The sequence below is a fragment of the Rhinatrema bivittatum genome, chromosome 4 (assembly GCF_901001135.1).
Source record: "Rhinatrema bivittatum chromosome 4, aRhiBiv1.1, whole genome shotgun sequence".
In the NCBI taxonomy this organism is placed as follows: Eukaryota; Metazoa; Chordata; class Amphibia; order Gymnophiona; family Rhinatrematidae; genus Rhinatrema; species Rhinatrema bivittatum.
The window spans coordinates 140,090,185-141,079,130 of NC_042618.1; the positions used below are offsets into that span (position 1 = coordinate 140,090,185).

At 44.9% G+C, this 988,946-nt stretch overlaps 2 protein-coding genes across 4 annotated transcripts; one reads left to right on the top strand and one right to left on the bottom strand.

Moving 5' to 3' along the window:
* Positions 1 to 34,900: 34,900 nt before the first annotated feature.
* Positions 34,901 to 867,641, bottom strand: TTC6 (tetratricopeptide repeat domain 6). Its single transcript, XM_029598902.1, has 32 exons — positions 867,421 to 867,641; positions 852,336 to 853,404; positions 850,061 to 850,150; positions 819,005 to 819,211; positions 791,909 to 792,048; positions 715,699 to 715,908; positions 661,434 to 661,593; positions 639,639 to 639,743; positions 601,061 to 601,165; positions 578,254 to 578,337; positions 554,491 to 554,897; positions 541,026 to 541,500; positions 538,951 to 539,080; positions 516,153 to 516,328; positions 460,153 to 460,289; positions 425,870 to 426,039; positions 373,602 to 373,722; positions 353,541 to 353,691; positions 350,110 to 350,192; positions 319,969 to 320,045; positions 316,757 to 316,908; positions 294,746 to 294,880; positions 277,038 to 277,187; positions 233,388 to 233,528; positions 195,794 to 195,907; positions 178,421 to 178,540; positions 165,334 to 165,407; positions 145,838 to 146,048; positions 144,739 to 144,891; positions 111,727 to 111,897; positions 79,390 to 79,615; positions 34,901 to 45,765 (listed from the first exon to the last, which is right to left on the bottom strand). The coding sequence occupies exons 2-32, from the start codon at positions 853,383 to 853,385 to the stop codon at positions 45,620 to 45,622; spliced, it is 5,871 nt and encodes a 1,956-aa protein (XP_029454762.1). The 5' UTR covers positions 853,386 to 853,404; positions 867,421 to 867,641; the 3' UTR covers positions 34,901 to 45,619.
* Positions 867,642 to 900,743: 33,102 nt separating this feature from the next.
* Positions 900,744 to 980,419, top strand: FOXA1 (forkhead box A1). 3 transcript variants are annotated; one of them, XM_029598906.1, is made up of 4 exons: positions 900,745 to 901,056; positions 903,859 to 905,071; positions 975,423 to 975,485; positions 980,387 to 980,419. In XM_029598906.1, the coding sequence occupies exons 1-3, from the start codon at positions 900,985 to 900,987 to the stop codon at positions 975,443 to 975,445; spliced, it is 1,308 nt and encodes a 435-aa protein (XP_029454766.1). In that variant the 5' UTR covers positions 900,745 to 900,984; the 3' UTR covers positions 975,446 to 975,485; positions 980,387 to 980,419. The 3 variants fall into 3 exon arrangements, with proteins under 3 accessions (XP_029454763.1, XP_029454766.1, XP_029454765.1); XM_029598903.1 differs by lacking the exons at positions 975,423 to 975,485; positions 980,387 to 980,419 and adding an exon at positions 928,997 to 929,115 and having other exon boundaries at positions 900,744 to 901,056; XM_029598905.1 differs by lacking the exons at positions 975,423 to 975,485; positions 980,387 to 980,419 and having other exon boundaries at positions 900,747 to 901,056; positions 903,859 to 906,341.
* Positions 980,420 to 988,946: the final 8,527 nt, after the last annotated feature.

Consider the following 988,946-nt stretch of genomic DNA (forward strand, 5'->3'; position numbering starts at 1 on the left):
AGGTAAGTAGTCAGCTCTGTGTCCCACCACAACTGTAGCATTGGGGAGCTGATGGACCTGTGGAGGCATGCCAAGTAGAAGCAGACCAGGAGGATTACAGAGGGCAAGGCAGCCACATCAGTTTCACCCCATCTGAGCAGATGGTGCTGAGCACCTTATCTGAAGCAACTGTGGGTGCAGTTGGGCAGCTAGACACCATGAACCATCTACGGCAGGAAGGTGAGCATTGTGTTTTGCTTTCTAAAACTAGACTATGTGAACAGATATCCATCAGGAACTTCTTATAAATGAGACAGTACAGTCTTATTAAGCATAATGATGCCATTGTAAATTTGCTCATGTATGCTATGCAAACTGTTATTGGTTACATCTCTACCTATCAGTATGTACACAGAATAGACTAAAGCAGTTTGTTTCAGCTCATTATTCACCACACAGGACACATACAGCTAGAAAGACAGCCTACACCTTTTGTCTGCTGCTGCTCTGTTGATTTAATTTATCATGTGAAAGGGTACTATGACCTGGATTGGCCACTGTTGGAAACAGGATGCTGAGCTTGATGGACCCTTGGTCTGACCCAGTATATGGCATATCTTATGTTCTTGTAGAGTTCAGGCCATTGTGGAGAAATAGTATTCCAGGTATAAATATAATACCATTCTCAACATTGCAATTGTAGTGAGATATTCCTACGTCTAGGTAGTGTAGGTTGCTGTATAATAAAAAATCTAAGATGATCCAGAGTATGTGCTGAATCCATCCAATGTTTGGGGCTTCAAGATTACACATGCGGATACAATTTTTATGCTGGATTATGTGTGTTTTAAATGGTAATTTAGAGTGGCCCATATATAGTTTTGAACAAGGACATAAAATTGCATAAATAACTTGAGATGAAAAGTAATCATAGAAAGCTCATGGTTCATGATGGATAGACATTTGGGGATGTTTGAATGCTTGTAGTTTGAGCACATTCTCACATACTGAGCATTGAGCAATGGCCACATTAAAATTGGCCAGGCTGGTCCAAATTCACTGGAGGTAAAATCCGGGGAAGCTAGGATGCCACTCTGTCCCTAAGGTTTTGACCCGTGAACAGGCAAATATTAGCTTTTGATTAAAAATGCTTTGTGCAATGCTAGAACATGCCAAATTTTCAAAATGATCTTTGTTATGCCATCTGATCTTGAAGAAAATGGGAAAACACATATTAAATGATCCAATGGAGGTTGTTTTTGTGCCTGGAGCAAAAAGTTGTGATTATCATATAAACTGCATTTAAAAGCCTGCTTAACTACCTTGGATGGGTATCCCCTGCCCATACATTTGGTATACATGCATTGAGCTTGTAGCTTATCCTCTGCTGTGGAGGCACAGATATGTCTCAGTCTTAAAAATTTTGATCTACTGGCATATTTACACGAAAGTTGCATGGATGGAAACTGTTGAAATGTAAAATTGTGTTCAATCTGTCAATTTAGTAAAAATAGTAGTTTCCACCAGTCTTCCTTCTTGCTTATGGATTACTATATCTAAAAAAGAAATCTGCTGGTTAAGATGTTGTATTGTGAAGTGTAAATTAATATCCTTTGAATTAAGCCATAATGAAAATGAACTCAAGGCCTCTTTAGAACCTTTCCATATAAAAAAGATGTCATCTATGAACCAAACCTATAATCTTATTTGAGACCAAAATGTGATGCATATATGTGCACCTCCTCAAATTTGCCATTGTGGCCCCCATCACTGGATCCTTAATTTTTTTGAAAAACTGTCATTAAAAATAAAAAAAAATTGTTAGCGCAATCACGTTTTGGATCAGACAAGGATAAAGAACTTGTTGGATTTTGGTTTATCAAAAAAATTAATCACTTCAAGATCCCAGTGCTCCTGTTTTTTATTTGGTGCCTAAATCCACAAATCTTTAACACCTCCCGGATGTCCCATTGTTTCAAATATGGGTTCTGTTCTTGAGCCCTTATCTCATTAAGTAAATTAATTTTTGTGTCTCCTAGTTTCAAAGAGCTTGTCTTATATATGCAATTCTTCGCATTTCATTCAAATACTGAACTCAAGTTCTTCCTGTGATGGATCATGGCTTTTAGTCACTGCGGATATTACATTGTACAACATCCACATGCTCATATTCTTTAGAACAGGAAAAGCCAAATATTTTTATCTAATGTCATACCTTTTTATAGAGCTTTAGGCAGTGCCCAGCCTTGAAAATAGGCTCTGTTATATCTGGTATATAATGCAGGTCCTCTCAACCTCTTAAATGACTTCAACATGCAAAGCTGTAGAATACAGTCTTGTTAGAAGCTATTTAACAGATCTAGTATAGTGGTAGGAGATTCAGGTGATGGCCAGGATTGGAGAATGCAGCTTAGAGCCAGGAGCCCTAGGACTTGTGAGCATGGTATAGAGACAACAGCAGGATGAAATGAGAAGTGACACTAGCAGGGTGAGATGAGAAGTTATACCAGCAGGATGAGATGAGAAATGACACCAGCATAGAGACAGCATCAGGATGAGACAAGAAGTGACACTAGCAGGACTGTGACTAGAAACCACATTAAGGAGGAAGGACTACAGGCAGTGAATAGAAGAGGGCATAACAAGTAAGCAGTAGGACAACATAGGCAGACAGAAGATCATCCACATCAGCAAGCTGGCATAAGTTCTCTGTAGTGAGGATGGGTCAGGCTTCTTGGACAAGTCTGACACTAGCAGAGTGACCTCCATAAACTTGACCTCCATAAACAATCTGACAATTGCACTCACACAAATCCTTGACAGATTGCCTGAGGCTCCACCTGTACCATCCGCATCCTCACAGGGGAAAAAAAAACTCAAATAAAATAAATAAGTCATCTTTGATTGCTTTTTTTCTCTTTACTATTGGGGAGCCTCATGGGCCTTTTCCACTGCGCCAATTTTGGGTTGAGGGTGGCATCTGTCTGGAGGGCTTACCCCTGGGACTGCTGCATGGAGGGGATTCCTGTGAGGATGCGGATGGTACAGGTGGAGCCTCAGGCAATCTGTCAAGGATTTGTGTGAGTGAAGTTGTCAGATTGTTTATGGAGGTCAAGTTGTATTTAGCACCTTCTTGCAATAAAATATAAGCTTTCCCCAGCAAAACCAATACTCACAATACCAGCATGTGCAGCTATTTTTAACCTAATCCGGTAGAATACTACGAGAAATATTCCAGATCCCCCCTACTGATTACAGCATCATCACACAATAGGAATCATTAATAATTTCTATCATACATTTACACAATACTATAATTCATTCTGTATTACAACATGTATATAATCCCATACAAAGAAAGCATGATTTATTCAAATTTTTATTATTAATTTATATTGCACTTCACCAAATCACACAATATGCATAAAATATACACTTTGGTCAAACATGATGAGAGACCTCATCCATCTTGTAACTGGAAATGTCATATTTACATAACATAGTATAATGCATATACACTATAATACTACACAGACATCTCCTATCCCTATCCCTTTAATATCCCGTATCCACATTCACACTCATTCATACACATAAAACCTAAACCCACCCCTAAAATCCAATTAATGTTTCAGTACTCACTCGTTATTTTAAACATCTAATATGTTACTCCATTTCATCCCCACAATTCTAACAATATTCACCATGATAGAAATTATTAATGACAGCTAATTTTATTTAACAGCACTCCTTCAGGACTGAGTTACTCAATTCTTGCCTTTCCCTATATTTGTGCTTTTAAGATAATTTCTTCAGATAAACTACTTCAAAAGAAACTCATCTGATGATTCTCTTTGCAAGTAATTTAACAGGAGACCCTCTCAGCGAATCTCACTTCCTGTCTCTAATAGAAATACTCAAACACGCTCACAAACACACTCATATTCAAACACACAACATCATGTTGAGATGAATTAAAATGATAGGTGTTAAATATTAATAAGGCAGAGTGTGGCCTTTAGATTTGTTCAGAAGACTGATACTTGATTATTTTTTATATTGGTTGGGGGTGTGTATGATGAATGAATGAGTATGTTTGTAGAAGGGGTGGGTTTTTAAAATTTTTTTATTTATACATTTCCATGATTATGACAATCATTCATTATTATATGTATACAGATATTCACAAAATACTCAGAAGTAACAAAAATTTTCCCCCAATATAATCAATTATCTGTAACTGTTATCAAGAAATCCAGATAGCTAATTCTAAACTAAGTGATTTCAAAGGAAATAAAAAAGAAAACAGGCAATCAGAATCAACAGCTTATTACATTTCTGCTCCTAAACCACTTCTGTGTTCACTGGGGGATGGGATTCCAAAAATACCCGGAGTTGGCTAACCTCATAAAACACATACTTATGTTCCAGATAGCTCACTTCACATCTGCAAGGAAATTTTAAAAGGAAAGTAGCTCCTCTAGCAATCACTTCTAGCCTCAATTTCAAGAACTCCTTTCTTCTAATTTGGGTTTCTCTTGCTAAATCTGGATATATCCATATTTGTTGACCATGAAACTTTTGTAACCTGTGTCTTAAAAACAATCGCAACACAGTATCTCTCTCAGTTGGAAATATAAAGGTAACTATAAGAGTTGCTCTAGTTTGTATATCTGTATCTATTGAGGCCTCTAGAACCCCAGTCAGGTTTATAGTACTCACAGGCTGCAAAATTCTCTCCTGATCAATTGTTCTAGCTTTTATAGGTAAATAATATTCTTTTGCAAAAGCTGGTAAAGCTTTCGCTGGCATATTTAATACATATTGGAGATACTCTTTAAACATATCTATTGCTGAATTGGTTTCTGAACTGGGAAGTTCAGAAACCTCAAATTTACATATTTCAGCGAGTTCTCTATAAATTCTAATTTCTTTTCATTTCCTATCTCAGATTTAACCAATGTTTTTTGAACAACTTCCACCTTTTCTAATCGTTTTTCTCATTTCTCAAATTATTTTTTCCCATTAATACAGATCTCTCTAAGATGAGAACTTTATATTCAGAACTTGTGATGTTTTCAGATATATTAATAATCGCTAACTCCAAAGATTTAATTGCAGTCCACAATAAATCCGTGGGCTTCTGAGGTAAAATTACCTCCAACCCCGTCTTGAAATTCCTTCTCCCCCCACAGCTAGGTCTCCACTCCTTGTTCCTTCCTTAGGTAAATTAATGATATCACCTAAACCCCCCTCAGTTGCAGGGGGAGTTACAGGATTCAAAGGATTTATGCGAGGTGGGGAGGGAGTTTTTGGAGCATCGGGACTTAAAGATATTCCTTCAGCCAGCGGTATCGCTATTCGCTCTATAGCGACCCCTGCAGTGGCTATGTCCTCCGTTTTTTCTTCAGCTGCAAGCCCAAAGAAGGAGGATATCTGCGGCTGTGATGTTATCGGCAAGGGGGATGAGGTCAACACCTCCCTCAACCGTGCCTTCCTCTTAGTATGAGGCTTCACATTAATAGGTATTCAAAATTAGGTAATATAGCAGAACTCCTTCTTGATCTTATGTCTCTTTCCAAGAAGGCGTGTTTTAGCATATTGATTCTGAATAGATATAATTTGTCTATGCTCTTTGGGATATCTGTTGCGATTAAAAAATTCTCTCTCAGGTTTGTCTATTTTGCACATGTTTGTACTGATCTTGCATTATTGATTATAAGTGTATTTTTGATACCATATTTATGCATAAAAAATATATGTAATATGATACTCTATGATGTTAGTTTATATCAGTGAAGAAAATATTTTTATGCTAGATTGAATATATATACAAAAGTGTTTAAAATCAGTATATATATATTCCCTATATATATTTTTATTTGGTAAAGAATTAGGGGATCTGTGTTCTCTCCATTCGTTATTACCATATCAAATGAGGCACAAACAACAGTTAAGATATAAGGTTTCTTACCTACAGGGAGATGCATCAAGAATAGGTAGTGCTCTAATGTGCATTATATCACGTATATCGCATGATATACATGATATTTTGCATCTCTCCACCCAGGTCATCTCCCCTATTATAATGACCTTCTTTACATGTGATTTGCATGTATGACTAATGCAAATGTATGCAAAGAAGGTCATGCATAGGTCATAATGTCTCTATATCGCTCCATGGTGAGACCACACCTTGAATACTGTGTACAATTCTGGTCACAGCATCTCAAAAAAGATATAGTTGCGATGGAGAAGGTACAGAGAAGGGCAACCAAAATGATAAAGGGGATGGAACAGCTCCCCTATGAGGAAAGGCTGAAGAGGTTAGGGCTGTTCAGCTTGGAGAAGAGACGGCTGAGGGGGGATATGATAAAGGTCTTTAAGATCATGAGAGGTTTTGAATGAGTAGAAGTGACTCGGTTATTTACACTTTCGAATAATAGAAGGACTAGGGGGCATTCCATGAAGTTAGCAAGTAGCACATTTAAGACTAATCGGAGAAAATTCTTTTTCACTCAATGCACAATAAAGCTCTGTAATTTGTTGCCAGAAGATGTAGTTAGTGCAGTTAGTGTAGCTGGGTTCAAAAAAGGTTTGGATAAGTTCTTGGAGGAGAAGTCCATTAACGGCTATTAATCAAGTTTACTTAGGGAATAGCCACTGCTATTAATTGCATCAGTAGCATGGGATCTTCTTAGTGTTTGGTTAATTGCCAGGTTCTTGTGGCCTGGTTTGGCCACTGTTGGAAACAGGATGCTGGGCTTGATGGACCCTTGGTCTGACCCAGCAGGGCAATTTCTTATGTTCTTAATCCTATGCAGATATTTTATCGCACCCAAGTGAAAAGGTGGTCAGCTGTGATAAAATAACTATACCTCTGGAAAAAGAGGAAATTGAGGTGGTAGGCCTGGGAAGATTGAGACGGGGTCAACCCTGACTCCTTCTCAACCTCCCCTCTTTGCCATGATATTTTAGTGGGGGGGGGGATCCACCGGCCCCTTAAGGTGATGGCAATCCCATGAGATTGGGGCCGCTATTGCGTTAAAGATCCGCTATTTGTGATCTTTTCCCTGTGGTATTTGGCCGCAAGACAAAAGAACATACTATAGAGCTGCAAAGTCTTTTGGGTGGAGGGGCCACACTATCATGGCAATATACTCCCCCATGATAGTGGGACCGCTTCCTGTGATAAAACATCATGGCTTAATGAATCTAAGGGTCAGGTCTCGAAATTCTAGCCTAATAGGTAAATTTTAAAAGCAAGACACCTGCCAAAACTTGAAGATATGCGGATGAATCGGGCCAGCGCAGGCCGAGCAGATTGTCAAAGCCGCCAGACTAGGCGCACACTAATAAAATGTTTACAAAAAGGGGCGAGGCATGGGTGTGGGCATGTCAGAGCCTGGCCAAGAGATGAGCGTGTAAATACTGGCGCACGCTGGGGTCCTCTGCCACGTAACTTTACTTCTGCTATGGATGACATGTATGTTTTCAAACAAAAAGAGGTAAGGCATGTCAGTAGGGTTTTAAGGCTCGGGGCTAACAGGGGAGAAGGGAGGCTGTTAAACTAAGGGGGTTTGAAGTCCTAGCCCTTAACTAGGTGAACTGGGAATGAACTGGATAAATGGCAAATGGTGTCAGTGCGCGTCCCTTGTAAAATTTCCCCAAGTACGCAGTAGATACAGGATTTGCGCGCACATGCATGCATCCATTTAAAGTTGAGCACACGTGTAAGCTCATCCAGGCTACTTTGTAAAATGTGCACATAACGCTCTTGGGGCCAGATTTTAAAAGTCCTATGCATGCCGGGCCGGGCCTATTTTAAAAAGGCCCGGCGATGCACGTAAAGCCCCGGGACGCGTGTAAGTCCTGGGGCTTGAAAAAAGGGGTGGTCCGGGGACGGGGCAGGGCCAGAGGCCTCCGACACAGCGGCCATTGCCGCTGTGTTGGAGGATCGCGTGCCAGCAGGCTGCCAGTGCATGCAACCTGCGCCTGCCTCCAGGCAGGCGCAAAAGATTAGATAACAATTTTTGGTGGAGTTAGATTAGGGCTGGGGGGGGGAAGGTTAGGGGAAGGGGTGGGAAGGTTAGGTTAGGGGGAAGGGAACGGGGGAAGGCAGCGCGGGTCAGCGCTAGCAAGGTGCACAATCGTGCACCCCCTTGCACGTGCCGACCTGATTTTATAACTTGTGTGCGCCTGCATGGGCAAGTTATAAAATCGGGCATACATGTGTGTGCGCCAGGTAGCGCACGCACATTTACGCCCACACGCTGCTTTGAAAATCTACCCCTTATGTTATTAAATGAATGCATCCCTGGGCATGGGATGACAAAGGCGCACACATGTGTGCCCATGCACTGCTTTCAAAGTTACCGTCCCTGACCTCACTGATAATAAAGTCCCATCAAAATAAAGTGTGGACAAGAAAGCGGTTTTAAGGCCTTTTTATCCATAGCACCTCTGTCTTGCTGGCATTAAGCATCAGCTCATTACAATTCGTCCAGTGTTGACTAAGTGTCAAGCAGGTATTACATTTCTCTAAAGTCTCTAATAAGGTTTTGTCCATTTCCAAATAGATATGAATGTCATCAGCATATATCAGGGTATTTCTGGGGCACTGCTCTTTCAAAATGAAAGCAGTAATAATCTTCTTAAATGGTAAGACTTTGAAGGCCTTATTGTTAATATGAAATTATTTAATTAAAAGAGGGTAAGGTTCAATATGGCCACAATGATGAAAAAAGCAAAAAAACAAAATGAAACATTCCGTCAGCATCTAGCATGTCCTGGTATCCTAGAGTTATCATGACTTGAGGTATGCTTTTGTCGATCTTCCTGCCAGGGCATCAGTTCTTTATTGCTGCTCACATGAAACGAAGGATAATGACGCGAGCTCAGACTATGCAGCATTATTAAAGCTCCAGACAGGGCACACTCTTTTATTTACTGGGTACCTGTGTGCGTCTCAGTCATTTATTGTGTCCTCATATTGATTTATTTATAGACATGTTGTATAATACCAAGCACCACATCAGCACTAACAAGCCCAAACAATGGTTCAATAGCAACATCAATCCGAGTTCCAATTTCATTACTGAACTTTAATAACGTTGCAAACTGTGTGAAAGGACCAACACACAAACTTTTATGTCAGGATTTAAAAAATGAACATGCTAGATAGGTTTAAACTTGTATTGCTTTCTCCTGCTTTAGTTGTTGATTGGGTACTCATTTAAACAGTTATAGGGTGCCTGTGTAGGCAGAGCCATGGGATTAAAACCTGAAGTAACTTGCGTGCACTGGGAGCCGGCCGGCGTTCGAGGCTCTGGGACAGCGATGAATGACGCTGTCCCGGACCGCCCCCCAGGCCGCCACGCTCCGCCCCCTGGACCGCTCATCCCCACCCCCTGGCCTGCCCATTTGCGAGGGCCCGGCATTAATGCGCGTATCGCCACTTACGTGCGTGGCCGGGCCCTTTTTACAATGCACGTAGCACGCACAGGGCCCGGTCACGCGCGTAAGTGGCGATTTCTATGCGCGAGGCCAATTTAAAATCCAGCCGTAAAGGGGGAAGGCTAACATAAACAAGAGGAACAGGAAGCAGAAGGCTGCTGGAAATGTAGTTTAGAGAACATTGACTGAGAATCAATTAAGAAAAAGTAGTCGCCACAGTAGAGGATGGTAATTGGGGAATGCAAATGTGGTTAGAGATTAAGAACTGCTGCAAGGAAAATGTGTCACTCTTAAGGATAGAGGGAATTACCAGAGGAGGTCTTACCTAGACACAGAGATGCTCAGAGCCTTTGGTTAGGAATTAGTAATCTGCTAAAGTACAGTTTAGGAGAAGGTTCTTTAGTATGGCCATGTAGGTTTGGACTGACTACCACTGTAAACAACAGAGATGTCTTGGTGGTTAGAACAGGAACAGGAAGTTGTAAGTGGGACATGAACACCTTCATGTAACCCCTTCTTCGTGAATATACTGTATTCTAAAGAGCCATAAAATAATGTATTTCTTGGGGCTATCTCCTCAGGCTCTTTTTCCCTCTTCTTGACCCAAAGTGAGGGTTCTTTCTGTTGAGGCGAAGGTTAACCTTGTAGGTCCAGGGCATAGGTGACATCCCTTGTGTGTGTATTATCACAGCTCTTTGGGGCAGGTACAGTGATTGTAAAAGAATCAATAGGAGCAAATAATAAAGTGTCCAGTTACATCCAGGTTCTTCAGCCATATAAGAGTACAGATTTTCTGTGTCTCTACCTTGGTGGATGTGTCCCTCAGGGTTGGGTCTTGAGACTTTCTTATCCTCCATAGGGTGGATTGAACAAGTGGATATCCCTGTTCCCCACAATTACTGAAATCCAGGAGTACTTCCAATCTCCAATCTGTCAGTGTCCTAGTCCCAGGGGTGGAAACTCCAGATGTCCTTCTCTTCTTCTCCTCCAGTTACATCCAGGTTCTTCAGCCATATAGGAGTACAGATTTCCAGTGTCTCTACCTTGGTGGAGAATAGAAACAGCCTTCCAGAAGGAAAGGCCAAATACAGAAAGCAGTCCTTAAAGCTTCTAGCTCTGGGTAAGGAAGGGTGACAGAACAATACTTCTTTCCCTCTCAGCTAAGCAAAACACATAATTAGGGGGGGTGGGGAGCCATCTCTCTTATTCTGGAATTGTCACTGTAACCTCCTCTTTGACTGGGCAAAGAAGCACACAGCACTTTCCTGTCCACCTGGGCAGGGGATACAGCCTGCCCAAACAGCCCAGGTAAAAAACAAACTGCTAAATTTGAGAGAAAACTGGCAAAAATCCTCCTATCATGCTCGAATCCCACCAGTCCACAACCTGGGAACTGGCAGGGCAGTGCTTCTCCCTTCCTTTTACTAGACAAGGGGCCTAACTTTGGAGAGCACACCAAACACGCCTGTCTCCTCCAAAACCAAATCTACACTGCCACACATTACCCTAGGCTAATGCCTCCACACACACACACATCATGCCTCAAGGACTTTCCGATCCAGCAGTCCTCTGGGGGAGGTGTTGTACAGAATGGTATACTCCTTTATAGCTGTCTAACCCAGGGGTTGGGAATTAGGGCCATCTAGTGGAGACAAGGGGGTCTCTACATTTGCACAGAGTTAAGGAACTCTTTGTTGCAAGTGGCTGGATTTGAGCTCCAAAAGCAACGTTTGTGTGACCCCCTTTGACAGGGTCCTCCTCGTAACAGGCAAGGGTCTACCTTCAGGCATTGAAGCGTATGGAAAATCTGGATGCAATCCTGAGATCAGGATTCTTTAATGGGAAGGTTGGTGGGGAGGAATCACAGCTCCAAAAGTCCAGGGATGGTTTAAGAAATTTTGGGGCTTGAAGCAACACCAAATTTGGAAGCCCTCATGTACACACAGCCCTAGAACAATGATGCAAATGGATTCCAGCAAACAAATGAGGTTAATTAAAACTACATAATCAAAAAGGAATAACCATAAAACCCGTGCTAAAAATCAAAGATGTATTTAGAAGAAATATATTGGTCACATAATCTGAATATGTATCATGATGATTCCTAGCTCTCTCAGCCACCCCCCACCCCCAATTCCCTCATTGTGGCAAATAAAATGAACATTTTATCCCTCCCCTAGCTGTTTCTGTCCTTCTCAGCCATTCCCTTTCCTCTTTTATACCCAAAAAACAGACAATCTCCTCCCTTCACCTTACAATGCATTTCAGCTCTCCTTGAGGAGTGGGGAAAGTTCTGGCATCCCACTGTTCTGTTCTTGCTGCGGGTCAGCAAAGAAAACTGCATTTTTAATTCCCGTAGTGTGGAAGTGAGGCGATACAACAAAAAATGTTTTTAGTCCCCGGCAAAGAAGAAATAGCAGCAAAGTGATGTGGGCAAAGGTGACATTGGGAGCTATATCTCACCACCACCCTGTGGTTGAGAAACACCATACAGTGGGGTCATTGAAGTTACATCAAATAAAAAAATCTTTACACCAGCAGCATTGTTCCAATAGCAAAAATTTACAGAAAAAATAGTAAAGTTAGGGAAATCAATAAAATAGACTTCCAGAATTACAATATTTCCAAAATATATAGCCCAGCAAAAAAATAAAATAAAATAAAATACATAATACAATACAGCAATACAAACCTCAGGTATTCCTTCTATCCTCCCTTGCTATCAAGACCTTTCCAGGATCAGTCTTCTCTTATTCTTGCAGGTTTTCCTCTGCACCTGAAAGTAGTGCAGGTCTTCGGACATGACCCCTCTCTCTACTCCTTGAGATGGACACCCTTCAGAGTTTTCACCCTCTGAGTTTCAGTGGCTTATCAACCACAAAATTAGAATGCAGCTAAGATTTCTAGGATGCCACAAGAGATCTTTGATCACAAAAAGGATTTATAGAGGGTTGAGCTTTCTTTTCTTTGCTGGAAAAACTGACAACTCTCCACTACCAAAATCTTCTAGAAAAAAGCATAGGGGTAAATTTCAGCTGGGGTTTTACACATGTAAATATACTTTGAGCATATAAGTGGGCTTTTGAAAATTGCTACAATATATGCCATTGAATTGTTAATTGGTTTTGCATGTACTTTAAGAGGTACATTTTAAAAGCCCGGTACATGCCAAAATCGGGAGATAGGCACATAAGTCAGGCTGCCCAAATGCGTGCGTATTTTCTGCTGTGTGCCCATCTCAAAAGTTTTCAAAAAGGGTCGAGGTGTGGGTGGTCTGGATGGGACGTGGACATTTCGGGGCATGGCCAAGAGATGTGCACATAAATACTTACATGCCTGAGCGTGCATCCAGATTCCCTGCCACATAATTTTATTTCTGCTAGGGATGAAGTGTACATTTAAAAAAAAACAAAAAACTACCCATACTTGAGGTGTTTCAAGGGTCTGGGGTAACTGGGGAGAGTATTAGCTATTCAGCCAGGGGTGTTTGGAGGACCTAGCTGTTAAGTGGATGAACTAGTGAATGAGCTGTTGAAACTGGCAATGGCGTGTACTCATGCCCCTTTTAAAATTCCCCGACATACGGGATAGAAGCTGGATTTATGGGGGTAATTTTCAAAGGAGTTACGCATGTAAATGTGACATACTATCGTAGCAATTTTCAAAAGCTATTTACTCGAGTAAAGTGCACTTACTTGAGTAAATCCCATGGACAATTCAATGGCATATATTGTAGCAATTTTGAAAAGTCCACTTACTTGAGTAAAGTGTATTTACTCGAGCAAAAACCAGTTTTGCTCGAGTAAATGCTTTTGAAAATCTGGCCCAATGCGCATAGACTTGCAGCCACTTAAGAATGGGTGCACATGTGCACAGAGTCAGACTATTTTATGACATGCTTGCATATATGCGAGCAAGTTATAAGGTGCCAAATTGAGCCTGTGCATCAGTTGGAAAGTTACCGTCTAAGCGCATAAATATGCTTTTGAAAATTGCTACGATAGTATGTTACATTTACACGCATAATTCCTCTGAAAATTACCTTTGTAGTTAAAATCTGTGTGGAAAGACAAGTGGCCTTCCCACGTTATAAAGCTGGAAAGTAAGAGAAACCTTGCCAGAGAACTGGCTAGCACCTTTGGTGAATTTTCTCCACTCTCCACAACACAGATGCCCTTTAGTCAGTGTCTCTTTGAAACATCTATAAAGATTAGCATAAAGGGACCCTCCCTGTAGGGACTGGCCGTGTCAATCACTAGAGATGTGAATCGGAACCGGAATCGGTTTCGATTCCGGTTCCGATTCACATCGTAAATTTTTTTTTCGTGCGGCCCGATCGCGGATTTGTTTATCGGCTGCGCCCGAGCCGATAAACAAAAAACCCACCCCAACCCTTTAAAACTGATCCCTTAGCTTCCCCCACCCTCCCATTGGCGCCATTTTGATTAGTGGCAGCCGACGGCCCGGGTGCCCGAGGACGGCCCGGAGTGGGAGATCGCGGGAGATCACTCCCGGGACCCCCACTGGACCACCAGGTACCTGTAAAACGGTTTTGTGGGGGTTCGGGAGGGTGGGGGAAGCTAAGGGGTTACTTTTAAAGGGTAGGGGTGGGTTTAGGGGTTATTTTTGTGTGCCGTTGTTCCTGCCCTCCCCCAAAACGATATCGTTTTGGGGGAGCCCCCGATTTCTGACGATTTTGAAAATATCAACAATATTTTCAATCGTCTGAAGCCCGATTCACATCCCTAGTGCAAAGTACATGTTTTAAAAAGATCCATGTAGTTTGCACGTACTATTTGTATAGGTGAACAAGCAAAGATCCTTCCCTGATCTAAACACACGTACAGGAATACATTAAGTGAAAAAATACTTTCTTCTACTGGTTTTAAATCTGCTCCCTGTTAGCTTAAAGAAGTGCCCCCCTAGTCCTAGTTTAATGTGAAAGGGAAAATAACCATTCCATATTTACCTGTCCTACTCCACTCATGATTTTGTTTACCTTATTACAATTTCCCCTCAATCTTCTCTTCTCCAAGCTGAAGAACCCTAACCTGTTTAGCCTTTCTTCAGAAGGGAGCTGTTTTAACTCCTTAACCATTTTTTTTGCCCTTCTCTATACCTTTTTTGTATCTCTGCTATATCCTTCTTTAAAATGGATTAATAGAATTGTTCACAATACTGAAGGTGTAGCTGCATCAATGATCAATGCAGAGGCATTTTAATGTTATCTGTTTTCTTCTCTATTCCTTTCTGAATAATTTCTTAGAGATGTGCATTCATTTGAAATGAATGGGCAAAACACAATAAATGAGTCCATGTTGGTTTCATTCATAGATCCCTGAAATGAATGGAGGGGATCCACAAATGAGATGAAGAATATTTGTCTCAATCATTTATGTTTCCCATTCAAGGTTATGGCTCATTAAAGTCTATGACTGTGTACTGTTGAGCATAAAAACAACTGGTAACTATAGCAAACAACTCTTGCCTGTATGACCTCACAGTCTTGTCAGAGCTAAGATAGGACAAATTGGCAAGGAAGCCACACAGAGAACAAATTATAGTGCAGCATCTTCTTAAATAGCCTATAAATGCTATCTGAGCCAAGTGACACTGAGCTACTCTCACTGTAAAATTTAAGCATGTGCAAGAAGTAATCTGTATTTATTTCTAGTTATTGGCAGAGAAAGATGTGTTTTTTTGAAGTTTTCACAGAGTTTAAAAAAAAAGCTTAGATAAGCTTAGTTTTAAAAAAGCACTGGTAAAGGACTGTTTCTGATCGTTTCTCTGCTACACTGTTATCACTCACTATACCAGAAAGAGATGGTGACAGCAAGCTTCTAAGAGGCAGAGCTCCTTTCCTCTTAATGTGGTGATAGCATTGTAATACCTTTTATGGTTCATAAGAGGAAAGGCAGGTTGGTAGCTTTCCCTGTGGCCCCCCTTGTCTCAATTCCAACTGGCCCAATAGACACTCATGTGCTCTATGATATGGCACCATTGATGGATGAGTCATTGGGAGCTCTGGAGGGGAAGATATGCCTCCATCCTCCCCTGGCTCGATGGTATCTTTGAGTCCTGTGGTGAGAATGCCTCCAGTTGATCCAGCAGTGGCCAGGCTTCTCTCTACATGGCCAAGACTATCGCTGTCAGATGACAACATCATGATTCTCTTGAGAGAATGCTAATAGCAGCAGACCAGCCATGAGTTCCAGGGAATCAGCTGATTTTCACTTCCAAAGGGTGGCAGTAGCATGGCAAAAGGAGGTTAATAGAGGTACTGTTTCTCGTGTTTCCTCGGCAAGAATTACTTTTTCATAGGAGATTTTTTTCCTTAATGAGGCCTATAACTTTTACTCTAGAGATCATCTAGGAAGCTATAGAAGGTCTAGGGAAATTGATCACTGCTCAGGTCAGGATTTTGCATAGCAATTTTTCAATCTTTGGAATCTCATATATTTACCTTGGAAAATTCTGAGGAAGATACAGTTTCACAAGCCTCTATAAGAAACATTGATTAAGGATAAAGTAATACTTTATAAAAAGCTTGAAAATTTGGAAAACTCTTTAAGGGACAAGAATTTAAGCTTTGTGAATTTTCCTTCTGTCCCTATGGTTTTTCCTGGAGACATGTTCATGGAGGTTCTGAACATTTCTGAAAATTCTTTTCCACCTACTGCTAGAATATATTATTACCCTCCATCTAAGAAAGAAATTGAGAGTAGAATACCTCAGGATCACTCTCTGTTATCAGATAATTCATTGGATATTACCACTTTATTGGAAACCTCTGATTCTGTATTGGCAATGCCTTCTATTTTGTTGGTTTCTTTGGTTTTGGATTCTGATAGAGACTGACTCTTTAGAATATATTTCAGGCATTGAGGCAATACTTTTCTGCATTGCCGGACTATGACATTCTCAGATGTGGCAAGATCAAATAAAAAGAAAAGGAATCAATTCCTTTTATTGAAATATAGGGTGATTTAAGTGGGGGCTCAATTTTTTCTCAAACTCCATTATAAATGCTGTGTTAAATATAGAAATACTCTTTATGTCTTTCTTGAACATAATCAATTTTCCTTTTTTTTTTGGCTGATAAGATTGTACCTTTACAACCCTCCTGTTACTGTACCTGAGGTCCCTGTGTAGATGTAATTGAGTGCTCTCCTCTATGAGATAAATCCTGGGGGGTAGCTGCTTCTCTGCTATTTCCTTTCTCTTATATTAGTTCATTTTCTTCAAGATAGAGACCTTGTATTCCTTCCATTATGGACTTGATCTATAGCTGAATAACGATATATTTTTCTTTATTATGTTTTTCTTTTTATTCTTTTGTATCAGCTTGTGATTTTCTTGTTCAGGATTATCTTGATGTATATATTTGAAAATTGCATAAATACAAAACAAAGAAAGAAAGACAGAGGCAGTGCACTGCAGCTGAAATTGATTGTTTTCTTTACTGGCAGAGGGGGTAATTTTCAAAAGGAGTTACGCATGTAAATGTAACTACTATTGTAGCAATTTCCAAAAACCATTTACTGGAGTAAAGTGCACTTACACAAGTAAATCCTATGGACAATTCAATGGCATATATTATAGCAATTTTCAAAAGCCCACTTACTCAAGTAAATGCTTTTTAAAATCAGGCCCAGAGTGTTGCAGCCCCAGTCGCCGCTAGCGACCGGGTCCTTACCTTTTCCGCGGTCCCCTCTGCCGCGCTGCGAGCCGCACGATCCAGGGCCGGCCTGGCCGCATGGCAGCGGCGTCTCCACGAGGGAGACGCCGTTGAGGCCCGACGATAGCTCCTCCCCCTGCAGGGGAACACGCGCGCGCGAGGGCAGGCCTTTTAGAGGTCCAGCACCCGGAAGTGCTGAACCGCCCTCTTCCTGATGTCAGCCCCGGCGGGGGATTTAAACTCGCAGCACTCCTTCCTGCTTTGCCTTGCAGCGCGGTCGCTCCGGGAGTGTTAGTTGCTGTTCCTGTGTTCCTGATCCTGCTTGCCGGTTCCAGCATTCCTGCTTCCGTCTTTCCTGATTGCTGCCTGCCTTGGCCTCGGTTCGTCTCCACGCTTCTGACTTCTGCTGCCTGCCTTGACCTCGGTCCGTCTCCTCTCATCTCTCTCCTGGCCAGTCCAGCTCCAGGTCCGCTTCGGGTCCTCTTCCATGCCAGCGTCTCTCCTAAGTCCCAGCAGTCCGGGTCCCTACGGGCTCCTCCTGGGGGGACCTCGGACTTCCAGGGCGAAGCCACCTAAGCCCTAGCGACCCGGGCCTCAACAGCTCCTCTGGTGGGGTCACGGGTTTCCAGGTGAAGATTCATCTTCAGCTGTGCGTGTCTGCCTCCCGACCATCTCTCTTCGCCGGTCAGCCTAAGGATCCACTTCCAGATGCTAACACAGAGTGTCAGGGTAGAGGACAGTGTAGGAATTTTAGCAATACTAGTGGCTTTTTTGCTCTGGACAGTGAAGTGAGTACAGCACACTGACAGACTGAATAGAAGAAGAGTCTTACCAGGTTGCCAGTCTTTATGGTTCTGTATAACTTTTTTCCAGTGTGGAGTCAGTCAGCAGTTAATACAGCACAACACTCATGCAATGTATATATATGTGTGCAGACTGTTCTCTATAAAATGAGTGTTTCTGTGAGTGGGAGAATAGTTACAGTATCAATAAATACATTTATTTGTAATATCTAAATCCCAAAAGGCAATTCACTTCAGCAACTTCCATCTTGTCAGGAAAAGTGAGAGGAGAGAATGGCAACCTTGACATGGGCAGAGGATTTTGTGCAGATGCAGCCCAGTCCAACAGCTGCGATAAAAAAGGCACAAATACCACCCTAAATTGAAAAAAATATCTTTCATACATAGCATAGCAAGAGTGGAAAGCACCGGCAGCTCAAGGCAGAAACAATTGAAATTTGGAGATCATATGCCAATGCAGCCTGTTCTTCTCCCTCTTGCTTTAGAGGAGAGGGAAAAAGTGGGAGAGCAGTCCAAAGTTGGCATTAGCAGGTTAGGGGCATCAGAAGTGTAATGCCCAAACCCAGCAGCATAAACATGCCCCTCTATGGGTACTACTTCTGAGGCAGTGAAGGCAGTATTTTCACCAATTGATTCTGAGGATGAATGGGATTCTCTTAATCAGAACTTACAGAGCTAGTAACTAAAGAAAATTTGGGAAGATTAGTCATTAGTGTCTTATATGTCAGTGCAATGATGGGGGAGATAGATGATACTATCAATGGTGAGGAAGAACAGACAGCACAGATAGAGAGTGTGAGTGATGCCACTGGTCTTTTTCCTCAGGACCACCTTTACCTTAACTCCAGTGCCAGTATCAGCCTCAAAGGATGTAAAGAAGAGATCATGGAAGATATCCCTGATCTGAAAGCAATTTAAAGTGAAAAAGGACCCACATTTTGCTCAGTTTGTTCACTGTAGTAAGGATATCAGTCAAGGGAAGCAAGTGGGTCATCTAACAAATGCTGGAATGCAGCATCACCTACAGAAGCAGCACACACCAGCAGTCAGGTACTAGTTAGGTAAAGTAGAAACCAGAGGAAAGGGGGCAAGAGGCAAGCAACATCTAAAGTACTAATGAGGTGCATTGGGGAAATGATTGCCCTGGATGACCAGCCCCTGAATGTATTGGAGAATGTGGACTTTAAGCACCTGCTGCATGTCCACATTCAATTATAAAGTCCAATCTAGTACTACATTTAGTAGGAAGGTCATCCTCACCCTATACAACCAGTGCCATAGCTGCATACATGCACAGCTGGTTAAGGCAGAGGGGAATAGCATGCATTTCACAAGTGATATCTGAACTAGCATGAATTCTACACAGGCTTAGCTCTCCCTGATGGCACAAGTGGGATATGGCTAAGGCAGGGGAAGGCAGTAGCTCTAGTGGGGAACAAGCATCAGGATGCAGGTGAGTTTTGCTGCAGACTCAGATAATGGATAGCCACCATACCTTATGCAGTATTTCATCATAAGAAAGATTCTGGAAGGTTGGCAGCTAGGCTAGAGAGGCAGAAGTCATCAGGCAAGTTTCTTTGTGACTGTCAAGGACCATAAAGGCAATAAAAGATGGGAGCTTTCAGGATATCCATTTGCTTTGTACACTTGCTGCACCTGGCAGTGAGGGATGTCCTAGTGTTGGTGTCCAAGTAATACTGGAACCTATTCCTAAAGGACCTGATAAAGAAGTGCAGGAAAATAGCAGGGCTTTTCCATTAAAATGTGAAGGGAGGACAGCTTTAACATGAGAAGCAGGAAGAATTTGGGATGTCTCACAAGTTTCTGATTCAAGTTGTTGGTACCCACTGAAATTCAACCCATCTAATGCTATAGTGGTTATTGGAACAACAGATACCCCTTCATGATCTGTCTCTGGAAACAGAAACAGGTGTGGATCACCCCCTGGGGCATCATGACTGTAGGTGGTAATTAGGGAGCTGATGGAAATCCTAAATCTCTTAATTATATATTTTGCAGCTGTATTTTGGCAATTTTAATGGAGTTGAGCTCCTGTTTAATACACCAAAACATAGATGATGTTGAGCACGCTGAGTTATCCTGCATTTAGTGCTTTATTTTGGTTCAGAAGTGAGAAACTGGACTCATTATTATTTTTTGGAATGCTTAGACGATAAAGTAAAGTTATATGCACTATTTGGAAAAATTTTTAAAAATCGTGACTGTTGAGACCAATGATTGCAATTGTTGTGAGAATGCAAAAGGAGGCATAATCAATATTAGTGTAATATTCCTGAATTATGCTCTTAGTTTATGAAGGTCTCAATTTTTCAATTCTATCTGTGGATGGTTAGTGATTTTTAGAGAGTGTTATTGTTCTTTATCACTAAATTGTTTATATATATATATATATATATATATAATGTATATATATTGTGTTGTTTCATGTCATTTGGGGACAAATCTCTGTGTCAGTTTTTTTTATTTTTTTAGGTTTTGGAAATAGTGGGGTGGATTTTAAAAGGGAAGGGTTACGTGCGTAACCCTTTTAAATCCCTCCTGCGCGTGTCGAGCCTATTTTGCATAGGCTTGGTGACGTGCACAAGCCCCGGGACACGCGTATGTCCAGGGGCTTGAAAAAGGGGGCAGGGAGTGGGAGGGGCTGGGGCGCTGCAGGGGCAGGTCCGAAGCCTCCAAGCACAGCAGCCATTTGCTGCTGTGCCCGGGATCGCAGGCCGGCCATCGGCCCAGTGCGCATAACCTACTCCTGCCCGGAGGCAGGTGCAACTTAGCAGGTAACGGTAAGTTTTTTATTTATTTATTTATTTTCAATATTTAACGTTTTTTATGTACCGACAATCGTTTTGAACATCTTATCGGTTTGCAGAGAAAGTAATGCAGCAACAGGCTTTACATTAAACATGGAACATTGAGTCAACATACGTAGTGGAGTAATACAGATTAATAAATGTGCATGTGTGGGGGGCAACACTGAAACATATTTACAGTTACAGGTAGAGAGGAAGTGAAGGTAAGTGGGACAAGGGGAGAGGGGAGCAGCGTGGAGAAGGGATAGGGGGGCAAAGGCTAGAGAGAAGGAAGCAAGTGTGGGTGGGTGGGGGGGGGGGGAAGGCTATCGGCGACAGAGAGGAAGAGGACCAGTGGGATTAAGGAAAATAAGATCATTTGAATGCTTGCTTGAAGAGCCAGGTCTTAAGATTCTGCTTGAATTTCTTAGGGCATTGTTCCTGGCGAAGATTGGGGGGCATTTTGTTCCAAAGAGTAGGACCTGCTAAGGAGAGAGCACGGTCAGCGATGTGTTTAAGCTTTGTAGCTTTGTGTGAGGGAGTGTGTAAGGTTGCCAGATGCTGGTTTCTGGTGGGTCTGTTAGGGGTGCGAAGTTGAAAGTGCTCATTAAACCAGGACAAGTTTTTGGTGTGAAGGGATTTATGGATGATATTTAGGGACTTGTAAAGTATTCTGGAAGAGATTGGCAGCCAGTGCATTTGTTGAGTACAGGCGTGATGTGGTCATTCCTATGGGCATTAGTGAGGATGCGGACGGCCGAGTTTTGGAGCATCTGGAGTGGATGGATAGCATTTTTGGGGAGGCCTAGTAGTAGGGAATTATAATAGTCCACTTTGGACAGGATAATAGCTTGTAGAATAGTGCGGAAGTCATTGAGATGCAGAAGGGGTTTGAGTCTTTTTAGGGTATGCAGTTTGAAGTAACAATCTTTCAGGGTGGTGTTGATGAACTTATTCAAGTTAAGTTGATTGTCTAGTATGACACCGAGGCTATGAGCGTGCGGTGTGAATGTGAAGGTGGGCGAGGGGGGGTTGATAATGGTATTGCAGGGTGAAATGACTAAGAGCTCCATTTTGGCGGAGCTAAGTGTCAGCTAGTTGTCAGAAAGTAGGGAACTGATTGAGTCGAGGGCAGATTCCCAGGTTTTCATGGCATTAGATAACGTGTCAGTAATAGGTATGAGGATCTGCACGTCGTCCGCATATATGAAATGCGGGAGACTAAGATCTGATAGGAGGCAGCAGAGGGGCAGGAGATATATATTGAACAGTGTGGACTAGAGGGAGGAGCCTTGAGGGATGCCTTGTGTCAGGTTGAAAGGTTTACAAATGGCGCGGGCCATCCATTGCTCCTACCATGTGACAGGGGCCGGCCAATGGCACCGATAGCCCCTGTCACATGGTAAGGGCAAAGGGCCATCGGTGCCATTTTGATTAGTGGCAGCTGACTGCCTGAGAACGGGAGATCGCTTCCAAGACTCCCACTGGACCACCAGGTACTTTAATAAAGTTTTGGGGGTTCGGGAGCGTGGGAGATATTAAATAATCAAATTTAAAGGGTCGGGGTGGGTTTAGGGGATGTTTTAGGTGCCCTTTCTCCCCCCCTTCCCCCCCCCCCACCAAAATGATAAGAGAACCCCCATGAAAAATTTTGTGGGGTTTTCCTATTGGTTTCGGGGACCCTTGATTTTTTGATGATTTTGAAAATATCGTCCGATATTTTCAATCGTCAAAAAAACGATTCACATCCCTAATATATATATTCCTAATTATTGAATCACCAATAACAATGGAAGTCCTATCCCTACCCTCATGGACACTCTGCTGTAAAGATGCATCCTTGGTGCAAAAGGATAACACTTCTTCAGCAGGGCATGCCCCAACTATAGCGAAACTTCCTGCTGCAAAAAGGTACTTTTCTCCCTTCTAGTGTCTTTGATTCTCCAAAGCAGCAGAAAAGCTGCCACAATGGATATGGAACAGCTCTACTATATCCCTGAAGGTCTAATCTATATACCACTCTGTTTCCCTCAGTATCTCATGACCTTGCTCCTCAAACAAAGCACAATGTGGAGGTGGATTGCTTTACAATTTCCATAAAGACATCCTCTATATACTGCTTTGACTATATCAGCTCCTCCAGGTCAGCCACTCTAGTTTCCAGAGACCAAACTTGTTCTCTGAGTGCTAGGGGCTCCTTGCAGTAAGTGCAAACATGCAATCTCTTCTCAATAGGGAGATAACCATATACTGTGTGCCACTCACTGCAAAAGACTGGCTAGCCTTTATTTTACTGCTGGACTTCTGCCTGCATGCTTTACTTACTTTTTTAACTCTGGGATAAGAAATTTCCAAGCAACAAAAACAAAGATTTGATGGAGTTCAGTCTAAATTCAAACACAATATATTAGTAAACTTTAAGAAAGGGAGAAGCAATTAACCACAGTTTGACTTCTGCCTCTGAGGATCCTTAAAGACAGGGAAGGCCTGCCCACAATGAGATTATATAGTGTATACATATATGAAGAAAGGCTAGAGAGGTTGGTGGGAGTTGGGTAAGGCGGGTGGGTTTAAGATTAAGATTAAAATTCCCAGAAGCAGTTTAAAAATAACCAGCCACCTCTGGCAAATTGAGAGAAAAAGGAAAAAAATGTTTTAACTCAGCAAGCTACAGAAACTCAGCAGAATTTTAACTATCAGAAAAGAAAATTATATGCAGTTAAATCAGCAAAGAATAAAATAAGAATATCTAACACAAGCATGCTAAAGAACTCAGAAAGGGAATTGTTGAGTAATTCAGATTCTAACAATCAGGCCGATACAGTAAGGACGCGTTAGAAAGAGTGCGGCAGTGCCGGGCGCACCCTCGTTTGCCACACGCACAGTTCGGATCACATACCGCTCGATACAGTATTTAAATTAGACGCAAATGCAAGCCGCGTCCATGAAGCGTCCATGAAGTGCATTCCATTTTACTGTATAGAGCGCTATACAGCGCCTATACAGTATCCTGGGTGTGCTGGTACCTGTCATTTGAAATGACAGGTACCAGGAAGTGGATGGTTCTCCTACGCTCGGGCATCAGGGATTGCCAGTCCTCTCTCCCGCCCTCCCGAAGCAAGGCGCAGGTCGAAAATCTACTCGACACGTTATTAAAGCAAATAGAAATTGCTTTAACAAAAGTAAACTTACTGCATGCTTCCAGCAGCCCCAGTCCTCTCTCCCCTCCTCCCGAGGCGCCCACCGCGGCTCCCCTGCCTCCCGGGGGCAACCGGCGGTGAAAGTGGCTTCCAGCAGCCCCGCCGGCGAAGTTGCATGAACGCACGTCCAATTTGGGCGCTCAAGCAGCGAAGGCGCATGAGCGCACGCCGTGACCTCGGACGTCCATCCAGGCGCTCAGGTCATGGCGTGCGCTCATGCGCCTTCGCTGCCTTCTTGCTATATAGGAACCTTCGTTTTCAGTGTTTATTTAATTTTTCCGGGGATTTTCAATGTTATAAAACAAATCAGTGGAAAAATAACTTTGTTATAACATACAGGAGAAAAATCAGTGAACAAGTCATTTCTCAACAGGTTTTTGTTATTTGAAATCACAGGAAAAAAATAAAAATTGAAAACAATGGCTATGACTAATAATACTTATTTATTTACTTAAAAGCATTTATATTCTGCCTCATCCTCTGTTTGAGGCGTGTAACAATAATATCTTCATAAAGTTTAATCACTAACAAAACAAAGCTAATAAGAATATAGACTAAAAATTTCAAAATATGATAAAATAACACAGCATAAAATCATAAAAGAACTCTCATCTGGCCAAGACAAGGATGTATCCCAAATATTTCTTTGGAGCATAAGAAGGGAACTGCCAGAGATCACTGAAGAAGGTTCAGAAAAGACTGTCTTTTATTAAGCTAAGTGTGAAGGGGATATACCCTCTATAAGGGCCTTAACCTCCACTTGGTCTGTAAAAGACCCATTGCTATGTTCCTTTTTGAAGTGGGCATATGCCTAAAAGGATTAAGGAGCCTAGCATCAAATTGCTCCCTTTGTAACAGTTTAACAAATGCAGGTACATGAAGTTGGCATGCACGTTTGCCTACCTGCATTATTTGCCTGCCTTAGGACACAGAAATCTAGCCATTACAGGATTAATATTGTCAGGGCTAATGATGCAATACAGATGACAAAACATGCTCCAATTCTGAAGGATATTGCTGACTCTGTTTGACCAATGGAAACTTGCACCAATAGCATTTTTACTTCCTGGTAGCCTTTTCTCGTGGAGATAGAGACTTTTTGGCAAGGATTTTGCACAGACAGAGAAGTCATTTGCAGAATGACACTGGGAGACCAGCTAGGTAGAAAGAATCAGAGATACAGAGAGAGAAGAACAGACAACCTGGAGATTTTCACTTCAGGAAGGTGCACTCAGTACTGCTTAAAGAAAGACTAAGGAAAATTGTATGGAGTCCAAAGCATTTGCAAACTTTTCCGGCTGGAGCTGTGCCAAGAGCATTTTACTTATCCTGCTGTTGTTTTATGGAGCAGAGTTGCTGTTACCTACTTAGTGCAAGATTTGGGAATTATTTTGGGAAGAAGCAAACAGAAAATTCAGACAATTTTATGCAAAGATTGGTAAATGCTAAAAAAAACTTGGAGAGGCAACACATGCAATATCAGAGGACTCAGTGTGAGATACCAAGTACAGTTCTCACCTCCCACCAGCAGGGGCCTCTGTGGACTTCTGGGACTATCTGGTCACTCCTCCCAATTTCTTAGCCCACATTTACTCTGGCGGCCACCTTGTTTTCTATCTGGACACATATAAGTTACAGGCTTCTAGAGTCAGCAGGTTGCTAAAGCTTGGTTCTCTTTCTCCAACCCTCTAATTGGAATCCTATTTCCAGAGTTCATCTCTCTGTGTTTCCAACTTATTCCGTGCTTCTTTAGATCTGCTCCTTTATCTCTCTCTATTCTTATTTCCAGTGTTCTCCTGTGCTTCCAACTGTGTTCCTGCTTTGTCCTGGTTAATGACCTCCTATCTAAACACTGCCAGCCATCACTAACCAAGAGCTTAAACCAAGAGGAAGGTAGCCATTGCAGGCAGAAGATGCCTACTGCCTTTTCAGTTGAAATCCTTCAGACTCACCTTTCCACTATACTGGCCACTGTTGGTTTCAGTGTCACATCTCTGGCTGACTACTCCATCACACTTCAGTAAGTACTGTCACATTGTTTTGCTTATTTTGATGGAGAGTTTTCTTTCAGAACTGAGCATTCACTGTACATTGGGGCTAGAAATAAGCATATTGCGGCAATGAAGACACATCAGGCAGGATTCATGGCAAGAAGGAAAAAAGAAGGGCTGACCACTCCCGTGGGTCCCTTTTTATTCTACATGCATCCATAGCATACAATGTGCCATCACATCATTGGCTCTCTTAGCCATAGCATACAGACGTGTCATTAGACCATTGGCTCAGGGCGTGTGTACAGATCATTTCATTGGCTGCTGAATCCTATACCATATGTGTGTCTGTCTTTTACCTGCATCTGACTACGTGGCAACTAGCTATCCTTTCAGGCATTCAGGGTTAATTATAAGCTAGAGAAATACGTGACAGCCAGGTATCCTCTCCTTAGGCAGAGAGGTTTAATTATAAGCTAGAGATTTAGATGCACTAGTGTTGCTGTATTCAGTGCAAAGGTCAGAGTTAGTATTAACCCCTGACATGGCCTGCTGGCAAGCTCATAATTCCCCACAAAGCAGTGTACCATCCTCATAATTTATAGGGTGGGCAGAAATTATAGGAGGCTTCCAACAATTTATTGCAGCATTGCACACCAGACTATACATTTTCCTCTTGTTATTTTTTCTTCCTTCTAAAAAGTCTTCCATGCATTAAGAGGCATTAGCTACCTAAGGAAAAAGAAACCATCTTTCAGGAGTAATGTTCATTATTTTCCTCTTTGTTTTACTTCTCCAGTGTGTCAGACTCTGAGTTGGTGGGGACAGTTTATCTCCACACAATTATTCTATTAGTGCTAAAGAATTATGGCAGTAGTCAATTTTGTGAATTTTCTGTTTAATATTTCATGTGTTTATTATGCTTGCCTGCTATTTTTCCATTCTATAAGTAAAACTGATTACCCTGAACCTTGTGGTTGTGTGCAATTTGGTGTATTTTGAATAGCAAGTGGGCGAGCCGGGGGGGGGGGGGGGGGGATTTGTTGGGCCTGGGGTATCTGACTCTTATGGAAAGAATAGTGAGGAGTCCCAAACATGGCACCAGGGTTTGCACACACACTCACACCCACAGCCACACATACACACACACATCCCCATTTACAGTCATAGAGGTATTGTGTGGTTTAATTTTTCAATGGTATTATTCCCTCCCTTGGTGCCTGGTACTTACAATATACATGGGTGGGGAGGGGAGTGACATAAGCTTTTTTTCTTCTTTTCAATCAGCAGTTTCCTCCTGCTTCTTTTTGTATTCCAAGTTCAATTCGTATCAGGATTGGAATCCGGCACCATGAGTCTTCATTTGTAAATTCATGGATATCTTTCAGCCTATTCTATATTTCCCCTGTCCTTAATATGCCTAATCTGGTTATTGCAGTGATAGTCCTAGGCCATAGCCCAGGACTCTTCTCAGAACCCTATAATCATGGGCCCTGAATCTGGCCATTAGGTATCCTTTTAATCAATGACCATAACTTCCTCCCCACTGGGGATTTTGATCTCTGCCTCAATAGCATTCCTAGCCTCAGCTGATCTAGGGAGCGAAAGACCTGACATACAGATTGAACTTAAAATCTTTTACATGCCAGTGCATAGCATTTGCCATCTGATCCACCAGGCTGGCTCCATTGATGGCTATTGTTGATGGCTATTGTTGATGAGGTGTTGTGTTGCAGGGATCATGGGAAGTCTGACTTTTTGGTCTAGTTAGATTCGTCTAGTGCATTTGATTTGGTGAATAGATCAGTGCAGCTAAGTGGGTTTAGGGGGGTGGTGATTGGATTGCCTCCTTCCTGTGGGCAAGTTCTTTCAAGGTGACAGGAGTCGGTTGACTATTGCATATGAGCTAGGTTATGGGGTTCCACTGGGTTCATCATTATTGCCACTATTGCTTAACATCTTTATGCCCTTGAGGGGGGCCTTATACACTATTTAGGCTTTATGGCTTATGTACATGAGAATGATGTTCAGCTGGACATGATCTTGCATCTAAGATAGAGTTTTTGAATAGAAGCTTTAATGTATTTTCAAATTGGCTTCTAGAAGTCACAGCCTTGAACACAGGTAAAAAAACAGAGATTCAGTTTGTAAGTTTCCCTGCCATCGCATCTTAAGATCAACTGTGTATTTGATCTAGAATCCTACATTTCAGTAATGGTCCAGAAAGCTTTTTTAAAGCTCAGTCAAAAGCTTTGCCCATTATTGAGTGAATCAGCCTTTAAAACAGTTATTCGGGTGTTGAATATGTCTTTGCTGGACTATTGTAACAGTCTCTTTGTGAGACTTTCAAGCAAAAGTATACAGCATCTGCAAGTATTCAGAATATGGCTACAAGGATAATTTTTAACTGTTACAAAGAGATAGCATAACATTTCCACTAAGCTGCTTGCACTGACTGCAATTGACAGCTTAAGTGGGATTTAAGATGTTAGCTATGATCTTTGGATTATGAGAGGTGCTGGGTCTATATATCTGCACAGATGACTAAATTGGTATACAATAGGATGTAGCTTATGCTTGCCTCAAGATGTCCTGCTGTAGAGTCCTGCCAGGCAGGAGGTGTGGGAAGTGATATACTGAAAGAGATCTTTTTAGATGGCGGGCCTTGAGTTATGGAATTCTGGCTCATTAGACATTAACTAAACTAAGAGACAGAAACTTTTAAACCAGTACATGGGCACACATGTGTGTGGTGTGCATTCATCGGCCCGCACCCAGGGACATAGCTATTTTATAACATACTCATGTATATGCATGCATGTTATAAAATAGCCTGCTCACATGCATGTGTGTGCAAATTTAAGTGGACATGTGCCTATGCGCTCAAATACTGCTTCTACCGCATAAGTGGGGGGATTTTAAAAGACACTCGCACCAACGCCATTTGCAGTTTGCCCAGTTTTCCCAGGTAAGGACTAGGACTTCTAAACCCCACCACTCTGTCTATTAATCTTTATTTTATAACTTACACATCATCCATGGCAGAAGTAAAGTTACGTGGCAAGAGAGCTCGGCACACACCTGTGTGCGTAAGTATTTCTGCATTAATTTCAAGTTAAATTGCAGGATCGCCCATGTCCCACCTAGCCCATACCCATACCCCACCCCTCTTTGTGAATTTTTCATTTGTGCGCGTAGCGGCAAGTACGTGTCTAGCCAAGCAGCTTTAAAATCCGCTCGGTGCGCACCAGCCCAACTTGTGCACATATCTCCCGGTTTTGGCATGCGCCAGGCTTTTAAAATTCACCTTACAGTCTTTAAGAAAAAAGGTAAAAACTCTGATTATTCCCAGCAGATAAATTAGTGATGGGATTAGCAGTTTAGCTGAGATTTGGTCTCTCTGTGTTATTATTTAGGAGAGTTGTGGGTGGATCCTTGGACCGGTGGCAGATGAACACGCCCCCGGGGGAAGATCCCGAGAAGGACCACCGGTCAGGCTCAGAGTTAGGAGACAGACACACACTAATTCTTTTATTAGACAGTATTCTGAACCACCAGAGGCGGCAGTAGTGAGCTGGAATGCCTGGCTGGGCTGTAGTCCCTCACATACTGGAACAGCGATCCCTGGAGGCTGAGCTGTAGAGAAACTGAAATATAGTGAGTAGGCAGGGTATGCAGGGTTCATGGACAGAACCTGATGGTAACACTCACACAATGTCTCATAGAAGCCCAGGAGCTGGAATGAAGTAGGCCCTCAAGGAGCGAGTACCTGGTTCCAGGGAAAGCTCTGAGAGAGAGATGGTAACTCACAGATGTGGTAGGCAGCGATGGCTTCCAGGCAGAAGTGAATTCCGAAGAAGTCCGGGAACGAAGGCCCTCGAGGAGCGAGTACCGGTTCCAGACTGCAATCTACAAAGTAAGAGAGAACGAGGCCCCCGAGGAGCGGGTACCCATGGTTAGTCCGAGGAGGCAAAGTAGCGTAGATAGAATGAATCCTTATCCTTGCTAACTCGAGTTGTTAGCAATTCAGAGACCTTTAAATATCTGAAGCGGATGACGTCATCTCAGGGGGATGCCCCTGAGGTTCGCGCCAATTCTGGTACTTGAGGTGGGACCACGCTGCGCGTGTGCCCCTGGGCATCAGGACAACATGGCGGATTGCAGCGTCAGGCCCGTCCGGGGACACCGAACAAGGATGGCCAAAAGACACCGTAGCAGCCAGCCTTCCATCAACCCCGGAGGGAGTCGCCAATGCGGTAAGATGGGTGGAGTGGAGACGTCGGGCAGTGAAGGTCGCAACACTCTGATAGAAAAGGTTTGGCAGCTAAATGATAATGTGACGCTGGGGGATTGTTGGTGTGGTCTTTTTGTCTAGGTTGGGTGAGGTGGGGTTGGGGTTGAGGGTGTGTATATGTTTCTGGATTGTGTAGGGGGGGATGGGATTGGAGGTTTATGCTTTTTTTTAGCTAGGATGGGAGGGTTGGGTGGGGTATTTTGGTGAATAGTTTCCATTTATTTCAATGACTTTGTAAGTATTGTATGCTTTTATAATGTTGTATAATGCTACGGGCAGGTCTGTGCCTGGTATACCTGTATATAAGTAATATATACAATGAAATTAAACTAAGCTTTAATGTTATATACATCATTTTACCAAAAAGGGACTTGGATGGAAGTAAATTTACTGCAGAAAATGAACAGCATCCTTAATTTTCATTTCATTGCTTGATGGCCACTGCTTAAACAATAGGCTCAAATTAGACACAGCATTTTAAGAAATTGCCAGCTCATGTTAGGCTAGTCAGTAAGGAGTCACCGCATAATTACAGTATTTGCCTTAATTTAAGCCCCGCTTTCAGGCACTATTTCTAGATGACATTAAGTACAATCTATCATCCCTTCTTTTCAGCATTTTAAGGAAGCTTTGAAAGCAATACTAAAAAAAATATGTAAAAATAATTAGCGAGGGTAATCTAATCCTTTATTGGGGGGATATGCTTTCTAGGCTAGTAGTGCTTTCTTCAGACAAAAATGGCTATATATAATGCCTGGACAATACAAATACAGTTAGAAAGTTTTTAAATTCAAAGGCATGTGTGGAATAGCTGAGCAAACTTTCTAGGCTAGAGATATATGCCAAACTGACTCCAGCCTTCTTTCTTAAAGATTACACTTTATTTATACACTTTATTTATAACAAAACCAACATTCACAACACGCAAACTGCTTACCTACACAAATATAATTTACATAGTATTCACTTTAGAACAGAAATGTGACAGGAGCTGCCTTCTCCTGGAGATGCAGGGCCTGTCTGTTCCCAGCTGGGCTCACACCCTTATACCTGTTTAGCAGCGACCTGCCCACAGAGCTCTCTCTCTCTCTGGCTTTTAAAGTAGACCAGGCTAGATATTTGGTCCCGCATAAGTTAAGGAGGGTTTATAGGGACACTCAGCTCGAATCTGTGGGGCGAGTATCCCTACTCACCCTGGATTTCTTCCAGGGAAGTAACTTTTCACTCCCATGTGCTTTTTCTGGCCTCTTGCCAGTTAAATTCAGGATAGGGGCTACAGGGTCATGATCTCCCTCTCTTACTAGGGTTATTCTTAACCAATGCCCAATTACCACAACCATCCACTGTACTCTTTACTCAGTATCCACACATAAAGGTGAATTTTAAAAGCCCAGAGCATACCAAAACTGGAAGATATGCACACAAGTCAGGCCAGCACACGTTGTGTGGATATTAAAAGGCACCCGTGTATGCGCATATCTTCTGCTACACGCACAAAAAATGTTCTCATAAAAAGGACAGGGCATCAGGGTCCCCTAGCACATAACTTTACTTCTGCTATGGATGGCGTGTAAGTCATAAAATTAAAAAAAATGCAAATATCAGCGGGATTTTAAGGGTCGGAGCTAACAGAGAAGAAGGAAGGCTATTTAAGTAGGGGGTTAGGAAGTCCTATCCCTTATCTGGGCAAACTGGGAATGAACTAGGATAACTGGTAATTGCCTTGGCACACGTGTCTATTAAAATCCCACCACTTATATGATGGAAGTGGCATTTGCACGCATAAGTGTGCATGAATGATATAAAATGACATGAGCTGGCAAATGCGTGCACATATGCGCCCATGTGTACCATTCCTGTCTTTATATGAGTCCATCTGCAGCTCTGAGCTGCAATCCTCCTTGCGAGGCACTTCGGTTCTGGCCCCCTTTCTGCAAGGACTCTTTTGTCTCTGCTTGAGTTCTCCAGTTGTGGTTTCCCTTCCCCTTGCTCTATAACCTGTATTTCCTCAACTCTCAATGTTGCAGGCTTCATATTTTTTCCAATTTTTACCATAGTGAATTTTGATTCCTCTGTGCCTTATTCATTTGCAGCACATCCCTCTGGTCATTCTGAAGCATCTCCATCTGGCCACTCTGCAGTGCCTTTATCTGGTTTCTCTATGTTGCTTTCCATAGGCCAGTCTGTGCTTCCTCCTTTAGGTCAGTTTACAAAGCTCCACCATGAGCTCCCTCGCTTATAAAGCACAGTCACTGCAGGTTCATTCACATGGATTTCATTCTCTTTTATTGTATTCAGATCTGCCTGTTCTTGCCATTTTGGCTCTTCTCCAGAATTTCTTGTAGCACTGTGCACAGGCTGCCTTCTGGCCCCAGCATATTTGCTATCATCTTTCTTTGAACTTATTTCTCTCTCTGGCCCCATCTCTGGCAGGCTTGTAGTTTTTAGCAATTCCTTCTTTAGCATAGTGTTCTTTCTGGCGAGTTGCCCCAGATCACTCTCCATTTGGGCAATCTCTACCGCAATCCCATGTATTTCAGGCACCAGCTGTAGCCATTTACTTCTCTGTTTGGCCTGGATTTCTGGGTTTGGGTTTTCCAGCTCCACTAGCTTGACTGGCTTTTCTGGCTGCATCATATCTTCACTTGTTTTTATAGCCTCTGGTTCTCTCTCAACTCCTGCTCTTGAGAGGGGGAAACTGCTGCCGTACAAAAGTACATGGCCATTCATTTCTTTCAAGCAAGCACTCTGACAGGAGAACTTTTCTTCAAAGGCCACATCCTATTCAAAAACACATATGAACAAACGGTTCCTTTTTCTTTCTCTGAGAGGAAAGGGAAAAAACCCTGCTTGTCCAGTACTGACTCACTTTACAGACCCTGTCTAGCCAGGCAGAGCTACTCTTCATCCCTGCAATAATGCTTTTAAAGCTACATTTTCCTTCAGCCTCCAGACCAAAATTATCTGTATAAAGCAAAGATTTTTCAGCTGTTTGGCTTCTGTGCTGTCCTTGAACCAGAGTATTTTAATCTTCTCAGTGCTCTTGCACACACTTAGCAGCACTGCTTCCTCTGGGCAGGAATCACACAACAAACTTAATTTTCTTCTCTAGTCTCGTTTCCTCTTTTTGGAGGCTTGGGTTTCTCCCTGCGCAGCTGCTTAGAGTAGAAATCCTTGAACTGACACCATTTGTGGAATAGTTGAATAAACTTTCCTGGCTGGAGACATATGCCACACTGACTCCAACCTTCTTTCTTAAATATTCTACTTTATTTATAACATACCCAGCATTCATAACATGCAACCTGCATACCTACATCAGTATAACTTACACAGCATTCACTTTAGGACAGAGATGTATCAGTAGCTGCCTTCTCTTGGAGATGCAAAGGACACTCCTTCACAGCGTGAAATGAATGTGTTGAAATAGTACATGTTTTGCCCAAGAATTTAATTTCCTGTAAATTCATAAAGGGAAATATTTTCTCAGGAAAAAAAATGTGCAAAAAAGCACTGTGGGATCTTTTTTCCAATTCTTTAATTAGGTATGTTTGGGCACCTACATCTTAAATATTTTATTTTACATACAGTATTAAGAAAGATTAAGGCAGGGAATTGGAATCCCTAATCTATGACCTATAGTCACATCCAGCCCCACAGCCAAATTTAATCCAGCTCATTGGAAAAGAAGGAGAAGTAGGTTAGATACAGCTCTTGGCAGTAGGAAGAGGAACCATGGGAATGCATTTTCTGTTCTGACACTAACTACCTATACTGGCACCTTGAGCATGTGCATAAAATCTCAGCATGACACTTCCTCTTGCGGATGATCTTGCAAAATATAAGATAACATCAAGAAAAAATTCTATTCCTCAATTTTTGCATATGTTCAAGATGCCAATATGGGTAGTCGATATCTGAGTGGGCGGAAGTGTTCCCAAACTGCACATGGTAGAAGAGGACCCCTGTGGTGGTGCCACGAATGCTGAAGTGCCAGTGGAGTTCCCAACCCTTGCAGGAAGAAGAGGAAGCCAGGAGAAGAGGTAAGAGGATAGGAGAAGGGGGGGGGGGGGGGGGAGAGAGGGGAAAGCTATGTGAGGGGAAGGGAAGGGGAAGGAAGAGAGAGAAAGGACAAGAAGGGAAAGGGAGGAGTGGAGAAAAGGGGTGAGAAAGGGGAGGGCATTAGATAGCAAGAGTATATGGAAGTGTGTAGAACTCTGCCCTATGGCCTCCCCTCTTCCCCAGCATTTCGAATCATCTAAAGACCAGGCTACAAGGGAGACCCCCTCCCCTCACTTATGAAAACTCCAAGGGAGACACACCCTCCCCCCTTTCAGTAATTTGAAGTGTTGCATGCATCTATTTGTTTAAAAGATCTGCAGGCTCCTGGATTAAGGACACCACTGAGCAGAGGTTAAGCAGATTCCTAAGGGAGATTGTATTTCTCAAGGTTGCAGCTGTACAGCTCTGGGCTCAAAACTCTAAAATGTACTTCAACTCCAGTTATGGAATCATTTTTTAAAGACATAAACCTTTGTATCCATTCTAAAAAAGAACCCCAACAGATGAAATGCAGTGAAGAGTGAATTGTTATAATTATATTTCTTGGTTCTGCTAGCAGACCAACTTGACAGAATCACGATTGCTGATCTATTGTTATCCTCTTTTTTAATGTGTTGCTTATCAGAATTTCTTAAGTCCTCAGATACACTGAAAACACGTTTATATTTACAGTATAACAAGCACTGCATTACTAAAGTAGGAGTGTAGAACAAAAAAAGAAAATTCCAGTCTGTTCTTACAATTTATTACACTGCTGCCTAAACACATTTACATTGTTACGACACGTTAGAATGAAAACAATAAATGACCAGTCAGCAGTAAGTTACAGCAACATATCAAGGATTCAGAACACAAAGAGCTTCAGCATAGTAGATAGTGACATTTTTATAGAGACCTCAACAGCGAAAATCTAAAATCTATTTGAAGCTGTCAATGAATGAAAAATGTAAATTGCATTAATAATTGGAACTGGATGATTCATTAAACTAATCAGTTCCAAGAAAGTCAAGGACCTCTTTTTTATTCTGAATATAAATGATTTTCTCACCAGCCTCTACATTGATTTATTTTATACAGAGTAGTAAATTACAAGCCATAAAATCTTGGCATCATCAAACAACAGTGGAGTGTGATTTTTTCTTTTTCGTTATACTTTGGGAAAGTAATCAAATTCAGGGATTGAAATAAACTTGCATGGCTCCTTTTCTTTTGTATGTAGGTTATAGTACTTCCAGTTAGTACAATTTGTCAAATATTTGTGAGTATAACCTGATCAACAGACTTATGTACTAAAGGTTTCTTCTATTTTGCTTGGTTCACAGGGTCCAATGCCTCCTAAAATTGCCTATCTTAGACAAGGTAACTAAAACTGACAAAGTTATTTCACCTATACTCATGGTTTGTATGGAAATCTTTATTTTTTAAAGGATCAGTCATATTTTATGTAGGGCCCCACTGAGATTCTCATGAACATATGGCCTAGTAGCAAGACTATATATTTAGAGAAGGATAAAGGAATATATATATATACTTATGCCACAGCACAACCATGTGAAGCTACTATAATAATTGCTTCCTGTGATTTTATAAGGCAATGACCTCTAGAGGAATTGTGGATTTTTGTGTTGAAAATCTAAGAGAGAGGAATGTTTCTCTTCAGTTCCCGTTTATTGGGAGAAATCCTAGGCCCAATTCAGTGGAACATGGATTTGTTTATTTATTTTTTATTGATTAATTGATTGATTTTAAAAGCTTATTGTCAGCAAATGTTGCGCTTGGACGTGGACCCTTGTCCTGGAGCAGTGTAGAACAGCTTCTGGTCGGACCCAGGAAGCACCTGCCACTAGGTGGAGCACAGGAGGAGATAGAGGCTAGCTGGAGCTTCACCACTGGAAGCCCGCGGTCCCTTCGCGTGGAGCCCTTGGGGAGAAGAATCACAAAAAGCTGAAAGTTTTGTATTTCATAAATATCGATTTTATAAAAATGGCAAAGTACCATAATGAAGAGATGGTGGGATGGGAGAATATAGCTGAAGTGGAAGAATAGTGGGCTAAATTTAAAAGGGCAACAAATCTAAGGAAATAAGAGCAGGAAGAAAAGGAAATCAATATGGTTTCCAATGTGATGAAAAAGTAAAGACCAAAAGATTAGCTTTCATAAAGTACAAAGGATTTCAAAAAGTTAAACACAGGGGAGAATATTTGGCAAAGCTGAGAGAGACAAAGAAAGAAATCAGGTTGTGATAAGCATGAGCAAAAGAAAAGATTGCTAAAGAGGTGAAACAAGGCGACAAACCTTTTCCAGGTATATCAGAGAAAGGAGGATGGCCAGAGGTAGAATTGTAAGATTAAAAGCCAAAGGGAAGCAAAGTTTGAAGGACAAAGAGAAACTAGAATACTAAACAAATACTTCAGTTCTGTATTCACTGAAAAAGACCTTGAAGAAGGATCGCTGATGATTCACAAGGGTATGAATAGGATAGATAGCATACTATTCACAGAAGAGGGTGTTTGGATGGAATTTCCAAACCTATAGGTGGACAAAGCTATGGGACCAGATGAGCTGCATCCAAGGATACTAAGGGATCTCAGAGAGGTTCTGGCAGACAAGCTGAAGATTGTGTTCAAAAGATCTCTGGAGACAGGTGTAGTGCCACAGGATTGGAGAAGGGCAGTTGGTGTCCCTCTTCATGAAAATGATGGCTGGAAGCTACAGACCAGTAAGTTTTACCACAGTGGTGGGAAAATTATTGTTGACACTTCTGAAGAAAAGTACAGTGAACTACCTACAATCTAATGGGTTGCAAGAACCCAGGTGGCATGGTTTTACCAGAGGCTTGTCACACAAATCTGATTGATTTTTTTTCATTTGGGTAACTAGAGAATTAGATCAAGGGCAGGTAATGGATGTGGTTTACTTGGTATTCAGCAAAGCTTTTGATACTGTCCCATGTAGGAGGCTCATGAATAAACTGAGCACTTGGAGATGGGTTCCAAAGAGGTAGACTGGATTAGAAACTGGCTGAATGATAGGTGACAGAGGGTAGTGGTAAATAGAATTCACTCAGAGGAATGTGAGCTGATTAGTGGGGTGCCTCAGATATCAGACTTGGAGCTGATTCTTTTCAAAATATTTATGAGCAATATTGCAGAAAGGTTAGAAGGAAAAGTTTGTTTTCATATGACACACAGATATGCAACAGAATGAACAAGCATGAGAGAGCAGTCAGAATGCAAAGTGGGGTAAAAAAAAGCTTGAGGACTGGTCAAAGGCTTGGAAGTTAAAATTCAATGCAAAAAAGTGCAGGGTCATGTATTTGGGAGGCAAAAATATATGATGGGGGAAGATGATGATGAATACTGATCAGGAAACAGACCTCAGTGTGATAGAGACTGATGATCTTAAGGTGGCAAACCATGTGAGAAAATGGTGGCTAGAACCAGAGGAATGCTTGGCTGCATAGAGGCATAACCAGTAGAAGAAAGAAGTTGAGGCTTCACTTAAGAGTTCTGAAGGTTGTATCTCAAAAAGAAGAGCTAGGCTAGAGGCAGTCCAGAGAAAGGCAACCAAAATGGGGGGGTCACAGTTTGAAGATGCAAGGAAGTAGATTCAGAAACAATATCAGAAAATATTTCTTTAACCCTAAACAGAAGGAACAGGGGTAACCTACATGAAGTGGCAGTTACAACTCTAAACAGAAGGTATGAGGTAACCTTTAAGGAGCAGTAGATACAACCCAAAACACATTGCTAGGCAGACTAGATGAACCATTTGAAGAGAGATACCACTAGTGGATCATCAGCACCAGCCACTGGAATCTCTCCATAATCTAAGTCCCTTCCATCTAGACTCCCATATCCTTACTACAGAAAATCTGACTCAGAAACCCCCAAAACACTCATCTTGCCCCAATTCAACTTCCCTCCTGTGCCTCTTAACCAGCCTAGAAGTTCTGAGATGTGGTTGCAGATACAATAGCTGGGAAGGCAGCTACCACTAAGGGAGACCCCTAATTCAGATGAAAAGGCTGATGAAGCAATAACATAACATGATTAGAAAAGATGGCATTGTTATTCCATTGCCCGTCTCCACAGGCGCCATCGACTCGATCCTCACCGAAGCATCAACATGAATCCGAGGCCGAAGACTCCCAATCACTGTCCCAGTCCTCAGCGTCTACATCATCGATGCCGGATTCTGGAAAAGTGAAGCGCCGAGAGAAGCACTGACACAAATATCGACGGCCGGTGCCTTCCGCTTCCGCTTCCGCTACATCGGTGGATCCATCAGCTGAACCACCGATGAAGAAGACCCAGGCCGAGCTGCGTCCCATGCCCTCGAAGCTGGATACACCGAAGCATTCCGCGCCTTCGGTAGAAGGGGCTACCGAGACTCTACCGGGACCGGTGGACCCTCCGGTACTGCCCATGATGCCTCCCACTCCGGACCTGGGGCTCACCACCCCAGTGCTCTGAGAGGAATTGCACTGGATGGTGCAAAAGGCTGTGGTCCAGGCAATCCAAGGCCTCCCGCGACCACCGACACCAGTGCCGGTGTCTGTGCAGGAACCGGCACCGATGCCTCCGATGCTGCTGCCTCTCCTAGACAAGCTAGATCTGCTCCTCGGTGCCCTGCCAGGGGCACCAAGAAAATCACCGTTACCGATGATTCCATCAATACCCATCCCGCTTTCATCAGGAGAAGAGGACATGTCGATGACGAAGCCTGTTCCAGGACTGTCGGGACTTTCACCATCGGGGCCACTGGTTAAGTCCCCGATGTCATCGGTGCCCATGCATCCGGTGCCAGATCTCAATTTTTCGATGCCGAGACCAGGTCCATTGATGCCAGCACTAATTCCATTCAAACCTCACCCTCGGGCTGAAGAACATCCACTTGGACCACTGAGGGATGCAGGAGATCAACCCTATGATCCCTGGATGGATGATTCGACAGATTCCCAGGATTCAACAGAAGTTCCGTCAGAACCGTCTCCTCCAGATGAAAGACTCAAGTCTCCACCGGAAGATCTTTCCTTTATTAGTTTTATAAAGGAGATGGCAGAGACTATCCCGTTCCAACTGCAAACAGAAGAGGATTCCAGGCATAAAATGCTAGAAGTACTGCAATTCCTGGATCCCCCAAAGACAATCATGTCCGTCCCGGTTCATGAGGTGCTGCAGGATCTAATGCATCGCAACTGGGAGCAACCTGGCTCGGTTCCTCCAGTGAACCGTAAGACGGACGCTATTTATCTGGTCCAGCCTTCCCCGGGGTTTCAGAAGATGCAGTTAGCTCATCAGTCGGTGGTGGTGAAGCCCGCCCAAAAGAAGGCCAAGCGTCCAAAACCCCATTCCTCGGCGCCACCTGGGAAGGAGCAGAAATTCCTCAATGCTTTAGGCCGCAGGATTTTTCATGGGGCCATACTTATCTCGCGTATTGTGTCATATCAATTATATATGACACAGTACAAGCGTAACCTGTTTAAACAACTACAGGATTTTGGGCAGTCCCTTCCAAAACAGCTTCAAGACCAGCTGAATTCCATACTATAGAAGGGATTTGACACGGGAAATCATGAGGTCTGCTCAGCATATGATGTCTTCGACACAGCATCCTGTTTATCTGCGGATGGCATTAGTGCCCGCAGTTGGGCTTGGCTGAAGTCCTCTGATTTCCGTCCTGAAGAACAGGATCATTTGGCTGACCTTCCATGCATAGGGGATAACCTGTTTGGAGATAAAATCCAAGAGATGGTGGCCCAGCTGAAGGACCATAGTGAAACGCTTTGGCAGCTCTCGGCAGCCCTGGCGGATCTTTCCACTCCATCCAAATGCCAATTCCGGCGTGACACTAAACGGACGGCTTACAGGACCCGTAAATATTATCCACTGGTGTCTCGGGCTTGCCCGTCCCGGCCTTTCCAGCCTCGAGCTCAGAAAGCTCAAGCTGCTTCCCAACCTGCTCCTTCAGCGGGATTTGACTTCAGACTTCAGAGCAAAGACCATCCTCCTTACCCAATTTACCTGTGTGCGGCCACCTATGCCGCTTCTCCACCAAGTGGCTAAACATCACCACCGACCACTGGGTGCAAGCAGTTGTCACTCAAGGCTACCATCTGAATTTCCTCTCCATCCCGTCAGATACTCCACCTCAGCCGGGGTGGCCCACTTCCGATAACTGTCACCAATTGCAGCAAGAAGTATCCTCCCTGCTGCAAGCAAATGCCATAGAACCAGTTCTTCTTGCCCAAAGAGGACACGGATTCTACTCCCAATACTTTTTAATTCCAAAAAAGACGGGAGGAATTCGCCCGATATAAGACCTACGGGCCTTAAACAAACATCTTCGGAAAGAGAAATTTCGGATGGTAAACTTGGGTTCTTTGCTTCCCCATCTTCAACAGGGGGATTGGCTTTGCTCTCTAGACCTAAAAGATATGTACATGCACATTGCAATTACCCCGTCTCACAGGAAATACCTCCGCTTCCTTGTCGGGAACCAACATTTCCAATACAAGGTCCTTCCATTCGGCCTAGCGTCAGCCCCTCAGGTTTTCACAAAGTGCCAAGCAGTAGTAACTGCATACTTAAGAAGACTGGGCACTCATGTCTATCCTTACCTGGACAACTGGTTGCTGAGGACTCAGTCGTCGGAAGGAGATCTTCACTCCCGCCACCTTACAGTGCAACTACTACTCTCATTGGGATTTCTAATCAATTATCAGAAATATCACCTGATTCCATCTCAGTTCCTCTCCTTTATTGGAGCGGATCTCGACACAATCCAAGCAAGAGCTTTTCTTCCCAAGGACCGAGCTCACACACTGGCGTTGTTGGCGCGGAACATAAGATCTCATCAAACCACGACGGCTCATCTACTAGTCTTGCTGGGGCATATGGCATCCTCAGTCCATGTTACCCCTATGACTCGTCTAGTCATGCGATTCACTCAGTGGACATTAAAGTCCCAGTGGTCACAGGCACATCATCCAATGTCTAACATTGTCCACATCACCAGGTGACTTCGTCTCTCACTGGCATGGTGGATCCTGGAGTCTCATCTACTTCAAGGTCTACCCTTTCAAACTCCAGAACCTCAAATAGTATTGATGACCGATGCTTCCACTCTAGGCTGTGGAGCGCATGTCAACCACCTACAGACTCAGGGAACCTGGTCAGTAGAGGAGTCACAACACCAAATAAATTTTCTGGAGCTCCGAGCGATCAGATTGTCTGTCCAACAAAACAATCCTGATCCAGACGGACAACCAGGTAGCATTGTGGTACATCAACAAACAGGGAGGAACCGGATCCTACCTCCTTTGTCAGGAGGTAGCACAGATTTGGGCTTTTGCTCTATCTCAGGCCATGCTTCTCAGAGCGACCTACCTGGCAGGTGTGGACAATGTTCTAGCGGACAATCTCAGTTGGGAATTTCAGCCCCAAGAGTGGTCCCTCAACCCTGTTGTTGCGGACAGTTTATTCCGGAAGTGGGGGCATCCAACCATCGCCCTATTCATGTCTCTGCAGAATCGCAAGGTGGACAACTTCTGCTCTCTCCATTGCAGTCGCAACATTCCACCTTGAGACACGTTCTCCCTCTCCTGGAGGGAAGGTCTCCTTTATGCCTACCCACCACTTCCTCTCATCAGCAAGACTCTTGTGAAGCTACGTATGGACAGGGGTCTAATGATTCTCATAGCCCCCTACTGGCCACGTCAGCCTTGGTTTCCCATCCTTCGGGATCTCTCTCTATGTCCACAGATTCCTCTAGGTTTGGACCCGTCCCTCATATCTCAGAGGAATGGCCAATTGCACCACCCCAACCTTCAGGCCTTCTCACTGACAGCTTGGATGTTGAAAGGTTGATTCTCCAGCCTCTCAATCTTTCGGAATCTGTATCTCAAGTCCTGGTAGCTTCACGAAAGCCTTCTACTAGAAGGTCTTAGTCGAAATGGAAAAGATTTTCATTATGGTGTACTTCAAAGGAGTTAGATCCTTTTACCTGCCCCACGAATCAGTTTTTAGACTACCTCTGGCAACTCTCGGAGTCGGGTTTACAAGCCTCCTCCATCAGAGTGCATGTCAGTGTGGTGGCCACCTTCCATAGGGGTACAGGGGATGTCTCTATCTCGACACAGCCCCTGGTAGTGCACTTTATGAAGGGCTTGCTTCACCTGAAGCCTCCTCTCCGTCCACCAGCCCCATCTTGGGACCTTAATGTGGTTTTAGCGCAGCTCATGAAACCTCTGTTTGAGCCTCTACATTCCTGCAAACTGAAACATATCACTTGGAAGATCCTTTTCCTTCTGGCATTAACGTCTGCTCGCAGGATCAGTGAGCTACAGGCGCTGGTTACATACCCCCCTTACACAAAATTTCTTCATGATCGGGTGGTCCTTCGCACTCATCCAAAATTTCTACCGAAAGTGGTATCTGAATTTCATTTATATCAATCCATAGTGCTGCCTACTTTCTTTCTGAAGTCCCACTCACTTTCTGCTGAGTGGGCTCTGCATTCCTTGGACTGTAAACATGCGCTTGCCTTTTATTTGGAACGCACTGCAGGCCACAGGAAATCCACCCAGCTCTTTGTGTCCTTTGATAACCTTAAGCTGGGAATGCCGGTTGGAAAGCAGACTCTGTTCTCCTGGTTAGCAGACTGTATCTCCTTCTGCTATCAGCAAGCAGGCCTTCCGCTTCAGGAACGATTTAAAGCACACTCCATTAGGGCTATGGCAATGTCGGTTGCACACCTTTGTTCTGTACTTCTCATTGATATCTGCAAAGCTGCAACCTGGAGTTCTCTTCATACCTTTGCAGCACACTATTGCATAGACAAGGCTGGTACACAAGATTCTATCTTTGGCCAGTCTGTTCTACGCAATCTATTCTGAGTGTAATATCCAACTTCCTTCTACACCCGCTAGGATATTCAGGCTGCCCGTATACCAAAGAATCGCCCCTGTTGTTGGGCCCGTTGCATGTCTTTGGGTGTTTTCGGTACATGCGCGAGTATCCTCAACATGTTATTCACCCACATGTTATTCACCCACATGTGTTATTCACCCACATGTAAGCAGAGTTGCTTACCTGTAACAGGTGTTCTTACAGGACAGCAGGATGTTAGTCCTCATGAAACCCACCCGCCACCCCGCGGAGTTGGGTACACTTGCGATTTATTATGTTATTTTTCGCACGCTCATTTTTGCTATACACAAGACTGAAGGGGAGACCCCCCTGCTGGATGCAGGGTTAATGCCATGCTGGGCATGCCCAGTAGGTGCCAGTCAAAGTTCTAGAAACTTTGACAAAAGTATTCCGTGATTGGCTCCATCAGATGATGTCACCCACATGTGAGGACTAACATCCTGCTGTCCTGGGAGAACACCTGTTACAGGTAAGCAACTCTACTATCTGTCTCTAACACTGGTAGGGAGGCAAAACCTATGTGTCTGAATTGGTCTGGTGGGATGAAAAGGAAATAGCTTTTAATGTAACCACTGGTTACATTTCTGATCATTTTCCCTGACCTTTCTGTAAAAGGCTTTTGTTTTCTCTTCAAATCGATTCTGTCTCTAAATTTCTGTTTTGTCTTTTCATTTTTCTTTACTTGAAAATCCTGCCTTTTTTCTTGTTTTACTTACTGTCCTCTCTTCCATACCCACTGCTTCTACTTTTCATCTTTCCCCTCTTCCCCCTCCCTCTATTTTTCTCTTTCAATTTTCACCACCTTTATTCTCTCTCTGCAAGTCTTCTTCTCCTTTCCTCTGTCTCCCTTCCTCCTGTGGCAAGAGTTCTCTGAGGACTGTTTCACATATGGGGTAGCATCATCCTAACAGCACCAGAAAACATTTTCAGGAGCTTTCCAGGAATTTCTTAGAGATCTCTCTGGGCATGCACAGTAGTTCTCCCACTCTGGCAGCCATGCAGTGTGCCTTAGTTCTGCAGGAGAATAGGAAGTGTTTGTGTAACTGAACTGCTGTCTTCTGAGAACATCTGTTACAGGTAAGCAATTTAATTTTCTCTGAAGACAAGCAGTTCAATGTAGTCCATCATGATCTTAGCTAAGGGCTGTCTTGAACAACAAATAAAATGGAAAGCAGTAAAAAGATCCATCAACAGGGCAGTATAACTATTTTAGGCAGGTACAAACTCCTTTTTTTAACAGGAAGATAGTCCTAAATTAAAGACAGAACGGTGTGGGTGGGGGTGGGGGTGGGGGGGTTGAATTCTAACCCTCAAAAAGACCCTGAAAAATCGACTGCTCAAGTCTGTTATTGTATCAGGAGACAGTATCTAAACAATAACAGGTTGTAAATATGGGGACTGAACTCTATCATAGCCTTGTAAATCTCTTCTGTAGAAGTTGATCTTATATGGACTACAGATACAGCCATGGCCATGGCATTATAGGCCTTCTATGGTCAAACCTGCTTGGGCATAAGTAAAAGATATCCAATCTGCTATCCAATCACTGTTCTTTTCAACAGCACAATTTCAGATTTTTGGGGGGCAACAAGAATCAAGAAGTTGGGTGAACTTTCTAAGGGCTTTAGACAGAAGGTGATGGCTCTCTTACAATCCAAAGTATGTAAGACTCATTTACCTTTCTTGAAATGTGGTCTTTAGAAAAAAGTTGGAAAGACAGTTGACTAATTAAGATGAAAATCCATCATGATCTTAGGCAGAAACTTAGGGTAAGTGCATAGCACTGTTGTATTGAAACAGTGGATAAGTTACTAGATTCTGAAGCTCTAAGATTTTATGGACTGAAGTTACTATCATTAAAAAAGTGATCTTCCAGTTCAGGTACTTTAGTTCAACAAAGGGTGACCATCAGCTGTGTTAAAAAAGATGCTGAGGTCTCATCACATAAGAAGAGGCATAATATCCTTCAAATGAAGCTTTCCACATGAATCTTATAAATAATATATAATTATAATTGGTCTTCTTTCTAGATTATGATAATATGCACCAGTTGCACTTAAATGTATCCTAATAGAGTTAGTTTTGAGTCCAGACTCTGAGACATATGGAAGGTTTTCAAGCAAATTCTGTATGGGATAAGAAAAGGGATATAGTGCCTTGGCTCTACACCAAATAGCAAATCTCTTCCATTTACAATCATATGATCTTCTAGTGGATTTCTTCCTAGAAGCCAGAAGTATATGATACACAAGTTTGGAGAGAGCATAGAAATATATTACATCCAAGCAATGAGGGCAAGGAATTGGAGATTGGGGGAAGCTGATGTTCTTTATAAACATGTGTAGTAACCGCTAGAATGGTTAGAACCAAATATATAATCTCAAATAAAATAGAAAATACTCTTCAAAATATAAGTTCATCTATTTTGCCATTTTGTCTCTATGGTTTGAATGTTTATTGCACATTCATAATCAGAAATAGCCTCTTCCATGGATCCCATCTTGCCACGAACATCTGCTCTGTATTTATATGTCAAAGCATCATTTGGTTGTAATGATAATGCTGTTGAAAAAGAACAAAACAAAAACATAATTCATCAGGGTGATTTAGCTTAGGATTCATTTGTGATTACACATGTATAACAATCTATCCCTGAAATCTGTCATTGAGGTAACATGTTATTGTAGAAAAAGAAACAATACAAACAACAAATTCACATTAATATGACATCAGGAGATACTGTGGGGGAAGCATTCTGAAGCACTGGAAGAGTTAACCAATCAAAATATTGACTGGATGATGTCTACCTTCTATGTATTTCTATGCAAAAGACATTGAAAGTCAAAGACACTAAGATACTTATCTATATTTATGCTGACAGATTTTAAGTTTTTTGGAAAAGGGATTATTTGATGTCTTATTCTTATGAGAAGCTGAGTTTCCATATCTTCATTACAATAAATAAACTAAGAGCGCTCTCAAGTGGCAAAATCAAAAGAAACACTATATGACAATAAAATTCTGAAGAGAATTCAGTAGCAACTATTGATATTTTAAAATAAAATATAATGAAAAAGATTAATTTCAGCTTCCAGAGGCAGAATTTACCTATATAGAGCTACTTCTAGAAACTCTTGATAGAAAAATATGTACGTTGTTTTCCATCATTTATTTCTGTATAACATGCACAGTGTTTCCCAATGAACAGTAAAAAAAAACAAAAAACAGAAATCTGTACAATTAAGCAGAAAGAGAGAATTCTGGTTCACTATGAAGTACTTTCATCTTGCATTTTTCCCTATAAGCCTCTTCTAGTAAGTGCTTATGAGGCCTAAGGAGCACGTGGACATTTTTAATGAAGCAAAACAATAGTTTTAACATAGAAACATAGAATATGATGGCAGATAAGGTCCATTAGGTCCATATAGTGTGTTCAATTTCACTCCAAGTGCAATCAAACACTTCCAGGTGATTTCTGACTCTCCCTTTTACTTTTTGCAATTGGCGATCCTCCCTCTAAACAACTCTTGAAAGGATTGCTGGACTGTCTGTTACGGCTATGGCTGCTGTGCAACCACCTCACCACCAGGGGTCCCTCAAGTGCAGGCTCTCCTGGCTGGCCCAATCCATCTGCTCTATGTCCTGGATGTTCCTTTATAGCCCTGCCTACCCTAGACTCCAGTGCTTCGGCATCAAGCTCGTTTAGGCTCCCTGCTCTAGCCTTCCTTGCCTTGCTGTGTGTGGCCTTCGGGCCTTCTGCCTTGCTTTGTCTTGTTGTGCGTGTGGCCTTCGGGCCTTCTGCCTTGCCTTGCTGTGGGTGTGTGGCCTTCAGGCCTTCTGCCTTGCCTTGCTGCTGTGTGTGGCCTTCAGGCCTTCTGCCTTGCCTTGCTGCTGTGTGTGGCCTTCGGGCCTTCTGCCTTGCCTTGCCTTGCTGTATGTGTGTGGCCTTCGGGCCTTCTGCCTTGCCTTGCTGTGTGTGTGTGTGTGTGCCCTTCGGGCCTTCTGCCCTGCCTTGCCTTGCTGTGTGCGTGTGGCCTTCGGGCCTTCTGCCCTGCCTTGCCTTGCTGTGTGTGTGTGGCCTTCGGGCCTTCTGCCTTGCCTTGCCTTGCTGTGTGTGTGTGGCCTTCGGGCCTTCTGCCTTGCCTTGCCTTGCCTTGCTGTCTGTGTGTGGCCTTCGGGCTCTCTGTCTTGCTATAAGGTTCTTGTGACCCTGCCTGGACATTGACTCTGTTTGCCTGCCGCCTGCCTTGACCCTGCCTGGACATTGACTCTGTTTGCCTGTCGCCTGCCTTGACCCTGCCTGGACATTGACTCTGTTTGCCTGCCACCTGCCTTGACCCTGCCTGAACTTTGACTTTGTTCCCTGCCAGTATGCTGCTCCATATTTCAGCCATCGCCCAGCTCCATTCACTCCTGCCTGCATCTCATTCCTTCCCAGCCATTCATCACAGACCTTCCAGCTGTCTCTGTCTCTCTCCACCTGGAGTCACTCCTGAAGGTGGTGTTCACAACACCGGACCACTGCCCAAACATAATACTGTCACTTTTCCTAAGATACTCTACAGCTGCTCTGGCATTAAACACCAGGAGCATAAATGCTGCAGTATATGAGGAATTGATTAGAAGATAATGTTTATGGACTGAAATTAAATTATCACATGATCCACAGTGAATCAGTACAGCATAGCTGCGGAGGGAAAATAGGGTGGGAGGAGGGGGCATGTGTGATCAGGAGAAGAGAAGGAAATAGGGAGCAAAGAGGGGTGATGGGAGGAGCAGGAGTATAGCCAGATAGAGGAGCAGTCTCGGGAGTCAGGTAGAGGGGAGAAGAAAAGTAAGCACATAGAGGTGTCAGAACAGGGGAGGGGATGGGGGAGGCTGGAAATAGGAATAGTGCACAGGGTGGTAGAGACCCTCACAAGCCTTCCAGGAGTAATGAGCAGGCAGAAAACAGCAGGAGAAGTAGCAGCACACATATGATGTGCACATCTCTGAGAAAGAAAAGGAGCTTCTCATCATGTAGGTTTGTGATAACCACATTGTGTTCTTTGGGTGCAAGTCAGCCAAGACATCAGCAGCAGAAATGAGGAAGATTTGGGATCCCATCACAAAAGACATCAGCCGTCTGGAAGTGGCAACCAGAGTAGTTCATCAACTGAAACCCCATCCTAAGTGTTCTTTTATTTATATGGATTTATTACCCACCTTCTGAATAAGAAATTCACCCAAGGTGGGGTACATTATATTCAAAAGGTATCATACAGTCTGAAGGAGGCTTAAACGTTCTTTTCAGAAGGAGACTTCAGTAAGGACTAGATTCGATATCCATCATAACAGGACTAAACTATATAAAATGTAGAAATGGACTAAAAATGAAATAAATCAACATCAGGACTAAAAATACAACAAATCTCAGTAAAATTAATTCAAGGCTAATTAGACAAGACATCTCAGCACAACAATAGGTTGTAGCAGCATTTTCAAGACACTCAAATAAATACAAATGTCTCAATAAAACATTTGTTTGCAGCAGAACATTTAAGGCACCCTTATATGATGCCAAACATTTATAGCACTCCCTTCTGCCCTCCATGCTCTTAAGGCTCATTCCAAGTGTGCAGTCTGCTCCCTGTGACCGCCTTCTCTACATTTTTCTGAGTATATATCCCAATATGGCCACTTCCCTCCTGCTTTCCTTTCCTCTGACCCTAACCATGGCCATATTACTCCCTCAGTGCAACTTTTCTTTCCTCACTCTTGGGCAAGCAGGACAACCAGAGCACGTGTAACAGTGGCCAGAAATGCTCCTCAGGGTCACCACCTTGCTTGCTGTCATTTCTGGTTCTGCGGAACAGCAGCTGTTGAAGGTGTTGGTGGCAGTGTGCTTCCTCCTCTTGGTGCAGCTGCAGACTCCTTAAGGTGGCAATCAGCTGGATTCTTTTCCTCCTTTGTGTGCCAGTTTGGGCTGCTTGAGGCCATAAACTTCCTTTCCTTTGGCAAGGGATCAGGCAGTGCGATTAGGCAGCAGAACCCTTACAGCAGAGCTCCTCAGAGGTAAGGTCAGCCTACTCTATTTACACTTTGATTGCCCCCCTACTGGCAGACTTCCTGTGATAGTCTTGTGGACCCATATGCTATTATAAAACATACGAGTCTGCCTAGATTCTGCCACTCAAACATCTGCTGTATTAGTCAGAAATCTGCACAGATAAGTGGTTTAATTCAGAACCTCACTGAAATAATTGTATTGTGCTTACAAAAAAGTAATGGGGGTAAGCTGCATGGAGTGACAGTTACAATCCTAAAAACCTTGCTGGGCAGACTGGATGGGCCATTTCAGTCTTTTTCTGCCACCATTTATTACGTTAATATGTAAATAGCATGAGCAGGCAAAACTGCACATGCTCAGTTTTCTTTTCTCCTTGCTTCCTCCTGCTGGCTTCCAAGCACAGAAACTTTTCTGCTCTATGGTTCACAAATACTTTAGTTATTCATAAACGTCAAGTACATCATGCTGAAGTTAAGTGGCATAAAGAGTCCTCAGCCGGTAATCTAAATTCTTATCAACAATGCCTGGATTCATATTGACAGGCTGTGCATACAGCCAAGTGTAAATATTACAATGATAAAATTCAAGCATCTGGAAACTAAACAAAACAATTGTTTAATACTATGAAATTTTCTCATTCTCAAGGTTTTTCTCATTCTCAAGGTTTCCCAATTTTCTCGATTTCTAACACACTCTGTGAATCTTTTGCCAGACATTTTGCTAATAAGATAGCCAATCTATCTTCCTTCTTTTATGGCATTGATATTGTTTTATCCTCCAAGTCAGATTCTTCCACCATCTGTGATTCTTTAGAAGAGATCTCAAAATTACAGATAACAAATATTATTCAGTCAATGAATAACACACCATGCACATTGGATCTTTGCTCTGTTGCCTTGCTTAAATATAGTAAGGACAGTGTTAGTCGCTACATCGCAGACATAGTTAATCTTTCTTTATCATCTGTTATTCTTCCTGATTGTCTTAAGAGAGCCTCAAGTTAAGGCACTTTTAAAGAAGCCATCACTGGATATCTCAGTTTTGGATAACTATCATCCTATTTCTTCTCACTCCAGGACTCCCGCTGGATCACCAGGGACTTTTGGCAAGTCTTGGGGGGATCAGGAGGGTGGGGGGTTGTAGTAAAATACATTTAAAGGATTGGGATGGGTTTTTTTTGTGAAGCGAATACATATGTAACTAATGAATGGATCGGGGTCTCCCGAGAACGGATGCAACGGATTTGGGTCCTGAAGAATACGAATACCGAATGGGACAAATCCGTCCCTGCTGCACATCCCTAGTGGTAGGCCTGATTGACAAACTGAAGAGTAGTAAATCATCTGGACCAGATGGTATACACCCCAGGGTTCTGAAGGAACTAAAAAATAAAATTTCAGAACTATTAGTAAACATTTGTAACCTATCATTAAAATCATCCATTGTTCCTGAAGACTGGAGGGTGGCTAATGTAACCCCAATATTTAAAAACGGCAACAGGGGTGATCCGGGAAACTACAGACCAGTTAGCCTGACTTCAGTGCCAGGAAAAGTAGTGGAAAGTGTTCTAAAGATCAAAATCACAGAACATATAGAAAGACATGGTTTAATGGAACAAAGTCAGCATGACTTTACCCAAGGCAAGTCTTGCCTCACAAATCTGCTTCAATTTTTTGAAGGAGTTAATAAACATGTGGATAAAGGTGAACCAGTAGATGTAGTGTACTTGGATTTTCAGAAGGCATTTGACAAAGTTCCTCATGAGAGGCTTCTAGGAAAAGTAAAAAGTCATGGGAGAGGAGGCAATGTTCTTTCGTGGATTACAAACTGGCTAAAAGACAGGAAACAGAGAGTAGGATTAAATGGACAATTTTCTCAGTGGAAGGGAGTGGGCAGTGGAGTGCCTCAGGGATCTGTATTGGGACCCTTACTTTTCAATATATTTATAAATGATCTGGAAAGAAATACGACAAATGAGGTAATCAAATTTGCAGATGATACAAAATTGTTCAGAATAGTTAAATCACAAGCAGATTGTGATAAATTGCAGGAAGACCTTCTGAGACTGGAAAATTGGGCATCCAAATGCCAGATGAAATTTAATGTGGATAAGTGCAAGGTGATGCATATAGGGAAAAATAACCCATGCTATAGTTACACAATGTTAGGTTCCATATTAGGTGCTACCACCCAAGAAAGAGATCTAGGCATCATAGTGGATAACACATTGAAATCATTGGTTCAGTGTGCTGCGGCAGTCAAAAAAGGAAACAGAATGTTGGGAATTATTAGAAAGGGAATGGTGAATAAAACGGAAAATGTCATAATGCCTCTGTATCGCTCCATGGTAAGACCACATCTTGAACACTGTGCTCAATTCTGGTCGCTGCATCTCAAAAAAGATATAATTGCGATGGAGAAGGTACAGAGAAGGGCGACCAAAATGATAAGGGGAATGGAACAGCTATATCTGGAAAGGAATTCGACGAGTGAGGTTATCAAATTTGCAGATTATACAAAATTATTCAGAGTAGTTAATTCACAAGCAGACCGTGATACATTGCAGGAGGACCTTGCAAGACTTGAAGATTGGGCATCCAAATGGCAGATGAAATTTAATGTGGACAAGTGCAAGGTGTTGCATATAGGGAAAAATAACCGTTGCTGTAGTTACATGATGTTAGGTTCCATATTAGGAGCTACTACTCAGGAAAAAGATCTAGGAATCATAGTGGATAATACTTTAAAATTGTCAGCTCAGTGTGCTGCAGCAGTCAAAAAAGCAAATAGAATGTTAGGAATTATTAGGAAGGGAATCTTAATAGAACAGAAAATGTCATAATGCCTCTATATCGCTCCATGGTGAGACCACACCTTGAATACTGTGTACAATTCTGGTCGCCACATCTCAAAAAAGATATAGTTGCGATGGAGAAGGTACAGAGAAGGGCAACCAAAATGATAAAGGGGATGGAACAGCTTCCCTATGAGGAAAGGCTGAAGAGGTTAGGGCTGTTCAGCTTGGAGATGAGACGGCTGAGGGGGGATATGATAGAGGTCTTTAAGATCATGAGAGGTCTTGAACGAGTAGATGTGACTCGGTTATTCTCACTTTCGAATAATAGAAGGACTAGGGGGCATTTCATGAAGTTAGCAAGTAGCACATTTAAGACTAATTGGAGAAAATTCTTTTTCACTCAATGCACAATAAAGCTCTGGAATTTGTTGCCAGAGGATGTGGTTAGTGCAGTTAGTGTAGCTGGGTTCAAAAAAGGTTTGGATAAGTTCTTGGAGGAGAAGTCCATTAATGGCTATTAATCAATTTTACCAGTAGCATGGGATCTTCTTAGTGTTTGTGTAATTGCCAGGTTCTTGTGGCCTGGTTTTGGCCTCTGTTGGAAACAGGATGCTGGGCTTGATGGACCCTTGGTCTGACCCAGCATGGCAATTTCTTATGTTCTTATGTTCCCCTATGAGGAAAGACTAAAGAGGTTAGGACTTTTCAGCTTGGAGAAGAGATGGCTGAGGGGGGATATGATAGAGGTGTTTAAAATCATGAGAGGTGTAGAATGGGTAGATGTGAATCGGTTATTTACTCTTTCAGATAATAGAAAGACTAGGGGGCACACCATGAAGTTAGCATGTGGCACATTTAAAACTAATCAGAAAAAGATCTTTTTCACTCAACACACAATTAAATTCTGGAATTTGTTGCCAGAGGATATGGTTAGTGCAGTTAGTATAGCTGTGTTCAAAAAAGGATTGGATAAGTTCTTGGAGGAGAAGTCCATTACCTGCTATTAATTAAGTTGACATCCACTGCTATTACTAGCAACAGTAACATGGAATCGACTTAATTTTTGGGTACTTGCCAGGTTCTTATGGCCTGGATTGGCCACTGTTGGAAACAGGATGCTGGCTTGATGGACACTTGGTCTGACCCAGTATGGCATGTTCTCATGTTCTTATGTTAACTTCTGAATTGTATCCAGGAAGGGAAAGAAAAAGGAAGCCTTGCATAGGGTAACCAAAATGGGGTCCTTTGTCTGCCCCCTCAAGGAGTCATTACGAATCACATCGAGTGTTTTCAAGGTCTGAGAGATAAAGCTCAGCAACTCATCTCTGTAAGTCACTTTACCCTCCATTGCTTCAGGTACAAAATTAGATTGTAAGCCCTGTGAGTATACGGAAATACCTATAGTACCTGAATGTAATCCGCTTTGATGTAAATTTTGAAGTGCCAAAAAGCAGAATATAAAAAAAAATAAAAAATAAAGAATTCAATATGGCTCCAATCTGAGGGAACCTCCCCTTTCTTACCAGGAGAGCCACTGCCATCATCATCGGTGTCATCATGATCCATGTGCATTTGAACCTTGTCAGGCCATGTTGCACCACGGCGTCTGACTGTGGTGGCTCACACAGGAGAACTCTGAGTGCACGGACCTAAACTAGCAGTTATTGTCAACTCAGCTGATCATCCCTTTAGAAATGTCAGAAGAATTCCACCCAGGAAAAAGGGGGTGGGTCCATTCTAGACCCCAGAAGCCTGAAGCTGACATCCTGAGAATGAGATTCCCCCGAGGACTCGGCCAGTGAATCAATCAATGGAGTGGACACCCGCGTCGTATCACCCTCGGTCCCACTCACCTCAGACAGAGGAGAAGGGCCATAGTCGGCCAAAATCAGAAGGAGTCAAATCCCCACGAGCATCCAGGCAGTGCTGACACAGGACTGTAGAAGGCTGTGTGGTATCGCCCTGATATGCATGCAGCGCAAATAGATAAACACTTATTTGCCACTGTCATCATGGTTGTAATGCTCTCAGACAGGAATAGGCATACCAGAGATGTGCAGAGCAAAATTTTATGTTCATATTTCTTATGTCCGAAAGGGGGTCCCACTTGCGGCCAATATGGACATAAAAAAAATCCAATGAGTTGGGTATAGGTACATATGTGCAAAAAAAAAATTTAAACCCCCTCACCCTCCTTAATCCCCCCCCCAGACTTACCACAACTCCCTGGTGATCGAGCGAGGAGTGAGGACGTCATTTCTGCAATCCTTGGCGAGAAGCATGTGACGTCGGCGGCACGTCGAGTGACGCCGGCGTCACGTGATTCCCGGCGAGTTCGCGCCGGACGGCTCGTTCGGCCCAAAAATAACTTTTGGCCAGCTTGGGGGGGTCAGGAGGCCCCCCCAAGCTGGCCAAAAGTTCTTTTTGGGCCGAACGAGCCGTCCGGCGCGAACTCGCCGGGAATCACGTGACGCCGGCGTCACTCGACGTGCCGCCGACGTCACATGCTTCTCGCCAAGGATTGCAGAAATGGCGTCCTCACTCCTCGCTCCATCACCAGGGAGTTGTGGTAAGTCGGGGGGGGGGGGGGATTAAGGAGGGTGAGGGGGTTTATATTTTTATTTTGGCTCAACAATTGCGATTTCCCACATATCCAACATATCTATGTTGGATATGTGGGAAATCCGATCGTTTATGTCGAATCAATTTTTTATAAAAAAAAAATATGAGTAGCGTTTTACTAATGCGGTCAATCCGAATGCACACCCCTAAGGCATACGCCCAGCTGGACACACAAAATGTGCAGCCAAAATCCCATGCATAACAAACACATCCAAAGTGGATCCATCCAGTCACACACATGTACCCAAAATGGAAACGTGGAAGTAGACGCACAATGAGAAGTGCAGGCATGTGCCGATGACACACAATGAAAATGCACGAACTGAAAGATGGACAAACCTGTTGACTGTATGTAAGGTAGCTCCAATTGGGCCTTGTTTTTTTTTTTTTGTTTCCTCAATGCCTTAATCTACAAGGAAACGGCGGGCAAAGGAGAGGGAAGCCCAGCCGAGATCCTCTACTGCAGTTTCTGGCCCGATAGACGCTCACATACTGTGGGGTATGCCAGAGCTGGGAATAGTCTCATCGGGTGGCATTCGGGAGAAAGTTGAACCCGACGCCTCCCTTAAGATGCACACCACCCTATCCCCAGAAGAGCAGATGGCCCAAGCAACCCAGTGGAGGGCAGGCCTCATACCCAAATCCCTGGAGTCCTAGAGCTTGATGGTGGTCAGACACTGAGTGAGCGGAGTAGAGTGGAGACATTTGAGGCAATTGTTGGTCCCCCTCTGCTGACATCGGGAGCAGGGGAATGAGCCAGAAGCACTGCGTTGGAGCTGGGAGTCAAAGAGAAGTTTGCATTATGGGACCTTTCAAAAGTAGATCTGGTAAGAACAGCTGTTGATCTTTGAACTCTATTTGGGAGGGTATACATAGAAACATAGAAATGACGGCAGAAGAAGACCAAACGGCCCATCCAGTCTGCCCAGCAACTACGCACTTTATCCTTTTTGTTTTTTTCCTTTTTCTCTCTCCCACCTGTTACTATTGGCTTCCAGTATCCTCCAGCCCTAATTCCCCTCCACCCCACCACCAATGTAGAGAGCAGCGCCGGATCTGCATCCAAGTGAACATCCAGATCAATTAGGGGTGGCAACCGCTGCAACAAGCAGGCCACACCCCTGCCCCATACACTTACCCACCCCTGTTTTTTTTTTGTTTGTTTTTGTTTGTTTTTGTTTTTTGTTTTTGGAGATGGCAGCCCTCCATCCTTCCGCTCCGTGAAGGTGGAACACCAACCACTGGCATCCCGCTCCGTGAATGCCTCTGTGGCTACTGCCGCTCCGTGCAGTGTTTTGCTGCCTCCTCTTTATTCACGCCCTCTAGACTTGATGGATCAACAGTGTTTATCCCACGCCCCTTTGAAGTCCTTCACAGTTTTAGACTTCACCACTTCCTCCGGAAGAGCATTCCAGGCATCCACCACCCTTTCTGTGAAGAAATACTTCCTGACATTGGTTCTTAGTCTTCCTCCCTGGAGCCTCAGCTCGTGACCTCTGGTTCTGCTGATTTCTTTCTGACGGAAAAGGTTTGTCGTTGTCTTTGGATCATTAAAGTTTTTCAAGTATCTGAAAGTCTGAATCATATCACCCCTGCTCCTCCTTTCCTCCAGGGAGTACATATTTAGATTCTTCAATCTCTCCTCGTATGTTATCCGATGAAGACCCTCCACCTTCCTGTTCGCCCTTCTCTGAACCGCTTCCATCTTGTCTTTGTCTCTTTGTAGATACGGTCTCCAGAACTGAACACAGTACTCCAGGTGAGGCCTCACCAAGGACCTGTACAAGGGGATAATCACTTCCCTTTTCTTACTTGATATTCCTCTCTCTATGCAGCCCAGCATTCTTCTGGCTTTTGCTATTGCCTTGTCGCATTGTTTCGCAGACTTCATATCATTAGACACTATCACCCCAAGGTCTCTCTCCTGCTCCATACACATGAGCCTCCCCCCCCCCCCCCCCCGAATACAGTTCATTCGGATTTTCACTCCCCATATGCATAACTTTGCACTTCTTGGCATTGAATCTCAGCTGCCATATCTTCGACCACTCTTCCAGTTTCCTTAAATCCCGTCTCATTCTCTCCACTCCTTCCGGCGTGTCCACTCTGTTGCAGATCTTAGTGTCATCCGCAAAAAGACAAACCTTACCTTCTATCCCATCCGCAATGTTGCTCACAAAGATATTAAACAGGACCGGTCCCAACACAGATCCTTGCGGTACACCACTTAAAACCGCTCTCTCTTCAGAGAAAGTTCCATTTACCATCACACATTGTCTTCTGTCCATCAACCAGTTTGCAATCCAGGTCACCACCTCGGCACTCACTCCTAAGCTTCTCGTTTTATTCACCAGTCTCCTGTGTGGAACCGTATCAAAAGCTTTGCTGAAATCCAAGTAGATGACATCGAGCGCTCTTCCTTGATCCAATTCCTTGGTTACCCAGTCAAAAAAGTCAATCAGATTTGTCTGACAGGACTTTTTATACAATTATTGAACACAAATATCTTCCACCAAGTGGCCCCAGTTTATGCCTACATGGGAAAATTAGACTCCTAAGTTGGAAATTTGGAAAAAGAATTTAACCTGAACAAGAATAATATTGTCCAACTACAGCAGGACCTATATAGCAAACTATCATTTCAAACACCCTTGATGAAGGATAACCAGCTGCTGTCTACTAGATTGGAAAATATGATTAAAGGGAAAAATCTTCGTTTTATAAATTTCCCCAGGAACCAGTTTACCTCACCAAAAGAAATGTGGAAGAAGTACATGTTGGAAGTTCTTAGAGTTTCAGAGCAAGCAATGCCTGTGAATTCAAGAATCTACTATATTCCTCCCTTTAAGAATAAGGCATCTTCGGATCAGAAAGGAGTTCACGTTTTAACATCTACTACTCCTCTGCAGTTACATTTAACAGAAATCTTGGAAACCTCCCAGAAGGACTGTATTGTTCCTGCTATATTGGTAGTATCATTTCTGCTTGAGGCAGAAAAGGAGTGAACGTTAAAAATGTTCTTTCGTTACCGTACAGAAACTTTTATGGGTTACAAAGTCAATATTTTTCCAGATATGTCTAGAATAACTCAAAAAGAAGGAAACAGTTTATTTTGTTAAGACCTAGACTCATTGAGATAGGTGCTCTGTTCTTGTTAAAGTTTCCTTGTAAGTGTCTCATAAAATATCATGGCCTCTCATATATTTTTTTCCAACCAAACCAGTTATCTGCTTTCCTCATAGATAAAACGCCTCCGGTGGTTAGCTGCTCTCCAATCTCAGTCGAATGAGTGATAAGTTTGGCATAGGTTTACTAGTAAAATGATCGTACCCTGTATAACAGCTTCTTTTTCCAATTTTGAATTGTTTGATACAATTGTTTCCTCAGGCTTACTCTTGGATTCAAATATTGTGGACTTTGGATGAGATACTAACAGCTTTAGACTCATGTCTTATATTTCCTTTGTATTTATCCTTTAATGTTTTGCTACTTTGTATGTCTGATTTCAAATCAAGATGTAAAATTTTCTTGAAAATAGTTTGTTAAAATCAATAAAAAAGAAATTACAAAAAAAAAAAAAAAAGAAAACGCATGGCCTACCACGCACCAAAAAGGTAAAGCATGAGAGCGGGACCGAGCCAAAAGGATGATCAACCCGCTGTGCCTGAACTGACTCTATATTTCACAGAACTCCCCAGAGACGTGAGCGAGAAGGCCAAATGCTGAGGGAAACAGACCAGGTAGGAAAACCCCTCACTAGCGAGTTCCTTCTCTTCTCTCTCCTGCTCTTTTTTTCTTTTCTTTTTTAATGTAAAATAAAAATGTTTACCTGAGCTTGGTCCTCCATGGTTGAGAGCAGGAATGGGTCCCAGCTATAGGGGGTGAGGGCTAAAACTTTCACCACTGAACCTCTCTCAGCCTGCAACTGCTAATTTTCCAAGACCCTGCCACTCAAGGCTACCGGACTGAAGGCTTTCTACTGAGGGAGGGACCACACAGTACTACCTCATGAGGTAAGCGGTGTTATATAAACTTCTTCTAATGTCTTCTTTTTCTTCTTTCTTTTTGTTTACTCACAGGCAGACCCCCAAAGGAAAATGCATGTCTACCATCTGCTGGAGATGGAGAATACTGGCTGGCTGATGTCTTGGTGGGACTATATATCTGTGAAATCAGTTTTTGCTTGTTTCTTTCTGCTGGCAGAGGTGCATAAGCCACTGGTGAGGACTGACCTGCCAGAATGCAGAGGAAGTGTAGGGAGGAGTAGTGTAGTGGTTAGAGCTGTGGGCTGTAACCCAGGGAAACCAGTGGTCAAATCCTGCTGTCGCTCCTTGTGACCTTGGGCAAGTCACTTTACCCTCCAATGCCTCGGGTACAAAATTAGACTCAAAGCCCCCCATGGGGATAGGGAAATGCCTATAGTACCTGAATGTAATCTGCTTTGATATACACTTTGAAGTGCTGAAAAGCAGAATATAAAAAATAAAATAAATTCAAGGAGATAAAGGAAATTAATAAGGAGGAGAAAATATTTAACCTCACAGATACTGCCTTAATATATTCTTAACTAAATCAAAATAGGACTACATGTGGACTATGGCAGAGCTCTGGTGTCCAAAAAGGCTTTCAATTTTTCTGGAGGAAAAAAAATATAACAATTATTCTTTTTTATGATGCATTTACAAGGGTACCTTAAAAGAAAAGTAGCACCCAAGGCAATAGTCTCATTAAAAGGAAACCCCTTCTTCTTTCCTGAGTAATTCTAGAGATATCAGGAAACAGTCTTACACATTTACCATAAAAGGAAGAATTTAAATATTTAAAGTAGAAGGGAATAATTTTACTAACATCTTGTTCGACAAGCAATGAGGAGTATTCTATCACCTCAAATCAGGCTGCTCTAAAAAGTTTGTAAGATTTTGAATGTCCAGAGAAGCCTGTCCTCAGAGGAAACTGGAAGAAAGAAAACTCTATTGATAGAGAAGGACACATCCTTCGGAATCAAAAGCACCTCATGAAGATATCTTTTCATTGTAATAAGAGGCAGTTCCCCCATTATTTTAGAAAAGTGAAGTAATCTGAAGTTCAACTATCAATTCCTAATATCAAGAAGTTCAGTTCTCATGGAGAGGGCATTTCTATCTTTAATCATGGCCGCTTTAAAATTTTGAATGCCCTGAATATCAGAAGCCATTTTTCTGAAGAAAGATTGTACACTATGAAACGTAGCATTATGAGCCTTGACTATAGGGTCCAAATTATTTGTAAGCAAATCAATTTTTTCATTGCAAGTCTTGATGGCTTGCTCTAGCCTGGCCATTAATTCTCCCAATGTGTCTAGTGTCACAAGCACAGGCTTAATAGGAGATAAGCAGAGCTCACTGAAGGTGAAATATTACCAGTAGAGAGAAAAGATGCAAGGGGATCTCCTCCAGTGGCCAAATTAATGGTTTCAAAAAAGTCTGCAAACGTTGTTTCAGTTGTAATGTCACCACTCGGGACTCTATCTAATATTGTCACCCATGTGTGAAGACTACCATCCTCTTGTCCACAGAGAAGAGAGAAACCTCATCCCCTGGTAAACGTGACACTCCACCATTGGCACTCACAGCGGGGGTCATCCCCTCTACAGAAACAGTTCCAGGAGCCATGAAAGATGTACATAAGAACATGCCATACTGGGTCAGACCAAGGGTCCATCAAGCTCAGCATCCTGTCTCCAACAGTGACCAATCCAGGCCATAAGAACCTGGCAAGTACCCAAAAACCAAGTCTATCCCATGTTACTGTTGCTAGTAATAGCAGTGGCTATTTTCTAAGTTAACTTAATTAATAGCAGGTAATGGACTTCTCCTCCAAGAACTTATCCAATCCTTTTTTAAACCCAGCTACACCAACTGCACTACCACATCCCCTAGCAACAAATTCCAGTTTAATTGTGCGTTGAGTGAAAAAGAACTTTCTCCGATTAGTTTTAAATGTGCCACATGCTAACTTCATGGCGTGCCCCCTAGTCCTTCTATTATTCGAAAGAGTAAATAACCGATTCACATTTACCCATTCTAGACCTCTCAAGATTTTAAAGACCTCTATCATACCCCCTTCAGCCATCTCTTCTCCAAGCTGAACAGTCCTAACCTCTTTAGTCTTTCCTCATAGGGGAGCTGTCCATCCCCTTTATCATTTTGGTCGCCCTTCTCTGTACCTTCTCCATCACAACTATATCTTTTTTGAGATGCGGCGACCAGAATTGTACACAGTATTCAAGGTGCAGTCTTACCATGGATCGATGCAGAGGCATTATGACATTTTCCGTTTTATTAACCATTCCCTTTCTGTGATTATTCCTTATTTATTATTTTAATTTATCATTAGGACTCTTTAGGCTGGTCTTTGATTTTAACTTATGATGTATTTGTTTTATTTATGCTATTTTTTTATCTTATTGTTTAAATGTTTCGTTTTAATTGATTTTTTGTTTTATTTTATTGTTTTACAGAAGGTAATTTTTTATTGTTCAAGACTGTAAAACTTTGTGACGGCTTTTTCCAAACTACGGTATATAGAATTTTATAAATAAATAAATAGATACATAAAATAATAATTCCCAACATTCTGGTTTGCTTTTTAGACTGCTGCAGCACACTGAACCGATGATTTCAATGTGTTATCCACTATGACGCCTAGAACTCTTTCTTGGAAGGTAGCTGCTAATATGGAACCTAACAATGTGTAACTATAGCATGGGTTATTTTTCCCTATGTGCATCACCTTACACTTATCTACATTAAATTTCATCTGCCATTTGGATGCCCAATTTTCCAGTCTCACAAGGTCTTCCTGCAATTTATCATAATCCGCTTGTGATTTAACTACTCTGAATAATTTTGTATCATCTGCAAATTTGATTACCTCACTTGTTGTATTCCTTTCCAGATCATTTATAAATAATTTGAAAAGCATGGGTCCCAATACAGATCCCTGAGGCACTCCACTGCCCACTCCCGTCCACTGAGAAAATTAGCCATTTAATCCTACTCTCTGTTTCCTGTTTTTTAGCCAGTTTGTAATCCACGAAAGGACATTGCCACCTATCCCATGACTTTTTACTTTTCCTAGAAGCCTCTCATGAGGAACTTTGTCAAATGCTTTCTGAAAATCCAAATATACTACATCTACCGGTTCACTTTTTTCTACATGTTTATTAACTTCTTCAAAAGGGTGAAGCAGATTTGAGAGACAAGACTTGCCTTGGGTAAAGCCATGCTGACTTTGTTCCATTAAACCATGCCTTTCTATATGTTCTGTGATTTTGATCTTTAGAACACTTTCCACTACTTTTCCTGGCACTGAAGTCAGGCTAACTGGTCTGTAGTTTCCTGGATCACCCCTTGAGCCCTTTTTAAATATTGGGGTTACATTAGCCACCCTCCAGTCTTCAGGAACAATGGATGATTTTAATGATAGATTACAAATGTTTACTAATATTACTGAAATTTCATTTTTTAGTTCCTTCAGAACCCTGGGGTAAAATCAGAGGCTGCTCAAGATGAGTGGAAATAGAGGGAAAAACCCTCACCTTGCCCTTTCTTTTAGGATGTATAAAGAATAAATTCCTAAGTCCAAAAGAAACCAGGCAGGAGCAGTAACAAATGTGGCTCTTCTCAGATTGCCATCTTGCCCCCTTAGGTACAATATTTAGCCACTCAGACTAGTCAATTTTCTGAGACTTTGAGCTAGCCAGCTAAGCCCTTTGAAAATTGATTCCCATAGTTTTTAATCTTGGGAAAAAAATATTAGGGTTAAATAGTACCGCAGTAATATGATGATATTGAATAGCAAACTGATAGCAAGAGTTGCTTACCTGTAACAGGTGTTCTCACAGGACAGCAGGATGTTAGTCCTCACATATAGGTGACATCACAGGATGGAGCCCAATCACGGAACACTTTTGTCAAAGTTTCTAGAACTTTGACTGGCACCTACTGGGCATGCCCAGGATGGCACTAACCCTGCAACCAGCAGGGGTCCCCCTTCAGTCTTGTTTAAAAGCTATAGTAAGTGCCAAAAAATAAAATAAGAAATCGAAATGAACCCAACACCGTGGGGTGGCGGGCGGGTTTTGTGAGGACTTACCTGTTACAGGTAAGCAACTCTTGCTTTCTCACAGGACAAGCAGGATGATAGTCCTCACATATGGGTGAGTACCGAGCTGAGGATGCCCGAGGAATGCACCAAATGTACCCAAAGACATGCAACAGGCACAACAACTGGGGTGGAATTTGGTAGAGTGCATCCTGAACCCTAACGGGCAGGCGGAAGGATGTTGTAATATCAAGTTGCAAAAAGATTGCGCAAGACAGACTGGCCAAAGATGGAATCTTGTCTTCCAGCCTTGTCTAAACAATAATGGGCTGTAAAGGTATGGAGAGAACTCCAGGTAGCAGCCCTACAAGTATCAGGAAGTGGCACCGATCGTAGGTTTGCTACTGAAGTTGCCATGGCCCTGACAGAGTGTGCTTTAACTCAGTCTTGAAGTGGAATGCCTACTTGTTGATAGCAAAAGGATATGCAGTCCACCAACCAGGAGGAAAGAGTCTGCTTTCCCACAGGTTGACCCAATCTGGTGGAATGGAAAGAGACAAACAGTTGAGTGCTTTGCCTGTGGGAGCTGTACGGTCTAGGTAGAATGCTAGAGCCCATTTGCAGTCAAGGGTATGCAGAGCCTGTTCTCCTGGATTGGAATGGGGCCTGGGAAAGAAGGTAGGTAGTATAATGGATTGATTAATGTGAAACTCTGATACTACCTTAGGCAAGAACGTAGGGTGAGTACGGAGTACCGCCCAGTCATGCAAAAGTTTCGTGTAAGGCGGATAGGTAACTAGGGCCTGTAACTCACTAACTCTGCGAGTGGATGTGATCGCCAAAAGAAAAATCACTTTCCATGTGAGATAGCGAAGATCACAGGATTGGAGAGGCTCAAATGGTGATTTCATGAGCCGACCCAAAACCAGATTGAGGTCCCAAGAAGAGGCAGGAGGGCGCAGTGGAGGCTTGAGGTGAAGCAAGCCCTTTAGAAAACGTTTGTCAAGGAGTTGTACTGAAATAGGAACATCCCCGACACCTTTATGGAAGGCCGCTACCGCACTGACATGCATTCTGATGGAAGAAGTTTTTAGATCTGATTCTGACAAGTGCCAGAGATAGTCTAGAAACTTTGTGGTGAAACAGGTAAAAGGATCAAGGGACAGGGAAGAACACCATGATTTAAACCTGTTCCAGTTGTAAAGATAAGATTTTCTCGTGGCAGTCTTCCGTGAAGCAATCAGGACATGGGAAACTGGCTCTGAAAGGTTGAAAGGCTGAAGAATTAACCTTTCAACATCCAGGCAGTCAGGGACAAGACTTGAAGATTGGGGTGGCATAGGCACCCTTCGTTCTGAGTGATCAGAAGTGGGTCCTTCCCCAGGGGAATGTGCCTGCAAATGGAGAGGTCCTGAAGAATCGGAAACCACACTTGGCGTGGCCAGTGAGGTGCTATCAGGATCATGCTTCCTTTGTTCTGACGTAGCTTCACGAGAGTCTTCGAGAGAAGTGGAAGTGGAGGGAAAGCATAGAGGAGACCGATTGCCCATGAAAGGGAGAACACATCTCTTGGTAGTGATTGTTGGCTGCAAGTGAGAGAGCAAAAGTTCTCTACTTTGCGGTTTTGAGGTGACGCAAAGAGGTCTATGTGGGGATAACCCCAACGATGGAATATTGAGTCCACCACTGTGGGATTGAGGGACCAGTCATGCGGCTGAAAGGTGCGACTCAGCTTGTCTGCCAACACATTGTCCACTTCCGGCAAGTAGGTGGCCTTGAGGTACATCGAGTGGGAGAGGGCCTCCGCCCATATCTGAGCAGCTTCCTGACACAGGAGGTGGGAGCCAGTTCCTCCTTGTTTGTTGATGTACCACATGGCCATCTGGTTGTCTGTCTGAATCAGGATGACCTGGTTGGAAAGGTGATCCTGAAACATTCTGAGAGCATATCTGATTGCTCGTAGCTCCAGGAAATTGAGTTGGTGTTTGGCTTCCTCTGGAGACCAAGACCCTTGAGTTTGTAGATTGGTGACATGTGCTCCCCAGCCAAGGTTGGAGGCATCTGTTGTAAAGGTTATTTGAGGATCTGGAGCTTGGAAAGGAAGGCCTTGGAGTAGATTGGCCTGATTTTTCCACCAAGCCAGCTATAGGCGAAGTGGGTTGGTGATGTGGACAACAGCTGACAGTGGTTGAGATGACTGAATCCACTGTGACCTTAGAGTCCACTGCATGACTCTCATGGCAAGATGAGCCATGGGAGTGACATGTACTGAGGATGCCATGTGTCCTAGCAGGACTAGAAAGTGACGTGCAGTTGAACGTTGTTGGGACTGCAGATGATGGGCGAGAGAGGAGATGGTGAGAGCTTGTTCTCGAAGAAGAAATGCTTTTGCTTTGAAGGTGTCCAAGTCTGCTCCTATGAATGACAGGGTTTGCGATAGGACAAAACTCGACTTTGGATAATTGATGAGAAACCCTAGGGAGATCAGGGTATGCAGGGTGAGACGTAGGGATGTCAGAGCAGCTTGCTGGATGGGAGCCTTGATCAACCAATCGTCGAGGTAGGGGTAGACGTGGACACCTTGAGTTCTGAGGAATACTGCTACTACTACGAGGCACTTGGTGAAGACTCGTGGTACAGACGCCAGGCCAAATGGTAGGACTCGGTATTGGTAGTGCTATGGGCCTACGAGGAATCGCAGAAATTTGCGATGAGACGGAGTTATTTCGATGTGTGTGTAGGCGTCCTGGAGGTCTAGAGCGCAGAGCCAGTCTCCCCTTGTCAGAAGGGGAAGGAGGGAACCCAAGGTTACCATCTTGAACTTTTCTCTTTGTAGGTACTTGTTTAAGGCCCGAAGATCTAGCATCGGGTGAATGCCACCTAACCTTTCTGGGATTAGAAAGTACCGAGAATAGAATCCGAGGCCCTGTTGGGAGTAAGGCACTGGTTCTATTGCTCTGGACTGGAGAAGGAGGGAAAATTCCTGTTCCAGTAGTGAGTGGTCGGATGTTCCCCACGTCAGTCGAGGTGGGGAGTCCGGCGGAATGGTAAGAAAGTTGAGATGATAACCTTGAGTGATTATGGCTAGAACCCACTGGTCTGTGGTGACTGTGTGCCAGATGTCGCTGAAGTGGCACAATCGACCTCCCACTGGTACATGCATTAGTGGAGGCTGAATGCTGCTCTCTAGAAAAGAGTCAAAAACCAGATGCTGGACCTGGTTGAGGAGTTGTTTGTGGCTTTTGCCTGCAAGGTTGTCTGGATTGGCATTTCTGGAAAGGCTTAGTAGAGCGACCTTGGGACGGAGGAGGATAAGATTTCCTTTGGCGGTAAAAGGACTTCTTGGGCTCCTTCCTGAATGTTTGCTTAGCGGGATAATCAGAAGGCAACAAGGAGAGTTGGTGAAGAGTCTCATGGTGATCCTTGAGCTGTGCCACTGCCTTTTGTATTTTCTCACCAAAAAGATTATCTCCAGTGCAAGGCAAGTCAGATAGTCTGTCCTGGACCTCAGGCCATAGGTCCGATGACTTTAGCCAGGCCCACCTCCTTGCAGAAATGGCTGTTGCTGATACCCTGGAAGCAGTGTAAAAAATGGAGGGAAGGAAGAATGAGGCTTGGATCTTCGGGCTTTCTTTTGGGCTGACTCAACAACCACGGAATGGTGATCCAATTGGGATTTCTGGAAACCTAGAGTTGACTGGACTAGGTATGTGGTGTCTGCCTTTCGATTTACTGGTGCCACAGAACCAGGATGTTTCCAATTTCTTTTCAGAAGATCCAGGAGGACATCATGGATGGGGGATAGATGTGATGTCTTTAGGAGCATCTAAAAATTGAAGAAGCTCTATCATCTGATGTCTATCATCTTGTTCTGTCTGAAGTTGAAAAGGAACTACTTCAGACATTTCCTTCACAAAATTAATGAAGGACAAGTCCTCTGGTGGGGAACACTTCCTGCTTTCAGCAGGAAAGGGTGGTGATGGTAAGTCATTGGTATTCTGGGATGAATCATCAGTCCATGTATCGTAGGGATCATCTCCAGCACCCCCAGTATCCTTAGAAGGACAGAAAGTTGGTATCCCTGAAGGTCCTGGGCAAGGCACCGAAGGCATCGAGGGTGGCACCGAGGGCATCAATGGATGGATCGGTGGCACCGATGGAAACAAAGACGCAATCGGTAAAACTGATGGTCTAGGCATCGGAAGGACTCCCGATGGAGGGAGGAACGGTGTTTCTCCTTCTATCGATGAAAGAGGAATCAGAGAGGAGGGCACCGGGTCCATCGGTGTCATCAGATCCAGTGGAGGAAAAGCAGCGATCAGCGCTTCCATTCTCGTGAGCAGCGGTGCCAGCGCTGCAGGAATTGGATCAGTTACCAGTTCAGGCATCGGAACCGGCATCAGCATTAAAGGAGTCTTGAAGCCTTGCATCGCTCTGCCGATGGCCTCCTGAATAATCTGATCCACTTCCTCCTGGAAACCTGGATCATGGAGCCCCGATGCCGAAGGAAGAGGAGGCAGAGGCATAGCCGGAGGGACCACCGTTGGAGGTGGAATTGCGGCTCCTATCACCAGTCCCGGTGAAGGTTGCCTCGGTGACCCTGAACCAGATAGGGACAGTGCCTTTTCTGGATGGACTTTCTTCGACGGCGGCTCAAACGATGATGAATTCGAGGCCTTGCCTGCATTGACAGTCTGAGATCTGAGGTGTTGATACCGATGCTTTTCTCAACGCTCTCCTTGGTCCTTTTCCTGAGGGGGAACAGAGGATATCGATGGCCATGGAATCGTCGATGCTGGTCGGACACCGGCCGGTGCTCGATGCTGGTACGACGTAGATGGTGTCGGCTCAGATGACATTGATGCTATAGGCGGCGTCGGGTTTTTTGACCGAAAGAGAAGTTCCATTTTCTCCATTCTAGCCTTGCGACCTTTAGGTGTCATAAGGGCACATTTGGTGCAGGTAAGGACATCATGCTCGCTACCCAGACACATTACACATACCTGGTGAGGGTCAGTAATGGACATTGTGCGAGTGCAGTCCGGGCATCGATGGAACCCCAACGCCATGGCCTCTGAAAAATTTAGCCGCGGTGCAGTCGATGGTCAGTAGGCCGCGAGGGCCGAACTCGATGGGAATCGACCGGAATTGGGTAAGAAATTTACCAGACCACCGCGGACGTAAAAATTAAATAGGGGACTCCTGTGGGGTAGTAAATTAAGTAGTAATTCTGTGAGGAAAATTCCTGTCAGGAATCTCTGTGGAGCTCCTTAACCTGTGTGGCTACTGCTGCACGGAAAAAAGAAGACTGAAGGGGACCCCTACTGGTTGCAGGGTTAGTGCCATCCTGGGCATGCCCAGTAGGTGCCAGTCAAAGTTCTAGAAACTTTGACAAAAGTGTTCCGTGATTGGGCTCCATCCTGTGATGTCACCCATATGTGAGGACTACCATCCTGCTTGTCCTATGAGAATGTATTTTACCTAACTTACGAACGCAAAATATTTCTTTTCCTGTTAAAGAATTTGAAATACATATATGGCAAACAGTTTCTGAGAAAGTTATTGAGTTTATTAATAAAACCATTTGTGATGTGCCAATGGTTCTATGGGAATCTGAATAAATGTGATGTACACATTATGTAAGATAAAATGCAAAAAAAAAAAGTAAATTAAATAAAGAAAAACAAACAGCATTATAATAAATTCCATCAATATACTGCAGTGATCTACTCTCCATATCCCAATGTTCGTCTAAGGTTAGTTAAATATAAGAACATAAGAATATAAGACATGCCATACTGGGTCAGACTAAGAGTCCATCAAGCCCAGCATCCTGTTTCCAATAGTAGCTAATCCAAGTCACAAGTACCTGGCACATACCCAAACATTAAACATATCCCAAGCAACTATTCCTTATTGATTAATAGCAGTTTATGGACTTCTCCTTTAGGAACTTATCCTTATTCAACTTAATATTTCATATACAATCTAATAGGACCCCAGTAATTTAAAATCTTTAATAATAATTCAAAATGTATTAGTGTTAACCAGTTTGACATTCTGAATAATTAAAAAACTGATGGAATCCACTACGGCTATAGATATAGCCTCTAGTTCACTTAATTCTGCAGCCATGAAAACTATCAAAGATTTTTGTCTTACTGCAGAATTTGTCACTACCTGTGAAAATATAAAACTCTCCAGAGCCAGCAGCTGCAGCAAGCCAGGTACAGTAGAATGGAGAAAAATCTGGTGCACACACACAGAGGGACCTCTTTCCCTCTCTCTCCTCCCCACTGCTGGTTCCTTATCCCCTCTAGTCCCAAGATGCCTGTTTCCTCTACACTCTAACCTGTCAATCCTCCCTACAGCATACTGACTAGATGGCAGAAAGACAGAATTGCTTCTGATTGCATCAGCCTACTTTGCAAGCCAGAGCCAGAATGGCAATTTGAACAGGCCACTGAGATCAATTTAATTTTTATTTATTTATTTATTTATCTGACTTTTATAATCTGCTTTTCGGCTCTTCAAAGTGGATTACATCCAGGTACTGTAGTTATTTCCTTGTCCCCAGAGGGCTCACAATCTAAGTTTGTACCTGAGGCAATGGAGGGTAAAGTGACTTGCACAGTATGGTTCAAACCATGAGATTGACCCTGGGTGGCAGGGGAGGCTGACATATATGAAGCAGTGCTCTCTTCTTGCCAGCCAGAGGGCTGGCCAGAGGGCCAGCAGATCAGAATGTCAAGGGAAAGTGGTAGGGGATTGAGAGGTGGGCAGAGAAGGAGAAAAGGGGTGAGAATAACTGAGGAAGTGGGGAAGGAATAACGGGTAGACAAAGAAGGGAAGGAGCAGAAAGGATTAGAGCTTGGTATAATGAAGCTGGAAGTTATGAGGGATTAGGTCTTGAGGGTATGTGAATAAGGCAGGAGAGATGAGTGGTTGAGTTGAGTAATGAGACTGGGATAAGCAAGGAAAATTGGAGAAAGTGAAAAGGATGAGAGGTTGGATGGTTAGTCTGAAGGAAACAGGGAAAAGGACATGTGGTATAGGAGGTAGGGGTGTGCATTCATTTTCGACGTATTGACAATCCGCAACGTATATGTCCCTATTCATTATATTCATGGGGAAGCGAAACGTATCACGACTCCCCACGAATATAACGTATCATCCGTTTGCCAGCGTGTGCTTTTCTTCGCTGCCATTTGCAATCGGAGGATGCCATTTGGGTGTATCCAGAGCAAAAAACCAGCCTTTTCCTGTGAGTCATCAGTGACCTCACAGCCCTGTCAGAGTGGGTCGGACAGGTTGGCATGGATACCGAAATGCAGTGTATCAGCGATAACATTTTGTGAAATGCACTGAATGCAGCCAATCACGCTGTCATTCAGTGCTCGGTGATGATTTTCCTGATGTCCCAGCACTAAATATACTTAAGCATGCGGCATGCCACGCACTTTCTTTGCAGGGGTGGTGTGGGTAGGTGGTCTCTGTGGAAGGAGGTGGTACTCAGAGCCAGTCTGAGTTCAGAAATCTGTATTGAATTGCTAGCTAGGCTAGTTAGAGAAAAAAAGATATTATTTCTTTATTTGGCTGCAGTGCCTATGCCAACTAGCCCTGTTTGTTTTTTAAGCAGTTTATTTGGGTGATCTGAGATGGGCTCTCTGTGCCAGGGAGAGAAGCTGCTAGCAGTGCCATTTTGTTTAATTCACCCACTGGGCTACGCTGCAAGCAAGCACCATTTGGGTGTTGTGGCTGGGAGAGATATATTAAATTTTTAGCTAGTTTGCAAGAATTTCCATTGGAAAATATATTTCATCGATTTTCCTGCTGTGCCAACAATTTTAGCTTTTTTAAACTGAGTTTGTTTAATTCAACTCAGTCTCTCTGTGCACTGGGCTTCAGTGGGTTGGCAGTTTAGCAGACTGAACTTTATTATTGGGACAGTCTGTGCAGTGAAATCCCCAGTCTGCCTCTTTTGTGCTTACAAGCAAGCTGTGTGTGTGTGTGCATACCACACATGTTACATTAGTGCATAGCAAGGCACTGTGACAGTGGGCAGTGGGTAGTTTAACAGACTGAACTTTATTATTGGGACAGTCTGTGCAGTGAAATCCCCAGTCTGCCTCTTTTGTGCTTACACGCAAGCTGTGTGTGTGTGTGCACACCACACATGTTACGTTAGTGCATAGCAAGGCACTGTGACAGAGGGCAGTAGGCAGTTTAACAGACTGAACTTTATTATTGGGACAGTCTGAGCAGTGAAATCCCCAGTCTGCCTCTTTTGTGCTTACAAGCAAGCTGTGTGTGTGTGTGTGTGTGTATATGTGTGTGTGTGTGTGTGTGCACACCACACATGTTACATTAGTGCATAGCAAGGCACTGTGACAGTGGGCAGCCAGTAGGCACTAGGCAGTGCCTACTGGCTAGTGCCTACTGGCACTAATGTCAGGGAAAGCTAGCACATAATGTCAGGGAAAGCTGGCACATAATGTCAGGGAAAGCTAGATGTGGTTGAGTGATTGGGACTGGCAGAGGAGGCAATTCAAAAGGCACTAGTGCCAGTCCCCCATTAAAGTTAAAAAGGGACCTGTTGCAATCTAAACTCTTTGGAGGGGCAGGCACTTCCATCCAGAAAAAAATGAAATCTGATCATGATGCATCGCCATCGCCACCACCTGTTTCTGACCCTGTAGTTTTGGAAGTGAGGGAAGGGAAGGCTGAGTCATGCCAGACAAAATGTCGACACCCAAAAGCAGCAGGGGGACAGAAGTCTCGACTAAGACTTAGCGTTGACAATGTAGCACAGTCACTGTTTGCTTCTGATTCAGATGAAGAATCATCTTGTGTGGGATTCTCATCAGAAACGGAAAAAGTAATAGCTGCCGAAGCTTTAGGAGGATCAGTTAGTCCTGTCTTAGCCTCCACTTCAGTGCAGCAGGGGAGAGATGAAACTGATGATGAGGAGGAAGAGCAGTCAGCGCAGGCACAGAGGGGGACTGAGGCCCTTGGCCTTGCTTCTCAGGGTGCACCCACTACTTCAGCTCCAGTGCTAGCATCCACCCCCAAGGCTTTAGAAAAGGGAGGATCATGAAAGACATCTGCGATCTGGAGCCACTTTAAAGTGACGGATGACATGCGTTTTACTTGGTGTAATTACTATGGCAGGGCTATTAGCAGATGCAAGCAAATGGGACATAGAAACATAGAAACATAGAAATGACGGCAGAAGAAGACCAAATGGCCCATCCAGTCTGCCCAGCAAGTTTTGCACTTTTTTTTTTCTCATTCTTATCTGTTACTCTTGGCTCTTAGTAACCTTTTGATTCTATTTCCCTTCCACCCCCACCATTAATGTAGAGAGCAGTGTTGGAACTGCCTCTAAGTGAAATATCTAGCTTAATTAGTTAGGGGTAGTAACCGCCGCAATAAGCAAGCTATACCCATGCTTATTTGTTTACCCAGACTAAATAATTCAGACCTTGTTGGTTATTGTCTGTATATAGATCTACTTTTCTTCATTCCCCCTGCCGTTGAAGCAGAGAGTTATGCTGGATATGCATTGAAAGTGAAGTATCTGACTTTCTCCCCTGCCGTAGAAGCAGAGAGTTATGCTGGATATGCATTGAAAGTGAACTATGAGACTAATTTTGGCATGACGCATCATATGAAGAGGCAACACCCAACAACGGTACTGCCATCTGGTGATGGTGGCAGTACCAGTCAGGGGATCCCTTCCAAGCAGCGTAAAGTGGTTCAAGAGCAGCAGGGTCAGCCCACGCCCTCATCACCTTCTAGCAGTCAGGTGGTAGGCCAGCAACCCCCTGACATGTGGCAGAAGCGACAACCCACCATGGAGGAAATGGGGTGGAGTGCGGTAACACTATCCCGGGGTAGGAGGCAGGCAGCCTCAAAAGTTGTAACCAGGAGCATTGGGGAAATGATTGCCCTTGATGACCAGCCCTTGCAGTTAGTGGAGAATGTGGGTTTCAAGCATTTTCTGACGATCGTAGTTCCAAATTACAAAGTCCCTTCCAGAACCACATTTAGCAGAAAGGTCATCCCCAGCCTGTACAAGCAGTGTCACAGTCGCATGCAAGTGCTGCTAGCTAAGGCAGAGGGGAGAATGCATTTCATGTGCAATATCTGGACTGCCATGAATGATGCACACTCTTACCTCTCCCTGACAGCACACTAGTGGGACCTGGCTGAGGCAGGGGTAGGCAGCAGCTCTATTACTGAACAAGTATCAGGGTGGAAGTGGGCTTTACTGCACACCCACCTGATGGACCAGGCCCATACCACAGCCAATATTCTAGCATGCATCAGACAGGTACTGGAGGGCTGGCAACTACACCAGCAACACAGGAATCCTCAGGCAGGGTTCTTTGTCACAGACAATGGTGCAAACATGGTTAAGGCAATAAACGACGGGCACTTTAAGAACATCCGATGTTTTTCACACACTCTGCACCTAGTAGTGAAGTCAGCTCTGGGGTTATATTCCAATAACAAAGAGAATGAATACCTGCATAGGTTAATACAGACGTGCAGGAACATAGCAGCGCACTTCCACAGAAGTGTGAAGGCGGGGCAGGTTCTCCGACAAAAGCAGACTGACTTATGGATGTCTCACAAGCGTCTCATTCAAGACATTGCCACCCAGTAGAATTCTACCTTTATGATGCTCGAGAGGTTAGTGGAGCTGCAGACACTCCTTCATGAACTTTCTGGTACAATGGACATAGGTGTGCAGAATCCCTTAGGGCATCATGATTGGTTAGTCATGAGTCAGCTGGTAAAAATCCTGCAGTCCTTCAAGGATGTTACGGAGGAGCTGAGTTCCAGAAGTGCCACCTTGGCTGACATCATCCCTATAGTTAATTTCCTGGATGAACATTTGGAGGCCTTTAAACAGGAAGAGGGAATGTCAGTTGAGGTGCTGCATTGTCTGGACATTTTGCAGCATCAAGTGGAAGAGAGATTAAGGCCTTTAACAGAACAGAACATCTACATGCTTGCCACTGTCTGTGATCCCCGTGTGAAAGGGAAACTCTCCCTACAGTACGATTGTTTCTTATTGGTGAAGGTCCTGCTGTTAGCAAAAGTCCATGAACAGGAGCGCCATAGGCAGAGACAGATTATGCGTGAAGCAGAGGTGGAAACAGCGGGCACTTCAGAGAGTTGTGCTGCTAGCCCAAGCAGGAGCAGCACTCTGTCAATGACAGATAGTACCTCCACCTCCTCCTCCACTTCAGAACGCCAAAGGCATGTTGCCCATAAAGATTCATCTGTTGTGCGACGGGTGAGAGAGAAAGCAGCTGGCATGAGTGACTCTCAGCCCACCCAAGCAAAGGAGACAACAACACAGCTGTCAGTGACACGGTATCTCTCAGAGCCGACAGAGAACATGCAGACAGATTCACTGGCATTTTGGGCACACAAGTCCACTGTCTGGCCACACCTAGCCAAAGTGGCTCAGCGATATCTATAATGTCCACCAACCAGTGTGCCCAGTGAATGTGTCTTTTCAATGACAGGGGATATCATGAGACCTCACCGCTCAAGGCTGGCACCAGAGTTGATGGAAATGCTAGTGTTTTTGAAAGTAAACCTGCCTTTGCTTGAGTTTCCAAATTTTCCCTGTGAATGGCAAGATGAATAAAAGCAATTGAAAGCCTTGCAGCAGCTCCAACTGCTTCCAATGCTGCAGATAATATAAGCACTGCAGCACATGTATCTGACCTGAAACGCTGTGCCTGTGCATCCACTGTCCAGGCCGTATGTCCCTACAAGGGCCTGACCTCCAATGCTGTGCCTGACCGTCCACTGTCCAGGCCGTACATCCCTACAAGGGCCTGACCTCAAAATCTGTGCCTGTCCGACCACATTTGGAATGTAAAAACATAAAACGTTGACTTAAGATGTTTGGATCTTGCATATTTCATATGCTCAATATTTCTCAAGATCTTGCCAACAGTAATGTTTCTAGTACTATTGAAAATTGGTGGTAGTTGTACTCTAGTTCATCCTCTCTGTTCCCATTGTTTACAGAGGCACTGTGTAAACCACAAAGTCAACATAAGTTGATATTGTAGATTCTGACTTGAGTAGCAGTTTCCTTATTTCTGAGAGTTCTTCCTGTTCCTTTGTCATCAGCTGAAGTGCATAAGTGCAGTTAATAGCTTCTGGGTATTCAAAAATAATCTCCAGCTCAGTTCTTGCTTCACAAATGGCAGTCTCTATTGCTCTAACAGCATCCTCTGTTGAATTATCTTTCAGAAATGAAAAAGATGCCATTTTCATCTGGCAGTGAACCAGTTCAGGAAGAAGTGACAGGTCAAACCACAACATACCTGCACAAAGGAAATCCTCTATTACTGTGCCTGTCCATCCAGGCCTTATGTACCTAGGTGGGATTGACTCTTTCCTGTTTTACTATGCCTGTTCGTCCAGGCCTTATGTCCCTACAAGGGTTTGACCTCTGTCCTCGACTGCTGTGCCTGTTCGTCCAGGCCTTATGTCCCTAGGTGGGCTTGACCTATGTCCTCGACTGCTTTGCCTGTCAGTCCAGGCCTTATGTTCCTAGGTGGACTTGACCTCTGTCCTGTATTGCTGTGCCTGTTCATCCAGGCCTTATGTCCCTCCCTCTCTGTTCTCGATTGCTGTGCCTGTTCGTCCAGGCCTTATGTCCCTAGAAGGGTTGGACCTCGATTGCTGTGCTTGTTCGTCCAGGCCTTATGTCCATATGTGGGCTTGACCTCTGTCCTCGACTGCTGTGCCTGTTCGTCCAGGCCTTATTTCCCTAGGTGGGCTTGACCTCTGTCCTCGATTGCTGTGCCTGTTCATCCAGGCCTTATGTCCCTAGGTGGGATTGACTCTGTCCTGTATTGCTGTGCCTGTTCATCCAGGCCTTATGTCCCTCCCTTGGATTGACTCTGTTCTCGATTGCTGTTCCTGTTCGTCCAGGCCTTATGTCCCTAGAAGGGTTGGACCTCGATTGCTGTGCTTGTTCGTCCAGGCCTTATGTCCATATGTGGGCTTGACCTCTGTCCTCGACTGCTGTGCCTGTTCGTCCAGGCCTTATGTCCCTAGGTGGGCTTGACCTCTGACCTCGAATGCTGTGCCTGTTCATCCAGGCCTTATATCCATAGGTGGGATTGACTCTGTCCTGTACTGCTGTGCCTGTTTATCCAGGCCTTATGTCCATATGTGGGCTTGACCTCTGACCTCGATTGTTGTGCCTGTTCGTCCAGGCCTTATATCCCTAGGTGGGATTGACTCTGTCCTGTATTGCTGTGCCTGTTTGTCCAGGCCTTATGTCCCTACAAGGGTTGGACCTCAATTGCTGTGCCTGTTCGTCCAGGCTTGTATCCCTACATGGGTTGGACCTCGATTGCTGTGCCTGTTCGTCCAGGCCTTATGTCCCTACAAGGGTTGGAGCTCTATTGCTGTGCCTGTTCATCCAGGCCTTATGTCCAGTCCTAACGGCTGAACCCTCGTTGCAAAGGGAAACCTCAGTCTCTGGCAATTAAAACTAATAATCCTTCACAGCATGGATTCTTAAATAAAACAAACAGTTTTCTTTAGTTTCAGGGCAGAGAAGAGAACTTCCTCTGTCTTGCTTATGAAGTCATGTTCTGTTTGCAAATGCTTAAATCCTAACAATTTGTACCATTATACAGTCTAGGGGCCAATCCATTCCAGGAAGCCCTTTCCTGCTCAAAGAAAGGGAACTCTCCCCGGTGTTGCAGCCTATCTCTTAGTACCTGTTGACCCATGTTCAGAATGAGAAAAGATCTCCAAGGTACTTAGACTGTGGCAAACACAGTGAGACCATGCTCACAGTAAGACCCTGCTCCACGTCACCATGCTTTGAAGGCTAATGCCCCACTCTGGGGGCCAACCCATTCCGCGGAGCCCTTTCCTGCTCAAAGAAAGGGAACTCTCCCCGATGTTGCAGCCTATCTCTTAGTACCTGTTGACCCATGTTGAACCGCTGTTCACATGGCACCCTGCTCCAGGTTGCCACGCTTTGAAGGCTCTTGCTCCACTCTAGGGGCCAACCCATTCCAAGGAAGCCCTTTCCTGCTCATAGGAAAGGAAACTCTCCCCGGTGTTGCAGCCTATGTCTTAGTACCTGTTGACCCATGTTGAACCGGTGTTCACATGGCACCCTGCTCCATGTCACCACGCTTTGAAGGCTCGTGCCCCACTCTAAGGGCCAATGCATTCCACGGAGCCCTTTCCTGCTCAAACAAAGGGAACTCTCCCCGGTGTTGCAGCCTATCTCTTAGTACCTGTTGACACATGTTGAACCGCTGTTCACATGGCACCCTGCTCCACGTTGCCACGCTTTGAAGGCTCATGCTCCACTCTAGGGGCCAACCCATTCCGGGGAGCCCTTCCTGGCTCAAAGGAAAGGGAACTCTCCCCAGGTGTAGCCAGCCTGTATCTACCCTCTGACCCATGTTGAACCGTTGTTCACATGCACCCTCCTCTGTCTCAGCCTTGAAAACTCTCGTTTGTATATCCGCTACATCCACCAGATTTTAAAAGACCAGCGAGAAAATTAAAAAATTAAAAAAAAATAAAAGACCAGCGAGAGCTCACTAGATGCCAATGGAAACACCCCACTCTAGGGGCGAACCCATTCTAGAGAGCCCTTTCCTGTAGAAAGGAAAGGGAACTCTCCCCGGGTGTAGCCAGCCTGTATCTACTCTCTGCCTCTGTGCCTTGCTGCCATGCACCAGATGACTCACTCAACTCCTTGCGGTGTTCTGGCCACTATCATAGTTGCTCAGTGTGTTGGTGCTAGTCTTTCTGCTTGCTATCTTGTCTTGACGCTTTGCCTGTCATGCTGCCTTCGAGGGTTCATGCATCTGTTATCGGTGCTCTCTTTTGAAGCTGTGGTGTGTTTTTGACACTCTCGCTATTATGCTTTGTGCCTCTGTTAAAGCACTCTTGCCACTTCTGGTACCCCTTTCCCCCTTTAAAGTGCCTTAGGCTATTCATGCCACTTTGGTGCCACTTTGCCACAGTCTAAGTACCTTGGAGCTGTTTTGTTGTTCTGATGATTGCTCCCCAGAAGTTTCATCAAAATTGATAAGAAAACCCCAATTCTGCAGCCAAAAATAGGCTGCAAATACTTCCCCCATCGACTTTAATGGGAACCGGAAAACGAATGCACTTATCAATGTATCGGGGACGCCATTGGACGAATGCAATGAATTTGCCCGCCGACGAATATGAATACCGAATCGGATGAATCCATACCCATATACGCATCCCTAATAGGAGGTTGAATGGTGAGGGTGAAAGAAGCAGGAGAAAAGACAAAAGATGAGTAATTGGTAGGATGAGGAAAGGGAAAGAGTGGGAGGGATGAGAGGTTGGATGGTAGGAGGGTAGGAAAAGCAGGGAGAATATTATTTAAATAAGTAACGAAACACAGTTGCCTCAAAGCATGTTTATTTCTAAGTGGAGAATGACAACTATGCAATACCATTTGGCATCAAAATTGATTTCATATTGGCTTTGGCTAGTAGCAAAAAAAGATTATGGATCATATTTCCAAAGATTTCCTATAGGCGTAGAATAGAAAGAATTACAACTCTTTCAAAAATACGGCTCTATAATACTTGTTCCATACTGAGCATTACAACATGCTGGGGATAATTTTGAGTAACCTGCCTAGTTGCAGAATTCACATAGATACGCATAGACTTTTGTATGAATATACTTGCCAGCCAAATTTCAATCTGAAAACTAGGATGCTGGGCTTGATGGATCCTTGGTCTGACCCAACATGGCAATTTCTTATGTTCTTAGCTATCTTAAACTATACACATACAAACAGTACACATACTTTGCAGCTGCTGTTTCTCCGGGCAATTGATTCGGGCGAAATAGCATGAACATGTTTGAAAATCAAATGAATATGCACTGTTTTTCCTTTCTCCTTTCTAAGCAGTCCTTCCCTCTCATCAACACCTCATCTAAAAATAGATATGCTTTTAGTGTGAGCTCAACTTTTAACCAGACCTATTTACCTAGGTTAATGGCTTTGAAAATTGTTTTCATTACCATTCACCTACACAAATCTATACTTTCAATTTGTTGGTTCATTTTTAGAGTAATTTTCAAATTGACTTCTGTGGGTAAAATAGTGCTTTACCCACAGAAATGACCATTAGGAAAATTTCCCGACTGAGATGCATATAATTTCAAGTGCATCAGAGAGAAGTATTCTGAGGGACAGAGCCAGGGTAGAACTTGCATACACGCATCCTTTTTGATTTTGAAAAGTATAAGCCTGATTTTCAAAAGCATTTACATGCTTAAAAATGGATTTTACATGTGTAAATGCACTTTACCTATGTAAGTAAGCTTTTGAAAATTGCTACAATATGTCATTGAATTGACAGTAGGTATTACATGCATTAAGTGCATTTAATGTAGATAAATGGCTTTTGAAAATTGCTATGATAGTATGTTACATTTACATGTGTAACTCTTTTGAAAATTCACCTGTAAGTGCAGAAATTTTCCTGATATAAATTATATTTATTAAAGTTGAAATTAAACAAATGCTGCATTTATTCCACATACTAGGACAAACATTTCATACCTTTAGAAAAGTCCTTCTCAGCCTGCTTATACTGATGTAACATGCTGTGCAGATTTGCCTTGTTGAAGTATATAATTGCAGAAAATGGAGAGATAGAAATCGCCTTCTCAAAATCTTTGAGTGCTTCCTGGACATTTTGTAATAAAGTATTAGTAATCGCTCGATTCAAGAGTGTGGATTCATTTCTTGGGTCAAGATTTAATGCCTTAGAATAGTAGTCTCTTGCCTGTAAAATATATATAATAAGGCAAGTTAGATAGAATGTTCAAGAAGATTTTTTTTCCCTATTTTCAACTTGCAGTGAACTTTGCTAATCCACAGCCTGTGTATTAAGAAAGTTACTTTATAAAGAACACAATTATGGGCTCCATCAATTTTTTTCTTTTTTTAATCTCTCTTTAGTCCAGAAAATATAGCAAGGGCACATGTTATTAACCCTGTACCACAAGTTAATGAGAAACAAATATCACAACATTCAGTTAAGAAATTGGGCATTGTATGACAAGGTGGATATTAGAGATGTGAATCGGAACCAGAATCGGTTCGGTTCCGGTTCCGATTCAAATCTTATAATTTTTATCGTCTGGCCCGATTGGTTTTTTGTTTATTGGCTGCGCCCGATCCGATAAACAAAAAACCCACCCTGACCCTTAAAAACTGACCCCTTAGCCTCCCCCACCCTCCCGACCCCCCCAAAAACATTTTTAAATTACCTGGTGGTCCACTGGGGGCGCCGGGAGTGATCTCCCACTCTCGGGCCATCGGCTGCCACTAATAAAAATGGCGCCGATGGCCCTTTGCCCTTACCATGTGTCAGGGTATCCATGCCATTGGCTGGCCCCTGTCACATGGTAGGAGCACTGGGTGGCCGGCGCCATCTTTAAAAATGGCGTGGGCATGGCCAGCGCCATCTTTAAAAATGGTGCCGGCCATCTAGTGCTCCTACCATGTGACAGGGGCCGGCCAATGGCATGGATACCCTGTCACATGGTAAGGGCAAAGGGCCATCGGCGCCATTTTTATTAGTGGCAGCCGATGGCCCGAGAGTGGGAGATCACTCCCGGCGCCCCCACTGGACCACCAGGTAATTTTAAAACATTTGGGGGGGGGGGGTCGGGAGGGTGGGGGAGGCTAAGGGGTCAGTTTTAAAGGGTCAGGGTGGGTTTTTTTTTATCGGGCCATCGGCACCATTTTTATTAGTGGCAGCCGACGGCCCGAGAGCAGGCGATCGGTCCCAGGGCTTCCACTGTACCACCAGGTGATTTTAAAACATTTTGGGGGGGTTTGGGAGGGTGGGGGAAGGTAAGGGATTATTTTAAAGGGTCGGGGTGGGTTTAGGGGTTGTTTTGGTGTGCCGGTTTTCCCGCCCTCCCCCCAAATAACTCCCGTTAGTGGACACAAACCCAATTAACGATTTTTCACGATAAATCGGGGGAATTTCTATTGTATCGCACTCTTTAATGATTTTTGACGATTTAAAAAATATCGGACGATATTTTAAATTGTCAAAAAACAATTCACATCCCTAGTGGATATATCCCACACCAAAAGAATGAAACACCATAATAGTTTAAACTATCGTGAGGCAAGTGCTTATGCAAGACTGAGACTCTCAGATTCTTCCTGCTGCTGTGCAGTATACAATGGGATAGATTTTTGTCTGGGGCAATACTGGATGAAAGCACCAGGGAAGCCTGTTGACTTTCTCAAGAGGCCTACATAAAGAGGGGGTACCCTACTGCAATCCCAATAATCTACCCCGCAACAGGGTTTCTTGCCAATTTAGGAAACACCAACTTGTCAGTGTTGCTCGTAGAAGTTAGGAGAAGGGACTAGGATGGGAAAATAAAAGAAACTTTTCTGTTCAAGGCAGGATGAGAGATTTCTGAAAAAAAAAAGAACAATATAAAGAACTACAGTGTACAAAGAATCAGACTTTAGATGAGTGCAACATTTTTTGTGTAACCGAGAGTCATTTTCAGTTACCAGTAAGCCCTGGGCATTGCCAGGTAATATAAGTTACCAAACAACTGGAATCAGGCCCAGCGCCACTGGGTGTGCAAACCATGCAATTGCACTGGGTGGGACAACCAGTGGGACGGTATCAGGAGAGGGAGAGGTCTGTGGTACCGCTGGTGGACACAATCCCACTGGTGGCAGAACAAGCAGGAGGCCACAGCAGAAGAGGAAGCCCATTGAGCAGCTCCTCTTCAGGTGCTGGCCCCACGGTATTCAACACTCCCGAGATGAGAATACGTGAGTGTTGAATTACCTCAGGGCCAGCACATGAAGAGGAGCTGCAGAACGGCTGCTCTCCCCAACAAAAAAGGAATAGGCTGACACCAGCAGCAGCAGAGGAAGAATGATCCATGGACCCTGACTGTCTGATCTGCATGTGTGTGTGAGTGAATGGGAAGCTGCCAGTGTTGAGTGTGTGTGTGTGAATGGGAAGCTGCCTGGAATGAGTGGATGTGTGAATGGGAGACTGCCTGGGATGGGTGTGTGTGTGTGTGTGTGTGTGTGTGTCAGAGAGAAAGAGAGAAAATGGGAGCTGCAAATGGAGTCCAACCTGGCATCATCTGAAATGAAGATGAGGGCCTGGGGCTGCTGGTAGATCCCAACCAAAGAAGAGCTGGAGATGCCTGCGGGTTTGTCTGAGAGGGAGCATATGTATGTATGAGCTTGTGTGTGTATAGAAGAAAGAGAAGAGAAAGTTTGTGCAACCCACTGCCACTACTCCTTGACAATCCCAGGGTGACTGGAAATCAAAAGTTCCTAGGTATGGAGAGCGTGAATTTTTAAAATCCTTTTAGTTTTATTTTTCAGGTGTTATTTGCTGTGTCTGCTGTTTTGAAATATTTATTGGTGTTTGGAACATTTAAAAAAACTTGTATATGAGTTTTTAATTATTTGATCTTTTATTCATCAGCTTTTTTTAAATATTATTAGTATGTTTTTAGTATTATGATTATGCATTTATTTTATTTCTTGATTTTATTGTTTGATGTTTGAAGAATGGTGATGGTTCTGTTTTTCATTGTTGCACTGCATAGAGTCTGGCTTCTTGCGGTTTCCAGTTCAGTTTTTTGTCTGCACATTTGTATTTCTGCTTTGTGATGGCTCTATTCTGTATTTGGTGAGGGTATGTTTATGTTCTACATGGGTGACTGAGGTGAGGCATTTTCCTAATAGGAAGTGTATTAATGTATTCAGGTTTTCACAGAGGGTCAAGCCCACACCCAACACACATCACAATAGGCCTAATATCATATGGGTTCCAAGTGTCTTTTCTGATTTCTGGTTGGCATCACAGTAGTGCATGTAAATATAATGTAAGTGAAATTTTTACCTCGGAATGCTATACTTTGATATTTTTCACGTAAAATATAAATTCATAATTCTTAACTGTGTTTGTAGAATGGGGAGGGGGGCATTATGCAAGGCTATAAGGTTCGCCTAGGCAGGGCCAGTGCAAGGGGATTTGGTGCCCTAGGCGAGCCTTCTCCCTTGCGCCCCCCCCCCCGGGGTCGCGCCGCCACCCCCCGGTCTCGGCCCTGACTCCTACCTCATTCTCGATCACACCCGCCGACTGTGTGGTTTTCTGGGTCACGAGAAGGTTGGGCACTGCTCATGGCCCGCCAAATCTCCACTCCTCTTTGCCACCGCTTGCGGCCCCATATGGCTCGCACCCAGTGGCGCACCAAGGGTCTCCGGCGCCTGGGGGCCAATGCATTTGTGTGCCTCTCCAGCATCCCCCCTTAATCCTTCTTGTATTAATGCTTAAGGTCATAGAAAATCAGTGGCGTCTCTAGACAGAAGAATTGTTGGGGGGGGGGGGGGGGAGCCAAAATGACATTTCTTCATCACACCATCTCTATAGCATGGATCCTGCTTTAAAATTGGTTATAAAAAAAAAAGTGTTAATAAAAAAGTCCATAGGGTCTTCTGCATAATTTTAAAAAGCTGGCCAATTTCACACTATAAAATTATTTGATAGCCTCATTCAACTAATTCTATATGGCTATGAGAGTGAAGTCTGGAAAATATAGGAAGGGACAGAATGTCAATACAAATCCAGCACCTCCAGTTCTGCAACTCTGGGCATCCACTGAAATTCCCCCAAACAATGGAGCTTGGATATTTCCCTTACAGCTCATCATACTAAAAGATATTTTCAAATTCTGGTGTCACCTCACAGTAACAATAGCACAAACACCTTCCACTGCCAGGCACATTGTGAACTAACACAAAACCCTGCAAAAAAGACACTCAAAATCTATACTGCAATCCCATCATAACATAACAGAAATAACACCAAGGACTCAAACAACAATAACCCTACCTGTGAAAAAGCAAGGGTAAATATTACACTGGGTCCTAGAATACCAATACACCACCTACTGAGGAAACAAAACAAACCCGATTGCTATAGATCCCTATACAGACACTATATGCTAGCAGAATCTCTCATCATGGTTACACACACAGAGCAGAGACAGACCCTCATCAAATACAGAATAAAGCCACATAAAGTATAAATAGAAATGTGCAGACAAAAACTGAACTGTAAAATGCATCACGCCAGACTCTATACAGAGTAACAATGGAAAAACAAAAATTTCACCATTCCTTGAGAAACAAATCAATAAAATCAAGATATATAAATCATTAATCATAATTATAAAATCATACAAATAAAATAATTTCAAAACAGCTGATGAATAGAATATCCAATAATTAAAGACTCATGCAAATTTTGAAAGCTTTACCAAACACCAATAAAATATTTCAAACAGCAGACACATCACATACTACCCAATAATTAAAATGGTAGTCAATCAAGAAAAATGAACTTAAAAAGCTACCTTTACTTACCCTCTCCAGCAGTTCTCCTACTCCTTTCCCTTGCAGGCCACACCAGAAGCAGCAGTAGCTGCTGAAGCTATCCTCACAGTCCTCTTCCTTAGGAACCACAAACCGTCTCTTCTCTCTCTCTCTCAAAAACACACACACACACACCAGTCACACCCTCAGGACCAGTTTCTGTCTCTCACACACCAATCATCTCCCCAACCAGTCTCTTTCTCTCTCTCTCTCTCACACACACACACACACACACACACATACCAGTCATCTCCCTGATCAGTCTCTCTCGCATATACACATGTCACCTCTCTCGCCAGTCTCTCTCAATCACACAAAGCTCTCGCTCTCTCTTACTTAAACACAGGTTTTCAATCACACACATGCTCTCTCTATTTCACCTACACACAAGCTCTCAATCACACACAGGTTCTATCTCACTTACAAACAGGCTCAATTACATACATGTCCTCTCTCACAGCCACAAGCCAGCCAAAAACATGCTCCATCTCTCTCGCACACACACATTGACACACACAAGAACCCTCCCTGACTCACATATACACCACATACATACAGAAGCACCCTCCCTGTCTCACATATACACCACACACATACAGAAGAACCCTCCCTGACTCACATACACATTATACTCTCACAGAAGCACCATGCTTTCAGACTTGCAGCATTTTTCACTTTTACTAAAAGTAAAAGTAATACTCCCAACTGTTATATAAGAAAACCACATTCCTATCAGAAGGCGAAATGACACCCTTCCTTCAGGTTCTGTCCTCCCAAGGGACAGCCACCCACACCATACAGTTTCTCTTGTTTTACGCTTTCAGGCAATAAAGCAAGTGTCTTTCTTCAAACTATCAGTCGTATGATTATTCATGTGGGAGATATGGAACAGAAAGACATCCTTAGTCAGCTTCCCTTTTAAATGGGAAGATTCCAGTCTTAGTCATTTAAAAATATACATTTTCTAAAGGCTTAAAAAAAAACCAAAACCGTTTCAGATTGGAACTATTCTAGTCTTCATGCTTAAATTATGCTTTAAAAAAAAAACACAAAAACAAACCCCTCCTGGCATCAGTATCTTAAATTTGTGATTTTGCTGAGATGAACATTTTAAATACTTTAATTTTTTTTTTTTTGCTTTAGTATTTGTCTCTACCCACTTTGTTAAATTTTATTTTCCAGAAGAGGGATGCTTAAAATTCAGAAATTTCATCTTTCATCCAACTTTTCTAAAGTTGCACTACCAGCACAATAGTTGAGGTATATGTACTATCACATTTCATTTTTTTAAACTGGCAGATTCCTTTCTCACATACATACCGCATACACATACACAGGAGCACCATTCCTTTCTCACATACACACACACACACAGAAGCACCATTCCTTTCTCACATACACATCACTTACACACACACACACAAAAGCTCCATTCCTTTTCCACATATACATCACTTACATACACCCACAAAAGCTCCATTCCTTTCTCACATATACATCACATACACACTCACAGAAAGAAGATCGGTGCAGCCAGTCTAGCTGATCACGTGGCCGAAGAAAGGAAAATCGGCACAGCCGGAGACCAGGCGCCGAGACTTAGGGGACGCCGCGGCAGGCAGCCAGCCCCCAACTCGCCCTGCCTCCCCCCCAGTGCCACCCTCCCGAAGCCTCCCTGGTGGTCCAGCGGAGGGCCCGGGAGCGATCTGTCGCTCTCGGGGCCTCGGCTGCCACTAAGCAAAATGGCGCCGGTGGCCTTCAGTTCCTACCATGTGATGGGGCTACCGGTGTCATTGGTTGGCCCCTGTCACATGGTAGGGGCTAAAGGTCACCGGCGCCATTTTGCTTAGTGGCAGCCGAGGCCCCAGGAGCGGCAGATCGCTCCCGGGCCCTCCGCTGGACCACCGGGGGAGGGGGGGGTGTCGGGAGCATGGCACTGGGGGGAGGCAGGGCAAGTCGGGGGCTGGCAGAATTTTGAAAGGGTACTTTCTGCCCTTTCAAAATTCTGCTGCCTGCCGCGGCACCCCCTAAGTCTCGGCGCCCTAGGCAAAGGCCTAGCTTGCCTAGTGGTTCCTCCAGCCCTGCGCCTAGGGCACCTACGTAATACCCTTGTACCAGCCATGGGTTCAGGGGGAAGGGTGGGGGTGTCTGTTTTTAAAGTTTGTATCACTGAATAGAGCTGAGCTTTATTTTGGTGGGCCCAGGACAGAGAATGAATGAACTGGGGGGGGGGGGGGGGGGGGGAGATTACAGTAACTGTTCACGTAGGGCAGCAAAAAAACTAACACCAGTCCTGACTGGAATTTCACTCTAAATGCTGTGACTATTTTCGAGGAAAAGACATATAAATGAAAATATTTTAAACAAATTTAGAATGACCATCATAATCACGTTAATGCAGTGCATTAATTACTTTCAATGACTAATGTCCACAATTACATCAACATGATTATTCAACTGAAATCGTGGTTCATGTAAATGAAATCCACCTTTTTTTGTTTGTTTTTTAGATATGCAAATAAAATAATATCATGAATACTCAATTAACTTATTTTTCATTTATCTGAAAAGGTAACAAAAATCCACTAATGGTTGTTAGTAACAGGGGTGGATTGCAGGAAAATATCTGCCTAGAGAATTTTTACAAAACCAGCCCATGGGGTATCTGATGCCCTCATGCACTTTCCCTGCGGTACATGTGTCAACAGCTCCCAAAAACACACCAAGTTAATCCTGGAACCCAGCAGAACTGAGCCAAAATATCTCCAAAATAAATTTCATCTTTACTAAATAAGAAGTTGAGCACATTCTAGACCAGGGGTGAGCAGAGCTGCCGCCCCTGTTGCATCCATGCAAATTGGTTGGGCCCCCTACACACCTGCTTATATCTCTTATAGAATATATCCTGGATTCCCAGTCTGGCTCTTGAACAGTTGCAAGTAATGACACTGCCAGCCAGTGTCACATATACACATACTCACAAACAGACTTTTAGATTGCAGAAACTTTATTGGCACATACACAAATACCTGGGATCCTGCCAGGTACTTGTGCACTGGATTGGCCACTGATGAAAACAGGATACAGGGCTTGAAGGACCTTTGGTCTGACCCAGTATGGCAAGTCTTATGTTCTTATGTTAAAACACATACTCTTTCTCAGACACAAAGACACACCCACACACTGAGAGTGTATGTATGTGTCAGAGAGAAAGATACCCACACACACACCCTCTCTCACAGACAAAGTGTGTATGGTGTGTGTGTGTCTCTCTCTCGCTGTTTAACACAGACACACAAACACTTTCTCTGACAAGCTAATGTTGTGCTGCTGCTTATGTGCTCACACAGTGAATACCCCCAGCTCAGCACTGCTGCTTCATGGTGTTAAGTTCTTGCTTGCTATTAGCCCTTCCCCATTCTGCAGGAACTCCCTCCCTTTCCCAATCCCATTCTCTAGGAGACTCACTGGTTCCACAGCCAGCTGCTTATCTTAGAACTCAATACGCTCACCTTAGACAGAAGCCTCCACAACACTGCATAGGCACTTCCTTCTGGTTTACCCCCATCTTTCTGGTTTACCCCCATCGTTCCTGTGCCTGTAGCTTGCCGCCACTTCTCCGCAACCCTGCCACTACTCTAGTGCATTCTCATTGACTGCAGGCTTTGCAGCCTGCTGCTATGATGGTTCCCCAGGCTCTGCTCTGCCTATCGACTTCAGGGGAGCGGGGACCAGAAGTGACCCATACTGTCCCCTGGGCTTATAAAAAGAGAATATTAAGCCCTAGCCGAGACTGGGGAGATCCACTAAGCCCAAGTAGCAAAGCACTAGATGGAATCCTGCTTTCTTTTGTGGAGTCAGTGCAGCTAGAGCTGGTACAAAGGTATTAGATGTCATAGCCTAATTTTACTGCCTTGCACACACTCCTGGCCTCACTTTTCCCACAAATAATCAAAAAAATTGTATTTATAGTAACTGATTTTACATGATAAAGAACAATCAGTGTTTTAAGGTAAAAATATCACTTACATTTATTTACATTCACTGTTGTGGTACCAACCAGAAAACTCTGCAAAAAAGACACCTGCAGCCATGTGGTATAAGGACATTGTAAAGCATGTCGGCCCTCAGCAAGCTTTAAGTAAACTGAATTACAATATAGTAAACCTCCCATACGAAAACAGCACTAACTGCCAGCACTCAAACAGAAACAACCCTACCTATGAAAAGGTAACACTCCATGCCCTAAAATACCAATACGCCTCCTAATAGGAAAACAGAACAAATCAAAATTCTATACATCCCTACACAGAAACTACATGCTACCAGAAAACCTCTCCTCATTCACATATGCAGAATAGAAACAAACTTTCACCAAACACAGAATAACGAGATCATAACATATTAACAGAAACATGCAGACAAAACTGATTTGAAAACCACAAGTCATAATTTGTATGCAGTGCATCAATAGAAAAACTGAAACATCACCACGCCATATAAAACATCAAACATCAAACATCAAGAAATATAAAGCATCATGATAGTAAAACTGTAATTATAGAACAAATATTTCAAAACAGCTGATAAGAAAATCAAATAATTAAAAATTCATTAAAAATTATTACAATTTCCCAAACACCAATAAAATATTTCAAAATAGCAAACAAATCAAATAACATACAATAATGAAAATAATTAAGGATTAAACACAATTGCCTACTCTCTATGCGTGGGAACGTTTGATTTCCAGTCATCCTGAGATTGTTTGCATAATAATGGGGGGAGTGGGAGTGAGGCATGTAGACTTTCTCCTCACATGCATTAATACACTCATCTACTCATACACATTCTCTCTCTTTCTCTCCCATATGTTCTCTCATGCTCACTCGCACATGCTCTCTTTCACACACACACACATACACACACACACACACACACACACACAAACACACACACATGAACAAACAGATGTTCTCTCTCTCTCCCTCTAACATAGAGGCAGCAGCAGTTTCTTCCTTGGGCCTCAGCAGCATCACTCACACTGTGGTGGAGGTGCTGCTGCCCCTACTCCACTACTGGGGCAAAGGCAAAGAGCTAGACAGAGACAGAGGAAACCTAGGAATTAGGAACAGCCCTTCAGTACTACAAGTCCCAGGTTCCCCGGCACTGAGGCAGGGGGGCAGGGAGGTGGGAGGGATCAAGCCAAAGGCCCTGGATTCCTAGGGAGCTGGCACGAAGGTACAAGGCAGCTCTAGATTGGAAAGACATGCTGCACGAAAGGCATGGGACTTCTCCTCAAACACGGGAAGCAGAGCGCTTCTTGAGATGGGAGGCAGCAGAGCTTTTGGATCCAGAACCTATGGAGACTAAAGAAAGAGAGGAGTCCCAAGACAACCCTGTACTCATGGATACCTCATAATATTTTTAGAGGAGGTAGGCCCCAGCTGGGGGATTAGTTCAAAGCTCTTTCATACGTTAAAAGAAAAGAAAACAAGTAGCAGAAGAATGCATACAAAATGGATTTCAGAAAAGGAGGGAGGTTGAAATCCCCAGCAGCATTATACTGCTGAAGGAGGGAACGGGTGTGCTAAAGAGACTAAACACATTTTGCTGCTAAGGAGAAGTTTACTGTGATTATTACGATGGGATGTTAAAAAGAAAAAGAAAAACTGCTGGCAATCTCACAACTTGGTGAGAAAGCCTTTGTATGGAGTTTTGTTTTTTTTTTCATTTGTTTGGACTCTGTTTTACCCATAGAGACTGAAAGGGACAGCACTCACCTGGGTTTGCTAATTACAACTGCTGCAAGTGAGCAGAGAACTGGCTACCAGCAGGGATTTTCTTTTTTTCGGACTGAAAGCTGTAGCAATGTTGTGGGAAGATGGAGACCTTAAGCATGGGAAAGCTCAAAGGCCTTCGCAATCTGTTAGGGAGCACTAGGAGAGCGGTCCCATTTCCAAGGAGATTGTGTGCCCTTGGACCTCGGCACAACCCCAGAGGACTCCAAGACAGAACCGAGGCTGGTGAGACATGTCCGAGACTGGGCTGAGACCAGGAAGCCAGGCCCCTGCCAACCTGCGCAACCTGAGTGAGACCAACCATGCAAGGTTGGTCTCTGAGTGGTCCTCTGACTACTCCAAGCCCTTTCAGACCTGCCACTGGGAAGGGCAAAGGCAGCAGGCCGGACAGGAGACGAGGGCAGATGAAGGCTCTGGAACATGAAGACTCAAGATAAAGAACTTGGAGACATGAAGACACAGACAAGAAGCTTGGGACGTGAAGACTCAGACGAGAGGCTTGAGCACGAAGACTCAGGATCAAGGTTCAGGAACAAAGTCTAGTACTGGATTGAGGCTACAACACAGCACACCCTACACAGCCCACCACAGGGTGGACCCACGGGACTGGTCACGGACCATGCTTGAGTGCGAGGTAGACTCCAGACGAATACGTGGAAGATGAAGTTGGAACATAGCAAAGATTCAGTAGAAGCCTGTACCGAGACACGCCCTACACAGCCGCCCATGGCTGGACATGGACCACGCTGGAATGGAGCAGGTTCAATCAGAGTCTTAGGCATGGATGGAGCAGCCACAAGAACATCCGAGGGCCGAGACAAGATTCAGGGTAAGGGACCAAGACAAAACTTGGCTTCAGGCATGAGACAGGGGACCAAGGCGAGATTTGGCTTCAGGCATGAGACACGGGACCAAGACGAGACTTGGCTTCAGGCGAGAATGACCCTCCAGAGGCTTGCGCTGCAGAAGAGAAGACAGTCTCATGTCACGAGGTGACGAGACATGATGTGGCACGCCAGAAGAGATAGCAATGAGGAACCAAGGGTCCAGGAAGCAGAAGCGGAGACGAGGCATCAGGAAAGAACATCAGGAAGAGCACGAAACATCAGGACAAGACGAGAGATAATCCAGAAGAGCCAGGAACATGAAGAACGATGAGGGATCCCATGAAGAACAGGAAATACCAGCAGGAGTGAAGACGAGTAGTCCATAGAAGAGACTAATTCCTTGCGAAGGCAACGAAGGACTGGAAACTGAGCCCTTAAATAGGGCTAAAGATCAGGAGACGCCCAGGGAGGAGTCCAGGAGGAGCCCAGGGCATTTCCGGCCATGGGCCCTTTAAATCTATGAAGGAGGCGCGGCCCGCGCCTGAGGAAACAGGAAGCAGGAAGTTCAGCACCGTGGAGAGTGGCCATACTGCCGCTGTGAGTGCAGGAAACGGAGCAGGCCACGATCAGGCCTGATGTTAGAACAGCAGCGTCCAGGCCGCGAGGGACAGCTGGGAGCGGCTCCTAGCCGCAAGTGAGGCCAGGGACTGTGGCCTCCGGACAGCGAGGCTGCAGAGGGCATCGGCGGCACTCCCTGCTGCAAGAGGATCACAGTGAAGGCGGCTCCATGCCGCACAGGAAGCTAACATCTGTGGCTCCTGTCGTGAAGGTCGACGACGGCTCTGTGCCACGAAGGTAAGTGTAGGAGTGTAACAAGCAATCATTGAAGTTTTGCCAATTGGTGCTGCAACGTTTACTCAGTTTTTTTTTCCCATTTCAGTCTATGGTGAGGGGGGAACCAGGGCTTGCCCCAGCTTCCTGGTTACCCCCCTGAACGATTGCTGGGGGGTTTTTCCCAGTGACTGGGGGTTGAAAATGGGGCATCCAAATGGCATGGGCAGCAGCTTACCTGCTGCAGTTTTGGGACAGTGTCCTCGCCTAAGTTTGGAAAGAATAGGCCAGAGCTCAGGCTTAGAGCAGGCATTGACACTGTTGGAAGTTTTTTTTTCCTTGAAGTGAGAGGCTAACGCCACTTTGGGAGACAAGAGGACAAGATGTTAAAGGTTGTTTCTTCGGGATATGCATTACAGGCGCTCAAGGCCAAGGCAATACCGGATTGCACCGCTCCTGCCCAGGAGACCAGAGAGGGGAGACTACTACACAAACATACATGCTGTCTTTCTCTCATACATACACAAGCTCTCAAATGCTCTGTCACACACACACATGCTCTCTCTCACACACACACACGCTCTCTCTCCCTGGAACGTGTAGTCAGCAGCAGCCTCCTTGGGCCCATACATCATCACTCACATACACATACAAGTTCTCACACATGATAATGTTCACACTCAAGCTCTCACACATGCTATTTCTCACACTCACATTCACACTAGCTCTATGTACTATTGCTCACACTCATACATGCTCTTGCTCACAAACACACACATAAGCTCTCATACATGCTATTGATTATACACACACTCACACACACACTCTCATCTTCTCACTCTGTCCCTGGAATGTGCATAGTGCAAGCAGCAGCCCGCAGCATTCATCGTCTCTTCAGCTGCGCAGCCCAATCCAATGCAATAGCCTTCTCCCTTAGGCAGTATGGCCCACACCAAAGCGGCAGCCTCTTCTCTTATGCATGGGGGTCGAGCCAACACCAGTCTCTCTCTCACTGAACCTCTTCATCGGCTGCCGGCGGCACAGTGGAGCCCCTTCTTCTGCCGCTGGCTTCAGGGGAAATGCTGACTGCACAGCAGAGCCTCCTCTTCAGCCCCCAGTGGCACCACTGGGCCTTCTCTTCTGCCTCTGGCTGCAGGGGAAATTCTGGTGGCCCCACTGGGTTTTCCTATTGCTGGTGGAAAGTGGTGAAACCAAACCAGCATGTCATTTCACAGCACCTCTGCGGGGGCCTTCTCTAGTGCTGGTGGGGAATGGGAACCTCGCTAGTACATCATTTCACAGGGCCTTCTCTAGTGCTGGTGGGGAGTGTGATCCCTGCCTCTGCTTAAGTCACTCTGTGGCTCTACATGCAATCAGCCAGATCCTAGTTTGAAGCCCACCAGAGAAATGTTTGCCTCGCAGTGCACCAGATAAGACAAAACACAACATTCTTCCAGAAATTAAAAGACATTTTGACAAATCCAAAATTGACTTTATTGGACAGCTTGGTAGGCCAGATTATATTCACTAAGCAGGAACAGTTGAGAAAGTAGAACAACCAGCAGTAAGGAAGGTCAAGACAAGGAACCTACAAATCATGCCAACATTGAAACAGCTTCATTTATTACATGTGCTGTGGCTGGAGTTCAGAATATGATTATTACAGACATTTTTCAAACAAAATGAAAGAACCATTGCACTTGTAGCAACATTTGTTTTTAGTGAAGTTCTAAAATGTATTTGTAGGGTGCTTTAACATTGTAGACATAAATAGATTAAACATAACTGATGTACTTGTAAGATAAGAGAGGAAGGTATCAGCAAAAGGACTCATTTGTCATTTGATTGGTTCAATTCAATCCTGCAAGCTATTCATACTGCCAGAGGTTCCAAAAAATTAATAGAGGGCAGACAATGGTGCATTAAACCATAAAAAAGGACTAGAAGGGAACAAATTTAATGTTCTGTCCCTTCTTTAATCACACATAAAGTGAATTTTCATTCATAAGCACAATTATATTTAGTCTCAGAAGCATAATTCTAAAAGGACTTCAGAATTCTGCAATCCAACAATTTCACATGTAAACTTGGTTTTTATGTTCCTTCCCTCTCTTCTCAAACAACATTAACTGTGAAATCTTACAATATTAGAAATCTTACAATATTAGAGGTGAATTTTGAAAGCTGGACAAGCGCCAAAATCAGGAGATGGGTATGGATTTAGCACTTGTGCATGTCCACCCTATTTTATAAAGTGGGCAGATGTGTGCACAAGTGCCAATATGTGCACATCTCGCATTGGAAGAAAAAAGGACGTGGTATGGGCGTTCAGGACGGAGCCAAAAGATGTGCTCGCAAGTACCTCCATGCCTGGATGCATGCCCAGGTCCAGTGTAATGTAACTTTACTTCTGCTATAGAAGAAGTATAAGTTAAAAAAAACAACAGGCATTTGAGAACGGTTTGAAGGGTCTGGGGTAACTGGAGTAAATGGGGGGAGTACAGGCTGTATAACTAGGGGGTTTTGAGAGGACCTAAGAGAATATTGGGCGAACTGGTGGATGATTTGGTGAAACTGGTCCTTGGCAAGACACACATCTGTTTTAAAATATAGGCAGTTATGCATTCATAAGCAACTTATTCTGCAAGATGCACACAAATTTAAAATTAGGTTCATACGCACACATGCCTAGACTTTTTTATAAAGTGTGTCGACGTGTGTCGACACACATGTGTGCCTGTTTGAAAGTTGTCATCTCAATCTTTAAAGGGATACTTTTTATGTGCATAAACCCTGATTTTATGTACAAATTGCCTTCTGAAATCAAATGGGATTTCACAATTTTGCATGTACTTTTCACCACATTCATGGTACACATTCCAGGGGGAGAAGGTGAGGCAGGAAAAGCATTTATGCACATGCTTTCAATTTTCAAAAGTATGCACATAAATATACATGCTCAGGAGCAGGTATAACGTCCTGTGCATATGTTCATGCATCTAATTGGCACAACCCAGGAATTTTCAAAGCAGGCTTATCCACATAAATCAGCTTTGAATATTCTGGCTAAAGTCCGTGGGTAGTTTGTATCCACTGACTTTAACTCTATACATTCTACTGACACTTGCTCTCTAAAATCTCTAAGGTACCTGTCATTTCTTTACTGCTCAATTGCTAGATCTCATCTCAAAGCTTTACTATTACAACATTTTCCTTTTGCTCTCAAACTTATGTAGCTCATTCAAAGTGCTGCAGTTTTCATATACTGTAGCCTATAAACTTCCCTGCTCTTCTTGGACAGTCCTCTTTTTGTTAACTTTTATTAACTCTGTGCCTATGTATTGTTCAATGGTTAGACCGCACCTTGAATACTGTGTACAATTCTGGTCGCTGCATCTCATTGATTTGGAGAAAGTACAGAGAAGGGGAACCATAATGATAAAGGGCATGGATTGGCTCCTCTATGAGGAAAGCCTAAAGAGGTTAGGGCTGTTCAGCTTGGAGAACAGACGGCTGAGGAAGGATATGATAAAGGGAGTAATTTTACATCTAAGTGGAGTGCAAGATTTGGTGAGAGAGGTAATGGTGATTGAATTAAAGACTGGAAGAGGGACAATAAGTAAATCCATGGCTGTAGCACTAAACTTTCAAAAGAGAAACTTTGAAAAATGAGAAAAATAGTGAAAAAAATTGAAAGGTGCAGCTACAAAGGTAAAAAGTGTGCAACAGGCGTGGACATTGTTAAAAAAATACCATCCTTGAAGCACAGTCCATATGTATTCCTCGCATTAAGAAAGGTGGAAGGAAGGTCAAATGTTTGCCAGCGTGGCTAAAAAGTGAGGTGAAAAAGGCTATTTTATCCAAAAGATCTTCACTGAAACTGGTTTGATTGTACTAGAATCCGGTATAGAAATAAAATAAAATAAATAAATACATTGGAAGAAGGACCCATCAGAAGAAAATAGGATAAAGCATAAACATTGGCATGTTAAATATAACACATTGTAAGGCAGGCTAAGAGAGAATTTGAAAAGAAATTGGCTGAAGAGGCAAACACTCACACGGTCGCCCGTATGACATAGTGAGGGCAAAGGTAGCGCCGGCGCCATTTTGAAGATTGGCAATACGGCCTGCGTGCAGGAGGTCGCTCCCGGACCCCCGCTGGACTTTTGGCAAGTCTTGTGGGGGTCAGGAGGCCCCCCCCCAAGCTGGCCAAAAGTCCCTGGGGGTCCAGCGGGGGTCCGGGGGCGATCTCCAGCAGGCGTGACGTCGGGAGCCAGGAAACAAAATGGCGCCGGCGCTACCTTTGCCCTGTCACATGATAAGGGCAAAGGGCCACCAGCGCCATTTCTCAATGCAGCCGTGGCCAGAGAGAGAGAGGGAGATCGCGTCGGGAACCCCCAATGGACCCCAGGTAATTTAAAACATTTTGGGGGGGTTCGGGAGGGTGGGGGATTTCTTTTAAAGGTTTGGGGTGGGTTTTAGGGTTTTTTTGGTGTGCCGGTTTTCTCGCGCCCTATTTAACGATACAATACAAATGCCCCTGACGATAAATCGGGGGCATTTGTATTGTATCTGCACTCTAACGATTTTGGACGATTTTAAAATTATCTGACGATAATTTTAATCGTTCAAAAACGATTCACATCCCTATTAATTAATAAGCAATAGTACTTGAGAATTATTTAATGTTTGGGTACTTGCCAGGTACTTGTGACTTGGATTGGCCACTCTTGGAAACAGAATACTGGGCTTGATGGACCTTTGGTCTGACCCAGTATGGCAATTCTTATGTTCTTAAAATCATGAAAGGACTTGAACAGGTAAAATGTGAAATAGTTATTTACCCTTTCGTATAATACGACTAGGAGGCACTCCATGAAGTTAGCAAGTAGTGTATTTAAAACAAATTGGAGACAATTATTTTTTATTCAATGCACAATTAAGCTCTCAAATTTGTTGCCAGAGGATGTGGTTAAGGCAGCTATTATAGCTGGGTTTAAAAAATGTTTGGATAAGTTCCTGGAGAAGAAGTCCATAAACTGCTGTTAATCAATAGGGAACAACTACTGCTTGTTGCCGGCATTAGTAGCCTGAGATTTATTTAATGTTTGGGAACTTGCCAAATACTTGTGATTTGGATTCACCACTGCTGGAGACAGAATACTGGGCTTCATGGACCCTTCTTTTGACGCAGTAAGGCATATCTTATGTTCTTATGACTGGCATTGAGCAGATATCTCCTCCTAGTCATCATGAGTTTTGCATGATCTGCAGGTCTGCAGCCTCCTGCACTGGACTGCTTGCCCTGTCTGGGATCTTTGACATGCATCTATAGTGCTTTCACATCCATAACATGGGTCCTCATGAAGGAAAGGAATACAGAGCTGACAAGTTGATACTTGTTACTAGTGCTGCTGTAGGGATGCTGCAGAAGCACAAAGATTGCTGATGGTGGGTGGGGAGGATGGTGATATTAAAGGGTGGAAGAGAGGCCTAGGCCCTGTCTTGACAGGTTTGAGAGATGTGAAAATATTATTTTTATTTTCTCATAACTAAGGTAAACATATATTCTGCCAAGATGAACCCAGACTTAAAAAGTCTTCAGGCCAAATTCAGATAAGTGGAGAAGGTAGTCTGGTAAATTTGGTGGAAGACAAGAAAATACATTTTCATTCTTGTCTGTGTATCACATGGTGAGCCTCTTTCATTTGAAAGCATAAAAGATCTGGTTGAAGGTTTTCTTGCTAAATGTAGCAGCTTAGAAACATTGCCTGAATGTACCAAATACTGTACAACAAAAATTGAGTGTGCACATCCCATATTCAGATGAAGCAAGGTGCCATCATTCTGTGTCATGAGCACTGGAAGAGGCTTCAGTTGAATTGGTTTCTTTATTAATAATTGAAAAGATGGGACAGAAAGGAACTATTAATATCATAGATCTCTGTTCTGCTTTCAACTTTACCAAGGCCTTGGCTATGAGGGTCAACAGGGAGTAGGCATAAAGGAGGCCTGTTTCTCACTTGATTGAGAAGACATATTGCACTAGTCTGGGTCAGGAATTCCTCCTGGAGGAAAATGTTTGGACTTTTTTTTGTGAGATTGATAGCAAACTAGTCTATGCTTCAGGTCCCACATCAGAGAAAGGTATCGTCTATCTGTTGGTACAGAGACACCTCATAAGGGTCAAAGACTTGGTTCAGTCTGTCCTCTATTACGCTGTCTTTCCCTGGTAAATATGTAGCTTGAATAATGGATGCATGTGCTATTCCCCATCTTCAAGTATTGATGGTTTCTAAACAAAGAGAAAGGGAATCTGTTCCCCCATTTATCGATGTAAAATATGACAACTTGATTGTACTTATTCAAATTGACAATCTTGTTGGCCATGTATGGAATGCTTAACATCTGAGAGAGCAAGTTAAGAACATAAGAACATAAGAACATGCCATACTGGGTCAGACCAAGGGTCCATCAAGCCCAGCATCCTGTTTCCAACAGTGGCCAATCCAGGCCATAAGAACCTGGCAAGTACCCAAAAACTAAGTCTATTCCATGTTACCGTTGCTAGTAATAGCAGTGGTTATTATTTAAGTCAACTTAATTAATAGCAGGTAATGGACTTCTCCTCCAAGAACTTATCCAATCCTTTTTTAAACACAGCTATACTAACTGCACTAACCACATCTTCTGGCAACAAATTCTAGAGTTGAATTGTGCGTTGAGTGAAAAAGAACTTTCGCCGATTAGTTTTAAATGTGCCACATGCTAACTTCATGGAGTGCCCCCTAGTCTTTCTATTATCCGAAAGAGTAAAAAACCAATTCACATCTACCCGTTCTAGATCTCTCAGGATTTTAAACACCTCTATCATATCACCCCTCAGCCGTCTCTTCTCCAAGCTGAAAAGTGCTAACCTGTTGATTAGTAGAAGCTATTCTGAAGAACAAAATTACTGACTGTGACCGTGGAAACCTTCCTTAACCAGTGCTGGACCAGGCATCTAACCTGGTCCACCTTAAAAGCTAGAGACATAGATTTTAAGGTGGCGGAACACCGGAGAACAGGAATAATAGTTTGGGCTAGCTGGGAACAGACAGGCTCCGGTTCTCCATAAGAAGGCAGTTGCTGTAAGAAGGTGAATACTGAAGGAAAAGAATGATTGTGAATACTGAAAGTGACTACTAAAGATAAATGCTGAGATTTGAATACTGGAAATAAATGCTGAGTGTGAATGTGGATGAACGTAAGCCACTTTTTAAAATAAAGTTTATATAAGAAAAGTCATAGCCCTTGTGTGTCTTTCCTCTGGAGAGTTACAGACCGCCTGTGCTATCACACAGTCAAGAGAAAGAAGTGTTGGTGAAAGTATTTGCAAAGGCAGAAACTCATACCAGAGAAAAAAAAAGGAGAGAGAACTTTTTTTCTGGGAAACCTGGTTTAACTCAAAAGCCTGGCATAGAGTAGAAGGTCTGTGAAGAGGAAGGATTGTGGCTAAATATTGCATAGGGCACAGGAGCATGTAATGAAGAAAAGTGTACTAAAGGGGTCTGGCTGCGGAAAAAAGACAACCATTAAAGTTAAAAAAAAATAACAGGCCAAGGAGAATAGCTTCATCTGTGAAAGGGGAAAAAAGTGAGTCAGAGCTAGACAAGCAGGATTTCGTTTTGAACGACAGTGTAGTCTAGGGAGCAACCAGCTTTTTCAACAGAGCACAAGAGAACTAGTATAGAATCTTTGCTTCAAACCTTCTTAAAGGAACAATGGCAGCAGCAGAAGCAGCTGGAACAGGGCTTTAAGGCTCAGCAGCAAACCTTTTAACAAAAGAAGCAAAGGCTGAGCCAGACCTTGAGAGAATTGCAACATCAGTCTCGACCCCTGATGCAGAGCCAGACATATTGCTACAAGCGCTGCTATAAGAACAACAATCACTGCAGTTACAGAAGCAGCTGGACACCACTGAGAATGAGGGGAGGCAGGAGGAGATAATGAAATCAGAGAAAGGCTTGGGACCTGTGGAAGCAGAGGAATGTGGAGATCAGAGTATACAGGAGGAGGACGTGGGGTGCACCAGATCCAGCACTACTGGGAGGCTCTTCCTTAAGGATACAGACATAGTTACAAATGAAAGCCAAACCCCAGCTCTGGCAGGACCAAAGGAGGAAGGCAGAGAGCCAAAGGAACCAGTGCGCACAGAACTGGAGCAGGCTGTGGAAGGAAAACCAGAGCTGCACAAACAATCACAACTGGTTGCAGGAGAAGAGTGTGGAAGCCAGGAGAATAAATGTAAGACCAGCCCTGAAGAGGCGCAACCCCAAGGCAAGGAGGTACAAACAATCCAACCTTGGCTGGTTCAGTAAGAACCAGCTCAAGATTTGGAACAGACACTGGACTTCCCTTACCCCATTAACCAGATTAGTTCTGGTACCCAGGAAAAAGAACTGCTTCAGTGTGAAGTTAAAACAGAAGCAGAAACACTAGTGAAGGCAGAGAGGCCTCATGGGAGCACTGCACAGAGGCCTGACAGAGGAGCTGCCAAAAGGCCTAATAAAGACTGCACAAAGAGGTTTGAAGAGGAGATGATAAAGACTGAGAAACAGGTGGAGAAAATTGTTGGTAATGAAGCAAAAAGATAAGAGAAAAATTCTTGTGACAGTGTAAAACCAAGGCCTGCTAAGCAGTAAAAGTAACCTAAAGAATACCAGGGAGTCCTGGCAGAAGGGGTTCCAGAAAGAATGTGCTTTGAGGAAGAGAACTGGAACTCAGCGCTTCTTATGGACTCATGTAAAATAGTATTAGTTAGATGGGCTATTAAGTTTAAATAACAGAAACAAAGTAGGATGTTTAAGTGACTGTTGTAAGTTTAATTATGTGGGAATATTGAAAAAAGGGCATAGTGGATAGTTTTGGCCATAAGGGCATGCTTAACGTGAATCTAGTGAAAATAGGAAATGGTGACCCTGGAGCCCTTACCCTGAGTTTATTTGGCAAAAATGGCGTAGGAATTGTATAGAAAATGTGTAAAATTGAAAGGGCCTTTAGAGTCGGGGGGGGGGGGGGGGGGGGGGAGGGTCAGCACAAATTCGGGCCAGAGTGGCATAATAAGGAAAGAAGTCATGTCCCTGGAAGCAGGACGTATGTGGCTAAATAGAGGCAGCTGAATATGCTCGTACATTCTGCGGCTGCCGGTTAGCCATACAAGTACCTTATATGGCTAAAATAAATTGGGCGTGCATTGAGCGGTTCGGTGGCAGAGTGAGTTAGACGTATAACTTATACACCTAACTACTGATATTTGGAGTTAGACATATAAGGGTACACCCCATACAGCAGGTCTAAGCTTAGCTGGGAAGATTTATCTGGCAAAGTGCACACATACACGCATATATTCAGTGGCTTCACGTGCCGCTGAATATACATCATAACCTAGCCGGATAAATTCTAACTGGCTACGTTACTTTCAAGGCCAGCTTTGAATATTGGGCCCAACATTTCTATACTGCTACTCGATGTACACAATGCTGTATAAATAACATGAGAGATATTCCCTGCTCAATAGAGCATACAATCTAATCAAGACAAACGTGCAGGTCAACAGACAATTGTTACAATTAGCTAATGTGGCTGAAGGTTTAAAAGCAACCTCAAAAAGGTTAGATTTTAGGTGGGATTTAAACAAGGTGAGAGAAAGAGAGATTGATACATCAGCTCAGGAAATCTATTCCAAGAACATGGTGTGGCCAAGGTGAATTTAATAAAAATCAGACACACTGGTGGCAGTCCATGACGGAGCCATCCATAAACCATGGCTTTCATATGACCCAACGTTTTCATGAAATTTTTAGCTGTGACTGTCAATTCGTTGGTCATCTTGTGAACTATATGATTCAAGTTGTTCATTCTCTGCAAAGGAAGAAATGCTTTGCTGGATTGATGTTTAGATATGCTCTTATGAATTCCAATTGAGATGAAGAAAAGAACTTAAGAAGTTGCCATACTGGGTCAGCACCATCAGTGGTGAACCAGGCACCTACAGGCACTGATGATCTGCAAACACCACAAACCGAAAATGTCTGAGGGTTGATGGCATTGATGGAGACCAATGCCCGAAGGCGTTGATAGTCCAGCAGTACCGATGATGTCTGTGGTGCTGGAAGGCAGAGGTCCTGCAGCACCGATGCACCAACGGGTGCCTCACGACACTGACATGTCCAAAGGCCCGATAACAGCTGGTGTCCTTGATGGTTCCCCTCGGCTGAGCTATGCACTCAGGGTGTTGATGCTGCAGGCTTGATGGTATCTATGCCAATGCCTTTGGCTGCCACTAGCCTTGACAGCAATTCCAGCATTTGGCAGCATCAATAGTGTTTGAAGCACTGTGGGGTCTACAATGCCCCATGACCCCAGTGCCCTTGTGGCTATATGGCGGTTCCAAGCACCCGAAAACATCAGTGCCTACGGCAACCAACAGTTTTATATATTCAATGGCACAGCTTGATACCCCTTGGTGTCCCTCCTGAATACCTCAAAGGGGCTCATTGGCACCCCCAATGCTCAAAAGCCTCGAGGACACTCAACCATAGTGCACCCTGGAGGCCTCGGTGCTCCAGGGTGCCTTGGTTTGATGGCAACCTCAGTGATCAATGGGCCGTGACCACCCCAGGCCCAAAGCCCCTGTCGGCCTAAGGCTTTCATGGAGCTTGAGGTCTCTCTCCCTGGAAATCTATGGCCTCAAGGGCAACCAGGTGCTTGATGACCATATTGGTACCCAATGACAGCAATTGTGCTCAAAATCGTTGAGAGCAGCCACAAATGGCATCACTGACAAATATGCCCTATAGCCTCCATGGCACTCAAATGGGCTCGAGGGTGGCTCTGCAGCTTGATGGCATCAAGGGCAGTCATGCATCTCAATTACATCAAGGGTGGTTCAGATTGCATTGAGGGTGACCATGGCGCTCGATGGCAGTCATGGTCCCTAACATGGTCCGGTCCACAATGCTTGAGTTTGGTGCCTCCACTCCACCACATCGAGGCCCAAGGTACTTGATGACACTTGGGTTGATGCCATTCATCTGGTGCATTGAGTGCCCATGGCGCTCGAATAAATACATGGTGCACGATGGTGGCCGCCTGTTATTGTTTGTAAGGTTTTGGGTGGACCCTTGGACACTGTGGCAGATGACCACGCCCATGGGGGGAAGTCCCATGAGGGGCCACAGGTCAGGCTCAGCTTTAGGACACAGAATTATCTTTTATTAAACAGAGTTGAGAAACCACCAGAGGTGGCAGTAGTGAGTAGAGATGAAGCCTGGCTGGGCTTGTAGTCCCTCAGGGCACTGGAACACTGATCCCTCAATAGCTGTGCTGTAGTGGAGAGAAACTGAGATAGTGAGTAGGGATGTGCAGACAAAAAGTTTATGTTCATAAGTCCATAAGTCGAAAGGGGGGGGTCAATTTCGGTCAATATGGACATATGTAGAATTCCATAAGTTGAGTCTATGTCCATACGTGCACCGATTCCCTAAATAAAAATTTAAACCCCTCACCCTCCTTAATCCCCCCCCAAGACTTACCAAAACTCCCTGGTGGTCCAGCGGAGAGTCAGGACGCCATTCCTGTATTCCTTTGCGAGGAGCACGTGACGTCGGCGTCACGTCGGAGTGACGCGGACGTCACGTGATTCACCGCGCGTCCGCTCCGGGACCCTCGTTGGACCCAAACGGAACTTTTGGCCAGCTTGGGGGGGCCTCCTGAAAATGTTGAATAAGTTGGAAATCCGATCGTTTTCGCCTCATCACTTTTTTAAGTTAAAAAAAAATAAGTTGCGTTTTACATATGCGGTCAAAACGAATGCACACCCCTAATAGAGAGTACAGTGGAGCATATTGTGATGTAGCGCAGCCCGGCCGCAGGCAGGAGCTGACAAGCTACCATAAGAGCAACAGGAATACCAGAGCCAGACAGCAGGGAGCGCAGGGGAAGAGGAGAAGTTCTACGAATCCCAGGTTCCCTGAAACACCACCAGATCTGGGAAGAGAGCCTGAAGGCGAACAGGTGGCAGGCATAGAGGTTAATGAGGTAGACACCGATGAGTCCATGGAAGTGGAGGAAGAGGGCGTGCCCCCTTGGTGGAACTGGCCACAAAAGCCCAGCTCTGCGGAGTCAGGGGAAGAAGAGATGGAGGTAGGTTCAAGGGGAGAGGAGTCCTCCAGTTCATATATGGATACTGAGTAATCTACGTGTAGTGCAGTATACTCTTTATCCTAAAGGGGAAGCCCGGGAGGAGGGCTCTAAAGGGGCCTGTTGTGTTGGGTCTTGTAATAGCGCTGAGCAGAGGGGGTAAAATGTTACTCTGTAATAGCACTGCTTGTAAGAGTACCGGAGGGCTGGAGGGGGAGGGGGCAACCCTCATGTAATGTATCCAGTTGTTACTTTATAAACTGCTTGGAAGGAACTAGTAGGGGTGTGCATTCGTTTTGAACGCATATGTAAAACGCAACGTAATTTTTTTTTTTAACTTAAAAAAGTGATGAGGCAAAAACGATCGTATTTCCAACTTATTCAACATAGCTATGTTGAATACGTTGGAAATCGCGATTGTTGATCCTAAATAAAAATTTAAACCCCTCACCCTCCTTAATCCCCCCCCCAAGACTTACCAAAACTCCCTGGTGGTCGAGCGGGGAGTCAGGACGCCATTTCTGTATTCCTTTGTGAGGCGCACGTGACGTTGGCGTCACGTCGGAGTGACGCGGACGTCACATGATTCCCCACGCGTTCGCTCCGGGACCCTCGTTGGACACAACCGGAACTTTTGGCCAGCTTGGGGGGGCCTCCTGACCCCCGAGAACATCAGTGCCTACGGCAACCAACAGTTTTATATATTCAATGGCACAGCTTGATACCCCTTGGTGTCCCTCCTGAATACCACAAAGGGGCTCATTGGCACCCCCAATGCTCAAAAGCCTCGAGGACACTCAACCATAGTGCACCCTGTGCACATCTGTATTCCTTTGCGAGGAGCACGTGACGTCGGCGTCGGCGTCAGGAGGCCCCCCCAAGCTGGCCAAAAGTTCCGGTTGTGTCCAACGAGGGTCCCGGAGCGAACGCGCGGGGAATCACGTGACGTCGGCGTCACTCCGACGTGACGCCAACGTCACGTGCTCCTCGCAAAGGAATACAGAAATGGCGTCCTGACTCCCCACTCGACCACCAGGGAGTTTTGGTAAGTCTTGGGGGGGGATTAAGGAGGGTGAGGGGTTTACATTTTTATTTAGGGAATCGGTGCACGTATGGACATAGACTCAACTTATAGAATTCTACATATGTCCATATTGACCGAAATTGACCCCCCCTTTCGACTTATGGACTTATGAACATAAACTTTTTGTCTGCACATCCCTAGGAACTATCTCTCTCCCTGTGTTGTCTTTGGGGATTAGGGGGGCTGCTTACCCCCAACCCTGCTCTAAGGGAACTTAGGAGCCCAGCAAAACCAGGGCCAGCGAAGGCACGGACCCAGGGAGTTAAGTGAGCCTGTCGAACTCCAGGGACCTTGGCAGCTGGTGGCAGCTCAGAACTGAAGACAGAAGAGCGGCACCCGAGGCCTCACGGACAATATACAGGGTTCTGATATAGAGCCTTGTTGGTTGATTACTCACACAGCGGTCTCTCCCAGAAGGTAACATAGAATCTGGAATAGAGGCAGGCCCTCGAGGAGCGACTACCTGGTTCCAGGGAACAGCTCTGAGAGAATATAGATGGTAACTCACTGATGGTGTAGGCAGCAGAAGTGAAGCTCAGGCAGTGAGTCCGGGAACATGGGCCCTTGAGGAGCGAGTACTGGTTCCAGAGGGCGACCTGAAAGACAAGAGAGAGGCCCCCGAGGAGCGGGTTCCCCGATAGAGTAAGTCCAATTAAGGAGAGGCAGAGTAGCTAGGTAAAGAGCGAATCCCATCCGTAAGGAGTCCCTTGCTAACTCGAATAGCTAGCAAACAGAGTAGGCTTTTGTATCCGGGATGTGTGACGTTATCACAGGGGGACGCCCCTGAGGTTCGCGCCAAAGAAGGAATAAGAAGCAGGGCCACGCAGCACGCGCGCCCTATGGTAGCTGAACAACATGACGGGATGCAGCACCCAAGCCGGACCGGGGACGCTGGAGAGGACGGCAGGCAGACGCCGCGGCAGCCAGACGTCCATTAACCGCGGGAGGTGTCGCCAAAGAGGTAAGGAGGGCGGAGTGGAGACGTCGGGCAGCGACAGTCATAACACCGCCGATGCCTATGGCATGGAAAGGCTCCCAGCCCCATCCAGGGCAATCGTCAACATGCATGGCATTTGTTGGCACCCACAGTCAATGGCCCTTATGGTGTTGAGAGCAGCCATACACCTTGATGGCATTGAGGGTGCCCTGGAACTTCGAAGATGTCAAAGATGAGCAAGACGCTTAATGGTAGTCCTGATATCAACATGTCAAACCACTGGTGCACTGGCACAGGTATACATTGGCAACTGTTAAGGGGCATGGCACCAAAGGTGCAGCAGCAACGCTGCTTCCCCAGGCCTCTTTCACCCTCTCTCACAAGGAGACTGCACTGCCATCACTGGCAAGCAGGAGGGAAGGCTACACATCAAAGATGTCTCCTGTATTGACTAGTTACTTAGAATGTGGGGAGGATGAGCTTACCCCAAACAGGAAAGGTCCGGTCCTCGGTCCCTTCACTGTACAAGCCTCCATTGATGCTGATTGATTGGTGAAACAACATGGAAATCTTGCCCGGGTAGAACTCAGGCAAGTCCAAGGCTCAGCAGCCTACACTGATCACAAATAGTCTGCATTCTGTCAGTCCTGTCAGCACCAGACAAAGGCACAAAAACTGACAGAGCAAAGAGAGAGCACAGAAACTAAATGGCAGTATTTATGTATTAATAAATAAAATTAAACTCTTCCAGATAGCACATGACTAAGGCCCACCATGCAACTGGCAGAAAGTTAAAAATAAAATAAAAAACTAAAAATATAAACTACCATAAGGAAAAGAAAAAGAAAAACATTTGCAGCTGCAGAAAAAATCACAACTAAAATTGTGAGGAGATAAGGAAGCTCCTCCCCCATCTTTTCTTTCCTTTCTGTTTTTCTTCCCCTCATACCAGTGGCTAAAATCTTCAATAAAGATTTGAACTAAAAAAAAACAAAACTGTGAGGATACAGCAAAGCTGAATACCATGACCACATGGCTCCTGTGACCACACGGTTCCATGGACAAAAAGAGACTGAGGGACTCTGTCTAGGGGGCAGGTTGATAACTATAACTGCACATTCTCAGTAGGGCATGTTTAAAAACTCTGGAATATTTGACATCAAAGTTCCAGGCTGGGCTCCATTTGATGATGTCACCCATGTGTGAGGAGTGCCATTCTGCTTGTCTTAGGAGAAACAACCAATTCAATTTTACCCATTCAAGTCCTTTCATGATTTTATAGATTTCTATCATATCTCTCCTCAGCTGTCTCTTCTCCAAACTGAAAAGCCCTAATCTCTTTAGCCTTTCCTTATAGGGGAGCCGTTCCTACCCCTCTATCATTTTGGTCCCCATTCTTTGTACCTTCTCCAAAATTTCACACATTATTCAAGGTGTGGTCTCACCATGGAGCGATTCAGCATTCTCTTCCTAATAATTTCTAACATTCTGTTTGCTTTTTGACTTCCATGGCACACTGAGTCGACAATTTCAATGACACCTAGATCTTTTTCCTGGATGGCAACATCTAATATGGAACCTATCATCGTGCAGCTACAGCATGGGTTATTTTTATCTATATGCATCACCTTGCACTTGTCCACATTAAATTGCATCTGCCATTTGGATGCTCAATCTTCCAGTCTCACAATGTCATCCTGCAATTTATCGCCATCTGCTTGTGATTTAACTACTCTGAATAATTTTGTGTCATCTGCAGTTTTGATCCTTACTCATCGTACTCCTTTCCAGATCATTTATAAATATATTAAAAAGCATTGGTTCAAATACAGATAGATCCCTGCGGCACTCCATTGTTTACCTTTTTCCACTGAGAAATCTGACCATTTAATCCTACTCTCTGTTTCCTGCCTTTTAACCAGCTTGCCTCCTATCCCATGACTTTTTAGTTTTCTTAGAAGCCTCTCATGAGGGAGTTCTAAAAATCCAAATATACTACATATACTGGTTCAGCTTTATCCACATGTTTATTAACCCCTTCAAAAAAATGTAGCAGATTTGTGAGAGAAGACTTCCTTTGAGTAAGCCTATGCTGGATGTGTTCCATTGAACCATGACTATCTATATGTTCTGTGATTTTGTTCTTTAGAATAGTTTCAAGACTTTTCTCCACACTGATGTCAGACCTAACCGGTGTATAGATTCCTGGATCATAGTTGGAGCTCTTTTTAAATATCAGGGTTACATTGGCCATGCTCCAGTTTTCAGGTACAATGGACAATTTTAATAATAGGTTACACATTTTTACTAATAGATCTGAAATTTCATTTTTGAGTTCTTTTAGAACCCTGGGGTTTATGCCATCTGGTCCAGGTGATTTGCTAGTTTGTCAATCTGACATACTACATTTTCCAGGTTCATCGTGATTTAATTCAGTTCATCCGAATCATCACCCATGAAATCCATCTCCAGAACCAGTATTTCCCCAACATTCTCATTAGTAAACATAGAAGTAAAGAATTCATTTAGTCTTTCTGCGATGGCCTTATCTTCCTTAAGAGTCCTCAATTATCTAATGGTTCAACTGACTCCCTCGCAGGTTTCCCGCTTCAAATATATTTTAAAAAGATTTTATTATGCGTTTTTGCCTCTATGGCCAACTTAATTTCAAATTCTCTCTTATCCTTTCTTATCAATGTTTTATCCTATTTTCTTCAGATAGATCCTTCTTCCAATTTTTAAAGGAAGTTCTTTTAGCTAACTAAGGGGGTCATTTATCAAAAAATGATAAGGCGTTAAGCCCCATATCGTAAGGTTTCATCACCATTTGCGATGTCTCCCATACATCCTATTTCAGCTGAATTGATGGCCCATAGGTAGGTATTTGTATCCCTATGGTAGACCCACCTAGTAACTCGAGGTGGGGTTTAGGTAAGAGTGTAGGGGGTTAGGGGCCGCCATGAAACAAACCCAAGGTAATGATTTAACTACACCCCTTCTTCCTCCTTTTCAAATACCTCTCCACCAATCAAAATGAACGCACTAATTTATATCTACGCCCCTTTCTACCACCCGCGAAAATTTAAAGAATCTATTGCCTTCATTCACCCTGCTCTAGACCGATCTTATTTTTAAAGGGGCAATCTCCAACAGCCATCCATGTACTGATTTATTAGAACCAAGCACACAAATCTAATAAATCAAAGGCACGCTACCAAATCAATTCTATCATTCAATCCATTTGGCCACAAAGTTCCCAAGGAAAAAATCCATCTTTGCTCCGACCATAACAATATCTTATTTAAATTGCCTCCTTGCCTACTCTTTACTTCCTGAATTACAAAAAACCGAAGATCCTCCACTGTATGATTGTATTCATGCCAATGTTTCACCAATGGGGCAGTATCTACCTCATTTCGGCAATAGATGGCTGTTGGATATTGCCCCTTTAAAAATAAGATTGGTCTAGAGCCGGGTGAATGAAGGCAATAGATTCTTTAAATTTTGGCGGGTGGTAGAAAGGGGCGTAGATATAAATTAGTGCATTCATTTTGATTGGTGGAGAGGTATTTGAAAAGGAGGAAGAAGGGGTGTAGTTAAATCATTACCTTGGGTTTGTTTCATGGCAGCGTTTGGACACCATGGAGGTGGCGGTGTTTTGGAGTATCGGTTAGGTGAGTTTCCTTCAATTTTTAGCATATTAATTTCACTTTTGGGGGGAGAATTATGGGATGTAATTTTCTAAATTTAAATGAAATTATTTTCTGTCTTGATCTGATTCGCTATAGGTAATATGTAAAGAAACGGTACGTTGTACTGAGAGAGTGGTGATTCATCTAAAAAGTGTTGGAGAGCAAGAGTTGAGACATATATCTGTGTATGCCAGTTTTCTGGATGCATAGGTAAAAAAAGATAATGTGGTTTAAAAGAGAAATTGTTATCTTGAAAGATTTGAAGTACTGTTTTAATTGAAACCAATTTGAATTTTTGTAGAGGAAACCTGTATGGGAATATGTTGGAAATGCCTAAGCAGTAGGATATTTTTTGAAATTCTCCTGAAGAAGCCTATGACAAGGCGAAACATGTTGAGAGGATGAAGAGGCAATAAAGAATTTCATTCTGGGAACGAGAAAAAATTGTGGAACAGTATTCTTTCTGCTTATGAATAAATTGATTCTGAAAAGATTAGTACAATATTGTAATGTAATGAGGATTTTCATCTGTATGTAAACAGTGTTTTGAATGTAGAGGACATTTTTTAAGGTTGGGGGATAATAGATAAAAATGAGTGTGAGTGTGTGGTATGAATGTGTGTGAGTAAATATGGGATTTTTAGATAAATATTCCTTGGGGTGATGTTGTGAATATTTAAGTTTTGAGTCATTGGGGATTTTGTGTTTGAAATAAATAAAGATTGTAATTTTACATATGTCACTATTTGTGATTTGATATTAATAATTTTGTGATATATATTTGAGTAGCCAAAACAGTTGTATCCCATCAAGAATGGAGCAGTCATCAATCTCTTCACTGTCCAATACTCCATTGATGCTCATCGATCAGTGAAATAACATGGAACTCTTACCTGGGCAGAACTCAGGTGAGTTCCCCAGCTCAGTGGCCCACACAAATCCTACACCTGGACTGTATTTTGTCAGTCCTGCCAGCACAAAGTCACAAAAAGAGACAGAGCATGGAGAGGACACAGAAACTAAACTGCAGGTGCAGTATCTATTTATTAAGGAATAGAATTAGACTGTTCCAGGCTGCACAGCAACTAGGGCCCACCATGCAGCTGGCAGAGAGTTGATAGGAAGAGAAAAATAAAAATAACTTAAGATAAAAGAATTAAAAAGAAAAGAGCTGCAGTTCCAGAAAAAATCACAACAAAAACTGTGAAGACAGAGCATTGCTGAATTCTGTGACCACATGGCTTCCGCAACCACATGCATCCATGTAAAAAAAAGAAACTGAGGGACTCTGCCTAGGGGTCAGGGTGATAACTATAACTGCACATGCTCAGTAGAGCATATTTGAAAACTCTAGAATCTTTGATATCAAAGTTCCGAATCGGGCTCCATCAGAGAATGTCATCTATGTGTGAGGACTTCCATCCTGTTTCTCCTCGGAGAAATATGATTTTTTTTTAAATTCCCAAAAATATTGCTTGTACATAAGATTTTCAGCCAACATAGCTCATATTTAACAAGGGATTTATTTAATATCAAAAGCTCCTGTATATAATCATCTTTTGAAAATTCTTACAATGGTCTACCAAAAAAAAATAAAACCTGCAAAAAAATCAGGAAGTTTTTTATTTTATTTATTTAAAGATTTTTATATACCATCATTCGGAAATGTCAAAATAACACCATCATAACGGTTTACAAAATAAGGTTACAGGGATAAGGGGAGTTAAACAAGGGATGCAAAGTACAAACTGTTATTAAGCATAGGGGATAACATGTAAGGATGTAATTCATTTTTTTGTTTCATTTCTTATTTATGAAAACCTAGATGTGATGAATTTCATTTATTTATTCATGAGGTTCGATTGGAGGGCGATGATGTTGTATTGTTCATTGGGTGAGTTGGTATGCTTTGTTGAATAACCATGTTAAGTTTAAGTTAAGTTGTACTTAAACTCATTATAGTTTATGATATCTGTTTTTAATTTACTACTGTGTGCATCCTATAGCAAAGAGCTCAGAAATAAATCCATTGAGAGGAATCAACAAAAAGTTGTACTTATCTCCCTATCATGAGATAACAGATATTTATGCATACCTGTGTGAACTGTCTGTTATGGAAGTACATATTTGCTGCATTGAAATAAGCCAAAGGGTAGCAAGGGTTAACCTTAATGGCTGCTTGATAGTCTTTCATAGCATTAGGTAAGTGTCCCATGAACTGGTTTATGATGCCACGATTTGTGAGCAGCTCTGCTGTGGTTATAATCTGAAAAGAAAAATAACAAATGCACAAATGATCAGGGAAAAAAATGCATATGTAAACAGGGAAGATAATTTACATAAGATCTTCTATTCTGTTAATTCTCCCTGCAGAGCTCTCTTCATATTGCCTTCTTTATCCCTCATTCCAATCCTTTCAATACATAGTCCCTATTCATCAGTGATCTCATATGGCTGACAGAACAGGACAAAACCACTTTAAAAGCTGCTTCCCTTATAACTCTGGTCTATCACGAGGTATCACCCCAATCGCCTCATTCAATAACAATCTATTCCATAGACAGAGAATAGAAAGTTTCCTTTTCAAATAATGCCCTTAGAGTAGTAATTGGATCTTTCTGACATCCAAACTGCTCTGGGAGCTTTTTCCCCATTCCAGTTTATCTATTTACTCAGATGCATCCTCCCCAAAGATCTTTCCTACTATAAATCTACTCTGCCCTGACTTATTTCTCCTGTCACATAAAATATATAAATATAATATTTTCTAATATGGTTCACTAACATTTTCGCTTATATCATATATAACATAACAGAGCCATAGTCCAATTGTAATTAAAACCCTATTTCGCCAATAGCAGCACATTCAATAATTTCAAAATTTATAACAATCTAAAGTAGTCATAAAAAAAACCCTTTCAATCCAACTAGCCAGATACCATGCTACTTAACTGGATATCTTTAAAAGATATCCAGCTAAGGGAGATCACTTGATGTGGTGAGCGAGGAAGGAGGTAGTCTAACCTTGCTCCGGGTCCTGCGCTCCCCAAAACCTAACTTTTGAGCTGAAAAAATACCGATCTTTGGATCACCTACCCTGGGGGAATATCGTACAAGCAGGCAGTAACCGCGGAGTCAACAGAAAGCAGATATGAGCGCCAAGCCGGTGCGGAAAGAAAAATTAAAAGCAGCCGAGCCGGAGCCTAAAATGGCGGACGCTACTGCTGGTCGGGACCCGTTAGCAGGAGACGAACAGACTGTAACAAAGATCACGGAAGCAGTCATATTGGGCTTAACGCCGAAATTTGAAGACCTTTCCGAGAGATTTGGGGCTCTAAGAGAGGCGCTGAGCGATGTGGGTCGGCGGATAGATATTGCAGAAGGCAGGGTGTCCGCGGCTGAGGAAGACATCATGGCGGCGACCACGAGGCTCACAGCGTTGGAGAGGAGTGCAAAATCTGCAGAACAAAAGCTTGAAGATCTGGAGAATAGGGCCAGAAGAAACAACCTAAAATTCATGGGATTCCCGGAAACAATCACGGAGATGGAACTAAAGAAAATACTAGAAGATTGGCTACCCAGAGCTCTAAATCTACCAGAGCTAGAGGGAAAGCTGACAATTGAAAGAGCACACCGTTTGGGACCCAGGCGTGACTCAGACAGGCGGCCCCGACTTGTTATAGCCCGGTTTCTTGATTGGGCCCAAAAAACCGCTTTACTAACAGCCTTTAAAAAATCGCGGGAGCTGCGGTATAAAGACGATAAAATTATCGTCTTTCAAGACTTCTCTGCTGCGGTTGCGGCCAAAAGGAAATTATTTTCGCCAACCTGCAGTACACTCTTTAACAAAAATATCCGTTTTGCTCTCCAGTTCCCGGCAGTCTTGAAAATCTGGAGCGAGGGGCAGATTATATCGTTTGACGCTCCTGAGAAAGCAGCGACCTGGCTTACAAATCTGGCGGCAGGTGACTGACATAGAGGGCAGGTTTGGACATTCATTTCTTTCTCTATGCAAGTGCATAGTGGCGAAAAGGAACGCAAGTTTGGAGGTCTTGCCTTGGACAAATCAGTTGGAAGTGATCCCAGTTTTGATACCCTGTTCCATGTTTCTTTATCGTATGTATTATGAACCTTATGGTTGCTGTTTCAGTGGATCTCTCCAGGGAAAGCTAGGGGATGGTTAAATGCTGAACGGGGAGGGCAGGACCTGGTCACATTGAAACGGATCTCAACACCCATAGAGAGTGGGAGGTTAATAAAACGATTGGTGGGGTATGTATTCAAAAGGAGTAATTCGGGAGGGGGTATATAAGGGGAAGGGAGGGAGGATGGGACAGGGAGGGGAAGGGACTGGGGGGTTGCTTATAGCTAGGAAGTGTGGAAGAAGGGTCTTGGAATGTCTAGATCTTGCACTGGAAATTGGAGTGGATACATGGTTATCAATATACATTACTGTATTAGGAGGGTATCCGGGAATGGTAAGCCGGTGGGCTCAGGCTGGGGGGCACACTGGTCTGGTTCAGTTTGATAGTGGGTTAAACAGTCTCCTACGAACTGGGATGCCATGAGTAACTTGAGGATTCACTCGTGGAATGTAGGGGGTCTTGGCTCCCCTGTTAAGCGGCAGAAAATCTTAAGCACACTACAACGCATGAAGGTTGACATAGTGGGGCTTCAAGAGACTCACTTGAAAGAGGCGGAGTGTTTAAAACTGAAAAGGGGATGGATTGGGCATTGCTTTTATAATCCAGCGATTAAAAAAAAAGCGGGTACAGTCATATTAATACACAAGAAGCTGCGGTTTGAATTGATACAGCAGTACACAGACACAGAAGGACGGGTGCAAATTGTTGTAGGAAGGCTGCAGGGCAGAGAAGTAACTATTTGTTCAGTTTATGCACCTAATCAATACTCCCATCCTTTCTTTCAAAGTCTGGTGGGGAAACTGCTACAATTTCAGAGAGGGCAGTTGTTCCTCCTGGGAGATTTCAACTGCGTACACGATGCTGCCTTGGATAGATCACAACCAGGGGCACAAGCAGGCTCCTCAGACAGGAAGGGGATTGCATATCTTTGCAAGGAACTTACACTGATAGACATTTGGAGAACTTTACATCCCTCCGAGAGGGATTATACGCATGTGTCTAGGGCTCACGCGACAATGTCCCGAATAGACTATATTTTGATCTCTGAAGCAATGTTTCCAAGGGTGCAAGAGGCGTCCATAGGAGACGTAGCTATATCGGACCATGCCTTGATCGGGGTGCTGGTGCGTGACGGGGCTGCTGCGGGTTACACTAAATTATGGAGATTCCCGACGCATTTGGCGGATGATTTGAAGTTTGGGCACTTTTTGGTCACTAAATGGAAGGAGTATGCCGCGCATAATGAGGAGCATGTGCAGAATCCAGAGCTATACTGGGAAACCAGCAAGGCGGTCATGCGTGGAGAGATTACGTCATATATGATAGCACAAGCAAAATGTTTGCACAGGAAGATCCTGGATTTGGAGCACAAATTAGCTAAGGCTAAGAAGGTCTTAAGTGGTCGCCGTAACAAAGAGAACCTGGACGCTTATCAAGAATGTCTTAAGACGCTGAATGATGCCTTACACCTTAGAGCGCAAAGAGCCTTACTAGCTGGGAAACATAAACTATTTCAATATGGGAATAAGGCAGGGCGACTATTGGCTAAACTAGTTAAGGTACAGAGGGGGAAAACGTTTATAGACAAACTTAAAGACAAGCGAGGGAAGCCTCTTACGACTGCTGACGGAATTGGTGCTGAATTTCGACGTTTTTATATGGAATTGTACCAAGAAGACAGAATGGGAGGCACTAGGGAAGAAAATCTTTTTTTCCGTGACTTAGTATTACCCCAAGTAACTGAAGAGCATTTGCGGAAACTAAATGAACCTATCACGTTGGAGGAACTACAAGGAGTTATTAGTGCCAGTAAACGGAATAAGGCGCCTGGTCCAGATGGCTTGAGCGCTGAGTATTATAAGCTTCTTAAGGATGTTGCTTCGGAAGCACTGCTGGCCTTCTTTCATGATGCCCAGCTGAAAGGGAGGTTCCCAGATGGCGTGACGAGAGCTTACATAACAGTACTGGAAAAGCCCGGGAAGGATCTGTCGAATCCTGCGGCTTATCGGCCTATTTCCCTGCTCAATTGCGAGGCGAAGCTGTTCGCCAAAATACTAGCAGATAGATTGAGTGTGGTTTTTCCTTATCTGATCATGGAACACCAAGCAGGTTTTGTTAAAGGTCGGGCCATAAGCACTAACATGACCAAACTGCTTGTGGCAATGGCTGAGTGCCAAAATGAGGGAATAGAGGCAATGTTGGTTACATTTGATTCAGAAAAAGCCTTCGACCGTGTGTCGTGGGCCTATCTTTTCTCTGTGTTACAGCGCTATGGCCTCAGAGGGGAAATTCTAAATAGCATATCTATGCTATACCATAATCCCATCTCGGCGATTTTGGCGAACGGTAAGCCCTCTGAAGACTTTAGATTATACCGAGGCACACGCCAGGGGTGCCCTTTGTCCCCCCTATTATATATTTTATCTATTGATCCTTTGCTGCGCAGGATTGCGGGGGACCCACGGGTCAGAGGCTATGGCGTGGGGGCCCAGAACTTTAACATCTCAGCATTCGCGGATGATGTATTGGTCTTCCTTACATCTCCACAACAGGACTTAGCAACCGTATTACAATACCAGACAGAATTTGGGGCCTTTGCAGGCTTGAAAATAAATACAGATAAATCTGAGGCCATGGCGTTGGGGCCTAACTTACGGAGGGAATGGGTTGGTGTATTCCCCTTAAAGTGGGTTGACAAAGATATGAGATACCTTGGGATACGTCTGACACGAGAGGTGCAGCATTTACATAAAGCCAATATTGAGCCCTTGTATAACAATATGGCCAACAAGTTGAGGGGATGGGGGAGCCTGCCGTTATCTCTTACAGGAAAGATTTTCTTGTTGAAAATGATGGAACTACCGAAATGGATATATGTACTCCAACAACTCCCCCTTTGGTTAAAAAAGGCAGAGGTTCTACGAATACATAGGCTAGTGAGGGAATTCTTATGGGGGACGCACAGACCGCGACTACCGTTATCCACCCTGATGCTGTCTAGGATGCAAGGTGGGCTGGCATGCCCGAACTGGAGAGACTATAATCTTGCGTGTATCCTCCGTCATATCTATGACTGGATTAATGGTACCAATATATACTCCCCGACTCGGTTTTTAACCGAGTGGATGGCACCCTATAGGCCTGTGAACCTCTTACAGATCCCGGGGAAGGTGGTCCCAGAAAGGTTAAAACAGACTTTGATTATACAATCCAGCAGAGGAGCCTGGAGATACCTGTGCAGAACAAAGTTGAAAATGAAGGGTATTGTCACTGAATACCTCTCATTTGTTGGAAACCCACAATTCCCTAGTGGGCTAATGTCTCGAGTATTCCAGGTATGGGAGGATAAGGGGCTAGATAATGTATACTGCTGTTTCGACCCTAGAACCCTAATTTTGAAAAGTTTTCAAGAGTTACGGGAGCAGTTTGGTTTAGTTTCACAAGATTTCTTTGCGTACCTGCAGATCCGGCACTATATACTTTCTCTCAAGCAAGTTACGGAGGATTTCAGTAAGAGTCTAGATCTTAGGGCGTACTTTGTAACACTAGGGCGGAAACCAAACTCAAGTGGGACATTTTCTAGACTATTAAAAGGGCGGGAGAATAACACAGCCATAGCGGACATACAAGCTAAATGGGAAAAAAGGGCGAGTATTACACTACATGAGGATGACATAAAAGAATGTATTCAAAATAGCCATACCATGATTGAAAATGTAATTCTACGGGAACTCAGGTATAAAGTGTTGCATTGTATGTACATGTCACGCACTCAGTTGTATGCTGCTAAAGTATGTGATTCTGCCAAGTGTTTAAAATGTGGAACATCTGATGGAACCCTAATTCATATGATATGGGAATGTGTGGGGATAGTACAATTTTGGAATCGGATATTATTGGAGGTGGGAGGGATTGTGGGGCTAGCTATTTCCAGGGACCTTACCTTATGTTTACTCGGATTGACGACTGGTGCTATGGAAGAACTGGATAATGCGAGTTGTTCTTTTGTAAAGAAGGCTGTGTTGATAGGCGTGCAGACCATTATGGCTAATTGGATAGCTGCGGAGGCACCGGACAAACCCCAGTGGCAATCTAGGATGATAAACTTAATGTGTTTTGAATATATGTCGGCGAGGCGATCAACCACAAAGAAGGTGGCCTTTTGGGAGGCGATCTGGCTGAGATACCGGAACAGTCTACCACCAATCCTGCAGGCATCCCTCAAGCTCCAACTGTGCATGGATTACAAGGAATCTACTAGGACATCGAGTGCGACATGATGCATCCCACACACCATTCTAAGATAGACTCTTAGTCTTTTGTGTTCTCTTGTATGGACTTTTAACTCTACACTTTCTAGCTGAGACTCAAAAACCTACAAAACAAAACAAGGTGTGGTGAGGGGGGGGGGAGAGGGGAGGGTGGGTGGGTTAAAGTGTTTTTCTGCAAAGTTCTTTGTGATTGTTCTTTATATGGTTATATTTAAACTGTTAATAAAGAAATTTTTTCAAAAAAAAAAAAAAAGATATCCAGCTAAGTAGGTCTGTCATGACCGTACAAAATAAAAGCAAGATTAGAGGATGTCCAGTCCCACCCTCCCTCCCCCCAAAGTGTAATAATAAAGTCTTTCTAGTCCATAGTCTCCTACCATCATTCCCCCTCTCTCCAAAACTTTTTAAAATTTGAAAGAGTGTACCCTGGTCCCAATTGTTAAACACTCCAGCTGCCTCCCCACCTTCCCCCTCACCCACCCACAATGAATATTCATGGTGCTTGTGCCTTCCTCCCCTCCCCGCCCCATCCCAGCCAATACCTTTTTTATCTGTATCAGGAGTGAGAGATCCTCTGCCCTGCTCCCAGCACTTCCAACTCTGCCATCGCACCAGGGCCTGTCTTTCTCTCCCTATGCTCAAGAGGCCTGCTAATCTTGTAAGGCCAAACAATACACTTGCTTTGTATGTTCTATGGGTTCACTTTAAACATTGGCCTTTTCTAATCCTCCCATTTGGAGCAGTTGAAATCTCACTGGTTATTCCCAACCTTTAAATATCCACACTGCTAGTTAGTAATGGGTCAGCCAGGTTGTCAAGCACAGGTTAACCAGAAGCAGTGGCCTTTGCATTTTTGGGCTGAGCATATTCCCTGTGTCAGGGATGACAAATTTGTATCTTGGAGGACATACTGCAGAGCAGAGCAGTATGTTCTCCAGAAATACAAATTTGTCATCATTCAATCCACAAGATAGAGGTTTTTTCCTGCTAGGGCAGGTATGGTAGCTCTGATGTACTGCTTCAGCGTATGATGACTACTATGAATGAGTATCCTTAACTTGGTTGTGAGGGACTGCCACACATTTGGTGGAATCCCCAGATGCAGTTTCCTAGTCTGGAAGTTCTGACCCAGATTCAGCTAATGCTTTAGTGTTCATAGAGTGTCACAGTAAAAAAGTGGCATGAATTTAGGATAGGAAAATAGGCTTTTAAGGCTCATGTTAAGCTAGAGGTTAGCTTCTATTGTCTTATAGCATGCTGTGGTTTGCCAGCCATATCTAAAAGTGACAGTGGTGTGAATGATGCTCCCAATCTGTCTTTGTCACAGGAGATGCGGGATATGGTTGCAGGACCTGGCTTCTAGGGATGTGAATCGTTTTTCTAATGAATTGGAATATTGTACGATATTTCTAAATTCATTAATATATCGGGTAAAAAAAGAAACGATCACTTTTCCCCCCGAATTTTCGTAAAAATAATTTTTCGGGTTAGTGCGCGCTAATGGGAGTTAGCGCGCGCTAACAAAAAAACATTTATTTTTGTTATTTTTTGTTACTTTTTGCTATTTTTATTAGCGTGCACTAACATGAGTTAGCACGTGCTAACTCCCGTTAGCGCGCACTAACCCAAAAAACGATTTTTCACCAAAAATAAACGGGGATCCATGGGAAAACGAGATTTTCCCACGTCCAGATGAACCCAAAAGTGGGAACGATCGGGCTCCCGATTCACATCCCTACTGGCTTCTCACCCCTGTTGCTATTCCCAATATGCTGACGGAGATAAGGTACAACAAGGCTTTATGTTCTATCCGCTATGTCATAGAACGCATCTTCGGAGTTGTCAAAAGTAGATTTCGCTGTTTGGATAAAATGGGGGGAGCTTTAATGTATGCTCCACCCAGAGTAGCAGATATAGTGCTGCTCTGCTGGATATTCCATAATCTCATTCTATGCCATACGATACCAATGAAGATACTTCCGGATCTACCCCTGGATCCCCCATGTGCACATGCAGAAGCTGAGCACACCATGCTGAGTGGCAGCCAGCTTCGGCAAACCCTCATAGAATGTTACTTTGCCTGTTAGGCTTCAATTATTCCTTCCCCTTCCATGGAAGGGAGGCCAGTAGAGTGCAGCTGCTCTCCTCACTATCATCTTTCTTTGACTCACTGTTCCTCTGTCTGGGTTAGTGTGTAACATAAATCATGTATGCCTAGTTATGTTTCTTTTGACAATGGAGTAGTAGACTGTAGTTTTTGCAATCAAAATAAAGATAACATCAAATACATGTGGCTGGCCTGTTTTCTGAATGCTAGTGAGTCTAAAAGAGGCATGTGTTGCAATAATTTTTGTGTAGGACTGCTAGCCCAGTGTACATAGCTTGGCCTAGCTTGCAGCGTTTTATTTGGTTGATCTGCCCCCTAGGACCCTGTCCTAGTCCTCACATGAGGGTGAGATAGTGCCATAGGTGTGATGGAACTCCAGCTGAACAAGGAGAACAACAGCTCTAGAAATCCTATAAATCGCAAGTAGCTCTGAAGCTGAAAGACACAGCCTAAAGCTACAGGTTGACAGTTTAAAGTATCAATCACAGAGTTGCCATTTTACAGTCTCATCCCATAGCTGACAATTATGTGCATCTGAAGTTATGCACCTATACTTGGGAGGCTTTGTGTCATATGGGCCTGCAAAGACACTGCTGACAGCACTGTCTCAGCTGTTTCAGAGTCAGTGCTCATTTCAGAGTGCTCATCTAGCAGGCCTTCAGTTATAAGCTTTAGTAAAGCACCTATCAAAGATTGTGGCATTCCAACAATGCTCATAGGTTACTGCAAGCTAGCATATCTCTTTGGGGTTGCATATACTCATACACAGATGCACTCTGCTACATCTACCTAGGCAAAATGTCAACTGTCATGTACAGATGGTGAGGCCCTTTGCCATTGGGCTGTCATTTTGGTTATGTTAGCTTTTTGGAGAGGCTAGATAAGGATGCTGGTCAGACTGTGTGAGGGCAGGATTGGGAATCAGATAGTGTCATGCCTTCACTTGTTTTTGAAAGTCAGCTCTGAAATGTCAAGGGTACAGTCTACTTTCTAATGACTCTAATAGCACCCACATGTCTCCTAAGAAAAAGTTCACATCAATGAATCCAACGCAAAGATGTGTTAGGAGCTATTTGCCTTGCCTGACACATCACAGGTAGCCTTTGTCAAATACGGAGATGTCACAGTGCTGCAAGGCCCTTGGCTGGTGCAGCTCAGAGATAATCATGTGGTGCTGTTGTATGTTTGTACCTAGAAAATATGCAGAGCAGTTTGTTTGTTGCAATAGCTAGTATCAGTTACACTCCTTAAACTATCTGTGGCCACCCTTAAAGCACAGGACTTAAAGCACCCTTAAAGCATAGGACTCTTGGGGTGAACAGCTTACAGAATAGTCAGTTTCCAAGGTAACTACCTTTCTGGTGTTTGATAGTTGGAGATCCTTGCTGATTCACATGGCTGCCGTGACTTGTGGCCAAGATGGAAGAGTTGCTGTCCTATAGGCTGTGTCTCATGTATTGTTTGTCAGTTTTACAGTTTGTAGTCAGCAAGGCAGATGTGCTGAGAGACTCTCAATCATCATTTCTATGTATAGCATAAAGGCTACAGAAAAGTTGTCAGCTGATGACTTCAGGAGCGTACATCCTGCCTCATTCTGAAACATGCCACTTTGCTGACAGCTGCTACCAAAGGTCTTGTGTTTGGCATGATGGCTTAGGAAATTTCTGTGTTGCTCTCTTGCAAGATAATCATTTAGTGCCACCAGAGGGCTTGAGGGGCTCATTTCAGTACCTTCGACAAAGTGCTTATCATATATGCTTCTCATAGATGTGTGGCTCAGATGTTGTTATCTTACATTAAATGGAGAATATGGATGACCATCATAAGTGTCTTGTCACTGGCTCATAATTAAAGCCTATAATGACACTAAGACCTGGTGTATATAGTGCAACAGGCTGACAATGTTCAATCAAGCCTTAAAGCACTATACCCTGTTTAATCATTGGTCATTCCTCACCAAACGTTTTTTATAGGCCCAAGGTCGCTTGGCTGTATATAGCATAGGATAGTGCACTAGCCAAAACATAAGGTGCACTTATCTGAGTCCTGAAGTTGATCCTCCAACTCTGCAGGGTTTCGGAGTGTACAGCACTCCTTCTTCAGGGAGCTTCAGGATAGCTTGAGTGGGTAGCTTAAGCTTTCATTAGCCTATATTATATTAGAAAAAAACAGAGCCTGTAAAAGCTTCACAAAGTTAGCGATTGATTTATGGCTAAAGATCAGTGGGACACTCATTGACTCTTGGAGAAACTCATAAGTAGTTATATTAATTGAAAACACCACATCTTAGGGCAGCAGCAGTATGTAAGGTACAGCAAGCTAACAAAAGACTTTTCAAAATGTGCATACGATCATCACTGAAAAGGCAGTACCTGGTTGTTGAAGACTCGCTAAGAGTCTCTTACATGCTTTGGCAGCCTAGATCTTCGCTGTATCTGTCTTTGCCGCTTCAAAGACAGTCCAGCCGCTGCTTCACATTCGGACACCTTACCAGATGCATCTATTGTAAGAAAGAAATCCAGATGGATTCCACCAGGGATAGTAGACAACCAAATCAAAGCATTTCAGACGTTAGTTTTACAGGAACTAACCTCCATAGAGACCACACCTCATCATACATATTTCAATATATCTAAAGCTGAGAATCAAGCATTGACAGCATTAGCAACCAATGAGGAGATTATCATCAAGCCGGCTGATAAAGGTGGGGCTATCGTCATCATGAATCAAAAAGATTACCGCGTAGAGATCCTGCATCAATTAGGCAATCAAGCATATTATCAACAGTTACAGGAAGACCCCACACCAACACTCCTATGCAAAATACAACGATTACTACAATCTGCACAAAAGAAGGATTCATCACAACTAATGAATATAATTATCTACACATAGTAGCTCCCCGCATACCGGTCATCTACGGAGTCCCAAAAATTCACAAAACATTAGAGAAACCCCCTTGCAGACCCATAGTCTCAGCAAATGGATCATTATTTGAACCATTGGCAAAATTCATAGACACTTTTCTACAACCGTACGTTCGTCAGTCTAAGTCCTATGTACAGGACACATCAGATATGCTCAATAAATTGACTGCCTTGACAGACTTACAAGACCAACATTTTTTAGTCAGCTTAGATGTAGAGGCATTGTATACCAACGTCCCCCAATGGGAAGCATTACAATTGGTTCGGGAAATTTTTGAGAATAGAGTGCGACCCCAACGCATTCCGGCAGAATTCCTCACAGACATCATGGAATTGATTTTGTTTCACAATTATTTTGTCTTTGAGCATCAATATTACTTGCAAACACACGGAGTAGCTATGGGGTCCCCCATAGCACCAGATGTCGCAAACCGTTTTATGACCAAATTTGAGGAACAGTTTGTTTATACATCTACATTTTTTCAACACGTCATATCGTGGGTGAGATATATAGATGACATTTTTTTCATCTGGACATCCACAGAAGATAGCCTGTTATCATTTCACCAGTGGCTCAATCAGAGCAGTTCCTGCTTGAAATTTTCCATCACTTATAATCGGACAAGTCTTCCTTTCCTAGATATACAATTACATAAAAACTCTGAATGTATTACTACGACACTGTTTAGGAAACCAACAGATAGAAACAACTATTTAAAATTTGATAGTCATCACCCGCGTCATTTCAAAGAAGGTCTTCCCACGAGCCAGTATTTCAGGATTCGACGGATATGTTCAGAAACAGATGAATTTCACCATCAAGCTGGGATACTACAGAAAAGATTTTGTGAAAGAGGTTATCCCATGAAGACCATTAGAAGGGCATACAAGAGGGCGTGTAATTCCGATAGAGAACAATTATTGAGGTACTGACAAAAGGAAGCGGTTCCAGCATTGATTTGCGTCTTAGAATATACTAATTTAACCACATCTGTGAAAAATATCATTCTCAAATATTGGCATGTATTGAGTCCTCATTCCATCTTCCAGAATCCACCCATGTTTGCCTATTCCAGGGGCAGAATATTAAACAATGGTTTATCAGAGCAGCACCAGGAGACCACACTCCCAGCAGTACAGTAGGACAGATTTCCTGTGGACAATGTTCCTTTTGTAGCACAGCGCAATTAGGTCCACCTGGCAAGATCCATCTTCAGGAGTTAAAGTATTAAGAAAACATACTGTTGATTGCAACTCCGACTGTGTAATATATGCTCTGATTTGCCCTTGCAAAAAGGTTTATGTGGGAAGGACAAAACAAAAGATACGTATCCGTCTCATTGAACATCGCAGCAGAATTAACAAACAAGATGTTAAGGCACCCATGGTAGCCCACTGCTTAACATTAGGTCATACGTTTGAGGAGTTTCTGTGGACCATCTTAGAACAAGTGCCTCCCCACTGGAGGGGGGGGGGGGGGGAGACCGTGCTGCTATTCTTAACCGTAAAGAGAACCAATGGATTTTTTGTTTAAAATCATCAGAGCCTTATGGATTAAATGAAAGAGTTGAATGGTTCTCACTGACATAAAGAATTTGGTCCAGGAGTCATTTACACCTCAAATTTTCACCATGCTTATACAAGGATTTGTTTTTATCAAACATCAACTCAGATCCCCTTTATTATTATTATAAAAATTTTTTATTTTTTTGTCCATATAGTGCAAACATTACAGAAATACTGATCATAATTTGTTTAGTTTCACTAAAGAGATTGCTATAATCCGCAACAAATTATATATTGTGTAACATTAACATCTCTATCACCGATGGGCATCATCAACACAGTCAATAACCCAACACCCATAAATTTCAAGGTGACCTGACACACACTCCGACAAATTTTAAGATGAGTTATATTCACATGTCATCCTTTTCCCGCGGTTTTAGCTATATTGAGAATTAAAATGTTCACTTCAGCATCCCCAGCATTATCAACAGATTATCGTTTCGATGCACACGGAACATTTTCAATCGAGTGAGATTTAAAATGGCCGGGAGGAAACACCAATAACGTCAATATCCTACTAAGGACAGATTTCAAGATGGCCCCCACACCTCCACGTCACTGCCCATATTTGGAGTTAACCAAATTAGGAATCTATACGTCTTTTCCTGTAGCTCTGACTTTACTTGATGGAATTCCCTTTAAAACAGCGTCCCGATAGCGGCCGGACTGTCTTTGACACGGCAAAGACAGATACAGCGAAGATCTAGGCTGCCAAAGCATGTAAGAGACTCTTAGCGAGTCCTCAACAACCAGGTACTGCCTTTTCAGCGATGACCGTATGCACATTTTGAAAAGTCTTTTGTTAGCTTGCTGTACCTTACATACTGCTGCTGCCCTAAGATGTGGTGTTTTCAATTAATATAACTACTTATGAGTTTCTCTAAGAGTCAATGAGTGTCCCACTGATCTTTAGCCATAAATCAATCGCTAACTTTGTGAAGCTTTTACAGGCTCTGTTTTTTTCTAATATAATATAGGCTAATGAAAGCTTAAGCTACCCATTCAAGCTATCCTGAAGCTCCCTGAAGAAGGAGTGCTGTACACTCCAAAACCCTGCAGAGTTGGAGGATCAACTTCAGGACTCAGATAAGTGCACCTTATGTTTTGGCTAGTGCACTATCCTATGCTATATACAGCCAAGCGACCTTGAGCCTATAAAAAACTTTTGGTAAGGAATGACCAATGATTAAACTGGGTATAGTGCTTTAAGGCTTGATTGAACATTGTCAGCCTGTTGCACTATATACACCAGGTCTTAGTGTCATTATAGGCTTTAATTATGAGCCAGTGACAAGACACTTATAATGGTCATCCATATCCTCCATTTAATGTAAGATAACAACATCTGAGCCACAGGTGCAGAATTGTTGGTTTATCGATTATTTTATATTTTCTGCTCCATATAGGGGTTTACTAATTCTCATAGATGTGTGTCATGTTGGCAGGGGTAGATAATCTTCTATGGTTAGTTAGGACTCTGACTCCCTCATTAACAGTTATGGACCAGGCTGCCACAGACATCAATGATGGTTGATTAGAAACAGGACAGGAACCTATACATTGGCCATGTATAAGTACACAAAGTACAGGAGGTAGTCTATACTCAACTATGAGCCAACAGATATGTGTCACAGTGAGTCAATGAGTGTCCCACTAATCTTTAGCCATAAATCAATCGCCAGTGAGCCAATAAATATGTGTCACAGTGTTTCTGGGTGAGTGATGTGATGTGTTAGCCTCTGTCTAGATATGTGTCTCGAGGTAAAGTTGGTCTCATTGGTCTCCATTACCATAGCTATGCATACCTCAGAACACGCAGTGTGTGTGCATCCGTTTTGCACAAACTGCCTTTGGACACCAGTGATCCTGTGCTTCTACTCTGTACAAGGGGTGTCTCAGAGATATCATTGTATCGGATGGGGACAAAAAGGCATGACGCATAGGCAAATACATTTCCACCTAGGGCTCACACAGTTTATTCCTTGCGTCGAGAGGGAGTGTTGTAAAACTTGCCAGCATCAGACCTCAGATATGGTGTGTCATATTTCTGGATGAGGAGATATCTGCCTGAATTATACACCTCCCCCCCCAGACTCTGAAGCTTTTCCACCTAGTCCCTGGAGTGGGCCTAATTGTCCTATTATTTAGGGGTGTGCATGGTTCCAAGAACTGCATCTGCCAGGGAGAGTTAGCTATTTTGGGGTGTGTGGGGCCCCTGTTGTTGTGCAAGTGGACCCTTGAGATGACGACTACCGAGGAGGTCTTCTCGGTGGGGCTTGACTCCGGAAGGTGGCGTGGATGAAGAGGAAGACTACTGGGCTGGTTCCGATGATTCGGCCAGACGACCCCCCGAGGAGCAGGTGACCTATGGACGTGAAGGACCCCCAAGGAGCGGTTACTCAAGAGTGTCCAGCCAGCCAAATGGGAACGAACCATCACAGGAGGCAGCTGGGAATCGAGGCAGAAGATCCGAGGCTGGAAGTGAAGAGTCAAAGCGAATGTACCATCCACTGGGCGGGTCGGACAGCCACCAGGAGCCGATGAAGAAGAACCAGGAACAAGCCAGGGATCCAGACGAGGGACTGCTGTAGGCGAAGAGACAGCACTGGAGGAGAGGCAGAGAGGAAAAAGACACCAACCACAGCACAACACTGGAGTAGGCATGGCCTGGGAGCAACAGGGAACTGTTGCAAAGGCAATTTCCTATTGCCTAAGTGGGGTTTAAATACCCCTGTCAGCTGATGTCCTCTTCCGGCCCTGAACAAAATTTCCCACGCTTGGCCCTTTAAGGGGGCGGGGCCTCCCATGCACGCGATTCTAGGGAGAGCCCCACTGAAGGGAGAAGGACGGCATTGCCGGCCATGTGGCAGGCTGCAGGCCTGCTGCGGCTCGGGGTGCGTCGGGCAGGACCACGGCGACCGGGGGCAGCGGTGGCGGAGGTAAGGGACCCACGGGCCGCAACAGTACCCCCTCTCTTATGCCCCCTCCGAGAAGGACCCGGTTTACCAGGTTGTGCCTGGTGGAAGTGCTGCAGTAAGGATTTGTAGAGGATGTTGGAGGATGGTTCCCATGAATTTTCTTCGGCCCCGAAGCCTTCCCAGGCAATTAGATATTCCCAACGTCTATGGTGTCAGCGGACGTCAAGAATCTCACGAACTTGGTAGATAGGATCTTCATCGGATTCAACGTCAGGGGTTTCGGGTGGAGCAGCATGGAAGCGAAAGAGGACCAAGGGCTTCAATAGGGATACATGGAAGGAATTATGTATCCAGAGGTTTGTAGGAAGCCGTAGGTGGTAGGTGACCGGTCCCAAGCGTTCGCTGATGGAGAATGATCCGATGTATCTGGGAGCAAGTCTCATGGACGAAACCCGTAGCCTAATGTGTCGAGTGCTGAGCCAGACTCTGTCTCCTATGTTGAATAAAGGGGCAGGCCAATGATGTTTATCTGCCACGAGTTTGGCTGAGTCTGTGGTGCGCAACAATTTGGAATTGGTTGACTCCCAGAGGTTATATAACTGTTCAGCAGAGAGCTGGGCAGGTAACTGTGAGCGGCAGCGGGAGAGGAGGTCTTGGGAGCTTGCCATACACAATTTGGAAAGGAGAACTCCCCGTGGCGGCATGAGTATGAGAATTATGTGAGAACTCGGCCCATGCTAGGAGTGAAGACCAGTCATCCTGGCTACAGTTTACAAAAGAGCAGATGAAGGTCTTATGACCTCTATTGACCTGTTCTGCTTGTCCATTTCCTTGGGGATGGAAGGCTGTGGTTAAATCCAGCTGTACTCCGAATCTTTTGCATAGTGCCTTCCAGTATTTGGCCGTAAATTGAGGGCCCCAATCCGAGGTGATGTGTCATGGCAGGCCATGTAATCGGAACACATGTAGGGTAAACAAACGTGCCAGTTCCAGGGCAGACGGCAGCTTAGGCAAAGGAATAAAGTGAGCCATCTTAGAGAACTGATCGACAACAACCCATATCACTTGGTTTCCTGATGACATGGGCAGGTCCACCACAAAGTCAGTGGAGATATGAGTCCATGGTTCTTGTGGTGGTGGTAGGGGTTGAAGGAGTCTCCACGGGCGGCCATTAAAGGGTTTCTGCTGAGCACAAGTTGGGCAGAAGTTGACGTAGGCCCGAACATCTTGTGACATGCGTGGCCACCAGTAATAGTGGGACAGAAGCGCTAGAGTTCGTGTCCTCCCCGGGTGTCCGGCAGTGAGGGAGTCATGTGCCCAAGAAAGTACCTCGGCCCGCAGGAGTAGAGGAACCACTGTCTTCCCTGGCGGCGCTGTATCCGCGACCGCAATTAGGACCTTGGTTGGATCCAAAATGTAACTAGGGGAATCTTGTGTGTCTTCAGATTCATACAGCCTAGATAACGCATCCACGTGGGTATTCTTTGCCGCGGGGCGGTATTGTAGACAAAAATCGAAGCAACTAAAGAACAAGGACCATCGAGCCTGATGTGGATTCAGTCATTGGGCTCTTGTGAGGTATTCCAAGTTCTTATGGTCAGTATACACTGTGATGGGATATTGCGCCCCTTCAAGCCATTGTGTCCATTCTTCAAAGGCCATCTTTATTCCTAGCAACTCCTTGCCCCCAATAGTGTAGTTCTTCTCTGACGGAGAGAATTTGTGAGAGAAAAAAGAACAGGGTAGTAGTGTTCCTCAATCGGAGTGCTGGCTGAGGACCGCCCCTACAGAAACAGCGGAGGCATCCACCTCCACAATAAAGAGCCTGGTGGGATCTGGATGATGGAGACAGGGTTCTCGCAGAAATGCTGCTTTGAGTTCTTGAAAGGCTTGGGTAGCCTCGGTGGACCAATGTCATGGATCTGCCCCTTTCGTGGTCATAGCTGTGATGGGCGCTACGATGTGGGAATAGTGTGAAATGAAGTTCCTATAAAAATTAGCGAAACCAAGAAAGCGTTGGAGCGAATGAAGTCCTGTCAGTTGCGGCCACACCCGGATGCTGGTTAGCTTATCCGGGTCCATTCGGAAGCCGGTGGTGAAGCGATAAAGCCCAAGACCACTGGATGGACAGACTTTGCTAGGACCAAGAAGGATATCCCTTCTTTATGGAGGACTCCTGTGTGGAGAGTCATGGGGGTTGGGCAGATGGTAACCCGACCTGGAAGTGGTTCTCCTTGAATGGAAGAGATGACTAGAGGTGGACTGCAATGGAGCACTGGCAGTTGCAGTTGCCGAACCAATTCCTCTAGGATAAAGTTGCCTCCAGCCCCTGAATCAATGAGGGCCAAAGTCGTAAATGACCCGCCGGACAACTGGAGAGTGACTGGGACTGTGCATTGGGGAGCAGGATTAATGCAGCCTAGGGTCAGCCCTCTGGAGTCACCTAGGCCCGATAGTTCCCGGACATTCAGGGCATTGAGCCAATAAATGCCCTTTAGCCACCGCAGTAGAGGCACAATCCCAAGGTTCGTCGGTGCTGTTTCTCTGCTGCAGTCAGTCAACTACGGCCAAGTTGCATGGGCTCCTCCCCGCGGTCGGGCAGGCCCACAGGGGGTAGCAGGAGAAACCATAGGACGTGTAAAGGATGGAGCTAATGGAACTGGATGGCAGGCTGGTTTGACTTCCCTAACCCGTTGCTGTATCCGTTGATCAACGCAGCCAGCCAGGTCAATGAGGGCTTCAAGATCATCTGGTAGGTCTCAGGCAACCAGTTCATCCTTGATGCGGGGCGCCAGACCTTCGAAGAAGATACCGCGTAGGCTGTCTTCACGCCACCCAAGTTCCGATGCTAGGGTGTGGAACTCCACCGCAAAGTCAGCCAGGGGGCGTCCCTAGTAAAGCTTAAGCAGTTCAGTTGCCGCAGTGGTCTGATGACCGGGCTTGTCAAAAACCTGGCGGAAGGTTTGAATGAAACGGGGCAAGTCTCCGAGGATAGAATCTCCCCTCTCTCAAAGGGGGGAAGCCCAGGCCAGGGCCTTACCATCTAAGAGAGATATAATAAAGGAGGTCTTGATTCGGTCTGTGGGGAACTGCTGTTCCAGTAGGGAGAACCTTATAAAACATTGGTTCAAGAATCCTCGACACTGTTTAGAATCCCCGGAGAAGTGAGAGCCGCTGGGATCGATGGGGGAGAAGCTGCGGCCCCAAGTACAGTGGCTGCATCAACACGAGTTACCAGGCGGTCCACGGTAGCAGACAATGTTTCCAATGATTGTTGTTTGTTGCAAAAGTCACTGAGCCAGGCCCGGGATGGCCTGGAGGCTAGACAAGTCCACCGGGTCCATGGCCTTTGCAATCTGTTGTGGGAGCGGACCCTTGAGCCGGAGCGAGAGGAGATGACGACTGCCGAGGAGGTCTTCTCGGTGGGACTCGTCTCCAGAAGGTGGCATGGATGAAGAGGACTACTGGGCTATTTCCGATGATTCGGCCGGATGACCCCCCAAGGAGCGGGTGACCTATGGACGCGAAGGAGCGGTTACTCAGAGCGTCCACCCAGCCGAATGGGAACGAACCATCACAGGAGGCAGCTGGGAGTCAAGGCAGAAGATTCGAGGCTGGAAGCGAAGAGGTGAAGAGACGAAGCGAAGGTACCATCCCCTGGGCGGGTCGGACAGCCGCCAGGAGCAGACGAAGAGGAACCAGGAACAAGTCGGGGATCCAGACAAGGGACTGCTGTAGGCGAAGAGACAGCGCTGGAGGAGAGGTAGAGAGGAAAAAGACACCAATCACAGCACGACACTGGAGTAGGCCCGGCCCAGAAGCAACAGGGAACTGTTGCAAAGGCAATTGCCTATTGCCTAAGTGGGGTTTAAATACCCTTGTCAGCTGACGTCATCTTCCGGCCCTGAGCAAGATTTCCCGCGCTTGTCCCTTTAAGGGGGTGGGGCCTCCCGCGTGCGTCTAGGGAGAGCCCCGCTGAAGGGAAAAGATCGGAACTGCCGGCCATGTGGCAGGCTGTAGGAGGCCCTCTGCGGCTCGGGGCGCGTCGGGCAGGACCACGGCGTCTGGGCAGCGGTGGCAGAGTTAAGGGACCCGCGGGCCGCAACACCTGTGGTATTATATAGATCCACATTCCAGTACAGTACAATGGGGGCAGCCAGGCTGTGGAGGGATGCCTGGTCCCAAGCAATGGCAGGCCTGCTATATGTCTGCTCTTGGACTGTGGGGATTCTCTAACCTACACAAATCCCTCACTCCTCCTCAGTTGTCAAACAGCTGTTGATACGGTGTTAGAGCAGCCTGCAAATAGAAGACATTTTGTTTAGTGTGAAACCTAAAAAGGGTTTTGTCCAGATTGCCTTTTAAGTGGAGTGAAGACCCAAGTAAGGGGCCCAATGTTAAGTCTTCTGGGGAGCTTAATGTAACTTCCCCTTAATACCACACAAGCTTTAGATCTGCACTATGTACTCTCTGGCTCTGGTCCTGCAGCTGCACATTTATGCTCCCTAGAGATGAAACACATCTAGGCCTTTATGTACTTTTCAAGTAGACCTCTGACTAAAGACATATATCATGATAGCATTCGGTGCCAGAGCCATAGAGAAGGTCCATTGTTTGCTCAGAGGTGATATATTTTCATAATGGAAGAGGCCAATGGTTTGTTATAGCTGCGGTATGACTATCACATAGCTGTATAACCTATTGGGCCGCAAACAGAGTGAAGACATAGCTACTGCACCTCTAATCAAGCATTTCTACACTTACTCCACCAGACTGCATATGGAGGTTAACACTACTGGCTAATACCTATCCCATATACAGTCCCATATACCCAAGAGTGTTCTAAAAATATGCTTTCTGGAGAAGGGAATGGTTAATAGAAAGGAAAATGTCATAATGCCTCTGTATCGCTCCATGGTGAGACCGCACCTTGAATACTGTGTACAATTCTGGTCGCCGCATCTCAAAAAAGATATAGTTGTGATGGAGAAGGTACAGAGAAGGGCAACCAAAATGATAAAGGGGATGGAACAGCTCCCCTATGAGGAAAGGCTGAAGAGGTTAGGGCTGTTCAGCTTGGAGAAGAGACGGCTGAGGGGGGATATGATAGAGGTCTAAGATCATGAGAGGTCTTGAACGAGTAGATGTGACTCGGTTATTTACACTTTCGAATAATAGAAGGACTAGGGGGCATTCCATGAAGTAGCAAAGTAACACATTTAAGACTAATCGGAGACAATTCTTTTTCACTCAACGCACAATAAAGCTCTGGAATTTGTTGCCAGAGGAGGTGGTTAGTGCAGTTAGTGTTGCTGGGTTCAAAAAAGGTTTGGATAAGTTCTTGGAGGAGAAGTCCATTAATGGATATTAATCAATTATACTTAGGGAATAGCTATTGCTATTAATTGTATCAGTAGCATGGGTTCTTCTTAGTGTTTGGGTATTTTGCCAGGTTCTTGTGGCCTGGTTTTGGCCTCTGTTGGAACAGGATGCTGGGCTTGATGGACCCTTGGTCTGACCCAGCATGGCAATTTCTTATGTTCTTATGTTCTTAAGGCAACTGGAACCAACAGTGAAGCTCCACAGTAAGGAGCTTCCTGTGTAGCTCTTGCTGTCTTTCTTGAGAGCATACAAAGAGCTTTTGGTTGTAGGATCTAGGCCATATGGTCTTGCCTGCCAGAAAAGCACCTAGTTTGGAATGGCCATTGGTACTTTAGTATGCAAGGTCATGTGGATCTCAGTCCTTTGACCTAGTCAATCCTTAAGACAAAAGCTGATGTTTACTGATATTGGTTATATGAAAATCAATAGCATGAAATAAGGACGTGTCCTAGTACAGCCAGATTCCTTGTCCATTTAAGCTGTGCAACCCCATGTGGAAGTGTCCCTTGATACTAGAGCTTTGAACGAGAAATTACTACTTACCTGATAGTTTCCTTTTCTTTAGGATGGTTAGATGAATCCAGAACCAGTGGGTTATACACCTCTAGCAGCAGATGGAGATGGAGGAAATTGATGTCACAGTATATATACTCCTGCCAGGACATCAGCCTGCCAGTATTCTCTTCAAAAGTAACTGTGAACAGACTAGCAAAAACTTGATTAAAAACAAGTAACCATTTCAATACTCAACCAACATGAAACACTGAGCTCAGACAAGAAATGTATTAACACTAGTCTAGGCACTAGATGAACACTTACCAGTAATCCCTGAAACACATAGTCCCGCTGGAGGACCATAATAGTATCTTTCGGCAGCCAAGGGTGGGAAGCTGGATTCATCTGACCATCCTAAAGAAAAGGAAATTATCAGGTAAGTAGTAATTTCTCCATTTCTTAGCGTCTTGTCAGATGAATCCAGAAACAGTGGGATGTACCCAAGTTACTCCTGAATAGGGTGGGAGGCTGCCCGCAGTCCTATCAAAAACTGGCACGTGCAAAGGCTGCATCTTCCCAGGCCTGCACATCCAGATGATAATACCTGGAAAAAGTGTGTAAGGAAGACCACATCGCAGCTCGGCAAATGATGAAGGGAGACAACAATATAATTGCTTCCCATGACACTGCCTGAGCCCTAGTAGAATGAGGCAACTGACTAGGCAGCAGCTTTCCAGCCTTCAACAGAGATTAAGGAGACTACCTCCTTAATCCGGTGAGCTATTGTAGCCCGCGAAGCTGGCTCTCCCTGTCTAATACTGCTGTGAAGGACAAGCAGGCGATCTGTCTTCTGTAAAAACTTAGTAACCTCCAGATACCTGATGATATGTCTCTTGACATCCAAGGGTCACAACAGACGATACTCCTCTACATCTCTCTCTCTATCCAGAGATGGCAGAGAGATGGACTGATTCATGTGAAATTCAGAGACCATTTATAGTAAAAAAGAAGAAACAGTATGCAGCTGTACCGCCCCTGGAGTCACCCAGAGGAATGGCTCCCAGCAAGACAAGGTGTGCAGCTCGGAAACTCTATGAGAACAGCAAAAGTGTCACAAGAAACACGTTTTCAAGGTCAGTAACCACAAGGAAAGCTTATACATTGGTCTAAACGTATGGCCCACAAAGAAATCCAACATCAATTTTAAGACTCCATAAGGATACCGGAAACCACAAAGGAGGAAGATATTTCACTCCTTTCAGGAAACAGGCCATATTAGAATGAGCAGACAAAGATCCACTATTCACCTGACCCCTGAATCAGGCGAGAGCCACTACTTGTACCTTTAAGGAATTCAGGGCCAAACCTTTATTCAAGCCATCCTTCAAAAATTCCAAAATCAGCGGGATCTGGACCAATCAAGGAAGAGTCCTTTGATCTTCACACTAGGCCTCAAACAGTCGCCAACCTGCACATAGGCCAAGGAAGTACAGAACTTTCTAGCTCTTAGCAAGGTAGAAATCACTGCCACAGAGTATCCACACTTCAGCAAGTAAGACAAAATCGAGTCAGATCTTCGTGAAGAACAGGTCCCTGCCACAACAGATTCCTGTGCGCTGGAAGTCAAAGGGGCGAGTCTACCAAGAGCCGCTGCAGATCCGCACACATGATCTCCTGGGCCAATCTAAAGTAACCAAGAGTACCATCCCTCTATTGGCGCTCAATATTTTGAATCAATATGCCCAACATGGGTCATGGAGGAAAGGCATACAGCAACTTGTTTTCTGGCCACTTCTGCCCCAGGGCATCGATCCCCATTGACTTTGGATCTCTCCCTCACTGAAGAATTGCTGAACTTTCACATTGCGAGAAATTTCCAGCAGGTCTAGAAACAGGAGACCCAAGTGATCCAGGATCAGCTGAAATGCCTTGTCCAACAATTCCCATTCTCCTGGGTCCAGACTCTCCCTGCTGAGAAAGTCTATTTTTGCATTGTCTTTTCTTGCTATGTGCGAGACTGAGATCATCTGGAGGTGCACTTCAGCCCATTCCATAAGTTGATTTATTTCCTATGACACTTGCTGGCTCTTGATGCCTCCCTACTGATTGTTATAAGCCACAGTCGTTGCATTATCTGACATTATCCAGACCACTTAATCCTGTAGCTTGCCGATGAACTACAAACATGCCAACCGGACCTCCCTGGCTTCCAGCTGATTGATGTTCCAGAGAGTCTCTTTTGCATTCCAGTGCCCTTGTGCTGTCAACTCTGACAAGTGAGCTCCCCAAGCATGGAGGCTTGTATCTATTGTGAGTACTAGCCAGGCCGGTGATGCTAGAGAAACTCCCTTTCTCAGATGATCCACATGTAGCCAACACTGCAGTTGGGAGGAGACCTCCATCGGCAGATGGAGTCAAATTGAATAGTCCTGAGACTGAGGGTTCCACTGAGACAGCAGAGCGCACTGGAGAGGACACATACGGCACTTGCCCATGGCACTACTTCCAGGGTTGCTGCCATTAAACCAAGTACTTGTAGGGTAGCACCATGCAGTCAGGTACAGAGAGTTCATCAACAGATGTAGCTGTGGCCATCAACTTCTGAATACCCGCTTCCTGCAGGAAAACCTTGCCCTGCTTCAATGTCGAACTGAACCCTGAGGTAATCCAATGACTGAGAAGGCTGAAGCTGCTTTTGGTCAAGTTCACAACCCAGCCTAGCTCCTGCAACAGGGACATAAGAACATAAGAACATAAGAAATTGCCATGCTGGGTCAGACCAAGGGTCCATCAAGCCCAGCAACCTGTTTCCAACAGAGGTCAAAACCAGGCCACAAGAACCTGCAATTACCCAAACACTAAGAAGAAACCCATGCTACTGATGCAATTAGTAGCAGTGGCTATTCCCCAAGTAAAATTGATTAATAGCCATTAATGGACCTCTCCTCCAAGAACTTATCCAAACCTTTTTTGAACCCAGCTATACTAACTGCACTAACCACTTCCTCTGGCAACACATTCCAGAGCTTTATTGTGCGTTGAGTGAAAAAGAATTTTCTCCGATTAGTCTTAAATGTGCTACTTGCTAACTTCATGGAATGCCCCCTAGTCCTTCTATTATTCAAAAGTGTAAATAACCGAGTCACATCTACTCATTCAAGACTTCTCATGATCTTAAAGACCTCTATCATATCCCCCCTCAGCCGTCCCTTCTCCAAGCTGAACATCCCTAACCTCTTCAGCCTTTCCTCATAGGGGAGCTGTTCCATCCGCTTTATCATTTTGGTTGCCCTGCCTCTGTACCTTCTCCATCGCAACTATATCTTTTTTGAGATGCGGCGACCAGAATTGTACACAGTATTCAAGGTGCGGTCTCACCATGGAGCGATACAGAGGCATTATGACATTTTCCGTTCTATTAACCATTCCTTCCTAATAATTCAAACTTATGCATCACCAGGCTGCTCTCTTCCAGCGACTTGACTCGAATCAGCCAGTTGTCCAAATACAGGTGCACCAGGATCCCATCCTTCCTCAATTCTTCTGCAACTACCACTATTATCTTAGAGAAGGTCCTGGGAGTGGTGGCCAGGCCAAAAAGGGCAGCACCCAAAACTGATAATGGTATCCCAGAACTGTGAATCACAGAAAATGATGCTCTAGTTGGATGGGAATGTGAAGATACACCTCAGATAGATCCAGAGAGGTCAGAAATTCCCCTGATTGCACAGCCATTATCACTGAACACAAAGTTTTCTATGTGAAAATGCATCACCCACAGTTGACCCCTTTGAGATCCAGGAAGGGATGAAAGGAGTCCTCCTTCTTGGGCACAATGAAATAAATGGACACTATAACCTCAGCCCTCAGACTGAGGAGCCCTTGCTATCGTGACCTCCACTTCCTGTTTCTTCTGCAGGGAATGCAGGGAGACACCATGAACATGTCCTAAGGAACACAGTGAAACTCTAGCACATATCCTTCTTGTATCGCCTCCAGGACCCATTGATCCGTTGTGATCTTGACTCACCTCTGATAAACATAGAAACATAGAAATGACGGCAGAAAGAAGAAGACCAAATCGCCCATCCAGTCTGCCCAGCAAGCTTTTACACTTTTTTTTTCTCATACTTATCTGTTACTCTTGGCCCTTAGTAACTTTTTGGTTCTATTTCACTTCCATCCTCACCATTAATGTAGAGAGCACTGTTGGAACTGCATCAAAGTGAAATATCTAGCTTAATTACAGCTCGATACAGTAAAGTGGGGCCGCGGTTACCCTGCTCCTAACCCGCTTTCTACTCACTTTCCGCCACGTTAGCCCTTCCTGCGATACACTATCCCCTTAACCCTTCCGCCCGCGGCATGTATATTCAGATGTAAACAATCCGAATTAGCTATTCCCTCCCATACAGTAACACGCGCCCCCGACTATCGCTATTTAACCCTGCCATTTTGCCCCACGTTTAACCTGCTAACTTACAGCCTACCCCTTACCCCTGCGTTAGAGGCAGGGGTTAATGGTAGACGGCAAACTTTCCCCCCAAAAGGAAACCTCTAAAAACCTAAAATCCCCTCCTCCCCTCCTCATGAAAGCGACTCGATATTATTTTCTGTTGTTTTCTTACCTTTTGTTGCTTTCTGCCCTCCCTTCTCTGCCGCCCTCCGGAGGGGCAGCCGGCGGCGAAAGCGGCTCGCAGCGGTCCCCCCCGCGCAGGTCCCGGTTCTCATGGCTTGGCAAAAGCAGTACAACAGCTAGGGCTCCAACGGCTTGCAGCGTTCCTCCCCCCCCCCCCCCTCCCCGCGCAGATACCGGTTCTCCTGGCTCGGCGTGAAGTGCCATCTTTGGCACAAGCGAAGCAAAGCCTTCTTTCGTTGGCCGGAGTGCCCGTCAATTTGGGCGCTCCGGCCAATGAAAGCACATAGACGGGCATGCTTTCATTGGCCGGAGCGCCCAAATTGACAGGCGCTCCGGCCAACGAAAGAACGCTTCGCTTCGCTCGTGCCGAAGAGGGCACTTCACGCCGAGCCAGGAGAACCGGGACCTGCGCGGGGGGGGGGGGGGGGGGGGAGGGAGGAACACTGCAAGCCGGATGGAGCCCTAGCTGTTGTACTGCTGTTGCCGAGCCAGGAGAACCGGGACCTGCGCGGCGGGGACAGCTGCGAGCCGCTTTCGCCGCCAGCTGCCCCCTCCGGAGGGAGGCAGAGAAGGGAAGGGGCTGAAAAGCAACAAAAGGTAAGTTGGCACATGTCGAGCCGCTTCGGGAGGAGGGGATTTTTGGTTTTTAGGTTTTCCTGGGTTAAAGTTGGGATCCACTTCCTGGTGCCTGTCATTTCAAATGTCATTTGAAATGACAGGTACCAGCGCACCCAGGATACTGTATAGGCGCTGTATTAAGCGCCTATACAGTAAAATGGGTTGCGCGGGCCTAATGCTTCCCCTAACGCTTTGCATACGCGGCTTGCATTTGCAAGCAATTTAAATAGAGTATCGAGCGGTATGTGATCAGAACAGTGCGTGGGGCAAACGAGGGTGCGCCCGGCACTGCCGCACTCTTTCTAACGCGGCCTTACTGTATCGACCCGTTAGTTAGGCGTATTAACCGCCGCAATAAGCAAGCTATACCCATGCTTATTTGTTTACTCAGACTAAGTAATTCAGTCCTTGTTGGTTGTTGTCTGTATATAGATCCACTTTTCTTAATTCCCCCTTGCCATTGAAGCAGAGAGCTATGCTGGATATGCTTAAAGTATCAGTCTTTCTCCCCTGCCGTTGAAGCAGAGAGCTATGCTGGATATGCGTGAAGTACCAGTCTTTCTCCCCTGCCATTGAAGCAGAGAGCTATGCTGGATATGCATCGAAAGTGAAGTATCAGGCTTATTTGGTTTGGGGTATGCTGGATATGCGTGAAGTATCAGTCTTTCTCCCCTGCTGTTGAAGCAGAGAGCTATGCTGTGCATTGAAAGTGAAGTATCAGGCTTATTTGGTTTGGGGTAGTAACTGCCATAACAAGTGAAGTATCAGGCTTCTCCCCTGCCGTTAAAGCAGCGAGCTCTGCTGGATATGCGTGAAGTATCAGTCTTTCTCCCCTGCTGTTGAAGCAGAGAGCTATGTTGTGCATTGAAAGTGAAGTATCAGGCTTATTTGGTTTGGGGTAGTAACTGCCATAACAAGTGAAGTATCAGGCTTCTCCCCTGCCGTTAAAGCAGAGAGCTTTGCTGGATATGCATTGAAAGTGAAGTATCAGGCTTATTTGGTTTGGGGTAGTAACTGCCGTAACAAGCAAGCTACTCCCTGCTTTTTTGTGAATGCAAATCCTTTTTTCCACATTACCTCTTGCCATTGAAGTTTAGAGCATTGTTGGAGTTGCATTAACCGTGTGTATGTTTATTGAATAAGGGTATTATCTCCAGGTAGTAGCCGTCATTCCCGCGAGCCACCCACTCTTCATTCACATCCTCTAGACTTTATGGATCCAAAGTGTTTATCCCACGCTCCTTTGAAGTTCTTCACAGTTTTGGTTTTCACCACTTCCTCCAGAAGGGCAATCCAGGCATCCACCACCCTCTCCGTGAAGAAATACTTCCTGACATTGGTTCTGAGTCTTCCTCCCTGGAGTTTTAAATTGGGACCTCTGGTTCTGCTTATTTTTTTCCAACGGAAAAGAAAGAGAGGCGTCCCCCTATCTCCTGTTCCCAGGGGTGTGTCAGCAAACATTTATAGAAACATAGAAACATAGAAATGATGGCAGAAAAAGGCCAAACGGCCCGTCCAGTCTGCCCAGCAAGCTCCCACACTTATTTTCCCATTCTTCTCTGTTTCACCGACCACCAAATTCAGGGCCCTTGTTGGTATGGTAACTGTTTGATTCAAATTTCCTGCCATCCCCTGCCATTAATGCAGAGTAATGGTGGAATTGAATCAAAGGTGAACCATAATGGTTAAGGGTAGTAACTGCCGCATCAAGCAAGTTACCCCAATGCTTGATTACCCAGACTGAACAGATCAATGCCTTGTTGGATGTTGTCTGAATGTAAATCCTCTTTTCCTCATTTCCTCCTGCCATTGAAGCAGAGAGCAACGCTGTATATGCATTCAAAGTGAAGTATCAGGCTTAATTGGTTTAGGGTAGTAACCGTCGAAATAAGCAAGCTACCCCCATTCTTATTTGTTTACCCAGACTGTGTAGTTCAGTTCTTGTTGGTTGTTGTCTGAATTCAAATCCTCTTTTCCACATTTCCCCTTGCCATTGAAGCAGAGAGCAATGTTGGAGTTGCATTAACCGTATGAAGGCTTATTGTGTAAGGGTAGTAATCACCAGGTAGTAAATGGCAACAAACACAAGTAGTTGAATCGGTATAAAAATGGACTTTATTGAATCTTGCCCGACTCTGGCCGAGTTTCGCTCATCCGAGCTGCCTCAGTGGCTTGAGAGCCACTTGAATTGGCTCAGATTAGCATGGATCTCTCATATCATACTTTAGAGAAGCATCAGCAAAAACTAACTATACAAACTGTAGAATCTGTTTTTATCAATGGAATCTCCTTTTTTAACCAGCCACTTTTAACAACACCGCTGTAAGCGCAATAGCGATTTAGTGCTACTCGCTGCTCAGCACTGAATGGTATAATGATGTTGTCTGAATGTAGTCACCAGGTAGTAGCCACAATTCCAGCAAGCCACCCCCATGGCTCTTCTCTTCATTCTCTTAGAGAATAGCCACTGCCATTAGCAATGGTTACATGGAATAGACTTAGTTTTTGGGTACTTGCCAGGTTCTTATGGCCTGGATTGGCCACTGTTGGAAACAGGATGCTGGGCTTGATGGACCCTTGGTCTGACCCAGTATGGCATTTTCTTATGTTCTTATGTTCCCATCCTCTATCCTTTATGGATCTACAGTGTTTATCCCATGCTCGCGAGTTTTCACTACCCAAGCCCACACCCCTTCTGGGTTGTCTGGGACGAAAGCACTGAGACCTACCAAAAGGCTGATTCCTTGAAAGGCCACTCCTCTATAGGGTCAAAAATGCTTAGATCCCATAATACTAAAGGAACGCGGTACCTGCTTCTTATCCTCTGGCAATCAAAGAAATGGTGATTCGCCCACTTGCTGGCCAATTTCTCCAACTTGCTCCTGAACAAAAGCGAGCCTGTACATGGCAATTTTGTGAAGTTAGCCTTGGAGGTTGCATCAGCTGATCAATTTCTCAGCCATAACTGTCACCTGGCTTCTATTACTGAAGGCCATCCTTCTGGCTGAGGTACGGACAAATCGTAGCCTGCATCTGCCAAGAAGGTGGCTGCTAGCTCCATAACTACCCTGAGGTTCAACCCCAGAGTCATCCACCTCCTGAGAGAGAAGCAAACAAGAGCAAGCCACCAGGGAACAGCAAGAAGCGATCTGCAAAGTAATTGCTACTGCTTCAAATGCTTGCTTAAGTATAGTCTCAATCCTCCTATCGTGTACATCCTTCAAGGCCGCTCCTCCCTCCACAGGAATAGTCATCCCCTGGGAGACTGCACATACAAATGCATCCACCTTCAGAAAACATAAACACTCTCTCTCCACTGGATTCAGAGGGTTCAGGCCTTCCAAAATCCTAACTCCTTTAAAATGATCCTCTGGGGCACCCCACTCAAGATGAATCAATTCTTGAATGGCTTTCATCACAGGGAAAAAACCAAAAGGCTTTATGTAAGGAAACCAAAATGGGATTTTTCTTTGGCTCAGACATAGAATCTGCCGCAGGTACACTCAGCATTTTCAAGGTCTGGGAAATCAGGGCTAGCAGTTCATCTCTATGAAAGATCCGTAGCATAGTTCTATATGGTTCTAATCCCGAGGAATTCCTCCATCCTCTAGAGAGTCAGGTTCAGCCTCATCATCCATTCCATTCGGATCCCTATTGGGCAGACCTGCTGCCAACTAGGTGTACTCTGGCGCTTAACAGTGGGACCAGGGCAGAAAGGTTCTGACCTGCAACTCTGCCCTGGGAGCATTGGACGGGGCTGAGGACTGCACCTGAAGAAAAGGATTGCAATTCCTGGAAAAATTCTACCCATGAAAATGTAGCAGGATCCATGCCAAAACCAGAAGGCACCTGAGGTGTATTCACTGAGCTACCTTCCTCCCAGTTAGGGGAGTTCCAAGATTCAAGGTGCCCCCTCCTGACCCATCTTTACCCAGACCTTCATCCAGCTAGGAAGAACCAGGTGTTGTGCCTCGTGGCCGCAGCCAACCTGTGACCGTGACCCCCTACTGAGTCGCAGTCAGGACCGCCGCAGCAGCACCAGGGAGCCCAGGCCGTTCGTTCCCACACCTCACCACGGGTCCCCATGGTTGATTCCAGCGGGGGAGGGCCCCCAGGCCTCCCCTCGCAGCGTCGGGCCGCTCTGCATTGCTTCTGAGATCCAAGATGGCCGCCCTGTCCTTAGGCGCGAGGCCCACACCACCTCTGCAGATTTAAAGGGACCTCGTCCTCCAAATTGCCTGCACCTGCTCCAATGGGCTAGGCACAGGGGGAGTATAAAGAGACTTCCTCCGCTCACTCCTCGACTTGGCAACGAACATAAAAACATAAGAACATGCCATACTGGGTCAGACCAAGGGTCCATCAAGCCCAGCATCCTGTTTCCAACAGTGGCCAATCCAGGCCATAAGAACCTGGCAAGTACCCAAAAAATAAGTCTATTCCATGTTACCGTTGCTGTAATAGCAGTGGCTTTTTTCTAAGTCAACTTAATTAATAGCAGGAATGGACTTCTCCTCCAAGAACTTATCCAATCCGTTTTTAAAACAGCTATACTAACTGCACTAACAACATCCTCTGGCAACAAATTCCAGAGTTTAATTGTGCGTTGAGTAAAAAAGAACTTTCTCCGATTAGTTTTAAATGTGCCACATGCTAACTTCATGGAGTGCCCCCTAGTCTTTCTATTATCCGAAAGAGTAAATAACTGATTCACATCTACCCGTTCTAGACCTCTCTTGATTTTAAACACCTCTATCATATCCCCCCTCAGTCTGCTCGCTTCGGTGAGTCTTCTGGTGCCTCTGGTTCCTGATTCCTGGTTCCTGCTTCTTCTCGGTGATTCCTCGGTGTGTGACTTCGGACTGGCAAACGGTGATTCCTCGGTGTGTGACCTCGGACTGGTAAGCAGCGATCCTCTAGTACTCGACCGCGGACTTCTTCTGAACCACCCGTCTTCAAGGGCCCACCTAAGTCCCAGCGGTCCAGGCTCCTCCCGGGGGGGCCGTGGACTTCCAGTGGTGAAGATCCAGTTGGCCCTTGCACCGACCTCACGCCTCCGCAACCTCTCAAAGGTCTACCTAAGTCCCAGTGGCCCGGGTCCCTACAGGCTCCTCCCGGGGGGCCGCGGGCTTCCAGTGGCAAAGATCCAGTTGGCTCTGCTCCGACGTCACGCCTCTTCGCCCCATCAACGGCCTTCTCAGTCTTCAGCGTCGAAGGGCCAGCCAGTCCCATCTTCTGTTCCACCTTGCCACCAGATGGGGGAATCTAAGGAACCATCTCCTAAGGTGAATTCAACCTCACGTCGGTCCAAGGGTTCACGATCCCTCCTGGTCATAACACCAGGCTTAGTGAAATCAGAGGAAGATAATTCTCCCTGAGCCTCCAAACAGCGCTGGCACAAGTTAGCGGGCACTCCAGGCTGAGATGCCCATATATGACAGGCAGCCTCCCAGAAGATACAGGTTAAAAACAGAAAAAATCCTAATTCTGTGACCAAAAGAAAAAATAGAAAAAACACAATCTATTTCCTCCAGCCTATCACCATAACTGGTGAGGCAGTGCCTCTCCTCTCTTGCTAGACTGAGGGCCTATCCTGGAGAGCACACTGAACATGTCTTTCCTTCATGGAAGCAAAGCTACACTGTCTCCTCATCACATGGGCTAACCACTACCTTGTGCCTAAAGGATTTCCAATTCCTGCCAGTCTCTTGGAGAGATGTAGTATTTAATGGCATGGTACTTCTGTAAATGTCTAACTCAGGACTGGGAGCTAGGACCAACTAGTGGAGATCAAGGTGTCTCTACATTTAAAATAATAAGTTTTGAATTTTTCCAGCTGTTAACATGTGTATACTGTACTGGAAGTTCTCAGGTGACTGAAATCATAAAAAGTGTGCACAACCAACCAGAAGAATAACAAAATTTACAGCAGAACACTGCCTTACAGTTTCTTAGTAATGAAGCATGAAATGGGGATATTGGAATAATGACAAAAATATTATTCAAATTGTTGAAGCCCTTTAAAAGTAATTTCACCTTTAATGCTGCTGTTATATCTTGAAATGCAGCAAATGTATCCCCCATCTGCAGATTAACCACAGCTCGTCCCTCATATCCAAGGTGACATTTTGGATTAATATCAAGGGCAATTGTAAACTGGGTCCAGGCTTTCTGAAAATGTCCTTGTATCTGCAGATTAATTGTAAACACATCTGATGAAATGTGTACCATATACAGTTAAAAACATTTGCACCATAACAGAACAAAAGCCTTTATATGTTTCTTGCTTTCTAATATTTTAGCAAATGTAGTATTTGTGACAGATGTTACAATTATTATGCACTTTGTCACACTGCCCCAAAGATCTGCCTCAACTTTGTCCTAGAGGGGTTGAATTCAGGTGTGAAAATTCTGTTTTCAAGCCCAATCAATCACTGTTTCTGCAGACTTCCAAATAGGATGCTTATTAGCATGCAATGTGATAGCAAGCATAAATATTGGAAAGTGAGAACTGAGTTATGACCAGCATCTCATTTTACACAGCGCACTATAACATTATTATGACTTTCAGTCACTATAACCAATTTGAGCTGGATTAGAATTAGAGATCTAACATTGTACACATTTATACATTACATTTGTTATACTATTTATATAGTTTGATATAGTTTGATTAGAAAAGACATCCAACTGTCAAGCTTAAATCTAGTTAAGCTAAGATTTTCATTTCCTATTATATGTATTTATTTGTAAAAGTCTTTTCAGGTACTTGCTTTAGATTTTGTACTTAACATAGTCATAAGCCCACATAATAGGGTCAACTGGATCCAGATTTTCAGAACAGGTAATCCAGTCCTGGTTTTAGCCCACTGTATGTGAGGACTTGTAGTTCTGATTCCATATTGCAGTTCCTAAATAAAGCAAGACTAAATTCCTGCATGCAGTGGAATTCAAACAGGGCTGGATGAATCTGACCTGAAAATCTGGAGCTAGTTAGCAACCCTACAAGTTCTGAATCACCAAACTATATCATGTTTCATCTGAACTATGGAAATTCTTCATTGAGCACAGCCAGCTTCAACTTCCTTTTAAGTTTCTATCTGCTGCAATATGTCATGTGATCTTCATAAATTACCTGCAAGTTATACCCCAGGCATATGCGGGCTTTTATAGACAGTGGATTTAGATGCAATGCTCTCTGGAAATCTTTCTGGGCAAGTTTAATCCCTCTTGTGTTACTATACTCCATGTAGGAATTGCCTCGGGCAATGTAGGAATCCAGGCACAAAGGGTCAAACTTCAGAACCTGGGTAAATTTATTTACCGCTTCTTCAAACCGCCAGAGTCTAAAAGCAAATAAATATTTTCAAGTTTAATTCTTCACTACACACTGAAGGAAAACTTTCAGGCTGGTTTGATAATTCAGTGAGAGTACTCTATGTCAGGGGTGGCCAACTCCAGTCTTCCAAAAATAGGCCTGGCTGTCAGGATATTCATAAAGAATATGCATGAGACATACTTGCATACAATGGAGGCAGTACATGCAAATATAACTCATGCATATTCATTGTCGATATCTGGAAAACCAGGCTTGTTTATGGCTCTTGAGGGCTGGAGTTGGCTATGCTATTAAATAGGCCTCCTATGTTCCGTTCCCACCACAAACTCCAGCAAAAAAGGTCTAAGTTGGGAAAGCTCCTGAAGTAGCACTCACTGCTGATGGAAAAAAGATCAGCCAAGCATTGATAAAACTGATCATATTTCCATCAGAACTCAAAATGTTAAAATAGCCTCTTGCAGTTAGTTGATACTGCCTTCAAATATCTATCTCAGTGTTTCCCATCCCTCTCTTGAAGGCATATCTAACCAATAATGTTTTTTAAGAGATCTGTAATGAATAAAAAGGAAAAACTTTAGGAAAGGTAAGAGTTTTCTGGATTGTGTCTATGATATCATCAATTTGGCTAAAAGGACTATCCTTGATTAATTGGGAGAGAGCATACAAATTGCCATAATATTGGAAAGGAAAAGAAAATAGAATTTATTATTTGGACTTTAAAATGAACCATCAATATAAATTTACTAAAAAGAAGAAAGGTCATAAATGTACTTAAAAACTAAATCTGTAACATTTCATATTGAAACAACTAAAACTGTAAAGAATTTTCATCAATTTTACCATTCATCGGTACAAGTTATGTTAGAAACCATGCTTGATTCCAGCAAGATTATTATTGCTATTTACAATGGGCTTTACCTTGGGACATATTAAATGCAATGCACAGGGTCTAGAAGATAATTCTTCTCCCCTCTCAGAAAATCATGGACATTCAGATAATATAACAGCTTGGTAAGATTTCAATTGAAAAGTTTGAGTGGGAGGTGTGGTTCCTAGAACCTTTATCCAGATCTATCTGCCCAGGGGTTAGATTTAATATCTGCCCTCAAACTTTCTATGTGGTATAGCTTGACCTTATTTATTTATGAAATTTATATTGTGCATAGTCCATGAGATCAGAGCAAATTCCATAAAAACATTCATAACTCAGTAATAACAAAACAAGTAATAAAACAAACAAAAGGAGCAAACAAAATAAAAGAACATAAAAATAATTTATTTGAGTGTTTTATATACCGTCATTCCATGTGTGAATCACTAGTTCACAATGGTGTACAGGTTTGACACTCATAGATGGAGTTATGGAGGGAGGCATACACACAGCAGTTAAAAAGGGAACACAGACTGTAACTACAGAGGTAGGTGTTTGCGCTCGGGGGTGGACCATTGTCCTGAAGCAGTGGAGAATGGCTTCCTGGTAGGGATCAGGAAGCACCTGCCCCCAGGGAGCGGAGCACTGGAGGAGACAGAGGCTAGGATAGGCTTGTTGCGTCCGTCGGTCCTAGAAGGCTTCGCCCCTTTTGCCTCACCTTGTTCACGGCTCCTCCCGCTTACCTTGGGAAAATGGCTACTGCCGTGTCTGCAAGCCGCCCTCTCCAGTGTCCCTGGAATGGCTATGGTGCTGCCTCCTGCCATGTTCCTCCCAAGGGCCTACTAGGGTGCGCGCGTGCGTGCTACCCAAGTCTTTATTCCAGCATTGGCTCGAACTTCTGGGGCGTCCCCCTCATGTGACGTCACGCCATCCGGGTTTATAGCCTGTACTTGTTTGCTAGCTCACTGAGTTAGCATGGAATGGATTCATCCGGTCTAAGCTACTCTGCAGCTTCCGTGCTGCCGCTGGAAGCTCTCTCTCTGCCCTTCGGGTTATTGACTAACCTGGGTACCCGCTCCTCGGAGGCCCTCTGCTTTATTTCAGGTGCCTTACAGGGATCAGGTACTCGCTCCTCAAGGGTCTGCTCTCCCTGCCTCGGAGCCAGTATCATCTACTTCAACCTGGTGGAATCGCATAACTACGGCTACCATCTAGTAAGTAATCTAACTTTCAGTCTGTCTCTTCCACAGCACTGCCTTGCTGGGAAACGTACACCGGAATTCCCCTATACCAACGGGGTGAGAAGGGTCCCCTCTGCCAAGGGTCCCGAGACTGCTACATCCAGACTACCTCACTACTGCCACCTCTGGTGGTATACATCAAGCTGTGCAATAAAAGATCTAATTCTGTGTTTGTGCATCCTGAGTCTAGCCCAGTACTGTGGCTCCCCACGGGGCTCCTCCCCGTGGGCATGGTCATCTGCCACAGTACCCAAGAATCCACCCAAACACCGCTTAACCATAACAAAGCTTCACCACTGGAAGCCCGCGGTCCCCCCAGGTGGAACCTGTAGGGACCTGGGCCGCTTGGACTTAGGTGGGCCTCGCAGGGTCTCCTGGAGAGGTGGTAGACAGGCGTGCCCATGGACAGCAAGGGAGCGCAGTCGGACTTGAGACTGAGGTTCCGATGGAGCAAGGAAGACCAGAACAGCATAGGTGATGACAAGTCAAGGGACAGAGCCAGAATCAGGAGATGTAGTCAATCAGGCAGAGGTCAGAATCCGAGGGTCAGTCCGAGGAGTAGTCAGGCAAGGCAGAGGTCGGGTTCCAGAAGTCAAACGAGGTCACGAGGCAGGCAGAGGTCAGGATGCAGGCAATAGACAGGAAGGTCGAGGAACAGGCCGAGATCAGTACCAAAGAGACAGTCCAAGGGTAATACCTGGGGAGACGGACAGACAGACGCAGGAACAGAAGGATGCTGGAACAAGGCTGGAACAGTAGGATGCAGGAACAAGGCTGGAACGAGACTGGAACAAGGCTAGAACGAGACTGGAACAAGGCTGGAATGAGACTGGAACAAGGCTTAGTATGCAGTGACAATCATGAGAGGTCTAGAACGGGTAGATGTGAATTGGTTATTTACTCTTTCAGATAATAGAAAGACTAGGGGGCACTCCATGAAGTTAGCAAGTGGCACATTTAAAAATAATCGGAGAAAGTTCTTTTTCACTCAACGCACAATTAAACTCTGGAATTTGTTGCCAGAGGATGTGGTTAGTGCAGTTAGTATAGCTGTGTTTAAAAAAGGATTGGATAAATTCTTGGAGGAGACGTCCATTACCTGCTATTAATTAAGTTGACTTAGAAAATAGCCACTGCTATTACTAGCAACAGTAACATGGAATAGAATTAGTTTTAGGGTACTTGCCAGGTTCTTATGGCTTGGATTGGCCACTGTTGGAAACAGAATGCTGGGCTTGATGGACCCTTGGTCTGACCAAGTATGGCATGTTCTTATGTTCTTAATCTAGCACACAATGCCGACTCGATTGCCAAGGCAAGGAAGTGCAGGCAGGGGCTTCCTTAAGTAATTCCTTCAATCAGGAGCGCCGCAGAGCTAGGACCCCCCCTGGCCCTACAAGAGGCCATGCACTCCGCACACGTGCACGTAGGGGCGTGGCCAACACCATGGGAGGCACCAAACTCCAGTGTGAGACCTGATGCACAGTGGAAGGCCCGGCGACTGCCACCGCGGAACGCCGAGGCCTGGAGGTGCTTGTGGCTGCCGCTGGAGAGGCCAACCCAGGACCTGCAGAGACGCCAGAGAGGTGAGCAGGCCCGTATGTGGGCCGGACACGGACGGGGTGAGCAACAGTACCCCCCCTTATAGGCCTCCCTGTACACGGCCGTGGTTTGTCAGGATAAGTCCTATGGAAGGTCTTCAGGAGCTCCTTATCAAGAATGTTGTGGGAAGGTTCCCACGAGTTCTCCTTGGCCCCATAACCCTCCCAGGCTAGAAGGTACTCCCCATTTCCCACAACTCCGACGGACATCGAGGCCCTCTCTTACCTGAAGAGATGTATCTGGTTCTGCAGAGACCTGTGGAGGAGAGGGAACTCTATGTGAGGGCCAGGAGAGATCCAAGGGCTTCAGCAGCGAAACATGGAATGTGTTATGGATGCCCATGGGACATGGCAGCTGGAGCTGATATGATACTGCTCCAACTCTTCAAATCACTGGAAACAGGCCGATGTATTTGGGAGCCAACCGGTGAGAGGGAAGCCTCAATCTTATGTATTGGGTGCTCAGCCATACCTTCTAGCCAGGGCGGATGAGTGGAGCGGGACATCTATGGGCATCAGAAGTACGCTTGGAACGTTCAGCGGCCTGGGTGAGGCATTCTTTGACCTGGTTCCACACCTGACGAATGGTGTGGGCCATGGATTCCGCAGCTGGAGAAGGAACAGAGGAACTGGGAGTGGCAGCTGAGGTTGTTGTCCGAATACCATGGAGAATGGAGATACAACAGTGACCACAGCGACGTGGGAATTGTGCGACAGCTCAGCCCAGGGGAGGAGATCAGACCAGTTGTCCTGCTGATCATTCACATAGGAATGGAGGCATGTCTTTAAGGTTCAGTTGGTCCTTTCAGCTTGACCATTGGCCTCTGGATAATAGGCCGACGTGAAACTCAAAACAATGTTAAACTTCTTACATAGGGAGCGCCAATACCTGGTGGCAAACTGTGGTCCTCGATCAGATATAATTTCCTTTGGGAGTCCATGGAGGCGGAAAATATGTTTCAGAAAGAACTTGGCTCATTCTGGGGCCGATGGGAGTCCCGGCAAGGGAATAAAGTGACCCATCTTCGAAAATCAGTTGATGATGACCCAGATTATGGTATTGTTGTGGGACGGAGGCAAGTCCATGATAAAGTCCGTTGAGATCCTAGACCATGGCTCGGTAGGTGCTGGCAGTGGTTGGCGTAGGCCCCAAGGCCATCTGGTAGGCGGCTTCTGTTGGGCAAAGACAGGGCATGAATCTACATAGTTATGAGAGTCTTGCACCATGTTGATCCACCAGAAGTGTCTTCGTAACATCTCTAGGGTCCTGGCACGACCCGGGTGTCCTGCCAACTTGGAATCATGAGCCCATTTCAGAACACGTTCACATAATCTACGTGGAACGAAGGTTTTCCCAGCTGGAACTGTAGTGGTCACGGCAAGGGATATGTAGGCAGGATCTATAATATATCTAGGAACGTCAGGGACATCTTCAAGTTCAATTAATCTTGAAAGTGCATCCGCACAGACGTTCTTGGAAGCTGGGTGATAACTGAGAATGAAGTTCAAAGAAGAGCTCCCATCGGGCTTGTCGAGGGTTCAGGAGATGAGCTTCTTTAAGGTGCTCAAGATTCTTATGGTCGGTGAAAATGGTAAACTTGTGTTGTGCCCCTTCCAACCCGGGGTGCCACTCTTGGAGCACTAACTTGATGGCGAGAAGTTCTCGGCCACCAACGGTATAGCGTTGTTCAATAGGAGAGAACTTATGTGAGTATAATGAACAGGTATCAATTACCCTTGGGAGAGAACTGGCTTAAGACGGCCCTTCTCCAATTGCAGAGGTATCGACTTCAACGATGAAAGGGATGCTTTGGATCTGGATGCTGGAGACAAGGACCAGAACAGAAAGCTTCTTTAAGTGTCTGAAAAGTGCTTGTGCTTTAGGAGTCACACACGAGTGTTAGCACCTTTCTTGTCATGGCATGTTAGTGGAGCAACTAGGGTAGAATAATTGACAGTGAAGCTCCGTAATAATTGGTAAAGCCAAGGAAACATTGCAAAGCTCGTTGACCTACTGGCTGGGCCAGTCTCTGATCCCCTGGACCTTTTCTGGATCCATGGAGAAACCTCGATCGGATATGATATACCCTAAGAAGGGTAAAACGACTTGCTCGAAGAGGCACTTTTCTAACTTGGCGTAAAGATGGTTTTCGTCTTAGATGCTGGAGAATAGTCCGAACATGATCTCGATGAGATTCAAGGGTCTTTGGAGAAAATCAGGATTCGTCAAGGTATAACGACTACAAAGGAGTATAAGAGGTCTCGAAGAATTTCATTCATAAGGCATTGAAACACTGATGGGGCATTGCATAGCTCAAAGGGCATCACAGTGTATTCATAGTGACCACTCCCGTGTGTGAATGCGGTCTTCCAGATGTCTTCAGGTTGGATGTGAACCAGATTGTACGCACCCCTTAGATCCAACTTGGTGAAGATCCATGCCCCTTATAGGTGATAAGGGGCAGGGGTATCAGTCTTTTGCAGGTTATGGCATTGAACTCTCTGTGTTCAAATACACTGGCGTAGACCGCTGTCCTTTTTCTTAACAAAGAAGAAACCCGCTCTGGCAGGAGAATTCAGAGGGATGAATTAATCCTTTTTCTAGGTTCTCTTTATATACTCAGACATGGCTAGGGTTTCTGGGTGAGACTGGATAAGTTCTTGCCCTTGGGAGGCATGATGCCTGGCAGACGTTATATGGGACAATTGAACTTCCGCAATGGAGGCAAGGTATCCACCTTCTGCTTCGAGAAGACATCTTCAAAGTCAGCATACTGAGTAGGCAAACCCAGGTAGGGTGGTGGACTTCAGAACAGGGACTACAGGAGTTATTTGGTGTAGACATGTCTTCTGGCATTTGGGTCCCCACTGCACCAACTACAGGGCATGCCAATCGAACTGGGGTTCGTGGGCCTGAATCCAAGGCAGCCCCAGGATCACTGGATGTGTACAATATTTCTCCACAAGGACATATCCTCCTTGTGGAGAGTGCCCATGGTAAGACGGACAGCCACTGTTCGATGGGTGATCAGCCCCGGAAGGGGTTCCCCTTGAATGGAGGTGATTCGTAGATTCACATCCAATGGCTGCAGAGGAATGTTCAGAAGCTTGACAATGTCATCCGTGAGGAAGCTTCCACTTGCTTCCGGTATCAACTAGAGCAGTGGGTGGTGAGGAGTGGGCCACAATGTCCAGAGAGACGGGAAGCAGGAGTTGAGGGGCCGGTGACTGTAGTGCCTAAGCTCGGGACCCCCCACCGGGCTCAGGCGTTGCAGTTTTCTGGACGTGCCGGACAGAACTGCCGAAGATGTCCAGATGTGCCACAGTAAAGGCAAAGACCCTCCTTACCTCCTCCGACGGAGATGTTCAGTCGGAGACAGTCGCCCACGGTTCACCTCCATAGGTTCCACCACGGAAGAGGGTGGTGGTGCTGGAGTCTTGGCTGGAGGACTCGGGACATGCGTGGGGCATGGTAATCAGAGAGCGGGAAGCTTTTACTTCTAGGCACCTTTGCCGGAGACGATGAATCAATTTTCCCAGTGAAGGAAATCAGATCCTCTAGATATGTGGAAGCCTCACGGACGGAGAGTTCATCTTTGAGAGCACTGGGGAGTCCATCTAGGAAGATGGCTTGCAGGACCATCTTCTTGCCACCACAGGTCAGTAGCCAGGGTCCTGAGCTCCAACCGTATACTCAGAGAGGGTCCGCGACCCTTGACAGAGGTGGGGCATATCATGGCTGGCTACAGCCTGGCGGCCTGGATCTCCGAAGGTTTGCTTGAAGAAAGCAACAAACTCGGATAACTTGGAAAGTATGTGATTAGAGCGTTCCCATAAGGGAGAGGCCCATGCAAGAGCCTTCCCTTCCAGGCGGGAAAGGATAAAAGTCACCATAGTGATCTCCTTCAGCAAAAGGAGGGTTGCAGTGCAAATTGCATGAAGCACTGGTTGTGGAAGCTATGACAGAAGCATGGGGACCCATTGTATCGAGGGGGTGCAGGGAGCTCCAATGATGCTTTGGGTAGCATAGAGGCCGATAGACCCATGGGGTTGGCCAGAACTGTATCTTGAAGCTGAGAATGGAGCTCTTCCACTGAAGAAGCTAGTGATTCTAAAGCTTGATGATGTTCCTTGACTGTGGTGGCCAAACCCGGTCGGGCCCTGGAGGCGAGAGACTCTGCCGAGTCCATGGCCTTGGCAACCTGTTGTGCTCAGGGGTGGACCCTTGTCCTGGAGCAGTGGAGAACGGTTCCCTGGTAGGGACCAGGAATCACCTGCCCCAGGGGGCGGAGCACTGGAGGAGACGAGGCTAGGATAAGCTTCACCACTGGAAGCCCGTAGGGACCTGGGCCGCTTGGACTTAGGTGGGCCTCACAGGGTCTCCTGGAGAGGTGGTAGACAGGCATGCCCACGGACAGCAAGGGAGCACAGTCGGACTTGAGACTGAGGTTCTGATGGAGCAAGGAAGACCAGAACAGCGTAGGCGATGACAAGGCAAGTGACAGAGCCAGAATCAGGAGACGTCAGAATCAGGCAGAGGTCAGAATCCAAGGGTCAATCCGAGGAGTAGTCAGGCAGGCAGAGGTCAGGTTCCGGTGGTCAGATGAGGTCACGAGGCAGGCAGAGGTCAGGATGCAGGCAGCAGACAGGAATGTCAAGGAACACGGCTGAAGTAAGTACCAAAGAGACAGTCCGAGGGTACTACCTGGGGAGACGGATGGTAGAGATGTGAATCGGAACCGGAATCGGTTCCGATTCTGGTTCCGATTCACATGTGGGATTTTTTCCATTGGGCCCGATCGCGGTTTTGTTTATCGGCTGCGCCCGAGCCGATAAACAAAAATCCACCCGACCCTTTAAAACTAATCCTTTTGCTTCCCCCACCCTCCTGACCCCCCCAAAAACATTTTACAGGTACCTGGTAGTCCAGTGGGGGTCCAGGGAGTGATCTCCCGCTCTCGAGCCGTCGGCTGCCACTAATAAAAATGGCGCCGATGGCCTTTGCCCTTACCACGTGACAGGGTATCCGTGCCATTGGCCGGCCCCTGTCACATGGAGGGAGCACTGGATGGCCGGCGCCATCTTTAAAAATGGCATGGGCCATCCAGTGCTCCTACCATATGACAGGGGCCGGCCAATTGCACGGATACCCTGTCACGTTGTAAGGGCAAAGGGGCCATCGGCGGCAATTTTGATTAGTGGCAGCCGACGGCCCGTGAGCAGGAGATCGCTCCCGGGACCTCCACTGGACCACCAGGTACCTATAAAATGTTTTTGGGGGGGGTCGGGAGGGTGGGGGAAGCAAAGGGATTAGTTTTAAAGGGTCGGGGTGGGTTTAGGGGTTATTTTTGTGTGCCGTTTTCCCCGCCATCCCCCAAAACAATAAGAGAACCCCCACAATATATATCATGGGGTTTTCCTATCGTTTCAGGGGAGCCCCCGATTTCTGATGACTTTGAAAATATCGATGATATTTTCAATCGTCCGAAGCCCGATTCACATCCCTAATGAACGGACAGACTCAGAAACAGAAGGATACTGGAACAAGGCTGGAGCAGTAGGATGCAGGAACAAGGCTGGAACAGTAGGTTCCTGGAATAAGGCTAGGACGAGACTGAAACAAGGCTGGAATGAGACTGGAACAAGACTGGAACAAGGCTTAGTACACAGTGACAATCTAGCACACAATGCCGACCCGATTGCCAAGACAAGGAAGTGCAGGCAGGGACTTTCTTAAGTAGTTCCTTCAATCAGGGCATGCCGCGGATCTAGGATCCTCATCTGGCCCTTCAAGAGGCTGGGCAGTCTGCATGCATGAGTGTAGGGGCGTGGCCAATCCCACGGGAGGCGCCAAACTCCGGCGTGAGGCCTGATGCGCAGTGGAAGGCCCAGCAACCGCCACTTTGGAACGCCAAGGTCTGGAGGTGCTCACGGCTGCCGCTGGGGAGGCCGACCTGGGACCTGCAAAGATGCCAGAGAGATGAGCAGGCCATTGCGCGAGCCGGATGCAGACGGGATGCGCAACAATAGACATACACTTTGGAGATAAAGCAAAATTGCTTACCTTGTAATAGGTATTATCCCAGGACAGCAGGATGTAGTCCTCACATATGGGTGACGTCACTGATGGAGCCCTATTGCGGGAAAACTTTATGTCAAAGTTTCTAGAAACTTTAGACTGGCCCTGGGAGGCCACTGAGCATGCCCAGCATGCCATGATATTCTCTGCCACAGGGGTCTCTCTTCAGTCTCGTATGTAGCAATATGCTTTAGCAAAAATAAAATAATAAAGGTATAAGGCCCAACTCCGCAGGGTGGCGGGTGGGTTTCGTGAGGACTACATCCTGCTGTCCTGGGATAACACCTATTACAAGGTAAGCAATTTTGCTTTATCCCAGGACAAACAGGATGCTAGTCCTCACATATGGGTGATTAGCAAGCTAGAGGCTGAGTCATTGTGTAGTGAAGCAACAGTGAAGTATTGTTGGTGAAAAAGAGTCAGCCGAAGATCACAGCAGGTTGGTTGTAGAAGGAGTTGGGATTAAACTAGAAACAAGTTCTTTAAGACAGATTGTCCATAGGCTGAATCTTGTCGTCCTTCTTTATCCAAACAGTAATGAGCTGCAAATGTATGAAGAGAACTCCATGTTGCTGGTTTACATATGTCAAGGATTGGCACTGAACGATAGTGTGCTACTGAGGTTGACATCGCTCTTACTGAATGCGCCTTTACTCGCCCTTGTAGAGGAAGGCCTGCTTTTTCATAGCAAAACTGTATGCAGTCTGCTAACCAGTTGGATAGAGTATGTTTACCCACTGCTTTACCCGGTTTGTTTGGATCATAAGATACAAAGAGTTGAGTGGATTTCCTGTGGACTGCAGTGTGGTTTAAGTAAAATGCCAGTGCATGTTTACAGTCCAAGGTGTGTAAGGCTCTTTCTCCTTGATGGCAATGAGGCCTTGGAAAGAATGTGGGTAAAACTATTGATTGGTTCAAGTGGAATTCCGTAACTACCTTGGGAAGGAATTTTGGATGTGCACGGAGAACCATTCTGTCATGTAGGAATTTTGTATAGGGTGAGTACATGACAAGTGCTTGTAACTCACTAACTCTTCTAGCTGATGTGATGGCTAGTTTTCCATGTGAGAAATTTAAGATCACAGGAATCTATGGGTCCAAAAGGAGAATGCAAAAGTCTTGTTAAAACCAAATTCAGGTCCTATTCCGTTATGGGTGGACGAATTGGTGGTTTAAGGTGAGTTAAACCTCTCATAAATCTACTGACGAGAGATTGCGTGGAAATAGGTGCATCTCCCATCTTGTTATGGTAAGCTGAGATTGCACTTAAATGTACTCTTACAGATGAAGTCTGGAGACCAGAGTCTCAAAGATGGTATAAGTATTCTAGTAGAGAAGTTGTGGAGCAGGAGAAAGGATCAATACTCTTTTGCCTGCACCACAAACTAAACCTTTTCCATTTCGAGGAATAGTTCTTTCGTGTTGAAGGTTTAATTGAAGCTAGAAGCACTGAGATACATTGGTGGAAAGATTGAGTGGTTGTAAGATCAAGCTTTCAACATCCATGCTGTCAGGGATAGGGATTGAAGGTTGGGATGGCGCAACTGACCCTGATTCTGAGTTATGAGATTGGGAGCTACACCCAGACGAATTGGATCCCTGACTTAGAGGTCTAGAAGTGTGGGAAACCATACTTGTCGAGGCCAATATGGGGCTATGAGTATCATGGACCCTTTGTCCTGTTGTAGCTTCACTAATGTTTTGGTTATGAGCGGTATCAGAGGATACGCGTATAGTAGGCCTGAGGTCCAAGCGCGAGCAAAGGCGTCCTTGGCAGGCTGGTTTTTCTGTTTGTGTAAAGAACAGAAGTTGTCCACTTTGTGATTCAGGTGTGATGCAAAGAGGTCTATTGTCGGTTGACCCCAACATTGAAAGATCCTGGTCGCTACTGAGGGATCCAGGGACCATTCGTGTGGTTGGAATTGACGACTGAGTCGATCCGCTAGTACGTTTTGAATGCCTGCCACATAAGTGGCCTGGAGAAACAATGAGTGTGTTAGGGCCCAGGCCCAAATCTGTGCAGCTTCTTGAAAAAAGAGATACGAGCCCGTACCTCCCTGTTTGTTGATGTACCACATGGCTACTGTGTTGTCTGTTTGGATTAGAACAGTCTTGTGTGAAAGGCAGTCCTTGAACGCATGCAGCGCATAACGTATAGCCCGAAGCTCCAGGAAATTGATTTGAAATGTTGCTTCAAGTTTTGTCCAAGTCCATGGGTTTGGAGATTGTCTATGTGAGCTCCCCAACCCAAGGTGGATGCATCTGTAGTTAAAGTTATCTGTGGGACTGGTTGCTGAAAAGGTAGGCCTTTGCGCAAGTTGTCCATGTTTGCCCACCAAAGTAGAGATAATCTTAGTTGGTGGGTTACTTGAATTAGATAATGTAGTGGTTGAATGGCTTGGATCCATTGTGATCTTAGAGTCCATTGGGTAAAGCTCATGGCGAGTCGTGCCATAGAAGTGACATGAACTGTGGAGGCCATGTGGCCCTAGTAAGGTTAGAAACTGATGAGCTGTCACTTGTTTCTGTGAGTAAATGGTTTTTGCCAGGATTGAAAGTGTCTTTGCCCGATTTTTGGGTAGAAATGATCTTGATAGGATAGTGTTCAAGTCTGCACCTATGAATTGAAGTAGGTGAGATGGAGTAAGGTGGGATTTTTGATAGTTGGTGAGAAAACCCATGGAGTGAAGTAGAGAAATCGTTCGACTGAGAGAAGTGAGAGCTCCTTGTTGAGATTGACTTCTGATGAGCCAGTCGTCTAGATATGGAAAGACATGGACACTTTGTTTGTGCAAGTGTCCTGCTATTACTGCCAGACATTTTGTGAATACTCTGGGAGCAAAGGCTAGTCCGAATGGCAGAACTCTGTACTGGAAGTGTTGATGGCCCACCATAAAGCGCAGGGTACTTGTGATGAGGAGGGAATATTGGAATGTGAGCATAAGCATCTTGAAGATCCTGGACCTTTGAACCAAAAAGGTTATCCCCAACACATGGCAAGTCAACAAGTTTATCTTGGACCTCAGGCCTAAGGTCAGAGGCCTTAAGCCATGCCCATCATCGAGCAGTGATACCAGCAGCTGCTGTTCTAGAAGCTGTCTCGAAATTATCGTAGGCCACTCTGACTTCATGTTTTCCGGCCTCTAGGCCTTTATGAATTATGGCCTGTGCTGCTTCCTGAAATTGTGATGGTAAAGATGTGGTAATTCCTCCATCTGCTTCCACAGATTCCTCTGATACCTTGTCATGTAGAGTTGGTAAGAGGAAATTCTGGCATTCAGGATAGCCCCTTGATACACCTTCCTACCCAGGGAATCGAGAAACTGTGATCTTTTCCTGGGGGGTTGAAGAATGTGGACGAATACGTTGGATTTCTTCTGGGCAGATTCCACTACCACGGATTGGTGTGTAACTGTGGTTTTTGATATCCAGGAGCAGCTTGTACTAAGTATGTGGTGTCTACTCTTTTGTTGACAGCAGAGACAGAACATGGGTGCTCCCAGTACCTCATGTATTGGGATAGCCAATACCTGTTTTGGTGGGTCAACAAATTGAAGTACTTCCAAAGTTTGTTGCCTTGTGTCTTCTTCCATCATCAGCTTAAAGGGTATGGTGTCCGTCATCTCTTGTATGAAGGTGGAAAAGGACAAATCCTCTGGTGGGGGACTTTTTTCTTTGGTCTGGATGTGAAGGCTCTGACATGAAGTCCTCAGAGGAGGTGTCAGTATGTTGATCATCCCAAGAGTCATCTTGATTGTCCCTATATGGAGATAGTGGGGAAGATCTGGGTGGATGATGAAGGCCCGAAGTTCCTGGCTGTGGATCATCAGAGAGTATTACTGGAGAAGTATCTTCTGATGTTTTTGGTGGAAGGGTATCGATGACATCTTGGTATCTTTTCAAAAGACGTTGAAAAAATGCCAAATCATGTTGTTCTGGATCTTCAGACAGCAGCTGCATTGATGGCATGGAAGTTGGTATCGATGCAGGTGTCGATGGAAGTGCCAGCAATGGTGGTTGAGATGTTAAAGGTGCTGGCACCGAGGTCGGTCCTCGATGAAGTCGTCGGTATCTGTGCATAAATCGATGTCGACGAAGTAATGAACCTCGGTGCGGGCATCGATTTCGAGCCTGGCACCGACATCGGCATCGACACCAGCATCAGTGTTACCACCAGCATCAGCAAGTTTACCGGCATCAGTGCTGTAGGCACCAGCATCGGCGGGAGCGCCAGAGTTGTTGTTGCTCCTGAAGAGCCTGTATGACGCTTGCCTGATAAGGACAGACAATTCCGGCATATTACAACTGATGGAATCATGAGCAGTTGTAGCGCGGTGGTGGAGGTTGTGGTGGCAGATCCTGCACAGAGCCCTGTGGAGGTTCTGGTGTCGACGTTCTGATGACCAGGCCCAGGCGTAGAAGAAACCAATGTATCCTGGCTTCCGTGGCCACTTTGCAGTTGATTCTTCCAGGGGAAGAGAAGACTCTGACGTCAATGGACGTCAGTTGCCGATGATGATGTTTTGTTTTGTGTTGATCGATGGACTTTAGCGATGCCGTTGATGACGCCGGGAAAGGATGGTCCCCTGATTCTCCCAGACGATGTTTTTTAAGTAAACACGTTAGTAGCTCCGGCCGGAGACAATTTCGATGACGTCGAGGGAGATGGAAGAAGTTGAAGGTGGAACAAATGTTCCATTTTCTCTTGACAAGCTTTCCTTCCTTTTGCCGTCATCTCTGCACATTTTGGGCAGGTATAGACATTGTGTTTTTTCACCAAGACACACTAACACACTCGAGGTGCAGGTCCGGTGATGGACATTGTCCGGTTACATATAGGGCATTTTTGAAGCCGGTGGACATTTTGAATCGACAAGGCCATTGAATGAGAGAAAAAAATGGGAATTTGTGAGAAAAATTTAATTTACTCTATCAGTAAAATATGAGACAGAGGTACTCACCAGCTGGTGGGAAAACCCCGAGAGATCCCAATGGGAGAAAAATATTTTGAAAAAATGTATGACTTTTCAGTCAGAAATTGTTGTGAGAGACTCGCAACGGCTCCTGCTTCCGCGATGCCTACAGTAGCGTGGGAAAAATGAAGACTGAAGAGAGACCCCTGTGGCAGAGAATATCATGGCATGGCTGAGCATGCTCAGTGGCCTCACAGGGCCAGTAAAAGTTTCTAGAAACTTTGACATAAAGTTTTCCCGCAATAGGGCTCCGTCAGTGACGTCACCCATATGTGAGGACTAGCATCCTGCTTGTCCTGGGATAAACTGGGTAACAAACTAAAACTAGGGAATTACTAAAGAAATAGCCACATATAGAGCAAATTTAATCAAATTATAGGAAGGATTGATAGTAATTGGGTAAAGTTTCATGACATATTTGGTCATCAGAGTCAAGGGGAATTGGGTGTCCCAGATTATGGGGAGGGTTGAGGTTGAGGGTAAGGGGGTAAAGTTCAGGACATATTTGGTCATCAGAGACAAGGTGGATTATTTGACCAGTTAAACAGTTAGGCACACTCAAATAGCCAAAGTTTTCAGGTCTTTCTATACCTTATGTATAATTTCTGAACCAATCTGCTCCTTCAGGGGTATGATCTCCAGATTATAGATATCAGGTCATGACCTGCAGGATCCTAAATTTGTAAGAGCTATCTAGTGGACTCAAGGGCTAAAATATTGGTCTGTTTCCCTTGCAGATCCCCGTTCAAGCCCTGCTGATGCCATGCCCTGATACTTGTTTTGATTTACAAATATGGAGGCTGATGTAATAAGCTGCGCTAAAGCTGCCATAGGCTTTTGTGCATATTTTTCCCGTGCTAGTCTTATGTGTGTATGTAATAACATTTTGAGCGTGGGAAAAAACGAGTGCATAAAACTTGTTTAAAAAACCCATGGCTTGGTTTTGCACAAGTGCATGCAAATGGCATACAAAGGAGGCAATTAACTATAACTAGAGCAATGCATCAGTTAGTACGGGTTTTTGTATGCAGTTTTTGGCACTTGGGTAAAGACAGGAGTTTAACTTAAAGTGAATGTCTGGAGGTCAGTATACCCTTTTGCTGGCATTAAAGTGGTTGTGTGTCCATGCAGCTCTGCGGGAATCATGGATTACTTTTTCTGGATGCTATGGTACATTTTGCAGGTTGGCTGAAGAAATCTCTGCTGCATTTTCCACACTTAAAGACATCCACTGGTACAGTTGCCATGCGATCAGAAAGGGAACATGCTCTACCCACCTTCAGTTCTACTTCTGGACCACTAACTTCTTATACTGTTTTATGAAAAGAGAAAGGCTTTCGCCCCAAGAATCACTCATGGGACACCACATTAATGAGGATTTCGGTGAAGATTTCTGCTTGGTCTATGACATAGGATCTTGACCATGCATATTTGTGCATATTTTCGCAAGTGTTTTACTTCTGCATGGATTTTCTGCATACATCTCATTCGCATATGTGTCCTTTACTACATACTACAGAGGCACCTGCTTTTGCCCCACATGCTAAAATAAATACATGCAGACAACTAGCACCCATTTAACTGCAGGTCTGATTACATCAGCACCTAATTTCTTAGATCCCCTGTCCCTGTGTCAAATTTGGGGAGTATTATTTGTCCCAGTTCTTAGGCCTATCCTTCAGCCAAGACATCTAAGTTGATAAGGACTGTTTTGATGAGGCCCAGCCACCAGAGCTATTATGATTGCTCTCTGGACATTCTCCTTAGGCTTCGAGGTCAACTTCAAGATAGTCTTACACATATCAAGCAAGTATACAAAGAGCTTTATCTGTTGGGCTGAACCATTCTGGCAACATTGTAGCACAGATACTGCATGAAGAGACATTGTGATCTGTACCCAGATATTTGTTGCTCTTAATGTAACAATCAATTTTAGACATCTTCTGTGAGAACATTGAGCACCTTCTGAACCCACTGGCTTGCTTCATGAACATGGTAAGAAAAACTGATGATGCAAAATCTAAAGTTGAAATTTTTAAGGAAAGACATGATGAAAAGAAAAACATATTTTCAGTAAGGTTGTTAACACAACGTGTGGTTTCATGTAGAAAAAAAGAAAAACACACAACTTGTCAGTGCAAGTATACAGTAGTTTTGAAGAAAATAAACTCAAAATATGGCAAAAAAATTTAAGTGGTCTATATTGAAAGAGGTTTGTCTGAGTAACTTTTGAGTTCTATTTGAGTTTCAATTTCTATCTTTCTAATGGGCTAAATTTTAGCTGGGTAAGTCATCACACAGATAAAATTTAGCCAAATAAATTAGGGGTCTTTTGGGGTGAGGCAATGTTATCCAGATAAGATATCCAGGGAACTCTATTCAGAATTATTCAGGTAAATTAGCCAGATAAATCTGGTCATACCTCAGAGCAGTTCTGAAGATATGCAGATACATGTTTAAGTTACATGGCAATATTAAGAATATATCTAGGTAACTTAAAAAGTTGTATTGGTCAGCATGCCTGATCCCCAAGATCCCCTCCCCATAAAATATTTTTAAATATGTCTGGTCACAGTGCCTCATTCAAACCCTGAAAATTTAAAAAAGAGCAATGCTAGAAGCAGTGGGGAGTACTGTAAGACTATACTGGCTCCTGGCTCTGGTTTAAGGGTTTGGGACAGTTCAAGTGGATCACGAGGGTTAGGGTAGAGGTTTTAGGTGGGTGGAAATAGAAGTGGGACCTATGGACTTTTATTTAAATATTGTTGTGGAGGGGACAGGCCTTGAGCTGCTATGGTCCGTGCCTTTTTATTTGGAGGGAGGGCTTGGAGGATCAGACCTGCTGGCCTGGAAGACGTTTTTTTTTTTTTTGGTTTTGTTTTTTTTTTTTTTTTAAATACCCAGCTATATTCTGAATATAGCCAGGTAGGGCTAAAGTTATCAGATTTCACATACCTGAATAACTTTAGGACTCCTCTGAAGCACGCTCAGACTTATCTGGATAACTTACCATTGACATCTAACTTGCCAGTGCTTATCCCCATCTCTATTTCCTCATGTGGGTCTGATTTCCATTTTTTGAAAGATGCCCTTTGGGCTTTAATTGCCCTTTTCACCTTATATTAAACCATGCTGGCAGTCATCCAGTCTTCCATCAATCTTTTTTAATGCACTGTGCTTCCAAGATGGTATTTTAAACAATGTACTGTCTGAAAAGATTTTTGCTCTCAATGTGAAATTCAGAATATAGCCAGTTACATTACCTAGAAACTTTTAGCCAAGTATATTCTGCAGGAGACTTGTCCCACTGAATATCCATGACAAGTTTTCCAGCTAACTTTAGCCGGCTAAATTGTCTGCTTAACCTCTTACTGAAAATTGACCTGTATGGCTTTATTGGAAAGAAGGAAAGCTTAGTCTCGCTAAGAAAACAACTGGAATATACCAAAAATAACAACTGACAAAGGTAAAATAAGCTGTGGATCAGTCCAAGGATATTCTCTTCCAACAACCGAAAAAGAAAAAAACTGAGCAGCTGTGGGTCTGGTGGTGCATCGGGAACCACCACACATGTCTTAAAAGCTTTTCTAGAAAGATCTGGAAGTGTTCTGTGTAATTAAAGTAGGGTTCCTGTTGTGGTAGCCGGCAGCGGGTTGCCGCAACCAGCCACACTTACCTCCCAGGCAGGTCCAAGTCCCCACTGCCGCTCCTGCTTAGTAAGGCCTCCTGCTTCCTTGGCGCAGTGGGGAGCCGGCCCCACCGGCCTGCACTGACAGCCGCGGCCACCTCTAGGCGTGCGTGCAGCACTTCCCCCTTCCAAAAGGGGCCGCAACGGGAAATACTTCCCGCAGGACCCGGATGTGCAACCCGCCTCGGGACCTATTTAAAGCAGCTCCTACTGCCTTACCTTTGCCTCAGCAACAGGTCTTGCTCTGCCTAGAGCTGCATGTTGCTCCTTGTCTTCCAGCCTACGTGTGTTTCTGATCTTTGTGCTCCTGGTCCTGCTCCGACTTCTCATCCCCCTGGCTTGCTCTTCCGATTCCTGACTTGGTTCGCCCCTGGATTTTGCCTACATCTGCTGCATGCCCCGACCATCTGCCTACTCACGGTTTCTGCTACCAGCCGCCTTACTCAACCTCTGGCCCATCTTCGGATTCTCCTACTCACCACCTGCCCTGACCATCAGACTGCCTGACCTGTCTACACCTCACGTGCTCAAGACCAGCCTCCAGGGAGACCTGCCGGCTCTGGCACCCAAGGGCTCAACCTGTGGGGAACGTGGGCTGGTAGAGGTGAAGGTCCGGTTAGGTCTTCACTGCCTACATCCACCTCCTGACAATGAGGGCCTATAGGTAGCCCCTTTAGGTAGCATCAACCTCGCCTCAGCCAAGGGTCCACTTTAAGATGCAACAGTTCCATTGCATTGCTTGTCTCAAAAAAATAGGCTACTCATTATTTACTTGTATCTTATGTTCTCTGGCTACTGTATGCACAGTTAATTAACAATAACTAACAAAATAACTGTACCCGTGATAGCAGACTGCAATCATCTGATGGATCTTCACATCATTTGGGTTTTCTACTGTGGCTTGTTTAAAGTCCTGAAAGAAAAGCTTGAATAATAAGAATTTTTTTAAGCATGCTGCCAGTAAGCCTTAACTTCTGTTGATTTTTTTTCTGTCAGTTGTCAATAGAAGCACTGAATCAAAAGCAGAAAAAATGTTGATAGCTTGCATGGCTACCTGATTCATAGACTGAAAATATGAAAATACATTTTAAAAAAAGGATGATAGTGGTAGAAAAAAAGCATATTAGAGCCTCTTGTAAAGTGTTATTAAATAGATCATATCTAATATCGAATAGGTGTATTTTATCCTGTTGGTAAAAACCTTCAAATTCACTATACACCAATTTGTGCAGTGTCTGGCGACCACCCAAAACTTGACATCCAAACTCCAATCGCTGGTTCATCTTCTTGTCTGCACTGTGCTAGTGGCTGCCCCAAACCTGAAAGAATATCAAATTTGTTAACATCTAAACCAAGCTTGGCCAGCACTACCCTGAAGACTGCAGAGAACTGGTATTTAGTGAGAGAAACTTGATTGGCATGTACCAGTAAATGGTCCCACCCACAGAACGTACAGCCAAAAATGTTTCCAAGTTCTTCACTGGGGAGGTGACCTGGGGATTGACATACCTCAGGAGAGTGTTGCCCACTGACCTGACTAATAGATTTTTGATTTGTGTATCAGTATGGTTAATATTTGACCTGAAATCTTCACGTTTTTCATAAGGATAACACTAAGACCTAGGTCGCTTTTGGCAGCAGCCATGAGGGAGAATTACAGTTGCAATAAGCAGGTTATGAATTCAGAACCACATATGGAAGATAATAAATGCCATACGTTTATTAGCAAGCCATGTTTTATGGGACATCTTGAATCCTGATAGGCCCTATTTTCTTGCCCAACCCTTCAACATCTTCCTTATCAAAAAGCCCTTTGTGGGATCCCACCAGCCTTGCGCCCCATTGAAGAAAGCAGCCCCGACAACTGTTTGGTCACCAGACCCCTCAACAGCCCTATGTCCTTTGACAACGTGATTTATTTAACAGTGAATTCATCTGGTGCAGGCCCTGTCTCCCAGCCATGCTGGATTAAAAACCCATGTATTTGGTCATATCCCCTGCAATATGCAGCCCAGGTGGCAGGGGCTATTGATCTCCACAGTAGGTCTCTAGTGGTTGGAGCCCAATCTTCCATAGGTGGTCTCGAACAGGGGTTCCTGTTTTGTCTGTCTCAGGTACCTGTCTACGAAATAATTCCCACTTAGCACTTGATAATGCATCAGCCACACAATTATGCACCCCCGGAATGTGATGCACTCTAACTGCTGTATTGATGCATAGGCTACAAAGTACCATCTGCCTTAATAACTCAATGACTCAAGGGCATTTCACTGACTGTTTGTTTGAAACATGCACTACTACTTAGATTATTGTTCCAAAAAAGTATCTGCTTGTTCCATAGACTGCCTGCCCATAGTATAAAGGCTACCAATATGGGGAATAATTCCAGAAATGTGATGTTCAGCGTTAACCCTGCCTCCACCCAGGTGACAGGCCATAGTGCAGCATACCATGCACCCTGACAAAATACACCAAATCCCCAGCCCCCCAAGGCATCAGATTGTATGTCCAAATCATGGCTGGATACAGGTGGCTCCAACCAGATAAACCATTGAATTCAGCTAAGAAAGATGCCCATATAGCTATGTCCTCCTTCATGAGTCTTGATATCCTGATGAAGTGATGCTGCCACCAAGGGCTGGTGCAAGGGGATTGGGCACCCTAGGCAATTTCAGCCTTGCACCGCCCCCCTCCCCCCACCCCGTCGTGCCACCCCCACCCCCGCCCCGGTCGCAGCCCCAACTCCTTCCCCACCTTCCCCACCCCCCAAAAAGAAAACTCACCTGGTGGTCCAGTGGGGGCCCGGGAGCGATCTGCCACTCCTGGGGCCTCGGCTGCCACTAATCAAAATGGCGCCGGTGACCTTCAGCCTCTACCATGTGACAGGGGCTACCAGTGCCATTGGTTGGCCCCTGTCACATGGTAGGGGCTAAAGGGCACCAGTGCCATTTTGGTTAGTAGCAGCCGAGAGCCTGGGAGCAGATCACTCCTGGGCCCTATGCTGGACCACCAGGGGGGCATCAGGAGGGTGCCAAGGGGGGGGGGGGAGGGGGGAGGTAGGGCACCACAGTAGGTGGCAGAACTTTGAAAGGGCACTTTTTGCCCTTTCAAAATTCTGCTGCCTACCACGGCGCCCCCTACCACTCGATGACCTGGGCACAGGCCTAGTTCGCCTAGTGGTTCCTCCGGCCCTGCTGCCACCAGACGTCTGCTGTCGCCACCACTGGCCTTCACAAGAAAACTCTCATTAGAGTTACTCTGCAGGCGAAATTCAGAATACCAACAATGGACTGAACATTACGTAGAATTAGTTTTTTAACCTGCAAAGCCTGATTTAACATGACTCACATCTTCTGCATCTTGTCAGCTGGAAATCTGGATATCATTTTGCCAGAATCCAGTTTGATGCTAGAAAATGGATGTTGGTAGATGGGTCCTCAGTTTTCTTGTGCGCCAAAGGTACACCAAAATCGCTGGCTACATCCTGGAACACATGCAGTAAGTAGGTCGCTGAATCAGTCCTTGCTGGGCCAATGAACAGAAAGTCATCATGGTAATGTATAATTGAGACCAGCCCACTGCAAGGTGACTGAAGAGCTTGAAATAGGCACAAAACCCCATTATCATGCACTTATTGAAATAATACTTTCTAAGGAATTTAAAGCCCAATAAAGGGAAACTGTAGCACTTCCTCTTTTGGGAGGGTCCCACGAGTGGCCTCACTTACCACGCCACCTTTGCCTCATGGCTGGAAGTCCTGCCGCCACCTGGCTATTGTTGTCATTACCGTGCAGCAGAGAATCACCCCATGCCCTCCTTCTGGCCTTGTGTCACCGCCGAGCTATTCTGCTACTTCCATGCGGCTAAGAGAGTCACAGGACCCTGCTTGAGCCTGACCACTGACTCCTACAGCAGTGAGGACCCACCCACACTGCTACTTCTTAATGCGGCCAAGAGTACCGCCGACACTGCCTTCTTTGCAGCCTGGGCTGCCGACTTCTCTGCCATGTCCTCATCCTCTAGGTGCATGCCTTTGCCTACAATTTAAAGGGACTGTGGTGGTAAATGCCCTGTGGCCCTTCCTGATAATGTCATCCAGCCAGCCCTCTAAAAGGGCTCTTCTCTCAGTTCCTTGTGGCCTTCACAATGGTTTGCTAGCATCTTCAAGGTCTTCCTGTTCCATGTTCTTCATTCCATGTTCCTGGTCTCTCATCAGTCCCTGGTTTCTGTCTTCAGCATCTTTGTTCCTGAATCCAAGTCATCATCTTGTTCCTGGGTCTTCATTGCTGGTTCAAGCCTTTGGAAGTCCATCCTTGTTTTAAAGCCTGAGTATGAGTCCGAGTTCCTGAATCCTGTCCCTGGTGTTTGGAGTCTTGTTCCAGCATCTGCCTTATTTCTGAGTCCAGAGCCTGTGCCATTATTGTCATGGTCCGCGACTAGCCTTTGGTGTGTGTAGGGCATGCTGCAGTGCCAGACCTCCTCAGAGCCTCTGTCATGTTCCAACTCCTGATGCCATGTCCTCATCAAGTTCCAAGTCCAGAGTCTGCGCTGCCATCATTGTGGACTTGCTGGGTCTCACGTCCTGTGCATGCAGGTTCAGCGAAGCCTTCAAATGTTCCAAGTTTAAGCCATGTTCCAAGTTCAAGTTCAAGAGTGTTCCTATCTCAGCCCAGACCATGTCTGGATGTGCTTGTCTGCCAGCAACGTGACTGTGGCCAGCCTCCAGGTTGCGCTGATCATGCCGCGGCACAGGGGCTCATACACCCATGCTGTGCTCCATTTGCTACAGAAACTGTGTGGATGTACTGTTAAAAGTTGGAATGCCAACTTGATATCCATTTTTGCCATTAGAACAGTCTTTCTGAACTTCTTCAGCAAAGCTATGGCACTGTTGAAAGATGCATACTGTATTGAGCACTCCTCCAGTGGTAAATAATCATTAACGGATGCCCCATAGGGATATGAAAGATGCTGGATAAGCCTAGATTTTCCAAGCTCCTTTTAGGGGACCACTGCCAGGGGTGAAAGTACCATCTCACTGAAGAGGGGAATGGAAAAATACATGCCATCCAGCTCATTTCAGTGTCCAACTTCCCTTGTGCAATGTTTGCATTTCAAACGATGAATGGAGTATTGTCTACAACAGCGATGCCAATGTGACCCTTGAGACCTCCTTATGCTTGGAGTACAGGTGGAGCCACTCCACCATTGCTGACTAGTTAATGGAAGACGGAGCTTTACAACAGGTGTGACAATAATTTTGATCTGGCAGAACTCTTTCCAATGGGCTTTTCTGAATACTTGTTTGCTGGGTGAGGAGCTGAACAGACTGAAAAGAGATGCTTGAACTTGCAATCTTGAAAAATACAAGAGGATTTGTTGTAGGGCCAGCAAACTTTGCTAGGTGTATGTGCAGGCCCAGAGGCTGGTGCTGCCAAACATGGATTTCTAGGGTAACCAGCTGTGGGCACCTGCATCGCTTGCTTTGTTGGTTATCTGTTTAAGCCATAGACTGATTGCTTGGGTTCCCAAGACATAAAACAGTTTTCTTCCATGTCTCTAAAACGTTCATTGTAATTTAGCCAAACCCAAGTATTGTATTTCCTGTAAGCCTCAAGAACAGTGACAGTGTTGCTAAGCATAGGACCATATTGTAAAGGATCCTCTTGTCCCATGATGCTTAGCATTCTCAGGAATGCTCAAATCCAATTAATTATATTCCTGCTGACCTTCTTGTCAATGCCTGGTGGCATGTCACCATTTTTTTCCATCTTCTTGTCAAACCCCTTCTAAGATTCTGAAAATGCAATGTATCTGAATTTTTTATCTTCTTGGAAGAAGAATCCAACAGAAGAAAATAGGATAAAGCATAAGCATTGGCAAGTTAAATGTAAGAGAGTGATAAGAAGGGCTAAGAGAGAATTTGAAAAGAAGTTGGCCGTAGAGGCAAAAACTCAAAGTAAAAACTTTAAAAAAATATATCCAAAGCAGAAAGCCTGCAAGGGAGTCAGTTGGACTGTTAGAAGATTGAGGGGTTAAAGGGGCATTTAGAGAATATAAAGCCATCGTGGAAAGATTAAATGATTTCTTTGCTTCAATGTTTAATGAGGAGGATTTTGGTGAGATTCCCATTCTGGAGAAGGTTTTCATTGGTAATGATTCAGATGTAATGAACCCAATCACGGTGAACCTAGAAGATGTGGTAGACCTGATTGACAAACTGAAGAGTGGTAAATCACCTGGACCAGATAGTATATACCCCAGGGTTCTGAAGGAACTAAAAAATGAAATTTCAGATCTATAAGTTAAAATTTGTAACCTAATCATTAAAATCATCCATTGTACCTGAAGACTGGAGGGTGGCTAATGTAACCCCAATATTTAAAAAGGGCTCCAGAGGAGATCCAGGAAACTACAGACCAGTTAGTCTGACTTCAGTGCCAGGAAAAATAGTGGAAAGTGTTCTAAAGATCAAAATCATAGAACATATACAAAGACATGGTTTAATGGAACAAAATCAGCATGGCTTTACCCAAGGCAAGTTTTGCCTCACAAATCTGCTTCACTTTTTGAATGGGTTAATAAACATGTAGATAAAGGTGAACTGGTAGATGTAGTGTATTTGGATTTTCAGAAGGCATTTGACAAAGTTTCTTATGAGAGATTTCAAAGAAAAGTAAAAATTCATGGAGTAGGTGGCGATGTCCTTTCGTGGATTACAAACTGGTTAAAAGACAGGAAACAGAGAGTAGGATTAAATGGACAATTTTCTCAGTGGAAAAGGGTAAGCAGTGGAGTGCCTCAAGGATCTATACTAGGACCTGTGCTTTGCAATACATTTCTAAATGATCTGAAAAGGAATACTACAAGTGAGGTAATCAAATTTGCAGATGATACAAAATTATTCATAGTAGTTAAAGCACAAGCAGATTGTGATAAATTGCAGGAGGACTTTGTAAGACTAGAAAATTGGGCATCCAAATGGCAGATGGAATTTAATATGGATAAGTGCAAGATAATAAGTACCATGGTCGGACCACATGCTTATCTCTACCTCTTTCACTTTGAAAGAAACCACCACTCCTAATATCCCTTCACCCTCATTCCAATACAGGAGGCGATGCTCCCCAGATGATCTCAACAACTTGTTAGAGTCACAGCTCCCTCTATTAGATCTCACCGACCCGAACACTGCCATTCGCTCCTGGAATAATATAACAGAAAATATAGCAAACAAGCTCTGCCCTTCAACTATAAAAAAATCTCACACCAATGCCTCCAACAGACAACCTTGGTTCACCAATGAACTCAGAAAACTAAAACAAAGTTTAAGAAAGAAAGAAGCGACTTGGCGTAAAACTCCTTGTGACTTCACCATTTCATCATACAAATCCACGCTATACCAATACAAAGCCCTCACTTCAAAATCAAAAAAAGATTACTTTGCATCTAAGATTCACAACTTGGTCTTTGATTCTAAAGCCCTCTTCGCTTATGTATCCAGCCTCACTCAAACTATACCACGAGAAATCCCCAGCGACTTGACACAATCCAAAGCTGAAGAACTCGCCCAGTTTTTCCAAAATAAAATCAACAATCTTTTAACTCAACTGCCTTCCAATACAGCTGATGCCCTCCCGACATATAATCACCCGACTTTCATAAACTCCAGCCTAAACACTTTTGAGCCCATCTCTTCCACTGAGATACAAACCATCCTGAGAAGAATGAAACCTTCGTCTCATCCTGCTGACCACATCCCCACCAAACTACTCCTATCTATTCCTGACTCAATAGCCACATCATTAACAAACATCATCAACTGCTCTCTAGCCCAAGGATCCTTCCCAGATGATCTCAAAATGGCCTCAATCTCACCACTCCTAAAGAAACCCAACCTTGACCCGAAGGACCCCAACAACTTCCGACCCATTGCTAACCTCCCATTCATCGCCAAGATCATGGAAAAACTAGTCAACTCTGAACTGTCAAACTACATCGAAGACAATAATCTCTTCTTTGCCCCACAACACGGATTCCGAAAAAACCGAGGCACAGAATCTCTCCTTATCTCTTTGACAGACCATCTCCTACTGGGCCTCGACAAAGGAAACTCATTCCTTTTGATCTTGCTAGACCTATCCGCAGCGTTCGACACGGTCAACCACGCTATCCTCCTAAACCAGTTGTCATCCATAGGAATCAGAGGCACCGTCCTTTCCTGGTTTAAAACCTTTCTCAACAATAGAGGTTACAAAGTCAAACTCCAAAACAAGGAATCCTCAAGATTTGACTCTACCATAGGAGTCCCACAAGGTTCTTCATTATCTCCGACTCTATTCAATATTTACCTTCTTCCTCTATGCCAACTTCTCACCGACCTCAATCTAAAGTTTTTTCTATACGCAGACGATATCCAAATCATCATCCCCATCAAAGACACATACTCTAATACTCTTGACTACTGGGAATCATGCCACCAAAAAATCAAACAACTACTCAACAGTCTACACCTCATCTTAAATTCCTCCAAGACTGAGATTCTTCTTATCTCACCTGAAAACAACACCAACAACAGTACTCTTCCCACCAATCTCCCTACCACACAAACTAGAGACCTAGGAGTGATAATAGATAACCGGCTAAACTTCAAAGCACACATCAACAAAACAACCAAAGACTGTTTCTATAAACTCCAGGTCCTGAAAAGGATAAGACCTCTTTTCCACGCTCAAGACTTCAGAACGATCATCCAAGCAGTCATATTTTCGAAACTGGACTACTGCAACTCCCTATTGCTAGGTCTACCTTCATCATACTCCAAACCACTACAGATGGTTCAAAATTCAGCTGCCCGTATTCTGACAGGCGCAAGGAAAAGAGACCACATTTCACCCATCCTGAAAGAGCTTCATTGGTTACCCGTATACTTCCGCATCATGTATAAAGCCTTAACTATCACCTATAAAACTATACATCAACTCACCACTCTCGATCTCCAATTCCCTCTCCAAGTACATAATTCCACTAGACCTACCAGAGATGCATATAGAGGTTCCCTCCTGGTTCCCCCAGCGAAAACGACCAAACACATTACCGTAAGAGATCGTGCCACCTCCACAGCTGGCCCTCTACTGTGGAATTCCATTCCTACAGACCTCAGACAGGAGCCTTGCCTCCCAAATTTTAGGAAAAAACTTAAGACTTGGTTATTCAAGCAAGCCTTTCCGGACACAACTCAATGACACAATCCAATAACTCCTAAATCACCTTGCCGTTTGTTTATAACATTTATCTATTTTGTATACTACATTTAAATTGTATATTGTTTAACCATTTTCTATCCTCTTTTCTATTTTTCCTACTCCAAGTTTGGCCACCTTGTTAAATGTAACTGTACCTTCTGTCACCACAGTTCTAGTTCTTTGTTCTTAAGTTCTATGTATTTTATTGCACCCCCATTCTATGTAAACCAGCAAGATATGTTTTCATGATTGCCGGTATATAAAAACTCTAAATAAATAAAATAAATAAATAATGTATATAAGGAAAAATAACCCATGCTATAGTTACACGATGTTAGATTCCATATAAGGAGCTACCACCAAAGAAAGACATCTAGGTATCATAGTGGATAATACATTGAAATCGTCTGCTCAGTGTACTGCAGCAGTCAAAAAAGCAAACAGAATGTTAGGAATTATTAGGAAGGGAATGGTAAATAAAACAGAAAATGTCATAATGCCTCTGTAACACTCTATGGTGAGACCACACCTTGAATACTGTGTACAATTCTGGTCACCGCATCTCAAAAAGATATAGTTGCAATGGAGAAGGTACAGAGAAGGGCGACCAAAATGATAAAGGGGATGGAACAGTTCCACTATGAGGAAAGACTAAAGAGGTTAGGGCTGTTCAGCTTGGAGAAGAGACGTCTGAGGAGGGATATGATAGAGATCTTTAAAATCATGAGAGGTCTAAAACGGGTAAATGTAAATCACTTATTTACTCTTTTGGATAATAGAAGGACTAGGGGGCACTCCATGAAGTTAGCATGTCGCACATTTAAAACTAATCAGAGAAAATTATTTTTCACTCAACGTACAATTAAACTCTGAAATTTGTTGCCAGGGAGTGTGGTTATTGTAGTTAGTGTAGCTGGGTTTAAAAAAGGTTTGGATTAGTTCTTAGAGGAGAAGTCCATTATGTTGCGCCAGAGGTGGACCCTAGGCCTGAGGTGGAGTTGACGCTATCCGTAGGGCAAGTCCCACGGGTCCCCACAGTTGGGAGGCAGAGCAGACTAGGAGATGGAGGCCAGCTGGAGCTTCTGCAATACCAGCCCACATTCCCTGCAGGTTGAGCCCTTGGGTGCCGGGGCCGGCTGATCTTAGGCGGGCCTCCAACAGATGATTCTCCGTAGATGTTGTAGCAGGTAGCCAGGGACCAGCAGAGGTATCGGAGGGACCGAAGCAGGTCCAGACGAGGCAGGGATCCACAGACCCGGGTGCCAAGGACAGGCCAGGAACAAGAACGGGTGATGCCCAAGTAGTAGAAGGCCGGAGCCTGAGAGGGCCAAGTCCAGGGAGATACAAAAGGTGTAATCAAGAACAGGCTGGAGTCAGGGCAGGCAGCAGAGCTAATCAAGATGCAGAGTTCCAACAAAGCAAGGGTCAAAGCCAGTAGTCAGTCCTGAGCATGGTCCAAACGTAGCAGGGGTCAAAGCTAGAATCAGTCCTGAGCGTGGTCCAAATGTAGCAAGGGTCAAAGCCAGAGATCAGTCCAAGCAGGGCTAGGTGGGAACCAGGAACGGAGTCAGCAACAGGAACCAGGAACGAACTTAGGAACAGGAACCAGGAATGAAGTCAGGAACTGGAACAAGCAACGAACACACGAGAAGACGGAGACCTATTGCCAAGGCAAGGAACAAGTGGCTGGTCCTGCCTTAAGTAGCAGGGCCCAATGATGTCATCATCCGGGGCCGCTGGTTAGTTTCCTGCCACGGCCCCTTTAAATGCTGGCAAGGACTGGATGGCAGCGTCTCCCCGTGGCTCACGTGGGGAGACCTGCTGGGAGCCAGGGAGGTCAGCAGAGGAGCCAGGGACGGCTGAGGAGGCAACGGGGTGCGGGGGTGCAGACGGCTGACTACTGCTGCCAGTAAGGATGGGCTGGGTCCATGAGCCAGGCACCAGAGGTAAGTGGGCCTGGTCATGGGCCTGCCCCGGGTGGGTCACGCAACAGTACCCCCCTTTATGCCCCCCTCTTGGAGGCCTGAGTTTGCCTGGATGGGCGTGATGACATCAGAGGAGGAGTCCCTTGTCCAAAATGTTACTGGTAGGCTCCCAGGAATTCTCCTTGGGACCGTAGCCTTCCCAGGAGAGAAGGTACTCCCAACGGCGGCTTCTTCTTCGTACATCAAGAACTTCACGAACTTGATACGTGGTATCAGTTTCAGACACAACCTGAGAGGGCTCAGGAATCTTGCGTGAAGGCCAAGAGAGTATTACTGGTTTGAGCAAGGAGACATGAAATAAACTGTGTATTCCTAAGGTTGGTGGCAGACAGAGCTAGTATGTGACTGGCCCAATATGCCAGGTGACTGGGAATGGACCAATAAATCTTGGCGCAAATCTCTGCGAGGGAAGCTTGAGTCAGATGAAGTGGGTGCTTAACCAGTCCTTTTGGCCTGGCTGGAACTCTGGAGCCAGTCAACAATGAGCATCCGTGGATTTCTTGGCTCATGCCACGGCCAGGCGCAGATGAAGATTGGTCTGGGTCCAAAGCACCTGAAGGGCATCTGCCATGGCTGGGGCTGCTGGGGAAGGTACCGAGAGAGGAATCAGTAATGGGAGCTGGGTTTGTCTGCCATATACAAGGGAGAATGGAGAGACTCCGGTAGCTGCTGCAGTGTGAGAGTTGTGGGAGAATTCCGTCCAAGGAAGTAATTCTGCCGCGTTGTCTTGCTGGTCATTGGAATAGGCGCGGAGGAAATTCTTGAGTGAGCGGTTCATCTGTTCAGCCTGGTCATTGGCCTGGGGAGGGTACGCTGTGGTCAAGCTAATGTGATCCCGAACTTTTTGCATAGGATGCACCAATAGCGGGCGACAAACTGAGGGCCCCTGTCAGAGGCAATATCCATGGGCAAGCCGTGCAAGTGGAAGAAGTGAAAAAAGAAGAGACGTGCTAGCTCGGGGCTGATGGTAAGGTATGCAACGGAACAAAATGAGCCATTTTAGAGAGTCGGTCCACGATGACCCAGATGAGGAATGAAGTCAGGACCAGGAACAAACAACGAACACACAACAAGCGTGGAGACCTGTTGCCAAGGCAAGGAATAAGTGGCAGGCCCTGCCTTAAGTTACAGGGCCCGATGATGTCATCATCCGGGGCTGTAGGTTAGTTTCCCTTTAAATGCCGGCAAGGCGCGCACACATGCGCCTAGGAGAGGCAGGTCGCTGGACGGCGTCTCCCCGTGGCACATAAGGAGAGACCTGCCAGGAGCCGGGGAGGTCCATAGAAGAGCCAGGGATGGCCGAGGAGGCAACAGGGGTATGGGAGCGCAGCCGGCTGCCTGCTGCTGCCAGTGAGGATGGGCCGGGTCCAGGAGCCTGGTGCCGGAGATAAGTGAGCCCAGTCACGGGCCTGCAGTGGGCGGGACACGCAACACATTACCTGTTATTAATCAAGTTGATTTAGATAATAGCCACTGCTATTACTAGCATCAGTAGCATGAGATATACTTAGTTTTTGGGTACTTGGCAGGTACTTGTAGCCTGGATTGGTCATTATTGGAAACAGGATGCTGGGCTTGATGGACCCTTGGTCTGACCCAGTATGGTAATTTCTTATGTTCTTATGATTGTGTGCTGAGTGAAAAAATACTTCCGATTTGTTTTCTGCTGATTGCTAGTTTCATGGAGTGTCCCCTAATTCTAATGTTGTTTGAAAGGGTAAGTAACCATTCCCTATTTACCTCATTCCATCCCACTCATGATTTTATAAATTTCAATCAAATTCCCTCTCAGTCGTCCCTTTTCTAAGCCAAAGAACGCTAATCTGTTTAGTCTTTCTCCATAAAGAAGCTTTTGCATTCGCTTTATCATTTTTGTTACCCTTCTCTGAACCTTTTCAATGTCTGCTATGTCTTTTTTGAGATGGGGCAACACAATATGCACAGTGTGGACACAACATGGAGGCTTTACAATATTCTCAGTTTTGATCTCTGTTCCTTTCAAAATAATTCTAATTCTATTTGCCCTGTTGACCACTGCTGCACACTGAACAGAAGATTTCATTTATGTACATTTATTGAAAAAGAGGATTGTTTGGGGTATTCTTCAGCCATTTTGGCAGTGTTCACTGTACCTTCTCCCTAAGTGACAAATGACCAGAATTTTTGCATTACACTTGAAGAGGACTGTTTTGCCTAAGTAATACTTATTATTGTATTCCAATGCTCTTTGACACAGGTCTCTATGACTGAAACTTGGTGGAATCAGTGTTTCTGATATGTATTTATGTGCCTTATGTTTATTTAATCCTATACATCATTTTCACATCCCAAGAATTTCCTTTCAGTCTTTATATTATTTACAGACTCTCTACCTGAAATGGGTTATCTTGTTTTTAGTGGAAATGTGCTTTCATGTGAGAATTTTTCTTCAGTTGGTTGCTGTTGGTATGCAATATTGGTGTACCCTTGTGACTTGAACCTCCCTTAGGCTTCTCTATGAAGAAGTTTTTTCTAAACTCAGGTGATTCAGATCACCCATTTGTTCTTGCAGATTTACTTTGATCTTGGAGTCTGTAAAATTACTTTTGACTTCATATATTTCTGAAAGCATATTAATAGCTTTATTTAAACATTCCAAATATATCTTGCAAAAGTCGGGTTTTTTAACAGTATCATATATGGTAAGAATCATATACCTGTAATGCATGATTGTATTCATGCATTTCCAAATAGAGCAGACCTCTGTTAATTAATACTTTGAATTCAATTTCTTTCCATATACCAAGAAGAAGAACAATCCCATAGTCTTTCAAAGCCTGAAAAATATTAGGGGTTGGGTAGGGAGAAAGGATACTGCCTTCAAATTCAAATATTGTAATTAGGCAATTTAAATATCATAAAAAAGAAATTGGAAATGAAAAGCCATGATTGGGAAGAAAAGACTGCACTTGTCATATGGTCATCCATGATCTTTTTGCTCAGTCTCTTTTAAAACCATAGCTTTATTCCAGGAAGCAGCATAAAATTATATGTAGATGGTACGTAACTCTCAACCAAATGTAATAAATACAACAAGATATCACAAATTTATGTTGTTGAAATTATGTTGGGAAATGAACATTCTTTCCCATCTGGTGGATGTTCTTATTATACACATTTTTAGTAAGGAGGTGATATTGTGAACTGATAACACTGCGAATGGAAGTCTGCATTAGAACCCTTAGTTTTACTCTTAGGGACTTCAAAAGTGTTAAATAATAACTACAATAGACTATTTGGACCTGAAGGGGGCAAGATGGCGACATGAGCAGGCACGAAAACGCTGAGCTCCATTACCTGCACAACTTTCAAGCAAATAAAATGCCTGCAAAGCGGAAAGGAAAGCTCCTTGTCTTTCCTTCAGAACCGGAGATTTCCATAACACAGCGATTGATAACATCTTTTGTGCCTGCAAGGACATTCTCAACGGGAGATGAAGTAACCGCTGTGGGAGTTAGCGAGGGAGAGCGGCTCTTACCTGGTGAAATCTCTTTGAGCCCCCCCCCCCCCCGATCCTCGCTTGCCCGAGATTGCTTTGATCCCCAGCTTCTCTCAGGCAGCTGCGTCGCAGAGCCATGACGAGCCAAGTGCGACAGCAGCAGGAGGAGGTCAGAGGGCAGAGGACACTGAAGTTCTGTTACAGCCCTCAGAGAGCTCTGGAGTATCAAGAGTAGAAGTTTTAACTTCTATGCCTCCCGTGTCGACTCCGACACGGGAGAGGGAGACTGAGTTTCTGGAAGGAGCGATGGTTGCCATCGGTGGAGAACTTCAGCTGACTGGAATATCTCCTGTGGTGAAAGCGGGTGAGTTTTTTCAGCGTCCCCACTTTCAAATGCCTGATAAGCCAGAAAAGATCACGCTGGAAGCGATATGGGACATTATGGCTGCATTAGTAAAGTCACTTGGCGAGTTTCAGGACAGATATGATATTGTTATTTGTAAGTTGGATGTACATGACACACAATTAGAAGAAATCAAGCCTAAACTGGAAACAGTGGAAGCTGAATTAAAGAAAACCAAAGAATGTAATGCTAAGGTCGTGAAGGAGATTAATGTGGTTTCAAGGAGACTGGAACATCTTGAGAACCATTCAAGACATTTAAATCTGAGGTTTTTAAATTTTCCAAAGATTATTGGCGAACTCCTTTATATCACTTTAAAAAAATATTTCATGGAAAATCTGAAATTCCAGGAGGATGAATGTCCCTCAGTGAATAAGTTATATTTCCCGTCGATAGCAGGGCTGAATTAGCCATGCTGTCATGGGATCTGTCAATCAGGCCCGGGAGGCGGAGCTTGTCAAAGCAGAGAACAGAGCTTTGCTCTCTGCAGCTGCGCGTGTGTTCCCGCGCAGGAAAGTAACGAAATCTCCTCAGTCTGTTTTTTCCGCGAACGGGAACGCACGCGGAGCTGTTTCTCTCCTCAGTTTTAAAAACAGAAAACAATTAAAATGTCAAAGTCGGGGTTTAAACCCTGCAGTTGCGGGAAAGTAATGTCGATCACGGATGGACATGATCGATGTTACAGATGTCTAGGACCAAATCACAATCAGGTAGATTGTGAATTTTTGCTCTAAAATGTCACCTAGAGCACTAAAACAAAGGTCCTATAGACTTCAAGAACTTTTTGCCTCAAGGGACCCGTTGGAAGCTCGCTCGTCGCCTGGCCCGCTAACTTCATTGGCTCCATCGAAAAAGAGAACCTTGTCATCCAATCCTCAATCCTCCACCCTAGGAGGTAAGGAGAATGTAAAGCGACGACGGCCAATGGATTCTAAGAAATCCTCAGTGCCTGCAGAGCCACAACGTCCCATATCAGCGCCAGAAACCTCGGCACCGACACCTCCTGCGCCTAATAGGGGATCGGCGCCGGGAGAGCGATTCTCGAACACCCCGACAAGACTGGCGTGCTCGGCGCAAAAGAACCCACCGCGCTGATCAATTATGCACACGGTGCCGAAGACTTCTGCGCGTACGGCGCCGTCTCCTGTAACATCAATGCGCACGGCGCCGAAGACATCGGTGCTGATAGCCCTGGCGTGCACAGATTCAGGAAAATATGCGCATAAACCTGTATCTGCGCACAAATCTACATCCGCGCACAAAGGTAAAACCGCGCATAAAGTTATGGTCACGCATAAAGTTATATCTGCGCATAAATCTGCATTTGCGCATACATCTGAATCTGTTTATATTAACTAGTATTATTTAAACAATTTATTATTTTATATTGACGAAAATTTTTGTAATTTTACATTTCCATATTTTTATGTTTTTTAAGTTCAATTTGTTTTATCTACCTTTTGTCTATTTTTATTTTATTTTATTTTAATACATCTAAACCGTTTTGACTAAACACTGTTTGTAAAGACGGTATAGAAATACTTTTAAATAAATAAATAAATCATCAACAGGGCTACCCCGCCATCTGGTAGCCAGAAAATATCTCGTTACCAAGCTGCAGCTCCCCGAATAAGATGCCCAAGTTCCTGGGGCTATGGATTTCCTAATCAACGTCCAAGCTTCTGAAGGTCCAAATGCCATAGGTGCTCCGGTAAAGGCTCTCCCACCGAATTTGCTTGTGGCGTCAACTCTCTGAAGACTTTCCATTTGAAATGAGAAAGGGCATCCGCAATCAGATTTTGCGTTCCCAGCACATGCTTAACCCTAATGTTAACATTCCATGTCAAACAAAGGAAAACGAGTTCACACAGTAGAGCTGATACAAGGTTACACTTGGCTGACTGCTTATTAATAACCTGAACTACTCCCAGGTTATTGCACCGGAACACTACATGTTTATTCGTGAGCTTTGTTGCGTCCATCGGCCTCAGATGGCTTTGATCTTTCTGTCTCACCTTTCTCTCTGCTCTCCCCGCTAGCCTTGGGAAGATGGCTACTGCCACGTCTGCAAGCCACTCTCCACGGCGTCCCTGGAACGGCTATGGCAAAGCCTCACACCATGTTTCTCCTAAGGGCCTCCTAGGGTGCACGTGTGCATGCCACCCACGTCTTTATCCACGTCATGGCGGGAACCTCGGGGGCGTACCCCTTGAGTGACGTCACGCCATCCGGGTATTTAGCCTGCCCTTGTTTGCTAGCTCATTGAGTTAGCAAGGATTGGACTTGTCCAGTCCAAGCTACTCTGCCGCTTCTGTGCTGCCGCTGGAAGCTCTCTCTGCCCTTTGGGGTAATTCTCTAACCTGGGTACCCGCTCCTCGGGGGCCCTTTGCTTTCTTTCAGGTGCTTTACTGGGATCAGGTACTCACGCTTCGAGAGCCTGCTCTCCTTGCCTCGGTGCCTGTAACCAACTACTTCTGGCTGCTGGAATCGCTACCACACAGCTACCAACTTCGTGAGTAATCTAAGTTGTCAGTCTGTCTCATCTACAGCTCTGCTGCACTGGGAACCTGCAGCCAGACTTCCCTAAAAACCATCTTTGTGAGACTGGTCTCCTCTACCGAGGATCCCTGGACTGCTATCTCTGGATTGCCTCACTACTGCCACCTCTGGTGGAACTCATCAGCTGTTTAATAAAAGACAATCTCTGAGTTTGTGCGTCCTAAGTCTAGCCTGGTACTGTGGCTCCTCTCAGGGCTCCTCCCTGTGCGGTGGTCACCTACACAGTAGGGATGTGAATTGTTTTTTGACGATTTAAAATATCGTCCGATATATTTTAAATCGTCAAAAATCGTTAGAGGCGCGATACAATAGGAATTCCCCCGATTTATCGTCAAAAATCGTAAATCGGGGGAGGGGAAGGGGGAGGGCGGGAAAACCGGCACACTAAAACAACCCTAAAACCCACCCCGACTCTTTAAAATAAATCCCCCACCCTCCCGAACCCTCCCAAAATGTTTTAAATTACCTGGGGTCCAGTGGGGGGGTCCCGGTGTGATCTTCCACTCTCGGGCCACGGCTGCATTAATAGAAATGGCGCCGGCGCCACCTTTGCCCTGTCATATGACAGGTCTAATAAAAAACTGTTTGAATATGATGTAATCTTAATGTAAATTTCAAAATACCATCATATGAGAACCGAAATTGTTTGCCGTTGCCATTGTAGTCTTACAGTTAATGAGACCTCATATACTGTGGCGGGCTTTCAATGCAATAGCCCCGTGAAGCCACTATGGAAGATATGCGGTGATTTAATGACTGTTACACCGTCTTTATGTTATAATCATTGGTCTCTCGGAAGGTTTTGTTTTTGTAATGACAACTTGGTCAGTTTACAGTTAAAGGCAGTGAAAGTTTGCACTTATCGTAGCGAGGTTTGCAGCTGGGATATCACGCTGGCGGTGGCCCGACACGGCTTGTGTTTCTGTGAACCTTCTTCAGGGGCCGCGCTATGCCAATGCTATAATACAATGAAAAAGACTTGAGAAAACCAATTGGGTAACAACATAGACAAAAACATTAAGCTGCATGATACATACGATTCCCGGTACTGCCAACAGGTTCTGCTACTAGGCTGCAGCTATTCTCGGGCAGCAGGATCCGCCATCTTAACGCTGCTGGTTATGTACCTACCGCAGTGGGCGGGATCAATCAGTGATGACGTCAAAGACATTAACTTGAATCATTTGGGAAACTAAATGAGCGACGACCACTCAACAGAATCATTGAGACCTAGAGGAGATTGTGAAGCTAGAGTGTAAATCCACCACTGTTCACGAAAGTTCAGGAATTGATTTGAATCACCTCCGCGAGAATTGGGGGATATCTGTTCTAAGATTGTCCATCGGAGTTGATCAAACGTGTGTCCAGATTGTACGCAATGATTCACCATGGGTGCCTCCATGGATTCGGCTCAGCTCGCCACATTGTAGGCATTCCAGGCCTGGTCCAGCAAATCACCGAACAACAGAACTCGCTGGATAATTTGACTGCTGTCTTTAACCAGCTACACGCACAGATGAATACACCAAACACCACTGGTAAAGAAGCTACACCGCCAGAAGTGACGGTCAAGACAATTGTACCTCTATCTGCTACAACATGCTTCTCAGGGGAAGTTTGGAAATGTAGAAGATTTATAAATCAGTGTTGCATGCCTTTTTCTCTGCAACCTAATCATTTTCCTATAGCCTATGCCAATACCACCTATATCTTGTCTTATCTGGACGGAAGAGCGTTGGCTTGGGCCTCCCTGCTGTGAGAGCATGATGACCCTCTCCTGCACAACCTTGATGGGTTCCTAGAATTGTTCAGATCAGTATCCGATGACCCTGCCAGGTACACGACTGCAGGATCCACGTTGGTTCACCTGAAGCAAGGTAATAAACCTTTACCAGACTTCACCATAGAATTCAAGACATTGGCATCAGAATTATGTTGGGACCCTAATTGCCTGAAGACCCTCTTCTTTGAAGGACTGAACTCTGGGTTGAAAGACGAGCTGGTGGCTCATGAGATGCCTGAAACCTTGGCTAAACTAATGAAGTTGGCAACAAGGATTGATCGCCGACTTCGTGAAAAGGTTCAAGAGACCAAGACTCCCAGAAAACCTCTTCAGGGAGAGGCTCGAGTGAAGTCCACACCCAGGCCTATTCCCTCAGGTCCAGTTGCTGGCGAAGAAGAACCAATGCAATTAGGCCGCAGTCATTTAACTTCAATAGAGAGAAGAATACGAAAGAGACTGGGACTATGCATGTATTGTGGTCAAGTTGGCCATGCTGTGCAAACATGCCCTATATGTCTGGGAAACTGGCAGACCTAAGTCCTGTGAGAGGACTCTTCTTAGGTCTAACTGCACCCTCTCCTCCACTCTCTCTCCCTGTATCTTTGATCTGCGGACCTCTTGAATAGTAGACTCTTGCACTAGTGAACTCTGGGGCAGGAGGAAATTTCATTTTGAAGCATCTAGTGGAACACTTGCGGATTCCCACCACTACCATGAAGTCTCCAGCCCTTACCAGGTGAAGTAACTCTGCTCACCGATCCAGTGATCTTACGAACTGGAGCTCTTCATACAGAGACTATTTCCTTCTTTGTGCTAGAAAAGGCCATGCATCCTTTAGTACTAGGGCTACCGTGGCTGCAGAAGCATATGCCTCAATTCAACTGGGCACTCTGGAGCTGTCACGATGAGGTCCAGATTGAACATAAGAACATAAGAAATTGCCATGCTGGGTCAGACCAAGGGTCCATGAAGCGCAGCATCCTATTTCCAACAGAGGCCAAACCAGGCCACAAGAACCTGGCAATTACGCAAATACTAAGAAGATCCCATACCACTGATGCAATTAATAGCAGTGGCTATTCCCTAAGTACATTTGATTAATAGCCATTAATGGACTTCTCCAAGAACTTATCCAAACCTTTTTTAACCCAGTTACACTAACTGCACTAACCAAATCCTCTGGCAACAAATTCCAGAGCTTTATTGTGTGTTGAGTGAAAAAGAATTTTCTCCGATTAGTCTTAAATGTGCTACTTGCTATCTTCATTTAATGCCCCCTAGTCCTTCTATTATTCGAAAGTGTAAATAACCGATTAACATCTACTCGTTCAAGACCTCTCATGATCTTAAAGACCTCTATTATATCGCTCCTCAGCCATCTCTTCTCCAAGCTGAACAGCCCTAACCTCTTCAGCCTTTCCTCATAGGGGAGCTGTTCCATCCCCTTTATCAATATGGTTGCCCTTCTCTGTACCTTCGTATATCTTTTTTGAGATGCGGTGACCAGAATTTTACACTGTATTCCAAGTGCAGTCTCACTATGGAGCGATATAGAGGCATTATGACATTTTCTGTTTTATTAACCATTCCCTTCCTAATAATTCCTAACATTCTGTTTGCTTTTTTGACTGCTGCAGCACACTGAGCCGACGATTTTTAAGTATTATCCACTATGATGTCTAGATCTTTTTCCTGGGTGGTAGCTCCTAATATGGAACCTAACATCATGTAACTATAGCAAGGGTTATTTTTCCCTATATGCAACACCTTGCACTTGTCCACATTAAATTTCATCTGCCATTTGGATGCCCAATTTTCAAGTCTTGCAAGGTCCTCCTGTAATGTATCACAGTCTGCTGGTGATTTAACTACTCTGAATAATTTTGTATCATCCACAAATCTGATACTCATCGTATTCCTTTCCAGATCTTTTATATATATATATATTGAAAAGCACCAGTCCAAGAACAGATCCCTGAGGCACTCCACTGTTTACCCTTTTCCACTGAGAAAATTGACCATTTAATCCTACTCTCTGTTTCCTGTCTTTTAACCAGTTTGTAATCCACGAAAGGACATCGCCTCCTATCTCATGACTTTTTAGTTTTCTTAGAAGCCTCTCATGAGGGACTTTGTCAAACGCCTTCTGAAAATCCAAATACACTACATCTACCGGTTCACCTTTATCCACATTTTTATTAACCCCTTCAAAAAAATGAAGCAGATTTGTTAGGCAAGACTTCCCTTGGGTAAATCCATGTTGATTGTGTTCCATTAAACCATGTCTTCTATATGCTCTACGATTTTGATCTTGAGAATAGTTTCCACTATTTTTCCTGGCACTGAAGTCAGGATCACTGGTCTATAGTTACCTGGATCGCCCCTGAGCCTTTTTTAAATATTGGAGTGACATTGGCCACCCTCCAGTCTTCAGGTACAATGGATGATTTTAATGATAGGTTACAAATTTTAACTAATAGATCAGAAATTTCATTTCTGAGTTCCTTCAGTACCCTAGGATGCATGCCATCTGGTCCAGGTGATTTGCTACTCTTTAGTTTGTCAATCTGGTCTACTACATCTTCCAGGTTCACAGTGATTTCGTTCAGTTCGTCTGACTCATCACCCCGAAAACCATCTCCAGAACTGAAATCTCTCCAACATCCTCATTAGTAAACATGGAAGCAAAGAATTCATTTAGTGTTTCTGCAATGGCCTTATCTTCCCTAAGAGCCCCTTTAACCCCTCTGTCATCTAATGCTCCAACCGACTCCCTCATAGGTTTCTTGCTTCAGATATATTTTAAAAAGTTTTTATTATGAGGTTTGCCTCTATGGCCAGCTTCAATTCAAATTCTCTCTTCGTCTGTCTTATCAATGTTTTACACTTAACCTGACAATGCTTATGTTTTATCCTATTTTCTTCAGATGGATCCTTCTTCCAATTTTTGAAGGATTTTTTTTGGCTAAAATAGCCTCTTTCACCTCACCTTTTAACCATGACAGTAATCATTTTACCTTCCTTCCACCTTTCTTAATGTGTGGAATACATATGGACTGCGCCTCTAGGATTGTATTTTTAAACAATGTCCATGCCTGTTGAACACTTTTAACCTTTGCAGCTGCACCTTTCAGTTTTTTTCTAACTATTTTCCTCATTTTATCAAAGTTTCCCTTTTGAAAGTTTAGTGTTAGAGCTGCAGATTTATTGTCCCCCTTCCAGTTATTAGTTTAAATTTGATTATGTTATGATCACTGTTGCCAAGTGGCCCCACCATCATTACCTCTCTCACCAAATCCTTGTTCCACTAAGAATTAAATCTAAAATAGCTCCCTCTTTTGTTGGTTCCTGAACCAATTGCTCCATGAAGCAGTCATTTATTACATCCAAGAACTTTATGTCTCTAGCAAGTGCTGATGTTACATTTACCCAGTCAATATTGGGGTAATTGAAATCTCCCATTATTATTGCACTGCCAAATTGGTTAGCTTCCCTGATTTCTCTAAGCATTTCATCATCTGTCTGACCATTTTGTCCAGGTGGATGGTAGTATACACCTATCATTATACTCTTACCCAACACACATGGGATTTCTACCAATATAGATTCTACTGAGCATTTAGTCTCTTGTATGATCTATTGCCATGGTAAATGTCTGATGGAGGTCTCTCCAATACCCTGCATGCCAGCTATCCCATTGATGCCTGGGTTGCCGCCTCAATATGCATCTTTCCAAGATGTATTTTCCAAAGAAGCCGCAGACATATTACCTCCACACAGATCCTACGACTGCGCCATCAATTTGAAGCCTAATATTGAACCACCCAAAGGAAAGATTGACCCTCTCTCCATAGTGGAAAATAAAGCTATGTCAGAGTACATACAGGAGAATCTTCAGAAAAGCTTCATAAGACCCTCCAAGTCTCCTGCCGGCACAGGCTTCTTCTTTGTGGGGAAGGACGGAACACTACGTCCATCCATTGATTACAGAAGTCTAAACGAGATCACTGTGAAGGACTGGTATCCCTTACTACTCATCTCAGAGCTATACGATAGACTACAGGGAGTCAAGATATTCTCCAAGCTTGATCTCAAAGGAGCCTATAACCTAGTTCGTATCCGCTCTGGCGATGAATGGAAGATGGATTTTAATACCTGGGATGGGCACTTTGAATACCTGGTGATGCCCTTTGGCTTGTGCAACGCCCCGGTTGTCTTCCAAAACATGATAAACAACATTCTGCGTGATCTACTCTACAAATGTGTCATTGTGTATCTAGACAACATCTTGATATTTTCCCAGGACTTGAACACCCACCTGGAAGATGTCAAAAGAATACTGCTAAGATTTCGCGAGAACCGCTTATACGCCAAGCTGTCTAAATGCGAATTTCACAAGGAATCTGTGTCTTCCTTAGGTACATTGTTTCCAACCAAGGCTTTCAGATGGAAAAAATGTGTGAAGCTTGCTGGGCAGACTGGATGGGCCATTTGGTCTTCTTCTGCCGTCATTTCTATGTTTCTGTTTCTATGTTTCTATGATCCACAGAAGCTTGAGAGCATTCAGAAATGGACACAGCCCACTGGTCTAAAAGCTCTTAGACGATTTCTGGGATTTACCAATTACTACAGAACATTCATCAAGAACTACTCTTCACTAACTGTTCCGTTAACAGCAATGACTAAGAAAGGTGCCAACATTGCCAATTGGTCTACAGAAGCTGTGACAGCATTTCAGAAACTGAAAGACGCCTTCTCGAGTAAGCCATGCCTTCACCATCCGGATCCGACTCGACCCTTCATCGTAGAGGTTGATGCTTCGGATGTAGGCATAGAGGCCATGCTAAGCTAGTCCAGTGACTCTAAGATCTTGCATCCATGTTCCTTTTTCTCCCGATGCTTCTCGCCTATGGAGAAGAACTATGGCATTGGGGATAAAGAACTATTGGTGATAAAGATGGCATTCAAAGAGTGGCACCCCTGGCTTGAAGGTGCCCAACATCAGATCACTGTTTTCACGGATCATAAAAATCTGGAGTACCTCCGTCACGCTCATCGCTTAAACCATAGACAGGCGAGATGGTCCCTGTTCTTTAACAGATTTGACTTTGTGCTGAAATATTGTCCTGGAGATAAGAACGTCAGAGCAGATGCCCTATCTCGCTCATTTATCTCTGAAGACATACCTGATGAACCTCAGCATATCATCGACCCGAAGAGAGTGATCCTGTCAGCTACTCATCCAGTACCTGCGGGTAAGACCACTGTACCCAGTAACCTGAGAAAGAAACTGTTAGCATGGGCTCATGATTCGAAACTGGCTGGACACCCTAGTCAACATAGAACTCTGGCTAAACTACAGAAGTACTGTTGGTGGCCCAGCATGAAGGAGGACACTTTCACCTATATGGCTTCTTGTTCAAATTGTGCCAGACAGAAACCTCTGCCCGGATGTCCTTGGGGTCTGATTCATCCCTTGCCAGTAACCAGATGAGCCCTGGACTCACATCGCTACAGACTTTGTGGTAGACTTACCACTCTTGGGAGGTAACAATACCATCTGGGTTACAGTGGATTGTTTCTCGAAGATGGCTCACTTCATGGCTCTCCCTGGGTTACCCACAGCCATGGAGCTTGCAAGACTTTTCATCACCCACATCTTTCGCCTACACGGCATGCCAAATCACATCATCTCCAACAGAGGAGCGCAGTTTACAGCAAAGTTCTGGAAAGCTTTGTGTAAGAAGTTTGACATCTCTCTCGACTTCACCTCTGCATACCATCTTCAGTAGAATGGCCAAATGGAGAGAATGAATAGAACACTCAAGCAGTTCCTCTGAGCCTATGTTGGCTCATGTCAAAATGACTGGGCTGAACTGTTGCCTTGGGCTGAATTCACCATCAACTCTCATCCAGCAACATCTACTGGATCAACACCATTTGAAGTGGTCTACGGACGACTACCTTTACCTCCATTACCACTTCCACTGCCACTGCCAAAGATATCCATCTACTATGGACTAAGACTAAAGAGATGCTACAGAAAGCAGGACAAAGAGCAAAGAAAGGCTATGATGCTCATCACTGCAAGGCTCCTGAATTCCAGCCTGGTGATAAAGTCTGGCTGTCAACAAAACACTTAAGACTCAAGATACCATCAGCTTGTTTTGCTCCTCACTTTGTTGGACCTTTTCCCATCTTCCGACGTCTGGGTACTCTTACATATAGTCTGAAACTTCCACCAGCTATGAAGATTCATAATGTGTTCCATGTCTCGCTATTGAAACCGCTCATTCTCAGCAAGTTTTTCTCTAAGACACTGGAACCTATACCTATTGATGCAGAAGAAGACATTGAGTACAAAGTAGAAGCCATCCTCGATGTGAGAAAGAGAGGCAGTGTTTTGGAGTACCTCCTGTCATGGGAGGGTTATGGACCTGAAGAAAACTCTTGGGAATCTTTGGCAAATATCATGGATAAAGAGATGCTTCAGCAATACCACAAAACGCATCCTCAGAAACAAAGACCAGGTAGGAGGTCTGGAGGGGGCCCTTTGAAGGGGGGTACTGTTGCATCTGTCGGCCTCAGACGGCTTTGACCTTTGTGCCTCACCTTTCTCTCTGCTCTCCCCGCTAGCCTTGGGAAGATGGCTATTGCCCGACTGCAAGCCACGCTCTCCAGCGTCCCCGGAACGGCTATGGCAAAGCCTCATGCCATGTTTCTCCTAAGGGCCTCCTAGGGTGCACGTGCGCATGCCACCTACATCTTTATCCATGTCATGGCAGGAACCTCGGGGGCGTCCCCCTTGAGTGACATCATGCCATCCGGGTATTTAGCCTGCCCTTGTTTGCTAGCTCATCAAGTTAGCAAGGATTGGACTTGTCTGGTCTAAGCTACTCTGCCGCTTCCGTGCTGCCGCTGGAAGCTCTCTCTGTCCTTCGGGGTAATTCTCTAACCTGGGTACCCACTCCTCAGGGGCCCTTTGCTTTCTTTCAGGTGCTTTACTGGGATAAGGTACTCGTACCTCAAGGGTTTGCTCTCCTTGCCTCAGTGCCTGTAACCAACTACTGCCTGCTGGAATCGCTACCACACAGCTACCAACTTAGTGAGTAATCTAACTTGTCAGTCTGTCTCATCTACAGCTCTGCTACCCTGGAAACCTGCAACCAGACTTCCCTAAAAACCATCTTTGTGAGACGGGTCTCCTCTACCGAGGATCCCTGGACTGCTATCTCTGGATTGCCTCACTACTGCCATATCTGGTGGAACTCATCAGCTGTTTAATAAAAGACAATCTCTGTGTTTGTGCGTCCTGAGTCTAGCCTGGTACTGTTGCTCCTCACAGGGCTCCTCCCTGTGGGCGTGGTCACCTACACAGTACCTCGAGAATCCACTCAAACACCTCACTCCATAACAAGCTTATCGCCCCAAATGAATAATGCCACCACTATGGGAAAGAGTTTCAAAAAAGTGATGTTCTTAGTGAGGCCTTCAGCCATTTGCCATTTGCCTTGGAAGTACACCCCAAAACCACAAGCTCCCGCATCTGAAAAAAGCCCTAGAGCATGATTCGTTACTTCTTCCTCCTGCATTATACACACACCATTCTGCAACTGACACAAACCTGACTCGGCCCTACAAACAGAAAGTCATCCCAATAGTGCAACATACTATCCCAGCCTGTATACTGTACCACCACCCATTGAGTAAAAGTACTAAAAGCCTTGAAAAAAGCGCAAGACACCGCGCATCCCATGTCTGCCTTAGCGAGTAACGCTCCTCTACCGGCTTTATGAACTAACTCTACTGCGGCATCAAAAGAAACATACCACACAAAACATACCTGTTTTGAGATAAAATCGTTCACCGACGCGCCTTTCGGATATGAAAGATTCAAAATCATTTGGAACTTACCCGGTGCCTTTTTTGGGATGATTGCTAACGGAGACAAATGCATGCTGTCAAATGGCAGAGAGGCGAATGGTCCTACTACCCACCCCAACTGGATCTCCGATTGTAATTTAGCCCAAGCAATATCTGCATGCTGATATGCTGATTGTGCATGCCTCCCACCACCCCCCGAACCCAGTCCCATGTATGGTATCGATAAACCCGCCCTAAAACCCATGTACAAAAAACATGCTGCAGCACTGTCTGGAAAACACCATAACCTCCTCTTCATCTCCAACAACACGATCAGTTAAACTGCTTTGCATAGTAGCACATCATGGCTTATCCCCTTTAAAGGGGGCTGCACCTTGGCCCTGGGTGCATTTCATGGCAGATTGTGCACCTCTGCAAGTGAAACAGGCATACCGGAACTTGTAATCTGGGAAGAGACAGGAGACTTTGTGAAATTGCCAAAATACATACATCAGACCCCCCTTGCCACAGCCTTGCTCCCTGAGATGGGCTTAGGGGTACTTCCGACAGCTCGAAAGGAACCAGCTGCACCACTCCTGCCGCCTGGGCTGGATGTGCTACCTGCCCCCCTCTTCCAAGCCCTAGGCCCTTGGAAGGGTGGGCCCCTTTGTTAGTTGTTTGGGTTAAACAAAGGTCAATGTCTTGGGAACCCCATGACATAAAACGATTCCCTGCCATTTTGACCCTGAGCTTCTCATCATAGTTGAGCCATGTCCAACCTTCATAGTCCCTAAAGGCACCCAATATGCTGTCCACATACACCAATAAGGAACCGTACTGAGAAGGATCAAAGTGCAGAAAACCTCGTACCCATGTAACTATGTTCTTTGAAACTTTAGGACCAGATGCCTTCTTACCCTTCTTTCTATCTCTCTTTTTACCTTTCTTACTACCTCGTCTGCCCTCTAACAACCTAAATATATTGACCTATTTGCGCTTGCATATATGCCTCCGGAGTCACCTGAGAATACCTTCCCACAATTCGGACAAAGACGCGAGAGCCGGGTACCCCAAATCATGCTTAGGCCCTTCTTCTAAAAATCGCATGGTAAACTAGCCCAGACTCAGTGGAGGAGGCCGAAGAACAAGACGAAAAACTTGAAGAAGAAGAAAGGGGGGAAGGGTCCCTCCTCTTTCTTTTGCCCTAACTGCGTGCCATTTTTTCCGACTCACGCCCACGCTTACCTGCGCCCGAACCCGCAACTCCTTTGCCGAAGACCTCTGCTGGGTGCCCTAAGGAAGGCGAATCTCTCCTGTCCCGTCCATCCGCATCTTGCCGGTAATCCCTGACTCTCCATGCCTCTTGCTGTGATGTACCCGGGAACACTGCATCCATCGGCTCTGGAAGAAAAGAAGCACCTCCCGCCCTCTTGCCCCGTAACTCCACGCCCTCAACACCTCGAGCTGACCTCTTCCTGGAAGAAAAGGCCGGGGCAGCTGTAGCAATCCCCTCACCCCTATCCACCCCCCATAAATCTTCAGGATCCGCACTAGGAACTTCCTAAATACTCATTTCGATACCAAAGTGGCCAGCCACCAAAACCACCCCAGCCAACCTGATCCCTGCCCTCACTAACTAAAGGGACCCCAAATCAAGCGTGAGAACCAGTCGGGGCTGAATGTGCCACAGCACCCCTATCACCTTGTAAAACACTGCCTGAGCCAGATGCTGAATGGAACTGCTGCTCACTGGTGCTGGCAACCATGCACTGTTTAACAGACTGTGCGCTAGCAACTGGTGGGTGAGGCAACGCCGGAATGGTCTTACCGCAAGCACGGTTACCCATGATCCGCTGGTGCTGTACCTTTGCAGGCTCCAAAAAAGCAGGAGCAGAAGGGCAGGGTGGGGGGACCACCCGCTGCCCTCCTACCTTCTGTCTGGGCAAAGGGGTCTTACCTTTGCCCCAAGTACCCAATGCACACCTGTTCTTGGTTCCCACACCAGGAACCACCCGCCCCTTTCTATAGGCAGCCCCAGCCAGAGGGGGGACATCCAGGGAGGGGAGAAAATGGGAGAAAAGGGGACCTGCAGGGGGGGTTTAATAACATGGGGGAGGGGCCCAAATACCTCGGGAGTAATAAATAGCTCTAATCCCAAGGCATTCAGGGAAATCTCAGCCTTCGGTCCGGAGGAAGATTCACTGGGCAGACCGGAGGCGAAGGGGGGGGGGGGGGGGCGCGAGGGGTTCCACATCTGCAGACTTGGGGCTGCTCTTGCCTGAGACAGCTAAGAGCAACGCGGGGGGACGGGAGCCCCGAGGAGCAGGTGGCAATGGGAGGGACAGGAAGTGAAAAGCCCGGTCGTGCCTGCATAGCGATGAGGGAAACAAGGGAACTACGTCTACCATGGGGGGTGGGGGACGCAGCAACAGCCACTACACGTGGCAAGGAGGCCTGCAAGGGGTCAGACTGCATGCTCACCTCAGCCGGCGGTGGACGCTCGCATGGCCCATGTTCTTAACGCGGCTACTCTTCCCTGCAAAAGCTTTTGATTTTATTTATTTATTTATCTATTTATTTATTTATTTTAATCCGAATCTGCCAACCACGATACAAAAGGAGGGCCGCAACAAAAATGGTTACCCGTCGCTGCCTCAGCCGTGCCCGTACCGACTGAGGCACGCAAACGGCCGCACGGATAGCACCCTCTCATGGCAGCCAATAGCGAGGTAGCGTTTCAAACTTGCTGCCTCGCCATTGGCCGCTGTCTCCAGGTCCTCCTTCACCCCCCCTCCCCCTCCCCTATGATGCATCCTCTCGCACCGCTTGCCTCCTGCTATTCTCGGCGGCAAGAGACAAGCCTGCGCCACCTTAACATATAAGATTTAGCTGGCTAAAACCATGTGTTAGCTGGGCAAACCTTGCTGATTCAAAATCCCCCCCCCCCCCTTTACCCAGCTAAATTTGAGCAGACAAAACTAAGCACTAGAATAGTAGGCCAATTTTTGCCCAGCTGCCTCTCAGCTTACCTACTTCTCAGCTCCTGATATTGAAACAAAGTGCCCCATCCCCCAACATGATCCCCACCACTCCCTCCCTCTCTGCCAGCACCCGATATTAAAAGAAACCAGTTCACCTATACATGAGCCCTATCCTGGCACCTAATATTTAAAAAGCCCATTGGAAACAAGGCCCCTCCTTCCTAACAACCAATATCAAAAAGCAAAAACAGTTTTCCCAGCCATGAGCCATTTCTTGGAACCTAACATAAATATTAACAACAGTTCCCTTAGCCACACTCCCCTCTGCCCACCACCTAAATTCTACCTCTTCCCCAACTCCAACTATCCAGAATCCTGCAAAGTTACTTCCAACTCATGCTAACAGGCTTACTCTTCCCAGTTGTTTGCAGTGGATCTGTGGTTGTGCAGGGAGCCAGGAGCCGAAGAGTTGGACATCAGCGTTTGCCAGGAGGAGAAGTAGCAAAGCAAAGGCAGCAGCTTTATGGGGGGTCTGATGCACTTACAAGCACCGCAGTGCACTCACTGAATCCTCCCACCTCCTGCAGCCAGCAGAAGAGCAGAGCTCCTGCTGGCTGCTATATGTCATTTCTGCTGCAATTGTCCACAGCTTCACAGCAGGCAGCAGCTGGAAGGAAGGAAATATGTTGCTCTATTCTCATCCTTCTGGCTGCAGGAGGTTGGAAAAAATCAGTAAGTGCATAGGAGTTCATGTGAGTGCTAGCTTATCTTGTCAAGAGATGTCTACTGCTGCTAGGTACATCCATTTTGTGTTGCAGCAGTTGCACAGTTAGGGAAAATGGGGGACATGTTGATATCATTGATTACTTTAACTTCTTGACCTACTTAGATATGATTTTGAAGTCATAGAGCAGATACAACCATCTCAAATGTTTAATTTTCAATATGTGACATTTATTTGTATGGAGAAATTTTAAGAAGTACCACTAAAATATTTTATACCTTATTATAAGCCTTCATTTGGTGGTAACAGACTGCTCGGTTGTAATACGCCAAGGCACACATTCCATCCATTTCGATTGTCTTAGTTAAGTCTTCGATTGCACTGTTATAAGCCTGTAATAACAGAAGGATATATTGCTGTGCATTATATCTTCAAATTTGGAAGCTTTTTACATTGTTGCATTACATTTTTCATTTCATTTATAAAAGCAAGTAGTCCTGCATTATTATTTAGGGATGTGCATCCGTTTTGAACTAATGCACATTCCGCAATGTATATGTCCCTATTCGTTGCATTCGTGGGTCTGCGAAATGCATGGTGAACCCCCACGAATGCAATGTATCATTAGTTTCATTCTTTAGAGACCAGGCCGGCGGGCAGCAGAAAAGAAGACTGGCGCAGCCAGCCACCAAGACCAGGCCAGCGGGCTGAAGAAAAGAAGATGGCCACTGCCAGTCGCTGCCCCACGGGTCAATGAGCGGATGCGAGCACGTTCGGGCATGCACGGTAGGGTGCGCCACCTGTGCCGGAGTTTCATTCTTACCTCACGCGTACCCTGCCCATTCCCGGGTCCCGCTCGGTAGCCTGGCGTGAGCACGTAATTATTTTCTCCGGCATACGCACATGTCCCCCCCCCCCCCCCCCCCCCCCCCCGGCTCATCCCTTTCCATCCCCCAGGTTTTCTCCTCGGCCCTCGACAATGCCCCGCAGCCCCTGCCGATCTCAACCCGCTCCGTGAATAGCGCCCCCCCCCCCCCCAGCCCTCCTGCATAAAAGCGATCTTTTAACGTAAGGAGATGATACATTGCAATACCTGGTATCTGTGTATGTGAGAAAGGAATGGTGCTTCTGTGTATGTGTATGTGGTGTGTATGTGAGAAAGGAATGTTGCTTCTGTATGTGTGTATTGTATATGTGAGTCAGGGAGGGTGCTTGTGTGTGTCAATGTGTGTGTGCGAGAGAGATGGAGCATGTTTTTGGCTGGCTTGTGGCTTTGAGAGAGGGCATGTGTGTGCTATAGATAGAACATGTGTGTGATTGAAAGCCTGTGTGTAAGAGAGAGCGAGAGCATTGTGTGATTGAGAGAGATGGAGCATGTTTTTGGCTGGCTTGTGGCTGTGAGAGAGGGCATGTGTGTGATTGAGCCTGTTACCAAAACTCCCTGGTGGTCCAGCGGGGAGTCAGGACGCCATTTCTGAACTCCTTTGCGAGGAGCACGTGACGTCGGCGTCACGTCGGAGTGACACGGCGTCACGTGATTCCCCGCGCGTTCGCTCCGGGACCCTCGTTGGACCCAAAAGGAACTTTTGGCCAGCTTGGGGGGGCCTCCTGACCCCCCAAATGGCATCCTGACTCCCCGCTGGACCACCAGGGAGTTTTGGTAAGTCTTGGGGGGGGATTAAGGAGGGTGAGGGGTTTAAATTTTTATTTAGGATCAACAATCGCGATTTCCAACGTATTCAACATAGCTATGTTGAATAAGTTGGAAATCTGATCGTTTTCGCTTCATCACTTTTTTAAGTTAAAAAAAAAAATAAGTTGCGTTTTACATTTAAGTTCAAAACGAATGCACACCCCTATTGCTTACTGTCCCCCTTCCAGTCATTAATTCAAATTTGATCATATTATGATCACTATTGCCAAGTGGCCCCACCACCGTTACCTCTCTCACCAAATCCTGTGCTCCACTGAGAATTAGGTCTAAAATTGCTCCCTCTCTCATCAGTTCCTGAACCAACTGCTCCATAAAGCTATCATTTATTCCATCCAGGAACTTTGTCTCTGTAGCATGTCCCGCTGATACCTTTACCCAGTCAATATTGGGGTAATTAAAGTCTGTAAAAAGCAAGGGCAACTGAATTAAATTTAAATTATAGCCTAAGTGATGGTGTCATCTAGCCAGACGTTGTGATTTTAACCCAAAACCCAACCGGTCTTCTAATCATTCACCATCACTGTAAAAATTATATTTATTAATTTAAAAAGTATATTTTTTGTTTTTTATATTTTTTGCTATGAAATTAAAAGTCTGTCATAAACTTTCAAAATCAGGAGGCCCCCCCAAGCTGGCCAAAAGTTCCTTTTGGGTCCAACGAGGGTCCCGGAGCGAAACCGCGGGGAATCACGTGACGCCGCGTCACTCCGACGTGACGCCGACGTCACGTGCTCCTCGCAAAGGAGTTCAGAAATGGCGTCCTGACTCCCCGCTGGACCACCAGGGAGTTTTGGTAAGTCTTGGGGGGGGATTAAGGAGGGTGAGGGGTTTAAATTTTTATTTGCACGTATGGACATAGACTCAACTTATGGAATTCTCCATATGTCCATATTGACCGAAATTGACCCCCCTTTTCGACTTATGGACTTATGAACATAAACTTTTGGTCTGCACACCTCTAGTAAGCAAATCCACGGCTCTCGTGCTAAACATTCAAAGGGGAAACTTTGATAAAATGAGAAAATTTTTTAGAAAAAAACTGAAAGGAGCAGCTACAAAAATAAAAAGTGTGCAAGAGGCATGGTCATTGTTAAAAAATACCATCCTAGCAGCACAATCCAGATGTATTCCACACAATAAGAAAGGTGGAAAGCAGGCAAAATGATTACCGGCATGGTTAAAAAGGGAGGTGAAAGAAGCTATTTTAGCCAAAAGATCTTCATTCAAAAATTGGAAGAAAGATCCAACAGAAGAAAATAGGATAATGCATAAATGTTGGCAAGTTAAATGTAAGACATTGATAAGACAGGCTAAGAGGGAATTTGAAAAGAAGTTGGCCATAGAGGCAAAAACTTAGAGTAAAAATTTTTTTAAAATATATCCGTAGCAGAAAGCCTGTGAGGGAGTCAGTTGGACCGTTAGATGATCGAGGGGTTAAAGGGGCACTTAGAGAAGATAAGGCCATCGCGGAACGATTGAATGATTTCTTTTCTCCAGTGTTTATTGAAGAGGATGTTGGGGTGGTACCCATACTGGAGAAGGTTTTTATGGGTAATGATTCAGATGGACTGAACCAAATCACGGTGAACCTAGAAGATATGGTAGACCTGATTGATAAACTGAAGAGTAGTAAATCACCTGGACCGGATGGCATACACCCCAGAGTTCTGAAGGAACTAAAAAATGAAATTTCAGACCTATTAGTAAAAATTTGTAACCTTTCATTAAAATCATACATTGTACCTGAAGACTGGAGGATAGCAAATGTAACTCCCATATTTAAAAAGGGCTCCAGGGGAGATCCGGGAAATTACAGACCGGTTAGCCTGACTTCAGTGCCAGGAAAAATAGTGGAAAATGTTCTAAACATCAAAATCACAGAACATATAGGAAGACATGGTTTAATGGAACAAAGTCAGCATGGCTTTACCCAAGGCAAGTCTTGCCTCACATAAGAACATAAGAAATTGCCATGCTGGGTCAGACCAAGGGTCCATCAAGCCCAGCATCCTGTTTCCAACAGAGGCCAAACCAGGCCACAAGAACCTGGCAATTACCCAAACACCAAGAAGATCCCATGCTACTGATGCAATTAATAGCAGTGGCTATTCCCTAAGTAAACTTGTTTAATAGCAGTTAATGGACTTCTCTTCCAAAAACTTATCCAAACCTTTTTTGAACCCAGCTACACTAACTGCACTAACCACATCCTCTGGCAACAAATTCCAGAGCTTTATTGTGCGTTGAGTGAAAAAGAATTTTCTCCGATTAGTCTTAAATGTGCTACTTGCTAACTTCATGGAATGCCCCCCTAGTCCTTCTATTATTCGAAAGTGTAAATAACCAAGTCACATCTACTCGTTCAAGACCTCTCATGATCTTAAAGACCTCTATTATATCCCCCATCAGCCGTCTCTTCTCCAAGCTGAAAAGCCCTAACCTCTTCAGCCTTTCCTCATAGGGGAGCTGTTTCATCCCCTTTATCATTTTGGTTGCCCTTCTCACAAATCTGCTTCACCTTTTTGAAGGGGTTAATAAACATGTGGATAAAGGTGAACCGGTAGATGTAGTGTACTTGGATTTTCAGAAGGCATTTGACAAAATTCCTCATGAGAGTCTTCTAGGAAAAGTAAAAAGTCATGGGAGAGGTGGCGATGTCCTTTCATGGATTACAAACTGGCTAAAAGATAGGAAACAGAGAGTAGGATTAAATGGACAATTTTCTCAGTGGACGGGAGTGGGCAGTGGAGTGCCTCAGGGATCTGTACTGGGACCCTTACTTTTCAATATATTTATAAATGATCTGGAAAAAAATATGACGAGTGAGGTAATCAAATTTGCAGATGATACAAAATTGTTCAGAGTAGTTAAATCACAAGCAGATTGTGATAAATTGCAGGAAGACCTTGTGAGGCTGGAAAACTGGGCATCTAAATGGCAGATGAAATTTAATGTGGACAAGTGCAAGGTGATGCATATAGGGAAAAATAACCCATGCTATAGTTACACAATGTTAGGTTCCATATTAGGTGCTACTACCCAAGAAAGAGATCTAGGCGTCATAGTGGATAACACATTGAAATTGTCAATTCAGTGTGCTGCGACATTCAAAAAAGCAAACAGAAGGTTGGGAATTATTAGAAAGGGAATGGTGAATAAAACGGAAAGGGGTAGATTTTCAGAGCCCTGCTCGCCTAAATCCGCCCAAAACCGGGCGGATTTAGGCGAGCAGGGCCCTGCGCGCCGGGAAGCCTATTTTACATAGGCCTCCCGGCGCGCGCAGAGCCCCGGGACTCGCGTAAGTCCCGGGGTTCTCGGAGGGGGGCGTGTCGGGGGGCGGGCCCGGTCGTCGCGGCGTTCCGGGGGCGTGTCGGCAGCGTTTTGGGGGCGGGTACGGGGCGTGGCTACGGCCCGGGGGCGTGGCCGCGCCCTCCGTACCCGCCCCCAGGTCGCGGCCCGGCGCGCAGCAGGCCCGCTGGCGCGCGGGGATTTACGTCTCCCTCCGGGAGGCGTAAATCCCCCGACAAAGGTAAGCGGGGGGTGTAGACAGGGCCGGGCGGGTGGGTTAGGTAGGGGAAGGGAGGGGAAGGTGAGGGGAGGGCAAAGGAAAGTTCCCTCCAAGGCCGCTCCGATTTCGGAGCGGCCTTGGAGGGAACGGGGGGAGGCAGCGCGGCTCGGCGCGCGCAGGCTATACAAAATCGATAGCCTTGCGCGCGCCGATCCAGGATTTTAGTGGATACGCGCGGCTCCGCGCGTATCTACTAAAATCCAGCGTACTTTTGCTTGAGTCTGATGCGCAAGCAAAAGTAGGCTGATCGCGCTTCTTTTAAAATCTACCCCAAAATGTCATAATGCCTCTGTATCGCTTCATGGTGAGACCGCACCTTGAATATTGTGTACAATTCTGGTCGCCACATCTCAAAAAAGATATAATTGCGATGGCGAAGGTACAGAGAAGGGCTACCAAAATGATAAAGGGAATGGAACAGCTCCCCTATGAGGAAAGACTAAACAGGTTAGAACTTTTCAGCTTGGAGAAGAGATGGCTGAGGGGGGTTATGATAGAGATGTTTAAAATCATGAGAGGTCTAGAACGGGTAGACGAGAATCGTTTTTTTACTCTTTCGGATAATAGAAAGACTAGGGGGCACTCCATGAAGTTAGCATGTGGCACATTTAAAACTAATCGGAGAAAGTTCTTTTTCACTCAACGCACAATTAAACTCTGGAATTTGTTGCCAGAGGATGTGGTTAGTGCAGTTAGTATAGCTGTGTTTAAAAAAGGATTGGATAAGTTCTTGGACGAGAAGTCCATTATCTGCTATTAATTAAGTTGACTTATATAATAACCACTGCTATTATTAGCAACGGTAACATGGACTAGACTTAGTTTTTGGGTACTTGCCAGGTTCTTATGGCCTGGATTGGCCACTGTTGGAAACAGGATGCTGGGCTTGATGGACCCTTGGTCTTTCCCAGTATGGCATATTCTTATGTTCTTATGTTCTTAACGGTGGCTTTTTAAGTTCATTTTTCTTGATTGACAACCATTTTAATTATTGGATAGTATGTGATGTGTCTGCTTTTTGAAATATTTTATTGGTGTTTGGTAAAGCTTTCAAAATCTGCATGAGTCTTTAATTATTAGATATTCTATTTAACAGTTGTTTTGAAATTATTTTATTAGTATGATTTTACTATTATGATTAATGATTTATATATCTTGATTTTTATTTATTTTATTTATTTATTTTTTAATTTTTATATACCAAAGTTCTTGTGAGAATTACAAATCACTCCGGTTTACATAAAACGATGAACTGCCCAACAGAGAGAGGGGCTTTACATAGAACCATAGAACAGATGAAACAATATAACCGGGTGACAATTTAACATAGTAATAGATAAATATAATATAATATAATATAATATATACAATTTAACTATTTAACGTCGAAAATTTTATTGATTGTTTCATGAGGAATGGTGAAATTTTTGTTTTTCCATTGTGCACTGTATAGAGTCTGGCGTGATGCGTTTTACAGTTCAGTTTTTGTCTGCACATTTCTATTTATACTTTATGTGGCTTTATTCTGTATTTGGTGAGGGTTTGTGTTCTGCATGCAAAGACTGAGATGAAGCATTCTTTTAATATGTGGTTTCTCTGTAGGGATCTGTAGTACTTTTAGCTTGGCCTGTTCTGTTTTCCTGATAGGAGGTGTATTGATATTTTAGATTCTGGTGTAATATTTGTGGTATTCTTTTTCATAGGTAGGGTTGTTATTCTTTGAGTGTTGGCAGATAGTACTGTGTTGATACGGGAGGACCCAGCTGAAATATATCACAATAGGTATGATGCCATATGCATTCCAAGATGCAAAGCATTCTTGTTGGCATCACAACAGTGCATGAAATTATCACAATAACGTATATATTAATTTTACCTCAGAATGTCACTTTTCATGTAAAATATGTGTTAAATGCCTAATTTAAAATTGTGTATCGGGTGGTGAGGGTAGGGCGCCAGGCTGTAAGGTTTGCCTAGGATGCCTAATACCCTTGCACTGGCCCTGTACACAGAAGTAATGCTCCACCCTACCCAGGCATAGCTCATCATGTTTCAGGTCCTAGCACGCGTGTTAGACTCCTTGGTCCATGTTTCAAAACGGGTCGGGTGGACAGTACGCCCCGGTTGACAGTAGTGTCGCATGCTGAGCCCCGTCTTGTCTTGCATCCTTGTCTTTCCCCTATCAAAATCACAGCGACCTGACTACCTCCGCTCTACCAGCCTGTTTTGCCCCTATGAAAACCACAGGGAGCAGACTACCTCCGCTCTGCCAGCCTGTCTTGCCCCTATCAACTTTCTGCCACTCTGCCTTGCTCCCATACACCAGATGACTCACTCAACTCCTTGTAGTGTTCTTGCCACCATCATGGTTCCTCAGTGTGTTGGTGCTAGTCTTTCTGCTTGCTATGTTCCCCCTTCATTGTACTGTAGGATGTTGATGCCACTTGTCTTGCCACTTTGCCTGTCGTGCTGCCTTCGAGGGTTCATGCATCTATCGGTGCTCTCTTTTGAAGCTGTGGTGTGTTTTTGACACTCTCACTGCTGCTTTGCACCTCTGTTAAAGCACTCTTGCCACTCCTGGTACCCCTTTGCCCCTTTTCAGTGCCTTGGGCTATTCATGCCACAGAGGTGCCACTTTGCCACAGTCTACGTACCTTGGAGCTCTTTTCTCATTCTGTTGATTGCTCCCCAGAAGTTTCATCAGAATTGATAATAAAACCCCAATTCTGCAGCTAAAAATAGCCTGCAAATACTTCCCCCATTGACTTTAATGGAAAATGAATCAAATGAATCTGGACTTTTCACCAGAAAACGAATGTAACGAATTTGGGTCCTGGCGAAACAATAAGAATCAAAACAATTTTTTTCTTTCTGCACATCCCTATTATTATTACAGAAAGTATGAATTTGCCATTGACGTCTGTAGTGAATTTCATGAATAAATTATTACTACAAAATATATGAAGTGGCAGTATCACTGAAGGACACTGAAGCAGGCTGCGGTAGGACAAGCTAGTACCCTCTTCCCCCAATTTTCTCCCCAAGATACTGAATATTCCCTCAGAAGTAGGGTCAGAAGATTGGTCTTTCTTTGCCCTGTCATGAGTTGGTTTTTTTTTTTTTTACTAAGGTCAAGAAGAGTAGGAAAAAAGTTCCTGCAGAAAAAGAATTTGCAAATCTCACTCTTCACCACGGAACTTCACTAAATTGTATTCAATATGTTGGCAAACTGGTCATCTTGCTCAGCATCCTGTCTCCAAGAGTAATATACATTGGAAATTTGATAGAAATATATAAGAAACTAGGAATATTGAGAATGATCCATTCCCTACTATAGTTTTCCAGTAGTCAAGAATGATGGATGCATTTAATTTGGAGTGACACTCCTGACTAATATATTAAATAGCCTATGGTTTATCTTTCTTATATATATTTGTCTAATCTCTCAAACAACACAGTGGCAATGTTATGTAAAGAAGCACTTTTTGTATGTTTTAAATTTGCTGCCTGATAATTTCACTGGGTGACCCCCCTAGCATTATGACCCAAATGGGGCAATTTTTAAAATTATCCACATATATGCAAAGTCTATGTGCACTATTATTGAAGGACTCTGCAATTATTCTCGAAGTGAAAATAGGAGCATTCTTTTGAAAATTGCTCCAAAAAAAAGCACCCGTAGAGATGTACACTTGCTTCTGTTTGGGATACTTTTTCCCTTCAAACCAACATGTATAGATTTGAAAATCTAATCTACATGCATCATTTTCCTCCTCCAACCAAACCATGCCCCCATGCCTGCCTGGGCATAAATATGGGTATTGTTGATCCCCATGCATATCTTTACCTGGTAAGAGGTGGACAATTTTTAAACAGCCAATTTACATAAATAAATGGCTTATGACAATTGCCCACATAGGGGTAGATTTTGAAAAACTGCGCGATCGCGTACTTTTGTTTGCGCAGCAGGCGCAAACAAAAGTACGCTGGATTTTATAAGATACGCGCGTAGCCGCGCGTATCTTCTAAAATCTTGGATCGGCGCGCGCAAGGCTGCCGATTTTGGGCAGCCGGCGTGCGCCGAGCCGCGCAGCCTGCCTCCGTTCCCTCCGAGGCCGCTCCGAAATCGGAGCGGCCTCGGAGGGAACTCTCTTTCGCCCTCCCCTCACCTTCCCCTCCCTTCCTCTACCTAACCCACCCCCCCAGCCCTATCTAAACCCCCCCTACCTTTATCCATGGATTTACGCCTCCCGGAGGGAGCCGTAAATCCACGCGCGCCAGCAGGCTGCTGGCGCGCCGAGACCCGACCCGGGGGCGGTTCCGGAGGGCGCGGTCACGCCCCCGGAACGCCCCCTGGGCCGGCGCCACGCCCTGGGCCCACCCCCCAAATGCTGTGCCACGCCCCCAAACGCGGCCACTCGGCAACACCCCCGACACGCCCCGACACGCCCCTTTTCAGAAACCCCGGGACTCACGCGAGTCCCGGGGTTCTGCGCGCGCCGGCGGCCTATGGAAAATAGGCGCGCCGGCGCGCAAGGCCCTGCTCGCGTAAATCCGGGCGGATTTACGCGAGCAGGGCTTTGAAAATCTGCCCGATAGTGAATAATTTAGTTCCTCATTTAATTTTTGCAATCTTTTCTTGATATAATAGAGTTGCTTATCTGTAAATGGTGTTTTCTGTGGACAGCAGGATTCAAAGTCACATATATATGGTGACATCACCAGTAAGGAGGGTGATCAGCTAGTGATTGGAATAGTCTAAAATGTTTTGCACACATACAGCAGACCTTCGCTAAACACCCTTAGACTATAAATAAGTTAATTGAAAGAAAAGAGGTGACAACTCTATGAGGTGAAAGGATATGTGACTGTTACCAGTTGCAGGTAAGCAACACTGTTATATACAGTGGACTCCCAAGTATAGGATGGTGTACTTCTCTATGCACAAAACAACCCATGACTCGGATGATTGCAGGAGGAGATCCATCACCTAACATTTAAAAATATTTCTGACTGACCAAACGTACTGTCCTGCGAGAGTCAAATTAGATGCAAATATGTGGCCTGAACTCCATGTTTGTGCCTTATAGATCTCATATGTGGTAGCAGATCCCACAAAAGCTGAGGAAGCAACCATTGCACTGACATTGTGTGCATATACCTCATTCTCCAGAGAGAGACCCACTTTGTTATAATATATAACTATACATACAGAGATCCAATTTGCAATTGTTCTGTTATTCACTGGTCTCCCTGATCTATTTAGATTATGAGAGACAGGATTGAGTAGAGAGTCTAACACCCTTCCGTTTATCCAGGTAGAAGTCTTGTGTACAAAGAGTTATCTCTGCCTGATTGGAGTTTTGTGGAGGAGAAAAGGTGGGTAGAGTGATCACTTGACTCAAGTGAAAGCAAAAACTTAGAATGTGTGCCTAGGAAATATTTAGTGTGAGAAGGATCGGTGACTAGCACTTAGAACTCACCTACACTACCTGCACAGGCGATAGCAATAAGGAATGCCATCTTTAGGGTAAGGTATTTCATGGAGCACCCATCTATTGGTTCAAAGAGATCCTCCATAACAGTGAGTACTACATTGAGGACCCATGATATAATTGATGGATTCAAGGGAGGCTTCAAATGAAGCAATCCCTTCATGAAGCGAGTAATTAAGGGATTGTTTGAGATCAGCTTTCCTGCATTCTGATCTTGGTAGGCTGACAACTCACTCAAATGCACTCTGAATTAGTCTTTAACCCAGCTTTTAAAGATGCAGCAGGTAGTCAAGTGACTCTGGAACTGTTCAGGAGAAGGGTGATATCCCCTTGTTTGCACTCCACCAAATAAATCTTGCTTATTTGCCCACAAATTCCTACTGACCTGCTTCTTAGCCATCATACTCTTGACACTCCCAAGAACAGCCAAAGGAAGAAACTATGGCGCTGTCAACATTCATGCTATTAGTGCTAAAGCTACTACATTTGGATATAAAAGTGATTAACTTTAATGCCAAACAAGTTGCCACCTAGGCAGCACATATGAGCAAACCTCTCAAGAACATCTTCTCTGAGGGACAAAATGGCTGCCAAGGAAGGTCGGTAAACACTGAGCTCCTGAGGTGAATTACTTGCTTTGCTGGATATTGCCTGAATTTTTCTATTTCTACGTGGAATAATGTCGCACATGAAACGTAAAGCAAAGCTTAAAGATATTACCTCAACTCCAGTTTCGTTATCGCGACAACCCCGGATTGAGGAAGCTTTTTCCGGGCTAGCGTTGTCGATGCCGGAGGGAGAGGCTGCTGGAGGAGTCAGTGATGAGCAGACGCTGAGCCCCCTGTCCATAGAAGCATCATTGAGCCCCGGCACACCAATTATTCCAGCTCCCCCGTTTGAGGGGAGAGAATTTGATCCGATTACATCTGCTCTGCTGGAAAGGAAATCATCAGCTTCGCTAGAGGTAGGATCTCAGAGAGGGAGTGAATGTTATGCACTACCCTCAGTGAGCCCTGGAACAATGGGCTCCAGAGGCCTACCCATTGAAGCACTGCAGCGAGCTATCATGGGAGCTGATCCCCTGAAGGAAGAGGGAGGAGAGGGAGAAATACACGTGATTTGTGGTGTCTCTAAATCTATGTCTTCTAATTCGACTTTGGAAGAAATTCTGAAGGCTATTTCTTCTATGGAAAAAGCAATAGTATCCTTAAAATGATGGTAAAAGAGAGTATTACCAAGAACCAACTTTTTGAAGGAAGAATTGAGAAAACTGAATCTTCTGTGGGAGTAATGGAAAAGAAAATAGTTGAAGTTGAAAAAATTCAAGTAAATTTGATAAAGTCAAAGAATATTCAAATGTTGAAGATGGAAAATCTTGAAAATCTAATAAGAAGAAATAATATAAGGATCCTTAACTTTCCTAAGATGGCGCCGGCAAGCCAGTGCTCCTACCATGTGACAGGGGCCGGCCAATGGCATGGATACCCTGTCATATGGTAAGGGCAAAGGGCCATCGGCGCCATCTTTATGAGTGGCAGCCGACGGCCCGAGAACGGGAGATCGCTCCCGGGACCACCACTAGACCACCATGTAAATTTAAAATGTTTTGGGGGGCTCGGGAGGGTGGGGGAAGCTAAGGGGTCATTTTTAAAGGGTTGGGTGGGGGGTTTTTTTATCGGGCCATCGGCGCCATTTTTGAGTGGCAGCCAAAATGGCGCCGATGGACCAAGAGCGGGAGATCGGTCCCCGCGCCCCCACTGGACCACCAGGTACTCGTAAAAAGTTTTCGGGGGGGGGGGGGTTCGGGAGGGTGGGGGAAGGTAAAGGATTCGTTTTATAGGGTCGGGGTGGGTTTAGGGTTTTTTTTGGTGTGCCGGTTTTCCCCGCCCTCCCCCTCCCCTGATTTATGATTTTTCACGATAAATCAGGGGAATTTATATTGTATCGTGACTCTTAACGATTTTTGATGATTTAAAATATATCTGACGATTGTTTTAAATCGTCAAAAACGATTCACATCCCTACTTCTTATGGGGCGGTTGGAAGTGCGGAAGTGAGGCATTTCTTCCATCCAGGTGTGATTGAGTTGGTATAATGAGCAGTGAAGAATGGTGAGTGTTTTGTATTGTGAACGGAAGGAGATAGGCAGCCAGTGCAGGTCTTTTAAAATTGGAGTGATGTGTTGTGTTTTGCGGGTGTTTGTTATGATTCTGGCCATGGAATTTTGGAGGAATTTTGGAGGATCTGGAGTGGCTTGATAGTGGTAACAGGGAGGCCGAGTAGGAGGGCGTTACAATAGTCCAGTTTTGACAGCATAGTGGTCTGGATTCAAGTTCAGAAATCGTTGGTGTGGAGCAGAGGTTTGAGTTTTCTGAGGATATTTAATTTGTAGAAGCCTCCCTTTCTGAGGGATTTGATGTAAGGTTTAAAGTTTAGTTGATGGTCGATAAGGACGCCCAAGTCTCTTACAGCCTGTAATTTGTCTTGAGGAGCAGTAGTGTTCTGAGGTGAGTCGTGGGGAGAGCAGTCAAGATGGGTGGAAATGATGAGTAGTTCTGTTTTTGCAGCGTTTAGAGCTAGGTGTAGGTTGGATAGCATTGACGTTATTGAAGAGAGGCAAGATTCCCAGAAGTGCATGGATTCCTCAATGGATTTTTGGATTGGGATAAGAATCTGCACATCGTCTGCGTAAAGGAAAAATTTGAGGCCTAAGTCAGATAGTAATTGGCAGAGAGGGTAGGAGGTATATATTGAAAAGGGTTGATGATAAAGATGAACCTTGGGGGACACCTTGTGTGATAGGGATGTGTGAGGATTGGTGTCTGTCAATTTTTACTACGTATTCTCTATGGTTAAGATAGGAGGAGAACCATGAAAGTGCGGTGTCAGCAATACCTATTTCAGCCAGGCGGGTCATTAGGATTTGATGATTGACAGTGTTGAACGCTGCCGAGATATCTAGGAGGGCGAGCAAGTATGAGGTTCCATGGTCCATACCTTTGAGGATGGTATCTGTCATTGATAGTAGTAGGGTTTCTGTATTGCGTGCTTTCCGGAATCCAAATTGTGAGGGGTGGAGGATGTTGTAGTCTTCTAGGAACTTGGAGAGTTGTTTGTTAATGACTCTTTCCAAAATTTTTGAAATGAAAGGCAGGTTGGAAATGGGTCTATAGTTAGCTAGGTCTAACGGGTCAAGGTTTGGTTTTTTAAGGAGGGGTCTTAATACAGCAAGTTTGAGTGGGTCTGGGATGCTACCATGTGTGATGGAGCAGTTGATGAGTTCAGCAATGAATTTTGCAATGGTGGATGGGATAGCGAGGAGAGTTTTTGAGGGAATAGTGTCTAGGAAGTGGGATGCAGGTTTCATTTTGTTTAGAATAGTTTCAATTTCAGCATTTGTTATGGGGTCAAAGTTTCTGAGTTTGCTCTTGTTGTCAATGCATGGCGGCAATACAGGGGAGGGGTTGGTGGGCAGGCGAGTGAGGATGTTGTCAATTTTGTTCTTGAAGAACGTTGCTAGTTCCTGGCATCTGTTACTCGAATTGTCCTCGTGAAGAGGGGTGGTAGCGGGGTTAGTGAGGTCAGTGACAAAAGTGAAAAGTGCGTTTGCATTGAATTTATAGGCATGGACTTTTTTGGAGTAGTAGTCCCGTTTGGCTTGGGTGATGGCTAGTCGGTAGGTATGTGCAGCGTTGATGTAAGTGGCTTTGAGAGTAGCAGATGGTTGTTTACGCCATGCACGTTCTTTGAATCGTAGGTCCAAAGAACGTTATCTAATAAAAATCTTCCCAGATATCACAAAGGCTACTCAAATCAAAAGGAAACAATTCTTAGAAATGAGGGAAGAAACTCAGGCGAAGGGAGTTAAGTATACATTACGATTTCCATGTTATTGTACTGTAATATTTAGAAATTCTAGATATATATTTAGAGAGCCTGAACAATTACGGTTGTTTCTCGACTCCCGCTCTAATTAACCTTTAGGGGGAAGTTGGTATAATGGAAAAAAGACACTAGTTATTCCGAAGCATATGTTGTATAATTTATATACATATATTTCCTGCTTTATCTGCTTATAGGACATTCCCCCCCCCCCCCCCCCCCCAATTACCTGTATTATTAGACATATATAGAATGGGGATTGTTTATTTCCTTTATTATAAATCCTAAATTTTTGTATGTAAGACCTCTACTATAATGTCATTATTTCTGAACTTTTTTGTTCTGTATATTTTGAAACATTCAATAAATAGATTAAAAAAAAAAAGAATATCTTCTCTTAGGCCTGAGGCTTTAAGCCAGGTCATTCTGCATGTTCCAATAGCTATAGTAGAGCCTGTGGAGACAGTGTCAAAATTGTCAAACGCTGTCCTGACGAGATGTTTGCTATAATCCATGCCATTTGAAATGGAAGTTATAATGCCAGTAGCTTTAGATTTGGAAGAAGGTCCAAATTTGTCCTTAACTCTGTCTTGTACAGTGTGCAAACAGTAGACCATGAGAAGATGGTAGGGTAAAATCCTGGACAACAACATGGTGGAATGAAATATCCTCTAAGATATGTGGCCTGTTTTGGCGTCTTTTGGAAACAGGATGCTGGGCTTGATGGACCCTTGGTCTGACCCAGCATGGCAATTTCTTATGTTCTAAAATTGGTCCAACAACTGTTGGGAATTCCTTTTAATGGAAGGTAAATTGTCAGATGAAAGACCAGGAGACCCAAACTCATGATCTGACTCATCAGAATTAGAGTTAGATCCTGTTTTCCATGGAGGATCCAAGCCTGATAATCGAACTCCAATTCTCCAAGCTCAGTAGGATTTTGTACCCAAGGAGGTAGTTCTGGGATGAGATTCACTGGCTAATTCAGTAGGCAGTCTCTGCCCTTCAGGGGATCTTGGCACAGTACCTGCAAATGACTTGTCACAATATCTTTAATTGTTTTGAGCAGGTTAGCTATATCAAGTGATGCTGCTACTGCTGCACTGGGGAATCAAATTATTGCTGACTCAGAAATAAAGAAGGAGGGAAAGAGGTTACAGGCAACAGCAAATGCTGTATCGGTACTGGCAAAATATTGCCCTAAAGTTGCCATTGCTCTGACTGTGGAGAATGTGTATTCATCATTGTTGAAACCTACTTTCTCCTCCTTGATGTTGACCCAAGAGGCTCCATTGACAATGAGTACAGCTGTAGCAGATCTGGAGTGAGACCTGTGGATGCTGATGTCGGAAATTCCCTAGATGTTGTGGGGCAACCTCTGCTTCCACAGGGGTTAGAATTGGAATGGGAAGGCTGGCTGCTGATAAAAAATCCCCTGGCACTAAAACTAAATGAATGGGACATGCTGATGAGGTAAGGCTCTGAGCATGTTCCCTGCAGTAAGTTTTGAAAGGAAGATTGAGCTGCAGAGAGAAGGGAAGTTCTGGGATTTCACAAAGTCTTGGTGGCTGTTTTAGCTGGAGTTTCTTAGGAGGTGGGAAACTGTGGGCTTCATTTTGAACAGCAGCTGACTGGGCCAAAGTGCTTTTGGGATGAGGCAATTTAGGATGTGGTGCCCTTTGAGCAGTGTTCTCATCTTTCACTCTGTCCTTGGTTTTCTTTGAAGCTGAGGGATGAGAGTGATTATCTTCCTTTGTAAATTCTGTTTTCCCTTATTCGAGCCTTTGGCCTCTGGGGACAAAAAAACAGGATTTGTGATAGTCTTTAATAAATCCTGTAATCTCTGCCTATGCTATTTTAACTTGTGAGACATAAGGGAACAAGAGGACAATTACTGTAGTATAATCATGGTTTAATCTCAAGCATTTTATGTAATCTGCAAGTGCATTCATAAGAGATATTTTACCACTGCAGGTTAAGCATCTCTTAAAACCAGAGGTCTTTATAATCTGACATGGTTAACAAGAGGGCTTCTAAAAGGATGAAAAACTTTAAAGATGGTATTTTCTTTTCCTATTTTTTTTTTAGTAAGAGGAAGAAATAAATAGAACCTGAGGGAACCAACAGAATGAGAAGCTATGCTGATCACTTGTTCTCTATAGAGCAGAAGAAAAAAGACTGAGGGCGCATATCTGAAGACTGCTGGGTGCAGGGCTATTGCATGTGTGCAAAACATTCTAGACTATTCCAGCTAAAATAGCTGATCACCCTCTGTGCTGGTTGATGAGTGTAGTGACATCACCATACATGTGTAACTGCTTATCTTGCTTGTCCAAGGAGAACATGCACTTCTAAGATATTTCCTAACGTCATTTTTTTTCCCAAACCAGAGAGTCCAAGTTGTTTGAGTCTCTTCTCATATAGAAGTTGTTCTATACCCTTAATCATCTTTTGTTCACTTCTCTGTGCCTTTAATTCATTGTATATGTCCCGACATTTGCACAGTAAACTATGTAAAAATACTTGTTTGGGAGAGGAACAGTGTAAAATTCACACATAAAATGGTTAAATATAACTTTGAAACCTGTGAGCAGTAGCACCAGTTTTCATGAATTTGGCGTTAGTTACTAACCATTCATATCTTTCTTAATCATAATTTGACTACCTTATAAAAATAAAATAATACAATTAATCATTTACTAGGGCTGGAAAAATTGACTGGGATATGTTACCTCTGCATTTTTAAGGGTACACTAGAAAATGTAAACAACAATAAAGAAGGGGAGATTGCAAGGGAATGAAAGTCAAGAAGAGAAGGGGAATGAGGATTGGAGAAAGGAATATTTTTAGTAGCTAGGAAACTGACAGGGAGTGATGCTAAAAACAAAAATATAGGAAGAATCGCTGCGGATGGAAGGGGGCACCAGGGGGCACTCCCCAGCACAGGACGAGATGTGTGCCCTTGCGGTAAAACGTCCTTACCCTGAGCCTCGACCAGACATGCAAACTTCCTTGAGACCACCAACACAATGGTGGTCTCTGAATGGTCCTCCGACCGTTCCAAGCCCTTTTGGACTGCTTCTAGGGAGCAGCAGGAAGCAGCAGGCTGGACAGAGGACAAAACCAGATGTAAACATGGAACAAGATGAGATAAGGCAGATGAAGACATCGGCGTGGCAAGGCAGACGAAGAAATCAGACATGGCAAGGCAGACAAAGACTCAAGGCATGGCAAGGTATGGACAAGCAAGGCAAGGCATGGCATGACAAGGCAAGACTAAAACCAATGGTTAAAAGTCCGGAACCTCCAGGCAGACAATGTCCATTCTTGTGCCCTACTCAGCCCAGCCAGGCAGAGTTGCGGACCACACAAGAAGGCATCAGAGCCACGGAAATCCAAGAACAGGAACGGGCAGGTGGCCAGATCCCTCAGGCACCCTACACAGTCCAGCCGGACTAGTCACGGACCACACCGAAGGACAGGACCTGTCCAGGGAAGGAAGACATCAGGCAAGAACATCAAGGCAAGGCAGACTTCAGGGTTACGGACATCAAGGCAGACTGACAAGGGAAGAGATGACTCCTCAGCGCCATCTGATAGAAAAGCCCACCAGCGCCCTACACACCCCAGCCGGGGTGGTCGCAGACCACTGGGCCACTACATGCCCTACCAGCTCAGCCGGGCTTGTCACGGACCACGAGGGATGGGTCAGATGGAGCTGAAGACATCTGGAACAGGCGGACATCTGGACATCAGGAACAGGTGGACATATAGACATCAGGAACGGATGGACAACTGGACATTAGGAACAGGCGGACAACTGGACATCAGGAACAACAAGGAAATGCAGAGACCGGAACATGGAACACAGACGAAGATCTGGGATCCCACACGGAACAGAGTGCCTAGGAGGAGAATCGGACAAGGAGTCCTAAGGATGACTTACTCCTTGCGAAGGCAAAGCTGGAATGACTGAAGAACCCTTTTATAGGGTGAAGCAGGAAACACCCAGGGAGAAGTCAGGAAAGAACCACACCTGCACTGGCCCTTTAAGAAGGGCAGAGAGGCACGGCTTTGCCCCTTAGGAAGAAGCAGGACACAGAGCAGGACCCTGGAAAGCGACTCTGCAATGATGCAGAGTGCAGGAGAAGAAGAACTAGGCCTCAAGGCAGGCCCCGGCATCAGGGATGGCTCCCTGCCACTGAAGGAGGATCACTGGCAGCTCCAGGCTCCGGGCGAGGTTGGGGATGCAGGCCTTCTCCCCACGGAGGACCCGAGGTAGGTCGGCAGCCTCCGGGCCACATGAGGGCAGCAGAGTGGTTCCGGATGCGCGAGGAGAGAGACGATGGCCTCCGGACCACATAGAGAGCAGCAACGTGGCTCCAGCCGCATAAGGAGCAGGGTGGCAGCCTCCGAGCCGCTCAGGAGGAAGCAGCATGGCACTGGCCATGGGAGAGAGCCCCGGCACGGCTCCTGCCACGTCGGCATGATGGCAGCCTCCAACCACTGCAGGGAACCCCGGCACGGTTCCTGCCGTGCCGGCAAAATGACCTCGGAAGTCGAGCCGGCTGGCCTGAAGAAGGGTAAGAGCCTGCTCGCGGCCCTGCCACTGATCCTGTCATGATCCTTATCTTCTTCCGATATAGAGGGCAATTTTGAAACATTGCAGAGAGGCTTATAGTACAGCAGTTGCATTATAATCTCAGAACTTCAAGCACATTTTCAAAGGGAAAATGTATATGGACTTTCCTTTTGAAAATGTGTCGATTGTGGGAATAGAGACAAACCTGCTTTGTAGCAGGAGTGAATATTACCCTCGCCCCCACCCCCACCCCCAGTGCTCTACAAATGTATGCACAGGGCTTTCAAAAGGAAAGCCTTGTGTTTTCTCTACTTCCCACAACCTCACAATGCCCTTTTTCAGCTTCAGGTAAAAGTACCTGTATTGGTTAGAACACGGATACTTTTACTCGCATGGGAGGGACAATTTGATGCCCCCCCACCAACACCACAACTGAACAAACTAGTACCAAATATCAAAGCAGAAAACTCTTGTTGGGAGACTCTATCATCAGAGGTAATAAAGCAAAATTGCTTACCTTGTAATAGGTGTTATCCCAGGACAGCAGGATGTAGTCCTCACATATAGCAAAATTGCTTACCTTGTAATAGGTGTTATCCCAGGACAGCAGGATGTAGTCCTCACATATGGGTGACATCAGTAATGGAGCCCTATGTACACATAGGGCTCCATTACTGATGTCACCCATATGTGAGGACTAGCATCCTGCTTGTCCTGGGATAACTTAGAATTCAGTTTGAGAGACATATAATAGTTAAAAGCCTTCTAGGATCCTCAGCTGGTAGTAATACAAAACAGATAGTCAGTGCGATCATCCATTTGGCGACAAATGACCTTACTAGAAACAGCTTTCAAGCAGTACAGATATATCCAAGGAAGAAGCTTATGCATATGGTGAAGATCACTGCATTTTCAGAAGTGTTACCTGTTCACAGAAAGGGAAAGGAAAAGCTAAGCCATACAGACAACTTTAATATGTTTTCAAAACATGGCGTAAAGAAGGTTTTAGATATATATGTGTTATGGGCATGGATCCTTGGACTGAGGTGGAGTTGACACAAATTGCAGAGTGGAGCCCTGCAGGAACCCATTGTCAGCTGGCAGAGTTGGATGAGGCAGAGGCCCAATTGGAGCTTCACCTATACCAGCCCATGTTCCCCTTAGGTTGAGCCCTTGGGGCCTGGGCTAGCAGCTCTTAGGTGGGGACCTCTTCCGAGGAACAGAAGATTCATGGATAAGGTTGAGGTGAGCAGGAACATTCAAAGACAGGATCGGGTCAAGGTAGGCAGAGTTCAAGGAGATCCAGTAACATACAGTGGTCAGTGGCAGGTGGCAATCAAGGAGAGTCCAGAAGACAGGCCAAGGTCAAAACTGGGAATCTGTCCAAGGGAAAGCGGGATGGATAGGCAGGACAGGAAAGCAAGGAAGAGCACAGGAGGGCAGATGAGACGAAGAAGAACACCAAGGAACTGAAGTCCAGACGAAGACCAGGAACTGAAGACAGGAACTTGGGAATGCACTGGTGTGGTCTAATTCAAACAGAGGAACTGGACAGAGATCTGGCTGAAGACATCCATAAGGTGGGAAAGAAAGGTGAAATGTTGCTTGATGATTTTTATCTGCTGGATATGGACTGGAGTATCCCTTCTGCAGAATCTTCAAGAAGTAAAGAAATTGTGGATGCCTTTTAAAGGGCTTTGCTTAGGCAAATGGTAATGGAACCTATGAGAGGAGAAGTGATACTGGACCTGGTATCAAACAAATGAAGACAATATCGTTAAAGTCTAGGTTTGATAAAACAGCCAAGACAAAGAAAATCCAAGACCATGATCAAGGTCTTGGATTTCAAACATACAGACTTTGGTAAAATGGGAATATACCCTGAAAAAGAAATAGAAAGCTGGGAGAAGATGGGTGATGTGAACCAAACTGAGAGGTGCTATAATAACAGCAAAAATTCTTGTAAGAAAATGAAATAAAAGAAAAAGTAAACAGGAGTGGTTTTCCAAGAAGATGGCTGAAAAATAAAGACTAAACTAAGCAGGCTAGACTTGTAGAAAAAAGGGATTGCTCTTTTTCTGTAGCAGCTTCTACTTTCTGTAACTCATTGCCAGAAAGTTTGTGCTAATCAAACTGTTTAAGTCATTCAAAGGGGGGGCTTAAAACCTTCCTATTTCAGCAAGCTTACTTGTCTTCTTAAAAATTGTGCATGTACAGATTTCCAGTTGATTCTTGTCAGTTTATATTTTTATTGATGAAGTGTGTTTTTATCTTAGTGTGTATTTTATATTATGAGTGTTTGTAATGTACATCACCTAGTTCCTTGTGTGTAGGCAATACATAAATCCTAATAAACAAAAACAGTATTCAAAAAGTAGAAAGAAACTCACAAAGAGGAGCACAGGGAAGAATATTTGGAGAAGCTATAAAAGACAAGGAAAGAAATCAGGTTAGCAAAATCTCAACTGGAAGAGAGGATTTCCAATGAGGTAAAGCAAAGTGACAAAACATTTTTCAGATATATCAGAGAAAGAAGAAAGGCCAGCAATGGTATTGTAAGATTGAAAAGGGATATGGAGCAATGGGTAGAGAAAGATGAAGGCATAGCACAAATATTAAACAAATACTTCAGCTCAGATTTCACTAGAGAAGACCTTGAAGAAGGACCATTGCTGGTTGGCAAGAGTACCGATGGGGGTGGGGTAGCTACCACCCCATTTACAGAGGAGAGTGTTTGGGAAGAACTAGCATAACTGAAAGAGGCCAAGACCATGGGGCCAGATGAGTTGAATCCCAGGATACTAGGAGGCTCTGAAATGTGCTTGCAGTTCTGCTGAAGGACCTTGTGAGGGAGTATATAAGAAACTCCCTCAGAACACATTAAGGACCAGCCACAGCTATCTGACCCAGTCCTTCTTAAGACCCAACCCAGCAAGGGATTCTGGCCAGGGAGGATCCCTGCAGCCTTGGATAAGGCGGCAGAGCCCAGAAGGCTGAAGAAGCCCCAGAGAGAAGGAAGGAAGCCAGCCTAAGTTAAAACTGCATATATTTGATTGTTGTGAGACTGTTGAGGTAAGTGGCCTTTGAACTGTAATTTTAGTTTTGCTTGTAAATAAAGAGTTTATTTGTGTGAAATCAGCCAGAGTTTGCCCTCCTTTTTATACTTCTGGCTATTTCCCAACTTGTGATTGCACCCGAGCGACCACAAACCTATTCAATTGGTCTTTGGAGACAGGAGTGGTGCCATAAGACTGGGGAAGGGTGATTGTGGACCCACTTCACAAAGTGATAGCAGAGAAGGGGCTGGAAATTATAGGCTGGTTAGCCCTACATCAGTGGTGGAAAGTTACTGGAGACACAGCTGAAGAATGGGATAGTAAACTATCTATAATCCTGTGAATTGCTGGATCCAAGGCAACATGGGTTTAACAAAGGAAGGGCCTGTCAAATGAATCTGATTGATTTTATTTGATTGGGTGATTAGAGAATTAGATGAAGAATGAGCTCTTGATGTGATTTACCTGGATTTCAGCAAAGCTTTTTCTATAATCTCGCATAGGAAGTACATGAACAAAAAGACAAGCTGGAGGGTGGGTCCTAAGATGGTAAAATGAATTACAAATTGGTTGCTGGACATGTGAAAGTGAGTAGTGGCAAATGAAATCTACTTTGAAGAGAGAAGTGTCATTACTTATCCTGTTTAATTTGTCCTGGTTTTTAACCTTTGTTTAATGGTTCTTTTAATAGTTCTTCTAGTTTGATGTCTGCATGTGTGTTTGATGTACATCGCTTTGAGAGATTTACTGTAATCTGTAAGGTGATTCATAAGTATTCCTAAATAAATAAATAAGTGGAGTCCCTCAAAGATCACTTTTGGGGACATTCTGTTTAATATCTGTATGAGCGATATTATAGAAAAATTAGAAAGAAAATGTTCTTTTTGTGGATGACACTAAGATGTGCACCAAAGTAGACACACCTGATGGAGTAGAGAGAATGAGAAGTGATCTAAGAATACTCGAGGAGAGGGTCAAAGGTTTGTCAGCCAGGATTTAATGCCAAGAAGTGCAGAGTCATACATTCGGGATACAGAAATCCAAAGGGCATTGCTGCCACGGGATTTGGCTGAGCGCCCAGATGACGAACAGTGGTGTTGACTGCGTGCCTCCTTGCCACCAGGTGGATGCAGGCTGGGTAGAGGCACTGCAGGAGGCTCCCTTGCTCCCTGTGCCCCTGCCTGCTCTTGTTGCAGCCAACACAGTATTGACTGAGCTCTCCCAATTCCCCACCACTATCAGTGAATGGAGAGAATTCCAGATAGGACTTAGGGGGGATCAATATGTAGTCAGGAAGTAGTGGGACCATCTCTCCCAGGCCTTTTGAGTCCCTTTTGAGACCTGCACCAAGGAGTGAGACTTTCGTGGAGATGTTCAGAAGATGAGCTTGAGGCAGGCTAGTTTGGCGACCTGTACCGCAGCTCCTCCCGTGGACTGCGCCCTCTCGTAACACTGGGCTTGCGAGGAGGTGCTGAAGCATGTTCCTTGTGGCCCACCGAGTTTTCTGCACCTTCTTCGAGTACCAGAGCGGGGGGTGAAGCAGGTGTGACCAATTCAGTTGAGAGACCCACTTGGTCTTTCTCCTCAGCTCAGGGTTGTGGCATCTCATGATGAGCACACCAGAACAGCCACTGCTGCTCACTTGCGCTTTTCTTCCTTGGCCATTTTTCTGCACAAAGCTACATGGATTCTGCTTGCCTTTCTGAGCCCATCCCATCTTTGAACCTCCTTTCCCAGACCTTACCCCACCCGCCATTGCTCCCTGAGGAGGCTCGGATGTCCTAACTCCTCCCCGTAGGCTTCTGGCTCCTCTCTGGTCAGAAATGCCAGTGGGAAGGAGGGCCATGGGTTAGGGACCTCAGTGATGGAGGTACCTAAAATCTCTGCAGTACACTGTGCTGAGGCCTGCTGAACTACATCTGAAGAGTTGGACCTCAAGGACATATGTCACAAACTTTGGCAGCACCTCTAACATGGAGTGCTGGATTTTGCTTAATTGATTATTCCTAGCCAATGGATTTTTTTTTTGAGCAATAAATGCTGAACCACCTTGGCTAGATCTGGCCAGACCGTGGCCTTGTGTGCCCAATATGCCAGTGAATCTGTGGCCAAGTCCTCAATGGGCTCTGTCAGATAACATGTCATAGAAATTTCTGCTGGGGTCTCCTTTGCTGCTACCAGCTACTCTAGCTATCACCTGTTCAAGAGAGACAGTTCTGAGGAGCAACATGGCTATATCATATTGAAGTGGGGAAGGAAGTTGTAGCCCACATTTTCCTGCATTACATCTCCACTGCACCTCTATCTCTGGGGTTCCTGCTCAGTATCTCCTTCATGTAAGTGACACACTGGGCCTGGAGGATGAGACTCCCTTCCACCCATATGTCACAAATCATGGCAAGCATGAAAGGTTTCAGACTCTTTTGCACCTGCTGATGCAAGGAGTCCACAGATTGAAAAACCTCTATTTTCATTCATTTTACACACAGAAACACTTTAATTTTTCCTCCAGAATATTTATTTTAGGGATGACCCCCAGGATGGTGCTTATTAGAGATGTGAATTGTGTTCCAGATCGTCTTAACGATCAGATTCGGCTGGGGGGGGGGGGGAATCTGATCGTTAAGATATGTGAATTGGAATCGTTTCCGATTCCAATTCACATCGCTAATTTTTTTTTTAGGGAGGCCCGCGCCGCTAAAAAAAACCAACCCACCCGACCCTTTAAATCAACCCCCCCTCCCGACCCCCCCAAAACCTTTTAAAATTACCTGGTGGTCCAGGGGGGCCTCGGGGGGCCTTGGGGAGAGACCCAGGGGAGCCTCGGGGAGAGGAGAGATCCAGGGGGGGCTCGGGAAGAGATTTCCCATTCCCAGGCATCAGCTGTTCTAAAAAAAAAATGGCGCCGATGCCCCTTTGCCCTTACCATGTGATAGGGTATCCGTGCCATTGGCCGGCCCCTGTCACATGGTAGGAGCACTGGATGGCCGGCGCCATCTTTACTCATCAGCCCCTATTATAGAGTATAGTATAATAGGGGCTGATGAGCACTGGATGGCCGGCGCCATCTTTAAAGATGACGCCGGCCATCCAGTGCTTCTACCATGTGACAGGGGCACTGGATGGCCGGCGCCATCTTTACTCATCAGCCCCTATTATAGAGTATAGTATAATAGGGGCTGATGAGCACTGGATGGCCGGCACCATCTTTAAAGATGGCGCCGGCCATCCAGTGCTTCTACCATGTGACAGGGGCACTGGATGGCCGGCGCCATCTTTACTCATCAGCCCCTATTATAGAGTATAGTATAATAGGGGCTGATGAGCACTGGATGGCCGGCGCCATCTTTAAAGATGGCGCCGGCCATCCAGTGCTTCTACCATGTGACAGGGGCTGGCCAATGGCACGGATACCCTGTCACATGGTAAGGGCAAAGGGGCATCGGCGCCATTTTTTTTTTTTTTAGAACAGCTGATGCCTGGGAACGGGAAATCTCTTCCCGAGGCCCCCCTGGATCTCTCCCTGAGGCCCCCCGAGGCCCCCCTGGACCACCAGGTAATTTTAAAAGGTTTTGGGGGGTCGGGGGGGGGGGTCAATTTAAAGAGTCGGGTGGTTTTTTTTTTTTAGCGGCACGGGCCTCCCTAAAAAAAAAGGGTCGGGAGGGTGGGAGAGGCTAAGGGGGTCGATTTAAAGGGTCGGGTGGTTTTTTTTTTTATCGGGCCATCGGCGCCATTTTAATTAGTGGCAGCCAAAATGGCGCCGATGGCCCGAGAGCGGGAGATCGCGCCGGGCCCCCCCCCCCCCCACTGGACCACCAGGTAACTTAACTTTTTTGGGGGGTTCGGGAGGTGGGGGAGGGTAAGGAATTGGTTTTAAAGGGTTGGGGTGGGTTTAGGGGTTGTTTTGGTGTGCCGGTTTTCCCGCCCTCCCCCAAATAATTCCCGTGCCCTATTTAACGATACAATACAAATGCCCCTGATGATAAATCGGGGGCATTTGTATTGTATCGTGCACTCTAACGATTTAGGACGATTTTAAAATTATCTGACGATAATTTTAATCATTCAAAAACGATTCACATCCCTAGTGCTTATGGAACTCCTCAGTGGCATCCTTCAACGGCTTCAGGATCTTGTATCATCTGTCTCATAACTACCTAATCATGATGCCCCGGGGGCCATACACATCTATCCCAGTTTACAGAGACAAGTCAAGAAGGGTGTCTCCTGCTCCACTAACTTCTCCAGCCTCAGATAGGTGGAATTCCAGCAGATGCCAACATCTTGAATCAACCACTTAGGAGGCATTCTAAATTCTTCCTGCTTCTCACAGAAAAGCTGACCAATGACAATCCTTCATGCTGTGATGAAAATCCCCACTATTTTCGTGCATCTCTCTATCAGGTCCTTCAGGTCTGGAATTCTATGTTCCTTTGGGCCCAGCCCCCGGACATTTCTTACTACCAGATGCAGCATATGTGCAAAGCAACAGATCCCCTGTTAGTTCACATATTACACTGCCTTTATCAAATTTGCACTACAGTCTGTCACAAAAAAGCCTGTAAGAACATTCCTGCCTCTCTGGACTAGCTGCTAGCCCTCCAGGATCTTTCTTATTGCTGTTAGGATATTGCATGCAGTATGGATGGTATCCAACACCTGGGAATCCAGCACAGCCCCCCTGCATCCTGATGCTCAGTCCCCACTTGAGATGTGGCCTCCCCTGCCTCAGCCAGCTCCCTCTCATGTGCTATCAGAGAAAGGCAGGCGTGCATAGCATTCACACTGATCCCAATGTTACTAGTGAAATGCATGCTACTCCCCCCTGCTTTGACTAGTTGCACCTGTATGTGACTACAGATCTGAATGTATAGGGTATGGATAACCTGACTACTGAATGTAGTTCTGGAGAGCACTTTATAATTGTGGGATAGATGCTTAAAATCCACTTTCTGCAGGGGCTGCTCAATCAGGGCAATCATTTCCTCAATGTACCTCATCAGTACTTTGTAGAGATGTGAATCGTGTCCTCGATCGTCTTAACGATCGATTTCGGCTGGGAGGGGGAGGGAATCGTATTGTTGCCGTTTGGGGGGGTAAAATATCGTGAAAAATCGTGAAAAAATCGTAAAAAATCGAAAAAAACGTAAAATCGCAAAACCGGCACATTAAAACCCCCTAAAACCCACCCCCGACCCTTTAAATTAAATCCCCCACCCTCCCGAACCCCCCCCAAATGACTTAAATAACCTGCGGGTCCAGCGGCGGTCCGGAACGGCAGCGGTCCGGAACGGGCTCCTGCTACTGAATCTTGTTGTCTTCAGCCGGCGCCATTTTCCAAAATGGCGCCGAAAAATGGCGGCGGCCATAGACGAACACGATTGGACGGCAGGAGGTCCTTCCGGACCCCCGCTGGACTTTTGGCAAGTCTTGTGGGGGTCAGGAGGCCCCCCCCCAAGCTGGCCAAAAGTTCCTGGAGGTCCAGCGGGGGTCAGGGAGCGATTTCCCGCCGCGAATCGTTTTCGTACGGAAAATGGCGCCGGCAGGAGATCGACTGCAGGAGGTCGTTCAGCGAGGGTTCCGGCGCCTCGCTGAACGACCTCCTGCAGTCGATCTCCTGCCGGCGCCATTTTCCGTACAAAAACGATTCGTGGCGGGAAATCGCTCCCTGACCCCCGCTGGACCTCCAGGAACTTTTGGCCAGCTTGGGGGGGGCCTCCTGACCCCCACAAGACTTGCCAAAAGTCCAGCGGGGGTCCGGAAGGACCTCCTGCCGTCCAATCGTGTTCGTCTATGGCCGCCGCCATTTTTCGGCGCCATTTTGGAAAATGGCGCTGGCTGAAGACAACAAGATTCAGTAGCAGGAGCCCGTTCCGGACCGCTGCCGTTCCGGACCGCCGCTGGATCCGCAGGTTATTTAAGTCATTTGGGGGGGGGGGTTCGGGAGGGTGGGGGATTTAATTTAAAGGGTCGGGGGTGGGTTTTAGGGGGTTTTAGTGTGCCGGCTCACGATTCTAACGATTTATAACGATAAATCGTTAGAATCTCTATTGTATTGTGTTCCATAACGGTTTAAGACGATATTAAAATTATCGGACGATAATTTTAATCGTCATAAAACGATTCACATCCCTAGTACTTTGGATGCTATCTAACTCTTTCCCAGGGACAGTTATATAGAACACCACCCCATCTGTTCTATGAATGGCTTGCCACTGAAAATGGGTGTCTGGAGGCTGTTGGTCTTCCACTTGACTGATGGAAATAGCCATGGGATCAGCTTGGGAAAGTTTCCCCCATTCAACACTTCTGCTAACTGCTTCTGCTTTGAGTAAATAGAGAGTTCCTAGGTTAGTACTGCCATCTTGCCCTGATGCCAATGCTAGCATTAAGTGTTTCTGTAGGCGATGCAGCATACCAGCTTGCCCGATTCCCCAGTAACTTCCTTTGACTGATGGCCTTAATACAGTGAACAAACTGAGCAAAACATGGGTCATCCTTTACATTTAAATGCCTCTGTATCAAAGATGTCTTCTACGATCTTCTTTCTGAATTTATAGGGGTTGCTGCTACTAGCTCTGTTGTTGAGATTAGAACATAAAAACATAAGATATGCCATACTGGGTCAGACCAAGGGTCCATCAAACCCAGTATCCTATCTCCAACAATAATCAATTTAAGTTTAGGAGGAGGGAATAGCCTAGTGGTTTGAGCAGTGGACTATGACCCAGGACACCAGCATTCAAGTCCCACTGTCACTCCTTGTGACCTTGGGCAAGTCACTTTACCCTCCATTGCCTCAGGTACAAAATCTTAGATTGTAAGCCCTCTGGGGATAGAGAAATACCTACAGTACCTGAATGTAAACTGATGTGATATCTCAATTGTGATTGAAATGTCAGTATATAAAAAAACAAAAAAAAAAGTTGCAAGTACCCAAACATTAAATAGATCCCATGCCACTAATGCTATTCCCTATTGATTAAAAGCAGTTTATAGACTTCCCAGGAACATATCCAAACCCAGCTACAATAACTGCCTTAACCACATCCTCTGGCAATGATTTCCAGAGCTCAATTGTGCATTGAGTGAAAAACAATTTTCTCCAATTAGTTTCAAATGTGCTACTTGTTAACTTCATGGAATTCGCCTTAGAGTAAAGCAAAATTGCTTACCTTGTAATAGGTGTTATCCCAGGACAGCAGGATGTAGTCCTCACATATGGGTGACATCAGTAATGGAGCCCTATGTACGGAAAACTTCTGTAAAAGTTTCTATAAAACTTTTAACTGGCACCAGAGTGCCTACTGAGCATGCCCAGCATGCCATGATATTCCCTGCCACAGGGGTCTCCCTTTAGTCTTGGTTTGTAGCAATAGCGTTAGCCAAAAATAAAATAATAAAACGTATCGGACCCAACTCCGCGGGGTGGCGGGTGGGTTTTGTGAGGACTACATCCTGCTGTCCTGGGATAACACCTATTACAAGGTAAGCAATTTTGCTTTATCCCAGGACAAGCAGGATGCTAGTCCTCACTTATGGGTGATTAGCAAGCTAGAGGCTGAGTCATTTTGTAGTGAAGCAACAGTGAAGTATTGTTGATGAAATGAATCAGCCGAAGATCACAGTATGTTGGATGCAGAAGGAGTTGGGATTATACTGGAAACAAGTTCTTTAAGACAGATTGTCCATATGCTGAATCTTGTCTTCCTTCTTTGTCTAAACAGTAGTGCGCTGCAAAGGTGTGAAGAGAACTCCATGTTGCTGCTTTACAAATGTCCAGAATAGGTACAGAGCGAAGGTGTGCCACTGAGGTTGACATTGCTCTGACTGAGTGTGCTTTTACTCGCCCTTGAAGAGTAAGGCCTGCTTTTTCATAACAAAATTGTATGCAATCTGCTAGCCAGTTGGACAGAGTATGCTTACCCACTGCTTTACCTGGTTTGTTTGGATCATAGGATACAAACAGCTGACTGGATTTCCTTTGGGCTGTTGTGCAGTTTAAATAGAAGGATAACGCACGTTTACAGTCCAAAGTGTGTAAGGCTCTTTCACCCTGATGGGAATGAGGCCTAGGAAAGAATGTTGGAAAAACTATTGATTGGTTCAAGTGAAATTCCGTGACAACCTTAGGAAGGAATTTTGGATGTGTACGGAGGACTACTCTGTCATGTAGGAACTTTGTAAAAGGCTCGTATGTGACTAGAGCTTGTAGTTCGCTGACCCTTCTAGCTGATGTAATGGCTATGAGAAATACCGTTTTCCAAGTAAGGTATTTAAGGTCACAGGTATTTATGGGTTCAAATGGAGAACGCATAAGCCTAGTTAATACTACGTTCAGATCCCATTGAATGCTCGGGGAATGAACTGGAGGTTTAATGTGAGTTAGGCCTCTCATGAATCTACTTACGAGAGGCTGTATAGAAATAGGTGCATCTCCCAGTTTGTTATGGTAAGCTGAGATTGCACTTAAGTGTACCCTTACAGATGATGTCTTAAGACCAGAGTCTGAGAGATGGTAAAGGTAATCTAGTAGTGAGGTAGTGGGGCAAGTGAAAGGATCTAAATCTTTGTTAGTGCACCACAATGTAAACCTTTTCCATTTGTAGGAATAATTCTTTCTAGTGGAAGGTTTACGTGAAGCTACAAGTACTTGAGATATAGTGGTTGGAAGGTTGAGTGGTTGTAAGATAAAGCTTGCAACATCCATGCTGTCAGGGACAGGGATTGAAGGTTGGGATGGCGCAACTGACCCTGTTCCTGAGTTATGAGATTGGGAGCTACTCCCAGGCGAATTGGTTCCCTGAATGAGAGATCTAGCAGTGTGGGAAACCATACCTGTCGAGGCCAATATGGGGCTATGAGTATCATTGTCCCCTTGTCCTGTTGTAGCTTCACTAGAGTCTTGGTTATGAGTGGTATCGGAGGATACGCGTATAACAGGCCTGAATTCCAATGGCGAGCAAAGGCGTCCCTTGGTAGGCTGTTGGACTGCCAGAGGAGAGAGCAGTAATTGTTCACTTTGTAGTTCAGGTGGGATGCAAAGAGATCTATTGTTGGTTGACCCCAGCGCTGAAATATTTTGGTTGCTAGCGTTGGGTCTAGAGACCACTCGTGTGGTTGGAAGTGACGGCTGAGGCGATCCGCTACTGTGTTGTGGATGCCCGCTAGGTAGGTGGCCCGTAGAAGAATTGAGTGTGCTAGGGCCCAGTCCCAAATTTGAGCTGCTTCTTGACAAAGGAGGTAGGAACCTGTTCCCCCTTGTTTGTTGATGTACCACATGGCTACTGTGTTGTCCGTTTGGATCAGAAAAGTCTTGTGTGAAAGGCAGTCCTTGAACGCATGTAGAGCATAGCGAATAGCTCGAAGCTCCAAAAAGTTTATTTGAAAGGAGGCTTCTTGCTTTGTCCTCGTGCCTTGCGTCTTTAGATGAGCAACGTGCGCTCCCCAACCCAAGGTGGATGCATCTGTAGATAAAGTTACTTGTGGAACTGGTTGCTGGAAAGGTAGGCCTTTTAGCAAGTTGGTCGTTGATGTCCACCAGAGAAGGGAAGATCTCAGATCTGGTGTTACCTGTATAGGAGTGGACAATGGTTGGATGGCTTGAATCCATTGAGATTTGAGTGTCCATTGCAGTAATCGCATGGTCAGTCTGGCCATGGGAGTGACATGAACTGTTGAGGCCATGTGTCCAAGTAGGGTGAGGCACTGATGAGCTGTAACTCGAGACTGATTGCGAATAGAGTGCGTTAGGAGAACGAGCGCTTGAGCACGGTCTCTTGGAAGAAAAGCTCTTGCTGTGATGGTGTTGAGATCTGCACCTATGAACTGCAATTGGTGAGATGGTGTGAGATGGGATTTCTCGTAGTTGATAAGAAACCCCAAGGAGTGAAGCAAGTTTATTGTGAGCTGGAGAGAAGTGAGAGCTCCGCTTTGTGTTTGACTCCTGATGAGCCAGTCGTCCAAGTAAGGAAAAACATGCACTCTTTGTTTGTGAAGATGTGCCACCGCTACTGCGAGACACTTGGTGAACACTCGAGGTGCTGAGGCTAGGCCGAATGGCAGTACTAGGTATTGGAAGTGTTGACCTTCCACCAGAAATCGCAGGTACTGTCGATGAGGAGGAAAAATGGGAATGTGAGCATAAGCGTCTTGAAGATCCAGAGAGCAGAGCCAATCCCCTTTTTTAAGAAGAGGTAGCATGGTGCCCAACGAAACCATCCTGAATTTTTCTTTCTTTAGAAATTTGTTGAGATTTCTGAGATCCAGGATAGGACGTAGGCCCCCGGTTTTCTTTGGAATGAGGAAATATCGGGAGTAGAATCCTCTGCCTCACTGAGGCCTGGGAACTCTTTCTATGGCCCTGGCAGTCAGAAGGGTGCATAATTCTGCTTGTAGAATTGTGGAGTGATGAGACACTGTCCAAGATGGAATAGGAGGATTTTCGTTTGGTACAGTGAGGAAATCCAAGCGGTACCCTTGAGTTGTAATTGAGAGTACCCATTGGTCTGTCGTGATGGAGGTCCAAGTTTGATGGTAATGAGATATTCTACCTCTGACAGGTAATTGTGGACAAGGATTTTGGGAAGGGCTCCTGCTCTCTGGCTGGTTTTCAAAACCCTGAAGTGGACGCCGTAGGCGCAGGCTGCTGAGGCCTAGCAGGTCTTTGTCGAGGTTGTGACCGTTGTGTAGGCCGTTGTTGTCTGGGCCTGGTTGCCGGAGGATAATATCGCCTAGGGCGATAGTATGGTTTCCTTGGTTCCCTTCTAGGAGGCCTCCTAGAAGGTTGGTGTAACTCTTGAGGTAGCTGAGATAGCTGTTTAAGGGTTTCCGTGTGGTCCTTAATGGTCGCCACTGCTTCTTTGACTTTGTCACCAAAGAGGTTTTCCCCTAGGCAAGGTAGGTCTGCCAACCGTTCTTGCACCTCTGGTCTAAGTTCCGATGATTTTAACCAGGCCCATTTTCTAGCTGTGATTCCTGACGCTGATAACCTGGAGGCTGTTTCAAAGGAATCATATGTGGCCCTTACCTCATGTTTGCCCGCTTCTAGGCCTTTATGCACGAGTCTTAGGAACCCGTCCTGAAGCTGATCAGGTAATTGGTGTGACAGTGTTTCAACCTGTTTCCACAGGTCTCGCTGGTACTGATTCATAAACAGCTGGTAAGAATTTATTCGCGATACCAGCATTGCTCCTTGGAAGATTTTCCTTCCTAAATTGTCCAGGAACCGACTATCCTTTCCAGGAGGTGTGGAGGCATGTTGTTTTAACCTCTTAGCCTTCTTCTGGGCCGACTCGACCACTACAGATTGATGTGGTAATTGAGTTTTTTGAAACCCTGGGATGGGCTGAACCAGATAAGTGGCAACAGCACGTTTATTGACTGCTGCCACAGAACCAGGGTGCTCCCACATCCTATACATTAATTCTTGCAAGACCTCATGCACTGGAATGGCAAGTATTTCCTTAGGAGGGTCTATGAACTGAAGGACCTCCAAGGTCTTTTGTCTGCTGTCTATTTCTGAGAGGAGGGAGAATGGAATTGTTTCAGACATTTCCTTTATAAAATTAGAAAATGAAAGATCCTCCGGTGGTGATTTTCTCCTGTCCTCTGGTGGTGAAGGCTCAGAGAGGATATCTTCTTCAGATGACAGATCTGAGTCACTAGCGGTATCAAGAGGATGTCCTGTTGGCCTAGGAGGCTTAAATGGGATCTCAGAGACTGGTGTATGTGGTCTGATGGGTGGTATGACACCTGATGGACCGGGTAATGGTTCCTGATGTTGATCAGAATCGTGATCCTGAGGTGAAGAGGAGAAGACTAGGATGAGGGAATCCAATTTGTCCATTAAAGGTTGAAATATGGATGAATCTTGAATTGGCATCGACGGTGCCATCGAGGTCGGTGGCCGAATTGGAACCGATGGCATTTGCGGTATATACGCCGGAATCTGTGGCATCGGCATCGACGACATTGATGGTTGCGGCATGGACGGCACCGGTGTTGGAATCGACGGCATCGTCAATTGCGGTGATTTTCCCGGAATCGGCATCGAGGGTACCGGTGTTGGAATCGGGGATATTCTCAGGACCGGTGTCGATGGCAGAACCGGCATAGAAGGTCGTGGCATCGCATCGATGAAAGCATTCCTGACCGCTTGACGTATGTAGACGTCAAGTTCCACCCGCATGGATGATGTGAACAGAGCACCCATGGGGGGAGGCAGTGGTGGCGACATCGGTACTTCCTCAGAGCCCTGAGGAGGCACGGTTCCTTCCGCTGGAATCGGCGAGGATCGCCTTGTCGATGGCTCGGAAGCCTTACCCTGGAGCCGAGGTTTCTTAGTCGGTGTACCGTCTTCCGTCGATGGCTCGCCGGGTATCGGGGTAGCGGATGCCGTATGCGGCCTACGATGCCGATGGCGATGCTTTTCTTTTTCGTGGGCTTTTTCACTGCCCGATGTTGACGCTCTGGACGATGGCGAGGGGGAGGAAAATGGAGCATCTCCCGACTCACCTGACTGTCGTTTTTTGAAGACGATTTTTCTAATCGACCCAGCCGGAGACGATTGAGTTGAAGTGGATGGAGCCGAAACAAGTTGTATTTTGAACAACTGCTCCATTTTGTCCAGTCGCAGACGTCGGCCCTTCGAGGTCATCGTAGCACATAAGGGACAAGTCTTAACATCATGCCCTTCACTGAGGCAGAGGACACAGTCCTGGTGAGGGTCTGTGATAGACATGTTCCTTGTGCATTTTGGGCATTTTTTGAAGCCTGAGGCCATTTTGGGGCCGGACAGCTGTTGACGGCCAATGACTCAGGACAAAAAATTTGGAAAAAAAGGCGGAACGGAACCGCGAAAATGGTAAAAACTTACCGCGATGGAAATACTAAGGGAGACCCTTTGCGGTTTGAAGTTTTTAAAAGTTTTCCATGAAGAAAAGTCGTGGAGAATTCCACAGAACTCCTAATAACTGCGAGGCTAACTGCTTCGCGGAAAAAAGAAGACTAAAGGGAGACCCCTGTGGCAGGGAATATCATGGCATGCTGGGCATGCTCAGTAGGCACTCTGGTGCCAGTTAAAAGTTTTATAGAAACTTTTACAGAAGATTTCCGTACATAGGGCTCCATTACTGATGTCACCCATATGTGAGGACTAGCATCCTGCTTGTCCTGGGATAAATAACTGTTTTACATTTACCCATTCAAGTCCTTTCATAATTTTGTAGACTTCTATAATATCCCTCCTCAGCCATCTCATCTCCAGACTGAACAGTCCTAATCTCTTTAGCTTTTTCTCATAGGAGAGCTGTTCCATGATCTTTATCTTTTTGGTTACCCTTCTCTGTACTTTCTCCAGTGCATCTATATCTTTTTTGAGATGCGTCGAGGTTGTTGGGTGAACTGTGAGGAAGAAAGCCAGGGGCATTTCTCATGCTTTTGAACTGCACTGCTTGCTCCTTCTGGAAGCACCATCAGTATCATCTACCTCTCCCACCTCCTCATTGGAACTTAAAACACTCTCTTTTAGCTCTTCGATATCCTCTGATTCAGGGAATCTGAGACATAATTCTTCCTCAGAAACAGTTTTGAAAATATTGACTCCATTATTTCAGAAGCAGAAATCATGGAGGAACATGCTGCAGTTTGGGGTGTTGCACCCCTGCAGCTCCTGTCCTTGCCACTGCCCTGTTAATGTCAGCCTCAGATGGCTCTCCCGCCTTTTGCCCCTGTTCCAGAAGAAGAAAAACAGGAACAGGTGGCAGTGGTATATCCTCTCCCAATTTTAATTTCTTATGGCTTGAGTCAACTTCCACTCTTGGCTTTCAGTGGCTAAAAAATTGTATTTTAAGTTTAGGGGCAGGACTCCCTTTTTTCTTATTATTGTTACTACTTGTACTTCTGACAGGCTGGGCTGGCACTGTAGCAATACCCAATCACCTGCCCCTGCCATTTTTCTGCTTGATGCCATTCCCTCCTTTCCCCTTTGCCCAAATGGCATGATGAAATTGGAAGTTACTACTGGGGGGGGGTTTGATATCACAATATACTTTATTGTGATATTGTATCAGCACTCACTGATATCACTCAAGTTGACAGACTGAGTTCACTTCAGTCTTTACCAAGAACTGCCAACTTGCCAAGCAGAGTTAGCAGCTTGCCAGTGGCACAAACTCTCTACCATCTGGCTACCTCCATAGTGTGTGCAAAATTGTCTTTCTCACAATCATAGTGTATATGTGTACACTGCTGACTGGTTCCTTTGGCGCACACAAATAAACTGACATGGCTGGCAAGGCTGCACCTCTGTTCACTGCTCTCTGTCTCTCTCTTCAGATAAGCAGTGCACTATGCAGAATCAGAATATTTCTATCTCCATTGCCCTGCCCCAGTGAACAGAAAGAAAGCAATGTCTTTGTCTCTGCCTCACTGTGGCAGCATTGTTATTGCAGCAGTGACAATAACAAAAAGCCCATTGCCAATGGCAAAATTCTTCTTTCTCCTTCTTTTTTAAACTTTTCTTCCAGTCTAACAGAGCTTCCAAAAGTACAACCTTCCCCTCTAAAATTCAACAGGGAAAATGGGGGGGGGGGGGGATTTGGCAAATGCTGAGATCTTTCAGTGGGAGGATGTCAGCATCATTTGATCAAGGTACCAGCTATAGGCTAGTTAAAAAAATACTTCACCTTGACCGGTCCTCTGTTCTGTCTACTTGCCTACTTCTTCTACCTCAGCTCCATTCAGACTACTATCTCATAGGTTGCTATAGTTACTGCAGCACTTTTATAGGGGCCATAAACTTGAATGGGAAACAAACTAATTTGTTTCAGGGACCACAAATGAAATGAACATTCTCTCATTAATTGCATTTTACTCATTCATTTCAAACAAATGCACAATACTAGAATATGCTTAACTATAATTACTCAGAAAAATGCACTTGCATATATTGGACAAATGGTAACAGACACCTAATAAAGCTGAATTAGTTCAAGTTTGAAACTTGTGAACAGTTGTGCCAATAGACATAGGGGCCTATTTTGGAAATAGCTGAATGCCTGACTTGGGACCTGATTAATCAAGACATTTTCCCATAGACACAGAATGGGAGAAATGCCTTAGTGAATCAAGCCCTTAACTGGCTAAGTTTAACAAAATTTTCAGTCAACCTAGCCTGTCCCTCCTGTTTTATTGCAGTGAGTCCCACTTCAGCTGCTACCCCCATTACATCTGTATCTCAATGCCTCTTTCCCTCACCCCCACCTCTTTTCCTGCACAGTTGGCATTACTCCCCCTCTCTCTGGTTTGACAGAAGCAGCGTAATTATTTTTCTGAGACTGGATTGGACCTGATTTCCAGAGGCCTGTGGCTGCCTCTTCACTCATGGGGAATGTAAGAACATTTTGAGACAAGTATCACACTGAAAGCATGGCCCTGAACTACAAAGGAGGGCAGGAAACCCCTTAAAGAAAACAAGCATAGGTTAATTTTTCCTATAACTAACCATTTAAATGTTGATGAATAGCAATTTTGTGCCCAAACATTAAATAGGAAAAAATAATAAAACTGCCTACCTTAATGTAGTATTTCAGTGCTCCCCGATACAGGTATGCTCTCACACTGTTAGGCTGGATTTTGATCACCTTGTTGCAGCTCAGAATTGCTTTGATGTATCTTCCTTTTGAACCATAAAAGGCAGCACGACTTAGATATGCCTTTAGAGAAGACAGCATTATTAGCAGAGAGCCCATTTAATGCAGAGACACTATGTAGAATCAGAGGTTCCAGAATAACATAAGAAAACATTTCTTCATAGAAAGGGTGTTAGATGCATGTTACAATCTTTTAGTATAAGCAGTGGAGGACAAAATCAATAACAGAGTTCCAGAAAGCACAAGACAATCACATCAGAGCCTAAGTTGCAGGTACTGAAGATAAAGACAGAGATGAAGTGGAGTCTACAGTATTGCAAGAGGAAGAAAACTGAATACACTAGATGGACTTATCTATTACCACATGGAGAGGCCAATTTTCAAAGCCGAGGTAAATATTATCTCAGATAAATTAGTCCATCTGAAAATTTCCATCCTTAGAGCAGCTAAAAAGTACATGTGAAGCTCAAAATGCATGTATTTTTAGCTGCATTAAAAAGGGGCTTTCATGGGGGCATGTTTAGGTCAGGAAAGTTAAGTATGTGAATACTTTCACCTTTCCTCCACCCACAGTAAAGAAGGTGCAAACTCTGTGGATACTTTAACATTGGCAGCTTGCACCCTTGTGTCCCCTCTCCCCACGGCCCCTCACCGAACTCCATAGATTAACACACATACTCCCAAGTTTTGGTGAAAAACAGGCCGCAGCTTTTATTAATTATTAACACAATACTAATTTTTCGGTACCCAAGTAGTTGTGCATCTATCAATATTACCGTCCCGGGCTTTGTGCCGTCATCCGCCATGGAAGCCAGTCCACCAAAACCTCTTACCGGCCCCCCGCCGTGTCCAAGCCACGGGGCCATTCCTCCAGGCAGCCCACGCCCACCTCTACGCACTCTTCTATCTCCTAGGACCCGGTGTGTCCACCGTGTCCTCCCGTCTCCTCCTGGCCTACCGACTTGGGTACCCCCGCCACCAGTCTGGGATAGATTTTTACTTGTCCCAGACCCCCCCAACACTCCTACTGCAGCCTAACTTCAGTAAATACATGCTCCAGCGCCTTCTGTATGGCATTGTTAAACAAATCATACCCCACATCCGATAGGTGTATCAAATCTGGCCGGTATAGGCCTAAGCATGGCTCATCTGCCCACTCGTGCCTGATCGGCAGTATGCCCATCCTCTGTGCCCATACCTCGATTTGCCTGTTTACCTTCTTCCGCCCCCTGCACCATAACTTGTCACCCTGCCATTTCATCCGGGGTATGATCTCCGACCATATTATGTTTGTCCCCGGGGTCATATCTCTTACCGCCTCCAAATCTCTTATTTTATCCCATCTATCAGTTGTTTGGCTGTGTTCTCCCCCAGATCGTTACCCCCTAAATGTATGACCATGACATCTGGCCTTTGCAGAGTGTGCAAACTGTTTTGTAACTCCGGGATCAGTTGCCCCCATTTCATTCCTCGTTTTCCCATCCATTTCAAGTTGACTCCCCGCGGTGCCAAGCTCAAGTGCGCACCGTATGGTCTCTTCCATGCCCTCCAGGCCGCCCCATGTACGAAGGAATGTCCTAATAACCATACTATCTTCCTTCTTAAGCACGGACCTGCGGGTGAAATGGAATTTCTTGGTTAGTGACCAATCTGTACAAATCCCGGCCTAACGTACCTATTGGCCACTGCCGACTGCCACCTGCCTATCTTTCGGATTGCTTCCATGGGCAGGCCTGCTTGCGCTGTGCTTGTGGCAGCCCCAATCCAAAAAGAATGCGTTCTGTATTCCTCCGGGTTCAGCCCTATGCTGTCTAATACCTTATGTAGCATCGCAGCAAACTGGAATTTTGTTAATGGCACCCCGTCCTTATGGACGAGCAAGTGGGTGCCCCCTTTGGGCCTTATTTGTAGGAAGTTCTCCATATTTTTAACAGGGCAAGTTACTTGCGATGCCACCTGTGCCAGCCATATTTCCACTCTTTTTGCCCTCTGATCCGTTTTAGATTTGTGGACCCTTATACTATTTATTTATTTATTTTTATTTAAGGCTTTTATATACCGACTTTCTTGATACAAATCAAATCAACTCGGTTTACATCGAACTAAACAGAACTATAACCAACCAATCAACAAGTGACAATTTAAAGGAGCATAAAGCTACATTATAACAAGGATGCCTTAACTGGGAGAAGGAAAAAAAGAGGGGGAGAATGAAGATAAATTACAATATACAGTGGAATATGGGAGGGAGGCAAGGAGCCGACCTCATGATGACTTGTGAGCATGATTAGCGTTTGTTTATTTACATAAGCGATATGATAGTTCTAAATCAGGCTGTTGGGCTAGTGGCGGGGAAGGCTCAGCAGAATAGCCATGTCTTTAGTTTCTTTTTGAAAGTTAGTAGACACGTTTCCAGCCTGAGATCCGGAGGCATGGAGTTCCAGATGGAGGGCCCTGTGATAGAGAATGTCTTGTCTCTGATATTTGAGTGGTGTACAATTTTGATAGGGGGAACATGTAAGGATCCCTTGTAGGCATCTCTTAAGGGTCTGGTCATCGTGTGTAGTTTGAGAGGGTGTGAAAGATCTAATGGGGTCTGATGGTGAATATTTTTGTGGATAATTGTCAGTGATTTATGAAGGATCCTGAAGTTTACTGGGAGCCAGTGAAGATCTTTTAGAATGGGGGAGATATGCGCTCTCCGATTAGTATTTGTTAAAATTCTCGCCGCTGCATTTTGGAGCAACTGGAGAGGTTTTATAGTAGAAGCCGGTAGACCTTGCAAGATGGAATTGCAGTAGTCTATCTTGGAGAAAAGAATGGCTTGAAGGACAGATCTGAAATCGTAATGGAATAGGAGCGGTTTGAGTTTTTTGAGTACTTGTAGCTTGTAGAAGCACTCCCTTGTGGTATGTTTTATAAATTGCTTTAAGTTCAAGTGACTATCTATTATGACTCCAAGATCTCAGGCATGGGATATTTGTATGTTAGAATGCAGTTGGTTATGAAAGGGACTACCTTCTGGGGTGATTAGCAATAGTTCAGTCTTAGAAGTGTTGAGCACCAGGTTAATGCTTGAAAGGTGATGGTTGATCGTTTGTAAATGAGAATTCCATAATTTGAGTGTTGAGTCCAGTGACTTGTATATGGGGATTAGAATTTGTACATTGTCTGCATATATATAGAACTTAAGCTTTACATTTGAGAGTACATGGCAGAGAGGGAGTATGTAGATGTTAAACAGGGTGGGCGATAAGGAAGAGCCTTGGGGAACTCCGAATGGGGCATTATTGTGTGAGGATTCCTTATTATTGATTTTAACCTTATAGCCTCTGTTGCTAAGGAAGGAATCGAACCATCTAAGAGCTGATCCTGAAATACCTATATCTGATAGCCGGTTTAGTAGAGTATTGTGATTTACAGTATCGAAAGCTGCAGAGATGTCAAGAAGGGCTAGGAGGAATGATTGTCCTTTGTCAAAACCAATGTAAATTTGATCAAGGAGTGAGATGATGAGGGTTTCGGTATTGTGTTCTTTTCGGAAACCGTATTGTGACGGGTGTAGAATATTATGGTCCTCCAGGTAATCTGAAAGCTGCTTATTTACAATTTTCTCCATGATTTTGGCTACTAATGAGAGATTTGAAATGGGAGGGTAGTTGTTGAGGTCATCCGGATCCAGGTTTGGTTTTTTGCGTATGGGTTTAAGGGTGGCCGATTTGAGAGCGTCTGGGAATATTCCTTGTGAAAAGGAACAGTTGATAATATCAGCTAGATATTTGGAGATGTATTCTGGTATGAGAATCTATATATACTATATATACTATATATATATATATATATATATATATATATATATATATATATATTGTAAATATATATATTTACTCATATATATATATATATATATATATATGAGTAAACTATATATACTATATAGTATATTATATAGTATTAGTACTAGTATACTATATAGTATACTAGTATAGTATAGTATTAGTATAGTATAGTATTAGTATAGTATAGCTCCTTTTCCCCGGCGTTCCTGTCCTGCACTTCCCCCCTGTCCCAGGTCGGCCCTCCCTGCGCGGTCGGCGTCGGTCCATCAGGGCCAAGGGAGTGGACTCGGGATAGACCACCCACGTGGTCACTGGGGAGGCCCGTCGCTTCACTTCGCTAAAAAAAAAAAGAGCAGCGCTGAAAAAAAGAAGGAACAGACAGAACTCAAACTAAGCAGGGAGCCGGTAAGCCCGCCCACCGACATCAATTCCGGCGATTCAGAGCCCTTTAAAGGGCCGAGACGGCTCCAGGCGGACTCCTTTTCCCCGGCGTTCCTGTCCTGCGCTTCCCCCTGTCCCGGGTTGGCCCTCCCTGCGCGGTCGGCGTCGGTCCATCGGGGCCAAGGGAGTTGGACTCGGGATAGACCACCCACGTGGTCACTGGGGAGGCCCGTCGCTTCGCTTCGCTCAAAAAAAAAAGAACAGCGCTGAAAAAAAGAAGGAACAGACAGAACTCAAACTAAGCAGGGAGCCGGTAAGCCTGCCCACCGAATCCCCGACATCAATTCCGGCGATTCAGAGCCCTTTAAAGGGCCAAGACGGCTCCAGGCTTCGCACGCCTAAGGGGCTAGCCCCTTTGTGCGCCCCTTCGTGCGCACCAGAACCTTGAAGTGGCAGCCACTCTATACTCTCCTTTTAGAAAATCCTACACACACCTAACACAGGTCCTCCTTAGCATTTATCCAACCACCCTTAGTATTCATCCAGGATCCTCAGCATTCTTCCAGCCACCATCAGCTTTTCATCCAGGATCCTCAGCTTTTCATCCAGCCACCTTCAGCATTCATCCAGCCACCCTCAGCATTCATCCAGCCACCCTCAGCATTCATCCAGCCACCTTCAGCACTCATCCAGGATCCTCAGCACTCATTCAGCCACCTTCAGCACTCATCCAGCCACCTTCAGCATTCACCCAGCCTCCTTCAGCACTCATCCAGCCACCTTCAGCATTCATCCAGGATCATCAGCATTCACCTAGACACCTCAACATTCACCCAACCACCTTCAGCATTCTTCCAGCCACCATCAGCTTTTCATCCAGGATCCTCAGCTTTTCATCCAGGATCCTCAGCATTCTTCCAGCCACCTTCAGCATTTTATTTATTTATTTATTTGAATTTCTTATATACCGGCATTCGCGATGGGAGTCGCATCATGCCGGTTTAAAATAAACAGGGTGTGACAAAAGGATAAATACTTAAAAACACTTAACATTAACATGTGATAGAATAGGAAAATAGCAGTTACAATAAAACAGGGACATAATGCAACTTGGATTGTAGAGAAGGTGAAAGATAAATTAACAATGAGCTAAAAAAGAAATAACCAAGGTAATAAAACCTGCCAAATTAGAAAAAGAAAAATAACATTAAGGAGTTGTCCAAGGTTGTTGATTACTCTGACGGAGTTGAGTTGCTTGAGTTGAAAGTAAGTTCAGTTGGTATCTGGAAAGGCTTTCATAAATAACCAGGTTTTAAGTCTTTTTCTAAATGTAGGAAGACAGGGTTCCTGTCTCAGTTCTGGTGGGATGGAGTTCCACAAAGTGGGTCCTGCAGTAGAGAAGGCCCTGTCTCTAAGAGTCATATGGTGAAAGGTTTTGGCAGGAGGAACCTGTAGTGAATCTCTGTAGGACTCTCTGATAGGTCTGGTGGAGGTATGTTTTTTAAATGGGATTTGGAGGTTAAGCGGAGAGAGTTGATGGAATGCTTTGTATATGGTGGTAATGGATTTATATAAGATTCTATAGTGCACTGGCAGCCAATGTAAGTCTTTGAGGATCGGAGATATGTGGTCTCTTCTTCTTGTGTTTGTCAAAATTCTGGCCGCCGTGTTCTGAACCATCTGAAGAGGTTTAGTATGGGAAGATGGGAGACCTAATAGAATAGAATTGCAATAATCTAACTTCGAGAAGATTATTGATTGCAAGACTGTTCTGTAATCGTGGAAGTGGAAAAGTGATTTAATTCTTTTTAAGACGTGCAGCTTATGAAAGCAGTCCTTCGTGGTTTGATTAATAAATGAATTTAGATTTAGTCGATTATCAATGATGGCTCCTACGTCTCTTACTTGTGAAGTTTGAAAGCCGGTTGGTGGATTTGAGGTGAGGTTACTGTTTTCGGGTGAAATTATGAGGAGTTCTGTTTTTGCGGAATTTAAGATTAGATTTAGACTGGAGAGGAGGTTGTCAATATTTTGAAGGCAGTTTTCCCAGATTTTGATAGTTTTAGCAAGGGATTCTTTGATAGGGATGACAATCTGGACGTCATCTGCATAAAGTATTTGAGGTTCAGATTGGTTAATAGTTGACAAAGGGGTAGGAGGTAAATGTTAAACAGCGTGGGGGAAAGAGAGGAGCCCTGTGGAACTCCTAGCGTGGAAGGATAGAACTGTGATTCTTTGTTGTGTATTTTGACTTTGTATCCTCTGTTTCCCAAAAATGATTTGAACCAGGCAAGAGCAGAGCCTGTAATTCCGATGTTCGCTAGTTGATTTAGGAGAAGGGAGTGATTCACGGTATCAAAGGTGGCCGATAGGTCGAGGAGTATCAGCAGATAGGCGTGACCTTTATCGAGGCCCATGATGAGGTAATCTGTCAGAGATATGAGAAGAGATTCTGTACTTAAGGATTTTCGGAAGCCGTATTGAGTGGGGAATAATATATTGTGGTCTTCGAGGTATTCTGATAATCTGGTGTTGACTAATTTTTCCGTAACCTTGGCTATAAAAGGGAGGTTGGATATTGGACGGAAGTTGGAGGGATCTTTAGGATTTAGATTAGGTTTTTTTAATAGAGGTTTGATAGAGGCAATTTTCAGGTCGTCTGGATAAATTCCTTGGGCTAAGGAACAGTTGATAATGTCAGTCAAGGTTTTGGAAATGGTATCTGGTATTAGTAGCAGTAGTTTGGAAGGGATTTGGTCAAATGGATGAGATGAAGGTTTCATTCTCTTCAATATTAACTTGGTCTCTGATGTAGCAATGGGTTTGAAGGCTTGTATAGCAGTGTTTTTGGAGTGATGGCAGTATGTGCTGAATGGAGCTAGGGTATTCGGTTTTAGTAATGATTGCAGGTTGGAAATTTTGTTACTGAAGAAGATGGCCAGCTCCTCAGCTTTTTCGTGCGCTTGGTTGAGTGGAATGTCCGGAGTATTGGGTTGAGTTAAATTCGAGACGTAAGTAAAGAGGGCTTTTGAATCGAAGATTAGGTGATGTATCTTGTGAGTGTAGTAGTCCCTTTTTGTTTTTAATGTTGTGCTCTTGTATATGTGAAGAGCGAGTTTGTAAGCTGAGAGGGAGGTCGGTGATGGGGCTTTACGCCATTTGTTTTCTTTTTGTCAAAGGGAATGTTTGAGTTTTTGCAGTTGTTCGTTAAACCAGGGTTGTCTTCTGGAGGCATTCAGTTTCGGTTTTTTTGTTGCCAGTGGGCAGAGTTTATTTGCTGCCGATCATGTGATGTTGGACCAAGAATGGAGAGCAGAGTTGGGAGTAGAGATGTCTATATGAGGGAGTTCTAGGACAAGGTGTTCGTGAAGTTCATCGGATGAACAAAGGTTTCTGTAAGTGAATTGAGGTTGAGGATCATGTTTGATGCTTGATTGTGCCAGCGAAAAGGTGGTAGAGATTAAAGCATGATCTGACCAGGGGACTGATTTGCATATTGGTGGTGCTGAGTGTGAGATGCCTGAGTTTACAAAAATGAGATCCAGAGTGTGTCCTGCTCTGTGGGTGGGATTGTTGATTATCTGCTTGAATCCCATGGCGGTCATGGCGTTTAGGAAAGTTTCACAGTTTGTGGAGGGATAGGGGTCGTCAACATGTAAGTTAAAATCTCCCAATATGATTGCTGGAGACTCAAGATTTAGGTTAGTAGCTATTATTTCTAGAATGGGGGAGGCGTCTGAATCCAGAAGTCCCGGAGGGGCGTAAACTAGAATGATTTGTAGCAGGTCAGATTTGAAAAAGCCAGCTTCAATTTTAGTAGGAGAATGTATTGGGATTTGAGTAAGTCTCAGCTCTTTTTTGGCTGCAAGGAGAATACCCCCACCCTTTTCTTTCTGTCTGGGAATAGAGAAGAAGTTGTGGGATTCAGTTGGAAGTTGGTTTATTAGAGCGGTATCCGAATGTTTAAGCCATGTTTCCGTTATTGCGCAGAGGTCAGGTTTGGTGTCAAGTAGCAGGTCATTGAGTATTAGTGTTTTTTTGGTAAGAGATTGAGCGTTGAATAAAATCAGAGAGAAAAGAGCTAGGCCTAGCGTCTGTGTAAGGGGGGAAATCATGATAGGAATGAGAGATTTATAGGTAGGTGGACGAGAAATCAATGAAGGATTTCTTATGAAAAAGGACCTTTGTTGGAGAATTGGAATAGGGAGACCCATATATATCGAGGCTTGTGGTCGCAGGAAACGCTGGATTAGTTAAATTAGTGAGGAGTTTAGGCTGTAAAGTTTGATGAATATTGAAGGAGTGCTGAATCCTCGAGTGTTAGATGTGGAAAAGATGGGCGCTGATCGCTGGATGACTGCTGGTGTGGAAGGATGAGCGCTGGATGACTGCTGGTGTGGAAGGATGACTGCTGGTGTGGAAGGATGAGCGCTGGTGTGGAAGGATGAGCGCTGGATGACTGCTGGTGTGGAAGGATGAGCGCTGGATGACTGCTGGTGTGGAAGGATGACTGCTGGTGTGGAAGGATGAGCGCTGGTGTGGAAGGATGAGCGCTGGATGACTGCTGGTGTGGAAGGATGACTGCTGGGTGGTTGCCTGTCAAGTACAGGTGTGGCGAGGCTGAGTATTTATGGTTAGAATTACTATTGTAGTCTCACCCTAAGCTCACTAGAGTCTCACCAAGGGGCTCACTAAGGGGCAGACCACTTAGATCGCGCCCCTTCGGACGCGCGACGCCCGGCACGCGACACCGTCTGTGAGCGTTTAAATTTAAAGGGCTTCCCGCTGCCCTCTAATAGGCCGGGTGCCTTTCAGGGGGAGTGGTTTGCACTCACCGCGAAGTCTTCTTCCTGTTCTTAGTTTTTGTTTTTAAGTTCTGTTGTCTCCCGCCCTTTTTTTTCTTTTGTGCCGGTCTCTGCCTTGCTTTTGGCCTCCTCTGCACGGCTCTCCTATCCTGCGTGGGAGAGCGGGCTCTCGTTCCAGTAATGGCGATCGAGCCCCGGCAGAGGAGGAGTAGGAGCTGGTTGAGGCTGGGTGCGGGAGTCGCGGAAAAGCGACTCCCGCGCCCAGCCTCCTTTAGCATTCATTCACCCAGCCTCCTTTAGCATTCATCCAGCCACCCTCAGCACTCATCCAGCCACCTTCAGCATTCATCCAGGATCCTCAGTACTCATTCAGCCACCTTCAGCATTCATCCAGCCACCTTCAGCATTCACCCAACCACCTTCAGCATTCATCCAGCCTCCTTCAGCATTCATCCAGCCACCCTCAGCACTCATCCAACCACCTTCAGCATTCATCCAGGATCCTCAGCACTCATTCAGCCACCTTCAACATTCATCCAGGATCCTCAGCACTCATTCAGCCACCTTCAGCATTCATCCAGCCACCTTCAGCATTCATCCAGCCATCCCACGCTTTCAATCAGCCAACTCAGCATGAATCTAGCCTCCCCACCATTCATTCAGCTAAGGATCAGCACCACCACACTACATTAATCATTTTTCCCTCAAAGAATACTTCCACAAGTCTTCACTTCCTTTACGTCTCAGAATATCATCTGCTGGCAAATCCCATCAAAGTGTTCTCTTTAGTCCCATCATGATGCTTGCATACCCGATACACACATTGCACCACAACATCTGCTTCAAGACTAAGCCTTTGCTACGATATCAACCCATAAGTCGCAGAAATCTAACTCCGGTGATGATCTCTCCCTTTACGCAATTACTGGAGCTGGCCCTCTTCACTTTAACACTTTTCAATGCCCAGTCAATTACCAACAAAACTCACATCCTTCACGACTATCTGCTCGATGCCAAACCAGACATCTGTGCCATCACGGAGACCTGGCTGAAGCCATCAGACACAGTCTTAATAAATCAACTTCCTACACAGATATATGATATCTTCTCCTTACCCAGAAAAAATAAAAAAGGGGGAGGTCTCCTCATAGCTGCCAAAAAATCTCTTAACCTCACTCTTCAATCTATCAATATAATTCCCAAACAGGAGATAGGGTTTTTCAAATCTAAGTTGCTCCAAATCCTCCTCGGACTTTTAGAACAAAACGCCTCTCCCATGGTGGAAATCATAGCCAAATACGTAAAACTAGATTCCCCAGCCATAATTCTTGGAGATTTTAATCTTCACATCGATGCCAATCCTCAATCCTCTAACTGCGAAGCCTTCCTATCAGCCCTTTCAGACATGGGCTTCAAACAACACATCAACCAACCCACACATAAAGCAGATCATACCCTTGACCTTATCTTCACAAATTCCAACCTCATTCCACTTTCACCCCCTCTATGCCTCCCGGTTCCATGGTCAGACCATTTCATGATCACCTCCACCATCAAGTCACTGACAGGATCTTCTGCTCCCCTTCAAGAGACCACCTTGTACTACAGGAAACCATGTCCTTCAGAAGACCTCGGCAACTCTCTAATCAAAGAACTTCCTAATCTGGATCTATCTAACCCCAATTCTGCTATTACCTCTTGGCAAACTATTACTGAAATGATAGCCAATAACTTATGCCCACTGTCTAAAAAAACTATTGATCTTTCTCGAAAAAATAAACAGCCATGGTTCTCTAAGGAGCTCCGTACCCTGAAGCAAAATCTAAGACGGAAAGAAAAAGAATGGAGGAAGAACCCCAACCCCCACTCTCTAACCATATACAAAGCCGCCTTCCACCATTACAGAACGACAACGCTTCGAACAAAAATAGATTTATATGCCCACCATATCCACGATATGATATTTGACGTGAAGGCTCTTTTCTCATACGTATCGGAACTCACCAAAACTGCTCCCTCTATTATTCCAGACGATACAGCCCAATTGAAAACCAATGATCTGGCCTTATTCTTTCAGAACAAAATCTCAAACACCCTAGCTAAATTACCTACCAGCCCAAACTCACTGTCTCTGGATACCCTCCACCGACCAAACACAGACATAAGCTTGGAATCCTTTGATCCTACCCACACTGCAGAGGTGGAAAATCTGATAAAAAGAATGAAACCTTCGACCCACCCTCTGGACCAAATTCCATCCAAATTTCTGATTCTCATACCAGAATACATCTCCAAATATCTAGCTGATATTATCAACTGGTATGAGTATTACTATATAATACTATATAGTATACTATATAGTATATATATATATTAGTATACTATATAGTATATAGTATACTAATACTATACTATATAGTATACTATATAGTATACTAGTACTAATACTATATAGTATACTATATAGTATACTAGTACTAACACTATATAGTATACTATATAGTATACTATGCTATACTATACTAATACTATACTATACTAATACTTATACTATACTAATGCTCTGCCCTTGCACTTTAACATTGCTATTGTTAAATAATATGCCGTCGCTTCCTTTGTCATTTTTGGATGCTGCCACTAATTCGCTAACCCTTAATGCTGCAAAAAATGCTGTGCAGAATGCGGCTCTAACAATACTACTTCGAAGCTCCCTGTACAGACCTGCACTGCCGCATACCATAAATGCACCAATATCTTATGGGTTATTGGCCGCCTCTTATCCCCTTTCCTTACCACCTTCCTAGCCCAACCTGCCAGAAGCTTCTTAACCATGAAGTTATCCAGTGGGTCGCCTAGCCTTGTGCTTTCGCAAAGAATGCAAAACCTGCTAGTTGGTTTGTTGTCACTCCTCTAGACATCCCCGCTTCCTTTGCCCATGCCACGTACCTTACTATGTACCTTCCCTCTATCTTTTCCCCTTTCCATCCCTGCTCTTGTAGGAATGCCTGCACTCTAGCAAAACCCTTGCAGTAGGCTTTCCATGTCGCAGGAGCAACAGATGCCCTCAGCATCCCCACTTCGGTTTCGTTCCAATCCACCATAATCGGTTCGGTATTGGGATTACTTCCTCATTGCCTCTGGTACCTGTTGATGAAAGAGATCCCACTTAGCCCTGGAGAGTGAGTCCGCTACCTGATTATGGATACCGGGTACATGCTTGGCTCTTATCGTCATGTTTGATCGCAAGTTCTGGAGTACCACTTCCCTCAGTAATTCCACTACTTTGAAGCAATGTGCCATCTGCCTATTAATAACCACCACTACTGCTTGATTATCGGACCAGAATATGATCTTTTTGTTGTATAACTTATGGGCCCAGAATGTAATAGCCACCAATATTGGGAATAGTTCTAAAAATGTTATATTTTTAACCAATCCATTCTTTATCCAATCATTTGGCCATGGGGCTGCACACCACATGCCTTGAGAGTATGCCCCGAATCCCAACCCTCCCGACGCGTCTGTGTATATGTCTAGATCATGATTTGAAACCGCCTCATCCTGCCACATTGATAACCATTAAAGCTGTCTAAGAATTCTAACCACATCAACATGTCTTTTTTCATCGGGCGGGAAATTCTAATATGATGTTGTGGGCGTCTCACTCCCTTAGTTGCATCCACTAAACGCCTCAAAAATGCCCTCCCCATTGGAATTACCTGGCATGCAAAATTCAAACTTCCAATTATCGATTGTATAGAAACCAATGTCATCTTTTTACTTGACAATGCCTGCCTGAGCATGTTCCGCAACTTGTGTAGTTTCTCGAGCGGTAACCTCGATATTATTGCCTGCGTATCCAGTTCAATTCCTAAAAAAGTTAGGGTAGTTGCTGGGCCCTCTGTTTTTTCCCCTGCCAACGGAACCCCAAATTCCTCTGCCATCTCCTGGAATGCCAACAATGTCTGTGCACATGTGTCTGCATGGGCCGGTCCCACAAATAAAAAATCATCAAGGTAATGAGCCACATTACCGTTCCCCGCCCTTTTTTGTAAGACCCAATGCAGGAATGTACTAAACATCTCGAAATATGCACAAGAAATGGAACACCCCATCGGCATACATTTGTCAAAGTAGTATGAGCCTCTAAAATGGAAACCTAAAATGGGAAAACTGTCAGGGTGTACCGGGAGCAATCTAAATGCCGATTTGATGTCTGCCTTCGCCATTAGCACCCCTTTTCCGCAGCGTCTAAGCAGTGCTACGGCCTCGTCAAAAGAGGCGTATTGCACCATACACACCTCCTCTGGCAGACCATCATTCACTGAGCACCCTGGTGGATAGGACAGGTTTTGTATTAATCTAAACTCCCCCTGTTCCTTCTTTGCCACTACTGACAAGGGTGACAGCATCATGCTCTTGAATGGGGGGTTTGCGAAAGTCCCCGCCATCCTGCCCATTTCGATCTCCCTGTCGATTTTTTGTTGTACTATATCCACATGTCTAACTGCGGAAGATGAATTCCTAGAACTTATGCCCTTAATCTTTCCCTGGAAAGGTATGATAAAACCTTGTTTGAAACCTTCACTCAGTTGTTTTGCCTCATCCTGCCTCGGGTATATTGCCAACCATTCCTTAATAACAGACAATCGCACTGGTGATGGTGCCTTGCCAAATGGTCTATTGTTTTTCTTTCCCATTACTCCCCGCCATATGTCCCTGACTTTTCCTTGTACATTTTGTTGCCGGGTGTGATGCCGCACATACTGTGAACATATGTGTCTAAACTTACATTCTTGGAACGTGCAGCCTGCCTTATTAAAACGCCAGCACACCCTGCTATTGCCATTTTCCCCCCATTGATTATTACCCGGCATTGCCAGGCCGCTAAATGACCTCCCTGCTTTGTGTGTTGGCCCCGAATCCATGACCTTGCTGGTCATTTGTCGCAACCAGAATCCCACATCCTGTGTTGCCCGGGACAAGTTCCTGTTCTCCTCCATCTTGTCCCTAAACTTTTCATCATAGTTTAGCCAACACCACCCCTGATACTCTTTATATGCTTCTATTATTGAATCTGCATAACTCAGCATGGGGCGTACTGGGATGGGTCCCCTCTCCCTATAACACTAATCATTCTCAAGAATGCCCTGGTCCAGTTGGTTATATTCTTGGGCACCTTTACCTCTACCCCTTTTTGTTCTTCCTTTTTCTTTCCTTTCTTTTTCTCCGCTGCCCCTTGCCTTCCCTCTAATATTGTGAATATGTCGATATATTCTCGCTTCCTTATTTTGCTCGGAATGCCTTAGGCACGCTCTCCCATAACTTGGCTAAATTGGGAAGAGCTGCCGCAGGCACATTGCCTTTCTCTATATCCCATGTGGTCTTAACAGGGGTGGCTGCCGACGGCCCACTCCCGGAGTCCCCCTCCGAGGAGCCCTCACTGGAATCACTGTCATTTCTTTTCCTTTTTGCACTCTTGCCTTTTGCATCTCCCGATGCTCTTGCTCTTTCTCAAAGATTTCCAGCAGTGTCTGCTCGCTCCACTAGTGTTTCTGCCACTCCTCGCGATGTCCCCGCCTCATTGCTTGCCTCACCAATGAAGGTTTCCATTTCCGGCATCACTTGCGTACTCGCCCGCTCCTCCGCATCGTGTGCTGGCTCCTTTCTTACTTCTGCGTCCGACGTCTTGCCGCCTCCCATAGCTGTGCCGCCTTCTGGTGCTGTATACCATGGCGGTGGTACCTGCCACCAAGGGGGGTACATCGCTGCTTGCAATGGGGCGGGAGTGTAAGGATTTCCTTCCTGCCCTCCCTGGGCAGTAATACCTTGGGCTGGTGCTGCTGTTCAATTCAGTCCCATCGTGGGCCACATGGGCCAACCCCATGGTGGCGTACTATATCGCCCAGTGTCTGGCTGTATTCCTGTCTGCTCTCTGCCACTGTTGCTCCCCGTCGCGCTCCCTTTGCCCACCGCTGGTTTCCGTCTGCTCGTGCTCCTTCCCGCCTGCACCTTCCTTCCCATTGCGGCCAGTCCTTCTCTTACTCATCCCTTTACATTCAATCCGTCTGGTCTGTGACTCCTTCCATGACCTCCTCCTCCCTCTTCCACATGCTCTCTTCGCCTGCATTACTCGGGGCTCCGCCTTCTTCTGCTTCCGGATCTATGTTGCGTCCGTCGGTTTCAGCAGCTTCGACCCTTGTGCCTCACCTTTTTCTATGTTCTCCCTGCTAGCCTTAGGAAGATGGCCACCACCGCATCTGCAAGCCGCTCTCTCCGGCGTCCCCAGAACGGCTATGGCATTGCCTCACGTCATGTTTCTCCTAAGGGCCTCCTAGGGTGCGCGCACATGCGCTACCCACGACTTTATTCCAGCTATGGCACGAACCTTGGGGGCGTCCCCCTCGAGTGATGGCTCACCATCCGGGTATTTAGCCTGCCCTTACTTGCTAGCTAATCAAGTTAGCAAGGACTCAGACTCAGATCGTGAATGGATGGAAAGCCTCCAGTCTATGCTACTCTGCCGCTTCCTAGCTGCCGCTGGAAGCCCTCTCTCTGCCCTTCGGGGTATTCTCTAACCTGGGTACCCGCTCCTTGGGGGCCCTCTACTTTCTTTTCAGGTGCCTTACTGGGATCAGGTACTCGCTCCTCGAGGGCCTGCTCTCCCTGCATCGGTGCCTGCTACCATCTACTTCTGCCTGGTGAAATCACCAACCTTACAGCTACCATCAGGTGAGTAATCTAATTCTCAGTCTGTCTCATTTACAGCTATGCCATGCTGGGAAACCTACACCCGGATATCCCTTTACCATCTTGGTAAGCTCCTTCGCGCAGCCCATTCAGCGCACCCCCTTCTTTCTACCACCTACTAGCTAAAATTAATACTGAATTTGTAAAAAAAAAAAAAATCTCACCCCCAAACAAACAATCCACACACCTACCAAGCATCCACTCAACACAAATGAATCCTACAACCAAACCCCCTAACAAAATGAAACCAATAAACAAAAACAACTCTAATATCAAACTCTCAAACTACTTACTATTCTCTTTCCTACTGGTCAACGCCAGGTCAATTATAAAAAAAATTCCTTTAATTAATAACCTAATCATTGACTCCAAACCCGATTTTATAGCAATAACTGAAACTTGGCTCAAAAAAACAGATACCATTCTAATTAACCAACTTTCCAACCCTGATTATATCACCTCCTCAATTCCCAGAAAAAACAAAAAAGGAGGTGGCTTAATGCTTATCTAAAAAAAAAAACCTTCAACTTAAACTTCGTCCATCTAACATTTCTCCACCTTTTGAAATTGCACTACCTAAACTACAAATCTGCCTTACCTACTGTCCTCCTGGAACCCTCGACAAAAACTGCTCCCCTTTCATAGAATTTATCATGAATAATATTTCTCTCAACAAACCCATCATAATCCTTGTAGACTTCAACATCCACTTCAATTCTCCATCTCAATCGAAAACCTGCCAAACTATCTCTGATGCCCTTTCAACTCTAAATCTAAACCAAATAATCCAATCACCATCTCATAAAGCTGGCCACACTATCGACCTCATCTTCATCAACACTGATTTCTGGCTATCAAACTCTATTCAAACCACAGAAATACCCTGGTCTGACCACCACCTGATTGAAGCTAACTTAGCCCTTAATTCCAGCTTTCAACCACCTAATACCACCCCCAGCAAGTTCTCCTACCGTCCACCTTTCAACACTGATCATCTTCAAAAAACCCTGCAAATAGAACTAAACAACATAAAACTAGAAGACTCAGAATCTGCAATTTCATCTTGGATAAATATTACAAAGAACGTAGCAGACTCAATCAACCCCATCATTACAAAAACTAAATAACATACCAAACACAATAACCAATGGTACAATGAATTGCCAAACATCTTCTAAGGAAAAAAGAAAGAGAATGGAGAAAAAATAAAAACACAACAACTCTAAACAACTATCGAAATAACTTAGTGGAATACAAAAACATCATCAACAATGCAAAAAAAGAATTCTTCTCCAGCAAAATCTCCAAATTTCATCATAACCCCAGAATGTTATTCACAATAGTTCAAAAACTTACCAAATCCAACAAAAAATCTACTTGTACTAATCATAAAAGTGATGACTTCGCTGATTTCTTCAGCAAAAAAATATCTCATCTAATTCAATCCAACATAACTGAAGACAACCAAATCCCCAAACTCTACGCCAATCTAACATCTTCATGGGCAAACTTTGAGACCACTTCTACACTGGAAATTCAATCTATTATAAACAAAATGAACCCCGCCAGCCATCCTTTAGACAGCATCCCAATAACAACCCTCAAAAATATTGAACCCACTATATCAAAAACCATCACCAAAATTGTCAACCTATCCCTAACCGAAGGTAATTACCCCAAATGCCTCAAATCTGCTATCATCAAACCAATCCTAAAAAAGAACAAACTTGATCCTGAACTCCTTACCAACTACCGCCCAATTTCAAACCTTTCGTTCATTGCCAAAACCATTGAAAAAATTGTACATACTCAACTTGACGATTATCTTGAATCTAACAAAATCCTACCCCCATCCCAATATGGATTTAGGAAAAATCTTAACACAGAATCTCTCCTTATCTCTCTAAATGACACTATTTTAAGAGGCTTTGACAAAGGAGAAAAATACCTCCTCATACTCCTTGACCTCTCAGCCGCCTTCGACACAGTAAACCACAAGATAATGTTAGAGCGTCTTTCACAAATTGGACTAACAAGCACCACATTACAATGGTTCTCTTCCTATCTTTCTGTTCGAACCTACCAAGTAATAATCAACAACAACCCATCAAAAATGATCAACCTCAACACTGGTGTCCCCCAGGGATCAGCGTTATCCGCCACCCTTTTCAACATATACCTTCTCCCCATCTGCCAACTACTCCAAGAAAACAAAATAACACACTTCCTATATGCTGATGACATACAGCTTCTGATTCCCATAAGAAAATCAATTGAAGACACCTACAGGAAAACCTCAGATCTACTGATTTCTATCAAACATTTTCTAAATTCCCTGAAATTCATAATCAATTTTGACAAAACCGAAATTATTCTGATGGATAAAAAACAGAATCCAGTTCCTCCACCCCTGATAATTCCAGCCAAACATATGACAGCTATAATTCCTACCACCCACACCAGGAACCTTGGAGTTATCATTGACAAAGATCTGTCGTTTAAGAACCACATATCAAATAAAACCAAAGAAGGATACCACAGACTCCTAACCCTAAGACATTTAAAACCATTTCTCAACACTGATGATTTCAGAACCATCCTTCAAATTCTTATCTTCTCCACCTTCAACTATTGTAACTCCCTACTAATGGGAATACCCTTCTCTTCCCTCAAACCACTCCAAATACTTCAGAACTGGAACAAAAAGAAATGACCATATTACACCCATTTTGACTTCTCTTCACTGGCTCTCTATTACTGCACGAATTGCATACAAATCCATGACTATCATCCACAAAATTCTTAACAATGATCATCAAGGGCTAAACACCCTTAACATAACTCTTCAAAACTCCTCAAGAAATCTACGATCCAATAACTCAAACTACTTATTAATCCCCACCATCAAAGATGCTCATCTAACATCTACAAGAGAGAGAGCCTTCTCCATCGCCTCCCCCAATCTTTGAAACACTCTACCTGAAGACCTGAGAACTCAACACAACATAAAAACCTTCAAAAAAGACCTAAAAACTTTACTGTTTCGCAAATCCTTCACGGATCCCCAATCATCTGCTCATAGCAACTCTCAAATGAACTAATAACTATAATCTACAATCTAACATATTTACCTCCTCATTCAACCTTATATTACTTCTAGAATGTTATATTATGTTTATTACTGTATTGTTCACTATGTTATAATAATAATTACTCAAACTTCCATGAAAAAAAATGTGTTCACTATGTAAACCGTTTGTTATGAGCCGCAGTCGCGGCGAGCTGCGACCGGAAACCGCCGCTTACCAGCGTGGCAGACCGCCGCGTTTTCATTAAAGATGTGCTGGGTCTTGGGTCCGGGGCCGCGGTCCGCAGCACAACATGGCCGCGGCGTTTCAGCTTCTCTTCCGGGTTGCTGGCTCCGCCCCCTTCAGGGGCTTACATTGCTGCCTAGGATTCGCTGCAGGAAGCCTCCTGTGACAGGATTGGCTCTCCCCTGGTGTGCCAGCTGGTGGGAGATATTTAAAGGCAAGTCCTGCACCTCAGACCTTGCCTTGACTTCCTCTCGGCTCCTGGTCTGTTCCTGTTCGTGGTTCCTGATCCTGATCTTTGGTGTTGACTCCTGACTGGCTGTGGCAAATTCTCTGGCTTCTGATCCCTGGACTGGCTGTGGTGTATTCTCTGGCTTCTGACCCCTGGACCGGCTGTGAGGTATTCTTTGGATCTCGACCCTTGGACTGGTTGCGGAGTTTCCTCAACTCCCATTATCTGAACTGTCCACCTTTGATTCCACGACCTGCTGGAGGCGCCAGCTCAGCTTTACTCTTCACGGCCTGCTGAGGACGTCCACCTTTGAGTCCATGACCTGCTGGAGGCGCCAGCTCAGCTTTACTCTCCACGGCCTGCTGAGGACATCTACCTTTGATTCCACGACCTGCTGGAGGCGCCAGCTCAGCTTTACTCTCCACGGCCTGCTGAGGACATCTACCTCTGATTCCACGACCTGCTGGAGACACCAGCCATCTGGACCATACGACCTGCAGGAGGCGCCTGCATCCGGATCTCCCTGCCGTCCATTCCCGTGAGAGTCCTGGTCTAGGCCTCGCCAACCAGCGATCGGACATTTGTTCTTCACTGGACCAAGGGTTCACACCCCAAAATCATAATAGTAAGTCAAGGCCATGGACCTGGCAGAGGCTTCGGCATTACGAGCAATTCCCGGCCTGGCACAGAGAGTATGTTAGAAGCCATGGCTGCCTCCATTGAACAACTTAATGCTCGATTAGACGCTGTGGTTGCTACGCACGCTAGTCCGCCCGCAGTGAGCCCACCAACTGCACCTGCTACACCTATGCTGCAAGGACTCCCTCGTCCGGTTATACCTTTACCGGTTCCACCTCGGTATGCTGGAGATCCACGCTTATGTTTAGGATTTCTGGACCAATGCAATATGCATTTTCGTCTACAATCCTCTCTCTTCCCGGACGATATAACCAGAACCACCTATATATTGTCTTTGTTAGATGGCAAAGCCCAAGCATGGGGATCGGCCCTGTGGCAGAACACTGATCCAGTACTACAGGATTTCTCTCGCTTTCTGGAATTGTTCCGGTTGGTGTTTGAAGCACCAGGGAAGAAGGCAGCCGCGGGGTCCACCCTCCTACACCTTCGTCAAGGAGGGCGAGCCCTCATGGACTACAATATTGAATTCCGAACTCTGGCGACGGAGCTTCAGTGGGAAGAGGCAACTCTCCGAACAATTTATTTGGAGGGTTTATCTACTAAAATCAAGGATGAACTGGCGGCCAGGGAACTTCCTACTTCTTTAAACTCACTCATCGAGTTAGCCACCAGAATTGACCGACGAATTCAAGAGAGAGCTCGGGAGAATCCGGGAGTTAGACGATGCCTGACCAGCTCCTACACTCAACCTCCGCCTCCCACAATTAACCAAGAAGTACATCCTAACGAGACCACTACTGAGGAACCCATGCAACTAGGCAGAGGTCCCCTGTCTCCAGCTGAACATCAGAGACGACGTAGAGAAGGACTTTGTTTGTATTGTGGAGGCTCCGGTCATCGGATTGCAGGCTGTCCTATCCGACCGGGAAACTCCAAAGCCTAGGGTCCATGGGGGGAGTAACCCTAGGTCTTACATCTCCAGCTCCCCCGCTTACGCTACCTGTCACCCTCACAGTTAATGGACATACATTTACCACCTTGGCCCTAGTGGATTCCGGTGCCGGCGGAGAATTTATCCTGCAAGAAATAATCGAACAACTACGGATTCCTACCCGACCTTGTCCTAAACCATTAGTCGTCTCATCTATTCACGGGGATCCTCTACCAGGGACCATTACACATCAGACTGAACCTCTGGATTGTCATATTGCACCTGACCACCGGGAACAAATTATGTTTTACGTACTCAAGAAAGACATTCATCCAGTGGTCCTTGGCATTCCGTGGCTACAGTGTCATAATCCCCAATTTGATTGGACTACTTTAAAACTGAAGCAGTGGGGATCCACTTGTCTGGGAACTTGTTTAAATACGACTTCTTGTACACAGAGTTTCATTTGTACCTCTGGCCTAGGGAAATTACCCTCTCAATATGAACAATTTGCGGATGTATTCTCCAAGGAGGCTGCGAACATCTTACCTCCTCACCGGGAGTTCGACTGTGCTATCAATTTGATTCTGGGATCTACACCGCCTCGAGGGAGAACATATCCTTTATCCGTTTCAGAGACTTTAGCCATGTCTGAATATATCCAGGATAACTTGCAAAAAGGCTTCATACGAAGATCTACCTCCCCTGCAGGAGCCGGATTTTTTTTTGTCAAGAAAAAAGATGGGACATTACGACCTTGCATTGATTTTAGGGGGCTCAATGCTATAACCATCAAGGACAGATATCCGCTACCCCTCATCGCAGAGTTATTTGACCAGTTACAAGGAGCCCGAATTTTTTCTAAACTGGACTTACGTGGAGCTTATAATCTAGTTCGGATTTGTGAGGGCGACGAGTGGAAGACGGCTTTTAATACCAGGGACGGATACTACGAATATTTAGTTATGCCGTTTGGCTTAACTAATGATCCAGCCGTCTTCCAACACTTCATCAACGAAATCTTCAGGGATCTACTCTACATCTGTGTGGTGGTTTATTTAGATGATATATTAGCATGGTATATTCCAGCTCAAGCCAAAAGACATCCGTGGTACACCCCAGAACTAAAAATCCTTAAACAAGATCTTCGGAATAAAGAAAAAAAATGGCGTAAGTCTCCTTCCACCGTCACAACATTAAACTACAAAACCCACCTCAATACATACAGAATGGCCATCCCTCAAAGCCAAAAGAGACTTCTTTGCAAAACAAATTCACAACTTCTCATTCGACTCCAAAGCCTTATTCTCATTTGTATCATCTCTAACAAAACCCTCCCCACCTATCATCCCTGACGAACAAGCATCCAATAAAGCCACGGAACCAGCTATCTACTTTGATAAGAAGATTACCAACCTCCTCAAGCCTCTCGCCACCCTACAGCCGACAACAACGCCCCCTAACACCTCATCACCCACTAAGAAATTCAGCTTAACATCTTTCGAGTCCCCATCAACATTGGAAATTGAAACCATACTCAAAAAGCTCAAACCATCCTCTCATCCATTGGACGCAATACCCTCCAACCTCCTGCTATCCATTCCAAACACCATTTCAAAAGCATTAGCAGACATCATCAACTGCTCCCTAACTCAAGGAAAAGTCCCAGAACAACTCAAAATAGCCATCCTGAAACCCTTACTAAAAAAACCTAACCTTTCGACGGCAGACCCTGCAAACTTTCGCCCTATCGCTAACCTTCCCTTGATCTCAAGAGTGATGGAAAGATGTGTAAACAAACAACTGTCTGAGTACCTGGAGGAGAACAACATACTCTCCCCTTTTCAGTTCGGTTTCAGAAAATCACAAAATACAGAAGCTTTACTAACATCATTATCCAACACCATCCTCATCAATCTTGAAAGAAAACAACCTTACCTTCTCGCCCTTCTCAACCTATCCGCCGCATTCGACACGGTTAATCATTCCATCCTTCTGGAACAGCTATCTGATATAGGAATTCAAGGAGAAGCACTTAGCTGGTTCCAATCGTTCCTAGAGAATAGATTCTATAAGGTCAAGATCAATAACAAAGAATCACTCCCTATCAAATCAAACCGAGGAGTCCCACAAGGATCATCCCTTTCCCCTACACTTTTTAACATTTATCTGCTACCACTCTGCCATCTACTTTCCAACCTCAAATTAAAGTATTACATCTTCGCTGACGACATTCAGATTCTTCTTCCGATCACGGACTCCCTGCAAAAAACTTGGGCACATTGGATCAACTGCTTTCAGTCTATCAATACCCTGCTATCCAGCCTGAACCTTATACTCAACTCAAATAAAACTGAAATCCTCATCATCTCGCCAGATGAAAACCACACCCTCATCAACTCCCACAGTGCAACACAATTCACAAAATCATCTATTAACCACTCTCCCTCCATCAGAGACTTAGGGGTGCGACTCGACAATCAATTCAACTTAAAATCCTTTGTCCTCAACACCACTAAAGAATGTTTTTTCAAACTTCAAGTGCTCAAAAATCTGAAACCTCTTCTGCATTTCAGCGACTTCCGTTTAGTGGTCAGGCTATAATTCTAATGAAGTTAGACTACTGTAACTCTCTTCTCCTAGGCCTTCCTGCCACAACTACCAAACCCCTTCAGATGGTCCAGAATGCTGCGGCGAGGATACTCACAAACTCTAATAAAAGAGCCCACGTCACTCCAATTCTTCACGGTCTACACTGGCTCCCTATAAAATCCAAGATCACTTTCAAAACGTTAATGATGATCCACAAAGACATCATGGGCATTACCCACCTCAATCTAAGCACACAACTCCGTCCTCACACATCACAAAGACCCATCAGATACCATTACAAAGGAACCCTTTATGCTCCTCCAGTCAAAACCTCATTAAGAAAACGAGCACTCTCTAGAGCCGGACCCACCCTCTGGAACTCATTGCCTCTGGAGCTTCGCCTAGAAACATGCCATCAAACTTTCAAGAAACACCTAAAAACATGGCCCTAATCGCAAGAACACTCTGACACCAGTCAAAAGGTAAAATAGACCATTACAAGACCCACGATCACTCTCACTCCCCTCAGGGCCCGCATACACCTGATCGGACAGCCCACATATTAAAAGTATCTTTCAATTTCTTTATTTATCTTGTTACGTTTATTAATGCTGTGCGATTCACTCAGGACTAGCTAATTTTTTTCATTTTAATGTTCTATTTATTTACGACTATCTAATTTACATTTCTTTACTTATGACTATCGAATTTACGTTTATTGTTCTATTTATTTATGATTATCCAATTTACGTTTTATGTTCAGACACCCTGATTAATGTTTAATGTTCAGACACCCTGTTTAATGTAACGCCTCAACCGCGACTGTTTTGTTTTATGTAAAGCGATCTGATTTGATACTTGTATCGAGAATGTCGGTATATAAAAATTCTAAATAAATAAATAGATACATAAATAAATAAATAAATATTAATTTTCTCTAAAGACTTACCAGCTCATCGTCAACATGTTATACAGATTTTGCAACGTTTACGAGAGAATCATTTATATGCTAAATTGGAAAAATGTGTTTTCGAGACTGAATCTGTACCCTTCTTAGGATATATCATCTCTAAACAAGGATTTCAGATGGATCCGGCTAAATTAAAATGTATACAGAACTGGCCTCAACCAACTGGTCTACGCGCACTGCAGAGGTTTCTTGGATTCGCCAACTATTACCGCAGTTTCATCAAGGATTTTTCTAAGCTCGCGGCACCCCTTACTGCACTCACTCGTAATGGAGCGAATACTAAATCCTGGCCAGTGGAAGCTATTGAGGCATTCCAAACCCTTAAATATTCCTTTTTACGACAACCCTGTCTGCATCACCCAGATCCCAGTCGTCCCTTCATTGTCGAGGTTGATGCATCCACTGTGGGAGTAGGTGCGGTATTGAGCCAAATATCTGTTTCTGGCAAGTCTCATCCCTGCTCTTACTTTTCGAAGAAATTCTCACCTGCTGAGCGCAATTATTCTATAGGCGACCAAGAGTTGCTTGCCATTAAATTTGCTTTCGAGGAATGGCGACAGTGGCTGGAGGGGTCTCAACATACGATCACGGTTTTTACGGACCATAAAAACCTAATCTATTTACAGCAAGCTCAAAGGCTCAATCCACGCCAAGCCCACTGGACACTTTTTTTTACCCGTTTCGATTTTGAAATTCGATATCGACCCGCCAGCAAGAACATTAAAGCTGATGCATTATCACGATCTTTTGTCAGCGAGGACATCTTAGAGCCCATTCAAAACATCATCGATCCTGCTCGCATCATTCTCTCTGCGACGTTCACAGTTCCTGTTGGCAAGACGGTGGTACCTCAAAGACTCCGCAACAAAGTATTGAAATGGGGACATGATTCCCAGGTAGCTGGGCATTCTGGGCAGAGACGAACTCTTGCCCTTCTGCAGAGTCACTATTGGTGGCCAGGAATGCGTAAGGACATTCGCGCTTACGTAAATTCCTGTCCTACATGCGCTCAACATAAGGATCCTACAGGGAAGACTTGGGGGCTATTACAACCTCTTCCGGTACCTACTAAACCTTGGTCTCACATCTCCACGGACTTTATTGTTGATCTGCCGCCTTCAGAAGGACATACGGTCATTTGGGTTGTGGTAGATCGATTCTCTAAGATGGCCAATTTTACACCTCTACCCGCCCTTCCATCTGCTCCACATCTGGCTTATCTCTTCATGTTACACATTTTTCGTCTCCATGGTATTCCACAGCACATTACCTATGACCGCAGATCACAGTTCACTGCGAAATACCGGCGGAGTCTTTGCACTAAATTTCACATTACTCTAGATTTCACCACGGCGTTCCACCCCCAGGCCAACGGGCAGTCAGAGAGGACCAACCGGTCCTTAAAACAATTTCTACGAACTTACGTTAATTCTCGACAAGATGACTGGTCGGCCTTGCTGCCCTGGGCAGAGTTCTCCCACAATTTTCACACTTGCACGTCTACGGGGGCTCTCCTTTTAAAATCGTTTATGGACAGCAACCCGCTCCACCGATACCATTACCCTTGCCAGTTGCCTCTCCAGCGGCCCAGTTTACGGCTCTACAACTAAAACAACTATGGAACCATACGCAACAAATGTTACGAAGGGCAGCCAATACTGCCAAGAAATTTGCGGATCGGCACAGATGGCCGGCACCATGATTCCTTCCAGGAGGCAAAGTGTGGCTAAGTACCAGACACATTCGTTTACGGGTTCCCTCCATGAGATTGGCTCCTCGATACATTGGTCCCTTTCCAGTGATAAGACAATTGGGTCCTGTGACTTATCAATTACGACTACCTTCCATACTTCGTATTCATAATTCATTTCACGTATCGCTTTTGAAGCCCGTACATCTCACCTGGCCCTCTCGTAAGACACCTGTTTCTCCGTTGGTAAGGGCTGAATAAGATACCATTTACCAAGTTCGAGAAGTCCTGGATGTGCGCAAACGAGGACGTAAATGGGAGTACCTTCTTGCCTGGGAGGGTTTCGGACCGGAGGAGAATTCCTGGGAACAAGCTACTAATATCTTGGATAAAGATCTTCTCAAGAACTTCCATACTTTTCATCCCGAGAAGCCCAAGCATTCTAGAGGGAGGCCTAAAGGAGGGGGTACAGTTATGAGCCGCGGTCGCGGCGAGCCGTGACCAGAAACTGCCGCTTAGCAGCGCGGCAGACCGCCACGTTTTCATTAAAGATGTGCTGGGTCTTGGGTCCGGGGCCGCGGCACAACATGGCCATGGCGTTTCAGCTTCTCTTCCGGGTTGCTGACTCCGCCCCCTTCAGGGGCTTACATTGCTGCCTAGGATTCACTGCAGGAAGCCTCCTGTGACGGGATTGGCTCTCCCCTGGTATGCCAGCTGGTGGGAGCTATTTAAAGGCAAGTCCTGCACCTAAGACCTTGCCTTGACTTCCTCTCGGCTCCTGGTCTGTTCCTGTTCGTGGTTCCTGATCCTGATCTTTGGTGTTGACTCCTGACTGGCTGTGGCGTATTCTCTGGCTTCTGACCCCTGGACCGGCTGTGAGGTATTCTTTGGATCTCGACCCTTGGACTGGTTGCAGAGTTTCCTCAACTCCCATTATCTGAACTGTCCACCTTTGATTCCATGACCTGCTGGAGGCGCCAGCTCAGCTTTACTCTCCACGGCCTGCTGAGGACATCCACCTTTGAGTCCATGACCTGCTGGAGGCGCCAGCTCAGCTTTACTCTCCACGGCCTGCTGAGGACATCTACCTCTAATTCCACGACCTGCTGGAGACACCAGCCATCTGGACCATACGACCTGCAGGAGGCGCCTGCATCCGGATCTCCCTGCCGTCCATTCCATGAGAGTCCTTGTCTAGGCCTCGCCAACCAGCAATCGGACATTTGTTCTTCACTGGACCAAGGATTCACACCCCGAAATCATAACACCGTTATGATGGCTTTACCGAATAACAGTATAAACTCTTCAAATAAATAAATAAATAAATTTAGCCAGATAACTACTTATCCGGCTAAATAGCTGGTTAAGTGGTGCGTAGAGTGAGGGCATTCCAGGGAAGAGCCAAGTTAGCTAGATAACCTATCCGGCTAAGTCTGGTTGGCCCATATCTGGCTATCTGTAAGATAACTGGATATGGATGTTATCCGGCTAATTTTAAGATAACCGAATATATTCAGTGGCTTGGCTGCATCACTGAATATACGGGCCAAGTTAACAGGATGTTTATCTGGATAACTATTCAAGCCACACAGCGGCTCAATATAGAAACATAGAAACATGATGGCAGAATAAGACCATATGGCCCATCCAGTCTTCCCATCCATCCAATTAATTTAGCATTATAATTCTCATCACTTCCTTAGAGATCCCCTGTATTTATCCCATGCTTTCTTGAATTCAGATACTGTTTTTGTCTCCACCACTTCCACTGGGAGGCTGTTCCACACATCAATCACCCTCTTTGTAAAGAAATATTTCCTAAGATAACTCCGGAGTCTACCCCTTTCAACCTCATGGCATGACCCTTGTTCTAGAGTCTCCTTTCCATTGAAAAAGGCTCACCTCCTGTGCATGGAAATCTTTGAAATATTTTAATGTTTACATCATATCTTCCCTATCTCACCTTTCCTGTAGGGAATACAATGTCTCTGATGTCCAGGTGGGCGCCCACCTCAGCACCAGTGATCATCAAATGGTATGGTTTAATATCACTAAAAAAATATGGAAAAAAAGCACAAAGACCCGAGTTTTACAGTTCAAAAACACGGACTTTGAAGAAATGGGGAAATACCTAGAGGAAGAACTAAAAGGCTGGGAGAACGAGAGAGATGTGGATCAGCAGTGGATTAATCTAAAAGGAGCAATTACCAAGGCAAGTACTCTATATGTTAGAAATGTAAAGAAAAGCAAAAGAAAAATGAAACCTATCTGGTTCTCAAAGGAGGTGGCTGACAAAATTAAGGCTAAAAGAACAGCGTTCAAGAAATATAAAAGATCCCAAAGGAATGAGCACAAAGAACAATATTTGAGTCAACTGAGGGAGACGAAGAAATTAATAAAGTCGGCAAAAAATCAAGCGGAAGAGATGATTGCCAAGGAGATAAAGAATGGTAACAAAACATTTTTCAGAATCATCAGTGAAAAAAGAAAAGTTCAAAGTGGTATAGTGAAATTGAAAGGTGGAAATGATCAAGGCGTGGAGAGTGACAAAGAAATGGCAGAAATATTAAACAAATACTTCAGTTCTGTGTTCACTAAAGAAGACCCTGGAGAAGGACCATCTCTACACAACAAGAAACTGGAAGGAAGTGGAATAGAAGAAAACCCTTTTACAGTAGAAAATGTATGGGAAGAGCTAAAGAAGCTGAAAGTGGACAAAGCCATGGGACCTGATGGGATTCATCCAAGGATACTGATGGAGCTCAGAGATGTGCTGGCGGGTCTGCTGTGTGACCTGTTCAATAGATCCCTAGAAACGTGAGTGGTGCTGAGTGATTGGAGAAGAGCGGTGGTGGTCCCGCTTCACAAGAGTGGGAACAGAGAGGAGGCTGGTAACTACAGAACGGTTAGCCTCACTTCGGTGGTGGGAAAAGTAATGGAATCATTGTTGAAAGAGAGAATAGTTCACTATCTATAGGCCAGAGAATTGCTGGACCAGAGGCAGCATGGATTCACCAGGGGAAGATCTTGTCAGACAAATCTGATTGACTTTTTTGACTGGGTAACCAGTGACATAGTGAGGGCAAAGGTAGCGCCGGCGCCATTTTGAAGATTGGCAATACGGCCCGCATGCAGGAGGTCGCTCCCGGACCCCCGCTGGACTTTTGGCAAGTCTTGTGGGGGTCAGGAGGCCCCCCCAAGCTGGCCAAAAGTCCCTGTGGGTCCAGCGGGGGTCCGGGGGCGATCTCCCGCACGTGTGACGTCGGGAGCCAGGAAACTAAATGGCGCCGGCGCTACCTTTGCCCTGTCACATGATAAGGGCAAAGGGCCACCGGCGCCATTTCTCAACGCAGCGGTGGCCAGAGAGCGGGAGGAGATCGCGTCGGGACCCCCCCACTGGACCCCAGGAAATTTAAAACATTTTGGGGGGGGGGGGTTCGGGAGGGTGGGGGATTTGTTTTAAAGGTTCAGGTGGGTTTTAGGGTTTTTTTGGTGTGCCGGTTTTCCCACGCCCTATTTAACGATACAATACAAATGCCCCTGACGATAAATCGGGGGCATTTGTATTGTATCGCGTATCTAACGATTTTGGACGATTTTAAAATTATCTGACGATAATTTTAATCGTTCAAAAACGATTCACATCCCTACTGAATAACATAGTCTGGGTAAAACAAATAAGCATGGGTGTAGCTTGCTTATTGCGGCGGTTACTACCCCTAACTAATCAAGCTTGATATTTCACTTGGATGCAGCTCCATCACTGCTCTCTGCATTAATGGTGGGTGTGAAAGGGAAATAGAACCAAAGGTTACTAGGAGCCAAGAGAAACAGATAAGTATGAGAAAAAAAGAAGTGTGAGGCTTGCTGGGCAGACTGGATGGGCCAATTGGTCTTCTTCTGCCGTCATTTCTATGTTTCTATGTTTCATGTTTAGATCTTTAAGTATATCCGCATATGCTTTAGAAAGAAGACAACTGACCATTTTAGTAGCCACCCTCTGTACCAACTCAATCCTACCTCTATCCTTTTGAAGGTGCAGTCCCCAGAATTGTACACAGCATTCTAAGTGAGGCCTTACCAGGGACCTATTCAGGGACAATATCACTTCCCTTTTTCTGCTGAACATCCTCTCACTTTGCAGCCAAGAATTTTTGTGGCTTTTACTAGATACTTTCCCGAATGTACCTCCAGGAGTGATCTGGGAAAGCAAGTGTTGCTTACCTGTAACAGGTGTTCTCACAGGACAGCAGGATGTTAGTTCTCACATATGGGTGACATCATCAGGATGGAGCCCAATCACGGAAAACTTCTATCAAAGTTTCCAGAACTTTGACTGGCCCCTACTGGGCATGCCCAGCATGGCACTAACCCTGCAGCCAGCAGGGGTCCCCCTTCAGTCTTATTTGATAGCTACAGGCAGTGCCGAAAAAATAAAACAACAAAACGTTACGAACCCAACACCGTGGGGCAGCAGGCGGGTTTCGTGAGGACTAACATCCTGCTGTCCTGTGAGAACACCTGTTACAGGTAAGCAACACTTGCTTTCTCACAGGGCAAGCAGGATGATAGTCCTCAAATATGGGTGAGTATCGAGCTGATGATGTCCGAACATGCACCAAATGTACCCAACGGCGTGCAACAGGCACAACAACTGGGGTGGAATTTGGTAGAGGGCATCCTGAACCCCACCGTGCAGGCGGAAGAGTGTTGGTACGTCATGTTTGAAATAGGTTACGCAGGACAGACTGGCCGAAGATGGAATCTTGTCTTCCTGCTTTGTCCAAGCAATAGTGGGCTGCGAAGGTATGGAGAGAGCTCCAGGTGGCAGCCCTGCAAATGTCAGGAAGCGGCACCAATCTTAGGTGTGCTACTGAAGTCGCCATGGCCCTCACAGAGTGTGCTTTAACACGGTCTTGAAAAGGAATGCCTGCTTGCTGGTAGCAAAAAGATATGCAGTCCGCGAACCAGGAGGAGAGAGTCTGCTTACCCACAGGTTGCCCTAATTTGTTAGGATGGAAAGAGACGAACAACTGAGTGCTCTTCCTGTGGGCAAGTGTATGGTCTAGATAGAAAGCTAGAGCCCGTTTACAGTCAACAGTATGCAGAGCCTGTTCCCCTGGATTGGAATGGGGCCTGGGAAAAAAGGTAGGCAGTATGATGGATTGATTAATGTAAAACTCCGAAACTACCTTGGGTAAAAACCTAGGGTGAGTGCGGAGTACCGCCCGGTCCTGCAGGAGTTTAGTGTAAGGCGGATAGGTAACTAGGCCCTGTAACTCACTATGGAGAAATTCTGTAGTATGGGAAACCACACTTGGCGTGGTCAGTGAGGTGCTATCAGGATCATGGTTCCCTTGTCCTGACGTAGCTTCACGAGAGTCTTCGAAAGAAGAGGAAGTGGAGGGAATGCATAGAGCAGACTGGCTGCCCACGTGAGGGAGAATGCATCTCTGGGCGGAGAGCACTCGCTCCGAATGAGGGAGCAATAATTGTCCACTTTGTGGTTCTGAGAGGACGCAAAGAGGTCTGTCTGGGGGTATCCCCATTGGCGAAAGTTTGAGGTCGCTACCGAGGGGTTGAGAGACCACTCGTGTGGCTGGAAGACGCGACTCAGTTTGTCTCCCAAGACATTGTCCACTCCCGGCAAGTAGGTGACCCTGATGTACATCGAGTCAGAGAGCACTTCCGCCCAAATCTGCGTAGCTTCCTGACACAGGAAGAAGGAGCCTGTGCCTCCCTGCTTGTTGATGTACCACATGGCCACCTGGTTGTCCGTCTGAATCAGGATGACGTGATTTGATAAACGTTCCTGAAAAGCCTTGAGAGCATATCGCATTGCTCGAAGCTCTAGAAGTTTATTTGATGTTTGGCTTCCTCTGGAGACCAAGATCCTTGTGACTGTAGATTGTCCACGTGGGCTCCCCACCCGAGGTTGGAAGCGTTGGTGGTGAGAATGAGTTGGAGATCTGGCACTTGAAAAGGCAGTCCCTGGAGGAGATTGGTCTGATCTTTCCACCAGGCAAGAGACAGACAGACTGAGTTGGTGATGTGGACAATGGTCGTCAGAGGCTGAACAGTTTGAATCCATTGTGACCTCAGAGTCCAATGCATGAGTCTCATGGCCAGGAGGACCATTGGTGTAACATGGACGGAGGACGCCATGTGTCCTAGCAGGACAAGGAATTGGCGAGCTGTTGCTGTATGTTGAGACTGCAACTGATGAGCGAGAACCACGAGTGTTAGCACTCGTTGTCAAGGTAGAAAGGCTTTTGCCTGTAAGGTGTCCAAGTCTGCCCCAATGAACGACAAGTTTTGAGATGGGATTAAATAGGATTTCCCGTAATTGACAAGAAATCCTAGAGAAATTAAAGTATGTAGGGTGAAATCGAGGGACGACCGAGCGGCTTGCGGGGTTGGAGCCCTGATTAACCAGTCGTCCAGATAGGGGTAGACGTGCACACCTTCTTTCCTGAGGAAAGCTGCTACAACTACGAGGCATTTGGTGAAGACTCGTGGTGCAGATGCTACGCCGAAGGGAAGCACTAGATATTGATAGTGCTTTGGGCCTACTAAAAGCCTGAGGTACTTGCGATGAGTTGGAGTGATCGCAATGTGTGTGTATGCGTCCTGGAGGTCCAGAGAGCAGAGCCAGTCTCCTTTTTGTAGAAAAGGTAGAAGCGAGCCCAAGGTTACCATCTTGAACTTTTCCCGCTGGAGGTACTTGTTGAGAGCACATAGGTCCAGAATTGGACGAAGGCCCCCGGATTTTTTGGGGATCAGAAAGTACCGAGAATATAACCCTAGCCCTTGCTGCGAGAGGGGGACGGGTTCTATTGCTCTTAACTGGAGAAGAAGGGAAACCTCCTGCTCCAGAAGGACAGAGTGGTCGGATACTCCCCATGCCTGCAGAGGTGGTGAGTTCAGTGGAAGAGCAAGAAAGTTTAGGTGGTAACCCTGAGCAATGATTGCTAGCACCCATTGGTCAGTTGTGATTGATTGGCACATGTTGTGAAAGTGGCACAATCAACCTCCCACTGGTATGCTTGGCAGAGGAATCAGGCTGCTGCTCTCCAAGTGAAAGTCAAAAACCTGAAGCAGGCCCCGGCTGGAGAGTTGCTTGTGGCTTTTGCTTTCAGGCCTGGTGAGGCTGAAGCTTTTGATAAGCTCTCGTAGTTCGGGACCTTGCTGGTGGAGGATAGTACTTCCTTGGACGGAAGAACGACTTCTTAGAGTCCTTACTGAAGGGCTGTCTTGAGGGGAAGTCGGAAGGTATCGATGAGAGCTGTTTAAGGATCTCATGATGGTCCTTTAATTCAGCCACCATTTGCTGGATCTGCTCACTGAACATTAGTTAATTCCGTGAGGAAAATTCCTATCAGGAATCTCTACAGAGCTCCTAAACCGTGCGGCTACTGCAGCACGGAAAAAAGAAGACTGAAGGGGGACCCCTGCTGGCTGCAGGGTTAGTGTCATGCTGGGCATGCCCAGTAGGGGCCAGTCAAAGTTCTGGAAACTTTGATAGAAGTTTTCCGTGATTGGGCTTCATCCTGATGATGTCACCCATATGTGAGGACTACCATCCTGCTTGTCCTGTGAGAAACTATAGACCAGTGAACCTGACATCATTCCCAGGCAAAACTGTAGAAGCTATTCTTAAAAACAAAATTACTGACCATATAAATTGATATGGTTTAATGGGGGAGAATCAGCATGGTTTTTGCAAAAGGAAGGCTTGCCTTACCAATTTTTTTAAAGGTATAAATAAACATGTGGATAAATGTGAGCCAGATGATACAGTGTATTTGGATATTCAGAAGGCATTTGATAAAGGCTCTCATGAAAGATTCCTCAGGAAATTGGGAAATCATGGAATCAGAGGCAGTATCCTATTGTGGATTGGTAACTGGAGAAAAAACAAACAGGGAAAGGCTAAATGGTGATTTTTTAAAATGGTCATTAGTGGAGTGCCCAAGGGTCTGTACTGGAACCTGTGCTATTTACCATATTCATAAATGATCTGGAGAGAGGAAAACGAGTGAGGTGAACAAATTTGCAGGTGACACAAAATTGTTTAGAATTGTTAAAACAGCAGTAGATTGTGAAGAACTAAAGAAGTATCTTGTGAAACTAGGAGGTCCATATTCAAAAGCCATTTAGATGGATAATGTAATAGTTATCCATCTAAATGTCTTACCCAGCTATATTTAACCCTTATCCAGCTAAATTCTGGTCGGATAACTAGTTACATAGCTAGGATTCAGTCGGATAACAGTCGGATAACAGGAGGGTTGAACCGTACACAGTACAATTCTGGTCGCCGCATACAGAGCATTATGACATTTTCCATTTTATTCACCATTCCCTTTCTAATAATAATACTTACATCACAGTATTTGTATTTAAATGTCATTAATATTAAAATTGTAATATTCATGCATAGATATCACATTTATAGATTAGGGACCTTCATAACATCCACGGTGCTGCAAGTTAATACTTGTGTTTTTGCACCTGTGTGGATCATTATTAATCATTGGTCCAATAGTCCATTGTTCATTCAGAAGAATTTAAAACTTTTTTCAACGTTTTTATATTTTTCTATTTATTGTAAAACACAGAGGATTACTTCGCGGTCCGCTGCTTCAGGGATATTTAAAGCTGACTCATATCGATCATCTAACGGTCTAACTGACTCCCTCACAGGCTTTCTGCTTCGGACCTCTGACTCCGGCTAAGCAAAAAACAGGGAAGTAATCCTCTGTGGTTTACAATAAATAGAAAAATATAAAAACGTTGAAAAAAGTCTAAAATTCTTCTGAATGAACAATGGACTATTGGACCAATGATTAAAAATGATCCACACAGGTGCAAAAACACAAGTATTAACTTGCAGCTCCGTGGATGTTATGAAGGTCCCTAATCTATAAATGTGATATCTATGCATGAATATTACAGTTTAAACATTGATGACATTTAAATACAAATACTGTGATACAACGTTTTTTTGAGGTTATACAATTCATTGTACAGTGGATAAAGAGTAACGTCTGTTTTGGTTTTCACTTATTTAATTGATCTCTTCACAATGGCATATCCACAGTGGGATAAAATCTATAGCTTTTCATCTGACCAATTAAGTGCTGCGTTAAAAAGCGAATCACTGTTTTCAAAAGAAACACCAGAGTCCTCTCCTACAAGTTGGACTGAACTTGTCATCCTTCAAAAATGTTTGATCCGCACAGAGCTTCAAAGCACGACTATGGTAGAATATTTAAAACATCAGCGCATTCCACTTGGTCTCCGAATGGTCAAAGAACCAAAAATTTATACAGAATATCCAGAATTTTTAGAAAAACAGTCATTCATCCTTAAAAAATGTTACATGGATCTCATGTTATTAATAGTCAGTCAAGCTCGCATAGTAGCTTCAGAGCTTCATGAACAAACACAAACAATGTTAGATTCTCTGAAGCAAGATGTAGCCTTGGACACATTTGATACCAGCCTACAGGAGTTCAAACAAAGCATGGAGAAATTCGAAGCTGAGATAAAAATCACCAAGATCAACAAATTTCGTCGAGATGAAGGGGACTACAAAAAGGGCCCTATTTACCATTGGCTGAATCAGGAACAGAAACCAAAACAGCTTATGTTTAATTTCTCTGATAGTTCATCAGGCAGTGATGATGAATGTAGTCTGGGGACTACACGTGACCAGCACAATACAGAGGACAGAATACGAGAGGCAGAAGAAGAGGAAACAGGAATTACCAGAACACAGAATGGAACCATCCCAGAACAAGATCCCAATATGCGACCAACAATTATTCCTCACAGGGAGGACAGAAAGATTGGACTTAAATTCAGCAGTCATCAACATATCAGGGTGCCCCTTAACAGACCTAGAACACAGGGTTCTGAATAAAGGGCTCAACTATGTTCCATCCCAAAAGCATGATCCATTTCAATTCAGATGCAATTTCATTAAATTCATCAGGCAGCTCCAATGAAAAATATACCTATCTCAGAGTCCATTTGAATCCACCCCTACTAATGAATCATTGGTCAAATTAAAATCCAAATGGAATCCTCCCCCACTGGGGGATTCTGCCATCAATACATTCCAATACATTCCAATACATTCCAATACATTCCAATACATTCCAGCGTGATGTTGAACATTTGGAGGCAACCAAAACACACATGTATTACAACATGACAAAAGAGGAATCACAAGCCTAACATCAATTACAGCACAGAAAAGACATTGTCATCAAGCCTGCCGACAAGGGGGGAGCAGTTGTGGTCATGAGTAAGACCTCATACTTACATGAGGTTTACCATCAACTGGCCAATGACACTTTTTACCTACTGTTAGGAGTGGATCCTACGAAGAAGATTTTAGTGGAAGTCAAAGAAGTGGTTGAAAGAGGCTTTGATTTGGGGTACCTTACTAGCTCTGAACAAAAGTTTTTGATTAATGAGAATCCGTGGAAACCCATTTTGTATATTGTACCCAAAATACATAAAACATTAATAAATCCCCCCGGGAGACCCATTGTGTCGGCCAACGAATCAGTTTTAGAACCCATCTCCATTTTTTTAGATAAAATCCTCCAGCTATATATTCCAAAAGTGGCTTCCTATATTAAGGACAGCTCGAGCATGCTAAAATTCCTTGACACAGTACAACTGACTTAAGATTGTCTTTTAGTCACCTTAGACATCAAATCTCTTTACACTGTCATCCCGCAGGATCAGGCATTATTGGCAGTCACTAAAATATTGGAAACCCACTTGCACCCAAAAAGGATCCCGATCAGCTACATAATTGAATTGCTTAAACTTGCACTAAGCAAAAACTACTTCATGTTTGAAGATACATTTTATCTCCAAACTCGGGGTACAGCGATGGGCGCAGCAATGGCCCTGGTCATGGCCAACATTTTTGTGGCCAGGTTCGAAGCACAACACATTCATGGATGTAAGTGGACAGCATACTTAAAATGCTGGAAAAGATATATTGACTATATCTTTGTCATCTGGGAAGGTTCCATATCAAGGGCCTCATTTACTAAGCTTTTTTCCCATAGACATAGAATGGGAGAAAACCTTTAGTAAATGACCTCCCAAGTCTACAAGAATTCCACGTCTGGTTAAACAATTTAGATTCCAGTTTAAAATTTACCATGAATTTTCACCATCATCAAATTTCATATTTGGACATACTGATCTCCAGGAATGGTCGGGGTATCAATACAAGTATCTTTCGGAAACCGAATGACCGTAACAATCTATTACAATTTGACAGCTTTCAACCAGCCAACTTTAAAACCAACTTACCAGTCGGACAATTTCTCCATCTGAGGAGGCTTTGTACCCATCATAATGAGTACAAAAATCAAGCCAAACATATGGCTAATCGTTTTCTACAACAAGGGTACCAGATACAATGTGTAAAAACAGCATATCGAAGAGCCTTGTACTCTAATAGAGATTATTTATTTTTACCAAAAATATCATCAGAACAAGATTTGAACCCACAGACCGTGGTGCTGAGATATACACTGATGTCAGCCCCAATCAGTAGAGCCATCAGGAAACATCAGGAAATCTTTCTACAAATTCATCCCTTATTTAACCAACCATTAAGGATTGCATATTCAAGAGGCAGGAGCATTAGGGACTATGTAGTCTGCACCAGCTGCTATAATCCCAGTGACAAGCCTGAGCCAGTGAAACATAAGAAAATGCCATACTGGGTCAGACCAAGGGTCCATCAAGCCCAGCACTAAGTGCATGTGTTGCCCCCTCAAAGCTACCCAGAATATCATCACTACAGCCATGGGCAAAGTGCTGACCTTGCCTAAGTTTACATGTCATTCCACCTTTGTGGTGTATGCTATCTTTTGTCCATGCCCGCTAACATATGTGGGCATGACCAAATGCCAAATTAGGATCCGTTTAACTGAGCACAAGTGCTGTCTAAACACAGGCAGGCTTGAGGAATCCTTGGTTGCCCACTTTAAAGAATACAATCACGAATTCAAGGACATCAAGTGGACATTCTTGGAGATAGTTAAACAACATTGGAGAGGAGGAGACAGAATAACGCAGCTTAGGCAATGTGAACAAAAGTGGATTTTCCTACTGCAATCAGTCACCCCGGGTGGACTCAATAAAGAAATTGAGTTGCACCATTTTGTGTGATTTCCCGGTAAAATCATGGCCAATTCTTCACATCAGGTGAGATCAGTAAATCAACCTATAAATCAGACTCGATTTCAGTCTCAGTTGCTGACATGCCGAAACTGAATATGGAGACAGGTCCGGTAAGTGCCAGCGTTTTTCCCCACTGAGTGAGATGTGCTTATTGTAGAATGCTTCGCGATTGAATTTTTAGAGGCTATACAATTTAAAGTGCTTCATTTTCAGAAATAACTGATGGGACCCCTGCGAAATTGCAAAGTGGAGCTTTTACCCGCAGCAGCACCGTGGTGAAGTGCGCCGGGCAATATGAGTCAGCTTTAAATATCCCTAAAGCTGCGGACCGCGAAACGCGCGCGTCGGACCTCTGACTCTGGCTAAGCAAAAAACAGGGAAGTAATCCTCTATGTTTTACAATAAATAGAAAATATAAAAACGTTGAAAAAAGTTTAAAATTTTTCTGAATGAACAATGGACTATTGGACCAATGATTAAAAATGATCCACACAGGTGCAAAAACACAAGTATTAACTTGCAGCTCCGTGGATGTTATGCAGGTCCCTAATCTATAAATGTGATATCTATGCATGAATATTACAGTTTAAACATTGATGACATTTAAATACAAATACTGTGATACAACGTTTTTTTGAGGTAATTGAAGTCTCCCATTATTACTGCACTACCAATTTGGTTAGCTTCCCTAATTTCTTTTAGCATTTCACTGTCAGTCTCACCATCTTGACCAGGTGGACGGTAGTATACTCATCTACAACTCCTATCACTATAGTCTTCCCCGACACACAAGGAATTTCTACCCATAAGGATTCAATTGTGCATTTAGTTCATGCAGGATGTTTATCCTGTTGAACTTTATGCCATCCCGCCTCCCGGGTGCTCCTCTCTGTCACTGCGATATAATTTGTACCCCGGTATAGCACTATCCCATTGGTTGTCCTCCTTCCACCATGTCTCTGAGATGCCAATTAAGTCTATGTCATCATTCACTGCTACTGATATCAATCTCCGCCAAGATGAGACCAAAAGATGTTTAATCTTATGTCCAAAAAATGTAATAATCTCACCCTATATTATTTTGTTTATTGCGATGTAGCAACAGTTTTTAAAAGTAATTGAAAATAATTAGATGCGACCAAGAGGTAGGAACAGACACTACGGACATTTCAATTGTACGCCCCAATTCACGTTGGGTGCCGCAGGGTCCGGTGGATCCTCATATCATTACATTTAAACACATGATCCTTAGAGATCTCTAAGTTATGGAGAAGAAGGAGACCCCTAGACATCACAACTTGACAAAGAATTTAAGGATAGCTCTCCAACATTTATCAAATGATCAGCAGCTAGTTATTAAACCAGCGGATAAAGGGGGTGCAATTGTGGTGCAAGACACCACCATTTACCAAGCAACTATGTTACAACATTTAGAAGATTCGAAATATTATCAGGTGTTAGACCACGACCCCACTAAAGAACTGGTAGGAAGAGTCAAAGATTTGACAGAAGAAGTCCCGTTTTTGACCTCGAAAGAGAAGAAATTTTTACAACGTAAACAACCTAAAGTACCCCTCATTTATTCAGTTCCCAAGGTGCATAAAAATATTATGCCCCCCCCCAATAAGACCCAAAGGGGTGGATTTTAAAAGCCCTGCTCGTCTAAATCCGCCCGGATTTACGCGAGCAGGGCCTTGCGCGCCGGCGCGCCTGTTTTCCATAGGCCTGCCGGCGCACGCAGAGCCCTGGGACTCGCGTAAGTCCCGGGGTTTTTTGTCGGGGGCGTGTCGGGGGCGGGGCCGATCGACGCGGCGTTTCGGGGGCGGGACGCAGTGTTTCGGGGGCGGGCCCGGGGCGATCCGGGGGCGTGGCCGCGCCCTCCGGAACCGCCCCTGGGTTGCGTCTCGGCGCGCCAGTGGGCCGCTGGCGCGCGGGAATTTACTTCTCCCTCCGGGAGGCGTAAATCCCCAGACAAAGGTAGGGGGGGTTTAGATAGGGCCGGGGGGGTGGGTTAGGTAGAGGAAGGGAGGGGAAGGTGAGGGGAGGGTGAAAGAGAGTTCCCTCCGAGGCCGCTCCGATTTTGGAGCGGCCTCGGAGGGAACGGAGGCAGGCTGCGCGGCCCGGCGAGCGCCGGCTGCCCAAAATCGGCAGCCTTGCGCGCGCCAATCCTGGATTTTAGCAGATACGCACAGCTACGCGCGTATCTACTAAAATCCAGCGTACTTTTGTTTGCGCCTGGAGCACAAACAAAAGTACGCGAACGAGCCGTTTTAAAAAATCTACCTTATAGTTTCTCTCTGGGACAGTGTTAGAACCTCCAGCAATTCTACTGGATAAAATATTACAGCCTATTGTTATTAGTGCGAAGTCCTATTTAAAAGACACAATTCAATTTTTGAGAGAAATCTTAGACATCCGGTTTGGACATGAAGAATGCTGGTTAGTAACCATGGACATTCAATCACTATATATGCAGATTCCGCAACAGCAAGCCATTCAAGCAGTCATGACTCGGTTGGTAAAAGAAAAAGGTCAACATCGGATACCCATACATTTTTTACATCAGCTTCTTGAATTAGTGCTCACTAACAATTACTTCAGATTTGGAGACAAGTTTTATCACCAATCCCATGGCATAGCCATGGGGTCATCGTTAGCCCCTTCGGTGGTTAATATTTATGTAGCCCAATTCGAAGAACAATATATTTATACTTCCCAATGGTGGTCTAACATCAGATATTGGCGCTGGTATATAGATGACATTTTTTTTAATATGGATGTCTACAAAAAATAAATTAGAAAGCTTTTTACAGTGGATTAATACGGTTGATATTAATCTTCAGTTCACTGCAGTGAGTGATCGAAAGCAAATAGCTTATTTAGATGTAGAAATACAAAAAAAGGGGCAGAAACTTGAAACGACTGTACATCATAAAAGTACTGAAAGAAATACTTTATTGAAATATAACAGCCATTATGCCCTATCACTCAAGCAGGGATTACCGGCAAGCCAATTCTTTAGATACAAGAGAATCTGTTCCACCAAGGAAAAATTTGAAAGACAGTCAGAGTTCTTGAAAAACAAATTCAAAGATAGAGGGTATCCGAAAAAGATCATCAATAAAGCTTACAAAAGAGCTAAATTTTCAGACCGTAATAAGCTTTTACAATATCAGAGCATGAAAGAGAAGGGTAGATTGACCTGTATTATACCTCAGAGCACAGCGACAGCATCCATCATAGCCTCTATATGTAGACATTGGCCCATATTGTCAGGGCATAATGCATTTGAGGAACAACCCCTGATAGCTACAACAAGAGGTTCAAATATCAGGGATAGGGTAGTCCATGCAGACATATTAAGGAACATCGAAGATGGACCCTATAGGGGACAACATAGAGCATGTCAACATTGTGACATGTGTGCCACTACTATTGAGGGCAACGAATGGGCAGATCTGATAACAGGATACTGTATAAAGAGGCGGAGGGACTCAGATTGCACTTCTAAAAATGTGGTTTATTTAATCCAATGTACTTGTCCAAAAAATTATGTTGGTAGGACTTCAAGAACCATCAGGACGAGGTTGATTAAACACAGATCGAAATTGAACACCAAAACTTTGGAAGCTCCAATAGTAGACCATTGCGTTAAACATGAACATCGATTTGACCAATTAAGATGGGCTATTATTGACATGGTGGACAGTAATCCACAAGGAGGAGATCTGAAAAGAAGTCTAAACTACATTGAACAACATTGGATATTTAAACTGAACACTGTAGTTCCGGGTGCACTAAATGAGGAAATAGAGTGGGCGACTTTACTTTAACTATATGGTGATTAGTTTTTTCACTTTAACATTCAGCGAATAGAAATGCGCTGGTGAATAGATTTTTCACTCTGACATTCAGGGAACAGAAATGCGCTGGGAACAGCCCTTCAAACGCGCTGGGAACAGAGATAAATTTTAAGCCAATAGTGAAAGAGAAACTCAAATATGACGTAATACGCAAGACGTTCCTCTATCCATTGGCGGATACACGATCTGCTGACCAATTTAAAAGCAAACTTAAAGTATTGAATAAAATCCAAAAAAATTGTATAAAATAAAGAGTGTGGGTGGGAGGTAAGTTAATGATTATACTGAAAATTATGAGGCAAGGCCGTGGAGGCATGCATCTAAATATATGAAACTTACCTCATCCCGCATCTAATTATTTTCAATTACTTTTAAAAAGTGTTGCTACATCGCAATAAACAAAATAATATAGGGTGTGATTATTACATTTTTTGGACATAAGATCATTCACTGCTATACATTCTAGTTCTCCCATCTTACTTCTTAGACTTCTGGCATTAGCATACAAACATTTCAAAGTTTGTTTTTTGTTTGTATTTTCATTCTGCTTTTTAATTGATAGGGATAAGTTAGAATTTTTTAGCTCAGGTGAGTTTTTAGTTACAGGCACTTGGACTACTTTTCTTATTATTGGAACCTCACTGTCGGGATGCCCTAATTCAAATGCATCATTAGTATCCTTTGAAGATACCTCTTTCTGAACCATGCGCTGCTGAGCAACTGTCGGCTTTCCCCTTTGTTCTAGTTTAAAGCTGCTCTATCTCCTTTTTAAAGGTTAGCGCCAGCAGTCTGGTTCCACCCTGGTTAAGGTGGAGCCCATCCCTTGTCTGGCCAAGTCTGAAACTTAATTGGATATATTATCTGAATATGGACCTCTTAAACTTTAGTGTTTTTGTGTGTTTCTGGGCATTTTGCATTATTTTTCATGCATAGCTCCCTTTTGCAAAATACTTTCCAGCTTAGTACATTAGCCTCTAAGATTTATATAGGTAAAAGCCAATTTTACTCACATAAATTTTCAGAATAATGACCTCTTAGAGTTTAAAAACAATGTAGGCCACTTCCAAGTGAATACAACAGCTGTTTTGTAACTATTGTCCAGACAAAAGAAACTAATAAAAGTTAAATATTAAGGAGGCTTAGATCAGGATACAGAAATAGGGAGCTTCAAATTTTTAGCACAATAAGATCTTCCATTTAGAAGTTAGTGGTAGAACAAATAAAACATACAAGAAAATGTCTATATTTCTCTATAAATGTATATTTAGGGAAAACATTTCTTTATAACCCCTTATAAACATAGATAAAACTCAATAATCTATAGCATATGCATGAATACTATACCTGGAAGAAATTGGGATTAATTTCAAGTGCTCGATTGAAGTCACAAATGCACACATCCAGCTGAAGGCGCATCCTACACAGTCCTCTTTGATAATATGCATCAGCAAAATCAGGAAGTACCTTAATAGCGCTGCTGAAAGTTACAAGGGCCTAAAAGAACAGATAGTATTAGAAAGATTTACTTATAGATATGCAGAATCAAGAATTTTAATTAAAATTGAAGCACTGGTTAGTTATGACCTTAAAGTCTGCAACCTACAAAAAGCTCTTTTATACAAAATATATGAAAAGAATATCTCTGAACTGTTCTCACATTCACAAATTCCTGTGTCTGCTCTAAAATGAATAAAAGCAGCTTGTAGTAGACAATAATATCTTGATTGGGTACTGTTTAGTATTGCACATATTTTGCCTCAAAGACAATTATAGTTTCATGATTGCATAAAATGTTTAATTCATTAAATTAGTAAAGTAAAGGCTAACACACAGATATCTCTGAAATGCTACCATCTACACATAGCCTAAACACAAATAAATTAAGATTCTGATATAAAATTTTCAAGGAGAAACTACCTAAATCAAGGGTGTCAAACGTATTTCAAAGCCAAGCCAAACTGGAAAAAAAATGTACTTGAAGTGGCCACTGCTGGGGGAGACCTCTCCAATGTTATAGTTGCCCCCCATCCTTCCTTCATTCAATGATCCTCAGTGTAACCTTCCTGTCCCCTCTCACATTTGGCTTGGGAGATAGTTGAAAGAGGAGTCAGGTTCACTCAGGGGACCTCTTTCTCCTATTTTCCTCCATGACTCCTTCTTAGATCTTCTGCCTCCTTCCCTCATGGCTGCTATCCTACTGCTCACTTTTAAGTAAACAACCAGGAAGCATTACAAACATTTGACAATGTTAGATATTGCATTAGACTTTGAAGACACTGAAGGGTCAATATTCAAAGGCATTTCGCAGATATTAGCCCTAGGGCCACAGCAGGCTCTTTATAAAGCATATCGGGGACATCAGGATACATATTAGCGTCTTGAGGCTCCCAGGATTAGTTAGCTACAACTTCTGATTTTTCGTTAAAATAACGCAGCTTGCTTTTTTGAGGCAAGGTACTTTGTTTTATTAGCATAGGATTACCTATGTATTAGCTGCTTTGCATGCATTTGGAAATTTTATGCATGCAAATATATGCAAATCAAACTGTAAAGAGCCACAAAGTGAGTGCAGGCAACTATGAATCAGAAGATGTATAAAAAAAAGCCCTCACTGCATTTAAGTTATACCCCTTGTTACATGTAAACCAATCTGATATGAAATTCTTTTCATGAAGGTCGGTATAGAAAAGTGTTAAATAAATAAATAAATAAATAAATAAATAAATAAATTAATTAATTAATTAATTAATTAATTAAGAAAGAATGTTCAAGAATCTTTTTTTTTTATTTTTAAAGGTGGATGGTGAGGATTTCATACAAATGTCACTCTTTAGAAAATAGCAACCAGGTAATCCAAGGACATATATAATCATTACCAACCTCCTCATAATCTGAGTGTTTCAAAACCCTGTGAATATTTTTCTCTTATTATTTTGTCACTAACCAATAAGTGCTCACATTTTCCCCCAAATAAATCCAATTGATGTCACATAAACGTGATACTTAGCTTGAAATATATGTCCAAACATTGTTGTCAGGATTCATCTATGAAACTCCCTTTCAAAAGATGTTCCCAGCGCTTCCAAAAGATGTTCACAATCCAATTATACTCCCGATGTGGCCAAGTTTTGGATATAGAATCCTTCTTCAGGTGACATATCATTAGAAAAGTGTTTTTTGAAGCTTAAATGTCGCTTAATAATCTTTCAAACAATATATTAATGGTATACAGGGAAACAAACTTCTTTTATGCCGCTTCAAAAATGGCTGAACTAATTGCCAGACTGAGTTCTCCTATATATTACTAACCATAGGAGTTGGAATCAACCAATCAGATTAAATTACGTCAAATCAATGAAATCCAATCACATTCTTCATTTAAGCCCATGGGATACATCGTACGTAAAGTGTATATCCAGAACTGTTCCTGATAGTTTATCCACTTGACAAAGTCGCCCCCCCCCCAATCATATGGTGGGGGCAATATGCTCATTGACTGTCCATTTCAACTGTTCAAAAGAATGATGTTTCTCAGCACAGTGTGGAACCCTAGGAGCTGTCATGGTCAGCGTATTAAGCCGAGATCTACGTTCCATCATTCCAACTTTAACCATATATTTGGTGTGTTCCATATATACCTTAGGACAAGGGCAAATGATGATATAAACAATGTGGGGTACATTTTATAAAAAAGTGCGAGCACGTACTTTTGTTCGCACACGAGGCGCAAACAAACGTACGCCGGATTTTATAAGATACGCGTGTAGCCGCACGTATCTTATAAAATCCGGGGTTGGCACGCGCAAAGGGGTGCACATTTGTGCACCTTGCTCACCCCGAGCCCTGCGTGCACTGCCCGTTCCCTCCGAGGCCGCTCCAAAATCAGAGCTACCTCAGAAATAACTTTCCTTCCGCCTTCCTTCACCTTCCAATCCCTTCCCCTACCTAACCCCCCCCCCCCCAGCCCTATCTACACCCCTCCCCTACCTTTATTCCCAAAGTTACGCCTGCTCGAGGCAGGCGTAACTCGCGCGCGCAGGCCGGCTGCCGGTGTGCCAGGTTCCGGTCCGGAGGCTGGTCCGGAGGCCATGGCCACGCACCCGGAATGCCCCTGAGCCTGAACCATGCTCACAGCCACGCCTCTGGAACGCCCCCGGATGACATGTCACCGCGACACGCCCCGACACGCCCCCAGGAAAGCCCTGGGATTTACTGGCGTCCCGGGACTTACTCACGTCCCGGGGTTTGTGTGCGCTGCCGAGCCTATGCAAAATAGGCTCGGCGAACGCAGAGGGGGGTTTGGGTAGGTTTTCGTGGGTTACGCACATAACCTACACGCGTATCCCTTTGAAAATCTACCCCTGTGTATTGACTCACAATTAGTGGCAGATTTGCAATAGCCTGTAATGGGATCTTGCCAAGTGTGGCCTTCAATAACATTATCATACACACTACAATGGTTGCATTTAGAATGTCTGCCACCTACAATAAACTTGTTGTCATTAATATATGAATGGACTACCCAGTCTTGTATATTAGAGCCCCATAAGGTAGCTATTAAAGGGGTCACAGAGTGCCAACACGTGCCAATGTTTTCTGATGGAAGAGGCTATTGCTGCAGAAGTTGTGTTTTGCTGTAAAACACAAACCAAACATTTGTTTTCCTTCTTTGTTTTATACATGAGCAATGATTCTCTATCAGAATATTTTGCACGTTTATATGCTCTTTTGATATCTCCAAGAGGATAACCTCTGTCTTTAAATCGGGCAACCTAAATTCTTGCGTAGTTGAACATATGCAGTGAATTTGGAAAAATTGACTAACTGGAAACCTTTATTTAAATGATTTTGCATGATGACTATGATACCTTAAGAGATTGTTTTTATCAGTTAGTTTGCGATAAACGGTTGTAGAGATAATATGTCCCTGAATGCTGACCCATACATCCAAATAGGCAATGGAATTTTTGTCATACTGAAAAGTAAACTTTAAATTGTCATCCAATGAATTGATTCATTGTTGAAAAGAAGCTATCTCAGTTTTAGAAGAAGTCCAAATCATAAAGTCATCATCTATATATCGATGCCATTTTAATATCTTATGCCGCCAATCTGAAGGATATATATGTTTCTGTTCAAAATTGAAAACATCTAAATTAGCCACTGACAGCACCAGAGAGGATCCCATGGGGATTCCATGAATTTGATGATAGAATTGACTTCCAAATCCGAAATAATTTTTAAATAAAACTAATTCAGACAATTGTAACAAAAAAGATGGAGGAATATGATGTGTGTCCTCATTACATGTCAAAAGCTTTTCAATAATGTCTCATGCCGTCTGTTGAGGTATCTGGGTATATAAAGATTGTAAGTCCATAGTGATTAGAAACACAGCATGACTAGGCAACTGAATTGATGCTAACATATTCAAAAAATGTAGTGTGTCTTTAAGATAAGAAGGACTACATGCAATGAATGATTGTAAAAAATGGTCCACTAATATTGCTAAAGGTTCCAAAACAGATCCTCGCAATAATAATGGGTCTGATCGGAGGAGATAACAAGCACCTCCTTTGTCAGCGAGCTTGATAATTAAAATGTGATGATTGTGATAACGAATCTAATGCAGTCTGCTAAGATCAGGTTAAATTATGGCTGAATGATCTCTTTTTAGATTCAATGATCTCAAGATTATGAAGAATCAATTGACTGAATGTAGCTATATGAGCATCTTGTTACGAATGGGCTCCGGTCAGGAGTTGTGAACACCACCCAGAAGGGTGGCTCCAGGCGGAGAGAGACAGGAATGGCTAGAAACAGTGTCTGGGTTCAGGCTGGGTCAGGGCAGGTGGCAAGTAGCAGTGTCTGGGTCCAGGCTGGGTCAGGGCAGGCGGCTAGTAGCAATGTCTGGGTCCAGGCTGGGTCAGGGCAGGCGGCAAGTAGCAATGTCTGGGTCCAGGCTGGGTCAGGGCAGGCGGCAGAGCAAGGCAGGTCAGAAGGCCCGTAGGCCACACACACACAGAAGGCCCGTAGGCCACACACACAGCAAGCAGGGCAAGGCAGGTCAGAAGGCCCGTAGGCCACACACACACAGAAGGCCCGTAGGCCACACACAGTAAGCAGGGCAAGGCAGGTCAGAAGGCCCGTAGGCCACACACACACAGAAGGCCCGTAGGCCACACACAGTAAGCAGGGCAAGGCAGGTCAGAAGGCCCTTAGGCCACACACACACAGAAGGCCCGTAGGCCACACACAGTAAGCAGGGCAAGGCAGGTCAGAAGGCCCGTAGGCCACGCAAGGCAAGGCAAGGAATAAGGCCCGAAGGCCGCGCAAGGCAAGGCAAGGCAAGGAATAAGGCCCGAAGGCCGCGCAAGGCAAGGCAAGGAATAAGGCCCGAAGGCCGCGCAAGGCAAGGCAAGGCAAGGAATAAGGCCTGAAGGCCGCGCAAGGCAAGGTTCAGGGACCAAACGCACAGCAAGCAAGGAAGGAAGGCTAGAGCAGGGAGCCCAGGCGAGCTCGATGCCGAAGCACCGAGGGAACTGTCAGGCAGGGTTATAAGGGACAGCCCAGAACATAGAGTGGACAGGGGAGATGGACTGGGCCTGTCAGGAGAGCCAGCACTAGAGGGACCCCTGATGGTGAGGCGGTTGCACTGCAGCCATAGCCGTAACAGTACCCCCTCCTCAAGGCCTCCCCCTCCTCCTGGGTCCCATCTTAGCAGGGGGTACTCAATAATGAAGTCAGACCCCTCCTGGGGCGATGCGGCAGGTTCAACTCCTTCCCGAGGTAGCAAAGCAGTCCATAACCCTTCCTGGAGTAATAAGGCAGACACAACCCCAACCTGGGGCAGCAACATAGTCCATAATCCCTCCTGGGACAAGGCAGCAGAGTTAGACCCCTCCTGGGGTAGCAGAGGCGGTGCGGATTTCCATAACCCCTCCTGGGGTGACAAGGGGAACATAAACCCCACCTGGGGCAGTGAAATAGTCCGTAATCCCTCCTGAGACGACAGCAGGACTGGTCCGGACCCCTCCAGGGTCGGCATCAGGACCAGCACAGACTCCAGGGTCGGCGACAGCAGGACCAGTACGGACCCCTCCAGGGTCGGCAGCTGGACCGGTACAGCAGGCTCAGATGGTTGAGTAACAAAGTCTGTTGGAAGGCCCGGTTCAGACCCCTCCGGGGACTGCAGCAGGACCGGTTCGGACCCCAAGGGCAGGGACCGACCCTGCAACATATACGCTGAATTGATGGCCTCTTTCAACCATTGTGCAATGGTAGTCTTGGACTCCGCATTGCCCCTTCGAGGACACTCCAGAGCACGAACAGATGATCGGAAACCTGAAACGCATTAGTTACCTCCAGATAACGTAACAGGACAAAATATCTTAACCTAAAACTCCAACCAGCCCAACCCCCCACAAACTAGAAAAAGGACTTTTCAAATCCACCACCCTACAGGTATGTCTCATCTATGCCCCCCCCCCCCCCCCCGGCATACTTGACCACGACCCATCCCCCCTCATAGAATTTATCGTTGACAACCTTAAACCCGATCACCCAGCCATCATACTTGGAGACTTCAATCTCCACGTAGACGCCAGCCCGATCACCTCCTCATGTGAAACCTTATTGATCACTCTCAAAGCCTTAGGTTATAGACAACTCATCACTACCCCCACACACAGAGCTGGTCATACCCTTGACCTCCTCTTCGTTAACTCCTACATCTCAGCATCCAACACCCCCTCCACCACCCCCATCCCTTGGTCAGACCATTTCATTATCAATGCCTCCCTCTCTACCAGCACTACTACCAACACATCACAATCACAGAACAAAACCATATCCTTTCGCAAAACATGGCCCTCAGAGGAGCTCGCCCTTGCACTTGAAAATGCAACCAAGAACCTTGACCTCTCCAATCCAGATACAGCCCTACAATCATGGAATAACATCACATCCACTATAGCTGATGAACTCTGTCCAACTGTACACAAAGAAATCCCCCTATCATCAAGAGAAAAACAACCCTGGTATACCAACCAGTTAAAGAAGGCAAAGCAGGACCTCAGATCCAAGGAACGCATCTGGCGCAGACAACCCTCTCCCACTCATAAAGCTATATACAAACAGACCCTGCACAACTACCACCAAACCACCCTCCAAGCCAAACGTGACTTCTATTCCTCCAAAATTCACTGCTACCAATTCAACCCCAAAGCCCTTTTCTCCTATGTTGCTGATCTTACTAAATCCCCCACCCCTATATCCCACGAAGGAAATACCGATACAAAATGTGAAGAAATCGCAAGGTATTTCCAGACCAATATCAACAGCATCCTTCAGCGCCTCCCCTCCAAACCCTCCCCCACACCTCCCACATCTCCCCCTACCAATAATACCAGGCACCTCCTCGATTCCCTTGAATACACCTCCACCCTAGAGATAGAATCTATTCTAAAAAAGATGAGACCGGCCTCTCACATTGCAGACTCAATCCCCTCTAAATTCCTCCTCTCCATACCCACTACCATTGCTAAACCCATAGCAAACATAATTAACTGCTCACTAACCTCCGGCAAAGTCCCAGACCCCCTTAAACTAGCTGTAGTCAAACCCCTCCTAAAAAAAACCCACCCTTGATCCCACGACCCCAACAAACTACAGACCCATTTCCAACCTCCCCCTCATATCCAAGATCCTTGAGAAGGTAGTCAACATCCAACTCACTGACTTCCTCGAGGACCACAATATCTTACACCCTTCGCAATTCGGCTTCCGTAAAGGTCGTAATACTGAAAATCTCCTTTTAGCTATCTCTGACACCCTCCTCATCGGCATGGACCAGGGGAAATCATACCTCCTGGCCATCCTAGACATTTCTGCCGCCTTTGACACTGTCAACCACCAAATCCTACTTTCCAGACTGGCAGAAATAGGCATCACTGGCACTGCTTTATCTTGGTTCTCCTCCTATCTTAACCACAGAGAATACGTTGTACAAATCGATAAAAGTACCTCTTCATATATCCCACTCACACAAAGCGTCCCCCAAGGTTCCTCCCTCTCTTCCACACTCTTCAACATCTATCTTCTCCCCCTCTGCCAACTTCTCTCCGACCTAGGGCTGACTTTCTTCCTGTATGCTGATGATGTCCAAATCATCATCCCCATTCAAACTACACTCAAGGCATCCCTTCAATTCTGGGAATCCTGCCTCTCCACCATAAACTCCCTTTTGGCCAATCTTCACCTGGCACTTAATGCAGATAAAACCGAAATCCTCGTCATCTCCAATCAACCAGAGCACACCTCCCGCCCCACTGCCCCCATCCCCACCATAACCCACTCACCCACATCTAATGTAAGAGACCTAGGAATCCTACTTGATCAACACCACAACTTCAAGACACATATCAAGTCCCTAATAAAAGGAGGCTTCTACAAACTCCACATTCTTAAAAAACTTAAACCACTCCTTCATGCACATGATTTCCGCTTAGTCCTGCAGTCCACTATCCTTGCCAAACTAGATTACTGCAACTCCCTCCTGTTAGGCCTCCCCACTTCCACGATCAAACCCCTACAAATCCTTCAAAATTTGATGGTAAGAATTATCACCAATACCCGTAAGACTGAACACATAACCCCCATACTAAAGGACCTGCACTGGCTTCCCATACCATACCGTATTAAATATAAAACCCTCACCATCCTGCACAACGCCCTTCATAAAAACAATCCCGCCTGGCTTAAAGACATGCCACACTTCCGCACCTCCAATCGACCCACTAGAAATGCCCTCGCAGGCACCCTACACACCCCACCTCTCAAAACCGCACACCTTTCCAACACCAGAGAAAGAGCATTTACCATAGCCGGCCCCACCCTTTGGAACTCACTTCCCCATCACCTACGACTTGAGCCCTCCTTACAGTCTTTCAAAAAAGGCATCAAGACCTGGCTTTTCAGGCAAGCCTACCCAGATACCAATCAAACCTAGTCTACTCCCTATCTCCTCCATCCCCGTCCCCCCCCCTTCTTTTCACCCCCTAGCCCCCCCCCAGCCACCCCTTACCCCCCTAGCCCACCCTCCCTGCCCCTTAATTTCCCCCCTCCTACCTCTTCCCCCACACCCTCCTCCCTCTCCCCTCCCCCTTAACAATTTATTCATGCAATTGACCTATTGTAAATGAGTACCTCACATTAACTTATATTTCTAAAACAGTTACTATTATGTTCTTCTTATTATATTTATCAAGTTGATTGTTCCTTTCTCTCCTTCTGCCCTATCCTTTCTTGCTGCTCTTCCCCTGCCCACCTCTCACCTTTATTCTCGCCTGCTCCCCTTCCCCCCCACCCCTGTTCATTGTATTTTCTACCTGCATCAGTTATTTGTAAACCGGCATGATATGCCCTATGAATGTCGGTATATTAAAAGTTAAATAAATAAATAAAATAAATAAGGACACGCCGCACATCCAATTTACGGAGGTCCTTAGCCAAAGGATCCGAATCATTGAGTTGCAAGAACGACGGTAACTCAACCGACTGGTTGACATGGAAAGAAGAAACCACCTTGGGTAAGAAGGATGGAACCGTACGCAAGGATACCCCTGACTCTGATATCCTCAAAAAGGGCTCCCTGCATGACAAAGCTTGAAGCTCGGAAATCTGACGCGCCGAAACAATGGTCACTAAGAACACTACCTTCAGTGTCAAATCCTTCATGGTGGTTTTGCGAATAGGCTCGAACGGAGCGCCACACAAGGCCCGAAGAACAAGATTCAAATTCCAGGACGGACAAGGCTGACGAATCGTAGGCCGCAGATGTTTCGCCCTTAGCAGGAAACGCGCTACATTAGGATGAGCCGCCACTGGTTTCCCCTGAATCAAACCACGTAAGGAACCCAGCGCCGCCACCTGAACCCTCAAGGAACTACATGAAAGACTCTTAGACAAACCGTCCTGCAGGAACAGAAGGATATCCGGCATGGTCGCTCGCGTAGGAACCACAACCCGGTCCAGACACCACGATTCAAACAACTTCCAGACCCTAACATAAGATAAGGAAGTAGACATCTTCCGGGAGCGTAATAGAGTAGCGACCACCGGTTCCACATAGCCCTTAGATAGAAACATAGAAACATAGAAATGATGGCAGAAGAAGACCAAATGGCCCATCCAGTCTGCCCAGCAAGCTTCACACATTTTTTCTCTCATACTTATCTGTTTCTCTTAGCTCTTGGTTCTATTTCCCTTCCACCCCCACCTTTAATGTAGAGAGCAGTGATGGAGCTGCATCCAAGTGAAATATCTAGCTTGATTAGTTAGGGGTAGTAGCCGCCGCAATAAGCAAGCTACACCCATGCTTATTTGTTTTACCCAGACTATGTTATACAGCCCTTATCGGTTGTTTTTCTTCTCCCCTGCCAATAAGCAAGCTTCTCCCCTGCCAATAAGCAAGCTACACCCATGCTTATTTGTTTTACCCAGACTATGTTATACAGCCCTTATTGGTTGTTTTTCTTCTCCCCTGCCGTTGAAGCAGGGAGCTATGCTGGATATGCGTGAAGTATCAGTTTTCTTTTTTTCTCCCCTGCCGTTGAAGCAGAGAGCCATGCTGGATATGCATCGAAAGTGAAGTATCAGGCACATTTGGTTTGGGGTAGTAACCGCCGTAACAAGCCAGCTACTCCCCGCTTTGTGAGTACGAACCCTCTTTTCTTCTCCCCTGCCGTTGAAGCAGAGAGCTCTGCTGGATGTGTGAAGTATCAGTTTTTCTTCTCCCCTGCCGTTGAAGCAGAGAACTATGCTGTATATGCATTGAAAGTGAAGTATCAGGCTTATTTGATTTGGGGTAGTAACCGCCGTAACAAGCCAGCTACTCCCCTCTTTGTGAGTGGGAATCCTTTTTTCCACATTTCCTCTTGCTGTTGAAGCTTAGAGCGATGTTGGAGTCACAGTAAGCATGTGTATGTTTATTTAATAAGGGTATTGTCTCCAGGCAGTAGCCATCATTCTGGCGAGTCACCCACTCTTCATTGGCGGCCTCTTGACTTTATGGATCCACAGTGTTTATCCCACGCCCCTTTGAAGTCCTTCACAGTTCTGGTCTTCACCACATCCTCTGGAAGGGCATTCCAGGCATCCACCACCCTCTCCGTGAAGAAATACTTCCTGACATTGGTTCTGAATCTTCCTCCCTGGAGCTTCAAATCGTGACCCCTGGTTCTGCTGATTTTTTTCCTACGGAAAAGGTTTGTCGTTGTCTTTGGATCATTAACACCTTTCAAGTATCTGAAAGTCTGTATCATATCACCTCTGCTCCTCCTTTCCTCCAGGGTGTACATATTTAGATTCTTCAATCTCTCCTCGTACGTCATCCGATGAAGATCCTCCACCTTCCTGGTCGCCCTTCTTTGTACCGCCTCCATCTTGTCTTTGAATTTTTGAAGATACGGTCTCCAGAACTGAACACAGTACTCCAGGTGAGGCCTCACCAAGGACCTGTACAAGGGAATAATCACTTCCCTTTTCTTACTCGATATTCCTCTCTCTATGCAGACCAGCATTCTTCTGGCTTTAGCTATCGCCTTGTCGCATTGTTTCGCCGACTTCAGATCATTAGACACTATCACCCCAAGGTCCCTCTCCTGCTCCATGCACATCAGCCTTTCCCCCCCCATTGAATACAGTTCATTCGGATTTCCACTCCCCATATGCATGACTTTGCACTTCTTGGCATTGAATCTCAGCTGCCATATCTTCGACCACTCTTCCAGTTTCCTTAGATCTCGTCTCATTCTCTCCACTCCTTCCGGCGTGTCCACTCTGTTGCAGATCTTAGTGTCATCCGCAAAAAGACAAACCTTACCTTCTATCCCGTCCGCAATGTCGCTCACAAAGATATTGAACAGGACCGGTCCCAACACCGATCCCTGCGGTACCCACTTAAAACCGCTCTCTCTTCAGAGAAGGTTCCATTTACCATCACACATTGTCTTCTGTCCGTCAACCAATTTGCAATCCAGGTCACCACCTCGGCACTCACTCCTAAGCTTCTCGTTTTATTCACCAGTCTCCTGTGCGGAACCGTATCAAAAGCTTTGCTGAAATCCAAGTATATGATATCGAGTGCTCTTCCTTGATCCAATTCCTTGGTTACCCAGTCAAAAAAGTCAATCAGATTTCAAAAAAGTCAATCAGATCTCAGCCTTTGCTTCTCAAAAGCCAGGCTGCTAGACAAAAGCGATCGACCTGGTCAAAACACATGGGTCCTTGGTGCAGAAGGTCTGGAACATACGGGAAATGGAGAGGTTCCTCTACCGCCAGGTTCAGGAGGTCTGCGAACCATGGGAGCCATGGTCACTCGGGCGCCACCAGAACAACGTCCGCCAAGTGTGCCTCGATCCGCCGCAACACCTTTCCTATGAGTGGCCACGGAGGAAACACAGAGTAGTATGTCCGTCGGCCATTGAAGAGCTAGAGCATCTACTCCCTCTGCTGCCATCTCCCGCCTTCGAGCAAAAAACTGAGGCGCTTTCGCATTGCGGAAGGTTGCCATCAAATCGATCGCAGGTGTGCCCCACCGAGCACAAATGAGCCAGAAGGCATCCTCCGCTAGCTCCCACTCTCCTGGATCCAGCTAATTTCGGCTCAAGAAATCGGCCTGAACATTGTCTACCCCTGCTATGTGGGAGACTGTGAGACAACTGAGTTGACGCTTCGCCCAGGCGAACATGAGATGAGCTTCGGACACTACAGTCTGACTCTTGGTTCCCCCTTGTCGGTTGATGTACGCCACCGTGGTCGCGTTGTCGGACAATACTCTGACTGCCCTGCTACGAATGAGTGGTAGGAACTCCAGAAGAGCCAGCCGAACCACTCTGGTTTCCAGACGATTTATGAACCCCGACGCTTCCTGAGGTGACCACTGCCCCTGTATTGAACGCCGTAAGCACACCGCTCCCCAGCCGAGCAGACTGGCATCCGTGGTAATGACCGTCCAAGACAGGATCTCTAAAGGAACCCCGCGACTCAAGTTGGCCGGACACAACCACCAATCCAAGCTGTCCCTGGCTGCCAGAGTCAGGGGAAGGGGGAGATGAAATTCTTCCGAGACCGGGTTCCATCGGGAGAGCAACGCTGACTGTAAGGGCCGCATATGAGCGAACGCCCAAGGTACCAATTCCAGTGTTGACGTCATGGACCCCAACACCTGCAAATAGTCCCAGACAATTGGCACCTGCTTGGATAACAATCTGCAAAAGCGCGCTTGCAATGTGAACATTCAGTCTTGTGTAAGAGAAACTGTTCCCTGACGCGTGTCGAACAACGCTCCCAAAAACTCCAGGGACTGCGACGGCGTCAACTGACTCTTGGAGACATTGACTATCCAACCGAGCTTGTCCAACAATTGGAGAACCCGCTGGATCGCTGCTCGGCAGAGCGTCTCCGACTTGGCATGGATTAGCCAATCGTCCAAATACGGGTGCACCAACAGACCTTCCCTCCGGAGGTGTGCTGCCAATACCACCATAATCTTGGTGAACGTTCAAGGCGCTGTGGCCAGACCGAACGGGAGAGCCTGGAATTGAAAATGCTGCCCCAGCACTGCAAACCAAAGGAACTGTTGATGCTCTGCCCGAATGCCGATGTGGAGATACGCCTCCGTGAGGTCCAGGGAGGCCAGAAACTCCCCCGTACGCACGGACGCGATCACCGACCGTAAAGTTTCCATTCGAAACCGAGGAACCCGCAGACATTTGTTGACCCCCTTCAGGTCCAGGATGGGCCGAAACGTTCCTTCCTTCTTTGGTACTATGAAGTAAATGGAATACCGGCCTCTGCGAAGTTCGTTGACCGGAACGGGAACGATCGCGCTGAGCTCCCTGAGACGATCTAGTGTGTCCCATATCACCCGTCGCTTCGCTGAGAAACCGCAAGGGGATACCAGAAAAAACGGAAACGGCCGGTGTAAAAAATCTAACTTGTAACCGTGTCTTATTACATCTAGGACCCACTGGTCCGACGTGATCCTGGTCCATTCCTCGTAAAAACTGCCGAGATGCTCCCCAATTCTGGGAACGGAGGAATGGACCGGCCGCCCATCATTGTGCAGGTTTGCCCCCCGCACAGGCTGACCGGCGCCCGAACGACCGAAACGGCGCCCGCGAAAGGACTGCGAATAAGATTGTTGACGCTGTGCACTGTGATGAAAAGAAGAAACGGATCCCCGGGAGCCTCGAGGCCGGCGACTACCGTGAAAACATGACCTGGAAGGGCCAGCCCCCCGAGACTGCGGCCTGTCCTCCGGTAAACGGTGAACCTTATTCTCCCCCAGGGATTCAATCAAATCTTCCAATTCTTTACCAAACAACAGTCTCCCCTTGAAGGGCAAGGAACCTAGCCGTGCTTTAGAAGTCACGTCCGCCGACCAATGTCGTAACCACAACAGCCTCCGCGCAGCCACCGCCAAAACCATCGTCCTGGCCGAAGTGCGAAGAAGATCATAGAAGGCAGCTGCACTATAAGTGATCACCGCCTCCAAGCGACTCACTTGGCGTGCTTCTTCCGGCGACAGAGACTCATTGGCCAAGAGCTACTGTGCCCAGCGGAGACCTGCCCGAAGGGAAAAATTACTACAAATCGCCGCACGAATTCACAATGTGGAGACTTCGAAGATCTTTTTTAGCTGCACCTCCAGCTTCCTGTCTTGCAAATCCTTAAGAGCAGTACCTCCGGTGACCGGAATGGTGGTTTTCTTTGTGACCGCCGCTACTGCCGAGTCTATCTTCGGCATGCGCAGCATGTCCAGGGCGTCCTCCGGTAAGGGATAGAGTTTATCCATCGCCTTTGCCACCTTCAGCCCCAAATCCGGAGTGTACCATTCCTTAAACAGCAAATCTGAGGCAGAAAAATGCAAAGGGAAGGCTGAAGGAGGCCCCCGGAGACCCAAAACTACCGGATCCATTACTCCGAGGCGGGACTCCTCCTGTGGCACCTGGATCCCTAAGTCCCCCAGAATTTCCGGGATAAGAGGTCCCAGCTCCTCCTTCCGAAACAAACGGATCACCTTTGGGTCATCCCCCTCGGTAGCATGGGCCCCTCGGGAATCCGAGGCCCCTTGGTCTCCGTCCCCATCAACCCCCCTCGGGGGCTGGGACGGAAGCTCTGTATCCCCGGACGGGTCCTCCGGCTCATCCGTGTCCGTGGTCGATTCCAGCTCCCCCTGGGAACCGAGGACCGGAGTGGTCGAGCCCTACTCTGGCCCTCCGACCCCAGACCTGGCTTGGACCTTTTCTCCGCCTGAGGCCCCGAATCCGGAGTGGAGGTCTCCCATGCCCTCTTCTTGGCCCGTCTACGGGCCTTGAAGGCCTTATGCATAAGCAAAACAAACGCGGACCCAAAGGACGAGTCCGAGTCCGAGGCCTCTTCTTCCTCACCCTCAGAGGGATGTGGAGAGAAAGCCCCTATGGCAGAAGCGCGACTGTCCCCCTTGGGATCCCCCCGCTGCGGGGATAACCTCGGCGGAGGGTCGTCCTCCCCCTTACGCGCCGGCAACGTGCCTGCCGCGGCTTCCCTCGGACCTAAAATGGCCACCGTTCCCGCCGAAAATGCCGGTGAAGAAAACAAAATGGTGCCCGGACCCGGCGTCCTCGAAGCCGGCCCCGCACTAATCGCCGGCCTGCCGACCTCGGGACCGGCGCGTACCTGCCTGCTGCCCTGGGACCCTGCCGGCGTCGCGGACCCTCCCTCCCCTCCGGAAACGCATGACGAACACAGGCTGTCCTTTGACAGCCGCGTGGCTGCGGACCCGCAGGCCTGACATGCAGCTCTCCGCGGCATCGCGGCCCTGACGAGGAAAAAAAAGCTAGGCACAGTACAAAAAAGAAAAGATCTCCCCTGCGACGGCAGTCCTCTACCTCCCCCCTCACAGGAACAGGACAGGAGAGACGAGGCACAGACAAAAGAAGAAAAAACAGGCAGTACTTTTTTTTTTTTTTTTTAAACACACAGACACAGTTTCCGGTAGATCAGGTCTGGGTCCAGCTGGGGGGTGGGAACCGGGCACCCCAATGTCACCCCCAGCCCTGATAGACGCTGACAGTGGAGCTCCCCCACGTAACAGCGGCCTCAACCAGAGGGGATGGTCCCCTCATTACCTCACTACCCTCTGGGAGGCAGGCTCGGTGACCAGCAGGCAAGCCTCTGCGGTCCGAACCCCAATCCGTCGGCTTCCTACTCTCAAACTGCTTTCTCTTCCTTTTTTTTTTTACACACTAACTACCACCTAAATCTAGGCCTCAGCACAGACTGTAGGTTTGGCACCCTCTCCACCTGCTAGGAGACAGAAGAATACTGCCGGACTGTAGGTGGCACCAGCCTAGATATAGGTGGAGTTTTTGTTTGTAAACTTCTGTCTCCATCTGCTAGAGGGGGGGCCAAACCCCAGTAGTCTGGACTGATCCGGGTACGTACCGGGAAAAGGCTTTACTTTTAAGAACTGAGGTGAATGTCACAAAACTCAAACTGCAGCACCACAGAAATCTCTCTTCAGTTCCTTTACAGCCTCTTCTCTCTATCTGTGAAGGACTCACTTATATCAGGGCATGGGAGGCACCCATTTTTCTTGGATTAAGGTAAAGTGTTACTCCCAGGTGGGCAGGGTCTTTAAGATGGCCAAAACCCCTTCCAGGCTGATAAAAATAGCAAAATCTATGTCACAAAGAGTAAATCCTCTCTTTCCCCAGGGTGGTGAACACCGGATGGATGTCCAAAGTGATGTTATTTTCCTTTACTTATGGTCAGCAGATCTTCGGGATCTCCTTGATCTTACACAGTCTCTTTAGTACTCTCTCTGGATCCTCAATGGAAAGGACACTCCTTGAAACAAGCAGTTCCCTTGCCTCTAGCAGGAAGGGAGGGGCAGCCAAAAACCTTCCTCCTGGATCTTCTAACAAAAGTGTTCTTTCCCCAAAAAGAAATAGTAACTAACAGCAGAGTCCCCTCCTACCAGCAGGTCACCACCACTTCAAGGGTGTATCTTCCCTATCCCTGGGCGGCTCACATACAGGTTTCCCCAATCCCAACGTGTAAGGCGCCAGTCATTAGGGGACAGCAAAGAGTAGCCATATGGGGCTATGAGTAGAGCCCATCCCACTCACAGCTGAGAGGAGTAGAAACTCGGTGGGCTGCGAGTGGCGCCTCTGTTTGTGTGTGTGTGTGTGTGTGTCTATGTGTGTGAGTGAAAGGGATTGTGTGTGTACGAGAGAGCAATGGTGTTAGTAAGAGAAAGGGAGGAAGCTTGTATAAGAGTGCGTGAGTGAATGAGACAAGGAATCTAATTGTGTGTAAAAGAGGGGGCCTGTCTGAGTAAATGAGGTTGGGGCTGGAGCTGGTGACTGGACTGGGGAGGGCGGGGGCGGGTGTAAGGCAGAAGGTTCACTTAGGGCGCCTAATACTCTTGCACTGGCCTTGAAGACAGGCCCAGGAGTCCAATGAGGCTCCTAACAAAAATCTCAAAAATCCCTAAACTTAGACTCAGAAGGAACTCAACCAGACAGATTGTGTGCTGGAAGAGGAAATCCCTCCTGACACTGGTCAGGATCAGCAGCTTGGGTTAGCCTGTCTTTACTGACTAAGGCTGTAAAACAACAAAAGTCAATGTCTCTCTAGCTCCTTACTCTCTGACAAATCTAAGGGACTGCCTCCCAAGCTGTAGCAATGGCTTGGTTATATATTGTTTCAAATGGGCTGGCCATTTAGACCCCGCAGAAGTAGGGGCTATATTTGAATAATCCTCCCTTCACTCTAACCTATTCTCTCCCTCTCTCTCTCTAGCTGAACAAAGAACTCAACCAGGTCTTACTAGTGATGCGACCAGAGGGTCCATCACATGTGTATTTTCTCTTTCTTAACTGGTGCAAAGTCCATAAGGAAAATTACTCATGGATTTTGCAACATTTTACAATGTTTGAAAATTGCCCCCAAATGGTGTAAAAAAAACACAGTGTAATGATGACTATAAAAATTAAGCTTACCGTTATCAAATTGTCTTGTTCCATATAACAAAGGCCCAGGTAATACAAATTTTCTGCTGCCTCTCCTGAAGAAGGTTGGTTGGAGTTCACAGGACTCAACATTTCCAGGGCTTTTTTAAAACTTATGATAGCTTCCTATAATTATAAGAAAAGATGTATACTTTCATCATTTATACACATGAAAGCAGGAGAATAGTGGGGAGATGAGAAGAGGTTGGATGCTAGATGGAGCACAAGGAGGGGCCAAATTCTGGGGGGAAGTGGGGAATGGGTGAATGCCTTCTCCCCTCTGTCTTCCTGAAGACAGCAATGAAATTTTGGGCACTCTAGATCCTTTTTCCTCCCCAGTTTCTTCCCTGCCACATGTTCTGCATGCAATGTGATACAGTGATCTAATAGCTGTATAGCTCCTAGAGTAAATAGGATTCACTGCAGAATGTGATGGCTTTTATTAGATTAATAAGTATTATCCAAAAATATTGTTCATGATCTATCGAGATGTGATATCTGAAGAAATCTATGTGATTTCAAACATTCATTTACAATATTTTTAGATAATTCTTATGCTTATCCAGTAAATTGTAGAGATGTGAATCGTGTCCTCGATCGTCTTAACGATCGATTTCGTCTGGGAGGGGGAGGGAATCGTATTGTTGCCGTTTGGGTGGGTAAAGTATCGTGAAAATCGTTAAAATCGTGAGCCGGCACACTAAAACCCCCTAAAACCCACCCCGACCCTTTAAATTAAATCCCCCACCCTCCCGAACCCCCCCCCCCCCCCAAATGCTTTAAATTACCTGGGGATCCAGCGGTGGTCCGGAACGGCAGCGGTCCGAAACGGCCTCCTGCTATTGAATCGTGTTGTCTTCAGCCGGCGCCATTTTGCAAAATGGCCGCCGCAAAATGCCGGCGGCCATAGACCAACACGATTCGACTGCAGGAGGTTGTTCCGGACCCCCGCTGGACTTTTGGCAAGTCTTGTGGGGGTCAGGAGGCCCCCCCAAGCTGGCCAAAAGTCCCTGGGGGTCCAGCGGGGGTCCGGGAGCGATTTCCTGCCGCGAATCGTTTTCCGTACGGAAAATGGCGCCGGCAGGAGATCGACTGCAGGAGGTCGTTCAGCGGGGGTCCGGAACCCATTTTGCGGTGGCCATTTTGCAAAATGGCGCCGGCTGAAGACAACACGATTCAATAGCAGGAGGCCGTTTCGGACCGCCGCTCTACCCCAGGGTAATTTAAGGCATTTGGGGGGGGGGTTCGGGAGGGTGGGGGATTTAATTTAAAGGGTCGGGGGTGGGTTTTAGGGGGTTTTAGTGTGCCGGTTTTCCTGCCCTCCCCCTTCCCCCGATTTAGCTACGGACCGCCGCTGGACCCCAGGGTAATTTAAGGCATTTGGGGGGGGGGGGGTTCGGGAGGGTGGGGGATTTAATTTAAAGGGTCGGGGTGGGTTTTAGGGGGTTTTAGTGTGCCGGTTTTCCTGCCCTCCCCCTTCCCCCGATTTACGATTTTTTGACGATAAATCGGGGGAATTGGTATTGTATCGTGGCCCTAACGTTTTTGACGATTTAAAATATATCGGACGATATTTTAAATCGTCAAAAAACGATTCACATCCCTAGTAAATTGTATGTCCCTCAGAGGAGATTATGATCTAGTCAAGGGGCACTAATGTGAGGTTTCTTGATTAGGGGCCAAGTCTTTTTGTCATTGCACCAACCTTATGGCATAAACTTCCTGTGGAAATTTGGTAGGAGATGAATTATCTTGCTTTGCAAAGGAAGATGAAAACATGGCTTTTTGAAAGAGTATGTTAGATTAGTGGAGGTATTGAGACTTTTATAAGATCAGTGGGGCAAGGGGTCAGATGACAGTTGGTGGGTTTGAGTTGTTTATTTTAATTTTAGGAGTTAGTTGATAACTAACTTAGCTGGGATATTCAGTAGTGCGGTAGTGCTGCTAAACATACCGAGCTATATTAAAGTTTATATGGATAAGTTTATACGGATAACTTTAGGACAGGTCTGTGGGGCAATCAGGGTTAGCCAGATAAGTTAAATGAATGTTAGATGGCTTTTTCAAATCTCTATGCATACTCTTTCAACAAAATCTATCAGCAGAACATGCAAGTGCAAGTGAGCATGCATACTTTGCAGCAAGTTTAAAGCAAAAGTACACATGAACTTTTGCTTTGACAACTGCTGAAAGCCAGTGGGCAAAACGTATGTGCAGTCTTTATCTCAATGCACACAGAATGGAAATTGCCTCTAATTATCTAGAAATGCCTCTGATCCGAGCCAGTTGAAAGAGGAAGAGAAGTGAAAGTGTATCAACTCCAGAGGTTAGAACACTTCCAGTTTCTTTCCATACTAAAGGAAATACTACAGAGAGTAGGGAGTGGGAGGTAAGCAAGGCCAGTGTGACTCGGTGTGTAACCAGTACATTCCACAGAGCAGCAAATTCTTGGGGGGGGGGAGGGTGGCAAAGAACAACAGCAGCAGAACAACAGGTCTTGACATCTACACATACTCAAAGAGCAATTAATGCTTAAGAAGGACAATTTTCAAAGCCATTTACACAGTAAATATTTAAATAACCATTATAGAGTGAAAACTGTCAGCCTGTTAACTCACTGCAGAAAACACAGCTAAAAGTAAGAGCATTGTGGCACAACTTATGTAGTTTTAGTCACATTTAGAAAAGGCATTTCCAATAGTGTGTTTAGGTTAGGATAGGAAAATAATGCACATAGGGGTAGATTTTCAAAGGGTTACACGCGTAAGAAACGTGCGTAACTCCCGGAAAGCTGCCCCCAAGTGCACCCTGCATGTGCCGAGCCTATCTTGCATAGGCTCGGTGGCACGCACAAGCCCCGGAACGCACGTATGTCCCGGGGCTTGCACAAAGGGGTGGGGCGTGGGCGGTCCTGGGCAGTCCGGGGGTGGGGCGGGGGCATGGCCGGAGCCTCCAGGCACAGTGGCCATTTGCCGCTGTGCTCGGGATCGCGGGCTGACCGTTGGCTGGTGCGCATAACTTCTTCAACATAGGTATGGAGGGTTTTTTAGATAGGGCTGGGGGAACAGGTTAGGGAGGGGAAGGGAGGAGAAAGTGGGGGGAAGCGGAAGGAAAATTCCCTCCGAGGCCGCTCCGATTTCGGGGCGCCTTGGAGGGAACGGAGGAAGGCTGCGCAGCTTGGCGCGCGCAAGTTGCACAATTGTGCACCGCCTTGCGCGCGCCAACCCTGAATTTTATAACATGCACGCGGCAGCACGCGCATGTTATAAAATCGGGCATAGATTTGTTCGCGCCAGGTTGCGCGAACAAATCTACGCCCGCGTGCACCTTTTAAAATTTAGCCCTTAGATTGCATTTTCAAATCTACATGTGTCATTTTCTATTTAAAAAGTTCCAGCATAAAACACAAGTGCAAATTTAATCACAATAAATTTCAAAGCAAAAGTTTGTGTGTTCTTTCTCTTTGAAAACCGGTACAAAATCTATGTGTAAAAAGTAACCTGCACTTTGTCCCAATATAGACAGTTTGAAAATTTCCCTCTGTATAAGGTTGCATGCCTGAAACTCTAGATTATTACTCCTGGGGGAATCCTGCGCAAAAAAATTTTAAAATTCTACGCACAAAAACATAAAATTTTGCCAAAGTAACACAATTTACATGACATTTTAATTTAATACAGAAAAAAGTTTTTAAAGATGCACAACTTTAAATATTTTGAGCAGAAGTTCCTAGAAATTCACTGTGGGGTAGATTTTCAGACCGCGCGAATAGGCGTACTTTTGCTGGCGCATCAGGCGCAAGCAAAAGTACGCGGGATTTTAGTAGATACGCGCGTAGCCGCGTGTATCCGCTAAAATCCTGGATCGGCGCGCGCAAGGCTATCGATTCTGTATAGCCGGCGCGCGCCGAGCCGCGCAGCCTACCCCCATTCCCTCCGAGGCTGCTCCGAAATCGGAGCGGCCTCGGAGGGAATCCTCTAATGCCCTCCCCTCACCTTCCCCTCCCTTCCTCTACCTAACCCACCCGCCCGGCCCTGTCTAAACCCCCTCCTTACCTTTGTCGGGGGATTTACGCCTCCCAGAGGGAGGCGTAAATCCCCGCGCACCAGCGGGCCGCTAGCGCGCCGGGACGCGACCTGGGGGCGGGTCCGGAGGGCGCGGCCACGCCCCCGGACCGCCCCGGGCCGTAACCACGCCCCCCGGGCCCGCCCCCGGAACGCTCCCGACACGCCCCGAAAACGCCGCGCGGTTCGGGCCCGCCCCCGACACGCCCCCCTCAGAAAACCCCGGGACTTACGCGAGTCCCGGGGCTCTGCGCGCGCCGGTAGGCCTATGTAAAATAGGCTCACTGGCGCGCAGGGCCCTGCTCGCCTAAATCCGCCCGGATTTGGGTGGATTTAGGCGAGCAGGGCTCTGAAAATCCGCCCCTGTAAGAGTATCCCTTCCACTGGCTTTCCCTACTCCCCTGGCCACTTTGCCCTCTCAGGCCCCAACTCCTCCACCTGCCATATCTCTCCCCTCCACCTCTAGGCTCAACCCCTTCCACTCTATCGCCACTCCCAGAGTTTTACCCCATTCTCAGTACTGCCCCTCACACAGGCTCCCTCTGTCCCTCTCTCTCTCACACACATGCTCCCTCTTTTCTAGTGCACATACAAACACCCTCATACAGGCTCCCTCACTCTCTCGAACACTAGGGGTGTGCATTTGTTTGCAACGTATTGGCAATCCACAATGTATATGTCCATATTCGTTGTATTCGTGGGGGTCGCAAAATGTATCGCGATCGACCACGAATAAAACATCATCCGTTCGGCGCCGCACCCTCGCAGTGATTTCTTAGCGGCCATTTGAAATAAGAGAACGCCATTTGGGTGTATCCATAGCCAAAAACCAGCCCTTTCCTGTGAGTCATCAGTGACCTCACAGCCCTGTCAGAATGGGTCGGACAGGTTGGCAAGGAGACCAGAATGCAACGTATCAGCGATAAGAATTTTTGCAATGCAGCCAATCACGCTCTCACTCAGTGCTCTGTGACACTTTTGCTGATGACCCAACACTATATATACTTAAGCACGTGGCGTTCCATGCACTTTCTTTGCAGGGGTAATCTGGGGAGGTGGTCTCTGCGGAAGGTGGCTGTACTCAGAGCTAGTCTGAGTTCTCAAATCTGTATTCAATTGCTAGCTAGGCTAGCTACTTAGAAAGATAAAGATATTAGTTCTGCATTTGGCTGCAGTGCCAGCTAGCCCTGTTTTTTATTAAGGAATTTTTTTAGTTGATCTGAGACAGTCTCTCTGTGCCATGGAGAGAAGTTGCTAGCAGTGGCATTTTGCTGCTTAATTCACCCCCTGGGGTAGGTTGCAAGCACCATTTGGGTGTTGTTGGTGGGAGAGATATATTCCATTTCTAGCTAGTTTGTTAGAATTTCCATTGAAAAATATATTTCATCAATTTTCCTGCTATGTCAATTCCACCTTTTTTTTTTTTGTTAACTGCATTTTTTTAATTGAACTCACTCAGTCTCTCTGTGCACTGGGCATCAGTGCCAGTGGGCAGTGGGTAGTTTTTCAGACTCAAGTATATTGAGACAATGGATGTCTGTGAAGCCAAATTCCCAGTGGGCCTCTTTTGTAGTTACAAGCTTGGTGTGTGCACACACATTACATTAGTGCACATCCAGGCACTGTGCCCATGGGCAGGCAGTTTATGTTAATAATCTGGATTAATGGAACAGTTTTGCACAAGAGAAAAGAATGTGTTTTGTTTTTATGAGCAGGCAAGGCAATGCTCCCCCTGCCTTTCCCCCTCCATCCTACACTACTGCATTTCCCGCTGTACAGACACAGACACAGATGAAACCTAGTGACCCGTCTTTAATGGCAGCTGGATATACTCCTAATTTTACTTCATAGCATCAACTCCCAACCCCCACTATCCCCCTGCTGAATCAACCTACAGGGAACTCCGCTTGGGTTGATATCATGGGGAGAGTTCAGTGTACTCCCGTTATGGAATCGAGCATAGAAACATAGAAATGACGGCAGAAGAAGACCAAACGGCCCATCCAGTCTGCCCAGCAAGTTTCTCACTTTTTTTTTTCTCATACTTATCTGTTAGTAACCTTTTGGCTCTATTTCCCTTCCACCTCCACCATTAATGTAGAGAGCAGTGTTGGAGCTGCATTAAGTAAAATATCTAGCTTAATTAGTTAGGGGTAGTAACCGCCGCAATAAGCAAGCTACACCCATGCTTATTTGTTTACCCAGACTATGTAATTCAGTCCTTGTTGGTTATTGTCTGTATATAGATCCACTTTTCTTCATTCCCCCTGCCGTTGAAGCAGAGAGCTGTGCTGGATAGAGATGTAAATCGTGTGATCGATCGTCTTAACGATCGATTTCGGCTGGGGGGGGGGAGGGAATCGGATCGTCGCGGTTTTGTTTTTGTAAATATCGTGTAAATCGTAAATCGGGGGAGGGCGGGAAAACCGGCACACTAAAACATCCCTAAAACCCACCCCGACCCTTTAAAATAAATCCCCAACCCTCCCGAACCCCCCCAAAATGCCTTAAATTACCTGGGGTCCAGAGCGGGGGTCCCGGTGTGATCTTTTACTCTCGGGCCTGCGGTGCATTGTAGAAATGGCGCCGGCGCTACCTTTGCCCTGTCATATGACAGGTCAAAGGTAGCGCCGGCGCCATTTTGTTTCTTCTCCCCCGACGTCAGGAGCGTAGGAGATCGCTCCCGGACCCCCGCTGGACCCCCAGGGACTTTTGGCCAGCTTGGGGGGGCCTCCTGACCCCCACAAGACTTGCCAAAAGTCCAGCGGGGGTCCGGGAGCGACCTCCTGCACTCGAATCGTTTTGACGTACGGCCGGCGCCATTTTGCGCAAAATGGCGCCGGCCGTACGGCAACACGATTCGACTGCAGGAGGTCGTTCCTGGACCCCCGCTGGACCCTCAGGGACTTTTGGCCAGCTTGGGGGGGCCTCCTGACCCCCACAAGACTTGCCAAAAGTCCAGCGGGGGTCCGGGAGCGACCTCCTGCACTCGAATCGTTTTGCCGTACGGCCGGCGCCATTTTGCGCAAAATGGCGCCGGCCGTACGGCAACACGATTCGACTGCAGGAGGTCGTTCCTGGACCCCCGCTGGACCCTCAGGGACTTTTGGCCAGCTTGGGGGGGCCTCCTGACCCCCACAAGACTTGCCAAAAGTCCAGCGGGGGTCCGGGAGCGACCTCCTGCACTCGAATCGTTTTGCCGTACGGCCGGCGCCATTTTGCACAAAATGGCGCCGGCCTCCCCCTCCCCCTTCCCCCGATTTACGATTTTTGACGATAAATCGGGGGAATTCCTATTGTATCGCGCTTCTAACGATTTTTGATGATTTAAAATATATCGGATGATATTTTAAATCGTCAAAAAACAATTCACATCCCTAGTGCTGGATATGCGTGAAGTATCAGTCTTTCTGTCTGCGCCAGACTCTGAATCATCATTATTATCATTAGATTCCCCAGCCTTGAACAGATTAATGAAACATTTGGAGCCTCTGGCTATCAGCATAATGACCCAGCCTCTTTAAAACCTTTAGACAAGTGTTTAAGAACAATTGAGGGACAGAATGAAAAGTGTTGTGAGACAACAGCAGATGGGATAGATGCCCCAGTGGCACATAATACCCCAGTATCACACAATACCAGGTTTAGGAAAAGGGGGGTGCCTGGCAACGCTCCATCACATCTTATTGCCCCTGTCATTGCTTTCTTTGCAGTAGTGGAACACTGCTTTGCTCTGCTGCCTTTACACAAATGTGTCACGATTATGTTTCCCATTCTGTGTTTTATGTCAAACTGCTATTTTTAGACGGGGTCCACAAGTAGAGCTAGGTCACATTTCCCTGAGAGATATGCCTCAGGTAATGAATATTACGTGATGAAATTGAGTAAGCAAAGACAGAGCACTTGCCATCATTTGAGTATATTTTTTTGGAAGTATTTTCATTTACTTTTTGCTGAATTTTTGTTTCATTACTGACTGTTACATAGTAGCTTAAAGTTGGTAATTTGTTTTTTCTAACGCATTCTACGTTTCAATTTATTATGTCACAAGGTACAGAATTCCCCTACACTTGTTTCCACATGGTTTAAAACATTAGTTTGTGAATTGAAAGTTACAAGCATTACTAAGTATCAGGCAGTTTTTTCTTTCCAGAGTTTCTCCCCTCCCCCTTACGAGAGCAAAGAATCAGAATTTAACCCTTGGACCTTACATTTACAGTTTATACAGAGATCTTACATTTTTTTACTTTTCTGCTTTAATATAATAAAAATCCCATGGTTGGAACAGATTAGGATTTCTTTCTTTAGGTAAATTATTCACAGTAGTCTCTTTAGTAAATAAAAGCGTCTTCCCAGGTGATTAGACTGAAAAAGAAAGCATTTTTATTATTTGCCTTTATTTTGGATATTATCTATCAGCATTCCTGCTTCCTGCTCTGCTCTATTGTAAGACGCATGTTTGTGCGAAATGTGCTCATCTGAAGCTATTGTCACATAATAATTAGATTTTGAAAGGCTATGAGTGTTTCAGAATTAAAAAGAATTCCCAGGAGAGTTAATAGTTGATTGTTTTCTGGAGTTATTATAACATGTTTGACTGGACGAGTTTAATGTTCTAGCACAGTTTCTGAACCAAAACTAAACACTGTAGATTTTAGGGGAACTTATAGCGTTAAGATAAAATACAATTTGATTGCTGAAGAAGCACTTACTAGTGTTAAAGTTTAAAACTTGAAAGGACACAGGCAGTTAAAGGGTTAGCAGCAGAGAGTGAGAATAGAGGGGGGGGGGGGTTAGTGTAGGAATGCAGAACAGCGTTTCTCAAGAGAAAACAAACAGAGGAGAAAACTCCATTTTAATGAATTGATCTGTTAGTTTAAAAACAGGAATTTGTGTGTTTAGTTTAAAAGCAGATTGGTGAAGAATTAAAAGATATTGAGAATAATAATAGTCTTGATTTAGCAAGAATGTTTAATTTCATTTACAGTGACAAAGCATTAAAGATTTGGTCATCACACCCATACACCTAAAACACCCCCTAAGCCTTTTTCTTGCAAATTGATTCTATCAAATTGCCTTTATGTCTAAATTACAAGCACGCACTAACAATGATTTACTGTTTAAAATCTAAAGCTGAGTATTAATCTATACCATGACTAGTGGTAGCGTCTCCTAGGGGCATAACAATAGAGACAGAAAGTAATTTCATGACTGCTATTTGCTGAATTAATGATATCAGAATGTTTATTTCACTGTAACCATTACTTTAATTTTGTCGTATGCCAGATTTTATATTTTCCAGATTGACAGCCTTCCTGCCATGAAAGATGTGAATCTGACATTTTTCCACATTTTTCCCAGTTTTGATTTCTTTTTATTTTTAAACAGATTTATTTTAAATCTAACTCCTGCTTTATTCTGAATCGATCCAAATATTTCCCAAATACTTTTTGATTTATTTTTTTAGCTCAAATATGTGTTAAGTGTTGTCTGTCTTGGTGTTATTTGTGAATGAATGAATTTATGTGTCAGTTCAGTGAAATATACATTTCTATGCAATGTCTGAACACTTAAGTTTTTTGTGGTTTAGACTATTGCAAATTACCTTATAATAAAGTGGGAACATTATACAGATTAATAATAGTAGAGTTATATCTATGATGGAATCTTCTCATTGATTAATTTGAATTTGTGTTGCTCTCATATTAGGTTTTTGATCCATAAACATACACATTTCACTTATGCCACAATGACAAAAGAAACAATACACCATACTGAGAGAACTGTAAATCATCACATCCTCTCCATGCCTTTACTACAGAAGACATCATGCAGCCTTCATTATATGAACTGAAGTGTTGCCACTTCTTGCCTGATTTTCTCTTTGTGTTTGTTTTGCTCTATGCCTTACTTAGATGTTGTTTCCCTTGCGTTTATGAGTCAATGTATTAAGATTACAATCAGTATTATCCTTGAATAGATGCACTTAGTTATACTTCATGGTTACACTTTGCTCAACCTGCAGTAGCTGCTGAATTAGGAATGGCTATTAGAAGATTGCAATCAGTGACATACGATTTAGGAATTGCATTGAAAGCTTTGCAACAAACTGTTGATGAACTTACTATTGTTTCTATGTATAACCGAAATGGCTTAGATTATATACTTTGTTGTGTGCACACATATTACATTAGTATACATCAAGGCACTGTGCCCGTGGGCAGTCAGTTTTGCAGACTCAAGTATATTGGAACAGCAGTGGTCTGTGAAACCAAATCTCCAGTGGGCCTCTTTTGTAGTTACAAGCTCGGTGTGTGCACATACATTACATTAGTGCACATCAAGGCACTGTGCCCAAGGGCAGCCAGTTTTGCAGACTCAAGTATATTGGGAGAGCAGTGGTCTGTGAAGCCAAATGCCCAGTGGGCCTCTTTTGTAGTTACCACTTTGTTGTGTGCACATACATTACATTAGTGCACATCAAGGCACTGTGCCCGTGGGCAGCCAGTTTTGCAGACTCAAGTATATTGGGACAGCTCAATTTTGCACTGGAAGGAAATAAGCCTTATTTATTACAGGAAATCGAGCTTCAAGTAAAAGAAGTACTTCAGCGAAATATCTTTTTAATGTGGTAATAGGCATTTCCCCATTATTCTGGGAAAGTTAATTAATCTTAAGTTTAGACGACGGTTCCAGTTCTCCAGCAATTCAAGCCTTCTAGAGATAGCAGCTCTGTCTTGTATTGTAGCAATATTAAATTCTTTAAGTTGTTATATTTCCGTTTCTACTTTTCCCATAGTTGTTTGAAGCTGAGTCAAGGTATTTTCTTGAGTAAGAATTTTCTTATTTACTTGTAAGGCAAAAGAGTCCAACTTAGTGTTGCAATCCTGAACTGCTAGTGTTAGCTCCGCAGACAGTTCCCATAGAGTTTCAAGGGTAATGACTGCTGGCCTTACCAGAGCTTCAGGTTTGGCACCCGATGTCAAAGGGGTCGATTCGGAGGTTGCTGTTGAAACTACTAGATCAGCGTGGGTTAGCGCTTCTCCACGCACTGAATCCTCTCCACTTCCTGGTTCCTCGAAACTCGCCGTTGATTCTCCCAGCAGACCTGCGGCTGTGACCTCATCGGTCCGCGCCGTCTGCTGTGCATCTGGGGTCGAAGTTCCTCTGGCTACCGGTGGACGTGTATCGGGGGGGGGGGGGGGGGGGGGGCTGAGAGAAACCTAGGTCCCTGGCGAAGTCACCTCTCCTCCAGGCATTTTCGCAACGGGATTCACCAACTCGTTTTGAGCAGCTCCCTGGGCGAGGAAGGTCGTTATAAGAGCCTGCTCCAACAATTGGGTAGATACTGAGGGGAATAACCTCACCTTCCCTTTTTGCTTTGTCAGCATATTTAGGAAACTTTTGCGAGGAAAGGAGCTGCTCTAATCCAAACACCCGGTCAGGACACCATCTTGCCTCCCTCATCATAATTATTTTAATTGAAATCCCTAGTAGGCAGTGATATTAAATCCATAATGTCAGGGAAAGCTAGATGTGGTCGAATGATTGGGACTGGCAGAGGAGGCACTTCAAAAGGCACTAGTGCCAGTCCCCCATTAAAGTTAAAAAGGGACCTGTTGAATTCTAAACTCTTAAGAGAGGCAGGCAGTTCCATCCGGAAAAAAAATGAAATCTAAACATGATGCATCGCCCCCACCTGTTTCTGGAAGTGAGGGAAGGGGAGGTTGAGTCATGCCAGACAAAATGTCGACACCCAAAAGCAGCAATGGGACAGCAGTCTCGACTTAGCATTGACAATGTAGCGCAGGCACTGTTTGCTTCTGATTCAGATGAAGAATCATCTTGTGTGGGATTCTCATCAGAAACGGAAGAAGTAATAGCTGATGAAGTTTTAGGAGAATTCGTTAGTCCTGACTTAGCCTCCACTTCAGTGCAGCAGGGGAGAGTTGGGTGTAGCTTGCTTATTGTGGCGGTTACTACCCCTAACTAATTAAGCTAGATATTTCATTTAGATGCAGCTCCAACACTGCTCTCTACATTAATGGTGGGGGTGGAAGGGTAATAGAACCAAAAGGTTACTAAGAGCCAAGAGAAACAGATAAGTATGAAAAAAAAGAGTGTGAAACTTGCTGGGCAGACTGGATGGGCCGTTTGGTCTTCTTCTGCCGTCATTTCTATGTTTCTATGTTTCTATGAAACTGCTGATGATGATGAGGAAGAGCAGTCAGTGCAGGCACAGAGTTTGACTGAGGCCCCTGGCATTGCTTCTCAGGGTGCACCCACTACTTCAGCTCCAGTGCCAGCATCCACCCCCAAGGCTATACAGAAGGGAGGATCACAAAAGACATCTGTGATCTAGAGCCACTATAAAGTGACTCAGGACCTGTGTTTTGCTCGGTGTAATTACTGTGGCAGGGGTGTTAGCAGAGGCAAGCAAATGGGACATCTATCTAATTTTGGCATGATGCATCATATGAAGAGGCAACACCCAACAACAGTACTGCCATCTGGGGATGGTGGCAGTACCAGTCAGGGGACCCCTTCCAAGCAGCGTAAAGTGGATGAAAAGAAGCAGAGTCACCCCCACGCCCTCAGCCCCTTCTAGCAGTCAGGTGGCAGGCCAGCAAACCCCTGACATGTGGCAAAAGCGACAACACACCATGGAGGAAATGGGGTGGAGTGCGGTAACACTATCCCGGGATAGGAGGCAGGCAGCCTCAAAAGTAGTAACCAGGAGCATTGGGGAAATTATTGCCCTCGATGACCAGCCCTTGCAGATAGTGGAGAATGTGGGTTTCAAGCATTTGCTGAAGGTCTTAGTTCCAAATTACAAAGTCCCTTCCAGAACCACATTTAGCAGAAAGGTCATCCCCAGTCTGTACAACCAGTGTCACAGTCGCATCCAAGCACTGTTAGCTAAGGCAGAGGGGAGTGTGCATTTCACCTGCAATATCTGGATGGCACTGAATGCTGCACACTCTTACCTCTCCCTGACAAGCACACTGGTGGGACCTGGCTGAGGCAGGCAGCAGCTCTATTAGTGAACAAGTATCAGGGTGGAGGTGGGCTTTACTGCACACCCACCTGACGGACCAGGCCCATACCGCAGCCAATATTTTAGCATGCATCAGACAGATGCTGGAGGACTGGCAACTACACCAGCGAAACAGGAATTCTCAGGCAGGGTTCTTTGTCACAGACAATGGTGCAAACATGGCTAAGGCAATAACCGACGGGCACTTTAAGAACATCCAATGTTTGGCACACACTCTACACCTGGTAGTGAAGTCAGATCTGGGGTTGGAGTCCAAGCACCAAGATAATGGATACCTGCAGGACTTAATACATAAGTGCAGGGACATAGCAGGGCACTTCCACAGAAGTGTGAAGGTGGGGCAGGTTCTCCAACAAAAGCAGACTTGATTTGGAGATGCCTCACAAGCATCTCATTCAAGACATTGCCACACGGTGGAATTCCACCTATATGATACTGCAGAGGTTAGTGGAGCTGCAGACACCTTCAAGAACTTTCTGGTTCAATGGACATAGGTGTGCAGAATCCCCTAGGGCATCATAATTGGTTAGTCATGAGTCAGCTGGTAAAAATCCTGCAGCCCTTCAAGGATGCCATGAAGGAACTGAGTTCCAGAAGTGCCACCTTGGCTGACATCATCCCTATTGTTAATTACTTGGATGAAAATTTGGAGGCCTTTAAACCGGAAGAGGGAATGATAGCTGAGGTGCTGCATTCTCTGGACGTTTTGCAGCAGCAGGTGCAAGAGAGATTAAGGCCTTTAACAGAAAACCACACATACATGCTCACCACAGTCTGTGATCCACGTGTGAAAGGGAAACTCGCCATACAGTACGATTGTCTCCTATTGGTGAAGGACCTGCTGTTAGCAAAGGTCCGTGAACAGGAGCGCCATAGGCATGTTGCCCATAAAGATTCATCTTTTGTGCTATGGGCTAGAGAGAAAGCAGCTGGCATGAGTGACTCTGAGGCCACTAAAGCAATGGAGACACCAGCACAACTGTCAGTGACACTGTATCTCTCAGATCCCACAGAGGACATGCAGACAGATCCGCTGGCATATTGGGCACACAAGTCCACTGTCTGGCTACACCTAGCCACAGTGGCTCAGCTATATCTGTCATGTTCACCAACCAGTGTGCCCAGTGAATGTGTCTTTTCAATGACAGGGGATATAATTTATTTATTTATTTATGTAGCATTTTTCTATACCGACCTTCATGGTTGAATACCATATCAGATCGGTTTACATCGAACAGGGATAGGTAACTGTAACAGATGGAACAACTTTTTTTATAATCAGAAGAAACAAAAGAAACAAAAGTTACATTTAGCAAGGACCGTAAACTTGGAAGCTTAAATAGCTGGAAGGAAGGGCCCGAGGTGGGCATTAAATTAAAATTAGGAACAAGAGAGTCATAACGGATTCTGGTCTCGTGCTAGTTAAACTATTAGAGGGAGTACTACTGTAAATGAAGTACTTAGAGGAGGAGCAAAATTCCATTGCTCGTGAGCAGATTCTTCATCTAATGTGTGTCCGAGGGATCCGGGAAGGCTCAAGGCTGGCACCAGAGTTGATGGAAATGCTAGTGTTTTTGAAAATAAACCTGCCTTTGCTTGGTTTTCCAAATTTTCCTTGTGAATGGCAAGATGAATAAAATGTTGTGCCTGTCCGTCCACTGTCCAGGCCATATGTCCCTATAAGGGCCTGACCTGAAATGCTGTGCCTGTCCGTCCACTGTCCAGGCCATACGTCCCTACAAGGACCTGACCTGAAACACTGTGCCTGTCCGTCCACTGTCCAGGCCGTACGTCCCTACAAGGGCCTGACCTGAAATGCTGTGCCTGTCAGTCCACTGTCCAGGCCATACATCCCTAAAAAGGCCTGATCTCAAATGCTGTGCCTGTCTGTCCACAGTCCAGGCTGTATGTCCCTACAAGGGCCTGCCCTGAAACGCTGTGCCTGTCCTTCCAGGCCTTATGTCCCTACGAAAGCCTGACTTCTATCCTCGAATGCTGTGCCTGTCCATCCAGGCTTTATGTCTCTACAAGGGTTTGACCTCGAATGCTGTGCCTGTCCGTCCAGGCTTTACGCCCCTACGAGGGCCTGACTTCTATCCTCAAATGCTGTGCCTGTCCATCCAGGCTTTATGTCCCTAAAAGGGCTTCTTTATCCTCGATTGCTGTGCCTGTCCATCCACATTTGGAATGTATGAACATAAAAAGCTGACTTAAGATGTTTGGAGCTTGCATATTTCATATGCTCAATAGTTTTCATGACCTTTATAATATGGGGGCCATGTTCCCTAAATCTTTCTTAGGTGCCTACATTAATGTTTCTTCTAGTACTTTAGAAAAGATGGTAGTTGCACTCTAGTTCATCCTCTGTCCCATAGTTTACAGAGGCACTGTAGGGTACAAAGTGAACATAGGTCGATATTGTAGATTTGGGCGGGAGATGACATCAGCGCTTCTTTTGGTCCTAACGCCTGAACCCTTGTTGCAAAGGGAAACCTCAGTCTCCGGCAATTCAAAATACTAATCCTTCACAGCATGCATCCTTAATTTTCTTTTAGTTTCAGGGCAGAGCAGAGAACCTCCTCCATCTTGCTCATGAAGTCATGATCTGTTTGCACATGCTTAAATCCTAACAGTTTGTACCATTATACACTCTAGTGGCAAACCCATTCCAGGAAGCCCTTCCCTGCTCAAAGGAAAGGGAACTCTCCCCAGTGTTCCAGCCTATCTCTTAGTACCTGTTGACCCATGTTAAACTGCTGTTCACATGGCACCCTGCTCCACGTCACCACGCTTTGAAGGCTCATGCTCCACTCTAGGGGCCAACCCATTCCAGGGAGCCCTTCCCTGCTAAAAGGAAAGGGAACTCTCCCCGGGTGTAGCCAGCCTGAATCTACCCTCTGGCCCATGTTGAACTGCTGTTCACATGCACCCTCCTCTGCCTCGGCCTTGAAAATTCTCGTTTGTATATCTGCTATGTCCACCAGATTTTAAAAGACCAGCGAGAGCTCACTAGATGCCAATGGAAATATCCCACTCTAGGGGTGAACCCATTCTAGGGAGCCCTTTCCTGCGCAAAGGATAGGGAACTCTCCCCGGGGCCAGCCTGTCTTGCCCCTATCAGCTTTCTGCCACTCTGCCTTGCTGCCATACACCAGATGACTCACTCAACTCCTTGTGGTGTTCTTGCCACTATCATGGTTCCTCAGTGTGTTGGTGTTAGTCTTTCTGCTTGCTATGTTCCCCCTTCATTGTGCTGTAGGATGTGGATGCCACTTGTCTTGCCGCTTTGCCTGTTGTGCTGCCTTCAAGGGTTCATGCATATGTTATTGGTGCTCTCTTTTGAAGCTGTGGTGTGTTTTTGACACTCTCGCTACTGCTTTGTGCCTCTGTTAAAGCACTCTTGCCACTTCTGGTACCACTTTCCCCCTTTACAGGCCACTTTGGTGCCACTCTGCCACAGTCTAAGTACCTTGGAGCTCTTTTCTTGTTCTGATGATTGCTCCCCAGAAGTTTCATCACAATTGATAAGAAAACCCCAATTCTGCAGCCAACAATAGGCTGCAAATACTTCCCCCATTGACTTTAATGGGAATCGGAAAATGAAGAAAACGTATCAACGGATTGGATGCCCCCCGTGAATGAATGCAATGTATTTGGGACCCGACGAATATGAATACCGAATTGGACAAATCCGTCCCTTCTGCACATCCCTATTGAACACACATACCCTCACACAGGGTCCCTCTCTCTTGCATAAACACTCACACAAGCTCCCTTTCTCTCTCACATATTTTTATTTTTATTTTTATTTTTTTTAATTTTTATATACCGCAATTCATGTAGCAAAGTTACATATCATTTCGGTTTACATTATAACAATAACAAGCATGTAAGAATGCGATTACATAAAACAGGGGAGTAAACTAGGATAAGAGTGAACAGGGTAATAAAACCATAACATATAGAATAATAGTAATACTGCGATTATTTTGAAAGATTGGCTATAGCTCTGGGTGTGAATTAGGTTAATATAGTATACGGACTTTAGAGTATACGGACTTTAGAGTAAAAGTGTTTATTGAAGTATCTTAGACTTCCTATTTTTCCCCAAATATAAATGGAGCTTCTAGGCTGTCATCTTCTCAGCACTAAAACATAAACATAGAAACATAGAACATGACAGCAGATAAAGACTATCCAGTCTACCCATTCATATCTCCCGCTTAACTTTACAATCCCTTCCTCTCTGTCAGAGATCCTCTGTGTCCGTCCCATGCTTTCCTGAACTCTGAAACCGTCCACCACGTCTACTGGGAGAACATTTTATCTGTCCACCACCCTCTCTGTAAATAAATATTTGCTTAGAATCGAGGAAAGATGGGGTAGGGGAGATATGATAGAGACATTTAAATACCTCCAAGGTTTTCATGCAAAAGAGGCGGGCCTTTTTCAACAGAAAGGAGGTAAAGGGGTAGGTTCAGGAGTAATCTAAGGAAATATTTCTTTATAGAGAAGGTAGTGTATGCATAGAATAACCTCCCTGTGATGATGGAGACAAGGACAGTATCTAAATTCAAGAAAGCATGGAACAAACACATAAAATCTCTGAGAGACTGGTAGGGATTGAAAAACTGGATAGTTGATTGCAAATTCCTCCTCTTCACCTCTGAGTTTTACAATCCTGCTTTTTTATTTTCACATATGCACCCTCACACAAGCTACCTATGTCCCTCTCTCAAGCACCCCTTCACACAGGCTCTCTCTCACACATACACAATCCCTTCACACAGGCTAGCACCCTCACATACGCACTATCCCTTTTTCATGCACACGATCCCTTTTTCATACGCACTAGCTCCCAATTTCTCACACTCATACTCCTTCACAATCTCCTCATATAGGTTCCCTTTTTCTGGCATCCACACTCAAGCAATCCTCCTGCTCTCTTTCACACCTCCCTGCTCTCTCTCACATGCTCCTGCTCACTCCTCTGCTCTTTCACCTCCTCTGCTCTCTCTCTCTCTCACCTCCTCCCCCTGCTCTCTCTTTCATAGCCACTCCCCCTGCTCTATCTCTCACACCTCCTCTCCCTCCTCTCTCACCCTCCCCCTTCCCCCTCTCTCACAACCCCTCTCTCCTCCCCTCCACCCACACCTCTTCCCCTCACACCTCCTCCCTCTCCTCCTCTCCTCTCCTCTTTCTCACCCTCCCCTCTCACAACCCTCCCTTCCCCTCTCCTCCCCTCTCACACACCCCCTCCTCTCTCTCACACCCCTCCCCTTCCCCCTCTCTCCACCCCCTCCCCCTCCCACACCTCCTCCCCCTCCTCTTACACCCCCCTCCCCCTCCTTTCACACACACACACACACACACACACACCCCTCTCTACATACATTCACTTTCACCGGGGCCTTCATCTTCGCTGAGAGTGGAGCACGTCCCGCGGCATGCAGGGGCCTACATCTTCACCGCAAACGGGGTATGCTCCATTCGCAGCATGCTGGGGCCTTCAGCTTCACTGCAAACAGCATGTCAGGGCCTTCATCTTCACTGCGAGCAGCGGGCTGGTGCCTTCATCTTTGCCGCGAATGGAGCACACGTTGTTCGTGGCATGCCAGGGTCTCCTCTGCCATTTTCTGCACAGAATTTGGCAATTCTGTGCAAGGGGGGTAATCCCCAAGCTTATGTTAATGGTAGTAATATTTACAATCAGACATGCTGCTTGAAAATGCTTTGCTTTCTGTCTTGGCTGTAGAAGCAGTCCTGCTTATCGATACCCAGACCGTAAAAGTCGGGGCCCAGTGTTGGCTGTCATCTGAATCCAATTCCTCTTCCCCTCCCTCCCCCAACATCGAAGCTGAGAGAGATGTTACAATTGCACCAAATGCATCAAGGCTAATCAGTTAATGATAGTAATCCCATACCTTCTGATTAAGGATAGAAACCGCCGCTCCATGCAGGTTATTCCCTTACACTTTGATCTTCATTTCCATCTTCTAACCTTTAGGGCTCCATAGTGTTTATCCCATGCCCTCTTGAATTCATTTACTATTTTCATCCTCACTACCTCACTACCTCCGCCAAAAGGGCATTCCAGGCATCTACCATCCTCTCCTTGAAGAAGTATGTCCTGACAATGGATCTGAGTTGTCTCCCTTCGAGTATCATTTCATGACCCCCAGTTCTATTGTTTCCTTTCCAACAGAAAAGGTTCGAAGTTCAGGCATCATTAAAACCTTTCAAGTATATGAAGGTCTGTATCATATCTCCCCTTCCCCTCCTCTCTTCCAGAGTATACATATTCAGATCCTTCAGCCTCTCCTCATAAGTCTTCCAATACAGACCCCACATCATTTTGGTCAGCCTTTTCTGGACCGCCTCCATCCTGTCTCTATCCATTTTGAGATACAGGCTCCAGAATGGAACACTGTACTTTAGGTGAGGCCTCACCAAAGATCTATACAGAGGCATCATCACCTCCTTTTTCTTGCTGTTTATTCCTCTCTCTATGCAGCCCAGCATTCCTCTGGCTTTAGCTATCACCTTGTCACATTGCTTCACTGCCTTCAGATCACCAGACACAATTACAATCACCTTAAGGTCCCTCTCCCAGTCTGTGCACATTAGTCTTTCACCCCCCTATCACATACAGCTCTTTTGGATGACCGCACCCCAGATGCATGACTTTGCACTTCTTGGAATGAATCCCAGTGGCTAAATCTTTGACCACTCTTCAAGTTTTTTAAAATCACTTTTCATTCTCACTACTTCTTCAGGCATATAAACACTGTGACAGATCTTAGTAACATCTACAAATAGACAAACTTTACATCCCTTCTGCAATGTTGCTCACGAAGACATTGAACAGAATTGGACCCAAAAACAACTCCTGAGGCACCCCACTTAACACCATTCTTTCTTCAGAGTAGGTCCTTGGCTGTCCACGTCCCAGCCAGCAGTCCTAACATGTAGCATGGTGGGAGAATGATTTATCAATGTTTTCTAAGAGACTAAACAAATATGTGATAAATCAGGTCTATTTTTGGATCCCAGTATTGGAACAAAAGCCAATGGCACGGATACCCTGTCACATGGTAAGGGCAAAGGGCCATCGGTGCCTTTTTGATTAGTGGCAGCCGACGGCCCAGGAGCGGGAGATCGCTCCAGGGACCCCCACTGGACCACTAGGTACCTGTAAAAAGTTTTTGGGGGGGTCGGGAGGGTGGGGGAAGCTAAGGGATTAGTTTTAAAGGGTCGGGGTGGGTTTAGGGGTTATTTTTGTTTGCCGTTTTTTCCCGTCCTCCCCCAAAACGATAAGAGAACCCCCACGATCAGTATTGTGGGGTTTTCCTATCATTTTGGGGGAGCCCCCGATTTCTGAAGATTTTGAAAATATCGTCCAATATTTTCAATCGTCCGAAGCCCGATTCACATCCCTACTCTGTTTTCTATTTTTTTTTTTTGCTAATGCTTGGGCACAGTTAATTGTGTTTTCTTGTGAAAAGTAGGTTGTATTTCTATTTTGATGAAAGATATTCAATAAGACGGTAACTTACAAACTGGCGCGTGGGAGCACATGTGCATGCATGTGTCGGACTGCACCCAGGGATGCAGTTATTTTATAACTTATGTGCATATATGCGTCCTTGTTATAAAATATCCTGGTCACATGCAAATGTGCATTGAATATTAAGTGGGCGCATGCCTGTGCATGCAAATCCCACTTCTCCCACATAAATCAGGGGATTTTAAAGAGGGCATGCACTGATGCTATTCTCAGTTTTACCAGTTTGTCACCAGTTTACCCAGTTATGAAAAAGATCCTGCAAAACCCTCTCCAGTTAACTTCAAACTTTAACACCCCACAGATCTCCCTATTTTTCTTTATAGTTTAACTTACATGTTATCCATAGCAGAAGTAAAATTACATGGCAGGGGGCCTCGGTGCATGCTGGATCATGTTAAACATTTACGTGCACATCTCTGGTTCAGCCCTGAAACACCCATGCCCCACCTAGATCATGCCCTCGCCCTGCCCCGTTTTGAAAACTTACGAGAATTGTGCACTCCGAGAGATGCATGCGTATCTCGGCAGTTTTTAAATTCTGCTCAGTGTGCACAAGTCTAACATATTCACATAGGGGTAGATTTTTAAAACAGCGTGCGTGGGGTACATTTGTGCGTGCTACCCGACGCGCACAAATGTACATCCGATTTTATAACATGTGCACGCTGCCACGCGCATGTTATAAAATCCAGGCTCAGCGCGCAAGAGGGTGCACACTTGTGCACCTTGTGCGTGCTGAGCCCTAGGGGAGCCCTGATGGCTTTCCCCGTTCCTTCCAAGGCCGCTTCAAAATCGGAACGGCCTTGGAGGGAACTTTATTTTCGCTCCCCCCTGCATTCCCCTCCCATCCCCTATCTAAACCGCTCCCCAGCCCTACCTAAATCCCCCCCTACCTTTGTTATCTTCTTTACGTCTGCCTGAGACAGGTGTAACTTGTGTGTGCCAGCCCGCTGCCGGCGCGCCATCCCCCGACAAGGCTGCTGTGCCGGAGGACTCGGGACTGCCCCCGGACTGCTCCTGGCCCCACCCCTTCCTACCCCTTTTCCAAAGCCCCGGGACATACGCGCATCCCCGGGCTTGCGCATGCCGCCAAGCCTATGTAAAATAGGCTCGGTGCACACAAGGGCAGGTTTTCAGGGTTACACATGTAACCCTTTGAAAATCTACCCCTTATCCCCTAATTAATGCACTTGCTGGGCTTTTAAAATTCACTTCTAAATGCATAATATTTATTTATTTATTTATTTGCATTTTATAGATCCCCTATCAACATTTCATTCTTAATTTGTAAATACTTAAAGAAATTTCCTCACCTGTATTTTCTTGGCTTTCATTTGAGTTTTCCCAAGAAGATTAAATTTAGAAGACGAAGGATTAATTTTAGTCTCAAAATTTAAAATATCAATGGATTTACTGTAGTCTTGCTTAAATGAATGTGCCAAAGCTTTGTGCATAGCAGTAGATCCTAGAGGTGATAACACAGGTACAATTAAGTGTCTTGAAAGAATCAGATTGTATAGTTAACATACTGAGGATAATTTTCAAAGCTTTTTCCTCAGCTAAGGGGAAAAGCATAGCTGAAAATTGCCCCTGTCCCCTTCACTGTGATTAAATGTATCCATGCTACTTTAATCCATGTCCAAAAAAGATTAGGGGAAGGAGCAGAGAGGGGTCAGGGGAAGCAAAGTCCACAGAGTTTTCATTTGGAAAGCCCTGCACAGACTTTTCATGGGTAAATTTGCACTCTTTAGACCCACTGTATCCCCTGAAGCTGGATTTTCAAAGGGAAACTCTGTGTAGGAGTTTGAAAATATGCTTGTAGGAACACTGTAGACTATATAAAAATAACCCCCATTAAGTACAACTTGTCTTTGAATTGATACAATCCATGAAAAACAGTACTACTGCTTTTGTCATTTAATAGCAATTAAATGGTATTAACTTTCAGGAACAGGAAAGTGCTGAACTACATAATTAGCTTTAATGCAATTGTAAGTCAGAAAATCCTGACTCCATGCCAAGGCTAAATTGAATGTTCATACAGGTTAGCAACTGGTACAAATGTCAGCAAAATATGTAAGCACAAAAATTAATCCTGCCTAGTAAGTGAATGAAAGAATCCCTTCAAAGAACAGAACTTTCCTGCCCATAATGCATATACAGTATATAGAGTGGGTAGCTCGTGGGAATGATGGCTACTACCTGGAGATAATACCCTTATTCAACAAATATACACACGGTTAATGCGACTCCAACATTGCTCTAAGACTCAAACATTGCTCTAAGCTTCAACGGCAAGAGGAAATGTGGAAAAAAGAATTTGCATTCACAAAAAAGCGGGAAGTAGCTTATTTGTTACGGCGGTTACTACCCCAAACCAAATAAGCCTGATACTTCACTTTCAATGCATATCCAGCATAGCTCTCTGCTTCAACGGCAGAGGAGAAAGACTGATAATTCACGCATATCCAGCATAGCTCTCTGCTTCAACGGCAGGGGAGAAAGTCTGATCCTTCACTTTCAGTGCATATCCAGCACAGCTCTCTGCTTCAATGGCAGGGGAGAAAGACTGATAATTCACCCATATCCAGCATAGCTCTCTGCTTCAACGGCAGGGGAGAAAGTCTGATACTTCACTTTCAATGCATATCCAGCATAACTCTCTGCTTCAACAGCAGGGGGAATGAAGAAAAGAGGATCTATATACAGACAACAATCAATAAGAACTGAATTACATAGTCTGGGTAAACAAATAAGCATGGGTGTAGCTTGTTTATTGTGGCGGTTACTACCCCTAACTAATTAAGAAAGATATTTCACTTAGATGCAGCTCCAATACTGCTCTCTACATTAATGGTGGGGGTGGAAGGGAAATAGAACCAAAAGGTTACTAAGAGCCAAGAGTAGCAGATAAGTATGAGATAAAAAAAACGTGAAGCTTGCTGGGCAGACTGGATGGGCCGTATGGTCTTCTTCTGCCGTCATTTCTATGTTTCTATGTATGTATGTTTCTTAGGGTTGTGAATCGTTTTTTGACGATTTAAAATATCGTCCGATATATTTTAAATCGTCAAAAACCGTTAGGGCCACGATACAATACCAATTCCCCCGATTTATCGTCAAAAAATCGTAAATCGGGGGAAGGGGGAGGGCAGGAAAACCGGCACACTAAAACTCCCTAAAACCCACCCCCAACCCTTTAAATTAAATCCCCCACCCTCCCGAACCCCCCCCCCAAATGCCTTAAATTACCCTGGGGTCCAGCGGCGGTCCGTAGCTAAATCGGGGGAAGGGGGAGGGCAGGAAAACCGGCACACTAAAACCCCCTAAAACCCACCCCCGACCCTTTAAATTAAATCCCCCCACCCTCCCGAACCCCCCCCCAAATGCCTTAAATTACCCTGGGGTAGAGCGGCCGTCCGAAATGGCCTCCTGCTATTGAATCGTGTTGTCTTCAGCCGGCGCCATTTTGCAAAATGGCCGCCGCAAAATGGCGGCGGCCATAGACCAACACGATTCGACTGCAGGAGGTCATTCCGGACCCCCGCTGGACTTTTGGCAAGTCTTGTGGGGGTCAGGAGGCCCCCCCAAGCTGGCCAAAAGTTCCTGGGGGTCCAGCGGGAGTCCGGGAGCGATTTCCTGCCGCGAATCGTTTTCCGTACGGAAAATGGCGCCGGCAGGAGATCGACTGCAGGAGGTCGTTCAGCGGGGGGAACCCTCGCTGAACGACCTCCTGCAGTCGATCTCCTGCCGGTGCCATTTTCCGTATGGAAAATGGCGCCGGCCATGTGTAGTGTGCCGGCAGGAGATCGACTGCAGGAGGTCGTTCAGCGGGAGCCCGGAACCCTCGCTGAACGACCTCCTGCAGTCGATCTCCTGCCGGCGCCATTTTCCGTACGGAAAACGATTCGCGGCAGGAAATCGCTCCCGGACCCCCGCTGGACCCCCAGGAACTTTTGGCCAGCTTGGGGGGGCCTCCTGACCCCCACAAGACTTGCCAAATGTCCAGCGGGGGTCCGGAATGACCTCCTGCAGTCGAATCGTGTTGGTCTATGGCCGCCGCCATTTTGCGGCGGCCATTTTGCAAAATGGCGCCGGCTGAAGACAACACGATTCAATAGCAGGAGGTCGTTTCGGACTGCCGCTCTACCCCAGGGTAATTTAAGGCATTTGGGGGGGGGTGTGGGGGATTTAATTTAAAGGGTCGGGGGTGGGTTTTAGGGGGTTTTAGTGTGCCGGTTTTCCTGCCCTCCCCTTTCCCCCGATTTAGCTACGGACCGCCGCTGGACCCCAGGATAATTTAAAGCATTTGGGGGGGTTCGGGAGGGTGAGGGATTTAATTTAAAGGGTCGGGGGTGGGTTTTAGGGGGTTTTAGTGTGCCGGCTCACGATTTTAAAGATTTTCACGATACTTTACACACCCAAACGGCAACAATACGATTCCCTCCCCCTCCCAGCCGAAATCGATCGTTAAGACGATTCACATCTCTAATGTTTCTATGCACAGAATAATTTAATATCATACCTTGATTCATTTCAGCTGCATAATGAATACAGAAGCTTGCAAGTTCAAATTTCTGCATCTCAAACAGATATTGTCCTCTGTAACAAAATAAATATATGTTGTAAAAATCTCCAATTTTTCTAATAATTAATAAATCAAGTATTATTTAGTCTAGATTTTAGTTATGATCTTTTGTCTTTAACATTTTGAAAACAGAACTCACCAAGGAAACCTATGGTTAGCCATAATGGCACACTTTTGACAACAATTGGCTGAGGGCTAAATCTGTGTGTATATGTGTGGGAAAGAGGAGAGAGAAAAGGGAATAGTATATCCTTTCTTATTATTACAGAAATAGTGTTAAACCTTTCAGCAACTCAAACAAGTATCTAATGCACCATGTGTCAGGGTTTGTAAACCTCTGGTGAATCAGGGATCTACAATAGCTGACTGCTTTACAAAATAAACCAACCAAACATGCACAAAGATTGTACAGTATATACAATTTTGCTTGGTTCAGATCCATTTGGGGGGGGGGGAGGGAGAATCCATGTAGTAAGCATTTTCCACATAGACAAAAATGGGAGAAAACCTTTAGTACATAGCCCCCCCCCCCCCCCCAAGTAACATTTAAATTGTGAATAGGGACTAGGTAAGACTCTAAAGGAAATGAGATTGTTTAAGAACACGCAATTACAACTCAAAAGAGGGGAAATCTGAAAAGAGTGTGGTTTATGGCTTAGTTTTCACCATTGTTTTGGTGTTAAAACAATTTTAGTTCAAAAACTCACTGCTTCTTGGTCTTTCCATAAAATCACAATAGCAAACTGTCAGTGGCTATGTTGAAAGGCTACTTAAACTGAATTCCTGGATCTGTGATTGATTATACAACTTAGAAATTCAGAGCTAGAAAAGATAAACATATGTGCTACCATCCTCATTTTATGCAATTATAGATCACCAAAGCTAAGATCATCATACATTTCCTCAGTCCAACCTCATTGATCATTAAGCCACTGGACATACCTTATTATTGATTCTAGAGAATGAAAACAAGTATTTTTAAAATATTTTATTTATTTAAAAAGATTTCTTACACACCCTCTTTCAAAGCACTCAGGGCATGGTACAACATTATGATAACATCTACAATTAAAACCAAATAATCCCTACCCTTGTCCCATCATTCCTCAATATATAGTCCCAATTCTACCATTTCTTATCGTACACCAATTCACCCTCCCTCCCATTGCTAACTCTGGATTTTCCCCATTTCCATTCCCACACATCCAGCTCCAATCCTCTCCAACCCCTTTCCCCCTTTCCACTCTCATGTTGTTGTGGTCTCCACCGCTTCCCCCCGCTTAGGGCTCAACTCTGCCTACCTCCGCTTCAGGAATCGGCGCGTTCCGCCCGCTCTGGACCCCGGGGGCTTCTCTCACTCCACGTGGCAGCCGCCATTACGTGCCTGCTTCTCCTCCGTCGCGCGTGAGGATGCCCGTCTTGAGCGCTCAACTCCCGGAAGCCTGGCCCCGCCCGTGCTGCTGACATCACGCCCAGGTCCCGATATAACCGGCGCTCAAACTCTCTCTCATTGCCTTGCAACGAGGTTCACAACTGCATAGTTGTTCTTAGTTGCGTTCCTGGTGATCTCCACATTTCCTGCTTCTGACTCCGGTTTGCTTTCGACTCCGCTTCAGCCTGCTGCCTGCCTCTGACCCCGGTTTGCTCCGACTCCGCTTCAGCCTGCAGCCAGCCCTTGACCACGGACTGCTTCCGCTTCAGCCTACAGCCTGCTTCAGCTCCGGTTTGCTACAGACCCCACTTCAGCCTACAGCCTGCTTCAGCTCCGGTTTGCTACAGACCCCACTTCAGCCTACAGCCTGCTTCAGCTCCGGTTTGCTACAGACTCCGCTTCAGCCCACAGTCTGCTTCAGCTCCGGTTTGCTACAGACTCCACTTCAGCCTACAGCCTGCTTCAGCTCCGGTTTCCTACAGACTCCGCTTCAGCTTACAGCCTGCTCCAGCCTCTGGTTTTGCTACAGATTCCGCTGCCGCCCACTGCCCTGTCATCAGCTGGCCCTCGGCCCTGTACAGCCGGTTCCCTGCTTCCCGGGTACCTTGGACTTCCTATCCTTCCTGTTTACTCTGTTCCCGGTTTAGCCCATCTCTGCCTCTGGACTCTCTGCCTCTACTCAAAGTCCTGAGGTCCTAGTGCCCTACGGGCTCCTCCCAGGGGGTTCCCGGTTCCCTGGTGAACACCTCCTGCCTGTGGCTCCGCCTCCCGTCCTACCCCATCACCCTAGGTAGGCCGGCCCAAGGGCTCACTACCTCGCCTGCAGTGTCCGACTGCAACAGTTTGCAAGGCCATGGACTCGGCGGAGGCCCCAAGCCTGCAGGCCATTCCAGGGATGGCACAACGCCTCCAGCAGCAACAGCACTGTATCGACACACTCACTGCTACCGTGGAACAGCTGGTCTCCTGCCTGGAGGCCTCTCCTCCGGAACCGCTTCCAGCCCCTCTCCCGGCACCAGCACCCAGTTCAGCTTCAGTGACTCAGTTACCCACGCCTACCCGGTATGCCGGAGATATCAAGACATGCCGTGGCTTTTTAAATCAGTGCTACGTGCGTTTTGCTCTCCTGCCTGCACAGTTCTCCTCAGACGCAGTTAAAGTAGCCTATATATTCTCGCTACTGGATGGTAAAGCCCTTGACTGGGCTTCACCCATGTGGGAGCGTCAGGATCCCTTGCTACAGAATCTACAGGAATTTGTTCTCAACTTCCGCCTCGCTTTTGATGATCCTGCACGCCAGACCACAGCGGCCTCGGAGCTCTTGCACCTCAGGCAAGGGACTCGCTCGGTGGCCGATTACACCATAGACTTTCGCACGCTGGCCATGGAAGTTGGTTGGCGAGATGACTGCCTTAGGGGAATCTTCCTGGAGGGGCTTGCTAGTCGCATTAAGGATGAGTTAGCAGGCCGGGACCTCCCGGAGGACTTAAATAACTTGATTGACATCGCTGGCAGGGTGGATCGTCGCCTTCAGCAGCGGGATAAAGAGACCCGTTCCTATCATAAGGCATCATCACAGTCGTCCACTGCCTTCAGAACCCCGGCTCCTAAGGTTCTCCCGGCCTCTGTCAGCAGTGGAGAATCCATGCAATTGGGTAGATCCCCACTGACCCCTGAGGAAAGGAGGAGACGCCGCTCGCTAGGCCTCTGTCTCTACTGCGGAGGTAAGGGGCACTTCCTGCCAATTGCCCGGAACGTCCGGGAAACGACCGTGCCTAGGTTATACCGAGGAGCTACACCTAGGCTCTACAGGATCCGCTCCTCTATGTACCTTGCCAGTAACTCTGAAATACCCCGGTGGGGAACTCCAGATCCGCGCTTTCATCGATTCTGGTGCTGAGGGGAATTTCATTGTGGCCGAGCTGGTGAATCAGCTATCTCTCCCCACGCTACAGAAGGTTCCTCCTCTGCAGATTTCTTCAATCCGGGGCACCCTGCTCCTTGGTCTCATCACCTGCTCCACAGCCCCCTTGACTCTCCAGACAGGCCTGTTCCATTCGGAGGAGATCTCCCTCCTAGTCCTGGAGCGAGCTGTGCATCCCTTGGTTCTTGGACTACCCTGGTTGCGACAACATTCGCCCGTAATACAGTGGGATAACTTTCAGCTGATCCGATGGAGTCCCTTTTGTTTTGAACATTGTTTGCGTCTCCCACGGCCACCGAAACCCTTGCACCTCTGCTCCTCGCTTCTGCTGCCCGAGCCACATCAAGGCTTTGCTGACATCTTTTCCAAAGAGATGGCTGAAATACTCCCTCAACACCGGCCTTTTGATTGCCCAATTGACTTGTTGCCGGGCACCACGCCCCCCCGTGGCCGAGTGTACCCTTTGTCTTTGCCCGAGACTACTGCTATGTCCCAATATGTGACTGAGAACCTTGCCAAGGGCTTCATTCGTCCTTCTCGCTCGCCTGCCGGAGCCGGTTTCTTTTTCGTGGCCAAGAAGGATGGCTCCCTCCGTCCATGTATAGACTATCGTAGCTTGAATGCCATCACTAAGCGAGACCAGTATCCGCTTCCTTTGATCCCTGAGCTCTTGGACTGCCTTCAGGGAGCACGCATCTTCACCAAGCTAGACCTCCGAGGGGCCTATAACCTCGTCCGCATTCGCCCCGGGGATTAGTGGAAGACGGCCTTTAATACCAGGGATGGGCATTACGAGTACCTGGTAATGCCCTTTGGACTCTGCAATGCCCCAGCCGTCTTCCAGAACCTCATGAACGAGGTTCTACGCGACATGCTCCACTCGCATGTCATCGTCTATCTCGATGACGTGCTCATCTTCTCCAAGGATCTGAAGACACACCGTCGCCACGTCGCACAAGTCCTGCAGGCTCTCCGAGACAACCACTTGTACGCCAAGCTTGAAAAGTGCGTTTTTGAGGCTGAGGCTCTACCCTTCCTCGGGTATATCATCTCCTCCACAGGATTCCGAATGGACCCCGAAAAAGTAGCGGCCATAACTAGATGGCCTCAACCCAAGGGTCTCAAGGCCCTCCAGAAATTCCTAGGCTTCGCTAACTTTAACAGACATTTTATTCCTCAATACTCGCACCGGGTCGCTCCTCTTACGGCCCTGACCCGCAAGGGAGCCGATGCCAAGAACTGGCCTGACGCTGCAGTTGCAGCCTTCACCGACTTGAAAAAAGCATTCCTCTCGGACATCTGTCTCCGTCACCCAGATCCCACCAGACCTTTTATTGTCGAGGTCGACGCCTCTAGCATTGCCGTCGGAGCGGTCCTCAGACAACACTCCGAATCCGGACAGCTCCTGCCATGTTCCTACTTCTCCAGGAAGTTTTCCCCCACCGAGATTAATTACTCCATTGGCGATAAGGAGCTGCTGGCGATCAAACTCGCCTTTGAAGACTGGAGGCAATGGCTCGAGGGGGCCCGACACACAAGCACCATGTATACAGACCACAAAAACTTGGAGTTTCTATCTCAGGCTCAACGACTAAACCCCCGCCAAGCCCGCTGGGCCCTATTTTTCAGTCGCTTTGATTTTGTCTTACAATACCGGCCGGCGGCCAAGAATCTCCGAGCTGATGCTCTCTCCCGGACCTCCTTTTCCGAGGAAGACCAAGAACCTCCACAGTATATCCTCGACCCTAGTAAGGTTCGCCTGTCCGCCCTGACGGTCCTCTCCCAAGATAGGACCGTGGTTCCTCGACGAGACCGCTTAAAGACACTACAATGGGCTCATGACTCCCTCACTGGAGGGCACGTAGGACGCGAGAGAACCCTGGAACTCCTCAACCGCTTTTACTGGTGGCACAACATCCGACAAGATGTGCGCACCTACGTTAGTTCTTGTCCCACCTGCGCCCGTCAAAAGCCCAGTCCTGGTCCCCCGTGCAGCCTGTGGGAACTCTGCCGGTTCCCACAGAGCCCTGGACCCATCTTGCTACAGACTTCATGGTGGACTTGCCCCGTCTCGCGGTCAAACGGTTATCTGGGTTACCGTCGACCGCTTCTCTAAGATGGTGCACCTAGTCCCGCTGACCAAGTTACCCTCTGCACCCGAACTAGCTCTCCTCTTTGCCCAGCATATTTTTAGGCTACATGGCCTCCCGCAGGACATTGTTTCCGACCGAGGACCCCAGTTTGTTGCACGCTATTGCAGGGCTCTCTGCAAGTGCTTCAAGGTAAAGCTCAGCTTCTCTACAGCTTTCCACCCACAGAGTTACGGACAGTCCGAGAGGATGAATCGGTCTCTGAAAACCTACCTTCGAGCCTTCACCAATGAAAAACAAGACAACTGGTCGGAGCTACTGCCCTGGGCTGAGTTTGCCTACAACAATCAATCTCATGCAGCCACCGGGCTCTCACCATTCCAGGTAGTCTATGGAAAACTGCTGAGACCTCCACTTCCTCTCGCTATCCCTAGCGCCTCACCAGCCGCCCAGTTGACGGCGCGCCAGCTACAGACATTGTGGCAGAAGACACAGAACAAGCTCCTCCGCTCAGCCTCTTCCGCCAAACAGGCGGCCGACCGCCACCGGCGACCAGCTCCTACCTACCAGCCAGGAGACCGGGTCTGGCTTAGCACCAAAAACATCCGTCTCCGCCTCCCCTCATGAAGATTTGCGCCCAGATTCTGTGGGCCATTTCAGGTCGCTGAGAGAGTAGGGTCCGTTTCATATCGGCTGAGGCTGCCATCCTCCCTTCGAGTCCACAATGTCTTCCACGTATCCCTGCTTAAGCCCGTAGTCCTCTCCCGCTATCACCGCAAACCTCCGGATCCTTCGTCTACCACCATTGACAATGACCCCACCTACCAAGTACGCAAAGTCTTGGACGTTCGCTTCTACAACCGCAGGTGGGAGTATCTACTCGCATGGGAAGGTTGCGGTGATGAGGACAACACCTGGGAGCCCAGCTGCAACATTTTGGATAAGTCATTGTTGCAGCAGTTCCATCAGGACCACCCAGAGAAACCCGGTCCTCTCAAGAGGGGCCGTAAAGGGGTGAGTACTGTTGCGGTCTCCACCGCTTCCCCCCGCTTAGGGCTCAACTCTGCCTACCTCCGCTTCAGGAATCGCCGCGTTCCGCCCGCTCTGGACCCCGGGGGCTTCTCTCACTCCACGTGGTGGCCGCCATTATGTGCCTGCTTCTCCTCCGTCTCGCGCTCGTGCGCGAGGACGCCCGTCTTGAGCGCTCAACTCCCGGAAGCCTGGCCCCACCCGTGCTGCTGACGTCACGCCCAAGTCCCGATATAACCGGCGCTTAAACTCTCTCTCATTGCCTTGCAACGAGGTTCACAACTGCATAGTTGTTCTTAGTTGCGTTCCTGGTGATCTCCACGTTTCCTGCTTCTGACTCCGGTTTGCTTTCGACTCCGCTTCAGCCTGCTGCCTGCCTCTGACCCCGGTTTGCTTTCGACTCTGCTTCAGCCTGCTGCCTGCCTCTGACCCCGGTTTGCTTTTGACTCTGCTTCAGCCTGCTGCCTGCCTCTGACCCTGGTTTGCTCCGACTCCGCTTCAGCCTGCAGCCAGCCCTTGACCACGGACTGCTTCCGCTTCAGCCTACAGCCTGCTTCAGCTCCGGTTTGCTACAGACCCCGCTTCAGCCTACAGCCTGCTTCAGCTCTGGTTTGCTACAGACTCCGCTTCAGCCCACAGCCTGCTTCAGCTCCGGTTTGCTACAGACTCCGCTTCAGCCTACAGCCTGCTTCAGCTCCAGTTTGCTACAGACTCCACTTCAGCTTACAGCCTGCTCCAGCCTCCGGTTTTGCTACAGATTCCGCTGCCGCCCGCTGCCCTGTCATCAGCTGGCCCTCGGCCCTGTACAGCCGGTTCCCTGCTTCCCGGGTACCTTGGACTTCCTATCTTTCCTGTTTACTCTGCTCCCGGTTTAGCCCATCTCTGCCTCTGGACTCTCTGCCTCTACTCCAAGTCCTGAGGTCCCAGTGTCCTACGGGCTCCTCCCGGGGAGTTCCTGGTTCCCTGGTGAACACCTCCTGCCTGTGGCTCCGCCTCCCGGCCTACCCCGTCACCCTAGGTAGGCCGGCCCAAGGGTCCACTACCTTGCCTGCAGTGTCCAACTGCAACACATGTGACAACTCCATCACCCTCTAGCTTATCATACCTCCTAGTGACTAACAAGACCCCTACTTTTCATTAAATGCAATATGGAACAAGCAGATTTTCATTTGTTTCCGGAATGCCAGATATTCCCTTTCTGCCTGGGTGTTCCATGGCAGTTTATTCCACAGGCAAGGGACAATGCAAGAAAATGCTTTCCTAAGTATTGCCTCATGACTGATTACCTATGCTGAGGAAACAACTAACATATGGTCCATTTGTGACTGGAGAGAACAATTTAGTATGTACAGACATAGATAAGATATCCTGGGGCCCTCCTGTCCAATGCCTTGAAGGATAACCATAATACCTTCAACTGCATCCAAAACGGAATCAGAATGCAATGTAGGCTTTCCAAATGCAGTAACATATGCTTTTGCAACCCACACTGCACTAACAAACGTGCTGCTGTATTTCAGATTAACTGCAAATGCTTTATACATTGAACCAGCAGAATGACATAAAGAGAGTAATCTTTAAAAGGATTTACATGTGTAACTATAACTACTACTGCAGCAATTTTCAAAAGCCATTTACCTTATATGAAGTGCATTTACACATGTAAAACCCAATTTTAAGTATGTAAATGCTTTTTAAAACTAGATTATTGTAATGCATTGTGGGGCTAAGCACAATATCACCGCCACATGGATTATAAAGGTAAGTGAACAAACTCTTACAAATTTCATATAAAAGTTTAAGAAAAACCGTATATATATATAATATATGTATGTATGTATCTATATGTATATATATGTATAAAAGGCATGTTTTGGTCAGTCAATTACTCTGTCGTGCCTGTCTGTGGCCACCAGGTGGCACCCCTTATAGTGGAAGGTGCACTGGATAAAGACAATACTCTCTATCTGCCAAGTCCTATCTATCAGGCTCCCACACACACAGGCTCTCATACACACACACAGGCTCTTTTTTTAATTTGCTAATACATTAAACAATATTATCTTTTGTACTTTTCTTTGGCTTTAAATGTTTACATGAGTTGTGAACCAGTTAATCCGATCAACGATGGGTACTTTCTGTCTGCAAAGCCCTGTCTATTACACTCCCACACATAGGGGCAGGCAGGGACACATGCACATAGGTACACACAGAAGTGCTCACACACACACACATACAAAGGCTTCCCCACATATGTACACACACACACACACACACATATACACATAAAGGCATACACAGAAGCTCTCTCCATAAATGTGTATACACACACACACAAACACGCACACATATACACATATTGTACATATATGCACACATACAAACATACACACATACACATATGCACACACACACACTCTCCTCCACACATATTGACACATACTGCCACCCACCCACACACAAACACACATGTGCATAAACATACACATGCTCCCCCACCTATGCATTCCCACATACTGGCACCCACACACATATACACACACACAGACTCCCCTCTAAATACATATATACACACAGGCTTCAAACACACATATAGACCCACAAGCTCACACACATACACAGGCTACCACTCATACATACACATACATACAGGGCATCTTCCTCAGCCACCACCAGACTCCTTCTTCAACCTACGTGGGATAGGGTCCATTGCAGCCCTCTCCTTTTTTGGCCACTGTGGACTGGTATCCACAGTGGCCATACCACAGGCCTTTTCAACTGCTGCGGGATGGAGGGTAGCTGGCAATGGAAGCTATGTAATATATTGTCAATGTAGTTTATAGAGAGGTTCTCTTAAGTTTCTACATGCTTTCTGTTAATTACTTAATAAAATACAATATATGTTGTCACTTTTGTGTGATTTTGTGGATTTGCAGAATATAAGATGTTAAAATAAATGAATAAAATTTGTAACGGTTATGGACCAGACAACTTGCACTGTTGCGATCCTATTCGAGGCAGGGCCGCGAGCAGGCTCTTACCTTCGGCCTGGAGGCCACAAAGCAGCGGCCTATCCTGCGGTAGGTGCCATCACTGTTACGTGGCCTGGAGGCCACATAAACCCCAGCCTTTCCTGCAACCTGGAGCCGCCAACATCCTCAGCGCTCCGCGGCCCAGGAGGCACTCATCCTTGAGCTTGTCTGTGGCTGGTGCCACCTTCAGATCCTTCTCCGGCGGCCGGACGCCGCCACTCCTCGTTGGGGCTTACCCTGAGGCCCAGCTTCCTCCGCTCCATCTCCTCTCTTCACAGCGGCAGCATGGCTGCTGTCCAGGGTCCTGCCCCTTCCTTCCTAAGGGGTGGACTCACAGCTTCCTTCTACATTTAAAGGGCTAGCCAGGTGTGGTCCATCTGAACTCCTCCCAGGGAGTTGCCTTCTTCCAGCCCTATAAAAGGGCTTTTCAGTCAGTTCCAACTTGCTTTGGCAAGGGGCTAGTCCTCCCTAGGACTTCTCGTCTCCAGCTCCTAACCAGGCATCCTGTTCTTCGTCCAAGGACTTCGTCTTGGTCTATGTCCTGTTGTTCCTGATGTTCCGTGATGACCTGATGTCCCAAGTTCCGTAATGTATCCCAGTCCTAATGCTCCAGGTTCTGTAGGACCCATACCTCTGGAGATTCCCTGCTTTTATCTGAGCTTCCAAGTTCCAAGTTTTATCTTCCAAGTTCCAAGTCCCGACTCTGGAGGATCCAAGGGGTAACTGCATCCTGCGCTAAGAGACTTCCTGAGCCTCCCCCGCTATTCCTCGTGGTCCGCGACCAGCCGTCCGGCTGTGTAGGCCGTGAAGAGGACAGTGTGGTCTGTGACCATCCCCATGAGCTGTGTAGGGCACCTGAGGGTCTTGCTCATCCCTCCTTGTTTCCTGTCTTCGTCCCAAGCTCCATGTCTATGTTCCAAGCTCCACGTCTACGTTCCAAGCTCCATGTCTACAATCCACGCTCCTGACTCCCAGACTTGGACTGTCCTCACCGCAAGGGCACATTTTCTCCTTCTTCCACGCTGGAAAGTTCCCGGTTGTGCTCCGTCCCATTGTCAGCGCAACTGAATTGCCAAGCCTTTTGTGTCCCGAGCTCAAGGCCGACGCAAGCTCCAACAGAATTGCCAAAGCCTTGTGCCCGGTGGGACTACCCTTGTCCTGGTTCCTGTTCTGGACTCCAAAAAAACTTTTTTGGACTTTCTCCACGACTGCTGGAGGCGCCAGCTCTTCTGATTCCACGACCTGCTAGAAGCGCCATCTCTTCTGATTCCACGACCTGCAGGAGGTGTCTGCTTCCAGACTTTCTTGATCATTCCCAGGTTGGGGTTCTACAACCTGCAGGAGGCGCCTGCGCCCCACCTGATGTTTGCTGCTCAGCCTGATCCCACCCTGGATTCCCACCCATGTCTTCCTTGTCTTGTTCCTTGTCTTGTTCTCTTGTTGTGTTTCTCTTCTTATTCTCTTGTGTATTTCTTGTTATTCTCTTGTTGTGTTTCTCTTGTTATTCTCTTATTCTCTTGTTGTGTTTCTTGTTGTTTCTTGTTCTTCGTTTCTTGTTCTCCGTTTCCTGTTCTCTTGCTGTTCCTTTGCTCTCCGTTGTTCTCTTGTTTCTTGCTTTCCGCTGGTTCTTGCTCTCTGCTACTTTTCTTGTCTTGTTTCTTGCTCCGCTGTTCTTCTGTTCTTGTGTTCTGCTGTTCTGTTCTTGTTCTCTTGTGCTCCGCTTGTTTCTTGTTCCATTTGCCTGTTCCTGCTCCGTGTTTCCTTGCTCTGTGTTCTCTTGTATATTCCCCTGTTCTGTGTCCTTTGTTCCGTCTCCTTGTTCCTTTGTGCGTTCCCTGGTTCTGTGGTCCCTTCCACGTTTTTCTTCCTATAACCTGCAGGAGGTGCCTGCAAATTGTTCTCTGTTCCAGTTGCCTGATCCTAGACCTCCCGAAGGAGGGAGGAGACCCCTTTGAGGGGAGATGCTGTTGCGATCCTGCTCGCGGCAGGGCTGCGAGCAGGCTCTAACCTTCGGCCCAGAGGCCTGGAGGCCGCAGAAACCCTGGCCTTTCCTGCAACTTGGAGCCATCGATGTCCTTGGCACTCCACAGCCCAGGAGGGCCTCATCCTCGACCTCGTCTGCGGCTGGTGCCACCTTCAGCTCCTTCTCCGGCAGCCGGAAGCCGCCACTCCTTGTTGGGGCATACCCTGAGGCCCAGCTTCTTCCGCTCTGACTCCTCTCTTCACAGCGGCAGCATGGCCGCTGTCCAGGGTCCTGCCCCTTCCTTCCTAAGGGGTGGGCTCACGGGTTCCTTCTAAATTTAAAGGGCCAGCCAGGTGTGGTCCATCTGAACTCCTCCCAGGGAGTTGCCTTCTTCCAGCCCTATAAAAGGGCTCTTCAGTCAGTTCCAACTTGCTTCGGCAAGGAGCTAGTCCTCCCTAGGACTTCTCATCTCCAGCTCCTAACCAGGCATCCTGATCTTCGTCCATGTACTTCCAGTATCTTCTTGGTCCATGTCCTGTTGTTCCTGATGTTCCGTGATGTCCTGATGTCCCAAATTCTGTAATGTATCCCGGTCCTAATGCTCCAGGTTCTGTAGGACCCGTACCTCTGGAGATTCCCTGCTTTTATCTGAGCTTCCAAGTTTTATCTTCCAAGTTCCAAGTCCTGACTCTGGAGGATCCAAGGGGTTACTGCATCCTGCGCTAAGAGACTTCCTGAGCCTGCCCCATTCTTCCTCGTGGTCCGCAACCAGCTGTCTGGCTGTGTAGGGCGCGAAGGGGACAGTGCAGTCCACGACCAGCCCCACGTACTGTGTAGGGCGCCTGAGGGTCTTGCTCATCCCTCCTTGTTTCCTGTCTACATTCCAAGCTCCACGTCTACGTTCCAAGCTGCATGTCTATGATCCACACTCTTGACTCCCAGACTTGGACTGTCCTCACCACAAGGGCACACATTCTCCTTGTTCCACGCTGGAGAGTTACCGGTTGCGCTCCGTCCCATCGTCAGCACAATTGAATTGCCAAGCCTTGAGCGTCCTGAGCTCAAGTTCTATCATTCCATGTGTCCTCAGAACTAGAAAAAAATTATGCATTTCATGGATCAGGCATTATTTAAGATACAGTGGGTTCCATCATTGTCCATCACCAACATTATCTTTAGATTTTGTCATTTGTATACAAGTATTGTGAAAAAAAAATGCTTGTCTACAAAACTTGAATTGATGAAAAATACTTTGAAATGGACAATATTTGCAGATTACATTTCTGTTAGGAACAATGTAAGACTAAAATTCTCCATATGATTATGCAATGCATGTAGCTATTATGCTGTTCTGACCTGGATGGTGGACCCTTGGTTTGGCGAGGGGGTGAGGTCCTCTCGTTGGTGGGCGAGGCTAATCCGAAGGTTGCTGGAGGTAATTGATGATAATCCGGATGCAGGCGCCTCCTGCGGGTCATTTAATCCAGATAGCTGGCGCCTCCAGCAGGTCATGAAAAGCAGAAGCTGGCGCCTCCAGCAGGTCGTGAAAAGCAGATGAAACGGAGACGGTCCGGAAAGCCAGAACCAACGTATACCACCGCCGGGCAAGGATCAAGAGCCAGTGTCTTCCGCAACCAGTCCAGGGGTCGAGAGCCAGAAGAATCCACAGCCAGTCCCAGGGTCGAGTGCCAGAAGAATCCAAAGCCAGTCCGAGGGTTGAGAGCCAGAAGAATCCAAAGGCAGTCCGAGGGTTGAGAGCCAGAAGAATCCGAAAGCCAGTCCGTGGGTCAGGAGCCAAGCAGGAACGACAGCCAGTCCAGGGATCACAAACAGAGAAGCAACACAGAAACCAAAACAGGAACACCACTAGAGCCAAAGCCAGGGCAAGGTCTGAAGGCTCAGACCTTGCCTTAAGTAGTAGACAGACGCTGGAGACAGGCAGGAAGGAACCCCCTACTTCCTGTAGGGGTTCCTTTAAGGCTGGGCTCTTGCCACCCGCACGGCCTTAGAAATCTTCAGGGGGTGTGGCCTAGGCTGCTCCACGGAGACGCCGCGGCCATCTTGCAGGGCAGGAGCCCTGCCGCCGACGCGGCTGTTGATGCCGGCCCTTACGTCCTGTGCCCGGCCCTGCCGTCCGGGTAAGTGGTCAGTCCCCGGCCGTGGTTTACCGCGGCTGGTGCTCATAACAGTACCCCCTCCTTTAGGTCTCCCCTTAGAAGGCTTGGGCTTCCCAGGATGGCTGTTATGAAAATTTTTGAGGAGATCTTTGTCCAAAATGTTCTTAGCAGGCTCCCATGAATTCTCTTCTGGGCCGAATCCCTCCCAGGCCAAAAGATACTCCCACTGACGACCTCGTCTGCGAATATCGAGAACTTCTCGAACTTGGTAAATGTCTTCTTCTGCCCTCAATGAAAGGGAAACAGGAACCTTCCGAGAGGGCCAGTTGAGAAGTAATGGCTTCAAAAGAGAAACATGAAAGGAATTGTGAATGCGTAAGGTGGCCGGGAGGCGTAACTAGTAAGTCACTGGACCTATTTGTTTGAGTATCGGGAAAGGCCCGATGTATCGAGGAGCCAGGCGCATCGAGGGTACTAGCAGACGAATATATCTGGTACTGAGCCAAACCTTATCTCCTGGGTGAAAGCATGGTGCAGATCTTCGATGTCGGTCGGCAACTTTTTTGGCAGTCAGTGCAGCTTTCTGTAACATACGTTGAGTACGTGTCCAAAGTCTTTTAAAGTGGGTGGCGGTGAGTTGGGCCGCCAGAGAGGAAACAGGCAGGGGTAGCGGTACCAGCGGGGCAGGTTGGTAATTGAAGACAACTTGAAAGGGGGAGGAGCCGGTTGAAGTACAGACATGGAAATTGTGGGAAAATTCTGCCCAGGGCAGCAGAGCCGCCCAGTCATCTTGTCGAGTGTTAACATAAGAGCGCAAGAATTGTTTCAGAGCTTGGTTGGTCCTCTCTGCCTGCCCGTTGGCCTGGGGGTGAAATGCTGTGGTGAAGTCCAGAGCGATCTGAAACTTAGTACATAAACTTCTCCAGTAACGAGCCGTGAATTGAGACCCACGATCAGACGTAATGTGCTGGGGTATTCCATGGAGACGAAAAATATGTGCCATAAATAGTTGTGCAAGTTGGGGAGTGGAGGGAAGGGCGGGCAATGGTGTAAAGTGGGCCATTTTCGAGAATCTGTCGACTACCACCCATATTACCGTATGACCTTTGGAAGCTGGAAGGTTGACAATAAAGTCAGTGGAGATGTGTGTCCATGGCCTCGTGGGTATAGGAAGTGGTTGCAACTGACCCCAGGGTTTCCCTGTAGCATTCTTGTGCTGCGCGCAAACAGGGCAGGAGTCAACATATGCTTGAATGTCCTTGCGCATCCCCGGCCACCAATAGTGTTGTTGAAGCAAATCCTGTGTACATTTACGTCCCTGATGCCCAGCTAGTTGACAGTCATGTCCTCATTTTAAAACTTTGTTACGGAGCGTCTTGGGTACCACGGTCTTACCAACGGGAACCGTGAAGGTTGCAGAAAGAATGACACGGGCTGGGTCAATGATGTACTGCAAAGGTTCTTCTACATCTTCAGAAAGGAAAGAACGTGATAACGCGTCAGCCTTGATGTTCTTACTTGCAGGTCGGTATCTTAATTCAAAGTTGAAACGTGTAAAAAACAATGCCCAGTGGGCTTGACGTGGGTTCAGGCATTGTGCTTGTTGTAAATATGTCAGATTTTCATGGTCCGTAAAGACCGTGATCCGGTGTTGAGCTCCCTCAAGCCAGTGACGCCACTCTTCAAATGCCAGCTTGATGGCTAACAGCTCTTTGTCTCCAATGGAATAGTTGCGTTCCGCCGGAGAAAATTTCTTGGAAAAATAAGAACAAGGATGGAATTTGCCACCAGCATCGTTTTGACTCAAAACTGCTCCAACCCCCTCGGTAGAAGCGTCTACCTCCACAGTGAATGGACGTCTGGGATCCGGGTGGCGGAGGCAGGGATGTCGCAGGAAAGCGTCTTTAAGAGTTTGGAATGCTACAGTTGCTTCTGTCGGCCAGATTTTGGCGTTGGCCCCTTTACGAGTTAGTGCAGATAATGGTGTGGTCAATTTGGAAAAATTCTTGATGAACTGACGATAATAATTGGCAAACCCCAGAAAACGTTGGAGTGCACGTAGCCCATTGGGTTGGGGTCATTCTTTTATACTTTTCACTTTGGTTGGATCCATTTCGAACCCTTGTTTGGAAACAATATATCCTAAAAATGGTAAGGATTCCGCTTCAAAGATGCATTTCTCCAGTTTAGCATATAATCAATGTTCTCTTAAACGTTGTAGAACTTGAGTCACGTGTTGACGATGCGACTGTAGATCCCTGGAAAAAATCAGAATATCATCGAGATAAATTATCACACAGATATATAATAAATCTCGAAAAATCTCATTGATAAAGTTTTGAAAAACCGCAGGGGCATTAGTTAACCCGAAGGGCATAAATAAATATTCATAGTGTCCATCCCTGGTGTTGAATGCAGTTTTCCACTCGTCTCCCTCCTGGATCCGAACAAGATTATATGCCCCCCGCAGGTCCAATTTGGAGAAAATTTGAGCTCCCTGCAGACGATCAAACAGTTCAGAAATAAGGGGTAGGGGATACCGGTCCTTAATGGTGATAGCGTTGAGACCCCGAAAGTCGATGCAGGGTCGTAAAGTCCCATCTTTCTTTTCCACAAAGAAAAATCCCGCCCCCGCAGGGGAGGTGGATGGATGGATAAACCCCTTCTGCAAATTGTCCTGTATGTATTCGGACATCGCCTGTGTCTCCATAACTGATAAAGGGTAAACTCTACCCCGCGGTGGAGTGGATCCTGGGACTAATTGAATACAGCAGTCGAAGTCCCGATGCGGAGGTAACATATCCGCGGCCTTTTTGGAAAAGACATCAGAGAATTGTGCGTATTGTGAGGGTACTTTCCGTAGTACAGAAGTACAGATGAAACTAGGGTCAGATGTTGGTCGTTGTATACAAGTCCCATGGCATCCAGATCCCCATTGAGTAAGTCTTAATGATGTCCAGTCGAATTGTGGGTTGTGACGTTGAAGCCAGGGAATCCCCAGAACAACTGGGTGGATAGCTTTGCTGAGGACGAAGAAGGTAATTAGTTCCGTGTGGTCAGGTGCAATGTGACAGCTTATCAGTTCTGTGTGATGCGTTATCCTCCCAGGTAAGGGTTCCCCGTGGATGGAGGAGATGATCAACGGTGTGGAGCAGGACTGAGTGGGAATCTGGAGCTGGTCCACAAGTTCTTGTAAAATGAAATCTCCCCCCGCACCAGAGTCTATCAAAGCCAACGTGTTAAATTCATGTCCACCGATATTAAGGGTGATTTGGACCGTGAGTGGGGGAGATGGGGAGACAAGACCTAGAGTGACTCCCCCTGAGCACCCTAGGTTTTGGAGTTTCCCGGACGAATAGGGCATGAGGCAATACGATGACCGGATCCCCCACAATACAGTCATAGGCCTGCTTTCCGACGTCTCAGACACTCCTCAGGTGTTAGGGGACCCCAACCTAATTGCATGGGTTCGGCCATGGGTCCCTCCGGAACGGAGGTTTCTCGCGATGCAGTGGGGGCAAAAGATGGAACATAAGGAGTGGTCAGGTGTCTCCGTGATCCTAGCGTCTCCCGGGCTCTTTCCTGCAACCGCCGATCAATCCGGGTTGCTGTTTCGATTTCCGCATTCAAGGAGGATGGGAGTTCACGAGCGGCTAGCTCGTCTTTGATTCTGGCAGATAATCCTTCCAAATAAATTGATCGTAGAACCGGTTCCTCCCAATGGAGTTCCATCGCTAAAGTCCGAAATTCAATATTGTAATCGGTGATGGATCGTCCTCCTTGTCAAAGATGTAACAGATCCGTACTGGCCGCAGCTTGCTTCCCAGGTTCCTCAATCGCAGTTCGAAACAATTCCAGAAACCGTGGTAGATCCTGTAATATTGGGTCCGAGCGCTGCCAGAGTGGAGAGGCCCAGGTCAGAGCTTTTCCTTCAAGTAACGAGAGAATATAGGTAGTCTTTGTTATATCATCCGGGAACAGAGTTTGTTGAAGGCGAAAATGCATGCTGCACTGATCCAGAAATCCTAGGCATAGGCGAGGATCCCCGCCATATCGAGGTGGCTTGGGTAAGGGAAGGACCGGTGGATGGTAGCTTTGAGTAACCGGTGGAGCTGGTACTGGCGGAGGAATGGGAGCCGAAGGATTAGCATGAATTGCGACCACAGCGTCAAGCCGAGCGTTGAGTCGTTCTATGGAAGCCGCCATGGATTCTAACATATTCTGTTGTTCCATGATTCTCTGGGCCAACCCAGGAACTGCTCTTAGGGTGGAAGCCTCAGCCGGGTCCATGGCCCTGGCTTACTGTTCTGACCTGGATGGTGGACCCTTGGTCCGGCAAGGGGGTGAGGTCCTCTCGTCGGTGGGCGAGGCTAATCCGAAGGTTGCTGGAGGTAATTGATGATAATCCGGATGCAGGCGCCTCCTGCGGGTCATTTAATCCAGATAGCTGGCGCCTTCAGCAGGTCATGAAAAGCAGAAGCTGGCACCTCCAGCAGGTCGTGAAAAGCAGAAGATGAAAAGGAGACGGTCCGGAAAGCCAGAACCAACGTATACCACCGCCAGGCAAGGATCAAGAGCCAGCGTCTTCCACAACCAGTCCAGGGGTCGAGAGCCAGAAGAATCCGCAGCCAGTCCCAGGGTCGAGCGCCAGAAGAATCCAAAGCCAGTCCGAGGGTTGAGAGCCAGAAGAATCCAAAGCCAGTCCGAGGGTTGAGAGCCAGAAGAATCCAAAAGCCAGTCCGCGGGTCAGGAGCCAAGCAGGAACGACAGCCAGTCCAGGGATCACAAACAGAGAAGCAACACAGGAACCAAAACAGGAACACCACTAGAGCCAAAGCCAGGGCAAGGTCTGAAGGCTCAGACCTTGCCTTAAGTAGTAGACAGACGCTGGAGACAGGCAGGAAGGAACCCCCTACTTCCTGGAGGGGTTCCTTTAAGGCTGGGCTCTTGCCGCCCGCGCGGCCTTAGAAATCTTCAGGGGGCGTGGCCTAGGCTGCTCCGCGGAGACGCCGCGGCCCTCTTGCAGGGCAGGAGCCCTGCCGCCGACGCGGCTGTTGATGCCGGCCCTTACGTCCTGTGCCCGGCCCTGCCGTCCGGGTAAGTGGTCAGTCCCCGGTCGCGGTTTGCCGCAGCCTGTCCCCGGTCGCGATTTACCGCGGCCGGTGCTCATAACATATGCTGACAGTTTGCTTTAACTTTGTAAAAACATCTGCCAATTTTAGGGTGCCTATCTACCTAAAATGCATCACTTTTCTACGTTTGCTTTAACTTCTGCTTGCAAGATTTAAATTATAAACTAAGAATCACTAATTTTGATAATAAATACAAAAAGAATATTAATTTTCATTTCAGCAAACTCAACTGAACTGAAACCAAAGTACCTGAGTTCTCACTGAACATAGTGTAGCGATCAGGTTGTGAACCCTTGGCCGACGGGAGGATGGTATACCTTTCCAAGGATCCGTAGGTTCTCTTGTCCACTTAGGTGGACCTTTGAGAGATCAGGTGTCGGTGCAAGGGCTGACTGGAGCTTCGTCCTGTAAGCCTGCAGTTCCCCTGGGAGGAGCCCATAGGAACCCGGGCCGCTGGGTCTTAGGTGGGCCCTTGGAGACGGTAGTCTTGAAGGAGTCCTAGGTCGAGTGCCAGAGGGTCATCGCTCACCAGTCTGAAGTCGTGCACCAGAGAATCACCGCTTGCCAATCCAAAGTTGTACACCAGAGAATCACCGTTTGCCAATCCGAAGTCGTACACCAGAGAATCACCGTAAGCCAATCCGAAATCAGGAACCGGGAACACCAAGAGGAAGAGAAACAGCAATCCAAGCTCAAGGAACTCACCAAAGCAAGCAGACTAGACAGCGCTGGAGGACGTTGCCAAGTCACTGGATGAGCAGAGGAAGCTGCCTTAAATACTTCCCCTGCTCTGGCTGATAGAGAACATGTGAGGCCATTTAAAGGGATTGGGTCCCTTTAAATCTGTGGAGGATGCGCGGCCTCGTGCCTAAGGATGGCGGTGGCCATCTTGGATTTCCCCCACGGAGGGGAGACGCCGCTGGACGCCGCGAGGGGGAGCAGGACGGCTTCCCCTGCAGCAAGCAGCACCGGAGGCCGCGTGGGCGCAACGGCCCGAATCGGAGCCCTCCCCCGGGGCTCCCGCGGCGAAGGAACGCTGCAAATCAGGTAGGGGGCCGCAGTCGTGGGGCGCCACAGCCGCGGAACACAACACATAGAAGCCAATATACAGTATTAAACTATGATAAAATCATCCAATAACACACATTGGTCAATTTTACTATACATGTTAAGCAAAAAAACCCAATATTAAATACCTAATATACTAACAGCATTAAACCTGGATGGTTATAGGAGCTAACACTTGCATCAGTAGTATGATCCTGCTGGTAATTCAAGGCAGTGATGTCTCCCACCCTCTCCAATGCAGAATGAAAGTTTCCACCCAGGCTGATAAACCCCAAGATCATCAAACTTTCTCTCCCATGAGAAAGTGTACTCCTCTTCCCAATCTAGCACCAGCTTCCATGTGGCCAATTACCCCCTCCCCTGGCTTATCCCTTGGAAGGGATCCAAGAAATATGGAGCAGGAGGGAGCAACCTCCATCTCATCCTGCTGGCACTGATAAATGGCATCCTATGTTCCAAATGCCATTTTGTTAGATGATGCCAGTGCAACAAAACTTAAAAGCATTCACTCTTCCTCCACTATACTTCCACTGCTGGATTCGGGGTGGTGGATGGTTCCTTTTCTTGGAGGGTTCCTTGACTTGAGAGGGGGCTGCTGGTCTCTGGAAGAGGGTCCTTTACTCAGAAGAGGGATGTTTTTACTTGAGGGGTTGCCTGCTGGACTTAGGTGGAGCCTTAACCTCAGAACTGCCTTGCCCTTAATATTAGGGATGTGAATCGTTTTTTGACGATTTAAAATATCGTCCGATATATTTTAAATCGTCAAAAATCATTAGGGCCACGATACAATACCAATTCCCCCGATTTATCGTCAAAAAATCGTAAATCGGGGGAAGGGGGAGGGCAGGAAAACCGGCACACTAAAACCCCCTAAAACCCACCCCCGACCCTTTAAATTAAATCCCCCACCCTCCCGAACCCCCCCCCCAAATGCCTTAAATTACCTGGGGGTCCAGCGGCACACTAAAACCCCCTAAAACCCACCCCGACCCTTTAAATTAAATCCCCCACCCCAAATGCCTTAAATTACCTGGGGGTCCGTAGCGGCGGTCCGTAGCTTAAATTACCCCCGGGTCCGTAGCTAAATCGGGGGAAGGGGGAGAGCAGGAAATCTGGCACACTAAATCGTGGTGTCTTCAGCCGGCGCCATTTTGCAAAATGGCCGCCGCAAAATGGCGGCGGCCATAGACCAATACGATTCGACGCAGGAGGTCGTTCCGGACCCCCGCTGGACTTTTGGCAAGTCTTGTGGGGGTCAGGAGGCCCCCCCAAGCTGGCCAAAAGTTCCTGGGGGTCCAGCGGGGGCCCTGGAGCGATCTCCTGCCGCGAATCGTTTCCGTACGGAAAATGGTGCCGGCAGGAGATCGACTGCAGGAGGTCATTCAGCGAGGGTTCCGGACTCCCGCTGAACGACCTCCTGCAGTCGATCTCCTGCCGGCGCCATTTTCCGTACGGAAACGATTCGCGGCAGGAGATCGCTCCAGGGCCCCCGCTGGACCCCCAGGAACTTTTGGCCAGCTTGGGGGGGCCTCCTGACCCCCACAAGACTTGCCAAAAGTCCAGCGGGGGTCCGGAACGACCTCCTGTGTCGAATCGTATTGCCGCCATTTTGCGGCGGCCATTTTGCAAAATGGCGCCGGCTGAAGACATCACGATTTAGTGTGCCGGATTTCCTGCTCTCCCCCTTTCCCCGATTTAGCTACGGATCCGGGGGTAATTTAAGCTACGGACCGCCGCTACGGACCCCCAGGTAATTTAAGGCATTTGGGGTGGGGGATTTAATTTAAAGGGTCGGGGTGGGTTTTAGTGTGCCGGGGGTGGGTTTTAGGGGGTTTTAGTGTGCCGCTGGACCCCCAGGTAATTTAAGGCATTTGGGGAGGGTGGGGGATTTAATTTAAAGGGTCGGGGGTGGGTTTTAGGGGGTTTTAGTGTGCCGGTTCACGATTTTAACGATTTTAACGATACTCTAAACACCCAAACGGCGACGATACGATTCCCTCCCCCTCCCAGCCGAAATCAATCGTTAAGACGATCGAGGACACGATTCACATCTCTACTTACTATACTTTAGTACTGCGGTTCTCAACTGGTGTGCTGCGACACACTAATGTGTGGCGAAGCACCAGGAAGTGTGTCACAGACCGCTGCAAGTTAAACCTGCTCTGCTGACAAAAATCTTCTCCGCCTGTGCGGGATGATGATGAGCTCCTCCTCTTCCAGCAGGGCAGGACACCAGCACTGCCAGAGAAAACATGCTGCTGGTACTGACCAGATCCCTGCTGCGTGTATAGCCTGAAATTTGAATTTTTGCTGCCTGCCACCACTGCCACCATTGGAATAGTTAGTGATTTAGGTAAAATGTTTGCTCCTTGCGCGAGAATGAAGATGGTTCTTGGGAGGGGAGGTGACTAGTAGGGGAGACCATTCCCAGGACGAGAGACGAGAGAGCCATGAGATGGCATATAGACCAGGAGCTGGGGGGAGGGAAGGAGAAGCAAAGGTCCAAAGAGACAGGCAAATGGATGCAGCATTGCAGCGCTTGAACCAGAGGTGGAGAAAAGAAGGTGCTGAGCAGACTCCATTTTGCCAGAAATGTCGCAGGGACAAAAGCCCATGCCTCTGACTCCTCCTCACCCCATGGTCTAGTTAAGAGGCCCTGAGAGTCACAGGAAGGCTAAAGAGGAGGGTACCAGCCGTAATAAATTTTTGCTCCAGAGTTATTGCTTGATTACAGATTCACAAGCTACTTATGTGACTACATTAATATTACAATCTGAAATGAACATTGGTGGCAAGGAGAGGGGCTAGGATAAGAGAGATTGGTTGGAGGGGGAGGTAACTGGTGTGTGTGTGTGTGTGTGTGTGTGTGTGTGTATGAAAGAGAGAGAGAGAGAGAGCGAGAGATACTGATCAGGGAGGTGACTGGTGTGTGAGAGAGAGACTGGTCATGGGTGACTGTTGTATGAGAGAGAAAGAGCCTGGATGGGGGTGAATGGTAAGTGACAGAGACACTGGTCGAGGGATGACTGGTGGGTTAGAGAGAGATGGTCGAAGTGGGTGACTGGTTTGTGAGAGACAGACTGTTTAGCAGAGAGGTGACTGGTGTGTGAAAGAGAGATAGCTTGGTCAAGGGATGACTGGTGTGTGTGAGAAAGACTGGTCATGGTGGGTGACTGGTTTGTGAGAGAGAGACTGTTCATGGGGTGACAGCTGTGTGAAAAAGAGGCTGTTCAGGGGGTGCCTGATATGTGAAAAAGAGGCTGTTCAGGGTGAGGTGACTGGTGTGTGAAACAGAGACTGGCCTGGGGTGACTGGTATGTGAAAGAGTGAGAGAGTGGTCATGTGACTGATGTATGAAAGGGAGAGAGACTGGTCGAGGGATGACTAGTGTGTGTGAGAGAGACAGACTGTTTGGGGGAGGTGACTGGTTTGTAAGAGCGAGAGAGACTGGTTGGGGGTGAAAGTTATATGACAGAGAGACTGGTCAAGGGGTGAATAGTATGTGAGAATGAGACTGGTCATGGGGGAACTGGTGTGTAAAAGAGAAGAGAGACTTGTTGGGAGGTGACTGATTTGAAAGAGAGACTGATCAGAGAATGACTGGTGTGTTAGAAGAAACTGTTCAGGGGGAGGTGACCAGTGTGAGAGAGAGAGATAGACAGGTCGTGGGTGACTGGTATGTGAAAGAGAAGACAGGCTCGAGGTTGGGATGGAGGGAGGAAGGAAGGTATGTCCCCCCTATAGCTACTTCACTCTCCATTGCCTCAAGTACAAACTTGAGGGCCTGATTTACTGCAGTTTTTCTCCGATTCTGTGTCTGTGGGAAAAAAAGCTTCATAAATGAGGCCCTTTGATTGTAAGCCTTCTGGGGGAAGGGACCTACCAAGTGTACCTAAATTTGTAATTCACCTAAGGCTCAGACCGCATTCTAAATTTGGATTAATATTTAAAAGCAGCTTCAGAAAGGTGGACTTTTAGACTGAATTTGAAGAAGGTCACTGAAGAAGCATGACACACCAACCCAGGAAGTCTATTCCAGACATACAGTGCAGGAAAGTGGAAAGCACAGAGTTAGAAACTGGCGATGGGATCAGGGCATGCACTAAAAATCTCCCTCTTAAAGATTGCTAAACATTGTCAGCTCTGCAGACTGGGTATGTTGCAGGGGGGAAAGATATAAATTAAGGGAAAAATCCTTATGTAGTTACAAATGGTTTATGTGGAGTGCTGGAAAGGAGGTTGGGGATGCCGGGCAGGGAAAGTGGAAGAGAGAGGGCTGCTGAGTAGGGAGGGGCATGGGAGAAAGAGGGCAGGGAGAGTTGAGCAAGGGAGAGAGCAAATACAGGAGAGGATGAGGGGAGATGGGAGAATGTTGGGCAGGTGTGTAACTGGTTATTCAGGCTGGCATTGGGTGAGTAAATATGAAATTTTAAGGTCCCATAGGTTATCAAGTTCTTTTCCCTTGGCCATTTATCTGTCTTATTTTATTAATTGATGCACATTTTAATGTGAATATGATTTATTTTCTTTACTTATTTTAGTGTTGTATTTTATGTATTCTTTTATTAAGTTCTGTATCTTAATTGTATTTGATATTGTATGAGGATATTTTTAATGAAATTGTTATTTATGTATCTTAAACTTTGTGAACCGGTATGATGTTTCAGGAATATTGGTATATAAAAACAAGCAAATAAATAAATAACTGTGAGAGGATGAAGGATGTTGGGGACATGCAGGAGGAGTGACAGAGTGAAAGATCCATCATATGGAGAGCTGAAAGATTTTGGGGATCAGGAGGTCTATTTCATGAGGGAGCCTTTCCAGAATAGCTCCAAGGTACACCTTAAGGTTTTCTCCCATCCAGGAGTCACCTTGATACCTGCTGAGCTCAATGGATCACTATGGCCAGTCATTCTTGTCTGTGGGACCCTACCTCAGTCAGGAAGGTTCTGGTCCATCTAATTGCTCTCAGTTTCAGTTGTTCCAAGCAGGCTGAGGCCTCTATCTCAGTGGGTAACTCCCTGCTGGAATTGGCAGTGAGTTATTCACTTGGGATTGAGAAATACAACCTAGCGATTTGTGCTTACTCCGGCAGTCCAACGGTCTGCCTCTTTGGTTTCTTGCTCCCTCTGGCTTCCAGTTAGAATGTCAGGGGGAGGGGAGGAAAAGCTAAGGCATTCCTGGTATATCTCAGTGTATACCTGCAGGGAAAGATTCACCATGTTTTTCCTATATTTTCACCAGGGTCTGGCCAATACTGCCTTTAGCTCTTCTCCCTTTACCAGGTTGCCCAATGTGCCTTCTTGCTCACCTGACTTATCCTGTAGACAGGATGGATAATCCTGCCCTTGACAGGGTGCAGTATGTGGTGAGCATCAGGCCTAACTTCTCCCGCTGCTTGAGAGTTTGGGCTAGCATCTGATTCAGGGATTGCCTTCATCCCCTGAAACTCTTGATGCTGTCCTTCATGGTCTGCTAGGTCTGGTGCTTTGGCACATAGGGTCTGTCCCAAGCCCTGCCATTTTGCTGATTATTCTCCAAGCGTTGCTTGGGCTTTCTGCCCATTATGCCTATCAGCCACACATGCCTATCACAAAATACTTGGTGTTATGTATTTCAATCTAATATTCACTGATAATCAATCCAAAATTTTAAATCCAAAAAGGATCTTTTTGTTATTTTTTATTTTTTTAAATTTTTGTAGAAGATGGGAATGGTTTCATACATTGTATCCGGCAACCCCCTTGGTGCCTTTGCTCCTTTAATCATCAACACATCCACCAACCTCCATATTTCTTTTATTTTAATTTATACCAATGATTAAAAACATTTTTTCTTCTTAATTTGATTTGAGTCTCAGTGAAAATCGGAACAGCCTGCAGGCTTAAATGATCAGTTAGATTGGTTCTCTTTAATTTAAGATTAAAAACTAATTGGTATCCGGAAAGGGTATTTAAATTGTGACCGGAAGTTGGAGAGCGTTGAACGCCGTCAGGAAGAGCGTTGAACGGAGGCTTGTTCAGAGCACCGAAGAACACAGTGGACGGAGAGTCTTTGAAGAAAGAAGAAAAGGATATGAATAGACCCTGATGAAGACATTTTTATGTCGAAACTTGCGCAAGTCGGGACTTATTCAGAAATTTGTCCAAAGCTAAGTATAAATTATTCACTCGCTGACGGCTCATAACAAAGATTCAGTAGTACGTGGTACAGAGAGAAGTCAATGGAAAATGTTATAAATAATGAACATATATAAGAAAAGCGATTTTCACTGAGACTCAAATCAAATTAAAAAGAAAAATTTTTTTAATCATTGGTATAAATTAAAATAAAAGAAATATGGAGGTTGGTGGATGTGTTGATGATTAAAGGAGCAAAGGCACCAAGGGGGTTGCCGGATACAATGTATGAAACCATTCCCATCTTCTACAAAAATTTTAAAAAAATAAAAAATAACAAAATGATCCTTTTTGGATTTAAAATTTTGGATTGATTATCAGTGAATATTAGATTGAAATACATAACACCAAGTATTTTGTGATAGGGTTGTAGTGTGCACTTGGTGTAATATCTCATTTTGAAATTTAGTGTCATATCAGCCACACATGGGCACACTTCTGCAGAAATATTCTGCCTTTTGAATGTCAGTGTACCATAGTTTCTTTCTGGGGAGTTTTTCAGATCCCAGTTGGGTTTTCGGTTGTTTTCTAACATTGAAGGAAACTCTGCAGTCTTCGTCCAAGAGTCCCTCTCTTGTTTACATCTCTAGGCTTTTCCTGTACTCAGGAGGTTCCAGACCTACTTTATTGTCAGGGTTTACTGATCCAAAATCCTGCTTGTAATGTTTTCTATGATGTGGAGTATGTATGCTTCTGCTCACACTCACATCACTCCTCTGCCTTAGGCGCCCCTGCTATGCATGAGGGTTTTGTGTTTCAGTCATTTATATGTTTTTTCTTTATAGAACCCAACTCTTCTCCAACCTGGACCCCTTGTGGGTTGGCTGCCTCACAGGCAAAAGGGAGAGTGGTAGTGCTTACAGCACTGTGCGGTTTCCCGCTTTGTCCTGCTTGGACAGCCTATAGCTAGGGATTCACCCATGTGTGAGGGCTACCATCCTGCTTATCCTCAGAGAAAGCAGAGTGGCTTACCTGTAACAGGTGTTCTCCAAGGACAGCAAGATGTTAGTCCTCCCGAAACCCACCCACCTCCCCTGGGATTTGGTTTCTCCATGTATTAGCTATATCATGGACTGAGGGACTCTGCCTGAGGGCAGGGTAATGACTACAAAGCCAGCACTGACTGGGAGGAAGGAAAGCTGGCCAGATCTTCCTCTGATCCCTGAGGTGGATTGGTGACTGGCACCAGGACCAGTGGAGACCATCGCGGACCCACGGATGGAGGATGGGTCTCCTCACTACAGGGTCTCTTCAGGGGCATCATGGCATGAACCGGTACATCCCCATGCCTGTCATGTGCATTGAAGGTGACCGGTGCCGATGCTTCCTTGGCTTCCCTCGGTGTTCAATCCACTTTTTCCCCACTGCTGAGGTCAAAGATGAGGAACCTGACCTCCTTAACCTAGAAGAGACCGAGCATGGCGAGTCTCAGGCACCCCTATCATCGGCAGCATCAACATTCCCACTGATGTCGATGGCGTGGTATCCATCAGTACGGTTCCAAGGTCCATTGGTGCCAACACCACCGATGCCGAAGTCAATGGCTTGGACTTCCCCATTCCTAAGAGTTTTCTCCATCTTATCGAGTCGGGCACAATGTCCCTTCAGGATCATTTGGGCTCACTTGCGGCAACCCCGGATGTCATGTGATACCCCAAGGCAGAGGTCACATATATCATGGGGTTCCATGACAGACATGGCCCTTGTGTACCGGGGCATTTACAAAAACTGTTTGAGGCCATGACAGAAGTGAAAAAAGGAATGCAAATCCTACAATGATGGTGATGGGCTACAATGACAGGCAGGCACCGAGGCACCGCCACCAAGGAGAAGGTCAATGTGAAAGAAAACTTACCCAAAATGCGGAGAAACCTAGCTGAGGTGGCTACAGGAGGGACAGAGAGGGACCCGGCATCGATGGAACACGAAAACCTAAAGATAAAATCGGGGGGGAAAGTTTTCCACAAGTTTTAGAGAAAAAAATTCAAGAGCTTATTCAAACTGCGATGCAAGCAGCTCCGTGGAAAAAATGGACATATGTTATAGGGCATACTGGGCATGCTCAGTATGCCAAGTCAAAGTTCTGGAAACTTTGACAGAGTTTTCTGTGCCGGGCTCCATCTGATGATGTCACCCATGTGAGAGAACTATTATCCTGCTTGTCCTTGGAGAAATGTATTTCTCTTTCCATTTCTCCAGGTTTGCACTGCTTGCAGAGTGGCTTTTTTGGGTTTTCATTCCAGTTTTTATCTCCACATTTGTAATTTGTGGTCTTTTATTGTGTATTTAGTGAAGGTTGGTTCTGTCTGTTTGACTGAGGTGAGGTATTTTACTACCATGTAGGCATTTGTATCGTCTTATTTGTTATGTTTTCTCAATAGGACATGCATTGGTGGTAAACTGCTCCCTTTTCAGAAGTAGGGGTATTAAGTCTAGTAGTTGAGGGAGTTTGTGTTGTTTTTACTGAGATGACATGTAGTATTCTACAACCATATATGCACAGTATCATAAAATATACTAAAGAAGGTACTGTCTTACAGTTACATACTTCAGAATTTCAATATTCAAAGCAATTTATATAAGTAAGCTAGTTGGATTAAACTTATCCAGCTAACTTACATGGCAGATTCAGCAGTGGGGCAATGCTGCTCAAAAACCCTGTATTTGGCGCTACCTAGCCGATTAAGTTATATCTGGCTAAGTTAGACCTGCTTTATGGCAGGTCAAACTTATCCAATTAACTTACCTGGATAAGTATGAATAATGCTACTGATCTGACTAAGGCCTGGATTTTCTAAGGTCGCAGACCTTAGAAAATCCGGCGGTAATGGGGGGCAGGGTGGCAAAGAGGGGGCAGGCCTGCGAAAGCCGGCAGCGATCTCACCTCTGTGGTGCGATCACTGCCGGCATTCGCACCCATAGCACCATCGTAAAAGGTGGTGCTATTGGGCGTGAAACTGGTGGCAAAAAGGGTCCTTACCTTTTCGCTGTCACCGGTGTCTTCACGGCTTCCGCCCTGGTGACACCCCGACTCTTCCCCTTCCGGTGTGGATGCCGCCCAGAACCCACTCCGATTTAGCTATCGCACACGAAAAGCCCCTTTTCGCGTGCGATCCGCATAGAAAATGACCCCCTAAGTTAGCCAGATAAGTAGCAGTGCCCCAATTCATCCACTACTCGCTCACAATTTATCTGGCTAAATGGTGACTGCTGAACATAGCCGGATATTCAGCAGCTGCCACTTAGCCAGATTAAGTCCAACATATATGGCTAAGGCCTGGATTTTCTAAGGTCGCAGACCTTAGAAAATCCGGTGATAACGGGGGGGCAGGGTGGCGAAGCGGGGGGCTTTTGCACCCAATAGCGCTATCTTAAAAGGTGGAGCTATTGGGCGCAAAACTGGCGGCGAAAAGGGCAGTTTGGAAATTGGCCCTATTGTGTTTTTTCTTTTAGAATGAGCCTCACTTGGGTTCAGAGATGCCAGAAGTTTTTCCCTATTTCTGATCATCATGTTTTGGCCAAACTTTGTAATAAATCAAGGGTGCCGTCATTATCACCATCTCTCCTCATGTTATATAATGCAGGAGGTAGAGCATGGTTAGAAACTGGTAATTATACTTAAAATGTTTGCACAAAATTATTTTACAATAATTTTCCATTCATTGTGAAAGTCATGTGAAAGAATTAACTGGATTACTTAGCTAAAGTGATAAAAGATGACAACAAGCTTTAGTCAAACTTAGCTCAGTTTACACAACCACAGTAGTACTATTTTCAATTATGTGACAAATAAAATGTGAAAATGGTACACATGAAATGGATTATTATTGTTATAAAAAAGAACTGAATAGTTAAAGTTCTGAAAATTCAAGCATTCTTTTAATAAAATTAATATCTATCCTTCTGTATCTTCAATAATTTACGTTTAATCTGCAACCAATGTGTCAAATCTGGTTCAATAGTTATTTCCATAAAAGTAGATATCAACATTAATAACACTCTTTTTTTCATTTTGAACTCAGTAGCAAAATGTTCTAAAACTAGGGTACTGTAATATTTTTTTCATTATACAAAAAAATGCTTTTGCAAAATAAAACTGATATTCCTACCTCAATACATTTATCTGCTGTGAATCAGGTTCAAGGTGGATGGCTCGAGTTGCATCTTTTAATGCATTTGGTAAGTCATGTACCTATGATTTTGAAAAGAAGACACTCTTTTGCAACACTACTTACAAGAATAAAGTCTGAACATGGCAAAATGTTTGAAGGCATCATCAAATCAATATCTCAGAACTTTTCACACAAATTTTTAAATCTCCCCGAAAAATTCACAACTTATATCAAGTATGGAATTAAGTGTAGCTGCTATTAATACTGTTTCATCACAATGGTTTACTTTAATGAAAACCAAAGTAAATCATTTTACTTAGAATACATTATGAAATATCATTGGATATCTTTTATTTTTTCTCCATTTCTTTGATCTCTAACTTAGCAGTTTAAAGGAAGTATCTAATTCATGTTTGGGCAAATGGTGATAATAAATACATCAGAGGAAATAATACAATATGTAAAATATTTGTTAACATTACATATTATCACAACTTCTTATTAATATTGTTTATTATAAAACACATACAAAATTATTTTGCTTAATCTTTTAATATGTTTTAGTAAACACATACACAATTGTTTTGCTTAAATTCACAAGATTCATAAATACAATTATGTTTATGATTATACTTTCATAAATATATATAAAAAACAGTGAACCCAAAAGACAAAATTCTAAAACATGTTAAAAGTCCCATAGCCAATTAGACACATATTCAAAATATTATAAATCCCTATACATATTGCTAAAACCTAATATTCATCCCTCCTCATGCTATTAAACTTCACTCATCACACTCATACCTTACTTACCATTCATACCACAACACCCATCCATACAATGCCCTATTATGCCCTTATGTTCAAATATTGTCCACATATATTATAATCCCAAAAATTCAATGTCCTTCATTTCTACTATGTTCTCAATGTTCAATATGTAATGCTGTTGCTATACTCCCGATGGGGACCCTCGTTTCACCCAATAAGGGCTTCTTTAGGGAATACAACTCTAAAACTACATTTCACTCCAATGCGTGAATGGAAGCATTGGTGGAGGCCATGTTGGAAGCAGTGATTGTTGGAGCGGTATGTGTAGGAGGTTCGGGAAATGAACATTTTTTAATGTGCACCCTCATGTTGGGATAGCAGGGAAATTGGATGTTGAAACAATATGTGGTATGGTATGGAACATGATTGGATGGTTGTTGACGAGGAGTTTATGGGAATATTTGGGTATTTCCCTTTCAGTTCATGCGATATGTGTTAGAACTATTGACCTCCATTAGAAGTTGCGTGTGGTGGAAGACATCAACAGATAATTAACGCATTGGAGTGAAATGTAGTTGTTATTATTTGTAAGGGTTTTGGGTGGATCCCTGGACCTGTGCCAGGTGACCACACCCACGGGGGGAAGTCCCGTGAGGGGCCACAGGTCAGGCTCAGCGTAGGAGACACACACACACTAGTTCTTTTATTAAACAGGATTGGTGAACTTCAGAGGTGGCAGTAGTGAGCTGGAAGTAGCCCAGTTGGGCTTGTAGTCCCTCAGGCTCTGGAACAGCAATCCCGATGGCTGTACTGTAATAGAGAGAACTGAGATTGTGAGTAGTAGCAGGATATGCAGAGTTCAGGAATAGAGCCTCGTTGGTAATGTACTCAAGCAGCGGTCTCTCAGTGTGGAGCACAGGAGCTGGAGTAAAGGCATGCCCTCGAGGAGCGAGTCCCTGGTTCCAGGGAATAGCTCTGAGAGGCAGAGATGGTAACTCACAGATGTTATAGGCAGCAATGTCTTCCTGGCAGAAGTGGAGTCCAAGTAGCGAGTCCAGGAACATGGGCCCTCGAGGAGCGAGTACCGGTTCCAGACTGAGACCTGAAAGATAAACAGAGAGAGGCGCCCCCGAGGAGCGGGTACCCCAAATAGAGTAGGTCCGAAGGAGGCAGAGTTGCAAGGTACGGAGAGCAAATCCCATCCGTTGGAATCCTGGAACGGAAACCTGTAGAAACCTAACCTTTGCTAACTCGATTAGCTAGCAATCGCGTAGGCCTTTTATATCCTGGATGCATGACGTCATCACAGGGTGACACCCCTGAGGTTCGCGCCACTGATGGTACTTGAAGCAGGGTCGCGCAGCATGTATGCCCCAAGGCAGCTGAACAGCATGGCGGGAGGCAGAGCCCAAGCCGGTCCGGGGACGCCGGAGAGGACGGCAGGCAGACGGCGCGGCAGCCTAACGTCCGTCAACCACAGGAGGAGTCGCCAGAGAGGTAAGGAGGGTGGAGTGGAGACGTCGGGCAGCAACAGTCGTAACAGTAGTTTTGGAGTAGTATCCCCTGAAGAAGTCCTTATCGGGTGAAACGAGGGTCCCCATCGGAAGTATAGCAACAACGTTAGATATTCAACTTTGAGAACATAGTAGAAATGAAGGACATTGAATTTTTGGGATTATAATATATGTATAGAATATTTGGACAATATATATATATATATATATATATGTTTTAAGGGCATAATAGGGCTTGTATGGAATGGTGTTGTGGTATGAATGGTAAGTAAGGTGTGAGTGTGATGAGTGATGTTTACTAGCATGAGGAGGGATGAATATTAGGTTTTAGCAATATGTATTGGGAGTTATAATATTTTGAATATGTGTCCAATTGGCTATGGGATTTTTAACATGTTTTAGAATTTTTGTCTTTTGGGGTGCACTGTTTTTGATATATATTTGTGAAAGTATACTTGTAAACATAATTGTGTTTATGAATCTTGTCAATATAAGCAAAACAATTGTGTATGTATTTACTAAAACATATTAAAAGATTAAGCTAAATAATTTTGTATGTGTTTCATAATAAACAATATTAATAAGAAGTAGTGATAACATATAATGTTTACAAATATTTTACATATTGTATAATTTCCTCTGATGTATTTATCACATTTGTAATAGATTCAGAGGTGTTGCACTTACATTATATGTACCTTAATGGGGTAAATGGTGAGGCATAAGAAAAGAGTGCATTGTCCCAGTAGTAAACCTTTACAGATCTAGTAAAGAGGTAGGCAAGTCCAATACTTGAGTGCTGCAAACAGATTTAGCTTTCAGGATATCCACAATGAATATACATGAGATACATTTGCATGCATTGCCTCCACTGTATGCAAATATATCTGATGCATATTCATTGTGGATATCTTAAAAACCAGTGTTATTTGTTGCACTTATGGACTGGAATTGTCTACCTCTGATCTAGCAGCTAAAAACTGAAACATGGATGAATACCAAAAAGTATTTAATAAGCCCAATATTTTGAAAGTCAAACTGCCATCTAACACTGAAAATGTTGTCCCCAGTATTAAAGCCAATATTATAATAACAACAAATTTCACAGAATAAATAGTATACATAATACAAATAAAGTACCGTATGATATGCATGAGCTCTGCATAAGTAAGCTCTTACATATATGGGGTTAGCTTGGATGGCACAGGAGAACTGTTTAATGGCTTTAAAATGTTGATTCATTTGTAACAGGAAAATCAGGCCAAGATTTACATAAGCCAGAGCACAGCTTCTAGAAAAAAAATCAAAGAAGTCCATTATATTTCTCAAATATAAGATTACTTTTATCAAATGAGTGCAATATATTTTTTCAAACAAATGTTATATGCAGTTTTGTTTTCATTTTTTGATGGGTCCTTATTTACTTCCACTGAGCTGAGTACTTTCAAGTATCTGTCAGACACTGAATTCACAGGTTTCAAATCAGGAATTTTATCAAGGAATAGAGAAGGTAATTTTAATAGCCATTTCTGTGGGTAAAACAGAACATTATTCATGGAAAAGGTCTTTAAGAAAACTGACCTCCAAGTGTAAGCAGACCTGTGTGCATAGCGCCACTATACCTATAACTTTATCCACATTGTGAAAAGTGTTCCCAGATGCAGGATTGAGGAAAGGTTTGCATTTACATATCTACTTTAGAATTTTTAATTTTTAAAAGTATTCACATATTTCTTCTCAGAAAAACTAGCTACATAAATTTTCATATGTAAATGTCTGTAGGTAGTTTTCCTAGATTATTTTCAAAGCAAAAATGTGTGCATATGTGTGTGTAATTTTGCTTTGAAAATTAGTGTTAGGTGCATAGGTAGAAGATACTCAAGGACTTTGCACCAATGTGGGTAGTTACAAAATTTCCCGCTAAAGAAGCAGTTCTCTTAGCTGAGGAATCTCTCAAAGTCATCTACATTTTGTTCTTTTTGCACAAGTGCTCAAACTTATTGCATCTCCTGTACATTGGATTAAATACATTGTTATCCCTTGTTAGTAGGGGGTACCTTAGAAGAACTGCTACTTTAGAGGGAAATTTAGTGTTTACAGTGGGTGGGGGGAGGGGGGCAGGAGATAGACAATATTTAAATTTAAAAATAATCAGCAAGAGGATGGATGGGATGGAGTATACCAACCTGAGCATTTTATGGTTTGTTTGTTTTTTTATATCAGAGAGGTTTGGGGGGGGGGGGGTGCAACCTGGCAGGGCCATATATGAGATCATGGGGAGGAGGGCAGAAATTAGGCTGTAGGTCAGAAAGGCACTTGTTTTTTCTTTAGCCAGTTATCCAGCTACATTCAGCTGAATAGCTTTAGACGAGTAGACTCAATAGTATTCTCAGTGGGACTTTAGCGGATAGCTTGTCCACTCACAGACATACTGAATATGAACCTCTAAATACATTTATTTTAGCCTGAATTTTCCAAATAATACTCAAGGAAGCTTATGGCATTTTTAAGAACAAGAAACAACGATTTATCTAAGGTCATAAGGAGCAACAGACTGTGAATCAGAGAAACTACAGTTCAAGTCTTGCTTCTTCCACTGTCACTCTTTGTGCCTCACGAACCCATATAGATTGTAAGCGTTGTGAGTGCGGGACGAACGCGGTTCCTTCCTCAAGAGGGCGTGAGACACTGGATCATGGCATAACTTCAGGGCGAGGCTCTAAGGTACACACCATGGGAGGTAAGCTTATCCAGGCACTGACTGGACTTGTAACGTTGCTTGGACTTGAAATGTAGCTTGGATTTGGAATATAGCTCACTCAGGCCTCCGCTGAACCTGCATGCACCAAAAGTAAGACCCAGCAAAGCAATGCTGGTCCCTGACATAGCCCTCCGGCCACTCAATAGCCCTTTTAGACCTGCCACTTAGGAAATGAATTGTGCATCAGAACAGACAAAGGTCAAGGTCAGAAGATGACTGGAACAAGGAACAAGATTTGGAATGAGGAAAATCACAAGGAACAAGGAGTATAGCTTGGAACAAGAAGCATGGCTTGACACAAGGAACATCACTAGGAACAAGGAACAAGGAGATCTGCTGGCTGGACAAGCTCCAAGAGATCAAACTGGGAACAAGACTAGGAAGTTGGAACTCGAGACTTGACTTGGAACTTTAAAACATGGATGGACTCTGAGGTCTTGATCCAGTGAAGACAGACTTGGAAGCAGGCCTTGTGCTACGAGGCACCCTCACAGCCTGCCGTGAACATGACATTGGCACAACTGCGGGAACTTCGAACTTGTGCTATGAGGCACCCTTCTCAGCCTGCCATGACCACTTCACAGGGACATTTAGAACTTGGAGAATTGGACAGACATTCTGGAGATGAAGGTACTGAAGACTCTAAAGATGAAGACAAAACAATGGCTGAAGACTCTGAAGATTCTTAGCAAGATTAAGCTCTAGGAGAGCCCTGCGCACAGCACACTCTACGCAGCCATGGGCTAGTCACAAACCATGCCAACAGCAGCACAGACTCTGGACCTGGAACCAGCTGAAGACAAGGGATCCAGGTAAGACGAGAGACCAGGTGAAGACTGAAGATAAGGATTCTCTGACTGGAACAAGCTCGCCAAAAATCAGGAACAGAAATTCTGGAACCAAGAACTCTGGAACAAGATTCAAGAACTCAGATCTAAAAGCTAGGATGAGGACTTGAACCACTGAAGACTTGGACTACAGACTGAAGAACTCAGATAATAAGGACATGAACACAAGACTTGGTCCTCAGGCGACAAAGACAGGAACACCAAACCAGGAATATGAAGACCAGAAGCATGGAAAGCAAGAAGTCCGGAACATAAAGCCTATCAAGACAGGAGCAAGACCACAGAACACCTAGAAGGACAAAGACACCATGGATGACCATGAAGATCCTTGTGAAGGCCAGGAGTGAAGACCGAAGAGCCTTTTTATAGGGCTTGCTGGATGATAAGGCAAGATGTCATCAGAAGGGGCTACAGGAATCTTCCCACCGCGGGCCCTTTAAATTACAAGCAGAGGTGTGCATGTGCGCATAGGAGGATGTTGGATGAAGTGGAATATTGGCGGCATCCAGGCTGTGAAGAAAGCAGTGTCAGCAGTGTTCCAGAACTGCAGGAAGCAAAGCAATGGTGGAGTTAGCTCCGCATGGGAGTGGGGGCACAGCAGCATCAGGGGATCCTTCCAGGCCGAGCCAAGATGGCAGAGGCAGTGGCTCCCTGCCGCACAGAAGCAGGCGTCAGAGGGACTCATTCCGCGACTTCACTGGTGGCATCAGAAGAGGTGAGTGGAGCTGTTCGTAGGCCTGTCTCATGAGTGAACACAACAGTACCTCTTCTCAAAGACCCCTCCTCAAGCATCCTTTCCTCGGCTTCAGAGGAGACAAAGGTATACCTTATACCAACAGGGGAATTGAGGGTCCAAACTCAGGATCTGAAAATGCTTGGTTTCAGGAACAGAAGCAAGGATTGGATGTAGGTACCTCCTATAGGTCATAGGCAGAAAAGGTGACAAGGAAAAGCAGAATTGCTTACCTGTAACAGGTGTTCTCCTAGGACAGCAAGATGTAGTTCTCACATATGGGTGACGTCACTGGACAGAGCCCTATCACGGAAAACTTTTCTGTCAAAGTTTCTAGAAAGCTTTGACTGGTACACTGAGCACACTGAGCATACCCAGCATGCCATGATCCCTGTGTCCACAGGGGTCTCCCTTCACTCTCGTTTGTAGCAAAAAAGTGCGAGCGAAAAATAAAATAACAAAAAGTAAGCGGACCCAACTCCGCAGGGTGGCAGGTGGGATTCATGAGGACTACATCCTGCTGTCCTGGGAGAACACCTGTTATAGATAAGCAACTCTGCTTTTTCTCAAGACAAGCAGGATGGTAGTCCTCACATATGGGTGATTAGCAAGCTATAGGCTGACTCATAATACAACAGGCCAATAGCAGACAACTCGTGCAGCAGGCACAATAATTGGGGTGCTATTGGCAAGGATGAGGCAGCCTGAAATCACAGCAGATGGTTGTGGAAGGAGTTGGGGATTATACTGGAACAAAGTTCTGCAAGACAGATTAGCCAAAGGCAGAGTCTTGACAGACTTCCTTATCTAAGCAGTAGAGGGCTGCGAATGTGTGAAGAGAGCTCCATGTCGCAGCCTAGCAGATGTCGGCAATTGGTACTGAACTATAGTGTGCCACCGATGTTGCCATGGCCCTTACAAAATGTGCCTGCACTCACTCCTGGAAAGGAAGGCCTGCTTCCTCGTAGCAGAATTTGATATAGTCTGCTAGCCAGTTGGAGAGAGTTTGTTTGCCCACTGGAACTCGCAGCTTGTCTTTGTCAAAGTAGCAAGGAGTTGGGTGGATTTCCTATGGCTTGCAGTGCGGTCTATATAGAATCCAAGTGCACGCTTACCATCCAAGGTGTGCAAAACCCTCTCGCCCTGGTGAGAGAGAGGTTTTGGGAACAGTGGGCAGACTATAGACTGAGTAAGGGGAGAGACTGTGTCAACCTTAAGAAGAAATTTAGGGTGAGTACGGAGGACCACTCAGTCACGGAGGAGCCTAGTGTCGGGTGAGTATGCAACAAGGGCTTGTAACTCACTGACCCTTTTAGCAGAGGTGATGGCTACGAGGAAAATAATTTTCCATGTTAGAATTTTAATGTTATAGGAATGCAAAGGCTTGAACGGGGAATGCATGAGCCTTGTAAGCATTACATTTAGGCCCTATTCCGTAACCAATGATCGTAGAGGAGGCTTAAGTTGTAGAAAACCCATGATAAGCCGACTCATAAAGGGTTGAGCCGTTAACAGGGCATCCCCTACTCCCTGGTGGTACGCTGAGATGGAACTGGTGTACCCGTGCAGAGGATGTCTGGGGACCAGAATCCGAAAGGTGTCCTAGATAGCCTAATAGAGATGAAGTGGGGCAGGAAAAAGGGGCCAATACCTTTTTGTGCACACCATTTGTTAAATTTTGCCCATTTCGAATGGCAAGACTTACGTGTTGAAGATTGTCGTGAAGCTACATGAGAATATCAGTGAGTCTGTGTTATGAGATTGGCCTGTGGGCAGGCGAATTGGTTCCTGGAGTGATAGGTTGAAAAGTATGGGGAGGCATACTTGTTGAGTTATGAGAATCATTGAAAACCTGTACTGCTGCAGCTTCACGAGAGTTTTGGCTATGAGCGGTATCGGAAGAGATGCCTATAGAAGGCCTCTGTTGCAGGGGTGCGCAAAGGCACCCTTGGCTAATGCATTTGTATGCCTGTGTAGGGAGCACAATCTGTCCACTCTGTGGTTCGATTCGGAAGCAAGAGTCCGATGGTTGGTTGACCTCAGCACTAGAAGATTTTGCTCGCAACACATGGATTCAGAGACTACTCGTGGGGATGGCGACATCGCTTGAGATGGTCTGTTAGTATGTTCAGTATGCCTGTTAGATAAGTGGCCCGGACATGCATGGAGTGTGTGAGGGCCCAGGCTCAGAACTGCGTGGCTGCCTGGCAGAGTAGATAAGATCCTGTGTGTCCCTGTTTGTTCAACTAACATATTGCTACTATGTTGTCTGTTTGAATCCACAAGGTTTTGTGTAGGGGTGTGAATCGGGCTTCGGACGATTGAAAATATCGTCGATATTTTCAAATTCATCAGAAATCGGGGGCTCCCCCGAAACGATAGGAAAACCCCACGATATTGATCGTGGGGGTTCTCTTATCGTTTTGGGGGAGGGCGGGAAAAACGGCACACAAAAATAACCCCTAAACCCACCCCGACCCTTTAAAACTAATCCCTTTGCTTCCCCCACCCTCCCGACCCACCCAAAAACATTTTACAGGTACCTGGTGGTCCAGTGGGGGTCCCGGGAGCAATCTCCCGCTCTCGGGCCGTCGGCTGCCACTAATAAAAATGGCGCCGATGGCCTTTGCCCTTACCATGTGACAGGGTATCCGTGCCATTGGCCGGCCCCTGTCACATGGAGGGAGCACTGGATGGCCGGCACCATCTTTAAAAATGGCGCGGGCCATCCATTTTTATTAGTGGCAGCCGACGGCCCGAGAGCGGGAGATCGCTCCCAGGAACCCCACTGGACCACCAGGTACCTGTAAAATGTTTTTGGGGGGGTCGGGAGGGTGAGGGAAGCAAAGGAATTAGTTTTAAAGGGTCGGGTGGGTTTTTTGTTTATCGGCTCGGGCGCAGCCGATAAACAAAACCGCAATCGGGCCCGATGAAAAAAAACCCACATGTGAATCGGAACCGGAATCCGAACCAATTCCAGTTCCAATTCACATCTCTAGTTTTGTGTGAGAGGCAGTGTTGGAAGGCATAAAGGGCATAACGCATGGCTCGAAGCTCCAGGAAGTTGATCTCAGACTTGTTATGGAGCAGAGTCAACGCATTTTGGGTTTGGAGGGTATTGATATGAGTTATCCAAGCCAAGCTGGATGCGACCATGGCCAAGATCATGTGAGGATTTGGTACAGGATCGGTGATATGGAGCAGGGACGAAAGCGATGGAACGGCTTAGAGCCACTGAAATTTGAAAAACCATTGAGTTCTTCTCATGACTAGACTGGCCATAGGACTGACATGGATCGTAGAATCATGTGGCCCAGCAATGAAAGATTTGATGGGCCGAAGCTATATTGCATGTGCGCAGAAATGTGGACAATTTGATAGGATGTCTGCGCAGTTGTTGGGCAGGAAGGCCATTGCGACAGTAGTGCCCAGATCTGCTCTAGATTTATAGTGAGTCTTAGAGAATTTAGAGCTGCTTGTTTGGATTGACTCCTTAGTAGGCAGTCGTCCAGGAAAGGAAACGCGTGAATGCTTTTGTTCTTTTTAGATGAACGGCAGTCACTGCTAGGTATTTGGTGAAAAACACAAGTTGTCGAAGCTAGTTTGAATGGCAGAACTTGGTATTGAAAATGTTACTGACTCACTATGAAGAGTATAGAAAGTCCAGAGAATAGAGGCAACCCCCTTTTTGTAGTAAGGGAAGCATGGTGCCGAGAGAGACACCATTCTGAACTTTTCTTTCTGAAGAAATTGGTATTTCTGAGGTCCAGGATGGGCGGAGGTTGCCTATTTTCTTTGAAAGTAGGAAATAGTGGGATCAAAAACCTCTGCCTTGTTGTGTCCAGGGAACAGTATCCTGAGCCCTGGTCCTCATTGGGGTGGACCATTCTGTTTTCTGGCAAGGTAGAAAACTCCAGGAGCCTGCCTGACTGGTGGAGCTGGTGTGATCTGGATACCCATTGGTCTCACGCGGGAGCGAGAGCAGTAAAAGGTCCTTCTAGCATTCCTCTTTGCTGGTTTTCTAGCCGAGGAGGGAGGATTTGCAAGAGTAGAGAACTATTACAGGGTCTCGTGGCGGTCTTGTAATTGAGCCTCTATCTGCTGAAGCTTGTGCACGAAGAGATTATCTGCGGTGCATGGCAGATCAGCTACATTATCTTGGACTTTGGGCTGTAAATCAGAGGTCATAAGCCAGGACACCATCTAGTACGGAGTCCTGTTGCTAGCAATGGGAGGAGGTTTCAAAGCAATCACATGTTGCTTGAATTTCATGTGGATGGCAGAGAGATTCCCTTGGTGTTGTGTGAAACATAGCTGTTAAATTGCAATATGTGACACCAATATGGTTCTTGGGAGATATTACGACCTAGAACCTCCTGAAACTTCTGGTCCTTTTTAGTGACCAGGTCAAAAGGGATGGTTTCAGGCACATCCTTAACTTAGGTCTCGATGGGATCGATGACGAACTGGGATTAGAGTACCCATCACCCCTCGAGGATCCCGGGATAGGTATAGGGGTCCATGGAGGCTTAGAAGGACGAGTCGGCATCGATGACTTAGGCTGTCATTGGTAGGTGCCACAACGAGGCGGTGCCACAATGGTGCGAACATCGATGGCTCCAGTGTTAGTAAATTCTGGACGGCATCGACAGCCTGACGGACAAGGACATCCAGCTCCTACCTGGAAGATGGTATAGGTAGCGCAGCTACAGGGGGAGACAGGCTAGGCGTTACTGGCACTTCCACATGAATTTGTGGTGGCTCAGTACCCGGCACCGGTGTCGGTGGGGAACGCCTCGGAGCCTCGGGTGCAGAGAAGCATGGAGACTCTTGTCCCCGGGCCCACTTCACAACTAGCTCAATGGACACTGATGTCGGTGCAGTATCAGTCCCGGCACTGAACGCGGAACCACGTCAGTGCTGGCGACGATGTTTCCCTCGGTGCTAGGCCCGGTCATTCTCCAGCACTGAGTAAACTGCCACTGATGTCCAAAATGGCAAAGGTAATGGATGGTTTCCATGGCAGTGATGATGTTTCCTTCGGTGCTCAGCCCAGTCAATCTCCAGCACCGAGGAAGTTGCCACTGATGTCCAGAATGTCATCGGCGACAGACAGTTACCGAGGCAGAAACGATGTTTCCCTCGGTGCTCGGCCTGGTCATTCTCCAGCATCGAGGAAGATGCCACCAATGTCATGGATGGCCTTGGTGATGGGCGGTTACTGTGCCGGTGACAATGATTCCCACGGTGCTTAGTCTGGTCAATCTCCAGCACCGAGGAAGATGCTCTCGCTGTCTTGGATGGCATTGGTGATGGATGGTCACTGTGTCTCTACTGCTCTTGGCATTGTTTGTTGCCCAAGGATTACAATGGCTCTGGTTTAGATCCCTAAGTATGGAGCGTTTTCTTTAGTCGAGGGCATCAATGGAGGTATCGATAGTGGCTTCAACAGTATCAACGGCATCGACGGTAGCATTGAAGTGATCGACGAAGGCATGGACAGAAGCATCAATGGCATCGACAGAAGCATTGATGGTATCGCCCGAGACATTGATTCAACAGGGACATCGATGGCATCGATGGGGCATGGACAGCATCAACGGTGGCACTGGTGGTAATGGGGACCGTGGATGTCCCAAACCCTCTAGCCCCGATGGACCTGGTGGAGGTTCACAGCAAGGACACTCGCGGGTATCGTGGGGCGGACCAAGGGTGAAAAGAAGGATGCAATTTGGTTGGTAACCCAGGGGAACCATTAGTGAAGGGACAGGAATCGACCAAAAAACAGGGCATAGTACTCACCAAGCGTTGATGAAATGTACGCGAAGGGAGACCCGTGTAGAGAAAATTATTTTTGAAGTAAAACTTCAAGTGTTTCCATGAGGAAAAGTTTTGAGAAAAATCTCACAGAGCTCCTAAACGCGAGGCAAACTGCATTGCAAAAAAAAAAAAGAGAGACTGAAGGGAGACCCCTGTAGACACAGGGATCATGGCATGCTGGGCATGCTCAGTATGCTCAGAGTGCCAGTCAAAGCTTTCTACAAACTTTGACAGAAAAGTTTTCCATGATAGGGTTCCATCTAGTGACAGCCCCCATATGTGAGGACTACTATCCTGCTTGTCCTGGGAGAACCAGAAGACTTGAACATGCTGAAAAACTTGAGCAAACCAGGGTGCAGGCACCTCCTGCAGGTCATAAGGAATCCAAGAACAAATGCAGGTGTCTCCTGCAGGTCATAAGAAAAAGTTCCAGGAAAGGATACAGGCACATCCTGTGGGTCATAGAAAAGTTCCAGGAATGGACTGAAGAACTTGAAATGAATCTTGGATGTAGGCATTTCCTGTAGGTTGTCAAAAAAAAATTTTCCGAAGCAAACATGGTTCACATGAAATTCTTGACTTGGAACAAGATGAAAAAAAAATCCATGAAACATAGGCTGTTATGACTGATATTGGGTGCTTTCAGTGGTTAAATATGGGATATCTCCCTACATTTCCCCCTTCTTAAGTGGGATGAGCCGCAAGGGAGCTTATCACTGCTTAAGCCTACCTGTTGCGGAAACGCGGGTAGCAGTTCCATCTCTGGTGTTTTTGTGTGCCCCTGGGCCCCAATACAGCCGCAGAGGAGCTCCGGCAAGCACCGAGGCAGGTGAGAGGTGCCCAGCATGGGCTGAAGATGGAGAACAATGACCTCAACCACGGCTACACCTGTACGCAGCAGAAAGAGACCCAAACAACGCAATGTTGGTCTCATGAGTGGTCCTCTGACTACTCCAAGCTAGAGATGTGAATCAGAACCGGAATCGGTTCAGTTCCGGTTCCGATTCAAATCTTATAATTTTTATCGTCCGGCCCGATTGGTTTTTTGTTTATCAGCTGCGCCTGATCCGATAAACAAAAAACCCACCCCGACCCTTTAAAACTGACCCCTTAGCCTCCCCCACCCTCCCGACCCCCCAAAAACGTTTTAAAATTACCTGGTGGTCCAATGGGGGTGACGGGAGCGATCTCCCGTTCTCGGGCCGTCGGTTGCCACTAATAAAAATGGCGCCGATGGCCCTTTGCCTTATCATGTGACAGGGTATCCGTACCATTGGCCGGCCCCTGTCACATGGTAGGAGCACTGGATGGCCGGCGCCATCATTAAAAATGGCGCTGGCCATCCAGTACTCCTACCATGTGACAGGGGCCGGCAAATGGCATGGATACCCTGTCACATGGTAAGGCAAAGGGCCATCAGCGCCATTTTTATTAGTGGCAGCCGACGGCCCGAGAGCGGGAGATCGCTCCTGGCGCCCCCACTGGACCACCAGGTAATTTTCAAACATTTTTGGGGGGGGGGGGGGGTCAGGAGGGTGGGGGAGTCTAAGGGGTCAGTTTTAAAGGGTCGGGTGGGGTTTTTTTTATCGGGCCATTGGCGCCATTTTTATTAGTGGCAGCCGATGGCCCGAGAGCGGGCGATCGGTCCCGGGGCTTCCACTGGACCACCAGGTGATTTTAAAACATTTTTTTGGGGGGGGGGTTTGGGAGGGTAGGGGAAGGTAAGGGATTAGTTTTAAAGGGTCGGGGTGGGTTTAGGGGTTGTTTTGCTGTGCCGGTTTTCCCACCACCCCCCCCCAAATAACTCCCGTTAGTGGACACAAACCCAATTAATGATTTTTCATGATAAATTGGGGGAATTTCTATTGTATCGCACTCTTTAACAATTTTTGACGATTTAAAAAATATCGGATGATATTTTAAATAGTCAAAAAATGATTCACATCCCTACTCCAAGCCCTTTCAGACCTGCCACATGGAGCAGCAACTGCGACAGGACAGTCAGTGGTCAGAGGATGACGACATCAAAGACGAAGACTTGAAGTGAGACAAGACCCAGGATACGTGAAGTGGATCATTACTCTGGATATGAGGTAAGACGAGACTTCGACACATAAAGAATGCAATCTGGATACATGGAGTGAAAAGGAACTCTGGTCACATATATGAAGAAACTCTGGAAGGCCATAAGTTGCTTGAAGAAGACTACACAACCTAGCCGGACTGGTCTCAGACCACGCAGGCGGTGCGCCCTACACAGCCGGGTAGGCTGGTCATGGACCATGCTAGTGGGTCCCCACACAAGTTGGCAGAGCTGAGTCGGTACAGCACATCATGCGCCCATATACTCAGCCAATGAAGACAGGTCACGATCACGCTGGTGATTCCCCACACAGAGAGGATAGGAGATGAAGTAAGACTCCGACGAAACCTGTTCCAATTGCACGCTACACAGCTTATAAAGGCCAGCCAGGGTCACGCCGGAACGGATCGGAAAAATAGAGTTCATTCGTGAAGTGGAGGCAGAATGCAGACTCCGAGGATACAGACAAAGTTGAAGATTCGAGGGGATGCCTCTACGATGCAGGTTAAAATAAGAAGCTGGAACCTTATGGAGACTTACGCTGCCAGGACGAAGTTCAACCGGATAAGGAAGACATCAGGATAAGACATCTGGAGACCTTGAGACGATAAGACAAAGACATAGTGTGAGGACATCACGAAGACACGGGATCCCGCATATAACGAAGTGCCTTGACAAGCAGATGACGAGAAGTCCTAAGGAGCACTGGCTCCTTGCGAAGGCAAGGAAGGAATGAAGACTGAAGCTTTTTATACTGCAGAAGAGGAAGATCCTTGATGACATCCCTGGTGGACCTCCTCCCTTGCTGTTCCTTTAAAAATGGAAAGAAGAGCCAGCCTCGCCCCCTAGGAGGAAGCAGGAAGCAGTACAGGACTCTGGACTGTGGCCCTGCTGCGACGCTAAAGGCTGCAGAAGGAGAAGCAGGCCTTAGGGCAGGCCCTGGGATAGACGATGACTTCCCTGCCACGAAGGATGAACCAAAGGCCGGGGATGCAGGCCCTCACTCCTGGAGGGGTGCAAGGTATGTCGGTGGCCTCCGGGCCCCATAGGAATGCAAAGGAAAGGGAACTCTCCCCGGGTGTCGCCTATCTCTTAGTACGCGCTGACACATGTTCAACTAGAACCGCTGTTCACTTGGAAACCTCCTCCATGTCATCACACTTTGAAGGCTCATGCCCCACTCTCGGGGTGAACCCATTTCAGGGAGCCCTTTCCTGTGCAAAGGAAAGGGAACTCTCTCCAGGTGTCGCCTATCTCTTAACACCCGCTGACACATGTTGAACTGCTGTTCATATGAAAACCTCCTCACGTCGCAACACTTTCCGAGTCTCGGGCCCCACTATGGGACAAACCCATTCCAGGGAGCCCTTTCCTTCGCAAAGGAAAGGGAACTCTCCCCGGGTGTCGCCTATCTCTTAACACCTGCTGAGACATGTTGAACCGCTGTTCACATGGAAACCTCCTCCACTTCGCCACACTTTGAAGGCTCGGGCCCCACTCTCGGGGTAAACCCATTTCAGGGAGCCCTTTCCTGCACAAAGGAAAGGGAACTCTCTCCAGGTGTCGCCTATCTCATAGTAACCGCTGACAGATGTTCAACCAGAACCGCTGTTCACATGGAAACCTCCTCCATGACACAACACTTTGAAAGCTCATGCCCCACTCTCGGGGCGAACCCATTTCAGGGAGCCCTTTCCTGCGCAAAGGAAAGGGAACTCTCTCCGGGTGTCGCCTATCTTTTAACACTCGCTGACACAAGTTGAACTGCTGTTCACATGGAAACCTCCTCCACTTCGCCACACTTTGAAGGCTCGTGCCCACTCTTGGGGCGAACCCATTTCAGGGAGCCCTTTCCTGTGCAAAGTAAAGGTAACTCTCCCTGATTGTTGCCTATCTCTTTACACCCGCTGACACATTTTGAACCGCTGTTCACATGGAAACCTCCTCCACGTCGCAACACTTTCCACATCTCGGGCCCCACTTTGGGGCGAACCCATTCCAGGAATCCCTTTCCTGCGCAAAGGAAAGGGAACTCTCCCCGGGTGTCACCTATCTCTTAACACTCACTGACACATGTTGAACTGCTGTTCACATGGAAACCTCCTCCATGTCGCAACACTTTCTGAGTCTCGGGCCTCACTCTGGGGTGAACCCATTCCAGGGAGCCCTTTCCTGAGCAAAGGAAAGGGAACTCTCCCTGGGTGTCGCCTATCTCTTAACACATGCTGACACAGGTTGAACCGCTTTTCACATGGAAACCTCCTCTGCCTCGGCCTTCAAAATTCTCGTTTGTATATCTGCTATGTCCACCAGATTTTAAAAGACCAGCGAGAGTTCACTAGACACCAACGGAACCACCACACTCTAGGGGCGAACCCATTCTAGGGAACCCTTTCCTGCACAAAGGAAAGGGAACTCTCCCCGGGGCTCTTGTTTGAATATTTGCTACTACCATCAAGAACTGCACCCGCAGCAGCTCCACCCCACCCAGGCATAGTTCATCATATTTCAGGTCCTAGCACGCATGTTAGACTCCTTGGTCCGTGCTTTAAGAAGGGTCGTGTGGACAGTTTGTCCCAATTGACAGTCGCACCGCATGCAGGGGGCCCCATTCCCCTTCACCCCTCTCCCCTCTCTTGGGTTCTATCTGAGAAGCTTGTTTGCTGTTTGAGCTCTCTCAAAGTGTCTCAAATCTTTATTCAATTGTTATTGCTAGTTTGCTACAATTAATTTTCTATTGCTGAAAAAGATATTTGTTCTTTTTTGCTGCTGTGCCTGCCAGGCAGCCAGGCTTTTTTTTACTGCACATTTTTTTTTATTGAACTACTTGTTGACTATTGGTCTCATGCCGGTATTTAGCCTTAGATGGAGTTTACCACTCACTTTTGGCTGCATTCACAAACAACCCGACTCCGAGAAGACCTGTTTCCGGCACGCCGGGGGCCACTACTAGGGATGTGAATCGTGTGCCCTATCGTCTTAACGATTGAAATCATCTGGCAGGAGAAGAAAATCGTGTTTGGCACGATTTTTTAGTTAAAAAATCGTTTTTTCCGATTAGTGCGCACTAATGGGAGCTAGTGCGCACTAACCATTGTTAGTGCGCACTAACAGAAAATGATACAATTTGACACTTTTCAGGTCAGTTAAGGTCAGTTTAGGAATGAATATGTATTCCTATTGGCTGCCATCTTATTTATTCATGTTACCAAGGTTCCCACTGACAATATATGGGGGATGGGAAATGGAATCAGTTGGTAGCTTGACAAAAAAAGTAATGTGATCAGTCAATGTGACTAGAACTTGTGCCCTAACCCTGACACCAGGGGTGTTGTGATCTTCCTGCACACAGTGCCCTAACCCTGACACCAGGGGTGTTGTGATCTTCCTGTACACAGTGCCCTATCCCTATTAATACCAGGAGTGTTGTGATCTTCCTGCACACAGTACCCTAACCCTGATACCAGGGGTGTTGTGATCTTCGTGCACACAGTGCCCTATCCCTATTAATACCAGGAGTGTTGTGATCTTCCTGCACACAGTGCCCTATCCCTATTAATACCAGGAGTGTTGTGATCTTCCTGCACACAGTGCCCTAACCCTGACACCAGGGGTGTTGTGATCTTCCTGCACACAGTGCCCTATCCCTTTTAATACCAGGAGTGTTGTGATCTTCCTGCACACAGTGCCCTAACCCTGATACCAGGGGTGTTGTGATCTTCCTGCACACAGTGCCCTTACCCTGACACCAGGGGTGTTTTGATCTTCCTGCACACAGTGCCCTATCCCTATTAATACCAGGAGTGTTGGGATCTTCCTGCACACAGTGCCCTAACCCTGATACCAGGGGTGTTGTGATCTTCCTGCACACAGTGCCCTATCCCTATTAATACCAGGAGTGTTGTGATCTTCCTGCACACAGTGCCCTAACCCTGACACCAGGGGTGTTGTGATCTTCCTGCATGCAGTGCCCTATACCGCCTGCATTACTAGTGAGAGGCTGGCTTCACAGACAGGGGGGAGCTTCCTGACTCTCACTCCTCCCCTCCCCCATGTCCCAGCCAGTGAATGGTGTGTGGGTGAGGGGGGGAGGAGGATGGTGAAGGGTGAGACAGCTCCCTCCCTGCATTACTAGTAAGAGGCTGGCTTCACAGAAAGGGGGGAGCTTCCTGACCCTCACTCCTCCCCTCCCCCATGTCCCAGTCACTGAATGGTGTGTGGGTGAGGGGGGGAGGATGGTGAGGCTGAAACAGCTCCTTCCCTGCATTACTAGTGAGAGGCTGGATTCACAGACAGGGGGGAGCTGCCTGACCCTCACTCCTCCCCTCCCCCATGTCACAGCCAGTGAATGGTGTGTGGGTGAGTGGGAGGGGGGGGAGGATGGTGAAGGCGGAGACAGCTCCCTCCCTGCATTATTAGTGAGAGGCTGACTTCACAGACAGGGGGGAGCTGCCTGACCCTCACTCCTCCATTCCCCCAAGTCCCAGCAAGTGAATGGTGTGTGGGTGAGGGGGGGGGGAGGATGGTGAAGGGTGAGACAGCTCCTTCCCTGCATTACTAGTGAGAGGCTGGCTTCACAGACAGGAGGGAGCTGCCTGACCCTCACGTCTCCCTTCCCCCATGTCCCAGCCAGTGAATGGTGTGTGGGTGAGGGGGGGGGGAGGATGGTGAAGGGTGAGACAGCTCTCTCCCTGCATTACTAGTGAGAGGCTGGCTTCACAGACAGGGGGGAGCTGCCTGACCCTCACTCCTCCGGGGTATTGTGTTCTTACTGCACACAGTGCCCTATCCCTATTAATACCAGGAGTGTTGTGATCTTCCTGCACACAGTGCCCTAACCCTGATACCAGGGGTGTTGTGATCTTCCTGCACACAGTGCCCTATCCCTATTAATACCAGGAGTATTGTGATCTTCCTGCACACAGTGCCCTAACCCTGACACCAGGGGTGTTGTGATCTTCCTGCATGCAGTGCCCTATACCGCCTGCATTACTAGTGAGAGGCTGGCTTCACAGACAGGGGGGAGCTGCCTGACCCTCACTCCTCCCCTCCCCCATGTCCCAGCCAGTGAATGGTGTGTGGGTGAGTGGGGGGTGGGAGGATGGTGAAGGCGGAGACAGCTCCCTCCCTGCATTATTAGTGAGAGGCTGGCTTCACAGACAGGGGGGAGCTGCCTGTCCCTCACTCCTCCCTTCCCCCAAGTCCCAGCAAGTGAATGGTGTGTGGGTGAGGGGGGGGGAGGATGGTGAAGGGTGAGACAGCTCCCTCCCTGCATTACTAGTGAGAGGTTGGCTTCACAGACAGGGGGGAGCTGCCTGACCCTCACTCCTCCGGGGTATTGTGATCTTCCTGCACACAGTGCCCTATCCCTGATACCAGGGGTGTTGTGATCTTCCTGCATGCAGTGCCCTATCCCTATTAATACCAGGAGTATTGTGATCTTCCTGCACACAGTGCCCTATCCCTAATACCAGGGGTGTTGTGATCTTCCTGCACACAGTGCCCTATTCCTGATACCGGGGGTGTTGTGATCTTCCTGCATGCAGTGCCCTATCCCGGTTACAGGGGGTGTTGTGATCTTCTTGCACACATCCCGGTATCAGGGATAGGGCACTGCGTGCAGGAAGATCACAACACTCCTGGAATCAGGAATAGGGCACTGTGTGCAGGAAGATCACAACATCCCTGGTATTAGGGATAGGGCACTGTGTGCAGGAAGATCACAACACTCCTGGTATTAATAGGGATAGGGCACTGCATGCAGGAAGATCACAACACCCCTGGTATCAGGGATAGGGCACTGTGTGCAGGAAGATCACAACACCCCGGAGGAGTGAGGGTCAGGCAGCTCCCCCCTGTCTGTGAAGCCAGCCTCTCACTAGTAATGCAGGGAGGGAGCTGTCTCAGCCTTCACCATCCTCCCCCCCCCCCCTCACCCACACACCATTCACTGGCTGGGACATGGGGGAGGGGAGGAGTGAGGGTCAGGCAGCTCCCCCCTGTCTGTAAAGCCAGCCTCTCACTAGTAATGCAGGCGGTATAGGGCACTGCATGCAGGAAGATCACAACACCCCTGGTGTCAGGGTTAGGGCACTGTGTGCAGGAAGATCACAACACTCTTGGTATTAATAGGGATAGGGCACTGTGTGCAGGAAGATCACAACACTCCTGGTATTAATAGGGATAGGGCACTGTGTGCAGGAAGATCACTACACCCCTGGTGTCAGGGTTAGGGCACTGTGTGCAGGAAGATCACAACACCCCTGGTATCAGGGATAGGGCACTGAGTGCAGGAAGATCACAACACCCCTGGTATCAGGAATAGGGCACAAGTTCTAGTCATATTGACTGATCACATTACTTTTTTTGTCAACTGCCAACAGTTTCCATTTCCCATCCCCCCAACCATCACCTCAGTTGGAACCTTGGTAACATCAATAGATAAGAGGGCAGCCAGCCAATAGGAATACATATTCATTCCTAACTGACCTTTACTGACCTGGAAAGTGTCAATAATTTGTATCATTTTCTGTTAATGTTCCTGAGTTTCCATTTCCATTTCCCATCCCCCCAACCATCATCTCAGTGGGAACCTTGATAACATCAATAGATAAGAGGGCAGCCAGCCAATAGGAATACATATTCATTCCTAACTGACCTTTACTGACCTGGAAAGTGTCAATTTGTATCATTTTCTGTTAGTGTGCACTAACACGATTTAACGATTTTTAACAATAAATCGTTAGAATTTCTATTGTATTGTGTTCTATAACAATTTAAGACGATATTGAAATTATCGGACGATAATTTTAATCGTTGAAAAATGATTCACATCCCTAGCCACTACTACCGGCCTAACACCATCCATGGGCTGAGCCTCATCTTGTCTTGCCTCCTTGTCTTTCCACTATCAACACCACAGCAACCTGACTACCTCAGCTCTGTCAGCCTGTCTTGCCCCTATCAAAACCACAGGGACCAGACTACCTCTGCTGTGCCAGCTTGTCTTGCCCCTATCAACTTTCTGCCACTCTGCCTTGCTGCCATACACCAGACGACTCACTCTACTCCTTGTGGTGTTCTTGCCACATTCATGGTTCCTCAGTGTGCTGGTGCTAGTCTTTCTTCTGCTTTGTCCCTTTATTGGCGTCTTGTGGTTTTCTCTGACACTCTTCCTGCTTGCTATGTTCCCCCTTCATTGTGCTATAGGATGTTGATGCCACTTGCTTGCCACTTTTCCTGTTGTGCTGCCTTCGAGGGTTCATGCAACTGTTATTGGTGCTCTCTTTTGAAGCTGTGGTGTGTTTTTGACACGCTCGCTGCTGCTTTGCACCTCTGTTAAAGTAATCTTGCCACTCCTGGTACCCCCTTTGCCCCTTTACAGTGCCTTAGGCTATTCATGCCACTTTGTTGCCACTTTGCCACAGTCTAAGTACCTTGGAGCTCTTTTCTCTTTCGGATGATTGCTCCCCAGAAGTTTCATCAGAATTGATAAGAAAACCCCAATTCTGCAGCCAAAAATGGCAAATGAAAAACAAATGAAACTAATAAATGAATTGGGTTTTCCCTATGAAACTATTGAATTGAATTTGGGTCCCAGCGAAACGAAAAACAAAATGAAACTAATTTTTTCCTTCTGCACATCCCTACTATCAAGTAAGGATGAGAGAACATTGTGCAAATCTCATTGTTGTGAGACTTTCCTCACTCCAAATGACATCAAATCTTCACTGGGAGGTACTATGCTGTTCGTATGACTCATTCTGATTGTAAAACTGGCCTCAAAAGCCTAAACTACCATCAACACCTCACTTACAGTTATTAGCTGGCCCTTCCATACTGATATAAAGAGCTGACTACTGTGAAGGCCTCTGCCGCTCTCTTTCTCTGTCTGTCTGTCTGTCTCTCTCTATTACAGCTGTTTTGTGTATTTATTTCCAGAATTAACAATGTGCAATAGCACCCCTCATTTTCATTTATCCTGCCCTTTTGAAAAATTTACATTCCCACTACAGTGACTATTGCATGCTTGCGAGCATTAACGCCATAACCCATTTTGATGAATGACCCTACAGGTCAGGTTTTCAGGATATCCACAATGAATTTGCATGAGATAGATTTGCATGTACTGCCTACACTGTATGGAAATATATCTCACGCATATTCATTGTGGATATCCTGAAAACCAGACCTATTTGTAACTCCTGAGGACCAGAGTTGGTCACCCCTAGTATAGTCCTTCATACATACACATACCACTCCAGCTCCCAAGATATCCAAATCGCTCAACTGATACCACATAAGAACTTCTGCTTGACATTGATAAGTAATGCATCTGAAAATACCACAATCCTTGCTCACTTCTTAAGACCCTTTCCTAGTTTCTTCAACTCTTCCTGTACTATGTTGGCTTGGATCCCAGCTAGGTTATTTGTCCCTATATAGACTATAATATCAATTTCTTTTCCAACACTGCCAAGTGTTGGAAAAGAAATTTTCTGTCACTATGCTTAGGTTCCTTTTTATGGTGGGATTCCTTCTTGAAGTCTCTTTCCACCTTGGAGGCCTTTGTAACCATCAAAATAAATAATACATAAGTATTCGTTTTTGAAACTTCATAGGTTCCTTCAACAGTTCACAAAACCTAGGTGACTCTGAAACCTAATATATAATATCTATGTATAATTTCTTTTGGTTGGTCTAGAAAAGAAATAGCCAATCTCCAACATTTCCTCACCTTCTTGGGACCAGTACAATAATAATCCTTTTAATCCAAATGTGCAGCCTGCCATGCTGCTCCATATTTATTCCAAAAAAATTGTAGCGATGTACTCATGATCCCCAATTTTAGATCTAAATCTGCTTCCACTTTAGTGGAAAACAATATACAAAATCCTTTTTATGTAAGCATTAGTTTTGTATTTAGTCACATGGTACAAATTATTCAAACATGTACCTGTCCAAAGCAATCGCATTTTCAAAGTCACAAACGGCTTCGGGCCATTTTTGTAAGTCTGTGTACAAGATCCCACGATGTATGAATGCATTCAAATTTTCAGGTCCATTATTGATCAGCACTGAAAAGTAGAAAAGCAGAGGTATAATCAATTTTTATTTAAGAGCACCCTTTCATTACAAATAAATCCCCACGCAAGTTTACAATAAATATGTTCAACAGTATTATAATAAAAACATTTTATAATAAACCAAAACAAAAAAACCCCCCAAATAAATAAATCCTCAACCTCAATCTCTAATGTTGTACAAGACATATTATTAACAATGCATAAAATAAAATTAAGCAAAAGCCTGCTGAAGCAACCAGATAGCAGAGTTGCTTACGTGTAACAGGTGTTCTCACAGGTTAGCAGGATGTTAGTCCTCACATATGGGTGACATCTTCAGGACGGAGCCCAATCACAGAACACTTTTGTCAAAGTTTCTAAAACTTTGACTGGCACCTACTGGGCATGCCCAGCAATGCACCAACCCTGTATCCAGCAGGGGTCCCCCCTCAGTCTCGTCATATAGCAAAAAGTACAAGCGAAAAATAAAACAAGAAAACGTAAACTAACCCAACTCCACGGTGTGGCGAGTGGGTTTCGTGAGGACTAACATCCTGCTGTCCTGTGAGAGAGCAAATGTTGCTTACCTGATGTAACAGGTGTTCTCACAGGACAGCAGGATGTTAGTCCTCACAAATGGGTGACATCGAGGATGGAGCCCAACCATGGAAAACTTCTGTCAAAGTTTCTGGAACATTGACTGGCCCCCACTGGGCATGCCCAGCATGGCACCAACCCTGCAGCCAGCAGGGGTCCCCCTTCAGTCTTGTTTAAAAGCTACAGGCAGTGCCGAAAAAGCAAAATAAAAAAACGAACCCAACACCGCGGGGCAGCGGGCGGGTTTCGTGAGGACTAACATCCTGCTGTCCTGTGAGAACACCTGTTACATCAGGTAAGCAACATTTGCTTTCTCACAGGACAAGCAGGATGGTTGTCCTCACAAATGGGTGAGTACCGAGCTGAGGATGTCCGAACATGAACCAAATGTACCCAACAACGTGCAACAGGCACAACAACTGGGGTAGAATTTGGTAGAGGGCATCCGCACCCCACCGGGCAGGCGGAAGGGTGTTGGTACGTCATGTTGGAAAAAGGTTACGCAGGACAGATTGGCCGAAGATGGAATCCTGTCTTCCGGCTTTGTCCAAGCAGTAGTGGGCTGCAAAGGTATGGAGAGAACTCCAGGTAGCAGCCCTGCAGATGTCAGGAAGCGGCACCGATCGAAGGTGTGCTACTGAAGTCGCCATGGCCCTCACAGAGTGTGCTTTAACACGGTCTTGAAAAGGAATGCCAGCTTGCTGATAGCAAAAAGAGATGCAGTCCGCCAACCAGGAGGAAAAAGCCTGCTTACCCACAGGTTGCCCTAATTTGTTGGGATGGAAAGAAATGAATAATTGAGTGCTCTTCCTGTGGGCAACTGTACGGTCTAGATAAAATGCTAGAGCCCGTTTACAGTCGAGGGTATATGCAGAGCCTGTTCCCCTGGGTTGGAGTGGGGCCTGGGAAAGAAAATAGGTAGTTTGATGGATTGATTAATATGAAACTCCGAAACTACCTTAGGTGAGAATTTAGGGTGAGTGCGGAGTACCGCCCGGTCCTGCAGGAGTTTAGTGTAAGGAGGATAGGTAACTAGGGCCTGTAACTCACTAACCCTGCGCGCTGAAGTGATAGCCAAAAGGAAAATCACTTTCCATGTGAGATATTTAAGGTCACAGGAGTGAAGAGGTTCGAAAGGTGGTTTCATAAGGCGACCAAGAACCATATTAAGGTCCCAAGATGGGGCCGGAGGATGCAAAGGTGGCTTCAAATGGAGCAAGCCTTTTAGAAAGCGTGTTACAAGGGGTTGTACTGAAATAGGACACCCCCGATACCTTTATGGAAGGTGGCTACCGCACTGACATGCATTCTAATGGAAGAGGTCTTTAGACCTGATTCAGATAAATGCCAAAGATAGTCCAAAAATTTAGGAATTGGACAGGAAAGGGGTTCAAGGGACTGAGAAGTGCACCATGATATGTACCTTTTCCATTTGTAGGAATAAGATTTTCTTGTGGAAGGCTTTCGTGAAGCAATCAGGACACGAGAAACTGAATCCAAAAGGTTAAGTGGTAGAAGGATTAACCTTTCAACATCCATGCCGTCAGGGACAAGGCTTGCAGGTTGGGATGGAAGAGGCATCCGTCATTCTGAGCAATCAGATGCAGGTCCTTCCCCAGGGGAATGTGTCTGCGTTTGGAGAGATCCTGGAGTATGGGAAACCACACTTGGTGTGGCCAGTGCAGTGCTATCAGGATCATGGTTCCCTTGTCCTGACGTAACTTCACGAGAGTCTTCGACAGAAGAGGAAGTGGAGGGAATGCATAAAGCAGACCGGTTGTCCAGGTGAGGGAAAAAGCATCCCTGGGCCGAGAGTGCTGACTCCGAATGAGAGAGCAGTAATTTTCCACTTTGTGGTTCTGAGGGGACGCAAAGAGGTCTATGTGGGGATAACCCCACTTCTGGAAGAGAGAGGTCGCTACCAAGGGATTGAGTGACCACTCGTGTGGTTGGAAGACACGGCTCAGCCGGTCTGCCAAGACATTGTCCACCCCCGGCAAGTAGGTGGCCCTGAGGTACATCGAACAGGAGAGGGCTTCTGCCCAAATCTGCGCAGTTTCCTGACAGAGAAGGAAGGAGCCTGTGCCTCCCTGCTTGTTGCTGTACCACATGGCCACCTGATTGTCCATCTGAATCAAGATTATGTGATTTGATAGGCAATCTTGAAAAGCCCAGAGAGCGTATCGGATTGCTCGAAGCTCTAGGAAATGTATCTGGTGTTTGGCTTCCTCTAGAGACCAGAATCCTTGGGTTTGTAAACTGTTTACATGGGCTCCCCAGCCGACGTTGGAAGCGTCGGTGGTGAGAATGATTTGAGGATCTGGTGGATGAAAAGGCAAGCCTTGTAGGAGGTTTGATTGATTCCTCCACCAGGCCAGAGACAGATGGAGTGCGTCGGTGATGCGGACAATGGTCGACAGAGGCTGAGTGGCTTGGATCCATTGTGATTTCAGAGTCCATTGCATGACTCTCATGGCCAGACAGGCCATTGGAGTCAGATAAACCGAGGAGGCCATGTGTCCCAAGAGAATAAGAAATTGACGAGCTGTTGCTGTACATTGAGACTGCAACTGGCAAGCTAGGGACACAAGGGTTTGGACACGCTGATGAGGAAGGAAGGCTTTTGCCTGTAAGGTGTCCAAGTCTGCTCCAATGAAGGATAAGGTTTGAGATGGGACTAAGTAGGATTTCTCGTATTGACAAGAAAGCCTAGAGATATTAGAGTTCGAATTGTCAGGGTCAGAGAAGACCGAGCGATTTGCTAGGTTGGGGCCCTGATTAACCAATCGTCCAAGTAGGGGTAGACGTGGACACCTTCCTTCCTGAGGAACGCTGCAACCACTACGAGACGTTTGGTGAATACGCGTGGTGCAGATGCTAGGCCAAATGGGAGCACTCGGTATTGATAGTGGTTTTCGCCTACTAGAAATCGGAGGTATTTGCGATGAGCCCGAGTTATCGCAATGTGAGTATAAGCATCTTTCAGGTCTAGAGAGCAGAGCCAGTCCTCTCTTTGCAGCAGAGTGAGAAGCGAGCCCAGGGTTACCATCTTGAACTTTTCTTTGTGAAGGTACTTGTTGAGGGCCCTTGGTCCAGGATTGGTCGAAATCCTCCTGACTTTTTTGGGATCAGAAAGTACCTGGAATAGAACCCTAGTCCTTGTTGCAAGAGAGGAACGGGTTCTATAGCGTTTGACTGGAGGAGAAGGGAAACTTCCTGCTCTAGAAGAACAGTAAGTCTCCAGGCTTGCAGAGGTGGAGAGTCCGAAGGAAGAGTTAGGAAGTTTAAATGGTAACCCTGTGCAATGATCGCTAGCACCCATTGATCTGTGGTGATGTGATGCCACTTTTCTGTAAAGTGGCTTAATCGACCTCCTACTGGTATGCTTGGTAGAGAGATTAAGCATCTGCTCTCTAAGTGAAAGTCAAAACCCCGATGCAGGGCCTGGTTGCGGGGCTGCTGTGGGCTTTTGCTTTCGAGGTTGGCGAGGCTGAGGTTTTTGATACGGCCTCGTGGACCTAGACTTGGTTTGTGGGGGATAGTACTTCTGTGGACGGAAGAATGACTTTTTAAGCTCCTTCTTAAATGGTTGTTTAGAAGGGAAGTCAGAAGGAATCGATGAGAGCTGTTTAAGGGTCTCATGATGATCCTTCAATTCAGCAACTATTTGTTGAATTTGCTCACCAAATAAATTATCCCCTAAACAGGGCAGGTCGGAGAGCCTGTCTTGAACCTCTGGGCGAAGGTCAGAAGATTTAAGCCAAGCCCAGCATCTTGCTGAGATGGCCGTAACAGAAAGTCTAGTGGAAGCATCGAAGATGTCATAAGATGTTCTTATCTCATGCTTCCCAGCTTCAAATCCCTTAGTTATGAGGGTTTGAAGGTGGTGTTGAAATTGTTCTGGTAAGGTATCTGAAAATTCTTGTATCTGCTTGAAAATGACCCTGTTGTATTGGGTCATATACAGCTGATAAGAAGCTATTCTGGAAATAAGCATGGCCCCTTGGTATACTCTTCTGCCTAGACTATCTAGGAATTTATTTTCCTTAGTAGGAAGTATGGATGAGTATGGCTTCATTCTTTTAGCTTTCTTTTGAGCTGACTCTACCACAACAGAGTGGTGGTCTAGCTGAGGTTTTTGAAAGCCAGGTGCTGACTGTACCAGGTAAGTAGAGTCAGCTTTTTTGTTTACTGGAGCAACAGATCCAGGAGTTTCCCAATTCTTTTTTAGAAGGTCCAGAAAAACCTGATGAATTGGAATGGAAGTGATGACTTTTGGGGCATCCAGAAATTGGAGTAACTCCATCATTTGGTGCCTGTCATCTTGCTCCGATTGAAGCTGAAAAGGGACCAATTCCGACATTTCCTTCACAAAATTGATGAAAGAGAGGTCCTCAGGAGGAGAACGCTTTCTGCTTTCAGCAGGAGAGGGTGGTGAAGGTAAATCATCGGTATCTGTGGAAGTATCATCACCCCAGGTGTCATAAGGATCAGGTTGCTGACCTGTAGGACCACGAGGAGGTTGAATACCTGAAGGCCCTGTGAGAGGCTCCGAGAAACCCGAAGGAATCACCGGAGGCATCAAAAATACCTTCGGAGGCATCGGTGCCGGCATCGAAGGCATCGATGGAGCCGATATGCGTATCGCCCAGGAGGAATGTATCGGTGGCGAGGGACGACACGGCATCGATGGAACCACTCCCGAAGGAGGAATTCGATACGGTGTTTCTCCACCAGATGAGATTGGCATCGGGGAGCGCACCGGTGCTGTCGGTGACCCAGGTATCACCGGTGGAAGGGCGGTCATGAGCGCTTCCATCCGGGCAAGCAGCGATGCCAGTGCTGCTGGAATCGGGTTGGTGACCAGTTCCAGTCTCGGTGCCGGAGTCGGTGCCGATGGAATCTTTAACAGTTGCATCGCCTTATCGATGGCCTCCTGGACCAGCCGGTCCAGTTCTTCCCGGAGACCTGGGGTAACAAGACCCGGCTCCGCGGAAGAGGGAGGCTGAGGCTGAGCCGGAGGGACCACCGTCACTGGTGGAATCGCGACTCCCAAACCCCGATGGGGTGAGGGTTGCCTCGGTGTCTCAGAAACAGGAGTGGACAGTGCCGCTTCTGATCGAGACTTCTTCGGTGGAGGCTCGGACGGTACCGAGGTCGATGACTTCGATTCCTCGACGGTCCGAGACTTGCGATGTCGATGACGATGCTTCTCCCTCCGATCCCCTCGATCCTCGGGGGAAGGGACGGGAGTCGATGGCCGTGGAGACGTCGATGGCAGACGGTCACCGGGAGGTTGTCAACGATGGTGTGACTTCAACGGTGCCGGTTCCAAGGACGTCGAAGCGATGGACGGCGTCGGAGTGTGAGCATGGAACAGGAGTCCCATCTTCTCCATTCTGGCTTTGCGACCTTTTGGTGTCATAAGGGCACATTTGGTGCAAGTCAGGACATCATGCTCACTCCCTAAACATAATACATTAGAGATGTGAATCGTGTCATCGATCGTCTTAATGATCGATTTCGGCTGGGAGGGGGAGGGAATCGTATTGTTGCCGTTTGGGTTTTTAAAATATCGTGAAAATCGTTAAAATCGTGAACCGGCACACTAAAACACCCTAAAACCCACCCCGACCCTTTAAAATAAATCCCCCACCCTCCCGAACCCCCCCAAAATGCCTTAAATTACCTGGAGTCCAGTGGGGGGGAGGGCGGGACAACCGGCACACTAAAAAAACCCTAAAACCCACCCCGACCCTTTAAAATAAATCCCCCACCCTCCCGAACCCCCCCAAAATGCCTTAAATTACCTGGGGTCCAGAGGAAGGGTCCCGCTGTGATCTTCCACTCTCGGACCTCCGGTGCTTGTAGAAATGGCGCCGGCGCTACCTTTGGTTTTTCCGTACGGAAAAACGATTCACGGCAGGAGATCGCTCCCGGACCCCCGATGGACCCCCAGGGACTTTTGGCCAGCTTGGGGGGGGCCTCCTGACCCCCACAAGACTTGCCAAAAGTCCAGCGGGGGTCCGGAACGATCTCCTGCCGCAAATCATTTTTCCGTACGGAAAAACCAAAGGTAGCGCCGGCACCATTTCTACAAGCACCGGAGGTCCGAGAGTGGAAGATCACAGCGGGACCCTTCCTCTGGACCCCAGGTAATTTAAGGCATTTTGGGGGGGTTCGGGAAGGTGGGGGATTTATTTTAAAGGGTCGGGGTGGGTTTTAGGGTTTTTTTAGTGTGCCGGTTTTTTCGCCCTCCCCCTTCCCCCGATTTACGATTTTTTGACGATAAATCGGGGGAATTGTTATTGTATCGCGGCTCTAACGATTTTTGACGATTTAAAATATATCGGACGATATTTTAAATCGTCAAAAAACGATTCACATCCCTATAATACATAGACTCTATGAGGGTCTGTGATAGACATGGTGCGGGTACAGTCTGGGCACCGACGGAACCCCGACGCCATGGCCATTGAACAAAAATTTAGCCGCGGGACTGTCGACGGCCAGCAGGCTGCGAGGGCCAAACTCGACGGTAAGCGGCGAAAAACAGCAAAAAACTTACCGAAGTACCGCGGGCTAAATTTAGGTAGAGGGGGACCCCTGTGGGGCAAATTTTACTTCAAAGAAGTCCGTGAAGAAATTCCTGTTAGGAATGTGGTAAGAGCTCCTTAACCGCGTGGCTAATGCTGCGTGGAAAAAAGAAGACTGAAGGGGGACCCCTGCTGGCTGCAGGGTTGGTGCCGTGCTGGGCATGCCCAGTGGGGGCCGGTCAAAGTTTCAGAAACTTTGACAGAAGTTTTCCGTGGTTGGGCTCCATCCTCGATGTCACCCATTTGTGAGGACAACCATCCTGCTTGTCCTGTGAGAACAACTGTTACAGGTAAGCAACTCTGCTTTCTCACAGGACAAGCAGGATGGTAGTCCTCACATATGGGTGAGTACTGAGCTGAGGATGCCCGAGCAATACACCAAATTCACCCAAAGACGTGCAACAGGCACAACAATAGGGGTGGATTTTGTCTAGGAGGCTATCCTGAACCCTGAATGGGTTGGTGGAAGGATATTGGGAAGGTAAATAGAAAACAAATTGCATAGAACAGACTGGCCAAAGATGGAATCCTGTGTGCCAGCCTTATCTAAGCAATAATGGGCTGCGAAAGTATGGAGAGAACTCCAGGTAGCAGCTTTACAAATATCAGCAAGCGGCACCAAACGGAGGTGCGCTACTGATGTCGCCATGCCCCTGACCAAGTGTGCTTTTACACGGTCTTGTAGCGGAATGCCTGCTTGCTGGTAGCAAAAAGCAATGCATTCCACCAACCAGGAGGAGAGGGACTGCTTTCCCACAGGATTTCCCAATTTGATAGTTTCAAAAGAAACAAACAATTGAGTGGATTTCCTGTGGGCCAATGTGCGGTCCAGATAGAAAGCTAGAGCACATTTGCAGTCCAAAGAATACAGTGCCTGTTCTCCTGGGTTCGAATGGGAAAAAAGGTAGGTAGGATAATAGATTGGTTAATATGAAATTCCAACACTACCTTCGGCAAAAATTTAGGGTGAGGGCAGAGCACTACCCTGTCATGCAGAATTTTAATGTAAGGCGGGTAGGTAACTAATGTCTGTAATTCACTAACTTTGCGAGTGGATGTGATCGCCAGAAGAAAAACTACCTTCCAGGTGAGATAGTGGAGATCACAGGAGTGGAGAGGCTCAAACGGAGGTTTCATGAGCCGTCCCAAAACCACATTAAGGTCCCAAGCAGGGGCAAGAGGGTGCAGTGGAAGTTTTAAATGGATCAAGCCTCTCATGAAATGTGACACCAAGGGTTGAGTTGAAATGGAGACATTTCCTACACCCTTATGGTATGAAGACACTGCACTAACATGCACACTGATGGGGAAGTTTTTAGGCCTAACTCTGACAGGTGCAATAGGTAGTCTAGGAACCTTGCAGTGGAACAAGTGAAGGGGTCTATGAACATGGAAGTACAGCAGACCGTAAACCTCTTCCATTTAGAGCGATAAGACCTTCTAGTTGAAGACTTTTGTGAAGCCACCAAAACTCGGGATACTGACTCTGAAAGATAAAGAGGTTGGAGTATTAACCTTTCAACATCTAGGCCATCAGAGACAGAGCTTAGAGGTTGGGGTGATGGAGATACCCTTTGTTTTGAGTGATTAGAAGGGGATTCTTCCCCAGAGGAATGTGTCAGCATACTGATAGGTCTTGGAGGATTGGAAACCACACCTGGTGTGGCCAATGGGGAGCTATCAGAATCATTAATCCTTTGTCCTGCCGGAGCTTCACGAGAGTCTTTGAAATGAGAGGAAGTGGAGGGTACGCATAAAGGAGACCTCTGGCCCAGGAGAGGGCGAAGGCATCTCTTGGCTGCGAGTGCTGACTGCGAGAGAGCAGAAGTTGTCTACTTTGTGGTTGTATACTGACGCAAAGAGGTCTATGCGAAGGTAACCCCCAACACTGGAATATCGCGTCCGCTACCATGGGGTTGAGGAACCACTCGTGTGGATGGAAAGTGCAGCTCAGCTTGTCCGCCAACATATTGTCCACTCCCGGCAAGTAGGTTGCTTTGAGGCACATCGAGCAGGAAAGAGCCCATGCCCATATCTGTGCAGCTTCCTTACACAAGAGGTAGGAGCCCATTCCCCCTTGTTTGTTGATGTACCACATCACAACCTGATTGTCGATTTGAATCAAGATAGCTTTGTTTTTTATAGCAATCCTGAAAGGCCTTGAGGGCATATCTGATCACCCATAGCTCCAGGAAATTTATCTGGTGTTTGGCTTCCTCTGCAGACCAGGTTCCCTGAGTCTGCAGGTCGCCTACATGTGCACCCCACCCAAGGTTGGATGCGACTGTTGTTAAGGTAATTTAAGGATCTGGAGCCTGAAATGCAAGGCCTTGAATGAGACTGGAGTGGTGCATCCACCAGGCTAGTGACAGACGGAGCTGTTTGGTAATGTGGATAATGCTGGACATTGGTTGACAAGCTTGAATCCACTGGCATTTTAAGGTCCACTGCATTACTCTCATAGCTAGGCAAGCCATCGGAGTGACATGCACCGAGGACGCCATGTGACCCAACAGTATGAGGAAGTGACGAGCAGTTAAGATACTCGAGATTGTAACTGATGCACCAGAGATATAAGGGTGAAAGCACGATCCTGGGGGAGGAAGGCTTTCGCCAACATAGTGTTTAGGTCATCCCCTATAAAGGATAAGGTTTGGGATGGAATCATCTTGGATTTGGGATAATTGATTAGAAACCCTAAGGAGATCAGAGTGTTGATAGTGAGATGCAGGGAGGTTAGCACGCCCTGCTGAGTCGGAGCCCTTATCAACCAATTGTCGAGATAAGGGTAGACATAGACACCATGATTCCAGAGGAAGGCTGCGACCACCACCAGGCACTTGGTGAATACTCGTGGAGCAGACTCCAGGCCAAATGGTAGTGCACAGTACTGGAAATGATGAGGGCTGACTAGGAATCACAGGAATTTGCGATGAGATGCTGTGATTGAGATGTGTGTGTATGCGTCCTGGAGATCTAGAGAGCATAGCCAATCTCCTCTTTGCAAAAGAGGAAGTAGAGAGCCCAAGGTTACCATCTTGAATTTTTCTTGTGTAGAAATTTGTTTAGTGCACAGAGGTCCAGTATCGGGTGTAGGCTACCTGACTTTTTTGGTATTAGAAAATACCGGGAATAAAATCCCTGCCCCTGCTGGGAGAGGGATACCAGTTCTATTGCTCAGGATAGGAAGAGGGATGAGACCTCCTGTTCAAGCAAGGGAGAGTGGTCGGACTTCCCCCACATCAGCCGAGATGGAGAGTCCGCTGGAATAGTCAGGAAATTTAGGTGGTAACCTTGGGTGACTATTGCAAGTACCCACTGGTCTGTGGTGACTGTGCATCAAGCGCTGTTGAAGTGGCAGAGTCAACCGCCGACTGGAATGGATGGAAGAGGAGGTTGGCTTACACTCTCTAGGAAGGAGTCAAAACCGACACTGGTCCAGGCTGAGAAGCTGGCTGAGACTTTTGAGGCTGAGTCTGCCTGGATTAACCTTTTTGGTAAGGTCTGGAAGGGCGTTCTCTAGAAGCCGGAGGATAAAATTTCCTTGGCTTGTAGGTTGGCCGCTTAAAGTCTCATCTGAAAGTTCTCATAGGGGCGGAAGGGAACTCAGACGGCACAGAAGAAAGCTGGTGCAGCATTTCATGGTGGTCCTTCAACTGCGAGGAAATAAAGCAAGGAGTAGCCGAAAGTCCTTAAAACATCTGTTTATTAAATGAACGAGTGCCCGACTCTAGGCCTGAGTTTCGCCCAATGGAGGGCTGCTTCAGGGGTTATAACAAAATAAATAATTTCAGTTAAAAACACACATACATAAATAATTAAACAGAAACCATAAAACATACCAAGAATTATAGTAATATAAAATAATAAAAAAAGTAATTATCCATTAAAATTACAAATATAGGGGGTACAGACATATTAAAAAGAGGAGGAAAAAAATTAAAAAGATTGCATGGTCAGGTCACTTGCCCACTGGACAATTTAGAGAAATATCAAGCCGTGCAACCTACAAAAGGGGATCACTTACTTATACATGCGGATGGGGCCCCCTTAATGTGATACCAGTTTTCAGCAATACTCAAACGAACCTTAAATGAGATAGGAGAGAATGCAGACAACTTTGGGACACACTCTTTCAGAACAGGAGCGGCCACTAGTGCGACCTAGGCAGGGTTTACAACGGAGGCCATATAACAGATAGGGAGAAGGCACTCTGCTGCGGTAAATTCCTATGTCAGGCTCAATCGAGCTGGCGCATTACAACAGGTCGATTAACTTGCTTATTTTATTGCAGAATCGGGCCCTAGGTTGCTGCAGGTGTGGATCGTGGGGCACTCATTTGTGCATTGGGCAGAACAGAGGGCAAAGCAGCGCAGATACGGCCCACATCTGGGCTTAGCATGTCGGGGGGTGCGCATTACTTGGATGAGAAAGCGTGGAATGCGCTGGGAGCAGTTACTTCCCATACTACGGGTCAAGAGGGATTTGTTGGCCAGACCGGACATCATAATAATACACCTAGGCGGAAACGATTTAGGGGCAATGTCATGTAGACAACTCTTACGCCAGATGATGAGGGCCCTACGGAAATACAATCAGGGTTCCCAGGAGTGCTTATTTGCTGATCCAACATAATATCTCGCATTAAATTTGCAAATCAAAAGTTATGGGGGAGAGCCCAGAAGAAGTTAAACAGACAGGTCGGAGGATGGTTGGTGGACATGGGGAGCTGTTAGATACGGCACGCATGGGCCGATGAACAGTGCAAAGGTTTTTACCGGCAGGACAGGGTACACCTATCTGATATTGAGTACGACCTTTTCAATAACGAAATACAAGAGGCACTCTAAAGGAACTACACATGGGTGTAAAATGGCCGCAGCTAGGGTTTGGTTTGGGGGGGCATCAGGCAAGAGTAAACACTATCTGGCGCTGGTGGCGGGCACCCGGGCCAACAGAGAATTATTAGACCTAGGTCAGCCGCGGGGATGACAAAAGGCAGGTTGTAAAAGGGGTGGGGACCATGCCAGGAGGCAGGGCCCCCTTGCTTGTAAACGCGGCGGGGGGCAGGAATGATGTCACCTTGCTAGAATCGTGGCGGGCTACAAAAGGGGGGCGTGGTTCTGGTAGCGGTGAGACTGTCCGATTGGCCCGGGTGGGTAAACTGTTATAATTTTGATCTCATATTAATTGTTAAGTTAATAAAAGCTGCGGCCAATTAATACCAAGATTAATGTGTACCATGCAATTGTTTAGGGAATGGAAAAGGGGCAGGATGCCGAAAGAAGCCCGAGAGGTGTCATGGCTCCCAGAGTCAATTGGTGGGCCCGTGGCGCATGCAAAGGGCCCACGGCTTACCTGGGACCGTGGGCCGAAGACAGGCGGGATTTTTCCAGCGCGGCGGCGCTGGCCAATGGGCTCGAGGTGCTCCGGCGCCCCGAGGGCGGCGTGGGCAGATGTCGCCTGGGGCCTCACATGCCTGGGGCCTCACATGCCTGCAGGCTGGCGTCATCGCGGACGGCCGCGGCCGGCCCTGATGCCATCGGCTCGGGTATTTAATTCGTGAGCCATGCCACAGCCAGTCTCTTTCACCTCTCCCAGGGGACCAGCATCCCACCCACCCACCCCAAGGAAGGGATCAAAGGTATCAAGGATTAGGGTGTGGACAGGGCGCCTACCTGCGCGTAAGCAATGTCGCAACTTGGTGGTGGGTACCCGGGCCAACAGAGAATTATTAGACCTAGGTTAGCTGCGGGGCTGACAAAAGGCAGGTTGTAAAAGGGGTGGGGACCACGCCCAGAGGCAGGACCCCTTGCTTGTAAACGCGGCAGGGGGCCGGAATGTTGTCGCCTTGCTAGAATTGTGGCGGGCTACAAAAGGGGGGCATGGTTCTGGTAGCAGTGAGACTGTCCGATTGGCCCCAGGCGGGTAAACTGTTATAATGTTGATTTCATATTAACTGTTATGTTAATAAAAGCTGCGGCCAATTAATACCAAGATTAATGTGTAACATGCAATAATTTCGGGAATGGAAAAGGGGCAGGATGCTGAAAGGAGCCAGAGAGGTATCACGGCTCCCAGAGTCAAATGTTACAAACAAACATACCAATGATTCTGACTCATATATTTAAACAAAACCAAAGAATAAAATAAAATTACCTTGCGCTCACCAACGGATATCTGGTCTCTACTCTCGAAAAGAAAATCTCTGAAGGTTGTCAGTCGTCCATTTTTAAAGTTTATTTTGGCGCCAAAACACTTGTCAAAAAAATGTTTTCTTACGGGATAAAACAGTATTTAGTATTTTTTAAATATCTTTATGAATGTATCTCATGACTCAAAAAAAATGTTTAAATCTTTGCTATTAAAAAACGCTTACATGGAGAAAATTTGATGGTGCTAAACTCAGTTGTCAATCATTTAAGGAGGCGTAGTTTGAACAAGACTGCCGGAATCAACATGTGTTCTTTAACAGTAGCAATTGATTGTATTCTGACAATGTCATACACATTCTCAACTTCACTCATATTTATATAGGAGAATTCATGGATGTGTCTTTTATTTCCAAAATGTAATGAAATTATATTGTACTACTGCAATATGGTTGAATGTGTTTTGTGCATAAAAATTTTAATTTGAACTATAGGCAGTATTGAAAAAATATGTACATGAAATTTTATAATACACGATATTGTGAAATAGTTCAAAATAAGAACTAGTAAATTACATTAAAATCAGGGTCCGACATCCAAGGATAAAAAATTATCAAATTACAAATTTTTTTTTTTAAAACTTTTAAATTAATCCCAAAGTTAAAAGAGTGTCAAATTAAAAATGTAAATATGGAACTGAATAAAATAAATAAATATGAAAATTAAATTAAAATTTCAAATAGATAAAAGTACGACTAGTGCAAAGTAATTTCACAGGCATAGCTGTAAGTCTATAAAAATACAGTGTAATCTAATTCCGCATTCAGACCATTTGGAGTCATAGTTTTAAATTCATATATATACTTTTGTTCTAATTGTAGTAAAAGGCAATCAAGACTACCCCCTCTCCAATTAAGAGTGGGTTGCTGAATTACACAAAATTTATATTCATTAAATTTGTGGTTATATTGTACAGAGTGTTCCACTAGTGGTTTACTTACTGCACACCGTTTTATATTACTTTTGTGTTCCATTATTCTTTGGTTAAATTCTCTGATTGTTTTGCCTATATAGAGTTTATTACATGGGCAAATAGCTGTATATATCACCCCTTTACTCTTACAATTGGTGAAAGAGTTAAGTTTGAAATATTTGTCTTCTCCAGGTATGTACAGCTTATCTGTTTTAATATTTACATTACAAACAGAACATCTCCCGCATGGGCGGTGGCCTGGTGGTCTGCTGTCATGAACTAGATTATAAAGTAATGCCGGCGGAGCTAATAAATCTTTCAGATTTTTATCTCTGTTGGCCAATGGCCACCATCAAGTCTCTATCATTAAAGGTGGGTAATACCTAGGGATGTGAATCGTTTTTTGATGATTTAAAACAATCGTCAGATATATTTTAAATCGTCAAAAATCGTTAGAGCCGCGATACAATAGCAATTCCCCCAATTTATCGTCAAAAAATCGTAAATCGGGGGGGGAGGGCAGGAAAACCAGCACACCAAAACAGCCCTACAACCCACTCCGACCCTTGAAAATAAATCCCCCACCCTCCCGAACCCCCCAAAATGTCGGCCCATATGACATAGTGAGGGCAAAGGTAGCGCCGGCGCCATTTTGAATATTGGCAATACGGCCCGCATGCAGGAGGTCGCTCCCGGACCCCCGCTGGACTTTTGGCAAGTCTTCTGGGGGTCAGGAGACCCCCCCCCCAAGCTGGCCAAAAGTCCCTTGGGGTCCAGCGGGGGTCCGGGAGCGATCTCCTGCACTTGTGACGTCGGGAGCCAGGAACCAAAATGGCGCCGGCGCTACCTTTGCCCTGTCATATGATAAGGGCAAAGGGCCACCGGCGCCATTTCTATTAACGCAGCCGTGGCCAGAGAGCGGGAGATCGCACCGGGACCCCCCCCCCCCCCACTGGATCCCAGGTGATTTAAAACATTTTGGGGGGGTTCAGGAGGGTGGGGGATTTATTTTATAGGGTCGGGGTGGGTTTTAGGGCTGTTTTGGTGTGCCGGTTTTCCCGCCCTCCCCCCTCCCCCGATAAAACGATTTTTTAACCAAAAAAACTAAGACGATCAGATTTCCCCCCCCCCCTCAGCCAAAATCGATCGTTAAGATGATCGATCACACAATTCACATCCCTAGTAATACCTGTATGATAGGCCAACATTTTTTAAGAAATGTGATGATATTGTGTGATGGGGTAAACTATGCGATTATTTGGTTTCTTATCTTTCTTTGTGAGCAGTTCTGATCTCTTGTTTAGATGCCTTTTCATAACCATTCTGTACATGTTTAAGTGAATAACCCTTTTCTAAGAATCTTTGTTTCATCTCTATTGATATTTTGTGAAAGGTGGACTCAGTGGTACATAAACGTCTTAATCTCAAAAATTGTAAGTATGGTAAGTTCTTCAATAGTGATTTGTTATGGCTACTCGTGTAATGCAGTAGTTTATTAGTATCAGTCAACTTCCCGTAGATGTCTGTAATAAACTGACCATTCACTTGACTAATTTGAATGTCTAGGAACGGGATGGATTCTTTATTGTGACTCATAGTAAATTTCAGATTAGGATCTAAGGAATTTAACCAATTGTGGAACCTGTTAAGAGTCTCTATGTTGCCTTTCCATAACAAAAAGATGTCATCGATGAATCTTTTCCAAAGTACGAAGTTCTCTTGGAATTCATGGACCACTAAAAAATCATTTTCGAACTTAGTGTTGCGGTCCCGGTCGCTAAGTTAGCGACCGGGTCCTTACCTTTCCTCCGGGCTCCCCGACCGCAACGCGAGCCGCGTGGTGAAAGGCCTTCCTGGCCGCATGGCAGCGGCGTCTCCCTCGTGGAGACGCCGTCGGGCTCTGAACTCGGCTCCTCCCCCTGCTGGGGAACACGCGCGCGCGAAGGGCCAGGCTTTGTAGGTCCAGCACCCGGAAGTGCTGAACCGCCCCTCTCTTGACGTCAGACGCCGGCAGACTATTTAAACCGGCATCTGGGTTCTCAGCTTTGCCTTGCAACGTGGTCGCTCTCTGAGTGTTAGTTGCAGTTCCAGCTTGATCCTTGCTCCGGTTCCTGCTTGATCCTTGCTCCGGTTCCAGCTTGATCCTTGCTCCGGTTCCTGCTTGATCCTTGCTCCGGTTCCAGCTTTTCCTGATCCGACTCTGCCTTGTTTGCTACCTGCCTCGACCTTCGGACTTCACCTCGACTCTGCCTTGTCTTCTGCCTGCCACGACCTTCGGACTTCACCTCGTCATCGCCTCGTCTTCTGCCTGCCACGACCTTCGGACTCCCCCTCGACTCTTCTCGCCTTCAGCCAGTCTCGACCGCTGCACCTCTCCTAAGTCCCAGCGACCCGGACCTCTACGGGCTCCTCCTGGGGGGGTCTCGGGTTTCCAGGGCGAAGACACCTCTTCAACTCCAGCTGTGCTCTGCCTCCCGGCCATCCTCCACCTTCGGCCGGCCCAAGGGTCCACTATCAGTCTCAATCCGTAACAGTTTGCAAGGCCATGGACCCGGCGGACACAGCCGGTTTACAAGCCATTCCCGGAATGGCCCAGAGAATCCAGCAGCAGCAGCACTGCCTAGAAGTGCTGGCTGCCACCGTCGACCGCCTCGCAACTCGTTTGGATGCCAGTCCGCCTGAAGTGGCTCCACCTCCACTTCCAGTACCTGCACCGCAGCCTCAGGCACAGACCCAGCTGCCAGCACCCACTCGTTATACCGGGGACGCCAAAACGTGCAGAGCTTTTTTGAACCAGTGTTTTATCCGCTTCTCCTTGCTTCCGGGACAGTTCCCCTCGGACGCTGTTAAAGTGGCCTATATCCTCTCCCTACTTGATGGGAGGGCCATGCTGTGGGCGTCACCCATGTGGGAGCATCAGGATCCTATGTTGCAGGATTTACCTCGCTTTGTAACCCATTTCAAAGAAACTTTTGACGAGCCTGCTTGTGTGAATACTGCCACCACCGAAATCCTACAGTTAAAACAGGGGTCCCGAACCCTGGCGGACTATGCCATCGAATTCCGCACTTTAGCCATGGAACTGGGTTGGCAGGATGACTGTCTGCGAGGTATTTTCCTTGAAGGCCTCACAGGTCGCATTAAAGACGAGCTGATGGCTCGGGACATTCCGCGCTCTTTGAATGAGGTTATAGACCTTGCTGGGAGAATCGACCGTCGCCTCCAGCAACGAGCCAAGGAGGGCCGAGTACTACGCCGTCCCGTCTCTTTGGCACCTACCTTCGCTAGGCCCTTGACTACCACTTCCAGGACGCAGTCTTCTCCTAGTAATCCTTCTACGGAAGAACCAATGCAGATAGGACGCACGCCTCTCTCCGAGGAGGAGAGAAGACGACGCCGTACTCAAGGCCTGTGTCTATACTGCGGGGGCAAGGGCCATCTCTTGGCTCAGTGTCCAGTGAGGCCGGAAAACGCCCGAGCCTAGGAGGGTGGGAGGAGCTCCCCCTAGGCTGTGTTAACGCCGCTCCTCAATGTACGGTTCCTATTACATTGGAGTACCCTGGTGGTTCCTTCCAGACTCTCGCTTTTCTGGAGCCGGGGGAAATTTCATCATGAAAGATTTGGCACACCAACTTGGACTCTCTTCTATACCCAGAGAACCTCCCCTGCAAGTTACCTCCATTCAGGGAACTCCTCTTCCTGGTGATATCACCGAGCTCAGGAAACCCCTGACTCTACGAACTGGCGTTCTTCATACCAAGAAAATCTCCTTTCTGTTGCTCGAAAAGACTGTGCATCCTGTAGTTTTAGGACTTCCCTGGCTACAGCTGCATGCTCCTGTGATACATTGGGACTCTCTCCAGATTGCTCAATGGAGTCCCTATTGTTTCCAAAACTGCCTTGAAGTCCCTCTGAAACCCAAAGTCACTCTCTGTCAAATTGCCCTCGGAATCCCGTCACCGTATCAAGATTATTCCGATGTGTTCTCTAAGCAAAAAGCGGAGATTCTCCCATGCCACCGTCCATTTGATTGTGCCATTGAACTTCTCCCTGGTACCACTCCTCCGCGTGGCCGTGTCTACCCACTATCACTACCAGAGACTCGAGCTATGTCCGATTATATTACGGAAAACCTCGCTAAAGGTTTCATTCGCCCTTCACACTCTCCTGCCGGGGCAGGGTTCTTTTTTGTAGCTAAGAAGGACGGCACCTTGAGACCCTGCATTGACTACAGAGGGTTGAACACCATCACCAAAAAGGATCGATATCCGCTTCCTTTGATACCAGAGTTACTCGACAGACTACAAGGAGCAAAGGTCTTTACTAAGCTTGACCTTCGTGGAGCTTACAACCTAGTTCGTATTCGCCCGGGAGATGAGTGGAAGACAGCGTTCAACACCCGTGACGGACATTATGAGTATTTGGTAATGCCGTTTGGTTTGTGCAATGCTCCGGCCGTCTTCCAAAATCTCATGAACGAGGTACTCCGGGAAATGCTCCATTCTTTCGTCATTGTATACTTGGACGATGTTTTGATTTATTCTCGAGATCTAGCCGCTCATCGACAACATGTCAGACTCGTTCTACAAGCCTTAAGAGAGAATCATCTATACGCTAAACTTGAGAAGTGCCAGTTCGACTGCGAATCTCTTCCCTTCTTGGGATACATTGTCTCCTCCTCGGGGTTTCAAATGGATCCCGAGAAGGTTTCGGCAATTACTAATTGGCCACGCCCCTCGGGCTTGAAGGCTCTTCAGCGATTCCTCGGATTCGCTAATTTCTACCGGCACTTCATTCATCATTACTCTCTGAAAGTTGCCCCACTCACTGCCCTCACTCGTAAGGGGGCCAACACTCAAGACTGGCCTGAAGACGCCTGCCTGGCTTTTGAAGATTTGAAGCAAGCGTTTTTAGAGGATTCCTGCTTGCGCCATCCGAACCCTCTGCGCCCATTCATTGTGGAAGTCGATGCTTCCAGCTTAGCCATCGGGGCTGTCCTCAGTCAACACGATGCTTCTGGCAAACTGATGCCATGCTCTTATTTCTCTAAGAAGTTTTCGCCATCCGAATACAACTACGGCATTGGGGACAAGGAACTCCTAGCAATTAAACTCGCCTTCGAAGAATGGAGGCAGTGGCTTGAGGGCGCCATTCACCCCATCACAGTATATACTGATCACAAGAACTTGGAGTTCCTAGCTCATGCTCAACGCTTAAACCCACGTCAAGCCAGATGGTCTCTTTTCTTCAGTCGCTTTGACTTCATTCTCAAATATCGGCCCGCAGAGAAAAATGTCCGAGCCGACGCTCTGTCCCGTACCGCTCAAGCTGAAGAAGACGAGGAACTACAACATATTCTGGATCCCGCACGTATCCACCTCGCTGTTTCCACACTAACTTCAACTACAAGAACCATCGTACCCAAGAATCTTCGGAAGAAAGTACTGTCTTGGGGACATGACTCCTTGTCAGGTGGACATGCCGGTAGGGAGAGAACGCTGGACCTCATAACTCGCTTCTACTGGTGGCCCGGCCTTCGTAGGGATGTCTCTCTCTATGTTAGCTCCTGTCCCACGTGCGCCAAGCAGAAACCCCTAGTTGGTTCCCCGAGAGGGCTGTTACAACCGTTGCCTGTACCTACGGAACCATGGACTCACATTGCCACGGATTTTGTAGTAGATTTACCTTCTTCTCAAGGCAAGACTGTCATATGGGTCACCGTGGACCGTTTCTCTAAGATGGCCCATTTCGTGCCATTAACCAAACTACCCTCTGCAACCGAACTAGCTTTATTATTTACTCATCACATATTCCGAATCCATGGCTTACCTCAAGACATAGTCTCGGACCGTGGTCCACAATTTACAGCCAGGTATTGGAGGGCTCTTTGCAAAAAGTTCGAAATACAACTCAGCTTCTCCACCGCCTTCCACCCTCAAAGTAACGGGCAAACTGAACGGATGAATCGTTCTTTAAAACTGATCTTAAGAGCTTTCATCAATCATAAACAAGACAATTGGGTAGAGTTGCTACCGTGGGCGGAGTTCGCCTACAACAATCAGGTACACGCAGCAACGGGTAGGTCACCCTTTCAGGTGGTATATGGGAAGCAACTCAAGCCACCATTGCCAGTACCTGTACCAGTCTCGTCACCAGCGGCACAGCTTACCACCCAACAGTTGAGTAAACTCTGGATGACTACCCAACGGAGGCTTCGCAGGACCGCACTCACCTCTAAACGCTACAGTGACCAACATCGAAAACCCGCACCCGTCTTCCTACCGGGAGATAGAGAGTGGCTCAGTACCAAGAACATCCATTTAAGACAACCCTTGAAGAAACTGGCACCTAAGTTCTGTGGTCCTTTTCGAGTGGCGGAGCGAGTAGGACTGGTGTCTTACCGTCTGCGTTTGCCTACCACCTTACGTATTCATAACGTCTTCCACGTTTCTCTCCTCAAACCAGTAGTCCTTTCTAAGTTTCATCGGAGACCTCCTGACGCTACCTCTGCTCCTACGGCCGAGGACTCTACCTTACAAGTACGGGAAGTTTTGGATTCCCGTTTCGCCAACAGACGTTGGGAATACTTGTTGGCTTGGGAGGGATGCGGGGATGAGGACAATACTTGGGAACCTGCTCGTAACATTTTGGACAAGTCCCTGTTACAACAGTTCCATGCTGAGCATCCTGACAAACTTGGGCCTTTGAAGAGGGGGCGTAAGGGAGGGGGTACTGTTGCGGTCCCGGTCGCTAAGTTAGCGACCGGGTCCTTACCTTTCCTCCGGGCTCCCCGACCGCACCGCGAGCCGCGTGGTGAAAGGCCTTCCTGGCCGCATGGCAGCGGCGTCTCCCTCGTGGAGACGCCGTCGGGCTCTGAACTCGGCTCCTCCCCCTGCTGGGGAACGCGCGCGCGCGAAGGGCCAGGCTTTGTAGGTCCAGCACCCGGAAGTGCTGAACCGCCCCTCTCTTGACGTCAGACGCCGGCAGACTATTTAAACCGGCATCTGGGTTCTCAGCTTTGCCTTGCAACGTGGTCGCTCTCTGAGTGTTAGTTGCAGTTCCAGCTTGATCCTTGCTCCGGTTCCTGCTTGATCCTTGCTCCGGTTCCAGCTTTTCCTGATCTGACTCTGCCTTGTTTGCTACCTGCCTCGACCTTCAGACTTCACCTCGACTCTGCCTTGTCTTCTGCCTGCCACGACCTTCGGACTTCACCTCGTCATCGCCTCGTCTTCTGCCTGCCACGACCTTCGGACTCCCCCTCGACTCTTCTCGCCTTCAGCCAGTCTCGACCGCTGCACCTCTCCTAAGTCCCAGCGACCCGGACCTCTACGGGCTCCTCCTGGGGGGGTCTCGGGTTTCCAGGGCGACACCTCTTCAACTCCAGCTGTGCTCTGCCTCCCGGCCATCCTCCACCTTCGGCCGGCCCAAGGGTCCACTATCAGTCTCAATCCGTAACACTTAGCTATATATAAATTCGCTACCAATGGGGCCATTGTAGACCCCATGGCTACTCCTTTGTTCTGTAGGAAAATATTTTTGTTAAAACTAAAGAAATTCTTTGTGAGTGCTATTTCAGCTAAATTAATTAAAAGCTCATTTGGTATGCATTTATGTGTTGTATGTTTCTCCAATTGATGGGAATAATTTCTAATGCTGCCAATTGAGGGATGTAAGTATATAGGGCTTCTATGTCTAGTGTCACCATTATAGTTTCTTCATGTAATTCATTTAATGTTCCTAATGTAGTTATAAAATGCGAAGAATCGCGTATGTAAGATGGTGCTCCTGAAACTTCTGTTTTAAGGAAGGTATCTAAAAATGTGGAGAGGGGTTCTAATAGAGACCCTATTGCTGAGACTATGGGTCTACTGGGCGGATTGGTCATGGATTTATGCACTTTTGGTAAGATATATAAAGTTGGCATGATTGGATTATCTACTTTAAGATAATTCAATTCTTTATTAGTAAGATATCCCCATCGCCTGCAATTTTTAGTAAATCATCTATTTCTTTTTTGATAGTGATGATTGGATTTTTGTTCAACTTAAGGTAAAAAGATTGATCATGGTGGGGCAAGATGGCTGCCAGATAGGACGCACAGGAAGTAAGCTCCTGCAGCGGCGTTTTTTCCTTTTCTAATTTCTTAAAGAAAATGCCTCACAGGAAACGTAAGGGGAAAGTCCGGGGGGTCCTAACAAGTTCCCCGGTAGCTGACCCTTACCAGCCGCGCATCGAGGGATTCCTGACCGGAGCAACTGCAACGCCTGAAAGACTGGTCGCTGGAGGGATGGTGGGAGAACGAACACTTTCCCCCCTGACCCCGAATGTCACCTTGAGTCCGGGCGAGCCGATGAGACCAGAGCGTCCAGCGCAGGGAGAGGAGTCTCTTCCCGTGTTCGAGCGAGGCAGTGAACAGCGGGAGCCTGCTGAGTCGGCGCGAGAGAGTGCTGGGTCAGACCGGGAGGAGACGGAAGCCACACGGGTTGTGGAGCCACAAAGGCAGCTGAGGACGGGTCCAGGAGAAGAACAAAGGACTTTAACTGCAGATAACATCGCAGGTAACATTCACACCCTGGAAGCACAATGGGACTTGGGAGGAATCAGAGAGGAATTACCAGCAGTTAAAGTAAATCTAGGATTGCCTGAGGATATAACTTTAGGGAAAGTCTGGTAAGCTCTTAAAGCCATTGATTCAGCTTTAAAATCTATTGCCCAGTCTATTACTGAAGTGAAAGTGCAAACTAAGGAAAATGAAAATATGATTGGTATAAATAAAGGGAAAATTCAGCAACATGAGGAAAGGCTGGTAAAAATGGAGTTGTTACAGCATAACTTTGCTAAATCAGAAACTATGGCAAAAAGAAGAATTGAAAGAATGGAGAATAATTTAAGAATGCTGAACTTGCGTGTGATAAACTTTCCAGTTATCAGGATGATTTCCCCTGTTGAATTATTCAAAACATATTTGAAAGAAGTTTTGAAAATACCAGAAACTGCTTTGCCTGTTTGCACTAGAGCTTATTACCTCTCACAAGCTGTCTCTGAGGTTGGAGGAGAAGACAGACCCTCTATGGATATCTCTGAATTATTAGAGCTATCGTTGGAAACAGAGATTAAAGAAAGGAAAGTGATGTTAATAACATTTGCATTTATTTCTGATTGCAATTATGTATTAAAAACGTTTCTGAGAAACAGATCGGCTCTATTTTATGGAGCCAAGATCTGGATATATCCTGACATAATAAAGGAAACGCAGCTGCGCAGGAAAGAATTCCTAACTATAAAACAAAGGGTTATCGAATTGGGTGCCCGTTATGTATTAAAATTTCCCTGCAAATGCTGCGTTAGGTACCAAGAGAATAATTATATTTTCTTTGATCCTAAACAACTGCAGGATTTCCTGGTAGGTCACTCCCAAGATGTTCCCGGAGTGTGATCGACTAAAAGTAATAGTTGCTCACCTATCTTTATGAAGTTTAAGAATATGTTTATTTCGTTCTGAATATTTCACTTGCCCCATAATTTCTTATATTTAAGTGCATAATCTGGAAATATTTGTAATTTCTATGTGGAATTATATGTTACTGGTACCTGGATGGTTGATGAGAAATATGTATGCCAGAATGATGTACTGTATTTCAACATATTTGTTTATGTAAGAAAAATTTGAAATATGAAAATTAAAAATTAAAAAAAAAAAAAGATTGATCAGAAAGTTGTCGCTCTACCTCTGTGATGTATTTAGTAGTGTCCATAACCACTATTGATTCACCTTTATCAACCGATTTGATTACATCGGCCTTTCCACCTACTTCTTCCCACAACAGAGTCATCAGCTGGTAGCCCTGCCTAGATCTCTCCTGCCTATTTATTTATTTATCGAGTTTTATATACCGTCGTTCGGTTTCGCCATCACAATGGTTTACAAAGTTTCGATGTTTAACAGAGTTTCCAAAGATTCAAGTGATTGTTAGCATGAATGTTGTAGGCTTTATAAACATAGCTCAGATTTCAAACTATACAGTTTCAGTTATGTGTTTTATTATGTGCTTGCATTGGTTCCACATGTTTAAATAGGGCCAGTAGGAGTGAAGTAATATCTGAAAGTCATTGGGTGTTTTGGTAGGCTTTGGTAAACATCCAGGTTTTTAGTTCTGTTTTGAAGGTTTTTAAATTTTGTTGTGTTCTAAGTTCGATTGGGAGGATGTTCCAGAGTTTGGGACTTCCTAGGGATATGGTTCTCTTCCGCATTGAGGTAAGTTGTTTGGAACGAGTAGGTGGAATCTTTAATAGACCTTTGTTAGCTGAGCGGAGGTTTCTGTTTGGGGAATGTAGTTTTATAGATGTACTTAACCAGTTTGTTTGTTTTTCGTATATTATTTTGTGTAATATGGATAGTATTTTGTATTCTATCCTAAATTTTATTGGGAGCCAGTGTAGTGAAATAAGGGTAAGAGTAATGTGATCGTGTTTTTTAATTCCAATGAGTATTCTGGCGGCTATATTTTGGAGGATTTGGAGTGGTCTGATGGTGGTGAGAGGTAAGTTGAATAGCAGGGAGTTACAGTAGTCCAGATTGGAGAAGATGAGTAGTAGAAGGACTGTTCTGAAGTCGTTGGGGGATAGGAAAGGTTTTAGACGGCATAGGGTTAAGAGTTTGTGGTATCCGACTTTGATTTTAGAAGTGATGTGGTTCTTGAAGGATAGTTCCTTGTCAATTATGACTCCTAGGTTGCGGGCATGAGTGACAGTGAGATTGCAGTTTTTTGGTTAATTAAGTTGAGAGGTGGTAGTTGAGGAGCATTGTTCTTTCTATCCAGTGTGATTATTTCTGTCTTATCGAAGTTTAGGATGAGTTTCATGTTGGTTAGTAGTTGTTTTATTTTGGTGAGGTAAGTAGCTGTTTTTTTGTAGGTGTCTTTCAGAGTGTTGTGTATTGGGACTACCAGTGTAAGACATTTTTTTTTTTTACATATTCAGAGGTGGTAGAGGAAAAGAGAGAGAGAGTGGGAGTGTGCGAGGGAGCATGTATGTGTGTGAGTTAGCGGGTGTGACTGAATGTGTGTCTCTATTTGAGCCAGTGGGTGTGACTAATGTGTGTCAATGGTGCGAGGAAGCATATGTGTGTGTGCTAGTGGGTGCAAGGGAGCATGTGTATATGTATGTGTGTGTCAGTGGGTGCGAAGAAGCGCATGTCAATGGCTAGGAGGGAGCATTGCTATGTGTGTGTCAGCATGCATGTGAGGGAATAGAAAGTTTGTGCACTCTCTCACCCCCACTAATCCAGAATAATTTCAGGGTGACTGGAAAGTATAGAAAGCAGGGGATTTTTAAAATATTTATTGGTTTTAATTATTGGGTGTTATCTGATGTGATTGCTGCTTTAAAATATTTTAGTTTTTTAGGAAATGTTTAAAAGTTTTATATGAAATTAATTATTGGAAGTTCATCTGTTTTGTAATATTTATTCTTTTTATTAGTATAACTTTAGTATTGCCGTTTTATATTTATTGATTTTATTATTTGATATTTTATGTGGAATGGTAATGTTTCTCTTTTTCCATTGTTGCACTATATACAGGATTTAGCTTGTTGCAGTTTCCAATTCAGTTTTTGTCTACACGTTTTTCTTTATATTTTATGGTCTTTTTATTCTGAATTTGATGAGGTATCTGTGCTCTGCATGCGTGACAGAGGTGAGGTATTCTGTTAGCATATAGTTTCTGTGTAGGAACCTTAGCTTAGCTTGTTCTAGTTTCCAAATTGGTGTTTTAGGTCCTGGTATAATATTTGTAGCCTTTCCTTTTCATAGGTAGAGTTGTCACTGTTTGAATGCTGGCTGTTATTGCTGTTTTGGTATTGGAGTTTTACAATATTTTAATTGTAAATCAATTTACCTAAGGCTTTCTGAGAGCTGAGCCCACACCCAATCTCTGTTACAATAGGTTTAATGCAATATGAGATCCAAATGTCTCTTTATTTCTTGTTTTGCAGGGTTTTCTGGTTGGCACTACAGCAGTGCATGCAAATACAATATACATGCTGTAAGTGATACTTTTACCTCATAAGACTATACTTTGAATATCCTAATGTAAAAACAGTTCTAAATGCATAAATTTTAATTGTTTGTGGGGAGGGAGGGGCTGGGGATACAAGGCTGTAAGATTTACCTATGATGTCTAATACCCTTGCACCAGGCTTGGCTGCACTGGATCCACATGAGAAAGCAGGATTCTAGAGCCGTAGAGCTTTGGGTCCTATGGCTCTCTCCAGTCTTGGCCAAGGCTTCATTTTTCTTTTTAAGCCCTGGAGGAGCAAACATATGTCTAGTTTCCCCGCCCCTCCCCTGGAGTAGACAGACACTACAGAGCCTGGGGAACTATTAAAGCAACAGACTCTGTAGCATTCAATCAATGGAAATACGCTGGAAAGGTGGTGGGGGCATGGAGATGTGGAGGCAAGCTACAGTCACAAAAAGGGATGGGGTGAATCAAAAAGACATTCTGGTGCAGTGTTGAGGAGGCTTCTGTCAGCTGGTCTTTCCTTCTGAAAGGGTTAGCTAGCTTTGGAACCAGCGAGTCTCCTGGAATTGGAGTGCCAAGAAGGGTGGGGGTGGGAATGGGAATGGGAGAGGGAGAGGGCTGCTGCAGGCTAGGAAAGGGCTGGCAATAAGGAAAAACTTTTTACATAATGCTGTGGCAGTACTGAAGTAGGGACACTCACTGTGTGAGCATATGAGCAGCAGCATAACAACAGAATGTGTCTGTCAGAGTGTGTGGTGGGGGGCGGGGGGGGGGGGTGTCTTTCTCCCTGACATAGAAAGACACCCAATCTTTCTCTATGACACACACCCATACACTGAGAATGAGAGTGTGTTTGGGTGGGTATCTTTGTGTCAGAGACACCCACACACACCCTCTCTCAGACATAAAATGGATATCTGAAAGAGTGTGTGGGGGTGTTTGTGTCTGAGAAACTGTGTGTCTGACACTGGCTGGCAGTGTGGCTGTCATATTACTTGGCAACTGGTTCAATACTGATTGGATGGCAAGAGATTTTAGTACCAGACCATGAATCCAAGATATATATATATATGTAACTAGATTTGGGGGCAGATTTGGGGGCAGATTGTAGACAATTACATGGCTGGAAGAGGTCCTGCAGCTCTGTTTGCTCATCCTGGTCCAGGATGTGTTCTACTACTTAGTTATTTAGGAAAAATGTGAAATTTATGTTGCAGATTTTTTGGCTCAATTCTAACAGGCTCCAGATTACATGATGTACCTCTGAAGGGTCAGTTTGGTCAGGTACTTTTGGGAACTGTTGAAATACATCCTGCATGGAAAGTAAACAAGGAAGTAGGACAGATACCACATGGGCTGGTTTGGAAAAAAATCCCCTGAGCTGATATTTTCCTGCAATCCACCCCTGAGTGTAAGTCTCTGTAGGTGGATTTCAAAATGAAAATGCTCACTTTAAAAACTGGTGCAAAGACAGCAGATAAAAGATATCCATGGACTTTTCTGTTATTTGGGTGGAAGGAATATTTATGTATTTATTTATTTATTTGTTTATTTGGTCTAATTTGACTCCTTGCCTTATTATCCAGGAACCCCAAAGTGAATTACAAATAAAATAAAATTACCAGTACATAATTATACAATTCCAAACACAAATATAATACAAAATACAAATAAAGTAAATTTACCAGTTCAAATAAAATATTTTTATGCACAAGTGCAAATATACTAATGCTTCATCCTGAAGCATATCATCTACAAAATATTACATAAAATAAAGTTGAAATCAAAGTGTTTTACACAATAAACAATTAAAGAGAAGCAGAGTAAAAGGTTTCATTCATCTTCTACAAAGTCTTATATTTATCTATTCAAAAAAAGTGGAGGAAACAAATTAAAAATAAAATAATAATAAGCTCCCTTGCAGGAAAAACAACATTCCTATCGCGAGTTTGGTTTGACCAGCTTTCAAGCAGGTATTACAAAAATGACTGTTGGTACAACCAAGATTTAAGTTGTTTCCTAAAGGAAAAATAGTTTTCTGCCTGACTGAAGTCCCAGGGGATGATAGTCCACAATGTGGGAGCTATGCAACTGAAGGATGATCATCAAATAGAAGTCACTTTTGCCTTTGAAAGCAAGGGGACAGACAATAGGCCTTGTGAAGAACATAGAATTCTATTCAATGCATAAAGGACTAATAATTCTGTCATATAAGTCAATTCCATCTGGTTGAGGCATTAAAGAAAAAAGATTTTTACATTGAATTCACCTCTGTATAGACAACCTGTGCATCTCCTCCAGAATAGGAATGATGTGTTTGATCATCCCCTTGATGTCCACTAGGGATGTGCAGAAGGAAAAAATTCATTTCGATTCAGTTTTCATTTCGCCAGGACCCAAATTCGTTTGGGTCCTGGTGATTGCATTAGTTTCATAGGGGGAAAAACCAATTCATTGTCCGTTTTCCCATTAAAGTCAATGGGGGAAGTATATGCAGCCTATTTTTGGCTGCAGAATTGGGGTTTTCTTATCAATTTTGATGAAACTTCTGGGGAGCAATCATCAGAATGAGAAAAGAGCTCCAAGATACTTAGACTGTGGCAAAGTGGCACCAAAATGGCATGAATAGCCTAAGGCACTGTAAAGGGGCAAAGGGGTACCAGAAGTGACAAGAGTGCTTTAACAGAGGTGCAAAGCAGCAGCGAGAGTGTGAAAAACACATCACAACTTCAAAAGAGAGCACCGATAACAGTTGCATGAACCCTCGAAGGCAGCACAACAAGCAAAGTGGCAAGACAAGTGGCATCAATATCCTACAGAACAACAAAGGGGGAACATAGCAAGCAGAAAGAGTGTCAGAAAAAACCACAAGGCGCCGATAATGGGACAAAGCAGAAGAAAGACTAGCAACAACACACTGAGGAACCATGACAGTGGCAAGAACACTACAAGGAGTAGAGTGAGTCGTCTGGTGTATGGCAGCAAGGCAGAGTGGCAGAAAGTTGATAGGGGCAAGACAGGCTGGCAGAGCGGAGGTAGTCTGGTCCCTGTGGTTTTGATAGGGGAAAATCAAACAACCACAAAGGCAAAACACCTCTCTAATATGATTCAAAATAGAACAAAGAGAGGGAAAAGGATCAAAGTCCAGTGGATACCATCAAACCCAAATAATGACAAATGACAATATCATAAAATGTTTGCTTTGGAGTTTCAATCTGCAGCCTCTCGCCTCGCAATGAGCCGCAAGCTTCAATCAGCTTTCAAAGCAGAATATGAAATTCAATCATTTATTTTTTTTAAGTTTAACCACTTTTATTGAATTTTCAAGCAGTACAATGGCAATACATAATACACAAAGCCAATTATAAACAGATACTATTACAACACCTTAGAAACATTTGGCATCAGAAAAAAGAAAATAAGCCACATTATAGTCCGTTAATTGCCATAAAAAAGAGAAAAGAAAAAGAAAGAAAGAAGAAGAAAAAGAAAACACAAGAGTAAAGAGAAAAGAGAGATATAACCAAATAATTAGATCGAGACATCCTTGGACCGGAAAGTGGCTTGGAAGAAAGAGAAAAGAAAAGAGAGAAGCGTAGAAGAAGAAGAGGGTACCCTGAAGGGAAGAGAAAAAAAGGATTACCAGAAATATTGTCAGAATTGAAGGAATAATGTACTACATACATGGTAAGGGGGTGAGGTTCACACGTAAGCAAGGTACAAATGAGCTTCATAGAGAATTAATGTAGATGTCTAGCGGTTTCCACACTTGGGACCATTTACCCAGTCTACCATATTTGAGAGCCATGGCCCGTTCATACTTGGTATATAAACTTACAGTGTTCCACCATAGTGGTTCTGATAGCAGATCGCTACGTTTCCAGTTTGACAAAATATTGTGTTGGCCGATTATTAACAAAAAATCTAAAAGTTTCCGGTGAGGCAAAGATAATTGGAGTGAAGGATGGGCTCCCCTTAATACTACAAGGGAGTAAGAAATAGGGATCTCCAACTTCAATATGGAAGAGATCTTCTCCCAAATCTGTTGCCAAAATGTGATAACAAAAGGACAAGCAAACAACATATGCGATAATGTAGCGTTAGGGGATGCACAGGACCAGCATTTGTGAGAATCTAGAAGGCCAGCCCGAAAGAGTTTCCAGGGGGTCCAGTTAACTCTGTGAAGAGTAAAAAAAGATGATTGTGTCAAACTGGAGGAGAGCGAAAAGCGGTTGGAAATCGACCAGATATAATTCCACATGGAAGGAGTTATGTCCACTCCCAGTTCAGAGGACCAGGTCGATCGTTAAGAAGCCTTTGCCAAAAAAGAGAGACGTATTATGGACTTATATAAACGAGATGCCAAGTGGCCTTGATCACCATATTTGCGATAAAAATCCCACCAATAAGATGGGATATCGGACCAAACAGATCGCAATATAGTATCATGTAGGGCTGCATGCAGCTGACGGTATGCAAAATGTTGGGTGTGTGGAAGCCCAAATTTGTCTCGTAGATAGGAAAAAGGCAGCGCTTTACCATCACGGACCACATCGGAAATTAACCAGATATCACACTGTTGCCATATGCACCAGTTAAGGGGTTTATCGGCTATCCTTAGAAGCGAGTTGCTCCATAAAGGAGTGTGGTGAGACAACTTCCATCCCACTGAAGCAGCCGGACGTTTGGCGTCTATTTCCAGAAAGGCCCTGTGCAAAGATCTCAGAATGGGATTAGCCAAATGAGCCTTATTAAGAGTCATACTGGGAAAACAAAATAAAGGTAAAGGAGCTATGAGTTCCTGTTCAATAAGTAACCAACGAGGAGTGGCCTTCTGCTTCTCAGATTCAAAGTAATGAGAACCTTGCTGTAACATAAAGGCTAAATGATAGGAGTAGAAATCCGGAAAGTTCACTCCACCTTGGTCCTTGACTCTTTTAAGTTTAGCGAGAGCTATACGGGGAGCTCTATTATTCCACAAAAATTGCGTTAATATTCTATCTATGTTTATAAAAATCGGGTGAAAAGAACAACGGTATCATATTTAATGTATATGTAATTTTAGGAGCTAATATCATCTTGATTGTGTCTAATCTACCCCACCAAGTTAGATGAAGTGGAGACCATCATGCTATGAGATCCTTAAGGGAGCGGAGGACATTCGTTTCACCATGTAGCAATGTCTCCTGTGGATCCATAAAAAAAAGGATCCCTAAATATTTAAGTTTCGTGGATTTCGTTTGTACAGGGAGACTAGTATAATTTAAAGTGGAGGCCGAATAGTTAAGTGGTAATAATTCTGTTTTATGCCAATTAATTTTATATCCCGATAGAGAAGAGTAGGTGGAGATTAAATCAAAAAGACGTGGGAGTGAACTCTCCGGCTCTCGTAAAAATAACAAGACATCATCAGCATATGCTGAGAGTTTAAATTCAACAGAACCAACTGTTATACCTTGAATAGTAGAAGATTGTCTAATAGCCATGAGTAGGGGTTCCAAAGCCAAGTTGAAAAGTAATGGCGACAGGGGGCAACCCTGTCGCGTACCTCTATGAAGAGAAACTTTTGGGGATAATTGCTGATTGATGTAAAGATATGCCTGTGGGGCGGTATACAAATACTTGATCCAGTTCAGAAAAACGGGACCTATGCCATACCACTGCAAAGCAGCAAATAAAAAAGGCCACTCCACACGATCGAAGGCCTTTTCAGCGTCTAGGGAGACCGCCACCGCTGGTGTAGAGGAAGAGAAGGCTGTTTGTTGTACATGAAAAAAAAGCCTAGTGTTATTAGAAATCAGGCGATCTCTAATAAAACCAGATTGGTCCGGGTCCACTAATATACCCATGATCTTTGACAGCCTAGTAGCCAGTATTTTTGTAAAAATTTTGTAATCAGTATTCAATAAGGAAATAGGCCGATAATTCGCTATATTGGTATCATCTCTACCTGGCTTTGGGAGCACCACTACACAAGCTTGTGAGAAAGAGGTGGCTGAGGACTCATTAAGGAGAAAGGCAGAGAAATAGTTATATAAGTGCGGGATAAGAATCTTCTGAAAGGATCGGTAAAAGTCCGCAGTGAATCCATCCAGTCCAGGTGCCTTCTTCTGGGCCAATGAATTAATTGCTGATTCAATCTCAACAGTAGTGAGAGGTGAATCCAACTGTTCCATTTGCGATTGAGTCAAGGTCGGGTGGCTAAGTCCAGAGAAAAAAGCTTTAAACATTTCAGCTGTCGGGGAAACTTCAGATTGATACAAGTTAGCGTAGAAGTCGCTGAAGGCTTGTAATATGTCAGAGTCCTGAGTCAATTGATTGTTAGATGGAGATAAGATCTTGGTTATGCGTTTGGCTTCTGATTTCTTCTTTAGGTAAGAAGCTAATAAGTGACCACACTTATTATTACCAGCGTAGTACTGTGCCTTGGAATGAGAAACATGTAAGTGAACTTGAGAACTAAGCAAACGGTTGTATTGGTAACGTGCTTGGATTAAAGCCGCAAGAGAAGCAGGTGTGGAATATTTAATATGTTCCGATTCCAAAAATGTCACTTGTTGCTGAAGGGAATGTAACTCTGATTTTAGCCGTTTGGCACACCTGATAGAGAAACTAATGATTCCCCCTCGAATCATCGCTTTGGATGCTTCCCATATGGTAGCGGCAGAAACATCGTTTGTGGAATTGAGATGGAAATATTCCTTTATCTGCTGTTCCATGAGGGGCTTGAATTCAGGGTCCTCCAGAAGAGCGGAGTTGAACCGCCATTGTTTATGGACCGTTTTAGGATGAGTTAAATCACAGGTTAAGGATATAGCCGCATGATCGGAAACGAGGATAGAATGGATAGTAGTATCCATAACACGAGACATGAGAGACCTATTGAGTAAAAAGAAGTCTATACGTGAATACGAGGAGTGGGGTGGTGAAAAGTAAGTGAAATCCCTTCCAGTAGGGTTCATCAAACGCCAGGGCTCCACAAGACCATATGTAGAAATAAGATGTTGTAAGGTCCTAGTTGCTTTAGAGACAGAAGGCCGCACCTCTGATTTCTTATCCAATACGGGGTCCAAAGGTTGGTTAAAATCTCCACCAATTATGCACGGGAAAGCGTCAATCTGTAACAAATTAACGAATACATCCTGAAAAAATTCTGGATTATCAGCATTAGGCGCATAAATGTTGAGAAGAACAAACTCCTCATCTTGGTTAGTAAGGTGAATGAGGTTCCATCTACCGTCTGGGTCAGCTAATTGCTCAGAAACCGATGCTGTAAGATTCTTGTGTATAAGAATAGCAGTACCCCTTTTTTTCTTGACAGCAGGACTATAATAAACTTGTCCTACCCACTGTTGCTTGAGTTTGAGGGATTCCGCAGCCGATAAATGGGTCTCTTGTATTAGAGCAATGTCCGTTTTTATCGATTGCAAGTACGTGAGAATCTTCCTCCGCTTGATTGGATGTGAGAAACCGTTGACATTTAAAGAGACTAGTTTGAATGAAGAGATTATAGTCGCCATTATAGTTGAAAAAAAGTAAGGGTTCCAGCATAGTCCTCACTACCTCTCCCACGCATGTAAGTGAAATGAGCCATGTAGAAAAAAGTGAGTGGTATCCTCTTGAAGGAAAGAGACATAGAGAAAAATAAAAAGACTAAGAACAAAAGCAAAAAAAAATCAGCGTCCCATCTCTGCTGTAGAAAGGGACCAAAAAAACAATGCAATAGGGGACAATGTTAATGCACACTGTCCCTAGAAAAATGTAAATTGAGCCTCAAGGCAGGCCAAAAAGCAGCCCACATCCCTCGCTCCCAAAATAGCATATTAGCAAATAGGGCTCCATATGCCGAACTGTGTTGGCTACAAAAAAAAAACCCAAAAGAAATTGAGACTGAAAAACTCAATGAATATCCCAATAAATGGGAGAGTTTGACCAATCTGAATATTGACCCATGGGTTGGTCACGCCAATTCCCTGGACATCCGCAGGAGGAAATCACAGGACTGTAATAATCCCCTCAGGTTACCATAGACGCGGCAGCATCACATGAGGATAAAAAAAGTCTAATTCCTGAGGATCCTAAAAAATCTTGGTACGATTGTTATGGGTGACCCTCATTTGGGCCGGGTAAAGAAGCCCGTATCTTGCTCCCACCGCTTGTAAGCGCGGCCTCATGCCCAATAAAATTTTGCGTCTATTTGCTGTAGTTTTGGCGAGGTCCGGAATGAAAAGGATGGTGGAACCTTGATATGTTACAGGAGCTTTACTTCGGGCCGCATTGAACATTTGTAGGACCTGGGGGTACCTCAAGTCTTTAAAAATAACTGGTCTAGGGTATTTAGAGTTTTTTAGAGGCCGAGAGGGGATACGATGTGCGCGTTCCAGTTCCAGGGGATGTTCGAAGGTTATTTGTAAACAAGCTGGTATCAATGTCTCCAAAAAAGCAATAATATCATTACCTTCTTGACCCTCTGGTATCCCCAGGATCCTTACATTGTTGCGGCGATATCTATTGGAGAGATCTTCGATATCACTCTTGAGCTGCGCCATTTCTTTAGTGAGCCCAGGGAGTGACGCAGAAGTGAGGAGTAGAGAGGATACCTGCGCTTCCGTATCGTCTAGCCGTGCTTGAAAACTGTCCATTCGAGTGGACAATGTTTGCAGGTCAGATCGTACCGCTGTGATAGTTTCTATATTTAACTGAAGCATGTCTTTTAGTTGTTTTAGTTCCGCGAGTACCAAGTCCGCCGAAGCCATGTTTTTTGCAGGATTGGCCTTGTCTGGTGTCGGAGGATCCTGCTTCTGACGCTTCGTACCGGCTGCGGAAGCGAAAGCTGCTTCAATTTTCCCAGACTTAGCTGTAGCCATGTTTCAGCTGTGAGCGATACTCTGTTCCACCGGGGAAATATTGGTTGGAGCCGTCCAAATTAATGATTAGGGAGCGAGGGTGCACGGAGCTTTAGAAGTGGGCGGCCATCTTGTGCGCTGCTCGAGAGCACCCCCCAAAATTCAATCATTTATTGTCATTTGTTCATCCCAGTTAGTAACTTTATTTAAATATATAATCTTCTTGTCCAAAAAATTTTTCAAATCACCCTAAAAAAGGTATATCCGTCAATATAGAGCAAAACTCATAATACTTCTCACCACATTAAAAACTTGTAACAACAAATGTTGGAAAGAGGAATACTTAGCCAGTTCAACATGAAGTCTAGATTAAAGTGCTCCCGACATGACTCATGTTTCGATTGCAGAGAACAATCTTCATCAGGGGAAATTTCTCAAAATTAGTTAATCAGAACGGCCAATATTCTTCAATACATTTAAAAACAAACAAACATGTTCAGACAGTGCACGTCGCCTGAGTTATACAAACCCACAAAATCACAGCATATTATCCCACCAGAAAATGATTCAAGAAGAATTATATCAACATCACAGAAAACAACCACTTACCCGGACAAACACTGTCTCACCCAACACTTTCAAATATGGCGCCAAAGCGTCTCTGAAGGTATCCTCATCTAGCTAACATTTAAATCCCACTTCCGATGACTACGTCACCGGACGTCCTCTGAGAAATGCTAAAGAACTACAAAACCCATATACTGCATCAAATCCGAAAAACAAGCACTTCATTTACTTATCACAGCCCTTCTTCTACTGCCATCGCCAGAACTCGTGTCAAAGAAACTGAATCTTAATGGACCCACACTATAAAACAACTTAAAAAACAAACCAATCAATTTCTCTATTTAAGCCCTTAGGGGTAACGGTGTCAAAATAGTAAATCCATTTCTGTTCCCTGCGCAAAAGATAATTGTCAAAATCCCCCTCTCTATTGCTAGGTGTCAATAGTTCAATAACCGCAAAACGTAATGTTTCAAAAGAATGACAAAACTGTAAACAGTGTTGCACTATCGGCGCTTCTATATGTTGGCGCACAAGGGCACTTTTATGTTCAATTATACGGGTTTTTAAAGTATGTTTGGTTTTGCCAATATATAGTAAAGGGCACGGGCACCATAGCCCGTAAATGACGCCCTTCGACTGACAATCCGTATATGATCTAAACTTGAACTTGCCATGGCCAAAAAATGGAAGAAACTCTCCAGAAAAAGATTGGCTACAAACGCTGCATTTCTGACAGGGAAAATGACCCTTAGGTTCCCCGTTGTCAACCAGATCTCTTGAGGCTTCATCGGAAAAGTCCGAACAAACCACCAAATCTCTTAAATTTTTACCCCGCTTAAATGCAAAGCGGGGAAAATGTTGTAACTCGGCATGTAGACTAAGTACATGCCAATACTTTTTGATAATGTTCTGAACTTGATATATTTGAGGTGAAAACGAAAGCACACAGGTAGTCTTGGTTGATGCCACCTGAGACTGAGATGGTAAAAATAAAAGATCACGGTTAAGCCAACGAGCACGTTTGTAAGCCTTTCTGATGATGTTTAAAGGGTATCCTCTTTGTTGAAAGTTAACTATCAACTGTGTAGCTTTCAACTTGTAGTCTGAAAGATCAGAACATAGCCTTCTTAATCTTAAAAATTGGCCATATGGCAAATTAGATTTTAAGTGATGTGGATGGCAGCTGTCAAATCGAAGCAAAGTGTTTTTATCTGTAGGTTTGCGGTATAGAGAAAAAGCAAAACCGGTAGAATGGAGGGAAACAGAAATGTCAAGATAAGGAATGCATGTCTTGTTGAACGTGTAAGTGAATTTTATATTTACATCACAACAATTTAGCCATGCCATAAATGATACAAACATACTCTCCTCCCCTTCCCAAACTATAAGTATGTCGTCGATGTATCGGCGCCAAAATTTAACGTGGCTAGCGAATGGATTCACAGAGAGAAATCTATCTTCAAACTTCCCCATGTACAGGTTCGCGATGTCCGGCGCCATAGTGGCACCCATCGCGACACCTCTACATTGTAGAAAGAACTCATCATTAAATTTGAAAAAATTATTCTTCAAAGCAATATCAGCTAATGTTGAAATAAAAGCTGATGGAGTCCTCGAAGACACTTCAGATAATTCTGATCTCACAATATCAGATGCCTCTCTCTGCGGGATGCTCGTATATAGAGATACTACATCTATAGTAGCTAATGCCAACTGTGAGTTTGGAAAAAGATGTTGAGTGTGTGTTTCTAATTGCATCATTAGATCCGATGAATCTCGAACATACGAAGGTAACAACTTAACCAAGGGAGCAAGAAACTTGTCTACAAAAATCGATAGAGGCTCAAGTAATGAACCTCTAGTCGACACAATTGGTCTTCCTGGGGGCTTAACTAGAGATTTGTGAATCTTTGGCAATAAGTATAGTACCGGCGTCTTAGGGAAATCAACCGTCAGGAATCTTTGTTCTCTAGACGTTATCCAAAATTTATGGGCTGCCATTTCAATGAGAGAATCAATCTCTAATTTAATGGCAGAAATCGGATCCTCAGACAACTTTAAATAGTACTCAGAATCGCCTAACTGGCGAGTTACTTCTTCACAGTAATCTACCACATTCATGACTACTACAGCGCCGCCTTTATCGGCAGATTTTATTATTATAGACTTATCTTTTCTCAGAGCATTAATTGCTTGACGTTCATCAATGGTTAAATTGAATGGGTGATTATCTCGAATGGGTTTTTTCAAAGTGTGTAATTCTTTAATGACAAGATCTCTAAAAGTGGCAATCGAAGGGTCTATCGGACCAGGTGGACACCACTTTGACTTGGGAACCACTATGGAAGTATCTATACTGGATGCTGTAGCATTAGAAAAGTAAACCCGTAGCCATAGTTGTCTAATGAACTTCTGCACATAGGTTTCAATGTCAAATAAATCCAAATTTAAAGTAGGCACAAAAGATAAGCCCTTCTCCAGTACTGAAACTTGAGCATCAGACAAAACTGTCGAAGACAAATTTACAACAGTGGAGTCTCCTAATCCCGTTCTTGTTGGGACCAGGTAACTGGACGATTCGATATCGAATTGTTGTTCGTTTTGTTGCCTCGGTTTCCAGGATTGAAGTTTTTTGAATCCTGGAACCTGTCACGTCTATTTCTAGTGGTTTTGTTAGTAGAATTAGAAACCTCTTCGCCTGATGAATCAGACGAAGCTGAACTAGAATTTTCAAAAGTTTTTGAATTAGAGTTTCTATTTTTCTTATAATTCGGTTGCATCCAAAAGTAAATGAAACCTTTTGAATAATCTTTTTCGTCACGTATAAATTTGTCCAGATTAGTTTGTTTAACCTGGGTCATAAAAGTGTCAACAGTTTGGTCAATCTCAGCTACTTTGTTGGTAAATTCTTGAATAGCCATGTCAATTTTATTCGCCTCCAATAATTGGGTAATCTCAATGTTAATAGCATCAGCAGTGAGCTTAGCTTGTTCAATAATGGCTAAGATAAGATCTAATGAACATTTATTTAAAATACTGTTCCACTTTTGTAAAAAAGCAGAATCCTCAGTATACAATAGAGGTTCCTTCCTGATACGCAAGCCGCATGGTATCCTCTGGACACGGCAGTACTCAATAAGTGTCTGTCCATGCATTTCTGTGCGTACAAGGCACTTTTTCAAATTAAGAACCTGTGTCCATGTATCTCCCTGGGGTACACCTCCAACAGGGGTAGTGAAAAACGCCAGAGTTTGTAAAACTTCCTGTAAGTGCACATGTGAGAAGCTAAACACATCCTGCCAATTGGATGCCATTATGAAATATTAAAATGCCTCAATATACTGAATGAATAATCAAACAACCACAAAGGCAAAACACCTCTCTAATATGATTCAAAATAGAACAAAGAGAGGGAAAATGATCAAAGTCCAGTGGATACCATCAAACCCAAATAATGACAAATGACAATATCATAAAATGTTTGCTTTGGAGTTTCAATCTGCAGCCTCTCGCCTCGCAATGGGCCGCAAGCTTCAATCAGCTTTCAAAGCAGAATATGAAATTCAATCATTTATTGTCATTTGTTCATCCCAGTTAGTAACTTTATTTAAATATATAATCTTCTTGTCCAAAAACGTTTTCAAATCACCCTAAAAAAGGTATATCCGTCAATATAGAGCAAAACTCATAATACTTCTCACCACATAATATTATCATAATAAAATCTGCTGATAAAGGCGGCGCTGTAGTAGTCATGAATGTGGTAGATTACTGTTAAGAAGTAACTCGCCAGTTGGGCGATTCTGAGTACTATTTAAAGTTGTCTGAGGATCCGACTTCTGCCATTAAATTAGAGATTGATTCTCTCATTGAAATGGCAGCCCATAAATTTTGGATCACGTCTAGAGAACAAAGATTCCTGAAGGTTGATTTCCCTAAGACGCCGGTACTATACTTATTGCCAAAGATTCACAAATCTCTAGTTAAGCCCCCAGGAAGACCGATTGTGTCGACTAGAGGTTCATTACTTGAGCCTCTATCGATTTTTGTAGACAAGTTTCTTGCTCCCTTGGTTAAGTTGTTACCTTCGTATGTTCGAGATTCATCGGCTCTAATGATGCAATTAGAAACACACACTCAACATCTTTTTCCAAACTCGCAGTTGGCATTAGCTACTATAGATGTAGTATCTTTATATACGAGCATCCCGCAGAGAGAGGCATCTGATATTGTGAGATCAGAATTATCTGAAGTGTCTTTGAAGACTCCATCAGCTTTTATTTCAACATTAGCTGATATTGCTTTGAAGAATAATTTTTTCAAATTTAACGATGAGTTCTTTCTACAATGTAGAGGTGTCGCGATGGGTGCCACTATGGCGCCGGACATCGCGAACCTGTACATGGGGAAGTTTGAAGATAGATTTCTCTCTGTGAATCCATTCGCTAGCCACGTTAAATTTTGGCGCCGATACATCGACGACATACTTATAGTTTGGGAAGGGGAGGAGAGTATGTTTGTATCATTTATGGCATGACTAAATTGTTGTGATTTAAATATAAAATTCACTTACACGTTCAACAAGACATGCATTCCTTATCTTGACATTTCTGTTTCCCTCCATTCTACCGGTTTTGCTTTTTCTCTATACCACAAACCTACAGATAAAAACACTTTGCTTCGATTTGACAGCTGCCATCCACATCACTTAAAATCTAATTTGCCATATGGCCAATTTTTAAGATTAAGAAGGCTATGTTCTGATCTTTCAGACTACAAGTTGAAAGCTACACAGTTGATAGTTAACTTTCAACAAAGAGGATACCCTTTAAACATCATCAGAAAGGCTTACAAACGTGCTCGTTGGGTTAACCGTGATCTTTTATTTTTACCATCTCAGCCTCAGGTGGCATCAACCAAGACTACCTGTGTGCTTCCGTTTTCACCTCAAATATATCAAGTTCAGAACATTATCAAAAAGTATTGGCATGTACTTAGTCTACATGCCGAGTTACAACATTTTCCCCGCTTTGCATTTAAGCGGGGTAAAAATTTAAGAGATTTGGTGGTTTGTTCGGACATTTCCGATGAAGCCTCAAGAGATCTGGTTGACAACGGGGAACCTAAGGGTCATTTTCCCTGTCAGAAATGCAGCGTTTGTAGCCAATCTTTTTCTGGAGAGTTTCTTCCATTTTTTGGCCATGGCAAGTTCAAGTTTAAATCATATACGGATTGTCAGTCGAAGGGCGTCATTTACGGGCTATGGTGCCCGTGCCCTTTACTATATATTGGCAAAACCAAACGTACTTTAAAAACCCGTATAATTGAACATAAAAGTGCCCTTGTGCGCCAAAGTATAGAAGCGCCGGTAGTGCAACACTGTTTACAGTTTTGTCATTCTTTTGAAACATTACGTTTTGCGGTTATTGAACTATTGACACCTAGCAATAGAGGGGGGGATTTTGACAATTATCTTTTGCGCAGGGAACAGAAATGGATTTACTATTTTGACACCGTTACCCCTAAGGGCTTAAATAGAGAAATTGATTGGTTTGTTTTTTGAGTTGTTTTATAGTGTGGGTCCATTAAGATTCAGTTTCTTTGACACGAGTTCTGGCGATGGCAGTAGAAGAAGGGCTGTGATAAGTAAATGAAGTGCTTGTTTTTCGGATTTGATGCAGTATGGGTTTTGTAGTTCTTTAGTCTTTAGCGTTTCTCAGAGGACGTCCGGTGACGTAGTCATCGGAAGTGGGATTTAAATGTTAGCTAGATGAGGATACCTTCAGAGACGCTTTGGCGCCATATTTGAACATGTTGGGTGAGACAGTGTTTGTCCGGGTAAGTGGTTGTTTTCTGTGACGTTGATATAATTCTTCTTGAATCATTTTCTGGTGGGATAATATGCTGTGATTTTGTGGGTTTGTATAACTCAGGCGACGTGCACTCTCTGAACATGTTTGTTTGTTTTTAAAGGTATTGAAGAATATTGGCCATTCTGATTAACTAATTTTGAGAAATTTCCCCTGATGAAGATTGTTCTCTGCAATTGAAACATGAGTCATGTCGGGAGCACTTTAATCTAGACTTCATGTTGAACTGGCTAAGTATTCCTCTTTCCAACATTTGTTGTTACAAGTTTTTAATGTGGTGAGAAGTATTATGAGTTTTGCTCTATATTGACGGATATACCTTTTTTAGGGTGATTTGAAAAATTTTTTGGACAAGAAGATTATATATTTAAATAAAGTTACTAACTGGGATGAACAAATGACAATAAATGATTGAATTTCATATTCTGCTTTGAAAGCTGATTGAAGCTTGCGGCCTATTGCGAGGCGAGAGGCTGCAGATTGAAACTCCAAAGCAAACATTTTATGATATTGTCATTTGTCATTATTTGGGTTTGATGGTATCCACTGGACTTTGATCCTTTTCCCTCTCTTTGTTCTATTTTGATAGGGGAAATACAGGCTGGCAAAGCTGAGGTAGTCAGGTCCCTGTGGTTTTGATAAGGGCAAGACAGGCTGGCCACGGGAAGAGTTCCCTTTCCTTTGCACAGGAAAGGGTTCCCTAGAATGGGTTAGCCCCTAGAGTGGGGTTTTTCTGTTGGCGTCTAGTGAGCTCTCGCTGGTCTTTTAAAATCTGGTGGATGTAGCAGATATACAAATGAGAATTTTGAAGATTGAGGTGGAGGAGGTTTCCATGTGAACAGCGGTTCAACATGGGTCAGTGGGTGTTAAGAGATAGGGTGGCTAAACCTGGGGAGAGTTCCTTTTCCTTTGCGCAGGAAAGGGCTCCCTAGAATGGATTGTTGGCCCCTAGAGTGGAGCATGAGCCTTCAAGCATGGAGAGTCGACGTGGAGGAGGTTTCCATGTGAACAGCGGTTCTGGTTCAACATGGGTCAACGGGTACTAAGAGACAGGCTGGCTACACACAGGGAGAGTTCCCTTTCCTTTGCACACGAAAGGGCTCCCTGAAATGGATTGGCCCCTAGAGTGCGGTGGTTCCGTTGGCATCTAGTGAATACCCAGAAGCTATTAACTGTACTTATGCACTTCAGCTGGTGACAAAGGAACTTGAAGAGCTCTCAGAAATAAGAAAACTGCTACTCAAGTCCAAATCTACAATATCAACCTATATTGACTTTGTACCCTGCAGTGCCTCTGTAAACTATGGGAACACAGAGGATGAACTAGAGTACAACTACCATCAGTTTTCTATAGTACTAGAAACATTAATGTTGGCACCTAAGAAACATCTAGGGAAAATGTTCCATATTATGAAGGTCATAAAAACTATTGAGGATATGAAATATCCAAGCTCCAAGCTGGACAGACAGGCACAGTGTTTGAGTTCAGGCCCTTGTAGGGACGTAAGGCCTGGACAGACAGGCACAGAGGTCAAGCCTTTGAGGGGCATATGGCCTGGACGGACAGGCACAGCATTAGTGGTCAAGCCCTTGTAGGGACGTAAGGTCTGGACAGTGGACAGACAGGCACAGCATTACAGGTTAAGCCCTTGTAGGGATGTAAGGCCTGGATGAATAGGCACAGCGTTAGAGGTCAAGCCCTTGTAGGGACGTAAGGCTTGGACAGTGGATGGACAGGCACAGCATTAGAGGTCAAGCCCTTGTAGGGACATAAGGCCTGGACAGACAGGCACAGTGTTAGAGGTCAAGCCCTTGTAGGGACGTAAGGCCTTAATGGACAGGCACAGCATTAGAGGTCAAGCGCTTGTAGGGACATAAGGCCTGGACAGACAGGCACAGCGTTTGAGGTCAGGCCCTTGAAAGGACGTAAGGCCTGGACAGTGGACAGACAGGCACAGCGTTAGAGTTCAGGCCCTTGTAGGGACATAAGGCCTGGACGGACAGGCACAGCATTTGAGGTCAGGCCCTTGTAGGGACATAAGACCCGGTCAGTGGATGGACAGGCATAGCGTTAGAGGTCAGGCCCTTGTAGGGACATAAGACCTGGACGGACAGGCGCAGCATTAGAGGTCAAGCCCTTGTAGGGACATAAGGCCTGGACGGACAGGCACAGCATTAGAGGTCAGGCCCTTGTAGGGACATAAGGCCTGGACGGACAGACACATCATTAGAGGTCAGGCCCATGTAAGGACATAAGGCCTGGACGGACAGGAACAGCGTTTTAGGTCAAGCCCTTGTAGGAATGTAAGGCCTGGACAGACAGGCACACGTTTGAGGTCAGGCCCTTGTAGGGATGTATGGCCTAGACAGTGGATGGACTGGTACAGCGTTTCAGGTCAAGTACATCTGCTGATGTACCTGACCATAGGAGCATAGGAGGCAGTTGGAGCTGCTGCAAGGCTTTCAATTGCTTTTATTCATCTTGCCATTCACAAGTAACCCAAGCAAAGGCATGTTTACTTTCAAAAACACTAGCATTTCCATCAACTCTGGTGCCAGCCTTGAGCGATGAGGGCTCATGATATCCCCTGTCATTGAATATACACGTTCACTGAGCACACTGGTTGATGGACATGACAGATATTGCTGAGTCACTTTGGTTAAGTGTAGCCAGATAGTGGACTCATGTGCCCATTATGCCAGCGGATCTGTCTGCATGTCCTCTGTGGGCTCTAAGAGATACCGTGTCACTGACATTTGTGCTGGTGTCTCCTTTGCTTGGGTGGGCTGAGAGTCACACATGTCAGCAGCTTTTTCTCTAGCTCATTCCAGAACAGATGATTTTTTATGAGCCACATGGCTTTGGCGTACTGAAGTGGAGGAGGAAGTACTAGCTGTCACTTGGGCTAGCACTACACTGTGAAGTGCCCACTGTTTCCTCCTCTGCTTCATGCCTAATCTGTCTCTGCCTATGGAGCTCCTGTTCACGGACTTTTACTAACAGCAGATCCTTCACCAATAGGAGACAAGCGTACTGTAGGGCGAGTTTCCCTTTCACATGAGGATCACAGACTGTGGCGAGCATGTATGTGTGGTCTTCTTTAAAGGCCTTAATCTCTCTTGCACCTGCTTCTGCAAAAAGTCCATACAATGAACCACCTCTGCTGTCATTTCCTCTTCCTGTTTAAAGCCCTCCAAATTTTCCTCCAGAAAATTAACTATAGGGATGATGTCAGCCAAGGTGTCACTTTTGGACTCAGCTCCTCTGTGGCTCCTTGAAGGGCTGCAGGATTTTTACCATCTGATTCATGACTAACCAATTATGATGCCCTAGGGAACTATGCATACGTATGTCCATTGCCGCAGAAAGTTCATGAAGGGGTGTCTGCTGCTCCACTAACCTCTGCAGCATCATATAGGTGGAATTCCACCGGGTGGCAATGTCTTGAATGAGATGCTTGTGAGGCATCTCCAAATCAGTCTGCTTTTGTCGGAGAACCTGCCCCACCTTCACACTTCTGTGGAAGTGCACTGCTATGTTCCTGCACTTGTGTATTAAGTCCTGCACGTATTCATTCTCTTGGTGCTTGGACTCCAACCCCAGAGCTGGCTTCACTACCAGGTGCAGAGTATGTGCAAAACATCGGATATTCTGAAAGCCCCCCATCGGATATTGCCTTTACCATGTTTGCACCATTGTCTGTGACAAAGAACCCTGCCTGAAGATTCCTGTCTTGCTGGTGTAGCTGCCAGCCCACCAGCATCTGTCTGATGCATGCTAGAATATTGGCTGAGGTATGGGCATCATCCGTCAGGTGGGTGTGCAGTAAAGCCCACCTCCACCCTGATACTTGTTCACTAATAGAGCTGCTGCCTGCCCCTGCCTCAGCCAGGTCCCACCAGTGTGCTTGTCAGGGAGAGTTAAAAGTGTGCAGCATTCAGTGCATCCAGATATCACAGGTGAAATGCACACTCCCCTCTGCCTTAGCTAACAGTGCGCTTGGATGCGACTGTGACACTGGTTGTACAGGCTGGGGATGACCTTTCTGCTAAATGTGGTTCTGGAGAGATTTTGTAATTTGGAACTAAGACTTTCAGCAAATGCTTGAAACCCACATTCTCCACTATCTGCAAGGGCTGGTCATCGAGGACAATAATTTCCCCAATGCTCCTGGTTACAACTTTTGAGGCTGCCTGCCTCCTTCCCCGGGATAGCGTTACCAAACACCACCCCATTTCCTTCATGGTGGGTTGTCGTTTCTGACACATGGCAGGGGGCTGCTGGCCTGCCACCTGACTGCTAGAAGGGGCTGAGGGCGTGGGGTAACTCTGCTCCTTTTCAACCACTTTATGCTGCCTGGAAAAAGGGGTACCCTGACTGGTACTGCCACCATCCCCAGATGGTAGTACTGTTGGGTGTTGCTTCTGCATATGATGCATCATGCCAAAATTAGTTAGATGTCCCATTTGCTTACCACTGTTAATAGCCCTGGCACAGTAATTACACTGAGCAAAACACGGGTCCTCTGTCACTTTAAAGTGGCTCCAGATCATAGATTTCTTTCATGATCGCTTCTCTATAGCCTTCGGAGTAGATGCTAGCACTGGAACTGAAGTAGTAGGTGCACCCTGAGAAGCAATGCCAGGGACATCAGTCACACTCCGTGCCTCCGCTGACTGCTCTTCCTCCTCATCATCATCAGTTTCATCTCTCCCCTGCAGCACAGAAGTAGAGGCTAAGACAGAACTAACTAATCCTCCTAAACCTTCTTCAGCTTTACTTCTTACATTTCTGATGATGAGAATCCCACACAAGATGATTCTTCATCGGAATCAGAAGCAAACATTGCCTGCGCTACATTTTCAACGCTGTCGAGTCTGCTGTCGCACTGCTGCTTTTGGGTCTCACCCTTTTGTCTTGCATGACTCAGCCTCCCCTTCCCTCACCTCCAGAACTACAGGGTCAGAAACAGGTGGTGGCGATGCATCATCTTTAAATTTCAGTTTTTTCCGAATGGAACTGCCTGCCCCTAAAGAGATTTTAGATTGGAACAGGTCCCTTTTTAACTTTAATGGGGGATTGGCACTGCCTTTTGAAGTGCCTCCTCTGCCAGTGCCTCCTCTGCCAGTCCCAATCACTCGACCACATCTAGCTTTCCCTGACATCATGGATTTATTGTCACTTCCTACTAGGGATTTCAATTAAAATAATTATTTCCAAAAGAGGCCTACTGGGGATTTGGATTCAAAGAGCACCGCTGTCCCAATATATGTGAGTCTGCAAAACTGCTCACAGGCCCATGAGGCAGTGCCTGGATGTACACTACTACTGGGACTGCTGTATGTGCACACATCAAACTTGTAACTACAAAAGAGGCCTACTAGGGATTTGGCTTCAAAGAGCACCACTGTCCCAATATATGTGAGTCTGCAAAACTGCCCACTGATGCCCAGTGCAGTGCCTTCTTGGCTTAAAAGAGCACTGCTGTACCAATATATGTGAGTCTGCAAAACTGCCCACTGACGCCCAGTGCACTGCCTTCTTAGCATAAAAGAGCACTGCTGTCCCAAGATATGTGAGTCTGCAAAACTGCCCACTGATGCCCAGTGCACTTCCTTTTTGGCTTAAAAGAGCACTGCTGTCCCAATATATGTGAGACTGCAAAACTGCTCACTGACGCCCAATGCACTGCCTTTTTGGCTTAAAAGAGCACTGCTGTCCCAATATATGTAAGTCTGCAAAACTGCCCACTGACGCCCAGGGCACTGCTTTCTTGGCTTTAAAGGAGCACTGCTGTACCAATAAATGTGAGTCTGCAAAACTGTCCACTGAATCCCAGTGCACTACCTTCTTGGCTTAAAAGAGCACAGAGAGACAGTCTGAGTTCAATAAAAAAAAACAACTGCAGTTAAAAAAAAAGCCTGGCTTGGCACAGCAGCATAAACAAAGAAATATCTTTTTCAATGGAAAATTCTATCAAACTAGCTAGAAATTGAATATATCTGCTACCCACAACACCCATATTCTGCTTGCAACCCACCCCAGGGGGGTAAAATAAGCAGCAAAATGCCACTGCTAGCAGCTTGTCTCAGTAGGACAGAGAGACCATCTGAGATCAATAAAATAAAATTCGGTCAAAAAAAGCCTGCCTGTCTGGCATTGCAGCAAGAATGAGGAAATATCTTTTACAATGGAAAATTCTATCAAAATAGCTAGCAATTGAATACAGATTTCAGACTAGCTCTGATTAAAGCTCTGATTAAAGACTATTTATACCTTAAGCACGCCACGTGCTTAAGGTATAAATAGTTCAGCGTCATCAGGAACAGCATCACAGAGCACTGAGTGAGAGCGGCAATAGGCTGCATTAGAAAAATGCTTAGCTCTGATAGGTTGCATTCTCGTCTCCTTGCCAACCTATCTGACCCACTCTATGACAGGGCTGTGAGGTCACTTATGACTCACAGGAAAGGGCTGGTTTTGCTATGGATACTCCCACATGGCCTTCTCCTATTTCAAATGGCCACTAAGAAATCACTACAAAGCAAAAAAATGAAACTAATATATGTTTTATTCGTGGAGGATCACGATGCATTTCGCGAACCCACAAATACAATGAATAGGGACTTATGCATTGCGGATTGCACATTCGTTGAAAATGAATGCACATCCCTAATGTTCACTATTTTTCCAGCTGGGAGTAAAGAGTATGGAGTTACCCATATTCTTATATGTATAGTATACTCTGGTAGAGAAAGTGGGCAGGTTTGACCACTAACTCCTTTGGGGTATCTAGGTATGTGGGGAGGCCATGAAGAGGTATCTTGGACTCTCCCCTAACCTGAAATCAATGGGAATGATCTTAGATATCACCTGCACAAACTCTGTAAAACAGAAATCCTGTAGTGGGAAACTGCTCCTTGCCAGTGAAGAATAGGAATCTCAAGGAGACAAGGAGAGAATTCTTCAGTAGATCCCAACTCTTTTGATCGATCAGCAGACTCACAGGAACATTTAGAATCCCTCTCTATAAAAAAAGAAGATGACATCCAGTCTTTGGGTCGACTGCCTTTCGGTTCTAACGTAGACTGTTGGGTCCTCAGAAAAAATTGATGAGGAGCTTCCTCTTCCAAAGGTGTTTGATTCTAATTTGGCACACTTGGTACTAATGCCATTCCTTGGTGCTTAAAGCTTGATGGCAGCTCTAAGACACTTGGCATAGCAAGGGAGGCAATGATAGGTGGGTCATGCTGTGTCAAACTGGTTGTCACCTGTTACTTGGCACTATTTACGTTCTTATGCCACTGCCTCTGCTATCTGCCTTTGGAACTGTTCCAGAACCCCAAAGCCCCTAGTCAAAATGTTGATGGATTTCAGCAGGAGGGCTAATCTTCTTTGAGATACCTGAAAGGGTCATGAAAGCCTAGCACTGAACCTCTGGAGACTGTCTTATCTGCTCATGTCAGGAGGTAAAGTTATCCTCCAAGAATAGCTACTTCAGGCTAAGAGCAGCACCCTCTGCTCTTGGAACTGTAAATCAAGGGAGATCAGTGTCAGTTGTCCCTAAATGTCAATAGGCCTTCAGTGTCATTTATCCTCAACTCTGTGCTCAAGCACTCAGATCCTGTTGCTCAAAGTAAACTGAGAGATCAAGAATTGTCTCAATCCTTGGACCCTATAGGATTCAACATCAAGGGAATCAATATTCCCTTCAGCAACTCCCTGCTTCCAGCAGACGGCACAGCTCTGTCATCTTTGTACTTTAACAGCTTTGACACCAGTTCAGGGGATCTGGATTTCTTTCTCTTCTGCTCAAGGTGAAACTGATAGTCCATTTCAACATCAGGATCCTCACCCAGAAACTAGCAGATCTTGTGATGTTTAATGATGGACATCTTCTGGTAGCAGCCAGAGTACATCTTGAAACCACTGGTCTTCTTTTATGATATTGTCATAAAAATGAACAATGCTAAATCAAGAAAGAAATGATTACTCTCAAGAAAAATGTCCAAAGGAAAAAAGGGGTCAACCAAGAGGTAAGCCAAAGGCCACCAAAAAAAAAAAAAACAGGCCTAAGGCTGGAATTTCAAAAGTGAAAGAAAACTTTAAAAGGATGTTTTAAAATATAAATTTTCTTTAAAGAGTAGTGAAAAATTTCACTAAGGCACCGGCCGTCCATTGCTCCTACCATGTGACAGGGGCCGACCAATGGCACCGGTAGCCCCTGTGACATAGTTTTATTTTTATTTTTTAACTTTTATATACCGACATTCTTGCATTAAATGCAAATCATGCCGGTTTACAGTGAAACAGAAAAAGCAGAAAAAATTCATTAGTCGAATACAATGAAACAGCTTAGTTAACAAAGGAAACATAAAAATAAATTTTTACATATACACAAAGGTTTGCACCAAAGGGTGCACAAAGGGGAGAGCCCCTTTGTCGCGCCCCTTCGGAGCGCGACGCCCGGTGTGCGACGCCTGGTGTTGAGGCTGTCTTAACTGTCCGATGTTAGTGACGTCATGGGGGGGGCAGGTCTAATGATCGCAGCACTTACATCGCTGCTTCTTTCCAGTTCCAGGTGAAGATCAAGCTGTTTCCTTCACTTCCCCTCCCATGAATGTGGGGTGAGAAACGCTGCAGGGTGCCCCTTGATGTTATCTGGCTTCCCACACGCGACGCCTGGTGTTGAGGCTGTCTTAACTTGTAAGGGCAAAGGCTATTGGCACCATTTTGAATACCGGCAGCCAAGGGCACGAGTGCAGGAGATCACTCCAGGACTCCCACTGGACCACCAGGGACTTTTGGCAAGGCTTAGGGGGGTCAGGAGGGTGGGGGGGTTGTATTAAATTAAACCACATTATTTAACATATATATGGCTCTGATTTGTTAGTTGCTTTCTGGCGTCAGTATAGTGTATACATTGAATGCCAATCCCTGCTATGTTTATATGGTCAGCCACTCTCAATCTGGTATCAATATGCTTTTCAACAGATAGGCAATGTTTTTTTCATAACAAGCTTATCATGAATCTGCAGAAGCCCAAAGTCATTATTCTTCAAAGAACTTTATCTGAGAATGCTCTTTCAGTATTCAGATTTGAGGATTATCACATGTTAAAAATCTTAGGATCTTTTTAGATTCAAGCTTGCCAATGCATGAGCAAGTGAAATCTATTATCAAGGCAGGTTTTTTAAAATTGTGGCTATTGCACAGGCTTAAGCCATTTTTAGCTGCAGCCAGATTTTGAACCATATTGCAAGCTCTGCTGTTTTCCAGCCTTGATTACTGCAATTCGGTTTGCACTGGGATACCAGCTCATACATTGACAGCACTTTAGATCCTTCAAAATTTAGATGTCCGCATATTGACAGATGGAAAACCGAGAGTCCACATAATGCCCATATTACGTGATCTTCACCGACTACCAGTCAAATAACAAATCAAATATAAAATGGCTATGATGATCCATATGCTCATGAGTAACCCCCACCTTCCCAAGGACCAGACCATGCTGCATATTTATAATCCTACAGGCTTGTTCAGGTCAGCTCAAGAAGGTCTTCTAGAAATTCCATCAATGCATTTAGAGTACCTTGCTGAGACCAGAGAAAGGTTATTTTCAGTTGCAGGCCCAATTTCTGAAAGCTTTACCAGAAATACATTTAACTTGAATACTTTAACTTGTTCTTTGTAAACCGGTTTGATTTGCATCTAATGTAGGAAGATCGTTATAAAAAAAACAAAAAATAAATAAATATATATATATATATTTATTTATGTATGTACTTATGTGATTTGCCCTGGATATGTTGCAGAATAAAAATATTTAAATAAGTAAATAAATAGATAAATAAAGGTTTCAGAAGCTTAAAACATATTTGTTTCAGCAAGCTTTTGCTTGAGTTAGTCAGGTTAGTTTGCTCGAGTTAGTCCAGCCGTTTTTTGTTTTATGATGTGGGTCGTTTAGTTTAGAGCAGGGCTTCCCAAACCTGTCCTGGGGACCCTCAGCCAGTTGGGTTTTCAGGATATCCACAATGAATATGCATGAGATATATTTGCATACTATGGAGACTCCGTATATGCAAATTTATCTCATGCATATTCATTGTGGATATCCTTAAAACCCGACTGGCTGTGGGGTCCCCAGGACAGATTTGGGAAGCCCTGGTTTAGAGTGCGTGCCCAGTTCTGCAGATTTATTGTTTCAACCATGTGTATATATGAGGCAAAGTTAAAAGAAGATCAGCTACTACTGTCTTTGTAATTTTGTCTGTTTTTATTAATATTATATTGCAAGCCAGCTTAAGTTATGGCTTGAAGTATGGTTTATACATTTTCAAATAAACATCTATACCCACAGGATACCTTTAGGCGTCCCCGCTGTGCAATAGCTGGGATCCCATCCCTCCACCATCCCCTGGTGTTATGAATGTTACTGCTGCAACATACCCAGCTAGCCCATTTTTATTTATTTTAATAACAGGCTAAAACAAAAAGACTATCTTTCTTAACATATATCAGATAAGTATACCAGAAACACTGAAATCCTGTAGAGCTCTGAATGGATGGGTCTTTTGTAGTATGCACCCTCGGTAAAAGAAAGCTGTCCAATTAAGAGGTTCCAAATGTACTGCAGCACAGAAATCTTCAACTGCTCTTTTATATAATGATTGTTTAACATAGGTTCTTCCTCGATAGGTCCTAAGGAGAAAAAAAATCATACAGATTCTCAATAGATTCTGAGAGGCTAATATTAAAAAAAAAACAGAAAACAGATAACTTATCTGGCTAAAGTTAGCTGGATACATTATCAAGAATATTCATTAGGACATAAGAAATTGCCATGCTGGATCAGACCAAGGGTCCATCAAGCCCAGCATCCTGTTTCCAACAGAGGCCAAAACCAGGCCACAAGAACCTGGCAATTACCCAAACACTAAGAAGAACCCATGCTACTGATGCAATTAATAGCAGTGGCTATTCCCTAAGTAAACTTGATTAATAGCCGTTAATGGACTTCTCCTCCAAGAATTTATCCATACCTTTTTTGAACCCAGCTACACTAACTGCACTAACCACATCCTCTGGTAACAAATTCCAGAGCTTTATTGATCGTTGAGTGAAAAATAATTTTCTCTGATTAGTCTTAAATGTGCTACTTGCTAACTTCATAGAATGCCCCCTAGTCCTTCTATTATTTGAAAGTGTAAATAACTGATTCACATCTACTCGTTCAAGACCTCTCATGATCTTAAAGACCTCTATCATATCCCCCCTCAGCCGTCTCTTCTCCAAGCTGAACAGCCCTAACCTCTTCAGCCTTTCCTCATAGGGGAGCTGTCCCATCCCCTTTATCATTTTGGTTGCCCTTCTCTGTACCTTCTCCATCACAACTATATCTTTTTTGAGATGCGGCGACCAGAATTGTACACAATATTCAAGGTGCGGTCTCACCATGGAGCGATATAGAGGCATTATGACATTTTCTGTTTTTTTAACCATTCCCTTCCTAATAATTCCTAACATTCTGTTTGCTTTTTTGACTGCTGCAGCACACTGAACAGACAATTTTAAAGTATTATCCACTATGGTGCCTAGATCTTTTTCCTGGGTGGTAGCTCCTAATATGGAACCTAACATCGTGTAATTACAGCAAGGGTTATTTTTCCCTACGGTATATGCAACACCTTGCACTTGTCCACATTAAATTTCATCTGCCTTTGGATGCCCAATCTTCCAGTCTTGCAAGGTCTCTTATTGTTATCCCTAGCAGCCCCAAGCGCCTGTTCTCTCTTACTTCTTTGCTATTTCTTTGTTCCTATATAATCTAGGGATGTGAATCGGTTTTTGATGATTTAAAATATCGTCCGATATATTTTAAATCGTCAAAAATCATTAGAGCCGCAATACAATAACAATTCCCCCGATTTATCGTCAAAAAATCGTAAATCGGGGGAAGGGGGAGGGCGGGAAAACCGGCACACTAAAACACCCCTAAAACCCACCCCGACCCTTTAAAATAAACCCCCCACCCTCCCGAACCCCCCCAAAATGCCTTAAATTACCTGGGGTCCAGAGGAAGGGTCCCGGTGTGATCTTTTACTCTCGGACCTCCGTTGCATTGTAGAAATGGCGCCGGCGCTACCTTTGCCTTGTCATATGACAGGTCAAAGGTAGCGCCGGCGCCATTTTGGTTTTTGTCCCCCGACGTCAGGAGCGTAGGAGATCGCTCCCGGACCCCCGCTGGACCCCCAGGGACTTTTGGCCAGCTTGGGGGGGCCTCCTGACCCCCACAAGACTTGCCAAAAGTCCAGCGGGGGTCCGGAACGACTTCCTGCACGCGAATCGTGTTGCCGTACGGCCGGCGCCATTTTGCGCAAAATAGCACCGGCCGTACGGCAACACGATGGACACTCTACCTGGGCAACAACAAGCTAGGTTGAGAGAACGTTGCCCAAATCTCTTCTTGGAGTGAGTTTCCTCACTCCGAAGGTCATCAAATCTTCACAAGAGACCACTGTTCTGTTCGTACGTCTCATGTTGAATGTGAAAGTGGCACCCAACCCCCTACGCTCATACCTAATCCCCACCTCGAGTTACTAAGTGGGCCTACCATGGGGATACAAATATCTGTCTAGGGAGTAGGATCTATAGCAAGTCTCTCTCTCTCTCTCTCTCTCTCTCTCTCTCTCTCTCTCTCTCTCTCTCTCTCTCTCTCTCTCTCCCCATGCCTGTCTGGGAACTAAACAGAGGTGTGAGACAATTGCTCAGTTTCATACAACCTAAGAGCGGAAATAGGCTGTCCGGACACTTTCGTGCGATGAGTCATTGGTTTTATCGCGCACCGCGAAGATATTTCGCAAATTGCGAAAACATCGCCGCACGCGATGTTTCCCCACTGCACAAAAAAAGCCTCATTTGCATGGAACATGCCCCTTAATGCGTTACCAATGTGATATTGGTAAATGAGGCCTTAATCAGCAAACTTAATTTCCACAATACAGTTATAAAGAACAGAAAAGTCTATGGATTGAAGAATATGGAACAAATCATATCTTAAAGTTACCAAATTTAAGAGAAATGCTGCAGTATAATTTTTTTATTCACCTGGTTGGGTAGGTATTGGTTGCATTTTCTTTAAATTCTCCAAATAAATTTTCATTTGCTCTGGTTCATAATAGATATACCTTTTCCCTTGGTATTGCAACAAACACTTACACGTGTACCTAATATTTACCTGTGCCCCCAACTTTCTTGCTTCTTGACTTAACTCTACAAAAATGTTTCTATGTATTTGAGTATCCTTTACAATATCAGGATAAATCTGTAATTTTGACCTAAAAAGATTTTATTTCAGTTTTTCAAAAAAGTTCTTAGGACCAAATATCTATCTGATATTAAACTAAAAAAAAGAAATAGGGTACCTCGCTGTTCAATTTGTTCTTCTGATGGAGTTTCTAAATAAGCTGTCAGATCTAGTTCTAGATTTAAGTTAGAACCATCTTGTTTTACTTCATTTCTAGATTTTAAGGGAACAAAATAAATTTTTGAAAATGATGGTAATTTAACAGAAGGTAATAATAATACCTCTTTAAGGTATTTTTTAAATTGCTTTTTAGGGGAAATTAATTTGGTATTAGGAAAGTTCAAAACTCTCAAATTATGATACCTTAGTTTATTCTCCATGTTTTCTAATCTTCTCCTTAAAATTAACTCTGATTGAATCATTGTTGTTTGTACTTTCTGGACTGAAGTCAACTTATCTGTAATATCCAATATTTGTTCAGAATGTTTATTGAATTTAGGTTCAATCGTAGATAATATATCTTGAGAGCTGTTCATAGTAGATGCTAACAAAGAAATTGATTTCTCCATTGTGATTATTGCTTGCCAAATTGATTCCAGTGTAATTATATTGGGTTTATCTATTTTAGGTATATTAATGCTAGCAGTAGCCACCCCAACTCGGCAGGTTTTAGAAATCATCTGGATTTCTCCTGTCGAGTCTCCCACCTCCTCAATGCTTCTTGTAACTTCCAGAGCTACTCCCTCTACTTCCTTGAACTCACAGGAACATTTTCCCCTAGGGCCAAGAAATGTTCCTGTGGCTCTCCAAGTTCTGGGGGTGGAGGGATAACCGGTGCACCCGGGGACAAAGATGTTTGATTGTCCTGGAGGGATAGACTTTGTTCCCTACTTACACCCTCAATGGATGTTTCTCCCGGTGCTGAAAATGCAGCCAGGGTAAAGAAACCATGTATTTTAGGCTGAACAGGGGTGTTTGAGATGGAGGCAGGGAACTCAAGTCTCAATCGCCCCTTTCGCTTAGTATGAGGCATATCCGAAATTTAAAAATCAAAACAGTGGTCTCTTACCTATTCTCTTTTCCAAACCTCCCAGACTTTCCTTGTGAAGGGAGAACAATTCAAGAACTTTTAATTTTAAAGGGAGAGATAACCTACATCCAAAAAAAAAAAAGTCCAAAAAACAAAGTCGCGTCGGCGGACGCGATGCGCTGCAGTCTTGCCAAAAATATACTCTAAGCGGGTTGACATCACACGGGAGGGCGGGGCTTCTGGGACGCCGTCGGGGCTAGATTCAGCAAAAGCTTACCCCCGGGTCCTCAAGCAGTTCTTTGCACCTCCTTAAAGTCTCTCGAATCTCTCTCTCAAATAATTCCGATTTCAGTTCGGTTTAAGAGTTCTCACACGGGAGAGCGGGGCTTCCGGGACGCCGTCGGGGCTAGATTCAGCAAAACCTTACCGCCGGGTCATCAAGCAGTTCTTTGCACCTCCTTAAAGTCTCTCGAATCTCTCTCCCAAATAATTCCAATTTCAGTTCGGTTTAAGAGTTCTCCACCGAGCTGACGTCACACGAGAGGGCGGGGCTTCCGGGACACCGTCGGGAATAGATTCAGCAAAACCTTACCCCCGGGTCCTCAAGCAGTTCTTTGCACCTCCTTAAAGTCTCTCGAATCTCTCTCTCAAATAATTCCAATTTCAGTTCGGTTTAAGAATTCTCCACCAGGCTGACGTCACACGGGAGGGCAGGGCTTCCGGGACACCGTCGGGGCTAGATTCAGCAAAACCTTACCCCCGGGTCCTCAAGCAGTTCTTTGCACCTCCTTAAAGTCTCTCGAATCTCTCTCAAATAGTTCCAATTTCAGTTTGGTTTAAGAGTTCTCCACCGAGCTGATGTCACACGGGAGGGCAGGGCTTCCGGGACACCGTCGGGGCTATATTCAGCAAAACCTTACCCCCGGGTCCTCAAGCAGTTCTTTGCACTTCCTTAAAGTCTCTAGAATCTCTCTCTCCCACACTATAGTTCTGCTTTAAACCGATATGATATCCCCACTAATATCGGTATAGAAAAGTCTATAAAATAAAGAAATAAATGTTGCACAATCTGCTTGTGATTTAACTACTCTGAATAATTTTTTATCATCCGCAAATTTGATAACCTCACTCGTTGTATTCCTTTCCAGATCATTTATATATATATTGAAAAGCACCGGTCCAAGTACAGATCCCTGAGGCACTGCACTGTTTACTCTTTTCCACTGAGAAAATTGACCATTTAATCCTACTCTCTGTTTCCTGTCTTTTAACCAGTTTGTAATCCAAGAAAAGACATTGCCTCCTATCCCACGACTCTAGTTTTCTTAGAAACCTCTCATGAGGGACTTTGTCAAACGCCTTCTGAAAATCCAAATACACTACATCTACCAGTTCACCTTTATCCACATGTTTATTAACCCCTTCAAAAAAATGAAGCAGATTTGTTAGGCAAGACTTCTCTTGGGTTAATCCATGATGACTGTGATCCATTAAACCATGTCTTTCTATATGCTCTACGATTTGGATCTTGAGAATAGTTTCCATTATTTTTCCCGGCACTGAAGTCAGGCTCACTGGTCTATAGTTACCCAGATCGCCCCTGGAGCCTTTTTTAAATATTGGGGTTACATTGGCCACCCTCCAGTCTTCCGGTACAATGGATGATTTTAATGATAGTTTACAAATTTTAACTAATAGATCAGAAATTTCATTTTTTAGTTCCTTCAGTACCCTAGGATGCATACCATCCGGTCCAGGTGATTTGCTACTCTTTAGTTTGTCAATCTGGCCTACTGCATCTTCCAGGTTCTCAGTGATTTTGTTCAATTCATCTGACTCATTACCCCTGAAAACCATCTCCGGAACTGGTATCTCCCCAACATCCTCATTAGTAAACACAGATGCAAAGAATTCATTTAGTCTTTCTGCAATGGCTTTATCTTCCCTAAGAGCCCCTTTAACTCCTCTGTTATCTAATGGTCCAACCGACTCCCTCACAGGTTTCTTGCTTCAGATATCTTTTTAAAAGTTTTTATTATGAGCTTTTGCCTCTATGGCCAACTTCATTTCAAATTCTCTCTTCGCCTGTCTTATCAATGTTTTACACTTAACTTGACAATGCTTATGTTTTATCCTATTTTCTTCAGATGGATCCTTCTTCTAATTTTTGAAGGATGTTTTTTTGGCTAAAATAGCCTGTTTCACCTCACCTTTTAACCATGACAAGAAAATTATTCCTTACCTGCTAATTTTCGTTCCTGTAATACTAAGGATCAGTCCAGACGGTGGGTTATGTCCCCCATCCAGCAGATGGAGTCAGGGCAAACTTCGGAGGGTGCTGGCATATAAGCTGGTGCACCCTCCCCAGATCCTCAGTATCGAGAATATCAAAGCCAAGACAGAGAACCTTCCAGATAAAGGAGGATGGATCAAGCATATCCACAACTTAAACTGCAGAAATCTAACAGTGCAACTTGCAAAGAGAACTGTCGAACAGAGATAGGCAAAGAGCTACAAACAGAACAGGGGGCGGACAAAACAAGACCCGGCCCAACAAACAGAACAGTCGGACAGAAGAGACCACATGAGCAGGGGTACCCCTAAGTCTCAACAAGACCAAGGTGGGCGTCTGGACTGATCCTTAGTACTACAGGAACGAAAATTAGCAGGTAAGGAATAATTTTCTTTTCCCTGTACGTACCAGGATCAGTCCAGACGGTGGGATATACCAAAGCTTCCCTAAACCGGGTGAGTCCCTGAGAACCATGCTCGAATTACCCTGTCACCAAAAGAGCCTGAGTCGGAGACCGGCAAGTGAAGCCGATAATGTCTGGAGAACGTGTGCAGGGATTTCCAAGTCGCTGCCCGACAAATTTCCTGAGAAGGGACGTTCTGAGATTCCACCCAAGACGTGGCCTGGGTGCGTAGGGACACCTGCCGGGGGATCCCGACCGGCGCCGATGTACGCAGATACCACAGCTTCCTTGAGCCATCTCGCTATCGTAGTCTTCAAAGCTTGATGGCCTTTTCTGTTCCCGGACGAGATGGTCGGATACCCGGAAGTCGTTGGTCACCTCCAGGTAATGGAGTAGGATGCGCTTTACGTCCAGACGCCGGAGAGACCTGAGGGCATCCCCCTGGAAGGACGGGAGCTCCACCGTCTGATTCAAGTGGAACGGTGAGACCACCTTGGGTAGGAATGAAGGAACCGTCCGCAAAGAGACTCCCGAGTCAGTGAAACGCAGAAAGGGCTCCCTGCAAGAGAGAGCCTGAAGCTCAGAGATGTGTCGTGCCGAGCCTATGGCCACCAAGAAGACCGCTTTTAGAGTGAGGTCCTTGAGTGAGGCCTGGTGCAGAGGTTCGAAGGGGGGCCCCGAGAGAACCCAAAGGAGCAGGTTGAGATTCCAGGAGGGATAAGGATACAGCACTGGAGGCCGCAAGTGCTTAACCCCCTTGAGAAACCTCCTAATGTTCGGATGAGACGAGAGGTCTGGCCTTCCCGCGGTGCGAGCTAATGAGGCCAGAGCAGAGACTTGCACCTGCAGAGAATTGTAGGCGAGTTCTTTCTCAAGGCCATCCTGGAGAAAAGCCAGGATCTGATGAACCGAAGCCGTGGCCGCATAAGAACCGTGTTCGGAGCACCAGACCTCGAACACCTTCCAGACCCGCACATAAGCGACCGACGTCGAGGACTTATGTGCCTTGAGGAGGGTGTCTACAACTGGGACAGCGTAGCCCTTGCATAGGAGACTCCGCCTTTCAAAAGCCAGGCCGCAAGACAGAAGTGTTCTGCCTGATCGGAAAATACCAACCCCTGACGAAGAAGCCGAGGCAGATGGGAGAGTCGTAGAGGACCGTCCACCACAACGTTGAGCAGGTCTGCAAACCACGGGTGACGCGGCCACTCCGGAACCACGAGGATGACTGTGCCGTGATGGGTCTCTATTCTCCTTAGAACTTTGCCCACCAGAGGCCACGGAGGAAAGACATAGAGGAGAAGCCGGGACGGCCAGGGAAGAACCAGGGCGTCCACCCCTTCTGCGCCATGCTCCCTCCTTCGACTGAAGAACCGAGGGGCTTTGGCGTTGGAAAACGTTGCCATGAGATCCATTGAGGGCGTCCCCCAGCGCCGGGTGATGAGAAGCATCGCCTCGTCGGAGAGGGCCCATTCTCCGGGGTCCAGCGTCTGTCAACTCAAGTAGTCCGCTTGGATGTTGTCCACCCCGGCGATGTGCGAGGCAGCTAGACGGTCGAGGAAGCACTCCGCCCAAGCCATCAGACGGGCGGCTTCGAGGGCCACCTGACGGCTTCTGGTGCTGCCCTGCCGGTTGATGTAGGCCACTGTGGTCACGTTGTCCGAGAGGACTCGTACCGCCCGGTGTCTTAGCAGGGGGAGAAAATAGACGAGTGCCAGACGCACCGCTCTGGTCTCCAGGCAAATGATAGGCCAGGTTGCTTGTTCCTTTATCCACTGTCCCTGCGCCGAACTCTGTTGACAAACCGCTCCCCAGCCGGTCAGACTGGCATCGGTAGTGACCACCACCCAATCCGGTGTCTCCAGAGGGCAACCTTGAGCCAGGTTCCTTGGGTCTAGCCACCACCGCAAACTGTTCCTGGTGGTCGAGGGGAGAGGAAGGACAGCCTGGTAGTCCCGAGACACGGGTTTCCACCGCAAAAGCAGAGCCGCCTGCAGGGGCCTCAGGTGAGCGAACGCCCACGGTACCAAGTCTATTGCAAAGGCCATGGATCCCAGGATTTGGAGATAATCCCACGCCGTGTGTTCCGGAAAGGACGCAAAACGAAGGATCTGCTCCCGAAGTGATTGGGCTTTGTCTGGACGTAGGAAGACTTTGCCCTGAGCTGTATCGAAGCAGACTCCCAGGAAGTCCAGGCGCTGGGCGGGTTGGAGACTGCTCTTGCTGAAATTTACCACCCAGCCGAGAGACTGGAGGCAGCGAACCACTCTGTCGACCGCCGCCTGCCCCTGTGAGAGGGTTTTGCCTGGATGAGCCAGTCGTCCAGGTAGGGATGGACCAGGATCCCTTCTCACCTTAGCGCGGCCGCCACTACCACCATGACCTTGGTGAAAGTTCTGGGGGCGGTCACCAGGCCGAAGGGCAAGGCCTGAAACTGAAAGTGTTGGCCCAAAATCTTGAAGCGAAGGAACTTCCGATGAGCCGCTAGGATCGGAATGTGTAGATAGGCCTCTGTCAGATCCAAGGAGGCGAGGAACTCCCCCTGGTGCACCACAGCAATGACTGAGCGAAGGGTCTCCATGTGGAAGCGGGATATCCGGAGCACCTTGTTTACTTCCTTGAGGTCTAGGATGGGGCGAAACGTGCCGTCCTTCTTGGGAACCACGAAGTAAATCGAATAGTGCCCCGAGCCCACCTCTCCAGAGGGGATGGGCGATATGGCTCCGAGGTCTAGAAGTCTGTCCAGAGTCTGCCGCACCCCCAAACGCTTGGGACTTGACCCACAGGGCGAGAAGATGAACCTGTCTCTTGGGAGATGAACAAACTCCAATGCGTAGCCATGCCTTAGGATGTCCAGGACCCACTGATCCGTGGTGATGTTGACCCACTCCTCGTAGAAAAGAGAGATGCGACCTCCGATCCGGGGTAGCGAGGAGTGGGCTGGCCTGGCATCATTGGGGAGGCTTGCCAGAGGTTCCCTGCGTCGAGGCGTCCCTAGGAGATCTGCGGCCACGAAAGGGCTGGGGCCATGACTGGGACCTGGATGAGGGTGTCCTGGGACCCTGTTGCCTGGTGCCCCTATATCGACGTTGGGTGCAGGAACGGTTCCTGGAGGAAGAGGACGGACGATATGATTGCTGGCGGTCCTCGGGCAGCCGGTGTACCGCATTTTCTCCCAGAAATTTGATGATCTAGTCCAGATCTTCGCCGAATAGAAACCTGCCCTTGAAAGGTAGGGCACCCAGACTTGATTTGGACGAGGCATCCGCCGCCCAGTTGCGGAGCCACAGGAGGCGTCTGGCGGAGACCGCAGACACCATGGTCCTTGCTAGGACTCGCAGCAGGTCGTGGAGGGCATCAGCCCCATAAGCAATGACGGTTTCCAGCCGATCCGCTTGGGCCGCCTCATCCGGTGGCAATTGTTGAGAGGTGAGAAGCTGCTGCACCCACCGGAGACCGGCCCTCTGTGTGAGGGAGCCGCAGATGGCTGCTCGGACTCCCAGCGCCTCCGGGGTGTCCCACTCTCTCACCAGGAGCTGCAGAAAGGAATCATGGATTGGGAAGGTCCGAGCCAAGGGACGCAGGCCCGCCAAGACTGGGTCCCCCTTTTTGCTGGAAGAGGCGAAGGTGGGAGCCGGAGGGCCGCCTGAAGGACATGCGGGATAAGGTCCACCAGTTCCTCCTTATGAAAGATCCGGAGGACACGCAGATTGTCACGTTCCAGATGAGCTGCCAAAAGTGTGTCATCATCCACCGTCGTCGCCGGGTCTCCCCCTGGGTCCGGTAACGGCGCCCCCCCCCCCCCCCCCCCCCCACCCAGGGGAAGAGCCAAGTGCACCCTGGGCCCCCCCCCCACGGCCCCAGGGACTATGACCGCTGTGCCCGCTAGCCGGGGGACCTTAGAGGGCGGAGGATCCGAGGTTGGGCCGCCCGGCTGCTGCATACTCTGCAAGTAGGCCTTGTGCATAAGTACCACAAAATCGGCCGAAAAAGCGGACGGCAGCGGGGGCGGGGAGGGGGTCCCTGGGGGGCTCTGAGGCGGATAGTGGAGGGCCCGGGTCCTGAATCGGTGGCGATGGCGGCGAGAAATCTTGCTGCGCTCCTTCTGTGTCGGAGCAAACGCTGCCTTCCAGCTCCAAAATGGCCGCCGCTCCCGCCAAAAGAGGGGGCGGGGCTATTCCCCGAGGCCCGCAGCACTCCAACGAGCGCGGCGGGGAAGTTGCCTGAGGCGCAGGGCTGGTCTCCCCACCAGGGAGACACCTGCCGCAGAGTCCCTCCCGCAATCCTCCCAACCCCGGGCCGCCGCAGGAGGAACATCGGGAGCACTGCAACGCGCGGGCCCGGGGGGTGGATTGACAGCGCGGGAAACACCGGAGCTGGGAAACGCCGTGGGAGGAGCGGGCGCTGAGCACCCTCGCTCAACTCTGGGACACACACCCCCCCCCCCCCACGAGAGCCGCAGGGGAATGATACCTCCCTGCCGCGTCGGCCCCGGGGAATGTAGCGTCGCGAGGCCGGGGGGGGGGGGGGGGGGGAACTAAACCGCGGTTAGGCAGGGGGGAGGGGCTGGCACCACCAGCATCCACCCCCTGCTTCACAGAAGAAGAAAAACCCTGTGCTGCGAAGAAAAAGAAAGAGACAGCCAAATGGGAGACTTACCCCTGGGCAAGACAGGATAAAGAAGAGAGAAGACTGGGAGAACAGTCCTGCTGGCAAGAAACAGGGGCTGCAAGGAGCCCAGCCAGAGATCACAGACTGATCTCACTTTTTTTTTTTTTTTAACTAAACCAGGGCCTGCTTGATCCAACCTGAGGAAAGAGAGAAAAATATGTGGAAAAGATCCACCTGACAGGGGAAGCACCGGGTTCCCCTACTCACATCTGCTGGAGTCAGAGAGATACTGAGAATCTGGGGAGGGTGCACCAGCTTATAAGCCAGCACCCTCTGAAGTTTGCTCTGACTCCATCTGCTAGACGGGGGACATAACCCACCGTCTGGACTGATCCTGGTACGTACAGGGAAGGTAATCATTTTGCCTTCCTTCCACCTTTCTTAATGAGTGGAATACATACAGACTGATCCTCTAGAATTGTATTTTTAAACAATGTCCATGCCTGTGGAACACTTTTATCCTTTGCTGCTGCACCTTTTAGTTTTTTTCTAACTTTTTTCCTCATTTTATCAAAGTTTCCCTTTTGAAAGTTTAGTGTTAGAGCTGCAGATTTACTTATTGTCCCCCTTCCAGTCATTAGCTTAAATTTGATCATGTTATGATCACTGTTGCCAAGTGGCCCCACCACCATTACATCTCTCACCAAATCCTGCATTCCACTAAGAATTAAATCTAAAATAGCTCCCTCTCTTGTTGGTTCCTGAACCAATTGCTCCATGAAGCAGTCATTTATTACATCAGGAACTTTATGTCTCTATCAAGTCCTGATGTTACATTTACCCAGTCAATATTGGGGTAATTGAAATCTCACAACACACTGGTGCAGGATGAATATTTAACCACCACAAGTAATATGGTGTACTTTAATTATACTTCCAAAAGCAGAGAATATCAATATTTATATAGGCAACTCCATAAGTTCAAGTGCAAAACTTTAAATCGGTCCCCCGACACGGTCCCGTGTTTCGCTAGGCTGCATCGGGAGGGACCAAGGGTACATTGAATCTAAGGTACAAAAACAAATATAAGTCATTAAAGAATGGTGGAAACGGCTACATAATAGAATCCAACAAGATCATGTACATACCTCTGAAAAGATACCCAGGAACGTGCAGGCCCTCACAGGTGTAAGCCATTTAAACATAGGAAAAGGCGCGAACGTGGCAGCTCTCGCGAGAGCTGTCAAAACCAACAGGTCTCGGCGGAGCCATTCAGTCAGTGATCCCAAAAGTTAATAAAAGAGATTCCACTCAATTTCCCTGTTAAGACCCTTAGGGAAAACCGTGTCTAGTGTAAAAATCCACCTCTGTTCCCTCCGGCCAAGTATCTCGGGGAAGTCACCCCCCTAAGGGGGCGGCGCACCACCTCGATAACCGTGAAGGAGAGATCAGAGATGGAATGGCCACATTCAACCCAATAGGAAACCAGGGGCTCGTCCACTCTATGTAAGCGAATGTTAGAACAATGTTCTATCATTCGAGTCTTTAACATACGCGTGGTTTTGCCCACATAGAGCAAGGGACAAGGACATTTAACAATATATACCACACCTTTAGTGAGACAATCCGATACAGAACGGAGTTTAAAGAGGCGTCTAGTGATAGGATGTACAAAGACTGAGGCGGTTTCCATGTGGCTGCACATAGTGCAGCACCCACACGGGCCATGTGTCCCAGGACTATCAGAAAAATCATCAGATGTCAGTGAAGAGGTATGAACCAAACGGTCCTGCAGATTTTTGCCGCGCCTAAAAGTAAAGCGCAGCGAGCTGTGTAAAAGGTCAGTTAAAGACAGTGCAGACCAGTGTCGCCTTATCATTGTGGCAATGGCTCTCCCCATGATAGAAAAGGGTAATATGCAATTATTAGTCTCATCTTCCGAGATGGTAGCCGGTAAAAGCAACCAATCCCGACTGGTGTATAACGCTCTTTTTAAAGCTCTTTTAACTACCCTATGTGGATAGCCACGCTCCACAAATCGGTTAGACATAATATGTGCTTGTGCTAAAAATTCAGAACGGGAAGGCTCCTCCCGGTCAGAATACGTATTTTCAACAAATTAAGGGCACGGCGATGGGGGCCACTATGGCCCCCAGCCTTGCCTGTTTGTATATGGACCATTTCGAGTGTCAATTTATTTACCCCTCTGAGTGGTCTCAGTTTATCCACATGTGGCGCCGGTATATAGACGACGTCCTCATAATTTGGATGGGCACTGACATACAATTTTACTGTTTTTTAGATTGGATTAATTCCTTGAATTCACACATACAATTCAATTTTTGCATTCACCCTCGGGAAATAGCGTTCTTAGATATAATGATTACAGTGGGGGATGGCAGGTTTGAAACTACAATATTCCGTAAGGATACTGACCGGAATACCCTGTTATTGTATCAGAGTTGTCATCCCCGCACTTTACGTGACAATATCCCAACCGGACAGTTCCTCCGCTTGCGCCGCCTTTGCTCCTCCCGGTCTGAATTTTTAGCGCAAGCACATATTATGTCTAACCGATTTGTGGAGCGCGGCTATCCACATAGGGTAGTTAAAAGAGCTTTAAAAAGAGCGTTATACACCAATCGGGATTGGTTGTTTTTACCGGCTACCATCTCGGAAGATGAGACTAATAATTGCATATTACCCTTTTCTATCATGGGGAGAGCCATTGCCACTATGATAAGGCGACACTGGTCTGCACTGTCTTTAACTGACCTTTTACACAGCTCGCTGCGCTTTACTTTTAGGCGCGGCAAAAATCTGCGGGACCGTTTGGTTCATACCTCTTCACTGACATCTGATGATTTTTCTGATAGTCCTGGGACACATGGCCCATGCGGGCGCTGCACTATGTGCAGCCACACGGAAACCGCCTCAGTCTTTGTACATCCTATCACTAGACGCCTCTTTAAACTCCGTTCTGTATCGGATTGTCTCACTAAAGGTGTGGTATATATTGTTAAATGTCCTTGTCCCTTGCACTATGTGGGCAAAACCACGCGTATGTTAAAGACTCGAATGATAGAACATTGTTCTAACATTCGCTTACATAGAGTGGACGAGCCCCTGGTTTCCCATTGGGTTGAATGTGGCCATTCCATCTCTGATCTCTCCTTCACGGTTATCGAGGTGGTGCGCCGCCCCCTTAGGGGGGGTGACTTCCCCGAGATCCTTGGCCGGAGGGAACAGAGGTGGATTTTTACACTAGACACGGTTTTCCCTAAGGGTCTTAACAGGGAAATTGAGATTAGTCTTTTATTAACTTTTGGGATCACTGACAGAATGGATCCGCCGAGACCTGTTGGCTTTGACAGCTCTCGCGAGAGCTGCCACGTTCGCGCCTTTTCCTATGTTTAAATGGCTTACACCTGTGAGGGCCTGCGCGCTCCTGGGTATCTTTTCAGAGGTATGTACATGATCTTGTTGGATTCTATTATGTAGCCGTTTCCACCATTCTTTAATAACTTATATTTGTTTTTGTACCTTAGATTCAATGTACCCTTGGTCCCTCCCGATGCAGCCTAGCGAAACACGGGACCGTGTCGGGGGACCGATTTAAAGTTTTGCACTTGAACTTATGAAGTTGCCTATATAAATATTGATATTCTCTGCTTTTGGAAGTATAATTAAAGTACACCATATTACTTGTGGTGGTTAAATATTCAACCTGCACCAGTGTGTTGTGGTACTTGCTTATGTGCAAGGCTTTGCTTCTTCTGTATTTGGGGTAATTGAAATCTCCCATTATTATTGCACGGCCAAATCGGTTAGCTTCCCTGATTTCTCTTAGATTTCATCGTCTATCTGACCATTTTGTCCAGGTGGACGGTAGTATAATCCTATCACTATACTCTTACCCAACACACATGGGATTTCTACCAATATAGATTCTACTGAGCATTTAGTTTCTTGTATGATCTTTATCCTGTTGGACTCTATACCCTCCTGGACATAAAGTGCCACACTCCCATCAAGTTGATCCTCCCTATCATTGCAATATAATTTGTACCCTGATATAGCACTGTCCCATTGGTTAGCCTCCTTCCACCAAGTCTCTGTGATGCCAATTATGTCAATCTCATCATTTGCTGCTATACACTCTAACTCTCCCATCTTACTTCTTAGACTTCTGGCATTGGCATACAGACATTTCAAAGTGTGGTTTTTGCTTGTTTTAACAACCTGCTTTTCAGTTGTTGGGGGTAATTCAGAAATCATTACCTTTGGTGATTTTTTACATATAGGCACATGGACTATGTTTGCTTTTAATGGAAGTATGCCCCACTGAATATCCTTGAATTAAGCTACCCAGTAATATGTAGCAGATAATTTTGAAACTTAACTAGCTACATTTGATATCATTAGTTAGATTTCAAAGTTAGCATGGAACATATTCCCGGACAACTTTACTTTAACTGTTATATTCAAAGGATATAACAGGATAAGTGTGTGGACTTTAAATTCTGCAGCTCTCAACCCCAGAAAACATTTGACATAAGTGAGGGCTAGTGCCCAGTATTTCTCCTACACCCCAAAACCTATCAAATATAAAAAAGAAAAGAAAAAGGCATAGTAGCCCAAGCCCAGTCTCCACTCCTTCCATCATATTTTTTCCAAATCACGGAACCCTCTCCTGCCCCCCATCAATAACCTCTATCATACCCCCTGGATCCGGCCCCCTCCTCCACCCAGGAAACCCGAGCTGGGAGCATAGTAGTGTCTTACCCATTCTTGTCCACTTTTGTAATGGAATTACTTCTGACTACTATGGCAGAGGATTTAGAGGTTAGGCCACAATGGGTTCCAAGTTCTCACCCAGATACAGACTAGTTTGAAGGCCACAAGCAAATCTCTGAGTGAACACATATTTACACTTTTGCACTGTGAAATGCTAAGAAATGCTTATAAACAGGCAAGAATCTGAGAACTGTAGAGCCAGTAGTACCCAAATGGGAAAGTAAATAATTAACTGGTACTAAAGTCTAAGGGAGTGAAGGTCACACCTCTGCACTGGGAATTGATAACAGTACACAGTGAGGGAGGAGACATTGCTTCTTTCCCAAACATTTGCTAGTGTTTAGTATAAAAGAAGAAATAACAGCTAGAGAGAGAGGAGAGCATTTCCTGGACATGATAGCACAGACGGATCCCTTGGAAAAATGTAAGATAGATATATATATATATATATATATAGTAATAACTCTTCTGTATTATCTGATTTTATTTGTTCTATCCTCTTATTGCTCAAATAAACCTACTTTCCTGGATACCTGGAACTGTGATGTACTGAGTAAGAGTGTTGTATGTGACTGTATGGGGAATAAGCTCCTGGGCTCAAGCCCCCAGGTATAATCCCAGTAATTGCATGTGAATGTTTACACTGGGTAAGCTCCCAAGGGGCCCTAATATTGCAGCAGATTTACATTTTTTTGCTGATGTGGAAGATAAGATTACTAAGTACATTAACTCTACAATTCCCAAAAATAGGAAATAACAGAGCACAGCCTTAATGTCACTCCTGCTAGATACTACAAGAGCTAGTTCCAACATCTCAGTGCTTTGACAAATAAACTAAAGCAAGAGAACTAACACAGGAAAAGTTATCTGCTACTAGAGATGTGAATCGTGTCCTCGATCGTCTTAACGATCGATTTCGGCTGGGAGGGGGAGGGAATCGTATCGTCGCCGTTTGGGTGTTTAGAGTATCGTTAAAATCGTGAACCGGCACACTAAATCCCCCTAAAACCCACCCCGACCCTTTAAATTAAATCCCCCACCCTCCCCAAATGCCTTAAATTACCTGGGGGTCCAGCGGCACACTAAAACACCCTAAAACCCACCCCCGGCACACTAAAACCCCCTAAAACCCACCCCGACCCTTTAAATTAAATCCCCCACCCCAAATGCCTTAAATTACCTGGGGGTCCGTAGCGGCGGTCCGTAGCTTAAATTACCCCCGGGTCCGTAGCTAAATCGGGGGAAGGGGGAGAGCAGGAAATCCGGCACACTAAATCGTGGTGTCTTCAGCCGGCCCCATTTTGCAAAATGGCCGCCGCAAAATGGCGGCGGCCATAGACCAATACGATTCGACGCAGGAGGTCGTTCCGGATCCCCGCTGGACTTTTGGCAAGTCTTGTGGGGGTCAGGAGGCCCCCCCAAGCTGGCCAAAAGTTCCTGGGGGTCCAGCGGGGGCCCTGGAGCGATCTCCTGCCGCGAATCGTTTCCGTACGGAAAATGGCGCTGGCAGGAGATCGACTGCAGGAGGTCGTTCAGCAGGGTTCCGGAACCCTTCCCCCGATTTAGCTACGGACCCAGGGGTAATTTAAGCTACGGACCGCCGCTACGGACCCCCAGGTAATTTAAGGCATTTGGGGTGGGGGATTTAATTTAAAGGGTCGGGGTGGGTTTTAGTGTGCCGGGGGTGGGTTTTAGGGGGTTTTAGTGTGCCGCTGGACCCCCAGGTAATTTAAGGCATTTGGGGGGGGGTTCGGGAGGGTGGGGGATTTAATTTAAAGGGTCGGGGGTGGGTTTTAGGGGGTTTTAGTGTGCCGGTTTTCCTGCCCTCACCCTTCCCCCGATTTACGATTTTTTGACGATAAATCGGGGGAATTGGTATTGTATCGTGGCCCTAACGATTTTTGATGATTTAAAATATATCGGACGATATTTTAAATCGTCAAAAAACGATTCACATCCCTATCTGCTACTTAGTCGGCAGAAGACAGACAGTGATATGAAGAGAAGTTAGCCACACAATGGGAGTACCAGGCTGATTTAATTGAGAAGTTAAAAATTTCTAGCAACCAGTATGAAGCTATAATGTCTGAAATTATCCATTTACTCGATAAAAATGAAGAGATACAATCCTGCAGGGTTGCCAACTGGCTCAGATTTTCAAAACAGGTTTTTCCAATTCTGGTTTTACTCCATTGCATTCTGATTTACCTCTTGCATTCCCTAAGAAAATCAAGACTATATAAGTACTTGCATACAGGGGAGTAAAACCAGGACTGGATCAACCTGTCCTGAAAATCTGGAGCCAGTTGGCATTCCTAAAATACTGTGGAGTTATGTAAACCTACATCGTCTATTTCAGAATCCCCCTCTGATGATAAGGATAAGAGAGAAGGTGATATAGAAACCACTGGGGAAAGGGGCGAAAATCCATAACAGAGGGAGTAAGGATGTGCTCACTGTATGCAGCCATGACAGAACTTTAACCTGTAGTCCTGAACTTGATGAGAAGTCTCAACTATCTCCTAAAACCCAAATCAGTGAAGTTTCATGGCATTTGCTGTTGATGTAGAAGAAAAGGGCATACAGCCAAGAATTGTTACAGGACCGGGCACATATCCCTAGATTTCACATTCAGTATCTAAATCCCCATTTCAGAGGCCTGGAAATATTCCTGGACAGAAGATGGGGTTGGTTGACCCCATTCCTTGTATTCTCTTCTTGTCAAACCCAGTACTTGTTTAAACAATGGGGTGTCTGGCCTCAGCTGATAACCTGAAAGTTGCTGTTTTTCTTTCTTGATTTTTGTGAAGCTGGCAGTATACAGGGCTAGATCAAAATGAAATGTTTTCTTGAAGTTTTTGTTTCTCTGCATGCTGAGTTTTTTTCCCCTTCTATAAAATTAACTTCATCTTTTACTTTTAATTTGGAGGGCAGCTAACAAAGCAGATATATATTCTTTTTGTATGTGCAAACACCTGATTTATGCATGAACGTTTTCATTTTAGTTAATTGTGCAGCTGTAGTATGCATTAATGTGTAAGTCAGCAGAGAAGTCTCAAACCATAGACCTATGTCTGTGGCTGTTTTATACTTAGATCTGTTACAAATTGTGAAACTAGTTTACAGAAATGTGTTTTTTGTTTTCCTTGGTTAATTGTTATTCTGTATTCTATCTAGGAAAATCATTTGTGGATTTGCTTTAGCAAACATTTTGCAGAAGGGGGAAGAGATGGGACTCTAAAGAAAAAATACTAATTTCTCTTTTGTTTTTTTTCTTCTCAACTTCATTTGCTATGAGTGTGTGATTAAGCTCATAAGAATATAAATAAGATTAAAAAAAAGTTACACAAACTGTGACAAATTTTTCTGCTTTCTTTGCTTAAGAAATTAAAATCATATAGTTAGAACAGATGGAGATTTCTTTTTATTAAAACTGTGTAATCAAAGTAGGTATTTATTACCTTAATTGTTTAGAAATGAAAATATGTTTAATTAGCTCAATTGTTTATAATTGTTTTTACCTTGTGATGTGATTTAATTTAAAAGATTAAATTAACCTTTCTTCGTGAGAATCTTTTTTTACAGATTGACAAAGTTGAAGCCTGCTCTGCCAAATAGGGTGCAAAACCTTATGGGGGGGGGTTTTTCCAGTCCTTATTTTGTTTTTTTTGAACAGATCTGTCTTTAAAAAAAAATCTGATTTTTTTTGTTTAATTTTATTACAAACAATTTTATTTTACTTTTTAAAGACCTACTTTTTGAGCTCTAATGTTTAATAACTGTTTACTGTTTGTGCTTCTCTATCAATATATGATGCATAAGTGGGGATTTTGTTGTTGTTGTTATTTGTGTTATCGTGTGTATGTGTTTACATTGGGAAAGTCCTGAAGGGAGATATCTCATGTTTTACCACTGAATCATCAAATATGAATCATAATAGCCAAGAAACATACAGGCCAGTGTACTGACAAGCTCCAAAAGCACTATCACAGCTCAGTGGAAAAAGAACTTTTGCCCTGATATACTGAAGGGTACTTTATCAAGATGTGCCTGTTTGTAAGTACTCAAGTATGGAGAGAACAAAGATTCCCTAATCCTTATGTTCACCTGTTTGTAAGTGCCTGTTTAAATAAAAAAAGCAGACAGAAGGTCAATACAACCTAAGCTCATAAGCCAGGAGTCAGGGATCAGCCAAGGCAAGATCCAGAGGTCAGAAAGACCCCCATCCTTGGAAGAAAGGGGGGCAGTCAAAGAAAGAGAAGAACAATCTTGCACATAGCTTGGCATACGGATGTGGCAGTTCTCCCCCTGAAGAAATGGGGAAGAGAAAAAGACCTGTAATATAGCAGAAGAACTAGGGAGAGGGGGAAAGACCTTCAATGCAGTAAAGATCCTCCACCCACCACGTGATTACGCATGAGCTTATGCATGTTTATCAGCTGGAAAGTATAAAATGGAGAAGTGACTTGAAAGTGAAGGACCCCTGGAGGTGGGAAACAGACCCTAAAAGTGAATACTGAGAAAAACCCTGAAACAAGAGCAGGGACCCCTGAAAGAAAAGGGGATCCTGAAACAGACCAGCATCCCCTGCTATCGAGGAAGAAAAAACTAGGTATGGCCAAGAGACTGGGCCAGGAGACCAAAGAGAGAAGACATCCTGCTCAGGTACAGAGAGTGACATGGAGTCTGAGATGGTGAGGAGCAAGAGCAAGCCCAGATAGCCTGACAAGTGCCAGAGCCAGAAGAAAATCTCCTTCCGGGACTGCCTGCCCACTCTGCCAGTCACCAAGCCCAGGAAGCAAGCCTCTCCCCTGCCCACAATCTCCAGACCTCCAGCCAGTGTCTGCTTCAGAGATAAAACAGAAGGCTATAACCTGAAGCTAGGATCAGGGGTAAGTAAGTTAGCCATAAGTATTAATATATTAAGTAGGCCAAGGTTTATGGCATGTTGTTACAACCCACGATACCAAATTTTCTTTAGGGAAAACTGGTGCTTACTGGCCAGGATGTTAGAGACAAGAATTGTTATTTTCTAAATGCTATATCTTCCCAAATCTTATAAATAAGTCTATTTCTGAGAAGAATACACATTGTCTTTTCCTGACTTAGATTGTGAAGTAAGGTGAGAGGGCAATTGGAAGTGTCCTGTAGCAGACAAGTCCCTGCACCCCTAAACTTACTTACAGTCCCAAGGCAGTCCTGTGTGCATGCAGGTGACAAGCCCCTCATGTAACAGACAGCAGTACTGGAAATGTATGATAATATGGCTATCAAAAACAAGTTCCTGGATAACTTTATCCTTACTCTTGGCTACATCTAAAGTTAGTTGAATAACTTACGGGGTCATTCATCGAAATGCATTTGGGCCCTAACACGTGCGACAAATATCAAAACGCACATTAGTATGCAAATTTTACATTTAGTATGCAAGTGGGAGAAGTTTGAGAGGATTTAATGGAAATGAGGGTCTGCTAGTGTGGAATGCAGTACAGTAAAGCATAGTAACAGGATTTAACGTCAGAAATAACTACACCTTTTTTTTCGGTATGGCGAACATTTTTTTTTTATTGTGCAGCCATTATCGCTCTTCACTGCTATTATCACGCATGATAAAAAGAGGATTCTATTAGCCACATCTACCAGGCCCTTCTGGCCCAATAAAAACACCTATTCTTACCTGGCCTCTCCTCCTAACCCCATAATGTTTGTGCCATATTTACTTGTTGGGGAATACTGGTTCCTTCAGGAGGCTTGTCGCAGATAACAAGAGGAATAACATAACCACAAGAACTGGTTCCTTCAGGAGGCTCGCCGCAGACAACAAGAGGAATAACACAACCACAAGAACAGGCAAGGGTAGTTCCAACCCCTCCTAGGGAAGTCCCTGCACCAGAGGCTGAGCCACTGACCTCGCAGGGAGAGGGTCAGGGCCCACAGCAGCACCCGGCATGCAGGAGGCCATGGCGGAGGAGATACAGGGAGCACATATTTCCTTCCCGAGCCTCATTGTTGGGCATGCCAGAGGATTATGTGGGTAGCAGTTGTTTCCTCAGCTCTTGGGCTATCTTGGAATTATATGAAGAAATATGAGGGGATATGGATCCAGTCACATAAAGGTCCCACGCTGTGCCAGGAATCACCAAACTATTGGTTACCCTGCATTTCTTGGCAACCAGTTCCTTCCAAATGACAGTAAGGGTCATGGGGGGAATGTCCCAAACCACTTTTTCCACTGTCTGGACCAGGTCATAACAGCTGTTTCTGACTACATTATTCGCTACATAGCATTTCCTTGGGACAGGCAGGACTTGATGGACTTGAAGAGAGGCTTTTTTGCCTTTGCAAACTTTTCCAATGTTCTGGGAGCTACTGACTGCACTCATATGGCCAATATCCCACCCCATGACAGGGAGGAGAACTTCCACAACAGAAAGGTCTTCCACTCCATCAACGTGCAAGTGGTCTGTGATGCTCAAATGTGTATCCTCGATGTGGTGGCCAGGTACCCAAGAGCTGTGCACAATTCCTTTATATTTAGGAAATCGGGCCTCTATAGTGACAGTTGGCTCGTAAGTGAGATGCTTCTTTTTTTTTATATTCTGCTTTTTTGCACTTTTTTCAGCACTTCAAAGTGGATTACATTCAGGTACTGTAGGCATTTCCCTATCCCCAGAGGACTTACAATCTAAACTTGTACCTGAGGCAATGGAGATAAAGTGACTTGACCAAGGTCACAAGGAGCGACAGTGGGACTTGAACCCTGGTCTCCTGGCTCGTAGCCCACTGCTCTAACCACTCCATCTTTCTCTATTCTATCTCTGGCTATGTATTTGTGGCAAATTGTATGGACATGGGGGAGAGGGCTGTGAGGGATGTAACAGCATCGCTGACATGACAAGTAGCTTGTACACTTACGTCTGCAGGCCATTGTCCCAGAGCTTGCCTTTTTCTGCCCATGCTGCAGAGGCCTGCTAATCTTGTGATGCAAACAATGCACTTGCCATAAAGCTTTGTGTGTAAGCAGGCACTATACACTTTCTATGTGTTCACTTTCAAAAGTGGCCTGTTCCTATCCTCCCATTTGGAGCAGTTTAAATATAACTGGTAAATCACAAGCATGAACTATTCACACTGCTGGAACTACCATATCATGTGTGGCCTGTTAGTGATAGGTCAGTCAGGATTTCAGACACAGTTTGTTTTGACCATCACACAGCTAAACCAGAAACAAAGGCCTGTGCATTTTGGGTGCCAGGCAAATTCCCTGTCAGGGATCACAAATTGGTATCTCTGGGGGACATACTGCAGGGCAGGCAGGATTTTCCCAATCAGACCATGAGGTAGCAGTTTTTCTCCTAGAACAGGTGTGGCAGCTTTTATGTGTTGCTTCAAGGTTGGCTGACTGCTATGAATGAGTAGCCTTAGGTTGGTTGTGAGGGCCTGGCATGCATTTGTTGGCATGCCCAGACATGATTTAGTAGTCTGGAAGATCTGAGCTAGATTTGGTTACTACTATCCTGGACATATACAGTCCCAGAATAATGTAGCATGCCCTTAGGGTAGGGAAATAGGCTTTTAAGGCTCAGGCTAAGCTACAGGCTAGCTTCTACTGTCTCAGCATGCTGTGATTTGCCAGCCAGATCTGAAAGTGACTGTGCTGTGATTGATGCCCTAAAATCTGTCTTTGCCACAAGAGATTCTGGGTAAGGCTGCAGGACCTGGATTCTCATCCCCATTGCCATTCTCAACATGCCAGCAGAGATGAGGTACAATGAGGCCTTATGTTCTACCCGCTGTGTCATCGAAGGCACCTTCTGAGTATTCAAAAGTAGATTTTGCTGTTTGGGCAAAATGGGTGGAGCTTTAATGTATGCCCCACTCAAACTAGGAGATATAGTGTTGCTCTACTGTGTCTCTATAATCTCCCTGTACGCCATGGACTACCAGTGGAGTTACTTCCGGATCTACCCCCACATCCTCCATGTGCACCCGTACATGCCGAGGACACCACACAGAGTGGCAGCCAGGTTTGGCAAAACCTTATACACTGCTACTTTGCCTGTTAGGCCTTACCTATCCCATCCCCTTCCAGAGAAGGGAGGTCAGTAGAGTGCTGCTGCTCTCCTCTCTATCGTCTTTCTTTCACTCACTGCTCCTCTGTCTGTGTTATGAATCAGCTCCTGTAGAGGGAGGAGTTAGCAATCTGTTATGCTCTACTCCTCAAGAAGGGAGGAGTTAGCAATCTGTTATGAATCGGCTCCTGTGGAAGAAGGAGTTAGCAATCTGTTATGAACTGGCTCCTGTTGAAGGAGGAGTTAGCAATCTGATATGCTCAGCTCCTGCAGAGGGAGAAGTTAACAATCTGTTAAGGTATAGACTGTGGAGATAGCAATCTGTTATGAATCTGTTGCTGAAGACTCCTGATGGGGAAGGAGTAGCAATCTGTTACCAGCGGAATGCTTGGAGAGGGCACTCAACTGTAGAGGAATGTAGATAGATGGAACCTTGGGCCGACGGCAGATGACTGCGCACCCAGGAGGATATCCGGAGAGGGACCACCAGCTAGGCTTGGTATGGAGACAGACACAGATAATTCTTTTATTAGAGAGGTTAGTAGAACCACCAGAGGTGGCAGTAGTGAGTTGATATGACCAGCAGGCTGAAGTCCCTCAGGTACTGGAATAGTGATCCCAGGGTTGCTGAGCTGTAGAGAAAGTATAGATAGTGAGTAGACAGGGTATGTGTGTTCATAGCCAGAACTGGATGACAAAACTCACATAAGGTCTTAAAGAAGCTAAGTAGCTGGAAAGGGTTAGGTCCTCGAGGAGCGAGTACCTGGTTCCAGGGAAAGCTCTGAGAGAGTGATGGTAACTCACAAATGTCTGTATCTGCAATAGCTTCCAGGCAGTAGAGAATCTTCAGAGTGTTCAGGAACATGGGCCCTCGAGGAGCGAGTACCGGTTCCTATCTGCAATCTGAAATAAAGAAAAGAGAGCGAGACCCCTGAGGAGCGGGTAGCCCTGGTAAGTCCGAGGAGGCAGAGTAGCGTAGAGAGACAAAAGAGTCCAATTCAATCCCCACTATCAATCCTTGCTAACTCGATTCGTTAGCGAATACTGAGACCTTTTATATTGGAAGCGGATGACGTCAACTCAGGGGGACGCCCCCTTGCTGGTACATCAATCGGAGCGCATGCGCGCGCCCTACGTCATCAGGCAACATGGCAGATCCACAGCGTCGGGCCAGTCCGGGGACGCCGGAGGGAGACAGCAAGAAGACGCCGAGGCAGCTAACCGTCCATCAGACCCGGAGGGAGTCGCCACAGAGGTAAAGAGGGCAGAGTGTGAATTCCACAGCAATAGCTTAGCTGCTATAACATCACTGAACCTTCAGTGGAAGTGGCGATGTTGGGGTACGTCCAACCCCACTTCTAAGGGTAACTTCTTCAGTAATGAAACTGGATGAAATGTTGAATTCCGCAGCAATAGCTTAGCTGCTATGGACGTCACAGAAACTTCAACAGAAGTGGTAATGTTGGGGTACATCCAAAACCCACTTCTGGATAACTCTTCCGTAGATGAAGCTGGAAGAGAGATGGTGGCAGCACCAGCAAATCAAACAGGCTGGTAGCTAGAGATATCTTCTACGGATCTAATTGTGCTGTAGTACTTCAGACATGACTTCCGAGTGAAACAAGCGTAGCAGATATCTCTAAGTTATAGTCCGTGAAGACGGTAAAGATGTAGAGCACCATCTAGTCATGGCGAACATAGCAACCGCTATGAATATCAGCAGCCAGGAGTAGAACTGCTGTGGACATCATTAAGATCCTCAAAAGAAGTGGCGATGTAAAGAAACGTCCAAAGCCCACTTCAAGTTGTGATGCAATAATGGATCTTCTAATTTGACGAAGGGACTCCTCAGGTCTTCCACAAGATGTCTGAGAATAAGGTTGCCTCCTGCCCCTTAGTCCAACAGGGCAGGGGTCCGAACCGTAGCTGGTTCAGAGGTCACAGAGACTGAACGAGAGAGCAGAGGAGATATCGCAGTATAGCCTAAGAACAGTCCTCCCGCGGGACTTAGGCCCGTCCGTTTCCGGGACGAAAGGGGCACATAGAGACATCATGGCCGGGCTGACCACAGTACATGCACAGGCCGCGTTTCTTCCGAAATCTTCTCTCCTTTGAGATCAAGTGACCATGACCAAGTTGCATCAGTTCACCTTTATCAACAGCAGGAATTGCTGGACCCATCCGAGGTACAGGGGTACTGGCCTATTTCAACCCAGTTAACACCTTAGGCAGGAGTTCCTTCATCTTGTCTCGGAGCCGACAATCAATCCGAGTGGCTAAGGCTATCAATTCTTCCAGCGAGTCAGGTGTCTGGCGAGCGGCCAGCTTGTCTTTCAAGCGGGTATCCAGGCCTCTGCAGAAGAGAGTCTTGAGACATCTGGGGTCCCAGAGAAGTTCTGCTGCAAGAGTCTTGAATTCTATGGCAAATTCAGCCAATGATCTGTTGCCTTGCTTCAAGTACAGTAAAGCAAACCCGGCAACAGACGTACGAGTAGGGTCATCAAAAACGGATTTAAACAAGTCCATAAATCCTTCTATGTCCTGCAAAATAGGGTCCTTGCGTTCCCATAAGGTAGATGCCCACGACAAGGCTCTCCCATCCAAGTATGACAGGATGTAAGTGGTTTTAGAGAGGCCCGAAGGAAACAATGAAGGCTGTAAGGTGAAATGCATGCTGCACTGGTTCAAAAAGCCACGAGTCTTCTGGAGTTCTCCGGAGAAGTGAATAGGAGCAGCCAGTGGAACAGCAGTCTTTAAAGTTACCTCCTGTAACTGAGCTTCTTGGGTAGAAGCTGTGCCTTGTATCTTCTGTATGTGAAGCTGATGGAATGCTGCAGTAAGTTTCCCCAAGGTTTTTTGCTGTTCTGAGATGCGTTGAGCCAGGCCCGGTATAGCCTGCAAGGTGGAGAGGTGTGCTGGGTCTATGGGGTTACTGACATCCCATACCTTAAGCTGGATTCCCAGGAGTACCTTTTCTCCAATTTAAAGCCGGATCCACTGGAGTTAGCAATCTGTTATGAATTGGCTCTTGTAGAGGGAGGAGTTAGCAATCTGTTATGCTCTACTCCTCAAGAAGGGAGGAGTTAGCAATCTGTTATGAATCGGCTCCTGTGGAAGGAGGAGTTAGCAATCTGTTATGAACTGGCTCCTGTGGAAGGAGGAGTTAGCAATCTGATATGCTCAGCTCCTGTAGAGGGAGAGGGCATTCAGCTATAGAGGAATGTAGATAGGTGGATCCTTGGGCTGACGGATGATGACTGTGCCTCCAGGAGGATATCCTGAGAGGGACCACCGGCTAGGCTTGGGTATGGAAACAGACACAGATAATTCTTTTATTAGACAGGTTAGTAGAACCACCAGAGGTGGCAGTAGTGAGGTGATATGCCCAGCAGAGCTGACGTCCCTCAGGTACTGGAACAGAGATCCCAGGGTTGCTGAGCTGTAGAGAAACTATAGATAGTGAGTAGACAGGGTATGCTGTGTTCATAGCCAGAACTGGATGACAAAACTCACATAATGTCTTAAGGAAGCTCAGTAGCTGGAAAGGGTTAGGCCCTCGAGGAGCGAGTACCTGGTTCCAGAGAAAGCTCTGAGAGAACGATAGTAACTCACAAATTTCTGTATCTGTGATAGCTTCCAGGCAGTAGAGAATCTTCAGAGTGTTCAGGAACATGGGCCCTCAAGGAGCGAGTACCGGTTCCTATCTGCAATCTGAAATAAAGAAAAGAGAGCGAGGCCCCTGAGGAGCGGGTACCCCTGGTAAGTCCGAGGAGGCAGAGTAGCGTAGAGAGATAAGCGAGTCCAATTCAATTCCCGCTATCAATACTTGCTAACTCGATGCATTAGCGAATACTGAGACCTTTTATATTGGAAGCGGATGACATCATCTCAGGGGGACGGCCCCGAGGTTCGCGCCCTTGCTGGTACATCAATTGGAGCGCACGCGCCCTACGTCATCAGGCAACATGGCAGATCCGCAGCATCGGGCCGGTCCGGGGACGCCGGAGGGAGACGGCAAGAAGACGCCGCGGCAGCTAACTGTCCATCAGACCCGGAGGGAGTCGCCACAGAGGTAAAGAGGGCGTCGAGTGAGGGCTTCGTGCAGCGACGGACGCAACAGTCTGGATCAGTGTGTAACAGAAACACGTAGGCCTATTTAAGATTCCTCTTGATAATGGAGCAATAGACTATACTTGAAATACAGTAGTCAAAGTAAAGATAACATCAAATACACATGGCTGTCATTATGTTTTCTGCGTGTTAGTGAGACTAAAAGAGGCATGTGTCACATGAGAGTTTGTGTATGGCTGCCAACACAGTGTACATAGCTTGGCCTAGCTAGCGGTGTTTGGCTTGGCGGGCCTTCCCATCGGATGCCATCCTAGCCCTCACATGTGGATAAGATAGTGCCATAGGTGTGATGGGACTCCAGCTGGGCCTCGAGCAAGGACAGCAACTGCTCTAGAAATGTTATAAATTACAATTAGCTCTGAAGCTTAAAGACACAACCTAAAGGTACAGGTAGACAGTTTAAGGTATCAATGACAAAGTTCTCTTTTTCCGCCTCATCCCAAGCTGAGAAACGTGTACATATGAAGTTATACACCTGTACTGGGGAGGTTTGGTGTCACTTGGGCATGCCAAGACACAACTGACAGCACTGCCTCAGCAGTTTCGGAGCCACTGCTGACTAGGGTTAACATCTGGCTCCACATTTACTGGACATGTTGATCGAGTCCTGGTTTTATTCCCTTGCATGCAGGTAGTTATAGTCTTGCAATTCCTAAGAAATGCAATAGGGAAATCAGAACAAGTCCCAGCATGTAATGGGTTAAAAAATAACACTGGATAAACCTGTCCTATAAAGGAGAAGGAAGTTGGCAACCCTACTGCTGACATCAGAGTACACACCTGGCAAGCCTTCATTTACAGCCTTGGATAAAGCACCTGTGCTACATGATGCCATTCCCACAATGCTAACAGGTCCTTCTAAGCTAGCATAAAGCATACTTCTTTGTGGTTACATGCACCCTAATATAACTACCTAAGCTATTTGTCAATTATCATATATAGAAGGTGAGGGCCTTGGCCGCTAGGATGTCATATTGGTTCGGTTAGCTTCTCAGGGAAGCTACACAAGGATGAAGGTCTGACTTTGTGAAGGCAGGACTGGGAATCAGATGATGTCAGGGCTGCCCTGTATGAATAATTACTGTGCTGCCCCCCACCCCCCTTCTTTCATTCTCTGTCCTGGGCCCATCAAAAAAAAAAAGCCCAGCTTCTTTCAGTGATACAAACTTTAAAAACTGACACCTCCCTCCCTCGTACCAATGGCTTGTGCAAGGGTATTAGGTGCCCAAGGTAACCCTTATAGCCTTACACAATGCGCCCCCCCTCCTCACCCTATTACAAACACACAGTTAAGAGTTATGCATTTATATTTTACATGAAAATTATCAAAGTACAGTATTGTAAGGGAAAAATATCACTTACATTATATTACATTATAATTTCTTGCACAGCTGTGGTGCCAACCAGAAATCCCTGCAAAAAAATCATCTGGAACCCATATGGTATTAGGCCTATTGTGATGTGTGTTGGGTATGGGCTTAACGCTCTGAAAGCCTGAATACACTAATACACTTACTATTAGGAAAATGCCTTACCTCAGTCACATATGCAGAACATAAACAGATCCTCACCAAATACAGAATTGAGCAACCTTCGTGGTGGAGGCTCAGAAGGACGAGTTGGCGGCGATGACTTAGGATGTCATTGGTAGGTGCCACAATGAGGCGGTGCCGCATCGGTGGATATATTAATGACTTCGGTGTTAGTGGATTCCAGAAGGCATCGACGACAGCCTGAGAGATGAAGACGTCCAACTCCTCCCTGAAAGCTGGTATGGTAGTACAGCTACAGGGGGAGACAGGCTAGGCATTACTGGCACTTCCACATTAATTTGTGGTGGCTCAGTACCCAGCACCGGTGTCAGTGGGGAATGCCTCGGCGCCTTGGCTGCAGAGGAGCACAGAGACTCATGTACCTGGGCCCGCTTCGCAACTGGCTCAATGGATATTGATGCCAGTGCGGTATCAGTGCCAACACCGAACGTGAAACCCCGTCGATGCTGACTGTCTCCCTCGGTGCTCAGTCCGGTCATTCTCCAGCACCAAGATAACTGCAACCGATGTCCAGAATGGCGTCGGCGATGGATGGTTACCATGGTAGTAATGTTATTTCCTTCAGTGCTCGGCGCTGTCATTCCCCAACACCGAGAAAGATTGCACCGATATCATGGATGGTGTCGGTGACGGACAGCCACCGTGCCGGTGATGATGATTCCCACGGTGCTTGGCCTGGTCATTCTTCAGCACCGAGGAAGATGCCCTCGCTGTCTCGGATGGCATTGGTGAGGGACTGTCACTGTGCCTCCATTGCTCCTGGCACTGTTTGTCGCCCTAGGATTACACTGGGCTCTGGTTTTGCACCCGAAGAATGGAATGTTTTTTTTGTTTTATTCAGTCGAGGGCATTGATTGAGGTATAGATGCTTCGGCAGGATCGACGGTATCGATGGTGGCACTGAAGGCGGCATCAAAGGCATCGGTGAAGGCATCGATGGAAGCATTGATGGCATAGGTGGAGCACCAATGGCATCGACAGAAGCACTGATGGCATCAACAGAGGCATCGATGGAACCAGTGGAACTGATGGCGACATCGACGGGATCGATGGTGGCCTTGATAGCATTGACGAGGACATCGATGGCACCAATGAAATCGATGAGGGCATCAATGGCACCGATGGAATCGATGTGGGCATCAATGGCATCGACATAGGCATTGATGCAATCAACACAGGCAGTGATGGCATCAATGGAATCGACATGGGTATTGATGGCATTGATGGAATCAACGTGGGCATCGAAGACATCGATGGAATCGAAGAGGGCATCGAAGGAATCGATGGGGGCATCGACGGCATGGATGTGGGCATCAACGGCATGGTTGAGGGCATCGAGGAAATCGATGGAGGCACTGATGGAATTGATGTGAGCATCGATGGCATCGATGGCAGTCCTGGCGGCAATGGGAACCATGACGTCCCAAACGCTCTAGCCCCGATGAACCCGGTGGAGGTTTGCAGGAAGGACACTTGCAGGTATCGTGGGACAGACCGAGGGTGAAAAGAAGGACGCAATTCGGTTGGTAACCCAGGGAAACCGTTCGTGAGGTGACAGGAACCAACCAAAAAACAGGGCATAGTATTCACCGAGCGTCGATGAAATGTATATGAAGGGATACCTGTGTAGGGAAAAATTATTTGTGAAGTAAAACTTCAAGTGTTTCCGTGAAGAAATGTTATGAGAAATCTCTCACAGAGCTCCTGAATGCGAGGCAAACTGCATTGCGGAAAAAAAAGAGACTGAAGGGAGACCCCTGTGGACACAGGGATCATGGCATGCTGGGCATGCTCAGTGTGCCAGTCAAAGTTTTCTAGAAACTTTGACAGAAAGGTTTTCTATGATAGAGCTCCATCTAGTGACATAACCCATATGTGAGGACTACCATCCTGCTTGGCCTGGGAGAAATATGATTGCAGAAAAAGACCATACAATCCATCTAGTCTGCCCAGCCATACCAACTGATTCAGCTTTACAATTCTTAACATTCCCTCAGAAATCCCCTGTGTTTGTTCCATGCTTTTTTAAATTCAGATACTGTTCTTGTCTTTTCCTTCTCCACTGGAGGCTGTTCCATGCACCCACTATCCTCTCTTTAAAGAAAAAATTCTTAAAATTACTCCCAAGTCTACTCCCTTTCACCCTCATCCCATGACCCCTTGTTCTAGATACTTTTCCATTTAAAGAAGCCCGCCTACTATGCATGGAAACCTTGGGAGATTTTAAATATCTCTATCATATCTCCCCTATCTTGCCATTCCTCTAGGAAATATATATTCAGATCTTTAAGTCTGTCCCCATATGCTTTAGAATGAAGACCAATGAATAGTTTAGAAACAACTCTCTGGACAGATGTCAAACAGTTTACATCCTTTTGAAGGTACGATCTCCAGAATTATACACAGTATTCTAATTAAGGTCTTACTAAGGATTTAAACAGGGGCAATATCACTTCCCTTTTTCTGATGACCATTCCTCTCCCTATGCAGCTAAGCATCTTCCTGGCTTTTTCTGTCACCTTAGACACCTATTTGGCCACCTTAAGATCATCAAATACAATCATTGCCAAATCATGCACTTCTTTCAGGAATAGAAGAATTTCACCCTCTATACTGTACCTCTTCTTTGAGTTTTTGCATCCTAAATGCATACCTCTGAACTTTTTAGCATTAAATCTTAGCTGCCAGACCCTAGACCATTCCATGCCTCATGTTTTCTACACCTTCTTGTTTGTCTACCCTTTTGCAGATTTTGATATCATTGGCAAAACACAGATCTTTCCGCAATGTTGTTTACGAAAATGTTGAAAAGCACCAGTCCAAGGACTGATCCCTGTGGCACACCACTAATAATGCCCCTTCCTCAGAGTGAACTCCATTTACCACTAACATTTGACAGCTCCCATTCAACCAGTTTCTTACCCAGTCAATCACTTTAGGGCCCATACCAAGGGTGCTCAATTTATTTATGAGTCACCTAGCTTGGATTTAGACATAGTCAATATAGGCAACTGCCTACGATGCCAAATTTTGATAGATGCCAGAGCATTGATGCTGTTGCTATGGCTCCCAGTCACTTACATAGAGGAGTGGTGTCCTAATCTTGTGGTGGCCTTGGCAGCAACTTAAAAAATAAATTAAGCTCAGGACTTGAAGCCACCTGTTGCACACTCAAGGCCATGTGGCAGCACTGACCCTTTCTCCTTCATAGGCTTCCTGTTACTATAATGAGAGTGAGACATTGCAGGCTCCATGCTCAATTTGTTTTTTTTTTTTTATTGCTGTTGCCGCTGTTGCAGGATCTGGACACTGCTGCTTTAGGTAAGTAGCTGAAAGTCAACTCCCACCTGTATTTCAGGAGAAGAGGGGGTGCCACACTCCCTCCCTACCCCCACCCCGCCCCCACTGCCTATGGATGCCCAAAATCTGGCCTATGCGGAACCATGTCATAGGTGTTACTCAAATCCAAGTACACTACATCGACCACTCTCCCCTAATCCTCTGGTCATCCAATCAAAGAAATTGATAAGATTCATCTAACAGGAGCTACCTCTGGTAAAACCATGCTGTTTTGAATCCTGCAATCCACTGCTTTCCGGAAACTACACTATCCTCTGTTTTAGCAGCAAATCCATTAATCTGCTGACCACAGAAGTCTGATTAACAGGCCTGTGGTCCCAGCCTCCTCCTTACTTCAAACAGGAACCACATTCGCCTGTCTCCATTATTCCGGAATTACTCCCAACTCTAAAGAAGCATTGAAAAGGTCAGCCAGTGATGCTGCCAGAACTTCTCTAAGTTTTTTTTTAATACCCTCATATGTGTCCCATTCAACCCCATCGCTATCTACTTTGGGGCCAATATTAAAATATAGCTGGCTATGTAAGTTAGCCAGATAAATTTTATCCAGCATACAGTCATCATAACAACCCAACCTTCTGTGTCCTAGCAATCTGTGTAAAGAATAAGCATCTTGATCTGTAATCCATTCAGTTACTTGTATTCTGGTCATTGTTTCATTACATTTTTAAAAGCCTGAAAATATTTGTATTATGTTGGGAATACGGCCACCATTAAATATATTTTCAAATGCCTTGGTCACTTCATGGCCTACCTTAGTTTTTAGGCTCACAACCCAAACATATTTGGACAAGATATCTATCACCGTCAAGATGTATTGGAAGCCGCTGTTATAACCGGACAAGGTGGTCAGGTCGACCAGATCAGCCTGCCATTGTGCATCCATGTCTGACATGATTGCTTTGTTTCTTTTAAAATGTGTCCTAGCAGGACTGTGTAAAGAATAAGCATCCTAATCTATATGTCATTCAGTTACTTGTTTTCTGTAAACCTCACCACTAAAATTTACTAGGCTAAAAAGGATTTCCAAAAGTTTAACACAGTGGAAAATTTACTTAGAGAGAGTTCACTTAAACAAAGTTAAGTTGTTAAAAATTGATTATTTTTCATATAGTTAGTTAAACAATTGAGATGGAAATTTTGCACACACTATTAAAAACGTTGCCTCAGAATGCAACCACATTGTTCTACAAAATACCAATGGCTCTGACTTTCCAATAATTGAAAAAATTGACATTTACCAAAACAAAATGATTACCTGGCTTGTGCATGGTTGGGGTTCTGATTAATTATAGCTGTGAAATCAGAGAGAGCTGTATTCCAGTTTGAATTTTCAAAGCAATATAACCCATGTCTCATTAAAGCATCTATTCTTCTAGGATTGTACTTAAAACACTACATGGAGAGAAAAAAGTGAAAAATGTTAATGTGATATTTACTTTTCATTTTCCTAAACAAGGAGAAAAAAGTAGCTGGAACAAGGTTATTAACCAGCTTGATTCTGGCTGACCTGGTCATTTTTTGTTAAGGGAGCCTAGTAGCCAGCAGCCAGCAAGACTTTTAAACCAGTAATATAATTACCAGTAATCCACTGATCTGCTACCTTTTTTGCTCTCTCCCCACTACCTTCTTTTCCCTTCCCTCCCTGTCAGACCATCTGTCATTCCTCCTCTTCCTACATATCTATCGCCCCTTTTGTTTCTTTTTTGCTATATGGCACAACAAAGCTGTACATCACAGCTATTGAGGGATATAATTTCTAAAATTTCTGTGGGACATTTTAAATGCGGCTCATGCAGTCATTGTAGTAGCACAATTGAAGGCATTGTTTGGCAAGAACCCATCAATGGCTTCAGGATTAAATGTAGATCCTAGACAGATTGCCTCTTCATGAATGTTATATATGCAATAGTATGTCCTTGCCCCAAGGTATACGTTGGGTGCACATCTCGAGCCATCAGAGTGCGGTTAATTGAGCATAAATCTTGTTTGAAGACATCTCAATTAAATTCTCCTATGGTTCACCCATTGTAAAGAATCACTACACAGTTTCAAAACACTCAGGTGGACTGTTATAGAACAAGTAAATATTTCCAGTCGGGGAGGAGACTTACGTTCACAGTCTCCTTTACAGAGAAGACTTTTGGATTTATACACTCTGAACAGCAACTCCATTTGGAATGAATGAAGAATTAAATTGGAAAGCTCTAGCATAGGAACTTTGTTTAATATAAGATCTTTTGAAAGTTTAGCATTTTAACTGCGTTAACTGATTGGCTCCTTTAGTTTAGTTACATCAATTGGTCTTATCACTGGCACCTGTTCTCATTGGTTAGTCTCACGTCACATGATGGATATATAAACTACAAAATGAATGTTAGTTGTTGCTCTACCACTTTTTCAGTGAGCATTTCAAGCGAAAGAGATGAGGATTAGTGTTTCAAGCGAAAGAGATGAGGATTGCAGCACTGGATCATTGGCAGTGGCACTACAATAAAGAATGAAAATTTCCCCTGACAAAGGATTTAATCTGAAACGTGGCCTCATTGGGAGGGCAGGAAGCTATTAACTTTTGATGCTGGTTTCTAAACTTATGTCTTTTAAGCTTGATGCCAAAATATTGCTATTTTATGAACTAATAGTAGGTTAATTTTGGAGCGCCACTTTTGCAAAATTCACTAGGAATCACTTTTTTAAAACATTTTTTTTCTCAGTAAAAACATGGACATCACAATGAGGAAGGTGGTTTGTGGTTCAGCTATATGAAACCATCAATCTCTCCCATAAAAATCTGATTTCAAATAATTTCAAATAATTTCTAAAAAAAATACTTTTGGTATACAAGATGTATGTTAGAATGCAAATATCCTTGGTATTTTTTGTTCATTTTGGGAAGATTGAGAAATAATGTTAATTTACTTTTGTTAATATCATTACATTCCTTGGTGGTTATTTTTTGTATTGGTTTGTCATAGCAAAGTTACTTTCCATAATACCTACTGTCCCACTAGGAAACCGTATCCAGAGAGAAATAGGATATAAATGTATAGACTAAAATACACACTGCAGTCTTGCAAATCTTCTCAATATAGGAAAATCTTAAATAGGTGACTTATTGTTGCGATCCCGGTCGCGGGGTTCTTATCTCTGCTAAGACCCGAACGTCCAGCTGGCCTCCCCGACGCCAATACAGGTCTGCACAAGCCTTTCCCCACTGCGGCGTCTCCTCGAGGGAGACGCTGTCGTGTCCTCTGGCCTGGCTCTGCCCATTCGATATGCACGCCCGCAAGGAAGCAACTCTTAAAGCTGCAGGTGCGGGAAACCTCAGCCAGCCTCCGGAGTGACGTCAGACACCAGCAGGGTATTTAAACCCTGGCCCTGCTCCAGAGGATTGCCTTGCAACGAGGTTCACTCCGGTGTGAGTATCTAGTTGCTGTTCCGTTCCTGCTCCAGCCTTGATCCTGCTTCCGTTCCTGCTCCAGCCTGATCCAGCTTCCGTTCCAGTTCCAGCCTTGATCCCGATCCTGCTTCCATTCCGGTTCCAGACTCGATTCCTGACCCATCGGCCTGTCTTCCTGGTACTGATCTGGTTCGTCTTCTGGTCATTCTCTGTCTGTCTCCGGCCCTGATCCTCAGACTGTCCCACCGACCTGCACTTCTTCACTGCGACGTCTGGACTCGTCCCCGGGAAACTTCACCTAAGTCCCAGCGGCTCGGGTTCTCACGGGCTCCTCCCAGGGGAACCTCGGGCTTCCAAGGGTGAAGCTAACCACTGGTCTCCTTGCATCCTCAGCCTCCTGGCCACTCTTCTACTGCGGAGATCTTCCATCCTTCTTCCTCCACTGGCCGGCCCAAGGGTCCACAATTCCTAACATTTATATTGCCATGGCCCTTACATTATGTGCATTAAGATATTTGTTTAAGTTTAAGCCCACCTGGGCAGTAGAGAAAGACATGCAATTTGCTACTTAATTTAAAATGGTGTGTTTTATCATTGAAATTCCAGATATACTAAGGTCACAAAAAACAAAATGTTAGGTGAACGTTTATGAGCTTTAGTCAGTTCCAGGTAGAAGATGAAAGCAATCCAGGGAATAATAGACCTTTTCACCTTTAAACCTACATGACCGAGGGAAAATGCTGGCAGAATGACTGACATATTACCTTTGAAGACCAGCATCACATGTTGTGAGTGTCTTGATGGACCCCTGGGCCAGCCTGACGGAGAAGAGGGATGGTGAGAAGAGGAGTCTCCGTAGGCGGGAGGCGGATACCTGGAAGAGCGATAAGATAGATCTTCACCCTGGAAGCCCGAGACTCCCCCGGGAGGAGCCCGTAGGAGCCGGGCTGCTGGGCCTTAGGAGACTGAAGATGAGGACTTCACCCTGGAAGCCCGAGACTCCCCCGGGAGGAGCCCGTAGCAGCCCGGGCCGCTGGGGCTTAGGCGATCAGCGAAACCAGTAGAGAAGGTCCGGGGTCGAGGCAGGCGGCAGACATGGAGGGTCTTAAGCAGGCTGAAGTCAGAACCAGAGAAGCAGTACCGGGACAGGCAGGGAAGATCCGGGACCAGAACAGAGGCAGACAGGAATCTGGAACACGAAGGACTGGGACTCGAACTGAAGCAGAAGCTGGAGCACGAGAGGAAAATCCAGACCTGGAGCTGGATCAATTGGGACAGGAACAGCTGGAGCTGGAACAGCTGGAGCTGGAACAACTGGAAGAACTGGAAACAGCAAGGAAACAGCAAGTAACAGCAATTGTTACTTTGTACAATTGTATATAATTATCCTCCTCTATCTCTTTTATTTCTTACTATCCCAGTTCATTAGCCCTTGTTAATTGTAACTGCTTCTCTTCTCCACGTTTATTTATGTTTATGGTTATATTATTGCACCCCTGTTTTTCTGTAAACCGACATGATGAGAACGAGTTCTTGAATGCCGGTATAAAAAAACCTTAAATAAATAAAATAAATAAAGGAAGCAGGCAAGCACCCAGAGCACACAGCAACAAGCACCAGAAGGTAACCTTGTTGCAAGGCATCAAACAGAGGCAGACGCCGGCCTTAAGTATTTGCCGGCGTCTGACATCATGGAAAGGGGCGGCCCGCCATGTGGCGGAAAAAGCCCTTTAAAGTCACCCTCCTCGCGCACGCGCGTGCTTAGGAGGGGAGGGGCTGAACTCAGTGACTCGGCGGCGTCTCCCTCGTAGAGACGCCGCCGCAGATCAGGTCTTGTCGGCCCGCCTGGGCACAGCGGTTGCTGCCGGGAACCAGGCCCACGGACCGGCGAACCAACGCGGAGCTCCCGGGCCCAGGACCCCGGAAGAGAATGTAAGGTCCCGGTCGTGAGTGCTGCGACCTGGACCGCAACATCACATTTGCTAAAAACTTAGAATGCATGAAAAGCACCATTCTATTGTGATGAATTCAGGTATTGCATGTATAAGTCACATGATCTGAAATTCAATGTCTCTGTGTGCTGGTGATTGCCACCAAAAATGTGACCTTCATGGCCAGGTACTTGAAGTACAAGAGTCTAGATGTTTGAAGAAGGATATTGAATGACTCTGTTAGAGCCCTAATAAGAGGCTTCAACTGAAGCAATCCCCTCATGAATCTGGCAATTAAATCCTGTACAGAGCTGGAATTTTCTTTTACATGCTGGTAATAAACACCAATTGCAATAAGGTGAATCATAGTTGGTTTTAGGCCAAAATTTGGAAGATGTAGAAATTATTCACGTAATTTTTATGGGGAAAAGAGGAATGACTACGGCAAGCCTCCTTCATGAAAAGCCATAACACCTTCTGATAGATTTCCTTCTAGAAGACAGAAGGACTTTAAGCATCTTTACCTAAGCAATTTTATTATGACTCTCTCAACATCCAGGCTGTGAAACCCAGAGACTAGGTGTTGGTGTGGACCAACACTTCCTGGATTTGTGTGAGCAGAGAAGAGGAAGTTTGCAATTTGTTTCATTTCCTAAGAACATAAGAAATTGCCATGCTGGGTCAGACCAAGGGTCCATCAAGCCCAGCATCCTGTTTCCAACAGAGGTCAAACCAGGCCACAAGAACCTGGCAATTACTCAAACACTAAGAAGATCCCATGCTACTGATGCAATTAATAGCAGTGGCTATTCCCTAAGTAAAATTGATTAATAGCAGTTAATGGACTTCTCCTCCAAGAACTTATTAAAACCTTTTTTGAAACCAGCTACACTAACTACACTAACCACATCCTCTGGCAAAAATTCCAGAGCTTTATTGTGCATTGAGTGAAAAAAAAATTGTTTCCGATTAGTCTTAAATGTGCTATTTGCTAACTTCAGGGAATGCCCCCTAGTCCTTCTGTTATTCGAAAGTATAAATAACCGATTCACATCTAGTCGTTCAAGTCTCTCATGAACTTAAAGACCTCTATCATATCCCCCCTCAGCCATCTCTTCTCCAAGCTGAACAGCCCTAACCTCTTCAGCCTTTCCTCATAGGGGAGCTGTTCCATCCCCTTTATCATTTAGGTTGCTCTTCTCTGTACCTTCTCCATTGCAGCTATATCTTTTTTAAGATGTGGCGACCAGAATTGTACACAGCATTCAAGGTGCAGTCTCACCATGGAGCGATATAGAGGCATTATGACATTTTCTGTTTTATTAACCATTCCCTTCCTAATAATTCCTAACATTCTGTTTGCTTTTTTGACTGCTGCAGCACACTGAGCTGACGATTTTAAAGTATTATCCACTAGGATGCCTAGATATTTTTCCTGGGTGGTATCTCCTACTATGGAACCTAACATTGTGTATCTACAGCAAGAGTTATTTTTCCCTATATGCAAAACCTTGCACTTGTCCACATTAAATTTCATCTGCCATTTTGGATGCCCAATCTTCCAGTCTTGCAAGGTCCTCCTGTAATGTATCACAATCCGCTTGTGATTTAACTACTCTGAATAATTTTGTATCATCTGCAAATTTGATAACCTCATTCATAGTATTCCTTTCCAGATCATTTATATATATACAAGCCGTTAAGCCCGTTAAAACGGGCTACATCCCTCTGTCTCTCACCTCCCCCTCTTTCTCTCTCCCCTCACTCTTCACCACCCCCTCCCTCACCCACTCCTCCCCACCCTCCCTCTCCTATCACTCAGTCCCTCCCTCCCACTCAGTCTCACTCACTCCCTCCCCCCTCTCTCCCTCCCTCTCACTCACTCAGTCCCACTCACTCTCCCTCAGTCCCCACTCTCTCCGTCCTCTCCCTCAGTCCCACTCCCTCCCTCCTCTCCCTCAGTCCCACTCCCTCCCTCCCTCTCTCTCCCTCAGTCCCACTCCCTCCCTCAGTCCCTCCCCCTCACTCAATCCCTCCCTCCCACTCAGTCACTCCCTCCCCCCTCCCTCTCACTCACTCAGTCCCACTCACTCCCTCTCTCTCCCAGTCCCCCCTCTCCCTCTCACTCAGTCCCACTCCCTCCCTCTCACTCAGTCCCTCCCCCTCACTCAATCCCTCCCTCTCACTCAGTCACTCCCTCCCACTCTCTCTCTCCGTCCCTCCCTCCCACTCAGTCCGTCCCTCCCTCTCTCTCTCTTCTCCCTCCCTCGCTACCGCCCGCTACCGCCGTCGCCGCTACCGCCGTCGCTACCGCCGTCGCCGCTACCGCCGTCGCTCGCTACCGCCGTCGCCGCCCGCTGCCGGTACCGCCGCCGCCGCCATTTTTTTTTCTTTCTGAAGCTGCCTCAGAGCGACGTGCTCGCCCGCACATGCGCGGTAGAGCTGGTCTCTACTGCGCATTTGCGGGCCGTCGGTCACAGGCCATTTATAAGGTAGATATTGAAAATCATCGGTCCAAGTACAGATCCCTGAGGCACTCCACTGTTTACCTTTTTCCACTGAGAAAATTCACCAATTAATCCTACTCTCTGTTTCCTGTCTTTTAACCACTTTGTAATCCATAAAAGGACATCACCTCCTATTCCATGACTTTTTTAGATTTCTTAGAAGCCTCTCGAGGGACTTTGCCAAACGCCTTCTGAAAATCCAAATACACTACATCTACTGGTTCACCTTTATCCACATGTTTATTAACCTCTTCAAAAAAATGAAGCAGATTTGTTAGGCAAGACTTCCCTTTGGTAAATCCATGTTGACTGTGTTCCATTAAACCATGTCTTTCTATATGCTTTATGATTTTGATGTTTAGAATAGTTTCCACTATTTTTCCCTGCACTGATGTCAGACTCACTGGTCTATAGTTACCCGGATCACCCCTGGAGCCTTTTTTAAATATTGGGGTTACATTGGCCACCCTCCAGTCTTCAAGTACAATGGATGATTTTTAGGGGTAGGCATTCGTTTGCAAAGTATTGGCAATCTGCAACGTATATGCCATATTTGTTGTATTCCTGGAGGTCATGAAACATACAGCAAACCCCCACGAATACAATGTATCACTAACGAATAAACCCCCACCCTCCTGACCTCCCCAAGACTTGCCAAAAGTCCCTGGTGGTCCAGTGGAGGTCCTGGAGCTATATCCTGCACTCGGGCCATTGGCTGCCAGTATTCAAAATGGCGCCGATAGCTTTTGCCCTTACTATGTCACAGGGGCTACCGGTGTCATTGGTCGGTCCGTCACATGGTAGAAGCACAAGATTGCGCCGGCATTCCATTACTCCTACCATGTGACAGGAGCCGAACAATCGTACCGGTAGCCCCTGTGACATAGTAAGGACAAAGGCTTTCAGGGCCAATTTGAATACCAGCAGCCAACAGCCCGAGTGCAGGATATAGCTCCAGGACCTCCACTGGACCACCAGGGACTTTTGGCAAGTCTTGGGGAGGTCAGGAGGGTGGGGGTTTATTCGTTAGTGATACATTGTATTCGTGGGGGTTTGCTGTATGTTTCATGACCTCCAGGAATACAACAAATATGGCATATACGTTGCAGATTGCCAATACTTTGCAAACGAATGCCTACCCCTAAAAATCATGCTAGACCACCAGGGACATTTGGCAAGTCTTGGGGGGGTCAGAAAGGTGGGGGGTTGAGGGTAATTACATTTAAAATGTTGGAATGGGGGTTTTTTTGGGAAACGAAAACATATTTAACTAATGAACGATCAGGGTCCCCGAGAACGGATGCAACGGATTTGGGTCCTGACGAATACTGAATGGGACAAATCCATCCCTGCTGCACATCCCTAATGATTTTAATGATAGGTTACAAATTTTAACTAATAGATCAGAAATTTCATTTTTTAGTTCCATCAGTACCCTAGGATGCAAACCATCTGGTCCAGGTGATTTGCTACTCTTTAATTTGTCAATCTGGCCTACTACATAAGAACGTAAGAAATTGCCATGCTGGGTCAGACCAAGGGTCCATCAAGCCCAGCATCCTGTTTCCAACAGACGCCAAAACCAGGCCACAAGAACCTGGCAAAACACTAAGAAGATCCCATGCTACTGATGCAATTAATAGCAGTGACTATTCCCTAAGTAAAATTGAATAATAGCCATTAATGGACTTCTCCTCCAAGAACTTATCCAAACCTTTTTTGAAACCAGCTACACTAACTACACTAACCACATCCTCTGGCAAAAATTCCAGAGTTTTATTCTGCATTGAGTGAAAAAGAATAGTCTCCGATTAGTCTTAAATGTGCTATTTGCTAACTTCAGGGAATGCCCCCTAGTCCTTCTGTTATTCGAAAGTATAAATAACCGATTCACATCTACTCGTTCAAGACCTCTCATGATCTTAAAGTCCTCTATCATATGCCCCCTCAGCTGTCTCTTCTCCAAGCTGAACAGCCCTAACCTCTTCAGCCTTTCCTCATAGGGGAGCTGTTCCATCCCCTTTATCATTTTGGTTGCCCTTCTCTGTACCTTCTCCATCACAACTATATCTTTTTTGAGATGCGGCGACCAGAATTGTACACAGTATTCAAGGTGTGGTCTAACCATGGAGCAATACAGAGGCATTATGAATATTTTCCGTTCTATTAACCATTCCCTTCCTAATAATTCTTAACATTCTATTTGCTTTTTTGATTGCTGCAGCACACTGAGCCGATGATTTTAAAGTATTATCCACTATGATGCCTAGATCTTTTTCCTGGGTGGTAGCTCGTAATATGGAACCTAACATTGTGTAACTACAGCAAGGGTTATTTTTCCCTATATGCACCACCTTGCACTTGTCCACATTAAATTTCATCTGCCATTTGGATGCCCAATCTTCCAGTCTTGCAAGGTCCTCCTGTAATGTATCACAGTCTGCTTGTGATTTAACTACTCTGAATAATTTTGTATCATCCGCAAATTTGATAACCTCACTTGTCGTATTCCTTTCCAGATCATTTATATATATATTGAAAAGCACCGGTCCAAGTACAGATCCCTGAGGCACTCCACTGTTTACCCTTTTCCACTGAGAAAATTGACCATTTAATCCTACTCTCTGTTTCCTGTCTTTTAACCAGTTTGTAATCCACGAAAGGACATCGCCTCCTATCCCATGACTTTTTAGTTTTCGTAGAAGTCTCTCGTGAGGGACTTTGTCAAACGCCTTCTGAAAATCCAAATACACTACATCTACCGGTTCACCTTTATCCACATGTTTATTAACCCCTTCAAAAAAATGAAGCAGATTTGTTAGGCAAGACTTCCCTTGGGTAAATCCATGTTGACTGTGTCCCATTAAATCATGTCTTTCTATATGCTCTACGATTTTGATCTTGAGAATAGTTTCCAATATTTTTCCCAGCACTGAAGTCAGGCTCACTGGTCTATAGTTACCCGGATAGCCCTGGAACCTTTTTAAAATATTGGGCCACCCTCCAGTCTTCAGGTACAATGGATGATTTTAATGATAGGTTAACATTTTAACTAATAGATCAGAAATTTTATTTTTGAGTTCCTTCAGAACCCTAGGATGCATACCAACTGGTCCAGGTGATTTGCTACTCTTTAGTTTGTCAATCTGGCCTATGACATCTTCCAGGTTCACAGTGAACCTGGCCTACTACATCTTCCAGGTTCACAGTGATTTCATTCAGTTCGTCTGACTCATCACCCCTGAAAACCATTTCCGGAACTGGTATCTCCCCAACATCCTCATTAGTAAACAAGGAGGCAAAGAATTCATTTAGTCTTTCTGCAATGGCCTTATCTTCCCTAAGAGCCCCTTTAACCCCTCGGTCATCTAATGGTCCAAGAGACTCCCTCACAGGTTTCTTGCTTTGGATATATTTAAAAAAGTTTTTATTATGAGTTTTTGCCTCTATGGCCAACTTAATTTCAAATTCTCTCTTCGCCTGTCTTATCAATGTTTTACACTTACCTTGACAATGCTTATGTTTTATCCTATTTTCTTCAGATGGATCCTTCTTCCAATTTTTGAAGGATGTTTTTTTGGCTAAAATAGCCTCTTTCACCTCACCTTTTAACCATGATGGTAATCGTTTTGCCTTCCTTCCACCTTTCTTAATGTGCGGAATACATATGGACTCCGCCTCTAGGATGGTATTTTTAAACAATGTCCAAGCCTGTTGAATACTTTTAACCTTTGCAGCTGCACCTTTCAGTTTCTTTCTAACTATTTTCCTCATTTTATCAAAGTTTCCCTTTTTAAAATTTAGTGTTAGAGCTGCAGATTTACTTATTGTCCCCCTTCCAGTTTTTAGTTTAAATTTGATCATGTTATGATCACTGTTGCCAAGTGACCCCACCACCATTACTTCTCTCACCAAATCTTGCGTTCCACTAAGAATTATATCTAAAATAGCTCCCTCTCTTGTTGGTTCCTGAACCAATTGCTCCAGGAAGCAATCATTTATTACATCTAGGAACTTTATGTCTCTAGCAAGTCCTGATGTTACATTTACCCAGTCAATATTGGGGTCCCGAAACACGGGACCGTGTCGGGGGACTTTGTACAAATGATTGCTGTTTGATTTGTGGAGTTGCCATCTTCATCCTTATGAGTTATTATACATAATAAATTCAGAACTTGTGGAATTGAAGATTTGTTCCTGCGCCATTATTGTTGGTTACTTGCTGATGTGCAAGGTTTTGCTTCGATACTGTTGTGGTAATTGAAATCTCCCATTATTATTGCACTGCCAAATTGGTTTGCTTCCCTGATTTCTCTTAGCATTTCATCATCTGTCTGACCATTTTGTCCAGGTGGACGGTAGTATACTCCTATCACTATACTCTTACCCAACACACATGGGATTTCTACCCATATAGATTCTATTGAGCATTTATTCTCTTGTATGATCTTTATCCTGTTGGACTCTATACCCTCCCGGACATAAAGTGCCATACCCCCACCAAGTTGATCCTCCCTATCACTGCGATATAATTTGTACCCTGATATAGCACTGTCCCATTGGTTATCCTCCTTCCACCAAGTCTCTGTGATGCCAATTATGTCAGTCTCATCATTTGCTGCTATACACTCTAACTCTCCCATCTTACTTCTTAGATTTCCGGCATTGGCATACAGACATTTCAAAGTGTGGTTTTTGCTTGTTTTAACAACCTGCTTTTCAGTTGTTAGCGATAATTCGGAAATCCCTAGCTTCGGTAATTTTTTACATATAGGCACATGGACTACGTTTGCTTTTATTGGAACCTCTATGTTGGATGCCCTAACTCTCCTGTTTCATTAGTATCCTTCAAGGATACATTTCTCTGAACCATGCACTGCTGAGTGACTGTTGGCTTTCCCCCTTGTTCTAGTTTAAAAGCTGCTCTATCTCCTTTTTGAAAGTTAGTGCCAGCAGCTTGGTTCCACTCTGGTTAAGGTGGAGCCTATCCTTTTGGAAAAGTCTCCCCCTTCCCCAAAGTTTTCCCCAGTTCCTTACAAAACTGAATCCCTCTTCCCTGCACCATTGTCTCATCCACGCATTGACACTCTGGAGCTCTGCCTGCCTTTGAGGACCTGCACATGAAACAGGAAGCATTTCAGCGAATGCCACCCTGGAGGTTCTAGATTTCAGTTTCCTACCTAAAATCCTAAATTTGGCTTCTAGAACCTCTCTCCCACATTTTCCTATGTCGTTGGTGCCCACAGGAACCACAACAGCTGGCTCCTCCCCAGCACTGTCTATAATCCTATCTAGTTGATGCATGAGGTCTGCCACGTTCGCACCAGACAGGCAAGTTACCAGCCGGTCCTCACGTCCACCAGCCACCCTGCTATCTACATTTCTAATAATTGAATCACCAACTATGATGGCCGGCCTAAGCATTCCCTTCCTCAGAGAAAAAGCCCAAACAACCAAAAGCAAATTTATATTGACCAAAAGGAACTATGTGGATCATTGTTCCATGATTTCTTTTTAATTTTATTCAAATTCTGGCCACCAAAGGTATGAATACTTGTCCCCTAATGAGCAAGGAAGGTATCTGTCCTTAGTTTGCCTTCTGATGTTCTACTGGAGCAGAAAATTAGTACTTTCCTGTTCTGGGCTACTGCAAATAGAAAGAAGGCAAAGTAAGAGAGCTAGGAAAAGCAAGAGAAATGAAGACAGCTAAAAAGAATAGGTGATAGAGGTTTAAAGAAAGATGACAAAGGAGGGGTTCTACTGTAGAGACAAAGGTTTACCTTAGTAAGCTTACAAGAAGCAGAAAATGATACAACAGCCAAAAAGTGAATAGGCCTGAGAGAATAGGGAGAGCAAATGTGAAATGAAATATCTTTTTTTTTTTTTTTTGCAAAATTCAGTAAACAGGCAGAAAATGGACTAAAATCAGGGAGGTGGAGATAGCCTATATATTCTAATTAGGAATACATTCATGGTTTAAAGCAAGAAGGGGCAGTGAACAGGATAGGATGGCTTATACTGTGAGAGGGTCCCTAAGGGAAAAAGTGGAATGAGGAAAAATAAGTCATTGAAAGGATAGTATATTGACAACTGAGATTCTTTTTGGATGACTTAGCATTACTTCATCTTAAGCAAGCTGGTTTCAGTTAGGGTCAGGAGACAGAAACTGTCCTTGTATCACTAATCAATGAGATACAAACCCAAGCAGATCAAGGCCAAGATAATGTCTTAGCTTTTTTCAGATCTATCCTCAGTATTTAAAACAATAGATCACAAATGTGTTTACTATGGCGACTTCAAGCAATAGAAATTAGTGATGGTGTTCTGAAATGAAACTCATTTTTTTGGAAAGATCAAGCTTTAATTGTAAAAACAATATTGCTGAATATTGAACTTTGTCCTGTGTGGTCCCTCAAGGTTCAATAATGTCTTCAGTTTTATTTAAAACTTTTATGACCCCCCCCCCTCCACCCCTGCTGAAGTTTTAGATTGCTATTGGATTAAATGTTATATCTCTATGGATGGTTTACAGCTTTCAGTCAGGATGACTCATGATCAGTCTATAATAATGTCCTGTCTTAATGCCTATTTAATGGAGGTGGCTGAGTAGTTAAAGTTCCACGACTTGTAGCTTATCCTAAAATAGTCTTAAATGATATTTATGAATCAAGTTCATAGAGTAAGCCAACCATTTGATAGTAGATGTTTTTGAGTTTCTATCCAAGAAGGTAGTACAGAATCTGCGAGTGCTTTTGGATAACCAATTTTCAATGGATGCTTAGATTACAGTTGTAGTGAAAACTTCATTTTTTAATTTTCATAAGATTAGGCAACTTTGCCCCTATTTATACAGGTATGAACTGACATCTATTATACAAGCACTGGTAACCAGAAGAATTACTGCAACTTACTCTGTTGGGGTCTTCCTTTCAACTCCGACAGTGTTTACAACGTATTCAAAATGCATTTGCAAGGATATTTACTGGGAATCATATTAGAGATCGCATAAGTCTCAATTTTAAAGAAGTGCATTGTTTGCCAGTTATATGGAGAATTAAATTTAAAACTTAATAGTTAGTCTATAAATGTTTAGATTCTATGGCTCTACCAAATCTTCAGATATTGTTTTCTGCTATATGGCACAAAACAACATGCTCCCAATAAGCCCTGGTGTTCTTCACTGCAGAGTTTCCTCCATGTTCCTCCCGCTTCTCAAATGAAGTTCCAAGTGACAAGAAAAACAGTATTTAGCAAAATAGATCCTTTCTTATGGGATTTTGTATCTCCAGAGCTACATTTTCAACCATCTTATATGAATTTAAAGAAGAAGATCAAAGCCTGGCTATTTGAACAGGCATTTACAACCTGAGAAATTTAATTTGTTTGAATGACTACGGAGTTAATTTATTTTATAATATTTAGTTTTCTTTTTTAGATTTACTGATCTGTATTACTGTATTGATTTTTCTGTTTCTTTTTAGATATTTTAGATTTTATTTTATTATATTGTATTATTTAGTATTTTTATTGATTATTTATTATTATATGATCATAATAATGTGTATTGTACCAGTGTGAGAGTTGACAATGAAGTGGCAATCAAATCGAAATAAACTGGTTGAAAAATGCAGTGGCCAGGGCCAGATGAATGAGCCACTAGTTATGAAGTAGTCAGTCAGAGAGAGGACTATGGCCTATAAGGCACTGCTGTGAATACACTTAAGAAAGTTTGTAAAAGGATAGAACAGGGTACTAGGAGACATTTTGTGCTATTGCCAGGAGTATGGTAGATCCAAGGGTTACTTGGAGAAGGATATGCAAACAGATTCCACATGGACAGTATTAATATAGCAGGAGGAGCAAAAGATATTTTGGGATATCAAGAGGATGAAGGCAGCAAAATTATGCACATGTAAACAGAGATACAACATCCCATTGAGGGGAATACACTGGTTTCCCTTTGTAAGGGATAGGGTGGTTTCATTTCAGAAAGGGGAAGAAAGTGGCTTATGTTATGTGCATAAGAGCTCTGTTAGGGGCGGTGAAGAATTATGTGATATGGTAGGCATCTCACACAGCCATGAATAGCCCAGAAAAGGACAGAACATAGCCAGCTAGAGACATAGACATAGAAGGTGCTATATAGAGAGCCCTTGAATATAATGTCACTTTAAGAAACAGGATTCTGGGAGTTGAAGTCCTAAGGAGGACAGGAAACAGGAGGCTGCTAGGAGTTATGGTACCTGGAGGAATAGAAAGTGAAAGATTTATGGCAGGTGCAGTTCCAGGAAGTCTTTAACTAGAAACTAGTCAGGAGAAATAAATGAGTGGCAGAGGATCGTATCACTAATTGAGCTGAAGTTAATTCATGATTTGCTTAGAGATAGCTTTAGCTCTCTTAAAGGCCTGCAAGAGGCAGGGAATGGCCAGAGAGGCATAGAGCAATCAGGAAAGCAAAGTGTGAGACTGTGGTAGGCTAAGAGCTACCGCTCTAGATGAACATAGTCTCATAAGAGTTCTAGAGAGTTTACAGCTTAAGGTTAAAAGAGAAAGACAGAAGGCAATGTAGTAGGGCATTTGGTTGTAACATAGGGTTTATGCCAACATATATTTAGTAAACCAACTACTGAAAGATCATTGGTGTAAGTTCAATTATGAATACATGCATTTTAAAGATTGTGAAATCCAACCTTATTAATTTAATTAAATGTCAACACAACAAGCAGCTACCATCTTATTCAACTTATAGTTCAAACCAAATTTTTTAAGGGTGAAGGTGGTGGTTTCATATACTTTAAAGCTATAGCCATCCAGGCTATGCCGCTCTTATTTCTAATCATAAACGCACCAACCCTCCTCCTATTTGTATTTCAATTGTTGTGCCAAATATGTAGAAATTTACTAAATTATAGTGCCATATAAATAAACTTTTGTTGTGCTTATGTTGAGCCAAACAAGGCTTCCTATATTACTAACGAGCACTGCCACAGTTACTTAGCTGTAGGATGATGGCATCTCTAACTCAGTTCATTCATCGATGAATTGATGAATGAACTGAGTTAAAGAGACTGGGAAGTGGAGTCAGGTCCCCTGGAGGGTGTGGACCCCAACATTAGCATGGACCTTTCAGCAGAGCGGAAGCAGCACCGAGGAGATGGCAGCAGTTTAGATACAATGGACCCCCCCCCAGGCCAACACTGCCACCAGCCCAATTGCATCTTTTCACATGGGTGAGACTTGGGGAAAAAAGGGGGAGGCTAAAAATAACACATGATTGAGCGGGAACTCAAGAGGTCCCTTCTATTCTATATGGTGGTATACTGTGGGGGCCAACAACCCAAATTGCCAAATATTAAATGTTTTGCTACCCTGTAGAAATATATATAGTTGTGTGGCCTCAGACTATTAACTATGAGTAGATAAGTGGGGCTGCTTGACATCCTATTAGCAATGTATTTGTACATGTTGCCAGCCTTGTTCACAGTCCCATCTGTTTTCCTGAAGTGAAGGGAGGGAAATCCCACCCACTAACACCTTTTTACCCATGTTGAGAAACCAGGTATCAAGAATGTGAGGACTGACGGACCCTAGGGGGGTTCCCACGAGGTCAATCCTGGACCCAGGAACGCCCCATGAAGTAAGCAGTCAAGGGGGCATTACATACATTTTTGGAGGCACCACTGGAATCAATTTGATTAATTTTGATTTCTTTTACTGTGAACAGGACTGGCAGTCTGGGTAAAAATGGATGCTAAGAATGTATTGGTGTTGAAAAATTGGTATAGAGATGAAGGATTTAACTTGTCATAGGCTATATTGGTGGATGGTGTCCCTGAGGACATGGAGTCAGCTGCCATTGAGCAGACGTTAGAAGATCTTCAGGTGTTGGAGCAATTAAAGATTAGGGGGAGATTTTATGATGATGCACAGGGCAATGTGAAAGTTTCCTGTACTTGCTCTATTGATTTAGATCCTAAAAAATCACCCCTTATAGTTTTGCTAGGAGAATAGGTATCTGTTCCCTTAGTCAATATGAAGAGTAAAGTGTCTGTTCTCCTTAATCCCAGTGGGAGGGTGGATGTTCTATCCCAGCCTTCTGATGGTTGGCCAGAAAAATAATAGGCCCTATTAAAAAATGGAAAAAAATCTCTGCAGGATGTAGCAGGAATTCTGCCTCAGGTGGGATAGCCAACCTATTCCCCTGATATACTGATAGGTACCGTGGGGAAGGTGTTAGAGAGGTTCCTGCAGCCTCATTATGATACCAGCCCATTCAAGAGGTTGAGAGTATTCTCAGGAGTTGAGCCCACCCCACCAGGAGAGAAGGAATTTGACCACTGTATGGTCTTGGCCCTTCAGATGCTACTAGAATGGCAATGCACTGATTTGGAGAAAAAGAAAAGGGTGGTAGAGAGTTTACATGTCCCTGCCCTTGATGCAGTAATGTCTCAGACCCTTTCCAAACCTGATGCTACTTCCCAGGATTGCTTGGGCATTTTAGAAGGCATTTATGGTAGTACAGAAGACAAAGAGGATTGCTTTATCCACTTCAAAACTCCATGCAGAGGCCTGAGGAAAAGCTCTCTCAATATCTCATCAAGAGCATGTCCTACTTAAAGCCATGAGAAAGAGGGCAATCACGATACAGGAAATGGACAGGGCTTGAACTGAACAAATAATCAGGGGGGCTTTATATTCAGATGAGACTGTGATTAAAATTGGGTTAGCAGAAAAGAGGAGGGACCCTCCTTCCTTTTCTATTGTAATGAGGGGGATCAGGGAAGAGGAAGACAGAAAGGCTATGAGGAGCTCTCTAAGTCACCCAAATAGAGAGGGACCCCCACCTCAAATTGGAAGGGAGAATAGTACCAAAGGTTAAGACACTCCAGGATCAATCAAAAACCCCTGCTATGGTTCAGAATCCACATGAACAAAGGAGTGGGGGAGGGCACCATGAACCCACCTCAACCCCAGAAAAAGAGTACCATCCTAGAATCCATGAGCTGGAATCAAGACTGAAGGTCCTTCAGACCGGAATTGACTCTCCAATGAGGGCAACTCCCCCCCCCCCCCCCCCCGAGGAACTGAAGGGGGGAAGAACTGTCCAGACAATACAGAAATAATGTGCTTGCATCAGGAAGAAACACTAAGCATTCTGGTGTATGTCACAGATGTAGAAAGCCAGGGCACTATAAGAGAGAATGTAGGTTCCCCCTGGCCACACAGGGAGAGGTGGGGACCTCCCAAAATCAGAGAAACCATGGAGGATCCACAGAGGAAGAGCACCCAAGAGCCCTATATGTTGATAGAACTCAGTCACCCCAGAACCCATCCAATTGGGCAGGAGACCTTATGCCAGAGGGAATAGTGGGTCCCAAAACAACTGTCCCGATCCAAATTGAAGGTGTGGTTACCCAGTCCTTATTGGATAGTGGGTTCCAAGTCTGCCTTGATTACTGAAGTTTCTATGATGCTAGGTTGTCACACTTCCCACTCCAATGATTACAGGGACTGGAGCTGAAAGGCATAAATAACCATAGTTGTCCATATGAGAGCTATATAGTGGTAACAGTGGAGTTTCACCAATACCTTACTGGGGAAGCCCAGCAGCCAGAAGCTTTGATACTGGTGTGTCCAGATTCCCAGTTTGGAATCCATATTCCAGTACAGGCATGTCAGAAGGCCATGGGAGGCCAAGTCTGGCATCCCTCCCCAGATGTAATGCTGTTACAAGTGTACTTTGTAGGGGGACAGCACAAAAATGAGATGCTGGATTTAGTGGGGGAGATATGGCAAAGGAGCAAAATCCCTATTGAAATACCTCCAGGAGGTGTGAAGGAGTTAACCGCTTGACAGTCAATATTACCTTTGCACACAGCACAGTGATAATTGAGGCAGCAGAAGAGGACCGATTGCCTGCAGGGTTACTGGTGCAGAATAATGTACTAACTCTAGATGGGGGGGTGGCCACAAAAAGTGTTTGTTAGGCTGAAGAATGAGTCTTACACTGTCTAGTTACCCACCAAGGATCAGAGTGGCCACAGTGAGCCGAGTGGAGGCTGTGCAGGGTAGGTGCACCCAGACTATCGGGGGTCCCCAAACTGTTTTCCAGTTTGGGGACCCCCGATTCCCCCATCTTAGAAGGCCAGACTACAGCAAAAATTAGTACAACATGCTAGCATGTTCTCATGGTCTGAGTGGGATGTGGGGTTTGCAAAGGGTGTAGAACACCACAAGTCTTACAGATGACACCCTATTCCTGGAAAGATCAAGAAGAATAGCCCCAGGTGACTTAACTGAGGTGAGAAGACATCTGGAGGAACTCAGGCAGGCAGGAAAAGTCGCTGAATCATATAGTCCTTTAGTAGGGATATGCAGCTAAAAAGTTTTCGTTGCATTCGGAATACGTATTCATCGGGGGTCATTTCCGTTGCATTTGGAAGTACGGCGCATCCGATACGTCGATATGTGAATTTGTTTTCCGGTTCCCATTAAAGTCAATGTGGGAAGGATTTCCAGCCTATTTTTGGCTGCAGAATTGGGGTTTTATTATCAATTTTGATGAAACTTCTGGGGAGCAATCATCACAACAACAAAAGAGCTCCAAAGTACTTAGACTGTGGCAAAGTGACATGAATAGCCTAAGGCACTGTAAAGGTGCAAAGGGGTACCAGAAGTGGCAAGAGTGCTTTAACAGAGGCACAAAGCAGCAGTGAGAGTGTCAAAAACACACCACAGCTTCAAAAGAGAGCACCGATAACAGATGCATGAACCATCGAAGGCAGCACGACAGGAAAAGCGGCAAGACAAGTGGCATTGACATCCTACAGCACAATGAAGGGGGAACATAGCAAGCAGAAAGACTAGCACCAACACACACTGAGGAACCATGATAGTGGCAAGAACACCACAAGGAGTTAAGTGAGTCATCTGGTGTATGGCAGCAAAGCAGAGTGGCAGAAGGCTGATAGGGGCAAGACAGGCTGGCAGAGTGGAGGTAGTCTGGTCCCTGTGGTTTTGATAGGGGAAAGACAGGCTGGCCCAGGAGAGAGTTCCCTTTCCTTTGTGCAGGAAAGGACTCCCTAAACGGGTTCACCCCTAAAGTGGGGTGTTTCCGTTGGCGTCTAGTGAATACCCAGAAGCTACTGACTGTACTTATGCACTTCAGCTGATGACAAAGGATCTTGAAGAGCTCTCAGAAATAAGAAAACTGTTACTCAAGTCCAAATCTACAATATCAGCCTATGTTGACTTTGTACCGTACAGTGCCTCTGTAAACAATGGGAACACAGAGGATGAATAGAGTACAACTACCACCAGTTTTCTATAGCACTAGAAACATTAATGTAGCAACTAAGAAACATCTTGGGAAAATGGCCCGTATTATGAAGGTCATGAAAACTATATCCTAGCTCCAAGCTGGACAGACAGGCACAGCGTTAGAGGTCGAGCCATGGTAGGGACGTAAGGCCTGGACGGACAGGCACAGTGTTAGAGGTCAAGCCCTTGTAGGGATGTAAGGACTTGACAGTGGACGGATAGGCACAGCGTTAGAGGTCAAGCCGTTGTAGGGATGTAAGGCCTGGACAGACAGGCACAGTGGTCGAGGACAGAGGTCAATCCCATCTAGTGACATAAGGCTTGGACAGACAAAGCAATCGAGGTCAAACACTTGTAGGAACATAAGGCCTGGACTGACAGGCAAAGCAGTCGAGGACAGAAGTCAATCCCACCTAGGGACATAAGGCCTGGACTGACAGGCACAGCAATCGAGGTCAAACACTTGTACGAACACAAGGCCTGGACTGACAGGAAAAGCAGTCGAGGACAGAAGTCAATCTCACCTAGGGACATAAGGACTGGACTGACAGGCAAAGTAGTCGAGGTCAAACACTTGTAGGACCACAAGGCCTGGACTGACAGGCAAAGCAGTCGAGGTCAAACACTTGTAGGAACACAAGGCCTGGACAGACAGGCAAAGCAGTCGAGGACAGAAGTCAATCCCACCTAGGGACATAAGGACTGGACTGACAGGCAAAGCAGTCGAGGTCAAACACTTGTAGGAACACAAGGCCTGGACTGACAGGCAAAGCAGTCGAGGTCAAACACTTGTAGGATCACAAGGCCTGGACTGACAGGCAAAGCAGTCGAGGACAGAAGTCAATCCCACCTAGGGACATAAGGACTGGACTGACAGGCAAAGCAGTCGAGGTCAAACACTTGTAGGAACACAAGGCCTGGACAGACAGGCAAAGCAGTCGAGGACAGAAGTCAATCCCACCTAGGGACATAAGGACTGGACTGACAGGTAAAGCAGTCGAGGACAGAAGTCAATCCCACCTAGGGACATAAGGACTGGACTGACAGGTAAAGCAGTCGAGGTCAAACACTTGTAGGAACACAAGGCCTGGACTGACAGGCAAAGCAGTTGAGGTCAAACACTTGTAGGAACACAAGGCCTGGACTGACAGGCAAAGCATTCGAGGACAGAAGTCAATCCCACCTAGGGACATAAGGACTGGACTGACAGGCAAAGCAGTCGAGGTCAAACACTTGTAGGAACATAAGGCCTGGACAGTTGATGGTCAGGCACAGCGTTTCATGTCAGGTACATGTGCTGCAGTGCTTATATTATCTGGAGAATAGGAGGCAATTGGAGCTGCTGCAAGGCTTTGAATTGCTTTTATTCATCTTGCCATTCAGAGGGAAAATTTGGAAACCCAAGCAAAGGCAGGTTTACTTTCAAAAACACTAGCATTTCCATCAACTCTGGTGCCAGCCTTGAGCGGTGAGGGCTCATGATATCCCCTGTCATTGAAAAGACACGTTCACTGGGCACACTGGTAGGTGGACATTACAGATATCGCTGAGCCACTTTGGCTAGGTGTGGCCAGACAGTGGACTTGTGTGCCCAATTTGTCAGTGGATCTGTCTGCATTTTCTCTATCGGCTCTGAGAGATACCGTGTCACTGACAGCTGTGCTGGTGTCTCCTTTGCTTGGGCGGGCTCAGAGTCACTCATGCCAGCTGCTTTCTCTCTCGCCCGTTCCACAACTGATGAATCTTTATGGGCAACATGCCTTGGGCGTTCTGACGTGGAGGAAACACTGAGAGGAGAGGATCACCTTGCTGGTGGCTGAAAGGAATCAGTAAGTTTTTGCTTGGGACATTGACAATGACTTTTTTAAAAGTATTGGGGCAAAGTTAACTATTTGGGAATATTATTTAGTGTGTTTGTGCCTTTAATAGTCAGGTAGTGAATAAACAAGTTAGACTGTTTGCATTTTTAAATAGTCAGTCAATAAGGTAGCAGTAGGTAGGCAGTGAATACACAAGTTAGACTGTTTGTATTTAGTCAGTCAATAAGGTAGCAGTAGGTAGTGTGTTTATTTTTTAAAAGTCTGACTGACTATTAAAGTGTCCTCCAGACTTTTAAAGAGCTAAGTGTTTTATTTAATAATAACTGAGTGCATTGTATTGAAAAACAAAAAAAAAAAAAAAAACCACAAAAAAAAAAAAAAACCAACCACAAAAAAGTAGCCAGAAGCTAGAAATAAGCTAGGAGCAGTATATACCAAAGTAAAAAAGTTGAATAGTTCAGCTCAGTTACTCACCTTGGAAAGGTGTTGAGGTAGTGTGATTAGGTTTGAATAGGGAACAACATTTGTTAATCAAGGGAGCTGTGAGTCACTCAGGCTGACTAACTAAATTCCCAACCCTCCCACCCCTCGCCCACCCACCCCAAGCTCATCCCTTAATTTATAGGCAGGTGCCACTTGCACAAAAAAAAACAAAACAAAACCCATCAACAAAAACTTTATTGAGAATTTGATCAGACCCCAGTAGGCCACTACCAGACATATAGTGAATTCACTAATACATTTAAAGGAACGTAGACACATTCCTACTCCCATAGCAACCTAAAACTTAACTAGGAACTGATCAAAATTGAGATGAAGGCAGCAGTCCAGCAGCAAGAGGGGGGCTTCCCAGTCTTTTGCATCGAGTGTCACATGTATGATTTTTTACCCACCGGTGAGAAGTTGTACATGTGCATGCGATGCAAAGAGCTCCTGGCTCTCAGAGAACGAGTCCGATCTCTGGAGGCTAGAGTGGCAGACCTGGAGGAGCTGAGGGAGACAGAGAGGTATATAGATGAGACCTTCAGGGACATAGTAGTCCAGTCCCAACTTCAGACTGGCAGCCCTGGTGCTGCCTTGGAGGAAGAAGGTCTCATAATGGGAGAGCACCAACCAGGTGTAGCAGGAAAGGATCCTGTAGCAAGGACCTGCTCTCTAGGTGATGCATTGTCCTTTCGCACTGAGGATATCTCCCCAAGGCCTACTGCCCAGGAGGGAAGGGTTAGGTCGGCCGTCATAGTTGGTGATTCGATTATTAGGAATGTAGATAGCTGGGTGGCGGGTGGGCGTGAGGATCGCCTGGTAACATGCCTACCTGGTGCGAAGGTGGCGGACCTCACGCGTCACCTAGATAGAATTTTAGACAGTGCTGGGGAGGAGCCGGCTGTCGTGGTACACGTGGGCACAAACGACATAGGAAAATGTGGGAGGGAGGTTCTGGAAGCCAAATTTAGGCTCTTAGGTAGAAAGATTAAATCCAGAACCTCCAGGGTAGCATTCTCTGAAATGCTCCCTGTTCTACGCGCAGGTCACCAGAGGCAGGCAGAGCTCCGGAGTCTCAATGCGTGGATGAGACGATGGTGCAAGGAAGAGGGATTCAGTTTTGTTAGGAACTGGGGAACCTTTTGGGGAAGGGGGAGTCTCTTCCGAAGGGATGGGCTCCACCTTAACCAGGGTGGAACCAGACTGCTGGCGCTAACCTTTAAAAAGGAGATAGAGCAGCTTTTAAACTAGAACAAAGGGGAAAGCCGACAGTCGCTCAGCAGCGCATGGTTCGGAGAGATGTATCTTTAAAGGATACTAATGATGCATTAGAATTAGGGCATCCCGACAGTGAGGTTCCAATAATTAGAAAAGTAGTCCAAGTGCCTGTAACTAAAAACTCACCTGAGCTAAAAAATTCTAACTTATCCCTATCAATTAAAAAGCAGAATAAAAATACAAACAAAAAACAAACTTTGAAATGTTTGTATGCTAATGCCAGAAGTCTAAGAAGTAAGATGGGAGAATTAGAATGTATAGCAGTAAATGATGACATAGACTTAATTGGCATCTCAGAGACATGGTGGAAAGAGGATAACCAATGGGACAGTGCTATACCGGGGTACAAATTATATCGCAATGACAGAGAGGAGCAGTCGGGAGGAGGTGTGGCGCTTTATGTCCGGGATGGCATAGAGTCCAACAGGATAAACATCCTGCATGAGACTAAATACAAAATTGAATCTGTATGGGTAGAAATCCCTTGTGTATCAGGGAAGACTACAGTGATAGGGGTATACTACCGTCCACCTGGTCAAGATGGTGAGATGGACAGTGAAATGCTAAGAGAAATTAGGGAAGCTAACCAAATTAGTAGTGCAGTAATAATGGGAGACTTCAATTACCCCAATATAGACTGGGTAAATGTATCATCGGGTCACGCTAGAGAGATAACGTTCCTGGATGGAATAAATGATAGCTTTATGGAGCAATTGGTTCAGGAACCGACAAGAGAGGGAGCAATTTTAGATCTAATTCTCAGTGGAGCACAGGACTTGGTGAGAGAGGTAACGGTGGTGGGGCCGCTTGGCAATAGTGATCATAATATGATCAAATTTGATTTAATGACTGGAAAAGGAACAGTGTGCAAATCCAAGGCTCTCGTGCTAAACTTTCAAAAGGGAAACTTTGATAAAATGAGAAAAATTGTTAGAAAAAAACTGAAAGGAGCAGCTACAAAAGTAAAAAAGGTCCAAGAGGCGTGGTCATTGTTAAAAAATACCATTCTAGAAGCACAGTCCAGATGTATTCCACACATTAAGAAAGGTGGAAAGAAGGCAAAACGATTACCGGCATGGTTAAAAGGGGAGGTGAAAGAAGCTATTTTAGCCAAAAGATCTTCATTCAAAAATTGGAAGAAGGATCCAACAGAAGAAAATAGGATAAAGCATAAACATTGGCAAGTTAAATGTAAGACATTGATAAGACAGGCTAAGAGAGAATTTGAAAAGAAGTTGGCTGTAGAGGCAAAAACTCACAGTAAAAACTTTTTTAAATATATCCGAAGCAGAAAGCCTGTGAGGGAGTCAGTTGGACCGTTAGATGATCGAGGGGTTAAAGGGGCACTTAGAGAAGATAAGGCCATCGCGGAAAGATTAAATGATTTCTTTGCTTCGGTGTTTACTGAAGAGGATGTTGGGGAGGTACCCGTAATGGAGAAGGTTTTCATGGGTAATGATTCAGATGGACTGAATCAAATCACGGTGAACCTAGAAGATGTGCTAGGCCTGATTGACAAACTGAAGAGTAGTAAATCACCTGGACCGGATGGTATACACCCCAGAGTTCTGAAGGAACTAAAAAATGAAATTTCAGACCTATTAGTAAAAATTTGTAACTTATCATTAAAATCATCCATTGTACCTGAAGACTGGAGGATAGCAAATGTAACCCCAATATTTAAAAAGGGCTCCAGGGGCAATCCGGGAAACTACAGACCGGTTAGCCTGACTTCAGTGCCAGGAAAAATAGTGGAAAGTGTTCTAAACATCAAAATCACAGAACATATAGAAAGACATGGTTTAATGGAACAAAGTCAGCATGGCTTTACCCAGGGCAAGTCTTGCCTCACAAATCTGCTTCACTTTTTTGAAGGAGTTAATAAACATGTGGATAAAGGTGAACCGGTAGATACAGTATACTTGGATTTTCAGAAGGCGTTTGACAAAGTTCCTCATGAGAGGCTTCTAGGAAAAGTAAAAAGTCATGGGATAGGTGGCGATGTCCTTTCGTGGATTGCAAACTGGCTAAAAGACAGGAAACAGAGAGTAGGATTAAATGGGCAATTTTCTCAGTGGAAGGGAGTGGACAGTGGAGTGCCTCAGGGATCTATATTGGGACCCTTACTGTTCAATATATTTATAAATGATCTGGAAAGAAATACGACGAGTGAGATAATCAAATTTGCAGATGACACAAAATTGTTCAGAGTAGTTAAATCACAAGCAGATTGTGATAAATTGCAGGAAGACCTTGTGAGACTGGAAAATTGGGCATCCAAATGGCAGATGAAATTTAATGTGGATAAGTGCAAGGTGATGCATATAGGGAAAAATAACCCATGCTATAATTACACGATGTTGGGTTCCATATTAGGTGCTACAACCCAAGAAAGAGATCTAGGTGTCATAGTGGATAACACATTGAAATCGTCGGTTCAGTGTGCTGCGGCAGTCAAAAAAGCAAACAGAATGTTGGGAATTATTAGAAAAGGAATGATGAATAAAACGGAAAATGTCATAATGCCTCTGTATCGCTCCATGGTGAGACCGCACCTTGAATACTGTGTACAATTCTGGTCGCCGCATCTCAAAAAAGATATAATTGCGATGGAGAAGGTACAGAGAAGGGCTACCAAAATGATAAGGGGAATGGAACAACTCCCCTATGAGGAAAGACTAAAGAGGTTAGGACTTTTCAGCTTGGAGAAGAGACGACTGAGGGGGGATATGATAGAGGTGTTTAAAATCATGAGAGGTCTAGAACGGGTAGATGTGAATCGGTTATTTACTCTTTCGGATAGTAGAAAGACTAGGGGACACTCCATGAAGTTAGCATGGGGCACATTTAAAACTAATCGGAGAAAGTTCTTTTTTACTCAACGCACAATTAAACTCTGGAATTTGTTGCCAGAGAATGTGGTTCGTGCAGTAAGTATAGCTGTGTTTAAAAAAGGATTGGATAAGTTCTTGGAGGAGAAGTCCATTACCTGCTATTAAGTTCACTTAGAGAATAGCCACTGCCATTAGCAATGGTTACATGGAATAGACTTAGTTTTTGGGTACTTGCCAGGTTCTTATGGCCTGGATTGGCCACTGTTGGAAACAGGATGCTGGGCTTGATGGACCCTTGGTCTGACCCAGTATGGCATTTTCTTATGTTCTTATGTTCTTATCTGTCGCTGACACAGTGCTGCTCCTGCTTGGGCTAGCAGCACAACTCTCTGACGTGCCTGCTGTTTCCACCTCTGCTTCAAGCCTAATCTGTCTCTGCCTATGGCGCTCCTGTTCACGGACTTTTGCTAACAGCAGCTCCTTCACAAATGACAGACAATTGGACTGTAGGGCGAGTTTACCTTTCACATGGGGATCACAGACTGAGGCGAGCATGTATGTGCGGTCGTCTGTTAAAGGCCTTAATCTGTCTTTCACATGCTGCTGCAAAACGTCCAGACACTGCAGCACCTCAGTTGTCACTCCCTCTTCCTGTTTAAAGGCCTCCAAATGTTCATCCAGGAAATTAACTATAGGGATGATGTCAGCCAAGGTGGCACTTCTGGAACTCAGCTCCTCTGTGACATCCTTGAAGGGCTGCAGGATTTTTACCAGCTGACTCATGACTAACCAATCATGATGCCCTAGGGGATTCTGCACACCTATGTGTGCAGAATCCCTATACTAATAAATACTAATGTATACTATATATATATATATATATATATATATATATATATATATATATATATATATATATATATAAAATAACTATACTAATAAATACTGCAAGCACTGCAAGCCTTAGCTAGCAGTGCTTGCATGCGACTGCGACACTGCTTGTACAGGCTGGGGATGACCTTTCTACTAAATGTGGTTCTGCAGGGGATTTTGTAATTTGGAAGTACGACTTTCAAAAAACGCTTGAAACCCACATTCTCCACTAACTGCAAGGGCTGGTCATCAAGGGCAATCATTTCCCCAATGGTCCTGGTTACAACTTTTGAGGCTGCCTGCCTCCTACCCCGGGATAGCGTTACTGCACTCCACCCCATTTCCTCCATGGTGGACTGTCGCTTCTGCCACATGTCAGGGGGTTGCTGGCCTGCCACCTGACTGCTAGAAGGGAATGAGGGCGTGGGCTGACTCTGCTGCTTTCCTACCACTGCACACTGGTTGGAAGGGGTCCCCCCACTGGTACTGCTACCATCCCCAGATGGCAGTAATCTTGTTGGGTGTTGCCTCTTCATATGATGGTTCATGCCAAAATTAGATAGATCTCCCATTTGCTTGCCTCTGCTAATATCCCTGGCACAGTAATTACACTGAGCATAACGCGGGTCTTCCGTCACTTTAAAGTGTCTCCAGATCGCAGATGTCTTTCGTGATCCTCCCCTCTCTAACACCTTGGGGGTGGATGCTGGCACTGGAGCTGAGGTAGTGAGTGCACCCTGAGAAGCAATGCCAGAAGGGGCCTCAGTCACCCTCTGTGCCTGTGCTGACTGCTCTTCCTCCTCCTCATTATCACTTTCATCTCTCTCCTGCTGCACATTTGTGGAGGCTAAGACAGGACTAACTGATTCTACCGAAGATTCGTCAGCTATTACTTCTTCCGTTTCTGATGAGAATCTCACACAAGAAGATTCTTCATCTGAATCAGAAGCAAACAGTGACTGCGCTACCTTGACAACGCTAAGTGTTAGTCGAGACTTCTGTCCCCCTACTGCTTTTGGGTGTCTACATTTTGTCTGGCATGACTCTGCCTCCCCTTCCCTCACCTCCAAAACTACAGGGCCAGAAACAAGTGGTGACGATGGTGATGTATCATGCTCAGATTTCATTTTTTTTGGCATGGAATTGCCATCCCCTACAAACAGTTTAGAGTGCGACAGTTGCCTTTTTAGCTCTACTGGTGGTGTTGCACTAGTGTCTTTTGAGGTGCCTCCTCTGCCAGTCCCAGTCACTCGACTACATCTCTCTTTCCCTGACATTATGGATTCAATGTCACTGAGTAGTAACATGCCCACTGTCACGGTGCCTGGCTGTGCACTAGTGTGTGTGGCGTGCACACAGAAGCTGCTTGCTTGTAAGCACAAAAGAGGCAGACTCCCTGGGCACTTGACTGCACAGACCCACCCAATAGTTAGGATCAGTCTGTTAAAACTACCCACTGCCCACTGTCACGGTGCCTGGCTGTGCACTAACGTGTGTGGCGTGCACACAGAAGCAGCTTGCTTGTAAGCACAAAAGAGGCAGACTCCCTGGGCACTTGACTGCACAGACCCACCCAATAGTTAGGATCAGTCTGTTAAAGCTACCCACTGCCCACTGTCACGGTGCCTGGCTGTGCACTAATGTGTGTGGCGTGCACACAGAAGCTGCTTGCTAGTAAGCACAAAAGAGGTAGATGCCCTGGGCACTTGACTGCACAGACCCACCCAATAGTTAGGATCAGTCTGTTAAAGCTACCCACTGCCCACTGTCACGGTGCCTGGCTGTGCACTAATGTGTGTGGCGTGCACACAGAAGCTGCTTGCTAGTAAGCACAAAAGAGGTAGACGCCCTGGGCACTTGACTGCACAGACCCACCCAATAGTTAGGATCAGTTTGTTAAAGCTACTCACTGCCCACTGTCACGGTGCCTGGCTATGCACTAATGTGTGTGGTGTGCACACAGAAGCTGCTTGCTTGTAAGCACAAAAGAGGCAGATTCCCTGGGCACTTGACTGCACAGACCCAGCCTGTTAAACTGCCCAGTGAAGCCCAGTGCACTGAGAGACTAAGTAATTGGAATTTTAAAAAATCTGTTTAAAAAAGCAGGAATTTTTGTCACTCCAGAAAAATGGATGAAATTGAAAATAATATATCTCTCCAAGCCAGCCCAACACCCTAAATGGTGGTCAGTGCTAGCTGACCTAGCACAGCTTCTCTTCTCAGTCAGAGATGACCAAAATAAACAGCTTGAACAGGACTAGCTGTAGCTGACCCTGGCACTGCAGCAAAACAAAGGATAATTAGCTTTTTCTTTCCTTAACTAGCTTAACTAGCCTATCTCTCTTAGTTCAGCCTCCTCCCTCTTCCACCAAGCCCACCTCCCCACAGCATCGCTGGAAATAAAATGCGTGTTTTTCCTCGTGCTCATCTTTATATAGTGATGGCTCATCAGTAAAATCGACAGAGAGCACTGAATGACAGCACGATTGGCTGCATTCAGTGCATGTCACAAAATGTCAGTGCGGATATGCTGCATTCCGGTATCCATGCCGACCTGTCCGACCCTTTCCTGTGAGCTAGTAGCTAATAGGGGCGAAGAAAAGCTCGCGCCGCTTGGCGCACCGAATTAAACGGATAATAAATTAAATACGTGGGGAGTCGCGATGCGTTTCTCCTCCCCACGTATTTAATGGATAGGACAAAATACGTTGCGGATCGCCAATACGTCGAAAACGGATGCACACCCCTATCCTTTAGCCTCCCCCATTGTAGTTGTTAGGAAAAAGGATGGAATGGTACGAGTGTGTGTTGATTACAAATACCCTAAAATCCAGGCTCACACCTGACCAGTATACCAAACCACGAATTGAGGATGCCCTTGGCTCTCTGACTGAAAGTCAATGGTTCTCTATCCTGGACCTACACAGTGTGTATTACCAAATACCCATGAGCGAGATTGACAAGGAGAAAACTGCATTTATTTATTTATTTATTTAACATTTTTATATACCGACCTTCATGAAAGAAATTCATATCAGATCGGTTTACAAATAACATGGGGGAATAACAAAGTCAAAACCATATAACAAGAGATGAAAGTTTCATATAACAAGGGGTATTAACCTGGAGGGCTAGGATAGCCGGAGCGATAGTAAGGCATAACTGAATAAAATTAGATAATACAATAATATGAAGAGGAGAGGCATAAGTGTATTGACTACACTTGTAGGAGTGTTTAGTAAGGAAACAGTGTCTGAACTAGTGAGGAATTGCTGGTTCTGTAGGCTAGGGGAAGGCTTGGATGAAAAGCCATGTCTTAAGTTTTTTACGGAAGGTAAGCGGGCATGGTTCTAATCTGAGTTCTGTGGGCATCTTGTTCCAGATGGCTGGGCCGGCTGTAGAGAAAGATCTTTCTTTGGTAGATGATAGGCGAGTAGATTTCGTTGTAGGGGGTTGCAGGGTGCCTTTAAATGCTTCTCTGATCGGTCTGTCTGATGAGTATAATTTGAGAGGAATCTGGAGGTCTAGTTGTTGCTGATTATGAATGATTTTGTGAATTATAGTGAGGGCCTTGTGTAATATTCTATATTTTATTGGCAGCCAGTGAAGGTTCCGTAGTATGGGAGTGATGTGAGTTCCTCTGTTGGTATTGGTCAGGATTCTAGCCACAGCGTTTTGGAGCATCTGTAATGGTTTGATAGATGAAATGGGGAGCCCGAGGGGAAGAGAGTTACAGTAATCTGTTTTGGAAAAGAGCGTGACTTGCAGCACAGTCCTGAAATCTTGGAAGTGGAGGAGGGTTTTGAGCCTTTTCATGACTTGTAATTTATAAAAGCAGTCCTTGGTAGTGTTATTGATGGCTTTCTTAAGATTCAGACGGTTATCAATGATTACTCCAAGGTCCCTTACTTGCGTAATCTGGGTGTTGCCTGCTGGTGGTTTGATTAAGGCTGAGTGGTCCGAGGAGATGATTAGGAGTTCTGTCTTGTTTGCATTAAGAACTAGATTCAAGTTGGTGAGCAGACTGTTAATGGATTGGAGGCAGATTTCCCAAAAGGCGAGAGATTTAAGGAGAGATTCTGTAATGGGAATCAGTATCTGTACGTCGTCTGCATAGAGATAGTATTTTAATTTTAGGTTAGTAAGCAATTGACAGAGGGGCAGGAGGTATATATTGAACAGTGTGGGTGACAAGGAAGAGCCTTGTGGTACTCCTAATGTTGATTTGACATCTGGGGATTCATTGTTATTGATTTTTACTTTGAAGCTTCTGTTACTTAGGAAGGAGTTAAACCAGCTGTGTGCAGATCCTGTTAATCCGATTTCTGCTAGTCGATTTAGTAGGATGGAGTGGTTCACGGTGTCAAAGGCGGATGAAATGTCAATAAGGACTAGGATAAAAGATTGTCCTTTGTCTAGGCCCATGAGGATGTGGTCGGTAAGGGAGATAAGTAGGGTTTCTGTACTAGCTGCTTTTCGAAAGCCATATTGGGATGGGTGAAGGATATTGTGTTCTTCCAGGTATACGGAGAGTTGTGTATTTACCACTTTCTCCATGATTTTTGCTAAAAATGGGAGGTTGGATATGGGGCGGAAGTTGGAGGGTTCACTTGTGTCGAGGTTAGGTTTCTTCAGGAGAGGTTTGAGGGATGCTGTTTTCAGCCTGTCTGGGTAGATTCCTTGGGCGAGTGAGCAATTTATAATGTTGGCCAAAGCTCTGGAGATGGTATTCGGGATGAGAAGCAGTAGTTTAGTTGGAATGTGATCTATTGGATGGTTTGATGGTTTTAGTTTCTTAAGTATAGATTCGATTTCCAGTGGTGTTGTAGGTTCAAAGGAGTCGAGGATGGCCCCAGTATGAGTAATGGAATTGAAGAGTATGGAGGGTGGAGTTGCATTGGTGGGTAGGCGTGCTAATGTGTCTGCAGTTTTTTTCTGAAAGTAGAGTGCTAATTCCTCTGCTTTGGATTGTGCTTGGTCGTCTGGTATGGTGGGGGTTGGGGATTTTGTGAGTTGGGAGACATAAGAGAAAAGGGTCCTGGCATCAAATTGAAGGTCGTGTATTCTGTTGGCATAGAAGTCTCTTTTTGTCTTTAAGATGGAGATCCTGTAGTTGTGGAGGGTGCGTTTGTAGTAAGACAAATTAGTGGAATTGGGGAGCTTACGCCATTCGCATTCTTTGTGTCTAAGGTTTTGTTTCATCTGCTTGAGTTCTGGGGAGAACCAGGGTTGTTTCTTCTTCTGTGTTGAGTTGATTATTTTCACCGTTTTAGGACATAATTTATTCGCTATTGCCTCAGTGATATTGTGCCAAGTGAGGAAGGCTGCATCTGGGCTGGAGGTGTCCAGATTGGGGAGTTCTTTGGTGAGATGATCGCTGAGTGTGTCAGAAGTGCAGGTTTTCCTAAATTGGATAGTGGAAGGGGGTTGAGGCAGCTTAGGGCTTTCTTGAGTCATGAGGGTGGTTGTAATTATTGAATGGTCTGACCAGGGAATTGGGGTACAGATAGGATCATTTTTATAAGATATATTAGAATTGATGAAGATGAGGTCGAGAGTGTGACCTGCTTTATGGGTAGGTTTTTCTATGATTTGTTTAAAGCCCATAGCACCCAGGGTGGTAAGGAGTGCTTCACAGTTGGGGGTGAGAGGAGAGGCGTCTACATGGAGGTTGAAGTCCCCCATTATTATGGCTGGCGAGTCCATGTTGATGTATTTGGCTATTGTTTCTATGAGGGGGGAGACATCTGAGTCCAGTAGTCCTGGGGGAGCATATATTAGAAGAATTTGTAGATGTTTAGATTTAAAAAGACCTAATTCGAGTTTCGTAGGTGTGATGGTTTTGATTAGAAATGAGTTGAGTTTGAATTCCTTTTTGGTGGCTAAGAGAATACCTCCTCCTCGTTTCTTTTGTCTGGGGATCGAGATGATGTCGTAGAGGTGAATCGGTAACTGGTTTATTAGGGCTGTGTCTGAGCTTTTTAGCCAGGTTTCTGTGATGGCACAGATGTCAGGCTTTGAATCTGAGAGGAAGTCATTGAGGACGTGTGTTTTCTTTGTCAGAGATTGTGCGTTGAGTAGGGTAAGGGAGAACATGGTGAGACCTAGCAACTGCGTGAGAGGAGACGTCATGATTGGAATGAGGGATCTAGTAGTGTGTCTTAATGGTTGTTGAAAGGCTTTTGAGTGATAGAGGTGGCGGTGGAATATGATAGGGATAGGGAAGATTTGCATGTTGACTTCTCTAGGGGAGGAGAGTGTCGTGGTGGAGAGCTAGTCTGACTGTGGGAGGAAGAGACCCCTAGAAAACTGATTGGTTGTAAGAGCTTGGAGCAGTTTGAGAGTGCAGCATACGTCTGTTTGCTGTAGAGCTGGATGTTTGGGCGAGCTGTTTGAGTCTGTCTGCTGTAGAGCTGGATGTTTGGGCGAGCTGTTTGAGTCTGTCTGCTGTAGAGCTGGATGTTTGGGCGAGCTGTTTGAGTCTGTCTGCTGTAGAGCTGGATGTTTGGGCGAGCTGTTTGAGTCTGTCTGGATGGGAGAGCTGAGAGTTGTGCGCTTCGTGACAGTTGGGGGTGATGCCCTTTACATGGGGTCTCGGAGGTGGCTGGAGAGTAAGAATGAGTACATAGCCAGTGGATAGGAGGGGGTGGGACCCCAGGTAACCGCACTCAGATACGCACTAAGGGGCGCACAAAGGGGCAAAGGGGCAAGCCCCTTTGTCGCGCTCCTTAGGCGCGCGACGCCCGGCACGCGACGCCTAGCTCCCTCTCGTCGATTTAAGCCAAAGGGGCTGTCCCCCAATTGGCTGTGCGGCTGAGCTGGCGATTGGTTCCGGCGAGGGAGGAGGCGGAGAAGAGGCGCGGTTTTGATCGGGACAGCCTCGTGGTCGGTGCCGGGGCTGCCGTGGGTAAGCTGAGAATTTTTAAAGGCCTTACCCCAGCAGGTCTCGGCGCCGAATGCGCAGGCCCTCAGCGATCCCCGAAGTTCCTTCTGCAGGGAAAAGGATTTTTTCAGCCTGCCGCTCGTCGATTTAAGCCAAAGGGGCTGTCCCCCGATTGGCTGTGCGGCTGAGCTGGCGATTGGTTCCGGCGAGGGAGGAGGCGAAGAAGAGGCGCGGTTTTGATCGGGACAGCCTCGTGGTCGGTGCCGGGGCTGCCGTGGGTAAGCTGAGAATTTTTAAAGGCCTTACCCCGGCAGGTCTCGGCGCCGAATGCGCAGGCCCTCAGCGATCCCCGAAGCTCCTTCTGCAGGGAAAAGGATTTTTTCAGCCTGCCGCTCGTCGATTTAAGCCAAAGGGGCTGTCCCCCGATTGGCTGTGCGGCTGAGCTGGCGATTGGTTCCGGCGAGGGAGGAGGCGGAGAAGAGGCGCGGTTTTGATCGGGACAGCCTCGTGGTCGGTGCCGGGGCTGCCGTGGGTAAGCTGAGAATTTTTAAGGCCTTACCCCGGCAGGTCTCGGCGCCGAATGCGCAGGCCCTCAGCGATCCCCGAAGCTCCTTCTGCAGGGAAAAGGATTTTTTCAGCCTGCCGCTCGTCGATTTAAGCCAAAGGGGCTGTCCCCCGATTGGCTGTGCGGCTGAGCTGGCGATTGGTTCCGGCGAGGGAGGAGGCGGAGAAGAGGCGCGGTTTTGATCGGGACAGCCTCGTGGTCGGTGCCGGGGCTGCCGTGGGTAAGCTGAGAATTTTTAAAGGCCTTACCCCGGCAGGTCTCGGCGCCGAATGCGCAGGCCCTCAGCGATCCCCGAAGCTCCTACTGTAGCGAGAAAGGATTTTTCTGCCTGCCGCTTGTCGATTTAAGCCAAAGGGGCTGTCCCCCGATTGGCTGTGCGGCTGAGCTGGCGATTGGTTCCAGCGAGGGAGGAGGCGGAGAAGAAGCGCGGTTTTGATCGGGACAGCCTCGTGGTCGGTGCCGGGGCTGCCGTGGGTAAGCTGAGAATTTTTAAAGGCCTTACCCCGGCAGGTCTCGGCGCCGAATGTGCAGGCCCTCAGCGATCCCCGAAGATCCTTCTGCAGGGAAAAGGATTTATATGTCCACTAGGGTTTTACCAATTTAACAGACTCTCCCAGGGAGTCTTAGGTACCCCAGCTATGTTTCAAAGGTTAATGGAGAAGACTGTGGAGGACATGAATCTATTAGAAGTGCTAGTATACTTGGATGACCTGACAGTCTTCAGGAAAACCCTAGAGGAGCATGAAGAAAGGCTACTCAAGGTACTTGATCAGTTGGCACATTGTGACCTAAAATTATCATTGGACAAATGCAAATTTTGTCAAGCTGAGGTTAAATATGTTGGACATATTGTTTCTAAGGAGGGAGTGGTAACAGACCCTGATAAGATAGCTGCCCTCACCACCTGGCCTTGTCCAACTAACCACAGAGAGTTACGTTCCTTTCTTGGATTTAGTGGTTATTACTACAGACTGTTTGTGAAAGATGATTCAAAGGTTGTAAATCCATTGTTGGGGCTGATGCATGATTATCCACACATGAACAAGAAGCAGAAGTATATGGTGACTGACAAGAGGGAATATTACAAGGTATCAGAGTTCCTTGGCATAAAATGGATTCAAGAATGTGAGGTTGCCTTTAGAAGGATCATACAATGTCTGTGTAGTGTGTAGTGCACCAGTAATTGTTTTTGCTGACCCAGGCAAACCCTATGAACTGCATATAGATGCTTGCCTGGTGGGCTTAGGGGCAGTTTTATATCAGCCACATCCTGAAGGACTAAGACCTGAAGCTTATGCAAGCCACACTCTGAGTAAAACTGAGAGAAAAATAAATTGGAGTTCAGAATCAGCAACTGTAAAGAGAAACGAAAGATAACAATTCAGGTCATCCCGAACAACTGTGTTTACCACAAAAATTCCACATAACTGTGCTACAATCTCTCCATGATGATATGGAGCATATGGGGGTAGGGAGGGTCCTACAACTGGTGAAGTTCATGTTCAATTGGCCTAAACACTCACAATACATTGAAAAACATTGTAGACAATGTACTAGTTGTATAAAAAGAAAGACCCTATCACACAGAGCAAAAGAGATGATAAACATAACTAGTCAAAGCCCTATGGACTTGGTATGTATAGACTTCTTGACTTTAGAAATGGACTCCCAGTGTAAAGAAAACATTCTGGTTGTGACAGACCATTTCAGAAGAATTGCACAGGGATACCCTACCAAGGACCAGAGAACAGAGACTGTTGCCTGAATATTATGGGAGAAATTATTTTTGAACTATAGACTCCCAGCCCGGATACACTCTGACCAGGGGAGGGATTTTGAAAGCAGACTCATTAAAGAGATGCTGCAGTTGGCTGGGGTTAGGACCCCCAGCCTCAGAGGTTTAACAGGTCACTTCTAAACATGTTGGGGACATTGAAGCCAGATCAAAAGAGGAACTGGAGCCAGTATGTGAGCTATTTGGTGCATGCTTACAACTGCACATATAATGATGCTACAGTGTTTTCACCATATTTTCTGATGTCTGGGTGAGAGGCCCGGTTACCAATTGATTCGTGTTTTGGAGTTTCAGTAGATGGGTCATTGCCTCAGGTTTTTCAAAGTTTTGTGAAGAGGCTAAAAGAACAGTTGGAAGCAGCCTATAGGTTGGCTGAGGTAAGGCAGAATGACTTGACAGCATGAGACAGAGGATTCTTAGAGAACTGGGGGTTGACTGACAGACAAAAAGTTGCTAATAGGTGGAGGTCTAACCCCTATGTTGTTAAGGAAAAACTGAACAACTTGCCTGTTTACTGAGTAAGGCCAGAGTGGGGAGAAGGACCAGTAAAAACAGTACACAGAAACCATCTCCTGCCCATTAGACAGTTGACATTTCCCTTAGAGGAACCCTAAGCTATAACTGAACCCCCCCCCCCCCCACTCCCACCCTGACTAAGAAAAAGGGAACAGTAAGACATGAGACCCAACCTCATTGGGATTTTGAAAGGAATCCCCATTGAGAACTTGTAGGGACCACTGAATATCCACTGAAAGACAGAGTTACATATCTATGAAGGAACAGAGGCTGTAGGAAAATAAAGATGCTGTTTGGTACAAAAACTTGATGAAGCTGCTTATATGAGTAATATGGCAGAGGTTTGGAACATGCTACAAATGCTGGCCTGTTGATACCTGTTTTTAAATGAATTGCAGTATAGGTCTTAGAACTCCTTTGGTTGCAGTAGCAAGGCCTTGAGCCCCAATACCTGAATAAGTAGATGCTGGCAAGAATAGCTTTTGAGGAAAAAACTATTTCCTAGATGATCCATTCTGAAACCTCCAAAATGTGGAGGGTGATTCAGAGCCAATGGTGAATAGATTCTAAAATGGGGGTCATTCATGAGCTCTTCCATCACTTTAACCTTATCTCCAAAGAGATTTCTACTTTCAGAGACATCCGTGAGCCTTTACTGTACATGCTCACAAAAGCTTGAGGTCCACAACCCTGTGAGTATGTGGCTTTTAACAGCCATGAGAGAGACACTTAATGCCATTTCAAAAGCAATGTAGACCATACAGACCAGATTCTTTTTTATACTCCTTATCAATTTCAAACAGGTGATAAAATTCTGCCTGTTTCTCTTGAGGGAGAAACTGAATCTTTGAGCCCATTCCATGATTGTATAAAAGTACTGCATCATGGAACTCGATTAAGAAGCTATGGAGAACTGGAGCATAGTATTCTAGGAATGCTTTGTCCCAAAAACTTTCAGATTCTGAAACTCACATGCAAGGGGTACCAAAGCATGAATTCTCAACTTCTTGACCCCTTTCAAGGTTAATCTGATCACTATACTCTGGTGTGATAACTAGAGTTTGGCAAATCTCTCCACTTTCTGGATATGATGGTTTGTATTCGCTTTCTTATCAACAGATCCAATATCCTGGTCTATACATAGTTGATGGGTGCTGCCACCATTTCTTTAGGAACACCCAGGTACTTAGAAAGCAGAGAGTACAATTGGCTCATCTTCAACCAGCAACTCAAATAAAAGGCCTGAACCATCCTCTAGACCAGTGGTTCTCAACCTGTGTGTCGTGACACACCAGTGTGTCGCCAAGCACTGGCAGCTGTGTCGCGCACTTCCTGTCTCCCGCTGCTTTTCCCTCCCTCTCCTCCACCCCAGCGAGAAGCACCCATTTCTTCGATGAGCACTGCTGCCATTCCTGCCCGAGCTAAAGGAACATTCAAGCCCGGAGGGGCATGGCAGCAGTGTTCGTGAAAGCGAGCGGCATGATTTAAGCGATGTGCCAGTGAGGTTCTCACCCCCACCGGGAGGACAATTTGTTGACTGCCAGCAGGCAGAGAGTTCCGCGTGGGTGCAGCAGCATGATTTGATGACATACCAGGCCCCTCCGGCAAAAAGAAAAATGGTGCGCTGGCTGGGTTTCCACCATCTGTCTGCAGAGCTAAAGCTTGCCAGGAAAAAGAGGGAGTGGAGGAGGGCTGAGGGAGATGGAAGGGGTTGTGGATGAGGTGAGAGGGGAAGGAAAGGGAAAGTGAGAGGGGATGGAAGGAAAAGGGAAGAGGATGTGAGTAAGTGGGAAGGGTAAGAAGCCGTGGGTTAATGAGGGAAGGAAGGGAAAGTGGATTCAGGTGAACCACCACAGGGTGTGCAATGGGGAGGCCAAGCCTCACCCATAGAAAAAGAACAATGGGGCACTGTAGGAGCACAGCCACTGACTGGGAGGCAATGTCACACCAAGAAAGATCTGGCTGGACCAAGCAGGTGAGGAAGGGAAGGGATGGGAGAGGTTGGGATGAGAGAGTAGAGGAAGAAATGAGAGAAGAAGAAAGGGATGAGTGAGGTGGATGGGAGGGGAAAGGAGTGAATGAAAGATGGTGTGAGAGGGGGAGGGAAAGAGATAGATGGAGCAAAGAGAAGGGTGTAGAGTGGGGAGAGAAAGGAAGGGAGAAGGGTAAATGAAAGGGAAGGGATGGGATCTCACACCTGGAGGGTGGAGGCAGCGGTGATAGAAAGGGTAAGACCCAGAGGGGGCCTTTGCAGCTGAAGAAATAAAGGAAGGAAAGAGAGAGAGGGCCAGCATCTGAAGAAATGAAGGCGAGAGAGAAGCCCTGAGCTGCTGGTGGCGGAGAAAGGAAGACTGGAGCAAGGCCTTGACATGAGGAAGTGTGTGTGTGTGTGTGTGTGTGCGCGTGTGAGGGCATGTGTAGAGGGACACACGGGAAGAAAAGTCATGCTGCATTGAAAAGCAGTGGCAGCATCAGCCTCAAGCAGCAGCGCAAGCCTGAAGCAAAATCAGAAGCAGCCAGCGATCAGCAAGGGAGACAGCAGCGTTAGCCCCCACGGTCAATGGGATTCTTCTTTCTTGGGCTGTGGGGTTAGAGGAGGTTGCTGCAGCTACCATTTATACTCTGGGGGAGGGAGGAGTGGGAGTGAAACAGTCAACCAGCTTGTGGACCCTAAGGAAGAGGACCATGAGGCGAGAACTTAAGCAACCACTGCTGCTTCTGGTGTGTGCTATTGGCCTGCAAGGGAAAGGAGAAGGAAAGCTGCTGGAGAGGGTAAGTTAAGGTGGCTTTTTAAGTTCATTTTTCTTGATTGACTTCCATTTTAATTATTGGGTATTATGTGATGTGCTGCTGTTTTGAAATATTTTATTGGCGTTTGGATAATTTTTTAATAATTTTAAGAGTTTTTAATTGTTTTTAATTTAGATGTTGTTCTGTTCATCAGCTGTTTTGAAACATTTATTAGTATAATTTTACAATTATTTCTGTGTGGGGATCTATAGTAGCTTGGCTTGTTCTGTTTTACTAACTGGAGGTACATTGGTATTCAGGGCCTGGTTTAATATTTGTAGAGTTGCCTTTTCATAGGTAGGGTTGTTCTATTTGAGTGCATGCCATAATGCAGGTGTAACTTTGTGTGAATTACTTTGTGTGTACCATTGCAGATTCTGGGAGTATGTTAGGTTTCTCCAGGAATGCACTGCATGCAGAGTGGCTTTTTTGGGTTTCCATTCTAGTTTCTGTCTCTGTTTGTAATTTCTGGTCTTTCTGTACTAGGTGAAGGTCAGGTCTGTGTGTGTGTGAGAACGAGGTGAGGTATTTAATTAGCATGGCTAGTAAAATACCTCACCTTCAGGCTGATACAATAAAGTGCGCCCGGGCTAGCATGCCGTTTTATGCAGTTTAGGACACACGTTTTTGACGTGCGTTCACTACCCCTTAGACAGTAAGGATTTTAGCATGTCAAAAACATGTGTCCAACGCTCCTGGAAACTAACAGTGCTCATCACATACATGTTGATGAGGCTATTCGTTATTCATCCAGGATACTGAAAAAAAAAATGTGCGGCCAATCCACACATTTTACACTCAAAAATTAGCACTTGCCCAAGGGCAGGCATTAATTTCTGAGCAACTAGGAAAAGTATACAGAAAAGCATAAAATACAGCTTTTCTGTGCACCCTCTGTCTTAATATCCTAGCAATATTAAGTCAGAGGAACCAATAAGGTAAAAAAATAAATAAATAAATAATTTGTGCCTGTGGGTCAGGTTAGGAAAACGGATGCCCAATTTTACGAGCGTCCATATTCCTAACCCGTATTTTGGCTTGCTTATTTGTTGTGTTTTTTCAATAGAACATGCATTGATGGTGAACTGCTGTCTATTTATAAGTAGGGCTATTGCGCCTGGTAGTAGAGGGAGTTTGTGTTGCTGTTTTTGAGATAACACCAGAATATATTTTTTGTATGATGAGTTGTACGGGGAATGTTCTAGCTCTGCTTTATACCCATTGCTGAGGGGTGGGGGGTTCCTGTGGATGCAAAGTGTACATTTATATTTAATCTTGTGACTGCCATGTTTCAGTGTGTCATGTATGTGAGAACCATCTATCAGGAGTGTCCTGACAGAAAAATGTTGAGAACTACTGCTCTAGACCGTGTTTTTCAACCCAGTCCTCAGGGTACAGCAAACTAGTCAGGTTTTCAGGATATTCACAATAAATATGCATAAAATAGATTTGCATGCAATGGAAATAATGCATGCAAATCTAACTCATGCATATTCATTGTGGATATCCTGAAAACCTGACTGGCAAGGTGTGCCCTGAGGATTGGGATGAGAAACATTTCTTTAGACAAAATCCAGGAAGAAAAAGCCTACAGGCAAAGACATTTTTCTAGTCTAGGGCAGAGAGGGTCCTGATGGGAGGTCAGTTAAATATTCCTCTTCAGAAGAGTACTTCTCTGACTGATATGCAGGACATCAGGATTCCTCCTACTCTGACTCAGCTAAAAAAAAAGAGTACTAAGGAGGTCTGCAAAAGCACTGAAACAAGACCTGACCTAAAACTTAACTCTTCGAGCCTCAAAGTTCAGTAAGATTGTTAATTAGGAGAATATTCTTGCTTGAATCTGTTTGACTTATGCTTAGCATGGATGCCACCTTCATTAGCACAAAGACTGGTCATGATGCTGTCATATTTAGTGCTGAAAGGGAGACACCAAGCAATGGATTACTAGATATAACAAGTGGACTTGAGGTTCAGACCTCGACGCAGCTGACGTGTCAAGCAAACACATAAATGATCCTCCTATCCAGTTCCAATTCAAATTTTTGCCATGACAGCACTAAGCTCAGCCTTGTAGGAGATGGGCATATTCATTTTAAGCCTCCCCTTAGAGCTTGCAGACCCGTGGGTACAAACCTGCCACCAAAATTCAAAGGAAAACTTCCTGCAGTTTCTCTTTGAAAATCCCTTTTCTGGTGGGCATAGCAGGTACATATGCACCCTCAGAGTTTGCAGGTGCAAATTCCTAGCTGGGAAGTATGTGAAGAGATTTAAAAATGAACTCCACAAGCTTTCAAGACTGTCCCCAGACCTACCCCTTTTTCCCACAGGAAAAAGTATGCATGCTGTTGAAGGCCTCTATCTGAGCCTGCGGATTATCAAATGTGCTTGGGAAGCACAACTCATCTTTAGATGTGGCCACGTTGGATGCGGTAAATTCTTCTATACCTTTTGCTTCTCAGAGGACTTGTACATCAAAGAACTGCGTCATTGCTTCAAAAGGATTGACTCTCCTCACCTCCTTGCTCAACAGTCAGAACTCTAAATCTTGGCCTGAGTAGAGAGAGTGAGATTTTTCTTGGTTCCCGAACTTATCCTCAGATACAGAACACAGAGAAGTTGCAATCTTATTTGATACAGCCTGCCCTAGTCAACAGCAGTCAGTATAGTTCCATAGTTAGGAATGATTAGGAAAGAATAATAGTGAATAAAACAGAGAATATCATAATCTTTCTATATCGCTCAATGTTGAAACAGCATTGAGTACTGTGTGCAGTTCTGGTCACTGCATCTCACAAAAGATATGGGGTAGATTTTCAAAGGGTTAGGCGCATAAGATACGTGCGTAACTCCTGAAAACCTACCCCTGTGTGCGCCCCGGGACGCTCGTATATCCCAGGGCTTCGAAAAAGGGGCGGTCCGGGGGCAGCAGCGCACGCATGTTATAAAATTGGGTGATAATTTGTGCGCGCCGGGTAGCATGCACAAATGTACCCCGTGCGTGTACTATTTAAAATCGGCCCCTATAGTTGCACTAGAAAAAGTACAGAGAAGGGCAACCAAAATGATAAAGGGGATGGCATGGCTCTTCTATGAGGAGAGGTTAAAGAAGTTAGGGCTATTCACCTTGGAGAAGAGACAGTTGAGGGAGGATAAGATAGAATTCTATAAAATCATGACAAGATTAGAATGGGTAAATGTGAATTGGTTATGTACTCTTTCAGGCAATACAATGACATGGGGGTACTCCATGAAATTAGCAAGAAGCACATTTAAAACAAATCTGATAGAATTCTTTTTCATTCAACATACCAGAGGATGTGGTAAAGGCAGTTAGCATAGCTAGGTTTAAAAATCATTTGGACAAGTTCCTGGAGGAGAAGTTCATAAACTGCTATTAATCAAGTTGACATAGGGAATAGCCATTGCTTATTACTAGGGATATGAATCGTGTGATTGATCGTCTTAACGATCGATTTTGGCTGAAGGGGGGGGGGGGAATCTGATTGTCATGGTTTTTTTGGTTAAAAAATCGTTTTATTGGGGGAGGGGGGGGGGGAGGGCGGGAAAAACCGGCAACACCAAAACAACCCTAAAAACCCACCCTGACCCTTTAAAACAAATCCCCACCCTCCTGAACCCCCCCAAAATGTTTTAAATTACCTGGGGTCCAGTGGGGGCGTCCCGGCGCGATCTCCCGCTCTCTGGCCACGGCTGCATTAATAGAAATGGCACTGGTGGCCCTTTGCCCTTACCATGTGACAGGGCAAAGGTAGCGCCGGCACCATTTTGGTTCCTGGCACCCGACATCACGAGTGCAGATCGCTCCCGGACCCCCAGGGACTTTTGGCCAGCTTGGGGGGGTCTCCTGACCCCCACAAGACTTGCCAAAAGTCCAGCGGGGGTCTGGGAGCGACCTCCTGCACGCGGGCTGTATTGCCAATATTCAAAATGGCGCCGGCGCTACCTTTGCCCTCACTATGTCATACGGGCAACGTCGGCCCGTATGACATAGTGAGGGCAAAGGTAGCGCCGGCACCATTTTGAATATTGGCAATACGGCCCGCGTGCAGGAGGTCGCTCCCGGACCCCCGCTGGACTTTTGGCAAGTCTTGTGGGGGTCAGGAGGCCCCCCCAAGTTGGTCAAAAGTCCCTGGGGGTCCAGCGGGGGTCCGGGAGCGATCTCCTGCACTCGTGACGTCGGGTTCCAGGAACCAAAATGGCGCCGGCACTACCTTTGCCCTGTCATATGGTAAGGGCAAAGGGCCACCGGCGCCATTTCTATTAACGCAGCCGTGGCCAGAGAGCGGGAGATCGCGCTGGGACCCCCCCACTGGACCCCAGGTAATTTAAAACATTTTGGGGGGGTTCGGGAGGGTGGGGGATTTGTTTAAAGGTTTGGGGTGGGTTTTAGGGTGTTTGTTTTGGTGTGCCGGTTTTCCCGCCCTCCCCCCTCCCCCGATAAAACGATTTTTTTGACGATAAATCGGGGAATTGCTATTGTATCGCGGCTCTAATGATTTTTGACGATTTAAAATATATCTGACGATTGTTTTAAATCGTCAAAAACGATTCACATCCCTACTTATTACTAGCATGAGTAGTATGGGATTTATTTAGTGTTTGGGTAGTTGCTAGGTACTTGTTTCTTGGATTGTCCACTGTTGGAAAAAGGATGCTGGGCTTGATGGACACTCGTTCTGACCCAGTATGGCAACTTCTTATGTTCTTATGGCCCTTTAATCAATCCTTCAATGCCATCTTTCAGAAATTAGATTGAAATGTGTCCGTACGAAGGCTTACAGCCCATCCTTTCAAGCCTGAACCACTCTGGGTGACATCATGGCTCAGATTTCACAAATGGAATTGTCATCTTATTTCATTTGTTTACAAACTTTGTGATATTCTGATATAAATATATTCTGTTTATACTCAAGGAAGAACCTGGGAAAGGACATAATGAAGGAAATGAATAAGATGAAATTAAATACATGTTCCTCTTAATGGCAGATGGTCGAAAGCAAACTTGGTGAATCTGTTTGTATTTAGAGAACAACTGTTACTCTTTCTACTATTGAAAGTCCCATTCTCCAGACAACACTTCATGGTTGTGTTTATGATCAGTAGAAGCCAAAAGGAACAGGCAGAACCGGCTGGGAAATTAGGGAGACTGAGAGTAACAGGCTGCACCAGCCTCAGAGAAAGCCAAGAAGGAGATTGCAGGGGCCAAAAAGAGAGACTCTGATGTAGCTGCAAAGATGCCCAAAGAGCCACTACAGAGATTAAAGAGGTTGCAGGGAGCAATGCAGGTTAGAGCCAGCAGCCAGGTTCTACCCTTGTTAAGGTAGATCCCATCCTATCAGAATAGACTTCTCCTACCCCAAAGTTTTTACCAGTTCCTAAAAAATCTAAAGTTCTCTTTCTGGTACCATTCTCTCAACCACAAATTGAGACTTCTGAGCTCAGCCTGTCTATGAGGTTCTACGTGTGGAACAGGGAACAATTCTGATACTGCAACTCAGGAGGTTCTGGATTTCAATTTCTTACCTAAAAGTCTAAATTTGGCATCCAGATCCTCCTTCCAGCACCATCCTATATCACTAAAATCCACATGTACCATGACAGCCAATAACTTCCTAGCACTCTCTAAAATCATATCTATGTGATGCATGAGATCCACTATCTTCACATTCGGCAGACAAATAATCAAGCAATCCTCATACTCACCAGTCACCTAGCTATCTACATTCTGAATACAATAGCAGTCTTATCCCTTCCCTCCAGGGTTCACATTCCTAGAGACACATCCTTTGTGTGAGAGGATAGTGCATCATCTGCAGGGCAAGTCCTAGCTACAGGATCAAATTTTTCAATACTAAGGCGATGATCTCCTTCCACATGACCTTATTCTTCCATAGAGGCATAGGGGGTGCATGACTGGAGGTGGGACTGGGCTGCTATTTCCCTGAAGGTCTCCTCCATATATCTCTCTCTTTCTCTCTCAGTCAGGATCTCATTACACTGGATGCACACATACAACCACTAACCAACATGTAGACAATCATACTTGTGGCATTTATTGCAAAAGACTTCATATCCCCTATCCTACTGCTGGACAACTCTCTGCATCTTAACAATGTTGCTATTAAAGATATTTATTTTTGAAGGAGTTATAAACATGTGGATAAAGGTGAACCGGTAGATATAGTATACTTGGATTTTCAGAAGGCGTTTGACAAAGTTCCTCATGAGAGGCTTCTAGGAAAAGTAAAAAGTCATGGGATAGGTGGCGATGTCCTTTCGTGGATTGCAAACTGGCTAAAAGACAGGAAACAGAGAGTAGGATTAAATGGGCAATTTCTCAGTGGAAGGGAGTGGACAGTGGAGTGCCTCAGGGATCTGTATTGGGACCCTTACTGTTCAATATATTTATAATGATCTGGAAAGAAATACGACGAGTGAGATAATCAAATTTGCAGATGACACAAAATTGTGCAGAGTAGTTAAATCACAAGCAGATTGTGATAAATTGCAGGAAGACCTTGTGGAGACTGGAAAATTGGGCATCCAAATGGCAGATGAAATTTAATGTGGAAAAGTGCAAGGTGATGCATATAGGGAAAAATAACCCATGCTATAATTACACGATGTTGGGTTCCATATTAGGTGCTACAACCCAAGAAAGAGATCTAGGTGTCATAGTGGATAACACATTGAAATCGTCGGTTCAGTGTGCTGCGGCAGTCAAAAAGCAAACAGAATGTTGGGAATTATTAGAAAAGGAATGATGAATAAAACGGAAAATGTCATAATGCCTCTGTATCGCTCCATGGTGAGACCGCACCTTGAATACTGTGTACAATTCTGGTCGCCGCATCTCAAAAAAGATATAATTGCGATGGAGAAGGTACAGAGAAGGGCTACCAAAATGATAAGGGGAAGTGGAACAACTCCCCTATAGAGGAAAGACTAAAGAGATTAGGACTTTTCAGCTTGGAGAAGAGACGACTGGAGGGGGGATATGATAGAGGTGTTTAAAATCATGAGAGGTCTAGAACGGGTAGATGTGAAACGGTTATTTACTCTTTCAGATAGTAGAAGGACTAGGGGACACTCCATGAAGTTAGCATGGGGCACATTTAAAACTAATCGGAGAAAGTTCTTTTTTACTCAACGCAACAATTAAACTCTGGAATTTGTTGCCAGAGAATGTGTTCGTGCAGGTAGTATAGCTGTGTTTAAAAAAGGATTGGATAGTTCTTGGAGTAGAAGTCCATTACCTGCTATTAGGTTCACTTAAGAGAATAGCCACTGCCATTAGCAATGGTTACATGGAATAGACTTAGTTTTTGGGTACTTGCCAGGTTCTTATGGCCTGGATTGGCCACTGTTGGAAACAGGATGCTGGGCTTGATGGACCCTTGGTCCTGACCCAGTATGGCATTTTCTTATGTTCTTATGTTTCTTATATAAGGAGTGGAGATATTTAATCCAATTTAAAATACACATAATAACATAAAGAATTATAGTTAAATCTGTTTATAAATGACCTGCAATAGGACCACAGTTCATCAATTGCTAAAATCAGAGTTAATTATTCACTTGTTGATGTAAATCTAATTGTAAAAAATCTCCTTCCTAAACTTCTAACTGGAGTACCAATCTATATATGAAACTATGTGAATGGGATGGGTCAGAAAAATCAAATACTATGATTACTTCTCCAGGAAACAGTTCTCGCACATTCCCATAGCAAAATAATTGATTTCACAAACTGTTTACACATACATAAGTAATTCATACCATGAACTATTTTCTTTAACACACCCTAGAAACACACAGAAATCTTAGTTATAACAATCTAAAGTCTCCCTCAAAGTATTTATATACAACATATATTATAGCAGTCAAACATCTATTATGAAAATTATTCCCCTTAATGACACATTTGTCAACTCTCATCCTTTTGTTACATAAATAGAACTCAGCATTTTATTTTTCTGTAAAAAGCAGAGTTGCTTCCCTGTAGCAGGTGTTCTCTGAGGACAGCAGGATGTCATTCTGGAAAAGGGATAACACAACAGAAAATTTAGCCAAAATACCGAAAACATAAGAGCATAAGAATAAGAAATTGCCATGCTGGGTCAGACCAAAGGTCCATCAAGCCCAGCATCCTGTTTCCAACAGAGGCCAAAAACCAGGCCAAAAGAACCTGGCAATTACCCAAGCACTAAGAAGAACCCATGCTACTGATGACACACCTGACCTATTACAAAAAAAGCGATACTAGATGCTAAAAAGAAGTATTACAGTTCAAAAATAGATAAGTTCACGAATAACTCAAGGACATTTCTCAACATAGTTAAAGATCTTACCAGTGATAAAACAAACTCTCCTCAGAATTTACCCGAGAGTCGTTGCAACGAAATAGCACAGTACTTCAAAGAAAAAATTGTGAATTTGAGAACCAAAATCCCAAATGTACCTAAACAAGAGGTTAAAATGTATACTAGGGATGTAACAAAATGGTGTTCGTTTGCAGAAGTGTCAAATTTTGAAGTAGAGACCATGTTAAAAAAAAAAATAAATTCTGCGCCCCATAAAATTGACACCTTACTGATAATGGATGTGAAAAAAATAGCTCAGCAAGCGACCCCAACATTAACAAAGATTATAAACCTATCACTAGAGGAAGGAGCACTACCTGACATACTAAAAGGGGTAATAATTAAACCAATCATAAAGAAAAAAAAAACATGGACCCCTTGAGCCTGAATAACTACAGACCAGTTTCGAATTTACCATTAATCGCAAAACTAATAGAAAAAACAGACCAAAAACAATTGTCAGAACATCTAGAAAACAACAACATCCTATATCCATCACAACATGGCTTCGGTAAACATTACAGCACAGAAACATTACTGCTTTCACTATCTGATAATATTTTAAGAGGTTTTGATAGTGGAACACATTACATTCGTATACTATTAGATCTATCGTCAGCCTTTGACACTTTGAACCATGAAATACTAATCAAAAGACTGGAAGAAATAGGCTTACATAGTAACCCAATTGCCTGGTTCAAATCATATCTTAGTAACAGATTTTTTTCAGGTTCAGATCAAAAACACAATGTCAAAGTTTACAAACAGGAGTACCACAGGGGTCGCACTGTCAGTGACATTGTTTAATATTTACCTGTTACCATTATGCCATCTACTGGCAGGACTCGGAATTGTACACTACATATATGCAGATGACATACAACTAATTTTACCCATTGATGACACAATTGAAAAAACACTAAACTTAGCCAATATTTATCTAGACATAATCAAACAGCTTTTAAATCAAATGGAGCTAGTGATAAATATTGAAAAGACTGAATTCCTGCACCTGGAACGAAAAAATATAAATCTAATCCAAACACCAATAATACTTAAAAATAATCAAACAGTGGAATTAGCTGAAAAAGTAAGGAACCTTGGCATAATAATAGACCCAGAACTGAACCTTAAGCAGCACATATCACTCAAAGTAAAGGAAGGATATGCCAAATTAATGGTCCTAAGAAAGTTAAAACCTTTATTATCACTAACTAATTTTTGAACCATCCTACAAACATTAATTTTTGCAAGCACTGATTACTGTAACGCTCTGCTATTATGGCTACCATATACGACCATAAGACCACTTCAAATATTACAAAACTCTACTGCAAGAATACTTACAGGTAAAAGGAAAAGAGATCATATCACTGAAACACTAGATGAATTACATTGGTTACCCATAGAGCAAAGAGTACAATATAAAGCACTATGTTCAATACATATACTAATTCACTATGAAAAAGCAGAATGGCTTAACACAGCTCTGCGTGCACATGTGCCACATAGAAATCTGACATCGGCGAACAAAGCACTACTGACTGTTCCTTCTGTTAAGACAGCACGACTTACACAAGTCAGGGAGCGAGCATTATCTTTAGCAGGACCCATCTTGTGGAATTCAATGCCTCTTGAAATAAGATTGCAGAGAAATTTCAAACTATTTAAAGGAAATGTAAAAACATGGCTGTTTAATCAGGCATTTTACAAAGAGAATGGGGAAAGCAAGTAAAGGCAAGCATCATAAATTCAATACTCAGCACTTAGTGACTATGTGCCCAGTAGTCATTTTTTTTATCCAATATCTCACTGTTAACCTTAGATAGAATCTGAATTGCAAGAGAGACCTATATGTAAGTTGAACTTTGACACATGTAGCAAAAGGGCAAGACAAAAACTCATTATATAATTATATATTAGAATACACATTGTTACCAAATTACTTTTTTGGCACTTCTATAATGTTTTTTTATTTATATACTTAATGTTACTATATTTGTTTTTAAAAAAGCTTTTTGCTTTGTTTAAAATTATTTCATTATTGACGTTTAAATGTATTAGACTAAGGAATTTTACTTCCTGCTCATTCTGTTTCATTGTAAACCGGTTTGATATGCATTTTATGCAGGAAAATCGGTATAAAAAAACTTAAAATAAATAATAATAAAATATATGTGCCTTCTTGTAAACCGTTGTGATGGTAAATAACTTAACAATGGTATATAAAAGATTTTAAATAAATAAATAAAATAAATAAACACATGGGTGACATCATCGGATGGAGCCCAGCCCTGAACTTTGATCTCAAAGATTCTAGAACTTTCAACATGCTCTATTGAGTGTGTGCAGCTGTAGTTATCACCTTGCCGCGCAGGAGGAGTCCCTCAGTCCATGATATAGCTAATACATGGAGAAATGAACTCCCAGAGGAGGAGATATCCTGTTGTCCTCGAAGAACACCTGTTACAGATAAGCAACTCTGCTTTCTTCGAGGACTTGCATGATGACAGACCTCACACATATGTGATTCCCATGGTATAGGCTGCCTGAACAGGACAAAGCAGGGAACCCCATAGTGCTGAAAGCACCACCTTTCTTCCATTTGCCTATGAGGCAGCCAACCCAAAAATGGGTCTAGGCAGGAAAGGAATTGGGTTCTACATAAAAGAAAGTCATAGAACAGAATGGGACACAAAACTCTGATGCGTAGCAGAGGTGCCTATGACAGGGGTGTGATGCAAATTCCAGCAAGGATACTTCGCCTCATAGAAAATATTACAGTCAGGGCTTCAGAACAACGAACCCTGACAGTGACAGTAGTCCTAGAATTTCCTGGATACAGGAAAAGATATAGAGAACCCACAAAAGAAGATCCCTTGGACAAAAACCACAAAGTTTCCTTCGCTGTCACAAGACAACTAGAATGCAGTTCACTAGCATCTGAAGGAGAGAATGCATTTGCAGAAGCACACCCAATGATTGGCTGATAGACACAATGGGAAGAAAAACCAAGCAACGCTTGGAAGAATAAGCAACAAAAAAATCAGGGTCTATGGCAGACCCTACCTGCCAAACTGCCAGACAGATCTGACCTCCCAGGTCAGATGGGATGATTTAAGAGTGCCAGGGAATAAAAAGCAATCCTTGAAACAGGTTTGCTAACTCATACCCCTGAGGTGGAAGGTAAGATAGGACTGAAGCTCACCCATGCACCATCATGTCTAGAGTAGGACTATCCATCCTGACCACAGGATAGCTCAAGTGAGCAGGAAGGCACTTTGGTCAACCCAGTGAAGAATGAAAACCTAAAGGCAGTACTGACCAGAACTGGGCAAAAAAAAAAAAATAGGAACATAAGAACATAAGAAAATGCCATACTGGGTCAGACCAAAGGTCCATGAAGCCAAGCATCCTGTTTCCAACAGTGGCCAATCCAGGCCATAAGAACCTGGCAAGTACCCAAAAACTAAGTCTATTCCATGTTACCATTGCTAATTGCAGTGGCTATTCTCTAAGTGAACTTAATAGCAGGTAATGGACGTCTCCTCCAAGAACTTATCCAATCTTTTTTTAAACACAGCTATACTAACTGCATTAACCACATCCTCTGGCAACAAATTCCAGAGTTTAATTGTGCGTTGAGTAAAAAAGAACTTTCTCCGATTAGTTTTAAATGTGGTATACAGATGGTATACTGTTCTCTGAAGGTATATACTAAGATATAACATGAATGCCTTAGCTTTTCTCTCCTCCTTCCATAACATTCCGACTGGAAGTCGGAAAGAGTGAAGAACACAAGGAGGCATACCCCGGGGCTGCAGGAATAAGAAAAAGCTGCTAGCCTGTATATCTCAATTCCAACCAAACAATCCACTGCTGATTCCAGTAGGGAGTTGCCAAAAAATCCAGAAACTCTCTACCATGAGACAGAAAGCAGGGATGCTGCAAGTGCAAATCCCATGTTAACAGGATTTTTTTTCAATGTCCTGGAAATCCACTGACCTGGAAATCCAAAGATCAGCAAGGAAGGGTCATTCTGATCTCAGAACAGACTATCACTACCTAAAATAAAACAGGTATCAATACCTAAAATTATAATTACATTTACTTCCCCCAAGTAACCACATAGTCCAGTAAGTGGAACTTTGTTTGTGAGGACCAGGATCTCCCTGAATGTAGACAGGATTATTCCTGAGAGGGGGAAAGATAACTCACAAGCCATCACAACAAAAGTGTAGCTACTCTGTTGCAGGGTCTCTCATACCCTTACTCACGCAGGCATGGATATGGTGAGAGGTTGAAAGGCATACCTGCCAACCAGGATGCAAATGTAGTAGAACCCTCCTCACTGAGGTAGGTCTCACATGTGAGAATGACTGGCAAAAGCGGTCACCCGTGAAAACGCATATTATGTTCAGCAGGTATCAAAAAGGTGACTCCCGCATGGGAGAAACCCATAATCTTTGCTGGAGAGCCTCCCAGAAGGGGAGCCCCTGAGTACAATAGGAAGAACAAATTCAGAATAGCTCCCTCACAAAATAGACCTCCTGCGCCTTAGGATGGCCAAAGAAAGAGTGCTATCGACCATTCTACTCTCTGATCCCATGGGATCCCATGCCAGTCAGATACAATGAAATCGCTTTTTCTGGAAATAGAGATCGAGGACCAACCCTTGTAGGGGTGGACAACCAGGCATCCAAGGGGGAAATCTATAAGGGCCGCCTCTGGAAACTCCAGTCATATCTCCCCTCCCCGAAGGGACAGGAAAGCAATGAGAATAGGGGCCTCCCAAACTCAAATACCTTCTTACTCTCCATGTGAGAGTGGGATACAGTCGCTGACCGCCGAGGTTCAAAAGCGATCAAATCAGCCACTAGCGGCCACTCAGTTAGATAAGATAGGCCACCACAGTAATCACTGGAGAGACCCCAGCAAAAACAGTCCAAACGACCACCGCTGCTGTCCCTCAAAACCCACAGGTCCTAGCCTGCAAGGAGGTGTACCAATTCAGAAGAATCAAGACTCCAGTTCAGCAAGAAACTTGCAAGGGATGGAGCCCAGAAGTCTTCATCATGAAGGAGATTCAAGCATAAGCTAATGTGGGAGGGGTCGAAAGACATATTCCTCTTCTATATGTGGGGGGGAGACTCCCAAAATACCATCCTGGTACCTACGATAATTGTGGTTTGATCAGGAACGCAGTCTTAAGTCATAATTATGACTGCGGCGCACAATGTCTTGTGCTTGCCACAAGAAAAAACATACCCATATACTAGAGGGCAATTAGAAGAGCCGTACCCTTCAGTTTAAAAGCACGGTGACCAGCACTTGTGCATCAGTACCCCGCCCTGCAGATGGCAGTGCATATATGCACAACTGTGCAGCAGTAGTTGGTAGAATCCCATGCCACAGAAAGGACAAAGCACCCCTTGTTAGAGTTGGTGCTGCACATTGCCAAAAAGCAATCAAAAAGTGTGAGATGGCACCCTCTTTGCTAGTGTCCCATAACACCCTATGGTGCGAAACAGACAAAGAAGCTGATATCTTGACAAGAGATGATGGCTCTGCTATCTCAGGTGCAGCATTCCCTGGTGCCAACAAAGAGAATGCCGCCCACCAACACCTGAGGTGCTTGGAAGAGTAGACAACCCCCGCCATAGCTGATCACGCATAATGCACTCCAATGTCTCACTAACGACTAATGGATTCAGCATGCACAGTGTGATGGTGTTGTCCCCAGTTCCACTGGGGCTCTAACTGTGTCGGTCCATGGCGGTAGGCGATGTTCTGTGGCGGTGCCCACATGGCACACACAGTGCCAGATAATGCTCCGAGAAACTGACCGCAGTTCTTGAAATCTTATCGTGAGTAGCTCACTGCCCTTCCCATTGTAAAACAGTGTCAGGGAAGGCCATGGTACCCAACAGTGCCCATAGTGTTCTGCGGTGGCACCCGATGGCATCCGACTGTGTCTGCCGGTGCACCTAGTAGCAACAGCGTCTGTGGTGCCAATAGCACCATGGATCACATCTATGGCACTGAATGATGTCATACCCAGGGCTTTGATGGTGCTTGACCATGCCAGAGGTGCTCAACATGTTTGATGGCGTTGATGGCATACAGTGCCATAGATGGTGCCTGAGGCTCCTGCAGATGTTGAAATTGCGGCAGCACCAATGAAGCCCATGGTGCCCAAAGGCATCGATGGTCCGGTGGTACCGATGATGTCTGTGGTGCCCGAAGGCGGAGGCTCTGTGGCACCAACACGCACACAGACTACAGTGCTCGAGGGAACCGATGATGTTCAGTGAAATCAACAGTTCCCCGGATCACCTATGCACTCTAGAGCGTTGATGTTGCGAGCTCGATAGTATTCTTTGATAGTACCCATGGCGTACAACAGCCTCAGCAGGGACTCTGGTGCTTGAAATTCAGTGGTAACCCTGCCACATGACAAACACGCATCTTAGGGCACCCGAGAGTGTCGGTGTCCACAGCGCCCAACATCCATAGACCATCAATGGCACACCAAGGATCCTCCCCGGTGCTCAGTGGCACTGCTGGCATACATCTGTACATTAAAAAGGGACTGAGGACCCACAACACTCTATAGCCTCAAGGGTACCAGCCTATGGAGCACTTAGGATGCTTCAGCCCTCGAGGGTGCCTTTGGTCGATGGCGACAGCACTCAATGGCGCTGAAGCCATTCAAGGCCCAAAGGCAGCCCTGTCAATGAGGGCTTTCATGGCACTCGAGGGCACTCAGGTCACACCACCATGCCCCAGCAATTGAAGGCCCCACAGATGACCAGAGCACTTGATGGCTATCCTGGAGTCCCATAGCAGTGATGGTGCTTGACCTCATTAACAGCGGGCATGGCAGGAAATGGCATCACTAGCACCCATAGCACATGATGGTCATCATGGCACTTGATGTCATCGAGGGTCCACGGCCTTCAATAATGCTCAAGGTCAATGCCGCTACTCTGTTGCATCAAGGGAACTGGCACTCGATGGCGCTCAGAGTCGATGGCCATTACTCTGGTACAGCGAGGTCACCATGGCACTCGGCGCTACTCCACTGCAGTGAGGGCCCATGGTGACTGATGACGTCCACGGCGCTCGACAATGCCCCACACCTATGGCGCGGAAGGGTCCTAGCCAGCAGCAAAGGTGCTCAACGTTGTGCATGGCACTCAATGGCACCCATGGCCCTTGATTATCCTTATGGCATCGAGGGAAGCCATGGCACCACAATGGCATCAAGGGTGACCATAGCACTCAATGGCAGACCTGGTCCCTGATGTGGTTCTGACATCAATGCATCAGACCATTGGTGCACTGGCATGGATATGCATGGGCAACCGATAACAGACATAACTCCGATGGTGCAGCAGCAAGCAGGCAAGCAGGAAGGGAGGCTATGTTGTCCAGGACTTCTGCCATGGTGACTAGTTCCTTAGAATGCGGGAAGGATGAGTTCTTCCCCCCACAGGAACAGTGGAGTCTATTAGAAAACAGCTGCAACTCTAGAAAAATCACAACAAGGACTAGGAGGAGAGAGCAAAGCTAAATATCATGACCACATGGCTTCCGCGACTATGCGGCTCCATGGAAAAAGAGAGACTGAGGGACTCTGCCTAGGAGGCAGCATGATAACTACAGCTGCACATGCTCAGTACAGCATGTTGAAAATTCTGGAATCTTTGAGATCAAAGTTTCGGGCCAGGCTTCATCTGATGATTTCATCCATGTGTGAGGACTGCTATCCTGCTTGTCCTTGGAGAAAGATCAAAATGATACACAAATATAATTAAAGTAAGAATATACAACTCAATCTCTTACATTACTATAATAGAAAATGTAAACATACTTGGGCATAATCATCCATTGCCAAAACCAATTCTTTTCTCTTTTCATGCAATTCTGCCCTTCTGAAGTAAAAGTCATCATTTGAAGGTTTGCGCTTGATTGCCCGACTATAATTCACAATGGCCATTGTGTAATTTCCCTGACTCTTGTAGATTTCTGCCATTGACATGTAGGCATCTGTGGTGATGAATCAGAAAAGTTAATTTTGAAAATAATTTAGTTTTATTACGAAATGAGCATATTGACTTTTGAGGACAATCCTTTGATGATCCATACAAGTGTGACCAGCTTCCAAAATTTGTGTTCCTGTCCCTTTGAGTGTAGCCTGTGCTGGTACCGGAAACTGGGCCTATGACTGAGACTGGACTCTTATCTTATGCAACAAACAATACTAAAAGACACTAAGGTACCAGGAACTGCACACTGTCTCTAACTGCAGAGAAAGAGGTGCTGTAGGAACAGCTTGGGGGCAATGTTCAGTTGCTGAGCGGCTGAGCTAATTAGCCAGATAACATATTCGGCTAACTAGTAGGATAACTCCACTCCTCACCGGAATGTCTTGCCTGCCCCCACCGCCAGAACACCCCTGACTTATTTCTCTATATTCTAGCCAGATAAGCGCTCAATATACCCAGGTAAGCCATTTAGATGGATAATTATTAGGTTATCCATCTAAAAGGCATTACATGTTTAAAACTAACAATTCTTGCATTGCAAGGAGTGTTCTACTTGTGGAGATCAAGCAACTACAGGGTAAACTAGCCAGAAGACTTGGAGAAACCAGAGACATCAAAGACATTGAATAGTGTGTCTGGTGTCACTTGTCTTTGGGAGTCAATGGAATTAACTGGATTCACTTCTCAGCCAATCCAGAGAGAGAAAAAAAATAATTTGTGCCTTTTCTTTTTTGAATTTGCCTGGGTTTTTGCCATAAAAAAAGGAGAGAGTGAGAAAGAGAAATCACAGTTGCTTACCTGTAACAGGTATTCTTCATGGACAGCAAAACAAATCAGCCACACAGGTGGATGACATCATGAGATAATGCTGAAATAGAACAAAGGTCTTTCTCACAGCTTCCATAGACTGCAGTCTTTATGAGCATGTGCAAGGGTTCTCGCACTGCTGTCACTATACAAGCCATCTGTTATTCCCTGCCTCATCTTCAACTTTGAGAGATGGGAGGAATTGTGTGACTGATTTGTTCTGCTGTCTATGGAGAACATTCTTACAGATAAGGAACTTCACTTTCTCTACGGACAAGCAGGAACAAATAGCCACACGTGGACATTTGCCAGGGAAGAATTGCATAAAATATATGTATTTATTTATTTTTGTGAAATCATTTATAAATCACCTTCCAAATTACAATAAATCTCCCAAAGCAGTATACATCTCAAAATATCACATAAGCTTTTAAAAATAAAAACATAAAATCAAACAAAACCAACACACATAAAAAGCATAAAATACATAAAATAAAATACATAAAATGTGACCACTGAACTGATAATAATCTACACCTCTTCACTAAACTAACACCACTAAAGTTTCTGATATCCTCAACCAAGTTTTAATTTCTTCCAAAACTTAACTAGCTCCTTTTCCTCCTGTAATTCAGAATGTAGACTGTAGCTGAAAAAACCCTATTCTGAACTCTAACATGCCAAAAAACCCACACTGAGGGAAGCTGGACCAAATGGCGGGTATTAGAATGCAAGTTTCTGCCTATGCATTGCCAGTTCAACTGTTCCTTAAGATAAGGTGGGAAAAACCCTTGAAAAATTTAAAACTTATAAAGTACTTATAAAGTAACTGAATCAGTAACCAATGTAGTTTCTACTAGAGATGTGAATTGTGTGATCGAGCGTCTTAACGATCGATTTTGGCTGGGGGGGGGAGGGAATCGGATCGTCGCGGTTTTGTTTTTTTTTTTTTAAATCGTGCAAATCATAAATCGGGGGAGAGCGGGAAAACCGGCACACTAAAACAACCTAAAACCCACCCCGACCCTTTAAAATAAATTCCCCACCCTCCCGAACCCCTCCAAAATGTCTTAAATTACCTGGGGTCCAGTGGGGGGGGTCCCGGTGTGATCTTCCACTCTCGGGCCACGGGTGCGTTAATAGAAATGACGCCGGCGCTACCTTTGCCCTGTCATATGACAGGGCAAAGGTAGCGCCGGTGCCATTTTGGTTCCTGTCCCCCGACGTCACGAGTGCAGGAGATCGCTCCCGGACCCCCGCTGGACCCCCAGGGACTTTTGGCCAGCTTGGGGGGCTTCCTGACCCCCACAAGACTTGCCAAAAGTCCAGTGGGGGTCCGGGAGCGACCTCCTGCACTCGAATCGTATTGCCATATGACAGGGCAAAGGTAGCGCCGGCGCCATTTCTATTAACGCACCCGTGGCCCGAGAGTGGAAGATCACAACGGGACCCCCCCCCACTGGACCCCAGGTAATTTAAGACATTTTGGGGGGGTTCGGGAGGGTGGGGGATTTATTTTAAAGGGTCGGGGTGGGTTTTAGGGTTGTTTTAGTGTGCCAGTTTTCCCGCCCTCCCCCTTCCCCTCCCCCTTCCCCCGATTTACGATTTTTGACGATAAATCGGGGGAATTCCTATTGTATATCGCCTGTAACGATTTTTGATGATTTAAAATATATCGGACGATATTTTAAATCGTCAAAAAACGATTCACATCCCTAGTTTCTACTATAGAGGCATTGCTTAGTTTCTTCTAGATTTTCCCAAAACAATCCTGGCAGCTGTATTTTGAATTAACTGGAGTTTTCTGATAGTTCTATTTGGAAGCCCCAAATGTAATACATTACAATAGTCTACATGAGACAACACTAATGCATAAATCACTGCTTTCAAAGCACGAAATTCCAAAAATACTTTTAGTTGTCTCACTAGCCTAAGGTTAAAATATGCACTGATTTCTGTTATTTTTGTAAGGCAACCCATAGGAGAAAAATGGAAGACTAAGCTGTTAATGAAATAAATTCTGCAGAACTGCTTAGCCAAAGCTGCTATCATTTGCATTCATCTTGCTCCAAACAGTAATGCCGTGTAAAAGTGTGAATGATAAATCATGTAGCTACTTTACAAATGTCTTGAATAGAAGCCTGACTTAAATGAACTACTGAAGAAACAGTTCGGTTTTGGGGTTTTTTTTATTATTATTTATTTATAGATTTTTAACAATACATAGACAACTTTATAATCATCAATGAACAGGTCTTGTTATACATACAAGTATTCAATGTTATACATTATACAATGTTATACATTTCAAGTATTCAATGATTTATCTATAATCAAATTCCTTTTAAATAGGGATTAACATTATCAATGTAAATTAATTTTGCATTCACAAACAAGATTTACTATTGTCTTAGTAAAACATTAACCTATATGACCTGGAAAAGGAAATTTCGGTGCTCCTACCTCTGAATTATAGCACTCCTCTTCATATAATTATATTTTCAGGTAATATGCGAACCTTTATTATATCTTATTCTCCACATTCTATATAGGGCCTTCAACTCTTATAGGTTCTCTTGCATTAATAAATGATCTTAGCTGAACTGGATCAAAATATATGAATCTATTATTATTCAATCTAACGATACATTCACTTGGATATCTTACTATAATATCAGCTCCAAGGTGTCTAACTTCCTGACGCATTAATAAAAAAAAATTTTCTGCGCAACTGAGTTTCCCTTGCAATATCTGGGTAAACCCAGACATTTCCTCCTAGAAAATTTTTAAATCTATTACGAAAGAAATGTTTCAAAAGTGAATCTCTATCAGAAGGAAATATAAATGATACCAACAATGTTCCCCTAAATTCAATTTGATCCTCCATAGACTGTCTATCAATTCTGTAATGTTGCCTCTATCTCCTTGCAACTCTTTAACATTTCCTTGTAATGTATTATTTTCTCTCTTTCCTTCATTTAAAAAGTAAATTTTGCAATTGGCGGTATAGCCTCTCAAGGAAATAGTAATACTTCTGTGATATACCTCTTAAAGGTATCCAAGGGTAAATTTAACCTTACAGAGGGAAAGTTCACAATTCTTAAATTTTTATACCTAATCTCATTTTCAAGGCTTTCTATTTTTCTAGAATGTAATGTTTCTCCTTGCATTACTTTACTTTGTTCTTCCTGCAGTTGTAACACCTATTTTTCTATTACATTGACTTTATTTGTATTAGCATTAACAACTGGTTCTAATTGACAGCTATGATTTTTTGTTTCTGACATTATATTTGCCAACAGAATGTTAGTAGATTCTAAGGAAGTTAGAGCCTTCCATACAGATTCCAATGTAATTTCCTGTTTTTTTTAACCAATTGCAAAACTAATGTTGTACCATATTCAAGTCCTCTCTATCAACTGGTGAAAAAGTCCTTGGTACAGATTCTGGAATTTCCCTCCTGGCTCCACTCAAGATCTGCTGACACAGCTGGGGGTTTCCTCCAGATTCTCCGATGAACTTATTAGCGGCTCCTTCAGCATCCTTCTTCACCCCGAATGGAGTAAACTCAGTCACCAAATTCGGGGGACTGGCTAACCCTGAAATCTGATGCTGGTGGTCGCTCGGATGAGAGGGAGTCTCTGGAGCTCTGGGGCTTAGAGATGTATGAGAGTCCAAACCAGAAGATGCGTGCTCTACGCCTTGCAATGTAACAGACGGCCTACTCGGAGTAGGAGTGTTCACAGGAGAGAAAAGTCCTGTTATTGTAGATTGTAGGGATGTTGTTATTGGAGTAGTCGGGGTCTCTACTCAAATTCTCCCTTTATGTTTAGTATGTGGCATTTATTTAGGAAAATTTATAATCTTAACAGTTTGTTTTTTCTCAATCCAAAATTTACTCACGGTTTGAAGCACCGATAGAGGTAGAAGAGGAGATATTCCTTGGTTTAATAAACTTTATATTCAAATAAGTGGAAGTTTAATCGTCCAAGCGAATCCAAAACCAGACAAAGCCGAACAAGACAAAGCCGTGCACGCACCTTTATCGCACGCGGCATCGTCTGCGCACCGACATCAGCTGTGCGCCGCAGAAAGGCAATGTCTCTGGGGTAAGTGACGTCAATGTCACGTCAAGTGACGTCAATGTCTCAGGCAAAAGGCGTCTCACAGGAAACAGTCCTCCGATGTAAAAGAATGCCGTCGGGGCCAGCTACCGCTCGACCCCCGGTGCAAATGATATTCTCCCACTTCACCTCAGGAAAGAATCAGTGAAGGCATTTTAAATACCTTCCTGAGTCCGGGGTAAGTGATGTCAACATCTCAGGCAAAAGGCGTCTCACAGGAAACAGTCCTCTGATGTAAAAGAATGCCATCGGGGCCAGCTACCACTCGACCCCCAGTGCAAATGATATTCTCCCACTTCTCCTCCAAAACAGTTGGTTTTAATTGGTGTGCCGTGACTTTCAAGGGAAGAAGAAATCCTGCTTAGAGTAACAAAAAGAACTATATTTTCATAACCAAGTAGATAGAAGGAAGAAACAATTGTGTAGATTTCCTGAAATACTTTGTTCTTTCCAAATAGAAATGTAAAGCTTTTCTACTTTCCACTGAGGATGTGCTGATGATGTGTGAGCTTTTAGAAAGAATGGCGAAAGATTAAAAATTGATTCAGATGAAAGTGAGAAACTATTTTTGGTGGGAATTTAGGTGAGTTCTCAAAATAATTTTATTTAGGAATATTTGCATATACAGTGGGTAGGTTACTAGTGCTTGAAGTCCATTTATTCTTCATGCAGCATTATTGCTACAAGAAAATGTAATTTCCAAGTCATCCATTTAATTTCTGTAGTTGCCAAAGGCTCATAAAGAATTCTCATTAGTTGGGAAAGAATTACATTGAGGTCTAATTGCCAAAGCAGAGTTGCTTACCTGTAACAGGTGTTCTCACAGGACAGCAGGATGTTAGTCCTCACATATGGGGACATCATCAGGATGGAGCCAATAAGAAAATTATTACTTACCTGCTAATTTTCGTTCCTGTAGTACCATGGATCAGTCCAGACCGTGGGTTATGTCCCCAATCCAGCAGATGGAGTCAGCCCAAAGCTTTGAGGGGGCGTCACCATAAGTACTTCTACCCCCTCTGCAGGAGTTCAGTATCGAGTATATCAAAGCCCGAGTAAACAGAAACCCCCGAATTGGATCAAGTTTAAACAAGACGGCAACAATAAGCCGCTGATTCTAAATAGAGAAACTGGAACCATCCCACCAACGGGTGGGAGGTCATGAGTATAGCATGTCAACCCCCAAGAGAACGGTGACAAACAGTGAAAACTGGGAACACGTGAAAAACAGCAGTAAAGACACTACCATACCATGAACAACAGCTGAGCAGAATTAGAACCCAAATACAGCTGAGCAGGATTAGAACCCAAATGCGGTGGGCGTCTGGACTGATCCATGGTACTACAGGAACGAAAATTAGCAGGTAAGTAATAATTTTCTTTTCCCTGTACGTACCTGGATCAGTCCAGACCGTGGGATGTACCCAAGCATCCCTAAACCGGGTGGGGTCCTGCGAGGCCTGCTCGTAGAACCTGTTCGCCAAAGTGTCCATGGACGGACGAGGCGAGGTGTAGTCTATAGTGTCTTGAGAACGTGTGCAACGATTTCCAGGTGACCGCGCTACAGATTTCTTGCGAAGAGACCGAGCGGTTCTCCGCCCAGGAGGCCGCCTGAGAGCGTGTAGAATGCGCTACAATGCCGAGCGGGGGAGTCCGCCCCACCCCAATGTAGGAAGCAGCAATGCCGGCCTTCAACCATCTGGCAATGGTCGTCTTCGAGGCCTGAGATCCCTTCCGGGGACCGGACCAAAGGACGAAGAGATGGTCAGAAGTCCGGAAATCATTCGTAGCCTCCAGGTAGAGACGCAGAGTGCGCTTGACGTCAAGGAGACGGAGAGACCGTGGCTCAGACGAAGGGAAAGATGGAAGTTCCACCGTCTGGTTCACATGGAACGCGGACACCACCTTCGGAAGGAAGGAGGGCACAGTGCGAAGCGAAACTCCAGAATCGGAGAACCGGAGATAAGGCTCTCTACACGACAGAGCCTGCAGCTCCGAAATGCGTCGAGCGGAGCAGATGGCCACCAGGAACACAGTCTTGAGAGTGAGATCCTTGATCGTCGCATTCCGCAGCGGTTCAAACGGAGGTCCCGACATGGAACGTAGTACCAGATTGAGACTCCAAGAGAGACAAGGGTCCCGCAATGGAGGTCGCAAGTGCTTGACCCCCTTGAGAAAACGGACGATGTCCGGGTGTTGTAACAGAGATCCTCCGTCACGCAGGAGGGAGCCAAGAGCGGCCACTTGAACCCGAAGTGAGTTGTAAGCGAGCCCCTTGTCCACCCCCGCTTGCAGGAACTGGAGGATCTGAGGGACAGACGCCTCCGTGGGTCTCGTGTTCTGGCCGGTGCACCACAGCTCGAACACCTTCCAGACTCGCACATTGGCCACCGACGTCGAAGGCTTCCGAGAACGCAGCAGCGTTGACACTACCGCCTCCGGGTATCCCCGTCGCCGAAGGCGGCGCCTCTCAAAAGCCAGGCCGCAAGACAGAAGAGTTCTGCCTGGTCGAAAAATACTGGTCCCTGGTGGAGGAGGCGGGGAAGATGTCCCAGACGGATGGGTCCGTCGATTACCAGGTGGAGGAGGTCCGCAAACCAAGGTCGCCTTGGCCACTCTGGCGCGACGAAGATTACAGTCCCCTGATGAGCCTCTATCCGGCGTAGTAGTCTTCCCACCAGCGGCCACGGGGGGAACGCGTATAGGAGCAGATCGGCCGGCCACGGGAGCGCGAGAGCATCGACGCCCTCCGCCCCCCGCTCTCTCCGGCGACTGAAGAAACGAGGAGCCTTGGTGTTTTGGGCGGACGCCATGAGATCCAGGTGGGGGGATCCCCACCGCCGGACGAGCAGCTGCATCGCCTCGTCGGAGAGGGACCACTCTCCGGGATCCAGAAGCTGGCGACTGAGGAAATCCGCCTGGACGTTGTCCACGCCCGCGATGTGCGAGGCCGCCAGACGGCCCAGATGCCGTTCCGCCCACTTCATCAGCATCGATGCCTCGAGCGCGACCTGCGGACTGCGAGTGCCGCCCTATCGGTTGATGTAGGCCACCGTCGTCGCGTTGTCCGATAAGATTCTGACTTCCCGATTCCGAAGGAGTGGCAGGAAGTGGAGAAGCGCCAGCCTGACCGCTCTGGTCTCCAGACGATTGATGGACCACTTCGACTCCTCCGCGGACCACGTCCCCTGCGTGGCGCTGCAGTCACAGACTGCTCCCCAGCCTACGAGACTGGCGTCGGTGGTTACCACTACCCAATTTGGTAGATCGAGGGACACGCCGCGAGCCATATTCTCCGGAACCATCCACCAGGCCAAGCTGCTCCTGGCAAACTGGGGCAGCGGGAGTATCACCTGGTAGTCCTGCGAGAGTGGTTTCCAACGGGATAGAAGTGCTCTTTGCAGAGGCCGGAGGTGCGCAAATGCCCAAGGAACCATGTCGATGGTGGAACCCATCACCCCCAGGAGCTGCAGATAGTCCCAGGAGGTGGGAGCTGGTAATGCAGAGAACCGCTGTATGTGCTCCCGCAGGGCGTGCGCCTTGTCCTGACGTAGAAAAACCGCGCCCAGACGGGTGTCGAAGGTCGCCCCCAAGAAATCCAAGCGCTGTGAGGGCACGAGGGAGCTCTTGGAGAAGTTCACCACCCATCCCAGGGACTGCAGAAACTCTATCACCCTGGCCACTGCAGCCTGTCCATGCCGAAAAGACTTCGCGCGGATGAGCCAATCATCCAGATAGGGATGAACTAGAATACCCTCCTTCCGAAGGGCAGCCGCCACGACTACCATGATCTTGGTGAAGGTGCGCGGGGCTGTTCCCAATCCGAACGGAAGCGCCACAAACTGGAAATGCTGATCCAGAATCTTGAACCGTAGAAGACAATGATGCTCCCGGCGAATGGGGATGTGAAGGTAGGCCTCCGTCAGGTCCAAGGAGGCCAGGAACTCTCCTCGATGTACCGCCGCGATCACTGATCACAGCGTTTCCATGCGGAACCGGACCACCCGAAGGGATCTGTTGACTTCCTTCAGTCCAGTATGGGGTGGAAGGAACCGTCTTTCTTCAGTACCACGAAGTAGATGGAATAATGGCCCGAGCCCACCTCTCCGGAGGGTACGGGCACAATGGCGCCTATCTCCCACAGTCTGTCCAGCGTCAACTGCACCGCCCTTCGCTTGAGGGCCGAGCCGCAGGGGGAGAAGATGAACCGTCCCTTCGGAGTGCGGACAAACTCCAACGCGTAGCCGTGTCCTATGGTGTCCAAGACCCACTGATCCGAGGTGATCCGCGCCCACTCCTCGTAGAAGAACGCCAGCCGCCCCCCAATCCTGGGGACGGTGGAGTGGGCGAGCTGAACATCATTGAGAGGACTTGGGAGAAGGTTGTCCCGCCGTGGAAGCGGGACGCGCGGGGCGGCGCCCACGAAAGGAGCGTGACCAGGGCTGTGACCTGGAGGCAGAGGGCCAAGGCGCCGCCGGTCTGTAATTCCTGTAGCGCCTTTGTGCCCTGGCTCTGGTCCGAGAGGACGAAAATGCCCTGGTGGAGCGATATCTGTCTTCCGGCAGGCGATGGACCGCGTTTTCCCCCAGAGACTTGATGATCTGGTCCAGATCCTCCCCGAACAGGAACTTACCCCTGAATGGCAGGGACCCCAGACTCGACTTGGAGGACGTGTCCGCCGCCCAGTTGCGTAGCCAGAGGAGTCGACGTGCCGCCACCACCGAGGCCATGGAGCGGGCGAGGACCCTAAAAAGATCATAGGAGGCGTCAGCCCCATACGCCACCGCAGCTTCCAGCCTATCCGCCTGGGCGGCCTCCTTGGGTGGCAACACCTGAGAAGTGAGCAGTAGCTGCACCCAGAGAAGACTGACCCGCTGGGCAAGCGAGCTGCACATCGCCGCCCGCAGCCCCACTGCGGAGACCTCGAAGACCCGCTTGAGGAAGACTTCCAACTTGCGATCCTGCGTATCCCTTAACGCCACTCCACCCGTCACCGGTATGGTCGTCCTCTTCGTGACCGCCGACACCGCGGAATCCACCCTGGGTACCTTGATGAGATCCAAAAAATCTTCCGGCAGCGGGTACAGCCTCTCCATGGCGTGGCTGCCCTTTAGAGCAGCTTCCGGGGCATCCCATTCCCTGGTGAGAAGCTGCAGGAACGACTCATGAATGGGAAAAGCCCAAGCCCTAGGCGAAGAGCTGCCAGAACCGGGTCCCCCTTCTTTGAGGAAGTGACGACAGCGGGCGCAACGGGCGCTGGCGGGTCCGGCGGGGGATCGAGGTCCAACCCCTGAATGATTTGCGGGATTAGGTCATCCAGCTCTTCCCGCTGGAAAAGTCGCAGCGTGCGCGGATCCTCTCCCTCTGAAGTGGAGTCCCCTTGTCCCGAAGCTGCCGGGTCCGACCCAGGGGAAACTGGGGCCGACCCAGTTCCCCCCGAGCCCACAGGGAGCCGGGCGTGGACTGGGAGCTGTAGGGCCCCCACGCCCGCCGGAGTGGGGGGGGCCGGATAGAGGGACGAAGGTCGCGGTAGCTTGGGTGGCGGCGGTCCCGCGGGAGCAGCCAGGTCCTGCAGGTAAGCTGTGTGCATCAGCCGGATAAACTCCGGGGAAAACCCCGGCCTACTCGGGGGGACCTCCGCGGGTGGGGGCCCCGGGGGACCCCGCCCCTGCGGGTCTTCCTCCGGATCTGTCTCCAGTAGTAAGTTCGGGGGAGAGCCCTCTGAGGCTTCCCGGTCCCCCAGCGCTGCCTGAGCTCCTTCAGGGCGCAGCGCATGCAAAATGGCCGCCGTTCCCGCCAGGAATGGGGGAGGGGCCGGCCCACGCCGCCCGGGCAAGGCTGCCAGAGGGGAAAGATGAGTGAGGGACCGAGACATGCCTTCCCCCCCGGGGAGGCACCGAGCACAGATTCCCTCCCTCGAAACGCGCGATCCAGGCTCGCCGCAGGCCGAGCAACGCGACGGCCGCAGCATCGAATCGCGAGCAAAAACAGTCCCCGGCAGCCAAAAACACCCTGGTAACCTCGGGGGGGGGGGGGGGCCGCGAGACGGAGCGCCGCTGCGGGGGGGCCCGGATGGCCTGCACTACCCGCCGAAGAAAAAGCGGCGCCGCGGGGGGGCCTTCCTGGCCGCACAACCCGCTGAGACCGATCTCCCTGCTCCCCGCTGCAGCCCACGAGGAGCCGGCAAAATGGCCGCGGGAGAGGGAGAAGACGCTGGGAGGCCGGTTCCACCGGCAGCCGCATCCAACCTAGCTGAAAAAGAAAATAACAGCAACAAAAAACAAGAAATGCCACTTACCCCGGGGAAGCAACAACTAGCGCCGGGAAAAGAGAGAGACAGAGAAGCACAACAAGGAAGCCATGCCTCTCCAATTAAGTAATTAACTTTGGGTTTTGTTTTTTTTTTTTTAAATGAAGCACAACTTGATCCAAAATAAAGCTAACAAACACAGAGAATAAAGCCCCAAACAAGGGAAGCAAAAAGAAAGGTTATAGGTAATCGGGAGCAAGCCCAGATTCCCCTACTCGCATCTGCTGGAGTCAGAAGATACTGAACTCCTGCAGAGGGGGTAGTAGTACTTATGGTGACGCCCCCTCAAAGCTTTGGGCTGACTCCATCTGCTGGATTGGGGACATAACCGACGGTCTGGACTGATCCAGGTACGTACAGGGAACACAGAATACTTTTGTCAAAGTTTCTAGAACTTTGACTGGCACCTACTAGGCATGCCCAGCATGGCACTAACCCTGCATCCAGCAGGGGTCTCCCTTCAGTCTTATGTATAGCAAAAAGAGCATGCGAAAAATAAAATAATAAATCGCAAGCGTACCCAACTCCGCGGGGTGGTGGGTGGGTTTCGTGAGGACTAACATTCTGCTGTCTTGTGAGAACACCCGTTACAGGTAAGCAACTCTGCTTTCTCACAGGACAAGCAGGATGGTAGTCCTCACATATGTGTGAATAACAAGCTGAGGATGCCCGCGCATGTACCAAAAACACCCAAAGACGTGCAACAGGCACAACAACAGGGGTGATTCTTTGGATAACAAGCAGCCTGAATATCCCAGCGGGTGCAGAAGGAAGTTGGATACGCTGAGCATAGACTGCGTAGAACAGACTGGCCAAAGATAGAATCTTGTGTACCAGCTTTGTCTATGCAATAGTGGGCTGCAAATGTATGGCGAGAACTCCAGGTTGCAGCTTTACAGATATCAATGAGAGGTACAGAACGAAGGTGTGCAACCGACGTTGCCATTGCCCTAATGGAGTGCGCCTTAACTCGTCCCTGGAGCGGAAAGCCTATTTGTTGATAGCAGAAGGAAATACAGTCCGCCAGTCAGGAGGACAGGGTCTGCTTTCCGACCGGGAGTCCCAGCTTAAGCTTATCAAAGGAAACAAAAAGATGGGTGGATTTTCTATGGACTGCAGTGCATTTCAAATAAAAGGCAAGCACACATTTGCAGTCCAAGGAATGTAGTGTCCGCTCAGCATAAAGTGAGTGGGGTTTTGGAAAGAAAGAAGGCAGTACTATGGATTGATTTAAATGAAACTGAGATAACACTTTCGGTGGAAATTTAGGATGAGTGTGAAGGACCACTCGATCATGTAGAAATTTTGTGTAAGGGGAATATGTGACCAGCACCTGTAGCTCACTTATCCTGTGAGCAGACGTTAACGCCAGAAGGAAAAGGACATTCCAAGTGATATGCCGCAACTCGCAGGAATGCAGAGGCTCAAACGGAGGTTTCATGAACTGTGCTAAAACCACATTAAGGTCCCAAGACGTGGCTGGTGGATGGAGAGGAGGCTTCAGGTGAAGCAATCCCTTCATAAAGCGCACCACCAAGGGTTGTGTCGAGATAGAGACATCCCCTGTACCCCTATGGAAGGCAGCCACCGCACTGACATGCACTCTGATAGAAGAGGTTTGTAAACCCGACTCTGAGAGATGCCAGAGGTAGTCTAAAAATTGATTTGTGGGGCAGGTAAAAGGATCTAACTCCTTTGAAGTGCACCACAATGAAAATCTTTTCCATTTAGAATGATAAAACCTTCTAATAGAAGGCTTCCGTGAAACTACCAAGTCCTGGGATACAGATTCTGAAAGATTGAGCGGTTGTAGGATCAACCTTTCAACATCCAAGCTGTCAGTGACAAGGCCTGAAGGTTGAGGGACAGATCCGAGCCCAGGGGAATCTGTGGATGCACTGAGAGATCGTGAATGATGGGAAACCATGCCTGTCGCAGCCAGTAGGGGACAATGAGAATCATTAGACCCTTGTCCGTGTGTAGCTTTACGAGAATCTTGCTGATGAGAACAAGTGGTGGGTAGGCATAGAGGAGGCCCTTCTTCCGAGATAGGGTGAACGCATCCTGAGGTGGAATTTGGCGACTGTGATGTAGGGAGTAGAAGTTGTCCACCTTGAGATTCTGAAGCGACGCGAAGAGGTCGATGGTCGGGTACCCCACTTCTGAAATATTCTGTCTGCAACTACAGGGTTGAGGGACCACTCGTGGGGCTGGAATTCCCAACTGAGATTGTCCGCTAGAACATTGTCCACACCTACCAGGTAGGTCGCTCTGAGAAGCATAGCCTGAGATAGAGCAAAAGCCCAAATCTGTGCTACCTCCTGACATAGGAGGTAGGATCCGGTTCCCCCATGCTTGTTGACGTACCACATTGCTACCTGGTTGCCCATTTGGATCAGGATTGTTTTGTTGGACAAACAATCCTGAAACGCAGAGAGAGCATATCTGATTGCTCAGAGCTCCAGAAAATGTATTTGATGTTGCGACTCCTCTGCTGACCAGGTTCCCTGAGTCTGCAGGCTGTTGACATGTGCTCCCCAACCTAGAGTGGAAGCATTGGTCATCAAGATTATTTCAGGTTCTGGAGCTTGAAAGGGTAGACCTTTAAGTAAATGGGACTCCAGGATCCACCATGCCAGTGAGAGACGAAGTCACCTGGTGATACGGACAATGTTGGACATTGGATGATGTGCCTGTGACCACTGGGACTTTAATGTCCACTGAGTTACTCGCATGGCTAGACGAGCCATTGGGGTTACATGGACCGAGGACGCCATATGACCCAGCAAGACTAGTAGATGACGATCCATCGTGGTTTGACGAGACTGTACATCCCGCGCCAACGATGCCAGTGTGTGAGCTCGGTCCCTGGGAAGAAAAGCCCTTCTTGGATTGTGTCGAGATCCTCTCCGATAAAGGAGAGGAACTGAGACGGAATCAGGTGAGTTTTCTGATAATTGATTAGAAATCCCAATGATAGTAGTAGCTGCACTGTAAGGTGGAGGGAGTGAAGAACTCCTTCCGATGACTGAGCTCTCAGCAACCAGTCATCCAGGTAAGGATAGACATGAGTGCCCAATCTTCTTAAGTATGCGGCTACTACTGCCAGGCATTTCGTGAAGACACGAGGGGCTGACGCAAGGCCGAATGGAAGAACCCTGTACTGGAAATGTTGGTCTCTGACCAGGAAGCAGAGGTATTTTCTGTGAGACAGGGTATTTGCGATATGCATGTATGCACGACTTTTAGGTCTCGAGAGCAAAGCCAATCCCCCTGTTGGAGAAGTGGAAGTAAGGAGCCCAAAGTTACCATCCGAAACTTCTCTCTCCAAAGATGTTTGTTCAGAGCCCGAAGGTCTAATATCGGGCGAATACATCCTGTCTTTTTTGGAATTAAAAAGTATCGGGAGTAGAATCCGAGTGCCCTCTGGGAAACAGGAACCAGTTCTATGGCATTTGCTTGCAGAAGGGAAGTTATTTCTTCCTGCAGATGATGACAGTGGTCGGATGAGGTCCACCCCAGCTGAGGTGGACTGTCCAACGGGACGGAGAGGAAATTTAGATGGTAGCCTTGAGCTACGACTGATTGTACACACCGGTCTGTGGTGATTTTTAGCCACATGGTGGAGAAGTGGCATAGCCAGCCGCCAACAGGCAGATTTGGCAGAGGGGGATGATATTCACTCTTGAGTTGGAATTAAAATCCTGCCGCAGGAGTAGGCTGGACAGGAGGTTGAGTTTTTTGAGCCAGAGGCTGGCGTGGTGCAGATTTCTGGAATGGCCAGGACGGGAGAGCCTGTGTCGATGGTGGATTACATATCCGGGCTTTGTACGCTGTTCATTTAGCTTCTCATCTGAATGGGTGCTTGGAGGGAGCTGAAAATTCAGCATGAGGGGCCGAGAGCTGATGGAGTGTTTCATTGTGGTCCTTCAGTTGGGCCACCATCTTCTGGATTTTTTCACCAAACAGGTTATCCCCTGTGCATGGGAGGTCAGCTAAATGATCCTGTACCTCCGGGTGGAAATCGGAGGACTTCAGCCAAGTCCATCGGCAAGCGCTGATACCAGCCGCTGATAATCGGGAGGCCGTATCGAAGATATCATACTCTAATCTGACCTCATGTTTTCCAGCGTCGAAGCCTTTTTTTAATGATGGAGTTCAGCTGTTCTTGAAGCTGCTCTGGGAGAGACTGTCTAAAGTCCTGTAGTTGTTTAAACAGGTTTCGGTTGTACTGTATCATATATAGCTGATATGACACAATACGCGAGATGAGCATAGCCCCGTGAAACACCCTGTGGCCTAAAGCATCAAGAAACTTCTGCTCCTTCCCAGGCGATGCCGAGGAATGGGGCTTTGGCTGCTTGGCTCTCTTCTGGGCGGACTCCACCACCACTGACTGATGTGCCAATTGTATCTTTTGGAAGCCCGGGGAAGGCTGGACTAGGTAGATTGCATCCGTATTACAGTTCACTGGAGGAACCATTCCAGGATGCTCCCAGTTTCGCTGCATCAAATCCAGTAGGACCTCATGGACTGGGACGGGCATGATTTCCTTCGGAGGATCTAGGAACTGAAGTACTTCCAGCATTTTATGCCTGGAATCCTCTTCTGTCTGCAGTGTGAAGGGAATAGTCTCCACCATCTCCTTGATAAAGCTAATAAAGGAGAGGTCTTCTGGTGGAGACTTGCGCCTTTCCACTAGAGGTGATGTCTCCGACGCAACCTCAGTTGAGTCCTGGGATTCAGATGAATCGTCTGTCCATGGATCATAAGGTTGATCCCCTGCATCCATCGGTGGTCTTATTGGAAAACCTGGAACTCCTCCAGCCGGAGGAGGTCTTGGCATTGAAGGTATCGGTGCCGGCATCGATGGACCTAGCCTTGGCATCGATAAATCGAGGTCCGATATCGGTACCGGGCGCAAAGGCACCAATGGCATTGGGGACTTCACCGATGTCCTCAGTCAGGGGTACTCCGAAAGGCCCCGGAACGGGCTCCGGCCTCGATGCGTCCTCTTCTCCCTATGAAAGTGGGATGGGCGTCGATGGAGCCATGGGGATCGTGATTTTCTCGGTGCCACCGGCAGGGCACCGATAAGCAAATCAAGTTTATCCAGGAGAGGAAGCAGCATTGGTGGCATTGGTGCCGGTTCCGGCATGGGCACCGATGCTGGCGTCGATGGTCTCGGTAGGCTTTGGACAGCCTAGACCACTGCCTCTTCCACCACCCGGTGCAATTCCTCTTGGAGCGCTGGGGTGGTGAGCCCCAGGTCCGGAGTGGGAGGCATGGCGGGCAATACCAGAGGGTCCACCAGTCCTGGTGGAGTCTCGGTAGCCGCACCCACCCGAAGGCGAGGGACGACTCAGTGCATCCGGCTTCAAGGGCAACTTATGCTCCTCAGCCCAGTTCTTCTTCTTCGGTGGCTCACTTGATGACACCACTGGTGTTGAGGAAGTCAAAGGCTCCGGTCTCCGATGTTTGTGTCGGTGCTTCTCCCGGTGCTCCACTTTATCCGACTCCGGCATCGATGAAAGAAACGCCGAAGATTGAGATACTGATCGGGACTCTTCTGCCTCGGAGTGACACCAGTGCTTCGCCAGGGATGGAGTCGATGGCGCCTGTGGAGACGGATGCTGAAATAAAAGCACCATTTTTTTCCAGTCATGCCCGACAGCCCTTTGGGTCATTTGGGCACAATTGGTACATGTCTCCACGTCGTGCAATGGTCCGAGACATAATACACAGACCAGATGAGGGTCCGTGATTGACATAGTCCTCGGACAGACAGGGCACCGACGAAAACCCGTTGCCATCGTGGCCATCGAAAAATTTAGGCCGGTCGCGGATGGTGCCGAAAAGGCCCACAGCAGTCCCCGCCGGGAACCGACCGAAAAACGGGGCAAACTTATCATACGACTCGACAATCAACGGCGGAGAAGGGAGACCCCTAGGGGGTATAAACCTTTGCAAGTTTTGAAGTAAATTTCCTGAAAAGAAAATTCCTGTCAGGAACTGTGAAAAGCTCCAAAAATCCGTGTGGCTATAGCTGCGCGGAAGAAAAGAGACTGAAGGGAGACCCCTGCTGGATGCAGGGTTAGTGCCATACTGGGCATGCCCAGTAGGTTCCAATCAAGTTCTAGAAACTTTGACAAAAGTATTCTGTGATTGGCACCATCTTGATGATGTCACCCATATATGAGGACAACCATCCTGCTTGTCCTGTGAGAAGGAGGAGTTCTTACTGGAGGATTTAAATGAAGAAAACTTTTATGAATCTTCTTGATTCTATTGGTAGTTGAGTTATAGGTACACCATGTGCATAGTAATGGTATGCTGCAATTCCTCTGAAATCAATTTTTGCTGAGTTTGATTTCAATACTGAATTGGACAGATTGAAAGAAGTACTGAAACAATGATGATGGAACACTACTAGGATAATAGTCTCCCTTTAAAATTACAGAAACTTTTAGTAGTGAGGTTTCTAGCTGCTAATATAATTGGCTTTGCTTGGGAGGTTCATTACTACTTTGCTTTTGTTGTGTCCGTCAGTGCCCGACACCCTCTCTCTGCCCTCCTTACCTCTCTGGCGCCTCCCTCTCCTTCAGCGGGAAGACTAGGTGCCACAGTGTCCATTTGCCAAGGACCCTCAGGCGTTCCCAGACCGGCTCGACGCTGCAATCACCATGTTTCCTGGAGGCCCAGGGGCGCGCGCGCGGCACAGCCCCAATTGAAGTACCGGCATTGGCGCTTCTCGGGGGCGTTCCCCTGAAGATCTCGGGGGCGTTCCCCTGAAGATGATGTCACCCGCGACGGATATTTAAGGTCTTGGAATTTGCTAACACATCGAGTTAGCAGGGACATGTATTGACAACAGACTCACTTTCTCTGTCTAAGCTACTCTGCCTCCTCGGACTTACCAGAGGTACCTGCTCCTCGGGGGCCTCGCTCTCTCCTTGTTTTTTTCAGGTGACAGTCTGGAACCGGTACTCGCTCTTCGAGGGCCCTCATCCAAGACTTACTTCGTATACTCTTCTGCCTGGAAGTCTTCACTACCAACTATCTCAGCGAGTTACCATCGTTCTCTCTGAGCTTTCCCTGGAACCAGGTACTCGCCCTTCGAGGCCTATACTTTCCAGCTCCTGGGCTTCATTGGGACATTGTGTGAGTGTTACATCTGCATATCCTGCCTACTCACTATATCTCAGTCTCTCTTCAGCTCAGCCTCCAGGGATCACTGTTCCAGTATCTGAGGGACTACAGCCCAGCCAGGCTTGCCAGCTCACTACTGCCATCTCTGGTGGTTCAGTATACTATCTAATAAAGAACTAGTGTGTGTTTGTCTCCTATCTCTGAGCCTGACCGGTGATCCCTCTCGGGATCATTCCCCGGGGGCGTGGTCATCTGCCACTGGTCCAAGAATCCACCATCAACTCTCATATATAACTACAAATCCCGAAAGGATTGTTAACTACTATCTGATTGCTCCTCCCATCAGGCATCAGATCGCTCTATGGTGAGATCGCACCTTGAATACTGTGTACAATTCTGGTCGCCGCATCTCAAAAAAGATATAGTTGCGATGGAGAAGGTACACAGAAGGGCAACCAAAATGATAAAGGGGATGGAACAGCTCCCCTATGAGGAAAGGCTGAAGAGGTTAGGGCTGTTCAGCTTGGAGAAGAGACGGCTGAGGGGGTATATGATAGAGGTCTTGAACGAGTAGATGTGACTCGGTTATTTACACTTTCGAATAATAGAAGGACTAGGGGGCATTCCATGAAGTTAGCAAGTAACACATTTAAGACTAATAGGAGAAAATTCTTTTTCACTCAACGCACAATGAAGCTCTGGAATTTGTTGCCAGAGGAGGTGGTTAGTGCAGTTAGTGTAGCTGGGTTCAAAAAAGGTTTGGATAAGTTCTTGGAGGAGAAGTCCATTAATGGCTATTAATCAATTATACTTAGGGAATAGCCACTGCTATTAATTGCATCAGTAGCATGGGTTCTTCTTAGTGTTTGGGTAATTGCCAGGTTCTTGTGGCCTGGTTTTGGCCTCTGTTGGAAACAGGATGCTGGGCTTGATGGACCCTTGGTCTGACCCAGCATGGCAATTTCTTATGTTCTTATGTTCAGAACAGATTGCTAACTCTCTAGCAGATCAATAACAGATTGCTAACTCCCTAGCAAATCCAGAACAGCTTTCAACATTTTTGTGTGAGTGCCAAGGACTGGAGATTGGGATGGAAAAAACAACCTTAGAATTCAGTTAAGAGATCTAGAAAGATTGAAAGATGAACTGGACAAGTTATGACTAACCTTTGAAATCACAGAAACCATATTTTGCAAGATCAGAAAAGAGCTATGAATCTCATCTTTCCCTTGTCCCTTCTTAGCTTTAATAAAGTCTTTGAGATAAGCAAAACTGGAAGACTTTTGTATTATTGGATGAGGAATGCATCCAGTACATGCACTTCGACTTTTGGTCTTTTGAAGCAGTATAGAAATATGAAAAAATATCTATGAGAGAAGGTTTCTATTTATGGAAAAGATTTAGAGACCATTCATGAGGTTCAAGTCTACAACCAAGAGTGCTAGCACATTGTCCATGCCCGGGAGGTAGATTGCTGATAATGTGATGTCCCTTTGATTTCCCTAGGTCCAAATCTTGACTGCTTCTCTACATAGGATTGTGGAGCCTGAGCCTTCCTGATTATTTATGTAGAACATGGCTATTTGATTGTCTGTAGGAATCTGGCCAGATGAGATTTGTATCCAACTTTTGAATACGAGAACAGACTTGTAGATAGTCCTGAGTTCCAATAAATTAATGAGATGACCTGCCTCTTGTATAGTCCAGATTCCCTGAGAAAAAATGTTGTTTGGATGAGCACTCCACTCTAGAGGAAATGCATCAATGGTGTGCTCAATTGCTCATGCCCCATCAGTGCCCAATTTCAAAATGGCATCAGCTGAGCCACACCTCTCCTTTGCATGACATGAGGAACAAAAAAGAGCTGCAGATCAGCAGGCACCATCTTGAATATCGGCACCAGCAGGGCAAAAGCTATTTGGAATTGCTCCTGTCCCTGAAGACCTTGACTTGCCCAAGTGCAGGGATTTGGGCGGCCTGAAGCTGTTTAGATTTGGGCAGGGAGAGGGTTTAGATGAGCCTGCTGCTAAGCCTCAGTACTGCATGCAAAAAGAGCACACTATGAGCCATGAGTACACACTATTTGCAAATAGTGGATGGTATTTGCAATCAGTGAATGATATTTGCAATTAGATCACACTATTCACCTTGAGCACATGTGCATAGTGGCCACCAAGACAAACATACAAACACTAGAGCCACAGGGATCATATTCAGCAGGCCAGGTTTTGGACAGTCATCTGCATAAAGTTAGCCGAGTAACTTATCCTGTATATTCAGCAGGATAAATGTCCTACTCATATACTAGCATAAAGTTATCCGGCTACATATAACTGGATAACTTAAACCATAACCTGCCAGCGTTTCACTGTGGACGATTAGGCCTAAAGTTATCTAGCCTTCTTTGGCCGGATAATCTGCCATTTAACCTGATATATTCAAAAGATATCTGGTTAAATGGCAATCCTTATTAAAAAAAACAACACATGATGGACTCCCTGGCCGATGGACTCCCTGGCCGATGCAACCCCCACCACAAAAGTACAACCCCAACCTCCCAGCTAGCCAGAACCCCCCAACCTCCCTGAAATTAATAAAATAATCACATATTGAAACCTGCAGTTCTCCCCCCCACTAAACATAAAATCAATATGGGCTTCTCAGTCTCCCATATCGACACCCTCCCCCCCGAAGCCCACCCACTTAGTACCTTAATAGCAGTCGCCTTTATCTCCCCAGGAACGCAGTACAAAGTGATCCCAAGCCACTTCCACCATTACTATAGTACTAGCACCGGAAACAACGCTGGGATGAACATTTGTACTGCTTCCAATGTTTTCTTTGGGCTGAATTTTCAAAACAATTTTAGGTGAATTTTAAAAGCCCGATGTGCACCAAAACTGGGAGATAAATGAATATGTTGGGCCGGCACACGCTGAGCGTATTTTAAAAGCTGCCCGAGTACATACATATCTCCTAGAAAATGCACAAATAATAAAGACCCAAAAAGTGGCAGGACATGGGTGTGGTCTCTGCTGGGCATGGGCATTCCTGGATTTATGAATGAAACCAGAGCATAAAAGCAATCGCACATTAGGATCCCTTACCATGTAACTTTATTTCTGCTATGGATGGCGTGTAAGTCATAAAACAAAAAAATATAGGTATGTCAGCAGGGTTTTAAGAATCAGGGTTAAGAGGGGAACAGGAAGGCTATTTAAATAGTGGGGTTAGGAAATTCTATCCCTTACCTGGGTGAACTGGAATGACGTGGTTTAACTGGTAATTGCATAGGTGCGCGTTTCTATTAAAGTCCCCCCACTTATGAGGTAGAGGGAGCATTTGTGCGCACACGCGCGTGTCCACATAAAATTGTGCGCACATGTACATGCATTCAGCCTATTTCATATCATGCACATATTTATAAAATTGATGCGTCTCTGGATGCGAGCCGGCATACGCGCGTATATGTGCGCCCACGTGGCTGTTTCAAAGTAGGTGTCCCAATGTGCATAGAGGATCATTTAAAAGCCCAGGTGTAAATGTCCATACAAACATTTATGTGCATGCTTTTGAAAACTGAAAGTACATGTGCCCCCAACTCTGCCTCTGTGAACGCCTCTTTTCATAAAAATTTGTAAGAAATTGTTTCCGCACAGACTTTTACTTGTACACCCTAAAGAAGAACCTCAGGATAATTTTTATCTCAAGGTAATTTTTAAAAAACTCATCTACATGCATAACATCTTTTGAAAATTACCCCCATAAAACACAGTTTTGTACACATAAATGGGCTATTTTGCCTGGGTGGTTATATGCTAAAAATTATGCATAGAAGCAATTCCGCATGTATTTTTACCTGCACCATAAAGAAGGGTTCTGGGGGGCAGAGCTGAGGCAAGGATAGCATTTATGCACATACTTTTGAATTTCCAAATATGTGCATAAATCTACTCACACACATTTACATCTGCTATCAAGGATTTTAAATGTGTTTGCATATGTCTCACTGTATATGACAAGCACTGTCTAATTTTCAAAGTGGACATATGTGTATCTTACAAATTTGGGCTAAAGCTTGCAGGTACTTTGTACACGCAAGCTTTAGCCCTCCCAAGACTGCTGAAAAGCACCTTCCCTAAAAATATATTACTGTAATACAGGAAAGCATACGTGTACCACTCAAATGCTTCTATTCAGTGAGACCACAAACCTTAATCTGTGATAATATACCTGCATGGTTTCTGTTGTATTTTATTATAAAATTCAGGTCATTCAAGGCATCTTCAGATTGGTTTTGTAAAAGGAAAATTAAATGTCGGTGCCAATAAGCATCAAGCAGCATTGGTTCTAGGAGTATAGCCTATGTCAGGAAAAAAATAAAGCATAAAAAAATCTACTTATAAATAAAATACAAGCACAAATTGCAGTCATGTTGCAATGGAGAAAAGACAAACAGCTTGACAAACAGTAACTGAACTTCCTCAGGTCAAATGACTATGGAATTCTTTTACAGTCCTGTTCTTTCCTAACATATATTGTCACTTGTCACTGCCACACTGATAAAATCCTCTCCACACTGAAACAGTTTCTCTCAAACGTATTGCACCCTATTTTCCACATACATTTACAAAGCCTCTGTCATACTCATTTCTGACACCCATACACAGACTCTCTCAAAAAAATTCATAAAGCTTCTGTCACACATATAACCACTAGCATTCTCACACATGCAGTTTTTGTCATGTGTATATACAGCCTGTCACATATATACAGCTTTTACTAAACACATTTTCACACATACTTTATCACAATCTCACATATTCATCTATGCCTCTGTTCTAAACTTCCTCTGTTGTCTCTCTTCTAGTCTCCCAAGCTTTTATCTTTTTCACCAAATTCATATCCACATCTCCTATTCCATTCCCTAGCTACTACCTCCTACCTGCCTCAACCTCCTAATTTCATGTCTCCCATTATTCTCCTCAGTTTGTATATCCATGCCTCCCTCCCTACTTCAATTTACTGCTCATTCCTCCCATTTCTTCTCCAACATTTATGCCAACGCCTCCCATCCCTCTCCCTATTTCTTGTTCTCATTTATTACATCCCCATCTTCATCTTTTATCATCTAATCACTTCCTAATCCTAATTCTTCTTTTACAATGCTTATTTTTAAAAATGGATAAGGAAGTTGCAGTCCAACTCTGAGACATCATTTTGATTTTTTAAAGGCAACAAAATACCAGTGCCCAGTTGGCAATGAAGCTTTTTTTTTGGGAGGTGGTGGGGAGGTTCTTTAGCTTTTTAATCAAGGTTATTTATCAGCTTTTACTATAGATTGGCTTTAAAAGTTTCCAATAATCATTATGTTACTTGATGTTATACCTTAGTATCAGTATTGGAAATGTAGTTCAGAAGGTTACATTTTGTATGATGCAAATAGCCTTCTGAAATATACATCCCATTACGTCTGGTGAGCTCTGCATGGTTTGAATATCTGTGACATGACTTGGGTACAGAGTATACCATAGTACTAAACTGTGCCATAAATCCTGAATGCTTACTTTATGTAAATATAATATGTTACAAGACAACCAGGCTTCTAGAAAGGATCAAATGTTTCTTTTCAGTGTTTTCAAGTGCGCATGGTAACTTATTACATGTTTTGATGATGTTAAATCTTTGTCTAACATTCAAATACCATCTAACAATTTGGGTAATGTGAAAGAATGATGTTAGAGAAGGGATAATCTTTAAGGACCATTCATTTTCTAGACTAAGAGGTAATATATATTGCACTGATTTTACACAATTAATAAAAGACACTAAAAATAGAGGCTGGTGATACCTTACAGATTAACCAATTTATTGAGGCATGAGCTTTCATGAGCAAGGCAACATGGACTCTTCTCCTCAAAAACTCACGCCTCAATAAATCAGTCTATAAGATGACATCAGTTTCTTTGTTGTTTCTAACAGAAGAGAAAACTAAGTAATTGATTGACTTCCAATACTGAAAACAAAAGATGCTGTTCAGAACTGAGCAATCTAAAGACTGTTGCACTGGTCATATGATTAGAGGAAAACATTCAAAATGGTGATAACAAAAATAAGTCCGTCCCCCACCCTCCTATACCTGAAATGTAAATGGTGCAGATGGGAATTCAAACATAGATTTTGGGAGTCACAGAAAAAGATGAAATTGTGACCTGAAATCTATAAAATAATCTAGAACATACTAGGGGATAGAATCAAGCAGTGAATTATATGCTATCATGGTTTTTGATACTCTGGATTCAACATACCTTGTTCAGATCATTCAAGGCCTCCTTTAGCTTCCCAAGTTTTCTTTTCAGTGCTCCACGACTGAAATAATCAAATACTGAAGTCTCTCCTTGCTCTTCTATACGTTTTGTTAGTCTTTTAACTTCTGCTTCCAGTTCAACAGGTGTTGAACTGTCTAATAGGACAGGGCTCACACAGTCAATCAGCCTTATTGTCTGCACGGTTTCTTTTCTTTTTGATCCCAGCTGGTCCAAGTCAATAGTTATTTCCTCAGGACTCTCTGGTCTACTGGGTGGGAAGATCTCATCAAACCATGTGTTCCAGATATCTCTGACCCATTCACGAGCAACAAAATCGGGAGGAATTCCACCTCGGTTTTCTGCAAATTTCTCAAAGTCTAAAACAATAGGCAAGCTAGGATTCCGATAATGTTTAAGCTTCTTTGGAACTTTAAAGGGGTCACAATGAATGCTGAGCATTGACAAGGACTTAGAGCTAATTTGGGGATAAAAAAATTGAAAAGTATAGCTTAGGTTACAATAAATTCTTATTTCTGACAAAACAAATACCCCAAAATACTAATCAATGTGTTGTCTATACACATATTGTTACATATTTCTTTAAGTTACACAGAGCCTTAGACTCATTTCTTTTCAATCTTCACTGTATAATTATACTACCCCACCAATACCTGATTTATTGAATGCTTCTGCCAAGCACATGCTCCACATAACACTCATTCTTTATTGGCAATCCTTTAGAGGGAAATTTTCAAATAGCCTGATCAGAGCTAAAGTCTGCAGGCAAACTCCACCCTACCCTCCCTCTTATTAGTGGATGTAATCGAGCAGCACACATACTTTTACACACATTGGACCCCTGTTCATTTTCAAAAGGTGATTTCCACACATAAACTAGGCTTTATGTGTATGTATATTTTTTAAAAGTCAGCTTCTTTTGTAGTAGATTTGGGCCAAGTAATCCTGTTTAAAGTAAAGATGTACTAAAAATGAAATTTTCATTTCATGAATATTTTTAAAAATATTTGGTAAAATTCAAATATCTGTAAAAATATTCAATATGCACTTTTAATAGAAAAATTACCAAATGAAAACATGAAAGCTGGGAAAGCACATTTTTTTCATAGCATTTTGCAATAAAAAAGGAATATTACAAAAATCAACAAAAACATCTGTTTTTACCAGTTTTCACTGAGTCACATTTTCCAATTAAAATCTATGATGAACTAATTCACCAAAAAAGAAATCAGTGTATTTTAATGTAAATGCTGAAAAGCTTAGTTTTTAATTGATCTCTAGTGTAAAAACCTTAGGATACAAATAAAGCAAAGTTGCTTACCTATAACAGGTGTTCTCCTAGGACAGCAGGATTGTTAGTCCTCACACATGGGTGATATCATCGGATGCAGCCCAGCATGGAACTTTGATCTCAAAGATTCTAGAACTCTCAAACATGCCCTACTGAGCATCAACAGCTGTAATCATCACCCTGCCCCCTAGGCAGAGTCTCTCAGTCCATGATATAGCTAATACATGGAGAAACCAACTCCCAGGGGAGGCGGGAGGGTTTTGTGAGGACTAACATCCTGCTGTCCTAGGAGAACACCTGTTACAGGAAAGCAACTCTGCTTTCTCCTAGAATAAGCAGGATGGTAGTCCTCACACATGGGTGAATCCCTAGCTATAGACTGTCCGAGCAGGACAAAGCAGGAAACCATACAGTGTTGAAGTACTACCTCCCTCCTTTGCCTGAGTGGCAGCCGAACCACCAGGGGTCCAGGCTGGAGAAGAGTTGGGTTCTACAAAGAAAAGCCATAGAGAGACTGAGAACAAACCCTCATGCACAGCAAGGGTGCCTACAGCAGAGGAGTGATGTGAATGCAAGCAGAAGCAAACTCCGCATCATGGAAAACAGTATAAGAAGGGTTCCTGAAAAGTAAACTCTGACAACAGTAGTTATAGAATTTCCAGGATATAGGAAGAACCCAGAGATGTAGACAAGAGAAAGACTCTTGGACAAAGACTGCACAGTTTCCTTCAGTGTTAAAGACAACTGAAAAACAACTGGGGCCCGAGAGCCTACCAGAAGAAACTGCAGTCCACTGACATCCAAAGGAATAAATGTCTCTGCAGAAGAATGCCCAGGTATGGCTGGTAGGCGTAATGGGCAGAAAAACCCAAAGTAATGCCTGGAGAACAAGCAGCAAGCCACAGCAGGTCCTGGGAAAGACACTATGTGCCAAAGCAGCAGATCTAGCTGACCGCACAGGGCAGCAGAAGGGTTTCCGGGGATGAGGGGCAATCCCCGAAACAGATCTGTAGCCCAAAACTCCCAAGCAGGGAGATGAGATAGGCCTGAAGCTCATCCAAGAGTACCTGTCAAGAATAAGTTCATTTATCCTATCACAGGATAGCACAGGGGAGCAAGAAGGCTTTTGGGCAACCTAGAGAAATGAGAAAAGCTAAAAGTAGTGTTGGTGAGAGCATGGCAAAAAATGTGGTGTTTTCTCCCTGGCAGATATACAGAAGATATACCACGAGTGCCTTAGCTTGTCCTCCCCTCCCCCTGACAAACCACCAGAAGTCGGAAGGCACGAAGAACACAAGGAGGCAGACCGGTGGACTGCCGGGGCAAGCACAAGTCACCAGGATGTCTATCAACCCCAACCAAACAACTCACTGCCAAATCCAGCAGGGAGATACCACCAAGATAGAGAACTCAGCCTGCTAGAAACAGCAGAAACTGAGAGTGACTGTCCCAGGGGAGAAATCCCAAAAACTCCACTAGAAGACAGGAAGCTGGGGAGTCAACATGCGTAAACTCTAGTAGAACAGTATTTCATTACCAGCCCGGAAACCCAAAGGGCACCAGAGCAGGCCCAGGGCGATCTCGGAACAGATTGCCAAGTATCCGGCTGAAGTATCACTATGCCAGGTATGAGTATATATACTTCTCCCCAAGGAAGCACATGGTCCAGCAAATGACAATCACTGCACGACCCAGGACTCCACTGTCTCAGACAGGGTGATCCCAAAAAAGGGGAAGAATAGCTTGAACATACCACAAGCAAAGAGCAGAGCCTCTGTTGTAGGGTTGTTCGTCCCCCAACCCACTCAGCCATGGACATAGCAAAAGGGTGAAAGGCATGCTCACCCATTTGATGGACTAGAACTCTCCTGACAGAGAAGGGTCCTGCAGGCAAGAATGACTGGCGATAGCAGTCCCTAAGAAAAGATGCCCACAGAGTCCAGCAGGTATCAAAGTGACTCATGAACAGGGGAAACCCTGGAGGGTCACTGGGGAACAATACTGGACAGGCTTCCTCAAGAATAGACCTGCTGCATCTTAGAGTAACCAAGAGAGCGCTACCCTTGACCAGTTCTCGGGACTGGCATCAGCCAGAGCAGTGCCATCTCTTCTTCGGGAATGGAGAAACGAGGGACACCCCTCAAAGGGATGCACAGTCAGGCATCCAGAGAGAACCCATAAGGGTTACCCTGGAACCCAGTTGAATCTCTTCCAGAGGGGAGAGAGAGCAATGGGATTGGGGGCTCCTGATCCCGAATGACCTTTCAACTTCTCAGAGGAGAGATGAAGCACAATCACTGGTCGCTGAGGTGCCGGCCAGCCTCGGATGGGGGAGGTGCCGGCCAGCCTCGGATGGGGGAGGTCGCCACCGTAATCCGTGCCGGCCAGCCTCGGATGGGGGAGGTCGCCACCGTAATCCATGGAGAGGACCCAATGAAAACGGTCTGACGACTGCCACTACCATTCCCTGTTCCTGGCCTCCAAGGACATGCACCAATTCAAAGAATCAAGGCCCTGGTTCAGAGAAAAACCTGCCAGAGACAGAACCTCAGGGGCTTCCCCACAAAAAAGGGGTTTTGGACAATGGAGAGGCCAAACAACAAATTCCTCTGCTGAGGGAGAAGAAAACTTTGAACCACTCTCCCGATGTCTTCTACTCCACTCAGGGTCTGGCCAAGAATACAGTACTAGGTCAGTCCTGTGGCTGCGGAACACAACCTGTTGTGTCTATCTCAAGGGAAAAACCACACACACAGAGATGCCCAGACAGCAGAGGGAAACTGGAGAAACAAGCCCTCTGTGGAAAAGCATGCTGAGTGGTATTCATGCAGTGGTATCCCATCCTACAGATGGTGGTACACCTATGATCCCATGTGCCGTGCCTGTGGGTAGAATCCCATGTCACAGTGAGAACAGAGCACCACGTGCCAGAGTCAGTGGCTACACGCTGCCCCACAACAAAGCATAGACTGTGTGAAGATGCCTTCTCCACCAGTGCTCTTCAGCACTGTGTGATGCAGAACTGACAAGGAGGCTGAGCCCATGATGGGATGATGGCAGAAACCTGGCATGGCTGAGGACTGCATAGACAAGGAGAATGCCACCTACCATTGCCCAAGGCACTCAGAGTAGATGCCTAGCCGTTCCTGACCGTGCATGCAGTGCACCAACGTCACAGTAACTCCCAGTGGAGTGAAGAAGAAAAGTGTGATGACGGTGTCCCCAGAACCACTGATGCTCTGGGTAAGGTATGGTGGAGGGTGGCAGTCTATGGTGTCACCCCCTCCAACATCTAATAAAACTTCGACAGGCAGGCCCTTGAAAATGTGTCGGGAATGGCTAACCTTCGATTCCCTCAGGGAATGAAAGCAGCGAAGTCCCTGGCGCCCAGAGCGATGACGGTGCCCCTTAGGGCCCATGGCACTTTTGTGCTCATCAACACAAAGCCACAACGAAGGCACCCAACGACTCCTCACCCAGAGCTTCGACTTGTAATTTACTTTCCTCTAAGGAAGGCAGGCCGATCCACAAAAGTGGGTTATGCACCTCTACCAGCAAATATAGAGTAAAGCTGATGGCATGGACACATAGCCCTGCCCCGCCAACAGCCCACCAAACTGTAGACAAACTGATTATACATGAATATGAATATTAACAGTCAAGCACTCATGTTTCCACCCAATTAGGAACACAGAGTTCAGACAAAAAAATTAACATGCACTAATCTCAGAGGCTGGTTATGTCACTTACCAGTCCTTCAATGAATGAACAGAATTACAGTCTGTATCATCTGTAATGAAGGGATGAACTAAAAGCAAATAAGCAGCCAAGGGCAGGTTGTGGAATGGCCTGCCTTCCTTAGAGGAAAGGAAATTATCAGGTAAGTATTAATTTCTCCTTTATCTTCACTCAGGCAGGCCAATCCATTCAAGTGAGATGTACCAAAGCTACTCCCGAACAGGGTGGGAGGCTTCTCACGGTCCAGTTAAAAGTGCACGTATGCTGCACCCTTTAGAATTTGAACGTCCAAGTGGTAATGTTGGGAAAGTATGCAAGGAATACCATATTCCTGCTGGGGAAAATTCTGGAGACAATAACCAAGACTCCACCCACGAAACCGCCTGAGTTCTAATTGGAATTCGCTCTAACTCGCCTAGAGAAAAGAATATCAGCATTCACACAGGTGGCTGTGATGACATCGTTCTTTCCAATGGGCTATAGTTGCCAGTTCCCCCTGTTTACCTCCACCATGGAGAACAAACAGCCAATCCTACTTCCTGAAAGATTTAGAAAACGTCAAGTACTTCATCAGATGATGCTTGACATCCAAGGTCCACAAAAGATGATACTCATGCACAGCATTATTCCTGTCTGGCATAGGCAGGGAAAAGGAGTGATCCAATTGAAACTTCTGAAACAACTATTGGCAAAATAAAAGGAAGGTACACACCGAAATGGCCTACAGCAAAAAGAATGTGCAGCTTGGAAATCTGACGTGCTGAACAGATTGTCACAAGAAAAAACTGCCTTCATGGTAAGTAGCCACAAGTAAAGACCATGCAATGGACAAAAGGTGGGAACTGTAAAAAAAAATCAAGACCAGATTAAGGTCCCACCAAGGCATCAATAGCCGGAAGGGAGGCCGAAGTTGCTTAACTCCCTTCAAGAACTGGGGCACATCTGGATGAGAAGACAATGGTCCACCATTGATTCGCTACCTATAACAAGCGAGAATTGCTACTTGAACCTTCAGGGAGGTAAGGGTCAAAACTTTTGGCAGAAATTCCAAAATTAAAAGAATTTCCACTTGAGAGGCTGAGAACCTCACTCCTCATACCATGCCTTTCAACTCTCCAACTGTAACAAAAGCCAAAGACATAGAAAACATTCTGGCCTGGAGCGAAGTGGAAATCACTGCAGAGGAATAACCATGCTTCAACAACGAACCCTTTCGAGGGCCAAACCATAAGAGAAAATCTACTCGGATCTTCATGTGGAACAGGTCCCTGATGCAACCAATCCATCCTGAGCGACAGCCTGAGAGGACTGCTCACCAGCAGCCTCTGCAGAACAGCATATCACAGCCTCCAGAATCAATACAGAGCCACCAGAAATACAGTTTCAGTTTTGCTAGCAATCTTCTGAATGATCCTGCTTATCAGTGGTCATGGCAGGAAGGCATATACCATCCTGTCCCACAGCCACATCTGAACTAGAGCATCAATATTCTGCGCTCTCGGATTTCTACTATGACTGAAGAACATGATGCTTCAACATTGTCAGAGGATGTCCACAAAATCCGAAACAGATGACCACAGCAAGCTATCATACATTGAAAGGCTTCTGGTTCCACCTTAATGATTGATGTAGGGCATTGTTGGTGCATTGTCCCACAGTACCGTGACTGTACGACCTTCCAGTTGCTCGGTAAACTATTTCAGTGGAACTGTACGTTCTTCCAATTCATGATAGTGTGTCCCCTAAATCAGAAGACTTGCATTCATCATGAGAAACAACCAGCCGGTGTCTCCAGGGAAATCCCCTTCCTGAGATGATCCACCTGTAGTTACAAGTGCAACAGAACACTCACTACCAGGCAAGTGAAATCACACCATTCACTCCTGTGACTGCGGATGCCACCTGGAGAGCAATGTGCATTGAAGGGGCCACAGGAGCACCTTGTACAGGGGAAAATGTCCAAAGTGGCTGCTATCGACCCCAGGATCTGAAGATAGGACAGAACCATCAGAATAATAATCCAGAACATGAGCAATTAACGTTTAAATGCAACTCTCTGGCAGAAATACTCTGCCCAGCTTCGTGTCGAATTGGACAAAACACTCCAGCATCTGAGATGGCTGTAAGTCGTTCAGATATGAATATACCAGGATGCCTTCTTTGCGCAGAGATGCCACTACTACCACCATGACCTTGGAGAAGGTACCGAGAGCAATCACCAGCCGGAAAGATAGAGCCTAAACATGATAATGTTGGCCCAGAATGGCAAGGCTCAGGAAACGCTGATGTTCCTGGTAAATGTGTAGATATGACCTCATCAGATCTAAAACGTGAGAAACTCCCTTCCTTGTGCTGCCATTATTATGGAATGCAGAGTTTCCATCCAGAAATGAGTCAAATGCCAAAGATGATTAACTTCCTTAAGATCCAGGATTGGTCAAAGGACCCCTCCTCCTTCTTGGGAATGCAGAATAAGGGAATAGTGCCCTCAAGACCAAAAGCCTCCTAAAGATAGACTCCACTGCCACTCTCTTCTGCAGAGTTGCACAGGGAGACTATAAAAGCATCCAGAGGAATCTAGAGGAATTCCAGAGCATAGCTGTCCCTTATCATCTCTAGGACCCACTGGTCTGTCATAATCTAGACCCACTTCTGTAGATGAGTCCCCACATCGAGGAGCTTCGGTTCTGGAACCTGCATCCTTATGAGGCTTTCTAGGCTGAAAGAATTGAGATCTTCCAAAGGGATGAGGCTTTTGAGTAGAGGCTCCTCCTTAAGGACACAAATAAAAAAGAACCCTGAAAGGTAAGATTGGACTTGCAAACTCGGTCTGCCAACCAAATTTGTAGCCACATATGGTGTCTAATCACTATCAGGCCGATACAGTACATTGCGCTCCAACGGAGCGCACTGTTAACCGGCATTTGGACGCGCATTTTCGACGCGCTAGCTTTACCCCTTATTCAGTAAGGGGTAATGCAAATGCATGTTGATGGCCCTATTAGTCATTTCCACGCGATACAGTAAGTAAAACGTGCAGCCAAGCCGCACATTTTACATTAAGAAATTAACGCCTACCTTTCTGCCGGCGCCGGGGAAGTGCATAGAAAAGCAGTAAAAACTTAAAAAGTAAAAAAAGTAAAAAATAAAAAAATTTAAAATGGGCCCGCGGCTCACAGGTTGAAAACCGGATGCTCAATTTTGCCAGCGTCTGGTTTCCGAACCCGTGGCTGTCAGCGGGCTCGAGAACCAATGCCGGCAAAATTGAGCGTCGGCTGTCAAACCTGTTGACAGCCGCTGCTCCTGTCCAAAAAGAGGCGTTAGGGACGCGCTAGTGTCCCTAGCGCCTTTTTTACTGTGGACCCTAATTTAAATAAATTAATTTACTGTATTGTGCGCACAGGAGAGCGGGCACTCGCCCGCTCTCCCACGATTTTTACTGTATCGGCCCATATGATGGAAGCCACCTGTCTAGCGGCCATCCACACCAAGTCACAGCCCACATCAGCTAAGAATGCAGCCCCCAGTTCTATACTGATCTGTCATCAGACCCCAGTCATTGTGTCTCGTGAGAGAGACGCAAACCAATCCGAGCTACCAGGAAGCAACAAGACGCAATCTGCAAATTCATCACCATGGTTTCAAAGTTTTGTGTAAGGATAGCCTCTATACACCTATCTTGAGCATCTTTTAGAACTGCCCTCCTTATATCAAGATGGTGGTTCACATGGTAACAGCAGATACCAAGGTAGCCACCTTTGGGGATTGCAAATGTTCTTTTGTCTTCAATCCAAGGGGTACTATCCTGCTAAAGCACACTCCTTTTAAAGTTAACTTTAGGAGTGCTCCATTCAAGGTCAATCAACTCTTGAATCGCATCGAGGGGAAAGAAACATGACACCTTGTGTAGGATGACCAATATGGGCTTCTTCTTTGGCACACTTGAAAAGTTACCCCAAGCCACACCAAGCATCTTCAGAGTCTGACAACAGACTTGGCAATATATCTCTGTGAAAGAATCAGAGCAGAGTCTTACATGGCTCCAGATCCAGAGGAATTTACTAATCCTCATCGGAGTCATCCAACAAATTCTTATCCACATCCTCATGAACATCACCAGGGACCGGCTCACTACGATGCTTGCACGCAGTAGATGAAAGGTGGGAACCACAATGATGCAAATGCAACTTAGAAGTGATTCACAGCTCTGCTGGGCAACCCTGCAGAAAGATCTGAAGACCCCGGAAAAAAAGATTCCACCCAGGAAAAGGAGGATGGATCCATACTGGGGCCCATAGGCCCAACCCTAAAACTGTGCATCTGCCATGCTGGGTCAGACCAAGGGTCCATCAAGCCCAGCATCCTGTTTCCAACAGAGGCCAAACCAAGCCACAACAACCTGGCAATTACCCAAACTCTCAGAAGATCCCATGCTACTGATGCAATTAATAGCAGTGGCTATTCCCTAAGTAAACTTGATTAATAGAAGTTAATGGTCTTCTCCAAGAACTTATCCAAACCCTTTTTTAACCCAGCTACACTAACTGCACTAACCACATGCTCTAGCAACAAATTCCAGAGCGTTATTGTGGGTTGAGTGAAAAAGAATTTTCTCCGATTAGTCTTAAATGTGCTACTTGCTAACTTCATGGAATGCCCCCTAGTCCTTCTATTATTCAAAAGTATAAATAACCGATTCACATCTACTCATTCAAGATCTCTCATGAACTTAAAGACCTCTATCATATCCCCCCTCAGCCTTCTCTTCTCCAAGCTGAACAGCCCTAACCTCTTCAGCCTTTCCTCATAGAGGAGCTGTTCCATCCCCTTTATCATTTTGGTTGCCCTTCTCTGTACCTTCTCCATCACAACTATATCTTTTTTGAGATGCGGCGACCAGAACTGTACACAGTATTCAAGGTGCGGTCTCACCATGGAGCGATACAGAGGCATTATGACATTTTCCGTTTTATTAACCATTCCCTTCCTAATAATCCCTAACATTCTGTTTGCTTTTTTTAATGCTGCAGCACACTGAGCCGACGATTTTAAAGTATTATCCACCATGATGCCTAGATCTTTTTCCTAATATGAAACCTAACATTGTGTAACTACAGCAAGGGTATATATATACATCACCTTGCACTTGTCCACATTAAATTTAATCTGCCATTTGGATGCCCAATCTTCCAGTCTTGCAAGGTCCTCCTGTAATGTATCACAATCTGCTTGTGATTTAACTACTCTGAATAATTTTGTATCATCCGCAAATATGATAACCTCATTCATCGTATTCCTTTCCAGATCATTTATAGATATATTGAAAAGCACCTGTCCAAGTACAGATCTCTGTGGCTCTCCACTGTTTACCCTTTTCCACTGAGAAAATTGACCATTTAATCCTACTCTCTGTTTCCTGTCTTTTAACCAGTTTGTAATCCACGAAAGGACATCACCTCCTATCCGATGACTTTTTAGTTTTCTTAGAAGCCTCTCATGAGTGACTTTGTCAAACGCCTTCTGAAAATCCAACTACACTACATCTACCGGTTCACCTTTATTCACATGTTTATTAACCCCTTCAAAAAAATGAAGCAGATTTGTTAGACAAGAATTCCCTTGGGTAAATCCATGTTGACTGTGTTCCATTAAACCATGTCTTTCTATATGCTCTTTGATTTTGATCTTGAGAATAGTTTTCACTATTTTTCCAGGTACTGAACTCAGGTTCACTGGTCTCTAGTTACCTTTTTTAAATATTGGGGCTACATTAGCCACGCTCCAGTCTTCAGATACAATGGATGATTTTAATAGATCAAAAATTTCATTTTTGAGTTCCTTCAGTACCCTAGGATGCATACCATCCAGTCCAGGTGATTTGCTACTCTTTAGTTTGTCACTCTGGCTACTACATCTTCCAGGTTCACAGTGATTTTGTTCAGTTCATCTGACTCATCACCCCTGAAAACCATCTCTGGAACTGGTATCTCCCCAACATCCTCATTAGTAAACACGGAAGCAAAGAATTAATTTAGTCTTTCTGCAATGGCCTTATCTTCCCTAAGAGCTCCTTTAACCCCTCGGTCATCTAATGGTCCTATCGGTTTTGGGGAGCCCCCGATTTCTGACGATTTTGAAAATATCGTATGATATTTTCAATCGTCAGAAATACGATTCACATCCCTATTATTTAGTCCATTCATTGCAGTGATAGTCCTCAGCCATGGGCCACAGACCACAGCTGGCTCTGGAATAAAGTATTGTGGATTCTGAGTCTGGCAACTAGGTATGGCCATTGAGCAATAGTTGGGATTTCCTACTCCCAGTGGCTGTAAATGTGAGTGTCCTGGTATCAGAATCAAATCTGTAAGGCAGTACACAGAATTTCCACTGAGCCACTAGCCCAGCTCATTTTTTCAACTTCTGACAAAGCAGAGTTGCTTACCTGTAATAGGTGTTCTCCTAGGACAGACTGTTAGTCCACACATATGGGTGGCACCATCAGATGGAACCCAGCACAGAAAACTTTTGTCAAAGTTTCTAGAACTTTGACTAGGCACGCTGAGCATGCTCAGCATGCCACTATCCACATGTCTATGCAGGGTCCCTCTTCAGTCTCATAATATAGAATTAAGAAAAAATAAAATAACAAACTGAACAGAAACCCAACTCCGTGGGATGGCTGGCATGTTTCCTGCTGTCCTAAAAGAACACCTGTTACAGGTAAGCAACTCTGCTTTCTCCTAGGACAAGCAGGATGGTAGTCCTCACATATGGGTGAATACCTAGCTACAGGCTGCTCCTGAACAACTATAGGACCAACACCACCTAACCAGGTTCCAACGGGCACAACAACACTGGTGCTGATGGTAAAAGAGGGAGTCAGCCTGAACCCAAACAATGGACCTGAGGCTGGAAGAGTTGGATTTCAGAGCTGAAAGAGATTCCGGAGGACAGACTGACTGAAAATATTGTCATGTCAGCTGTCTCTGTCCAGACAGTAGTGCAAGGTGAAGATGTGGAGGGAACTTCATGTCACAGCCTTACAGATCTCATCCAAGGGGACCACTCACAAGGGGGGCACCGAAGCTGCCATGGCTTTAACAGAATGAGCCCTGACAAGGCCCCCAAGCTGCAGTCCAGCCTGCGCATAGCAGAAAGAAATGCAATATGCTATCCAGGAGGATAGAGTCTGCTTGCCAACGGCAACTGCCAAACGGTTTTTATCAAAAGAGATGACGAGCTGCGTGGACTGTCTGTGGTCTGCTGTCCACTCCAGGTAGAAGGCTAAGGCTCTCTTGCAATCCAGACTGCGCAGAGCCCATTCACTCTGGTATGAATGCGGCTTGGGAAAAAAGGTGAGCAGGACAATGGACTGATTCAGATGGAATTCCACGACCACCTTCAGCAGGAACTTGGTGCGTACGCAGAACCACCATATCGTGAAAGAACTTCGTATAAGGTGGATATGACACCAAAGCTTGAAGGTAGGTGACCGTTACCAAGAAGATGACCTTCCAGGACAGATACTTCAGGTCACAGGAGCGCAGAGGCTCAAACGGACCCTTCATAAGCTGGACCAAGACCACGCTGAGGTCCCAGGAGACAGTGGGGGGGCCTTAGCAGAGGCTTCAGCTGAAGCAGGCCCCGCATAAAGCACCTCACAATAGGCTGCATTAGGGCACAATAGGGTGCATTGGGGCACAATAGGGTGCATTGGGGCCTACCTCTCGGTGGTAGGCCCCAATATCACTGAGATGGACTCTGATGGAGTTGGTCTTCTGGCCAGCCTCTGAGAGGTGCAGAAGGTAATCAAGAAACTTCAAGGTGGAGCAGGAGAATGGATGCAAGACATGCTGATCACATCAAATGGAGAATCTTTCCACATCAGACCGAAAGACTTCCTAGTGGAAGGCCTCCTGGATTCCACCAGGACACGACATACCTCCAGGATATGTAAGTTTACCCTCTCAACATCCAAGCCATGAAGGAAAAGGCCTGGAGGTTGGGATGGTGCAGCCTGCCCTGATCGTGCATGATGAGGTCTGGGGAGGTCCCTAGATTGATTGGCTCCCATATGCAAATTTTCTCTCATGCATATTCATTGTGGATATCATGAAAACTTGACTGGCTGGGGGATCCCCAGGACAGGGTTGGGAACCACTGTTCTAATATATGTAAAATAAAACCTTGATAAGCCTGAAACTGTTTGAAACATACAATTTGCCCATGATTGCCTAAACCTTTGCATTCTACTGTTCTTGCAGGAGGTTATTTTAGCCTGACATTTTAGTCAGCAATGTTGAAATCCCAAGTTGAAGCATTTCACCATTCACAAAGGTTAAACTTAAAAATTAACCAAATGGGTGTTTAAATGCACACTATAACTGCAAAACACATAGTTCATTTATACAAAACCTCTTAAGAATTCTTGGAGGCTGGTTTAATTTTTCAAGCACAGCTTGTAGTTTCTGAGGATTGAGCATTTTCAAAGATCCAGTTTTTCTCTTTTTTGGGGGGAAAACAATATACTTAGTCCCAGCTTTCTTTGCTGCCTCAACAAGTGACATCATCTCAACAGCATACTCTTGTTTAGTCAGAGAAAATTCAGGCCACTTTAATGAAGAAGTTTCATCAGTTAGGATTTCATTGGGCAGAGAAGAGGAGAGTCTTTCAGGAACTGTCAGAACCTTAGAATGAGCTAGCTTTTGCTTCTGGATCTCTAACTCTGTCATGCTGGTTTGGAAATCTGAAGACAACTTCACCAATTTTTCCTTGTAAACAGTGAAGTCAATGGAAGATACTGATCTTCTGATCACATTTGCCTGTTTCAAACATAAACATATAAAAATAATATAATGAAAAGTTTATTAGTTTTCCAGATAGGATGTAATATATGAATAAAACACTTATTTATAGTGTAAAAACCCCAAATAAAATTCCACTTTTTGACTATTATTGATGCCATCTTGGAACAATAAAATGATTCTAATTTCGGGTTGTAATACCTCTTCTTCTAGTAACAGTGGGATCATATATTATTAATTATGAGGCTGATATTCAAATGACTTAAGGAGCAAATGGGTAGGGAGAAGGAGACTTTATAAAATTTCCTTTACAATCTCCTATTTGTTCTTCCTTCATTTAAAAACAAAATTCAGTTTCTTCTACATCAAGTAATTTCACACTTTTTGCTATTTTCTCTCCAATATTTCAGAAATTTTTGTTTTTCTTTTATTGGAATCAGCATGCATAAATAATTACTCTTTCAATGCAACCCTAGAAGTTACTGAATGTGAAAGCAGCATTAGTAAAACAGTTTAACAATATATTCTAGGGATGTGAATCGTGTGATCGATCGTCTTAACAATCGATTTTGGCTGGGGGGGAGGGAAATCTGATCGTCTTGTTTTTTGGTTTTTTTTTTAAATCATAAAAAATCGTAAATTGGGGGAGGGCGGGAAAACCGGCACAACAAAACAACCCTAAACCCCACCCCGACCCTTTAAAACAAATCCCCCACCCTCCCGAACCCCCCCCAAAATGTTTTAAATTACCTGGGGTCCAGTGGGAGGGTCCCGGCGCGATCTCCCGCAATCTCCCGCTCTCGGGCCACGGCTGCGTTAATAGAAATGGTGCCAGTGGCCCTTTGCCCTTACCATATGACAGGGCAAAGGTAGCGCCGGCGCCATTTTGGTTCCTGTCACCCGACGTCACGAGTGCAGGAGATCGCTCCCGGACCCCCGCTGGACCCCCAGGGACTTTTGGCCAGCTTGGGGGGGCCTCCTGACCCCCACAAGACTTGCCAAAAGTCCAGCGGTGGTCCGGGAGCGACCTCCTGCACTCGCACCGTATTGCCAATATTCAAAATGGCGCCGGCGCTACTTTTGCCCTCACTATGTCATACAGGTCGTATGACTTTTGCCCTCACTATGTCATATGGGTCATATGACATAGTGAGGGCAAAGGTAGCGCCGGCGCCATTTTGAATATTGGCAATACAGCGCGAGTAAATCGGGGGAGGGCGGGAAAACCGGCACACCAAAACAACCCTAAACCCCACCCCGACCCTTTAAAACAAATCCCCCACCCTCCCGAACCCCCCCAAAATGTTTTAAATTACCTGGGGTCCAGTCGGGGGGTCCCGGCGCGATCTCCCGCGATCTCCCGCTCTCGGGCCACGGCTGCGTTAATAGAAATGGCGCCGGTGGCCCTTTGCCCTTACCATATGACAGGGCAAAGGTAGCGCCGGCGCCATTTTGGTTCCTGTCACCCAACGTCACGAGTGCAGGAGATCGCTCCCGGACCCCCGCTGGACCCCCAGGGACTTTTGGCCAGCTTGGGGGGGCCTCCTGACCCCCACAAGACTTGCCAAAAGTCCAGCGGGGGTCCGGGAGTGACCTCCTGCACTCGCGCCGTATTGCCAATATTCAAAATGGTGCCGGCGCTACCTTTGCCCTCACTATGTCATACGGCGCCATTTTGAATATTGGCAATACGGCGCGAGTGCAGGAGGTCACTCCCGGACACCCGCTGGACTTTTGGCAAGTCTTGTGGGGGTCAGGAGGCCCCCCCAAGCTGGCCAAAAGTCTCTGGGGGTCCAGCGGGGGTCCGGGAGCGATCTCCTGCACGCGTGACGTCGGGTGACAGGAACCAAAATGGCGCCGGCGCTACCTTTGCCCTGTCATATGGTAAGGGCAAAGGGCCACCGGCGCCATTTCTATTAACGCAGCCGTGGCCCGAGAGCGGGAGATCGCGGGAGATCGCGCCGGGACCCCCCACTGGACCCCAGGTAATTTAAAACATTTTGGGGGGTTTCGGGAGGGTGGGGGATTTGTTTTAAAGGGTCGGGGTGGGTTTTAGGGTTGTTTTGGTGTGCCGGTTTTCCCGCCCTCCCCCGATTTACAATTTTTTGACGATAAATTGGGGGAATTGTTATTGTATCGCGGCTCTAACGATTTTTGACGATTTAAAATATATCTGACGATTGTTTTAAATCATCAAAAAACGATTCACATCCCTAATATATTCCTGTACTGCAAAGTTAACTAGTGGTAGTTATCATTGCAATTAATAAAGAAGTGAAAGAAAATGATTTGTAAGTCAATACAAAGATTCTTTAGGGCTGAATTTATTTCCATATTTTATATTTTTTAAGGTAAATTTTAAAAAGCCCGGCATGTGCATAATTTAGGGAATGTGAGAATGTCAGGCTCGCGCACCATGAGTGGATTTTAAAAGCCAACGAGATATGCACATATCTCCGGCAGCACACCCATCTTGAAAGTTGTTAAAAAGGTGTGGGGCATGGGCATGGTCTGGGTGATGACATGGGCACTTCAGGGCATGAACCTGAGATGTGTGCGTAAATGCTTACACAATCTGGTTCACGCCAAATACCCCTGCAATGTAATTTTACTTCTGCTATGAAAGATGTGTAAGCTAAAGAAAAATAGGCAGATCTGCAGGGTTTTAAGGGTTGGGGTTAACTTGGGCGAGTGAAGGCTATTAAACTAGGAGGGTTTAGAGGACCTTTCTCTTAACTGAGTGAATTGGGGACAAACTGGTAAAAGTGGGAATAGTATTAGCCACCACCTCTTTTAAAAAAATCCGATTTACTTGGTAGAAAAGGCATTTGCATTGCACAAGCACGCGCCCACTTAAAATTTGGTGCACATGTGCACGTGGCCAGCTATTTTATAATATGTGCGCATATGCAAGCATATGTTAAAAAATAGCCGTGTCCCTGTGTGCAGGCCGACATATGCTGGTTCGAAAGTTACCGTCTTTTAGTGGCCACTTGAACAAGCATAAGAGAAACAGCTCTAGGGAAATCACAGAATTCACTGATGATTATTAAAACCCTTTTATAAACAAGCCTGCCTTGAATTTTCTTGATGGTTTTTAGTGGTAAAATTTTCTCAGTTAGTTTTGTTGGCTCTTCTTCTAATAAAGATAGGGACAGTAAGTAAAAACGTAAAAATTTTGATAACTGAAGTTCTGCATTTATATATATGATGAGGGCAATTTTAAAAAGTTTAGGTTAAATTTCATTTATTAAATTTTCTTGATTGCATTTCTTATAAGAAAATTAAAGTGATGTATAATTAGAGAGCAATTTTCAAAAGCCATTTAGCTGGGTAAAAGAACTTTTTGAAAATTGCCCACCCTGTTTGTGGGAAATAGTACATGTGTTGTGCCACAATGCACATATTTACCTGCACTGAACAAAGGCATTCTTAGGAGAGGGGTTAGGGCAGAGAATAAAACAATGCACGTACTTTTGCATTTTCAAAACTAGACATGTTCTTTTTTAGGAAAATAGTAGCTGCAGCAAAGGCAGGTTCAAATCTCTAAAGGGTAACTTTTTCACTAGGCAGTCTTGAAAGAGAAAGTATGCACATACCGGTACTTTCCTTTTGAAAACTGATGAGTAAAAGCGCCCACAGAATTTGCATTAAAATGCAGTTTTGGGCTTCCGGTGATGGAAGCTGCTTAGACAGATGTGTGAAGGGTTAGCTCCGTGAACCCCCATCCGAAATGGAGACATTACTTACCTGATAATTTAGTTTTCCTTAGTGTAGACAGATGGACTCAGGACCAGTGGGTTATGGGCTCCTCTGCTAGCAGATGGGAGACGGAGTCAGATTTCAAAGCTGATGTCACCCTAGATATACCCCTGCAGTGACCTCAGCTCTTCAGTATTCTCTTTAAAAGCACTGTGGACATATATATCAAATAACTTGATTAGAATTTGGATACAACTTGTTTAAACCCTTGGTTAACAAAACTGGATTAAAACTTGAGACCACCAGTGTACTCAACTAACATAAGCATCAAATCCAGCCACAGGGGCGGATTTTAAGAGCCCTGCTCGCCGGTGAGCCTATTTTACATAAGCCTACCGGCGCGCGCAGAGCCCCGGGACTCGCGTAAATCCCGGGGTTTTCGGAGGGGGGCGTGTCGGGGGGCGGGCCCGAACCGCGTGGCGTTTTCGGGGCGTGTCGGGAGCGTTCTGGGGGTGGGCCCAGGGGCGTGGCTAAGGCCCGGGTGGTCCGGGGGCGTGGCCGCGCCCGCCGGACCCGCCCCCAGGTCGCGTCCCGGCGCGCTAGCGGCCCGCGGGGATTTACGCCTCCCTCCGGGAGGCGTAAATCCCCTGACAAAGGTAAGGGGGGGGCTTAGACAGGGCCGGGTGGGTGGGTTAGGTAGGGGAAGGGAGGGGAAGGTGAGGGGAGGGCAAAAGGAAGCTCCCTCCGAGGCTGCTCCGATTTCGGAGCGGCCTCGGAGGGAATGGGGGTAGGCTGCGCGGCTCGGCGCGCGCCGGCTATACAGAATTCATAGCCTTGCGCGTGCCGATCCAGGATTTTAGTGGATACGCGCGGCTCCGCGCGTATCTACTAAAATCCAGCGTACTTTTGCTTGCACCTGATGCGCCAGCAAAAGTACGCCTATTCGCGTTTTTTGAAAATCTACCCCATACTGTGCAGTTCTAGCATGGCAGGCCGCGCAGAGAGAGTGTTGCCTGAGCTTCATTGCTGCCGGGGCCATAGCTTGTGGATTGTGCGTTTAGCTGATTATTGCCTATCACACATCGGCGAGCGTATGTGTAAGTGGCCAGTTATGCGAGCAGTTATGCGCACGGTTATGCACAAAGTTATGCGTGCAGTTATACGTGTAGCTATGCGCATATTTGTGCGCACGTTAGACGCACAGGCCGGCACGCACCACGTGTACTGTCGGAGAGGAAAAATGACGCCGCACCAAATCGCACGTAAGATGGCGCCGCCGCTGGTCACAATGTGGAGAGTCGACCGAGCCAAAATCAGGGCCCAGCTCATCGAGGAGGCCGCTCAACCTGCTCGGAACCTCCTTCCCTCACCCCAAACAGAAATCAGGATTGACATCGGTATGGCACACCGAGTAAGGAGACCGGAGGAAAGACTTGCCAAAGCCCTTCCACGTCTCTGGATGGGAGGAGTTCTTCTCTACTTACCTGGTCTCAGCGCTTACCGGCTGAGTACACAGATGGTCTCCAGCTGCGGGGGGTAGAGGGCTTTGACCTTCACAGCTGCACTCGGCTTCTGCACCTGCTGCCTTTCAGCTGCTTCAGCAGCTAAGTCCATGCTGGCAACCGGCTACTGGACAAAGGCACACCTCTGAGGGATCTCGGAAATGCCCCAGGAATTCTCAACTTAGGGAGGGACCCTTAGGTATCACTGCAGGAGAGCGGGGCTTGATCTTCCTTTAAATTGAAGGTAATAATTTTCTTTCTTTCTTTGTATTAGCGCTGCAAAGCCGCTAACACTGTGCTAGTGTGGGGATAGCATCCACATCTACTAGGAGATGGAGAGATACTGAAGAGCTGACGTCACTGCAGGGGTATATCTAGGGAACGTCAGCTTTGAAATCTGACTCCGTCTCCCATCTGCTAGCAGAGGAGTACAAAACCCATTGGTCCTGTGTCCATCTGGCTACACGCTAGGAAAACAATGTAGACCTACTTGCCTCTCAGAAACATTATTCTAGATCCCAGAATAGTTATAAAGCAGGTGGACTCTTTTGTTATATGTACTAAATGGGATATGAGTATTAAACCGGATAGGTCAACTTGTGAAAAAGGCTGGCAGATCTATACTAAGATGGCAGTAGCTTCCCCAAGACTGGAGTCTGAGCATTTAGTGGTGATGGTCTCTGAGGAAATGATACTTACTTTCTCTAAAAACATATCGGCGGCACTGGTTGGATAGATTATCCAACATACAGTCTATAATTAATGAAATTAAAGAGGGTATGGAATCACAGGCATGGAGGCTAATGGAAGTGGAATATAAAGTGTCAGCACATGAAGATCATGATGCACGAGTGCATGTACAGATTGAGGCCTTACAAAAAGAAAACATAGCACTAACTGAAAGAATAGAAGACCAAGAAAATCAAAATTGACACAATAATCTTCATGCAATTGGGCTTGCAGAGACCCTAAAGGAGAGAGCCTTCCTTCCTTTTTTGAGAAATGGTTTCCAGAAACTTTGGAGTGGAGGAGTAGCTTAGTGGTTAGAGCAGCGGGCTATGACCCAGGGAAACCAGCTTTCAAATCCCACAGTTGCTTCTTGTCACCTTGGGCAGATCACTTTACCCTCTGTTGCCTCTGGAACAAAATTAGATTGTAAACCCTGTGGAGATAGGGAAATGCCTATAGTACCTGAGTGTAATCCACTTTGAAGTGCCGGAAGTGGAATATAAAAATCTAAATAAATAAAATCACATTGCAAAATGTGAGCAGGCACACTAGATAGGTCCTGTCAGAGAGAATAACAACCAACCAGGCCAGTACTAGCTCACTTTCTAAATTGGGCAGATAAAATGAAAATTCTAGTGGCATACCAAACAAAGGGATCGCTGGAATATGAAGGGGTACAATTATTATTATTTCGCGACTACTTGGTATGAGTAGCAGTACAAAGCAAAGAGCTATTGGCAACCTGTTCTGAACTGCAGAAATGTGGGATCAGGTTTGCAGTGCTGTTCCCTGCTAAATTGAGGGTCCAGCATGACAATAAAATACTCTTTTTACTGGACAAGCAGCAAATAAAGGATTTTATACAAGGCCAGCAAAAATAAGCACCTAAGCGTTATGATGCTATAGGTGGGAATTATAACTTGTTGAGCTAGTTACTCACAGTTTTTGTGACTGTTTTGACTTTCAATAAAGGAAATTCGATAAATTTTCCCAATTAGGCATGTAGATGGGTATATAGCCTAATCGACCATGACAATACATGAACACTTATACGAAAATGTCGACCTTTTACGTTTGGCCTGTTATGGGGTTGTCGCTGTCAGCTCAGAAGAACGTTAACTTTTGTAATGGTGAAATGTGTAATGGTGGCTAAAACTATCATAAAGCACAGGGCATTCCCAAGTGGCAGACCTGAACTAACACATAGGGTCATTTTCTAAAATGTGGTGGGCCATTATTGTGTGCATTAGGGCGTAACAGAAGGAGATGCAATTCGATAGTATCCGTTTGGTAATGGCAGTACCCAACCTATTTCTATCAAAAGAAACTAAAGGTTTGGTGGACTGTCTATGGGCTTCCTTCCACTCTAGATGGAAGGCTAAGGGTCTCTTACAGTCCAAACTATGCATGGTTTGTTCACCTCGGTGTGAATGGGGCCTGGGAAAGAATATTGGCAGGACAATGAACTGATTAAGATGGAAGGCTAAGGTTCTCTTGCAGTCCAAACTATGCATGGTTTCTTCACCTTGGTGTGAATGGGGCCAGGGAAAGAATGTTGGCAGGACAATGGACTGATTAAGATGGAAGTCTGTCACCACCTTATGCAGGATCTTACGGTACATACGCAAGACTACCCTGTCATGACAAAGCTTAGTGCAAGGTGAATAAGTCAGTAAGTAAATGGAGTAAACTCCCTGTCCTCTTTATCCTGGTGGAATGGGCTCGACCACTCTGGCCATCAAGAGGGTTGAGAACTCCATGAGCAGCACCTCCTGATGTGCTCGCAGACCCCAAAATGGGCTCAGAGGACGATGGAAAGAACTCACTGGTCTGAAGTTACACTGGGCCACTGGTTCACAAAGAACCATAGCCTTCCCCCGACTGGTGGATCCATCGCCACGGGTATGAGTGTCTGAGCTATTTTGCGGCGGGCATTTTGCAAAATGGCGCCGGCTGAAGACAACAGGATTCAATTGAGGGGGCCGTTCCGGACCGCCGCCGTTCTGGACCACCGCTGGATCCCCAGGTAATTTAAAGCATTTGGCGGGGGTTCGGGAGGGTGGGGGATTTAATTTAAAGGGTCGGGGGTGGGTTTTAGGGGGTTTTAGTGTGCCGGTTTTCCTGCCCTCCCCCTTCCCCCGATTTACGATTTTTTAACGATAAATCGGGGGAATTGGTATTGTATCGTGGCCCTAACGATTTTTGACGATTTAAAATATATCGGACGATATTTTAAATCGTCAAAAAACGATTCACATCCCTAACAGAGATAGACTATACAAGCATCCCCACAAGTATTTCGGTATTTAGGTATTAGTACCAACTGTTTTATACCCCCACTTTCTTTTCCAACTCCCAGTTGTACTCCCTTGTTTTATTGTAACTTTCCTCTCTTCCTCTATTTATTACCTCTTGTTAATTGTTACCATTATTGTTAAGATCTTTGTTGTCTGTAAACCGAGTTGGTTTGATTTGCATCAAGAAAGTCGGTATATAAAAGCTATAAATAAATAAATAAAATGTTCTGAGCTTTCAGCAACTACACAGGGTTTTTCAACTACCTCATTACCATTTGGGAGGGGGTGTGTTTACAAGTCTATCATTATATTTTAACTTTGTGATTTAATAGAGAACAAATTAAAAAGGAGCTTAAAGTTGCTGATGAAATGGCACTGATGGCAAGAGGTAAAAACTCAATTTCCAAGTGGTATGCTTTTTGTAAAAATAATATAAGAATATAAGAAGTTGCCATACTGGGTCAGACCAAGGGTCCATCAAGCCCAGCATCTTGTTTCCAACAGTGGCTAATCTATGTTACAATTATCTGACAAGCACCCAAAACATTAAGTAGATCCCATGCTACTAATGTCAGAAATAGTGATGGCTATTGCCTAAGTAAACTGGATTAATAGCAGTTAATGGACTTCTTTTCAAGAACTTATCCAACCCTTTTTTAAACCCAGCTACACTAACTGTCCTAACCACATCATCTGGCAACAAATTCCATAGCTTAATTGTGTACTGAGAGAGCAAGAATTTTCTTCGATTAGTTTTAAATGTGTTAGTTGCTAACTTCATGAAGTGCCCCTTAGTCTTTCCATTTTCTGAAAGAGTAAATAACCTATTCACATTTACCCGTTCTAGACCTCTCATGATTTTTTACACCTCTATCAGCTGTCTCTTCTCCAAGCTAAACAGCTCCAACTTCTTTAGCCTTTCCTCATAGTGGAGCCATTCCATCCCCTTATCATTTTGGTCACCCTTCTTTGTACCTTCTCCAGTGCAACTATATCTTTTTTGAGATGTGGTGACCAGAACTGTACACAGTATTAAAGGTGCGGCTCACCATGAGCGATACAGAGGCATTAAGACATTTTACATTTTATTCTCCATTCTCTTCCTAATAATTCCTAACATTCTGTTTGCTTTTTTGAGTGCAGCAGCACACTGAGCCGACAATTTCAATGCATTATCCACTATGACACCTAGATTCTTTTCCTGGGTGGTAGCTCCTAATATGGAACTTAACATTATGTAACTACAGCATGGATTATTTTTCCCCTATATGCATCACCTTGAACTTGTCCACATTAAATTTCATCTATCATTTGGATGCACAATCTTCATCTTGCAAGGTCCTCCTGTAATGTATCACAATCCGCTTGTGATTTAACTACTCTGAATAATTTTGTATCATCCGCAAATCTGATAACCTCACTCGTCGTATTCCTTTCCAGATCATTTATAAATATATTGAAAAGCACCGGTTCAAGTACAGATCCCTGAGGCATTTCACTGTTTACCCTTTGCCTCTGAGAAAATTGACCATTTAATCCTACTCTCTGTTTCCTGTCTTTTAATCAATTTGTAATCCACGAAAGCAGATCGCCTCCTAGCCCATGACTTTTTAGTTTTCTTAGAAGCCTCTCATGAGGGACTTTGTCAACGCCTTCTGAAAATCCAAATACACTATATCTACCGGTTCACCTTTATCCACATATTTATTAACCCCTTCAAAAAAATGAAGCAGATTTGTTAGGCAAGACTTCCCTTGGGTAAATCCAGGGTTAGTTATTTATTTATTTATTTATTTATGTATTTATTTATTATTTTTATATACCGACATTCGATCTGAGATATCACATCGGTTTATATTCAGGTACTGTAGGTATGTTGACTGTTATGCTTCGACTCCTGAAGGAGGAGGAGTTAGCAATCTTATTGTGAACTAGCTCCTACGGAGGGTGGAGTTAGCAATCTGTATGAAACGGCTCCTGAGGAAGGAGGAGTTAGCATCTGTTATGCTTCTGACTCCTGTGGAGGGAGGAGTTAGCAAACTGTTATGATCTGCTCCTGAGGAAGGAGGAGTAGCAATCTGATATGCTCAGCTCCTGTAGAGGGAATAGTAAACAATCTGTTAGGATTTAGACTGCGGAGTAGCAATCTGTTATGAATCTGTTGCTGAAGACTCCTGATGAAGAGAAGTAGCAATCTGTTACCAACGGAGTGCTTCGAGAGGGCACTCAGCTGCAGAGGAATGTAGATAGGTGGATCCTTGGGCCAACAGCAGATGACTGCGCCCCCAGAAGGATATCCTGAGAGGGACCACCGGCTAGGCTTGAGTACGGAGACAGACACAGATAAATCTTTTATTAGACAGGTTATTAGAACCACCAGAGGTGGCAGTAGTGAGCTGATATGCCCGGCAGGGCTGAAGTCCCTCAGATACTGGAACAGTGATCCCAGGGTTGAGCTGTAGAGAAACTATAGATAGTGAGTAGACAGGATACTGTGTTCATAGCCAGAACTGGATGACAAACTCACATAAGGTCTATAAGAAGCTAAGTAGTTGGAAAGGGTTAGGCCCTCGAGGAGCGAGTACCTGGTTCCAGGAAAAGCTCTGAGAGACTGGTGGTAACTCACAAATGTCTGTATCTGTGATAGCTTCCAGGCAGTAGAGAATCTTCAGAGTGTTCAGGAACATGGGTCTTCGAGGAGCAAGTACAGGTTCCTATCGGCAATAGGAAATAAAGAAAAGAGAGCAAGGCCCCCGAGGAGCGGGTACCCCTGGTAAGTCCGAGGAGGCAGAGTTGCTTAGGTAGAGTAACCCTTGCTAACTCGATGTATTAGCAAATTCTGAGACCTTTTATATTGGAAGCGGATGACGTCATCTCAGGGGAACACCCCGGAGGTTCGCGCCCTTGCTGGTACATCAATTGGAGCATGCGCACGCGCCCTACGTCATCAGAAATATGGCGGATCCACAGCGCTGTGCCAGTCCGGGGACGCCGGAGGAAGATGGCAAGAAGACTCTGCGGCAGCTAACCATCCATCAGACCCGGAGGGAGTCGCCACAGAGATAAAGAGGGCGGAGTGAGGGCGTCGAGCAGCAACGGACACTACAGTTGACTGTGTTCCATTTTGTGTTCCATTTTGTGTTCCATTTTGATCTTTAGAATAGTTTCCACTATTTTTCCCAGCACTGATGTCAGGCTCACTGGTCTACAGTTACCCAGATTGCCCCTGGAGCCCTTTTTAAATATTGAGGTTACACTGGCCACCCTCCAGTCTTCAGGTACAATGGATGATTTTAATGATAGGTTACAAATTTTAACTAATAGATCAGAAATTTATTTTTTAGTTCCTTCAGTACCTAGGATGCATACCATCTGGTCCATGTGATTTGCTACTCTTTAGTTTGTCAATCTGGCCTACTACATCTTCCTGGTTCACAGTGATTTGGTTCATTTCGTCTGACTCATCACCCTTGAAAACCATATCCGGAACTGGTATCTCCTCAACATCCTCATTAGTAAACACAGAAGCAAATAATTCATTTAGTCTTTCTGCAATGGCCTTATATTCCCTAAGAGCCCCTTTAACCCCTCGGTCATCTAACAGTCTGACAGATTCTTTGTCCAAACAGTAATGAGCTGCAAAGGTGTGAAGATAACTCTATGTTGCTGCTTTACATATGTCAAGAATTGGCACTGAACAATAGTGTGCTACTGAGGTTGACATTGCTCTTACTGAATGCACCTTTACTCGCCCTTGGAGAGGAAGGCCTGCTTTTTCATAACAGAATTTTATGCAATCTGCAAGCCAGTTGGAGAGAGTGTGTTTGCCCACTGGATTACCTGGTTTGTTTGGATCAAAAGATACAAAGAGTTGAGTGGATTTTCTGTGGACTGCAGTGCAGTCTAAGTAAAAAGCCAGTGCACGTTTACAGTCCAAGGTATGCAAGGCCCATTCTCCTTGGTGAGAGTGAGGTCTTGGGAAGAATGTGGTCAAAACTATGGATTGGTTCAAGTGGAATTCCATAACTACTTTGGGAAGGAATTTTGGATGTGTACAGAGAACCACTCTGTCATGTAGGAATTTTGTGTAGGGTGAGTACATGACAAGTGCTTGTAACTCACTAACCCTTCTAGCCGATGTAATGGCTATAAGGAAGATAGTCTTCCATGTGAGAAATTTAGGATCACAGGAAGTCATGGGTTCAAAAGGAGAACGCATGAGTCTTGTTAAGACCAGATTCAGGTCCCATTCTGTGACAGGTGGTCGAATTGGTGGTTTAAGATGAGTTAAACCTCTCATAAACCTGGTGACAAGAGGTTGTATGGATATTTGTGCATCTCCCATCTTGTTATGGTAAGCTGAGATTGCACTTCAATGTACTCTTACAGATGAGGTCTGGAGACCAGAGTCTGAAAGATGGCATAAATAGTCTAGTAGAGAAGGCGTGGAGCAGGAGAAAGGGTCTATGTTCTTTTGCGTGCACCACAAAATAAACCTTTTCCATTTCAAAGAATAATTCTTTCGGGTCGAAGGTTTACGTGAAGCTATAAGCACTTGAGGGACATTGGTTGAAAGACTGAGTGGTTGTAAGATCAAGGTTTCAACATCCATGCTGTCAGGGATAGGGATTGAAGGTTGGGATGGCGCAACCGACCCTGATCCTGAGCTATGAGAGTGGGAGCTACACCCAGGCGAATTGGTTCTCTGATCGAGAGGTCTAGAAGTATGGGAAACCATACTTGTTGAGGCCAATATAGGGTTATGAGTATCATGGACCCCTTGTCCTGTTGTAGCTTCACTAGAGTTTTGGTTATGAGTGGTATCGGAGGATACACGTATAGCAGCCCTGAGTTCCAAGGGCGAGCAAAGGTGTCCTTGGCTGGCTGGTGTTTCTGTCTGTGCAGAGCGCAGAATTTGTCCACTTTGTGATTCAGATGTGAAGCAAAGAAGTCTATAGTTGGTTGTCCCCAACGTTGAAATATCCTTGTCGCTACTAAGGGATCCAGGGACCACGCGTGTGGTTGGAACTGACGACTGAGGCAATCTGCTACTACGTTGTGAATGCCTTCCAGATAAGTGGCCCGGAGAAACATTGAGTGTGTTAGGGCCCAGTCCCAAATCTGTGCGGCTTCTTGACAAAGGAGATACGAGCCTGTACCTCCCTGTTTGTTCAGGTACCACATGGCTACTGTGTTGTCCGTTTGAATCAGCACAGTCTTGTGTGAAAGGCAGTCCTTGAATGCATGCAGCGCATAACGTATAGCTTGAAGTTCCAAGATATTGATTTGAAATGTTGCTTCAAGTTTTGACCAAGTACCTTGGGTTTGGAGATTGTCTATGTGAGCACCCCAACCTAAGGTGGATGCATCTGTAGTTAAATTTATCTGTGGGACTGGTTGTTGGAAGGGCAAGCCCTTGCGCAAGTTGTCCTTGTTCGCCCACCAAAGTAGAGATGAACGCAGCTGGTGGGTTACTTGAATTGGAGAGGACAATGGTTGAATGGCTTGGATCCATTGTGATCTTAAAGTCCATTGGGTATTCTCATGGCTAGTTTTTCCATAGGAGTGACATGAACTGTGGAGGCCATGTGGCCTAGTAAGGTTAGAATCTAATGAGCTGTTGCTTGTTTCTTAGAGTGGAGCGAGTTTGCCAATAGGGAAAGTGTCTCTGCCCAATCGTCGTGTAGAAAGGCTTTTGAGAGGATGGTGTTCAATTCTGCTCCGATGAATTGAAGCAGGTGAGACGGAATGAGATGGGACTTTTGATAATTGATGAGAAAACCCATGGAGTGAAGTAGAGCAATTGTTCGGTTGAGAGAAGTTAGTGCTCCTTGTTGAGATTAACTTCTGATGAGCCAGTCGTCTAGATAAGGGAAGACGTGGACACTTTCCTTGTGTAAGTGTGCTGCTATTACTCCAGGCATTTTGTGAATACTCTGGGAGCTGAAGCGAGTCTGAACGGTAGTACTCTGTACTGGAAATGTTGATGACCCACCAGGAAGTGCAGATACTTGCGATGAGGAGGGAACATTGGAATGTGAGCGTAAGCGTCTTGTAGATCCAGAGAACAAAGCCAATCTCCTGTTTGAAAAAGTGGAAGCATGGTGCCTAGAGATTTTCTTTCTTCAGAAATTTGTTGGGATTTCTGAGGTCTAGGATGGAACGTAGGCCTCTGGTTTTCTTTGGAATGAGGAAATAACGGGAGTAGAATCCTCTGCCCTGCTGAGACCGGGGCACCGGCTCTACGGCTCTGGCCCTCAGAAGGGTGAAAAATTCTGCTTGTAGATGAATTATGTGATTTTCGTTTAACGAAAGATGTTTTGGTGGAGAATCTCTTGGAGTTGAGAGGAAACTGAGCTGGTAACCTCAAGATATTATTGAGAGTACCCATTGGTCTGTTGTTATCTGTAACCAATGGTTGTAGGAGGAAACTCGGCCTCCTACTGGAAGAGTCGGTTTTGCATTGTGGATATGGCTTTGGTCTCTGGTGGTGGCCTCAAAAACCTGCAGCCGGTCCCATCTGCAGTGGAGGTTGAGGCCTAGCAGCTCTAGGCTGCCTGGGTTGAGATCTTTGCTGCGGACGAGAAGATCTGCCCCTGGATGCTAGAGGGTAGTAACGTCTCTGTCTGTAGAAAGGATTTTGAGATTCCTTCCTTGGAGGACTGCGAGATGATGATGCAGCAGAGTCTTGCGGAACTGACGACAGCTGACACAAGGTTTCCATATGTTCTTTCAGTTGGGCCACAGCATCCTGTACCTTTGAGCCAAAGAGGTTGTCACCTATGCATGGCAAATCAACCAGTTTTTCCTGTACCTCAGGTCTGAGTTCAGAGGCTTTCAAACATGCCCAGCGACGTGCACTTATACCTGAGGCCGCTACTCTCGAAGCTGTTTCAAAGTTGTCATAAGCGGCTCGGACTTCGTGTTTTCTAGCTTCAAGTCCTTTGTATATTATGGCCTGAGCTGCTTCTTGGTACTGCTGAGGTAGGGAGTTGGAAAGTTCCTGCATCTGCTTCCAAAGATTCCTCTGTTATTGCGTCATATATAGCTGTTATGACGCAATCCTTGAATTGAGCATAGCTCCCTGGTATACTTTCCTGCCGAAGGAGTCCAGGAATCTGTGGTCCTTTCCAGGAGGAGTGGAGGAATGAGGTCTTATTCTCTTGGATTTCTTCTGTGCCGACTCAACAACTGATTGATGTGGCAGTTGTGATTTTTGGTATCCAGGAACATTTTGGACCAGATAAGTGGTGTCCACTCTTTTGTTAATCGGTGGAACTGAGCATGGATGTTCCCAGAGTCTATGCTGTAATTCCAACAGTACTTCGTGGACATGGATGGCTAGGACCTCTTTTGGAAGTCCACAAACTGTAAAACTTCCAAAGTTTGCTGTCTCGTGTCCTCTTCAGATACCAAGTTAAATGGTATTGTGTCTGCCATGTCCTTAATAAAATTAGTAAAGGACAAATCCTCTGGTGGGGATTTCTTCCTACCTTCCTCTGGAGAAGGGTCAGACATGAAGCTCTCGGAGGAAGTATCCGTATGCTTGTCTTCCCATGAATCATATGGTTCTTCTCTACAAGGAGAAGTGGGAGAAGACCTCGGAGGTGGAAAAAGTCCTGAAGGTCCTGGCTGTGGATCATCAAACGGTGTCCGTCCAGGAATTTCTTCATTTGGTTTAGATGGAATAGATTTCGGTAGGAGAGCACCGACGACCGCGTCAAAGCTATTCATCAGAAGTTGAAATAACGCCAATTCCGGTTGTCCTGGGGCCCCAGGCACTGGCATCGGTATTGTCGGGACTGGTTCCAGCATTGGTCTGGGTATCGGACGGTAAAGGCGTCAGCGTCGGTAGATGCTTTGGTACAGGTGCAGTCAGCTGCTTCGGTGTTGGTACCGGCATCGGTGCAGGCACCGGCATCAGCGGGAGTGCCGGCATCGGTGCGGGCACCGGTATCGACATCGGCGACGGAATCGATGGTCCTGTAATGCTTGCAGTACCGCTTGGCGGATAAATCCGCTCAATTCCTCCGTGATAGCTGGTGCAGGCAGAGCAGCTACACATGGTGGCGGTGGAGGTGTCCTTCCACAGGGCCCTGTGGAGGTTTGATGGCAGGTACATCGGGAGGAGGTGAACACCTTGGCATTGAAGGCCTCGGTATTTCCTGAAGACGAAGTCGTTTGGCGGTCGATTTCTCTGGGGATAGTAGAGCCTCCAGAATCGATGGATGGCGATGTCGATGCCGATGCTTCGGTTGATGTTCCGCCGCTGACCTCGTCGATGCCATGGATGGGGGTCAGCAATGAACGATCCCCCGAACCTTCCGGACGACGTTTTTTGAGAATTAGATGTTTTGAAACTCCGGCCGGAGATGACTGAGTGGACGTCGATGGAGAAGGTAAAAGTTGTAGGTGGAACAAATGTTCCATCTTTTCTTGTCAGGCCTTTCGACCCTTCATGGTCATTTCGGCACACTTTGGGCAGGATGTTATATCGTGTCATTGGCCCAAACAAAGTACACACTCGAGGTATGGATCTGTAATGGACATGGTCCGATTACAATTGGGACATTTTTTGAATCCCATGGCCATATTTCCTTCGACAGCCATCGATGAAAATGAGAAGAAAAATATTTTTACTCAAAAGAGTCAAAATGAGACAAAAATTACTCACCGGCCGGTGGTAACGTGGAAGACACTGATATGGGAGAGAAATAATTGCTTTTAAATCTGATTTTTAGTCAGAAATGTATGTGAGAAAACTCACACAGGCTCCTGTTCTGCGATGCCAAAAGCAGCACGGAAAAACGAAGACTGAAGGGAGACCCCTGTGGCTGAGAATATCATGGCATGCTGGGCATGCTCAGTGGGCTCAGAGTGCCAGTCAAAAGTTTCTAGAAACTTTGACAAAAAGTTTTCCGCAACAGGGCTCCATCAATGATGTCACCCATATGTGAGGACTAGCATTCTGCTTGTCCTGGGATAAAGTTCTTTTTCACTCAACGCACAATTAAGCTCTGGAATTTGTTGCCAGAGGATGTGGATAGTGCAGTTAGTGTAGCTGGGTTTAAAAAAGGATTGGATAAGTTCTTGGAGGAGAAGTCCATTAACTGCTATTAATCAAGTTTACTTAGGGATTAGCCACTGCTATTAATTGCATCAGTAGCATGGGATCTTCTTGGTGTTTTGGTAATTGCCAGGTTCTTGTGGCCTGGTTTGACCTCTGTTGGAAACAGGATGCTGGGCTTGCTGGACCCTTGGTCTGACCCAGCATGTCAATTTCTTTTGTTCTAATATGTGTGTGTATGTGTGTGGAAAACAGGAGTGAATGCATGTGTGTGTGTGTAGAAGGAAAGAAGTGAGTGTTGTGGTTCCGGTCATGACCCTTGCGACCGGACCCTTACCTTCTTCCTGCGAAGGAGACGCCGGCTGAGCCGCGGATTCCCCGGGCCAGCTTGGGCCTACATCATGGCGTCCCAACGAGGGAGACGCCGCTGAACGCTGTGCTAACCCCGCCCCCCAGGCTCACGCGCGCGCAGAGGGAATCCTTTTAAAGTGCCTCTGGCGCAAAGAGCGGAGCCAGCCTCCTTGCTGATGTCAGACACCGAGGGAGATTTAAACTCGGCGTCTGACCCCAGGTCCTCGCCTTGCAACGCGGTCGACTCGTCTGAGTGGAGAGTTGCTGTCCTGATCCTGCCTGCCTGATCCTGACTCTGCCTGCCTGATCCTGATCCTGATTCTGCCTGCCTGATCCTGATCCTGTCTGCCTGCCTGATCCTGTTCCTGTCTGCCTGCTTGTTCCTGCCTGTCTACCTGCCTTATCCTGGTTGCCTGTTCCTGCCTGCCTGTTCAGCCTTCCCGTCTCAGTCCGTGGTTGGAACCAATCTTCGGAGTGTCTTCTGGTCCTGATCCTGGTCTGTTCTCTCGTCCACGTCTCCAGCTGCCTGCCCTGATCCTGGTCTGTTCTCTCGTCCACGCCTCCAGCTGCCTGCCCTGATCCTGGTCTGTTCTCTCGTCCACGTCTCTAGCCGCTCTCCTAAGTCCCAGCGGCCCGGGTCCCTACGGGCTCCTCCTTGGGGGACCACGGGCTTCCAGGGCGAAGCCACCTAAGTCCCACATGACCCCTCCACAGGCCTTGCCTGGAGGGGTCATGGACTTCCAGGGTGAAGATCGTCTGCCTTCAGCTGCGGCACCGCCTTCCGACCTATTCCATCTGCGAAGAACTACTTCTTCCCTTCTTCGCCGGTCGGACCAAGGATCCACTTCTTGATTCTCAACAGTGAGTGTATATTTATGTGTTTGGAAGAGAGTGAGTGTGTGTGTGTAAAAGGGAGAGGAGTGAGTGCATGTGTATCTGAGTGCATGTATGTGTGTGGAACAAGGAGAGAAGTGAGTGTGCACATGTATGCGGCCAAGGGAGAGAAATGAATGAGTATGTGAGAAAAAGCATGTATGTGAGTGAGTGAACATGTGAGTGTGCTAATGTGTGAGAAAGTTTTTGCGCATGCTGCTATCACCTCCCCAATCCCCCACAATCTCAGGGTGACAGGAAATCAAAAGTGCCCAGGTATGCCTCTAGGGTCATATGAATTTTCACGTTCCAAAATGGGGTCACTTTGGATAAATGTTTGGGAAGCCCTGCTTTAAGCCATTCATCATTTTATACATAAGCTTTGAACTGATTCCTATGCTTCCGTATATCAGTAAAGAAATGCATGTTCGTACACTGATATACGTGTTTCTGAGTTTAAAAGTATGAAGGTTTTTAGAAAGAGAACAACATTATCAATCACATTTTAAGAAACATATTGCAATAGGGTTTCATCACATAAAATTATAAAAAAATAGGAGGTTTTTTTGACTCATGATTTTTCTTACAACTAAGTCTGTGAGATTTCATTGGCTTGGCATCTGAAGTCTTTTCCTTCTAAATAAAAAACATTTGTAATGATGGTATAAGAAATACATTTGGATACAATATTATACTGGTAGTTGCATACTTCTCTACTGAAACAAGAATTTAAAGACCATGAACTCTTTTCAAATATTCAACCAATAATCATCTGGTATATCTGCAAATTATAAAAAAACACAGCCAAAAGTTTCATAAACTATAACTACAGCAGAGCATCTTTTATCTGGAATGTTTGAAACCAGGCATGTTCCAGATAATGGACTGTTCTGGATAATGGAAATTCTAGATAATGAGAGTTTTCCGCTAAAAGAATTTTGGATACTAAGAGTTTTTCCTGATAACAGAACATGTGGATAATAAAATTTGTTACTGATAATGGAAAATGGGCTGAAGCCTATGATATTTTTTCAGACAATGGGAGTTTTCAAATAAAGAAATTTGGATATAAGGCACTCTAATGTACTTAGTTATATGTTTGTAATATGCCAGGGTTGAAAATTTCCAAAATAACTACCAAACTTCTGAGTATTCATTAAATAAAAGTACATTTTAATTAAAGTGGTTTACTATCTGGCAGTCAAGGGCAAACTGTCTATCAGGACTTTGGGCATACACTGGTGGACCGGTCAAGCCAATCACATAGTTGGTTTTGGTTGCAGCAGCCCCATGCCTATGCTTCTTTATTTAAAAGTTCTTATTTTCCACATCTTCCACATTGATCAGTGTGGTGTACAAGTTAGACATACATAGTAATTCAATAAGACAGTACTTATAATATTAGTAACAACAATAATAGTAATAAAAACAATTGCTAAGTTACACTTTTCTACCATGGACTTTCTCTTGTTTCCTAAAATTTTTCAGATCTCTCTCTATTCATAGTTCTATAGGCAGTGCATCACAGAATACTGGGCCATAGTGAGAAAAACTACACACCCATGATACATGCAACTTATATTTCTGGACAGAGGGAACTGTTAGTAACTGAATATTAGTGGAACGTAACTGAAATTCAGTCAGTGTAACTTCAGAGTGTTTGCCAAGGAACAGGCTCACTTAGGTACAATAATCTGTTAATCAAAACAATAGTTTTAAATCAGCTTGTAAGCCCAATCAGTATAGGCTGCTCATAACTGATGTAACATGTTCTGTATAAGCCACTCCTCACAACATGCAGGCGGCAGCAAGGCCTTTAAGCTTTTTTGAGATTTACCCATATATAGACTATTACAATAATCTAACTGCCCAAATAACAAGGCCTGTAGAACTGATCTTAACAAATCACCAGCCAACAGCTTTTTAAGAGGCTTCAATAGTATCAATTTAAAATAAGCTACCTTGATTACTTATTTATTTATTTATAACTTTTATATACCGAGGTTCAATTAACAGAATTAATTATCACTTCGGTTTACATTACAACCAGCAAACGACAACAATGACATAGTCTTGTCTTACATTGAACAAGGTGGAGAAACCTGGATAAACATAACTTGGGATAAAACAGTGAACGTATTTTGAATTACATTGAACAGAGTGGAGATAAAACTTGTAAAAACAACATATGGGAGAAGGTGAAGTGAAAGCGTGGTAAGATGTACTCGAAGGGTGAAAAAACCAGTATGGCGGGGTTGGTTAAAGGGGTGAGAAGGGGATGAAAATGGCGGCTTTGTTACAAATACTTAGGATACTTGAGGGAACGCTTAGGTCAGGACAGACAGGTGGGGCTGAGGAGGAAAAAAGTGGTTATGGGAAAGCTTGGCCAAACAGCAGTGTCTTACGTCTCTTCTTGAAGGTGATTGGACATTGTTCAAGCCTTAGGTCAGGTGGGAGCAGGTTCCATTGCTTGGGGCCGGAAGCGGACAAAGCTCTTTTGCTTAAGGACGTTTTGATAGTAGATGCTTGAAGAGTACCTCTCTGGGCTAGTCTTAGAGGACGGGAGGAGGAGTGGAGTTGCAAAGGAATTGTGAGGTCCAGTGGAGTGATGTTGTGAATGGCCTTGTGAGTAACTGTTAATAGTTTATAAAGGATTCTGAACTTTATTGGGAGCCAATTTAACTTCTTTAAAATCGGGGTTATATGGTCCCTTTTATTGGATTTTGTGAGAATCCTTGCGGTTGCGTTCTGTAACAACTGGAGCGGCTTAAGTGAGATATCTGGCAGGCTGTGAAGAAGTGCATTGCAATAGTCAAATTTTGAGAAAATGATAGATTGTAAGACTGACCTGAAATCCTGGAAATGGAGGAGGGGTCTTAGCCTTTTTAGAACTTGGAGTTTGAAGTAACACTCCTTTACCGTGTTGTTGATGAAGCCTGTGTAGCTCATTTGGTTGTCCATGATTACCCCGAGGTTTCTGACTTTGGGGGAAAAGGAAGGAAACACTGACGGTTGTAGGTTGTTTAGCGGTATGCTGCCATCTTGTGTGATTAGTAGGAACTCTGTCTTGTCGGCGTTGAGTATCAAATTGAGGTTCAAGAGGAGGTTATTAATGGAGAGTAGACAGGCGTTCCAACGGAGAATGGTTTTTTGCAGAGAGTCGGTAATCCGTATCAGGATTTGGACGTCGTCTGCATATAGGTAATGGGTTAGCTTAAGCTCAGAAAGAAGTTTGCAAAGCGGGAGAAGATAGATGTTGAATAATGTGGGGGATAAATATGATCCTTGTGGAACTCCAAGGGAGGAGATGAAAGGGGGGGATTCTTTGCTGTTGATCTTGACTTTATATTTACTTGTTTTATATGATTGTTTAAGGAGAGTTTAATTGTTTATATATACTTGTTTTATATAATTGTTTAAGGAGAGATCTGAGTTTTATAAGACCCTCAAGTTCGGGCTACACACAGCAGAGGCCTCCCCAAAGACTCTCCTCTCACTCCTTCCTCTCATTTACTGGACCTGCTTTCCTCAAACCTTCTCCCTACCACTATCACCGTGGTGGCAGCTCCTGGGCCTGCTTTTCTTTGACCCTCCCTCGCCCCGCCATCATCACTGATGCAGCTGCAGTTCCTGGGCCTGCTCTCCTCGGACTCTTCCTCCCCCACTACCATCATCATAGCAGCAGGAAACACTCTCACTTGGCTTCCCACATACCCATCATGACTCTCCTAGTAGAAGATAGCCAGCAGACCTCTCATGGCTGCCTTAGAACTTGCAGAATGCCTCCAATTGCTTATACTTCTGGCCCCCCTCATGTTCTGGCTGCAGCAAAAAATATTAATAAAAAAATAACAGCTTCAGGGCCTTCCAGTTTGTTTCTTCCTACAACATAAACTTCAAAAATGCGACCATTCAAACAACTGGACTTACTTTAGTTCTCCGGCTGTGAACCGGCTCTGTCCCGCAGCACACTTTCAAACAATGGCGCTTCTCGCTCAGACACTCCCTAATTAGTGGTGAGAAGCGCCATTGTTTGAAAGTGTGCTGCAGGACGGAGCTGGTTCACGGCCGGAGAACTAAAGTAAGTCCAATTGTTTGAATGGTCGAGTTTTTGAAGTTTATCATAAATAATAAAAACTTTTCAAGAAGTTGTGAGTAGTTAGGTAATGTGCCTCTTTTAATAGGTGAATCCCCTGAAGAAGGTGATAGCAGACCCCGAAACATTGCCAATGTTGGGAGTTGTGCAGCGTGTATAAAGTGAAGGCAAAACTGACAGAAGAAAGAAAAGAGTTTAAACTGTTTTTCGGGATCTGAACAGCGTGTGATAAGCGGGGGATAATTTGCATCATAAAACGAAAATAGTGGAGCAAAAATCGAGCGAATGAAAGATTGAAAGATTGGAACACCGCAGTGTTGGAAACACTTAAGTGGCTATAAGTGATTTGGAAATTTGAGCACTTTTTATTAAAGGTTTTTAGAATTGGTGACACACTATGCATGATTGAAGCAATTTTAAAAAAACAAAAAAATGTATGGGGAAAGAGTAAATGAGGTGATCTTAAGTCCCATATACACGAAACTGGTTGCTGCCCTTTGTGGGCAAGAGCCAGACGACTGTAAGTGCATATTATTTTCTGATACAATTTCCCTGAAAACACATCATTTAAAGAATAGAATTTTTTAAAATAAATGGAGTAAAAATTTGGTTCCTCATGAGTGTTGTTTAATTTTGTTTAAGTAAATATTAAAAACATAAAGCTTATTTTCTGCTTTGGTACAAACTAAAAGGAAAAAGGGAAGAAAGACAGGATCTTGCCTTGCATGGAAAAATGAAACAAAAAATGACAGGTTACCTTTAACTCTTCAACTGAAGCCGAAGCTGGCATTAATGTTCGCATATCTGGCATGGAATGGTATTTCCTTAATAGTACCCTTGTCTAAAAAATAAGGAAGAAAGTTAAGATCAAACATAATCTCCTAAAATATAAACTCTTCATGTAAATTAGAACAGAGTATAAACACATACAGTAACTTCCCATGCTCTTTCAAACAAAAGAACAGTGTAGAGTACTAATAACGATATTGGTCATATATGAAAAAGGGTACTAAAATATTTTGAAAGTTCATGAACCACATCATATTTGGATTTATCGTCTTTTGGGGGCACTAAAGATATAGCACCCTAGAAAAATCTATTCAAACAAAAATAAAAGATGAATTTAGCGAGTTAAACCTAACCAGTTAAAATTCTCCCCCATCCTATGATTAGATAACCAGATAGCTGTGCAATGTGCATACATTTAGCCTGTTACTAGGTTGGAAGTCAGAGGTTAGCCAGTTAGCAATGATGTTCAGAACTAACCAGTTAAGATACCCAGTTACCTTTCAGCAGAAAAATAGCTGTCCTTAATAAAGTTGGAAAAATTTTGTCCAGCCTTCCTTCTCGGAACAACCGGCAATAGGTGTAGTGCCCGAGGCAGGAGGCAACAATGGCCGCCGGGGGACTGAGGAACCCGTGGGCACAGGCTGCGTAGGGAGGACGCCTAGCAGCATGTTGAGGCGCTCCAGCAGTGGTGCTAGGATCGAGGGATTGGGTACCGACATCAGTGGAGGCACCGACGGGCTGCAGTTTGATACCCCTGAGGGCTTGGAGCACTGCCAATTGAACTCTACGATACAGCTCCTCCTCGAAGGCCGCTGCAAATAGGGTGGGTGGAGGAGGAGGAGGAGCAGGTGCCACAGGATCACCCTTGAAACCTGGATATCTTCTAAAGATATCCGGGTAAGTAGCGCTTTTGAAAAAAAAAAAAAAGAACTAAAGGGGCCTACGGCCTGATTTCCTCTCTCCCCCTCCCCCCTCAGACCAAATAGTACAGTTGCCCTATCAGGTCTTACATCCCTCCTCCCCAAAACTCCTAATTACAAAAAATATAATGGCATCGCTGCGGGCCATCCTCCCTGCCCCACCACAAACTCCTTCCTCAGATTATAATTAATAACAGACACCAGGCCCTCCCATCCCTTTACCCTGGAGTATAAATTAGGATCCCGCTGCATTGCCACCCCCCCCCCACCAGACCCTCCCTCCAACACCCCCGATGCCTAAAAATCCCTGCTGGGAGCAGGATTTGCACTTACCCGCTCCCAGCTCACCTGTAACTAAAAACTCACCTGAACTAAAAAAAAATTCTAACTTATCCCTATCAATTAAAAAGCAGAATAAAAATACAAACAAAAAACAAACTTTGAAATGTTTGTATGCTAATGCCAGAAGTTTAAGAAGTAAAATGGGAGAATTAGAATTTATTTATTTATTATTTATTTAACATTTTTATATACCAAAATTCATGTAGTAATATTACATATCATCTCGGTTTACATTATAACAGTAACAAGCATGTAAGAATGCGATTACATTAAACAAGGGAGTAAAACTTGGATCAAAAGGAAACTGGGGAATTAAGAAAACATAAATGAATAAATAAGATTCTTATGTGGAACCAAGTCTAACCTGGTTAAAAGATCTAGGTGCATACTGGAATAATTTAAGGTTAGGGTACAAGGAGCAAATTTGGATTGCTCTACTGCTGAATTGGAATGCTAATTCTGATAGATAATCTGAATAGATAATCTGATATATAGTCTGTTAGATAGAAAGGTGATAGGAAAATCATTGGCATAAATGAAAAGCTTGTTCGAATAGCCAAGTTTTGAGTCTCTTTTTGAAGGTGATCGGGCATTTTTCCAGCCGGAGTTCTGGAGGTAGAGAGTTCCATTGTGCGGGGCCTGCTGTGGACATAGCTCGTTTACTTAAAGAGGTTTTGATGGGTGGAGCAAGGAGAGTATCTCTATAAGCTGCTCTCACTGGTCTGGAGGGTATATATGGTCAAAGTGGAATGTTGAGTTCCAGAGGGATGAGCTTGTGAATGGCTTTGTGTAAGATCGTTAGTACTTTGTACATGATTCTAAACTTGATTGGGAGCCAATGTAGATTCCTCAAGATGGGGGTGATATGATCTCTTTTGTTGGTCTTAGTCAGAATCCTGGCTGAGGCGTTTTGAAGCATTTGTAAAGGTTTAATGGTGTTAGCTGGGAGGCCGAGTAAGAGAGAGTTGCAGTAGTCAATTTTTGAGAAAATGATTGCTTGGAGAACTGATCTGTAGTCTTGGAAGTGTAGGAGTGGTCTGAGCCGTTTTAGGACTTGCAATTTAAAAAAGCCATCCTTAGAAGTATTATTGATAAATCTCTTTAAGTTTAATTGATTGTCCATGATAACTCCAAGGTTTCTAACTTGAGAAGAAAAGGATGTTTGATTAGTGTGGTGCATGTTAGACAATGCATAGTTACAGTCCTGTGAGACGAGGAGTATTTCAGTTTTGTTGGAGTTAAGGATTAAGATAAGGCTCATGAGTAGGTTGTTGATGGCTAGAAGGCAGTTGTTCCAGAATTCTAGAGTTTTTTGTAGAGATTCTGTAATCGGGATGAATATTTGCACATCGTCTGCGTAAATGTAGTGAGTTAATTTTAGTTTAGAGAGGAGTTGGCAGAGTGGTAAAAGATAAATGTTGAAGAGGGTCGGGGATAAGGAGGAGCCTTGAGGGACTCCCAGAGAAGAGCAGACGGGGTGTGATTCGTTATTGTTGACTCTGACCTTGTAAAATCTGTTTTGTAGAAAAGACTTGAACCAGTTTAGAGCGGTGCCTTTGATGCCGATGTCAGCTAGCCGATCCAAGAGTATTGAGTGGTTCACCATGTCAAAGGCGGCTGGAAGATCGAGGAGAATGAGTAGCCAGGGTTGTTTTTTATCAAAATTTAAAAGTATGGTGTCTGTTAAAAAGATTAAGAGAGATTCAGTGTTTCGGGCTTTGCGGAAGCCGAATTGCGAGGGTGCTAAGATTTTGTTATCATCCAGGTACTCTGACAGTTGCTTGTTAACTATTTTTTCTAAGATTTTGGAGATGAAGGGGAGTTTTGCAATAGGGCGGTAGTTGGCAGGGTCGTCTGGAGACAGGTTGGGTTTTTTCAGAAGTGGTTTAAGAATTGCGAGTTTCAAGGGGTCGGGAACTAAGCCTTGTATTAGTGAACAATTAATGATGTCGGCGATTGGTTTGGCGGCAGTTTTAGAGATGGCGATGAGTAAGTTGGAAGGGATCGCATCCGTGGGGTGAGAGGCAGGTTTGAGTTTCTTTAGGACTAATTCAATCTCTAAGGAGGAAGTCAGCTCGAAGTTTTCCAGGCTTGTGATCTGCTGGGTAAATGCAAAATACGAGGGTGGAAGAAGGGGACCATTATTGGCATTTAAAGGTGTGATCAGATCGGTGATTTTTTTCTTGAAGTATGTGGCTAGATCTGAGGCTTTGCTGGCCACTTGATCATCTGGGATGGTCGGGGGGGGGGGGGGGGGGGGAGGAGGATTTGGTGAAAGACGAGACGAGAGAGAATAAAGCTTTAGGATCGAATATGAAGTTGTGGATTTTCTGTGAGAAAAAATCCCTCTTTGTTTGGAGGATGGATATCCGGTAGCGGTGCATGAGAGATTTGTAAGCCTCCTGGTTTGATGGAGATGGATTTTTTCGCCATAAAAGTTCAATACTTCTAAGCTCTTGTTTGAGGGTTTTAAGTTGTGGGGTGTACCAGGGTTTCCTGTTGTTCGAGTTTGAGTGAGGGGTTTTGGTAGTTAAAGGGCAGGTAAGATCTGCTACATTCTTCGTTATCTTGATCCAGGAGGAAGTGGCTGAATCAGCATCTGAGAGGTCGAGTTTGTCTAATGCTATGGATAGGTGTGAGCTAATGGTATCTGGGTTGCATAATTTCCTGAATTGGACAGTGGTTTTTTGTATCGGTTGGAGAGTGGGTTGAATGTTCTTCAGATTTGTAGAGATCAACCTGTGGTCCGACCAAGGGACTGGGGAGCAGGTCGTAGATGAGGCGGGGGTAAGGCTTTCGTTAATGAAGATTAAATCCAATGTGTGTCCCGCTTTGTGTGTTGGACCCTTAATGATTTGTTTGAAACCCATATACTCAAGCGTGGTGAGAAATGTTTCACAACTGGAGGATTGTGGGGTTTTATCCATGTGGAGGTTGAAATCTCCCATTATTATTGCAGGGGAATCTGTGTTAATGTGTTTGGCTATGAGTTCAATTAATGGAGACGGGTCAGATTCTAGGCTTCCTGGTGGGGCATAAGTAAGGCAGATTTGAAGGTGTTTAGATTTGAATATCGCGACTTCGAGAGAGGTTGATGCGTTAGCAATCTGTAGAGATAGACCTAGTTCTTTTTTTGCAGCTAATAGCAGACCGCCGCCTCTTTTTTTAGGTCTGGGGATAGAGAAGATGTCGTAGGAGTGTGTAGGGAGTTGGTTGATTAGTGCCGTGTCTTCAAGTTCCAGCCAAGTTTCGGTAATTGCGCAGCAGTCCGGTTTTGTTTCTATTAAATAGTCGTGGAGGAGGTGAGATTTTTTCGAAAGAGATTGTGCATTAAGCAGGGTTAAAGAGAATAGCGTGAGGCCCAGAAGTTGGTTCAGAGGTGAAGTCATGATTGGAATAAATCTTCTTTGAGAGCGGTTGGGTGTGGTGTGGTTTTTTATGAGATTTCTCCGTTGGTTGTAAATGATCGGGATAGCGGAAGTATGCTTGATGGGTAATGTCTGGAACAAGTGCTGGGGAAGTGTGGAAGAATGCTGAGGAAGTCTGGAAGAATGCTGAGGAAGTCTAGATGAATGCTGGAGCGTCTGGATGAATGCTGAAGGCGTCTGGATGAATGTTGGAGGCGTCTGGAGAAGTCTGGACGAGAGCAGGAGAAGTCTGGGTGAATGCTTAAGGTGTCTGGAAGAAAGCTGGAGGCTTCTGGATGAATGCTGGAAGGCGTCTGGATGAATGCTGGAGGCGTCTGGATGAGTGCTGGATGTGGTTTGGATGAATGCTGGGGAAGTCTGGAGGGATGTTGAATGAATATTGGGAAAAGGCTGGATGAAAGTTGGGGGCGGCAGGATCGGTATTGGGAGAGACTGTCCTAAATTGGAGTAGTGCAGAATGAATGATTTAGATCTAGAAAGCGTGTATGGGCTCAGTCTTGATTTCTGGGGTCCACTATCCCTCTGACCCTAAGACCTAGGGCCTACAAAGGGCGTACTGAGGGGCAAGCCTCTTAAGTCGCTCTTCTTTGGGCGCACGATGCCGCGGGAAGACGCTACCAGTTTTAAATAGGAAAGCTCAGGCGCCTTCTCATAGGCAGGTTGAGATAAAGGTGTGGTTTAACTCACCACACTGTTAGTTTCTTTTTTTCTTAAATTTTATGATGGTTCCAGGGTGTAGGAATGCCGGACGCCTGGGATCGTGCCTGTGCTTTAAATCTAGGGCGGTCGCGCGTGTGTGAGGTAAGCGGTGCGACTTCGCGGTAGGAGGATCGGGCTGCGATGCGGAAGATGGTGCAAGTGTTCCCATATGGTTGGCGCGGGGGGCCCAAACGGAGGTAGGGCGAGAGTAATGGCCTTGTATAGCGGTGAATGATGACATAAACTTAATTGGCATCTCAGAGACATGGTGGAAGGAGGATAACCAATGGGACAGTGCTATACCGTGGTACAAATTATATCGCAATGACAGAGAGGAGCACCCGGGAGCTGGTGTGGCCCTTTATGTCCGGGATGGCATAGAGTCCAACAGGATAAACATCCTGCATGAGACTAAATGCACAATCGAATCTTTATCAGTAGAAATCCCTTGTGTGTTGAAGAAGCCTATAGTGATAGGAGTATACTACTGTCCACCTGGTCAAGATGATGAGACAGACAGTGAAATGCTAAGAGAAATTAGGGACGCTAACCAAATTAGTGGTGCGGTAATAATGGGAGATTTCAATTACACCAATATTAACTGGCTAAATGAATCATCGGGACATGCTAGAGAGATAAAGTTCCTGGATGGAATAAATGATAGCTTTATGGAGCAATTGGTTCAGGAACCAACAAGAAAGGGAGCAATTTTAGATCTAATTCTCACTGGAGCACAGGATTTGGTGAGAGAGATAACGGTGGTGGGGCCGCTTGGCAATAGTGATCATAATATGATCAAATTTGAATTAATGGCTGGAAGGGGAACAGTAAGCAAATCCACAGCTCTCATGCTAAACTTTCAAAAGGGAAACTTTGATAAAATGAGAAAAATTGTTAGAAAAAAACTGAAAGGAGCAGCTACAAAGGTAAAAAGTGTGCAAGAGGCATGGTCCTTGTTAAAAAATACCATCCTAGAAGCACAGTCCAGATGTATTCCACACATTAAGAAAGGTGGAAAGAAGGAAAAACGATCACCGGCATGGTTAAAAGGGGAGGTGAAAGAAGCTATTTTAGCCAAAAGATCTTCATTCAAAAATAGGAAGAAGGATCCAACAGAAGAAAATAGAATAATGCATAAGCATTGGCAAGTTAAATGTAAGACATTGATAAGACAGGCTAAGAGAGAATTTGAAAAGAATTTGGTTGTAGAGGCAACAACTCACAGTAAAAACTTTTTAAATATATCTGAAGCAGAAAGCCTGTGAGGGAGTCAGTTGGACCGTAAGATGATTGAGGGGTTAAAGGGGCAATTAGAGAAGATAAGGCCATCATGGAAAGATTAAATTATTTTTTTGCTTCAGTGTTTACTGAAGAGGATGTTGGGGAGATACCCGTATCAGAGAAGGTTTTCATGGGTAATGATTCAGATAAACTGAACCAAACCACAGTGAACCTAGAAGATGTGGTACGCCTGATTGACAAACTGAAGAGCAGTAAATCACCTGGACTGGATGGCATACACCCCAGGGTTCTGAAGGAACTCAAAAATGAAATTTCAGACCTATTAGTAAAATTTTATTTATTTATTTAGAATCTTTTCTATACCGTCGTTTAGTAGAATACCGTCACAACGGTTTACATATAGGCACATATAGTAAATTGTACATGCAACTGTTCCTATTATTAGTAATGGAGGTGCCTGATGATCTCGGTAACATCGTTTCATAGTAATGGCTAAGAGTTTAGTGATGATTAATCTGACCTGTGATTTAAGATAAAGACTGTTAAATTATACATTTAATTTAAAAGGTGCAACAGGCAAAACCATGACATACATACATAAAATGTGCTAGTGCTGTATGAAGATTTTATGTGTACAGCTTTCAGCGTTTTTCTCTTTCTCGCTCTCTTTGTGGAAAGGCTTCTCTATAGAGCCATGTCTTTAAGCTCTTTTTGAAAGTCTTGAAATCTTTCTGTAGTCTTATCTCTATGGGCATGTTGTTCCATAGTAACGGTCCGGCCAATGATAGTGCTCTTACTCTGACTTGAGTTAGTTTTGCAGTTTTTACTGAGGGGATGGTTAGGAGGGCTTTGTTGGCGGATCTCAGGTTTCTGTTAGGGACGTGGACGCGGAGTGCTGTGTTTAGCCATTCAGCTTTTTCGTCATGGATTAGTTTATGTATAGTGCAAAGGGTTTTATATTTTACCCTGTATTCAATTGGCAGCCAGTGTAGATCAGCTAGTGTTTCAGTTATATGATCTCTTTTTCTTTTTCCTGTCAAAACTCTTGCGGCTGAGTTTTGGAGTATTTGGAATGGTCTTAATGTCGTGTACGGTAATCCTAATAGTAAGGCATTACAGTAGTCAGTGCTGGCAAATATTAAAGCTTGTAGGACAGTTTGGAAGTTAGTTTGATTTAGTAACGGTTTAGGTTTCCTGAGGACCATTAGTTTGGCATATCCTTCTTTGACTTTTAATGATATGTGTTGTTTGAGGCTAAGTTCTGTGTCTATTATTACACCGAGGTTCCGTATTTTCTCGGCTATTCCAATTTTCTGATTGTTTTTTAGTAGGATCGGGGATTGGATGACTGTCATGTTTTTTCGTTCAAGATGGAGGAATTCAGTTTTCTCTATGTTGATGACTAGCTCCATTTGGTTTAGTAGCTGTTTAATAATGTCAAGGTACATGATTGCTAGGTTTAGTGTTTTTTCCAGTGAGTCTTCGATTGGTAGTTAAATCTGAATATCATCGGCATATATGTAGTGTATGATACCCAGTCCAGCTAGGAGATGGCACAGTGGAAGTAGGTAGATATTAAAGAGTGTAGCTGAGAGTGCTGATCCTTGTGGTACGCCAGTTACTAGATTTATTTTCTCTGACAATGCATTTTTTATTTGAACTTGATAATTTTATTTTTATTTATTTAAAAACTTTTCTATACCGTTGCAAAGTTAAATACCATCGCAACGGTTTACATGTAGGCACAGATTTAATGTAGGTGAAAGTGTACTATAGTACATTCTAACAGGTGCCGTCAAAGGTTCAGTTACAATAAATCATTAGTCATAATCATTTAGTGAAGTAGTTGAAAACCAATGGTACCAAGGTACGTTTTATCACACATACCGTATTTTCCGGCGTATAAGACGACTGGGCATATAAGACGACCCCCCCCTTTTTTATACATATTTTTAAGAAAAAAAATAATTTTACACTCAAACAGGAGCAACCCTATCTATGAAAAGGCAACACTACAAATACCGTATATCAGGCCCTAAAAACCAATATACCTCTTATTAGGAAAACAGAACTAGCAAGCAGCTATAGATCCCCACACATAAATAATTGTAAAACTATACTAATAAGCAGAATAAATGTTTCAAAACAGCTATGAACAGAATAACATCCAACAATTAAAAACTCATAAAAACTATTAAACATTCTCCAAACACCAATAAAATATTTCAAAAAAGCAGACACATCACATAATATTAAATAATTAAAATGGCAGTCAATCAAGAAAAATAAACTTTAAAAGCCACCTTTCCTTACCCCCTCCAGCAGCTCTCCTATTCCTCTTCCTCTTCCTTAGGGCCCATGTCTCTCACACACACACCATACCAGTCATGCCCCCATGACCAGTTTCTGTCTCTCACACACCAATCATTTCCCAAACAGTCTTTGACACACACACCAGACACCTTCCTGAACAGTTTCTCTCATGCCATACACACACACAGGCTTCCCACTCCCGTGTTCTGCTTACCGTACATATACGGGCTTCTCACTCTCATAATCACTTTCTCTGTCTCACACACACACACCAGTCTCTCTCTCATTTCCATGCTCACTCTCCACGTGCACAGGTTTCTCATTCCCTGAATCACATTCTTTCTCTCACATTCACACACACCAGTCTCTTTCTCTCACACACACCGTCACCTTATCAACCAGTCTCTCTCTCATGCATGCGCACACACACACACACACACACACACACACAGCCAGCCCTCCCGCTCCCATGCTCTCTCTCTCACATAATCAGGCTTCTTACTCCCATGCTTTCTCACATACCCAGATTTCTCACTTCCATGCTTTTTCTCTCTCTCACACTCACATACACATCAGTCATCTCTCTGAGCAGTCACTTTCATTGTCTCTCACACACATGAGCTCGCTGACCAGTTTCTCTCAATCACACACATGCTCTCAATCACACACTGGCTGGCTGCTTCTCTCTTTTTCTCTCACTCACTTCCTCTTCCCCCCCCGAGCACAAATGGTAGCTGCAGCAGCCTCCTCCTCCAGCCCCCGCAGGCCAAGAAAGAAGAAACCCAGCGGCCGCGGGAGGCTCATGCTGCTGTCTCCTTTCCCGATTACCAGCTCCTTCGACTGCTCGGGGCCGTTCCTGCTGTCGCCGCTGCTATTTTTCACGCGGCACGGCTCTTTCTTCCCGCGCATCACTTCCTGTTCCGGTTCAAAGGGGGGGGGGGGGGGGGGAAGAAGAAAAGGGCAGCCGCAGATGCCACAGCTTTTTTTTTTGCACCGCTGCCGTTCCCGCTGGGCTTGAACGTGCTGATAGCCCAGCGGCAACGGCAGTGTGGTGCGCGGGAAGGAGAAAGCCGTGCCGTGCATGAAAAGATAGCAGCATCAGCCCCGAGCAGTCGAAGGAGCTGGTAATCGGGAAAGGAGACAGCAGCATGAGCCTCCCGCGGCCGATGGGTTTCTTCTTTCTTGGCCTGCGGGGGCTGGAGGAGGAAGCTGCTGCAGCTACTATTTGTGCTCGGGGGGGGGGGGGTGGAAGAGAGAGAGAGAGAGAGAAGCAGCCAGCCTGTGTGTAAGTGAGAGAATGCATTTGATTGAGAGCATGTGTATGTGATTGAGAGAAACTGGTCAGAGAGCAGGTGTGCCCTATATGACGATACCCGGCGTATAAGACAACCCCTGACTTTTGAGAAGATTTTCTTGGGTTAAAAAGTCGTCTTATACGCCGGAAAATACGGTAGTATTATAGTTATGCTTAGTGTGTAGAGTTCATAGACTAATCTACTGTAAATTCCTAAGTACTGTGTGTTGGTGCCTTTCTGTCTTTTCCTGAATGATTTCTCTCTATTTTCCCGTCTCTTTGTAAAATGCTTGTTTAAAAAGCCATGTTTTTAAACTTTTCTTGAATGCCTTGAGATCACTTTGTAGTCTGATCTCTGGAGGCATTGTGTTCCAGATTATGGGTCCTGCTAGTGATAGGGCTCTCTCGCTCACTTGGGTCAGTCTTGCTGTTTTAACTGATGGAATGGTTAGGAGGGCTTTATTTGCTGATCGGAGGTTCCTGTGTGGCGTGTGTACCCATAATGCTGTGTTTAACCAATCTGATTTCTCATCATAGATTAGTTTGTGCATGATACATAGGGTTTTGTATTTAATTCTGTGTTCAATTGATAGCCAGTGTAACTCTGCTAGGGTTTCAGTTATATGGTCCCTCCTTCTTTTTCCTGTTAGTATTCTAGCTGCTGTGTTCTGAAGTATTTGCAGTGGTCTTAATGTTGTATTAGGTAGTCCTAGCATAAGGGCATTGCAGTAGTCTGTGCTGGAGAAAATTAGTGCCTGTAGTATTGTTCGGAAGTCATTTTGAGTTAGTAGTGGTTTAAGTTTTCTGAGAACCATGAGCTTTGCATAACCTTCCTTTACTTTTAGTGATATGTGTTGTTTCAGATTGATTTCAGGGTCTATAATTATTCCTAGGTTACGTACTTTTCCAGCTAGTTCAATTTTCTGGTTGTCTTTGAGTATTATTGATGTTTGACTGATTTCAGAATTTTTTCGTTCGAAGTGTAGAAATTCTGTTTTATCAATATTAATTACAAGTTCCATTTGTGTCAGTAGTTGTTTTATAATGCTTAGGTACATGTTAGCTAGGTTTAATGTTTTTTCTAAAGTGTCCTCTATGGGTAGAATTAGTTGAATGCCATCGGCGTAAATGTAGTGCATAATTCCTAGTCCTGCAAGTAAGTGGCATAATGGCAGCATGTATATGTTAAAGAGGGTCGCAGATAGGGCTGATCCCTGTGGAACTCCTGTTGTGAGATTAATTTTTCTGATAATGTATTGTTGATCTGAACTTGGAAAAACCTGTTTTTTAGATATGAATTAAACCATTTTAATGTTAGGCCATGTAATCCGATTTCTTCCAGTCTATCTAGTAGTATTTTATGGTTTACTGTGTCAAAGGCTGCCGATAGGTCAAGCATTAGTAGAATATAGTGTTTACCACTATCAAAGCCTCTTAGAATGTTATCTGTTAGAGAGAGTAGCAGAGTCTCCGTGCTGTAGTGTTTTCGAAATCCGTGTTCAGATGGGTACAGTATGTTATTGTTATCCAGGTGTTCAGCTAGCTGTTTCAGTACTGTTTTTTCAATTAGTTTAGCTATTAAAGGAAGATTTGATACTGGTCTGTAGTTGTTTAACATAATATCTGTTACTTAGGTATGATCTGAACCAGGCTTTAGTTTTTTCCTTTAATCCAATTTCATCGAGTCTATTTAGCAGTATGTCATGATTTACTGTGTCAAAGGCAGATGATAGGTCGAGCATTAGGAGGATGTAATGTTTCCCACTGTCAAAGCCTCTCATTATGCTATCAGTCAATGAGAGTAGTAAGGTTTCTGTGCTGTAATGTTTGCGAAATCCGTGCTGTGAAGGGTAGAGTATATTATTGTTGTCAAGGTGTTCAGCTAGTTGTTTCTGGATGACTTTTTCTATTAATTTTGCTATTAGTGGAAGATTTGATACTGGTCTGTAGTTACTCAGTATAAGTGGTTCACTGTTTTTTTTCTTTATAATTGGTTTAATTATTGCTCCTTTTAGGTTATCTGGAAGGGATCCTTCCTCTAAGAAGAGGTTTATGATTTTTGTTAATGTGGGGGTGACTATGTTGGCTAGTTTTTTTATGTCGTTTGTTGGTATGGTGTCAATTACATGTGGGGCTGGGTTTATCTTTTTTAACATGGTTTCAACTTCAGGTTCTGTTATTTCCTCAAATGTGGACCAATATGTACTGTCTCTTATGTGCATTTTGATTTCTTGTTTTGTTGTGTTTGAAATTTTGTTTTTGAGGTTTCTAATTTTGTCATTGAAGTATTGAGCTATTTCGTTGCATTTGTTTTCAGGTAACTCTGTGGGAGCTTCTGTTGTGTCATTGGTAAGGTTTTTTACTAGGATTATTTGAAAATTTTTCAATTTTTGTTCTATAGTATTGTTTTTTTGTCTCAAGGATTTTTTTCTGTAGTAGGCTAGGTGTTTTCTATATCTAATTAGGTTTTCATTAGTTTTATGTTTTTTCCAGTGTTTTTCTTTTTTTCTCAGATTTTGCTTGATTTCTTTTATTTTTTGGTTGTACCATGAGTTTGTTTGTTTAGGTTCTTTGATGAGGGTGTGCTTTATTGGGTTGATTTCATCTGCTAGTTTGTTCATTGTTTCTATCCATGTATTTGTTGCTGAGTGTCCATCTTTAAACTCAGATTCTTTTAGTTCTTCGTCTAGTTTGTTTCCTAAGGTTTCAATGTTAAATGGCGGTCGGTATTTAAATTCTATTGGTTTTGTTTTGTGTTTTGGTTGGGGTCTTGTATATTTAATGGTGGACTGTATTAAAAAATGGTCGGACCATGGGGTTTGTGAATAGTTTGATTTAATGTGTTCTAAGAAGTTACTATTTATGAATGTCAGGTCAAGGGAGTGTCCTGCTTTGTGTGTTGGATTGTCAGTAATTAATGTGAATCCTAGGGCTGTCATTATGTCCATTAAGGTTTAACAGGTGTTTGATAAAGGGTGTACGTCCATATGTGTCATAAATTCATAAATTCATAACCTATCATTAAAATCATCCATTGTACCTGAAGACTGGAGGGTGGCTAATGTAACCCCAATATTTAAAAAGCGTTCCAGGGGCGATCCGGGAAACTACAGACCGGTTAGCCTGACTTCAGTGCCAGGAAAAATAGTGGAAAGTGTTCTAAATATCAAAATCACAGAACATATATAAAGACATGGTTTAATGCAGGGGACAGGAACCTGTGGCTCAGGAGCCAGATATGGCTCTTTTGATGGCTGCATCTGGCTCGCAGACAAATCTTTAATAAAAAAGTAAAAATCTAACAAAATCCTCCACCCTCCTGACGCCCCAAGACCTCCAAAATTAATTTACTACAACCCCCACCCTCCTGACCCCCCCAAGACCTGCCAGAAGTCCCTGGTGGTCCAGCAGGGGTCCGGGAGCGATCTCCTGGACTTGGGCTGTCGGCTGCCAGTGGTCAAAATGGCGCCAACGGCCCTTTGCCCTCACTATGTCACTGGGGTCGACCAATGGCGGTGGTAACCCCTGTGACATAGTAAGGGCAAAGGGCCGTCAACGCCATTTTGATTACTGGCAGCCGACGGTCCTTTGCCCTTACTATGTCACAGGGGCTACCGCCGCCATTGGTCGACCCCAGTGACATAGTGAGGGCAAAGGGCCGTCGGCGCCATTTTGACTACTGGCAGCCAACAGCCCAAGTCCAGGAGATCGTTCCTGGACCGCTCCTGGACCCCTGCTGGACCACCAGGGACTTTTGGCAGGTCTTGGGGGGGTCAGGAGGGTGGGGGTTGAAGTAAATTAATTTTGGAGGTCTTGGGGGACGTCAGGAGGGTGGGGGGCTGTAGTAAATTAATTTTGGAGGTCTTGGGGGGCGTCAGGAGGGTGGGGGTTTTTGTTAGATTTTTATTTTTTTATTAAAGATTTGTCTGCGAGCCCTGGACCCCCGCTGGATCACCAGGGACTTTTGGCAGGTCTTTGGGGGGGGGGGGGGGTAGGAGGATGGAGGGTGGTAGGAAATTAATTTGGCAGGTCTTGGGGGCGTCAGGAGAGTAGGGGGGTTGTAGTAAATTAATTTGGTAGGTCTTGGGTGAGTCAGGAGGGTGGGGGGTTGTAGTTAGTATGGCTCTCACGGAATTACATTTTAAAATATGTGGCGTTCATGGCTCTCTCAGCCAAAAAGGTTCCCGACCCCTGGTTTAATGGAACAAAGTCAGTATGGCTTTACCCAAGGCAAGTCTTGCCTCACAAATCTGCTTCACTTTTTTGAAGGAGTTAATAAACATGTGGATAAAGGTGAACCAGTAGATGTGGTATATTTGGATTTTCAGAAGGCGTTTCACAAAGTTCCTCATGAGAGGCTTCTGGGAAAGGTAAGGAGTCATGGGATAGGTGGCGATTCCTTTCGAGGATTGCAAACTGGCTAAAAGACAGGAAACAGAGAGTAGGATTAAATGGACAATTTTCTCAGTGGAAGGGAGTGGGCAGTGAAGTGCCTCAGGGATCTGTATTGGGACCCATAATTTTCAATATATTTATAAATGATCTGGAAAGAAATACGAGTGAGATAATCAAATTTGCAGATGATACAAAATTGTTCAGAGTAGTTAAATCACAAGCAGATTGTGATAAATTGCAGGAAGACCTTCTGAGACTGGAAAATTGGGCATCAAAATGGCAGATGAAATTCAATATTGATAAGTGCAAGGTGATGCATATAGGGAAAAATAACCCATGCTATAGTTACACAATGTTGGGTTCCATATTAGGAACTACCACCCAAGAAAGAGATCTGGGCGTCATAGTGGATAACACATTGAAATCATCGGTTAAGTGTGCTGCGGCAGTCAAGAAAGCAAACAGAATTTTGGGAATTATTAGAAAGGGAATGGTGAATAAAACAGAAAATGTCATAATGCCTCTGTATCACTCCATGGTGAGACCGCACCTTGAACACTGTGTACAATTCTGTTCGCCGCATCTCAAAAAAGATATAGTTGTGATGGAAAAGGTACAGAGAAGGGCTACCAAAATGATAAAGGGAATGGAACAGCTCCCCTATGAGGAAAGACTAAAGAGGTTAGGACTTTTCAGTTTGGAGAAGAGACGGTTGAGGGGGGATATGATAGAGGTGTTTAAAATCATGAGAGGTCTAGAACGGGTTAATGTGAAACAGTTATTTATTCTTTCGGTTAATAGAAAGACTAGGGGGGCACTCCATGAAGTTAGCATGTGGCACATTTAAAACTAATCGGAGAAAGTTCTTTTTCACTGAACGCACAATTAAGTTCTGGAATTTGTTGCCAGAGGATGTGGTTAGTGCAGTTAGTGTAGCTGTGTTTAAAAAAGGATTGGATAAGTTCTTGGAGGAAAAGTCCATTACCTGCTATTAATTAAGTTGACTTAGAAAATAGCCACTGCTATTACTAGCAACAGTAGCATGGAATAGACTTAGTGTTTGTGTACTTGCCAGGTTCTTATGGCCTGGAATGGCCATTATTGGAAACAGGATGCTGGGCTTGATGGACCCTTGGTCTGACCCAGCATGGCATGTTCTTATGTCCTTATGTTCTGTCAACTTTAGTCAGATAACTTGCCCACTACCTGGCTTACTGAATATGGACCTCCCAGTGGCCTAGAGGGACCTGGAGTGCCCCCTAGGCTCTGGGCCCTGCAATGTCTGAATCAAAATGGAGCAGGAAGTGATCCTGTAGCAAGGACCTGCTCTCCAGGTGATATATTGTCCTTTTGCACTGAAGACAAGCCTCCCAGGGCTACTGCCCAGGAGGGAAGGGTTAGGCCGGCCATCATAGTTGGTGATTCAATTATTAGAAATGTAGATAGCAGGGTGGCTGGTGGACGTGAGGACTGCCTAGTAACTTGCCTGCCTGCTGCAAAGGTGGCAGACCTCATGCGTTACCTAGATAGGATTATAGACAGTGCTGGAGATTAGCCAGCTGTTGTGGTTCATGAGGGCACAAAAGACATAGGAAAACATGGGAGAGAGGTTCTGGAAGCCAAATTTAGGATTTTAGGTAGAAAGCTGAAATCCAGAACCTCCAGGGTGGCATTCTCTGAAATGCATCCTATTCCATGTGCAGGTCCCCAGAGGCAGGCAGAGCTCCGGAGTTTCAATGCATGGATGAGACGATAGTGCAGGGAAGAGGGATTCAGTTTTGTAAGGAACTGAGAAAAACTTTGGGGAAGGGGGACACTTTTCCAAAAGGATGGGCTCCACCGTAACCAGAGTGGAACCAAGCTGATGGCACTAACTTTTAAAAAGCAGATAGAGCAGCTTTCAAACTAGAACAAAGGGAAAGCCAACAGTCACTCAGCAGTGCATGGTCCAGAGGAATGTATCCTTGAAGGATACTAATGAAACAGGAGAGTTAGGGCATCCCATCAGAGAGGTTGCAATAAAAGCAAACGTAGTCCATGTGCCTATATGTAAAAAATCACCTGAGCTAAAGATTTCCAAATTATCCTTATTAACTGAAAAGCAGGATGTTAATAAAAACAAAAAACACACTTTGAAATGTCATTGCCAATGCCAGAAGTCTAAAAACTAAGATGGGAGAGTTAGAGTGTATAGCAGTAAATGATGAGATTGACATAATTGGCATCACACAGACCTAGTGGAAGGAGGAAAACCAATGGGACAGTGCTATATCAGGGTACAAATGATATCGCAATGATAGGGAGGATCAACTTGGTGGGGGTGTAGCACTTTATGTCCGGGAGGGTATACAGTCCAACAGGATACAGATCATACAAGAGACTAAATGCTCAGTAGAATCTATATGGGTAGAAATCCCATGTGTGTTGGGTAAGAGTATAATGATAGGAGTATACTAGCGTCCACCTGGACAAAATGGTCAGACAGATGATGAAATGCTAGGAAAAATCAGAGAAGCTAATCAATTTGGCAGTGCAGTAATAATGGGAGATATCAATTACCAAAAGTCAACAGAGGCAAACCTTGCACATAAGCAAGTCCACTGAGCAACAAGTGCAAGCAAAAAGATAAAGTTCCATTCACAGTTCAAAAGTGTATTTATTGTATATTCTGGTAATCAAAATTCATTCAATCAGGCAACTCCTTTTCGTGAACAGAAGCAATTTTCTAAATACGCCCCCCGACACGGTCCGTGTTTCGTGTTAACTGCATCAGGAGGGACCACGGCATAGTATAATCTTAGTGATTCAATGCAGGCGCTCCTGCATTGAATCACTAAGATTATACTATGCCGTGGTCCCTCCAGATATCAATTACCCCAATATTGACTGGGAAAATGTAACATCAGGATATGCTAGAGATACAAAGCTCCCGGATGTAATAAACAACTACTTCATGGAGCAATTGGTTCAGGAACCAGAGAGGGAACTATTTTCGGAAAAAGCATAAACATTGTGAAGTTAATTGTAAAACATTGATAAGACAGGTGAAGAGAGAATTTGAAATGAAGTTGGCCATAGAGGCAAAAAACTCATAATAAAAACTTTTTAAAATATATCCGAAGCAAGAAACCTGTGAGGGAATCTGCTGGACTGTTAGATGACTGAGGGGTTAAAGGGGCTCTTAGAGAAATAAGGCCATTGTAGAAAGACTAAATGAATTCTTTGCTTCCGTGTTTACTAATGAGGATGTTGGGGAGATTCCGGTTCCGGAGATGGTTTTCAAGGGTGATGAGTCAGATGAACTGAACCAAAATCACTGTGAACCTGGAAGATTGAAGGACATAACAAGACATAATTGGGTTCTAGGATCTCCCCTTCCCCAACTATTTTTAACCTGTTCCTCTCTCTTTTCTTCCTGACCCACAGCCCTACTTCTTGTCCCCCTTCCCTCTTATCTCTTGTCCCCTCCTCACCTCTTATCTCTTATCTCTACTGAATTGCCCTGTCCCTCTCTCCACACCCTGTGCCATCTGTTACTCTAAGTTAACCCATATTATCCTACTTAGTGCTAAAGTTAAGGTTACTATTAATGATTTAAATGTTCTAATGTGCCAATGCTCCTTAAAGACCCTATCCGTTCTGTTCCAAATGTTCTTATGTACTCATATTTATATATTCTACTAGACGTTATGTTCTAATGTTACGCCCTAGCCGCAATTGTTCTGTTATTATAATCTTTTGACGCTATGTTTTAATGTAACGCCTTAGACGCGATTGTTCTGTTGTATTGTAAACCGATATGATTTGTAAATCCTGCAAGAATGTCGGTATATAAGAATTCAAAAATAAATAAATAAATAAATAAGATGAAGTAGGCCAGACTGACAAACTAAAGAGTAGCAAATCACCTGGACCGGATGGTATGCATCCTTGGGTACTGAAGGAAGACAAAAATGAAATTTCTGATCTATTAGTTAAAATTTGTAACCTGTCATTAAAATCATCCATTGTACCAGAAGATTGGAGGGTGGCCAATGTAGTCCCAATATTTAAAAAGTGCTCCAGGGGCGATCCGGGAAATTATAGACCAGTGAGTGGATTGAGATACATTGCAGGAAGACCTTGTGAAACTTAAAGATTGGCCATCCAAATGGCAGATTAAATTTAATGTGGACAAGTGCAAGGTGTTGCATATAGGGAAAAATAACCCTTGCTATAATTACACGATATTAGGTTCCAGAAAAAAGATCAAGGCATTATAGTGGATAATACTTTGAAATCGTTAGCTCAGTGTGCTGCAGCATTTAAAAAAGCAAACAGAATGTTAGGAATTATTAGGAAGGGAATGGTTAATAAAAAGAAAAATGTCATAATGCCTCTGTATCACTCCATGGTGAGACCGCACCTTGAATACTGTGTACAATTCTGGTTGCCGCATCTGAAAAAAAATATAGTTGCGATGGAAAAGGTACAGAGAAGGACAACTAAAATGATAAAGGGGATGGAACAGCTCCCCTATGAGGAAAGGCTGAAGAGGTTAGGGCTGTTCAGCTTGGAGAAGAAATGGCTGAGGGGGGATATGATAGAGGTCTTTAAAATAATGAGAGGTCTTGAACGAGTAGATGTAAATCAGTTATTTACACTTTCAGATAATAGAAGGACTAGGGGGCACTCCATGAAGTTGGCAAATAACACATTTAAAACTAATCGTAGAAAATTCTTTTTCACTCAATGCACAATTAAGCTCTGGAATTTGTTGCCAGAGGATGTGGTTAGTACAGTTAGTGTAGCTGGGTTTAAGAAAGGTTTGGATAAGCTCTTGGAGGAGAAGTCCATTAATTGCTATTAATCAAGTTGACTTAGGGAATGGCCTCTGCTACTACTGGCATCAGTAACATGGGATCTTCTTAGTGTTTGGGTACTTGCCAAGTTCTTGTGGCCTGTTTTGGCCTCTGGTGGAAACAGGATGCTGGGCTTGATGGACCCTTGGTCTGACCGAGCATGTCAATTTCTTATGTTCTTATGTTCTCGGCGCTAGCTGCTCCTGCCACTGAAAAATTCCACCCAGCCAGTCATTCTTCATTCACGCCTGCCTTAACCAACTTTTCTTTTTTTTCCTAAAGGCACAGTACTAAAACAAAACTGCACCCAACATAGACAATTCAATACTTTCCTGTTCCTGTGTTTGGCCAGCAGTGAAGGGGAGAAGACCTCAGAAAGAAAGATGGAGCCAGATCCCTTGGGTTTCAGTTCCTCCAGATGCTGCAGGCTGAGACAGGTTGGGGATTGCCAACTCCCCGTTCGCCCATTTCCACCTGAGGGATGGCTCACAAAGATGCCTAACACCCAGACGTGTACCTAGAGTATTTCGCACCTAGGGCGGATTCTTCTTTGGCACCCCTCCCCTCCCAAATATAATTTTAAAATTTCTTAAAATATTTCAAAGCAGCAGACACATCAAATAACATCCAATAATTAAAACTAATAAGGATTTTAAATATCTCCTGTTCTCCATATCTGTCATCATAAGATTATTTAGATTGGGGGCACACATACACAAACACACAATATGCTCCCTCTCTCTCATACACATGCATACATGCTTGGTGAGAGACAGGGTGCATGTGTGTGTGAGAGAGACACCCACTTTTGCTACACCTCTCTCACTCACACAGTTCCTGTGTCTCTCTCACACACAGACATGCTTCTTCCATCTCTCACACATACACATGCTTCCTCTGTGTCTTTCTCTCACACTAACACACACACATAAACACACACACACTTCCTCTATCTCTCTCTCAAGCCACAAACCAGATTCTGTATACAGTGCAACAATGGAAAAATAGAAATCACTATTCCTCAAAATAATACAATCAAGAAAGCAAATGTTGCTTACCTGTAACAGGTGTTCTCACAGGACAGCAGGATGTTAGTCCTCACATATGGGTGAAATCATAGGATGGAATCCAATCACGGAACACTTTTGTCAAAGTTTCTAGAACTTTGCCCTTACCATGTGACAGGGTATCCGTGCCATTGGCCTGCCCCTGTCACATGGTAGGAGCACTGGATGGCCAGCGCCATCTTTACTCATCAGCCCCTATTATAGAGTCTAGTATAATAGGGGCTGATGAGTAAAGATGGCCAGCGCCATCAGCCCCTATTATAGAGTATAGTATAATAGGGGCTGATGAGTAAAGATGGCCGGCGCCATCTTTAAAGATGGCGCCGGCCATCCAGTGCTCCTACCATGTGACAGGGGCCAGCCAATGGCACGGATACCCTGTTACATGGTAAGGGCAAAGGGGCATCGGCGCCATTTTTTTTTAGCGCAGCTGATGCCTGGGAACGGGAAATCGCTCCCCGAGGCCCCTCTGGACCACCAGGTAATTTTAAAAGTTTTTGGGGGGTCGGGAGGGTGGGGGAGGCTAAGGGGGGTCGATTTAAAGGGTCGGGTGGGGTTTTTTTTATCGGGCCATCGGCGCCATTTTAATTAGTGGCAGCCAAAATGGCGCCGATGGCCCGAGAGCGGGAGATCGCGCCGGGACACCCCCCCCCCACTGGACCACCAGGCAATTTAACATTTTGGAGGGGTTCGGGAGGGTGGGGGAGGGTAAGGAATTGGTTTTAAAGGGTCGGGGTGGGTTTAGGGTTTGTTTTGGTGTGCCGGTTTTTCCGCCCTCCCCCAAATAATTCCCGTGCCCTATTTAACGATTTAGGACGATTTACGACGATAAATCGGGGGCATTTGTATTGTATTGTGCACTGTGATGATTTAGAATGATTTTAAAATTATCTGACGATAATTTTAATCGTTCAAAAACGATTCACATCCCTAATGCTGAGCATGCCCAGTAGGTGCCAGTCAAAGTTCTAGAAACTTTGACAAAAGTGTTCCGTGATTGGGCTCCATTCTATGATGTCACCCATATGTGAGGACTACCATCCTGCTTGTCCTGTGAGAAATATTATTCAATCAGAATAGTAAAACTATACTAAAAATATACATTTCAAAACAGCTGATGAATAGAATAATATTCAATAATTAGAAGTTCCTGTACAATTTTTTTTAAATGTTCTAAACAAAGACACATTACTGTCTCACCCAGGCACACACACATGCTCCTCTCTCTCACACCCACTCCCGCATATACATACACAGGCACCCTCTCACACATATGTACCCACAAGCACCCTCTCTCATATATATATATATATATATATATACACATGCACACACACACTCACTCTTCTGTACACTCATCATCTCCTACACACAGGCATCCTCTCGTATGTACACATACACACACACCCTCTCATATGCACAAATACACACACACAGGCTCTCACACAGACAGACACACATAGGATCTCAGACAGACACACATAGGATCTCACACAGACACACACACTTACACACTCTCAAGCAAGCTCTCACTCATTCACACTCATTTACACACATCATGGTCTGTTGTCTTCAAGATTTGGCGGGATGAGCTCCACCTCACCCACATACAGCATCCTCTCCCTCGCCCCCCAAACAGGAAGATCAGTGGGCTGTACAGCCCGAAGATAGTAGGAGGCCCTTGGGCCGTGGTGGAGCTCATCCTGCCACGGCCTGAAGACAACAGGAGATCATGATGTGTGTCAGCTTGTGTGAATGAGTGAGAGCCTGTTTGTGTGTGTATCTGTGTGAGATCCATACGCCTGCACACAGCTTCCGCTCCCTCCCCCCCTTCAAGCAGGAAGATCAGTGGGCCATACTGCAGCAGGAGAGGCCACGAGCCACCAGTGAAGCCTAACCAGCAGCTCATGTCCTCTCCTGCTGCATCTGGCCTCCTGTTATCTTTGGGTTGTATGGCTCATCAATCTTCCTATTTAAAGGGGGGGAGGGAGCGGAAGCTGTGCACGGGCATATCAGACAGAAATACTGAGTGACTGCAGGTGGTACTCTCGGTTTTGTAGCAGTGCCTCAAAATTTTTGTTCTCTGTCTCCAGTTGCTGGTAGGGATGCAAAATCCACTTGCCTGGACTCATCTGGGGTATGAACAGGAACACTGTTTACCAAGTGGAGGCCCAGAAGAATAGTAGTGGTTTGACCCTTCAAAGCTTATTATGCTGTATTAACATAATACATACCGAGATATGTACATCTTCCCAATAAATCTGTTCATCCTGTAAGGCATCTTCCTCCAGAAAATTAGAGATGAAAAATGTACTGACACCAGCATCAGCAAAACTGGTCTATGAGATTAACAAAACATGTATTTTCAAATGATTTTCATTAACACTTCAAAAAGAAAATGCAAACTACTCAATGTGGTAATATTAATGCATAATAGAGAGAACATATATAGGGTCCATTTTCATCTACTGTCCAGCCAGCAAATTAGCCGGATAGACATAATGGGATATTCAGTGGCACAAGTGCACCATTGAATATACCCAATTATCTTAAAGTTAAGAAGATAAATGTATCCGGGTAACTTTAGAAGACTTAGCCAGATAAGTTATCCAGCTAACTTTGAATTTCAGACTTAATCAAATAACTTATCTGACAAACTTATCTCTGCCCCAGAATGCCCATGAATACTCCTTAGTTATACAGCTAAATTTTAGCCAAATTAAGTGGCAAAAATATTCAAAAGCTAGCATTTAGCCAGAAAACTCACAAGTTATCCAGCTAAATGTCATTGCATATGACATACATATCTAATACAAACCTAATAATACATATCTAATAATGGCCAAAACAGACATAAAATCAATAAGGTATTTATTTTCAAAGACATTAGTTTTCAAAGGGATAAAGCTAGCAAGATTAAAACCTTTCAAAAATGACCAGTCTAAGCAGCTAAATTTATCCCCTAATTTTAACTAAGAAACTAAATTTAGTCACTCAAATTCAAGGGTGAAATTAGGTCAAGGGAAAAAGTTAGGAGTCTAGCACTGATTTTCAGAGCTAGCTGACTAACTTTGCTGGCCAACTCTAGGTGCTACAATAGCAGCCCTAAATGTATCTGAATACTCTCCCTACTAACATTTTAAAAAACATGTCTAGCACCTGATCTCCATCATCGCATTTTAAAAGAAAACTGACAGCATTCCAAAATCCCTTTCCTGCCCCCTACATTGTTTTGAAAATAAAGATTGGCGGAATCCCTAATCTGTCTTATGATCCCCTTCAGTATGTGTTGCACTGGAGGTGGACCCTTGGCCTGCTGCAGGATTTGTACGGCCCTCTGGTCGGACTCAGGGAGCGCCTGCCACCAGGAGGCGAAACACACTAGGAGACAGAGACTAGCTGGAGCTTCGCCAATAGCAATCCGGGGTTTCCGCAGGTTGAGCCCTTGGGTACCCGGACCGCCTGGACTTAGAGGGTCTCCCTGAGAGGTAGTGGAGAGTTGTGCCCACCACTAGCAAAGGTGCATGGCTAGTGAAGAATGGACGGACTAGACCTGGATCACTGGAGACCTCCGGAAGGAAACAGGAAGTGAAGGTCCCCTGGGCGAGATAGGCAGCGCCTAAAGGTCTGGTCAGAGGTAGGCCACTAGTCGCGTCCAAGCAAGCTGGTCTGGTTGTCATAGGATCAAACAGAGTATACGAGTGTAGTGCAAGGGTCAAAGCTAGGGTATCAGTCCGAGAATGGTTAGCCAAAGTAAAGGTCAGTTCCGAGATCAGTCCGTATGTGGTCAAGAGAAGCAAAGGTCAGTTCCAGGCAGCGGTCAATGTGGTCAGAGGGCAGGCAGTGGTTAAATGTAGTCAGGCAACTAGAGGTCAGTACCCTGAATCTGACCGAGGAGGTACAACTAGAGGGGGAACGAAGAGCAGGAATCAGGAGAAACGCTCGAACACAAGGAGGACCACGGAAACACAGGAACTCAGGAGCACTGGAATAAGACAGGAACACAGGAACACTGGAACACGACAGGAACACAGGAACGCAGGAACACTGGAACGAGACTGGATCAAGCAGGCACAGGAACAAGGAACAGCAAACTAGCTACACCGAAGTGTTGACTCAATTGCCAAGGTGAAGTTCTGGGGAAGGAGCCTCGTCTTATATGAAGGGACTATGTGATTTATTTATTTATTTATAGTTTTTATATACCGATGTTCCTGTATAATATACATATCATATACATATGTGATGTCATCATTGGGTGCCGCAGACGGGGTTCCTGCGCAGGGCCTTTTAAAGGGACGCATGGTCCGTGCACACGAGCCTAAGGGCGGGGCTGACGCTGTGGAGGATGCCAAGCCCCAGCATGAGGAGCGCTAAGAGTCGGAAGGCTCCGACGGGCTTGGGGATGCCTGGGAGCGCCGTGGATGGTGGGACCTGGCCACGGCTGCTAAAGACGAGGAGCCGGAGCTGGTGGAAGGGAGAGCGAGGTGAGCAGACCCGGTTGCGGCACCAACACAACTGGGACGCACAACAGTACTCTCCCCCTTCTAGGCCTCCCCCTTGCCAGCTAGGGCTTGTTTGGATGTTGATGATGGAAGTTGCGGAGGAGGTTCTTATCCAGGATGTGGTGAGAGGGCTCCCATGAATTTCCTTCTGGCCTGAAGCCCTCCCACAAAAGGAGATAATCCCAGTGGCCTTTACGGTGTCGGACGTCAAGGACTTCTCGCACTTGAAGGGTGTTCTCGGATTCTTCTGAGAGTTGTGTCAGTGGAGGAGGTCTTTGAGAAGACCATGATAATACTAGGGGTTTGAGCAGAGAGACATGGAAGGTGTTATGGATACCAAGACTCGTAGGTAACTTCAATTGGTATATGACAGCTCCCACCCATCATACAACGGGGAATGGTCCCACGTATTTCGGAGCCAGCCGTTGAGAAGGCAACTGGAGATGAATATGTCTGGTGCTGAGCCAGACTCGTTGCCCAGGCAGAAACCCTGGTGCACAGCGATGGGCATCCATCACGCGTTTGGCTCGGTCAGCCGCTTGGCGGAACCGCCCTTTAACCTGGTCCCAGAGGTGACGAATGGTCTGAGCTGTGGACTGGGCTGCTGGTGAAGGTATGCTGATTGGAATTCACAAAAATAGTCGGGGTTGACGGCCAAAGACCACAGAGAATGGTGAAACCTCTGTAGCGGAGTCGACATGGGTGTTCTGAGACAGCTCTGCCCATGGGAGGAGATCGGCCCAATTATCCTGCTGATCACTGACATATGACCTAGGAAGGATTTAAGGGACCGATTGGTCCTCTCGACCTGGCCATTAGCTTGAGGATGGTATGCAGAGGTTAAATTCAGGGATATACTGAACTTTTTACAGAGGGACCTCCAGTATTTTGCGGCAAATTGAGGGCCACGATCAGAAACGATCTCTTGTGGAAGTCCATGGAGATAAAAGATGTGAGTCAAGAAGAGGCGAGCCACTTCCATAGCTGATGGTGGCCCCTGAAAGGGGACAAAGTGGACCATTTTACAGAAATGGTCTATTATGACCCAGATTCAAGTATGCCCCTTGGAAGGGGGCAATTCCACAATAAAGTCCATAGATATACTAGTCCATGGTTCAGTGGGCGCAGGAAGTGGTTGAAGGAGCCCCCAGGGATGCCCAGTAGGGGGCTTTTCTTGAGCACATACAGGGCACAAGTCCACATAGTCCCTGGAGTCTTTGACCATGCTAGCCCACCAATAATGTCGGCGGAGCATTTCAAGAGTTTGGGCTCGGCCGGGATGACCAGCGATTTTGGAGTCGTGGGCCCAAAGGAGTACACGTTCTCTGAGGTGACGGGGCATGGCCGTCTTACCGGCTGGTACAGTAGTAGTAACTGCAAGAGAGATGCAGGCAATGATGTGCGCTGGAGTCTCAGGAGTATCCTCCGACTTTAAAGAACGTGAGAGCGCATCTGCACGGAGGTTTTTTGCCGCCGAGCAGTAGCGAAGCTCGAAGTTAAAGTGTGCAAAGAAGAGAGCCCAGTGGGCTTGTCTTGGATTGAGTAGCTGGGCTATTTTCAAGGGTTCTAGGTTCTTATGGTCAGTAAAAATAGTAAACCGGTGTTGCGCCCCCTTCAAGTCAGGGATGCCATTCTTGGAGGACGAGCTTCACGGCTAGGAGTTCATGGTCCCCAATAGTATAGTTCTGTTCCGTGGGCGAGAACTTATGGAAATAGAAGGAGCACGGGACAAGGGCTCCTTTGGTAGGGTACTGACTAAGGACCACCCCGGCTCTAAATGCATGACATCTACCATGAAGGGGTGGCTAGGGTCTGGATGGCGGAGACATGGACCAATACAGAAGGCTTCTTTCAAAGCTTGGAACTCAGACTGTGCCTTGGGTCTCCAGACCCGAAAGATCAGTTCCTTTCTTCGTCATGGTGGTGAGTGGAGCAGCCAGCGTGGAGTAGTCTGCTATAAAGTGACAATAATAATTTGTGAATCCCAGGAATCTTTGCAGGGCCTGCAATCCTACCAGCTGGGGCCAATCATGGATACCTTGAAGCTTATCTGGATCCATGGTGAACCCTTGACTCGAGATAATGTAGCCCAGAAATGGAAGGCTGGATTGCTCAAAAAGGCATTTCTCTAGTTTAGCGTAGAGGTGGTGTTCTCTGAGTCGCTGGAGAACAGTTTGGACGTGGGAGCGATGGGAATTCAGAACCTTGGAGAAAATTAAAATGTCATCCAAGTACACTACGACGAATGAGTATAGAAGGTCTCGGAAGATCTCATTCATCATTCGCTGGAAGATGGCGGGGGCGTTGCATAGCCTGAAGGGCATAACTACATACTCGTAGTGTCCATCCCGTGTGTTAAACGCGGTCTTCCATATGTCTTCAGGCTGAATCCAGATTAAGTTATAGGCTCCACGCAGGTCCAACTTTGTGAAGATTTGAGCCCCTTGTAGCCAATCAAAGAGCTCACTGATGAGCGGGAGTGGGAACTGGTTCTTCTGGGTAATGGCGTTCAGACCCTGTAGTCAATACAGGGTCTCAGACTCCCATCCTTCTTCTTTACAAAAAGGAACCTGGCACCTGCCGGGGAGGTAGAAGGTCTAATAAAACCCTTAGCTAAGTTTTCTTTAATATATGCAGACATCGCCTGGGTTTCTGGGAGTGAGAGAGGATAGGTCCTGCCCTTAGGTGGTGTGGAGCCAGGTAAGAGTTCTATAGGGCAATTAAACTTCTGGATGGGGGCATGGATATCTGCCTTCTGCTTGGAGAATACATCTTGATATTTCATGTAAGGAATAGGTAACCCAGGAAGGGTTGTTGAAGTTAGTACAGGTATGGGCGGAGACACCTGTCGTAGACACTGACTTTGACATTGAGGGCCCCACTGGATCAATTGAAGTGACTGCCAGTCGAAGTGGGGTGAATGCAACTGAAGCCATGGAAGGCCAAGGACTATGGGGTGTGCCGACCGTTTTAGGATCAAAAGGGTAATTTCTTCTTCATGGAGTGTCCCCATGGTCAGTCGGCTAGCCATGGTACAGTGAGTGATATGGTCAGGTAGAGGTTCTCCGTGGATGGAGGCAATGTGCAGAGGCACCTCCAATGGTTGAGTAGGTATCTATAGGATACCAGTTTCCATGAGGGCGGTGGTGGCAAAGGAATGCACCTCCCTAAGGAGGGAGACAGGCAGCAGCAGTTGAGGGCCAGAAACTGTGGCGCCCAAGCTCGGGACCCCCGCCGGGCTCAGGCATTGGAGTTTCACAGATGTACCAGACAAGTCTGGAGAAGATGGCCAGAACCCCACAGTAGAGGCACAGATCAGACTTTCTTCTTTGGAGGCATTCCACAGGAATAAGGCGACCACGGTTTATCTGCATGGGTTCTTCCGGAGATTGAGAACCCACTGGTAGTGTCTTTAACTTGGGGCTCATAGACCGGGGTGGTCGTAGGGCAGGAGGTCGGAGAGCCTTTACTTCCTGGTACCGTTCCCAGAGATGGTGGTCTATGCACCCGACCAAAGATATCAGTTCTTCCAAGGATGTAGGGATCTCTTGGGCGGCCTCTGCAGTCCAGCTCCTCTGCACCATCAACTCCTGACAGTGAGCCTGAGTCAGTCTGGCGTTCGTAGGGAAATGTCCTTCCTTAGATGCTTTGCTTTCAGCCATTACCACATTTAGATGGTAGTCTTCTCCGGTAACTGAAGCTGCATAGAGAAATCCTGACTGTGTTCTCCATCATGCCAGCAATGTGCACTGAGGAAGACACATATGCACACTTGCCCCCGGAACCACTTCTAAGGTAGCTATTCTAAACAGAACACCTGCAGGTAAGACCATACTGCCAGGCGAATTGCTTCTGTCAATCGCTTCACCTGTGTTATCCATTTCTGAATGCGACCTCCAACAGGAACACTCTGCCTAGCCTCATGTCGAAACAAACACCAAGATATTCCAGCGTCTAAGATGGCTGTAACTTACTCTTGGTCAAATTCACCACCCGACCTAGAAATTGCAGCAAGGAAACCACCTTGCACAAAGCCTGAAGACTCTCTCCATGGCCTTGGCCCAAATTATCCAAATGTCTAAGTATGCGTGGACCAGAAAATCATCTTGTCTCGACAGTGTCACTACCACCACCAGGATCTTGGAGAAGGTCCTGGGCGCAGAGGCCAAACCAAAAGGTAGCACTCAAAAACTGATAATGTCACCCAAAACATCGAACCGCCAAAGCGATAATGCTCCAGTCAAATGGGAATATTTAGATATATTTCTGACAATCCTGAGACATATGAAACTCCTCCGACTATACTGCCATTATCACTGAGCGAGCCACTCACATAGATGACTTCCTTTAGGACCAGGATGGGCGAAAAAAAATCTCCTTCTTGGGTATAATGAAATAAATGGAATAATGGCCTGTATTTTCTTGTGACTTAAGAACTGGAACCATGGATCCCCCAGCTCAGGGGCCTCAACAATGTAACCTCCACTGCCAGCCTCATTTCTGGAGAGTCACAGGGAGATGCCATGAAGTTGTCCTGAGGAACGCACACTTCCCGAGCACGGCCATTCCTTGTTGTTGGGTTTGTGGCATATTGTGAACTCTTGATCGAAGTGGCAATGACTCCTCCCACGGGGAGGGGCCCTATGGGGAACCACAACGATTGGCTAGACTCTAGTAAGCAAACACTGAAGAGAGAAAGCTTTATTGTACTGCTGATGTAAGTTGAATCTTGCTTCAAGGAAGGGATAGTACTGTAGGCCAGCGATATCACAGTAAGCTCAGACAGTCTCTATAGATGATGGTCTCACCCGGATGTTGCAAGGTTGAGTAGTGTTCCACAGCTCGGGATAAGCCAAACCAGAAGGGTGGAATAAGGAGAGCTGGAGCGTAGCGATACTCACGGAGTGGCAGTGCTGGTAACTTCCTTGGTAGAAGAATGGAGAGAGGGACCCGAGGTCCGAGGTGCAGGATACCCTGAGCAGGATAGGCCCTCGAGGAGCAAGTACTTAGGAGCGCCAAAGGATCCTGGAAGAAAGTAGATAGGACTCCCAAGGAACGGGTGTCCTAGGTTAGGTAGTTGAACGCCGAAGGGCAGATAGAAGCGAGAGGCCCCCGAGGAGCGGATATCCAGAGCTTCCGTAGGAGCGAGTTACCTCGGAGGGTAGAGAGGAATCCAAGCGAGCAGCTTAGAAGCAGTCAGAGTAGCAAAACCGAAGTCCTTGCTAACACGTTGGGCTATAGCGAAGTGGAGGTTTAAATGCCAGGAGGTGCTGACGTCATGCGGTGGGGATGCCCCTGAGGTTCCCGCCGTGACATATTCAAAAGCGTAGGTGGCATGCGCGTGCGCCTAGGAGACCTCAGGAATAAGCATGGCAGACGGGGACACCCATGCTGTGTCGGAGGTGCCGAGAGTTTCGGCAATCAGCACTAGAGGCAGCCATCCTTCCCAGGGAGGAGGAAAATGGTAGAAGAGAGGAGAGGCAGAGCGGTCGCAGCAGTCTGCGACCGACGGACGCAACAATAGCCCCTTTCAAAGGGCCCCCTCCAGGACCTCTTCCTGGTGGTCTGGGTTTTCGAGGATGTGTGAGATGAAATTGACGTACCATGTCTTTATCCATGATGTTGGCCAGAGGTTCTCATGAGTTTTCTTCTGGTCCATAGTCCTCCCAGGAGATGAGGTATTCCCACATCTTAAAAACTTAAAACATGGCTCTTCCGACAAGCCTACCCTGATTAAATACACTGACTTCCGCAAGTATCTTGCCTACGCCTTGCATAATCCTGTAAATAGTCCGTTGCAGTTTTATTTATTGCTCTAATTCCTGCTCCTCCTGCTCTATGTATACTCCTCCTTGTTCGCCCTCCCTGTTCATTGTAATTTCTGCCTTTTAAGTTACATTGTAAACCGGTATGATGTATGCATACTAATACCGGTATATAAAAGTTTTTAAATAAAATAAATCTTGCCTCTCTTACGGACATCCAAGATGTCATCTACGGCATATTCAATGTTGTCCTCCATGTCCAGATTTGTGGGTTCTGGGGTCCTCTTGGAGAACTCTGAGAGCATTAAGGGTTTTAACAGAGAGACATGAAAAGCGTTGTGTATTCTCATAGATGTAGGTAGTTTTAGACTGTATTTCAGATTTCCCAAGTGCCAAAGGATAGCAAAAGGTCCTACATAGCGAGGCGCAAAGTGTGCTGAAGGTAGTTTAAGATGAGGAACTTGGTACTCAGCCAGACTTTGTCTCCAGGCTAAAACTGAGGTGCCTCTCGATGGTGAGCATCGTAGATCTTTTTTGCTTTCTGACCTGCTTTGAGGAGCAGGTCCTTCGTTTGCTTCCAAAGCTGAGATAGCTCTGCTGAAGTAGCCTGTGTGGCAGGAGAAGCCACTGATAAAATAATTGGCAGAGGAGGAAGCGGTTGTCGTCCAAAGACGAGTTGGAAGGGAGAAGACCTTGTAGATGTAGCAGGATGCGAATTGATAGCAAATTCTGCCCAAGGCAGCAGTTCTGTCCAGTCACTCTGTCTTGAGTTAACGTCATTCTTTCAGTCTGACCATTAGACTGAGGGAGGTAAGCGAGGACAAGTCTAAGGAGATATCAATTTTTTACATAAGGCTCTCCAGAATTTGGCAGTGAATTGTACTCCTCTGTCAGACAGAATATGCTTAGGCATTCCATGAAGGCGGAAGATATGTTTGAAGAGTTTTGCTAACTCCACAGCAGAAGGTAATCCTGGTAAAGCTACGAAATGTGCCATCATGGAGAAGCAGTCAACGGTGACCCAAATGGTATTGTTCCTGTTGGAGAGTGGTAAGTCTACCACAAAATCGGTTGCTATATGTGCCCAGGGTTCATCTGGGACTGGCAGGGGTTGTAGCAGACCCCACAGATGTCCGGCTGGTGGCTTTTGCTTGGCGCAGACAGCACAAGAACCCACATAAGCTTGTACATCCTTTTTCATGGTTGGCCACCAGTAATACCGCTGTAACATAGCCAAAGTGCGACTCTGTCCAGGATGGCCGGCTAGGCCATCCTGGACAGTGTGCCCACTGTTGAAGTGGGCACACTATTCCCTGGCGGGAATAGTGTGCCCACTTCAACAGTTTCTTCCTTTGATTTCTAGCCACAACCGTCTTCCCAGCGGGTACGACATGAGTGGCTGCAAGAACCACTCTCCCGGGGTCAATGATATGACGGGGTTCGTCAGGCACATCCTGAGGTGAGAAGGATCATGACAGGGCATCAGCCCGAGTGTTCTTCTCTCCTGGACGGTTTTTCAAGAGGAAATCGAATCTGTTAAAGAAGAGAGACCATCTTACTTGATGGTGATTGATTCGTTGAGCGTGTCTAAGATACTCCAAGTTCTTGTGATCGGTGTTCACTACTATCTGGTCTTGTGCGCCTTCCAGCCAAGGGCGCCATTCCTCAAAGGCCAGCTTGATTGCGAGTAATTCTTTGTCTCCGATTCCATAATTTCTTTCGGCAGGCGAGAATCGCCTTGAGAAGAAGGAGCAGGGATGGAGCACATTGGATTCGCTGTACTGGCTCAAAACCGCTCCCACACCGACGTACGATACGACGAACTCGACGATAAATGGGCGATGCGGGTCTGGATGATAGAGGCATGGCTTCTTTTGAAAAGCCTCTTTGAGAGTCAAACAGGCTGATATAGCTTCAGGTGACCAGTTGGCGAGATTGGCTCCCTTTCTAGTCATAGCAGTGAGAGGAACTGTCAATGATGAGTAGTTCTTAATAAAGGAACAGTAGTAGTTTGTGAAGCCCAAGAAGCGGCGCAGCGCCTTCAGGCCTGTAGGTTGGGGCCAATCCTGGATGCTTTCTAATTTCTTAGGGTCCATCTGAAACCCGTTTTTAGAAACAATGTAGCCCAGGAAGGGTACAGACTCCTTGTGGAACTCGCACTTCTCTAGTTTTGCGTATAAGTGGTATTACCGCATGCGTCTTAGAACATTCTTGACGTCCTCTTGATGTGTTTGTAGATCTTGTGAGATCAAAATATCATCAAGATATACTACTACACATTGATATAGTAAGTCCCGTAAGATGTCGTCCATCATATTTTGAAAGACTGCAGGTGCGTTACTTAATCTGAAGGGCATGACAAGATATTCGAAGTGTCCATCGTGGGTATTAAAAGCTGTCTTCCATTCGTCTCCTTCACAAATTCGCACCAAATTATAAGCTCCTCTGAAATCCAGTTTAGAAAATATCTTGGCTCTCTGGAGTCTGTCAAATAGTTCAGAAATCAAGGGCAGGGGATACCGGTCCTTGATGATAATTTCATTCAGACCCCTGTAGTCGATGCAGGGACGTAAGGTGCCATCCTTTTTCCCTACAAAAAAGAATCCCGCACCAGCCAGGGATTTGGAGGGTCTGATGAATCCTTTTTGAAGGTTCTCTTGTATATAGGTGGACATGGCCTTAGTCTCAGTTGCAGAAAAAGGGTAAACTCTTCCCTTTGGAGGCTCTGCATTAGGTTTCAGGTTTATAGCGCAGTCAAAACCTCTGAGTGGAGGGAGTACATCTGCTGCTTGTTTAGAGAAGTGTTGTGTCCATCGGTGCCCGACGCCTTCTCTCCGCCCTCCTTTCCTCTCTGGCACCTCCCTCTCCGACTGCAGCATGATTGGCTGCCATGGCATTCTTCTGCCGCAAGTCTTCGGGCGTTCCCCGACCGGCTTGACGCTGATATCCGCCATGTTCCTGGAGGCCTAGGGACGTGCGTGCGGTGCGGCCCCGACTGAAGTACCAGCAATGGCGCGAACCTCGGGGGCATCCCCTGAAGATGACGTCATCCGCGACAGATATTTAAAATCTCAGTATTTGCTAACACATCGAGTTAGCAAGGATTGACAACGGACTCGCTTAGTCTTTCTAAGCAACTCTGCCTCCTCGGACTTACCAGAGGTACCCGCTCCTCGGGGGCCTCGCTCTCTCCTTTGTTTTTCAGGTGACAGTCTGGAACCGGTACTCACTCCTTGAGGGCCCTTGTTCCCAGACTTGCTTCATATACTCTTCTGCCTGGAAGTCATCACTACCAACTATATCAGCTATATCAGTGAGTTACCATCGTTCTCTCTGAGCCTTCCCTTGAACCAGGTACTTGCTCCTCGAGGGCCTACACATTCCAGTGCCTGGGCTTTATTGGGACATTGTGTGAGTGTTACCATCTGTATACCCTGCCTACTCACTATATCTCAGTTTCTCCACAGCTCAGCCTCCAGGGATCGCTGTTCCAGTATCTGAGGGACTACAGCCCAGCCAGGCTTTCCAGCTCACTACTGCCATCTCTGGTAGTTCAATATATTGTTTAATAAAAGAACTAGTGTGTTTCTATCTCCAAACTCTGAGCCTGACCGGTGGTCCCTCGTGGGATCTTCACCTGGAGGCGTGGTCATCTGCCACCGGCCCAAGGATCCACCCACAACTATAACAGAGACTGCTAACTCCCTAGCAGATTCTGAACAGATTGCTAACTCCTGTCTGATTGCTCCTCCCATCAGGCAGCAGATTGAGAACAAGAAGACATCCTGGAAGGAGTCGTATTGTGGAGGTAAGCCAGGTAACAATGGTGTAGTGGGCATGCAAATTAGCGTCGAGACTTCCATGAGACACCGACCATGACAACCAGCTCCCCACTGGGATAATTCCAGCATGGCCCAATAAAACTGTGGCATATGATCTTGTAGCCAAGGCAGTCCAAGTACCACTGGGTGCATGGCCTTTTCCAATACGAGGAAGGAAATGGATTCAGAGTGTAAAGCTCCGGTGCGCAGGCCAATGGCCTGGGTAATCAGTGAAACTTCTCCAGGAAGTGGTTTCCCATGGATTGAAGACAATAGCAATGGCTTAGTTATTGGTGTGGTAGGAATCCGTAGATGTTCCACTAAGCGTTTTAAGATGAAATGTCCTCCGGCTCCAGAGTCTATGAGAGCAAGGGTCTGAAATTCAAGGCTTCCGCAGAGCAGTAAGACTGGTAAAGATAATGGAGGGGTTGGAGAGGTGAGGTCGAGAAGAACTCCTCCTGCAGATCCTAGGCCCATCAGTTTCCCGGACAGATGGAACAGGTTTGGACGGCGTGGCCAGATTGGCCACAGTACATGCATAACCCCATGCATTTGCAAAAACGTCTTTCTTTAGAAGTTAAATGACTTCGGCCTAGTTGCATAGGCTCGTCTTCTTCTAAGGGAACAGACGGTAGGCTTGAGGCAATTGGCACAGGTTTAGGATGGTTAGCTCCAGAGGCGGACTTTCGAGGACTCCTACCCTCTTGAGTTTGGTCTCGAATACGGCGGTCAATTCTCCCGGCCAGTTCCATAAGAGACTCAAGGGTATCAGGCAGATCACAAGACACCAGTTTGTCCTTCAAGTGAGAGTTGAGGCCCTCCATGAAGATAGCATGTTGACAGCCAGTGTCCCAGTACTAAAGTCTTGAATTCGATTACATAGTATTAGAGTTGCTGCTCGAAATTAGCAATCTGTTATTGGTTAGACTGCGGAGTAGCAATCTGTTGTAGGAGCTGCTAGGAATTAGTAGTCTGTTAGGGTTTGCTCCTCCCAAGGGGACGAGTTAGCAATCCTGTTGAGCTTTGCTCCCCCAGAGGGGAGGAACTAGCAATCTGTTAGCGACTCTGCTAGGGTTAGCAATCTGTTGGCAAACTGTTATGGAGTTGCTCCCCAGAGGGGAGAGGTCAGCAACCATATAAGATCGGTTATTCCAGACAGGAAGAGTTAGTATCTGTTATGGAACTCCGCACAGAGTGGTAACCTGATATACGAGAGTTCCCCAGAAGGGAGGTGTTGGCCATCTGTATGGTTCCTGCTAAGAAGTAGCAATTGGTTATGATACAGTTCCTGAGGAAGGAGATGTTAGTGACAGTTGACGGTTAGACTGCAAGGTAGCAGTTTGTTGTACTCAGCTCTTGAAGTGTGAGAGATGAGCACTCTAATGTAGAACGTGAATCCTTAGACCGATGGCAGATGACAGCGCCCTCAGGAGGATATCATGAGAGGGACCACCGACTAGGCTAGAGTATGGAGACAGACACAGATAGTTCTTTATTAGACAGGTAGTAGAACCACCAGAGGTGGCAGTAGTGAGCTGATGTGCCCGGCAGGGCTGAAGTCCCTCAGATCCTGGAACTGCTATCTCCGGGTTTGCTGAGCTGTAGAGAGAGACTCATAGATAGTGAGTAGATAGGGTATGCTGGATACATAACCAGAAGTAGATGATACACTCACATAGATTAATAAGAAGGCTCAGTAGCTGGAGAGAGTTAGGTCCTCGAGGAGCGAGTACCTGGTTCCAGGGACAGCTCTGAGAGAGCGATGGTAACTCACAGTTATCTATCTCTGTAATGGTTTCTAGGCAATAGAGAATAGTTAGTATATTGAGGAACAGGAGCCTCTAGGCGAGTACTGGTTCCTATATGCAAACTGAAATAAGAACTCACAATATCTGTATATGAAACAGCTTCTGAAATAGAAGAGAGTCTTCAGAGAGAGTACCGGTTCTTATCTGCAATCTGTAATAACTCACGATCTCCGTACCTGCGATAGCGTCTTAGACAGAAGAGAATCTTCAGAGTTCTAGGAACATGGGCCCTCAAGGAGTGAGTACCAGTTCCTATATGCAAATGGAATAGAAACTCACAATGTTCACGTCTGCGATCACTTCCAGGCAATAGGGAGTCTTCTGAGCATTCAGGGACGTAGGCCCTCGAGGAGCGAGTACCAGATCCCGTCTTAACAATCTGAAAACAAGAGAAGAGAGCGGGTACCCCTGGTAAGTTCGAGGAGGCAGAACAGCGGAGAATGAAGCGGGTCGAGATGATCCCCGCAATCAATCCCTTACTAACTCAATTTGTAAGCGTAAGCAAAGCCCTTTTATGTTGGAAGCGGATGACGTCACCATGAGGGGACGCCCCCGAGGTTCGCGCCCTTGCTGGTACAAACTTCGGAGTGCGCGCGCGTGCATGCACCCAACGTCATCAGGAATATGGTGGATCTGCAGAATCAGGCCAGCCCAGGGACTCTGGGAAGAAACGGCAAGGAGAAGCCGCGGCAGCAACTGTCCATTAGACCCGAAGGGAGTCGCCTTAGAGGTAGAGAGGGTGGAGCGAGGGCAAGAGCAGGCACGAACGCAACAATACCCCCCTTCAAAGGGTGATCTCCTCTTCGGGTACCAGTTTAGATATCAAGGATGTGCAAGGTGGAACTATAGAAGCATCTCTATCCAAGAAGTAGGTCTGAGGCTCCCAACAATGAAATTGGCCGAAGCCTTTCAAAACAGAAGGCAATCCAAGCTCAACCTCTGTACGAACATCCAGAATCTCTTATCTTGAGTTCAACTTCGTAATTTATACACGATGACAGATGGATGTTGAGATTTTTAAAAGAATCATGCAGAGTACATGATGACATCAGCAGCACTGGGATGAGTTGCTGTGGACTTCACTGAAGTTTCAGTGGAAGTGGTGATGTAGAAAAATGTCTAAAGTCCACTTCTGGGTAATTCTTCCGCAGAATGCTGGAAGGGAGATGACGGCAATACCAGCAAAATGAACAGGCTGATGGATGGAGATATCTTCATCCTCGGAATCAACAGTGCTGTAACCTCCAGCACGACTTCCGAGTGAACCAAACGTAAAAGCTGGTGGCTAGAGATATCTTCTTCTTCGGAACTGATGGTAGCACCAGCAGACAAACAGGCTGGTAGTTAGAGATATCTTCCTCTTCCAAATCAACATTGCTGTAGTCCTTCAGCATGACTTCCGAATAAACTGATTGTAGCAGATATCTCAAAAAAGAAGTCCAAGAAGATAGTGAAGATGTAGAGCACCATCTAGCTATGGCGAACATAGCAACTGCTATGAATAACAGCAGGTAATAGAAGAATTGCTGGGGATGTTGATAAGATCCTCAAAAGAAGTGGTGGTGTAAAGAATCGTCCAAAGCCCACTTCAAGTTGTGATGCAATAATGGATCTTCAAATTTGCTGAATGGATTCCTCAGGTCTTCCACAAGACGACTGAGAATAAAGTTGCCTCCTGCCCCTGAGTCCTTTAGGGCAGAGGTCTGAACCATCACTGGTTAAGGGGGTCACAAAAACTGGACAAGAGAGTGGAGGAGATATCGCTGTAGAGCCCAAGAACAATCCTCCTGCAGGACTCAGGCTTGTCCGTTTCCCGGATGAATAGGGCAACAGAAACATCATGGCCTGGCTAACCACAGTACATGCACAGGCCATTCTTCCTCTGAAATCTTCTCTCTTTAGAGGTCAAGTGACCATGACCAGGTTCCTTCGGTTCTTTTTTCTCTACAGCAGGAAGTGCTGAGCCCATTCGTAGTGCAGGAGCACTGGTTTGTTTCAACCCAGGTAACACCTTAGGCCGGAGTTCCTTCACCTTGTGTCGGAGCCACCAGTCAATCTGAGTAGCTAAGGCTATCAATTCTTCCAGCGAGTCAGGTGTCTGACGAGCAGCCAGCTCATCCTTCACGCAGGTATCCAGGCCTCTGCTTCAAGTCCACTAAAGCAAACCCGGCAACAGATATACGAGCAGGGTCATCAAAAATGGATTTAAACAAGTCCATAAATCCTTCTATGTCATGCAAAATAGGGTCCTTGCATTCCCACAAGATAGATGCCCCCAACAAGGCTCTCCCATCCAAGTATGACAAAATGTAGCTGGTCTTAGAGAGGCCTGTGGGAAACAATGAAGGTTGTAAAGTGAAATGCAAGCTGCACTGGTTCAAAAAGCCCCGAGTCTTCTGGAGTTCTCCGGAGAATCAAATAGGTGCCGCCAGTGGAACAGCTGTCTTTAAGGTTACCTCTTGTAACTGACCTTCTTGTGTAGAAGCTGTGCCTTGTATCTTCTGAGTGTGAAGCTGAAGAAAGGCTGCAGTAAGTTTCTCCAAGGTTTCTTGCTGTTCTGAGATGCATTGAGCCAGGCCCGGAATAGCCTGCAAAGCACAAAGGTAAGCCAGGTCCATGGGCTACTGACATCCAATACTTAGCTGGGTTTCCAGGAGTACTGCTTCTCCAAATTCTTTTCTTTAAAGCCAAATTCACTGGCGTTAACTTCACCAAATGTTAAGCCAAATGTAGCTTCTCCAAATTTTAAAGCCGGATTCACTGGAGTTAACTTCACCAAATTTTAAAGCCGGAATTACTTCTCCAAATTTTAAAGCCGGATTCATTGGAGTTAGCAATCTGTTACCTTTTCTGCTAGGAGTTAGCAATCTGTTATCAGTTAGACTGTGGAGTAGCAATCTGTTGTAGGAGCTGCTAGGAATTAGCAATCTGTTAGGGTTTGCTTCCCCCAATGGTCAGGAGTTAGCAATTCTGTTGAGCTTTGCTCCCCGAGAGAGGAGGAGCTAGCAATCTGTTAGCGACTCTGCTAGGGTTAGCAATCTGCTGGCAAACTGTTATGGAGTTGCTCCCCAGAGGGGAGTGGTCAGCAACCATATAAGATTGGTTCTTCCAGAGAGGAGGAGTTAGTATCTGTTATGGATCTCCGCACAGAGTGGCAACCTGATATACGAGAGTTCCCCAGAAGGGAGGTGTTGGCCATCTGTATGATTCCTGCTAAGAAGTAGCAGCAATTGGTTATGATACAGTTCCTGAGGAAGAGATGTTAGCGACAGTTGAGGGTTAGACTGCAAGGTAGCAGTTTGTTGTACTCAGCTCTTGAAGAGTGAGAGATGAGCACTCTAATGTAGAATAGTGAATCCTTAGGCCGATGGCAGATGACAGCGCCCTCAGGAGGATATCATGAGAGGGGCCACCGACTAGGCTGGAGCATGGAGACAGACACAGATAGTTCTTTATTAGACAGGTAGTAGAACCACTAGAGGTGGCAGTAGTGAGCTGATGTGCCCGGCAGGGCTGAAGTCCCTCGGATCCTGGAATTGCTATCTCCAGGTTTGCTGAACTTTAGAGAGAGACTCATAGACAGTGTGTAGACAGGGTACGCTGGATACATAACCAGAAGTAGATGATACACTCACATAGATTAATAAGAAGGCTCAGTAGCTGGAGAGAGTTAGGTCCTCGAGGAGCGAGTACCTGGTTCCAGGGACAGCTCTGAGAGAGCGATGGTAACTCACAGTTATCTATCTCTGTAATGGTTTCTAGGCAATAGAGAATAGTTAGTATATTCAGGAACAGGAGCCTCTAGGCGAATACTGGTTCCTATATGCAAACTGAAATAAGAACTCACAATATCTGTATATGAAATAGCTTCTGAAATAGAAGAGAGTCTTCGGAGGGTTTTAGGAACATGGGCCCTTGAGGAGCGAGAACCGGTTCCTATCTGCAATCTATAATAATAACTCACGATCTCCATACTTGCGATAGCGTCTTAAACAGAAGAGAATCTTCAGAGTTCTAGGAACATGGGCCCTCAAGGAGCGAGTACCGGTTTCTATCTGCAATCAATAATAATAACTCATGATCTCCATACCTGCGATAGCGTCTTAGACAGAAGAGAATCTTCAGAGTTCTAGGAACATGGGCCCTCGAGGAGCGAGTAACGGTTCCTATATGCAACTGGAATAGAAACTCACAATGTTCACGTTTGCGATCACTTCCAGGCAATAGGGAGTCTTCTGAGCATTCAGGGACATAGACCCTCGAGGAGTGAGTACCGGATCCCGTCTTAGCAAGCTGAAAACAAGAGGAGAGAGCGGGGCCCCCGAGGAGCGGGTACCCCTGGTAAGTTCGAAGAGGCAGAGCAGCGGAGAATGAAGCAGGTCGAGATGATCCCCACAATCAATCCCTTGCTAACTTGATTTGTAAGCATAAGCAAAGACCTTTTATGTTGGAAGCAGATGACATCACAACAGGGGGACACCCTCGAGGTTCACGCCCTTGCTGGGTCAAACGTTGGAGCGCGCACACGCCCTACGTCATCAGGAACATGGCGGATCTGCAGCGTCAGGCCAGCCCGGGGACTCCGGGAAGAAACTGTGAGGAGAAGCTGCGGCAGCAACTGTCCATCTGACCCAAAAGGAGTCGCCTCAGAGGTAGAGAGTCTGGAGCGAGGGCAAGAGCAGGCATGAATGCAACACATAGTCTGTAAGTGGCTTATTGCCTTGCTAGAGGTTAAGCAGAGAAGATCCAGCGATGGTCTGGCGAGCCAGGTCATCGAAGAAAGACTTAAAAAGTTTCAGAAATCCTGATAGGTCATTCAGGATAGGATCTTCACATTCCCATAAAGGTGAAGCCCAAACCAAGGTTCTTCCTTCAAGTAGAGATAGGATATAGGTGGTCTTGGAAGCTTCTGTGGGAAAGAGGCTAGGCTGCAAAGAAAAATGCATTCTGCATTGGTTGACAAACCCTCTACACATCTTTGCTTCGCCCATGAAGTGGGTGGACTTGGATAACGGTATGGTGGTCTTGACAGTCACCACCGGAGGCAGCAATTCTTTCACTGGAGTTGCTGAAGTATTCAGTTGTGCATGTAACTGATTGAAGGCAGTAGCTAGGCTTTCCAGAGACTTTTGTTACTCAGTGATCCTCTGGGCTAGGCCAGGAATGGCCTGCAAGGCCGCAAGCTGAGCCGAGTCCACAGAGTTAGCAATCTGTTCGGTTTGTGGCATATTGTGGACTCTTGGTTGAAGTGGCGATGACTCCTTCCACGGGGAGAGCCCCCGTGGGGAACCACAATGATTGGCTAGACTCTAGTAAGTATACACTGATGAGAGAAAGCTTTATTGTACTGCTGATGTAAGTTGAATCTTCCTTCAAGGAAGGAATAGTACTGTAGGCCAGCGATATCACAGTAAGCTCAGACAGTCTCTATAGATGATGGTCTCACCCAAATGTAGCAAGGTTGGGAAGTGTTCCACAGCGCGGGTTAAGCCGAACCTGAAGGGTGGAATAAGGAGAGCTGGAGCGTAGCGATACTCACAGAGTGGCAGTGCTGGTAACTTCCTTGGTAGAAGAATGGAGAGAGGAACCCGAGGTCCGAGATGCAAGATACCCTGAGTAGGATAGGCCCTCGAGAAGCGAGTACTTAGGAGTGCCAAAGGATCCTGGAAGAAAGTAGATAGGACCCCCGAGGAGCAGGTATCCTAGGTTAGGTAGTTAGACCCCGAAGGGCAAATAGAAGCGAAAGGCCCCCGAGGAGCAGGTACCCAGAGCTTCCATAGGAGTGAGTTACCCCAGAGGTTAGAGAGGAATCCAAGCGAGCAGCTTAGAAGTGGTCAGAGTAGCAAAACCGAAGTCCTTGCTAACTCGTTGGGCTATAGCGGAGCGGAGGTTTAAGTACCCAGAGGTACTGACGTCATGCGTTGGGGACGCCCCAGAGGTTCCCGCCATGACATATTCAAAGACATAGGTGGCGTGCGTGCGCGCGCCTAGGAGGCCTTAGGAAGAAGCATGGCGGACAGGGACGCCCATGCTGTGTCAGAGACCCCAAGGGTTTTGGCAATCAGCACCGGAGGCAGCCTTCCTTCCCAGGGAGGAGGAAAATGGTAGAAGAGAGGTGAGGCAGAGCGGTCGCAGCCGTCTGTGACTGACGGAAGCAATACTTGTCACCTCCAGAACCCACTAGTTTGACATGATCTTGACCCACCCCCAATAAGAGGAGACAGGTGAACCCCTAGCTTTAGTTCTAGGAGGTAGGCCAGTACACCTTCATTGAGGGTGGTCAGGAAGCATCTGCCATCTGAGCCTACACCCCATCTGGGCTACCTGGGTCGCAAAGACTGAGACCTCAGAGGTCAAACCCTCTGAGAAGGCGCTTCTGTGTAGGGTCGAAAATGATAGAAACCCCTAGCACAGCCCCTCATGCCAAAACAGCGAGATGCCTGCTTTTAATCCTCTGGTAAACAAGGAACTTGGGACTCACCCCACCTATTGGCATTTACTCTAACTCACTCCCAGAACCAAGAGTAATCCTTTAAGGACAATTTCATAAGATTATACTTTTAAATTGCAGGAGCCGACCAATCTCAGCCACAGCTGATGCATGGCCACTAACACCGAAGCCACCCATCTGGCAGAGAGAGGGACCAAGGAGCAGCCTGCATCTGCCAGAAAGGCAGCAGCCAATTCCATCACTGCCCTGGTATTCCAACTAATCTCATTGACTTCCTGAGATAGAAGCAAACAAATACAAGTCACCATGGAGCAGTCAGAGGCTAACTGCAATTCATTGCCACCCCTTCAAGGTCTATGTAAGGATAGCCTCAACTCTCCTATCTTGCGCATCTCCAATGCTGCTCCCCCTTCTGCAGGAGCACTTGGAGACTGTTCACACCAGCACATCCATTTTCAGAAAACGCAACTGCTCTCTCTTGCTGTCAGATTCGAGAGTACAGACTTACCGAGGCTCATCCCCCTTTATCATTAATTTCCAGAGCACCCCATTCAAGGCCAATCAAGGCACTAAAATGAGATTCTTCTTTGGCTCAGACATAGAAACAACACCTGGCACTCCCAGGATATCAGAGTCATAGACTCATCTATATGACTCCAAACCTAGAGGAATGTATCTATACTCCAGGGAGTAAAGGTTGCCCTCATCATTGGGGTTAGCAGGGTCCTCATCAGTGGAACCTGCAGTAGGCTGAGGCATACTATTTATTTATTTATTTATTTTTGGTTTTTATATACCGGAAGTTCCTGTATACAATACATATCACTCCGGTTCACATTTAACAAAGATAACTATCGCCGGGGAGGCGGTTTACATGGAACATATCGAATATAATGAACGGATAATAATCAAAGTACAATCTATTATGAAACCACTAAGATCAACTTAGAAAACAACTTGAAACATATAACTGACGCAATATGAACATTACAATATTGCTGTAAGACAAGGCTGGATGTTTGTTCTTCTTGCTTTTAGCTCTCTGGGAAAGCTTGATGGAAAAGCCAAGTCTTGAGTTTCACTTTGAAAGTAGTATGGCACGGTTCAAGGCGGAGGTCCGGTGGTAGTGAGTTCCAGAGAGACGGGCCCGCTGTGGATAGAGCGCGTTTCCTCAGGGTAGATTTTGCTGGTTGGGTGATCATTCTGTTCTGGTATGCCCTTCTGGTTGGTTTGTTAGAAGAGTGTAGTTGAAGCTGGAAAGTTAAGTTGAGTGGGGAGATGTTATGTAGTGCCTTGTGAATCAACTCGCAAGTCTTGAACTGAATCCTATATTTGATGGGAAGCCAGTGGAGATGCTGGAGGATTGGGGTGATATGGTCCCTTTTTTTGGCATTGGTAAGGATACTCCAACATTTGTCCACAGCACCAGACTTTCAGGGATTCTGCAGCCTGCACTCCTGAACTTCCAAGCTTACCTGGTTCTACCAAACATTAAGAGGGACTACAGCCTTTGAAAATTCTAAAACCAGGGGGCATCAGAGAGGTGCCCACTGAGAAGTCATCCCCTGCTGAAATTCCAGTTAGAGGAGCTTCAAAACCAGGTAAAACTTCTGACAGATCCCTCTCCTGTCCCTTTCCCGCATCCTGCTAGGAAGGGCCGGGCTCAGCCAAATTCCACGGAAGTCAACTCTCCTTGAGCCTCCAGGCAGCAAGATAAGATTAGAGCGGACATCCTGCTGTCATCCTTGAATATGGCTAGCAGTGCAAATCGCAAGGCACTTAGGATTCTTGCTACCGGTGCCATGCTTAAGACGTCCACTAGCAGCACACTTACAAACAAGCATCTGACAAATGTGCGTCCATCTGTACCTCCTGGACAGGGTGTCCAAAAACAGGATGCCAAAACTTAGGGTCCCTAAGTATGGGTTGTCTATATTTAAGATAGGACGTCCCATAAGCTCGTACTTCTCTTACGATGACGAGCTTAGATGTTAGGATCCCAGGAATGCGCGAATTATGGATGCCCAAAATTTGGATGCCCAAATCGCATGGTCTAGATGGACGCCCAACCTGGATGTGAACTGACGTCAGTCACAGTTTCACAACAGAATTGCGCATAAGGAGGTGCAAGAAACCACTACAGCCTAGAATGTGGCATCTCAGAACAGCCTGACAGCGGGGCCCAGCCAAAAGGCTGGTCAACCAGCCAAAACTGCTACATCTCCCCAAGCCCCTCACAGAGGTGGGAATGAATGTCAAATCATCACGCCGAGGCTCAGAGACCAGACCAGAAGAGGGGGAGAGGAATCCCTTTCTCTTATGTATGTATTATTTATTATTTTTGTTTTTATTTTTTTACATCCCCTTACCTGAGCTCAGCCCATCCTGTCCGATTACAGAATTGGTCTCCGGCTTTGCTTCCTGTATCCACTAGCCTCTCAGCTGATTCTCTCCTGGCAGCTAAGTCCATGCTGGAAAACTGGCTACAGAACCGAGGCACTTGACTGAGTGAGGGATCATGAGATATCACCTCAAGAGAAATCGATTGAGGGAGAGACCATAAGGTATCACCTCAGGAGAAGCAGTGTGTGATTAATCTCCTTCTTTTTTTCTCTTCCTGTCTCTTTTTCCCTTTTTTTTTTAAACAAGCAACTCCCAGTAGGGAGATGTACATCCACCATCTGCTGGAGATGGAGAATACTGGCGGGCTGATGTTGCTGCATGAGTATATATACTGTAATATCAGCTTTGCGCCATCTCCATCTACTGGTAGAGGGGCATAATCCACTTTTTTCTGGATTCACCTGTCTAAACGCTAAGAAATGTCTATCTTTTTGGTTTTCTATTAGGTTTATATACCACACTACTGAGTCAAGAAGCAATATGTGTCTTCTTCCAGTTTTAATTCAAACTTGTAGCCTTTGCCTGCAAATTGTGACAAGTAGCAATATGTAGCAAAGTATCCACAGATAACTTTAAGCTTAACCGGCTATAGTCAAAAGAACATAGCCAGTTAAATGACAATCTCCTGTTAAAAAAGACAGACTTGTGGGCTTAATGACTGGATTTCCAGCTCTTTCCCAAATGTAACAAAAATAGGGCATGCTAGCCTGGGCCCCCTCAATCCTATCTAAATGTAGCCTAAAAGGGTAAAGTAGGGTTGGCTGATCATCTCCCCTCCCCAGGTAGTTATTCCCAAAATTACTTATCTCTGGCCACTCCTCACATATGATTGAAACTGAAATATCCATAAAGAAAAAACCCACCACCAACATCCCCAAATCCTCGATTCAATTTAGAAAAACATGCTCCCTGAAAGCACTTAACAACACGCTCACCAAGGAACTAACTAACCTGGACCTCACAAATGTGGACACCTCCATGAACTCTTGGCTAACTATCACCCACGCAGCTGCTGATAAAATTTGCCCCTTGACATAAAAAAATATCAATCCTGCCCGTACCAACAAAAAACCCTGGTTCTCATCAGAATTAAGAACACTCAAACAAAACCTTCAACATAAAGAACAACAATGGCGGAAGAATCCTACCACCACTGCATGGGCCTCCTACAAAACCACAATGAGCTACTATAGGGCCACTATTCATTGTACCAAAAGAGACTTCTATGCCAAAAAAATACACGGCTTCCTATATGACCCAAAAACACTCTTTTCATATGTTGCCACACTCACCACCCCTATCCCTCCAATCATCCCGGAAGAAGAAGCACAAAACAAATCCTTCGAGCTGGCAGTCTTCTTCGACAACAAAATAAAAAATTTACTTACCCCGCTAACATCTTCTAACACCATTCCCAACTCCCAGCCTCCACCTGACCAAAACCACGCCCCATCTACACACAAACGGTCTCTTGAATCTTTTGATACTACATCATCCCTGGAAATAGAATCAATCATCAAGAAAATGAAGCCCTCATCACACCCAATAGACCAAATCCCGACCAAATTCCTTCTCACAATCCCTAACATCATTGCCAAACCTTTTGCCGACATCAATAACTGTTCACTCACAAACGGAACAGTACCGGACGCTTTAAAAACGGCCTCTCTGAAGCCATTACTAAAAAAACCTAACTTGGACCCATCAAACCCCATAAATTTTCGCCCTATCGCTAACCTACCTTTCATAGCCAAGTTAATGGAAAAATTGGTCAATACTAGACTCACAGACTACCTCGAATCCCACGACATTCTATATCCTTCGCAATTCGGTTTCAGGAAACGCAGAAATACAGAATCTCTCCTACTCTCATTAACGGACAACATCCTGTTGGGTCTCGACAAAGGTCAATCATACTTACTCGCTTTGCTAGACATCTCGGCAGCGTTCGACACAGTTAACCACACAATCCTCATCAATCGCCTGATGGAAATAGGCATTTCAGGTGCTGCACTCCTCTGGTTAAAATCCTTTCTAACCGACAGATACTATAAAGTAAAATTAATCAACAAAGAGTCTCACCCTGTAGCTGTCAAGCAAGGAGTTCCTCAGGGTTCCTCGCTCTCGCCGACGCTATTCAACATATATCTTCTCCCCCTATGCCAACTTCTCAATAACCTCAACCTCAAATACTTCATTTATGCGGACGACGTGCAGATCCTAATCCCCATCCAGGATCCCGTTTCTGACACTCTAAACTACTGGAATAGCTGCCTCCACGCCATCAACCTCCTTCTCACAAGCCTCTGCCTCGTTCTCAATATGTCCAAAACAGAACTGCTAGTCATCTCCCCCAATGAAAATAACCCGCTAGCCATCAATACTAACAAACCACTAGTAAATCAAGTGAGAGACCTTGGGGCCTTCCTAGACTCCAGAATGAACTTTAAAAAATTCATCAGCAACACCACCAAAGAAGGTTTTTACAAACTACAGGTACTAAAACAGTTAAGACCTCTCCTACACTTCCACGACTACCATTCGGTCCTTCAAGCCATACTATTCTCAAAGATTGACTACTGTAATGCGCTGTTGCTTGGTCTCCCGGCCTCTTCTACCAAACCTCTTCAAATGCTGCAAAACGCTGCAGCCAGAATCCTCACAAACTCTCGCCGCATGGACCACATCACCCCGATTCTAAAAATACTACACTGGCTACCCATCCGATACAGAATTCTCTTCAAGACACTTACTATTATCCACAAAACCTTATTTCAGGAATCCTCGCTCCAACTCACCATACCCCTCAAACCACACTCCTCTGCAAGACCCACCAGATCTGCATACAGAGATTCCCTCCATGTTCCCCCCAAAAAATCCGTTCTTCACAACGCCATTGAAAAACGAGCACTATCAATTGCCGGTCCACATCACTGGAACTCTCTCCCGCCAGATCTCCACCAGGAACATTGCCATATTACTTTCAGAAAAAAATTAAAAACTTGGCTGTTCGCCCAAGCATACCCATGAAGAAGCCTCAGAGTCACCCACACAGTCACATACCCCACGGTTGCGTCCTCTTTCCGCAACTCAAAGGAACTGTTTTTCGGCCAACTGCACTTTCATATAACTTACCTTATTGTATACACTATGTAAATTTGTAAATCTGTATATAATTCTTACCATGTAAGCACCTACTTTCTGCTTATATGCTCTGCTCTCCAGTTTGAAATTGTTAAACTATCCTTTCTTCTAACAGCCTAGTTCCACATTCCCTGTTATAATGTAACTTTTTGTTTTCATTGTTATCTGGTTCACCCCCTAGTTTATTGTAAACCGGTACGATAAGACCTGGTCTTGAGCGTCGGTATATTAAAAGAATTTAAATAAATAAAATAAATAAATATCCCCTCCCTCCTGATCCCCAAACCAACCTGTCCCAAAAAGATGAAAAATGGATAACGTATCTGGTTAAAGTAACCCAGAGACTTTATCAAGGATATTCACCAGGATAAACGTTCCAATGAATATCCCCAAATAAACCCCACAGGGTTTGTAACAATTCAGTAAATTATTTATCCCTTTTCTCATAGGCCCAAAATTGTACACGGTGCTGTACAGAGCCATATAATGGGATTAACCGCCTTTTCATCATTCTTTACTTCTGCTCCTGTTTTCACCACTCTCCCTTTGCAATCTTCCTGAACCCCAATAATTCTCATCTACTGGGTGCCCAACAGCTCCATCCTTGAGCCTCAGCACAACCTTAGACAGCCAGGAAGAAGGAGAAAAAAGAAGAGTGCACAAGCCAAATAATGTCTGAAATCATCACTATCTACTCTATTACACACCCTCACCCAGTGTCTGTGAAGAATAGTTTTGTGATACCCTTACATATGTATTTAAACAACATTAGTTGAACTTATTAGCCTTGTATTGTTGACAATCTAAATCTGCCTATTAATCAAATTGCTAGATTTCTGATCATTATTTGAGTAAAAGAGCAAAATATTAGCCAATCAGAAAGCAAAATGCTCATGAAACAAACCAAATTTAAAATAAAAATAAAATTCCAGAAATCAGTACAAAAACTTCATCAGTACAAAAAAGATTTCTGTTTACTAAGGGTCTAATATTTTTGAGCTAGCAAAATATTTTTTCAATAATGATTCAACAGCAGCTGCTACTGTATTGCAGAGCTATCTTTCAATATAAACTGGTTTCAGTTGAAACTTATTATAATGAAATGGGATAACTGAAATAATCACAGGTTAGTACAGTTGATATTAAATTCATACATACTTATTTATCCAAATCCATAAAGAAGCCAATAAAGAAAACCATTTTCATGGGGGAAAAAAAGCATTTTACCTGCAGAAATGGGTGTTTTGATTACTGTCTACCCTCATTGTCCACCCTCAATGCAGGCAAAATTACCTGCATTGTTCTATTATAAAAGAAAAAAAATACCCAAAATTCTGTAAGAGCCTGAAAACATAGAAGTCCATATTCAACCGCTGAGCAGCTTGGCTAGTTAGCTGGATAAAAAATATTTGGCTAACTTACGCCTGGATTTTCTAAGGTCACAGACCTTAGAAAATCCGGCAATAACGGGGGAGGGGCGGGGTGGCAATGCGGGAGGCGGGCCTGCGAAAGCCGGCAGCGATCACACCTCTGCGGTGCGATCGCTGCCAGCTTTCGCACCCAATAGCACCATCGTAAAAGGTGGTGCTATTGGGCATGAAACTGGCAGCAAAAAGGGCCCTTACCTTTTCGCTGTCAGTGACGTCTTCTCGGCGTCCGCCCCGGTGCTGCCCCGACTCCTCCCCTCCTGTATATTTAGCAGTGCAGGTGCACTACTGAATATACCTAGCTATCCTAAAGTTAGCCAGATAAATCTATCTCTGAATATCGGAGTTAGCTGGATAACTTTTCCAGTTAACTCAGCTTCTCTTAGTTATGCCTTTTCCCTGCCCACCACTTAGCTATTAAGCTGGCTAAGTAGTTATCCAGTTAAGTGGTGGTCGCTGATCCTTCACACATAATCAGCCAGCGCCACTGACGGGCCGATACAGTAAAAACGCGGGAGAGCAGGCAAACGCCCGCTCTCCCGGCGCGCGTACAGGCCAACTCTCCTGTGCGCGCGATTCAGTATCTTAATTTATTTAAATTAGGCCCGGCGGTAAAAAGAGGCGCTAGGGACACTAGCGCGTCCCTAGCGCTTCTTTTTTCACGGAAGCGGTGGCTGTCAGCGGGTTTGACAGCCGACGCTCAATTTTGCCGGCGTCGGTTCTTGAGCCCGCTAACAGCCACTGGCTCGGAAACCGGACGCCGGCAAAATTGAGAGTTCAGTTTTCGACCCAAAACATTCGGGACCTCCAACTTAATATCACCATGATATTAAGTCGGAGGGTGCACAGAAAAGCAGTTTTTACTGCTTTTCTGTGCACTTTCCCGGTGCCCGGTGAAATTAGTGCCTACGTTTGTGTAGGCGCTAATTTCTGAAAGCAAAATGTGGGCTTGCCTGCACATTTGGCTTGCTGAATCGCACGGGAATACCTAATAGGGCCATCAACATGCATTTGCATGTTGTGGGCACTATTAGGTTCGGGGGGGTTGGACACGCGTTTTGGACGCACTATTACCCCTTACTGAATAAGGGGTAAAGCTAGTGCGTCCAAAACACGCATCCAAATGCTGGCTAACAGTGCGCTCCATTGGAGCACACTGTACTGTATCGGCCCGTTAGTTGGGTAAATTGAAACTTATCTGGCTAAGTGGCATTGAATAGGGACCACATGGTTGTCTTCACAAGCCTATAAAGTCTATGAAGGGCCATCTTAAATTTGTTATTTTTTTTTTTAATTGTTTATTTATAAATTTTCACTTTACATACAAGAATATCTAAATATCTTGCAGATAAGAAATATAAGTCATTTACGTCAGGCAAATAAGAAAAAGAAAACTAGAATAATTATATCAATACAACAATCGTAAATGCACTTCTAACTATAAGAAAATTTGTTGAGATCTCTTACAATTGCAAAAAATGAGCCATTCAAAGGAAAACATACACAATAGAATATAGCACATGGAATCTCAATTTATTCTTATTTCCCGAATCTATTTCCCAAGAAGTTTTTTTAACTGATCTGGATCTAAGAAGGAATAATCCTTCCCCCCAAGTTTAATTGCACACCTACACGGGTATTTTAGAAGAAAGAAACCTCCTTTTTCCTCTACCTCTTTTTTGAAACCTAAAAACTTTTTCCTTCGCAATTGTGTATTTTTCTCCAAGTCCGGAAAGATCCAAACTTTCTGGCCGTAAAAAGTTTTTGTTCCATTACGGAAAAATAACTTTAAAACATTATCTTTATCGGTTATGAAAGCAAACTGTATTAATAAAGTACTTCTATCGTTAATGTCTAATTCATCTTGGGATTTTTGTAATATTTCTGAGATGTTTAATGATGGTTCCAAATTTTGTTCTCTCTCAGCACCAGGTTTCTCTAATTGCTCTTTTCTCTTCTTTCCCCCAACATAAAAAGCTCGTACTATTACAGGGTACATTTGTTCAGATATATTAAGAATTTTGTTGGCATATGTTTTAAACAATTCAATAGGACTTAGATAATCAGAAACAGGAAAATTTGTTATTCTCAGATTCAATGCTCTTACAGTATTTTCCAAAGTTTCAATCTTTCTCTGTAGTATAACTTCACTTCTAATCTGGCATTCTTGAACATTTTCAACATGTTTCAACCTTTTACCTAAGCTACTTATTTCTTTTTGCTGCTCTTGAATCTTATTACTATTTTCTTTCAAGGAAACATTTGTCTGTCGCACTTCTCCTGTCAAATTTACAATGAGGGAATCAATTTTCTCCATGTAATTCCAAAGTGATTCTAATGTTATAGTATTAGGTTTCATTACTTTCAATTTTACTTGATCTATTTTTACAACATCAACCTTATTTATATTTAACATTTTAGGAGTACTGGAGTCTCTAGGTTCCTGTTGGATTTTCCCTTCGGAACTTGTTTCATGATCTCCTTCTATTAAAGGAGGTTCCACCTGTTGATCAGCTACACTTTCTTCTTCCTCTTGTAGGTTAGAAGCTGTTTCATTACAGTTAATACCTTCTTGCAGTTCCTCAGGATCCATTAAGGGTAAAGACCCTTCATAGCCAGGAGGAGATGGTTTGTCGGGAGCCCCCGGACTCAAAGATATTTCTGAGGTCAGGTGAAGGGGATTTAGCTCATAATCACCCTGCACAGCGACCTGTACAACGGGGGAATTTTCAGAGGATTCCATCCATTCTGTTACCGATCTTTGTCCGGGCATTGAAGAAATATTAGATAATAGGCATAGTTTCGCCTTTCTCTTAGAATGAGGCATTTGCACTTATAAATAGCCTGGTCACTTCAAGGAACAGATGGGATCTTGTACTATTTATCAAATTGCAGATAATCTCGTGGAGAGGAATTTGTGTGGGGATAACCTCAGCAAACTATAAGAAATGATCAACTCACGGTTTGGTCGCAGTCAATTCAGGCAAATCAGGCAAAGCCAGGCTAAGCCAGACATAACCGCGCGCGCGCCTAAGGGGCGCACGCAGCTTTGGCGGCGCGCCTGGCGTCAGCTGCGCGCCGCTATCGGCAGTGTATTTAAAGTCTCGCCCCAGTTCCGGTTCGGTTCAGCCGGCCAATCAATCTCCACCACTCCGTCGGGGCTATGAAAATTCTCCAACCCCCGGTTAGGGCAGAGCAGGTAATAATCAGTTCGATTAGAGTTTCCTCTCACCCAGATCCTTCTCCCATCTTAAATTTGTTATGATCTTCTATTTTGTAAACTACTATGATGATACTAAATGGAATGGTGGTTAATCAGATTAAATAAATAAATAAATAAAAATAATAATAAAACATGGATAGTTTTTCTGTTTTTAAGAGGCATTCCTAGAGGCAGGAAGAGGGTAGGGGATGGTGAAAGGTATGTAGTTTTGATAATAATCAAAACTATGCACATTGTTTCTTACAGAAGAATTCCCGCAGAGAAAGCAAAGTTGCTTATTTGTAACAGAACAAAACAGCCACACAAGTGGGTAAGGTCATCCGATGGTGTTAACACACAAAAGAGTGCTCTGCTATACCAGAAAGACTAAAAGGTATCTTTCTGAGCATCCATGGGAGTTCCCGCACTGCTGCCGTAGCTTGAGGCAACTCAGACATTTAAAGCTAAGTTTCAGGAAAGTGGTGCTTCGTTCCTGATGATGCCGACAACTTCTGCTCCATTAAGTGGTGTCTTTTTTCTAATGGCGCCATCAGCTTCTGTGCCAATATTTCAATGTGGTGTCTTTCCTCCAACAGCACTAATGAAGAATATTTCCTTTTTTTTTTCTGCACCATGGGAAGAAGATGTGACTTGTCTGTCTTGAGGCTCTGACTTTTTGGGCGCTGATCTCAAGGAGATGGAGTCCTCCTTTTATGAAGGGGAAGAAAACTGTATTTTCATGCTTCTATAGGCCCTGGCTCTGGGTGATATCTTTCCACAGGGACCGCAGTTAGAAAAACTATGGGTCAGTCCCGGATGCTTAAGGCACAAATCAAATCATGGGATTCTGCAATACCCAGGGTCATTCATGAAAGTGCGTTAGGAACCTAATGCCCATGATAACACATGTGTTATTTATTGCATCACAAGATGCGAATGGAAATTTCAAGTTTTTAGTGAAAGGGGAGGAGTTTGGGCAGGGTTTATGAAAATAAAGGACATTAACGCAGTTAGATGTACGAATAGCACAGTACACATCAGTGAAGACTAGATGTGATTTGGAATGAGGAAAGATACACAAAGATTCGATTTTTACAATGTTCTCTCACCCTAGCTTGATCCATCTCTACCTGGGTACTATCAAACTAGCGTGAGAGAACATTGTAGAAATCTCTTCTTTGTGTATCTTTCCTCATTCCAAATCACATCCAGTCTTCACTAATGTGTACTCTGCTGTTCGTACTTCTGACCATGCATATAACCATGCATATATGACTCCCTCCAAAGATGCGACATGACCTCCCGACTGACTCTTGCCCTCTCTGCTTACTCTCCCCACCTTCCACCCACTGTGGATATACTCCCACTTCCCCTCCCCTATTACTTTCCCCTGCTAATTACTCTGATTGCATTGACGAACGCCCTTGTAAAAACTAACATGTACATATGTATATAATTCTCGTATTATCTACTCCTGTCCTTTGTTTACCCCCTCCCTGTTAAAAAAAAAAAAAAAAAAAATGTTATTATTGTAAAGCTTGTTGCTCAGTTATGTTACATTGTGAACCGAGGTGATGTTTTGCAAACGTGCCTCGGTATATAAAAAACCCGTAAATAAATAAATATAAAACTGGCCCTAAAACCATAGTCCACCACCAAAACCTCACCTCCAGTTATCAGATGACCCTCCTATAGTGGAATAAATGGATGACAATTATGTGTGTCATCTCTCTCTCAAAATAATATGCAGTAATTCAAAACTTATCCTAGCCACACCCCTTTTCCTTATCATGGGTGTTATTCATGTGAAATTTATAGCATTTCCCGTCGATAGCAGGCTGATTTAGCCATGCTGTATGGAAGCGCATCGTGACTTTCATAGGCGGAGCTTCCCTCAGTGAGTCACAGAGCTTGAACTCTGTGCATCTGTGTGGTGTGTTCCCGCGCGAATCGGCCATCTCTCCCTCAGTTTCTTTTTTTCTGCGGGCTTTCTCTCAGTGAAGAAATATTTTTTCTTAACCATCTTTTCACGATTTTTTCAGCGTTTTTTCTCACCAACATGGCACCAAAACCTTCCGGTTTCAAGTATTGCCAATGCGGGAAAATTATGTCCATCAGATGGACATAATTTTTGTTACATCTGCCTCGGGCCCGATCACGACCAGGGATCCTGTCATGATTGTGGATGGATGTCCCCCCGAGCGTGCCGTCAACGAGCAGAACGCATGGACTGGCTCAGGGCATCGGGCTCATATGCCCCAGCTCCGTTGACGCAATCTTCGCCCAGCCGGGTGAAGAAACTGATGGCGCACCATAAGCGGGCCTCCTCCCTGGGACCACGGGAGAAGCATCAAGACATGGTACAGTCGGGGATAAGGTATCATACACCTACAGTGCCCAAACAATCGAAAAAGGGGTCAAAGTTAGTTCCCCCTCTTAAAAAACAAAGACCAGCTGCGTCGTCCAGATCACAGGGATCTGTCTCCGGCTCTTCACACTGTACGTTGCCGTTGCCGGTGGACACTACGGCGCATGATCGACGTACAAAGCACTCGATGCATGCTCCGTCCATGACGCCATCAATGCATGTTGAGCTGTCTACGGTTGTCTAAGACACATCACGCGGCACCCACGGCGCCATCGACTCATCAAGCGCCGTTTACGACACCATCGATGCATCATGTGCCATCTATGATGCCATCAACGCATCAAGCGCAACCCAAAAAGTCATTGATGCATCATGTGCCATCTAAGAAATCAGCGACGCATACGGCGCCTCCCATGACACCATTGATGCAAGGTGCTCCTATGATACCATTAGCGCCACCACCTTCATTAAAACATAAGGAAAAGAGACATCACCACACACATCTGCAGAAACCACGTAGTTCACACAGTCACCATGTGCATGCGCACAAATCTACGTCAGCTTCCGTACACTCGGGTCACTCTTCCCATTCCAGAGTATCTCTTTCAGATGTGGATGTGGAGTATCTCTCTGATTCTCTGTCCTCAAGGGCAAGTTCCATATATTCTGATATGTCATCGGTTTCCAAACGGAGGACTCGTTCCCCATCTTTACAAGAACCGTTACCTAAAAAATATAAACCTTCTCATGAGTCTCCACCCATAAACGTTGTATCTTCTGAAGATCTTTTGCTACCAGCAGCACCTACTCGCCCACCTTTAGCAGCAGGTCATATGGTCATGCCAAGTGGAGCTTTGGCATCAAAGGCAATGTCTCGAATCTCTCAAGCATTGTCTACGTTCTTTGATGACCTAGAAACCCTGGAAAGAAATAATAATAATAATAATCCACCACAAGATTGTCCACCACTATCTTCACCTCAGGAAACCTCTCCGGTATGCTAGATCCGCCTTATGATCCAGAATCGCCATTAACATCGGTCTCGTCACCTATTTCCTCAACGGGCCTGCCGTCGGACCCGCCGGACACCCTATCAGAGCCCTAGTCCCCGCCGGAGGACCTTACATATTCAAAATTTATTGAAAAAGTTGGGGCACTCCTTCATGTGGAAACCAGAAATGTGTCAGACCCCCGCTCTGAAGCGCTTGGAATTTTGAAAATATTTGACATGCCTCATGAACCTACTGCTTTACCTCCACATGCAGTTCTTGAGAATGATCTTCAAAAAATATGGGAAAAGCCGTTTACCACTGTTTCCGCCTTTAGGAAAATGGATTTGAAATTCCGCATGAAAACTCGCCCACATATAACTCAGCTCAGCTTCCTCACAATTCAATAGTTGTGAAATCCATAATGTCAAAAGCAAAGCAATCAAAACTTCAGGCTAATACGCCGCCGGGTAAAGACAACAGATATTTGGACGAATTTGGACGAAAATCTTACCATTCAGCAATGTTGTCCTCCAAAATTAGTACTCATCAGTTTTATATAACACAATATCTTTTTTAATCCTTACAAAAATTACGGCCGCGCTGCCTTGCACATGACAATTCTTTACCGCAATCCTTTACCGACATAGAGGAAAGATTGCGGCATTTAATGCGTTCCATCTATGAAAATTTTGAAACTTCTGCAAGAAACTCCTCGGCAGCGATAGCGGCTCGTCGCATAGCTTGGTTGCGCACAAGCGCTATATGAGACAATGTCCATGAAAAGTTGGCTGATATTCCCTGCAAAGCTCAAAACCTTTTCGGGGATCAATTAGCAGAGACTGTTGCTAAGTTGAAAGAACAAAACTTAGTGGTTCTGTCTCTCACAACACATATGGAATACCTCTCTAACTCCAAAAGGTACAATCCAACTTACCGAAGAAAGTCATACTCAAGAGGTCAGTTTCACCCTTATTCCTCTTTCAGACTGCAACCATTTGCACAACCAAGGTCATCTGCTTCACAAACTTCGATTCCTCGACAACGTTCCCGTCAGCAATGACCATCCAGACAAGGCTCAACACCCCAGCAAAAACAGCTCCCGGCTTTTTGAAGTCAGTCCAGCCACCATCACTGCTACAAATTGGAGGATACCTGCAATACTATCAAAACAATTGGGAATCCATAACTTTGGACAGATGGGTCCTACAAATAATGAGGGCCGATTACCAATTAAACTTCATTACCCCCTCCCTCTACCTCACACCTCACTTCGTCAGGGATTCGAACATCAGATTCCATCTTTAAAAACGGAAGTCTCCGAACTTCTTCTCAACGGATCCATACAACTACTGCCGAATCTTCAGAAAGATCAAGGATTCTACTCCCCATATTTCCTCATTCCCAAGAAGTCAGGTGGGTTTCAACCCATTCTAGATCTCCGGGACCTCAACAAACACATCCAGAAGGAGAAATTCAAAATGACCTCTCTAAAGAACATTCTTCCTCTTCTGCAACAGAACAAGGAGTAATAATTGACCCTGAGCTAAACATGAAACACATCTCATTGAAAGTAAAAGAAGGATACGCTAAACTAATGATCCTGAGAAGACTTAAACCTCTACTAACACTAAACAATTTCCGCACAGTTCTACAGGCAATGATATTTGCAAGCACAGATTACTGTAACTCCCTACTTTTAGGACTACCACAATCTACGATTTGGCCACTGCAAATCTTACAAAACTCAGCTGCCAGAATATTGACTGGCAAAAAAAAGAATGACCACATTACAGGAACTCTCGCCGATTTACACTGGCTTCCAATCGAAAAAAGAATACAATATAAGGTTTTATGTATAATTCACAAACTAATCCATGATGAAAAAGCTGACTGGCATAACACTGCACTATGAGTACATGTCCCACAAAGAAACCTGAGATCTGCTAATAAGGCTCTACTTACTGTCCCCTCTGTCAAAACAGCATGCCTCACACAAGTAAGGGAAAGAGCACTATCACTGGCTGGCCCTGTGCTATGGAACACACATACAAGGAGGGTGAGCAGGAAGTTTAAAACAGTCCACAAACTTCCAAATTCATGCCAAATAGTTGTTGTTTAATTCAAATTTAAACGTTTCCAGACGGCTACTCCAAACGTAATACACAGTACAGTGGTTTTCAACCAGGTCCCCCGACACGGACCGTGTTTCGCAAAAAGCTGCGTCGGGAGGGACTGAGAATAGTATATAATTTCAACCACTTAACTCAGGTCCAGATTCAAATTGTAATTGTTGAAATTATACACTATTCTCAGTCCCTCCCGACGCAGCTTTTTGTGAAACACGGTCCGTGTCGGGGGACCTGGTTGAAAACCACTGTACTGTGTATTACGTTTGGAGTAGCCGTCTGGAAACGTTTAAATTTGAATTAAACAACAACTATTTGGCATGGATTTGGAAGTCTGTGGACTGTTTTAAACTTCCTGCTCTCCCTCCTTGTATGTGTGATTGATTTTTGGAGAGTACTTTGATCTCCTTTTCCTGTATTGGATTTCTCCTGTGCTATGGAACACCATGCCACTCGAAATAAGGCTACAGAGAAATTTGAAAATATTCAAAACCAATCTGAAAACCTGGCTCTTTAAACAAGCTTTTTATAAAGATAAAGAAAAGGAGAAAAACAACTGATGGATAAGGACACACCAAACTAAAAGTTGTCACTAGAAACCTACAAATGCATATTAATGTTAATTTCAAACTGCCTAATATGTTCCAAACATACAAGCTTAAACTTTCACACATAGATTGTTGCATTACGTTGTTACCATACTTTGATGGCACATGATTAATTTGTAATCTATACCACTCATATTTTCATTATCGTTCCTTGTTGTAAACCGTTGTGATGGTTAGATAACTTAACGACGGTATAGAAAAGTTTTTAAATAAATAAATAAAATAAATGGATGTGTTTCATTGACCTTAAGGATGCGTACTCTCACATTCCCATGCACCAAACCTCCTGGTGTTTCCTATGTTTTCGAGTTCAGAACACTCACTACCAGCACAAAGTACTACCATTTGGCCTCTCCTCGGCGCCCAGAGTATTTACCAAGTGTCTAGCGGTAGTGGTGGCCCATCTCAGAAAACAATCAATTCAAATCTTTCCTTACCTAGACGATTGGCTGATTGTAGCCTCAGACCCGATCACACTCAAGGCGCACAGGACCACGACTCTACAATGTCTCCACAAGCTGGGATTTATAATCAATTACAAAAAATTACATCTCCAGCCCACTCAGCTACTGCAATTTATTGGAGCAGAAATTCACACCATAAACAACAGAGATTACCTCCCCCAGGACAGGTCTCAAACCCTTTTGAGTCTAGCACAACACATGCACAATCAAGCAAATTCCTCGGCTCGACGTGTCCTATAACTGCTAGGTCACATGGTAGCAGCCATTCATGTGGTACCTCATACAAGACTCCATATGTGGCAACTACAATGGGGCCTCAAGAGCCAGTGGTGCCAGTACAAACAACCTTTATCAACAAGTGTTCGAATTACCTCAGTAATGAAACAGGACATTTGATGGTGGCTCTCCCGCTCCAATCTCTCCACGGGAGCACCCTTCAGACTACCTCCTTATCAGATGATACTCACCACAGACGCTTCCAGGAAAGGTTGGGGGGCACATATGACCGATTTAAAAACTCAAGGTCTATGGTCCCCCGAGGAGTCATAACGCCACATAAATCTACTCGAACTTCGGGCGATCTGGAATGCACTCCAAACCTTCTCCACTCACGTGGCGGGGAAGCGACTAATGATTTACACGGACAACCAAGTCGCCATGTTCTACATAAACAAGGAAGGCAGGTCCGGTTTGTGGACTCTGTCGGGAAGCCCTTTGCATTCTCCTTTGGGCAGAGATGATTAACATCTCTCTGCAGGCTACCTACTTACCAGGCCTAGACAAAAGCTTTTTCTCCACCCTGGGTGACTTACCCAACATTCTCAAGGAAAAAAAATAATTTTTTTATTTTTTTGGCTCAAAAATAAAATTAAACAAAAACTGACTTGAACTTGAGAAAAGTAAAACCCTGAAAAATATGAAGCAATAGCTAAATAGAGAGACAGAAAACATTCGTGTCGGAGTGCTGAGATGGACAAAAAAGACTAAGTTGTGGCAGCATGGGAATTCCTGTGCATATTCAGAAAAAAATATCTTTATTCTTTCTGGGGTTATAAAGATATTTTTTAAAACACTGGCACCATCAGGTGGGTTCAGCCATTTGTGTGGCTGTTTGATCTTGTTTATTCATGGAGAAAGCAAACACACCTCTCTGGGTAATTTTTTAGGGAGCAATAATGAAAGTAATTTTGCTTTCATTATTGCAATCAAACCCCACAGGTTAAAATTACCCATGGAATTTTCAAGATCATGGTAAATTTGATTATTTACCACAAAATGGACACTAGTGGCACTTTATAAAGCCTTATTGATTTTTTAAGGTACACATGATTATACATTTGCCCTGCATGTAGGATTGTGATTATATGAGTTAGCCTTATGTCTTTATGGATATGAACCAATAAGTACGTATGAATTTAGGATCTGCTATAATAACCTATAATTTGATTTGGTATGCTGTTTTTTGAGAAAAGAATTTGTCTATTTTTCTTGATAAAACAAAATAATGTCAATATAAAGCTAAGCTGCGCTTCATCAATAAGTATCTCACCTTGACAATTATTGTAAAACAAATATTGCATTTTCTATTACAGCCAGAAACTATTATCCTGAACAACCTAAATTACAGGCATAAATCATATTATGCAAGGCCACAGTAGCATGATGATTTGCTACGTGTCTTTTAGAGGTTTGCAATGCATGCACAAAGTAACAATGAAAAATATTTACCTTGTACTGTGGAAATAAGGTTTCTTTTACAAGTGACAGAGGTGTAGAGAATTTTGGTGGAGCTGGAGTCCAAAACATTTTTAGAGCTCTAGAATGAAGAGAAACCTTTGAAAGCAAGACCAAAAAGTTACTTATTCAGAACAAATCAATAAATATATCTGTAAGTGTGTAGTCCTTTATAGATTATAAATAGACTATATATGTGTCCCAGAAGGCTATATGTTATAAAAATGAAATATATGCCCATCAAAAACAGGAAAGATATTGCTCTCCCACTTCCTGCAGATTCCAATTATACTCTTCTTATCATTTTTTGAATCCTCTAATTTCACTCTTGTCTATGTCTACTATATCAGGGGTGACCAACTCTGGTCCTTGAGAACCACAAACAAGCCAGGTTTTCTAGACAGCCACAATAAATATGCATGAGATAGATATGCATGCACTTCCTCCATTGTATGCAAATCTATCTCATGCATATTCATTGTGGATATCTTAAAAACCTGGCTTGTTTGTGGCTCTTGAGGACTGCAGTTGGCCACACCTGTACTATATTATACAGAATGATGAAAGATCTGCTTTATTGTCACAGCACTGAGTTCTTTTCACAACAAAATCCTCATAAAGGGCTCCAAAAAAACAAAACTGACTGCTTGCCTGTGGCAACCAAAATCTTGGAGCTGGTGATAGGTATGAGCAGCGGATTACCGGCCAATAGCATGCAACAAAGGGATGCTGAAAGTGCGCATACAAAAGCACTGAAAGTAGAAAGGAGGGCAACCATGAAAACAGTGAGTATGCACATGTATTCTTTCAATATCCTCACCGTGCAAATTTTCAGCCAGCATTCTGCTGTTAAGCCTATTGCAAAGAGGAAGGGAAGGATGGAATCACTCAGAGGTAGGGAGATTTAGGTTGAGGGGGTTACTAAGGGAGAGTGGTAGATAAAGAAAAAAGGAGCAATGAGGGAAGGAGATTGAGGTAGGGTGACAGTGAGGGAGGAAGCAAGTGAGAGAAATTAAGGCTGAAAGGGGGCACTGAGGGGAAAGTGGAAAATTAAGGCAAAGTAGAGTACTGAGGGAAGGAGATTAAGGCTGAGTATAAGTGATGTGAATCGGGTGCCCGATCATTCCTGCTTTCGGGTTTGTCTGACCGCAGGAAAATCTCATTTTCCCGTGGATCCCCGTTTTGTTTGTTTTTTAGTGAAAAATCATTTTTCGGGTTAGTGCAAAATAGCAAAAAGTAACAAAAAATAGCAAAAATAACAAAAAATAACAAAAATAAAAGTTTTTTTGTTAGTGCTCGCTAACATGAGTTAGCGCACACTAACCCGAAAAACAACTTTTACGATAATTTGGGGGGGAAAAGTGATTGTTTCTTTTTTTACCCGATATATTAACGAATTTAGAAATATCGTACAATATTTCAATTCGTTAGAAAAACGATTCACATCCCTACTGAGTATATCCTAACAGATGGGCCGATATAGTAAAAACGCAGGAGTGCGGGCGAACGCCCGCTCTCCCAGCGCGCGCACAGGCCACTCTCCTGTGTGCGCGATTCAGTATCTTAATTTATTTAAATTAGGCCCGGCAGTAAAAAGAGGCGCTAGGGACACTAGCACGTCCCTAGCGCCTCTTTTTTGACGGAAGCGGTGGCTGTCAGTGGGTCTGACAGCCGACGCTCAATTTTGCCGGCGACGGTTCTCGAGCCCGCTGACAGCCACGGGCTCGGAAACTGAACACCGGCAAAATTGAGCGTCCGGTTTTCGACCCGACAGCCGCGAGCCCATTTAAAATTTTTATTTTTTACTTTTTGAAACATTCGGGACCTCCGACTTAATATCGCCATGATATTAAGTCGGAGGGTGCACAGAAAAGCAGTTTTTACTGCTTTTCTGTGCACTTTCCCCATGCCCGGAGAAATTAGCGCCTACCTTTGGGTAGGCGCTAATTTCTGAAAGCAAAATGTGTGGCTTGGCTGCACATTTTGCACATTTTGCTTACTGAATCATGCGGGAATACCTAATAGGGCCATCAAAATGCATTTGCATGTTGCGGGCATTATTAGGTTTGGGGGGGTTGGACGCGCCTTTTGGACGCACTATTACACCTTACTGAATAAGGGGTAAAGCTAGCGCTTCCAAAATGCGCGTCCAAATGTGCGTCCAAATGCCGGCTAACAGTGCGCCCGAGAGTTTGTATTTCAGCAGATTTTGTATGGCACAAGAGTATGGCTGTAGGGCCCTGTCTTCAGACTAGATGGCAACCCTCCATTTGAAGCCATAAGACAATCTAATAGATTCCTTGTTAGAAGCCAAAAGGACTTGAGACATCTCATTAAAAAAAAACGTGGATAAAAATGTGTATGCAATTCCACAACACAAGTATTTTAAGCTCCATTGAGAGGAGGTGTTCCTGGGTGCATGGTTAGGTAGGGGGACATTGAATTTTTAAATCATTACACGTACACTTCCAGCAAAATGCTAACAGTGGATAAAGCAGATTCAAGTGAGCACACAGCACCTGCAGCAACTTTCAAAATTAATGTATATACATAATTTCACTTTGAGAATTGATGTAAAGCCCACAGGTAAAAAATATTTGCAATCTTTGACCCAATACAGACAGTTTGCAAATTCTGCCAAAATTTAAGACAACAAAAATAAAAATAAAATAAAGAGACTTAGAAATAATTTTTTTTAAGTAGTAATAAAAAATCTAGAACCAAGCAAGAATATATATTTTAAAATATCTAGCTTGTACTACTTCTTTAAACACACTAAGGAAAGAGAACTTACTTATGTTCTAGTCAACTGAAAAATGGTAGTGACGTGCAACAAAAGAGAGCCTGTCTCACACTGGGTTTGTCTCTCTTAAGAAAGGGGGTTGGCTACTCTCAGCTATAGCATTTTAATAGATGTATATCTGAGGAAGGCTAGTTTTTTGAAGCACTTTTGAAGACTAGCATGTCAAGTACTTCTGAAGCACATAGATATTGTAATTTTCACCTAACATTACTTGGGTCTGGATTTTCCATTCTCGCAGAGAATGGAGAATCCCGGCGGAAACAGGGGGTGGGGGGGGGGAGAAAGGGGGGTGGGCCTGCGAAAGCCGGCAGTGATCGCACCACCGCTGTGTTATCGCTGCCGGCTTTCGCACCCAATAGCGCCAGCATGAAAGGTGGTGCTATTGGTCGCGATAATGGCAGCGATAACGGGTCTTACCTTATCGCCGCCAGCGAAATTACCACCACATCTGCCTCCTCGCCGCCCCGACTCCTCCCCTCCCCGTCCAGACTCCGCCCCCAGCAACCTATCGCAAGCGATAGGCTTACAAAATAACCCCCTTGGCATGCTAGTGTTCAAAATTGCTTTAAAAACCTAGCCTTCCTCAGATATACATTTTTAAAATTTATAGTAGAGCACCATTTTGGCAGTCAATACCACTGGGTCAGGATTAAAGAGTTCCTCCTCCTGCCCCTGTTTATTTAGAAGACCTACAAGGGGATAAGCAGGAACAAGCTCAGGGGACCCTCATTGCTGGCTCAGGGCAGAGGAGGGAAACTGCTTGCAGGGATCCTCATTGTTGTTTCAGGGTGATGGGTGGGGGTTAGGTGAGCCTCATTGCTGACTCGAGAGAAGTCGGGATGTCTGCCTGATTCTTGACTGGGGGGATTGGTCAAGAGCTCAGAGGCCCCATCTGGGTGTATAACTTGCACCAGTAACAGCAATGCATTTCTGGTGGCAGAAACACGCTGATATTATCTTCTTTAAAATTCTGGATTTAAAAAGATTCCATAAAGGTGCTATGGCTTTTAGTGAATTAAGTATAGAGGGTAATTTTCAAAGAGAGAATAGTCTACAAGTACATTTTATTCACAGTTATCATAAATTTTCATAGTGAAAGTACATGCATACTTTCACTTTGAAAATTCTTGAAACTTATGCACACAATCTCCTCCACACAAAGCTACACCTGCTTCTGGCATGGCAAGCATGTGGATGTTTTCAACTGAAAATATGCGCATAAAACCAAACACTGTCCCAGTTCCAACCCCCAGGATGTGCCTTTTTTGCACATAGAAAAGTAAATGGAAAATCGAGTTATGCACATATATTTGCATACAAAGACAGCAAATTTTCTAACAAGCCATTTTTGCACATAGAGCCCAGTTTTATAACTCCATGCTTAGGGGTGAAATCTTCATGTACAAAGTACACGACTGAGTGTACCTGTGTGTGCTAGGGAGCAGATATAAATGTTCATGTGAACATTTGTGCACTTACTTTTGAAAATCAAAACCACAGACATAAATTATTTCCCTGTTTCAACTCTGTTCCTTAGAAAAACCTCTTTGCAGTACATGGGAAAACTATATGCAAAATCACTTTGTCACATACTTTTATAAAAACCGCCTCGGGGGGATTTTCAAAAGGTTCATTTACATGCTTAATACTGTGTTTTATGTGCATAAATGTCTTTGAAAATTACCCCCATAAAACCATGTTTTATGCATATAAATGGATTTTAAAATTTGGCACTTACCCCTAGATTCATCAAAATGCTATATCACATGGATAATGCCAGCGATAACAAAAAGGGGCATGTTCATGCAAATCAGCAGCCTTCCGCAGCGCAGAAGTAATGCGTGCCACAGTATGTCACAGTGGTGCACGTTATGTCATCGCAATGCATGGTATGGCATCGTGGTATGTCCTCGCAGTGCATGTTATCACGCAATGCTATTTTTTCCTACTATAGTCATTTCCTGTCCCTCCTTCTTTGAGGGTGTGTTGGGCGATAGAGTGAAAGGAGAGGAGGTTAGTGTTGAGTTCTGGTGGTACATTTTTGCAATTTCTGACTGAGATGTGCTGTTTTCTGTTGTCATTTGTTTCCCTTTACCTTGGTCTTTTGTGATATTTGTTGGAGTGAAAGAAAGTAAGTCTTATCTGTCATTTTCTGTGGCGTGGAGGAGGAGTGTCAGGAGTGGGGAAGGAGTGTCAGGAGTGTCAGGACAGGTGATGAGTGTGAGGAGGAGTGCCAGCAGTGGGTAGAGTGTGAGCAAGAGTGTCAGGAGCAGAGGAGTGTGTGTGTGAGGAGGAAAGCATGGAGCGTGATAAGCCTGGGAAGAGAAGAGAGAAGAGGGGTGAGAATAGCGGGGGAGGAGGAGGCAGAGGGGATCGGAGGAGGAAGGCAGGAGTGCAAGGGGGAGTAGGAGTAGGGACAGGGGTACAAGTAGAGACAGGCAGGAGGGCAGGGATAGGAGGGTGGGGTGGGGGGAAGGGGTTAGGCAGGAAAGACTGGTGGGAAGAGTATGGCAGCATAGGGTTAGAGAGAGAGAGGGCAGATGGGAAGGGAGTTGGTAGTGCAGGGTCAGGTGGGGGGGAGTAAGGGATGGGAGAGGAGAGCAGGACAGGGAGTGAGGGCAGAGAAGGCACCTCTCAGGGAGAGGAAGTGGCACCCCCTTCGGGCAGTCAGACAGCAGTACGGCAGTGTTGCGTCCATCGGTCTTTGACAGCTTTGCCCTGCCTACCTCTCTCTACTCTCGGCTCCTCCCGCTCACCTTGGACTGATGGCCACCGCGGCATCTGCTTGCCGTTCTCTCTGGTGTCCCTGGACCGATTTTGGTGCTGCCTCCCGCCATTCTCCTCTAAGGTACCTCTAGGGCACGCATGCGCATGCCGCCCTCATCTTTAACTCTACGTTGGCGCAAACCTCAGGGGCGTCCCCTGTTCTGACTTCACAACATCCGGGTATATCTGCCTACAGTATTTGCTAGCTCGTTGAGTTAGCAACAGGATTCGTACAGATGGGATTCGCTCTCCGTTCCTAAGCTACTCTGCCACTCCAGCGCTATCTGGAACTCTTACTTCCCTTCGGGGTTCTCTAAGGGGGTACCCGCTCCTTGGGGGCCTCTCTGCTTTTTTCAGGTGCTATCAGGAAACCGGTACTCGCTCCTCGAGGGCCCATGTTCCCTGAGTCGCTGCCTGCAACCTCTACCCTTCTACTTGGAAGAACTGACTTACAGTTACCATCAGTGAGTACACATACCATCTCTCTCCACAGTAGTGCTTCACTGGAATCAGGTACTCGCTCCTCGAGGGCCTGCTCTCTGCTCCGGTGCCAGACCTCTCATCTAGTTGAATCTCTGTTACTGCTAAGAACAACACTACTGAGTCTCTCTGCTCTAAGGGACCAGGTACTCGCTCCTCGAGAGCCTGCTCTCCCTGTCTCGGAGCGTCTCCTATTTCTACATTGGGACTCTGAATGTTAATCTTATTGTGTGCTCATAACTCTCAGTCTCTTTCCACTACAGCACTGCCCTGCAGAGGACCCACTGTTCCAGCGTTCTGTGTGAGACGCGTCCAGCCGGGCACTACTACTCACTACTACCACCTCTGGTGGTCACCTAAACTGTCTAATAAAAGATTCAAATCTGTGTTTGTCTGTCCGGAGTTTAGCCTGACACTGTGGTCCCTCATGGGACTATCCCCCGTCGGCGTGGTCAGCTGCCACAGTGTCCAAGGATCCACCCAAACACCATTAACCATAACAGATAGAGACTGCCTGCAATCAGGTTCCATGTGGCAGAGAACGAGCTACTCATTGCTGTGGTCCTGCAGCACTATGTCAATTTCTTTGGAAGCAGAGCATCCAAGATGTCCAAAGCAGCTACAGGGCAAATTTGGCGCAACATTTATTTAGATTTTATATTTATTTAGATTTATATTTAGATTTATATTCCACTTTTCGCACTTTTTTCAGCACTTCAAAGTGGATTCCATTCAGATACTGTAGGTATTTCCCTATCCCCAGAGGGCTTACAATCTAAGGCCTGGCTTTATCAAAATGCGAAAAATATTGCATGTGATAGGAAAAGGGGTGTGCTTTATGGTAATAGGCAGTTTATCACAAAGTGTACTAATACCTATGCTATCAAGGTGTGTGTGAGACAGAGTGCAAGAGAGAGTCTAGCTATAATACCCTCACACTAGATAGGTATTTATATCTCTGTGGGAAGCCCACCTAGTAACTCGAGGTGAGGTTTAGGTATTGGTGTAGGGGTTATGGGCCACTTTGACATTCAAAGTGAGAAGTACGAACAGCACAGTGCTCTCTTGTGAAAATTTGAGGACCTTCGGAGTGAGGAAACTCACCCAAAGATGAGATTTGTGCAATGTTCTCTCAGCCTAGCTTGATGGACTCTCTACCTGGGTAACATCAAGCTAGGTTGAGAGAACATTGCATAAATCTCATCTTTGGCTGAATCTCAAAGTGGCCCCTAACCCCTACACTAATATCTAAACCTCACCTCAAGTTACTCTCACACACTCTCTCTCTCTCTCTCATGAAAAAGGTGTAGTTAAAGCTGTGTAATAGGGTGTTGCAAAACTGTGAGTCTTAACTCCTCCTCTTTTTCAGATTTGCATCACACCATGTATTATGGTGCTATTGCAGGGTTTTCGCATGCGTTAAAGGCGCTTAATGCATGTGAAAACGCCATAATGTGATTTGATAAATGAACCCCTTCGTTTGAACCTGAGTGACTTGCCTAAGGTCACAAGAACATTGCCCAGGCCATCACCCAGCACAGCAGCATTCAATGAAACGGGGAGCAGGTCGCTCATTGCTAGAGAGATATCAAGGCCCAGCTGAAGGCGAAGGTAGCAGAGCACTTCAAATACATATGTCAGACTGGAGGAGGGGCCCCCTGTCCCACTGTCGTGACAGAAATGAAGCAGCGACTTATTGAAAGGCTGGGACCGGACGTGTTCTAGAGCATAGATCAGCGGCTAGACACCACAAGAGCTGCTGCTGGTAAGTTAAATTCACCCATAAATGGGCAGACAGCAACAGGTGTACAGACAGGGGGTCTTTTATTAGGCGTTTTTCCCATTACACAGGAATGGCAAAAAGGCTTTAGTAAAAAAGCCCCAGACATAGTCATTAGATGCTAACTTTTGTCTTGAATCATCAAACATTTTTCCCATACACATATTCCCCCCCCCCCCCCCCCCCCCGGCTCATCGTCTGCTCACATCAGAGTTGCTGTGCCATCTAGATGGAAGAAACCGGATCATCGCCTGCTCAATGCAGAGTTGCTGTGCTGTCATGCACATTGGATGCTGTTATGCCAAGCATTTTAAAGCAGCATAGTCACTAACAAGTGGTCCCTCAGCCTCTGGGCCTAATAGGGCATACTTTAAGTAGCCTACAATGTCTTGCCAGATGCTGTCTCTTGTCACGCAGTCCTGTCACCGACTCCATACTGCAGGATGTCATCTCTTCTCATCTCCTGCAAGTGCTGGCTCCATGCTGTGAGGTGTCATCTCTTCTCATCTCCAGCAAGTGCTGGCTCCATGCTGCAAGGTGTCATCTCTTCTCATCTCCTGCAAGTGCTGGCTCCAAGCTGCTCCTTCTTGTCTTGGGCCTCCTGCCTCCAAGCTGCTCTGTCTTGTCCTGGGCCTCATGCTTCCAAGCTGCTCCTTCTCGTCCTGGGCCTCCTGCCTTGAAGCTGCTCTGTCTTTTCCTCCTGCGATCCTGATGGCTCAGTTGGCAGTCTGACTCCTGATGCTTACATGCTTGTTCTCCTGCCTCATACATGCTTAACTGTTTGCTCTTTGTCCTGCTGCCTACAAGCTGAACTGTGGTCACCTAGCCCTTTGGCTTTCCTCTTTGAGTACCCTCTTTCCACATGCACTCTCTGGGGCCTTTACTCTAGTTTTGCTTGTCTGGCCCTTAGGCTGTCCTCTTTGAGTGCACTCTTTCAACATGCACTGTCTGCGGTCTTAACATGTACACATTGTAGTGCTTTTTGTAGCTCTCATTTTACAGATATACTTGAGTTTTAGGGGAGCCACTTCCTCTTTCGGAGGCCTATTTACTCAAGGATTTTTTCCAGTCTGTTTCAATGGAAAAATGCTTAGTAAATATCCTCTAATGTAATTGGTTGTAATCATCATTCTGTATTAAGGATAGCATGCAATACCTGTATATGTCATCATGGTGTTTGCATATTACTGTTCAGATTAACATAGAATGTGCTGTAAATGAAAATGTACATTGTTCAGTGCTATTAGCTATCTTGCCCTTGCAGAATGTGATAAACTAAGAAAACTGATGAATTTAAAACAGTGCACTACTTGTCTTTGTGAATAAAGTGCTCACTGTTTGGAAAGCCTAACTTTCTGGCGATGGTGTTTAATTGTGTGGTGTAAATCTTTATAGTGGGTATGGGTAAAGGTTTGCTCTCAACACGACCTTGCACGCTCCAATGCCTTGACACACAAAAAATGTGCATTTATGGAGCAAGCAAGACCATAAGGGCTATGTCATTACAAGGAAAGTTCAGTGTAAGCTGGTTAAGAAGAGATCCAGAGGTAAATAAGAAGACCCTTACTATTGGCCTTCACTATAGCCTCTTGTTGGCTTTTTCAAGTGTCATATTGTTAGATAATTTCTAGTTACATGGCCCTTTTTGTGACCAGCCCTGTACCTTAAAAAGCAACACATGATATAGTGTGTATGTATAGGCTGGGTGGTGTCATGGGTGAACTTAAGAGTGTTCCTGACCCAGAGGTTTTTTTTCTGTTCACTTAGTTCAGCCAGGAGTGCAAGGGTATGTGACCACATACATTTATAGCTTACACTGTAAACCGCAAAGTTGTGTACTTACTTTGTGTTCTTAAGAAGGCATGCCCTGTGTATTGAAAGGGTCCCAGGTCTGTACATTCTTAGAGGCAATGTTGCTAGCAAGGTGTCCAGAAATGCCATACACAGAATTACTAAGTACTATTGGCAGTCAATTTAGTATTTCCATGTGTTTTCAGAATTCTTTGCTTTCCCCCCAGGGAACAGTGTTTTGACGTCGCTTCATCGGTGGAAGTATGCATATATGCTGCTATGTGTCTTTTCAATATGTTTTTACACATAGCAACATGCATACTTCCTGACAATGAAGGCACGCCAAAACACCGTTCACTGGGGGGCAACCAAAGATTAGTCTGAAGACATGCAAATGCTCAATGTACTCCCATTGTGACTTACTAAGTGTGTACATGGAATTTATACACAAATTCCTTGCAACATTGCCTATAAAAATGTGCAGCCCTGGGAACCTAAACTACAAACCCCATGTGTTCTTACCAATTGTAATATACTGTCATTTAACCTTCTTACACATCCTTTCTGGTGTTAGGGTTGGTACACACTCTCAGATGATGCTTTTAAAGTAGGGATGATGAGTGAGGTACTACCATATGCTGTAAAATGGGCATGGGAAATCAGCAGAGGCCCTAGAAGGCTGTTACAGCTGATGGATACCGGGTGATACCCCAGTACAGGTCTGACTTTGGTATATGTACGCAATCTGAAAGGAAAGCCTTAAATTACATGTAATAAAATGGCCCCCAAGGCAGGACAGTACAGGCATGGCAGGCTATTTGCGGAAGTCTGTTTTGAGGACAGCACCAGCAGCACACCTCCTTGTCCTGTGCTCTGCACCTCTGCAGATGGTGTAGCACACAGCAATCAGTCTAAATATCAAAATCACAGAACATATAGAAAGACATGGTTTAATGGAACAAAGTCAGCATGGCGTTGAGGTCCTCCGGCAGATCTCGAGCCGCAATCTCATCCTTAATGCATCCGGAGAGGCCTTCCAGGAAGATGGCCTTAAGACTACCATCTTGCCAACCTACTTCCTGGGCTAAAGTCTGAAACTCCATTGCGTAATCTGCCAAGGAGCGAGCCCGCTGACGAAGTTGCAGCAAATCAGACGTAGCCGTGGCTACTCGGGCGGGCTCATCAAAGGCCTGGCGAAAGTTCGTGATGAACAGTTGTAAATCCGTTACCGATATGGGGAAAAGCCCATATCAAGGCTTTCCCATCAAGCAAGGACAGGATATATGCCACTTTCACCGCATCCGAGGGAAACTGCCGAGGCAACAAGGAGAACCGTACAAAACATTGGTTCAGGAAGCCGCAGCAGGTCCTTAAATCACCAGCGTAGCGGGAGGGTGCAGGCAGCTGGGTCACTGACGAATCTTGGTCCTAGGGTGCTGGTTCTGGGGCAGACGAGGCCCTGGCATCCAATCGGGCCGACAACTCCCCTACCGAACCAGTAAGGACTTCGAGGTATTGTTGTTGATACTGCAGCTGCTGGGCCAACCCTGGCAGATCCAAGGGAACAGGCACATCCGCCGAGTCCATGGCCTTGCAATCTGTTGTGGGAGTCTCAGTTTAGTGGACCCTTGGGCCGACCTGCTGGAGACTGGGAATAGATGGTCAATGTCTCTAATGAATAGCAGGCCGGGAGGCAGATGTTCAGGCGGGACGTCGATGTTCTTCACCCTGGAAGCTGGTACTCCCCCGGGAGGAGCAAGTAGGAGCCCAACCACTGGGACTTAGGTGGCTTCACCCTTGAAAGCCGAAGCCCCCCCGGGAGGAGCCCCTAGGGGCCCAGCCACTGGGACTTCGGCGGGTTGTGGATCAGGACAGGTAACTGGAACCAGACTAGGACAGTAGCAATACTGTAACTGGGTTCGGGTTCTGGTACCAGGCAGGAACTGTAGCAAAGCTTGCGTATTAGAACCAGGCAGGAACTGTAGCAAAGCTCGGGTACTGGAACCAAGCAGGTACTGTAGCAGGCAGGCAGGAACCAAGCAGGTACTGTAGCAGGAACGGAACAACGAAGCGAAGCGAGTCACTCTGGGGCACAGCGCAACAGGAAACCGGGAAGCTAACCAGTTGCAAGGCAAGGACTGGATGGCCGCGGCCGGCTTATCAAGGCCGCAGCATCTGACGTCAGGAACTGGGCGGAGTCACCACTGGTGGGAAACAGGCTAGGAAGGCGCCCAAGTGGCGTGCGCGCGCGCCTAGGAGCAGGGCATCCTCAGGAACCTTAGCGACGGCGCAGCCCCAGTGGGGACGCCGCCAAACAGGCCGCAAGCCCGGACTCCGGAGGCGGGAGCAGCTCCGGGAACAAGGTGGTAAGGGCCTGGCCGCGGTGCTCGCAACCAGAACTGCAACAGTAACTCCAATATTTAAAAAGGGCTCCAGGGGCGATCCGGGAAACTACAGACCCGTTAGCCTGACTTCAGAGCCTGGAAAAATAGTGGAAAGAGTTCTAAACATCAAAATCACAGAACACATAGAAAGACATGGTTTAATGTAACAAAGTCAGCATGGCTTTACCCAAGACAGGTCTTGCCTCACAAATCTGCTTCACTTTTTTGAAGGAGTTAATAAACATGTGGATAAAGGTGAACTGGTAGATGTAGTATACTTGGATTTTTCAGAAGGCGTTTGACAAAGTTCCTCATGAGAGGCTTCTAGGAAAAGTAAAAAGTCATGGGATAGGTGGCGATGTCCTTTCATGGATTGCAAACTGTCTAAAAGATAGGAAATAGAGAGTAGGATTAAATGCACAATTTTCTTAGTGGAAGGGAGTGGGCAGTGGAGTGCCTCAGGGATCTGTATTGGGACTCTTACTTTTCAATATATTTATAAATGATCTGGAAAGAAATACGACGAGTGAGATAATCAAATTTGCAGATGAATCAAAATTGTTCAGAGTAGTTAAATCACAAGCAGATTGTGATAAATTGCAGGAACACCTTGTGAGACTGGAAAATTGGGCATCAAAATGGCAGATGAAATGTAATGTGGATAAGTGCAAGGTGATGCATATAGGGAAAAATAACCCATGCTATAGTTACACAATGTTAGGTTCCATATTAGGTGCTACAACCCAAGAAAGAGATCTAGGCGTCATAGTGGATAACACATTGAAATCGTCAGTTCAGTGTGCTGCGGCAGTCAAAAAAGCAAACAGAATGTTGGGAATTATTAGAAAGGGAATGGTGAATAAAACGGAAAATGTCATAATGCCTCTGTATCGCTCCATGGTGATACCGCACCTTGAATACTGTGTACAATTCTGGTCGCCGCATCTCAAAAAAGATATAATTGCGATGGAGAAGGTACAGAGAAGGGCTACCAAAATGATAAGGGGAATGGAACAACTCCCCTATGAGGAAAGACTAAAGAGGTTAGGACTTTTCAGCTTGGAGAAGAGATGGCTGAGGGGGATATGATAGAGGTGTTTAAAATCATGAGAGGTCTAGAAGGGGTAGATGTGAATCGGTTATTTACTCTTTCGGATAATAGAAAGACTAGGGGGCACTCCATGAAGTTAGCATGTGGCACATTTAAAACTAATCGGAGAAAGTTCTTTTTTACTCAACGCACAGTTAAACTCTGGAATTTGTTGCCAGAGGATGTGGTTAGTGCAGTTAGTATAGCTGTGTTTAAAAAAGGATTGGATAAGCTCTTGGAGGAGAAGTCCATTACCTGCTATTAATTAAGTTGACTTAGAAAATAGCCACTGCTATTACTAGCAACGGTAACATGGAATAGACTTAGTTTTTGGGTATTTGCCAGGTTCTTATGGCCTGGATTGGCCACTGTTGGAAACAGGATGCTGGGCTTGATGGACCCTTGGTCTGACCCAGTTTGGCATGTTCTTATGTTCTTACTTCCCTGGGATGTCTTGGAAGTGGCCTTGGGTCCTGTTCTGGTTGTTCATCTTCCACTTGTCGTCGCGTATGGCAAGGCTGGCCAGGCATGAAGAATGCATGTACCAGTACAATTGGCACTCACCAAAAGAAGTCAGGAAGCTATACCCCCTAAAAAGAGCAGTTTTTATTGGTCCAGGAATGCTTGGTAGGTGTGTTTGTATTGATTGCAGTTTTTATTGCAGCGATACGTGCCATAATAATACCGTTACTAACCCACGATATTGTGCGAAATGTATCGCGCAGTGTGCTACCACCCCCTTCTTTACATTAACCCCGCCCAAACACTTCCCACTTCAACATAAAACTATTTTTTGCATACGCATTTTGCAATATGCTGTTAGCGCACGTGATAATGCCGTAATGTGTGCGCTAATGGCGTATCACATTTTGATGAATGACCTTATAAGAGAGCAAACTGCCACAGAAATGCAAAGTCAGCTGGTACTTTCTACCCATAGATCTTGTACCAATTTCCGTTTGAAAATTACCAAAGAAAAAAGAACTGCACATCTCTGTACCTCCTTTTTTGCAGATATAGAGACCCCTTGGGATCTCTAGAAGGAGGTACCATAGTGTTAGGACCTGTAGGGAGCACACCACTTTGCAATAGCACTCCTGTGAAGTTGCTACAGTGGTAGTCTCCTGCCTGCTCAACAATAGGTGGGGGTTAGAGATAAAAGCAAGTTTGCTTACCGTAAACGGTGTTTCCGTAGATAGCAGGATGAATTAGCCATGCTGTCTGGGAGCGTCTCGGGACCGGACAGTAGGCAGAGTTTTCTCAGTTAGTACAGGGTTTTGAACTTTGGTGAGCTTCCTGCGCGATTGCATTGTTAGTTCTGTCTCTTGTAGCCAAGCGAGTTGTACTTGGAAAACGTTTTTTGGTAGAATCTGTAGACTGTCTAGGGAGGTGAGAAGGGATCACATGGCTAATTCATCCTGATATCTACAGAAATATCGTTTACGGTAAGCAAACTTGCTTTTTCCCATCGATAGCAGGGCTGAATTAGCCATGCTGTCTGGGAGTCCCAAGCTCCCGGGTTGTGTCCATGTATTAAGTTTTTATGAGTTGAGGACACTACCCTTCAATAAAGGTAGACAGTCTTATTCTGTATTTAGGGTTGACAGAACTGCTGAACCCAGAGCTGCATCGGAAGATGCTTGCTGTCCAATACAGTAGTGAGATGTGAAAGTATGAAGAGAAGACCAAGTTGCCACTTTGCAGATGTCCAGTAGCGGAACTCTTTTTAAATGCACAACAGAAGCTGCTGTTGCTCGTATCTGGTATGCTTTTGGTTTGTTCCATAGAACGTTTATTGTAGCAGAATTCAATGCATTGGGATAACCAACTAGCAATGGTTCTTTTAGAGACAGGCTGGTTTGGATTATTAGGGTTAAAGGAGAGGAACAATTGAGATGGTCTTCCTTGAGATTGAGTCCTTTGTTTGTAATAAGCTAATGCTCTTTTACAGTCTAAAGAATGCAGAAGCTTGTCTCGGTCATTATGATGAGGTTTAGGTTTGAAGATTGGCAATGTAATTGACTGGTTTATGTGGAAAGCCGATACTACTTTAGGAAGAAAAGTAGGATGAGGCTGAAGAGTGACCTTATCATGGTAAATTTCTAAATAAGGAGAATAGTGAACAAGGCTTGTAGCTCACTTACTCTCCATGCTGATGTGATGGCCACTAGAAATACAGTTTTCCATGTTAGATATTTAATGTGGCATGAATCTAATAGCTCGAAAGGAGGCAGCATTAGTTGTTCAAGGACTATATTGAGATTCCATGGTATAGGTGGCTTTGACACCGGTGGCCATAGACGTAGCATGCCCCGCATGAATCTGGAGATCAACGGATGGTTGGAAATGGGAAGTCCATTATGAGAGTGGTGGAAAGTTGCAATAGCGCTAACATGCACACGAACAGAAGCCAACGCTAAACCAGCCAGGTAGAGTATATGGAGATACTCTAGGAGTTGCATGGCTGTTGATGAGAAAGGGTCTAGTTGACACAGTTTGCACCATTCTGTGTAATGATGCCACTTTCCTGCATAGTTACATCTGGTTAAAGGTTTCCTGGATGCAATGAGACTGTCTTCAAGTTGAGATGGCATACCCAGGTGGCTTAATAAATGCCTTTCAACCTCCAAGCTGTCAGGTGGAGGGAACAATGCATTGGATGAAGGAGGGACCCCCCTTCCTGAGTCAACAGACATGGATGGTTCTCCAGTGGAATTGGTGGGCGAATGGAGAGTCGCATGAGATACAGATACCAGGGTTGCCTTGGCCATGCTGGAGCTATGAGGATCATATCCGCTGTGTCTCGGATGCATTTTTGAATTGTCCTTGATATTAACAGAATGGGAGGGTAAGCATAGAGCAAGCCCTCCGTTCATGGGATGAGAAAAGCATCTGGAGCATGATGAAGTTTGCTTGGGTAAATGGAGCAAAATGTTTGTGTCTGACAGTTGTTCTCTGTGGCAAAGAGATCTATTATCGGGTTGCCCCAGCGTTGAAAGATTCTTGTTGCTACTTCTCAATTCAAAGTCCATTTGTGTGGATGAAAAATTCTGCTGAGGCGATCCGCCGTGACATTGTCTAAACCTGGGAGGTAAGTGACTTGCATTGAAACTTTGTTTGCTATTGCCCACGTCAGTATTCGAAGTGTTTCCCAATAGAGAATCCATGAACATGACCCTCCTTCCTTGTTTATGTAGAGCATGGCGACTTGGTTGTCTGTGTATACCATGAGATGCTTGCCCCAAACTTGAGGGGAGAAGATTTGAAGCTCTTTCCAAATGGCTAGAAGTTCCAAATGGCTCGAAGTTCTGTTGTGTGCTCTCCTGAGGAGACCAGAGACCTTGAGTCTTAAGGTTGCTCAGTTGGGCTCCCCAGACCCTCCTGGATGCATCCGTTGTGAGTGTAAGTTGATGGGGTGGTAACCGGAAAGGTGGTCCCGAGGTCAGGGTGTTGGTGTTTTTCCACCATCGAATGTCGATGCGTATTTGAGGTGTAAGTTGTATCCTGGTTGAGAGGGGTTGAAAGTATTGAGACCATTGATCCTTTAGTCCCCATTTTAGGCGGCGCATGTGTAGTCTCGTGTAGAGAACTACATGGATAGCTGCCGTCATATGACCCAGTAGCTGGAGGACTTGCCGTGCCGAAGTATGTGATCGGTTGCATAGACATCGAGCTAGTGAGGATAGAGTTTGAATCCTGTCCTGCGGAAGGTATGCTCTCTGTTGTGTTGTATCGAGCGCTCCAATGAACTGTAGTGTTTGGGTCAGTTGCAGGTTGGACTTCTCGTAATTTCTTATGAAGCCCAATGTCTGAAGGCAATTGATTGTTTGGAATGTGTGATTCCGTAGAGTAACCTGATCCGAGGCTACTAAAAGCCAGTCATCCAGATACGGAAAAATCTGGATCTGAGGTTGTCTGAGGTGAGCCACCACCACCGCTAAACATTTTGTGAACACTCTTGGGGCCGAAGATAGGCCAAAGGGTAGAGCTTTGTATCGATAGTGGCTGTTCTGAGCTTGAAAGCAAAGGTACTGCCAGGAAGAAGGGTGCATGGGTATATGGGAGTATGCATCCTTCAAGTCTATGGAACATAGCCAGTCGGGCTGTAGGAGGGAAAGAATAGTCTTGAGAGATATCATTTTGAATTTTTCTTTTTGAATGTGTTTGTTGAGATTCCGTAAGTCTAAGATGGGTCGAAGACCTCCGGACGTTTTTGGAATGAGAAAATAATGGGAGTAGAATCCCTGATTTTCCTGTGACATTAGAATTATTTGAATTGATTTTTGGCTTTGTAGATTTTGTAACTGTTCTTGAAGGTACAGTGAGTGGGTTGATGTATTTTGGGGGGGAGGGAATATGAGGGAGGCATGTATCTGGTAGCCTTCCCTTATGATGTTCAGGACCCAGCAATCCGAGGTAATTGCATCCCAATTGGCATAAAATAGCTGGAGGTGATCTCCTATGTATGGTGGTAGAGGTGGCTCGGGATAGCTCAAAAAGATGAAGTCTGTTTTTGAGGGGGTGCTGGTGCTGGCATTTGTGGTCGTTGTTGACGAGTTTGTCCACAGGATTGATGAGTCTGAGATTGGTATCTCTGATGGGAATAATTCTGCTTTTGATAGGTATTGTATGGTTTAAAGAGTGCCCTTGAGTAGGATTTCTTCCTGAATGAAGGATAACATTTTCTGGACGAGGTATGGGGGTCCATAGGAGATGTGAGTGACAGTACCGCGGTACTCTGTTCTTTAAGAAGAGTAATGGTTTCCCCAAACTTCTCACCAAAGAGATTGTCTCCTAGACATGGTATGTCCATTAACTTATCATGAACGTCTTCTCTAATTGCGCTCGCTCTCAACCATGCCATTCGTCTTGCTGCTATAGCTGTAGCCGAAGACCTTGAGGAAGACTCAAACGATTCATATACAGATCGAAGTAGATGGTGAAGCCCTTCTTCCATGTCTGTAAATGGTTGTGGTAGGGTGTTATCAGAGGCTAACCATAAGGGACGTAATCTCTGAAGACATTCAAATAAATACTGGATTACATAAAACTGATGGTGTTGAATTTTTGTTGCTAGCATGGACGAATGGTATACCTTACGGCCAAAGTCATCCATAGACTTATGGTCCTTCCCTGGTGGTGAATTGGCATGAAGTTTTGACCTTTTCGCCTTTGATAGTGCAAATTCCACTACTATTGAGTTGTGTGGCAATTGTGTGGAATTGTAAATTGTTTAATTACGCATACGGTACTTTAAGTCCATTTTCCTCCATGTGGCTGTGGTGGTAAAAGGTTTCTCCTGCATTTTATGAAGAACTGTATCCAGCACTGTATGTGGTGGTACAGCTGTTGGCTCTGGAGGCATTTCGAATATTTTCAGTATTCCAAGAACCTCCGACCTAGGATCAGAGATCTTTCCCGTCTCAATATTTAAAAGAGAGCCTACTTTCTCGATGAACTTTGCGTAGGACAAGTCTTCGGGAGGGGAATAAGGTTCTGGGAGACTTTCTGGAGGGTCAGATGGGAATCCTGTAGATGAACCAGGGGACGATGTCCATGGCAAGTCTGGAGAGTCTGGTCGATCAGCGATTGGAGATGGTGCTGATGGCTGAGACAGAAGGAGTGGAGTTGGTGATGCAGATGGTGAAGGCTGAGAAGGCGCAAGTGAAGGCTGAGAATGTGCTGTGCTTAAATCTTGGAAAAAAGTATTTAATGCCTGCAAAATGTGCAACATCGCTTTAGATGCGAGAGGTTGTGCAGGTCCATGAAATGGACCTGGTCCTGGAGGCATTGCTGCTCTGAGCAAGTCTTGAGGAGTCAGGTCTGAGTTATGGAGAAGACGAGGGGATTGTGGTCTACTAACCGAAGACCCATCAGAATCAGAACCCTCGCTAGAGGTATCAGAGTCATGGACAGAGACTAGTTCCACATGCTGGTCAGAATCTGTCTCACTAAGTTTTGAAGATGTTAGATGCTTAGTTTTTTGTGACTTTTTAAGATATTCCTGAATTAGCAGTGTAGGCTGCATCAAGACTGGTGTCATGTGCGTCGGAATTCGAGGTTGAATCGATAGCTTCGCACGTTTTGAGTCATGATGCTTCGCTGCGTCGTGTGGCATACATGCTGTACGCTTAGATGCACCTTTGTGCGCCGATTGGTGCACCGATGCATCGTGCATGCAGTTGTGTGCCGATGTTATGTGTGCACATCTGTGCGCCGGTGACTTGTGCGTGGAGCTGCACGCCGATGTCTTGTGCGCGGAGCCATGCGCCGTTACATCGTGCGCCGACTTGTGCGCCAATGAGTTGTGCGCCGGGCTATGTGACGATGCACCATGCATGCATCCCAGCGCCGATGCGCCGTCCTGCTTCGGCCGATTTGATTTTTTATGACCCGACTTCTTCGGTGTCAGTGAGCGGGATCGAGTGGGTTCAGTGAACTGAAACCCACGCGGCTCATGAGGGGATTTCTGTGAAAGAGGAGTTGCGGCCTCAACTCCCTTCACTGGCCCTGGTGGATTGACCAACCTGGCCAAGGCACCCTCTAGCGAAGCAGACCTTTTAGACGGAGACTTCTTCGGTCTCTTCGACGATCCCGGCAAAGACTGTGTGGACGATATCTTTAGACTTGCAATTTTTTCTGCACGCTTCCTTTGGGCCCTGGGGAAATATGACCACAGTCCCGGCATGAGACTTGGTCGTGTTCTGGTCCCAGGCATATATAGCAGTAATTATGTCCATCTGTAATGGACATAATTTTACCTCATTGGCAGTACTTAAATCCTGATGGCTTAGGACCCATCACTGCCCATAAGAAATGAAGAAAAAACAAAATTTGAGAAAAAATCTCTTCAGAGACGAGGAGGAGAAAAAACCCCGCGTGCAGAGTGCACGCGGAAAAAAGAGACTGAGGTAACAAGGCAATCACACGGGAAGCTCGCCGCACAGCCGTACAGAGTTCAAAACTCTGTACTAACTGAGAAAACTCTGCCTACTGACCGGTCGCGAGACGCTCCCAGACAGCATGGCTAATTCAGCCCTGCTATCGACGGGAAAATGTGGCATTTTTGTTTGGAGTTTGAAGAGAGAGGATCTTTTGCTTTGTTCCCATGTCCCAGGGTAGTTGGGCCTTATACCAATGGCTGTACAAAACAAGAAGTGAGACTGTACTTTTCTAGTTCACAACCTGGATAGTAAGTGTGTTTCAGTATTTTTTGATTTAAGGATTTTTTAACTTTCATTTTCTAGATTTTTTCTGGATCCCCTAGTTCTACTCAGGGAGGGAATCTCCCTGTTCTGGGAATGCCTAGGAAGAGAAAACCTATTTTTTCCATCTCATATTCAGTGGATGGAAGGGATAACTATGTTGTCTTTTTGATGAAGCTTGTGGAGATTTTTGTGAAATCTATCTTTTTGGTTTTAGGGGAAAGTTTTCTGCCAACTTTTCTGCCCAGAAGTAGGGAAGGAAAGGAATGTTCCCTGTTGTGTACTGTTTGAGACTTCCTACCAGAAAGATCCAGTTAACATCTGAGGAGAAAGTGGAAGAGTTCAAAGGATTTCATATGGACATACACTCAGGAGTCTCTGCCCCTTTAGAGAGTAAAGGACTGGGAAAACTGGAGTCTGTTGAAGTATTTCCTCAGGTATTTTTGCTGATTTATGGAAGGGAGAGCCTTACTTTTTATACTTTGAAAGGAAGGATATCCTAGGATCTATAACACTTAGGGACACTTATACAGATAAGCAGAACTGAGATTTTGGACAATTCATAGATGTAACTAAGATAAACTGTGTTTGATACCAAGATATAACCACTGAAGAAGTTCTGCAGTCATCATATGTTTTGGAACACCCTGTTTGAGTGACTAGCTTACTTATTTGAAATTGCCTGGTAAAGAAAAATCCCAAAATGACTGATTACACCCAGTGGAAAGGGTTTCCCCTTGCACCTTGGGCCCTGGAGGTTATTGACCTCTACTTTCTGAGAACCACCCATGAGATTGTTGAGAGTGAGTAAGGACTTAGCCCTAGGACTGAATGTAACCCCTGCCTTCTCAGTGCAAACTAAAAGAGTTGCTACAAGCAGATATATGTTCCACAAAGTTACAAACATACTTTTGAATATGTAAAAGTACGTGCGTAATTGAAAGCCTCCCACAACCTCGCCTACAGGAATATCTCTTTTCACCACAGGGGAAATTATGGGCCAGATTTTCAAAGGGGTACACGCGTAAGATACGTGCGTACTCCCCAAAAACCTGCCCGAAGTTCCCCCAGCGTGCGCCAAGCCTATGTTGAGTAAGCCCGGCGGCGCGCGCAAGGTAATAACGGGAGAGGGGACTCTCCACCGGATCCCGACAGATGGCTCCCAGCTCTCCTCTCACTCCCCAGCCGGGTTATTTTATAACAGGCGTGCATATATGCACACAAGTTACAAAATAGCTGCATCTCTAAGCACAGGCCAACACATGCATGCATATGTGCGCCCGCATACTGGTTTGAAAGTTATCTTCCCTGTAAATAGGGCTTTATGTCTTTCTGGAGATACAAATGATGCACTCTAAAATGAAGACTTTCACAAAAAGATGAATATATATCATACATTTCTAATTCCATTCAGGGTATTTGAGCTTGCGAAAAATTTTTGCTTGCTTAAGTTTTTCTCTTTTTCATGTGTAAGAAGAATGACATCTTACTTTTTCCCCCACGAGCTCCATCTGTACGCCTTCAACATACTGTTCAGCTAATCCCTGCCATTCATCCATGTTTTCAGGTCTTCGAGGGGGCAAAACATGAATGCTATCCTTCAAATTTTGCTCCAACAATTCTGATACATGAATTCCTTCATGGAGAATTCTGTAATAGGAACAAATGACAAAAAATGAGAATTGTAAGTGTAACATGATAAGAGCACAGAGATTTTGGAAACCCATATATATGTAAGATAATAGTTGCACTAACAACTCAAAAAAGCACAGCACGACAATTCTTATGGAAACTGTGAGTCAACTGAATACTCAAAACCAACCACAAATTTCCCAGTTATCAAATCAATATATTGACGCTTACAAATTGACCATCATAATAGGCATCATTGTGTAATGCTATACAGCTTTTTTCTCACTTTGCCTTACATTTAATCATTGGTCAGTCCAAGAATATGAACAAAACTTTTTAAAATATTTTTTAGTGTGCTCCGTGAATACTTCATCCGTGAAATTAAAATAATCATGAGATAATAGTTGCAGACATCAGATATCATTTTGACTGAAAATATAAAAGATAGGGCCTGAAGTTTCTCCCAAAATATCGGGCCGATACAGTAAAAACCACGGGAGAGCCGGCGCTCCGAGGCGAGCGCCCGTTCTCCCAACGCGCGCCCAGGCCACTCTCCTGGGCGCACAATCGAGTATTTAAATGAGGGCCCACGGTAAAAGGAGGCGCTAGGGACACTACCGCGTCCCTAGCGCCTCCTTTTTGACAGAAGTGGGGGCTGTCAGCGGGTTTGACAGCAGACACTCAATTTTACCGGCGTCGGTTCTCAAACCTGCTGACAGCTATGGGTTCGGAAAATGGACGCCGGCTAAATTGAGTGTCTGTCTTCCAACCCGCGAGCCGCGGGCAGATTAAAAAATTTTTTTTTTAATTTAAAATTTTTTTTAAATTTTGGGGCCTCCGACTTAATATCGCTATTAATATCGCTATTAATATTACCTTTGGGCAGGCGTTAATTTCTGAAAGAAAAATTTGCAGCTTTGCTGCACATTTTACTTTCTGTATCACGCGGGAATAACTAATAGGCCCATCAATATGCATTTGCATGTTGCAGGCGCTATTAGTTTCGGGGGGGTTTGCCGCGCGTTTTCGACGCGCTATTACCACTTACTATATAAGAGGTAAAAATAGCGCATCGAAAACGCGCGGCCAAACCGGGGCTAAAGGTGCGCTCAGCCGAGCGCACCATACTGAATCGGCCCGTACGGGAGAAAACACTGGACAAATCAAACCTTTAATTTTATTTATTAGTTATAGTCACCTCACTTATGATGTTACAAAGATCAAGACTAGCTTGTAAAAATACATTTTTTCCCTAAACCAGGGCTCAAGATATATTATTATATATAGGAGTAAAGAATCAAAACTGGGTGCCATTGCTTAAACTTCATGGGTACTTTTTCTTCATTCTGGGCATCTCTGCAGGGTTTGCACCAATAATCAAAGAAAAGAACAAATATTTATGGGCACAATACTACGCGCATATATGCCTTCCTGAAGCTCACCTTACCCTCAGAAATGCCTACAAAGTGCACAGGTAAAAGTATAGGCATTTTTGATATATGCATATATTTTCACATGTAGAGGGTGGGTAATAATCAAACAGCCCATTCCCACGTGTAAAACAGCATTTTACCTGCAGAAACATTATTGATTAATGCCCTGCCCTGATATATAAAGACATATCCCAACCTCTTTTCCTATTATATTATCGCATGAGTTCAAATTTACTTTTTTATTTAGTAATACTTGATTACATGCTCATCTTTTCAGCCCAGAATGAGTTACAATAGACATAATCATCCAAAATGGTGATCTATGCCACAATTAAAATTTAACAATTAATACTTTACTAACCTCCAAATTACCCCAGCATCTCCTTGCCCCACTATCGCCCTTCAGTCCATCAACCCATCACACCTACCTCCCATATCCTATATCACCTATAACCTCACCACCCCACCCCGATTTCACAACTAAATATGAATTTTCACATACAGTATATTTAATTGACCTCTTCTCATGAAGAAACCCCAAATGCTTCTCCAAAAAGCCATGATTGCAACTTCATTAGCACACCTCTCTTAAGGCAGAAAGTAAATTCTATCCTATATATGATCTTTATCATTCATGCCTCTTAGAAGAGAAATTAGCCTACTGTTTAGCATTATGGACTGGGAAACAGTAGACCAAGGTTCATATTTTGTTTCTCCCATTAACAATCTTGACAAAAGGCAAACCAGTTTTGGTCCTATGCAATAAATTTTGCTATGCACAGCAATGCTCTTTTGAGCACTCTAAATATAGCATGCTATATAGGAAATTTTGAGCATAGAAAAGTGGTCCAAATAGACTCTTGGGCAGGCTCGCAAAAATTTGAAAGCCAGGGCATAACAATAAAGGAAAATCATAAGCAAATCAGGGAGTTAGTGAGCTTAAGCAAAATAGCAAAGTATCCTTACTCTCCACATTGCTTCAAAATCAGCTCAGAAGGTAGTTGCTAGGAGTGTGCATTTGTTTGCAACAATTTGGCAATCCGCAACATTGGGGATCGAGATTGATTCGGTAGCCTTGGAGTCGCGATTGCCGGTGGAGAAAGTGCTGAGATTAAAAGGTTTGGTACAGGGTATACGAAGGGCTTCTAAGGTCACGTTAAGGCAAATGCAGTCGTTAATCGGTGCATTGAATTTTGCGTGCAGGGTAATTCCTATGGGAAGGGCGTTTATCAGGAGGTTATTGAGCACCATGGTGGGGGTACGGGCCAGTCATCATTATATCAGAGTGACCCGTAGGGTAAAAGATGAGTTGGGGGTGTGGGAGGTTTTCTTGGAATCTTTTAATGGGGTATGCATTATGCAGAGCGCGGAAGTATCAAATTGTGATATGGAGCTTTTCACTGATGCAGCGGGGGGGTATGGGTTTGGAGCTTATTTTCAAGGAAAGTGGTGTGCTGAACGGTGGCCGGAAGAATGGAAGGGGGAAAGGTTGCTTAGGAATATTAATTTCTGGGAGCTATTCCCGATAGTGGTAGCGTTGAGTATATGGGGACGGCAGTTAGCAAATAGAAGAGTTTTGTTTTGGTGTGATAATTTGGGAATAGTTCAAGTAATTAACAGGCAGTCAGCAAAGTGTCCTAGAGTATCAGTGGGAGGCTGGACCAGGGAGAGAGGGTGCACTCTGGATAGGAGGCTTCCCATCCAGTATGAGGACCTTATAGTACTAGTGGGGCGTTTACAGGAGGTATGCTGGTCAGGTTATGAGGTGTTGCTGTTCCGGACAGTTTGTGTGCTAGCATTTTTCGGGGCAATGAGAGTGAGGGAGTTAGTGGCAACTTCAAAAATAAACACAGCGGGGACAGGAATAATGTTAAAGAATGTGTGGGTTTGCAACACGGCGGTGACAATTTGCATTCACCGTTCCAAGGTAGATCAACAGGGTAAGGGGCAATTTGTGACTCTGGTGCCAGCGGTAGATAGGTTGGTGTGTCCAGTACGCAATACTCAGCATTTTGTGGAGGTGAGACCTAGAGTAGGGGGTTCATTTTTAGTGCATCAGGATGGATCGCCGTTGACGGTGTATCAGTTTGTGCAGGTGCTGAAAAGAGTCTTGGGGGTCTTGGGATGGAATTCGCAGTGTTATACCTCACATTCGTTCAGGATCGGTGCGGCGACATCGGCAGCGGAGAGTGGTTGCCCTAGCGAGGCAATACAATCCATAGGGAGGTGGAAGTCGAAAGCCTTTTTGTCTTATGTGAGACAGGGCTTGTAATAAAAAAAAAAAAAACCATACAAGGGGGGAGGGGAGGTATCAGACAGAGGTATTAACAGTTATGTCTCTTTTGCAGAATGGAGTGTATGTCGGGGGGTGCAAGAATGTGCCTGGGTTGTGGGCCATTCTTTTGTGCATTGGGCGCAGCAGAGAGCAGTAAAGAGGCCGTATGGACCACATCTCGAGTTGGAAGCGCTGAACTGGAACATTAAATGGTTGAGTCGTTGCGGGATGAAGTGGGATGGATTGTTATCCTTTTTGCAAAAAATGTATGATTGAACATCAAAAGCCAAATATTTTGTTAATACACTTGGGGGGAAATGATATTGGAGAGTGGTCGTGCAAGGAAATGGTGTTTAAAATCAGGAAGGATTTAGACACCATTTTGAACGGGTTGCCTAACACTATGTCGGGGTGGTCTGACATAATTGTGAGGTTTAAATCTTTGGAGTCACCACTCTAGTACAAAGGTGTCAGAAAACTGAATAAACAAATAGGGAAGTGGTTGGTGAGACAGGGTGGGTTTTGGGTGAGGCATGAGTGGTCTTGGGAGGTGATTCCAGGTTTATTTAGGTCAGATGGTGTCCATTTGTCTGATGTTGGAATTGATCTATTCAATAATGCATTGCAGGAGGGTCTGGAGCATGCTATTACCAGAAATAGGGGCCGCAGTGGGGGGGAACAGTGACAACGCGGCGTTGTCATTGTTCTATGGCGGTAAACTCGAGCCCAAATGTTGTTGATTTATTGTATTGTTAAAAGGTATGCAAAAGGGGGGGGAGAATCTTGTGCAGTGCGGGGGGGCTGCTGCACGAGATGGCCAATGAGCAAGAGGGGGGCCGATGCTCAGAGGCGATATCACTTACCCACGCTCGGACGAGGTGGGGTAAGAGGTCTGGAGGATACAGGCGGAGCTCTACCACTGGGATGAGGTGGGGGGCAGGTTAAGAAGGATGTTACAAGGGGGGGGGGTCATGTTTTAGCTTTGTTATAAAGTTATGGGGCTCGGGTCTGGTGTAAATAAACTGCGGCCTTTATTTGACCAAATAAAGATGTTTGTCGTTTTTCAGTGAAGCAAGGAAAAGGGGGAATGTGTTTGGGGAGGGGGGGGGGGTAAAAGGAAAGCGAATCTTGCCTCTCCCAGTTAGTTAAAGCAGGGTGAGCTTGTCTCACACTGCGAAAATAACGGGCGGCAAGAGAGCGAGGCCCTAGTGAGGAAGAAAAACAAAGGGGAGGAATTAGAAAGGAGGGGGGGGAGAGGGCTAGGTAGGGAGCCAATAGGGTATAGGAATTTTAAAGGCGGACCAGGGATTGGACAAGGAAAGTGAGTCAGTGGGAGCAGCCGTTACTGAGCCTCAGTTGGCAGGGAAACGGCCGAGGCAGCAGGCAAGAAGCTTTCCCTCCCTCCCGCCCAGAGGGGGTCGTTGTGGTATTGTTAAAGTGTATGGCTATATGTATTTGTCGCAGTGGTGGCGGTAAACCCGAGCCCAAATGTTGTTGATTTATTGTATTGTTAAAAGGTATGCAAAAGGGGGGGGGGGAGAATCTTGTGCAGTGCGGGGGGGCTGCTGCACGAGATGGCCAATGAGCAAGAGGGGGGCCGATGCTCAGAGGCGATATCACTTACCCACGCTCGGACGAGGTGGGGTAAGTGGTCTGGAGGATACAGGCGGAGCTCTACCACTGGGATGAGGTGGGGGGCAGGTTAAGAAGGATGTTACAAGGGGGGGGTCATGTTTTAGCTTTGTTATAAAGTTATGGGGCTCGGGTCTGGTGTAAATAAACTGCGGCCTTTATTTGACCAAATAAAGATGTTTGTCGTTTTTCAGTGAAGCAAGGAAAAGGGGGAATGTGTTTGGGGAGGGGGGGGGGTAAAAGGAAAGCGAATCTTGCCTCTCCCAGTTATTTATAAAATACTATGTATCTCAGGGAGTCACATACTATGGGGTAGGTTTTCCGGGGTTGCGCTCGTAAGATACGCGCGCAACCCCGGAAAACCTACCCCTGCCGCCCCCTGCCCATGCCGAGTGCGCTTAAGTCCCAGGGCTTGAAAAATGGGCGTTCCGGGGGCGGGGTCATGGGTGGGGCGCTGGCCCGGGGGCGTTCCGGGGGTGGTACCGAGGCCTCCGGAACAGCCACTGGGTCGCGGGACGGAGAGCAGGCATAACTTCTCCAACAAAAGTCAGGGGCAGGTTTTAGTTAGGGCTGGGGGGCGGGTTAGATAGGGGAAGGGAGGGGGGGCGGAGGGAATGGAGGAAGGCTGCTCAGCTCAGCGCGCGCTAGTTGCACAATTGTGCACCCCCTTGCGCGCGCTGACCCTAGTTTTATAACATGTGCGCGGCTGCGTGCGCATGTTATAAAATTGGGCATAGATTTGTTTGTGCCTGGTTGTGCGAACAAATCTACGCCCGTGAGCATGTTATAAAATCTGGCCCTTTGTCTACTTATTTTATAAAAGTGTGTGCAAACATTTAATACACATAATAACTGTAATAGGTACCTACAATAATCCTCAATTATAAAAAGAGGCAGGTATTTCAAAAAATATTTGCGTACTCCCCGTATGAAAATACTTATTTGTGTACTTGGAATTACCAGTTCGCCAAAACCTCTATCACTTCACTTAGACCCTCCAGCACTTAACCTACCCCCACCACATAACCCAGAAGTCCTACCCAAAAATTGCAGATAAAAGACAAGTGAAATTTCACTTTTGTGACTTAATCAGCAGGTGTAAAAGCATACAGACAAGTCGATAATGTATGTGCATAATGAGGTAGATCTTAAAACAGTACGCGCGTGCGTACTTTTGTTGGTGCAACCGGCGCCAACAAAAGTACGCCGGATTTTATAAGATACGCGCATAGCCGCATGTATCTTATAAAATCCGGGGTCGGCGCGCGCAAGGCTGCGCAAAATCGGCAGCCTGCGCTCGCCGAGCCGCGCAGCCTGCCTCCGTTCCCTCCACGTCCCCCCACCTTCCCCTCCCTTCCCCATCTACCCCACCCCCCAGCCCTACCTAAATCCCCCCCCACCTTTTGTTGTGCAAGTTATGCCTGCTTGAAGCATGCCCCCAGGACACGCCCCCGGACTGCCGACATGCCCCAGACACGCCCCCTCCCGCCCCTTTTACAAAGCCCCGGGACTTAGGCCCTCCCGGGGCTTTGCGCGCTCCGGCGGCCTATGCAATATAAGCACGCCGGCGCGCAGGGCTTTTAAAATCTAGCCCATACTGCTTACAAAATAGTAACTTGTGAACATAGTTCCAAACCTACCACGAAAAACATTTAAACTCTCCCTCTTTTTCCTGTTAAGATTTATGTGTGACATCACAAGCATGTGTAAATTCACAATGCTTCCAAAACACCATGTTCGTGTGTACATACTGCTTACAAGTATATATGATAATTGTATGCATGGAAATCTTTTGAAAATTCACCCCAGAAAGATTTATCCAGGTCTAAATAAAGCTACTATTTTTACTTATTTCTTTATTTTGGAAATTTTTAGTCTGCACTATCTGAATAGCAATATTTTATATATACCATATAATTTCAATAATGAATGAATGTTAGTGCAGCAGTGACATCTGCTGGTGTTACACCTAAATGGAAAAATTAAACTTGACAATTTTCTTTCCTTTATTTTTGCTACAGCTATCCAGAATAATTGGGTTTATCCCCACTTCCAGCCAATGGAGGCAGAGGTTTGGTTTTTTTGTTTTAAATATGACATCACCTCTACTATTTATTATATGATCCTGAAAAGCCAGTATTCATCTAACAAAGCTATTAACAACCTTTGTGCAATCTATTTAAAAACTAATAAATATAATCATTTTACTTGATTAAGCTCTTTCTTGAACTCGTATATTTTTTAGTTTTATTTATTTATTTATTTATTTGTTTGTTTTCTGATTTGGGTGGGTTTCTGGACTAGTTAAGCAGAAATAAAGGAAAGAAAAGTATCAGGTAAGTTTAATTTTTTCCTCCTTGTCTTTCTGCTACACCAGTCCAGAATGACTAGAATGTGTCAAAACCCAATTATCCTGGGTGAGAGACAGATAGATCGCCGTTAAGGCATTTTGCTCCATAATCCACGTGTTTCTTTGGTGGATATATTCAACATAATATTTAATGAACGTGTGCGATGATGATCAAGAAACTGCTATTTAACTTTCTGCAGGATTTATAGCACTCATTTCTGCCCATTAGGTCAATTGTGCTCTTATAGAGTGTGATGGAATCTATTTTCCTTTCAATAAGATTATGTTTGAAACAGACTCTTTAAAGCATCTTACAGTTGTCACATTTGATGCTGCTTCTCCTTTGCATTGAACCCCAACAACTCAATTAATTTGTCTGTACTTTGAACGGTATTTGTAACCTCCAAGTGTTTTATTAGCTGAACTTCTAAGAATATTAATATTATTGTATTTCTTCGATTCTAAGATGTACCTTTTTTCCCACATAAACATCTCCAAAATTAGGGTGCATCTTAGAAACGCAGTTTTTTTCGAATTTTCCTGCGCTTTGCACATGGCACCACATATTGGGCCGGATTTTCAAAAGGTTACGCGTGTAAATCCGGCGACATACATAAAGCCCCAGGATGCGTGTAAGTCCCATGGCTTGCAAAAAGGAGTGGGGTGGTCCAGGGGTGGGGCGGGATCAGAAGCTCCCGGCTCAATGGCCATTTACTGTTCAGCCGGCACGTGCAACTTACTTCAGCCCCAGGGCTGAAGTAAATTTTAAAACAAAAAAAAAGAAGAAAAAGGTAGGGGGGGAAAGGGTGGGGGAGGTAGGGGAAGGGAAGGTGGGGTGGGGGGGTAGGGAATGGGGGAAGGCAGCGCAGCTCGGCACGTGCAAGGTGCACAATTGGGCACCCCCTTTCACGTGCCAACCCCCAATTTTATAATTTGCGTGCGCAAGTTATAAAATCGGGCATACATGTTTGTGCGCCGGGTAGCATGCACACATATACGCCCGCACGCTGTTTTGAAAATCTACCCCATTTTGTTTTTACGTGGAAACCCTGCGTCCAAGTTTTACTGTTATTGCTCCACTTTGCTCCATTGTTGACTATTCACAGAGATGAGATTGGATAAATGTGTTTCTTTTTTTATTTACATTTTTTATTGATATCTGAAAGGATCAATGGCATACCAAGGGGGGGTGAGGGGGGTGTTCTGTCTCAGGTGACAACAGGGGGAGGGTGCCATTGCCGCCAGCAGGAAGGTCCCACGGCGGCGCGGAGCAGTGACCTGCTGCCGGAGTTCCCACTCCCCATCAGCAAAAGTGAGTGTTGTGATTGACCAATCCGGAAGTGGATCCTTGGGCCGACCGCCGGAGGGAGACGGACGGGAGGCAGACTAGATGAAACGATGAATCTTCACCTGGGAACCCGTGACCCCTCCAGAGGAGCTGTGGAGGCCCGGGTCACTAGGGCTTAGGAGTCTTCGCCCTGGAAGCCCGAGATCCCCCCAGGAGGAGCCTGTAGGGACCCGGACCGCTGGGTCTTAGGTGATAACAGAAGAATCCAAGGAAGCGATACGAACCGGGGTACAAGCAGGCAGAGAGCGGAGTCAGGCAGGCAGAGATCAGGAACCAGGCTGGCAAACGATACCGGAGTCAGGCAGGCAGAAGTCAGGAACCAGGCAGGCAGATAAACGATACCAGAGTCAGGCAGGCAGAAGTCAGGAACCAGGCAGGCAGATAGACGATACCAGAGTCAGGCAGGCAGAAGTCAGGAACCAGGCAGGCAGATAAACGATACCAGAGTCAGGCAGGCAGAAGTCAGGAACCAGGCAGGCAGATAAACGATACCAGAGTCAGGCAGGCTGAAGTCAGGAACCAGGCAGGCAGATAAACGATGGCAACTAGCACTCCGAAGAGAAACCTCGTTGCAAGGCGAATTGCAACTTCAAAAGTCCCGGCTTAAATCCCCTGCTCAATCAGCTGACGTCAAAAGAGGCGTGTCTGCACATCTGGGTGCAGACGCCTTAAAACACGGCTCTTCGCGCGCGCGCGTACCAGGGCTGGGGGGAGGAGTTTCTGACGACGTCTCCACGAGGAGACGCCGCTGCCATGCGGCCCTGGAGGCCAGAAACCCGGCGGTTCGCGGCGCCACGGAGGAAGGTAAGAGCCCGGTCACTAGGCTAGTGACCGGGATCGTAACAGTACCCCCCACTTTACGCCCCCTCTTTGAAGGACCGGGCCTTCCAGGGTTGTCCAAGTGAAATTGGGACAGCAGAGTCTTATCCAGGATATTCCGCGCAGGTTCCCAGGAATCCTCCTCAGGACCACAGCCTTCCCAGGCTAGCAAATATTCCCACCGACGATTGTGAAATCGTACGTCCCGTACCTCGTGTACTTGATAGACCGGATCCCCAGGAGATGATGCTGAGACATCATCCGGAGTGAGGTGATGATAACGGGAGTGGACCACAGGTTTTAACAGGGACACATGAAATACATTGTGAATGCGCAATGATGATGGCAGTCGAAGTCTGTAGGATACCAATCCAATACGTTCTGCCACTGGAAATGGACCACAGAATTTAGGAGCCAACTTGCGAGAGTAGCCTGAAAGGTGCAAATTTTTGGTACTTAACCATACTTTAGTACCAGGTAGTAGTGTCGGAGCAGCCCGTCTATGACGATTCGCTGTTGTCTGTGCTTTCCGTGCTGCAGAAGAAAGACGATGCTGAAGAGATTGCCATAGGTGACGAAATTGAGTCGCTGCTGACTGAGCCGCAGGAGATGCCACCTTCACTGGAACTGGGACAGGAGGTTTGAGATGACGACCAAAAACCGTTTGAAAAGGTGATTGGCCCGTGACAGAGTGTTCATGGTTATTATATGCAAATTCTGCCCAAGGCAACAACGCCACCCAATTATCTCTTTTCTCAGAAATGAAACTGCGGAGAAAAGACTTGAGAGACCGATTCATTCTTTCCGTCTGTCCATTACTTTGGGGGTGAAAAGCGGTGGAGAAATTTAACTGAACCCCGAACTGTTTGCAAAGGGCTCGCCAATAGCGAGCTGTAAACTGAGGTCCACGGTCAGAGACTATACTTTGTGGAAGACCATGGACTCGAAAGATGTGTTGTACGAACAGCTGTGCTAACTCAGGTGCAGAAGGCAGTTTGTCCAGTGGTACGAGATGTACCATTTTAGAAAAACGGTCCACAATAACCCAAATTACAGTCTTACCCTCTGAAGGAGGGAGATCTACCACAAAGTCTGTGGCAATATGTGTCCATGGTTCTGTGGCAATGGGTAACGGTTGTAGCAGACCCCAAGGTCGACCCGAAAGTGGCTTTTGCCTGGCACATACTGGGCAAGATGCCACGTATTCCTGAACGTCCTGACGTACCCGAGGCCACCAGTAGAATCGATTCAAGAGAGTGAGAGTTCTTACTCGGCCGGCATGACCTCCTGTAAGGGAGTCGTGAGCCCACTCCAGAACCTTCCTTCGGTCTCGTCGAGGTACTACTACTCGTCCTTGCTGAGATACACTAGTGCAGTCAAGAGAAATCCTGGCTGGGTCAATGATATACTGTGGAGAGTCACTCCTTTCCTCAAGGATGGTGTTACGGGACAGAGCATCGGCTCGGATGTTCTTAGCGGCGGGTCGGTACTTGAGGATAAAATCGAACCGACTAAAGAACAATGACCATCTCGCCTGCCTGGGATTGAGGCGTTGGGCTTGGGAAAGAAACTCCAGGTTCTTATGGTCAGTGTACACCGTGATTTGGTGCTGAGCTCCTTCTAGCCACTGCCTCCATGCCTCAAACGCCAACTTGATGGCGAGAAGTTCTTTATCGCCGATACCATAATTGTTTTCGGCAGGAGTGAATCTCTTCGAGAAATACGAGCATGGGAGTAAAGTTCCTGCACTAGAGTGCTGAGAAAGTACTGCACCTACCGCCACACTGGACGCATCTACCTCCACTATGAAGGGACGTGACGGATCAGGGTGTCGTAGGCAAGTATCCAACAGAAACGCGTCCTTTAAGTCTTGAAACGCTTTACAAGCCTCTGTAGACCAGTGGCGAACATCCGCTCCTTTCCTTGTTAAGGCTGTCAAAGGTGCCACCAGCCGGGAGTATCCTGGAATAAAGTGTCTGTAAAAGTTGGCGAAGCCCAGAAAGCGTTGCAACGCCTTTAATCCTGTAGGCTGAGGCCACTTCTTGATGGCCGAAACCTTCTCTGGGTCCATGCGAAATCCTGTGGCAGACACGATATACCCTAAGAAAGGCAAAGAGTCCTGCTCAAAGAGACATTTTTCCAGTTTGGCGTAAAGGTGCTGGTCTCGGAGAATTTGAAGAACTTGCCGGACCTGTCGGCGATGAGAATCCAAATCTTGCGAAAATATGAGAACATCATCCAGGTAGACAATGACACAAGTGTTCAGCAGTTCCCTAAGAATCTCATTCATGAGATGCTGGAATACGGCAGGAGCATTGCACAAGCCGAATGGCATAACCAGATATTCGTAGTGCCCGTCCCGGGTGTTGAAAGCAGTCTTCCACTCATCCCCGGGACGGATGCGCACAAGATTGTAGGCTCCTCTTAGGTCCAGTTTGGTAAAAACTCGAGCCCCCTGGAGTCTGTCCAAAAGTTCTGGGATCAAGGGTAACGGGTAGCGGTTCTTTTTAGTAATCCTATTTAAACCACGGTAGTCGATGCAAGGACGTAAAGATCCGTCCTTTTTGGCTACAAAAAAGAATCCTGCCCCTGCAGAAGACGTAGACTGACGTATAAACCCCTTAGCGAGGTTCTCCTTAATATAATCGGACATGGCTTTAGTCTCTGGTTGGGATAACGGATACACCCTACCCCGGGGTGGTGTAGTACCGGGAAGAAGCTCGATGGCACAGTCGAAGGGACGGTGTTGTGGCAGCAACTCCGCCTTTTCCTTAGAAAATACATCGGAGAACTCACTGTACACCGCCGGAAGAATTGGCCCTGCATGTGCCAGAGTGATGGGAGAACTCCCAGTAGTAGTAATGCAGGACTGGAAGCACTGTGGACTCCATTGAGCAATCTGTAAATTGTCCCAGTGAATTATGGGAGAGTGTTGCTGTAACCACGGTAGGCCAAGAACTATAGGATGTACCGACTTTTCCAAGACCAGGAAAGAGATCACCTCGTTGTGGAATAGGCCGGTCTGGAGAGAAATCGGAGCTGTAACCAAGGAGATACTCCCGGCCAATGGAGTCCCTTGAATGGAGGTGACTCGCAAGGAGGGCTCCCGAGGTTGAGTAGTTATTTGCAGGCGCTCAACCAGAGACTGAGCAATGAAGTTCCCTCCAGCCCCTGAGTCGATCAGAGCCCGAGTTTCAAAAGACTCCTCCGGAAATTTTAAAGTTACCGGTACCGTACATTGAGGAGCAGCGTTCAAACAGCCCAGGGGACACTCCTCCCTTACTCCTAGGCGTGGGCGTTTCCCGGCCGTTCCTTGCAATTAGACAGGAAATGTCCTTTCCCGCCGCAATACAAACACAGACCTTGTGTCCTGCGGCGGCGCTTCTCCTCCTCAGTCAGGGTAGTTCTTCCCAGCTGCATTGGCTCATCAGAAGATGGTGTTGCGGTAGCCCCCGTAGACCGGGGAACAGAGGCAAGAGGTCTAGACGAGACCGGCGCTAGTGGCGACATGCGCCGTAGTGGGCGTAGCTCTCTAGCCCGCTGTTGCAACCGCTGATCAATGCGTCCAGCAAGCTCTATGAGAGCATTGAGATCTTCAGGGAGCTCTCTGGCAGCAAGAATGTCTTTAATCCGGCCTGCTAGACCTTCAAGAAAAATCCCCCGAAGGGCATCATCTCGCCACCCCACCTCAAGCGCCAGAGTGCGGAACTCCAGAGCGTACTCTGCCAGTGTACGTGGTCCTTGGCGAATTTGCAAGAGCTCCGAAGTCGCTGAAGTTTGGCGAGCAGGCTCATCGAACGCGGCTCTGAACTCAGCCACAAAGAGGTCCAGACTCGAGAGAGCGGCATCATTCTTCTCCCACATAGGAGATGCCCAATTCAGCGCCTTGTCATCCAGCAGGGAGAAAATGTACGCCACCTTGACTGCATCAGTAGGAAACTGATTGGGAAGTAGAGCGAACCGCACATAGCACTGATTGAGAAAACCACGACAAGCTTTGGCATCCCCAGCATAACGAGAAGGAGCAGGCAGCTGGGTCTGAGTCTGGAATGTGACTACTGGAGCCGGAACCGGAGGCGGAGCCTGTCCAGGAGGTTCATTGTCCATTCGAGTAGCCATGCGCTCAACCGTGGCTACTAACGAATCCAACACCTGTTGCTGCTGCACCAGGCGTTGTGCCAACCCAGGAATGGCCTGAAGCCCAGCGAGATCTGCCGGATCCGTCGCCTTGCAAACTGTTGTGATTGACCAATCCGGAAGTGGATCCTTGGGCCGACCGCCGGAGGGAGACGGACGGGAGGCAGACTAGATGAAACGATGAATCTTCACCTGGGAACCCGTGACCCCTCCAGAGGAGCTGTGGAGGCCCGGGTCACTAGGGCTTAGGAGTCTTCGCCCTGGAAGCCCGAGATCCCCCCAGGAGGAGCCTGTAGGGACCCGGACCGCTGGGTCTTAGGTGATAACAGAAGAATCCAAGGAAGCGATACGAACCGGGGTACAAGCAGGCAGAGAGCGGAGTCAGGCAGGCAGAGATCAGGAACCAGGCTGGCAAACGATACCGGAGTCAGGCAGGCAGAAGTCAGGAACCAGGCAGGCAGATAAACGATACCAGAGTCAGGCAGGCAGAAGTCAGGAACCAGGCAGGCAGATAGACGATACCAGAGTCAGGCAGGCAGAAGTCAGGAACCAGGCAGGCAGATAAACGATACCAGAGTCAGGCAGGCAGAAGTCAGGAACCAGGCAGGCAGATAAACGATACCAGAGTCAGGCAGGCTGAAGTCAGGAACCAGGCAGGCAGATAAACGATGGCAACTAGCACTCCGAAGAGAAACCTCGTTGCAAGGCGAATTGCAACTTCAAAAGTCCCGGCTTAAATCCCCTGCTCAATCAGCTGACGTCAAAAGAGGCGTGTCTGCACATCCGGGTGCAGACGCCTTAAAACACGGCTCTTCGCGCGCGCGCGTACCAGGGCTGGGGGGAGGAGTTTCTGACGACGTCTCCACGAGGAGACGCCGCTGCCATGCGGCCCTGGAGGCCAGAAACCCGGCGGTTCGCGGCGCCATGGAGGAAGGTAAGAGCCCGGTCACTAGGCTAGTGACCGGGATCGTAACAGTGAGGTCCTGAGATGCCACTGGCTTTTTTAAATTGTTGGTGGTACTAAAATTAGTGTGCGTCTTACAATCAATGGCATCTTAGAATCAAAGAAATACGGTAATTATCTCTCTCTCCGTTTACTTAAATACATTTGAAAATGCCAGCAAGACAATGAAATTTTGAAAACTGAACCTAGGATGAACCTTATAAAATGGGACTCTAATCACAATACATGAATTTCGTTCATTAGTCTTGCAGTTGTGATACAAACATAGAAAGACTGTCTGTAGCCTAAGATCTTGAAACAAAATCATGGTCCACTGAGGCATTACCATTGTAAATAATGTCCATAAAAAGACCTTTAAAACTACCTTTGTTACCCATCAATGTTGCACAATTTTTGAGAATGTGACCTTTGATGTAGATTTTAAAAACATACGTGTGCCATCCATGTGCGCGCACTACCCGGCGCGTGCACATGGATGTGTGATTTTATAACATGCGCGCACATGTTATAAAATCCAGGGAGGCACAAGCAGGGGGGGTTGAAAAATGCAATTTACGCGCAGCGACGAGATCAGGCCTCCCCCATTTCCCTCCCAGTCTGCTCCAATTAAGGAGCAGACTAGGAGGGAACTTCCCCCTACCTACCCTCCCTCCCTCTTCCCCTCTCCTCCCCAACCCCTTAAAAGGCCCTACCTTTTTTATTTTTCTTTGTTTTAGAACTTACGCCAGCTCCTGAGTTGGGGTAAGCTGCGCAAGCTGGCAGCCTGCCAGCGCACGATCCCCTGGCACAGCGGCAAAGGGCTGCTGTTCTGGCCACCTCCAACTCCACCCTAGCTTGCCCCCTGGACTGCCCCTCCCCGCCCCCTGGACTGCCCCTTTTCTTTGGCCCGGCTTTTGTGTGCGTAACGAGGGTTGCGTGCACAGCCGGGCCCATTTTATAATGCACGCGGTGTGTACAAGGCCCGGCCGCGGGCGTAACCCCCGGTTTTTATGCACGCTGGCCATTTAAAATCAGGCTGTTATTGTTTCCCAGACTGAATTTTCTGCTTGAGATGTCTTAAAGGACAGAATCCTATTTTATTGTCTTGGTAAGTATTAAAAGCTAATTTGCCTCTATTTTCTATCCTGCAATAATAATTGCAGAAATTCAAAATGGATTGATTTCTGCCCATGATAAAAGAAGAACCAGTCCCACAGTTTGTTTATACTAAAATAAAACCTGCAAATCACTCACATGACCCCATTCTAGCTAGCTCCTTAAAACTAATAAATAGCACTATCATCCCAACAATCACATTCTTAATCAATCACTTCTGGAAAATTTAGTCCCTGATATGGCGAAACAAGTAGTAATAAAACCTATACTAAAAATAATACCAGCGGTTCTGACAGTTGGGAAAATTATAAACCAATATCCAACCTGCTCTTTCTCTCAAAAATTCTCAAAAAAGCAGTACTATCACAACTAGAAGACTATCTAGATGACCAGCACATTTTACATCCAATCCAATTCGCATTCAGGAAAAATTGCTCAACCGAGTCTTTACTTGTATCCTTAATGGACTCCATATTACGGGGATTTAACAATGACGAATCCTATTTCCTGGTACTACTTGACCTAACAGCATCCTTTGACACCATTGACCATACCCTACTATGCCAGCAGTTGAGAAAAATCGGAATTGTCGGCAATATAATGAAGTGGTTCTCCTCTTAACTATCAAAAAGGTCATTCCAAGTCAAACTGGGCAACCACATGTCCAACACCTTCCTGATTGATGTAGTATCCCCCAGGGATCAGCTCCCTCGGCTCTCTCTCCCTATTCGACATCTATATGCTTCCTCTATGTAAATTTCTATCTGATCTAGGAATTACCTTCTACCTATCCATTGATGACATTCAATTCTATATACCATGCATCAAATCTATTGAAAATGCAAGACTAACACTAGTGACACACACAAAGGCTATAAAACAAGAACTATCCAAACTTAAACTTACTCAACACTAATAAAACTGAAGAAATCTACCTATAGCGACTTCAAACACTTGACATGGATATCTTCAACATTACACCCTCTGACCAAGTACAGGGCGTAGTATACAGATTAATGAGCACATAAATAAATTAATCAAATCAGAATATGGCAAACTGCACTCACTACATAGACCGAAACCATTGCTGAATCACATAGACTTCCGCACGGTCCTGCAGACCCTTATTTTCTCAAACTTAAACTACTCTAACTCACTTGTACTCGGAGTTCCCAACTATCTTCTAAAAAAACTACAACTATTACAAAATGCCGCAGCTAGACACTTAACAAGTTCAAGGAAATTTGATCACATATCACATTCACTGATAGCTCTTCATTGGCTACCTGTACAATCCCGCATCAACTACAAAGTCCTAACATTAATACACTCCACCATCCATTCTATCAACTCTGGTTTGGTAGATGTAGCTCTACAATCATACAGGCCACAGAGATCATTAAGATCTCAAAACAAAGGACTTTTAGCTGTGCCATCATTACAGAATTCTCACCTAACAAAAATAAGAGACCACGTGTTCGCAATAGCAGGCCCAATGCTATGGAACTCTCTACCTGAATATCTAAGACTGACTCCAGAAACAAAGAAATTCAAATGTGACCTAAAAACATGGTTATTTCAAAATGCCTATAACCTAACTTAAAATCACCTGAACACAGAGCATGCACCCTCAAAGACAAGTCATTAAGAACCTATCTTTTGAACTAATTACCTTATCCCAAGCATGTGTCAATATTTAAAATGTATGTTGTTTGACCTCATTAACTCAATGCACTTGTCGATGTATAATATGTACATCATGTTGTAAACCGCTGTGATATTTATTTGGAATGTTGATATATAAAATGGCTAAATAAATAGATAGATAAATAAATTGAATTGCGCTCAATATGCTAACATTTTTTTCTCATCTACTGAATGACTTTTTAACAGAATGCCCTCTATCTTACAGGTCATGCAACTGTTTTTACTACTAGCTATGGCTTAACTTCTAAGAAGGGTTTTTTGTTGTTTTTTTTTTTTACTGAGAGCAAAGAGGACTGCTGATAACTCTTATTTATTTATTTTGGTGCTGGAAGCTGCAACGAGATAGCAAAGATCACTGTAGGGATCTGTTATGTGCTCCAGCCCAGGGATTCAACCTATGGATGTATTCTTTGTCCAAAATAAGCGAAAAGAAATTCATTACTCCTGGTGTTTCCAACACAATGAGTGTCTTCATTTAACCCAGAATTTTCTCTAGTCTCTTATCTGTTTGATAAACTTTCCCTTTCATGGTATTGAAAGTTGTTCCATAAAATTTCCATGGATTAGGAAGGTTCTTGATTATCCTTTTGCATAATTGGCTATCCATGCTTGTCTCTCTAGAAAACTTCCACTACATTGAATAATACTATGATCCCATTCTAAAAAGAATTAGTTTTGATTAAGCAAAAACATCCAGATATAGGAGTACCATGACCATTCCATCCTCTATTAACTTCACAATTGTTCTCAGAGCAGTTGTTAACTTATAAAAACTATATTTGATTGACTTTCTGACATACTTCTCAGCTGTAAACTATCAAACTATCAAACTAGAGGGATGCTGGGAATTTGACTTGCCATATGGAATTTAAAATGTATAAAATTAGAACTAGTGGCACTATTTGTCAGGGATAATATGGTATATACTTTCTATATAATACCGAATAGGGATAATATGGTGATAAATAAGACAAACTGTGTTACCTGGGAAATGTAGAATGAAGAATGATTTTGTGGTCTATTTTAATTTTCCTACAAGACTCATATGGGGGCTGTGACAACTTCTTGCCAATATATGACTGTTATATTGTCTCTACCTCTAGAAATGTAATGATTTCTATAAATAAGATTTTTTAAATTATTATATCCGCCACCTTTTCATAAGGTTAGACCAAATGCTGCAGGCACTGTTTTAGGATTCTTAACCTTGATAACTGGATGCTTTGGTAATATTGATAAAGTCTGTTTGGGAATTGGTTTCAAAATCAAATAAACACTGAACTTTGTCTTGGAAACAACTACTGAATTGTTATGCAAACATTTCCTGCAATATAGGGATCGATTATTCCTTATTCAAATATTAGATCGTTCCCATAAATTGTACCTTAATCTATAAGGCAATCTCTAGGTGTCCCTAAATAAATAAATAAATAAACATGCAGCTATATAAAACTAGAGTGATAAGGTTTTACCATATGCTTTAAATATCCTTGCATGCATATAAAGCAAAATTGCTTACCTTGTAATAGGTGTTATCCCAAGACAGCAGGATGTAGTCCTCACATATGGGTGACGTCATTGATGGAGCCCTAGGCGGGAAAACTTCTGTCAAAGTTTCTGTAAAGCTTTGACTGGCACCCGGAGTGCCTACTGAGCATGCCCAGCATGCTATGATATTCTCTGCCACAGGTGGCTCTCTTCAGTCTCGTATGTAGCATTAAGCTTTAGCAAAAATAATAAAATGTAAAATACCCAACTCCGCGGGGAAGGCGGATGGGTTCTGTGAGGACTACATCCTGCTGTCCTGGGATAACACCTATTACAAAGTTAGCAATTTTGCTTTATCCCAGGACAAGCAGGATGCTAGTCCTCACATATGGGTGATTAGCAAGCTAGAGGCTGAGTCATTTGTTATTGAGGCAATAGTTATGTACTGTAGATGAAATGAATCAGCCGAAGATCACAGCAGGTTGGTTGTAGAAGGAGTTGGGTTTAAACTGGAAACAAGTTCTTTAAGACAGATTGTCCATAGGCTGAATCTTGTCTTCCTGCTTTGTCTAAACAGTAGTGAGCTGCAAATGTGTGAAGAGAACTCCATGTTGCTGCTTTACAAATGTCAATTATGGGCACTGAACGAAAGTGTGCGACTGAGGTTGACATCGCTCTTACTGCATGTGCCTTTACTCGCCCTTGGAGAGGAAGGCCTGCTTTTTCATAGCAAAACTGTATGCAATCTGCTAGCCAATTGGATAGAGTCTGCTTGCCCATTGCTTTCCCTGGTTTGTTTGGATCATAAGAAACAAAAAGTTGAGTGGATTTCCTTTGGACTGCTGTGCGATTGATATAAAATGCTAAAGCACGCTTACAGTCTAAGGTGTGTAAGGCTGTTTCTCCTGGGTTAGAGTGAGGCCTTGGAAAGAATGTGGGTAAAACTATGGATTGGTTCAAGTGGAATTCCGTAACTACCTTGGGAAGGAATTTTGGATGTGTATGGAGAACCACTCTGTCGTGTAGGAACTTTGTGTAGGGTTTGTACATGACAAGTGCATGTACAAAGCCAATCCCCTTTTTGAAGAAGTGGAAGCATGGTGCCTAGAGAAACCATCCTGAACTTTTCTTTTCTCAGAAATTTGTTGAGATTTCTGAGGTCTAAGATGGGACGTAGGCCTCCTGATTTCTTTGGAATGAGGAAATATCGAGAGTAGAATCCTCTGCCCTGCTAAGTCCGGGGTACTGGTTGAACGGCCCTGGCTCTCAGAAGGGTGGATAATTCTGTTTGTAACTGAATTAGATGAGAATTCTGTTGTGGGAAGAAACTCGGTGGAGATTCTGGTGGAATTGAGAGGAAATTTAGTTGGTAACCTCGAGACACTATGGAGAGTACCCATTGGTCTGATGTAATCTTGAGCCAATTTGTATGAAATTGGGATACTCGTCCTCCTACCGGTAGATTTGGTAGAGGGTTGTGGGATTGAATTTGTTCTCTGGTGGAGATCTCAAAACCCTGCCGCTGGGCCTGGTGGAGGTGGTGGTTGCGTGCGAGGAGCTCTAGGTTGTCTTGTTTGGGAGCGTTGCTGTTGAGGCCTAGTAGATCTACTCCTGGAAGCTTGTGCGTAGTATCTACGAGGCCTGTAGTAGGGATGCCTAGGTTCCCTCCGGGGTAGGCAACGTTGAGGTTGAGAAGAAGTATCTTGAGGCATCTGGGACAGCTGACGTAATGTTTCAGTGTGGTCCTTTAGTTGTTGAACTGCCTCTTGGACTTTATCCCCAAACAAATTATCTCCCAAACATGGCAGATCTACTAATTTTTCTTGGACCTCAGGCCTGAGATCCGATGCCTTTAGCCATGCATATCTGCGAGCTGTAATTCCTGCAGCTGCAGTCCTGGAGGCAGTGTGAAAGTTATAAGCCGCCCTCACTTCATGCTTTCCCACTTCTAGGCCTTTATTAATTATGGCCTGTGCCTGTTCTTGAAGCTGTGCAGGTAAAGAATTTGTAAGTTCTTCCATCTGCTTCCATAAATCTCTCTGATACTGTGTCATGTACAGTTGGTATGCAGAGATTCTGGAGTTTAAAATTGCAGCCTGATAGACTTTCCTTCCTAAGGAATCGAGGAAGTGGTGGTCCTTGCCAGGTGGAGTTGAGGAGTGAGGGCGTGAACGCTTTGATTTCTTCTGGGCAGATTCAACTACCACTGAGTGGTGTGGTAGTTGTGCCTTTTGAAAACCAGGTGCTGGTTGCACTAGATAGGTGGAATCCACCCGTTTGTTTACTGCTGCCACTGTAGATGGATGCTCCCATATCCTATGCTGGAGGTCTAAAAGTACCTCATGAATTGGGATGGCTAAAACTTGCTTGGGGGGATCCACAAATTGCAGAACTTCTAGGGTATGTTGCCTAGTGTCTTGTTCAGCTGTTAACTTAAAAGGAATGGTGTCTGCCATATCCTGAAGAAAATTGGAAAATGATAGGTCTTCTGGGGAGGACTTTTTTCTCGGTTCTGGTGGAGAGGAGTCCGACATGAAGTCCTCAGAAGACGTGTCTGTATCATGGTCATCCCAAGAATCCTCTTCATCATCCCTATAAGGGGATTTTGTGGTGGTTCTTGATTGTAAATGGAGTCCTGATGGGCCTGGTAAAGGGTCATCGATAGGCTGTGAGGTAGGTATTTGATCTGCTGTTTTTCTTGGCAAAGTGTAGATGAAATTTTGATAATTTTGGATGAGACATTGGTAGAAAACCAGATCTTGTATTTCTGGCTCTTCCCTTGATGTTTGTCTCGATGGAATATCGATAGGCATCGACGCCGAAAATGGGAGCCTCGAAGATGGAATGACTGTCGATGGTACTCCGGCAGTCGGCATCGAGGAAGTCGATAGCGGGTACACATGTATCGATGTCGACGTAGCTGTTACAGTTGGTGTCTACATCGATGCGTCTCTTGTCGTTGGTGTCATTATGGACACTGGCATCGGTGAGCCCACCGGCATCGGCAGAGTTGCCGGCATCAATGCTGGAAGCATCGGCAACGACGAGCCCGTTGTACGCACTGCTCTTTGAAAGCCTGTAATACCGCTTGTCTGATAACTTCAGACAATTCCGGCATTACAACTGTCTGTGGTAGAACAGTTGTAAGTGGTGGCGAAGGCTGAGGCATAGGATCCGGTGCAGAGCCCTGCTGAGGATCTGGCATCGAGGACGGAGGATTAGGCCCAGGCGCCGATGTTTCCTCCGTTCGCGGCTGCTTCGCCATCGATGATTCCTGGGCCGCGGTTTCGGACGTCGATGACCTTCGATGTCGATGTTTATGCTTGGACTTCTGGGAATCGACGGATTTTGTCAAAGATGCAGACGGTGAGGAACGATCCCCCGACGGTCCCGGACAGGGTTTTTTAAGCAAAAGGCGCTGAGTTGTTCCAACCGGAGACGATCTCGATGACGTCGAAGTAGACGGTATAAGTTATAATTGGAACAGATGTTCCATTTTCTCCAGTCGAGTCTTGCGACTTTTCGGCGTCATCTCGGCGCATTGCGGACAAGAATTTACCTCATGTTTTCTCCGAGGCATATCACACATTCGACGTGCGGATCGGTGATAGACATTTTGCGGCCGCAAACCGGGCATTTTTTAAAACCCGTAGCCATGCTTCCCGTCGACATCCGGCGAAAAGGAACTGGAAATATGTGAGAAAAATATTTCCACAAAAAAGGAAAATTGAGAAAGAGGTACTCACCAGCCGGTGTAAAAAGGGTACCTTGAGAGACTTGCGAGAGAGAATATCAAAATAGTTTGACTTTTCAGTCAGAAATGTGTTGAGAGAAATCTCAACGGCTCCTATTCCGCGATGCCTACAGCAGCGCGGAAAAACGAAGACTGAAGAGAGCCACCTGTGGCAGAGAATATCATAGCATGCTGGGCATGCTCAGTAGGCACTCCGGGTGCCAGTCAAAGCTTTACAGAAACTTTGACAGAAGTTTCTGTAAAGGGCTCCATCAATGACGTCACCCATATGTGAGGACTAGCATCCTGCTTGTCCTGGGATAAATATAATTAGTTATCAGGGAGTTAGGCATATTTTCTAATAATCCACTCAGTTTTCTCTCTTATCTGGCTGACATTTGAGCTTCGTTGGATGTCTGCTACAGCTCACTGATATGAGTTTTATATACATACATACATACACACACACACACACACACACACACATATATAGATAGATAGATACATACATACATACATACATACATATTTACTGTATATATATAAACCGGCACGATGTGCAAACGGTTGCCGGTATATAAAATTAAATAAATAAATAAATAAATAAATAAATAAATATATAGATGTGGCATACCAGTGACCATCTAATTATGAGGATTAAATGCAGCATACATCGTTACATCTATTTCCTTTGGTTTTATATATATATCTATATATATAGTAACTAATGATCTTTGTTCATTATGAAAAAATCCTTGTAAATATTATATGGTAAAAATTATTATTATAAGACAAACTGACTTATTTATTTTATTTATTTAAAGGCTTTTATATACCGGAGTTCATGCACTAGTGCATACCACTTCGGTTTACACAGAACAAGGAACAGAAAATTACATCAAACAGATTGAACAATTAAACAAATATACAATTACATCCAACGATTGGGTATAAATAACATGGCTAACTTAGTAGGAACTTAGAGTTTGAGGTAAAGGAGAGAAATAGTACCAAGTGGTAACAGAACAATGTTAATAGCTAAATAATAAATATAAATAGTAAATACAAATTCTTATAATAAATACAGGTGCTTACAGATTACATAGACTTGAACTATGAAGTTGTTAAAATGTTGTACTGGCACTCAAAAGTTTAAGTTCTTTTAATATTTTCAAAGGCAATCACCTCAAGATATTTTGCTAACAGTATGGGATTGGGAGAGAACAAAGGCCAGCAAGCAACATTCTCAAGAGCCCGGGTTTAAAGAAGCCCATTAAGCTAAGAGGTGCCAAAGTCAGAATTGACAATCTCAGCTTTGGTTGAGGCTATGGAGTAAAAATATTTAATTTTATCTAAACCTACTGGTCTCTGAGAGAGTTGATCCTTACAATAGCGAGATAATTTTTTTCTTCTCTTTTATTTTAAAAACAAACGATACTGAGCTGCAGAGTGATGTGTGGAGTTCAAAATGGCAGCTGTAGCCATTTTAACTGTCAAAATCATATCTCCTCGATCGCTGGGTAAGTGGCAAACCAAATTTAAACATGTGTGCCAGAGTCTTTGCACCTTGCCCCATAGTTTGTACAGATTTGAATGCTCACGCAATCAACTTTGCCCATGGAATCAGGCTAAGCAGGCAGCTGTTGTCTGCTACAGAATGAATACTTCCCGCTTGCAGCACTGCTGAGAATACTTCCTCAATGCCGCTGCACAGGAAATTGTGCTCTTTCACACTTAAGCTTAAACTCTGAAAAACTGAAGATAATATCTCCTAAAGAGGAAAGGTGCTTGATGCTCCTAAGAGGCCTTACATTATCGACATGCTGAATGTAGCATTATAACTCTTTATTAGTATAATTTATTTATTCATTCATTTATTTTAAAGCAAAAATCAATTTATTATGATCTTCGACTGCAACATACTGCATTCAACTACACATAAGCCATAGTATGTTAAAAAAAAACATCTGCAAACCATACAATTAGAGAGTAAGTTTTTCCTTTTTTCATACTAAACCCCATCTGAGCAGAAAATAGCAATTGTAAAAGAATAAGGAAAGCTCATATTTTCTTTTCCTTACTTTGATATAGCTGAATTCTTATCATAATGTTCTACCAAAAACTCCTGCTATGTGGTAGGGAGAATAACTTGAAAAGTGTTCGCAGCTAGTGAAAACTACTACCTTCATCTTCCATCACTAAAAATGGAATTCTTTTCACAAAGCTCTAATCCTCTACTATGAGAAAGGGAAAATAGCTTGAAAAGTGCTTACTGACTGCAAAAGTTCAAATTTTTTTATTTGTCTTGCTTAGAGAAAGTAATTCTCTTGGTGGTAAGCTCCTCTGAAACATCTGTTGTGCGAGGTAGGCATGAGCATAACTTGAAAAAGGGCTCATATCTCTCTCTCCCATATGTAGAGAACTGCAGATCTTTCCTAATTGGTATTAAGCCAAGCTGAACCATAGCCTCTGCCATGAGGGGAGGGAGCAACAGTAATTCTTCCAGAAGCCTATGCTGCTGGGAGATGCAGTATTTTTGCTGTTAAAAGAACCCATTACGATGGTTTTAAACGACAATGCTGTGGATCTCAAACTGTTTGTTTAAGCTATAAAACTCCTTCTTAGCAATATTGAAAGCAAGTTTGCATACCTTAAACAGTGTTCTGTAGATAGCAGGATGAATTAGCCATGCTCTGTGGGTGATGGCATATGACGGTATTGAACAGATCTGTCTCTCCAAGCTAGTAGAGTTTTTGAGCTCTACTGAGCATGTGCAGGAGTTCCTGCATGTAGGCTTGCTGGTACATCTCCTCAGACCATATCAAAGCTGGTCCAGGGACGGGGGAAGGCATCCCATCGTTAAGTCAGATTGCTATCTACGGAAAACACTGTTTATGGTAAGCAAACTTGCCTTTTTCCATCGATAAGCAGGGCTGAATTAGCCATATTCTGTGGGAAGTCCCCACGCTGAGGGTTGCAACAAGTCAATTCTCTGTATTTGCAGTTTACCACTATTTGCAATTCATACTCCTCCAAGGATAGCAGGCTATTTATAAATCAATTAGTGAGGAAGAACCTTTCCTACTGCACTGTCTGTGACAGTCATGGAGTTCAGACAGTAGTGGTGTTAGGATTGTGGACCCATGTGTTCGGGTGAGGTTGACGCAACCTATTGAGAAGATCTTGTAGATCCTTACCGTCAACCGGCAGAGCTGACGGCAGAGAAACTGAGCTGCAGCTTCGCCTTTACCAGCCCCTTTTTCTTTAGGTTAAATCTTTGAATTTCAGGGGCTGGCAGGTCTTAGGTGACAGTGTCTGAGGTGTAGGCTGAAGAGAGGCTACAATGTCAGGCAGTGGTTGATGCAGACAGCAAGCAAGGATGGTCAGCGGTCAAACTGTGTTCGAGGCAGGCAGTAGCAAGGATGGTCAGTGGTCACAGGCTATGGTTGGGGCAGGTGGCAAGCAAGTATGGTCAGGTCACAGGTTAAGGTCAGTTCTGAGAATCAATCCAAGGGCAGGCAGGCTGAAGACAAAGACAAGGATAAGACTGGATGAGGCTGAAGACAAAGACATGGCTGGATGAGGCCGAAGACAAGGGCAAGGCTGACAAGGCTGCAGACAAAAGAGTAGCAACTCACACTCTCAATAGAGTCGACCCATTGCTGAGGCACTGGAGCGATACATGGCCGAGGTTTAAATACCCAGTCATGTGATATAATCAGAAGGCGCTGGCCTGCGCTGTTCCCACGGTGGGGCCTTTAAATGTTGTGTGTCTAGAAGGGGTCCCGGCGGTTGGTGGCAGCATCTTAGGTCATGTGGCAGTGTTTTTGGCCCACTCGGAGTGGCTAGACTTCAGGACCAGCCGTCAAGGGGTGAGTGAGCCAGCAAACCTAACAAGTGGGAGGTAAAAGTGTGCACCAATGATCAGGTAGCTGCTTTACAAATGTCTTTGATTGGAACCTCTCTGAGGTGTGCAATAGATGAAGAGGTGGTTTGTACCTGGTCGGCATCGACTGGATTAGTGAGATCAACCCCAGCCACCGAATAACAGTGTTGTATACAATTTGTTTTTCAGTTGGAGAGGATACACTTGGGCATACCAGATCTAAGATTGTTAAAATCGTATGATGCGAAAAGCTAGGAGGCATTTCTGTGAGGCTGTGTTTGCTTCTTATAATAAGCCATACCTTGTTTACATTCAAGTGTGTGAAGTGTTTTTTCATGAGCATGAGGTTTTGGAAAGAAGGTGGGGAGTACTATGGATTGGTTTAAATGAAAAGCAGAGACTACCTTTGGTAAGAATTTTGGATACGTTCTGAGCACTACTTTGTCATGAAAAAATTGTAAGTACAGAGGGATGTGAACCAGAGCCTGCAACTCACTCACTCTATGGAAGGAGGTGACCACCACCAAGAAGAGGACTTTCCATGTTAAATACTTCAATGGTGCTGAGTCTAGAAGCTCAAACGGAGACTGCGTGAGGTAAGTTAGCACTACATTTATCTCCCAGGGAACCGATGGTTTTTTAACTGGCAGATGCAATTGTAGTAGACCCTTCATGAACTTGAAAACCAAAGGATGCATGGAAATTGGAATCCCATTCTCTGATGAATGGTAAGCCACAATAGCACTGAGATGTACTCGGATTGATGACATCGCAAGTCCAGAATGTGCAAGGGAAGCAGGTAAGATAGTAGATACTGTGATTCACAATGAAAAGGGCCCAAGTGATAAGTGGAGCACCAGAGAGAGTAATGCTTCCACTTAAAAGCATAGATGCATTTAGTGGGCGACTTCCTTATAGAGAGCATCACATCTTGAATTAGTTGCGAAAAGGACTACTTCTTCAGAATCATGCACTCAACATCCTGCTGTGAGATTCAGGGATGGAAACATGGAGTGCAGCAGATCCCCACCCTCCTGGTCAACAGGGAGGGGTCACTCCCCAGGAATATTGGAGGATGCCTCGACAATTGAATGAGATATGCATACCATGAACGGATGTGCAGAAAGGAAAAAATTTGTTTTGATTTGGTATTTGTTTCGCCGGGACCCAAATCCATTGCATTCGTTTCATAGGGGGGGAAACCAATTTGTTGACTAGTTTTATTCGTTTTCCGATTTCCCATTAAAGTCAATGTGGGAAGTATTTGCAGCCTATTTTTGGCTGCAGAATTGGAGTTTTCTTATCAATTCTGATGAAACTTCTGGGGAGCAATCATCATAATGAGAAAAGAGCTCCAAGGTACTTAGACTGTGGCAAAGTGGCACCAAAGTGGCATGAATAGCCTGAGGCACTTTAAAGGAGCAAAGGGGTACCAGGAGTGGCAAGAGTGCTTTAACAGAGGTGCAAAGCAGCAGCGAGAGTGTCAAAACACACCACAGCTTCAAAAAAGAACACTGATAACAGATGCATGAACCCTCAAAGGCAGCACGACAGACAAAGTGGCAAGTCAAGTGGCATCAACATCCTACAGCACAATGAAGGGGGAACATAGCAAGCAGAAAGACTAGCACCAACACACTGAGGAACCATGATACTGGCAAGAACAGCACAAGGAGTTGAGTGAGTCATCTGGTGTATAGCAGCAAGGAAGAGTGGCAGAAAGGTGATAGGGGCAAGACAGGCTGGCAGAGCGGAGTTAGTCTGGTCCCTGTGGTTTTGATAGGGGCAAGACAGGCTGGCAGAGCTGAGGTAGTCAGGTCCCTATGGTTTTGATAGGGGCAAGACAGGCTGGCCCCACGGAGAGTTCCCTTTCCTTTGCGCAGAAAAGGGCTCCCTAGACTGGGTTCACCTCTAGAGTGGGGTGTTTCCATTGGCGTCTAGTGAGCTTTTGCTGGTCTTTTAAAATCAGGTGGAGTTAGCAGATATACAAACGAGAATTTTCAAGGCTGAGGCGGAGGAGGGTGCCATGTGAACAGCGGTTCAACATGGGTCAACAGGTACTAAGAGATAGGCTGGCCATCTACCCCAGGGAGAGTTCCCTTTCCTTTGAGCAGGAAAGGGCTCCCCAGAATGGGTTGGCCTCTAGAGTGGAGCACGAGCCTTAAAAGCGTAGCGATGTGGAGCAGGGTGCCATGTGAACAGCAGTTCAACATGGGTCAAAAGGTACTAAGAGACAGGCTAGCCGGCTATCCCGGGGAGAATTCCCTTTCCTTTGAGCAGGAAAGGGCTCCCCGGAATGGGTTGGCCCCTAGAGTGGAGCACGAGATTTCAAAGCGTGTTTGTTTTAATTAAGGATCCATGCTGTGAAGGATTAGTATTTTGAATTGCCAGAGACTGAGGGTTCCCTTTGCAACGAGGGTTCAGCCGTTAGGACCAAAAGAAGCACTGACATCATCTCTCACCCAAATCTACAATATCAACCTATGTTGACTTTGTAGTTTACTCAGTGCCTCTGTAAACTATGGGAACACAGAGGATGAACTAGAGTGCAACTACCACCAGTTTTCTATAGTACTAGAAACATTACTGTTGGCACCTAAGAAAGATTTAGGGAACATGGCCCATATTATGAAGTAACCACAATGCTCAAATATCAACATACATGTAAGGGTAAATTAAACAGGTATTACCATTACACAGATAAATATCAATAAAAATACCTGTATGATAGCCTCAAATTTTATTTATAACAAACTTTAAAAACATTAATACAGCTTATACATATATTGCACTATATTTCACATCTCAATAAATTCACACTCCACATTCATACTGACAATGTTAATACATATAACAACAAATATTGTACATCAATTAAAATACAGAAAATTTTTCTTGTTATATTTATCAATATTGCACTTAAACTACTAACTGTGTTTTCAAAAAAATCACATTAAATATTTCTCCTTATAAAAAAATTTGTTTTCTATTAGTGGCTATTACTAATTATTGATGGGACTTCCCCTTATATTAATTCCAAAAAATGCTCCTATGACGTCAAAGTACTCCTAATCCAAAATACTCCTGTACTTCCGATTCAAGATACTGCTGATTCAAAGTACTCTTGTACGCCCTCCTGTACTCCCGACAAGAAGCTCTTGTTTCACCCGAAGGTTTCGTCAGGGGTTCAAACTGTTGTACTTGTTCCTTCTCACATATATAGGGAATCTCCAATTTCCCTCTCAGTGAATATACCGATCTTCACCACCTATTCTCACCATAAAGATATACACAACAATTAATTATATCACCTAATGTTTTATATCTTCCGAAAAACTTATATATTTATTACCATTTATTCAACCATCTATTGAAGCTTAATTCCAATATCAATCAAAAATGTCTATATATATAAATATATATATATATATCCGGTCACAACATTTCCACCTTATTATATCCATACTATTTATTCACAAATATCCCAACTCACCTTATTAAAGCCATGAATCTAACAACTTGTTTCATTCTAGGTTCACCAACCCTGTTCACCAGCAGCTTCGCAATACTCTCTGGTTACCACAAACAGTATTCAACAATATCGTCTTCACTCCCAACTTTAAACAGTAAAATATCACCATTCAAGTAAACATACTTTAACAAAAAAATCAACATAATTAGAACCCTTAACTCAACATCAAATTACCAACCTTTAATAATTTCTCTCATACATTTTACCAAGATTCTCTCATTCTCTGTCTCTTCCTTCATTTGAAAACACCGCGGCTGCGCATTCAAAAGATCCAAACCCTCTTTAAATATCTCTCAGATGGACCTCCCCCTACATATCAACCACGTATATTACACACCAAGATCTTTTTTTAGTGCTATCCCAATGAGTTCCATTTAATCAGAAAAACGCATTCCACTCATCTTCCTGATTTAGTCCCCCCAGTTCCACTGTACCCCATTCATAAATATACCTTTGTTCCTTCTGTAACAATATTCTCGGGACATTTCCTCCACGTTTTAATACTATCTGATTCAGTATATAAAATCTTAAATCCTGGATTTTATGTTTCTTCTGGTACCAGTGCTGTACTAGGGGTGTATTTTCCTTCCTAGTACGAATGTTACTCAAATGTTCAGTAATCCTGACTTTAATCGATCTCTTGGTCTGGCCAATATAGAAAAGTCCACATGGACATGTGATGAAATATATCACCTGCACGGTCCTACAATCAAATCTCTTAGATATATAATATTGTGTCCTATTAGATGATATCTGAACAGAGGATACTTCCCATACATATGGCATATTCAATAATTACCACATTTATATTGGCCTACTTTTTCCAGCTTTTCTACTGTCTCTGTCATCATTGAAGAAGTTAACATATCTCGTAAGGATCGATTTTTTTTAAATGCAAAGATCGGACAATCCTTACATATCCTTTCATTGTTCAAAATCGGCCAATGTCGACAAATAATTGATTTAATACCCGTAGCTAAATGAGAAAATGGTAGTGTACACACCATTCTTGTAAGCGGAACCTTCTGACCCGTGATCAATTAATTTCCCTGTTTGCATATAAAGCATGTTTTTATGCACGTCTAATAATCTTTCGTTTATAACCCCGAGCTAAGAACCTATTGGTTAAGTCTTGCGCTTTAATCTTTTATTTATTATTTTATTTAACATTTTTTATATACCGCAGTTCTAGTAACAATGTTACTAATCACTTCGGTTTACAAGTAACTTTGGGATGACATAACATATGTGTGTGTCTTACAGAGAACAGGGAGTATGAACTGGGATTTGGTTAAGATTGATATAAGTGAACATATAATAAATATAAATATAAAGATAAATATAAATATAAATAACATTGATCAGAATACGATATAACATTTAAAATAATGAATCTAACATAACTAGCGATTTTATAATCAAGTAGCAGTCCTGTAATATGTGAGCAGTCGTAGGGGGGATGTGTCATATATGAATTCTTGATTCATTAGGCAGTGGGACATATGATGAGATGATCATGTAGTGATAGTGATATAACAGTTCCATTCATACGAAGGCTTGGGAGAAAAGCCAGGTCTTGAGTCTCTTATAGTCACCAACTGTTGTATACAAGCGGCGAAGCAGCAAAAACTGTCCAATGGGGATATTTTCCTTTAAACATCTAGGATGGAAACTGGAAAATTCCAAAGTAGTATTTCTGTCAATATCTTTCCTGTAAATTGAAGTATATTATTTACCATAACTTTTATACACCATCATATCCAAAAAGGGTATTTGTTGTCGATCCATCTGGAATTTGAATTTTAAATTCTCATCCATTGAATTAATCCATTCCACAAATTCCTCTAATCTCTCCTTTGTACCAGTAAATATACAGAATATATCATCTATAAATCGTCTCCAGATAACCATCTCCCCCCAAAACTGAGATCGATATATGTACTGCTTTTCAAAGTTAGCAACATTTAAACAGACAACCGATGGGGCCATAGGAGACCCCATCGGAATGCCTTTAATTTGATGAAAATATTTCCCATCAAATTGGAAAAAACTCTTTTTTAACACTATAGTTGCTAATTGAACCAGTAAACTCTTTTTCTGTATCAGATATCTCCAATTTATCCATTGTATCCTGTACTATCTGTATAGCTGAATCCTGTGGTAAGTTTGTATATAAGGAAGAAATATCAGCAGTAACCAACCACCATTCTGCTTCAATATTATTTAACTGATCTAACTGCTTAATAAAGTCTGCCGAATCCTTGACATAAGAGGCAATTTGTTGTACACTCGGTTGTAATAGATGGTCCATATATTTAGAGATAGGTTCAAACACCGAACCCATTCCAGATACAATTGATCTTCCTGGAGGGGCTACTAAACTCTTGTGTATTTTTGGCACAATGTAAAAAACTGGATTAATAGCCTGCACCCCCTCCCCCCCCCCCCAGTTACCCCAGATCAGGAAAAGCATTTTATTTTTTAAACTTACACCTCCTCCATAGCAGAAGTAAAATTATGTGGCACTAGGGATGTGCAGCCAAAAAGTTTTCGTTGCATTCATGATACGTATTCGTGGGGGATCAATTCCGTTTCATGCGGAAGTATGGAGAATTCCATAAGTTGTCGATCTGTAAATACGTTACTACGGCGAGTTAAATTAGTGTCCCAGCTAAAATTAAAATTAACTACAACCCCCCACCCTCCTGACCCCCCCCCCCCCCCCCCAAGACTTACCAAACTCCCTGGTGGTCCAGCGAGGAGTCAGGAAGCCATCCCTGCACTCGTTTGCCGGTTTCATCACGGCGTGTCACAGGGGCTACCGGTGCCATTGGTCAGCCCCTGTCACATGGTCACCGGTGCCATCTTGTGCTCCTACCATGTGACAGGGGCTGACCAATGGCACCGGTAGCCACTGTGACATAGTATGGGCAAAGGCTATCGGCGCCATTTTGAGTCCTGGCATCAGACGGCAGGTCACTCCGGGACCCCTTTGGACCCACAGGGACTTTTGGCCAGCTTGGGGGGGGTCTCCTGATGCCCACAAGACTTGCCAAATGTCCAGCGGGGGTCTGGGGGTGACCTCCTTCACGCCGGCCGTCCGATGCCAATACTCAAAATGGCGTTGATCGCCGTCATAGTGAGGGCAAAGGCGATCGGCGCCATTTTGAGACTCAAAATCGCCGTCCGATGCCAATACTCAAAATGGCGCCGATCGCCTTTGCCCTCACTATGTCGGCGATCGGCGCCATTTTGAGTATTGGCATCGGACGGCGATTTTGAGTCTCAAAATGGCGCCGATCACCTTTGCCCTCACTATGGCGGCGATCGGCGCCATTTTGAGAATTGGTATCAGACGGTGATTTTGAGTCTCAAAATGGCGCCAATCACCTTTGCCCTCACTATGTGTGTCATAGTGAGGGCAAAGGCGATCGGCGCCATTTTGAGTATTGGCATCGGACGGCCGGCGTGAAGGAGGTCGCTCCCGGACCCCCGCTGGACTTTTGGCAAGTCTTGTGGGGGATAGGAGGCCCCCCCAAGCTGGCCAAAAGTCCCTGTGGGTCCAACGGGGGTCCCGGAGCGACCTGCCGTCCGATGCCAGGACTCAAAATGGCGCCAATAGCCTTTGCCCATACTATGTCACAGGGGCTACTGGGGCCATTGGTCAGCCCCTGTCACATGGTAGGAACACAAGATGGCGCCGGTGACCATGTGACAGGGGCTGACCAATGGCACCGGTAGCCCCTGTAACACAGGCTATCGGCGCCGTGATGAAACCGGCAAACGAGTGCAGCGATGGCTTCTGGACTCCCCGCTGGACCACCAGGGAGTTTTGGTAAGTCTTGGGGGGGTCAGGAGGGTGGGGGGGTTAAATTTTTATTTAGGAGGCTGAATAAAACAGATATCTGTTAAATATGTGGGGGGTCGCGATGCGTTTCGCCTCCCCACGTATTTAACAGATAGGACAAAATAAGTTGCGGATTACAAATACATGGAAAACGGATGCACATCCCTATGTGGCACAGGACCTGGGCGTACATCCAGGTGTGTAAGTATTTGTGCACACATTTGTTGGTCCTGCCCTGGAAAGCCCATGCCCCACCCATACCATGCCCCTTTTTGAATCGGAGTGAGATTTCGTGCATTGGGAGATGCATGCATATGTATGCAGCTTTTAAAATCCACAAGGCACGTACATGTTCTACATATGCGCACATCTTCTGATTCTGGTGTGCACCGGGCTTTTAAAATTCAATTTTAAGTCTTGATGTGCAAATAACTGGAAGTTTTGCCACTGTTTATATTATCTCCCACTTACTCTAACTCAACCATTGCAGTGACAGTCTTTGACTGGGAGTCATGTGCCCCTCTGGAATTGTGTAACTGTGGATTTGAAATCCAACCCATGGTATCACCAATTAGTGATGTCTGAAACTCTCACCCCCACCCCTGTGAATGCTGACTGTGTAGTATCCAAAATACCAAATAGTCAAAGGTACAGGGTCCTGTCCCAGAAATCCAAACTAGGTCCTATTCCAATGAGTCACTAGGCCAACACTTCAAATACGTTTTAGGCAGCTATTTAACACCATTTAGCCAGATAAGTTCTTCATTTCATTTATTAAAATTTATTAATCACCTAACACAGTCAAGCCTAGGTGATATACAATGCAAACATATATAATAAAAACATGTAATTAACATATACTTAACACAGAAATCATTAGTTTCACAGAAACTAAAATAACCGATACCATATAAGGTAAATTAAATAATCATTAGTTCTAGATCGTATATAGTATACCTCGCAGCCTAATATAAGACTTATTCTTACTTGAATCACTCTAACATACATTATAGGCATGACGAAGCAAATACTCTTTCTATAGATGTTTAAATTTTTTTACATCATCTAAGGACCGGAGATCAAATGGAATAAGGTTCCACTGAGCTGGTGCAGCATTGGAAAAGGAGGTCTCTCTAGTACAAAACAGATGTGCTTGTCGAACCGATGGAATTTCTAAGAGATTCAACTGGGAAGATCTTAAGCTTCTTACAGGTTTATAGATTCGCAATAAAGCGTTTAACCAGTATGGAGAATCTGAAGCTGACAGCTTAAAAACAATCATAACAATTTTAAAAACAATACGATCAGCCACAGGTAACTAATTAAGTCTACAAAGGATGGGGGAAATGTGTTCACAACGTTTAGAGTGTGAAACAAAACGTGCAGCTGAATTAAGAAATAATTGTATTGAATGTAATGTAACTTTAGCAGTCCAATGTAAAGACTATTACAATAATCTACATGTGGAAAGATAATCGCTCTAACGACTGTGAGAAGATCGTTATCATACAATAAATGCCGTAAACCTGCAATAAGCCGAAGTTTGAAGAAACCAATTTTAATGAGAGATCTAATATGAGGTTTGAATGAGAGTGTTGAATCAAGTTCTGTCTTATAAGTTCTGACATATCTGGCTAGGTGGCACCAAGTCAATATTCGGCTATGTGCAACAGTTGCCATTATTTATCTGTATAACTTTTTAACCAGTTAAAAATGTATCTGATAAGTGAGGGATGGAATGGAGCATTCTAAAGCGTAGTTACTTATCCAGCTAACTTAGCTGAATAAGTGCCGATATTCTGCCTTATCCAGCTGTTAACTGGATAAGTTAAACCTACTATTCAGCTACTCTAAAGTTTGCCAGATAAACCTATGTGGCTATTAGGTAGCTGAGTATATTCAAAGGTATGGCACGTTGTGATCTTAATATGGAACAACAGTTTATAAAATGTCTAAATAAATAAACACTGCTAAATATCTTGACCAAGTTAGCTGATAAGTGTATCTGGCTGAATACGGTCCCTTTTAATTTTAATATTTTGGTGGAGAATAAGGCTATGTATGGTCTTTCAAATCCATTGGCAAAACTTCACTTTTCCATAGATCAATCTCACCATTTACTTATATGGGAGTATAAATTTCACTAGTACTTCAACGTGGATTGCATTCAGGTACTGTAAGTATTTTTCTATCCCCAGAGGGCTTACAATCTATGTTTTATACCTGAGGCAATAGAGGGCAAGGAGCTGATTTCCCTGGTTCACTAAACTATTTCTCCACTCCCTAGGCTATTCCTCCACTCCACCCATGCTCAGAAGAGCACAAAGCTCTACTAGCTAACGGGCCAATAGAGTAAAATTTGCGGGAGAGCAGGCGAGCGCCCGCTCTCCTGTGCACGCGATTTAGTATCAGCCCGCATGCAAATAGGGCCCATGGTAAAAATAGGCACTAGGGTCACTAGCATGTCCCTAGTGCCTCTTTTTTGACAGGAGCGGCGGCTGTCAGCAAGTTTGATAGCCGACGCTCAATTTTGCCGGCGTCGGTTCTCAAACCCGCTGACAGCCATGGGTTCGGAAACCGGACGCCGGCAAAATTGAGCGTCCGGTTTTCAACTTGCAAGCCGCGGGCCGATTTTAAATTTATTTATTTTTTTATTTTTAATTATTTTTAATTTTGGGACCTCCGACTTAATATCGCCATGATATTAAGTCGAAGGGTGTACAGAAAAGCAGTTTTTACTGCTTTTCTGCGCACTTTCCCGGTACTGGCAGAAATTAACGCCTACCTTTGGGTAGGCGCTAATTTCTGAAAGTAAAATGTGCGGCTTGGCTGCACATTTTACTTACTGAATCGTGCGGGAATAACTAATAGGGCCATCAACATGCATTTGCATGTTGCGGGCGCTATTAGTTTTGGGGGGGTTGGACGCACGTTTTCAACGCGCTATTACCCCTTACTGAATAAGGGGTAAAGCTAGTGCGTTGAAAACGTGCGTCTAAACGCGGGTTAACAGTGTGCTCCGCCGGAGCGCACTGTACTGTATCGGCCTGTAAGAAAGATGAGTGAGTTTGGTGTCACTGGATGATGTCACCCCAGACCATGGCTAATTCAGCTTGCTTATCAACGGAAAAAGTGCGGTATTAACTGCACATTTTAATTTGTTTTAAGAAATCTTTACAGAACAGAATAAATGAAAAATAAAAGCCTGCTGCACCACCAGTACTCTTCCATCTACTGGAGATAAAGAATACTGGCTTTGTCACTGCACCAAACATAAATAGTGATGATATTACAGAAAAAGTCATATACTCTGCCTTCATCTGCTGGAAGGGGTACACATTCCAATCGTTCTGGACTGGTATGAATAAGAATAGGCAGAATAAGAAGGAATTAGTTAATATTAGTCAACTATAATACCAGCAGGCTGCATTACTCAGTTCATGAAAGAACACATTCTCGTTTCATAAAATAGTCTCTCTGTAAAGCTAATGAATGTGTTTAAAAAGTAACTGTAAACCAGTTAACTGAACCAATGTGCCCTAAATGGAGGGATCAGTCAAACACAGAAAACCTCATGTTTACCAAGTGCTTTTCTTCACTGGTATGTCACTTTAAACAAATTTCATGTTATCACTGTCTTATACCTTCAATCCTGCTGTAAAACTTCACAGTGGAATAATGCAACCTCATATGGTGGACAATATAAATAAGCAAATGTCAGTTAAGACTAAACTAATTACCTGTAGCATAGATCTTTTTACTTTAACTGCAAGTGATTTGAAATGATCATCCAGAACACAAAAATATGTTTGCTTTACTCTGATTCCTTGTATTTGTAGAACCTGCTAAATGCTGAGGTCAGTCATGGCTCACTGGTTCCATGTGAGTACATACATTGCTGAAAAAAGGTTAAATCAATGCAGGACAAATCCCTTCTACATTTTTTGGGTTCAGGTGAAAGGTGAAGCTTTAAAAAAAAAAAAGAAAAGATTAAGAATGAGAAATGACTTGGTCTAATATTTCTCTACAAGCACAAATTTAGGGGAAAAAAACCTTGCTAAATCCGATTTTGTGCTTCAATATTCTAGTGCTCTGAAGACTGAATTCTGTATTTCTTCTATTTTTACAGGAAACCTGGCCAGATATACAGTTTTGTCCTGTTTTGCAGCAATGAGAAAAATGTCCCAGTCAACCAGAATATATTAATAACACTTAGCTTAGCTAAGCTATTCTATTTTAATTTTGAACATATTTATTGCAATGGCTTTTTAAACTCAAAAGAAATGCATTTCAAACTCATTAAAGGATAGTTATATAAGAATTGTATTGTAAACATTCTGAGGAAGCTAGAGTTATGTGTTAGCTATTGTGCTCCCCAATAATTACCATCATCATCATAAGAAGGGCTATGAGATCAAACCTCCCAATTAGCAGGTCCTGAAAATGCCAAAGTTAATAACTAATTTAAAAGTTAGTTTTTCTGCCAAAACTACTTTACTCTTGCTCTGCTGCAACACCTGTTTTCCAGGCTGTCAACACAATCATAACAAAACACAATAACATAATATACTGTAGGTAGGCAGAATAAAAATAAAACAATTCATGAAGTCTGGCCAGTTATTGTTGCACCTGGAGGTGGACCCTTGTCCTGAGACAGTGAGGAGCGGGTTCCTGGTCAGACCCAGGAAGCAACTGCCACCAGAAGGCGGAGCACAGGAGGAGACAGAGGCTAGCTGGAGCTTCACCACTGGAAGCCCGAAATCCCCCCGGATGGAGCCCTTGGGGATTCAGGCCACTTGGACTTAGGTGGGCCTCGCAGGGTCTCCCGGATAGGAAGTATGGAAGTGTGCCCACCAGGATCAAGGGTGCGCGGTCGATGTCAGAACTGGAAACTTGGGGAAGCAAGGAAGGCCAGAACAGGGTTTGTGATGACAAGGCTAGGAGTAGGGCCAGGCTCAAGGAGACGTGGTCAGTGATAACAGAGGTCAAGTTCCAGAAGTCAGTCCGAGAGTAGTCAGCCAAAGCAGGGGAAAGGTTCCAGAGATCAGACGTGGTCAAGGAGGCAGGCGAATGTCAGAATTCGGGCAGCGATCAGCATAATCAAGAACAGGCAGAGGTCAGTATCCGGGCAGCAATCAGCGTAGTCAAGAACAGGCAGAGATCAGTACCAGAGAGTCAGTCCAAGAGGGAACACAGGAACAGACAGACGCTGGAATAGAAGGATGCTGGAACAGAAGGACGCTGGGACAGGAGGACGCTGGGACAGGAGGACGCTGGGACAAGACTGGAACAAGCGATGTGACACTGAGGCAAACTAGTACACACACGGTGTCGACCCAATTGCCAAGGCAAGAAAGTGAAGGCAGGAACTTCCTGACATACTGTGCTCAATCGGGGCATGCAATGGAGCTAGGACCCACCCCTGGCCCTATAAGGGACTGGGCGGTCCACACGCGCACAAGCCTAGGGGCAGGGCCGATGCCACGGAAGACGCCGAGCCCCGCCGTGTGGCCTGGTGCGCTGAGGAAGGCTTGGTGACCACCGCCGCGGGACGCCGAGGCCTCAAGGAGCTAGCTGCGGCCACGGGAGAGGCTGACCCTGGACCTGCAGAGGATTTGGGAAGTAAGCAGGCCCATGCGCGGGCCGAACACAGACAGGGCATGCAACAGTTATTTCTGTCTACACTGCTAACAATATATTCCAGCTGCCAGCCATTTTATGACAGCTTGTAAGATATCATTTCTTATTCAGGATATTTTTTGTTGTATTTCTTCTTTGTATTTTACCATCTTCAGTATATAAGCATACAAGGATCCCTATATAGTTCACCCTCAACACCCCTCCTTTCCATGTTTAATCTAAATAGGGGTCAATTTTTAAAGGGTTTATGTGCCTAACTTTGGAAGTTAGACACTTATATCAGTCCCTTTAAAAATTGACTTGATCTAAGCGTCTAATTTAGGATCTGTAAGACAAAACCAAGTTGGATCCTCATGAAGAATAAGCCCCTGTCACAACAGATCTCTTTGAAGCAGAAACCGGAGAGGAAAGCCGGACAAGAGTCTCTGCAGATCTGCATACCACAGCCTTTAGGATCAGTCAGGTGTCACTAGAAGCACCATCTCCGTGTGCCTCTTGATTCCTCTGAACCAATCTGCCCAACAAAGGCCATGGAGGGAAAGCACTCAGAAGCTTACCCTTCGGGCACTCCTGCACTAGAGCATCGATGCCCAAAGACTTTGGATCTCGCCTGCAACTAAAGAATCGAGTGACATCGCTAGCAAGTCTAGATATGGTAGGCCCCAGCAGCCAACTATGAGCTAGAATGCTTTGACCGACAATTCCCATTCTCCTAGATCCAGATTCTGTCTGCTGAGAAAATTGGCTTTCACATTGTCTTTTCCCTCAATGTGGGAGACAGTGATCTCCTGGAGATGTACCTCCGCCCATTCCATGAGCTGGTCTATTTCATGTGTCACTTGTTGACTCTTGGTTCCTCCCTAGTGATTGATGTAAGCCACTGTCATCGCATTGTCTGACACTTGGATCACTTAACCCTGCAAGTCAGCCAAACCTGCATGATTGTGGTTCCCCTGGTTGGTGAACCGCAATCATGCCAACCAAGTGGCAGGTGCTTCCAGACAATTGATGCTCCAGAGCGACTCCTCTGCACTCCAACATTCCTGTGCCATCAACTCCTAACAGTGAGCCCCCCAACCCTGGAGGCTTGCATCCATCATGAGCACCAGCCAATCCGGAGCTTACAAAGAAATTCCCTTCCTTAGATGGTCCACCATTTCAGTTGGATGCCGATCTCCACCAGTAACTAAAGTCGTATCGAGTAGTCCTGAGACTGGGAGTCCACCGGGCAAGCAGTGTGTGCTGAAGAGAACACATATGCGCCCTTGCCCATGGAACCACCTCTAGGGTGGCCACCATCCAACCAAGCACCTGCATGTAAGACATTACCGTCGGGCGAACTGCTTCTATCAATAGACGCACCTGAGCCATCAGCTTCTGAATGTGGATAACCCTGCCTTACTTCATGTCAAAACGAACACCGAGATACTCCAGCATCTGGGATGGCTGTAAATTGCTCTTGATTAAGTTCACCTTCCAACCTAGCTCCTGCAGCAAGGAGACCACCTTGTGCAAGGCGTGAAAACTCTCTTCCAAGTTCTTGGCCTGAATTAGCCAGATGAATAGGTATGGGTGGAACAAAATGCTATCCTTTCTCAATGCTGCCGCTACCACCACCATGACCCTGGAGAAGGTCCTGGGTGAGGTGGCCAAACTGAAGAGGAGCGCTCAAAACTGATAATGTCGCCCCAAAACGGCGAACCACAGTAACCACTAATGCTCCAAATGAATGTTAATATGTAGATATGTAGATGTCCAGAGACATGAGAAACTCCCCCAACTGTACTGCCATGATCACTGAGGGTACAGTTTCCATGCGGAAACGAGTCACTCGCAAATAAAAATTGACTCCCTTCAAGTCCAGGATCAGCTGAAAAGAACCTTCCTTCTTGAGCACAATTAAATAATTGGAATATCGGCCCATATTTTCTTGTGATTTGAATACTGGAATCATGGCCCACTAGCTCAAGAGCCTCGACAATGTAGTCTCCACTGTCTGCCTCTTTTGCAGGCAGCTGCAGGGAGACTCCATTAACACATCCTGAAGAACGTTGAGAAATTCCAGAGCATAGCCATTCCTTATCACCTACAGAACTCAGTGGTCGAATGTGATCCTGACCCACCTCCGATAAAACAGAGATAGATGAACCCCTATTTCCTGCTCCAGGAGGTGGATTGATACACCTTCATTGAGGGGTCAGGAGACCCAGCTACCCAAGCCTGTGCCCCATCTGGGCTACTTGGGCCAAAAGGACTGAGACCAAGTCAAAAGTCTAGCCCTCTGCGAATCCACTCCTGTGTAGGGTCGGAAAAGTCTGAAAACCCTAATATGGCCTCTCGCGCCAAACGAGCGCAGTGCCTGCTTCTTTTCTTCTGGTAATCGCGGATCCTGGGGCTCACCCTACTTATCGGCCATTTTTTCCAACTCCCTCCCAAATAAGAGTGATCCTTTAAAAGGCAATTTTGTAAGATTATACTTTGAAACTGCATCAGCTGACTAATTCCACAGCCACAGCTGACGTCTGGCCGCTATCACTTAAGCTATCCCTCTGGCAGAAGAACAGATCAAGTCGCAGCTCGTTTCTGCCAAAAAGGCAGCTGCTGGTTCTATCACTGCCCTGGAATTCAGACCAGTCTCATCGACCTCCTGGGATAGAAGCAAACAAGCTCGAGCCACCAGGGAGCAGCAAGAAGTTATTTGCAAATTTATTGCCACTGCCTCAAAGATCTGCTTAAGGATAGCCTCAATTCTCCTATCCTGAGCATCCTTCAATACCACTCCTCCTTCTACCAGAATGGTCGTCTGCTTGGTGACGGAACACATCAGCGCATCCACTTTCAAAAAACACAACTGCTCTCTTGCCACTGGATCCAGGAGGTACAGACCTTCCAAGGCTCATCCTCCTTTAAAATTAGTTTCCAGAGTGCCCCATTCAAGATCAATCAACTCTTGAATAGCATCCATACTGGGAAAGAAACATAATGCTTTACGCAAAGTAACCGAAATAGAATTTTTCTTTGGTTCAGACATGAGATCAGTACCCCATACTCCCAGCATCTTCAGTGTTTAAGAGATTAACGCCGACAACTCATCTCTATGAGAGAAACACAACAGTCTTCTATAAGGTTCCAACCCCGGAGGAAAGCAGAGTTGCTTACTTGTAACAGGTGTTCTCCCAGGACAGCAGGATGTTAGTCCTCACATATGGGTGACATCACCAGATGGAGCTCTGTCACGGAACACTTTTGTCAAAGTTTCTAGAACTTTTGACTGGCTAACTGAACATGCCCAGCATGCCTCTAACCCTGGGGCCACACGGGGTCCCCCTTCAGTCTCGTTTGTAGCAAAAAGTATGAGCAAAAAATAAAATAGGAAAATGTAGGCGAACCCAACTCCGCGGGATGGTGGCTGGGTTTCGTGAGGACTAACATCCTGCTGTCCTGGGAGAACACCTGTTACAGGTAAGCAACTCTGCTTTCTCCCAGGATAAGCAGGATGATAGTCCTCACATATTTATTTATTTATTTATTTAACATTTTTCTATACCGACCTTCATGGTTAAAAACCATATCAGGACGGTTTACATCGAACAGGGGTAAAAAAAAACTAGATAAAGGAAAAAAACAAAGTTACATTAAAACGAGGACTGTGAACTTGGAAGCTTAGGAAGCTAGAAGAAAAATATAAAGTTAAGTTGAAGGGAGAGAAACAAATTCCGGACTAGAGGTAGTCCAGACTAGAGATAGTCCATATGTTAGAGACGGTATCCATGCTATCCAGGTATTCAGAGGAGGGGAGGATCCATTAATCATGAGTAGATCACGCCTAATGTGTATCCCAGGGTTCTGGGAAGGCTTGGCGGAACAGCCACGTTTTGAGTTTTTTCTTAAAAGTTAGCAGGCAAGGTTCCAGCCTATGTTCTGCAGGGAGGTTGTTCCAGATGGCTGGGCCTGCTGTCGAAAATGCTCGGTCCCTAGATGTGATGAGTCGCGTGGCTTTGTTTGGAGGGGCTTGTAGCGTTCCTTTGGATATTTAGAATAGCAATCTACAGGATGCCTGATCAAAGCAAACCAAGCAGCACCCAACAATGTGCAAAAGGCACAACAACAAGGGTGCTGTTGGTTATGTAAGGCAGCCTGAATTTCACAGGGGGCTGTACGAAGGAAGAGTTGGGTTACTAAACTGGAAACAAATTACGCAGTTCAGACTGGCCAAAGACGCAGTCTTGCCTGCCAGCCTTGTTGAGACAGTAATGAGCTGCAAAGGTATGAAGAGAGCTCCAAGTAGCAGCTCTACAGATGTCAGCAATAGGACCGAACGAAGGTGCGCTACTGATGTTGCCATGACTCTGACCGAATGCGCGTCCTCGTAGCGGAAGACCTGCTTGTTAGTAGCAGAAGGAAATACAGTCCGCCAGCCAGATAGATAGGATCTGCTTGCCTATCACAACTCCCAGTTTGGTCTTATCAAAAAAGACAAAAAGTTGGGTGGACTTCCTATGGGCTGCAGTGCAGTCGAAATAAAAGGCGAGCGCACGCTTACAGTCCAAGGAATGCAGGGGCCCGCTCACCTGGCTGTGAGTGAGGTCTTGGAAAAAAGGTGGGCACTTGTGTAAATTAATGTCTCAGCATCCCTATCTTTATGTGCCCACTGTAAACCTTTGTGACGGAAGCTACTTAACGACGGTATAGAAAAGTCTTAAATAAATAAATAATAATACAGTATTATGGATTGATTTAAGTGGAAATCAGACACTACCTGTGGCAAGAATTTAGGGTGAGTGCAGAGCACTACATGGTCATGGAGAAATCTTGTATAAGTTCACTGACTCTTCGAGCTGATGTTATAGCTACTAGAAAGATAACTTTCCAAGTAGGAGCTCGAACGGAGATCGCATGAGCCCTGCTAGCACAACATTGAGGTCCCATACCGCAATTGGGGGATGCAGTGGAGGCTTCAGTTGTAATAAGCCTCTCATAAAGCGCCCTACCAGGGGTTGCGCCAAAATTGGAGCATCTCCTATACCTTTATGATAAGTGGCTATGGCACTAATATGTACTCAGATGGAGGAAGTTTGTAGGCCAGAATCCGAGAGGTGCCAGAGGTAGTCCAGGAATCTTGCTGTGCGGCAGGAAAGGTGCTGTTGATCCCAAAGGTGTGGGAACCGATGGAAGGGCACCGATAAGGGTATCCAAATGATCAAGGAGCGAAGCCAAAATAACAGGCACCAGATCAGGTGACGGTATGGGCCGGTGCTGGTGGTGACTGGAAGCTCCAAAGTGCATTTAGTACTGCCTCTTGGCCCATGCAGTCCAATTTCTCCCGGAAGGCTGGCGTAGGTAACGCGGCACCCGGGATTGGAGGCTGGCTAGGCATTGCCGGAGGGTCCACAGGAATATGTGGAGTCTTGGCACCGGCACCATTGCAAGTGGGGAACGCCTCTGAGTCCCAGGTCCAAAGGAGGATGGGGGCTCCTCTCCCCGGAACTTTTTAGAAGGCGGCTCAGCCGAGGTCGATGCCGCTGTCTTGTCGGTGCCGGCACTGGACGAAGATGCATGTCGGTGCCAGTGACGATGCTTCTCATGATGCTAGGCCCGGTCCTTCTCCAGCGCCAAGGACGAGGACGCTGAAGTCTTCGAATGGGACGATGCCGGTGATGGACGGTCACCCGTTTCACAATGCTGTTGAGATGTCGATGGAGAAGGGGTTGAAGACAACGGAATCTTTCAACTCTGTGCGCTCTTACCTGGAGTCGATGAAGACAAGCTCTTTGAGGCAAACAAGTGCTCCATCTTCTCCAGGTGGGCGCGGTGGCCTTTAGGGGTCATTTGAACACAACTAGTGCAACACTGGACATCGTGGGAAGGCCCGAGGCATAAAACGTAGACGTCGTGAGGGTCCATTATGGCCATAGTCCTCGGACACTCGGGGCACTTCCGAAACCCGGTCGCCATAGTGAAAAAGGGGGCGGTGCACAGTCGGTGGCCGTCGGGCACCGATAAGTACACCACTGGGAACGATCGCAAAAAAACGTGGTAAACTTACTGAAGCATTAGTGGAGGTTGGTACACGATGGGAAGTGTTGAACAATTGGGCATCCAATAGTGCGTCTGCCCCGGCAAGCGCAGACAGGATGCCTAAAAGCCGGACGCCCATAAATGGAACATATATATATATACATACACACTTTGTTGAACGTTTCTACTACTTGGCCCAGATGGACGCTCAGCCTGGACATGCAGGTGTGAACCGAGGTCAGATCCCTACAGAGAAACTACATGTTAAAAGAATGCTTCATCTCAGTCTTTACATGCAGAACACAAACCCTCACCAAATACAGAATAAAGCCACATAAAGTATAAATAGAAATGTGCAGACAAAAACTGAACTGTAAAACGCATCATGCCAGACTCTATACAGTCCAACAATGGAAAAACAAAAATTTCACCATTCCTCATGAAACAATCAATAAAATCAAGTTATATAAATCATTAATCATAATTATAAAATCATACTAATAAAATAATTTCAAAACAGCTGATGAATAGGATATCCAATAATTAAAGACTCATACAAATTTTGAAAGCTTTACCAAACACCAATAAAATATTTCAAACAGGGGCGGATCCAAGATGGCGTCTGTGGGAGAAGTTGGCGTGTGAAGCTCCTGAAGCGATTGTTTTCTCTGGTACTTTTTTATGTTTCTTGGCCATCGAAAGATGCTACATACAAAGCATAAAGGCAGGGTAAGAATTTAAAAACATACCTGTTTAAACGAGCCTACAATTTATGAACCTTTACTCTTCATATTAAAATATTTTATGAAATGTATATAATACTTTCTTCCCATTCCAATCAGTTACTTTCAATTACGCTAAACACCTTTTGATGTCCTATCTTCCTACAATATGACTAATATGGACATAAAAAATTTCTGTACTGTTAATAATGTTCCTTTAAGTTGATCCCCAGTACTATACGCCCTAGTTAAGTCTAGTTTGGTTTTATTATAATTTATTTGAATGTTATCAGTTATTGTATCCTTTCTTAAATATGTTGGATTGTAAAGCCTGTTGCTCACTTAATGTTCATTGTAAACCGAGGTGATGTTTGCCAACGAGCCGCGGTATATAAAAGTAAATAAATAAAAATAAATAAATAAGAGAGGGTGCCCCGAACCCTGTAAGACCCGCACTCATACAAACAACGCTGATGGGTTTCCAGCCTCAAACAGAGCTTATACCCCCAGAGTATCCCGCTGAGCAAACGGGCGGGGAGCAAGCACCCTTGCTCCAGGGAGACACCACTCTACGTCCTGGGGCCCTAACAACTCCTATTCCACCAGGTAATGCCGAAACAGCTGCTGACCCAGGCCCGCTCCGAGGATGGATGGTGTCATTAGAAGTGAGCCCTATCGGGGAGGGAGCAGATGGAAGTATGGTGGTGTTAGAGAGAACGGGAGGTCCTTTCATCTCCTTCCCACAAATGGAAGGAATTATCGGCGAGGTCCGAACTGGGACCGGCGAAATGGAAGCCGGAACAATCATGAAGAGAGTTCAGCCTCAAAGGATCCAGGACACTCAAGGTATATCTCTGTCGCAAGTAATAATTTTTCCACCGTTTGTACCAAGTGAGAAACCAAAAGTTGTTACTATGGATCTGATATGGCAGGCGATAATGTCGATGCAAAGTGCCATAGTAAACTTGTCTACAAATATAAAAGAAATGCAGACGGTGTTATATCATTTAACTCCTGAAATAAACCAGCATTCTGTGAATTTGTTAAAAGTGGAAGAAGAAATTAATCAGATAAAGAATGTTCAGCTTTCAATAATTAAAGGAGAATCTGTTTTGGAGAAGAAAGTGGAAAGCATAGAGAATTCTATAAGATACAACAACTTAAGGATTTTAAACTTTCCTAAGTGTAAAATGACTGCCCCAAAGGAACAATTAAAGAACTATTTTCAGGAAGTATTACTACTACCATCTGAAATGTTACCGGTGATAGGGAAGGCATATTTTCTTTTGAAGAAAAATGAGCAATAAAATGAAAATCTACCAGAAAATCTTCCAGTAAATGGAACTTTGTTAAATGTTACAGAACTAATAGAGACTTCCTATAGTTCTCAAATTGAAATGCAAGGAACCTTATTAGTAAAATTTAAATTCTCAGAAGATAGAGATAATGTACTAAAATTATTTCTAAGTAAAATATCTTGTTTAGATTTGGGGCAAAAATTGTGGGTTTACCCTGACGTCTCTAAGGAGACTCAGATATGATGAAAAAAGTTCTTATTGTTGGCTAATCAGGCCAGAACTTTTGGTATACAGTTCAATATCAGATTCCCTTGTAAATGTATAATGAAAGTGGATGGAATAAGATTTGTTTATTATGAGCCTGAACAGCTAGAGAAATACTTAGAGAGTCGACGGAACCAAGAGACTGAGCAAATTATGTCATTCTCTTAGTTGTAGGGTAAGAAATAGCTTACTCCGTAATCTCCCAATTTTTGAAAGTGCATTATTTGGTCTTTATTGCTCTAAATAGGATCTTCTCTCCCATGTTGTTTGGTAACAGGGAGTCTTAGATGATTTATTGTGCAATTGAGTAATGTATAGAATATATATTTATCCTAACTTAGGGTAATATATAATGTGATATTCTATGTACTCCTGAATTATGTTTATTTGCATTTGAATTTGTATTCAAATTTGAAATTTCTAAAATAAAAAATAAAAAAACAAATATTTCAACCAGCATACACATCACATACTACCCAATAATTAAAATGGTAGTCATTCAAGAAAAATGAACTTAAAAAGCCATCTTTACTTACCCTCTCAAGCAGTTCTCCTACTCCTTTCCCTTGCAGGCCAAACCAGAAGCAGCAGTAGCTGCTGAAGCTGTCCTTACGGTCCTCTTCCTTAGGGACCACAACCAGTCTCTTCTCTCTCACACACACCCACACCAGTCACACCCTCAGGACCAGTTTCTGTCTCACACACCAATCATCTCCCCAACCAGTCTCTCTCTCTTTCTCACACACACAAGCACACACATTCCAGTCATCTCCCTGATCAGTCTCTCTCACACATACACACGTCACCTCTCTGGCCAGTCTCTCTCAATCACACAATGCTCTTGCTCTCACTTACACCCAGATTTTCAATCACACACATGCTCTCTCTATTTCACTTACACACAAGCTCTCAATCACACAAATGTTCTATCTCACTTACAAACAGGCTCAATCACACACATGCCCTCTCTCTCACAGCCACAAGCCAGCCATAAACATGCTCCACCTCTCTCTTGCACACACATTGACACACACAAGTACCCTCCCTGTCTCACATACACATTACATTCTCACAGAAGCGCCTTCCCTGTCTCACACACAGAAGCACAGTTCCTTTCTCACATACACACCACATACATACACACAGAAGCACCATTCCTACATACACACAGAAGCACCATTCCTTTCTCACATACACATCACATACACACACACAGAAGCACCATTCCTTTTTTACATACACACCACATACACACACAGAAGCACCATTCCTTTCGCACATATACACACACAGAAGCTCCATTCCTTTCTCACATAAACATCACATACACACACACACACAGAAGCACCATTCCTTTCTCACATACACACCACATACACAAGGATCAACAGTAGGAATCGGGGAGAAGCACCTCTTGATTACATCACCCCTTCTGTACTATAAAAGGCTGCATCTGATGCATGGAGCTGGCTGCGCCGATCTTCATTTCTTCGGCCCCCCGCTGGCCTGGTCTCCAGCGACGGCTGGCACCACCGGTCTTCATTTCTTCAGCCCCCACTGGCCTGGTCTCCGGTGGCAGCGGGCAGAGCTGGTCTTCATTTCTTCTGCCCCTGCTAGCCTGGTCTCCGGCGGCGGCTGGCAGCACCAGTCTTCATTTCTTCAGCCCCCGCCGGCCTGGTTTCCGGTGGCGGCTGGCAGCGACGGCACGATAGGTCAATCCGCCCCTGGATCCCGCAACGGCCTTGCAGGTCTGGTGCTCCACTTCTGGTTCCAGTTGGGTGGGCCTGGGTCCAAATTGGGTGAGCAGCTTCCCACCCAGACCCATCCATGTCTACACCACTGCCCCAACCCCTCCCCCACCCCCTCCCACACACACACACACACACAAACACACACACACTGGCCCCTTCCACTTCCCAGTTCCATATTATTTTGAAAGATGAACCCCCTCTTGGGCCTCTCTCCCTCCCCCCAACTCTAACCCTCCCACTCTCCTGGTGTCTTTCCCAATGGCTATCATCAACAGGAATTGCCATATGCTGCTTCGACAATCCCCGCCTGGCGCTTTCAGTCTGAATTCTGTACATATTCCAAATGAGGTATAGAATTCAGCTGACTGAGGTTATGCTGGACCAACGGTTTACATAAAACCTTAGGGGCGGATTTTCAGAGCCCTGCTCGCGTAAATCCGCCCAAAACCGGGCGGATTTACGCGAGCAGGGCCCTGCGCGCCGGGAAGCCTATTTTACATAGGCCTCCCGGCGCGCGCAGAGCCCCGGGACTCGCGTAAGTCCCGGGGTTCTCCGAGGGGGGCGTGTCGGGGGCGTGTCGGGGGCGGGCCCGGTCGTCGCGGCGTTTCGGGGGCGTGTCGGCAGCGTTTTGGGGGCAGGTACGGGGCGTGGCTACGGCCCGGGGCGGTCCGGGGGCGTGGCCGTGCCCTCCGTACCCGCCCCCAGGTCGCGGCCCGGCGCGCAGGAGGCCCACTGGCGCGCGGGGATTTACGCCTCCCTCCGGGAGGCGTAAATCCCCCAACAAAGGTAAGGGGGGGGGTTTAGATAGGGCCGGGCGGGTGGGTTAGGTAGGGGAAGGGAGGGGAAGGTGAGGGGAGGGCAAAGGAAAGTTCCCTCCGAGGCCGCTCCGATTTCGGAGCGGCCTTGGAGGGAACGGGGGTAGGCTGCGCGGCTCGGCGCGCACCGGCTATACAAAATCCATAGCCTTGCGCGCGCCGATCCAGGTTTTTAGCAGATACGCGCGGCTCCGCGCGTATCTACTAAAATCCAGCGTACTTTTGTTTGCGCCTGGAGCGCAAACAAAAGTAGGCTATTCGCGCGCCTTTTAAAATCCGCCCCTTAGCCTTCCCCTGACGCTGGGATACTGGCCATATTTTCCTGGCTCCAGTAAAAACCCCGTCCCAAGTTTCTGGATCCTCTGCTGTCTCAGGTGAGAGTGAAAGGTCTGTTGTTGATGGAATTGAGGGGGCAGAGGATAACATCTCTTTAGAGAACAGAAGTGTCTCCTGAGTGCCCCACTTGTGTATCTTGTGAATGATGCAGAACACATGTTAGTAGTAACTGCAGAGAGTGTCTGAAGCATGGAGATGTGGTCATTAACTTGATCCATCACTGCTTTGACTTTCTCTCCAAAGAAACTGTATCTCTGATAGAGCATGAGGTCCATATTCAGACGTAATCCAGGTGGCAAAGTCACAAAGTGATGCATCAAGCTGCAGTAGAGCACTATCGCAGTGATATCATGCGATATAAGCAATACTATGCATGGTCCCACCCAGGTTGCCTCCCCTATTACAATGAGCTTCTTTACATGCTATTTGAAGCATGAATAATGCAAATGTTTGCAAAGAAGAACATTAATAAGCAATTCTGGCCGACCGAGAAAGTAGATAGCTGGGATAAATAACAACATCTTTTTAAAAAGCAGTAAATGTAACATGGGGGCCTCAGGACCCTAATACAGGTCCTGAATCTCCCACTTCACATTTAAAGTGCCCAGAACCTAAAAAAAAAAATGCCATGGCTAAAGAAGTTGTTGAGTGGAGGTCAGAGTTGACACCCACCTCAACCAAGGGCCGCTACTCAAGACGTCCCCCGACTCCTCCATGTAAAAAAAAAAAGTGTTAAAATCACACACAGCAAAACACTCCCTCTCCAAAGTTTTTAATAAAAGTTATTGGGGTTTTAGGGGTCCCCGCTCCACCATCCCAATAGCAGTAAAATGAACAAATCAATAAGTAGGGAAACACATTTAAGGCTAACTCTTCCTTTCATGTGGAGAAAGCCTGGGGAGGATATCTGTGGATGTTTCCTTTACAAATAAATCCTCAAATCCATAATCAAATCCTCAGGAATGGTCAGACTCCAAATCCAATGGTTGGATTGATGATGGTAACATATAAATCACAGCAGATAAAGACCAAAATAACCCATTCAGTCTGTCCAGTTGAGATCCATCCTCATTTGTTAGATACCCATACAAAACTGCCAAATGCAACCCAGCATCAATTTCCCCCTTGATCTCTCAACCCTCCTATCATATCTGTCCCAAACATGGCAAAGTTAATCACGGAGAGCACTCTGTTGGCTTCCTGTGGTTTTTTTTGAGTCCTGAAAAAGTCATACCACTGCTATTTTTGGATTGTAAATGCCCCTCTGTGCAGGTTACCCATTACAAATGCAGCACTGTTGTTTTGGGTTGTAACTGCCACTCCATGCAGATTATGCCCTTATAAATATACCACTGATGTTTTGGATTGTAACTTCTGCTCTGTGTAGATTACCCTCATGCTTTTTTGTACCTGATGCAATTGTACCACTGCTGTTTTACATTGTAACTGCTACTGGTACAATTGCATCAGGCCTAAATTTGCATCTGTCCTTCTGCTAGCACCTGTGAAAGGACATGAACTGGCAAGGGACCCCCAAGATCCTGATATATCCTGATGCACCATGGATGTTTCTTCTCTTGATGCACTGAAGATAGATAATAGTGCAGATAGCATTGACATCTGTTCCCTTCCGGTCGTTGCCATTGCCACCAATACACCAAGAGATTCTAGTATAGATTGGATTTCAGTTTGCATCAATGTCAATACCGGTACAGGGAATCAAGCAAGTTGATTCTCCAATGCCTCCTGGATTTTCCTGTTAATTTCCTCTTCCAAAATCCTGATGCCAACACGTGGTGGGAAGCAGGAGGAGAAGTCACCTCTTTCTGGTTCGCCTGAAGATATAGAAGGCTATGACTTAGAGCCTTGGACGCTGTCACATTTCCCTAGACTCTCTCAACAGTGAGCAGCTTTCTCCATGGGGATGCTTGGGAGGATGTATGGCTACTGAAAATATCTATTTGCTCTCATTACCGTGCATTAACTAGATGTGATGTCGGAGCTTCTTCACTTTCACTTCATTCTCCACATCAATGTCAATCACTGCCACACCAATGACGGGGGACTCTTTGCTTTTATCAAGTGGGAGGAACTGGAGAATGCTTTGTCCCCTCAGCCTCTATTGGTTCTTGATGTTGATGAAGGACAATGTTTCTTCAATACCAATGCATCACCAGTGTCTAATACAACTCCTGGGCCTTGCAACGTCAATGCCTCCAGTGCTGATGCAGAATGCTCAGACTTATCTAACCAAAAGAGGTTTTCCATGAGCTCTAACCAAGTTTGACAGCCTCTGCGAGTAATCTTCCCACATGTGGAGCATCCCAAGATATTATGGTCACACCCAAGACAAAGTACATATTTGTCATGTAGGTCTCTGACCAACATGATGTGGATGCACTTGGGACACTTAAAAAGTCTTCTTCAGTTTGTGGACATTGCATGAAAAATAGCCACTGAAAAATCAAATGACTTGATTTTTAAAAGAAAAAATGACCTCATCAATGAAATAATGCTGGTGCTGATTGGGCCATGGAAAAAATAAAGAAACCATACAAAAGACCAAAAAAACAACTTAGGGAGGTCAGAGGGAGGAGTAGAACTACTGAAGCACTAAGCCTGAGTGGAAAAAACTTTAAACAAATTTTTAGAAATAAATGAACAATTTTTATGTCAGAGAGTGAACTGACAGACTCAGCAGGAAACAAAAAGAACTGAGAGGGTCCCAGCATAATGCCCCTGAAGCGAGACCAGCCTGCACATGCTCAGTAGAAGTCAGAAAGCTCTAGAAGCTGTGAAGTCAGTGTTTCCAGTCAGGGGTCTGTCTGATGACATCACCTACCTATAAGGACTCTCACATCCTACTTGTCCTCAGAAAACTATATTTAAAAGAGAAAGTATTTTCAAGAAACCCAGATTTTAAATCATATAATTTGTAATTTTTAAAGAAAAAATATATGATAATGAAAAAAATCATCCCCAAACAACAGTGAAAAAACAGTACAAGAATAAAATAAGGTAAGAATTTCCTACCGGCTCCTCTCGCTTGGCTCTACAATAGAAATTGGCTTTGTATCTGTTCCTTCTGCTCGCCGAAGGTCCAAACCCATAAGTTCAGAAGTGACACTATTATCATATTTGTCCACAGTGTGAAGTACTCTTGATGCCAGTTGAAAGGGAGAAGGCAGTACATGGTTAAGGGAAGTCTTGCATAAGTGATGAATCGTTAGGTGCTGAGTATCTCTGCAAATAAAAAGAATAAAATCTTAGTACCTTCACTTTCTCTGTATAGTAGCATTTGAGGTTACAGTAATCCCAGTGACACAAAAGAACAACTAACAAACAGATTGGAAGTGAAGGTGGATACTACCTGACTGAATCAAATTCCCAGACACAGCACTCTGAAAAGCTTTGTTTGCAATTGCATACAGGACTAGTCACTTTGCATCATCCTATTATGTATAATAGCAATGATAGACTGTGTTAACTTTAAATCATTAATTTAATTAGTTTACAATTTAACAGAGTTATACCAGTAACTAAGCTATATAATCAATTCCTTTTTCCCATAAAATATACCAAGATTGGAAAGGTATACTTCATAGAGTACACAAAATTTCCAAAGGTATTCTTTCCAGGCTTTCTTTCATCCTGCCCTCATCCCTCACCTCTGCCTATCAATCCCTTTTCTCTCTCACACACACACACACACTGTAGGCAATCCCTTCCCATACACATTCACCTATTCCTTCTCTCTTTTTCTTACTATAATGAGGAGCCATCCCATCTTAGAAGAGGTGGTAGTACCACAATGCCTAGTGAAAGAGCCAAAAGTAAGGTACCTCAGAACAAAGTACAGCTACAAAAGAACCTGGGAAGATTCTGACCAATTGGGTTCTGAAGAACCTGGAAGGATTCTGACCAATTGGGTTCTGAAGAGGGAGTTCCAGAAGGTAGGGAGGGTGGGAACTCCAACCTCACCCAAAGCATGGTTGATGCAAGTAGAGGTGAGCAAGAGAGTAGGGAGGAAGTAGACCAAACAATGGATAAAGTAATAGCAAAAGCCAGAAAGATGCTTGGCTGCATATGGAGAGGAATGGTCAGCAGAAAAAACAAGGTGATATTGCCCCTGTATAGGTCCCTGGTGAGACCTCACTTGGAATATGTGTACAATTCTGAAGACCGCACCTTCAAATGGATGGAAACAAGATGAAGACAGTCCAGAGGGTGACTACTAAAATGGTCAATGGTCTTCTTTCTAAAGTACATGGGGATAGACTTAAAGACCTAAACATGTATACCCTACAGGAAAAGCGAGATGAGGGAGATATGATAGAAACATTCAAATACCTCAAAGGTTTCCATGCACAGGAGGTGAGCTATTTTCAATGGAAAGGAGGCTCTAGAACGAGGTGTCATGCCATCAGGTTGAAAGGGGGTAGACTCAGGAAATATTTCTTTACAGAAAGGGAAGTGGATGTGTGGAGCAGCCTCCCAGTAAAAGTGGTGGAGACAAAAATAGTATCTGAATACAAGAAAGCATGGGATAAATATAGGGGATCTCTAAGGAAGTGATGAGAATTATAATGCTAAATTAATTGGACAGATGGGCAGACTAGATGGGCCAGTTGGTCTTTTTCTGCCATCATGTTTCTATGTTTCTACAGCCCAACTTGGGGGTGCAGCCACAGTTTCATACAAAGGACTGCTGCATCCCCGTAAAGAGAGACTTCAAGAATGAAGCTGAGCCCAGAACTTGCTGGGGAAGTCAAGCAATGTTTGGTGACATCAGAGCTTCTCAGAGATAGCAGACTGTGACATTTACACATACGCATCCAGTCTTCCTCCCTCCGACTGATTTCACTGGGCAACAATGAAAGTGTTACTGACCTAAAAAGGTCCTACTCTGTAGTATCTTGATGTGCTGAACACGAATATGTCCATGAAAAGTTTTTATTGGCTCTCGTTTTGAAGATATTTAATATAGTTCACTTTCTATGTTTAGTCATGTAAATTTATCCAGTAGGACTGTAAATAAGCCTAGAATGATGTAATATTGCATAATACCATCATGCACACATCATCCAGAGTTTATTACATCATTTTCTGATGCAATGCAGTTCTACTGCCATGCTGCTGCTGAGTAAGCTGACATCAGCAGTGTACTATATGAAGCCCAGTCAGAAAGGGTGAGCATTTGAAATATTCATGCTGGCTGACTACTGCTGGACACTCCGCAGAGATGCTCCTGAACAGGTGTACAAGAGACAAGCAAAGAAATCCAAGACGTAGTCTATGACTTCATTTTTCAAACGGTATTAACCGTAGGTCTCCTACTATTGGCATACAATTCAAGATGTAATTATATTATTGCATATTACAAAAAAACTAGAGCCAATTTTGCATTTTCACAGTCACATTCATGTTTAGCACATGGAAATGTATAAGAATTGACTAATTTCATTTCCGTAACATGACTTTTGTGAAAATTTGTTGCCCAGTGAGCTATTGGCATACAGTTCAAGATGTAATTATATTATTGCATATTACAAAAAAACTAGGGCCAATTTTGCATTTTCACAGTCACATTCATGTTTAGCACATGGAAATGTATAAGAATTGACTAATTTCATTTCCATAACATGACTTTTGTGAAAATTTGTTGCCCAGTGTTTCACTCTCATTCCCAGGTTCTTTCACACTATCCAACTAATCTCCCCAGTCCCTCCCCAACATTTCAACCCATTACCCTCTCATCCCTCAATCCCTCCTTCCTCCCTAGCTGATTCCCCAGTCTCTCCTCATCTTTCCCTATTGGAAAACATCCCTTTCCCCACCCACCCAGTTCCCTAACTCTGAAGGACTCAACAGGAAGAGAGGGAGAATGATGATGGACTGGGTCCATCCTCCTCTGCTGCTCAGCACCCAACCAATGCTTTGAACTGCATAGGCAGAGGATACCCTACAACCATGTGATTCAAAGCTCCAGCAGAGGACATTGCTCAATTCATCATTGCTTTCCTCCTTCTGCTGGTCCAATCAGTGTTAGGAGAACAGAGGATGGGTTTCCAATAGCAGACTTCAGTCATTGGCTTGGTTGATGGGCTTTGCCAGGTTACCTTGATCTGTCTCCTTCTCCAGATAAGGTCTAAATATGTGACCTGCTCCTCTGGGGCCCGATGAAGGACTCCACCTTCTCCTGCTGGATCCAACAGTATGCATACTTTCGAACACCATGTGCGTGATGCACATTCAGTTGAAAACCAACACAGATGGACGAAGATCAGGCACATAAGATCTTCTACCATATACATAAGTGGCAATTTTCAAACAGCCCACATAGTTGCACATTATGCAGACAGTCTTAACATGCATAGTTTGCGCAAATATTCAAAGAGAAACTATGCACATTGTTTCTCTCTGAAAATTAGCAAGTGCAAAGTACACACACTAAAAAATGCCTGCATATTTTGAATTTACTATTTATGTGGGTAACAGAGAGATGCAAAAGAGCTTGCATGCTTTTGTAAATCCAATGTATGTGCGCTATTATCCTCCTTCAGTCAAAACATGACCACAGAAACACCTTTTTTTGCAGCCAAAAGTATGTGCACTATGGAACTATGTACTTTTATCTGCAACTAAAGAAGGAAATTTTCAGTCTAGTCATTATATCAGTCGATACCCATTTACTAGGGTAAATACCTTTGAAAATGACCCTCATTCTATTCTATTCTATAATTAGTTTGGATCAAGTCTTTCTATAGTCTACAGACTATTCTTGTCATTGGGTGCCAGGCTAGAATCAAGATATATCCCCAAAAGAGCAGGGCTGGACAAGTGCTAGTATTCTGCCTAACCAACCCTCCCTTTCCCGCAGATTGAACCCTTGGGTTCTAGGGGCTAGTAGGGCTTGTCTCCTGGCAAACATCAAGGCTGGTCTGGGCTGGAAGCTGGGCTAGTGCTGAGGATTGGCAGGAGCTTATTACAGACAAGGCTGGAGGCTGAGCTGATACTGAGTGTATGGCAGACAAGGTTGAATACTGACTCTAACTGGGGATATAGGATCAGAGCTGAGCCAGGGACATGGGCAAGGACAGGGACACAGACAAGGAACTAGACAGGGTGAAGCAAGATAGAACATGGACTGGACAAGGACTGGACTCGAACAAACACAAGGCTGGAATAGACAAGGACAGGACTGGGCAATACAAAGACAGGCACCAATGAACAAAAAAACCCAACAGGGCACAAGACTGAGTATGAGAACCTAGCAGGCCCAGAGGCCGCAAGGTAAGACATAGAGTCCCAGGGGGCCAGAGATCAAGGCAAAGAGATCTGAAAGACCAGACAGCAAGGCAAGGCAAGGAGACCTGGGAGGCCACAAAATGAAACAGAAGGTCAAGAGAGGCCACAGAGCAAGGTTCAAAGCCTGAGTACGCTGCAAGGCAAGACAGGAGGCCAGGGTAGGCGACAAGGCAAGACAGGAGGCCTGAGTAGACTTCAAGGCAAGACAGGAAAATAAGAACAAGGTGTCCAGGTCAGGGAGCCAAGGTGACTCAATGAAGAGGCATCAATGGACTGGACAGACTGGCTTAAATAGTGCAGGAACTGCTGAGTTTGGTGGTCAGTGAGGAAGTGGCTTGCATAGCTGGGAGCAGATCTCACTGGAAGTCTCTGCTTGTGGGGAGGCATCTTAGCAGGTAGAATCAGGGCATGGTGAGTTGCAGAGCAGGCAAAACCGTGACAATACCCCCCACCTCCCTTAAAGATCCCCTCCTCCTGGTTCCCATTTACCATGGGGTATGTGGCTAGGAGTTTGGTTGTTTAAAGTGGAGGCAGAGGTTTTACATGTCTGGTCTTCAGGTACTGGGTCAAGATCTTTTTGCCACTGGGATACAGTGGCTGAATCTGTTGGAGGCTGGATTACCAGATCTGGGTTTCTTTGCGGCAGTGGGCTTGCACTGAAGTCTTGCTTGAGTGAAAGTGTTGAAACCACAGATTTTCTGGGGCACTGAAATGCTAAGTCTGGCTCTCTGAGGCGCTGAAGCATTGAATCAAGGTTTCTCTGGCCTTGAAATGTGGGTTCAGAAGCTGTTGGGTGCAGATGTAGTACATAAATGTCTCTGGTCGGCTGAGAGACTGAGCCAAGATTTCCTTGGTACTGAGAGGCCTTGCTGGCACCCCTCTGAGACTGGACAGAGGAATACAAACTTCACTGAGGCTGGATAGTCAGATTGGAGCCTCTCCAAGGCAAGACTGCTGGTATGGGATCTCTCAGAGGCTGAACTGATGATTCAGGGTCTCTCCAAGGCTGGACTGATGACTAGGGGTCTCTGTGAGGCTGGACTAATTACTCAGGCTCTCTCTGAGTCTGTACTAATTACTTGAGATCTCTCTGGAACTGGACTACAGGTTCAAGACGACTTGATGGATGCGCCTGCCGGCTGGAGATATAAAAGTTCTTATGAAGGTTTTCTTTAATAAAGTCCAACATCGCCTGGATATCTGTGACAGAGAAGGAATATACCCTCTCTCGGGGTGGCATTTTCCACGGTAGGAGATCTATTGGGCAATCATAGGGGGCGATGAGGAGGTAAGGTCTCTGCTTGTTTTTATTGAATACAACAATGAAGGCAGCATAGGACCGCAGAAGACCTAATCATATGGGAGAACAGAAAGTGCAAGAGTCAGTAGTGGAAACACAGGCTGCAGACACTGCTAGAAGCAGTTGATTTCCCCAGGTGGGTCATCTCTTCAACGTGCCAGTCATACTGAAAGTATACAGTTGAAGCAAGGGTAACACTAATATGATGGGGTTTACAGACTTCAGTAGCACATATAAGGAAATCTGCTCTTAGTGAAGACTACGATCTTCACAACCAGAAGACTTCCTGGTAGTGGCTCCCAACAACAGAATAAATAGTAACAGAGTGTTCCAGATGGGTAAACTGGATTGCTATTCTGCCAAACCAACTTCTCATCGATGAAGATCCCTGCTGCTCCAGAGTCAAGGAAGGCTTCAGAGTTGTTGTGCTTGGCAGTCCATAGGCTAACCTCATGAACTGCTGCTCTCATCCCACCCTCCAGGCCGTTCTCCGATGTGGCGAAATGCCACCAGCAAAACACCAAGCTCTAGCGCAGTCCCACATATCAGCACTGCATGCGGCAAGATGCCATTGGGTCTGTCCAGCTGTGTATTTCTTTAGAGGTGTATTCATCTGACCCATATGCCCACTGATGACATCAGATGCCAAGCCCTATAAAGGGCTTCTCCTGGCCTTCCCTCATTGCCTCAAAAGCAGGTCCCACTATTCCCAGAGTACAGCATGTTGCCAGCGATTTGTCATCAGCCCAGTGTCTTGTCTTCAATATTCCTCACCTGTCTGTGCTTCTCCTCACCTGTCTCTTGTTGCCTATTTGTCCCCTTTTTCCCTTCAGACAATATCTGGTTTGATCTCGGCTTGCCATTGGATAAGTTTGACTGCCACCTGCCACTGACTATTGCCTGCCACTGGAAACCCTTGACCACAGCCTGCTACTGGATATGCTTGATTGCAGTCTGCCCTTGACCACTGCCAGCTACTAGATATGCCTGACTGCCGCTTGTCTCCAACCCTTGTTTCCAGGATGACCACCTTCACCATCAGCAGAGACCTCCACTTAAGACTTGCCAGCCCTTGTACCCAAGGACTCAAGGGGAACTAGGGCTCGTATAGGATAAGCTCCAGTTGGGTTTCTGCCTCACCCGGGTCCGCCCACCAATGGTAGGAATCTGCTGGGCTCCTACTTGTAGGTTGAGCCAATCCTGCCTCGGCCCAAGGGTCCACTAGCACAACAAGAGTTGACCTCCTTAGAGTTTACTTCCAGGATTATAGGCAAGATGATTTGGGTGGAGGGAATAGATCAAGAAAGATCTCGGGGTGTCTCTTAAATCTGCCCTAGGCTTTGAAGTTTTCCTTGCTTCTCCAGATACTTGGAGGCATAATGTCCTGGACCAGCACAGTACAAGCAGAGATTCTGGAGTCTGCTCCAGCGTTTCTCCTCCTCCCGCAATCTTGGGTCAATTCAACTGCATGGGTTCCTCTTTCAAACAATTAGGATAGAGAACCCTAGCTGGAGCCAGTACTGGCTTCTGGAAGCATGGTGCCAGGTGAATGCTTCTGCTGAGGGAGTCTCTCTCACATCCTCCACCTTGAAACCATACATCCACTTTAACGCACAATTAGATTAGCTCATATAGGTAAGAGGGAACTTCTCGCCCATCCAATTCATCTTTGATGTAGTCTGAGATCCCCCTGCCAGAAGACTGTTAGTCGACTTTCCTGGTTCAGCAAGTTCCAAAGCCAGTATCCTAAAGTGGCTCACATATTCGCGCATTGTTTTGGGCCCTGGCAGAGGCGAAGGAGGTCTGCGGCTGCAGAGAAAAAACAATTTGATTCATCAAAGATTCTTTAAAAATGAGCTATGAAGTCTATGAGCCTGCTCAGGATCAGGTTATTCCCACACATACACTAATGCCTGGCTGGAGAAGAGAGAAATAATAAATGTCAACTTAGTTCAGTCATTGGTAAAGCTGGTGACTTGCAATTCAAACCGCAAGAGGTACTGGTTCAAGAAGCCATGGTAGGTCTTGAGGTCCCATCATAGTGCAGGGGTGGTGCTAGATGAGGTACTGGTGCCAAAGGCAAGAGTGACTGAGCTACCAATGGAGGTAGAATTGGTAAGCTGGTTGATGGCATTTGATCTAGGTGAGTAGCATGGCCCTGTAGTAGTCCAGTGATGCGAGTGAATTGATCCTGTTGCTGCTGCAGCTTGTAGGTCAGGCTTTGTAGGAACTGTGGTGAGGGCATATCTGCCAAGTTCATGGCCTCAGCAATCTGTCATGCTTTGGGGGATGTGAGTCCTTGAGCAGCTGCTAGATTGGCACAGCCTGAGGTGTGCGAACACGGACCAGGCCCTAACAGGCGGCAGTGAGCATGCCACAAGGTAAGGTCTTCTGCCTAACCAGTCACGTCCCCTTTGGGTTGGGCCCACAGGTTCTGGCAGCTAGCAGGACTTCCAGTCAAAGTACAAAGAAGGCAGCAATCAAGCAAGGTCAGTGTCCAGACAGAGGGTCGAGGTAGGAAGTGATCAAAAAGAGTCCGAATCTGAGCAAAGGTCAAGGTAGGTGGAGATCAAAACAGAGTCAGAGGCGGTCCAGATCAGTAACAGGAGAACAGTCTGAGGAAAGGCACACTGTAAGGTAAGGCAAGGTGGAGTAAGGCAGAAGAACATGGCAGGGTGAAGAGGCAAGGCAGGGTAGAGCAGAAGCAAAGCTAAGCAAGGCTGGACAAAACAAGAACATGGAAAGGCAAGGCTGGGAAAAGCAACATGCACTGCAGTCAGGAGCACAACAGGAGTCCTGTTGCTGAGGCGCTCGCTGGTAGTAGAGGACTTCCTTATGTACTTAGACAGGATGTGCGATTATCAGCCAGCACCCCAGGAAGTCTCAGCTGCAGGGCCTATAAGAGGAGGCCCTGGTTACAGGAAGTGCTACATAAGGCCCTTGGATGCTGCACGGAGCGGGACGCTATGCTAGAGGTACTTGTAGGTAAGGAGCGTTACACTGTAGCTGAGATGAAGGTGAGGGAAAGAAGATAAAGACAGAAAGGTGGAAGGGAAGATGGGAAATAGAATTAAATAGATAAGAACCTTAAAAGCTAATTTTAAAAGATGTTACATGTGTAAATGTTAAGCTATAAGATAGGTAAGACTAAAGTCCCAGATATTTAACCACAAAAATAGATCACCGTGAATCACGATTTTTTTGGTATCATTGAAAAGCCTCATAGATTGGCATAACCGGACACAGACCGTGTTTCGGCGTTTGCCTTCTTCAAGGGGCCAAATACATGTGTGATAACTGCAGTGGCATTTTCTCAACCAGTAGTTCGTTTCCTCGTGATTCACGGTGATCTATTTTTGTGGTTAAATATCTGGGACTTTAGCCTTACCTGTCTTATAGCTTATCATATACGGCTATTACCCTTGCTGATTAATTTTGAAAGAATTGTTATAGCAACATGTGTAAATGTAACATACTATCGCAGCAATTTTAAAAACCCATTTACACATGTAAAGCACACTTATACATCAATGACATATTTTATAGCAATTTTAAAAAGCCTACTTACATGAGTAAAGTGCATTTACACATGCAAAAGCTAATTTTAAGTGTGCAAATGTTTTTTAAAATCAGGCATTAGTTTTGCAATGCTGGGTTTCCAACAGTGTCCAATCCAGGTCACAAGTACCTGGCAGGATTCCTAAATTCAATAGATTCTATGCTGCTTATCCAAGGGTCAAACAGTGGGTTTGTCTAAGTCCACTTTAATAATAATTTATTGACTTTTCTTCCAGGAACTTGTCCAAGCCTTTTATAAACCTAGCACCAATAACAGCTTTTACCTCATCCTCCAGCAATGAATTCCAGAGTAAAAAAGTATTTACTCCAATTTGTCTTAAATGTATCACTTAATAACTCCATTGCATGTCCCCTAGTCTTTGTACTTTTTGAAAGCTTAAACAACCAATTTGAGTTTACCCATTCCATTCCACTCCACTCATTATTTTATAGACTTCTATCACATTTCCCTTAGTCATCTCTTCTCCAAGCTAAAGAGCCCTAGCCTATTTAGCCTCTCTTCACAGGTGAATTGCTCAATGCCCTTTATCATTTTGGTTGTTTTTTTTCTGTACCTTTTCTAACTCCGCTATATCTATTTTGAGATGCAGTGACCAGAATTGCATATAGTATTCAAGATGATGTCGCACCATGAAGCAATACAAAGGCATTATGATATTCTCTGTTTTATTCTTCATTCCTTTCCTAATAATTCCTAACATTCTATTTGCTTTCTTGGCCGTTATTGCACACTAGGCAGAGGATTTCAACATATTAACCATGATAACACCTAGATTTTTTTCCTGGGCGGTGACTGCCAATGTGGAACCTTGCATTGTGTAGTTATAATTTGGGTTCCTCTTCCCTATGGGCATCACTTTGCATTTGTCCACACTAAATGCCATCTGATATTTGGATGCCCAGAGTCCCAGTCTCGAAAGGTCCTCTTGCAATTTCTCACAGTCCTCTTGTGATTTAACAACTTTGAATAATTTTGTATCATCAGCAAATTTGACTATCTTACTCGTTATTCCCACTTCTAGGTCATTTATAAATATGTTAAACAGCAGCAGTCCCAGTACAGATCCCTAGGGCATTCCACTAGTCACCTTTCTCCAATGCAAAGATTGACCATTTAGCCCTACTCTCTGTTTGCTATCTGTTGCATCTATCGCTGCTCGACGCCCTCACTCCGCCCTCTTTACCTCTGTGGCGACTCCCTCCGGGTCTGATGGATGGCTAGCTGCCGCGGCGTCTTCTTGCCATCTCTCTCTGGCGTCCCTGGACCGGCATGGCACTGTGGATCCGTCATGTTGCCTGATGATGTAGGGCGCGCGTGCGCGCTTCCATTAATGTACAAGCAAGGGCGCGAACCTCGGGGGCGTCCCCCGAGATGACGTCATCCGTTTCCAATATAAAAGGTCTCAGTATTCGCTAACGTATCAAGTTAGCAAGGGTTTCGGTACCTAAGCTACTCTGCCTCCTCGGACTTACCAGGGGTACCCACTCCTTGGGGGCCTCGTTCTCTTTTCTTTATTTCAGATTGCTGATAGGAACCGGTACTCGCTCCTCGAGGGCCCATGTTCCTGAACACTCTGAAGATTCTCTACTGCCTGGAAGCTATCGCAGATACAGACATTTGTGAGCTACTATCACTCTCTCAAAGCTTTCACTGTAACCAGGTACTCGCTCCTCGAGGGCCTAACCCTTTCCAGCTACTGAGCTTCATTAAGACCTTATGTGAGATTTGTCATCCAGTTCTGGCTATGAACACAGCATACCTTGTCTACTCACTATCTACAGTTTCTCTACAGCTCAGCAACCCTGGGATCACTGTTCCAGTACCTGAGGGGCTTCAGCCCTGCCAGGCATATCAGCTCATTACTGCCATCTCTGGTGGTTCTACTAACCTGTCTAATAAAAGAACTATCTGTGTCTGTCTCCATATCCAAGCCTAGCCGTGATCCCTCTCAGGACATCCTCCTGGGGGCGCAGTCATCTGACATCGGCCCAAGGATCCACCTATCTACATTCCTCTACAGCTGAGTGTCCTCTCCAAGCACTCCGCTGATCAGATTGCTACTCCTTTCTCATCAGGAGCTGAGCATATCAGATGGCTAATTCCTCCTACCACAGGAGCCAGTTCATAAAGGATTTCTAACTCCTCCTTCTCCAGGAGCAAAGCGTAATAGATTGTTGACTCCTCCCCTCTACAGGAGTAGAACCTAACAGATTGCTAGCTCATCCCTTCTTTAGGAGCAGATTCATACAGATTGCTAACTCCTAGCTCTAACACAGAGCTTTCCTAACAGATTGCTAACTCCTATCTGATTCCTCCGCCCATCCGGCATCAGATTCCTAACAGATTGCTAACTCCAGTGGATCCGGCTTTAAATTGGAGAAGCAGTACTTCTGGGAATCCAGCTTAAGCTATGGGATGTCAGTAACCCCATGGACCTGGCACTGTTACGCTTGGGCTCCGGTCAGGAGTCGTGAACACCACCCAGCAGGGTGGCTCCAGGTGGAGAGAGACAGGAAGCTAGAAACAGTGTCTGGTTCCAGGCTGGGTCAGGGCAGGCAGCAAGTAGCAGTGTCTGGGTTCAGGCTGGGTCAGGGAAGGCGGCAAGTATCAGTGTCTGGGTCTAGGCTGGGTCAGGGCAGGCGGCAAGTAGCAGTGTCTGGGTTCAGGCTGGGTCAGGGCAGGGCAGGTCAGAAGGCCCGTAGGCCACACACACACAGAAGGCCCGTAGGCCACACACAGTAAGCAAGGCAAGGCAGAGAAGGCCCGTAGGCCACACACACACAGAAGGCCCGTAGGCCACACACCGTAAGCAGGGCAAGGCAGGTCAGAAGGCCCGTAGGCCACACACCGTAAGCAGGGCAAGGCAGAGAAGGCCCGTAGGCCACACACACACACACAGAAGGCCCGTAGGCCACACACCGTAAGCAAGGCAAGGCAGAGAAGGCCCGTAGGCCACACACACACAGAAGGCCCGTAGGCCACACACCGTAAGCAGGACAAGGCAGGTCAGAAGGCCCGTAGGCCACACACACACAGAAGGCCCGTAGGCCACACACCGTAAGCAGGGCAAGGCAGGTCAGAAGGCCCGTAGGCCACACACACACAGAAGGCCTGTAGGCCACACAAGGCAAGACAAGGCAAGGAATAAGGCCTGAAGGCCGCGCAAGGCAAGGCAAGGAATAAGGCCCGAAGGCCGCGCAAGGCAAGGAATAAGGCCCGAAGGCCGCGCAAGGCAAGGGAAGGTCCAGGGACCAAATGCACAGCAAGCAAGGAAGGCTAGAGCAGGGAGCCCAGGCGAGCTCGATGCTGAAGCACTGAGGGAACTGTCAGGCAGGGTTATAAGGGACAGCCCAGAACATAGAGAGGAGAAGGGAGATGGACTGGGCCTGTCAGGAGATCCAGCTCTAGAGGGACCCCTGGTGGTGAGGCGGTTGCACAGCAGCCATAGCCGTAACAGGCACACCTCTCCGCTTTGCAGGCTACCGGGCCTGGCTCAACGCATCTCAGAACAGCGAGAAACCTTGGAAAAACTTACTGCAGCATTCCATCAGCTTCACACACAGAAGATACAAGGCACAGCTTCTACCCAAGAAGGTCAGTTACAGGAGGTAACATTAAAGACTGCTGTTCCACTGGCTGCTCCTATTTGCTTCTCCGGAGAACTCCAGAAGACGCGGGGTTTTTTGAACCAGTGCAGCATGCATTTCACCTTACAGCCTTCATTGTTTCCCACGGACCTCTCTAAGACCACCTACATCCTGCCATACTTGGATGGGAAAGCCTTGTTGTGGGCATCTACCTTGTGGGAATGCAAGGACCTATCAGCTTTTTTTTTTTTTTTTTTTGTAAAGACTTTACAGTTAAATGTTTTACTGTGTTCAAACTGTTTTATGTAAAGCTGGTTGCTAAATTATTGTTTCACTGTAAACCGAGGTGATGTATAGCTATACGTACCTCGGTATAAAAGAATCTATAAATAAATAAATAAATAAATAAATAAATAAATATTTTGCAGGACATAGAAGGATGTATGGACTTGTTTAAATTCGTTTTTGATGACCCTGCTCGTATGTCTGTTGCCGGGTTTGCTTTAGTGGACTTGAAGCAAGGCAACAGATCATTGGCTGAATTCGCCATAGAATTCAAGACTCTTGCAACGGAACTTCACAGGGACCCCAGATATCTCAAGACTCTCTTCTGCAGAGGCCTGGATACCCACTTGAGAGACAAGCGGGCCGCTCACCAGACACCTGACTCGCTGGAAGAATTGATAGCCTTAGCTACTCGGATTCATTGTCGGCTCCGAGACAAGGTGAAGGAACTCCGGCCTAAGGTGTTAACTGGGATGAAACAGGCCAGTACCCCTGCACTTTGGATGGGTCCAGCAATTCCTGCTGTTGATAAAGATGAACTGAAGCAACTTGGTCATGGTCACTTGACCTCAAAGGAGAGAAGACTTCGGAAGAAACGCGGCCTGTGCATGTACTGTGGTCAGCCGGGCCATGATGTCTCTATATGCTCCATTCGTCCGGGAATCGGACAGGCCTAAGTCCGGAGGGAAGACTGTTCTTGGGCCATACTGCGTTATCTCCTCCGCTCTCTCATTCAGTCTTAGTGATCTCTGAACCAGCAACGGTTCGGACCCCTGCCCTGTTGGACTCGGGGCAGGAGGCAACTTTATTCTCAGACGTCTTGTGGAAGACCTGAGGAGTCCCTTCGTCAAACTAGAAGATCCATTTTTGCATCACAACCTTAAGTGGGCTTTGGACATTCCTTTACATCGCCACTTCTCTTGCGGATCTTAATGACGTCCACAGCAGTTCTACTACTGGCTGCTGATTTACAAGGCAGTTGCTATGTTCGCCATAGCTAGACGGCGCTCTACATCTTTACCGTCTTCACAGACTATAACTTAGAGATATCTGCTACGCTTGTTTCACTCGGAAGTCATGTCTGAAGCACTACAGCACAATTAGTTCCGAAGAAGATATCTCTAGCTACCAGCCTGTTTGATTGCTGGTGCTGCCACCATCTCTCTTCCAGCTTCATCTACGGAAGAGTTATCCAGAAGTGGGTTTTGGACGTACCCCAAAATTGCCACTTCTGTTGAAGATTATGTGACGTCCATAGCAGCTAAGCTATTGCTGCTGAATTCAACATCTCCTCCAGTCACATTACTGAAGAAGTACCCTTAGAAGTGGGGTTGGACGTACACCATCATTGCCACTTCTGTTGAAGGTTATGTAACGTCCATAGCAGCTAAGCTATTGCTGCTGAATTCAACACCTCATCCAGTCACATTACTGAAGAAGTACCATTAGAAGTGGGGTTGGATGTACCCTAACATCGCCACTTCCACTGAAGGTTCAGTGACATCATAGCAGCTAGCTATTGCTGCTAAATACTATCATCTCTCATCCAGCATCTTCTACTGACAGTCATCTTTAGAAGTGGATTTTGGACATTTCTTCAACATCACCACTTCCACTGAATTCCTCAGTGACGTCCACAGCAGCTCTACCCATTGCTACTGCTATCATCATTACACTATGAAAGATTCTTCCAAATCTCAAGATCCATCTGTCACCATTAGAGAAGACGAATTAGAAATCAAGATCAAAGAGATTCTGGATGCTCGCTACAGAGGCAAGACTTTTGAATATCTTCTGATTTGGGAAGCCTTCGGCCCCGATTTGATCATCTGGGAGCCTCAGACCAATATCTTGGATAAATAGATGCTTCATCATTTTCACCTCGCACATGCTTTGAAACCAAAGCCTGGTACCCAAAGAGGAGATCGCCCTTTGAAGGGGGGTACTGTTCCATCCGTTGCTGCTCGATGCCCTCACTCTGCCCTCTTTACCTCTGTGGCAACTCCCTCCGGGTCTGAGGAACGGCTAGCTGCCGCGGCGTCTTCTTGCCGTCTCTCTCCGGCGTCCCCAGACCAGCACGACGCTGTGGATCTGCCATGTTGCCTGATGATGTAGGTTGCGCGTGCGCTCCCATTGATGTACCAGCAAGGGTGCGAACCTCTGGGGCGTCCCCCAAGATGACATCATCCGCTTCCAATATAAAAGGTCTCAGTATTTGCTAACGTATTGAGTAACTCACTTTATTTTCCATTGTTATCCCTGAATGGGTTGGGGGTTGTTAGGATTTGTGGCTTTGTGGTTGATGTGTTTGGTCTTTTTCTTTAATGTGGATTTGATTGATCAAAGAAGGGATGCATTTAAAGTGGTTTCTTGCCCCTTTCATACTGTAAAGAACACCTGTGGGTTTGCTTGCTTGTTTGTTTTTTTTCTTTTAGTGTTATTCTGTCATATACAAGTTTTTAAGTTTAACGTGGTTTGCCATATCCCATATAGCTGAGAGACTGGTAGTTTCCATATATTTTCATTGGTCAGCTTGCTTTAAGTGACATGCACTCCACCAATGAAATTGCTCTTGCATCTCACTAGCAGGCCGATACAGTAAGGATGCGGAAGAAAGAGTGTGGTAGTGCCAGGCGCACCCTCGTTTGCCGCACGCACAGTCCGGATCACATACCGCTTGATACAGTATTTAAATGGCATGCAAATGCAAGCTGCGTCCAAAGCATGTCCATGAAGCGTCCATGAAGCGCAATCCATTTTACTGTATAGAGAGCTATACAGCGCCTATATAGTATCCTGGGTGCGCTGGTACCTGTCATTTCAAATGTCATTTCAAATGACATTTGAAATGACAGGTACCAGGGAGTGGATACAGGAGAAGGGAGTGGATACAGGAGAAGGGCTGGTGCAGTTTGTTTTGTTGTCCTGTGCAAATGATTGCTTCACTGCCTGACCCTCTCACCCCCTGGGACAAGACCTGTAGAGGAGCCAGGATCGGGCAAACTTTCCCCCAGTCCCTGCTCACCTGCCCTGGCCGCGTCCATGGGTGCCGGTCTCCCATGCGGGCGCGCTGGCAGCTCCGGAGCAGCCCCAGTACTCTCTCCCCTCCTCCCGAGCGGCTTCAGCAGCAGCCCGGGGCGGATCAGGCGCTCCCCCATGCGAGGCGCGACTTCAGCAGCCCCCGCCGGCGAAGGTGCATGAACCCCCCCTGTACGTGCATGAGCGCACGCCGTGACCTCGGATGTCCAGCCGGGCGCTGAGGTCACGGCGTGCGTTCATGCACCTTCGCTGCCATGAGCGCATGCCGTGACCTCGGATGTCCAGCCAGGTGCTCAGGTCACGGCTTGCGCTCTTGCACCTTCGCCGGCGAGGGCTGCTGGAAGCCGCCTCGCATGGGGAGCGCCCGATCCGCCCCGGGCTGCTGAAGCCGCTCTCGCCGCTGGCTGCCCCCGGGAGGAGGGGAGAGAGGACTGGGGCTGCTCCGGAGCTGTCAGCGTGCCCACACGGGAGACCGGCACCCATGGACGCGACCAGGGCAGGTGAGCGGGGGCTGGGGGAAAGTTTGCCCGATCCTGGCTCCTCTAAAGGTCTTGTCCCGGGGGGTGAGGGGGTCAGGCAGTGAAGCAATCATTTGCATGCGCTCATGCACCTTCGCCGGTGGGGGCTGCTGGAAGTCGCCTCGCATGGGGAGCGCCCGATCCGCCCCGGGCTGCTGAAGACTCACAGGAAAGTTTTCCCGTGAAATTTCGTCTCTCTCTGCTGGGGCTTGCCTGACGCTCCACACTAACGCAGGGGTAAGGGTAGGCAGTAAATTAGCAGGTTAAACACGCGGCAAAACTGCAGGTTAAAAAGGCGATAATCGGGGAGCTCGTTACTGGATCGGAGGGAATAGCTAATCCGATCATTTACATATCATATACATGCCGTGGACGGAAAGGGTTACCCGTTGATTTCAAGAAGCGGTAAGGATGGGTTAAAAGGGTTAGTGAATCACGGGTTGGACTTACACGGCCAAATTGTGGGTACAAAGCGGGTTAGAAGCAGGGTAACCCTGGCCGCACTTTACTGTATCGGCCTGTAGGTGAGCTTTAAAAGTGAATTCCCACTATGCTATGCCTGCCCTAAACAGGGAGACATTTTGTCCAGTTGATTACAGAATATGTAAGCTCCTAACCATCAATTATATGTTATTTAAAGATACCTAAAACATCTTTTAAAATTACTTACTAATTTTGTTTTTGTTGTTACCTAGATTTATATACTATAGGTTGATGGGGAGATACTTCTTTGAATATTTATATTTTAATATTGTATATGTTACTGGAAAGTTTGAGTTTGAACAATAAGTATAAGGCTGGAGGGCTTGTCCAACCAGCCACCCTCAACGTGGCGTTGGGCAAGCATTCCTCCAGAGGCCTCAGTCTGGAGGGGGTGGGGGTGGTGTGCATTGAGGGAAGCTGGCGTTTCCTGGGTAATTTAATTGGAAATGTTGCCGGGGCCCTGATTGGCCATGTCAGTGGAGATAGTATTAGGCAGAAAGCTGGGCAATAGGGGTCTCTGTCAATGGTTACCTCAGTTCTGCTGGGGCAGCCATCAGATAGGGTATTTTTCGCCTCAGTTTCCCCCGCCGTTTAGGTTTTTTCCTAATTTTCACATTTCAGAAGTTCTCTTCCCTCGTTTTTTTTCCTATGGTGGAAGGTCTCCCTTATTAGGTCGGATCGAGGGGTATAGCCGCTCCGGGTTCTGCGGGCGAGGGGAATGAACTGTGTCTTCTTCTTGCTGCGTCAGGTGGGAGTGTAATGCTCGTGTCTTCTCGGGTGGAGGGATGGTCCGGTGCATGGTTTTGCCATCATGTAGTATTTAGTTTGGGTGTGGGAGGCTGGATATTCTCTGGCCGCAGAGAGGGCTAGAAACATTGGGTTTTCCTTTTTCCAAAAAATTTCAGGGTGGGGCAACCTTGAGACCAGTTTTGTGATCAAGAGAATGTTGGGGAGTTGGAAGGAGAGGGGTAAAGTACTGACTTTGTGGCGGCCTATATGCTACGAGAAGCTTGGGGAGGCTACAGGCTGTGTGCTGGTCGTATTACAAGGCTGTGCTCTTCTGGGTTGCTTTCTTGTTTGCATTTTTTGGGACCTTGAGAGTAGGGGAATTGATGTCCGATTTGAAAACTTGACTGGGAAGGTCGGATTTGTTAAGGGACAATGTAGAGATCACCAAGAACAGTGTAACGTTTGTTATAGATAGATCAAAAGTGGATCAATTGGGCAGGGGGCAAAAGGTGCGGCTGGGTAGGGTGAGTGATGAGTTGGCCTGCTTGGTTCTAGCGGCGCAGGTTTTTGCAGGGCAGAGGTTGGCAGGATGGGGCCTTTTCTTAGTGGATCAGGACTGATCTCCCTTGTCACGCTTTCAATTTGCAAGTGTGCTTACTCTGGTTATTTCGAGTCTGGATTGGAACTTGTATGTTTACAAAGCGTCTCTTTTCATATTGGGGCAGCAAATACAGTAATAAGATTACATGTACCACTCAGTGGCGTAGCCACGGGTGGGCCTGGGTGGGCAGGTGCCCACCCAACTTAGACCCAGGCCCACCCAACTGGCACCGGAACTGCAAGGCTGTCGCGGGATCCCATCCCCGCGACAGCGAACAAGAGAACCCATGCCTCGCGCGCCATCACGGCACACATGGGGAAGCGCTGCTGCGGCCGTATGGCCAACCGGTCTTCCTGTTGGGGGGGGGAGCGGAAGCGCCGCGTGCAGCTTCCGCTTCCTCCCCCCCAATGCAGGAAGATCAGCTGGCCTCTCCTGCTGCCACCCGTTCTCCTGCTATCTTCGGGCCAAACGGCCCGCCGAACTTCCTGTTTGGGGGTGGGGGAGCGGAAGCGCCGCGCACAGCTTCCGCTTTCTCCCCCAAAGCAGGAAGATCAGCTGCCTCTCCTGCTGCCACCGGCCTCCTGCTATCTTCGGGCGTTGGGCCGTATGGCCCGCCGATCTTCCTGCTTGGGGGGGGGGAGGGAGGAAGCGGACGTTGTGCGCTGCGCTTCCGCGCCCCCCCCGACAGGAAGTTCGGCGGGCCGGTGGCAGCAGGAGAGGCAGCTGATCTTCCTGCTTTGAGGGGAGGAAGCGGAAGCTGTGCACGTGCTTGAATGTGTATGTGTGGATGAGAATGGGAGTGTGTGTGGCTGAAAACTGGAGCCTGGGTGTGTATGTGGGTGAGAATGGAAGCTTGAATATGTGGGTGAATGGGAGCTCGAATGTGTGTATGTGTGGTTGAGAATGGGAGCCTGGGTTTGTGTGTGGGTGAGAATGGGAGCTTGAATGTGTGTATATATGGGTGAGAATGAGAGCCTGGGTTTGTGTGGGTGGGTGAGAATGGAAGCTTGAATATGTGGATAAGAATGGGTGCTTGAATGTGTGTATGTGTGGGTGAGAATAGGACCTTAAATGTGTATATGTATGGATGAGAATGGGAGCTTGAATATGTGTGGGTGAGACTGGGAGCATGGGTTTGTGGGTGAGAATGGGAGTCTGGGTTTATGTGTGTGGGTGAGAATGGGTGCCTGGATGTGCGTCTGTGTGTGCATAAGAATATAAGCCTGGGGAGGGGTGAAAAAGTGAGAACTTGTATGTGTGTCTGCAGAGAATGTGAGCTTGTTGGGGGGGGGGGGAGAGCATATGAGAGTGAGAGCTTGAGTGTGTGAGAGAAAGCGTGTATGTGTGTGTGTGTGTAAGGGAAGAAGACAGTAATAGAAGAAAGACACTGAAAAGGAATTAGGAAATGAGCTATAAGGGAAAAAGAGACCAGGACCAACTGATTAGAAAAATACAAAGATCAGACAACAAAGGTAAAAATATATATCTATATTTTGAGATGTTAGCAATTTAAATATAAGCAACACAACCGCTCTCTCAAAATTTATGGACAGGTAGGAGCCGTGTATAAAATCGTAATAATAAGAAGGCTAAAGTACCACAAATCACCGTGAATTATGTTTGTATCATTAAGTAAACCTCATACTTAGGCGTAGATGTGAATGCTATGCTGCATAATTTGGCATTATTTATCAGTAAAAAAACAACTAGTAGACCTGCATGCCTACAGCCCACCCATGTTAACCTTGTGCCCACCCAAAAAATCAATTCTGGCTACGCCACTGGTACCACAAACAAAGGATTACTCTCAATCCACAAACAAAGGATTACTCTCAATCCCGAACATTAGATCTGCCCACCTGTGTGAAGTTCGAGAGCGAGCATTATCAATTGCGGGTCCTAAACACTGGAATAAAATGCCAACGGACCTGAGATTGCAGCAGGATAAGAAGCAATTTAGGGAAGAATTAAAAACACGGTTATTCTGCCAAGCATTTGTAGATGAGTAATAGTGAATAGTGGTACCCCAAGGCAATTAGTACTTTTTAAGCAGGCTTAACCTTTTATCTAATCTTTTACTGTTTTACTTGGTTTGAAATTTTATATTCCTCGCTCTTTTAGTTTGTGGTAATTTTATAGCCTTATAGTTTTAGTCGTGGTAATTATATAGTTTTATAATTTTATTGTTAATAATATAGTTTTAGTGATATTTACAATTATGAGAAGCTGTATTTTTCTTCTTCCTGTTTTTTAATAAGTTGAAAATGTGACCCGTAGAGATGGACTTTGTCTGCACAACGGTATATAAAATTGTTTAAATAAATAAAAGCCACCAGTACAGCTGAGATGAGCATGTACAAAAGAGACATTAAGGGGTAGATTTTAAAACCCCAGCATGCGTAAATCTTGGGATGCAGTCAGTAGAGGGGCATTAAAAGGGGGCAGTCCAGGGGCGGGGCGGGGCTAGAGGCACCTGGCACAGTGGCCATTTGCTGCTGTGCCGGGTGATTGCACGCCGGCAACCTGCTGGTGCCAGCAACTTGCTCCTCCTCCTCCTTTACAGGAGCAAAAGGTAAAACAAAAAAAATTGGAGTAGTTAGGATTAGGGATGTGAATCGTGTGATCGATCGTCTTAACGATCGATTTTGGCTGGGGGGAGGGAAATCTGATCATCGTGGGTTTTTTTTTTTTGGTTTTTTTTAAATCATTAAAAATCATAAATTGGGGGAGGGCGGGAAAACCGGCACACCAAAACAACCCTAAAACCCACACGACACTTTAAAACAAATCCCCCACCCTCCCGAACCCCCCCCCCCCCCAAATGTTTTAAATTACCTGGGGTCCAGTGGGGGGGTCCCGCCGCGGGAGGGGGGGAGGGCGGGAAAACCGGCACACCAAAAGAACCCTAAAACCCACCCCGACCCTTTCAAACAAATCCCTCACCCTCCCGAACCCCCCCCAAAATGTTTTAAATTACCTGGGGTCCAGTGGGGGGGGGGCCCGGCGCAATCTCCCGCTCTCGGACCACGGCTGCGTTAATAGAAATGGCGCCGGTGGCCCTTTGCCCTAACCATATGACAGGGCAAAGGTAGCGCCGGCGCCATTTTGGTTCCTGACACCCGACGTCACGAGTGCAGGAGATCGCTCCCGGACCCCTGCTGGACCCCCAGGGACATTTGGCCAGCTTGGGGGGGCCTCCTGACCCCCCCACAAGACTTGCCAAAAGTCCAGCGGGGGTCCGGGAGCGACCTCCTGCACCGGGCCGTATTGCCAATATTCAAAATGGCGCCGGTGCTACTTTTGCCCTCACTATGTCGACATAGTGAGGGCAAAAGTCAAAATGGCGCCGGCGCTACTTTAGCCCTCACTGGACCCTAGGTAATTTAAAACATTTTGGGGGGGTTCGGGAGGATGGGGGATTTGTTTGAAAGGGTCGGGGTGGGTTTTAGGGTTGTTTTGGTGTGCCGGTTTTCCCGCCCTCCCCCCTCCCCGATTTACGATTTTTTGACGATAAATCGGGGGAATTTCTATTGTATCGCGGCTCTAATGATTTTTGATGATTTAAAATATATCTGACGATTGTTTTAAATCGTCAAAAAACGATTCACATCCCTAGTTAGGATAGAGATAGGGGGAGGGGGAGGGTAGGATAGGGGAAAGGGAAGGGAGGTTAGGGTAGGGGGGTGGGAAGTTCCCTCCCAGTCCGCTCCTTAATTGAAGTGGACTGAGAGGGAGCTGGGGAAGGCCCCGATGCATCACCGCGCGATTTTGCAAAATTATATCTCCCCTTGCGCGCGCCAACCTGGCATTTTATAACATGCGCGCGCCAGCATGCGCATGTTATAAAATTGTGCGTCCATGTGTTCTCACGCGCTTACTTTTTGAAAATCTACCTCACAGCGTATTGGCAGATGGAGGTCAGGTGTATATGCATCTTACATTTAATTGAGGGGTACTGGGGGATTAATGATGATTTTGTTGTGAGCCTGCCGTGACAGGCGCGGGCAGTCTCCCTACCTCTCTTCCAGCTGCTGCCTCGAGCGCAGCAGTCCGCCGCCGTGGCCGTCTCCCGCCCTGCGCAGCAGGGATGAGCCATCGTCGGGAGCCTTCCTTCGCGGCTGGGGCCGCCGCTGCCGCTCCTGCTCAGTCTTCGTGGCTGGAGCCACTGCCAGGGTCCTCAGAAGACAGGGAAGCAGTCCTTGCCGCTACCTGTGCCTCTCTTTCCGTTTTGTGGCAGGGAGCCGCTCCATCTTGGGTCTCCCACGTGGCAGACGCCACCGACGTGCCTGCTCTGCTTCTCCTTAGGCGCGGGCGCGCAACTCAGCCCTACTTTTAAAGGGCCAGCGGCGGAAAAAGTCCCATGGCCCTCTGAGATGACATCATGAGCCTGTTCTGCTTCAGCCCTATAAAAGCAGCCCTGTGTCTGTCCCTCGTTGCCCTCGCAAGGAGCCAGTTTGCTCCTGAATGTTCCTGTCCCTTCGGTCCAGGAGGCTTGTGTGGTCCATCGCTTCTTCAAGGTCCTGTGTTTCTCGTTGGAGCTCCTTTGTCTTCGTCTGAGCCTTCGTTCCTGGAAATCCTGTTGCTCCATGTCCACATGTCCTGTCGTTCTGTGGTATTGTTCCTGAAAGCCTTGATGTCCCAGATGTCCTGTTGTTTTGTGGTTCCGTTCCAGGAAGTCCAGTTGTTCCACGTCCTGATGTTCCAGATGCTCCACATTCCTGTTGTCTTGATCCTGACGCCCTTGCTTTCTCTTCTGCGACCAGTTCCCAGGTTCCTTGTGCCCATCTTTCCTGGCATGCTATGTCGTGGTCTGTGACCAGCCCATGGGATGGCTGTGTAGGGCGCTTTGTGGTACAGGGCCTTCCTCTCATCTGCAGCACGAGCCTCTGGGAGACTTCTGTTTCAGGTCTATGGATTCCTCTTGTGCCTGCTCTGCCCATGCCTAAGACTCTGCCAGAACCTGCTCCGCTTCAGCGTGGTCCGCAACCAGTCACAGGTAGCTGTGTAGGGCACGCCCCGGTGCAGGCCTCTACTGAATCTTTGCCATGTTCCAGTCTCAATCTCCATTTTCTCGTTTGGAGTCTGCTTCATGTTCAGCGTGGTCCGCGACCAGCCATAGGCGACTGTGTAGGGCGCACTGCAGTGCAGTTCTCACCCAGTACTTTCGCTCGATTCCTGAATCCTTGCTTGAAACTCCTGTGTAACCTGAATCCTTGCTTGAAAACTCCAGATTAACTCAAGTCCTCGCCTGAGTCTTCGTCTGCATATCCTAGTCCTCACCTGGGTCTTCGTCTGAGTATCCAAGTCTACATCTGAGTCTTCATGTTCCTGCCCTCAGCCTCCTTCTGGCCTCCCGCACTCGATTTCCCAAGCGACGGGTCCAAAAGGGCTTCCGAGTGGCCGGAGGCCTACTCTTGTGACTAGCAATGTGTTGTTGGTTCACACTGGTGCGTGCAGGTCCAGCGGAGGCCGGGCCCAGCCTCGTTCCAATTCTGGATTCCAACGCTTGTCTTCAGTCCAGCCTTGTTCCTGCTCCGGATTCCGTAGCTTGTCTTCAATTCAGCCTTGCTCCTGTCCAGCCCATGCTCGGGCATGCCTCACCTGCCTCAGCACATCTTCGGAGTTCCTCTAGAAGTCGAGCCATGGCCCAAGAACACACATTCTCCTTGGAAGTGGAACCGCTTCCCTAGCGCTTCCCAACAGATTTTGTGTTTCTTTCAGAGTTTCAAGAGGGCATGGTTGAGATCGGGTATGCTTGGATCGTGGGCCACTCATTCGTACAATGGGCACATTACCGGGCCTTGTCTCAACCTTATGGTGTATATTTGGGCTTGGAGGTGGATAACTGGCAATTGATTTGGATGGGACTTCATAGAATGAAATGGGACCAGCTCATTCAGGAGATCATGGAACGGATGAGAAGGAGAAGGAGGACGGATCTCTTGGTCATTCAACTGGGGGGGGCAATGATGTGGGGAAGGGATCTTGCTGGGACTTCATAGCCACGGCAAGGAAGGAATTAAGTTAGGCTGATCAAATATCATAGTCCAGCCTAAATTTAGGGAACTGCCTCTGTGGAAGTGAGAGGTTAAAAAGGTAAATAAACAAATGGGTTTGTGGTTGGCAGCCTAAGGGGGTTTTGGAGTGAAGCACAAGTGATCATGGGATGGTGGCCTGGGGCTGTTAAGAACATAAGAACATAAGAACATAAGAAAATGCCATACTGGGTCAGACCAAGGGTCCATCAAGCCCAGCATCCTGTTTCCAACAGTGGCCAATCCAGGCCATAAGAACCTGGCAAGTACCCAAAAACTAAGTCTATTCCATGTAACCATTGCTAATGGCAGTGGCTATTCTCTAAGTGAACTTAATAGCAGGTAATGGACTTCTCCTCCAAGAACTTATCCAATCCTTTTTTAAACACAGCTATACTAACTGCACGAACCACATTCTCTGGCAACAAATTCCAGAGTTTAATTGTGCGTTGAGTAAAAAAGAACTTTCTCCGATTAGTTTTAAATGTGCCCCATGCTAACTTCATGGAGTGTCCCCTAGTCCTTCTACTATCCGAAAGAGTAAAAGGACTAGGGGTTCACCATTAGTACATGGGGATTACGATAACCATTTTAACAACTTGCTTCAGGCTTTCGAATCCGAATTTATATATTTTAGAGGTAGACCGCAGTGGGGGGGGGGGGGGGTTTTGGGAACAAGGATACTAGTGGTGTCCTTGTTGTGGTAGGTAACCCAAGCCAAGGGGTGGCAATGTAAAGAACTGCTTATTGTCTTGGGGGACTATAGGGGAGGCTTGTGTAGCTGAGGGGGCTGCTACACAGGCTGTTTGATGGCAGTGAGGACACTGCTTGAGCTGCTGGGGCTCTACGGTTGGGAGGTGGCCTAGGAGCCCATGCAGGCAGCAGATATCTGCTGTCAGGAGAAGGGGAAGGAAATACAGGGTGGGTCACCACAAGGGTGTGGTGGTGGTAGTCGAAGGTCATCCTGCAAGTAGGGTTTAGCGGGGGATAAAGGCAGGGAAATTAGGGGGTGTTTTCTATGTCTGTTAAGATCTGGCTCGGGTAAGGTTTTCTGTTAATGAACTGTGGCCTTGGTTAACCCATTTTACAGTGTGAAGAGTATTTTGTCAAAGGGGAGAGGACTGGAATACTATGGGAGTACCACATGCCCATATTAGTGTAAGGCTGGGGGGCCTGTCCAACCTGCCACCCTTAACATGGCAGCGGGCAAGCATTCCTCCCAAGGCCTCGATATGAGGGAAGTTGGGGTTTCCTGGGCAATTTGATTGGAAAAGTTGCCAGGGCCCTGATTGGCCATCAGTGAAGATAGTGTTAGGCAGGAAGCAGAGCGGTAAGAGTTTCTGTCGACAGTTACCTCAGTTTTGCTGGGGCACCCACTGGGTAGGTTTTTCTCCTGCCCTCCTTCCCCTTCTGTATTTCAAGCTGTGGGTATTCTCAATTGCAATTACTTATCTTTTGGCTGTCTTGATGTTGCAGTTTGGTGAGAAACCCGAGTCAAGGGTTGCAATGTAAGGAACTGCTTATTGTGTTGGGGGACTGAGGTGCAGGGGAGCTTATGTAGCTAGGGGGAACCATTGCATGGGCTGTTTGATAGCAGTGAGGTCAATACTTGAGTTGCTGGGTCTCTACAGCTGAGAGATGGCCTAGGGGCCCATGCAGCTGGCGGAGATCCGCTGTTGAGGGAGGGGTAAAGAAATACAGGGTGAGCCACCACTGGGGATCGGTGGTGGTTGGAAGTCATTTATTCAAGGAAGGTTTGGCAGGGGATAAAGGAGGGGTGATAGGGGGCTGTTTTCTCTGTCTGTTAAGATCTGACTTGGGTTAGGTTTCCTGTTAATAAACTATGGTCTTGGTTAATCCTAATTTACAGTGTGGAGTGTATTTTGTCAAGATGGGAGAGTGTTGCGGTGTCTGGCCGCAGCAGGCCCCGGCCAGTCCCTCCTACCTGCTCCTCTTGCCAGGCGCGGCATGGTCCGCTCCGCGGCAGGCCGATTGCGGCCTGCAGAATGGCTGTGTCGGCGTCCTCCTTCCAGCCAGCAGGGGGGCTCTCCCTAGGCATGCGCTTGGGAGGCTCCTCCCTTTAAAGGGGCCGCGGCGGGAAAACTAAGCCCGGCCCCAGGAGATGACATCACCTAGAAGGGGTATTTAAACCCCACAGCTGCACACAGAAGTTGCCTTTGCAACAGGTCTTCTCTCCGGAGTACTAGTTGCTGTTCCTGTGATCCTGCGTTCCAGTTCCTGCTTTGTTCCTATTCCTGCCCTCGTTCCAGCTCCTGTTCCAGCCTTTGTGATCCTGCTTCCAGTTCTTGCCTTCGTTCCAGCTCCTGTTCCAGTCCTTGTGATCCAGCCTCCAGTTCCTGCCTTCCTATCTGTGCCTTGTTTCTGCTTCCAGCCTTGCCCCTGCTCCAGTATCCAGTCCTCGGCTTGATCTTCAGGTTTGACCTCGGCTTGTCTTCTCGTCTCTGCTCATCTGCTGCCCGTCTTGACCCATGGCCTTTTTCTTCGTTCCTGTTGCCTGCTGCCTGCCCCATATATTCTTGTTCTCTGTAAGACACTTGTAAGACACTTGTGTTAAGTCATTTCTAAGTTTTATGTAAACCGAAGTGATTAGTAACATTGTTACCAGAACCTAGGTATATAAAAAATGTTAAATAAATAAATAAATAAATAAATAAATAAATAAATAATTAATATATTCTGCTTGGACTCGATTTCCGCTTCTTCGCCTGCTGCCCAGACCCAGACTGCTGACTCTGTCATCCTCTTCACCTGCTTCACTGAGGCACCCGCACCTAAGTCCTGCCGGCCCTGGCACCTAAGGGTTTACATGCAGGGAATGTGGGCTGGTATAGGTGAAGGTCTTGTTGGGTTCTCTCTCCCGGAATTGCCTCCCAATGATAAGGACCACCAGGGGCCTCCCCTTGGTGGTGGCAACAACCTCATCTTGGCTCAAGGGTCCACCTTCCTTACAGAGAGAATCAAAGTGCTCAGGGAAACCTCTAGAATTTTTCCCTCTTCAAGAATTTTTTATGGCCCTTAATTCTAGGATGGGACGGAATCCTTCTCTTTTCTTTGGAATCAGTAAATCCCCATCCTCTTTCCCATAGTGGAATGGGTTCTACTACATTGGTCTCTAAGAGGGAGGAAAGCTCCTTCTGCAGCAGTTCCTTATGCTAAGACAACCCCCAAGCAGGGTTTGGTGATCAATTTGAATAATAGGTGTAATCTGTTCCCTTTTCATATTATGCTGAGGATCCACATGTCAGAGATAACATTGGGCCAGCAGTTTATATAAAACTCAGCCTATCCCTTACCATAAGGCGACCTCATATGGATACTGTGATCCTGGAAATGTTCTCCATGATCCAGGCAAAACCCCATCCCAGGTTTTGACTGGGTTTGCTGGCTGTGGCTTAGGGGCTCTCTACCTCTTGGGCAACCATGAGAGCCTGCTGTTGACCAGACTAAAGGGGAAAAGGAAAGTGCCTCCTCAATTGATAGAAGTGTCTCCTTAACCTCATTCTTGATATTTTCAAGCTAAGGAGTGTGGGTCTGAAAGGGCTATAGAGAGCTGTTGAAGCATCACACAGTACTCTCAGATCTGGGCCACCATTTCCTTAATTCTACCTCTAAAGAGATTCTCTTCACTGCATGGCATATCAGCAAGTCTTTCCTGGACCTCAGATTGGAGGTCTGGGGCCCACAACCAGGTGAATCTCTGGGCACCAGTCCCCATGGCAGAGACTCTCACTGCCATTTTGAAAATGATAATCTGACTAAGTGTTTTCCACAAGCAAATGGAAGTTGTCATGCTGCTTGGGAGAAAGTAGCTCGGCTGCTTCCCACATCTGCTTCAGGAAGTCCCACATGTACTGGACCATGAAAAGCTGGTAAGAAGTTATCTGGACATTAAGCATAGCTTCCTGAAAAAATGTCTCCCAAGAATGTTCAAAGTTCTAGAATCTTTCCCCAGGGGCACCAAGGAAAGGATTCTATTCCTTTTTGCCCTTTTGAGAGCAAATTCAACCACCATAGACTGGATTGGTAGCTGCATCTTTTTGAATCCAGGAGCATTCCAGAATGAGATATATTGTATCTGCCTTCTTGTTAACTGCAGCAACAGAGAGAGGACTTTCCCACATCTTCATCTGTACCTCCTGAAGGATCTTGTGCACTGGGACTGCCACGATTTCCTTAGGAGGCTCCACAAACTGGAGAATGCCCAGCTTCTTCAGGAAATATTTTTTTAGAGAAAGGGTGGTGGATGCATGGAATGCCCTCTTGGAAAGGTTGGTGAAAACAAAAAATGGTGATGGAATTCAAAAAGGCATGGGAAAGACACAGAGGATCTCTAGTAGCTAGAGCATGAAAATGAAGAAACCTGGTAACCTGCTGTAACTTTTGCTGTAACATTTCTGCATGGGGGTAACCTGCATGGAGCAGCAGTTACAACCCTAAACAACTTGTTGGGCAGACTAAATGGACCAGTTGTGTCTTTATCTGCCATCATTTACTATATCTCTTGTTCCCAGTCTCATTCTCCTTCTGCAAAGGAAATGGAATGGCTTCTGCCATTCTCTGAATAAACCCAGCAAAAACAGTCCTCCAGTGGAGACTATTTCCTTTCCTGTGGAGGAGAGGGGTGAGAGGTGAGTCCTATCAATTCCTCTTCTCCAGAGAAATCTCCAAGTCTATAGCCATACCCCCAGGAATATTCTGAGTCTGAGCCAAACTGGTATCCCATGGTCAAGGACCCAGATCTTGCCCAGCCAACAGACAAGGCCTCAGAGAGAGGAGATTTGTTTTGGAGCCCGGACCCCAAGAAACTCCAGCATCTCAGAGAAGCTTCCTCCTTCCCCCAGTGGTCTGGAAATTTCCACTGAAGAAGATAACACTGATGTTGATTCCCCATCAGGAACTGATATTGGTACCAACATTGGTAATGAGCTGCCGGGCAGTTTCTTGGCCTTCCAGCAGGACATTGGCCTGCATAGACTTCAGTGTTTTCGATGCCAGTGCCTGATGCTTTGTAGTGCTCTGTGCAAGGCCTGCTGGATCTTCCGTCCAAATCCTTCTCAAAACTGCCAATGCCAACAAAAGTTGGCATTGGCAGTAACTAGAGGTGTAACTAGAGGTGTATCAATGAATGACAACTGATGCATCGAGGATTTCTCTCTGTAAGAATGCTTTGGAGATTCATGGCCACAGCCCTTTTGTCCCCACTCCCAGCATTGTGTCGACAGAGACCGATGCTGATGCTTTTTGGCCTTCGCTTGAGGCTCAATATTGGAGTTTATCAATTCCGGAACAAAAGAGGCTGAATCCTTAGTCTTCTTCACATGGCAGGAGAGAGATGACAGTCGGAATCCCTGTTCCTTTCTGGTGCTCGACGTTGAAGAATTTCAATGCTCTTACCAGCATCCGATGCAGCTCCCGGGTCCATCAATGTTGATCCTTCTGATGCCGGTTCCACTGGGCCAGTCTTAGGGGCTCATAATGCATTTCCATGAGGTCAAACTGGGACTTGCGCCCCCCTAGGTGTCACGGTCACTCAAAGATGACACCCTTGAATTTTGTGACTAGCCCCCAGGCACAGGACATATCTATCATGGGAATCCAGGATAGACATGACCCTGTAACATGGAGGCATCACTTAAAGTTGCTGGTTGACTAATCCATATGGGAAATCAAGCAAAGATCAATACAGCAGATTCAAAGAACTCGATAACTGACAAGCAGTCAATGCCCCCCAGTGCACTGAAAAACTCAAAGAAATTTAGAAACTGACCAAAAGATCTAACAAGGGATCTCTAAAGGGGGAGTAATAGAGAGCGGGGCTCCACAATGAAGTGATTTCTGCTGGATAGCGAAGATCTGTGACCAGTGGGTTCCATGGAACAGATAAAACTGAAGGGGCCTCAATGTGATTGCGTAGTAGAATGGCAATCTAGATGTGGTGAAAGCTATTAGTGTAGATGGGTTTAAAAAAGTTTTAGACATGTTCATGGAAGAAAAGTCCATAAACAATTATTAAGGTGAACTTGTGGAAATCAACTACTTATCCTTGGGATAAGCAGCATGGAATCTATCAACCTTTTGAGATCCTGTCAGGTACTTATGACTTGGATTGGCCACTGTTGGAAACATTGGGCTTGATGGACCTTTGGACTGACCCTGTAAGATAAATCTTATGTAAATTGTGGAAACCTCAGCTCTGTGTCAGGCTCTATCTGATGATGTCACCCCCACTTGTGAGGAGTGCCACCCTGCTTGTCCTTGGAGCAGTTCATAAACCATTATTAGCCATATAGACTTGGGAAAATCACTACTTATCCCTGGTTATAAGTAAGAAGGATTAGGTTTATTCTTTGGGATCCTGTTGGGTACTTGTAACCTGGACTGTCTGCTGTTGGAGACAGGATGCTGAGCTTGATGGACCTTTTTTTCTGCCAAATTTTGTTCTTATGTAGTATGTGCACAAGTTACACTTGCTTCTAGCATTGAGTAACTTCTGCATGTAAAATTAGGTACATATGTTTGAAAATCCAAAAGTCAGTGTGTAGGTCCTATCTCTCCCCAACTTTGCCTCCCAGAAAACCTTCCAAGAGTACACATAAAAGCACACACACAATCAGGTTAAGTGCATAGTTTTACACATATATCCACCAGAACTGTTTTCAAAGAACTACTTACGTGCATAAAATCGGGTTTTATGCATATAACTAGTTTTGAAAATTACCCCCTTTAGGTTCAAGTGTCTTTTTAATGGCTATAAAAAGCCCAGTTGTGTACTGTTAATTATGATGCATTTAACATAATTTTGATCTTATTTCTGTCTTTATACATAGGCTAGAAGAACATCACTGAAAGGGCACACATTGAAAGGAGCAAGCCAATAAAAGCTTCAACTATTTGGGGTATGTTACAGGTAAAGGTGTATGTTTTTATAGTGCAAACGCACTTTAAATAGACTATTTATCATTCGTTGAACCAAAAGACAAGAAAAGACAACTCTGTGTGTGGCCTTTTGCACTTACTACCCTAAATAAAGTTTGAAAAAAATTCATGCAGTTTCTGCACCATTGATAATCTGACAGTAACTATTTATGAGCAGGAAAATACTCCCATGTCTGCTGTCACTATTTGTTTTAATACCTAATCTTACCCCCTCCCCCCACAATGAGCCTTGAGCACTGCAGATAAGTAATGGCATGCACAGGGTCACTTAAATGCCAATGTGACTCTTTTCTGCATTCTTGTTCAATTAGCCTATTCCCAGCTGCTTAATTTTAAGTAATATCCATTTACAAACTACCAGACAACCATAAAAGGGATCTCTTCCATGCCAACAAACATTTCAGGCCCTCAGCAACAACAAAAGCTAATAATAAAAAGCTTTTCTAACCTCAATAAAGAGCAAAGGGATAGACCAATACATATCCCTCCAGAACAAGCCTAGCAGTAAAGCTCTTACTGACAGGGAAGAGTAAAAAGTCACCTAACATTACCTGAGACAAGGTGAAAGGTACCAGACAAACTGGAGTCTGAGTTTCTTCTTAAAACTATTTACCTTAATCATACAACTATAGTGCTATGGAACAATATAGACAACATGGAACAAGAGGACAATCATCATTTGAGCTCAGAACTATATTTTCTGAATATAAAATAACTGATAACTTAAAAACTAGATGACTAAAATGCTGAATTATTTTAATTAGTGTTTTACATCCAGTTTTCTTGTGTCTTTCTATAACCATAAATCCATCACCGGGGAATAATGACAGAGTGATATAAATGGACACTGAAACCTTCCATTTATCCACAGAACAGATAATAGTACAGACAGCGACAGCTTTTAAGCTCTCCTATTAATATCCCTCACCCATAGAAATGAAAATAAATTCAATTTATGTGTACACTCAGCTCTTGCTGTGCATACCTGCTTCGGTCACCAACCCCGTCAGTGGGGAAATGTGTGAGGGTAGTATGTATGTGATGAGGAGGCCTATGGGGGGAAGGGAGGTAAGAATGGCTGGTGGCACTCTTCCCCTCTCTTGCATTCTCCACATTGTCTCTGTCTCTTCACCCCTGTGTGTGGTGATGTGTGTGTGTGGGTAGCTGGGGATATGTGTCACACTCTACCCCTCAATCGCCATAAAGTCCCCACCTCCCCCTTGCACTCTCCACTTTTTAGTCCTCTTCTCTATCTCCTCATATGTGTATGTGAAGTGAGAAAAGTGATGTAGATAAGGTGCGTGAGTGTGGGGTGAGAGTCCAAGGGAGGGATTGTATGGCTGGGAAAGCTTTTTATGCCTCACTCTCCAAGTAGTCCCTGTCTCCTCAGCTCTTTGTGTGTGGGGGCCAAGGAACTGGTGTTGTAAGTGGGACGTGCATGGGGAGGAGAGGAGAGCCGATGTAGGCGATTGTGTTGGGAGGAAGAAGCTGATGGTGTAGATGAATGTGCATGGACGATGTGTGTGGGGGTGATGTGTGTGTTTGTGTGTGTATCAGCAGGGAAAGCTGGTAGCATAGGAGAGATGTGCAAGAGGAAATGTGTGTACAGGGAAAAGCTGGTAGTATAAATAAAATGTATGGGGGGATGTGTGTGTATGTGTGTAGAGAGGTATGGGTATGTGTGCAGAGAGGAAATGGTGGGGTAGAACATTTCCCCTCCCCTGCACCCAGGCTACAACCCCCTTCCCCCTTTGGCTTCCAACAAACATGTAGGCAGTCTTGGCATCACCACTGATAAACATCTTTCCTTCAATAAATACATTAACAACACACTCAAAGCCTGTTACTTCAAACTCCACACCCTAAAAAAAACAAACCCCTACTTCACCTCAACGACATTCGCACTATCCTACAAGCATTCATTCTATCCAAAATTGACTACTGTAATGCCCTTCTCCTAGGTTTACCCAAAAGCACACTCCAACCACTCCAATTACTCCAAAATGCTGCTGCACACATCCTCACAAACACACACAAAAATGATCACATCACCCAGGTGTTAAAACACCTTCATTGGTTACCTGTCGCAGAGAGAATAACGTACAAAACCCTCACTCTAATCCACAAAGCACTACACAACCAAGATATGCACTGGTTCTCTGAGTACCTTTCCTTTCACAGCTCAAACAGACCCATAAGGCAGCAACACAGAGCAACACTTCCCATCCCTTCCCCTAAGCAGTATAAACTCGGTTCCACTAGAGCCCGGGCATTTTCCTTGGTGGGACCCATCCTTTGGAATAAGCTTCCCTCCTCACTGCATCAGGAATTCTGCCACAAAAAATTCAAGCAGAACCTGAAAACTTCCCTGTTTACACAAGTTTACTCATAACTACTTTCCTCCCCCCTAATACTACATTACTCTAACTTATATTTTTGAGCTCTAAGTTATTTTAACTTTTATGACATCCTTTCTTATATGACACTCTTAACTTCTGACATTCTTAACTTATATGACAGTCATATTCTTAACCTATATGACATTCTTTTATTTAATCAATTTGTATTTAATCATTGCTTGATCCCTTACTTTTTGTATATTGTTCAGTTCTAATTCTGCAGTACACCCTAGTTGACCTGCCCCTTATATGTTATTCTCTCCCTAACTTGTTCAATGTTATACGGATTGTTCACTGTTCTCTGTAAAGCTCGTTGGCTGCATTTTTTGTTCATTGTGAACCGATGAGATGTTCCCAACGTTCATCGGTATATAAAAGCTTCTAATAAATAAATGTGGGTGTAGTAAGGAGCTGATGGTGTAGGTGAGATATGGGTGGGGCAGTGTGTGTGTGTGCGCGCTTGCACTTGCCTTCCTTCCCCCTGGCATTATATATGTAGCTGGATAATTTTAAGCTAGTATATTGAGCCAGACATTTAACCAACTGAATATACAGAACAATTTATCCTGCTAACTTTAGCCAGATAACTTGTCAGCAAATCAGTTTAGAGAATATGGACCTCTGTATATCAAAACAGAGGTTACAAGTTTTATAGAGAATTCTGGTGATGAGCTGTCTCTAAGCAGATGCAGGAATTGGAATTCCGGTATTATCTCCCACATTTGATCAACTTTATGGTGCTGAAATTTGATGCAGAACAGTAAAACTGTGATACATTGCAAATTGAAAGTATGCACACTCACAGGAAAGATAGGTGAGCAAAATATGGTAGTTCCCGAAAACAAAGACAAAGTTGTCATAGCAATTTCTGACAAATTGGTTCAGTTCATCTCCAAGAGCATTCCTACAGTCTTTGATGATCGGCTGAATATGCTATAGTCTGTATTAGATGAGATAAAAGAAGGCTTTGAAAGTCATGCAAAATGCTTTAAAGAAGCAGAAATAAGGTTAATAGCTCAAGAAGAAGAGACGAAAAGAATAAATCAAATGATGCTGGAGTAAGAAAAATCAATGCTGGCGCCTGAAGAGAATAAAAGACCAAGAAAATCATGGGCATAAAAACAATTTATTTATTTTTTATTTTTATATACCGAAAGTTCCTGTATAATTTAAGGATCATTGGCCTCCCAGAGTCAATGAAAACACATGAACTTACAGAATTTGTGGAAAAATGGCTACCACAACACCTGGGCCAACAACTGCAAGACAACCTTGTACAACACAAAAGATTGTGCAGAGTCGGGGCGTTGAGAGAGGAGAGAAGCAGATCATGGCTTGTCATGACAAGAGTGCTGTTCAAATAGGCCAATAACACTCAATTGTTACTTGCTTATCACAAGTTAAAATCTCTTGAATATATGGGTGGTAGGATTTTAATAGTCAATGACTATTCAGCACGTTTGCAGCACAGCAGTAAATAATGGCATCATTATGCTCTGAGTTAATTAACAAAGAAGTAAAATGGCTTTTCTCTTCCCGGCCAAGCAGCAAATTCAGCACCAGGGCAAGATTCTCTTTCTGGAGTTGAAAGAAAAAGTGAAGAAGATTCTGTCATAAGTAAAGTGGGACTGTGTGTCTTAACTGGATGAAGGAGCTCTTATCTAAATCACACTATTGCACCAGCCCTTATTGAAAGTTTAATTATCCACTTGTAGGTTATTAACAAATTGATAGCGAATACATCAATAAATTGAAAGGACTATAATTGTATACATTCCTACTTCCGCAGCAACCTAAACTTAACAAGAAACGCAACAAAATGAAGATGAAGGCAGCAGTCCAGCAACAAGTGGGGGGCCTTCCAGTCTTTTGCATCGGGTGTCACATGTATGACATTTTACCAATCAGAGAGGTTGTATGTATGCACCTGGGCCCTCAGAGAACGAGTTCGATCTCTGGAGACTAGAATGGCAGACCTGGAGGAGCTGAGACTGACAGTCAGATTGTTGCAATCGACGGGGACCAACCCCCCTCGGCCGACCGCACCTACTGACAGTGGCAGAGGCGGGTCTCTTCGGTACTCTCTGAGTGGTCCTCATCATCGGCTAGGCAGCAGGGAGCCAGAAGCATGGCTCCCGCAAGGGTAGCCTTAGCCCCAATCTGACGCAGGCGCTTAGCTTCTCCCCCCACTTATAGGAGCAGCAACAGGAAGTAGTTCCAGGCTCCCAGGAACCACTTCCTCACCCAGGACTATATAAGGAGACTTCTGAAGGATTGCCAGTGCCTTGCAATAGGTCCAGCTTGGTGTGTTTCCTGCCTTGCTTGCCTTGCGTTGATTTCTGCTTTGGATACTGGACTCTGCCTTGCCTGCCGCCTGCCTCTGACCCTGCTTTGGATATTGGACTTTGCCTTGCCTGCCGCTTTGGATACTGGACTTTGTCTCTTTACTGCCTGCCTTGACTCCGGACTGTCTATACTACTGCCCTGCTGGTAACTCCGGCTGCTGGCCCTGAGGTTCATCTCCTGCCAACGAGGAACCACGGTAAGCCTTTCTACCTTGTCATTGTGGCCCAAGGGTTCACCGATTCATTGAATCGTAACACAGATATATAGCTGAGACCTTAAGGACATAGTAGCCAAGTTCCAACTCTAGTCTGGCAGCCCTGGTGCTGTCTTGGATCAGGAAGGTCTCCTGGTCAGAGTGTATCACCCTGTGTAGCAGGAAGTGATCCTGTAGCAAGGACCTGCTCTACAGGTGATACATAGTCTCTCGAACTGACGACAAGTTTCCCAGGGCTACTGCCCAGAAGGGAAGAATTAGATCGGCCGTCATAGTTGGTGATTTGATTAATATAAATGTAGATAGCTGCATAACTGGTGGACATGAAGACTGCCTGGCACCTTGTCTGCCTGCCTGCTGCAAAGGTGGCAGATCTCACGTATCACCTAGATAGGATTTTAGACAGTGCTGGGGAAGATCTGGCTGTCCTGGTACATGTGGGCACCAATGACATAGAAAAATGTGGGAGGGGAATTCTGGAAGCCAAATTTAGGCTTTTAGGTAGACAGCTGAAATCCAGAACAACGAGTTAGCACTCTCTGAAATGCTTCCTCTTCCATGTGCAGGTTCCCCAGAGGCAGCAAGAGCTCCGCATTTTCAATGCATTGATGAGACAATGGTGCAGGGAAGAGGAATTCAGTTTTCTAAGGCAGTGGTTCTCAACTGTGTGTCGCCAAGCACACGCAGGTGTGTCGCCACACTTCCCGGTCCCCTGCTGACCCAGCTGCTGCCCCTACCCTGCAAGATAGGTCCTACACCCGGGCTTAAAACACTGAAAGCCTGGGCGGAACGCGGCAGGAGAGCTGGAATCAGCGGCACCGGCATGGTCTCTTCTTCCCGCCCCCCTCCCCCGCGACCCGGAAGCGGAAGTGGTGAGCAACGAGTGCATGCGCAGGAAGAAGAGACCTTGCTAGTGCACTTGGCATCGGCCCGAAGAAAAGAGGAGAGGCGCAGTCTGAAGAATGAGCAGCGCAGCTCAGAGAAAAACGAAGAATTTATTTATTGATTTATTTGTTGAGTTTTATATACCGTTATTCGGTAGAGCCATCATAACGGTTTACAGATTATGTAATTATCATAGCAGTTGAGCACAGTAAAACCTTGTGAACAATATACATTTTCATAGAAGATGTATAACAGTAGAGTAATGTGAACATTTTCAAATATAAAACGTATCAAGTCAGAGAGCAAGGAGGGGTTGAATGGGGAGGATAAGGAGGTTCATAAGGAGAGCAGGAAATAAGAGGATTATAGATGCGAGTTTGGTTAAGAGCTGGGATGATCAGACGTCTGAGAGTTAGTATAGAATTTGCGGAAAATAAATGTTTTTAGGTCTTTTTTGAATGTTTCAGGTTGTGCTGGATTCTCAGGGCTTTGGGTAGGGTGTTCCAAAGTTTGGGGGAAGCGATGGAAAAGGCTCTTTCTCGTGTAGTTGATAGATGAGCGTTTCTGATGGTGGGGATGTTTAAGTATCCTGAGTTGTTAGAGCGTAGGTTTCTTTGTGGATTTTGGGGGTTATGTTTAAGCCTTTTAGTCCTTGAAGATCATTGTTTAGGATTTTGTGAATGATGGTCATTGATTTGTAGGTAATACGTGCAGTAATAGGTAGCCAGTGAAGTGAGGTCAAAATGGGTGTTATGTGCTCATTTCTTTTTGTTCCTGTAAGGATTCTGGCAGCTGAGTTCTGCAGCATTTGAAGTGGTTTAAGGGATGATGAAGGTATTCCAATTAGTAAGGAGTTGCAGTAGTCAAAGGTGGAGAAAATAAGTAGTTGCAGGACAGTTCTGAAGTCACAAGGGTTGAGAAATGGTTTTATATGTCTTAGGGTTAGTAGCTTGTGGTATCCTTCTTTCGTTTTATTTGCTATGTGGGTCTTGAAAGAGAGTTCAGCATCGATGGTAACTCCAAGGTTCCTGGTGTGGGTGGTAGGGAGTATGGATATCATTTGTTTATCTAGTATTGTCAGGGTTGGCGGAGTTGGATTGGGTTTTTTATCCATGAGTATTATTTCAGTTTTGTCGAAGTTGATTATGAGTTTCAGAGAATTTAGTAGATGCTTGATTGAGATAAGTAGATCTGATGTTTTTTTGTAGGTGTCTTCAATTGAGTTTCGTATGGGAATTAGAAGCTGAATGTCATCAGTGTAGAGGAAGTGTGGGATTCCATGATCTTTTAATAGTTGGCAGATGGGTAGAAGGTATATGTTGAAGAGGGTAGCGGATAAGGCTGAGCCTTGAGGGACTCCAGTGTTGATGTCGATCATTTTTGATGGGATGTTGTTGATCAATACCTGGTATGTTCGTTCTGAAAGGTAGGAAGAGAACCAGTGTAATGTAGTACCAGTTAAGCCAATTTGGGATAGTCGTTCTAACAGTATATTGTGGTCGTTCTAACAGTATACTGTGTCGAAGGCAGCTGAGAGGTCGAGGAGTATGAGCAGGTATTTTTCACCTTTGTCAAAGCCTCTAATGATAATGTCATTTAGGGAGATGAGGAGAGATTCTGTGTTTAGGTTTTTTCTAAATCCATATTGGGATGGAGGTAGGATGCTGTTTGTCTCCGGATACTCATCTAGTTGGGTGTATACAACTTTTTCAATGGTTTTGGCTAGGAATGAAAGGTTTGTTATGGGGCGGTAGTTGGTGAGGATTTCTGGATCAAGGTTGTTCTTTTTGAGGATTGGTTTGATTACAGCAGATTTAAGGCATTTGGGGTAGTTGCCTTCGGTCAAAGATAAATTGACGATTTTGGTGATGGTTTTAGATATGGTAGGTTCAATTGTTTTGAGGGTGGTTATTGGGATGGTGTCTAATGGATGGTTGGCGGGGTTCATTTTAGTTATTATAGTTTGAATTTCGAGTGTGGAGGTGGTGTCGAAGTTTGACCAAGATGAAGTTATCTTGTTGTTTGGTGTTCTGGTTGTTGTTGGTTATGTTGGATTGGATAAGATGAGATATTTTGTTGTTGAAGAAGTCAGCAAAGTCATCACTTCCATGTTTGGTGCATGTAGATTCTTGGGTGGTTTTGGTAAGTTTCTGAACTATTGTGAATAACATTCTGGGGTTATGATGAAATTTGGAGAGTTTATTGGAGAAGAAATCCTTTTTTGCATTGTTGATGATATTTTTATATTGAGCTAGGTTGTTCCAATAGTTATTTAGTGTGGTAGAGTTTTTGTTTTTTCGCCATTCTCTTTCTTTTTTTCTGAGTAAACGTTTGGCAGTTCTGATATTTTCATTGTACCATTGGTTGTTGTGTTTGGGCTGCTGTTTATATTTTGTAATGATGGGATTGATGCTGTCTGCTACTTTTTTTCTGATATTTAGCCATGATGAGGTAGCATTATCAGAGTTAGATAGATTGATGTTGTTTAATTCGGAATGAAGAGTTTTTTGTAAGAGATCTGTGTTGAATGGTGGACGGTAGGATATTATTTTTGGGGTGCTTTGAGGTGTTTTAAGGTTGAGGTTGGTATGTAGTTTAGCTTGGATTAGGTGGTGGTCAGACCATGGTATTTCTGTAGTGTGAGTAGATATTGTTTTCCAAATTTCAGTGTTGACAAAGATAATGTCAATTGTGTGGCCTGCTTTGTGAGTTGGAGTTTGGATTATTTGTTCAAGATTTAGAGTTGATAGTGCATCAGTGATCGTTTGGCAGGTTTTTGATTGGGTGGGTAAGTTGAAATGTATGTTGAAGTCACCAAGTAAGATGATGGGTTTGTTGAGGGAGATGTTATTCATGATAAATTCAATTACAGGTGAGCAGTTTTTCTCAAGTGCTCCTGGAGGAGAGTAAACGATGCATATTTGAAGTTTTGGTGAATCATATAAAACAATTTCAAAAGGTGGAGGAATGTTAGATGGACGAAGTGTTAGTTGAAGATTTTTTTTAGATATAAGCATTAAGCCACCTCCTTTTTTATCTTTTCTGGGAATTGAAGAGATGTTGTAGTCCTGGTTGGATAGTTGGTTTATTAGGACGGAATCTGTACTTTTGAGCCAGGTTTCCGTAATTGCAATGAAATCTGGTTTGCAGTCACTGAGTAGGTCATTGAATAGAGGGATTTTTTAAATAATTGAATGAGTATTGATAAGTATGAATGAGAGAAGCATTTAGCTTAAGAGTTGAATGTGTGTGTTGATTTTGTTGACGATTGGATTTTTTTACTTTGCGTAGAGGTTTTGAAGAAGAATGATTCTTTTGTGGTGAAAGTTTCTTAGAAGAAGTGGGAGGATTAATTGGAGATGAGGTCTTGTTCATCTTCAAGTCTTCTATATGAGTTTTTGAAGTTGTTTGTGAGGAAGTTTTTTTTTTTTTAAAAGTGCTTGGGAGGAGGGGGTGGAGGAAGGTAGGAATTATAAGTGGGTAAGTATTACGGGCTGCGTTGAATGGGCTGCGCGAAGGGGTGCGCAAAGGGGCCTGCTCCTTTGGTTGTGCTCCAGCATGTGTGTCTGTGTGTGATTGAGAGCTGGTTTACATTAGGGAGCATGTGAGTATGTGATTGAGAGCCTGTGTGTAAATGAAAAAGAGAGCATATATGTAAGCATGTGAATGAGAGTCTGTGTGTGAGAGAAAAAGACAGCATGTATGTGTGTGATTGAAAGCCTGTGTGTGTAAGCCTGAAAAGATAGACAGCATGTGTGTAAATGTGTTATTAAGAGCCTATATAAGTGAGAGAGAAAAAGCATGTGTATATGTGAGTGACTGAGAGCCAGTGTGAGAGAGAGAGAGGAGAAAGTTGCAAGCAAACCATCCCTCCTCCTGCTAATTCAAAACAATCTCAGGGCACCTGGATATCAAACGTTCCCAGGTATGTACAGCAAAACATTTTTTGTATCCTTATTATTTTTCATTACTGGGTCTTTGTGTCTACTATTTTAAAATATTTTATTGGTATCTAGAAATTTTTGATATGAGTTTTTAATTATTGGATATTCCATTCATCTGCTGTTTTGAAATAATCTGTTCTTTTTGTTAGTATGGTTTTACTGCTACTGATTTTATATTTCTTGATTTGTTTTATAAGGATGGGTGATGTTTCTTTTTTTCCTTTGTTGCACTGCATACAGAGACTCTGGCTTGTTGCAGTTTCCAATTCTGTTTTTGTCTGCATGCTTCTAGTTATGCGTTTTGGTGAGGTTTTCTGCTGGGGTATAGTTGCTGTGTAGGGCTCTATAGCAGCCTGATTTGGTCAGTTTTCCTAATAGGAGATGTATTGTCTTAAGGCCTGGTGTAATATTTTCAGTGTTGCTTTTTTTTAGGTAAGGTGGTTACTGTTAAGTGCTGGAAATTGGTGCTGGTGCTAACTTTTTAAAAAGACAGAGCAAACTTTAAATTAGAACAAGGGGGAAAGCCAACGGTCACTCAGCAATGCATGGTTCAAAGGGAGGTATCTTCAAAGGATACTACTGAAACAGGAGAGTTAGCCCATCCCATCAGTGAGGTTCCAATAAAATCAAAAGTAGTCCATTTGCCTATAAATAATAATAAAGCAAAATTGCTTACCTTGTAATAGGTGTTATCCCAGGACAGCAGGATGTAGTCCTCACATGTGGGTGACATCACTGGACGAAGCCCTATCACTGAACATTTTCTGCCAAAGTTTCTAGAAACTTTTGACTGGCATACTGAGCCCACTGAGCATGCCCAGCATGCCATGATCCCTCGAGCCACAGGGGTCTTCCTTCAGTCTTGTGTGTAGCAATAAGCATTAGCAAAAATAAAATAATAAAACGTATCGGACCCAACTCCGCGGGGTGGCGGGTGGGTTTCATGAGGACTACATCCTGCTATCCTGGGATAATACCTATTACAAGATAAGCAATTTTGCTTTATCCCAGGACAAGCAGGATGCTAGTCCTCACACATGGGTGATTAGCAAGCTGTAGGCTGAGTCATTCTTGTATTGGACCAACAGCAAATAACTTGTGCAATGGCACATCAACTGGTGAACTGTTGGAAAAATGAGGCAGCCTGAAATCACAGCAGGTTGGATGCAGAAGGAGTTGGGATTACGCTGAAAACAAGTTCTTTAAGACAAATTGTCCGTATGCTGAATCTTGTCTTCCTTCTTTGTCCAAACAGTAATGAGCTGCAAATGTGTGAAGAGAACTCCATGTTGCAGCTCTACATATGTCAGCTATTAGCACTGAACAATAGTGTGCTACTGAGGTTGACATTGCTCTTACTGAGTGCGCCTTTACTCGCCCTTGGAGAGGAAGGCCTGCTTTTTCATAGCAGAACTCTATACAATCCATGATCTAGTTGGAGAGAGTTTGTTTACCCATTGCTTTACCCAGTTTATTTTTATCAAAAGAAACAAAGAGTAGAGTGGATTTTCTATGGACTGCCGTGCGATCTAGGTAATATGCAAGTGCATGTTTACAGTCCAAGGTGTGCAGAATCCTTTCACCCTGGTGAGAGTGAGGCCTGGAGAAGAATGTGGGCAAGACTATGGACTGATTCAAATGGAATTCTGTAACTACCTTGGGAAAGAATTTTGGGTGTGTATGGAGTACCACTCGGTCATATAGGAATGTTGTATAGGGTGAGTATGTGACAAGTGCTTGTAACTCACTAAGCCTTATAGCAGATATAATGGCTATTAGGAAAAGACATTTCCAGGTAAGAAATTTAACATCGCAGGAATCCATGGGTTCAAAGGGTGAACGCATGAGTCTTGTTAGTACTACATTAAGGTCCCATTCTGTGACTGGTGGCCGTAACAGGTATCACATGGCAACTGTGTTGTCCGTTTATATCATAACAGTCTTGTGTGAAAGGCTGTCCTTGAATGCATATAGAGCATAATGTATAGCTCGAATCTCCAGGAAATTGATTTGAAACATTGCTTCGAGTTTTGTCCAAGTATCTTGAGTTTGGAGGATTGTCTGTGTGAGCTCCTCAACCTAAGGTGGATGCATCTGTAATTAAAGTTACTTGTGGAACTGGTTGCTGGAAAGGTAGGCCTTTGCGCAAGTTGTTCTTGGTCACCCACCAGAGGAGAGACGAACGTCGTTGGTGGGTTGTTTGAACTGGGGAGACAGCGGTTGAATGGCTTGTATCCACTATGATCTTAATGTCCATTGGGTTATTCTCATAGCTAATCTGGCCATAGGACTGACATGAACTGTGGAAGCCATGTAGTCTAGCAGAGTTAGAAATTGATGTGCTATTGCCTGTTTCTTTAAACTCTCCTCATTAGCCAGTTTGCTAATGAGGAGAGTGTCTCCCCCGGTCTTCCAGGAGGAACGCTCTTGACATTATGGTGTTCAACTCTGCTCCGATGAATTGCAGTAGGCGAGATGGAATGAGGTGGGATTTTTGGTAGTTGATTAGAAATCCCAGCGAGTGGAGCAGATTGATTGTGAGCCTGAGAGAGGTGACAGCTCCTTGTTTTGATTGGCTTCTGATGAGCCAGTCAGCTAGGTAAGGAAAAATGTGTACTTTCCTTGTGCAAATGAGCCGCTGCTACCGCTAAGCACTTTGTGAACACTCTGGGTGCTGAGGCAAGTCCAAATGGCAGGACCCGGTATTAGTAATGCTGATGACCCACTAGGAAACACTAGGAAAAACTCAATATATTTATAAATAATCTAGAAAGGGATAAAACAAGTGAGGTGATCAAATTTGCAGATGACACAAAATTATTCTGAGTAGTTACATCACATGCGGATTGTGATAAATTGCAGGAGGACCTTGCAAATGGCAGATACATTTTAATACGGATAGGTGCAAGGTGATGCCTATAGGGAAAAATAACCCATGCTGTAGTTAAATGATATCAGGTTCCATATTAGGAGTTACCACCCAGGAAAAAGATCTAGGCATCATAGTGGATAATACATTGAAATAGTCAGTTCAGTGTGCTAAGGCGGTCAGAAACCAAGCCGAATTCTAGGAATTATTAGAAAGGAAATGGTGAATAAAACAGAAAATGTCATCATGGAGAGACTGCACCTTGAGAATTGTTGCAATTCTGGCCGCCATACTCAAAATAGACATAGTTGCACTGCAGAAGGTACAGAGAAGGGCAATCAAAATGATAAAGGAGATAAAAAAGCTCCCCTATGAGGAAAGGCTAAAGAGGTTAGGGCTGTTCAGTTTGGAGAAGAGATGACTTAGGGGGGATATGATAGAGGTCTATAAAAACATGTTAGGACAGGTAAATGTGAATTGGTTATTTACTCTTTCACATAATAGAAGGACTAGGGAGCACTCCATGAAGTTATCAAGTAGCATATTTAAAACAAATTGGAGAAAATTCTTTTTAAGCTCTGGAATCCTCTGCTAGAGGATGTGGTTAGGGAAGTTAGTGTAGTTGGGTTTAAAAAACGTTCCTGTAGAAAAAGCCCATAAACTGCTATTAATCAAGCTGATTTAAGGAATAGCCTCTGCTGTTACTGGCATTAGTAGCATGGGATCTACTTAATGTTTTGAGTACTTGCCAGGTACTTGTAACCTGGATTGGCCACTGTTGGAAACAGGATGCCGAGCTTGATGGGTCCTCGGTCTGACCCAGTATGACAACGTCTTATGTTCTTATATTCTTATGTTAACCTTTTCCATCTGACAGAGACTTGGTTCTCAAATTATTTCTACGAAATAGACAAGTTCCATACTATGGACAGAAACTGTGGATTTTTCCGGATATAGTAAAATCTACTCAGCAGAGGAGGAAGGAATTTCTAGCACTTTGTCAACAAGCTAGACAAATAGGAGCCCAGATTATAATTCGATATCCTTGCAAATGCATCATGAAAATTAACAATGTTAAATTAATTTACTTTGAACCCGCTGAATTGAAGACCTTTCTAGCTTCCCATGCTTTATTAGGAAATATAGCCAACTAAGTAGTTATCGAAATGTTGTAATATCGGGGTTAGCCCTCATTATTCTTCTAAATTTGTTTGCTAATTTGAATTGCTCTTTAGAATCTTGGCTCCCCTATTGCATGGTATTAGGGACATTAAAATAATGTATTTCCTATGTGGATATTGTCTTTTTGCTTTGATTCCATATTAATGTCCTTATTTAATGACATTGTTTGCTTCTTTGTCAAATTATTATAATTAATAAAGATATTCTTATATTAACCTGTGCAAATGTTTTGGGGCAGTGCTGAGTTTCTGACTCCTTTTTGAGAGTGCTGCATGCTTCTGTATCTGTAGACAACCTCGTAATTTTTTTGTGATGCACATTTTTCCTACTTTTGTTTTTTAATAAATATACAAAACTTTGGGTTCACTGGTTTTTAACCCATTCTCTCAGCAAAAGTTTGCTCAAACTTGCTATCGCAATTTGGAGCAAAGGGTAGAAGGGTTCTTTTCCCTCTTTGTGTCTCTTGTTCATATCATTGTTCTATCAATAAAGAGGAGCCAATTCACTCCATGTGAGCAGTGGCAGTGCAGTGGCGTGCTGGAGGGAGCAGCTGTGGAGTGTGGACAGATGAGCAAGTGGATCTTTGTGGCAAGGCAGAAAAGAGCCAGCTAAGACCTGGATTTATCAAAATGCGGTAAGTATCGCATGCGATAGCAAAAGGGGTGTGGTTTGTGAAGAGTTAAGCTAGTACAAATTGTGATAACATTATCAGACCTTGCAATAGGAGCCAGACCTGTTGTATTTCCCACATATAACCACTGGGGGGGGGAGGGAGGGAGGGAGGGAGGGAGGGAGAGAGAGAGAGAGAGAGAGAGAGAGAGAGAGAGAGAGCACCTGGCCATAACATCATCTCCCTAGATAGGTATTTGTAGATGTGGTAGGCCCACCTAGTAACTCGAGGTGAGGGTTAGGTACCAGTGTAGGGGGTTAGGGGCCCCTTTGACATTCAATGTTAGATGTACAAACAGAACAGTGGTCTCTTGTGAACATTTGATGACCCTCGGAGTGAGGAAACTCACTCCAAGATGAGATTTGAGCAATGATCTCTCAACCTAGTTTAATGGACTTCATGAAGCTAGGTTGAGAGAACATTACTCAAATCTCATCTTGGAGTGAGTTTCTTCACTCCGAGGGTCATCAAATGTTCACAAGAGACCACTGTTCTGTTCGTACATCTAACATTGAATGTCAAAGGGGCCCCTAACCCCCTACACTGATACCTAACGCTCACCTCGAGTTACTAGGTGGGCCTACCATAGGGATACAAATACCTATCTAGGGAGATGATGTTAGGGCCAGGCTTGCTCTCTCTCCCTCTCTCTCTCTCTCTCTTTCTCTCTCTCTCTCTGTGGCTCTGGGAGCTTCAAGTCATCTAAATAGGCCTTGCAGGAGACATCATGCAAGGCGATAAAACCTTACCTCACGGCAATGATATGGTGCTATCGCATGCAAAAAAGCATTAGTTTTTCACTAGGCTTTTAAATAGAAAACCAGCTACAGAGATGGGGCATTTCATATAGAAACATAGAAACATAGAAATGACGGCAGAAGAAGACCAAATGGCCCATCGAGTCTGCCCAGCAAGCTACGCACTTTATCCATTTTTTTTCCCTTTTTCTCTCTCCCACCTGTTACTATTGGCTTCCAGTACCCTCCAGCCCTAATTCCCCTCCACCCAATTTAGAGAGCAGCTTTGAATCTGCATCCAAGTGACATCCAGCTCAATTGGGGGTAGCAACCGCTGCAACAAGCAGGCCACCCCCTTGTCCCATACTCTTACCCACCCCTGTTTTTATTTTTTGTTTTGGTTTTTTTTTTGGAAATAGCAGCCCTCCATCCTTCCACTCCGTGAAGGTGGAACACCAACTACTGGCCACTGGCATCCCGCTCCGTGAACGCCTCTGTGGCTACTGCCGCTCCGTGCAGTGTTTGAATGCCGCTGTGGCTACTGCCGCTCCGTGCAGTGTTTGAATGTCTCCACTTTATTCACGCCCTCTAGACTTGATGGATCCACAGTGTTTATCCCATACCCCTTTGAAGTCGTTCACAGTTTTAGACTTCACCACTTCCTCCGGAAGGGCATTCCAGGCATCCACCACCCTTTCCGTGAAGAAATACTTCCTGACATTGGTTCTTAGTCTTCCTCCCTGGAGCCTCAGCTCGTGACCTCTGGTTCTGCTGATTTTTTTCTGATGGAAAAGGTTTGTCGATGTCTTTGGAGCATTAAAGTTTTTCAAGTATCTGAAAGTCTGAATCATATCACCCCTGCTCCTCCTTTCCTCCAGGGAGTACATATTTAGATTCTTCAATCTCTCCTCGTATGTCATCCTGTGAAGACCCTCCACCTTCCTGGTCGCCATTCTCTGAACCGCTTCCATCTTGTCCTTGTCTCTTTGTAGATACGGTCTCCAGAACTGAACACAGTACTCCAGGTGTGGCCTCACCAAGGATCTGTACAGGGGGATAATCACTTCCCTTTTCTTACTCGATATTCCTCTCTCTATGCATCCCAGCATTCTTCTGGCTTTTGCTATCGCCTTGTCGCATTGTTTCGCAGACTTCATATCATTAGACACTATCACCCCAAGGTCCCTCTCCTGCTCCGTGCACATCAGCCTTTCCCCCCCCCATCGAATACAGTTCATTCAGATTTCCACTCCCCATATGCATGACTTTGCACTTCTTGGCATTGAATCTCAGCTGCCATATCTTCGACCACTCTTCCAGTTTCCTTAAATCCCGTCTCATTCTCTCCACTCCTTCCGGCGTGTCCACTCTGTTGCAGATCTTAGTGTCGTCCGCAAAAAGACAAACCTTACCTTCTATCCCGTCCGCAATGTCGCTCACAAAGATATTGAACAGGACCGGTCCCAACACCGATCCTTGCGGTACACCACTTAAAACCTCTCTCTCTTCAGAGAAAGTTCCATTTACCATCACGCATTGTTTTCTGTCCGTCAACCAGTTTTCAATCCAGGTCACCACCTCAGCACTCACTCCTAAGTTTCTCGTTTTATTCACCAGTCTCCTGTGCGGAACCATATCAAAAGCTTTGCTGAAATCCAAGTAGATGACATCGAGCACTCTTCCTCGATCCAATTCCTTGGTTACCCAGTCAAAAAAGTCAATCAGATTTGTCTGACAGGATCTTCCTCTGGTGAATCCATGCTGCCTCTGGTCCATCAATTCTCCCGACTGTAGATAGTTCACTATTCTCTCTTTCAACAGTGACTCCATTACTTTTCCCACCACCGAAGTGAGGCTAACCGGTCTGTAGTTACCAGCCTCCTTTCTGTTCCCACTCTTGTGAAGCGGGACCACCACCGCTCTTCTCCAATCACTCGGCACCACTCCCGTTTCTAGGGATCTATTGAACAGGCCGCACAGCAGTCCCGCCAGCACATCGAGGCTAGAAGGCACCCAGGATGTTGTCAAACTGCCGGAACAGCACAAATTTCTAGGAATTTCATCATTTGTTTTCCTCTTCTTCATAGCCTTGCCTCCTCAAAATTTGACTTTCCTGCAATGGGTACTGTGTTTTGCAGGAAGAGCTATTATCTACATGTTTCATAGGTTTTTACTGTATGAGGCATGGTGAATTTGTAGTTCTTTAAATTTTTCAACTTACAGACATTTTTTCTGGTCCCAGATCTTTGCCAATAGATGATGTCTTACTCTTTTATCTTTTTGATAAGGGACCTGAGTGGTAAAGTGGGTTACTTCAATGGGCATGCCCTAGCTAGTGGTGGGGGTGATCACTGGGGGGCAGTGATCCCTTGGAGTGGGCAGAGGAATGTTTACTTTGTGCATTTGTGTGATTGGTTGTATGGTTGAATGTGAGGAGACATGGGAGGGGCATAAGGAATCCAATGAAAAGTCAAAGGTGAATAGTACATGGGTGAGCAATGTTTTAGGAAACCAGGATGAGAAAAAATGTAACTAGAGGATGATATGTATGCTTCAAATGTCGAGGCTGGAAGGCACCCTGGGCATGACATGCTCAAGATAGGGTTACATACTGTTAATCTAGCAACATAGTGAAGCTAATTATCACCACTCTTAATGTGAATGGTATTCACTCTCCACTGAAGTGGAGAAAACTATTGACTTTATTGAAATGCCTACACTCTCATATTGTATTCTGCAGGAAATTCATTTTAACAGATGAAGAACATGCTTAGCTAAAAAGGGAATGGATAAGGCAATGCTATTTTTCATCTTTCTCAAGGAGTCAGAGAGGGGGGGGCAATTCTTATCCATAAACACACTCCTTTTTATGGACAAAAAACAATTTAAGTCAAAGAGGGGTGATTCATTATTGTACTTTTTATCATTTATAAGAATAATATAGTTATTCCCCCCCAATTTTTCCAGGATGTGATTACTCTCTTGTTAAATTACCCAGATTACAAGTTGATTGTGGGAGGTGATCTCAGTATAGCTGCAAACCACTCAAGATATAAAAAAAATGAGGCTAAAATGGGGCAAATATGCTATGTGAAGAGCTTGGGATGCTAGATATTTGAAGGACATTGCACCCTGGGGAGTTGGATTTCAACCTTTCATTCAAACCTCCACAACTGTTATTCTAGGATTGATTATTTATTGGTATCCAAGGCTCTCTTTCCTAGGGTCAAGTCAACATGGGTTGGCTTTATTTCTGTTTCTGATCATGCCCCTGACATTTTAGAATTGGAAACAGGTGACCAAGTGTCCTCAACCTTTTGGAGGAGAATGAATCCAAGGTTGATCCATGATGAAGGGTTTAATAATTATTTACAAGAGAAGTAGGAGACATCTTCAATCTCTTCGGCACCGTTATGAGAAGCAGATAAGGCAGCAATGAGAGGGAATATAATTACATATACTTCTAAGCAAAATAAAGTTAAGGATGAAGAAATAGCGAGACTATTTACTTAAAACCATGCAGGTGGCGCACCAACAAGATCAAACACGGACAGACTTAAACCAACTTGAATACTTAAGGGCAAGGAAATCATTAATGTTTTATAAGTATGAGTTTTACAACTATGGCAATAAAGCAAGCAAGCTGTTAGCTAACTTAGAAAAAGTGAAAGGCTCGCAGGCCTATATTACCAGTCTTAAAGACACGGGCGGTTCTATAAAGAGGCAGGTTGAGGCAGCCGCTTCAGGTGGCAGAATTTTGAAGCAGCCTCACCCTGCCTGCCCCTGCTGCGGCTGTTGACCCAGGCCGGCGGTGGCAGAAAAGAGAAGGTTCGCTGCTGTGGGCCGCCACCGCCAGAGGCCAGGCCAGCAGTGTGGAGGAGGGAGGAGAGATGACAACACCAGAGGCCAGGCTGGCGACATGGAGGAGGGATAATGCTCCCGCCGGAGTCCAGCCCGGCGGTGTGGAGAAGGGAGGAGGGCCGCCGCTGCCACTGGAGGCCAGACCGGTGGCATGCAGGAGGGAGGAGGGACACCGCCATTGCTGGAGGCCAGGCTGGTGGTGTGGAGGAGGGAGGAGGGATGGGGAGCGGAGCGAGAGGGGGCTATGCAAGCGGGGGAGGGGCAGAGCGAGAGGGAGCGGGGCAAGGGGGCACCATCTCGTCCCGCGCCTCAGGCGGCACATTGCCTTGAGCCGCCCCTATTTAAGGATCAGCAAGTATGAGTTAAAAATGATATGGCAGACATAATGCAATGTTTCACAAAATATTTCAAGATCTGTATGGTAGGAAACTGAAAAAGGAAGAGGTAAAATGGGATATTTTCCAGATTTTGCTTGGCCAACGCTATCATTTGAACAGAGAGAAGCTGAATCAACTTGTCAGAGATTCACAAGTCTTCAGGGTGATACAAGGTCTTAAATTGTGAAAAGCCTCTGGATTGATAGTTTAGACTCTGAATTTTATAAAATATTGAAGTTCTAAGTGCTACAACCTGTGACAAAGCTATACAATGATATCTGCAATCAGAGCTATTTTCCTAAGAAATGAACCAGTCCCAAATTGTGGTTCAGCCAAAGAAAAACAAAGGCCTTCAGCAGGCAGGGTCCTATCACCCCATGTTGCTTATAAATCTTAGTATAAAATTGTTATCTGCGATAGGTGATCCCAACTTTGATCTCTATAGGCTTTAAGAATCAACATGGATGTCAATTTTAAAAGCATTGCTTGCGCAAAAATACTTACATATGCACTTATGAAGTCCATGCGCAAGCAACACAGATTTTAAAAAGACGCAACACAGAAGGAGAAATCACTATTTACCTGATAATTTGCTTTTCTTTAATGAAAACAGATTAATCCACACCTGTGTTTTATGCACCTCTACCAGCAGATGGTGGGACCTGCCTTAAAATCCAGAACCAGATTAAAACTCCACAAGGGCACCAGAAACCACAAGGGAGAACAAAGATGCTTCACCCCTTTTAAAAACTGGGTCACATCCGGAAGGGCCAACAAGTGTTCACCATTCACCTGAACTCAGAAATAGGCAAGAGCTGCCATTTGTATCTTCAAGGAATTAAGGGCCAACCCTTAATCAACCCATCCTGCAAAAAAGAGGGTCTTAATCAAAAGAGGATGAACTCCTCATTCCTCACACTAAACCTCAATCACTTGCCAAACCCAAACATAGGCTAAGGAAGTGGAGAACTTTTGCGCTCAAAGCAGGTTGGAAATTACAGCAGTGGAGAATCCATGCTGCAGCAACCAAGGTCTCTCAAGGGCCATACCGTAAGACAAAATTGAGTCAGATCATTGTGAAGAATATGCCCCTACCACAGCAGATCCCTGTGGACTGGTAATCAGAGAGGAGAGTCCACCAGGAGCCTCCACAGATCTGTATACCTTGGCATCCTGGGCCAGTCTGGCAACATCAGAAGCACTATCCCCATGTGTCTCTCAATCCTCCAAATCATTCTTCCCAACATGGGCCATGGGAGAAGGCAAATAGAAACTTGCCTTCCAGCCAAAGATTTCAGATCTTTCCTGCAAATGAAGAAGCGAGGAACCTTCACATTTTGTGATGCCGCCTGCAAATTTAGAAAAGGGAGGTACCAGCAGCCCACTATGAGCTGGAATACTTCTTTTGACTGTTCCTATTCTCCTGGATACAGACTCTGTCTACTGATAAAGTTGGCTCTTACATTGCCTTTTCCTACAATGTGTGAGGCTGAGATCTCCAGAAGATGTACTTCCACCCATTCCAAGAGTTGGGCTGTTTCCTATGATATTTACTGGCTCCTGGTACCTCCCTGGCAATTGATGTAAGCCACCATCATCACATTGTCCAACATCATTCAGACCGCTCAACCCTGCAAGTAGTTGATGAATTGCAAGCATTCCAACCGAATGGCATGGGCTTCCAGTCAATTGATGCTCCAGAGATACTCCTCTGTACTCCAGTGCCCCTATGCTGTCAACTCCTGATGGTGAGCCCCCCCAACACTGGAGGCTTGAATCCATCATAAGTACTAGCCAGTCAGGTGTTCACAGAGAAATGCCCTTCATTAGATATCTTTTTTTTTTTTTAATTCATATTTTATTGGTTTTGTACAAAGTATTTTTCACATACTTCACCAGGTAAATAAGGCATGTATCACAGAAACAAATGTAAAGAAATAATTGCCACAAACACATAAATCAATATAATTATACATGCACTTGTATTCGAAGAAAAAACTTGAGACTCCTAGCCTAGAATACAAAGGAGTTCAAAATAATACAAATCTTTCAGGATCAACTGGCCTAGTGTTTTTGTTGGTATTTCCTAACTGACTGACTTATTGACCTGTTGCGATGGAATTAGTCATATTTCTGGCATACAAAAAGGACTTAAGTTGTTCAACAGCTGAGAACACGAATTTTTCATCTTGACGCCCTACTAAACAACGACATGGATATTTTAATACAAATGTATATCCTAAAGCCAAAACTTGGGGTCTAAAATTCAAAAATTCTCTTCTCCTAACCTGAGTCGATCTAGATAGATCTGGGAAGATCTTAACTACCTGGCCATGAAATTCTAGACCCATATTTAGAAAATAATTACGCATTACCTTGCTAACATCCCCCTCAGAAATGAAGGAGACTAATAAGGTACCTCTATCCATAATTTCAATATCAGAACTCTCAATAAATTGGGTCAAGTTTTCCAGGGCTTCTAGGTGTTTTACTCCAGTTTTTCTAAAAGATCTTGTTAGGAAAAAAGCTTTGTTAACAAGTGGTATCTGTTCGTCATCTAACTTTAAACAATCATTAAAATACTTCTTCAAAGTATTTTGAATATTCTCCCCCAAAGCTCTAGGAAAATTAGTAAATCTCAGATTCAAATGTTTAGAGTAATTCGTCAAGGTATTCTAATCTTTAGACTGTAAACAATATCTTTAATAATGTTCACATTTACTGTTTGAACTTGGGTAACTTTACAGTCCATCTCATCCAGCTTCTTTCCCATCTCATTTAATTGTCCATCATGATTTTGTTTCATATTAAACATTTCAGTGTCCAGCTTAGTGTATTTTGTTTCACATACATTCACTAGTTTCCCAATTGCAACCATTAAGTCCCATAAAGTATCCAGAGTGACTACTTCTGGTTTAGGGGGCGGTATGAACAACTCACCCCTAGCCAGTGCAATTGAGGTTTCTCCGGGTTCAAGCAGTTGGATGTTCCGTAGCCTTTTTTCCTCCTCCACTCGAGAGACTGGGGACAAAGATGATAATAATCCCTCCGGTCTTTCAGGCCCCGATGGTTCAGCTGGGCTGGAGGATAGGTGTTCTACCGGCACGGTCTCACTCCCTCGGCGTCCCCCTCCCATCTGGGTGATGAGATCATCTCCCTGCTCCGCTTCGGGGGACTTCACCAACTTAGCTGGCTCCGGAGGAGGTCTGCAGTCAGGGGGGCTGAGAGTAATATCCCCAGGCAGCAAATTAGCTCCTTCTTTATTTGCTGCAGCGGGGCATTCGCCCCCCTTCTCCACCAACATCGAGGTAGCGAAGGAATCGATCTTCTTTTGTCCGGTAAGCAATTCGGGTGCAGGGGGGTAGACCCGCAGCTTGCCTTTACGTTTTGCAGGCATTCTCGTCAAGGAAATATAACTTCAATGAGGAGCGATTCAACCTGGCGTCCTCTCACACCACAATCTTGGCTAGGAGTCCCCCCTTCATTAGATATCTGCTTGCAACCACTACTGCAGTTGGATGCTGATCTCCACTGAAAACAAATCAAATAGTCCTGAGACTGTAGACTCCAACATCAAGCAATGGGTGCTGAAGAGGACGCATATGCACCCTTGTCCACGGAACCACCTCTAGGGTGGCTACCATCAACCCAATCACCTGTAGATAAGACCACACCATTGGGCGTATTGTTTCTGTCAATAGTCACACCTACTCCATCAGTTTCTGAATGTGGATCTTCGGCAGGAACACCCTGCCTTGTTTTGTATCGAAAATGAACACTGAGGTACTCCAGCCTCAGGGATGGCTGCAAATTTCTCTTGGCCAAGTTCACCACCCAACCTAATTTCTGTAGCCAGGAGATTGCACGAGACCTGAATACTCACTTTCATGCTCTTGGCCCAAATTAGCCAGTTATCTAAGTACGGGTGGACCAGAATGCCATCCTTTCTTAATACTGCCACTACCACCACCATGACCTTGGAGAAGGTTCTGAATACAGTGGCCAAACGGAAAGGCAGCACTCAAAACTGATAATGTCGTCCCAAAATAGTGAAATGCAGGAAAATGTTAATGCTCCAGCCAGATGGGAATATGCAGGTACGCCTCTGACAATCCCACGATGTAAGAAACTCCTCAACTGTACTGCCATTATCAGCAAGTGTAAGGTTTTCATGCAGGAACGAGTCACTCGCAAAAGCCGGTTGACTCCCTTGAGATCCAGGATGGTGCAAAAAGAACCCCACTCAGGTACAATGAAATAAATGGAATGCCGGTCCGTATTTTCTGGTGACATGGGCACTGGGATCACTGCCTGCAGGCCGAGGAGTCTTGTCAATGTAAACTCCACTGCCTGTCTCTTCTACGGAGAACTGTAGGGAGATACCATGAAAATGTCCTGAAGAATGCTGAGAAACTCCAGAACATATCCATCTCTTATCACCTCCAGAACCCACTGGTCTGACGTGATCTTGATCCACCTCCAATAAAGAAGAGAGACAGGCACCCTCAATCTCTTGCTCCCATGGGTGGGTTGGCACACCCTCATTGAGGGAGTTGGGGGGGCACTGCTGCTTGAGCCCACACCCTGTCTGAGCTGCCTAGGACAAAGAACTGAGACATACACAAAGGTTGATCCCTCTGAGAAGCCACTCCTCTGTAGGGTCGAAAACATTTGAAAACCCTAGCACGATCTCTCACACTGAACAAGTGTGGCACCTGCTTTTAATCCTCTGGTAACCAAGGAACCTAGAACTCACCATTTATTTGTTTTTGGGGTTTTTTTTTAAATCACTCTCAAATAAAAGTGATCCTTTAAAAGGTAATTTTATAAGATCAGAATTCAAAATTGTATTGGCTGACCAATTCCTCAACCAGAGCTAACGCCTGGCTGCTATCACCGAAGCCACTCCTCCACGGAATTGTGTATCAGGTCACAGCCCACAACCACCAAAAGGGCTGCTGCCAGTTCCATCACTGCCCTGAAATTCAAACCTGACTCCGACTTCCTGAGAGAGAAGCAAGCAAGAGTAAGCCACCAGGGAGCAGTAAGAGGCTATCTGCAAATTCATTGCCACTGTCTCAAGGCTTGTTTAAGGATGGCCTCAATTCTCCTATCCTGCACATCCTTCAATGCCACCACCCCCCTCCCCCCCACAGGGATAGTCACCCACTTGGTAATGAACATACCAGAGCATCCCTTTCAGAAAGCACAACTGCTATCTCTTGCCACCGGATCCAGGGGGGTACAGCGCTTCCAAGACTGGTCCCCCTTTAAAATTATCTTCCGGGGTGCCCCATTCAAGATCAATCAATTCTTGAATAGCATCCATAATGGTTTACACAAACAAACTAAAATGGAATCAGCACCCGGCATTCCTAGCATCTTCAGTGTCTGGGAGATCAGAGCTGGCAACATTGTTCTATATGGTTCCAACCCCGGAGGAATTTCCCCATCCTCCAGAGAGTAAGGATTGCCTTCATCATTTTGACATCTGGGTCCCTATCAGCATGACCCACAGCAGGTCTGGATACTCCGATGCTTACCCACAGCACCAGGCGTGCGGGGATCCACAGTCTGAAATCCCGAATTCTTAGGTTTGGCTGGTTCTGCCGACTGTGCCTAAAGAAAGGACTGCAGTCCTTGAAAAAATTCCAGCCAAGAAAGGACAGAAAGATCCATATCAAAACCAAGGGGTGTCAGTCTTGCACCCACTGAGTTGGCTTACCCTGCTGATGAACCTGTTAGGGGAGCCCCAAAACCAGGCAAAACCTTTGACAGGTCCCCCTCCGGTCCCATTCCCGCATCAAGCTGATAAGAATTGGGTTCAGCAAAATCAGCCAGAGATAACTCTACCTGAGCCGCCAAGCAGCGTTGACACAAATTAGAGGGGATGCCAGGCTGAGATGGCCGAATATGGCAAGCAGCACAAATTGTAAGGCGCTTAGGCTTCTTTGTTATTGAAGCCATGAATAAACACCCACTAGCAGAGTGCTCTCAAAGGTGTCTGACATTTGTATGCCCAACTGTGCTCCACATAAGCGAGCCAGGTCAGGGCGCCCAAAAACAAGCTCTGTCCAATAAGTCACACTAAGTATATTCAACTTTTAGGCACCCAATATTCAGTCCAGATAGGGGCCCAACTGGGCGCACAAGCATGAACCAACGTCAGACACTGTTTCGTGGCAGACGTGCATAGAAAAGCATGTGAATACCGCCGCAGCTTACCACGCAGCGTCTGAGCAAAGCCTGAAAGCGGGGCCTAGCCAAAAGGCTGCTCAACCCGCCAAGCTCCCACGACTCCCCAAGCTCCCTTGGAGGCAGGAATGGACATCGGATTGGTGTGTAGAGGCTTGGAGACGAGAAGGGGAAGGGAATCCCTCTCTCATTTTTTATTTTTTTTTATATATTTATTCTTTACCTGAACTCAGCCCAGCTGAGTATAGAGTTGGTCTCCAGCTGTGGGGAGAGAGGGTAAAGTTCTTCGCCATTGCACTCAGCTTCCTGCACCCGCTAGCCTCTCAGCTGCTTCTCTCTCTACAGCTGAGTCCACGCTGGAAAATCAGCCACCGGACTGAGGCACTCTACTGAGGAAGGGATCCGAAGGAAAACTCAACTGAGGGAGGGACCATAAGGTATCACCACAGGACAGCGGGGCAAATTAGTTTCCTTCTTTTTTTCTCCATTTAAAATGTATTTTTTTCTTTAAGCAATCTCCAGTAGGGAAATACATTTCCACCATCTGCTGGAGACAGAGAATACTGGCAAGTTGATGTAAGTGCAGGTAAATATATACCATGATGTCAGCTTTGCTCCGTCTCCATCTGCTGGTAGAGATGCATAACACACTGGTGTGGATTAACCTGTCTGAATGCTAAATAAAGTAGAATATTAAAAGTCAGCAAGAAAGCATTCAACTTAGCTGGCTCCAAGGACAGATAGCAGTGTGTGTTACTTGTGCATTATTGAGTCACCAGCCCCAAAGGAGAAAAACCCTATACTTTTTTTTTTAAGATTAATAAACACAGCAACTTAATAAAGACTAGCCAAATCAATACTTGGAAGAATAGAGAGAGATTTCAAAGAATGCAAAACAGAAAAGCAGAATACTAAAGTCAGCAAGAAAGCAATCTATATTATGGCTAACTAAATTATTCAACTTAGCTGACTCCAAGGACAGGCAGCAGTGTATATCTACTTGCAATGGCCGGCATGCACAGAGCGGTTTTAAAAGGCTCCTGCATATGTACGTATCTCCCACTGCATACACAAAAAAGTTTTCCCAAAAATGGGGTGAGGCAGGGTGTAGTCTGGGCAGGGCATGGGCGTTCCTAAATTTCACATTGAAAAATACTTACGTACACAAGCGTGAACCGGGGTCCCCTGCCGCAAAACTTAATTTCTGCTATAGATGGCGTATAAATCATAAAACAAAAAAATTACAAAGATCAGTGGGATTTTAAGGAATGGGGTTTACCAGGGGGATAGGAGGGCTATTAAAGTACGGGGGTTTGGAAGACCTATCACTTGTCTGGGCAATTGGAACAAACTGGTGAAATGGGCAATTGCGTCAGTACGCATCTATAAAATCCCCTTTATGTAGTAGAGGGGCATTTGCATGCATAGGCATGCGTGCATCTAAATTTGCACACACGTGCACACGTTCAGCCTATTTTATAACATGCATGCATAGACACGTTATGTTCTAAAATAGCCATGTCCCTGGCTGCAAGCCCGCAAAAGTGCACACATATGCACACATGCACCTGCATAAAAGTTTCAGCTATGGTTTTCAAGGCCAAGTCATTAACTAGCTTAAAACTCTATACTGTAATCCTCAAGCATGCATATAAATTAATCGGATGGTATCTCATAGTTTTTAATTGAAACAAGGGATGCATCAAGGTTGCCCTCTTTTGCCAATATTATTCATTTTAGCTGTAGAGCCCCTGGCTTTTAAATTGTACCTGATTAAAAGTTTGCAGATGAGCTTGTTGGTTTTGACAATAGCTATGTTTGATGATATCCTTTTGTTTCTGGGATTGCATGAACAGAAATACCAGTGACAGCACATATATTTCCTAATTTCACACTTTTTCTGGGCTAAATGTTGCGGTCCTGGCCACGAGCACCGTGGCCAGGCCCTTACCTCTTGATTCTCGGACCTGCTCCCGCCTCTGGAGTCCTAGCTTGCGGCCTGTTTGGCAGCGTCCCCACTGGGGCAGCGCCGCCGTGGAGGTTCCGGCGGACACTCTGTTCCTAGGCGCGCACGCGCACTGCCTGGGCACCTTTGTAGCCAGTTTCCCACCAGTGCCGACTCCGCCCAAAGTCCTGACGTCAGACGCCGCGGCCTTGATAAGCCGGTCGCGGTCGTCCAACCTTTGCCTTGCAACGGGGTTAGCATTCTGGTTTCCTGTTGCGTTGCGCCCCGGAGTGACCTGCTTGGTTCCTGCCTGCCTGCTACAGTACCTGCTTGCTTCCTACAGTACCTGCTTGGTTCCTGCTGGCTTGCTACAGTACCTGCTTGGTTCCTGCCTGCTTCCAGTATCTGAGTCCTGCCACAGTTCCTGCCTGGTTCCAGTACCTGAGTCCTGCTACAGTTCCTGCCTGGTTCCAGTACCCGAGCCTGCTACAGTTCCTGCCTGGTTCCAGTACCTGAGTCCTGCTACAGTTCCTGCCTGTTTCCAGAACCCGCACCCAGTTACAGTATCACTACTGTCCTAGTCTGGTTCCAGTTACCTGTCCTGATCCACAACCCGCCTAAGTCCCAGCGGCCGGGCCCCTACGGGCTCCTCCCAGGGGGCTTTGGCTTCCAAGGGTGAAGCCACCTAAGCCCCAGCGGTTGGGCTCCTACGGGCTCCTCCCGGGGGAGCACCAGCTTCCAGGGTGAAGAGCATCTACATCCCACCTGAACATCTGCCTCCCGGCCCGCTGTTCATCAGAGACATTGTCCATCTCTTCCTAGTCTCCAGCAGGTCGGCCCAAGGGTCCACTAAACTGAGACTCCCACAACAGATTGCAAGGCCATGGACTCGGCGGATGCGCCTGTTCCCTTGGACCTGCCAGGGTTGGCCCAGCAGCTGCAGTATCAGCAACAATATCTCGAGGTCCTCACTGGTTCGGTAGGGGAGTTGTCGGCCCAACTGGATGCCCGGGCCTCTTCTGCCCCAGAACCAGCACCCGAGGCCCAAGATTCTTCGGTGACTCAGCTGCCAGCACCCTCCCGCTACACTGGTGATTTAAGGACCTGCCGCGGCTTCCTGAACCAATGTTTTGTATGATTCTCCTTGTTGCCTCGGCAGTTTCCCTCGGATGTGGTGCAAGTGGCATACATCCTGTCCTTGCTCGATGGGAAAGCCTTGATATGGGCTTCTCCCCTTTGGGAAAACAATGATTCTTCACTAACGGATTTACAATTGTTCATCACGAACTTTCGCCAGGCCTTTGATGAGCCCGCCCGAGTAGCCATGGCTACGTCTGATCTGCTGCAATTTCGTCAGGGGTCTCACTCCTTGGCAAACTATGCAATGGAGTTTCGGACTTTAGCCCAGGAAGTAGGTTGGCAGGATGGTAGTCTTAAAGCTATCTTCCTGGAAGGCCTTTCCGGTCGCATTAAGGATGAGATTGTGGCTCGAGATTTGCTGGAAGACCTCAATGCCTTGATCGAGATGGCTGCTCGCATAGACCGCCGCCTACAACAACGGGCCAAGAAGCAGCGCTCTTCTCGCCATAGTCCGGCTCCTGGGCCAAGACCTGCACCCTCTCCTAAGAGCTCTCATCCAGACGTCCCCACCAGCGAACCCATGCAGCTGGGATGGGCCCCGCTTTCCCTTGAAGAAAGACAACGTCGCCGTTCGTTGAAGTTGTGTTTATATTGTGGCCAGAAGGGCCACTTCTTGGCACGCTGCCAGGAGAGTGCGGAAAACGCCAAAGCCTAGGAGGTCGGGAGGAGCTCCTCCTAGGCTGTGCTACAGCTCCTCAATGCACTGTTCCTGTTACTCTGGAATACCCCGGAGGTTCCTTTGAGACGATGGCGTTCCTGGACTCTGGAGCCGGAGGTAATTTCATCCTGCACGACTTAGTCTCCCAGTTGCGAATCCCTACGCATAGACGTGAGGTCCCATTACGAATTACCTCGATGCAGGGGACGCTCCTTCCTGGTCCAGTCCAGCTGTCCACGACACCCATTACGGTCCGCACCGGGGTGATCCATTTGGAGGAGATAGCCTTCCTAGTATTGGATAAGGCTGTCCACCCTGTGGTGCTAGGTTTGCCGTGGTTACAGAAACACTCGCCCACGATTCAGTGGGATACGCTACAGATTGTTAAATGGAGTCCCTTCTGCCTAGCTAATTGTATGAAGGTGCCTAGAACCCTCTCACTGCCGTTGATGCACTCTGCTGTGGGTCCCCTGCACCTTATGAGGACTTCACCGATGTATTCTCCAAGACCAAGGCAGTGATCCTTCCGCAGCACTGTCTGTATGACTGTGCTATTGACTTGCTACCTGGTACCATGCCCCCTCGAGGAAGGGTTTATCCCTTATCCATACCTGAGACCCGAGTACATTGCAGAGAATTTGGCCAAGGGATTTATCCGCCCATCCAAGTCGCCTGCAGGGGCGGGTTTCTTTTTTGTCAGCAAGAAAGACAGCTCACTGAGGCCGTGTATAGACTATCGAGGCCTAAATTCGATTACCAAGCGAGACCGCTACCCGCTCCCGTTAATCCCAGAGCTCCTTGATCGGCTTCAAGGAGCGAAGATTTTCACAAAGTTGGACTTACGAGGAGCCTATAATTTGGTCAGAATCCGTCCCGGAGATGAGTGGAAAACCGCGTTTAATACCCGAGACGGGCATTACAAGTACCTCGTGATGCCTTTCGGCTTATGTAATGCCCCGGCGGTGTTCCAGCACCTGATGAATGGGGTGTTGCGGGACCTTCTGAACACCTGTGTAATTGTTTACCTCGATGACGTGTTAGTCTACTCCCAGGACCTGCCGTCACATAGTCAACATGTCCGCCAAGTGCTCCAGATACTTAGGGAGCATGGTCTATACGCGAAACTGGAAAAGTGCAGTTTTGAGAAGACCTCCCTGCCGTTCCTTGGCTACACAGTCTCTGCAGCAGGCTTTCTAATGGATCCTGAGAAAGTGGCGGCTATTAAGAATTGGTCCCGGCCCAGGGGTCTTAAAGCACTGCAACGCTTCCTCAGCTTTTCTAATTTCTACCGTCACTTTATCCCCAACTACTCCCGTACTGAGGCTCTGTTAACTGCCCTCACCGGAAAGGGGGCTAGCGCAGTGGATTGGCCCCCTTCTGCCTGCCAAGCTTTTGAGGCCCTCAAGGAAGCCTTCTTACTAGATACCCGCCTTCGTCATCCGGATCCCAACTGGCCCTTCGTGGTGGAGGTTGATGCATCCAATGTGACCGTGGGGACCGTACTGAGCCAGTACTCTGATTGTGGACAGCTGTTGCCCTGTTCATATTTCTCAAGGAAATTCTCCCCGGCTGAGAGCAACTACTGTGTAGGTGACAAGGAGTTGCTAGCCGTGAAACTTGCCCTGGAAGAATGGAGACAGTGGTTGGAGGGAGCCAACCACCCGGTCACGATTTACACCGATCACAAAAACCTAGCATTCTTGAAGCAAGCCCAACGCCTGAATCCAAGGCAAACCTGATGGTCGCTGTTTTTTGATCGGTTTGACTTTACCTTATGCTACTGACCCGGCTCTAAGAATGTTCGAGCTGACGCGCTCTCACGCTCTTCTGAGGTCGACGAGACCCCTGATACACCTCAGTATATCTTGGACCCCGAAAAAGTCAGCCTTGCTGCAACTTTGGTGTCCTCCCAAGGGAAGCCCGTCGTTCCACGTCGCTCCAGGAGAGCAGTCCTCGCTTGGGCCCATGACTCCCTCACTGGAGGCCATGCTGGTTGGAAAGGGACATTAGATTTGTTAAACCGTTTCTACTGGTGGCCAACGGTGAGACAAGACGTCCAAGCTTTTGTGGGCTCATGCCCTACTTGTGCGGTTCAAAAACCACTCCTCGGGAAGCCCAGGGGCTTGTTGCAACCATTGCCCATCCCGGTGGAGCCTTGGACACGTATCTCCACTGATTTCGTCATGGATCTTCCTGTCTCAGGAGGTAATTCAGTCATCTGGGTAACGGTGGACCGATTTTCCAAGATGGCGCACTTCGTCCCCTTGCCAAAACTTCCTTCTGCCCCTGACCTAGCTGGTCTGTTCGCTCAGCACATCTTTAGACTTCATAGTCTTCCACAGGATATCGTCTCCGATCGAGAACCACAGTTTACAGCCCGCTATTGGAAAGCCCTATGTAAGAGCTTTAATGTACAACTTAGTCTTTCGTCTGCATTCCATCCTCAGAGCAATGGGCAGACGAAACGAACCAATCGAACCCTGAAGACGTTTCTTCGTGCCTTTGTGAACAAACGACAAGATAATTGGGCCAAGTTACTCCCTTGGGCGGAGTTCTCGTATAATAATCACACGCATGCTGCTACGGGAAGTTCCCCGTTCCTCATTGTTTATGGGAAGCAACTTCGTCCGCCTCTACCTTCGCCTGAACCTAGTGCACTCCCGGCAGTGTAACTCTCAGCTCGCCAGCTCCGTGCCTTGTGGAACTCTACCCAGGAAAAGATCCGTAAAGCCGCCCTGTCCGCCAAGAAGTGGGCGGATAGGCATCGTCAACCAGCACCTATCTTCCTCCCAGGAGACCGTGTCTGGCTTAGCACCAGAAATCTACAGATACGTATTTCCTCTCGAAGACTAGCCCCGAAATTCTGTGGGCCTTTCCGAATCACCGAATGAGTGGGCGCGGTCTCATACCGTCTACACCTACCCTTTTCCATGATGTGTTCCAAGTGTCATTGTTGAAGCCTCTTGTGTTCTCCAGATACCATTCCAGAGCTCCTGAACCCTCGGACCCATCAGTACCGGACAAGGTTACGTATCAAGTACGTGAAGTTTTGGATGTCCGGTTCCATCAACACCGATGGGAATACTTGCTTGCCTGGGAGGGTTGCGGACCCGAGGACAACTCTTGGGAGCAGGCCCGTAATATCCTTGACAAGGACTTATTACGGCAGTTTCATTTGGACCACCCCAGTAAACCCGGACCGGCTAAGAGGGGGCGTAAGAGGGGAGGTACTGTTGCGGTCTTGGCCGCGAGCACCACGGCCAGGCCCTTACCTCTTGATTCTTGGACCTGCTCCCGCCTCCGGAGTCCTAGCTTGCAGCCTGTTTGGCGGCGTCCCCGCTGGGGCAGTGCCACCGTGAAGGTTCCGGTGGACACCCTGTTCCTAGGAGCGCGCGCGCACCGCCTGGGCACCTTTGTAGCCAGTTTCCCCACCAGTGCCGACTCCGCCCAAAGTCCTGACGTCAGAATGACGACCGTGGCCTTGATAAGCCGGCAACGGTCGTCCAACCTTTGCCTTGCAACGGGTTAGCATTCTGGTTTCCTGTTGCGTTGCGCCCCGGAGTGACCTGCTTGGTTCCTGTCTGCCTGCTACAGTACCTGCTTGGTTCCTGCTTGCTTCCTACAGTACCTGCTTGGTTCCTGCCTGGTTCCAGTACCTGAGACTGCCATAGTTCCTGCCTGGTTCCAGTACCTGAGTCCTGCTACAGTTCCTGCCTGGTTCCAGTACCCGAGCCTGCTACAGTTCCTGCCTGTTTCCAGAACCCGTACCCAGTTACAGTATCACTACTGTCCTAGTCTGGTTCCAGTTACCTGTCCTTATCCACAACCCACCTAAGTCCCAGCGGCCGGGCCCCTACGGGCTCCTCCCGGGGGTGGCTTCAGCTTCCAAGGGTGAAGCCACCTAAGTCCCAGCGGTTGGGCTCCTATGGGCTCCTCCCGGGGGAGCACCAGCTTCCAGGGTGAAGAGCATCTACGTCCCGCCTGAACATCTGCATCCCGGCCCGCTGCTCATCTCCAGCAGGTCGGCCCAAGGGTCTACTAAACTGAGACTCCCACAACGCTAAAGATAAATTTTGATAAATCAGAAATTCTACCTTTAGATAGAAATCTTCAGGATTCTGGCAAGGTCCCTTTCTTTTAAAACAGGCTGAGGGAAAATTTAAATATTTGGGAATATGGATCCCTCGAGACCTAAGCAAATTGTATATGTTGAACATTAAAGAGGTTGTCTAACAAATTAAAATCTAATTGGTAGTACTAATGGGGAAATGTACATTATTAAAAATGGTAATTATGCCTAAACATTTATGTAAACTTCAGATCCTTCCCTGCTGTCTTAGCAAACAGGGCATTGGTCTGTTACACTCACTTTTCTTGGACTTCATTTGGAAGAGTAAGAGGGCAATTGTGAGTTATGACAAACTCTTTTAAGATCAAGATTTAGGGGGACTGGATTAAACCAACCTTAGATCTTACAATGCAACCTGCCACCTTTATTTTATCTGGGAATGGTACTCGGAGGATTATTCCTATTGCATTAGAGATGGTGTCGGGGTTACTGCAACCATGGTCACCACTATATCTTATGCATGCACTACCAATATGCTGTAAGCAGCAAAAAGAATATTTTATTCAGCACTGTTATGCTGGCAGTCCGATGGTTCCGAAGCTTATGGGGACTAGATCATCTTACTTTTTGTGGGCAACCATGATTTTCTTCCCAGTTTAGACAAGGGCCCTTTTGAGCATGGGAGAGAAAAGGGCTAAAACATATAGCACAACTATTTGACTCTGGGAGCATATCTCACAGGTACTTGAGTTCATGATCTCCCAAACTCACTTTTACACCTTCCTACAAATAAGTCAATATTTTGTATCCCTACATTGGACAGAATAAATTATTTTTAAAAATCAGAAATTGCTAGAGGATATGCATACGGTAAAGGATGAAAGGAATTTGATAGTGCAATGTCATGCACTATGCAAATGAAAAATATCCACAGTAGTATTGGACGATCTCAGAGCCTTATAGTTTAAAGCACTTGTCATTACATTTATGTTAGAAGGCATTCAAATTATTAAAGATATTTTAATAATTTACATTAAGAGAAAGAAATGAAATTTAAGCTGTTGCACTATTGTTATACTGACAATGTCAAAAGATTCCACATGGGGTTGGATGGGTCTCCAGGATGCACTAAATGCAGAGGGGACTATGGGGATCTCTTATACAAGTGTCACACGGCAGCAAGGTGGCGTCAGGGAGTACTCCTGCAGAAGCAGCCAAAAAGCACGAAGGAAGGCGATCTATAATAGCCGTCAGGATGAAAGAAAAGAAATAGATGCCTGTAGTCTTAAAACAATCCTTTATTGCAGTGGAGACACAAGGGTAGCCCGACTCTGGCCGAGTTTCGCCGTTTCAAAACGGCTGCCTCAGGGGCTTACAATAATCTTCTTGAATTCATTAGTTATATATCAACTAAGAATATAATGTGATCATATAAAGAGCTGTATGATCTCTTATGTTGCGTCTTGAAGCATTCGCGATAGCAGAACTCCACTAGCAAAGGCAAACATGCCTTTGCTAGTGGAGTTCTGCTATCGCGAATGCTTCAAGACGCAACATAAGAGATCATACAGCTCTTTATATGATCACATTATATTCTTAGTTGATATATAACTAATGAATTCAAGAAGATTATTGTAAGCCCCTGAGGCAGCCGTTTTGAAACGGCGAAACTCGGCCAGAGTCGGGCTACCCTTGTGTCTCCACTGCAATAAAGGATTGTTTTAAGACTACAGGCATCTATTTCTTTTCTTTCATCCCTCCTGCAGAAGCAGTACAGGATTGCAGAACTGGACTAGGGCTGGTCTTCTGCCTAACCCCTTCCCCCCTTGGGTTCTGGGGACCAGTAGGACATGTCTCAAGCAGAACATTTTATTTGTTTATTTATTTATTTACTTATTTATTTAACATGTTTATATAGCATTTTTATACTGGGATGTAATCAAAATGGTTTACAATGCAACACACATAATAAAAATAACACATCCATAAATTAATAAAATGTCAATTGTAAAAAATAAGCTAAAAGAAATACATACATAAAAATAGGGTGTAGACATGGACTGGGAACTTCTGTGCAGGCTGGGAGCTGGGGTCAGGCATAGGCTGGACACAAATACTGGCTGGCAGCTGGATACATGTACTAGCTGGGAGCTAGATACAGAGCATAGACTGGGCTGGACACAGAGTCCAGACTGGGGCTGGGCACAGAACATAAGAACATAAGAAAATGCCATACTGGGTCAGACCAAGGGTCCATCAAGTCCTGCATCCTGTTTCCAACAGTGGCTAATCCAGGCCATAAGAACCTGGCAAGTACCCAAAAACTAAGTCTATTCCATGTTACCATTGCTAATGGCAGTGGCTATTCTCTAAGTGAACTTAATAGCAGGTAATGGACTTCTCCTCCAAGAACTTATCCAATCCTTTTTTAAACACAGCTATACTAACTGCACTAACCACATCCTCTGGCAACAAATTCCAGAGTTTAATTGTGCGTTGAGTAAAAAAGAACTTTCTCCGATTAGTACAGAATGGGGCTGAATACAGAGCACAGATTGCAGAATGGATACAGAGCACAGACTGGGGGCTGGAACCAGGGAATGGCTCAGAGCTGGAACCAGGTTCTGAGGGCAGGCAGGGGCTGGGCATAGATAGGGCTGAACCAAGGACAAAGACAAGGGTTGGGAAACAGACAAGGAACTGGACTAGGCGACAAGACAGAACAAGGACTAAACAAAGACAGGACTGGACAAGGGCAGAGCTTAGATAAGGACTGGAGCCCCTCTCAGATCCAACTTGGAGAATATTTTGGCCCCTTGGAGCCTGTCAAACAGTTCAGAGACTAGTGGCAATGGGTATCAGTACTTCTGGGTAATTTTGTTTAAACCGCAGTAATTTATACACAGCCGGAAGGAACTGTCCTTTTTCCCCACGTAAAAGAATCCCGCTCCAGCGGGAGACTTAGAAGGTCAAATGAAGCCTTTTGCCAAGTTCTCTTGTATGTTGTCTGACATAGCCTTAGTTTCTGTTAGCGAAAGTGGGTACATCCTTCCGTGAGGAGGCTCTGAATTTGGAAGTAAATTTATCGCACAGTCAAATGAGTGATGAGGTGGTAACGTGTCTGCAGCCTTCTTCGAAAATACATTGGCGTAAGTGGAGTACTGCAGCAGGAGACCCGGGAGAGATATTGTGGTGGTTAAGCAAGGCAGGAGTGACACAACTTCCAAGCAATCCTTATGACAGGAGTTGCCCCATTGTGAAAGCTGTAAGGTGCCCCAGTCAAATTGCGGAGTGTGAAGTTTCAACCACGGTAGTCCAAAAACCACCGGTTGGATGGCTTTGTCTAATACGAGGAAGGAGATGGTCTCCGTGTGCATGGATCCGGTACGAAGTCGGATGGGAACTGTGGAGCAAGTAACTTCACCAGGTAGCGGCTCACTGTGGATAGAGGAGAGCAATAAAGGTGTGGGAGTGCGGACCGTGGGGATCCAGAGATGCTCCACTAGCTATTGGAAGATAAAATTACCACCAGCTCGGTGGTTCACTAAGGCTAAGGTGTGAAATTCCAGGGTACCTAAGTTGATGGAAACAGGTAGCGTTAATGGAGGAGAGGGTGCTGTCAGGCCTAGGAGAAATCCTCCCACAGAACCTAGGCCTGGGAGTTTCCCAGATAGAGTGGACAGGCAGGTACCGCATGTCCGGGTTGGCCACAATATATACCTAGCCCTGAACGTAGGCGACGATGTTTCTCCTTCGAGGATAGGTGGCTGCAACCCATCTGCATTGGTTCTTCTTCATCAGCATTTTGCAGAGCAGCAGTCTTCGTGGAAGGTGCTGGATGGATACGGGGAGTACCAGTAGCCACCCTCTTGGATCCTCTGGTCTCTTGCGAGCGTTCATGAAGACTGCGGTCAATGCGGCCTGTGAGGTCCATGAGAGCATCCAGGGTGTCAGGAAGTTCTCAAGCTGCTAGCTCATCATTGATGCGTGGACTCAGCCCTTCGAGGAAGATCGCAAGCAAGTAGCCCAAATCCCAGTGCAACTCAGATGCAAGAGTCCTGAACTTGATGACTTATTCGGTAAGGGATCTGGAACCTTGATGCAGGTGCAGTAGTATGGAAGTGGCGATAGCGTTACGAGCAGGGTCATCAAAGACGGAGCAGAAGAGGGCGAGGAAGCCCAGCAGATCTTGAAGGATCGGGTCCGCTCGTTCCCACAGGGGTGACACCCAGGCCAATGCCCATCCTTCCAGCAGGCATAGTATGTATGTTGTCTTGGTAGCTAAGTCAGGGAAGTATGCAGGTTGTAAGGAAAAGTGCATGTTGTACTGATCCAAGAAGCCCCTACAGGACAAGGGGTCACCTGAAAAACAAAGAGGTGCTGGCAGAGGCACAGGTGGCCAGAACGGAGGTGTCTGTGGGGTAGAGCCCATTTTGGCAGACGTCGAGGCAGTGTCCAGCCGGTTATTTAAAATATTTATGGCATTAGCCAAATTCTCCAAAACCTTCTGCTGGTCAGAAATTTGCTGGGCCAGACCAGAGATGGCCGAGAGCTGGGCCGGGACCATGGACTTGGCAATCTGTTAGGATTTGTAAGTGGGCCCTTTGGCTGAAGTGAGAGATGGTACTGCTCAGGGGAGGAGCCCCACTGAGTCTCACTGTCGGGAGGCGGAGCCTCGGCTACGGGATGATATACAGCAGTGGTATAGATGAAGGAAGAGAGGATGACCCAGGAGGCGGACCACGGAACGACAGCGCAGAGCTGACATCAGACTCAGCTCGTATGACAAGAGTCAGGCAATAGTTAGAGCACTACCCAAGGAGCGTGGGTGCCGGGGAGAAGATACAGTCACTGAATTATACTGGGTCCATAGAGATTTATTTATTTATTTTAATTTATTTATTATTTTTATATACCAACATTTGATCTGAGATATCACATCAGTTTACATTCAGGTACTGTAGGTATTTCTCTATCCCCAGAGGGCTTACAATCTAAGTTTTGTACCTGAGGCAATGGAGGGTAAAGTGACTTGCCCAAGGTCACAAGGAGTGACAGCAGGACTTGAACCCCGGTCTCCTGATTTGTAGCCCAGTGCTCTAACCACTAGGCTATTACTCGTGGGAGATCATGGTAGTGGTCCGCAGAGCGGGGTACACCAGCGAGGGTCCCTCTGGAGATATCACGACATGGGTCCGCAGAGCAGGGTAGACCCGGAGGTGGCTCCTCACGACAATGGTCCGCAGAGCGGGGTCCACCGGAGAGGGTTCCCACGTAGATATCAAAACAGTTCCACAGCGTGGTACTCACAGCGGCTGAAGACAAGTAGTAGTTCTGTAGAGATCCTCGGGAAGCGAGGCAAGCAGGAGTCTGGGTGAAAGGCCCTCCGAGGAGCGGATAGCCAAGAGACAAAGAAGGGCCCCCGAGGAGCGGGTACCCGATAGTTTCACACCATGGAAACAGGAACCGGAACAATGCTGAAGGAGAGTAAGTAGATGCAGTAAGTGAACTCATTGCCAAGTCGCCAGCTGTCTGGGCTGGAGAGTTTAAATATCGGAGTTGAGTGACGTCATCTGATGGGGATGCCCCCGAGGTTCCCGCCATGATGTGGTTAAAGCTGGTCGAGGAGCACGTGGCTAGGGAACCCCGAGGGTAAGATGGCGATCGGCAGTATCCACGCTGCTCAGGTAGGCCTGGGAACAGAGGCCAGAAGGCCGGTGGTAGCTGGCAGAGGCCGCGAGTTCGCCCAACAGAGCTAAGGTAGTGAAAAGAGAGGTGAGCAGCAGCGGTCGCAGCCGTCTGCGGCCGTGGAGTGTAACACAGTCTCTCTATACGGGGCTGAAGCATTTAAACAGGGTTTCTCTGGCATTGAAACATGAGGCCAGAGTCTACCTGGCACTGATGCACTAAATTAATGTCTCTGGAGTGCTGAGGTACTAGGCTAGAATCTCTCTGGTGCTGGGTGGCTATGCTGACATATCTCTGCGACTAGGTATTGGATTCATAGTCTCTCCAAGACTGGACCACTGGTTCAAGGTTCATCTGAGGCTGGACAGTTGAATCAGAGCCTCTCTGAAGCTAGACAGTTGGTTCAGAGCCTCTCTGATGCTGGGTGGTTAGGCCCACTTCTCTCAGGCACTGGGTGGCTTGACCCACATATTTAGGGTGCTGGGTAGTTGGATCCACATCTCACTGCCATAGGCTGGCTGAAATAGTGTCACTCTGGCATAGACTGGCTGAAACAGTGTCTCCTCTGGCACAAGCAGTCTTCAAAAGTGTCACTCTGGTAAATGCTGGCTGGAATAGTGTTGCTCTGGCACAGGCTGCCTGGAACAGGCCCTTCAAGGATCGGGGCAATATCAGCAGTTTCTTCCTGAAGCTGAGGAGTAGCTAAACCCAGCAGAACTTCAGATGGGATTACTATTCCCTTAGGCTGGGAAGATAAGATGTGCAGAAGGCATTAATGGTGTTTTCACATTGCATAATGGCTGGACTGAGGCACTGGACTTCCCTAAAGACAGAACTGCAACTGTGATGAGAACAGAAGACTGAAGAGGATTCTGTGCAGCTGCAGTGGAGCTAGTCTCAGAGCCTTGTTTATTCAGAAAAGATTCAGAAATGACAGGGGTGAGAAAGCTATACACTACCCTCCTGGAGGTCTGACTGAAGTCATTAACAGCTAATTATCTACAGCTGTGGGCAGCTGAGCTCTAGAGTCAGAATCAATTAGTTTACCAGTGGTTCAGGAACAGCCTTACCTGGTGCATTAATTTTCTTCTGATTGTTTTGGCTGGATTTAGAGGCACATTTTGCCTTTGCAGGTAAGGTTTTAAACTTTTCCTGGCAACTTATAGCTGTGATTTTTAAAGAGGCTATGATGGGAATTCTTTGAGAGCAGTTCTCCTGAGGTTAGAATCTGAGGTTTACATATCAGGAGCTGACTTTCAAACTGTGGTAATCTGACACAAAGGCAGAAAAACAGAGAGGGTGCCAGGTTGTAAGGCAGCCTTTATCCCTGCAGGAACTGATTTTAACTCTTTATGGATAGTTTCAGTTGTGCCTGAGTGTGCTGTGAGTTTCAAGGGAGCTGGGCTGGGATCTTCCTCAGCAGATTGCATGCAGGCAGAAATTGGTATTGGTAACTTGGAAGGCATTTTTAAAACCCTACAATTAGAACAGGTCTCAATGCGGGGAAGGTCTGCATATAAACACTTTTTTACACCTTCACTTGGCAGGGTTAAACACATGATGAAGACGTTCAGGAAAGGTTAAAGGGTTCCAACTTTAACAATCAGGGCAACTATAATACAGCTCTGTGTCAGGGATGGCTTTCTGTGCTGCAGCTAGAACAGGATTTGCCCTTACAGGTACAGAGTTTAAATCACTTTGGCACACTGTGGGTGTATTAGTTGTGGTTTTCAGAGAAACTGATTTTCAAAGGATCTAGGCTGGGAACTTCCTCAGCAAGTTGCATGCTGGCAAGCCCTGATGTTTGCAGCTTGGGAGGATTTTAAAGGAATCACAATCCAGGCAGGTTTGCTTTGGATGGAAGTTCCCAAAACTATGTGTCTGGCATTCCCACCAGTCAGAGTGGAAAGCACTACACCTGAGACAATTCAGAGACAATGGTGAGTTATTGCTCTAACTTTGCTACAGTCCCAATATTAGTCAGAGATGCAGAGTATATCACAGCTTAGATAAGCCTTAACAGAACCTAGATTTACTACCTAGCGTACCACACATCTCCACTAGGCAGGGTTCAGAGAGTCACACTTAGTATATTCAAGGAATGATGGTGGGATCCGACATTGCCACCAGTTATAAAAATCAGTAGTGATACAAAATATTTTCTTTTCCTCACCGGGTTGGCAGGGGAGTCTTGCACCCATTCATGTGGGAATTGTTTGGCCACTTCATTTTGTCACATGGCAGCAAGCTGGAGTCAGGGAGAACCCATGCAGAGGCAATGCAGGACCGCAGGGCTGGACTAGGGCTGCTCTTCTACCTAACCAACCCCTTCCCCCACAGGTTGAGCCCTTGGGTTCTGGGGGTCAGTAGCACTTCTCTCTGGCAGAACATCATGGTACAGACATGAATTGGGAGCTTCTGTAAAGGCTGGAAGCTGGGTCAGGCACTGGCTGGAAGCTGAAAGCAGGCACAGGCTGGAAGTTGAGGGCAGATACAAGTACTGGCTAGGAGATGTTTACAGATACTAGCTGGGAGCTGGATTCAGAGCATAGACTGGGGCTGGACATAGAGCACAGACTGGGGGCTGAATACAGAGCACAGGTTTGGGTCTAGATAGAGAGCTCAAGCTGGGGACTGGAACCAGGGACTGGCTGGGAGCTGTAAACAGATACTGATAGCAGACAGGAGCTGGATACAGACAGGGCTGAACCAGGGCCAAGGACAAGGACTAGGCAGTGCAAGACAAAGGACTAGACATAATAGGCAACAATAAACAGGGACGTCCAACAGGGCACAGGGCTGGATAGGAGAACCTAGCAGGCCCAGAGGCTGTAAGATAAGGCAGAAAGGCCTGGGGGGTACAGAACATGGCAAGGAAGCCCAGGAGGCCACAGATCAAGACAAGAGGCGAAGAGCGGCAACAACGCAAGAGCCATGGGATTGACGACAAGACAGGATAACCAAGTAAGAGTGGCTAGGTCAGAAAGCCAAGGTACTCAATGAAGAAGCACTAAGGTATTGAGCAGGCAGGATTAAGTAGGGTTGAGACTGAGGCATGGTGTGACCAGTGAGAAGGTAACTGGCAGTGCTGTGAGTGAAGCTCACTGAGGATCCCTGGTGGAAGGAAGACTGCTCAGCAGTAGAACCTTGACATGGGGAGACTGCATAGCAGGGGAAACCGTGGCAAGTTTTTGCAGTGTTCTAAAGTGTTTCCTTCCTGGGAGGAGGTTTTACAGATGCTTAAGCAGTGCACAGGGGTACTTCTGCTTCTTAAGGGTGAAGTGTTCCTCCTGGGGAACATAACCAAATTCCTAACAACTGTGATGCAGCACAACCCAGCCAGTGGCAGGAAAAGCATGGGCACGGTAAGAGAAAGACAAGCCGTACCAGAGGTAAACAGCAGAGGGCACAAAAGAAGATAGGGAGGACTACAACTCCCAGGATTTTAGAGCCACCACCTGACCCATGGGCCGAGAGAAAGCAGGAACAGGTGTCGGAATCAAGTGGCAATGATTCTGACATAGCTGAATCAATGGAAATAGAGGAGGAGGGTGTGCTAGCATTGTGGCAGTGAACAGGAAAACCTAGCTCCTCTGAGCAAGGGTAGGAGGATATGGAGGTAGACTCTGAGACGGAGAAATCCTCCAGTTCTGCTATGGATACAGAGTTTTAAAAGAATGTTTTTGGCTTAAATTATGAAACTAGTTAAGCACAAGCAGTTTGGCGTGGGAAGGCCCTAACCATTACACAACAGAGGGGAGTTGGGGAGTGTTGTGTTTTTCCCCAAAAGGGAGCGGTAGCGGCTGGCTAGAGAGAGCCCAGTGCTTGTGACCATTGTTCTTGGGAACTGCTGAATATTAATGTGAGGATAAAGGAGCAGAACTGTTGGAATTGCACTACAAACTGTTTTATAAAACTTTGTTTTGTACTACTGGGGAGTGAAGTGGCTTTGCCCCCACTCTCACTAAGAGGACCCTTAAGCCAAACTAGGGTGGTGCAGGTCTGGGCCAAGGCCTGGGAAGTTTTACTGACTGCAGGCCGACGTAGAGAAAGAGGAGTGACTTAAAGGAGAGGCGCCCTAGGACCTGGAGGAGCGGAAGATTGGTACAGCGCAGGCAGAGAGCCTTTACACAACACATAAAGATATTTTGTAATATTAGCTCTACAAATAGCCTGTAAATGTATAATGTTAATTTGGATAAGAGATGTATCCCCTATTAGATACATGGCAAGACAGAATGACAGATCTTATGCGGATTGAGAGATTGGATAAACAATGTGCCAAACATAAAGGGGCAGATTTAATTTAATTTAATTTAATTTAATTTAATTTAAAATCTTTTCTATACCGTCGTTTAGTAGTGCACCATCACAACGGTTTACAGGGTGGCACGCATATATATATTTGATTAAATTCTTACTAACAAACAAACAGATTCTTACTAACAAACAAACAGATTTTAAAAGCCCTGCGCGCATAAATCCAGCTGGATTTACATGTGCAGGGGACTTGCGTGCCAGCGCGCACAAAGCCCCAGGACGTGCGTAAGTCTCGGGGCTTTGCTTGGGGAGCGTGTCGGGGGCGGAGCAGCATCCGGGGGCGGGGCCATGGGCGTGGTGCCGGCCCGGGGGCGTTCCAGGGACGTGGCCGAGGCCTCCGAACCAGCCCCCGGGCTGGGGAATGGCACGCTGGCAGCCCGCCGGTGCGCGCAACTTTTAACAAAGGTAGGGGGGGATTTAGTTAGGGCTGGGGGGTGGGTTAGGTAGGGGAAGGTGGGGGGGCTGGAAAAAAGTTCCCTCCAAGGCCGCTCCGATTTCGGAGCGGCCTTGGAGGGAATGGAGGCAGGCTGCTCGGCTCGGCGCGTGCAGGTTTCACAATTGTGCACCCCGCCTGCACATGCCGACCCTGGATTTTATAACATGCGCGCGCTACTGCGCGCGCATATTATAAAATCGGGCGTAGATTTGTTCGCGCCAGGTTGCACGAACAAACCTACGCCCGCACATAACTTTAAAAATCTACCCCAAAATGTATGATTAATATGTGGAAAAAGTATTGTGAATATCTAAACACAGAAGTACAGAAACACTGCTGGAGCTGGGATATTTGGTGATCTGGTAGAGATCTTTGCCAACACTTTAATGTGGTTTATGCATAGAGATGCTACTTATTGGATTCCGGAAAATAGGGAGATAGAATGTACGTATGGGAATGTATAAGTGAGCTGTGTATGTAGTGACAGGGAGGGGAGCAGAATATTTATTGGGGGTATATATTTGAGTTGCTTATTTAACAATTATGGATCATTTGAAACGGGATTTATTTAGCTGGTAAACAAGCTTTTGTTTTAATGATTCTTACAGTTTTTGTGCTCAAGCTTCTTGGCATGCTCAGGTTTATTTGTCATAATGTAATATGTGCTGTTGCAAAACCAAAAAAACATACTGAAAAAAAAAAGTTTTGCTGAAAGTAATTATTAGGACAGAGCTGGTTCATTAGAAGATTCAAGCCTTAAGAAAATGTTTCCTGTACAAAGAATTTACTCTAGAAGATTTTCACTGAACTTTACTTTCTGAATACTTTTCAAAACATTCTGATTCTAATTAATGTGCAATTTGATGTTATTTTAATATTACTGTACTTGTTCTTTGGAGTCCATGTAGCAAGCAGAGACACAGGTTGATATGGCACATAACGTTGGCCTGATATCCTTCCCATAACGCCCAGTGGTTTAGTCGTCAAAGCTGTTCCTTTCACATTGAGAAGACCTAAGAATGTGACCTAGAAAAACAAACATTTCAGAGGTGAAAAAGTTTCCTTAAATACTAATTATGATGCACTCACCTATGCTTTTAGTAACTAATTATTTCTATTCATTGTTCTTTACATCAAAATGTATTAGAACATTTCCGTATTGACTCAGTAGATGGTATGCATGCAAAAACCACTAACACTCTTCATTTAAAAAGTGAACTAGTTTAACATCAAGTTAAAATATTAGTAGTGATATTTAACTGATGCTTACCCATCTGCTAAAAAAAATAAATCTAGCAACATCTAACAATTCACAATGAAAAATGAGTTAGTTCAGTTAAATAATTACCATTAACTAAAAGGCATCAGTCAATTAGAATTTTTCACAGCCTCATGTATATTTTGATATAAGGCATACAGAAGCAAGACAGACCAGTCACCTTTAGCTTGAAGATATTTATTGACACATATATTTAAACAGAGCCCAACTCTGGCCGAGTTTTGCACAGCGGCTGCGGACAGAAATAAGCTATGGTGGAGATACTTTCTGTTGTGCAAAATGCATCAATAATACAATGAAATGATAAAATAATTAGTTTTTCATCTAACAGCTTTTGAACTGCAGAGTTGAAAAAAAGCACAATATTTGGAGTTGAATCTTGCCAGAAACCTATCTAGTGATAAAAAAGGTCAGAAATTGCATCTAGCAAAATTGATTCATACCGATTTTTTTTTTAAACCCCTGACACAGCCACTGTGCAAAACTCGGCCAGATTTGGGCTCTGTTTAAATATATGTGCCAATAAATATCTTCAAGCTAAGGTGACTGGTCTGTCTTGTTTCTATTTGCCTTCTGGCTTCGACAGACTGTCTTCCGGTCTGCTTTGTGGGACCATCCCTATTTTGATATAAGGCAGGAATGGCCAATTGTGATCCACAAGAGCCATAAACAGGCCTGGTTTTCAGGATATCCATAATGAATATGCATGAGAAATATTTGCATACATTGCAGGCAGAGCATGCAAATCTATCTCATACATAATCATTGTAGATACCTGAAAACTAGACCTCTTTGTGGCTTTTGAGGACTGGAGTTGGCCATTCCTGGTTTAAGGGATTCATGAGTAAATCAGTAGCATCAAAAAGGCCATGTGGATAAAAACAGCAACTGTTTCATATGAGTAAATTATAATACTATCTTTTGATCAATGATATGCCATTATTGAAAATGAGATTATGAATGCTTATTTTGATGGGACAAAAGCCAAGTCATCTGACCAAAAATATTTTCCATTATTGCCTCGGCACTTGCCAGAAGGACATATCCACAATCAAGAGACTCCTATCTGCAGTCAACAAACAGAAATCTATTGACTGAAAGAATAAAATATTCTTCCATTAATCCTTTGTCATTCTGTTTTCTAAATAAAGGCTAATTCCTTACCTTTAACTATTGTTCACTGAACTTATTATTCACAGTATTGGCACAAAACCTTTACAGGACCAAGAGAGTGAGCTGAAATTAAAACTGAAAAATAACTGAAAAAGCAGGAATGGAACTAGCCAGAGTAAAATAATGCTGAAAGGACAAAACAGTATAAATAATTTGTCTATACTCAGAAAACCATATCTGGTCATATGGTCATAATCTTAGTCTGAGAACATTCTAAGCTTTAGATTGTATGTTCTTATCTGTTCTAATAACATAGTTGCCATTTTACATAATAATATGGTCACCATTTTTGGGAAGAGTACATAAAAGCAACTCAGTGAGAGAGAGAAAATAGCTGCTGTTACTCTGCTTTGTGGAAAGCCTGGTTAATGGCCATGTAAGCTAAACAGTTAATTAGGGTATGTAGTCCTCTTATGGGTTATGTTTCTAGCTCTTCCTCCTCACTCTGATTAAAGGTGCTGTCTAAACCAGTGGTTCTCAACCTTTTTCCCATCGTGACACACCTGACAGGCCACGCTCACATGTGTGACACACTGCTCATTACAATTCATGGCAGAAATAAAAAGTAATGGTCCGGTAATTATTTTTATTGTTTAAAATGACACAATGAAAAGATACATATTCTGTCTGAACAGAAATTGCATAAATAGTAAACATCCCACACCAAAACAGCACCAATTTCCAGCACTTAAACAGTAACCACCTTACCTAAGAAAAGGCAACACTGAAATATTATACCAGGCCTTAAGACACCAATACATCTCCTATTAGGAAAACGGACCAAGTCAGGCTGCTATAGAGCCCTACACATAAACTACACGCCAGCAGAGAACCTCGCCTAAATCACATGTGCTGACCCTCACCTAACAAACAATAAAGAGACCAAAACGCATAACTAGAAGCATGCAGACAAAAACTGAATTGGAAACTGCAACAAGCCAGAGTCTCTGTATGCAGCGTAATAAAGGAAAAAAGAAACATCACCCATCCTTATAAAACAAATCAAGAAATATAAAATCAGTAGCGGTAAAACCATACTAAGAAAAAGAACAGATTATTTCGAAACAGCTGATGAGTGGAATATCCAATAATTAAAAATTTATATAAAAAATTTCTAGATACCAATAAAATATTTGAAAATAGCAGACACAAAGACCCAGTAATGAAAAATAAGGATACAAAAATGTTTTTGCTCTGCATACCTGGAAACCTTTGATATCCAGGTGTCTTGAGATTGTTTTGAATTAGCAGGAGGAGGGGTGGTTTGCTTGGAACTTTCTCCTCTCTCTGTCACATACCAGCGCTCTCTCTCACACTGGTTCTCAATTACACACCTATACACACATGCTCTCAGTCACTCACATATACACATGCTTTTTCTCTCACTTATATAGGCTCTTAATTACACATTTACACACATGCTGTCTATCTTTTCACGCTTACACACACAGGCTTTCAATCACACACATATATGCTGTCTTTTTCTCTCACACACAGACTCTCATTCACATGCTTACAAACATGCGCTCTCTCTCACTCTCTCTCTCTCTCATTTACACACAGGCTCTCAATCACATACTCACGTGCTCCCTCACCTAAACCAGCTCTCAATCTCACACAGACACACAGACACACTCTCTCTTACTCATACACACAGGCTCTTAATCATACATACACATGATCTCTCTGACACACAAAGGATCTCAATCATACACACATACTCTTTCACCCAAACAGGTTTTCAATCTCAAACTTACACACACAGGCTTTCAATCACACACATACATGCTGTTTTTTTCTCTCACACACAGACTCTCATTCACATGCTTACAAACATGCTCTCTCTCTTTTACACACAGGCTCTCAATCACATACTCATGTGCTCCTTCACCTAAACCAGCTCTCAATCACACACAGACACACATGCTCTCTCCCTTACTTATACACACAGGCTCTTAATCATTCATACACATGGTCTCTCTCACACACAAAGGATCTCAATCATACACACACACTATTTCACACAAACAGGTTTGCAATCTCAAACTTACACATATAGGTTCCCAATTGTAAACTTATATTCATGCTCTCTCTCTCAAAGGCAGGCTCTCAATCACAGACATACTCTCTTTCACATATACAGGCTCTCAATCACATTCATACATGCTATCTCACTCACACACACATACACACATGCTTGCTTGCTTGCTCATTCATTCACTCTCTCTCCCCCCCCCCCCCCCTCCCAGGAACTAGCAGCAGCCTCCTCCCAACCCTAACCTCCTTCATTCTCAGCCCTCGCGGAGGAGGAGTCCCATCGGCCGCGGGGGTTGACACTCTCTTCTTCATTTTCCTCCGAGCCGCACTGCACATTCTTCAGACCGCGCCTCTCTTCTGTTCTTCGGTCCAATTCTGACCACACTAGCATGGTCTCTTCTTCCCTCGCACCCACCCAATGCTCACCACTTCCTCTTCCGGGCCGCGGAGGGGGGGAGGGGCGGGAAGAAGAGACCATGCCGATTTGCTGGCTCCAGCTGTCCTGCCACATTCCGCTCGGGCTGACAGCATTTTAAGCCCGGGCGGAGGAGGACCAGGGAGCAGCTGGGTCAGTGGGGGACCGAGAAGTGTGGCGACACACCTGCATGTTCTTGGCGACACACTGGTTGAGAACCACTGGTGTAATGTATATTGCAGCACCTAGGGCCGGTGTAAGGGGATTAAGCGCCCTAGGCACCTTCTGCCCACTCCCCCCTCATCATGCCACCTTCCCCCAGTCACACCACCACCCCCATTACGAGGCGTGCGCCATATGGGGCCGATTGCTGAGTCTCCACTCCTCTTTGGCACTGCTGCTCACGACCCCACATGGCTCATGCTCCCTAATTGTCAGCGCCCTAGGCCCAGGCCTAGTTCGCCTAGTGCTTCTACCTGCCCTAGCAGCATCATAGTTCCTTGAGGTCAGAAACCCATCTTAAGCCATGTTTGTCTCTGCATTCTTCAGAATATGTAAGTTTGTTTTTTGGGGTTTTTTTATTTCATAGTATGATGGTCTAGCTAAAAATCAACAATACTACAGTAGATAAATGTAACAGCTGTTACTATTTTTGCCCTGTTTCAGCATCTATAGGTTTTGTATTTTTGGGGCCCTCCTGCTATATTCACACCTTTTTATGGGCTGTGACTCAGGGATATAAATGTCCCTCTGAGCATGTGATCATAGTAACATAGTATTGTCAGCAGAAAAAGACCAAAAGGTCTATCCAGTCTGCCCAGCAAGCTTCTCATGGTAGCAACTGCTGCTCCATGCAAGTTACCCCCAAGTGTCCACCAAGGGCAGTAACTGCCACTCCATGCAGGTTAACCCCATATGTCTGTTAAGGGTAATAACTGCCACTCTGTGCAGGTTACCTCCATGCCTTATGTTAAGAATAGTACACTTACAAGCAAGACCAAGCAATTTTTTTTTTTTAATTTTAGATTTATATTCCACTTTTTGCACTTTTTCAGCGCTTCAAAGTGGATTGCATTCAGGTACTGTACAGCCTGAATGTAATCCATAACAAAATTACTGCAACATTTTTACATGATGGGCAGCCTTCCTGATAATTCAGACAATGCTGCTTTAATGTTCTTTGCTTTTGAACTTAGCTTTATCTCCAATGTCAATGTATCAGTACCCCAGACTGTAAAAGTCGGGGCCCAGCGCTGGCTGTCTTCAGAATCCAATACCCTTTTTATTTTCCCCGCCCTGCCGTTAAAGCGGAGAGCAATGTTACAGTTGTGTCTAAAACATCAAGGCTAATTGGTTAAGCGTAGTAATCACCCATGCCATCTGGTTAAGGGTAGTAACTGCCTTTCGGAGCAGGTTACCCCCATGCACCCTTTTCTTCATTATCATCCTCAAGCTTTAGAGATCCATAGTGTTTATCCCATGCCCTTTTTAAGTTGTTTACTGTTTTCACCCTCACCAACTCTTCCAGAAGGGTATTCCAGGCATCTCCTTGAAAAAATATTTCCTCATCTTGGTTCTGAGTCTTCCTCCCTGGAGTTTCATTTTGTGACCCCTAGTTATACTGTTTCATTTCCAATGAAAAAGGTTTAAAGTTTGTGCATTATTAAATCCTTTTAGATATCTGAAGGTCTGTATCATCTCCCCCCTGCACCTCCTCTCTTCCAGAGTGTACATATTCAGATCCATCAGCCTCAGTTTATAAGTATTCCGGTACAGATCCCACACCATTTTGGTTGCCCTTCTTTAGACTGCCTCCATGCTAACCCTATGCTTTTTGAGATACGGACTCCAGTAATGAACACAGTACTTCAAGTAAGGCCTCACCAAGGATCGGTACAAGGACATCACTACCTCCTTTTTCTTACTGGTTATTCCTCACTCTATGCATCCCAACATTCTTCTAGCTTTAGCTATCAACTTGTCACATTGCCTCACTGCCTCCAGATTAGCAAACACTATAACCCCAAGGTCCCTCTCCCAATCCATGCACAACAATTTTTCACGCCCCCCCCCCCCCCCCATCACATACAGTTCTTTTGGATCACTGCACCCAAAATGTATGACTCTGCACTTCTTGGCACTGAATCCCAGCTGCCAAATCCTCGTCCAGTCCTCAAGCTTTCTTAAATCACTTTTCATTTTCTCTGCTTCTTCAGACATGTCCACTCTGTTGCGTATCTTAGCATCATCAGCAAATAGACAAATTTTACCTTCTATCCTTCCGCAATGTTGCTCACAAACATATTGAACAAAACCAATCCCAACATCGATCCCTATGGCACTCCACTTAACACCATTCTTTCTTCAGAATAAATTCCATTTACCATTACACGCTGTTTCTTGTCAGTCAACTGGTTTGCAATCCATGCCACTACCTTGGTACCCACTTCCAAGCTTCTCATTTTGTTCACTAATCTACTATATGGGACCATATCAAAAGCCTTCCTGAAAAACAAATAAATTATATCTAGTGCTCTTACTTGATCCAATTCTCTAGTCACTGAATTAATAAAATCAATCATGTTTGTCTAACAGGACCTTCATCTGGTGAATCTATGCTGTCTCGGGTCCAGCATCCTATTGGATTGTAAATAATTCACTAACTTTAACTTTAGCAGAGTCTACATTAAGTTTACTACCACCAAGGTGAGGCTAACCTGTAGTTTCCAGTCTCCTTTCTGATCCCACTCTTGTGAAGCAGGACAACCACCACTCTTCTCCAATTTCGCGGCACCATTCCAGTTTCCAGCAATCTACTGAACAGGTTTTTCAGCGAACCAGCCACCACATCTCTGAACTCCCTCAGTATCCTGGGATGTATCTTATCTGGCCCCATGGCCTTGTCCACATTCAGTTTTCCTAGCTCTTCCTATACATTCTCTTCTGTAAACAGAGTTTTGTCTATTCCACCCCCATCTATGTTCTTGTCAACCAGCAACGGTCCTTCTCCAGGGTCTTCTTTAGTGAACACCAAACTGAAGTATTTGTTTTATATTTCTGCCATTTCTTCATCTCTCTCCACACATTACTCCTTGTCCCTTGTCAATTTCACTGTACCACTTTGGATCTTCCTTTTTTCTCTGATATATCTGAAAAATGTTTTGTCACCTCTTTACCACTTTGGCAATCCTTTCTTCTGTTTGACCTTTTCCTTTCTTAGTCTCCATCAGTTTCACCATGTATTCTTCCCTTGTTCCTCTTTTTGGGATCCTTTTATACTTTTTGAACGCTGTTTTTTGTTTTTGGGGTTTTTTTGCCTTTATTTTTTCATCCATCTCTCTTGAGAACCAGATTGGTTTCTTATTCCTCTTACTTTTGTTTACTTTTCTAACATATATATTTGTTGTCTTTGTAATAGGTCCTTTTAATTTGGTCCACTGTTGTTCCACCTCCCCCATTTTCTACAAGTCTTCTAGTTCTTCATCCAAGTATGTCCCCATTTTGACAAAAACCGTGTATTTGAAATTCAAAATTCTGATCTCTATGTCCTATTTGTGATATCAAACCATACCGTTTGATCACTGGTGCTTAGGTGAGCTCCCACCCGGACATTAGAGATATTATCCCCATTAGTGAACACCAGGTCATGTATCACACCTTCCCTTATTGGTTCCATTACCATTTGTTTGAGCAGAGCCCTTTAAAGAGCATCTACTATATCTCTAATTCTCATAGTTTCCACAGAAGGGATTCTCCAGTCTACATCCAGCAGATTAAATTCTCCAAGGAGAACCACTTCTTCCTTCTTTTTCACTTTTTGGATATCTTCGTCCAGATTTCTGTCCAGTTCTTCTGTTTGAGTCGGGGGCCTGTAAACCACACCAGTAAAAAATGGATGCACCATTATCTTTTTTTAGGATGGCCCTTAATACTTCTTCTCTATCCCATATTCCTTGCAGTTCAGTTGCTTGGATATTGTTTTTGACATAAAGAACTATTCCTCCCCCTTTTTTCTGTCTTCTCTGTCCTTCCTTAACAAGTTGTAGCCTGGTTTGACCATATCCAGATCATGAGAATCCATGAACAATGTCTCCACCATTAGGGGCCTGCAAGTCTAGGATTTTATTGCCCAAATTATGAGTTTTTGTGGTCATTGCTTTCCAATTTTTCTCCCTTGATTTGTTGTACTTCCTAATCAACTTTTCTGCTTTGTCTGATTGATTTTGTTATTTTCTCCTCCCACTTCCTGTATTGGCCATCTCCTGCCACCCCAATTCTCTTGTTTAAATGTCAGATAATATATGATCAGAATTTCTCACTTAGCATCCTCCTTCCTGCTACAGACAAATGTAGGCCATCCTTACCATATAGCCTTTTACTGCTCCAGGCATGGCCCCAGCCTCCAATGTAGCCAAAACCACTTTCTGTACACCAGGTTTTGAGCCAGGAATTGTAATTATCTATATGGCATGGCCTTTCTTTTCCCTTTCCATGAACAGATAATACTTCTGAAAAGACAATAGTCTTTGCCATGTGTCTTATCTTCTTTCCTAGATTTTGTAAATCTTTATGTACTTCATGGATACCATTTCTATTGAGGTCATTGGTCCCCAGATGGATAATAACATTGATATCAAAGCTCCTACTTTCTTCTACAATGGCTTTGATTATCTGGTTTGCATTTCTACTAGCTGAGGATCCTGGATGGCATTTAACTGATGTCACCATCAAAATGAGCTCCCAAACTGGTTCCTCTGATTAGTGAGTCTCTCTCTCAGTAAAAGAAGCTTTTTTTATGACATTTGATCCATTGAAGGGCTTCTGGGTGCATTGGGTATATTCTCTTTCAGACATCACTTAAAATTCTATTGCTGGGGTTTCTTCATTCTCCAATTCAGAAAAGGCATTATGTAGGGGTAACAGTGGGTAGAATGTGTGTATCTTCATCACAGGCCTTTTTCTGCCAGAGCCCACTGTTAACCAATTATTCCTGCATTTCTGAATCATGGATGTCTGACCTCTCAATGGGAGTAGGGGTTGATACACAGGATGCTGCCAAGTTGGGGAAATTGAGTGTCTCTTTTTCACATATATTCCACCAAAGCCAACTGTAAACCATTTTTTCCTCAGTTACTGAATCCTCTGTGAGAGACGGGCGAGAGATACTAGGGGTGTGCATTCGTTTTGAATGCATATGTAAAACGCAACTTTTTTTTTTTTTAACTTAAAAAAGTGATGAGGCGCAACGATCGCGATTTCCAACTTATTCAACATAGCTATGTTGAATAAGTTGGAAATCGCGATCGTTGATCCTAAATAAACACTTAAACCCCCCACCCTCCTGACCCCCCCAAGACTTACCAAAACTCCCTGGTGGTCCAACGGGGGGTCTGGGAGCGGAGGCAGGGTGAATCACGTGACGTCGGCATCACGTCGGAGTGACGCGGACGTCACGTGGTCCACCGCGCCTCTGCTCCCGGACCCCTCGTTGGACCCAACCGGAACTTATGGCCAGCTTGGGGGGGTCAGGAGGTTGGGTCCAACGGGGGTCCGGGAGTGGAGGCGCGGTGAATCACGTGATGTCGGTGTCACGTCGGAGTGACGCCGACGTCACGTGCTCCTCGCAAAGGAATACAGGAATGGCTTCCTGACTCCCCGCTGGACCACCAGGGAGTTTTGGTAATTCTTGGGGGGGAGGGATTAAGGAGGGTGAGGGGTTTAAATTTTTATTTAGGGAACCGGTGCACGTATGGACATAGCCTCAACTTATGGAATTCAACATATTTCCATATTGACCGAAATTGACCCTCACCTTCAACTTATGGACTTATGAACATAAACTTTTTGTCTGCACATCCCTAAGAGATACTCAATGGTTCAAGGAAGGGGAGGTCAGCTCCATTTTCACTGCAGACAACTGAAAGCAAAATGGACAACCTTTGATTCTCGAAATGATAGGCCTTGAGATAGAAGCACTGAATGAAAGACATTTGTTAAGTATTGCTAATCCCTTAAAATCATATCAATAAGGTATAGTAAAAATTTAAAGGTGCACAAATGAAAAGTTACAAAAAAGGGCAGGGTGTGGGTGTGGACTGGGTGGAGCATGGATGTTCCTAGATTTCACAATGAAACCAGTACGTAAATACTTATGCGAACAAGCATGCATTGGGATCCCCTGCCGCGTAACTTTACTTCTGCTATGGATGGCATGTAAGTCATAAAACAAAGAAAAAGAAACAGATCAGTAGGGTTTTAATGGTCAAGGCTAACAGGGAAGAAGGAAGACTATTTAACTAGGGAGGTTGGAAGTCCTATCCCTTGTCTGGGCAAACAGGAAATGAACTGGTGAAATTGGCAATGGTGTGCACGCGTGCCCCTTTTAAAATGCCCTCACTTATGCGATGGAAGCAAGATTTGCACGCATATGTGCATGCAATCAGCCTATTTTATAACATGTGCGCATATACGCACACATAAAATGATCACATCTCTGGGCGTGAGCCAGGAAAAGGGGGAGAACATGTGCACCTGCATGCCTGTTTAAGTTACCATCTTGGGCTGTAGCGAAAGATTTTTAATAGGTGTTTGAAATAAAAAGCAAAAGTATTAAAAACAAGCCAATAAGGATTAATAGGCAGAATCTGAAATCCAAATTTTACAAGCAATATGACATTTTAAGTTTCTATTATCTGAGCTGTAAGGAACTACTATGTAATGGGAGATGAAGTACTTGAAGATAATTAAATATTAGTCCAGAGAAGAACTTTATAAGAAAAGTAATCTCAAGGGTGGGTGGGTAGAGGAGTAGGGAGGGAGTTAACTAAACAGTTGAGATTACTTGCAGCAAAAAACAATTCCACTTAAAGTGAATTTTAAAAGTTGACATGCGCCAATACCGGGAAATACGTGAATATGTCAGGCCGGCGGATGCCAAGTGGATTTTAAAAGGCACCCACATACGTATGTATCTCCCACTGCGCACACAAAACCTTTTTTTACAAAAAGGAGGCAGGGCATGGGCATGATCTGAATGGAGCATATGCATTCCTGGATTTCTCAATGAAACCAGAGCATAAATACTTCCATGCACAAGCGAGTGCCAGAGTCCCCTGCCATATAACTTTACTTCTACTATGGGTAGCGTGACAATCATAAAACAAAATAAACTAGGCATGACAGAGGAATTTTAAGGGTCGGGGCTAACAGGGGAATAGGGAGGCTATTAATCTAGGGGAGTTTGGAAGTCCTGTTCCTTACCTGGGTGTACAGGGGAGGAACTGGTGAAACTAACAATGGCATGGACGCACGCCCCTTTTAAAATCCTCCCACTTACATGGTAGAAGTGGCATTTGCACGCATATGGGCACTTGCCCATTTAAAATTGTGCACACATATGCACGTGTTCAGCCTATTTTATAACATGGCATATGTTATAAATGGTCACGTCTGTGGGTGCGAGCTGGAAAACGTGTGCCTGTGCGCCTATTTAAAAGTTACCATCCCTACACAGGAAGACATGCAGACAATGGCTAATTTCTGCTGCAAAATGCTGGTCTCCAGGCAAATTAATTCTAAAAAGAGCCCCTCCCCCTAGGCACACTGATAATAATACTTATGGGTCATTGTCCTTTCCCCAAGAGTACTAATCCAGAGGGGTCTGCTTGTTTCCCTGGTAGATTATACCCAGGGAGAGTGGAGTTCATTTGGAGTTGGAGGTTGGAAGAGTTTTGAAAGATTGAAGATTTTTGCAAAGTTTAGATTTTTTAACTAGTTTCCTGAGTCAAACCCCCAGTATCTTGAAGGGCTAAGTTCTAGATCTTTAACCTTTTGTGACCAGTTAACAGTAGAGGTTGAAGATTGTGGAGTTTTTTGGGACTTTGAGATATTTGCAGAGACTGTTGGAGTTATCTTGTGGAAGATCTATTTTCGTACAAGAAGACTGTCATCTTTCCAGCCCTGTTTCATGCTAGAACTTGAAAGAGGTTATCCTGCCCTCCAAAGGGAGGAGATTCTAGGGTTGGACACTGTTTCAGTTTGGAGAACAATATTGTGGACAAAGACTATGATTTTCTTGATGCTATTGTTAATTTTCTCCATCCTGGCCTGGATCTTAATTTTCAAACTTTTAACATCAGAGGGAGAGGCCGGAAGTGCCTTACTGAATAAGGGGTAAAGCTAGCACGTCGAAAACGGAGTGCACTGTACTGTATCGGCCTGTTAGTTTTTGAGTACTTGCCAGGTACTTGTAGCCTGGATTAGCTGGAGAAGGTACAGAGAAGGGCTACCAAAATGATAAGGGGAATGGAACAACTCCCCTATGAGGAAAGACTAAAGAGGTTAGGACTTTTCAGCTTGGAGAAGAGACGACTGAGGGGGGATATGATAGAGGTGTTTAAAATCATGAGCGGTCTAGAACGGGTAGATGTGAATCGGTTATTTACTCTTTCGGATAGTAGAAAGACTAGGGGGCACTCCATGAAGTTAGCAAGGGGCACATTTAAAACTAATCGGAGAAAGTTCTTTTTTACTCAACGCACAATTAAACTCTGGAATTTGTTGCCAGAGGATGTGGTTAGTGCAGTTAGTATAGCTGTGTTTAAAAAAGGATTGGATAAGTTCTTGGAGGAGAAGTCCATTACCTGCTATTAAGTTCACCTAGAGAATAGCCACTGCCATTAGCAATGGTAACATGGAATAGACTTAGTTTTTGGGTACTTGCCAGGTTCTTGTGGCCTGGATTGGCCACTGTTGGAAGCAGGATGCTGGGCTTGATGGACCCTTGGTCTGACCCAGTATGGCATTTTCTTATGTTCTTATGTGTAAATGTGTAATTAAGAGCCTATATAAGTGAGAGTGAAAAAGCATGTGTATATGTGAGTGGCTGAGAGCCATGTGAGAGAGAGAGAGAGAGAGTGAGGAGAAAGTTGCAAGCAAACCATCCCTCCTCCTGCTAATTCAAAACAATCTCAGGGCACCTTCCCAGGTATGCAGAGCAAAACATTTTTTGTATCCTTACTATTTTTTCATTAATGGGTCTTTGTGTCTCCTATTTTAAAATATTTTATTGGTATCTAGAAAATATTTATATGAGTTTTTAATTATTGGATATTCCATTCATCCGCTGTTTTGAAATAATCTGTTCTTTTTGTTAGTATGGTTTTACTGCTACTAATTTTATGTTTCTTGGATTGTTTTATAAGGATGGGTGATGTTTCTTTTCTTCCTTTGTTGCACTGCATACAGAGACTCTGGCTTGTTGCGTTTCCAGTTCAGTTTTTGTCTGCATGCTTCTAGTTATGCATTTTGGTCTCTTTATTCTTTGTTAGGTGAGGGTCAGCACATTCAGGTGAGGTTCTCTGCTGTGGTATAGTTTCTGTGTAGGGCTCTATAGCAGCCTGACTTGGTCCGTTTTCCTAATAGGAGATGTATTGTCTTAAGGCCTGGTGTAATATTTTCAGTGTTGCCTTTTCTTAGGTAAGGTGGTTACTGTTAAGTGCTGGAAATTGGTGCTGTTTTGGTGTGGGATGTTTACCGTTTATGCAATTTATTTTCAGATACAATATATCTTTTCCTTGTGTCATTCTTAACAATAAAAATAATATTGGACCTTTATTTTTTATTTCCGCCGTAAATTGTAATGAGCAGTCACACACAGACCAACTTCACGTGTCACACACATGAAGTTGGTCTGTCAGGTATGTCACAATGGGAAAAAGGTTGAAAACCACTGCTCTAGAGGGACAAAAGTGCTGAGAAAGGTAATAACAGCAAATGTGCTGGGGTAAGAGAGGAGCCTGTGGACAGTGTGACAGGAAAACCTGGCATGGAACCAGTGAACACACTTCTAGAACCAGTGTCGGAAGAAAAGGTGAAATTACTACTTATCTGATCATTTCCTTTCCTCTAAAACAATCAGGCCAGTTCATCAGCAAATGGAGACAAATATCGACAGGTTCATTGATATCATCTCCTTTATACTCCTACATCCCCCGCATATATCGCCCCTCCCACAGACACCCCATACCCTTTTCCCTCCGCCCCCTTGCTCAGCGCAAATCACTGCTACCAATAATGATTTCACCACTTACACAGTTTCTGGGCCTCACCACACTAGCTATATCTCTTTTCAATGCCCAATCTCTCCTAAAACAAAAGCTCCAAAGTCCATGATCTACTTACTGATTCCAGCCCTGATATCTGTGCCATCACAGAGTCTTGGCTTAAAAGCACTGACCATGTTTTCATAAACCAGCTGCCCATGCATGCCTACGACATTTTTTCCATCCCAAGACCTAAAAAAAAGAGGTGGTGGCCTCCTCCTTGCCACTAAAAAACACCTCAAACTCAAACTACTAAACATCAATGCTCCCAACAAATTTGAAATAGGCCTTCTTCAATCCAAAGAATTACAAATCTGCCTCATATACACCCCCCCCCCCCCCCCCAGCCTATTGGAACACGACCCATCCCCACTCATTGAATTTATCTCTGACAATCTCAATATTGACACCCCTGCTGTAATACTAGGAGACTTCAACCTCCATGTGGATGCCATCCCCACCACCTCATCCTGTGAGATCTTCCTTAACTCCCTACTTGCCCTTGGTTTCAGACAACTCATCACCTCCCCCACACATAAAGCAGGTCATATCCTTGACCTTATCTTCGTCAACTCCTGTATACACTCTCCTCACTCACCTGACAGTATCCCTGTCCCATGGTCAGACCACTCTCTTATCAATGTACTCCTTTCCCTAAAATTGCCCTACTCTACCACCCCCACACATAGTAACAAAATCTCCTTTCGCAAACCATGCGCCACAGAAGACCTCATCTCTGCTTTTGACAATTTTACCGACAACCTAGACCTCACCAACCCTGATGCTGCCCTTTCCTCCTGGAACAAGCTCACCACTACCATAGCCAATGAAATTTGCCCTATCATCAATAAAGAAATACACCTCTCTCAGTCAGCAAAAAAACCCTGGTACACCACGGATTTAAAAAATCTAAAAAATGACCTTAGAAGTAAAGAAAGAAACTGCAAAAACCCTACCCCTAAGCAAGCAGCCATTTACAAAACTACACTACACGCCTACAGACTCTCTACCCTCCAAACTAAGCGCGATTATTACTCTGCAAAAATCCATAATTACCAATTCAACGCAAATGCTTTATTCTCATATGTGGCAGAACTCACTAAATCTACCCCCCCCTGCCACAGATGAACAAGACAATAGCAAATGCGAAGAACTCGCCCTCTATTTCAAAAATAAAATATCAAACCTCCTCCTACGCTTCCCTTCCAACCCCTCTCCAGCCAATCCGCTCCCCAAAAATCACAACTTCAAATTCGAGTTTCTCGACTTAACCTCCGCCAAGGAAATCGAATCCATTTTAAAAAAAATCAAACCTGCTACACACCCCTCTGACACTATCCCCTCTAAAGCTCTCCTTTCCATTCCCTCCATCATCGCGAAACCCCTGTCCATCATAATCAACTGCTCCCTCTCCCATGGCAAAGTCCCAGACTCTCTCAAACTTGCTGTTGTCAAGCCTCTTCTCAAAAAACCTACCCTTGACCCCACCAACCCTTCAAACTACCGTCCTATCTCTAACCTTCCCTTCATATCTAAAATTATGGAAAAGATAGTCAATTCACAGCTCTCTATCTGGAAGACCATAATATTCTCCACCCCTCTCAATTTGGCTTTCGGAAGTCTTGTAACACGGAAAGCCTATTACTTTCACTGACTGACACTCTCCTCAAGAGCATGGACCACAGACAATCCTTTATCCTTGACCTTCTTGACATTTCATCTGCCTTCGACACTATCAGTCATAAAATCCTCCTCACCCACCTAACTGAGATTGGCATCTCAGGCACAGCCATCCACTGGTTCTCTTCCTACCTCAATAATTCCTTATAACTCCTTATTTACATTGTACACTTGTAATTGTACATTGTAAATAACTCCTTATTTACATTGTACACTTGTATATAATTATCCTCCTCTATCTCTTTTATTTCTTATAATCCCAGTTCATGAACCCTTGTGAATTGTAACTGCTTCTCTTCTCCACGTTTATTTATGTTTTTGGTTATATTCTTGCACCCCTGTTTTCTGTAAACCGACATGATGAGAACGAGTTCTTGAATGCCGGTATAAAAAAAACCTTAAATAAATAAATAAATAAATAAATAAATAATAGAGGCTACGCTTGTAAAAATTGCAAATTCCGAATCATCACACATCCTCCTTACCCAAGGCGTCCCACAGGGCTCTTCACTATCCTCCACGCTCTTTAATATATACCTGTTACCGCTCTGCCACCTCCTCTCCGACCTTGGTCTTAAGTTTTTCTTATATGCAGACGATGTCCAAATCCTCATCCCTATCCAAGAAATCCTCACCAAATCTCTTAAGTTTTGGGAAACTTGCCTTGTCTCCATTAACTCCCTACTCTCTAACCTCCACCTTGCTTTAAACTCCTCCAAAACTGAACTCCTCATCATTTCAAATCACCCTGACCGGATGCCACTATCTGCTTGTGACCTCACCCTTCCCTCAAATGCTTTTTCCTATTTCGTGCGAGATCTCGGTGTCTCCCTAGACCACCAACTAAACTTCAAAAACCACATTAACACAATCATAAAGGGAGGATTTTTCAAGCTCCATAACCTCAAAAAACTTAAACCCCTACTCCATTCTCAAGACTTCCGCACAGTCCTGCAAGCGACAATGTTATCAAAACTGGATTACTGCAATTCCTTACTTCTAGGCCTTCCCTACTCTACTACTAGACCCCTGCAAATGTTACAGAATTCTATGGCAAGAATCCTTACAAATACACACAAAGCCGACCACATCACCCCTATTCTTAAGGAACTCCATTGGCTTCCCATCTCCTCCCGTATCAGATACAAACCCTCACCATTATTCACAACTCCCTCCACAACCACAATCACTCCTGGCTTGAGGATCCTCTTCGATTCCGCTCCTCCAATCGTCCTATTAGAACCGCACTTTCAGGAACCCTCTACACCCCTTCCCTTAAATGTGCTCACCACACTTCCACCAGAGAAAGAGCCCTATCCATTGCAGGCCCCTCCCTCTGGAACACTATGCCACTTGAGCTCCGACTAGAACCATGCATTCGGAAATTCAAAACAGGGGTTAAAACATGGCTCTTTAAAATGGCCTACCCTGATCCGGATCCTATGTAGTCCCCCTGCTCCCTCTACTCCTTCAGAGAAAGAGCCCGTGTCATTAATGTACTCATAGCCTTCTCCTTTATTCCTTTAATTATACTCTGTTTTGTTTCCCATTTCTTTGCACCTCCTTATATACCCCTATTTATACCCCTTTCCCCCTTCCCCTGTCCTTAAACCCTACCTTTTTCCCTATAGTAACCCTTTTATACCCCTTTTATTTACCCCCTCCACTATCCTTTAAACCTTACTTTTCCCTATAGCAACCCTGCTAGTCTACATATAGTTGCCTTTCTGAACACATAATCTGTAATGTCATATATAGTGTCTCCTGTATGTACTAGTTAAAGATAATGTATATTATTGTATATAATACTTTTTGTTATTATTGTATATAATACTTTTTGGAGTGTATAATTTATATAAGGTTATCCACAGTGTATAAGGTTATACGCAGACCCTTACTGAGTGTATAATTTGCAGTGCTACTTATTATGTTCTTCTGTTTTTCCATCAGGTACTGTTCCTTTTCTCCTCTTCCTGTTTTTCCCTCTCTTCTCTCGCACCTTCTCTCTTCCTATCTGTTCCCTCTCCCCCCACCCTGGTTTTTTGTAATTTCCTCCTTCAGTTATATTGTAAACCAGCATGATGTACCCACGAATGTCGATATATAAAAGCTAATAAATAAAATAAAATAAATACACTGACAGCCTGCCAGTATTTTCTGCAAAAGTTAACGATGGACAACTTTAAAACCAGAAACAACTTGAAATTTCATACATATTTTTTTTTAATCATTGAATTTGGAAATTCTTGAAGACCAAAGGCTCAAAGAAACAAGAAGAAAGATATGAAATAGCCAGAATAGGACAAGAGGTGAACTACTTTGGCATAAATTTTAACATCTAATTTATCTTTGTGCTTCCTCTTTTAAATATTTTTAGCTGTTAACTTTTTAAAAAATCTACAGTATTGTATTTCTTATGATAAATTATAATTGTACACCGTTGTGAAGGCTACAGCTGATATGATAGTTTAGAAAATCAATAAACTATAAACCCCATATGTAGCCCCAAATACGGATGATCTACAATTCTGCCCATTGCCTGCTCTGCCCAGCCCTGCAAAAGGTTCATGGAACAGATCCAGGTGAAAGATAAGAGCATCAGGAGGGAGCATGGACTGGCCTAGCTATTCTAGAGGAAAGGAAATTATAAGGTAAGTAGTAATTTCAACTGGCCTTCCAGTAAGGCCAGTACATCACAAGTGGGATGTACCAAAGCTACTCCCTCAGTGGGTGGGAAGCTGCTCGAGTCTCTCTCGACATAGTCGAAGCCAAGGATGCTTCCACCCTAACTCAGATATTCAGAAGGTAGTGTCTAGAAAAGGTACTCAATGATGACCAAGTTGCCACCTTTCAAACCACTCCAGCTGAAGCCCCATCCATAAAGTAGCCTGTGCCCTCATGGAATGAGCCCTAATCTGCATTGGTAAGGGTATTTCAGCTTATGTTTGCTGCTGTGATCACTTCCACCTAGATGCCACTTCACCTTTCTATACACCAGTATATAGAACAATGAGTTGATCAGAACTTCGAAACTCATTAGTAACCTCAAAATATTTCAATGGATGCAGCTGTATTTCCAAGGACACAGAAATGCATACTCTGCCGCATCCCTCTGCTTATCCAATTATGACAATGACACACCCTGATTTATGTGAAAACTCGAAATCACATTTGGAAGAAGAGAAGATACTATCTGAAACTGGACCATATCCTGAATAATCAATAGAAGAGGCTCCATACAAGAAAGAGCCTGCAACTCTGATATTCTGCATACCAAGCAATTTTGACAAGGAAGACCATCTGCAAAGTTAGCAAGTGAAAAGAAACACTCTGAAGTGTAGCAAACCAAGAGCTTGCCAAAAAAAGACAACACCAATTCAGATCCCAAAGAGGAAATAGAATCCAGAGTGGTGGCTAAATGTGCTGGATACCTACAAGAAATGATAAGAAGACAGAAGGTGACCCCATAGCAAGAAAGAGCCACTACCTTATATACTCAGTAACTGAGGGCTAAACCGTTAGAAGGTCCTCCTGCAGGAAAACCAAGACCAACGAAAATGAGGCTCAGCCAAGCATGCACTGATGCCCGGAATGCCATCCTGGGAAATTTGCCACTTAGGCACATAAGCCAAAGATGTGGAAAACTTCCTATCCTCCAAAAAGAGCAAGTTTGCTTACCATAAACGGTGTTTTCCATAGATAGCAGATGAATTAGCCATGCTGTCTGGGTACATCTTCCATGCCACTAGGTGGTGGAGCTCTCTAAGTATAGTAAAGTCTTTCAGCCGGGTGCTCCCTCTTATATCCTCTCTGATGTACCTCAGGCTCCTTAATCAGTATCAAAGCAAGGCAGGTATGCAAGAACTGTCCGGGAAGGCGGGCGGGTCAGCATGGCTAATTTAACTGCTATCTACGGAAAACACCGTTTACGGTAAGCAAACTTGCTCTTTTCATGTAGATAAGCTGCTGAATTAGCCATGCTATCTGGGAGTCCCAGCTGAGGTATTGAGCTATCGTTTAATGTAATTTGTAATTAGCTCAATACAGAGTTTGAGGCGGACAGTTCCTATGAAGGTTGTACATGTGAGGAACTTGTGCTCTTTTGTAGTATAGTCCTACCCATTACTGCATCATTTACAGTCTGTTTGTCCAAACAGTAATGGGATGTGAAAGTGTGCAGCGATGACCATGTTGCAGCTTTGTAAATATCTATGATGGCAACTTCATGGAGATGGGCCATCGAGGCTGCCAGTGCACGAACTTGGTGCACTTTTGGAGTGGAAGAAAGTTTGCAACCGTTGCTGGTAGCAAAATTGAATACAGTTCGAAATCCACGTGGAAAGCGTTCGTTTAGTCACCGGACGCCCTTGCGCGTTTGGGTTGAAAGATAGAAAGAGTAGCGAAGGTGTGTTACGTGAAATAGTGTGCTGCTTGTAGTAGGCTAGTGCACGTTCACAGTCCAAAGTGTGAAGTTTTCTATCATTGTCATTTGCATGAGGTTTCGGATGAAAAGTGGGTAAGGTTATGGTCTGGTTAATGTGGAAACTGGAAATAACCTTTGGTAGGAATTTAGGGTGAATGCGAAGAGTCACCTTGTCATGGTGAAATTGAAGATAAGGCAGATAGTGGACTAGCGCCTGCAGTTCACTTACTCTTCTTGCTGAAGTTAACGCAACTAGGAAGAGTACTTTCCATGAGAGGTATCAAAGGTGACAAGTGTCTAATGGTTCAAAGGGGGGAAGCATTAGTTGTTTGATGACCACGTTAATGTCCCATGGTACCGGTGGTTTCTCTAATGGAGGGCATAGACGTATGTTAGGGATCTGGGTTGCGGGCTCCTGAAAGAGGGAGGAGTTAGCAATATGTTAGGAAACTGCTCCTGTGGAAGGAGGAGTTAGCAATCTGTATGATCTACTCCTCAAGAAGGGAGGAGTTAGCAATCTGCTATGCTCAGCTCCTGTAGAGGGAGTGGATAACAATCTGTTAGGGTTTAGACTGTGGAGTTAGCAATCTGTTATGAATCTGTTGCTGAAGACTCCTGATGCGGAAGGAGTAGCAATCTGTACCAGCGGAGTGCTTGGAGAGGGCACTCAGCTGTAGAGGAATGTAGATAGGTGGATCCTTGGGCCGATGGCAGATGACTGCGCCCCCAGGAGGATATCCTGAGAGGGACCACTGGCTAGGCTTGGGTATGGAGACAGACACAGATAGTTCTTTTATTAGACAGGTTAGTAGAACCACCAGAGGTGGCAGTAGTGAGCTGATATGCCCGACAGGGCTGAAGTCCTTCAGCTACTGGAACCGCAATCCCAGGGTTGCTGAGCTGTAGAGAAACTATAGATAGTGAGTAGACAGGGAATGCTGTGTTCATAGCCAGAACTAGATGATAAAACTCACATAAGGTCTTGAGGAAGCTCAGTAGCTGGAAAGGGTTAGGCCCTCGAGGAGCAAGTACCTGGTTCCAGGAAAAGCTCTGAGAGAGCGATGGTAACTCACAAATGTCTATATCTGCGATAGCTTCCAGGCAGTAGAGAATCTTCAGAGTGTCCAGGAACATGGGCCCTCTGCTATGTCTGACTATGCTACTGCCTATCTCCAGACCCAGACCTCTGCTATGTCTGACTATGCTACTGCCTATCTCCAGACCCAGATCTCCGCTACACCTGACCACGCTACTGCCTATCTCCAGACCCAGACCTCTGCTACGACTGACCACACTACTGCCTATCTCCAGACCCAGACCTCTGCTATGTCTGACTATGCTACTGCCTATCTCCAGACCCAGACCTCTGCTACTGCCTATCTCTAGACCCAGACCTCTGCTACAACTGTCTATGCTACTGCCTATCTCCAGACCCAGACCTCTGCTACTGCCTATCTCCAAACCTTGATCATTGCTTGATTGACTCTCGCTACTGATTTCTTCGTATTCAGATCTCAGCATTGCTTGCCACAACCTCCACTTTGCCACTGGCCCTGATCCAAGCCTGTCATTGACGCCTCTCCTAGCCTACTCCCTGGATGTGGACTTATTAGGCTTTGGCCTACCTTTGCTCGAGCGCCCTCAGTCAACTTCAGCTCCATTGGTGCCCGAGTTCCAGTACCTTACCGAGTCCAGAGTAGGACTACGCCACCTATCGTCTGCTGTCTCTGGGCTGAACCAACCACTCTTGCTAACTAACCTCGAGGCCCACCTAAGTCCTGCCAGCCCCCAAAGTCTCAACCCGTGGGGAACGAGGGCTGGTATAGGTTAAGCCTCTGCCTATCAGCCCACTCCACCTGCCAACGAGGGGACCCGTAGGTCCCTACCTATGGGTTGCATCAACCCCACCTCAGCCCAAGGGTCCACCTCCGATGCAACAGAAGCAAATGTGGATCACTCTGTCTCTCATGGGCCAATGAGGAAACCACACAAGGTTTCCACTCTTAACCACTTCTGCATGAGGTTATCAATTCCGGAGGACTCCAGATCTTTCCTGTGACTGAAAAAGCCGCAAACCTTTGTATTCCTGCCAGTTGCCATCAAATCCATAAATTGGAAACCTCATCTTGCGACGATGAGATCAAGAACCATGTCAGAGAGAAACCATTTTCCTAGATCCAGGATAAAATGATTGAGATAATTGTCTCGAACATTGTCCGCTCCCACTACGATATACACCAACAAAGACTGAAGATGCATTTATGCCTAAGGAAGCAGTATATCCATCTCCAAAGAGATTTTCTGACATTAGATCCCTCTTGATGGTTGACGAATAGAGAATAGCCACTGCTATTAATTGCATTAGTAGCATGGGATCTTCTTGGTGTTTGGGTAATTGCCAAGTTCTTGTGGCCTGGTTTGTCCTCTGTTGGAAACAGGATGCTGGGCTTGATGGACCCTTAGTCTGACCCAGCATGGCAATTTCTTATGTTCTTATCTTCTTATGAATGCTACTGCTGTGGTGTGTTTGAACATCACTCTCACTGCCCTTCCAAGAAACCAGAGTGTGATGATGAGGAGTGTCAGTCAACTTGACCAAGCCTTTAGATGGTTCATGGACCAACTCACCTCCATGGAAGACCACCATGCTATGAATTCCTGAGAGTGAGCTCCCCACCAAACAAAACCCTCATCCATGGTCACCAATTGACCCAACCGGGGGTGTCAATTTCACCCTTCTGATGAAATGCTCATGGTTCAGCCACCGTTGAAGGCTATGGGCCTGATTTTAAAAAGCATTTACTCGAGCAAAACTGGTTTTTGCTCGAGTAAATACACTTTACTCAAGTAAGTGGGCTTTTGAAAATTGCTACAATATATGCCATTGAATCGTCCATAGGATTTATTCGCATAAGTGCACTTTACGTGAGTAAATAGCTTTTGAAAATTGCTACGATAGTATGTCACATTTACATGCGTAACTCCTTTGAAAATGACCCCCTATGTGCGCAAAAAGGGATTTACCATCTGCATACCCTGCCTACTCACTATATCTCAGTTTCTCTACAGCTCAGCCTCCAGGTATTGCTGTTCCAGTATCTGAGGGACTACAGCCCAGCCGGGCTTTCCAGCTCACTACTGCCATCTCTGGTAGTTCAATATATTGTTTAATAAAAGAACTAGTGTGTATCTGTCTCCAAACTCTGAGCCTGACCGGTGGTCCCTCTCGGGATCTTCCCCCGGGGGCGTGGTCATCTGCCACCGGCCCAAGGATCCACCCTAACTATAACAGATTGCTAATTCCCTAGCAGATTCTAAACATACTGCCATTACAGGTCCCCAGTAAGAGGCTCAGCAACTCCACATCATTGTCTAAAATGCTGGCATCATAGCCCTCTAATTTAGGGTTGTTTTGTTTTTTTCATTCTTCTGTGATGAGGGCCTTGTCTGCCATTTAGTCAGAAGGGATAGACAGGGAGGGGGAGACAGGGGACCAAAAGTAGACCAGGGAGGGAGACCCCAGCCTGAAACAGACCTAGATCCTGTCTTGATGCTTCTCCAGCTCAACAGAGGGAGGAAATGTGCCACCACCACTTCAGGAGTGGTCCCCAAAACATTCATCACCCTCAGGGCACTGCTCAACTGGGGCAAGGAGAAGATCTGTCACTGTAGGAGCTGACCATTCACTTTTCCTTTTCATCTGGCCTACTCAGACTTCAGTCCACAACATGGAATGCATGTCTACTGTCTGCTGCAGACAGACAATACTGACAGACTGATGTCAGCACAGAAGTACAAAGGAGGTGATCTCTGTCTCCATTGGTTGGTAGGCATGCATAACCCACTTGTGATGGTCTGGCCTGACTGGATGAAGAAGAAGCCTGAGTAGAGTGCAAACCAGAGAAATGAAACTTCAGTGACTGGTTTGCATGCAAGAAAGCTCATGGTGGTGGCATCACAGACTACCCTGGAGACATCACAGACCGTCTTGGAGGAAGCAGCACAGACTGGCCTGAGGAAGGCAGCATAGAGGAGCCAGAGAGAGACACTGCAAAGAGGCCGGAGAGATGTGCTGCAAGGTGGCCAGAAAGAGTTGGTGCATTTGGTGCAGAGAAGTCAGAAGACAATAGGAGAAAAATTGAGAAAGAGATGAAGCCTGATACAGAGCGAGTGGAAGAGAAACCACAGCAGAGCAACCCAAAAGGAGATAAGAGAATCCTTCCGGAGAAGGATCAGAACCAGGAGCAGCAAATGCACTCATTAAAAGAACTCTGGATAGACAATGGGTAAAGGGCATAATGGGTGGTTGTAGTAATGGTGGTATTTGGGGTAACTCTAATGAGAGGATAACAGCATGACGCTATAGCCCCTACCCAGAGTCTAGCTGGTGGGAGGCCAGAAGGTGTATATCAGGGAGTGGAGTCACTTCCTGAATGGGATCCAGGTAAGTAGGAGCTCTCACTCCAGTGGGTTCATAAAAATATAGAAACATAGAAATGACAGCAGAAAAGAATCAAATGATCTATCCAGTCTGCCCAAAAAGCTTATGGTAGTACCTGCTGCGCCATACAGGTCACCCCCATACTTATCAGTTTCCCAGACCATAAAAGTCAGGACCCTTATTGGTTGCTATCTGAGTCCAATTCTGCATTACCTCTTGCCATTAAAGCAGAGAGCAATGTTGGAGTTGCTTCAAAAGTATCAGGCTTATTGGTTAAAGGTAGTTGTTTAGTAACCTAGGGTCCTTGCCTTGGGGTATGTGGAAAAAATGTGGGTCTTTTTGGCCCATTTTTAAAGCCTGTTAAGAACACAGAACAAAAGACCATAAGATATGCCATACTGGGTCAGACCAAGTTCCATCAAGCCCAGTGTCCTGTTTCCAACAGTAGCCAATCTAAGTCACAAGTACCTGGTATGTACCCTAACATTAAATAGATCTCAAGCTACTATTCCTTAGTGATTATTAGCAGTTTATGTATTTTTCCTCTAGGAACTTATCCAAACCTTTTTTAAACCCAGTTACACTAACTGCCGTAATCACATTCTCTGGCATGAATTCCAGAAATTACCTATGCGCTGAATGAAAAATAATTTTCTTCAATTTGTTTTAAATGAGCTACTTGCTAACTTCTTGGAGTGCCCCCTAGTCCTTCTATTATCTGAGAGAGTAAATAACCAATTTACATTAACCTGTTCAAGTCCTTTCATGATTTTGTAGACCTCTATCATATGCCCCCTCAGTCGTCTCTTCTCCAAACTGAACAGCTCTAACCTCTTTAGCCTTTCCTCATAGGGGAGGAGCCACTGACTAGTGGAGCAGCTGGACTACACAAAAACCCATAGCCTGTTGCACTCTGTACTTGGAGTTCCAGTTTTATGGCTACCAGAGGGCAAGAGGCTGTTTCATCCCACATTCTCATTTGCAGGTCCTGCAGAATTTAATGTACTGGGATCACTGCCGGCTCAGAGGAGATCATGAATATCCAACATAAACTGAAGACCTCAGTCCTTGTCTCTCCAGAAACTGACTCCATTAGCGTTCCCCAACTTTTCGAAGAATGAGAAGTAGGAGAGGTCTTCTGGTGGGAACGAATGCTCCGGCAAATCAGTTAAAGAGTCTGAGAGAATCCCTGTAGACGACTCCTCTGAACCAGAAGGTGGAGGGATGTTAACCCATAACCCCAATAAAGACAATTGCAATCGAGGTAGAGATCTCAGTCGTCTCAGACATGAAATCTCCCAGGAGAGGTCTGAGTCGTCTATGCCCCGCACTTCATACTCTGAATATTGACTGGACTCCTTTGCAGAGAGGGACAGTTTGCCTGACATAAATGGTCTAACTTCTATAGCTGGCTGATGAAGCAGTGAGTGGGCAGGAGCTCTCACACATGCTCACTAGTAACAACTTTAGCTAGAAAGATGGGTCCATTTGGTGTTGTCAGATGACTTAGCTATGACACGTGGGAAAGATTCAGCCCTGCTTGTTGACCTCTGCAATAATGAAAGCCCTTTCTGAGGGTAAAACTGCATTTTAGGTGTGAAAATCAAGGCTTTTATTTCAGACCCTCAGTTTTGCCCACATATTAAAGTTTCAGTATAGCCCCTTTACTATACAAAGAGGCTTGTTTACTCAGTTGGTTTATACATTGCTTGGGCCTTCTTTGAATAGATGGATAAAAAGTGTAAGCAGCAGATAAATAAGTTAAATTAAATTAAGTGCATGAAAACTGTGGTTTTTAATGTGATATTCCCTGAAGCCTTAAAAATGAAAAGAAACCTAAAAACTTTCTTGTTTAAACAGTCTTTCTGTATATAATCACCTTGATATACCAGATATAAGAGTTCATTCTAATCTTATAGCATGATGACTTATCAGGCTCTTCTTTTCTATGCAGACTTGATTGGTTTGTTTAGTCACTTTTTACTTCTTTTTAGCTGTGACTGAGATTGTTTATGATTTTATTATGCTTGTTAATTTGTAAACTGCATCATGCACACCATGTAGACCATGGTATATAAGATTTGTAAAATAAATATATTTGTGAAACTATGGTAAGTAAAAACAGTGGGAAAGAGGGAGGGTAGAAACATCAGCAGTTGCATTACTCTGTCAATGATTTAAAACAAAATTAACTATACTTCTTGAGATGTAATTAACTTGTCATTAATGGCAGCATTAACATACATTTTTTCATTAACATGAGCTATCTTACATTTAAAAGAGCTGATTAGCATATTAATCAATTCATTTAAATGTTTACAAAAAATTGGTATTGACAGAAAATACCCACATTAACACTAAATAATGTGCATTAAAGACATTAGCGCTGTTTAGTAAACAGGTCCCAAAATGTCCAAAAAATAGATTTTACCTCTGCTGACAATGTTAGAAATTCCTCCGTTTCCCTTTTGCTCTCTGAGATGCTATCGTTATCTACTGTTGATTTAGGTGACACTGGAACAGCTGATGGTTCTGTGTATTTGACATGATGACTTTCCACAGAAGCTTCATCCAGAATAGTGACAGGGAAAATTTCTGGAGCTTGATGAGGAACGACCTCATTGACTAATTCTGAAGCCTACAGAAAAAGAAAAAGCAACAGATACAAATTACTTTCTTCTAAAAATGACATTGAGGGGAATACTCAGTAAAGTGACCAGAGGACAAGTTATCCATCTAAAGTTAGCCAGATAATTATCCCGGATATTCAAGGGGATAAATGCTCCACTGAATATCTCTTTTTGAAGTTATTCAGCTAACTTTAGTCACATAACTTTACACCTAACCAGCAAGCTTTTGAATATGGCTGATTAGGTTTAATTATCCAGCCTTATGTGACCAGATAACCTGCCATTTAACTGGATATCTTCAAAAGATATCCAGTCAAATGGTATCTTTTTTTAAAGTTTGACTAAGTGCCTCCCAGCCCATTTCCCACCTCCTACCATAAATCTGTAACACCCCTGTTGGCTGAGGTTCCCCCCCCCCAAAAAAAAAAAAATCATCCAATGGAAAAGGTGAAGAGACTCTCAGTACCAGGCCTCCCCCTCCCCAATAAATAGAATAAAAAATATCATATTTTTTATTCTATTTATTGGTGAGGGAGCTGTGGAGAGGACCAGTGTCAAGAGTCTTTTTACTTTTTACTACTAGAGAAGTTTGGAGGGAGGGCTCAGCCAACAGGGGTGTTAAAAATATATTATGGTGGAAGAGAGGAAATTGGAACAGGAGGTTCACAGTTAAACTTTTTTTTTTTTTTTTTTTAAGATAAGCATGCCGGTTAAGTGGCAGATTATCCATCCACACAAGGCCGGTTATCATTAAAATTCGGCCAGGTTAGCCAGATACTTTTACCCCAACCTAGAACTTTTTATCTAGCAAATGTTTAGCTAGATAATGACTTATCCAGCTAAATTTTAGAAAGGTAAGTGACACAATATTTTTAAAAAATGCCATTTAGCCAGATAACTTCTGAGTTATCTGGCTAAATGGCTTTGAATATTGACCCCATTATGTTCCTTAATCCTCATTTAAATGCTCACAGGAATTTACGATAGCATGCTTCAAAATAAAATTGCTATCTCATGTTAAAGAAAGAAGCAGATGTTAAAACGCAGTCATTGATTTTTCAACAACTCTCATTCTTTACAAGCACATCATTATTTTTAAGGTTGGCCAAGTATCTTAGAGTCTTAGATAGCATTAATGTTTTCAAACTTAATTCTCTCTAAAAAAAAATTCAGGTTTAGAAATATAACAAGCAGAGGAGAGAAAGGTCTGCATGCTGGGAACCCACGACTGCAGTTTGGCTGCTTGCGAGCAGCTGTGAGTGAGAAAAATCTATCATCTGGTCGAGGAGAGGGGAGGCCCAGACAGAAGGGGCAGAACCCTGCTGATGTCATCAGTAAGTGCCCCGGGACAGCATAAAACAAAGGGCACAGCGGCGCGCAGCCACCGGCACGCAGCCGAAGCCGCGCGCCAAAGGGGCGCGCCCCTGGATAAGAAATTATGGGAAGGAAAAGGAAATCTAAAACTTATGGCTCCTCGCCAACAATTCCCATGTCAAAGAAAATTGGCCCAATGGACTCCCATGTAGTGTATGTGGGTGAGTCCATCGTTGGAGATGTGTTAGAAGGGAACTCCCCCCTAGGAGTATCCCTGAGTCCCCGGTCTATACAACCCCCCTTACAACCAGTAGTGGAAGATATATAGGCAGCCAATATAGTTATAGGCCCCTCGGCTGGAGTAACCCATACCCAAGGAGGTAATGGGGTTACATCTGAGTGGAATATACAATCAGAAGTATTAGTAATGGGAGGCGAGGCAACTAGGAGTGATAACAAGGTTAAATGTCCATCTATAATTCCTAATATAAAGGAGGAGCAGAGGAAGTACTCCAAAAGTACAATATCCAATCCACAAGGAGTGCAAAGAAGCTATAGGTCCAAAAGTTTTTGTCATCAAAAGCAATGTATTGAAACTTTAATTTGGCAACTCCTTTTCTCCAGAACAGTGAAGGTAAATAGCTTTTTCAGGGTCCCCCGACACGGACCCCGTGTTTCGCCCGAAGGCTGCGTTGGGAGGGACAAAATTATTTTGCAATAACTTGAAACTAGCTGAGGAGTTCATACAGCTAAAACGGCAAGGAGAGCCTTCGGGTGAAACACGGGGTCCGTGTCGGGGGACCCTGAAAAAGCTATTTACCTTCACTGTTCTGGAGAAAAGGAGTTGCCAAATTAAAGTTTCAATAAATTGCTTTTGATGAGAAAAACTTTTGGACCTATAGCTTCTTTGCACTCCTTGTGGATTGGACATCTATAATTCCTGAAATAGGAAGTGATGGGGAAGAAAGTAATGTTGAACCAGAAAACGTGACTTTATTGGATGTATGGAGATTGTCCGCTAAAATTGATAAGAAAATGTCTAGATCTATATCCAATGTGTACACATTTTCTGTAGAAACTAGAGCAAAATTTGAGGAATTAGATTGTAGGACTGAGAAGATAGAGCAAGAAGTTTCAAAATTGAACCCAGTTGTTAATAAATTGCAGGCTGTCAATGTATCTTCTATTAAAGACAATATGATATTGTACAACAGGATTGAAATGTTGGAAAATGAATTAAGATCTTGTAATCTTAGATTACTAAATTTTCCAATTTCAAGGCTATTGTCGGCTAATGAGTTATATAAGAAGTACGTAACTGAAATATTGTCCATTGAAATAGAGAAAGTTCCATTAGTTTCTAGATTATATTATCTGCCTAAGAAAAAGACGTTGCAAGTTCAGGAGGGTGGTGTTGATATATTGGAGAGTCCAGGGGTCTCTACCTTTTTAGAAGACTCCATGGACTTGATTAATTCTAGAGCAACATTGCTAGTTTCTTTTTCTTTGAAGCGGGATAAGGACTTGTTTTTTCATAAATATTTTCAGAATAAAGATTGTAATTTCTGTGGCCAAAAAGTACAAGTCTTCCCCGACGTTTCCCGTGCAACTCAGGCACGAAGGGAACTATTTTTGTCCTTAAAGCAATCCGTATTAAATATAGGAGCTAGCTTCTTTTTAAAATTTCCCTGCAAGTGCCAGATATCGTATCAAAATAACAAATTTGTTTTTCTTGATCCCTCGCACCTGCAACTCTTTATCTTAGACAAGTCTCAGGTTAATTAAAGTAAGAGTTAGTAGGGAGTATTGTGTTGAAAAGGAAATACTTTGCATTGCAGATTGAATAATCTCCTTCTCCTCTTAAATGTGGGCTGGAATGTAAATTATAATTCTTTGATGAATTTTGAAGTTTGAAATTATGTAAATGCTTGATTATATCATTTCTTTGCAAATGTTATAACTTGATAAATATTTTAAATAAAAAAAAAAAGAAATAAAACAAGCAGCACTGTCAGTTTCACACTTAACAATTACCAGTACTTGAAACAAGTGATATGGACAATGTATCCATATATATCTATAAAACATTGCAGTGATAAAATGAGAGGAGAGCATTATCTCTGAAGCCTGTCTTACCAAGACTTCCACTTTGCCTTGAACAGAAAGGGCAAAGGGCACTTAAGGGATATACAAAATGGAACAAATATGTTAAAGGAAAACCATGTTTGATGGCATATTATGCAGCAATTCAAAAGTATACCCTGCATCATATTCACATTGTATTACATTTTATTGCTAAGTAAATTTAAAATTCTCTAAGAAACTTCCCTGCAATTTCCCCAAGGGAAGCTTTGTTTAAAAGAATTTACAATTTACTTTACACTAGATAGGTTCTTTTTTGTCCAAACAGTGCATGTGATGCCAGTTGTGACATAACAGCCAATATAGACTAATTAAGTAACATGAGTGATTATTTGATCATCTCCAGGCATCACATATATAAGGTAAACCACAAAGTCAAGACTTTGAAGAAGTCATTAGATGGTTGGGGAAAATCTAGGGGAAGTAGAAGAGCAGTGGGCAAAACTAAAAGGAGATATTGTAAGCATAACAAACATTTTTGTTAGGAAAGTAAATCAAGGTAAGTAGAATAAAGAGGCTACTATGGTTTTCTAAAGAAATACCTGAAACAGTAAGAGATAAAAGGTTAACATTCATAAACTACAAGAGATTACAGAAAGGAAAACAAGCAACAATATGTGGAAAAGCTAAGAGAAGCTAGGAAATTAGACAAGAATGCAAAAATTCAAATGGAAGAAAAAATAGCAAATATGGTAATTTTAGATAAATTAATGACAGGAAGAAGTCCATACGTGGCACTTTGAAATTCAGAGGTAAAGGGGAGGAATATATGGAGGCTTACAAGGAAAAAAGCAGAACTGCCTAACATATTTCTGTTCAGTGTCTATTAAGGAAGGGCCAAGAATAGGACTGCAGAAAATGGTCACAAATAAGACTGAAAGTGAGTTAAACAATTTTTAGAAGATTGTATTTGTTTGTTTAGTTATTTAGTAATTTTTTGAACGCTTCACTAATTAAAAATTGCCCAAGCGATTTACAGCAATAATACATAACACAGTATTCAATACATCTCATACAGTAGTATAAAACTAATACCTAAATAAACAACTGAAACAAAATAAAAAAGCAAGCGTCATCATTTCCCATCTCTCTGTTAATCACCTATTATGGCAAATTATTAGCATATTGGGTCATAAACCATGTTTTGAACTTTCTTCTAAATTGCTTCAAATCAAGTTCTTCCCTCAACTCTAGAGGAAGATCATTCCACATGGTTGGAAGTCCTTCACCAAAGGATCTTTTCAGTAATCTAATTTGGCAAAGCTTTTTATAGATTGGAATTTGTAACAGGGAGCTAGCTAATCTAAAAGCAGTTAAAGAGAAGGGGCTGAGTGGGATACATCTGAGGGCATTAAGTGAATGTAGAGAAGTTCTGGTAGTGTTGGAGTCTTTTTTTTTTTTTTACTTTGGCTGAGGATGTATTTAGAGGTTTGGCTGTATGGATTCAGAGTTCTCACCCGGTCACAGAATAGTTTGAAGGCCACAGGCCAACCTCTGAGTGAACGCCTATTTACTGTTTTGCACTATGAAATGCTTATGAACAGGAAAGTGTCTATTTTAGCTATTCTATTAGGTCTATGATGAGAAAGCAAGCCATTAACCTATATTAAAGCCTGAGAGAGAGTGAAGGCCAGTCAGCTGTGCCTGAGATGGATAAGAACTTAGAGGGAGGGAACATTGCTGCTTTTCCCAAGCATTTGGTGTATAACGAGTAATAACAGCGAGAGAGTGAAGGAGAGCATGCTTCCAGACATGAAAGCACTGGCTGATCCTTTGGAAACATGTAAGCTTTTATATATATATAGCAATTTTCTTTACCTACCATTACTTCTTCTGTATGATCTAATTTTTTTGTTCTATTCTCCTATTGCTCAAATAAACTTACTGTCCTAAGTACCTGGAACCCTGATGTACTGAATCAAAGTTTGTGTAGGGAATAAGCTCCTGGGTTCAAGCCCCCAGGTATAATTCCAGTAATTTGTGTGTTTATACTGGGTAAGCCCCTGAGGTAGTCCTCTGTGCACTCAGGCAATAAGCCCCTCAGGTAACCACCAGTGTAGGCCTCCATGAGATAAGCCCCCCAGGTCAGTTGCCCCTGGGCAGAATGCAGTGTGCATGGTCTGTACCCGGAACAAAATTGACGATGAGGATGCTGGATTCCAGGTGAAAGGTTTATATGAGCCTTTAATTTATGCCTGTATATTTCTTGATCTTTTAATGTGAAAGGCAGATTTGTTTATTTTGAAACCGTATAGTTTGTGTTAAGAATTTTTCTTGTAATCTGCAGTAAACGGGACAGAGCATAAGAAAACCTATTGAGTACAGAATATTGTATCACAAAAGGTGTCATTTGTTAAGAGTCAAAAGGACAGTAAGATAGAATTAAAAGACGAAATTAGAAAGTACCTATTGGAGATTCAGCAGCATGTGGGAAGAACCCTTAGGGTCTTAATGTCAGAACAGACTTAAATTCTTTTGATGAGACCACTGGGGAGAGGGGAGCAAATGATCCAGAAGAGAGAGGGAGCGAGAATGTAATCACTGTATGCACCCCCCACAACAGGACTTTAACCTGTAGTCCTGCACATAATCAGAAGCATGAACCAGCTTCTCAGTCAATGAAGTTTTGTGCTATTTGCTTTTGATGTAGGAAAAAAGGACATACAGCCAAAATTTGTTACAGACCCTGATTTTCACATTCAGTATTTACCTCCCCCCTTCCAGCAGGCCTGCGGATTAAGTTGGGATTGGTTGACCCCATTCCATCTACTCTCTATGTGGCATACGTAATACTTACTTAAACAATGGGGTTTCTGGCCCCAGCTGATAACCTAAACTCTTCCTTGATTTTTGTGAAACTGGCAGAATACAGGACTAGACTAAAATGAAATGTTTAAAGTTCCAGTTTCTCTTCATGCATAGTTCTACATGCAAAGATTTTTTTTCTCCTTTCCAGAAAATTAGCTTCATCTTTTACTGATTTAGGCCTATATTTTCTATAACACACCGTGGCGGCGTGAATCGTGCAGTGCAGGGGGGTGGCGGGGTGAAGCAGGGGGGCGGTCTTGCAAAAGCCGGCAGCGATCGCACCCCTGTGGAGCGATTGCTGCCGGCTTTCGCACCTAATAGCACCATCATAAAAGGTGATGCTATTGGGCGCGAAATGGGCAGCGAAAAGGCTCTTTACCTTTTCGCCATCCATGCTGTCTTCGCGGCGTCTGCCCCGACTCCTCCTCTTCCAGGGCAGACGCTGCCCCGACTCTGCCCCTTTTTAGCTATCGCGTGCGAAACGTCCCTTTTCGCATGCGCTAGCTTTAAAAAATGACCCCCTTAGGTTGCTAGCAAAGCAGATGTGTATGCTTTTTGTATGTACTAACACCTAATTTAAAGTTTGCATGATTGTAATTGTGCACCTAGCTAAAAGTTTCGTAAAGCAGGGAGAGGAGAGAGAGGTAGAAATCTCTCTCGTAAGCTTTTTTTCCTCTCCTTCCTTCCTTCTCACTTGAAAGGACTTGTGCTTAAGCAGTCAAAACAACGAAGTTAGAAAAGAGAGATTTTTTTTTATTGTGTAAGTTAATCAAAGTAGTAGTTTTCTACTTTATGCCTGGATTTATCAAAATGCAGTAAGTACTGTGTTTTATTGCTAATTACCTGTGTGAAGAGCTAAGTTAGTGCAAATTGTGATACCCTTTTCAGATTCTGCAATAAGTGCTGACCTGTTGTATTTCCTGCATTCAACAACTGTTAATGGTCCCAAGAGAGAGAGAGAGAGAGAGAGAGAGAGAGAGAGAGAGAGAGAGAGAGAGAGAGAGAGAGAGAGAGAGAGACTGGCCATAATGTCATGGCCCATAGGTAGGTATTTGTATCCCTATGGTAGGCCCTCCTAGTAACTCGAGGTGGGGATTAGGTAGGGGGTTAGGAGCCACTTTGACATTCTACGTGACACCTATGAACAGAACAGTGGTCTCTTGTGAAGATTTGATGGCCTTCGGAGTGAGGAAACTCACTCCAAGATGAGATTTGGGCAATGTTCTCTCAACCTAGCTTGATGTTACCCAGTCTCTCTCTCCCTCCCTCCCCCCTCAATTCACCTCAAATAGGCCTTACAGGAGACATCACTAAGGGCGATGAAACCTTACGGCATGGTCACGGCAGCTATCGCACAGCCTAATGCAATTCAAAGAGGTGTAGTTAAAATTGGTGTTACAGCTGTGCGATAGCTCTTCGCAGACAGGCTAACCCAGCCCTAACTCCTCCTATTTTCTGAATTTGCATCGCACCATACGATATGGTGCGATCGCATGCGTTAAACACGTTTTCGCATGCGGTAAAGGCCTATCGCATGCGTTTACGGGGCTTTTCGCATGTGATAAGCCCTTAACGCATGCAAAAACGCATCGCATTTTGATAAATGACCCCCTTAATTGTGTAGCTCAGTTGCTTATAGCTGTTATTACCTTGTGCTGTGATTTAAAAGATTAAATTAATCACTCTTCGTATGTGAGATTTTCTCTTTTTTTTTTTTTTTACAGATTGACAAGCATGAAGACTACTCTGCCAGATAAAGTGCAAAACCTGAGAGTGTTTTTTTTCTCTCCCAGATTTCTTTTTTTAACAGATGTTTTAAAATTCTGATATTTTACTTAATTCTATATCCAAAGATTTTTTTTTTTTGCTTTTAAAAGGCCCACTTTTTGAGCTCTAATGTTCGATAATTGGTTACTGTTTGTGGTTCCCTGTCATCATGTGTTCTGTTTGTGTTTTATTATATGTTGTACATGTTACATTGTGTACAGATGAAGGCAGTTTACTGAGTATAGAAAAGTGCTACTAATAAATAATAGCTTCTGAAGTCATTTAAGTGAAACAGACACTGTGCTGAAGTTTTATGGGCAAAATATGTTAAGTAATATGCTCTAGAGTACAATATGCTAAGGGATGATAATTGATTTTTTTTCCTTTACCCCTATTAACTTTTTTGTTTAAATTCAGTCACAATCCATGAGCTTGCAGGTAAAGAGGTACTGTGGGGTGTTTTTTGGTTTTTTTGGTACTAGGTATTTTTGAGGGGGGGGGTTTGTTTGTTTGTCTTTTTACATGTACTTGATTTTTTATTTTTTTCCCCTTTTCCTCCTGCCACTTTTTGGGGGTTACAATATGGGGTCGATTTTAAAAGAAGCGCATGGATCCATGTGCACGCATTTCCCGACGAGCGCACATGGACGTGCCGATTTTATAACATGCGCGTGTTAGCACACGCATGTTATAAAATCTGATGGCTGCTTCCACATGCGCGCTGGATTTTAAAATTAGGTGCGCATGTGCAGGTGACACACACAGGGGGGGCGGATTTTTGCTAAATATGCATGGCGATACAATCGGGCCTCCTCCAGTTTCCTCCCAGACCATTCCAATTAACGAGAAGACTGGGCGAGAACTTCCCTACCCCCCTGTCTAAACTTTCTTCCCTTTCCCTACCCCCCTGTCTAAACTTTCTTCCCTTTCCCCTCTCCTTTGCACCCCCTAAACCTAACCTAACATTCTCAAAATTTTTAATTTTATTACTTACTACTCCTCTGCAGCAGCAGTAATCTCCACGTGATGGCTGGCTGCTGGTGCGTGCTTCCCCAGAACAGCGGCTGGCCTCCATCCTGCCCAGACCCCACCCCCTGGCCAGCCCCTTTGGAGAGGCCCAGCACTTGTACGTGTACCGGGGTTTACATGTGTCGGCCTTTGAAAATTCAGCTGTATGTGTCATGATCTTATATGTACAGTTTGAATGAATGAGCACCTAGGTTGCTTTTGTCTGCATATTGTGTTATCTTATAGAAAAGTGGGGAAACAAAGAAAAAAATTGGACATTATGTAGCTGCTTCTTTGAACTATGACAAAACAATATTGGATATCCACATGAATAGTGTATACAGAGATTGTTACATACAAGAAGTTATTGATGTCTATTCTAGAGTTTCTTATTTACTTAATTTCAGTTTTTGACAAGATCATGTGATGCACTAAAGGGGAGAGGATGTGATTTCCCTTCTTGGCTCATTATCGTCTAATCCACCTCATCCACCGCATTATTTCTAGCAAATTAGACTCGAGAATGGTGCCTTCACTTTTCCTCGAACCGGAGTGTGATTTCAGTGGACATGTCATCCAGGAATCTAAGAAAGATAAATAAAAAGAAAAACCAAAATTGCCTGATTCCATCATGGCGGATGACACAGGGTCTGGGCCTTCTGATTCTCTAACTTTGCCAAACACAGTGATGGCCAGCATGAAAGCAGCTGTGGTGGAGGCTTTGGAGCCTGAGCTACAGAAGATCTTTGACAAATTAGATGAAGTTTCCTCATCCTTTGCAGGCTTTGAACGGCATTGTGCTAAAATGTGAGCAACGAGTGTCAAACATACAAGATGGATTCCTCATGACAAAGATGGAGATCTCTCAGCTTCAACCTTCTTTACTGAAACAATCTCCGGCGCCGATAGCCTTTGACCTACTATGTCACAGGGGCTACCGGTGCCATTGGTCAGCCCCTGTCACATAGTAGGAGCACAAGATGGCGCCGATGGCCATGTGACAGGGGCCGACCAATGGCACCGGTAGCCCCTGTGACAAGTAGGTCAAAGGCTATCGGTGCCATGATGAAACCGGCACTGAGGGTGTGAGAGTGCAGGGGATGGCTCTCAGACCCCCCGCTGGACCACCAGGAAGTTTTGGTAAGTCTTGGGGGGGGGTAGGAGGATGGGGGGTTGTAGTTAATTTTAATTTTAGCTGGGACACGAATAGAAATCGCCGTATTAATGCCAGTATTCAAAATGGCGCCGATCGCCTTTGCCCTCACTATGTCACAGGGGCCGACCGTCGGTCCCTGTGACATAGTGAGGGCAAAGGCGATCGGCCCATTTTGAGTACTGGCATCCGACGACCGGAGTGCAGGAGGTTGCTCCTGGACACCCGCTGGCCTTTTGGCAAGTCTTGTGGGGATCAGAAGGCCCCCCCCCCAAGCTGGCCAGAAGTCCCTGGGGGTCCAACGGGGGTCCGGAGCGATCTCCTGCCCTCGGGCCATCGGCTGCCAGTAATCAAAATGGCGCCGATAGCCTTTGCCCATACTATGTCACAGGGGCTACCGGTGCCATTGGTCAGCCCCGTCACATGGTAGGAGCACAAGATGGCACCGATGGCCATGTGACAGGGGCTGACCAATGGCACCGGTTACCCCTGTGACATAGTAGGTCAAAGGCTATCGGCGCCATGATGAAACAGCACCGAGGGTGTTAGAGTGCAGGGATGGCTCCTGGACCTCTCACTGGACCACCAGGGAGTTTTGGTAAGTCTTGAGGGGGTCAGGAGGGTGGGGGGGGGTTGTTTAAATTGATTTATTTAAGTGGCCAAATAATTCGGCGAAGATTCGTGTATTCATGGGGAATCGCGATACGTTTCGCTTCCCCACGAATACAACAAATATGGCAACATCCGTTGCAGATTGCCAATACGTAGGGACCGAATGCACACCACTATTACATTTACCCAGTCAATATTGGGGTAATCGAAATCTACCAATAATATCCGAATAAACTATCCAAAATACAACAATTTATACAAACACTGCCAGTGAACACGTACAAAAATCTTGAATTTTTCAATGTGTTATATTTTTTGATAATTTTTAAATATTTTTTTAATATATTTGGGACCATCACATATTCTATAGAAGAAACTAAAAAAGTTTTAGAAAAAAATAGAAAAAAAGTGATAAAGACATTTACAGTGTTGGACCGATGATTAAAAATGACCCGTAGCGGCTGAAAATACAGGCATAATATGCATGTAGACTGCGGGTGTTATGATGGTCCCAAATATATTAAAAAAATATTTTAAAATTATCAAATAATATAACACATTGAAAAATTCAAGATTTTTGTACAACGTGTTCACTTGCAGCGGTAACTGAAATCTCCCATTATTATTGCACTGCCAAATTGGTTAGCTTCCCTTATTTCTCTAAGCATTTCATCATCTGTCTGACCATTTTGTCCAGGGATTTTGTCCAGGGATTTCTACCCATATAGATTCTACTGAGCATTTAGTCTCTTGTATGATCTTTATCCTGTTGGACTCTATACCATCCCGGACATAAAGTGCCACACCCCCACCAAGTTGATCCTCTCTATCATTGCGATATAATTTGTACCCTGATATAGCACTGTCCCATTGGTTATCCTCCTTCCACCAAGTCTCTTTATTTCATGAGGAGACCAGATTGAGGATGGATAAATGACACACAAAGATTTCCAGATATTTTCCTGGAATGTTTATGGCATTAATTCTCAAAGGTCTGCTTTGAAAAAGAAATCAGCAGACCTTGTTTATTTACAGGAAACTCCTCTAAATAATCTTACGCATACTAAACTACGAAGGGATTGGGTGGGAACTGTCCATTTTGCCTCAGCAACCACAAGATCTGCTAAAGTAGCAGTATTAGTGCATAAGAAGGTAGCTCTCTCAGTTCAACTGGAAATTAAAGATCCACAAGGCAGATATTTAATTTTGGTGACAGAAGAGGATCGCACTCCCTTGCTTTTTTGAAATCTTTATGCACCAAATATTTATGATCCTTCTTTTTTTTCGGGACATTTAGAAGCTTTTGCTTCCTTATCTGGATTATGGTCTCATCCTATACTGGACAGGTCCCACACAATCAGGAGAGAAAGGAAACTGGGTAAAGGTTTTTTCTTTTTGGAAGACTCCCTGTATTTGGTAGACGCATGGAGATTGTTACATCCTTCAGAAAGGGTTTTCACTCATTTGTCGAGAACCCATTCCATTTATTCCAGGTCAGATTAAATTTCTAGTAGATAAAACTATTTTTTCTAAAATTACTGATACTGGCATAGATATTTTGATTTCTGACCATGCATCTGTTTGAATCCAGCTTGCTCTTCATGACATTGTGCAGGTTGGAATGGTAATACTTGGCGTTTTCCTTATTATTTAATGGATGACTTACAATTCCAAGAATTTTTATGTTCCAAATGGAAGGATTTTTTGTTTCATAATGGTAACCATGTGGATGATCCCATTCTCTTCTGGTACACCACCAAAGCTGTGTTGCGAGCCGAGATTATATCCTACCTGGTTCAGAGAATGAGAGCTCTTGATAAGTGAGTGATAGCCTTGAATAGCCAACTCCAGTGTGTTAAGCGCTCTTTATTATCCTCTAATACTCGTGCCAATAGAGAACGCTTCTTAGCTTTGCAAGTAGCGCTCAGTTCCCTTCTCCATCAGCATACTAAAAAGAGTATAGTGTATTATCAGTTTAAGCTGTACCAGTTTAGCAACAAGGCAGGGAAAATTATGGCTAATCTTATTAAGACCCTTCGGAGCTCTAGCTATATTTTAGCTCTCCGATCCTCTTTGGGGCAGATTATTAATTCTACCCTGGAGAATCTTAAGTGTTTTCAGCAGTTTTATTCTGAACTCTACTCTTCAGAAGGTTGGGATCAAAAGAAATGTGAATCCTTTTGTACCTGTTTAAGGATTCCCAGGATCTCTGAGGCACAATTAAATTGGTTAAATCACCCCATAAGTGAGGGTGAAATAAATATTTGTATCCAGCAAGCAAAGCTACTAAAAGCCCCTCATCCTGATGGGTACGATGCCAAATTTTTAAAGATCTGGGCTGTTTCTGTTTTTGCTTCCTTGACCAGGGTTTTTAATAAGCTGATCTCCATTAAAGCTTTTCCAACTCATACCAGTTCAGTTCATATTACTCTTATACCTAAATCGGGTAAAGATAGTCTTTCCCCAGCCTCCTATCAGCCAATTTCTCTTTTAAAGTTTGACCAGAAACTGTTCGCAAAGATTTTAGCAGATCACCTGGCTGTGATCTTACCTTCCATTACTGGTTCTGGTCAAGTGGAGTTTGTTTGTACATGCTATTCCCTTACCAATGCCCAACTTTTATTAACAGCTATAGAGCTCTGTCAGAGAGATGAAGATCCTTTCTTGGTAGTTAGCTTTGACACTGAAAAAGCGTTTGACAGAATGGGGTATCTATTCTTTCTCCTTCATTCTGTGGGATTAGAAGGTTTTTTTCTTTGATGCAGTCCAGCTTTTATATCACCAACCGACAGCATCCATCATGGGCACTGGGACGTGCTCTGATTTATCCTCCATAGCTCGTGGCATTAGACAAGGATGTCCCCTATCTCCCTTATTATTTCTTTTGACATTAGAGCCATTATTGGCTTACATTCAAATGTCCAAAGGCATGCGTGGGGCTTGTTTGGGTCACCAAACATTTAAATATGCTGCTGTTGCTGATGACATTTTAATTTTTCTAACAGATCCTGTTAACTCACTGGAATTCTTATTGGGTATTTTTCGTGATGTGGAGATTTTTTCTGGTCTTCGGTTAAACATGGAGAAGTCTGAGGCACTGGCTTTCCCAGAAATTCTTAAAGAGAGATGGGGTGATCATTTTCCTTTACATTGGGCAATGGGAGATTTAAGGTATTTGGATTTACAGATTTCTACTAATCTATTGGCTCTTTATCATTTGAATGTTTCCCTATTGCTGATATTCTCTAGGGATAAACTGCAGGCCTGGCAGGATTTGCCGCTTTTGCTGGGAGGCAGAATCAATCTCTTTAAGATGATGATCTTTCCCAAATGTCTATATGTCTTCCAAAATTTTCCTTTGCAATTAAATTATAAGGATATCTTATATGTGGAAAAGTTATTTCGACAATTCATTTGGTGGGGGAAGAAGCCAAGGATTCCTTGAGCTCGGCTGAAGAACAACTGGAATCAAGGGGCATGGGGTTCCAGAGCTTGCGACCTATAATCTGGCTTGTAATTTACGTATAATATGGGAATGGCTACTGGACAAATCCTTTTTTGTTTAACTTCAAAGTGAAAGGGCTTTAGTCTTTCCACTGGATTTACGATATGTTCATCAGGCCTCATCGGCGAAACACCCAAAGTCATACTCTCATAGTATCTTATTAGCCCCTATACCAGGGGTCGGGAACCCATGGCTCGCGAGCCAGATATGGCTCTTTTGAGGGCTGCATCTGGCTCGCAGACAAGTGTCGCCATACTTCGCGGTTCCCCGCTGACCCAGCTGCTCCCCGGTCCTCCGCCGCCCGGGCTTAAAATGCTGTCAGCCCGGGCGGAACGCGGCAGGACAGCTGGAGTCAGCGGCACCGGCGTGCTCTCTTCTCCTCCCCCCCCCCCGCGGCCCGGAAGAGGAAGTGGAGAGCATCGGGTGCCTGCGCGGGAAGAAGAGACCACACTAGCGTGGTCTCTTCTTCCGCGCAGGCACCCGATGCTCACCACTTCCTCTTCCGGGCCGCGGGGGGGAGGAGAAGAGAGCACGCCGACTGGAGTCATCCGGGTGCCTGCGCGGGAGTCATCGGGTGTCAGCCGGGTGCCAGCGCTGGAGTCATCGGGTGCCTGCGCGGGTCTTCCCGCGCAGGCACCCGATGCTCTCCACTTCCTCTTCCGGGCCGCGGGAAGAAGAGAGCACGCCGGTGCTCTCTTCTTCCCGCGGCCCGGAAGAGGAAGTGGAGAGCATCGGGTGCCTGCGCGGGAAGACCCGCGCAGGCACACTAGTGTCCGACGGGAAGAAGACTGCAGCGCGGCTCGGAGGAAAATGAAAATCTTCAACCGCGGCCGATGGGACTCCGCCTTCGCCTCCGCGAGGGCTGAAAATGAAGGAGGTTAGCGTTGGGAGGTGGCTGCTGCTGCCGCGAGTTCCCGGGGGGGGGGGGGGGGAGAGAGAGAGAGTGAATGAGCGAGCAAGCATGTGTGTGTGAGTGAGAGATTGTATGTATGTGAATGATTGAGAGCCTGTATATGTGAAAGAGAGTATGTCTGTGATTGAGATCCTGCCTGTGAGAGAGAGAGCATGAATGTAAGTTTACCATTGGGAACCTGTATGTGTAAGTTTGTAATTGAAAACCTGTTTGTTTGAAAGAGTATGTGTGTATGATTGAGATCCTTTGTGTATGATTAAGAGCCTGTGTGTATAAGTAAGAGAGAGATCATGTGTGTCTGTGTCTGATTGACAGCTGGTTTAGGTGATGGAGCATGTGAGTATGTGATTGAGAGCCTGTGTTTAAATGAGAGAGAGAGACCATGTGTGTCTGTGTGATTGAGAGCTGATTTAGGTGAGGGAGCATGTGAGTATGTGATTGAGAGCCTGTGTTTAAATGAGAGAGAGAGACCATGTGTGTCTGTGTGTGATTGAGAGCTGATTTAGGTGAGGGAGCATGTGAGTATGTGATTGAGAGCCTGTGTGTAAATGAGAGAAAGAGAGGACATGTTTGTAAGCATGTGAATGAGAGTCTGTGTGTGAGAGAAAAAGACAGCATGTATTTATGTGATTGAAAGCCTGTGTGTGTGTAAGCGTGAAAAGATAGACAGCATGTGTGTAAATGTGTAATTAAGAGCCTATATAAGTGAGAGAGAAAAAACATTTGTATATGTGAGTGACTGAGAGCATGTGTGTATAGGTGTGTCATTGAGAGCCAGTGTGAGAGAGAGCCCTGGTATGTGACTGAGAGAGGAGAAAGTTCCAAGCAAACCACCCCACCTCCTGCTAATTCAGAACAATCTCAGGACACCTGGATATCAAACGTTCCCAGGTATGCAGAGCAAAAAAGTTTTTGTATCCTTATTATTTTTCATTACTGGATCTTTGTGTCTGCTATTTTGAAATATTTTGTTGGTATCTGGAAATGTTTTATATGAGTTTTTAATTATTGGATATTCCACTCATCAGCTGTTTCGAAATATGTTCTTTTTGTTAGTACAGTTTTACTGCTGATGATTTTATATTTCTTGATTTGTTTTATAAGGATGTGTGATGTTTCTTTTTTCCTTTGTTACACTGCATACAGAGACTCTGGCTTGTTGCAGTTTCCAATTCAGTTTTTGTCTGCATGCTTCTTGTTATGCGTTTTGGTCTCTTTATTCTATGTTAGGTGAGGGACAGCATGTGATTCAGGTGAGGTTTTCTGCTGGCGTGTAGTTTCTGTGTAGGACTCTATAGCAGCCTGACTTGGTCCGTTTTCCTAATAGGAGATGTATTGGTGTCTTAAGGCCTGGTGTAATATTTTCAGAGACTTATTGTACTTTAAAAGTGTGATCTTACATAAAATGCACACATTTACTTGTATTTAGTTTTAAACATATTGTATGGCTCTCATGGAATTACATTTTAAAATATGTGGCGTTTATGGCTCTCTCAGCCAAAAAGGTTCCTGACCCCTGCCCTATACGATGGGCTTAGACTCGATTAGTTCAACTATTAAAGACATTGGGTAAGTGCTTGCCTTTTTTACCTATTCAAGGGAACCTTGCTTTTATTCCTGGCACCCAATCGAGGATTTTTCATCACTGGGCGACTAAGGGTCTCACATAATTAAACCATGTTGTAGATGAGGATGGTCGGTTGTTGCCCTTTCAAGATTTAAAGTAGAAATATGAGTTGAATGACACCCATTTTTTAGCTTATTTTCAGTTCCGATACTATAATATGTCCTTGCCGCAGGACTCAAAGTCCTCAGTTTTTAACTTATTTGACGACTTTTTTTTCTTTTTGAGGATTTCCAATCTAGGTTCTTGTCTTTTTTATATAAAGCTCTTGGAAAATTAATTCAGCTTGACACTTATCAGATTTCTGCGGATCGCTGGAATGGAGAAGGAGGGGTTTTTTTTATAGATTTCCAAATCATTCACTTCAGTTTCAAACATTTATCAGATATATCAGCAAATATGTATTTTAGGGAGATGCTATACAAATTTCTCCGGAGGGCATATATATCTCAACAGTTGGCTTTCAAGGCTAGACTTTCTCTTTCTGATCAGTGTGTAAAATGCTCTTCCAGTATAGGTAATTTTATCTCTAATCTATAGTTTTATTGGTGTCAGCATTAATCAGAACAATATGTATTACTTGTTGAATACATACATGCATTAAACACTGGTCCCCTTAGGATTAACAAAATATAAAAGTCCAGGGCTACTGCCATATTTGCAAGAAAAGCTAAATCCATTACCCCCTTGCTCCCTCTGTAAAATTGGTCAGAATACCCTTATCAAGAATACCTAAACCTCACCTAAGCTTCATGGCACCTGGAGTTTAATTAACCTAGAGGTCTGGCCAATTTAAAACATTAGCAAGGCATGCCTCTGGCCTACCAGGTATGTCTAACATATAAAAATCTATCTGTGTACTTCAGCATTTATAAGATTTATTTATTTATCACAAAACTTTTTATCAAAACATATTAAAAATATACATATTTACCACAATACAATACAATGTACTACATATACATGTTAAACAACAACTCACTCATTCATCTCATTCATACAATATATTTTCTTCACAATTTTTTCAAATATATTTTTTATACATAAGTAAACAATATGGGGCCGATTTTAATTCCTACGCGCGCGGGGTACATTTGTTCTCGCTACCCTGTGGGGAATTATGAGCTTTGCCGGCAGGCCATGTCAGGGTTTAACACTAACTTCCCTTCTCCCTGGCCTTTGCACTGAATGAAGCAACACTAGTGCTTAAACCTCTCTGCCTAAGGAGAGGATACCTGACTGTCATGTATTTCTCTAGCTTATAATTAACCCTGATTGCCTGAAAGAATAGCTAGTTGCCCCGTAGTCAGATGCAGGATAAAGACAGGAGGTATAGGATTCAGCAGCCAATGAAATGATCCTTACACACCCCCTGAGCCAAGCCAATAGTGTAGTGACACATCTGTATGCTATGGGGAGAGGAGCCAATGATGTGATGACACATTGTATGCTATTGAATGTATGTACAATAAAAAGGGGACCCACGGGAGAGGTCCTTCCCTTTTTCCTGCCTGCCATGAATCCTGCCTGATGTGTCTTCATTGCCTCGATATCTGGTGATCCCGCGACGTGATAAGAAGCTCCCTGCTCACTCGGCTGGAACAGCCTAGGTAGCTACCGCAACAGCAGACATGCTCCCGCAAGCGTAAGTAATTTTTCAGCAAGTCTGCTCCCAACAATCGTGAGTATGGGGGGGGAAACTGTCAGCTAAGCAGACGTGTCATGCTAGAAAGCTGCAGAAAATAATTAAGAATCATTATTTCATCACCAGGGGAAAAATAGCACAAGTCAGGCTAGGGGATTTAGAAGAATTGATAAGTGAAATAGCTTGCCGTTGCCCATGGTATTCGGAGGCGGGAACTCTGAATGTCCAGGACTGGATTAAAATAGGCAATAGTCTTCATATGGCCCCAAGAGCCCCCATAAGGCAATTATTACTCTGGCAAAAATGCACAGAGGCCCTAGAACACATAGGGACAAAAAGTCTAAAAGCACCATCTCCAGTTCATGTGCCCTTAGAAGCAGACAGTAAAGAAGCAGGCAGACCGCCCATCAGTACACTCACTCCACATACCCTTCCCCCACCTTACCCACAAACTCCCTCAGAGACAGCAAATTCTTTGTATCCGCAGCTCCCCATACCCACACCCATGACACAGCCCATTCACACCTCCCCGCCTTCTTTAGAAAACAGCCCTTGAGCACAATTAAGCCACAACCTGGCCTGTGCATAGGATTTAACCAGGAACAGCAAAAAGAAAACCTTACAGGAGAAGAATTATTAGAAGGACTTCAAGCCTTTCCCATCACAGAAAGGACCCATGAACTAGGGGGGACAGAATATGAAATAGAACATCTGGGGACACACACTCACAAGGCACCGTCCCCTACCATGGCTCCTGTGGCTTCCTCTGCGTCCACCTCAGAGAAAAAACCCCAGGAAACTAAAGACACTGAAATCAGAGAAGCTAGCCTCCCTCCACCTTACCCGCAAGCCCTTCCCCCACCAACCACCAACTCCCTGTACCCCCAGTTGCCATTGCCTGAGACAGTCATTGATTCTGCATCACCGATTTGTCCAGGTAAATTACCATCTCAAACCACCGCTCCCTGTAAACAAGTGAATGGAAATCTCACAAGGGAGGAATTATTGGAAGGGATTCAAGCCTCTCCCATTACAGAAAGGATCAAAGAACTAGGTGGGACAGAATATAGTTGGTCCGCCCTTCCCTACAGTGTTCTTAGAGAACTCTGCACAAGTATCAAGGAGACAGAATTTCACTCCTCTTACACCCGAGGGTTGCTAGAGAGATCCCTGACAGCAATAGAATTGAATACCGCCCGGAGTGCCATAAGTAATAATTATGCCTCCAGGTCTTCAAAGAAATTAGCATATAAGACCTTGGGCCAGGCAGCTGCACTCCTGCGTTACAAGCAAAAACAGTATCAATATGAAAGAAATGATTTAATAAGACAGTACAATGACCTATTGCAGACCAGATTAAACCGAGTAATTGAGCAGACAGGGCAGACCTAGAAGGAGTGGTTTATCTTGGTCTTTGATATTCCATTACTGAAAGACTGCATACTTACAGCTTTCCCCCACAGAAAGTGTATGCAGAGCCTTATGTTATAACTGTACTGAAACTTGAACAGTATACTGTGTAAATTTCATGTGAAATGTTCCCCTTTTGCAAAGTTAATTTGGCTCACATTTAAAATGACTCCATTTCTCTGAGATTTAAGTTTATAGCAATTGCTTGTATTGCCAGCGCACAGAACTTGTATTTTTACTGTAATTTTCCCTATAGGACAAAGTAAGTTAAGATAGAATCTGTTTGCAAGAGATCAGCAAATCCTTGCCTGTCAATGTCTCTGGTTGATGTTATCTAGATTGTTATCACTTGCTGGTACACTTCTTGCATACTTAACTAAATTAATGTTATACAATGCTGCTTTTCAGTTCCTATAGACTGAAGGATTAATTCATTGAATGAAGTTCTCTCCTCTGTTTATTTTCTTTTGAGAAACACTGTTCCTCTCCCTCTTACTCTGTCTTTCTGTTATTAAGTCTTGGTTGCCACTCATGGGGGGGGGAGGGAGAACTTTTGAAAAGAAAAAACTGGACTTAGTACTGCAGTTTCTCTCCCTATCTGTTATAAATCTGAAACATTTCTCTATCACAACACTTACTTTATACCTCTCAATTCCTGAATTATCTGCTGCAACTGTGCATTGCAGCTTTCAAAGGGGGGCACAGATCAGATCTCCTGCTGATCCAAATCTTTTCCCTCAACCTTCAATGCATTCCTACACTAGCCCTTCCTCTCACTCTGTCTTTCTGTTGTTAATCTTTTTAATACTTTCAAACTTCTTTAATACTGAACTGAGGTTACTGACAAGGACATTTAATAGTAGTTACAGTCACTTTAGTGTGCAGCAGATAGAGCTGAGCGAACAGCGTGTTTAATTTCCTATTCTAATAATTATATGAAGAAATTGTATTCTGATATTCCACATTGAAAGGAAGCTCAGAGTATTATTGATTGAATTTATTGTTCCAGGTTGCAATCTATAAAGTAATAATGGTGCCTCCACTAGGAGGCGCTATGCTATTCTACCAGTTATATTATATTATTATTTTAATAATTCTGTTGTATACTAGTTTTTATTTTTCAGGTCTACAGTCCTCCTGTCTTAAGGAAACTTCAGTTTTATTTTCTTTTTCACAAATTTTTACAGAATTCTGAACCTTAAAATTTTTACTGATAGAGGTTGCTACATCTAAAGCAATCCCTCCCAAGCCTTTTCTTGCAGATCCAAATTGATTTTATTAAATTGAATAATAGAATTGATTTCTCCAAGGTTAAAAAAAGTAAGAATTTCACTTTAATCCTTACCTTAGTAAATTTTTTGCTGTATGCCAGTTTTTAATATTTTCCAGATTGACAGCCTTCCCACCATGAGAGATGTGAAGATGAACACTTTGCAGCTTATTTTAACATTTTTCAAACATTTTTCTGACACCTTTTGATTTTTGATCCTTGATCTAATTTTGTTTTTGATACCTTTTGATACGAAATCTTTAGCTCAAATTATGTGTTATCTGTTGTCTGTCTTGATGTCAAGAAGACTATGAATGAATATTTGCAGGATGGATGAATATGTGTCAGTTTTGTGTAAATGAATATTTGCAGAATGAATGAATATGTGTCAGTCTTGTGTAACATATGTTTAATGTAATGTCTAAAATACTTGTCATTTGTGATTCAGCCTACTGCAAATGACTTTTCCTTTAAATGATTAATTTACATGTATGCTATTTTACTGAATGAAAATTGATCACTGCATAAAAACTTTCTTGATAATGGGACTACCCTCTGTTCTGAAAACTGATAATGGCTCTATTTACTGCAGCCATTCCTTTGCATGAATTTTGTCAATAATTGAACATTAAACACGTATTTGGCATCCCCTACAACACCACAGGGCAAGCCATTGTGGAGAGAGCCAATCACACCCTCAAGAACACAAACAAAAAGGAGGGAATGCCATTGGACTTCCCACTAAACAGGACTGGCTGAACAAAGTATTGTTTACTTTAAATCATCTAAACATATCAAATTCAAATAAGACCACAGCTATGGGTAATCATTATGGGACTAGGGTTAGTCACCCACAGCCATCAGTTTTGTATAGAATGTTTAACCCTGTCTGGTACGGTCCCGTTCCCTTAACATAGGGACGAGGATATGCTTCTCTGCTTGTTCCCACAGGTCCACTTTGGGTTCCAAGCCGTTATATCAAGCCGTGGAAAGATGGAAAGGTGTCCAGGTCTACAGGACCCGATCCCCAACTTCTCCCTGAGCCTCCACAGCCCTCAGAAGGACAGAGACCGGACTCCTCGCAAAAAGCAGCACCACATGACCTGGGGACAGATCAAAGCGCTATCTGACCAACCTGCACAACTCTTGGAACAGCAAGGCCTTGAGAAAACTCCAGAGAATTTATTAGCTGTCTTTTCTTGCCTGAATGCCAACTCATTAACAATTGTGTTCTGCACCCTCCTCCTTTGCCTTATTTCTGCAGCTATGGCGATTTCCGAACAAGGACTCTGGCAGGACAACATGTACATCCTCGATGCACAGAACTTTTCACACCTGTTGAATCGAACAGACTGTTGGATCTGCACACACATGCCAACCCATGCCCGCAGAGAACTACTGATAGATGCTGTACCATTTAACCTTACATTATGGACTAATTATCCTTTACAGAGAGGTGTTTTCATTACTTCTCCAGTTGGTAATACCATAATACCCATCGGCAGCCGTATTCAAGAGACTGCCGCTCTTTGTTGGGACTATGATACAGGGGATGGGAAGGGGCTTCAGGTGGGAAATATCCATATTGTAACCGAACCTTTGTATTAATCACTGAACACTTACATAATTATACCACATATATATGCAATTGGCAGATTTCAGGATGTGCAGTGGGAGACCCAAGCAGGTGCAGAAAGTATAGAGGGGACGGGGGATTTACCCTTTGTAGTTATATAGCCCAAATGATAACACAAATTAAAAATACCAATGACATGTCCACTAATCTGTTAGGAAACATTTGGATGCTATGTGGGCGTAGAGCATATATGCGAATTCCCCCTAATTGGACAGACAGATGCACTCTAGGCTACATCCTCCCCTCATACTATGCAGTCAACAATTTACCCAAAGCAAGACTCCGTAACAAAAGGGAGGCGATCAATAATCCCATAGATAAGTATACAAAAACCCAGGTAGCTAGAAGCCTATTTCCCCCAATGGGGACAGCTATGAATTACAGAGACTTACACATCCTAGCTAACTGGACGACTGCCCTATTTAATCAGACAGTCCATGCATTAAAACTACTCACAACAGAAGTTTCTAAGATTAGAGAGGTAGCATTACAGAACCGCTATGCCTTAGACACCATTTTAGCTTCAAAGGGTGGTGTTTGTGCATTAATTGAATCTCATTGCTGTGTGTACATATCAGTTTATAAAGCAAACCTCACACATACCATAGAGCAGATAGAAACCATGGTTGCTGATGCACCACTTTCAGGCAGAATACCAACTTCTCCATGGGACTGGCTATGGTCCTGGCTCCCTGATATTTCTGGTCTCAAAAGGGTGATTTCTATTATAATGACTATAATTGTCTTAATTATTTGCCTGTGCTGCTGTATTCAGTGCATACCCAACCTCATATCCATACTGAAACCTTGCTCTCAGCCCGGATACAAAGATGTCTTGTATGCTGCTTAATAGGGAATCCTGAGTCCTGCAGCAGTTGGCACACCACGCTGCACCAGCTCTGGGTGATGTGGAGATTCAGGAGCTCTGCGGCACCTGGCACACCACGCCGACTCAGCTTTTCTCTCCATATCCCCCTTTCCCTATCTCCAGCCCATATGCAAGGCATAACAGACTTCAGTAGGGATCTTAAGCATGGATTCAGAGATATTCTTATGCTGCTTAATAAAAACAGAAAAGGTGAGATGTAGGGAATTATGAGCTTTGCCGGCAGGCCATGTCAGGGTTTAACACTAACTTCCCTTCTCCCTGGCCTTTGCACTGAATGAAGCAACACTAGTGCTTAAACCTCTCTGCCTAAGGAGAGGATACCTGACTGTCACGTATTTCTCTAGCTTATAATTAACCCTGATTGCCTGAAAGAATAGCTAGTTGCCCCGTAGTCAGATGCAGGATAAAGACAGGAGGTATAGGATTCAGCTGCCAATGAAATGATCCGTACCCACCCCCTGAGCCACGCCAATAGTGTAGTGACACGTCTGTATGCTATGGGGAGAGGAGCCAATGATGTGATGACACATTGTATGCTATTGAATGTATGTACAATAAAAAGGGGACCCACGGGAGTGGTCCTTTCCTTTTTCCTGCCTGCCATGAATCCTGCCTGATGTGTCTTCATTGCCTCAATACTACCCGGCCAGCACAAATGAACACCCGATTTTATAACATGCGCATTGCCGCGCACATGTTATAAAATCCGGGGTTGGCGCTCACAAGGGGGTGCACACGTGCACCTTGTACACGCCGAGCGGAGCCCCGATGACTTTCCCCGTTCCCTCCAAGGCCGCTCCGAAATCGGAGCGGCCTTGGAGGGAACTTTTTTTTAGCTCCCCCACACCCCCCAGCCCTACCTAAATCCCCCCATACCTTATTTCTTCGAGATACGTCTGCCTCTGGCAGGTGTAACTTGCGCGCGCCGGCCAGCTGCCAGCGCCAACCCCCGGCACAGGCCACTGTGCCAGAGGACTCTGGACCGCCCCCGGACCACCCATTTTTGAAAGCCCCGGGACATATGCGCGTCCCAGGGCTTGCGCGTGCCGCAGAGCCTATGCAAAATAGGCTCAACGTGCGCAGGGGTAGGTTTTCGGGGGTTACGCGCTTTTCCCTTTGAAAATCTACCCCTATATGTAAACTCTCCCACAAATACCATATCATTTGTTACTTCTCAATGTATTTTTTTAGTAAACAATATGGGCCAGATTTTAGTAGCTATGCTTTATTTTATAACATGCGCGCGCAGCCGCACGCATGTTATAAAATCCGGGGTCAGCGCGTGCAAGGGGGTGCACATTTGTGCACCTTGTGAGCGCCGAGCCCAAGGGGAGCCCTGATGGCTTTCCCTGTTCCCTCTGAGGCTACTGCGAAACCAGAGCGACCTCAGAGGGAACTTTCCTTCCACCCCCCACCCCCCCCAACCTTTGTTGTTCAAGTTGTGCCTGCCTCTGGGCAGGCATAGGTTGCGCACGCCGGCCAAGAGACCCTACGGAGGCCTCTGGCCACGCCCCCGCCCCGGACCACCCATGCCCCACCCCTTTTTTTCAAGCCCCTGGACATACGCGCGTCCCAGGGCTTGCACACGCGTCACCGGGCCTATGCAAAATAGGCTCGGCGCGCGTAACCCCCCCCCCTGCGCGCGTAAATCCAGCTGGATTTACACGCGCAGGGCTTTTAAAATCTGCCCCTAAATGTAGACAATATATGAACTCACACAAATACCATACTATTTTTTTGTTATTTATTTGATATGGCCCATTCTTCCACATCCTAGTGCTAATCCTGATATTTCTTCACTCCTCTTCTCAGTATTTCCTCAAAACATTCTTCTTTTCCTGACAAGAGACTCCTGTTGCACCCATGGTTTCATCAGGGGATTCGGAAAACTTTTCTAAATAGACACCACTCTTTTAAATGAAAGCCACTCTATTGAAATGGTTCACCATCTTTAAACATCTTCTATAGGAGTAGACAAAATACTAGTTACTAACTGCTCATATCATATTGTCTCAATTTAAAACACAAATTACCTGGCCACACAGAACAGACAATACAAAAATACAAACACATACCAAAAAACTATCAAAAAGTATTCACTGTGACTACTCACCTAAAGCTTCAAATATGACTCTTCACATCACCATTAATCACAGTACATATCCCACAACCAATTCATAATGTCCACACCAAAACACATTAATGCCACATCAAAATTCAAATAATCCTTAACACTTGTTCAGTCAGTCTCATCTCAATAACCTACCCAACACATTTTTGGTTCCTTAATGTAAAATTTTCTTATCATCCAATCGCAAAATGGATGTTGCTCAATCTTCTCATATACCGGTAACTAACAGTAATTCAACAGATTACTACCATCCAATTTCACACAATTATTCCCATCCCACTATCCACAGATGCACTCACACTTACCAAACCGTCTCGCTTCCTTACTCACAATATACTCCACACGCCGGCCGCGTCCGCCATCAGGACGCCGCAACTGCGCACACAATGGCCCCACCCCTTAAATATCCAACTCCAAAACAGCATCCAGCATCAGAGTGTCAGAAGCAAGCAATTAACTTATATTAAAGCCTGAGAGAGAGTGAAGGCCAGTCAGCTGTGCCTGAGATTGATAAGAACTTAAAAGGAGGGAACATCACTGTTTTTCCCAAGCATTTCCCAAGGAGTAATAACAGCAAGAGAGAGAGGGAGAGCGTGCTTCCAGACGTGATAGCATAGGCTGATTCTTTGAAAACATGTAAGCTTTTTATATATATGTAGCAATTTTCATTATCTACTATTACTACTTCTGTATGATCTGATTTTATTTGTTCTATCCTCCTATTGCTCGAATAAACTTACTTTCCTAAGTACCTGGAACCATGATGTACTGAATCAAAGTTTGTGTAGGGAATAAGCTCCTGGATCCAGGTATAATCCCAGTAATTGTGTATGTTTATATTTGGTAAGCCTCCGAGGTAGTCCTGTGTGCACGCAGGCGATAAGCCTCTTACAGAACCCCCAGTGTAGACCTCAGTGAGATTAGCCCCCCAGGTCAGAGCCCCTGATCAGAATGCCAGTGTGCACAGTCTGAACCCAGAACAGGTAGCTCCACTGGCTGAGTTTTTCATTGGTTCTTTAGAGTTGGGAGTAGTTCCGGAGGAGTGGCCACAGGCGAATGAGTTTCTTTTTCACAGACGTGGAAACAAAAAAGAAACTGGGAACTATGGGCTGGTTAGTCTGTACTCTATAGTGAATAAATTAATGGCATCTCTGCTACAACAAAGGATAGTGCAGTTTCTGGAATCCAATGGATTTCAGGATCTGAGGTATCATGGTTTTACCAGAGATAGAACTTGTCAGATAAATTTGATTGATTTCTTTGACTGGGTAACCAAAGAATTGGATCAGGGAAGCAAATTAGATGTGCTGTACTTGGATTTCAATAAGGCCTTTGACACAATTTCACATAGGTGACATAAATAAACTGAGCGCCCTTGGTATGGGTCCTAAGGCGAGTGACTGGGTTAGAAGCCGGTTGAGTGGTAGGCGACAAATGTAGTGGTAAATGCAACGCTCCAAGGAGAGGGGCATTACTAGTAGTATTCCACAGGGTTCAGTCCTTGGACCAGTCCTTTTCAACAGAAAAAGTCATCAAGAAAGGTTTATCTTTTTGCAGATAATACCAAAATATGCAAAAGAGTAGATACTCAGTAAGATGTGAAAAACATGAGAAGGGTTCTAGTGAAGCTTGAGGAATGGTCCAGATTCTGGCAGCTAAGATTTAATGCTAAAAAATGCAGAGTTATGCATTTGAGCTGCAAAAATCCAAGGGAGAGGTACAGTCTAGGGAGTGAAATTCTTCTATGCATGAAACAAGATTAGAATCAGAGGGTGATCATATCTGATGATCTCTAGGTGGCTAAACAGATGGCTAAGATAATGGCAAAAAACAAAAAGATGCTTGGCAACAAAGGAAGAGGAATAGTCAGCAGAAAAAAGAAGGTGATATTAACTCTGTATATGTCCCTGGTGAGAACCCTTTTGTGATATTGTGCATAATTTTGGAATCTGTACCTTCAAAAGGATATTAATAGGATGGAATCTGCCCAGAAGAACACTACTTAAATGGTCAGTGGTGTTTGTTATAAAGCATATGGGAACAGATGCTTTATAACAAGCACCACTGATCTAAACATGTATACCCTAATAGAAAAGTGAGCTAGCGAAGATTATAATAGAAACATTTAAATACCTTTGCAGTATCATTGCAAATAGGGATGTGCAGAGCAAAAGTTTATGTTCATAAGTCCATAAGTCGAAAGGGGGTCCCATTTGCGGTCAATATGGACATATGGAGAATTCCATAAGTTGAGTCTATGTCCATATGTGCAAATAAAAATTTAAACCCCTCACCCTCCTTAATCCCCCCCCCCCCCAAGACTTACCAAAACTCCCTGGTGGTCCAGCGGGGTCAGGACGCCATTTCTGACCTCCTTTGCAAGGAGCACGTGACGTCGGCGTCACGTCGGAGTGACGCGGCGTCACGTGATTCCCCGTGGGTTCGCTCCGGGACCCTCGTTCGACCCAAAAGGAACTTTTGGCCAGCTTGGGGGGGCCTCCTGACACCCCCAAGCTGGCCAAAAGTTCCTTTTGGGTCGAACGGAGGGTCCCGGAGCGATCGCGTGGGGAATCACGTGACGCCGCGTCACTCCGACGTGGCGCCGATGTCACGTGCTCCTCGCAAAGGAGTTCAGAAATGGCAGAAATGGCGTCCTGACTCCTCGCTGGACCACCAGGGAGTTGTGGTAAGTCTTTGGGGGGGGATTAAGGAAGGTGAGGGATTTAATTTTTTATTTTGGATCAACAATCGCGATTTCCAACGTATTCAACATAGCTATGTTGAATAAGTTGGAAATCCGATCGTTTTCGCCTCATCACTTTTTTAAGTTAAAAAAATAAAATAAGTAGCGTTTTACATTTAAGTTCAAAACGAATGCACACCCCTAATTGCAAAGGAGGTGGGTCTCTTTCAACTGAAAGAGACTCAGGAACAAGGGGTTGGGATGAGGGTGAATGGAGGTAGACTAAGGAGTAATCTAAGGAAGTATTTATTTACAGAAAGGGTGGTAGATACATGGAACAACCTCTCAGTGGAGATAGTGGCGACAAGGATCTGAATTCAAGTAAGCATGGGACAAGTACAGAGAATCTCTGAGGTAGTGGTAGGGATTATAAAGCCAAGCAGTTGTGTAGATGGCCAGATAAGATATGCCATATAGTTTTTTTCTGCCATCATGTTTCTTTGTTTCTACTATATGAGAAATCCATTACTCAAAGGAGAGTACAATCAGGCATGGACTAGTAGTCAAGAAAATTTCAGGAGTGGAAATTCAAATGTTTTCTTTCATTAGCTCTGTGTGCCAATGGGCAATTTAGGACCTCCATTTACCCAACTGCATTTGAGTAATAATTTCAATGATACTTTTCCTCTTCCTATCTCTCCTCTGGAATTTTTCATGCAAACTGCCATTAGAAATGTGCAGTTGGATCAGTCCTACAGCCCAGTGGCAATGCTGCTTGTGCCAGCCAGGGCTGCGGAAACTGAGGAGGCAGCATCACAACCCCTGGGTTAACAAAAGTTCCAGTTATTGCATAAAAATAGTTACAGTAAATGGTGTTTTCCATAGATAGCAGGATGAATTAGCCATGGGGTGACATCATTCAGCAGTACTGAACGGACCTCTTTCTCAAGGCTCTAGCTAGGTAGTCGACTCTTCAGGGAAGCAGGTAGGTATTTAGTATGGCTAATTCATCCTGCTATTTACAAAAAACAAACTTGCTTTTTCTATCGATAAGCAGGGCTGAATTCGCCATAATATGTTAGGAGTCCCAAGCTGAGGGTTGTAGTGGAGTATTTACTAAAACTGCAACCTGGTCCCCACCATAGAGAGCAGACTACTGGATGAACAGGCTATGCAAAACCACTTGTCTGAATTTACAATCATTCTTTGAGAGATTGTTTAGACCAGGGCAAACGTTTTTTGTGCTGGGGCCACAATACAAGTTTAGTGAGCAAAATGAGGACCGGGGAGGGGGGGGACGACCCCCTTGAAGTTCCTCGACAATAAAATCCTCAGCACTTGCTGCAGGCATTTCAATATCCAGTAGGCTTAAGCCCCATCATTTTTAGCATCCGAGAAGCCCTTTCAATCAAGGATCCCACCCTCTACCAAAATGAGGAAAACCTTCAACCTAAAAGGTACAAGGCATTTTCCCAGCTATCAGACTATCTCATCTCAGTCACAAATGCAGAATACAGACAGACCCTCACCAAATAAAAATAAAGAGGCCATAAAGTATAAATAGTAAGGAGCAGACAAAAATTGGACTGGAAACAGCTAAAAGCCAGACTCCTAAGCAGTGCAATAATGCAAAAGCAGAAATATCACCATTCCTCATACAACAAGATCATGAAATCTATATCAATCATAACAGTGAGGAATCCATATTAATAAAAATAATATTTTGAAACAAATAGAAGCCACCTAATAATTAAGATCATTTTTCAGAAAAAGAAAGAGACAGAAGTACATGTCCATGTTAGAGCTTGGATGAAAAAAGACTGAGAGGGCTCAAGAGACAACATCCGAGTGGGAATTCCCACAGATGCTCAGTAGAGCAAAAGCTATTAGCTATAAGAGAGAGAGGTCCATTCGGTGCCACTGAATGATGTCACCCCACATGTTATGGCTAGTTCAGCCCCGCTTATCGACAAAAAACACTGATACCTTTTGACAGGCTGAAGAGTTAATTTGTGATGGATTCTGGATAGAACTGCAGTGTGTGCCTTTCAATCAGAGCACTGGCAATGTGACAAGTGAGCTGAGCTGGGGCTACATGAGAGAAGGGCATAAAATGGTGAAAAGCCCTGAAGAGTTGTGAAAATAAGCTTAAGACCTCTATTTGAGTTGGGTTCCAATTAAACTGGAAACCCAAAAGCAAATTAAGACATTGCCAGGCAGTCAATAAATAAATGACTAAAAACAAAACAAATGTACTCCCAAGTGCTTACACTTTGTTTATATGACAGTATCTATACAAATTCAAATTATTTGTATTTTATTTTCTCCAGAAGATGCTTTGCATTACCAGGTCAGGTTGCTGAACTATTGGTGGTAACTCTTGTTCGGTGATTGGTTCCTTTTCCATGGCAGGTGGTTCAACATTCAGTTCTGACTCCTATTTTGGAAAACATAACAACAGAACTAAAATAAATACAAGCAAATAAAGCTGGTAAATACACTACAACTTAAACTGTACTGCAGTGTTTGTATCTAACCTGATCAATACATGGTGTTTCATTTATCTAAATATCTGATGTAATATTTAAAGTATCAATTCATGAACAGCCTGAAAGCTATCAATGCTATCCCAAACTCTATATGCATTCCAGCAATTCAATACCACTCTTCTATACTCAAGGAAACTATGAAGTCCACATTCAAAAACCCGCTGAGCAGATAAATTACACAGGTAACTTTATCCAGTTAACTTTACCCAAATATTCAGCGGTAGTTGTCTGCATAAAAGTGCTGCTGAATATACCCAGATAGGGTTACCGGGTAACTTTAGGACAATGATTTGCCTGACTACAGTTACCTGGGTAACTCTGTCCTGGCAGCTCTAAATTTCAGGGCTGCCTAGGGAAAGCAAAACCATGCCCTGGGAATACCCCAGGGATGCCTCTTGTTACCCAGGTAAGTTTCGTGCAGGCAACAATTTGCCCAGACACAATTTAGCCAGAAAGTGGGGGAATTTTTTTCAAACTTTGCAGTTTGTCCAGTTAACTTCAAATGTTAGCCAGACAAAGCCTTTGAATATTGACCTCTATGTGTCCCTTATTAGGAAAAAAGTCAGAGGATAGCCAGGAGAGCAAAATCCAAAACTGACACCCTCAAAAATAAGCTTTCACTAAAAAAATAAAAATATTCCCTTTTACATGGTGTGTTCCTATGTCAAAGGAAATCCTACAGATATAACTGGTTTTCATATACCTAGATCAAAATGCTGCACTAAGCCAAAGCCTGAAGATCAATACAGAGAGATCAATATAAATCTAATATAGATGTACCAGATCTGAATAATCTGAAACTAAAATTGTTGATCATGGGGAAGGCAATTTTCAAAGGGATTTCTGCAGGTAAATGGGAGTTTACCTGTGGAAAAACCCCTTCAGTGGGTAAATGCATGTGTGCTGTTCATAGCATACATACTTTTACCTGCCTACAAAATGGGGTAGAGACAGAATGGAGAGAGGTTGGGAGAGGAAAGATACGCATGGGACTTTCATTTTTTAAGTCCTGCATGTATGTCTGCCACATATATTCTCACCCACTTCAAAGCAGGTGCAAATGTATGCACCAAAACAGGAACCACATATGGTAGATGGCCGTATTTTCAAAAGGAAAACCTGCATGGGATTTCCCTTTGAAAATGGGCTTGAAGGCCTGAGGAGATAATGTCCTCGTGAGCTTCCAAGACCAGTGGCCAGCCTGAAAATTGCCCCAGTAGAGACCTGAACTTTCTTATATGTGCCCATGGATAAAAACAAAGTGATATATTCAGCAGTTAGCTGTTTTGAAATATTCTAGAGGTGCATAGTCAAAAACATGGAGATATGTGCTGAATGCTCACATATCTGAAAAGATTTTGGAGGCTAGATGTGTGCTTGTTGATTTTTCCTGAGGATCTCCAGTCCTATTTTGGTATACCAGTATGGTGTTTTAAAGTAACAAATTACAATAGTCAATACTTTTTTAAAGCACAAGTTAGGTACAGCTAACTATGGCCTGGATTCACCATTCTATCGCAGAATGTTGAATCCAGAGAAAACGGGGGGTGGGGGGGCGAAAGGAGGGGGGCGGGCCTGCGAAAGCCGGCAGCCTTTGCACCACCACGGTGTTTTTGCTGCCGGCTTTCACACCCAATAGCGCCACCGTGAAAGGTGGCGCTATTGGGCACGCTACTGGCGACGATAACGTTGCTTACCTTATCACTGCCAGCAAAGACACCGCTGAGTCCGCCTCCTTACCGCCCCGACTCCTCCCCCAGCATGCTATCGCATGCGATAAGCATTTGAAAATGACCCCCTATGTTTGCTCCCAAGCAGGCGCAAATGTGTGTGCATATGTTGCACTGGGTTCCGCATACATTCGCTCATTTTCAAAGCACTTTGAAAATTCGGGCTGAAATCTGTGTGTACTTTCCTTGCACAAGCTGTAGAAAATTACTCTCAAAATTTTAAACTCACTTTGTTAATTTTATCATATTGGAAGCTGTCAAGATATATATAGTACTCAAGTATGCTCAATTACCTAACTTTCCACAGCTCTTCTAAACGTAATAGTTACCAAAGTTTACTTACATCCCTGTGAAGGTTGGAGGTCTGGCCAAGTACACGTTCCATGAGCTCTTTGACCCTGTAATCTGAAGCATGAAATTCAACCTGGCCTGGAGATCGTAAGGAAGCAATGATTTCATCCAAAGATCTGGCAGTCACTCTGAGTGGTGACTTTGGAGATCTTGGTGATTCTGGCTTGCGTTGCTTGAGAATCTCCTTGCATTCCATTAATATGTCTTCTGTTTCTTCTGTTAGAGGCTTTGAACTTGGGGTACTGACAAAGCTAGTGCTCCCTTTCATCTGCTCATGTTCCTTCTCCAGGGACAAAGCCTGCTCAGCAGTTAAGATCTGGTGCTTAACCATTATCACTTCTTTCTTGCATTTTTTGCTTACTTCTTTACTCTGTTGTTGATCATCCCTGTCCATCACTGAGTCAGAGTCTAAAAACTGACTTTTACCTTTTGCTTTATTCTTGATGCTCACTTTCTCAGTCTTTTTGCTTGCTGAATAAATGTTCCTCTCCCTGTCTGCAATATGTATTTCTCTCTGTGGCAAGGTAGGAGTTTGGCGAGAAAGTGATTTTGACAGAACAGTAGATCTGAACGGCCTGTGCTTCACAGGAGGTTCTGGGCGTGGAAGTACAATGGCAGCTTTAGTAGTGCCTAAAAGTGATGCTATAGCTGGTTTCCTTTTTCCTATATATTCATTATTAGAACCACTCTCAGTTAAATGTTTCAGTTCTAAACACTTCTGCTGTTTTCTGTCACCCATCTTGCTCTTGTTGTCCTTGTTGTGAAAGGATCTGGAGCCTTGAGTGGCCACTTCCTGATCAAGGATTTGTTTCCCTGAGGAGAAGCAAATCCTTACTTCTTTATGAACATCATAGGTGTAGGTCATTTCTGTTCCAAGAGAGAACAGCTGTGAATCTGTACTTCCGTGAGAAGCAGCCTCCATATCTTTAAAATAAGTAGAATCCTTCTGGGACTGTTTGTGCAAACGCTCAAATTCCTTTTTCACTTTCTGCTTTTGAGAATAATTGAGTTCAACAGGTAAATGCTTCTGTTTTCCTGCCATGTTCTTGTAGGACCTGCAGCTAAAAGATATGTAAACACAATTTTGGAACAACCATTTATCATTCTCATATATGTGAGAATGTTTAAAAGTATATCAGAGTATGTATCTATCTTACTGCTTCAGTGTTGTGTACTTACCCATAGATAACATTGCTTGTTTCTTTATCTAAATTATACATGTGTATATATATATATATTTATCTATATTATACATGTATATATATTATCTATAATATACATGTATATTTACCTGCTATGAGGATAACTTTCAAGAAACTCCGCACAACCCTATATATACATATATATGGACAGGTGGAGATCTACTTTAGTATTTTATAACCTGTGTGTATCTGGCTGTGCAGATTATAAAATACACATATGTCCACCCTCATCATACATGCATATGTTTCAGTATGTGCGAATATCAGCAATGCATTGAAAGCACATACATTTTCTACCTATTTTATAAATATACACATGTATATTTTATGTGCACAAAAAATATTACTTGTTCAAGTAAAACCTTGATTTATACACAGAAGTAGATATATTGTAAAATGTGTATGGGTATTTGAAATTATCAGTTTGCCGATACCTCCATCAGTTCACCCAGTCCCTCTCCAGTTCACGGAGATCCTCCCAGTTCACACAGACCTCACACCCACCAATAGCAAACAACAGAAAAGTCTGATATCAATTGTGCTAGATAATTAACAAGTGTAAAATTGCACAAATAGGTCTCTAATGTATAAATCTTTTATAAAATAGCAACTTACATATGTGCCCCAGAATTCCCCTAGAGCACCTCTTTTTTGCGCAAGTAAATGTGCACTTGAAACTGAAAATGCATGCATACTTTTGATGTTTATAAAATACCATGTACGCAAGTTCTTTGTTTTGGCTCCCCGGTATCATCTATCAACACAAGAAAAATAAACACATACCCCTAATTCTTCCTCCTCTCATACATCAATCCCTCAAATCAATAGATACTTCTTTCATCTGTGCCCCCCAACAAAGTACAAGCAAATACAGACTATCATAGCAAATTCCAAACGTCATTTACATGCGTAAAGTACACTAATGCAAGTAAATCCTGTGGACAATTCAATGACATATCGTAGCAATTCTCAAAAGCCCACTTACATGGGTAAAGTGCATTTTTACATGTAAAACCCAGGCCCATATACTCTAATTTTATGCAAGTCCTTTGAAAATTAACTCAATTGAGTGGAGGAATTCCTGGGGATAGAGAATGGGCGGGAAATTCAACATGTACAGCTTTGTATTTTCAAAACTATCATGTTGTTTTGAAGGGAAAACATATGCAGCAAAAGAAGGTGCAAATCTCTACAGTTACTTTTTCCAAGGGCAATTTACAAATGGAAAGCATGCTTTCCCTTTCAGATCTGGGAAAAAGTGCACAGGTGGACTTTGCAATCTCAGAAAATGTTAATAGAGAGAAGATCGCAGAGATGAGGGGCAGATGGATATGGGATGGAGGTGGGTAATAGGCATAAAGGGCAGAAAGGATAGGTGGAATCAAGGATCCAAAGGAAGAGAGGTAAAGGGAATGAGAGGAGGGAATGGATAAGGGATCAGGAAGGAGGGAGGAGAAAAAGAGGGGAATCTGGGATCAGGAGAGGGAAGAAAGATCCACTTACACCCCAAAACCCTTCCAATCCCCTCACTCACAGCCGGCAGCTCCCCTCCAATCCTCTGACTCATGCCCCATAGTTCTCACTCACTCTCGCCCCACCCTCCCTTCTCCTTTCTCCCACCCCATCTCCCTATACCCCTTCTGAGCCCTTCACAACTGACCGGTCCTTCCATTCCACTCATTCACTCACTCCATTACCCTTCCATCCAGTCACTCATCCTCTCACCCCAGCTTGCACCAGAGAAGGAAGAGAGCAGCATCATGATACCTTAGGCCACATGCTTCTTCTCTGCTGTCTGAGGCCAGTGTCATGTTTTGAACTGCTCAAGCCACTGTAGTGCTGCACCGTTCAAAGTGTGATACTCTGGGTCTAGCAGCAGATGAGAAGGATGCTGCCCAAGGCACTGCACTGCCACTGTCCTCCTCCAAATAAGCCACAACACAGTGTGGAGAATTGGGAGAAATATTAGGGCTACTGATGCTGCTGCTTCCACTGCCACCCGGCTCCGAATTTCCTACAATTCCAAGGGGAATTTCACAGGACGAGACAAATTTTGTACCCTTCCCAGAGCTGTGGCATTACAAGAGACCTAGGGTTGCCAACTGGCTCCAGATTTTCAGGACAGGTTGATCCAGTCCTGGCTTTATTCCCCTGCATGCAAGTACCTATAGTCTTGATTTCCTTAGGGAAAGCAATAGAAAAATTAGAATGAATCCCAAAATGCAATGGGGTAAAACCAGGACTGGATCAACCTGTAGTGAAAATCTAGAGCCAGCTGGCAACCCTAGGGAGACCAAGGAGCCTGATTAAAGACTTGGATGATCACATCCCAATTCTGGTTTCCAATAAACCAAAACTCAGTTTCTGCAGCTATATCCAGGTCAGCCTCTGATATGGTGGCCTCCTGGTTGGTGACTTTCTAAACAAGACTTCGACCATTTGCATATGTAACCCTATCTCCAGGTGCAGACTGCAACCTGCCGGGGTCATAAAATAATTGTTTAGTCTCTTCAGGGCTGGAACCATTCGGGCTAGCTTTTACACAGTCACTTTCTCCCAGGATTGGGATCCTTTATTGGTGGGGAGAAAGATATGTTTTCTGGGCCCAGAGTGCTAAGGGTGACTTTACTTTTAATTCTTTTTCCCTAGGAGAGGGGTATCTTCTCTTCCCTGTGTGTGCAGTATGTGCCAATAACATTACTGTAGCCAGTAATTGTGTCCAAAAATTAAAGGCTTGACTGATAAAAAGGTCAGATAAAAATGGCACAATTAACTTATACCCCAGCATCACAATTTTTCCTTTTTTGTTAGTGTCTTTCCTTTATCTGTGCATGGGCTTCCTTACCAGGGCAAGGGATACTTCCACCTTCCAAGGCTTGAAAAAAATAGTTACCAGGTGGGTAGGATATCCTTTAGTTGGGCAGGAAGTCCCCCTTCCAAACTGGCAAAATTACTGTCCCTACAAACCTCTCCCCAGGGTGTGAAGACTCCAGCTGGGTGTCCTCAATGCTCTTGTCCCCTTATTCACAGTTAGCCGATCTTCTAGCTTTCTTTATCTTGGGATCCCTGATGGGAAGGATCCAAGCTGGAACAGCAGCTCCAAATGTCCTTAGAATTTGCGTAGGGATGTGCGTGCCTATGTTGATTCCTGTCCGAAGTGTGCTCAACAGAGACCATTACCTGGCCGACCATGGGGGCTCCTCCAACCCCTGCCACCACCCCAGGAACCCTGGACCCATATTTCCACGGACATTGTTGCGGCAGTCCATGAACTCAAAAGACGTGTTGCGTAAAGAGCTGAGCCAACTCCGGCGCTGAAGGAAGCTTGGATAGCGGAAATGAGCCATCTTGGAGAATCAATCCACAGTGACTGGGAATGGTGAATCAATCCACAGTGACTGGGAATGGTGAATCAATCCACAGTGACTGGGAATGGTGAATAAAATGGAAAATGTCATAATGCCTCTGTATCGCTCCGCACCTTGAATACTGTGTACAATTCTGGTCGCCGCATCTCAAAAAAGATATAATTGCAATGGAGAAGGTACAGAGAAGGGCTACCAAAATGATAAGGGGAATGGAACAACTCCCCTATGAGGAAAGACTAAAGAGGTTAGGACTTTTCAGCTTGGAGAAGAGACGACTCAGGGGGGATATGATAGAGGTGTTTAAAATCATGAGAGGTCTAGAACAGGTAGATGTGAATCAGTTATTTACTCTTTTGGATAGTTGAAAGACTAGGGGGCACTCCATGAAGTTAGCATGGGGCACATTTAAAACTAATCGGAGAAAGTTCTTTTTTACTCAACGCACAATTAAACTCTGGAATGTGTTGCCAGAGGATGTGGTTAGTGCAGTTAGTATAGCTGTATTTAAAAAAGGTTTGGATAAGTTCTTGGAGGAGAAGTCCATTACCTGCTATTAAGTTCTCTTAGAGAATAGCCACTGCCATTAGCAATGGTAACATGGAATAGACTTAGTTTTTGGGTATTTGCCAGGTTCTTAGGGCCTGGATTGGCCACTGTTGGAAACAGGATGCTGGGCTTGATGGACCCTTGGTCTGACCCAGTATGGCATTTTCTTATGTTATGTTCTTAATGGGTAAAAAGAGGGGCAGTCAAAACTGCTCCCAGATCTTCCAACAAAAACCTTCTTCCCAAAAATGAGAAACACAAGAAGGTCCTGGCAATGGGTCACCACCTTCCTCCATCCACATTGAGGGTGTAGAGGGGAGGTCTTCCCTAACCTACACAGCCCCAGAAACTGGGGTCCCCATTCCCTGAATCCAGGCTTTATTTGTTTTGCTTATATGTAACTTTGTTCTTTGTAGATTTTACTTTGCATGACTTGTTTATTTGTTCTACATCTTATATATATTTATTTTTATTGCTGTTTTATGTCCTATTGATAATTTGTACACTGTAGGAAAATTAGTTCTTACCTGTTAATTTTCGTTCCTGTAGTACCACGGATCAGTCCAGACAGCGGGTTGAGCCTCCTTTCCAGCAGGTGGAGACAGACTAAAACTTGAAGGATGCCCTATATCAGGACAGAGCCTATCCTCTAACCCTTCAGTATAACGTTTGTCAAAGCATAAAACAAGAAAACCCAAGAATAGGATCAAGCAAGTAACTATAAAGCTCAACGGAGCAAATATAGAATAATGTAGAAAAACATAGTATACCTATACGCTCTTGCATCGACTTGGTATAAGAAAACGACCAAGGCTTCCGGTGTAATTGCTCAGTAATCTTGCACAAAGAAAAACTAGGAAAAACTGCAGACCTGCAAGAAAATAAGCTTCGAGAGGACAGAAGACAGACAGGGAAGGGCGTCTGGACTGATCCATGGTACTACAGGAACGAAAATTAACAGGTAAGAACTAATTTTCCTTTCCTGTACGTACCCGGATCAGTCCAGACAGTGGATGTACCAAAGCTTCCCTAAACTGGATGGGACCGAGACAGTCCCGCTCGAAGCACTTGCCGCCCAAAGGAACCGAACACCAGAGCGTGTACATCCAGACGGTAGTGCCGAGCAAAAGTGTGCAGAGACGTGCAAGTGGCGGCCCTGCAAATCTCCTGCAGGGAGACAGATTGACTCTCCGACCAAGAAGTAGCCTGAGAACACAGAGAATGGGCCTTCAGACCCTCAGGAAGCGGACGACCTTGACAAAGATACGCCGAGGAAATGGCTTCCTTCAACCACCGCGTAATCGTGGTCTTAGAAGCCTGTTTACCCTGGTTGGGGCCACTCCAAAGGACGAAGAGATGATCTGATACCCGGAAGTCATTGATGACCTGGAGATAGTGAAGCAAGACTCGTTTTACATCTAGCCGACGGAGGTCGCCACCAGCCGTACCCGCGATCTCCGGAGAGAACGCTGGGAGTTCGACCAACTGGTTGACATGAAAAGCGGAGACAACCTTAGGCAAGAAGGAAGGAACCGTCCTGAGAGAAACCCCGGAATCCGAGAAATGCAAGAAGGGCTCCCAACAGGACAGCGCCTGAAGCTCGGAAATGCGGCGAGCAGAGGAAATAGAGACCAGAAAGACAGCTTTGAGAGTAAGATCCTTGAGCGTAGCGTGGCGAAGAGGCTCAAAGGGAGCCGCACAGAGAGCATGAAGGACCAGGTTGAGACTCCACGACGGACACGTGGCCCGAGAGGGGAGGCGGAGGTGTCTGATACCCCTCAGGAAACGAATCACGTCCGGGTGAGCCGCTAAGGCATGACCGTCCACCCGACCCAGGAGAGAGCCGAGTGCAGAGACTTGAATGCGTAGAGAACTGAAGGAGAGGCCCTTAGAGAGACCCTTCTGAAGAAAAGAGAGAACCAAAGGGATCGAGGCGGAGCGCGCCAGGACACCCGCCTCCGTACACGCGGACTCAAAAACCTTCCAGATGCGCGCATAGGCCAGAGAAGTCGACTGCTTCCGGGCTCGCAGTAGGGTAGAGATGACCCTCCTCCCTATAACCTTTGCGCCTCAGGCGACGCCGTTCAAAAGCCAGGCTGCTAGACAGAAGCGATTGGCCTGGTCGAAAATACAGGACCCTGCGGAGGAGACGAGGAAGATGACCGAGGCGCATGGGGCCCGTCCACCGCTAGATTGATGAGATCCGCGAACCACGGCCTTCGCGGCCACTCGGGAGCGACGAGAATCACCGGACCCCAGTGGAGCTCGATTCTCCTGAGGATTTTCCCCACCAGAGGCCACTGGGGAAACACGTACAGAAGGACGTCCGCTGGCCAAGGCAGAGCCAGAGCATCCACGCCCTCTGCACCGTGCTCCATCCAGCGGCTGAAGAACCTATTAGCCTTGGCATTGTGCAGAGTTGCCATGAGATCGAGGTGAGGGGGACCCCACCTGTCCACTATCAGAGCCATGGCCGCGTCCGAGAGTTCCCACTCTCCCGGATCGAGCAACTGCCGGCTGAGGAAGTCGGCTTGAACATTGTCTTTGCCTGCGATGTGAGAGGCCGCAAGGCACTGTAGGTGACGGCTGGCTTCTAGGGCTACCAGGGGACTTCGAGTGCCCCCTTGGCGATTGATGTAGGCGACTGTGGTGGAGTTGTCGGACAGGACTCGTACCGCCTTGCCACGGACTAGGGAGAGGAACTCCTGAAGAGCCAGGCGGACCGCCAAAGTTTCCAGTCGATTGATGTGCCAGCGTGACTGAGTCTGCGACCATGTTCCCTGGGTGGACTGAGAAAGACAGACCGCACCCCAGCCCAACAGGCTGGCGTCCGTGGTCACTATCGTCCACTGTGGAGCTTGAAGAGGCATCCCTTGCAGAAGATGAGGCAGAGACGGCCACCACTGTAATTCGTCAGCAGTAGAATCCAAGAACGGAAGGACTACGTGGAACTGCTCCGACACTGGCTGCCACCGGGACAGCAAAGCTTTCTGCAACAGACGCATATGAGCAAAGGCCCAGGGGACAAGGTCGATGGTAGAAGCCATGGATCCCAGGACTTGGAGATAATCCCAGGCTGTAGGAGAAGGTAGCGCAATCAGATTCCGAACCTGATCGATCAGCTTGAGGGCGCGCGCCCATGGTAAGAAAACCTTACCTACTCGGGTGTCGAAGTGAACTCCCAGAAATTCCAACTCCTGGGAGGGCTGAGAAGCTTGCTCTTGGAAAAGTTCACAATCCACCCGAGGGAGGCAAGGAGCTCCAGGACGTGATCCACCGCCCGCTGGCAAGAGGTCTCCGACTTGGCCCGAATGAGCCAATCGTCCAGATAGGGATGGACAAGAATCCCCTCCCAGCGCAAAGCCGCCGCTACTACTACCATGACCTTCGTGAAGGTGCGAGGAGCGGTCGCGAGGCCGAAGGGGAGAGCTCGAAACTGGAAGTCCTGGTTGAGAATGTGGAATCGGAGATACTTCTGGTAGTCACGGTGGATGGGAATATGGAAGTATGCTTCTGCGAGATCGAGGGAAGCAAGGAACTCTCCGGGACGGACCGCCGCAATGACCGCCCGCAGGGTTTCCATGCGGAAGTGGGGGATCTTGAGGGCCCGATTGACCCTCTTGAGGTCCAGGATAAGGCGGAAGGACCCGTCCTTTTTAGGCACAGTGAAGTAAATAGAATACTGGCCGGCACCAAGCTCCCTCTCCGGGACTGGGACCACCGCCCCCAGATCCAGAAGCTTGGAGAGAGTCTGGACCACCGGGTCCCTCTTGGCCCGATCGCAAGGCGAAAAAAGAAAGAGATCCAGCAGTTCCCTGACGAGCTCGAAAGCGTACCCATCTTTGATAATGTCGCGGACCCACTGATCCGACGTGATCTTGAACCATTCCTCGAAGAACAGGGAGAGGCGGCCGCCGAGGTAAGGAACCAAGGAATGGGTCAGCTGAACTTCATTGCGTGGCAGGTTTGGTGGTGGCACGCACGGGCTGACCCTTGTGAAAGGGCCGCCTGCCACGAAAGGACTGCGACCAGGACTGAGCACGAGCAGACCCCCTCGCCGAACCGCCCCACCCCCGAGAAGCGAAGAGACGTTGGCCCCTGAAGCGAGAGCGGGAGGATGCGAAGGATCGGGAAGACTTAGGGCGGTCCTCTGGAAGCTTATGGACCTTGTTGTCAGCCAAGGAGTCCATAAGCTTCTCGAGATCCTCACCAAAGAGCATTTTACCTTTGAAGGGCAGCGTGCCCAGCCGAGTCTTCGAGGACTAATCAGCCAACCAGTGGCGTAGCCAAAGGAGCCTCCGGGCAGCGACTGCCGAAACCATCGCCTTCGCCTGCACACAGACCAGATCATAGAGGACGTCTGATATGTAGGCGGTTACCACCTCCAGACGCTCGGCTTGTTCTGCCTCACCTGGCGGAAGATCCCGGGCGCAGAGTAACTGTTGAACCCACTGAAGGCCCGCCCGCATCATGAGGCTGCTACAGCAAGACGCTCGCACCCCGAGGGCCAGAACGTCAAAGATGCGCTTCAGGTGAGCCACAAACTTACGATCTTGTGGATCCTTCAAAGCCGTGGAACCTTCCACCGGGATCGTGGTGTGCTTGGCCACCGGAGAGACATAGGAATCTACCGAGGGATATCGCAGCAGCTCCAAGCCCTCTTCCAGGAGGGGATAGAGCTTATCCATCACACGCCCCACCCGGAGCGAGCCCTCAGGAGCCTCCCATTCCAGAAGGATAAGGAGCTTGAGCATGGGGTGGAAGGGAAAGGCCGAGGCCGGAGCCCGGGGCCCCCCCCAGAACTGGGTTCATATCCTTAGGGAGCAAGACCATGAGATTATCCATGGAGGGACTTTCCAGACCCAGCTCCTGCAACACAAAGGGAAGGAGGGGCTCTAATTCCTCCTTACGAAAAAGACGAAGGGCTCTGGGGTCATCCCTCTCTAGGGGGGGGGGGCATCCGCCGAATCCGAGGAAGCAGCGGGGTCCGAGGACCCGGGAGACACCGGGGGGGAGGAAGGGGGGGCACCCCCGGAACCACCCGCACCCTAACTGGTCCCTGGGTCTCCGCAGCCAGTCCAGCGGTCAATGGCGCTGAGTGAGGGATTTTTGGTGAGGGGGGTTGGGGGGGGGCTTTCGTCCTGTTCATGCAAGCTAGCTAAGTAAGATTTGTGCATGAGGAGGACGAAATCCGCTGAAAAAGGGACCCTGGATTTGATGGGGGGGGGAAGGGGGGGTGAGGAAAGATTAGGAACCCCCTCCTGGGCACCCACGGGGGCCAAATTGAGGGTTAAATCAAAAAAATCTGGCCCCCCAGCCCCAGGGAGCACTGAAATCAGCCCCGATGAAAAATCCAAGATGGCGGCCGTTCCCGGGCTCTGCCGACCCGGGAAAGGCCTGGCCATGCCGGGAGGAGTGGAGCCCCGGGCTAAATTTGCTTGTCCTGCAGAGAAGGGACCTTCCCCACCCGGCAGACAAGCATTGCAGAGGCCCTGACGTGAAAAACACGAAGAAGGCAGCCCACAAGAAAGGCAGGCTGCCTGCCAGGACATAACTAAGCCGCGGCTGAAGAAAAAAAGCTGAAAAAAAGCTTGACAGCCTGCACAGCAGGAGAGAGCAGGAGGGAAACCTGCTGCCTTCTGCTTGTCTGGCTGCCGGTTCTAGGCCTACTCTGACCAGAAAAAATAGAAAAAAGCTGGTCAACTGCTGCCAATAAATTAGAGGTAGGCGAGTACCTGCAACTTATTTAAAGTTTGAAACTAATGTTTTGTTTTGTTTTTTTTACTGAGCGCAACATTAGGTTCAAAACCCTCTCGGCAGCCAGATGGGGGGGAACGAGACCCAGAGAGCGTCGGTCCCCACACCTGGAAGCGTCCACGGACTCAGGCTATGCAGGGAACCCCCTCCTGCAAAAGGGGCAAAGCCCCCCTGAGCCGGGCAAGAGCTGGGAGACGGCACCGCCTCCCACACAGAAACAGGGAAAATCACTAAAAAGAAGGCAAAATTCCCTTCTAGTTTGTTTTTTTTTTACAAGAAATACTTGCTTGAGCCTAGCAAAAGAAAGAAGAAAGAGGCTGACTAGCCTACAGCAGAGAACCGAAGGGGAACATAAGAACATAAGAACATAAGAAAATGCCATACTGGGTCAGACCAAGGGTCCATCAAGCCCAGCATCCTGTTTCCAACAGTGGCCAATCCAGGCCATAAGAACCTGGCAAGTACCCAAAAACTAAGTCTATTCCATGTAACCATTGCTAATGGCAGTGGCTATTCTCTAAGTGAACTTAATAGCAGGTAATGGACTTCTCCTCCAAGAACATATCCAATCCTTTTTTAAACACAGCCATACCAACTGCACGAACCACATTCTCTGGCAACAAATTCCAGAGTCCAACCGTGCGCCGAGTAAAAAAGAACTTTCTCCGATTAGTTTTAAATGTGCCCCATGCTAACTTAATGGAGTGTCCCCTAGTCTTTCTACTACCCGAAAGAGTAAATAACAGATTCACATCTACCCGTTCTAGACCTCTCATGATTTTAAACACCTCTATCATATCCCCCCTCAGTCGTCTCTTCTCCAAGCTGAAAAGTCCTAACCTCTTTAGTCTTTCCTCATAGGGGAGTTGTTCCATTCCCCTTATCATTTTGTTGCCCTTCTCTGTACCTTCTCCATCGCAATTATATCTTTTTTGAGATGCGGCGACCAGAATTGTATACAGTATTCAAGGTGCGGTCTCACCATGGAGCGATACAGAGGCATTATGACATTTTCCGTTTTATTCATCATTCCTTTTCTAATAATTCCCAACATTCTGTTTGCTTTTTTGACTGCCGCAGCACACTGAACCGACGATTTCAATGTGTTATCCACTATGACACCTAGATCTCTTTCTTGGGTGGTAGCTCCTAATATGGAACCCAACATCGTGTAACTATAGCATGGGTTATTTTTCCCTATATGCATCACCTTGCACTTATCCACATTAAATTTCATCTGCCATTTGGATGCCCAATTTTCCAGTCTCACAAGGTCTTCCTGCAATTTATCACAATCTGCTTGTGATTTAACTACTCTGAACAATTTTGTGTCATCTGCAAATTTGATTATCTCACTCGTCGTATTTCTTTCCAGATCATTTATAAATATATTGAACAGTAAGGGTCCCAATACAGATCCCTGAGGCACTCCACTGTCCACTCCCTTCCACTGAGAAAATTGCCCATTTAATCCCTCTCTCTGTTTCCTGTCTTTTAGCCAGTTTGCAATCCACGAAAGGACATCGCCACCTATCCCATGACTTCTCACTTTTCCCAGGTCTGACTTCTCACTTTTCCCAGGTCTGCTGGATACAGACGAATACTGAAGGGTTAGAGGATAGGCTCTGTCCTGATATAGGGCATCCTTCAAGTTTTAGTCTGTCTCCACCTGCTGGAAAGGAGGCTCAACCCACTGTCAGGACTGATCCGGGTACGTACAGGAACATGCATTTGCATGTTGTGGGGCATTATTAGTTTTGGGGGGGTTGGCCGCGTGTTTTCGATGCGCTATTACCCCTTACTGTATAAGGAGTAAAGCTAGCGCGTCAAACACGCGGCGAAACCCGAGCTAACAGTGTGCTCCACCTGGGAGCACACTATATTGGATCGACCCGTTAGTGAGTTAGCAAGGACTTCCCTCTTGCTGAATTCCGCTCCTTGGACTTCCGGTTCCAGTTTCTACATTGGCGTGAGAAACACTGGGTACCCGCTCCTCGGGGGCCCTATTTCGTCTCTGGTTATCCGCTTCTCAGAGGACCCTCTGCTTTGAACTGCTATTGGTTCCGCTCCTGGAACTACCTCCTGTGATTACTCATTTCTACGGACTTCTACTGTCTAAGCCTCGTTCTGGGATTCGCTGCGGTGTACCCTGTGCTTCAGGCCACTATCGCTTCTTCCCTGAAGGAACTACTCCGGTATACCCTGCCTACTGATTATTGCTGCATCTCGGACAGCTTTCTCGTTTTCATCTCTGAGACTCATCCCCGGCGAACCCCGCTCTGCGGGCCACTACCAGATCTGTATGTCCAAGTATTCTCCACTTCTGCAAGACTTCCTGGCATACCCCGCTCCGCGAACCACTACCGGATCATCATCTGAAGACCTCATCATTCGGTATACCCCCTGCTCTGAACGTTACTTTCTGCTAACAATAAAGACTTTTTCCACAGCTGTGTCTGACGTTGCTGAGACCATGCCTACCACCCGTGAGGCTCACAGGGCTCCTCCCTGTGGGCAGAGACATCTCTCACCTCGGCCCAGGGGTTCACACTAGTACCAAACATAACACTAGGTAGTTTGCTAGCATGTAGTTTCTGTGTAGGGATTTACAAAACCTGGCTTTAATCTGTTTTCCTAATAGGAGGTGTATTGGTGTTTAGGGGCCTGATTGTAATATTTGCAGTATGGCTTTTTCAAGGGTTGAGTGCTGGCAATTATGATATGGAAGGCTTACTATATTGGAACTGTAGTTCAGTTTATCCTTGGCTTTCTGAGGGCCAAGTCCACACCCAATGCACTTTACCATAGGCCTAATACCACATGGGATCCAGTAAAACCCCTTTGATTATTATGAGAAATATATTTTATTAAGTCAATTAAACTAATATTAAAAGTGTGTTTTTTTGCACTGGATGCCTGCCTATATAATATGTTTTTGTAAGTGATATTTTTACTTCAGAAGACTGTACTTTGAATGTCTATTTTCCATATGCACTCTGCCTTTTAAGGTTGGGAAAATTAATACATTTAAAAATGGAAAAGAATGCATAAGTTTTAATTATGAGGGGAGAGAAGGGGGAATGAAAGGCTGTAGGGTTTGTCTAGGGCATTTAATACCTTTGTATCAGCCTTAAGAGAGAGTGAGTTAACACAGAGATTCCCACCATTCACCAACCTCTCACAACCCCAGGGGGCAGGTCCTGGAGAAGGGTGGGAGGCAGGCAATAGGGAATGGAGGAGTTCTATTTCTAGACCCAGGAAGTGGGGCCCTGCCCCATTAAATATTTCTCCGGCGCCCCCTAGTGCGGACGCCGAAGACTGAAAACAAAAAAATAACAGGCCCAAAAACTGAGTGGTTAGAGTAGTGGCAGTGGGCTGCAAATAAGGGAAGCCAGGGTTCAAATCCTATTGCCATTCCTTGTTACCTTGGGCAAGTCACTTCACCCTCTATTGCTTTCCCCCTGCCCTGGCCATGGGGGGGGGGGGGGGAACAACGACACTATTTCATCCTTCGCCTCAGGCAACAGATTGCCTTGAGCTGCCCCAGCCTGAATGTAATGTGCTTTGAAATGCTGACAAGAGGAATATAAATAAATAAATATATTTGGGCACAGAAAAAGCAGGATAATAATATTTTTAATACAATCTATTTTCAAAAGCTTTTGCATTAAGTAAACAATCTGTTGAACCTACAATGAAAGATTCATAATTTATAGTTTCCAATGCCACTGCTAGGTGTCTTATCAGCCAAGAGCAGTTAAGGCAACCATCCGCCACCTAAACCCTTACTAACAAGTAAAGTTGGGGGAACTTGGAGGCCCTTTATGCATGAGTTTACTGTCACATTAGATGACTATGAGAATAAACTTTGATAAATCATCCCTTGCATGTAGATGCTCTGTTCAGATGTCTGCGGGCTGCATTTGTGTAGGTAAAATACTGCCTACTGAGAAATTCAGAATAAAAAAAATAACTAAAAAAAACTAGTTGAATAGGATCATAACAGTAAAAGCTAACAAAAGTTTCAAAATGCAAGTTTTTAAAACTTCCAAGGACCAAAAGGTTCTTGTAAGTCCTTGACGCTTGTAACTGTAACGTTAAGCTACACACAAAAGCGCCTATTGCCGACTTAATGACCAAGAAACATCAACCTTTGGACGGCTCCGCGAGCTCTGCAGGTACTCTATAACCGAAAACAACGCACCTCCCCGGTCCAGTCTTTAAACATCACATTCGTTGCCTTCGAGTCTCTCACCGAGCTCCTGACGGGATTGGCGGTCTCTGGCGAGTCTCCCCTCGGGCTTTTATTATATTTCGGTAATAACAATTTCCCTCCGGGAGATACAGCCAACTCTTAACCACTACCAAGAGCAACCGGACCTCGTTACCTAGCAACCGAATGCCGCTCTGCCCCCTCCACTTAAAACCGAGCCGACCTCTGGGCTCCCCCGCGTGCTACCTAGCAACCGTAGGCTGCGTCATCAATGCCTTTACGCCCGCACCAAAAACTCCGCCCTCTTTGCGTCTCACATTAGCGGCCGGGTAGTGCTCTGCACAGTGGAATGTTGAGGCCTGCCCCCTGGCGAATAGATGCTGACTCTGTGTACACCTGCAACAAACTCATAATTTTTGTTGTTACATTGTTATGCTACCGGTATTTTCATAAATTTCTAAATTAAAAAAAACAAAAAACTTATCTTGAAAAATGTGTTAAACCGACTTGAGCTAACTTGGAAAAGCAGTCTTGAAATATAAAATTTCATTTATTATTATATTATTGGAATGATTTGGTGTTTGGTCGATGTGTCATGTTGTGACGTCAGCAACCTAATGATGTGCTGTACCGAGCACATTCGCGTGTCTGCTATTAGTGCTGCAGTACCGAGCAATGTTTCCTATAGTGAAAGAATATGTTCAGAGACCTTTTGTGCAACTTTTTTTCTAAGCTGAGTTCATATTTATGCACTACATGCAAGTATAAATCAAAATATGCTGGGATTTCTTGTGCACGTGGTACACAATTTTTGCACATCTGCACAGTTTAGAGGGAACAGTGGTATCTAGTTGCTATGCTTGCTCTTACCCCTCACGGTGCAGCTGATCCCTGTTGCTGTCTGCCTCTAGTGTTCCATCCTTTCTCTAGCTCCTGTGGCTTCTCCTAAACCAGGGCCTGTGTCTGAAAGAGGCACACCACAAAGGGGCTCATGCAGGGCAATGGAGGTCCTTTTTTGGTATGGGGAGGGCAAACAAACCAGCCTCTGCCTCTGCCCCCTCCTCCTAATCATCCTAATTGCTGATATCATGCAGGGCAAAAAGTTCGTAGGGCCATTGCCCACCCCATTCTGCTACCTATGTGCTCATGTAATAAGGTTTGCTGAGCAGAATGCAGTTGTGCACACATTTTTTGTGCACAAACTTTACTGCTGATACAGGAAGTTTTGTGCACAAAAAAAGTGTGCACATTGAGATGCCTATAGGTTAGAGCAGTGGTTCTCAACCTTTTTCCCATCGTGACACACCTGACAGGCCACGCTCACATGTGTGACACACTGCTCATTACAATTCACGGTGGAAATAAAAAGTAAAGGTCCGGTAATTATTTTTATTGCTTAAAAAGACACAAGGAAAAGATACTTTTCTGTCTGCTGAACAGAAATTACATAAATAGTAAACTTCCCACACCAAAACAGTACCAATTTCCAGCACTTAACAGTAACCACCTTACCTAAGAAAAGGCAACACTGAAAATATTACACCAGGCCTTAAGACACCAATACACCTCCTATTAGGAAAACAGACCAAGCCAGGCTGCTATAGAGCCCTACACAGAAACTACACGCCAGCAGAAAACCTCACCTGAATCACATGTGATGATCCTCACCTAACAAAGAATAAAGAGACCAAAATGCATAACTAGAAGCATGCAGACAAAAACTGAATTGGAAACATAGAAACATAGAAATGACGGCAGAAGAAGACCAAACGGCCCATCCAGTCTGCCCAGCAAGCTTCACACATTTTTTCTCTCATACTTATCTGTTTCTTTTAGCTCTTGGTTCTATTTCCCTTCCTCCCCCACCATTAATGTAGAGAGCAGTGATGGAGCTGCATCCAAGTGAAATATCTAGCTTGATTAGTTAGGGGGTAGTAGGGGTAGTAACCGCCGCAATAAGCAAGCTACACCCATGCTTATTTGTTTTAACCCAGACTATGTTATACAGCCCTTATTGGTTGTTTTTCTTCTCCCCTGCCGTTGAAGCAGAGAGCTATGCTGGATATGCATCTAAAGTGAAGTATCAGGCACATTTGGTTTGGGGTAGTAACCGCCATAACAAGCCAGCTACTCCCCGCTTTGTGAGTGTGAATCCTTTTTTCTTCTCCCCTGCCGTTGAAGCTATGCTGGGTATGCGTGAAGTATCAGTTTTTCTTCTCCCCTGCCGTTGGAGCAGAGAGCTATGCTGGATGTGCATCGAAAGTGAAGTATCAGGCACATTTGGTTTGGGGTAGTAACCGCCGTAACAAGCCAGCTACTCCCGGCTTTGTGAGTGCAAATCCTTTTTTCCACATTTCCTCTTGCTGTTGAAGCTTAGAGTGATGTTGGAGTCACAGTAACCATGTGTATGTTTATTGAATAAGGGTATTGTGTCCAGGCAGTAGCCATCATTCTGGCGAGTCACCCACTCTTCATTGGCGGCCTCTTGACTTTATGGATCCACAGTGTTTATCCCACGCCCCTTTGAAGTCCTTCACAGTTCTGGTCTTCACCACTTCCTCCGGAAGGGCATTCCAGGCATCCACCACCCTCTCCGTGAAGAAATACTTCCTGACATTGGTTCTGAATCTTCCTCCCTGGAGCTTCAAATCGTGACCCCTGGTTCTGCTGATTTTTTTCTTATGGTAAAGGTTTGTCGTTGCCTTTGGATCATTAAAACCTTTCAAGTATCTGAAAGTCTGTATCATATCTCCTCTGCTCCTCCTTTCCTCCAGGGTGTACATATTTAGATTCTTCAATCTCTCCTCGTACGTCATCCGATGAAGATCCTCCACCTTCCTGGTCGCCCTTCTCTGTACCGCTTCCATCTTGTCTTTGTCTTTTTGTAGATACGGTCTCCAGAACTGAACACAGTACTCCAGGTGAGGCCTCACCAAGGACCTGTACAAGGGAATAATTACTTCCCTTTTCTTACTCGATATTCCTCTCTCTATGCAGCCCAGCATTCTTCTGGCTTTTGCTATCGCCTTGTCGCATTGTTTCGCAGACTTCATATCATTAGACACTATCACCCCAAGGTCCCTCTCCTGCTCCGTGCACATCAGCCTTTCCCCCCCCATCGAATACAGTTCATTCGGATTTCCACTCCCCATATGCATGACTTTGCACTTCTTGGCATTGAATCTCAGCTGCCATATCTTCGACCACTCTTCCAGTTTCCTTAGATCCCGTCTCATTCTCTCCACTCCTTCCGGCGTGTCCACTCTGTTGCAGATCTTAGTGTCATCCGCAAAAAGACAAACCTTACCTTCTATCCCGTCCGCAATGTCGCTCACAAAGATATTGAACAGGACCGGTCCCAACACCGATCCTTGCGGTACACCACTTAAAACCGCTCTCTCTTCAGAGAAGGTTCCATTTACCATCACACATTGTCTTCTGCAACAAGCCAGAGTCTCTGTATGTAGTGTAATAAAGGGAAAAAGAAACATCACCCATCCTTATAAAACAACTCAAGAAATATAAAATCAGTAGCAGTAAAACCATACTAACAAAAAGAACAGATTATTTCGAAACACTGATGAGTGGAATATCCAATAATTAAAAACTCATAAAAAATTTCTAGATACCAATAAAATATTTCAAAATAGCAGACACAAAGACCCAGTAATGAAAAATAAGGATTCAAAAAAGTTTTTGCTCTGCATACCTGGGAACGTTTGATATCCAGGTCTCCTGAGATTGTTTTGAATTAGCAGGAGGAAGGGTGGTTTGCTTGGAACTTTCTCCTCTCTCTCAGTCACATACCAGCACTCTCTCTCACACTGGCTCTCAATTACACACCTATACACACATGCTCTCAGTCACTCACATATACACATGCTTTTTCTCTCACTTATATAGGCTCTTAATTACACATTTACACACATGCTGTCTATCTTTTCAGGCTTACACACACAGGTGTTCAATCACACACATACATGCTGTCTTTTTCTCTCACACACAGACTCTCATTCACATGCTTACAAATATGCTCTCTCTCTTTCTCTCATTTACACACAGGCTCTCAATCACATACTCACATGCTCCCTCACCTAAACCAGCTCTCAATCACACACAGACACACATGCTCTCTCTTTCTCTCATTTACACACAGTCTCTCAATCACATACTCAGATGCTTCCTCACTTAAACCAGCTCTCAATCACACACAAACACACATGCTCTCTCTCTTACATATACACACAGGCTCTTAATCATACATACACATGATCTCTCTCCCACACAAAGGATCTTAATCATACACACATACTCTTTCACACAAACAGGTTTTCAATCACAAACTTACACATACAGGTTCCCAATCGTAAATTTACATTCATGCTCTCTCTCACAGGCAGACTCTCAATCACAGACATACTCTCTTTCACATATACAGGCTCTCAATCATTCACATACATGCTAGCTCACTCACACACAGGATCTAAAACACACATGCTTGCTTGCTTGCTCATTCACTCGCTCTCCTTCCCTCCCTCCCCGGAACTAGCGGCAGCAGCAGCCTCCTCGCAACCCTAACCTCCTTCGTTTTCAGCCCTCGTGCGGAGAAAGGAGCCCCATGGGCCGCAGGGGTTGACATTCTTCATCTTTTTTCTCTGAGCCGTGTGCTCATTCCTCTGGCCGCGTCTCTCTTCTATTCTTTAGGCCGACGCTGACCACACTAGCATGGTCTCTTCTTCCCGCACACGCACCCGCTGCTCTCCACTTCCTCTTCCAGGCCGCGGGGGGGGGGGGGGGCGGGAAGAAGAGACCATGCCCGTGCTGCTGATGCCTCATGATCTGCCGCGTTCTGCCCAGGCTGACAGCATTTTAAGCCCGGGCGGAGGAGCACCGGGGAGCAGCGGGGGACCGGGAAGTGTGGCGACACACCTGCGTGTTCTTGGCGACACACTGGTGTGTCGCAGCACACCGGTTGAGAACCACTGGGTTAGAGCAACTATTCTCAACCGGTGTGTCGCCAACCACCAGCAGGTGTGTTGCAGCTCCCAGTGTCCCACTGCCCTGGTTGTGCTTCCCTTCTCCCCAGGGATGGATTGGCCTATTGGGGGATCGGTCATTCCCGGTAGGCCGATGCAGTTGGTTGTGGAAGGACACTGCATGCTGCCACTGGAGGCCAGGCTGGCGGCGGCTGAAGCGCGGAGTGACGCTGTGTGCCATCGCCAGAGGCCAGGCTAGCGGATGCTGAAGAGCGGAGGCCACGCTTATTGGGCCAAACAATGAGAAGAGGTTCCACATGAGACAGGAAACTTAATTGTGTGTGTATGTGAGTGGCAGCTTGTGTGTGAGATAGAATAGGTGCCTAGTTGCATGAATGGCAGCTTTGTGTGTGTGTGGTTGAAAGGGTGCCTGGGTGCATGAGTGGCAGCTTTGTGTGTGAGTGTGGTAGAATGTGTGGCTGGGTGCATAATTGGCAGCTTTGTGTTTGTGTGGTACAATGGGTGCCTGAGTGGCAGCTTTGTGTGTGTGTGTGTGTGTGTGTGGTAGAATGGGTGCCTGGGTGCATTAGTGAGAACTTGTGTGTGTGGTAGAATGGGAGCGAGAGCATTTGTGTGATTGAGAGCTTGTAAGTAAGTGAGAGAGCATATGTGTGACTGAGAGAGAGACTGCTCGGAGGTGATGTGTTTCTGTGAGAGAGAGAGAGAGACTGGTCAGGGAGGTGACTGGTGCATGAGAGAGAGACAAAGACTGTCAGGGAGTTTGTGACAGAGAGAATAGTTAGGGAGGTGACTGGTGTGAGAGAGACAGAGACTGGTCAGAGAAGTGTGTGTGAGAGAGACAGGGAGGTGACTGGTGTGTGTGAGAGAGACAGACTGGTCAGGGAGGTGACTGGTGTCTGTGTGTGAGAGACAGACTGGTCAGGGAGGTGACTGATGTGTATGAGACACAGACTGTGTGTGAGTGACTGGTTGTGGGTCCTAAGGAAAAGGACCATGAAGACAGATCTTCAGCAGCCACTGCTGCTTCTGGTGTGTGCTATTGGCCTGCAAGGGAAAGGAGTAGGAGAGTTGCTGGAGAGGGTAAGTAAAGGTAGCATTTTAAGTTTATTTTTCTTGATTGACTGCCATTTTAATTATTGGGTATTATGTGATGTGTCTGCTGATTATGGGGATCTATAGCGGCTTGGCTTATTCTGTTCTCCTAATCGGAGGTGATTTAGTGTTTAGGGCCTGATTTAATATTTGTAGTGTTGCCTTTTCATAGGATTGTTACGGTTTGAGTGTGTTCTATAATACATGCGTAGCTTTGTGCGGATTAGTTTGTGTGCATTATTGCAGATCCTGGGACTATGTTAGGTGCTATATTTCTCTTTCCATTTCAAAAGGTTTGCACTGAATGCAGAGTGGCTTTTTTGGTTTTCCATTCCAGTTTGTCTCCATACTTATAATTTGTAGTCTTTCTGTACTTAGTGAAGGTCAGTTCTGTGTGTGTGCCCAAAGTGAGGTATTTTACTAGCATGTAGGCATTTGTATCAATCTTATTTGTTGTGTTTTCTCAATAGGATATGCATTGGTGGTAAATTACTGTCTTTTCATAAGGAGGGCTATTGTGCCTGGTAGTAAAGGGAGTTTGTTTTGCTTTTACTGAGATGTTATCAGAACCAGAATATCTTTTTTGCAGGTGGGACTGTGGGAGTGCACTCATTGTTGGGGGTTGAGGGGGTTCCTGTGGATGCAGAGTGCATGTTTACATTTAGTCCCGTGACGGTCACATGTTCAATGTGTTACGCATGTGAGAACCATCTGGCAAGTGTGTCCAGGCTGAAAAATGGTTGAGAATCACTGGGTTAGAGACCTTCCCACTCCCACCCCCAGTGGTAAATTTAATGGTAATGAAGAAATTAGCTAATACCACTCAATGCAGAGAGGTGTGCTGGGTTAACTTGTGTTTTCTTAGTGCTGGAAACTTACCTTCTGATCAGAGGTGGAGTAATTTCCAAGGCTAGTTTAGTCTATGGGCACAAACGTGAGTTCTGGTGCTGGGACCTGTACTCGGGATTTTTGTGTGCATAAATCCTATTTTATACGCAGAAAACATGGTTTATGTGCATATATCATGTTTTTATGTGTACTAAGCATTTTTAATGTACATTTTTAGGTTAATGTGCTTTTTTAACTCCCAATGCATTAGCATACCACTAGCTTACTGCATTGTGAGTTACAAATTTTTTTGCATGTATTGGGGCCGATGCAATAATCTTCACGGAAAGCACGCATGGCGTCCGCAAGGGGGGCGTCATGCAATATGTAAATTAAGGGGGTCGCACTAGGAAGGAGGAACTAGGATCACTTGCGCGACCTTAGCGCCTCCTTGCTAACGTGACCTGCCATGGCTGCCGGTTATGAAGACCAACGCCGTAAACTCGGCCTCGGTTTTCATAACCAGCCACCCGCCAGTGAGTCTGCCGAGTATTTTTTGTTTTTTTACTTTAAAAAAGAAGTACAAAAAGCATTTTTTTCTGCTTTTCTGTACTTCTTTTCAATGTGCTCAGCTATTAACGCCTGCTCCAGGCAGGCGTTAATACCTGAGCGATAAATGTGCGGTTGAGACGCACATTTATCTTTTTGCATTTGCATGTGATGAGCGCTAACTCATTCACTCCGGGTCGGACACGCATTAAATAGGCATTAATCCCCGTATTGCATTAGGGGGTGGATTAGCGCCTATTTAACCCACGTTCAACAGTGGGTTAAACAGTGTGCTCGGCTGAGCGCACTGTATTGCTTCGGCCCCATTGTGCACTGAATTTCAGCCCAATATTTAACACTCAGCTTATTACATCAGCCCCAAAGGAAGTAACTCAGAAAGGCTCCCCAATCTTGTGGGGCTCACTCCTTATCGCTTCCCTGGCTATTACTGTGGCTTTCATGTCCAGCCCTCTTCCCTGAGTGCACTCCCGAAGTCCCACCTATTCCCAGCCCAGCTCTCAGAAATAAACAACATAGTGGTAATCCAAGCAGAAAAAAAAAGGCTCCTCAATTTACTGCCTCGTACCCCACTGCTTTCCCGGCTGCTGGTGTGACTTTTCTTTCTGGCCCCCTGATGGAGGCAAATTGTAGCTTGAAATGGCCCTTGTCATGTTTATCCTCCCTCCAGACCCTTGCTTTTATCTGTCACGGCCCAGCTGTAGGTCATGGTTCTGCCAGCTGTCTTGCAGTACCCTGCCGGCTTGTATGCCACTCTTGCAGCTCCTGCAAAATCCAGAAGAGCTTTTACAGGGAACTACCACCCCAAAGTAAGTCACTAAAAAATAAAAGGGGGAGGAACAGTAAACTATTTACATTCGCAGAGCCACAATCTGGATCTGATGTAATAAAGCTGAGCCTTAAAACTGTGTACCGTAATTCAGCACACAGTTTCTTAATGCACATGCAAAAAAAAATGCTCTTTAACTTCTGATGAAGTAAGTTAATGATATACTAAAGAATTGTGAGTTTATAAAAGTGCAATAACAGGCTTATTTCTCAAATGCTTTTGGCTGCAAGATTCACCATAGCTAGTCAATGGAAGGACTTCCCTATAATTATGAATAACACAAGTATTTAAAGTGGTTTAAATAGCAAAATGGCTGTTTCACTTAAAGAAAAATGTAAATATGGGGAAGGTTTGGGGATTACTATTTGAATGGGGTATGAAGTGCACCTTGGATCTTTTAATGATTTTTTTTATTGATCTTTTAATGATCTTGCAGAGGTTTTACAATACTTTTTTAGTTTTTCTTGATCACTAACTTCTCAATATTTTGTTGTGGAATTTAGAATTTTTGTGTCAATAGTAATCTGTCTTCTCTAATAAGGTCATTCATCAAGATGCGTTAGGGCCTCATCGCGTGATAAAAGAGGTCTAACGTGCAATAGACGTGCAATGTTTATCGCAATGCGTGTTTGTATTTAAATATAATGAGTATGCAAAATCAAGAAAATTATGCAAATGAAGGACTCCTACAACATTTCACATTATTATATCACATTCTAACACCAGATTTAACGTGGTAAATAACACCACACTTACTCAGCCCTGGTGAACCAATAAAAACACATTTTCTTACTTGCTCTGTTTTTCTAAAGCTACTTTGTTAAGTGGAAGTGTACTAGTAGTGGGATACTGGCTGCTTCAGGCTGCTCAACAACTACTGCAACCACATTAACAGAGAAAGGAGGTTCTAATGCCTCCTAGGGAAGTATCCGCACTGGAGCCAGAGCTGCAAGACCCGCTGGTGGAGCAGAATGCCCCCATCAGGACTTGCCATGCAGGAGGGTATGCAGGCAGTATAGGGCGCACATCTTTCATTCCTGCACAACATTGCTGGGGATACCTGAGGAACACGTTATTAGGAGGCATCGCCTGAGCCCTCATGCTATCATGGAATTCTATCAAGAACTCAGAGGGACCTGGTTCCTGTCACAGAAAGGTCCCACGCTATACCAGGCTATACCAAACTATAGTGTGCCCTAGATTTTATGGCATCTGGTTCATTCCAAACAACATTCGAGGTTGTCAGGGGAATGTCACAAACATCTTTGCGCCGCTGTCTGGGCCAGGGCACAACAGCTATACATGGCCACATTAATCGTTACATCAGATTTCCTTGTGAAAGGCAAGACTTGCTGGACTTAAAGAGGTTTTTGTGCCATTGCTAATTTTCCAAATGTTCTGAGAGCTATTGACTGCACTCATATTGCCATCATATTACCACCACCACCCCCCCCCCCCCCCCCCCCCGGGCTCAGGGAGGAGATCCACCACAGTGGAAAGCTCTTCCACTTCATCAATGTGCAAGTGGTCTGGGACGCTCGACTGCACGACCTTGATGTGGTCACCAGATACCCAGGAGCTGTGCATGATTCCTTCATACTTAGGCAATCTGGCCTGTTTGAACAATTTGATGACATTTGCTAGGTAACAGCTGGCTAATAGGTAAGAGCAGTGCTTATTTCTATCATCCCTCTCCAGCTGTGTGTTTACAGCAAATGGAACTGACATGGGGGCCTGCCAGGAATATAACTGCATCAGTTATATGACAAGAGCTTGCCCATTTAGATCAACAAGCCATAGTACCAGGGCCCAGGTTTCTCTCTCCATGCCGCAGAGGCCACAGAGATTTGTGGCAAGTTGCATGCCCAAACAATGCACTTGCCACAAAGCTCTGTGTGTGACCAAGCACTAGAAACTTTCAACTTGTTAACTTTAAGCAAGTGGCTGTTCAAATCCTCACTCTTAAGCTGTTGAAATGTCACTTGTCAACCAAAACCCTTTTGTGTCCACAGAGAAGGGACTGCCAGGTCAGGTGTGTCCTCTTCCAGCCAGGATATCAGCCACAGTTTGTCTTGACCATCACAGGGGTATATGGGTTCAATTGAAGCTTTGGGCTGTACATTTTGGGCCAATCCTAGTCATTGTGTCATGTCTGACAAATGTTTATCTCTGGACAACATACTGCAGAACAGCCAAGGATATGCGCAATCATACCATGAGGTTGATGTCTTTCTCCAGTGACATGTGTGCAGCTGTGATATACAGCTTCAGTGTTAGAGGAGTGCTAAAAATGGGTAGAGATAGCTTGGTTGTGAGTGACATGGACACATTGGGGCAGATCTTCAAACCTGCACGCGGGCATAGATTTGTTTGTGCAACCCGGCGCGAACAAATCTACACCAGATTTTCTAACATGCGCGCGCTGCCACGCACATGTTATAAAATCCAGGGTCGGCGCGCGCAAGGGGGTGCACAATTGTGCAACTTGTGCGCGCCGAGCCACGCAAGCTTCCTCCGTTCCCTCCGAGGCCTCTCCGAAATCGGAGTCTTCTGCCCCCCCACCTTCCCCTCCCTTCCCCTATCTAACCCACCCCCCCAGCCCTATCTAAACCCCCCCCCCCATCGTTATCGTTGAAGTTACGCCTGCCTCCGGGCAGGTGTAACTTGCACGCACCAGGCAACTGCTGGTGCGCCATCCCCTGGCACGGCGGCTGTTCCAGAGGCCTCGGTACTGCCCCCGGAACACCCCCGGGCCGGCGCCCCGCCCATGGCCCCACCCCAGAACGCCCCTTTTTCGAAGCCCCGGGACATACGCGCGTCCTGGGGCTTGCATGCGCCGCCGAGCCTATGCAAAATAGGCTCGGCGCGCGCAGGGGCAGATTTTCTTGGTTTACGCCTTTGAAAATCTGCCCCATTGTGTAGGAACCCCAGATGCATGTTTCCATTCAGTAACATCTGACACAGCATAAGCAAGTGCTATAGCGGACATATAGTGTCACAGTAAAAGGCGACATGGACTTTGGATTTGGAAATAGCCTTTTAATGCTCATGTCAAGTATAGCTTAGCTTATAGTGTATAATAGCATGCTGGTGATTGGTAGTTGACACAGGAACTCTAGAGACAGAATAGGCCCAAAAGTCTTCTTCCATCTAACTGACACAGGAACTCTGTAGACAGGATGAGCCCAGCTGTCTTGTTCTATCTAGCTGGCACAGGAACTCTGTATAGAGGACAGGCTTGGCTTGGTTGGAACTGGCATCTGTAAATGCAGTTGTTAAGGGTTGGTTGGCACCAGTCAACTTCATTGGCCTTTTCCTCCCCAGGGCTTTTTGTTGGCTGGGGTGACATTTCTTTTGCTGGCCTACCCTGGCTCTCTCCTGAGAGCCAGTGACTGCTCCTTGAAGTGGACTCCTGCAAGGAGGGTAATGGCACAAGTGCAGGCTGTGGCAAATGCTGAATTAGTTGTAGGATGGCTGTTTTCAAATTATAGATTGAGGTTAAGCCCTGTATAAGAGCTGCTGTCTGCTGCTGCAAGCCTGTGTGTAGGCAACCTGAGCCCTCCTCAAGCGAACGGTCTCTGCCTGTATTTGGTGAAGTTGCAGCCCATGCCACCTCTCAATGCTGTCTAGTGTGGCCTGCACTGTTGGATCCACTGCTGGTGCTGCAGGTAGTAGTGTTGGTGGTCGTTGAGGTACTGTCTGTGGCACCAATGCTGGAATCACTGGGCTCATGGGATGAGCTGGCTGGCTCTCTTGCACATCCCGCTTGTCACGTGGTGTGCTGGAGGCAGGTGGCAACTGGTCTGCTTCCTCCATAAAGCTGGAGAGGTTTAGGTTGGTGTCAAGGGGTAGGGGCGACCCAAGGGGTTGAAGTAACTGTTGCTGCTGTGGCTCCTGCTGCTGCTGCTCCTCTTCTTCCTCACTCCACTGTGTCTCTGCATCCGTTTGAAAGGGGCCACTGAGATCTAGGGCTGTGCTGCTGGTACTTCTCGGCTGGGACCAGGGGTTTCTTGGGCAAGAGCTGTGGAAGCAAAAAAGAAGATATAAGTATGACGCTAAGAAGTGCACATGCACTGTTTTGAATAAAATGTGTGCTTTGCATCATTCAATCTGAGCATCCTGTGCAAAAAAAGTGTGGACATCTGTAGCAGATTTCACATTTACAGGGAATGTGACTTACCGGCCCCAACTCTCATTATGTCCAGAGCCTCGTCCATCCTCTCAAATATATCTGTTCACAGCAGTTGAATCAACCGCTCCTCCATCAGCATCAGGACGATTGGGCAAGGGGCTCCTCCTCCTGACTGGCATCTGCATTTACTCCTGCTTGCCATCTTATTCTTTAACTGCGCCTATACGTCCCTGTAGCAGTGTGCCACCTGCTTTTCGGTCCTCTTAATGCTGCTGGCCGAGATATCGCCTGGGCCAGAGTGCACCATATCCAGCCCTTGCAAGCCCTGGAGATCTTCACAGCCCAGTTTCCAAAAACCAGATTCTAATTCTGAAGGACCCCAGTGATGAGCAGCTCTTTGTCCTCCACACTGAACTTGTAAGTGCTTAGATGCGTCTGACCTGCTGCCTGGGTGCCAGAGGATCAGGTTGCCACTTCCACTTCCAGAGGGGTGTCACTATCCTCACTCTTGCTCCTACTCCCTGTTCCCCTCCCTTCCTCCCCCCTCCAAAACCATCCCTGACAACTCTCCCACTTCTGCCCTACTCCGCTGTCCTCCTCCCTCTACACTCACCTACCTATCCCCCTCCCCCTCCTCCTATGCCTTAACTCCTCCATATCTCTACTCCTACTGTCCATACTCCAACTCCTCCTCCTCCTACCATTCCGGTCCTCCTCCCTCCTCTCCTCCTTTGCTCATGCCTCTCCTCTCCTCTCCTCTTCACAAACCTTCCACGCTCCATCCTTTCCTGTTCCTCAACACTCCTCTCCTCACCACTCCTCCATCATTCCTCTCTTTACCACTCCTCTGCCACTACTCTCTTGCTACTCCTCCACCACCCTTCCACCACATCACTCCTCCCTCTCCTCTCCTCCACACATAGATATAAACAGACAAGATAAACGCACAAAAACTTCCACACACAGATAAAGACAAGAGACAAAGGTAAAGGAAAACAGATGAGAACATGGGTAATCACTACAAAAATCTCCTCCTTAACTCCAGCTAAGCACAAACTCACTTCCTCACCTCTCTCTCCAATGCCTGACACAGCCTCAAAGAGGTAGTTGCAGGAAGCCGGTATATATAAACAAAGAAAATAACGCGCCATACATAAAATGATGCATGAGGCATTAATGACGCATGACATAATGCTTACATACACGGTGCAGTATTTCATTGTTTTCCCTAATCACGCCCATCTTTTTATCACGGGACTCTAACGTGCCATATTTCTGCTATATTTACTGCAATTTGATGAATCCAGGCCTAAAATTGTTAATTTTCATGCCCCGCTCCTGTAATTTGTAAGCTGCTGCTTTCCTTAAACCTGTAGATCTGGTTGATGAGCTACATTATATTAAACTAGCCGCTAAGCCCATTAAAACGGGCGAGATTCCATCGTTCAGACCGGCACAGTTAGAGCCGCTCTGTTCTCCACAACTTCCCTTTTCCTTCCATCCCCTCCCAGCCCTCCTCCACCACTCTTTTTTCTCTTCTCCAGGACTTCTTACCCTTCCCACTTGTTCAGTCGTATCCTCTTCCCTTTTCCTTCCCCACTCACCTTCCCTTTCCTTCCCCTTCTCCCCTCTCCCTCAGCCCTCCTCCACACCCTCTTTTTCTCTACTCCAAGTTACCCTTCCCACTTACATCTTCTTCCTTCCATCCCTTCTCATCTTCCCTATCCCTCCCACCTCCTCCACAACCCATTCCCTCTCCCTCAGTCCTCCTCCACTCCCTCTTCTTCTCTCTGGACCACCTGACACTTAACCGCCGCCGCTGCTCCTCCATTGGAGGTCTCTGGGGGGTCTCTCTCTCTCGCGCGGGAAGAAGCAGCGGCGGCGGCACAGACACAGAAATGGGAGATCTCCGGGGATCTCTCTCGCGCGCGCACCACTCCACCGGGCTTGGTGATGAGGCGCGCGTGCGAGAGAGACTCCCGGCGACCTCCCATTTCTGTATCTGTGCCGCCGCCGCTGCTTCTCCCCGCGCGCACGAGAGAGAGACACCCCCCCCCCCGGAGACCTTCTGTGCTGCCGCCGCTGCTCCTCCTCGCCGCTTCCAAGACAGCCGTTTGCTGCTCTCTACTGCGCATTTACGGCACGTCAGTCAAGCTTCATTTATTAGGTTGATTATATTATGTTATTTGACCTTATACCATGCTACATTATAAAATATTGTTTATTTTTTATTTTGTATTATTTTACTTTGAAGCAATGCCTGATTAATTACTTATTGTAAAGTTGCACATTGGTGCAATTTATTATGTTCAATATGTATCTTGAAGATCATGTTTTGTCTTTGCCTGCTTGTTAAATAGTTTAAAAAGTTCACTAGACCAAAATGTACATAAAAAATGCCTAGCATACATAAAAACATGATGAACCAGATTTTCAAACCTAGGCCCAGTTTATAACATGCGCAGCCGTGTGCATGTTATAAAATCTGGGATCGGCGCGCACAAGAGGTTGCACACTTGTGCACCTTGCACTTGCCGAGCCCTAGGAGAGCCCCAATGGCTTTCCCTGTTCCCTCCGAGGCCGCTCCGAAATCGGAGCGGCCTCGGAGGGAACTTTCCTTTCGCCCCACCTTCCCCTATCTAACCCACCCCCCAGCCCTACCTAAATCCCCCCCTACCTTTATTATTTAAGTTGCGCCTGCCTCCAGGCAGGCGTAAGTTGCACGTGCCGGCCAAGTGCCAGCGCACGATCCCCCGGCCTAGCAGACCTTCGGAGGCCTCTGGCCACGCCCCACCACGCCCACTCCCCGCCCCTTTTTTTCCGAGCCCTGGGACATATGCTTCTTGGACATCTTGCATTAGCATACAAACATTTCAAAGTGTATTTTTTGTTTGTATTTACATTCTGCTTTTCCGTTGACAGGGATAAATTGAAATCTTTTAGCTCAGGCAATTTTTTAATTATAGGCACTTGGACTACTTTTCTTATTATTGGAACCTCTCTGTTGGAATGTCATAACTCTAAAGCTACATTAGTATCCTTCAAAAATACCTTCCTCCGAACCATGCGCTACTGAGCAAATGTCAGCTTTCCCCTTTGTTCTAGTTTAAAGCTGCTCTATCACCTTTTTAAAGGTTAGCACCAGCAGTCTGGCTCCACCCTGGTTAAGGTGGAGCCCATCACTTCAGAAAAGACTCCCACTTCCCCAAAAGGTTCCCAAGTTCCTTATAAAACTGAATCCCTCTTCCTTGCACCATCACCTCATCCACACATTGAGACTCTGGAGCTCTGCCTGCCTCTGGGGATCTGTGCGTGGAACAGGGAGCATTTCAGAGAATGCTACCCTGGAGGTTCTGGATTTCAGCTTTCTACCTACGAGCCTAAATTTGGCTTCCAGAACTTCCCTCCCACATTTTCCTATGTCATTGGTGCCCACATGTACCACGACAGCCGGCTCCTCCCCAGCACTGTCTAAAATCCTATCTAGGTGACGCATGAGGTCCGCCACCTTTGCACCAGGTAGGCATGTTACCAGGCGATCCTCACGCCCACCAGCCACCCAGCTGTCTACATCCCTATAATCGAATCACCAACTATGACGGCCGACCTAACCCTTCCCTCCTGGGCAGTAGGCCTGGGAGTAGGGATGTGAATCGTGTGATCGATCATTTTAATGATCAATTTTGGCTGGGGGGGGAGGGAAATCTGATTGTCATGGTTTTTTTTGTTAAAAAATCATAAATCGGGGGAGGGCGGGAAAACCGGCACACCAAAACAACCCTAAAACCCACCCCGACCCTTTAAAACAAATCCCCCACCCTCCCGAACCCCCCCAAAATGTTTTAAATTACCTGGGGTCCAGTGGGGGGGTCCCGGCGCGATCTCCCGCTCTCGGGCCATGACTGCGTTAATAGAAATGGCGCCGGTGGCCCTTTGCCCTTACCATATGACAGGGCAAAGGTAGCGCCGACGCCATTTTGGTTTCTGTCACCCGACGTCATGAGTGCAGGAGATCGCCCCCGGACCCCCGCTGGACCCCCAGGGACTTTTGGCCAGCTTGGGGGGTCCTCCTGACCCCCACAAGACTTGCCAAAAGTCCAGCGGGGTATTGGCAATGCAGCCTGCATGCGGGCCGTATTGCCAATATTCAAAATGGCGCCGGCGCTACCTTTGCCCTGTCACATGATAAGGGCAAAGGGCCACCGGCGCCATTTCTATTAACGCAGCCGTGGCCAGAGAGTGGGAGATCGCGCCGGGACCCCCCCACTGGACCCCAGGTAATTTAAAACATTTTGGAGGGATTCGGGAGGGTGGGGGATTTGTTTTAAAGGGTCGGGGTGGGTTTTAGGGTTGTTTTGGTGTGCCGGTTTTCCCGCCCTCCCCCGATAAAACGATTTTTTAACCAAAAAAACTAAGACGATCAGATTTCCCCCCCCCCCCTCAGCCAAAATCGATCGTTAAGACAATCGATCACACAATTCACATCCCTAATGTTCAAGGCCCCTGCTGCATTCTTTTATTTCACTGACTTTTTCTGCAAGACAAAAGAACGTGGCAATACTGTCACAATATTTTGATGTGACAGAGCATAATATAGAGGGATCACCCCCCCCCCCCCCCCCAAGATAAAATATCATGGCTTAGTGAATCTAGGTCAAAGAGTAGGAATAAATGGTCTGCTCTCTCAGTAGAGAAAGGTAAACAGTAGAGTGCCTCAGGGATCTGTTCTGGGACTGGTGCTTTTAAAAGTATTTATAAATGAACTGGAAAGGGGAACAAAATGTGAGGTGATCAGATTTGCAGATGACCCAAAATTACTCCAAATAATGAAATAAAAAGCAGATTCTGAGAAATTGTAGGAAGCCCTTGCAAGACTGGGACATAAGGCATCCAAATGGCAGGTGAAATTTAATGTGCATAAGTGCAAAGTGATGCACATAGAGAGCAGTAGCCCACATTGTAGTTACACAATGTTGGGCTCCATATTAGGAGTTATCACCCAGGAAAAGGATCTGGGCGTCATTGTAGATAATACTTTGAAATCCTCAACTCAGTGTGCAGCAGCAGAAAAAAAATAGAATGTTATTAGGAAAGGAATAGAGAATAAAATGGAGAATGTCATCATACCTCTGTATCGCTCCATGGTGAGACTGCACCTAGGGTACTGTGTGTAATTCTGGTCGCCACATCTCAAAAAAGATATAGCTGAACTGGTAAAGGTACAGAGAAAGGCGACCAAAATGATAAAGGGGATGGAACAGTTCTCCTATGAGGAAAGACTAAAGAGGTTAGGGCAGTTCAGCTTGGAGAAGAGATGACTGAGAGGGGATATGATGGAGGTCTGTAAAATCATGAGTGGCATAAAACCAGTAAATGTAAATTTTTCAAAAAATACAAAAACTAGGGGTCATTTCATGAAGTTAGTAAGCAGCACATTAAAACAAATCATAGAAAATTATTTTTCACCCCAACACTCGATAAAGTTCTGGAATTCATTGCCAGAGAATGTGCTAAGGACAGTCAGCATAGGTGGGTTTAAAAAGGGTTTGGATAAGTTATTGAAGGAGAAGTCCATAAACTGTAGTTTAAAAACATAGACTTGGGAAAAGCAACTACTTAACCCTGTATGTTAGCAGCATGGGATCTATCTACTGTTTGGGATCATGCCAAGTACTTGTGATCTGAAATGGTCACTGTTGAAAACAGGATTCTGGGCTTGATGGACACTCAGTCTGACCCAGTATAGCAATTATTATGTTGTTATGTTTCTTGCTCTCCTTCTCTGCACAAATCCAAAACACTGTTAAAATGTGACATTTCTTCCTCTATAACATCCATCCCTTCCTTTCTGAGCACACTACCAGAACTCTTATCGACTCGCTCATCACCTCCCGCTTAGACCATTACAACATGCTTCTCACAGGTCTCCCAGTGACCCATCTCTCTTTACTACAATCCATCCAAAATCAGTTGTGCGACTTATCATTCACCAAAGTCACTAGCCACATATAACCTCTCTTCATAGCCTAGTGGTTAGAGCAGTGGGCTATGAACCAGGAGACCAGTGTTTGAGTCCTGCTGTTGCTCCTTTTGACCTTGGGCAAGTCACTTTACCCTCCATTGCCTCAGGTACAAACTTAGGCCTGCAATGTTCTCTCAACCTAACTTGATGTTACCCACGTAGAGAGTCCATCAAACTAGGTTGAGAGAACATTGCACAAATCTCATCTTTGAGTGAGTTTCCTCACTTCGAAGGCCATCAAATCTTCACAAGAGAACCCTGTTCTGTTCATAGGTCTCACTTTGAATGTCAAGGTGGCCCCTAACCCCTACACTAATACCTAAACCTCACCTCGAGTTACTAGGTGGGCCTCCCATAGAGATATAAATACCTATCTAGAGTGAGGGCATTATGGCTAGGTTCTCTCTCCCTCCTTCTCTCTCTTCCTCCCCACAACAACTAAAACCAGCTACAGCTAAACACTACTGAAAAAGGTATAGCTAAAATCAGCATTAAAGCTGAGCAATAGGGCTTTGCAAAACAGTGAACCCAGCCCACCCCTAACTCCTCCTCTTTTTCTGATTTGCATCACACCATACATTATGGTGCTATCACATGCATTAAAGGCATTTTTGCATACGTTAAGGGGTTTTCGCATGCGTTAAAGGTGCATAATGTATGCAAAAACCCCTTAATGCATGCAAAAACACCATAACGCTATTTGATAAATGACCCTGTTAGACTGTAAGCCCTCTGGGGATAGGGAAATACCTACAGTACCTGAATGTAATTCACTTTGAAGCACTGAAAAAAGTGCAAAAAGCGGAATATAAAAAAAAAAATCTAAAAACAATCTTATCCATTCCAGCATATCGTTCAAGCTCCTCATACTCCTCTACATTCTACAAGAACCTTCATTCTCTACTCCTTCCTTCATGTTTATCCCCAAATACAGCCTGTTGACACAGGAGAGACAGGGTGACACCGCAGTTTCAGTGGTCACATCAGAGCATTAAACAATTGCTCTACTCCCTCAGGGTCTCCAGCCCCCTGAAGCAGTATACAGCAGGACTTTCCATTGTATGCCAGAGAAAAAGAGCAGTGCCCCTAGCCTCCCTGGATGGCTATGGGACTGCATGATTATATTACTGCTGCATATTTTACAATCTGCCATGGAATCAACATTCCTGAAAGGTTTCACACCAATTAATTCAATCTCTTGAAATCTGCAAAGTTCCTGCCTCTCTTAAGTCTCAGCTCTCCCTCTCTCTCTCTCTCTCTCTCTCTCTCTCTCTCTCTTTCTCTGTCTCCTTTCTCTGCTCCTGCTCCAGCCCCTGGTCAAGCAAACAGCTAGCAGAAAACCTTCTTCTGTTGTTCCCTCCCACTCCCATCCTACTTCCTCCTCTCCTAAAGTGAAGGGGAGAGAGGTTGGAGTGATTTTGATATAATTCCTAGATGGAGTAAAGTCTCTTTAGAAGAATGTAATTCTCTTATACAAGGATTCTTGCACCACCTGCATATATGACCGATCATACAATATTTGCAAAGACCTGGATGAGTTTTTGGAAGTCTGCAACTGCTGAAGTCTCACAGCTGGCAGAGAGCATATTAATTCATAGAAGTCTTGATGACTGACAAATTGTGCTAATTCAACCTTTTTTTGTGTCTGTTACCATGTGTTCAATATATGTGCATATATCTTTCTGTGTAATTAACAGCATGTAAACTGCTGATATTGTGGGCATCTTTAGCATACAGAGCTCATATAGTTGGAAAGAACTTTCTCAAGAAAATATAAAAAGGATGGTTGCACTATTTCAATTCAAAATAAAAGTGACATTTCACAGTTAAAAGTTTGTAATTGATATATTTTGATAATTAGTTGAGTTTTGCACTTGGTACAATTTGCATTTGTATATAGTTTAAATATTGTTCAAAAACAAAATATATGAATGTTTTTCAATATAAAAATAGACTTTATGCAAAATTATGCAAATTTGCCATATAATTGCCACGGAATATTGAGCAATCTGCCATAGGCAACTGGGGCCTCTGCCCAAACGTTTCCAGGCATGAGGATCAGATGGTGCCTTCAAAATTTGATACTAAAAGTAACCACCTATATTTCCTATCTGTAAATCCAGTCCTGGAGGTAGAGAGATAATAAAGAAATGGGGAAAACTATAGTAATGAAAGGATAATTTATCTAGCAATATAATAATACAGTATGTACAACAAATTGCACAGCAAATTGTATCAGCATCAATGACATTTCATGCTATGGTTTCCACTTATGTCATCAAAACCCCTTATAATTATAGCCATGGGGGGGAGGATTCATTATCACTATTACATTATGGGGTAGATTTTCAAAGGGTTATGCGCGTAACCCCCGAAAACCTACCCCTGCATGCGCCGAGCCTATTTTGCATAGGCTCAGCGGCGCGCACAAGCCCCGAGACGCACATATGTCCCGGGGCTTTAAAAATAGGCGGGCTGGGGGCGTGGCTGGGTGGCATGGCGGTGGTTCAGGGCGGGCGGGGGGCGGGCCAGAATCCTCCTGCACAGCGGCCTGGGCCGGGGGATGGCGAGCCGGCGCGTGCAAGTTACGCCTGCCAGAGGCAGGGGGGGGGGGATTTAGGTAGGGGGGGGGGATTTAGGTAGGGCTGGGAGGTGGGTTAGATAGGGGTTAGATAGGGGAAGGGAGGGAAGGGAGGGAAAGGTGGGGGGGACCAAAAAAAAAGTTCCCTCCAAGGCTGCTCTGATTTTGGAGCGGCCTTGGAGGGAACGGGGAAAGCCATTGGGCCTCCCCTAGGGCTCGGCGCGCACAAGGTGCACAAGTGTGCACCCCCTTGTGCGCGCTAACCCCGGATTTTATAACATGTGCGCAGCAGCGCGCGCATGTTATAAAATCGGGTGTACATTTGTGCGCGCTGGGTAGCGCGCACAAATGTAACCCAAGCACGTAATATTAAAAATCTGCCCCTATTATTTCATCCTGCACGTTATAATAGAAAAAAAGTATAATTAGTTGTAATTTCTATACTATATTTAGGAACCTTAATTTTCAGTTTTTATTTTATTTTGCCTGGGAACTTCAATGTTATAACAAAAAAGTCAGTGGAAAAATGACTCTTATATATCGCACAGGAGAACACTTAGTGGAAAAGTTATTTTTCTACTGATTTCTTTTTTGTTGTAACATTGAAATTCCCAGACAAAATAAAATACAAACTGAGAACAAAGGTCCCTAAGAATATCACATCATTGGCTAGCAAAGCCTTTCTGTAAGCATTAGTTCAATTCACCTTGTTGGACTTGAAGAGACCTATTTAACATATTTATTTGGCTTAAAAGTTCAACCTATCTGATGGTCATATGATTAAGTTTCAAGACACTATAAATGAATGAGATAGTCAAGAAAAAAAAACAGGAGTTTCTTGTCATTCATGTATGTGAGAATTAAAGCATGATGGGGGTGGGTGGGGGAGAAGATAAGTGGAAATTGAAAATGATAATAAGGAAAAACGAGAGAAGCAGAAAAGGATAGGGAAAAGAGATACCAGCTCAATAGAAACACGATAAAGGGGAGAGTGGGGGTGATAAGAAGAGATGGGCGCATTGGTAAAAAGAGAGCCGAGAAACTCCGGAGCCACGGAGATTGCACTTGCAGGCGCCTCAAGAGAGCTGATGGGAGGCCAATAAAGATGCCTTCGTGGCGGAGGGTGAATGGGAAGATAAACCGATCTCGAAAGAACAGAAAGGAAATTGAATCCTATCTCGTTTCACCTGGGCCAGACCCGCTCGTGAACCTCTGCTTACCGCTGAAAGCAGGACTTCAGGCTCTTGATGTGATTTAGCCGAGAAGGCACCTACAATCCAGTGAGGCGTGATCCCCCTGCATTGCTTAGTTTGTATTTATCGGGTCTTCTTCCTCGTTCCCCTCAGGCTTGGATTTTAGCGTAGTATAAGGCAGAATCCCTCTGACGATATCGTTTTAGGTAATTGTAGTGAGCAGACAATGCTTTAGATTGCACTGTAGGTATTCCTTTGTTCGTCTTTCAGGGCGATCCTTCAGGGAAGCTCCTCGGTCCCTGATCATGTTGGGCACATCTAAACTGTTGTAAAGGATGAGCGAATAAGGACACTGAACCCAGATTTCGAGTTTGCTTTGGGCTGCATTGCACTAGATCTTAACAGTAGTTTGCTGCAAAGAGTTAATAGATTGCTGTTGGCATAACAAGATTACCTTTTGATCTACAAATGAGTATACTTTAATAGGTTATTGTACTTTAATAGGCTATGATGATAGGGTGAGTCTTATGGAACTGTAAAAAAAAATGCATTTATCTTGTTACTCTGTTCTAAGACATGTCTGTAGAAAACAGCACAGTTGCTATCATAATAAATGGTTTGATTTAGGTAAGAAGACTTTTTCTTTCCGTGTTTGTGTCTATGGGGAAATAAGCTTAATAAAGCAGATCCTTAGCCTTGCCCTTACAGTTTCCAAGTAAAAAAAGAATATTTACTCATTAGTTTAAAAGAAAAGTCACAAACCCATTACTGTAACTCAGGTAAGCAGTGAGTAATTAGGTAAAGTTTAGCAGACACTTTGGGGCCGATGCAAAACAATTGCATTGAAAGCGGGTGTTGTGAGCGTTCAGTGCCCACTTTCCAAGTGCGCACCCAGGCGGGGTGCCATGCAATATTCAAATTAGGGGTCTCATTGTCATGGACGCACTAGGGTCGCTTGTGCACCCCTAGTGCCTCCTTGCCAGTGGGAGCCCGCGAGCAGTCGGCTGTCCACCGGTTAGGAAAACAGACGCCAAATTTATCGGCGTCTGTTTTCCTGAATGGCGCACAGCTAGGGGTTCAGGAAACGGACGTTTGTTAACTGTGCGTTTCCTGAACCTGATCACCAGCAATTTTTTTTTTGTAACTTTTTTAAAGATTTTGTTCCTCCTACTTAATATTGCAATGATATTAAGTAGGAGGGCAAGCGTTAATTTCTGAGTGCAAACACATGCATATTGGATGCACTTTTTTTTTGGATTGGGAGAGAATAACTAATAGCCTCAATCACATGCATTTGCATGTGATGAGCACTATTAGTTTCGCCGCTGGTTGGACGCGGGTTGTGGAGGGATTAGGTTGCACCTACACAACCCACGTCCAACTGTGGGTTAAACAGTGCGCACTGTATTGCATCGGCCGCATTATAAGTCAGACTAAGGGGGTTGAGTCCAACTCCTTACATGCACAGGAAAGCAATCTTTCATCATATCTCTTCTTCTATCTTGTGTTTAAACCTAACCAGAACTCTTAAAGGGGTGGCAGGAGAACATTTTGGCAATAAGATTTTCAGTTTTATGTGTATTGGAGAAGTTGACCCATAATCCGTTTCCCAGAGAGCTCATTCCTCTCATTTCTCCCACCGAGAACTCAGGGGCAAGCCAAAAGGAAGGAAACAACAGACCCTAAAATGGGTGGGAACAGGGGGATGCAAACTGAAAGATGTAAATCTTTTTATTTGAGATGTATTTTAAAAAAATAACATTTTTTTCCTGCTAGAACACTTTGTGGCAAATTCATATGAATATGTCAGATTAGAGATAAATGAGAGAGAAAAAAATTCATCAATAAGTGATCAAATATTAACCAAAACAATTTGTTATTCATTCTTATCATGGAACAGAAAAAATGCTTTGTATACAAGAGATTTAAAAAAACGACTATGTTAATGTTGTTCAGTCCTAACAGAATCATAGAACACAACTGGGCTTACCTAGGAAAACATAGAACCTCAAAGTGTCCATTAAATTGTATTTTATGTTTTTGTATCCCTAGGAATTGAGAAAATGAATGGTCCATCAGCATATGGATAATGTCTTCTTAACTCTACAGGCGCTGAAGGACGATAAGGAACAGCAGAATTGGAGAACTGAGCATCAATTATCATCTCTCTGTTTTATGCACATAAATAAGCAATAAATATTTGTCTTATGATAATCTTTTCTTTATTACCAGGTGAATATACAGATAACATTTTACATAAAAACAGCTTTTGCTTCTAAGCATTCCCGAAAAATTATGATTTTTCATACAATAGAAAAACAAGCAAAACAAAAATCAAATAAAGGACATTATTTGTGGAAATAACAAAAAATGTGAGATAATCGGTATTGATTTTTAAGAAATATCTTTCTTTGTTTCAGATTGTGGATTAATGTTTTCTTGTTTCATTTAACTTGATATTTAAGGCACTACTTTATAGCAATGTGAAAGTAAGATCAGGCGAGTTCAGGTGTTGGGCTTACAAACATCCTCTGGATTAAATGCCTTCCAGATACTTGTTCTTGGTTAGAATTAAATTGCTTTAGAAAGATTTCAAATAAAAGCCTCTTCATTTAACACCTAACCTGTAAATTGCTGCTTGACCCTCCCATGGATATTAAAATAACCCCAGCAGACATTTAAAAATTATCCAGTCTACAACCTGCTGTTATCCCTTCAAAGTTAATAAACACCCAGATAATAAATACCTGTTCCGTGACTCCCTACAAATGATAATAATAAAGACCCAGATTGAAACCTGCTGTTGAGGGTTTAATTTGTAGACCAAAAGGAAGTGGAACTGTGGATCTGCAGGAGGAAAATGGAGGTAGAGGGGGAGGTTACAGGGACGGGGAGACTTGTGAGAAGGGACGGGGCCAAGGGTGGACTCTTTCCTGCACGGTATCTAGTGCAAAAATACCCACTAGCAGCAAATGCAGTGGAACTGACAGGCATTCACCTCCTGCCTCTGTGTGTTTTCCCATCCTCTCTCATGGCCCTGTCAATTGTGCCAGGAAACTGCGTAGAAATCCAAGTAGTTGATTTGTGTGCAGTCTCATCTCAGGGATAAGAAGCTCCAGCACTCCCTGATCTGGTTTCTTTCTCTGGGGCCTAGGAGCCAGAAATGATCCCATCTCTATCGCTTCTGCTCCATTTCTGCGGGGAGCTGAAAACTGATTTTCACCACCAGCTCTGGTCCATTTCTGTGGCGGAACCAGAACTGATTTACACTGCCGGCTCTACTCTGTTTCCTTGTGCCCTGGAAAAAAAAAAAGCAGGTAGACCGCCATTCTGAGCTGTTACAGAAATTAAGCCCTGGCTAACAGACACAAAAAGGGGTTGAATTAGCACAGGTTTGAAACGTGCGAACCTTAATGCTTATCAAGGCCAGAACTGAAGCCATGACTGGCACTACTGCACATAAATTTCAAACCTTTGCTAATTCGACCCCTTTTTCTTTACTGCTCAGCAGCATCTGCTCCCTCGTTACCCCTTCTCCTCCTGTTCCCTAATCGAAGAGGGTGGGAGGGAGGACAGGAGGGAAGGGGCTGGATTGGTGAATAGCGTGGCTGTTCTCTGCTCTGGCTGCTCCAGATTCATCCTCTCTTCTCCTCTTCCCTGCAGGCTGCCTAAGGGGCGGGACTGGAGCAGAACACTCCTGCTGCTCTACCTCTTAAATCTGAAAAGAACTGGTGGAGCTGATTTCCAGACCATTGCCCCCACAAATTAAGCCCTGCTGCTGTTACCCTCACCCCCCAGATATAATAACCTCCCAGGCTGCAACCAGCTATGTGACACCACTACCACCACCACCATCGCCGCACCAGATATAATAAACACAAAACCTGTAACCTGTTGTGTGATCCCTACAGTGATAAGACCTACAATGTAACCTGCTATTACCCTCTCCCCCAGCTATAATAAACTCCCAGCCTGTAACCCATTGTGTGATCTCTACCAGTGATAATAGACCCACCCCACCACCCAGATATAATAAACCCCTAACCTATAACCAGTTGTGTCCACAGGATAATAAACACCCAGTCTGTAAACTGATGTGTGACTCTCCCAGAGATATAAAACACCCAGGAGCTGTTATTTGTCATGTGATATTTGCATTTTATATTTGCAATGAATTTTCATGCTTTTGTAAATTTCTTTGTTTCACATTTTAATATGCTGTACTCCATCTTGTTTAACCATTGTGTTATAAAGTCAGAATATAAATCTTTGAAATTAAAGTTGATCCAAGCAGGCAGGCTGTATAAAGCAATTAACAAAAAGTAATTGTGCCTGTCTAACCTTCTTTGTGCCACAAATTTTCTACTGCTGAAAATCTGGAGCAAATTTTAACCTTAAGTTTAAAAAAAAAAAAAAAAAGCTCTTCTCCTTGAAATATTTTTTTCAAAGTTTGAGGTTTGCCCTACAAAACTGTCCGTTTGAGACACTTTGGTGCCAATGCAATATCACGCACTGTAAAATGGGCACTCATACTGAGTGCCCGTTTTCCTAACGAGTGCATAACCACCCCTCCTGGGTGCCCGATGCTACATTATAATGAGCTGCCACACTAAAAAGGACAAGCTAGGGAGAAACTGTGCATCCCTAGCACACAAATGCATTGGGCACCCAGGAGCTCTGGATGGGCGTCCATCAGGAAAACAGGTGCTCATCAATACGAGTGTCTGTTTTCTCACCCCACAGTTGATTTACATGCACAATAGCATCGCCCTAGAGCGTGTATATTGTGTGTGTGTGTGTGCATTGTGTTCCCAGAAATTTTTCTTTGGTTATCAGCCCATTACATTTTCCCTTTAACTTTCATCATCGCAAGCAGCAAATCTTAGTATCGCAATGATAGTAAGTAGTAAAAACCAAAAAGAGCAATATTATTGTTTTTTTCATGCACTCGTGGCTCGCGGAATGACTTAATGCTGGCTCTGGGGCTGGCATTAAATTTGCCACGTTAAAAAGGGTGTGTTGGGTGACCGGCATTTTTCTGCATCGGGAAGTAATAGCTAATAGCTCATCTACATGACATTTACATCTGATAAGCGCTATTAGCTATGCGTGTGGACACACATTTTGGACGTGCTAATCCCCTTTTTGCATTGGGTGTTAGTCTAGCATGTTCAAAACATGCATTCGGCCGCATGTTTACATGAGCGCTAGACTGAGCACACTTTATCGGATTGGCCCCTTTGTAGGCATCCTGTTTTCCCACCATTCTCCAATTTGCAGGGCTGAGGCAGTGCTTGATGCTATAAATAGCACTGGCTTCAGATTCAGATGCTTTTAATTAGCACCTCAAAAGTGCTGAATGTATATACACTATCATCCCTGCGAATATGTCAGGCTCTAAATTTAGTGCCCAGGTGCCCTCCAGTGCAATGAGATTTATTTTTAAAAATTGCCCTGCAGAAGCTGTTTTATGCTCCAGATTCACCACTGCTGTAGAGCAGGGTCAAATTTAGTCCAATCATCTAAACAAATGTCCTCAACTTTGAAAAGATCTGCAATAGAGTCATGATCTCCCCTGAGACAGTAAACAGTGGGCCTGATTTCCTAAGTTTTTTTCTAATAGATGCAGAATGGGAGAAAAACCTTAGTAAATCAGGCCTTGAGTGAGATGTGATGTAAAAAAGCTTGAGAAACAGTCTATTGCTTGACAGTTATGATTCATAGGCCAATGCAGTAATCTGGGCACTAAGAAACTGTGCACTGGTTTTCAGCACAGATTTTTAATGCCCAGATTTTTTTAAACTCCCGATGCAGTAAGCTAATGCTATACTAATGCATTGGGATTTTAAAAATGCCTCTAAATTTTAAAATGTGTGTTTGGCACAGGCTAAATGTACATTTTAACTCAGGAAGGGAGGAGGCATCCCTGACAGGCTACTGCCGCTAATACTTAACCGAATAAACACTGATATATCCATGTTTCTGGTGGTAGGAAGCAGCCACCAGATAGCCGTATAAATCAGTACTTAGCTGGGTAAGTGGCAGCAGCTGCAGGTACATACTCAGAGAATTCCTATTTTTTAAACTTTTTTTTTGCTATTTTTTCATAGCGCTGGAAACTTAACTCCAGTCCTGACCCAGGAGTTAAATTTCCAGTGCTAAAAAAGGCACCCTGGCTAGATACAGTCTCTCTGCATTGGGGAGTACAGCTTAATGCCCTCATTTGCATGGGATTTCCATGCAAGGGTGCTAAGCAGTACTCCAGTTTAGGAACATGCATTTTCTGCCTGCAGAACTTCTTGCTCTTTTAAGCCAAGAAAATGTGCATTCAAATGCAGGCAGAAAGGAGCGTTGAATTGAACGCACCTTTCTACATTGGCTTGTGTGTGCATAAAAATGCAGAATCATGCATTTGGAGTGTAGAAATCTGAGGGAATGGATCACAGTGGGGTGTGAGAAACTGATGTGCACTAAACCAGAAAGAGACCTTGGGGTGATTACCGTATATCTGATGATCTCAAGGTAGTGAAACAGCATGATAGGGAATTGGTCAGAGCCAGAGAAATGCTAGAGTGCATAGGAAGAGGCCAGCAGAAATAGAGAGGTGATGATGCCTCTGTACACGTCATTGGTGAAACCTTGCCTACAATATTGTATCCATTTCTGGAGGTTGTACTTCTGAAAATATACAGATAGGATGGAGACAGTTCAGAGAAAGGCTACCAAAATGGTGCAGAAGCTGCACCAAGGACATTAGACTTAAGGATCTAAATTAGAGTGGAGGAGTGATGTAGGATAAAATAGAGACATTTGAATACATCAACGCTTTAAATTAGGTTCAAGAAGCAAACCTTTTTCAGAGAAAAGAATACTCTAGAACAAGAGGTTATGGTATGAAGCTATTTCTTCATGGAAAGGGTGGTGGGATGGATTCCGAGAGCAGGTGGTGTCAATGGTCATGGGAATCAGAAAGCATGGGATAAGTTCCCAAGGGTGAGAAGGTAAAGAGTAGGCCACTGATCCACTGGGGTCTGTGGCATTCTTCTGGTTGTGAGATGGGGTGGATTGGATAGGTATAATTTGAGATGTGAATCGGAACCAGAATCGGTTCGGATTCCGGTTCCGATTCACATGTGGTTTTGTTTTCATTGGGCCCGATCGCGGTTTTGTTTATTGGCTGTGCCCAAGCCAATAAACAAAACAATCACCCCGACCCTTTAAAACTAATACCTTAGCTTCCCCCACCCTCCCGACCCCCCCAAAAAACTTTTTACAGGTACCTGGTGGTCCAGTGGGGGTCCCTGGAGCGATCTCCCGCTCCCGGGCCGTCGGCTGCCACTAATCAAAATGGCGCCGATGGCCCTTTGCCCTTACCATGTGACAGGGTATCCGTGCCATTGGCCGGACCCTGTCACATGGTAGGAGCACTGGATGGCCCGCACCATCTTGTGCTCCTAACATGTGACAGGGGCTGACCAATGGCACCGGAAGCCCCTGTGACATAGTAAGGGCAAAGGCTATCGGTGCCATTTTGATTACTGGCAGCCGATGGCCCGAGTGCAGTAGATTGCTCCCGGACCCCCGCTGGACCACCAGGGGCTTTTGGCAAGTCTTGGGGGACCCTCCTGTCCCCCACAAGACTTGCCAAAAGTCCAGCGGGGGTCCGGGAGCGACCTCCTGCACTCGGACTGTTGGCTGCCAGTATTCAAAATGGCGCCGATAGCCTTTGCCCTTACTATGTCACAGGGGCTACTGGTGCCATTGGTCAGCCCCTGTCACATGGTAGGAGCACAAGATGGCACTGGCCATCCAGTACTCCTACCATGTGACAGGGTTCGGCCAATGGCATGGATACCTTGTCACATGGTAAGGGCAAAGGGCCATCGGCGCCATTTTGATTAGTGGCAGCTGACGGCACGGGAGCGGGAGATCGCTCCAGGGACCCCCACTGGACCACCAGGTACCTGTAAAATGTTTTTGGGGGGGTCGGGAGGGTGGGGGAAGCTAAGGGATTAGTTTTAAAGGGTCGGGATGGGTTTAGGTGTTATTTTTGTGTGCCATTTTTCCCGCCCTCCCCAAAATGATAAGAGAACCCCCACGATCAATATCGTGGGGTTTTACTATCGATTTTGGGGAGCTCCCGATTTCTGACAATTTTGAAAATATCGTCCGATATTTCCAATCATCCGAAGCCCGATTCACATCCCTAGGTATAATAGTCTTTGTCTGACAGTGGAAAGCACAGGGTTGGGAGGCTGCACAATTGCCAACAACCCACCCTTCACTACCTCTATGTCAGAGACAGCTGAAGAGGTAATAAGGACAAAACAAAGGGCACATAAAAGAAGCATATCTTAATTATACTATATCTTGGGGTAGCTTGGTTGGTACCAGCACATTTTGACTCCCCAAAAACCATCAGTTCAATGCTGGCATTTGTGGTACCTGGGTACTGTCCAGTAAGGCCATAGGACTAGGAGGCTAAATATTCAAGCAACAGACTCTGCTATTCAGATTACAAAGACATGGATGGGTGGGTGTGGGGGAGGGGGGCGGGGGCGTGGTGAATTATGGGTTCTTAATGCTCATCCACTCAGGATGGTAGAGAACCAATGAGGAAGAAACAAAAGGATAAGGAGTGATTTCCTACAAGCAGTCATGTTTCTATGGCTGTCAAATAGGATATATCCTTGCAGAGTGGTACAACTGTATTTATTGGGCAGACTAGATGAACCCAGGGTTACAACCCTAAACAGAAGAAATGGGGTGACCTGCCCAGAGTGGCAGGTACAATCCTGAGATTCTTGCTGGGTAGACTGGATGGGTCGTTTTGGTCTTTATCTGCCCTCATTTTCTATGACTCTATGTATTATGACTTTTTTAGGACTTCTAGTAGCTGAGAGTATCTCAGGTCATTTTTGTTCCTGTTGTTACAGGAAGATATTCTATGGGTTCTTTCAATATTCAAAGTCCTTCATAAACTGAATTTTTAGTAGTTTTGACAGAAATGTTGCCCTAAATTTAACTGGATCATCACCTTCAGTTCCCTCTGGAATTCTCAAAACTGTTTCTGCGACTCCTATTGAGAGGACATTTTAATTAGCTGGAGTAGTCTGCAGGTCCACAAGTACCGGCAGACATGCAAGCTAATTTTCAAAGAGAAGCTCATGGTAGAGTTTCCTTCTGAGAATCCAAACCAGTCAGATCTGCAAGTACAAAAGGCCCTGGGGACGCTGCAGCTGCTATTTGTGCAGGGCAGGTCTGCGGGGAAAAGCACATCCGGACACAGGGGAACAGCCCTTAGCCCCATGGCTAAAAATATGCATTATTTACCCAAACAGAGGGCGAGCAGTTTCCATGGCGTAATGCATATGTACCCGCATAATAATCTTTAAAAATCGTCCATTCCATTTTCATCTTCCAAGTCCCTTTTCAAGTTTAGTAGTGATTTTATTTTGTTTGCTTTGTCTTCCAGCGGTGTCACAGTATTTCCCAGCAATGAAATCCTTTCCTCCACGCATCCATTCTCGTTCACCCCGAAGGATTTCCCCAGTGGCCCCATGATTCCCTGTCATCTGTACCCTGAGAGACTGCAGCTCCTTCCTGGTGCTGGCAAGGAAGCTTTCGGTTTCACTTTCCTCCTCAGAGGCCCTTTTCCTATGCTGAGGAAGGGGGCCGTTTGGACCTTTTAACGCTGTGTATGTGCTTCTGTCGCACCCGGTTTCTGACTGCCTGTGACAGTTATCTCTGGACACCCAGTCTGTAACTTGCTGTGTGACTCCTCCCAGAGATAATAAGCACCCAACTTCCAGCCTGCTGTGTCACTCCCAGAGGTAAGACCCAGCCTGCAGCCTCTGCTGTCCCCCTGGACAAGGAAATCGCGCTATGAAAGTAGTTCTGATAAAACAAGAAAACATATCCTGAAAGCAAATTGCTGGTAAAGAGAACAAGTAAAAATAATGCAAGCAGTACACGACCATGTCCAGAAATGTTTACCCAGTGTTTTGGGGAATTGGTTCCTTACCATTAACATGACTAATTTAACTCTTATTATAAATACTAATAATAGTGCTATGCAATCGTATGCGGAATATGGTAATTATGATTAGTGCAGACATTTATTTTCTTTCCCTTTATTCTTATTTATTTTCAAAGGATCCAAAACTGCAGAATAAATAATGTGACCATGTAACGTGATTATAAGACAAACAAGAGGTTTGTTTTACTTATAAATGATCTGAGTTTGTCAGGCTCCTTTTTAATTTATGTACGCTTACCGCTATTGCAATTAAAAAAGAACTTTACTCCCATTAAGTTGTACACATTTTGAGAGAGAAAAAAAAAACCTTCAAAGCTTAAAACCGAAAGTCTGCGTTCCAGAAATATAAATGCATTTATGTTATTGAATATTAGAAATTTTGGGTCATTACAGTAAATCGGGCGGGTGTACTACGACTTTTTACAAGCAGATCACGCACTCATTGAAAAAATCTAAAAGGAGAGACCTCCACTCCAAGTTAAATGCCAGTAAGTCGGCATGATTGTGTTCCTTGTTCCTGTTCTTACAACTAGTTTTTAGAAAGACCGAGCAAGAAACAGCCCCCAAACCACACCACGTAGAAGAGCTCGGGTGGTTAATGAGATCGGTGCAAAAGAGAAGCCGCGAGGCTCTTGGGGAGTTTGCGATCTCTCCGGGCAGCCCTTGCTCTTTGCGCAGCTCCCTTTGCGCCTCGAGGTGACCTTTGGCGATCTCTAATCAGACGGTGGCTGCCGGGAGGGCTGGGCGCCTCCTGTACGAGGGGGTTTCTTTCGGCTTTTCTTCGCAGGCGCTCCGCTCAGCTCTCCCTGCCTTTTTTTTTTTTCCCTCCCCCGTGTTCGGGGGGGGGGGGGGGGGAGGCTGGAGCTGCGCTCTGCGGCTGGGCCGCCGCCCCCTGCTGGTCACAAGCGAGCGCTGCAGGCCGGCGTCCCCCTGGGTGCAGGTGCAGCTCTGGCTGTGTAGGTGCGAGCAGCAAATCGGGAGGAGAGGAGGAGGGAACTTCCCCCGACGTAAGATCCACATCAGCTCAACTCAACTGCAGGCGCAGTCTCTCCACTTCCTCACTTCTCAAGTGGCTCTGGCCACACAGCTCTACTTTTTTTTTTTTACTGGTTGATTTAAAAGAGCAACCAAAAGGAAGACTCTGTACAAACCAGCAGATACATTTTTGGTTGGGTTCCTCCTTGCTTCCCCCTCCCTTCCCCTCCCCCCTTTTCTTTTCTCGTTTCTCCTTGGTCCCAGAGGCTGGATGATACAAACAGGCACTTTGGATCCATAATGTTAGGTGCTGTGAAAATGGAAGGGCATGAAAGTACAGACTGGAACAGCTACTACCCCGACACCCAGGAGGTGAGTAAAGGGGAAGGCTACCCCGCAAGCCCGTCAGAAAAACCTTTGCTTAGAATGAAGACCGGAGTAAGGAAGAGACTGGAAACTGCTGCACGCAAGCACACTTGATGCGCACTTCTTTGCAAACGCGCCTTGCTAGGATCTAGAGTTCATTTAAAAACACTGATTGTAAAACTGAACAGATTTGTTAAATGCTGCGGTAGTTCTGAGCACCGTTGATTTTCCTAGTAGTAAATGAAACGATTTGAGTTCTGCCTTTTGCAACTCAAACTGAAACTTAAGTGGGACAGAGCAGTTTGTGATTCAAAAAGAGGCATTGCTAGGTATAGTAATGTAAAACCATCTAAATATAATTATTTACTGGAGTTAACTATGTGACAAGCCCCAGCCTTAATGGCAGCGTATGTGAACTTACTTTTTAAGGTAAACTTGTACTTTAAATAATCTTTTTTTTTTTTTCCTTGGTATTTCTAAAGCGGCGGACTTTACGCTAGATGGAGCTGTTGAGGCAGTGCTGCCCTCCTCTGCCCAGACTGGAAGCGGCAGGGCTGTGCGTTACCCCTGCGGTTTTACTTTAATTTTACAGTATGGGGAAAGTGCCAGCCTAAATCCGGAGCGTTTCCAAAGGCTAACTCTCATTTTACCAGAGAGAGTGCACGAACTTCTTCTGGCCATCAGATATCTTTTTGCGGATCTCCCAGAATCGGAATAGAGAACTATGCTGCTAAAAATAAATGTCGCTGCTTCTATGTTTTTGTGTTAAAAAAAAAAAAAAACCCAAAACAAAACCCACACACAGTATGACTTAGAGAAAATCCAAAGTAAACTGGGAAAAATAGCCTTTGCTCTCCTTCCTGCTTTAGGATTATTAGCAGATAATGGCCGTAGAGGCCTTTTGTTTTGGTGTAGTCTGTAAACAAACGTAAACTAGAAGCCCTAAACTTAGGCATGTTCATCTTATTGCCCGTTAAAGTTATAATGCAAAAAGAAACACATCCTTACAATTGACTTTATACCTGCATTATTATTATTATTATTATCAAGTTAAGAGTTTAACCTCTTTTAGCATCCTGCTGTGCTGTGGTGATTCTTCCTTGTGTTAGGAAAATTATTATTATTGCCTTTTTGATTACGGTTGTTTTCAACATAATACAAAGAATCCGTTTTTCTTTTAAGCCTGGTTATTTTGCCTACTTTCATCCCTGCTCTTCAGAGTGATAGCCGTGTTAGTCCAGGAGTCGGGTGGCACCGTACAGACTGCCCGATTGATTGAAGCATTTTCAATAAATTGGTTCGTCTGTAAGGTGCTACCCGACGCCTGTCATTTTTTTTCATCCCCGATGAATTCAGATCGTGCTTTATGGGAAACCAGTATCAGAAGCGTAATTGCAGGGATAAGAAGCTATTATTTCAAAATCCTATTTAAAAGTAATCTTTCACTTATTTAAAATGAAGTCGAATTAGGAAAGATAAGTGACAACAATAGCAAGCTTTGACTCCAAACCAGAATCGCAAAGACCTGTATTGAATGCAAAATTTACTTTATCTGAGCTTGGTTCCTTGCAAAAATGTAAATTATTTAGATAATTTGTTTCCATAAGAGGCACCAAAGGGGGGAGCATTTACTGCTTTTTCATTGAAAATTCAGTGCGGTGTGATGGAAGCGCCAATATTGGTTCAGGAGACAAATTAGGCTGCAAACTAAAAAAAAAAAAAAGAAAGAAATGTTATCATTAGATCAGATACTGGTCGCGAAAGCTAGAATTGCAACCAGGTTCCGAAATAATTGGTATTTCATTTTTGGGAGAACTCTTCCTTTCAGATTAGTGGACAGCAGTAATACTGACAACTTAATTATTTGCAAGGAATACCCCACTAGAATATATTGAAACATCCTTCCTCATGCAATAATGTATTTCGTTATGTTGGGGGGGTGAGAGTTTAAAGTGGAAATATTTCGTCTTGGTTATGTGAGAAATGGGTTTTACTTTTAAGAGCGGCTAACCAAAGGTTACAAAACAAATGAAATGATCCGAGCCGACGTCTGGGCGAAAAGCCTGTACCGTTCGTGGTATTTCATTTACTGGGGGTCATTCAATCGCTCTTTTCGGTTACCTTTCTTAACTAATTTGATTTTTTTGTTGGGGGGGGAAAAGAAATCTGTTCCGACAGTGTTTAACATTAAGTGTCACTAAAGATTTCCAAACTAAAAGACTGACATTTGTTCATTTGGTAGGGGCTTGCTCACCTCTGTGTTACTCTGCAAATGATCTCGTTTAAAGCGATATCTCATCAAACAATGGTGTAAACTAATTAACCCAAAATCAGACCCTGGATTGTAAAGTGATGCGGTTTGTTTCTGAGTAGAACGCCTCCTAATCCCTGGGCTTGCTTTGTATTCTAACTCCGAAAATGACTTTTCATTTGGCGATCTACATAACTGCTGGCACTATTGCTCAGGGTCACATAATGGAATCTGTACGCTACGCTTTTTATGCTCTTCTTTGTTTGGGGAAGAAACCTGCTGATTGTTAGGGGGTTACTGCTTGCCAATCACATATCTGATAACTTTTATTTACTCTGCATAGATATTCCTCGATATCATACTCCTTTGTAATAAACTATGGTTATTACAACTGAAGTCTTGTCCCTTGAAGTACTTTCAGTATAGTATTCCTTATGGCAGTCAAATTCTGCTTTAACAAACTCTCTAGAATGGTTAGATAAATATAGATACTCTAAGTCTCCCATGTATACCATATTTACCATATGTTAATGTATTATTGCTTACTCTTTCTCTAGGCCTATTCTTCTGTTCCTGTTAGCAATCTGAATCATGGGTTGGGATCGATGAACACTATGAACACCTACATGACCATGAACAGTATGAGTACCAGTGGCAACATGACCTCCGGCTCTTTTAATATGTCCTATGCTAATCCTGGACTTGGAGCAGGTTTAAGTCCCAGCGCAATGGCCGGGATGTCAGCCAGCTCCAGCAATGCCATTAATGGTATGGCAGCCGGGGTGACTGCTATGGGCACAGCACTTAGCCCCACCAGCATGAATGCCATGTCAGCCCAGCAAGCTACTATGAATGGCCTGAGCCCCTATTCGAGCATGAATACAGGTATGAGCCCCATGGCATATGCTCCAGCCAACATTAACAGGACAAGGGACACTAAGACATTTAGGAGAAGCTATCCTCATGCCAAGCCTCCGTACTCTTACATTTCTTTGATCACAATGGCAATTCAACAGGCTCCAAGCAAGATGCTGACCCTGAGTGAGATCTATCAATGGATCATGGATCTTTTCCCCTACTACAGACAAAACCAACAGAGATGGCAAAATTCTATCAGACATTCTCTATCATTCAACGATTGCTTTGTCAAAGTGGCCCGATCTCCTGATAAACCTGGCAAAGGCTCATACTGGACCCTCCACCCGGACTCGGGCAACATGTTTGAAAATGGCTGTTACCTCCGCAGACAAAAGCGATTCAAATGTGAGAAAAAAGCTAGCAAAAGCAATCAGGAGGGCAGGAAGGAGCACTCTGGGGCCTCCACCTCTGACTCTGGTTCCCCCTTACACCGAATGCACAATAAATCCAGTCAGCTAGAAACCACCTCCATCACCAGTTCCAACCCCTCCACCAGCCCTCAGGGCATAGAGCACAACAGTGAGTTGAAGTCCTCTGTGGGGGCAGTGGTGGGATCCTCTGCCTTGGCATCGGTCCCTCACTCCTCTCATCCGCCTCACTCCCTGGCTCATGAGTCTCAGCTTCACTTGAAGGGAGACCCGCACTATTCCTTCAATCACCCTTTCTCTATCAACAACCTTATGTCCTCATCTGAGCAGCAACACAAGCTGGACTTCAAAGCCTATGAGCAAGCCTTGCAGCAATACTCTTCCTATGGGGCCTCCATCCCTTCCAGCCTGCCTTTGGGCAACAGCTCAATGACCGGGAGGAATAGCATTGAGCCCTCGGCTTTGGAACCATCCTACTATCAAGGTGTGTATGCCAGACCTGTCCTAAATACTTCTTAGTGTGGTTCGAGAGGGCCATTTTTACCCATTGTACCCAGGAAGGCAAGGCATATCCTGAGAAACTTGTTGATTTTCACATTTTGCAAACTGAGTGCAAAAGGACTGTTACTTTATTACTGTATTAAAAGGAGAATTTGTGTATGTTATTAAAACAAACTCAATAGTAGGTCTATGGGGATCTCTGTTTTTACAATAAACTCCAGATCTCCAGAGCCTCTGCAGAGTGTATTTAAAATTTGTTCAGACTTTGTAAACATGTTCAGTTGTGCTCTCCTCATCCCCCATCCTATTCTATAATCTCTTGCAAGTTTACAGACACTAAATGTGGCAATACGAATTTCAACAACAACACAAAATGAAGAAGCAAATACAGACAGATGTTTTTTAAACATGTTTGAAGGACAACTTTGCTGTGAAATAGACAATAAATAAATGTAAAAAACACAGAAACAGTTTGCTTTATCTCTGCTCTTCCTTTATGTAAAAATTGTAAATAACATTGGAGAAATCTGTATACTATATACTGTTTTTTTTATTTTTGCTAGTTGTTATCTTATAGGGATAAAGTTACAAAGGCCACAGATAATATCATCCCCTTAACCCTCTCCCCTTCTCCTCACCCCCTCCTCCAGTAATTACTGACATTATACTCACCATGTGTGGAACAGTATGTCCTCTTGGTTTAGATAGAGTTATTTCATTGAATTAACAAAATGGAGAGAACCTGGTCTAAATGTGTAGCATCTAAAGCAATGTTAGGCCATATTATTATTTTCAAGAAAATGTTGTTTGCAAGAAGCCACATAAAATAGGTCATTCTAAAATGTAGACAATTGGTTGCAACATCTTTCCGTTCAGTTCTGGACCAAATGTGGGGTTGCTCCCCCATCCTCTTCCTCAATACACAAACCAGCTCTCTCTATTGTTACCGGGTGTGCTATTTTTTTCTCCAGTGTTAATGCACTTTCCACATTTTTTGTTCATGGTGTTAGTATAGCCAAACGGGTCTATATTGTTATTATTATTATTATTATTATGTAATGTGCTTTCTCGATATTCTTAATTTATTGCATGGTTCCAACTTTCCTTGGTTTCGACAGAAATTGCTTTAAATGATTACAAAAAATGACAAATTTTTAAAAAAAAATCTGTTAATTTTATAAATGTAATTGTAATTGAAAATATTTTGATTTAAATAGGAAAATAAAAAATGAGAATTTAAACTGTGAAATATGCATTTGATTGTTTAGTTTCTTATTATGCTATTTTTATAATGACCATAACAATTATTACTATTATTTTGCATTTCAAATTCTCTAGAATTAATGTCAAAAGAATATGGAGATGCTCTAAAACTTTTGGAGAGTAAAAAGTATTTAATGAGGTTAAAAGGAAACAATTTTAATGACAGTTCATCAGTGATTCTTTTTAGGATATTTAATTAGACTCTACTGTTGAGAATTATACCAGGAAATATTTGAGGACATAACTCAAAAGCAGATGGATTTCTTTTTACAAAAGAAAACATGCTTTTTACATATTAATTTCTGTATTATAAGATTGATGTTTATTTATTTGGAGACATCTATAGATAGAAATCCTTATAAAGGCATGGAATATGTTAATAGTTAAAGGCCTTATATTTTTCGAAAAGGAATTTCCTTAGACACATGCTTTTAAAATCTTGTAAAACATAATTCTAGATGGTAAAGTTTAAAGGGATATTAATTTGATGCAGCTGTTTGAGACTGGAACTCCTTTATAACGTGTTACCCCTGATATTAAAGCAATAGCAGAGGCGCAACGTCTGAACTCGAGTTTACAAGTTAGTACTAACGTCGGGCTTTAACTATGGTTTAATTTAGGGGAGGTCGCACATAGTGACCAAAATGTGTGCTTTACAAGAGGGTCTTGATTTATAATTAAACTTAAATCTGATGAAACATGTTGGCAGGTTGTATAATTTTATCTACAACAAAAGCAGCACCTGCCTCCTCTTTTTTTTTTTTTTTTTTTTTACTCTAGAGTTAACTGCTGCTGAAAAAGGAGGAACGAATTTGATCATAAAGTATATGTTTTAAAATGTTCACCTTCAAAACTTGAGAGTTGCCATACAAAACTGTGGCCGTTAAAACAGTTTGGGAGGATTCTTATCTGGTTAGATATTGGAAGGAAAAATCTACTTCCACCCATTCTGTAATCTGCAGGGTTGAGGCCAGTACCGTCGTAGTGCAGCGCTTTTTCAATAGGGCTCAATAGCCTTGTATCAAATTGTAATGCCTTTTTTTTTTTGTTATTAATATCTAATTTTAGCAACTTAGCACACCTATCTCATTGCCATTCGGCATTTTTGCACTCAGAATTGTACATGAGCTCTGTGGTCCCAGGTTTGTGACAGTGCACTAGGGATGAAGTTTGTTGTCTTGTCACCACCATAGTTATTGCATGTGCAGGTAATGTACAGGCCCTGCATTAATTTATACAGACAAATCAATCCAGGTGAGTAGGTTCTATGTCTCCAGTAGGCATCCTGGTGCTGTTTTTACATTCCTTATGACCCAAAACTTTGATTTCTGAAAGTTTTATGGAATCATATTTTCCAGTTTTGGGAGGGCCTTACTGTCAAAAGATTTATGTAAGGCAAAGATTTGGAATCTAGAGCCTTTTACTTCCTGCAACCAAGGGGCATCCACCCAGGACACAAAAGGGCCAGAGCATATCAAACTGTCAAACTTTCTTTTTCGTAAAATTGGTGAAATTGGAAGAAAAGAATAGATGCATTATTACTAAACGATAATGGCGCATTCGGTCTGCAGATGTATTAACGAACTACATTGATTTTACCGATTTTAGAGTTCAAGCTGTGAGAATTCCGGAACTTTACAGGAGCATTAGGCTAATCCCTAAACCTAGAACAATTTTTGTCGGCGCTGATTCTTTCAGACAATTTTGTTCTAAAACTAGGGGGGCTAGTTTATTAAAACGTTGTCCCAGTTCTGCTTCCGTTCAAAACTTGTGCCAGATTTAATGAAGATAATAACATTGAGGCAAAAGTGAAGCAACTTTTGCACTGGAGCAAAACTGGAGCCCTCCTCCACCCTCCCCTTCCACAAGGTTTTTAACTTGATGAAAAACGTGAGAAAGATTGGATTCAACCCTGAAAACCAAATAGAAAAAAAGAACAAATTAAATTAAAACATGTTGGTTTTGTTTAATATAGTAAAGAATATATTTGTCGAGGGAAAAGTATTCTATTTAGCTAGATATTGAGAAGGTGACATTCCTAAATCTCTCCAGATATTTTCACACTATATTTAGTATCTGTGCATGTACACATGCACCTATTTTTCAAGTCATCTTTTATGCTTCGGGGCTTAAAATGAAGGATATAATTACCACCCATGTAATAATACACCAAATTGTTACTGTATTATCAGAAAATGCTCCTTTAATAATAGGTTCAGGTTGCAGCTGGGCTATTTCTTTGCCAGTCTCCCTCCGATTGACTTTCGCAGCACGAGTAACCAGCACAGCCTCGCCGAAAGGCCGAATTGCGCGCTCCTGCACGAGCTCCAGTTGTGTCCAGGGGGCGGGGGGCGGGGTGGACTTCAACACATTTCACTTTGATCACTCCGCTCAGTGCGAGCACCTAAGAAAAAAGTGCCGTATCCTCATAATTATTCTATAATTGCCCCCTGACGGGCAGGACAGAAACATGACAAACTGAGTTCCACAGACATTTCTTAAAAACAGTGGAGAAAAAAAGTCAATAATAATTTTCAATAAAAAATTGTAATGAAGAGAGAAATTAAACGGGAACTTTGCTTGAATCCGTTTCATATTTTGCGGCTGTATCATTTCAATCGTCATGTCAGAGTTTAATCTGCAGATCTATGCACAAAATAAATGCAATTTATAGCTATAGCTCTTTATATGCTTTATTTTATAATGCTCCAAAAAAGGAAATTTTGACCTACAATATTATTCCTTTGTCTCTTTTTCTTTAAGAAACAAATCTGCATTTATTTTAACTTGTCCATATGCAGGGATAGATTTTTACACTGAATTTTGAACAAGTCTCTTCTGAGATCATTTAATTGGGACACGAGGATTTTCTAGCGGAAAGCAATAATATTAATATCCAAGCTAGAAAGTTACCTACTGGCCAAAGTTTTTCAATCTAGAATCTGGTGAATGTCTTTCTCTGGACCTCAAGCTGTTTCTACTTTCTTGAATTAATTTTTGTTTGTTAACTACATTGACAGTCTACAAATAGTTGCTGAAAAACTAATTGATATTATTCGCTTTCTTATTGCTGTGATACATTTCATTACATGCAGCCAAAATAAAATAACGGAGATAAGTTGTCACCAAGTAGAAAAACAATTACGTTGCAGAATTTAATTTCTGTAGTGGTTTAATTAATGAGATGTAATAGCATTAAAAACGCCTCTCCCTTTTTAATATATTTACATATTAAGTTTGTGTGTGTGTGTGATATGTGTGATGTGTGTGTTCCTCACAGTTGAAAAGATCCCAGACAGACTCACTGACTCAAAACCCAAGGAGAAAGCTTCCATTACCTCCATAGAAAGCATTTTTAAAGAGAGTTTAGCTTTTTGTTCTGTTCAAGACTTAAAGTCAACAGAGAGGAAGAAACATGGCTCTTTTTCTGATCTCTTTAGTCCTTCCTCTGGCGCCTTCCAACAGATTTCCGTAAGAAAACACCCTTAAAACTGAAGAAGCAGCCTTTAAGAGTTTGGTTTACAAATCGAAATTTAAGCAATCATTCAAGTAAATTAAAAATCGGTCAAAGCACTTTCAATCCTTCTAACCCTAAGCCAGGGTGAACACCTTCAGGTTTGGCTGTCCTTCACCTGCAGCTAACTTTACTGTAGGGAATGCCGGAGAGTTTATGCCTGCACGACCCAAAACGCCGCACAATTTCAAGGTTGTTAAGTGCATTATATGTTTTCTTTAAATAGGCTTGACGGTGCATTATAATTAAATCACTAAAAGGTATAATTAAGTTGTAAAATACTTGTCGAATTACTGCAATTTTTTTTTTTATCAGCTGAAGCAACTCTTTCTGGTATACTTTGATTAAATTTAAAATTGAGTAAATTTATGAAACTGAATTACTCTTGTTTTGTAACGTTAAAGGACAATGCAGCTAGTTATTAAAAATGGAGCATAAAAGATTAAATCTATCTATATAACTTGCTTCGTTTAAATCTTTTATTTTACATAGATTTTGTAAGCTCAAATTGATTCATTAGTTGGTAAAAACAAAACAAAAAAAAACCGGACTCAGTCTGAAGCTGATGGAATAACCTGCATTTCATTTCTTTGCTCTTAATAAACTATTCTGGTTCTGCTTAAAAGAAGGGAAGAATAAATTTGTACACAAAGTTCTCTGCTAATGTAAAAGAAAACAAAGAGTTTTCTAGCGTGGATTTTTTTCTTTTTTTCACATTTTGTTAATTATGCTTAAAATACTTTTTTTTTTTTTTTCGCTTTGATACAGTTGGGTAAGTCCTCCTAGCAGCCTGCCTGAAATTCACCTGACTTGGCATTTCCGGGGCTTTTCGTATTTGATTTTACAGTTATATTGATTGCAGGAGCAAAACAGCAAACCCTTTCCTGTCTTTGAGGAAAAAAAATGCTTCAAGAAAGAAAACAACCTATGAAAAAATGTTCAATGGAAATGTTAAGAAAGTAATACATTTGAGAATAAAAAGGGTCAAGTTGTTAAAAGAATTCTGCAGAATCAAATAAAAAATAACTGAATTTTAAAAGCAACAACTTTTTATCATCACAAAGTAAAGAATTTCAAATATTCTGGTAATATCTATTTATGTTCATATAATAGAAGATATTGAAAAAAATATATTCTCTCAGTATGTGTGTGTGTGCTGTCAATACATATATAACATATTTACAATTGCACTTTACTATTTATATTTGCAAGTGTGTACTTTATATATATGTCTGTGTGAATGTATAAGTGCAATTATAAATAAGTTATACATGTGTTGACATACATATAGGAATAATTTGAGGATATATTTACATAAGCACAGCAAAAATATAAAAAATACTAAGATTTTAGCAACTAAGGAAAAACTAGAAACGGGAATAAATACAGACACACAATGTCATGAAAGTTGTATAATTCCAAAGTAGATGCAATCACACTATAATAGTTAATCAATAGTTAAATCAAAACTAAAGTAGTTGAACCAAGCCTTCACCTCAAGGGCTTTGCTGACGGTGCATGAACTAAAATTGTGTAAACTGAGCATTTCATGATTTAACTGAAAATGCCACTGTAAAATGTTGCCTTAATCACTTTTATATTTTTTTGTTTGGAATTATGTATGAGCTAGGAATAACTGAATAGGTAATTTTGGCTTTGGTAACTACAAACGAATTAAATAAAGTCATATACTGCAGTTCACTTACACAAGTGAGATTTTGCTTTTGTTTTGCAATAGTGGAATGTTTAGCTACGAAATTGTGAGATGAAATCTGTCAAGATATTATTCTTCCATTTGTTTAGTTTATGAGAAGAACCTGTCTAAATAAAACAAGTATTTATGCAATAGAAATACTAGAGGATACTAACATTATACAAAGTGATTGCTAATAATAACATGCACAAATAGAGCTTCAATATTTAAGATAGCTGCACATATTTGGTGTTCATGTTTAGAATACGTTAACATTTATGCATTAATGCATGCAGATGATAGATGGTAGTATTCTTTGCTCAGTAGCTTCCAGTCGAATGACATACAATGCAGCCAGCTCGTTATGAGTTTATTAAACTATGTAAGACAGCGGTACTGTGAAGCAAACATATTGGATATAATAATGATATAATATACAGAGACTTAAAATGTCTGATTATTTCCTATTTTGCCCCGGTGAGATATCAAATGAACGGAAAAATGTTCCTGCTATATAGTTGTTAAATCCATTATTTCACCTTATACTACTTACTGTAGCAACATATTGTAGTAACAGCTAATCTCCACCGGACTTAAAATTCACCCCCCCCCTCCCCCCCCAGCCCTATGTTGCCTGTACCCAACTGTGCTAATCACATCAGTATGCCTGCCTCTCTGCAAGTTTGCGTCTAATATATGTGCATATTTGTATTTTGAAATGTTGTACCCTATCTGTGCCTACAGGTTTGTATGTTGTCTGCAGCTATTTACCATGCTCTGTGCTTTGCGTGTGAGTAATGTGTTTCACATGTCTTTATGTGTGTTTTCTTTCTCTCTTCCATGTACAATTATATTTATGTATCTGTGTGCATAAGTATTTCCTTCTGTGTGTTTTTACCGTCTCATATGTATTTCTGTATTCACCTGTTTATTTCTCAGTATGTATATTTTACTATATATTTCTATCTCAATTGTACCTCTCTCCCTTTATGTGTGTATACCCTAATATATCTACCTTCGTCTATTTTACTACATATTACTATATGGTATGAATTTGCCAGTATATGTGCCTATGTGTGTGTGTTGCATTCTGTCTTTGTGTCTTTGCGTTTTTCCTCTGCCACAGACAGACATAAAGGCATGTTGAACAGATTAAAGCTCCAGGTCTCACCCTTGTTTTCAGGACTCAGTTTCCATAAGATTTGAGTCCCACTTGAAGGCGACATAGCCGTGTGCTCAAAATCGTTTTATTAAAGTCAATATTTGAAAGTCTTTTGCATTGGAAATATTTATTTCGGTATTTGTAGAAATAAAGTTCCTTGGTACTGCAGGCAACAGCTTATAACTTCCTTCTGAAAGAGAGACATCCATCCTCCTCTTTTCACATGATTACAAATATTATTTTATTTTATTTATTTTTTTTAGAAAGGCTGCACTGAGTTCAGCAGAACATGTTGTCTTTGGGAATCTGCCCAAGAGTTAAACAGTGTTTTTGACAATTTAAAATATCATTTTGTAAGGAGAAAATCCAATCGCAGATATTTGGGATATACGTAATTTACATGAAAAATTCGGTGTGAATTAGAGATCTCCAAAACAAAAGAGAATAAACATTTCGCACTTTCAGATCTCTCGTGCCTGCCTCACTGCAAACGGAGGAGTGGCTGGAAAGGGCAACTGCTGTAGTGATGATCGCATTGTTATGATTACGGCTAGAACAGCGTACGGCAGAAACAAGTACACGTTTCCTGTGAAATGCAATATGACATGTACAGACATGTTACATGCGCCGGTCTCTCTTTTGCTGTGTACGAATCGATATACGTTACCTGTCGAGTACAATGTTAGAAATGCATGCAGACTTTGTAATGTGCATCGGATGCAGCGTTATATGCAGGCACTTTACTGTTTTGTTGGATACAATGACATTGCTATGAAGCACAAAGCTACATGTATAGGTTTACGGGATACAATGATCCATGTTCATTGTTTACTTTGCCTAGGAGGTGCACAATGCATGTACAGTATCTTCAACTCATCTGTATGGAATCCAATACTGCACATGCAGTGAAACGTTCCATATAGGATCTATTGTCCAGGTGATCGGTTCCTATGGGAGAATGCTTCCTATAGAATCACGTTTGTGTACAGGTGATTTCAAGTTTTTAAAGAATGCCTCTCATTTTTCCAAAATCTATTTTTTGTTTTGCCCGCGGGTTGCATTTATAGCATGCAAACTGAAAAACGGTAAATATTTATAGTTCTACACGGAAGTTGACTTTGGTATTAAAACTCTTCCTTACTGCAGACTTCAGTTTGAACTTCAGTTTGTACTGCCGTTTGCCCGTCAGAGACTTTCTCTGATGCAGCCCTGGTTTTCGAAGGGGCTTCTTCTCGATTTCTTTCTTGGGTGGACCTGGGACCGCACAGCCGGTGGTAGCCAATTTTTTTTTTCCAAGAGGCTGCTTCACCGTAATTGTTAATGGAGTGGAGATAACGAAGCTGGGATTCTTATCACCTTTCATTTCATTCGATTACAAGTAAAGATTGGCTTATTTACCTCACCTCCTTCCCCTCTCCCCTCCCGCCCAAAAAGGCTCATTTAAAACCAATTTGACTCGGCTGATTTATGACTTACTGTACGAATCCAAATGTGGGCTGCAGCGCAGGCGCCTTTAGATCCCATTCTGTGAATAAACATCAGCCTGCGCCGTCACCTGCGAGCCAGGGAGAGAGATCAGCAGGAGAATACACAATAAAATGTTTGCCGTTTTCAGAAACTGGAATTGACAGCAAGGCTTCCAGCTTTCGAGTTCTTCCTGAACATCTTGCTGACGCGCTCCTGACATACAGCGGCACTGAGAGCCCCGGCGGGTCTACGATTTGTCCTCTGTTCATGAAGCTTTCCTGAGTTGATGCTGGTTTGCTTTTACCAGATTCTCGCTCCATGTAGTTGTTGGAAAGCTGTTTTTTTTTTTCTACACGTGCAATATTCCTAGCTGAAAGCAGCAGTAAGAAGTCAGGTCCGTGCGAATCACTTTGGGAGACCATACAAATATAAGAATAGTTCAAAGCACTTGTGTACACTTTGGCTCTCCTTATACCGTTTGATCATGTTCAGATTCAAAGGACAAATCGCCAAACATATGGCCCCCTTCATTCCCCCTTTCATAGAAAACTGGTTTTGCTTACCCAGTTTTCTTACAGAACCGAAATATTTGAAATTGAAATATGTCTCTCTCCCTCCCTGCCTCTATGTCCATTCCAAAATATGAGCCATATATATTTCATATATTTCCATATATTTTCAGGCTGACAAAAGTTGACATCCCCTCTTAACCAGGCCAGATCTGTGAAATTCAGATTTAAAGGGTCCCCCGAACTTCCCGTAATCGCCTCGGGACTTTCCCATGCCGAACTCTGAAATAACTTTACCAAGTGCCAAACAACAGTTAATGCTCATGTTCCTGCTGTACAGTGTACGAAAAAAGATGCTAACTGTAGTCTTAGGTCTTGAAACTTTATCAATATTTCCCTAGAACCGTATTAAGGAACCTCATTTAACTATTAACATCGGTAAATTGTTTTTTTTAGAAAAAAACCGAATTGTTAAAAGAATCAAAATTAATCTTCATAATATTCGTTTGTTTTATTTAATCATTACGTTTCAAATGTACCTATTAGTATTAACACGATGGCTAAAATAACGTTTCAAGGTGTCCTCGGATTTGCCGTTTTCCTTAACCATTTCAGTCTATGCTTGCAATACTTGATAACGAAAATGAATAAAACATAAGGTATCGTCTTCAAACGTGGATTCATCATTTTCTTCCTCCGTATTAAAATTGCTATAATAAATCAAGCCAATTCTTTTCAAATGTCCTAATTTAATAAATTGCACGCTAAAATACATCCCAATAATAACAAAGCAAGCATGCTTTTTTTTTTCAATTTCGTTTTTATTTTAGTAAGTCCTTCTGATATGCAGTGTTAGCGTTATAAAAGAAAGCAAGTCTTGAACTGGTCAATCTAAGCCTTGTTCTTTAACCTCCCATCCCCCTTCATCCCTGCTCTCTTTCAGCCTTTCTATTAATGCCTGACATATGTTATCCACAGGCAGCATGGAAGTGGGAGACTTGATCATCTACTTGTTGCTCAACTTATGAGACTCTTCTCATTCGCCCCATCAAAAGGCGCCGTCCTTTCTTTAGCCTTATGGACAAAAATGTGAAGCACAAAGCCCAACTCTCTCCCCACCCCCACCACACACAGTCAAGCAATCAGGGAGGCGGCCCAGCCCGAGCGGCTCTGCTTTTCATTCCGTACAGGGCCAGGAATCTCCTAATACTCTGATAGGGATTGCATTCATTATCCCCCAGTAACACAATTGTGCTCGGTCAACGAAAAGAGCAAAGTAATGCCATTCCAGAAATAGGAAAGGAAGGAGAAGGCGAGAATAAGTAACAAGAATGCGAGAAACATGACAGAATGCTACGGGCTAAAATCGGATGGGAACCTGCTCTTTCTCCGCAGTTTGGCAGAGAAGCATCCCTAGCGCGCCAGATCCCAACCCTCGTACTCTTGACCTAATCTTTCCTCAATCAAAGCCTCGGTCGAGGAAGCGTTAATAAATTCAGCCCCAGATTTGTTTTATCTCATGCTCATAAAAATTCATTTTGGGGTAGATCTGGACTGGACTACTTTGGAGCCGACGCATTTTTCACCCTCTGCACCTTAATATTAATATTACTCAGATTTAATTTCACTGGGTTTATAATGTCCAACCTGGGGGAGTGTGGGTGGTGAGGAATCAATAGAAATTGCTTCTGTTTATAATTTTAATTGCCCAGTTCTCAGGACAAAAGTGCGGGGAAGGGACTCTATAAAATTACTCTGTTGACCATCTAATAAACCAAGCGCTGACCCGCCCCAAGTCTCAACGCATAGTTTCAAAGTGGAACTTGGAAAGGTCAATTACAACTGGGCGGCCCGGTTTCCAGAGGCTACCTCCATTCTCTGCCCGTGGACATCTTTTTTGAAAGTAGCAAATATGCAACTTTTCCAAATATAATCGCGTATGTTTCGTTTGCCAGCTCCCTAAGGCAGGCGTCACGATACTTATTTAACATAATTAAAAATAATAGCAAGATGAAGAAAGGATTATATTATTGTTATTAAGTGTTACGGTATCAATGCGTGACATATATTTGCCCAAATGAAATGCCAGATTTCCTGTAGAGAAAACTAACCTATGCATTTATCTTGTATAAAAATCAATATAATCATGGTGCTATATCATCAGTTCTTTTATATAATGTGCCGGTTACAATTTAAGGTACATATTCAAGCTCAAGAATAAAATGTAGCAACAAGGTAAAACATGAAATAAATGAAAGATAACAGTAAATTTCAATTTAAGAGTGAAACGCAGGCATATGCACGGTTAAAGGTTACCAACAATTCATTATTGAACTTTTTATTATTATCCCAGTGGCATGAATTCGTTTATCTTTCCTGCTGGTCAGAGTGCCGATATCAGGAACACCTGGCAGAACCTTTTATGAATTTAGATGCAGATCTGCTGTGACCATAGAGTCTATGGTCACAGCAGATCTGCATCTAAATTCATAGACGATTGTCTTTCGGTGCTGTTGATGTCAGCACTCCACTCAAAGTGTCTAAAGTCAACAACACAGCCGATACGAAGAGCTGGAATAAGAGAAATTTATGTCATGTCCCAGATAAGTGGTTCACAGCCCTCTTTAGGGAATTGAGGTTTAGTCGTGCAAGTTTTTAAGAATTTCATTTTATTATTTTTTTTCCAAATAAAATATCATTTTACAATTATGATGATATATTTAAGTAAACAAATATATTTGTTCCTCATTAGTAAGCAAATCTATGATAACACAATCTGTGCAATATTTGTGTTAATATCTTTAAAGCTTTGACGTCATATATCAGTATTATGTCAGGACCTGGAAATAGAATACATTCAACAGCCATAGATTATACATCTCAATAATCATCGCACGAAAATACATGAAAACATAAAGAAATATAAAAGAAACAATAATGGAAAGGCAGCATTTCTAAAACCAGTGGGAAATGTTATCATCCATGTCTTTAAAATACTCCCGCATCCAAATTATTAATATTTATCTAGTTTCCTTTGTGCTTCGATGTGATTTCTAGGATAAATGATTTTAGGGTTAGCAAAAAAAAAAAAAAAAAAAAAAATCAAAGGAAGGATTAGGGGAAAAGTCAGGCTCTCAAAGTTGCAAAGTGAGAAAGTCCTGGAATGCCTGCGTGATTGGAAAGCCTCTTTGTCTATAGGTTTGGAGCAGGGGACCGTGCAGCTGGGAAAGAAAAAAAAAAAAGAAGAGGAAAGGCATGGCAGGACAGAACGGTAGGATGCAGGAGAAAGGTTCCGATGGCGAGATGGCATCAGTGCTAGACAGAAATAGGAAGGCTCTGATGGAGGGGTGGCCGAAGACCTGAATCTAGGAGGATGGCAAGCTTGCTTGATGCAGGAAGCTGGTGCTGATGAAAGGGGTGACAGGATTGCACGGAGTGCAGAGAGAAAGTTCTAACGCTTGAGTGCACATGTAAATCAATGGTCAGTCAGATAGAGGAAGTCTATTAGGAAGAAAAGGCATGAAAGATTTGGCGTTGTTATAGCAACAGGATCAGCCACCCACTCCCAAAGCCCTATTCAGCTATAGGCTGCAGGAACACGGTTTTAATTAAAGCATATAAAAAGTTGTTTTGTAGTCTTCTCATCATCCGATTGGTTTCAAAATGGTTAATCAGCTTCATCTTCTTTTGATGCGCGGATAAGCATGGGACACTGTGTTGGAGGCTTTCTGCAAAATCTATTAGCAGGGTTATCTCTCAATCAAAAGTAGCATCTAATCACTCAAGAAGTAAAACACCAAAGTAGCATTTGTCCTTTCTTTTCTTTGGAACAATATAGTCTATCTCTCTCTCTCTCTGTGTGTGTGTGTGTATATACACACTTTCTCACTCTTTTTCTCACATTTGATTGGCTAAATAATTGCAGATTTTGTCTTTTACTCTGATTTTCTAGGTTTATCCTATTGTGATTAACAATTGTCATCCAATAAGCCGCTATGTTGCTCACATTGCTCTCTATCAGGATCAATTCATTTTCAGTACAATCATTATCAAGCTACATATTATATATTGTATATATACACTAGTTGAAACCTGATGCAATTCCCCAGAGGCCCCTATTCACTGTACCCTCCCCAGCCCGGCCTGAGCACACTCCAACCCCACCCTTCCCAGCCCACTCCAGCACTCCCTTCCCTTATCCCCAGTCCAATCCCAGCACTGCCTTTCTTCCTCCTCAGCCCAATCCCAATATTCCCTTCCCCTCTCCCCTGACCCCCTCACACTCTGACCTTCTGCCATCACTTCTGCCCAAGACACCCCTCCCAGCTCAGTTAGAGCACTCTCCCACCCTGCCTGACCTGATCCAAGCACCCGTCGTTTGCTCCCCTTCCCCCCCCCCCCCCTTCTACCTGTCTCTCAGGCTCCCTCCAATATTGCTGCCCCATGGCTTAGAACATAAGAACATGCCATACTGGGTCAGATCAAGGGTCCATCAAGCCCAGTATCCTGTTTCCAACAGTGGCCAATCCAGGTCACAAGTACCTGGCAGGATTCCAAGGGTAGATATTGCAGCCCCCCCCCCCCCTCCCCCCAGTCTCCTTCCACTCCAGTGGCATCTAGTGTTAAGCAATGGGGGGGTACATGCATATTTGTGCCATGTGCACCCCAGTGCCTACCAAGCATACAGCCATGTGTATGTTCCAGGCTATGCATGTACCTCAGGATATATCTGTGGACATTTTGAGGTACACATATATGCTGGTCAGTAGCTGGTGGCGTGCATATGTGTACTAGCACTCACTCCTCCAGTCCCCGCCTGTCAACATCCTCTAAGCCTAAGCACATTACATATATATATATAGATGTGCACTCACACACACATACAAATACCTACATAATAATAAAGAGATTGATATATATAAATATATATATAGAGAGAGAGAGAGAGAGAGAGAGATTGACAATGATAGCACTGAAAAGGTATTGATCCTGAGCCCTCTATCTATGGTCACTTTTGCAAGCCTGACATATAACCCTATCTTTGACAACCATTTGCCTCAGCATTACAGAAATAGAACTCTTGCAGTCTCTGCTCCCACCCTTTGGAACTCCTTGCCTCCTTATATAAGGATATCTTATCTTTCAGAAAGCTATTAAAAACACGGCTGTAGGAGCAGGGCTGGGGCATTCCAATAGGCAAACTAGGTGGTCATCTGAGGCGCCAGCCATTGGGGGCAGCAAAGAGCAGCCATGTGGGTCCACGAGCAAAACCCATCCCACTTACGACTGAGAGGAGTAGAGACTCGGCAGGCCGCAAGCAGAGCCTATCTCGCTCAAGGCTGAGAGGAGTAGAAACTCAGCAGGCCGCAAGCAGCATCCATCCTGCTCGCAGCTGAGAAATGCAGACCCTCGGTGGGCTGTGAGCTGCACCCATCCTGCTCGCGATCGAGAGAAGCAGAGATTCGGTGAGCCGCAAGCAGTGCCCAACTGCCCATCCTGCTTGCGGTTGAGAGAAGCAGAGTCTTGGTGGGCTTCTGTTTGTGTGTGTGAGTGAGAGGGATTGCATGTGATTGAGAGAGCAATGGTGTTAGTGAGAGAGAGGAGGGAACCTGTGTAAGGGTGCATGTGTGAATGAAACAAGGAGCCTGTCTGAGTGAATGAAGTTGGTGCCAGATCCTGGGCCTGGACTGGGGGATGAGGACAGGCGCAAGGCAGGTGGTTTGCCTAGGGCGCCTAATGCCCTTGGACCAGTCCTGTGTATGAGGCAGCTTTTGGTACCAGTCATTAACCTCTGCAATCACTTTTCTGAACCTCTAAAACCTTCACTTAGACCCTCACATCTGTATCTCTCTGGATTAATAAAAGAGCCCTTCTCCACCTGAGCAAGATTGTCTGACCAGATCTACTAAACAAATCACTGACTCTAATCTGCTATAGTCTATCCCCTGCTACCCCTGGGACACACTGTATCCCCTTTTCTGAGTTTGTATCTAAATACAAACAATGTGGTTATATTCATTTTTTTTACCTCCTGTTCTGAGACATTGTACTTGATGATTATTGTAACTCTTTTTAAACTCTCTTGGTTGAAAAGCTTGTCATAAAAAAAGATGATGATTAACAAAGGAAGATATATCCTAAAGCACCAGTCATTAGTTTCCCAGTCATTAAGGGGCCAATTTTGGAAGCCTGTGAGCAGCTTTCAGGTCTGTGCATACATTGAAAATTATGGATTTGCAGGATAATTTTCAAAGGGAAATGCTCTGTGGAGTTCCCCTTTTTAAAAATCTGGGGCTAGCAGTAACCCTAGATACAAAGGTATCTGGGGAGTTTGAACCTGCTTCCCAGCAGGAACAGACTAGAGTGCACATGATAAAACATGTGTGGGGAGTTCAAAATTAATTCTCCTTGTGTACTTCCTTTTTCTAACCCCACCCTCAGGCCCACCTCTTTCAGTCATAGCTAGATATACACATTGCTGTGAAACAGGGCACATAATTTTAGCTGCTAAGGGTAGGGCAACACTCAGCCAGGGAAATCCTTTATTGCCTGGGCAAATTCTTTTGAAGACATTTCTTTTTCTTATTTATTTATTTTTACAACCTTAAACAGTAGACCATCCTTCACCTGATGTGATTGTTTTCACTAACCAATGAAAGAGCTAAACTAGGAATTCAAGTGATATGTTTAAAAAAAAAATGAAATTCATATATGTTATAAATAAAATGCATGTGTATCCCATTCGTTTTTGCTCCCTGTTGATTTCTGTGGCCCACTGAAATCTATGGCAGTGCTAACAGATGCAAGTAACTAATAGCAGCCGTCCCTTCCTTGTGTGTCATATGTGACCTCACTACCTTGTCAGAGTTGACTCTGGGCACATTGCCAATGAAACTAAACACACAGCAAATCACATTAAAGCGCTTTTCTAAGCTACCCTATTGCTGCCATCTGGATCAAGTACATTGATCCTCTTCCACCCTGAAGTCTGGACATGTGCAAGAAGCTCTGTAATCCTTTTTAGCTTTTGGTCAGAGAAGGACATCCTAGGAGAAAGCTCTCACAGAGTTTAAAAAAAAATCTTTGTATGGCACTGGCAATGTTTGTAATCTTCTCTATCCTTCTCTGGACACCAGTGAGCAAGCAGTGCACAGAAATCGAAGAGAAGAGGCTGCCAATAATTTTTTTGTCTGTGGCATCTATGTCAGTACTACTGCATACCTGCACAGTGCTGCACACAGCATAGTGTGCCACACAACACTGTACTGTCTGTGTGTGTTTGACAGATAGTTCTCCACACACACAGCAGAGTGGTATCAGTGGGATTACATATATGGTACCAATAAAGAAACATTGTTTGTAATATAAAAATAACCCAGTAGGCAGTGACAAATTCCATCATGTCAGGGAAAGGCAGAGGAGGGAAAGGGAATATTGGAAGGATTGGCAGAGTTGGCATCAATAAGAAAGATCTATCCAGCAGCTGGCCGCTCTTACCAGGGACTCTGGGTGGTGGGGAGACCACCGATGTGGTAATGACCCCCCCCCCGGCCTCTGGCACGGCAGACCACCACGCATGATGGGCCATGCCACTCAACTGTGCGAGCGTCCTTAGGTGCGCATGTCTCACCCCAATTTAAAGGGCCCTTGGTGGGAAACTTCCTGTGGCACCCACTGATTACATCAACTATGCCTCACTATATAAGGCTCGTCCAGACTTACATTAGATGCCTCAGCAATAGGTCGAACTCTTTGGAATAGCTGTCTTCGTGTTTCTGACTCCGTGTTCCTGACTTCAAGTCTTTGTCTTGTTTTCCCTCCGAATGCTTCTTTGGTCTTGACCTTGGTTTGCTCTTGACCTCGTCTCCTTTTGGACTGATTCAGACCTCTTTTGGACTTTGCTTGACTGCTGCCTGCTGCTGTCCTGGTACATCTTCTGGACTTCACTCTGCTTGCCATCTACTGTTCTACTGTGGATATCATCTCGGCTGCTAGCCTCAGTCTTCGTCAGAATCCTCACTATCAGAGACCCGAGCCTAAGTCCAGCCGGCCCCGGCACCCACTGGCTCAACCTGCGGGGAACGAGGGCTGGTACTGGTGAAGGTCCTGTTGGATCTCTGCTCCGGTCAGTTCCGCCTGCTGATGATGAGGACCTGCAGAGCCTTCCCTGTAGGTAACGTCAACTTCATCTTGGTCCAAGGGTCCACTCTCAGAACAGTTCACTGAGGTCATGGACCCGGCAGATCACTCAGGTATCCAAGCCATCCTGGGCCTGGCTAAGAAGATCCAGCAGCAGCAACAATTCCTGAAGGCACTGGCAAGCTAGATGGAACGTCTTAAGAGCCCATCTTGATGCCACCATGACTTTAACAAGCGCTGATCTTCTGGCGACACCTGTAACTATGGCGGCTCCTCCAGCAGTATGTCTTCCAGTACCACCCAGGTATGCGGGAGATCCGAGACAATGCTTTTGATTTTTAAATAAGTGCTTTATGTACTTCTCTCTCCAGCCCGCCCAGTTTTCCAGCAATACTATTAAAACCACCTTCATTCTCTCTTTTCTTGATGGGAAAGCTTTAGCCTGGGCCTCCCCTCACTAGGAGCATGGAGACGCATTACTTCTGGACCTATAACAATCTGTCAATGCCTTTAAGCAGGTATTTGATGAGCCAGGTCATCTAGCTATTGTCAGATTGGATCTGCTGTAACTGCAGCAAGACTCCAGACCCTGATGGATTATGCCATCGAGTTCCGCACTATGGCCATGGAACTAAACTGGCGGGAGGACAATCTTCAGAGTATTTTTTAGAAGGACTGTTCTTCCAAATCAAAGATGAGCTAGCCACCAGAGAGCTACCTGATTCCCTAGATGCCCTCAAAGATCTGACTGGGACGATTGACCAGCACCTTCAACAGTGGGCTTGGGAGCTGCGAGCACCATGCAGGCAGGTGCCAATGGCTCAGTCATTCTCACATCCCCGTACACCAGCTCTGGTGACAACACCTCTTTAGCCCATCTGGAAGAATCCATGCAATTCAGGCAGAGCCACATCATGTTGGAGGAGAAGCACCATTGCCATACCCTGGGACTTTATTTTTACTGTGCAGGGAAGGGGCATCTTCTGGCACAATGACCCACGAAACAGGGAAACTGCTGAGCCTAGGAGCCAGTGGGGAGATGTCCCTAGGCTATACTATTCCCACTCCCCAACTTACTCTTCCCGTGGAAATCATCTTGGAAGATCACGTATTCTCCACCCTCACACTAGTGGATTCCGGTGCAGGGAGGAATTTCATCATGTTGGCCCTGGTTGATCACCTGAAGCTACCCATGCTTCCCAGGGACTCACCATTAATAATCTCTTCCATCTATGGGGAACCCCTTCCAGGCCAGATCACTTCAATGATTGCTCCACTACACCTCCAGACTGGTGTCCTACATGTAGAGGAGATAACCTTGTTCATCATTGAGAAGGCTGTACACCCGATTGTGCTGGGATTGCCCTGGATGCAACTTCATTCTCCCAATTTCGACTGGGGAACCCAGCAACTAACAAGGTGGGGTCCTCACTGCCAAACCTCATGTCTTTCTCAAGTTTGGCCCTTCCCCCTCTTATTCCACTAGCCTTGACTTCCAGGGGAATACCATCGCAGTACACTGATTGTCTGGATGTGTTCTCGAAGAAAGCAGAGATCGTATCGGAGCATCAATCCTTCAGTTGTGCCATCAATCTTATACCGGCACTACTCTACTTAGGGGGAGGGTATATCCTCTGTCTCTACCCAAAACTAAAGCTATGGCTCAGTATATCCAGGAGAACTTTGAGCGAGGGTTCATCCAACCATTCATATCCCCGGCCAGGGCAGGATTCTTCTTTGTGTCAAAGAAGGACGGTATGCTACGACTATATATAGACTACTGGGGTCTAAACGCAATAATGAAGAAGGATCACTACCCCTTGCCTCTTATTTCCGAATTTCTCGATCATCATCAAGGAGATAGGATATTTACTAAACTTGATCTCTGGGGAGCATACAACTTTATCCGTATTAAGTCAGGAAACAAATGGAAAATGGCGTTCAACATGTAGGATGACCATTACAAATACCTGGTAATGCCCTTTGGTCTGTGCAATTCCCCTGCGGTATTTCAAAACATGATGAATGATATTTTCAGAGACCTCTTGTATGTTTGCATTGTAAGCTATCTTGATGACATTCTCTTTTTCTCCAAAGATCTTCCTTCTCATCACCGGGACATTTGGCAAGTCCTCCAATGCCTTCGTGCTAATAAGCTGTTTTCCAATCTTGAGAAGTGCATTTTTTAAAAGGAAAGCTTACCCTTCCTGGGATACATAATCTCTAGCAGTGGCTTCCACATGGACCCTGAGAAGGTAGACTGAATTCGGAACTGGCCACAGCCCTCCAGCCTCCATCCTCTGCAAATGTTTTTGGGATTTGCAAACTTCTACCAACACTTTATTCCCAATTACTCCCAGATCGCCGTACCTCTCATGGAGCACACCAAAAAAGGGGCAAATACCAAGGACTGGCCTCTGGAGGCCAAATTAAAACAAGCCTTCCTCCAAGTACCCTGCCTCTGCCATCCTGATCCCACACTGAGACAACACTCAGATTCAGGGGTCCTCCATCCATGCTCCTTCTTCTCTCAGATATTTTCTCCTGCCGAATGAAAGTATAGCATTGAGGACAAGGAATTACTGGCCATAAAGGTGGCACTCGAAGAATGGTGACAATGCTTGGAAGGAGCACATCACCATATCACAGTTTTCACTGATCATAAAAATTTAGAACATCTCCACCATACCTACATTTGAATGTCTGCCAAGCTTGGTGTCCCTGTTTTTCAACCACTTCAACTGTGAGGTGAGATATAGACCGTCAACCAAGAAGACCTGGGCAGACATCCTATCCCAGGCCTTCAAGGTAGAGGACACACCTGATTCACCTGGACACCTCACTGACCAGTCGCAAATCCTCCTGGCTACCTCCATGACCATCCCTCTAGGAAAGACAGTAGTTCCACAATGTCTCCAACAAAAGGTTTTGGAATGGTCCCACAATTCTCGTGTAGCAGGCCATCCTGGTCGAGCCCAGACTCTCGCACTCCTCTAGCAGTATTACTTGTGGCCCCATATGCAAAGAGGTGTCAAGGCCTATGTGGCTCTTGTCCGACCTGCACCCAGCAAAAACCTATGGTGGGATGACCTTGCCAGCCCCCAAGGAACCTTGGACCCATTTTTCCACTGACTTTGTGGTGGACCTCCCCCTCTCTAATGACTTCCACATTATCTGGGTCGTAATGGACCAGTGTTCTAAAATGGCGCACTTTGTTGCCCTTCCTGGCCTACCCTCTGCAACCGAATTGGCTAGGTTGTTTATAACCCATGTCTTCCGCCGACATGGACTACGTCGGCACATTGCCTTGGATAGAGGTGACCAATTCAGTGTCAAGTACTGGCATTCTTTATGCCTTAAATTCAATATTACACTGGATTTTACCACGGCGTACCACCCATAAGCCAACAGTCAGGTGGAACGGACCAACCGCACTATAAAAGCCTTCCTCAGGTCTTTCATTAATGAACGCCAGTACAACTGGGCTACTCTTCTCCCATGGGCAGGATTTTCACACAATTCCCATATCAACAGCAACACCAGATCATTCCTGTTTTTGATAGCATATGGGAGACTACCGATCCTGCTATCTGCCACATCTCCAGCACCCCAATTAACAGCACAGGAACTACAGGAGTTGGGGTCTGAATGGAGGCAATGATCCAGAAGGTTGCCTTGAGAGCAAAAGAGACAACTGACACCCAACGAAGACCTGCCCCATGATTCAAGATTGGGAACAGGGTTTGGTTAAGTACTCACTATATCTGGCTCAGAGTATCTTTATGAGACTGGCACTGGGCTACATTGGGCCTTTTCCTATTATCCATCAAATAGGGCCCATAACCTATCATCTACGTTTACCAGTTTCCATGAAGATTCACAATTTATTTCATGTTTCTCTACTCAAGCCCCTAGTTTTGTCTTGGCCAACCCAGAGGATTCCTGAACCCACAGAAGTATCTACAGAAGAGGATCAGGTGTACCAAGTGAGGGAGGTCCTGGATGTCTGAAGGCAGAAAAAGAAATGGGAGTACTTATTCTCTTGGGAGTTATATGGCCCGGAGGAGAATATCTGGGAGCCTGCCCCACATATCATGGATAAGGATCTTCTTAAAGCATTCCATGTAGCCCATCCCAAGAAAACCCCAGGGGGAGGGCTTAAAAGAATGGGTACTGGGGGCAAGATGGCCGCCTGATAGGATGTGAGTGAAGCAGCACTGCACTCTTTTTCCTAAAGAAATTTCCTAATAACTTAATGCCACACACTAAGCATACGGGGAGCAATTTCAAGCTCACCCATACTGGATCCCCTTTAGAGGCGCATCGAGGGCTTCTTCACGGAAGCTGCTGAAACACCCAAAGGGCTGGTCACTGGGGGGATGACGGAGGAGCGAATTCCATCCCCCCTGACCTTAGATGTCACGCTGAGCTCAGGTGAGCCGATGCGGCTGAAGCATCCGGCATCAATTGAGGAGCCTGCAGGAATAACAATGATTCAGAGCTTGCAGCATCGCAAGCTCTTGGAGGAGACACAGGGAACCCCTGGGATAGGGGGAAGAGAGCTTTCCCTGAGTTGAGAAGCGAGCCGATTGATGTGACAACCGAACCCCACAGGAAGTGGTGGCCAGGAACAAGCTCCGGTACCAGCAGGGAGCGATTTGATGCATACGGCACGTCCCAGGGAGGTGAGAAACGCCCTGACAGAACCAGCCTCAGTGAGTATAAACTTGGGCCCTCCAGAGGAAATAACATTGGGAAATGTTTGGCTAGATTTAAAAGCAATTGAAAAATCCTTAAAAGTAATCGATCAGATGACAATGGAAGCAAAAAACCAGACAATAATTAATAACAACCTTATTGGAACTTTTAATCAAAAAATAGAAAATCATGAACAAAAATTACAAAAAATGGAGGATATTCAACAAAATCTTATAAAATCAGAAGACATGAATTCGATAATCAGAGAATGTTGAATTTAAGAGTAATAAACTTTCCAGTTGTATGCATGATAGCTCCAATGGAATTGTTTAAAACATATATGAAAGAAATTTTGAAAATACCTGATACTGCCAGTTTGTACTAAGGCTTATTACCTTCCTCAACCGGACTCTGAAGTTGAAGCTGAAGAGAGGCATGTTTCTTCTATGAACATTACTGACTTGCTAGAATTATCAGTTGATACAGAAATTAAAACTAGGAAGGCGATGTTGGTAACATTTGCCTTCATTTCTGAACGAAATCATGTTTTGAAATTATTCTTGAGAAATAGATTAACCTCCTTCTACGGTGCCCAAATCTGGATATACCCTGATATAATTTAAAAAACACAGTGCGAAAAAAAGAGTTCTTAGCAATGAGAGAAAGGGTCCTCAGTTTGGGTGCTCGATATATACTAAAATATCCTTCTAAATGTTGTATTTGATATTTAAATAATAATTATGTATTTTTTGAGCCAGACCAACTGAAGGAGTTTCTGCTAGGACACTCACAAACTACTCCCAGGGACGGATCAACTATTAGTTAAGAGCAAAACTCCCCTATCATATACCTATATTTGAATATATGTTGCTTTCGCTTAGAATTTTCAAGCCCCCAAATTCTTATATTTAGGAACATAATCCATTGTAAAGAATTTTGTTTCAAATTGTTATGTTGAAGTAAGTAAAGATGTGATTATAGGAAAGATTATGTAATGTTTTCTAAATAGAAGAAATTACATGTTATTATGTGAAATAAAAAAAGAGAAGAGCAGGTACTGTTGCGCTTGAATGGCCATGGGACTATCCTGTGGCTGTCCACTCTTACCAGGGACTTTGGGTGGCGGAGAGACCGCCGATGCGGCAATGACCCCCCTGGCTACAGTCGCAGCAGGCCGCCATGCACAATGGGCCGTGCCAGGCTGGGAATGCCAGCTCAACTGTGTGAGAGTCTCTAGGCATGTGGGCGTGTCTTGCCCTAATTTAAAGGGCCCACGGCAGGAAACCTCCCATGGCGCCCACTGATGACATCACCTAGGCCTTACTATATAAGGCCCATTCAGACCTGTATTAAATGCCTCAGCAACAGTTTGAACTCCTTGGAGTAGCTGTCTCCATGTTCCTGACTCCTTGTTCCTGACTCCGTGTTCCAGACTCTAAGTCTTTGTCTTGTTTTCCCTCCAGACTACCTCTTTTACCTTGACCTCCGTTTGCTCTTGACCTTGTCTCCTGTTGGACTGACCCTGGCTGTTCTTGGACCTCTTCTGGACTTCGCTTGATGGCCACCTGCCTCAACTCCTGGTATGTCTTATGGACTTTGCTGGATCGCTGCCAGCCTTGACTCCTGGAATGCCTTGACTTTGCTTGCCACCTGCCTTACTATTGTGGATATCATCTCGACTGCTAGCCTCAGTCTTTGTTGGAATCCTTGCCATCGGAGACCTGCGCCTAATCCAACCGGCCCCGGCACTCAAGGGCTCAACCTGTGGGGCTGGTATTAGTGAAGGACCTGTTGGGTCAATTCCACCTCCCGATGACGAGGTCCTGCAGGGCCCTTCCCTGCAGGTAGTGTCAAATTCATCTCGGTCCAAGGTTCACTCTTTCAACAGGTAGTCCTGTACCTAAATTGAAGAGGGACTTCTTTAAGTACAGAATGACAGTAAAGGAAGGCAGCTCAATGCAGAAGTAACTGAAATTTAGAGAGCATGTGTCACCACTGCCTGTTTCTCCCCCTCTAGTTTTGGAGTAGAGTGAAAAGGTAGGAGTGTCATCTAAGGCAGACAGTATAGGGCAACAGGGGTAGAAGAGCAATGCTCAAAATAAGTAGCACTTTTCTTTTTTTTATTTATTATCACTGAGACTATGAAGGCAGTATTTTCATCAACTGATTTGGATGAAACATTTTGAATGGGATGCCCTGAATCACAAGATACTGAAGAAAATTTGGGAGGAGTATACAATAGCGTCTTAGCATCCAGTTAATTGACAGGGGAGATAGAGGAAACTGAGAGTGGTGAGGAGCAGTAGGAAGTGCAGGTAGGGAACATGGGTGATGCCCCTGGCATTGTTCCTCAGGGTCCACCCTGTACCTCAACTCCTGTGCCAGCATCCATCCCCAAGGATGAGGAGAAGGGATTGTGCAGGAAATAATTGATCTGTACGCACTTCCAAGTGAGGGAGGACCTATGTTTTGCTCTGTGTATCCACTGCACAAAGAATACAAATCGAAGGAAGCAAATTGGGTATCCGACAAACACTGGCATGGAATATCACCTGGAGAAGCAGCACCTACTACCATTGGCATCACAGGAGGGTGGCTGTACTAGCTTGGTGGCCCATTCTGCAATTCCAGATAAAAGCCAGATGAAAGGGGTTGAAAAGAGGAAGACGTTTCCTGAATCTGATCACATAGCTCCTTCCAGCCAGATGGCAGGCCAGCAACTCCTTGTCATGTGTCCAAAGTGGCAATTCACCATGGAGAAAATGGGGTGGTGTTCAGTAACAGTATCCCGGGGCAAGAGGCAGGCAACATCAAAAGTTGTAATGAGGAGCATCAGAGAAATGATGCCCTTGATGACCAGCCACTGTAGGTAGTGGAGAATGTGGATTTTGAGTATCTGATGCAGGTGTTAGCCCCAAATTACAAAGTCCCTTCCATGATTACATTTAATAGGAAGGTCATTCCTAACCTGTACAGCCAATGCTATATTCTCATCCAGGTGCTGCTGGCTAAGGCATAGGGGAGTAGTGTGTATTTCACAAAAATACAAATTTCTCCTCCCACCCCTCCTCTTTTATAGTTTTCTGCATTGCTGTCAAAGCCTGTCTAGGACTTCTTGATGTTTGTAATTTACCATTCTCCTTACCTTGGTCATTTAGACACATTTGTACTGTTTGCAATTCACTACATTCTATCCTTTGCTGGTTTAGATACCTTGTGCTGTTTGTGATTCACTGTAATTCTCAGCTTGGCAATTTAGACAACTTTGTGATAGTTGTGATACACCAAAACTTGGTGGTTGAAAAACCTTTGTCCTATTTGTGATGGATCATACTCCTCACCTTGGTCATTTAGACAGTTTTGTGCTGTTTGAAATGGATTGCTCTACTTACTTTGGTGGTTTAGATACCTTTGTGCTGTTTGCAGTTCCCCACACTGCATGCCTTGTGGGTATAGTCAAGTTTGTGCTGTTTGCGATTCTCTGCACTGTAATCCTTGGGGGGGGGGGGGCTTTGATGCCTTTATACTGTTTGCGATTTCATGTTTTGGGAGTCAACACTCGTTTTCTTATATTAGCTCTACAATCACCACAGTTATACAAGTAACAGATGGAGCCATAACTGATTTAATGAACCAGGTTCACTGTATTGGCCTTGTGTGTACATAACTTATTTATGTATGGTTTGACCTTTACAGTTTGACAGAAGCATTTGCAGGTCTACTGATAGAATCAACCACATTCCTCTTATTGAGACAGGCAACCCCCACACTGGCTGTCTTCAAGGTTCTGTCCAAATCTCTTTCTCCTACAGTCAGTGGCATAGTCATAGGTGGGCCCAACCACTTTGCATTCAGGCCCACCCACTCAGATTTACCCGGCACTTGAGAAGAGAGGACTGATACAGGGCCATCACAAAACTCATCCCGCGCAGTCCAAGGCCTGACCTGACCTTCATAGGGCCATCACGGAGCTCATCACACGTAGCCCGAGAGGAGAGGCCCAACAGTCGCAGGGCCGTCATGGAACTTATCCTGCGTGGCCTGAGAAGACAGGCCTGACTGTCAAAGGGCTGTCTCAGAGCTCATCCTGCAGGGCCCAACAATCGAGAAGAGACTGAACTGTTGCAGGGCCATTGCAGAGCTCATCCTATGCGCCCAAGAAGAGAAGCCCAACTGTCACAGGGCCATAGTGGAGCTCATCCCACCCGCCCGACACCTGAGAAGAAGCCTGATTATTTCAGGGCTGTCACAGAGCTCATCCTGTAAGGCCTGAGAAGAAAGGCCTGACCATCTCAGTGCCATTGCGGAGCTCAACATGCACGTCCAGAGAAGAGGTCTTGCAGTAATGAGGCCCACAAGAGAGGGAGAGGCTCTGATAGAGTGTGTGTGTGTGTGTGTTTGTGTATATATGAGGAAGAGAGACAGAATGGGAGTGAGAAGCATCTGTGTGTGCATGTGTGTGAAAGAGCATGGAAGTGAGAAGCTGGTGTGTGTGTGTGTGTGTATGTATGAGAGAGAGCATGGGAGTGAGCAGCCTGTGGGTGTGTGTGTGTGTGTGTGAGAGAGAGCATGGGAGTGAGAAGCCTGTCTGTGTGTATGAAAGAGAGCATGTGGGTGAGAAGCCTGGGTGTGTGTGTGTGTAAGAAAGAGAGCATGGGAGTGAGAAGCCTGTCTGTGTATGTATGAGAGAGAGAGCATGGGAGTGATAAGCCTATCTGTGTATGTATGAGAGCATGGAAGGGGAGACCCTGTATGTGTATGTATGAAAGAAAGCATGTGGGTGTGAGAGAAAGTTGGTGTGAGGGAGAGCATGTGGGAGTGGAAGCCTGCATGTGGAAGAGAGCATATAAGAGAGTCTGTATGTGTGTGGGAGTAGAAACCTTTGTTTGAGAGTGGGAAATTGTGTATGCGAGTGGGAGCCTGGGTAAAAGAGAGTGTATTGGACTGGGAACCTGTGACTGAGAGCCTGCATGTGAGAGAGAACATATGAGAGTGGGAGCGTGAATGGGAGCCTGTGTGTATGTGAGAGAGAGCATGCAAGAATGAGCCTGTATGAGAGAAAGCATGTGTTTGAGAGAGTGCATGTCAGAGAGAATCTGTGAATGTGTATGAAGGAGGAAGGAAAGAAGTCAGGAGAGAGAAGAAACAGAAAGAATAAAAGAGATCCTAAAAAAGGTATTAGGAAAAGACAGACAAGGGGAACAAAGAGACTGGGACCAAATAATTAGAAAAATAAGATCAGACCACAAAGGTAAAAAAAATATATTTTGACTTTCAGCATCTTTGGGAATGTGCATTTATTATATATTTGTATTTTGCTGTTTCTTCAGTATTCTAGTGTTCACAGAGGCTGAGGATGGTTTCTCAGGCTTTCCATTTCAGTTTTGTCTGTATGTTTGTTTCTAATTTTTAGTCCCTTATTCTGTATTAGGTAAGGCTCTGTCTATGTTGTTCATAAGTGACAGAAGTGCAGTATTTTGGCTAGTGTGTAGTTTATCAGTAGGGATTTGTAGCAGTTCGGCTTGTTCTGTATGCCCACTACATAGTCTATTAGTGTTCTAGGGCTTGGTGTAATGTTTGCCTTTGCTGCCATTTTTTAGATAAGGTTGCTGCTTTTTGAGTCCTGAGAGTTACTGCTGTTATAGGGATATGTCTTACTTCATAAAGTGTTTGGCATTGGAAGGAGTTTGTTTTGCTGTCACTGAGGTGGCACCAGCATTTGAATATATTTTTTATGCATCTCCTAATTCTATTCTGCACCTGTTGCAAATCTTAATTTCTTATGATGATTATTATGATAATCTCTGTATTATTGTTGTTATAATATTCTTTGCATTTTTAGAAAGAGGATTAATAAAATAATACATTTATATGTGTTTTATTATATATTTGGATCTGATGCTTCTGTTAAACTTCTGTTACTTTTTACATGATGTGTATTTATAAATTGCAATAAATATAAAATAAATTAATATAGATTAATAAGGTATTTTTAAAGCTGGTAAGTGTTTGAAATAATAGAATTAACATATTTTAAAGCATCACTCATGATGAAACTACTTAGAAATCCATTGTCAGATGCTCTCTAAGGCATTATTTATTGATAAGAATACAAATAGTAGGGCCTAGCCTTTATGTCAACTTCCCACCCATGTTAACCTTGGGCCTTCCAAAAAATTAATTTCTGGCTATGCTGCTGCCTACAGTACTTGTGGACTCTTGCTCTTGCCTTGGCCATCCGCTGCTTTACACACTTGCTGCACCATGCCTCAGGCCCTTCATGCTACTCCAGATACCATGCGATATTTACTGTTCGATAGAAGCATAAGCTGCTGGTAGGAATCCCCCATTCCAACTGTCTATGTGGTTTCTTTCAAATACCCTTCCCCATTGGTATGTGGTGACTCTTGATCTTGCCCTGGCCATCCATTGCTTTGCATACCTGCTGCACCACTCCTTAGGCTTTTCATAGTATTCATTCCCTGCCTCAACCCTCAAGATATACCTTAGGGGTTTTAAGGCTACTCTTCTTGCTACATTGCTCTGCTCCTACCATTTTAGTTTTTAATCACCAGCGGCACTGCTGACACTACTGCTCCAAGCCAGTCTTAGTACCTTAGGGTGCTTCCTCTGTTGCACTGGATGTCTTTAAGATTCCTTCAGAATTCCTTTCCCCTACAGAACTTGCAATCTCTTGCTCTTGCTCTGGCCATCCGTTGCTTTCCATGCCTGCTGAACCATTCCTTGGACTTTTCATACTATTTTTCCTGTACCTCAGGTCTCGAGGGGTTTTACAGATACTCTTCTTGATAGTCTGCTTCTAATATTTTAGTTTTTAACAATAGCTAGCACCACTGCTGCTGCTGATACTCCAAGCTAGTCTTGCTATCTTAGGGAGCTTCCTCCACTACTCCAGCTGTCTATGCAGTTACTTCCAACTCCTTTTACCCTAAGGATATAGCAACTCTTCCTCTTGCCCTTGACATCCATTGCTTTAAACAGGCCTTACCCATCCAGTTATCTTTAAAGGTTTCATGCTCTTTTGGACATTTTCATCAAACTCCGCTTCCTTATAGTTCTTGTGATTATTAGTCTCAGCCAGTAATTAGTCTTCAATGGATTATACCACAGCAAAAGGCAATGACTGCAGAGGTGCAGCACTCAGAAAACCACAAATTTACATGATTACTGCTTCTGAGGTAATGGATACAGTATTTGTAAATACTGATTCAGAAGAAGAATCATGTCCTGGATTACCTGAATCACAGAACTTTAAATAGCTAGTGGCTAAAGAGCATTTGGTCCTCTAGTTAGTTGCATTTTAGTCTCTAGTTAAGATAAACTCCAAGCCTGAAGAACTAGCTCTATTGGAAATTACATCAGGCCTCCTCCATGGATTTCTTCTGGCTTATCCCTGTCTAGAGCATAAGAACATAAAAAATTGCCATGCTGGGTTAGACCAAGGGTCCATCAAGCCCAGCATCCTGTTTCCAACAGAGGCCAAACCAGGCCACAAGAACCTGGCAATTATCCAAACACTAAGAAGATCCCATGCTACTGATGCAATTAATAGCAGTGGCTATTCCCTAAGTAAACTTGATTAATAGTCGTTAATGGACTTCTCCTCCAAGAACTTATCCAAACCTTTTTTGAACCCAGCTACACTAACTGCACTAACCACATCCTCTGGCAACAAATTCCAGAGCTTTATTGTGCACTGAGTGGAAAATAATTTTCTCCGATTAGTCTTAAATGTGCTACTTGCTAACTTCATGGAATGCCCCCTAGTCCATCTATTATTCGAAAGTGTAAATAACCGAGTCACATCTACTCGTTCAAGACCTCTCATGATCTTAAAGACCTCTATCATATTCCTCCTCAGCCGTCTCTTCTCCAAGCTGAACAGCCCTAACCTCTTCAGCCTTTCCTCATAGGGGGGCTGTTCCAGCCCCTTTATCATTTTGGTTGCCCTTCTCTGTATCTTCTCCATCACAACTATATCTTTTTTGAGATGCGGCGACCAGAATTGTACACAGTATTCAAGGTGTGGTCTCACCTTGGAGCGATATAGAGGCATTATGACATTTTCCGTTTTATTAACCATTCCCTTCCTAATAATTCTTAACATTCTGTTTGCTTTTTTGACTGCTGCAGCACACTGAGCCGACAATTTTAAAGTATTTTCCCTAGATCTTTTTCCTGCGTGGTAGCTCCTAATATGGAACCTAACATCGTGTAACTACAGCAAGGGTTATTTTTCCCTATATGCAACACCTTGCACTTGTCCACATTAAATTTCATCTGCCATTTGGATGCCCAATCTTCCAGTCTTGCAAGGTCCTCCTATAATGTATCACAGTCTGCTTGTGATTTAACTACCAATTAGCCCTTTTCACCTCATTTGGAGCTTGTGGTGTTCTTTCCACTGTGGGTGGATGCTTTGTGCCTCTCATGATGCTTTGGGATCTTCATGCCACTTTTTTAGTTGCTTTCACCTTTTATCACTGCCTTGATGGATTTTCTGCCTCTTCTGGTGCTTTTTCCTCCCCTTCATGCACCTTGAGCTATTCATGACACATTTAGTGCTACTTTGCTCCTCTCATACCGCCATGGACTATTCATGCTATTGTTGTTGGTGCCCTCTTTTGAAGCCTTAGGGTGCTCTTCCCACTCTAGCTTCCTTCTTTATTGGTTATACTAGGGTGTTTTAATCACAAAAATCTGCAGTTAGAAGGAAGAAATACAGGCAGAACAGAAAACAAACATGCAGAGGAGAAACTTTTTACATATTCTAAAAGTGGTAAAAGTTTTAGAATGAAGAGGGAACTAATGCAACACCAGAAAATCAAGGAATAAAAGAGAATGTGTTCAGCTAGAAAATATGGGAAAGGCTGTCTTAATAAAGCAAACCACACAAATTCCCAGGAAAGCTACACTGAAGAGAGACTATTTTCATGTTCTTATTGTCCCTAAAATTTCAATCAGAAAGCAAATTTCATAAGAAACCTAAAATTCTACCCAGCAGTAAGATTAGTTTCAAGTAGGGAATGTAATAAAAGCTCATGTCAAAAAAGTTAAATTGATGACAGATCTTTCTCATGTATTAAATCTGACAAGTGACAAGTGCTTCAACAGGAAGACTGACATTTCCTGTGCCAATCTGCCTTGCTGCTATATCCCTTATTCTTCACCTAACAAGTTTTTTTTCCACTCAGCATTGCTTCCATAACTAGAATTTTGCACATTGAGAGTCTTGCTATTATTCTGCCTTGCTGTCAAACCACAGACTTTATACCTTGTGGTGGTGTTCTTGCTACTGTTGGGGGATGCTTTGCATCTCTCATGTTGCTTTTGTGTATTGATGCCACTCTTAGTGCTCCTTTGTCACTTTGATGCCTTGGGTTTTTCCTGCCACCTTTTCTGCTTTATTCCCCACTTCATGGTGTCTTAGGATGCTGATACCACTCTTGGTGTCACTTTGCCTCTTGTGCTGCCTATTGTTGGTTCCCTCTTTTGAAGCCTTGATGTGCTCTTCCCCCTTTTGCAATTACTTTGCTCTTCTGATGATGCTTATGTTTATCCGGCTAACTAGCCGGGCCATACAGCAGCTGCAAATGGACTCCAAAATAGATAAAATGATGGGGCCAGATGGGATGCATCCAAGGGTTTTAAGGGAACTTAGAGAAGTTCTGGGAGCTCTGCTGGCTGACCTTATCAATGCTTCTTTAAATTTAGGAGTTGTTTCAGAGGATTGGAGACTAGCAGATGTGGATTCACTTCACAAAACTAAGTAAAAAGAAGGTTGGAAACTATAGGCTGGTTAGTCTGAGTTCTGTGTAGAATAAATTATTGGAATCACTGCTAAAACAGTGCTAAAATAGTGCAGTTCCTGGAATCCAACGGATTACAAGATCCAAGACAGCTTGGTTTTACCAGAAGTAGGTCTTGTCAGACAAATCTGATCAATTGCTTTGATTGAGTGACTAGACAGCTAGATCAGGGGAGAGCGCTATACAGTGCACTTGGATTTCAGTAAGGCCTTGATACAGTTCTGCATAGGCGACATAAATAAATTGAACACCCTTGGTATGAGCCCAAAAATGATTGACTGGATTACAAAGTGGTTTATTTTTTTATTATTATTTATTTATTTATGAACATATGATATTCTACCATTCCTAAAGTTGATCTCAAGGCAGATTACAATTAATTTTAATGAACAGATTCATTGAACAGCTTACAGTCAAATCAAAATTTGCAATTAGCATAGTATTAGGATCCAGCACAAGAAAACCCATTTGTGAATAGTTTCAAGATCCAGGTGTGTCCTGTCTGTCATGTACAACATAATTCCTAGTCAGGAGCTCAGGAAGTTGGGCCAGAGATGTGGGTCTTAGGGTAAGGTCTGGCTGAAAAGTCATTTATCATGCTGGCTGAGGTCAGGGAACACCCCCTCAGGAGCAGGGCAGGTATGCAGGGCTGGACTGAGGCTTATCTTCTGCCTATGCAGCCCTCTTCCTCGCAAGTTGAGCCCTTGGATTCTGGGTGCCAGTAGGGCTTGGCTTCGGTGGCAGAACATCATGGTAAGGCAGGTTGAATGAGGCTGGGCAGGTTGGATAAGATAGGGCAGGCACAGGCAGAAAATGAGGTCAGGCACAGGCTGGATGTTGTGGCAGAGACAGGCTGGAAGCTGAGGACTGGATACTGGAGCATGCTGGACAAGGCTGGACAGACCAGACAAACACAGGCTGGAACTGAGGGCTGGATACTGGGCACGGGGTAGAACTGGATGCAGGCACAGGCTGGGCAGGATGCTGAATAGAGACTGGGGCTGGATACCAGTACAGGCTGGGGACTGGACACAGGCACAGGCTGGAGACTGGAACTGGATACAGACTAGGGCAAGATGAGGCAATGACAAGGCAGGGAATGGCTACTAGGAACTGAACTTGGCAGGGCAGGACAAGACCAGATAAGGGCAGAAATAGTCAAGGCAGACAAGGACAGGACCAGACAAGGACTAGATAAATAGAACACAGAACAGAGAACACTGAGGCCCGAAGGCAGCAAGAAGGCTCATAGGCCACTAGACATAAGTCCCGAAGACTACTAGGCAAGGAGAGACCTGGATAGGCCGCAAGGGAAGGCACAAGGTGAGAGGAGGCCCAGATCCCATAAGGCATGGAAAGGCCCAAGTAGGCCACAGAGTAAGGTATAAGGTAAGAGCAGTCCCAGATGCCACAAGGCAAGGAAATGTTTGAATAGGCCACAAGACAAGGTACAAGGCAAGAGTAGGCCTGGAGGCCACAAGGCATGGAATAAGGTAAGCATGGTCAGGTCAGAAAGACAAGGGTGACTCCATGAAGAGGCATTGAGGTACTAGCAAGGCTGGCTTAAGTAGTTCAGGAACTGCTGAGTCAGGTAGTCAGTGAGGAGATGGTTCAGGTAGCTGGGAGCAGAGCTTGCTGGAGGTCTCTACTGGTGGCGAGGTGTCATAGCAGGCATGGTGAAATTGCATGTCAGGCAAAACTGTGATACCATGCCTTAGTTTTTTTCCTGAACTTAATGTAGGATGGCTCCAGGCACAGGGTTAGTGGTACTTTGTTCCAAATTTTTGGTTGAGTGTTTTAAATGGCACTCACTTCAAGGAAAGGTGCATTACTAGTGGTGCACTGCAGGGATCGATCCTTAGACTGGTTCCTTTCAACCAGTAAGTAATATTGTGGAAGATTTGTGTTTTTGCAGATGATACCAAAATATGCAATAGGATAGACAGGTAGGATGATGAGAATAGAGCTAGCAAAGCTTAAGGAAGAGTCTAGAATCTAGACTCAAAGATTTAATGCTAAAGAAATTGCAGAGTCATGAATTTGGACTGCAAAAACCCAAAGAAGCAGTATAGTCTAGAGGTGACACTTTTCCATGCATGAAGCAAGATCAGGATCTGGCAGTGATTATTTCTGATTATCTCCAGGTGGCCAAAATACGTTATTTTTGTTCTAAAGCAAATGGGGGCAGATTTAAAGATCTAAACATTTATAGACTAGAGGAAAGGCAAGATTGGGGTATTAATGCACAGGAGATGGGTCTCTTTCAATAGAAGGGAATGGAAAATAAAATGGAGAATGTCATAATGCCTCTGTATCGCTCCATGGTGAGACTGCACTTTGAATACTGTGTGCAGTTCTGGTCACCGCATCTCAAAAAGGATATCGCTGCACTGGAGAAAGTGCAGAGAAGGGCAACCAAAATGAAAGGGGCATGGAACGGCTGCCCTATGAGGAGAGGCTAAAGAAGTTAGGGTTGTTCAGTTTGGAGAAGAGACGACTGAGGGGGGATATAATAGTAGTCATGAAAGGACTTGAATAAGTTAATGTAAATCGGTTATTTACTCTCTTAGATAATAGAAGGGGCACTCCATGAAGTTAGCAAGTAGCTCATTTAAAACAAATCTAAGAAAATTCTTTTTCACTTGGCGCAAAGTTAAGCTCTGGAATTCATTGCCAGAGGATGTGGTTATAGCAGTTAGTGTAATTGGGTTTAAAAAAGATTTGGATAAGTTCCTAGAGAATAAATCCATAAACTGCTAATATGGTAATTAATAAGCAATAGTAGCTTGTGATCTATCTACTGTTTGGGTTCTTGCCAGGTACTTGTGACTTGGTTTGGCCGCTTTTGGAAACAGGATACTGGGCTTGATGGACCCTGGGTATTTATTTTATTTATTTATTTATTTCGAGTTTTTTATATACCGAAGTATAGCGGGAAAGCCTTCGCTCCGGTTTACAAGATAACAACTTAATACATTTTGGTAACACTGGAACAGATTAATGCAAGTTAACACTTTGGTAACATTTTGGTAACACTGGAACAAATTGATATATAGTAACAAACAGTAACATTTTGGTAGCACTGGGACGAAAAGATATACAGTGAAACAGGATAACAACTTGATACAGCTTTTTAAAACAGGATCAGAATAGTATGCCATAGACCCAGTATGGCATATCTTATGTTCTTATGTTATGTTCTATGTATGAAAGAGACTCTAGAAAAAGGAGTGAAAGCAGGTTCACTGAATAGTAATCTAAGGAAGTATTTCCTTACAGAAAGGATGGTGAATGCATGGAATGGCCTTCCATTGGAGGTGGTGACAAGGACAGTATCTGAATTCAAGAAAGTAAGGGACAAGTACAGGGGATTTCTGAGGGAGTTGTGGGGATTGTAATGTAGAACTGAGCAGTTATGTGGATGGGCAGACTATATAGACCATATGGTCTTTCTCTGCTGTCATGTTTCTATGTTTTTATAATAGTCCAGACTATGGTTCTTCCTTCCAGCAGATGGGGATAGAAATAAGTCAGCTAGAGAGCATCCTGCCCTATCACAATGGAACACTCATTCTCTCTCAACCTAAAAACTTTCTCATGAAATTACATATATCACATAACAATTTTTTAAGTTGAGAAACTGACACATTTGAATATCTCAAATAATAATAAAATAATCCACCATAATAATGCATTACTCCTCACATACAAAATCATTATTTCTTATTTTGAACAATATAAGCTGTTGTTGCTAATGATATACTAAAGGAGTTTCTCATGGTAGGTGAGACATTTTATCCAAAAACATAACCTTAGCAGAAAGAAAGTAGTTTTGACCAATAGCAGTAGGGCAAAAGATAGCCTGAAGAGTCCTTTTTTTTAAGGTTAGAAGGAACGAGCTGAAAGACAAAGCTAATGATAAGTATGTAGGGACCTTTGTTTTCAATTTTTATTTTATTTTTCTCAGGAATTGATCAGTGCTTAATACAAGAACAAAAAAAGGAGAAAACAGAAGAAAAATTACGTATTTTTCCTGATATATTTTTGTTGTTCTTGTTGTAATAAACACTGAGAAATTCCTGAGAAAAATAAAATAAAAACTGAAAATGAAGGGTTTGCCACAAAAATCTATAAGGGACAGAAAACATGTTTCATAGAAGAGTCTGTATTTCAGTAAGGTTACAAAAGAAATTAGATATATAGATGTAGATAAATATCTATGTATAAACACATACTGCACTTGAACAAATGGCATTCATGAATTATTTCTATTGCTGATCCATCATTGATAATAACAATATTGTTACAAATATTATCTGTGGAACTACATACGGCTCTGATGACTGAGCCTGATGTGATGGATAGTGGGAGTGTGAGCCCTTTGTGCTGCAGTGTAGTTGACACAGCTTCGTAGGCAAACCTATGAGGCCTACACCGGCAGCTGGCGAATGTGGCCTGCAGCAGGACAGTCTGGAGCTTCACCTATATCAGCTGCCTCCTCCACAGGTTGAGCCCTTGGGCTCTGGTGGCCGGCAGGACTTAGGCGGGTCCCTGGGACAGTGGAGAGAGTCAGAGTGCAAAGGCACACTGGGGTCAGGGCACGTAGCAGACTACTGGAGTTGGAGACAGGTCAAGGTCAGGGCAGGTGGCTAACACAGGTAGTCAGGTCAAAGTAGCAGGCAATCGTGGTCAGGTCCAGGCAGTAGTGAATTGTGGTCAGGTCCAAGCAAAAGAAGTCAAGATCCGGAGAGTCAGGCCTAGGGTGGATGAAGACACACAAGGAAGGCTAGAGAAGAAAAGGCTGGACGAGGCAAGGCTGTACAAGGCAAAGTATCAGGAACACTGGAAAGCTGTGGCAACATGCACTGCTACTAGGCAGGAGACCCGTTGCTGAGGCAATGACAGGGAGCACAGGCCACACTTAAGTAGGGAAGTCCTGCTGACATCACTACTGGGTGCCATGGTGCCTTTCCTGCTAAAGACCATTTAAATCTAGTGTGTACTGTGCATGTGCACCTAAAGAAAGGGCCTTGAGGAGCTGGAAGATGGTGGTGTCCAGTCACAGCATCAATGTGTGAGCCACGCAAAGTGGCCTCGGTCTCAGGAGGGGGTGAGTGAGTGAGTGGCTCGCAGGGCTGTCCCATGAGCTGCTGACTATGAAACTTGATATACAGAGTCAGCTACTTTTGGGAATGAAAAGTACAGAGTGGTGATGTTTGATAATGAAGTTCTGTGGCACCTTTCATATGTACTCTGATGGCGATTTTGGCAATCTGGCTAAATACATGCCGATCTTGTTTGGGACTGCCATTAAGTCCTGGGCTGAGTCATTTGTTTGAGTTCCTTGGGACTGATACCAGCCCATTGAAAACTGCTCTTTGGATTGTTTTTGAAGCATTTGTATGGATGATCCTTCTTTCTTTTGCTCTCTCTCAACTTCCCATACAAGATCTATTTTGGAAGGCAGTGGTCAGTCATTCTAATGACATATCCAGGTCATCTAACTTGTCAGCAGCAGTTTCTTGATGCTGATCTGCTTTTTTTTTTTTTTTTTAACAGTCCCATTGCTGAGTCAAGTAGTGTCCCAGTAGTCCAATCCAGTGGTCGCTTAGGAGCTCTGGGAAGCTCCTGCTATTTTTGCAACAGTCTGCAATGCTGGTATCCTTCTTCCTGATGAGGCATGTTGGTGTGCCCCAGGTGGTTGCCCACCTCACTCACCCCTTCTAACAGCCCTGTCTTCCAAGGACCTCAACATTGTTTACTCTATCTTGCCAGTGAATGTTCTTTATGGGGCGGATTTTAAGAGCCCTGCTCGCCTAAATCCGCCCAAATCCGGGCAGATTTAGGCGAGCAGGGCCCTGCGCGCCGGTAGGCCTATGGAAGACTTGCGTAAGTCCCGGGGTTTTCTGAGGGGGGCGTGTCGGGGGGCGGGCCCGAACCGTGCAGCGTTTTTGGGGCGTGTCGGGAGCATTCCGGGGGCAGGCCTGGGGGCGTGGCTACGGCCCGGGGCGGTCCAGAAGCGTGGCCGCGCCCTCCGGACCCGCCCCCAGGTTGCGTCCCGGCACGCTAGCGGCCCGCTGGCGCACGGGGATTTACGTCTCCCTCTGGGAGGCGTAAATCCCCCGACAAAGGTAAGGGGGGGGGGTTTAGACAGGGCCGGGTGGGTGGGTTAGGTAGGGGAAGGGAGGGGAAGGTGAGGGGAGGGCAAAAGAAAGTTCCCTCCGAGGCCGCTCCGATTTCGGAGCGGCCTCGGAGGGAACGGGGGTAGGCTGCGCGGCTTGGCGCGCGCCGGCTATACGGAATTGATAGCCTTGCGCGCGCCGATCCAGGATTTTAGCGGATACGCGCGTATCCGCTAAAATCCCGCGTACTTTTGCTGGCGCCTGATACGCCAGCAAAAGTACACCAAATCGCGCGGTTTGAAAATCTACCCCAAAGAGTAGCAGGAGCATATGTGGAACTGCACAAGCTACTTAATGTGCAATCTATAGGGAGTCCATGTCTCAGAGCTATAGAGAAGAGATGTTAGATTCACCTGGTTGTAGATCTTCATTGTGGTTCAGAGAAAAATGTTACATTTGTTAAGGACTTTAGTTCAAAGTTGGCTGGCTAGCTTTGTTGATTCTGGAGGTGATTTCCTTGTGAAGGGAACCATCACTGGAGATGATGCTACCCAGATACTTGACCTGATCCATATTTTATTAGCTATGACCTTGCATGGAGCAAGTTTGTGCTGGGGCATACAGGTCAGGCTGAGGCTGAAATAAGATCTCCATCTTATCAAGACTGATGGTGAAGCCAAAGAACTATGATGCTTCAAAAAAATCAAATCGATAATGACCTGAAGATTATTGGATCTTTCAGTCATTAGGGCACATTAATCTGCAAATAATGCCTCAGCAAAAAGACTCTCCAATGTTTTAGGCTTACGGTTGAGTCTGAAGATTAAAGAGAGAGTCATCAATCTGGAAACAGATGCATATTTCTTGATTCAAATGACTTGCTGCATGAATGAGAATGCAGGTCATAGTGTACCTGAATGTAATCCACTTTGAAATGCTTGAAAAGCAGAAAATAAATAAGATTAAATAAATAAATAATAAAGAACAAGCTGAACAGTGCTATAGAAAGAACACAACCATGCTTCACTCCATTCAAGATTTCAAATATGTCAGAAGTGCCCCTATTGGAGAGTATGCATCATGTCATGTGGCCATGGAGCAAACATTATCAGGTGAATTTTCAAAGGGGTTACTCATGTAAATGTAACATATTGTTGTAGCAATTTTCAAAAGCCATTTACTGCACAAGAGCACTTTATGTGGGTAAAACCTATTGACAATTCAATGGCATATTTTGTAGCAATTTTCAAAAGTCCACTAATACAGGAAAAGTGCATTTACATGTGTAAACCCAATTTTAAGTGTGCAAATGCGTTTTAAAATCAGGCTCAAATTGTATTAATCTTCTTGGGCATCCAGTTAATGGAAGATACCCGAATGTGCTTGCATCAAAAATTATGGTCGGGTCAGTGAAGACTGCATTCAGATCCTTGTTCTGCTTATGTATTTCTCCTAGACCCGCCTCACAACAAAAGTCATGTCTGTAGTGCTGCAACCCAGTTTAAAATGACACTGCTCTTCTAGCAGATTCTCTTCAGATTTGTGTGTGATTAGTTTGTTCAGTAGAATGTGGACAAGCATTTTCCCTGTGCTACAGAGGGCAGAAATGCCTCTGTGGTTTTTGCAGTTAGCATATTGCCTTTTATTTTATACAGTGATACAACAGTGGTATGTCTGAAATCTTACAGCATTTCTTTTATCTTTTAAATACTGTTCAAGATGTTGCAAAGTACCTTGATAGCCTTTGGTCCTGCTGAAATTCCATCTTTGCAATATGTCTTGTCAGAGTTCAGTTGTTTGATGACTTATTTAATCTCTTCAATTGACAGTAGGATTTTGAAGTCCTTTTTGGTTGGTTTCTCAGATTTAATTGAGGGAAAATTGGTCAATTGCGGTGAAGTGCTGGGCCCCCAGTGCTGTTCTCCTCTTTGTAGGGTTGGAAGTAAGACCGAGGAGAGAAGGATGAAAGGTAAGAATGAGGCTGTAGGTGGTCACGTGAATAAAGCTGGTATTTTTCACTGAGGCAGTAGGGGACACCAATTTCAGTTCACACATTGCATCGATTAGCCTAGAGCTGGCCCTGATCTCTGTATGATTCCCTCCTCAGTTCAATCAGTAAAATCAGGGGAGAAAAACTTTTTTCAGATATAGAAGTTAAAAGAGGAAGACCAAAAGGGGAGTAGTAATAATTAAAGGCAAGAATGAGTTTAGCTAGGAAGATCAGAAGAAAGCAGATATCTTAAACAAATACATTTGCTCAATATTTACACTAGAAGATGAGCTGTTTGTCATAGGAAAAAGTCAAGTACATGATTAATGGGTTATTTACATGTTCAGTGACAGAGAAGCTATATTCTTGCTTGCCACTTGCTTTCTGGATAGATATGACATTGAATATGGGCTCAAAAATGAAAACTGAATTTATTTTATTTATTTTAACAATTTATAACCTGTTCTATCCACAGTTCTAGACAGGTAACCAAGATATGTACATAATTAATTAATACAATAATTGTACAGACTGTAAATAATAAAATTAAAGAAAACAGTTTAAACAATAAATAAGCATATTGAACAGCAGGTAATAAAATAAAATAAGCTTATTTAAAAAAGAAACTAAAAAACAAAGCTAAAAACTAAAATCAAAATTACATATCTACATTAAAAGTTTGCTTAAAGAAAGCTTTAACATGCTTTCTGAAAGTCAGATAACATTCGATGTTCCTGATCTCATTGGGGAGGCTATTCCATAAATATGGACCAACTATATAGACAGACCTCTCTCTAATCTCATCGAGTCTGAATTGTCTTGCTGATGGTATTTCTAATAGGGTCTGTCATGATGACCTGAGTGTATGTGATGGTTTTTACAATTTTAGAACTAAACTGACGCACATTGGAATATTGCCTTTTAGCACACGATGAACCTTTGTAATAATTTTAAATTGTATCCTCCATTTTATGGGTAACCAATGGAGAGAACATAAGACAGGGGTAATGTGATTATACAATTGGGTACCTGTCAATAATGTAGCCACTGTTTTCTGCTCAACTTTTAAAGAGCACAGTCTACATGCTGAGGCGCTAATATATAAAGCATTGCAGTAGTCCACTTTAGAAATAACTGACTGGACTATGTTGCAAAAATCATTTACATTTACAAAGGTTTTAAACCTTGTAGTGCTTTTAACTTAAGAAAAGCACTAGTTGTAACTTGTCTGATATTCTCTTTCATTTGATAAATTAGATTCTAGTTTCATACCCAAATTTCTCACTACATGAGAAATCTTAATATTCAGATTGTTAAACTGAAATTAATTAGGATAATCAATTAATGAGAATCTACTTAGTATCATAATGCTAGTTTTTTTAATATTAAGAGAAAGTTTATTTTCGAACATTCAATTGTCATTTGTGGTCAGACATTGTTGCACTTGATCAAATGCATCAAAGATAGATGACATCACTGGAGGAAAAAGCTGAATGTCATCTGTGTACAGTCTGTAGCTCACCCCTAAATTTGCTAGGATGCTACAGACTGGACACAGATAAACATTGAATAGTAAAGCCAATAAGGCTGATCCTTGAAGCTCACCAGCAGCCATGTCATGCCATTAATGACATTTGGTTGTCTACTTTAACTTGAAACTTATGAGGTGTTTTTTTTTTTTTTTTTTTTAGAAAGGATTCAATCCATTGTAGTACTTTCCCAGCTAATCCTATATCTTTTAGGCACTGCAGCAAGATATCAAACTCTGAAAATCCTGACAACGGGAAGAGGCTACAAAATCACACAAAAGATGCCTACATCATCAACAGGGTTAGAATAACCCTGCATGCTGTCAAAAACATGAACAGGCATCTGAGTTTCAGGCTGAAAATACATCCACCAATTCCGATTAGATGAGAAGACTGAACAAGTCATTGTAGCAATGAATTTGATTGTGATCTTTTGACAGGTCCAAACCTACTTTTGAGCCCTCTAATCTGGCATAGTTTCTTCTAAACAACTTGTCCAAGCCTTCAAAACAGCACACCACCTTGGTGAATTCCTTCTCAAGGATTTCTTTAAGGAATGGTAGTTTTGAACATAAAAATCATTTGATGTAACAAGTCACAGGAATGCACAATGCAACTTCAGCAAACTACGGTACTTATTGATAGAGATGAGGGAATTTAATTAACACTGTAACAAAAGACTATCACAATGGAAATCAAAGCCATAGCAGATGTTAGTTTGCTTATCCATAATGGGAAAGCCAAAATCATCCTGTTGCAAGTAATGGAGTATCATGTAACTGAAAATGTCTCTCAATCATTAATAAAAATGGTAATCTTGTGAAAGTGAAAAGTCAAAGAAAGTAGAGTATTTGAACCTGATACCTCTTCAGGGTGTCAACAGTTATATTACTTGTGCAAGGGGACCCCAAAATCTTCCCCTTATTATCAGTGATAGTCCCTGGTTGGTATGGCAATTGTGGCCGCAACATGTTCTCCTGCCGGCAGTGTGAGTCATAGTCTCCACCCAGACCTTGCTGCTGTGTGTGAGACCAGTGTACTGTAGGTGTGTTAGTGTAGTGTACCTCTCCCCTTTGGGAGGGGTCTGTATGTTAAGAAAAAAATTCCTGTGTTTATGTGACATAGAGGGAGTTGAGAGTCAGTCTTAGCAAAGGGCTGAGGAAGCAGTTATCTCTGCTTGTGGAGGACAATTTGGGGGGGGGGGGGGGTCCTGTCTCTTCACAGGGACAGGGCCTTAAAAGATATTCTTTTGGGCTAGGTGCCTAAAAGGGGAAAAAGTACAGAACCCAGGAAGAGTGGCGTACTGAGTCTCCAGAGTGTCTGGAAGAAGTGTTCCTCAGAAAATTTCAGAGTCTGAGGAACCCCTTAAAGAAAAAGATTCCACAGAATTTGCTGGATGATTGTACCAGGGAGCCTTAAAGGGGGAACAGTCTGCTGAGAAAATCCATGGCGTGTTGGCTGATCGAGCACATCATCCAGAAGTTCACTAAAGAGGAGGGAATAGAAAATAAGAAAATCTAAAACACCAAAAAGGCACTGGGAGGGTCCAGTGAAGAAGGATACCTGTCCAAAAGAGCTTACCTATGTGGGAAGGAGTATGTGAAAGAAACTGTGCTTTGTGGGGGTTTTTTTTTTCCATTTTTTGACTTAGTGTAGTGCATTATTCTATAGTAAACTGTTGGACTTGACTTGAGTTTTCCTGACTCCAGTTTCAGTAAAGAATTTATTTGGAACAATGGTTTTTGGGAGTGAAGAGTGATCTTTGGGGTGACTGGTATGCAGAAGAGCTTCATAGAGAGACAAAGCCCTACGGCCTTGAAAGACTGAACTCCCTTCCCCCTATAGGAATCCTAGCAAGTCTTGGGGCCTTGTGTAGTCGTGACCTTTCCGATGTGCCCCCATACCCATAAGCTGACCGGGGCAGGGGTTACACTTAGGTGACCCATGATTTCATCTGGAGACTTGCCATACCCTCTGCTGATGCTCAAGATGATAATCTTTTCAAGTAAACTTGGTATCATGCTAAAAACGTGTTTGCAATCATGCTTACTCGACATCCAAAAGTATCCAAGATCATCTTTGTTAATGATCCAAGTAACTAGCAAAGCATCAAGACAATGAATATGAATATAGGAGAGCATGTACAGAAAAGAGGCATCGTACATCGGTGGAACTACAAACATCTACATTAAGAATAAACAGTAGATGCCTGCTTCAACCAAATTCTAAGACGTGTTAAAAAATGAATACAATAAAATTCATGCAAAGCAGCATCCACACATCCATTCTTTGTACTCTGTGCAAAAGAGTTGCTGAGATCTTTCACCCACAGATGAACATATATGAATCAATCGGTTCCAATGTCTCAACACAGAAGACACACTCAAAGAAGCAACAAAATTTGCAAAACAAGAGAAAAAAACTCTTTAAAGAATCTGATCAGCAAACAAGGAAAAAAATTGGCAAAAGTACAAACATAGTGGGAAATATAGAGAGCTGCTTCAGAAACTCCATGATTCAGGAATGCCTAAGGAGAGATGATCTTAAATCTCAGCTTGCGAGATGGATAATTGCAGTACAGTACAGTGGATAACAGCCAAGATGGGTCACTGCCAGCACAGAAAAAAATGTGGTAAAACAGATAAATGCAGACTCAGTAAAACGGAGCTAGAAACGGTTAAACACCTTAACACTGGATGTCAAGTGCTGATGTCAGAAGGCCTGTATACAGAAAAGGCATAATAAGGTGGCATGGCTCATCCACTTGAAACTGTGTAAACATTATAACATCACTGTACCAGAAAAGCACTGGGATCATGACTCTGAGAGAATTGTAGAGAATGAAGAAGTTGTGATCACCTGGGATTTCTGTATTCCACAGATAAAAGACTTGATGCAAGAAAACAGAATATTGTAGCAAAGGAGAAAAGCACAAGGACAGCATTGCTTATAGAGTTGTTCAGTACCAAGCGACTATTCTGTGGATTATATGGAGAGAGAGAAGATCCTCAAGTACCAAATGATGCAATTAGAGACCAAGAAAATGTGACAGAAAGATACAGAAATTGTTCCAGGTGCATCTAAACATTGGGCCTATTATTCAGTTAGCTGGCGAGTGGATACATCATCTGGCTACAGTAAGCTGGATAACTTGTCCTGATAATTTTGAGGGATAAACATCTACTGAATATCCTTGTTAACGTTGCTCGACTACTTGTAGCCAGAAAAATTAAACCTAACAGGATATCTTTTGAATATCTCCAGTTAGGTTTAAAGTTATCTGGCCCTGTGTGGCTGGATAGCTTTAGGCTTAACTAGCAATATTTCAAAAGAATAAATCCGGTAAAGGGGAGCTGCAGTGTTTTTTGGCTTTTTTTATTTTTAAAGAATGTTATGGGCCTAGTGGCCCTGTCACTGCCTCACCTACTCACATGAGATTGAAAACCAGGGCCTGCAGCCTCCCCCCAAACCACTCAAACTCATCTATAAAAAAGTTAAGTTTTAAAGGACCATTACCAGCCTCACCCTTCCCCTCACCTGCTCCCCAATCCTGCCAAAATCAAATCAAAATTTTCCCTCCCGGGCTGCCCTACACCCCCCAAACCTAACTCTCTCACCCTCCCAGTACCTTAAATTATAAGATCGCAGTAGCAGCTGGCACTGGTCTTTTACAACTACCTTTATCAAAGTTGAGTTTGAGGGGTTTGGGGAAGGGAGGGCTGCAGGCCTGCCCCAGCAGGGTCTTAGATTTCAAACTCGTGGGGAGGGGGGAGAAAGGCAGTGATAGGGCTACGAGGTCTGTGACCTTCTTTTTTTTTTTTTTAAGTCTGCAGTTCCACCTAACTAGCTATATTCTTTGGAATGCAGCCGATTAAGCTAAATTTATTTTTATTTATTGATTGATTGATTTGATTTGATTTATATTGCACCTTTCAACACTTCAAAGCAGATTACATTCAGGTACTGTAGCTATCTGGGAACATGTTAGATCTGCTCTCAGGCACGTCTAGAGATGGCCGAATAACTTATTCAGCTAATTCTAAATATCAGAGCTAGCCAGAATAAGTTAGTCGGTTAACTTGTCTCCACCTCAGAACACCCCCAAACAAACCACTTTCTTATTCAGTTAAATCTTAGCCAGATAATGATTTATCTAGTTAACTTTAAGCCACATAAGTAAGGGGGAAATTCTAAACTTACCATTTAGCCATATAACGTGTGAACTTTCTAGCTAAATGGCTTTGAATATTACCTTCCCCCACCAAAGTCTGTGCATATAACACCCTATGAACTCCATAAGGAAGCTCTCTTTGGCACAAAACAAGTAGGGCTTTGGCAGTACATGTGAGAGACTGAGATCAGACTCAATATACCCTGGCTTACAAGTGAAGTTCATTCCTGTCAAGCTTTGTGCAAAATTAACCTGTTTGGAGACATTACTCCAAGGAACATGCAACAATTTAGTACCTTTATTCACAGATGAGGAAAAGTGGACAAAAGAATGCCTTTATCACTGATGTAGAAGATATTCATGTTGTCATTCTTGCGATGTATGTGTCACACCTAACAGAACATTTTCTAAGCATCAAACAGAAGAATATTTTTGATTGTAAGGCACTTTACTTGAAGGAAGTGGTTTAAATTATTCTTCCATTTCTCATTCACATTGGAACAGATGCAGTTTCTGGATTTTTTAAGACATGGCAAGAAGTCAGTAATTGAAAGTGAAATCAGAAGATGCCAAAAAAACTGTTGAAAAACATTTTACAAAAGTCTTCCATTGACATTACATGTATTGGACAACACTTTCTAGTTCATTGTCTGATATGTCTATTAAGACAACATCGACAACATGCTAGAAGCTGTGGGATGAAGTGGGAGAAAATGAATATGAATGCTACATGATAGTGACAGTCTCAGCTTGAAAATGAATCAAGTGAACCATCAAGTGTTTGTCCTGCTCCATTACAACCAATCTGATATTCCATTTTGACCAACAGATCATGCTTATGGTAGATGCATGCTGATCAGTTATACAAAGTCACCTCTTCCAGAGTGCTTTGATGGTGAAAGCGCACACGGGAGTTGGACATTTAAACTCATTGATCCAAATGCTAATTCAAAATCTGACAATGCCTCAGAATCACTGTAATGATGGACTATAGCAAGTTGGCATGGGATAAAAGGAAAATATCTCCAGGCAGTTTGAGAATGAAGGCTCATGGAGCCAGATCCCAGCCCATGTTCCATTTGAGCTGGAAGCCCAAAGGAGTTGGAGGAAACTAAAAAAAAAAAGGTATGATGCCACTAAAGAATGTTTTTATCAGCAATTTGTTTTTTGAGGTTTTATTTTGTATTTTTGTGTTGCTCACTGTAGTTGCAGTATTTTCTAAATAAATAAATAAGTAAATCTGATAGTGATCTAGAATATGATTATGATTGAGAATTATGTCCAGATCAGTAGGGATTACAAATTTAGCATCAGGTGGTTTATTTTTTCCTCAGACTCCTGTAAGCTCCTATTACCTTATTAAAGGATAAAAGATGTTCTCTAGCACAGAGCATGTACAGTCCTGTGTACTCCTCTGGGTGTGCAGTAGGTGGATTTTGCTAATAGATGGCATAGAAAGTTGCTGTCTTTCCTAGGAGAGGAATGTGCCTCTTTTTGTTAGAGGAGAGAAGTCTGCTTCGAGTAAGAGAGATTTTTCCCAGGATAGGAAAAAAGAGAATTTATTTTTCTAGATATGTTCATCAGAGTTACGGAGAAAAGATGGGGGCATTTGGGGGGGGGGGGGGGTGTCTAAAAGAGAAGAGCATGGTTGCTGAATCTGGAGGTGCTCAAACATGTCTGGGGATGGAGTTAAATAAAATCCTGACTCAGTCAAAAACTGAACCAGTAAGTAAGGGTAACCTCAGAGACCCTGTTATAATACTGTTGAAGGGAGGGAGGGCGAAATCTTGAGTTTTTCATGGGTGGCAAGAGAATGCCCTATTGATAGACATAACCCATTGGATAGGATCTCTTTGGAGCCACTTTCCTATTTAATTAGTGTCTGCTGTATTATATTCCAGTTGTCAATCTCCTCTCTAAATTAGAGGTGCAGGGGAAGAAGAGTAAAAGAACTATTAATTGCAACTTGCTGTGAATGGATGTACATGGATTGTTTATTCTGTAAATACTTGCAGCTGTCTACCTCTAAGTAAAAGTATGCGAGAGAAACCAGGACTTGAAGAATATTGCTCCCTCTGGAAGATCTGGAGATTATTTTTCTCCTCTCCCCACAGACATGAACCACTGTGCGCATCTCATGTTTAAGAGTGAACATGGACTATACTCCTTCTATATAATTAGTATATTGCAGAAATAATTATTTACAACGACAGAATTGTATTTTTGTCTGAGGGGAGATTGCTGCTTTAGTTTTCTGGCTAAAACATAAACAGATAACTACCTAAAATATTCATAACTTTGCATTTAACTAGATAAGATATGAGTTATCTGGATATATGGGACCCCTGTAATCTTGCTTGGCAAGTGTAAACGAAGACCAGAAGACATGAGCAATAATTTTAAAAGGTATGAAGTCAGCATGAGTACAGGATTTTCAGCGGAGGACACTCAGCAGGGTGGGTGCAGGAATCTAGGATGTACACTCTGGACGTGAGCCAAGGTTGAGATGTGGCTTGCCTTATAGGAATGGGGAGGGTTGAAGCAAGAGTATCAAAAGCAGAGGAGAATATAGCATTATAAAATAAAACTGCCTCACTAACAGGACTCTGACAAGTGTGTACACGAGAGAAGGGATGAGACAACACTAGAGAAAATCCAGGGGTAAATAACCTGGATATTCCTCAAAGTGATTAGAAGAGACTGTGGAGTAGGGTGGTTACATGTGAAAGTCATCAGAAGATGATCAGAGGAAGTAAGGATGTTCAGAAGAAAAAATGTGTTTTGGTTCATTCATTCATTTCATTGGGACACAAATTCATTTCATTAGTTTCAATACAAAAAATAAAATTGTTTATTCATTTCATTAGCATATTTGATTTCCATTAAAAACTATAGGGGAAGCATGGCAATCAATTCTGGGCTGCAGCATAGTGATTTCTTATCAATTCTATTGAAATTTGTGAGAAGAAATCATCAGAAGGGGGAAAGAACTGCAATATACTATTGGCACAGTGGAATAAAAAAGTTGCATAAAGTAGCCTAAGGCTCTGTAAAAGGGCAAAGGTACCAGACTTCTAACACTGGTAAGAATTCTCCAAAATAACATGAGAGGAACAAAGAAGCAGTAGAGGAGGACGAATATTCCAATGTGGAAAAAGAGGATGCCAGTAATAATGACATGAACATTTGATGGCATCACAAGAGACAAAGTGGCACCAGCACCCTAAGGTACCCTGAAGGGAGAATGAAGCAGAAAAAGTGACAGGAAACATCCCAAGGTACAAATAAAGGGACCAAGAATCAGAAAGAGTGCTATCAAGATTTCATAAGCATAGAAGAGGTGCACAGCAGCACCCCAGACCGGCAAGAAGACCTCAAGTTGTAAGAGCTGTAGTATGCCAAGAAGATGCAGTGGAATAAAGATGTTAAAAACCCCAACGCATAAAATCTGCTCAAGGCAGCAAGGCTGAGTGGCACTAGCATCCGAAAGTGTAGGATGAGGCACGTCGCATTGAGTCATTCCAGTCAAGCATACAGACAACCAGAGAGGGGGATGCCTCTCCCTGTCAAAGTATGGCTGTAAGGTAGCATATGTTTGTCTCATGGAGTAAGCCAAGCCACGCTCATCATAGCTACCCATGTGCACAGAACGGTGGAACTGCAAATGGGCCATGAAATCAGTTACGATTCATGGAGTTGGGTAACAAGTGTACAGAACAATGGATAGCCATAGCAAGAGTTGACAAGAAGGTGAGCACCATAGATGAAGATAAGAATGGTATTAAAAGCCTGAAGAGTGTTGCTGTAAGTTTGCAAAGCAATGTATGGCTAGGGAAAGATAAAAAGTGGGCAAGTACTGTAAGGGAAGGGAATTTGGCAAGAACTTTGAACACAGTTGGAGCAGTGGAGAAAGCATTCCAAGGTACCAAGACCAGCTTGGAATGGCAGTGGCAGCAGTGGTGCTGCTTTATCTTAAGAACTGGAATGGTAGGAGCAGAGCACTACAGTGAGAAGGGTAGCCATAACCCCCCCCCCCCCCCCAAAGGCATTTGCCAGTTCTTGCACATGAACATAAGAACGGAGTGAGTGGGCACCGAAATGTGGCTAGAATGGCTAGGAGCAGTGGCGGCAGAAGTGGTGTTGGTTAATAATTTTTAAAAACTGGAATGGTAGGAGCAGAGCAATGGAGTGAGAAGTGTAGCTGTAACACCCCCAAAGCTGTGCTACTGTCACAGTGTGAGGTCCATGGGGCATTTGTAAAAAAAATCTATGCGGTAGAAAATGTAGCATTCTTAGGGACTGCAGAGTTTATTGGAAAATATTAAGGATCCTGAGCTTCTCTAAGACTGTTTTGATATGGTGATTGAAGCATGGCATTTAGTGGCTGAAAGTGTCAGGCTACTGTGATTACGGTTGGAGCAAGGCATGCTACAGCTGGAAGTGCCAAGACACAGTGGCTATGTTTGGAGCAAAAAGGTTTTATGCAGGATACGTTAGGCTTCAGTGGACATGGTGGATCATGGCATGCCACAACTGGAAGTGTTAGGCCACTGTGGTTATATTTGCAGTAAGACAGGAATAGGAAGGATATGTTAGGCAAGGCCTCAGTGGTGATTTCTGGAGAAAAGGAGACAGATGATCTCAATGGAGTCAAGGCTTGTGATGGTGATTGGGGAAAAGCAGGTAGAGGAACTTAGTGGAGTCATGCCCCAGTGATGGTAATTGGGGATAAGCAAGTGGAAGAACTCAGTGAAGTTATGACCCCTATGGTGGTACTTGGAACAATGCAGGTAGAGGAACTCAGTGAGTCATGACCCTGTGGTGGCGTTTGGAACTTGGCAGGCAGAATAATGATGTATCATACCCCTGTGGTTGTGTGAGGTGCATGTCAATGTAATGCTGCTGCTGCATGTCCTGTCAGACCCCTGTGCCATTGTTGTTGGGGTATGGAAGTGTAAGGCTGCTGCTGCTGGATGTGCTGCCAGACTCCTGCACTGTTGTTTTGGGGTATAGCAGTGTAAAGCTGTCTCTAGATATGCTGCCAGTCCCCTTGCTGTTGGTGTTGGAGTATGGTAGTGTAAAGTTGCTGCTGATGTGCTGTCAGACCCCTATAGTGTCAGGCCTCATTGTTGTTGATGGCAGTGGCGTAGCCACGGGTGGGCCTGGGTGGGCAGGTGCCCACCCAACTTAGACCCAGGCCCACCCAACTGGCACCGGAACTGCAAGGCTGTCGCGGGATCCCATCCCCGCGACAGCGAACAAGAGAACCCACGCCTCGCGCGCCATCACGGCACACGTGGGGCAGCGCTGCTGCGGCCGTACGGCCAACCGGTCTTCCTGTTGAGGGGGGGAGCGGAAGCGCCGCGGGCAGCTTCCGCTTCCTCCCCCCAAAGCAGGAAGATCAGCTGCCTCTCCTGCTGCCACCCGTTCTCCTGCTATCTTCGGGCCCGCCGAACTTCCTGTTTGGGGGTGGGGAGCGGAAGCGCCGCGGGCAGCTTCCGCTTCCTCCCCCCAATGCAGGAAGATCAGCTGCCTCTCCTGCTGCCACCCGTTCTGCTATCTACGGACCAAACGGCCTGCCGAACTTCCTGTTTGGGGGAGCGGAAGCGCCGCGCACAGCTTCCGCTTTCTCCCCCAAAGCAGGAAGATCAGCTGCCTCTCCTGCTGCCACCGGCCTCCTGCTATCTTCTTCGGGCGTCGGGCCGTATGGTCCGCCGATCTTCCTGCTTGGGGGGGGGGGAGGAAGCGGACGTTGTGCGCTGCGCTTCCGCTCCCCCCCCCCCGACAGGAAGTTCCGACGCCCGAAGATAGCAGGAGTCCGGTGGCAGCAGGAGAGGCAGCTGATCTTCCTGCTCTGGGGGGGAAAGCGGAAGCTGTGCACGTGCTTGAATGTGTATGTGTGGATGAGAATGGGAGTGTGTGTGGGTGAAAACTGGAGCCTGGGTGTGTATGTGGGTGAGAATGGAAGCTTGAATATGTGGGTGAATGGGAGCTCGAATGTGTGTATGTGTGGTTGAGAATGGGAGCCTGGGTTTGTGGGTGGGTGAGAATGGGAGCTTGAATGTGTGTATATATGGGTGAGAATGAGAGCCTGGGTTTGTGTGGGTGGGTGAGAATGGAAGCTTGAATATGTGGATAAGAATGGGTGCTTGAATGTGTGTATGTGTGGGTGAGAATAGTACCTTAAATGTGTATATGTATGGATGAGAATGGGAGCTTGAATATGTGTGGGTGAGACTGGGAGCATGGGTTTGTGGGTGAGAATGGGAGTCTGGGTTTATGTGTGTGGGTGAGAATGGGTGCCTGGATGTGCATCTGTGTGTGCATAAGAATATAAGCCTGGGGAGGGGTGAGAAAGTGAGAACTTCAATGTGAGCTTGGGGGGGGGGGGGAGAGCATATGAGAGTGAGAGCTTGAGTGTGTGAGAGGGAGTCTGTGAGAGAAAGCGTGTATGTGTGTGTGTGTGTGTGTGTGTGTGTGGAAGGGAAGAAGACAGTAATAGAAGAAAGACACTGAAAAGGAATTAGGAAATGAGCTATAAGGGAAAAAATGGGAAAAAGAGACCAGGACCAACTGATTAGAAAAATACAAAGATCAGACAACAAAGGTAAAAATATATATCTATATTTTGAGATGTTAGCAATTTAAATAAAAGCAACACAACCGCTCTCTCAAAATTTATGGACAGGTAGGAGCCGTGTATAAAATCGTAATAATAAGAAGGCTAAAGTACCACAAATCACCATGAATTATGTTTGTATCATTAAGTAAACCTCATACTTAGGCATAGATGTGAATGCTATGCTGCATAATTTGGCATTATTTATCAGTAAAAAAACAACTAGTAGACCTGCATGCCTACAGCCCACCCATGTTAACCTTGTGCCCACCCAAAAAATCAATTCTGGCTACGCCACTGGTTGATGGGGAGGTAGGAGGAGGAATGAAGCTTCAGTATTGTTGATGGGAATATGAAAGGAGGAAGTAAGTTGACTCCAACTCTAGTGTTGTTGTTGGGGATGTGTCAGGAGGTAGCAGGCTTTGACAGACTTTAGTGTTGATGGAGTCCAATCAGGAGGCAGCAGGCTAAGTCAGATACAATGTTGTTGATGGGGATGTGTCATGAGGCAGCAGGATGTGACAAATTCCAGTGTAGTTGATGGGGACATGACAGGAGGCAGCAGGTTGAGTCAGACGCCAGTGTTGTTGATGGGGAAATGTCAGGAGCCAGCAGGATGTGACAGACATTAGTGTTGTTGATAGGGACGTGTCAGGAGACATCAGGATGTGACAGCCCCCAGTGTTGTTGATGGAGACGTGTCAGGAGGCAGCAGGATGTGGCAGACCCCGTGCTGTTGATGGGGATGTGTAAGGAGGTAGCAAGATTGGTCAGATCCCAGTATACAGGACAAGGCAGGCAGAAGGTTTCAGTGCATGTTACCCCCTGTGATGTTGGTAAGGGCAAGGCAGGCAGAAGGTGTGAGTGCATGTTACCCCCTGTGATGTTGGTAAGGGCAAGGCAAGCAGAAGGTGTGAGTGCATGTTGGCCCCTCTGATGTTGGTAAGGGCAAGGCAAGCAGGTGGTGTGAGTGTATGTTGGCCCCTGTAATGTTGGTAAAGGCAAGGCAGGCAGAAGGCGTGAGTGCATATTGGCACCATGATGGTAAAAAGGGCAAGGCAGGCAGAAGGAGTCAGTGCATGTTGGCCCCAGTGGTATTTTTGGAAGCATGGCAGGAGGAAGCATATGTGTTTGGCCCAACTGGTGGTGTTGAGGACACAACAGGACTCAGCATTGGTGTGTTGTGGCCCTGGGAATGACTTCTTGGGGCCAGGAGGCAGCAGTAGTGTGTTGAATTGTGGGCTAACTGGAAGTATTGGGGACACAGCAGGACTCAACATTGGTGTGTGTTGGCCTTGTGAATGGCCTCTTGGGCATGGTAGGCTACAGCAGTGTGTTTGTTGAAGTGTGGCCCAACTGGCAGTGTTCGAGACACAGCAAGACTCAGTATTGGTGTTTAGCAGCCCTGGGAATGGATTCTCAAACCTGCAAGACTGCAGCAGTATCTTTGTTGAAGTGTGGTCCAACTGGTGGTGTGGGGGACACAGCAGGACTCAGCATTGGTGTGTTGTGGCTATTGGAATGGCTTTTCAAACTTGGGAGACAGCAGAGGTGTATTAGTTGAAGTATGGCCCAACTGGCAGTGTTGGGGACACAGCAGGATTCAGTATTGGTGTGTTGAAGCCCTTGGAATGGGTTTGGAAGACAGCAGCATTGTGTTTGTGAAGTGTGGCCCAATTGACTGTGTTGGGGACACAGCAGGCAGATACAGTCATTCACCTGATGTTGCTGGATATAGGCCCCTTTGCTAGTATAGCAAGGTACTCAAAACCAGGCTTCTGACCCCCATGAGCTTATTATGCGTTGGAGCCTTAGATGGTGGACTGAGCTGCGTCTGGATCTGAGTGAATTGTTTCGGACCTGTCAAAAATGGTTTTTCAACTCTGCGGAGTCTGCAAGCCGCTCCACTAGCATCTTCAGCATCATGTAGGCAGAATTCCAGTGAGTGCCTACATCGTGAATGAGATGCTTGTGAGGCATCATACTTTTCACGAAGAAGGTCTCCTACCTTCATACTTCAGTGGAAGTGCCCAGTTATTTTCCTTCACTTCTCTAGTAAACCATGCAGGTAGACATGCTCTGAGTCCCTGGACCCCAGCCTCAGGGTCTCCTTCACTGCTAGGTACAGAGTGTGAGCAAAGCATTGTACACTCTGATATCCCCCGTTGGATACTGCCTATACTATATTAGAGACATTGTCAGTGACAAAGAACCCTGCATTTAGACATCTGCTCTCTGATCCAGCTGCCAGCCCTCCAGCATTTATCTAATGGCTTTTAAGATATTAGTAGAAGAGTGGGCACCGTCCGTCAAATAAGTGTGCAGTAAAACCCACCTGCGCCATGTTGCTCTGACCCCTGTGTGCCTATCCCTGCCCCTACCTCAGCCAGGTCCCACCAATATGATGGCAGAGACAGGAAGGAGTGTGAGACATTTGTGAATGTCCAGATGTCACTTGTAAAATGCACACTGCTCCCCTGTACCTTCTCTAGCAGGGCCGGGATGCGACTGCGGCAATGAGTGTACAAACTGAGGATGACCTTTCTGCTAACAGTGGTCCTGGAGGGCACTTTATAGTTGGACACTAACACCTGCAGAATGCACCTGAAACCCATGATCTCTACCTCACTCATCATCTAAAGCGATCATGTCTCCAATGCACCTGGTTACCATTTTGGATGCTGCCTGGCTCTTTCTCTGTGACAGTACCACCTAATACCACCCCATTTTCTCCATTGTGGTCTGACTAGGTATAGCTGGGAATTGCTAGGTATAGCTGGGAATTGCTGCTGCTGGCCTGTGACCTGACTGGTAGATGGAGTTGAAGGCTTGGAAGCAACTTGAGAAACATTCGTTCCCTTTTCAAATGGTGTCCTCTAGTTGGCAGAAGGGGTCCTTTGACTATTGCTACTGCCATCCCAGTTGTAAATTGAAGGGGATACTGCTTCTTCATGTGATGCTTCATTCCAGAATTACTTAAATGGCTTAGTTGCTTCCCTCAGCTGATTTCCTTCGCATAATGGTTACAATGAGCAAAGCATGAGTCCTCCATTATTTGAAAATGGCTTTGGATCACAGATTTTGTTTGTGATACCTTTCCTCTCTCTGCATCCTTAGGGGTGGATGATACTGGCACTGAAGTGGTGATGGAGACAGATGGACCCTGAGAAACTGTGGCAGAGGATTCACTCATCCTCTGTTCCTGCACTATCATTGTGGCCTGCTCTCCCTTACCAACATCAGCACTTGCCTCCCTCTCCTCCATCACTGAAGTGGAGGCTAACATAGTACTAACTAATCCTCCTAATACAGATTCTTCAGCTAATGCTTCTTCCTTCTCTGCTTCAGGATATTCTTTCAAGGGAGATTCTTCTACCTCTGATTCAGAGGAGGAGGATGACAAAACTGTTTTTGCAGCCTCTGCCGCACTAATAGATAGCACTGCTCATGCTTTAGGTTTTACCATTTGCACTTCTACATCCAAAGGCACTGGTGGTTGTACTCTGAAGCTGCTACTAGTGCCTATTCTTTCCTTCTCCTCTGACACAACAGGATGTGGCTGAGACAAAGCTGGTGCTGACATAACCTCCCCAAATTTAAAATTCTTATGGCTTGACATGCCTGCCTTTCCTGATGACATTTTGGATTTGAAAATATCCCTCTTTGTTTTGGTTGGGGGACTCACTGTTGTCTTGTATAAAAAGTTCACTACTAACTGTGTGCTTGCCTTGGCCTCTAATATCTTGCCTGACATGATGGGATTTTATCAGGTGCAGTACCTGCTTACTGGGATTTAAGTGTTGGCCAAAAGATATTTTAATATTTATTATTTTCAATGAAGTGGATATGTGTGTGATGTTGAACAACACACAAAGAGAATGCACTATGGTACTATTTTAGAATTTTAGTCTTCAGACTAGTGCACTGCACACACACACACACAGAGCACAGAATAATGTATATAATGTTCTAATATGGTGTAAGTGAGTAGTACAGCTGTGCATTAGTATTGCAAAATTAATCCACAAACTGGCTGGCTGTACCTGTGACTGGTGACTGGCACTGCCTGCTTCTTTTTAGATATACTGACTCTGGTGCACAGACCTAGACAAAGAGACTTAAAAAAGCCTCTTTATCTTAGGCACTGTGGTGTAGTATAGCTAGCAAGCATAAAACTTAGGGTTGCCAAGTGGCTTCAGATTTTCAGGACAGGTTGATCCACTCCTGGATTTATCCCATTGTATGCTGGGACTTGTTGCTCTGATTTCCCTATTGCAGTCCCTTAGAAAAGCAAGAGTATAAATCCCTGCATTGGAGTGGGATAAAACCAGGAATGAATCAGCCTGTCCTGATAATCTGAAGTCAGTTGTCAACCCTAGTAATACTAGTGCTAGTTGGCATTAGGGGTGTGCATTCGTTCCCTATGAATTGGCAATCCACAACGTATAGGGACTTATTCATTGTATTTGTGGGGAAGCGAAACGTATCGCGATTCCCCACGAATACAACGAATCTTCGCTGAATTATTCGGCTGTCTAAAGGAGCCAATTTAAACAAATCCCCCACCCTCCTGTCCCCCCCAAATACTTACCAAAACTCCCTGGTGGTCCAGTGGGGGGTCCGGGAGCCATCTCCTGCACTCACACCCTCGGCTGCAGGTTTCAAAATGGCGCCGATAGCCTTTGACCTACTATATCACAGGGGCTACCGATGCCATTGGTCAGCCCCTGTCACATGGTAGGAGCAATGGATGGCCGACACCATCTTGTGCTCCTACCATGTCACAGGGGCTGACCAATGGCACAGGTAGCCCCTGTGACATAGTAAGGGCAAAGGCTATTGGCGCCATTATGATTACTGGCAGCCGACGGCCCGAGTGCAGGAGATCACTCCCAGACCCCTGCTGGACCACCAGGGGCTTTTGGCAAGTCTTGGGGGACCCTCCTGACCCCCACAAGACTTGCCAAAAGTCCAGCAGGGGTCCATGAGCGACCTCCTGCACTCGGGCCGTCGGCTGCCAGTAATCAAAATGGCGCCGATAGCCTTTGCCCTTACTATGTCATAGTGGCTACCGGTGCCATTGGTCAGCCCCTGTCACATGGTAGGAGCAATGGATGGCCAGTGCCATCTTGTGTTCCTACCATGTGACAGGGGCTGACCAATGGCACTGGTAGCCCCTGTGACATAGTAGGTCAAAGGCTATTGGCACCATTTTGAAACCAGCAGCCGAGGGTGTGAGTGCAGATGGCTCCCGGACCCCCCGCTGGACCACCAGGGAGTTTTGGTAAGTCTTGGGGGGGTCAGGAGGGTGGGGGGGGGGGGGTTGTAGTTAATTTAATTTTAGCTGGGACGAAGGGGCCCCCTTTGCCGAATGCAACATATCTGCCCCCCAATGACTACGAATCCCGAATGCAACATACGGCGTCCCTCTGCACATCCCTAGTTGGCATTGCTGCTGGTTCACTGCAATAGGTCTAAAATAATGTTAAATCACTGCAGCCATTCAGCCACAGCCTCTCCCCAGAAGGGAAGAAGTGGCTTTTAAGCATAAACCTTCCTCTTGGTCAGTGGAATAGACAATGAGATATTAAATAAAATAAAAATTAAAAACCTGTGCAAATGAACACAACAGCCAATAGGATTAGGATAGAATGTTTCTAATGTTAAACAACAAGAGTGCACTGTTGATTCAGAACACTGTGCAATTCAGAGCTCAACTCAACAGCTAAAAGCACTGTCTCCTTCAGAAGATTCAAATGCAAATTGAAAAAGTTTGCACACACTATAAGAAGAATACTCAGAGAGGTGATTTACTGATTTAGAAAAATGCTTCATTCTGATAAGTTCCCTTACATTGTCAGTCTGGTTTCCATAACAGCAGATCCTGGTTATTCTCTGACCTCACACATGAGTCATAGACATTAGGGTTGGTTGCTATGGAAACTCCCATACAACATATCCAGACTCAGGCTCTATCTTTACAATATAGCTATGCAAGTGTATGGGAAATGAAATCAAATGAAATGAATGACATATGTTTCATTTGTGGGAAGCACCCATTTGTTTTTGGGGCCCCATGAATGAAACGAAAGAGGCATATTTGTAACAGATTTAATATTCGTTTTAAACGCATGCACATTCCTAGAACAGGGGTAGAAAAGCCTGAGAAAGTGCAGTTGGAAGAAAGGACTAGGTCAAGGCAGTGGCCAGGTTGCTGAGTGGGAGCAGTAGAGCATAGTTTGAGGTCAAATGTGGAGATTAAATTGATGGACTTTGAGGCAAAAAAATCAGAAGAGCCATCAAATGGAGGTTAAAGTTCCCAAGGACAAGGGGAATGGAAGATAGTTCCAGGAAGAATGAAAGTCAGAATCCAAGTCAGCAAGGAAGGATAGGGGGGACTTATCAGGAGGGTGGCAGATTACAGCTGCCTGGAAAGAAAGTAGGGTGAACAGATGGATAGAGTGGGCTTCAAATAAAGAAAAGGAGTGGGCTTGAGTTGGAAGAAGGGATTGAAACCTGCAGGAGAAAGAAAGCAGCAGCCCAACACTGCTTTCATGGCCTATCAAGCATTGTGTATGGGAGAAATGATAATCTCCATGGTAGAGAGTAGCAATAGATGCAGAGTCCTCAGGGCAAAGCCAAGTCTCAATCAAAGCAAGAAGATGCAAGGAATGAGAAATAAAGAAATCATGAATGTAGGCAATCTTACTGGAAGTAGAATAGGCATTCCATAGGGAACAAGAGAAGGGGAGATAAGAGGCAGGAAGCAGGGGAACAGGGATAAGCTTGGAAGGGTGATGAGCTGAAATACTCAGATAAAGTAACAGTAGCCTTTGAGGGCCAGGATTGGGTTTGATGTCTCCAGTTGAAAGGAAGAAGAGAAATGATTTTACTTTCTAACCCTTTACAGCAAATACCACTATTGTAGTTCAATTTGCAATTTATTTGTATTTTTGGCAATATAATCAGTCTGTACTGAACTGAGGAAGGGAGCATAGTTCCCAAAAGCTAGTCACAAATATATTTAGTCCTATAAAAATGTATCTCTCATAACTTTTTTGTTGACCCTTATTTGTAGGTATTTGATTCTAAGATAAGAGCAACACATTAGTCTAAGACGGAGGAATTCCCAAAGCATTAAGAAGCAGCTCCCTCTGGGATTGCCCCCACCAGCAAGAATAAAGAAGCTATAGCTAATAAGAATATAAGAATTGCTATGCTGGGTCAGACCAAGGTCCATCAAGCCCAGCATCCTGTTTCCAACAGTGGCCAATCCAGGTTGCAAGTACCTGGCAGAACCCATAAAGTAGATCTAATTCCTTTTACTCACTCCCAGGGATAGCAACAGCTTTCTTTAGTCTACCTGGCTATATGTTATGGACTTTTCCTCCAGGAACTTGCCCAAACCTCTTTTAAACCCTGCCATGTTAGTCACCTTGATAACATCCTTTGGCAAAAGATTCCACAGCTTGATAGTGCACCGAGTGAAAAAGTACTTTCAATGGTTTATTTTGAATCTGCTGGTTGTTAGTTTCATAGAGTGTCCCCATGTTTTACTATTATTTGAAAGTGCAAATAATTGTCCTTTATTTATCCATTCCACCCCATTCATGATTTTATAAACTTCTATTATGTCCCATCTCAGCCATTTCTTTTCCAAGCTGAAGAACCCTAGCCTGCATAGCCTCTCATAATAGGAGAGATGTTCCAGCCCCTTTATCGTTTTTATCACCCTCCTCTAAATCCTTTTCTAGTTCTGCTATGTCTTTTTTATGAGACGGGGCAACCAGAACTGCACACAGTACTCAAAGGGCGGTTGATCAATGGCTTGATACAGAAGCAATATGATATTTTCTATTTTATTCTCCATTTCTTTATGGATCATTCCTAACATTTTATTTGATTTTCTGACTGCCATTGCACACAGAGCTGAGGCTTTCAAAGTATTGTCCACTAGGATTCTAAGGTCCTTTCCTGGATACTAACTCCCAATACAGAACCCAGCATCATATACATCTAGTTGGGATTATTTGTATCTATATGGATCACTTTACACTTTTCCACATTAAATTTCATCTGCCATGCAGTTGTCCAGTTTCCTTCTGCAGTTCCTTGCAATCTGCTGCTGTTTTAACAGCTTTGAATAATTTTGTGAGTTCTGAAAATTTGATTACCTCACTCTTCATTCCCTTTTGCAGATCATTTATGAATATGTTAAACAGCACAGGTATTAGTACTGATCTCTGTGGTATTCCACTAATGACCTTTCTCCATTTGGAAAACTGACTGTACTGACCTACCCTCTATTTCAGACTGTTTAATCAGGTGGGGAAAAAAGGGGAATTGGATTCAGATGACAACCGGGCCCCGACTTTTATGGTCTGGGATACTGATACTCAGACAGTAAGTGAAAAAGCACAGGACTGCCTCTGCAGCCAAGTCCAAAAGCATAGCATGATCATGCAGCATTGTCTGAATTATCAAGAAGGCTGCTCACCCTGTTAAAATGTTGCTAGCAGTAATTTTATTCTGGGTTTGACAATTGCTTGGCTTTGATTGTAAATTTTACTACTTTAATATAAGCATTGGGGTTAACCAACATGGAGTGGCAATTATTACCTTTAACAGAAACATGGGGGTAACCTGCACGGAGAGGCAGTTACTACCATAAGAAGCTTGCTGGGCAAACTGGATAGACCATTTGGTCTTTTTCTGCTGTCATTACTATGTTTCTATGTATTCAACATTCACTACAGAAAACAATAGAAACAAGTTGTTCCCAAATCTTTGAGGCCACAGCAAATAAGTGGGGGGAAATCTTAATAAGTTTGGTACCACTGTTTGTTGCTAATGGTGAAGATTTTACTACTTGGGGCAATGATGGAAACATTTTTAAATAAAGAAGCTCCTGCAACTTTAGGCTTGACATGATCAATGATATCAGCCCTTCATATAAAAATTATCTATTAGTGAGGTTCTGGTGAAATGTCAAGGCTTAATAAGGCTTGACATAAGACAAAATAGTATCAGAAATTAAGAGAGCATGCGATAGGCACTGAAGACTTAATTGCAGGGAAGTGAACCCGGGGATCAAGTAGAGTTTGCGGTGTATAACAGATCTTGTCATCATGCTTAGGAGCTCTTTCTTTGCAACTGCATCAAAATCACCTTCAAGAGCAACTCCAAAAGACCATGTGGGATATTTCATATCTTGCTTCTTCTGCCTCTCAGCCTGGAGGGATACATGGGAAAGCTTGATGCCTGACAGGTTCTTCCCCTGCAATACAAGGAGGTGGAGCTGTTTGTGAAGGTGTTCAGATTACAAAACATCCCATTAGCCTTATGGGTAGCGAGAAACATCTGCAAGCTGATCCATGCAAAAGACATCATGGAATGAATGACCAACCTACCAGAAGCCCCTGCATCATGGTATGGCAGAACATTGCATCTAGGAGACCAATAAGCTGACAGAAAGACACTGCATACATGGACATAAAGGGAGGTTTACTCACAAGGCATTCATGCACATGTGAGGTTTATGGGCAGCCTGAGGGGTTGCACAAAAGGAGAAGGCCTCAGCTGTTCTGGGAGTGCTCTTTTGCACAGGATCTACTGAAAGCAATGGACATGGAATTCAGAGTCTGCATCCTGAGAAAATATGTGACCCACTAATCAATACTCTATGGGCTATTCCCAAAGTCACTAACATGGGACACCATCCATGATGCCCGGAGGCTTCTTTGCTGCATCATAGATGCCCTCTTCTTTGTTTGGAATCCCCTTGTGCATCAGAGGGAAATGGTAGCCATTCAGGCAAACTGAAAACTGATCCAGAGCTTGATCCAGGATAGCACCATCACTGACAACCCAGAGGAGGAAGATGAGAAATGAAAATTATTTCCAATATGAGACACTACAGGCCATGGGGTAGCCAGATTACTGCAAGCAGGCTAAAACACTAAAGAAACAATCTGGGTCTGTCTGACAAGTTGGTGGTGGCCTAGCACTATCTAGTTAAAAAAGTCCTTCATGTAATCTGGTAATCAACACAAATTATTTAACTGATCCCTTCAATTGTATCAGATGTTAGTTTTTATTTTTTCAATGTATGTGATTTGACCTTGTTGTGTTTACAATGGGGTCAATTTCAAATGATTTAGATGCCTAACTTTCGGGCCGATACAGTAAGGAGCGGTAGGAAGTGCTGCGTTAGTGCCGGGCACACCCGCGTTTGCCACACGCACAGTCCGGCTCACCTACCGCTCGATACTGTATTTAAATAGCTTGCAAATGCAAGCCGCGTCCAAGAAGCGTCTGTGAAGCGTTAGGCCCGCGCAACCCATTTTACTGTATAGGCGCTTAATACAGCGCCTATACAGTATCCTGGGTGCGCTGGTAACTGTCATTTCAAATGTCATTTCAAATGACATTTGAAATGACAGGCACCAGGAAGTGGATCCCATGAAAACCTAAAACTTAAAATCCCCTCCTCCCGAAGCGGCTCGACATGTACCAACTTACCTTTTGTGGTTTTTCAGCCCTTTCAGCCTTCTCTGCCGAACTCCGGAGGGGGCAGCCGGCGGCAAAAGCGGCTCGCACCCCCCCCCCCCCCCGCGCAGGTCCCGGTTCTCCTGGGAGCCAGCTCGACTTCTGGCTGACAGCTAACCCCCTCCCCCCCAAAAGACTGTTGAGTTACGGCCTTGGAAGCGAACTTTCATGGGCTTGAGCGCCCAAATTGACGGGCGCTCAAGCCAATGAAAGCACAGGGACGGGCAGGCAAATGATAGGGAAAAACTACTGCACACACTAGATTGTAAAAGAGCTTTAGCACACTACAAAGAAAGAACAAACTTGGACTCCCATGTTTCTCAACTCTTTGTCTCCTTTGACCCAAAGGCACCTGGATTACCAGTGGCTAAACGCACCATCTCCAGCTGGATAGTACAGTGCATCAAATTCTGCTATGATAAACAGAATTTACAATTACATTCTTCTCCTAAAGCTCACCAAGTCAGAGCAGTAGCAGCCTCCTTGGCACACCTTAAGAATGTACAACCCATAGACATTTGCAAGGCAGCTACATGGTCATCGCTTCATACCTTCACATCTCACTACTGCCTTGATCAACAAGCAGCCACTGATGCGAAGATAGGGCAAGCAATACTGCAATCTCTATCCTCCTGTCCACGGTGACTGCCACACTGTCAAAGATCACGTACAAACATGTATATCATAAACAACGTGATCGAGTGCTTGGGACTCCCATGACAGCATGGCTAATTCAGCCCTGCTATCGACAGGAAAAAGCAAGTTTGCTTACCGTAAACGATGTTTCCGTAGATAGCAGGATGAATTAGCCATGCTGATCCACCCTCCTACTTGGCAGTCACCAAGTCTTCAACTAAACTAAGGCTTAATCACAGACTGAGGAGATTCCGTTACTTTCCTGCACGGGAACACACGCGTAGCCGCAGAGAGCAAAGCTCTGTTCTCTGCTTTGACAAGCTCCGCCTCCCGGGCCTGATTGACAGATCCCATGACAGCATGGCTAATTCATCCTGCTATCTATGGAAACATCGTTTACAATAAGCAAACTTGCTTTTTCCTCCCCAGATCTAAACAAACCCCTGGGATTGTCTCCACTCAATGTGGCTAAAAATGTGTGTTTTGTGGAAGGCAATTTTCAGACAGCCAATTCAGATAAAAATGCTTATCTGCAGAAATTCCTTTGAACATGATCCTCTTAATAATTGCAATATCTGTTATCTATAATAATCACTTTGTGAAACATTATTCTCAATACATTTTGTTTTATTTAAAATATACATAACAGAAAAGAGAAATGATCAGAATAGAAGATTTTTATGCTCATTTGCCATTATACCCTATGGGCCGGATTTTAAATGCCCTGCGCGCATAAATCCAGCCGGATTTATGCGCGCAGGGCCCTCGTGCGCTGGCGTGCCTATTTTGCATAGGCCGCCGGCACGCGCACAGCCCCGGGATGCGCGTAAGTCCCGGGGCTTCGTAAAAGGGGCGGGGAGGGGGCGTGTCCGGGGTCAGGGGGCGGTTTGGGGCAGGACTGGGGGCGTGGCGCCAGCCTCCGGACCAGCCCCCGGGTTGGGTGATGACGCGCCAGCAGCTTGCTGGCGCGTGCAGATTTACGTCTGCTTTCAGCAGGCGTAAATCTGCCAACAAAAGGTAGGGGGGGTTTAGATAGGGCCGGGAGGGTGGGTTAGGTATGGGAAGGGAAGGGAAGGTGCGGGGGGGTGGAAAGAAAGTTCCCTCCGAGGCCGCTCCGATTTCGGAGCGGCCTCGGAGGGAACAGGCAGCGCGTGCCGGGGTCAGCACGCGCAGATTGCATAAATGTACAACCCCCTTGCGTGCGCCGAACCCGGATTTTATAAGATACACGCGGCTACGCGCGTATCTTATAAAATCCAGCGTACTTTTGTTCGCGCCTGGTGTGTGAACAAAAGTACACGCTCGCGCAAATTTATAAAATCTGCCTCTATGTTTCTATGAAATGGGAGATTCCTAATATATGCTACCTGTAGGAGCTGAATTGATTTCTGTGCATTGTTTCTGTGTTCTGTTTATGCTGGTTCACATCATTTCCTATGACAGGTTGTCTCCTGTGTCTCTCAGCTATGCATGGGGCCAGATTGTAGCTGTGAGATCAAGCCTTTCATAAGGCAAGATGAGGGTAAGAACATTTACAGATGGCTCTCTACTGGTAATTCATCTTTGGTTCAAAGTTATTTACCTCCCTGTTAAAAAGGGGGATTCTGAATTTCTCAGGCTGTCTTCCACCATACCCCTCCACCCACACACCCCAGTTCCTGTTTTTCTTATATGGATTGTTAATGGAGCAGAGGCTTGATTTACTGCAGCTTTTTCCTATTAAAGTGGGCCCTGTCTTCAATTAAACTGCACCTATATACTCAACTTTGAGACTTCAAATCTTTTCCCTGGCATTGGTTTTGCTCCTTTCTGGGCTCTTGATGCAAGTTAGAGTTGATGATGGCATGACAGAATGGTGATGTATTAACAGTCAAAACTAAAAATATTTTCACCCAAATTTGTAGCGAATAAGGACTCATAGAGGGTGTCTCCCACATTTTCAATGGGCTTCACATGCCTTCTCATAGAACTACAGTCTATTCTACAGATAGGTGTGTTTTTAATTTGTGACTGATAAGCTTTTGATAGATATTTTTATATGCATAAAATAAAGTGAAACAAAAAAGAATCTTCTCAAATGACCTATGATTAAACTTTAAAGCATATTGATTGGATGGAAGTTAAGTATGATAAACACAGGCCAATTTAGCCTTTTTTTTTATGATGCTTATATAATATACTGTATTTAATAATTTTTTCACTAAGAAAGCCTTGGGGTTCTATTTTTTTTTTTTTTTTTTGTATTTTTTAATGTATTAATGATAGCATTCATTCCTCAGGGATCAGTCCTCTCCTCAACTTTATTTAATATCGTCCTGCAAGCCCTCTGTCAGGTTATAGAAAATCTTGGCTTAACTTTAAAAACGTTATGTTGATGATATGCAGCTTTATTTCCCAGTTAATGATAACATAAGTGATTTTTTTTCTTTTATTACCAAAAATTTGGAGGTAATTAGTACCTGGTTAAGGAACAACCAGCTATATGTTAAACCTGCTAAAACTGAGAGCTTGTGGATTACTTGCCACCCTACCCTTGTTGATTGCTTGTGACCAATTATTGAAGGGGTACCTATAACATTCACTGAGGGATTTGGATGTCTGTTTTGACTCCCATTTGTTTTTACACCACAGATTAGCACTATTTTGAAGTCAGGAATTTTTAAACTGAGGCTATTGTGCCTATTAAAAAACATTACCAGAGACAAATTTTCGGTCAGTGGTTCAAGCATTTGTTCTAAGACCACGGACTTCTGTAATTCTCTGTTAGTGGCTTTGCCAAACTGCCATATCAGTGCACTCCAGCTTTTGCAAAATGCAGCAGCTCGGTTAATTCTGGGTCAGCCTACATGGGAGCATGTGACCCGAATGTTAAAATAATTACATTGGCTGTCTGTTAAGTTTAGAATACAGTTTAAGGTTCTTTATCTGATATTTAAGATCAATAATCAGGATGGTCCATCTATCTTGCCCATATACTCTCTCCATATTCTTCCTTGCAGAGCCTTTGCTCTGTGGGAAAGCAGTTGCTTTCAGTTCCATCTGTAAAGCATGCACATTTGCAAGCTACTCGAGCCCAGGCTTTCCTAGTTATAGGCCCTGTCATGTGGAATGCCTTCCCTGTTATATAAATCCTTCCAGTTGTTAAAAGGGCATGATAGGGAGCTACGGGAAAAATGGGAGAGAGACTGTAAAAGGCTGTATCGAATTGTGTAAGTGTTGGGGTCAAGTTGGATGAGTATGAGTGCCTGCGTTAATATACATTTCAGTTTTGGACTGGGATCCTGCCTGGAATCCTGAAGCTTATTTTAGTTAGCCATGATTAACTACTGAGAGTCTGCCTCAGTAGAATCAGAATAAAACAATTTCAGCTTGACTGCCGATGATCTCTACATTACAATGAAGATAAATAATGTTAAATGAAATCTTCACGTATACTGTAATGCTACCTGCCTAGCTGGAGACAGAAACAAACTGAGATAAAAAGGCAGAGGGGTCACCATTCAGTGGCGACAAAATAGACAAAGGGGGAGATTTATCGAGCTGTGGTTTTTTTTTTTTTTATTGCAGGGAGAGGGGAAATATCATGAGGCGTATCCCCGCAATATTTAGCCATTCTCTGACAAAATATTGTGGTGATATTGCCATGCAATTTCTTATCATGGGACAAATGTGTGACAAAAATATCATGTGGTGAAATGGGGCCGTCATCACGTTAAAGGGCTCTAGGCTCTAAAGACTCCCCTCCCCCTAAAAAAATGTGACAAATTCCCCCTGGGTCTCTCGAGACTCTGGCCTCCTAAAAATAAAAATCAGCTTTGAAACTGTGTGGCAGCGCCCTGACCCCCTCCCAAGCCTCTCCCCTTAGTGGATGAACCACCTCGGCACAAGCAACACCCCCCTCCATATGTGCACCCCCTGCTCTTATCCCCCTCACCCAACAGAAAACATTAATCCCTGGTGTCCAGAGTCCCCCCCCCCTCCCCCACCCATGGTGGCAATCCAACCTCCATTTCCATGACATCCGAACCTTAAAACTATTCCTGCTGGGCTAGTGGGGGCCAGGAACGGCCCCTAGCTCCAGGCCCAGTCGACATCATTTTCCAAAATGGCACCGACCAGCCTTTGCTCCAACATGTGGTAGGGGCAAAGGCGTTGACTAGGTCTGAAGCTAGGTGGTGCTCCAGGTCACCGCTAGCCCACCAGGGATCATTTTTAAGTTGCAGAGAGTTCAGGGGGTTGAGGTAGGATTTCCCCACCGACCACCAGGGTATATTTTGGATGTAAGTGGGAAGGGGACCCTAGACTCCAGGGATTAATGCTTTCTATTGGGTCAGGAGACTGAGTTGCAGATATTGGGGGGGGGGGTGTCTTTGCTTGTGCCAGGGGTTTCTGCCACTAAGGGGAGAGGTTTGGGAAGGGACAGGGCATCATTGTGTGTTTTAAACTCTGTTTTTTTTAATTATTTTGGGGCCCGAGCCACCTCTATAAGTGGTGGTAGGGGGTAGCAGGGATCTCAAAAGACTCTCAAAGGACATTTTCTCATGTTTGGAGCAAAGAGTTTTTGGCCACTTAGCCTTTTACATTCTACTGTGGGACCATCGGAGACCCCCGCTAGCCTCCTGATCCTCCCACAGTAAAATAACTATACCTCCCTCAAATATTATAAAATAATGCAGTTGATTTTTTTTATGTCAGCTGCATTAATTTATTAGCATAGGATTAGATATGCATGAGCTGCTTTGTATAGATTTGCAAAATTCATGCATGGAAATGCCATGCAAAGCAGCTCATTTTAATAGGGACTGATTTCAGGCCCAAAAGTGATATATCCGCAATATACAGTGTTTATCACGCACTAAACACCGTTTAATGCGCATTGCAGCCATATCGCAGCTTTGTAAATCTAGGCCAAAACTAATTAACTGGTTTACTTTGTGTGGATATTCTGCCACACTTACGGGCTGATACAGTACAGTGTGCTCGAATACTGGTTAAGTGTGCAGCTGAATATCTGGTTAAATCTATCTGCACATAGCTTGTATGGTTAGATTCATTAATGCAAACAGAGTTGTCCCTACAACTTTAGTTAGTTAGTGGTGCATATCATGCAAACTGGCTAAATTTGAAAAACTGACCTGAGCATGCCTTGATCCACCCCTTTTGTCCAGGTAAATCTGTGAGCACAGCAATTTTATTTGGAAAAAATTAGTCAAACAGTGGGGGAATATTTAACTGGTTTAATTTATATGGTTAAAAGTCAATTTTAACTGCATAAATCTTTTTGAATATTAATCCGCGAGTGACCTCGTGTCATGTGACAGATGTCTGCCTGACTTGTTCCCATCTTTTTTTTTTGGAAGACAGAATATAACCCATGGTCTGTGCTTTTATAGGCATATGGTTTGAGAATATTGTTTCTCGGCCTTTTGACCAAAATCAAGTGTAGTGTGTGATGATATCTTGTTAAATATAATTAAAATTCAAGTTCTTGCCAGTCCAAAAATTCTGTGCGGTTACAGTTTCATGTAATATATTTTCTATTAATCTGACATTTTATTTTTAAAATAATGCAATGTACAGGCTTATATAGTCTGACTAATGCTTACAGTTGTATGACAATGCCTGTTTTGCCAAAATCATAAAGCTTTCTTATGCCCATTTTGCCTTTAATTATGCAAGATCAGCTCTATAATTCCATCCCTTCATTATACTGGGGACACATTCATTGATGTTTAATGGATAAAGCCAAGTGTATAATGGCATGTTTCTCTCCTAGGTTTCTGGTGACATAAATAAACCACTTGACCTTCAGTCTTATGGTTTCCAAAAGCAGATAGATAGATAGATAGGGGGCAGAATGGGCACAGTCGATACAAACAAGTAGATGAGCACACGCTTACCAGTGGCACAATGTTTTCTGTTGAATGCAGCAGCTGGAACAATATGCTTGGGAGGCAGCAGCGGGATTAGCTACACACGACTTACTGCTGAATTACAGTCGGGAGCTGTGTACATTTTAGAGAAACGGACACCCAGGTTGCATTGTGTCCAGGACAACAAGTGGGGGTGGATCTGACAAGCCTACAACACTTTCAAGCCTTAGTGAAAAGGAGGGCCTTTCCCTAACCTTTTTTTTTTTTTTTTGCTAGCTGCCTTGTATTTATATGAACAACTAGTGTTTTAACAACAGATGGAGGGCAGGGACCAATGAAAGAGCCCTGCCACAGGTCAGACAACTTCCCCATAGTAACATTGGGATGTCTGGGAGCGTCTGCTTTGCTTTTTAAATTTTAATTTTCAAATACTGTCTTCTTCCTATATTATTTATGACAATGTCCTTGCTATATGAAACCCACATATTTAATACTATTAAAAAATTAATTATAAATCACTGCACCAAACATTCAAGTGCAACTCAAAACCATTCTTTTTTTTTTCCTGCAGGTTACATTTGCTTCAACTACTGATTTGTTTAAATTGCAGCCTACATTCTTCGAAATAACCACTGTAAGATATCAGGTTTGAACTACAAAAACAAAAGTTATTTTTTAAATTACTATTTTGTATAATATTTACATTAAATTAAATATAAATGAATGACCTTGCACTCCAAGCCACAAGTATTAGCAGGATGAATTTTAATAAGAGAACAAAGGATAAACACATTTGGCATTGACAGTCAGCGCTCATTTTCTGCCAGGCCATGCCAGGTTGCCAACCTGGAGCCTTTCTGAACTGCAGCAAATGTCTTCCTTTTCCACGTGGTAACAGAGGGGAAGGTGGAGACTGCTGCTGGCCCCAACCCGGTACCATGTTTTGTTGTTGTTGACAGTTCCCTAAAATTAATCTTCAACAGCATTTCTTAATATAACCAATCTAAAGTCAACGAAACCTATATTTTATTGGCTGTCAGTATTTTGGCAGCAGATGACTGGTGAGACTTTATCTAGTCTATTATGCAATGCTGAAGGCCAAACTGCCCACAGGATAAAGTAGAGGCAGGCTAGAGAAGTGCTACCAAAATTGTGCAAAGTCTGCACTATAAGCCCGATAAAATGAGACTTAAGGGCCTAGAGGAGAGAAGAGAAAGGAGATATGATGGAGACATTCAAACACCTCAAAAGTACAAATAGGGGTAGATTTTCAAAGGGATATGCGCATAACCCCCGAAAATCTACCCCAAGCTCCCTCTGCACGCGCCGAGCCTATCTTGCATAGGCTCGGTGGCGCGCGCAAGCCCCGGGATGCTCGTATGTCCCGGGGCTTCGAATAAGAGGCGGACCGTGGGCGTGTCTGGGGGGGCATAGCAGCGGTCCGTGGGCGGGGCCAGAGGTGTGACTCGGTCAAGGGGCGGGGCCGAGTGCTCCGGCATAGAGGCCTGTGCCGGGGCAGGGAGTCAGCAGCGCGTGCAAGTAACTCAACAAAATAAGGTAGGGGGGATTTAGTTAGGGCTGGGGGGTAGGTTAGATAGGGGAAAGGAAGGGAAAGGTGGGGGGGGACCAAAAAAAAAAAAGTTCCCTCCAAGGCTCTCTGAAATCGGAGCGGCCTCGGAGGGATCGGAGGCAGGCTGCTCGGCTCGGCGTGCACAGGTTGCACAATTGTGCACGTCCCTGCGTGCGCCAACTCTGGATTTGATAACATGCGCGTGGCAGTGGGCGCATGTTATCAAATTGGGCGTAGATTTGTTTGAGCCGGGTTGCGCGAACAAATCTGCGCCCTTGCGTAAGTTTTAAGATTTGCCCCATAATGCACAAGAAGAAAGAGTTTTTCAGTGGAAAGACATTTCTAGAACAAATCTCAAACCAGGAGAAAACTTCATTTCAGAAACAATAGTCTCCAGTTTGGAAACTGAATAGCATTTGGAAAAATTCAGATTGTTCCTTGAAGCAATCATTAGATATGACCACAACAGAGTGGGGCGGATTTTCAAAGGGTTACGAGCATAACCCCGAGAATCCGCTCCTGCGCACGCCGAGCCTATTTTGCATAGGCCCGGAGATGCACGCAAGCCCCGGGACGCGTGTATTTCCTGGGGCTTGAAAAAGGGGGCGGGGTGGGGCCGGGGCCGGAGCCTCCAGGCACAGCGGCCATTTGCCACTGTGCCCGGGATCGCGGGCCGGCCGTTGGCCGACAGGAGTAACCTATGCCTGCCCAAAGGCAGGCGCAACTTAGAAGTTAAAGGTAAGGGGGGGGGGGGGGGTTTAGGTAGGGCTGGGGGGGGGGGTTAGGTAGGGGAAGGTGGGGGAGGGGCGGAGGGAACGGAGGAAGGCTGCGCGGCTTAGCACACGCAAGTTGAACAATTGTGCACCCCCTTGCGTGCGTCGACCCTGGATTTTATAACATGCGCGCAGCTGCGCGTGCATGTTATAAAATCGGGCGTAGATTTGTGCGTGCTGGGTTGCACGCACAAATCTACGCCTGTGCACAATTCTTAAAATCCGGCCCAGTGTGTATTAGGTGATATACAGTAGGTGAAAGCTTAGCTGGACAAACTACTTTGAATAAGGATCTCTGAATTACTAAGGCTTTTTGCCATTCTGTGTCCTTGGCAGAAAAGCTTGATAAATCAGTCCCTTAGTGATAGGAAATCGAATATAAATGTAAAAGAACAAGCCGAATCTGTGGCACTACAGTAGGTGGGCAAAATAGGAAGGCCAAACAAATGCTATTGTTGGTATTTGCCATCATGTTTAATCAGAATTACAGTACTTTTATCATCATATGTATGAAATGTACTGATCATGAAGTCTACATAATTCCATTGGTCAGCATTTTCATAAAACGATAAAAGACTTTTAGATAAAAAATGTAATCATTAAAAACCTGCACTGTCACTGAAGGGCATGTCTAAACTATAACTGGTCGATTTTCAAAGGCTTGTGTGCGCCAAAACTAGGAGCTATGTACTTGACTCGGACCCCCACGCACCATGTGGAAGTTAAAATGCCCGTGGCCATGCACGGATCTCCCGGTACATGCATAAAAAAGTTTTCTTAAAATAGGGCAAGGCATGGGCATGGTCTGTGTGGCGAGTGAGCGGGCCGGGATTGCACCATGAAGACAGCGCATAAGTATTTACGCGCACAAGCATGTGTTGGGGTATCCAACTGCGTGGATAGCATGTAAGTCATATAACAAAAAAAGCCAGGCTAGTCAACAGGGTTTCAAGGCTCCAGCTAACAGGGTAAAAGGGAAGCAAGTTAACTAGGGAGTTTAGGAAGTCCTTTCCTTTACTGGGGTGAACTGGGAAAAAGGCCTATTGCGTCACCATGGGTACCTGCTAAAATTCCCCCCACTTACATGTTTGAGATGGCATTTGTGCGAACATGCGCGCATCAGTATAAAATTATGTGTGCATGTATGCGCAGATAGCTGATTTTATAACACGCGTGTATATTGTAAAATTGACACGTTCGTATGAGTGAGCCAGCAAACATGCACGGGTCTTAAATTTTACTTCTAAGAGGATTGTAGAGTAAGAAAATAATAAGGCAGTCCTCTCTCATTGTGGCATATCTTTAATTCAAAATGAATACATATACAAATGTTTAGATTATTTTTTGCTTTCTTGCACTACAAAAATGTGGCAGAGTTGTATAATAATTTACAAGAAATCAGAGAGTTTATCAACATTGAATTCATGGTATTCAACAGGCACTCACCTGCTAATTTTAGGGGTGGGGAAGTGAGGATGAGGTCCAAAACTAGGGCAGTCCGTTAAACTTGAATAAAGCAAATATATTTCTTCTACCTTTGTTTTGCAATCAGTCTTAAAATTGGTTTCAAATACCAATTTTAAGACTCTAGCATACTTTGAAATTTGCAGCCCCTGGAAACATGGTAAAAGACGGGATCATCTTGGTATCTAGTCGTCTGTTGTCACCTGTCATTGGGGATTTGCTTTCCCCATCCATCAACTGAGAGCATCCCTTAATATCAGTCTTGCAGCACAGTGCTCTGTTTGCTCTCCTTGAAAAAGACATGCTGAAAGATACAGAATGCGGTTCACTAACCATTTCTGTGCATTGGCCACTTACAGGGGGGGTGGGGGTCAGAGGAAACGTAACGCTGAGGCGTGACAAAGGATGTGATGGAGTATGGCCAGTAGAATCATTCCCCTAACTGAACATCTGAATAGCTGCTTCAAAACGTGATGTCTTTCCTCATGCAGTGTTAAAGGCTGCTCCATTGCAAGGGTGTGAATAGCAATGGCTCCTTCAGTTGATAGCAAGGGTCTTTCTATTTCAAGTTGGCTCTCACTTGCTTTTAAAGAAGAGGCAAGGTAAGAAAAAAAAGGGGGGTTTTAAAGGCATACAGAACTGAGCTGGTTAAATTCTTACAGCCTTTAATTTTAATTCTAAATTGAGGCTGGCTCAAGACCATTGCTAGTGGTTTGTCTGCACTTGGTGGGAAAAGCTCTGATGCACAGAGCAGTCAACCCTACGGCATTCTGGAGACAATTTTCCACATAGGATCCTAGATGTGGAGCCCTGAATTTAACTTCTTTGTATAGCTTCTAAATGTAAGCTATGAAACAATTTTCAATTATCCCAGTTCTGTGCCCTTTGTGCAGATGTAATGTGACTTCATTTTCTAAACTTAGTTCAGTTTAATTTCAACTGACCTTGCAGACTGAGGAGGGTGTTCAATTTGTTGAAATGAGCTGCTTCTTCAAGTAAAAAACACCTATATCAAGCAACTTTGGACAGGGTAGTTAACCTCAATTATGACTCTACATAGGTAAAGGAGCTTCAGTCCATACATTTAGCTCCAATGGATAGGTTAACTTCCGATTTTATGCTCAGAGCACTGAGAAGGATACAACAGCAACATAGAAACAAGTCCCTTCCTCAAAGAGCTTATAATATGAGTAAACAGGTACATGAAGGTAAAGTTAATAAAACAGAAAATGTCATAATGCCTCTGTATTGCTCCATGGTGAGACCACACCTTGAATATTACTGTGCACAATTCTGGTCGCTGCATCTCAAAAAAGATATAGTTGTGATGGAGAAGATACAGAGAAGGACAACTAAAATGATAAAGGGGATGGAACAACTCCCCTATGAGGAAAGGCTGAAGAGGTTAGGGCTGTTCAGCTGGAGAAGAGTCGGCCGAGGGGGGATATAATAGAGGTAATTTAAGATCATGAGAGGTCTTGAATGAGTAGATGTGAATCGGTTATTTACACTTTTGGAAGGACTAGGGGGCATTCCATGAAGTTAGCAAGTAGCACATTTAAGACTAATCGGAGAAAATTATTTTTCACTCAATGCACAATAAAGCTCTGGAATTTGTTGTCAGAGGATGTGGTTAGTGCAGTTAGTGTAGCTGGGTTCAAAAAAGGTTTGGATAGGTTCTTGGAGGAGAAGTCCATTAACTCTGCTTAACCTATAATTCCCTTTCAGAAAACATACCTCCTCCAGACCCATCAGAGTCCTATAGAGAATCACTTCATGTACCACACTCCAAAACCTATCAACACAAATCCCTCAGAGACCGAGCCTTCTCCACAGCAGGACCACCACTATGGAACTCCATCCCATCAGACCTGCGACAGGAACCCTGCCTACTAACGTTCAGGAAAAGGCTCAAAACATGGTTATTTAAGAAAGCCTTTCCAGACCCCAACTGAACCCTAACCCACCACCAATTCACTATCAGACTTTAACATTACACTGTAAAAAATTACAATTACATAGTAAATATCATATCATTGTAAATAATTTCTCTTTTTGTTAAATTTCCTATCGCCTATTTTTTTTTCAGCTCCCAGTTGTGTACATCCCTGTTTTATTGTAACTGCAACATTTCTAGCTTCGCACTTGTCAAAGCTTTATTGTATTCTCTCATTTTATTCACCCATTGTTTAATGTAAACTGACATGATGTGATGCCTATCGTGAATGCCTGTATAAAAAAACACTAAATAAATAAAATAAATAAACTGCTATTAATCAAGTTGACTTAGGGAATAGCCACTGCTATTAATTGCATCAGTAGCATGGGATCTTCTTGGTGTTTGGGTACTTGCTAGGTTATAAAATCCAGGGTCGGCACGCACAAGGGGGTGCACAATTGTGCAACTTGCGCGCGCCAAGCCGCGCAGCCTGCCTCCATTCCCTCCGAGGCCGCTACAAAATCGGAGCGGCCTCGGAGGGAACTTTCCTTCCGCCCTCCCGCACCTTCCCCTACCTAACCCACCCCCCAGCCCTACCTAGAACCCCCCTTACCTTTGTTGAAGAAGTTACGCCTGCCTCCTGGCAGGCGTAACTTATGCGTGCCGGCCAATGGCTGGCCCACGATCCTGGGCACAGCAGCAAATGGCCGCTGTGCCTGGAGGCTCAGGCCATGCCCCGCCCCTGGACCGCCCACACCCCGCCCCTTTTTGCTCGTCCCGGGGCTTGTGCGCGCCGCCGAGTCTATGCAAAATAGGCTCTACGCGCGCATAACCCTTTTAAAATCCGCCCCATAATGTACTATAAGGCAGGGACTATGTGAACTTCCTTGCACTACCCTCCTGATGTGCATCAATGCTATTTTAGAGGGACTACAAAGAAAAGCAAGAGGTCAGTTGAATTTCCTCATGCCCTTCCATTCCTGACCTCTCTACTGGCACTGCCAACGATTGCGTTAATTAGTGACAGCTTCAGTGTGTTACAATTCCTGGTCTCAAGAAGCCTGTTCCTACCACCCAGCACGGGCCTGGGCCACGGCCCTTCTCCCTGCCGGCCGTCGCCGTGTCCTGCCACTTCCCGGTTCTCCAGTTTGGTTCAGGACTGTTCCTCGCCTCCCCTTCCATGGTGGAGGGGTGCTGCCACCTCGACCTCCACACAGGCCGCCTCCCAGCCACGGTGAAGGAACGACGCCATGCTGCCCTTGCCTTCGCAACCACCTTGTTCGGGCCCCGCGCCTAGGCGCGCATGCATGCTGCCAGTCAGAATTTAAAGGGGCCACGACAGGAATGGTTCCCACGGCCCCTAGTGATGACGTTGCCAGCCCTGAGAATATAAGTCAAGCTCTGAACTACGCCATGCCACCCTTGCCATCGCAGCCACCTTGCTCGGGCCCTGCTCCTAGGCGCGTATGCATGCTGCCAGTCAGAATTTAAAGGGGCCACGACAGGAATGGTTCCCACGGCCCCTAGTGATGACGTTGCCAGCCCTGAGAATATAAGTCAAGCTCTGAACTACGCCATGCCACCCTTGCCATCGCAGCCACCTTGCTCGGGCCCTGCTCCTAGGCGCGTATGCATGCCATTGGTCAGAATTTAAAGGGGCCATGACGGGAATGGTTCCTGCGGCCCCTAGTGATGACGTTGCCATCCCTGAGTATATAAGGCAAGCTCTGATAGTCAGAGCTTGCCTTGGCAATGGGTCTCCTCGCTCTCGTTTGCTCAAGTTCCTGAGTTGCTGTTCTAGATCCTGCCCCCGCCTCTGACCTCTGGACTGGACCTGATCACGCATTCTGCTGCCTGCCTCTGACCTCTGGACCGGACCTGACTATACCTCGTGCCTCTGAGCCCTGAACCAGGCCTGGCCATGCTCTCTGCCTCTCACCTGGCCCACTGGACTGGATCTGATACTGCTCTTGGCTTTGGCCTCGGGCTTCTCTCTCCTGGTTGCTACCGTGCTCCCTTGCCAACTCCCTGGGATCATCCACGCAGAGGCCCACCTAAGACCAGCCGGCCCTGGTACCCAAGGACTCAACCTGTAGGGAACATGGGCTGGTAGTGGCAAAGCTCCAGCTGGCCTCTGCTTCCCATCTGGCCTCACTTCCCAACGGTGGGGACCTGTGGGGGTTTCCCCCACAGGTGGCACCAACACCATCTCAGGCCAAGGGTCCATGCACACAACACAGTGATGGTTTCAGTGATGTGAACACCTATCCATTGGGAACTAGACTGAGGCCATCAACCCAAGCACACCTACGTTTACATAATTATATTGTAAAGCATCTTCTTGCTACAATGTGTGGATGATGTGCTTTATTTAATAATGAAATTTGGACCATCTTTTGCTAATCTGGACTATCAATGAGTTTTGCTCAATAAAGACTCTTTCCATAGACACAGAAGAGGACAAAATCATATTAAGAATAAGGTTCTATGCATTTTTTTCCAGACAACACTGGTTCAAATTTACTAAGGGATCTCCCATTTTGTCTCTATGACATAAAAAGCTTTCTACATGTGGCTTAGCACATCTGGCTTACTGTTTGTTAATTTTGGCTGCTGTTTTGAATCAACATCTTTTATGTCCAGTTTTCCTCTTTTTATGGCAAGAGAATATTGAAGGAAAGGTAGAATTTTATCTTACTGATGGAATAAGAGAAGAGGAAGACAGAGAATGCATGTCTGAGAGAAAACAAGAAAAGATATATAACTATGTGTGTTTGTGCAAGAAACAGCATAGTTGTAAAAGAATGTGGTACAGAGGACAATGAGTGAGAAAGAAAGTGTATGTGTGAGAAATACAAACTGAGCGAGTGAGTGAGAGACAGTATGTGAATATGTACATGTGTGCATATAAAAGAGCGAGACTGTGAATGTGTATGTATGAGAGTGTGTACGTGTATATGAGTGTGTGTGTATGTTTGTGTATGTATGTTTGTGTGTGTATGTTTGTGTATGATTGTGAGCTAGTGTGTGAAGGTTTATGAAAGAGAAAAAGAGAGATAGTGAGAGAGAGTATGTGTGTGTGTGTGCATATATATGAGAATGTAAATATGAGAGAGCAGGAGAGAGATTGAGTGTGTGTATGGGTGTGTGTATGAGTTGGGCAAAAAAAGTGAGATGCAATTCTCAGACGCACACGGACAGTTCAAATGTGCACGCCTGAACTAAAATATTCAAGCTATTTGAGTTTTTTAAGAAGTGCCAAAATAAACCAAGTCTTGTCTAAAGACTACACATTCAGCTTAGCTCTGGCAATGTAAATCTTTCAACCATTCCAAGTATTTATTTAAACCCCTCATCAAACACGTGTGCTCACAACAAAACAGAGGAATGCAACGTTAAAACACGAGTTTAACAGCTGACTTACCTCCAGGATAAAGCAAATCAAACATACTTTGGACTTTGCTAATGCACTTTGTTTATTAATATACTGTATAATATTTAATTTTACACAGATTTATTTATTTATTTATTTAAATTCTTTTATATACCGAAGTATAGCAGATTGCCTTCACTCCGGTTTACATTGTAACAATTCATACAAGAAACACAGTTTTGTTTTTTTTTAACAAACAGATGATAATAATTGGGTGTTCATCAAAATCCTTTTAATTATCAGTCACATTTCCATGGACTTTATGGCAGTTAATTTGCTAAAAACAATAAAAAGAAGTAGAAGAAAATGATTTCCCCAGTTTTGGGGAGAATTATATCACATGCTATGACGCTGTTCTGACTATTAACAATCTCAGGTTTCTCTACAAGCATTTCACACTTTAGCCCTATTTTCAAAAGTGGTTTGCCAAATCCACAGCGTGGCTGCATCCTTTCTGAACATGGAGCCCCCTAGAACCTTGAAAGTGCTCCAACTTTTCAATGCCAGTGAAACAGGCACAATATACCAGGGAAGGCAGGACATTTCCCTCTGAACTGCCAGTAGAACACATGGCCAACACAAATCATGACATGCTTGTAAAAGGATGAAAACACTCTGGTAACACATCCTCAGCATGTTACAAAGAATGCTTTCCTATCTACAGTTTACAAAGCCATCATTCTTTTCTCTTGCAGTTAGGCTCATTGATTTGGCAATAATTGATAAACAGAAAATCCTATAGAGTTGTGAGATATGCTTACAGAAAAGGCACGATAAAAGGGTTAAAGATGAACTGCATTAAAAAAAGAAAAATGGAAAGGGGCAGGTTTCAAGCTCCCTGTCTAGGTGGACCTTGTCTCTAATTTTCAAAGGGAAAGTATACATGTACTTTTCATTTCAAATTCTCCACGGGTACAATTAGGGATGCGCAATCATTTGAAATGACATTTTCTGGTTTGTTTCTGTATGTTTTCAAAACAGAACGAAAGAAAAACCAACGAGAGTAAAAAGCGTTTAAGCCATATTAATCGGCTGTCTGAATATTGCCCTCCAACAATGCACATACTTTTAGCTGCAATGCAAGGAGGTAATCCCAGGGGAGTATTTAGGTCGGGGAAGGAAAACCTCGCACGTAGATGGGCATTTTCAATTCCAGCAAAAATCTACCCATAAAAAAAGCAGGAGCAAGTGACCGTGAGTACTTTGCACCCACACCAGGTTTCAAAGCACACTCTTACTTTTGATTTGAAAATTGGTGCAAAGTCCACAATTACAAATTTGCCGACAGTTTGAAAATTGCCCCAATAAGGCCAAGTTAAACCCGCCCTCTCCCCCCAAATTTGAAGAAATGGTTAAAAGAAAGTCAAAAGTACAGAAATGTGGGTGAAGCAAGGGCTTCAGTAGTATTGAGTGGCAGTAAATGTATGCAACCAGGAACTTTCCTCCTCTCCGCCCCCCCCCCCCCAAAAAAAAAATCATTTTATTCTGATCTTCAGAATTGAGTGAACAATGTATGACAAAGTAAACCTGGAAGACACAAAGTATTCAGTCTACAGATTTTTTAGCTGTATTCACTGGGCTTATTTCTCCTATTGCTAATTTCTATTATAAAAAAACAAGTTTATTTTGTGCTATAGACAAAGTCACTAAATATTTGTTATGCTAACATTTTGTATTCTATAACAATTATATAGCAAAATTACAATTATAATTCAGTTTCCAATGTTTTTTATTACTCAATCCAACTGACACTGTTGGCCATCGACACCATCAGTGACATCCATTTTATCTACATGCTGTATAAACACACAGAAATGTCATTTATTTACTATTTTACTACTCAATTATGTTACCTCTGTTTAACTGTCAACATATTATGCAATATAACAAGAGAATACTAGGTAAGAAAAATGACCGACTTCCAATAAATGTAGGGACAAGATCTAACCCTTGTAACAGTTTTGTAGCAACTTGTCACCTCTCGAGGCACAGGGGGTGTGAAACTATGGAAATTTGTTCTATTCCTGCACCACTGTAGCAACATCGGGAAACTTGGAATCTGGCAGAGGATGTGTGCATGTGCCTGTGAATCACTGTGACCAGAATAAGGAACAGTAAGGCTGAGGTTATACATAGGATTTAACCAAATCTTTGCAAAGCAAATGGCAAAACAGATATCCACAGTAAAATCCATAGACACAGGGAAAGAAAGGCCTGTAAACATTGGATTTAGCAGTCCTTTTTGGACAGGAGCAGGTTGCTATCTGTATTCCAGGTACACACTTTTGAAACATATATCTTCTAACAAGTGCCTGTCTACTAATTATAGTTTACATAATCAACCTGGCTGATAGCAATTACGACCTCTAATGAGGAAGAGTGAGAAGTTATGGCTTGTGCCAGCTGAATGGTAAACTAAGATAATAAATTATAAACTTTATGGGGCATGGCCAGAATGCTGCAACAGGAAGAATAGTGTCATCTGAATATAAGTATGGCTGCAGAGAACAGCATTTCTGGTCTTGGCAACACCATCTTGGGTAAAGGCTGTCTCTTTGGGCCCTCAAGACTTCTAAAGGGGCATTACTAGCAAGGAAATACCTTCTCCAATCGATCACTATTATTTAAATACTGTAGATAAAAGCAACCTTTTTTTTTAAATTCTATTTTAACAACAGCAGAATACAACAATAGTACATATACAAATATAATCATAATCAATCAATAGCTATTTTCAGGTACAATATATAAGCATAAAAACATAAACATAATAATGGAACATATGCATACAGTAGTAATGTTAAAGTTGGATTCCGTTGTCGTTTTCCGATATAACCCCCCCAAACATTCCACATTCACCACCTCAATCATTCTTCTCAGGTAAGTTTCCAGCCATTTTCTTATAGTCAGTCCATCGATGCCAATAGTTCGGAAGGTATAATTTGCATAAAAACTCTCCATCTATGCATAAACTTCTTAAAACTTGAAAGGGCAGCTTTCCCCAAATGACATTTCTCAAGCTGAAAAATTTCTATTATTAATTGTAGCCACATCTCTAGTTGGTTTACCTTCCTGTATCCACTGTAGTAAGATACATTTCCTTGCTATCATTAATAATAACGCTATCATAGACTTATTAGCTCCCATAGCTTTTTTTATGCATTTCCATTGGGCCACCAATATTTGAGTATATATATTGAGGATAATTAATTTTAAAAAAGATCATTTATATTTTGCATAATTTCTTTCCAATACTCTTGTATATGACAGCAATAATAAAAATTATGCAAGAATGTTCCTTTATCTGTTACATTTCAGGCAAAGATCCAATTCATAAGTCCCATACAGTATAACTGAACTCTGTCTATATATTACTAGACATCTCAGCTGCATTCGATACATTAGACCATTCAATCTTGCTTTCAAGACTTCAATCCATTGGCTTAACAGATACAGTCTTTAACTGATTTCAATCTTTTCTAACTGACCGTTCTTACCAAATAAACATTGGTCCCCATTCCTCTGATTGGTACACAATTTCTTCGGGTGCACTGCAAGGATCTTCTCTTTCTGCTCCCCTTTTCAACATTTATCTGAAACCTTTATGTCACCTATTAAACAATCTAGGCATTCAATTCAAGATCTATGCAGATGTCATCCAGTTCTTCATTCCGTACTCATCATCATGGCCTAACATACTTTCCACTGTATGTCTTTACATCAAAACAATTAACTCCTGGCTTTTGTATAACCGTCTCAAACTCAATACATCAAAGACTGAAATTCTACACCTATCCTCAATCTGCCTGCAGTCTCCCGACTCAGCTCAACCTAGATGGTTTATCAATTCCCATAGGGGTAGATTTTATAAACTTACGCGCACGCGAACAAAAGTACGCCGGATTTTATAAGATACGCACGTATCTTATAAAATCCGGGGTCAGCGCGCGCAAGGGGGTGCACATTTGTGCACCTTGCGCGCGCCGAGCGCTACACGCACTGCCCGTTCCCTCCACCCCCCCGCACCTTTCCCTCCCTTCCCCTACCTAACCCACCCCCCCGGCCCTATCTAAACCCCCCCCTACCGTTGTCGGCAGAGTTACGCCTGCCCGAAGCAGGTGTAACTCTGTGCGCGCCAGCGGGCTGCTGTTGCGCCATCACCTGACCCGGGGGCTGGTCCGGAGGCCTCGACCACGACCCTGGGCCGGCATCACGCCTCCGACATGCCTCCCGCCCCGCCCCGAAATTCACGCCGCCCACCCGGCATGCCCCCCCTTCGAAGCCCCGGGACTTAAGCGCGTCCCGGGGCTTGCGCGTGCTGCCAAGCCTATGCAAAATAGGCTCGGCGCGCGCAGGGGGCTTTTAAAAGGGTTACGTGCATAACTTATGCGTGTAACCCTTTTAAAATCCGGCCCATAGTGTCCAAAGCACAAAATCTAGGAGTTATATTAGACTCCAGCTTGTCTATGTTTCATCACATCTCTACAGTGGTAAAAGCTCCTTTTTCAAACTTCACATGCTAAAACGTCTCCGTTCTTTATTTTTTTCAGAAGACTTTTGCACAATATTACAATCCCTAATTTTCAGCAGACTTGATTACTGCAATGCACTTCTAATTGGATTACATGCCAAAGCCCTCCGGCCCCTTCAGTTAATCCAGAACTCAGCAACCTGCATTCTGACTGGCACCTCTCGAAGAGATCATATATACCCAATCTTATATTCCTTACATTGGTTACCAAATCAGTACAGAATACAATATAAAATCCTCTCCATTATACACAATTTGATACATAATGATTCCTCTACATGGTTATGCACCCGACTTTGCATCTATCAACTCAATATGAATTTACGATCTATGCATAAAAACCTATAGTAAAAACTGCTTTTCTGTGCACCCTCCGACTTAATAT

Bases quoted from the DNA above. Each gene is read 5' to 3' on its own strand.
- FOXA1 (XM_029598903.1), top strand. From the start codon at position 900,985: ATGTTAGGTGCTGTGAAAATGGAAGGGCATGAAAGTACAGACTGGAAC. The intron at 901,057-903,858 runs GTGAGTAAAGGG...CTCTTTCTCTAG, and splicing joins ACTACCCCGACACCCAGGAG to GCCTATTCTTCTGTTCCTGT. The intron at 905,072-928,996 runs GTGTGTATGCCA...TTTTCCCTCCAG, and splicing joins GGAACCATCCTACTATCAAG to ACTACCTCTTTTACCTTGAC.
- TTC6 (XM_029598902.1), bottom strand. From the start codon at position 853,385: ATGGCAGGAAAACAGAAGCATTTACCTGTTGAACTCAATTATTCTCAA. The intron at 554,898-578,253 runs GTAACCTGTCAT...TGTTTGAAACAG, and splicing joins CTTCAGTTGAAGAGTTAAAG to GCAAATGTGATCAGAAGATC. The intron at 350,193-353,540 runs GTACTTTATTTG...TCAAAATCATAG, and splicing joins GAGCTCATGCATATCATACG to GTACATGACTTACCAAATGC.